Genomic DNA, 855,714 nt, shown 5'->3' with positions numbered 1-855,714 from the left:
ATCAAAGGAGATAGGCTCCCCCATAAGAAATGGAAAGTCAAATAACCTCCTTATCCCTAACTCTAGACCCTATTGAGACCCAGAATGATAATAGGAGACCCACATCCATATGTCTAAACATGTTAACATTTTAAATAACCGCTAAATAAAATATGTTCTATGCTGTACCCTGAAATATACCTTCATCATGTCCTAGAAAGTGAGGTTCAAATTCAGTGTTCTTGAACTCCTCAGAGTTCCACGCAAGAAAAGGTGAAGGTTGCAGATGCAACTCAGATCTGGCATTGCTGTGGCTGCGGCCTAGGCGGGTTGCAGCTCCAATTCAACCCCATAGCCTGGGAACTTCCACATGCTGCAGGCTTGGCCCTGAAAAAGTAAACAAATAAAAATAAAATAAATGAAGCAGATGTGCTGATGGCCTCAGTTTGAACAATGAAAGTATTTAAGAGGTGTCAGGTTTTTGGCTTCATAAGCAAAATAATATAGGAAAATGAGTAAGTGAAAATAAATATGAGATGGTGAAACAAAAACATAAGACAGGAGTTCCTGTCGTGGAGCAGCAGAAACAAATCTGACTAGGAACCATGAGGTTACAGGTTCAATCCCTGGCCTCGCTCAGTGGGTTAAGGATCTGGCATTGCAGTGAGCTGTGGTGTAGGTTGCAGACGCTGCTTGGATCTGGCATGGCTGTGGCTCAGGCATAGGCCAACAGCAACAGCTCCGATTCAACCCCAAGCCTGGGAACTTCCATATGCCATGGGTGTGGCTCTACAAGGACAAAAGACAAAACAAAACAAAACAAAACAAAACAAAACAAAACAAAAAAAAAAAACCACGTAAGACAGAAAAATATCTGCCCAGAAACCTCACTTCTTTTTTTAAAATTTTTATTTTTTAATTGAAGTATAGTTGATTTACAATGTTTCAGCAAAGTGATTCAACTACACACACACACACACACACACACACACACACACACACACTTTTTCAGAAGCTTTTCCCTTTTAGGTTATTATACTGAATATAGTTCCCTGTGTTATATAGTAGATCCTTGTTGTTTACCTATTTTATATAGTAATCTATATAGTTAATCAGAGTAACTTCTTTTAATAATATACATATAATATTGAGATAGTCAAGGTGACACTGAAACACTGAGGATAATATGGTAATTTAGGCATACTTTATTCTTCTTGTTAAAAAGAAGTTATAGCTTTCCTTCTATAATAATAAAGCTAAATATAAAGCCAAAATAAAGTCCAAGTCTTCAGTGGGAGACAGAAGAGAGTGCTGGACTGGGAGTCCACATTGCCTTCAACTTGGCCTTCAACTCCTTCTTGCTCCTAGTACACTTTTAAAGCACCTATTCACTCTCCTTTTCCCTGCTGGGAACAGGGGCTTATGGAAGTTAAATAGCTTGGCCAAGATCACAGAATCACTGGAGAAGATGTGGGATGGGGCAGGAAGTTATTAGAGTTTCTTGCCCCGACTGACAAGCCTTGTTGGAAAAGTTTGAGAGCCATCATTCTAGACCAGTACATCATTCTTTAGCACCTCCTTCCTTAGTTTAACCATATCAGTTCAAGCACAAATGTTTGTAGTCTATCCCTCCACCCTTTACAATTCCCTGCTACATGTTTCATGTCACAAATTAAGGAACCAGTTCAGCAGTCCCCATCCATCCCAGGTACATCTCCTCCACATCCCCATTTCCTACCACAATTTTTCTTAGTACGCTTTTACTACTTTCAACTGCCCAAATACAGACATGCCCTGCTTTTCAAAATTTCCCTTTATACCACTTGGCTTTTATGAAAAACCTGCATTAGTACCTGTATTTGCTAACTCAAAGATATCCAAGAGGATTTTTGCTTTTATGAAAAAAGGGTGGAAAGCAAAAATAGTATTCAGCATGTGTTTTGCAATGAGCTGTCAGAGGCAGCGTGCACCTGGAGCAGAGAGAGCAGCACCGCCAAGCTCCTGTCCCAGAAGCTACATTCAGCATCTCAGCATCAAGCCACTGCCAGAGCTTTGACCTGTGTCTGCGAGCATCTATGCTTTGTCTTAATTTATTCTGTGCACCATGTGCTAGCTAGATGACCCAGGATAATTGCTTCTTCCCTTTACACCATTTCTGCTTATGAAAGGTTTCATAGGAAAGCTCTACTTTTGGAGAGTGGGGAAATCTGTATCATTTACTCACCTCCTAACTTGCAATCTACCTTTACTCATTTCTTCCTCTGAGGTCTTCCTGAACCAACACAGGGCAACCAATTAGTGGGACTACACACTTAAAAATGCCCATGTGGAAAATAAGTAAACCAAAACATACTAACATTTACAGTATTTAAAAATATACTGATATACATACCTTGATGTGTTTGCTCAGAAAAACCCATAACCGGAGTTCCCGTCGTGGCGCAGTGGTTAACGAATCTGAATAGGAACCATGAGGTTGCGGGTTCGGTCCCTGCCCTTGCTCAGTGGGTTAACGATCCGGCGTTGCCGTGAGCTGTGGTGTAGGTTGCAGACGCGGCTCGGATCCTGCGTTGCTGTGGCTCTGGCGTAGGCCGGTGGCTAGAGCTCCGATTCGACCCGTAGCCTGGGAACCTCCATATGCCGCAGGAGCGGCCCAAGAAATAGCAACAACAAAAACAACAAAAAAGACAAAAAAAAAAAAAAAAAAAGAAAAACCCATAACCCACAGCCATTCAATTCAACAGACATTCCATTTAGAACCTGGGTTATGTAAGGAGGGAAATCCAATATTACATTAACACCTTGAAAGAGGCTCAGAGCAAGAAATGATATTATCTCTTAGCTCAGTTTTATCAAATGCTTGAAAGGCTGAAGCCATATACTGCTGAGACCACTCCTGCTTCTGGAGACTGTCAAAGTCGAATAGGAAGGCTGTACACCTGAGGGGCCTTGGGCAGGGGGACATTTTTCATATGAAGTGATGATGGACTGAACAGTTACTAATGACTGAATGAGGTCTGGTAATGTGCCAGCTTCTTTTGAGTAGTGTATCATTTGGTGTGAATGGTTCACAGCAAGAGACCAGAAATAACAGGGATTATATACACTGGCCTCTGCCTCTGGTCCCTCGCCCAGAGCTCCTAAAATGCTTATAACTTCCTGGGTAATAAGAACACTAGCGGCGTCTCTCGTTCTTATACAGCTGTGCCCCCTTATCCATGGGAGATACATTCCAAGTTTCAGCGGATGCCTGAAACTTCTATGTCTTTTCCTATACCTACATACATAGGGTAAAGTTTTCATTTATAAATTAGGCACAGTAAGAGGTTAACAATAATAATTAATAATAAAGTAGAACTGTAACAAAATACTGCTACAGTTATTCACATAAAAATACTGTTACAGTTATTCACATAAAAAAAGTTACGTGAATGTAGTGTCTTTTGAAACAGCTCACTGTACTGGAGTTTCCATTGTGGCACAGCGGAAAGGAATCGACTAGGAATCAAGAGGTTGCGGGTTTGATCTCTCACCTTGCTCAAAGGGTTAAGGATCCAGAGTTGCCGTGAGCTATGGTGTTGATCAAAGACGTGGTTTAGGTCTGGAGTGGCTGTGGTGTAGACCAGCAGCTGCAGCTCCGATTCGCCCCCCTAGCCTGGGAACCTCCATATACTGCGGGTGTGGCCTTAAAAAAGCAAACAAACAAACAAACAAACAAAAAAGCTTACTGTACAAATGTAATGCCATTTTCCTTTTAACAAGTACTTATCATGAACTGTGGCCATAACTTCTGCAATTAGACACACAACAGCAAAACTAGCACAAAATTTCTTTCTCCAAATTCATAATTTCACAGAGAAGATTTGTTCTTATGGTAGATCTTAGCAACCTAATCATTTGATTTTTTTTTTTCAAATTAAGAAATCTCTCTTTTCACTTAAAGTAAGCACTTTATGGCTTCTCTTTGACATAGTGGAATTGCTAGCATCAATACTCTTGCACTCTGGGGCTACTATTAAGTAAAATAATGGTGACTTGAACACAAGCAATGTGATACCAAAACAGTTGCTCTGATAACCTAGGCGGTTACTAAGTGACTAAAGCATGGGATCTGCTGGGCAAGGGAATGATCCTCGACCCAGGCAGGACACCTTGAGACTTCATCACACTACTTAAACAGCATGCAATTTAAAACTTATGAATTATTTATTTTTGGAATTTCCCATTTAATATTTTTGGACTACAACTGACCGAAAGTAAGTGAAACCTCGGAAAGCAAAACCGCAGACAGTGGGGGACTACTGTATTTGTCTTTGACCCTCATCTCTAACACGGGATCCCTAATACCCTTGTAAATTCCTAAGTACTAAGAGTGCTAGGAATGAAGTACTGATACATGCTATAACATGGATGAACCTTGAAAACATTACACCAAGTAAAAGAAGGCGATCACGAAAGGCCACATGTTACATTATTCCATTTACATGAAATGTCCAGAATAGGCAAACCCATAGAGACACAAAGTAAACTAGTGGTTGCCTAGGGGGCTCGGGAAGTGAATGCTAAAGTGTGTGGCAGGTTTATTTTGAAGCGATGAAATTGTTCTAAAATTGATTATCATGACGGTTGTACAACTCAGTGAATATACTAAAAACCACTGAATGCCCACTTTCAATGAATAAATTGTATGGTATGTGAATTACATCTCAATAAAGCTATTTTTAAACCCTAAAAAAGAAAAAAAAAAAAAGAACACTAGGAGCATCTTTTGTTCTAACAAAGTGTCTCTGGGTGGGTTCTTGGATGGGGCTGGTCACCAGAAAGACCAAGCTATGGAATCCTCAGCACCATGCCCCATCCTCCACAAACGGGAGAAGAGATGGAAATGAAGTTAATAACTGATCATGATTATGTGAGGAAACCTCCACAAAATCCCAGTAGCAAGGGGTTTAAAGAGCTTCTAGGTGGGCAAATACATCAACCCTGGGAGGGTGACATATCTCAACTCCCCAGGGACAGAAGTTCCTGTGCTCAGATCTCCCCAGCCCTCGACCTCTATAGCCCCTCCACCTGGATATCCATCTGTATCCTTTATCATATTCTTTAATAAACTGGTAAACACAAATTGTTTCCCTGCATTTTGTGAGCCATTTAAGCAAATTAATTGAATCTGGGAAAGGGGCTTTTGGAACCTCCAATCTATAGCCAGTTGGTCAGAAGGACAGGTGGTATCCTGGGGTTGTCACTGGTATCTAAAGTGTGTCCACTGGCAGGGGGAGCAATTGTGTGTGACTGAGCCCTTAACCTCTAGAATCTGATGAGAGCTCCAGGTAGACAGTGTCAGAAGTGAGTTAAACTGTAAGACACCCAGCTGGTATGGCAAAGAACTACTTGCTGTGGAGAAAAACCTCCACAAATTTGGGACCAGAAGTGTCAGAAGTAAAGAGTTCTGTGTTAATAGTGAAGGAGACACACAGGAGATAAAGACAGTAGAGAAGATCTGGGTTTTCCCTACACAGAAAAGTAAAATCTGGGTTCTTCCTTTACAGAACCTGCCACAGTTCACACAGCAGGGGTCAGCCTGAATTAGCCTTCCAGCTGTCTGCTCCTGTTAAGACAGTGATCCTGATGAACAATGAACGAGTCTGCCAGGATGATGATCAGAACACTTGAGAACAAACTATTTTCAAGAACTGCACAAATATCTAACATTTTTGACTACCAATAATTCAAACTTGTGATTTCATTAGAATACCTTCCTATACTGAAGAAAACAAAAAAAGTTTTGGTTATTACATTCTTTTACAGCTATTACACAACTGCATTTATTTTGCTGTTTTAAAAAATTAATTCAGTAATTTTGTACTAATAAAATAAAGTTTTGTAATAACTTTTTCAGTAATTTTGACCTATAGTAGTATAGTTTTATTATCCTCACCAAAACCATTCTCGTGCATATGAATAAGAATATATTCATAACACATATTCAAACACTAGGGTAATAAATATATATGAGCACACATTTTTCCATTTACTGAAGTACAACGTAATGAAGCAGCAGTAGTAAATTGACACTAAAGCATAAATTCCTTTCTGTTTTAAGTATTACTACTACAAATATACCTAAAGTGGAATTAAGATCTTTTATTGCCTCACCTAGACTGATGTGAGCTGAATCTTTCTTTCAAACTGAGGACTTTTTAAGAGTTAAACATTAGTGTTAAACTAGGGGAAAGGCAGCTCTTTCTCCAAGACTAGATTCATTGGGGCCCTTAGACAATGGGGCCCAAACCATTTAGCAAGATTATGAAACTTAAAACATTTCTGTGCTTATCACCTTTCCTCAGTTCCAAAACTAATAGTTAAGCCATCATTATACCCCAAAGTGCTGGGATTATCTGAACCCTAGGTTTTTAAATTTTTATATTCTTTTAACATAGCAAATAATTTCTTACTCAATTACAGCCTGTCCCATCTATTCTGTGTTTCTTCATAGTCAGGCCATTCTGCAAGAAATGAGAATAAGATGGCAAAATGCCAAAGCATCTTACAGTTACTGTGTGAGCAACAGCTTTACACCTGTTGGGCCAAGGAGACAATTTAAGAGAACAAAGCACAATGAAGTTTCTATTTGCTATTCACAATATTTTTTTTTTCTTTTCTAGTGATTCTGAATGTTTGTTTTAGGCAGCAAAGAAACATGGATGCAGAGGCAGGGAAGGGTTGAAAAGAGTTGAGGGTGCCTCTTTGTACACCTGCAAAAAGAGCTGCTTCTCATTGTGACAGCAAACAGCTTCCTCACAGAAAGTCTCAATTAAATGACTCTCCACAGAGTGTTAACAAGCACATTTGCAAGTACAGACAGTACCTGTGAGTGTGTGTGTGTGTCCTCAGTTAAGAAGCCTTGATGAAAATATAGATCTAATCATGTCAAACTGCCATTTTCCTAGGTAAAAAATAAGTATCAGTGATTTATACAGCTTTTTCACTAATTGTGACAAGGCTTCCATTTAACCTCTAGTAGTATAGTTTTATTATCCTCACCCAAATCAAAATGAATAAAAAAGACAGTTATAGAGTCAATATATGTTTAACCTTACTAAATGTTTATAATGGCTGCTGATATATCAAAATTATGACACAATTAAAAAAAAATCTTTGTATCCCAATATTCATTTATTGAGTTGTTTGTTGGCAAGCCTTTAAAACTGCCTTTGTCTGATGATCCAAGTCCCCCTTTTAAAGGCAGTCACAATTAAAATTTTAGGTTGAGTACAGAAATAGCAACCCAAATATCTATTAGTTTCTGACCCTCAATAGACAAACAAGTTCCTCAGCCACCACACACACATCCACACAACTCCATAATCTTTATCTTTGGGAAGAGGAAAATAATTGGAAGCACCCAAGTTACGAAAGGTAATATGGTTCCATTCATACAATTTAATTTACCAAATACTATATTTGGATTAAATATAAAAATGAAGTAGTTTCTCTTCTCATTATGTTTTGTGCTATATTTGAATTTTTCGTGTAACTAAATTCTAGATCTGACATGAGAGGGTATAGCATTAAAAGTTTTCAACCTACATACTTATTTTCCAACTTAAATTTTTCTTTTTTTTTTTTGGTCTTTTTAGGGCTGCATCTGCAACAATGGAAGTTTCCAGGCTAGGGTCGAATCTGAGCTGCAGCAGCCATCCTACACCATGGCCACAGCAACACCGGATCCGAGCCACGTCTGTGACCTACACCACAGCTCACAGCAACACCGGATCCTTAACCCACTGAGCAAGGCCAGGGATCGAACCTGCATCCTCATGGATACTAGTCGGGTTCGTTAACTGCTGAACCTTGACAGGAACTTCCCCAACTTAAATTTTTTTAGCTAAGAAATTTCAATAAGAGGAAGCCAGCCTGCTGGTATCAGAAGAATTGATAATTTAAGTAGTATATATTAAAAACCTAGGAACCATGTGACAGACTGAACACTAAAGTTACTGACAACGAGTATCACAATACTCTGATGATGTAAGTGTTCAGCTTGTCTAGTACATAAAATAACCTATAATTTTTGCCATGATTTAAGGAAGAGAAAGGACAAAGAAGGAATTATGTACGCTAATTCAGTCAAATAAACTTTTAAAACTCTCTTAAACTGAGTCATTTTCCAAAGTGGAAAATCTAATTCACTGAAAAGTAAATGCATGGCTCCAATTTCAGACAAGCAATCTAAAGCGAACTATGGTAGTTTCTGACTCAAGCCGAAATTTATGGCAGGGATAAAAAAGTTTACGGAAAGCCTTAGGAAATTATAAGGAAGGACACTTGGGTGATGTTCATTCCTTATTTCCAAATGGAGGTCAGCCTTGGTTTTCAGTATCATTTGTTTCTTGGATTTGGCTTTTATCTGGTTTACTATGATTTTTCAATCACTAGATAGTCAGATAATTGCAGGGCAACAGAGTTCACTTTAATAATACCTCTTTTCATTTTCATTGGTCTTTTATCTATGATCTGATCTGCTAAATCACACTGTTGTTGCTTTATGTTCTCTCTCTCTACCTATTACCACACAATTGAGACCTTGAGCCCTGGGAAAATGAATCTTTTTGACCTTTCCCACATATGGCTTACATTTTTCTTTTTCTACCACCTGCAAAGGATCTGGCACAAAAAATACCCAGTAATGACTTAAAGTTTTATCTGGAAAGTGCTTTTTGGGGTTTATTCTGTTTGTTTATTTGAAAACCACTTTCAAAACACTGCTTAAAATTCACCTCCTTCATTTGTGGAGAGTCACTCAAATTCATCTGCATCTGCTCCCTTAGGGTTATCTCAGATCACATGCAAGTTTACACTATGTAGAATCTTTGTGGCCTGTTTCTTGATATGAGTATTCTTTGCCTTTTTTTTTTTTTTTTTTTTTTTTTTTTTTTAAGGGATGCACCCATGGCATATGGAGGTTCCCAGGCTAGGGGTCCAATCGGAGCTACAGCTGCCAGCCTATGCCACAGCCACGGCATTACCAGATTCAAGGTGAGTCTGCAACCTACACTACAGCTCACAGCAACACTGGTCCTTTAACCCACTGAGGGAGGCCAGGGATCGAACCCACAGCCTCATGGTTCCTAGTTGGATTCATTTCCGCTGCACCATGATGGGATCTCTGATCTAAGTAATCTTTAATCTCATGTTTGTGTATGTACTTTCTTCCACCTAGGAAAATAATTTCTGATGCCTTTTATTTCATACCACAGTACCTAAAACAGTCTTACACACAATATGTACTCAAAAACAAGGCTACTGATACTTTTCTGAAAATTAAGATATGGTAATTTTAAATATTAAAAGATAGTAAACTAAATACCTACAGTTAGTTTTTTCTAACCCTCCCCCTAAAATAACAACAAAGGTCGTTGTGTGTGTGTGTGTGTGTGTGTGGTTGTTTTTTAAGGCATAGGCTGCAAGGACAGAAAGAATGGAAATATGAAAAAAGCAGCAAAACTTTGGGAGATGACATGGCAAAGAGATAACTAGTAATTGACCATAGACTCTGTAAAGTGGAATTCTAAGCTGGAGGCACAAAAAACCAAGAATCTGCCCATTTGTAATACAAGATCCCTTGGAGGCCAGAAACTGGCAGGACCAAGGATCTCTGGAATCAGAGTGAAGGCAGAGCTTATTTAAATCCACTTTCTGGAAGAAAGTTCATTCAAGAAGCTTAGATACCTCTTCCTCCCTTTCTGAAGTCTTCTCCTACTGATCCTCTCCTATTCTGGCAAAAAATTAGAACTCAGCTGTCTAGGGCAAAACAAAGAGCCTCTAGCTCTGGTATATGTTAAAGGCTGAACTGTGTCCACCTCAATTTTCAACATTAAAGTCACAACCCCCAGTACCTTAGAATGTGACCGTATTTGGAGACAGGGTATTTTAAAAGGTAAGTAAGTTAAAATGAGGAGTTCCCATTGTGGTGCAGTGGTTAATGAATCCGACTAGGAACCATGAGGTTGCGGGTTTGGCCCCCGGCCTTGCTCAGTGGGTTAAGGATCCGGCGTTGCCGTGAGCTGTAGTGTAGGTTGCAGACCTGGCTCGGATCCCGTGTTGCTGTGGCTCTGGCGTAGGCCAGCGGCTACAGCTCCAATTCAACCCCTAGCCTGGGAACCTCCACATACCGCGGGAAGGGCCCTAGAAAAACCAAAAAAAAAAAAAAAAGTTAAAATGAGGTCATTAGGGTGGTTCCTAATCCAATATGACTGACATCCTTATAAGAAGAAGCAACAGGGACACAAACATGCACAGAGAGATGTGAACACAGCCACCTACAAGCCAAGGAGAGGCCTCGGAAGGAGCCAACCTTGCCAGCACCTTAGTATTGGACTTTTGGCTTCCAGAATGTGAGAAAATAAATTTCGGTTGTTAGGTCATCAAGTCTGTGGTACTTCTGAATGGCAGCCATAGTAGATCGATATAATACACTAGGCAAAAAAAAGAAAAAAAGAACCCCAGCAATCTTTTCCCATATAACTTCTGAAATGCTGGTGCAAGGTAGAAGATTGTTTACTCCAGCAACTTTAACAAAATACTAGCAGCAGACTTTTCCCAAAGAAACAATCTAGCCACATCGAAAACTATTGTTGACAAGCCACGCCCACATGCACAGGGTTTCCAATCAGCTTTTAGAACTCCGCCCTGAAATATCAAGGATCAGCAGATATTCAAAGAAAGCATCCAATATGAAAGACAGACCAATACAAACAGACAAATTATAGAAACAAAGACGCTACGCAGGGAAAGGAAAACTCTAAAACACTACCAGTAATTCTTAAAAAGATAAGAGAAGCAAGCAATAATAAGTATGCTAAAGCAAAAGAAAAAAAAATCAAGAGTTCTCAAGTTATAAATATGAGAGTAGAACTGAGTAACTCATTAGCAGAGCTAGAAGACACAGCTGATATCTCCCCAAAAAGGAGAACAAAAGGATAAAACCGAAAATAAGAGAAATAAGATAGAGAAGTAGTTAAGATGGTTTAAAATAAGAATACTTCTAGAAAGCAAAAACAGACCATGGGGGGAAGAAAAATCAGTATTTCCCAGGCTTGAGGGTCTGAAGTTTCCATAATGGAAAGATGAGCACAAAAGATGAACACTCAGCACAAAAGATGAAAACAGACCCCCACTAAGGCATAGCAAACTGTAAAATCTCAAAGCAGTGGGAACAAGAAGCAAATCCTACAGTTTTCCAAAGAGGAAATATGGGGTGTGTTCTGTGAAAATTCATAAAATAGAACTCTTGTAATGTGTATCTTTGCCTATAAATGTGTTATGCTTACATTAAAAGCTTTAAAAAATAAAAGGAGAAAGGAAATGAATGGTATCGCCCTTTAGGAGTAAACTCAGAAACTGCTTCGGGTAAGCAGAGAGACAACAGAGGTGCCTACTCTAAACAGAAAAAAATCAGACACGCAAACAAGGCATAAACTTAAATTTGTCTTTGCATCTATTACAAAAAGGAACCCAAAGGAGTGAATGATTGAACAGTCTGAGCACAGTGGGCTTCTCTGTTTTATTACCTAATGACCTTGTTATGCCTAAACATTAGATAGTAGGGTCAGAAATTTAATTTCTATTTAAAAAAAAAAAAAAGGAGGATAACCAAAACAATGTCCCTTTGCAGCTCCTTAGAGGGAGATACAAGGACCCCCCCCCTTTTTTTGTCTTTTTGCCATTTCTTGGGCCACTCCTGCGGCATATGGAGGTTCCCAGGCTCAGGGTCGAATCAGAGCTACAGCCACCAGCCTATGCCAGAGCCACAGCAACTCGGGATCCAAGCCGCGTCTGCAACCTACACCACAGCTCACGGCAACACCGGGTCCTTAACCCACTGAGCAAGGCCAGGGATCGAACCCGCAACCTCATGGTTCCTAGTTGGATTCGTTAACCACTGCGCCATGATGGAAACTCCTACAAGGACCCTTTGGCTCACTGAAAGTGACTTTCTAAACTCTGGTATAATGAGACACTGAAACAACCTTTTCATGAGCCTAGGACTCAAAAATAACAGCACAGCCTACCTGTATCTTTCTTTGGAAGAAGTGAATTATGATTCTCCAGAGGACAACCGAGGGATTTCCAAGTAGTACTCTCTTTTTTCTTCAGGACAATCTCTATTTTTCCCACATTCTCAACAACCTGCACTGAAAAGAAGATAAATTCCATTTGTATTCACTGATACTAAATATAAAACTTTATTTTTAAACCAATCTTTCTCAACCCGAATATCACTGATCATTAGTGAAATAAATAAAATTTTACATATATGCTCATCAAAATTGTTTATGCCTTATATGATATGATGTTCAGTCTAGTTTATTTTTGAAACAGATTAACTTCTTTCAAATTAATTTATCAAAGACCAAGCTAATACATAATGCTAGTCTTCATACATGCTTAATTATAGCCATGGCAATTAATTAACACATAGCTTGGAAAAAAAAAAAAAAAAAACCTTTACACATACAAATTAGCCATTGAATGGGTCCACAAAAGCAAATTTAATTTAAACCCTTTTAACATTTCTTGGGATCTGAGGGGTTCTTATAAGGGAATTCAGTTAACCAATACTGAGACTAATACACATAGAAAAAGCCCCAGAAAAATGACTCCCTCCAAAGTTCATGTAAACCTTTGATTATTTAAAAATCTTTTAAATTATCTTTTTATTTTTGAATGATTAAAATGATTGAGAATATATGCGTATAATAGGAAATTTATACACCAATTAAATTTCATAAATTGAATGTGCTTTAAAAGATCTAAAGTATATTTTTTCATTTTTAGAAACAATCTGTTTTTCCTCACTGAAAACAGATAATTCAGTAGCAATTTACAACTTTTAAGGATAGATTAGTCAAATAAATTCAATCCAATGAGCACTGATTTGAAGCTTTACAAACATAAAAAGTTCTTTTTGTGACTTTAAAGAGCTTAATTTATACAATTTATAGAACTTACTATGTTATGTAGAACAGGGAAGGTACAGGACCAGTGTAAGATACTCTGACAGTACTTTAAAACAATAAACCACATATATAATATCCCATTTTATATATAATATATATATATGGATGAAAGGAGGAAATCCTACCATTTGCAACAATCTATTATAAACCTAGAGGGCACTACACTCACTAAATACAATAAATAAGACAGAGAAGACAAATACTGCATAGTATCACTTATATGTGGGATTTTTTTAAAAAGTCAAACTCATAGGAATAGAAAGTAAGAAAATTGTGTCAGGGGTTGGGAGGGTAGGGGAAAATAAGACAGAGGCCAATAAAAGGATACAAGCTTTGAGCTCTAAGAGGAATAAAGTCAGAGGATCTAATGCATAACATGGTGACTAGAGTTGATTACACTGTCTTATATAATTGAAATTTGCTAAGACAACAGAACTTGTGTTTTCACACATACACTCACAAAGGTAAATATGTGAGGTGATGGATGTGCCAATTAATTTGATTGTGGGAATCTTTTCACAATACATACCGTTATCAAATCATCATGTTTTGCACTTTAAATCTTTAAGTATATTGCAATTTTGTCAATTATATCTCAATAAAGCCAAAGAAAAACAAACAAAAAAACCAAGAAACCACCATTCTCTGATAAGTCTTCTACTGTTAAACAGCTGTGTAAAATCCACATTGCATATTTACATGCATCAGTATAGATAATTTAAGATGCTCCATCAACATTAAATATTTAAATATATACACCTAAAAAAACTTGACTGGTCAAGTATATTTCTATAAACTACACATCAGGAGTAGGGTAGGAAGGAAGAACAGAGACAGGAATTTTTTTTTAAGGGGAGGAAAAGGAAAGGATAAAAAGATGAAATGAACAAGAGGAAAGCAAAAAGGATGGGGAAAATTGAAAGCAGAAGGAGGAAAGTATATTTAAAAATTAGGAGTTCCCGTCGTGGCGCAGTGGTTGACGAATCCGACTAGGAACCATGAAGTTGCGGGTTTGGTCCCTGCCCTTGCTCAGTGGGTTAACGATCCGGCGCTGCCGTGAGCTGTGGTGTAGGTTGCAGACGCGGCTCGGATCCTGCGTTGCTGTGCCTCTGGCGTAGGCCGGTGGCTACAGCTCCCATTCAACCCCTAGCCTGGGAACCTCCATATGCCGCGGGAGCGGCCCAAGAAATAGCAACAACAGCAACGACAACAACAAAAGACAAAAAAAAAAAAAAATTAGTGTATTTGTTTATATAGAAAACATCAAGTTCTTGCTCCGCAACATGAAAGTATACATATGAAAAATAAGGCAAATGCCGGTTATTTCTCCGCTCTCTCTCTCTCCGCATGTGTATGTATATATTTTGTGTGTACATATGTACATACATTATTTTTTGGTAGCTTACCCGAAAAATCTTCCTGAATCTCATGGCTTAAGCCTGGAGGAGAAAAAAAAAAATTCAGTTAGAATCCAACTTCAATTCACATGGTCTACAAACATTATATAGTATCATTTAAATGATTGTTTTTTTATGCACTATTTCAAATCTCCCAAACATATCCCAAGAGACCAAAAGAAAGAAATGGAACTCAACCAAAATGTTGTATAATATTTTGAGACACATTATTTAAATACATTTCTTCAATTTTTCTATTTCTCTCCCTATTAATTAAAGAGGAAGTACTCAATGGGTCACAAAAGAGTAACCCATACTGGTCTAAGTATGGTCCCAGATTGATAACCCTACAAACCAAGAAGGGGACAGGACAGGAGAGAGGCAGCTCATGAGACATACCTGCACCAGGCGTGCATGCACATATGTGGTTACAGGCTGGGCCTCGGTCTAGCTCAGTTCTTCCTTTCTTACTGTTCTCTAAGTTGAATGTTCTTTCAGTTAGTGAAAAAAATTACTGAGCACCTAGGTGTGCCATGCACTTTCTAGGTGTTTCAGGCACTGCAGTTAGTGAAAGAGAAAAACCTCTGCCTTTAGGGAACCTGCATTCTAGAGGGGGAAACGCAAGAAGTATCTTCACAAACAACTGCTCTCAAGTTTACCGTGTTGATATGGTTATCTGGAATTTACAGTTTTGTGTTGTTTTAGTCCTTCTGATCTAGTATTAGCAATCGAGAGTTTCACATTTTTGACTGTGGAATTTTTATTTTTTTATACATATGCTAGGTATGATTAGCTAGAGCGTGAACAAAACTAGCCACACAGTATTTGAAACATAATAAATTCCAGCATAGAGGTCTTCCTTAAAGAAAATTCATGACAGAGCTAGTGAATAATATATACTTTTCCAGACATCCGAATTTTGTTTAAAAGTCTTCCTAAGAGGCAATAAGTATTAGATCTTATGCTAGCAAAAAAAAGGATAGGATATATTTCTAGAAGAAAGGTTTAAGATTTGAGGTGGATTAATCTAATGCATGTGGGGAAATAAGAAAGAAAAAACATTTATCATTAATACAGTAAAGCTGTAAGCAGAGTCCTGATATAGTTGAGGTCTGGAGAATTTTAGTCTCTGTTTTAAAAGTAAATGAAACATAAAAATGCATGCTTAAAACAGCTTTCTTCTTCTATTTTCTTTTCTTTTTTTTTTTTTTAATGGCCATACCTGTGGCATATGGAAGTTCCCAGGCCAGGGACTAAATCTGCTCAGCTGCAACCTACACTGCAGCTGTGGCAATGCTGAACCCTTTAACCCACTGCACCATGCAGAGGATCAAACCCACACCTTCGCAGTGACCCAAACTACTGCAGTCGGACTCTCAACCCACTGTGCCACAGTGGCAACTACACAGCTTTCTTCTTGCTTTTATTTATTTCATTTCTACCTTCTAACTAGAATAATATCACCTTCTTTAAAAGGAGAAAATGATGAAATTCTAGAGTCATTATGTGTGAGAAATGAATTAAGAATCCACTACTGTTCTTCCAGATTTTAGTACTGATTTCTTTCTCCTGATATGTAACCTATCAAAAAGATGGAAGTGAACTGTATCGTTAGTCTTTGGCCATGCAGGGAGAGGCCACTCAGGGTTACTGTACAACCTCACAGTCCCGGCTGCTTAAGCAAGAGACAGGCCAATGGAAAAGCGCCTGGTGATGGCTGCACAGTGGTAGCACAAGACAGGCAGGCCTGAGGTTTGTTTTATAGGCATTAAGTAACAGAACTTTACAAAGCTGGGCCAGCAAATACTTCATACTATTGATTTTGATCACATCTAGTTGTTTAAACTTGGGAAAGGTAAGGTCATACTGGCACTTGCTAGCACTTTCATTAGTATAAAGAAATAACAGAAAAAAACTTGATCCACAATGACAATAGCAGATAAAATATTACAGTTACCTTGACTCTATACCAGTTATTCTTATACTTAAAGGAAACAAAAGTTGTTTCCATTAATAGAGATTAAGGTACTTACCAATATGTATAAGATATGAATAATCCTTAATAATTGTTTCCACTCTAAAGGAATCACCCTGATGATCAACTGTGATCGAGCCTAAATTGATATCCTTAAACAGAAATCAAAAAGAAAAGATTAAAAAGTAAACTTTTTTCCAAACTCCTATCACTATACTTTTAACCTGATCAGTGGAAGTTGAACCCATAAACTAAATACATATTACTCCTGTTTTCCTCTCCCATACAACCCAGTTCTTCTTCAAAGCATATATCACAATTTCAATTACCTATCTGTCTGTACTTAATGTCTACCTTACCCACCTTACCCACCTCTAAGCATAAGGGACTGTCTTTAGAATATTGCTTGGCACCTAGTAGGTGCTCTATAAATACTTGCTAGATAAATAATCTGGGAGAAAAATTAGAATCATAAGAGAAGCCAAGATATTTGTGTTCATTTTAATCTTTCCACTGGGCAAATAAAACAAACTCTTAAACTCAGCTTATGAAAAAATTAAGCTCACTAACAAACTTTTAAATGTATCTAATTTCTACATAGTTAAGTGAAAGTTATTTCGGTACTTATCATTTATAGCATATACTGAACGCATTATTCCATGTAAAAACCTTCCCCCTTCCTTCAGTCATCCATCCTCTGGGCTTCGCTGACATTACCAATGGGATCAGATCCCCACCTCCCCAGGGCCTGCCCTGTTGGTTCTGGATTGTGTGATGAGGAGGGTCACCGGAGGGAGCAGAAGCAGGGATAGGAAATTAGTTCTTATGGCGAAGTCTCACTTCTGTTATCCATGCTTTAAAAAAAAGAAATCACAGAAGAGCATATAAAAATACTTCCTAGGCTACTTTTGTCCTAAGATGCTATAGCATGGTCATTGAAGCCAGCTTGCCTCGGTTCAAAATGCTAGATCTGCCACTTAATGTGTCTTTGGGTAAATTACTTCATCTCTATATTCTCATCCGTAAAATAGGGGTAATGAAAGGCTCTGCTTGTAATTGATACAAGAAGAGCACTTAGAAAAGTACCTCCATGGAGCTAACATTTACTAAGTATTTTTTTTTCTGATTTTAAAGACGTGTTTACCTTCTGTTTAGTATATACGACAATGGTGACTAAAGAGTCTGTTTGGAACCAGTCATAGCTGCAAAATAATTTTAAAAGAATGAATAATTATGTGCATTAACATATATTAAATCATTAAATATATACAATTTTAAAATATAAAATGTGACATAATAAATACATGAATTAAAACATATAGTTTAGGAGTTCCCGTCGTGGCTCAGTGGTTAATGAATCCAACTAGGAACTGTGAGGTTACGGGTTCGATCCCTGGCCTCGCTCAGTGGGTTAAGGATCTGGGGTTGCCATGAGCTGTGGTGTAGGTTGCGGATGCAGCTCGGATCTGGTGTTGCTGTGGCTCTGGTGTAGGCCGGCGGCTACATCTCCAGTTAGATCCCTAGCCTGGGAACCTCCATATGCTACAGGTGCGGCCCTAGAAAGAGACAAAATGTGTGTGTGTGTGTGTGTGTGTGTGTGTGTGTGTGTGTGTGTGTATAGTTTAAAATCTACAGTGAGAAATGTATTTCTCTAGGTACACTTTTTTTTCTATTAAATAACTGGCAATAATTTTTCAATTTAAAATACTTATACTTCCATGTATTCCAAATTGGATAAAAACAAACAATATCCTCGAAGGACACTTTTTATAAAGGTTGCACATCTAAAATTTCTCTTATCAGTCAGAAGGAGAAAGACAAATACCATATGATATCACTTATATGTGGAATCTAAAATATGGCACAAATGAACCTATCTACAAAAGACAGACTCACAGACACAGAAAACAGACTTGTGGTTGCTAAGGGGTGGGGTGGAGGGAGTGGGATGGACTGGGAGTTTGAGGTTAGTAGTTACAAACTATTGCATTTAGAATGGATAAGCAATGAGGTCCTGCTGTGTAGCACAGGGAACTATATCCAATCTCTTGTGATAGAACATGATAGAAGATAATATATGAGAAAAAGAATGTGTGTGTGTGTGTGTGTGTGTGTGTGTGTGTGTATGACTGGGTCACTTTGCTGTACAGCAGAACTTGACACAACACTGTAAATCAAAATATACTTTAGTAAAACAATTTTACATCAAATCAAATCAAATTCTTTTTATCAGAGCAATAACATGTTTCGTAAAGGAGCATGATAAAATCTATATCCTTATCACCTTCGCTCCTCTCTGTCACAAATACATTATTACTCAAGAAATTAACTCACCAAGGATGAGTGAAAAATAAGGAAAAAATTAAGTCTTCTGTTTACTATAGCTATTGATCCAACTAATACTGTTTTTGAATTTATTATCTGCATACAGGTACCCAATGTGATCCTAGAGGAGGTATGCTGAGGTCCTTAACTTAAAATCATATAGGAAACAATTTAACAGATAAAATAAATATAGTAGGATACAGCTGTCATAGACTCACACGAAGAAAGGTGGTAAGAGAAAGAACTACAAATAACACACACAAGGATATTTGAAATATCATTAACAAAAATATAAATGCGTTGCTTAATTTACTAAAATGGTATGTAGTACATGTTGAAGGATTTCCATTAAAAATTGATAAAACAAATGAGATATAAAAATAGAATACTTGAATATTTTATGGTATGATCATATGATGGAATGCAAACAAAAAATGCTTTTTTTGTCTACATTTCATGACATAGGAAATTGACCATAAAATATATTGTAACACTTATATTATCAAAACAGAATACAGAAATAGGCATGGAGCTCCCATTGTGGCTCAGCGGGTTATGAACTTGACTGGTATCCTTGAGGACGCAAGTTTGATCCCTGGCCTCACCAAGTGAGCTAAGGATTCAGCATTGCCCTGAGCTATGGCATAGGTCGCAGATGTGGCTCAGATCCCAAATTGCTGTGGCTGCGGCAAAGGCCAGCAGCTGCAGCTCCAATTTGACACCTAGCCTGGGAACTTCCACATGCTGCATGTGAGGCCCTAAAAAGCTAAAACAAACAAACAAACAAAAAGAAATAGGCATTACATGACTCAAACTGGGTAGAATAAACCAAATGTTGAGAGTATACATGTGTGAATACACACACACACACACACACACGTTTATGTGTGTATGTGTATATATATATATATATATGGTTGATGGGATTACATAACTGATTTCATCACTTTCTTTTGTATTTCTCTGTATTTTCCAAGTTTTTCACCAGGAATGTACATTTTATAGTCAGAAAAAAAATTCTGAATTTTTTTTTTTTAAGTTTTGGTGTTTAAACTGGATTAAACTTCAGTTATATTGAAATCTCACACTTACAAACAGCTCATTCTCCAACAATGCCTGATAAATGAGGTACTACAGTTCTTGTGTCAAAGAAACATGATTAATATGATAAGCAATAAATCAAACTCAAAGGCATTTAATGCTTTTAATGTGCATATTTTGGTGCAGAACTGATCATGCTTAAAAAAAAATAGAACAAGAATGCCTACCTTGGAGAACTAGGACCTTCTCTGGCAAGTGTATCTGTCACTTGGCTCTTGGGAAGCATGCCTTCAAAAAGAAAAACAAAAAAAAAAAAAAATAGCCACAGTTTGTCCATATATTATTTTTCTTCTTCCCATCTTTTCAATAACAACTTCTTGAAATATTATAAAAGGACACAAGTCATAAATGTACTACTTAGTGAATGTGCATAAGCAAAACAGACCCTTGTAGCTAGCACAGTCCCACCCTCCCCTCCCAATCACCACCCCTTCCCCAAGGGTAACCAACTATTCTGACTTTTTATCATGATTAGTTTTTGCCTGTATTTTTGGCCTTTATAAAAACAGAATCATAAAATGTTTTCTTTTGGTCTCTTTTTGTTCCGCTCTACAGACATTAAGTTAATGTCAAATACGCATGACTAAGTGTAAGTAATAAATCAGGCCTGTCTGGAGCTTTCTGAGATTTTATCCATGCTGTGGACTGCATCAGCAGTTTCTTCCTTTTTATTACTGAGTATTATACTGTATGACTATACCACATATCAGAGTCTACTCATTTTCCTGTTGATGGACATTTGGGCAGGTTTTGGCTATTACGTACAGCGCTGCTACAAATTCTTATAAGTGTATACATATACTCTTGAAAAATATACATCTACGTTTTTGGTAGATATATAAGACGTGTATATGTTTAGCCTTGGTAAATACTGCTAAATATTTTCCCAACGTGGTCGTACCAGTTTACACTTTTTACCAGAAGCATATGGAAGTATTGCTGTCAGTCCTCTTCACTGACATGTGGGATTCTGTCTTTTTTTTTTTTTTTTTCATTTTAGACATTCTTGTATGCATGCATCAACATCACATATTAAAGGGCCACTAAAGCTCTGGTTTTCAAATTGTTTTCAGAAACTCTGAGACATGGATGAGCTTCAGAGATTCTGTAAATATTAAGTATTTTTCCTTCCACAATGAGTGTATTCTTTGCAAGATTTAGTTTGGAAATAAAAGAGGACTACTGCTAATAAGACTCTTGAAAAATCACTGCATCAATTATGTTACTATTTCTCAAACTCTGCAGGAAAAAAAAATTAACATTTAGGTTTTGGTGAGTCTTAAAATTCTAAATTAGAAGTCACAGTAACTATATAATGTCAGCATTGAGAGGCATCCATGAGACATGCTAGTTTAAAGGTTTTCAAGATTCTTTTTAGCCAAAGAGTCTTCTGTTTAAACATGAGCTTAGGTGCAAGCATGAGATGTCAAACAGCAATATATTTTTTTTGAATGAGGCTGACTGTGAGACCTGAGTTCAGGCCTTACTCATTCAGCTTCATCTCTTCTCATGTAAGTCTGCAAAACACATTTAATTTCAGATAAACAAAGGAGGTCTCCAAGTTGTGACATAACAAGGCCAAAATCATGAATTAACTAACAGTGAACTGTAAAGAAGAATGCTCTACCACAAAACTACAGGTTTATTAACAGGACGACAATAACTAAAATGTATTTTTTCTAAAATGACAAAAAATAAAAGATGACCTTTTTCAACTTTTGAGAAGTGCTGAAAGAGACTTCATTATGAGGTTAATGTCATTTATCTTTTGGAAGCCTCATAGATAAATTTTTAAAAATGTATCACAATCTAAGAATTGCTGCAAGAAAAAGCTATCAACACGATTCATAAATTGTTAGTCAATTTTGATCTCATATGACCTGATTAGGACCAGGAAATCTGGATTTGAGCTCAGTTTCAGCACAGTAGTCTTATGAAAAGATCACCACTGTTTCCTGGTTCTCAAATTCAAACTAGTAATGAAATCTGCCCTGCAATATTCTGAGAGAGCAAAAGAGACAACTTTCAAACACTCTAAAAAACTTCACAGTATCATATAAATACAACTTACTAAAGAACAGAATTCTGGCATAGGCTGTGAAGTGCATCTTGATTTTAACATTGCCAAACAAAGTAGAGCACCTTACATAAAACAGTCCTGCCAGAAAAGTTGGGGAAATCTGCGGTGAACGTGGGGCAGAATAAAATAATTAAAATTAGGGGGACTGAATGAACATTCTGCTTCCCCAAAGTGCAGACTGATAGACTGATGTCAATCTGAAGAGATCAGGTCTCTAGCAGAACAATAAAGTAGTCTATCCCAGTCAGTGTTTTAAACGCTGTTTAAATAATGACATAGAAGGCAGGCAGATCACATCTGCAGAGACTTATCACATACACTTAAATGAGCCAAATATTTGAGCTATACATATAAAAGAGGTAACCATGCTTGCCAGACCACTTGTACAATATAATATCCCATTCTTAAGGCTGCTGTTAACTGACAGATTAAATGCAATGCATCGAAAGGAAGGCAAAATGGTAGAAAAAGAAATGCCCAGTCCATCAGTAATTAGTCTTTAAGGGAAGGCTGTTTGCCTATTATCACAAAAGGGTCAAGCATCAGACAAAACCCCCAATCGGTCCTTCCTTTAATGTGGTATTATACTTCACACAAACAACTTGAGGTGTGCATCAAAAACTGTATAAATTAGTCTACAGTAAGACTATTTTCTTTAGTTAAAAAAGAAAAGGTGATTCATCTGGTAATCTACCCTGTTTCCTGAATTTCTATAACTTTCTTTTGCAAACAGAAAAAACATATATTGGTAATATAGTTGAGGCAAGTAGGCCTGTGCATTTCATAAAGGTCAGTCTTGGCTGCCACACCAGACTTTTGGGGGGTTAGGGCAAGAGTCAGTCATAACTCCTAGTCAGATGAATGGCTGAAGAAGCCAGAGCCGCTGAGCCCAGGGAAGGGTTACTCGGCATCTGTGTGCCGACACTGGAGGTGAGCCCCAGCCTGAGGGAGGAGTGTAGTCTGGCTTCTGAGGATGGAGCCCTAGTCACTATAGGTATTCAAGCTGAGGGCAGAGGAACACATGCTCAGGGATGTTAGAGAAGGGACTACCATGAAGAGTCATGACTGAAGTAAGGGATCTATAAAGTTCAGTCAACTGTTCTAAGTTTAGGCAAGTAAAGGCATCTTTCTCATGAAAAATATCTAAATACCGCCCAGATAATTCTGCGAGGCAATACTGGACACAATCACGTGAAGATGATTCATTTTTTTATGATAAAGGTATAGGACTTACCATTTAAGACTTTCTTTTCCTCACGGTAGTCTGTACAGTGGTTTAGGAAAAAAGATAAAGATATTACATCAGAGAGAAGATTGGTTAATATTATTGATTTAAAGATAACAGCCCTCTTCTTGAAGGGCTTTCTTCCAAGGCCTGAGGAGAGAAATAAGGCTAATAAACAGATGGCCTGTGTTTCAAGTAATTTCATCTCTGAAGAACTGTCAGGCCACTTCTGCTGGTGTTTGTCTCCCACTTCATGGGGCTTTTTCCTCCACCTTTGGATACTTTTTCCTAATATCTTGGTTAAGTTCTTTAGAAAGCACATACATTTCAAATTTTATGCCTTGTTCAGTGGGTGAGGGGTCTGGCGTTGCTGTGGCTGTGGTGTAGGTTGGCAGCTGCAGCTCGGATTCTACCTCTAGCCTGGCAACTTCCATATGCCACAGGTGTGGCCCTAAAAAGCAAAAAATAAATATATATATATATATATATACACATATATATATATATAAAAATTAGTTAAAACTATCCAAAATTAGATTACACTTTATAAACAAAACATACTTTTAACAACCCAAAGGAAGATACCTTATTATCTTTCTCTTTCACCCAGGTGAGCACTTAAAATGATTATTATTACTGTAAATTTAAATGGCCAAAATGCTGAGAATATGTTAAAACTTTGACTTGTATATCAATACAATCACTAGTGTTATAATCCAGAAAAAAAAAAAACTTAATATATATATTCTTTCAGGTGGTTGGCAGCCCAACTCACAAATTTATATTATATCTTGATCACAAGAGCTGTAACCATATGTCAAAATAAAACCCTCAGCAAGTTGCCAGAGTCAAAAAAAAAAAAAAAAGAATCCCAAGCTAACACGAAATATCCAAGTAGTAAGGTGAAATGACAGACATTACGTTTTAGGGTGACATCATCTTATTTTCTAAAAACAGAAACCAAAGTACTTATATCAAAGCTTTCAAATTTTTTATGTTCTGATTTTCAGTCAACCAGAGAGACCATAATTATCACTACTTTGCTCACATGTCATAAAATAACCATGATTAAGGAGGCCAGATAACCATTCTTTTTTTTTTCCCCATTTTACTAAAATAACTTCATAGCTGAAAGGGATCTTAACAACATACACCAAATTATCATCTGATCCCCTCATTGAAGACTGAAAATCAGAGGTCAAGACTTCAATGAAATTCCACAGCTCTTCAGCAGCAGAACAAAAATTAAACTTCACTTCCCCTGAAACTGAGCATTTTTCTTACTATGTCACTGTGAAGGTGAATATTTTCTGAAAAGACACAAGACCTAAAAACTGTTTAAATTATGCCTCAAAATGAGCTTTCTTTCCTCCACCACCAGACAAAAATCTAGTCACTACAGTTTGCAAAGAATCACTGATATCCCTGCTTCCTCCTTACTTTCATCTGTCTTTGCTACTGCATTTGTGAATATGTGTCTTATCTTTGAATAAACAGCCAACTCACAGTAACATAAGTAAATTCAATTTATTTTCAGAGTACAACACAATTGGCAGTTTGATGAATCTTATTTATCACGTAAAACAATTTTTTTTTGTCTGAGAGGCTCACAGATTTGAAATCTTGTTCCAGGCAATTTATTCCTAGGGAAAAACTATGGCATCTCATATAATTACTTCCTATCTGATGTGAATTGATTTGACTCTGTCAGAACTTTCTAGATCCTGTTAAATTATTCATTTTTCTGAGTCTTCTTTAAAAATATAAGATGTGACAATAAAATGAGAATATCTACCTAAATGATCTACCTTAATGATCTAAAATATCTTTAAAATTTTTCAAAAAAAATTTTTAAGAAGACTTTACTAGTCTAGAAAACTGAGTCACAGAAATGAAAGAGATTATTTCTTAATAGTAAAATATTAAGCATATTTACATCTGAGTCATTTTTAGGCACATGAGATACTTTCCCCTTTCACAGGTAATCTAAGAATCTGTCTTGATCAACTAATTCCATCATTTGGTCAGCTCCATGACCAAGAAAATCCACATCTTCTCATAATGTTGGTTAGACTGCATTACTCTGATAAGAGCCTCTGATTTCTGGAGAGTTCAGGGCCACTTAGAAGGTGGGAGCTGTGATCTACCGGCATTCTACTTACTCCTTTTTCATAAAAGGACTGGGTAAGAATGTTTAATTGTGACCCCAATCTAGTTTACCTCTGCTGCATGGAGTCACAGAAGGATCCCTCAGGGTAAAGAAAGTTTAAAAAAAAAAAAGTCCTATCTTACATATATACCCATTCTTTTACTAAATATATGTCGACTATCATCTTTTTTTTTTTGGCTTTTGTCTCTTTAGGGCCGCACCCGAGGCATATGGAGATTCCCAAGCTAGGGGCTGAATAGGAGCTGCAGCTGCTGGCCACAGCCACAGCCACAGCAACGCCAGAAAGCCACGTCTGCGACTTACACCACAGCTCACGTCAATGCCAGATCCTTAACCCAGGGATTGAAGCAAGGGCAGGGACCGAACCCGCAACCTCATGGTTCCTAGTCGGATTCGTTAACCACTGAGCCACGATGGAACTCCCCAAATCACAATACTTTTTAAACAAAGAATTATAAAAAGCAAACTGCTTTTCCCTTGATAAAGACCCACTAGTATTATGTGTTTTATATATGACCTTGTTAGCTTTTCTGTTTTCTTCCCAGATATCACTCCCACACTAGAAGCCATGGGATAAAGGAAAAACTATCCTTCCAGAAACAACCAGCTGTGGGGATGCCTGCAAAATACTATTTCTGGATCTTCCCTGCACTGGGGTCTGGCTGGTCTCTCCACCTAAAAGATGGTAGAGGGATCTTACCCTTAAAGAAGCCCATGTAGAAGATTCCTCTTCAGTATATCCATTGTGCTCCCCACTCCCTCATAACTCCTCATGTCAGCAAGTCTCTTTCTACTGACTGTTCCCACTTGTCTCCAATTTCATTGTCTATTCCCATGTCATGTAGAAGTTTGAATTGTTGAATGAACACACGCCTAAGAGTTACAGTTTACTACCTGCCCCAGTGTAATTACTAATAGAGCCTCCATTCATTCTCAAGTCTGCCTCAGTTTGGACAATTACACGGTTACCCCATCTCGTAGTCTATATCCATAAGTCTCTGGCCGACAGACTTCAATGATCTGTCCCTGCCTATAGATCAAAGGCATAGGAGATACTGTTAAAACACTTCACTGAGTTCCCACTGTGGCTCAGCAGAAACAAACCCAACTGGTATCCATGAGGATTGGGGTTTGATCCTTGGCCCCACTCAATGGATTAAGTATCTGGCTTACTGTGAGGTGTGGTGTAGGTCAAAGTTGAGGCCTGGATCTCGAGTTGCTGTGGCTGTAGCTTCGTGGCTGGCACTTGTAGCGCTGACTGGACCCCTAGCCTGGGAACTTCCATATGCCACGGGTGCGGCCCTAACAAGACCCAAAAAAAGACAAAAACAAACAAACAACAACAAAAAAAAAAACACACATTAAAAAAAATAAAAACATCTCACCTTAATTATCATGAACAATCTTCACTTCTGACACGTTAAATCTTTCTCTTTCATTACTGTCTCTTTTATACGGTCTACTCTGTTCCAGTTAGCCTGAGGTTCAGATTATATCTTGCTGGATCTTAACTCTCTACTGTTACAAAAACCCTATCATCCATTTACTTGCCATCAGCACTTTCCTGATTTGTCAAATTCCTGTCTTGCTTCCTAATGCTTTCCAAGTTGTCTCACTACCTGTGACTGGCCACGCCCTAGCAAAACACTTATAATCCAAAAAGGCTTTACAGTGAAAAAGAGATTCACAACCCCACTCTAACAGGCCCTGTCAATAATAATGGTAATACTTTATTTTTCACAGAAACAGAGCCATGGTAATTCATATTGGTACGTGTTAATAATTACAGGGATACAAAAAGGAATCAAAAACATAAGTAGCCTCAGCATTTGTAGCAGCAGAGGGGCAAAAGCAGCCTCTGTAGCTACAACCACTTCTGCTATCGCCAACCATATGTTGCATCCAATGTATCAAGCGGTTAGCAAACATGTCTTAATTCTCACAATGACTGCCGATGTTTCATTCTTAAATCCCACTTTACTGCTGAGGAAAAACACTGAGATCTGTTAAGTGATGCTGAAGAACACAACAACTTATGAGTGGAATTTGAGGCAGAGATGCGACTAGAGACCACGTTAGTTTCTTTGAAATGTGTGCTCTTTCTACAGATCATGCAGCCTCAGGAATCAATCCCAGGTTAGAAACAGTGTGAAAAAGGAAACTTTTAATTTATGAATACACAGCATCTCAGAGTCCATTTTTCATTCCGGGTAAGAAATACCTTTGCATTTCCCTGAACTAGGTGGTTAGAAGGAGAGGAAACATTCACTAATAGTTTAATTCTTACCATCAGGATTTAGTCAGAAATCCGGCTTTCTCAACCCTTCTGATTTTGGTCTCATAAATTTGTTTGTTAATCTTAACTACCTTTATTTCATCCTTGTTACTGAATGACTTTATGTTGTCAGTTATTTTCTCTCAGAACCATCAAGACACTGTTCTATTTTTCTTGGTCTTCTGTTGATGTTCTAGTAAATCAGCTGTAACAGGTACCAAACTACACTAGTGAGTTAGCTGTCAATTTACTAATCGTTGCTTTGTTAGTAAATGCGTGTCTGTCTCTGGCTGTTCTTCTTACCTTCTCACTGTCTTTGGTGTTCCACGGTTTTACTACAATGAGTCTGTGTACGGATTTTTTTTTTTTTTTAATTGGGATTTGCTGAACTTGCTTAATCTGAGGATTTGTGATTAATCAATGCTGACTGATCAAAATTTCCACCCATTATCCTTTCAGATGTTGCCTCTTCCTCATTCTCATGACTATTTCCTTCTGGAAATCTGATTACAAATAATAGCTATTATTACTCTATCCTCTGGATCTCCGGCATATTTTTTTTCACTTTTTCTCTCCTGTGTCACATTCTGCATAATTTCTGCTCCTAAATCTTGCAGTTCACTGAACTCTACTATGTTTAAACTCTTTTTATGCTATGCACTTTTTATTTTCACTAGCTCTATTTTTCATTCCTAGAAGTTCTATTTTTTAATTCTACATGATTATTTTAGCAATCTCTTGCTTTTACTCATGTTATCAAATCATTCTTATTTTCCTAAATATTCGAAACATAATTATTTTATTCTGTTCACAAATAATAAAGTCCAAGAGGTGAAATTCTACTTTTGTTTCTGTTGACCTGTTGCCTCATGTGTGGTTTGATTTTTTTTTTTTTACCATGCACTAATAACTGTTGATGTGTATTTATGGGAAATTTGAGAGTTTTACGTTGAGAGTCTGTTTCACCATTAAAAACATGTATATAAATCAGCCAAGTAGCCTGGGAAACCAGTAATAGGAGACCATTTTATTTCTTGGTATGGGGTTTCTAAGATCACATAGGTGGTATATATTTGAATGCCCAACTTTATTTTTGGCCATGCCTGTGGCATGTGGAAGTTCCCAGGCTAGAGAATGAACCCGTGCCACAGCAGTGACACAAGCCACTGTAGTGACAACGCCCGATCCTTAACCTGCTGTGCCACAAGGAGACTCCTCAATTCCTAACTCTTACGTGGGCAAGACTGTGATACGAATTCTTTCCTCTCCCTCATGACCTCATAAATAAGGTCAATGTAAACAAGATACCCTGACTTCTCCCTTTCCTGTTGGACAGATATTTCCTTTAAGCCTTCCCATTTCAATGATCATATAGATTTCAGGAGCCAAGTCGTAGGCAGGAATCTCAGTTCCAACTCCCTGCCTTCACAGACCCAAAAACTGGCCTCCCATTTCCTACACAATCATTAAAATTCCTGTGTGGCTCTAAGTTTCAAATATCTGATCAATGCTTGGAGGAAATGGAGGCATCACAGCTAGCTTATCATTCTGGATTGCTGCTTCTAGCTACCTTCCCCCAACCCCTCCCCCAAATCTGGGGCTCTCTCTAGAATTGACTCATTTTAAATGTTGTTTGCTGTATTTGGTGAAACATTTTGAAGATTATCTATCTTTCATTTCCAGGGAGGAAGGAGGAAACCAGAAAAGTCCTTTCATTAGTTTCTTCTATGGCACAGAAACCTGAGCTGGCAAGCTCGCACTGAATGGTAGTACAGAGAAGCAAATGGCCTTTAGAAAGAGATTATTAAACAAGATACGTGACATTCAAGATGGAGAAAAATTAAGAGTTCCCTTCATGGCTCAGCAGTTAAAGAAGGATCCATTAGGATGTTGGTTCGATCCCTGGCCTCTCTCAGTGGGTTAAGGATCTGGCATTGCTGTGAGCTGTGGTGTAGGTCACAGACTCCGCTTGGATCCCACATTGCTATGGCTGTGGTGTAGGCTGGCAGCTGTAGCTCCGATTCGACCCCTACCCTGGGAACTTCCATATGCCGTGGGTGTGGCTGTAAACAAACAAAAGACAAAAAGACCCAAAAAAAAAAAAAAAAAAAAGATGGGGTAAAATTAGTCACTTAGAGATTTTAGTTGAGAATCCCCTGCTGGCAGTGAACTGGTGATCTCAGGAGCAATTTAAGAGAAAGGAAAGCCATTTGTTTACAAAAGTTAACTGGCTTGGAAGAATTTTACTAGTTTCTTTTTGGTATACAAGCATACCTTGTTTTACTGTGCTTTGCTTCACTGAGTTCCGTAGATACTGCATTTTTTTTTTTTTTAAATGAACTGCACCCACATAAGATAGCAAATTTAATCTACAAATGGGTGTGATCCAGCTGCTCCATCAACTGACTGTTCCCCCATCCCTCTTCCTCTCCTCAGGCCTCCCTGTCCCCTGAGACACAACAATTTGAACGTAGGCCATTATTAACCCTATAATAGCCTCTAAGTGTTCAAATGAAAGAGTCATCCATCTCTTACTTTCAATCAAAAGCAAGAAATGACTGAGCTTCATGAGGAAGTAATGTTGAAGGCTGAGATAGGCTGAAAGCTAGGCCTCTTTTGCCAAACAGCCAAGTAGTTGAAGGAAATCCAAAGTGCTACCCCAGTGAACACACAGATGAAGAGAAAACCAAACAGCCTTATTGCTGATACAGAGAAAGTTTTCATAGTCTGGATAGAAGATTAAACCAGCCACAACATCCCCTTAAGCCAAGCCTAATTCAGAGCAAGGCCTAATCTCTTCAATTCTATGAAGGCTGAGAGAGGTGAGAAAGGTTATAGAAGAAAAGTGTGAAGCTAGCAGAGGTCTGTTCAGGAGATTTAAGAAAAGAAGCCTCCTCCATGACATAAAAGGCAAGGTGAAGCAGCAAGTGCTGAAGGGGAAGCTGCAGCAAGTTATCCAGAAGATCGAGCTAAAATAATTATTGAGTATGGTTCCACTAAACAACAGACTTTCAAAAATGTAGACGAAACACCATCTATTGGAAGAAGATGGCATCTAGGACTTTCACAGCTAAGGAAGAGAAGTCGATGCCGGGCTTCAAAGCTGCAAAGGACAGGCTGACCCTCTTGTTAAGGGCTAATGCGGCTGGTGATTTTAAGTTGAAGCCAATGCTCATTGACCATTCCAAAAATCCTAAGGCCGTCAAGAATTCTACCAAATCTACTTTGTCTGTGCTCTGTAAATGGAACAACAAAGCCTGTATGACAATACATCAGTTTACTGAATATTTTAAGCCCATTGCTGAGACCTTCTGCTCAGAAAAAAAAAAAAAAAAAAATTCACTATAAAATAGTACTGTTCTTTGATAAGTCACCTGGTCTCTCAAGAGCTCTGATGGAGACAGACAAGGAGATTCATGTCGGTTTTATGCCTGCTAACATAATGTCCATTCTGCAGTCCATGGATCAAGGAGTCATTTCAACTTTTAAGTCTTATTATTTAAGAAACACATTTGGTAAGACTATAGCTGCTAGAGACAGAAATTACTCTGACCGATCTGGGCAAGTAAATTGAAAACCCTCTGGAAAAGATTCTCTATTGTAGATGCCATAAAGAACATCTGTGATTCATGTTTAGAGGGTCAAAATAACAACATTAATAGGAGTTTGGAAGAAATTGATTCAAATTCTTATGGATAACTTTGAGGGGTTCGAGACTTCGGGGGAGGAAGTAACTGCAGATGTGGAAACAGCAGGAGAATTAGAAGAACCTAAAGATGTGACTAAGTTGCTGCAATCTCATGATAAATTTTGAACAATTGAGGAGTTGCTTCTTATATATAAGCAAAGTGGTTTCTTAACATGGAATCTACTTCTGGTGAAGATGCTATGAAAAGGTTACTGAAATGACAATGAAAGATTTAGAATACAACATAAACTTTTGGTTTCCAAAGGAGACAGTTTGGGGGGTGGGGGGATGCACTGGGGGTGTAGGATGGAAATCCTACAAAATTGAATTGTGATGATCATTGTACAACTATAAATGTAATAAATTCATTGAGTAATAAAAAAAAGACCAAAAAAATAATAATAAAAAAATAGAATACAACATAAACTTAGTCAATAAAGCAGCAGGGTTTAGGAGGACTAACTCTGATTTTTATTTTTATTTTATTTTTTTTTTGTCTTTTTAGCTATTTCTTGGGCCGCTTCCGCGGCATATGGAGGTTCCCAGGCTAGGGGTTGAATCGGAGCTGTAGCCATCGGCCTACGCCAGAGCCACAGCAATGCAGGATCCGAGCTGCGTCTGCAACCTACACCACAGCTCACAGCAACGCTGGATCCTTAATCCACTGAGCAAGGGCATGGACCGAACCCGCAACCTCATGGTTCCTTGTCGGATTCGTTAACCACTGCGCCACGACGGGAACTCCTAACTCTGATTTTTAAAGTTCTACTGTGGATAAAATACTATCAAACAGTAACGCATGCTACCAAGAAATCATTCTTGAAAGTAAAAGTCAATTGACACAGACCACCTCACACTGGTCAGAATGGCCAACATTAAAAAGTCTATAAATAACATGTGGCAGAGGATGTGGAGAAAAGGGACCCCTCCTACACTGGTGGGAATGTTGGTACAGCACTATGGAGAACAGTATGGTGGTTCCTTGGAAAACTAAAAATAGAACTGCCATATGACCCAGCAACCCCACTCCTTGGCATATATGTGGACAAAACTATAATTCAAAAAGATACATGCACACCAATGTTCATTGCAGCATTATTTACAACAGCCAAGATTGACAGAGGAATGGATAAAGAAGATGTGAGGGCATGTGTGTGTTTAGTGGAGTACTGGCCATTAAAAAGAATGAAATAATGCCATTTGCAGCAACATGAATGGACCTAGAGATTATCATACTAATGAAGTCAGAAAGAGAAAGACAAATGCTATATGAAATCCCTTGTATGTGGAATCTAACACAAATGAACCTATCTATCAAACAGAAACAAACTCACAGACATAGAGAACAGACTTGTGGTTGCCAAGGAGGTAGGGGAGGGATGGACTGAGAGTTTGGGGTTAGTAGATGCAGACCACTACATGCAGAAGGGATAAACAACAACTTATCACAGAAATTAACACAACACTGTAAATCAGCTATACTTCAATTTAAAAAAGGCAACTGATATGGCAAACTTCAATGCTGTCTTATTTTAAGAAACTTCCACAGAAGCCCCAACCTTCAGCAACCTCCACCCTGATCAGTAGGCAGCCATCACATCAAGGCAAGACCCTCCATCTGGGAAAAGATTATGAGTTGCTTGAAGGCTCAGATGATGGTTAGCTTTTTATAGCAGTAAAGTATTTTAAAGTTAAGACAGGTACATTTTTTTGTAGATACAATGCTATTGCACACTTATCAGTAGAGTATAAACATAACTTTTACATGTACTGCGACATCAAAAAGTTGATGTGACTTGCTTTATTGCAATACTTGCTTTATTATGGTGGTCTAGAACTGAACCGGCAATACCTCTGAAGTGTGCATGTATACATGCATTGCTTATTTGTTTCACAGCAGTAGGAAGAAAAAGAAATAATCCTTTTTTGTTTTATTTTTCTCCAACTGATTTTATTTCACTTACCAAAATACCTTTAAGGTGCCATCCATATTGTCACAAATGGCAAGATTTCATCTTTTCTTATGGCTGAGCAGAATTCCATTGCATATATATTCCACACCTTTATTCATTCACCTGTTAGTGGGCACTTATATCTTTTCAAATTAGGGTTTTCATATTCTTCAGATAACTAACCAGAAGTGGAATAGCTGAGATGAGTCTTTTACAGGCAGAAAACAGTTAGGTCTTGTTTTTCAATCCATCCAGCCACCTGTGTCTTTTAACTGATGAACTGAATTCATTTACATTTGGGTGATTATTGCTAAATGAGGGCTTAGTACTGCCATTTTATCTTTTGCTTTCTGGTTGTTCTGTTTCTCCATTGTTTCTTTTTCTTCGTGCTTCTGACTGCTGTTTCAGATTTATGGTTTTTTACAACTTTCCCGATTTCTTCTTTTTACATGCTTTGTTTCTCTGCTCTAGATTTATGTTTTGTGGTTACGAGGTTTGTATAAAACATCTCATAGATAAAATAGTCCTTCTTCTGCTGATAGCAACTTATTTCCATTTGCCTATATAGGTCCCATCCTTTTCCTCTTTCCCTCTTATATTTTTGTTGTCTCAAATTAACCTTTTTAACGTTTTAGCTCATTACCAAATTGAAGTAGTTATAGATATTTTACTGCTTTTTTCCCCTTTAACCTTTAGGCTATAATTTTTGAAGTTTTTTGCACAACTATTATGCTCATGCTAATTTGCTTATATTAATTCTTAGCCCTATGAATCACTGTACAGATGAAAAAAACCTGAGGCTCAGAGACAGAAACTTGCCCAAAGATGGCACAGCCAATAGGCCATGGAATCAGGGTTCAAACAGAGGTATGCCTGCAATATTTCTATACTGTGGGTGAGGCCTCTTGCAATAAGGTCTTGAATTATAAAATGCACTGAACCAAATAAATGAAAGCAGACTCAGGCTAAACAAGCCAATTTATTCTTGATTTGGATGTCAAAGTCAAGAATTGCTCAAAAGAACTCCAGAGGATAGCAAAATCTCAAGAACAATATAGGATAAAAAGTGTTTTTTTGACAATCAAAATAAAATACTGTATTTAAAATTAAAAAAAAAAAAAGAGTTGCTCCAAAGAAATGACTGCATTCCTTCCATAGTAAAGGATTAAGCATAGTATTCCTGTTAATCCTACTGCATGTCTAAATTTTTCTCATAGGTCCTCTTGAGAAGAAGCTTTGGAGGAAGGAGATGTCTCCAACGCCTTGCAGATTGTACAGCAGCAGTTCAGAAGATAAAGGGGAAGAAATAGTTTTTTTCAAAAGTATTTTCAAATCAAAACATGGGTTTTCTATGGTAAAGAGTCAAGGAGTAAGAAGGTTCAAGGCAAATGGGAGACAAGGTGGGGAGGGAGAATTTTACTATATAAATTTTCAAATTTTCTTATTTTTGAGTCATGTGAATATATTACATATTCAAAACATTAAACCCTAGAAAATTAGTCTCAAAGTCAACTCTAACCAAGTGTTCCAGCTACGCCATGTAACAACAGAATAAAAGACTAGTGAAAACCAAACAGAATAAAGTTCTTTCCCTTCCATAATGCTTATCCTCACACTATGAATGCTCTCTCAAAACATGTCAAATTTCTAAGGTAGGAGTTCCCGTCCTGGCGCAGTGGTTAACGAATCCGACTAGGAACCATGAGGTTGCGGGTTCGGTCCCTGCCCTTGCTCAGTGGGTTAACGATCCAGCGTTGCTGTGAGCTGTGGTGTAGGTTGCAGACGTGGCTCGGATCCAGCGTTGCTGTGGCTCTGGCGTAGGCTGGTGGCTACAGCTCCGATTCAACCCCTAGCCTGGGAACTTCCATATGCCGTGGAAGCAGCCCAAGAAATAGCAAAAAAAAGTTGAAAAAAAAAAAAGTTGAAAAAAAAAATTTCTAAGGTAAAGTCATTGTTTCATTCTAAAGTAAAACCTTTACAATGGCTAGACCAGGAGGCCAGTGAAAATGAGACCAATTTAGCGATTTATTTAAATCTATTTGCTGAAATCCCCATAAAAGACAGTCCATGTGTGTCACACATCAATGCCAATTTAGCCCTGGCTCCACTTACCTTTAGGGAGAGCAGGTTTAATGGCCATCCTGCCAACCAGGCATTCTTTCAGCATGGATTCATAGTTGACCCAACGATGAACCTGGTGCAGGAGAAAAATGACAGAAAAGCAATATGGCTCTATATCCATAAGATGCCCTAATTTTTTCCTGATGAAAACTAACAAACATGCTTAGGAGTTCTCGTTGTAGCTCAGCGGGTTACAAACCCCACTAGAATCCGTGAGGATTTGGGTTTGATCCTTGACCTCGCTCAGTGCATTAAGGATCCAGCATTGCTATGAACTGTGGTACAGGTCACAGTTGTGGCTTGGATCCCACATTGCGGTGGCTGTGGCGTAGGTCTCAGCTGTAGCTCCAATTTGATCTCTAGCCTGGGAACCTCCATATGCCGCAGGTATGGCCCTAAAAAGAAAAACAAATTTTTTTTAAAACAAAACTAAACATTCTTACACTGCTCTGAAAAACTAAGTAGATTCAATTACCAACAAGGAAGTGACAGAACAGTAGTATACACAGGGACTATTTAGAACAATGTTCTCAAAGTGCTGTCTCAGACCTCTGGAGATCCCTGAGCCCTTTCTGTTATCCACAAGGTCTCCATTAATTTCATAATAATACTAAGATATCATTTGCCTTTTTCACTGTGTTGAAAAAGCAATGGTGGGTAAAACTGTTTACATCTTAGCACAAATCAAGGCAATGGTTTCAATCACTGTATTCTTTACCACCACAGACCCATGGGGGCGGAGGGAGTTGGTTTCATTTAAGAATATCCTTCACAAAATAGAAAAACAACTTTCTTAAACCTTAATCCTTGATTACAAGTCTTTTTTATATGCTCTGTGACAAAATGGGAAGTTCTCAAAAACAGCTGCAAAGATGACTGTCTTGAGGAAAAAACACTTAGGCAATTGTTTGATTTCCATATTAATCTGTGTTTCTCCTTGAAAGGCTTTTATATGCAAAAGAAAAAGAATGACTGATAAACTAGTTATTCAGACTTGGGTGTCTGATGGACATTTTCTTCAAAATGAACAAGTGAGACTGTCACTTCAAGGAAAACCACTGACAATTATCTGTTGCAGACTTACTGGTGGGAATTAACCTTTGAGGAGGGCACCTTCTCAATAAACATTAAAAGCCTTAAAATATGCAGCTCTTCTACTCAGTAATTTAGGAATCTACCTGAGAAAACATCTGCATATGCACAAAGATACAGGGATCAGGATACTCATCATAGCACTGTTCATATTAGCAAAATACTGGGAACAAGCTAAAAGTCCAATTGTAAAGGAAAACTGTAATATATTATTCAAGAAAATGCTATATAATCACTAACATAGTCAAGTCAAATAATACCAATACCAGAATCTTTATGTATGTTCCTGAGTAAATAATACACACTAAAATAGCAAATATGTAAAAAATACATATGTAACTACAAATAGGCACTCACTAATTAATATAAATTGAAATTTTATTTTCCAAATACTTATGGAATATCCAGTAATGTGTAAAGTACCATCTCTGGGATCTATGGGGTTGGGCAGAGTTTTAACAGAGAGATGAAGGAGAAAGATATTCAAGGAGGTGCGAGGTATGAGTCTGTCAATCATGAAACTGGTGATTTGCTCAAAGCACTTCAGTTTGCTCAAAGCAAGTTCATGCTGAGAATATTTACCCTGATACATTATTTTTTGGTCTCTCAAATACCAGACTAATGACTTAAATTTATTACACTGTCAATGGGGAGCGTCTTAAGGAGTTGTAGAGCAAGGTGTTAAGATGACTATGTTTAAGAATACTATTTTAGCTGTCATGTTATCTAAACTAGTACTAAAGAAGCTATCTGGACAGTACTTAAATATCTGGGCTAGAGAGCATGATGACTTAACCTAAGGTAGTGGGAAGAGAGGAAAGGTGCAATGTTTAAAGACAGCATCACATGATTCCACCAGTGTTTGGATATTGAAGCACATTTGTTACCAAGTCTGTAGTGCCAGAATCATACCCCTGCCCCTCTGAGTTTCCGGAAACTAACTGCCCTTATCTGAGTTTCAGGCCCAATTACAAAAGGAGAAAGTGTAACCAAACTACATGCCCTGTGGGGCTCCTAGGCACACAAGCCTTCCTGTGTCCTCCATTTCTAGTTTTTTTGGGAAAAAGCCTCATCCTCCATGACTTTCCCTGAGTTCCAAAGGGCAGCTGCTAATCAGGGAAGGAAGGAGATGCAGAAACCAGGGAGAGACAATCAAGAGACAATAGCGCAGCCTCAGGGCAGGGTCCTGGTTCCTCCTTAAGGAGCCCTTCTGTAGAACTAAATCCCCCCAACAAATGGAAGACCTATTTGATAAAGCATTCTTCATTCTGGGAAGAAGGAGGACCACCAGAACCAGTCCTGGGGCCACTAAATGACAGCTTCAAAAGACAATGCAAGCTTACCTCTACCCTGATCTATGTCCCTATATTCCACTCCCCCAACTATAAAACCACCTCCTAATACCTTTGGGGGAGAGGGCACAGTCTTTAGGCATTAGCTTGCTGTGGCCCCCTCTGCCTGGCAAAGCAATAAGGCTATCTTTTTCTCCTTCACCCAAAACTCTGCCTCTGAATTTCTACTCAGCAACGGCAGACAGAGGCCAAGTTTTGGCAACAGAAGCTGTAAGGAGAAAAACAAGAACTGGTGAAAACCACGTAAGCCAAGATGGCAGAAGACCTGACCTCCAAAGGACCTTGAGTCCTCATTATACATTCACTGTAATATGTTAGCATGAACAATGGCACACCTACCAGCACCATGACAGTTGACAACTGCCATGACAACAACCAGAAGAACCCACAAAAGGAATGAAAAGAAGTGTCGCCTCAGTTCTGGGTCTAACCACACCCCTGTTCTCGGATAAGTCATGAATATTTCTCCTCCTCTCTTACCTCAACCTTCCTATTATATATGTGTCTTAGCCTGAGTTAGGTTGAGAAGTTGACCTGTGAACTAGTTCTTACTTCTCCACTCTTTGGCCACTGAATAAAGCTTGTGCTATTCCAATCTCAGTGCTGGTTTTGTTACTGGCTTTGCAAATATGAACAGAAAAAGAACCTCTGTGGCTGAAACAAGGGGTCTCCCTGCCCAAGCTAAGACCCTGATTCTGTAACACAATAAGAAAAGGCAAAGATTACTCAAGTAGTTTCAAGTCTTATTACCAGAAATAGGAAATAGAATAGGAAAAACAAAAACAGAAAAACAGAGGGAAGAAGATGAGTTGATATTATTTGAGGGCACACTGACGTTAAGTGCCAACAAGTTATCAATTGCCCATCATACATTTGGAAAGATATAAAATAAGAAGTCAGAAGTGAGATCAAAGCTAGAGACAGAAACCCAATAATAAAGAGATTACTGGAGTTCCCGTTGTGGCTCAGTGGTAACGAATCCAACTAGTATCCAAGAGGACATGGGTTTGATCCCTGGCCTTGCTCAGTGGGTTAAGGATCCCATGTTGCCATGAGCTGTGGTATAGGTCGCAATTTGGCTTAGATCCCACGTTGCTGTGGCTCTGGTATAGGCTGGCAGCTGTAACTCTGATTCGACCCCTAGTCTGGGAACTTTCATGTGCTGTGGGTGGCCCTAAAAAGCAAAAAAAAAAAAAAAAAAAGAGAGAGAGAGATTAGTTAATATTCTGTGAACAACTCAAATACTAGACACGACTAAATTCTCAAATACTAAGCTTCACCACAGTTTCTAGAATATAAAGTTGTTTATTTCTGTGGTGAGTACAAGTCATAAATAAACATCACTGGTCTTATAAAAGCTGAGGGGAATACTGCAATCTGACAACTAAAGTGTGGACAAAGAATGTAGCCTGCCATTTCAGTAAATAAGATGCTACAGCCATCAAGCTATCAGTCACTGCAGCTGCCCCCCTCTGATGCACCCGAAGGGGAATTCAGGATGGAAAAAAAAATAGGATACTGGCCCTAGATGGTTAAAGTGCATATCAAAGGAATAATTTCAATAAGTCCAGATTCTTGCATCTTCCCATACATAGAAAAGCACTAAAATCATTAACTTGAGAAGTCTGGTATTTGTGATTAGTAGTAATCTTTTGATGTTCCATCATATGATTTTTTTCCAGCAAAAACTCCTATATATGCTGGCTTCTCCCTTACCTCTTAAGGATAGTTCCTCGGAGCTATCTGAGAAGCTGTTTCTTGGCTAGAGTCCTCAGCAAAGCCCTGAATAAAACAATTCTCAACTTTGAGAGTGTGCATTTTTTTCAATTGACAAAAGTATTGTTGAAACTGCTAAAGAACTTAACAATATAGCAGTTCTTGTGACTTCTCCAAAACAAAGTTACTTAAACAAGGTCCATATAATCACATAGCACTGAGACATATAATTAGGACTAGATGTTATGGGAAATTCTTCCTGTGGAAGAGTACCTTCGGAATCAAAAGCTTACGGGACAGATAAAAAAGAAAAGTATGGCAGACAATGTTTTCTAGTAAATGTTCCCAAATGTTCCCAAGCTTGTTTGGGGGGAAGTTCTTGCACCAGGGATCGAACCCATGCCACAGCAGTGACCCAAGCAACATCAGTGACATCACCGGATCCTTAACTCACTTGAGCCACCAAGGAACTCTGTGTTCTCAAACTTTTCTATTTGGCTTGCATTGCTAGCCAATAATAAATACCAAATGACAGTGGAAATTTACCTTAAATCAGAAATAAGAACCTCCCAAGGAGAATCCTATTACCACCAACTGTAACAGAGCAGGATGCTATGCAACCTTCCAGAACAGAACCCACCCCTCCCGCCATGTCCTCCACCTGCCTTTGGCTGAAGAAAAACTTTGGTCAAAGATTAAATTTAATCAGAGAAGTGAGAAAATACAGAAAGAAAGGAAAACAGTCAAGCAAGACAAAATAATAATAGTTCAGCCATTAAAGTCAAAGACATTTAGTTCCCCCTCAAGGGCTATAGATAACATTCTGAGCCATATCCTTTGAGTTATACTCAAAAGGGGTTGCAGATACTGAAACTCCCACCAGGCAGGAGAAGTCAACTGCATTCTGCCCACAGGCACATGGACTCCCAACCTGCTGGAACCAGAAGGTTGATAATGTTGACTCCCAATTACCTCATCACCAGCCAATCAGAAGAATGTTCACAAGCTGATCACACACCCCACAACCCCTCTCCCTCACCCTGTCTTTAAAGAGCCTTTCCCTCTTTAAAGGGTTTAAGGGAGGGATGGAGTGGGAGGTTGGGGTTAGCAGACGTAAGCTACAATACAAGGAGGGGATAATCAGCGAGAGCTACTGTATAGCACAGAGAACTATATTCAATGTCCTATGACAAAAGAATGAAAAGAAGATGGAAAAGAGTATTTCTAAAAAAGAGTGTGTACATATAACCAAATCACACTGGTGTACAGCAGAAATTAACACAACATTGTAAATCAACAATACCTCAATTAAAAAACAAAAACAAACAAACAAAAACCTTCCCTAAGAGCCTCCCAGGAGTTCCGGTTTTTCAAGCCGCTTAGCTGCCCTTGACCTCTTGCTTGGTGCCTGCAGTAAATGCTGCACTTTCCTTCACCACCACCTGGTGTCAGTAGATTGGCTTTATCACACACAGGTAAGTGGACTTAAGTTTGGTTTAGTAATACAATGGACAACAATAACTTTTCTCAAACCCAGGAAAAACATGAACAGCAAATGGGATTCGGCGCTTCCAAAATATGCATCTAAGTACATTAAAATACAAAACAAATTACGTTTCTGGCATCTTGGTCAAAAAATAAATCCTAAAATGAATCAGAAAGTAAGAGGAACAGAAATCAAATTTCACTCGTTCAGAAAGCAACACTAAAAATAATCCAATCTGTTTCAGGTGTCTCAATGGTAAAAATCCAGAACTACAACATGGCTAATCATCACCAAGATACTAAAGATAGTATATGTAAGACAAAAACAAACTTCTATTCTCCTCAGGAGAGTTGTTTCAAAATAACAGTTTAGCCAATGGATAGTAATTAACACATTCTATATTATTTTTAAATAGTATAGGAGCTAATGTTTTTAATAAATATAAGGGAGAAAAGTAATTAATTTCCATCTTTTGACACATACATACAGAATCTCTGCTACCACTCAAGGAAAAATATGTTTTTTCCTATTCATTAATGATCTTTCTACATTATATGCAGATTCAGTATAGCAAGACAGGCCAATTATGTAACAATCCCCAAACGAGAAAAGACCAAGAGCAAAGAAACCAAGTGACCTGTTCTTTCCTATCACTGCCTCCCCTAAGTCAATCATCACCAATATCAAAACCGGTCAAATCAGTAAACAGTTGCCAGCAGAGGAGGCAGCAAGCCCCCAAGAGTAGACTCCTAGATACAGATTTGGGAGCATCTCTAAAATGTTAGTAAGGTAATTCAAAGGCAAATTAAATGAACAGTGGCTACTTATGAGCATCTTTCCACACATCACAATTCAAGCCAACACATCTGAAATTTATGGAACTATTTTCTTCTTACCACTGTCCCGCCACAGAACCTAAGAGTACACTTGCACTGTGATAGAACGATTGCGTTCAGTACCTTACCTGATCAAAAAGGTCAGTACCATCTGATCCTGCTGCTCTCATAAGTTCCTCTTCTCCACCAGGATGATACTCCATATATGGGCTGACATTATAAACAAACCCTACATCAAATAAGGAGAAATAATACCCTAAATGAACTTCTTTAAAAATGTACAAATTAGAAATAGAAGTTTCAATAAATCTTTCCAAATACATCCCACTTAACAAACCATGATTTCCAAGTATTAAGAATACAAAGGGAAGGGTCTGAGGTTTCACGATACTTGCAAGCTAACAAGTTAGCCTGCCAATTTCATGGGTCCTGACAAAAAACGTAAGACACCTAAGTTAAAGACAAAGGACAGCTTAGTAGATACATCAATAGCAGTAATGAGAATATCAGCATCTGCATGAACTCCCTGAACCCCAATTCCCACAGAGCTATGTGAAGAGGGCCAGATAACACCTGTACACACAATGTGCTGCATGATGGAAAAGGAACATTGAGCTTAGGAAATGCGATCTTTGACAATGGGTGGTAAATACACCTGCTCTTTGTTCTGGAGGGAGACATGACCTCTGTGATACTGAATAGCAAGCAAACCTGTCCTTTGCTCTGGACAGAGACACTAGCTCTACTGCGAGATGTGCAAAAGACCTATAGAGAATTGCCTCCCAATACACACCAAAAAATGAAACACCATATATAATTTTTTAAAGTTCTCTCTCTCTTCATCCCTCTCCCACCCCCACTTCCCCCAAAACACTCTCATATTACCACTCCATCCTCCTTTAAAGCCCTGGTAGGAGAATGGAGCTGTCAACCATGTCTGATCATCTCAGCAAAGACTGAGTGATGGTGATAGGCCACTGAGACACATGCTTTGTGAAAGCGAGCACAGTTCTTTTCTGCTGTTGCACAAGGAACCAACAAGTATTGTTTAGATCTTAATAATCCTTTCGCCTTCCCCAAATATTTATCTGTTCATACATTTGACTATATTTTTGTCTTTTTTTTCCTTTTTTTTTTTTTGCTTTTTAGGGCCACACTTGCTGCATTTGGAGGTTCCCAGGCTAGGGGTTGAATTGGAGCTGCAGCTGCTGGCCTACACCACCGCCACAGCAACTCGGAATCTGAGCCTTGTCTGTGACCTATACCACAGCTCATGACAACACCACATCCTTAACCCACTGAGTGAGGCCAGGGATCAAACCCACATTCTCAAGGATCCTAGTCGGGTTCATTAATCACTGAGCCATGAAGCAAATGCCATATGTTTTCTTTTTTTTTTTTTTTAAGAAAAGGAATAGGGAGCAAAAAAGAGAGAATTTCTCAATGAACAAGTGAATTTTTTTTTTTTTTTACTAGATAGCAGACAAATCTAGCCCTCAATATACCTTAAGAGTGCAATGAGGACAACTAGTTTTCTTACAGCCAAAGCTGTTCCTTCTATAATTACTGCCATGAATTTAAATAACCTCAGATAACTTAAAATGTTCATCCTACATAATAATCTTGGAAGGAAAGGAGAAGTTGAATTTCAGACCCAAGAAACACACTACAGTTTTTCCACCAGTTTAATTTTGGAAAATAACCAACCACTCCAGATTCTCTATAAAATTGTTTAAAGGCAATTTAGGCAACAAAAAGAAGTAACTTCACAAAAAATCTCTGTTTTAGCAGTCCTCCAAGTAAGTCAGGGAAAAAAAAAAAAAGCTAGCAGAATTCCCTCTTCTCTCCTTCCCCATACACCTTTCCCCACCAATTTTAGAAAGAAGTTTTGCTATTGTTTAATGCTCCAAAATCCACAAACCACAAATGTCAGTTGTAATGTTTAGAATCAGCATTATTCCCAACGGGCTTTTAAAGATAGAGAATGTCTTCCAAGCAAAAGAATTTCAGCCTTTTTCTGCAACCACATCTTGACTCAAGTTCTTGAGTTTCTCAGGAACATGAATCTGTAAAACATGATCATCTAACCTTCCATGATAGAATTCCATGTATCTCAAGCAACCAGCAGAAAGATGACTAGGCTACCAGCTATCCCTGATCAGCACAGAAAGCCTGAGACATCCCACAAGCGTTCTCTGCTGCCTCCCTGTCCTTTTTTTTTTTTTTTTTTTTTTTTGCCAGTGTCCATGGACATTTCATTTTTGCAGGCTCAGAAATCTTATCTGTAAAGTAATAATTCTCCCACGTATTTCAGATATTAAATATATAAAATCATTTAATCTATGTAAAAATATCGTTAAGTGGGCCATTTTAACTTGATTGACAAAATATGTGGCTTCTGTATCCTCGGTCATAAATTTGTACCTTTTTTTTTTTTAATGATTTTTATTTTCTCCATCATAGCTGGTTTACAGTATTCTGTCAATTTTCTACTGTACAGCATGGTGACCCAGTCACACATATATACATACATCCTTTTTCTCACATTATCATGCTACATCATAAGTGACTAGATATAGTTCCCAGTGCTATACAGTAGAATCTCATTGTTTATCCGTTCCAAAGGCAATAGCCCTTTAGATGGACCCTTCTCTTCTCGTAATCTACCTTCCTTTCTGATGGAGGGGAATCACTCTGGACCTTAAGAACTTCCCATCCTCTTCACATAGACAATACTAGAAATGCCTATAAAACCCCTCACTATAAGGAATTAAGATTGTGTCTTGGCCCAAGAAATGTTAGATCTAATCACACTTGGCAGTATTAGTAATTCACTAATTATGAGACAAACTCAGCCCCAAAATGCAATGTGTGCATTTCCTCTGGTCTAGAGGCTTGCTTTCCCCTCTTTTGCTTCGTCTTTCTGATCTCCATTTTTTTTCCTTTTCAAAAGCATTTCCTAGGAGTTCCCATCGTGGCTCAGGGGTAACGAACCCAACTAGTATCCATGAGGACTGGGTTTGATCCCTGGCCCCCGCTCAGTGGGTTAAAGATCCGGCATTGCTGCAAACTGTGGTATAGGTCACAGACATAGCTCAGATCTGGAGTGGCTGTGACTGTGGTGTAGGCCAGCAGCTGCAGTTCCAATTCAACCCCTAGCCTGGGAACCTCCATGTAGAGCCTTAAAAAGACCAAAAAAAAAAAGGTTCTTTGGGGTCCTGGGGTTCCTTCATGACTCAGAGGGTTAAGGATCCATTGTTGTCACTGCTATGGCTCTTGTTATATAGCTGTGACACAGGCTTGATCCCTGGTCCAGGCAGGCATGGCCCCAAAAAAAAAAAAAGTTCTGTGGGGTTCTCAATAATTTTTAAAATAGTAAGGAGACCCTAAAACCAAGAAGTTTGAGAATTACTGCTATAACTAAAAGTGGCATTTTTATAACTGGATTTTAAAATAATCTTTGCATTAAAATTGAAATACAAATGTAACTCCAGAACCCCACATATTCATGCAACAAAAATTTATTTAATGCCTATCATGTATACCCAAAGTATTCCTATTTACTTCATTTTGTTGGCTCTAAAATAATGGTTCATCACTACTGTTCATTTTATCAGCTCTAAAATAAGTGAAGGAAAAAGGTGTGTCCACATAATATCTTGGCATATTTCACTGTATTCAAATACACACATTCATTTTTGCAAGTACTGTGACTACTCTGCCATCTTGTGCTCAGTAAAGACATTGCACATTATTTTCATTACAGGTCTGAGGTTTATCTAGTTCTAACAACTGCTGAGAAAGGGTGTTAAAATATGCAACAATGGTTAATGGGTTTGAACTCTTTTCGACTCTATTACTGTTTCCTTCATGTATTCTGAAGCTTTCTTATGAGGAATAAACAGTCTTCCTGATAAAGTGATCCTTTCAATATTAAGAAATGTCTTTACCTCTAGTAAGATTCTTTGTCTGGTAGTAATTTTTACCTAACATTAATATAGTCCAACCTTATTCTGTTTACTACTTAGATAGTATATTTTTTCTATACATTTATTTCAACCTGTATCTTTATATTTAAAGTGTATCTCTCAGATATCATGTAGTTAGGTCTTGATAACACATACACAAACAGAAAAACTGTCTTTGAATTAGAATAGCTGGTCCATGTACATTTATTTATTGATGTGACTGAATTTTGAGTGACCATCTTATTAGTGTCTCTTCCCAGCCCCAGGTTTTCTTTTTTTCTCCTCCAAGTTTTCTGTTAGTGTCCGTTTCTCATTCCCTGACTTCTTTTGCGTTGAACAAATACTTTTTTAAATTTCATTTTATCTATTGGCTTTTTAATATACCTCTTTGAGTTATATTTTAAGTGACTGTTCTGGAACTACAATATCTATCCTTAGGTTTAACCACTTATGCTTGTGTTAATTACCACTTCACATGTAATATAAGAACTATGCACCACACTCTATTCCTGATACTTTATGTAACCCCGCAATACAATGTTACAGTTATTGCTTTAAAAAGTCATATATTTTTTAAAAGATTAAGAGGAAAAAGTAATCGTATCTCTGTATTCACATACTTACTATTTCCTAAGGATGTGAGCTTGCATCTGATATCATTACCCTTTAACTAATGAATTTCCTTTAGAACTCCTTGTAGTGTAGGTCTGCTGATACAAAATTCTTAGTTTTTGTCTATCCAAAAAAAAATTTTTTTAATGCATCTGCATTAATGTATCTTTAATAATATAGAATTCAGAGTTGATAGTGTTATTTTTTCTCTTCAGCATTCATTTATATTGTGTCCAGGTGTTTTTCTTCCAGCTATTTTCAAGATTTTATCTCTGGCTTTTAGCAGTTTGAATACAATGTGCCCCTATATGATTTTCTTTGTATTGATTATGCTTGGATTTGCTAAGCTTCTGAATTGACAATTTTATGTCTCTTATCAAATTTAGAAAATTTTTAGCAATTATTTCTTTAAATATTTTTCTATTCCATTTTCCCATTCCTCTCCTTCTGGAATTCCAAATAAATACATATTAGATGTTTTAATTTTATCCCATAGGCCCCTGAGCCTCTGTTCATTTTACTCTCTGTTCTTCAGATTGGATGATTTCTATTAATCTGAAACTTCACTAAGCTTTCTTTTGTTGGGTCCAATCTTTTATTAAGCCCATTTGGCAACATTTTTTATTTTATAAATTGTATCTCTCAGTTCTACATTCCCACTTTTTATAGTCTCCTATTTGTTCGTTCATTATGAACAATGTTGAGATTTCCTGAGATTTCATATTTGTTCATTATCTATCTGTATTCCTTTACTTCCCTGAGTATTGTTTTAACAGGTATATAATGTGCTTTAAAATCCTTGTGAAGTTCATTTGGATCATTTCAGGGTCAGTCTCTAATAACTGACTTTTCCCTTCAGCATGTCTAGAAATTTTGGATTATATTCTGGCCATTGTAAATGATACGTTGTAGAAACTCTGGATTCTGTTACACTCCTCTAAAGACTACTAACTGTTTTAGTAGGCAATTAACTTGATTGGACTCAAACTCCAAACTCTGTTTCCCCTTTGAGGAAGTGAAAACTAAAACATCTCTTGAATCCTTTTTAGGCAGCCTAGAATCTGTCCATATGCAAGACTTAGTTTCTATCCTGCTCTGAATCTCTCTTCTTGGATTTTCTTCCTCATTTTCCAGTTAATACAAATGCCCCAAATTCTGTCATTCAGTCCTTTCAGCCAGTAAGACTGGGAGCCTCCATCTAAATTTCAGCCACCCTTTATAGCATCAACTTGGGCAAGATCTCAAGTAAGAAAGGGCAATTCACTCAGTGACAGTTCCTTCTTCTAAATATAAATGACTCTTATCCTCTAGTTTCTGACTGCTTTTGGATGCTCACCAGTGTTTTTAGACAGTTTTTTTTTTTTGTTTGTTTGTTTTTAGGGCCACACTTACAGCATATGGAGGTTCCCAGGCTAGGGGTTGAATCAGAGCTACAGCCACTACCCCATGCCACAGCCATCACAACACCAGATCCAAGCCCTGTATGTGACCTACACCACAGCTCACAGTAACGCCGGATCCTAGCCCAGTGAGCAAGGCAAGGGATAGAACCTGTATCCTCATGGATGCTAGTCAGATTCGCTTCCACTGAGCCACGATAGGTATTCTTAGACAGTTTGTTTTTTAATATGTTGTTCTGAGTTTATAGTTGGTATTTGTTGAAATGTTAGTCCAGCAGGAGCTAATCAGCTACAAAAACAGAACTCTGTGTATTATTTTAGAAAACTAGGCATTTACCTTGCTAATGTCAATGGAGACAAATGGAAAAGAAATTAATGAAAGGTAAATGGATTTTATTATGATTTAAAGTGACTACAACCTTGGTATTTAAGAACAGTAACTAGAATGTAGGCTTGCAAGATGTTGGATAATAGAGTATCTTAGGATTTTGGAATTAAAAACACTCATTTGTCTCTCACACTCCAGAAAACTTTCTAATGACTGCAAAGAATAATAAGACATAAAATGAAGTTCCCACTGTGGCTCGGCAGGTTAAGAACCTGACACAGTGTCCTTGAGGAGGTAGGTTCAATCCCTGGCCTCTCTCAGTGGGTTAAGAATCCAGTGTTGCTGTTGCTGCAGTGCAGGCTGGCAGCTGGCTGCAGCTCCAATTCGACCCCGAGCCTGGGAACTTCCATACGCCACAGGTGAGACTCTAAAAAGAAGGAAGAGAGGGAAGAAGGGAGGAAGGAAGGAAGGAAAGAGACATAAAACCATATAGAAGCAGAAATCAGAAGAGATGACAGCAATAAAGTTTGGGAGGCTGAAAGCCAAGTAATAAGGAATAGTGTACTTAGAATAAGAAAGGTAAAATAAGGCCTATGTATAAATTGGAAGGGAATCTATAAAAAAAAAAAAAAAAGCCATTATGTGCAACAGAACCCCCTAAAGATGCAGTAATCAGAGATTAGTTTTGAAAGTGAGGGTGCAGGAGGGCTCAGATTCAATATAACAAGCAGTATAACCCTTAAATCTCCTCCCTCATCCCACACAACCAAGTAACAAGGCCCTTCGCAACCGCAAAAAGTACAGATTTATTCTCTAGAGACAATGAACCACAGAGACAGTGTAAACTCAGGGAAACAGCACACTCAATGCAAGAGGGGCTTGAACTAAAAATGAGAAGCAAATGTCTGCATGTCAAAACATTAAGATACAGAGTTCCCTGGTGTCCCAGTGGGTTAAGGATCTGGCATTGTCACTGCTGTGGCTCAGGGTGCTGCTGTGTTGTGGGTTCAATCCCTATCTTCTGCATGCCATGAACACAGCCAAAAAAAAAAACAAAAACAAAAAAAATTAAGATTTACCTCCTGCCATTTATCACAGCAGAACACTTACTTACAGATGATTGAAGGATTCTAGTCCATAAGAGAAGACATACAATGAGTTGGAAATCCCTACAACTACCTCCAGTTAATTCATAAAAAACGTTCTGCCTATACACATGGAACCTCCCTTCAGCTTTCTGGGCCATCACTCTCACCGTCATGGGACAAAACATTTGAAGAAAGCCTATAAAATTATAATCAGTGTCTATAATACCTATTAAATTGTCAAGCTTTGGTGTAGTTTTTAAAAGGAAGAAAAGAAGACTATAAATGATACCACCACTACTTCAGAGAAATCAGAACCAGGAAGCAACCGTGCCAAATACAACTTAGAGCTTCAAACTACACCAAACAATTTCAATGATAGCCAGTCCAATTTATAAAAGAGGTATAAGAATCTGGTCTGAATACCTCAGTTTGCACAGGAAATTTTAAACAAAAGGTGATTATAGGCCTCTAAGCACTTCAGAAGGTCAACTGGCCATAATTAGCAAAGGTCAGCTTATGTGGCATTATTAGTATTAGGAAAAACAGCTCTGACATTTAACTAAAAGGAAACTGACTAGTAAAAATATTAAAAATTAACCACCAGTCTGAGCAGTCACTTACACTCTGAGTATTTTGAAAAATAACCACAAACTTCTGGAAAGAATAACGACCAAAAAACACTAGCAACAGCCATACTTACTAATCTTAAACTGGATCTACAACTTACATCAACAAAAAACAAGGTATCCTATCTCTAAAAGATCAGTTTTCCTACCTTTCCCCCCTCTTTCCTACTCCATGGGATCATTTCACTCTGTGTGCCTATGCCTTAGGTCTACCAATGACAGCTACCAGTACTGAACTGCCTTGCTATTAGTAAGTGACCTGGAAAAAAAAAAGCCAAATTCTTTATCCTCTGGCTTATTTCCTATTTCCCAAAACAAGCCAGCTGCAAAGATTAAGATGTAATGATGAACTTAAGAAGTAGAAAACCAGTAGTTCCCTCGGTGGCTCAGTGGTTAACAAACTTGACTAGCATCCGTGAGGACTCAGGTTCAATCCCTGGTCTTGCACAGTGGGTTAAGGATTCAGCATTGCCGTGACCTGTGGTGTATGTTGCAGACACAGCTTGGCTCCCGCATTGCTGTGGCTGTGGGGTAGGCTGGCGGCTATAGCTCCGATTCAACCCATAGCCTGGGAACCTCCATATGCCATGGGTGCAGCCCTAAAGACAAAAAAAGAAGTAGAAGACCACAAGAAAAAATTCTTCTTACCTGTAACAAAAAGAAAAAAGCTAGATAGTCCCTAAGAAACAAATTTTTAAGCTCATTAATAGGGTGAGGCCGTAAGGGCAACCAAATACCTAAATTCCACAGGGTGATAAGTCCCTTCAAGGAAATGGGACATGTAAACTATTTCACCTTTGACAGAAAAAAAGAGATGTTGCTGGAGTTCCTGCTGTGGCAGCATCTCTACAGTACTAGGATGTAGGTTCGATCCCTGGCACAGTGGGTTAAAGCATCCAACATTGCTGCAGCGTGGATCTGATCCCTGACCCAGGAATTCTACATGCCAAAGAAGAATAAAAGAGAGAGAGAGAGATGTTGCTATAAAACAACTGAAATTTTAACAAATTCTTTTAGTGCCAAGAGTGCACTAGAGCCAATTTAAAACACTGAGAGCCTCAGACACAAGGGGAATCCGGACCCACTCAATTCTTTTATTCATAGCCTTGCTCCTCATGAGATTTTGCTCATGGGAAAAAGTGAGCAGGAAAGACCTGAGAAAGGCTAATAAATGGTACAGGTGTGTAGTACCTGCTTCAAGATTTGAGAGTAGAGATGAGTACCAAGAGAAGTCCATCTACATTTTGGGCCCACAGGAATACAAGCTAGTGATCAGTAACAGCTGGGGTAGGAATAAGAAGTGCACCCTTGTCACAGATCAAACCCTGACCTGCAGCAAAAAGTCTTGCTGGGAAGGGATGGTTAAGCCTCGAATCCTTGAATCCCTGCACTGTTACTAGGCAAAGGTTAGCTGCTGCTGGAAAGGGTAGGGACACACATCCTCCTTCACCTCAAGATGACATTAGGCAAACATAAGCTAAACACTGGAGGATGGACAGAAAGCCCAGTGGGGCCCAGATTCGACACTGATAGGAAACAGATGTCTTCCAAGTCCTAAAAAACAGGCATGGACGGAATTCCTGTTGAGGCTCAATGGGTTAAGAACACAACTAGTATCCATGAGGATGCGGGTTTGATCCCTGGCCTCGCTCAGTGGGTTAAGGATCCAGTGTTGTCACAAGATGAGGCATAGGTCGCAAATGTGGCCTTGATACAGCATTGCTATAGCTTGTAGCATAGGCGGGCAGCAACAACTGTGATTCAACCCCTAGCCCAGGAACTTCCATGTGCCACAGGCACAGCCCTATAAAATAAAAAAAGAGAGAGACAGGCATGGAAAATGTTCACACCCCACACTCTGCCCTTTCCTCCTCCTCATCTACTAATATACGGCAAAGCTTAGCCACTATGGACAAGAAATCTGCCTGCATTCTAAACCCCGCACTATATAAGAGGCAGTGGGAAAATGACAGAATCACGGAGAAAGCTCAGTCCTTGGGGCTCAGGAAGTGGGAATTGCCCAAAGCTGAGGTTGAAACAGGAATTTTAAAACCCCTTCCACCCCAACAAGTCTTAATCAAACAGGCAAGAGCAGTCTGCCACTGAGAAAGGGGCAAGAGCATGGTGAGAGACCCTACACAGGTGTACAGGGCAAGCTGGCAGCTAAGAATGTAACAGGAACAAGGAAAAAATTCCTCCAACACTGCAGTCCCCACATCAAAAACGAGGTAATAGTAACCCGCTGTTAGAAGAATTTGAAGTCAGTGAGGCACTGATGATAATAATAACAACGATAACTCCAAAGCCTACTAACTAGACTGACTCAGCCTAACGGCCAGGAAAAGTGTACCCACTTCTGAATATAAATATCTCAGGTTATACCATTCATCTATGTTCAATGTGTCACACTCATCAAAAAATTTTAGACACGTTGCAAAATGATAAAACCCACTGTCAAGAGAGAAAAACAGTAATGCAACCAGAAATGGTGCATATGTTGGAACTTAGGAACATTAAAATAAACATAATTAATATATTAAAAGGACTAATAGAAAATAAGAAACAGGAGTTCCTATCATGGCACGGTGGAAACGAATCTGATTAAGAACCATGAGGTTGCGCGTTCAATTCCTGGCCTTGCTCAGTTAAGGATCTGTTGTTGCCGTGAGCTGTGGTGTAGGTCAGAGACGCAGCTCAGATCTGGTGTGGCTGTGGCTGTGGTGTAGGCTGGCAGCTGTAACTCCTATTTGACCCCTAGCCTGGGAACCTCCATGTGCTGTGGGTGTGGCCCTAAAGACAAAAAAGAAAAAAAAAAGAAAAAAAAAAAAGAAACAGGGGGAGTTCCCATTGTGGTGCAGTGGAAACGAATCCAACTAGGAACCATGAGGTTTTGGGTTCAATCCCTGGCCTTGCTCAGTGGGTTAAGGATCTGGTGTTGCCATGAGCTGTGGTGTAGGTCACAGACACGGCTCAGATCTGGCATTGCTGTGGCTGTGGTGTAGGCCGGTAGCTATAGCTCTGATTAGACCCCTAGTCTGGGAACCTCCATATGCCATGGGTGCGGCCCTAAAAAGGACAAAAAGACAAAAAAAAAATTAAAATTAATATAATTACTATATTAAATATATTTGTATTTATTAATATATTTATTAACATATTAATATATTAAAAGTAGTATTAATATATTAAAAGAAGTAGTAGGAAATAAGGTTGGCATTTAATAAATAAGAAATTCCAGGAGTTCCCATTGTGGCACAGTGGAATGAATCTGACTATTATCCATGAGGATGCCTTGCTTGGTGGGTCCAGGATCCAGTGCTGCCATGAGTTGTAATGTAGGTCGCAGATACGGCTTGGATCCTACATTGCTGTCACTGTGGTGCAGGCCAGCAGCTGTAGCTCCAATTAGACCTTTAACCTGGAAACTTCCATATGCTGCAGGTGTGGCCCTAAAAAGAAAAAAAAAAAGAGAAAAAAGAAATTTTAGTACAGAGATGAAGGCTATAAAAAGAAGCCTAATAAAAATGTTAAAAATGAAAAACACGATACCAGAATGAAGACTTCCTTTGATGGGCTAACCAGCAGACTGGAAACAATAGAGGAAAGAATAAGCAAACCTGAAGCAAAGTCAAGAAACACAAAGTTATCAAACTGAAACACAAAGAAAAAAATGAGTGAAAAAACAGAATAGGGAATCTAAGAGCTATGGGACAAAACAGTCTAATGTATAGGCAACTGGAATCCTAAACGAAGAAAGGAAGAAGTAGAAGTATATGCAGAGACGACGGCCTAGAATTTCCAAAACTAATTTAGAGAACCTCAAGAGGAAAAAAATAAAAGGAAAAACACATCACTGTCAAACTGCTGAAAAAGTAAAAGTCTAAAGGCGGTCAGAGAAGAAACTTTACATACTATAGGAAAACAGTTAAGAATTATAACAGAGTTCTCATCTGTGCAAACCACAAGATGGAGTGACATATTTAAAGTGCTGAGGAAAATAAATCATCAACCTAGAATTTTATACCCAAGGAAAATATAACTCCATATGAAGGCAAAACAAAGATATTTTCAGATAAATAAAAGTTGAGAATTCATTGCCAGCAGACTGCACTACAAGAAATGCTAAAGTCAGTTCTTTAAGGAGGATCTGGATCAATACAAAGAAATAACAAGCACTGAAAATGATAAAAATGTGGGTAACTTTTTTCATTTTCTTAATATATTTAGAAGATAAATGACTAAAGCAAAAATTGTAACACTGCAAAATTTACAGCATACGTAGAAGTAAAATTAATAACAAATAATAGCACAGGGCACAGGAGAGGAAAATGGAAGCCTATTCCTACACTATATGTAAAATGGCATAATATTATTTGAAGGTAGACTGCGATCAATTAAAAATGTATCGGAGTTCCCATGTGGCACAGTGGTAACAAACCTGACTAGTATCCGTGAAGACACAAGTTCAATCTAAAAATGTACAGGAAGGAGTTCCCGTCGTGGCGCAGTGGTTAACAAATCCGACTAGGACCCATGAGGTTGCGGGTTCGGTCCCTGGCCTCGCTCAGTGGGTTAAGGATCCGGCGGTGCCGTGAGCTGTGGTGTAGGTTGCAGACGCGGCTCGGATCCCGAGTTGCTGTGGCTCTGGTGTAGGCTGGCAGCTACAGCTCCGATTCAACCCCAGCCTGAGAACCTCCATATGCCACGGGTACGGCCCAAAGGAATGGCAAAAAGACAAAAAATAAATAAATAAATAATAAAAATTAAAATGTACAAGAGTTCCCCGTGTGGCACAGTGGTAACAAACCCGACTAGCATCCATGAGGAAGTGGGTTCAATCCCTGGCCTTGCTCAGTGGGTTAAGGATCAGGCATTGCTGTGAGCTGTGGTATAGGTCACAGATGCAGCTCAGATCCCGCATTGCTGTGGTTGTGGCGAAGGCTGGCACCTGCAATTCCAATTTAACACCTAGCCTAGGAACTTCCGTATGCTGTGGGTACGGCCCTGAAAAACAAAACAAAAAAAAATTTTATCATAAACCTTTAGAGCAAGCACTAAAACAATGATAAAAGAAAAGTAGAAAGAATAAGTTAATAGTGAAGATAAAATGGATTCATCAAACTATAATGACAGCTATGTCAACAATGGATACATCTGGAGAGGTGAAGGGTTTCTAGAGTTCACTGTATCACTTCTGCAACTTCTTTTAAGTTTGAAGCTTTTTCAAAATAAAAGGTTTAATTAAAAGTATTAATGACAAAAAAAAATGGCCCTTGTAAAATCTCCAATATTTACCTATTCCCCACAGTCTGCAATGCCTGCAAAAGGAAATAAGAAGCTGTACAAAGGAAAGAGAATATATGATCCCCATTGGGCTGTAGCTCACATTCTATGAGACTCAAAAATAAATAACTAACCATAAATATATATCAAAGAAATTGTTCAGAAATAACAATTTTTGACTAAGGAAGTGATATATTCCCTAACTCCCAGAGCCAATAATCTGGCAATGAAATGTAATGAAAGTCCCTCAACTGGTTACAATTTTGTAGAATCATAAAATATCTCTACCATAATGTGGTTTAAAAGTCCTATACATGATTCAAAGGATATTTACTGAACACTTATCACAAGCCATGCCCTGTACTAGATGCTAGGTATGGGGAGAGAAGCAGAATATTAATACCCTGAAACTCCTTTCTTTTCTTTTCTTTTTTTTTCTTTACTTTTTAGGGCCAAATCTGCAGCATATGGAAGTTCCCAAGCTAGGGGCTGAATCAGAGATACAGCTCCTGGTCTATGCCACATCCACAGCAATGCCAGATCCAAGCTGGGTCTGGGACCAACACCACGGCTCACAGCAATGCTGGATCCTTAACCCACTGAGCAAGGCCAGGGAATGAACCCGCATCCTCATGGGTACTATTCAAGTTCATAACCTGTTGAGCCACAATGAGAACTCTCCTGAAACTCAATTTTTTTTTTTTTTGGTCTTTTTGTCTTTTTTTAGGGCCACAGTTGCAGCATATGGAGATTCCTGGGCTAGGGGTCCAATTAGAACTGTAGGCATCAGCTTATGCCACCATCACAGCAACAGGGGATTCAAGCCACGTCTGAGACCTACACCACAGCTCACAACAATGCCAGATCCTTAACCCACTGAGCAGGCTAGGGATCAAACCCGCATCCTCATGATGCTAGTCGGGTTTGCTAACTTCTAAGCCACGATAGGAACCCCCTGAAACACAATTTAAATAGAAAGACAGAAATAGACAAAATGGCCCCAAAATGTTAGATGTTCCAACAGAGATCCTACATTAAATGCTGAGGAAGAAAGTCCGGGGAAGAAGCACAGTCCAGGAGCGCCAGAATAAGATGACTAGACGGAAAGGAAGAAGCTACTGGAAGAAAAGGAAGAACTGAAGATGCTAAACAAGATAGGATAAATAACTACCTGAGATCACAGAGGGGGCTAGGAAGGACTGATAATAGCACACAAAGGGTCAAGCCTTAGAAAAAAATGATGTCTTTGACTTTCTAATGCAAGAGATAGAAAAGAATACAGGTTATCAGGAGTTCCCATTGTGGCTCAGCAGAAACGAAGCCTACTCGTATTCATGAGGCTGAAGATTCGATCCCTGGCCTCTTTCAGTGGGTTAAGGACCCAGCATTGCCATGGACTGTGGTGTAGGTCACAGATAGCGGCCTGGATCCCATGTTGCTGTGGCTGTGAAAGGTCCAATTCAGTCCTTAGCCTGGGAACTTCCATATGCCACAAGTGTGACCCTAAAAAGCACACACACACAAAAAAAGAATACAGCTATCACTAACTTGAAGTTCCTCATATTCAGAGTGAACAGCTACCACACAATCACACCATCCGGCTTGCATACATGCTTGTTCTAGAAGCCATAATGTTGCTGCCCTTCCTCTCTGCCTGGTTATCGCCCATTTATCTTTCATCTTGCTCAATATTCCGCTATCTTCACTCTTAGCACATAGACCTCTCCTCTACAATATGCCGCAGACTTGATTAATACTTCTGTGTTCCCCACCAGATTGCAAATTCCAGAAGAGCAGGGGCCAGCTGTTTTAAATTTCCATGTCACTCCCCAGAACCTGGTACAGTGCATGATACATAGCAGATTCTAAAAATATTGATTAAACGAGTGAACCAATATAGAGAAAAAGAAGGTTAAAACCTATATAGTCTCTATTTTTTATGAATGACAACTACATACAAAATCACCAAAAAAAGCAAAAACTATGTTTCATTAAATTGCTAAAAATACAAATTGTCTCAGAAGGCTATCCTGTATCACTTAATTAGCTTAGCACAAGAGAAGAGCTATAAGTAATAGGCACTCCATCGTAATTTCTTAATGAATTAATTCACAATGACACTCAAAGTGAGTTACACACAAATGTTAAGCCAGGATCCAATCCAGAGTTAAATATGGTAAAACAGGAGGGCAGTACAGTGCAGTTTAAGCATAACAGCTTAGAATCAGGTTGCCTAGGTTAAGATAGTGGCTCCATTCTCATCAGCTATGGCTTTGGCAAATTAATCTACATTTTGTAGTAAGTATTACAATGGTTTCCCTACCCAATATCTGCTCCCTTTCCAGCACAGAATCACTTTTTCTTCAAGAGCCATATCCTCCCTGACTCTTAAATCTGGCCCTTCTTTAGGCTACAGAAAGAACTTGTGGCCTACATTTAAGTAATTAAGTACACCATTTCCCCCTAAATAGAATTACAGTTCAGCAGCAAGAAGCGATCAAAACTGTGCCAATGTCTGCCAATTCCAAGACTTTTCTTTTAGCTATTAAAGGAACAGAATCTGAAAATAACAGGTTAGAGTTGCTGTGATCATCCTGCTACTATGAAGAGTCAGTCCTAAAACAGAGCAATCCCAGGAAGGAAACTAAGACTGTGAAAGCAGATCCTGGGGACACCACCTGAGCCCCTGAACAAATCCTCACCTCAAGTTAGCTCTACCTATGGCTTTTTTAGTCAATTTTTGCCTTCTGCTTAAACCAGGTAGGGCTAGAGTTTCTGTCACTTATGTCCACATTTCCTCGCTAATCTACTTTCTCAGCTGCAGTTTTGTCATTTGGAAAATGAGGACTCTAAGCCTTAGTGCCTTCATCTGTGAAGTAGAAGAACTACCTCACAGGTTCGTTGGGAAAAGTAAACAACATACAGCACAGCTCTCACACGCCATCAAGTTGCTAAGATGTTTAAAAACAGACAACACTTCTTATAAAGAATATTGAGCTATGTATGTGATTTTAAACAACTGAGAATTATGTGACTGGATAAGTTCAAGTGAGCAAAAACCTCTGGTAAAAAAAAAATTGCAGGAGTTCCCGTCGTGGCGCAGTGGTTAACGAATCCGACTACGAACCATGAGGTTGAGGGTTTGGTCCCTTCCCTTGCTCAGTGGGTTGACGATCCGGCGTTGCCATGAGCTGTGGTGTAGGTTGCAGACACGGCTCGCAGCTCGGATCCCGCGTTGCAGTGGCTCTGGCATAGGCCGGGGGCTACAGCTCCGATTTGACCCCTAGCCTGGGAACCTCCATATGCCACGGGAGCAGCCCAAGAAATAGCAAAAAGACAGAAAGAAAAAAAGAAAAAAGAAAATTGCAAGCCAAAAAAAAAAAAAAAAAAAAAAAGAGTTCCCAGTGTGGCACAGCAGAAACAAATCCGACTAGGAAACATGAGGTTGCTGCTACCAGACATTAACTAAGACTGTAATGAGAGTTATCGCAAATTATCTCCACAAAAATGTTGCTGCTGGAGTTCCTGTCATGAGGACTAGCATTCATGAGGACATGGGTTCGATCCCTGGCCTTGCTCAGTGGGTTAAGGATCCAGCGTTGCAGTAAGCTGTGGTGTAGGTTGCAGCCTGGCTCAGATCCTGCCTTGCTGTGGCTCTGGCGTAGGCCATTGGCTACAGTTCCGATTGGACCCCTACCCTGGGAACCTCCATATGCTATGGGTGTGGCCCTAAAAGACAAAAAAATAAAAATTAAAAAAATAAAAAATGTTGCTGCCAATGCTGAAGCAAAGAAACTGCAATAGTCATCGCCCCATTAACAAGAATAGAAATCAATGAGATAAAAGATGGACAAGCAACAAAGAAAATCAAAACCAAAAGTAATAAGATTAATAAACTTCTAGTAAGACTGACCAAGAAAAAAAAAAACACCAAAATTATCAATATCAGGAATGAAAGAGGGTCTATCATTATAGACCCTAAGGACATTAAAGAGATACTAAGGGAATGCTGTAAACAACTCTATGACAATATAGTCAATAACTGAGATGAAATTAATAAATTCACTAAAAAACATAGTTTATAGAAACTGACACAAGAAAAAGAAAGGATTTTAATACCCCTATAAATTTCTTTAAAGTTGAATCTGTAATCAAAAATTTTCTCACTAAAAAAATTACTAAATGTTGCCTGGTGTCTCTAAATCACTGTGTCAATCACACAAAATACCTAAAGATTAGATGAGGCATGGAGAACACCAGTTTTTTCCCCCTCTACTGGATTTTTAGTGAATAGAAGGGAAGTACAGAGAGAGGAATAGAGAAAGAAAGAAAGAAAGAGAGAGAGAGAGAAAGAGAGAAAGGAAGAAGGAGAGAGAGAAAGGAAGGGAGGGAGGAAGAAAGACAGACTGAATGACAATTAAAGAGATAAAGGCAGAGTAAAAGTAAAAGAAAGTAAATAGTGTCCTATTCAGTAGGACAGAACTAATCAATGAACACTAGATTACTGCATTAAAGGTGTACAATAGGCAATCTGAACCTACAGATTAGATTAGAAATGGATGAATAGGAGTTCCCATGTGGCGAAGCAGAAAGGAATCCAGCTAGGAACCATGAGGTTTCAGGTTCGATCCCTGGCCTCACTCAGTGGCTTAAGGATCTGGTGTGGCCGTGAACCGTCGTGAAGGTCACAGATGTGGCTCGGATCTGGCGTTGCTGTGGCTGTGGTGTAGGCTGGCAGCAACAGCTCTGATTAGACCCCTAGCCTGGGAACCTCCATATGCCATGGGTGTGGCCCTAAAAAAGACACAAGACAAAAAAAAAAATGAAGAGAAATGGATGAATAAAAGGAAATAGATCTGTAAAAAATGTTGGTGTGTATTTTCTAAACAAGCAAGGGACAGCAGAAGAGACTGGTTCAAGATTCTGCTGTCAATAAGCAAGTAAGGAGGCTAGTACACAAAGCAGACAATCTATAGAACAGTTGCGCTAACTATAATAATACATTGTTGTTTACAGGCACTCTACATCATTGTGATAATACCTTCTATTATATGTTAAAACATTAGTTCCAAACTTGAAAAACCGCTCCTAGAAGAAAATTTTCAGGTAGAGAAAGTTTCTCAGCTAGAAACAGAAATATGGCAGTTTCTGAAAACAGCATTGAGCAGGGAGAAAAGAACTCGCTGTTGGAAAAATCAGTTTTATTCTTGGTAGGTTTGAATCGAACCTAAAAAGTATAAAACATACTTTATGTTGTTATTACTGCAGTATAAATAAAACAGCCTAAAGAACTATGGTCAATTCTCATTATTTCAGGTAGTTATGTTCCATAAATTTAGTTTTATTTTGTTTTTTTAGGGCCACACATATGGAAGTGACTATGCCTGGGGTTGAATCAGAGCTGCAGCTGCTGGCCTGTGCCCAGACACAGCAATGCAGGATCTGAGCTGCGTCTGCAACCTACACCACAGTTCAAGGCATCACCTTGCTTGACCCACTGAGCAAGGCCAGGGACTGAACCTGCAGCCTCATGGATACTAGTCGGGTTCGTTACCACTGAGCCACAACAGGAACTCCTATAAACTCACACTGAACACTGAATTAGTCAACACTGAACCATCTGTGAGTATGTGGTCACATTTTTGTCAACCAATCAAAACATAACCTTGTTTAATGTGTGTTTCTGTTTAAGGACATCTTATTCAATACATATTGTAGATTTATGAACACTGAATTCACAGCCACCAGTGCTATATTCATGCCTAAACAAAGCTTATCTAACAGATATTTTCTCTGGAAGGCACATCACCACACTCCTGGGACAGCACTTCAGCACTCTCCTTGGGAGGACATTTCACATGTAAAATCACCAACAAAAAACACCAGAGGTGGAGTTCCCGTTGTGGCGCAATGGTTAACGAATCCGACTAGGAACCATGAGGTTGTGGGTTCAGTCCCTGGCCTTGCTCAGTAGGTTAAGGATCCAGCGTTGCCGTGAGCTGTGGTGTAGGTTGCAGATGCAGCTCGAATCCCCTGTTGCTGTGGCTCTGGCATAGGCCAGTGGCTACAGCTCTGATTCGACCCCTAGCCTGGGAACCTCCATATGCCTCGGAAAGCAACCCTAGAAAAGGCAAAAAGACAAAAAAAAAAAAAAAAAAAAAGGCACCAGAGGTGAAAAAAATGTGGCACTAAATAGAAGGTGAAAAAGACACTTCTTATAAGAGAGCTAAAACCAGAAAGCAGAGCACTGCCTTGTTTGACCTGGGTTAGAAACACATGCTTGGGCAACACCAATCTTTCACTGCACTGTGCATCTTTGCAAAGAACTGTGAAGCACTATGAGTGTTGACTAGGGGTTACAAATAAACTTCAGTGAGGATGCAAATTTGCAAATTTGAAACCCAGGTACTCACAAAAATTTACACTACTGTCACAAAAGTAAATTTCTTTAAGTTTTACCATAAATGAACATAGAAATCCAGGAAACTGTAAAGGAAAAATACCATTTCTAGTTAGGAAACATGAAAGTTACAAACCCACTAAAAGTCACTTTTACAATGGTCTCAAGCAGGTGTCTTCAATTTACTACCATATGACAATAAGCATTAGGAGAAATCAAAGTATGTTCATTTTTAAGTTGTAGATGAAACGCATTAAAATCCCTGCAGGGAACTTAATTCACTAATGTTTTTTTTTTTTTTTTTTTTGGCTGTGCCCATGGTTTTCAGAAGTTCCCAGGCTTGATCATTAGCTAGATGCACCACAGAAGACCAGCTAATTCACTAAATTTTTAATAGCAGAACAGCCAGTATATTGACTGCAATCAACTTTTTAGAAATACCATTTATTCATATGGATGTTATTTAGAATTTTAGTAATTTAGTCATGGTTCACCTAACCCTAAGATTAAAATGCTGCCAAAAGATGATTTCATGACTTAATACATCATGACCCACACCAATTACACACTACAGTAAATATACTACAGGAAAAATGAAATCTGATCTAGGCTCTACAGAGCTCTCACAATGAGCGATATTTATTTAAACATCTAAATGCTCATGTTCAAAGCTCTACATATTTGTAAATCAGCTTTAGTTCTTGAGAGATGGAGAAATACCAAAAAAAAGAAAAGGAGAAAACTACAATTGTAGGAATTAATGGTAAATTCAACAATGTTTTTTTTTTTTTTGACCATCCTGCAGCATACAGAATTCTTGGGCCGGGGATCAGATCTGAGCCTCAGATAACCCCAACTGTGGCAAAACAGGATCTTTTAACCCTCTGTGCAGGGCTGGGATGGAATTTGCATTCTTGACATTGCAGAGACTCCTCGATCCCACTGTGTCACAATGGGAACAACCCACAAAATTTTTGGAAAAAGCAATCTCTCTCTTATCCTGCAATGTTCCAAGTAACTCCCACTGCATTACAGTAATCACATACTTTAAGAGAAAGGTGGGGATTAAAGGAACAAATTAAAAACTCCACAATCCTGCTTTAGTCATCATTCTAGGCCAATGCCCTATTTTACAGTTGGCTGCCAGCCAGGTACAATTTTTACATCATCATTTTTAGGAACGTGACTAGACTCAGAACACCTCAACATGAAGCAGAACTGTTACTGTGCACTCAAAAAAAAAAAAAAAAAAAAAATCCTCAAAATATTAGCTATAAAAAGCCATACCAAAGTGTATGTTATCTTAAGAGATGATGTTTCTTTGAGCCCAACCAAGCTGAAACCCGAACTGATCTAAAAATGGGGCAATTGTTAGAAAATGAAGAATACTTTTTAAAAAGGGGAAAAATATTACACCATGATACCATGCTTCCCTGTGGTACAGCTTTGATTAAAGTTTGGGTCCAAACATTAGCTCTTTTTTTTTTTTTTTGTCTTTTTGCCTTTTCTAGGGCCGCTCCTGCGGCATATGGGAGGTTCCCAGGCTAGGGGTCCAATCGGAGCTGTAGCCGCCGGCCTATGCCAGAGCCACAGCAACGCAGGATCCGAGCCGCGTCTGTGACCTACACCACAGCTCATGGCAACGCCAGATCCTTAACCCACTGAGCAAGGCCAGAGATCGAACCTGCAACCTCATGGTTCCTAGTCGGATTCGTTAACCACTGAGCCACAATGGGAACTCCAGCTCTGACTTTTGAAACTAAATTTGGCATTTATTCCCCTTAAGAAGGTACTATTAGCATTTTAAATCAGAATAGCTAAGAAGAAAAGACAGTAACATTTAGTCCTGTGCTTTCTTCTACTTTCAAAGGATTGGGTTAGAAATTAACAGTAATCTGCCTGGCTGACATTCCTACTTTGTTGCCTTTATCAATATTCTGGTTCACCTATTATCACCTGAACTTCTGTAAGAGCTAAATGCTTTCCTAGTCCCACTTCAATTCACTACACCCACCACCAGACTGCCCTTTCCAAGGTCTTTTGCTGATCATATCATCCCTACACATAAGCACCTCCAATAGTTGACACTGCCATCAAAATCAGGAACATATTTCTCAGCTTGGTCTTCAAGGTCCTCCACAACCTTCCCTAACACATGTTTATAGTTGTCTTTCTTATAATTCTCCAACAGGTAACTTAGGCTCCAAAACATATCTCCAGCTTTTCTGGGTCTAGACCCTTGGTTAGGCCTTTCCTTCCACGTGGGTGTACGTCCCCCTCATTTCCGGTTGAAATCCTCTTCACTGTTTCAAGGCTTATCTCCATCATAAAAGCATCTCTAATTTTCCTAACCCACATGTCTCCCTCCCTGCTATCTGATATCACTTTCTCTCTCTCTCTCTCTCTCTCTCTCTCTCTCTCTCTCTCTCTTTTTTTTTTTTTGCTTTTTAGGGCTGAATCTGAGGTATGTGGAGGTTTCCACGCTAGGGGTAGAATTGAAGCTATAGCCGCCGGCCTAGCCCACAGCCACAGCAACGCCAGATCTGAGCTGCATCTGTGACCTACACCACAGCTCACAGCAACACCAGATCCTTAACGTACTGAGCGAGGCCAGGGATTGAACCTGCATCCTTAGAGATACTAGTCAGATTCGTTTCCGCTGAGCTACGAGGGGAACTCCCTGACATCACTTTCTTTACAGCCCTCGTAGGGCGTTTCCCTCAGGCTTGTCTAACAGTCATTTATCCTCAACAGTCATTTATCCTCTCCAGCTAGAGTAGAGGGTCCAAGGCAGGACCTAAATCAAGTGTTTCCTTATTAAAATTAAAATCCAAACTCTGTCAAAAAGAAAAGAAAAAAAGACATCTTACTGTGCAATGGGGGAGGGCAGGGGAAGCATTAATATTAATAGGGTAGAACACATTCTCCAACAGAAACTTTTTGAAATATCTGGAGTTCCCCTCGTGGCTCAGTGGTTAACGAATCTGACTAGGAACCGAGAGGTTGTGGTTTTTATCCCTGGCCTTGCTCAGTGGGTTAAGGATCTGGCGTTGCCATGAGCTGTGGTGTAGGTCACAGACACGGCTCGGATCCAGCATAGGTTGGTGGCTACAGCTCCAATTAGACCCCTAGCCTGGGAACCTCCATATGCTATGAGTGCAGCCCTAGAAAAGGCAAAAACAAAACAAAATAAAATAAAATAAAAAAATGTATCCTTCAATCAGCAGCCTTACCAGGAGAATATCATGCACTCAAGTCATTATGAGAGATATGTAATTGGGAGCAAAGTGTGTCACTTTTCAGACACAGCAAACCAATCCTTGATCTCCGTCAGTATATTAAATATATTATATTATATATAGTATATATATATAATGTATCATTATATTATATATTATTGTATATATAAGTATATTATATATATAATTAAGTATGATCTTATTAGAACAATGCCTTATTTATCTAATAGCACTAGGATATGAAGGGTTCACATGAGTTTCCTGGAAAAGTGGCTTCCTAACTGCAAAAACATCTTAGAGATGCCTGTAGCCTGGACCAGCTGAGAGATGTTCATGGGACTCTGATCTCCATTCCACCCAGGCCAGGAGAAGATACTCAGGCAGAGTGGTGAGGTCATTTTATACCAGTTACTTACACCGAATAAATAAACAGGTATGCAACAAGGAGAGAAGGCAAGGAGGGTATTTTAAAAAGCCTATAAAATGGCCAAAGGAGCTTTTTCTAACTGACAGAATCTTCACTTCCATGTTTATTTCCCTGATAAACTTTGAAGAGTTAAGCATCTGATCTTCTGTCTCAGTACAAGCTATGTCATCACCTACTGGAAGAGTCCATACCCTCTGCCACTGAAAAAAATTCCACACTCTAATAGCTATGGATTGAAATGTATACCTCTAAAATGCCTATGCTGAAGTCCTAACTACCAGTACTTCAGAACATGACTTTCTGGGGATAGAGGGTCAATGCAGATGTAATTAGATGCAGTGCTAGTAGAGTAGGGCAGGCCCTTAATCAAATATGACTGGTGTCCTTGTAAAAACAGCAAATACAGAGAGACAATCACACAAGAAGAATGTCATATACAGATGAAGTTAAAGACCCGGGTAATGCTTCTGCAAGCCAAGCAGCTCCAGAGACTGCCAGCAAACCACCAGAAGAGAAGCAAGAGACATGGAATAGATTCTTCTTCAAGCCCACAGAAGTTACCCTGATTTCAAGTTTAGTCTCCAGAACTGTGAGATAATAAATTTCTCTTGCATAAGCCACCCAATTTATGGTATTTTGTTTGGGCATCCCTAGCAAACTAACAGTGCTATTGGTGTCTTTACATTTATCACATCACCTACCTACTGTGACAACCACGCACCTTTGCTTCAAGTAATCAAATTTCTTAAAAATGTTAAGTATTGCATTCATTCAACAAATACATACTGGGAGTTCCCATTATGGTGTAGCAGAACCAAATCCAACTAGGAACCATGAGGTTGCGGGTTCAACCCCTGGCCTTGCTCAGTGGGTTAAGGATCCGGCGTTGCTATGAGCTGTGGTGTAGGTTGCAGATATGGCTTGGATCCCGAGTTGCTGCGGCTGTGTTGTAGGCCAGCGGCTATAGTTCTGATTGGACCCCTAGCCTGGGAACCTCCATATGCCTCAGATTCAGCCCTAAAAAGAAAAAAAAAAACAAAAACCAACAAATACATACTATGACCTCTACATGCCAAGCATCAAGGACAGAGCTGGTGATTGACACGGTCCTTGACCTCATACAGGTGACAGTGTCATCAGAATAACTGACAACAAACAAAGATCATATAACGATAAAATTATAATTGTGATAACAACAATAAGTGACACGCTTCCTTTCTTATTTAGGCAGAGAATAATGGACATAGTGACCACTGTCTGGATAATTCAAGGACATCGCTATGGGGCCCATATACAGATGGGCCCAGTATACATTATGAAGCCCAGTATACAGATGGAAGCCCTTTATTGTTTCGTTTGTTTTATGGCCATACCCGCAGCATATAGAAATTCCGGGCCAGGGACTGAATCTTGATCCATAGCTGCAGCAATGCCAAGTCCTTTAATCCACTATGCCAGGCCGGGGATCAAACCCAAACCTCCTCAGTGACCTGAGCCACTATAGCTGGATTCTTAACCACTGAGCCACAATGCGAACTCCCCTTTATTGTTTTTGTTCTCCTCTCAGATGCCAGGTTTAGGATACCATGAGATCTACTTTCATTTAATACAGTCCTATTTCTTTCCTCACCCTCTCCAATCTATCCACTTCTAGTTTGGGGCTTCTAATTTGCTGTCGGCTAGAAAAATCAACTAACATTTCTAACAAACATAGATTCAGTAATAAAAATTGCTCAAATGAGAACTAATGATTTGACTTTAATGTAGGCTTTCAGATTTACTTTAGATTCGCAGAGACATTTCATCCTGTAGAATTCTGTAACAGCACAAAGGTAGAACATTATTCCATGTAAACTAGGTGTTACTGAACAATTTTACTACTTTCATATTAAATTGCCTGGCAGAAGTTCCCGTCATAGCTCAGTGGTTAACGAATCCAACTAGGAACTATGAGGTTGAGGGTTCGATCCCTGGCCTTGCTCAGTGGGTTAAGGATCTGGTGTTGCCATGAGCTGTGGTATAGGTTGCAGATGAGGCTCGGATCCCCTGTTGCTGTGGCTCTGGCGTAGGCTGGCGGCTACAGCTCCTAGCCTGGGAACCTCCATATGCTGTGGGAGTGGCCCAAAAAATGGCAAAAAGACAAAATAAATAAATAAATAAATAAATTGCTTGGCAAACACTTCCTTTTTTACAAAGGGACTACAGTACAGGGGTGCTGTATAAACAGTAACTCAGGGAAGAAATACTGTCCAAATTCAGAATTAAAGAATGTATTGCCCAATATTAGTCATATCTTTGTTATTTGTGAATTATCCCAGCAAATAACAGGACCATGGGGTTATAAAGCATTACAACTGAAAGCCCAGCCAAAAGCTTCTGCAGTACAGAATAAACACTACCTACCTCTTATGCATATCCAACAATCATCTTTTTTGTTGTGTTTTTTAAGTTCTTCTTCAGTTACTTCAATTAACCTGCCTTTTAGTCCTGTTAGATCCTTTCCACTTTTGGTCAGTCGAATCCAATCCATGAGACTTCTGCCCTGTTTCAGAGGGACCTCCAAAAGGAAAAGGGAAGAATTCAATGTGGCTTCCTCAAGTGAGCAGCTTTCCCTTCCCCCTCCTGCTGTTGGTCTTCAGGCCACTTCACTACTCTGATTCCCACTCCAAAAATAAAGAGAACTCTAACAATTTTAAAAAACTTCTTACAGCTTTAGGAGGTTATATTAGAATTATATATAGAATCCTACATAAAATACCTGGGCTATGAAGTAGGCCTTGGCACACAAATGTCCATCCTAATGGCTCATGGTAGAACAAGGATAATACTGAGCCCAGAGTAATGAAAACAAGATCTGGTCTTGGCTCTATCACTATGTGTTCTTATCACTCTGACCGTCCTCTCTGTCTCCCTGAAAACAAGGAGGAAATCTCCCATGTGAAAGGTGTTACTGAGAGCCTACTTGTACTGGCAGGTAGAAAGACATCCTTCTCGCCAAAGACAGGCTATTCAGGGCCAAGAAACCTGTATAAACAAACCCTGTTATTTCTTTACGAATTTACTACCCAAGCCCAAACTTTACTAAATAAATACCCAAACCTAAGCTTCTTTGTCCAATCAATTCCTCTCAAATTTACTGTTCATCTAAAACAACAAAAAAAATTAGTACTGACTGTTCCGCAGAGTATTATGTTTCTGTGTGCAGAAATTATATGAACTACAAAACCTATTTCACTTTGTAATATTGATACCACTGATAGTGTGGAAATAAAAAAAATGATATGAAAATAAATAAATAAGTAGTATAAAAGCTGCCTGCTTTGCCCACTTCTAAGGTCCTATTTCTATAAGACCTCTGTGCGCATGAATTAAATTTCTTTTTCTCCTGCTAAACTGTCTTGTGCCAATTTTTTTTTATTGGTCCAGCCACAGAACTGAAGAGCAATGAATAAAAGTGGAAACTTTCCCCTCCCCAACAGAGACCACATCTCCAGCATATGGGTAGATTCTCAACAAATATTTACCAGTGTTCATAGAAAAAATAATAGTAATCATATTAAGTGCATATTCTGCACCAGGTGTTGTGCTTTTTTACATAACAATCCCACAACAATCCATGAGGCTTGAATAAAAGCCTAAGGGCTAACAACATTTAACAAATGCTTACCATACACCAAGACTGTGCCAAGAGAAACATTATCTCCCTTACCCCTTAATCTTATGAACAACCCTATAAAATGGGTACTATTTTCCAATTTTCACCTGAGGAAACAGACTCAAAGAGGCTGAATGATAGAAGTGGAAAAATAATGAGTCTTTCTCATCAAAAGTCTACGTTTCTGAGCCCCTGCTATGGTGCAGTAGGATTGGTGGCATCTCTGCAGCGCCAGGACACAAGTTCAATCCCCAGCCTGGCCAGTGGATTAAAAGGGTCTGGCATTGCCACAGCTGCGGCATAGGTCACAACTGCCACTCGGATCTGATCCCTGGCCCAGGAACTCCATAAGCCATGGTGCAGAAAAAAGAAAAAAAGAGCCTATGCTTTTAACAATTATGTTATACAACCTCCCAAATAAGTTCTGTTTTCTCAGCCTCTACCCATTTCATACAAGTTCTAACATGTTCAAGATTAGCTTATTTTGAAGTTGAGCAGGACCCTGCAGAGCCCTCCCAGGTACAAAGCCCTCTTTATTCCTGCTTCTCATTTGTAGACAAACTTTTAAGCCTTCCCCGAGTTCTACAGAGCACACTCAAATTGATGATGACCACAGAAATGAGAAAATGCAGAAATCAAAGAAAAACAGTCAAGCAAGAAAAGCACTGAAAACTTAAGTAACTGAGTCACTGGGGGGTTCCCATTGTGGCTCAGCAGGTTAAGGACCTAACATAATGTCCATGAGGATACAGGTTAGATCCCTGGCCTCACTCAGTGGGTTAAGGATCCAGCATTGCTGTCAGCTGAGGTGTAGGTCACAAATGTGGCTCGGATCCTGTGTTGCTGTGGCTGTGGTGCAGGCCAGCAGCTGTAGCTCCAATTCGACCTCTAGCCCAGGAACCTCCCTATGCTGCAGGGTCAGCCGTAAAAAGAAAAAGAAGGAAAAAACCAACAGAGTCACTGGACTCCTAGTCCTTTCTAAAGGTAACAATCTGATGCATACCTTTGAGTTGTGCTACAGAAACCAGGACCCCACAGGACACAGACTGTTAACTACAAGCATGGAGACCTCAGACTGGTCAGACCATTTTAGGATTAAGAGTTCCAAATATCACCTTGTTACCTCGCCACCAACCAATAAGAAGAACGTCCATGAACTGATCACACACCCTACAACCTGCATCCTTCACACTGCCTTTAAAAACCCTTGTTCAGGGAGTTTCCGTCATGGTGCAGTGGAAACAAATCTGACTAGGAACCATGAAGTTTCAGGTTCAATCCCTGGCCTCACTCAGTGGGTTAAAGATCTGGTGTTGCGTGAGCTGTGGTGTAGGTCGCAGATGCAACTCAGATCCCACATTGCTGTGGCTGTGGTATAGGCCAGCAGCTACAGCTCCAATTCAACCCCCAGGCTGGGAACCTCTGTATGCCGTGGGTGCGGCCCTAAAAACAAACAAACAAACAAACAAACAAACAAATAAATAAATAAAAACCCTTGTTCAAAAGCCATCAGGGAGTTTGGGTCTTTTGAACATTGGCTGTCCATTCTCTTTGCTTAGTGTAAATAAATGCTGTACTTTCCTTTACCACCACCCAGTGTTAGATCAGCTTTGCTGTACATTGGGCATGCAAAGTCAAGTTTGGTTTGGTAACAATTTCACAAAGAGAGGAAAAAAACAGTCTTGAGTTTTCTTCTGAATTGCACAATAATCTTATTTTGTTCTCTTTCTGGACCCAAAGTCTCACCTTTGTCATCATCACCTGTGGACCTTCTGTCTTTGCCTCTAAATTTTCTCCTTTAAATAATACTGAGAACATGGCTGGAATTTTAATGGAGAAGGACAGCAACTCTCATTGTGGCTCAGCAGTAACTAGTATCCATAAGGTTTGTTCCCTGGCCTTGCTCAGTGGGTTAAGGTTCTAGCATTGCCATGAGCAGATCACAGACCATTACTGTGGGGAACTTCCATCTGCTGCAGGTTTAGCCCTAAAAAGCAAAAGATAAATAAATAAATAAAATTGAGGCACTGGTAAGGTCCCTTATAGGACAGTGGATTCGGCATTGTCACTGCAGCAGCCTGGGTTGCTGCTGTAGCTCGGGTTTGATCCCTGGCCCAGAAAATTTACACATGCCACAGGAACAGCCAAAAAAAAGAAAGAAAAAAAGAAAGTTGGTGAGGTTCCCAAATGATGTTAATGCTAAGACTCAAGAGTTCAGAAGTGAAAAAGGAGTGGCCCAAGTAGGTTCAAGTCTTGAAAACAAAACATGAAGATGTGGTTATTGAATGAGGAACTAACAAAAACAGGAGCAAGCAACATTCATGTTGCAATAAACAAAGGAGATAAGTGTTCTAAATTCTGTAAATATAAAACACATTTGTGGAGTTCCCATTGTGGCTCAGCGAGTTAAGGACCCAACGTTGTCTCCGTGAGGATTTGGGTTCAATCCCAGGCCTTGCTCAGTTGGTGAAGGATCCTGGATTGCCCCAAGTTGTAGGTAGTGTAGGTCGCAGATGTAGCCTAGATCTGGTCTTGCCCTGGCTGCAGCTCTGATTCCACCCCTGGCCTGAAAACTTCTATACCTCACAGCTGCAGCAGTAAAAAAAAAGAAAAACAAACCAAAAAAAACCCCCAAACCCACACGTTTGTATTCCACCTGTTGGTAATAATAACTATGTTCGACAAAAACTTGATACATTAGCTTCAAAATCATTAAGTGTTATCAGTAGAAAAGGCAGAGATAAAACAATCAGGTACCAATGGAAGACAGAAAGGCAGCATGACTTGGAAAGGTGTCTATAAACCTAACTGGAGGTTTGTATATATTTGTTCTCGCTTCTCCAATCTTCCAGAGCTCCCGAAGTTCCTACCCTTGGCGGAATGATAACTGGTCACTGTCGCTACTGCCCAACATTTCCCCTCTTCTAGGGAACCCACATCTCTCACAACTCCTTGGGAAAGTGAAGAACAAAAGAACAGAGAGGAGGTTGTGTTAAGGGATGGAAGCTAATACTAAGTACCTACGATATGGGAAGCACAGTGCCTAGTCCTATCATACATCTGAATTTAACCAGCGGTAAAAGATTTGGAAGAAGGTAACTGACAAAACAGGATAAAGGGATGGAAAAGAAAAGGGGCCAATAGGTAAGAGGGAGGGAGGTTAGGAGAGTTCGGAGACTGGAAATGCGTGGGATCTGAGAGAGATCGCCAGCAAGGATAGGAGGGAATGAAGGCTAGAGGAGGGAACAGGAGGTGGGAGGGGACGGAAGGAGATTATGGACTGTACCCAAGCACGAAACGCCGGCGGGAGGAGAGGACTGCTGCGCGAGACCGAGGGAGTCACCCGCTTACCTTGCTACGCCCCCCGGAGGCGACGCGCTGCTGCGATCTGGGGCCTGGGAAAGATTGGGAAGGGACGTTCAGCATCCTGGAACCCTGGCCCGCGCCCTGCCGAGAGTCCATCGCTGGAAGGGGAAGCATAGCTCAACTCCTCTGGGGTAACACCTCCCACTCCGGCTCGGAGGCGGGGCAGAGGGCAAGCCCCCGACCCACTTCCGGGGTCGCTCCGGGTAAGGCGCGCCATGACGCAGCACGTCGGGGCAACAGGGGGGCGGAGCCAACAGGACGACCGTAAAGTCGGCAGGGGGTGGAACCAGGGTACGGTACGCATGCGCGATTGCTGCCATACCCTGAATTTCAGCACCGCCAGGAGGTGACAGCAATTCCGTGGAAAGATTAAAAAGTGAAATTGTTTCTCAGCCTTGGTGCTGACCGAACCTGAGAATAAATTCTTAGAGACGCCTGTAAACCTAGAACACAAGAGCCTGTCCATCGTTACTACTGGAACTATGGAATAAAGTAACACTATTAATGCATTGTGATTTCTCAGAAACTCTCCCTCCTAAGGCACCAGGCTGTATGGGAAAGAGAACCTTTAAGAGTTAAGAGGTCAAATGCAAACAGCCACTCATGTGAGGTGAATAGAACACTTCACCTTTAAAATCTCTCGCTAAATGACTAGCAAATGAATCAGTCTCTTTATGCTTCATTCACCCACTCACAGGCTCTTCCTCCTCGTCTAACTTCGTCTCTTGCCTGAAAGATAGAGAGAACTGTGGACTGATGCAGCCCACCCCTAAATGTAGTGCTGAACACGTTTAAGACGTTTAAGACTCAGATAGGCTTAGTCTGGATGCCATCCCTGCACTTAATAAATGAGAACCTTATGCAAGTTACATTAGTATCGCAGTGCCTCATTTTCCATATGCATAAGGGGTTCATGTTGTAGTAAGGATTAAATGAGATTTCCAATGTAAATTACCTACTACAGTGCCTGACTAAACATGGCTGTGGCTCTTCATACTATTCCACCGTATTAATTAGAACAGCCCAAGTACTGTGCAGGTAAAAACCAGTCCCTAGTAAGCAGAGTCCAGACTGGTGTCCAGGTAGGTTGTTTGCATATCTTTTGGGAACACATACATCCTGACAGTAGAATCCAGTGAATGGAGAAAGTTTTCAGGAAAAGAAATATAGCTCCAAGTAACTCCCTCAATTCTCTTGACATTACTAACTTTTCCTGACTCTGAAACATGGTTCGAACTTGCTTTGCTTCTGCCTTGTCCTTAATCTGCCTGTAAATCAGTATTTGTATTATCTTTCCAATCAGAAGGAAAAGTGTGTGAATATATTTAGCCATTCAAGTAATAGGCATTTCTCAGCTGGGCAACCATCTCTGACCTCCACCTCTGCCCATATCGTTTACAATGGAAATGCTTGTATTGCGATTGCTTGCAATTGCAAAGACTGTATTTCAGCCAAAAGAACTTTATGACCATAATTTACTACATTACCTCTACCATGCAAAGTGCTCCTGTTTTCTCTTTCATTGAAAGATAAGGAGTTCCTCTCATGGCTCAGTGGTAATGATCCCAACTAGTGTCCATGAGGATGCAGGTTCGATCCCTGGCCTTGCTCAGTGGGTTGAGGATCTGGCGTTGCCATGAGCTGTGGTGTGGGTCATGGACGCAACTCGGATCTGGCATTGCTGTGGCTCTGGTGTAGGCCAGCAGCTACAGCTCAGATTGGACCCCTAGCCTGGGAACCTCCATATGCCGTGGGAGCAGCCCTAGAAAAGGCATAAAGACCAAAAAAAAAAAAAAAAATTCAAGTTAATTTTCACATAACAGCTCCTCAATTTCTTCTCCACTATGAGAATCTTCATAAAATGAAATTGTGGAGTACCTGTTGTGGCTCAGCAGTAATGAACCTGACTGTTATCCATGAGGACCCAGGTTATATCCGGGGTTGCCATGAGCTGTGGTGTAGATTGCAGATGCAGCTCAGATCTGGTGTTGCTGTGGCTGTGATGTAGGCCAGCAGTTGCAGCTCCAACTTTGACCCCTAGCCTGGGAACTTCCATATGCCTCAGGTGTGACCCTAAAAAAAAAGAAAAGAAAAGAAAGAAAAAGAAATTGTGGTTTGAATTGAAAATTTTTCATAAGAGTCTCTGCTTCTTGATGTAAGTAATCATATCACTTTGATTTTGGCCAAAATCATCTGAAAGACAGACAACATAATATGCTTTATTTTTTTTTCCACATTCAGAACCTTATACTCATGAAATGTTCAAATTTCAAAAGCTCCATATATTTAACAACTGATTTATGCATTTAGATATAGAATTTTAAATGCTACTATCACAGCTTCCATGGAGTCTCCTCAACAAAGTATCAGTCACTGGTCAATTATTTTAAATCTTTATCAAAGCTGTAAATTGTATCAAACAAATTCACTCTAAATCCTTCATGAGCATACCATCAATATTTAGCTTTCTTCAAGCATTATGGATATATTTATTCTTATAAAGTACAGAAGAAAGTTTATTTTCCAATTTCCAAATTCCTTTGGGAAAAAAATGAATCTTACTATGACTTTAAAAATAGTAATGACAGCCAACTTTCTAAAGACAACAAGATATTATGCACCTTAAACAAAGGCAGAAATTACCAAGTAATTGGTAATTACCAATTACTTGGAAATTCAGCCAGCTCTTAGTTACAGATATGGTCAAAGCAAGTTTAGGAAAGTACAAAAAGCAACATTTTAAAAAGTCTACCTCTGACCCCAACCTTGATCTCATCTCTCTCCCTTTCCTCCTAACTAAATCTGGAAACACCATATTGAGATATTGAGAATGATACTGGTTTTATACAGATTTGCATATAAGCATGATTACTTCAAAATTTCAAATTTCCAACAAATATTAATCTTGCCATCTAATCTTGTATTATTTTTCATCCAAGGAAAATAAGGACAAGGCTGAATCACCAACTACAGAGCAGTCATTTTAGTGTACAATAAATAGCTCCACATACCCATTTGTTAAATTGATTCTAACAAAGAGATTACATTATGTTCAATAACTCTATTTTAAAAGGCAAAAAAGTAAGCAATGTAGTTTATGAATGTTTCTAGCCAAATTTTTTTTTAAGTTTATAAATTTGGGGCCTAAATAAGCAACTATCGGTAATTCAGTCATTCAATAAATATTTTAGTGATCTCCTGTCCAAACATAATGCATAATTCGAAGATGAATAAATCATGGTCCCTACCCTCAAGAAGTTGGTAATTGAGTAAAAAGAATCAGAAATACATGATACCACTCAAGGTAGAACTTAATAAAACTTAAGAGAACTACAAAGATACTTCTACAGCAGTTCAGAAAAGAAAGGAATTGCTTATTTAGGAAGCAATTGATTTCCTAATGTAACTAGAACTGCCAAAGACTGTTTATTGTTACCACATTCTCTCTCCCCCAGAATCTGTCACTGACCATTTCTCTTCCAGGGACTTCATATTTTCCTGAATTCTTCCTGAAAGATGGCTGAGTGATCCCTTCCAATCACCTTTATGGACCTCTCTTTCTCTGTATACAGGTTAGATGTTGGCTTCCCCAATGTTTGATCAAGTGGGATCATCTCTCCTCTCTCACTCTTTCAGATGACCTGACCCAATGCCATGACTTTCTCAACTCTTTATATACCAAAGCCTCCCAGGTCTGTCTATATTTCCACTTAAGAAATCTGCTGACCTGTGTATGCAGCTCTCTCTACTGGACATAGGACAAATGGAATATTTGACTCATTATCTTGCTCCTGGGACCTGTTTTAAGCCTTAATTTCCAAGCTGTGAGTAGAGCATTCACCTGGTCATCAACCACCAACTTGGGAGCCATTCTGTCTTTCTACCTCTTCTTTGCCTACCATATCCAATACACTATAAGCCTAAAATATTTTGTCACCTAAGTATTCCCCAAATTCATCCAGTCCCATCCCGACTTCCAGTGTTTTAGAATGGCTCTTTATCATTTCTTGCCTGAATTGCAATAACTTCCACTTTCACTCGGGGGTTCTAACTAAGCCTATATACCATGTCCTTGGAGATTTTTCTGAAGCATAAATCTGATTACACTATTCTCCTGGTTAAAATCCTTTGAATCACTGTAAACCAATTTATAATGGAAAAAAATAAAAATCCTTTGAGTAACCCCCAAAACCACTTTAGGATAAAACTCTTGTACCAAGGTATACAACATCTAGCCTCTGGCTTCCCTGCCAGAATGACCACAGCTTCACACATTCAAATTCCATTTCCTTGATGCTCCCAGAAGGAACCATGCCATTCTCTTTTTCTGTGCTATTTCTTCTGCCCTCACCCCTTGTCCTCCAACTACCATCCCTCTAACTTCAAGATTTAGCCAGGTCATCACACCTATGATACACACTTCCCTGACCCTTCCCCACTCCCTCTGGCAGGGCAGGGCACTTCACGGCCTGTGCATATTTGCAAAACTGACCAAATGAAACTATTGCAACACTTCCAAGAGGCTGTGATTTTTTTTTTTTTTTTTTCTGTATCCTTCACTAGTGCTAGCACAGGGTAGGAAATTAATCAGCATTTTTTACTACTATGTGCTATTGTAAACAAATACACATTCTGCAAACATTATATAGCTTTTCTGAAGCAGGCAAACTGCAGAGTTAACTGATTTTTAAAGATACAAAAAAGTCTTGCAGAAAAGCTGACTTCCTGTGTCTAAGAACAGTACACTAGCTCCTCATTGATAGGTCAAATAACTTTTGATCCCTTTTTTGATCCAGAGTACTTTTAAGGATCTTCAGCACATTTCCATTTTTCTCTTACATTCCAAGCTCAATTTGTTCAATTTGCTGGAAACTGAAATTGTGGACACCCTTCCTCCTTCTGGTTTGCAAGAGGATAAGCCTGGTGTGAAGTCAATTTCACTCGAACCCTTTGGCATTAAAAAGAAATTGTTTTGCAGGCACAAGATGTTACTGTTCTTTTACTAATACCACCCACTCTCCCTCTTCATAATATAAACGCTCTTCTTTAAGAGTTTACTGATTGTGTGCTTATTAACTGTTCTTTCAGGTGAGAGCTTGAGCTCCTGCATTTTTCAATTTGATGAATAAAGGACCTCTGGGACTAGGAAAACAAAGAAACCTTAAAGATAGGTTTTCCAAGAGAGAAAAACTTCAGGACTAGATGCTGAACAGGCTCTTCCCTGGGGCTTTAGGAGCAGAGACTTGCGGTGAGGCCCGGCACTCACCTGACTGGCTGTCTGTATTGGGAAAGCTCTCCTGATGCATCCGTTATTCCTGGGCCATCTGGCACCTGGAGGTGTAAGGAAATGAATGGTATTATCACTCACCTAAAAACTGCAAGCCCGGGGGACCAAGGACTCCTCGCGTCTGCGGGGAATGTGAGCCCGGGGCTCTCAGCAGCCTCGCTCCCGGCTAGATCCCTGCGTCCCAGGAGCTCTGGAGGCCGCATTCGCCGCAGCAGCACCGACAGGGTCAGCGGAACGGCTAAGAGCAGGCGCGATCTTAAGCAAGAGGCAGGCCAGGCACGTCTCCCTGGGGGCCCGCTGTACCAGGCGCTGGCCCATTAACAGCGTCCCTGGGAGGCGCTGCCCTTCACGCGCGGCTCACTCACCGCATCTTCTTCCTTCTCGACTAGGTCTTCAACCCACGGTCTCCAGAAGCCTGCGGGTCTACGAAGTGGGGAACACAAGGCCCACAGAGGAGCCGTGAGCCCAGACCCAGGAGAACCTATCGCAGCCAAGCCAAGGCCGGGAGGGTGTAGGAGGCAGGAGAGCAGAGGGGAGGAGCTGGGGAGGCGCCGGAGGGAGGGATGGAACTAAGATACCGCTGCAAGCCGCTGCACCCTGCGGCCCCCGAGATCAGTTCCAGAAGGAAAAACACTGTCTTTTCATCTTTGTGTCTCCAAAGATCCTTGTACAGTGCTTGGTGTGGATGATAGAAGACATTCAGTGTTTTTGTTTGTTTTGTTTGTTGTGGAATGGATGCGCTAAAGGCTTCTAAGCAGCAGGACTGCGTTGGTGAATGCTTTTTGAAGTGTCTGCTTATGGGCAGGATAGAGTGAAGAGTCCGGAAGAAGGATCCACGTATTTCTGACATGTGCCTGTGGCCAGAACAGTGATCTGCTCTGAGAACCCTTGGCCTCCTGGGGATAGATTATTTGCGATGCAGGTACCAAATTGAGCTCTTGGTCTCAGTTTTTCTGGTCTCTTCCTGTTACCCAGCTCTGCACAACCAAATCTGGTGCCTGAAAGTGGCCTTCTATGGAACTGGCTGGAGATAATCAGTTTTCTGTAGACTGAGAAGCTCCTGAAATCTTTTTGCTCCACATCTTTAGGCTTGGTTCATGGAATCAAGGGCTGCAGACACTATGAACATCTCTCACCTAGCAAAGGGCATTTGAAACAATTCACAATTAGCCTTGGAGTCCAGGATAAAAAAAAAGCAGGCACAATATGGTCTTTCACTCTTTATAATTTAACAAAGTAATAATTTTAAGACAAAAGCTGAAACAGGAACACACACCCAGTTCCAGAGTTATTGCCCTTGTCTGGTCTCTGCAGGTGACCACATGGGGTTTCAGACATAAGGCTCTCCAGTGCAGGGCCAAGTTAGAATGTCTGGGGGTTGTGGATTTGAAATGGAAGAGTAATAATTTTATTTAGGGAATATTCTTAAAACCCAATTTTTTAAAATCATCAACTACATCTTTTAATATTTATAAAAATGGGAGTTCCCATTGTGGCTCAGCGGAAATGAATCTGGCTAGCTAGCATCTATGAGGACTCAGGTTCAATCCCTGGCCTCACTCAGTCAGTGCGTTAAGGATCCAGTGTTGCTGTGAGCTTTGGTGAAGTTCACAGACAGCTCAGATCTGGCGCTGCTGTGGCTGTGGTGTAAGCTGACGGCTGCAGCTTCAATTCTACCCCTAGCCTGGGAACCTCCATATGCGGCGAGGGTGGCCCTAAAAAGACAAAAATAAATAAATAAATAAATAAATATATAAATAGTTATAAAAATATTTCTGGTCGTTGGGATATTGCTGAACATCTTCAAGTTAGAGAAGATGACCCCTGAAGATAATCTCTGGAGGAAATGTGAAAAAATTAAACTGTCAAAGGAGTCTGTGGATTAAGAAAAAGCTGAAAAGTCTTACTATATCCACAACTTCATTTCACACTGCTCTTGGAGATGGGAGCCTGTTATAGATGATATACTATTTTAATAGATACAATATTTTAATAGATACAATATTTTAATAGATACATATTATAGAACAGGCCTTCCTACTTTCCTTCCCTCCTTCTTGTACATTTATATCCCTATCTCATCTCACAAAAGATGAGAAATGAGTAACTTCCTTTGGATAAATTTTAAAATTTTAAAATTTAAATTTAAATTAAATTTTAAAATTCTGAGGACCCTCCATACTGTTTTGCATAGTGGTTGCAGCAGTTTACTTTGTCATCAGCAGTGTACAGGGCTCCATGTTTTCCTCATCCTGGGCCATATTTATCTTTTGTCTTTTGGTTCATAGCCACTCTATTAGTGTGATATGATATCCCTTTATGGTTTTGATTTTCTTATCCATGGTGACTAGTGATATCGAGCACATTTTCATGTACCCATTGACCAATTTGTGCATCTTTTTTGAAAAACATCTCTTCAGTTCCCCTACCCATTTTTTTTTTTTTTTTTTTTTTTTTGTCTATTTGCTATTTCTTGGGCCGCTCCCGCAGCATATGGAGGTTCCCAGGCTAGGGGTCTAATTGGAGCTGTAGCCACCAGCCTACGCCAGAGCCACAGCAACGCAGGATCCGAGCCGGGTCTGCAACCTACACCACAGCTCATGGCAACACCGGATCCTTAAACCACTGAGCAAGGGCAGGGACCGAACCCGCAACCTCATGGTTCCTAGTCGGATTCGTTAACCACTGCGCCACGACAGGAACTCCCCCCTTCCCATTTTTTAAAAGAGATGGTTTTGTTTTTTGTTTTCCTATTTAGTTGTAGGGGTTCCTTACATATTTTGTATATTTACCACTTATCAGATGTAAGATTTGGGAATATTTTCTCTCATTTCATAGGTTGCCTGCTCATTTTATTGATGGCTTCATTTGTTGTTCAGAAGCTTTTTAGTTTCATGTAGCACCAATTGTTTATTTTTTATTTTGTTGCCTTCGCTTTTGGTGTCTAATTTTTAAGTAAACAAATAATTGCCAAGATCAGTATGTAGTAGGAGTTCCCATTGTGGGTTAAGAACCCAGCTGAGAAGTTCCCTTTGTGGCTCAGCAGAAACAAATTCGACTAGTATCCATGAGGATGCAGGTTCGACCCCTGGCCTCATTCAGTGCGCCAGGGATCTGGCAGTTGCTGTAAACTGTGGTGCAGGTCACAGGCATGGCTCAGATCCCACTCTGCTGTGGCTGTGGCATAGGCCAGCAGCTGTAGCTCTCATTAGACCCCTAGCCTGGAACCTTCCATATACTGCAGATGCATCCCTAAAAAAGGCAAAAAAAAAGAACCTGACTAGTATCCATGAGGATGTGGGTTTGATCCCTGGCCTCGCTCAGTGGGTTAAGGATGTTTTTGATTTCAAGTCTTAAATTAAGTCTTTAGCACACTTTGAGTTGACTTTTGCATAAAGTATGGATGTGGATCCAATTTCATTCTTTTGCATGTAGCTCTCCAGGTTTCCCAACACTATTTATTAAAGAAAAATCATCCTTCCCTATTATATAGTCTGTTCCTTTGTCAAAAATTAATTAACCATTTATGCATGGAATTATTTTTACAAGTCCTCTACTCTTTTCCATTGATGTATTCTGCTTTTTTTGCAAATACCAAACTATTTTGGTTACTATAGGTTTGTAGTATAGTTTGAAATCATAATGTGTGATGACTCCAGCTTTTGTTCTTCTTACTCAAGATCTCTTTAGCTATTCAGGATTTTTGTGTTTCTAGATAAATTTTAGCAGTCAAGAGTTTAATGTACCAGTGAAACTTAGGAGAAAAAAAATTTCCAAAAGTAGGTCATGTTCCAGTTCTGCTTTGGTTCCAAGTAAAAGTTGGAGAATCACTGTTTGGCTTTATTTATGGAGAGATCATTGTGATCTCAACAAGATTTATTACCATAAAGACCATAGGTGATCCTAGGGAGTCAAATGTGTAGGGGTTTGAGGACAATGTAACTAAATGTGTCCTGCTCTTTTAAGTTCATGTTTAAGAGAAAGAACTCCATGAGGCCGGGACTAGAGATGAGGTGGTGAGAGGAGCTTTTGTTTCTCTTGCTTGGTTGTTCTTGTAGCAAGAATGAAGAGAATATGTGTGTTAAAGGAATTTGATGAGGAACTGATGGGGAGGTTGAAATTAAAAGAGATTCAGGAGGCTAGGAATACAAGTGACTTTTCCTTTTTTTTTTTTTTCTGCTATGTTTGCAGCATGTAGAAGTTCCCAGCCTAGGGATCAAACTTGAGCCACAGCCAGAGCAGTGACAGTGCTGAGACCTTTAACTGATAAGCCATTTCTTCAGATGACTTTGTAATAAGAAAGAACAAACCTGACTCCATATAAGATACATTCCTTTTATTTTACTTTATCTTGTCTTTTTTAGGGCACACCCTTGACATATGGAGTTTCCCAGGCTAGGGGTCAAATCGGAGCTATAGCCACTAGCCTACCCCACAGGCACAGCAGACTGGGATCTGAGTGGAGTCTGTGAACCTATACCACAGGTCATGGTGACATGGGATCCTTAACCCACTGAGTAAGGTCAGGGATTGAACCTGTGTCCTCATGGATACTAGTCAGAATCATTTTCCCATGAGCCGCAAGGGAAGTTCCATGTGCCTTTTATTTTAACCTTACTTTAACCTTTGTTCTCTGTTGCCTGTGTTTACTCATGTTCTGCACCTTCTGCAACAGAATGTTGCCTATAGCTGGAAATATACAGGGTCGCCTATTCTCAAGGCTCTGACCTTTAAGAGTCCATTCATTTAGAGGTAAAAAGTTGCAGAAAAGAGAATCACATTTGTTTTGTCGGAGGTTTATAGGAGCAATTTGACCTGACCTACAGGGACAGATTCAAAAACAAAGTTTTCTGACACCAAGAAGTTTGCAACAATTAACCATGCCCTTCCCTCACCTAGCCTTTAAAAGGGCTTTGTTGGAGTTCCCTCTGTGGTGCTTCAGAAATGAATCCTACTAGGAAACATGAGGTTGTGGGTTTGATCCCTGGCCTCTCCCATTGCGTTAAGGATCCGGCGTTGCTGTGAGCTGTGGTGTAGGTCACAGATGCGGCTCAGATCTGGCATTGCTGCAGTGGCATAAGCCAGCAGCTGTAGATTAGACCCCCAGCCTAGGAATCTCCATATGCCACAAGTGCGGCCCTAAAAGCTAAATAAATAAATAAATAAATGTAAAACCAATATAAGGAGTTACCATCGTGGCTCAGCAGTTAATGAACCCGACCAGCATCCATGAGTTTTCGGGTTCAATCCCTGGCCTCGCTCAGTGGGTTAAGGATCCACCGTTGCCGTGAGCTGTGGTATAGGTTGAAGACATAGCTTGGATCCGGTGTTACTGTAACTGTGGTATAGGCCGGTGGCTACAGCTCCCATTCAACCCCTATCCTGGGAATCTTCATACGCTGTGGGTGAGGCCCTAAAAAAAAGACAAAAAGACAAAAAATAAAAATAAAAGTGCTTTGGGAGTTCCCACAGTGGCGCAGCGAAAACAAAACTAGAAACCATGAGGTTTCAGGTTCGATCCCTGGCCTCGTTCAGTGGGTTAAGGATCTGGCATTGCTGTGACTGTGGTGTAGGCCGGCGGCTGTAGCTGCAATTTAACCCCTAGCCTGGGAACCTCCCATGCCACTTTTAGGGCACAAGGCACCCGTCTCCTTGCATGACCCTGCAATAAATTTTTCTCTGCTCCAAACTCTGACATTTCCGTATTGTTTGGGCTCGCTGTGCATCAGGCACACAGACTTGCATTCAGCAACAAAATCATCTGCATAGTGGAAGGTGATCATAATGGAATGCCAGGTAACTGAAAGTCATTGGGTTTTTGGGGACACTAATCAGACCCATTCAGTATGCTAATCCTGTACTGGGACAGATGAAGCCTTGGAAGGTGGGGGGTGGTATTTGGAGTTCTCTGATTAGTCGGTGTGGTGAAAGGGTGGAGGGACATAATAACTTAGTTCGTATTTGTGTGTTGAAATATGAGTGAAAAAAACTAGTGAAACTGAGAAAAAGGTGAGTGAATAATTGGAAGTGGAGATTGGCCTGTGTCGGGAGAAAGAGGGCCTGGGGAGTAACTGTGAACATATTGGAAGGAGAATGGTTGTGATAAGAGGAAGGGGGCCACTGATCACTGAGGTGTTAGGGAGACCTGACATCTACTTCTCCGGAAGACAGTATTTTGGAATCTGAGATTCAAAGAAAGCAGTTAAGTTTAAATTCTAGCTGTCATTTATAACCATGCCATTTTTTCATCTTTTTTTTATTTTTTTGGTCTTTTTGTCTTTTAGGGCTGCACACGAAGCATATGGAGGTTCCCAGGCTAGGGGTCCAATCAGAACTGTAGCCGCCGGCCTATGCCACAGCCACAGCAATGCCAGATCCAAGCTGCATCTGCAAACTACACCACAGCTCACTCACAGCTCACGGCAATGCCGGATCCTTAACCCACTGAGCGAGGCCAGGGATCAAACCCAAAACCTCATGGTTCCTAGTTGGATTTGTTTCCACTGCACCACGATGGAAACTCCATTTTTTCATCTTAATAAAGATTTCTGAACCTAGTTTATATCACATATTAAATGGGTAAGTTATCCATAAATAGCAGGATTGTGTAGATTGTGAGGATTGAATATGCAAATATATGTAAATCTCATAACAGAGTCTCACTTAATGCAACCAGAATTTTTTTCTCTTTTATACACTTGTTGCTCAAATAGTGGTAACACTACTCCTGTTCATATCACATCATCAGTTGTCCATGCAGTGCTGTGGATTATTAATATCAATGTAGTTACACTTTACAACTGAAAAACACTTTCACTAGGACAGTTTGGGAAAATATCCATATATTTTCCTTCTTATATTTTTGGAATATTTCATGAGCCTGGGTCTCAAATTTTCTTTGCGGAAATTAAAAACTTGTTTCAAGATTAGTTTGATTTTTTAAAATTTAATTTTATTTTTTCACAGAATAAAATATATATGTTTAAACACAATTACATTCACACAGATTCTTATATCATGGATCTTAAGAAACAGATTAAGTGACTCCCTCTGGAGAAGTGGAATGGAAAATATGCTGAGACAAATAGAAAATTTATTCTATACTTTATCCCATTTTGTATGGCTTTTGTCTTTACTATTTAGTATTATCTATTACCTTTCAATTTTTCTTTAAATATTAGCATTATATTAAAATTGTGTATATTATGCAACTAAAATTTATAAAGAAGAAAGCCTTATATACCATTAAATATTTTATATAGCATAATAAAAAGAATAACTTAACTGGTAAGAGTAACAAAAATAATATACCCTCTGAAAATCAGTAAAATATAACAAAAAGACAACTTACAGAATGGGAGAAAATAGTTTCAAATGATGCAACTGACAAGGGCTTAATCTCTAGAATATATAAACAACTTATACAACTCAACAGCAAAAAAACCAATCAATCAATGGAAAAATGGGCAAAAGACCTGAATAGACATTTCTCCAAAGAAGATATACAGATGGCCAACAAACACATGAAAAAATGCTCAACATCGCTGATTATAAGAGAAATGCAAATCAAAACTACCATGAGATACCACCTCACACCAGTCAGAATGGCCAGCATTAATAAATCCACAAATAACAAGTGCTGGAGGGGCTGTGGAGAAAAGGGAACCCTCCTGCACTGTTGGTGGGAATGTAAACTGGTACAGCCACTATGGAGAACAGTTTGGAGATACCTTAGAAATCTATACATAGAACTTCCATATGACCCTGCAATCCCACTCTTGGGCATCTATCCGGACAAAGCTCTACTTAAAAGAGACACATGCAGCCGCATGTTCATTGCAGCACTATTCACAATAGCCAGGACATGGAAACAATCCAAATGTCCATCGACAGATGATTGGATTCGGAAGAGGTGGTATATATACACGATGGAATACTACTCAGCCATAAAAAAGGATGACATCATGCCATTTGCAGCAACATGGATGGAACTAGAGAATCTCATACTGAGTAAAATGAGCCAGAAAGACAAAGACAAATACCATATGACATCACTTATAACTGGAATCTAATATCCAGCACAAATGAACATCTCCTCAGAAAAGAAAATCAATCATGGACTTGGAGAAGAGACTTGTGGTTGCCTGATGGGAGGGGGAGGGAGTGGGAGGGATCGGGAGCTTGGGCTTATCAGTCACAACGTAGAATGGATTTACAAGGAGATCCCGCTGAATAGCATTGAGAACTATGTCTAGATACTCATGTTGCAACAGAAGAAATGGTGGGGGAAAAACTGTAATTGTAATGTATACATGTAAGGATAACCTGACCCCCTTGCTGTACAGTGGGAAAATAAAATTAAAAAAAATAAATAAAAAAAAAATAGATAAGCAACAAAGATTTACAGTATAGCTCAGGGATTACATTCAATACCTGGTAATAATGTCTAATAAAAAAGTTGGAAAAAATATGTAACTTGGCTGTACACTGAAACTATCTCAATATTATAAATCAACTACATGTCAATAAAAATAAATAAGCTTTTTCATAAAAATTCAAAAAAAAAAAAAAAAGAAAATCAGTAAAATATAAAATGCATAAATTGGTTAAAAAACAGTGTAACTATATAAATACATCCTCACAATTTGTTACATCCTATTGATTCTTCAATATAGGCATTACACCATTCTAGGTGATGTGATAAACAAGACATTATAGACCTTACATTGTAACATGGAGAGAAATGCTTATTAATAATACAATTGTAGACCTGTATTATTTAATTCTACAGTTGTATTGTTTAATTATAATTATCATAAATTCTTTGATGGAGAGGAAATCAGAATCAGATCTAAGAAGACTTCAGCCTTCCAAGAATGATGTCAAATGACGCCCTTCATGGTGGATTATGCACTTATTTACTATGAGGTATATTTCTTCTTCAGAGATTCCTTGTTTGTGTATCAATTGTAGATTTTTGGTTTGCAGTTATTCTGAAGATTTGATATGAGAGTCTATATGTATATGAGATTGTTTTAAGTTGTTGGTCTCTTAATTGCAAGTTCATCTCCAGTGTTCTGCATTTGTACCCACCTCTTCTCATGATTTCTGATTTTGATGGTATAATCACGCATGGATGATTTTGTATTTTTACTGTATATATACCTTTACTGGTGAGCCTTGTCATTTGTGGAATTTTTGTTTCCTGTTGCTGTCTTTTCTTTCCTGCCTAGAGAAGTTCCTTTAGTATTTGTTGTAAGGCTGGTTTAGTGTTGCTGAATTCTCTCAACTTTTGCTTATCTGTGAAGGTTTTGCTTTCTCCTTCAAATCTGAATGAGAGCCTTGCTGGGTAAAGTCATCTTGGTTGGAGGTTTTTTCCTTTCATCACGTTAAGTATATCATGCCACTCCCTTCTGGCCTGCAGAGTTTCTGCTGAAAAATCTGCCAATAACCTTATTGGGGTTCCCTTGTATGTTACTTGTTTCTTTTCCCTAGCTGCTTTCAAGATTTTCTCTTTGGCTTTAATTTTGGTCAGTTTGATTAATAAGTGTCTTGGTGTATTCTTCCTTGGATTTATTTTATATGGTACTCGTTGTGCTTCCTGAATTTGAGTGAGTGGTTCCTTTCCCATGTTAGGGAAGTTTTTGGCTATCATCTCGTGGAATATTTTTTCTGTCCCCTTCTCTCTCTCTTCTCCTTCTGGCACCCCATAATACGGATGTTGGTGCGTCTAATGTTGTCCCAGAGTTCTCTGAGACTCTCTTCATTTGTTTTCAATCTTCTTTCTCTTTTCTGTTCTGCATCCGTAATTTCCACTAATCTCTCCTCCACCTCGCCTATTTGTTCTTCTGCCTCCTATATTCTGCTGTTAGCTGCTTCTAGTGAATTTTTTATTTGTTATTGTATTTTGCATCTCTTCTTAAGTTTGATATCTTGTATCTCTTTGGTCAGTGTTTCCTGTAAATTATCCATCTTTGCCTCCAGTTTATTTCCAATGTCTTGCATCATCTTTAGCATCAACAATCTAAAGTCTTTTTCCTGGAGGCTGAGAATTTCCTCATCGCTTAGCTTATTCTCTGGGGTTTTTTCCTTTCTCCCTCATCTGAGTTATAGTTCTCTGCCTCTTCATTTTTATAGGTTTTGGGTGTGGTGACCTTTTGACAGATAATAGAGTTGTAGCCTCTCTTACTTCTGGTGTCTGCCCCCCTTGTGGCTGAAGTCAGTATGGGGGCTTGCTGTCGGCTTCCCGATGGGGGGAGGGGCTGATGCCTGCCCAGTGGTAGGTGGAGCTGATTCTAATCCCTGTGGTGGGTGGGGCTTATTCTCTGGATGTGATTAGAGGTGGCTGTGTGCCTGAGGGGTCTTTTTAGCCTGTTTACTGAGGGGCGGGGCTGTGATGCCACCTGAATTGTTGTTTGCCCTGGGGCTACTCAGCGCTGACTGACAGGTGGGGCCAGATTTTCCCAAAATGGCCACCTCCAGGGAAAGGCAGCTGCTGAATATTCCTGAGAGCTTTGCCTTCAATGTCCCTCCCTCACAACAAGCCACATTCACCCCTGTTTTCCCAGGATGTCCTCCAAGAACTGCAGTCAGGTTTGACTCAGATTCCTATGGAGACCTTGCTCTGCCCTGGGATCCAGTGCACGTGAAAGTCTGTGTGTGCCTTTTAAGAATGGGGTCTCCATTTCCCCCAGTCCTGTGGAGCTCCTGCGCACAAGCCCCATTAGTCTTCAATGCCAGATGCTCCAGGGGCTCTTCCTCCCAGTGCCAGATCCCCGCACGTGAGGGTTTGATGTGGGGCTCAGAACTCCCACTCTGTAGGTGAGTCTCTGTGAACCAGTTAGTTTTCAGTCTGTGGAGCTTCCCACCCGGGAGGTATGGGATTGTTTATATCACAAAATCTCCCCTCCTACCTCTTGATGTGGCCTCTTCTTTTTCTTCTGGAGTAGGATATCTTTTTTAAGGTTTCCGGTCCATTTGGGTGGAGATTGCTCAGCCTTTAGTTGTGAATTTTGTTTTTAGGAGAGAAGTTGAGCTCCAGTCCTTCTATTCCACCATCTTAATCCTCTCTCCAAGATTGGTTTGATTTTTGAATTCATTTTCAATTCATTTCTTAGACGTAGGAGTTTTGTCAGATGTTTTATTTTATGCTAGGTTTTGTAAGTTGGTTTTTAAAACATTGTGCAAGTAATCTTTTTTCTTTTAATGGCCACACCTACAGCATATGGAAGTTCCTGGGACAAGGATCAAACCTGTGCCTCCCGAAGTGACCCTAGCTGCTGCAGTCAGATTCTTAACCCACTGCACCACAATGGGAACTCCTATGCAGGTACTCTTTGTAGTCAAATTTTTTTTTTTTTGTCTTTTTTGTTATTGTTTTGTTGTTGTTGTTGCTATTTCTTGGGCCGCTCCCATGGCATATGGAGGTTCCCAGGCCAGGGGTTGAATCGGAGCTGTAGCCACCAGCCTACGCCAGAGCCACAGCAACGTGGGATCCGAGCCGCATCTGCAACCTACACCACAGCTCACGGCAACGCCGGATTGTTAACCCACTGAGCAAGGGCAGGGACTGAACCCGCAACCTCATGGTTCCTAGTCAGATTCGTTAACCACTGCACCACGATGGGAACTCCTGTAGTCAAATTTTTTGATCTATGTATTTCATAAGACTGTCCTAGTATTATTTTAATATCCACAGGCTCTGTAGAGAATGCCTTGGATTTTTTCCTAATATTTGTCATTGGTGTTTCTTTTGTTTCTTACACAGTTTGCTAGTGGTTTATTATTATTTTAAATACTTCTTTTCTTACAGATTTGTATTTCGGTTTTTACTCCAATGATGTCCGATCATATCCTTATCATGCCTTTATTTAAAATTGTGTTTAAATGTTCTTTAATTTTTGAGAAGAAATATGACATGATTGATTTTCAGTATTTATAGTATACCAACATACCCACTTATGGCTGTACCAATTTGTCTGGCATCCCATATCTTCCCTCCTCCTTTCAAAATTTTCTGTGTGCAAGCAATGTGGGCCCTCCAGATGATCCAACTTACAGGCTGCAGTTGCTGGGCTTCCTGAGTCACCAAGCCTGCCTCTGAATCCCATCAGTATCCCTACCCCATGAAACTGCAGCCCATGTTTGCCCTTCTTTTTATTTGTTTGTTTTTTGTTTTTTAGGGCTACATCCATGCATATGGAAGGTCCCAGATTAGGGGTCGAATCAGAACCTCAGCTGCTGGCCTACACCACAGCCACAACAATGCCAGATCCGAGCCCCATCTTCTACCTATGCCAAAGCTCACAGCAACGCCAGATCCTTAACCCACCGAGTAAGGCCAGGGATTGAAGCTGCATCCTTATGGATCCCAGCTGGGTTCGTTAACCACTGAGCCACGTAGGGAACTCCCTATGTTTGCCATTCTATGTCATCAAGGTTGCCTCCTCTGCCTACAGTCAGTGCCACCAACTCTCAGAAGTCTCTATTCCTTACATCTACTGCCCAGGGCAGTGGCATGAGTCTCCATCTGGTACCAGACCTTGAATGTCTCAACTGCTTCTAGCCTTTCTGGCCTTTTCCTATGTCCATCCCCTGTGCTTCAACCCATGATGGCATCTGTTTGTCTGTACACCTGTGCCTCCAGTCCATGTCTACAATTAGGACTGCTCCCCGTCCTCCTCCAGCCCATCTGCAGTACATTCCAGGTCCCAGAATCTCCTCCCTGTGCCTGCATTCCCATGCCGATCCTTGTGTATTTCCCATCCCTCTACATGGAGCCATGTCTTCCCTCAAGTGTGTCTGTTCTAGTCTGTGCAGCCCATGTCAGGAGTTGTGTCTCCACCCTTCAGACTGCAGGCAACATCTCCCCTGGAGGATCTTCCTCTTTGTGCTTCCAACCCACACATGACTTTTGGTACCTTTGTGTCCCATGATGACAGTCATGTCTGGCCTCGGGTGTGTCCCTTGCATGTGCCTGTAGCCAGTGTCTTCCCTTTGTGTCTGGAACCGTTATGACCACAGCCTATGTCTACTCTCATGTCTCCATTCTCTGTTACTGCAGCCCTTGGCAGCCTCAAATATCTCCATCTCCTGTTCATGTGGCCCAGCCATGCCTGGCTTCATGGGTCCCCATCCCCTGTGCCTGAACCCCATGTCTGCTTCAAGAGTCTCATAGGTTTATTGCACCATTTGAGAAAATACATAGAGACATAATTACTGCATTATATGTGATACTACCATCATCTTGGAAATAGTATGCAAGATGTCTTATAAGATGGCTATATTGTTAGAGTTCCTGTCATGGCTCAGTGGTTAATGAATCCGACTGGGAACCATGAGGTTGCGGGTTCGATCCCTGCCCTCGCTCAGTGGGTTAAGGATCTAGGGTTGCTGTGAGCTGTGGTGTAGGTCACAGATGAGGCTCGGATCCTGCATTGCTGTGGCTCTGGCGTAGGCTGGCGGCTACATCTCCGATTGGACCCCTAGCCTGGGAACCTCCATATGCCTCAGGAGCGGCCCCAGAAAAGGCAAAAAAAAAAAAAAAAAAAAAAAAAAAAAAAAAAAGATGGCTATACTGTTATACAGTTATAGATTCCCACCAGTAATGCATGAAATAAATTGTAATTGTGTGTTCTTGCCAACAATTAGTATTGTTGAGTTGTTTTGTTTGTTTGGATTGTAACCATTGTAATAGATGTATAGGATATCTCACTGTTGTTTTAAATTGCTTTTCCTAAATAAGAAATGAATTTCTCTTCCCATAATTCTCTGATGTTCATCATCTTTTTGTGTGCTAATTTCCCAGTTGAAGATCATCTTTGGTGAGATATCTCTTAATATATGTGCCCCTTTTTTTGTCATAGCCAAGAAAAAGGCATGTGGAAGTTCCCAGGCCAGGGATTAAATCCACGCCACAACAGAGACCCACACAGGGAAACTCCTTTATATGCCTTATTTATTTATTTATGTCTTCTGTCTTTTTAGGGCTGTACCTGTGGCATATGGTAGTTCCCAGGCTAGGGGTTGAATAGGAGCTGTAGCTACCGCCCTATACCACAACCACAGCAACTTGGGATCCAAGCCAAGTCTGCAACCTACACCACAGCTCACAGCAACTCCAGATCCTTAACCCACTGAATGAAGCCAGGGATCGAACCCGTGTCCTCATGGATGCTAGGCAGATTCTTTTCTGCTGAGCCATGACAAGAACGCCACATTTTTTTTTTTTTAAAGTGGAGAGTTTATTTTTTTACTTAGTTTTCCATGTTCTTTTTGTATTTTACATGGGAGGTTTTTTCTTTTAACAGCTGCACATATGGCTACAGCTGCCAGCCTACACCACAGCCATAGCAACACCAGATCTAAGCTGTATCTGCAACATAATTCGCAGCTTGCAACAATGCCAGGTCCTTAACCCACTGACCCACTGAGCTAGGCTAGGGATTGAGCCTACATTCTAATGGATATTGGTTGGTTTTTAACCCACCGACCCACAATGGGAACTCCCATATGGAAGTCTTTCTTTAGATACTTATCATGAAACTATTTTTTTCCAGTTTATGGTTTATCTTTCCATTCTTGGATCACTGTCGGTTGGAGAATGAGCATTTTTGTAATATAATAAAGTCCATATTATCATTTTTATCACAGCTCATAATTTTGATATTGTATATATAAACATGTTACCAAACCAAAATTCTTGTAGATTTTTCTCCTATGTTTTTAATAGATTTTTTTTTTTTTTTTTGCTTTTTTTGCCTTTTTTACGGGCTGCACCCATGGCATATGGAGGTTCCCAGGCTAGGGTCAAATTGGAGCTAGAGCTGCCCGCCAATGCCACAGCCACAGCAATGCTGAATCCAAACCGTGTCTGTGACCTACACCACAGTTAATATAATTTAAACAGCCCTGAGTGCTTGCTGCTAACTGTGTGTCGTTGGGCCATGGCACTTTTGATTTTTGTGGGACAGAAAAACAAGGCACTTGCACTGGCTAGTGAAGACACTTTGGGCAAATTACACCAGGGTGTTCTTCCCTATTGCACTGGCTTAACCTAGAACAGAGCATTGGTAGGGATTTGCCCTTTTGGGCTAGGGCTTGATCATTTGGTTTTTGTCTCTGATGGTGCATTGGTCAGGATTTTCCTTTTCTGGTGGGGGGGCTGGTCAGGGAACTGAGACCCTGAGAGACCAATTTGCATTGCATTGGTTTGCTTGCTTGATACTTGACAACCCATGCTGTGAGTAATTATGGGAGAGCTGAGCTCTGTTCCCTTGTTTTAGTCCCCCAGGGTGTATTTTATGATTCTGGTAAATTTTCAGTTATGCTCCTATGAAAAGATAGATGATTTTCCTTTCATATTATGTGGACACAATATTCTTTAGACTCTGAAGAAAAATTCCGTAACAGATTCTTTTTGCATGTGCAGTTATAGAAAACTGGCTTAATTAAGTATTTTCTCAGGATACTGACACCGAAAGTGAGGCAGAATGATAACTCAGGTAGTCAGTATAGGAATACAGGCTTCCACGCATTCTTTGACATGGCTATTGATTAACATTTGTGGCTTAAGGGCTCCAGGGAGTAACATCCCCATAGGCTTTGTTAACTATAGGAAGTGTACCTTCACCCAGATGGACATTAATCCCTAATCTCGGTTTACCAGAAGAAAAGGATAAAGAAACCATGAGACCTATAGGACATTTCCACCCCTAAAACCCCTATTGGATAAGGACTGATATACATAATTGAGCAAGGCCAATGGGAGAAATCCACATCTCTCTGGACCCCACATTGGTACCCCCCCATTATTAAGGGATAAAAACCCCTATAGGACAATAGCGAGTGGGGACTCTTCTCCCCGCTCCCAGCAGCCCTGGGAGCTATTTGCTTTCCTGTAATAAAGACTTTGCTTGCTTGCTGTCTGTGTGTTCATGGAATTAATTCTTTGCATGAACAAGAACCTGGATTCCGGTAATATCTTTCTGGCATCAAAAGGACAAAAGCATTTTTAAGGGAAAAGCGCAAAGTTTTAACACTTACCACGTCCTTAAATGTAAACATAGCCAACACTGCCTGATACACCAGCCTGGAGCTCACCAATGGAACTTCAAATCAGAGGGGGGGAAAAAGGAGAAATTTGCATCTCTCTCTCCATGCATTTCAAGTGTAAATATCCTGCCTGTGTTGCGTGGGGGGTGGGGGGGGGGATTTATCTGTGGTCTCTGAGACTAGGGGGGGTTGGGGAAGAGGCCTTTATAACTCAAGCAGGGAATCTGTGAGATCTCAGGTTCTGCCCGTCTTTAGGTAAAAATTAACTTGTAAATGAGCTCTATTTAATTGGCTTAAAGGAAAGTAAGAACATACAAATCAAACATTTCTAAATACAACAGAAAGTAATCCAAATGAATTTCAGATTCATGTGATCTGGGGAATATTTAATATTAAATTAACATCTGGCATTAAAGTTAATATGTGTGGTTCAATTCATATAGACATATCTTTAGAGTCATCAGTATTAAGTACATTACTTTATTACACCTAGGATTACTGAAAGTCAATAATTTCATATTGTTTTTTATAAAACTTATCAACAAGAAAAATAACCTGATATGATAAAACATCTGAATAAAGTAAAAGTCAATGACAAAAGTTTATTAGGTTATACCTAATAGGGATGAAGTAGTTATAGATGTACAGTAGGGGGCCATAGATAGCGAGGAAAACTTAGGGAACCTGAGGAGACCACCGTAAGTTAAGAATCGCTCAAGAAAGCCATCAGAACACAGTAGAACCAAGCAGTGTTGCTTAACTCTAAAACCACAAGATATGCCTCAAGTCATTAAGTAAAAGATAAAATGAGGCCTTCAAGTACAAGATAATGACCCTTAGGGCCAAGGACAGGAATTTAAGGATAAGAGAACATTTCAAAGGAGGAGACCCTCAGTTATACAGAAACCTGAGATGATTCAATATATTTTAGCACCATTCTACATTACCACACTTCTGCTGATCTGAATAAGCACGTTCACAGTCCTAGTTTGACCTCATAAGGTCAAATACTCTCTAACCTGATGTGAAGGAGGAGCTAGTGATGTAAGCCTGATATCTGCTTGAAGAATGAGAAAGAAGGCAGTCTTTTCCCATGCCCCAATTTCTTCAGATTATAAAAATGTAGCCCACCTAATCCTTGAGGCAGAGACTCGTCGCCTGCCACTTATATCACTCACAAGCTTACTATCTTAATAAATCTACTTCTTGCCCATCACTTTGTTTCTCACTGAATTCCTTCTTCGCTGAGACACAAAGAACCTAAGCCTCGCTCAGTAAGTCCAGGCACCAGGTGAGTGATTCTCATAAAAAACAAACAAACACACAAACAAACAAAAAAAAAACGTTGGGGAGTTCCCATTGTGGCTCAGTGGAAAAGAACCTGACTAGTAGCCATGAGGATGTGGGTTTGATCCCTGGCCTCACTCAGTGAGTTAAGGATCTGGCATTGCTGTGAGCTGTGGTGTAGGTCACAGACATGGCTGGGATCCTGCATTGCTGTGGTTGTGGTGTGCCAGCAGTTGCAGCTGATTCTACCCCTAGCCTGGGAACTTCCATATGCCGCAGGTGTGGCCCAAAAAAGCAAAACAAAAAACAAAATCCAAACAAAAAAACCCATGGGTTCAAGACTCTGCAGGGGTGTTCAAATGCCAATCTGGGTTTAGGCTGGGTTTGGGTCAGAGGTGTTTTGGCTTCATACACGTGTCTGTAGTAATCTAGATCTTACCATCCCTCAGGGGAAGAAAGTTTTCCCTTCAGGCAAATAACAACCACTCCCAATGTCCCCAACTGTCTGCTGCATCCCTTGGTGTCTCCAGGAGAGGCTCCTGACGGCTCTATGTGTAAACCAGTGTCCTAAATCACATGTCTTTGATTCAGAGATTGTTGTCTTTACACTCGATACTAAAAATAAAATAGGTACATTTATTTTTACCTACCACACTGTTACCATGTTGTGTGGGCAGGGCTTTCAGTAGGCTCTATGCTCCTAATGTCTTTGGAAAATTCGATGCCATCAGGGTCAATGGCCCTGAAGGCAGCCTTCGAACTATTCCCTTCTGTGAAACTCCAGGCCTGGCAACAGGGCCCAGAAAGATCAGCTTCCAGGCATTATCCAGCAGGGGATATGAATCTGAGAATCCGTGCCTGGGGATATGCAGGGAGGAAGAATGAACACAATCCCTCATTTCTAAATCCTGGAGTTTGCCACTGGCTACAGAGGGAGAAGAAAACCTTGACTGAGGACCCTCCCCTGAAGGCAGCCAGGAAGAGTCAACACTAGTGAGAGGTTCCACAGCCACTGTCTAATGCACAGCTCAGGGAAAAGGGTCAGGACAAGGGAAGATGCACGGATCTGTGAGACCAGACCCAACCTGGGGTCCTGCCCTGAATGCCAGAAATACAATCTGTGGTATCTTGTAAAATGAGTAGCAGGCTCAATTTCTACACTTCTTCCTTCTGAGTCTGAGTTTCATGTATACAGGAAAATGTCCTTGAGTGAGCCCCACATCCCTAGCTCTGCCTTTCACATGAGAGTGAGCTCCAGTCATTCCCAGAAAATTCCTGACTGTAGATCAGCATAAGGCAAGCCTGAAGGATGCAGAAGCAGGTACCAACAAACTTTTAGACTGTGACATCCCACACTGGTCATACCTGCATCCATGGACACTCAATATTCCTCACTTTTCAAGAGGAGACACAGTGGCAGATTATGACCGTTCCTTGAGTTACCCTCTACAAGCTTCCATTAGGTCAAGTTGTACTACTGGCAGCCAAGTTTAAGTATTAAGTATCTATTTTTTATATTTTCTGCTACTATTTACTATTAAATCTTCCTAATTCTGGAGTTACTTCCCAAGGAGACACTGAAGAAATGAATTTTACATCCGAAGACCTGCATGTACCTCCATATGCAGATTTGGAAGAAATCATAGGAGTTCCCTTCATGGCTCAGCAGTTAATAAACCTGACTAGGATCCATGAGGATGCAGGTTCAATCCCTGGACTCACTCAGTGGGTTAAAGATCCAGCATTTCTGTGAGCTGTGGGTGTAGGTCACAGATGCAGCTCGGATCTGGTACTACTGTGGCTGTGGCATATGCTGGCAGCTGTAGCTCCAATTTGACCCCCAACCTGAGAACCTCCATATGCTGTGAGTGCACCCCTAAAAGGAAAAAGCAAAAAAAAAAAAAAAGGAAGGAAGGAAGAAATCATATTCATTAAAATAAAATATTATTTTGATTCTCATGCAATTCACTCTTTCATTTGCATCCATATTGAACCTATTAGGTAATGGGTATTGAAACAAAGCAATAAAAAATTGGTGGAAAAAAAAAAAACCTGCCTACATGAAAATTCCAGTTCAAAGAAGAACTAGACAATTCACAAAAAAGAGTACTTGGCATGTGAAATGGTAGAGAGGGCAGTGAAGGGAAGTGAGACAGGGAGGTGGCATATGGGGGTGTCATTGTAACTGGCTTGCTTTATAATCAAGAGTTTATTAACACAAACACAGCTCCAGCGTTTGATGGACTAGATCCTGTTTTGCTTTCCCTGTTTTGCTCTGGTTTTTTTTTTTTTTTTTCCAGAAATATATGACCACCAACCCATAGAACAGATGTGTCAATCTAAACAATATAATGACCACACTCAAGTTCCAATGCTAGCAAGGCACCATTGCCTGCAGCTGTTTCCAGCTTTATTTCTTATACAAATCCTGACCAAAACTTGGGGAGATGGGAGTTGGTTCTTTTGGACAGTAGTCCACCTTCTCTCCAGGTTGCCAGCTTCCTTAAAATAAAGCTACTTTTCCTTTACCCAACACCTGTCTCTCAGTTTTGGCTTCTTAAGTGACAAGCAGCTGAGCCTGAGTTGGTGACAAGCAGCTGAGCCTGAGTTTGTAACAAGCATCATCACTGTTCCCACTGGGTGGTCATGACAAGGGAGCTGGAAAGCCCTCACTGACAAGCAGTCATGTGAGCAGAGACCTGAAGGGAAGCAGGGAGACCACCATGTGTATGTCAGGGGAGGACTGCAGACAGAGGGAAGAGCTAATGCCAGGTCCTGGGGCAGAAGCATCCAGTCATACTCAATAAGTAGTAAAGATCCTGTGAGGCTGGAGCAAAGAGGCATGGCCAGGCTATAGAGTTACATTGGAGAGGTAACGAGGTGTCAGAACACGTAGGTGATGTGTGCATTTTGACTTGACCTCTGTTGAGCAGAAATCTATGGGGAGAATGAGCTGAGGAATAACCTGACTGGATATCCTTTGGTGCTGGATAACCTTTGGTGCAGAACAGTCTGCAGGAGTTCCCATCGTGGCGCAGCAGAAATGAATCCAACTAGGAACCATGAGGTTTCAGGTTTGATCCCTGGCCTCGCTCAGTGGGTTGAGGATCCGGTGTTGCCGTGAGCTTTAGTGTAGGTCACAGATGTGGCTCAGATCCAGGGTTGCTATGGCTGTGGCAAAGGCCAGTGACAAGAGCTCCAAGTAGCCCCCTAGCCTAGGAACCTCCAAGTGCTGTGGGTGTGGCCCCAAAAAGACAAAAGACAAAAAAATAAATAAATAAATAAAGGAACAGCCTGCAGGGGTGAAGGCAAGAGAAAGAATGTGGTTAGCAGTAGCTAGAGTCATCCTGTCAAGGGTTGATAGAAGCTCTGACCAGGTAGAAGAGGGGGAGGTCATATTCTGAAACTGGGGTTGGAGGCTTTAATGATGGGGAGGAGATGAGGTGGAGAGAGGGGAGAAGTCAAGAAAGACCACAAATCTTGGGCTTGAACACCTGTCAGGATGGAGTTACTGTCACAGGAATGGGGAGACTTCAGTACCTAAGGGAAAGCAGGTTCAGGTGAAGATTCTAGTTTAGTTTTGGTGTCTGAGATGTCCATATGGAAATGTGTAGAGGCAGCTGGGTGGGAATAAATCTGGACTACATGGAAACATTTGGAATAGATAAAAGAAACATAGAAGTCACGACAGACTAGATGTCATTAATGCCACAAGGCTGGACAAGGTCAGAAGGGGATGAGTTGCTGAGAAAGAAAAGTAGAACAAGAACTATGTCCCAGGTAAAAACTAATGCTGAGGGGTTTGAGAAGAAAACACAAGCCATCAGTGGAGTCAATGGAAGAAAAGTCCAGGAGTTCCTGTTGTGGCGCAGTGGTTAACGAATCCGACTAGGAGCCATGAGGTTTCGGGTTCGATCCCTGCCCTTGCTCGGTGGGTTAACGATCTGGCGTTGCCGTGAGCTGTGGTGTAGGTTGCAGACACGGCTCGGATCCCGCGTTGCTGTGGCTCTGGCGTAGGCCGGTGGCTACAGCTCCGATTCAACCCCTAACCTGGGAACCTCCATATGCCGCGGGAGCGGCCCAAGAAATAGCAACAACAACAACAAAAAAAAAAAAAAAAAAAAAAAAGAAAAGAAAAGTCCAGTGAGTTCAGAAAAATACACAAAACAACAACAAAAACAATTATAAAAACAGTAAAATGTAATAAACCGGAATCAATGTGATGGAGCATTTCAAAGAGAGAGAGAAAGTGACTGTGTCAAATGAAGCCAATAGAGAAAAGTCAAGATGGAAAAATCTTTTTACAGTGATAGAATTGTTCTAAAATGGGATTGTAAAGGAGACACAGCTCTCTACACTTACACACAAAAAAAGCAAAGAAGAGTGGATTTAAATGGGTGAATTTATGGCATTTAAATTATACCTCCAAGTTCCTGCTATGGCACAATGGATTAAGATTCTGACTGCAGTGGCTCGGGTCCCTGCAGAAGCATGGATTTAATCCCCAGCTGGGAGCAGTGGATTAAAGAATCTGGCATTGGCACAGCTGTGGCTCAGATTAAATCCTTGGTCCAGAAACTTCCATGTGACACAGATGCAGCCATTAAAAAAAAAAAAATTGCACCTTAAGAAATCTTTCAAAATAAAAGAGTATTTATTTAGCACATGTCCACCCAGTATTGTGACTACCAGGTATTCTTTACCCAGGGTAAATGAAAACAGGTATTTATAAAAAAAAAAATTTAAAAGAAGATGTGCATCGATATTCAAACGCACTTATTCAGAATACCTCATACTTGAACTAACCCAAATGCCTATAATTAAGAGAATGGATGAATATTTTGTGAATTATTCAGCACTAAAAACAGCATGAACTGCTTATTCAAATAAAAATGTGTCTCTTAAAAACATTACTTACAGAAAAATAGACATCAAAGGGTACATTATGATTTATTTCATTTTCAGAAAGTTCAGCCACCACCAAACTGAGGGATGTTCATAAAAATTAATACAGAGGCTGTATGTGGTGAGAGTGTGTGGTTCAACTGAAATGTGATGGAGAGCTATTTTCTGTGTTAATGGATACAACTTATATATATGATTCATACACTGAGTTTTTGGATACTGTATTGGGTTATGCATTTTAAGGATTTCTGAAGCCATAAACTTAAGATTGACACATTTCCCTATATTTCAGCTGTTTACTGAGATGAACACAATAAGAAAGAGATAAAGAAAAATTTCCAGAGTTCCTGTTGTGGCTCAGTGGTTAGCGAATCCAACTAGGAACCATGAGGTTGCAGGTTCAATCCCTGGCCTCACTCAGTGGGTGAGGAATCTGGTGTTGCCATGAGCTGCTGCAGGTCGCAGATGCAGCTCGGATCCCACATTGCTGAGGCTGTGGTGTAGGCCGGCAGCAACAACTTCAATTAGATCCCTAGCCTGGGAACCTCCATATGCCATGGGTGCGGCCCTAGAAAAGGCAAAAAGACCAAAAAAAGAAAAAAAGAAAAATTTCCTTTAGACAATGATGGGGAGAATCACATTTTATTTACAGATCTCCCCCCTGTCACCCTCCCCCAACATTGAGCAGATAACTGACCAACCCATGATGTCAGTTGCTGGTTGGGTTCCAGGTGGAATGTTGGGGTGTTCCCTGGGGTTTGTTGTATCTGGTGGATCTGTGGCAACTGGGCAGAGCCCATGCTCTATAAGTGCCATGGAGGGGATGCTGTCCTCTGTGGAGCTTGGCTTTGGGCTGAGCCTTGGGCAGCTGAGTGAGGTGGTGGTGTTGCTGCTGCCCAATGGCTTTAGTTCATGGTTCACTTTCCAGAGCCTCCAGTGGGAGACAGTGTTGTGTCTGTCTGTGGTCATCAGCTTCTTGGTAGTTCTCTAATTTACAGTCCAACTGCTTCAGTCTGTTTGAAGTCGACTTTACATGAGATTCAAAAAGCAACTCACAAAAGCACTGGCTGCACAGATTGACGAGAAATGCCAACACATTGACAAGATTTATGCTGCTCAAAAGGAGAATGCAGAGATGGCGACATCCTTAGAGAATGCCAGGCTAGAGACAGAGTCATTAAATATACCCAACCTCACAGACACATACAAAGAAATGAGGAGGATCAACCTGATTTTGATGGAGGAACTCAATTCTCTTGCTCAAGAACTGGAGAAAGAAAGAGTTAAGCAGTCTAAACAAGAAGAGGAGATGGTGGACATACTCAAAGAGCTCAAGTTCCTAGAAGAGGTCATGAGAACCACCACATCACAGAGGGCCTTCCCAAACCATCCAGGAAGCCAAGCACCTGAGCCCTGATGGCACCTTCCCCAGGAGTGGGCCTGGATACTAAAGCTGTGCTCTTCCCTCCCCGCCACTCAGGCCTCCCAAGCTGCCAGGTAGCATCCATCCCTTCTGATGGATCCCTACCTGAACTACGCTGAGGCCAGTGGATGTAGGGTGGCTCCTCCAGCTTTACCTGCTGAGCACGGGAGTGAGTTCCTTCTTAGACATCTTCTCCCATCTAAAGGTATTTCAATTCTAAGAACACACCAAGAAATGTGGGACTTTCTCTATATTCACAGAATGCTCATTAGTGGTGAAAGAAATGTTGTATTGAAGAGACTAATCTTTTACTCAGTTTGAATCTTCCTTAAGCCACATTTTTCAAAACAGTTTTGGTAACTACTACATATCAATCTTATAAGTGAACTATATATATATGTAATTTATTTTCTGTATAAATATTGCATTATAAATTTGAAAATATACGCAGTTTATCAAATATAGACTTTTAGTTGGTAATAGTAATATTATTTTTCTAGAGTTAAATTCCCAACAGTTGTAAGTTTGTGAAAGCAACATTTTTGCCCATGTTTTATCATTAAAAAAAATCTCTTTTTAAAAAAATAGTTAAATGGTATGCTTAGAAATAAATTTTATCTTTAAAGATTTATATTCTAATATAACAATGGTTACTTTTGAAAAATTAAACTTGATAAATTACATGGAGTTTGTTTTCTTTTCCTGCAAGAATGTTGCAGTATGGGTTTTCTGACCCAGAAGAAATCCAACTGGACAATTTGGGGGAACCTCCACATCACTGCCCCTCATCTCTCCCTTACCATCCCCCACTCATTCCTCAGTGGAAATTCAGGGGAGTCTCAAGGTTTGGTTTTTTTTTTCCCCACTTAATGAAGTCTGACCATTAGTATCTTTATTCACAAATGGCATCCTCTCATTAGGTGATGAGCACAGACTAGTTTTTATCACAGTGGAAGAGAAGCAGCACACAGCACTTTTATAACTGGAGGGAATCACACAAGTAAATGACAGAGGTAGCATCATCATAAGGGAAATGAGAAGTTCCTGTGGTGGCTCAGCGTGTTGAGAACCTGACATAGTGTTCATGAGGACGCAGGTTTGACCGCTGGTCTTGCTCAGTGGGTTAGATCTAGCGTTGCCACAAGCTATGGTATAGTTTCCAGGCATGGCTGGGATCCCAGGTTGCTGTGGCTGTGGCCTAGACCGGTGGCTACATCTCTGAGTTGCTCCCTAGCCTGGGAACTTCCATATGCTGCAAGTACAGCCCTAAAAAGACACGTGCACGTGTGCACACACACACATACACACAAAAGAGAGGAAGAAAAGAAAAATGTTTTTTTGTTTTGTTTGTTTTCTGTTTGTTTTTTAAAAATCCATGGCCTCAGTGGGTTAAGGATCTGGCATTGCCACAAGCTGCAGCATAGGTCACAGATGCAGCTCAGATCTGGCATTGCTGTGGCTGTGGTATAGGCTGCAGCTGCAGTTCGACAGAGGTCACAGCTGCAGCTCCAGTTCGACCCCTAGGCTGGGAACTTCCATATGCCACACATGTAGCCATAAAAAGAAAAAAAATAGAAAAAAATGATACAGTAATGACATTGCCTCACAACTGCTAAATAAAATTGTGCTTGGGTTGGAGATTACTTAAAACTAAAAAAAGTCCATGTTACCATGTTGGGATGAAAAGAAGATTCCAAACACTAAAATAGAAGATATGGCATGTCAGGTGGTGCCTTTTATTGATTACATAAATAGGGAAAGGGGAAGCAGTGGAATTGAGGGGTTCTTGGTGGGAGTGGTCCAGGAGGCCTCTGGGTGGGGGAGCATGAACATGGGAACACTTGGAGAGAAGTCTTGTGGGATGAGGGGACAAAACAGGTGATATAGTGCTGATCACGGTGGGTGTGAGGACCCACTGAAAATCCAGAGGGTCCAGAATGCAGTGAAGCAATGGCAGAAATTCAGGTAGGCCACTAGGGGTTCAAAGATGGAGGGAAGTGACACCACAATAAAGACTTGAACTTTTTTTTTTCCTCACCAACCTATGCTGCAGCTGTGGCAATGATAGATCCTTAACCCACTGCACTGGGCTGGGAATAGAACCCGTGCTGCCAGAGACAACGCCAAATCCTTAACCTGCTGTGCCACAGCAGGAACTCTGATTTGGGGGGGGGGGCAGATTTCAATTTAAAGGACAGTGGCTACCACTTTGGAAGAAGGATAAACCAGATGGGAAACCATGACAGTGATTTGAGGCTGAGGACAATGATAGCTGGACCAGGGGAGCAAAAGAGGTGGAGATGGAAACATGGAATCAGATCCAGGGCCTGTCCTACAAGTGGAGGCCATGTGACATGAGGATGTCTGTGTGTTTGAGAAAAGAGAGGAGTCAAGATGAAGACAAGAATTCCTACCTGAGCATCTGCATCACAGGGGGTATCTTCCAGTGAGATGGGGATGAAGGCAGGACAGTGTATTTGGACGGGAGATGGGAATGAGACGGTTTGGAAGGAGGCTTCAGACAAGGCCTCATCAGAGCGGAATAGATACCAAGTGCTTAGGGTGATACAAGGGTCTGGGGCTCAGGGAGTCGTCACAGCCACAGCTCTAACTATGAAGGATCTTTGGGGAATAAACTGACTTTAGCAGAGAAGCAAAGGGCTGGATCAATTTCACAGGGTAAACTCCACGGGATGGTTTGTGCTCACATGTCCACTTAGGTTTCCCAGTATCGGCAATAAAATAAATGACCACAGCGGAGGTCGCCTTGAGTCTGTCCCCAGATGCTGGGACTTGAGTTGTGCAGAATCCACATCCTGTTGTGTCCCTTTTCACAACAAGGGAAGGGTCATCTCAGGTGGTCACAGAGACCTGGAGAGAAAGGAAGGCTGTGGTCTGAACCACACACAAGGGTCATGGTATAGGAAATGCTGCTCTTGTCTTTGGCTCTTGGAAAATGACACTGACCATGTTCGACTTGCAGACTCAGCCTGTGATTAGATTTTGAACCCTGGGATCTGCTTCCAGGTACCGTTTCCCTCACTACCAGGTGATCCTGGGATAGTAAGAGGTCCCACATTTTCTCATGCTTCTGAGGGTCATTTCCTGCAGAAACCACTGAAACCATGACCTCCCACTTCCCAAGGCTGGGTTGCAGCATTCTTTAGCCAGAATGTCAGAGCCCATGCAAACTGCATGAGTCCTCCAAAGCTGTCTCACAATTACTCAGAAACTGCCTAACCCAGGTATGAGAAAAGACTAAAAACATACATGATTTGGACTCATTCAGTCTTCATGAGGACAAAACTAGGTAGCATCTGCTATGACCTCATACAGAGGTGGAAACAGAGATACAGAAAATTTCAGTCACTCACTCCTACTCAGCCACTCTTGTGCGCAAAGGCCAACGTTCACAGGATTCTATGATGAAGACAATGCATGTGAATTTTAATCTCGTGTATCCTATGGGAGCCAACGGACCAGGGCACAGAGGGAGATTTTCAAACCTGTTTTGAAGGTAAAGCTGACACTGAAAGATGGGAAGATGTGTAGTGGGGGTTCTTGAATGTGATACATGTACTAAGAGTGCCCTTAAGTGGGAGGCCCCTTCTGAAGAGCAGAAAGCTAAGTGCTCCTGTTCAAACTCTCCAAGGTGGGTCAGGGGCTTTCTATTCCATGCAGGTTTAAAGAGCTGCAAATGAGTGTACCAAGCCTGTGGCTGAAAGTTTCTGGGTGGTCGTGATCCCATACACATATGCATTGTTATATATGTACACACATCCCTAGGCATACATGCACACACATATACATGTAGCATTGTTCTATACCTAAATAATAGTGCTTATTGGATACAGTAGCTCCTCTATTTCCTTGAAATACATTAATAGACAGTTTATTTCATGTTTTCCTAGGATCTTTTCATTTTTTCTCTTCCTTTAGTACCTCTCTTCAATGTGATTTTTTTCCTTCCATCATCCCTGCTCCATGTCCTCCCATGTCACGGGGTCCTCCCCTGCCCATTCATATTTGTGTGCTGGGTAGGATTCAGCTAATCTGAGCGCTGTGTGCCTGGGGGGTGGCCTGGACCCCTCAGCCCTCCTTCTTGAGTTAACTGGGGGTGTGCATATGGATCTGGAAGTCTCTGACAGCTCCAGGTGTCCTCCTGTGTGCTCCGTGGCCTCCTGCTCAGCCATATAGAGCATGGCTGCCAGGATTCTGGAAGCTGAGCTAGGAAGGGAAGGTGGCAGTTCAGTTTAACCCACAACTTTTTTTTTTTTTACTACTACACCTGCAGCATATGGAAGTTCCCAGGCTAGGGCTCAAAATGTGGCTGGAGCTGCCAGCCTCCACCATAGCCACAGCAACACCAGATTCTTAACCCACTGAACAAGGCCAGGGATCAAACCTACATCTTCATGGATACTAGTAGGATTCCTAACCCATTGAGCTACAACAGGAACTCCCTAACCTGTAATTAAGTCTCTTGTTTTCAGCAGGATAGCTTACCTCCTACCACACCTTTGCTCTCAGCATGATTTTTATGAGATTTAACCATTTTGCTGTATTTATAAAACTGTGACTCTCTTTAATTCTAAGTTTCCCAAATTATTTTAAATTTTTTTTTTTTTTTTTTTTTTTTTTTTTTTTGCTTTTTAGGGCTGCACCCGAGGCATATGAAGGTTCCTAGGCTAGGGGTCGAATTGGAGCTAGAGCTGCCGACCTACACCACAGTTCATAACCATGCCAGATCCTTAACCCACTGAGCAAGGCCAGGGATTGAACCAACATCCTCATGGATACTAGTTGGATTCGTTTCTGCTGCACTACAATGGGAACTCCCTTAAACTTATTTTTATTTAGATATAATTCACGTAACATAAAATTCAGTATGTTAACCATTTTTAAGGGCACAGTCAGGACTTCACAATGGCAGAATTGGATGGCAGAATTGGAGGCTCCTGACTCTTCCCCCCTCCCTTGGGTGTACTGAAAAGGGCTATACAAGAATCAATTCCCCAGGGGGAAATCTTTTATTTCTTTTCTTTTTTATTTTATTTTTATTTCCTGGGAGAAAATCTTAAAACTAGCCAATTCTCCTACACACTGGATGCCTGGGAAAACACCCACATGTTAGGAAAAGCTGAGATACACATGTGTCATAAACCCAGTGGCCTGCACTGAACCTTACCATCAGGACGCAACCCCAACTCTGATGCTCTCTCTGAGGAGCACAGGCTTGGGCCAAAACATCTAGAGTACCAACATTTAAACTTGCCTTCTGAGGGATTGGTCCCTAAATCACCTAGCGGGGGGAGCTCAGGGGGATCAATATTCATGAGTCCTCAGGTATAGCAGATACGCAATGCAGTGATTTTAGATGGTTGTGCAAGCACTCCTAATAGCCATTTCTCCTAGCTCAGCACTGAGCAAACAGACAAAATATCCAGCTCCCCATTTCTCCCTGGCAGGGTGTAGACTGCACATCTAATATTCCAAAGTTCCCAAACTAGCCTGTATCTGGGCATTCACAGGGTCCTCAGGGAGCTTGAATGGGCATGCAGGCACTCCCTGTTGCTCCTTCCTCCCATGTGCTCCAGCTTTTGCCTGGAAGGAGGTGGACTCTGACTTTTCTGGATGCTGATATGATCCCAGGAAGATGGTGACAGACCCTCCCACTTCCCAAATGTGGCTGTTCACCTTGGAGACCTGCTGCAGACATGGGTATGGCCCAGGGCAAGATTTACAGCCTCCCCCGGAATGTGGATGCTGAGGTTGAGAAGCAAGAAACAATGGCCTGCAGAAAACAACTGCCAGTATAGATGAGACACCTACAAAGATTAACTGCCCTCTGTGAAGGGACTTGACCCCCCTACCCCTCCCCTGACCTTCCCCTCCTCCTTGTTTATTGTTCCCACAAGTGTCCCCATAAGTTCCTGCCACAGATCCTTTATAAGCCTAACATCTAGCAGTCAGCACTGGTGCCATCTTGAGCTCAGCCCATCTATTTTGGATGCCTTAATAAGTCTCTCTTGCTTTACTTGGCCTTGCATGTTCCTCCCTCAGCAAACCTAACAGCTGTTGCCTGAGGGTCTGGCTTCTAATTTGCCTGTTTTCTGGGAGCTTATGTGGCCTCACATTTATTCACTAGGTCCCTCAGTGTCTACAGAGGACTAATCAATGGTTCTTATCAGTCCTGTACACTCTCCTGTGACCCCTCTCCCTGAGGCAGAACAATAACTCAGGTGGTCAGTGTAGGAGCATGGGCTTTGATGCATTCTTTGATATGGCTATTGATTAACATTTGCATTAAGGACTCCAGGGAGTAACATCCCCACAGGCCTAGTTTACTCTAGGGAGTGTACCTACACCGAGATGGACATTAATCCCTAAACCCCTGTGACTCAGTTTACAGGAAGAAAAGGGCAAAACAAACAAACAAACAAACAAAAAACCCATGAGACTTATGGGAAATTTCCACCCCTAAAACCTCTATTGGAAAAGGACTGATATAGGTAATTGGGCAAGGCCAATGGGAGAAAACCTCATCTCTCTGAACCTCATGTTGGTACCCCCCCCATCTTTAAGGGATTAAAAACCCCTATAGGCCATTGAGGGGGGCTCTTCTCCCCGCTCCCAGCATCCCTGGGAGCTATCTGCTTTCCTGTAATAAAGACTTTACTTGCTTGCTGCCTGTGTGTTCTCGGAGTTCTTTGTTTGACTGTGTGAACAAGAACCTGGATTCTGGTAACATTTTTCTGGCATCATTCCTGGCTCAGCCCAGAAGTAAATCCAGGGGGTTAAGGATCCAGTGCAGCTGCAGCTGTGGCATAGGTCGCAGCTGCAGCTCAGATTTGATCCCTGGCCTGGGAACTTCCATATGCTACATGTGCGGTGGGTGGGGGGGGGGGATTCTAATGGAAGAAGCAATTCAGCCAATTACACATCGGAAGTGTAATTAATTCTACCAACACTCTTGTAGGACATTCTCACTGCTTGAAACATTCTCAGTGTCATAAGAGAAAGAAAGACTTGGTGATCACTCCTTTCCCATGCAACATTAGTGAACTCCAGGTCATCATGATCACAGCCACAGATCTGATAATTCTGAATAATCATTCAAGAAATAGCATAGCTATTATAACACCACTTAACATATTTCTGCCTATGATTAACCCACTCCACATCACTAACAATATCTCCATCAATAAACAATATGAAAGTAAAATTGACAATTTGAGAAAATGAAATGAGCAATCCTTTTATCACTACTAATGCACTATCAACAGTACTTCTTCCCTTAAAACCAACATTATCAGTAGTGGTCTAGGAATTTAAATTAGCATATTTCAAGAGCCTTCAAAGCACTAAACACATACAATTTACTCAATTCCTGAAAAATAAGGATTATAAGACTTTATCCTACATCCTTGAATGCAAATCAAACACATTTATTAAACTAAATCCTTTACTAGGTGGGTTCATTTCCAACCCACAATACTTTAGTTAGCAGTTAATTACCCTAATCAACTGGTTTCAAGTGGAGAAAGGCAGGCATTTCTTCAAATTTGCAATTCAATATCATTCACCATAGGGCAAGGCAAAAAGAGGGCTGACTGGTAATCTAGCTCAGTGGGACCTGCCCTTGACCTGACATTTAGCAAGTGTGTCCTAATTGATAGCAATTAGAGTTGCTATCAATTTTATCACTACAATTATTAATATGAAACCACCAGTCTTATCTCAAACACCACTATTTGTTTGATCAGATCTACTTACAGACATACCATTACTATTGTTAATCCCAGGCTTAGCAGCTGAAATTATTATTAGCAGATCACAATCTAAATACGACTTTCTGGAGTTCCCATCTTGGTGCAGCAGAAAGGAATCCGACTAGGGACCACGAGGTTGTGGGTTTGATCCCTGGCCTCGCTCAGTGGGTTAAGGATCCGGCGTTGCAGTGAACTGTGGTGTAGGTTGCAAATGCGGCTCAGATCTGGTGTTGCTGTGGCTGTGGCATAGGCCGGCAGCTGTAGCTCTGATTGAACCCCTAGCTTGAGAACCTCCGTATGCCAAAGGTATGGCCCTAAAAAAACAAAAGACAAAAAAAATAAAATAAAATAAATGCAACTTTCATTCACAGAAGAATAAATTTTATAACACATTCTGATTTGTTGGTCATCTGAAGTTTATATATATATATATATATATATATTTTTTTTTTTTTTTTTTTTTCTTTTTAGGGCCGAACTAGCAGCATATGGAAATTCACAGGCTAGGGGTCGAATTCCACAAACCAATGAGCAAGGGATAGAACCATCATCCTCACGGATACTAATTGGATTTATTTCCACTGTGACACAAGGGGAACTCTAACAAGTTTATATTCTTCTAGGTTCAGAGTAATTTCACATATGATTACATATTACTCAGGGAAAAAGTAATATTGTGGATACATAGAAATAGATTGAGCTATAATAGCCATTGCTTTTAGGCTTTATTGTAAGAGTTCCTCATACATTCACAGTAGGTATAGATGTTGACACAAGGAGTGTTTTTAATATCAGCTACCACAATTATTGCCACTTCCATAGAAGTAAAAGTAGTTGACTTGCAAACCTCCATGGAGGTGATAGTAAATGATCACCAGCCATATAATGAGACTTAGGTTTTATTTTCTGTTTTCTTTTTTTTTTTTTTTTTTTTTGCTTTTTAGGGCTGCACCCATAGCATATGGAAATTCCCAGGCTAGGGGTCTAATCAGAGCTATAGCTGCCAGGCTATACCACAGCCACAGCCACAGCAACGCTGGATCTGAACTGTGTCTGTGACCCACACCACAGCTCGTGGCAATGCCAGATCCCCAACCCACTGAGCCAGGCCAGGGATTGAACCCACATCCTAATGGATACTAATCAGATTCATTTCTGCAGAGCCACAACAGGAACTCCTATTTTCTTATTTAGAGTAGGATATCTGGCAGGAATTGTTCTAGCTAATTCATCCATGGACATTGTTCTCCACAATACCTATTATGTCAAACCATAGTTTTTGTACCTATTAATATTGAATTGGCCCCACTAAAATATTTTTAAAAATCTATCCTGTACATTCATTGAGAGTTAAATAACATAAACTTTTTTTTTTTTTTTTTTTTTGTCTTTTTGCTATTCTTGGGCCGCTCCTGCGGCATATGGAGGTTCCCAGGCTAGGGGTCTAATTGGAGCTGTAGCCACCGGCCTACGCCAGAGCCACAGCAACGCAGGATCCGAGCCGTGTCTGCAACCTACACCACAGCTCACGGCAACGCCAGATCGTCAACCCACTGAGCAAGGGCAGGGACCGAACCCGCAACCTCATGGTTCCTAGTCGGATTCGTTAACCACTGCGCCACGACGGGAACTCCCATAAACTTTTAAGTTAAAGACTGAAAGTTTAAACCTCTCCTTAATGATATGCCACATTTTGATTAGTAATCAATAATTATATTTATTTCAATAAAACATTTCAAAATAATTCTACCATGCAAATAAAGAATTATAAATAATTAAAACATCAAAAAATTTTACCCCTTGAGGAACAAAATGAACAAAAATGTATTTGCCTCTCACCACCACAAAAATGATAGGACTATCTATTATTAATATAACTATTTCATTACTAAGAATTCCATTTCCCACACTTAACTGACTCATTAATAACTGTCTAATTGCTATTTCGCAGTGACTAAATCAACTTTCATCAAAATAAATAAAAGCCATTTGTAATTATAAAGGACAATCTTGAACCCTAATACTTAACATCACCTATTTTATTTACTGGCTCCACAAATCTATTAGACCCCCCCTTTTTTCTTTCTTTCTTTCTTTTTATTGCTGCACCAGAGGCATATGGAAGTTCCCGCTCCAGTGGTCAAACTGGAGATGCAGCTGCGGCCTAGTCTATAGCCACAGCAACAGGGATCAGAGCCACATCTGTTACCTACCTGCAGCAATGCCAGATCCTTAACCCAATGTTAGGCCAAGGATCGAACCTGCATCCTTACAGAAAGAGCATCGGGTTCTTAACCCACTGAACCACAATGGGAACTCCTCTATTAGACCTTTTGTCACACTCATTTGCACCCACTACATAACTCTCAATAAACCCAGCAATGTCTGTACACCTAAGAGCAGGAACAGTAACTGTCATAAAACAAAAGCATCTTTGGCCCATTTCCTCCTCCAAGGAACACCTATACCACTTATTCCTATACTAGTTATTCTCAAACCATCAATTCTCAAACCATTGGTCTCTATTCAACCAATAACCATAGCCTGATGACTAACACCTAATATCACTGCCAGCCACCTACAAATTCACCTAATTGGAGGAGCAACCCTAGCCCTAATAAGCATTAGTCCCACCACAGCTTTTTTTTTTTTTTTTTTTTTTTGTCTTTTTAGGGCCGCACCCTTGGCATATGGAGGTTCCCAGGCTAGGGGTCAAATTGGAGCTGTAGCTGCCAGCCTACGCCAGAGCCACAGCAACGTGAGATCTGAGCCACGTCTGCGACCTACATCACAGCTCAGGGCAATGCCAGACCCTTAACCCACTGAGCAAGGGTCAGGGATAGAACCCGTAACATCATGGTTCCTAGTCTGATTCGTTTCCTCCGCGACACGATGGGAACTCTGCAACACAGCTTTTTATCAGCCTTATTATTCTCACCCTACTTGCTATTCTTGAATTCATGGCAGTTTTAATTCAAGCTCACATGCTCACTCTACCAGTGAGTCTTTACTTCCAGGTTAATACTTAATGACCCACCAAACCCACGCATACCATATAGTAAACCCTAGTCCCTGACCACTTACAGGAGCCTTAACAGCCCACTTTATAACATCTGGTCTGATAAAATGATGTCATTTTAACTCAACCTTTTTGTTATCCTCAAGCTCCCCCCTCCTTTTTTTTTTTTTTTTTTTTTTTTTTTTTGTCTTTTTGTCTTTTGTCTTTTGTTGTTGCTGTTGTTGCTATTTCTTGGGCCGCTCCCGCGGCATATGGAGGTTCCCAGGCCAGGGGTTGAATCGGAGCTGTAGCCACCGGCCTACGCCAGAGCCACAGCAACGCGGGATTCGAGCCGCGTCTGCAACCTACACCACAGCTCACGGCAACGCCGGATCGTTAACCCACTGAGCAAGGGCAGGGACCGAACCCGCAACCTCATGGTTCCTAGTCGGATTCGTTAACCACTGCGCCACGACGGGAACTCCTTTTTTTTCTTTTTTGGCCACCTCATGGTGTGTAGAGTTCTTGGGTCAGGGATCAGATCAGAGATGCAATTGCAACCTACCTGCAGCAATGCTGGATCCTTTAACCCAGGCCTGGGATTGAACTTGCATCCTGGTGCCACAGAGAGGCCACCAATCCCGTTGTGCCACGGCAGGAAATCCATCCTCAGGCTTATTAACCAACATATTAATCATATACCAATGAAATGGGACATGATTTGAAAGGTACATTTCAAGGCCACCATACACCAATTGTCCAAAAAGGACTCTAATATGGAATAGTCCTGTCTACTATATCAGAATTTTTTTTTTTCCTCCAGTTTCTCCTGAGCCTTTTACCATTCAAGCCTAGTTCCAACACCTGATTTAGGTGGCTGCTGACTACCTGGAGACATTCATCCTCTAAACCCTGAGAAGTAACACTTTTTTTTTTTTTTTTTCCCTTTTAGGGCCACACCTGTTGCATATGGAAGTTCCCAGGCTAGGGGTCGAATCAGAGCTGCAGCTGCTAGCCTACACCGCAACTACCGCAATGTCAGATCTGAGCCACATCTGTGACCTACACCACAGCCTGCGGCAATGCTGGATCCTTAACCCGCTGAGCAAGACCAAGGATGGAACCCACATCCTCATGGATGCTATGTTGGATTCTTAACCACTGAGCCACAATGGGAAGTCCAGAAGTACCTCTTCTTAATTCTTCAGTTCTATGAGCTTCTGAAGTTTCCATCACTTGAGCCCACTATCATTTAATAGAAGGAAATAATAAATAATACCACAAGATTTATTCATTACAATTTTATTAATTATTTTATTATTGAAAGCCTCGACAAATAACAAATGCTGGAGGGGATGTGGAAAAAAGGGTACCCTCCTACATTGTTGATGGGAATATAAATTGGTACAACCGCTATGGAAAACAGTATGGAGGTACCTCAGAAAACTAAATATAGTTTAACTACCATATGACCCAGCAACCCCACTCTTGGGCATATATCTGGACAAAACTTTCCGTGAAAAAAAACACATGCACCCGCTGTTCATTGCAGCACTATTCACAATAGCCAACACATGGAAACAATCTAGATGTCCATTGGCAGATGACTGGATTAAGAATATATGGTATATATACACAATGGAATACTACTCAGCCATAAAAAGAACAAAATAATGCCATTTGCAGCAACATGGATGGAACTAGAGACTCTCATAATAAGAAAGTCAGAAAGAGAAAGACAAATACTATATGATATCACTTATATCTGGAATCTAATATATGGCACAAATGAACCTTTCCACAGAAAAGAAACTCATGGACTTGGAGAACAGACTTGTGGTTGCCAAGGGGGAGGGGGAGGGAGTGGGATGGACTGGGAGTTTCGGGTTAATAGATGCAAACTATTGCCTTTGGAGTGGATAGCAATGAGATCTAGTCACTTGTGATGGAACATGATGGAGGATAATGTGAGAAAAGGAATATATATATATATATGTACATATATATGTATGACTGGGTCACTTTGTTGTACAGTAGAAATTGACAGAACACACTGTAAATAAACTACAATGGAAAAAAATTTAAAAAGAAAACCTCGTAATATAAAATTTACTATTTCAGATGGAGTTTATGGCTCAATATTTTTCACAGGTAAAGGCTTCCATTGACTACAGAAAATTACTGGCTCTACTTTTCTCATTGTGTGCCTTCTATGCAATCTAAAATTTCACTTTACATCTAATCACTTTGAATTTCAATCAGCTGCCTGATACTAATATTTTGTAGATAAAGTTTGATTATTCCTGTATGTATCTACTGATGAGGATTATATTCTTTTAGTATTAAATAGCACAATTGACTTCTATTACTTTTGCTTTACCTGGAGAAAGAGTAATAAACCTTATACTGACATTATTTACCAATATACTTCTAGGGTCACTACTTGTGCTTACCACATTTTGACTTGCTCAAACGTCTATACAGAAAATTCAAGCCTATACAAATGAGTATTTGATTCTAGAGTCAGCACACCCACCTTTCTCCATTTATTTATTTTTAGAAGTCATTACTTTTCTATTATTTGATTTAGAAATTGCCCTCCTCCAACCCCTGCCCTAAGCATCTCAAACAAATAACCTAAAAATTAAACTCTTTTTTTGGCAGACACTCTAAGCTCACTTCTAGTAGCCATAAGTTTAGCCTATGAATGAATTTAAAAGGATTAGAATGAATGTATATGGTAATTAGTTTAAACTAAAACAAATTATTTTGAGTCTTAGAATCATGATTAACTTCACAATTATCAAATGTCCTTGGGTCTATCTTAATACCATTTTTTAGCACTTATAGTACACTTCCTGGGTACCACTAATACACAAATCCCACTTAATATCCTCGTTACTATGCTTAGAGGATATAATGTCATCACTATTCAACATACCGACTGCAATAATGCTAAACACCCACTTTACATTAGCTAGCATCATACCCATTCTCTTCTTAGTATTCTGAGCCTGTAGGGATGCACTAGAATTGTCATTACTAGTTACAATATCCAATACGTATGGTATTGTTTGTGTACAAAATCTTAACCTTCTTCAATGATAAAATGCATTACTCCAAACATTATATTAATATTATTAACATGACTATCAAAAAATTATATCATCTGAGTTAATGCTACACTTTAGAGGTCAGCTTTATCAGCTTATTCCTCCTGAATCAATGCAATGATACCAGCCTTCACTTTTCACTTACCTTCTTTTCTATCTAAAAGCACCTCTGCCTACACTAACAACTTGACTTCTTCCACTAATTCTTCACGGCCAGCCAATTTCATCTATCCAAAGAATCATTAACCACTCAAACTATATATCGCAATAATAATTTCATTACAAATATTCTTAAACGTTCAATGCTTCACAATTGATCACATTCTTTCACTATTTTTTTTCTTTTTTCTTTTTTTGCTTTTTAGGGCCACACCTGCAGCATATGGAAGTTCCCAGGCTAAGGTGGAATCGGAGCTGCAGCTGTCAGCCTACACCACAGCCACAGTGATGACAGATCTAAGCTGCATCTGTGACCTACAGCACAGCTTGTGGTGATGCAGGATCCTTAACCCACTGAGTGAGGCCAGGGATCGAGCCCAAATCCTTAAGGACACTATGTCGGGTTCTTAACATGCTGAGCCACAATGGGAACTTGACTATATATTATTGGAAGTAGCATTAGTCCAAAACCTAATAGTTTATTACCCAGTGGGGAAATCAGAAAAAGACAATTAAATTCAGGACTCATATTTCACACCATTTTGATCACTTCCTACTTCTCATTGCACTAATTTTTATCAAAATCTTATAGGTTCATTACTTTTTTTTTTTTTGGTCTTCTTATGGCCACGCCTGCAGTATATGGAGGTTCCCAGGCTAGGGTCGAATCGGAGCTGTAGCTGCTGGCCTATGTCACAGCCACAGCAACGTGAGACCCAAGCCACATCTGCGACCTACACCACAGCTCACAGAAATGCCAGACCCTTAACACACTGAGCAAGGCCAGGGATCAAAACTGCGTCCTTATGCATGCTAGTCAGATTAATTTCCCCTGAGCCATGAAGGGAATGGGAACTCCCTCATTACATTTTCTAATAATTCAATACTGAACTCAAACAATATCTAATTCTTAATCTAATATTTTCTTATTATTTGAAATTACAATACTAAATCCCTTGATGAATTAGATGGCATATCCTTTCCTTACACTATCTTTACGAGGAATAATCATAACCAGCTCCATCTGTCTCTGCCTAACAGACTTAAAATCACTCATCTCATAGTCCACCATCAGCCACATAGCACTAGTAATTGTAGCCATTCTTATCCAAATATCATGAAGTCATACAGGGGCTACAGCCTGAATAATCACCCACAGCCTTACATTATCAATACTATTTTGCCTAGCATATTCAAACTATGAACAGCATTACAGCTGAACTATAATTCTAGCTTGTGGACTACAAATACTACTTCTACTAATAGCAGTATGATAGCTTCTAGAAAGCCTCAGCAACCTAGCTTTACCTCCATCACCTGCTCCAGCCCTCCTTGTTCTGGTGCTGCTGCTGCTCATAAGGTGGAGATTGCCATTGCAAACGAGAGTGCACATACTTGGAGAAAATGGTGCTGGTTTGGGTGTTGGCCCTGCCTCTGGCCAAGGGGTAGGCAACCACTACCAGCTCAAGCAGCCCTGAATAATGCTAGCTCCAGGATGGAGACGGTCATCACCAGAGTATAGGTTTCTGTGCATGCTTGAAAGGGAAGGGCCATCTCTCTGGACTTGACTCAGCCTCTAACCAAGGTGTGCACACTGGAGAAAAAGTAAGACAATCACAGAGGTGCAGCCATAAGCCCTCATACTCCAGCCACCTCCCAAACCAAGGCAGAGACTGCCATCACACCCAGGATAAATCTAAGGGATCTTGCTCCAGCTCCTTGGGCCCCCACCCCACCTCTGATAGGACTGTAACAGTCATTGAGCATATGAGAAGCCCCTGCCAGAATCTGGATGTGGCTCTCTCTATCCCCTCCAACTTCAGCCCTACTGCCCACCACCCTGGGGGCTGCCAGAACACCCTGGGAGAAGACGTGGCCCATGCTCACGTCAGATCCAGCTCTCCCAACAAATCAAGTGGGCACAGCAGACTGCATAGGGACCCTCTCACACAAGGACACAACTTTAAGACTGGGAGAGGTAACTTTCTCACCTAATTTCATAGAGATAGGGAAACAAATAAAATGAGAAGATTGAGGATGAAAGAATAAGAAAATAACCATAATGAAAATGAGATAAATAATTTACCTGATGAACAGATCGAAGCAATAGTAGTAAGAATGATAACTGAACTGGGGTAAAGAATAGGTGAACACAGGGAGAATTTTTTTAAAGAACCAGAAAATATAAAAAAGAACCAGTTAGAACAGAAGAGTAGGCAATACGGAAGATAAGAAAACATAGAAAATCCATTAGAATCTGGAAGGCATAATAGTAAAAAACACCCAATTAGAACAACAAAGAGAAAAAAATTAATGAGGCAAATTTAAAGGACCGTGACACAGCATCAAGCATACTACCATTCACATTACAGGGGTCCCTGAAGGAGAAGAGAGAAAGGGTTAGAAATAGTTGATAAAATTATGACTGAGGAGTTCCAGTCTTGGCACAGTGGAAACGAAGCCAACCAGGAGCCATGAGGTTTCAGGTTTGATCCCTAGCCTTGCTCAGTAGGTTAATGATCTGGCTTTGCCGTGAGCTGTGGTTAGGTCACAGACGCAGCTTGGATTTGGCGTTGCTGATGCTGTGGCATAGGCTGGCAGCAATAGCTCCGATTAGACCCCTAGCCTGGGAACCTCCATATGCCGCAAGTGTGGCCCTAAAAAGACAAACAAAACAAAGCAAAACGAAAAAACACCAAAAAACAAGACAAATGACAACAACAAAATTATGACTGAAAACTTCCCTACTCTGAACATGGAAACAGATATCCAGGTACAGGAATCACAGAAGGTCCTAAATGAGATGAATTCAAAAGACCCACACAGGTCATAATTTAAAAAGCAAAGTGAAAGATAAAGAGAGAATTCTAAATGTAGCAAGAAAACAGCAAAGAGTCACATAGATGGGAATCGTCCATAAGGCTATCAGCTGATTTTTCATAAGAGTCTTTGAAGATCAGAAGCAAGTGGCATGATGTATTTAAAGTGTTGAATGTAAAAAACTTAAAACCTAGGATACTCTACCCAGAAAGGCTGTCATTCAGAACTGAAGAAGAGAGAATTTCTCAGAGGAGCAAAAACTAAGAGCTCATCAATACTAAACCAATCTTATGAGAAGTATTAAAAGATCTTCTTTAAGTGAAAAAGAAAAGGCTACAAGAAATAATGGGAGTTCGAACTGTGGCTCAGTGGTAACAAACCCAACTAGTATCCATGAAAATGCAGGTTGATCCCTGGCCTCACTCAGTGGGTTAAGGATTCGACATTGCCATGAGCTGTGATGTAGACTGGCAGCTATAGCTCCAATTGGACCCCTAGCCTGGGAACTTCCATGTGCCACAGGTGTAGCCCTAAAAGAGACAAAAAGAAAAAAAAATAACTTATAGGAAGGGGGAAAAAAATCCCACTTTAAAGGTAAAAAGTGGAAGTTCACATTGTGGCTCAACAGATTAAGAACCCAACTAGTATCCATGAGGATGTGGGTTTGATCCCTGGCCTCACTGGGTTAAGGATCTGGCATTGTGGCAAGTTGCAGTGCAGGTCGAAGATATGGCTCAGATGTGGCATTTTTGTGGCTATAGCATAAGCCAGCAACTGCAGTTCTGATTCTACCCCTAGCTCTGGGGTCAAATCCTATGTCACGGGTATACCCTAAAAAGAAAAATAAAGAAAAAAGAAAAAAAAAGTACTAAAGGCTGTGAATCAAACCACTTAAGCTACCATGAATATTAGAAAATATTAATATTAGAAAAGTATAAAATCAACTATAACTATGATAAATAGTTATGGGACAGATAGGAAGATGTAAAATATGACATTAAAAACAACATAGGGGAGGGAGTAAAAAAGTAGATCTTTTAGAACTTATTTGAACTTAAATGACTAACAGTTTAAAACAACCAGATATTGTTATAGATCAACATATATGAAGCCCATGGTAACCATAATCAAAACCCTATAGTAGATATGTAAAAACAAGAGAAAGGAACATAAGCAAAACTCTAAAAAAAAAAAAAAAAAAAGAAATCATGTCACCATAATGGAAGAAACTGACAGCAGAAGAAAACAACAGAACAGAGAAGAACTACAAGAACAACTGTAAAACAAATAACAAAAATGGCAATAAGTACATGCCTATCAATAATCGCTTTAAATGTCAATGAATTAAATGCTTCAATCAAGTCACAGGGTCACCGACTAGATAATGTTAGGCTTTTAGCCGGGCTCATTAGGAAAAAAGAGAGAGGAAAATAACGAAATAAGAAATACAGGAGGAAAACTTACAACTAATATCACAGAAATGTAAATAATTGTAAGCAAATATTATGAACGGTTATATGCCAATAAATTGGACAAACTAGAAGAAATGGATAAATTCCTAAAAACATACAATTTTCAAGAATGAATTAGGAAAAATTGGAGTTCCCATTGTGGCGCAGTAGTTAACAAATACGACTAGGAACTATGAGGTTGCGGGTTCGATCCCTGGCCTTGCTCAGTGGGTTAAAGGATTCGGCGTTGCTGTGAGCTGTGGTGTAAGTCACAGGCATGGCTCAGATCCCGAGTTGCTGTGGCTCTGGAGTAGGCCAGTGGCTGCAGCTCTGATTCAACCCCTAGCCTGGGAACCTCCATATGCCACAGGTGTGGCCAGAGAAAAGACAAAAAAAAAAAAAAAAAAGAATGAATTAGGAAAAATTGATAATCTGAAGAGACTGTATTGAAACTGAATCAGTAGTCAAAAAACTCTCCAAAAACAAGTCTAGGAATACATGGCTTCTACCAAGCATACAAAGAAGAATTAAAGCCTATCATTCTCAAACTATTCCAAAGAAACAAGAGAGGGGAACACTGGGAGTTCTCATCATGGCTCAGTGGTTAACCAACCAGACTGGTAACCATGAGGTTTCAGGTTCAATATCTGGCCTCGTCAGTGGGTTAGGAATCCCTCATTGCCGCGAGCTGTGGTGTAGGTCACAGACTCAGCTCAGATCCCACATTGCTGTGGCTGTGGTGCAGGCCAACAGCTACAGCTCTGATTCAACTCCTAACCTAGGAACCTTCATATGCCTTGGGTGTGGCCCTAAAAAGACAAAAGACAAAAAAAAAAAATAAAAGAGAGAGAGAGAGAGGGGAACACTCCCAAATGCATTCTACAAGGCCACCAACTCTGACACAAAAACCAGACATTAAAAAAAGGAATGAATATACATATAGAAATCCTCAAAAAAAAAAAAATAGCAAACCAAATTCAACAATATATACAAGTGTGATTTATTCCAAGGATGGAAGGATGTTTTCATATTCACAAATCAATGTGACACATCACACCAACACAAAAAAAAAAAATGGAAAAAAATTTCATGAGCATCTCAACAGTCACCAAAAAGCCTTTGACAAAATTCAACACCCATTCACTATAAAAACTCGCAACAGAGTTGTTGTACAGTGGCATGAAGTATGAGGTAGCTGGGCCCCTGGGCTGAGAACAGCTGGGAGTTGTTAGGTTGAGTAAATTGAGCCTGGCTTCTCTTTGACCCCTAAGGAGAAAGTTGATGGCAGGAGCTGGGCTCTGATGGAATAGAAAGAGAAGACCTCTCTGGTGCTCCTCACTTGGGGGATGCTGACACCCACACTCCTCTTTAGGGTGTGTATGACCTCTTTGGTTCTGACTTAAATAAACTGCTTCTCTGTGCACTCTCCCACATGTTGTACTGCGACTCTAACAATAAACTTTAAATCTGTTTTCACAGTCTTTGCCTCCTTGAAACATTCTTGCTTTCACAGGGGGCAAGAATCATGGCAATTCTGCTTCTAGGTTCTAGTCAGTCTAGTGGTACCCTGGTTTTCACCCAGGCTGCCCAGGTGCAATTCCTGTGCAGAGAATTTAAGATCTCACTTCAAGCCATCACTCACCGCTGACTCTCCAAGATCAGACATATCTCAACATAATAAAAACCAGTTATGACAAAGCAAAATAATTCCATTTTAAAAGGGCAAAAGACCTGATAGATATTATCCCAAAACCATATCCAATGGCCAAGAAGTATACGAAAATATGCTACTATCACAAATATCAGGGAAGTGCACATCAAAAATGCAATGTAATATTTACCTCAGAAAGAGAAAAGGGAAAGGCTTGTGCATCAGGGAGATATGCTATAATCCAAAACCACCCAACCATCCTGAAAAAAGCAGTGCAGTAAAGATGCAGAATACAAGAAAATCTCATTCATAACTGATGGGTGCAGGCACTTGGCATCTTGTACAGGTCCTACTAAGCCAAGTATATTAACACATGATGCAGCCTTCATGTCCCCTATACATTAACCCAACCAGTGTGAAAATTTAGGTACACACACACACACACACCCCACACACACACACACGGCAAGAAAATGTATATATCTGCTTTATTTACCCCAAACCTGGAAGAGCCAAGATGCCATTCAACAGGTGAACAGAGAACAAAAGTGTGACACAGTAGCTTGGGTCTCCGGAGGCATATATGAGCTGCATGCCCAGGGGCAGGAGGTAAGTCACAGGCTAGAGGAACAGGAGGTGAAAATACCGGATGCGGACAGGTACTAAAGCATAGGCACTGTAGACACATTAGCTCCCATGAGCAGAAGCACAGGGGAAGGCAGACACAGGGATGGAGTGGGATACAGACGTGTGGGGTGAGACACTGTATCAGATGCAGGAGCAGGAAATGGAAACACTCAAGGCAAGACAGCAATGGGGACAGAGACTCTCACAGGTACCCTCAGCTGAGGCCCAGCCACGGAAACTGCAAGCTGTGGTAGCTGCAGATAGAGGGAGAAGAAAATCTTGACAACAGGAGGACATACATACATAGTTAGTAATTGTATGAGTTGGTGATACTACAGAGAAGCTATGTGGTGTTTTTTTTGTTTGTTTTGTTTTTTTTTCCTGTGGAGACACAGGAGGCCTGGTGTGGCTGCAGACAGGCAGGGTAGAGGCACTGAAGGCAGACATGATCTGAAGACATACAGTTTGAAAACACAAGAGGGAAGATGTGGAATGTCAGGTTCATCCGTGCTTCAAGGACATTTATACCCTAAGAGAATCTGTCAGAATGGAAGAGTGGAAATCAATGATCTCACTTGCCTTCTCAAAAATTCAAAAGAAAAAAATCAAACCGGAAAAGTATAAAATGAAAGCAATAACAAGGATAAGAGCAGACATAAAGGAAATACAAAAACAAAACAGGAAGTAATTTGCAAGCCTAAAATATTTTTATTTTTTAAAATTTTTATGTATTTATTTACTTATTGCTTTTTAGGGTCCCACCCACGGCACATGGAAGTTCCCATGCTAGGGGTCAAATTGGAGCTGCAGATGCTGGCCTACACCACAGCCACAGCAAGACAAGATCTGAGCCCCATCTTCAACCTACATCACAGCTTATGGCAATGCCAGATCCTTAACCAACTGATTGAGGCAGGGATCGAACTTGCCTCCTCATGGATCCTAGGTGGCAATCATTAACCACTGAGCCAAGAAGGGAACTCCCATAAAATATTTTTAAATATTAAAAAGTTAGTGAACCACTAGAAAAACTGATGAAGAAAAACAGAGTAGACACACAGACTCAATATCAGGAATCACACAGAGTGATCATCTACAGAGGCTATAGACCTCAACAAGGTACCAAGAGGATTTTATGAAATGCTTAGTACAAAATATATTACAACAAAGATCAAAATGCACCACTTTCTAAAAACTTGAGGAAGCTAACACAAAAATAACAAAAATGTAGAAAAACTCTTATTTAGTAAATAAATAAATAAATGGAATCAATTATTTTAAAAAATCAACCATTGATCCAAAAACAACAAACTTTCCACAAGGCACATTCTAGGCACAAACTTATTAAATGCTCAAATTTCAAACACTTAGCAAACAAACAAACCAAAAACCTAAGTTTTCCAGACTTTCCCAAATTGGAGGAAACGCTGGGAATTGTTTTTCAAATACTTTTGGGAAGCCGGCATAACACTGAAACTACAGTCTGCCCAGGATATCAGCTAATAAGAAAAGTATAGACCATCTATTTCATTAACAGATATGCAGATAGTCAAGCAGAATATTAATTGACAAATAGGAGACCAGGAAACAAGTTTCCACAGGAGAAAAGGATCAATGAAGGATTAACTCATGCAACATTTGAAAACAATTCTTCAGACCTAGGGGAGCCCAGCCTGCCCATCCCTCAGGTAGCCCTGGGAATCCAGGGGATCTTATGGTCCGGCCAGGGCTGCTGAGGTGCCCTGTGCTGCCCTGTGGGGCCTCCTGGAGAGCAGGTACCACCCTGACCCAGGTCAGCAGGTGTCCAGCTGTGCTGAGCCCAGGCACTCCGGGTAACTGAAATGTAAAAATAAATCTTCAAATCAGTCTAAGAAAAGCCCAGAGACCAAAGAGAAAAGGGAGCAAACAGATGGGGCAAAAGAAAGGCCAGGAGGCTGACTGACTTACTGAAAGTTAACTCACCTGAATCAGGTCTAGGTGAGAGGATCCCTAGGACAGGATGACCCCTGAGGACAGGATGCCAAAAGGCAGGCACCCCAGAGAGGTGACAGCACCACCAGCTGTAGGACAGTGGAGCCCAGTACTTCCACCAGGGGCTCCAGGTCTCCTACTTCAGCCTAGGCCCAGGAGGTGAAGACAGGCTCCACCCCACATCACAGCCCTGGGAATTCTGATTGGCTGCTTCTTGTTTAACATCATGTATGCGCACAGTGTGCTGCTTAAAGGTCTGCAGAGCCTCTGATTGGCCGCCTCCCTGCCCTTTCCCAGCCAAGGTCACTCCAGGCATCCATTTTATCACGCTCCCTCACCACTGGGGTCCCAACCCAAGGATCCCTGCTTGAGCCTGGAGAGAGGAGCATCCTTATCCAGTTCTGGACCTTAAGGAGGAAGCAGTCTTTTACCATTAATTGTGCTGTTAGTTGCTGTAAGCTTTTTTAAAACAATCAGATTTCAGAAGTTCCCTTCTGTTCCTGGTGCACTAAGAGTACACACTATCACTGGATGTTGAATTTTGTTCTATGCCTTTCCTGCAACTACTGAGATAGTAGAATTATTTTTTAAATTCTCCTGTATGGTGGTTACGTTCATGTATAAAATATCAAATCAGCCTTCAGTATCTTTATTATCCCTATTAAGTATTGATGTACAATTTTTAAATATATTACTGAGTTCCATTTGTATCTATCTATAATGTATCATATTTTTATTTTGAAATAATTATATATAATTTTGAAATTATCTTAAATTTGCATACCATTTGTATGAAATAACCTTGAGAAAGTTCCCAAGTGCATGCTAGATAGGTTCCTCCAATGCAAAATTGTGATACAATACACAACCAGAATATTGACCTTGATAAGCAACATTTCCCTCAGGATAACCATCCTTTATGTCGTACTTTTTAAAAGATTTTTATGGCCGTACCGTGGCATATGGAAGTTTTTAGGCCAAGGACTGAATCTGAGCCACTGCTCTGACCAACGCCATAGCTGCGGCAATGCCTGATCCTTTAAACCACTGTGCCACAGTAGGAACTCCCGTGTTGCACTTTTACAGCCACAATTAATTCTTTTTTTTTTTTCCCCAGGATATGAGTTTATTTTAACATTGCAAACATCAATGTAATTCATGTATTAGCAGAAAAGAGAAAACAAACATTTTGATAGATGATGAAAAAGAGTTGATAAAATTGAACATAGCTTCATGGAAAAAACTCAGCAAACTAGGAATAGAAGAGAGCTTCTTTAATCTGATGAAAGTGTACTTTAGAAAACCTACAACCTAAATTGTAATTACTGGTGAAATAATGAAGGCTTTCCCTCTGAGACTGAGAGCAAGGCTGTGATAACTGCTGTCACCATTTCCATGCCACATAGCACTGAAAGTCTCGGGGGGAGAGGTGGAATATAAAGCTTAGAGTAAAACTTTCATTATTTGTAGATAACATGATTGTATATGTATAAAATTCAATAGAATGTACAAACAGCCACAATTAATTCTTTCCAGCTTCCACTCCTCCCTTAAACACTGCCAGGAACTTATCTGTTACATGTCCACCTTTCTATAATTTTTCACTGAGAAAATGTCATATATGCGGAATCAAACTGTAATCTTATGGGTTTGACATTTTCCCCTCACTATAAAACAGGCAGTAATTTACAAGCCTAATGAACCACTAGAAATGGAATCACACAGCATGTGAACCATTGAGATTTAATTTTTTATTTCAATATAACTTTCTATGGCGTTATCCAGATTGTGGTGTGTATCAACAGTTTGTTCTTTCTTTGTAGTTTTCCATAGTATGAATATAACACTTTGTTTAACCATTCATATGCTGAAGGTCATATTGGTTATTTCTAATTTGTGGCTATAATAAAAATCTGCTCTAAACATAAGTACACAGGAGGTTTTTTAAGGCTTCAAATGCAAGATTTGAAGCAAGCATGAAATATATATATTACTGATAAAATATTTCATAAACGTTAAATTTTTCAACTATAAAAAACTGGATATGATTAATGTAAATATTGCAGCCTAATAAGGCAAAATCATGTTATAAAAATTAAAACAAGATTGGTCTAGGTACTAAATAACTGGATGAATAATATAAATACCTGCCAGTTTCATGTAGTTGAAATAATCCTGATAGAATAAAATATTTTAGGTAGGAATGGGGGAGAGGGAAGGAACAATATGTTTTTGAAATTTTAAGCATACGTTTGAAAAAATAATTACATTTTTGAGTGGCTCTACAATTATATTATTTATATATATCTTCAATAAGGTTTTTATATCTTTGTATGTGTTATAAAAAGCTATATTGTTTATTATATCTTTATATACTTTTCCTATAAGATGCCCAAAGTTCTTTGCGGAATGAAATAAGTTGCAAATTAGTAAAAATAATGATTTTCTTTTTTATTCAATAGGAAAGAGGGTTGAAAACTCATGAAATGTCTTTTATTATTATTATTATTATTATTTTTCATTTTAGGGCTGCACCTGTGGCATGTGGAAGTTCCCAGGCTAGCAGTCGAATTGGAGCTGCAGCTGCCAGCCTAGGCCACAGCCACAGCCCAGCCATGCCAGATCCAAGCTGTGTCAGCAACGCTGGATCCTTAACTCACTGAATGAGGCCAGAGATCGAACCCACATCCTCATGGATACCAGTTGAGTTTGTTACCACCGAGCCGCAATGGAAACTCCCATGCATTGTCTTTTAAAACTACTGAGAAAAAAGTTTGAAAACTGAAAGGAACAGAAAAGTTCTGTTCTTATTGTGAAAACTTACGTCTTTTTAAGTCTGTACCCAGGGACCCACACGACAGTGAGGGGCACTCTAAGGACCTGGAGTTCAGCTTTGATAACTACGTGACATATTTTGTGCAGTGCCTCAAGACAGAACAACTGGAGCATCGTTTCATTCCTGGAGTCAATCTGTTCTCTAGTGACCAAACTGACAAACTAAGTAAAGACTTTCTGTCAAAGCAAATTGAATATGAAAGAAACAATGGATTTCCAATTTTAGGTGAATTTTGAAATTATATTTTTAAAAAGAATCAAGAATTAGCAGAATTCCCATTGTGGCACAGCAGAAACGAATCTGACCAGTATCCATGAGGATGAGGGTTCGATCCCTGGCCTTGCTCAGTGGATTGGGGATCTGGCATTGGTGTTGAGGTGAGCTGTGGTATAGGTCGCAGATGTGGCTCAGATCCCATGTTGCTGTGGCTGTGGTGTAGGCTGGCAGCTATAGTTCTGAGTGGACCCCTAGCCTGGGAACTTCCATATGCCGCAGGTGCAGCCCTAAAAAGCAAAAAAAAAAAAAAAAAAAATTTCGTGTGACTTTATAATAATTGAATATAATAATTGAAATGTTTAAAATGTGTCACAGCAATGATTGACTAAAATTAATGTAAATAATTATTCAGCTCTCAGTTCCTCTTAGACTCTATACATTTAAAAGGATGGATTATCCTACGAAGGAGATTAGTCAAGGAATAAGAAGCAAACAGAGAATTTAAAACATATATCACACAGTGGGAGGAAAAGAAGGACAAAACATCTATCACCTCAATTAAATTCACCTGGCACTTATTGACACCACTTCTCAACTGGTACAAATGTGTCCGAGGTGGCAAGAGACAGTGTTAGAAATGATTGTTGCCTCCATGAACTGGTAGGAACTGTTCAACGCACAAATATATTTGGAAGCAACATCCTGTCCTATGTGTCAAGATAGGTAAGAAGGAAATGAAAAAAATAGGCTCTACCTGTCTCAGCATATTCATAAATTTTTACTTTACTACATGTAGTTAAATATAAAACTTAACTCATTCTCTTTTATTTTCAGTAATACTTTTATATGTATTTCTGAAAAGGCAATATGTACACATGTACAAAACTCAAAGAAAAGGATATGTCACCCTCTCTCCTCTGTGCTCAGGCAGTGTTCACCTAGAAGCAGCTGCTATTTGTTAACTTTTCCCCTGCATATATTTTTTATATTTTCTTATTAGATATTCTATTGTTTTCTCGTTTTCATTTTGTCATTCTCATATAATGGATAACTTCTACTGAGTGGACTGTGTATAGCATTATTTGTATCTTTTAAGTAAGCAAGATTTTAAAATTTAAATTTTTAATTTATCAGTCTTCTCCTTTATGGTTGTGCATTTTAGGTACCTTGTTTAACAACCTACTGTGTTTGAACATACTAAAAGCTGGACATCTGGAGAGTTTTAGGGACAATATATGATACATACATAGAAAACCAGGTGAACAGAAAAAATCCAAGCTGCTTTTAACTCCAGGAAAAAATTAATGTATGCAAAAAAAAATTAATTATAGCCTTATTTGAGAATATTGTTCAGCTATATTTATGAAGTCAAAGCAATATTATGAGTACTGACCACTAATCTTATCAAAATGACGATTAGTTTTATGGAGAGGATAGGGCAATGGTCCGTGTGCTTGTGTATGACAATAGTGGTAGAAGGGGTTAACTATACTAGTTTCCTATTGCTGCATAACAACTTGCCACAAACTGAGTGGCTTAAAACAGCACACATTTATTATCTCACAGTTTCTGTGGGTCAAGATTCTGGGCATGGTTGGGCACAGGGTCCCACAAGGCTTCAGTGAAGGTGCCAGCTGGGGCTGCAGTCTTATCTGAGACTCAACTGGAGAAAGATCCATGTTTACTGGCAGTATTCAGTTACTTACAACCGTAAGACTGAGGACTTCAGTTTCTTGTTGACTGTTGGCCAGAGATTTCCCTCAGCTGCTAGAAATTGCCTTCAGTTCCTTGCCATGTACACCTCCCAGCACTGGTACCCACAGCATGGCAGCTCACTCCAAAGCTGGCAAGGGAGGGAGAGACTCCAGCAAGAAATCATGACATTCTTACTTAAGATCATTACATGCACATAATCTGGTACGTCCCATCACCATATTTAATTGGTTAAAAGCAAGTCCCTGGTTTCACCCATACTCAAGGGGAGGAGAATCACTTAAGGGTTTAAGCCTTAGTCAAATTAGCCAACTGTATAGTTAGGGGAAAACAGTCTCCACTTATGTTTTTTTAGGGCTGCACCAGCAGCACATTGAGGGTCCCAGGCTAGAGGTTGGATTGGAGCTGTGGCTGCTAGCCCATGCCACAGCCACAGCAATGACAGATCCAAGCCTCATCTGCAAACTACACCACAGCTCACGCCAATGCCAGATCCTTAACCCACTGAGCAAGGCCAGGGATCGAACCCACAACCTCATGGTTCCTAGTCAGATTCATTTCTGCTGCACCACAATGGGAACTCCTAATTTCTCATGAAATTTCTACTTTTACCTTTCTTTCTTTTTTTTAAATTGTTACTTCCCCAATACATTTTTTTTTCCTACTGTACAGCATGGTGACCCAGTTACACATACATGTATACATTCTTTTTTTCTCACATTATCATGCTCCATCATGAGTGACCAGACATAGTTCTCAGTGTACTTTTACCTTTCCTTTCTGTTCTCTTATCTTCCTGTCACTAATACCAGGAAACTATTGCTGCGTAAATGAATAGTGTAAGATTAGGTTTATATATGTGTGTGTATGTACATATATATATATATAAAAATGCTAAGTGTTAATACAAGTGATTATCATGTAGGGAACAGATAACTTTACACAAAACTATAAAGGAAAGTAAAAGAATGTGATTAGTCAAAGAAGCTTTGACAGAAATGAATTTACCTAGAATTTACTTTAGCATGGAATGCTAGGCTAAAATGTAAAAAATACATTTAGAATGGATAAGCAATGAGGTCCTACTGTACAGTACAGAGAACTATATCCAATCTTTTTGGATAGAACGTGACAGAAGATGGTATAAGAAAAAGAATGTATATATATGAATGCTTGGGTCACTTTGCTGTACAGCAGAAATTGGCACAACATTGTAAATCAACAATAATTTTAGAAAAATAAAAAATAAAATGTAAAAAATGGCTGTTGCATATTTTGGTCCCATGGAATCTTTTTACTGTTTTATTTCAAAGTAGGTAAAGTAGTAAGAAAAGTATCAAAGATCAGCTTGTCTTTTTATCAGAGTAAAACATTTATTGTGTTAACAGCATCTTTTTCACTGCTATGACAACATCTGAACAAGTCTTTAAACCCTTTAAAGACTGACCTTACAGCAACATTATAGGAGACAAAATTTGCTTTAATTTCTTTAAATAAAGATAGTAAAAAGTGAAATTTCAATGCTACAGCCCTTAATATCCATAAAAAATTGTCAACTCAAGTTTAAATATTTTTATTAGAGAAAGTATAAAATATTGAATTCTACATTTTAAACACTATTATTTTAAGAATCAGTCAAGTCTCTTCATGCAGCCAGCATGTCTCCAATACTTCCATATAGTACCTTAAAATATCTCCAAAAAAATCTCAAATTCTGAAAAATAAGTAGAAAAACATAAATTGATGTTCCCAAATACTTTTTAAAATTTTTAATTGTGATAACACAAAATTTACCATTCTAACCATTTCAAAGTGTACTGTTCAGTCATGTAAGTAGAAGCTGTCCTAACAGGGGTGAGGTAATCTTTGATTTATTTCCCTAGTGATTAGTGAAGCTGAGCATCCTAACTTGGGCATTTGTAGACATGTCTCCAAAGACATACAAATGTCCAAGTCTTTGGAGACATATCTAACCAAGTCCTTTGCCTATTTTCTATAATCGGGTTGTTTTTGCTCAATTTTAGGAATTCTCTACGTTGTAGGTATTAATCCCTTACATGATGTGTGATTTGCAAAAATATTCTAATTTATTCAATATAGCTCCTTACTAGACATTTATGTTATAGTCTTCCTCCTGCAAATATTGGTATATTATGTAAATCTTTATTTGTATATACAGAGATATTCATAGAATTCATTCCTACAAGGGGAATTGCTGCTCAAAAGACATATGAATACATATTTATAATTGATACATTACTACCTAATTGCTCAGAAAAGAGGATATAACAATTTATTCACCAATTCCATTATACTCTTAATGATCTCTTTGCACAACTTAAAGCTTTTGTTTCTCACCTCTGAATTAATTTTAAGATACATTAACTGGAATTAATGTGACAGATAAAAAATAAAAACCTACTTATTATGTTAATGACTCAGAGATAGTGATGATTGATAACAAAGCCTATTAAGGAAAATTGACATTTGAAAGTCCATATTATTCAAATTTTACCTCTTTTAAGTAGGCCAGTACCCCTTTTCAACATATATTAATAATAAAACTTCTTGGGTTTTCCTTGGGGTCTTCCCAATTTTTTTTCCATTTCTTTTTTCAGTTTATTTGCTTTATATCTCTCAGCCATCTCTACAAGATCCTCTGGGATACTCTGAAACCATTAAATGTGTTATTAGAAGTGAGTGATTCTTTCAATAGAACAGCTTTTCTACAATATGCTAAAATGTCTCCAAATCTTCAGAGAATCTCCACAACTGCTTATATGGCATCTTCCAAACAGAATGAAATGCATCCCTCTGCATATATTAAACACTGAGTCTTCAAGCTATAAAAACCAGACTGATCTTAAAAAAACACCCATCAGTAAGTACACTGCTCTCCTGCTTTTATTGCCCTTATCTGGTGCCATTCTCACCTCTGGGCCCAAGGATGCCTCCTGCTTCCTCTACACTCTCCAACCTCCACCCCCCTGGGTCCTTCCTCCGCAGGGTTCAGTGATGCTCATCCCTATTAGGTCAGTTCTCTAAATACAAAGGATAGTGCCTCATCTTTGCCGCTACAGCCCTCTATATATGTTTAATTCCTTGTGTAATATCTGTATTTCCTGATGGACAGTAAGCCGCAATACTTGAAATAAAATAAATGAAATTTGAACATGAGAAAATGAGTTGTATATTCTCACTTGATTTGCTCTTTCCAGAATATGAATTAATTCACCAGCAATCTTCCAATCACTTCTCGTAATAAGGGTAATAGATACCCCAGTCCTCCTTCAAGGGGGAAAAAAATCTCATTGTAATTTGATTTATAATGTATATTCATGATTCAGGTAGAAAAACAGAATAAAATCAGCAGCAGCAAAACCTCAACTCTTTCAAAAGCCCAACTCTGTATATATTAAGATTGAGCCATTCCAATGGCAATTTGTAATCTAAATAATCTGCAGTTGTTTAAGCAGCATGTCACAAGGGTTTTATGATAGCACTCTCAGAGGGGGCAAAAAAAGGTTTTCTTACACATGCTGATTTGGACAACAGAGTAATCAATGGATATAGCTCAGTGTTGTGACACTACAGATATAAAGCAAAGACTGGAGCCAGAAACAGTTACATACAGCTAATCACAGAGCAGTCTGGGTGATTCTGGAACAGGCCAGTCGGGGAGGGATAACATAGTAAAGCAGGTTCAGGGCAGCCCAGACAATTTACAGGCAAAAGAACCGAAGTATTCTACGTAAGAGTAGTCTGTGAGGAGAGTGAGAGCCCAGGCTTGGCTTCTTTTTGTGGGTAGACTACATTAACTTACCCTGCTCTCCCAGTACGCCCTACTCTGTGCACATATTCTTCGATGTTCCGGGGAAAATCATAATTATAGACATGGGTGACATCATGGACATCAAGACCACGAGATGCTAAATCAGTAGCAATCAGTATTCTCACTTTACCTAAAAGAACAGACATATTCTGGAATAAACCAACCCAAGACACATCTGTCCTCTAATATCTAATGAGGCGAACAATTACTGCTTTTAATATCAAAACACTTAAAGACAGTTAAGATGGGGAAGGGTTACTTAGCCTTTAACTGCTGGAGAGTTATAACACAATCGATACCACAGTTCAAATGGTCTATGAACCATGTCAAAGAGAGATGCCTTTCAGGTAAATTAAGAGACAATTCCCCCCGCTACAAATTATTACCTTGATATCCAGGTTTAAACATTAGCTTGATAGTACTGAGAGTCTGATTACAATATAGAACAAGTATAGTTCGGAAATCTGCAAACTTAGGACAGGTCTTAGAAATGGGTTCCATGGAAAGGTGCCATCACTCAGCCAAGTCCAGGCACTGAAACTGTACACTTTTAAATGCAAATACTAAATGCAATACTAATTGTATAAATGTACCTGTTTTAAAGTTTTTTAATGCTCTCTCTCGATCACCCTGTTCTCTGTTGCCATGCAGAGACTCTACGGATATATGCCGGATACCCAGGTCACTTGATAAATGATCAGCGCTGAAGCAAAAGATAAAGTCAGGGACCTAAGTGCTTATTCTAATACTACCATCAATTCATTAGTTTTACTTCTGTTAGTAAGAATCTGAGGCAACATACTGTAAGACATATACACACATTCACCTGACATAAGTACACAAATAGAAACAATGCTAAAACAAAACCATGACTGATAACTTAAACGTAAAAAATATACTTACACAGCTTTCCGGCTAACAAAAATTATGACTTTGTCTTTGGGAGACATACTCTCAATGAAAGTTTGGATGTGTGATCGTTTCTCGTCTTCTGTGGTCACTATTATATTTTGCTTCACAGTACTTACAGCCTAAAAGGATCATAATACATCAACATTAATGGAAAAATCCCATACACTGGCTTAAAATCCATCTTATTTCTATCATGTCTTAAATATTCTAATAAACTGCTAGCAGGAAAATGGCAGGTCCTTGCACAATTACCTGTTTCTACTCAAGGATTTATAACTCAAGTTTTTCACTTTTTGCCTCTTACTCAGCCAAGCTAGCTTGCGAACTGTTGAATGCTTGGCAGTGTGCTGAAAGTGACTGGTTACTCTTGTAGGAAAAGGAATAACCATGGTTTGAGGCCAAGCTTACAGAAACTATCACCATGAATTTTGGACACAGCCTTTTTGTAAGAAAGGAAGGAAGATGTTCAGCTTATGACAGAAAGAGTTTCCATTACATAAATATTTCGACAACAATTCAAAATTTCAAAATATCATTGGTACCGTTTTTTGGACCCAGTGATAAAACAGACTTTGAAGTATTTACCCCATCATTTGTGAAGTCTAATGAAATGAGCCTAGACAATGACCCATTATTAATCATCAGTAATTTAAATAAAAAGGTCAATTTTCATTAATGATTAATTGGAAGGCCAATTTCAATTATGAAATGAAGGGCTAGAGAACTTTATAATGCCAAAAATTTCCATATTTAATAAGATATAAATAATAGTAATTAAAAAGAAGCTTACAACTAGATCCAAAGTACCCACATACACAATCATGGGCTCTTTCAAATAAGATTGTGCGAGTCTACGGACAGCATATGGCCACGTTGCACTGGAAATAAAACATAACACACAAACATGAAAAATTCATTATAAATTAAACATCACTAAGTTTCCCTAAGAATGCTATGAACCAAAGTGCTCATGAAAGACAAATTCAGTACTTTTCAATGAGGCTCATTTCACAGAACAAGTGTGCTTCACAACAAATCACTCAACTATAATGAAGCTACTATATTAAATTTTTAAATAAATGTAATAGGTTTATAAAGAAAAGGTAAAGGAGATCTATATCTTTCTACTCTATGGAAGGGGAAAATGAATTCAGTTGTTAGATTAGTTTTCTCATGGCCTTTATAAAAGGCAAAAAGACACCAGTGTTTTTAATATATTGTCAGCAGCCCAAACCAAGTGCTTACGCCAAAAAAAACCATTTTAACTGTACTGATGAACAGATATATAAAGTCAGATGTTCCTTCAACTATATATTATAAAAGTAACCACCTTTTGTACTTTCATACTAATTACAAATATGTGAAGTGAAAGAAAACAAAATAAATTAATTCAGTGTATTTTGATAATCATCTCTCTTTTTTTTTTTTTTTTTTTTTTTGCTTTTCAGGGCCACAACCATGACACATGGAAATTCCCAGGCTAAGAGTCTAATAGGAGCTACAGCTGCTGGCCTATACCACAGCCACAGCAACACTGTCTGTGATCTATACTACAACTCACAGCAACGCCAGATCCCTGACCTACTGAGCAAAGCCAGGGATCTGACCGGCATCCTCAGGGATACTAGTGGGATTCGTTTCCACTATGCTTAAGGGGAACTCCCCCAATTATCTCCTTTTTTTATGCTAATGACAAAACTATAAGCCCAAGAGAAATGGTCTATAGGTCACCCTGCGTTTAAATGACTTGCTGCCTCAGCTTTATCTTGGGCAAAAAAAAAAAAAAAGTATTCTGTAATCAAATGTTTACCTCCAAGGACAAGTGATGACTTTTTCAAATCTGAGACCCCTAATGAAACAGTCTTCCTTGCATATTTTCATAGAAAGCTTATTTGTGATTCAGAAAATGTGATAGTCATTGTTAAGCTGCTATACACTGATTTCCTATACTAAGTGATGACATATCTTTCATCTAGGGATCTCAAAGTACTTTCAAGTAAGGCTCTAAACTCAAATGGATTTTGTTCTACTAATTTCTACTTTGCGTACTAGCAAATTATACATATACCTACCTTGTCATAACTGTCTGCCTGTCTGGGCGTATATCTAATAAAATCTTCATTATCTGGGGTTCAAATCCCATATCCAGCATCTTGTCAGCTTCATCTAATACCTGCATTAAAAATAGCTAGATTAGATATGGAAGGAAGCTAGTGTATGCTCTCTTTATGAATACTAAGATAATTTTCTCATTTTCCCCATTACCTAAGCTATCTGTAGTTGCAACAAAGATTTAAGTTTGCCAACTAATAGTTTCTAAATCTATTTAATGAAAAAACAATTTAATGTCTAAAATATTCATGTGGAATTCTTTTCTACTTATCTACATTTTTTCCAACATATATAAAATACTAAAATGGAATTACCTTAATACCATTATGAAATGGACAGCCATCATAAAGGATTTGATAAGAGTTCAGTTTTTCCTCCCAGCATCCCAAACCCTTACTCCATGATTACCAGGTAGCTTATGCTCTTCAAGTACACAAAGTTATTCATTTGCAGATCATTGAGCCTCCCAGGAGTTGCAATGATGATATCTACACCTTTCAATAAGTCTTTTATTTGTCCATCTCGATCTCCACCACCATATACACAAACACTTAAAAAAAATACAGAGGTTCATATTCAGGCAGGGAATATTCCACCACAATTCAAAATCCCAGCTTAAGCATTTTGAATATAAAATTGAAAAGTAGTAGTATAGTATTACTGGGTCCTTTCTAAACTATCCACACCCATCAACCCACAGGGATGTGTTCTACGAAGGGCCATGTTCACATCCTTGTTATTTGACCTAACCACCCTGGCTATAGTTTATTTGGATCAGGGGTAATAGCTGACCCACGCTGTGCCAATCAGCTTCTCATGATGCATGAAAAATAATGGAGAGGATGTATAAAGCTACAAATGATTAAAATGCTGATGGAGGAATGGCCAAAGAAATGACTTACCTTTTAAGACCTTTATATGAATACTTAGAACACTCAGCTTCCACTTGCAGAGCTAATTCTCGAGTGGGTGTAAGGACTAACATGCCGGGCCCATTCCTGGCTCTTTGGAGAGAAAACACATTATCAAAGTAGCCAAAACACATTATTAAAGTAGCCATCTCAGATACATAGGACCTTCATTCAGTGCTTTGAAAATTGGTAGCAATGACTGTGAAAGTCACAAACATGCACCATGCATAAAAAGTGAAGGAGTATAGAAAAACAGCCAAGCCAAAAAAAATCCTAGGGCCCAGATACCAGACTTTTCATTTAACATGGCCAATGCTCTCCTATCCTCAAACATGCTCATAGAATTGTATTGGACATGATAATTTAAACAATTTGCTTCTAATAATTTAAACAATTTGCTTCCAGTGTTTCACTATTAAGACTTTTAGGGGAGTTCCCTGGTGGTCTAGTGGATTGGATTTGGTGCCTGCACCACTGCCCAGGTTTGATCCCTGATCTGGGAACCAAGATCCTATATCAAGCCTCTGTACATTGTGGTGGGGGGGGGTAGGCTTTTGGTAGATACTATCTATTGCTTCCTAAAAATGTTTTGTCAATTTCTTTTCTTTTTTTTTTTTTTTCTTTTTAGGGCTGAACCTGCAGTATAGGGAAGTTCCCTGGCTAGGGGTCAAATCAGAGCTACAGCTGCCAGCCACAACCACAGCAATGTAGGATCCGAGCCACATCTGTGACCTATGCTGCAGCTTGCAGCAACGCCAGATTTTTAACCCACTGAGGGAGGCCAGGGATAAAACCCACATCTTCATAGATACTAGTCAGATTCTTAACCTGCTAGGCCACAACAGAAACTCCTACTCTGTTAACTTATATTCCAACAGCAAAATACAGGTATATTTCCTTGAGACAAGATACTGTCTTTTGACCATGCAATAGAAGAAACTTTAGCTTCATTTTTGGTATCCATATCTATCAGTCCCCTAAAAAGAAACCTGATGTAGAAATTCTTACACAGGTTGTGAGTCAACATGAATAAATCCAGGCATTAGGTAGGACAATGTCTTCCCTGTTCCAGTCTGGGCTACTCCTATAAGATCTATTCCTTGTAGAATGATTGGCCATGCCTGTGACTGAAACAGAATGATAAATATTAAAATAAAAGGCTCATTTCTTTCTGTCAAGTGTTCCCCCTCCCTCAGCCCCAAACTTCTTTCAACATTTTAAGTTCTAGGCAGTGATAGATGTACTGCAAGACTGCTCATAATAGCCAGTTGCTCCTTGGCTTTATAACTTCCAATAACCAGAAATTATTTGTGGGGGGGGGGAGTCAGTGAAATGTTAGAATTTAAAAAAGCATACCTGAATTGGTGTTGGCTTTTGAAAACCTGCCTTTTTAATGTTTATCATCACTTCAGGGTAACACTGAAATGCATCCTCAAATTTACAAGCAGGATTGGGAATAGGACGTTTCTCACCATCTTTCAAGTCATCACACATTATATTATAATTTTCTTTCCTTTAAGGAAAAATAGAACAAAGGATTAACGACTTTGGTCACCCCAGGCAAGACATTTTTTCCAACATCAATTCAGGTCATATCTAGAAATTCAACTGCAAATGATTATAATCAGACTGCTAGTTGAGTTACAGTAAAATGTAATAAGAAACAGAAGTGAGTCCGTCTTTTTTTTAAACCAGAATACTTCCAGAGAAGGAAATTCATACAATTCATACCCTGCATGTATGAATGGGCTAATGAAAATGTCATGGAAAGGTTAAGAATAGAGTCTGAAAATTATATGCTTCATGAATCAATGTCAGGTTTGGCAAACACCTGAGGGGCTATATTATTCCACAGACAATTTCTTAATTAATCCTCAATAATCCTTTGAAGTGGAAATTATTCTCATCTGACAGGTGATCTTTAGTTACTTGTCCCAATCCTAGACTACCTGCTCAGTCTGCTATATCATACTACCTTAATTTTGTAACATATATTTTTAAAAATGTTGCCTGTGGGACCTTTAATTCCAGAAAATAAGGATTGAAGAATAAGAAATTATTTGGATATTCAGATATCAGATTTATTTCTTATGATTTTCAACAGTTGTAGAAATAATTCTCTAAAATTGTTGTCTAACACTTGTTGTCTAAATGTGTAGGCACTAACACATATCTCTTTAAACTTAAATTTTAAAATTCAGTTTCTCAATTATACTAGCTATATTTTAAGTGTTTTCCATATGTGGATAGTAACTACTCTAGACACAAATACAGCCCTTTTCCCCTCTCTGCCAAAAGTTTTATTGGATAGCAATGCTCTAATACATATTATAGAGGATGTAGCCAAGTTTTCTTTTGAATATGGAAGCTATAGCTTCAAATGCAATAATTTAAAATCTCTTCCTAATGAATTAATTTACCAACATAACCACAAATACTCACTAAAAAGTAATAAAACTACCGACCTCCAATTCTGCACTTGTTCCTGTGACATTGAACTTGTTATTTCTGACTCCATGTAAAAGTTTTTCTTAATTAGAGGTAAACCTGGGACAAAGGCCAAAATTCAAATTTTGATTATTACTGAGAATTTATATTTCATTGACACTTATTCAAAACAATAGAAATCAAAGTAAAATATACATTAAGTTCACCTTGCATAGATACCGTTTTAGAGAGTTTTTCTACACTTTGCCAGCAAGGCTTATGCCAGCCTCTAAGAGATCTCTGTTTTTGTTTGTCATTCAGTGACATTTTTCACCCCCAAAAAAACATCTTTAATAGTTAAATATAAAACAAGTCCCTTGAACTGCCACTGCTGCCTGGCTCCAGGAGTGATTGCAAACTACGGTCTGCTCCCACTGCATGCTCTGGGTGTGCACCTGAGCTGCCACCACTGCCAAGAACTCCAGGGCCAGGAACCAGCTGCCACATCTACTATCAAGGGGATAAAAGCCAGTAAACACTGAGGAAAGAGGCAACAGACACCCATACTAAAAACAGTTCTTGCACCAAAAATATTAAACCCACACAAGTTACACAGGGATGCTCCTGCATATAAATAGCCCTCCAAGACAAGAGTAGACAACTGTTTCTCCTAAACACACAGAATAAAAGAAATAGAAGTAAAGTGAAGAAGCAGAGGAACCACTCCCAGTTAAAAGATCAAGAGAATTCCCCTGAAAGAATAAACAATGAAACAGACCTCTTTAGTCTAATAGATACAGATTTCAAAATGGAGATAATGAAAATACCAAAAGAACTAAGAGAGACTATTGACAGAAATGCAGATTACTGTAAAAAGGAATTAGAACTGTAAAGAGGAAGCAAGACTAAAGGCAATAAATAGCAGAATGAATAATACAGAAGAAAGAATAAGAACCTGGAAGATAGCATGATGGAAATAACCCAATCAGGACAGCAGACAGAAAGCCAAATCGAAAAAAAATTTTTAAAAAGAGAGAGAGAGAAAGGAATATGAGACCTGTAGGTTAATTAATATAAAGCATGCCGATCTACATATAATAGGATTCCAGAGGGGGAAGAAAGACAAAAGGGAATCAAAAACATACTTGAAGAAATTATGGCTGAAAATTTCTCAAACCTAAACAAGGAAACAGATCCAGGTACAGAAAGCACAGAATGTCCAAAATAAGATGAATCCAAACAGACCTACACTAAGACATATCATAAAAAAACTGGAAAAGTTAAAAAGAAGATTTTAAAAGGCAGCAAGCAGAGAATAAAGAGTTAATTACAAGGGAACAACCATAAGGCTATCAGCTGATTTCTCTACAGAAATGTTGCAGGCCAGAAGGGAATGGAAAAATACATTCAAAGTTCTGAAAGGGAAAAACGTGCAACCTAGGATTCTCTACCCAGCAAAATTATCATTTAGCATAAAAGGAGAGATAAAGAATTTCACAGACAAGAATTTCTCAAAAACTAAAAGAATGCAACAATACTAAACCTATCCTAAAAGAAATGCTAAAAATTCTTCTCTAAATAGAAAAGAAGAATCTGTAAGAAAAAGATAATCACAGTTGGAAAGTAAATCACTTAAATAAGCCAGTACACAGATTAAGAAAAAGAAGAAATCAAAAAATTTCTGTGGAAGTGATGATAACTACAATAAACTGCAAAAGGATGACCAAGAAGATGGAAAATGGGACAACAAAACCCTAAAATGTGGGAGAGGACAGTAAGAAAAGGTAGATTTTTTTTCCCCTAAAATGTGTTTGAACCTATGACTACCGGTCTAAGCAGAGTAGAAATGGAAAGGGGTCAAAATACTTGAAAAATAGGGTAACCACAAATCAAAAAACATACAATAGATTGACAAGAGAATGTAAGTCTAACACAAAATAATCAAACCACAAAAAGAAAAAAAAAGGGACAAAGAAGAAATATATAATCAATAGGAAAACAAGTTTAAAATGCATTATATACATATCTATCAATAATTCCTTAAATGTCAATGGACTAAATGCTCTCATTGGAGTAGTAGGCTGATTAAAAAAAAAAAATAGGAGCCTAAAATATTCTGCCTAAAAGAAACCCACTTTAGGGCACAGGAAACACATGGATTTAAAGTGAGAGGATGGAAAGAGATATTTTATGTAAAATGGAAATGACAGGAAGGGGGGGTCACAATACTCGATCAGACAAAACAGACTTCAAAACAAAGGCCACAAAGAAAGATAGAGAAGGACTCTATTCAATGATAAAAGGATCAACACAAAAAGAGGATTTTACACTCATCAAAATATATACACATAATACAGGAGCACCCAAATACATAAAACAAATACTAACAGACATAGAGCAAGAAAATGATGGAAACACAATAACAGTAGGAGACTTCAACACCCCCTTCACACCACTGGATAGATCTTCTAGACAGAAAACCAATAAGGCAACAAGACCCCAAATGATATAATAAGATAGTTAAACCTAATTGATATTAGGTTTAATTGATAAGATAGTTAAACCTAATTGATATTTTCAGGACATTACAGCCAAAAAAACACAAATCAATCAATGTGATACACCACTTAAAAGACAAAAACCCCTTGATCAATCTCAACAGATGCAGAAAAAGCATCTGGCAAAATTCAACATCCATTCATGACAAAAACCCTTACCAAAGTGGGTACAGAGGGATTTTATCTCAACATAATAAAAAGCTATCTATGACAAATTCACAGCCAATACAACACTCAGCAGAAAAAAGCTGACAGACTTCTGCTAAAATCTGTAATGAGACAAAAATACCCACTCTCACATCTTCTTTTCAGCATAGTATTGTCTAAGTCCTAGCCACAGCAATCAGACAAGAAAAAGAAGTAAAAGCTATCCAAATTGGAAGGGAAGAGGTAAAACTGTCATTATATGCAGATGACGTGATATGATATATAGAAAATCCTAAGGACTCCACACAAAAACTACCAGAACTGATAAATCAATACAGCAAGGTAGCGGGATACAACATTAATATACAGAAATCAGTTGCACTTCTTTACACTAACAATGAAATACGAGAAAGAGAATGTAAACAACACCTTTTAAAATTGCACCCCCCAAAATAAGATACCTGGGAATAAATCTGACCAAGTAGAATTATACACTGAGAACTATAAAGCATTAGTACAGGAAATTTAATACGATTCAAAGAAACGGAAAGATATTCCATGCTCTTGGAAAATTAATATTATTAAAATAGTCATACTACCCAAAGCAACCTACAAATTTAATGCAATCACTATCAATTACCCATGACATTTTTCAAGGAATTGAAACATACTATCCTAAAATTTATATGGAACTATTAAAGACCCAGAATTGCCAAAGCAATCCTGAAGAAAAAGAATAAAGCAGGAGGTATAACCCAGGTTCCCAGACTTCAGATAATACTACGAAGTTATAGTAATCATAATAGCATGGCATTGGCACAAAAGTAGACATATCAATCAATGGAATAGAACAGAGAGCCCAGAAATAAGCCCAGACACCTATGGTTGGTTAATCTTTGACAAAGGAGGTGAGAATATACAACGGGAAGAAAATAGCTTCTTCAGCAAGTTGTGTTTTGTGTTGGGAAAATTGGATACCTGCATGTAAATCAATGAAGTTAGAACACACCCTCTCACCATACACAAAAATCAACTCCAAAATGCTTAAAGATTAGACATAAGACACATTACCATAAACATCCTAAAAGAGATCGTAGACAAAATAATTCTCTGACATAAATCATACAAATGTTTTCTTGGTTCAGTCTCCCAAGGCAATAGAAATAAAAATAAACAAATGGGACCTAATCAAACTTATAAGCTTTTGCACAGCAAGGAAAACCAAAAAAAAGAAAAAAAAAAAAAAAGAGGAGTTCCTGTTGTAGCACAGTGGAAGTGAATCCAATTAGTATCCATGAGGATGCAGGTTCGATCCCTGCCTTGCTTAGTGGGTTAAGGATCTGGCATTGTCGTGAGCTGTGGTGTAGGTAGCAGTCTCAGCTCCTGTGTTGCTACGGCTACAGCATATGCCAGCAGCTGTAACTCTTATTCTACCCCTAGCCTGGGAACTTCCATATGCCATGGGTGTGGCCCTAAAAAAGCCCCCCCCCCAAAAAAATGATACAGGGAGTTCCCAGCATAGCTCAGTGGTAATGAACCCGACTTGTATCCATGAGGATGCATGTTTGATCCCTGGCCTCGCTAAGTGGGTTAAAGATCCAGTGTTGCCATAAGCTGTGGTATAGGTCGAAGGCATGGCTCAGATCTGACATTGCTCTGGCTATGGCTTAGGCTGATGGCTACAGTTCTGATTCAACCCCTAGCCTAGGAATGTCCATATGCACAGAGTGCGGCCCTAAAAAAGACGAAAAACAAAACCAAACAAAAATATGACATAAATGAACCTATCTACAAATGAGAAACAGATTAAAGGACAAGGAGAATAGATTTGTGCTTGTCAAGAGGAAGGAAGTTGGGAGAGGGATGGAGTGGGAGGTTGGGGTTAGCAGGTGTAAATTATTACACACAAAGGGGATAAATAACATGGTCCTACTGCATAGCACAGAGAACTATAGTTTATATCCTATAATAAACTATGATGGAAAAGCATACTAAAAATGAATGTATACATATGTATAACGGAATCATTTGGCTGTACAGCAGAAATTAGCACAACATTGTAAATCAACTGTACTTCTATTTAAAAAGAGAAAAAGGAAAAGAAAAGAAACCATGCTTCACAAGACACACAAGCCATCACAACTGATGAACTCTTCTCTCATAGTTGACTTTCTTTTCTTTGAAAGTTTATCTCATTACTTTTTAGGAATAAAATATTTATCCTTATTCTATCCTCTGAAGCTACTTTTTAAAATGCTTATCAACCTCCTCCAAACTTAAATCCTTTTTCTGGCCTCCCAACCCAAATCTCCCAATGCATGCTGTCAGCATGGCACTGGACAGGCTGACCACTCTCATGTTTACTCTCCAACTTTAAATAAATGTTGCTGTCTTGCTGCCCCATCCTGATAACCAAATTACTGCCTGAATTTACCCTGAAATTGAGTGAATAATGGGAACATACTTCATATAAAATTCCAGGTGAGAATTTAAAAAAAAAACACATTTCTTCAAGAACTGTATGATCTCATTAAATGTTTTTCCCTTTTTATTTTGTCCTTGTTGTCCAGAACACTCCAATGTCAATTTTTGCTCAGTCACAGCAAAATGAGAACTCACGGTTGGCATGTTTACTCACTCCATTTCCCTTTCAGCCCAGCTTTGTATTTTCATTAAACTTGTGCATCGAGTTACCTCAAATAAGACAAGGTATACATAGGTTAAATATTTTAACTTTTGATTTATAATATAAATCACAACACAGAGAAACCATCATGCCCTAGGGACGAACTGCAGTATTTGAAATTCTACTGCCATTTTGTTTATTGGTTTCATTACTAAAAGCAGCACATTTTTTTTTTCAGTCACACTCGTGGCATGTGGAAGTTCCTGGGCCAGGAATCAAACCTGCACCGCAGCAGTGACAGAACCAAATCCCTAACCTGCTGAGCCCCTGGGGAACTCCAACATATTTTTAAAATAGAGGCTAAAAACCTCAATTAAGAGCAATAACAATACCACATGTAAATGCTGGGATGTAGCACTAACCTGCCCACTTTTTTTCGCTCCATTCCAGAATATTTTCTCGGAACTTATCCCAATCAATCAATTTCTGATTTCCTGAAACATCTTTCTTTGTATCTTCTCTATCCAAAGGCTGGATTGCAGCAACATCTGTTAAAAATACCCCAAATCCGTTTCCAAACAAATCCCACTAGTACAAAATCCAAAACCATTTTACTGTTTTCTATTTTAATAACCCAACAATAATACTTAAAACATAAAATTTAGGAAGTTAGTACAACAATACCACGACAATTCTGGTCATGGTTTGTCAGTTATCTACTTAAATTTCTGAAATCCAAAAAAAAAATTTTATTGGAGAAGTTAAAAGAGTGTGAGCGCCTAGGGTCTGCTAAGAAATAACACATCACTCAATCTTTATAATAATCCTGTAAGGCAGATGTTACCCCAGGTAAACAGATGAAGACGTAGAGTTTTAAAGGCTTTTTAGAGGTTCTTTCTCAAGAAACACTATAAGGCAATGCTGCCATCTGAACCCAAGACTCTTCTTGTTGCTTCTGGAAATGGCTCAATAATGGCTTTTTCTCTAGTCTAAGCAGATCTTAGATTTTTAAAAATATCAAATAATTAGGCAGTTTTCAAAGTCAGTCACATTCCAGGGAAGTGGCCATAGACAAAAGGCCAGGACTAACCCTTGCTATATCATCAATAGCAAAGGGTATTAAAAGGTCATTTTTGTTTTTACACAAAAGTGAAAATGCTAGTCTTAACTACAGACAGTAAGTGTTTTAGTTTAAGGAAAAGCATTCTGGGATTTCATAGAAAATTCTATAACAGATTAGATTTAATGATGGAAAGCCAAAGCTTTATTATTAGGCAAAGTAGCTATAATATGGCCTATACCACTGAATAAAAACATTTAAAATTTTACAAGGCTTTAGTGGGCAAAAACAACTTACCTACTTTGGGTTCTGATTTGTATTCTTCTTGTTTTTTAACAATATTGTCTATCACTATTCTTGCTTTGCTCTGCATTTCCTCGGTGCCAAAAATTCTTACTTCTGCTTCAGGGTACCCTTTGATTATCTAGATACAAAGGGAAAAATAGGAGACCAAAGTTTCTTCATCATTCTACCTTCCAACATCACTCAACTTCAAATACGATAAAAGTATAGAGTAAATATAGAATTTCCACCAGTCAGCATCTAAAATATTATGAATGGGGAGTTCCCATTATGGCTCAATGGGTTAAGAACCCAACTAGCATCCCTGAGGATGAGAGTTCAATCCCTGGCCTCACTCGGTGGGTTAAGAATCTAGTGTTGCCACAAGTGGCTCCAATCTGGCATTGCTGTGGCTGTGGCATAGGCTGGCAGCTGCAGCTCTGATTCAACCCCCAGCCTGGGAATTTCCATATGCCACAGGTGCAGCCCTTATAAAAGATGCTTTAAGATACTGTGAATGGACTACACACAGCTTAGGTGAATTCTTAAAAAGAAGTATGAAGAGCTTTGGCAATCTAAGTTACCACGGTACGTTAAGAACTGAACAGAAATTAGAGTTAGGAATTAACTATGCTCTTTAAGGACTGAAGAACACAGATCACTTACCTGTATTTTGGTGTATGTTGTATTCTGGATCTCTTTGATTTTTGACCCACCACGACCTGTTTTTAAAAATAAAGAATTTTGTTTTTTAATTTTGAAATCAAGGAGGGGGAACCTATCTACTTTGCTCAAAGAATTTCTCTACTCTTCCCTAAATCATCCAAACAATAGCTCCTAGGGTCCAGTAATAACTTTCAGTTTGGAAAAAGGGAAGCAGGAGCTTTCTATTCCAAATTTTGGTGGGAGGAAGGAGGCTCTCTTCCCAGAGGTAGATACTAAGGATTCATCATCAGCCCAAGCAAAGACTAACTGGATCCAGATACAAAGTCTTGGCGAGAATGTGAAGAAATTGGAACCGTTACACACTAAAATGCAATAAAAAATCCAATTAAAAAATGGTCAAATATGGAGTTCCCATCGTGGTGCAGTGGTTAACGAATCTGACTAGGAACCATGAGGTTGTGGGTTCGATCCCTGGCCTCGCTCAGTGGGTTAAGGATCTGGCGTTGCCATGAGCTGTGGTGTAGTTCGCAGCCTCGGCTCGGATCCTGAGTTGCTGTGGCTCTGGCGTAAGCCGGTGGCTACAGCTCCAATTAGACCCCTAGCCTGGGAATCTCCATATGCTGTGGGAGTGGTCCTAGAAAAGGCAAAAAGAAAAAAAAAAAAAGTGGTGAAATAGTCCTTTCTTTAAAAATATATTTATGGGAATTCTTTGGTGGCTTAGCAGTAAAAGGATACAGTTTTGTTGCTACTGTAGCCAAGGGTTCAATCCCTGGCCCAGGAACTTTTAAATGCAGCAGGCAAAGAAAAGAAAAAAAAAAAAAAAAAAGACATGTTTATGTTCAACAAGTGTATATGAAAAGATGATGGAATCAGAGATATGCAAATCAAAACTACAATGAAAGGAGTTCCTGCTGTGGCCCAGTGGGTTAATGATCTGATTTGTCTCTGTCACAGTACCAGTTCAATCCTCGACTCAGCTGGGTTAAGGATCTGGCATTGCTGCACCCATTGCAGAGAGAGCAGCTGCAGCTCAGATTGATCCCTGGCCTGGGAACTTTCATATGCCATGGGTGCAGCCAAAAAAGAAAAAAAAAAGGCACAACATTGTAAATCAACTATACTTTAATAAAAAATTAAAAATGACAAAAAACCACAATGAGATATCACCTGTTACAATGGCTATCATCAAAAAGATGAGTGATAACAAGTGTTGGTGAGAATGTGGAGAAAAGGAACTCTTGTGCACTGTGGGGTGAGAATGTAAGTTGGTGCAGCCACTCTGGAAACAGTATGCTGATTCCTTTAAAAACGAAAAAGAGAACTACCATATGGTCCAGCAACTTATGCACAAGAATTGAAACCAGGATCTCAAGATGATAGCTGTATTCACATATTCATTTCACCAGTATTTGCAAAATATGTCAACATATGGATGACATATGGATGGAGAAAATGTGACATACATACAATAGAAGTTTTCAGCTTTAAAAGGAAACCGTGCCGTTTGACAATACAGATAAACCTTCAGGACACAACAATAAGTGAAATGAGCCCATTACAAAAACAAAAACAAAAACAAAAAAACAGTGCTGATTCCATGCTGATGAAGTGTCTAATGCAATCAAAGCAGAAGAGTGGTTGCCAAGGATGGGGGAATGGGGGACTGAGTTGTCCAATAGGTAGATTCAGTCATGCAAAATAAAAAACTTCTAGAAATCGCTGTACAATACTGTTCTTACAGTCAAAAAATACTGTGACTTTATGTTGTTTACTATAATTTTTTATTTTTATTTTTTGTCTTTTTTCTATTTCTTTGGGCCGCTCCAGCGGCATATGGAGGTTCCCAGGCTAGGGTCGAATCGGAGCTGTAGCCACTAGCCTACGCCAGAGCCACAGCAACGCGGGACCGAGCCGCGTCTGCAACCTACACCACAGCTCACGGCAACGCCGGATCGTTAACCCACTGAGCAAGGGCAGGGACCGAACCCACAACCTCATGGTTCCTAGTCGGATTCGTTAACCACTGCGCCACGACGGGAACTCCACTATAATTTTTTAGAAAGGGCAAAGCTAAATTCTAGTCATTTCTAAAAGTCTTTCAAAAACGAACCTGTAAAATTCAAGATACATACACTAAGAAAAAGATCCTGTTTTCAGCAGATAAATCATGCTCAGGAAACTCAGTGCAACTGAAAGATATGGCTAATGTTCTGAGCAGGCCTTTAATACCCTACACCTCTTATCTTTCTACATGGCACCCAAACAGCACTCCTTTGTTGTTCATTGTAGGGTAAGCTGCCAAAGAGCTAATCTTTCATCCCCAAGACTTCGTAAGTCTGAGTTTTCTGTCCCAAAACATCGTCTCTATAAAATATCAAGAGGTGCACTGAATACCACCATTCTAGCACCAAAAGTATCACAGGGAGCCACTGGAGTCTCCTTAGGTGACAGCTGATTGGAGGTGAGGTGGGTGGGGTGGGGATGCCCTCGCCCAGACCTCGCCCCGGGCCCACCCTACGCCGGCTCTCACCGATCACGACGCCAACCCAGTCGTTCTTCAACCTGAAGGAGAGCGGTGGTTCCTGGAAACCAGCGACTACAGGCTGCTGGAGCCCGGGAGGGCCCCTCCAGCCTCCACCTCCAGCGGCCCTCTGGCCTCCTCGACTTCTCTGATTCGCCTCCTCTGCTGACCTCCTTTCCGGAACCTGAGACACTACCGTGACCTGCTGGGACGCAGCCACCAAGGAGGAGGCGTTGGCGCCAGCTTCTTGACGAGACATGGCTACTCAAACAAGATCCGGTGCGTCTGACCTCCTGTCCGGCACTACACGCTCGATGTGCCTGTGCCGTCGAAAGACTCATCCACAAGAGCAGGCACGCAGCCGCTACCTAAGGGCCCCTCCTGAGGCCCGCCCGGTCCAGGCCGCCGCCAATTGGTGGAGGAGACGTCGTGTGCTGGACCCTTGAGGCTGGACCTTCGGAGATGGACCAATCCGCTCTCTCCATCCTGCGGGCGCGCCTTGACTCAGGCAGGGCTGCGCCAACCTAGTTCCTCCTTGCGCTTGTGTCTGCCCCCCCGCCCCCCAGGCGCTTTGCCCCATCAACCCACCACTGGTACCTCATCTCAGGGACTCGAAAAACATGCGTCCACGTTTAACAAGACCCAGTACGTACCTTAAAATTTGAAACAAAAGGTTGACGAAACAGCATTCACTATTGCTAGGTGAGCAACACTTTGACATAGTTAAGCCTATATGAGCTTCTAAAACGTTGGTTGTAATCCACAAAACGTAATAACCCACAGTTTAAAAATCTCTCACCCAAGAGCTTCTGCTTCAAGGCTTTATAACGCTTACCTGGGTGTTTGCTATAATTTTAGGGCTAATGAAATAAGTTGAATAAATATCTGAAGCACTTGGGTCTTTGCAGGCTGGCTCTGTGACTGGACATATTCAGAGAAGCAAGCCAGATGGGAGTGCCCCTGCCTTGGTTAGGATCTTCAAATTGTCTGAACAAATATCAGATTAACTAAAGCAAACAAGATATCTATTATAAAGCTAAGCACTGTGGCCTGCTCCCTGGATTGGAAAAAAAAAAAAAAAAACTACTCCTGGTCCATCCTGTGATGATGAATGAGTTAACTCACGTGGGATTAATGAAAATGCTCAGAGTTCTTCTGTGGGAAAGCAGGTTAGGGATTTGGTGTCATTGCAGCAGCTCTTGTCAGGTAGCTGCTGTGGCCAGGTAGCTGCTGTGGTGGGGGTTCAATCCCTGGCCCAAGAATTTACACATGCCTCAGGTGGGGCCAAAAAAAAAAAACAAAACAACAACTATCACTCTTAATGCAATAAACCCTGGACTAATAGGATTACAGTGTTATTTGGAGCAACCAGGAAGCACTTTAAAAGATTAATATTTTAAATGTTTTAAATCTCCTTTGTCTAACCCTTACTATGAAATGGATTATATTAAGGATCTGTAGAATGAAATTTTATTGGATTTGTTAATATTTCGCTGAAGATATTTGAATTTATGTTCATGAGAAATAGTTCTACACTTTTCTTGCAATGTCTTTGTCTAGTGTTAGTATTAGGGTGACAGTGGCCTCATAGGATGAGTTGGGAAAATTTCCTTCTTCTATTTTCTGGAAGATATTATAGAAAGTTGGTGTAATTAATGTCTTTCTTCCTCTTTCTTCCTTTTTTTTTTTTTTCCATCACCTGTGGCATGAAGGTCAGGGCTCAAACCCATACCACAGCAGTGGCAATGCCAGATCCTCTTAAATGCTGGATCTCCTAGTGTAATTTCTTTCTTAAATATGTGTTAAAATATACCAGTGAACACATCTGGACCTGGTGCTCTTTGTTTTACAAGTTAATAATTATTGATTTAATTTATTTAATAATTATAGGTCTAGTCAGTTTGTCTATTTCTTCCTATGTGAAGTTTGGAAGATTTTATCTTTCAAGGACTTGGTCTATTTTATTTAAATTATCAAACTTGTGAGATAGACTTCTCCATAGTATTCCTTTATTATCTTTCTTTCTTTCTTTGTTTTCTTTTCTTTTTGCTTTTTAGAGCCACATCCATAGCATATGGAAGTTCCTGGGCTAGGAGTCAAATTGAAGCTGCAGCTGCTGGTCTACGCCACAGCCAGAGCAATGCCAGATCTGAGACATGTCTGTGATCTATACTACAGCTCATGGTAATGCCAGATCCTTAACCCACTGAGTGAGGCCAGGAATCGAACTCACATCCTCATGGGTATTAGCCAGGTTCATTACTGCTGAGCCACAGTGGGAACTCCTATTGTCTTTTAAAATCTATGGGATCTAGATAATCAACAAAGACCTACTGTACTGCACAGGGAACTCTACTCAATATTCTGTAATAACCTATATGGGAAAAGAATCTGAAAAAGATTCTTTTTCACACACACACACACACACACACACATATATATATCTGACTCACTTTGCTATACACCTGAAACTAACTCTGTAAATCAACTATCCTCCAATGTAAAATGAAAATTAAATTTTAAAAAAATACGCTTATCACCCAAGAACTGGAGAATGTATTCCACCAAAATAAGTCAATTGTTAAAAGACTCCATTCAGGTAATACACAACCAATGCACTGTAGTCTCTGCTGGGAGGACTCAGGCCAACTCCGCAGACCCTCCATCAGGTGCTTTTGAATATTTGCTCTCCTAGGTCTCAGTCAGAGGCCTTGGGTAAAGCTCTTCTTTAGAAGCTCAGAAGCCTCTACAGGGGTATCCTCATGGGGTAGGGAGGAGAAGGGGGAACTGTGAAGATACTTCCCCACTCTGACTCAGTATCTGGTACTTTTCCACTTGAGCCCTTCCTCCTTTTCCTCTTCTCTGCCCCCCACCCATTTCAGGATCCTAAAACTGCCAGAGCCTTTTGTTTTCCCTCAATTGTGAGACACCACTGCACTGATCTACCTAACCTTGCTCCATGAGGGAAAATGGAAGAGAGGGAGGCAACACTTGGCTCCAGTTTTAGCCTCTTGCTTACACAACTGCAGTTAAGTGATGAAAGACTGAACTCTCCCTTTAGCTTGGTGCTTTAATCGGCTACTCTGACTCTTGGCAGCTCAGTTCTCTCTCTCCCAACTAACCTCAACCTCCCTAACCACAAAAAGCTGTTTCATGTAATTTTGCATGAGTGATCAAGACAAGCTTTTGGGGTTTTTAACTCACCTTCATGGGAATGTCCAACAACTCATTGTTTACTATAGAGGCCTTAACCTGGATTCAACTGCAAAGATTTGTCCCCTTTGTCCTAAGGTAATAGCTGCCTTTATAAAACTTGATACTTCTGCTGAACTAGATCTGGGCTCTCATTTGACCTAACAGCTTCTCATGCAGTGACAGATATTTCTGGTGACTGAGCACACACACTTTTCAAACAGGCTTTTTAGCCTCTTAGGTATGAGGTTTCACTCTGGCCTCATCTCCCTCTCACATGACTATTCACTGCTCCAATACTCAGTCCTGCCACTTGCCTCCTCCTACCAGAATTAAGGGAACCTTATGATTGCCTTATTTTACTTAGGGAACATTCTGTATCCTGCTCAAATTTTTTTTCTTTTTTTTAGGGCCACACCCACAGCATATAGAAGTTCCCAGGCTAGGGTTAGAATCGGAGCTGCTGCTGCTGGCCTACACCACAGCTCACGGCAATGCCCAATCCCTACCCCACTGGGTGAGGCCAGGGATCAAACCCGAATCCTCATGGATACTAGCTGGGTTCTTAACTCTACCTGCTCAAATTTATCAGAGCTCCCACTGAGAACCCTGACCTAATGTTCTTTGTTGATGTATTAAACCTCTAAACTGAAAGTGGAGTCTATCGGCTGGATATCGCTAATTTAAGATCTCCTTTAGAATCTAGTCCTTCTAGCTAAGGCAGAGTCAGCCTAGATGGGATTGCATTTACCAGAACTTGTCAACTAGCCAAAGACCAGAGAGTAAACATATATACTAATAGCAGGCATGCTTTTGGAGCAATACATGACTTTGGGACGCTTTGGAAGCAAAGGAGGCTTTTCAACTCTAACAAAAAGCCTACAAAACATAGATAAGTTAAAGAACTTTTGGATACACTTCTAATTTCTGGATAGTGGCCTATTATAAATTTGAGGCCTATGTAAAAAGAGAGAATATGGAAGTTAAGGAAAGGCTCTAGTAGATCATTATGCCAAACAAACCATTTTAACCAGGGTTATGATCATATCTAAGCCTTAAAAGGATAAATTATAAAACGACATTATAAAATATCAACATTTAGCCCCCAATTTTGAAAAGGAAGAATATGTTGTACCCTTCGCTCAGAGAATCTCTGCCACTCTCAAGACAGCCATTTGATGGCTTCAGATGATTTCAAATGGCTATTTGCTAAATTTCTCCATGAAACTATCCATCATGGAATAGACAAATTGGTTATTATCTTAAATCAACACTGATGGAGCAATTTTTAAAAGAAAGGTAAGGCTGTTTTCAGATCACATGCCACCTGCCAACAACACAGTCCTGAAAAAATTGTAGAGGTGGGACATGGCCAGGAACCAAAGCCTTAAGGACCTTATGAAAACCCTCAGATAGGCTATCCAGCTTTCACCCTCCTAGGGATTTGACTGTGTTTAGTTATGTATGTCTATTTTCAGGATGAGTTGAAGCGTTTTATTGCTGAAAAGTTACAGCCTTTATAGTCACTAGAAAGCTGCCTGGTTTTGTATTTCCAACCTGGGGCATTGCAATTTTTATATCACGTAATTGAGGCACACACTTTACAGAAAACTTTATAAAAGAACTTTGTAAGGTGTTATCTATTTCTCAAAAACTAAAATTTCTGGCAAGGTTGAAAGGATCAATGACATCCTTAAATTAATATTAGCAAAACTTTCAGAAACTTTTATGTTCATTTGGCCAGGGGTACTCCCACTAGCCCTTAGGGCCATTCAGTTCATTCCCTCAGGGACACATTGCTGATACTCCAATGAACTGGTAACCGGAAAGCTTATGTATTTAGATGTCATCTCTAATGCTAGACTCTGCCAACTGCATGCAGACATGGCAAAATACTGCAAGGGGCTCACATATCATAGCCAATCCTATCACCAACAGGTTAAGACCACCCTCCCACAGTATCTTCCTAAACAGCCTCTTCATGATCTTCAACCAGGAGATCGCATCTTCAGGAAGAGATATCAGAGAAAAAAATGCTCTTGCATCTCATTGGAAGGGCCTTCGTCTGATACTGTTATTAACAAGTGAACAGTGAAATTTCAGGGAGTCAATATTTCAGTTCATGTTTCACAACTAAAAAGCGATTCACAATTGCACACCATTGGAAAACTACTCCAACATGGGACTTCAAACTCAGGAATCTCAGAGATCCTCCAGAAGCGGACAGTGATCCCAGACCTTTGAAACAAAGAGATGACTACACATAGTCCATGGTCTGCTGGTGGACCAAGATATCTAATTCCTGTTTCATTTTTTTTCTCTGCTTGTTTATAATCATTCTTATTTCCTATAGACCCTTTGTTGTCATCCACCCACAAAGGACCCTTTTTTCTTTTTTCCCCTCATTATAATTGTTAAGTTAGAACATACTCATTCTATTGCCATTTTTGGATTATCCTGAACAGTAACCACTGCTCTCAGTCTTACTGACTGCTGGATATGCTATCCATCACCGACATCCACGATGAAAACAAGAGAATTACAGCATTTGCTCCTATGTGGACAATTGATCTTAAACAAATCAAACTGTGCCTTGGCTAGTATTCCTCTCTCCCAGAAGAAGAACCAATTATTATAATCTCTGTATTGACCCAAGGTAATTCCTCCTCTTCTTCTTTTTCTTTTTTTTTTCTTTTTTGGCCACCCCGTGGCAAATGGAATGTCCAGGCTAGGGATCAGATCTGAGCTGCAGTTGTGACCTACACTGAAGCTGTGGCAATGACAGAGCCTTTAACCCACTGTGCTGGGTCAGGGATGGAACATACATCCTGGGACTGTAGAGAGGCTGCCCAAACCGTTGTATCACAGCAGGAACTCCTGACCCAAGGAAATTCTAAATTTGGCTTCAACATCTCCATAGGGCAATAGGCCAGATATCACTTGGAAGAGGCTGAGATCCAGTCATGTCACCCATCTAGTGTAAAGCTTTGGTTCCAACTTTGTCTTAAACTTCCTTTTTTCCTGGATTCCATGTGTCCCTACTGGATACTACTTCCTTTGTGGCCAGAATGCCTTATCCTGCTTGCCTCAGACTAACATTTAATACACTTTAGGAATAGTGTTCTGAGACTTGACTATATACAGAGATCCCAGTTCTATAAATCACCAAGGCTGGAAATTCTGACTCAGACATGGGCTCTAAAATGAGGCCATTCTTCGGAGTTCCTGTCATGGCTCAGTAGTTAACGAATCTGACTAGGAACCATGAGGTTGCGGGTTCAATCCCTGGCCTTGCTCAGTGGGTTAAGGATCTGGTGTTGCCGTGAGCTGTGGTGTAGGTTGCAGATGAGGCTCAGATCCCACATTGCTGTGGCTGTGGTGTAGGCGAGCGGCTACAGCTCCGATTAGACTCCTAGCCTGGAACCTCCATGTGCCGTGGGAGTGGCCCTAGAAAAGGCAAAAAGACATAAAATAAAATAAAATGAGGCCATTCTTGATTACTCAGGCACCCAACCTGCTGCATTATTTATGAGAACAATGTCCCCATTGGGAGGAATCATACAAATAGAAAAGACTGGAAAAAAACTATTGCTAACTTTGGCAGAAGTTAATAATGATATGTCTGCCTTAGATGGACTAGAGATCAGTCTCAACTGATTGTCCACTGTTACTCAATGGCATGAGTAACAGTGGACAATGGCATGGCTCTAGATTTCTTATTGGCTAACCATGGTGCTGTCTGTGTCACTGCCATTACATCTTGTTGTACTTGGATCAAGGAAACAGGCAAGGTGGAGCAAGCTCTGTATTGCCTTAAGGTATATGACTCTCTAAGGTTGATCCTCAGGGTCTATTGAATTTGTTCTCGTGGTCTAGGTGAGGCAGTCAGGATAACTGGTTTCAAAGAATTTTACAGGGATCATTAGTTGTCCTTGTTTTTGTCACAGTGGCCATGATGTTGACCTACTGCATTTGTTAAAGAGAAATCAACATTGAGGCCACAGTTTGAATATACCCCTATTATACCCCTAGACCAAACACTTAGTCATGTAATCAAAACTTAAAATTGTCTTGATTTACCTGAAATGCTGACCCTGACCTTAAACAAAACTTAAGCTTTCTTCATGTCAGCATAACCTTATAGCTTCCTAGTTAATCAGCTACAGTAAACAAGTAAGCTTATGTAATACTACTGCTGTAAAAGGAATGAAAGTTTCTAGCAGCCAGTTACAATCAAAATACAAAACAGTGTACCTCCTTACACTTTATAAGCTGAGTTGTAACTGCTCAGAGTGCAGTTTCAACCCACTTTTGGTTTGGAAGTCTCCTTGATTGTGAACAGTTTGTTTCTCACTCAATAAAATATTCACCTCAAGTAAAGCTCTCTGAATTTTCTTTTGACACATTTTATCCAGAGTCTTAAAGACTTCTACATCCATTCTCTCATCAGATGATCTCCATGATGATACAACAAAAAGGGCAAGAAGATCTTGCAATACACTTGACCATGAAGACAGTGGCACAATCTCCAAGTGGTGAAGATCTGGATCTTTGGCTCTTCCTGAATTGGTCAACCTCCAGCAAATGAGAGAATGGTCAAAATCAGGGACCAGGAAGAATTGAATATACAAACAGACAATGGCCAGATCAAACTTAAAAATAGAATGTTGACCCACAATTTGCAGCACTTAGTCCAGGAAGCCTGTGGAAGCCAAAGCCTATGGCAATCAACACAAAATTGCCTAGACCTGATGAATAACTGATAGCTTTGTTAATCTTTGCCCTTGATGTCAATTTAGGATGAACTGGGAAAAGCCAAATACATACCCCTAGCCAGTCACATATGATAGTTAGCCCCCTACATTTTCCCCAGGCCAATACCTCCTCCTTCAGGCATACCATTTTTCCACTTTATTTAAAGCTTTCCTTCTCCTCTGCTTGCTTTTGAGACTCTGCCAAACACAAGTGATGGTGGCTGACTCCCGTGCCATAGCAAGCTCTCAATAAACAGCCTTTGCTTATTCCAATTTGGATGGCCTTTATTTCCACACAAGATAATACGTGAGTTGATATTTTTGAAGCTGTGGAATGAGTATATTGGTCATTCATTTAACTATCCTCTCTAACTTTTTGTATATGCTCTAAATTTCCCATAATAAAAAATTTTAAATATTTCAAAACTGTCATTATCATTAAAGATTAAACACAAACAACAGAGAAGAACTCTATATTAAAAGAGACTAGAGGAGTTCCCGTCATGGCTCAGTGGTTAACGAATCTGACTGGGAACCATGAGGTTGCAGGTTTGATTCTTGGCCTTGCTAAGTGGGTTAAGGATCCGGTGTTGCCAGAAGCTGTGGTGTAGGTCACAGATTCGGCTCGGATCTGGCGTTGCTCTGGCTCTGGCATAGGCTGGCGGCTACAGCTCCGATTAGACCTCTAGCCTGGGAACCTCCATATGCTGTGGGAGCGGCCCTAGAAAAGGTGAAAAGACAAAAAATAAAAATAATAAATAAAAAAAAAAGAGACTACTAGAGATAACAAGACACATAAATGCAATTTATGTTCCTTAATTGGATTGCAGATTTTTACATTAGCTATAAAGTACATTATTAGAAAAACTGAAATTGGACCATATTGAAACTGAACTTGACAACAATATTCAACCAATGTTAAATTCCCTGAGTGAATAATTTTATATAGTTATATAAGTGAATGTCCTTGTTTTTAGGAAATAATATTGAAGTAATTGAGATGAAGTATCACGATGCCTGCAATTTACAAACAGTTCATGAAAACAACATGTAGGTAGAGAAAGAAAATAAATGAAGAAAAATGTTAACAACTGATGAAAGTAAATGAAAGGCATAGAATGTAAATTTAAGGTCTTACAATTTTTGCATAGGTTTAAAGTTTTTCTAAATAAAAAGGTTGGTAGGAAAGCTATAGTTTATAGTTTGTATAAAATACATGCAATATTATTAAAAGGTAAAAGCAAAAATTCTCAGATACTTATCCATACTTTTTTTTAATGGAAGGATAATTCAGAAAACTAGTAATAGGGAGTTCCCATTGTGGCACAGAGGAAACAAATCCAAACAGTATCCATGAGGATGTGGGTTTGATCTCTGGTTTCACTCAGTGGGTCGGGGATCCGGTGTTGCCCTGAGCTGTGGTGTAGGCTGCAGACATGGCTTGGATCCCATGCTGCCATGGCCATGTCAAAGGCTGGCAGCTGCAGCTCCAATTTAACCCCTAGCCTGGGAACTAATATATGCCACAAGTGCAGCCATGAAAAGCAAAAAAAAAAAAAAAATATATCAGTGATAGTTAACTATATCAGGGAGAGGTAAACAGGATAGATGAGAAGGGATTGAAAACTGGATTTTTCAGAATGTACACTGTCCATAATAAAATGTTTTTAAAATGTTCTTTGTAAGTTATTTTGATATTCTAAGTATGTTGTGAGTAATTTTCATTTCTTATTTGTATATCATGTAATAGTGTGGTATAATATCTCCTTATTAATTTATTCAACCATGCACCCATCAAAGAGAACTAGCATATAATTACTGTTTATATGCTCCTAAACATTAGAATAGTGTCCTCTATTACTCAGACCTGTCAGGCCTTTATTGCATTTTTTCTGCATGGCTACTCCTAGTCTTACAGTGATTTGTTAAATATCTCCTTACTAGTTTATTTTCCTCATTTTGACCAATTTTTCTAACTACTGTGACATACATTTTGGTATTATTTGGTGCAAAAAACCTGGTGTTAATGGAGTTGCCACTGTGGTGCAACACCTTTACAGCACCAGGACCCAGATTTGATCCCTGGCCTGGCACAGTGAGTTAAAGGATCCAGTGTCCAGTGTTGCCACAGCTACAGCATAGGTCACAACTGTGGCTCAGTTCTGATCCCTGGCACAGGAACTCCATATGCTGTGGGGCAGTCAAACACACACACGCACACACAAACCTGGTGTTCATTGTGCTTTGTAATATTTTTCATTGTATAGAGATTTCATCTTAAGAACTGAAGATTACAAGGAGTGATGTAATGCAGAACAAGGCTTAATGAGAAATTACGAAACCAATTCACTCACATATTTTAATGACTGAACCTAAATCCCCTCAGAATGGTTGTTCCAGGGCTAAGCAGATAAAATGAAAGCAAGCAATGCACTGGAAGTCTTCTTGGTAGGCTGTTGGTTTGTTTGTTTTACTTTATAGGGTGCAGAGAATTTAAAAAACTTGCATTCAGTGATGCAGCTAGAGAATGTTGGAGCCAGTATTCAAATCATGCCTCTATCCCCCACAGAGTCATATCAGGAAGCTTCAGTGGTATAAAGTGACAAAAATGAGGAGTTCCCATTGTGGCTCAGGCGGTTAACGAATCCGACTAAGAACAATGGGGTTGCAGATTCGATCCCTGGCCTTGCTCAGAGGGTTAAGGATCTGGCGTTGCCATGAGCTGTGGTGTAGGTTGCAGACTTGGCTCGGATCCTGTGTTGCTGTGGCTCTGGCGTAGGCCAGCGGCTACGGTTCTGATTCGACCCCTAGCCTGGGAACCTCCATATGCCTTGAGAGCGGCCCAAGAAATGGCAAAAAGACAAAAAAAAAAAAAAAAAAAAGTGACAAAAATGATTAATCTTGGCAGATTCTGTTAAATCCTAAAAAACCTTGCAACTCTGTTTTGAAGTTGGCATGGGCCAGTTAATAAAACTTAAGGCTTGCCAAATATAGGAAACTTAACATGGGGTCTCTACATAAAGTTAGGATGCCATATGACTATACTTCCAAAATGAAACTAAATCAGAAATAAACTTTGACTTCTAGATGGGAATGCCAAAGGAATTTTTCTTGTGCCGGGCTAGGGGTTGAATGGAAGCTGCAGCTGCTGGCCTACACCATAGCCACAGCAACCTGGGATCTAAGCTGCATCTGCAGCCTACACCACAGCTCACAACAGTGCCAGATCATTAACCCACTAAGCAGAGCCAGGGATCAAACCTGCATCCTCATGCATACTAGCTGGGTTCTTAACACAAAGTAGTTCCTCTTTTTTTTTTTTTTTTTTTTTTGGTCTTTTTAGGGCCACAATCATGGCATATGGAGGTTCCCAGGCTAAGGGTGGAATTAGAGCTGTTGCCCCTGACCTATACCACAGCCACAGCAACTCGGGATCTGAGCTGTGTTCGTGATTTACGCCACAACTCACGGCAACGTCAAATCCTTAACCCACTGAGTAAGGCCAGGGATCAAACCTTTGTCCTCATGGATACTAGTCAGATTCATTTCCACTGAGCCATGAAGGGAACTCCATAGTTCCTTTTCGTGATCTTGCTTTCTCAGTTATGTCTTTTTTTTTTTTTTTTTTTTTTTTTTTTTTTAGGGCCACATCCTCAGCCTATGCAAGTTCCCAGGCTAGGGGTCGAATCGGAGCTATAGCTGCCGGCCTACACCACAGCCACAGTAACACCAGATCCAAGCCACGTCTGTGACCTACACCACAGCTCATGGCAATGCCAGATTCCCAACCCACTGAGCTAGGCTAGGGATCGAACTCACATCCTCATAGATACTAGTTGGATTTGTTTCCACTGAGCCACAATGAGAACTCCCTCCATTACGTCTTGACCTAATAATTATCTACCATAAACTAGCCTTGCAGCTAACTCATGCTACATGTAAGAGTCTGAAAATTTTTAAGGATCTAATTTGAAGAGGTCACAAGTTGGATGCATACTCAAGAGAACCACTAAAGGAAAAAATCGTCACTTGATAAAAAGATGAAACTAGGAGTTCCTTATGTGATGCAGCAGATTAAGGATCCATCGTATTCTCTGAGGTGGACCAGGTTCAATCCCCAGCTTGGCAGAGGGTTAAGGATCTGGTGTTGCTGCAGTTGTGGCATAGGTTGCAGCTGGAGCTTGGATTCCATCCCTGGCCCTGAAACTTCTGTATGCTGTGGCAAAAAAAAAAAAAAAAAAAAAAAAAATGAAATTATATCCCTACATTATGCCCAATTTTAAAAATTAACCCCAGATGGTTGAGGAATTTAAATGTTAAGATAGAAACTTCAGATTTTTAGTGGAAAGTATAGTGAATGTCTTTTAGACTTCCAGACAAAGATTTCTTAAGTAAGACAGAACACCCTTACCATAAAAGCTGATAAATCTGACTATATTAAAATTAAGAATTTTATTCTTTTAAAGACACCTTAAAGAACATGAAAAGACAATTAAATTAGAAGAAGATATTCACAGCATGCATGATTGAAAAAGAATTAGTAAGAGATTGAGGGAGACAACTTTCATATTACCTTATATCCTCAAGACTTTTTTTTGACAATATGTATTATGTTGATTTTTAAAATTAAATTGAAGAAATAAAAATATCCACCAAAGTTAGGCTCAGTATTTCCTCTCAGATAACTGTTGAGGCCCAGATGATACGGATGAGGGAGAGAAAGGAAAAATGCTCTGGTGATATCTATTTTAAAGAAGAGAAATGAGGCAAATGTGGGAAATATTAACATCTTGTTAAATGGAGAGCAGTACATGAGTGTTTTATACAGCTTTCTGAATGTGTGAAATCTTTCATAATTTAAATTTTTAACTAAAATTAAGAACCTTGGGAAGAAATGGGCACCAACACTAGTTGTCTCAGGATTTTGGAAATGAGATTTGTCTACACTTGCTAAGTTTTTTTAGAATGACCACCTCTGAAGTCTGTATTTTATTTTCAATCTTTTTTTTTTTTTTAAATAAAAGCAATGTAACCTTCTGCAGAGGCAGGAAACCCTGTCTTTATGTATGTAAGTATGTATGTATTTTTGGCAGTGCCCAAGGCATATGGAAGTTTCCAGGCCAGGAATCCAACCCTCTTAATCTGCACCACTGCAGTGACAACGACGGATCCTTAACCCACTGTGCCACAAGAGAATTTCTGAAGTCCATATTTTAAACACAACACATTTGTTTGAATGATTTCGAAGTGGTAACAAACCAGAGTCAGGAAACGAGAACAGAAGAGAGAAGTTGCAGATTCCAGGAATCTGCCCTGGACCTGGCACGCCTTAGGCATGGCCTTGGAAACCTTAACCAGGCAATGGAAGAAACTCCCGCTCAGTCAAACCACACTTCAATCAGCTGTGTTCCGAGGCTGGAACCTTAAGGCTAAGTGTTACCTTACAGGTGGAGAGGCTCGGAGAGACTCAAGGTGGAAAAGGAAGTCCAGGTGACCCACGCAGAGAAGGAAGTGCCGGGGCAGCACCGGGCACCAGCACCAAACAAGCGGGTGAGGCAGCAGGGGCCCAGGTGCACCAGCAGGGGCGGGGCCAGCAGGACACCCTAAAGGGCCGGGCTTCGCACCCCTGCAAGCTCCACGGTAGCGCTGGTCTAAGCATGCACAGCGCAGGTGCCACCGAAGCCCAGGGGGCAGAGTCGACGACATCTCCCCAGGAGAAAGGGCTGCTGGAGTTACCACTTCTGGCGCCACGGATTCACACCCGGCCTTGGTGGTTTCCTGTGCAGGAGCTGAGAAACCCATTGGTGTTTTCCCTGGAGGCGTGGCTGGCTGACTCCATCTTCGGTGAGCGACTGGGTGTGCTGGGAGCAGGCCCCTGGGCGGCTTTCTATAGCCCAGTTCCCTGGTCATCAGCCCAGTTCCCCAGCTTCCAGTCCTTCCTGCTCCCATTCCCTTACAGCTAGCTCTTCCTGCTCTTTGACCGGTGCCGCTGCTCAGCCTCTCTCTCTTCTTTAGGCCCAAACCAAGTCCTGGTTCCGAAGATTGAGTGGATGAGCCAGGCCCTGCTGATGGTAGACACAGTTAACGCCGAGAACTTGGTCGAAATCACAGTCTTTGGACGACCAACTGTACAACATCGGGTGAAGAACGTCCTCCTTAGCCTAGCGTCGAGGCACCGAGAGCATCGTGCCCGAGGTAAGGATCTTGGAAAACATGCCTGTGGAGGGAGCCACAAGAGAAAACACCTGGTCGTGCTTATCTTCCTTCCAGCCTCATATCTTCCCAAAGCGTTTTGCAGTTTCCTCATTCCAGCATGTTGCAGAGAGTCTCCCTGGGCATCTCTTTGTGAAGAATCCAAATAGGACATGGGGAAAGTAGGCTGAGATATGATGCATTCAGGCCCATCACTGCCCACGTCAGCCTCAGCTTGGTGGCACCACTACCTCCAGATCCTAGGTTCAGAGCTTCCACCCTGAGAAATGATGTCGCCAGAGCTCCCCTTCCGCTAACTCCTGTGAAATAGTAGTTTGCAACAGTGAGCATTTTTCCTTTTCCAGCTGAAAAGATGGAACAACTCGAGGAATTCTTGAAGGCCCTTGCATCAGGTCCCCAGAACCCCCAGCATCCTGTTGCATAAGCATTGTCAGGAGCATGAGAACAGTCCTGCTTCTGCTACTCAAGTTCAAGAGAAGCAAATATCCTTAAATCTCTGCATTTTTTTCCTGTGTCCTGATTGTTTATTATTTTGATGTAAATGTGAGTTTGTAATGCCACTGAGTAAATAAATGAATTTCCTTTTTTGTTCAATAGCATAAAGATCTTTTCTCACTAAAAATAAAAGCAAATTTATAAAAGATTGACTTCGCTCATTCATGTCTTGATGTGAGAGGTGGGTAAAAGGCTGATGGTGGGTTTAGTTTCTGCCGTTTTGAAACTACTAACCCTTTTATCATTATTTTATGGTCAGAGTCAGGCCTTCAAGCACAGAGTACAGAACTATATGGTCAGTCTGCTTTGAGTTTCTTTTGTATCATTTGTTCTCAAACTTTATTGTGTGTAAGGGTCATCTTGAAAACTTCCTAAAACACAATTTCTTGGTCCCCTTCTCCACTGATTCGATGCAGTAGATTGAGCCCATGGAATTTTCTTTTCTAAAAAGCTTTTAGGCAATGCCAAAAATTCTCCTGGGAAGCTTTCACTTTCTAGCTGGTGGTTTGACCCCAGAGTAGCAACGAGCGTACCTGTGCATTTTCTCGGATGGAACCTCTGACCTCGCACATGGTCAGGCATTCCAACAGACAGGCTGAGGCAATCAGTATTTATTCTGCTGGTGCTGCGATTTACCAGGAAGCAGGGTCCTGGGCAGCTTGGGTTTTGGAAAGCGTCTTTCCAGGGCTTTCCCCCCCCACACCCCGCCCCCGCCTCCACCTCCACCTCCACCTCTCTCCAGCAGGTGTTCTGCATGAGCTGATTTTTTGTTTGTTTGTTTGTTTTTGGGTTTTTTTTGCTTTTTTAGGGTCTCACCTGCTGCATATGGAAGCTCCCAAGCTAGGGGTTGAATTGGAGCTACAGCTGCCGACCTACACCTCAGTCATGCCAGATCTGAGCTGCGTCTGCAACCCACACCACAGCTCATGGCGACTCGGAATCCTTAACTCACTAAATGAGGTGGAGGATTGAACCCGCATCCTCATGGATACTAGTTGGGATTGTTACCACTGAGCCATGATGGGAACTCCTGCATCAGATGTTTTGGTTTTTTTCCATTACCCATTACAATGCTGTGACCAATTTGTGCAAAACCTCCCCAACACCTGCTGCTGAGGAAGCAGAATTCTTAGAGGAAAGATTGCTGCGAGCTCTGTGGCTTCGGACACAATCCTGGAGTTGCTTTAACTCATGCAATTTCTTCACCCCTTAGCAGCAATGGATTCTAGCCATTTACAAGGATTTTAAACACATAGACAAATATTTGATTACAAGTGACATTGAACACTATTCCGCTTTGCTTCACAATTTTGTTAAATGCTTTTTTACATTTTCTTTATTCATTATTATTTCTTTCAACTCTAAAGATAAGGATTTTTATTATCTGCATAAACTTTTGTAACAAATAATGGTCCATATAACTAATGTTGTCCACTTCTTTGTTTCTCAAATTTTTTGCATATAAAATTTGTCTGTAGTTAAACCAGTTACTATTTTCTGTGTGATTTCTCCCTCATCCCTGCCTTTTACACTTAAGCTTAGGAGCACCTGCTTTTTTTTTTTTTTTTTTTTTTTTTGGTCTTTTTCTAGGGTCACACCCATGGCATATGGGGATTCCCAGGCTAGGGGTCTGATCGGAGCTGCAGCTGCCAGCCTATGCCACAGCCACAGCAACACAGGATCCAAGCCATGTTTGTGACCTACACCACAGCTCACGGCAACGCCGGATCCTTTACCCACTGAGCGAGGCCAGAGATTGAACCTGCAACCTCTTGGTTCCTAATTGGATTCATTAAACACTGAGCCACTATGGGAACTCCCAGGAGCACCTGCTTTTTGTCCTTTAGGAGAAATTTCATAAACATCCCTTCAGGTTTTTCCCAGTACAATTTTTACAAAACCATTGAGCATTTTTGACTTGCTCAACATTTAGAGGAAAGGAAATTCCCTTTGTGGCACGGCAGAAACGAATCCGACTAGTACCCATGAGGATGAGAATTCGATCCCCGGCTTCACTCAGTAGATTAAGGTTCTGGCGTTGCCATGAGCTATGGTGTAGGTCACAGATGTGGCTTGAATCCAGAGTTGCCGTGGCTATGGTGTAGGCTGGCAGCTGAAGCTCCAATTAGACCCCTAGGTTGGGAACCTCCATATGCTCTGGGTGCGGCCCCCCAAAAAAATTTGTTCTAGGATCTTGCCTCTATACTTTCCCATGTGATTTTCCTTTTCTCCACAGCTGAATTTAGGCACATTCTCATTATGTATGTTTGTTTTTAAGAGGAATTGGAATACACTTAATTTGTAAAGAATCCAAGTAATTACTCCAAATAATCTCACTGCTCATATGGTCCCTTCAAGTAGATTTCCATTACTGCAAATATTTTTCCATAATTTTAGTAAACATTTTATGGATGTATAACATTCCATTCATATAAAAGTGATGTACATATACAGTGTAAAAAAAATTTGTGAAACAATACAATAGGAACAGATCCATTTAGCCAGCAGTCGAGAGAAGAAAAGACATGACCAGCATCCCAGAAGCCCCCATTTGCATCCCCCCCAAGGATAACTATTATGATTTAAATATAAACAGAATCAATGTAAGTTTTATCAATGTTGCCAGCAGTTATGTTTCCACTGAATAAATAAGCCTTCATTTTCTGTTCTGTTGATGTACATTTTGGTCATTTCCTAATTGGACTTACAATAATGGGCTACTATGAAAATTCTTGTACATGACTTTTGGTGCATACAGATATGCATTTCTATTGAGTATATATCTAGGATTAGAATTCCTGGGTTCTGGGGTGTAAGTTCAAATTGCCAAGGTGATTTAATCAATTTACATTCCTTTCAGCTGTGTATGAGATTTTAATTGCTCTACAGCTTTGTCAACATTTTTTATTTTAGAAACTTTAGGTAATAGTGCTGTAGCACTGCAATTTTTAAAAATGTAATTACTTAATTGGTTACATAATATAAAATTGTGAGTGTACAATTCACTTTCTTTTTTAGTAAATTTATGAGTTGTGCCATTATCACCACACACCAGTTTTGGGACATATCCATCTCTTCATAAAGTTCCCTTTTGTCTGTTTGTAGTCAATTATCACTACTGCCTTTAGCCCCAAGCAATGGGTCTACTTTCTGTCTCTACAGAGTTGCCTCTTCTGAACCTTTAAGAGAAATAGAATACTATAAAATATAGTCTTTTGCATTTGGCTTCTTTATGTAGTTGTAATGCCACTTTCTCATTGGGGGATTTGGCTTATTCTAATTTAATATAATTGGATTTGTCTGCCATTTTGCTTTGTTTCCTATCATATGTTTTCTGTTCTTTTCCTCCTTCATTGTTTTGTGTCAGATAATTTTTTTTTCTTCTTTTTTTGGCCACACCTGCTTCATGTGGAAGTTCCCAGGCCAGGGTTGGAATCTGAGCCACAGCTGTGACCTATGCCACAGCTTTAGGAATGCCAGATCCTTAACCCACTGTGCCAGACTGGGCATCACTCTTGAGTTTCTGTAGAGACAATGCTGGGTCCTTAATCCACTTTGCCACAGTGGGAATTTCTAGGTAAATGTTTATATGCTATTTTAACTGCTATTTTTTAAACTACTATTTTTAAAGTAATTTTCTTAGTATTGTCTTAGGATTATAAAAATCTTAACTCATTACTTTCTGCTTCAGATTAGTGAAAAGGAGGAAAAGAGGAAGGAACTGTGTTCTTGGATATGAGAGTTCAGTGTTGCATAGATGTGGTCAGTTCTTCCCAGAACTCAATGCAATTCTAATTATCGTCACAACCACTTTTTTAGGGGCTGAGGCTGTAGGATGAGAGTCCTTCTTAACGTCTGATGTTACATGTGCTTCAGAAAGCTATAGATAAAGTTTTTCTTAGGTGTCTAATGAAAAATTCTGATGAGGTAAATAGTGCAGATGTGATATTAACTAAACTGAAGTATCAGGTAGACATAATAGAGATGGTCTGTCACATATACTCCATGGCTATATTTTTAAGATTTTCTTTCTTTTTTTTTTTTTTTTTTCTTTTTGCCTTTTCTAGGGCCTCCTATATCTTAAGATTTTCCAGGAGTTCCCCTCGTGGCGCAGTGGTTAACGAATCCGACTAGGAACCATGAGGTTGCGGGTTCGGTCCCTGCCCCTTGCTCAGTGGGTTAACGATCTGGCGTTGCCATGAGCTGTGGTGTAGGTTGCAGACGCGGCTCAGATCCCGCGTTGCTGTGGCTCTGGCGTAGGCCGGTGGCTACAGCTCCGATTCAACCCCTAGCCTGGGAACCTCCATATACCGCCGGAGTGGCACAAGAAATAGCAACAACAACAACACCAACAAAAAAGACAAAAGACAAAAAAAAAGATTTTCCAGAGAACCCATAAACAGCTGAAATTGTATTCTTTGATACATTTAGTGAGCCCACTCAAAGACTGTCCACACTAAATTATTTGCTGCCAATCCATTTACCCTGCCCCCAAAATGTGCAGGTGAGAGTCACTGTTCTCAAACTGTCTGCAGTTTTCTTACTTGCTTACAAATCCTGCTTTTTTTCTGATGTTTCCTCATGGTTAGATCTAGGTTACGTATTTTTTGGCAAAAATGCTAGGTAAATCATATTGTGTCTTAGTGAACCACATCAGGAGGCACATGGTTTATTCCCCCCTCCTTAGTGATATTTTAAAAGGCCTTATTTTGATTTAAAGTGTGGAGGTGAGAAATAATTTTTTTAATATTTTTGTCCATACTCAAGGCATGCAGAAATTCCCAGACCAAGGACTGAACCCTCACCCCGCAGCAATTCGAGCCACAGCAGTAACAATGCCAGATCCTTAACCCACCATGCCACCAGGGAACTTCTGGAGTTGAGAAATTCTGATGAGGGATTTAGTGCCAACCTGGCTTAACTAAAGTGGAGCAGCAGTAAGACCTCACATAGGCTATCACATGTGCTCTACAGATGAACTCCAAAACTTTTTCACAGTCTATTAATGATGAACCTTTTCCTCTGATGGCTCTAGTCAGCCTATGTTGTTGCAAATAACAGAATTTCATTCTTAGGGCCAATAAAATATTGTGTGTGTGTACCACATCTTTTAATTGGTAAAATATACTCTTGTGTATATGTAATATACATGCAGTTTAAAGAAGAAAATAAGCTCTACAGCATACCTCAATAGAATAAAATCAGTATTTGGGGACGACATCTGTATACATTTTTCCCTCAGCTAATTCTATATGCATTTTAATAAATTGCTTCATCTAGAAAATAAATGACCAAGACCGAAGATTGAACAATGAAAATAGGCTAGCCCCCTCAGCTATTAAAACATTCTGTAAAGCTACATAGTTAAAACAGTGGAATAGATAGAAAAAAAGAGAAAATGATACATACAGATTTAAAATAGATTGGTAATATTGAGTTTCGGTGAGTATAGCAAAAATAGATTTCACACCATGCAGTAGGAAGATAATTGGTATAGCTATTTTGTAGGGCAATATAAAAGTTTTTTAAAGGGACTCATTCTTTAACTCAGCAGTTCCACTTCTGGGAAGATCACTTATGGAGATATTCCAACATGAACTCAATGATGCAAGGAGAAAATCAGTGCAGCAGTTCATAATGAGTAATTTGGGAAGGGAACCAATCAACCAGCAGTAAGGGAAGGGCTAAATCAAACCGTACCCATCCTGAGGGAAATCAAGCTGCTAGAAGAAAAAAAAAAAATAGTCTATGCAATTATTTTAAAGTACAAGTCAAACTGTTGAAAGTGATTTTCTGTAGGACAGTAAGTTTGAGAGGGCAGGGGGAAGGTCTGGGGACTTTGATCTGGATGAAAACTGGTTCATGTCACTGGTTCATGTCCTGCATTGAGAGGAAGTTAGTAAGGTTTTTTTTAAATCAACACTTTATAGGCATAAAGAATCTTGCCTATGTGTCCTCACACGTAAATGCTTTTATTTAACGTTCAACCTCACTTTTTTTTTTTTTTTTTTTTTTTTTTTTTGGTCTTTTCAGAGCTGTACCCATGGCATACAGAGGTTCCCAGGCTAGGGGTCAAATTGGATCTCCAGCTGCCGACCTACACCACAGCTACAGCAACACCAGATACTGGAATACTGGACCCTTAACCCGCTGAGCAAGGCCAGGAATAGAACCTGCAACCTCATGGTTCCTAGTCAGATTTGTTTCTGCTGCACCATGATGGGAACTCCCAACTTCATTTCCTTTCTTGGCTCCAACCTCCACACAAAAGATGTTTACAGTATCTTAATATTTTCTTTCATAAAATCATCAATATGTGTATATGTGTACATATAAGTGTACTTTTTTCTACGTTTCAGATAATCATTAAGAGTCCTAAATGTTCCATTGCCTTGCTACCTGCTGCTCGGTAATTTTTCTTGTAAAGTTCTGGTCATGTGGGCACTAGTTGGCGGGAGGCAGGGTGGCATCAAAATTGAGTTTTAATTCTACTATTGAGTTTTAATGTATCCTCAATGGAAACTTTGAGTCTGCATTGGTTTTGAGTCTTAAAAGTTTAAGGTTCACTCACCCTAGGATCTTCCTTGCTTTTAAAAATAGTTAATAGCCTCTTTGTAAGTTCTGCTTTGTTTATTTCACTTGTTATGAACTAAATGCTTATTTAAAATTGGGGTGATCGTTAGTGGTGACCAAATGGTCTATGATAGGCATACCATTCCCTGCTTTTTAAAATTTTCTTGAATTTTTAAAATGAAAATTTTCATAATGCTTAACTGGTTCATGCTAATTTTTTTAAATCCTAGCACCCAGCTGTTAACAGTTTACTTCTGGCTAGGGTAACATACCCCAGCAGCCAGGAACCAGAAGCCAAACTGAGATGCTAATTCTCTCTAGAATAGCACAGTACAACATGTGAATGTATCAAATTAACGTGTTTTAGGAGTTCTGTGAGGGCCTAGTGATTAAGAATTCAGTAATGTCATTGCTGTGGCTCATGTCCAATCCCTGGCTCAGGAACTTTTGCATACTGCAGGTGCAGCAAACCCCCACCCAAATTAATATATTGTACACCTTAAATTTACAGTGTTCTATGTCAAATATATTCCAATTTTTAGAAGTGATAAAGAGGCTGGCTACCAGTGCATCAGGTTATTAATTAGTAGGGAAGAGTCGCTAACACTGCTTGTGTCTCTGTGGCTTCAAACATCACTGAAGCACCAGTGTGCCAGGCAAGACTTGAAGAGGACAGTAGGGATGTCCTGGCTCTTTTTTCCCTTCCACCGCCATCAGTTGCCCGCAGCACCATGATAAGCCCAGCCCTGAGGCCCACGTTGAAATTCCATGTCACGTTGAAATTCCATGTCACTTTGAGTGGAAACATCGCAGGCTTGTTAAGGTTTCCCAGCGAGGACGGATAGGGCCTGAGAGGTCTCTCACCTTGCAGAGTCAGATAAGCGCAGTTCAGAAGCCCAAAGGAAGCACCTGCCAGTATGGGTGTTGGGGAAAGACTTGGGCCTGGCTGGAAATCCAAGAGCTCTCACCTGCCTCTGGGTAGAAGCCAGGCCAGAGCAGATTGTGGAATTTGCATCTCACTTCCCTTCCCCAACCAATAAGCCAACGTTAGGGAAATTCAATTCTTTATTAGAATTCTTTAAATTGGTGTTTACAAACATTTAACAGGGAGTGATGGGGAGAGGGGAAACCAAGAATAACCCGCACCATTCTTTTCTCAGCTTCTGCGGCAGAAGCGGGACCTAACAGAATAGGGTTCCAGGCAGAGGCTTCCTTCCACTTTGACTTCTCCTGGCTCTCTTGCTCCAGGGCTTGAAACGCCTTCAAAACCTGGTAACCAGGTCCTGGGTAGCTTCGGGGGAGCGCTGGGTCGCCGCCTCCCGGGCAGCGCCGGGGGACCGCTGGGTCGCCGCCTCCCGGGCAGCGCCGGGCGACCGCTGGGTCGCCGCCTCCCGGGCAGCGCCGGGGGACCGCTGGGTCGCCGCCTCCCGGGCAGCGCCGGGCGACCGCTGGGTCGCCGCCTCCCGGGCTTCGCCCGGCGACCGCTGGGTCGCCGCCTCCCGGGCAGCGCCGGGGGACCGCTGGGTCGCCGCCTCCCGGGCAGCGCCGGGGGACCGCTGGGTCGCCGCCTCCCGGGCAGCGCCGGGGGACCGCTGGGTCGCCGCCTCCCGGGCTGCTCCGGGGGACCGCTGGGTCGCCGCCTCCCGGGCTGCTCCCGGCGACCGCTGGGTCGCCGCCTCCCGGGCTGCTCCGGGGGACCGCTGGGTCGCCGCCTCCCGGGCAGCGCCGGGGGACCGCTGGGTCGCCGCCTCCCGGGCTGCTCCGGGCGACCGCTGGGTCGCCGCCTCCCGGGCTGCTCCGGGCGACCGCTGGGTCGCCGCCTCCCGGGCAGCGCCGGGGGACCGCTGGGTCGCCGCCTCCCGGGCAGCGCCGGGGGACCGCTGGGTCGCCGCCTCCCGGGCTGCTCCCGGCGACCGCTGGGTCGCCGCCTCCCGGGCAGCGCCGGGGGACCGCTGGGTCGCCGCCTCCCGGGCAGCGCCGGGCGACCGCTGGGTCGCCGCCTCCCGGGCTGCTCCGGGCGACCGCTGGGTCGCCGCCTCCCGGGCAGCGCCGGGGGACCGCTGGGTCGCCGCCTCCCGGGCAGCGCCGGGGGACCGCTGGGTCGCCGCCTCCCGGGCAGCGCCGGGGGACCGCTGGGTCGCCGCCTCCCGGGCTGCTCCCGGCGACCGCTGGGTCGCCGCCTCCCGGGCAGCGCCGGGCGACCGCTGGGTCGCCGCCTCCCGGGCAGCGCCGGGCGACCGCTGGGTCGCCGCCTCCCGGGCAGCGCCGGGGGACCGCTGGGTCGCCGCCTCCCGGACAGCGCCGGGGGACCGCTGGGTCGCCGCCTCCCGGGCAGCGCCGGGCGACCGCTGGGTCCTGGCATCCCGGGCAGCGCCGGGGGACCGCTGGGCCGCCGCCTCCCGGGCAGCACCGGGGGACCGCTGGGCCGCCGCCTCCCGGGCAGCGCCGGGGGACCGCTGGGCCGCCGCCTCCCGGGCAGCGCCGGGGGACCGCTGGGTCGCCTCCTCCGGGGCTGCTCCAGGGGACCGCTGGGTCGCCGCCTCCCGGGCAGCACTGGGGGACCGTTGGGTCGCCGCCTCCCAGACTTCGTCGGGGGACCGCTGGGTCGCCGTTTCCAGGGCAGACGCCTTCTCGGAGCCTGGAAGAAGAGCAATGTGAGGAGACTGCACCTGTGTCTCACATACTCTCCGCAAAAGGGTCTGCAGGGGGAGGAGTCAGGGATTTGAGAGTAAGAATTTGATTTTCTAGATCTTCTGCAAGGAGGAAATCCTCTAACCCAGTCGAACTAAGAGAATGAGACCTATGCGCACGTACAGCCAAGAAACATCAGGATCTCTTCCGAGGAACCCACGGCCTGCTCATCATACCTTTCATTGTTTCCGGCTCGGTATTTTGCGCCCGGAGTTGGCGATGGTACTCGGCCAAGTTCATGATCATCTTGGATACATCCATCTGGTAATAAGGCCGTCCAAATATCAGGATCTCAGCCTCGCCATCCGGGTCCCACTGACTAATGTGAAGCAGTGTCTGTGACACACACTCGACGTGCGGGATGTGCTCTCCGCCCTGGCCTGCCCAGGAAGCAAAGAAGCCGTGAGGAACTGGACTTGGGAAAGGAGGCAGCGAAGGACACTGGATTGGAGCCAGGGCCACGGGAGTAACTTGCCCTTGGACATGGCCAGCCTGCAGGAAGTGGCAGCATCGGCCTCCCCTCTCGGGCCCACTCACCGAAGATCGCTTCCACGAGCCAGGCCTCCAGGTGAACTGCCTTCGGACTCTTCAGGTACTCTGAGTGAAACCAGTAGGGCGGTTTGGTGAGGTTCCCGAGCACCTCGAATAGCGTCCCTTCTCGCTGCTCCAGCTGAACGAGCGTCGGAAAGGTCTTGGGAGTGGCCATGCTACGGCGGGCCTCGCTGAGAGCTGTGGTTCCGTTGCCAACGCAGGGCCGTGGTTGAGACCCGCTGCTGCCAGTGCGCCGGGCCTTATTTCAGTGGCTTTGGCAAGCTCCTCCCCTCCCCGCGCTCTTCTCCTTGGGCTCCAGGCCTGGCCTCTTAAACCCCGGCAGCTGGGGCTCCTTCCCGAGACCCCGCAGGTGCTCTCTCTCTGGACGGTTGCGTCTGGATCCTATTGCTTCCCCGCGCGCAGGGAGAGAGGCAGAACTACGGGTTGAGGCTACCGCTGAGAAACTGCGGAATCGGAACTGTGGACTCAGGAAGGTAAGGCCACACCGGAGAGGTAGGGAAGATCCACATCAGAACGATATCTTTCAGAGAAGGGATTGATATTTGCAGAGTCCTGGGTGCATTTCAGGCAATTCTAATGGGACCAGTTTAGCATTCCTGAGCGGTTGGAATAACTTTTTAATGGATAATCTAATTAAATACATCGAAAGACAAAAACTCAAGGAGTAAAAAAGCTGTTCAAAGGCCAAAGTACCCCACATTCTCCTGACCCCTGAGCTCCCTCCCCAGATGCCACCACATTTGCTACTTCTTCCTTTACCTGTTAGAGATGGCTGAGCACACCCAAGAGCAGATAATTTATGAGGTTTGGAGACCAGAGGAAAATCCCTTGAAACCAACAGATTATATCTCCAATTTGAGATTTTTCTAGCTATCTTAAAGCATCATCTGTTAACTGCTGCTCAGGAAGAGGAAGCTCTATCGCTCTCCCATCAGTAGTCGGGATGTCACGCCCACACCCAGCGGCAAGAGAGACGCTCTGCGGGTGTTCTGCAGGCCAAAGAAGTGCATGAGAAATTTGCAGGTGTCTGACAGGATGGAAAGTCTTGAGAGCTAAGCAGAATATGAATTAAGAGCCAAAGAAGGACAAAATCCATTCAAAAGATCATGGGAGGGAGTACCTTTCTATGGAGCAGTGGGTTAAGAATGTGACTGCAGTGGGGATCCAGTGGCTGTGGAGAGGCCAGTTGGAAGCCCTGAGCTGGCAGTGGGTTAAAGAATCCAGCGTTGCCACAGCTGTGGCAGCCAGCTGTGTTCGCAGTTGCAGCTGGGATTCAGTCTGGGGACCTCCAGATGCCACAGGGTTCAGCCATTAAAACAAAAAAAGATCATGGGATGGAGTTACGAACTTCCATGGGTAGGCAGAACAATTAGGGAAGCCTATAATTGAAACCCAGGAATCTGGGCTCCATAACTGTCTTTGGAGGTTATGGAATCACTAACACAGCAACTATAAATTGAAATGTGAAGTTCCATCAGGGCCACCAACAAGAATCCAATTCAAGAAGCATCCTCTTGAAAATTTCTCATGTGAAATCTATTTCTTATATCAAAGTGATATAGGATGATATTTTTGTTCCTTAGTTGGCCTAAGAGGATACTTGAAGCTCTATGCATGTTATTGTCAGTGTGTGTGCACAAAGTTTTACCATGGGACCTCCCTTTGATGGGTCCCACATCTCCTCTGTTTCCTCCCCTCTTCTTTCCAGCCCCAGTGGCTCTCTGCTCTTCCTTAAACAGTGCCCATGCTCCAGCTTTAGGGAATTTGAACTGTTCCCTTTTCCTTCAGGAGCATGTAGCTCACTCCCCTTCTGGTGCCCAGACCCCTAAGACTGTCTCTGTAACATAGTATCTGATTCTCAGGGAGACCTAGGGGCTCTGGATTTGAAATCACAACTTCATCCTCCTTCCATGTGTTCATTTTTTCCAAGTTACACCCTTATCTAACCAACTGTGTGTTTTGCTCAATCTCACTTACCTGTTTCCCCTATCACCAACACTTCTACCACTAGACACTAAGCACAGGGACTTTTTTTTAAAATTATAGTTGGTGTACAGTGTTGTGCCATCTTCTGCTGTACAGAAAAGTAACCCAGTCATATATATATATACACACACACGTATACATATATTTATATTTATTCCCTTTTTCATATTATCTCCCATCATGGTCTGCCACAAGCGACTGGATACAGTTTCTTGTCCTTTATATTCTAAACGTAGCAGTTTGCATCTACCAATCTGGAGCTCCCTGTCCATCCCGCTCCCTCCCCCCTTCCCCTTGGCAGCCACAAGTCTGTTCTCTATGTCTGTCTGTTTCTCTAACCTGTCTGTAGATAGGTTCATTTGCTGTCATCTTTTAGATTCCACATATAAGTGATATCCTATGGTATTTGTCTTCCTCTTTCTGGCTTACTTCACTTCATATGAGAATCTCTAGTTGCATCCATGTTGCTACAAATGGCATTATTTCATTTTTTTAAATGGCCGAATAGTATTCTATTGTGTATATGTCCCACATCTTAATCCATTCATCTGTCGTCCATCCAACATTTAGGTTGTTTCCATATCTTAGTTATTGTGAATAGTGCTGCTATAGGGGTGCACATATATTTTGAATGAAAGTTTTGTCCAGATATATGCCCAGGCGTGGGATTGCTGGATCATATGGTAGTTTTATATTTAGTTTTTTGAGAAAACTTCATATTGTTTTCCACAGTGGTTTTACCAATTTACATTCATTAACAGTGGAGGAGGGTTCCCTTTTCCCTATACCCTCTCCAGCATTTGTTATTTGCAGACTTTATTTTTTTTTAGGGCCGCATCTGTGGCATATGGAAGTTCCCAGGCTAGGGGTAGAATCAGAGCTGCAGCTGCCAGCCTACACCACAACCAGAGCAATGCCAGATCCAAGCTGTATCAGCGACTTACACCACAGCTCACGGTAACACCGGATCTGGATCCATAACCCACTGAGCGAGGCCAGGGATCAAACCCACATCCGCATGGATACTAGTCTGGATTCTTAACTCACTGGGAACTTGCTGTAGACTTATTAATGATGGCCATTCTGATTGGAGTGAGGTGGTATGGTATTTCATTGTAGTTTTGATTTTCATTTCTCTAGTAATTAGTGGTGCTGAGTATTTTTTCATGTGCCTACTGGCCATCCATATGTCTTTTTGGAGAAATGTCTATTTAGGTCTTCTGCCAATTTTTTGACTTTTTTTTTTTTTTTTGGTCGAGTTGTATGAGATGTTTGTAAATTTTGGAGATAAAGCCCTTGTCAGTTGCATTATTTGCAACTATTTTCTCCCACTCCATAGGTTGTATTTTTTTTTTTAACTGTTTCCTTTGCTGTGCAAAAGCTTGTAAGTTTGATTAGGTCCCATTTATTTTTGTTTTTATTTCTATTACCATGGGAGACTGACCAAAGAAAACATTGGTATGATTTATGTCAGAGAATGTTTTGCCTATGTTCTCTTCTAGGAGTTCGATGGTGTCATATCTCATGGTGGGGGCAGTTAGGCAGGCTTTTAAAAGGATTCCCTCACATTGAAAAGGGATGGAGCCCAGCACATGCTGTTATACAGAGCTTCGGAGGGTGCACACAAAAAAACCTTGCTAATTTCCTCACACTTTTCTATCTACTGGTTTTTATCTTCTAGATATGGTCTTAGGTAGATAGTTGAGGCGTCTATAACCTTGCTGCTCAAAATGTAACCCATTAGCTAGCACCATTAGCATTACCTGAGAAACTTAAAAATGAAGAGACTTAGGCTTGTCCCAGACCCACTGATCCTTAATTTTAACAAGATCTCCAAGTGACTCTTTGTGAGTTTTTATCTATAGAGGAAACATTCCAAATATGGTTAATAAGCCTGAAGGTTTATTCTGATTTAAAGAAGGATATAAATGGAATCCAACAAAATCCGATAGTAAATTTGGATTGAATATCATAGATAGAGCATAACAGAAGCAACTTAAAATCTTTGTAAATAAGGGAGTTTCCTGGTGTTAAGGATCCAGTGTTGTCACTGCTGCGGCTTAGGTTTGATCCCTGGCCCAGGAACTTCTGCATGCCACAGGTGAGGCAAAAACAAAACAAAACACAACCTTTTATAAGATAAATTGTGCTAATTGGAGATTGACACTTGCCATTTGCCTCAACAAGGATTAAATCATGAGCTACTGCAGCTGCTGACCCTCAATACCCCCTGAAAGGAGTTCAAAGTGGAGATCACGAGTGAGGCACTCTATGCTCCAGGGAAATTGGCAGGACAGGACTTCAGAGAGATATTTTTCAGGAGAAAATTTTATGAGCCCAGTTTTTGCATCTCTTCATATCTAAAAAAGCATTAAAATCCTTCTTGATGACGTCTGCTCCTCATGACTTGCAGCAACTTTCTGCAAAATACGTGCTTGATTGCACATACCCCCTCAAATCACATCTATAACTGACCTCCCCCTGCCCCCACCTCTTTGAAGTGGTTTCTCAGAGCAATTCTGAAATATTGCCTCCCAGGCTGTAGTCCTCATTTTGCCCCAAAGAAAACTCAACTCACAACTCTCACGTTGTGCTTTTTTTTTTTTTTTTTTTTCCAGTCGACAATTGGTAGAATTCAATGTATTCTATTTGAAAGTTCTCACTGTACTCACTTTCAGGTGTTAATGGATTATCTCTAAGGGGTTGTTAGAAAATATTTAGATGTACCATGTTTATAGCCAGTTGCTTTAATTTACTTGATGGAAATTAAGTGAATAAAGGCAACATAGTTCCAGACATTTTATTCTCATATCTAAATAAAATCAGTTTACTTGAGTGGCTGAAGACACTTGCATGAAATTACATCTGGTGTGGGTTGCGGCCAAAAAAAACCCCACAAAAAGTTTGACTTCTAGTGGACTTTGAGCCTCATTATGCTCTCATTGTAATATATTAGCTAAATGACAGCCCACAAGCAACATGGTGGTCCCCAAGTCAACTATTAAAGGCCAAAAAATGGGCAGTGGCCCAATTCCTGGAAATCCCCATCCCTTCCCCTCAAATAATTGGAATAATCCTCCTACTCGTTAGTCTATGAAATTACGAAGCCCATAAGCACTTACCGCCCTATATTTTGAGGCCCCTCGCCTTCTGAGATGGCCCACACTGTGTCTCGCTCAATAAATCTACTTCTTACCTATCACTTTGCCTCTTGCCAAATTCCCTCTGCTCTGAGACCTAAAGAACCTGAACTTTAGTAAGTCCTGAGACCAGGTGTGTGATTGTAATTAAAACAAAAACAAAAAACCAGTGGGTCTTTGAGCCCCAGCCCCTGAATTCAAGTACAAATTTGAGTTGTGCGGTTTCACCTGGTTTTTCCAGAGCCGAGTGGAAAGAGCGCCTCCTTTCTCCGACCGCTGCCTGGAAGTAGCCTCAGCCTAGCTGGAAGAAGTTGAAATGGAAGCGGGCTTAGAAATGGACGTGGGTGGCGTCCCAGACCCCCACCGCGGAGGAAGTCCTTCTAGCGAAGGTGGTGGCTGCAGTCCTAGCGCTCTCGGAGGTCTTTGGGGACGCACGTGGGGTGTCGCTACTGGAGCCCATCTTAGGTGAGAGAGTCAGCCAGGGGTCTTTCCCCGGGTGGCCGCCCTTTCTGGGATCTCCCTGGTGCTTAGGGCCAGGCTTTGCGGGCTCTATTCCCCACTGCCGAACCCTCCGGTCCAGCGGCCCTTTGCTCTTGGCTCCCCGCCTGCTCTCCCTCGGCTCTTCTGGAAGGTGAACGAAGTACGCCTGAACTCAACAGTGGCAGATCCTCTGGGTGATGCCGAGATCATCAACCTCGGCGGCGCCCGTGGAGGGGCGCGAGCTGAGTGTATGCAGGTTCTGGCCCCGCTCGGCGATAGCCGCTTCCCGAGTGAGGGCTGGCGGGGCGCCGGGCTTCTCCCATCCTTGCGGGCGGGACAGTCTCGGCTGGGCGACGGCTGGACCTTGTCCTAAGGAGCTGAGGCGCCAGGGCCTAGAAGCACGTCCTGAGGCAGTCTCCCGGGTCCCCCCTTCCTCACTCCAGCGGGGCCGGGTGATGGAGGCTTGTGCAAGCCTGGTGTTGGATTCCAGTGAGCAGATGCCGGCCCTGGGGCGAATCACTAGCGCGCTGGTTGTATCCAGAGACTGGAGAGGCAGGGTCCGCTCTTGTACTGTCGGCTGGGTTTCTAGCCACAAGCGCCAAGTTCGTAGGGGTTGTGCCGGCTTCCCCCTCGCAAGCCTTGGAAAGGACAAGGTGATGGGCCAGAGTCCTGGCAGTGGGGGCAGTGCGAGGGGGAAGATGCGCTCATCTCGGGGACCCTGGCTGCGGTGACTGCCAGGGGTGGGGAACTATTTCTTGGAGACTCCTGTGCCCAGGGCTGGGCAGAGGTTCCCTGCCAAAGAGATGCCGGCCCTCTGGGGGCCTTTTCCTCAGAAAGCTGACGGGTGGAGTGGGTGTTGCCTCCTGCAGCAGCGTCCCCAGGATTCTGTGGCTTTCTCTGTTTGGTCCCTGCGCAGTTCTGGGGTGGTGGTTCAGGTAAAAGGCCGGCCGTGTGTGGTTGAACTGCAAGGCATGATCCATTGGGGACAGGGCCCAGTCAGGGGCTCCTAGGGCTCACACTGCCACTCCTTTGGGGTGGGTGGTTGGAAGCCTTCAGATCCAGTCCAGGTGTAGCTGGCTAGGACACACCCTGAGTTTCCAGAAAGCCCAGAGGAAGAGCCCTCTGGTTCAGCACATGTGGCAATTACCTCCGTGGCCTCTGAGGCCCATGGTGGAGGACACCTGTGAGCTTCCTGCCAACAGCTCACCTCACCTATGTACTCAGTCTGTGTACTCAGATTGGGAGAGAGGGACCATTCCATCTGTTGGTGTGATTGAACTAGGGCTTCTGCATGGGGCTCCCACCTGTTTAAAATGAAAAGCTGCTGGCAAGTAATACTTTGGATTGAGAGTGAATCCACTCTCAATGGATTTTAAGTGGTTTCACCTCTTGTGTACTCACAGGGTCAGGCTTGTTGGCCTGGAGACACATAAACAACTGCTTCCTGGGAGATCACAAAATTGAGATAGGTGTCCCCCAGGCAGGAAGGAGTTGGTGGTACCTTTTTGAGGAGGGGTCAGAGCGGGGGGTATTCTAACCCCCCTTAGTAAATCACAGTAAGTCTCCAACCAGAAATTTGAATCTGCAAGTCTAGGTTCAAAACATATAAATGAGATACATGCCAGGGTCACTGCAGCAGCAAAGCAAACAACTGACTACTTGATAGGAGGGGGAAATGGGTGCTTGCAAACCGCTGGTGTGACACACCTCACTGCACACAAACTCTTTAGAAAGGACATTAGTTATTACTATTCAAATTTGTTTGATAGTCACACTTTTTGAGACAGAAATTCAAGTTCCATTCATTCTATAAGTTTGTAGTTTAACAAGTCTAAAACAAGTTTGTATAGTTGTGCAGGCTTCTCACTAATACTCCAGTTGGACAAAAGTCCTGTGTCCCTCTGCTTCATCAGATAACCATATTGAACTTCCAGCTGAAGAAATGGGGGGTGCCTGGGGGGAGGATGATTTAGAAAGCCTGATAAGGAAGTCTTCAGGAAGGGAAGGTTTATACTTTTTTCTCCTCAGAAGAGTTACTTTTTACTTGCTACCAGACACAGGCACACTAGAACCTCATCTCCCTTTCATTAAAATTCAGACCTGCAGAAAAGTAGGAAGAATTCTGTATGTCCTTCACTGAGAACCAAATGTTGACATTTGTCACATTGACTCTGTGTGTGTGTGTAAGCAGCAAATGTTAGGGTTTCATTTTGGGGGTGTGCTGAACTATTTGTAAGTAAATTGTTGACATCAACACTTCATATATTATTTAATGTTTCTTGTCAGAACAAAACTTTTCACATGTTAAAAAAAACCCCACCCTGTAGAAGTTGTATATTATAGTATAATCAAATTCTATTTTATAATATACCGCATGTTACAAATTTGCTCCACTGTCCTGAAATGTTCTTTTTCTGCCTTTGATTCAGGATTTGAATCATATATAAGATTTGGTTGTCTGTTTATCAGTAAGATAATCATCTGCTTTTTTGCTTTCATGGCATTGACAAACCTGTAGTCCCTGTGTCCCATTATTGGTGATGCTAATTTTGGTCTTTGGTTAAGGTGGCATCCCTCCAAGTCTCTGTTATAAAGGAATGTTTTCTTCTTTGTGATTAATGATCTATGGTCTAGGGCTTCCAGAACTTTTGAAATACAGTTAATAAATTTTCATTTGACAGTTTAGCCATTGATTATTATCTGCATTGATTACACTGGTGGTTGCAGTAGAACCCACTGGTTTTGACTGAATGTGAAGAGGTCTTCCCTAATAAGTGGCCATGAAAGCCAGCTGAGGGGACATCAGATGTTACCAGAACATGATCTTGAGTGGCCATCTATGAAGCCAGAAAACATTGAAATCACACTCCCATAGGGGGGGTCTAGTGCTCTGCTTAAACCAATGTGTTTTTTAAATAAAACAAGTTTTTTTAGAGCCAGAAGCCTGGACCACAAGATCCAGAGTGGGCAGGCAGGGCACATCACATGAGCTTTGAAATCCAGGTAGATTAAAAATTCTAAAGTCAGAGGCTTCAAGGAAAGCGAACTGTGGGAGGACTTGAGAGGACCTGTCACCATCCTTGAAGATCCGAATCTTGTTTGCATCTTCGTTAAACAGCAGGAATTATTCCTCAGGCCCGGGAAGTTACTGGGGTCTCCTGTGCAGTGCAGTCCCAGGTGTTCAGCCCCCTTAGGACGAAGGAAAACAGACCATCTTTTGGAACATGGGAGGCAGAGACACAATTTGGCAGCTGGGTGGTCCTCGCACCCCCAAACCGGTACTCCTGTTTTTGGGGATTGAGTATAAGAGTAGACTTATCCCTAGGGTAAGAGTCGGCAGTGCCCTCTCCCCACACACTCCCAAGGCCAAGGGATTCTGTGGAGAAGAAAGGGGTCAAGTGAGTTCTTCTGTGGGAGAGCCCACAGAGTGAGCTAAACATCTGGCACTGGCACTTCAGCGGCTTGGGTCGCTGCTGTAGCGAAGGTTTGATCCCCAGCCTGGGAACTTCCACAGGCCAAGGAAAAAAAGAAAGGAGTCAAAGCAGGTGGAAACTCTTATAGACTCGGAGGTAGCTGGGCCCGCCTGAGCTCCGGAGAGTGAGATGCGTTGGAGACTCCACCCCAAACCAAGGTGGGAAGGGGCTGGGGCGAGCGCAGCAGCGTTGCAACCCCAGGATTGTGCGGCCCGGTAGGGGTGGGGGGTGGGAGCGGGGGTGGGGTGGGGCGGGCCTGGAGGGGCTGGGCGGGGAGGGGCGGGGGCGGGGCCGGGGCGGGGCGGAGCGAGCCCTTTCAAATGCTTAACTTTCAGCGCGCGGCAGTCGGGTAATCAGTGTCAGGCCAAACCTAGGTCGGGGTCAGGTTGGTTTAGACCCGCTTAAGATGGGGAAGCTGCCACCGAAGCCGAATGACATCCTGTCTTGGGTAGGAGCTCCCGAAGACTTCACAGAGCCGGAGGTGTTCCAGGTCCAGACGCGGCTGCTGGAAGCCTTATTTGGTAAGCGAGCCCAGTCGTGACCTGGGTGCCCCAGCCGGGGCGTCTGGGCCTCCTGGGCCGGAGCGCTCATCTTTTTACTCACACAGGCCCCGAGGGATCTCGAATCCCGTATGTCGAGAAGGTGAGCAAAGTTATGCTCGAGATGAAGGCTCTGGAATCTTCGGACCTCACCGAAGTCATGGTTTACGGTCCTTACTTGTACAAGTTCCGGACCAAGTGGATGCTCCAGTCTATGGCAGAGTGGCACTGCCAGCGTCAGGAACGAGGTGAGAAGCCTCGTGATGAGGTGTTCTGGAACCTATCTGTAAAGGCGGCTTCACATCCTCTCCTCCAGCCCTCCTCACTGCTTCCTAACCATCCCTCTGGGCAACCACCACCCGCACTTCGCCAGCACAGGGAGGCCTCGCTGTCCGGACTGTGCCTGACTCCTGCAGTAGTGCCGTCTGTTGGTCTGGGGACCCTAGAGTAAGACTGAGAGGTCCCCCAGGGCTGCTCTCTTAGGGGAGGGTTGTCTGAGATCTCAGCTCAGTTCTTGAGACACATACCCACCCACCCACCTACACCAATGTTGGAATGTGCCCAGTTGGCCTGTTCTGAGGTTACCGAGAATCTCAGTTGCAGAACGCCCAGCTAGGACGTCGCAGAAATGAACCTTGAAGAGGTAAGGTACTGTTCTCTTAATGTCTCCCCTCCCACACACCTGCTATTGCTTTCTGGCGCAGGGATGCGCAGACTTGAGGAAGCCATGAATTCACTTGAGCTATGTCCTCCGATGAAGTGAAGCAACCAAAAAAACCTGGACCAGGATGTAGAGAGTAGGCTGTGGCCAGCGCTGGAGTGGATCTGCTCCAGCCTAACAAGCAAAAACAACAGCTACTTTCCAGTTTCTGCCTCCTGATGTGACTCCCCCACCCAAGGTTGCTAATTAAAGAATAAAATTTTAAATGGTTTCTTGATGTGTCTTGATGTGTTGTTGAGGTATTGGAGATAACATCACAGCTGAGGTGGCCCTTGAGCCGAACCCTAATTGAAACGCCCAAGGCTAGAAAGTGGTCCAGGGAGCACACTTGGCTAGGGTACCAAAAAAAAGTCTAGGAGCAGCCCGCATACTCCCAGATCGGAGCCACGCCTGTGGCAGCCCCAGATCCTTAATCCACTGAGCGGGGACACGGATCAAACCCGCATCCTCATGGATGCTAGTCAGGTATGTTACTGCTGAGCCACAGTGGGAGCTCTGTAAGAGTTGAGTTCTGAGATGCAGGTTTTGACCAAAAAAAAATCAGTCTAGGAGAAACGTGATATTCTGGTACTGACAATTTCATAATCCTTGTAAACTCCATAGAAGGCTACCAGCTGGGTTTTTATCTACATTCAGTCTGCTGCAAAATGTTATTTCAATTGAGTTTGAAGAAAATCGTAGGAGTTCCCGTCATGGCTCAGCAGAAATGAATCTGACTAGTATCCATGAGGATGCATGTTCGATCCCTGGCCTTGCTCAGTGGGTTAAGGATCCGGGCGTTTCCATGAGCTGTGGTGTAGGTTCCAGATTCAGCTTGACCCTGTGGTGCTGTGGTGTAGGCCAGCAGCTACAGCTCTGGTTGGATCCCGAGCCTAGGAACTTCCATATGCTGCGGTGCAGCCCTAAAAAAAAAAGCAAAAATTCAGCATCACACATAGTAACGATGTTGACAATTTTTTGGATGACTGACCAAGAAAGGGAGAGAAAAACAATGAGCTATTTTTTGCAAGTGACGTGTGACATGTCCATCAGACAACTGCTTTCCTCCTCACTCAGTAAAGGGGTGGCACCACCATTTTGGCTCAGTAGTTCAGGTCAAAAACAAGGAGCTACCCTTGATGCCTCACACCCACAAGGGCTCCATGAGCAAGCCCAGTCAATTAGACTTTCAAGCTGAGGCCTTCCCTTCCCACACCTGTCTCTAGTTCAGCCACCCTCCCCCCACCTCCCTCCGTCCCAACCTCCTTTGCCAAAACTACTGAAAGAGACCCCTAACAGGCCTCAGTAGTTTCTCGTTTAGTTATCTCACAGTCTGCTCTTCAGCCAGACTTAATTTTTAAAATGTTAATCATATGTTCCTCCTTCAAAAAGAACTCCAAGATTCTCCAATTTAACCCAACTTGTCACCCTGACCTCTAAGGTCCTGTGTGATCTGATCCCTACCTTCATCTCTGCTCCAACTCATTATCATTTTGCTGCCTTTCAAAAACATTTTTCTTTCTTTTTTTTTTTTTTGCTATACCCTTTGCATGTGGAAGTTCCCTGGCCAGGGATTGAACTAGTGCCACGGCCAAGCAGTGACAATGCCAGATCCTTAACTGGCTATGCCGCCAGGAACTCCCCCCTCACACCTCTTGTTACTACTTCAGGGCTTTTATTTTTTCTCCTCTGCTTAGAATGCTTCTCACATTTTCAAATGATTCTGCTCCTTTCTCTTCCGTGGTCTAGCGGGGTCCTCTCTTTCCCTACAGTCTCGGTTTGACTTAGTTTTGTTCATGGCATTTATAAACCTGACTGACAATGTTAGCTGTTCATTTTCCTTGTCGGCCCCACTAGAACGTAAACTAGTTTGGGATTTTTTTTTTTTTTTTTTCCGAAGAGGCAATATATAGCTTTGACTATGAAGGACATTTTTCTAAGACATGGACACCAGGGAGGCTGCTTGGGTTTGGATCTTGGCTCCACCTCATTAGTGATGGAACCATGAGCAGGTTAGCCTTGTGCTTCGGTCCCCATCTTAATAATATCTATCTCATGGGTTGTAGTGAGGATGAAAATAAGACTGTGTCCTAAGACTGTCTCAAGTCTTAGAACAATGTCTGACACACTAGCCATTCAATAACGACTTCTTGAATGCATGAAGGACAGGCTGCAGGACTGGAGATGGATTGCTCCTCTCCCAGACTTATGCATGAGGGACTCTGGATTCTACACTCCAGCCTTCTCCTCTAAGCTTCCAAGAGAAGCCTCAGTGAGGAAAGCCATGGAAGTCCTTTGTGCTGTTTTCTGGGGTGTTTTGATGCCATATAGACTTTGGGTGACTAGGACGACAGAGGTTTACTTTGGCACACTGTTGAAGTTTATTAGGTTTTGTTTTGTTTGCTGCACCCACGAAATGTGGAAATTCCCGGGCCAGGGACCAAACCCTTGCCACAGCAGCAGCCCAAGCCTCTGCAGTGACAATGCCAGATCCTTAACCCACTGTGGCACAGGAGAACTCCCTGGTGAGGTCCATTTGAGGAGAGAGGAAGAGATCGAGTATACCCCATCGGCATTGGACACCCTTTGCTCCAACCTTGACAGTGGCACCAGCATTCTAACCTGGAGGGTCTGGACCACTTGGCTCCACTCCTGCTCAAGATTTTATTTTAATTTTTCCTTTAGGGCTGCACTCACCGCATATGGAAGTTCCCAGGCTAGGGGTCAAATCAGAGCTGCAGCTGCTTGCCTATACTACAGCAATGCCAGATCTGAGCCACATCATCTACAACCTACTTTGCAGCTTGCAGCAACATGGGAGCCTTACCCACTGAGTGAGGCCAGGGGTCAAACCCATATCCTCATGGATACCAGTGGGGTTCTTAACCCACTGAGCCACAACAGGGACTCCTGCACAAGATTTTAGAGGAAAAAAATCAGTCTCACCTTTCTTCCATCCCCAAGAAATGATGATTGTTAAAATCATTGCATCCCTGATTTTGAAGAACTAGACACAGATAAATGAATTTCTTCCTGATTGGGGTGTCAAGAGGGACACTTGGCTCAGCTCCCTGTGGAAAGAGGCCAAGATTATCTACAAATGTTGATCTGCTTTGCAGATATGTTCCTCCCAGGCAAGATGAGCTGATGGCCTCTCCTGGGATAATTATGGGGTGTTAGCATCAGAGGCTATATCAGGGCCCAAGACTCTACAGATCAGAGAGGGGCTCATGCTGGGATCAGGTGGGCTGGGGGCTGGGGCATCTCAGTTTCCAGGGAAGAGGTTACCTTTGAATCCTGGTCACCTCAAAGTGGTTCCCTGTGGCCTTGGGCACATTTTGAATGGAATGGCATTGGGCAGGATATTTCTGGAAACCTGTTGACAGTTGCAACAGTTTCCTGCAATTTCACCCAGAGGCAACTGGCAAACTTTAAAAAAAAAAAAACTTAAGTGAACAGTCTCCCTCTGTCTTCACTACTTCTTGCTTGAGTCTCTTTTATAGGCCAGCAGTTGTGGCACCCAAATTACCCTCAGCTAATGCACCTTTTAAAGAAATCAGCTGGCAGATTTCCCTGGTGGCTCAGTGGGTTAAGGACCTGATGTCACTGCTATGGCTCGGATTTGATCCCTAGCTGGAGAACTTCCACATGCCACGAGTGTTGCCAAAAAAAAAAAAAAAAAAAAAAAAAGAATCAGTTGGCAGTGAATGACTGTGTGTGGGCATGTAAACTGGGGAGCTGTGAACCCTAATCTTCAGTGTGGAGGAAGCAGAAAAGCTGCTCTTGCCTGCAAGTCTAGAAATTCTGTCCTGAGGGAAGCACTTCTAAATGTAGAAAACAGCTTTAAGTTAGTTTGTATCAAAGGAACAAACTTGGAAATTTAAGACTATGCCATAAATTCCATGTGTGCCCCGAATTGAAGATTTTTTTTAGCTCTTAAAACACACACAAACACACACACACACACACACACACACACACACACACACACACACACACACGGAACTTTGAGAAGATGCATAGAAAAGTTTTGGAATTGATGGCCTGAAGATTTGAAAAAATGTTTGTCCCTGGGTGATTGCCTTTTTTTTTTTTTTTTTTTTTTTTTTTTTTTTGTCATTTTGCCATTTCTTGGGCCACTCCCGTGGCATATGGAGGTTCCTAGGCTAGGGGTCGAATCAGAGCTGTAGCTGCCAGCCTACGCCAGAGCCACAGCAATGCAGGATCCGAGCTGCATCTGCGAACTACACCAGACAGGTGGGCCTGACCCTTCAGGAGCTTCCAGCCTGGATGGAGAGTCATGTGGATCTAAGCCTCTGTGAAATTACTATAGTGCTAAGTGTTGGAGCAGTTGAGGGTGCTTGGGAAACTGCAATGGAGAGTGGGCAGAGGGTTAACGCTGGATCGTTAACCTACTGAGCAAGGGCAGGGATCCAACTCGCAACCTCATGGTTCCTAGTCGGATTCGTTAACCACTGCGCCACGATGGGAACTCCTGCCTTTTTTTTTTGAGTTTCAAGCTTTTGGTCAGTTTTCTGACAAGGGTTAGTGCAGGGGCAAAATGAGCTTTTGATGTAACAAAGGTGAGAAGCCTGCACTAAGCAAGGTCAGATTTTAGCGTTTAAGAGATTTGGAGAGGATAAATCAACTACAATAGAAAAAATAAAAATCATCATTAAAAAAAAGAGAGATTTGGAAAGGAAATAAAACTAAGATGTGGTCCAAGAAAGCTAATCAACTAAAGTGAAATCAAATCTTGTGAAATCCTCTGGCCCCAATTTTTTTTTTTTTTTTTTTTGTGCTTTATTTTAGAGCCGCACCAGAGGCACATGTAGGTTCCCAGGCTAGGGATTGAATCAGAGCTGTAGCCACTGGCCCACACCACAGCAACGTCATATTTGAGCCACGTCTGTGACCTATGCTATAGCTCATGGCAACGTCAGATCCGTAACCCACTGAGTGAGGCCAGGGATCAAACCCACAACCTCATGGTTACCAGTTGGATTTGCTTCCACCGTGCCACAATGGGAACTCCCTAAATATTTCTAAGAATAGCCAAGCCTGGTTGATCCTCTTGCTGGCTGGGAATTCCATCAGGCTCTTTGTTCACTCAGCACTCACAATATTATCATTCAGTTTGCATATTAAGAAATCAAGGCCCATCAATCAACCCCCTCCCCATGTTTCATATATTCACATTTAAATATGCAAGTGATTTTTTTTTTGTGGGTTATATGAAATGTTTTTTTATTCTGGAGAGAGTCCAAATGCCAGGGATCTCTCAGTCCATCTCATTGCCTGCTCTCTGGGGTCCCCAGGAGGCACTGCCAAGACTTCTGGGTATAGGGGTGTTGCATGGAAGGGACCTTCCAGCCTTGGCTTCTGGGTGGGCTGTAGTAAGTCTCCCAATGTGCAGACAGGTGGGCCTGGCCCTTCAGGAACTTCCAGCCTGGATGGAGAGTCATGTGGATCTAAGCCTCTGTGAAATTACTATGGTGCTAAGTGTTGGAGCAGTTGAGGGTGCTTGGGAAACTGCAATGGAGAGTGGGCAGAGGGTCAGGTAAGTTTCCCCCAGGAAGTCACTCCAGGGTGACAGCTGAATGACCGGCCATGGTCAGCCTGGCCAGGCAGAAGGGACAGCCAGGCAGAGACCTCAGGGACTGGAAGTAGCGCCCCTGGCTGAGCCAGTGGAAAGCTGAGCAGACTGGAATGAGGCCAGAAAGAGAGAAAGGCAGAGAGGCCCAGGGTCTGGCAGAACATGTGCAGATAGGGGCAGCTCCCTAGGGCTTTTGAGTAGAGTCACTTAGAGCAAGTTTGTTCCTGCCAGGGTGTCAGTTGAGATCCTGATGATGCTTCTCTAATCCTTTTGCCCCATTGTCCACTACTCCCAATAATTCATTTAATCTAGAAATACCTGATGAGTATCTGGTTGCCAGCTCCCCAGGGACACTGTTCCAGGGAAGACATAAAAGATGGGAGTTCCCTCTGTGGTGCAATGGAATTGGCATCATCTTAGGATTGCTGGGACACAGGTTTGATCCCTGGCCTGGCACCGTGGGTTAAGGATCTGGCATTGCCACAGATGTACAGCTCAGATTTGATTCCTAGTGGGGAAGCAAAAAAAAAAAAAAAAAATGTGGCCAAGGAGCATTTTCAGGATTTCTGGGAATATTTTCATAAAACAGTTATCTGAAATGTTACTTACATAAAGGGAATTTGAAACATTAAATTGTACAATAAACTAAACAGCAGCAAGAATATTTTCTTGAGGGTTATATTTAGTGCATAGAATTTGGGAAGTAGAGTTTTTTCAGAGAGAGGTGGCCCTCCAGCTCCTGTAGCCAGGTTGTTATCTCTCATGGGATTTTGCTTTTCCTTCTAACAGAAAGCATGGTTATTGCTGTTGTGCTGGGGGTATATCAGCACATCCTTAACTTTTTTAGGCTGCTAAATTAAGTTCAGTTGTACTGCTGAAAAAGGAAAATAAGAAAATATCCAATGGTCAGCCTGAACTTCTGTCCCAGGCATGGGGCTATAATGGGAAACAAGTAAGGCAAAGAAATGGGGAGTATTGGAGTTCCCGTTGTGGTGCAGTGGTTAACGAGTCCGACTAGGAACCATGAGGTTGCCAGTTCAATCCCTGGCCTTGCCCAGTGGGTTGGGGATCCAGCATTGCTGTGGCTTACGGTGTAGGTCGGAGACGTGGCTCGGATCCTGAGTTGCTGTGGCTCTGGCGAAGGCCGGTGGCTATAGCTCCAATTGGACCCCTAGCCTGGGAACCTCCATATGCTGCAGGAGCGGCCCTAGGGGGAAAAAAAAAAGGCAAAAAAAAAAAGAAAGAAAGAAAGAAAAGAAGCGAAACGGGGAGTATGTGGGACTTCAAGGCCTCCCTAAGGAGATAGGCTTCAAAGCCTCAGGCCAAGAGGATAACTACCAGGCCCTGCTCGCCTCTCCTGTCTCATTGTAATTCCCCTCTCCCTGCTTTGAGCAAACTGGCCTACTCCTTTCTACCCTCTACTAGGAAAGGAATGTGGCCCGCTCCTCACCCCACCCCTACAGGGGCTTCATATGCCCCAACCAACCATTAAGTGTATCATAAGACCCCTCTTTCTCCAACTGATCAGCAGGTCAGCAGGTCAGCAGGTGCATGGTAATATCTCCTCTCTCCCTGGGTTATAAAAAACAGGGGCACATGCTAGGAGTCGGCTCTCCCTGATTATCAGGAAGTCATCCCACTGCACTAGATACCTCAATAAACTCTTCTTTCTCTTCACCTTTCTATGGGTCTGGAAATTCTTCTTCCAAACCACTTGCATAGACCATGACAGAGTAGAGTGGGTTGAAGTGGGGCTTCAGGCCTGTGGAGAAGGAGGGAACTTAACAGATGGACAATTTCTTTTTTTGAGGCTTTTGGTGAAAAGCTGGTGTAAGAATTAAATTCACATGGGACAGATTAATAGGAGAAAGTCAAACAAAAACTTAATGGCATGAATATTTTAGAAAGACCCTGGAAAACTGAGTAGCTTGCCAACATGGCTAAAGCCTTCACTGAAAATACTGTCCTCAGGAGTTCCTGCTGTTTGGCAATAGGATCCACAGCACATCTGAGGTGCTGGGACATCAGTTCGATCCCTGGCCCAGCACTGTAAGTTAAGGATCCTGTGTTGCCTGCAGCTTCAGCATAGGCCACAGCTGCCACTCATAACTGATCCCTGGCCTGGGAACTGTCTATACCACTAGGCGGTCAAAAAGTAAAAAGACCATCCATCCTCTGCTAAAGACAGAAGAGGAAGTTGAGGGAAGGGTAGTTGTGGGAGGTGGCAGGAAAAACACAGTCAACAAGGATGAAGTTTTATGCATGTTTAAGCAGTGCCTTCACTGAAGAGTTTCTAGAGATTTGGTCACCATCTTTGTGGAGGGCACACCCTTAAAAACGGACATTTTCCTTGTAAATGTAAATGTTTTTATGAAAGAGTAACCCCTGCTTGATTTTCAGAGTTTTTCCCAGGGCTGCTCTTTCTTAGAAAATAATCAGCTTAAAATGATATTGCAAAGAGACATATTTTGGGGTGGCAAGTTCTGTTCCCCTACACAACTAGAGGATGGCTCCATTTCAAGGGACCCAGGGGAAACAGAGGAAACCCAGAGGAGTGCCTTTGCTCCTCTTTCAATGGAAGTGCAGCCTCTTTTCCCTGAAAACACTTCTTGCCCACTGGGGCTAGAATAGCTTGCCAGGCTCTTACTTCAGCACTACCTAGGCATGGGCCATTACTACCCTCCTGCTCAGAACTGATCCCTGGCCTGGGAACTCTCTCTGCCATCTCTCAGTTCTAGAGAACACTGGACAAGACCCCTGAGTGGTAACTTTTGTTACCGAATGTAAGTTAATATGCTGAGGCACAGTGAGTGCAAACACAGGTTGGGGTTTGGAGCAGAGAAAGGACTGCAGGGCTAAGCAAAGAGAATGGGTGGCTCGTGCTCAAAAAACAAAACAAAAACAAAAACAAACAAGAAGACCAAAAAACGAATTCCCTGAAGGATTTCAGCAAAGCCTTTCTACAGAAGGCTAGGTGAGGGAGTGGGGTCTTAGCTAGTGCATAGTTCTTGGATTGGTTGATAGTGAAACAGAATGGTTAACATTATCAGTTCTTAGGTGGCAGAAGGTCTGGAGGTTGTGTGCTCATGATCATCAAGTAGTTAATTCCGTCCACCTGGTGGTGGTTTTAGCATCTGAAAAACTCAGGAAATAATCTAGGTACCTCAAAGTGGAGCAAAAGCAGAGGATACGGGGGAGGGGTCTGTCGCAGGAAGGCCCCTGGGGTCCCGTTCAGTTACAGGGTAATGTCTTCTGCACTCATCTCTGTTGAAAAGGAATATCACCTGCCTTTTCAGTAAGCAAAGGATGTTGTGACCATCATCTACTGCAGCCACCCCAAGGTATGCCATGAGAAAAATTCTGAATGGAGAAAGGATACTGGCCCTAGACATTGTGAAAAATGGAAAATTCATCAATTTAAGAAAGAGGAGTTCCCTTCGTGGCTCAGTGGTTAACGAACCTGACTAGCATCCATGAGGACAAGGGTTCAATCCCTAGCCTTACTTAGTGTGTTAAGGATCTGGTGTTGCCTGTGAGTTGTGGTGTAGGTCACAGCTCGGATCCTGAGTTGCTATGGCTGTGGCTGTGGCTGTGGCTGGCGGCTACAGCTCTGACTTGACCCCTAGCCTGGGAAACTCCATATGCTGCAGGTGCGGCCCTAAAATAGCAAAAAAAAAAAATTAAGAAAGAAATGGAAAATTTTATTTGAGCCAAATTTGAGGATTATAACCTGGGAAGAGCATTTCAGAAAGCTCCGAGAACTGTTCTGCCTATTAGAAGTCAGAAACAGGAGTTCCTGCTGTGGTACAGTGGGTTAAGAATTCAACTGCATGGGCTTGGGTCACTGTGGAGGTGAGAGTTCCATCTCCAGCCTGGCACAGTGGGTTAAAGGATCTGGCATTTCCATAGCTGCTGCTCGGATTCAATCCTGGCCCAGGAACTTCCATATACCGTGTGCATGGCCATTAAAAAAAAAAACAGGTGGAGTTCCCGTTGTGGCGCAGTGGTTAACGAATCCAACTAGGAACCATGAGGTTGTGGGTTCGATCCCTGGCCTTGCTCAGTGGGTTTAGGATCCGGCGTTGCCTTGAGCTGTGGTGTAGGTCGCGGACGCGGCTTGGATCCCACATTGCTATGGCTGTGATGTAAGCCAGTGGCTACAGCTCCAGTTAGACCCCTAGCCTGCGAACCTCCATATGCCACAGGAGCAGCCCAAGAAATGGCAAAAAGACAAAACAAACAAACAAACAAACAAACAAAAAACAAACAGGAAGAAGTGAAGCACAGTTATATAAGTATTTTGAGATAGAGGGCTGTCCATCAAATGAACTATTACTGACAGTTGACACAATCTGACTCCCTTGCGGAGATCAAGAAGGAATGTTATCTTTCAAGGAGTTGTCCCATTAATGCTAAGAGAATGTTGCTCTTTATGATTGAGCAGGTATTTCTGCCGATGGGGGAGTTTGGTTGATGCATAATGCAGATACACAATCACAGCTGGGGTGGAGGGGGTGGAGAAGAGGCCAAAGGGCAGAGTTTTTTTTTTCTTTTTAGGGCCACACCTTCAGCATATGGAAGTTCCCAGGCTAGGGGTCGAATGGCATACAACACAGCCACAGCAATGTGGGATCTGAGCTGCATCTGCCACCTACACCACAGTTCACGGCAACACCAGATCCCATACCCACTGAGTGAGGCCAGGGATTGAACCCGCACCCTAATGGTTGCTATTCGGATTCGTTTCCTCTGTACCACAACAGGAAATTCCAGAGAAAATTTTTTACGTTTAAATTTATCCTGTCTTGCCATAAAATGTGAATTTTATTTCACAATAGTTTAGGTGTTTATCAAAGAAATAATTCCAGTAAGTCCAGGCTCTTGCGTCTCTCCATAAAGAGAAAAACACTAAAGTCTTTAACCTAAGATGTCCATATTATTATTATTATTCTTTTTGTCTTTTCTAGGGCCGCACCTTCGGCATATGGAGGTTCCCAGGCTAAGGGTCTAATTGGAGCTGTAGCCACCGGCCTACGCCAGAGCCATAGCAATTCGGGATCCGAGCCACAGCTCACGGCAACGCCGGATCCTTAACCCACTGAGTGAGGCCAGGGATCGAACCCGCAACCTCATGGTTCCTAGTCGGATTCGTTAACCACTGAGCCATGATGGGAACTCCCCATTTTTTTTTATTATTAGCTGTAATCTTTTGATGTTCAATTATGTGTGTGTGTGTGTGTTTTCCCAGCAAAAACTCCTATATATCCTATTTCCTCCATTACCTCTTTGGAACAGTTCCTCTGTGCTCTCTGAGAGGCTGTCTCTGGGTTACAGTCCTTAGTAATACCCCCAAATAAAACAAAGTTCTTAAATTTTAGGCTGTGCATTTTCTTTTCAGGTGACCTCTCCATCAAATCTCTACCAATGATCAAGCTTCTCTTCCATAAATAACTTTAAGGTGGACAGTGGGCTGAGAGTTGCCTCACTTACCATCTCCTGCTCCCCCCACACACCCCACCGCTTTTAATCATCTTTAGTTTTTAGAGGAGTATTAGGTTTACAGATAAATTGAGCAGAAAGTACAGAAAGTCAGAGCTCTTGCTGTGGCACAATAGGATCTGTGGCATCTCTGCAGTGCCAGGACGTATGTTCAACCCCTGGACCAGCACCATGGATTAAAGGATCAGGTTGTCACTTCAGCTTGTATTTGATCCCTGAGAACTCCATATGCCACAGGGTGGCTGAAAAAAGAAAAAAAAAAAGAATAAAGAGAAGCAAAAGTACAGCGTTCCCATAAAACCCCTGCCACACACTTGCACAGCCTCCGTAGCTAACATCCCTAACCACAGGGCCAGCTAAAAATTGGCACTTGCGATATGCCTCCACAAGGATGAAGTCGCTAGCCCCTGCATTCACTGACCTTCGACACACCTGGAAAGGAGTTCAGCGTGGAGATCAGGCGTGAGGCACTCTGGGCTCTGGGGAAAACTGGCAGAACAGGTCTTCAGATAGTTAAGATATTTTCAGGAGATTTTATGAGCCCAAATTGTCACATCTTCTCATATCTAGAAGAGAACGAATTAATGGTGACATCTGCTTCTCGTGACAAGCAGCAAGCCTCTACCGAAATGTGGGCTTTACTGCAGGTACCCCTTTCATTAATATCATATGCAACACTGACCTTACCCCTATCTCTTCAAAGCAGGTATTTGAGATGAGCTCAGAACTATTGGAGTTGCTGCCTCTTGGGCTGTAGTCCTCATTTTGCTCCAAATAAAACTTCACTCACTACTCTCATGTTCTGCTTTTATTTATTTATTTATTTTCAGTTGATAAGAGAGGTAATCTGTTACAGCGAAGATTCTACATTGACAAATAATTATCACTGAGAAAGTCCATAGTTTACATTGGGGTTCACTCTTGGTGTTTTGACAAACGTATAATGACATGCATCCACCATTATAGTATTACGCAGAATAGCTTTACTGCCCTGAATATCTCTGTGCTCTGCCTATTTATCTCTCCTTCTCCCTTAACCCCTGGTAACCACTTATTTTTCTTCTTTTTTGGCCATGCCGGCAGCATCAGAAGTTCCCAGGCCAGGGATCAAACCCTTGCCACAGCTGTAATGAGAGCCATGGCTCTGGCAATACCAGATCCTTAACCCACTGAATGACCAGGGAACTCCCCTGGTTTTCCTTTAATGAACAGTAATCTTTTTTTTTGTCTTTCCTAGGGCCACACCCGAAGCATATGGAGGTTCCCACGCTAGGGTTCGAATTGGAGCTGTAGCTGCTGGCCTATGCCAGAGCCACAGCAACGTCAGTGCCGAGCCACGTCTGTGACCTACACCACAGCTCAGGGTAATGCCTGATCCTTAACCCACTGATTGAGGCCAGGAATTGAACCTGCAACTTCATGGTTCCTAGTTGGGTTTGTTAACCACTGAGCCATGACAGGAACTCCACTGAGCAGTAATCTTTTGATGTTCTGCTGTCTGGTTTTTCGGTTTTTGTTTTTTGGGTTTTTTCTGTTTTTGTTTTCAAAAATTTCTATATATCCTGACTCCTCCCTTACCTCCTCAGAACTGTCCCTTAGGAGTTCCCGTCCTGGCTCAGTGGTTAGTGAATCAGACTAGGAACCATGAGGTTGCGGGTTCGATCCCTGGCCTTGCTCAGTGGGTTAAAAGATCCGGCGTTGCCGTGAGCTGTGGTGTAGGTTGCAGACGCAGCTCGGATCCCGCGTTGCTGTGGCTCTGGCATAGGCCAGCGGCTGCAGCTCCTATTTGACCCCTAGCCTGGGAACCTCCATATGCCGAGGGAGCGGCCCAAGAAATGGCAAAAAGAAAAAAAAAAAAAAAAAAAGAACTGTCCCTCAGAGCTCCCTGAGAGGCTGTATCTTAGGCCTAAATCTTAGGTCCACCAGATAAAACACAATTCTCAACTTTTAGGTTGTGCATTTTTTTCAGTCAACACCTCTAAGTCTTTTCAAGGCTTGAAAGCTCATTTCCATTATCTGGATGTGCCACTGTTTATCCATTCACCTACAGAAGGATAACTTGGTTGCTTTCATATTTTTGGCAATGATGAATAAAGCTGCTGTAAATATTTGTGTGCAAGCTTTTGTGTGGACCTCTGTTTTCAACTCCTTTGGGTGAAATACTAAGGAGTAAAACTGTTGAATTGTGGAGTAAATGCACGTTTAGTTTTGTAAAAAAAAAAAAAGCAAAACCCAAAAATTGTCAAGCTGGCTGAACCACTTTGCGTTCCCACTAGTAATGTAGGAGAGTTCCTTTCCTTTTGTGCTACATACTTGCTAGCACTTGGTATCACCATTTTAATTTTGGCCGTTTTAATAAGTGTGTAGTGGTATCTCATTGTGGTTTTACTTTGCATTTCCTTAAAGACATAAGATGTGGAGCATCCCTCTTTTCATAGTCTTTTTTTGAAATCATAAGAGAAACATTTATTATGAATAAAGGTTCCTATTCACTAAGTGCCTGCTCTACGCCAGATACCGTGTTAATTGCTTTGCTCTGTTTATAGTCTTTTTTTTTTTTTTTTTTTTTTTTGTCTTTTTGTCCTTTTAGGGCCGCATCCACAGCATGTGGAGGTTCCCAGGCTAGGGGTCTCATTGGAGCTGTTGCTGCTGGCCTACACCACAACCACAGCAAAGTCTTTTTTTTTTTTGCCATCTTTATATCTCCTTTGGCAAAGTATCTGTTCAGATCTATTTTTTCGTTTTTAAATTGTTTTCTTGTTGAATTTAAAGAGTTCTTTGCATATTTTGGATTACAGTCCTCTATCAGATAAATCTTTTACAAATGTTTTCTTCTAGTCTGTAGCTTTTCTTCTCATTTCCTTGACCGTGTCTTTCACAAAGCAGACATTTTAAATTTTGATGAAGTTTGGCTTATCAACAGTTTTCTTCATGGATCATGCCATTGGTGATGCATCTAAAAAGTCATCACCCGTCATGTAATACTGTCAGCCATAAAACAAAAGAAAATCTTGCCATTTGTGATAACATGGATGGCTTGCCACTGAGGGCATTGTGCTTAGCGAAATAAGTGAGACTACCCTTGATTTTAGCCAAAAGGCCAAGAAGCGATGTGAAATAAGTGAGACTGAGAAAGACAAATGCCATATGACCTCATTCGTATATGAAATCTAAAAACAAAACAAAAAAACCCAAGTTCATTGATAACTGAGAACAGATTGATGGTTGCCTGGGGGTTGAGGGAGGGTGGGTGAAATGGGAGAAAGCGGTCAAAAGGTACGAACTTCCAGCTATAAAATAAATAAGCCATGGGGCTGTGATGTACTATGTGGTGACTATAGCTGATGATACTGGATTGCATGTGTGACAGTTCCGAAGAAAGTAGGTCTTAAAAGTCCTCATCACAAGAAACAAAGGAGGCAGTTCCCGTCGTGGTGCAGTGGTTAATGAATCCGACTATGAACCATGAGGTTGCGGGTTTGATCCCTGTCCTTGCTCAGCAGGTTAATGATCCGGCATTGCCGTGAGCTGTGGTGGTGTAGGTTGCAGACGTGGCTCGGGTCCTGCGCGTTGCTGTGGCTCTGGCAAAGACTGGTGGCTACAGCTCCGATTAGACCCCTAGCCTGGGAACCTCCATATGCCGCAGGAGGGGCCCAAGAAATGCCAAAAAGACAAAAAAAAAAAAAAAAAAGAAACAAAGGAAAAACAATTTTTGTTGCTGTCACGGTAAGGTATGTTAGGTAGACTTATTGTGGTGGTCATTTTGCAATGTATACATGTATCAAATCATTATGTTGTACACCTGAAACTAATATAATGACGTATGTCAATTATACTTTAACAACAACAATAACAAGATATCATCACCAGACCAAAGGTCATCTCAATTTTCTATTTTAACTTCTAGGCGCTTTATAGTTTTGCATTTTACATTTAGTTTTTGATCCATTTTGAGTTATTTTTAGTGAAAGGTGGAAGATCTGTGTCTAGATTCTTTTTTTATATGTGGTTATGGTGTTCCAGCACTGTTTGTTGAGAAGACTATCATTTCTTCATTGTGTCGCCTTTGCTTTCTTTGTCAAAAATCAGTTGACTGGAGTTTCCACTGTGGTGCAGGTAGTTAAGGATCCAGTGTTGCCACAGCTGTGGTGTAGGTCACAGCTCTGGCTCGGATTCAGTCCCTAGCCCAGGAACTTCCATATGCTGTGGGGTGCGGCCAAGAAAGAGAAAAAAAAAATCAGTTGACTGTATTAGGGTGGGTCTATTTCTGGACTCACTGTTCTGTTCATCTATTTGGCTGTTCTTTGGCCAGTTCCACACTGTCTTGATTACTACAGCTTTTTGGTGAGTCTTGAAGTGGGTAGCAGTCAGCCCTCTAGCTTAGTTTTAATGTGTCTTATTGTTTTCATATGTTTCTCAGTAGTTAGGTAGATCATTTCATTCACTTGTAAGTAACTTATTTGTTTCTCAGTAGTTAGGTAGATCATTTCATTCACTTGTAAGTAACTTATTTTCCTCCTCTGTGAATTGCCTACTCATGTCCTTTGTCCATTTTCTGTTGGGACTCCCCATCTGGTTTTTGTTTATTTGCAAAAATTCCTTACAGGTCTACATATCAATACCTTGTTTCTTTTGGTGTTCAAGTAGCTTTTTCAAATCTGTCACCCAGTAGGTACCTTCGTGAGATCATTTCCTAATTTTTTTTTTTAAAACTTGAGATATAATTGACATCATATTATATTAATTTCAGGTGTATGACATAGTGATTTGATATCTGTATACTTTGTGAAATCATCATAAATCTAGTTAACACCCACCACCACACAGTTACAAAATTTTCTTATGATGAAGATTTTTAGATCTCCCTCTTAGCAACTTCCAAGTATACAGTCCAGTGTAATGAACTATAGTCACCATGCTATACATTACATCCCCAGAATGTATTTATTTTATAACCAGACCTTTGTACCTTTTAACCACTTTCACGTATTTTGCTCACCTCCATCCACCTTTGGTAACTACTTGTTGAAAAGAAATCCTCAAGTTTTAGGTATTTGAGACATAATTATACAAAACAATTATTTATCTAAGAGGCTTTTCCGCCATTCCAGACCCTCCTCTTTGCAAGAGTTTTCTGTGAAGCATTGTTCTATTAATATACTTTCATATGTTGTAAATAGCCAACTCTCTCCTTACATTTAGTTAGGGACTAATTCTACAATAGAGAGAAAATTAATTCTTGGACTTTTAAGAACCTAGCTGAAAACCACAAGCATTGCCAAAGACCGAACACTTATTTAATCATTCCTGTTTTGGCTAGTATCCTTTTATTTTATTTATTAAAAATTTTTTTTTGGCTGTGCCTGTGGCATGTGGAAGTTCTCATGCCCAGGATCAAAGCTGTGCAACAGCAGCGACCCGAGCTGCTGCAGTGACAACACCAGATCCTTAACCCACTGTGCCACAGGAGAACTCCTGCCTAGAGTCATTTTAACGTAAACTATGGACACACACACACACACTGCCCACTTCTGTGAGAAATGCTCACATCTGTGGCCAATTTCTAGTTTCAGGAGTTAGACACATTGCTGGCCACTAGATAGGGCTGGAACCTTATTTATGCAGCTTCCTATGTGCCCTGTTCCTGGGTGTCACATTTCAGAAGTAAAGTTGCCTTTGTTTTATACTTTTTAGAACATTTCCCCAAAGCAGTCTTCATCTTTAAATTCCCCACAGAGCACATACATAAAGGGAAAAAAGAAAAGGGAAAGGAGTTCCCGTTGTGGCGCAGCGGAAATGAATCAGACTAGGAACCATGAGGTTGTGGGTTCAATCCCTGGCCTTGATCAGTGGGTTAAGGATCCGGTGTTGGTGTGAGCTGTGTAGGTCGCAGACTCGACTCAGATCTGGGCATTGCTGTGGCCCTGGCGTAGGCTGGCAGCTACAGCTTGGGTTTGACCCCTAACCTCCACACGCCGAGGGTGCAGCCCTAAAAGGAGAAAAAGACCAAAAAAAAAAAAAAAAGGGGGAAAGAAAAGGGAAAAACTTCTAAGTGTATCTGCCAATCATGTTTCAGCATAACAACTATCATTACTTGAAGGACAAGTCTCTCAGCTGTGCTCAGAGTTGGGGGCGGTTCTGGGTACAGTCAGCCTCCTCCCTCAGTTTTCTAAGACGGTTTAGTGGACTTTGGAGCCAAAGATCAGGAACCTCTCCTTTTCCTTACCAGGTCCTACACCGATTGATTGTTTCTTAAAATAGCAGTAAGTGTGATTGAGAACTTTATTGTCCAAGACCACTTTTTGATGAAATTCTTTTATTTGCTACTGAGGATATTTAGTAATTATCAGATGTTACTGGTTTTAGTTCTCTGCTAGTGAGGTTTTTATTGACTTGAATTGTTTAAGAATTTAGGAAGTCGTGGCCCTGGCTCTTCTTTGCAGTAGATCTGCAGGAAAAGAGGCTGGTTGACGGTTAAGACCATGGACACAGCCTGGTTATAGGTCTCTGGCGTGGGGGGGGCAGGTTAAGGAAACTGCTTCTCTTTCCTATACCTGAGGTAGTGATGACATTTATAGCAATTTATCTTCTGTTCAGGGTATTGACATGCTGCTTTTCTTTATGCTTTAATAAAAACATTATAAGGTGGTCAGTGGGATTATGATATAGAGCAAGATAAAGATTTTGAAGAACTTTTAATTTCCTCATTCTCCCTGTGCTCTGCCTTGTGGGTTGTAAATTGAGTAAAGTTTGTTTTGGCAGGGAGTAAAGGGCTCAATAATTGTCATGCTCTCTTAGTTGTTATTTATCAAATCCTTTTTCTTGTATATAGGAAGAATTTTCACCTGGGAAATGGCCATGAGCCTCAGCTCGCTGAGTCAGGCTAGTTCAGGGGCTTCCTGGTATAATAGCTTGCTTAACACCTTGGCTGCAGGAGTTCCCATCATGGCTCAGTGGTTAAGAACTTGACATAGTATCTGTGATGATGAGGGTTCAATCCCTGACTTTGCTTAGTGAGTTAAGGATCTGGCATTGCTGGATCTGGTATTGCCATGGCTGTGGTATAGCCCCCAGCTGCAGTTCCATTCAACCCCTAGCCCAGGAACTTCCATATGCCGCAGGTGGACCATAAAGAAAAAGAAAAACAAACAAAAACCAAAAACCTTGGCTTCACAGAAGGGGAGCAGGCTCCACAGTGGTTTGCTACAATTTGAGACAAAACTGAAACATTATCAACTACCAAGGAGAAAAACACCTGAACTACTTGCATTATCTTGGGCTGTTTTATTTTCTGTAAAGGTAGCTCTGTTGGATTTTTTTGAGTTATTAAAATGTCTTCAAAGATTTCATTAGCACCTTCCTGGCTCATGATTTATGAAGCATTAGTCTAGGCTGGCAGGTAGAAATTTTTTAATGCAGGATTTTTATTTTTAATGCCGTGAGTGTGAGTTCCACACGGTTCCTAGCACATGCTAGGTAAACCAACCGCCCAGCTGTAACTCATGGGATTTATAATCTACTCATTACAAGGAAGACTCTTCTTCTATTTAAGGGATTAAAAAAGATACCTTGAGACTGGAGAATCAATTAAATATGTAATTGTCATTTGAATAAGAGGAAGTATGCCAAGTTATGAATGTATTTTTAAAGACACACATACAAATAACAGCATGGAAGGATACAAAAAGACAAGTAAAATTCCCCTTTCAAACCACTCTTCTTTGTAACCTACTCTCAGACATTTTTTTCTTTCCCATATCTGGGCATATAGATTTAACTCATTCTTTTTTAATAAACTTACTAGTAGAAAAATTTCAAACATAAACCAGGTAGAGGAACAGTGTGTAATGAGCCCAATCTATTGTTCAGCTTCAACAATGATCAATAATCTCTTTTTTTTGGTGGGGGGGAGTTGAATCTGTGGCATATGGAGGTTCCCAGGCTAGGGGGTTGAATTGGAGCTGCAGCTACCAGCCTACACCACAGCCACAGCAATGCTGGATCTGAGCAGCATCTGTGACCTACGCTGCAGCTTGTGGCAATGCCAGACCCTTAACCCACTGAGCGAAGCCAGAGATTGAACCTGCATCCTCATGGCTACTAGTTGGGTTCTTAACCCACTGAGCCACAATGGTAACTCCAATAATCTTGTTTTTATATTTCGTAATTTAGATTGTTTTGAGGCAAAATTCTAGGCATGTTTCATTGGCAAATATTTCCTAACTACTGTTGACCTTTGACCACCACCAGGGTTAGGGGAACTGACTCTTCACACAGTGGAAAATCTAGCAATAATTTTTAGTCACCCTTCCATACTCTGGGTTCCTCCCTACCTGTCCTGCATCTGTGGATTCAAACAACTCCCTAGTAGTTTAGTATCAACTATTGAAGAAAATCCACATGTATGTGGACCTATTCAGTTCAAATTGGGGTTGTTCGAGGGTAAATTGTGTTTAATATTTATTACTAGATTTTAATTTTTACAAGTTTTAGATTTACAGAAAAACTGAGCAGATAGTAGACTGCCATACTATACCCTTTCCCAGTTTTCTCTATTATTCACATTCCCCATTATAGGGTGTATTATATACATTGGGTTTAAATCTTTAAAATTATAGTTGATTTACAATGTTGTTATAGACGTTGTTAATAACTGTGTGGTATAGTCATTAAAATTAATGAACAAAGAGTGATGCATTATTAGTCAATAGTTTATTCAGATTTCCTTGATTTTTACCAACTACCCATTTTCTTCTCCAAAATCTCATCCAGGATATATTACCTTTAGTTATCATTGCTTCTTAGAGTCCTCTTGATTATAACATTTCCCCAGACTTTTATGGGTTTTGATGACCTTGACAGTTTTATTTTTTTTGGTTTGTTTTTTGGCCGCTCCCTGGAACCCAAGGAGTCCCACTCTGGGCGCCCCCTGCCCGCGCCCCATTTGGCTGTGCCGCCGGCCAGAGAGCCTGGCTAACTGGAGCCTGTCGGGCCTGGGCAGTGTTCGGGACCCTTAGACTACAGAGGCGGTGACCGAGAGCGTCCCTCTCTGGGAACTACTAGTTCACCAGGTGAACTACACCAAGAGGCGGCTTGGGCGGTGGCGGGAGGGGGGAGGGGCGCGCGGGAGGGGCGGGGGCCGGGCGCCTAAGAGGCGGAGCCCGCCCCTCACAGCAGCCGCCGGCGCCAATGTTCTTACCTGCACCCCTCCGGCGCCTGGGGCTTCGTCGGGCCCAAAGTCTGAGACAGATTAGAGGCGATGGCCATAACCCAGAAGTCGTTTACATCGAGCTGTGGATGTTACCCGCGTTGTTTGGTGAGTAAGCCCAGAGTTCGCTCCCTCTGACATCCTGCCGCAGGCATCTCGTTCGGTGTCGCCCACGTTCTTGCCCGTGGGTGGGGCCTTAACCTAGTGGCCCCGAGGTTTCCTGAAACCCTAGGCTATCCGTGGGCCAGTCTGGGCGGCCTCTAGCCTGAGGCCCCTTCCGTCACTTCCCGGTAGTGTGGACCCCTACCCGCTGCTCAGCTCCCCTTCCCCTTCCCAGGCGGGGAAGGCGAACTGCTGGCGGCCTTCCACGAGTGGTTCGGGGTATTACTCGTGATCAGTGCAGTTCCAGGATGCGGAGTCTTGATCTTCATCATTGGACGGCCCTTTTACCAGTATCTTACGATGCTCCTCATTGTGGCCATGTCTTTCCAGCTTCTGATCCGCCGAAATCGAGGTGAGGGGTCTCGGGGGCCCAGGCAGGGAACGCTTCCTTCGCCCAGGGGTCGGGGAAAGTAGGTTTCCGCTCTCTGCATCTTTTTGGCTCACGGCAGTTCCTCAGCCTAGGACCAGGCTCAATTTTGAAAACAATCACTCCGTCTAAAATCCCCTGGTGTGGGTCCTGGCTTCTGAGTAGGAAGAGCGGGGTGCGTTTGGGAGTCTGTGGTAGACCCAAGGGTGAAAATCTGTCTTATCGTACCCTCCTGCTGAGGGTCCTCGGGAAGTCCTCAGTAGCATTTTGAGGGGACGTCTTCCGCCGAATCTCTTGTGGGGCTGCCCTATCGCGCTCACATTTCCTCGGACGGCGGATTCAAAGAGTAGTCCCTGAACCAATCAGAATCAACATCACCTGGGTATTTGTGAAAAATGCAAACGCTGGCGCCCACTCAGACGCCCAGGATCGGAAACTCTGGGGGCGGGACGCAGTAACGTTTGTTTTAATAAGCCCTTCAGGTGATTCTGATGCAAGCCAAAGTTTGAAAAGACCATCGCTGTAGGGTCATTTCCACAAAGCCTGCAGCCGACCAGCTGCTTTCTCTTTAGCCAGAGCTCGGACCAGAAGGCTGCTAAATCCTGCGCTGGCTGGGGGACGCTCTGTTTAAGGTTGGAGCCGGTCCGGAATCCCTTATCCAGATGACTGACTGCGGGCCGGGGATGACACTGTTTGCTGGAGTGCTGACCTGGGGGGTCAGGAGGCTAAGGCCCCATCCACTGTGGTTTGTGCCGTGAAAGATGTGGAGGAGAACGGGTGTGGGGGCAGCTGTTCTTAATTTTGTCACGTTCAAGTGATTGCAAGCTCGACCTTTTAAGGAAAGTTTCACTGGTTTTATAATAAATGATCTTCATTGGTTTTGTCTGGGTCAGTGTTCTTTTCAGGTTGTGATGGAGAAAAGAAAAATTTTCAAAAATGGGTTTCAGCTCCTTATGGTGGTGGGGCCCACTGTGGAATTTCCAGAGGGGCTCCCCCATCCCCCTCCTCTCCCCTGCTATAAGCAAGCTCTCCTTTCCGGTTGTGGGGTTGCTGCCCAGAAGTCTAGGTGGTGAGGGCAACCAGTTACTCCTGGGTTTGTGTACTCTGGGCTCTGCAGGCTTTTGCAGGAACAGTTCAGCTGCGGCTGCAGGCTCTTAGAAGCCAGTTTGGAGTGAATGGAAGAACTAAAATGGAAACACACATGGAACATGTCTGGTAAACTTGTCTGCTAAGCAGAACTGACTGTTCCTGGATGGTTAAGCCTGGATACTTTGTGTTGCTGTGGGGAACAAAGGAATACTGGGCAAGGGAGAGCCCATTGGGTGAAGAGTGAATTTATAACTTGCTGTAGCAAAGGGCAGGATGGTGGATTGGGAGTGCTGGGAGAGGGAAGGGCTGAGCCCAAACACAAGTGGGGATAATAGAAGCCTTCAAGCCCTTGAGAAAGCAAGAGGGATGTAACCCAGAGCTCTGGAGGAGAGCCCAGCCTCTGGAAGGAGCTGCCTATGCAGCAGGAGGCTACAGAGTGAAGACATCCTAGGGGAGCTTTGTGGAGCCATCAGTTCTGCCTAGAGAGGAAGAATACTCTTATTTATACCTTCCTTGACTTCTGGTTTATGAATGTTAACATTTCTCTAATTAAAAAAATGTTAAATACGTGTTACTACTTTTGTAACTAATAAACCAAAACTTATGCTTTTACAAATGTAATTTGCTCAAATTTTTAAGTGATTGGATATATTGAATGAAACTTATAGTTAATTAAGTTAATTAAGTAACAGATCTAATATGTTAAGATTCTCTTTAAATGCTGAGGACATTTAAAAGTAGCTAAGGGAGGGAGCTCCTGTCCTGGCTCATTGGTAACAAAACTAATATCCATGAGAATGTGGATTCGATCCCTGGCTTCTCTCAGTGGGTTAAGGATCTGGTGTTGCCCTGAGCTGTGGTGTAGGTCACAGATGTGGTTTGGATCTGGTGTTGGCTATGGTGTAGGCCAGCAGCTACGGCTCCGATTCCACCCCTACCCTGGGAACTTCCATGTGTTGCAGGTGCAGCCTTAAAAAGCAAAAAAAAAAAAAAAAAAAAAAAAGGCTTAGGGAGATTCCTGGTGGTCTAGTGGTTAGCACTTCCACTGCTGCAGCCTGGGCTCAATCCCTGGTCTGAGAACTGAGATTCCCACATCAGGCTGCTTCACACCATGGCCAAAAATAAGTAGCTAAAACATTTAAAAATACATTTGCTAGTATCTGAGAGCTCGAGGGCCAGTTTCTGTTCTCCTTTAGATATATGATATTCTCAGTAATCAAAACAACAACATAAGCTAGGTCTTCTGATTGTTCCCTCAAAATCCAGACACGGAAACTAGGCAACTTGCTCAAGGTCGCACAGGCAGTGAGTGGTAGAGCTGGGATTGGGATCTAGGCTGTCATGTCCCTTTGTCATTATAGGGAATACAAAAATCATAAGTTTCATTAAAACCAGTTAGAGAAATGCTAATATCAGGACTTTGATATTGGCTTCTTCATTATCTCTATACTTATTTTAATGCCTGAGTGTGACAGTTTGTTATCTATATTCCCAGAGTTGCAATAATAGTACCAGGAAATACATTCATGCTTTCTTTGGGTTTCAGTAACTTTTCAGATCTCAAGAAAAATAAAACCATTCTAAGCCACATACATTGGTGGCTGATGGATTCTGGAAGGAAACTGGATCTGTGAAACCTTAGCCAATCATTAGGCTGAGTACCTCTTCATAGTGAAGTCTAGCAACCCACTCATATGTCTTCAAAGTCACACAGATTTTACTTAACATTGTGGTTTTGAAAATGTACGTGCCCATGGTTATATTTAGTTTTATTTTATATTGGAGTATAGTTGATTTATAATGTTGTGTATGGATGCATTTTAATGTGTGGCAGGATATTTCATACACTGTTCTGTATCTTTTTCTTCTTCCCTTTTTCGGCCATACCCATGGCATATGGAATCCTGAGCCAGAACTTAAGGAGATAGAACTGATGCTTCCACGGAGAGACAAGGCGAATCATTAACCCACTGCAGTGCAGTGGGAACTCCTATACCTTTACTATTTATTTTGAACTATTTTTTTTTTTTTTTTAAGAGCCTCACTGGGGCACATGGAGTTTCCCAGGCTAGGGGTCAAATTGGAGCTGCTGCTGTTGGCCTACGCCACAGCCACAGCAATGCCGGATCCAATCCACATTAGTGACCTGTACCTCCGTCTGTGGCAACGCTGGATCTGTAACCCACTGAGAGAGACCAGGGATCGAACCTGCATCCAAACAGACAACATCTGGTCCTTAACCCGCTGAGCCACAGCAGGAACTCCCTACAATGAACATTCTTAAATACGTTTCTGTATTTATCACCTCGGGCTACTATAACAAAATACCACAGACAGGGCATTTAAACAACCCATTTATTTTCTCTCAGTTCTGGAGCCTAGAAGTCCAAGTTCCAGAGTGCCCTTGGCCTGCAGATGGCTTCTCATTGGGTCCAAATGGCCTCTCCTTGGATGAGCTGAGGCGGAGAAGGGGATGAGAGCATTCTGGGGTCTCTTTTTCTAAGGACAGCAGTCCTATCAGATCAGAGCTCTGAGGTGATCTCTGGGGTAGGCATGGCACTTCAGAATTGTCCTGAGTTGGGGTGAATGGCCAAGCCTTTATACCCACACGTGGATCAGGCCCCAGATGAGAGCTGCTCCAGGAACGGATACGAGCTTGGGGGAAGGGGCTCTCTCCCGGTGAGGAGATTCTCATACCTAGCCTCTGGGAGCTTTCTGGTACCTGTCCTTCCAGCAGCTGAAGGCAGGTCTGGGTGGCACCATTCAGGTCTATTTTTTACCTAAGTGCTGGGAGCAGCACCTGCAGCATCCTTCCTGGAATAAACTTAGAAGAGTAGTGGGATGGGTTGCAGGGTGGGCTGCAACTGACACTCACTGTCTCCCTCTGGTTCTATCCATTTTAGGTCCCCTTACCCTTGTCTGGCACTTCTGCTGGTCTCAGGATATGACCCTGACCTTCACCCATGAGAGGGCCAGACTCTGGTCATCATACCCTTGTGGGGCCATGTCTGCTGTGCTTTTCCACTGGCCACCAAAAAGGGCAGGGGACACTGAGGCACCACCTAGAACCCTTAAACACACTCTTCCTCACCCTCGCTGTTACCCCAGGCATCCCTCCTCCTGGTAACCTGGCAACCAGGCTCGCTTATGCCGTCCAGATGGACCCAGTGTGCCTGTTGGTCCTTCACACAGTGAACCCAAAGGGCTCAGGTGGCAGCTGCAGCTTTTAGTTCAGGAGAATCACTGTCCTCTGGTGGCGTCCTCCCCACCTTTGTGAACAGGATCAGAGGGCAAGCTTGCAGGGACAGGAAGCACCCATCCCCTATGTGGGTCACTGGGACAGGCCCTTCCTCTTTTCCTCTCTTTGTGCCTCAACCCTGCCCTCTACCTGTCGGTGACAGAGTGCCATATAAATATCACTGATGCAAGTCCTGTTTCCTGGTCTGGTGGGTGGGTAACATGCACTGGAAACAGGCGATGAGGCTTCTGGTTTTCACGCTTATCTTTCAGTTGTGTTAACTGCATTCAGCCTTTCATTGAGATTTTCTAGAGCAGATGTTCTCAAGTGTGTGGTCCCCAAAGCAGTAGCAATGTCACCTGGGAACTTGTAGCGATGCGATGTCTCAGAATGCACCAGGTAGTGAACAGAAACTCTGGGATTGGGGTGCAGTGATCTGTTTAACAAGCCCTGCAGGTGATGCTGATGCATTCTAAAGCTGAGAATTACCCTTCTCAATTAGAACATCAACAAGCTTAACAGTAGCTACTTAATTCTGTTGTCCTAGTTCCTTGACATTATATACTATCCAAACTGGTTAGTGTCTGCACCCCACCAACCACCAGTGATAGGGTCCTCATTGCCAGCCAGGCAGTAGACATCCAGCACCAAAACCCCATCTTATTGCCTACTTTGGGGGGACTACTTCTGACATTGTATCACAGGAAGCAGACTTTGAGATGATCTGGTGTGCGGGATGTTCATGAGGGAGCGCTCTTGGGCTCTGCACCTGCCGAGGGGAGAGGAGGAAGTAGGACTGGGTAGAGGGAGAAGGAGGTCTTAGATCAGGCGAGCTAATAGCATTAGCCAACTGCCAGGCCTCCCACCTCCACCTCCTCAGGCATGGATGTGGGATGCCCTGGTGAGTGTGGAGACGCCACAGGAGGGGGCGGGGCTGCCGCGGGAGGGGCCGGCTGCCTGGAAGAGGGCGGACCCACAGAGCAGAGCTCGGGTCGCTGGAGGCTGGCGATGGTGCTGACAGCTGAGGGCTTTCTGCCTGATGCTCTCCCCTCAACTGGGGTTCATTCTTGGAGGATGATTGAGTTGACACATTTCAGAACTCAGCATCCCATCTGAAGTTTCTTCTTTCATGGAGGACAAAGGCTTGATAAAATGTCTCTAGCAGAGCCTAGAGAAGTCCGCTTTATGCTGGGCTATTAGTGAGATTAGGCAGTGAAAGCATTGTATAGTTCTTCATGTGTACGTGCTGCTCTTTGTCTCGGGAAGTTCTGCTTGCTTATCCTTGTACTGCTTTAGCAGATAGAAGAGGCATGGCTCTTAGTGCCTTCACCCATACATGAAGTGTTTGTCTTGCAAGTGACACTGAGGGAAGGCGGTGTCATCGTCAGCCTCTTTTCCCTCCTAGTTCTGAATTTCTATGTTGTTCAAGGAAAGAAATTCTCAAGAGCAGAGTGAGAAAGCAGCATAGGTATTATCTTGTTACTACCAATATCATCTCACGTAAACGATACAGAGGGCTTCTATGGACACCCTTTTTGATATATTTCTGTCAGTTCTGAATTTCTCCACTGGTTTTTGTTGTTGTTGTTGTTGTTATTGTTGCTATTTCTTGGGCCGCTCCCGCGGCATATGGAGGTTCCCAGGCTAGGGGTTGAATCGGAGCTGTAGCCACCGGCCTACGCCAGAGCCACAGCAACGCGGAATCCGAGCCGCGTCTGCGACCTACACCACAGCTCACGGCAACGCCGGATCCTTAACCCACTGAGCAAGGGGAGGGATCGAACCCGCAACCTCATGGTTCCTAGTCGGATTCGTTAACCACTGCGCCACGACGGGAACTCCTCCACTGGTGTTTTAAAACAAGCTAATGAATTCCTTTAGAACTAAGTGAGGAACAGGGTCTCCTTCTCTGAGACTTTCTGGGGTGCTCTGGCTTTTGGATAATGCTGGGAGTGGGTGCAGAGTTTTCACTGGCTCCTCACAGGGTCTGTAAATCTCACCTTCTTGAATAGATGGTTTTGCTGAATCATGTGCATAAATAAGCTCTGATTTTTCCTTTTACCAACAATCTTTATAAATATGGTTATCTACAATAAGTTAATTATTTCTTCTTTTTAGGGCTGCACCTGGGGCATGTGGAGGTTCCCAGGCTAGGGATGGAATCGGAGCTGTAGCTGCTGGCCTACATCACAGCCACAGCAACGCCAGGTCCGAGCCATCTACAACCTACACCATAGCTCACAGCAATGTCAGATCCTTAAGCCACTGAGTGAGACCAGGGATTGAATCTGTTTCCTCATGGGTGCTAGTCAGATTCGTTTCTGCTCCATGAAAAGAACTCCAGGAGGCCTTTCATGTTACTTTTAAAGAACACTGTAAACCAACTATAATGGAAAAAATAAAAATCACTAAGGAAAAAAAAAATGAACTAGGTGGACATGTAATTATGATTAAAATCATACTCCACCTGGTGGCTAACTTTGGGATCAGCTCTGGAAACAAGGAATTGATCAAATGTGGAAATGCATAATTCTCTTAAAATAAAAGAAAAAAATCATAATCACACAAAAGGGGACGGAGGCCAAACCATCAGAGTCAATATAGGCTGTTTTGTCAGAGCTTTAAAAAAAGTCAGTAAAAAATAACTAGTTGTTTTTTCTATGGCATGCAAGTCCCATGGAAATTTAAAGAGAGGGATGTTTATATAATGTAAAATGACGGAAACAATCCTTCATCAGTATCCTTGAAAAGAAGACAGGAGGGTGGAGGCGCCTCATTTCCCAAGAGAAAGGGCAGCTGTGGAAGTAGACCTGGAGTCTGACACCCCAGCCTGATGGTGCCTCCAGAGCTCCAGACAGGGATGCCTGGGTGGGTGGATGGAGCTGGGGAGCAAAGTCACTGCTTCCTCCTCATACTGCAGTTATCAGAAAGAATGAAACAAACAAGATAACGTCCAACTCCAAAAAATCAGAGAAAGTAATGTCTTAAGGAAACAACATGGTTAGAGCAGAAACCAGTGGAATGTGAAACACAAATGGGAAAAACAAAACCAAAAGCTGGTTCTTTTTTTCTTTCTTTATTTGCTTTTTAGGGCTGCATCCATGGCATATGGCGGTTCCCAGGCTAGGGGTCGAATCAGAGCTGTAGCTGCTGGCCTTCACCATAGCCACAGCAACATCATATCTGAGCCAAGCCTGCAGTCTATACCACAGCTCATGGCAATGCCAGATCTTTAACCCACTGATCGAGGCCAGGGATCGAACCTGTGTCCTTATGGATGCTAGTCAGATTCGTTTCCACTGAGCCATGATGGGAACTCCAAAAGCTGGTTCTTTAAAAAGATTAGTAATACTTGAGGCCATACTGATACAAATAAATGACTGAATAAAAGAGAAAGGGAGAATAAGCAAACTTCCCACATGGAAAAATTCCAAATAACTGATGTAGATATTCTGCCATTTAGGAGCTTGGCTGCGTGTAGTGACTGACTTCCAGGACTGTAGTCTGGAAAAGGGCATGTGTGTGTGTTACTCTGCAGTGGAGAAATCTGATATACTATCTTGGCTACGTGGTCAAGGTCAACCTTGAGTGTGAAGTTATGTTGATTGTATGTAACGTTGATGTGATGTGATGAAATGTTGATTGTATATAATGTTGATGTGATGTGATGAAATGGCATGTGACCTCTTTGGCTTATTCCCCTAAACCCATAACACCAGTCTAATCATGAGAAAAACATCAGTGACATGTCAACAGAGGGTTATCTTATAACATACCTGAACAGTACTCCTTAAAAATTGGCAAGGTAATAAAAATAAACTCAGGGGGTACCATTGTGGCTCAGTTGTAATGAACCCAACTAGCATCCATGAGGACATGGGTTCAATCCTTGGCCTCGCTTAGTGGATTAAGGATTTGGTCAGGGGGTTGAAGATCAGGTGTTGCTATGAGCTATGGTATAGGTGGCATATGTGGCTTGGATCCTGCATTGTTGTGGCTGTGGTAAAGGCTGGCAGCTATAGCCCTGATTTGACCTGTAGCCTGGGAACTCCCATATGCTGCAGGTACAGCCCTAGAAAGACAATAAATAAATAAATAAATAAAGGAAGGAAGGAAGGAAACTAAGTAGACATTTCCAGTACAACACCCACGAAAAGGATGTTAGGTAGAAACTAAGGAAATCAGAATAAGTGTGGACTTCAGTTCCTAGTAATTATAGATATTGGTTCATCAGTGTGTTAGAAGATAAAATGACATTAACAACAAACTATCAGAAATTAAAGAAATAATCTAACATACAATCAAAAAGAATAAAACACCTAGGCATAACCCTACCTGAGGAGGCAAAACACCTGGACTCTGAAAACTATAAGACACTGATGAAAGGGAAGATGATACAAATAAATGCAAAGATATACCGAGTTCAGAGTGTGAAAAGATTAATATTGTTAAAATGGCCATACTACCCAAGAAAATCTACAGATTTAATACAATCCCTACCAAAATACTCAAGACATTTTTTCACACAACTAGCACAAATAATCCTAAAATTGATATGGAACTGCAAAAGACCCCAAATTGCCAAAGCAATCCTTAGGAAAACAAAGCTGGAGTTATAGCTCTTCCAGACTTCAGACTATACTGCAAAGCTATAGTAATCAGACACATGGATCAATGGAACAGAATAGAGAGCCCAGAAAAAAACAAACAAACACAAAAACCCATGCACCTCTGGCCAAGTACTCTATAAAAGGAGGCAAGAATATACAATGGAGAAAAGACAGTCTCTTCAACAGGGGGTACTAGGAAAGCTGGACAGCTACATCTAAACCAGTGAAATTAGAACATTCTCTTATACCACATACAAAAAATAAACTCAAAATTGTTTAAACACCTAAAGACATGAAACCAAAAACTCCTAGAAGAGAACATAAGCAAACAGTATTGATGTAAATCACAGCAATGTTTTCTTGGATCAGTTTCCCAAGGCAAGAGAAATAAAAGCAAAAATAAACAAATGGGACCTAATTAAACTTAAAACCTTTTGGAGTTCCTTTTGTGGCTCAGCAGTAAAGAACCTGACTAGTATCCATGAGGATGCAGGTTCAATCCCTGTCCTTGCTTAGTGGGTTAAGGATCTGGCGTTGCTGCAAGCTGTGACGTAGGCTGCATCTGCAGCTCTGATTCAGCCCCTGGCCCAGGAACTTCCATGTGCTGCACGTACAGCTGTAAAACGAAGAATAATTACCTATAATGGAAAAGAATCTGGAAAAATACTGAATCACTATGATGTGTACCTGAAACTAACACAGTGTTATAAATCAGCTATACTTTGGGGTTCCCGTTGTGGCTCAGTGGGTTAAGAACTGGACTAACATCTGTGAAGATGTGGGTTTGATCTCTGGCCTCACTCAGTGGGTTAAATCTGGCATTGCCATGAGCTGTGGTGTAGGTTGCAGATGCGGCTTGAATGCCGCATTGCTGTGGCTGTGGTGTAAGCTGGCAGCTTCAGCTCTGATTTGGCCCCTGGCCTGGGAACTTCCATATGCCGCAGGTGTGGCTCAAAAACAAATAAAAAATAAGTAAATAAATAAATCAATATATTTTGATGAAAAACGAAAAGAAAGATGGCCCAATAGCGACTCCTTCAGGCTAAGAATATATTAGTCAAATGTTCTGAGAAAACAGCTGTCCTGCAACTTTGGTCCCTCATTTTCTAGGAGATGAATATTTAGTTGACCATTCTGATTTAAATAAAATGCAAACAAGAGAAGTTTTCTATTACGTTAATAGACCAGGTGAATACCCAGAATGATAACGACAATATAAGGACAAAAATAAACCTTGTGTCATTAAGAAGAGAAAACAAGAAACCTGAGGTACCAAGAAGGTAGAAAGTGAACATTGCTGTAAAAGTCTGGGCAGCCAAGCATCTCCCCCGACCCTCCCAACCCCCAGGTACTCCCAGGAGGAGGGAGGGGAGGGATGGGGAGAGGCACATCTAGAGAAGATGGGCCAGCAGCTGTAGGGGGACACGGCCACACCTAATGCTGGTGGTGGCAGAACCCTGAGGTCATGGAGGAAGAGAACATGGCTCAGTGGAAAGAACACCCCTTGTGCTTGGGCCAGCCTATAGGAGCTGCCCTAGAAGGAGAGAACCTTCAATCAGAATTCCTAAGGGTCTATCTGATCAGCCAGCCTAAGATGCGGAAGGTTATAACGAAGCTCTCCCCATGTGTCTGCTTGGGTCAGAAGGTAGGTGGCAGCCCTTTGCTGAGGCTCGAGGTGAAGCCTGGCCTTTCTTCCCTAGAATCCTCCAAGGCACCCTACCTAGGTCCAGAGAAGCCTCCTTAACCCCTCCCTGTGCTTCTGGGCTAATGATCAACACCACCCACTCCCTGAGGGCTGCCTAGACAAGGGCCCCTTGCACCTAATACCAGAGGCTTTTTTTTTTCTTTTGGCCTCGGGGCCAGGAGTTCCCAGGTGAGTGATCAAACCAACCCTTTACCATGGCATCGACCTGAGACCTGAGATGCTACAGTGACAGCACTGGATCTTTAACCCACTGTGCCACAGGGAACCCTCAGCCAGAGGCAGTTTTCATTGTTTAAATTCTTTAGGCTGAAAAGAATCTGGGGTCCCAGGTCATCAGTAATGGAAATAGAGAAAAAATATTTCAGTAAGTTTTCCTGATCATTGATATGAAACTTAAGCAGATTTTTTTCTGAGCTGTACAGGGACTCATATGTGGTCAAATGGCCATGAGGTGGATCTGGTTTTTATTTATTCATACCATTGTTTGCACTAACTAAGGCCAACCAATCCCTGTATTAATCGGTGATCCAGTGTTTAACTGTGCTTTGGGCCTTGGGGGTAAAAGAACATTGAAACATTGTTCCTAATGCCATAAAGAGCTTATAGTTGAGTGTGAGACACAGTACCATGAAAAGTGACAGGCAGGACACACAGTGTTTGATGTTCCCACATTGCCCTTACCTCATCTGTAAAATGGGCACAATCACATCTGTTTTCATAGGATTTATAGGATTATGAAGATCAAGTCAAGTCAGCCTACACCAACCACACCAAAGCAACCACCAAGCTTCTTTGTTCTTCCCCTTTATAAACTCTGAACCTGACACCCAAGTGGAGGCTGGTCTCCTACTCCCTTGCTGGGTGCTCTGCAATAAACCCCGACTTGGCTGCAAACACCCGCTGTTGGTTTAGCTTTCCTTGCAGCAGTCATACTCCCTTTCAATTTTGGCCACAGGATTGGCCCTCTCAGCCTCCCCTGAGACTAGTGCCGGTGGTTTGCTGGCCTTTGGCTCCAGTGGGGCTTTCCCTTGGCGGAAACCAGAAGCTGCCCGTTTTTCTTTGACCTGGGGATCCAGCCTGGGAGGGAGTTCCCTTCTTGGAGCGCCAGCAACCCTTCTCAATATCTTCTGCCAGTGGTAAAGGAACGGATTTTGGATTGGAAGATGGTAAGCAGCTTTTGCTTGATGATGCCGGTGAGAAATCTTTTACCTTTGTAAATATGTACTCTCCACAGGTGCCTCTGGACATCGGAGGAATTGGAGGTTCCACTTAGGATTGTGTTTGGATTGGCTATTTGTTTGAGCATTTGATGTTTGGGTCTTGTTTGTGCTGTGTCTGAAAGGTGCACCATTTGTTAACTGCCATTTTTTCAGTGGCACTCACAATGGGCCCCTGAGGCTCTCTTGCTGAATTTCCATCTCCTGCTGCCAAGACCTGCCACCAAAGCACAAGCATAACCAAGAAGAGAATATTGGGAGGACTGGAGTACTGCAACCGAGGTACCGGCCACCAGTCCAGCCACTTCTGATGGAGGGAGGATCTGCGGTGGCATCGGTCCCCACTGCTCCCCCGTGTGGTCGGTCCCAGGCCTTGCTGCCTCCACCTTCAGATGTGCAGCCTGCAACATGGAGGGAGGTATGGGGTGTGTCTGGATGTGTGTGGGGCGGGAGCTATTCCAGGGCCACCTACTGGGCCCCCTGGAAAACCCCATCCTACATGCTCCCTTCTGGGTGTCAAGCCCTCCTCTCTTTTTTTTTTAGGTCCACACCTGTGGCATGTAGAGGTACCCAGGCTAGGGGTCCAATGGAAGCTACAGCTGCTGGCCTATGCCGCAGCAACTCAGGATCCAAGTCGAATCTGCAACATACACCTCAGCTCATGGCAACGCTGGATTCCCCAACCCACTGAGCAAGGCCAGGGATTGAACCCACATCCTCATGGATACTAGTTGGGTTTGTTACCGCTGAGCCACAACAGGAACTCCAAGCCCTCCTCTTAGCTGAGATTTTGAATTAGATTCCACATATATGTGATATCATATGCTATTTGTCTTTCCCTGTTTAACTTATTTCACATAATGTGATAATGTTTGGGTCCATCCATGTTTCTGCAAATGGCATTATTTCATTCTTTTTTATGGCTAATATTCCATCCTACATATATTATATATCTTCTTTATCCATTCTTCTGTCAATGGACATTTAGGTTGCTTCCATGTCTTGGCTATTAATAAAAGTGATACTATGAACATTTGGGTGCATATATCTTTTCAAATTATGGTTTTCTCCAGATATATGCCCAGGAGTGGGATTGCTGGATCATTTATGGTAGTTCTATCCTTAGTTTTCTGAGGAACCTCCATACTGTTCTCCATTGTGGCTACACCAGTTTATATTCCCACCAACAGTGTAGGAGGGTCCCCTTTTCTCTATATCCTTACCAGCTACATATTATTTATAGACTTTTTGAGAGATGGCTATTCTGACTGGTGAGAGGTACTACCTCACCGTAGTTTTGATTTTAATTTTTCTAATACTTAGAAAAATTGAGCATTTTTTCATGTACTTTTTTTGCCATCTGTATGTCTTCTTTAGGGAAATGTCTGTTTAGATGTTCTGATCATTTTTTGATTGGGTTGTTTTTTGTTTGTTTTTAGGGTGACACCCAAGGCATAGGGAAATTCCCAGCTTAGGGGTGGAATCGGAGCTGCAGCTGTAGGCCTACACCACAGTCACACCAGATCCAAGCCGCATCTAGAACCTAAGCCGCAGCTTGCAGCAATGCCAGATGCTTAATCCACTGAGTGAGGCCAGGGATTGAACCTACATCCTCGTGGGTACTTGTCAGTTTCCTAACCTGATGAGCTACAATGGAACTTCGGATTGTTTGTTTTTTTGATAATAAGCTGCATCAGCTGTTTGTATTTTGGAGATTAATCCCTTGTTGGTTGCATCGTTTCCAAATATTTAACTGTGATTTTAACAAATATTCTAGGAGTTCCCTCTTGGTCTAGTGGTAAAGGATTCAGCATTGTTACTGCCATGTCTCAGGTTCAATCCCTGGCCCAGGAACTTTCACATGCCACAGGCCTGGCCAAAAAAAAAAAAGAAAAAAGAAAAAAAAAATTCTTTGTCAATTGATGACATTCATTATACACTTTATAAAGTCCTTATTTATGCTCTTGTTAATAACTCTCATGGCAACTCTCCTTCCCTTACTTGAGGAAGGAGAGTTCATGATTATTTGACCAATGCTGGGGTACAGTTTTCCCCACTGAAGCTCCTTTGCTTAACATCACTTAATGTTGCATGTTAATGGCCCAAACTTTTCAAGTATTCTGTGCTATCACAGACCTAAACTTGCCACTAGAATGTCACCTCCCAGAAGTTAAATCAGCTCAAATGACAGAATGCTTGTTCCTCTTAACTCGAGCTTGTGAACTAACAAGAGATTAAGAAAACCAAATATTTATATAGGCAGTAGGTATGCAATTGAAATGGAAATGGTGAGGATTTTTTTTTTTTTTTTTTTTTTTTTTTTTGGTTTGGTTTGTTTGGGGATTTTTTTGGCCACACCCATAGCATGCAGGAGTGCCTGGGCCAGGGATCAAACTCTCACCACGTCAGTGACAATGCTGGATCCTTAACCTGCTGAGCCACCAGAGAGCGCCTGTGAAGTTTTCTGGTTTTGTTTTTGCTTTTACCTCTTTTGGGAATCTCATTAAAAACTGGCAAGAAATTAAAGAATTTAGAAGCTTTGCTATTACAAAGGAGGTAGCCGTAATTTAACAAAAATGGGGGCTTATTCAAAGTATAGTGACCCAGAATCCTGAGGAAGTACCTGTAGCACTGACCAAAGCAATGATCCCAGTGATGGTTGATAAAGGTATGCTGGCTATTGTTGGCTTATTTTCAGCAAACATGGAGGGTAGTTCTGATGGATAGCCAAGGTTCTGATGGTAAATCTTGGTTGATTTTCTGGACCCAAGGAATTCCACCTGATTTCTTTGGTTATGTGGGGCACACATTTCATTGTGGTTGTTACTAAAACACAGCTCCAAGATATCCTTTGTTAAAAAAAGTCACTGCCCCAAATTAAGAAAAACTAGAAAGAAACAATTCTGAAACTAAATTTGGGTATATTTCCTAAGACTCTTGTACATCTGTGGCCCAGAAATTGTGATTAGCGTTGGTAACAATGAGATCAACTCCTCCTGGATCCATAGAGTAATCCATGCATTTAGGAATTCGCTTCTAAATCTGAACTCTCATATTGCAAGCGTATTGCAAGCTAAGTATTACAAAGGGCTCATTGGATGCATCTAGTTTTATCATTAATAGGTATAAGCAATCTTTCCAAATATCTACCTAATCAGCCTCCACATGATTAGAAACTTGGAGATTGGTTTTTTTTGTTTTTTGTTTTTTTTTGCTTTTTAGGGCTGCAGGTGTGGCATGTGAAATCTCCCAGGCTAGGGGTCCAATCAGAGCTACAGCTCCCGGCCTATGCCAGAGCCATAGCAATGTGGAATCTGAGCCTTTTCTGGGACCTACACCACAGCTCATGGCAATGCTGGATCCTTAACCCACTAAGTGAGGCCAGGGATCAAACCTGCATCCTCATGGATCCTAGTGTTGTTTGTTACTGCTGAGCCATGATGGAAACTCCTGAGTATTTTGAGAAACAATAAACTTTCAAACATCAGAAGAAAAACTACCTTTGCCTGAATTGAAAGGGCTTCACTGGAAAACATTAAAGGATCCTTATGTAACCTTTAGAGGTAAATGATCTTTGAAAGAGAACTACCAAACTAGGAACTTCAGATCAAGCCAATGTTGATGTTGGGGAGAGAGAAATTTCCCCTTCTACCTCTCTTAAGTTCTTTTGTCTGCACTAATAATAACATCAACACAAGACATTTATTTCTTTATTTTTCTTTTTTTGGCCACTCCATGGCATATAGAGTTCCCAAGCCAGAGATCAGATCTGAGCCGAAGTTGCAACCTACCCAGATCCTTTAACCCACTGTCCCAGGCCAGGAATGGAACCTGCTAGGGCTACAGAGATGCCACAGATCCCATGGCACCACAGTGGGAACTCTCACACAGGACATATTAACATGAAAAAGAAACAAATTTTAATTGTGTGCACTGAGATCTCATAGAAATGAGACTTAAGACGTGCCCAAAGAGGCAGCTTGTATAATTTTTAGACAAACAATAAATGTGTGAGAAGTTGACAGCACAAAGAAACTTTGCTTTGGGTGCTCAAGTAATGAAGAAACTAAACAGAGTTTGAGCTTAGGGTAGTAAATTAAAGAATTAACCAAGATATGCTTAGATAGCTGCTTGGGCCCTAGTTCTCTGTCTCTGGCTATAAGGGTGGCTTTCTTCCTCCAGGTGCAGGGAATGAAGATTTCATATGGGAAATTTATTACCTGCTTTCAGGGAGACAGAGAGGAGGATCAAAATGTCCCTCTTGGGAGTTCCCATCATGTTTCAGTGGTTAATGAATCCGGCTGGGAACCACCAGGTTGTGGGTTTGATCCCTGGCCTTGTTCAGTGGGTTAAGAATCTGGCATTGCTGTGAGCTGTGGTGTAGGTCTAAGACACGGCTCGGATCCTGCTTTGCTGTGGCTCTGGCGTAGGCCATCGGCTACAGCTCTGATCGGATCCCTAGCCTGGGAATCTCCATATGCCCCAGATGCGGCCCAGAAAAAGACAAAACAAAACAAAACAGACAAAAAAAAAGTCCCTCTTGCATCAGCCACTTCTTAAGTTACTTTAATTCAAAATAATCAATGTGCCATTATGGCATATTTTGGCCCACCCTGAACCTAACAAAAACATGAATAGATAAGGTCAACTCCCAAGACAAAATATTTTCTGTATCTCAACGCCATCCTTTTTCCACTTTGCTCTATTCTTGTTTTGCTCTGGTGCCCCCTAGAAGTGAACTAAAAGGTTTCATGATTTTTTTTCACTACCTTCAGGCACACCTCTGAGATACTGTGGGTTTGGTTCCATTCCAGATTACTGCAATAAAGCAAATATTGCAATAAAGCAAGTTGCATGAACTTTTGGGTTTCTCAATGCATATAACAGTTGTTTACATCCTTAAGTAGTCTATTAAGTATGCAATAGCATTATGTCTAAAAAAAGTTCGTACTTGAATTAAAAACACTTTATTGCTGGGAGTTCCCGTTGTGGTGCAGTGGAAATAAATCCGACTAGGAACCGTGAGGTTTCGGGTTCGATCCCTGGCCTTGCTCAGTGGGTTAAAGATCCGGCATTGCCGCGAGCTGTGGTGTAGGTTGAAGACGTGGCTCAGATTCCACATTGCTGTAACTGTGGTGTAGGCTGGCAGCATCAACTCCATTAGACCCCTAGCCTGGGAACCTCCATATACCACAGGTGCAGTCCTAAAAAGACAAACAAAACAAAACTTTATTGCTAAAAAAATGCTACTCATCATCTGAATCTTCAAGAAGCAGTAGTCTTTTTGCTAGTAGAGGGTCTTGCCTCCATGTTGATGGCTGCTGACTCATCTGGGCAGTGGTTGCTGAAGATGAAGTGGTTGGGGTAGCTGTGGAAATTTCTTGAAATAAGACAACAATGACGTTTGCCGAATTGACTCTTCCTTTCACGAACAATTTCTCTGTAGCATGCAATGCTATTTGATCACTTCTTACCCACCGAACTTAGAAAATTGGAGTCAGTGCTCTCAAACCTTTGTGCTGCTTTATCAACCAAGTTCATGTAACATTTAAAATCTTTCATTGTCATTTCAGCAATCTTCACAGCATCTTCACCAGCAGTAGATTCCAGCTCAAGAAATGATTTTCTCTGTTCATCTATAAGAAGAAACTGCTTTTTAGGGCTGTACCTGTGGCATATGGAAGCTCCCAGGCTAGGGGTCGAATCAGAGCTACAACTGCCAGCCTACACTACGGCCACAACAATGCCGGATCTGAGCCATTTCAACCTATACCACAGCTCAGGGCAGCGAGACACCAGATCTTTAACTTACTTAGCAAGGCCAGGGATCGAACCTGCGTCCTCATGGTTGCTAGATGGGTTCGTTACCGCTGAGCCATGACAGGAACTCCCAGGCTCCATTTCTGATTCTATTTGCCAATCTATTTACAAAAAATAAACTTAATCCTCTGTAGGATTTCTCTGCCATCCGAGGAAAAGTAAAATTATGTGTGTCGTTTTTTTTTTCTTCCCAGATTATAGCTATTGTTCTAAATCCAGCTTATTAGTGGATTTGTCATCTTCCACCTGATTCAACTAACAAAAATTTTCTTTTCTTTTTTAAAATAAGTGCTCCTTTCAACACTCAAAATGTCGATTTTCTTCCACAGGGAACTTTTGGAATTTGAATTTTCCTCACAGTATTAATCCTACCTTTCTGTCCTATCAAAACTGGACATTGGGAGTTCCCCTTGTGGCTCAACGGAAACAAATCTGACTGGTATCCATGATGATGTGGGTTCCATCCCTGCCCTTGCTCAGTGGTTTAAGGATCTTGGCGTTGCCATGAGCTGTGATGTAGGTTGCAGACGTGGCACAGATCCTGTGTTGTTATGGCTTGTGGCTGTGACTGACAGCTACAGCTCTGATTGGACCCCTAGCTTGGGAACTCCCACATGCCACATGTGTGGCCCTAAAAAAAAAAAAAAAAAGGAACAACAACAAAAAAACCAACCAAACAAACAAAAAAACTGGACATTGACTCCAAATAATGAAATAACTTCTGCTGACTCATGAAGTGAGTAGAAACAAATATCCCCAATGACTCCCCAGCCTCCACTCAAGGAAGCTTTACATGTTAAGTGACTAATAATTGTTGTTCTCTCATTGTGATCAATGATACTTCTATTCCCCATTGAGACTGCAGCACTATGGTGCTACTTTTTTTTTAAATTGAAGTATTATTTGCTTTACATTGTTTTGTTAGTTTCAGCTGTACAGCAGAGATTCAGTTATACATATATATATTTCAGATTGTTTTCTGTTACAGGTATTACAAGGTATTGAGTAGATTTCCTTATGCTATACAGTAGGTTCTTGTTGGTTATCTATTTTATGTATAGTAATGTGTATCTGTTAATCCTACACTCCTAATTTATCCCCTCCCCTCTTCCCATTTGGTAACTGTAAGTTGTTTTCTATGTCTGTGAGTCTCTTTCCTTTGCAGCCTATTAACAGAATTAATAATCACTTTGTTTCTGTAACTCCTTGTATCCTGTCCAGTCTTAAGTGCTACTCTGCGGTCATAATCTTTTTATTTTTTTTTTATTTTATATGGGAGAATAGCCGACTTACAATGCTGCTTTTAGTTTCAGGTGTACAGCAAAGGGATTCAGTTATACATATACCATAATATTTTTAAATGATTCAGCATCTCATCTTGCAACCAAAGGCACACGAGACTAACTGTAGTGCAGATGCAGACGAAATAACCGTGTTCTCCAAATAACCAGGTGATCAATAGATTCTGACAATGGGGATGCTGTGGATCTGAACCCTACAAATCAATGTCCTTTGTTTTTTGTCTTTTTGCCTTTGGCCAAAAAGGGAGACCAAAAAGTGAAAAAGAACCTGGAGCTTGCAGCGGGAAGCTGGCAGATAAACCAAAAAGCATCTCTGGCTGAATATTTTCACCAGTTGAGGCCACTTAGTTACTGTGGTGGAAAGACCACTTACTCTGTAACTAGGTTTGAAACCAGACAGAGACAATGACCTTCTGCAATTAAGACCACATGCATCTTGGAGTTCCTGTTGTGGCTCAGAGGAAACAAATCTGACTAGTATCCATGAGGACGTGCATTTGATTCCTGGCCTTGCTTAGTGGGTTAAGGATCTGGCGTTGCTGTGAGCTGTGGTGTAGGTTGCAGACATGGCTCAGATCGGGTGTTGCTGTGGCTGTGGTGTAGGCTAGCAGCTACAGCTCTGATTCGACCCCTAGCCTGGGAACCTCCATATGCTGCAGGTGCGAGTACAGCCCTAAAAAGACAAAAAACAAAAAAAAACCCCCAAAAAACCCACACAAAAAGACACATGAATCTCCTTGCCTCCTAGACAAAAACTGCCAAGATAACCTCACATTGCTCCATTTTTACAAAATGTCTCTGCTTCTCCAGATGCTCCTCAGCCAAAGCCTCTAATAGGCTCCCTTCATCCCATCCTATAAAGAGGCTGTGTTCGTGTGTTGTCTTCAGTTTCTCTCTCCTTCCCCCATTTTAAGATCCCTTCTGCTCCCACCCATCTGCCCCAGGTCTCTATCCTGTCCCGCCACCCCCCCCACCTCACAGGCTGGTCCTTCATGTGTCCTTCATAAGAGGCCACGTGGGCACGGACCTCCCGAGTACTAAATGTGCCCACTTTGACCATACATATGTAACTGCTGTTGGCTGGCAGCAGTGCCAAGGTCTGAAGGTTTGTGTTCTCTCCAAAACCCATACGTTGATTTCCAGCCTCCAAAATGATGATGTTAGAGGTGAGGCCTTTGGGAGATCTCCTCCCCATAAATCGATGAGTGTCCTTATAAAGATAGCTTGCCTGCTGCTTCAGCCACGTTAGGACACACACATGCTTTCTTGGACTTCCCAGCGTCCAGAACTGTGAGAAGAAAAGCTTGTTGTTTATATGCCACCATGGTGTTTTGTCACAGCGGTGTGAAAGACTAAAAACAGTGCCTGTCCAAATCCAGGGAGGCCCTTTTGGAAACTTCTGCTCCAGGACTTCCCATCCCTGGATGCCTGCCGTGCCCCACTCCCAAGAGATGTGCTCGGAGATCTTTTCAAACTAGAAGGAATATAATTTTGAATTTCTGGACAGAGGCAAGCAGGATCAGATAATCCAATTTGGTGTGAAGGGATTAGCAGACAATTACTGGGATTGGGTTTTCTGGAGTGAAGGTCTAGGATAGGTCACCCCGCCCTAGGGTGGGGTGGTTTGGAGACCATATTTAGCTCCGACCCACGGCCCTTCCTGAATTCTGAGGGGCCTGTTGGGAAAAGTCGCTTGCACTTGCTTCACAATCTTGACAACATGGAGCTCAGGCCGTGGGCCGTACCTGACGACGTTCACGGTTCTTTTGAAGTGTACATTGAAGAGGACCAGGAGGAGCTCATCTTTGGTGAGTAGTCCCTGCCCAGGCCCCCTCTCCTTCTTCTCGTCCCCCGTCCGCCATTTCCACCCCATCGGTCTCAAGTCCCTACCCTCGTCCCTACCCTCGTCCCTACCACTCCTACCACTCCCGCCGCCTCTTGCGCTGGTCCTTTGCTTACGCGTCGCTCCTCTTACGCGTCGCTCCTATTACGTCACTCCTTTTATGCGTCGCTCCTCGCAGGCACCCAGGACGAAGACCTCCACCGCATCGAGGTGCACAGCCAGACCTTCATTCAGCTGGAGAGCGGCTTCCCCGCCGGCCAGACGCGCGTCCTCATCGTTGGACAGCTTAAGTCGTGGCTGTGGCTGTTGTGCATGATCCTGAGCATCACGAGCGAGGACCCCCATACTCAGGCCCGAGGTGGGTGTCAGCTGTGTTGCGGGTGAAGACATGGAGGAGTTGTGATCTCCTGAGTTCCTCAAGCACCGCATGCTTGGCTGGGAATCCAGGCGCTCGCCCGAGCTAAGGGGAAGGGGGCCCCTAGAGCCCCAGCATTTTCATTGGTGCGCAGTCGGGGAGTTAGCGGAAGGCAGTGAGAGACTGGATGGGGCCAGGGAAGGCCTGGGCTGGGGTTTCACCCCTCAGTGTCCCCTTGGGGGCCTGCCATGCCCTACCCTCGGGTCCCAGTGGGGAACCCCATCTCACCCCACACTTTCTCTACAGGCTTCGAGATGCTGCAGCTGGTCCAGAGCCGGCCCCTGACCCCGGACGACCTGGCCGACCCCTACCTGCTGTTACTGGACCTGCTGGCAGAGCCTTCTTAAACTTGGCCCTTACTGAGTGTCTGCTTGGTTGTAGATGCCTTTAGATTTCTCTTCTTGGTAATAAAGGACTTTGCTCCTTTCACCCCCAACCCCCGCGGCAATTGAGATGTTAATTGAGATGTGAGATGTTAATTGAGATGTGAGATGTTAATTGAGATGTGAGCGGCAATTGAGATGTGAGCAGATGTTTTGGCTTAGGCACTAGTGAGAGAGAAGTGAAAGGGTTTTGACACAAAATGGACTTTGTTCCTCAGAGGCCTTCTAGGATAAGATAGTGGTCTAACCAGCAAGACCCAATAAAAATGACCCAATGTACTAAGTCTTTGGTGTGCTGTTCCAGGAGGGGCTTCTGGGCAAGTCCAGAGATCCAGGGAACCGGGTAAACTGCCCTCTGGACATGCAGCCCAGTAAAGGCGAAGGAAACAGAAAACTTCACAAACTGCTTTTCTTAGACCTGGAGCCTGCCTGGTAAGGTTGCTCTGGCTTGAATGAAAATAGAGCTTACCCTCCCAGAAGCCCCACGGTCCCCTTGGACCTTAACAGGTAGACAGATTAAGAGAGGAGAAAGATGGGAGTCCAAGTGGAGGCAGAAAGTGGTCCCACCCCAACAGTCTGGCGAGGTGGCTATTGTCCCCAATTGCCAGCAGTTGAGAGGTAGGTTTGGGGAGGTGTTTCTGGGAGCAAAGGATCCTGAGGTCCCTTAAGTCATGAATAAAAATGGATTAGTGAGGAGTTCCTGCTGTAGGGCAGTGGGTTAAGAATCTCACTGCAGCAGCTCGGGTCACTGCAGGAGGAACCATCCCCTGTCCCTTCAGTGGGTTAAAGGACCTAGTGTTGCTTCAGCTGCCACTCAATTCACCCAACCCCTAACTATGAGGAGTTTTGATTAGTTTAAGCCAGTCATGACATACATACATGGTGACTGTTACCAAGGTCAGGAATGCGCACATCAGAGTTCCCGTTCTGGCTTAGTGGGTTAAGACCCCAACTAGTATCCATGAGAATGTGGGGCTGCAGTGTAGGTCACAGACGCAGCTTGGATGGCTTTGATCTGGCATTACTGTGACTGTGGACCCCTACCCGCCCTAGAAAGGGGAACTTCCATATGCTGCAGGTGCGGCCCTAAAAAGAAAAAAGAAGGAATAAGCATGTGACCTGTTTTAGTCTAATCAGCTGTCAGCAAAGGATTTATATCCCGCTTGGGGGTCTGGGGGTCGGGCTATTCACCAGCAAGCCCTCACCAGGTTAGATGTGCTCAAGGAGGTGGGTGGCGCCATCTTGTGGACAATGAGAAGAACCACCAGTAGTTTGCTACAGACCAGGAGGCCAGGGGACAGAACTGGGAAACTTGACATTATTGGGCAAATTGTACTCTGCCTGGAGCCACCTTACCTCTGAAATTGAGTTATGCTAGATAATAGAATGTCCCTGTGCTTAAGGATTTCAGCCAGGTTCTCTTTTACCTGCAGCCAAATCCATCCTGATAGCTTGCTTGTGGTCACATGGTAAGGAATAAATCAGATGATACCTGGGAGGCATTTATTGGCACAATACTGGGTAGTCACTAAGCATGATTTGTCATTTTAAAGTCTGGGATCAAAGACTAGGCTGGCTCTGGCTATGGGCTAGGCACTAGAAGGATGTAAAGAGAAGTGGGAAACAGGAATGTGGTTTGTAGGGCTCAGGGGCAAGGGAAGGGGTGCTCCCTTTTTCTCCTGGGAGCATACAGTGGAGTTTGAGAGAGGGATCCAGGACAGTCAGCGGGGGCAGGCATCTAAAGCAGCAAAGTTAGTTTTCCCTGAGGCAAGAGTTCCCACTCTAGTGGCAGGGGCTTCTTGCCACCAAGTCCAGCAACAGGACCTGTGCAAACAGGAGGTGCTGTTGGATCATTGTGCAGAGAGCTTAGGTGAGGAGATACTCAAAAGCATCTGTTGACCTGGGGTGCATGTGGTGTGCTGTCTTCATGGTTCACACAAAGGCAGGTGGCACCCTGGGCTACAGCCCCAGGAAGGTGTATCTAGTTCCTTGGGATCACGAGGGGGCAGGGATTGGCAATCCAGGGAGGTAGTCACACCAATGAGGCAAAGGAAAGGGGAAGAAGACACAAATAATGGAGGAGTTCCCGTCATGGCACAGTGGTTTACAGATCCAACTAGGAACCATGAGGTTGCGGGTTCGATCCCTGGCCTAGCTCAGTGGGTTAAGGATCTGGTGTTGCTGTGAGCTGTGGTGTAGGTCGTGGACGTGGCTCAGATCCCAAGTTGCTGTGGCTCTGGCATAGGCCGGTAGCTGCAGCTCTGATTTGACCCCTAGCCTAGGAACCTCCATATGCCGTGGGAGCGGTCCCAGAAAAGGCAAAAAGGCAAAACAAACAAACAAAAACAAGTAATGGAAAGAGGTGAGCAAACAGGTGCGAAGTTGAGAAAGGAGGGGACAGTGTGTGGGAACCCTGGACCCTGATATTCATCCCAGAGCACACTGGACTTGTCCTAGGGAACAAAATGATAGGAATAAAGAGAGCCATAGGCGTGGGCAAAGAAATCTGTCACACCAGGGTACTGCTGGATTTTCTGTTTGCTTGTTTGAATAGAAAGATTGCCCTTCACCAGTTTTGTGGTGCTGTGATTTCCAGGGCAATGCATACAGCTATAGTTTGCACGTAGTGTATCTGAGAAATTTGTTTTGAAATGCAGTAAAAGCTTCAATAACTTGGAGTTAGGTAGGCCAGAGGGTGAAGTATTATTGTAATTAATTAAAATATTCAAAATTTTAAAGAAACACTTTTCTTTTTTTTGGCTGCACACACAGCATGTGGAAGTTCCCCAGGCCCAGGATTGGCCTGAGCTGCTGTAGTGACAATGCTGGATCCTTAACCTGCTACACAAGAGAACTCCCAAAGAAATGATTTTTATTTGTACTATATTCTTGAAGTGGTTGAAACCAGCATGATAAAAATGGCTACTTCAAGGTCTGGGAACCTACTTTTATGAAGGAGTAGGGTAGAATAATTTTATATATATATATATATATATATATATATATATATTTTTTTTTTTTTTTTTTTTTTTTTTTTTTTTGCCTTTTCTAGGGCCACCGGCCTACCCCAGAGCCACAGCAATGCGGGATCCAAGCCGCGTCTGCAACCTACACCACAGCTCACGGCAACACCAGATCCTTAACCCACTGAGCAAGGCCAGGGATCAAACCTGCAACCTCATGGTTCCTAGTTGGATTCGTTAAGCACTGTGCCACGATGGGAACTCCTAGAATAATTATATTTTTAAATGGTGAGGGTTAGGAGTACTGTTAAAAGTCCTGGGAGTTCTTGTTGGGGCTCAGCAGGTTAAGAACCTGACTAGGATCCATGAGGATGTGGGTTTGATCCCTGGCCCCGCTCAGTGGGTTAAGGATCTGGCATCGCTGTACTCTGCGGTAGAGGTCACAGATGTGGCTCAGATCCGGTGTCGCTGTGGCTGTGGTGTAGGCTGGCAGCTGCAGCTCCGAATCGACCCCTAGCCTGGGAACTTCAATGAGCCGTGGGTGCAGCCCTTAAAAAACAAACAAACAAACAAAAAACAGAAAGTAGGTCCTAAAGCATTGGAAAGCCGTTTACACTGTTAAGTTGGTCAAGCAAGCATGTCCCATGGTTGCTTATTATTTTCTCTAGTCTTTAGGAGGTGACAGAATAGGTACCCACCTGTTTGATCTCCATAGAGCCCTGGTGGGAGGTCGTGTGACACTCTTCATTCCTCCCCCTTATGTCCGAAACACCTCTCTTGGGGTTTTGCTTCTTCTTTGTTCCAGAGTTCTAGCATTCTAAGCCTCCTTTAAAATAATTCCACTGGAACAGGAGGAAGGGGATTTTTTTTTTAGGGCAGAGGGGAAGATCCCTTTTGGAACAGGTGCAAAGTAGGCAGATCTGAGTAGGTGCTAAAACTGGTCATTCTGAGCAGCCAGGGGCTATCACATTTGCACACCTGCTTGGTTCCCACTTTCTTTCTTTCTTTTTAGGGCTGCACTTGTGCCACATGGAGGTTCCCAGATTAGGGATTGAATTGGAGCTGTAGCTGCTGCCCTACACCACAGCCACAGCAACAAAGGATCGGAGTTGCATCTTCGACCTACACCACAGCCCCTGGCAACGTCAGATCCTTAACCCACTGAGTGAGGCCAGGGATTGAATCCGAATGCTTATGGATACTAGTTGGGTTTGTTACCACTAAGCCACCATGGAAATGTCGGTCCCCACTTTCTAACACTTGTTTAGCAAACACTTTTATTATAGTTAATACAAGATTCACATGTGCTGGCATCTGTGTTTTGATCGATCAAAAAATATATGAGAATATAAAATATTCATTATAATATCAAGTTAACTTTTCTTAAGGCAACCCCAAAACACTTGCAAATCTCTCCTCTTCCCAAATTACCAATGATTTCTTCAGGAATGTTGCAAAAAGATAATTTTTAATTTTGACCCCAAATCTGTATATGATCAGTTTGGTTGACTGGAACCCAGTCAGTTCAGAACCAACCAGTTGGTACCAGATACAGGCAGTCACACCAGCTGTTTAGAGACATCTTTTTAATGTTTTACTTGAAAACAAATAATCCCCATAAAAGAGAGCAAAGGAAATTACATTTGAATGGTAGCCTGAAATGGATATGATATTCCTGATTTATTTGTTTTCAGGAAACAGACAATTGCATTGTCACACATGACTTCTAGAACTGCTCACTTAAATGCACAAAATTATATTAAATTAAGTTTCTTTTACAAAAACACAACCATGTCATTTTTAAGGCAAAAAATATCAGCTTCTGGGGAGATACGTTAATATTTATGATACTTTCTCAATCTGGATGAAGTGACCCATTAATTTAGTCGCTCGGGTTTCATCAGTCCTTGTGGTTTTGCTCTGCAAACGGACATGAGAATTAGCCACTTTTGTGCCTGATTTCCTCCTCTCTGTCAAACTTGTTTTACCTGCAAATTAAGAACTTTCAGAATCACTGAGTCAATGGGAGGTGAGAAAGGCACCTTAGAACAGGAGATCAAGACTTTAAAACTCATTGAAGTGTCTTACTTGAAACAAAACTTGCAATCTACAGATATTAATTTAATCGAAGACAAAGCAAACATTTAGATCAGACATAGCGAACTTTTTTTCGGTAACCTCATAGAAGGGATGTTTGTAATGAAGCATTAGCTTGATCAACCTTACATACTGAAGAAGGCAGACAAACTTGGACTGAGAAAGAAGCTGGTGGCTGATCAGTGCTCAGCTAAATTGTGCTTCAAGACACCGTCCAGGATTGACCAAAGGGATTTTGCTAAGTGTAAGTGGAGGACCCCTGCCGACTTCATCGAGGGTCACATAGCAGATGGAACCCTACAGTTTTCACACAATATGACTAGCTTTTAACATCCAAGAATTTTTGTGCTAGGGTTAAGATAGACACAAAATGGTCACAGCTTCAAGGCATGAAAGATTTTCACAACATGGTTCACCACATTTGGCTGTGATTAACCCTCAGTGATGGGCTTAGGTTTTGTTTTGAAACTTCAGTCTTCAGCAACGCTGGATGAACTGTACCGTGTCTAATGCCTAAAGAGGCCTGAGGAGGGGTCCCCAGTACATTCAGAGTTCCTGCTGCCAGTGGGGTTTGACCCAGGACAGAATATGTCCAAGAATCAGTGCTCCCTGAAAGTTGCCACTGCCTTCCCTTTCTCAACTAATATTTGGAGACAGCCTGCTGTGCATGGTGGGGGTGGGGGTGGGGTGGGGGGGTGGTGTCTGGCTTTAGGTTGGGGAGGGGGTGTGTGTGTGTTCTTGTGTACAGCCTCGAGAGAGTGGATCACAACTTCAAGTTGAGTGGAGACATGGGTAGATGAAAAATTGCATTTAATACTTTACTAAACTCTTACTAAACTTCCATGTTGCAAAACTGAAAATCATGGCTTCAAAAGCTTGATAAAATCTTTTTAACTGGAGTGTGAAATTCAGAACCTAACTTCTGTGTGTCTCCAGCAGCCGGGCAGACTCTGAATGATACACTCCTGGGAAGTGTGCTAGAATCCAGGTGGGTGCGTTTGGAGTGCTAGAATCCAGCCTTCCAAATTTCCGTGTGTATCAAAAAGGACAAGGATCTTAAAAGGTTGTGAAGCACGTTTTAGGTAGAGTGGAGAAGTGCTTTACTTGGGCACGGAGGCTGCTGAAGGCCTGGCAAAGTCCGGAAGGTAACTTGTGGCAGCGAGTCCATATGCCATTCACGGAGGAAAAAGGTAGGAGTAGACAGGGTCGGAGAAAGCCGGCTCGGGGAGAGAGTGGGAAGGACTTAGCAGATTTCAGGGCCTCGCCCTGCCTTTGGACGGCCCTCTTCATTCCTCCCTGCTGCTGGAAAAGTTTCTCCAGAGGCAGCACTAGCCAGCAAGGAGAAACCTCTTCTATGGCTGGTTTAACTGAAGCGCTCACTCGCGTCTCCTGGCCTTTTGAGTGCCGTGACCCGGGCTGAAGTCCCAACGCTTGGGGAGAGCCAGGCTGCTTTCTAACAAGCAGTCAGCTTTGCTTGCTTTCCGGTAAATACGTTTTTCATTTTGTTTCTCTTGATCTTTTGGCTGTCATGCTATATTATGCTACAGTAGGAAGTGTTTTGATTTGTAGACCCTACCTGTGTTACCTGGCTTCTAACTATGTTTTTGTACCAGGAAACGGAACCAATAATTTCAGATTGGGGGGCAACATTCTCGGGGAGAATAGAAAATGTTCACTACAGTATAAAAAAGTGGAGGAGGTTTAGTTTTAGCCTTTCATATGCAAAACATACTACATAATAGCAAAAAACATTCAGGGCATATTGAAAAATAAATACCTGGCAAATTCTCTGCTTATATATATAAGAATAAGGGATGTTGAGGGAGTTGAATTCCCTGGTAATACTCGTTTTCTAGAAAATCAAGTTCTTTTCTTTTGGCTTGTTTCTCTCCCTCTTGCTGCCCTTTGAGGGGGAAGTCCTTGAACTGCACTCCTTTCCTGATGCTGTGTCTGGATTCTTTTCAAGCCTTTCCCATGTCAGTCTCACCCACGTCTCCTTCCCCCGGATCCTGTCTGTGCCTTGGCCTGGTGGGAAAAGCCTCTCACCAGCACCCCCCTTCCGTGGGCAGCACTGTGGGCAGATCAGCCCATCCCATTGGCCAGTCCACTGCCCAGGATTTCATTGGCCTGTGTGTCAGTTGACCACTTATAAAGTTGAGTCAGCCATCAGGGAATATGTTTCCATGGAGCCAGAGGTGTCAAAGAGTCAGTCTATTTGCCCCACTGGCCCTGAATTGCATTATTTGCACATTTGCTAACTGAAGAACATTCTCGTCATAAAAAACACGAAAATCATGTGCAAAATCGCTTGCCACAGCGTTAAATCACCAAAAGCACACAAATTGACATTCAAATGACATTAGTAATAATGGATAGGAATGGGTTGGCAAATCATCTTGAAACGAGCAGCCATTTCTATGATTCCCCAATCCTGCTTTACTGGGTACCTGGTTAGCAGCTGCTGATGGTAGCCATTGTGTGAAAATATACATGGCGACTTAATTTTGAAAATGTATTTTGTATTTATTACAAAGCAGAAATGCCTGAAATCTGAAGGTATTTTACGCTTATCATTTCAAAGTACAGGGTCAAATCTTCTAAAGGACCTAACCTTGACCTTTTCACACACCCCACAGCATTAGCAGTGTTTGGTTTCTCAGGATTTTTAACTCAAGGTACGTTCCTAAATGAGTGGCTGAATGTTGTGTCGTACCTTGGAATTTCAGCCATCCCCTAAACATGCATTTTCATGCAATTAAATGATAACGGGCTTATAAACTGCCTTTCATGTTCTTCCCAATTCCTGCAATTCAACTTTGTAGAAGGGCTTTCGAAAGAGTTCATGCAACGATATGTATGGCTAAAGGAACTGCTAGGCCTAGAAAGAAAACGAAGAACTTATTTGAGCTTGACGTGGGGCAAGCTGAGGGCGTCTGTATTTTCTGCTGCCTTACAAACGCTCTGAGATGATCGGGATCTTCCAGTCCTGAGAGAGTCTGACGCGAAGGCAGCTTCCCTGGAGGGCGGCGCCGCCGCATCAAAAGCGTCCGTCTCGGTCTCTTCCGGACCCACCTCTTCATCAGTTATGAACAATTTGGATTCCCTCCACTTGGGGTAAAAATCTTGGCTGCCTCTGGAGCCACTCGACTCGCTCCCTGAAAGCTGTGTATTCAGTTCCTCCGTCGATCGGATCAGGTTTTGCACAGACAGAGACTTGCCCAGGTCCTTGGGTACCACGGGGCGGACGGACAGCAGCGTTTCTCCGCCCAGGTCGAAGCTCTTGCGCAGAGAGCGGTCCTTGGTCAGGTTTGCCTGCGCAGCCGCAACATTCTCCTTGGAGGCAGCAAGGCAGGTGGTGACCTCGGAAATGCTCTCCTGCAGGCCCACGGGGTTGGGGGGCAGGTGCTTGAGGGCGGGGAGAGGAGGCGGGATCTGCAAAGTGGCTGGGGCCGCGGGCTTGGACGGCGCGTTTATTTGGTGTGCGATGCTGTGGGTGACCGCCGCCGCTGGGCCGTCGCCTTGACTCGCGGGCACCGGTGTCGCTTGACTGTGCATAGGACTCAGCGCGTAGAAAGTCTGGGCGCTGAACTCATTGGGGGTCAGAATGAGCTGCAGGCCTCGGGAGATGTTGGCACTGGCTGATCGGGACAAGCAGCCGCTGTTCTGTGCGGAGCTGGACAGGTCTTTGCTGTCCACAGGGCTTTGATAGTCAGAGGTCTGTTCACATTCAAAAGGTGGGATCTGGAAGGAGGCCAGAGTGAGGGCTGAGGCAGAGCCTTTCCGGAGGACCTGCTGATATATGTCCAGCAGGCAGTCCAGCTTGGACTCGATGGACTGAACCTGAAAATGGAGCCAATGTATAACCTGTTAATGAGAATGGGCTTCACTTTGAGAGATTTTGAAATGAAACAGGAGGTGCAGATACAGGTAAGTACTGAGGGTAAAGCCTGAGGCAGTCCTGACTCCGTACTGTCTTAGAAGGTACAGGCCAGCTGTGGGGGTGGGGCAAGGGGGGATTTAGGGGAGGGATGCTCTGGCCTCTACCTAACTCGAACACTTCTCGCTCCCCATTCTTTAAAACCAACAACTGATGTTTTCAGAAACCATATAAGCATGGTTCAAATGTCCACTCTGCCTTTCCTAGGTCTCTTCCATGAAGATATTCTGGAACTCTACTGCAGTCTAAGGAACTTATTCTGTAAAGAAATCTAGACTCTAGGTATCAATCTAGGTGATTCTGAATTTTTAAAATAAAGCTATAAAATGCTTGGAATATGCATAATTAAATTGGGGGAGAAACTTGATTTCTAAAAATTGTATGAGAAGACACAACCTCAGGGTCAACAAACATTCAGTGTAGTTATAATGATTTTTTTTTTTTTTTAATGAATGACCTAAGAGGGAGTTCTCATCATGGCTCAGCAGAAAAGAATCTGACTAGTATCCCTGAGTATGCAGGTTCTATCCCTGGCCTTGCTCAGTGGGTTAGGGATCCTGTGTTGCTGCGAGTTGTGGTGTGGGTCGCAGACGTGGCTGGAATCTGGCCTTGCTGTGGCTGTGGTATAAGCCAGGGTCTACAGCTCCGACTGGACCCCTAGCCTGGGAACGTACATATGCCTTGGGTGTGGCCCTAAAAATACCCCCCCCCCAAAAAAAAGACACAAAAAGAGAATGACCTAAGAGACAAGGAAAATAACCAAAACACATAAAAAATAGATCTTTGTAACTCTACTGTTGCACATCTATACCTGTTTCCAATTCAAGCATTAGTTGATGAGAGGAAATATTCTATTCCTTATATAGAAATCCAGAGTTTAGAAAATACCATCTGTGCATAAAGAAAATTTATTTGTTCTTCCTTGACTTTATTCCCTTTAAAAATCTGTTAATCACTAAAATACATCCCATTGCCAATAGTCAATTCTGATTAAAAAAATTCTGGGAGTTCCCGTTGTGGCTCAATGGGTTAAGGACTTAACATAGCATCCATGAGGATGCAGGTTTGAACCCTGGCCTTGCTCAGTGGGTTAAGGATCCCACATTGGATAGTAGAGGATTAAGATGGCAGAATAGAAGATCTGCAGCTCAACTTCTCTCCTAAAAACAACAAAATTCACAACTAAAGGCTAAGCAATCTCCACCCAAATGGACCAGAAACCTTAAAAAAGATATCCTACTCCAAAAGAAAAAGAGGAGGCCACATCAAGAGGTAGGGGGGGCGATTTCGAGATATAAACAACCCCATACTGCTGGGGTGGGAAGCTCCACAGACTGAAAACTAACTGGTTCCCAGAGACCTACAGGAGTGAGAGTTCTGAGCCCCACATCAAACCCTCACGTGCGGGGATCTGGCACTGGGAGAAAGAGCCCCTGGAGCATCTGGCATTGAAGGCTAATGGGGCTTGTGCGCAGGAGCTCCACAGGACTGGGGGAAACGGAGACCCCATTCTTAAAAGGCACACACAGACTTTCACGTGCACTGGATCCCAGGGCAGAGCAAGGTCTCCATAGGAATCTGAGTCAAACCTGACTGCAGTTCTTGGAGGACATCCTGGGAAAACAGGGGTGAATGTGGTTTGTTGTGAGGGAGGAACATTGAAGGCAAAGCTCTCAGGAATATTCAGCAGCAGTGCCTTTCTCTGGAGGTGGCCATTTAGGGAAAATCTGGCCCTACCTGTCAGTCAGCGCTGAGTAGCCCCAGGGCAAACAACAATTCAGGTGGCATCACAGCCCCGCCCCTCAGTAAACAGGCTAAAAAGACCCCTCAGGCACACAGCCACCTCTAATCACATCCAGAGAATAAGCCCCACCCACCAGAGGGATTAGAATCAGCTCCACCTACCACTGGGCAGGCATCAGCCCCTCCCCCCATCGGGAAGCCTACAGCAAGCCCCCATACTGACTTCAGCCACAAGGGGGGCAGACACCAGAAGTAAGAGAGGCTACAACTCTATTATCTGTCAAAAGGTCACCACACCAAAAACCTATAAAAATGAAGAGACAGAGAACTATAACTCAGATGAGGGAGAAAGGAAAAAACCCCAGAGAATAAGCTAAGCGATGAGGAGATTCTCAGCCTCCAGGAAAAAGACTTTAGATTGTTGATGCTAAAGATGATGCAAGACATTGGAAATAAACTGGAGGCAAAGATGGATAACTTACAGGAAACACTGAGCAAAGAGATACAAGATATCAAACTTAAGAAGAGATGCAAAATACAGTAACAAATAAAAAAATTCACTAGAAGCAGCTAACAGCAGAATATAGGAGGCAGAAGAACAAATAGGTGAGGTGGAGGAGAGATTAGTGGAAATTACGGATGCAGAACAGAAAAGAGAAAGAAGATTGAAAACAAATGAAGAGAGTCTCAGAGAACTCTGGGACAACATTAGACGCACCAACATCCGTATTATGGGGTGCCAGAAGGAGAAGAGAGAGAGAAGGGGACAGAAAAAATATTCCACGAGATGATAGCCAAAAACTTCCCTAACATGGGAAAGGAACCACTCACTCAAATTCAGGAAGCACAACGAGTACCATATAAAATAAACCCAAGGAGGAATACACCAAGACACTTATTAATCAAACTAACCCAAATTAAAGACAGAGAAAATCTTGAAAGCAGCTAGGGAAAAGAAACAAGTAACATACAAGGGGACCCCAATAAGGTTATTGGCAGATTTTTCATCAGAAACTCTGCAGGCCAGAAGGGAGTGGCATAATATACTTAATGTGATGAAAGGAAAAAACCTCCAACCAAGATGACTTTACCCAGCAAGGCTCTCATTCAGATTTGAAGGAGAAAGCAAAACCTTCACAGATAAGCAAAAGCTGAGAGAATTCAGCAACACTAAACCAGCCTTACAAAAAATACTAAAGGAGCTTCTCTAGGCAGGAAAAGAAAAGGCCGCAATCAGAAACAAAAATTCCACAAATGACAAGGCTCACCAGTAAAGGTATATATACAGTAAAAATACAAAATCATCCATGCACGATTATACCATCAAAATCAGAAATCATGAGAAGAGGTGGGTACAAATGCAGAACACTGGAGATGAACTTGCAATTAAGAGACCAACAACTTAAAACAATCTCATATACATATAGACTCTCATATCAAATCTTCAGAATAACTGCAAACCAAAAATCTACAATTGATACACAAACAAGGAATCTCTGAAGAAGAAATATATCTCATAGTAAATAAGTGCATAATCCACCATGAAGGGCGTCATTTGACATCATTCTTGGAAGGCTGAAGTCTTCTTAGATCTGATTCTGATTTCCTCTCCATCAAAGAATTTATGATAATTATAATTAAATAATGCAACTGCACAATTAAAAAAAAAAAAGGATCCTACGTTGACAAAAGCTTCAGTGTAGGTTGCAGATGTGGCTTGGATCCTGTGTTGCCGTGGCTATGATATAGGCTTCAGTTGCAGCTCTGATTTGATCCCTAGCCTTGGAACTTCCATGCGCCAAAGGTGCAGCCATAAAAAGAAAAACAAAATCATAGCTATTTCACTCCTGTTAGAAAGACCATCATCAAAAAGGCAAGAGATAACAAATGCTGGTGAGGATGGAGAAAGAAGGGAACCCTTGTAAACTGCTGGTGTGATTATAAACTGGTGCAGCCACAACGGAGAACAGTATGCAGGATCCTCAAAAAATGAAAAAATAGAACTTCCTTATGATCCAGCAAGTCCATTTCTGGGAATATATCCAGAGGAAACAAGAATTAACTCAAAAAGTTATCTGAACCCCATTTTTATAGAAGCATCAATTACAATAGCCAAGACATGGAAACAAACCTAAGTGTCCACTGCAGAGCAGCAGATAAGTAAGTTGTGGTACATACGTATACACAACAGAATATTAATCAGCCACAGAGCTGAGGAAATCCTACCATTTGCAACAACATGGATGGACCTTCAGGGCATCATGCTGTCAAATAAGTCAGACAGAAAAAGACAAATGCAGTATGACATCACTTATGTGGAATCTAAAACAAAACCAAAACACACCCTGAAAAACATAGAAAAAAGATCAGATCTGTGGTTGCTGGAGGCAGGGGATACAGGGAGGGGAAACTGGAGGCAGGTGGTCAGAAGGTAGAAACTTTGAGTTATAAGATAAATACTGGGGATGTAATGATGATTATAGCTAATTCTGCTGAATGGCATCTAGGAAAAGTGTTAAGAGAGTAGATCCTAAGAGTTCTCAACATGAGGGAAACAATTTTTTTCTTTTTCTTTTTATGGCCGTGCCTGTGGCATATGGAAGTACCCAGGCTAGGGGTCAAATTGGAGCTGCAGCTGCCAGCCTACACCACAACCACAGCAACACTGGATCCTAGCCACATCTGCAACTTACACCACAGCTCACGGCAATGCTGGATCCTTAACCCACTGTGCTAGGCCAGGGATCAAATCCACATCCTCACAGACACTATGTTGAGTTCTTTACCTGCTGAACCATAACAGGAACTCCTAGGAAACAATTTTGTTTTCCTTCTTATTGTGTCTATATGAGGTGATGAATGCTAACTAAATTTATTGTGGTCATCATTCATAATATATGTAGGTCGGGGGAGTTCCCGTTGTGGCACAGTGGTTAACGAATCCGACTAGGAACCATGAGGTTTCAGGTTCGATCCCTGGCCTTGCTCAGTGGGTTAAGGATCCGGCGTTGCCTTGAGCTGTGGTGTAGGTCGCAGATGCGGCTTGGATCCCACATTGCTGTGGCTGTGATGTAAGCCAGTGGCTACAGCTCCGCTTAGACCCCTAGCCTGGGAACCTCCATATGCCACGGGAGTGGCCCTAGAAAAGGCAAAAAGAAAAAAAAAAAAAAAGAAAGAAAAAAAAAAAAGACGCAATATATGTAGGTCAAATCATTATGTTGTATATGCCTTAAATGTACACAGTGATATACATCAATTATATCTCAATAAAACAGGGAAAAACTGGCTAAAAAGTTAAGCAGTGTAGTTGAGCTGTACCTGTTTTTCAACCTTGACCACCCGGCCAAGCATACTGAGGTCATCTGTGGTCTCGTGTTCTGCCGTTATCTTCTCTCTGCTCTTCTTATCTGATGTGATTTGCCCTTTTCCAAGAATTTGATCCACACTATCGGAAAAAGATATCTGATTATAAGTGCTGAAGGTAGAGATTGCCCAAGGCTGGAAGGAAGTGTTTTGAAAGAAAAATACAATTATCTTTTTTTTTTTTTTTTGCTTTTTAGGGCCACACCTGTGGCATATGGAAGTTCCCAGGCTGGGAATTGAATTGGAGCTACAGCTGCCGGCCTACACCACAGCCACAGCAATGTGGGGATCCAAGCCATGTCAGCGACCGACACCACAGCTCATGGCAATGCCAAATCCCCAACCCACTGAGCGAGGCCAGGGTTTGAAGCAGCATCCTCATGGATACCAGTAGGATTCATTTCCACTGCACCATGGTGGGAACTCACAATTATCTTTAATTTACATAGGATGAAATAAAAATCAACTTCTTCCAACTGATGTGCTTGTTTTCTTCATAGGAAAATTACACAAGGTTCATTTTCTCATAATTCTAGTCCATGATGAAATCATTTATGGCTGATCTTCTGGAGGCAAAACTGTCCTAAACTACAAAGCAATTTGCTTGTTTCCACCTCTGACCAGGCATTGCCTCAATTCAACCACTTAAAATATGACAAAATCATAATTATGATGATTTTGTGTTAATAGAACAGATCATTCATTCAGTGAACATTTATTATACATCTGACGTGTGGGAGATAAGCAGGTCAGAAAGCTAGGCTTCATCTTGGGAATTATAATTGGACAGATATATATACACCACATAAGCAAGAACCTCCAGATTAGTTAGGCAAATTCTGTAGCAGCTGAACGCTGGGAGCCGTAGATAGTTCTCTGAAAGGACTTGGAAGACCCTGGCCACCTGGGCAGAGATTGTAACATGATCGCAGGTGACTTAAAACAATTTCCAAGGAGACTTAATCAGTTAGAATTGGAATTACTTTCTTCTTTTTTCTATGTTTTAGAACTAAGTTATCAGTAACATTGATTCAACTTTCCAATGTACTTTGTATGCACAGAAGTACAGGCAGTCCCAACAGTTAATCCACTCAACTACAAATCCTACAAGGACTGCGTCATTGCTTTGTTAATCTCTGGATTCCCACAGCGGCTGGCACTCGTTACAAGTTCAATACTCACCCACTGAATAAATGAATGAGTGAATGAAAAAAAATTGTGATTTCTGTAACTGATGTTATAGAAACCAATAGGTGTTTTATATGCCTTGTATATGCCTTGTATATGCCTCACGCTGGGCTAAGTGTGCTGTGGGCTTAGAAACAAATGTTTAAGACTCAGTTCTTGTGTTTAAGAATTGTTCAATCAAATGCTGGTAATTTGTGTCAGTGAAGCTTGACTCCTAAAAAACTGAATGGACTAAATATTCTGGCTTCAAGATAACACAAACACGAATAACTATCAAATTCATTCTTTGAATCACTCGAGATGCTCTTTAGAAAGTGTGTGTGTGTGTGTGTGTGTGTGTGTGTGTGTATCTATCTAGAGTTGTATAAGACAGGGGTGAGGGGAAGAACCCAGGCTTGGCCAAGGGCAAGGAGGACAAACTTGCCACCAGGAAGCAATATAAAAGCCAACCCATCATTTCTCAGTCTCACTTTCTGCACATCAGGGTGATGAGCAGTTTTGACTCTGCAGTGACTCTAAATGCCACAGGAGGTCAGAGCAGGGAAAGGTCTGTCTTTGTGGGTTGGCTGGTTGCGTGAAGTTTAATGAATGAGAAGGACTAGCTTATTTCTGAAGGATAGTTAGGATTTAGGCAACAACAATACTGACATCAGCAACAAGCATTAACAGTTCTTGAGTACTCAGTTATGGCATACTAACTTGTTCAATCCTCATGGCAATCCTATGTGGCCACTGACAACATCCCCATTTTTACAGATGAGGTGCTGAGATGTTGTATAATAGTTGAAGGCTTTTGTTTGTTTGTTTTAAGTTCCCAGGCCAGGGATCAAACCCATGCTACAGGTGTGATCGAAGCCACAGCAGTGACAACACTGGATCCTCAACCTGCTGAATCACATGGCAACCCCAATAGTTGGTGGCTTTTAATGACTGACTTACATTGAAATAAAATCTACATTAAAAGCAAGGTCCAGTGGTCCACTAAAAAAGAGAAATATGGAATTCAAGAGTTTTTTCTACTGGAGAGAGGTTCCTCCCAGACTACGTCTATGCCTGCTCCTTCAGAACAAATAACATTTGTATTGCTTACCGTGTTTGCAGGCTTTTAATTCTACACAACATGTCCAGATGACCAGCAGAGTACTGTTCAATGACATCTTTTACATCATATGGGCGTAATGTTTCCTTAAACTTCCGTTTTGCAACATGAAATTTCATAATTCTGTGAGAGCAACATATTACATATTAATCTTCATAACTTCACTAAAAGAAGTTACCAGCAGCAACATGGATGGACCTAGAGATTCTCATACTAAGTGAAGTAAGTCAGAGAAAGAAAATGTCATATGATATCACTTATATGTGGAATCTAAAATATGACACAAGTGAACTCATCTATAAAATAGAAAACTCACAGACATAGAGAACAGACTTGTAGTTGCCAAGCTGAAGGGAGTGGGGATGGATTGGGAGTTTGGGATTAGTAGAGGCAAACCATTACATTAGGATGGGTAAACAGAAAGTTCCTTCTGTATAGCATACGGAACCATATTCAATATCTTGTCATAAAACCATAATGGAAAAAATATGAAAAAGTATATATATATGTATATATATATATATACACACACACACACTAGTATAAAATAAATATAACTGAATATATACTTTATAAAATATATAAAATAAATATAACTGAATCTCTTTCCTGAACAGCAGAAACTAACATAATATTGTATATCAACTATACCTCAATAAAATAAATTAAAAAAAGTTACCCAAATAGCTTACTGTTATATATAAGAAACTCTGGGGGAACAAGTCATACATCAAATTCTTTTAGGCTCTTACAGAAAGACAACATAAAAGCCTGAGATTACCGTGGACAGTTTAAGAATATTTCATGTGAGGTACACCTTGAGAGTAGAAAAACACACTATTAAGAAACAAAATACTAAGTGCTGTACCTTTTTAATGCCCTGGAAACCCTGAATTAAAATCAAAGTCAATGGAGTTCCCACTGTGGCTCGGGGTAACGAACCCGACTAGTATCCACAAGGACATGGCTTCTATCCACCGCTGTAGCTCTTATGCAACCCCTAGCCTGGGAACTTCCATATGCCACAGGTGCAGCCCCAAAAAACCAACAACAACAAAAAATTCTGCAGAATATTGCTCAATTAGCTAGCCAAGTTCTTTTTGTTTCAAACTGAACACATTCATCAACTAAACTTGGTGTCTAAACTTTTCAGAACCAGAGATTTCTTTAATTATAATGCCTCCTATAACATGAACTCTAGGCTTTAAAACAATATTTCATCAGTACATTTCATGATGCCATGAAGAGCTAAGCTGCTGAACACAATCAGTTACTGCAATAACTTGATGTAATTCCTGGAGAAAGCAAGGAAACATATCATTTTTTGCACTTGTGCAAACTTATTGCAGGTAAATGTTAAACTTGTTGGTGTTAATTGGCTCCTAGACTCTTATTATCACACTCAAGGATCCCAGCCTGGGAACCAATCAACTAGGCTTTATGAACCAAAATTTATTGTTTCTTGGTGGAAAGTGGGAAGATTAAGAACAAATGTGGAATTTAAATGGAAAATTACCTATCTTAAGTGACAGCTGATTGCAACGAATCCAGATTGTTTTATTGGTTATAAAGCCCCAAACTTGATCCTGTAATTGTATTATTAACTTCAAATTGTATACTAATCACTCCTGAATCATTTGTCCATAATACCTTACTTCCTTTCTCTACCACACTGGTTTTCCATGGCCTATTGGGTAAATACCAAATTTCTCAGCACATCCTATAAGGCTGTTGATGGACTGGCTTCTGTCCACCTTTCTCACCTCATCCTATTCCACCTCCTCCTTGGAACTGGAGGTTCCAGCAACAATAAAATATTTGAGGACCATAAATTCAACATTTGACCAATTATATACCTCAATTATTTGAGCATGCTATCTCCTTTTCCTGAAGTCCTACAATACCATTAAGACTCAGTTCTAAAGTTAATTTTTTAAAAATGGAAATTCCTGCGATTCTTCCAAAGCAATCAGCTACTTGTTTATTAACCTTTATTTTAGTAACTAATGCACCATGTTATAATTGTGTGCTTATATCTCAGCCTCTATCAGGCCATACAAGGTCCTTGAATACAGGGCTATCTCTCTCTCCTTGATAATCCAACGCACAGTGCAGAATTAAATGAACAGGAAAAAAGGCTTATCTGTCTGGAGGCTCAACCCAGGAGGCTGGGCAGCTCCTGAAGGGGACAGGGTGACCCCTCCTTTCTCCAGACACTCATCTCTACCATTCTTCTGCACGCAACCCCACCCCAGCCCTTCTGGATTTTCTTGTCATCAAAGTGTTCATTTCTCAGAATTCTGTCTTGGCAATCTCCCTAAAATGCTAACTATTTTGGATTCAGCTCAAGCACAGATTCTCTAGAAGATAGATGTTCCTTGACCCCAGTAGGGTAGAAGGTTGGGTAGATGGCTTCATGCAGCTGAATCTGTGGCTTTGTATCTCACCCACCAGATTACGGGTGTCAGAGACTGTGTTTTCCACTATAGCATCTCATAAATCCCTGGCAAGTGTTAGAAATTAGATAAATTATGCCAAAGAAATGAATGGGGACTAGCTCCTCTCTAGTTGTACAAACTTGTTTATGCTGTTCTGTGAGAAGGCAGACTCTTGAGATCTGAAAGGAATGCCTCAGGAATAGATCTGAGCTCTTCAAGGCGCCTTCCGAGGGGGGGCAGAAGTCTTTGGCTCTCTTTCGTGAATACAAAAAAAATTCCTAAAGTAAATAAATGTTTATTCATTATCATTCTGCCTGATTCAGAAAAGAATGCTCTAAATAGAACTGGTTCTGAAAATCATGAAAATAAAATATCCTTTTTGCTTAAATCACTAATATAATTAAGATTCGGGAAAACAACTAAATCACAAATAAGAAGATATCCTTGTGAGGAAGAAAAAAGCAAAAACATTGAAAGTCAAGGAATAAATGACACTGTAACCCAGTAAGTATCAAATGTAAAGAGAGAGCTAATAGCAAAATTAAACTGTCCAGGGTGAGGAGCAGGAGAGGCTGGTGGAACAGTAACTAAGTTGGCTGAATGAATTCTATAGTATCACAGGACCATCAGGAAAACAGGGATGAAAACATGTGGTTACAGTCTACTGAGAGCAGGAGTTCCCATTGTAGCCCAGGAGTAGCGACTAGTATCCATGAGGATGTGAATTTGATCCCTGGCCTCACTCCGTGGGTTAAGGATACCGGGTTGCTGGAGCTGTGGTGTAGGTCACAGACGCAGCTTGGATCTGGTGTTGCTGTGGCTATGGTGTAGGCCAGCAGCTGAAGCTCCTATTTGACCCCTGGCCTGGGAACTTCCATATGCCATAGGTGCGGCCCTAAAAAGACAAAAACAAAAACGAGAAGTCTACACAGAGTAAAACCTAAGTTTTCTGTTTTCTGGCTTCATCCCTACAATGCCATGAACTTGACCTGAACGTCCAGTGTCCATCCACTGGACATGGAGCTGGATGGTGGGAGATGAAGACCTTGTCCCCCCCAGACCCACCTGGAGTGGGTCTCCCATTGCTGTACCCTCGTTGGACAGCTGGCACTGTGCTCAGCCCTTTATCTTTGCTATGTCAACTTAAAACTCTAAGAATTTCACACCTTTGACATTTGGGTCAAGTGAGGGCTCAGATGGTTGGGTCACCTGTCCAAAGTCACGCAGCTCCTAAGAGGCAGGTTTTAGCTGATACAAAGGCCCTATAAGCTAGATCTACAGGGTGCTTCACGAGCAGATGCACTTGTAAAGGTCGAGGAGAGTGTCTAGCTGTCCCCTGACCTCCTCCTGTCCCCTGCGTGCCCTCTGACACTCACGAAAGTAAATCCTAGGTCGCATTCGTCTAACCAACTCATTACCAGCTCTGTCTTCCCAAAGGGGGTCCCTTTGGAGTTCACCACACGCTTCAACTGGCCCTTTCATTGCTCGAAGCCCTCCCTCTCCTTAGTAATCAGGCCAGTGTGGGCTCCCCACCCTCAATAACTGTAATGTCTTCCCTTTCATCTCATCCCTTTCTAGGCATCATCTGCCTACTTTACCCCAGTTGTAGGTGATACAGGTTGGCCTCACTGCAGTCATCAGTTTGCTTTACTGTATATATTTTCCCAGCTACCAGCTGTTGCTGCACAATTAGCCTCTGAGAACCCAAGGAGCGAGGTGGCCACTGCTAGTTACGTGTAGAAAGAAATGAAGCCCAGAGTTCAATAATTCTAGGTTTCAGGGAAGACATGAACATGATGAAAATGGAGGAGAATGTCCAAAGTGGCTGTCAGACTATGAATTTGATTTTTTTCCTCTCCAAGACTATTTCATTTCAGGTACTGAGATGTTTCACTACAAGGTGAAGGGCAAGAGGAGAGGGGGACAGTTAGGGGGGGCCCTGAGTTACAAGTGGAAGTTAGTTGCCCTGGGAGGAAGCTTGGTTCTCGCACAGGCCATACTAAATGTTATCTCCACTATCCAAATGCTGCTGGACATAAATCCAGAGGGACTCAAAGTCTAGACAGGGGTGGAAAGTCCTTTCTGTAAAGGGGCAGACAGTAAATAGTGCATGCTTTATGGGTCACGTGATCTCTGTTCAAACCACTCAACTCTGCACTGCAGCATGAGAGGAAGCATAGCTGGTACATACACAAGTGAATGTAGCTATGTCCCAATTAAACTTGATTTACAAACACAAGCACTGGGTTGGTTTCTGGCCTTACTCTGTAGTTTGCGGACCTCTGGTCTAGACAAGAAGATTCATGAGGAAATGCCCTGTGGCCGGGCATAAAGGAAGGCTCATGAACTGGCCTGGGAAGAAGAGGTAGAAAACTTTAATGACCTCATACACGCTTATAAAAGAAATTTAATATGAACTATGTATTGCCTGGCAGAAAGGAGTGTTTGAACAAATCATTCCAGAGAAAAATTAGGACCTTTACAATACATTTAATAATTAAGATGGTAATACTGCCAGGTAGTACTTTGTGGTATAACCCCATGAAAAGGGTACTATTATTTTTAAAATTTTATCGACACATAGTTGATTTACAATGTTGTGTTCATCTCTGCTGTACAGCAAAATGATTCAGCTATACATAGATATATTATTTTTCATATTCTTTTCCATTGTAGCTTATAAGATATTGGGTATAGTTGCCTGTGCTATACAGTAGCACCTTGTTGTTTATCCATTCTTTTTTTTTTTTTTTTTTTGTCTTTTTAGGGCCCTGCTGGCAGCACGTGGAGGTTCCTAGGCTAGGGGTCAAATCGGAACTGCAGCTGCTGGCCTACACCATAGCCATAGGAATGCAGGATCTGAGCTGCGTCTGAAATCTACACCATAGCTCATGGCAATGATGAATCCTTAATCCACTGAGGGAGGTCAGGGATCAAACCTGCATCCTCATGGATACTAGTTGGGTTTATAACCCACTGAGCCACAACGGGAACTCCTGTTTATCCATTCTCTATACAAGAGTTTGCATCTGCTAACCCCAAATTCCCAATCCTCCCTTCCTCTCCCTTCCACCTCCATTTGGCAACCACAAGTCTGTTGAAAATGGCACTATTGTCAGCTCCATTTTGCAGATAAGGAAACTGGGGCAAAGAGAGGTTAGTAACTTGCCTGAGGTTAAGTAGCTGGTAAGTATGGGATCTGAAATAGTGCGGCTCCAGTGCTGAGCTCTTAATCACAATTTTCTGTCTTAATAGTACCATCTTAATATTTTTACACAAAATAAAAAGAGATACTGTGATATGAAATGGCTCTTTTCTTTCACATGCCTGACACATAGATGGTGCTCAATAAAACTCTGCTGTGTGAATGGCTTGTTCTTATTGGAGTTGTTGGAAGGTCCTTTGGAGGAAGACAAAAGGCCGGGGAGTAGGTTACCCTCTCACTGTCTCTTCCTTGTGAGGGTAAACTGCACCACTGGAACTAATACAGCCACAAAGAGTAAAATCCCTGGAGCTAGTCTCTTCTGATGCTGTGGGTCACCAAGAGGCTAGGAGTTTACAAGGAAACCCATGCACAAGGCTGACATGCCTCTGTAGGACCACTAGAGGGGGCAAAAGACTCACCACAAATCCAAACTGGCACCTGGGCTTGAAACTGAAGTCTGCTAGAGCAATTTTCTGAGCGCCAAGACATAACCAAAGCAGAGTTAAACTCTGGGTGGAATACAGCTATATATACACACAACACATGTGCACTTATAAGGAAGTGTAGGTGCATTTGCTGTGCTGCTATGAGTTACAGAATCTTGCAAAAGTCTTGTCCCAGTCCTCAAAATCAGTGTAAAAGCCCTGCCATACATGAATATGCCATGATTGGAACTACTAGACAACTGAGGTGGCCATGACTGACACTCTGGACATCAGCCAGACCATGCCTAGGCTGGGGGCTCAGCGACTGTGAATTCTGGAGGCAGTGTGACTGACTGTAAAGGCAGCAGCCTTCTCCAAGCTCCGATGCTCCCTGCAATCAGCCAGGGAGCTTAAAAAGTGCTGATGCCTGGTCCCAACTCCAGAAACCCCGTTTAATTGATCCAGAGATTTTATAAACCTCCTTGGGTGATGCAAACATGAGACCTACTGACAGCAGGTGGGGTGGGTTTGGGGTAGGGGTGGGTGTAGAATGATCTACACCTCCCTGCCTCCATTCAAAGAAGTGATGGTGGGTTTTGCATACATCCTCTGAGTCACACAAATCATGCCTATGAAGTGGCATGTCAGTATGCCTGGGTGGCAGGTCTCCAGCAGAACCCTAATGCTTTCTGCCCAGCTTCCCTGAGTAAGACCGAAGTTCCACAGCTTCTCAAAGGACTAAGAAGTTCCACAGCTTCTCAAAGGAAGGGAGAGAAGTGCTGAGGTGACTGGGGTATTCATTCTTTCAATAAATATTCATCAACCTCCTACTAAAGTGTGTGAGTCTCTGTGCTAGGGTCTGAGCAGCCCTGACTCTGCTGGAATGGGGTTGGTAGAGTTGAAGACACCTCCAGGGACACGTGGTCTCCAGCTCCTTCCTCTCTGATGTCCTGGTGGAAGGCAGCAGTCAGTGCAGCCAGGAGCTCTAATTGGACTCAAGAGCTTCATTTGCCAGAGCCTGGAGCTCTCAAGCGAACTCAGTGTGGCTGCTTTCCTGAGGGTTGCTAAAGGCCTGCTGGTGAGTAGGACTGAATCATTCATTCACTTACTCACCCATCAAACATGCTCTGTCTGCCTACTACGTGCCAGGCTCAGTGCTGGATGCCAGGGACACAGTGCGGAAGACAGATGCCTTGTTGCTTGGGCACTTCTGGTCTAGGGGGGAGACAGGCAAGCAGGCAGGGTCGGGGTTGGCCTTCAGGAGAGGAGTGAGTAGCCCAGAGTGGCAGAGAGAACAGGAGACACTTCCAGGCCTTTACTCACTCTGTACCCTCATTCTGGATCAGAAATGCTCCCCTTCTGTTCCTAGATCATATGCTTTCTTGTTCCCACGAGAAACATGACTGCTATCTGCCTTAAAGCAAGGGTCCTAGGGCTCATCCTTGAAGTGACCCAGAGCCTTTGATCATTGAATCTCTCCCTCTCTAGCAAGAGGCAAGGCAGCCCTCTCTAGCCTTCTAGAAGCTGGTCAAGGGATGTGTTGATCACAGAGGAAATTCGGCAGATAACTAGGACTACAGAACCTGATAATTTGGGTCACCACTGAAGGCATGTGTTATCACTTATTTGGATGATTCATGAATGTCATTTTTCTGTTAATACACAATCATGATTCAATGCCATAGATTTGCATTTGTATATACAGTATTTAGACTCTGAAAGTCTTTGAAACTAGCTGTAGAATATATACAGGACACTCCTTTACCCTTCTTGCATCTCAGACTGGGCTACTAGCCAGTGACTAAGGAACCCCAGGAGTATCTGGGTGCACTGGCCAGTCTCCTTTTGTTGCTTTTGGCTCTTAACAGAGACACAAATTAGCTCCACTGTATACAGACTACCAGACATCTTTACTCAAGGGGCAAGTAGATACTTCGTCTGGCTGACTTAAGGGTCAGGGAAGTTCTGTGGTTGCACTATATCCACCACTGGGAGTACAGTTATTCTTCTGATGTTTAAGATTATTGTGCTTTACACTCAGGATCTAGTAGGTTCTTCTGTAAATTTTGTTTGGTATTCTTTTAAAGAGATAAGAGCAGTAAAACCCAAGCAAGACCCTCTGGATCCAAGTCTACAAATGGGTAACTTTCCTTCCTAGGATTTTGTGAGCACTAATATGGTAACTAAACTTGGGGATTTTATTTTCCTACGAGTATAAAATCCTGCATAAACTTTACCATGTGAAACAAATGAGTAAGTAGACAAAATGCCTGTACACGTTGATTGCTCTTGAATATTTTTGGTCTTCGTAATGAATGGGAGATTCAGTTTAAATTGTACCCAAATAAAAGGTTAAAAATTAGATGCTGCAAAGTAAGTACATTTTCAGTGAAAACACTAGTTTAATGCAGCCTCAGGGCAAAATGTGGTCCCAAGCAATTATCTTCAAAACAGAAACAAGCAAAAGGAATATTCCAGAGAATATATTAGCTGATTAAAAAATACGTGCTAAATGATCCCTAAAATGTTCCCAGCAGAGTCCTTTCCTGTCACATGTCATCGACTTGGCTGTCAAGAATGTCTTCACAGTGACTTGCAAACAAAGACTCATCACCTCTGCTAAAATAGCTGAGATGCCATCAGCAAAGTTAAGAACTGGCGATGATTAAACAGCTTGTGGATTTAACGAAAACCCACAAAGGCAAACATGTGCCTCCTCTTCTCTATTTGTGGCGTATTCTTGTCTGAGTATGAAGTGAGATTTAAGAAAGCTTCAGAACTGAGAATGCATTTTAGAGGATGGTGAGAGAAGGGTCTTGTGAATGCTCCTAGACGAGGAGGAACTCGGGGCCAGAAAACTGGAAGACCTCCTTACTCAGCCGGGCTGTAGGGGGAGGCCTGTTGTGCAAACACCCCCTGCCCCACCCCCACCCCAGGGCCCGCCCCAACCTCACAGGCCTCAGTGGTTCTGATCAGATCTGAGCAATTTCAAAAGAGCGGATGAGTCTTTGCTGGTCACAGGTAAAGATTACACTTATTAGAGTGTGAGAATTTCAGAGATAATTTAATAATGTGTTTACAGTCTGGCTTCAAACTCTTTTGCCTCTATTGAAATTTTCTCCCAAGCTACTGGCAACCTTCTTGTTGCCACTTTTGAAGGACCTCCTCCCTCTTTGTCTTCCTGGCCTCTGAGAAGCTTTTACCACCGTGGACCCTGCCTCCTGCTCCAGACGCTCTCCTGGGGCTTCCCCTCCATCCCAATCGCCTGGTTTCTGGCTGTCCAGCTGTAGCTCCTTACAGGTTGTGAGTCGTAGATTCTGCGTGGACCACTTTTCCTCTTTGCTCCACATTCTCCCCCGTGACGCTTCCAGAGACCGTCCATTTCTGGGCTGACAGCAACCAAGTTTGTCCTCATTCCAGACTTGGGTCCTGGGCTTCAGATCCAGGGCTCCACCTGCCTGCTGCCAACATTGCTGCCCCGCAAACAACACTGGCAACACTGCGCCCTCTCCCCCGGCTGGCCCCGATCAGGTGCCTGGCTGTGTCGTCTTTGATCCTGCCTGCTCTTCCCTCCATCTTCTTCAACCAGTAAATGTCCAGACGCTGTTACTGTTTCCGCGTGAAAATCCCTGGCATCCATCCCCCACTTCACCGTGACTGCCTGGCTTTGGCTCTCAGCAGATCCAGGGCTGGAACAACAAGGGCCCCCTCTTTCCAATCTGTTCTTCCCCCTGCAGCCAGTGTCAGAGGAAAGCACCAACTGGGAGACTGACTTCTGTCTCCTGGCCCTCCTCTTTGCTAGACTGCTTCCTGCCCCTCTCTGGTCTGACCGCTCCTCCTCACATCCCCCTCCCCCACCAACACATGTACTTTCGGATGCCACCTCCTCCTCCGGTTCTTGGCTTTTGCAGTTGCCTCTGCCTAAACACACCCGCCTCCCCCTTCACTAAGCTGGCGGGTACCCAGGACTCCCAAGCAGGGAGCCATCTTCCTATTAATTATCTATCCCTGCGCCTGGCATAGAGAAGCTGATATACACTATTGGAGCACACGAGCTGACTCTTGGGAGGAACTTTTTTTTTTTTTGTCTTTTGAGGGCCACACCTGAGGCATATGGAAGTTCCCAGGCTAGGGGTCGAATCAAGAGCTATAGCTGCTGGCCTATGCCAGGGCCACAGCAACGCCAGACCTGAGCCTCATCTGCCACCTACACCACAGCTCACGGCAATGCCGGATCCTTAGCCCACTGATGGAGGGCAGGGACCAAACTGGAGTCCTCATGGATACTAGTTGGGTTCATTACTGCTGAGCCACGACAGGAACTCCCAGAAGGAACTTTAGAGTGGCTGTCCTCAGGCTTGTGGGTGGGGATGCAGATGAGAACAGCTTCCACCCCTCAAGTCCCCTGACTTCCTGGGAGGGGCTACGAGGGCGAGGGCAGCAAGTCACCCTAAGGATGAGGGGGCGGGCATGGGAAGATCTCCCTGGAATCTTGTCTCCTGGGTGGGTGAAGAGTTACCCTTCCAGCTCTGAGAGGTGTTACTCTGGGCGTGTCTTCAGTGCAGGCAGGGGTGAAGAGTAACTTCAAGGGTAACAGCTGGCGCTTCCTGGGGGAGGGGGCTCAGGCAGGCCAGGCACTGTCAGATGAGAACAAGAAGTGGACATGCCACAGCAGCTGGTGGGGGTGGGGGGACCTCAGGGAGTAGAGGGTCAGTCTGAGTGAGGGATGAGCATGCAGGCAGCATCTGGGGAGGCCCCAGGGAGTCCAGGCCCCTGGGTTGTGATGCTGGCGTTCCCACAGTGCTTCCCTCAGGCCTGGCACTCAGGGCCCTGCCAGTGGGAATTCATTTCACCCTCACCTCAATGCAGGGATAAGGGAACATCACAGACAGGGGATATGGTTGCTTCAGGTTACCCAGAGGCCGCTGGGTTTCTTGGAACCTTTCTTAAGCAGCTCATGTGGGGACAGGTAAAATTAGTCAGTGGTGCCTGGGTAGAGTTAGGCTGCAGCTTCAACTAAGGATTGGGAGTTTGGGATTAGCAGATGTAAATAAACTATTATATATCAGATGGATAAACAACAGGTCCTACTGTATAGCACAGGAAACTACATCAATATCCTGAGATACACCATAATGGAAAAGAATATGAGAAAGAATATACATATAACTGAATCACTTTGCTGTGTAGCAGAAATCAACACAACATTGTAAATCAATTGTACTTCAATTTAAAAAATGAACATTAAGGAGTTCTTGTTGTGGCACAGTGGGAATGAATCCAACTAGGAACCATGAGGTTGCGGGTTCAATCCCTGGCCTCGCTCAGTGGGTTAAGGATCCGGCGTTGCTGTGAGCCGTGGTATAGGTCACAGATGCAGCTCAGATCCAATGTTGCTGTGGCTGTGGCTTGGCTGGCAGCTGTAGCTCCAATTAGTCCCCTAGCCTGGGAAATTCCATTCACCGAGGGTGCGGCCCTAAAAAAAAAAAAGGAAAAAAAAGATTCCTGGAGTTCCCGTTGTGGCTCAGTGGTTAACAAATTTGACTAGGAACCATGAGGTTTCGGGTTCAATCCCTGGCCTTGCTCAGTGGGTTAAGGATCTGGCATTGCCATGAGCTGTGGTGTAGGTTGCAGAGGCGGCTTGGATCCCACGTTGCTGTGGCTCTGGTGTAGGCCAGTGGCTACAGCTCTGATTAGACTCCTAGCCTGGGAACCTCCATATGCCCCAGGAGTGGCCCTAGAAAAGGCAAAAAGACCAAAAAAAAAAAAAAAAAAAAAAGATTTCTTGAGTTTTCACTCCAGACCTTATTCATTCATTTGATTCTTTAGAAGTCTGGGAAATAAGAGGTCGCACCTAAAAGAGACAGAGGGTGTGTGGATGACACCTGGAGCGACAGGAGAAGGAAAGCTCATGGTACACCCTGCAGCTTCCTGCTATTTCTCCTCCACACACTCCCGTTGTGCGTTGTTTGGATTTCCTCACAAGCACAACAGGTTGTGTGGTATCCTGACTCACTTCTTGGTGGCTGGAAGCAAACATGGTTATGTAAATAAGCGGGTGAGAGGACCATTGCTGCCAGCTTGAGAGGAGAGCGGTCTTGATCCCAGAAGCATTAATTCTAGGGCAAGTACGGGTGAGAAGCAGGGGAGCTTTTTGCCATGCATGGTCCTAACAGCCCAAGCTCCTGGGTCATCTTGTTGTGTACACCTGAAAATTTATGCAGCCTATTTGATGGGAAGACAAATACAAACATTTCTTTCATATTTAAAAATGACTATTCCAGGAGTTCCCGTCATGGCTCAGTGGTTAACGAATCCGACTAGGAACCATGAGGTTGCGGGTTTGATCCCTGGTCTTGTTCAGTGGGTTAAGGATCCGGCGTTGCCATGAGCTGTGGTGTAGGTCGCTGAGGTGGCTCGGATCCCGAGTTGCCATGGCTGTGGTGTAGCCCGGCAGCTACAGCTCCGATTTGACCTCTAGCCTGGGAACCTCCATATGCCTCGGGAGCGGTCCTAGAAAAGGCAAAAAGACAAAAGGAAAAAAAAAAAAAAAAGAAAAAAAAAAGACTATTCCAAGACTCTTTTATAAATGAAGAGTTCTATTGAATATGACTTTTAATTTTTTTTTTTCTTTTTTTTTTGCCATTTCTTGGGCCGCTCCCGCGGCATATGGGAGGTTTCAGGCTAGGGGTCAAATCAGAGTTGCAGCTGCTGGTCTATGCTGCAGCCACAGCAACAAGGGATCCGAGGCATGTCTGTGACCTACACCACAGCTTACAGCAACACCAGATCCTTAACCCACCCACTGATCTAGGCCAGGGACAGAACCGAAATCCTCATGGATACTAGTCAGAGATTCATTTCCGCTGCACCATAGTGGGAACTCCAAGTGGGCTTATTTTTAAACTGAAAATTTTGAAACTGTGCCGGAGAAAATATTTTTCAAATGGTGATAGAAAAACTTTTGTCTTGCCTTGTTTTATGGACTGAATTGTGTAAGCTCCCCCATCCCCATTCATATGTTAAAACTCCAGAGAGTTCAGGAACGTGGCTGTGTGTGGAGACAGGGCCTTTAAAGAGGTGATTGAGTTAAAGGAGACATTGAATATAGGCTCTAATCCAATCAGACTTCTGTCTTTGTAAGAAGGGGAAACTTGGACACAGACAGTACAAAGGAAGGCCACTTGAAGACATAGTGAGAAGGTGACCGTCTGCAGGCCAAGGAGAGAGGCCTCAGAGGAAACCAACTCTGTGAACACTTTGACCTTGGACTTTGAGGCTCCAGACCATGAGGGAATGAACTTCTGTGGTTAAGCCACCCTCGGTGGTGTTTTGCTAAGGCAGCCTGAGCAAGTGAATGTACCATAGTATAGCTGACCCTTGAAAAACAGGGGTTTGAACTGCTTGTGTTCATATATGTGCAGATTTTTTTCAATAAATGTATTGGAAAAGTTTTTTAGAGATTTGTGATGATTTGAAAACACTCACAGGCAAACCACATAGCTTAGAAATATTGAAAAAATTAAGGAAACGTTAGGTATGTCATGTATAAAATATACATACATACTAGTTTATCCTTGTGTAGGCATAAAGTGAGTGATATGTAATATAAAATTAATAATGTGTTAGTTTTCTTACTATTAACTTTACTTTCAAAGAATTACATTACTGTAAAGTATGCCTCTCTCATAGTTGGAGAAACTGCATGTCAGCCTATTTTCATAGGTTTGCAAAAAAGTCTAACACTGTTTCAGTACTGTATTATGAATATAACCATATACCATATGCCATATGTAATAATGATTCATTCATTAGTGTATAAGCTAGGCTACCAGGAAGCAATTATACTAGGGCTAGTCGCGAAACAATCATATTGCTGTTTCTTTTTTCGGCTGTGTCTGCAGCATATGGAAGTTCCAGGGCCAGAGATGGAACCCACGTCACAGCAGCAACCTGGGTCACTGCAGTGACAATGCCATATACTTAACTTGCTGCGCCATAAGGGAACTCTGCATAAATCTTTAAACCTGTAAATAAATATGAATTTTTTCACATTATCTTTTTTGTTTTTGATGTCTAGTGTTAGTAATACATACAACAGCTACAGTTTTTTGTCATATAAGACATTATTATTGAAGGTACTGATAGACAATTCAACTTGTAAGCATACTCATATTATCAGTATATATTGTACAAACTATCAATAAAGCTTCTTTATAATGTTCTTAATAACTTTTTCTTTCTTCTAGCTTAGTTTTTGGTAAGCATACAGTATATAATACTTATACGAAATATATGACTTTAAAGGTAAGCTGTCTGGTCAACAGGCTATTAGTAGTTAAGGTTGTGGGAAGCCATATGTTATTTACAGATTTTTGACTATGTGGGGGTTGGTGCCCCTCACTCTTGGATTGTTCAAGGTTAAACTGTACAGTGAGAGTTGAGTGTAGAATGTTCAAGACTTTATCAATTTGCTTGTCAATCTGTTTACTCCCCTGCTAGTTTGATCTATTTAGAAATTAATTTATAGGAGTGGATGAAAAGAAACTTAATATTGTTTGAACTGAATCATTAACGAGATGTAGAACTTTTGTTAAAAATCATTTCAGTCTTTACTTTCAGAGATGAATTTGTATTAAAAAAAAAGAAAAAAAAAAGAAGGCATATGTGTGTGTGACTGGGTCACTTTGCTGCACAGCAGAAATGGAAGAAACATTGTAAATCAACTACACTTTAATAAAAAAATTAAACAAAAAGCACATTTCCAACAACTTCATGTACTCCAACTAAATAATATTTTGGAAATAATCTGTGTAATCCTGGAGGAACTATACTAAGTGTTCTTCTGTCTTTTAAGGCATAGTTTGGAATGTCTAAGAATAGCTGTTGTTCACGACTAAAAAACGTGATATCACTCATTAAAAAGTCTCAAAGTGCACTCGGGTAATGGAATCCAGATGAGTCTGGAGAGTGGGCCTTAATCATCTCATTGCCCGAGAATCCTTACTCTCAAAAATAGCTAGAAAATGTCAGATGCTTAATAAATATTAATAACTGAAAATAAGAATTCCTACTTCACTGTGTGTAAATGTAATCATATTATTTTCCATGCTGTCATCCTCACAGTGGAATACCTATTTTCTGTTACATATTTTAATTTTAATTTGTCTCTTAGGGAAAACTATTATTATTGTAAGAGCTACTGGGAGACAAAAGGCATGTTCAAGTGGTCATATTAAATGATCAAACAACCGAAAAAGAACAAGGATGGTGCCAGAAACAAGGTTGCCATTTTGGAGATGAATAATGGGCTGGTTACATCTGTAACCAGCAATGTAACTGAGCAGGACCCTGTGGGGCCTTCTTGGGGCAGGCCCTTCCCCCAGATCCTCTGCTGCCACTCCTCCCTGATGCACCTATATAATAGTACCTGATGCACATTTCCTGAGTTGACTTTCAGATGCTAAAACCTCCACTAAATGGAATAAGTTAACCATTTAAGAACCTTGAGCTTAGCACCACGATGCTAACCACTGTGACCCCACCCTGTCACTTCACCATCAACCAATCAGAAAACTGCACACTCTTCTGAGACTGTGACGGCCCCCCACTCCCCAACCTGGCTTTTAAAAATGCTTTAAAAAAAACCTTTGGGGAGTTCAGGTGTTTTGGGGGGCATGAGCCACCTATCTCCCTGTTTGGTCTGCAATAAATCTTTCTCTGCTCCAAACTTGGACGTTTCAGTTAGGGCTCACTGTGCCTTGGGCACACAGACTTGTGCTAACAATATACACATAAAATACTCGTTCAGGTAAGCTGTAGGAGGTAGGTGAGCTCTGGCCAAAACATTCTAGTCATCGATGTTCAGTTTATTATGTAATTAAACTCAGGAAAGGGACACTTTTGCATATGTTTCAGGGACTTATACTTGCAAACTCCTTTTCAAAACTGCTAATTGAATTGGCTGGTTTTTTAATTATTTAGAAATCAGGTACTATCATGAGTCAAAGATTTCTAATTAAGTTATTAATTCTTGAGATATTGTTTTTCTAGAATCCAAATTTTTAAATGGAATTTAGAAGTGATTAAAAAAAAAAAATCCCTCACAAGCAGAATCAGGCTAAGGGAGAGAAAAACATCCCCATCAAGAGTTATGAAGTAGCAAGCAGAAAGCTTCGAAAATCCCCCAAAAGGAGAGATGTGTAAACAATAAAAGTTCTGTTAAAAATAAGAACCAAGAAAGAATTCTAAAAAGCAAGGGAATTCTGCAAAGGACTTTACAAAAATCAGTCAAGTTTCAAGAGGAAAGTATAACAAAGTAAATCATAAGCTGCTCCTAAAGTGCTTAGCTAGCAGAATAAACCTATTTCGTTTTCTTTCTTGAAGCTCACAAGTCTTCTTACAGAGTGTAAGGCAGCAGCAGAAAGCTTCAGAAGGTCTTGGGAAATGACACAAATGGGGTTAAATATGACTTTAAGGAAACTTAATCTGCTCCCCTTAGATAAGATTTTACTGCACTTGCTGCAATTCAGACTAAGGGTCTTTGATGGCTATAATGAATGAATGGAAAACATTTCAAGGTGACTTCTAGGCTAGCAATATCCAACGGAACATTCTGCAATGATGGAAATGTACTGTATCTTCTCTGCCCAAAGGAGAAGCCACTAGCTCTGTGTGGCCACTGAGCACTTTAAATGTCGGTAGTACTACTTATGAACTAAATTTTACATTTTATTTAATTTTAAGTAATTCAAATTTGAATCACCTCGCGTAACCAGTGGCTACAGTATTGGACAGTGCAGTATAGGTCCTTTCCACCCTTTTAACTGAGGGCTGCAGACATCATTTTACTACATATTCTTGGGTTTTCTGGGATATTACCCAAGGCTTCTAGGATCCCCAGGGGTAGGACAATCATAAGACTGTCCAAACTGGGACACATTGAGAAAGACAGGAGTGTTAGTGACAGTCAGGATGAGGCCAGAGGCATAATCTGGCACAGCCCAGGACACCCAGGAAGGGCTAATTCCCCCATCCACAGGGCTTGCAGGTTCTTTAAGGAAGTAACTAGGTTGAACCTGGCTTCTTTGGGGGTTGCTGTCACAGATAATATTTAAGTATCTTCTCAGGTACACATTTTCATAATACCATGATTTTCTTTGCCCCAACAAACATTTACCACAATCTTTAAAACTCATTTTCTACTCTCCCAGTGACCCTCAGCCACCAAGTAAAGGAATGTCTAACAGCGTGCTAAAGGACCAAGTACGAACGGAAGTAAACAGTCAATCACTCTGGTATCTGAGCTTAGACCAAGTAAGTATCTGGAGAGCTAAATTAGCTTGGATATTTTAAGCTTTCCTCAGGCTTTTTGGTAAGAGGCAGGAACAACCAAAAAGAGCAGAGGTATTTCTTTGCAGTACTGGCACCCAGCAGTCCCTATACACATTCTCCCAAAGGTTTAAACTGGCCAGGCTGGGTTAGAGCAGTTCTTTTAGTCCAGATCCTGGATTGTTTGGAGGAGTGGATCCCGGAAATACAAACATCAGTTGCTTTGGACCCTCTCTTAATTTTCTGCCATCAGTAGAGGAAGGAAGCATATTGTGGTTAGCCTTGACAGTATATTTCAGTAGGACAGAGGCAACCCCCTGCACAGCACACAAGCTTCTCATGGTCAGAACTCAACCTGCTTTGAAATGGTGTAGAGGGACTTTTCTCTGACACAAAATACAGAACATGGATTGAAGCATCAAGTCATACAGGTAATTTACAAAATCCAGTTGTATCTATACACAGATGTCCTGAAAGCCACAGAGTCCTATGACAAGCCGGTTCTCAAGTACTCTGTCGGGTGTGGCCTGGCTTTTCAAATGCCACCCATCTTTTATAACATGGCCTGTGTTGGACACAGTCAAGTTTTGTATTAAGAAAAAAATATTTCAGAATTTAATAGGGATATGGATGAATAGGAAGAGAAAAAGGAATTATTCCAGGAGATTTACCTGCACGAAAGAGAACTTAGCAACACAATTAATTCAAACAATCAGAGGTAGGTTCTAAGAATCATTTGTCAAACGCTTTCACCAACCTGATAGCTCGAATGACAGTTTTAAGTGGTGGGGTGAGGTCCTCCACTGATACATCACACTGGCATCCTTTATCATCATACACATCATCGGTGCCAAGCGCTGTGTCAGCTGCAAGAGAAAATGGCCAGTTAACAGGACCAGCAGTGATTTTGTTTTAATTCTTTTTTTTTTGGCTGTGCCTGTAGCATATTGAAGTTCCTGGGCCAGGGATCGAACCCGCACCACAGCAGTAGCCTGGGACACAGCAGTGACAATGCCGGATCCTTAACCTGCTGCGCCAGGAGGAAACTTCCAGCAGTGATTTAAAACATGCTACTAAATGGGGGGGGGGGCCTCACAGACTAAGCTCATAAATCAGTATGAATAAAGTCAGCCAATTGTTTTTCCCAATATTATTCTTTCTCCTTTCTCTACAGCCTCACCAATTTTATGTGATTTGACATGGCTACCTTTCTATTTTCTTAAATTTTATTTTATTAAAGTATAGTTGATTTACAATATTGTGTTAATTTCTGCTATACAGGAAAGTGACTCGGTTATATACATATATTCTTTTCCATTGTTGTTTATGACAGGATATTGAATATAGTTCTCTGTGCTATATAGTAGGACCTTGTTTATCCATTCCACATAGAATAGTTTGCATCTGCTAACCTCAAACTCCCACTTCTTCCCTTCCTGGCCCCTCTCTCCCAAGGCAATCGCAAATCTGCTCTCTGTCTATGAGTCTGTGTCTGTTGGACATGACTGCCTTTCTGAGCTGTTTTCCATGGGGAAATGGGGCTGCTGTCACACTGTCTTTTCAGTAGTGGTGACAGATTTGTGTTGGTCCACCTGTGCTTTTTTGTCCAGTTCATTTGAAACTAGCAGCCAGAGTTGATATAACAGCTGTTTGGAGTTAGGAAAACAGTTTTTGCACATTTAATGAACTGGCCTGTATCTGGAGAGCTTGAAACCCATGGCCCTGACCCCATTAGTCCCATGTCCCGAACGAATGTGCTAAGCATTCAGTTCCAAGAACACTGACTCCTTATCAGTTACTGGACATGGGAAGCCCAGGAGAGAGCTTGCTTATGACAGCATGGTCAAAGCTGAGAGCAGATTCTCGGACTGGATAAGAAAATTGGCTCCTCATAAACGGAGCAAAATAACTTCTGATTTAATTGCGAAGTTTGGAAAAGGAGACAGGTTTACAATAAACACCAAATTAGTAAGGATTTATAAAATTAATACGGAGTAAATAGATCATTGTGGCTTTTTTTTTTCAGCAACAGAATATTGAAAGCAGGTTAAAACTCCTATAATGCAGAATAGGTTAAATAAATATGGCTTGGTTTATTTAATGGAATATGGAGAATCTGTTAAAAATGATGACTGATGACTGGAAAAATGTCGCAATATATTATTAAAGAAACAGCCTATATCTGGGATTAAGAGTGATTTCATTTTTCTGCTTGGCTATATTTTCTAAAATTTCTTCAATGAACATGTATGAACTTGGTAAAAAGTAACAGGAAAGTACTCATGAGAAAAGAGTTACACAGCCTCCAAATACTGACCCTCTTTATTTATTCATTAAAAAAAATTCTTTTTGTCTGTGCCATGGCATATGGTAGTTCCCAGGCCAGGGCTTGAACCCTTGCTGCAGCAGTGACCCAAGCCACAGCAGAGATGTCAGATCCTTAACCCAAGGAGCCACCAGGGAACTCCTGAGCCCTTAAATGTCGACATAACTCAAGGACTAATACTGCTTTCTTTCACCTTTGCTCTGCTCAGTGTTCATTTGCTAAGTCAAAAAAAAAGAAAGGGACTCTGCCATGGGCTGTCTTGGTTGGGTTAAAAGTCTGGAAAGGCTGTTGGAGGCCCATTCAAGGGCGGTGCTTACATTAGGAAGGCAGTTGGTGCACCATTCAATTCAGCAACTTACTGTGTGTTTACTGTGCATTGGAATCCAGGGGTGGGGTGGTGGGGGGGGTGGGGGGTGAGGGAGGAGATGCAGATGGGTCTTTGCACTTAGATAAAGCTTTTGCATAATTAGTTTTTCTTTTTCTTTTTTTGCTTTTTTATGGCTGCACCTATGGCATATGGAAGTTCCCAGGCTAGGGGTTGAATTGGAGGTGTAGTTGCAGGCCTACACCACAGCCACAGTAATGGCAGATCTGAGCCTTGTCTGTGACCTACACTGCACCTCGCAGCAAGGATGGATCATTAACCCACCGAGTGGGGCCAGGGATTGAACCTGTGTCCTCATGGATAATAGTCAGGTTCCTTACTGCTGAGCCACAATGGGAACTTCAAGTTTTATTATTTACAGCAACTGTGCGAGTTGGGGATGATGTGTCTGGATTTTAGATGCTGAATTGAGACCCAAAGAAGGTGAGTACTTCACCTGAGGCCTCAGCGGTGGTAACTGGAGCTGGGTAGTTGCAGGGCATGTCTCTGAATCCAGTTCGCTGAGGTCCCAAAGCCCTTGCCCTTTGTACCATATCACCCAGTATCAGAACACACACAGGGGGTGGTAGTGGCAGCCAGCAGGTCAGGAGAGCTCTGGGGTGCAGCCTGTCCTGCTGGGTACCCTCAGCATCTCTCCAGAGCAGAGGGCCACAGTTCAAATGAGAGTGTGCCTATGAACTCTGTGTCTAACAGTCGGATCTGACTCAGGGATGACCTTGAGGGCAGCCGGCCCACTTTGTTAGGCTGACCACCCACAAAATATAGCCCTTTTAGCACATAAATATCAGACTCAAGATTTTAATGACAACCTTCCAGGAGCTGTTCATGATTTCCTCCTCCAACTGGATCCCAACCTGCTCTTAGTTGGTATAGAGGGTTGAGTAAGTCTTGCCCCCAAATTCACATGCACTCAGAACATCAAAATATGACCTTATGTGGAATAAGGGTCTTTGCAGATGTAATTAAGGTAAAGTTTGAGATGAGCTCATACTGGATTAGGGTGGACCCTAAAGCTGGTGAGAGTATCCTTCGAAAACAGAAAAGGAGAAGATGAAGGAAGAGAGAAAACAGAAGGAGAGACAAGGACCCGCCAGAAGCTGAGAGAAGCATGGGATGGTTTCTCCCTCAGAGAAGTGACAGAAGTATGACTTATGGCCCACAGTGACAACACTAGTCACTTTTTTTTTTTTTTTTTTTTTAATGAGGCATATGGAAGTTCCCAGGCTGGGGGTCAAATCAGAGCTGCAGCTGCCGGCCTACACCACAGCCACAGCAACGTGGAATCTGAGCCGTGTCTGCGACCTACACCACAGCTCACGGCAACAATGGATTGTTTAACCCACAGAGTGAGGCCAGGGATCGAGCCTGCATCCTCATGGGTACTATTTGGGTTCTTTACTGCTGAGCCACGATGGGAACTCCTGTGTGCATCTTTAAAAAAACGCATAACAGTATCTTCATCACAGGCATAGCAGTAAGTAGCAAGAGGACAGACTGGCCTTCAAGAATAGGTCATCACTGGGAAAAATTACTTCAGGAGGACCGGATCCCTACCCTACAGGAAACATCCCATTCCCTGGGACTGAGGAGGGTGTGTGCGAGGTGAGAGAAGGGGTTTCACATCCAGGCTGGGAGGCTGACAGAGCTGAAGCCACCACAGGGAGCCCTGTGGGATACCCAGACGTTAGCTGCCCAAAAGAGGTTTCTATCAACGCGCTTTGCTACGATTCCCAGGGCAGAATTCACGGGAGTTTTTATGCTGCTCTTCAAAGAGAGGCATAAAGCTGCTTTCTCTAGCTGAACTCTACTGAGGGGTGCTTATGACATGGTCCCCTCATCCCTCATAAAACTGGGGACTCTGGGGAGGTTACAGGAAGGCAGATTTTGCAAGGCTTGGATCAGTGGCTTATCTACTTGAAAATCCAATACAGCCAACCAGAACACGATGAGGCAGGTCCATATAATTAAGAGGCATAAAATTCAGGGTCCTTGGATTATTATGAGGTTAATGGAAAACTTCTTCAGCAGGTAGGACTGTCACAAAAAGTGCAGAAGGAAAGGCAGTGAAGCTATAATATGCACACTGACTGTAAGTGGAACTGGAACATCCCAAGAGATTACAAGGCCGTTTTCTCCCGGCTGAACACTGAACCCTTTCCTCCGTCCTGCTACCCAGAAAGACCTTGAGTCTCTTCATCTTGTTTAGGAACAGGCTGGGCAGAAGATGGGCGTCACTGATCCAAATGCCTCTTAGGGAATTTCATTATATCCTATAACTTAATTATTCAAGACATAAATTAAGCTCCTCTCAGTTTTTAAAAATATTTTTTTTTTTTTTTGTAAGCTGGGTCAGAGCAAACTAATAGGACATATGTCTTTGCTGATGTACTGAAGCAAGGGCTGAGTCAGAGAACGTCTTATTTCAAAGCCACAAAAATGGGGAAAAATGCTATCTTTCTGTTTTTAAGTATCTGGAGATATCGATATCGTTTCCAGTGAGGCTAACAACATGTTAAATGTCTTTCTCGTGATTCCTAGAGGCTTAAAACCCTCTGTGAACTCTGAGGCACCTGGGTGGGGCTACGCTTTCAGCCAAGGCTGGCTCTGTGCTCTCCGACCACACTGCTGGCCCTCTGCCCTGGCATTTTGGGAAATGTGGGTCATGGGAACATAAGCTTATGTGAGCACTGATCTGCAAAAGCCGTCATGAAGGGCAGTGTGCCAATGGGGTGAGGTGCTCCCCAAAGCCCAGCTCCCTGTGGGCAAGCCTCCCACGACCAGTGGGACTGCCCAGTGCACGCACAGTCTGTGCTTGGAGGAGAAGAAGTTTAAAATACAGTCTGAGCAGGACCTGACAGAACATTGTAAATCAACTATACTTTAATAAAAATAATAATAAAATACAATCCTTTGACTCCCCCAACTGGCTCTGTCTTCTATTAATTAGCAGTGTTCAGGATCTACTTTCAAATCTTGAGCTTTGTTTCTCTTGATTTTGGAAACCCTATTCCATAGTTTTTGGAAAGAACTACTTGGACCTTACATGATAAAGAGAACATTCTGGAAACTTCTGCTATGTCCAAAGACTGTTTTTCTTTTTCCACTACAAATTTGGCTGTCAAGATGCAAGTGCTTAGGAAAAAAGGACAGGTAGTTTCTAGTTCATGTTCTTGGTCACCTGCTCTTATAGATTAGATTTCTTTTTACATTTCTTGACAAAATGATTAGAATGGTTTTCAACCTTAGCTGGCCGTTAGAATCACCTGGGGAGCATTTAAAAAAATCTCAATACCCAGGACAAGCTGGAAGGTAGGCCTCAGAGTTTTCCCAGAGGAAGCTTCCCCTAGGAATTCATATGCAGCCAAGGACCATTGACTGTAAGTGGAAAATGGTGCCTCTGTTTCTCCCAGCCAGAACCGAGGTATGTGTGTGACTCATCTGCCATAGGACTTAAACTAATTCCCCCCGTTTCCCTTCATACCACAAGTATATTTTGCACAATCTGAGACACTTGTAGGTGCTTCCCAGGACGACAGGAAATACATCATAAAAGGCAGAAAAAGAAATTCCTTACAAACTAGTGCCTTGGGAACAAGGTTTCATCACCTTTTTTGCTCAACCTTGGGGCCTCAGGTTTCTGAATTCCAGCCACTGTTTTCTATCCCTCAGCCACCTGACACCCTGCTCTTCAGGCTGTGACTCTGTTCTCTTTGAACTGTTTTTCCATCCAAGAAGCTTGCATGTTCAGAGACCAAAATAAATCAAATTGTCAAAACTGAGCAGAAAACATTTGTTTTGTCTGCGGAGGAATGGTAATGTCCTGCCGTTTGGGTCATTAGGAGGAATTATAAAGGAAACAGCTGACAGTTTTGGTCACAAAGACAGAAAAATGTTACTACCTGATATAGCTAAATTACAATGTAAAAGAAAATACCTGATTAGGAAAAAATAGAAACATAAGGAAAAGCTTAATATTTATAAAATATAAAAAGCTTATTTGAACGGATCACAATTCAAAATATAAATGTAAAAATAAATCAGTCAGGGAAGACCACCAGTAGCAAAAAAAAGAAAAAAATGATAGAAAACTTTTCAACCTAACTAGAAATTAAAAAAAAATTAAAATAATTTGAAAGTATGGACTTACATCTATTTAATAGCAAAAGAATAATAATTAATACTAACCAAACTGCGGTGAATCTGGTACACTGTGACCTTTGCTAGTGACAATCTAAGTCAGAACAAAGGTTTTTTTTTTTTTTGCTTTTTGGGACCACACCCAAGGCATATGGAGGTTCCCAGGCTAGGGGTCGAATCAAAGCTACAGCTGCTGGCCTACACCACAGCCACAGCAAAGCAGGATCTGAGCCGCATCTGTGACCTACACCACAGCTCATGGCAACACCAGATCCTTAACCCACTGAGAAAGGCCAGGGATCGAACCTGCAACCTCGTGGTTCCTAGTTGGGTTTGTTTCCACTGCGTCACAACAGGAACTCCAGAATGAAGTTTTATGGTAAGAAAAAAAATTAAAAAAATTAAAAATCAGCAATCTTTTACTTTTATACTAGGGGAGTTATCTTTGGAAAATAATTTCAAAAAGAAAACAAAGATAGTTTTGGTTTTTTTTTTTTAATTTATTTTTGTCTTTTTTTTTTTTTTTTTTTTTTTGTTATTTCTTTGGGCCGCTCCTGTGGCATATGGAGGTTCCCAGGCTAGGGGTCGAATCGGAGCTGTAGCCACTGGCCTACACCAGAGCCATAGCAACTCGGGATCCGAGCCGTGTCTGCAACCTACACCACAGCTCACGGCAACGCCGGATCGTTAACCCACTGAGCAAGGGCAGGGACCGAACCCTCAACCTCATGGTTCCTAGTCGGATTCGTTAACCACTGCGCCACGACAGGAACTCCCAAAGATAGTTTAATGCAATAATGTTTATTGCATTATTGCCTATTGTAGAGAGAAGAGAGTTATATAAGTTTTCAATGTCCCAAAGTAGGAAACTCTAAATTATAGTATTTGATCATGATGGTGTACTGCATAGCTGTGAAAAAATTATGAATAGTATATAAGAGTATGAAAGTATTTTTAAGTGTTCAGTAAAATTAAAATAGGCTAATTAACCATGTACAATGATGTACATAAAAAGAAAACTAGGAGTTCCCGTTGTGGCTCAGTGGTAATGAATCTGACTAGTATCCATGAGGATGTGGGTTTGATCCCTGGCTTTGCTCAGTGGGTTAAGGATCTGGCATTACTGTGAGGTGTAGTGTAGGTTGCAGACACGGCTCAGAGCTGGCGTTGCTGTGGTTGTGGTGTAGCCTGGCAGCTGCAGCTCCAATTCAACCCTTGCTTGGGAACTTCCATACACTGCAGATGTGGCCCTAAAAAAAAGCAAAAAAAAAAAAAAAAAAAAAGGAAAACCAGTTAGAAGTGAGTATGTAAAAATGAAATTAGGAGTTCCTGCTGTGTTTTTGGGTTAAGGATCCAATGCTGTCTCTGCAGTGGTTTGGGTTGCAGCTGAGGCATGGGTTTGAACCTCGGCCTGGGAACTTCCATATGCTGCTGGTGTGGCCAAAAAAAAAAAAAAAAAAGAAAAAAAAGAAATAAAGAAAAGAAATCAGCAGTATTAGGGAATGTGATTATAGATATTTTAGATTACTTTTAAAATTCCTTAAGAAATATAAAGTTTTTTTTCCATCACAAAAATAATATATACCTTTTGAAATAGAGTATTTGAAAAAACAGGAAAACAATTAGAATGAAGAAAAAAAAGACTTCCCAAGTTCCAGAACTTAAACTACCACTGTCATATGTTTCTTATGGTAAAAATGTGACAGCTATAAATTCATTTATACCTTTTGAAATAGAGTATTTGAAAAAACAGGAAAACAATTAGAATGAAGAAAAAAAAGACTTCCCAAGTTCCAGAACTTAAACTACCACTGTCATATGTTTCTTATGGTAAAAATGTGACAGCTATAAATTCACAATACATTTTAGAAATTTAAATTAAGCGTGTAATGATTCTATTCCTCTATGATGTAAGGAACACACATTAAAAAGGGGACTATTAATGGTGGTGATAACTAATTTATTACATCCTGTTATGAATTATAATTTATTTTCCAAGGGTTCCTTACTTCTGCTGCTGCTTGTTTTTCAATTACCTTTCCCCCACTATCATTTCCTGGCACCTTAAATATCATCCTAAATTTAGAGTCTCCACTTTAGCCATGTGCTAGTTCAAAGGCAACTTCTTTAATCCAGCTAGAGTTTAGAATAACTGCTTAGGCCCTGATGTTGCAGCACAATTTTATTTCGCTATTCCTTGGCTGGGGACTTTTTTTCTGTTCTGTGATAGTTGCTGCTAAGTCACCAAGAGACATATTGGGTCCTTTAGACACTAATAAGAAACCCAGAAAAATGTTCCAGATTATATACATATATTTTTTTTTGGCTGCGCCCATGGCATGTGAAAGTTCTCTGGCCAGGGATTGAACCCTTGCCACAGCAGCGACAACACTGGATCCCTTTTAGGCCACCAGGGAACTCCTAGATAATATCTTTTTTGTTTGAGACTTTTGTCTTAAATAATTTTTAACTTTTTTTCCCTCTCATTATGACAGTAATACATGCTCTCTAGAAACTTTGAAAATTTGAATTTTAAATTAAATCATAAAGAATGAGAAAAATTTGTGGTTCAGGTAAATCCTATTAAATTTTGGGCTATTCCCTTCCAGTATCTTTTTCTCTGCATGAACTGATGTTTAATGTCAAAGTCAATTTCTCAACATAGATCAGATATTGAACACCTCTGGTTGCCCAGTGAGGGAACTTTATTTTGAGAGCTCAAAAGCCATTATTCAGCCTCATCTTATTCTATGTCTTCTTTATCTCATGCTCATGCTCCAGCTACGCCAGACTAGGCATAGTTTCCCAAGATGCTGTCTATAATAAGGTGCGTTATTACCTTTGGATAGTTTCCCAAGGGCTATTCTCTGCACACCCCATCCACTCTCCTTTCCTTTTCGGGGGTAGGGGGAGGGCTGGTAATCTGTCATGCTGAATTTGCAGCAGACGGATTATTACATGCCTAGAGTATCACAAAAGCAAGGAGCAGCCCCCCACAAAGAAAAGAGCATCAGAATATTTAGAACAAATCATTTACCCTTCAGTGGACTCTAACTTTTGCGCCATTCTGAAAACTAGAATTTCATTTTGCAGTTTAACAATTTCTGTTTATTTCGAGTCATCCAAAGCAAAGAAGATGAGGTATGGAGGGCAGCAGGACAGAGTTTAGAGCCTAAGATCCAGTTTTCCAATCACAAACTTTTCAAGAGTCTACGATCCCCAAGATTGAGGCAGCCCTGTCCTCCCGTACTGGGAACATGTATGTCTTATATTTGTTGTGCACAAGCCCCTTTCCTTGCTAGACGGTCAGCTCTGTGAAGGCAAGGTCCTTGTCTTGTGTCCATCTACCCTGTGCCTTCTTATCCATGGACCTACTGCCCCTAGAAAACTGATGGTACAAAGACAATCCTCAATGCACGTTTATTTCATGAACGTTGATGAATTTCTTCCTGGTACCACTACAGCCCTCCCTTTGACTTCCATAAAGTCTGGACGTAGGATTTTAAAAATAAATGAATTCTGCAGTTAGGAGATGGCCCTGCACTGTGATCTTATACACTTGGTGAATCAGCTCCTGGAAGGTAAGTGAAGAGTGTTTTCACAGAAGAGGTTGTCACCCGAGAGGTCTCAATGGGCTCCCGTTTCTCAGCTCTGTGTTCAGTGGTGGCTGAATGCCTTGGGTGCTTTGTGGCATGAAGTGGGCCCTTCACTGTATTCATGAAAGGTGTCACTCATTTCAGTCCTTGTGTGTGAGATGGGTTTACAAACATGAGCTGTAAGTTAAAATGCTGTACTGCCAGATTGGAAATGTTGTGTTCATTTTACAGATGAAGAAGCTGCAGCTCAGTGTGAAAAACAGCGTGAGTGGGGCCCTTTAAAATAGAACTGGAGCACCCATTCCAGAGGAACTGCCTTACATGTCCTATTTTCTGAACCTGTGAACTGGGCCAAACTGCCAGCAATTCTAAGAAGTCAGCAAGAATGAGAAAACCCTGTTGTAAGGACTGATAAAAATGAACATTTACCTTGTGACCACCTTGCCTGACTAATCAGTGAAGTTTAAATCTAGCTTTGCTTGTCAGCACCAGCAAACTCTTCTTAAAAACAACCTATCTCATCTTCCTCTTTTTTTCTTTTCATTAATAACACTGATTCCCTCTCCTATAAATGGGAATTAAAAAAAAAGATACACATGAACTAATTTACAAAACAGACTCACAGACACAGAAAACAAACGTATGGTTACCAGAGGGGAAAGGGGGTGAGAAGGATAAATTAGAAGCTTGGATTAGCAGATACAAACTATTATGTATAAAATAGATAAACCACAAGGGACTAGCACAGGGAACTATACTCAAGATCTTGTAAAAACTTATAATGGAAAACAATTGAAAAAAAATATGTATAACTGAATCACTTTGCTGTAAACCCGAAACTAACACAACACTGTAAATCAACTATACTTCAATTTTCTAAAAAAAGAGAAAAAACCAAGGCCATGGCTCTCAGTGAGCAACTCTCCAATGGCGCTCCGTTTTTTTTCCAGAGTAAAAAGCCCAAGTCTTCATAAGGCCTGCAAGGGCCTAGGTGCCTGCCCCACCCCTCTTCTGGTCTGACCTCATTTCCCATCACTCTCCCCTCCTTCTTTTTTCTCTAGGTCCCCTTGAAGGAACCAGGCACCTGTCTCCCTCCAGGGAATGCTCCTTTCTAGATAGCTGTGAGGCTCCTTAGCTGTTGAGCTCTCTGCTTAGTATGGATTCTCCAGGAGAACCATCTGGACCACCTTACCCAAGGCTACACACTGAACTCCATCCACCATCCATTCTCCTTAGTCACCTTTTCTTTCTTCCACATCGCTTGTCACTTTTCAACATACTCAACAATTTACTATTTTGTCCTCATTACTTATTCATCTTCCTACTAGAATATAAGCTCCATAATGCCCAATGTCTTGTTCTCTAAGGTAGCTCGAGCACCTGGAATCATGTGCCTGGAACAGGGTAAGCAAGCTAATATTTATTGAGGAAGCCAGTCAAGGTGAGTGATACTCCTCCACGCTATCTGATCACAACATATAACTCATTTACTAACCTCTGGATTTTGGCTTTACTGTTTTCTCTTTTAGCAGTTTTTTTTTTTTTTTTTAAACCTTGGGATCCTACCGTGAAAAAATTCCATTTTTGCTCATAATGTTTACTTTTTATAGGATTTATTTTAAAATAGGATTTCCCTCCAGTGGTCCATGAAAACATTTAAGTGGCAAAATAAGCTTAAAGCAAAAGCATGAATAACTTCTGTAGTACAACTCAAGAAATATGTGTTGAATAAATACTGTACACTACACTTTTATTTTCAGGTTGAAATGCAACCTGTGCGTCCACTTTATATTTTTAAAATTTTTTATTCTTTTAGGGCCGCACCTGTAGCATACGGAAGTTCTCAGGCTAGGGGTCGAATCAGAGCTACAGCTGCCGGCCTATGCCATAGCCACAGCCATGCAGGATCTGAGCCGTGTCTGCGACCCACACCACAGCTCATGGCAATGCCAGATCCTTAGCCCACTGATCGAAGCCAGGGATCAAACCTGTGTCCTCATGGATACTAGTCAGGTTTGTTACCACTGAGCCACAACAGGAAGTCCTGTGTGTCCACTTTAAAGTCTTGAGTCTATGGAGTTTCCATTGGGGCGCAGTAGAAACAAATCCAACTAAGAACCATGAGGTTGTGGGTTCAATCCCTGGCCTCGCCCAGTGGGTTAAGGATCTGGTATTGCCATGAGCTGTGGTGTAGGTCGGCAGCTGTAGCTCTGATTTGACCCCTAGCCTGGGAACCTCCATATGCCTTGGGTGCAGCCCTAGAAAAAAAAAAAAAAAAGAAAAAAAATAATAAATTCTTGATTCTGTAAGTTTACAATTAATAAATAATAGAATTTTAATATCAGTAACACAAGCGTGAGGGAGCTCTCTCTAGCTAGCCATATCATCCATATTAATAAAATAAAGAAGGCCAACCGGACTTATTTTTTTCTTCAGGAACAATGTGACATTAACGGAAATGTAAATATATTACAGTGAGGTACAGTGTAACTTCACATGTCACTTTTGGATCCTCACTCCCCTGTGTTTTTCCAAATGTGACCTTTAACCTAGTACTTTATAGTGTTAGTTCTTCAGGGACAAATTGTGAAATTTCAGTCATGTGACCATTGTTTGTTCTGAATCTTAGGAGATTTGGAGTGAACAGCCTAAAAGTGAGCTCTTTTAAGAATTAGGAAATCATTTCATTGAATTCTTTTTTGTTGTTATAATGCCTCGGATTTTATTATTACTATTTTTTCTTTTTTGGTCACCCTGTGCCATATGGAGTCCCTGGGTCAGGGATCATATTCCAGCTCAAGTTACGACCTATGCCTCAGCTATGGCAATGCTGGGTCCTTAACCCACTCGGCTGGGCTGGGGATCAAACCTGCGTCCCAGTGCTCCAGAAATGATGCTAATCCCATTTTGCCATAACAGGTACTTCTCATCAAACTCTGATAGAAATAAAATATAAAATATAATTATATAAGGGAATTTTCGATCCATCTATGAACATATTCTCATTAAATTTTTTTTCTAGGCAGTAGCATTAAAATTACAGTACTAGGAAAAAATTCTGAAAAATAAAAATTTTGTTGGAGTTCCCACTGTGGTACAAGGGGATTGGCATGGTCTTGGGGGTGCTGGGACACAAGTTTGATCCTGGGCTCGGCAGAGTGGGTTAAGGATCCAGTGTTGCCACAGCTGTGGCTTAAGCTGAAACTGCGGCTTGGATCTGAACCCCGGCTGGGGAACTCCATGTGCTGTGGGGTGGACAAAAAAGAAAACAAATTTTGTTTTTACTGGAAAAGAGTCCCAGTATTCATATCTGGGACATATATTTGTTTCAAAATAACATATCCTCTTGTGGTTTTAAAGTAATGTACTAGTTAAAGAAATAATTTTAATATTTTGAACAGATATTGTGTTTTCTTGTGTATTTCTACCAAAGCAGTTGCATCTTATATAGCAAATGTTATGTTAGCACACCTGAAGATTACAGATTGATAAAGATTGAATAACTTAGCTGTGCTCACTCTTTATTTTATTTTTTGGTGTTACAGCATTCTCTATTTGGAGTGGAAAACTGGGGACACAAAATAAAGTCCTAGTACCTGCAACAGAAATGAAGAGGAACATTCAAATACACTATCAGAGGACATGCAGCTTACTTTTCCCCCCCTAAAAAGTTAGATGTAGATTATCCTGTGATTACCACATTCTGAAAAAATGGCTCTATATATCATGAAAACTTCCTCAGCTCCTTTAAAGATTCTCATAGTAAAGAGAAAATACAATTAGTCTTTGACTGTATTTGACTACTTTGTTGTTGGCATGGCCCAGCATCAGCTTCTACATCTGTTTGATTTTCATACACAATAAGAAATACATTTGATTTTATGACCCAGCGTGCACACCCACACATGCACGCGTACACACACACACACACACAAGTTCCCTTCTGGGTTAAGACCATAGAATGAATACACACATTTCAGAGTTCCCATCGTGGCTCAGGGGAAACGAATCTGACTAGCATCCATGAGGATGCAGGTTTGATCCCTGGCCTTGTCCAGTGGGTTAAGGAACTGATGTTGCCATGAGCTCTGGTGTTAGTCGCAGATGTGGCTTGGATTCCGAGGTTTCTGTGGTTGTGGCATGGGCCAGCAGCTACAGCTCCGATTTGACCCCTAGCCTGGGAACCTCCATATGCCTTGGGTACAGCCCTAAAAAGACCAAAGACAAAAAAAAAAAAAAAAAAAAAAAAAAAGAATGAACATGCACATTTAATTTTTTTTTTTTTTTTTTTTTTTTTTTTTTTTTTTTTTGGCCATGCCCACAGCATATGGAAGTTTCTGGAACAGGGACTGAACCCAAGCCACAACAGCAACCCAAACTGCTGCACTGACAACGTCAGATCCTTAACCTGCTGCACCTCAAGAGAACTCCTCATACACATCTAATCTTGATCCCTCTGAAAAACTCACTAAAACTATAGTGATGATACTTTTACAAAAGACATAAACCCATAAAAGAACAGAAGAGGAGAGGAGGCAGCAACAACATAATTTTGAAAGTAGGGAAGCAGGTGCACAGGTTAGGCAGCTGACTGGCTGATACCAGAGAGAAAACTCTATGCCAAGACTGAGAAAAGCCGAGAAACAACACTTGTGATAAGTCAGGAATTGGCAGCATTCAGCACCTGTGGGGATAACAAAGATGAGGAAGACTGGGTGCCATCTGCCCAGTCTTGGGTGTAACTCCTCTCTTCTTCCAGTAGGTGACTGACTAGAGGGCTTCGGAAGAGGGGTCATCAGGCTTGTGTATTATACCAAAAACCAGGGTGTCAAGTGACCAAGTACAGCCTGAATGCTGAGAGCCCTCGGGCACCCATCACCATCATAACAAATGCAGGAGGACCATTTCAAGGTGGGAGTTTGGAGAAGTACTCTCTAGGGGATCCGATCAGACCAAGAAAAAGAGCTGAAGGTACTGACCCCAGAAATTCCCCAGGAAATGGCTGACCCAGATCAACCTATAGTGAAGGTCAAAGTTGATCAGCTTCAAACCAATACTCGGAAGCTCCAGTCACCCTTGTTTTCCACACTTCACTATGAGGAGACATCAAGGTTTACTAAGTATCTAAGGAAATCTTCCCATACAAAGAGATCAATGTCAACTAGAAATAAAGGAAAAGAAAGCTTGGTCTTAAAGCAAGATACTGTATCTATGAAACAAAATAGGAAGCTAAACGAGAGGGACATGGTAAACAACAACAACAAAGAACCTTCAAAATGATAGGTTTAGATGATAAGGTTGGCTGAAACTCCTAGAAAACAGAACAAAAAGACAGAGAGGTGGAAAATGGAAGAGGGAAGAAGAAAGTCGGAGGGCCAGCCCACAAGTCCTGCCGCTAATGCATTTCCATGTGAGACAAAGAGAAAATGAAGAGAGGCGATCATTTAAACAAAACAAAACATTCTAGAACAGAAGGCCATTTGAGACCAGTTTGAAATGATCCCTTGAGTATCAACTACAGTAGATAAAACAGTGAAATGTCCTTTTCTGTCTTCAGTGAGATGTCTGTTTCTTCCTTTTGTCTGTTTTCTAATTCCAGGAATATGGAGTTCCTGGGCTAGGGATCAGATCTAATTTGCAGTAGAGATTTAAGCCGCAGCTGCAAAACCCGATGTGCCAGGCCAGGGATTGAACCTGTGTCCCAACACTCCCAAGACACCGCTGATCCTGTTGCACCACAGCAGGAATGCCTACTGCTGAGTCTTGTCTTCTTTATATATTCTAGAAACTACTCTATGTTGGAACGTGGTTTGCAAATATTTTCATTCAGACGGCAACTTGTCTTTCCATCTTCTTAATAAGGTAGTTTGCAGAGCAAATGTTTTAAATTTTCATAAAGTTCACTTTGTCAGTTTCCTTTTACGGACTGTATTTCTGGTGCCAAGTCTAAGAACTTTTTGCTTAGCTCTGGATCCTGAAGATTTTCTCTTATTTTTTTTTCTAAAAGTTTTATAGTTTTAAGTTTTATGTTTAGGTCCATGATTCATTTTGCATCAATCTTTATTATTTAACTTTTAAGACGAGGCAAATGTATTATGTTAATAAAATGAAAATTCTTTGAAAAAAAATCTAAAAGGCTTATGAAATAATATTGGCTCTTACTACTTATGACATTCTATTTTCTATTCTGTCCTACCCCCTCCCATCCTATCCCATATCTTCCTATCTCATCTTGTTCCATTTCATTAAGAAATTACCAATCATAACTCATTACTTTGATTTCATGACACTATACCGTAGATTGAAAAGTATAGTAGATGCATTTTTCTGCCTGGTGTGCACCCTCAGTTTTACTTTCTTTTCATTATTTCTTCTTTTCTAACTTCTCCATCAGCAGTTCCATCTCAGATGTTTTAAGAAAAAATCACCTACTTCTCTTTGGCACAAAAGATAAAAACTCTTTTTTCCTAAGAGGTTTCTTACCTGCTCCCTTTTCATGTGCCTTCCTGCCAGGTGGCACACAGAAATGTGCGCCGTCTGCAACTTATGTGAATTAAGAGTCCTACGTATAAGGGAGGGCACAGGGCGGTTCAGCACAAGCTAAAATATTTGAAGCCTGGGCAAATGAGAGATACTCTTGTCACTTTCCCTTTAAAGTTCTGTAACTTTTTACAGTCACTTCGAAATAGAACACCATGTCCCTAACCTTCACAAAACTACATTCTTGGTAACTCCCTAAAATATGATGTATCTCAACTTTCAGTACAAACTTAGCACACGGCTGATTATTCCAAGGCAGGTAAAACAGACACAGTGCCTGCCGACCACAGGAAACTGTGCTGTTGAGAAATTCAATCAAAATGGTAATCCAAGTGTGTTTACCTACTATACTAACCAGCGCTCCTGCAATTAGGAAAATTTGAATTTTATTGTGTTTCTTCTCAAGTTTGCTAATTAGCAACATTCAGGAATACTAATGCACAGTAATGAGGGATCTATTTTGTAAGATACTACTGTACTTGAGCATTTTCTCTGAAGATCAAAGATCCCACTTACACTGATTGAGTAGATAATTCATGCATTATCAGCAAGTTAAATTATGTTAATTATGATATGAATTTCTCTAAGTTCTCTATTAGGGACTGTCAATTAACCTTACTTACTAGCTAGCAGAATGCTGGCAAAATTTCATGGAGTAGTTCTTGACACTTAATTAAAAGGAGTCTTTCTGTTTTGAGTGATGCAATGAAGCACTGGAGAGTTTTCAAAAACAATCAATAGGGTTCCTCTTGCTAAAATTGCTGATCACATTGTAACAGTGCCTAGTAGCTGCCTATAAAGTGAAGGGGAAAAAGTACTTTAAAAAATTCTTCTTTTTAATTGTGTAGGTTACTATATTCACCACCTTTATTCAAACGGGAACACTGGAGTATTTTTTTATACTTCTTTTAAGATGACTGCAACTCTAAGGTAATATAAGAGTTTCATATCTTCTTAAAAATCACTCAAATATCCAGGTTTACTGAATTTCTCAGCATTCAGTGATTTGGCAACAAATACTTTTAATAATGTTATACTCTCATTGTGTGGGGCTTTTCATAATCCTAAAGCAATTTCTATCACTAAGATGCAATGAATTAATTTCTGAATAACTAAATAGTAAATCATTTATTTGCTCACTATTAATTATTCATTCACAATAAATTTTTTTTTTTTTTTTTTTTTGTCTTTTTGCTATTTCTTTGGGCCGCTTCCGCGGCATATGGAGATTCCCAGGCTAGGGGTCGAATCGGAGCTGTAGCCACTGGCCTATGCCAGAGCCACAGCAACGCGGGATCCGAGCTGCGTCTGTAACCTACACCACAGCTCACGGCAATGCCAGATCGTTAACCCACTGAGCAAGGGCAGGGACCGAACCTGCAACCTCATGGTTCCTAGTCGGATTTGTTAACCACTGTGCCACGAAGGGAACTCCCAAAAACAAATATTTTCTAAACAACTATTATGTGCCATGTACTGTGCAGTTATGGAGTAAATTAATGCCTCTCTTCTGGAACACATGAATTATTTTTATCATCTTTAATAAAGGCACTGATCCATTATTAAAAAAATAGTCTGATATATAATAAGGATGACTTCATTCTTAATGCGATTATATAAGTTATTTAATAGGAAGACTCCAAAAACATACTCTAAGGAATAAAGAAATAAAGTTTGTGTGAACGTATAACTTGTAAACTTCCATGTACCATTGAGAGAAATTGTGACCAAGTACTGGAAGAAAGATGAAAACATGCAAATTAATCAAGCCCGGGACTTTAACTCATTATAATTAATGTAGAAATTAGCATTAACGAATTAACAAGTAATAACAATACAGCCAATGTACTGAGTACCCACTCTGTGTGGGGCATTGTACAAGAATATCACACATTATATCTCGCTAGTACACAAACAATCCTATTAGGGAGACCTTATTCCTGATACTTTAAAGAGAGAGAGAATGAACTAAAGTACAGGGAAGTTAAGTTACTAGCCTCATCTCACTCAACTTCATGGGGGAAGTAAGATTTGAAAAAAGTTCCCTTTTATTCCAGAACTATGTTCTTAACCACTCTGTTGGATTAATTTAATTCTTATGAATTTTTTAAACTCATTATACTCAATTGAAAACAAAGACATAAAACAACAAGGTCCTGTAGAGCACAGGGAACTATATTCAATATCCTATCATAAATCATAATGGAAAATATGAAAAAGAAAAATATATATTTGAATCATTATGCTGTAAGCAGAAATTAACACAACATTGTATATCAACTATACTTCAATAAAATAAATTAACAAAAAACTCTGGAAGTAAGGTCAAATATGCATTTTTTATATCACACACATACATACACATACACATAAGAAAGAACTCACAGCTTCGTGAAAATATTTTTTCTCATATACACACACACATACAGCCATCGTTAGTTAGTATTCTTTTGCAGTTCCACCAGTAAGTCATCTCAATGTTTGCAATAATAACAAGGCAAATTCATAGTCTATTAGGACCGACTTTATTAAAACGAATGTTCCGGAAACCCTAGCAAAGTCAAGTGATCATAAGAAAGCAAAGGCCTACCACATGCAGATAACTGAGACAGTTGCGGGTCTGTGTCTTGTGGCATCATCTCAGATGACCTCCTCGCACAGTAAAATATCTGAACTAAGTCAAATTAGTAGAGACCGATGGACGGCTATTGCCTTTCTATACAGAGATAGAGAGCACTTCAGTTTAAGGGAGAAACATTCTGAATCAAGGGCAGAGTGACTTAAAAGAACTTGCTTAATCTTATCTCCAAAAAGATGAGCTCAATCAGTCATTGTTTACAGTGGCACAACAAACTGTGGAATTACAAATCTGCATTATTCATTAACCAAATCTGTTGGGGAATTCAAAATTGACCTGGTAAACTATTCCCCAACTTTCAATTCTTATTAGGCTAGCAGTGATACTGCCAGGAAACGCCAGTGTGTCAATCTGGATACCATTTGGATGAGCTTGGCCAAGTTTACGTGCGGCTTTCAAAAAATAATGGGAATTACTGATGTGTTACCCTGACTCTTGAAGGGATGGGAAAGAATATTTGCAGTGTCTATAATGACTAGTGGGGGCCTGGCATGAGCAGATTTATCATATTAATTGAAACAGAAGATAACAAATCATTGAACTAACACTAAACTTACGGCTGATTTATTCCAAATTTCATTCATTCATTCATTAGCGATATGACTTAAGTGAAAGAAACCTGCTTCACAGCATGGTAGAATATAAAGAGCTCTGGATTTATACCTAAGTGCAATTTCAAACCCCAGCTCCTGTGTTTAAACTGAGCTACGTGGGCAAGTTATTTACATTTTCTGGGTCTCAATTTTCTTATCTGCAAAACGGCTGTGTGGGTGTTGAATGAACCAACAGATGGAAAATGCCTAGTCAACGCCTGGCACACATTAGGTGCTAACAATGCTGTCTTCCTTCCTTTTCCTTCTTAAGCTCTGGAAGTGAAGGAAACTACAGGGAGGAATATAAAATGAATCAGACATCGACACTGTGTTTCTAGAACCAGTAAGATGTGGCACATAATAAGATGAACATGCTATAAGTGATTGGGGTGGTGGGTGGCAACACTGGCCACCATTCTTGCTGCTTCTCACCTGAAGTGCTGGAGCCTCTTCCCAAACTTCACATTAGGGGCTGTTCTGCTGATTTGCTTCAACCGACAGAACGCAGTGGATGTTACTCTGTGGACGTCTGAGCCTAAACCTCAACAGACCTTGCAGGTTCCGCTCTTATTCTTGTAATGGGGAGAAACAAACCTGACTCCATATTAGATCTGTTTATTTTGTTTTAACCTTTGTGTTCTATTGTTTTGGTTTAGTTCAGAATGTATAGCCTGAAATAGACAGGAGAGCCCATTCTCAAAGCTCTGACCTTTAAGGGTCTAACACATTTCCATTCAAATAAAAAGCTGCAGAATAGAGAATAACATTTGTCTTGTTAGATGTTTATAGGAACATGGAGACCTGATCTATATGTGCACAGCTGCAAAAATAAAGGATTCTTACACCAAGAAGTTTGCAACAACCAACCACCCTCTCACCTTGCCTTTAAATATGCTTTGCTGAAATTCCTTAGGGAGTCTGGGGTTCTTAGGGGCACGAGCCACCTGTCTCCTTACATGGCTCTGCAATAAACCTTCTCTGCTCCAAACTTGGATGTTTCGGTATTGTCTGGCCTCACTGTATATTGGGAACTTGCTTTGGTAACATTCTCTCAGGAACCCACCACCACGAGGCGAATTGGCACAAACTGCTGGAGGCTGGGGGACAGCACGGAGTGGAGATGGGTCAGCCAGCTGAGGCCTCCGGAGGCCACCCAGCAGCTGATCATAAGTATATGGGTGAGTTCAGCTGTGGCCAGAAGAAGTGCCCAACAAAAGTGCAGGCTGGAAAATGGTTACTGTTTTAAACAACTAAATCTGGGGGAGGGGACAGCTTTGCCTGAACAGATAAGTGATACAAATGCAAGATGATGTGAGGTCATGACATCTTTCAACAAAACACAAAATCATGGGAACACAGGTTCAAAACAATTTGGGGAAAGATTAGTCACTGGCTCTGACAGAATGATGTGGTATACCAATTGCTACTGCATAAGATTAATGAAAGATGCAAATCTCTCACCAGGGGGAATTAAGGGTTTCATGTGCAAATGAATCTTTGTGATCGGAGGTACAGAGATTAATTTTCCCCAGGCAATATTCTTCTGAGTTTTCTATATTTTCAGGGTTTAGAAACTATTGTTATGCATTGTACATGGCAACAGAGGAAAAAGATGGCAAGAGAAGAAAAGCTGGGAAAAACTAGACGCTGAAAGTAAAATAAAAGGAATGTAGAACAATGTGAGTTTCATTCTACAGAGAACAGAAAGCAAAGCTGGATAACCTGTCTTTTTCTGAGGTCAGCCACCGACTGCAGAGAAAGGATCCTGGGCTCTCTCTAACCTGTTTTCCCTTTTCCTTCCTGCCTTCCTCCGTCCTTTCTTTCTTTCCTTCCTTTCTTTCTTCTTTTTCTTTCTTCCCTCCCTTTTTTCTTTCCCTCCCTCCCTTCCTTCCTTCCCTCCTTCCTTCATCTTTCTTTCTTCTCTCCCTTTTTTCTTTCCCTCCCTTCCTTCCCTCCTTCCTTTCCTTCTTCCGTGTACAGCACTCCATGAGAGCAATTAAATATAATTTAAAAATTGTGTCATATTGGTTTCTTTTTATGGAGCAGACAACTAAGTGTGCCTTTGAAGGAAATTGTTTGAAATAAATGAATGAAAGGTCACCATGCATCTGAAAAGTGCTTCCCTTATATATAAGCTAAATTCTGTGATTTGTGTCATGGCTAACTCTGAGCTCACTGTATACAAATTTTAGAGGCCACCCACAGGTTGTTTCTGAGGAGGGTGAAGGTGGCAGGTGAAGAAGATGCCTTTCCACTCAGATCCCATCAATACTGTAACTGGAGATGGGGCTGGTGGTAAAATTTACAGACAAATGGATCACGGCTGCTCACTTTGTCCCCTGTAGTGCAAAATGCTGGCCCTGGGCAGTACCCTTAATACTAATTGACTAGAATGGAAATCCACTGGTTGAAAGCTTCGCCCGTTCTGCGAATGCTCTGCTATGGAGCACACACGCCCTCTGGATGATGGGTAGGCATGCTTGCCACACTTCTCAGGAAAATGCAGATGACAGTGGCAAGGGACAAGAGTGTGACAGCATTCCTCAGCCAACACTTCCCTCTCTCTTCTACTTTTCAGGGAGGATGAAAGCTGGTGGGTAAGGAAGAGCCAGAAGAGCAGCTACAGAAACCTGTGTTTATTAGGAAATTTCTTTGGGGTTGCCTGGCTTGATCTCCTAAGGGCCTGGAGGTCCCTGAGTGTTGAGGACCTGAGTGTAGCAGAGAGGCTTCCAAGGACAGACTCTATTCCCTTGGTGTGGGGTCTCTCATCTCTGGACCATCATGACACCGAGCTAGAAGCTGGTATTCAAACTTACCAAGTTACCAAGAACATCTCTCCAATCTCCTGAAGCAGCTACAGAAGGGCTGCATGTAAAAGAGTGACCTCTGAGGGAGAGGTTATAACACTTTGCTTTTGCTCCTGACTGGCTGCTTTCCTGCTTCCTCATTTTCTTTTCTTTTCTGTCACACTAACCAAATGGTCCAATATTACTTTTAAAAGACGGCACCAAGAGTGGAATATAACATTCTCTAATAACATATATGGGAAAATAATCTGAAGAAGGATAGATATATGTATATGTATAATTTTGCTGTGCATCCAAAACTAATACAATACTGTTAATCAGCTCTACTCCAATATAAAATAAAAATTTTAAATAAGGGAATGATACCCACTTAAAGAGAATGGAATATAATAGTCTAGCTGCAATGCGACCAAGGTTGATCCAGGACGTGATTTTTTAAAACAAATATAATACATAGGATACCGGACATGAAATGGTTAGACTGGAGGTCATGAACCCAAATGCCTTTAGAAGGAGGCAGGTAATGCTTGGAAGAGATGGGGAGCTGGTGGTTGGGGTACCTGGAAAGACAACAGGGAGTGGTAGAAATCTGTTACCTAAAAGAGATGCCCAAGGCACCTGCAGTGGGTGCTGCTAAGATGGTCCCCAGTGATCCCACAGCCTGGTACTTGACCCCCTGTACAGTCCCCTGATGCACTGTCCAAGGGGCAGTTTGTGTGGCCCCCAACAGATGGAGGAAGTAATGAGAAGTTAGGTTATAAATACGGCAGCTTCTGTCTTGGGTACTCTCTGCCAGCTGCATATTATGAGGATACTGAGGCCACAATGGAGTGGCTGATGGGGGCGTGGAAATGAGGCTGGCAGCAAATGCTTGAGTGAGCTTGTAAACAGATCCTTCCCTAGTTGAGCCTTGAGATGATGCTGTGCTCTGCCACAGCGGAACTGCAACCCCATGAGAGGCTCTAAGCCAGAATCACCCTGCCAAGCCACTGCCAGATTCCTAACCTCAGGATTATAAGCGTCTATTATTTTAAACCAGTAAGTTTGGGACAAATTGTGATGTAACAATAGATAACTAATACAGCACTCTAATTCATGTCACGGCATCAACAGACAGACACACACACACACACACACTGCTGTGCTGGTGAAACAAAATTCAGAGTTCCAATTTATATAACTCTTGTTTCTCCATAAAACCTGGATCTGTACAAGGCAGAAAGACATGGCTTAAGGCTGTACTCAGAGGTCATTTGGCAGCTTAGATTCTGCTGGAAGTGAGGAGGTAAAATCTACTCACAATTCATATCTTAAGCAGGGAGCAATTTTTTCCACCAATAGGAACCAAATATAATTTTGCCTATCACTGTAGGGTGATAACACATACTGTGGAAGAACCTAGAGAAATCTGGACAGAAATCCTGTTTTATAATACTGAGTACTTAGATTAGCACAGAAAGCCATGGGGATCTCTGGTCCAATCAAAATGGAAATATATTTCCCCAGAATTAAAAACCAGGAATAGGCATTTCACAAAAAGTATTGGAAAAAGCAACCTTTATCAGAAATACAATAAATACGCAATCTCTTAACTATAACCAGAGTCTATAACCAGAGATTGAAAGGTCTCTTCTCCCTAAACCCCCAGTAGAAGTAAGAACTCTGGAATATGGAAGCGGATCTCCGGGGACAGGAAGAGTGCAGGACACACAGGAGAGGACCAAATATGCCTTTGACTCTGGCTGAATAAACGAGGAACTTGAGCAACTCAAGGGAGAAGGAACCTATGGACCAGAAGTGAGGCAGTTTCTCCAGGTAACTGTGTTCACCTTTGACTGGGTGAAGAACTGAAAGTGTGTTTCAGAATCCTACTAACCTCTCTGCAGGCTTTTGCACAGAATTATGCTAACACTCAAGATGGGTACAGAATGAACTGTGGACTGTTAACTTCCAGAGTTTAGACCCATTATTCCCAAGAAATCCTTTTATTCTATCATGAAAGAAAACCCTCAGGTTTTGTTCCAAGTGGAGCTCCCAGGAGTGTGCACAGCCCTCAGCCAGGAAGCCCCGCCAGGAACATGTACCTACGGGTTCATCTGAAGCCCTACGGATACCGATTTAACAAGAATTAATTCTGTCAACACGATGCAGAGTCATGATCAGGTAATTTCACAAAGTGCCAAGAAGTATCGTATAGTGTGGAAAATAATAAAGTGTGGCTGCAGCTGGGCCATCCATGTGGAAAGTCAGGAAAAATAATAAGTGCAGTGCTGTGCTGGGCATTTTGTGACAACACCAAAAATGTCCAACTGGGAAGACTGAGAAAAACACAAGGGAAGAAGATGCCATGGGAAAGCAGTGTAGAAGAGAATCAGTATCAAATGAAAGGCCCATGTGTAGAGATTGGTCAAATAAAAAATGTTGACAGCGTGTGACTGATGCTATTCGGAAGAAAGTTATCCCATGGTGGGCACAGGGGTTGGTCAGTTGAGGCAAGTTGTCTGAACCATTGCACTAAAGTGCTTCCTTTTTGCAATGTCCCCATTGAGCTTATACTGATGATTTTAAACAAGAGTTTTAGGAGAAGGTCAAGAAGGGGGGAGGGGATGGATTACCATCTCCAAGAGGAGTTGAGGGTTCCACCATCTCAGGCTGTGCCTTTCTTTCTTTCTTGTCTTTTTCGGGTCACACCCACAACAACCTGGATGGACTAGGAGCTGAATTGGACCTACAGCTGCCAGCCTGCACAACCCCAAAAACACCAGATCTGAGCTGTGTCTGTGACCTATACCGCAGCTCGTGGCAATGCCAGATACTTAATCCATTGATGAGGCCAGGGATTGAACCTGCACCTTCATGGATACTAGTCAGGTTCATTACTGCTGAGATATGGTCGGAACTCCTCAGGCTGTGCATTTCTACTCATGCTAATTTTAGGTTGGTTGTCATTTACCTGAAGGGGAGGAAGAGTCCTGGGCAAGCAGCTTTAGGGGCTGATGAGGAAGCGGTGAGGAGGGTGGCTGCCCAGTTTTCGCTTGGCAATGCTGCTGATAGGAAACACACAATCTGGGCTGACTGTTTGGGAGGATGGATCACATCATCTAAATTCAAATTTTTCTCTAGGTTTTCCTTTACCCACTTTATCCTTGATTTGAAATACAAGGAGTTAGGCCAGTCTGTGCTCAATGCCTCATGGAGATTATGTGACGGAAGAAAGGAGGAAAAAATGATTTTTCTTTTTTTTGTGGTCTTTTTAGGGCCGCACGTGTGGCATATGGAAGTTCCCAGGCTAGGGGTTGAATAGGAGCTACAGCTGCTGGCCTACACCACAGCCACAGCAAAACAGTATCCGAGTCACACCTTCCACCTACACTGCCTCTCACAGCAATGCTGGATCCTTGACCCACTGAGAGAGGCCAGGGATCCAACCCACATCCTTTCTCAGGATACTAGTCAGATTCATTTCTGCTGCACCACAATGGGAACTCTCCCGCAAATCCTTTCAAATCTATCCAGTTACACCTCCTGCCTTGCCCCTTGACCTCCGAGCTGCAGAAGGTCTGAACCCAGATCCAGGTGCTGGAGACTGACTGGTGACTACACTGCTCATTCGTTCTCCTCACCAGTCAGCATTTCAGCAGGGACCCAATTCTGCAATGTAAGACATGAATGGATGGTTTTCCCCACATTAAGAAGAAATACCAACATAGGATGGTCCCCTGTTTGCTTCTCAAGGTATCATGTGTGGATAAGATGCTGGTTGCCATCTTGCTCCCAGCCCAAGAAGGAGGCAGGCACACAACTGCGCTGTCAGAAGGCGGCTCACGAGAACTCTAGAGAAGGGAAGCCTGGGCACCTGTGTTCCTTGCTCTGACCGTCTTTTCTTGTTGCATTACCATTTCATTATTGCTTAAGGTAACTGAAGCTGCTTCTCTTGTGCTCTGCAGTCAAGTGCATCCTAACTGGTCCACTGGCTGAGGGGAGAAGGAAAGTGGAAGAGGAATGAGAGAAGAGACAGCAGCAGTGCCTGGAACAAGGGAACTGGCCTCAAGGCACCCCTACGATTGGAAAGTGTTTTGCGTCTTTTGCCCAGCCTCTGCTCAGGTGAGCCCCACACATCTCCTGCACCCAGGGTGTGCCAGTCCTTCTCATAAACAAGCCAGCACAAGCCCTGAGGATTACCTAGAAGAGTGGATGTGTTACCCTTGAGCAGAAACAATGATCAACATGTTAACAACATAGAATGTGAGAGAGATTTTTTAAAGCTCTACAGGGTGGAGTCACCTTCTTATCTTTGTTGAGACGACTGCAACTCTTCAGGGTGTTCCCAGTAGAGCCTCTTTGATAGCAAATTAGTCTCCAGAAACCTGGACTTGCCCCAGAGCTCCCTTAATTTCATTCTTTGGGTTCTGGCTGCCTGGTGTTCCTCTGCCACGTTGCTTCTGCCACATTCCATGTGCTCCTCTGTGTGAGAGCTGTCCATCTCCTGATACCATGTTTAGTATCTTGAAACAGACCTCAGATGGCCTTATGGTTTGCCTCCCTCTTTGGGTAAACAGACACAGACCAGATGGCTATTATCCTGAGCCTCTTCCAGATACTTGATCAACATGGAGAAGGGTCAACTAAAGGCTATCTCCCCAGTTTGCCTAACCCTTCCAATCTGGCTGTCTTTGAAGATGATGCAGTTTAGAGGTTTGGCAGCTAAGGGCTGGGAGAGAGATGAGATGGACCAGTGGCAAGGTCAAATGGTTTCTAACAGAAGAGGATCTGACCAAAGGAAGATGGAAGAGTAAGAGTGGCTGGAAAGGAGAAATGAAAGATGCTTAGAGGGAATGACATGACATCTGAGGGCAGATGTGAATGTGTCCTACAGGAGGCCTGTGAAATAAGACTGTCTGGATGTGGGCTGTGGCTCCTGTGTTTATAGCTGTGAGATTCTGGGCAAGTCATTTAGCTTCCAGTCTTGGTTTCCTCATTCATAAAATGGGGATAATAAGATGTATCCTTGGGAGTTCCTGTCATGGCTCAATGATTAATGAATCTGACTAGGAACCACGAGGTTGCAGGTTTGATCCCTGGCCTTGCTCAGTGGGTTGGGGATCTGGTGTTGCCGTGAACTGTGGTGTAGGTCGCAGACGCAGCTCAGATCCCATGTTGCTGTGGCTCTGGTGTAGGCTGCCGGCTACAGCTCCGATTGGACCCCTAGCCTGGGAACCTCCATATGCCATGGGAGTGGCCCTAGAAAAGGCAGAAAGATAAAACAAACAAAGAAACAAACAAACAAAAACAACAACCAAAAAACATGCATCCTTCATAGGGGTATTGGAAGAATTAAAAGAAACCACAGAGGTAAAACATTAGAACAATTCTGGCCAATAAATGCTACTTTTATCATTACTATTCTCATATCTTGAGATACAAATACCATTTTAAACCCACTTAATTTCTTTTTAGGGCTATACCTGTGGCACATGGAAATTCCTGGGCAAGGGGGTCAAACTGGAGCTGCAGCCTCTGGCCTATGCCACAGCCACAGCAACATGGGATCTGAGTTGCATCTGTGAACTACACCACAGTTTGTGACAATGCTGGATCCTTAATTCACTGAGCAAGGACAAACCCTCATCCTCAGGGAGACCACGTCAGGTTCTTAACCCACTGAACTGCAATGGGAACTCCTTAATTTTGTTTTTAAAGTTAAAATTGTAGGGGTTTCCATCACGGCTCAGCGGAAACAAATCTGACTAGCGTTCATGAATATGCAGGTTTGATCCCTGGTCTTGCTCAGTGGGTTATGGATCTGGCATTGCCATGAACTATGGTGTAGGTTGCAGATGTGACTTGGATTCTGCGTTGCTGTGGCTGTGGCATAGGTCAGCAGCTACAGCTCTGATTGACTCCTAGACTGGGAATCTCCATATGCCACGGGTGTGGCCCTAAAAAGACAAAAGACAAAAAAAAAAAAAAAAGAAAATTCCACCTATCAAAAGTGTATACCATGATGACCTGATGCACATATACACAGTGAAATGAAACTGTGAAATTATATGATGGTCTATTACTCATCCTTAAAAAGAAAGAAATCCTGCCACTTGCAACAACATGGATGAACATGGAGGACAGTACTATATATCATTTTCTATGGGTAATAACAAGCCAGACATAGAAAAGAAAAAATATGCACGATCACATTCATTACTTGTGGATTCTAAAAAAAATTATATCCTACCTTCTTTTCGAGATAATATGAAGAAGCTTAAATACTACTGATTGACTAAAGGAACATTTCTATCTCTAATTATTGGATTTATCTATTTTTTTTTTTTTTTTTTTTGCTATTTCTTGGGCCGCTCCTGCGGCATATGGAGGTTCCCAAGCTAGGGGTTGAATTGGAGCTGTAGCTGCCGGCCTACGCCAGAGCCACAGCAACGTGGGATCCGAGCCACGTCTGCAACCTACACCACAGCTCATGGCAACGCCGGATCGTTAACCCACTGAGCAAGGGCAGGGACCGAACCCGCAACCTCATGGTTCCTAGTCGGATTCGTTAACCACTGCGCCATGACGGGAACTCCCTGGATTTATAAACTAAAAATACTATTAGTATAATATTGTCAAAATAAATTGCCATGGCAATACCAGTCTAGACCCTTACAGTTTACTTTTTTCTTTATGTTATTTGTAAATTTCTGGTATCAACATCTGCCTACTACTTTCCACTTCTCTGTACATGTGGATTTGGAATTTAAAATTATGTCCTTTTAAAGTGTAACATGTAAATTTCATCAAAAATTATAGCAAAGAAAAACAACATGGAATACTTAATAACTTTTGTAAGAATCATTAAATTATAAAATAATACCATCTGTGGTAAAGGGCATCAAATTTGGCAGGAATTATTAAAATTTACAGATTAAACTTAAATTTCTTTTGTTTTTCTATTATCTTTCAGTTCCAGGCCCACTGTTTTCCAAGGATAACTTATAAACTTAAAGGCTAGTCTGAATTTCTAATTTTCCTTCTGCTATACATCCACTCTCTCTGAGCTGTTAATGGGCATTGAAATGCCTAAAATGTGTAAAAGGAAAAGAAAAGTAGGAAAAAAGAACTCCAGAAGTGAATGAGCAAATAGATCTAGAATAATTGAGGGTTGGCTGCGGTACTATATATCATTTTCTACGGGTAATAACTGGACTTTGAGAAATACTAAAACTTGGAGAGGCACTATAAATAAACATGTATAAAATGAAGTCAATATTTATTTGATTGCTACTCCAGTTTTTTTTTTTGTTTTTTTTTTTTCCCCTGTAAAAAGAGAATTTTTGTTTCCCCAAGATCTAACGATGAGTTAAATCAGAGGTCAAGGTTCTGGGCTATCGGATACAAGGAATCAGGAGTCATGATTTCTAGCAGGTGGGCAGCCAACATAGCTACTTCAACAGGAAGCAATCAGGCCTCCTGGCACTTGGGAAACTCAGAACCAACTGAGACAGGCATCAACCAGGGAAAAGCAGTTCCTTTCTAATCTAATAGAACTGCACTTGTACAAAATGATATAAGGAATGGATGGTAGGAGACCTTTCCAATTTGTGATTTGGAAGAGAACAGGACTTCTATCTGTCTGACCTCTGAGAAACCTCTGCAGTAACTGAAAATACCGTGATGGATACTGCCAAAATCCAAGAATCTTTGAAAGATGCTTCCCCCTGGCCAAACATACAAGTGGAATTCATTTTCCATATTCAGAATCCAGATTCTATGCATTTATATTTAGATGTGCTCAGCCAACCATAAGGACTTCACAGCACGGAGGCAAATGTTGCTTGAAGCCCACGCTGAAAGAGTGCGGACACACTGTGGGTAAAGACTGCGTTTCTAGCACGTGTGAACCCAGGGCCAGGGTGAAGATGTGGGCATACTCCCACTGCCTGTGGATACTGTGACCTGGGTTTGCAGGCTGTTATAGCTGAGTTATCCTTCCCAAATTAATTTGCTCAAATTTTCACCCTCAGTACCTCAGATTTTGAGACAATTAGGTTAAAATGAGGTCATTTGAGTGGGCTCAGTCTAATATGACTAGTGTCCTTATAAGAAGAGGAAATCTGGACACAGACACGTGTAGAGGGAAGATGAAGTGAAGATACAGCAGGAAGGTGGCCACCTACAACCCAAGGGGTTCTCAGACTTGGTGAGGAACCAAGTGTCTGCTATTTAAGCCACCCAGGCAGTGGCACTTTGTTACGGCAGCCCTACAGCCTAATAGAGTTCTATTCATAGTAGGAGCTATCAAACCTCATTAGACAATCTGTGTCTACACCCAGTGAGAGCTGGCAGCCAGCACTGAGACTAGGAGGTACTCCGCCTACGGAGAGGGCTTCAGTGGTCATGAGTTAGACCAAGGGCCGCCAGAGTCAGGGGAGGGAAGACGGCAGTGTGTGAAAGGAGGACCCAGTTTTTAATAGAAAATTCTCTTTTGCTTTCTTATCACAAAAGCTTTACATTTGCATTGTAGAAATAATGGTTAATGTAGGTGAACAAAATGAAGAAACAAAATATAACTATGATCTTACCACTTGGAGGTGACTGTTCATTCACTGCTTTTTCATATGAATACAAGAATTTATACACACGCAACCAAAATGGAATAATTTTTTTGTGACTCCTTTTCTATGTCAATAATTTTAAATTTATAGCATCATTTCTAATGTCTGATATTTCATTATAGGGATTGTATCCTAGAAATGAAATGGGTGGGTGGGAGGTATCCAAGCTCAGGCATATGTAAAGGCTTTTGATACATATTGCCAACTGTCCTGCCAGAAATAATGCATCCATTTACATTCAGAAAGTCTCTTTTGAGGGCTACATAAAGCCTTGTGACTGGTAACTCTTGACTCAGCTGTTCATGGGCTTTTAGCCAAATTCCTAGGGAGGAACATGTGGAAACCAGAGGACACTGAAAATGTGTGCCACCAGTGACTCAGGACACTCAGGGGCTTGATGGGGGATGTCCAGTGCAGGGGAGGGATCAACATGGACTGGGACCACAATGGGTCAGCAGCTGGGGATGGGGTGTGCAGAGTGGGGAAGTGTGAAGAGGGGTCACAGCATGCTCCCTTGAGAGTGTGTGTGGGGGGACAGCCTGATGATCTCTGAATGGGCTGGCAGGGACCGGGGCTGAGGGAGCCTGGGGTCACTGTGACTATGACCTCTTGTTGATAATTTTATCCCTCAGGCTTTCAGGGCCTGGGAAAATACAGGTTATGCTAGGGAATGAACGCAGAAGGACTGAGAGCCTTTGTGGGTTTTCTGCATTAGTGGAAGATGCTATTTGATTCTGGTGCTTTGCCCAGCATAAGAGCTCCCAGGGGGCATATATAAAAGGGGAGCCAAGCTAATCTTAAATGAAGAAGAAAATGTTTTATTTTATACACATGAAAATTATATGGCACTCAATAAAATGTGTTGGCAAGTAAACTTCTGCCACATAATGTGATAAATAAAATAGGTTAATTCCTCTTGGGAGAAGAACTTGAATTCTAGCTATCATTACATAAGAACTTTCAATAAGAATCTTCCTAAGGAAGATAAGCAGTGGTCTCTGATTGAGGGGGCGAACAGAGCGCAGCAGAAAAAAGAAGAGCACCTTCTCTGTGGTCCAGAAAGGTGCTGTCACCCATCTCAACTGTGTTTCAAGGCATTTCCAGATGGTTGGCTTTGGGCCTTGGCCTTGGTCAGACACAACCTGTACATCAGGACAGTCCTGTCAATCTGTTATAGACCTGTTCTGAGGAATAATAATACGCTGTAGGTACGACTGAAGAATTAACATCTTGTGTGACGTCCTTGAGATGTAGATTTAGCTGCCAAAGTTGCTTCTGAAAGTAAACTTGTGTTCTGAACACTCGCCCAAGGCAGTGAATAAATTTCCAAGAGAAAAACCCATTATTTCCCTGGGGTTGTTTCCTTCTCTCTGATACCAGGGAGAACTAATTACTTCATCATCTTGCTCACCATAGCTGATCATATAAAGAACAGTTATGGAAAAACAGTGCTTACCATCTATCACTGGTTTTGGCTGGGAACTTTTGAGGCGCAGCGAGGGCCGGAAGCGGGTCCGGTCGTTGAAGCTCCAGCTCTTCTGCACTTTGGTGGGGCTGCCTTCGGCGGTGATGTCTGTGCTTGGGGACCTCCTGTCACCCACTGAGGCTTGTCTGCTCTTAATGCTCTGGCCCCGTGGGCTGGCCATGCGCACGCGCTCCTTAAAGCTGAGCTTCTGACTGTGGACAACAGAGGCACGGGTTATTCCATTTCAAGCAATCTCTTCCACTCTGCTTGGAGGAAACTGTACAGGATCATGAAGTTCAACAAACATGATATTTTTTAGCAAGTAGGGGTATAGTATACTTTTCCCTTATTGAAAATTTGAGCTTTATTGAGTTTGTTCGCATTCATTTCAAGTTAATCTCCTTCTACAGGTATATGCACACCCTTCCTGGATTCGACAAAGGCCTGAGACCAAGCACAGTGGTTTGTGCACAACTACATTGGAAATTACATAGAATGGGTTTGGTGTTCGCTTTAGAAACAGATCTTAGCTTTAACCTCAACTGTGAGTCTTAATAAAGCTATTTTTTTAAAATTTGGGAGCATATCTCTTTGTAATTGCAAAACCATTTCTACGGAAAAACAGGGATGGCGGCTACACATACACATATATAGACATTCTGCATGCACTTTATATTCCAGGCAAGATTATGGTAGCCGCGAATTCATGCAGTCTCAGAGCGGCTGGCAGCAGTAAATACACAACACTTAACACCACATTCATTCTTGTGAGACAAAAACCACACAAGGTAGAACAGCCCCAACTTACAATGAATGTGATGACTTATTAAGGGAATGGGATGTTATGTTCACTAACACAATTTCCTGCTGTTAAATAGGTTATCGATTTGCTGTGGCAGCTCCTGGTAAATTATAGGTATTCGCATTTGGTTCTCAGATGCCAGCCAGGCCTGAGTTGACGTGGGTTGATAAAGGAAGCATTAACAACAGCAGCACAATCTAATGTGTGTCTCTGGGCTTTCCTCATCACACGATGTGGTGTGATGTGCCGGGAAGGGCACTGCAATTAGAGGCCTTGTCTCTAATTTGGAGATAAAAATAGCAACATAGCTGAGGGGTTTTTTGTGGTGATCAGATAAACTGTATGAAGCTTTGTGGACCTATTTGGTCTGTGTTCTTGTTGCCTTTATAAACTACTGTGTTATTCGTTAGAAAGGGATACTGTTATGGAGGGAGGGGCCCAGGGCTCTTCCGGCCTGACATGAGGAGGGGATGCGTCTGAGGGGGAGTCACTGCCATGAGTGGCTGAGGCCTGCAGGCTGGCTGCAGCCTTTTGTGGGGTGTGAAGGCGGTGTTCCCATAGACCGAATTATCTGAGACCAGGTGGAGGCCTTCTTTTCCACTTACCAAAATGTCCACTGTCCCCAACTTCAGCATGCCAACAGCAAATGCGTTTGGTGGATAAGTGCTTTGTAGCTAACAAGAAAGAGTCACATTTATTTTTCCATGCCTAGCTGCTTAACAAATGAGAGTCTAAAAAGATACCATGTTTTATGTGTTTCAATGAAAATACATCAAATAATGAGCTATGGTGGTCAGAAAGTCCTGGTAACATAAACACGTTGGTCATGCAGCTGACAGCCTACTCTGAAGGGAGACAAAGCCAAGTCCTGCATGACTGGCTGAAGGCACATGCGCAGGACAAGCTGGGTGGGTTTGTGGCAGGCGGGTGGGTTCAAGGGCTCTTTAAAACAATCCCATCAGTCAAAGGCTTTCTCTGTACTTAACAAATGTGTGATTAAGTGGTGGCTTACATTCAACAACAGCAACAATAACATCGTGATACTGCTTCTTCTTAGTCTCAGGCTCGTTCTCCATGTCATCCAAAACCTTCACATTGTTTAAATAAATCCTCAGAGGGATAGTGCTCAAAATGTCTATCTTTTCAAGCATTTTTTTTAATAGTAAAAATTTCAAATATCTTTTCATTTTCATCAAATCTTTCCATCATCTAAATGCATGATGATCTGGTTTAGAAACGTACCTCTTCACCTTTATTAAGATGAATGAATGGCTTATAGGTGTTCCTTATACTTTAATCCATTACCTTTTCTGGAACTAACAGATGCCAATTACTACAGAAGGTTAGGTTTAGTTACTACCAAATTATTTTCCTCAACTCCAAGATCTCTTTTCTATGCCAACTGAATGAACAGGAAACTGATAAAAATATAAAACTATTTAATATGAAGTTTAGTTTTTTCTCTTTAAAAATTTCAATTGTTAAAAAAGTAAAAAAAATATATAAGGTAGGAATCAGCATTAAATTCACCATGGTGTATTTGCAATAACAGAATATTAAAAAATAATTGTTCCTACAAACTTTTTTTTTTTTGGTCTTTTTAGGGCCACACCTGAAGCTTATGGAGGTTCCCAGGCTAGGTCCAATCAGAGCTGTAGCTGCCAGCCTACACTACAGTCTCAGCAACATGGGATCCAAGTGCATCTGCGACCTATACCACTGCTCACAGCAATGCTGGATCCTTAACCCACTGAGAGAGGCCCGGGATCGAACCTGCGTCCTCATAAGATGCTAGTCGGGTTTGTTAACTGCTTAGCCACGACGGGAACTCCCTATAAACATATTTTTCAAACTGCCCCATAAGATCTTTAATACTGTCTTGAAGAATTAATGGAAAGTGGAAATAATCTTATTTTCTTAATCTTAGTACCATTTAAGGCACTTAGGTTGATATAAATGAGTTCTTCCCCTTTTGTCCTTCTGCAATACATGAATATTTACCAATGTCTGAAGTTAAAAAAATTCGCAAGAACTATTTTAAAGTGAACTCAACGTATTACACACTAAATTAGAAAAAAGATGTAATGTTTTCACTCTCTCTTCTGACATAATTGTATGAAAGTTAAGAATAACACACTAATCAGAAATTTTTCCCAGACAAAATTTTCTTTTGCAAGGCAAGGATGGTATCCTCTTGCACAAAAACCTCGGTTCTATTAATTTTTTCTAGTTCATTTCCCCTTTGGAAGTCAACAGAGCATCTTGTTTAGATGACTATACACTGATTAGGTGGCTGTTACTGAAAATACATATTGATTAAAAATATAGACTGTTTACTAGTCCACTGAAGTTTTCACTATTTTTCCGCTTTGTTGTGGTCTCTATGAAAATGATTTTTGAGGAAGATTTATGTAACAGTATTTTTAGGAAGTTGGCCAGAGATAATCCCCAAGAGACAACAACGAGGTCTCTCTCTGGAGAAAGTAACCGAAAGGTTGATGGGGTCATTGATTGTGTGCAGTCCCATGCTCCCAGCTGAGGGCTGCCCTTGGGGAGACTGCACTGCTGCCCTGCAAGGGGGTCTTGTTACCAGATGCACAAGCTACCCAAATGGCCCAGCGTGCAGTCTACGACCGACCGGGTGATCCCTGCCAGGGAACTGTGTGGCATCCTTGCATCCCCACAGGAGTCCTCTGGGACTTAGAATGCTGAGGTTATTGTTGTCCTTAATTAGGGCTTTAGCCCTTCACAGGATAAGCACTCTATGGGTTCTGCCTCAGGGCCAATATGGCAAGGGAGCCACGACAATTCAGATCAGCGTTGTCCTGCCACGAGAAGGTGACGGGCAGGACCCTGCCTGTTTGTCCCTGGGGTGAAGAGTGTCCAAGCAGGCAACAGGCAGGAGGAAAAGGACAAGCGGGTTGGAAACCTCATTCAAGAAGTCCTTAGAAGAGTGAGTCTCTGAGCAGGGCTCAGCTGGGGTGGCGGCGACCTGGTCATGCACCTGAGGTTAGTCGGCATTCTCAAATCTCATGTCAACAGCCGGGATGCTGAGTACCTCTGCTTCCGTGTGGTGTGTATTCTGAAGAGCTTCTGCTTATGACTATAGAACTTACTAGGAATGAGGGAAATAGAGTAGCACATTACTAAGAGTTTCACCATCACACAAGTGCTTAGGGATTTGTTGTCTTTTTTGAAAAACAAAGCCATTGGGCTTCACTGTTCTTCCGATGGAAGTATATAGACTATTTAAACACTAAGTACGAACCGTGTAATTTAATTGTGCTGCTCGAAATAGATCGAGTGCTCTTAATGGTTAAGTAGAAATAACTAGATTTGACATAGGTATTCCAGATGATGGTAGTCTATGTCTCAGCATCTGTTTCATATGAAAATAAGAATATAAATATTTTAGGATATAGAAACCCTTGTAATAAATAACAATGCAATATAGTATAAGTGAGGAATAAAATATTCCAGAACTTTCAAAAATAAAATAAATATTTATAGGAATCAATGGAATAGATAACACTCATTGCTTTGAAATAAAAAAGTTCTCGACTGGTAGAAAACACCTGCAGTTGTAGTTAACATAGGTCACCAGTTGTCAGATAGAATACATGTTCCAAAAGAGAGAAGAAAATACTCCAGGTTGCTAGTTCGTAAGAAAAAAGGCATTTTTCTTATTTTAAGTCTTATGATGTGTTTTTAAAAGACTAAATCTTTTCCTTATATGAACAAACGTGAGCAGGAGAGACCATTTTGAAAAAGAAAAATGTTTTTGAAATAACTTAGCATTTTGCCAATAAGGACACAATTTGTCTATGTTGAAAAAAAGGTCAACTTAACTGAGTTTAGTTTAACAACACATGCAGATCGTTCATTGCATACAGAGGAAGAAAATGTAAATAACAGAAAGGAAATATAGAAGAAATTATAAGAGTGCATAGCCCTTTCCATCAGTATTCCAGAATTCTCTCCCGAGAGCCACATTTCTCAAACCTAATAAAGACAACCAGTTCAGGGAAAGAACCTGGTGGATCAAAGACCAAGATGTAATGTAATGAGAGAGAGTATCGTTTTTGCTTTAACTTTTAAGACATGTATCTTTATAACAGTCTTAGAAGTACTCCTTAAAGCAACTTCAGAGAAGTCTGGCAGGGTTCTGTTAATTCTATTAATGCCTTATCAACTGTGTTAAGGCAGTTTAACTATGAAGCAGGCATAGAAACAAGTGTTAAGGAAACAGGATAAGCAGTGGCAGTGAGATTTATAGATAATCCCTAAACCACCTATGGCATGATCTATTCTTGGCCATAAAAACTTAATAGGTAGGAAGAAATAAAATCTTTCTTTCTTTCTCTTTATTTCTTTTTCCTTATAAGATTCTCTATTTTTCCTTTTCTTTTTGTTTTGGCCATGCTAGAGTGTGCGAAAGTTCTCAGGCTAGGGATCAAACCTGAGCCCCAGCAGTCTGCTCCGTCACAAAGGAACTTGTAAAATCTTTCTTGTACTATTGTGATAACTGACTCACAATCTGGTCAGTCTTGAGGGGCTGACCTTGTCTAGGAGGAAGGTGAGAATATTGGGTGAATCTGGCCAGATGGGCTTATGGGTAAATTTTGTTCTCCAAAAACGACAATTTATACCCAGAGAGTGGTCCAGCTTAAAAAATGAATTGGCAAAATTATTTAATGTGTGATTAATTAGAATAAAATCAATATGCATAATTTACCACTACATTTAAGATTAGAATTGTTTTAGTGGGAAGATGGAGGAAAACAAATGAATAATTAAATGATGCTCAAGAAGCTGTATAGAATGTGGTAGAGAGTGCCCTGAATCTATACAGGAAACTCTGAAGTCTCTGGCAGCTTCCACCTTCCCTGAAGACTCACTAATTCTATGAATCTGGGCAAGTTATTTAACTCTTCTGAGTTTCATTATCCTCATTTACCAAGTGGGGGTGACCACACCCACCTCACAGGTTGTTGTAAGAAGGCAGTTCATCTATGTAATGCAATTAGCACAGTCTTGGCGCTCAGACATCTCAATTAATTATCACTTCTAGTTAAAAAAAAAAAAAGTTGTATTTTGTGGCTTCAGGAGAGGAATAAAGCAGGCTCAGTTGAAACTAGTGGTGATTTGCAACCTGACCCTGTACCAATGTTCAGTGGAGCTATGTTAAAAAGCTCTTCTGAAGACTGATGATTTGCATTTTTAAAGAAAATGTTTGGATCTGTCACAAACAATGCGTAACCATCTCGGACTGGATGTCTTTCCTTAGCCTAAGACACTGCTCAGGAATTAAAAAAAAAAATCCTAAACCCAGTATAAAAAGAAAATCTTCTCTTTTAACAAGAATATTCTAAAGCAGGGAACATAGTTACCTAAGGGTGTTTATTACTGTGTGTGATGCCTCATTTCATCCTTCAGAGAGAAGCCTGCCCATGGAGGGCCTGATCCACAGCCGCCTCATTCTGAGGCAGCAAGCGCCAGGCACTGGGAAAGGGGCGTTGGCTGCTGTATTAAACTCTTCTACACCAGGGCCACTCCCAGTTCTTAGTACAAGAAAAACCCATGGGGAGGACTTAGGAGATTCCCGGCTCTGAGATAACTGGAAGGTAACAGATTTGGCTGAAGCTCCTCTGGGTTGCTTCTCTGAATCACCATCAACACATCAAGCAGTCAATGGCTCTGCTCTTGGGCCATGTTAATGGGTCTGTCCGAAATGGGTCAAGCCTTCACTAGCAGTATCCTGGACCCAGAACCTCTCTCTTCCAAGGAAGAATTCTCATTATAAATGCATTTGCCTTGGTGCATATTTTGCTTAAGGGCAAATCTGTTGTTTCCTCAGATGTTGCTATTGTTATTATAACAGTTTGTCTGCACTCGTTGTGCAGTGTTACACATTTCATTGCTTGGAACACGGCAAGGGGAAAGCTACAGAAATATTCGAATGCGGGCTTTCACTAATTTCTTTTGGATTATTGAAGTGAATTTAATTTTTCTCTCTCTTTATATTCCTCTTCTTTACCACTTCTGCTGGTGTTTTCTCTCTCTTCACATAGAGTACTTGAGGTCAGGGACATTTTATTACTTTATCCAAGAAGTATTTGTCGAGCTCATTCACTGCTGTAGTTCACACATGGCAATCTGGTGTGTGTAACCAGGGGACAGAACACTTGAGAGTGTCAGTGTGAAGCGTGAAGTAAGGCAAGCGTGTCAAACAGTAACACAGGGTGTGTTCACGGTAGGTTTTGCCAAATGTCCAATCTCTGTGATTCTCAGTGGCACAGCTCAGTGGTTCTGTACACATTCAAACTTACAGTCTCAGTCCCAAGCACGCAGGACACATGTTTGAACATGAAGATCAAGGAATGAAAGCAGTTGGTTGGTACTGTTTTTGAATTTGACAGCTGACTCTGAGGTTCCTGTCTGGACCGAGAGGCAGCAGCTCGATTGTGCCACTTGAGTTCTGTCTGTGCTCTCTGCCTTGGTGACATGTGGAAGAAGTGCAATGACACAGTCAGCCCAAGGTGGCCCCTCACTCAGGACAGCCACAGAGGCTGTATACAAGCAAACACCTGCACAGGATGTACAAATTTCCCCTTTGGAGGATGAATCTAAGACAGGTGACCTGGTTCTCAAGTAGCTGGTGAGTTCTTGCCATAGATGGCTCTGCCCTTAGGACTTAGATATAGCTTAATCTTTGAGATAATTTATAAATGGATAGCTCCTGAGATAGACAAACTTTAAATATTGCCGAAGAGACAAAGACAGCTTGTAATACCTATGACTTATTTATTTAATGTATTTATTCAAAAAAAGTTGTCATAACAGGATAGTGGGATTTGCATGGAGTCTAGACACAGAAGCACAGCAAGGTCAGGCTTGTTTAGCTTGCCTCTTCCAGTGTCCTTGCAAAGAATGTTTTAAGTCTAATGCCCAGAACCTCTCATTGGGCAGACATCTCTCTCAGGTGGAGAAAAGCGACTCTTCAAGCTACTAAAACCTTTTGGGAATATCACCCAGGAATATCCAATGCCTTTTGCTTTAACTCTATACTTACCACTTAGGAGAAGGTCTTTAATGCCATCCCATGTAGGCTTACCTTACCCTGAAGGAGGGCTGTGTATCCTACGATACCTACCTCCCATCAGAAATCAATGTTTATGTTTGGTTTGTAATCTTTTAAAGTGTTAGTTGAGATAATACAGAAATGGATGACCCAGAGACTCATCACATCAAGTGAACTATCAAAATTGATTTCAAGACTGAGTCAATACATATAGATAACGTCATTAGCATAATAGCACAGAGCTAAAGGAACAATCCCTGGACCTCTGTTGACCCCCACCCAGAGCCCAATCCTGGGCAGGGGGATGCCTGTGTTTCTTCGTTACTGAAATGAGTGGCAATGACAGGAAAGGCTTGTGTCCCTCATGGGAAGGAGTTCTAGGCCCCTGGGGTTCTCCTGCAGGTCCTGCCTCTGGCCCTCCTCACCCAGTGCTGGGAGCCACTTGGCTCTGTCCTTCAGGGTATTGTCCCCAAGCACGGACCCTTCTTGGCACCCACTAGCCCAGATTAAAATGTTATCTTTTACCTCTGATTCCTTCTAGGTCCAGCTTTCTGTCACTTAATCTGATAAAACATTTCCTTTTAAGGCATGAAAGAATAATCATAAATTATTTGGTTAATTTTCGGGAGGATTATCCTTTTCCTAAAGGATGGGGGACCGTCCTCTTGGATCAGATCACCTGAGTAGACCGCAGCTTACAAACAGATGGAGGCGTTGCAGAGAGGTTTGTCTTACCTCCTGGACGGTGTTCCTTTTGTTAACCCCCCCCCCCACTCCCCAGCCTCAGACACACAATTTCTCATTTTAAAAGGACCCTAGTGATGGGGAGTATATCTTATACTGCTTTATGGGACTTGAATCCTCGGCTAAGACTTTTGTCTGGGAAAACAGTACCAAGAAATAACCGAGACCATAGTTACTATTTTTCTCCCAGAATGTTCTATGCCCTGAAGATTGTAAAAAGCAGTGAGGGAGTTAGGGAAAGACAGTTATGCTCCCATGCCCCCCCCCCAAAAAAAATCAATATAATAGCAACCTTTGCAGGCAATCTTGTGAAAGGTCACTTTTAATCATCTAGTATTTGTTGATCGATTTTACTCATGAGACACACTGAAAACATCTATTAGGCATCATATTTATCAACAAACACAGAGCAGAACAGAAATCACAAACCTGCTTGATGCTTCCCCTTGTTCTTTCCTTCAGGTGCGTGCAGGCAGAAGAAAAATGATGATAACTGGTGAATACATTTTCAGCACTTGGTAATGACCAAATTGGAGAAGGGGGAATCAAGTACCTTAATTAATCCTTTTCAGGAAAGAGCCATAGAAGCAACTGCTTTGTAATGAATTATCCAACTTTCTACCATGTATTCTTTGTGGCATGGATCTGAGACAGCATAATACTTACTTAGCAAAACCAATACTGCCCACATGTAGCCAAAACTATAGACTCTTCATTAGCCAAAGTTATCCTGGTTAAGGAAAAGGGCATTAGCAAAAGACTCCTAGAATGGTGATGGTTGCACCAAAGCTGGAGTCCCTGTGGCTTAGGCAGACTTTGAGTTTTCTTAATCTGGTTTAGTTTATGTGTGCCTATGGTTTTGTACTTCAATCACTGGTTGAGTTAGACTTTTTTTTTTTTGGTACTGTATGAAGTACAAATTCCCTTGTAGTAAATTAGGCACATAGAAAATATAGTTTAGTGTTGAGTGGTCTGTCTAATAACCAATTTAGCAAATTTGGGTCTACAGATGAGCTGTGGTGTCCTTGGGGAGACATCTCACTATCTTGTGGGTCTTCATTTTCTTATGAATAAACTGAAGGCACTGGGTTATATAATCCCTAATTCTAATCTCCTAAGGTACCACATGGCATCCTTGGAGTTTGATAATTCTTCACTGCTTCATAAACCATCTGACTCATTTTCTAAAATAACACAATGCAGAGACAAACCAGACCAGGAAGGAGAGTATCCATGCAGGTTTGAGCACCATGGCTCCTCTGCCATGTCCTCCCCAACCCCCACTTCAACAGCTATCATACCATCCTACTCTCTGGGATGAGGTTGTACAGTCAAAGCCTCCCATTGTGTCTCTAAAACTAGGGGAGCAAGAGCATTTTTTTTTTATTGATAGCAAAACCATTGGTGCTGCTGCTGCTGTTGATAATATAATTTCATCCTTGATCACCTATTTAAAATTGCAAACCTCAGTGCTCCCCAAATTCCTCCCTTACTTTACTTTTCTCTTCAGCACCTAGCTCACTAGGCTATTACATAGTTTACTTATTTTCACTGTCTCTTCCCAGCATCCCTTGAATGCAGTGGCCCCGGGGCCTGAGATACTGTTGGCTTTTCTCTTCCACTGCTGCATTCCTGTGCCTGAAACAGTGCCATGACATACAAGGGAAGGGAGCAGAATGTGGCACCCCAAAATCTGGCACCCCAAAATGTGTGTTTTTGCAAAGAGGATAAATTCAGGTTATTTTTAAGAAACAGAAGTCCCATGAAGTTTTTCTCGTTAACTCTCTTAACTGCCTAAAAGAATTTAGATAGAGGACCTGTTCCCAGAATAGAGCTGTCACCAGAGAGGTCTGCAAGGAATATGGGCTAGATGTGGTGGGAAAATTCAGCAGGGCCTGGAGATCAGAATCCACTCTGTGGTCCAGTGTCTCTGCTGGCTCAGGAACACTTGTTTACCAAACATCTGCTTCTGCTTCTCCTTCTCCACGTGAATTGCCTTCCTCCCTTTTGAAGTCCCAATTCCTCTAACATCCTCTTTTTTCTTTAGTTTAAGATGGTATTTAAGGAGAGGGTTTGGGCCTTTTTTGTTACTCAGTTTTTCTGGGTCTTTCTTATGTGGACATGTTTGTTAAACTTTTGTTTGATTTTTCTCCTGTTAGCCTGTCTCATGTCAGTTTAATTATTAGACCAGAAAAAGAACCTATAAAGACAGAGGAAGATTCCTTCCTACCTGACTGTGCCCGATGAGCACTTACTGAATGAATGCATGAGTGAATGGATGATCTTCCCCTTCAAAAATTCTTAAATCCTAAACAGTATAGGAAATATACTAGGTAATAAGAAGATGTTTTGATCTATTTCTCACTGTATCACTGTACTCAATAAGTCAGTTAGTTATAAATGTAAAAATATCCCTCTAAGTCAGTGTAAATTATTCTTCTCACAAACCTACACACTTGATCAAAGCAAGATTGCTTCTAAAGCAAAGGTTCTGAGCTCGGCTTCAGGGAGTTTGTGAAGACATTAAAATTGTAGGCGAAGTTTTGACTTTTTGTGCATTGAATATTTTTCTTGGGAAAGAGTCCATCATTACCATCATGTTCTCAATGGTTTAACAAAGAAAAACAGTAACAAGAACAACAAAGATTAAGAACCACTGCAGTTTGGAAAAATAAAGTACCGCTAAAGGGAGAGGGGCTGGGGCTCCAGGTTCCCACAAGCTTTGCCAGTGAGGGCTGGGCCAGCCTGGGGCCAGATACCTGTTACTCAGTGAGCAGGCTGGGATTCAGAGATTAAGGAGGGCACAGGGAGAGGAGAGGAAAGGGGATGGCTAGTAGCCACAGTGGGAACAAGATGAAGGCAGGTGTTTGCATAAATTTTCCCACTAAAAACAGAGGAAATATCAGAAAAAAAAAAAAAAGAGAGAGAGAGAAGTTAGGTGAATAAAGTAATAGTTTATGCACTGGGAGAATTTGACTCATTATTGAATAGTTTTTCCAGGCTTCACAAAGACTTAATCCAAAAACTGCAGGAAGTAGGAAGCCAAACAATCACATATAATAAAATAATAGCCCACGTTCTTCTGTCACTTGAGAAATTTCTTTTGTTTTTGTTTTTTTTTTCCTACTTAGCCTACCTCTTACACATTTACCTAGCAGCCTTCATGCAGACAAGACATATAATTTCTATACAGTTTCCATTTTTGATTCATACTCCCGCGGAATAAATGGCACAAGAGTTATATTCCTTTTTTGTTTTAAAACACTACAACTTTGACAGAGGCTAATACTCAACAAAGAGGATTTAACTAAATATTAAGATTTAAATGAAATCAGAATTCTCATCCACACAAGCACTCAACCCCATCCATGGGCTCCTGCTAAGGTTCCATCCCCTCAAAATTCCTAGGATTCAGTGAATCGTGCTGACCCAGCTTTGACCCCAACTTCTAGGAGACAGTCCCACAGGAGCTCAGAAGTGACCTTGTCCAGCTCTTGTCCTTCATGTTGTGGATGGGAAACCAAAGCCCCAGGCAGGACAGGGAAGCAATGTGACAGACACTGTGAATTAATGACGGACCCATTGCCCCACAGACCCCCTTGGAGCCGGCAAGCCCAGGGAAGAGGCCAGGAAGTTTTCCCCAGCTGACTTCTGCACATTAGTCAGAAGAGCAATCTCTGACTGAGTCACCCTAGTTAGCTGCCTCAAATCCCATGAAGCCACTCGGATTAAGCTAGGAAAGGAATAGCAGGTGCTCTAATAGACTAAGTCAACTAAGCCATTTGATAACTTCTGAAAAGTCCAAAGAACTGACCCCTGTAGTCCAACTGCATGATGCACAGAAAGCCTTCCCCTTGACTTACTTGCTTTGGTTGTTTCACTGAGGATTTCTTTAATTGGACAGTGATTGTGATTTAGTATGTGTTCTGCTCACTGATTTGGAGTCCAGGATTCCAGGACTAAGGATTTTTTGAATGAAAGATGCTGTGGGACCATCAGGGCTATGCTGACCTTTCCAGTTTCCCTCTCCTCCAGGCATGGGGTGGGACTGCCCTTCCCACCCTCTTTGAGCTGAAGATTTGCTTCGGCCAATGAAATGTGGATGGAAGGTGTTACTTTAAGATTTTGAGTGCTAATTCCAAATTGTACTCTGAGTGACCCCATCACCTCACTGTACTCCAGGACTTCTCTTCTGCTACTGATGTTAGTCTGGCCTGCAAGTGAGCACTCAAGGCCGACCCTGTAAGGGGCTCCAGCTAAGAAATGACCTAGAGGGACTTCAGTGTGCGAAGACGTGCTGCTCCCTCAGCACCCCCTCTTGGGGCCAGGTGATGGAGCGGTTTTCAACTATCACTGTTTTTCAAGAGCCAAGGCACTTACCTTTAGAATTCTGGCGTGCTTTATGAAATGAGATATTAGAAATCAGGCTGAAAGGGTAAAAATAAATCTCTAGAAAAGTTTAGGTTCCTTTAACCTTTAAGCCCAATCTGTGGGTGGTGAGTAATGATATTGAATTCATTTAGTTTTTCACCTGAGTTGCTCCTAAACTGGTTTGATTCTCTCAAAGAGCAACAGGGAATAAGATAAGCCTCAGATAGACACGTGTGTGTGTGTGTGTGTGTGTGTGTGTGTGGTTTGTTTACAAACTTGAAGAAACTCGACTACAGCACTGGCTGTCACACTGACACTTACTTGGTGGGGCTGCAGGTGTGCAAGGCCTTCAGGTGCGGCTTCCAGGTTGCAATGGAGACAGATTTCTCGTCGGCTGCATAACTCCGCCAAACGCACTGCACACAGCATATGTGGGGACATGAAACAAATAAACAAAGAGTAAAGGAGAGAGAATGGGATGAAAAGGGAGATTATTAAGTTAACACCAATTGAGCGTCTTTTCCTTGTCCCACTTAGCCCTGATAAATGCCTGTGGGGTGAAGATGCTGGCGTTTTCGGCTGTTAAACATATTCTGACACATCAGGAGAATTGCTTGTCAAAATAACTCACGTCAAAAGCAAAAGCACCACAGAGTATAATATAGAGCAGCTCCGGAGCTGCTGGGGAGAAACATCAGAGATGAGCTGCCTGAGTGTGACCACGCATCCTGGGAGTCGACTGAACGTCCTTATCACTATCTGATAGAATGGAGGCAAAGGATCCCTAGAAATCCATAATGCAGGTAGTAAGTTAACTAGAAGACCAGCTAGTAAACTAATGACCCCTCTGGCACGTTAATTATGTAGTGAAGTCCCCCGGGGCTGAACTATGCGATACTTCTAATACTAAAAATGAAAGAAGTGATAATGGGAGGCAGGGCTAAAACAAGGCAGGGCAAAGTGTATCCTCTTGGAAGAGCTTCAGACAGCATGTGAGGATGTCACGTTGGGGGTCTAAGGACACGTTTATAGCTCTTTGATGTAAAACACAAGCTCTGTCCACTTCATGTAGTTATGCCTGAAATACAAAGTATTTCCACGTTATCTTCATAATAAGAGTGTGGATAAAGACCCTTATTTTAGATGAAACTATAAAGGCTCAGATAAATTAAGAGGTCAGCACAGGCTGGCAGAAGTGAGACATTCTCTCAGGCTGCCTGGCTCCTGGTCTTAGAATCCCTCCACAGTCCTTTGCTGATTCCTTGGTGACTACTGTTGGAAAAGCTCCTCTCTGAACTGTCTGTTTGAGAGATTGCATGAATTTGTTGTCCATAGACATTTTGGGGAATTTCCCCCTTTGCAATAAATCTGCAAACATCTCTAGTGACCATGTGTTTATTCTACTTCTTGAAAGGAAACATTTTAATTATAATTCATAAATCAAAAGTTTATATTTTGTGTGGCAAATTCAGAAACAGGTCAACCCTCTGCCATCTTGCCATCATTTATGTTTTGAAACCTACAATGACAAAAACAGTGATCTAATAATATTCATTTCTCTGAGAATATCATTGAATAAATATATGCTGAACAAAAAGAGTTGAAAACCGACATAACTAATTTGGAAAACTTTGGCAGTATCTATTAAAGCTGAAATATATATACTGTATGATACCACTACACACTCCTACATGTATATTCAATAGATATGCTTACATAAGTTCATCAACAGATGTATACTATAACCTTCCAAACAGCTCTACTCTTTAACCCTAATATGAATTTTCTTATTTATTTATTGAAGTAGAGTTAGTGTATAAGTTACAGTTATACAATATAATGATTCAAACTTTTTTTTTTTTGCTTTTTAGGGCCACACACATGGCATGTGGAGGTTCCCAGGCTAGGGGTCAAATCAGAGCTGTAGCTGCTGGCCAACACTACAGCCACCAGCAGCGCCAGATCCTTAACCCACTGAGCAAGGCCAAGGATCAAACTTGCATCCTCATGGATACTCTCGTTAGACTGGTCAGATTCCTTTCCAATGAGCCATGACAGGAACTCCTTGTTCTACTTTTTTTTTTTTTTTTAAATGATCCACACTTTTTAAAGGTTATACTCCATTCACAGTTATCACGAAATATTGACTATATTCCCTGTGTTGTACAACATATTCTTGTAGTTTATTTATTTTGTAGTCAATAGTTTGCATCTCTTAATCCCTGGCTCCTATAATAATTCTCCCCTCTTTCCCCTCCACTGGTAACCACTAAGTTGTTAACAGATAGAATCTGTGAATCTAAACAGCACTACTCTTTTTTTTTTTTCCTGTATTTTTAAGGCCACACCCGTGACACATGGAAGTTTCCAGGCTAGGGGATGAATCCGAGCTGCAGCTGCTGGCCTACACCATAGACACAGCAATACCTGATCCAAGCCGTGTCAGTGACCTACACCACTGCTCATGGCAACGCCAGATCCTTAACCCACTGAGCAAGGCCAGGGACTGAACTTGCATCCTTATAGATACTAGTCAGGTTCGTTACGGCTGAGTCATAACAGGAACTCCTAAATAGCACTATTCTTAATAAATCAAAGTTGGAAATGGCCAGACATCTATCAATAGTATAATAAATTGGTAAGTGCTGGTGTGTTAACGTAACAGAATAGGACACTAACAGTACACTGTAACTATAGATAGCAGTATGGATGAACTTTACATGAATAATGCTGAGTGAGAGAAACAAGACACAGAAGAGTGCATATTGTGTGATTCCATCTCCTAAAGACCATAGCAGGGGAAACTCATCTCTTGTTAGAAGGCAGCACAGCAGTTACTCTTGGGGGATAGAAGGTGAGAAAGGATGCATTGCAGGTGCTGGCCATGGTCTGCTCATCTGGGTGTTGGATACACAGGAGTGCCAAGTTTTCTTAGGATATGCACTGTATTCCCCATGCACCTTGTACTTCAATAAAGTGTTCAAGAACTAACAGAAAAAACTAGAAAAATATAGGAGGACCTGAGGGTTTTTTACATTATTAAGGAAGTTTTAAATAATTGAAGCAGGCTTCCTTGCCTGGAGCCTTGCTCACATGGCTTATATTGATTTAACCTACAAATCTCTGAAAACTTATAAGTATCTTGCCATCTAATAGAGAATAAAACAATTATCATCATATCATCCTGAAATGTTAGTTTTTGCAAATATTGTGCAAACACAATCACAGAGTGATTTAGAGTAATCAATAAAAACACATGGGTTTTTACTGCAGTTCCCTCCGCACTGAAGGCCAGAGCCCCTCCAGTGCTATGACAACATACATGGCTACTATCACTTTTCAGAGAAGGTATCATCTATATGAGAACTCAGTTAGTCTGAAAGCAGGATTCATGGAGAACTAAGAAGTACACAGCAGGTCTGGGCATTGTTAGATACCAGTGGAAAAAAATCCAAAAGAACAACACACACACACAAAAAATGGGATCAAGACATTACCTACCAATATAAAGAGGACCCTCTTAGAAAACTGAACATTTTTGTAGTTCCTGTTGTGGCACAGTGGTTAACGAATCTGACTAGGAACCATGAGGTTGCAGGTTCGATCTCTGGCCTTGCTCAGTGGGTTAAGGATCCGGCATTGCCGTGAGCTGTGCGTGGTGTAGGTCACAGACTCGGCTTGGATCTGACATTGCTGTGGCTCTGGCGTAGGCCAATGGCTACAGCTCCGATTAGACCCCTAGCCTGGGAACCTCCATATGCTGCGGGAGCGGCCCTAGAAAAGGCAAAAAAGAAAAGTGAAAATTTTCTTAACAATGAGACCTGGGTTCTTGCTTTTTTTTCCTATCAAGTTGAGCTCAACAGTTAAGCTCTCATTCCCTTCATTACTCCTCTCCTAAAAATGTCTTGCAAATGGGAGGTACAGAGGAGCAAGCGGCCTCTACCTCAGGGCTGATCCTAGTCAGCAGTCAAAATGGAAGAGGAGAGTATAACTTTATTATTCTTACACCCTAATAACTCTGTCCTGTCCTTAGCTCTCTCTTACCTAATCACTTCTAGTAGCTGAAAGCCAAGGCCATCTCCATGTGATCAAGCAGCTGATGTTCCTATATTTAAAGCTAAAATCACATTGTGGTTGGCAAGAGAAAATGCCCTAAGGGACTTCATTTATATGGCACATACACTCCAAAGGATAAGTCAACAGAAACAAAATGAAAGCCAAATTTACCATTCACCATGCAACCCTGGTGCTCAAGGCAGCCGAACAAATTCAAACGCTGGTCTATAATTAGAAGGACAATGTCAGTATAATTATGTTTTAGGAGTATTTAGTTTTTATTATCTGGAGTATTACAGCTATGGCACATTCCACCCTTTCTGGAAATTTTAATTTCAGCTGACCATCCAAAGGGGTAATTAATATGGAACACTTTTTTCAAGGTATAGAATTTAAGAAGCTGGGGAATAAAGAGATTTAGGGTGAAAAACAGCTGTATCTTTCTCTACCTTACTTCTCACTGATTTTTGTTCCTTGGTGGCAACCTCTTCAATTTTTATAGTTTTTGTTTCTGATTTTAAGAATCCTTATTATTAAAGACTGTTCTCTTAGCTCTTAGATTTTCAATTTTCCTACCATGGAAGGTAATAAGGTAGTAACATAGCCATTTACAAACCTTCCTCCCCTGCTCACATCCTACCAAAATTTTTAGTTAAATTTTGTTAACTTTTAGTTAACTTTACGTAAGTTTTTAGTTTAGTTAGTTAACACCGCTTAGTGTTTCCATTACTTTGACCATATAACTATTGTTCCTGGTACTGCAATGTGATGTACCATTAACTCCCTTTTTCTTTCCCATATAATTTATTCTGGCTTTTCTTGGTGCTAGTATTGCCCTATTGTAATTTACTGATTTGCCTTTATGTACCTATTAGGAATATAACTCCTGAATTCTGCAACAAAACTCTAAAATTCCGCTAGTCAAATATGTCTGTCAGTTCTGTTTTGTGTTTCCTTGACAACCTTTGTCCTGGGGCTCTTCAGGCCAGCTCCCCACTCTCAAGCCTCTGTGACTTTGGCCCTGGGACCTCATTTCACCATCATCCTAGAGAATCCCTTTGCTCTTCCCTCCACGGGATCTCTTGTTTTCTGGATGCCACGTCTCTTTTCTTTCTTGGTTCATCTCCTTATTTGGAGGAGTAATTCTATCCAGTAGCTTCTCTCTCTCTTTTAGATTTCAGCTTTAATGAGGTATAACTATAGAATTGTGATATCTTTTACAGAAAATATTTGATAAAATTCAACACCCATTCATGATAAAAACCCTTACTAAAGTGGGTATAGAGGGACTGTATCTCTACATAATAAAAGATATTTATGATAAACCCACAGCCAATAAAATAATGGCGAAAAGCTGAAAGCCTTCACAGTAAAATCTGGAACAATGATACAAGTATGTCCACTCTCACCATTCTCTTTAACATAGTACTGGAAGTCCTAGTCACAGCAGTCAGAGAAGAAAAAGAAACAAAAGGTATTCAAATTGGTAGGGAAGAGGTAAAACTGTCATTATGTGCAGATGACGTGATACTATATATAGAAACCCTAAGGACTCCATTCAAAAACTACTAGAACTGATAAAAAATTCAGCAAGGTAAGGATATAAGATTAACATGCAGAAATTGGTTGTATTTCTTTACACTAACAATGAAATATCAGAAAGGGAACATAAACAAACCACCCTTTAAAAATTGTATCAAGTTATGACTGGGTCACTTTGCTGTCTAGCAGAAATTGACATAACATTGTAAATTGACTATACTTTGATAAAAAAATTTTTAAATTGCATAAAAAATAGAATACTTAGGAATAAATCTTGCCAAGGAGGCAAAAGACTAATATTCTGAGAACTGTGAAACATTAACAAAGGAATATTATCTGTTGATGGACATTTAGGTTGTTTTAGTGCTGCCACTCTCATCGTTCAGTTTTGGAGAACCTGACTATAACATTTCTTTGATAAAAATCCCATCCTAAATTTCCCTGAACTCTTTTTGAGATATGTCTGTTAGTTGAATATTTGATCTCCTAGAATTTATTTTATTTTATTTTTTTTGGTCTTTTTAGGGCTGCACCCATGGCACATGGAGGTTCCCAGGCTAGGGGTCGAATAGGAGCTGTAACTGTCAGCCTATACCACAGCCACAGCAACGTGGGATCTGAGCCACATCTGCAAACTACACCACAGCTCACGGAAATGCTGGATTCTTAACCCACCGAGGGAGGCCAGGGATTGAACCGGTATCCTCATAGATACCAATCAGATTTGTTTCCACTGAGCCACGATGGGAACTCTGATCTCCTGGAATTTTCTTATGCTTATGTTTTATTTTCCACCTCTGTCTTTTTCTTCTATTTTTGGAAAGATTCTCACTATCTTATCTTCTCTTCTGTTTTCTCCTTTTCCTCCTGTTATGTTTTTCACATCTACAATTTTTTTTTGTTTGTTTCTGAATCTGTCCTTATTCACGACTGAAGCATGACAAAAGACATATAAGCTTTGTGTAAATGGCTCAAGTTTATTTTAGTAGCCTCACTTTAGGGTAACTGGGCAAAGGCTCAGTTATTTTTCTAGTGGAAGCCAAAGTTTCAATATATAATTTGTTTTTTTGTGGGGGGGGGCAAGTAATTTCCCTATAGAAGCATCTTCTAATTCTTCCCTCAGGAAAATAAGCCCATCGGTCAGTATTCATTTCACAAACTTTCACTTAATTCCACTGTTTCTGTTTCCAGTAAAGCACCTTGGTTCTACCCTGAACTGGTCCAATCTCTCTAAAAGTAAACCCCTCACATGAAACTTTTGAAGTAACTTTAAATGCTAATCCCAAGGCTTCAGCGATGTATATATGAAGATGCAAGTGCTCCTATTTGAAAGGAGTGATGGATTCAGAGTCAAGATACCAGGGATTTGAGTTAGCTCTTTCCAGGCTTGTCCTGGGGATCAAGTGACATAATGTGTTAGAAACGCTCTGCAAACTAAGAAGCGCTTCACAAGTCTTAGGCATTATTAATAAAGGTGGTGACATCTGGGCAGGTATTCAAAACATTACTGAGAGCTGTCTTCTTTTCCCAGACTGCTCTGCTTGAAAGGAAAAGTTAATTGAAATGAATCATGCAAAGATATTGACATATTTAAATTTGCTGCAAGTTGCTGGGGTTTCAAACTTTTCCCTAAAGCCCTGAAATGTTGGTTAATTTAGTTGTTTTACTGACCAAACCACACAGCAATTTGGGCATCTCTGGTGCCCTTTAGAAAGATAGTGGCTCTGGCTCAAAACAAACGAGATTGCTCAAGGTCTTGATGCTTTGTGTGTTCAGCAAACCAAGGCAGGTTTATTGGGTAAGAAAAAGGGTGGATTGGCAAATGAGGCTTGCTTTTCAATCTAAAGCATCCTTGTTCCCGTCGTGGCGCAGTGGAAATGAATCCAACTATGAACCATGAGGTTGCAGGTTCCATCCCTGGCCTTGCTCAGTGGGTTAAGGATCCAGTGTTCCTGTGAGCTGTGCTGTAGATCGCAGATGCAGCTCCATCTGGCATTGCTGTGGCTGTGGTGTAGGCTAGCGGCCACAGCTCTGATTAGACCCCTAGCCTGGGAACCTCGATATGCGGCCGGCCCTAAAAAGACAAAAATAAAAAAATAAAAAAAAAAGCATCCTTAAAAAATAAATAAATTGCTACAACACATAATCAAAGCTTAAAGCCCTGAATTCTGGCAAGGGGTTACGGCAAAAAAAAAAAGATTAATACACTTAATTATTCTATTATTATTCTTATGTCTAATAAATAAATTAATTACATTTGGTTAGGGGAACAATTACCTTTTTTTTTTTTTGCTTTTTAGGGCCACACCCGTGACATATGGAGGTTCCCAGGCTAGGGGTCCAGTCGGAGCTGCAGCTGCCAGCCTACACCACAGCCACAGCAACACTGGATCTGAGCCATGTCTGTGACCTACACTACAGCTCATGCATGGCAATGCCGGATCCTTAACCCACTGAGTGAGGCCAGGGATCAAACGTGCAACCTCAGGGTTCCTGGTCAGATTCATTTCTGCTGAGCCACAACTGGAACTTCAATAATTAACCTTTTAAATAAGTAGATTCTATTTTGATTAATGAAACTATGATTAGATTTTAAAGGTATTCTTGAACATTTCAAGCCTTTCATTTTGTACTCTTTTTTGTTGTTGTTGAGAATAAAACAAAAGTTAAGAGTTTTCAGTTTAAAAAAATAATGACTTCACTCCACTACTACCGACCTTGAGACAAGTTCAATTATTGATCACAATATATGCCACATCATCCAGTTCCATGAAGTAAAATCCTAATCTTTAAGTAAAACTGTGCAATCAGCCTCTTCACTCTTTATGGGTGACCTCAGAGGAGGGCCTTGCCTTGCTTTGGCTTTGACATATAAATGCATCTGGTCCAAAGATTTGCCACAGTAATCTTTTTTTAAGTTCAACTGGAAATTTTTTTTGTTTAGAAGTTAACAATGACTCATTAGATAAGAAATCTTCCCCTATCATTCTGTACATCTGTCTTCTGCAATAGGATAGCCAATAGCCACAAATGGCTACTGAATACTTGAGACACAGCTAGTGCCACTGAGGAACTGAATTTCTAAATGTCAACAGCCACCTGTAGCTACTGTTAACATACTGGGCAGCACAGCTCTAAGCTCTATATCATCGGGAGGGATATAGGCTCAAGAAATTACTCAAAGGGCTCACTGTCAAACAGAACAGCTGATCATCTAGGATGTTTTTGGATAGAGTCCCCCTTCACATCCAGAATTATCAAGGCTCTCTACACAGAAGTGGTCATGATAGGAATGGAGAAGGATAGTTACACAGGTAGTTGTAGAAGTTCCAATAGGGACCATAGACAGAGAAGGAAACCTAGGGAACTTTGGGAGATCACTGTAAGTTAATAATTGCTCAAAAAAAAAAAAAACCCATCAAAAGCAGACTTACTGCAAATAAAAACATGAGATATGCCTCAGTTTATTACCTTTAAGACCAAGGGCAGGAGTTTAAGGACCACCCTTCCGCTGATTTGAATAAGCTCCTTGACAGACCCGATAGGGTCAAATACCCTCTTACTGGATACGAAGGAGGAGCTACTACTGGAAAAAAGAGGAAGAGGTGGTCTTTTCCCACCCCCACTCCCCTTGGATTATAAAAATGTAGCCCATCTAATCCTTGGGTCAGAGTCTCCTTGCCTGCCCGCTTGTATCACTTGTAAGCGTCTTATTTTAATAAATCTATTTCTTGCCTATCACTTTGTCTCCCGTTGAATTCCTTCTGTGCTGAGGCGCAAGGAAACTGAATCTCAGTTAAGTCCAGACACCGGGTGAGTGATTCTAATTTAAAAGCTGTGGGTTCAAGTCCCAATCTGGGATCTGGTTAGTTTCAAGTCATAAGTGTTGTCAGTTTCAGTTGTACTTTGAATATGTGTTGATTGAGAAAATACACAATACGGACAACTAATAAATAATTTAGTAAGTTTTTTTTTTTTCTTTTCTCTTTAAGGCTGCATCTGTAGCATGTGGAAGTTCCCAGGGTAGGGGTTGAATTGGAGCTGTAGCCGCCAGCCTACGCCATAGTAACACCAGATCTGAGCCATGTCTGCTACCTACACTACAGCTCACAATAACGTGGGATCCTTAACCTACTGGGTGAGGCCAGGGATGGAACCTGCATCCTCATGAATACTAGCTGGGTTCATTACCACTGAGCCATGACAGGAACTCCTTTAGTAAGGATTTTAAATAAATCTGGACTTTATTTATGTCAACCACATCTCCATATTCCTGAGGGCAAGCAGCCTGGATGTGTGTAAACTGTATTATTGGTTCAGGGCTTGCTGCCGAAATGGATGCAAGGAACCCATAGAATAACTTCTGCAATTCACAGGCTGGGAAACACTGCTCCAGAATTAAAAGATAAATAAAGGGTGATGCAAAGATACAAACAGTAAGGAGAAAAATGCTTAGAAGTATGGGAACACCTCATAACCAGTTCGGACGTGCCAAACGGCAGAAGGCTCTCTGTTTGTGGCCTCAGAGTACTTTGTGTGATGCCCCCTTTCATCATGGCGCCATCATTTGGCCTCAGATCTTAAACCCTTACTATCAGGGATTGTTTCCTTCAGGAAAACAAATTTTACTTTCTCTTTAGTCCCCTTTTAAAACCTGGAAATTTAAACAACAGAAACTCTCAGTGGTTTGTATTAGAAGTCATGCCCAAAGGTTTGCTTGTCAGTAGACACAGAGCAGCTTGGTGTAAAAATGAACATCCTCACTGAGTCATCAATACAAACCATCTCCTTCACGAAGTGATTGAAGCCCCTTCTCCCTCTTCTCTCCCTCACTCTGCTTCTGTTGGAGATGCTACCCATTCCAGCCATAGGTAAAGGCTGAAAGTGGGGTTGTGTAGTGGTTACCAACCCCCCCCCAACCCAACCACTTGAACCAACAATGTAAGATTAAACAATGTGCTTGTCATTATAGTATGAACCTCAGGTCGTCACCCAAAGACCTCCGGTTTCAAGTTTCAAGTGGATCATCCACTGCCTGGCAGGGAGGGAAGAAACTTCAGATGACATAATTATCTTGTCTATAATTAAATATGAACTCCACAGGATGGATCTAGAGAAAAATACAATTTCTGATTTTTCACCTGTTTCTAGGGTAGTTCAACTCCTCAAAGATATGAAGGGCAAAAAAAGAGAAGCATTCCTTTTAGTGCTGAAGCAAATTCTGAGTTATTGAAAAGAAGATTACATGCCAAACAACCTAAACATTATGAGTCAGCTTCAAATAACATGCTTATTATTTCAGATGCTCAAACACTTATGTATTCTATGATTCCACCAACTCTTAAAATAAGATAAGGATTTCAGGTTATGGCTCTAGATAGTATTAAAAGTGATCCCACAAGTACTAAACCTCAACCTTCTAAACAAATGTGTTGTCCTTCAGAACACTGGCGTACATCTGGCTGCAGAAAGTAACTGCAATGCAGGGAACAAGGCCATGTTCCGCTCCTTCATTTAATGATCAATTATGTTTCACCAAGTAATTCATAGGACATGTTAGGTCATTCCTGGTGCAACTTGACTGCTAACCCCTGGCCAGTCTTGCTGGCATGGTTATTAATCCAAACAAAGCAAGGACCATTGACGGAAAATAGATATTATTTTTCTGTTCAGGAGGGGGGAGCACTTGACCAAATTCAAGACTGTCCATTAAATTCCAGCTTCACTTTTAAAAATAGAACAAAAGAGTAGCTCTCCTGAGCAACGAGCACAGAGATTGGAACACGACCCAGAAGCAGTGGCTGAGCCAGATGTTGCCATTTCCCTAGTACACTGACATTTACCTGAATAAGGTTGGCAGCCGGGTTCCTTCTTTTCTCAAAGTGTTTCTGGCGGTGCTGTTCTTGCACTTTTAATGCAAAACCTGAGCCAAGAATGCCCTGGAACAAAATATAAAAATAGGTCTTAAAATTCTTTTTCCCCCAAAGCACCATTAAATAATACAAATATGAAAAAAAACCTCTAAAATGAGTCTGAGAAAAGATAAATAGTATGCAACCTGTCCATAAACTTACTACTTATTAAAACAAAGGCTATTTCTTCTATTATAATACCATCAGCCAATGGCAAGTTGTTGGGCAGGAAACAGGGACAACTTCTCTTCTCTAGGAAATCACCAAGCATTGCTATATTCATTTGGGATAATAGGAGGCACCTTAATCCCAAACAAAACAATCACCATTTAAAAACATGTTTTTTGGAGTTCCCACTGTGGCTCAGCAGTAATGAACCCGACCAATATCCATGAGGATTCGGGTTCAATCCCTGGTATTGCTCAGGGGGTTAAGGATCCAGCATTGCCGTGGGCTGCCGTGTAGGTTGCAGATGTGGCTCAGATCCCTCATTGCTGTGGCTGTGGCATAGGCTGACAGTTACAGCTCTGATTAGACCCCTAGCCTGGGAACTTCCATATGCTGCAGGTGTGGCCCTAAAAAGACAAAAAAAAAAAGTTTTTTGCTGTGGCCTTCTCTGTTGCATTTCTTTATGCTAACTTTAGATAGAATGGTCCTATCCAGTGACAGACAAGGTGGATTTAAAATTTGGGACTGTTAAGGTCTCACTGATGTGGACATGGGAGTTTTTCCAGCACTTTGATGACACAACCAAATTTTACACTTTCCATGCATGAAATGGAAGGTTTAAAATCTGTTCTACTTTAACACTCTGTGATGCTATAAATCTACACCTTCCAAAGGCAAGTAAAAGTAGGGAAGGACAGTTGTCCCAATAAGACAAAGAGACACTCAATTCTGAATTCATAGAAAGTTTTCCATTTTGCCTGTCTCTACAATAAAGACAAGAGCATGGGTTACTGCTGGGCACATTTCTATTTTCCTGAGTCTTAATCCCACATTTTGAGCATTCCTCACCTTTTTGATTCTGGCTTACCTATACAGATTTGGGGGTTGGTAAGATTAGCATGGTCTGTCTTTGTTTATATTAGTTTGTATTAGTTTTTTGGCAGGTTTGCTTCCTTCTACTTATCATCTCAATCTTCCAAAATGCCCCTCTTTTCAGTTTGCTTTGGTCTAAATTTGTGGACTCAAGATGCTTCCTCTTAGTCCTGAGTTGAGGTTGGCTTTTGGAATTTTCTAAATTCGGTCTCCAGGCTTTGTCTGTATGTCTCCACTTCATTGATGTGGGACATGGCACTCCTCTGCTTTCAAGTCTGGGATTGTACTTGCTAGCTATAAATTATTAGCTTTTTATTAAACTTTAAGGAGTCTACCTCTTAGGTTAGAGGGGTATATCTTCTAAGCTCTCAGACAGTATTTGCCACAGGTAAAGAACTGTAATTTTTCTTTTTTTTTTTAATATTTTTGAAGTTGCTCAAAGACAGTACTGGCTGCCTGGGGTGAGGGTGAGGGGATGTCTCTTGCCCTTGGGAAGTGTTAAGTCTCCGTTGTTGACAACTTGGCTAGGATATTTTGGGGCTCTAGATAACCTTTAACCTTCCTTCTTATCTTGAGATTCCACAATTCTGAGTACCTCTGTGACAATAACCAGAAAATAAATAGTACATTTATGCTTAAAATACAGCTATAGGATAATACTATCACTACTAGTGAGCAATGACTGATTCTATCACCAGTCAGGACGAATGACTGTACCATGAAATTAGAAATGATGCCAGAAAGGCTGTGGCCCATCTCTTTCTCAGTCTCCTGCTGCCTGAGATTTTTAATCTTATACAGGTTGGGATAGGACAAACTGATCTGTGTGAAAGACTGGTCTGTCAGATCTTATTTGTAGATTTAAACATTTGCCTCCATTTATAGGTATAAAAACGGCCATCCATTTCCAAATCCAAATCAAGTCTAGTCATTCATAACTCCTAAAATTTTTTTCTGCTTCTTAAGATCATTTAGGAAAGATTTATTTATTTTCCTTTTAATGTCATTTTTCATGAGGTTTAAACATGTAGGAGACTATAAACTAGTAGAATTTACACCATAATACGTATATTCTTTATATTAGATGCCTCTATGTGGATAATCCACTCATATGAAGCATAATTTAGATTTTGTAGACATTGAATTAACAGCAATCACTATCATTATGTAAATATGAGGTTCAGAGTTAAATCTGTTTTGGAAAATGAAGACGGGCCTTAACATAGCGCAAACTTAGCACCTGCCAAACAAACTAAAATGTGGTGAGAATCACATTGGCATTGCTTGGAAACATATACTAGTAGATGGCAAATGTTTGCTGCACGTCTCTTGAGCCAGACTGTACATTACAACCGTTATTACACCAGGCCTGCTCATCGTCTTACTATGGCTCCATTCCAATCCCCTCCCACCTCCCTGAGTACACGGCTCAGAAACATAAATAGAACTCTGTTAACATAAAGTCTATTATATTATATATATGTGTATCCTGTAAGTTATATAAATCTATATAAATATAACTTACATGCTATTCCTTGAAATATCGATGCCAACAGATACAAATTCTTAGAACTCGAGTTTGAATTCATTTCCTAAGATCAGGTAACTTAAATTTTTAGGTTTTAAGTTTTAGTATTATGCTGAGAAGTGCTACATAAACACCAAATAGAAAGAAAACTGTCTTGGTAAATATTTAAAATATTTATCCCTTGTTATCCTCCAGATTAAAAGCACATATCTGTACCCACCCTTTAACTGGAGGGAAGGGAGCATCCTCTGGTGGAGAAGGGACTGCCCCCCAGGGCGTTGATGGCTTCTTGGCCAATTGAGGCGGCAGCCTCAGGGAAGAAGACCCCTTCTCCACCCTGTGGAGCTTGGGAAGGGTGGCCTATTTGATTTTGATGTGCAGGAGAGCCTTTCGGCTTTAAGGGACAGAGGGGAAAGGCTCTTTATTTTTAAAAATTAAAATAATTACTTTTTATTTTTGTCTTTTTAGGGCTGCACCTGCGGCACATATAAGTTCCCAGGCTAGGGGTCCAATAGGAGCTGCAGCCACCAGCCTACACTACAGCCACAGCAACACCAGATTCCAGCTGCATCTGAGACCTAAGCTGCAGCTCATGGCAATGCTGGATCTTTAACCCACTGAATGAGGCCAGCAATCGAACCTGCATCCTCATGGATACTAGTTGGGTCCTTAACCTGACAAGCCACAACGGAAACTCCCTTCTATTTCTTGGTCGTTAGGTTTTCTGGATGGAAAGAGCCTCAAACAGGGATGGCCCATAAGCCACCTCTGACTTTCTTAGCAAAATGCTGATGTGGTCTCCTAAATTTCAATTAGACAGCACTGCCAGCCAGCGAGTGTATAAGGCTTGATGGCATCTCCAGCCACCTTGTTTTTTTTAAGGTTTACATGAAACATTGGTCTTTCATTCTCTCAGTGAGAACTCAGCTCCTCATGTGAGGCTGCAATAAAAAGATCCTTGGTGAAATCTACTTTGCTTGGCACTGTTAGGGAATGTTCTGTGGAAGCAAGTTTTTCAGATTTCCAACACATATTAACTTAATTTGCATATAAATTGTAGTCACTTTATTGGGAAACCTTTTCAAGAATGACCACTGAGTCTGAGCTTTAATCTAACGGAGCCACACAGGTGAACCTCTGTGAATGGTCCAGAGTTCCATCAGTAAGACGGGTGTCTTGCTGGGCTGGATGCAGCTGGCTTGTAGAGGCAGGATGATCTTCCTGCTAATCGGCCCAGGTCTGAAGAGGTAAATATTCCACTTATGTACACCCATCTCTTCAGTACCACACAACTTACACACCCAAATTGGAGCCATTAGTTTAAAAGAAGGTATATTTAAATCTTTGCACAGACATCCCATGTGTTAGCAGCATGTCAATTGAGAGGTGATGCCATCTGAATTATTATTTGGTCCTAGAGAGGTTTAAATCTCTCGGATTAAGTGTCTCCAAGGGAAGGCCATATTTTATAAATTATCCAACTCGACAGATGTAGAAAAGTCAACATTGTATCAGAAAAATTATATTTGTAAACCATATGGCTATGTTCCAGGGCATACCAATTTGTGAAAGCTCATGCTAAAAAACCTCTAAGATCTAATTTAAAGTGCTTAATTTTTGCAAAGATACTCACTGCAGGAAGTGCAAAGAAAGAAATGCCAAGGAGTGCAAAGCCTGCAGAGAGCAGCCTTCCCAGCCAAGTCAGGGGGGTTTTGTCTCCATAGCCAATCGTTGTCAATGTTATCTAAAAACAAAATAAATAGGACATGCAGCTTAAGTACTTGAGAGGAAAGTTAGGACCCATGAATAGGAGGCAAAGCAACGTTCCCACTAAATCATTATTCAACAAGTCTTGTGGGCACATTTTATTACTGTGCTTTAATTTTCCATGACGCATAACAGAACTTCTCTTTGTTTAAGGAAGGGAATAACCTACATAACTTGTTCCTCCCTTATAACACAATTTTCCATCTTTTCTAAGTATATTCAAAGGAAGGTTATTTAAGTAAGTGGATAACCATCAGTGATGCAGAAATGATAACACCATGGATTTAGGACTGGATCAGTACACAAAACAATAATTTATGTTAATTAAGGCTGTCCACTTATAACCCTGGCAGGCATTTCCTGGTTGGTGTGTGCGAGGTACGTGTTTTCATCTGTAGTGGAACAAAAATGAGAGGTACATGGTTCCTGTCCCAAAGTATTTATGGTATAAGAGGGGACTTATGTCACACACAAATGATTAAACACAAAATAGGGCAAGACAGGTTTCATGATGAAAGCACAAATAATCTGCTGTGCGAATTCAAAGATTACCAGTTTGGGGGAGGCGTTGAGGAAGCTTTGTTGAGGAAGATGTCATCATACTCAGGCTTTGAAGGAGGGGTAGTATTTTGAGAGGCAGAAATGATGAAGACAGTGATGCAAGGAGAGGAAACAGGTGAGTAGCTGCACAGCAGTGAGATAAACAGGGTGGGTTCTAATCAGTTGGGCTGGAACAGGGTAGGTCCGAAGGTTAACTAGTGATGCTAAAGCTGGATCAAGAAGTATCTTTGACAAATGATCTTTGGGTCCCGTCTCTCCCATGGTCACACTGCTCCAGGGGCTGCTCACATTCCTTGGAACAAAGCACCAAGGAGGTCCTGTCGATCTAGTGGAGTGGTGATGCGACAGAATGGGAACAGTGGCTGGGGGCAGTAAGGAGGTGGAGAGCAAAGAGAAGATCTTAGGAAGCTCAACAGAAGCACACCCACAGATGCTCTGGGAGGAAGGGGAAGACTAAGTCAGCAGGACCTGAACATTCCAAGTGGGATGATGACTGCCCCATAAATAGAAATATGATAACAAGAAAGAGAAGTTTTTGGAGAAAAGATGAAGAGTGGTTTTCATATAAGGGTTTTTAAAATATCAGTATGATGTGGATCTAGAAATGTTGAATAAGGAATTAAGATCAGGCTTGAGTCTTGAGAGAGATTGAAGCTGGCATAGATTTGGGTTTTGGAATTGGGCACAGGGTGGTGGTTTTATTAAGAAAGACTTGACGCACATCACTGCTGAAGTTTAAGGTGTACAGCACAACGGTTCGATTTACATATACAGTGAAATGATGACTGCAATAGGGTTTTTTTTTAATGTAATTTTTTATCCTTTTTTCTTTTTTTTTTTTTTGGCTGTGCCCACAACATGTGAATGTTCCCAGGCCAGGGATCGAACCTGAGCCACAGCAGTGACAATGCCAGATCCTTAACCTGCTGTACCACCATGGAATTCCCACAATAGGTTTCGTTAACATCCGTCATCTCATATAGATATAATAATAAAAAGAAGAAAATAGGAATGTTCTTCTTGTGATGAGAACTCTTACTTTCCTATCTACCACACAGCAGAGCTAACTATAATCACCATGTTGTACTAACCTCCCTGGTACTTATAATTGGGAGTCTGTACCTTTTGACCACCTTCTTCTAAATCCTCCCCCCACCACCCTCCATCTCTGCAAACCATAAATATGATCTCTTTTTTTTTTTTTTTTTTTTTTTTTTTTTGTCTTTTTTTTGTTATTTCTTTGGGCCGCTTCTGCGGCATATGGAGGTTCCCAGGCTAGGGGTCTAATCGGAGCTGTAGCCACCGGCCTACGCCAGAGCCACAGCAACGTGGGATCCGAGCCACGTCTGCAACCTACACCACAGCTCACGGCAACGCCGGATCATTAACCCACTGAGCAAGGGCAAGGACCGAACCCGCAACCTCATGGTTCCTAGTCGGATTCGTTAACCATTGCGCCACGACGGGAACTCCAATATGATCTCTTTTTAAACTTTTTTTTTTTTTAAGACTTCACCTATAAGTGAGATCATACAGTATTTGTCTTTCTCTGATTTATTTCACTTAGCCTTCAAGGTTCATCCATGTTGTCACAAATGGCAGGGTTTCCTTGCTTTTTTATAGCTGAGTATTATCTCTTTGTATGCATATATGCACCACAACTTCCTTATCCATTCATGTCTATGGACCCTGAGGCTGGTTGTGTCCTCACTCTTATAAATCATGTGCCACTGTCTCTTTGTGGCTGTTTCTGTAAATTTATTGGGGTATAGTTGACTTATAATCTTGTATTAGCTTCAGGTTTAGAGCAAAGTAAATCAGCTATACGTATACAGATGTCTCTTAATTGTCCTTTCTGCTTTTGCCTCTCTCAGGTTCCTTCCCTACACACCTGCAAGGGGTATTATTTCTTTATTCCTCTCTAAAAACCCTTCAATGGGCCACTCACTGAATTCACAATAAATTCTAAGCTCCTAACTATGGACCACATGACCTAGTCTCTGCCTACGTCTCCAAGGTCATCTTGGTCTCACCCTTGCTCACACTGGACTTTAACCATAGTATCCTTTCAGCTCCTCAGGCAGGCCAGGGTATCTCTGCCTCAGGGCCTTTGCACATTCTGTCCCCATCTCTTCCTGGGGCTCCTTCTCATCCTTAAGATCTTATCCAAAACACCCCATTCTCAGAAAGGCTTCCCTGCCCACATTCTATGGCAGGGCTTTTGGTCTCTCTACTCTGCTCATTTCATAATAGCACTTATCCTGAGGGCTAGTATGCTCTACTTTTCTTTGGGGAGGGGGTCCTTATTTCCTCTACTAGAAGTAGGGGCTGTGTCTTTACTCATTGTTTTCTTTTTAATATCCAGCACAATGTTTGCCATAGAGTAAGAGGAACTCAATAAATATTTAGGAAATAAACAAAGAATCCTTTCAAGAACACTGGCAACAGAGAAGTAGAGCTCAAGAACTCCCAGTGATCTCTGACTTGAGAGGAAGATTTCTAGGATGTATCTGTGCATATTTTCAGAGAGACTGAGACTGAAGGGGGAAGGTGTGGTGGCATTATGAGGGTAAAGGGTTCCCATAGGGTTAAGGGTGCAGTGGAGGGGTTGGCCTTGGCAGCATGGAAGGACACGTCTTCCACTGTAGGGGGGAGACATGAACACAGTGTGAGTGGAGGGCAGGACTGGATAGTTAGTTCCCTTCAATTCCAGTGAAGGACAAGGTAGCATCACCTGGGGTGGAGAAAATCTTGGAACAAGGGAAGGGCTCAGGCAGTGAGGGTGTGAGAGAAATTTGCTGGAAAACCAACCAGAGGCTTCCTGGGCAGAGGAGGCTCATCTGAGGTGGGAGAGAGGGAACTGGTACTGGAACCCAGCAGCCAAGTTGTCACCAGCAGTATCAGTAGGGGATTTGCAAAGGAATTCCTTGAGAAAAAAACATTCCTAAGTCAATTTTATTACAGGTTCCTAATCTCAAGTATGTGGGGAAGACTTTAATCTACTCTGCTTCTCTTAAAGAGCTTAATCAAGCAGAAGGAGAAAGGTCATAGTTTGGTCACAGCAATAACACTGCCTGTGTCATCTGCTTTCCATTCCAATCCCACATCTGACTTGTTCTTCTTGGTTTTAAACTGCTGCCTCCAAATGCGGGAGAATGAGACAAAGCCAAGTGAGCATGTGCTCAGTCTGAGTAAAGGGTGCTGCGCCCTTATTCTGAATTCAGGGCTGCCCCCTCTTAGAGGATTGAGAGCTTGGCTGAGAGTGTAAGCAGACTTCTGTGGCCAGGTGAGGCTTGAGAAGGATCTGGCAGTAGGGTGCCAGGGCTGGTGGTGCATGTTTCCTTTGCTTTGTGTCTGGAGGGCACATCCTTTCACTTCTTGTGGCTGCAAAGAGCACAATGGAGCTTCCTGGAGAACACTGACCCATCTACTGGATCTGGCTGCCCACTTTTCAAGGCATTGGATAAAATCATCCTTGGATGAGGTCTACATGAAGGTCGCTGATTTTCTCAACTTTCAGGTCCAACTGTCCTAGAGGTACTGGCATGTCTCCTTGGAATAGCACAGCTACACTGATGTTTCTTCTCTTTTCTGAGCACATGGGAGGCCCTGTGCATGTCTGTAAGCTGGTCCCTTCGCACAGGAACTGAGTAGCCCTCGTGGCTTATCCTCCTGCACTTGTGCTCAACAATGAACCTGCTTTTGTTTTCCAGAAATCATTCACCTTCCAGTGGCTGAACCCAGCAGTGATTAGTTTCATTTGGATCTAAAGTCAGAGGAAGGCTCACACAGAACCCCAAAGACATCAGCTCTTCAGGGGAGCTACTGGAACAGCTTCCTGTTTCAGAGGAGCTTGATAGTTTGCACATGTGATCTTCAGGGGTTGGTGGAAATCATGACTGGAGGAAATCCACTCTATTAGGCAGAATTTCATTTTTGACTACTTCCAGAACTTATAAGAGTTATGTTGCTTAACAGCTGCTGGAAAGTTAAGTTTACCTTTTTTCCTTTTTTTGGGGGCTGAATCCATGGCATATGGAAATTCCCAGACTAGGGGTTGAATCAGAGCTGCCTACACCACAGCCACAGCAACACCAGATACTAGCCATGTCTGCAACCTACACTGCAGCTCACAGCAACACCAGATCATTAACCCACTGAGAAAGGTCAAAGATCAAACCCGCATCCTCATGGATACTAGTTGGGTTCATGACTCGCTAAGCCACGACGGGAACTCCTAGGTAGTTCAGTTTTTAAAATTTATGTATTTATTTATTTATTATTGATTCCTGTTCACTGACTTTTAAAAAATTATTTTTATTGGAGTTCCCATTGTGGCTCAGTGGTAACAAACCTGACTAGCATCCACGAGGATGCAGGTTCGATCTCTAGCCTCACTCAATGATGGACCCGGTATTGCTGTGAGCTGTGGTGTAGGTCACAGACTTAGCTTGGATCCTGTGTTATTTTGGCTGTGGTGTAGGCCAACAGCTATAGCTCTGATTCAACCCCTAGCCTGGGAACTTCCATATGCCACAGGTGTGGCCCTATAAAGAGAAAAAAAATTTTTTTATTGAAGTATAGTTGACTTACAATGTTGTATTAATTTCAAGTCTACAGCAAAGTGATTGTTTTATATACATATTCTGGTCCAACTGGAGCTACAGCTGCCGGCCTATACCACAGCCACAGCAATGCAGGATCTGAGTTGAATCTGTGACTTACACCACAGCTCACAGCAACATCAGATCCTTAACCCACTCAGTGAGGTCAGGGATCGAATCTGCAACCTCATGGTTCCTAGTTGGATTCGTTTCTGCTGCGCCATGACAGATATATATTCTTTTTCAGATTCTTTTCCATCCATGTTGCTGACAAGGGCAAGATTTCATCCTTTTCTATGGCTAATAATCCTGGCTAATATTCTTTTTTTATGGCTATATATATACATATATATATTCCACATCCTCTTTATCTGTTCATCTATTGATGGGCACTTGGGGTTGCTTCCATGTCTTGGCTATTGTAAATAATGCTGCAATGAACATGGGGTGCCTGTAACTTTTCCAGTTAGTGTTTTTGTTTTCTTTGGGTAAATACTTAGGAGTAGAATTGTCAGACTATGTGGTAGTTCTATTTTTAATATTTTTGAGGCATCTTTATTAAATCCTTAATATTTTTGAAGTTTTTCCTTAGTGGCCGCACCAATTTACATTCCTGCCAAAAGGGCATAATGGTTCCTAAGGAGGTCCTTTAAGTGAGGAAGATTCATATTGACAGTTGATTGACAGTCTCCTCCCGCCTCTCTTCTGTGTTCTTTTTTTCTTTTTTCTAGTCTCTTTTCTTTCCTTCTCTTCTCTTTGGGCCACTTTCTGAATGTCTCAGCAAGTGGAAGTCACAAAATCTGTGAAGTTCATTTTGAAATTTGGTCACCTTGAACTAGCAGGTCAGAAAGATTTTGATTTTCAAACATCAGAAACTCCTGAAGTAGTAGCATCTTAAAATTTGGGTTCTCTGGAGTTCCCATCATGGCGCAGTGGTTAACGAATCCAACTAGGAACCATGAGGTTGAGGGTTCAGTCCCTGCCCTTGCTCAGTGGGTTAACGATCCGGCGTTGCCGTGAGCTGTGGTGTAGGTTGCAGACGCGGCTCGGATCCCACGTTGCTGTGGCTCTGGTGTAGGCCGGGGGCTACAGCTCTGATTCGACCCCTAGCCTGCGAACCTCCATATGCCGCGGGAGCGGCCCAAAGAAATAGCAAAAAGACAAAAAAAAAAAAAAATTTGGGTTCTGTTGTGGCAGGTAGCTTAGGGTATTAGCATTCGATACTGTTCTTCCAGGCTTATAGTCAAATATGTAACAACAGTAGTGATGAACGTCTGTCTGGTGCTTAATAAAGTAGCTATACAGGTCCTAATCTCACTTAATACACACAGCTACTTCGTGTTTGTGTAATATTTTCTCAGTTTTACAGAGATATTAAATCATTGCTTAATATCACACCTCCACTAAATCACAATGACGGGGCATGAACCCTGGTCTCCTGACTGTAATTCTGACTGACTTTTTCAATACAGCATGTGCTCAATGCTTATGGAATAATACTGAGCAAAAGTGCCCAGAGTCATGTGTATGATGACAATATAAAAGGGAAAGATTTCTTTTCTTTCTTTCTTTTCTTCTTTTTTTTTTTTGCTTTGTAGGGCCACACCCTTAGCACATGGAAGTTCCCAGACTAGGGGTCGAATCAATCGGAGCTACAGCTGCTGGCCTACACCACAGCCACAACAACACAGGATCCAAGCTGAGCCTGTGATCTACACCACAGCTCACTGCAATGCTGGATCCCTGACCCATGAAGCAAGGCCAGGGATTGAACCTATACCTTCATGGATACTAGTCAGATTCATATCTGCTGTGCCACAATGGGGACTCCCAAAAGGGAGAGATTTCTTAGGAAAGAATTACCCAAAGAGACTTATGACCAATGTACTCCGTAAGTCCATGCCACTGAGGTAGGCATCGGTCTTGCAGAGGTTAATGACAACTAGGCTGTTTTTGTGGGTAATGGCTTGTGTATGTGTGTTTCAGTTTTTGCTTGGTAGTTAATAATGTTCTTGAATAAGTTAGGAACTGGTGTATTGATTATCTCATGGCCAAGAAAAGCTTTGATACCATAAGGTAATGCATTGGTAGTAAGAAACATTTAAATTTTATTTACTGTACCAGCACTGGTTTAGAAAACAACAGCTTGTAAGAGGCTGCAGAAAACACTTTGTCCAGGTGAACCTGATGTAAGGAGCTCTGATTCTCAGAAGGGTAACTGGTATTATCAAGGACAAGGGAATTTTTGCTCTTTCTACAACTCTGTACCATTTCTTATAGGTTTTTCAGGGGGATAAAACTCATGGCATATATTTGGGCTAAACAACCTGTTGAGTGTCATTGTACACAGAGCTTTCTCTATTGTTCTCTTGAAGAAAAATTCTAAAATTCAGAGACTACCTCTGGCTGACATCAAATCCTTCTACATACCTGAAGTCATCATTTCAAGCACATGGTCTCAGGTGGAGGCTGTATTCAGATGCTTACTCAAAAGTAGATCTCTACTATCTGCTGCTGTATGCATATTTATTTATTTTTAAGGGCTGCACCTGTGGCACATGGATGTTCCCAGGCCACGGGTTGAATTGGAGCTGCAGTTGTAGGCCTATACTTCAGCCACAGCAATGCCAGATCCAAGCCATGTCTGTGATCTACAGTGAAGCTCAAGGCAACACCTGATTCTTAACTCACTGAGTGAGGCCAGAGAATGAACCTGAATCCTCATGGATACTAGTCAGGTTAATTACCGCTGAACCACAACAGGAGCCCAGGGAGTTCCCTTCATGGCTCAGTGGTTAACAAACCTGGCTAGGATCCATCAAACCAGACTAGGATCCATGAGGATGGGGGTTCGTTCCCTGGCCTTGCTCAGTGGGATAAGGATCTGGAATTGCCCTGAGCTGTTGTGTAGGTCACAAACTTGGCTTGGATCCTGTGTTGCTGTGGCTGTGGTGTAGGCTGGTGGCTGCAGCTCCAATTTGCCCCTAGCCTGGGAACTTCTACATGCTGCAGGTGCAGTCCTAAAAAGCAATAAATAAATAAATAAATAATAATAATAATAAAAAGCCCATAAATGTATCTTCATCACAGGAATAGCAGTAAATAGAAAGAGGACAAACTGGCCTTCAAGAATACGTCATTACTGGGAAAAATTACTTCAGGAGGACCAAATCTTAAGCTATTTCAGAATAAACCTAAAGCAACTGAAAAGGAGGAAAATAATAATAGGAGATAACATTATATGGAGCTCTGCTGGGCAATCAGAAGATCCTCTTTTCCTACAGCTGCCAGGGCCTCAGTCACTAGTGATGTCTCCTCCATCCACTCCACTCCCACTGTTATCAATGCCCTTTAGTTGCTACTTCAGAACCCAGAACATCTTTTTACCGAAACCCCAATTCCCAAGCCCCTTGTGGATCCATCAGGAAGATACAGCTCATTTTCCTTTGCTGCAGAGATACCTTCACTTCACACCTACAACGGGATGCCCATACCACCAGCAGAAACCATCTTTGATTGGACACCTACCCTGGTCTTTGTACCAGGCCCTTTATGTCAATTATCCCACTTATTCAATGAGCTGAGTATTGTTGTTAATTAGTATGGAATTATTTTCAAGGACCAAAGTTCCTCAAATTGTCACTGGCTTTGAGCAGCACTGACTGTACTATGTGTTCCTGCCAAAGTTGGTTTGGGGGACAGCCCTCATCATCTTCTTAATGGAAGGAGTTTGGTATTTGATATTTAACATTTAGAATTTACTGGGATACAGCATCCATAAACTACCAATTGCATTTTGTACTTAATGTTGATACTTTGGGATTTTTTTTTTTTTGGCTGCACTTGCAGCATATGGAAGTTCCCAGGGCCAAAGATCAAATCCAAGGTGCAGCTGCAGCATATGCCACAGCTGTGGCAATAACTCCTGGGCTTTTTTAAAAAATAAATGGGGATTTTCTTTTTTCACCAAAGCCTAGCACTAAGAAACATTCCAATTCAGGATGCTTTCATTTCCTTATTTATTTTGGATACTTCCTTAGTTAGCAAGATGTCCATTAAGTGCAGCATGGACAATTTTATCTAAAAAGTATCCAAGAGTTCCCTGGTGGCATAGTGGTAAAGGACTCGGTGTTGTCACAGCTGTGACTTGTTATTACTGTAGTGGCATGGGTTTGATCCTTGGCCTGGGAACTTCTACATGCCATGGGTGTAGCCAAAAAAAAAAAAAATCCAGACATATATTTTGTTAAGGTCTTCGGTAATGTACTATAAAAAGGTATAGTATTCTAAATTTACTTTACTTCACTCTGGAGACCTAGTGTATGTTCTTATAAAGAACAAAAGTAATAAGCTCTTTTGTTTGCTTTTTGTGTCTTTTTAGGCTTCAGACAGTTTCATTAATGGGTCAGTTAATACTAACAGACCCACTATGGACCAACAAGGCCTTTTTATTCCTAGAAGCTCAATGTCTTAGAAAATTTTCACTCTTGTAGTCAAGACTAGATTTTTTTTAAAATAGAGACATAATTAGGCCATTCAAAAACCCTATTAAATACAGATTAAACTTCAGTCAAAAGAGCACTCCTGAAATGGAAATCAATGAATAGATGCTGTTTTTCCCTGCAAGGCATAGAGATGATCTTGAAAACATGCTTTGTGGTTTTTTCTGGCAACAGAAATAAGCTGGTGACTAAGTGAGAGGTATATTGAGAGTTTCCCACACACCATTTAACATATAATACAGTGATTCGGGAAGATGGCAGAATTGAAGGACTGGAGCTCACCTTCTCTCATAAAAACAACAAAATTACAGCCAAATGCTGAACAACCTTCAACCAAATGGACTGGAAACTTTCAAAGAGATATCCTACTACAAAAGACAAAGAGGAGGCCACATCAAGAGCATTCTACACAATAACCAAAACATGGAAACAACCTAAATGTCCATTGACAGAAGAGTGAATAAAGAAGATGAGGTACATACACACAAGGGAATATTACTCAGCTGTTAAAAGGAAAGAAATAATGGCATTTGCAGCAGCATGGATGGACCCAGAAATTATCAGGTTAAATGAAGTCAGGAAGACAGTGAGACACTAACATCAAATGCCATCACTTACATGCGAAATCTAAAAAAAAAAAAACCACAATGAACTTCTTTGCAGAACAGATACTGACTCACAGATTTTGAAAAACTTATGGTTTCCAAATGAGACAGGTTGGGGGATGGGGGATGTGCTGGGGGTTTGGGAATGCTATAAAATTGGGTTGTGATGATCATTGTACAACTATAAATGTAATAAAATTCACTGAGTAATTTAAAAAAAACATATAATACAATGATTCTGATTTGTGATAAGGAGAAAGGAAGATTGATGGAAGGGAGGTTTCCTGGAACAGCTGCCAGGTAGATTCATCAACAGTTGCATCTCAATGGAGAAGGGGCACCTGAGTGTCTCAGTCATCCAAGCACATTAGAATTATCAGAGAGAAGCAAAAACTATATTTAAATTCAGGTCTTTGCTTTGAGGGCTGGGATAATAATTTGTCTTCCCCCTGTTGACTAGAAAAGCCTCCTATTTGCTCAGTTTACACAGTTTATCCTACCATGAGTCATAGATTCTCTTTTGTTCTCTACACATAAAAAGTATTTTAAGAATCTCAGATGACTGCTCTCCTTTGGATTTTCCACTTTTCTCCTTTCAAAAGGCCATTATTGCTTGTAGTGGAGGAGGAGGAGTTGAGAACCAAATTATTAAACCAATAGAATGCTTTGCTATCTAGGCATAAACCTGACTAAGGAGGCAAAAGACCTGAATGTCAAAAAGTATAAGACACTGATGAAGGAAATTGAAGACAGGAGTTCCTGTCATGGCTCAGTGGTTAATGAACCCAACTAGCATCCATAAGGACATGGGTTTGATCCCTGGCCTTGCTCAGTGGCCAAAGATCTAGTGTTGGCATGAGCTATGGTGTAGGTCATAGATGTGGCTCAGATCCCATGTTTCTGTGATTGTGGCATAGGCCAGCAGCTGTAGCTCTGATTGGACCCCTAGCCTGGGAACCTCCATATTCAGTGGCTGTGGCCCTAAAAAGACAAAAGACGTAAATAAATACATAAATAAATAAATAAATAAAAATAAATAAATTGAAGACGACACAAATAGATGGAAAGATATACCATGTTTTTGGATTGGAAGAATCAATATTGTCAAAATGACTATACTACCCAAGGCAATCTACAGATTCAGTGCAATCCCTATCATATTACCAATGGCATTTTTCACACAACTAGAAGAAAATATTTAAAAATTTGTATGGAAACACAAAGTACCCCAGACAGCCAAAACAATCTTGAGAAAGAAAAACACAGCTGGAGGCTCTCAGACCTCAGATTATACTGCAAAGCTACAGTAACCAGACAGTATGGTACCGGCACAAAAACAGACATATAGATCAATGGAACAGGATAGAACACCCAGAAATAAACCTACACACCTATGGTCAACTAATCTATGACAAAGGAGGCAAGAATACAATGGAGAAAAGATAGTCTCTTCAATAAGTGGTGCTGGGGAAACTGGACAGCTACATATAAAAGCATGAAGTTAGAACATTCTCCAGCACCATACACAAAAATAAAGTAAAAATACATTAAAGACCCAAATGTAAGATTGGTGTAAGATAGGATGTCATGAAACTCCTAGAGGAAAACATAGAACACTCTATGACATAAACTGCAGAAATATTTTTTGGATCTGTCTCCTAGATGGAAATTACCAACAAGAAATTAATTTCCAAAATATACAAACAGTTCAAGCAACTTTATATATATATAAAATAGAATAAATATCTCAATCAATAAAAGGGGAGAAGATCTAAACAGACATTTCTCCAAAGAAGACACACAGATGAGCAGTAGGAATATGAAAAGATGCTGAACATCACTCATTATTGGGGAAATGCAAATCAAAACTACAATGAGGTATCACACCAGTCAGATTGGCCAACATTAAAAAATCTACACATAATAATTTCTGGGTGTGGTGAAAGGGGAATCTTCCTTGTTGGTGGGAACTTAGTTCAGTCACTATGGAAGATGGTATGGAGTTTCCTTAAAAAACTAAAAATAGAGTTACCATATGATCCTGCAATCCCACTCCTGGGCACATATCTGGAGAAAACACTAATTTGAAAAGATACACGCATCCCAATGTTCATTACAGCACTATTTAAAATAGCTAAGACATGGAAGCAACCTAAATGTACATTGACAGAGGAATGGATAAATGTACATTGACAGAGGAATGGATGTGGTACATACATACAATGGAATATTACTTAGCCACAAAAAGAATAAAATAATGCAATTTGCAGCAACATGGATGGACCTAGAGATTATCATACTAAGTGAAGTAAGCCAGACCAAGGTAAATACATGATATCGCTTATATGTGGAATCTAAAATATGATACAAATGAACTTATTTACAAAACAGAAACAGACCCACAGACATAGAAAACAAACATATATACATATCTGAATCACTTCGCTGTATACCTGAAATTAACACAACATTGTAAGTTAACTATACTTCAATAAAAAATGGTTGGGAGTTTCCACTGTGGCTCACTGGTAATGAACCTGACTAGTATCCATGAGGATGCGGGTTCCACCCCTGGCCTTACTCAGTGGGTTAAGGATCTGGCGTTGCTGTGAGCTGTGGTGTAGATCACATTCATGGCTTGGATCCTGCATTTCTGCAGCTGTGGTGTAGGCTGGCAGCTGCAGCTCTGATTTGACCCCTAGCCCGGGAACTTCCATATTCTGCGGGTATGGCCCTAAAAAAGACAAAAAAAAAAAAAAAAAGGTTAATAAAACTGAATGCTTTGTTACCAAAGGTACAATCCTATAGACCTTTACTCTGATGATTTAAGGGAAAAAATCTTCCTAGGAATATAATTGTCATTCTTATTCATTTTATTGCTGCTATGCAATCAACAAACATACCAAGTTCTGCTGCCCACAAGCCCTGACAAATATCGTGGTCCTTGACAAGAGTTCTATTAGAAAGGAATACAAAAATATAATACCTTTTAAAATTGTACCACCAAAAATCAAATACCTGGAATAAACCTGACCAAGGAGGTGAAAGACTTATATGCTGAGAACTATAAAAGATTAGTCAAGGAAATCAAAGAAGACACAAAGAAATGGAAAGATATCCAATGCTCCTGGGCCGGAAAAATTAATATTGTAAAAATGACCATACTACCCAAAGTGATCTACAGATTCAATGCAATCCCTATCAAATTACCCATGACAGTTTTCACAGAACTAGAACAAACAATCCAAAAATTTATATGGAACCATAAAAGATCCAGAATTGCCAAAGTGATTCTGAGGAACAAAAACCAAGCAGGAGGCATAACTCTCCCAGACTTCAGTTTTACAAAGCCACAGTCATCAAAACAGTATGGTTTTGGTACCAAAACAGACATAGAGACCAAAAGAACAGAATAGAGAACCCAGAAATAAACCCAGACACCTATCATCAATTAATCTTTGACAAAGGAGGCAAGAACACTACATGGGAAAAAGAAAGCCTATTCAGCAAGTATTGCTGGGAAACCTGGACAGCTGCATGCAAATCAATGAAACTAGAACATGCCCTCACACCATGCACAAAAATAAACTCAAAATGGCTGAAAGACTTAAATATAAGACGAGACACCAACAAACTCCTAGAAGAGAACATATGCAAAACATTCTCTGACATCAACCTCATGAATATTTTCTCAGGTCAGTCTCCCAAAGCAACAGAAATAAAAGCAAAAATAAACCAAAGGGACCTAATCAAACTGACAAGCTTTTGCACAGCAAAGGAAACCAAAAAGAAAACAAAAAGACAACTTACAGAATGGGAGAAAACAGTGTCAAATGATGCAACTGACAAGGGCCTAATCTCTAGAATATACAAGCAACTTATACAACTCAACAGCAAAAAAGCCAACAACACAATGGAAAAATGGGCAAAAGACCTGAATAGATATTTCTCCAAAGAAGATATACAGATGGCCAACAGCACATAAAAAAATGCTCAACATCAATGATTATTAGAGAAATGCAAATCAAATCTACCATGAGGTACCACCTCACACCAGTCAGAATGATCATCCTTAATAAGGCCACAAATAACAAATGCTGGAGGGGGTGTGGAAAAAAGGGAACCCTCTTGCACTGTTGGTGGGAAAGTATGCTGGTACAACCACTGTGGAAAACAGTATGGAGGTACCTTAGAAAACTATGCATAGGAGTTCCCGTTGTGGCACAGTGCTTAACGAATTCGACTGGAAACCATGAGGTTGCCGGTTTGGTCCCTGCCCTTGCTCAGTGGGTTAAGGATCCTGCATTGCCATGAGCTGTGGTGTAGGTTGCAGACGCGGCTCGGATCCCGCGTTGCTGTGGCTCTTGCTTAGGCCGGTGGCTACAGCTCCGTTTGGACCCTTAGCCTGGGAACCTCCATATGCCGCACGAGCAGCCCAAGAAATAGCAAAAAGACCAAAAAAAAAAAAAAAAAAGAAAACTATGCATAGAACTACCTACCATATGACAAAGCAATCCCACTCTTGGGCATATATCTGGACAAAACATTCCATGAAAAAGACACATGCACCTGCATGTTCATTGCAGCAGTATTCACAATGCCAAGACCTGGGAGCAACCCAAATGTCCATCGACAGATGACTGGATTAGAAAAATGTGGGATATATACACAATGGAATACTACTCAGCCATAAAAAAGAATAAAATAATGCCATTTGCAGCAACATGGATGGAACTAGAGACTCTCATGCTGAGTGGTAAGTCAGAAAGAGAAAGACAAATACCATATGATATCACTTATATCTGGAATCTAATGTACAGCACAAATGAACCTTTCCACAGAAAAGAAAATCATGGAGCAGAACAGACTTGTGGTTGCCAAGGGGGAGGGGGAGGGAGTGGGATGGTGTGGGATTCTGGGGTTAATAGATGCAGACTATTGCCTTTGGAATGGATAGGCAATGAATCCTGCTTTATAGCACTAGGAACTATGTTTAATCACTTGTGATGAATCTATACAGGTACATGTAACTGGGTCACCATGCATACAGTAGAAAATTGACAGAAAACTGTAAACCAGCTAAAATGGAAAAAATAGAAATGATTATAAAAAAAAAATCTTTAGCACATGTTTATTTTCTATCTGTATAAGAATCATGATTTTACTTTTATTTGTTTGGAAAACTATCCTTTAACAACCATATAAAGGAAAAAGAGGTTTTTGAATGGGAAGTTTTGAAATTCAGTGTCTATAATCTCTGATCTCACAGATGGTTATCACACTTCTCTTTTCCCCTTTTTATACCGTAATTTTTGTCCTCTAACTTCAGCTACTTCCCCCCATCCCCTGCCCTTTTTAAGCTCAGATAAACTTTGAAGAGTGGCAAAACAATGTAGCAATTGGTGGCTTAAAGCTGTCCTCTACAAAGGTACAACCAACTAACCAACAAACATATGAACATTTTAATCACAGGTAACAAAATTATTTGTTTTTGTTTTGGCAACAGTTTAGTACTCAAATACTACTGATGATTTCTAAGAGAACTTGACCTTGTTGGATCTAACAGATGGGGAAACACCTTAGATAATTACAAGTGCTGCATATTTTTCATCTAGTTATTGGTGGGAAGTTTACATTTTTATTGGGACCAATCATGGGAATCACTACACTTCATTCACAGGAAATGTCTCACCACATCCAATACATAAAAACAGATTTTCATACTTACTGTGCCCCACCAGAGAGCATCTGCATATGTAGAAAACTCCTTATTGGCATCCTTTTCCACCAGATAAACAAGGAAAGATGAAAAAATAAGAACCAAAAATCCTATGTACCACGCTGTGATTAATTCCTAGATATAAAAGGAAAAAAAGATTTTTAGAGGCAACAAATCTTTGAAAAGAAAAAAAAATCTGAGTATGATTTCATTAGTTTTACTACTTCTTGCATATTTATGATGATTTTTAGATAATCCATGTGTCCCCAAATTACTTTAATCAATTTCTAAAGACTAAGTCTGTTTTTGATAAGTTAATATCATGGCAGTCAATGAAAAAGTTAAAACCTCTTGCCCTGTAGCTCAGAAAGCAAACCTCACCTTGCTGTGAGCATAAACCACGGAGCCCAGTAACTTCCAGGTGCCCCCTCGCCGGTCCATGCGCACCATGCGGAGGATCTGCAGGAAGCGGAGACTTCGCAGTGCAGACGTGGCAAAAATGTTACCCTGAGTTTTTGCAGAAACAACTGCAATCGAAGCGATAAGAACAATGGTATCTGAAAGAAAGAGTTGGAAATGGCTGTAAGTTTTAGTTTTCAGAACAATATTTCTGAAAGGGTCTCTCTGACCTTTTTGGGGCGCAAGTATACAGAGCTTCAGTCTGGGCCTGGCATAGTGATACTTGGGCTCTGTGATATCTGAAGCAGGAAATGGCAGCATAGGACCCCTGCTGCTTTAGTTCCTACCCCTTTGGTCATGCTATACTTTACTTAAGCAGTTCTGGACCACTTGCTATTTAACTTGCAAGAGCCAGACCATGGCCTTCAGAAAATTTGGTGTTCGGGGGGGCCTTAGGCTGTGGGGCAGCCCTCTATAGCATCTCTGGTGGCAGGGACGCTCCTGCCAGCAGGAAGGAGCCTCTGCCTGGGGACACTGGGGCTTCCTGGTTGATGCCACAGAGGCATCATAGCCCGCGCAGCTGGGAAAATGCTGCTTTGCAAGATCATGTCACTTGTTTGGTTGCTAAAGAAGCTTGTAGCTCCTTTCTGAAAAAATATTTACTTATGTTGTGGAGCCTGCAACTTTACAGACTGTTCAACAGAGTCTGAATATTCTAAGCTCTCTGCCTAAAGAACTTTTTATACCTGTCAGTCAATTATGGGCAGTTTTGTACACACATAAATTAATAATACATTTGTTACAATAGAGTATGTAATTATATTGCATGGGAATAGATATTTAATGTTTGACATATTGACATTTGGCTTAAATAATATCTGCCCTTTTGTGAGCTAAAAAGAGCAGCTAATGAAAGCAGAGGAAAGATAAATGTGGACTTAGTCATTTCAAGTGTAAATATGTAAGTAGGCTTTGAAGTGGGAGGAGTGAAGTGGAAATGAATGGCCTCCTATGGGGATGTTAAAATCAGTTAGCTTGACCTTACCATCCTCAAATAAAATGTCCTTCCTGCTCCAAAGTAGACTGTGCACGACCAGGCATCCACTTGCCAAGAAGAGTTCCCCTGCATGGGTGTTGTATTTACGATGTTTTGTGATCTTCAGGGGCAACTGCTGTATGGATGTGTATTCTTCATTCAGCTCAGTCCTTCCTACACTCACAAAGATCTGGTCCATGCTGTGGACTAGGAAGATCTTTTGAGTCACTTTCCTGGTTCCCCTTTTGGGTCAGGACTTGAAGAGAGAGGGACAGGGGCTGGCAGGACAAGCGTCAGCCAAAGGGATTTTTCCAGTCCGATTTGAGCACTGAGACTTCATGCCTTGATACACAGAGGGCCACAAATGGATCCTTGAACTCTCTCTCTCTGCAGCTGTTGGGAGTGGGAGGGGACTAAACATGTCGCTACAGGCACCAAAGACATTAAAGTCAGTTGCAAAGTAGCATGTACAATGTAGTCTATTTTAATAAAAAAATTATACAACTAGGAAAAACATGAGGATTATACTATTACTTCTCTCTAGGTGTAGAGCTTGGGGTGAGCATATGGATAAAAGGACTTTTCACTCTCTTAAGTTATTCATTTCAGGACTGTTGGAATTTTATAACAACAACAATGTCTTGAAATCAGGAAAAACTTTAAAAAAGAGTTGAATATGAAAGAAATCTCTTCGTTTTCATCATTTGGAGGGACTTACTTCTGAGGCAAGTGGTTTTCAGACAAGAGACATTCCTTATGTGGCCCTGCGGGATATACATTTTGCTTTTATTTTTCATACCCTCCTTCCTTATGTGTACAAAGGAAAGAAAAAGGCACAATACTCTATTTACTATGTGAAAGTATTAGAGATAGCTGAAATGATTAATTGGCTAGTATAGGGGTACAGAAAACACAGACTTAAAATTTACTATGTACCAGGCACTTTCCTTAGTTCTAAGTTTTTTTTTTTTTTAACATATGTTGTATTATTTTAATTCCCATAACAAATGTGTTGGTTAGGTATTCTACAGATGAAAAGCATATATTGCATCAGTTCAAAAAAAATCAGCTATAGAGTTGTTACAGTACAGCACAAAAAGTAGGCTGTAAAGTTAGTTCATTAGGCAAAATGCAGAAAAAATAAAAGGAAACCTGTGGGTTTGAGACAATTTAAAAAACTATGCACACAGTGAATCATCATCTAAATGTTTTAAGTCACAAAATATGCAAAGGTAACCACAGATTTGATTGAACACTCTCATTGTAATTCAGATCTGAAAGGCAAGAGTTCAATAAAATGAAATCATAAATGAACAACCAAATGGCAAACAATGACTGTAAGTCATAAAAATGATTCTGGTTGGGTTGCAATCATTCACTGGGATTTTGTTGCCAGTACCACCTAGGTATTTCTTAGGTTAATATTTTATAAGTTATGAGTACTCCATACTTTTTATTTGTTCTGTAGTTCATTACTTAGCAGAATGGACATTTCACAAGGTTGGCTACTTGTATCCCAAATATCTAGAACAGTGCCTGAAATGTGATAGGCACTCAATAAATGTTGATAGAATAAACTTATGGTAATGAACATTTACAAGTAGCTTGACCTTTGTTCTCTTAGCATATTGGTGGCTTAATAACTGGAATATCAATCTAAAATACTCTTAAGTGAATCAAACCAGCATGGAATTCTATAGCAACACTTCATAGCCATTATCCATTAATGCTTATAAAAAGCAAATCTAAGATTTACCTTTTATTAAATTGGGTAGGTACTTTAAAGACGGCTTCATAGGAGACTCCTGAATTCCCTTCCTTCCTCAGATACACCAAATGAACAGCTACATAGGCAGTAATTTCCTCTCAAGCAAATCCAAAAACTAGCTAAGGGAGTCACTGGGAGAATATGAAAATGTTCACATCAAAATGGGCAGGAAAGTATGAGATACACACTTGCCACAAACCCTTCTCTCCTGGCACAGTGCCAAATAAACAGAATGGGACCTCCAACTCTCAGCTTCTCCTTGAGAGGCTAAAGGTTTGAACCTCACACTTAGCACTTCATTTTTAAGACTCCCACCAGAGGCATGGGTCCCCTAACACCTAGCTCAGGGAGCCGATGGGGTTTGCATCCTTGAGAACCATAAGACTATAACAAAGAAGAAGGAGTTAATAGGTGCAAGCAGACACTGCAGCCATCATCCACTGCTCAGTGTACAGGCAGAGATGACCACCTCTCAGTCTTTGCCTGAAAGGATTCTACTTGTGTACTTTGAAAACTGCTGCCTGTGGGTCAGGCCTCTAATGTAGCATGCACCCAGGGAGGCCACAGAAGCCACTGGACACCTCCCCTGCCCTCTCCCTCTGGCTTGCTCCAAGTTTCCAGTATCTTCTTCAAGGAGCTTTTATATCCATCTGGTGCCCCAGCTTTTGAAGATGCTGCTTGAGAGAAAACTCCTGGGTCACCTGGCTCTGACAGCCAACAGGACTTTCTCTCAGGAGTCCCACAGGACCACAGCAAAGAAAGAAGTTCTTAATGGGTTTAGGGGTCCCATAAGCCCCCTCCCTCACTCCATGGCCATATAACTGGGTCCAGTGCAGAGGGAACAGGTAAATGCCCACCTCCTAGTTTCTCCCTGGATGGGGCCTAACTATAATACTTTCCCAACTGCTGCTTGAGGGTACAGCTTCTAACTGGCCTTCATCTGGGAGCTGGCTGTGATCCTCCCTTTTGGGAGACTGATGGGTCCTGGCACATATTCAACAACTGGGAGCCGCTAAGAACAGGGAAGGTGGTTAGACAACCATGGAGGTTTTAGAGACAAATAGAAGCAAAGGCTAGGCTAATTAATGATGTTCATCTCCCACACAAGACCAGTCTCTCAAGACTGAAGGAGGCAGCTGTTCTTTCTAATACACAGAAACCAACACTGAAAGTCAAGGACAATGAAGAAACAAAATAATGTGTTCGAAACAAAAGAGTAAGATAAACTTCTAGAGATGGATTTTAATGAAACAGACAACCTAGAAGAAATAGCTAAATTCCTAGAAAGACATAACTACTGAGGCTTGAATTGTGAAGAAATAGAAAATCTGTTCATACTAATTACTAATAAGGAGATAGAATCAGTAATCAAAAACCTCCCAGCAACAAAAAAGTACAGGACTAAATGGCTTCATTAGTGAATTATACACATTTAAAGAATAAGTACCAATCCTTCTCAAACTTCTCCAAAAAAGCAGAAGAGGAGGAAACACTTCCAAACTCATTTTACATAGTCAACATCACCCTGATATCAAAACCAGACAAGGACACCACAAGAAAACAAAAGTACATATCCATGATGAGCATAAAAGTCCTTAATGAAATCTTAGCAAACTGAATTCAAACCACATTAAAAGGATCATGCACCATGATCAAGCAGGATTTATTCCATAGATTCAAGGATGGTTTAATATCTGCAAATCAATCCATGTAATATCATATTAACACAAGGAAGGATAAAAATTATACAATCACCTCAACAGATGCAGAAAAAACATTTGACAAAATTCACATACTTTCATGATAAAAACTCTCAACAAAGTGGATATAGAGGGAATGTACCTCAACATGATAAATGTTCATACTACCTAAAGCAATGATTCAATGTAATCCCTATCATATTTAAATGGCCTTTTTCATAGAAATAGAACAAATAGTCCTAAATTCATATGGAATGACAAAAGACCTTGACAGCCAAAACAATCTTGAGAAAGAAGAACAACACTAGAAACATCACACTTTCTCATTTCAAATTATATTACTAAGCTATAGCAATCAAAAAAGTATGACATGAACATAAAAACAGACACATAGGTAAATGGAACAGAACAGAGAGCCCAGAAATAAGCCCATGAATACATGGTTAATTAATTAATTAACAACAAAGGAGCCAAGAATATACAATGGGGAAAGGATAGTATCTTCAATAAATGGTGTTAGGAAAACTGGATGCTCACATACAAAAGAATGAAAGTGGACCACCATGGTACACCACTCATAAAAATGAACTCAAAATGGAATAAAGAGTTAGTAACACCTGAAACTGTAAAACTCCTAGAAGAAATATGGGTTAAGTTTCTTTTTTTTCTTTTCTTTTTCTTTTTAGGGCTGCATCTGAGGCATATGGAGGTTCCCAGGCTATGGGTCTAATCAGAGCTACAGCTGTTGGCCTACACCACAGCCAGAGCAATGCAGGATCCGAGCTGCATCTGCAACCTACACCACAGCTCATGGCAACACCAGATCCTTAACCCACTGAGCAAGGCCATGAATCGTACCCACAGCCTCATGGTTCCCAGTTGAATTTGTTTCCACTGTGCCATGATGGGAACTCCGGGGTTAAGTTTCTTGACACTGGACTTGGCAGTGATTTTTTTTTTGAATTTGACACCAAAAGCAAAGATAAAAAAGCAAAAATTAACAACTGAAACCATAGCAAATTAAAAAGCTTCTGCATAGAAAAGGAAACCATCAACAAAATGAAAAGACAATGACAGAGAGAAAACGTTTTCCAATCACATATCTGACAAAGAGTTGATATTCAAAAACACAAATAACTTGTACAACTCAATAGTAAAACAAACAAACAAACCAAATGATCAAATTAAAAATTGGGGAGTAGATCTGAATAGACACTTTTCCAAACAAGACATACAAATGGCCAGCATATGTTGAAAAGGTGCTCAATATCAACAATCACCAGGGAATGCTAATCAAACCTCATTACTTGTCATAATGCCTGTTATCAAAAAGGCAAGAGATAACAAGTGTTGGTAAGGATGTGGCAAAAACGGGAACACTTACTTGTGCTTTGTCCGTGAGAATGTAAATTGGTGCAGCCACTATGGAAAACAGTATGGAGGTATCTCCAAAAATTAAAAATAAAACTATCACATGATCCAGTAATCCTGTTTCTGGGTATATAGCCAAAGACAATGAAAACAAGACCTTGAAGAGAGAGATGCACATCCATGTTCACTGCAGCATTATTCTCAATTACCAAGATACAGAAGCAACTTAAACATCCATCTATGAATGGATGAATGGATAAAGAAGATCTATCTATCTATCTATCTATCTATCTATCTTTTGAAATACTGTTCATCCATGAGAAAGAAGGAAGTCTTAATGTCTGCAAAAACATGGATGGGCCTTGATGACATTAAGCTAAGTGAAATAAGCCAGATAGAGAAAGACGGATATTGTACATTGCTCATATGTAGAATCTAAAATGTAAACTCATAGAAACAGGGACTACAATTGTTACCAGGGGGTCGGGGTGGGGAGAAGTGGGGAGATGTTGGTCAAAAATTAAAAACTTCCAGTTATAAGATCAATAAATTCTGGGGATCTAATGTACAGAATGGTGACTACAGTTAATAATACTGTATTATATGTTTGAAAATTGCTAAGAGAGTGAATCTTAAATGTTCTCATCACAAAAAAAGAAATGGTAATTATGTGATGTGATGAGGTGTTAACTAATAATCATTTTGCAACATATAATTGTATCATCTTAATAGGCTGTACATCTTAAACATTATACAATGTTTATGTCAATTACATTTCCAAAAGCTGGGGAAAAATTAGGTAGGATAGTTTAAGATGTACACTCAGTTCACTGTCCAAAATGTTCTTTGTAACCTAGGAATGTTGTCTTAAGTGAAGACAGAACTTTTTCAACGGTAGGAGCTATAGACATGCCTTGGAATTCACTGGCTTCAGATTCGTTTGTTTTATCTGCTCATATGTTAACTGAGTCTCGAGCATTGCATTAGACATTTGCATTAGAAATGAATATTCATTCGTCCATCTGATCATCAATCTATTGCAAGTATTTATCAAGTCCCTACTATGTTCTAAGCATTGGGCTAAATGCTTCATGTGCACCAGTGGTTGCCAGTGGGGACAATTTTGTTTCCAAGGGGACATTTGGCAGTGTCTGGAGACGTAATTGGTTGTCATAACTGGGAAGGGGGTTGCTACTGGCATCTAGTGGTAGAGGCAGGGGTTGCTTCAAAACATCCTGCAATGCCTGGAATAGGACTTTGAAAAAAGAATTACCCAGACCCAAATGTCCATAGTGCCAAGATTGGGAAACTCGGAGATACGTCATATTTATTCTTCCAAACAACCCTATGAAGTAGATAGTATTATTACCATTGTCTTCTTATGAGTGAGGAACTGAGGCTGGAAGGGTCAACTAGCCAAGCACAGTGTCTGTAAGTGGTTGAATGGGCCCTTACTTAACTCCTAAACTAAGCCTTTAAGAGCTATGGTACACTGTTTCTGGATTAAGTAAATCCTGAGTAGGGGTATACGGGGTAAGCAGTTGTGATGGGTCTTGGGAGGGAGAAAGGGGTAGGCTGCAAAGCAGGTGGATACTAAAGCAAGAATAAACTGTTACTGCATAAAGCATTCAGGAAAGAAATAAGGACAGGGGGAATAAAGCAGAAATAAAGTGATACTGAAACAGATGGCACTTTAATGGATACATCAGGAGAAAATGGGGTTAGAGAAAAAATAGAACTGCTAATAAATAAAGAGGTGCTCCAAATCTCATGGGGAAAAATAAAGCATGTAATCCTGAGCTCTTAATGTCTCTCCCAAAGAAAACAGAAGTGAACACGTTAGGAAGTAGTGAAGAAATAGTTATTGATTACAATAAACTCTTTAGAAATATGAAACATAGGCTTATAAGGTATTAGGAAGTAGGCTCACACACTTACTGAATCACTTAGAATGATTTATGAATGAATTCTTGAGACTTGAGGAGATTGTAAAGATTTAAATGAAGTAAATACTGTAGTGATATTTGAGACACATAGAAACTGTGCAAGAGCTTGTTATTAGACTCCACTGGAACTTTGCTCCAGTATCACATAGTTGGCAAAATCAATACAAATTGATCATCCTGGACCCTGTGTAAATGGGATTAGTCACTGAAATACTGAAAAGCTCTCATTATAAGGTGTATTCACATCCAAGGTTACCTGAGCAAGGGCCCAAAGACTGGGTTAAATCAAGGTCAACTGTACATCTGAACTTGACAGCTGTGTTTTGTTGCTACAATTATATGACATAATGTACCTTTTGGAAAGGACATTTTAGTATACTTGCCTTAATTTAAAATCATAAAAGAAAGAACTAAATCATATGGATTAAACAAAGCATAGCCAAACACTTTTAAACTAGTGATTGTTAGGAGAGAGAAATTTTCTAGAAGTAAACCACAAAGTGGGTACGTCTTGACACCTACAAACTGTCCTAAAGACTTTAGGCTTTAAAAATTTTTGTAAATTATGTTAGAGTCTCACAAAAGTTTCCCCTAATAGCTAAATTAAATTTCCCTCCTGTACTTTAAGCTCATTTCATTTTCTTACCTCTGGGCAGCACAGAAGTGCAGCAAATACTACATTTCTGATGTTTACACCCTCTTCTACCAACTTTTTTGTTCCAATTCCTTGAGCTCTTTTCAGTGGCCTCACTATAAGTGAAATGTTGCATAATTTGAATAAAATATCTGTTTTAAAATTTAAAAATAGCTGGTATAAAATAGCAAAACCATAAACATGTATAAGAAGTAAATTTATATAATTAAATTCCTTATTAATGAACCTTAGGTTATTTTAATTTTTACTATTAAAATGGTGCTAAATTTGGAGTTCCTGTTGTGGCTCAGTGGTTAACGAATCCAACTAGGAATCATGAGGTTGTGGGTTCGATCCCTGGCCTCACTCAGTGGGTTAAGGATCCGGTGTTGCCTTGAGCTGTGGTGTAGGTTGCAGAGGCGGCTCGGATCCCGCGTTGCTGTGGCTCTGGTGTAGGCTGGAAGCTACAGCTCTGATTCAACCCCTAGCCTGGGTATCTCCATATGCCGCAGGTGCGGCCCTAGAAAATACAAAAAAAAAAAAAAAAAAAAAGATGCTAAAATGAACATCCCATTATACATATTTTCGTAAGTATTCTCTGTAAGGATAGATTCCTAGAGACTGGACCATTGGGTTGAAAGCCAGCACCTTTTGAGTTTTGATATCAAAGTGCCCTCCAAATAATAACAATTATCACTAACAATGTATGGAAGTACTTATTTTTCTCTCTCCTTGCTGATGAAAATAGTAATAGTAATAAAAATAGCTAAAATATACTGTTTACTGTGTGAAAGATACTGTTCTAAGCATTTTCATATACAACGTGGGATATAAATTTGTAATCTTTGACAAAATAAGACAAAACATCATTTTTTTTTTTGTTCTTTAACAGATTTGGAATCTCATGTCATTAAGAAGTCATAGAAGTCAAGACATCTAGAAGGTAACTTTGCCCAAGATTACGAAAATTTCCTAGATTTTATTTGGGGTATTTATATGCCTGTTTAGTTAATGTATGAACTTTGTTCAGAATGTTCTTTGTGGCAAAGGTAGCTTAGGTGTCCACTTCAGATGCAGGCTTTTCTTTGGGGGTATAGGACTATCCCGGGGGAATGGGCTGCCCATCAGGGATGACACTTCCCAGGTCTGCTTGCTTCTGGGTGATGTGACTCATCCTAGCTGACAGAAGGTGAATGGAAATTGTGTGTGCATTTCTAGGTTCAGAGGAATCAGATGGCCTTAGATGTGCTCCCTTTTCCCATCTTCCAGAGCTGCATGTAGGTACCAAGGATGGCTTAAGGAGCCTGACACTAAAGATGGCAGTGCCTCTGTCAGCCTGATTCCTGAGTGACTGTTTAGAGCAGAGCCTTCAGCATACACCCCATCCCCCAGCAAGAAGCACTTTCATTGGACTGCCACACAAGTAAGAAATGAATTTTTATTTTGAGAAGTTTTTGGAATTTGAAGATTTGTATGTTATGATAATCGACACTACTCTAACTGATACATCTTTAACTTTCAGGAAATATGTTTGTCTCTGTGGTGAAGTAGAAAAATAATCTGCCTTATAGTCAATTTTTCCAATACCACCTAAATAAAAGTCTGTTATTCTCCAAATGTTTCCATATACTCATTGAGAAGTCTGTCTCTAGATTCTGTGCTGTTTTCTTGCCAATTCCTGCATCAATATGACACTAGATACTAGGTAGGGTAATATCCTTTTAATGTTATTCCTTTTAAAAAATATTATCTATAATTCTGAGGTTATTTTTCCAGGTAACTTCAGAGTAAATCTATCAATTAAAATAAACCAGAGTTCTGGAATTCCCATTGTGGCTCAGCAGGTTATGGACTTGACATAATTTCCATGAGGATATGGGTTCGATCCCTGGCCTTGCTCAGTGGGTTAAGGATCTGGTGTTGCCTCAAGATGTACATAGATGACAGATGTGGTAGCGATCCAGTGTTGCTGTGGCTGTGGTTGTGGTGTAGGCCTCAGCTGCAGTCCCAATTTAATACCTAGCCTGGGAACTTTCATATGCCACAGGTGTGGCTATAAAAAGAAAAACAAACAAACCAAAAAACCCCCTAGAGTTCTGATACAGATTGCATATTAAATTTAGAGGTGAATATCTTCTTTATTGCCTCCTTCATCTCATATTCACTGAGTTGTTTAGTTATGTTGATTCTGCTCTATAATATCCTGGCTCAATTTTCCTCTTCCCATCTGTCCTATCTCCCCCTAGTTCAGGCCTATGCTCCCTCTATCCTGGCCATCCCAGCAGACACTGACCAGCTTTTCACTCTCCTGTCTTTCCTTTCTCTAAACTCTTTTGTATTCTATCACCAGATTAAAATGTTAAAGTGATTACTTTTCTGATCAAAAATTTTTTTGGCCATGCCTGTGGCACATGGAAGTTCCCAGGCCAGGGATCAATCCCCGCCACAGAAGTAGCCAGAGCCACAGCAGTGATAACACTAGATCCTTAACCTGCTGAGCCAGGGAATTCCAATAATTTTTTTTTTGAGTACTTAGAATGAAGATCAAATTCTGCTACCTGGCTTTAAAGTGCTCTACAAAATGCTGCTGGCCTGCCTGTGAAGCCTTCCCCCTTCCCTGCCTGGCCAACTCTCAGCTGCCTCTAGAACTTAAGCACCAGGCTGGCAAGGAAGCTGCTTTCACGCTACTAGTGCCCAGCACTCTGAGGAACTCTCCTGTTACAACCCTGACTACTACTGCTAGTGGGAATCTGCTTGCCTGCTGGTCTCTGCCAGTAACTGTAGGAAACTGAAGGCAGGCAACAGCACTTCTTCTTCCTTGTAACCTCAATGCCTAGTTCAGTACCTACCATAGTATAGATGTTCAATACTTATTTGAAGGATCTCTATTTGATGGGTTATTTGCTTATAGTGAGTACATAAATAGAATAACATTTTATAACTTAGAGTCTCAGAAACAATACAGTTAAGTAGCCCTCATTTTGAAGCTGAGAAGCACAAATCTACAAAAGTATACAGAAGCTAAAAATATACCCACGAAGAGTGAAATGCAAAAAAACCCAAAAACCAAAAAACAAAAACCAACCCCCCAAACCCTTGGAAATCCACAAAGAGTGAAATGCAAAACAAACAAACAAACAAACAACAAAACCAAAAAAACCCCCAAAAACCAAAAACAGAAAAAAAAAAACTTGGAAAAAATATTTGCAACATAGATGATGATGGACAAAGGGTTGACTGTCCATAACATATAAAAATAAACTAGTAAGAAAACATGCTGGCAGAAAATTGGACAGAAGGCATAAATAAAAATTTAACTCTAGGAGGAAGTTAAGAATGGCCAATAGATAAATGGGAAGAAGTTCTTTATAATCATAGCAAGGTACTATTTAAATCTATGAAACTGACAAAGTTTAAAAAAATAGTATTGGCAAGGAGAAGGAGAAAAGTTCTTTGATGAAGATTTTGTGTTAACAATAAGATGGCTTAATTTTTTGGGGGGGACTTTGTAATTTAACCATTTGAAACCTATTATTTAAGTAATTTTACTTCTAGGAATCTAACCTAATGAAAACCTTTGTAGATGTTAACAAAGGTTTGCATAAGAAGACTTATTATGCTATTAGGAATAATATAAAAATTAGATCTTATAAGACTAGTGAAGGACTGTTTGGGGGTTGTGACACAAAGAAAGGAGTCGAAGGGTGACTTCAGGATTTTTGGCTTCAGCAATTAGTTGAATAAAAGCCCTTTGCTGTGATGGTGGACTACTGCAGAGGCAGAAACAGAAAGGAGGGGTACCTGGGGGTAAAATTAATGGTTTGATTTTGGCTGTATGTATCAATTTTGAGATGGCCTCTAGACATCCGTAGACAGTGGGTGAGGCTGGAGCTCGGGGAAAGGTCAGGGTTGCAGAGTCAGGCAACAGTGTGTGTCCCTGTGTGTTTTATGCTGCAAGACTAATCTCCAATATCATACTGAAACTACTGATTCATAGTGTGACCACAGATGTTTAATTTCATATGTAGATTACAGATTGGAAGATGTAAGGAAGTTGTGTTTGTGTATTTATAAAACACAAGGAAAGAAGCATTTGTCCTCTGAGAGTCACTGTGAATGAGTAGGAGGCAAACACATCTATTTAAGGCACACTCAAGTTTCTCGAATAAACTACCTAGGTTAATCCCATCAGTCCTCAATAAATCAAAATGATGAAAAGTCATGGGTATTTCCAGATGATTTTGAACATGCTTTAGGGCAATTATATGTTTGCTTTATATCATGTTCCTTTATACAGAAAGTACAAGAATGGCTTTTAGTCCTCAGATGTTTATAATTTTCACCTTGCACCTGTTTTCATACATACCAAATGGCAAAACTGCAGTCAGTTTCAACTCAACAGTATTTGCCTATAGGTCTAAATACCAGTATTTGCCTATAGGTCTAAAAAGAGATATGGGGAGTTCCCTTGTGGCTCAGCAGGTTAAGAATCTGGAATCACTACTGTGGCCCTGGGTTACTGCAGTGGCATGAGTTTGATCCCTGACTTGAGAACTTCTGCATGCCAGGGGTGCTGGAAAAAAAAAAAAGATTTGGATTCTACCAATGAATAATGACAGTTGAAACTTCTACTGGAAATCCCCTAGCATTCTATGATGAAATCCAATGCTTAGATATCTTGTTCAGTGTGATAACCAGAACATTTATGCACTAATAGTGAAACAATGATGTCATTACAGGTTTAAATTTACAGAGTAAAAACAAAGTACCTCAATTTCAATACTCCTATTTTGTATTTAACCCTCAGCAGTTAAATGAACTGACTCTGAATCCTGGCAGCCAGTTATGTTTAGTTGTATTGGGATAAGCAATTTTTCTTTGAGAAACTTGGTATTATTTTCAGGTGACCTGTAGGTTTTCATTAATCATCGCCTACTACTAAAAGTTTTTGAAAGGGTATCTTCAGGAAGTTCTTTGAATAGAAGAGAGCTATTTGGATTTTGCAGGTGGAGAGGCCATTTCAGCTAAAATGTCACTAACCAGGGACACCTATGGATAGGAATCCATTTCTAAGTATTATCTGGGGATATTGAGAATTACCTCATACACCTGGCCCTCAAGCTCTTGTGATACACAATTTCTTATTTTTAGAAATAAGAAATAGATACAGTTTAGGCTTCTGGATAATCCTCCAGGATAAACACTGGGGTGTGAAAATGGGCTTTTTCTTCTGTGAAGAATGAAGAGATAGTGCTTTAAGAGAGCAAATTTGAGTAAATACAAGCCCCAGATAAATACCTGACACTCATTATGATTCTGAAAATCCTACCTGTTGCCATGTGCAGATCTATTATAACCTGCTATTTGCCTTTTTAGGGGATTATATTAATCAAACAGATCGTGATTAATTAAAAGCTCCATTTTTAATGATCCAGTCCTTGGCAAAATCTTCCTCGTCGGTACTAGGTAAAGGACAATTTTTAGAACTTTCTCATTTCATATTCACTTTTAGGTATTGCTGTTTATGAACTCTGCAAAGTACACTGCTATTCTTATCTGTGCATAAAAGGAAAGAAACTGGGTCCCAGGGCGGCTTGTACAAGGTGATACAAGAAATTACTTCTAGAGACTGGGTTAGAATTCATAGGAACTGACTCATGGACCTGCAGCACAGACTGTGGAATGCACTGCTTCACAACAAATCCTAATGCCATGAAGACAAATCCTACTTTGGGCTCCCTTTCTTTTCATTATCAATCCCTTTCCTCCCATCATGAGCTTTCTGAATAAGACACGCTCTGTTTACAGGGGAACGAAAAGCAAAGTTTATTGGAAGCAGGTGATGATACAACCTGGGGAAGTTTTGTGCAGAGGCTGGAGATGCTCACAGAGGGCACCGCCATCAGGACAGTGTATTTTCCCACAAAGGAAATATGGAGACATACCAAGAAAAAGTAATTCAAAAACAGTTTCAGATGTGCACATTGAACATTATGACCAGCAACTAGTCCAGAAAACCACAGAAGTTCGATAAGAGGTGGATTCTGAAGTCACACGATGGCACATGTCCTGAGGATTAGCTACACTACTTTGATCTCCACATTCCAAACACAGATTTGGAGTCTGTGGTAGGGGCTAAAGTCAAATATTTAAAACACTGTGCAAAAGGCAGAAGTAAAAAGTTGAGAAAAAGGCAGTATGGGAGCAGAAGAGCCTCCTGTAGAGGAGCTTACAATTATAAGCACCTTATTAAAAATACCATCACAGTCACATGACCGCATTAAAGTGGGAACTAAAGCAATTAGATTTAAAAATTTCAGGCCAAAATTATTCTTTCTGAAAACTTCTGATAACTGAGGTAAAGGTGCTATTTTTTGCTGTGCATTGCTTGGATAGTTGCCACATTTTTCTTCATTTCCTCAGACCGTTTTTACATTGTGTATGCAGAGGGTGTGAAGGGGAGTGATGGTCTGCAGGGGAATGCCTTCTAGCTCGCCATTGTTTTGAAGTTTTAATTCACTTAGTACACACTATTATGGCCAGAAACAGCTAGGATCTGGGCTTTTAACAGTAAAGGGCACGGACAGGGCGTGGAGGGGTGGACAGGACCGACACTCCCTGCCCTCACAGAGGTGAAAGGACAGTTGGAATAGAAGAACTGAGCAGACAGACAATCTGGGTGACACATGGTGAGAAGGGAGAAATACAGGCCTACAGTGCAGATTCAGTTACCGCAGTTAAAGGCCAAGAAAGTCCTTCTGGGTTAAGCCATAATTAACAACCAGTTAAAGAAAAAGCTGCAAAACTCCCTCTTAATGTCCTTTAGGTACCATAACACAACCATTTCTGAAATTAACACATTTTAAGAGCTCTAGACTTAGAAAGTACCTGATGTGGTTCCTTCCCACACTCCTCTTTTATTTACTTATCTTTTTAGGGCCACACTCATGGCATATGGAGGTTCCCAGATAGGGGCTGAATCAGAGCTGCAGCCCCTGGCCTATGCCACAGCCACGCAGTATCTGAGTCATGTCTTGGAACTACACCACAGCTCACGGCAATGCTGGATCCTGAACCCACTAAGTGAAGCCGGGAATCAAACCCACATCCTCATGGATGCTAACTGGGTTTGTTACCACTAGCCACGATGGGAACTCCAGTTTTTGAATAGTTAATATATTCATATGATTTAAATATCAAAATGATATAAAGAGGTAAACGAGGAGAAATCTTTCTCCCACCCTTGTCTTCATTCTTTGTTCCTACTTAGCATCTTTAGGTGAAATTTTTTTTTTTTTTGGCCACACCCCTGGCATGCAGAAGTTCCAGGGCCAGGGATTGAACTTGCACCACAGTAATAACCAGAGCCACAGCGCTGACAACAATTGATTCTTACTCTGCTGAGCCACAAAGGAACTCCTAGGTGAACATTTTTATTCTTCTTCTTCTTCCTTTTTTTTTTTTTTTTAATCTTTTTAGGGCTGAGCCAGTGGCATATGGAAGTTCCCAGGCTAGGGGATGAATCAGAGCTGCAGCTGCTGGCCTACACCACAACCATAGCAATGGGGGATCCAAGCCAAGTCTGTGACCTACACCATAGCTCAAGGCAGTGCTGGATCCTCAACCCACTGAGTGAGGCCAGGGAATGAACCCATGTCCTCATGGATACTAGTTGGGTTCATTACTGTTGAGGCACAACAGGAACTCTTGAACATTTTCATTCTTAAAAAAATTTTTTTTCCAATTTTTTTCAAAAAATAAAAGCAATAGGAATATATACTCTTATTTTTCTCTTTTCTTACACAAAAAGTAGCACACTATATATGTAGTATTGCAGCATCTTTTTTCTTTTAATGTTTCTTGGATCCTTCTGTAGCTAAACAGAAAGAGCTTCTTCATTGTAGTCACAGTTTGCTCAACTATACTTACTACTTACTACAAAGTGATGTAACTATCAGGAAGGAGAATTCGTGGGTCACAGAGTAAATGTGTGTAATTTTAGTAGTAGTAACACTTTCCATACAGTTGACACCACTTTGCACTCCAGTTGGAATATCAGTGCCTGCTTCTTCAAAGTCTCACTGAAAAAAGTAAGAGGTCATATCTTGGAATTTTGCTGACCTTACAGGTGAGAAAATGCTGTCATTTGTATTTCTTTCTTATGGGTGTGTTTAAGAGGCATGTGTGTATTTCTTTTGCTGTGAACCATCTGCTCATATTCATTTACTATATTTTCTACTGATCATTGAATTTTTCTTCTGGATTTCTAGAGATCCTTATGGTTTAAGATGATTAACTTTTTGTCTCTGTTAGGTGTTGTAAATATCTTCCTACATTTGTCTTTTGACTTTGCTTGTTGTTTTCTTGTTTTGTTTTGCTTTGTTTTATCATGCAGTATTTTATTTGGTGTAACAATCAAATTGTTAAAAATTTTATTCAGCCTAAATTTATCAGTATTTTCTTCTATGTTTTATGTATTTTTAGTTACAGTTAGAAAGGCCTTCCTGGTTCTGAAGTTACACGAGAATTTACCTATTTCTGCCATCCAGTATTTTATGGGTCTTACTGAATTTAAATCTTTAATTTATTTGGAATTTTTCTTAGAATATGGTAAAATAGATAGAGATCCAACCTGATCTTGTTCCAAATAGGTAATAAGTTGTTCCAACATTGCTTATACCAGAGTGATGATGAAATTTAAATTCATGAATTTGTGGGGTTGTTACTAACTTTTGAGATAATGACTTTTATATTGATTATGCTGGAAGATTCATTCAGAGACATTGAGGAGGGTTTTGAAGGAAGAGCAGAGTCTTAGAGAGTAGTTTTAAGAATGGGGGATTTTTTAGAGTTACCATATGATTCAGCAATCCTACTCCTGGGCATATAGCCATAGAAAACCATAATTCAAAAAGACACATGCACCCCAATGTTCATAGCAACACTATTTACAATAGCCAAGACATGGAAGCAACCCAAGTGTCTATCAACAGAGGAATGGATAAAGAAGGTGTGGTATGTACATATATAATGGAATACTACTCAGCCATAACAAAGAATGAAATAATGCCATTTGCAGCAACATGTTTCTAGAGATGATCATACTAAGTGAAGTAAGTCAGAAAGAGAAACACAAAAATCATGTGATATCACTTATACATGGAATCTAAAAAATGATATAAATGAACTTATTTACAAAACAGAAATAGACTCACAGACATAGAAAACAAACTTGTGGTTACCAAAGGGGAATGGGGGGGAGGGATAAATTAGGAGTTTGGGACTAACATATACACATCACTATATATAAAATAGATAACAAGGACCTACTATATACTATATAGCACAGGGAACTATCTAACTATTCACTACCATGTAGTAACCTATAATGGAAAAGAATCTGAAAAAGAACATATACATACGCACACACAGACATATATGTGTATAAAACTGAATTGCTTCGCTCTATACCTGAAACTAACACAACATTGTAAATTAACTATACTTCAACTTAAAAAATGGTTAAAAAAAAGAATAGGGGGGAGTTCCCATCGTGGCGCAGTGGTTAACGAATCCGACTAGGAACCATGAGGTTGTGGGTTTGATCCCTGGCCTTGCTCAGTGGGTTAAGGATCCAGTGTTGCCATGAGCTGTGGTGTAGGTTGCAGACGTGGCTTGGATCCCATGTTGCTGTGGCTGTGGCACTGGCCAGCGGCTACAGCTCTGATTTGACCCCTAGCCTGGGAACCTCCATATGCCACAGGAGCAGCCCCAGAAAAAGGCGAAGAGACAAAAAACAAAACAAAACAAAACAATAGGGGGATCTTTGACAAATGTGGGATTAGGGAAAACAAATGACCTCTTTTAAGATCACATCAGGACTACTGCTATTAGGCTCACTTGCAATAAAACACCATTGGGTCTTGATGACAATTTTAAAAATTCTATTCTGGAGTTCCCATCGTGGCGCAGCAGAAATGAATCTGACTAGGAACCATGAGGTTGCAGGTTCGATCCCTGGCCTTGCTCAGTGGGTTAAGGATCAGGTGTTGCTGTAAGTTGTGGTGTAGGTTGCAGACGCGGCTTGGTTCTGGCGTTGCTGTGCCGCTGGCATAGGCCAGTGGCTACAGCTCTGATTAGACCCCTAGCCTGGGAACATCCATATGCCGCGGGTGCGGCCCTAAAAAGACAAAAGACAAAATAAATAAATAAATAAAAATTTTATTCTGTGGGATTTGAACTTTGGGGCTCTGATGTGATTGTATGTAATCTTTAGCAAGCAAGTTTAATTAGTATTGGTCTCAGTGAAGTTTGCTTGAATAAGGACTCTCTACAAAGTAAGTTAGATTTAAGTAATGGTTCTTCAAGAATTTTTACAGTATTGCCTTTTGACATTAATTGGTCTCTTAACACTTCATTTATGTAAACATCAAATTTATATTCATTTACCAGAGCATGAAGAACTGCTCCTTAATGGGTTATATTTTCATTTGTTTCTAGACCCAAGTGGTTAAATATGAATTTTAGTAACTTGTGTTTATTAAAATAATTTTCATAGAAAGCCAGAGGAGCATAAACATACATTTTCTATGAAAGTAATAAATGTTAAGTCAGCATAGATGTAATTCACTGCTATAAAATATTCTAGGCATTGCTATATTTTAAAAGGAATAGTCAGACTCTAGAAAACAGTTTGGTAGCTTCTGATAAAGTTAAACAAACACCATATGACCCAGTAATCCCACTTCTGCGTATTTACCCTAAAGAAATAAAAATTTACATTCATAGAAAACCTCTACATAAATGTTCATAGCAACTTGGTTTATAGTAGAAACAACCCAAATGACCTTTATTAGGTAAATATACAAAGAACCTTGTACATCAATATCATGGAATACTATTCAACAATAAAAAGGAAAGAACTACTGTTACATGCAATAACTTGGAGAGATCTGAAGAGCACTATGCTGAGGGAGTTTCTGTCGTGGCTCAGTGGTTAACGAATCCGACTAGGAACCATGAGGTTGTGGGTTCAATCCCTGGCCTTGCTCAGTGGGTTAAGGATCCAGCGTTGCCGTGAGCTATGGTGTAGGTTGCAGACATGGCTCAGATCCCACGTGGCTGTGGCTGTGGTGTAGGCCAGAGGCTACAGCTCTGATTCGATCCCTAGCCTGGGAACCTCCATATGCCGTGGGAATGGCCCAAGAAATGGCAAAAAGACCAAAAAAAAAAAAAAAAAGCACTATGCTGAGTGAAATAACAGTCAATTTTAAAAGATTGAACTTATGATTGATGGTTGCATTTACATAACATTCCAAAGACAACAAAATTACAGAGGTGGAGAACATATTAGTGATTCCCAGGAGTTAGGTTTGGGGGAAGGAGTGACTCTAAAGGGATAGCACCCTAAATTTCTTTAGGAGGATGGGAAAATTCTATGTCTTGATTGTGGAGATGGTTAAATTAACCTGCACACACAATAAAATTTCAGACAAGTATATGTAAAAAAGTGAGTGCATGCAAAAATTGATGAAATCTGATTAAGGACTGCAATTTAATGACATATTCAATTGACTTCCTGGTTTTGGTAACTGTACTATCCTCACTGATAAGAAGCTTTCATTGGGGGAAGCTGGATGAAGGATACCTGGGTGCACAGCAATGCTCTCTACTCTTTTTGCAACTAAAACACTAATCTAAAGTTATTTCAAAATGACCTTTTTGAAGTTGTAAAAAAGGGCCAGATCTTGGGAAGATGACTATTGAGAAAAGGAACTGCATTTTTATGATACTAACATCTATTTTCTTTTTTAAAATTTATTTTTATTATATATATATATATATATATATTTATTTATTTCATTATAGCTGGTTTACAGTGTTCTGTCTATTTTCTACTTATAGCATGGTGTCCCAGTTACTAGAGACTCTCATACTAAGTGAAGTAAGTCAGAAAGAGAAAGACAAAAACCATATGATATCACTTATAACATCTATTTTCTGTTAGACCTCACATTAGCTTATGTCTCCTATGGGGTCAGGGCAGATTTGGGCACAGGAATTAGACCTCATCACATGGTTTATTACTCTGTTCCTGCTGTGCCACATGTGGGTGATACAGGGAGATAATACAGTGACATAGAAAGATGTCTGGACTTGACACAAGCAAATCTCTCTCTCTTTTTTGTTCTGACTCTTTGGCTTATATAAAATGTGACCCTTGATAAGGCCCTTAGTCTAAGTCTCAGTTTTTCAATATATAAAATGGGGATCATCATGTTTTCCAGCTTCAGTAGATTGTGATGGGGGGTTATGTGAGATAATTCATTAAATATGATTTACACTTAATTAAAAATTTTTTTTTTATGTTTTGCTTTTTAGGGTTGCACACATGGCATATGGAGGTTCCCAGGTTAGGGGTCGAATCAGAGCTACAGCTTCTGGCCTACACCACAGCCACAGCCCCATGGGATCCAAGCCGTGTCTTTGACCTATACTACAGCTCATGGCAACGCCGGATTCCCGACCCACTGAGCAAGGCCAGGGATCGAACCCTCATCCTCATGGATACCAGTTGAATTGTTTCTGCTGCACCACAACTGGAACTCTTATGATGTACACTTTAAATGATGCAATTTTATTCCTGTTTGTATAACACCAAGAAACCCAAATCCTAACCTCTTGTTATATTCAGCTTCAGAGAAAGACTTCTTATCTAAATACAGCTCTTTAAACTACTATCTACCTTTTCTAATGTGTGTGCAGGAAACAGACAATAAATGAACCAGCAAGTTCATAGCCACAGCTGGAAAAGCAGTCAAAGGTAAAAAATGAAGCAAAGGGAAGTTCCCTGGTGGTGCATGTGGTTAAGGATCTAGATTGTCACTGCTATGGCTCAGTTCCCTGCTGTGGCACGGATTTGATCCCTGGGCCCAGAATTTCCATATGCCATGGGTATGGCCAAAAAAAGTGAAACAAAGGCTCAATCATATCTTGTTTTAAGCGAGGTTGTGAGTTGAGCATTTAATTCAATATAGTTCTTTCTTTTAACCTAGAAGGAGTGCAGAGAGCTACTACAGCACTCTTTTTTCTCTTATTATTTTAAAATCAGTAAGATTTATTTCTGACAAAAAGCTGATTCTGCAGCATTTTCAACTGGAATCTTTACTTATATTTCAAAGTGAGAAAACTTGAGAAGTCCTCTGCCTACTGCAGCCAGAGGAATCTCTCATGGCCACAGACACCACCTAGAACATGCTGAGAATTTGGATCCTGAGAAGAAAGTTGCAAACCTACCTAACATGGTCTCCTACCAACCTGTGAATAATTCATTTTTCCTGCTCCTTCATTATTCTTCCCTGCGTAGATTAAATGGATTATTCTATAATTAAATCTGACTCACAAGAGGCGGTGCCTTAGAGCAATGAACCACAGGGAAGCCGGCACTGTACCCCTAGCCTCACTGCTGACTTAGGGGCTGAGCACAGAGCACCCCCACTTCATGGAGCCTCATTTCTCTCTCTATAGAGTGAGAGGAATAGTGTCTCTGGGGGACATGGTGCTGCTTTATGAGCTCTATATTCTAATTAAGCTCCCGATTCTCTTATAGAAACTTACTCTTTGAAGAATTAAAGAAACATTATACTGTTGTTGTGACTCTTAATGGGAATGAAGCTTTAAAATCTAATTTTAAAAGCCTCCTACTGCATAGCACATTATCCACACTCTCAAATACTGCAATCAGCTGTGCACTGAGTCGCTCTGTGGTACTTATTAAAACTAAAACAAAAGCCCTGCAAAGACGTGCTGGGGAACAGTCTCACAGCCACATGCAGTGGTTCTACTGAAGCTGATGTGGCCTGTTCAGGCACATTCCAAGCACCACTTCAAAAACTGACCCCATAGTGACAGTTTAATATTGCCTATTGATCACAGGTCTTCAGATAACATCTCAAAAAGGGATAATTTCTCAAAAGAAATAAGTAATCTTTAATGACATAAATCTGCATGGCATCCATCAAAACTAAGTGTACAGAGCAAAGTGTTCTGGTGAACAGCCCCCTGGGAATTGCTTACTGGTAAGAGTTCACAATGGGGATGTGAAAGAGCTTTCATCACATCCTCCCAATTCCAGCTGCTCATAAGAAATGACACATTTTCTTTTCAGTTTCGACATTTTCATGTTTCTAAGGGTAGGCATACAAATGCATGGAAAAGTCAGAGGGACAGATTTTTATTTTTCTGGATGGGTACTGATTTGTACATTGCAGATATGAACTTCAAACAGGTATAGATAGATGACCAAAAAAACCAGGGCCTTATATAGGTACACTTTTTGCTCTCCAATCCAAAAGTTGTTTCTTTAACCCAAATATTTAGCACTAGGCAGGCCCACCAGCAATCTACTGGACCTTCACCTGGTGGCCCATCTTAGATGCTGCTTTGAATCAGGGAACTTTACACCCTTTACAGCCTACATCTGCCCATCACCTCCTGCTTCTCACTGAGCTCCAGCCACTGACTGTGTCTCTCTTCCTGGTTCAAGCCAAGCTCAATGAGTTTCAAGAATCTTTGTAATTACTATTTCCTGGCCTGGAGAGATCTATGCCTACATCTTCTCAGCACTGGCTCCTTTTTACTATTCAGGTCAACTTGAGGGTCTGCTCCTTAGAAAGAGTGTCTTGGACCACCCAATCTAATGAAGCCCCCGATCTCTCTGTTTGTTTTCTTTTGTCTTTTTTTTTTTTGTTGTTGTTGTTGTTGCTATTTCTTGGGCCGCTCCCACGGCATATGGAGGTTCCCAGGCTAGGGGCTGAATCGGAGCTGTAGACACTGGCCTACGCCAGAGCCACAGCAACGCGGGATCCGAGCTGCGTCTGCAACCTACACCACAGCTCACGGCAACGCTGGATCGTTAACCCACTGAGCAAGGGCAGGGACCGAACCCACAACCTCATGGTTCCTAGTCGGATTCGTTAACCACTGAGCCACGACGGGAACTCCTCTGTTTGTTTTCTTAATTGCACATATCACTAGCAGACATGACCGTGTTTTCCAAAAATATGTTTGCACATTATTCTTCTCTGTCCACTGGAGTATCAGCTCTACACGAAGGTGGACCCTACCCGTTTAGTGGAATACAGCCTCCTTGGCATCTAGAACCATGCTTGGACGTGGTGGACATTGTATAAACATTTGCTGGGTGACTGACCTCAAAACTCAGGAGGATCTTTCACCCCTCTGCTCAATGTCTTGATGTTCTACACCTTTCTGTCCACAACTCCTTCTGCCTCTCCACTTTTGCTCTGTATCAACATAAACAGTCTCCCTCCTTCTCCAAGGGCACAGGAGACTGTATTCTTATAGGCAGGGATCATGTTTTATTCATCTTTGTGTCCTTTGCAACTCAGATCATCTTTGGCACATAATAAGTGCTCTGCCTGTGAATGAATTTTCTTATATAACGTTTAAAAGTACAGAATAATAGTACAATACATCATAGTGCTCCCCTGAGGTTTATAGGGGGAGTGGGAAATAACCTTTAGTTATTCATTCTTCCAAGGGCATTTTCTGTGTGATCAAGTCCTATCAGCTAATCAAGGTACTGTAAGTTTGAATTTGTGCACCAGGTCAACAGTGACCTGAACAGGTCTTCAATGGCCTACTAATGTGAACAAACACTTGAAAGCATTTCTGGGAGTAATCTCACTCACTCAGAGGTATCTCCAATTAGGAAATACCCCAGAAACCTCATAATAACATTGCTCAAGAGGGTATGCAGTTGTATACAAGGCAAGTCAGTCTACATTAGAGCTTAATTTCTTCCATAGGTCAGAGAGCAACAACAGGTTTAACTGAAACTAGTTGAAATAATAAAGCTGATAGATAATAATAAAGCAATTAGTCATTTTGTGAAGTCTGGCTTCTCATTCAAAGATTTCAGATTACAAATGATGAATATTACAAATGTAAGTTGATGACAATGGACATGGTTAATCAAATTTAATTTAAAAATACTGATAAACAATTTGAGCAATTTTCTCAGAGTGGGGTAGTATGGTATTCTGGGAAATAAACAGATAGTTGGTCATTGTCCTGGGTTCCTTGTGCACAGCTCCTAAAACCCAGGTATCTCTAGAGTGATAAGTGCCTTTTGTGTGATAATTAGATGACAGGTTGCTGGGGGTGCCCAAATAGCTTCAAGATGGGGGATGGTTACCAGAAAGACAAAGGCATGATTAGAGGGTTAGAACTTCCAGCCCCACCCTGGACCTATGGGAAGGGAAAGAGCCTAGAGATGGAGTTCAACTACCAATAGCCAATGATTTAATCAGTTGTGTCTATGCAGTGAAAGCACCATGAAAGTCTCTAAACCATGGGGTTTGGAGAGCATCCAGGCTGGCAAACACACTGAGGTGCTGGGAGGGTGGTGCTCCTGGGGGCCAGGGAAGCTCCATGTTACCTGTTCCTTTGCCCCATCTGCCCTGCCCTGTGCATCTCTTCCACTGGCTCTTCTTAGATTATACCTTTTATAATAACCACGTATATGTAATATACTATAAAGTATAGCACTTTCTTGAATTTTGTGCCATTCTAGTCAGGTGTAGGCAGGTGGGTATTGGAGCCTCCCAAATTGTAATCAGCCAGGCAGAAGTGTTAACGGCAGGCAGACAGCTAGGTATGAGCAGAGAAAGGGTAGCCACAGGCCATGTGGCAGGAAACCACACTTCAGGTCAGGGGTGACGAAGAAAAGCAGGAACTTTAGACCAACAGGAAACCACACATTTTGAGGTGATAAGTGCCCTGGAGGCAGACAAAGAAAGGTGGGAGAAGGTGAATGGAACCTGTTGCTCATGCCTCCATTACAATAAAATTGGCCTTGAAGGACCTGTCATGCACTGACACCACAACACTTCCCATCAAGGCTAAATAAAGACAAAAATCTCTCCTGCTTTTATGACGAAGGTGGAGGTGACATGAAAATCAGAGACTACTGCCCCTAAGCCCCTCCTTCCCTGTGAATATTCCACCCATTAGTATGTCACTCATACTTGATGTGCCAAAGAAACGTAGGGCAGCGGCTTGCCTCTCTGCCTGCCTCCCCTCAAGAGGTGTACTTCTTACTTAAATAAATCTTTGTTTCTGTCTCATTTCTGAATTCCTTTTGTGACAAGAACATTTTTGCCAGAAGTGTGCAGCCTGGGTACCTCATCGCAGCTGGCATCTGAAGTTAGAAGGGGAAAAACCTGAGGTTATGTTAATGCCAGTTGCTAGTATCAGAATTGCGCGGAGTTTTTGAACATCAGGTTGGTATTTAGGGCTGCAACCGTGGCATATGGAAGTTCCCAGGCTAGGTAGGGGTTGAATCAGAGCTGCGTCTGTGACTTAACGCTACAGCTCACGGCAATGCCGGACCCCTGACCCACTGAGCAAGGCCAGGGATTGAACCCGTATCCTCATGGATACTAGTTGGGTTTGGGTTTGTTACCACTGAGCTATGACTGAAACTCCTGAGGTATGGTTTTCTAGAGTGTAATTCTGATTCTTTCATCCACCATCCATCTTTCTTTCTTTCTTTCTTTGGCCACACCCACGGCATATGGAAGTTCCCAGGCTAGGGGTTGAATTGGAGCTGCAGTTGCTGGCCTATACCACAGCTCATGGCCAGATCCTCAACCCACTGAGTGAGACCAGGGATCGAATACGCATCCTCATGGATATTAGCCGGGTATGTAACCCGCTGTGTCACAATAGGAACTCCTTCATCTACCATTTTCTAACTTTGGACAAGTTTCTTTTATCTTACTTCCTTGCCTTTAAATGGGATATTATAATCCTTATCTAGGATTAAACAAGACACTATTTACGGAGTGCGAGAGTAGTGCCTATCATGTAGCAAGTCTCAATAAATATCAGCTATTATTAGCTAGAGGGATTGAAATGCCTTTAAGGTTCTGTGGTCAATCAACCCAACAGGGTATAATAGTTTTCAGATGGTCCAGTTAATCACATGGAGGCAACCCACGTGCACTGGAGTTTGAACACTTACAAGGAAAGAAGAAGCAGAAGAGTATATAACTGACAGGAAATAACCCAAGAGGACACACTTTCTCCTAAAGGGTGGAAGAGATTAGAAGGTATAGATAATGATGAAATTTAAGAGTATGTCTCTTGGAACAAAAGATGGAGAAGCTGGAGAAGTAGAAAAATGGTGTCTCAAATCTTCAGTTTAGAAGCCAGTGGCAGTTCTGGGAGCCTCTGATACACAACTTTCCAACACATTAGCAGCTGAAGTTGCCTTTTAATGAGGTGAACTCACAGATATATTAGAGTGGCCTTGGCTGTGTGGCTGATTTTAATAAAGGCTTCAATTTTGTCTTAGCCAAGGAAGATGCTAGTTATTTTTTCTCATTAAAAACAAATACACTTGTTGGCATTTTCCTGAGTGACAAAGGCATATATGCACAATTCATGGGGGAAACCTCTGTGCTGTGTTGTGCCTCTTTTGTCCTCTGGTGGAAATACTACACTGAAGGAAAACTGTTAAAACAGGAAAAAAAAATCAACTTATATGTAGCAGCAAATACAGACCCCATCATAATCACAGGCTGGCATTTTTTTCTGCTTTCCTGAGATGCACTGAAAAGCTGAAAAATATGGTCCTGTTACATCTGTCCTTAGAAAGAGTCATTAGGGAATCCAAAAAGGCCACTGTTAGAAGCAATTTGTTGGCTTCCTGATACATCAGGTTCATTATTGTGATCTAAGTACCAGCCTTTGGCACCATTTGCAATTTGGGGGTAGGTTGTTAATGAAATCTAGAAAAAAGCAGTGGCTATGAAATCAGTTTTTGAGGTTATTTCACACATTCTCCATACTGAGGTCACTCAGTGATTTGTGTTTGAATGCAGAGAAATCAGAAAGCAGCCAGTCCAGGTAAATGAATGGTGGTTCCTGTAGTCAGCCCCAAATACACTTGACTCTCCAAATTGTAATGCAGCGATTATTACAATAGCTACAGAAGCGTTATTTCAACAGCACCTTAGGGGAGAGATGTAAACTGAATGCAGAGGTATAAGGATGACTCTTGTAATTCAGTATAAGCTTTTGCCAGTTTTCAAGCCAACTCCCCAAATCAAGCAGACAAATCAATACGGTAATGAACGAAAGCACAGAATTTTAAAAAATTGAATACATTTTTTTCTTCCTTTCAGTTATAGTTGCTGAAAATATGTTTTTTAAACACAAGAATATAATGATTTTATTAATTCTTAAGTCAACAATATTTTGAAATGCTCTGGTTCTGGCTCAAGGGCAGGGGTAGAGGGGCAGGCAGTCCAGGAAGGGCAGTTCCACAATCTTCGGGCTTAGCCGTTGGGGCTCTATTGACTTGTGTCCCAATACTATCTATCAGTTGGTCGGTAGAGCTCAATACTACATGTGGCTCACTAGGTGAAAACTGAGTAGCTTCAGTCTGCTTCCAGTTGGAAAGAACAACACTGCTTTCAGAAAGTATCTCCCACACTGAGGGTACAGCCAGGCTACCCAAACTCCTTGTATTCTTTTTTGAATGGTCAAGCCTTCTACAAATGCTTTTGTGTGTATTTGGCACGTTCAGTGTAATCAAATCATACAAACACAGGGAGTCTTGAGAAATCTTAGCCACCTTTCCAAACTCAAAACAATTTTCATGGAAAAATGAGAAATGCTATTTCTTTGTCCATTTTGCCACAGCAATTTAGGTTGAACAAGATACCTAAGAGTTCGCTTTAATATTTTATTTAAAAAATTTTCTTGGATGTACCCACAGCACACAGAAGTTCCTGGGAAAGGGATCACACCTGTGCCACAGCAATGACAACACCAGATCCTTAACCCACTGAGTCACCCGGAAACTCCTCACAGAGTTCACTTTACATTGTGCTTTATCTTTCTACCCTTGACATCAAACATTTTTATGGACCTATTAAGCAAGCCTAGAAAGAACTTCAACAGTCATCTGGTACAGCCTTTGCCTCCAGGCAGGTGACATTTGGTTCCCTGTGACATTTGGTTTCTCTGTGCAGGTTACATTTTACTGACCTCACCCTGAAAAGCCATGTTTGAACATGTCATATCAGCTCAGCTGGACCATGAATCAAACCATTACATGTACATTGAATAATACTGCGAAGTACATAGTTATCCTAAATGTAAGTACAAATCCTGTTTTTGTTCTAATGGGGATTCATTATATATTTATCCATGAAATTTTCTTCCAAAGCAATTGATTAACTAGAGGTAAAATATACGAATTGAGAAAAGGCCCGAAGAGTTAACTAAACTCCAACTATACCATGTCAGACAAAATTTGTAAGGTCACTCTTGATAGGTCCAAGGGTGGCTAAGTTACACATGACAAAACGTTGTGTTTTAGAAGTACGTGTTACAACAAGACCTGCAAGGATCTGAGACTGAGAAAGATTAAAGGACTAAGATGTGCTGATGTAGCCATAACTGAAAGCAGCTATCAAAAGGCAGCAGGCAGCTGGGAAAGAACCGTTTTTTAGCTTAGAGGCCAGAAATTGCTTAGATTGCCTCTGGAATTGGAATAAAACCAACTTTTAATTGGTTTTAAAATCTGGACTGGACCACTCCTGCAGTAACCCATGAACCCATGTGGAAGCTGAGGGAATCTTAGCCAAACCATCTGACCTGTGAATTGTTTTGTTTGGGTCCCTTATAGGACAGGAAGTACCTGTTGTGCAGTAATTTCACATCAAGTTACAGTGTTTCATGATGTTGCTTGAACAGAGAATTCGAAAAGAGATAAAAATTTCCAGAGAAAAAGTCAAGCATCTCCACCAACATGCCCTGGGGCTTGATGGACCCGCAGAGCTGGGACTTAGCACCAATTTCCCTCCACACCTCAGCAAAAGGGCTTCCAGAAAGAAGGGAGGCAGCTGGACGCATAGACTGCATTAGTGAAGGCCAAACAGGTATTTTAAGATAGATTTAACTCAGAATTTTGCTAGATTCATGACAGTAACTCCAGTGCCTCACAACCAGCCAGATTTCCACACTGTTTGATTGAGTGATGGTCACTCTTATGAAATATGCATAGGATGAAACTAGCCCAGTGGCAGAGAGCGTGTGGGGAGCCACCCATTTTCCATGCCCAGGATGTGCTCTATTCACAGAGCATTGAAGATAATAGATGGAACAAAGGGGTCCTCTTAACAGTGCCCATGGATGGGGACTGACCTGATTGCTCCTTGAGAAACAGGGGTAAAGGAGGAAACTAAAAATTGCTCAACAATTTCCGACTCCTTAAACAAAATGGAAAACCTGTTGTTGATGAAGAAGCTAAGTTTAAATTAGTTTGTAAATACAAACCCCACCTTCTCAGGCTGGAAATCACTGAAATAAGTAAGCCTCACCAAGAACTCTCAGCATATGGAGTTGAATGGCTGCCAAAGAAGTGGGATAGAAAAAAGAGCAAGAGAACCAAATGCAGTAGCCATTAAATAACAACAACAACATCAACAATAACAACAAGCTTTTGTACCCAGGGTTTTCTTTTTTTCCCAAAAGGAGTAACATTCTATATTTTAAAAATAGGCCAAATTCTTCAAAAATATCAGTGTCATAAAAGACAAAGAAGAGCTGAGGAACTGCTCTAGATGAAAGGAGGCTAAATGACGTGATGACTAAATGCAGTATGCAATCCTAGACTGAGTCCTGTACTGGACGGAAATGCTATAAAGGCCATCATTGGGTGAGTTAGCAAAACAAGAATACAACTAGCAGATTACATAAAGTATTGTATCAATGTCCAATTTATGGGAGGTTTTATGTAAAAGAATATCCTTATTTTGGAAAATCCACATTAAAATATTTAGGGGAAAAAGGCCATGATGTACTCAACTTACTCATAAATTAATTAAAAATTGAGATATAACTGACTAGGGTTTTCAACTTGATGATACACTTTTATTTATTTATTTATTTTTAATTTTTTGTCTTTTTGCCTTTTCTAGGGCCGCTCACGCGTCATGTGGAAGTTCTCAGGCTAGTGGTCCAATTGGAGCTGTAGCCACCGGCCTACACCAGAGCCACAGCAACACGGGATCCGAGCTGTGTCTCCAACCTATACCACAGCTCATGGCAACGGAGCAAGGGCAGGGATAGAACCCGCAACCTCATGGTTCCCAGTCAGATTTGTTAACCACTGCGCCACGACAGGAACTCCAGATGATACACTTTTAAATATATTACTTGGAGATGCTAGATCTTAACTCTGGAATGTTCTAGAATTTCAGGCTGGTACCCAGGTGAATGGAATCTGCAGAGATATATTTATTTGGGGACTATAGGATGGAGGACTCAAATTTCAAGGGTAAAACACTTTATCAGGTCTAATGGTTCCCAGTGCATAAAGTAAACCATTTTCGTAATTATTCTTGAAGGATGCTCATTAATATGCTTTACCATGACTAAGAAACTGATCAAGAACTTGAACTTACGTAGAACAAAAAGAGGTTTTATACCTATAGAAATCAATGCTTCCCATTTCAGGAAGGGTTAGGGTTAGGGTTAGGTGAGAACCATGTATCTCAGTGTAACTTAACTTGACAGAAGTGGGAGCTCTAGAACCAGACCCTCTGGCTCAAATCTCAGCTCCACCACTTACTGTCTGTATTACTTTTAGAAACTTACTTCACCTCTCTGTAAGATGGAGATAATAAAAATATCTAACTCATAGTGTTGTGATGAGGATTAAATGAGGCAACACTTTCAAAACATGAGTGCCTGGCCCAAGGTAAATAATCCATGAATGTTAGCATTTAATGTTAATTAAATGTTGCAATACAGGAGACAGAAGGAAAAAAGGATGCTGTGTCATAAATCTGGGTCTCTAAGACTTTGATACTCACCTATAACACAGAAGGGCTTCCGGGCAAATCTTAGTCTTCCTTGCCATCCTCTATATCGGCAACAGCAGCCTGCAGACCAGATGCGAATAATGAACTCCAAACCAAAGACGACAATCATCACGAACTCCTAAAAGATCAAATAAGACATGGCAGAGAGAGGCATTATGGAGCAAGCTGCAGCAAGAAGCTCCATGGATATTTCTGGATATTCAGCCACTTCATCTAAAACATCAAGTTGTTAGTGTCTAAAGTTAACATGTCCTCTTCCCCCAGTCAAGCTAAACCTGGAGCACTTCAGAACCCCACACTGTATTTCCTATCATGGACGTTATTCCTTTTCAAGACTCTAACGCTTTGCAAATTAGGGGTCGGTTTTAATACTAAATGTATAGGCTGAATTACAGATCTCCCTTGTCTGAACATACAGTCATCCCTCGGTATCTGTGGGAGACTGGATCCAGGGTCTCGTGGGTACAAAAATCTGGGGATGCTCAAATCCCTTATGTAATATGGAGTAGGATGTGCATATAACTTACGCACATCCTTCCATATACTCTGCCATCTCTAGATTACTTATAATACCTAATACAATGTAAATGCTATATAAATAGTTGTGGGCATGTGGTTCAAGTTTTGCTTCTTGGAACTTTCTGGAATTTTTCCTCCCCAAATATTATAGATCTATAGTTGGTTGAATCTGTAGATGTAGAACCTACAGAGAAGGAGGGTTGACTGAACAGCACAACTAACTTTAGTTACCTGATAACACGTGAAATATCTGAAATAAGAGAGCAAAGCCTGAAAACACAGCTTTACAATTTTACAGAAAACAGACCTTCATTTTGCTGCAAGGAGTGACATAATCCCTAAGCCCTTAAGACTTGTTCTCAGAGAAAGAGAAGTAAATATTTAGGAGTATATGGAACTCTTTTGTTACGATGTCAAAATCTCCTTATAAAATGGCACGTTTTGTTACTTTCTGGTGTGGTACTTACATCCTTGGCCAGAAATGAGACCCTGAATTCTATGAATGTGAAGCTTGTTAATTATTATGCTGCCCTTTGGTGAAGCTGCCTAGAAAACAACTTTTGCTCCAGGAGAAAGACTTTGAGATTATTTAGGAAGAGTTGTGAGTGAACCCTGGGAAAGGCCCACTTAAGTGGCCCATTACATAGTGGGTCACAGAATGAGAAACCAAATGGAATCTGTTGGAGCAAACTTGTCACAATCACCTTGTTGGCCCTCGGTAGGGATAGGCGCTGAGTTTATTGAAATTGGTTTCTCTTAAAAAATATTTTCCTCTCCTGTTTTTAAACAAGGGTTGACTCAGCATTTATAATATAGAGCAATATTTATTGATTTTTGTTACAATTGCTTAATTATAAAAGTGATACATGGTCTTTGTTAAATTTTCTAAATGTCACAGTGTGGAGCATAGAAAGTAAAGGCCCTAATCCACTCCCCCTTCTCCTGTCCCAGGTCCCAAGATAAAAGCCATTATCAAATTTAGAAAAATGGGTGGCAAGTTTTAGGCAAATGTCTATTCCTTCAGTTTGAGCATGTGAGGATGTGGTGCACTTTGGAAATGCCTAGTAGGGATGTTTCATTCTATCCTTTGTTATCTTGCCCTAAGTAATCCAAGTATTTCTCAGGATGGGAAACAAATCTCCAGTATCCTCACTACTCACAATAATTTAAAACTATCTGTGGGCTAAAGCTCCAAAGGGGACTTTATGCAGACAGCCAAAACTATGGGCAACACACATTCCTTAAGGATATGAAGGTTTTCTTTTGTTTTGACTTTGTTTCATTTTTGAGTATATACATCTAGGTAGTTGGATTTATTCATTCATGAAGGTGGCACAAGTGCCACGTAAGGAAGAGCTGGGAGTGAATCCTGGGATAAGGCCAGGCTTGTGTTTGACCGGCTCATCTCTCCACACATAGAGCATGCTGAACCCAGGTGTCTGTGCAGCTGCGCCTGCACCCAGTCTAGGTTTAATGGCAGGTCCACTTTTTATCCCTGCCTCTACCTCTTACTTGTGCCAAGAAGTTTGGCACTCCACTGGCAAGAGGCCATATTACAAAGAATAGCTGAGAAAATCCCAAATGTGGCCTGAGCAACTATTGGACGGTTTTTCTCTTTTGTGGCAACAGCTGCTACCCATAGGTGTATGGCTAATCTTCTGAGGTAAGGTAGGCCCTCCCTGCCCTGTTTCTATGTTGTATCCTGAGGCAGGACAAATTACATCTACACATTCTCCACTCAGGTCCTCTTGTAGTCATGAATATTGTCTGCTGAATTAAAAAAAATGTTGGGAAAAATCCTTCATTTCCAAATAAAGAAAGAGGAAGTTGTAATTGGCTTTCACTACAGGGTCACCATTTCTGCTTTGGAGAAGTAAGACTAGGGTCAGAATTCTCCTCTCCTATGAGACCATTGCATTTTCTTCATGAGGGCTTGGTTTTAGACTATGTGAACAATAACCTCAAAAATCTCCAGTCACTGCATGAGCAGCAATGAGATGACTATGGAGTGTTTCTCTCAGGCCCAGAGCTACAGGCCCTGGGGATATTCCCTCTCAAGACTTGTGCTTGTATGACTGGGAACAAAAGTCAGAAACCACTTTGACCAGATTCTGTCTCTTGTGTCCTGAAATTTCCACCTTATTTCAGTTAAATGGAACAAAGCACTGCTGAGCCAGAGAAGGGAAAGGATGTCCGATCTGACAGAATTGGTGGGGAATGGAATTGTGAGATTATCACCTTTTCTCTTTTCACTTTCCAGCTTTGTTGGGGTATGATTGACAAATAAAAACTGTATACGTGAGGTTTTGATGTATATACATATTTACATTGTGAAAGTGATTGCCATAATCAGGCCGATTAACATACCCATCACCTCACAGAGGTAACTTTTTTGTGTGTGGTGAGAATACTTAAAGATTTAATTTCTTAGCAAATTTCCAGGAGAGAATAACACTATTGTTGACTATTGTCACCAGGCTATATATTAGATCTTCAGGTTTTGTTCATCTTGCAGAACTGAAACTTTAAACTTTGTACCCTTTGCACAGGCCTGGGAAGTCACCATTCTATTCTCTGTTTTTATATGTTCGACTTTTTAGATTCCAAATATAAGTGAGATGTTGCCCTACTTGTATTTGTGTGTCAGACTTATTTCATTTAGCATAATGCCCTCCAAGTTCCAAGTTCATCCATGTTTTTGCAAATAGCAGGATTTCTTTAAAATGTTGAATAATATTCCATTGTGTGTGTGTGTGTGTATGTATGTATGTATGTATCTATCTATCACATCTTCTTTATTCGTTTGTCCATTGATGGCCACTTAGGTTATTTCCATAGCTTGGCTATTATGAATAATGCTGCAATGAACATCATTTTGAGATCCTGACTTCATTTCCTTTGGACATAGGACTGGAAGTAGAATTGCTGGATCTTATGGCAGCTCTATTTTTAATTTTTTGAGAAGTTTCTATGCTGTTCTCCACAGTGGCTGCACCAATTTACATTCCTACCAACAAGGTACCAGGGTTTCCCTTTCTCTGTATCCTCACCAGTACTTGCTATCTTTTGTCTTTTTGATAATAGCCATTCTAATGCATTTGGGATTATATCTCATTGTGGTTTTGATTTGCATTTCTGATGATCAATGACGCTGAACACCTTTTCACATACCTGTTGGTCATCTGTATGTCTATTTTGAGAAATGTCTATTCTGGCCCTTTGCTCATTTTTAATCAGGTTATTTTACTTTTTTTTTTTTTGATATTGAGTTACAAAAGTTCCTTATATATTTGGATACTAATGTCTTATTGGATGTTTGGTGCAAATGTCTTCTCCCATCTCATTCGCTCTGGTGATGATTTCCTTTGCTGTACAGAAGATTCTTAGCTGCAGTCTCACCTGTTTATTTTTATTTTAGTTGTCTGTGATATTGGAATCACAGCAAAAAATAAAAAAAAAAGACAAATACTGTATGATATCACACCTGGGATCTAAAATGTAAAACTAACTAGGGAATATAACGATAAAGAAACAGACTCACAGATACAAAGAAAAAAACGAGTGGTTACCAATGGGAAGGGGGAGGTGGCAAGCAAGAGAGGGGTTAGGGAGTTAAGAAGTACAAACTTCTACGTTTAAAATAAATAAGCTGCAAGGATATATTGTATAGCACAAGGAATATAGCCAGTATTTTATGATAACGATAAGGAGTGTAACCTTTAAAAAGCATGAATCACTATTTGGTACACCTGAAACATCTAATATTGTAAATCAACTATAATATAATTTTAAAAAATGAAATAAGCCAACAAAAAAGACTGTCCGAACCAATGTTTAAGAAGCTCTTTTCCTATGTTTTCTTCTAAGAGTATTAGTGTTTGAGGCCTTCTGTTTAAGTCATTCATTTTGAGTTGATTTTTGTACGTGGTATGAGATAAGGGTCCAATTTCTTTCTTCTTCATGGGGATATCCAATTTTCTCTTTCATGACAAAAACTCTCAGCAAGTCAGAAATAGAAGGGTATTATCTCAATTTGATAAATAGCATCTACAAAACCCTTACAGCTAATGTCATACTTAATGATGAAAGACTGAATGCCTTTCCCTAAAATCAAGAACAAGGAAATATGTTCATTTCATCACTCTTATTCAACATAGTTGCATAATTCAGTCACCACAATAAGGCAAGTAAAAGAAATAAAAGGCAAAATTGGAAAGTCAGGCATAAAATACTCTTATTTGCAGATGCATCATTGTCTACAGAGACTATTACAAGCAATCTACCAAAAAAAAAAAAAAAAACTCTTAGAAAGAAAAAGTGAGTTTAGTAAGGTTTCAAGGTACAAGATCAACTTACAAACACCAATCACATTTCTGCATACTAACAATAAGGATGTGGAAGCCAAAATTAAAATCACAATACCAACATTTTATAATTTTCATCATGCACACTCTGTACAGGTTTGGTTAATTATAAAATGGTGATAAAAGAAATCAGAGGAGACCCAAATAAATGGAAAGACCATGTTCATGAATTGGAAGACTCAACATAATAAAGATGTAAACTCTTCCTAAATTGATTTGTAGGTTTAATGAAATTCCTATCAAAATCTCAGCAAGTTTTGGAGTTTCCATCATGGCTCAGTGTTAATGAACCCAACTAGGATCCATAAGGATGCAGGTTCGATCCCTGGCCTCGCTCATTGGATTAAGGATCTGGCATTGCCCTGAGCTGTGGTGTAGGTCACAGATGTGGCTCAGATCTGGCATTGCTGTGGCTGTGGCATGGGCTGGGAGTTATAGCCCCGATTCAACCCCTAGCCTGGGAACTTCCATATGCTGCAGATGCGGTCCTAAAAAGCAAAAAAGCAATGAGATCCCGCTGTTTAGCACTGAGAATTATGTCTAATCATTTATGATGGAGCATGATAATGGGAGAAAAAAAGAATGTATACATGTACGTGTAACTGGGTCACTATGCTGTACAGTAGAAAAAAAACTGTATTGGGGAAATAACAATAAAAAATTTTAAAAATGTCAGTGAGGTTTTTTTGGTAAACATAAAGAAACATATGCTAAAGTTTATGTGGAAAGGTGCAGGCCCTAGAACAGCTACACAAATTCTGAAAAAAGAGAATAAAGAGGGAGGAAACACTTTTAGCTCATATTAAGGCCTGCTATCTAGCTCTAGTAATCAACACTGTGGTTTTGGCAGAGGGACAGACAATGGTCATAGAACAGAATAGAGAACTTAGAAATATACTCAGACAAATATGCTGAATTCATGATCTGATAAAAGGACAAAAGTAGTTTAATGGGAGAAGAACTAGCTATTTCAATAGACAATGCTGGGGCAATCAGACATCCATATGCAATAAAATGAACCTCTATCTACATCTCACACCTTATACAAAAATCAGTTCCAAATGGATCATGGGCTTAGGTGTTAAAACTATAAAACTTTTCGTTAAAAACATAAGAAAGTATTTTTAGGATTTGAGCTAAACAAAGAGTTCTTAGATTTAGCACCAAAAACAAAAGCAATATAAGGAAAAATTGATAAATTGGATTTCATCAAAAGTAGAGAGGATGAAAACACAAATTATAGACAGAATATATTTGCCAACCACATATCTGACAAAGGACTAGTATCCAGAAAACCTAAAAACTCTCAAAACTCAGTAGTAAGAAATATTTCAACTAGAAAATGGGCAAAAGATATGAACAGACAGGTCATTGAACATGAAAAGATGTTCAACATCATCAGCCTTGTGGGGAATGCAAATTTAAACACAAGTTAACACTATACACCTAGTAGAATGGCTCAAATTAGGAACAGTGCCAATACAAAGTGTTGGGCACAATGTGGAGAAGCTAGAACTCTCAAGCAGCTGGGCGGAATGTACAATGACATAGCCCCTCTGAAAACAGTCTTTGCTGCTGTACCTCAGAATAAACCAGTTCCTTTTCTCTCGCCTTTTTTTTTTTTTTTTTTTTTTTTTTTTGCTTTTTAGGGCCCTACCTGAGGAATATGGAGGTACCCAGGCTGGGGGTTGAATCAGAGCTATAGCTGCCGGCCTACCCCACAGCCACAGCAACCTAGGATTCAAGCCACATCCGAGCTGTGACTTACACCACAGCTCACAGCAACACCGGAGCCCTGACCCACTGAGCAAGGCCAGGGATTGAACCTGCATCGTCATGGATACCAGTCAGATTCACTTCCATGGCACCACAACGGGAACTCCATCTCTCACTTTTAATGGAAATAAAATGCCCTTTATTTACTCAAATGGTTGCTAAAGAGATTACTGCATAGAGACCTACTCGGAGGAAAGCTGTAACATAAAGCTGGTGTTATTAACCATGGTTCTGTACTTCTTTTCTGAAGATCCTAGAAGCTTGGCTTTGACAGTTCTCCACAGAACTGAAGGTGTTGTTTACTATTTGAATCACCTGCCTTGAAGGAGTTGTAGTGTTTCCTAATTTATCCTCATAGAATTTTGGTAAAGCATAGAGTACCTTTCCCATTTTTCTTAAAGACTGAGGAAATGCACATAGAAATTAAGAAACCAAAGGGGCAGGATAGAGCTAGTCCTAGGTTCCTTTTATTATATCTACTGACGATATCAAGCTAGCATTGACCCTCTCCTCTAGATAGTAAGGAAAAGCCTCCATACATCACACCAGAGGACTGTGTTGCTATCTCAGTGATATATATGACTTTGCAGTATAATTTGAGATTTAAATTCTATTTGTGCAGTTATTTTGTTTTTGAGTCACTCAAAGTGGTTTTAGGTACAGATTGATTGATTTTTTTGGTACAAAGTCACAAGCCTAGCAGCTCACGTTCTGGATGTTTTCTCATTAATTAACAGCACTGTTCATTAAAACACAGTGACCTTTGTCTAATCTACAAGCTGTCTGCTGTGACCATTAGTTCTTTCTGGTTTTATGCCATCAAATAGAATTTCTGTGAAGATAAAATGCTGACATTGTAAACCCCATGACATTTGCACTAGTTCTTCAAAGCTGTGGCTAATTAGATGTACAAAATTAGAACTACTGCCTTTATTGAGAATATCAACATAATCAATTACCAGCTATCTTTGTTCGTTTTTTTGTATGTGTACTTAAAGTAACATAGGGCAAGCAGGCCAGCATGCCTCCTCACATAATCCCTGCAGGGAAAGGATTTGTGACGTCAGCTGGGTCGTAAATTACAAAGAAAGGCATCAGTCAGAAGGCTTGCAGTTATACTTCTTTGTAATTTGGAAAATTCTATTAAAATACATACTGAGGAAATGAAGTTAAAGATCCTAAGATGCTGCAGTGCTTAAATCAGGATATGGAAATATAAATACAAAAGTAAATCATCTTCTGGATTTTTGCCTCTTCAAAGGGCAGAAAAAGACCCTAAACACATGCTTGCTAACCAACATTTGAAGGCCATCACATGCCTTCATCAATCTAGCTTGCTTTCACAGTCTTTTTCCTTTTTAAGATGTTATGTTAGCTGTTAGTGTTTTGGAAGAGAATTTGAGGAAGTGAATGTTTTTACCAAGGGGATTGGTTCTACCTGGAGTTGAAGACAGAATCATGCTTGTATGGAGGGTGGTGGCGAGAATGTGTCAGATGTTACTAAGTAGACACTGAGTAGGGGTGTGCAGGGAAGGGGGCAAAGAAGTAGGAACAGGACGTGGGAATAGACCCGTGGTTGCCAAAGGGTAGGGGCGGGACCAGGATGTCTTGGGAACTTGGCGTTGATAGATGCAGACTATTGCCTTTGGAATGGATTAACAATGAGATCCTGCTGTGTAGCACTGGGAACTATGTCCCGTCACGTATGATGGAACATGATAATGTGAAAAACCTCTGGGATAAATGAATATTGTCATATAAATGAGATTAAATGAATTTTTTTCAGAGGGAGATTTACACTTTAAAAGCCTATGCCACAGCCACAGCAATGCCAGATCTGAGCCGGGTCTGCGACCTACGCCACAGCTCACGGCAACACCGGATCCTTAACCCACTGAGTGAGGCCAGGGATCGAACCAGCAACCTGGTGGTTTCTAGTCGAATCTGTTTCCACTGCGCCACGATGGGAACGCCAAGTGTCCCCTTCTTAAAGTCATAATGACATCAGGTGAAGGATGGCTCAGGCTTTTCCCTCTGCCTGCCTGGGGGAAAAGGGGTGGGGTCTGTCCCTGGGACACAGGTACAGGGCCACTCTCTGCTGAGGAGCCCAGGTTGGCAGTGGGGAACAGAAAGCAGGCTCAATGAGTTCTTTTTGTCCCCCACCCCAAACCAAATTATATCTTGATTGGTTTAAAGTTTGTATACAGGTGTGTGTGCATGCCCCAGAAGTTAGAACTAAAACACTGAGTCATGAACTCCAAGCTAGAAAAATTGAAAACAGCTTGCTGCACCTTGAACTGAACCCAGATATTCATTCTGCTAAGTTCTGCCAAATAATCACAAAGGAACCAGTTCAACTTGGAACTGAAGCTAGAAGTCCTGAATCAGATCAAAGTGGTATGAACATCAAGAGAGACTCCAAAAGGAATGAAATAAAACTAAGTTTTCATTTGATTCAAGTTGCTAATTTATCAATTTCTCATCATCTATAGGCTTTTCTTTCTCTCAAGAACTATATGAGCTTGCCCCCAAATAATTTAAAATTTAAATTTAAAATGAATATTGATACTGGAAATAAAATGAGACCATTCTATTAGTTTTATTGCTTTTTTTCTTTTCTTTTTAGAGCCACACCAGCAGCATATGTAGGTTCCTAGGCTAGGGGTCAAATCAGAGTTGTAGCTGCTGACCTACACCACAGCCACAGCAACGCAGAATATGAGCCACGTCTGCAACCTACACCACAGCTTACAGCAATGCAGGATCCTTAACCCACTGAGCAGTGCCAGGGATCAAACCTGCGTCCTCGTGGATGCCGGTCAGATTTGTTAACTGCTGAGCCACGACAGGAACTCCAGGTTTATTACTTATTTATTTATTTTTGGCCACACCCAATATGCATATGGAAGTTCCACTGGCCAGGAATTGAATAGGAACCACAGCTGTGACCTACATCACATCTGGGACCTACATCACAGCTGCAGCAATGCCAGATCCTTTTAACCCACTGTGCTGGGCAGGTGTACCTGTGCCACCTCAGAGACAATGCAAGATCCTAAACTGGCTATGCCACAGTAGGAACTCTCTCTATTAGTTTTATAATAAGAAAATATGCAAAAGCAATGGGTTTTTCTTACTTACAAAATTTTAAAATACTTATAAAAATTTAAATAAAATTCTTTAAAACAAATGAACAATGTATATCAACCAAGAGATATCCCTGGCCTTAAGAAATTGGTACATATCAGCCAAGTTGACTCTAAAACAAATCTTATCTTCCCTTGGTGGTGATATTTCTCTTGTGGGTGGCAGTGATGCCTGTGACAAGACAATAATTAGGACCGAGTTATGGACTGAATGTTTGCTTCCCTCCAACACTCCTGCTGAAGCCCTGACCCCCAAGGGTGATGGCATGTGGAGGGGGCCTTTGGGAGCAGGTTAGGTATGGAGGAGGTCATGAGGGTGGGGCCCCCATGATGGGATTAGTGCTCTCTCAAGAAGAGGAAGAGAGATTAGACCCCTTTCTCTCTTTGCCATGTGGAGACATAGTGAGAAGGCAGCAGCCATCTGCAAACCCAGAAGAAGGCTGTCACTGGGGAGCTACATCATCTGGCACCTTGTTCTTAGACCTCTAGCCACCAGAGAACTGTGAGAGGTGAGCACATCGACTCTGCAGCCTTTTTCTTTTCTTTCTTTCTTTTCTTTCCTTCCTTCCTTCCTTTCTTTCTTTCTTAAACAGCTGGCCTCAGTGCTACCAAGAGGCGAGGGCCAGCAGGACCATGTGTGCTCTTGGACAACCTTACATCCCTGCCTTAGAGCTTCTCTTGCTTGGACCAAAGAAACTGCTCTTGCACTGGGAGATCCCTTGCCTTCCAGATAATCTAACCCTTTTCTCTTCCTTTGGGGTGTTTGCTTTGTTTAGTATAATGAACTGCTCTGCAGCACTGACTTCATTTATGTGTTCTGCTTTTTGTGTCGCTTGACAAATGTACAGGACATCCTGTGACCACAAAGGATGTCTAGGGGAGCAATGCATCTGCCCTGCCCCTGCTCCAACCCACCCCTCCAAGCCAGGAGAGCGTCTGTTTGGGATGATAAGACACTCGCACTAGAAAATTCATACAATGACAGGGTAAGTATGTAGGTGCTGCTTCCCCATGAGAGGCTCCTGACCCAATGGGGTAAGCCCTCTACCTTGCAGGCCCTCACTCAATGTTTGCTGACTTTTCCTTTGGTTCAAAACTTTGGGTTCAAAAAAACTAATTATCTTACTGCTTAATCAATCCATTAAAATCAAAGTTCTGAAAAAGAGGAAGCTAGAGGAAAAACTGGGGTAAGTTAATTGGCCCATGTTTTTTTCCTAACCTGTCTATTCAGCATTACTGACACTAATTTTGATGGGAGAGACAATGGCTTCCCACTGTCTTGGTGTCAGTGTACTTGTTTTGATGAATCTAAGCTAGAGCGCAATAACAGTAATTACATTCACTTCTATATGATTTATAGCACTCAATAATTTTGTTTTCATTGGCAGTCATGGGATGAGATCTCTCTTCTTTTCATTATCTCACTAGAACAATAGATTTTCACCATTGGTTAAGATTGCTTCTTAAGAGAGGCTGGAAAAAAAAAAGTGAGGGACAGTTTATTTGAACATGTTTTAGGCAGAATCTCCAAATGTTTTGGTTTTTGAAGGACACAGAACTTCAGAATGGAGCCCAAGTGTCTCCTGAAAGCCTAGAAGAATCAGCCAGTGTTTTATTTATTTACTCAATACTGAGGAAGCAGAGTCTGTGCTAACGGAGGGAGACGCTCAACTGTCGAGCTGTCCAGTGGAGAAGATGCTCGGCTGGTTGGTAGGTTGTAAATATGGGGCAGGGCAACGGTGGAGTCCAGCAGAAATCAGATACTGCCTTGCTTTCCTTCCATGTCCAGCCACTACAGGCTTCACTGCAGATCTCCACACCACACCCAGGCTTTCTTGGTTCCACTGGCCCCACCTTCCTTATAGACCACCAAGCAGATAATAAGCCATTTTGATGTTAAAAAGTCTTGGCTTCCTCCTCTCCTACCTACAATAATTGTTTTCTCTTATAAGAATGAAGCACATTTTGTTGTCTAAACTGTACATTTTCCCCATCACTGTGGTAAGTGTTATTATTATTATTATTATTTTTTTGCTTGGGCCGCTCCCGCGGCATATGGAGGTTCCCAGACTAGGGGTCTAATTGGAGCCGTAGCTGCCAGCCTAAGCCAGAGCCACAGCAACACGGGATCCGAGCTGCGTCTGCAACCTACACCACAGCTCACGGCAACACCGGATCGTTAACCCACTGAGCAAGGGCAGGGACCGAATCTGCAACCTCATAGTTCCTAGTTGGATTCGTTAATCACTGCGCCACAAGGGGAACTCCAGGTGTTATTATTGTTAGTGTGCAGTTGACCTTTGGACAACATGGGTTCCACTTAAATACGATTTTTTTTCACTAAATACGTACTATTACTATTGTTCTACCAGATCTGAGGTTGGCTGAATCTGTGGCTGTGGAATTGTGGCTGTAGAGAACCGACTATAAAGTTGTACTGGTTTTCGACTGCATGGGTTGGTGCCCCTAACCTCTGCCTTGTTCAAGGGTCAGCTGTGCTCTAGGCAATGAGAGTACCATCCTTTACTGAGCTTTGAGAGGCAGGAAAACACTCTCTATGTGTGTCACCCACGCACCAGAACACACACCTGTCTGTGCCCTTGTGTAAAAGCTTTTAGAACCGATATTGGGGCTCAATCAACTAGGCTCAGACAGAAGAAAAGGAGAGGGAAAAACCAAGGAATAAAAATCTGCTGGAGACCCTATTCACAGAACACATCACCATAAGTGGAAAATGCATGTCAGCTCTCTGTGCCACCTCTGGTAAACAGAAAACATTAGCTATCCCCGAGGTCTGTAAGCTGGGACACTGTAAAAATATTCCATTAATAACATTTTATAAATTAAAGAAAAATCTGAAATATTATGCCCTTTTGAACATTTAGGTCATAAAGAAAAATCAAACATATGCAAGATCATTTATTTTAGTAGCTTCAATTTTATTAACCATGTGACTCTTCACACTGCATCCTTTAAGAGATCTGTCATGATTCTGGGATGTTTATTTACGTCCCTAATGGTTTCTAGTTATCAATTAAAATCATTCAAGACCGGTCATGCTGTAAATCAAGTATATACTTAAACTGGAAAGATGAAGAATCTGTTCATTGATAAATTTGAATTAATGAGGTCCTTTGCCTGCTGTTCATTCGTGTTATTAAACAAAAGATTAAGAATAAATGTCTTTTATACCCATGTCTTAAGAAAAACTGAGATGAAGATAAAAACAAGAAAATTACTTGGGAAATTTCCAAGCATTTAGAACACCAACTTTGATGATTCTTAAGTATAAGACAGCATAACGCAAATACATATTGATTTTATTTAATGGTGAATTATCCTGACAGTTGATTCCAAGGAATACTTGGGGGTACCTCTTGTTTCTATCACGATCCACTTCTCTGTTGTGTTATTCACCAAGCCACGTTCTCATTCTAATTTGTTATCCTGAGGTCTCCCTACCAGAGAGAAAAACGTCTTTTCTTAATGTGTCTAGCTTTTATCTCAGGCAGATGTGGCTCCTATTGTACATAAACCATTCCTACTTCCTCCCCCCCCATTTTAAAAAGTTTTATTGAAGTATAGTTGATTTATAATATTGTGATAATTTCTGCTGTACAACACGGTGATTCAGCTATACATGTACACACATCCATTCATTTCCAGATTCTTTTCCCACATAGATTATCACAGAATATCGGGCAGAGTTCTCTGTGCTATATAGCATGTCCCTGTTGGCCAATCATTCCATATTTCTCAGTCTGCATATGCCAATACCAACCCCCAATCCACCTGTCCCCTTTGGTAACCATGAGTTTTTAAGTCTGTGAGTCTGTTTCTATTCTGCAAACAAGTTCATTTGTATCTTTTAAAAAATGTTCCACATTTAAACGATATTATATGATGTTTGTCTTTCACTGTCTGACTTACTTTACTTAGTTTGATAATCTCTAGGTCCATCCATGTTGTGCAAATGGCATTATTTCATTCTTTTTTATGCCTAAGTAATATTCCATTGTCTATATGTAGCACATCTTCTTGCCATCACTCTTTCTTACCCATAATGTTGTTTCTGCCAAAGATCTCTGTTCACATCATCAACATATCGTAACTAATACCCACTGCTTGCTGGTCCCCTGTTAATGCACACCTCTCAACCCCCTGTCTGGACAGACAGGGGACAGAGCTGCATTAAAAGAGGGAATTCACACTCCCCTCCCCTGTAATAGAGACTAAGAGTCACTGAAGGTACAGTTTTCGAAGACTAGCTTTACATATCCAAAATTAGTATCTTATCAGAGAGTATAAACTGTCTATACTGCTGAAAGTTCACTTCTTCCACTCTTTTCCTTTGCTTGTTTGCACAGTAAATGCAAATCCAGAGGAGTCTTATCTTCAAGATCATATATATAGCTCATCAATTCCAGTACCACCCCCACCAATTCAAAATTTATGGTAATTCTGCTAGAGTTTGGGTAACACTAAATGTGTACCCTTTAAAAAAAGGATTTACTACTAGGCAAGTTAAGAACAGAAATGAGAGGAAAAAGCGAGCAGGTTTAACATATTTAAGAGGAAATAGTTTTCAAGATCTGTAATAGCATTTATTTGTATTTAAACAATTAATGGAATAATTACAACCAAACCATCTCATTAATTAAAGAAAACCCAGCAGGATCTTTATTTGACAACAGTTTGTTAGCAGAGATTATCTAAATATCGACTCAATGGAAAATGGTAAGAAATATGCCTCCTCCCCAATTCTAATTACCCTCTTTCAATCACTGTGAATGCTTCCTAAACACTGAAGCAATCCTTCCAATAAGCTATAGCTAGCTCATAAATTAGTATGCAAATAGGTGTCAGTCTGTCCTACACGGGGCTCAAGGGCTCTGTGATTGCTGGAAGCAGCCCCCAACCTAAGAAAAGCAAGACAAGAGGATCAAAAGAAGGGTTTATAGGAGTTCCCATTGTGGCTCAGTGGAATGAACCCAACTAGTATACATGAGGACATGGTGTAAATCCCTGAGCCCACTTAGTGGGTTAAGGATCCGGCATTGCTGTGAGCTGAGGTGTAGCTTGCAGACAAGGCTTGGATCTGGTGTTGCTGTGGCTGTGGTGTAGGCCAGCAGCTGCAACTCCAATTTGACCCCTATCCCAGGAAGTTCTGTATGCCACAGATGATGCCCTAAAAAAACCAAAAACCAAAAAAAAAAAAAAAAAAAAGAAAAAAAAGGGTCTAAACTGTCCACAGCTGATCCAAGGAGTTTGTGACCGGTTTCTACAGCCACCTCCAGCAGTCCTTTGCTCTGAAGTTACATGTTGTATTCTGATCCTTTTAGTATCCTCTGTGACCTGCCCCAGTAAATCATCTAATTGCCTCTCTCCCTGACAGTGGCCGCCCAGTGAGCTGCAAATTCCCCTTCCAGGGAAGGAGAGGGCCAGCGTGGTGACTTGGTTAGGCCACTATTGGTAATGTGGTCATAGAAGGACATTTAGGACAAAGTGGAGAAAATTGAGATGCCATTGTTTTCCATTCATTCATTTAGTGGACAGCACAGGTTAGCAGCATGGAGGGGTTCTGCCACTTACCAGCTGTGTGACTTTAGACAATTTAACTTAATCTCACTTTTCTATCATATGATGGTAAAATTTCTCTATAGGTTTTGTTGTTGTTGTTGTTGTTGTTTTTGTTGTTTTTGTTTTTGTTTAACCAGGGTTTAAATGACTTAATATTTGTACAGTGCTTAGGACAGCAGCTGATACACAGAAATCCCTCTTATAACTACCAAGTAAAATAAATGTATTCACTCAATACTTATTGAGTGCTTACTATGTGCCAGGTACCCTTCTAAATGCTGGAGATACAGAAGGGGGCTAAGAGTCAAAAAAATCTCTTCCAGCTATAATGGAAAAAAATAAAAATCGCTATATACAAAAAACAAAAAAACAAACAAAAAAAAAACATCTCTGCCCACCAGTGAGGGAGGCACACATTAAACCTAATAGATAAGTACATTTTATAGAACATGAGGAGGCAAATGCTACTATAGAGAGTGATCAAGGAGGGTAAAGGTGCTGAGGATAGAGGGTAGGTGTCCAGCTTGAAGCAGGAGAACTGGGGAAGCCTTTCTGAGCAGACTGGAAGTTAAGGGTGAGTGCCAAGCAGGTATCTGGTGAAAGAGGCTTACAGGTAGAGTAACCTCTTGTTACTCTTTTTTTTTTTTTTTTTTTTGTCTTTTTAGGTCTATACCTGCGGGATATGGAAGTTTCTAGGCTAGGGATTCAATTAGAGCTGCAACTGCCAGCTTACACCATAGCAACAGCAATGCAGGATCTGAACCACGTACGTGACCTACACCACAGCTCATGGCAATACCAGATCCTTAACCCACTCAGTGAGGCCAAGGATCAAATCTGAGTCCTCATGGATACTAGTCAGGTTCTTTACCACTGAGCCACGATAGGAACTTTGATCTCTTGTTACTGTTAAGACTTACTTTTTATCCCAAATTTTTGTCATTTTAATTAAAATGTGTCTTAGAATGCTTTTTTTCTGGCTCATCTTGTATTGGGACTTTGTACTTCCTGGAGCTGGATGTTGGTTTCCTTCTCTAGTTTAGCGAAGTTTTCAACAATTATTTCTTCAAATAATTTCTATGCCCCTTTCTCTTTCTCTTCTTCTGGGACCCCTATATTGTGAATATTGTGTGCCTAATGTTGTTCCAAAGGTCTCTTATCCTTTTTTTCCCCCCATTTTTTTTTCTTTTTAGCTTGTGTGATTTCCACTACTCTGTCTTCCAGCTTTCTCATCCATTCCTCTGTATCATATATAATCTACTGCTGATTCCTTTTCGTGTATTTTAAAATGTTCTGTTATTGTATTCTTAAGCCCTGCTTGGTTTTTCTTTATGTTTTCTAAACTTCCTATGGTCATTATGTTTAACTCTTTATTGTATATACTACTCATCTCTTTTTACCTAGTTTTTCCTGGGTTTTGTCTTGTTCCTTGGTCTGCAACATATTCCTTTGTCTCCTCACTTTGCCTAATTCTTTGTTTTTATTTCTATGTATTAAGTTGGTTGGTTCCATTTCCCAGCAGCTCACTTCCTTCTGGTCACCTGAGTTATATGCTCTGGGGGTTCCCCCTCTGTGGGCTGCATGGATCCTTCTTTTGTTGACTACTGTGAGTGTTCTGGTATGTAGGGGCTCACCCTCATCTCTATTGGCTGCAAAGTACTGCCTCATGCAGTGGCTGCTGGCCTGCTGGTGGGTAGGGTTGGGTCCCAGTATGGCTGGCTTTGGATCTGGGCCTCCAAGGCTAGCTATGGCCCACTAGTAAGCAGGTAAGCCTTTGGTGCTAACAGGCTAGAGGGAAGACTTCAAAATGTTGCTTTCCAGTGTCCAGCACCAGTATCCATGCACCAGTATCCATGTGGTAGAATGAGTTTCTAAAAATGGTTGTTGCAACCATCTATATCAACAGGAGGAGTTCCAGTTGCCTCAAACTTCTGTGGGAGACTCTCCAAGGTCAGCAAGTGTCTAATCCAGGCTCCCTTCAAATTACTGCCTCTGTACTAGGTCTTAGAATGTGGGTGTTTTGCATGTAAGACCACAGTGCCTGTTTCCTACAGTCTTCTGGTTCTGCCATATGCAAACCTCACTGGCCTTCAAAGCCAGATGTTCTGGAGGCTCATTTTTTTTTTTCAGTACAACACCCTTGTTCTGGTGATCCCATTGTGGGGCTTGGACCTTTCCGCCTTGAGGAGAACCTCCACAATTGTGATTATCTTTCCGTTTATGGGTGGCCTATCTAGACTGTGGGTCTTGACTATACTATATCTTAACCCCTTCTACCCATCTCATGTGGTTCTTTCTTTATACCTTTAGTTATAGAAGATCTTTTCTGCTAATCTCCTGGTCATTATTACAGATATTTGCTCTATAAATGGTTATAATTTTGGTGTGCCCATGGGAAGAGGTGAGCTCAGGGTGTTCCTACTCCATCCTCTTGGCCATACCCCAAAATATTTTTATTTATATGTTCGTATGATTTAAAACCCTACACTTGCTTATCTTAATCTTCTGTTTAAATTTTTCTTGCTGAGACTCTAAAGCATCAATTATGCTACAATGGATTTGGTAAAATTGTCTTCTTTTTCTCCAAATTTGATAAATGTCTGGCTCAAAAGTCTGTGGGATGGTATGAAGACAAAAAGAATCAGATAGGCAGTTCCCATTGTGGCACAGTGGTTAACGAATCCGACTAGGAACCATGAGGTTGCGGGTTCGACCCCTGCCCTTGCTCAGTGGGTTAACAAGCCAGCTGTGAGCTATGGTGTAGGTTGCATAGGCAGCTCAGATCCTGCGTTGCTGTGGCTCTGGCATAGGCTGGCAGCTACAGCTCCTATTAGACCCCTAGCCTGGGAAACTCCATATGCCATGGGAGGGGCCCAAGAAATGGCAAAAAGACAACAACAACAACAACAACAAAAAGAATCAGATAATTCTCCACTTTTTTTGTAGGCAAGCCAAAGTTGGGGAGAAGAGACTTCAAACTTTCCTTATTTTCGGACTTTAAAGTTGCATGTAAAGGAGTGAGTATATTATTAAAGAGTTGAGGGATAAAATAGCATTATTGTCTCCATTTCTTAACCAAATGCTGAGTGTTCTAGACATTAATAAAAGCATATAGCTTATAATTGATACTATTACTTAAGTGTTGAAATCTTTGAGTGTGGGGAGACTGCTTTAAGCAGTGCTGAGCTGTGCAAAGGAGGGTGGTGGATGACAACTGGGCACGTAGAGTGCTTTTAGCATCTTAACATCCTCAGGCTAGGGCATGATTCACAGAAGTTGAGAGTGGTTATTTGCTTTGGTGATTTTTTTTTTCTGACTGTTGGAAAAAGAACCTACTTAAATAATGTTTTTGTTCATCTGAAATGTCATTCTGAAAAGTGGCTACTCACCACAGTTGTTAGAAATTTCCATCTTATAATTTAAAAACAATTTTTTGTTGGCCATCCAAAGAAACATAAAAATGAATTCTGGCTCTGGCTAAGGTCAAATCATGTTGAAATTTTATTTCATGCCTCTATGTTTCTGAATATTACTGAGTCAAGAGAAAGTAATCTCTCATTTCAGATGGACTTTTCTTGGAGATTTTCCCAAACAATTAATTCTTCTCTTTGGCATTCCTGATCTCACCTCTTGAAAATCCCAAACTGTGTTTTTTTTTCTATCCTCAGCTATCATTTTATGACATCAAAGGGAGCATACATATTTAGGTAAACTAAAACTTTAACCAATTTTTAAAGTAATTATTTTCCTTTGAAATTATTCTGTTCTGATGATGAAAATGTTTATGCCAGCGACTAAAGTCTTATATTGATATTTGCTGCTCAGGTATTTGCCCAGGATTTGATATCAGGGGCTTAAGGGTAAGGGCTAATGTTTTTAGGGTTTACAAGAGCTTAGGTGAGCAGTTCTCAAGGTGCAGAACATGACCTGTGTTGTGTGAAGAGGCAATTTTCGTTTAACCAATGATTGTTAGAAAGAGAACTGATATTTAGGGAAGATGCTAGATTCCTGCAAAGCACTGATGCCATACAACCTCTGACATTTATGTAGTTGAGAGGAATATGCCCAAATGCTCTGTTTCTTGGAGAACGGCATCCCTCTTTCCTGTGGGAAAACGGGCAGCAGCAGGTGATTATAATCACCCTAAAGCTTCATGACTTTCTATTCTAGATTTAGGTCTAAGAATGGTTCTCAGTGATCCCTTAGCAATTTTTTTTTTCTTTTTAAAAAATTAACTAATTTCACTGGGTCCTCAGTGCAATGTTGATCATACCTCTTTCAAAGGAAGAAGGCTTCCTCCACAATTTTGCATCCACCATCAGGACCACCAGGATTTTGGATGAAGACTGCTGTGAGCTAATACTCTAGGCAAGCTAAATGCTGGGGTTGAAGATGATGCAGATGGCCAGCCCTGTCCTGGGAAGGCACCTAAGAAAGGACTCAATTTGAAGTTTTAACAGAGGGACTGCTTGGCATTAAGGTTTCTAGCAGTACAACACAAGATGAGAGTACAGTGTTGGTTTTGATCTCAGAGTGGTTTGGTCATCAAAATGGTGGTGGCTCTTTCTAATTTTCTCACCCTCCATCTCTCAGGGTTCCTTCATTTCCCCTACATACTCATGACTCCAAATCTAGACTCTTAATTATAGATAAATATTTCCAATACCTTCTGATGATTCTCAAATGAATTAACTTAAACCTGTCAATTGCTCTGTGTTCTCTGTTTGGGTGATGGCATCACTATTTAACCACACCTCAAAGTCGGAAAGCACAGGCATCCTCACCTCCATCTCAAACACCACCACTTGTTGGCTCAACTTCACAAAGTCCTTTGAATCTATGCTTACCTCCCCATCCCCTCTGCTTCTGTTTTAGCCTGGATGCCCCTAGGGTTCAGGGCAATGCAGAATCCTTGTTCTTTCCTGCCCCCACTGCTCCTTCTCTATTCCAGCTCTCCTCCAAGGTACAGTCAGAATTACCTTTCTCAAAACTAAATTCTGTCAGGTCATTGTGCTATGTAAAGACTCCTTTTTGATTTTCATCGCTGACAGCATAAAATCCAAATGACTTTACTTTTGAAAACAAAGCTCTTTAAGTCAGGTTCCAACCTCCCCCTGAGCCTCTATCTGTCTACATGAATCCCCTAAAATTCAGCCAGAATGACCAAGACCTTTGTGACTCTAGACTCAGATCAAATGTCCCCACCTCTGGAAGCCTTCCTTAACCAGCAATGGAGAAACGAGTCTCTTCCTCTATTGTAACCAATTGTCCTTTTTACACATTTCCATTATACCATCATATTTACTATCGCATAATCTCTGGTTCTATTAACTTTTGGGTCTCTCACTCACTTTTGGTTCTTTCTCTCTCCAGGTAAGAAATTTGGTCTTTTAATTCAGAAAATTATTTGAAATTTTACCTTAAAAATGGGAGAAGATAGAATAATTCAAGTGAGATTAGGGAGAAAGCTAGGGCACAGAGACTAGAATATAACTGGTACTAAAGAAATCCTTGTTTAATGCACGGTTTGTTTAAAGCCAAATTTGTGTCAAGAGAGAAGTATCAATAATATGTTGCATGAGTTCTAGATGGGAGTGATGACCACTTAGTTTGTTTATGCTTAGGCTGAAGTGATCTAAAACCCTAGCTTAGAAAACTGGAGATATTAGTGCCTGTTTCTTTGGCCTCTAGAGATCAGTGGTGGAGTCAGTCATTGCTAAACGACTTTTTAATTAAAATCTGTTAGTGTTATGGGTAACTGACTGAGACACTGCAGTCATTCTCTCTTGTTATATGACCCTATTTGTTTTTAATGTTGGTTGCTAACTCATGTTGTACTATTTTTCTTTAATGTTGATGATCAACCTGCTTTGACACTAGGTAAGAATATTTGCTTTAATAACAAAAATGTTTGACCATCCTAGATTCAGAAGAGTGACTGAAGCTCACCAGAAAATGGGGATGAGTGGGGATAAAAGAGGCAAAAGTTACCAAATAACCATTTTATCTTAGATTTTGAAACTTGTGCTCAACACCACTTGTACTTGCTGTTATAGATCTTCTAAAGAATGAAAAATTGTTTTCAGAATTTTATACTGGCTAAAATTAAAAGATTAATTGCAGCCAGAGTATTCAGTGTTTCCATGGAGGCACTGAATTTATACTCTAATATCTAGATCTAGTATTAGTTTCATGCAGGCGATAGTTTTATTTTGCACCTCCGTTCTCCCAGGCATTGAGCGCTTCTTTTGTTCCTGATACTGGGGTGGAAGTGATGAACAGAACAAGGGCCACTCTTAAAGAGTTTGCATTCTGGGGACAGAAACCAATCGTGAAAAACAGTCATGGATAAGCAAGAAAATATCAAACGGTGGTAATGATACAGAGCTGACAAAAAAGGCTTGCATGTGGAGTATGTAAGTTGGTTTCCTTGGGTTGGGTGGTCAGGTCATTTAGTTTATTCACACTTTTTTTGAATAACCCCTACCTGCTAGGCACTGTGGTACAAACTAGGAAATACAGACTATTCCCAATTATTAGGCAGTTTTCTGTCTAGCAGAAATAAAATATGTTTGGAAATCGACAATCATATTGGAATGTGATGAGTGCTGTTATCGACCATCCGCGGCCACAGAGGATGCCCTTGGAGCTGCGCTGGACCCCAGAACACAGAGGATGTAGGTTTTTATCCCTCTGATTTATTTGACCTAAGAATGACACCTCCCATGTCATCCTTATGACCTGAGGATGAGCTGATGCCTTTCACTTGAAAAGACCAAATTACTGTGCAGAATGCAGCATGTGCTTCCGAACTGACAGAATGGATAAACTTATACCCACTTATACTGGCTTTTCTGCCACAATGCATATGCATTGATGAAATGCTGGAGAGGGATGGAGAAAAGGGAACCCTCCTCCACTGTTAGTGGGAATGTGTATTGGTTCAACCACTATGGAGAACAGTATGGAGATTCCTTAAAAAACTAAAAAGAGAACTTCCATCTGATCCAACAATCCTGCTCCTGGGCATATATCTGGATGACATTCTAATTCAAAAATATACATGCACCCTTTTGTTCATAGGAGTACTATTTACAATAGCCAAGACATGGAAGCAACATAAATGTCCATCAACAGACAAACAGATAAAGAAGATGCAGTACATATATACAATGGAATGTTAGCCATAAAAAGTGTGAAATAATGCCATTTGCAGCAACATGGATGGACCTAGAGATTATCATACTAAATGAAGTCAGAAAGACAAATGTTACGTGATAGCACTTATACGTGGAATATAAAATATGACACAAATGAACTTATTTACAAACCAGAAACAAATTATGGATATAGAAGATAAATCTATGGTAATAAAGGGGAAAAGGAGGGAGAGATAAACTTGAAATTGGGGATTAACAGATACAAACTACTATAGATAAAATATATAAATAGGAAAGACCTACTGTATAGCATAGGGAGCTATATTCAATATCCTATAATAAATAATAATTGAAAAGAATATGAAAAATAATATGTATGTGTATAACTGAATCACTTTGTTGTACACCAGACACTAATACAACACTGTAAATCAACTATACTTCAGGGAATTCTCATTGTGGTACAGTGGAAAAGAACCTGACTAGCATCCATGAAGACAAGAGGTTTGATCTTTGGACCCACTCAGTGGGTTAAGGATCCAGTGTTGCTGTGAGCTGTGGTATAGGTCTCAGACATGGCTCAGATCTGGGTTAGGTGTTGCTGTGGCTATGGTGTAGGCTGGCAGCTGTAGCTCCAATTCGACCCCTAGCCTGGGAACTTCATATGCTGTGAGTAAGGCCCTAAAAAAACAAAAAACAAACAAAAAGAAAAGAAGAAAAAAGCAACTATACTTCAATAAAAAATCAGTAAATGCATTTATGAAAAGCCAGGTTTTAGACAAGATTGCTCACTAAAAAGAACAGAGCTTATGATAAAAATATGGTTTGGGCAAACCACACTGAACCTATGGAACTTTATAAATAGAGCTCTAACAAAAACAACAATCCTAATAAAGTATTAGTCCAATTAAAAAGAGGTGTCAGAGTTCTACTGTGGTACAATGGATTAAGGATCCGGTATTGTCACTGCAGCAGCTTGGGTCACTGTTGATCGCTGGCCTGGGAACTTCCACCCTTCACAGGCACAGCCAAAAAAAAAAAAAAAAAAAAAAAAAAAAGCAAAAAAAACCAAGGCATCCAAAATTCTAACAGGGAGATGCTGCAATCCTGGCCATCACAAATATTAATGTGGAGAAAGCTTGAGGGAAGGGGATATCAGGAAGGGTGCAGGCTGCTGGGTTTGGAGACAAGGGCCCTGCATCAGACATCACAGGTAGAGGGGCACAGGCTTTGTCCAAAATGCGGTGAGGCTAGAGATGGTTCGCTTTGATTTATTGCCTTACATTTGTGATGTCTGTACAGATTAAGGAAAATAGTCTCATAGACACTTCCCAGGCAGAGCAAGTGTCCTAAATAAAGAAGGCGCCATGGTGGTCTCGTTTCAGGCTTGCTGCGTTCAGCTAGGCTGCTAATGCTTTATGCTCAGCTGCTTTCATTTGGGAGAAATCATCTTTAACGTCCATGTTACACTAACATCATTACCCAATTTATAGTTTCATATGAGGTAATTTGCATTATGGCAATGTGAAGAAAGAGAACAAACTGCATATGCATAATACTCAAAATTCTCCACCTTGTTTATGTAGAAACATGACTGTAAGGAGCTGTCACCCACAGGGATGGGGGCCATATGGACGACAGTGTGTGTGGCATGTGTAGTGCCTCTAGCTCACAGCATCCCTGGCAGGTGCTTACTGAGTATTTGATAAGTGAATAAATGAAGGGATGAACTGATGAGCAGCTCAAGGTGAAAAATATCCTTCAGGCAGCAGAGGTGACTTGAGGAGGCACTTGTCTTCACAGCTCCGGGCCTCTGAATGACCCAGTGATGTTTCCCTTTTGGACCCCCAGCCTAGCGCTCTCCAAAGATCTTTCCTGGGCTCCACGAAGAGACAAGATTTCCAACCTGGTCACATAGCCCACCTGCCTAAACCAGTGGGATGCCCATCCTTGCCAGGCTATGGTGACCCTGAGTGCACAATTGTCCCCTGCCGTGGATCCCAGATCACAGCCAGAAAGTGACCCAGGAAGGAGCCTGATGGAGGGATGCAGATGGGTTGGGCAAGTGGGACAGAACCACCCCCAAGATTCATGGGTGTGTAATCAACTCACATTTCCCCCAGTTATTACCACCATGAAGTCAAAGAGGCCAAAGAGGAGGATGTTTGCCACTCCGTCACGGTGCATGACATCTGCAGATTATGCTGGGGTTGGTCTTTCTTTGAAGGTTGCATTTGATGTTGATTTGTATTTGATTCCATCTGATTAAAAACAATAAAGTTCAGGAGTTTCAAGGGTGGGGAGTGGGGGACAGTGAGTCCTCCCTTCTGTTGCAGGCCCAGGGGTGGTAAGCCTCCTTTCCCCTCTGGGCCCCATGTGAGGGTGGTCTGGGTCTGGGCTTTGCATGGTTTTGTTGAGGTTGTTCTGCTTCCATGAGGGCTTTCCAGGTTTTCTCCTGATGCTGAGGTCCTGCAGCAGCAAACTGCCCTCCATCAGTCTTCAGCAAGCCCAGACTGGAGAGAGCCTGTCACAACTGCACGTCTCTCTCCTGTCCTGCATTTTCCAGTACTGTTCTGTGGATTCATTACAATTTCTAGCCCCAGAGGAAGCCAGACCTGCCGCATTCTTTTTGAAATTAGCCTGTGATATTGTCAAGCTGCTGTTTACAGCTTGGCAAAATTTTCTCTAATTTACTTTTCAGAAGCATATGTCTTTTCACCTTAATTGTGACCCCTGTTGTATGCCTACATGACCCACTCCATATTCCAACCCAACATTCAACATCTAAGTGTGACGTAGGCCTGCAAGGGAACAGAGGATACATCCCGTTGCTTCCAGCTTTTGGCTTTTAACTCCACCCCCAAATTCCATAAGTAAGAGTGATTAGTAGTAACCTATACTGAAAATAGTTTTGGGTAATCCTGTCTCTGATTTTCAAGAGAAAGCAGTGACTTGTGGTTTATCCTCTCATGTCCATAAGCCTTAAAGTGAAACTTAAAAAATGAAAATTAACCCATTTTTCTTTTTTTTTTTCCCTGGCCACACCCACAGCATATGGAAATTCCCAGGCCACGGATCGAAGAATCTGAGCTGCAGCCGAAACCTGTGCCACAGCTGGAGCAGTGCCTGATCCTTAACCCAGTGCACTGGGCTAGGGATGGACCCCACACTGCCAGTGACCTGAGCCGCTGCAGTTGGATTGTATACGCACTGCACCACATCAGGAACTCCTAACCCATTTTTCTTTCATCTCCTAATTTCATCGTTTATTCTCTATAAACTCAAGATTTCAAGGCTTTTCATTTTTCCTGTGTCAGTCCGAGGTTGTGGACAAGAACGTGCCTTAGGTCTGCTTCCAGGGCAGGGCAATGCCTTACTCATATTTGGGACTCCAGACCCCGACACAGAGGCTGGAAGGCAGGAAGCACTCAATACACATTTGAGTTAAAACTGCAGTGAATGATGAAGAGACCAGGCCTGGGAAAATTAGGAGAGGGGGTAGGCAGGATCCAGGGAAATATCTGGATGGCAATGGAAACCCACAGGATCAGAGAACAACTGGGAAGTCCAGAGCTGGGTTACGTAAGTCAGAGCAAGGGGTGTATTTAAACCAGAGAGGAAGTGAGGAAACAGGGCAAAAGTGAAGCCCTGACTGAGCAGAGTGTGTCTGAAATGGGGCGAGAGCCGTGCAGTGTGCAAGAGCAGAGGGTCTCAGTTCTGAGGAGGAAAGTTCTCCTTGGACTGTCTGAAGGGCACTGTCCAGTCATGGAGGATTTACGATTCCGATTGACTCCCGAACCATCTGTGTTGCTCCAGCTGCTTCTGCTTTGGGGTCTATCATACTTTACAGGAATGGCATTGGCTGCAACCTTGCGACCGCCCCACTCCATCCGTCTAAAGTCAAGTACTGCACCGGGATGTAATTTTGGTGCCATATCCATGGTACTGTGAACATTCAACAGTAATGTTGTGCAATTCAGTCACTAGCTGTCTCTTCATCATATGTATATTGATAATTTGCACCTAGATTGCACTGTATTAAGTATTGTGCTGAATCAGCTTCGGATCCTAGTCACAAGAAATGTACAGTCCAACTGATGCATGACTTTCTGCTCCCCTACTGGCTTGATCTCCTTTGTCTGTTCTGGTCCTCTTGCCCTTCTAAGGTTCAGCAGGTCTGGTCCTGCCCAGGGCTTTTACTCTTGATGCTCCATCTGCCTGGAATGTTCTTTCTTCTTCCTCTGCAGGGCTGGTTGCCTCAATTCATTGAAGTCTGCTACAATGCTCCCTTTCCAGTGGACTTCTTCAAATATATGACTGAAACACTTCTTTGGTATCTATCCCTTTATCCTGTTTTAGTTTTATTTTTAACACTTGATTTGCTAATTTGTTTACTCTGGCCTGTTTTGCTCATCTCCATATCCTTGGCTCCCTCCTTGATGCCTCACCAATATTGGGTACCACATGAATACAGTTGAACAAATGGGCAAGAGAAGAGATATACTCTCAAGAAGCTAGTGCTGAGGGAAATCGGAGGGAAGAGACAGTTTATTCAGGCAGAAGGAGGGGTTTGACCAGATTTCAAATGGTGAAAATTATTTAAATCTGGAAAGGTGATAGAGGAAGGGCATTCTTCCTTCTATTGCCAAGCCCTCTGACTCTGTAATTTTCCAGCAATCCTCTAATGCTGATCATACCACCTTGATTCTCTATTTGAATACGCTTTTGTGGAGCTCAAAAGACACAGCAGGTTTGCATCAGTGTGGACCTGGCTGAGTGTGGCCTACTGATGGTTCTAAGGAATTCTGCTCGGCTGCTCATCAAGGCTTGGAGCGGAATTGTGTAGAGCAGTTCTGTGGTATAGACTGGACCACTTGGGTAGACACCAATGCTCAGGTCAGAAATGTGGAAAGTTCTTTGCTTCCTTATTATGGAGACAGAGACATGGGGTTGAGCACGTATAATTCCATTATTTTTAACTTGAACAAGTCTTTCCTCTGATATCTGAAATACTTTTCACAGAGCAACTCACTTACTCTATTATTATCCCACAGTTAAGATTCAGTGTAGGTGTTACACTGCTCCCGCTTTTTCTTTTCAGTCATCAGCAGATTGATGAGGGTCGTTAGTCTCCATGAATCATTTTAAAGTTTATTTGCATTTGCCTTGATGAAAGACAGGCAAAGGAAAATAATTGCAGTTTTCGATGTTCATTGGGATATTCTGAGCGCTTTCTGCAGTAAATTACAGGGATGTGATAAACAGAGGGGAGCATCACTCATTCCTCATTTCTGACTGCTTAACAGCTCCTACTCTGTCATTTCCATCACACACGGGATATTTAATATCCTTGAACGGATTCTTGTCCTTATGTTCTGTTATCCTCTCTTTTTTTAAGGAGAGTTTTAAATTTATTATTATTTTTTTAATTTCATTTTTTTTGGCCACACCCGTGGCATGCAGAAGTTCCTGGGTAAGAGAACAAACCCACACCACAGCAATGACTTGAGCCACAGCAGTGACAATGCCATATACTTAACCCACTGAGCCACATGGGAACTCCTATTATCCTCTCTTACAATGTTTATGCCAGAGCTTTAAACGTAAAGATTTAATGTAATCTTCTACATCAAATTCATATAACTTTATGCACAAGTCTTTCTACTTTGCAAGAATTCATAAATGTGTATGTGGCTTATTTTCCTTCTCTGCCAATACGGATAGACGAGAACTGGTAACAACACCTCTTAATTCTTCAATACTGTGTTACATAATGGGTAGTCTGCAGCAATTAAAAAACCCCACATGTACCCACATTAGAAAAAGAAAACAAACATGTAACACAGGATTAATTATGTAGTTATTAGCTTTTCAAGGGGCCTCTTCACTTTACAAAAGGATTCACTACAGATTTTCTTTAAATAGTAAGCTTCACTACTGCATGGAAGATATAATTAGATTTGCCTAAACTGGATTTGTACATTGATTCATTGCGCTCAAAAACAGCAAACCCATGTTTGCTCTGCTACATGAAACAAAGGCAACAAATAGGCATATGCTCTATCCAGAAGGTGCCAAACGGCCAGCCGTTTGGGAAAACCTGGATCTCTGACCATGTGTTTGAGCACTCATCCAGATGCTTAGAATAATCATTTGTGGTTCAGAGTTCTTCTAGCACAGCAAGAGGGTACAGGAACAAGCACACTGAGACTTGCTCTTCCTGCTGAAACTGATAATGGCACTCCTTTTACTGCTTGGGGGTGGACCATTTTAGAAATGACCACCTCCAATGAAAATTTTGCAAATGACATAAGATCATTTTCATTAAGTGGGAAGGTCATCAGGTGAAGACTTGTCATAGAAAATATGTATACATTATCAATGTGCTGAACATTTCAAGGCCAAAAACAAATACTTTAAAATTAACCTGGAAGATAAGAAGTTATCCAATAGAGAGGAAATGCACTCCAAACAGCACTCTTCTTAAGAAGGTGAAACATGAAATGCTGAAACTTACAAGCTCAGGCTCAGGAAATCAAAAGAAACCAAAACAAAATTTTCCACATTAGTTTAATCTGGAAATAGGAGGGCTCCCTTCACCAGCCTTATGCTCAGGTTACCTCAAGTTGAGCTGGGACTATTTACCCTCATCAGGCTTTTGATTGCTTACAAAATTGGGTTTAGAATTCTGGAGACAAAGAATGTCTAGTGGTAGGATATATCTGTTTGTGAAAACTCTGTAAATAGATTCTTTAAGAAAAAAGAAATTAATCTAAGCGAAACAGTTATAGGCATCGCTTGGCACACCTGGAACCACAAAAGTGCCCTGGATGCAAGAGCTTCATGAGCACTGGTAAATGCACTGGGCAGACCTGTCTGTCTCCATGGAGAGGTAGGGGAATGCAGCAAGGCTGCTGGATGCCTTGCAGCTCAGGCCTCTGGTCAGCCAGGCCTGGAACATGGCCTCGACTCTGCTTATACTTGGTGCCTGATCTCGCACAACTTGGTGTGGTAAAATGGGAATATAAATACTTATATTGCAAGTTTTTGTTTTGTTTTGTTTCTTTTTTTTTTTTTTTAATAAGAGATCAAGGCATCTGACGAGTAAAAGGTACTTAAAAAATGTTAGTTCCCTTTCAGTTCTGAAGAATTTGTGAAACATAGGAAATCAACACCAGCTTTACACTGTCCTTGGGCTTTGGGCCCACGGCTTTGCATTGGACTCCTGAGTTCATAACTTCTACTCCCAGAGTGAGCTGAGCAAGCCCCTCCGTCAGACATGGAGTTAACCCTCATCAGTGCTCCACTCAGTGAGCTGACACAGAAGATATTTCAAAGCCATGGGCATGGTCATTTTAGATGCATTGACTAAAAAACCACTACAGTAAACATTTCCTTAGACACCAGTCCTAAGTGGTTATTGTGGACATGAGCCACACACTGAATGGATGCCACTGAGTCCCTTCCAATTAGATGAACAAGTGTGTGTAGAAAGCTGCAGAATTTAGCATTTGTGGTGAGAAAACTCTTGCAAAGATAGTGGTTTTCTATTAGAAAAGTATGATATATTCTCAAATGCAGCCATTTCAAATAACGCTGGTTCACCGCACTTGTATGCCACTAATGGCTCCCTTATATGTAGAAGAGCCAGTGAGCAAACATTTGATGTGTTCTCTGTGTGGAGCCCATTTCTAGGCCTTGGAATTCAATCTTCACAATAGCTTTATGCAGTAGGCTCACTTTTAATAGATGAGAAACTAAGAGCTAGAGAAGTGGTTTTCTAAAATCACTCAGCTAGGAAATATGGAGCTTGGACTCAGGGTGCCTGGCCCCAGAGTCTACACCACAGCCTCAAGTTTGTGCTCCACTTCTGTGGAGAGAAATAAGGGAAACTGTTGTACAGCAGGAAACCTCAGTTCACATAAGGGAGAAGAATGGGAGGGCAATTAACACAGAACTTGTGTGTATCCATTAGGCTTCTAAGCAAGGCCAGTAGGTTGCAAGTTTACAAGCAGCAGGGGGAGTCCAATTCTGGATGAGAACAGTGAGTACCTCCCCTTTGTGGGAGACAAAGAGCTGAGGACTCTGTGGGGACCCTAGGAGGTAGGGAGGACCAATTCCGAGGCAGTGGCCTGTCCCTAACATGCTGGTGCTCTCAAGGAAACAGGTGGAAGCCGTCAAGTGTCAAAGAGGGCCCTGGGAAGTTTGTGCAGGGGCCAGTTTGCCTACAAGGTGCTCTCTGTCAGAAGAGTGGGTGTCTCTTACTTGCCAGAATAGAATTAGAATGTGGGAATATTTTTTAAAATGTTAAACAGCCCAAAAGGGACAGACTTATGAAAAAATATACAATCATGATGTGTCATTTATATATAATTCTTCTAAATTTCTCCTCTGGTGGTGTATTTATGACCAAAAGTATACAAAAGTGACTTTACTGTACATTTTTGCAAACTTTTTATTTTATTTTATATTGCTTCCCTTTTTAAGGCTGCACTTTTGGCATATGGAAGTTCCTGGGCCAGGGGATGAATCAGAGCTACAGCTGTGGTCTATACCACAGCCACAGCAACACCGGATCCAGGCCGCATCTGCAACCTATGCTGCAACTTGTGGCAATGCTAGATCCTTAACCCACTGAGCGAAGCCAGGGATCAAACCTGCATTCTCATGGACACTATGTCAGGTTCTTAACCCACTGAGCCACAATGGGAACTCTTGCAAACATTTTAAAATAAGCCACTCGAAATCCTGTGAAATCAGATTGTTATGATCATTATACAACTACAGATGTGATAAATTCATTTGAGTAATAAAAAAAATGGAAAAAAAATAAGCCACTTCTAAATATGCTCATTTGGGGAAGTAAAAACACTGCTAGTCAGAATTGTGTTCTATAATTCCATTTGATTAGATAGTCAGAGGATAGATAGACTTTGAAATCAGATGAACTGTTTTAAGTGCAGGTTGAAAGAATACACATGATATTCCCTAAATTATTAAGATTTATCTTGGCTTTTTCCAATATTCTACAACTGATTGAACTTTTATAATGTACTACATTAACTGATTGTGAAATGAATTAAAATATTTTGATTCATTAATTAAAATTTCCAATTCATTAATTACTATTAGAAAAAGAAAAAAAGGCTATTTTTTTCCACAGAAACATAGATTTTTGAGAAAACACTAATGAAAAGAATAACATCATTAAAACCTTAGACCTACCTATAACACAGTCCAAATATTTATAGCCCAATTTTAAGATTATACTTTGGGTTAAAACCTTGACAGTTTATCTCTACAGCACAAAAACAGAAGTATAGGCAAACTCTCTCCCTATGGAAAGCTATGTAGCAACAGCTTTCAGAGAATATCTATTTGCAGCACTTACTACATTGCTGAAAACAAAGGCCTCATTTGCATAAAATGACTGATTTCTCCTTAGCTAAATCTAAGACGGAGGAATACTCCCACAACTGTTGGTGGGAATGTAAATTGGTGGAGTCACTGTGGAGAACAGCATGGAGATTCAGAAACCAAAAAAACAGAGCTACCATATGACCCAGCAATCCCACTCCTGAGCATATATTCAGAAAAGATGAAAACTCTTAATTTGAAAAGATACATGTGCCCCAATGTTCACTGCAGCACTATTTACAATAGGCAGTACTTGAAAGCAACCTAAATGTTCACTGACAGATGAATGGATAAAGAAGATGTGGTATATACATACAATGGAATAATACTCAGCCATGAAAAAGAATGAAATAATGCCATTTGCAGCAACATGGATGTATCTAGAGATTATTAGACTAAGTGAAGTAAGTTAGAGAAAGACAAATATCATATATATCACTTGTTTGTAGAATACATAATTTGTAGAATATGTAGAATATGATACAAATGAAGTTATTTACAAAACAGAAATAGATTCACAGACATAGAAAACAAACTTATAGTTACCAAAGGGGAAATGGGGATGAAGGATAAATTGGGAGTTTTGGATTAGCAGATATGAAGTATTAAACATAAAATAAGCAGCACGGTCCTATTATATAGCATGCACAGGGAACTATATTCAATATCCTATAATAACCTATAACAGAAAAGAATCTGAAAGAGTTCAATATATATATATTCAATATATATATTCAATATATACTCTTTTTCAGATTCAAAAAATAGAATTCTCTTCTATTCTTTCAGAAAAAAATCGGAAAAAGAGTATGTTTTATGAAGATAAAACTGACATATAATATTGTTTATGTTTAAGTGTATAATGTGATGATTTTATAGACATAGATTGCAAAATGGTTACCACAGTAAAGTTAGTACAGTTCTTTGAATCTCTTCGCTGTACACTAGAAACTAACACATTTTAAATCAACTATGTATCAATTAAAAAACATACAAATGAATATCAAAATTATGTTGAGTAAAAGAAGCCAAACACCTATTCTTTCACTCAAAATAATGATATATATGATTAGCATATATTACACATAAAAATATGAATGATATGTATATATGGCAGCCTGAAGAAACTAATACACATGACAATATGTGTTTGTCAAAACTCTGAAACTATACACTTAAAATGGGTGATAATTATTCTATGTAAATGTATCTCAATAGACTTGATTAAAAATAAGGGCAGTAGAGGAAAAAAAAACCTGAGGGATAAGAGAAGACATACATATGGCCAACAGGTACACAGAAAGGCACTCAACATCACTAACCATCAGGGAAATGCAAATCAAAACCACAATAAAATATCACCTCACACCGGTTACAATGGCTGTTATTAAAAAGACAAGAGATAAATGTTGACAAGGATATGGAAAAGAGGGAACCTTGGTGCACTAATGGTGTGAATGCAAACTGGTGCAACCACCATGGAAAACAGAACAGAGGTTCTTTAAAAACTAAAAAAATACAACTCCCATATGAAATAGTAATCTCACTTCTGGGTATTTATCTGGAAAAAATAGAACCAGGATCTCAAAGAGATATATGCACCCCCAATCTCTATTACAGCATTATTTATAACAGCCAAGACACAGAAACAACCCAAGTGTCCACTGATGGGTGGATGGATAAAGAAGATGATATGCCTATATGTACACAATGGAATAAAGTAAGCTATAAGAGGAAGGAAATCTTGCCATTTGTGACAATATGGATGGCTCTTGAGGGCAATATACTTAGTGGAAAAAGTGAGACAGAGAAAGAGAAATATTGTATGATCTCACCTACACGTAGGTTCTAAAGAGAGAAAAACTCCAAACTCATAGAAACAGAGCAGATTGGTGCTTGTGCAGTAGGGAGTAGGGGATATGGGTGAAGGTTCTCAAAGGTACAGCATGGTGACTATAGCCAACAAACTGTATAGTCTACTTGAAAGTTACTAAAAGAGTAGATCTTAAAACTTCTCACCACATGCACACACACACACACAATGGTAATTATGTGAGGTGGGTGAAGTGTATTAACTAACTTTACTGTGGTGATCATTTTGCAATCTATGTCTATAAAATCATCACATTATACACTTTAACTTACACAATATTATATGTCAATTTTATCTCAATAAAGCTGGCCAAAAATAGACAGACAGATGTGTAAAACATCTACATTTGTATCTACTCATGTGCACTCTAGTTATGGAACTCTGGACAAATGTCTGATGCTCAAGAAGTTTTAAAAATCATGACATTAACCAGCTTTTGGCTTTTTAATAGCACGGGTTTCTTTGGACCATCTAGAAACTCATTTGCAATGATTGGATTTATATTTCAGAGATTTGGGGGATGTAAACCTCACATTTGGATTTCTTTTTTGGGGGGGCGGGGATTCTTTTTTTTTTTTTAACTCAATGAATTTTATTACATTTATAGTTGTACAACAATCATCACACCCAATTTTATACATTTCCATCCCAAACAGGGTGGGGATTCTTGACCTGGTTATAAAAGAAATCTTTTTATGAAATTCTTTTTTTGGGGGCCACACTTGTGGCATATAGAAGTTTCTGGGCCAGGAATCAAATCTGAGCTGTAGCTGTGACCTGTGCCACTGATGCAGCAACGCTGGATCCTTTTTAACTCACTATACCCGGGCAGGAATGGAACCTGTGCCTCAGCAGCGACCTGAGCTGCTGCAAAGACAATGCTGGATCCTTAACCCTCTGTGATACAGCAGGAACTCCCTTTATGGGATTCCTAATGTCCAATTTACTCATAACATATATTACTGGTCAGACAGTGAATCCAGTTTTTCATATTCCTAAAAATTAGACTTACATTTTCAATCTAAAATTTCTAGCTGTAGTTCTGCATTATGTATCCCAAAGCCAGCTGTGCCTTAGACCTTGATCTCAGATCATTATCAAAGGGGTGCATGAGGCTAAAAGCCCACTTGCTACCCAGTTGGAAACTTTGTGAATGGAACAAATCCCCAATGAACTCTTTGGTTTATCTGTTCTCTATGTTGGGTTTTGAAATGGTAACCTTGATGTTAGCAATGTAGCCCTGAGCACAATAGGCATGGAAACAAATAGGGATAGGTGAGGTCTTGGTAAATTCAAGCACAAACTAGCCTCTGAAAGCACAGAGCAACTGCCCTCTACCCAGATTGCATGAGGTGACTTTCCACCTTTAAGGTAAAAATGTGTTTCACTTTCCACCTTTCAGATAAAAATACATTTCTTACATTATATGCTTCTTGCTGTATGTTACCAATTTCTATTTATTAGGGCACACAGCCTCTGACCCCACCCCCTCTTTCTCTATTTTCCTCTCTAGTCTCTCAGGTTTTGTGGCCAAAGTGAGTTGTTCCAATTTACAGTTCATTCAGACAGTTCTGAGTCTGTCAAGCCTGATATTTTGGTACTAAGTGAGTGGGTCAAAATGGGTGTAAATGAAGCAAACTTTCAATCAGATGTGATGTGAGTATACAGTGCAACAGTTTAGTTGTAATAGAAAGTATAAGAGCTTAAAAGGCCCAGAGTAATTCAGACTAAAATATCTTGGGGTATTTTTCCATTTTAAAATGAATTGAGCAATTCTCTGTAGTTGAAGATTGACAGCATAATGGAAACAGAGCAAACTGCAGATTTATCACCAGGTGACTGCATTAGCAGGAAAACTCATAGTGCAGTCTGTTGGTTGAAAAGAACATGAAGCCTTCTGTTTTCTTATGAGGTGCTATATTCTCATAGTTCTTGGCCAATTATGCTTAGCTACCGCCAAGTTGTGGTTATTGGAAAATGCTCTCTATCCTGTAACTTTTAGCAATATAATGAGAGCCCTCACAGACGCTGATTCTTCTTGCAATTTATTATCATAGAGAAACAGAATTAAAACTGCTTCCAAGTATTTCCTTCTATCTACGATGCACCTATAACACAAGATATTGCCATGCAATAGCAATCTGGAATATTCTGTCTATTCTGAGGATTGACTAAAGGTTAAAATGGTGGGCAAACATTTCAGTGATCTTTGAAACTTTTATGTTTCACAGAAACTCTCTCTTTTGTAGAGAGAACCTTCCATGGAATAAAGTGCATTACATAAATATTATAGACAGTTCTTATATTATGTAAACTTTATGTATATTTTTGTTCATACATTTCACTTACCAGAATCAAGAGGCAACTTGAGGCCAATTTTGTGTGCTCAGGGATGGTGGAAAACACTGATAAAATCAAGCAACCAAAGACAAGGAGAAAACTGTAAAACAACAACAAAAAAAGAGAAATCTGATGAGAACCTTGCCTTGTCAGGACAGATTTAATTTCTTATTTCTAATGAATAAAGCACCAGATCCATCTAAATTGGTACTGATTCAATCATAAAGCCCTAAAAGGGACAAGCCATTTGGAATATCAAAATACAATATGACGTCCAGTGCAAACGGGGCCCCTTGGGAACTTCGTTGATGAGGATATGTGTGTGTGTGTGTGTGTGTGTGTGTGTGTTTCATGCTATATTGAAATGTCCACAGCTAAGAATCTGTGACTTTCCTCTAAGTGGCTTTCCAAAGCAGGGGTCCATAGAAAGGCCCAGACATGTGTCTTGCTCTCCTGTCCCAGAGCACACATGCTGCCACTGCTCTCCTTTCAAAGAAGCAGGCTCACCCTCCCGTTTGGCAGCTTTGGTGAACTGTCACGTGTTCTAAGAGGTTACTAAGCGGCTGGCTCATTTTCGCAGTCTAATATTGCTCCTGGATTCTCATTTGTCCTTTCTTCATAATAATAAAAATGGAAAATGATTTCCATTTCCTTCCGGTCAAACCACTAGAAATGCCCCCGAGCTCTACTTGTGCTGCACTGATAGGGAGCATTTTCTACCAAGCAATCTACAGACATTTTTCTTCCCAGAAATGTGCAAATCTTGGGGTCCTGAGGGGAAGCTGAATTCCTAAAATGTCTAATAAAAAGGGCAGGCTCAGTTTTAAAGCTGAAGTCACTTATTCTAGAACTCGAAATCAGAAAAAAAGAAAAAAAAGAAACCACTCAATATCTGTATTACTTCCTCTAAGTCACACTTTTTACTTTTACTCATCTATGCAAAGCTCCTACCATAATCTCCTTTAAAACATCAACTCAGTGTTCTTAGCATGGCATGAAGCTGGACTCTGCCTCCCCTTGACTTGCTCTGACCAGCCTGCGCATCTTTGTACCACACCTGACCAGGCGCTCCCGAGGGTCAAGAGCCAGGGATTGATGATTCAGGGCCTGGGGAAAAATCTGGCCCTTGATGTTTGTTTTTGTAAATAAAGTTTGATTGGCACACAGCCACACCCACTTGTTCATGTACCCTCTGTGGCTGCATTCATGCAAGAACTGTGGAACTGAGACAAAGATCACAAGATAGATGTTTACTCTCTGGCCCTTAGAGGAATGTGTGCTGACTCCTGACTGATACCAAGCATCCCTTATTTCTTTATATCTATTCCGGTAGAGAACTGAAGCAGAAGTTCATGATTGCTCATGTTCTGTATGCTGAGGGTTACCTACAAGCCAGACACTGTGCTAAGCCCTTTCCACGTGCATCCTCTAAATGTATGCAGTAGAAATCTCATTAATCCCATTTTGCAGATACACCACTGAGAATGAAGAACACCTTGTGGCTCCTCCTGGGCTGCTTGATAGAAAGCAGGTTCAAGCTCTGTCTGTCCTTAGGTTGCCCCATAGAAGGAGCACAGATGAGGATGGCATTGATATTCCTGGCTCAGTAAGACTTTGAGGGCTACTTCTCTTTCTCTTCAGACTGAGAGGGAAGTAGTTATCATTCTGAATCGCAGAAGCCTTCCAGAAGAAGGACTCTACTAATGGAAAAAAACCTAGTATATGAAATCATCACCATCCATCATACTGTGGACTCATGTATCTGATGACTCAGGATAGTTTGGATTTGACTTTAGGTGTACCCTAACAGACAGGGAATTGTACACTAGAAATCAAATTCCAGTGCACCTGCAAACTCCTGAACGACCAATAAGAAAGAGAAATTCAGGGATCACTAGGGTAGTTGGGAGGATGATGTGGCAGCAAACAAAGACAGGGACAGATGTTTCCCCTCAGGTGAGTGGCTGTTCTCTACAGATGCCTCCGGAGTCCAGGCTTCACAGAAAATATTAGGTAAAAGAAGCAGTGGGTCACTTAGTCACTGAGACACATTCTTCCTCCAAGGGCATCCCTGTGGTGGCTTCGTGATCTTATCATGTGTGTATTCAAAACAGATCTACATCACAAGTCCTTCTGCCAGCTCCTCTTCATTAATAGTTGAGTGCTGCTTAATCTTTTCCTTCATGTCACCACATTGCCTGTTTTCTTTCTTTCCAACAAGAGAAGTTTCTATACTGGAATTCTGTTATTGCTATAGAGGCCCATCTGAGGACAGCAAACCAAAGACCGCCACTGTTCTAGCTGCCTGAGGGACTATGGATGAATAAATCCATTCATTAATTCATGAATTCCTTCCTCCTCAAACACTCAAACACTCATTTACTTATGCAATCAGCAAATATTGATTAAGCGTATTGTATGAGGCTGAGCCACGGGGATATAATAACAAATGAGATTTTTCTTTTCTTTCCTTCACAGAGTTTAGCATCTGTCGAGGCATACAGGGTAGTAAACAGCTTCAAAAAGAAAATTAAAATCCTGAGTGATGATTGTAAAGTTAGGGAAAATAAAGGGTGACAGGAGCATTGAGAATAGGAGGGATTAGGCAGGACTGGTTACTTGGTTTGTGGAGTTGAGTGCAAAGGGCAAATGTGGGGGTCCTTTGTTAAAAAAATTATCAAGAATTTCAAGACAGTGACAGCAGGTTATGACACCACGTGAGGCGCTCTGCAAAGTTCTGGGCTCCACAGGCTGCATAGGTGGCATGTCCAGGAAGCCAGAGCTGGGGTTCGGAAAGGCTTCCTGGAGGAAGTACTAACCAAAATGGGCCCTGAAGGTCAGGAGGTGTTAGCACAGTGGTTGGATGGCTGGGGAAAAGGAACACTCTAGTCCATTTAACCATGTGGATGAGGGCCAGGTGCAAGTACAGTGTCACTAAAACTCACTGATTAGTCAATAGGTTAGAGTTAGTGAGTACCTGCTCATTAGCTTATCCTTTGGAGGCACATAAAAAGCATGCCTTCATCTTGGTTCACTGAAAATACACACTGAATACCACTGTGAATGACACTGTGCCAAGCACTATAAGGTCTGAGGATAAATCAAAGCAGTCTCTACCCTTGAGAAATTTAAAATCCAGTGCAGTGTGTGAGATGAGCACACAGGATCACAATGAAGGGAAGAGACAGATTTGTGCTAAGGATAATGCTACACTGGCTGAAAATGGGATGGAGGTCTATTCAGATGGGAATTGTGGAAGCACATCAAGAAAGCCTTCCCAAATGGGTGCTACGTGAGATGGTTTTTGAAGGAAGGGTTGGATTTCAACAAGAGAAGTTTCTGGAGAAACACATTCCAGAAGGAGGGTACAATATGAGAAAGGTAATGAGGCAGAAAATCAGTGACCTAAAATATCTGCTGTTTTATGGAACAAAAAGTTGTCGAGCTTAATTACAGTGCAAGGTGAGACAGGTGGCTGAATTGGGAGTCTGGGGCCATGATGGGACATGTCAGGGCCTGTCTTTAGCCCAGTAGACAATGGGGAACCAGTGAACATTTTTGAACAGGAAGCTAGTATCATCAGAGGAGCCCTTAGGAAAATCAAGTTGGCAGCCATGTGCGTTAGGCTGTCTCTGAGTAGATGAGAAGCAGGGTCAAGAGCAGCAGTGATCCATCCTAGGTTGCAAACTTACTGGTAGGAATGAGGATGGCACAGAGGGGCAGACTGGAGTGATATGGGGATACAGGAGCCCCTAACTCAAGCAGTTCTTAGCCTGGGGAGTAGAGTCTGGGGAAGAGGTGTGGGAACTGAGAATTCTGAGGTTTCTATCTGTAATTATTGGTGATGCTCCTAACAAATCAGGTAAGAAAAGTCAGGAAGTCAGGAGGAAAAACTGATTTTGAGGAGAAGACGACAAATCTGGTTTTGGACATCCACGTGGAATTATAGATCTATATCTTGGGCACAAAGCCTGGTTGTAGATTTGGAAGTGCTTTTCTCCTAGAGGAAGTGAGTGTACAGAACACAGTTATCCTGAGGAAAGCGCAGACCAAGCATAGAAGGTTTAGGTAAATAGCATAAAGGATATCTGGGGAACATTTTCTGATCTTGGAGAGCGACAAGGAAAATAGCAGACCTAATCTGCTGTGAACTGGCTCTTGGGGAGAACTTCCAGAGATGGATTCCCTGGCTGGAGAAAGCACTGAGCTGATAGAATCACCCCTGTGAGGTGACAGTGTGCAGATGTCAGGCTCACTGGCAGTGACATGGTGCACTGCTGGGGTCTGAGTGTGGCTCCCAAGGCTCCCGTGCACCTGTGTGCATGTTGACAGTGACCCCCACTCCATCTCTCTATGGGCCAAATAAAAGTGGAAGCAGAGGCAACAGTCACTGGATGTTAAGACATGGATGTCTTAATCCAGGGTCCACGGGCCTCCAAGAGGTTTGTGGATAGAATCTTGGGGGCTGAGAATGTGGACTGGAAAAAACTATGTCTCTGTCACTAACCATGGCAAAAAACTATGGAAGTATCAGCAGGACTAGTGACTTTGTCATTCACAGAAATCACAGATATTTCCATGTCCCACTTTACTTTGTAAATAATTACATTTCATCTTAAATACTGATTTCACCTTATCACTATATTTCAAGATTATGGTAGTTAATAGACACACTGCTGAGAGGTTTTTCTTTTTTTTTTTTCTTTTTTGCTTTTTAGGGCCACACCCATGGCATATGGAAGTTCCTAGGATAGGGGTTGAATCAAAGCTAAATCGAAGCTGTAGCTGCCAGCCTATGCCACAGGCACAGCAACTTGGGATCCAAGCTGTGTCTGTGACCTATGCTACAGCTCCCAGCAATGCCAGATTCTCCAACCCACTGAGTGAGGCCAGGGATCAAATCTGCGTCCTCATGGATACTAGTCAGATTTGTTTCTGCTGTATCACAATGGGAACTCCAGGGAGTTGTTTTTAAAAATGCATTAATAAAGAAGTATATGCATTATTCTATTGGAAACTTGTTTAATATTTTAATAATAGAATTTCAATATAATTTTTTCTTTTGTAATCATCTACTTTTTATGCATTTAAAACATTCTTCTGAGTAAAGCAAATTATTATATGTAGGATGGATAAATAACAAGTCCTACTACACAGCACAGAGAACTATATTCATTATCTTGTGATAAACCATAATGGAAAAGCACATGAAAAAGAGTGGATATAAATGTACAGCTGAATCACTTTGCTGTGCAGTAGAAATTGACACACTGTAAATCAAGTATACTTCAATAAAATTTAAAAAATAAAAACATTATTCTGAGCAGAGATAAAATTGTCATTATATGCAGATGATATGATACTACATATAGAAAAACCTAAAGACTCCACCCAAAACTACTAGAACTGATAAATGAATTCAGCAAGGTAGCAGGATACGAGATGAATATACACATATATATTCCATCATATAAAATGGAATATTGCTCAGCCATAAAAGAGACTGAAATAATGCCCTTTGAAGCAAATGGATGGACCTAGAGATTATCATACTAAGTGAAGTAAGTTAGAGAAAGACAAATATCATATATCACATCACTTATATGTAGAATCTAAAATATGATACAAATGAATTTATTTACAAAACAGAAACAGACTCACAGACATACAAAACCAATTTATGGTTACCAAAGTGGAAAGGGAGTGGGGTAGGGATAAATAAGGAGTTTGGGATTAGCAGAGGCAAACTACTATGTATCATATAGATAAGCAACAAGGAAATTACCATGTAGCACAGGGGACTATATTAAATATCCTATAATAAATCATAATGAAAAGAAGATGGAAAATAATATACATATAAAATTTGAACCACTTTGCTTTACACCAGAACACAATACTGTAAGTCAAATATACTTCAATTAAAAAAAACCAAAAAAACAGGAGTTCCCGTCGTGGCGCAGTGGTTAATGAATCCGACTAGGAACCATGAGGTTGTGGGTTCAGTCCCTGCCCTTGCTCAGTGGGTTAACGATCCGGCGTTGCCGTGAGCTGTGGTGTAGGTTGCAGACGCAGCTCGGATCCTGCGTTGCTGTGGCCCTGGCGTGGGCCGGTGGCTACAGCTCTGATTCGACCCCTAGCCTGGGAACCTCCATATGCCACGGGAGTGGCCCAAGAAATAGCAAAAAAGACAAAAAAAACCAAAAAAACAAATTACTGAGGACTGGCTTCAGCAGGCTTTATCAGACTGCTGAAGGGTCTGTGGCATTCAAAAAATTAGATTCCTGTGGTGGGAGATGAGGAAGCAGGGGCTGGGAGCTGGAAAATGGCTCGTTTGATATAGGTGACCAACTTACTCAGGTGAGCTATTTTTTTTTTATCATAGAACATATTAGATATTTATTTTCAGATATTTAGTCCCAACTGTTCATTTTTCCTCTAAAGGTAGGTTTTAAAATCAGTTTGAAAAATATTAATATTCTTTCTTTTATACATTAATCTTGCAATATCATAAAATCCATATTCCTACAAAATTATTCTGTAACCATTACTGGCTTTTATTTTACCTGAAGCAATAATTTATATTTTGTGGAAATTCACTTTGATGTAGACCTTTTGTCTAAAGCTTCATCTTTAGAAGCACTGATTATTGGGAGAGGAGAAGAGCATTTATGATACAAAATATTATCAGTTCAAAACCCTCCATGTTTACTCCAGAAAACTACCATCAACTCTTGTGGGCTAATTAAGAACCAATTTGTCACATTTACTTTGATAGAAAACTCTACCTTGGATGCCTGTGGAACAGATGATGTCCAGCTTCCAAAACTCATGCTTCAAGCAGTGGTTCATTTAGCAAGAATTAAATTGATGTGAAAATAAAGCAAATTGCACAGCATCATTCACACAAACACGCACCCCAGCCCCTCACAAGCCATTGTGAGCAATGCAACAGAGGAAGGAGAAACAAAGTCCATGTTGAAAGCAGATTTTCAGTGAGCTGAGCTCAAGGAGAAGGCATATTAATAGCACACGCTTCGCAGGTTGTAACAACCACACGTCCACCTAGAAGGTGCTCTTTGCAAGAATTTTGGTGGATAATACTCTTTTCATACATAATTATTGTCCAAAGGAGTCAACTATTAGGAAAACTCTGGGGAAGGGGAGATTTCAAATGTCTCAAGTGGATTGGAATCATGGGATTAAAATAAAGAATACTACTAGGAAGTACATAGGAAGTTTTTAAAGAAAAAATCCTTAGAAATAACTTCTGAAGGAAATTCAACCCTGGCTCTGACTTCGCATAAATTTTTAAGTACTGCTTTGAGAAAGTGTGTATTTGATGGAAGACCTCAGCAGTGCAGCATGAATTACGGGGACTGGAGCACACAGCTGGATAAATGACCACAGATGACACACAGGCTGCCATGCCTGGAGGAAATGCTGCCCAATGAAATCAAACCTCACTAGCAGAGGGATGGCTGGAGCCCATTTTTAATTTTTAGCATCTTAAGTTTGCCTTTTCCCCCAATTTGCACTTTGCAAAATGTCCTTTCAGCATAATTTTTCCATAAAAGGGCATTTTGCACACGGAATCTATCCACTGCACACCCTAGCTTCCACTGCAAAATAATAAAAATGAAATATGACATTTTTAGTGTCCTTAAAGGTGAATTGGAATATTTGATTAAAAACACTGCATGATACAGCTTTTCAAGTGCAATGAGCCCTAAATATTAATAAAGACCCTAATTGATAGGTATTATCACTGTAATCTTTGTGAAGTTGCCAAAATAGAGCCATCAACTAATGGTTTTAAAAAGTGAAATGGTGCCTTTTACATGTGTGTGGTGTTAAGAGGAAATCAGAGGATCCGGGAAGTTGTGGTTTCTGCTCACATAATGTGTTTCTGCAAGGGACCATGGCTAATGCAAGTGAGCTAGAACAAGTAAGAAAACCTAGAGCAGTCTCCCCTCAGAGCAGTCCCCGGACTCTGGCCTGTTCTCCTCCAGCAGCAGGGAATCCTATTGGCCAGAAGGACCTCTGACTGTGCTCCCTCTCAAGATAGGCAGTACTTTAAAGACTCACTGGTAGGCGTTTGTGCAGCTTCTCTTTGAATGATCTAGCATCCAGAGCCCTCCTAGCGCACAAAGTAGCACAGCCCTGGTACAGGCGCTATTGCTGGAAGACCCCCTTCCTCCCTGAGCCAAGTCCAATATCCAGACCCTCTCATCCCTGTGGTCCTCCTCAGGGTCTGGATCCTGGAGGGCATGTGCTTCTTGCTCCATGTTAGTTCTTCAGATACTGGAGGTGGGTTTTATCATGACTTTCTCATCAGTCTTCAAATCACATGCCCCAGCCCACCCCACTCCTTTGTCTGCTTTGCACATGAAAGAGCGTCTGGATCTGTCACTCTCCTAGTCGCTGTTGTTAAGCACACCCACTTGGTTCCCACATCCCTCAGAGTCTGACTCAGGCCCCTCATTATCCTCCAGTCTCAGCAAAAGAGATAGCATTTACTCATCAGCATGAGATATCTGCATTGTCAATCCTTGCCAGGGAATCCAAATCTAAACTTTCTCTGCCCAACTATTAGCAAAAGTGTGGTTTCAAAAAGGACCATCTTGAAGATTAATGTATTTGCTCATTTTTCCTGTATCTTTCCTGCTACATAACAGGGCATGGAGCAAACCTGACCACCGACAACCTGTGTACTTGAACTTCATTACTTTGATTGCTCATAGAACTATTTTCACAAAGCTGTGTTTGCCTTTTTGCTATGTTTTTGAAGAGTAAAAAGTATTTAACCAATTTACTATATATTAAGAATTTCTCTGTACTTCATCTTGTATTTTCAACGAGGTATCATGTAAGACATTTTTCTCAAGATTTAACCATAAGAAAAGTCTTGGGAAATGATGGGCAAATTTTTGGCCACTTTTACTGATTTCATGTTGCTGGATCCAGGTTTACTGTAAGACATCAAAGTATTTGTGGATGAAATTGAAAGCCCTTATTAACAAACTTTAATAAATCTTAGAAAATATAGTAGATGCCAAATGACCAGAGGATGGGAAATGTTCTGAGGGTCAAAAAAAAAAAAAAAAGGTAAGTAGGGGACCCTGGACTTTGTATATGGGTAACCCTAATTACAACTCCTCGAACTGAGTGAAGTCAGACAGAAAAATACAAATATCCATATGATATCACTTATAAGTGGAATCTAAAAAAATGATACAAAAGAACTTATTTATAAAACAGAAACAAACTCACATATTTCAAAATCAAATTTATGGTTACCATAGGGGAATCCATGGAGGGGGAGGGATAAATTAGGAGGATGGAAATAATACACACACCCCACTATAGAAAGTAGATAATTAACAAGGACTTACTGTATAGCACAGGAAATCTACCCAATAGCTTGTAATAACCTATATGGGGGAAAAATGGATATATGTATATGTAGAACTGATTTAGTCTGCTGTACAACTGAAACTGATATAACACTATAAGTCAACTAAACTCCAATAAAATTTTAAAAACTAAAAATAAAAAAAATAAAAAAGGAGTTCTCATTGCGGCTCAGTGGTAAAGAACCTGACTAGTATCCATGAGGATGCAGGTTTGGTCCTGGCCTTGCTCAGTGGGTTAAGGATCCGGCATTGCGCTGAGCTGCAGTGTAGGTCACAGAAGCGGCTTGTATCTGATGTTGCTGTGGCTGTGGCATAGGCCAGAAGCTGCAGCTCCGATTCGAGCCCTAGCCTGGGAACTTCCATATACCGAGGGTAGGGCCCTAAAAAGAAAGAAAGAAAGAAAAAAACAAAACAAACTCCTAGAACTATCCTGGATAAAATATTAAACAAATGAATTGTAACAAATTCATAAGAACAACTGTTATTACTAAAAAGCCATACAGGTTCACCACCAGCAAGACATACTAAACTCTGCTTATTTCCTACCTTGATAGGTTTCCCAGCTTGCTGTATGAAAGAAGAGAGTGTGGATAAAGAAGAAAAGAAGAGGAAATTCAGACAGGGTGCTATACCTCCTGGGAGGATGTGTATCTGCTGAGAGGTCTCCAGAGATGAGCCTGAGGATTTATAAGAAAACTCTGAAGACTTGTGTTTTGAAGATAAGTGAAATCCCATGATCCATCAAGCCAAAGCACCACTATTGCTTCTGGAAAAAAATATGGAGGCAGTGTTCTGCTAACATATTTGTCTCCTTGCCTTGGCTGCTAGGAAGCTCAGAGGTGAATTTGTGAATAATGTTAACAATGGCACAGATCCTTCAGGTACATACGTTTATGGATTAACTTCATTCCTGGCTTCTTTATATTATCCTATCACTACCTTACCTTCACTGTGTTACTTCAGGCACAAATATTTATAGGCACTGGTAACTCAGGCATGGTCTGTGCCTAACAGGGCCTTCAGTATAGTGGGATGACAGATCTGGGCTTATTTTTCTATGTTTATGACATATGTGTTTTCTCAGCAGCCTCAAGTTCATTGTAGATGATATAGGGTTTCTGGGGTACACTGGATAAAGATGTGGTTTTTGTCTATAACTCCTCTTTCCCTGAAATCAGAATATTAATGTAGTCTAAAGATGTACTCTTTTTTAAAAAAGCAAATGCCACCACTGGCTCAAATTTAACTTAATGTAAACTAGCCCTAAATTTCTTTCAGTTAAATTTATGAAAAGCTTTTCACATTTGTTACTTTTACATATTATATGAATCTTGATTCATTTATTCCTAGCATGAACTACCAACTCCCTACTCCAGGTATCTCCGAACGTCCTATGCTTGTCTTCAGAGTTTTCTTATAAACCCTGAGGCTTATCTCTGGAGACCTCTCAGCAGATACACATTCTCCCAGGATGAGAGGATGCAACATCCTGCCTGAATTTCCTTCTTTTCTTCAAGAATATTATAAAACACTTACCAGCACTTTGCTGAAATCAAGACCTTTTATCCACACTCTCCTTCCTGATACAGCAAGCTGGAAAACCTATCAAGGTAAGAAATAAGCAGAATTTAGTGTTTCTTGCTGGTGGTGAACCTGTGTGGCTTTTTAGTTATCATAGTTGTTCTCACGAATTTGTTACAATTCCTTTGCTCGATATTCTACCTGAGATAGCTGTAGGAGTTATAACGGAGCTTATCAATATACAATGTCCAGGATCCTCTATTTATTTTTTTTGACAATCAGAATATTTTCCTGTCTCTGGTCATTTGGCATCTACTGCATCTTTCAAGATTTATTAAAGTTCATTAATAAAAGTTTTTCAGGAGTTCCCGTCGTGGCACAGTGGAAACGAATCTGACTAGGAATCATGAGGTTGTAGGTTCGATCCCTGGCCTTGCTCAGTGGGTTAAGGATCTGGCGTTGCCGTGAGCTGTGGTGTAGGTTGCAGATGCGGCTCAAATCTGGCATTGCTGTGGCTCTGGCGTAGGCTGGCAGCAACAGCTCCAATTAGACACCTAGCCTGGGAATTTCCATATGTTGCGGGTGAGGCTCTAAAAAAAAGACAAAAAAAAAAGTTTTTCAGTATCATCCACAATTACTTTGATGACTTACAACATAATAAATCTGGATCCAGCAACATGAAATCATTAAAAATGGCAAACAATTTGCCCATCCTATGTTTTAATTAATTAATTAATTTTTTATTTAATGATTTTTATTTTTTTCCACTATAGCTGGTTTACGGTGTTCTGTCAATTTTCTACTGTACAGCAAAGTGACCCAGTCACACATACATGTATACATTCTTTTTTCTCACATTATCAGGCTCCATCATAAATGACTAGATATAGTTCCCAGCGCTATACAGCAGGATTGCATTGCTTATCCATTCCAAAGGCAATAGTTTGCATCTACTAAACCCAAAATCTCAGTCCATCCCACTCCCTCCCCCTTGGCAACCCCATCCTATTTTTTCATTTTCTTTAAATCACATTTTCCAAAATCCCTTTTAGTTTGAAAATCATTCTTTTTGATGGAGAAGGAATAGGTCAGGGTTTGAATAGATCTGCTTTCTTTTTTTTATTGTCATGATATTGGTCCCCAACAGCAGGACTTTATCTTCTCCATTCCTATTTTTTGTTTTCAGGGAAAAAAGAATTTTTTTTTTGTTTGTGTGTGGCATGTTCTACTTTATCTGGTTTTTAAATTATTTTTAAAGATTGTGATTCTTTAAAAAAAAATGTTCTTAGTTCCCTGGTTCCCATTTTCTCTAGATTTAAACATAGAAAGTAAATGTCGAGTTTCTTGGAGAGTTTCTGGGTGGAACATCTGTATGGACAGATTGTTTTCTTTTGATGCTCTCTCTTTCTAGCTCCCCTTATAGTCACTGTCCAGGGTTTCAAAGCTCTTGCTTTTACCATTGTTAAAAATTGTTTTCCTAATTTCTACGTTTATCTATAGTTTGTCTACTTTACTCTGTTCTCTTTAAAAGGATCGTAACATCCTTGAGAAATAGCTTTGACATGGGAAGGTTCAGACCCTTCCCACTGTCACCCCAGCTCTGTTACCTATCACAGGTCTGAGTTTCATGAAGCCACTCACTTGGTCTGGAGTGAACTGAGTGGACTGTGGTCTATCAAAATTAAATCAAAAAGCTCTACTTTTTAATAGCAGTCAAAAGGCATGTTTTCCATCTTGGTGGACAGTGTAGGCCATTAGTGGCGAATGGAATGACAGGAATGGCTTGATGAGCAGAACAAGGCAACAGAACACTATTTCTTGAGGTGTGCAATTTAGACATCCACCAGTTAGGTTCTTGCCTCTGCAAGTTCTGTTACTGCGTCCTTTCCAGGAAACACTATTGAGACTGAAAACCAGTGTATAGGTTCAGAGACAAAGAATTAAAAACTGGTCCTCCTACTGTCATACATTCAGTATGTAACAGGAGAGCATCCTGATATTTTATATTCTTGTTACCCTGTTATATTTTCCTCTGAGCAAACAGCATCATCTGACATTCTTATTTGTCTATCTTGGTCTCTTCTGCTAGAATGTAAGTTCTATGAGGGCAGGATCTTTGTCTCTTATATTTGCCACTTTATTATCAGTAACCAGGATCAGGCCTGGTAAAGTACTAATAAATTCATTCATTCATGCAACACGTATTACTCAGGGCCTGCCATGTACAAGGCAGTGCTCTTGGTGCTGAAATTATAGTAGTGAGTAAAACAGACAAAAGTCCCTGCCTTACATTCTGGTAGGAGTGTTGGGTCATAAATAATATAAACAAACAAAATGTATACAGTGTTAGGGAATGATAACTGCTAAGGAGGAAAAAACCCACACATAGCAGAGAAGGATGACAGGACACAGACATTCAGGGATTTGAAAGTTTGGCTAGAGTGCCAGGGAGGGTCCTACTAAGAAAGTGGTATTTACTGAATTTTGAATTTCAAAAGTGAAATCCCATGACCCATCAAGCCAAAGCAACGGTACATTTGGAATTCAGCTGGTGCAGGCCTTCCAGGCACAGCTCCCTATTGCATTCCTTTTATCATGCCAATTCCCTGTTTTAAAAAGTTTCAGTCCTTTTTCTGGCTGTCACATTCAAACCCCTTTGTATGGGTTTAAAGATCTCCACCAGAACATTAATTCCTCCATTCTTCCAGAAACACCCTCTGGGCAGGCACGTCTCCATTCTATTTTCTGCACAATATTGCACTATAATATAATAACAGGATATAATAATGGAACTTTCTCCTTCTGAGTGCTCCTTCCCCTGAGTCAGTAAGTCACATGTCAGCTGGTCCCCATGCTCAATGCTTTTTCTGGCCTGTTAAGCCCCCTTTCCGCATACCTCACTGCCTCTCCCTTGAAGCTGTTTTAAGGACTAAATGAGTAGCATCAGAATTTGTGTTTTAACAAATAAGTATATAATAACCAATTGAGTTAAAAATATCAATTGAGCATCATACTGACACTTGATCACTACATAATTTCTGTTTTAACAGATAAAATTATGACAAAGTTACAGTGACATCATCTAAAAGCACTGCTTATAAAGCAAAACATTTGAAACTAAAACATGGAATAGTGTTCAGCAAGTTCTGAGGTACTCAAGAAATTTCACAGTATGTCTAAGCAAATCCACATTAGCGACAATTCCATGGTTGAGCTTGAACCTGTATGATGATGTTCTCCAGGTTGACTAATCACAGTATCTTCCTGACACACAGAAGCCTTGCCAAGCTGGACCTCAGTGTCCAGTCCCTCACTGCTCCAGTTTCTGGAAAAGACTTGATGCTGTCTTAAATAAACGGGTGGTAGCACTGCAAAGCTGCCTGGTTGTAGTCTATACGTGGGAATGTGCCTTGGCTCAATTAGCCAGGCAGAGAGTCATCCTTAAAATGACCACTAATGACTGCTGACCAAGGCTGCTGAGCTAATGAACAGGCAATCTGCTGTTCTCCAACTGAGAAAGGGACCATGTCAAAGACATGCTAATTGTAGCCATGAATGAAATAAAAGTTGTCTGCGAAGGCTGAGGAAGAGGCAACATTTGTAAAGTCTATGCGAATGTTCCTTTTAAAGGCATCTTTTCCAGAGATAATTTTGGTGCTGACACCATGGAAAATAATCCAGTCTAATAGTTTTGATAATATGAACCCATGTGGATTAAATTTTCCGTGCTCTGTTTCAAAGAGTCTGTTTATGCAAGAAAGTGAGCTATGTGGCAAAGGTCGAAAACATATGTTAAAAGTTGTTTGACAACGGCTGTCTGGCTTGAATGATTTTTCCATAAAAGAGATGGTCAATTTATTAGGCAAATAATAATCACTGCAATTTTTTATAAATGTATGATAATAATCATTACATTATTTGAAAATGAATAATAGAAATTCTGAAGTAATTTATTTAAGTTTTTTTTTTTACTGGGAACAAAAGTAAAAGGGGATAAAAGTAGGCTTAAGGTTATTTTTCCTTGCAAGCAAAAGCTTTAAAGTACTATATTTGATAATAAAAAATCAATCATGAATTTGATTTAACTGATTAGACCCATATGATCCACTTATTTTAAAAATAGATTTTACTTGAAATATTTCCTGAGAGTGTTCACACCACTTGGGAAATCTCAGTGCAGCTCCTTGTTTCTCATGCAATGAGTTTTAGGCTTCACAGAATAAAAACTTTTAACCAAATGGAGCCAGGTGATGCTATGGGGGCTATAGAGTGGGGAATTGCTACTGATTTTCTCTACTCCACTTGGCCTATAGAAATAGAGAAGCAAAGTAACTAAGACAGTAGAAAAAAAAACCTTTGTGAGTAAAGTACTCTTGGCAGTAGACTTTATGATGTGGTATAATATCAGGAAAAAATAAACCCAGCGGACATATGTCTCTAGAGAGTAATAACCATAAACTCTGACTACACCTGTAGTAAGTACCTGCCCAAGGGGTAGGGTAGACACATGTTTCTTTTGGGATTGCCCTACAACAGTGCTTGTCACTCGTGGTGACCCAAGTTGAGAGGAAGAAAGCCAGCATCACCCTGTGGAGAGCTGCTGAATAGTTTATGGACCAGCAAAGTTGGTGAGCAGTGGACAGACACTAGACAGAACATACCTCCCACCTCTAAGAATATATTTGTGGTTAGTTTTAAAAACCATGGACATGCCTCTAGGGCCCAGTTAAATAAGTAAAAGGATCTGCTTTCTCTTGCTGCTACTATATAGATAGACATCAAGTATATTTTTTCTTTGGAGTTCCCGCTGTGTTGCAATGGGATTGGCAGCATCTTGGGAACTCTGGGATGCAGGTTCAATCCCTGGCCCAGCACAATGGGTTAAGGATCTGGCATTGACACAGCTGTGGCTTAGGTTGCAACTGCACTTTGGATTTGATCTGAGGCTTGGGAACTCCATATGCCACAGGATGGCCAATAAAGAAAAAAAATTTTTTTTGTTTGTTTCTAAAACTTTGAACTTATATGTATATATTCCATGTATATAGTAAATACAACTGAGGTGGGAATGAATAACATGGGGGAGTGGGGAGAACTTGGGGTCACCTCCTCCCATGGGCACACCAAAATCACAACCACTTACACAGCAACCATCTATGAGAATGACCTGCAGACTAGCAGAAAAGAATTTCCACAACTAAAGGCATAAAGAAGGAACCACACTGAGATGGGAGTAGGAGGGGCAGAGACATGGTTTACTCAAGACCCACACCCCTAGGTGGGCAACCCACAAATGGGAGGACAATCATAATTGCAGAGGTTCTGAGCCCCACAATGGGCTCCCAACCATAGGTGTCCTGCCCTGGAAAGATGAGCCCCCAGAATACATGGCATCAAGGCCAGCAAGGCAAAGCCGGAGGATGGTAGGAAACAGAGACTACTCTTAAAGAGTGTGGACAAAATCCCATAAACTCTGAGTCCAGGTGCAGAGGGAATAATTTGAAGGAAGCCTGGGTGAGACCTACTTGTTGATCTTAGAGAGATGCCCAAAGAGGCAGGGGGCAACTAGGACTCCCCCTGGGGACACAGATGTTGGAGGCAGTCATTTAGGGGGGCTCATTTTACCATGAGGATACTGGTGGGGATGAGCATCAATTTGGAACTTTTCTCCAGCCTGTTAGCTATAGGGGCCTACCTGCTTACCAGCAGGCCAGTACCAAACCTGGACTCCCTAGGCTCCACAGCCAGACATGCTGGGATCTGGCCCTGCCAACCACTGGACCAGCAGCCACTGCACAAGGCAGGGCCTGGTAGCCAAATGGGATGGGGGCCAGCCCCGTCTACCAGCACACCCACAGTAGTCAGCCTGCCACAAGAGAAGGGCTCACAGAGCCCACATAGGGGGCATCTCTAGAGCATACAGTCAGGTAACAAAAGTGAGTGTGCTTCTAGGCCCCATAGAATCTCTTATATAAGGCCACTTCTCCAAGATGTGAAACGGAAACTGACCAAATACACAGAAATAAGCACAAATGGCAAAAGAAGGAGACAAAGGAATATTTTCCAAACAAAGGGACAAGACAAAACCCCAGAAAAGAGAACTAGGTAAAATAAAGATAAGCAGTCTATCTAACAGAGTTCAAGGTAATGATCATAAGATGTTCAGCCCACTTGGGAGGACAATGGATGGACACAATGAGAAATTTGGATGGACATAGAGAATTAGAAAATGAAAGGAAGAACCCAAAAAATTAAAGGAAAAAAATACTAGAAGAAATAAACAGTAGATTAGATTATACAAAGGAAAGATTAGCAAGCTTGAAGACAGAGTACTGGAAACCCTTCAAGCTAAACAGAAAATAGAAAAAAGGAATTAAAAAAAGAGAATAGTTTCAGAGACTTCTGAGGCAACATCAAGCAAATAAATAATATTTACATTATAGGGGTCCCAGGAAAAAAGAAAGAGAAAGAGGCAGAAAACTACTTACATGAAGATATAATAGCTGAAAACTTCCCTGACCTGGGGAAGGAAATGGACATCCAGGTCCAGGAAGCACAGAGTCCCAAACAAGGTGAAGTAAAAGAGGTCTACCCAAGACATACTAATTAAAATAGCCAAAATTAAAGTTAAAGAGAGCAAGGGAAAAGCAACTAGTTTCACACAAGGGAACTCCCATAAGACCATCAGCTGAGTTTTCGGCAGAAATTTTGAGGCCAGAAGGGAAACCATCAAAAGCTGAAAGAGTTCAGCACCACCAAAATAGTTTTACAGATTTTTTTTTTCTTTTCTTGGCCACACCTACAGCATATGGAAGTTCCCAGGTCAAGGTTTGAATCTGAGCCACACCTTCAACCTATGCCACAGCTGTGGCAATACCAGGTCCTTTACCCACTGTGCCACAGTGGGAACTCCAGAATTGTTAAATGAACTTCTCTAATTTGATAAGGAAAAAAAACAAAACAAAACAGACCACAACTAGAAACATAAAAATTATGAAAGGAAAACTCTCACTGTTAAAGGCAGACATATAGTAAAGGTAGTAGATCAGCCACATATAAAGCTAGTGGAAAAATTGAAAGACAAACTAGTAAAATTATCTATATCCACAATAAGTAGTTAAGGAATACACAAGACAAAAATTTGTAAAATACAATGTCAAAAACATTAAATGTGCAAGGGGAGGAGGAAAATGCAGAATACATCTGAACTTAATTGATCAACTTAATCTCAATATATATGTATAATTATATATTAATATATAATAATATATTTTATCTTGTTATATGTGAACCTCATGGTAATCACAAGCCAAAAATCTTTGATAAACAAACAAAAAGAGAAAGGAATCCAAATATAACACTAAATATAGTCATCAAGTTATGAGAGTAGAAAGCAAAGAAGAAAGCAACACACAAGAACTTCAAAACAACTAGAAAACAATGAACAAGATGGTAGTAAGTACATAGCTACAATAATTACATTAAATGTAAATGGATTTAATGCTCCAATCAAAAGACATAGAGTGACTGAATGGATAAAATAACTACTCATATACATATACTGCCTTCTAGAGACTCACTTCAGTCCTAAAGACACACAAAGACTGAAAGTGAGGGAGATGGAAAAAGGCATTCCACACTAATGTAAGAGAAAAGCCAGGGTAGCAATACTTAGACAAAATAGACTTTGAAACAAAAAATGTTTTTTTAAAAAAGATAAAGGACATTATACAATAATAAAGTGATTAATCCAATAAGATGATGTAACAATTGTAAATATGTATGCACCCAACATGGGAACACCTAAATATACAAAGTAAATATTAACAAACATAAGGGGAGAAACTGACAGTAACGCAATAACAGTAGGGAGCTTTAATACCTCACTTACATCAGTGGACATATCATTCAAACAGAAAATCAATAAGGAAACACTGGCCTTAAATGATACAGTAGACCAGACTGACTACATACACACACACACACACACACACATACCCAAACACACCAGAACATTTAATCCAAAAGCAGCAGAGCATATGGAACATACTCCAGGGCAAATCACATTAGGCCACAAGTCTCAATACATTTAGGAAGACTGAAATCATATCAAGCACCCTTTCTTAGCACAAAATTATGAGGCTAAAAATCAACTACAAAAAAACCCTGCAAAATACACAAACATGTAGAGGTTAGACAAGATGCTACTAAAGAGCCACAGGCTTACCAAAGAAATCAAAGAGGAAATTAAAAAAAAATACCTGGAGATAAATGAATATGGAAATACAATGACCTGAAATCTATTGGATACAGCAAAAGCTGTTCAAAGAGAGAAGTTTACAGTGGTATAAGCTACCTCAGGAATGGCTGTTAACAACAACAACAACAACAAAACAAATAACAAATGCTGTTGAGGATGTGAATCAACGGGAACCCTCGTAGCGGGAATATAACTGATGCAGTCTGTATGGAAAACAGTTTGAAGGTTCCTGAAGAGTTAAAAATTGAACTACTCTATGATCCAACAATTCCACTTCTGGGCATTTTTCCAAAGAAAACAAAAACTCTAATTCAAAAATATATATGCACCCTATGTTCACTGCAGCATTATTCACTAAAGCCAAGATAAAGAAAGAACCTAAATGCCACCCGCTCATAGATGAATGGAGAAAGAAGATGGTGTGTGTGTGTGTATTTATATACACACAACGGAATACTACTCTGTTATAACAAAGAATGAAATCTTGCCATTTTGACAACATGGACTTAGAAGGTATTATGCCAAATGAAATAAATGAGATCAAGACAAGCTTGGGCTTATCAGACACAACCTAGAATAGATTTATAAGGAGATCCTGCTGAATAGCATTGAGAACTATGTCTAGATACTCATGTCGCAACAGAAGAAAGGGTGGGGGAAAAAACTGTAACTGCAATGTATACATCTAAGGATGACCTGACCCCCTTGCTGTACAGTGGGAAAAAAAAAAAAAATGCATTGTTTAAAACCAAACTAAAAAAAAAAAAAAAAAAAAAAAAAAGAACAAAAAATTTCGTCAATTTTCCAGTCCGAATAAAAGGAATATTGATTTCTTTAAAAAAAAAAAAAAGACAAGTACTATATAATTTCATTTATATTTGAAATCTAAAAAATAAAACAAACATAATAGAAATAGATCCTAGATAGAAAAAACTGGTGGTTGTTAGAGGGGAGGAGATGTGGCAATGAATAAAACAGAGAGGGAGATTAAGAGCTACAAACTTCAAGTTACGGAATAAATAAATCATGGGATGCAATGTATAACAAATAAAATATAGTCAATAGTACTGTAATAACCTTGTATGATAAAAATTGGTAATTATACTTATCATGGTGATTGTTTTGCAATGTATAAAAATATTGAATCACTATGCAGTACCCCTGAAACTAATAAAATATTGTAGATGAATTATACTCCAATAAAAATAAACCAAAAATCCCTAAAAACAAAAAAGTGCAACAAAATGTGGTTGTATCTAATTTAAAATTATAACTTTTACTGACAATTCTAGAGATGTTTACTTAAATTGTGTTGTTATTGTTTCAGGTGCATGATTGAAACTAAAATATATTAAGTGGTAATGGAAAATGAAAAAGTTGAAAGTGGTGATAGTTGAATGTTTTGCTCTAAATCTTCAGTTTTCATAGGCACCCACCCTCTATCTTAAAATGGGAACATATCTCAGTTTTCTCATAAATAAAGTGATATGGATGCACTAAATAAACTCTAGCATGCCTATCAGTTAAAAATTCAGTTGTTTCTGGATATTCTGATGTTTCTCCTTCTGTTCAGAGAGCAGTGGCAGGAAGGCTGTGCTACCGAGAATCCAGAAATGGCTTCTGATTTCAGGGCCCTTTTGGTCCTGGGAAGGGATCTAGAAGTATCACCTGCACAATCTAGGGGAAAAATGCATTATTTCACTTTCTGGCCAAAAGAGAACCCAGGCTATGTCTCTTCCCACTAGTTACTGCCTCCCGCAGGAAATGAAGGGAAAGAAGAAAGATTTATAGCAGACTGGCAAGTTTTTCCTATAAAGGGCCAGATCATAAATATTTCAGACTTCATGAGCCATATGGTCTCTCTGGGAACTACTCAGTTCTGCAGTTGTAGCACAAAAGCATCCACAGATAATACTAAGTGTATGGGTGTGGCTGTGTTCTAATAAAACTTTATTTACGAAAACAGATGGTAGACCAGATCTGGTCCACACACTGTAGTTTGCCCAGCCCTACTTTAGAGTTGAGGGGCAACAGTGTGATTTCTGCTCTCAGCTGGCAAGACAACTGTCATTCTCTTTTCTTGTAGTTCATCCCTCAGAAAGGTTTTTGGCGTATCTCCTGCTACTTAAGTCCTTGTGATTAAAGGGCCATCTTAAGTGTACCTGTGCTCTATAATTGGTTTCAGATTTAATGGTTATCATTTAAAATAAATTTAAAATAGAGAAAAAAATTATGTACAGCACTAAATGTTTTTTTGTCTTGTTAAATATAAAAATAACCAAAGAGCAAAGAGATGAAGGCAAAATGATGTCACATACCTTGAAATTTTTTTGGGTGAAATAAATTCAATACTACTTTTTGTGATTGACAGAAGAGAAAAGCAATTTCCCTTCTCTATTATTCCTGTTTTGTCATTTGTATCAGATGAGTATCAGCCAATCAGAACAGTATTTGATCTTTGTCTTCTCTTTTTAATGTTGTTTGGTGGAACACCATAATTGAGAAAAAAGCAATAGGAAATTAACCAGGTACTATTACCTGTAATAGGTTTCAGACAACTTTTCCATCACTGTAAAATTTTAAGAGCTTTAAAAGTTTTCCAGAGCATCTATCTTTGTCATGAAGCTTTGGGAAACAAAATAATTTAATGTTCTCAAATTTCAAATGACTGTGTAATAAATCAGTCTTTCAAAGGACTTCTACAAGGCCCTTATCCTCTAATAAAAAGCAAATCTTTAATACATAGACACACAGACATACTTTAAAATGCATCCCAGAATAACTTTTCAACATTAAATGCTTGAAAAAAATCCGCGACATCTTCCCAAATTACTGCGGACCCCAAAGTTTTAACATTTTCTTTCCACTGAGTAAAATAAAATTTTAGATATGAATTTTCTTTTTATAATTAAAAAGACTACAACCCTATCGATGTGGTATGACTGTGATAATCACTAATCCGTGGTCAGCAACATATTAACTGAGGGGAACATGTTGTTGAATGTGGGACACTTTTTTCTACTCGTTTGGGGAATCAGTGAATGAATAAATGGATATTGTTTTCTTCTGTTTGCCAAGATGCCTCCTTTTCAGTCTGATTTCATGAACCAGGGAGGTTTGGTGGAACTAGTGTTGGATTAAGCATTAAAAAGCCTGGATTTTAGTTCAGCTTCACTGCTTCCTAGCTTAGAACCTTGATGGTTAATTTTACATGTCAACTTGACTGGCCACAGGGTGCCTAGGTGAAACATTAAATCTGAGTGTGTCTGTGAGCTTATCTCCAGATGAGATTAGCATTTGGATTGGTAGACCAGTAAAGTGGACTGCCCTCTCCAATGTGGGTGGGCATCATCCAATCTATTGAGGGCCTAACAGAACAAAACATGGGGAAAGGAGGAATTCACTCTCTTTTCTTGCCTCATTGCTTGAGCTAGGACATATAGCTCATCTCATCTCCTCCTGCCCCTGGATTGGGATTTAAACTACCAGCTCCCTGGTTCTCAGGCCTTAGGACTGAACCACATCACTGCCTTTCCTGGGTCTCCAACTCATAGACTGTGGGATCTCTGGGCCTCCATAATCATATGAGCCAATTCCTCATAATAAACATCCTATATATGGGATATAGATATATATTTCTTGGTTCTGTTTTTCTGGAGAGCTCTAACTCTTGGCCAAACCTCTTATCTCCTTTGAGCCTTGGTTTCATTTGTAAAATAAGAAGTCTAATGTTGCCTGTGGATAGCTCTAGGATTTGATTATATGTGTAATGAAAGTATTATACAAATACATGGTACTCTCATGAGAGGATTATGAAGTCCTTGAAAGCAAGCTTTAATCTCACTTCTTTGAGTTTAAGAAAAATTCATTGAACACCTAGGCTCCAGCATTACCCACCAGAGCTTTATACAAAGAAGTAGCTCAAGAATTATTCATTGACTTGTATTAGTTAAATGCAATGATTAATGGCAAAGAGAAATTCATCTACTTACTAGCAAAAAAAAAAAAAAAGAAGGTCCTTTTCATACTACATTAGATTTTGGAAAGGAGGAATCTGAAAACCCACTCTCTGACATGGCAGCTAGCATTCAAATTGATAGCAGTTTGCAGAGGTAGAGGCAATACTTACGTTTAGAAAATTTCTTTACTGGTAGCTAAGAAGATGGTGCAGCCTTTCACACCATCCAAAAGCCATAAAAAACAACTATTCCTATTTCTATGAAAAAAAATGTTTGTTACAAAACTCATTAGATTACACTTAGCATCTCCTCTAAAGTCTAATTTTCCTCAACTGGATAATGAGATTTGAAATTATTGAAACTGCATGTGGAGTAAACCCATTGCAACTTTCTATTTCAGATCACTGGGTGGATATTGTATACATGTGCATATGTAATACACACATGGTGTGTAATGTAATCAAACCATTAAACAATCACATCAAAATTTAGACACTTAATCCATGGAAGCTGGTAGTTATTTTGATTAGTAATTTTAGTGGGTGTCAATGGAGAATGAAATATGGGGGCAAAATAGAAATAAATATACTGGAATTGTGGTAAATATTTCCTTTAGCATTTGTCCCAGAGCCAGTCTTTAATTAAGGCCTTTAGAAGTCCTGCCAAGTACTTAAGTAGAGATATCATATGACCAGAGGCTGACATCTGGACAGAGTCCTCTCAGGTACCTGAATTTCTGGGATCTTCTAGATGCTCTTAGATAACGCCAAGAGTCATAGAAATAGGGTTAGATGACAGAGAAAGAGCAACAATCATTGACTAATTCTGTGTCTGTGATACTGAACTTAACACAGGAACCTCCTCTGACTTTTTCAAGTCTGATAATCTGCTGAACAAGAAATGGATCGGCATATAAGTAATCAGCCAGTCCAGCAATGTTTAGGAGACAACAAGGTGCAGAATAGAATGATGAAAAACCCAAGGAGGCCAGAAAAGGAGAATTCTTATTCAAATCAGGAATGTGACAGAAGTCACATTGGTGTTTGCCACACCAACACAACTGGCAAATGGTCTATCCAACTGAGGAGTTTGATATCAAGTGAGCTATTAAGTTTCTTTCTTTTTTTCTTTCTTTTTAGCCCCCAATCTTTATTTTTATTTTGGTTTTTCTGTCTTTTTCTTGTCCCTCCTTTATTAAGTTTATATTTGTACATTTATGATGAAATTGCCATTATTGAATTTCAGAAACAATTAAGTTTCAGCAATTTTACATATTCAGTATTACACGTTATTCCTGTCATTCTTATACTTCGCTGCATATATATGTGTATACATTTATATAAACTCAACACAAAAAATTCATATATATCTTTTCGCCAGATTCAAAAAAAATTCCCTTAACAATAATATCTTAGGGAGATGAAGGAAAAATCATTTTTTAAGCAGACAACTATTTATAAAAGATTTCCTCTGTCTCTAGGGTTTTCAGTTCAGTTACTTCCAAATTAGGTTATGTTTTCAGATCAAGTACACATCCTGTGTTTTAGGCATAAGAAAACTTACTGTATACTAAAGAATACTTTAAAATAATATATACTTAAAAATGAATACACTGAAATTGGGTAGCAACCAAAAAATTCAAGTTGGCTATTTTCAGCTTACTCCGAGGTTTACTAGTTTCAGGTGTAAATTCACTAGGTACTGAGTGGATGACCAGCCAAAAGGGAAACTAAGTAAGACCACACTGTTTATTCTCACCCTGAGAACAAACCACACTGAAGTCAGCCAAACAACAGGTGCTGCCTATGTTCTCAACACAGGTTGATCCTGGTGTTTCAACTTTTTTGGGGGGGAAAGATAATGTATTTGCACATCTGTTTGTAAATAATGCATGTGCGTACAAAATAAGAAAGTGAAGATCTATACTTACTAACGTTATTAGTTATTCTGATAGGAATAACCCAGTGAGTTCAGGAAGACATCTGACTGCAAGAACAAGTCATTGTACTATAGAATAAATGTAAAAACAAGCACACAAATAATACAGAAATGTATAACTTAGTCAAAGATCCTAGTATTCATTGTCCCCACTTTTTGCCTATCCCCCTCTCCCAAATGATCAGTCAACAATTCAGGAGATATAACATGAGTTTTTCTTTCCTCACCTCAGTATTCCAATTTTTCTTCAACTACAATTTTGCCTCTTCTAAGGTCCAACCTCTTCCGAGATTCTTTTCTTCACCAGCCTACATCAAAATTACACTCCACACTTACAGTGCCTTGAGCTTGCACTCAATGTTAATAATGTTTTCTGTGGCGGCGCTCTAAGAATTTCCCAAGCTGTTTTCCATAGAACACCGCCGTCTCAAGAGATTTTCACAGGTTCGACCAGCAAAATTACTTCCCTGCCAAAGATATGGGGGGATCACTGGGGACTAAGCGCAGCACGGGGATTATGTACCGCGAGACACGCAAGGAACACAGCCTCCAATGGCAGCATCTGAGGTTCTTCATCGCGAGACCTGGAGAGACTGCTTGGTCCAAAGACGGTACCTGAGAGTATTTATCGCGAGAGCTGGAGGGATCACAGGGTCCACAGCTGTATTCTGGGCTCATAGTCACAAGACATGGAGAGGCGCTGATACCAACAGCAGTACCCGGGGTTGTTTATCGTGGGACTTAGACCAGTTTAACCTAAAATGTGAGCGGTGGGGCTGGGGGAAGCTTTTAGTGTACTAAGTGTCACAAATGATGGAGGAACACCGCTTACTCATCCTCCTGTTGCCATCCTAAGTTACACTTGCATTTCTTGGAACCTAGTGTGACAAACATCATGTTCTTGAAAGCAGGGAATATGTTCTTTGTTCCTTTTGAGGCCCTTGCATCCTATGGTTCTGGAAACATCAAAATCCCCTACCCAAATTATTCCTATGGTTGAAGGAAAATGAGAAAGGAATGAAATACATATATCAAGAGAGGGAGTTCCTGTCCTGGCCCAGGGAAAACGAATCTGACTAGTATCCATGAGGATGCAGGTTCCATCCCTGGCCTTGTTCGGAGGGTTAAGGATTCAGCATTGCCTTGAGCTGTGGTGTAGGTCACAGACACAGCTCAGATAATGCTTTGCTGTGGCAAAAGCTAGCGGCTATAGCTCTGATTCTACCCCTAGCCTGGGAACCTCCATATGCCGCAGGGTGCTGCCCTAAAAAGACTATTTATATAAATAAGTGCTAAAGGCTTTCACCACTTTTTTTTCTTGGTCTTCCCCCTCTTTTTTTTCCTTCTTTTTTTTTCTTTTTGGGCTTTTTAGGGCTGTGCTTGCAGCATGTGGAGGTTCCCAGGCTAGGGGTTGAATTGGAGCTGTAGCCGCAGGCCTATGCCAGAGCCACAGCAACTTGGGATCCAAGCCGCGTCTGCAACCTACGCTACAGCTCATGGCAATGCCGGATCCTTAACCCACTGCATGAGACCAGGGATCGACCCGGAGTCCTCATGGATACTAGTTGGGTTCGTTAACCACTGAGCCACTATGGGAACTCCCGGACTTTTTTTTCTTATTGACTTATTTATCTTTAAATAAAGGGATGCCTTTTGTTTTAGATGTACATTTTAAAAATTACACAACACCATTATTTTTCACTGTGCTCACCGAACGTCACTGCAGAGGAAGGGGACAGGGACTGATTATCAAATTACTTGGAGAACTTGAAAAATTTATTGACTAAATTTTTTATAGGGCAAGGAATTGTTTCTATTCTAAAGAGAGTAATAAAAAAGAAGGATATAAAACCCTAAAATTAATATCGTTAGGTTTATGGCATTTCATCTCCTACGTGTGAAAGAAGACTTTCATCTTAACGGTGGACTTTTTTCCTTGTCCCTGCTGAAGCGAGGCAGTGCTGAAATTTTGCTCTGTATAATAAAATATACAGTAGGAGAAACTATTGTACCTTATATATATCCCTGTCTTTGTATATCTTCCTCTGACGGCTACTAACATAAGACAAATCAGTTCTCATTCTTTAATTTCTCCAACTCCTTCCAAAATCAACAACTCTTCAAGGCATAATTAAGTGGGTTTTATTGAAATCAGCTGGTGGTAGACCCTGCCAATCACCTGTGCCAGTTACTGAGTCATGGGGGGAAGTCACGTGTCCAAACACAGTCTGTACAGAGTAAATTCTCGTCCAAGCATTTCCTTTGCAGTGTTGTCCACAGTGCCTCTAAGCTGGACCTGCTCAGCAGCCACTTGTGGGCTTCAAACTGAACACAGTTGAGTTTCTGTTTTCCTAATGAAAGTTCAGCTTTAGTATGAACATTTGTGTCATCGCAAACCAAAAGAAGGGTACTTTTCAAAATATTCCTTTCTTGTTTAAAATGAAAAGATAAAATGTCTGATCTAAGTTAATTGGGAAGATTTGACTTCTAATCATAAAATGTTTTTCCACTAATGAGGAGGAAAAATAATATGTTCATGAGCTAACAACAAGAAGTTCCCTTGGGGCCTTGGGATGACACCTCCAAGTAGTAAAACTGTCTTTTTCTTCTGCAGTTGGCCTCAGGACTCACAGGATGGGTGATCTGACGGAGGGGTGCACTCACAGCATTGAAAGGCAGCACCTCCCAGCTCTGCCCCAGCATGTGGCCTTGGGCAGGCACCCTAACCTCTCTGGTCTTGGCCCTTCCCTGCTGTGAAGCCAAGAGGATGATCTGCCTAAGCTCAAACATCGCTGCCTGCTGAATCCAAATCCATGACATTATTATCGCCGGTGAAAACATGCTCTAGTCCCTCTCAGTCAGAAAGTGAGTTAAGTGAGTTACTCTTTATTTACATAAGGCACTCTGCTGGGTGTTGTCAGCCCTAGAAAGCCATAGGTGTCATTGTATTGACCCGAGCTATGAGCTTTTCCTCAAAATTTAAATGATGTCTAAACTTAATAGTTTAAACTTAGAGCAGCCTGATTGTTGACATTCAGATTTAAAAACCTATGAATGTCCAATTGTTAACTGTTCTGGAGACTACTGAGCCACTTTCCTCCTACAAATTGTTTGAAGCTGTGGGTCAATGGACAGTGCAACAAAAATGAGCATAATACCGTCTGCTCGGATGACTCATCTCACATTCATGACCAGGCTGTGATGGCTCCTGGTGAAATGTTGGGGAAATGGTTTCTAGGAAACAAAAAACCAGGATAGGTGATTCCTGGTATTTATGATAGTTGTATGTTCTGTAAAGTGGTCCTGAACACTGAGTTAGTGAATCTTGAACCACTGCTCCCAGGGAAAGTAGAGTGTGAGATTTCTGGGAGCTTCTGGTCACAAGAGTGTTTCCTACCATTCAATACATAATCTTGTTTTATGTGTGTTTCTGTTTAAAGATGTCTTATTTAATGTGTATTATTTATTCATTAACGTTGCACTCTCGGCCAGTAGCAGCATAACTGATGTCTGAAAGAAGCTTTCACACACACCCCCTTTCTCCATAAGGCACATCACAGTGCTCTCATGTTAGGACATCAGACAGCACTTCAGGACCAGCTTGGGGGCCATTTTAAATAGTAAAATCAGTGACAAGAAGCAAGAAAATGTGAAAAATATAACAGTGAATGGCAGTGAAAAGAACACTTTTTTTACAGTATGGGAGCTGGAAAAAGAAAGCAGAGCAGAGCTGGGTCCAACTTCAATTGGAAAATACACTTCAGTCACTCACACCCTTCCAGGCTCTACCAGTGACAACAAAAGGGCCACAAGGATTGATTTTCTGTCTCACAAATAAATTTCAGTTAGCAAATCTGTAAGCAGATTTGAATAATGATGATTGACTGTACGTGTAGAAACTGCATAGAAATTCAAAATATGTACATACCTAAGTATAACTTCCTTTATTTAACAAGCAAATAATAATGACTATATCAATTCATATAAAATAGGAGCTTAAAAGCATACTTCCTCATAAAATATGGAGTATATGAAATCAATAAAATATTTACTGATAACATAAAAATAACATCTTTTTGCACCCTAATGCCTATTTTCACTGTGGATGAAGGCTTTAAAATCAACAAACAGCAGGAGTTCCAGCATGAAAAACTGTGGTGGCTGCAAACACTCAGGAACTGGAGAGTAAGGCTGCTCCTTACTACTGGTGTCATAAATCATTTGGCCACATGCTTACAATAATCCACTTTCAGTTGTAAGGGGCAGAGAGAGGAGTAAAATGAGCAACTCAGATGATGCTGTTAGTGTTTCACAGTTTACACTTCAAAGCCTATCAGGGCACAATTACAGTTACTGAGTCCACCGACTGAAGAAGTGCAGAGCTGCCAAGGCACTCACACTGCCTTGAGAACTAATGTTGTAAAAGTGGCCAGAACAATGTCATTGTAATCTGTTTAAGTAGATATCCATTCTTGTTCATTTTCCCAAACAGTGGATAATTGTGGGAACTCAAACGCAGCACTGAAACTAACTTGATAAGCTTGCCATCTTAGAAATAAGAGCCGTGATTAATCAATCTAATTGGAGGTTTGAAACTCAGTCTTTATCACGAGTGTTTTCGATTCTCATTTAAGTAATGTATATTTGCAAAACAAGACTCCTTTTAGATGTTAGGCATTTTCGTGCTATTAGAAATGCAGATGTCAGCTGGTTTTCCATGGCATTTAGGAGGAAAGAATAACCATATGTTAATCATTCACAAATATGGGTTCCACATATGTAGCCCACTGTGGTCAAAGAGGTTTTTTCTTAGCTCCATTGGATAACTTTTTGCTTTTTAATAAACAAAGGTAAGAAGCCCTTCTGAAATATTTTACTCTAGATCTGCAGTTTAAACCAATGTCACTGCCTCCAAAGGAGACTGACTCCAAAATGTCTGAAAATAACTCTAGTCACTCAAACTCAACCAACTATGGAGTTCTTTGGTAAATATGTACATTAGTTCTTATGTAAATATGTTAACCTTTTTTTTGTGATTGTGTGTAATTTTTTTAGCTTGCAAATATTAGAATTTGGATGCAACTGTTGCATCCTCAGAAAAGTGTAAGATGTAAATCTCATCATTTTAGAGGAAAAAGTAGTATCTTTAAAATGAATCTAAATCCTCAAGTAACAACATTTGTAAATGTAAGATAGTTGTTGATTGTAGTTGGACATTATTATCCTTTGCAGGTGACAGTGTGTGTCTGAGCCTCTGAGAGCCTCACAGCAAGATGCTGCCTTTGGCTTCTCATTCATCTCTCTGGCTCCAGTTTTCCTCTGCTGCCATAGAGTCTACAAATTACTCCTAAATCCTCCTTTTATCAGTTCACTCTCTCCTTCCAAGAGCGTTCAGTGGCTCCCAAAGTTCTCTTGAACAGAACAAGGTTTTGCCTGCTTCCTAGGGCTGTCTTGCATGACCAGGCTTGGTCTTTCCATTTTCTGTCAACCACTATCCTTTACATGCACAATTCTTCGGGCTGGTCTCCCTATTTTTAGGTTCAGTTGTTGTCTTTTCTCAAGTTCATACCTGAAATATTTTATCCTATCATCTTAGGCCATCCCACATTCCACCCACCTTACCTTCTCTAGCCCACCCCACTCCACTTTCCCCTGACATCACTGGCCGTAATGCCTGTGGTATGCTCAGTTTGCCACATGATCATATGTGGTTGTGGGTGGTTTTCTGACATTTCACTTATATCAGTCTTACCAGTCATTTCTATCATAAGTGGATGAAGAGGCTCAGCATCAGCATGTTTTATACTTTTCTATAAATTGCCTCAGCTTTAGAAGCAAATTATTTATTTAATTAATAAGGATAGTCACTTTTTAAAATTATAGTTGAGTTACCACATTGTACCAATTTCTGCTGTACAGTAAAGTGACCCAGTCATACACATATGTACATTTCTTATATTATTTTCCATCATGGTTAGGATAGTCATGTTTTTGTTTCAAATGATTATTTCTGTATAAAAATAACTTATCTGGGGGCACTGACATAGAATATTGAGGAAAACATTTAAATATGTATTTAAAAGGTTAGAAAGTGAAAAAAAAAGTAGAGAAGTGGTTGATAAATTGACATCATGTGTAGTTTAAAGGTTGTCTTAATGGACTACTGTCAGATCCTACTGTAGGTCCATGTGGGGACACCCCCGCTCCACCCGCCGCCCCCTGCCCTGTTCTCAGTCTCACTATGTGACAGGCTCAGATGTCACACTACCTGTAGAAGGACTGTGCTGTCCAGCTTCTTTCACTGTGATCCCAGACTGTCACAGGTGAAAACTCAGCACTCACAAAATCATGTGCATCAAAGCATTCCTTTTCACTCTGGTCCATGGCTGGAAGATTTTCAAAAGTTCTTACTGGTGCAGAATCACTCTATATTACATTTACTTGTTTTAGATGAAAAGAGCTGTTGCTGAAAAGTTTAGTTAAAACAATTAAATACACTCAAGACCGCCCATATTTTCGTGCTCTGGGATATCATTCCTAAAATTAAATTTGAACTGTATTGTAAAACTCTTGGATCCTCAAGTTCATAAATATACTTTCATTCACCAAAAATTTCGGTCTGAGTTTTTCCCAAAGCAATTAAAAAATGATGAAACTATTACTTGTGTTATAAACTCTGAAATGAGAAAGTGTGATTTATTCATTTCCTCTTATTCATGGGGAAGAATTCTTGTTTTCCTTAACATTTCTGAATCTTAGGGCTGCTCAGCACATTATATAACCAAAATAGCATTGCTTTCTATTCTTTGGATTCAGATATGCTGTACTAAACCTTGTCTCCTAAAATATTTTCATGGCATCCCTTAATTGGTGGCACAGTTCTAGACTTAACGGATATGTTTTGAATGTTTTGTAGTAATCCATATATATGCATGTTTTCTAAAAATACAGAAACCTGAAACTTGATCAGGAGCTTTGTTCCTTGGAGAGTTCCTTAACTCTAGCAATTTGTAAGCATCTTCCTTTTCTTGCCCAAATATGAAAGTTAGTGTTAATATGATGCATATAAATCAAATAGCAAATATGAGACAGCAAAAATGAGAGCCAAAAAGGCCCTGGGCAAGATTCCCAGGCAGAGCATCTAGAATTCTAGCCCTGATTTGCAGGATCATTACTGCCCAGACCTAGCCTGGAAGCTAAATGCATTTTATTCTGCCTATCACTGCAGGCTCTGCCTCATAACAAGACCAGAGATTACTAAACTCATTTTCTCCTGCAAAAAAAAAAAAAAAATCAGATTTAGAGTTCACATTTTCAAGTGGGGAAGCAAAGAGTACCAGCTGGCTAGTAACATCCTCAGTGTTAAAATATAACTCAAGAATATACAGGAGAAAAGAGAAGCCTAAGCATGTTCCAAACCCACTCTTCCTACAGTAAACAGGCTTCCATGAAGTTCTGTATCTGTTTGTTGTGTTTAGTGAAATGGGTCCCAGCTGTGCTACAGGAGCATTAACATCTCTGTCTAATGTGGCACTGATGGATGATCTCTGCAAGTTTTCCTGTGTTCAGATAACATGTCGCACATTGAAAATGTAAGAAATCATGTTTCAGTAGTGCCAATTTGGGCAATTCTTCCATTAACGTCAATGGAATTGTTATCCAGTTCATTTCTTTTTTCTTTTTCCTTTTTTTTTTTTTGGCCATGCCTGCACATGCAGAAGTTCCCAGGCTAGGGACCTAAACCAGGCCATAGCAGTAACCAGAGCCACAGCAGTGATGATGCCGGATCATTAACCCATTGAGCCACCAGAAAACTCCTGTTACCTGATTCTTGATGTTAATGCAAGGCCTGTTCAGTTTCAATCTAACATATATTTATTATGCGTCCTCACATAATACAGTTTTTATGTTTTGTCATACCTTAATATATCAGCATAAACTATCTAAATTCCCTTACCATATGGTTTGATATAGAGGTAATGTTTGATTTTAATATCTGACAGATGAAAGTGAACAGGTTTTGATAGAAGAGCGTGTTTTGTTGTGCCTGTGGGTGTGTTGGAGAAAGTGTAGAGTAAATTTCTGAAGCTAGACCTCACATAAAAAAAGGACTGTGAAACAATGTGCATAAAGTGAACACAACAACACTTTTGTGTTTCTACTAACTAGATGTTATTTTATGAATAGGTTATTTGAGACAATCTCTATCCTCCATACTATAATTCCATCACATTGACTGCTTGTCTTCCCAACTGGTAAACTTGGGATGGGGATGGGAAGACTATAGTTTTGAGTTCCTTAACTTCCCATTTGTTTTATGTTCAGATTATTCTTTTGTGATGCTTGGTGGGAGGCTTCATGAGGGAACCTCACTTATATGAAGCTATTATGCATCCAAGATTCCATTGGAATCTTAATGAAACCGGATCATAATGAAACCGGAAGGCTTTCATTTATTGAGAAAAAAAATGGAGCATCTATTATGTGCCACCTACTCTGGATTAGGCCCTGGGTACACATCAGTTCATAAGGCACAAGAGACCTTAAGAAATCTAGTAAAAGAATATAGTCATTCTGAAAGAGGGCTCAGATTTTTTCCTTTTCACAATTTGTGAGACTTAGCATTTACGAATGATTGATAGGAAACACTGAAATGACCTGGAAAAGGGAGATCAGAACAATAATGAAATATTTTTCAGGAAGCCTCTTAAGCTATCAGCCTTTCTCTCAGGTTTTCTGTGGAAAACGCCAATCATATGATTAAATCCACACTATGAAGGATATGGACACTAGGAGAGTGAAAATTTTAAAAATGAACCTTTCTTTAGCTCCTGCCCCTCTGGAGCAAGATGCCAGAGACATTTAAGAATGCCCTTTGACAGAGAAATGTATAAGGAAGATGTGGTACATATATAAAATGGAATATTTTTCAGCCATAAAAAGAATGAAGTAATGTCATTTGCAGCAACATGAATGGACCTAGAGATGATCATACTAAGTGAAATAAGTCAGAAAGAGAAAGACAAATATCATATGATATTGCTTATATGTGGAATCTAAAAAATGAGACAAAAGAACTTATTTATAAAATAGAAACAGACTTACAGACGTAAAAAAAAAAAACCAAAAAAACCTTATGGTTACCAAAGAGGGAAGGGGGTGGAAAGAGATGAATTAGGAGTTTGGATTAACAGATACACACTACTATATATACAACAGATAACCAACAAGGACTGACTGTAAAGCAAAAGGAACTATAATCAACATCCTGTAATAAACCATGATGGGAAAGAATCTGAAAAAAGTTAGGCATATATATATATAACTAAATCACTGTGTTGTACACCTGAAAGGAACACAACATTGTAAATCAGCCATACTTCACTTAGGGGGAAAAAAAACCCCAAAACATGAAGTCTGTATTCAACACTAATCAGTTTCATTCCCTTCTCTAGTAGTTGATAGCACAGGAAATGTTTCTATTAAATGGTGACATAGGACAATGGCTAAGGAACTTAGCACTGAAAAACTTTAATGGTGGCCTTATTTTGATAGCTGTTGTTTCTGCACAGTATCTTTAGAAAATATAAGGCCCATTTTTATGGTGCTTTGATGCATTGCAATGCTTCCAAATTACAGAAAGCAAAATAATGCAGTGTCAAGACAATATCTGAGATGCTCTTCAAGAACCAGGTCCTAATGCCTTCTATATCAACCTGCGCCACCACCCAAGTAACTCAACCAACATAAGGTGGATTAAACCACGTACAATATACGCTGTGTTCTTTTTATTAGAGGCACAAATTTCCTACTTGTAGTTATAATAGATTAGAGTGAGCGAATATTTTGGCAACACTCAAAGCAATTAAAAATGATTTAAAAGGCAAAAGGACAAAATTACCAGACATGAAATACATCAAAGTAATCTAGTTGTTCAATTTTTTATTTAATCAAAGGCCTTGATTTGACTTTTTGTATTAACTTTAAAGAAGTGTAAACTGAACAATTCAGAAGGCCTTTGGATGATTTATTCATGTTCTGTCATAATGTTTATATATCCAATTTAAATTTAAATTTCGCAGTTACTCAGACTACACAATGATAAGAATGGACAAGTGGCTCACTTTAGGAATGATGACTGTGAGTGATTATGTTAAGTGTTAATAAAGGGATGAAAAATAGTGGAACAATTGCCTATGAAAATAACCTAAACTAATGTTTAGATCTGCCTTAGTCTTTGACTTGCTGCCAAATTTCCATGATGCTACCAACTTCACTGCCTTTGAAGAACTGTGCCAAGAGACTTCTATCTGTAGGAAGAAAACAAAGAGAAACCTTTTCCATGAGCTAAGAACAAATCTCAAGCTAACAGGAGACAGATAACAAGGTTGTAACAGCTGACAAGACTGGGAAAGTGTGTGAGATGATGGAATTGCGCACGCACGCGTACACACACACACACACACAGTATCACGGTCCCAGATTGCCTCACCTTCAACACCGAGGACTGCCTTCCTTCCCAGCATTGTGTTCATTAAACAGACATCAGACACAATTTTATCACACATGTGAAAGCAACCACATAAACCAACTTGCTGTGTGAAGTTCGCCTGGGGGGAAGGGCTGCATATCTAGAAAAAGCACATTTTGTCACCATATCATGTTTCAACTTAAATTCTTGGCACCTTTTACTGTAGAGGAATATTTTCTATACTCAATGAGATAGATTAACCAAAAAAGCTTATTCTAAGTTTACCAGAAGTGAGAATTTGCTCAACACATACACAGAATCTTGAAAAATCTTCCGAGGGTAAAATGACACCTTGAAATTCTTCTTTCACGGAAGTATAATGGCCTTAATAACCCTTCTTTAAGTGGATACACTGGAATGGTGCTTTCCTCGTCTTAAATTGCTTTCCTGCAGCATTACTTTGTGCTTTTCCCCCCTCATTCTTCACAGTGTACGTCTAGCCCCACCAGGCCAGCTGCCCCCACCCTCCTCAACCCAGCACCTGGATATGACTTGGATGTAACCATAGGATTTCCCAGGGGAGCCTCCCTGACACAGGCCTAGCTGGACCCAAAAGCTTGGCACGGCCTGAGTGGATCTTGCACTGAGTTGCCTGGAGAGCAACACAGTGACGTCATAGTCTTACTTGGTTGTACTGAGTCAAAGAAGACCTTTGAAGGAATTTGAACCTCGGGGTCCTAGGCCTCTTGTGGACTCAGTGTTGCTACTGTTCTTTGTTGGTGGAGGTGGATGGTCATTCTGATGGAAGCCTCTAAATCACCCCAGAGAAACATTGTAGGGCCAGAAAGCTGAGAGAGAATAATGGTTGTGAGTGAATCACTGGCTAGGCTGCCTCCTCCAGCCTTATGCATTTTCTCACCACCCTGCCTCTCTTTATGTTCCTTACATTTTTTCTCTATGAAATATTTGTTTGCTTTTGTTTTAGATAATACGTTCTTATGCTTTTAAAGTAAAAACTCCATAACACCTGTAACACATAGACATTGAGAAAGTCTCTTGACAGTCTGACTACCCAGCTCCCTTCTCTCTAGGAAACTGCAACAGTGACAGTCTCCTCTTGAAGCATGTACAAACAAGTCACAATTCCTTAGTGGCAAAGAAGGGATGGACACAGAAGGACCTGCAGGGGATGAAGGAAACCAGGATATGTCACTCCAAAATATACCTCCTTAGTACGAAGATAATTGTGAGAAGCAGCAGACACAGGAGCAGCTCTGAAAACAGTAGAAGTCCCCCTTCTGTAAGAGACATATTTGTAAAGGAAGTCTCCCTTTGTTTTTCTGTTTTTGTTTTGTTTTTGTTTTTTTTTAATTTTCCCACGGTACAGCAAGGGGATCAAGTTATCCTTACATGTATACATTGCAATTACAGTTTTTTCCCCACCCTTTATTCTGTTGCAACATGAGTATCTAGACAAAGTTCTCAATGCTACTCAGCAGGATCTCCTTGTAAATTTATTCTAAGTTGTATCTGATAAGCCCAAGCTCCCGATCCCTCCCACTCCCTCCATCTTCCATCAGGCAGCCACAAGTCTTTTCTCCAAGTCCATGATTTTCTTTTCTGAGGAGATGTTCATTTGTGTTGGATATTAGATTCCAGTTATAAGTGATGTCATATGGTATTTGTCTTTGTCTTTCTGGCTCATTTCACTCAGTATGAGATTCTCTAGTTCCATCCATGTTGCTGCAAATGGCAGTATGTCATTCTTTTTTATGGCTGAGTAGTATTCCATTGTGTATATATACCACCTCTTCCGAATCCAATCATCTGTCGATGGACATTTGGGTTGTTTCCATGTCCTGGCTATTGTGAATAGGGCTGCAATGAACATGCGGGTGCATGTGTCTCTTTTAAGTAGAGTTTTGTCCGGATAGATGCCCAAGAGTGGGATTGCGGGGTCATATGGAAGTTCTATGTATAGATTTCTAAGGTATCTCCAAACTGTTCTCCATAGTGGCTGTACCAGTTTACATTCCCACCAACAGTGCAGGAGGGTTCCCTTTTCTCCACAGCCCCTCCAGCACTTGTTATTTGTGGATTTATTAATGATGGCCATTCTGACTGGTGTGAGGTGGTATCTCATGGTAGTTTTGATTTGCATTTCTCTTATAATCAGCAATGTTGAGCATTTTTTCATGTGTTTGCTGGCCATCTGTATATCTTCCTTGGAGAAATGTCTATTCAGGTCTTTTGCCCATTTTTCTATTGATTGATTGGCTTTTTTGCTGTTGGGTTGTATAAGTTGCTTATATATTCTAGAGATTAAGCCCTTGTTGGTTGTATCATTTGAAACTATTTTCTCCCATTCTGAAAGTTGTCTTTTTGTTTTCCTTTGTTGTGCAAAAGCTTTTCAGTTTGATGAGGTCCCATGGGTTTATTTTTGCTCTAGTTTCTATTGCTTTGGGAGACTGACCTGAGAAAATATTCATGATGTTGATGTCAGAGAGTGTTTTGCCTATGTTTTCTTCTAGGAGTTTGATGGTGTCCTGTCGTATATTTAAGTCTTTGAGCCATTTGGAGTTTATTTTGGTGCATGGTGTGAGGGTGTGTTCTCGTTTCATTGCTTTGCATGCAGCTGTCCAGGTTTCCCAGCAATGCTTGCTGAATAGACTTTCTTTTTCCCATTTTATGTTCTTGCCTCCCTTGTCAAAGATTAATTGACCATAGGTGTCAGGGTTTATTTCCGGGTTCTCTATTCTGTTCCATTGGTCTGTCTGTCTGTTCTGATACCAGTACCACACTGTTTTGATGACCTGTGGCTTTGTAGTATTTCTTGAAGTCTGGGAGAGTTATGCCTCCTGCTTGGTTTTTGTTTCTCAGGATTGCTTTGGCGATTCTGGGTCTTTTGTTGTTCCATATAAATGTTTGGATTGTTTGTTCTAGTTCTGTGAAAAATGTCATGGGTAATTTGATAGGGATTGCATTGAATCTGTAGATTGCTTTGGGTAGGATGGCCACTTCTACAATATTGATTTTTCCAATCCAGGAACATGGAATATCTTTCCATTTCTTTACATCTTCTTTGATTTCAGTTTTATAGTTCTCGGCATATAGGTCCTTTACCTCTTTGGTCAGGTGTATTCCGAGGTATTTGATTTTGTGAGGTGCAATTTTAAAAGGTATCGTATTTTTGTATTCCTTTTCTAGTATTTCATTGCTGGTATACAGAAATGCAACTGACTTCTGAATGTTAATCTTATATCCTGCTACTTTGCTGAATTTATGAATCAGTTCAAGTAGTTTTGGGGTTGAGTCCTTCGGGTTTTCTATGTATAGTATCATGTCATCTGCATACAGTGACAGTTTGATCTCTTCTCTTCCTATATGGATGCCTTTTATTTCTTTTGTTTGTCTGATTGCTGTGGCTAGGACTTCCAAAACGATGTTGAAGAGCAGTGGTGAGAGTGGGCATCCCTGTCTTGTTCCAGATTTGAGTGAGAAGGCTTTCAGTTTTTCCCCATTGAGTATTATATTTGCTGTGGGTTTATCATAAATGGCTTTGATTATGTTCAGGAATGTTCCCTCTATACCCACTTTGGCGAGGGTCTTGATCATGAATGGATGTTGGACTTTGTCAAATGCTTTTTCTGCATCTATTGAGATGATCATATGATTTTTGACTTTTCTTTTGTTAATGTGGTGTATGATGCTGATTGATTTGCATATGTTGAACCATCCTTGTGAACCTTGGATGAACCCTACCTGGTCATGGTGTGGAAATCTCCCTTTGTAAAGGAAATTTCCCTCTCTGTACCAGGTAGAGAAAGTTGACTCGAAATCACAAGATTGTGACCAATAGAGCAGCTTCCCACTTAAATCTTTAAGACAACCTCACTCTTATTTACAGTACTTTTCCCAGTCACCTTCCCATAACTGCCTTTGCACACCCTGCTTCCTCTGTTTTAGCTAAAGATGGTATTTAAGCCCCAATTCTAAGCCCCAGCTCTGAGTCTACTCATCCCTGAGTCTCTCCTATGTATATATGAAATTTACATTTTAATAAACTTCTGTTTGTTTTCCTCTTGTTAATCTGTCTTTGTCACAAGGATTCCAGAAGGGTAGAAGGAAAAGAATTTTTTCCCCCCATACAGAGTTAGCAGGAATCGGGCAGAGGGTGGGGAGGAGCTGTCCCAGGAGAGGAGTATGCCTTCTATGTGGGGAGGATGTGGGGACAGAGGTGACATGCGGTCCCTGGTCCAATTACAAATTCATTGGATATGAAAGTAGGTTTAAGTGTAAGTGTTGTTTCAGTGATATTAAACCTTTAAAAATTTGTTGACATCATTTCCCACAATCTGAGAAAGATATTCTGCAAGTAAAACATACAGGAGCCCAATACCAATGGTCCTGGTAACAGGTAGTTAAGAATCAACCCTTTCAGATCCGAAAGATGAATTATCAGCTTTCATCCTGAGGTCTTTTGATTCACAATTTGCCAAATGAAATTGTTATTCGTAAGAAGACTATCTTGGTTTATAGTTAGTTGGCTGCAAGTCAGGCTGAAGTCCACTTTGGAAAATGTTAACCAATCAAAGTTTTAATACAGATATATGTGCCTCTTCTGGTTACAGTATGCATCAGGAGTTCGATTTATGCAAGCTCATCATTGGACTCTAGGGACCAAGTCAGTTTCCCCCACTTGGTGCTTCCAGAGCCTAGGATCATGCCTGGCACACACAAGCATCAGCACATAGTTACTGAATGGATGAATGGCAGAATCACATGGGACCAGCCTTCTACAGAGCTTTCAGTAAGCATTTGTAGATTCAGAAACACATGACTGGGTCCTCAGAAGAAATAGAAAAAGCAGATAAGAGAACAATTTACCATCTAGAAGTAGCATATGAATTTCTGAAATTTACCATCTAGATGTAGCATATGAATTTATGACTTTTGAATTAAAACAATAAAACTGGGGTAGCTGAAGAAAAAAAAAGCTTCAGCTAAGGAATGATTTTGTCAGGACAATAAAGAGGGAGTGAGTTGTAGAGAAAATTCATGAGACAGGTCTTCAAGAGCTGTGCTAATTAGAAAATTACTGAGAAGGAAGGAATAACCATGAAGTGGAACAAGAAATTTCAAAGAAGGTGAAATCTGATAATTTGGCTTTGAGTTTCACAATGTCTAACTCCAGTTCAATCTGGAAAGTAATTTACAAAATGGACTTAGGTTTAGAACTCAGCATTGCTGTAAGTGGCTATTATAACAGAATTTTGTCAAATTTCCAATTTTATTTAGGGGAATTCGCATCACTATAAAAATATGTTCTAAAATTTTGCAGTTGCAAGACATGGATTCAAGAATATTCTGTTCTAGAAGGATAAGTTCTGAGCTATGTATGTTAAAAGAAGTATACAACAGAAGGTCTTAGTCAGGATCTAGCATCATGTCCAATAAAATTGCTTTCCAAGGATGCACACTTACTAGGTGTGTGTGTTAGCCTTGTGTGTGTATGCCTACACGTGTATGTGTTTTCTTGGAAAGCTTCCTTAGAAGTGCAACTTTCAAGTTGACTTCTTCGTGTGACATAGCAACTATCTTTTCAAAAATACTCTACTAATCTCACTGAGTCCTTCCTCTATGTCTGCATTTCAACGCCCACCCTTTAAACTTACTTCAACTTGGCAGACTTACACTGGCCATTTTCTTTTCCACGTGGACAAATTGTTCCTAAGTAATGACTTCAGTTGTCAGGCACAAACACTATCTTCTCATATCTAGTCACAGTTATTCAAGCCAAACTACATAATTTCAGAGATATGACCCACATTTTATTTGGTGAAATGTTAACTACTTTTCCACCCAGTTCCTTCAACCTCTCTTTTAATTTAATAGATTTGGATGGAATATGAAGTTCTAAAAAGTACATTTCTCTACACTCTTTAGGAATGAGATCAGCTTCGTTCGTATTAAGAACTAAACCCTGCCCTTTGTTCTAGGTGCATCGTCCTCATCACTAAAAGGTATTTGCTCTCTGGGATGTTCTGTGGGAAATGGCTGTGGATTAGGAAAGAATCAAAGTACTATCAGCAAATAAAAAGTGAGCATAGGTATATATTTTCGTAATTGCTGACAGGTTACACGTATTAGAGGAGGACATAGGTTTCTATTTGAGAAGGCTAAGGGGTTAAATTAAGGAAGAGTAATTTTGGGGAAAAGAACATATCAGAAGAATGAGAGAGTTGAAAATTCATCATAAGGAGAATGCTCCCCTCTTGCTCTAAGTTCAAATACTTCCTCTGCAGGTGAACATATTCAGTGCTCAACACTGGTTTTCAGGATGTTGGGGCAGCAAGTCTCAGGAGCTGGAAATCAGACTCAGAGTTTTCAGAAAAACATTCTCAGATCTAAGAAGCAGCAACAGAAAAGGCTAGAGAAGGCTGTTTTAAGTTCTTGGGATCAGATATCTAATCTAATCATCAATAGGCACCTTTTTCACATGGCCTTTTGTAGAGTGCAAAAAGTTTCATTTGGACGATTAATCCTTAAGGCATCATCATAGGCAAAAAAGTCAATATTTGAGTTTCCTGTTCCATGATATAGCCTTACTCCAAGTTCTGAAAATATATTCTTAGACTTTGACACAGACCATGCCAGTCTGAGATTGTTTTACTGCTCTGGCCCTTAGAATTCTCCCTCCCCCAGTGGCCTCTGACACATGCAGCTGTGGACCCACCACCCACATAGGTGTGGTCAGCACTGCAGCAGGCATGAGCATCTTAATTGTCACTGTCAACAGGCAGATCCAGGGGTGGTGGCTGGCTCATTCCTGGAACAGGCAGTGAGACGGCTAAGGGAGGCCCTGATGCAAACTTGGCTCCTGTGACCCTTCGAATGGAGGCCAAACACCTGGCCTCTCACCATCCAGTGGGCTTTTCTTTCATGCATCTCGAAAGTTGGCAATAATCAATGAGAATTTCCTGCTTGATTTTTGGATAACAATTTTAGTTTTCTTTCTTGTGAAGCAATGGCCTCACCAATTCCACTCAGTGAAACTAGACTGTGCCCTGATTCCAAACAAATGAATCAATGGAGAGGATGATAAAATTCTGGGTGACAGATAATCTTTTAATCAGTTTGTTTACTAAAATTGGCTGCTAGTGGCATTTCATGAAAAAGTGATATTGGATACTCCATCAGTTTTAAATACAGATGACTATCAAGATAGATTTTTTTGCCACGCCCACAGCACGCAGAATTTTCCAGGCGAGGGATCAAACCTGGGCCACAGAAGTGACTTGAGCCACAGCAATGACAACACTGGACCCTTAACTACTAGGCCACCAGTGAACTTCAAAATAGACTTTCAAAGAAAGTAATAAATTGATCAAATTTGTTGGGCTCTTGAGACAACAATATTTAGTTTTTCCTAACTATTCTTGATTTTTAGAGCTGTGACTCACCAGGATAGTTGAAAAAAAAAATAGTCAAGAGAAATATATCTATGATATTATTATACTAACTCTGCTCCTGAAAGAACAAAGGCAAATTTCTTGCATCTCCTTTGGGAATTTTAAAAAGGGAGACGTTTTGAATAAAAAGATTGTTCAAGACAGTTTTGAATAAAAAACAATCTGGGAGGATAGAGCTTTTTGGGAAAAAAAAGAAAGGAAGAAGTCTTGCTCTTCTGTTCTGATTAAATATAGCATTAAGTTGGTAATCATTTTTTCAAAATAAACTCAGTTAATTGGGGAGGAGGCAGAGAAAGGCAAATATTACCCTTACTTCCCAGTGTAACTTTGGTGAGAGTAGCAGGTAGACTTATTCTGATTATGATTTATGAAAAAAAGGCAAGAATGACTTATTTAATCATTGCAGAAAAGTCCATTAATAGTTCACTGAACAAAAGTGCCAAAATTGGACATGATAAAGTGTTGACTTGAAGCATAAGTGAAAATGAGTACAATACGAATACTTCTAAAGCTATACCAATGTAGTTAAACTTCTGTACAATTCATATATATATATATTTTTTTTTGTCTTTTTTCTTTTTAGGGCTGCATGCAAGGCATATGGAGGTTCCCAGGCTAGGGATCTAATTGGAGCTGTAACTGCCAGCTTACACCACAGCCACAGCAACGCCTGATCCGAGCCGTGTCTGCAAACTACACCACAGCTCACCACAACGCCAGATCCTTAACCCACTGAGTGAGGCCAGGGATCAAACCCGCAACCTCATGGTTCCTCATGATTTGTTTCTGCTTCGCCATGATGGGAACTCCCAATTTGTAACACTGACATTAAAATGCATATGGCATACAAACGCAGAAAAATATCGCATTGTCTGAACTTGACACTTCATGGTTAATTTTAAAGAAACAGGAGAGACATAAAAGCCCAAGGGTATTTACAGCTGTCCTTGTCCATCATAACATGTGGGAGGCTCTGCTCCAACATGGTGGATCCAAATGTCCTTGTTGGAAATACTATTTGCCACGTGTAATTCTACTCTGTGTTGTTGGACTCCAGACCATGAAAAGCAAGTGTCACAGTATCTCCAAGGCAGGAAACAATACTTCTACTATTCATATTTCCTATAAGACAGCACAGACAAATAATTTGTACAATATTTTAGAGAATTAATATTAAATGCCAGTTAGGACCAAACTCTCCAATCTGGAATGCCCTTTTGAGGAGGTGAAGACCCCGTGTCTGAATTTTATGTTAATTGTAATGAGTTAAAATATGTGTTCCTTTATGGTTTTTCCTGAGTCAATATAAGTAAATACAAGCACTGCCAATGAAGGAACAAATTTTGACTCAATAGCAATACTAATGAGAAAAGAGTGAAAAAATAGTAAGACAGAGCGGTGAGGAGAGTAGTGATTCAAATGAGACTGTGTACAAGCCTTTGTTTGCTGTTTAAAGCTTCTTTTGATCTGCATATCTGCTGTCAGTCTCTGCTATGGAATTTTAAGAAGATAATGTTACCATTGCTTATTAAAGTAATTGCATATGAAATCTCCATCTTGATAAAACTTAGGCCCTTTCAGATCTTTTCTGAATCTAATTAAAGAAAACTAAAATGAACTGGTAGCATGTGTTAACCTATTAGTATGACAAGTAACCTAAATACTGAAATATGACAACTTAAAGCAATATTTTTCATAAATATAAAACATTCACTACTTGAGGATAGATTCAACCCTAAGATACCTGGGAATCTTAGTCATTGGCAAAGGTATAAAGATAACATAAAATCAATCTGCACCTTTTCTTTTCTCCTAATATATACCTGAAAGGGAAAAATGGTTCTGACTATAAATCCACTAGAAAAAAAAAAAAAAAGACTTATCCATTCCACTTGAGAAAGGAAGCTGAAACCTAATAAAACACTGTTTATATGCTAATCAGAGAAGATGCTCTCTGCTCTTGCCACCGGGGGAGTTAGCCAGCAGATTCAGAACAAGTTGTTCTCATGATTCTTGACTACGAAGTATGGTAATGACAGGTCAGTTGAATTCGTAAGCCAGCTGGTTTTAGAAAGCTCTTGGCTGTTTGTAAAGTCAATCCATTTTTTTTCTTTTTAATCTAAGAACAATGACCTCAAGGAACCTTAACACTTTTCTTCAAATTTCTGGTATTGGTAATCAAATTTCAGTGGAGCAATTATTTTAAAATTAAGCATCTGATCATGAAATTTGACCCCAATATAGTGGAGAAAGTTGATAATTGCGTTTTAAACTGATGAGGTGCTACCTTAACTGATTTTTTTTTTGGTGTTCTGGGAAAACCCCAGCATGTTGGCACCATAACATCATATAATTGGACCCTTAGGACTTTTATGAAGTTTTTTTTTTTTTTGGACGGTTATTTATGTTTTTACTATATTTAAATAGTAAAGAAGCCAAAGTTCTAGTTAAAGCATTATACCATAAGACAAAAGCAAATTATCTCCATGTAACTTATCTATGTAACTTTCTAAGTAGACCTGTCCTCTGTGGCTGTAATGATAAATCTCATTATTTAATATGTGACAAATAAATGTGGCTATCATAGGTGGACATACTGATAAACAGAGACGTATGCCATGGGGCCTCCTTAAAAGATAAGCTGCATTTTTTGCACCTTGAAGTGCCGACAGACAGACATAATGTTTCTGGATGAGGTGTAGTTGTATCTATCAGGATTTCATATTTACAAAGAGAAACCCTTTAATCTTTTCAATGATGTTTCATTCGAGATACTTCACTGACCTTTGGATATCCCAAGACAGTACATAATAAGTTCATGACCTATTAAGTATGCAAGAAGTCTTGTATCTCAGTTATGTTTACCAGTCCCAACCCTGCCCTTCTTCTATGTAATATACTGTGTAATAAATATTATTTGATGATGACAGTTTTAGATGCTCCAAACTTTCCCACCCAACTTAGAGTCAAAAGAGTAAATTAAAAACTGCTTGGGGAGTTCCCATTGTGGTTCAGTGGAAATGAATCTGACTAGTATCTATGAGGATGTGGGTTTTATCACTGGCCTTGCTCAGTGAGTCAGGGATCTGGCATTGCTGTAGCTATGGTATAGGCCAGCAGCTAGAGCTACGATTTGACCCCTAGCCGGGGAACTTCCATATGCCAGGAGTGTGGCCCTAAAAAGCAAAACAGCAATAACAACAAAAAACTGCCTGACCTCAGATTTGCAGTGTGAAATAATGCCTATTTCATGTTCAAAGCTCTGGAGAAACAGCATGTCAAATGGGTATATTTATTAGTTTCAAAATTTCACTTTTTTCCCTCTGGACACTGTTATTATTAATTATGCTCCATGAGAACCTAGGTACAAGGCCCTGACAACTCGCTGATAGTTGCAGTTTATATTGAGGTTCAAAGGCTACTCTGGATGTTAGTCATCTGGTGATGTAGTGAAAATAGTCACTGATGGGAAAGCCAAAGAGCATAACCTAGGGACATGAAGAGTCCTGATACTTGGTCTTGGTGGAAGGCCAGCAGGCTCCAAGTCCAGAGATGGGGCATGATGACACAACTCATTGTGGGACTTGGCATAAACCTGGCTGTGCTTCATTTTCACTCAGAGAAAATGAGAGAAAGGAATCTTCCTCCCCATATGTTGTAAATGAGACACATGTATTTTAAATACTTTAAGATTTCCATATGCAAGTAGCTCTATTTATTATTATTATTTATTTATTTTTTTGTCTTTTTGCCTTTTCTAAGGCTGCACTGGCAGCACATGGAGGTTCCCAGGCTAGGAGTCTAATTGGAGCTGTAGCTGCCAGCCTACGCCACAGCCATAGCAACAAGGGATCCAAACCTCGTCCCCAACCTACACCACAGCTCAGGGCAATGACGGATCCTTAACCCACCAAGCAAGGCCAGGGATCAAACCTGCGACTTCATGTTTCCTAGCTGGATTCGTTAACCACTGAGCCACAATGGGAACTCCCAGCAAGTAGCTTTGTAGTTGAAATACAGTTAACAGCAAGATCAAGCACTTTGCCAGTCCATATTTATTTCCATTTCTCCCTGCTTTCCCAATTCAATCTAATAGATGTTTAGGCAAGGAAAAAACATGTGTGTTTAGTTTCTCAGAAGGACTAGTTAAATCCAAAGTTATGCAAAATATCTCTGGGCTTTTGATTTATTTCCACTCTTTTTACAAATGGATACAAAATGTTTCCAAATCAAGAGGTAACATTTCTATTGAAGTAAAATGGCTCATAACCTATTAAATATGCAATGTCTTGCTTTGCTTGTATCTCAGCTATGTTTTCCAGCCCAAACTGTTCTTCCAGGAATGAAAGTGTATGATATTATTTAATGGTGGTGCTGACTTTAAAAGGTATATCTATCTTGTAAAATGAATCGGAAAGGCGCTAATCTCATCTATGCCAATTACATTATTTTTATTCCTTTTAATGGATCATCAAATGACTTGTTAAAAATGGAGCACTAGGGGAGTTCCCGTTGTGGCTCAGTGGTTAACGAATCCAACTAGGAACCATGAGGTTGTGGGTTTGATCCCTGGCCTTGCTCCGTGGGTTAGGGATCTGACATTGCTGTGGCTGTGGTGGTGTAGGCCGATGGCTACAGCTTCGATTCGACCCCTAGCCTGGGAACCTCCATATGCTGCAGGGGCGGCCCTAGAAAAGACAAAAAGACAAAATAAAAAAAAAAGGAGCACTCATCTGAGAGGTGTCATTGATTTACAATTGTTGTGCATGGCTATTAACTCAATGGCTTTTTAAGGATTTACATGCAAACGTATCGAGATGATTCTTCATGCATGCTAATACTGATGTGCCATACGTGACAATAGAGTCTATGAAAGATGGTTCACAACGTTTCTCCTTTGACAGCAGTGATCTTATAATCATCTGCATGATCTCTGCTCAAGTAAGATAATGTGATTTCAGGGAAAAGACACGGCCATTGGGCACTACTGGTTGAGGCCTGGCTCTGCTTCTGCAGTGAACATGGGCCAGATACATGGCTTTCCCGAATCTCCATTTTCAAGTGGTTAAATGGTGATTATGTATTTACTTCCAGAGTTGTTGTGAGAATTAAATGAGATTATGTATGTTAAATTTCCGAGTGTTCAATATATGTAAATTACCTTTCTCCCTGACATATCTTAGGGATAGATCATCAAAAATGCAGAATACAGAAACATTCATGCTCCCCCCTTAATTTTTAAGCTTATTAATTCCCCTTCAAATAAAATGACTTAAAAAGTGTATTGAATGATAACATTGTTATAATAATGAGTGGTTTTTCTTTGTCTAGTCAAGGGACATAATCTGATATAAAAAGCCTTCATTAATATATCATTTCATATGATATTGATAGCAGAATACGGAAAATTTTTTAAAAAGTGCAGGAGGAAACAACATAAGGGACTAAGAAGAGTGTCAAATTCTGTTCTCAGGAATCTAAAATCCTCAGCTTCTATTTTGGAACTCTGATGGCTTTTCTCCATGCTGTTATGGGGAAAATGGTTTGACTTAAAAGCCATCGACTCACGGCCAATGTAGAGAAACATGGCCAGTACATTCTTCTCCCATGGGATTCACTTAGGGGTGCAGTTCTCAGAGATCCCAAAATGCCTTTTCTTAAATGCATGGGGGAAAAGCCAGTGACACGGCCAACTGTGGCCTGTGTAATGCATCACCCTGCTAAACCAAATGCTGACTGATGGAAGATTTCAATTTTAGTTGTGGCACTGCTTCCAAGGATTAAAGGCTCAAGCTGGAATTGAGTCAATGACAAAATGATTTACTAGGAGGTAAGCTCTGTGATGGCCAGGACCCTATCGGTCGTGTTCTCCGCAGAATGCCATAGAATAGGTCCTGGAATACTGCTAAACATATAGTAGGTGCCTTATTTCTGATTATGGGTAGGAAAAAAATGAAAGAATAAACTATTTTTAAAAAACTGACTTTCACACTCTGGTGTATGAAATTATAGAAACCAAAAATGTGTAATGCCTTTTTAGTTTATGTTGACCCTAAGGTAATCTTACCAAATTCCATAAAACATAGCTAACAATGGCATAAAAAAAATGGAGTGGACTGTTACATATTTAATGCAATAAAAGAGACAACATATAGTGAAATAGGGTCTATAATTTTAAAAACCAGTAATAGTAATTAGTGCTCACTGAATCGACTAGACCACACAATGGTCTGAATTGTTTTATGTATATAATTTCACTAAGCAATAGTCCTACATAGATGTGTGGATCAAGCATTGTAGGGTAGTTAAGTGGCTGAGGACAGATTTAGAGGGTAAACAGCCTGCGTCTAAATTAGACCCTGGCATTTAGCTGCCTCTGGGCAAGCTGTTTTACTTCTTGGTTTCTCAGTTTCCTTATCTGTGAAAAGATGAAAATAACAGTGCCTATCTCACCTGGTTGTTGTGAGGATTACATGCATAATTGATCCTAGGTCAGAATGAGGCATGTAACATCTATCCACCATCTCTCTGTCTCTCTCTCTGCCTCTTTCTCTTTCTTGTTCTTTTCCTGTCTATCTGTCTTCCTGTCTGTCTCTCTCACTTGAACAGCACAATGCCTGGTGCAAAGAAGGATCTGGGTAAATTTTAGCTATCACTGTGTATTACTTTTATCTCCTTATTTTGCAGATGAGGAAACCGAGGCACTGAGAAGTAACTTGCTCAGGATCACACAGCAGGTAGGTATTAAAACAGTTTGGAATCCAGCCAGTGTAATGGTAGAGTTTCTGCCAAAGCATCCTTACTGAAAATGTAGTTAATTCACTCTTAGTAGTAAACTGCGCCTAGCATTTATTCAATGATTTTCAAATGACACTTTGACACTCTTTGACTAGCACATCATTTCAAAGATTTCTGATAAAGAAGTACAGGTGTTTCTGGAGTTTTGTTAAAAAAAAACATGCTATTATTAACAGCTGCCTTATTAATTTTAAGACTCAACACATTAGAGAATGATTGCTATTTTCTATAATTTAGTTTTCAAAAACTGGTAATAACTAAAAATAAACCTCATCTCAGTGAGATCAGCTTTATATTCACTTGACACTATAAGTCCCTCAATGTTCACACCCACCTGAGGTGATAGGCCCCCACAACAGTTGTAATTTAGGATGCAGATTCCATATGGTGCAAGGAGGTGGTGGGGTTATCTTAGTGTCTGTGGAAGAGATTGATGCTTTTGAAAACATTTGAACCACACTTTTAACTAGAAAAATAATAATAATGTGGAATGATAACATGTATTACAAACAATGCAGACTGTATTTAAGAGTAAAGGAGAAGATCATTTGTTTAAATGTCAAATTGCCTCTTTAGTCCCATTCATGGTATGATCATGAAAAAGACAAAAAAATCCACTAATTTCCAAATCGCCCCTCAGAGTAGTTTAACTTTTTTGTGTGTGTGTCTTTTTAGGGCCACAGCCACAGCATATGGAGGTTCCCAAGCTAGGGGTTGAATCAGAGCTGTAGCCGACAGCCTATGCCACAGCCACAGCAATGCCAGATCCGAGTCGTGTCTATGACCTACACCACAGCTCACAGCAATGTTGGATCCTTAACCCACTGAGTGAGGCCAGGGATCGAACCTGTGTCTTCATGGCTACTAGTCAGATTTGTTTGCGCTGAGCTACAATGGGAAGTCCCCAGAGTAGTTTAACTTCGTAAGTTTAAACAGCCTGTGAAAACCTGGCCAAGTGTTTCAAAGATACTGTTTATAAAGTGAAAAGTTTATTTTCTATTAAAAATAACATCCATCTTCCTTCCTGAAATCAACTAAATAGGCTTCTGCACTGTGGGCCAAAGGCTGAAGGGATTAAATTTTTGGCTAATTTAACTGGTCATTTCAGCACTACATGCTGCCTCTCCTGCAGGCATTCCATATCATTGTGTTGTTCCTACATAGGCCCAGTGAACATGTGAGAAAAACTACTTTGAAGAAACCTGTGGCGTTCCCATTGTGGCTCGGTGGAAATGAACCCGACTAGGATCCGAGAGGATGTGGGTTTGATCCCTGGCCTCACTCAGTGAGTTAAGGATCCTGCATTGCCATGAGCTGTGGTGTAGCCTGGAAGCTGCAGCTCCAATTTGATTCCTAGCCTGGGAACTTCCATGTGCTGCAGGTGTGGCCCTAAAAAAAAAAAAAAAGCAAAACAAACAAACAAACAAACAAAAAAACCCCATATATTTCTACTTGGAAAACTGAGGTGTATTTTTATTTTTATTTTTGTCTTTTTGCCTTTTCTTGAGCCACTCCCATGGCATATGGAATTTCCCAGGCTAGGGGTCCAATCGGAGCTGTAGCCCCCGGCCTACGCCACAGCCACAGCAACGCGGGATCCGAGCCGCGTCTGCGATCCACACCACAGCTCACGGCAACACCGGATCCTTAACCCACTGAGCAAGGCCAGGGATCAAACCAGCAACCTCATGGTTCCTAGTCGGATTCGTTAACCATCTGTGCCACCACGGGAACTCCTAAAATTGAGATGTACTTTTGAAGCTTCAAATCTACAGTCAAAATTTCCCTCAATAATCTGAAAAGTTAGAAGGCAGCATACCAAATGCAGAATCTCTCTGCAACTGAGGTTATGATTTCTTTATTATCTGTCAATCTCTTTAATTTTTTACTGGCAAAATATATTTTTGAGCCTTTTATGGATGTCTACATGACAGCTACAGGGCTGTGGTGTCAAGAACGACTCCACTTCTTGATTTTTATAATTATAAAATCCTTGATGCATTTTGGTCATGTACAGAGTAATTATAGATTAATTGTATTAACACAAATTTATGTAGAACAAGAGAAACAGGTTTATTTATTTATTGTTTTACAGTCAAATCGGAGCTACAGCTGCAACTTCTGCCACATCCACAGCAGCACTGGATCCTTAACCCACTGAGCCTGGCTGGGGATCAAACTTTCATCCTCACGGAGGCAACATTGGTTCCTTAACCCGAGGAGCCACAAGAGGAACTCCAAAATAGATTTAATTTTAATACTCCACATAAATTAGTGAATAACTATACATTTTGAAAATGAGCGATTCTGTAAGTGGAAAATAAACCCTTGCTTTGAAATAAATCACATGATACTGTTAGGTTATCAGCAAGACAAAACAACTTTTTGTAGGTATTGTGATATTTCCCCCAAATATTTCCAGTGCATCATGGGACATAGAGGAAAAATAAATAAAGAAAAGAAAGAAAAGGGAATAAAGAGAAAGATACTGCCTAGTGGAAGGAAAAAGTACTTATAGAAACCTACCTTAGTCTAGACACGGGATAAGCATCTCATTTTAGCCTCACGACAACCTTAGAAAACAGGGACTTTGGAATTCGTGTCCCACAAGACCCTACTCAGTGCCAGGGCCCTGCACATTATACCACATTTTCTCTGCCCATCAAAACATCCTTTGTGACTTGATTTTAATTTTTTTTCCATGTGCAGATACAACACACAGATAATACTTGCTGATTGCTTATCACATGCTGGGTGCTTTTCTGAAGACTTTGCATAGATTACCTCACTCAATCCTCAAAACAGTCTTGTTATTATTTCCATTTAGCAACAGGGCGCACCAAGGCTAAGGTCACAGAGCTAGAAGGTACGAAACCACAATCTCAGCCCACGTGGTCACTGCATGGTACCACCCTTTCGTGTAGAGCAGACCATGGAGCAAACACGTGACTTGTCTGAGTGTCTGTTTTTTTCTAGCCAAAATGGTTCACCTGGATGTCCACAGGAGCGCCATCTCTGCCCCCATCTGGGAGAGCTGACTGACAGCAAGTAGTGTCACTGAGTCCTGGCCACAACTGTCTGTCTTTCCACTGGCCTGAGGATCACACCACCAGCGCGTGGATGTGAGCACTGTGGTCCGCATGAGTGACGAGGTACGGAGACACACTCTAGTTAGAGATTCAGGCCAGACTACACCACCCCATCCTACAGATGGAAATGAAGAGAGCTGGGCCAAAGGATTCTGCTTGCTGAAACTTTAATAATTTGACTGAAATGACAATCATTTCAATAATAATGTGCAAATAATTCAGCTGGATAAATGGGTCTTCTGGTAGGTGAGGTCCAGCTGCTACGCCCCGTTTTTAGGAAAAGTCAGCCCGTATTTGGTTTTCTTCAACCTACACTTCTTACTGCGAGTGCAGGGCTGAATCTGGGGTATTTCTCAGAGTGTCAAAGAGTGTTTAAGCTTAAGGAGGACTTATATCCAAGAAAGTCATGTACCCAACCCCCAGATTTATTCCTTTTTTCCCCCTAATTTTCTTATTTTATTTTTTGTCTTTTTGCCTTTTCTAGGGCCACTCCAGTGGCACAATAAGACCCCTAACCTGGAGGTTCCCAGGTTAGGGGTCTTATTGGAGCTGTAGCTGCCAGCCTATACCACAGCCACAGCAATGCCAGATCTGAGCCGCGTCTGCGACCTATACCACAGCTCAGGGCAACACTGGATCGTCAACCCACTGAGCGAGGCCGGGGATCAAACTCACAACCTCATGGTTCCTAGTTGGATTCATTAACCACTGAGCCACGACGGGAACTCCCTAATTTTCTTTTAAAATTGGGGTATAGTTGATTTACAATGTTGTCCCCTTGTTTTAAAGTAAACTAAAGACCGGCAGGACCAAGAAGAATGAATATTTCCCTCAAACCCTAAAATGACCCTGAGAGGAAGACCCTATGGAGAATAAATACTTTTTTACCAGTTGCCCTCACATTTAGTTACAAAATCGAGAAAGCCACTAAGTAAATGACTGGTGCTATTACTCTTTTTACTCGTTTTCACATTTTCCTCATCTTCTACAGAAGTGACTATGAAGAAAGGCCCACCTCTCTCTGCTAATGGAGCTCATGGTTATGGGGTGACTGAGGGCCAAGTCCAAGGGTCTCAGCTGGGAGGTGGCCACAGTTTTCTGTAGTTTAGTGCCAGAGACACTAGTTGATTTCATAGGCTTGGATCAACTCTAACTAGGTAACAAGGCCTGATAAACACAAGCGGTGACAGGCACATGGGTTGATGGGCAACACACATGGGGCTCCTTCCACATGGGGCAGGTGGCTTAGGCTAGAAGAACATGACATCAAGATGCTCAGGACCAGACACAGGGAGATGTCTCTCCAAGGAGGGCTTGTCTGCAAGTGGAAAAGAAGCTCAGGAACATGGGATTTAAACCAGGACAATGGCTGGAACTACAAGAAAACTTGGAGGATTGAGGATCCCCCTTGAAACCCAGAGCAAGGGAGTCCTTGCTATTTTCCTAAAGCAGAAAAGTGTCTCTGGAATCCCACTCACACCCAGCGGAACAGAGCTCCTGGAACAGAGCTCCTGGCCGGGGTGTGTCTGAGGTCACTGCTCTGCCTGTTCTGTGATGTTTTAAATGTACAATTCTTCTCTCTATAACGTAGATAACAAAAAAGGTCCAACTGCATAGTGCAGGGAAATCTACTCAATGTCTTTTATTTACGTATTTATTTATTTATTCTTTTTAGGTTGCAGCATATGGAAATTTCCAGGCTAGGGATCAAATTAGAACTGCAGCTCCTGGCCTACACCACAGCTCATGGCAATGCCAGATCCTTAATCCACTAAGTGGGGCCAGGGATTGAAACAACATCCTCATGGATACTGGTTGGGTTCTTAACTCACTGAGCCACAATGGGGACTCTCAGTATCTTTTAATAACCTATCATGGAAGAGAATTAAAAAAAAAAGAATACACGTGTGTGTGTGTGTGTGTGTATAACTGAAACACTTTTCTGTACACTTGAAACTAACACAACTTTGTAAATCAACTATATCTCAAAATTTCTTTATAAAATACAATCGTACAATTATAGTATATTTACACAACTGCACAAACATCATCAAAATTTATTTTAGATCATTTCTATTACAGCCAAAGGTCTTCAGGCCCATTCCCATTGCCAGTCTTGGGCAACCATAATCCACCTTTTTCCCAAGTCGTTCTTAAGGCCCAGAGCCTCAGAAGGTGTTGGGCGCCTAGTAGGCACTCCATAAAACTTGTTCAATCAAGGTGTTATTAATTAATCGGGCAGTAGGGACAGGGCACTTTCTGCTAAGGAAATCCAACTTTTTGTTTGTATGCTAAAGTACGTGAATATGTAATCACACTTCGTTGGAACAACTAGTGAAGTGGTCAGGGAAAGGTGACACTTGCTGAAGACAAAAAGATCTAGCAAAGATGAATGCTGCACTCCAATCACCCACTGCAGGTGACAAAGCCAAGCTTTTGACAATACAGCCAGTGTTCACTCTCTCCAGGTCAAAGCTGTTAACAGAATTTTGAATTATACTTAGAGCTGAAAAGAAAAATTCCCACTATTATTAACCTTGAATTTGTTTGAAGTAGTACAACAACAAAAAAGATTTTTACCTTAAAAGGAGGCTTACAGATGCAAACTAACATGGAGAATGGTAGGGATTATTTAGGCTTTCTAAGAACACACGTTTCTTCTGTTATTTGGCAATTGAAGGGTGTGCAGTCCCCTGAGGACCCTTTGGGTGGCTGGTAGTTCAATCCTGCCCTTCAATTTGGTTGAGGAGGTGCAATTTACCCATTTTTAGAAACCACTCTGACATGGGAAAGAATTATTAAAAGGTATGAAAAAGAAGAGGAAATTGCTTTTTGTTAAAAATATACTTTTTTTAACTTGACCAAAATATGAATTTTCCCGTGTGCTATATTTTACATATGTATGATTCTATAGCAGAAACAAGCATAACTTCCTTTAAAAGTCGTCTGGTTGGAGCTAGCCTGTGGGGCCTTGCTAGCCTGTCCCTCAGGGCAGATTCCTGTTGTTTCGAGCCAAAGATGACACGCTTCCTTGTCCAAAGTGACCTGGGCTTGAGATGGCAGCTGAATTTGTCCAGGGCTTACAGACTATATCCCAGAACCTTCAAGTCCTGCTACCCTGAATATCCCCAAATGAGGGGTGGGTGAGCTTCTCCGGACATCCGAAGCCAGAATTCCCTTTCTATAGAGCATCATTAGAAATTACTACAATAAAATTTTACTTCACATCCTTAAGATCCCAGCTTCTATGCATAATTTATCAATAGGTATTTTTATGAGTTAGTTTATTTTGTGTGGACTCTCAGCTCCCTGGAACACTTATAGCTCCAGATACAGTGACAACTATAGTTTTTTCCTAATTATGCAAAATACACAATTGAAAATGTGGAGAAATTATAGAGACAAGCAAACACATGAACATCTTTATAGGACAGAAATGTTAAGATGGAGTCAGGACGACATCAAGTCCAAGAACGAGCAGACAAAGGTCTAGAAAGATGAAATAATGTGTGGGAGTTTAAGCTGAGGAGCAACAGAGGCAGGAGGAGGTTTTGAGAAAAGCTAAGAATTTGCTACAGCTACATTTTTATAAGCAGATTAGTTGAAAAAACTAGATTATATACATATTTATATATGTATATATGTATATGACTGAACTATATATAGTTTATATATTTTACAAAATATTATAAAAATAATATCTGCCATGGTTATTATTGTCAGTTGTAAGAAGCTGGAAAAATGATAAATTTATCAGTTCAGAACTTTGCATGTGACTCATTTTAATACAGTATCTAATTCTATGGAACTTCTAGGGTTTATTCTAGGAAAACCCCTCAGGCAGATTTTTGAGTTAAATTTAAGGTTAAAGTGGAAGTGTCTAAACTTTCATTCATTCATTAATTTTACAATAAATATTTACTGAGTATCAGTTATGAACCCAGTGCTGCTCTGTGCTCTGGGACAGAGTGTCAGATGGGCTCCTTGCCCTCTGGGAGCTTCCATTTTAGTGGGATGCAAATCGTGCATGAATAAATCAGTAAGTGAGTGGGAATTTCTGATAGTGACATGTACAATGGGGGAAAAAAGGAAGAATGGACAGAAAGTGCCTGGGGTGGGCAGGGTCGGGGGGGTTAATTTAGACCAGGTAGTCAGGGAAATCTTTTGTATGGAGGGGACATTTGAGTTGAGACCTGATGGGAGAAGATAGCTCTAAGAGAAGCAAGGGCAGAGGGGGCCCTCCATGTGGTAGGACCAGCAAGTGCAAAGGCCTTGAGGCAGAAACAAGCTTACAATCAGGCAGCTGGAAAGAAGTGAAGGGGAGGAAAGGTGGCAGAGCAATATGAAAAAATAGTCAGGGACCAGGCCGCAGTTAGGAATTGGATTTTATTTTAAGGGCAAAAGACAGTTAAGAGTATTTTAAACAAAACAGAGCAATAATCTGACTTACTTTTGTTCTTCCCCCACCCCCATGGAGTGCTGAAGTTCTGGGGCCAGGAATCAAACACAAGCCACAGCAGTGACAATGCCAGATTCTTAACCCAGTGCTCCACCAGGGAACTCCTGATTTACACTTTTAACACAGGTTTATTTTGGCTGCTGTTCAGACACTGGATTAAAGGGTGCAGTCATAGAAGCAGAGGTGTTGTTAGTAAACTATTGAAATAACTCAAGTTAAAAAGACCTGTAATGTAAAATTATGAAAAAAAATTACCTAGAAAAATTACCATAAAAAGACTTGTGATGTAAAATATACTGTAATTGTAAAAAGCCTTGTAACAGCAATGAGAGAGGGGAAAAGTAAGAGAGTTAAAGAAATGGACAGATTGGAAATATTTTAGAAGTGGAATGGATAAGATTTGCTGATGGACTGGACATGGAAGGAAAAAAATGGGAAGAATCAGAAATGCCTGTAGTCAGTATATGTCAGTGAATGGAAAGTACCAGTTACTGAGAGCTGGAGCACTAGAAGAGGAATCGTCTCTTTTGGGGTGACATCAAGAATTCTTCTTTAGCTGGGCTGCATCTAAGGCGACTCAGACCATTAAGTGAAAATGTCAAGGAGCTTTCTCATAGTGTGAGATCAGGAGAAAGATTAGGGCAGTAAACAAAAAGGGGCACCATCTGTCTTCAGAGAGATGGAATTCGAAGGCACATCATCAATGGGAAACTTGAAACTAAAGACAGCCCAGCCTTGAGTCCTCAGACAATCTCGTGTGCAGAAGCAGGTTAGAGAAGAGAAGCCATTGAAAAGTCTGAGAAAGGTTCTTCCAGGAGAAAGGAGCAAACCGGAGAGTGTGGGATCTCAGAATGCAAGAGAGGACTGTTTCTAGAAAGAGGCTGGTCATTTGCATGGAATCCTGCCCTGAGGCACAGGATATAGATGCATTTTGAAGTTATTGGATATGATGTAGGATGTGGGATCTCAAAATAATAATTCTCAGGGCTCTGTGGGTCCTAAGATGACAAGCAATCATGAGGCTATATGTGAAAATGAGCTATGAAGGACAAACTCTGGGAATTAGTAAAGAAAGAAGAGCAACTTTCTTTTACTCTCTTTGACATTTGTTTTAAATGAGAACTATGTAAGCATCTATTATAATTTTAAATTTAGGCTTTAAAATAAATCAAAGTGATATATGCATGCAATTGAGACTCACATAGCTTCCTGCTCTCAAACCAACTGCTTTCAAGTCTGATAAGAAAAAAAATATAAATAAGATGTCTCTTTGCTGCTTCTTGGTCTTTAAGATTTTACCTACTGACTTTCCCTTAAGAGGCTGAGATTATAGCTTCCTTTCTCCTCATTTCCTTCTACCCTCACCACACACACACACACACACACACACACACACACACACACACACACATCCTCGCACCACACACACATCCCCTCACCACACACACATCTTCACCACAATACACTCTCACCACAAATCCCCTCACCACACACACATATACACCCTCACCACACACACACACACAACATCCTCTCCACACACACATACCTTCATCTCACACACATATACCCTCATCACATACACACCTATACCTTCATATCACACACACACACACACACACACACACACACACACACACACACACACACATTCTGTGCTCTAGTTCTTAGTTCCCCAATAGAGTTGGGATATATTTTGGGTGGAATCCCTGTTCAGTGTTTCTATTAAGCCCACACAATCCTAGCCCTCAGGGAGGAGCCTCCAAGCTGATGGCAGCTCCATAAACTGGGTGGATCTTCCCATGGGGAACTGCTCCCTCCTCATTTCTCTGGAGTCACATCTTCCTTCTTGCTGTGAAAATTCTGCTGAGCAGGCATTCTCAGTGCCCGGGGGGTGGGGGTAGGGGGATTGTCCTGGGTTACTGTATTGTGCCCATCTTACCTGCCTGTTCTCAGTACCATATTCTTCCCTCCACTTTGCTGAGACCGCAGTCTCTCTGTTTCTGGCAGTGGGAGAGTGCCTGCTGTGTGAAGCTGGCAGGGGGTTGGGGGTTGGGCTCCAGGTCTAACAGCTCCTTTAATACACTTATAAGAAGCCTTTTGTTTTAGCTCCTTCCCTTGCACTTCCAGAAATGCCAGGTGTGGGATCTTGAGCCTTTTGTCTGCAACATAAATCATGCTGTTTCCTGGCCCTCCCAGCTGCTGATTTAGGATCTCACTTTCTAGGTTCTGCTAAGTCAGTTACCACTTGTCCATATGTTTTCCAGTGTTGTTTGCGTTCTTTCTTTTATTCCCTGTGTCCTAGTGAGTCAAGATCTTTTAAAAAACTCTTATACTCATTTTATTGGGATTTCAGAAAGGGATCAGAGGCAAATGCATGCATGCATTCAATCCACCGTATCTGTTCAGACATCCTGAAATTTTATTTTTCACAAAGTTAATTTAAATAGCATGTAAGAAAAACATAGGTTTTTGATGAGATAGTCTAGTAGTGGGGTATTAGCATATCATCAGCCAAGATGATACAGGTTGTGGGGGAAAAATTGATGTAATAAAAAGGTAAACTTTTGTTTTAATAAAAGATGAGTTTTACTCTTTAAAAAATGTCATTTGTCTATATGAATATTTCTAAATGCAAACTTTAGTATCCAGTTACTAAATTTTGGGAATTAGTATGGGAACTATATTCAATATCTGGTAATAACCTAGAATGGAAAAGAATCTGAAACAGAACATATACGTATAGCTGAAATACTTTGTTGTAGTCTTGAAACTAACACAACATTGTAAATCAACTATATTTCAATTTTAAAAAGTGGGCCATAAAGAACATTAGGCATGACAGAGTTTGTGTATTTCTGTGTAAGGATCAGGCATATGTCTGATTGTATGAAAAGGAGAGACAAATTCTAGCACAATAAAAGTAAACTAGTCATTGATGACCCAAGTAACTCTAGATAGCAAAAGACAGCAAACCAACGTAGGGGTTCCTGACTCTGTTAATTAACTAAGTATGACTAAACAGGGATTAGAACTGGATTAACACAGCCATCACTTCCCAAGTATCTTTCTAAGGTATTAAGACACAAGACAGCTTGAAATGGCAGGTTTAATTTAAACAAGTAAACCAATGGTTTACTCATTCATTGCCTTCAATCACTTCCACAGCTGGTACGAACATTTGTTAAGTTACAAATGAACAGAAGCCAAAGTGTACAGCAGTAATTAACTTATGAAAGTAATTAACGTAAGCAACATATGTGTGAACATCCCCATGTAGTAGTGCATATGGCTAACTAAAGTTTAACATAAATTAGATCTATTTAACCTCATTTGAAAGACCATTGACACAATTTTTTTAAATGGCCATATGTCTTGACTAAGGTGATTAACTGCATTTTAGTAATGACCTCAACATTTTAGCTAAAGCTTCATGGTTTACTACATAATTAACAGCAAACATGGCTCTAATGCTCTGTTTGTTTTCAAGATGATTCAGAAAGCCAAGACTAGATATAATACACAAAAGCCAAATCAAGGGATTAGTCTTTCTGGAAATAATTGATGTATTTTATATTTAAAGAAAATTTCCCTTTGTAGGAGTTCCTGTTGTGGTTCAGCAGTTGACAAACCCAGCTAGGATCCATGATGATGTGGGTTTGATCCCTTGCTTCACTCAGTGGGTTAAGGATCCAGCATTGCCATGAGCTGTGGTGTAGGTCGCAGACAAGGCTCGGATCTGACGTCGCTGTGGCTATGGTGTAGGCCTGCAGCTATAGCTCCAATTGGACCCCTAGCCTGGAAACCTCCATATGCTGTGGGTGTGGCCCTAAAAAGCAAAAAGCAAAAAAAAAAAAAAAAAAAAAAAAAAAGAAAAAAATTTCCCATTGTAAATTGTAAGGTTATAAAATATACCTTAGTTGCTTCTCTCAGATGAGCCTGAATTGTTTGATGTCTTTTTCTCCTTATTTATTTATGATTCCACCAATAAATTAATACTTAATATAGCAAAGGTTTGTTATGCTACTCTAAATGGAGAACTCTGTCAACTCTATGATATGTAGGTATGTATTTTTTCCTTATTATGTACACCTCTTTGCAAAGCTGATTTAAGACAGCTTATAAAAATGGCCACTTATCTAATAAGATCAGCACAGAATAAGAAAATCAAATGTAAGAACTGAAGTACAGCACAAATAATTACGAGTTTCTACGACTGTGCATCAAATTTTACACTAAACTTCCTAATTTTCAAAGTAAAAAAGCCCTACAAAAACAAACAAAAAATTAAGTTAAATTACATACTTTTCACCTAAAAAATAAATAAAATGTGGTCTCTGCTCTTGATACTTCCTGCCACAAGGCTGTGTCTAATATTAACATCTACCAAATGGGGTAGTTCCCACTGTGGCTCAGCAGTTATTAACCCAGATGGTATCCATGAGGAGGTAGGTTCAATCGCTGGCCGCACTCACTGGGTTACACATCTGGCATTGCTGTGAGCTGTGGTATAGGTCACAGATGTGGCTCAGATCCCACATTGCTTTGGCTGTGGCTGTAGCTGGCACCTAAGCATGGGGACTTTCATATGGTGCAGGTGCAGCCCTAAAAAGAAAAACAAAAAATCTATGAAATGTTTTCTTGATGTTCTTTCTCAGCAATTTTTTCAATATTTTACATTTTATCAACAATTATATTTCATAAAGTGTACATATTTTGAATCCTCAATAAAATGAACATTTTTAATGCTCTGGATTTTGCATACTCTTATCCTGAGCCACTTTCCTATGCCCTATAGGACAGTGTATAGTCAAATGTATTCTGTATGTTCCATTCAGCACAACCCAAGGTTTGTAAATGGACAGATCTGCAGTTTAAAAATCTCATAAACACATCGAGTTGGTTTTGTAACTCCAAAAGATAAGATAGCTAGGAATTTCTTTTTTCTAAATTAAGGCTTCATTGAAAATAAAATGAAAACTTCTCATGCTACCACAGATCTAAAAAATACAAGGTCTTTGGTTTATATTCTCTGATATTAAAATTAAAGTAAATTATCTTCAAAATTTTATATAATGGTGTGGTTTTGGATGACAGAAAATCATTTAATGTTAAGATTCTTCCTGTGGAGAAAGGATATGACTAGAAATGTAACCCAAAGAGCAATTATGAAGCACATTTGTGGAATCTCCAAGGTTTCTCTTTTTTTGGGGAAGGGGGAATAGGTCCTTTCAAATGTATGTAGTTCTCATAACATTGAATATTTGGGCATATTTTGGATTATTCTCTTCCTTAAGTTCAGTGAAGCATCCAATAAAATATTTTTTCCAATATAACTGGCTAAAAGCAAATTTGTACTTCTGATTTAGCCAGTTAAACGAGAATATCACAAACTACAAATTTTGCAATCTGTCATGTACCCAAAGACTTAACATGTGTTAAAAAGATTGATGTGAAAGCTTGGTTTCTTCTCAGATAACCTTACCTAACTGCATTTAATAGAAACAATGATGTTGCATAAAGAATTCTAAGCAGTACATATTTTCTAATTTTTGTGGTTCTTCCTCCTTTTCATGTATTTATTCCATGGACTAAATTTTTCAAGGGTAATATTTTTCTTCCTCTAATGCTTTGACATTCTCAGGTACAGGAATGGGAATTAAAGTTTGCTGAATAGCTGTTGTTGAACAGGAAGAGCACCTGTGAATTCAGAATTATCAGGGCAAAAATATTTAGGAAAAAATCTGCATTGATAATTTATAAATGACTAAATTAATATTGACATATTTGATTAAAATAATACTAATATATTGGGTTACAGATGAGGATGATAATGTAGGAAAATCTTGAACTTGCTTCTTCTCATGGATGCAACTGAGTCTGTAGCTACATAGGGAATGATTTCTTTTTAAAAAACTAAAGTCTGGCTGAGTGATGACCACACATGGGGCAATCTAGAAGAAAACCACACCAAGGGGGTAGCAGAATTGGGACACAATCTTGCCATAAACCTCCCTCTGGCTTGGTGACTGAAGCTTCTCCTCAAGGAGTGAAGGACTGCCACCTATGGGACACCTCCATGTTGCCTGGCTCTGGTGGCCAATGGGGCTTATACTTGTGGTCCCACAGGACTGTACATTTTTACATACATTTAAAAGGTGCTTCCTGAGTGGTTGGCTTCCAATCCACTTGAATATAGGTGCTGAGATCCTTCCTTTAGAAAAACTGACAGGTCTTGGCACATCTTCAACTGCTGTGATCTATTGAGAACATGATAAATTCTTGGAAAATCACAAAGGTTTGAGAGACAACAAAGATCCAAGGCAGGATTGAGTAACAAGGTTCATATCTTTCTCAAGGCTACTCCTTCAAGACTAGGAGAGGTGGTTGTTTCAACTACTGTATACAAACCCACACAAAGAGGCAAGGAAAATGAAGAAACAGAGGAAGATTTTCCAAATGAAAGAACTATATAAAACCTCTGGAAAAACTTTAATGAAAGAGATAAGTAATTTGCCTAAAAAAAGAGCTCAAAGTAGTGATCATAAAAATGCCCACCAATTTGGGGAGAAGAATGGATTAAATTCAAGAAAGAGATAGAAAATATAAGAAAGTACAAAATGGAAGTCACAGAACTAGAGGATACACTAAATGAACTGAAAAATACACTAGAGGGATTTAACAACAGACTAGATGAAGTAGAAGAAAGGATCAATCAACTAGAAAACAAGGCAATGGGACTCATCTGATCAGGGCAGCAAAAAGAAAAAAAGAATGAAAAAAGCGAAGATAGCCTGTGAGAGTAAAGAGACTTGTGGTACAACATCAAAGAGATATTCACATATCATGAGGCTCCTAAAAGAAAAGAGAGAGCAAAGAACAGAAATTTTATTTAAAGAAATAATGACTTAAAACTTCCTCAACTTGGGGAAGGAAACAGACATCCAGATCTAGGAAGCCTAGAAAGTTCCAAATAAAATAAACACAAGAGACCCATACCAAGGCACACTGTAATTAAAAATCCAAAAGTTAAAGACAAAGAGAGACTATTACAAGCAGTAAGAGAAAAAACTCATTATGTAGAAGGGAATCTCCATAAGACCATCAGCATATTTTTTAGCAGAAACTTTGCAGGTCAGAAGGGTGTGGCACAATATATTAAGTATTTTTTAAAAACAAAACAAAACAAAACAAAAACAAAATCCTTCCAACCAAGAATACTCCAGTTGGCAAAGTTACCATTCAGAACTGAAGAAGAGATTCCAGGGTTCCAGACACTAGCACAAACTAAAGGAGTTCATTACCACTAAATTAGCCTTACCAGAAATGTTAAAGGGACTTCTTTTAGCTGAAAGGGAAGGATGCTAATTAGTAACAAGAGAACACTGGAAAGGTAAATATATAGTAATAAAGTAATAGATTAATTGCTTATAAAACTATTATGAATGTTAATAGAAAAAGTAAAAACTAGGATACAATAATTAGTTAAGGGATATACAAGACAAAAGATGTAAAATGTGACATTAAAAACATAAAATGTGGTGGGGGAGTAAAATATTGAGCTCTAGAGTAGTAAATCGATAAATGCAGTGCAATCTTAGAAAATTCAATTAATGAAAGCAATAAAGTGTGCAAAATTAAAAAAGATACAAAGTATGGTTGGTTGGGTTGGCATTCATACTATTTGCATCATGATCTTTAAATATTTTCTTTTCTAATAGGACAAATTAGTCAAGATTGTCCTCCTTCCCTTCCTACTTCATTTTCTCATTCTCTAGACTAAAATGATTGTATTTTTTGAGACACTGAATTTATTTGAAATTTTTATTGTGTTAGTCTTTCATCACCTACACTGGGCTAAAAGTTTGTAGAAATCTCTAAGATCTTCAGAGGCATAGGAGAACACATGAAAAAGCAAGACATTATAAAATAAAAGATCACTTGCTTCTCTGATTTGTAGTATAAACAAATTAAATGTTTTCCAAAGTGAGATATGAATAAGTCACATTTTCTAAAGAGAAAATGTAAACTTGTCATATGTGACATATTTGAGGAGCTCAGTGGGACTTAGTTCAGGGATTTTGGCCACATATTAAAACTACAGAATTCTGGGTCGTAAAACTTTTAGCATTTCCACATGGCTAATAAAGAACCACTAAGTACTACTGAAACTACTATAAAATTTCCTGCTGTGAGACCAAAGTTAGCCAGTTTTGTAGAACTTAATTCCTTGTGTCAATGTTTTCTGAGGCTTAGATTTTTATTTTTTAAATGAAGCTTCTGAGTCTTGCCTCTATCTTAACATTTACCAAGTAGTAAAAATGATCTTTTGAACTTAAAAAATAAGTGGCTACAGTCATGAGAAACTTCTTGGAGCACATCAGTGTCCCCTCATGTTCTCAATAAAAATACATCTTTATATTTTCCTTATAAATGCTATATGAAGAGGACTTTGAATTTTCATGATTAGAGGTGCCCCCCCCCCTTCCCAAAGAATTAAATGGAAAATTCTAAGGAACATTAGGGCTGTTGGCACCTCTTAGACATTTCTCATTGTCTTTTAATATAATTTGGGGCTTAGGGAGTCATTAAGCACCACTGGTTACATAACTACCTACATGATCAGAAGTAATAACTGCAGTTAAAAATATACTGACTTCCAGAAAACAGAATACAACGCCAAAGAGAAATGAGAAGAAATGATGTCTCTGCAGACACTCTGGATAGGTGTTTACTGTAAATGATGTGAGCATGTTAGCTTTTTAACACAGGTAGCTTTTCATGAGCTGATGCCTTCTTGTAGCAGTAACATTAATTAATCTTTTTTTCTAGACAGTTCTAGGTCCCAGACCAATCCAATTCTGTGGGGCAGAGCAGTTTATCATCTTCCCTGGCAGTTAAATGGAATGAATGAAGGTAGAGCCCTCAAGGCAAAAGAGCGAGCAAGCAGACACTCTATCTGCACTCTCAGTGTCTCCTCCTGGCTGCAGGGGACCATGCCTGAGTCTACCATGTGGCTGAGATGAGGCCTCTTTTTGGCTTTCTGCCACTTCTCTTGCCTTTCCATATCTATTTTCACCACAAAAAAATGGAATAATCTTAATGTAACATCAACAAATTCACATATCTTAAGTATCAAAATATAAAACTTTTAGATGGCTTCTCACTACATTTCATATACAATGCAATGTCTCTGCCTTAGCTACAAGACTCTGTAAGGTGGATCTCTGTCACCTGCAGAAGTATCTCCCCTTTGTCTTCAGGGCTCCATTGGGGGCTTCACCCTCAGCTTCCTCGAGCTACAAAGCAAGCTTCTCCCACTCACAAATTGCTCCCTGCCCAGAACTCTCCTTCACCCTGCCTGGATAATGCTGCCTTCAGATTTCAACAAGCCCACATTGTTTGTTCCCATTTATTTTCCTTGAAATGCCATTGCTCCCATTTATTTTCCTCAAAAGTATGTATTGTGAGCTCTAATTATATATCTCCTGGGTTATTTGTTTTTTGTTCTATACCCTCATTGTAATATAAATCCCATGAGGCCAAGCACCAAGACTGGAACATGCTGGAAGGGCAACTGGTACACAATAGGTGCTCAATTAAAAAATGGTTGGATGCATAAGTGGATGATTATTTATAGATCTATTCTGATGATATTGGTCTCTTAGGGATATAATCACATTATTCAAAGGAACTATCTGTGCTATAAAAGCATTTAATTAATTTATTCAGATACGAAGCAGCTGTTTTGACAGATTTTTGTAAACATCTTTACTGAGTTGACAGGTTTGGACTGAAGATCTCCATTTGGGAACACACCTAGATTTCCAAAGCCCAAGACACATTGATAATTTGCCACTTTTGCTTTCCCAGCTTTTTCCAGGAAGCTACTTGAGGACCCTCTCATCCAGAATGGTGGGCACACTTATATATACACCCTTCTGGAAAAAAATCATTAAAATTCCTCCCTTTTTCCAATTTTCTCACTTTTTTCACATTTTCAAAATTACTCACTTTATTAAGAGTTGTTAATGTTTTACTGAAAGATAATTTTCTTTTTCCCTATATCCATGGCATAAGGAAGTTCCTGGGTCAGGGAACCTATGCCACAGCTGTGGTAATGCTGGATCCTTAACCCACTGCAACAGGCCAGGAATTGAACTCACACCTCTGCAGTGACCTGAGCCACTGCAGAGACAATGCAAGCTCCTTAACCCACTCTACTGCAGCTGGAACTCCAATAATTTTCTTTTTTTAAATTGAAGTATAGTTAATTCACAAGTTGTGTTAGTTTCAAGTGTACAGTAAAGTGATTCAGTTATATATATATATATGCATGTATATGTATGTAGATATATATATATATTTTCAGATTATTTTCCATTATAGTTTGGAAAATAATCTGAAATACATATGCAGTTATGTATATATGTGTATGTACAGTTTATAATAAGATATTGATTATAGTTTCTTGTACTATATGGTAGGTATTTGTTGTTTATCTATTTTATATGTAGTAGTGTGTATAAGTTAATCTCAAACTCCTAATTTATCGCTCCCCCCATTATCCCCTTTGGTAACCATAAGATTATTTTCTATGTTTGTGAATATATTTCAATTTGGTAAATAAGTTCATTGGTATCAATTTTTAGATTCCACAAATAAGTGATACCATATGATACTTATTTTTCTCTATTTGACTTACTACACTTGGTATGCTAATCTCTAGGTCCATCCATGTTTGCTGAAAATGGCATTATTTCATTCTTGTTATGGCTGAGTAATATTTCACTGTAGATAGGTACCACATCTTCTTTACCCATTCATCTATCAGTGCACATTTAGGTTGCTTCTATGTCTTGGCTATTTTAAATAGTGCTACAATGAACACTGGGGTGCATGTATCTTTTTGAATTATGGTTTTCTCCAGATATATGTCAAGGAGGGGGAGTAGATCTCTTTTACTCAATGATTGTATAAAGAGCAGTATATACTAGGTAACTAAGCTACAGGTAGAAAACAGTGCGATGCTATTGAATAACCACTAGAATTGATAGTATTTGCTATATACTTGGATTCCTTAGGAACTTTATACATAATACGAAGTCAGTCATAATACAGAACTGGGGCTAGTACCTCTGATATCTTTGGAGTGAATTACTAAATCATTGCCATTGTTAGTCAGCTATAAGTAGATGGATTTTTTTCTGGCATTTTTCCCTACCCACTTTCCACCCTTTTTGGAGGAACATCAGGAGTTTCAAGCTGAGGGAGCCATATGTCCTAAAGTTTTCTCTAACTGACAAAATTACTACATGTATTAGGGTTGCAAAGCCAATTTAGGTTCAGTGATTTGATAAGTTATGAATTATTGATTCCCAGTTTTTATTTGCTCCATTGGGAAATTACTGTCAAGATGTTCAATTCAAGGCTCTCTCAGATGAAATATTAACTAACAAATTTTGATTACTTAGTAATTCTTATTAAGAATTTAACATGACTTAGCTCATGGAATTCTAAGTGCAACATAGTGATATAGAATCTCTTATCTTTCCCATTTTGCAGATGAATACATTGAAGCTCAAAGAGATTCTCATGTTCTGATGAGGTCACATGTTTAATAAGTAGCAGAGTCAGGACTCAAATCCTTATTGATACCCGTGGTTCCATGGACTTACTCTAGGCTATACACTGCACACTTGGGTTCTGCAGACACACCCCTGGCCCCTATTTCTGGCTCATCTCCCACTCTCCCCTCACATTTACCATGCAGTTGAGCCCAATCACATCTTTTTTTTTTTTTTTTTTTTTTTTTTTTTTAGGGCTGCACTCGCTGCATATGGAGGTTCCCAGGCTAGGGGTCTAATCGGAGCTATAGCTGCTGGTCAATGGCACAGCCATAGCAATGCGGGATCTGAGACATGTCTGCGACCTACACCAGAGCTCATGGCAATGCCGAACCCTTAACGCACTGAGTGAGGCCAGGGATTGAACCTGCAACCTCATGGTTCCAAGTCATATTCATTTCCGCTGCACCACGACAGGAACTCCAACCAATCACACCATTTTCTAAACTTGCTGTGTATGCAACTTTTCTCCTATGTTTGTCCACTGGTTAAAAGATCCACCCAAATCTTGGTTTGCTGGTCTTAACCAAGTTCATGTGTGTAGCAAAACCACTATGTTTTAAAAGATCAGACTAAATATCAAGATACAAAGGATTGGCTAAGATTCAGTAAGAAAAATATTTCTAAAAGACAGACTGGAATTGGGTGAGGGATTGAAACCCTTAATGTTATTCTGAGCAGAACTGTAGAATCCAGAACAAGGAAAGAGCATCAGGCTTTTTTTTTTTTTTTTTCCCACTGAAATGAATGTCAGGGAAGTGTGAAAGGTGTGAGGGTCCAGATTCTAAAGTAACACCTGAGGGGCAGAAGTCTTCAGGAAGCTGCTCTAATGGCCATCCTACCAACAATTGGACAAGTTAGGAAGAGCATAAATGACTGTGGTGAGCAGCACCAGGCACACGCTTAGGGCTAGAAATGACCAGTGAGCTTGCACAGATCCCATGCATCCCAGCATGGAAACTCTGACACAAACTGCCTGATGGCTCTCCAACCACAGGCTGGTCTCCTTTAAAACTGGTTGATGCTTTTTCTGAAATAACAACCCATCCAGGACAGTATGCCAAATTCTAGGCACCTAACTTCCCAAAGTTATATTTTCAATTTCTGATTTTGTTCTCTTTAAGAGAGGGAGTTCAGATGCCTAGGTTGGATTCCTGGGTCCACCACTTATTAGCTTCGTGGTTTTGGGAATTTAACTTCTCTGGTCCCCTGTTTCCTTACCTATAAAATGGGAAAAATAACTCATAAGTTTGGTATGAGAATAAAATGAGCAAATGACCAAATAAACACTTTGAAAATACAGAGATGTTAGCACGAAACCACTCAAACATGCTAGTTATTATTACCTTTATGACTGATGTCAGTACCACTGGAAACTACGCACAGTAGCGTATTGTAATAGCTATATTTTGGATATCCTGTCTCACACATAACCTAAGAGCTGCCTTGGCCTTTACAGACTGCAGAATGGGCAGGTCTAGGTGACCCTAGAAATATTTTGTTTCCGTCCTCTCTTCCTCTGGCTGTAAGATCACCAGACCACAGGCAAACACCTGGTCTAGGGCCAACTAGTCCATTATATGGCCATGAGTATTCGAGTCATTTGGGAAAAGTTCTTAGGGCCAACATCAGGTCAGGCATGTGCTTTTCAATGCTTGCTGCATGTTGACTTGAACTTGTTGATATGAAGTTTGTTATTTCACTGTAACCTGTTAAAATACCATAAGTGATACACGTAGGAGCCCCCGCTTAATAGGCAGGACCCCTAAGTTTTACTTGGTAGCTATTTGATCAGCTATTGTCATGCTCCTTGTCTTAAATTGTTTGATTTGATGCTTAGTGGGAGGGGAATGTAGGGCAGCCAATATCCAGTTTCTTCTGAAGCTCTGATTAGGAACTTGGCCATCAACTACATCCTTTTTTCATCTCCATTGCCTTGAATCTTCCCCAAATTCTCAGGGTTCTGGAGGAATAGAATATTTCTCTCCTCATAAAAGACCTCTCTTGTGACTTTGAAACACATTCACAAAAATGGTTACCTTCATGTTCAGAGATTTTTTTTTTTTTTTTTTTGGCCAGGGTGTGCAGTGGCTTGATATGGGATCTCAGTCCTCAGACCAGGAATTAAACCTGGGCCACAGCAATGAAAACACCACATCCTAATCAACAGACTACCAGGGAATTCTCCCAGAGATTTTTTGACACAAGGACCATTAGGTTCTGCCAGGCAAAGCCCATTCAGAGAGTTTCAAGGATAAGGAGCTTCACAAAACACTGACAGATGTTAGGGGTATCATCCTTAACTAAATTTGGCTTGAGTTTAAACAAAGTCAATCAAGCAGGACGGCATGATTTTAAGAGGCTAAGGTGCTCCAGGAATCTTTAAGAAGATGTACCTGTTCCCAAGATGTCACTTTTTCAGGCCTCATAGTTGCACAGAGAAAGTTTGGAAAGTTTAATCTAGATCAGTGGTTCTCAGTCAGAGACAATTTTGTCTCCCCACCTCTCCCCACCTTGCCTGCGGACATTTGGCAATATCTGGGGAACATTTTTGGTTGTCACAACTTGGGAGAGTGGGGGGTTGCTACTTTAAAAACTTCTTTTATTATTTAAAAAAATTTTTATTGAAGTTTATCTGATTGAGGAGGGCTGCTATTACATCTAGTGGACAAAGACCAGGGACACTGCGAAACATCTTCCAGTGCATAGAACAGACATCTACAAAAAGAATTACCTTCCCCAAATGTCAATAGTGCTGAGGTTGAGAAATCCTGGTTTAGATTAGAGTAGCTTGATCCAATCAAATCAGCAGTAACTTGAGGGGTATGGGGATGGGGCAGGGGGTGGGGTGGATTGGGGGAGCAGGCTCCTGGTACACAGCCTTCTTTCCCATCTTAAATCTCCAGGAAGCTGAACCACAAGAAGTTCTCTGCAGACCCTCAATGTTCCCATTCCAACAAAGAGCTTTTTCACATCTCTCAGCCCTATTATATTCATTCTTTTAAAAATATTTCAAATTTACAACATAAAAGGAAAAGTGAGGGTGAGAGCAGTATTGGTATTTTTTTTTTCCTAGCCTCATGTTTTCTCAAGATTTACTCAGTCTAATTTATTTCCACCACATGCTCTGGGTGATAAGCGGCAGAGGTGTCCCTGGTGACCACTGTCAGGTGATTTTGAGGATCGTCCCCTCCCTACGTTCTTCCTGCATCAGCCCTTCTTTCAGTGCCCTGGGCTCCTCTGGAGCAGCCCTGCCCCTCTTCCCAGATGGGAACCCGTTCCCCTGAGTCCATAAGGGGCTTAGTGCTTTTCTACCTCCGTGGCTAGGGCGTATGTTCAAGGTGAGGACAACAAACGTTCATGCAAAAACATCAGGCATCTGTACTTCTGTGCAGGATCCTCCCAGCGCCTCCCCAATCCGTCGTGACTGGACAAGGTGAAACCCCTGACATCTGAGGATGCCTTCACTCATGGTCAGAAAACATCACCAAAGGCAGAAGCTGACTGGAAAGCAGAGGGTTGTGGATTCTGTCCCCATTTGAGTTAGACACTCCCCTTAGCCCCCTGCCCTGTGGATCATGTCTCCCCAAGCTGCATGGAGGTCCCCATTTGTCTTGGGGTGGTGGCATCCTCACCGGGGCCAATATAACCCTGCCACCCACTTCTCTTGGCCCTTAGCAGAGAGAAAGTTGGCTTTTTCTGGCAGGCAGCTGGAGCTGGTGCACTGTATAGAGAACGGCTCTGTTCCCACCATCAGCCACCTCTTGCCAGATATTAAGAATTGTGTATTGTGGAGTTCCTGTCGTGGCGCAGTGGTTAACGAATCCGACTAGGAACCATGAGGTTGCGGGTTCGATCCCTGCCCTTGCTCAGTGGGTTAACGATCCGGCGTTGCCGTGAGCTGTGGTGTAGGTCGCAGACGCGGCTCGGATCCCACGTTGCTGTGGCTCTGGCCTAGGCCGGTGGCTACAGCTCCGATTGGACCCCTAGCCTGGGAATCTCCATATGCCACGGGAGTGGCCCAAGAAATGGCAAAAAGACAAAAAAAAAGACAAAAAAAAAAAAAAAAGAATTGTGTATCGTTCTCATTTTCTACAAGTTTAAATGAAATAAGGCTGCATCATCCCTTCAATCTGCTCCTTGATACATCGTTGTTGATTATGTATTAAGGTCACTCTTTTGTTTTGTTTTGGTAAATAAATGCAAAACTATTAAGTCAAGTCTTGCAGAAGACTGCACTCATACAGGAAAACTCTTCAGATTTCTGGGAGGTGAGATATAGATGGGAAGAGACCATTTTTGCCGTAGGGGAACTGACAACTGGGAAAATGTTGCCCCTTCATACTGGACAGGGCTGGCTGCTAAGCTCGACAGCTCGGAAATCAACTGGACGCAGCCTGTTCTTGTCCTGGGGGCTCAGGAAACAGTGGGTGCACACAGCTGTCCCAGAGAGGGCAGGGACAGCGCACCCCGATCCCCCCAGCGTAGCAACCTCCCTCCTCCAGATCATCATGCGGACCCTGTTCCGTTTTCCCCTCTGGCTCACTGAGAGTTCCCCTGAAAGATCTAAGACAGTGTGTGCTAATATCAGCTTTATCTGAAACGTTCCTAGGCAGGCACAGTTTCTGGAAGTTATTGGATTATGGCGGCATAATGCTGAGGGCGAAACCTGAATTGTGTTTGCTTTGTATTAGGAATTAATACTCATTACTAACCCTGTGTAAATAATAAAGTGGCTGGAAAGAAGACATAAAATGAGATATTGCTGCCATAGAAACTACCAGTGATTCTCCTTTGTCACTGTGTTTTGGGAATTGTGTAAAAGAGCTCAGGTTTAATAATGTCACATTACAAAATACATGACTTTTCTTCAAAACACTGATTCCACAGCTATGTCTCTCTTCCCCCAGATTATCTATCGGGGACCAAACCAAACCACTTAACAGTCACAGTCTAGGGAAGGACCCTATTGCTAATTCAAGTGTGGGGCTCTGTTGGCACTAGAATTTGTGTAAATTCTGGCTTAGGTGAGAACTTTGGTACTAAGTATGATTTTGAGTGGTGTCTATTCATTTCATAGATCTTACATTTCAAACCAGATTCATTTTTATGGGTTAATATCCAAGTAGAATCTTACATAATTAATTATAAAAAGTTACATGGGAAAGCAGCGTACAATGAATGAATTTGTCATTTTTCTAATGGCTGGAGATTTTTCACAGCACTTAAAATTTAGTCAGTGTGCTTGTGTGTGGTTACGTGTGTGTGTGCATGTGTGTATGCAGGTGAAAAACATCACACAGAAAAAGGTCTATTTTTAATCTTCTTTATCCTTTAAATCTTCAAACCCTTAGCCTTTAAACATTATTTTATTTTATATTATTTTATTTTATTTTTTTTTGTCTTTTTGCTATTTCTTGGGCCGCTCCCGCGGCATATGGAGATTCCCAGGCTAGGCGTCTAATCAGAGCCGTAGCCACCAGCCTACACCAGAGCCACAGCAACACGGGATCCGAGCCGCGTCTGCAACCTGCACCACAGCTCACGGCAACGCTGGATCGTCAACCCACTGAGCAAGGGCAGGGACCGAACCCGCAACCTCATGGTTCCTAGTTGGATTCGTTAACCACTGCGCCACGACGGGAACTCCTAAACATTATTTTAAAGAAATAATGTTTTCTAAGATTTAAATACCTAAGATAGAATCTGCTATTTTCAGAGACATTTAAGGAATACTTTTTTAGGGGAATTCAGGAAAATTACTCAATATGGAAGTCATTTGATCTGTTTTTCTGATTCCATGTGATCGTTTTTTTTAGACAAGCGAAAGCAAAAAAGGTGGACCTTTTTATTTGGGAGCAAAGAATCAAATTTTATGTAATCTTTTTAAAGTAAGAGGCAAACCATCTTTGAAGGCAGACTGTATCATAACCAGCCAAGCTCTTGACCCTTTTTAATTAGAACAGACATCTCTGTAGCCTAGAAGTTCTTCCTTGTGCCTAACCTAAATACATGATGCTGACAACTCTGGCCACTTCTTACTTTGCCTTTTTGGAAAAAAAAAAAAAAAAGATCTGCATTTTTAGGCTGATTTTTTTTTTTTTTTAACTAAAAGCAAAGCCTTTATTAAGTTGTTCCTTTGGCCTCTCTTCTCTTGACTAAATAACGCCAGCTCCTTTACCTTTTTAAAATTAATAGGTTCTATTTTCTGGTTCTTATGTTATTCTTGTAACGTTCCTCCCCACATCTTTTTGTGAAAAGGCAGAGCCACAGAAAAGACAACATCCTCCAATGAGTGGGGTGAACAAGCTAGAGACAGCCAGCCAGGAGTGTTTACTTGGCCTGGGTTTTGCCTGCTTCTTTTGACCACAAGATCTGCTGAGCAGGCATGACTCCAAAAGTTCCCGCAACCACTTTGCAGGTATAGAAGTCCAAAGCTGCCCAAGTCCCTGGCTGGAGCCTGAGGGTAGAGAGTCAGCCAAGGGCTCTCCTGGGGCCACCACTGGCTGGAAAGCCACGCCTCCCCCCAACTTATGCTCATAAAACCCTCTCCTTTTTGGTAAAGAAACCAAGATTTATCCCTTAGCTCTTTAAAGCCTGGCTTCTTCTTTTATCATTGCACTGGGAGTTTTCCTCTTTTATTTTACTTTTTTAAAACTTGCTTTCACTATGCTTTATCTTTGTATTTTCACACTTAAAATAGGGGAAAAGAGAGCCCAGCGGCATGGCAGCTGTGTCTGTGGGAAACTGGGGCTTCCAAATGGGAGACCAGCTCTCTCCCCCACCTCCCTCTTTGGCACTGAAGGTTAAATTCACACACGTGACCTAGTGCCAAAAGAGAGCCCCTCTGCTGAGCCTTGACAACCCAATCCCTGAAGCACCTACTTCTGGTAATAAAACAAATGAACACATTTGCAGGCTGAAAAATTATCCTGTTTCCTTTTCCCTCACCAATAAAACGAGCCTGTGTATCCTTCCTAAGTTTTCTCTAGTACGTTTATTATTCTGTTTTATGAAGTTCCTCACTGCCACCTTCTCCAGCTTGGACTGAGTTTGTAACCTCTCTGAATGCCATCTGGACATGCCATGGTTTCTCAGTTCCAAGTCGCTATATGCCAAGTCTTTGACCTTCAAGTACAAGGACCCTGTTTAAAATGTCCAAAGGCTCTACATGAGGGCAGCTGGACTTTATGCAACTGTTAGTTGGGAAAGCACATGACAAAACGAGACTCAGATTCAGTAATGCTTTTGAATGAGTTTTTCTAATCACAACAGCATCTGGACACCTTTGAAAAACACCTATAGATATATGTGACATACTTTATATTAATTTTCCAGTGACAGCGCTTAGTGGACCCATGGACACACACACAACCCTTGTCACCACCTGTCTCCCACTGGTTCTTAAGAAACATGATGGGGAGCTCTCAATAAAGTTGACACCTATTCCTCAAATCTCATGATGATCTGGTGGCCCTGCAGATCAAGTCTAGGTCTGAATTTCTATAATTTTATTGCAGGGAATGAACTTAGAGTTCCCCAAGCTTGTTGGACATCATCAATGTTACTTATTAAAAATCAAATTGAAACCCCCCAGGGTGAGAAAAGAGAAGGTGGAAAAACACACCTGGAATTTCAGATTGCAGCTAATATCCCAAATATTTATCTACATTAAATTAAGCTTGAAGCATAGATCATGAAATAAGAATGCAGAAGTATGCATCGGATTCAGAAAAGCTTGACAGCTGGCATGCGGCTGCCAAGCTGAGGGGTTCCATGACTTGAATTTACACCCGTATGGGTATGATGATGAATCTGAGCATTCTGCATCATATAAGACTACAAACTTCTCTGATAAACTCAGTATAAAGGAAATTACTTGTTTCCTGTCCTTGGAAGTCACAAAACACTCTGAAACTAAGCCAGAGGGACCCTGGATTAACAAGGTGATGGAAAGCTCGAATTCCAAGTGGAAGTCTCTATAAACTTAGTAAACAGATCTAATCCATTCATGCTCATTATGAAAAAGTTATGCATTAATAAACCCATTAAATCTTTTTTATTTGCCTTCTATGTGCATAGCCCTATGTTGCCAGTAACCTATAATTCCCCCAAGTAATTATTTTCAGTGATGGTATTTTGGATCCCATCCAAGCTTAATCTGTCAACGTTTGTGACGGTAATTCCATCGATTAATAAAAATACTCTGCAACAACTCAGCAGGTGTACATCTGCTTACTCTCTCATGTTTGCTCTCCAATCTCTTTCTCTCCTAGATGGGAATAATTAGAAATCTTATGTGTTTGAACCTTGCTGTGAAGAAAGAAAGAAAATAAAAAAAGCACTGCCAAATGGGGAAGAAGAAAATGCATGGACAAGCCTTCTAAAGCACCAAAGCCATCAGCAAAACTGCCAGCTCAGAAGTGATGCAACTTTAGTTGTAAAGGAGTACAACGTCTCTAAGGAAAGGAAACTGCCAAAAGGGAAAAGCTGTTCTGTCAAACACAGTATGAAACCTCCTTTGCTTTGGATTTAGCACGCAACATAAATACACAGGATATTCTTAGTTTTGCGGACTGGACTGGTATTAGACACTTCATCCTAATGTTCACTCAATGACAAGCTACCATGTTGGCCCGGTAAACCCTTCTCTTGCCTGGATTTCTGCAATAGTGGCATGACCGGTCCCTCTGCTCTCCATCCCTACACACTCGGGATTCACTGATCCAGCCCATCTTATTTGCCAGGCACTCACTGTTCTAGGCACCCACATGACTCCTTCACTCACAATTTTGACCTATTTTCCTTCATTCTTCACATTAAAGCCAGAATGATTTTTCTAAAACCTAAATCTGGTCATGTCATTTTCTTGCTGTAAACTCTTCTTGGGTTTTTTCATTGATCTCGGTATAAAGTTCAAGTCTCCTTAGTACAGCTAACGAAGTTGTTCACACCTGAACTTTGCCCCATCTGGAGTCAAGGTGCAGGCCCTCCCTCCTGAGGCCTCTCCCACCCAGTACCCCTCATAAATGTCTAAGACAATGTGTATCTTCCATCTATAGCTTCTTGAGGTGATGGGTTGATGTGAAATTGATGACTCTTTGAACCTGCTTCAGTGCTGTCCATGCCGTGAGTACTAAGTCATTTACATGTTTGTCACTTTATATGTATTGTTATGTATGTTAATCAGCTGCTGATTTAGGAAGCTGTTCACAGCCTCAGAACACCCAAATTTAGAGTTCAAGGGTATGTGAATAAGAGGAGTAGGAGGTCCAGGCAAGAGGTGAAGAAGCATGCATAGGAGAACAGTAAACAGGGAATAAGGATTTACCAGTCTCAAACAGACAAAAAATCATTTCCATTCTCTGAGAGTGATTATAAACAAAAGGGTTTAAGTTTACGAATGCCTAGGGAGTGCCCCTTGTCATTCAGCATGTTACGAACCCAACTAGGACCAATTCCTGACTTTGTTCAGTAGGTTAAGGATGTGGCATTGCCATGAGCTATCGTGTAGGTTGCAGACATAGCTTGGATTCTGTGTTGCTGTTGCTGTGGCTGTGGCACAGGCTGGCAGCTGCAGCACCAATTTGACTCCCAGCCTACACATAATCAGCTAAACAGGTGAAGAATGATAGGTAAGGGGATGCTCCTCAGGTGATAATATAATAAAAATGTAATTCTTATAATGTTTGATATAAGCACTATAGGCACTGGTATATGGTTCCTTTTCTATCTCTGTCACTGTATAACACTGAGAGAGAATAAAGGCTTAGTGGTCCCTTTGTTATTTCTAACCACCTTTCCTACTGTGACACCAATGGAGATGGAGGCTTTTTCTTTTCTTAAGTGGTTAGTACACACAGTGAACCATGACAAGTAATTATCATGACCCTTGAAATTTTAATACATAGGAACATTGCCACAGTACTATTTTTAGACAGGTCTCCTAAATTACTTTCTGCTTAATCTTTTCAATAGCATATATCCTGAAAATTGTTAGCTCTTAAATTAGTTCTAAACCTTCCTGAGAGCTAGCATTGCATCCTACTACTGGAGGGTGAGGTGCTCAGTTCCCCACCTGCATCTGCACAGATGCAGAAGCCTCGTCAGAGTCTGTCTCAGATGGACAAAACCAACAGTGGCAAAGCCGGAGCTTGAGCCTACATCTCCTGAATGCCATCTCATTACTCTCTCAACTGTGCCCTCCTGGCTTTCTTGTTTTCCCATGCCGTTGTTCCCTTGGTTCTTTGAGACAGAGTCCTTTCCTCATCCTCATTCACGAGAGCGATATGTATTTTCTTGTACTGGAAAACAAAAGTATTGCACAGCCCAAGCTGAGCCAGTAATATTGATATAAATGTGATGACAAGCAAAGACAGTTTCTTCCACAAGTGCCTTTACCTAGTAGATACATCTGTTCAACACTTCTCCCATCAAGAATTTGGATTTCTTTAATCTTTATTTTCTCCTAGCCATTTAAAAAATATGTGAAAGAATATACTTTATCCATGGCAGATTTTCATATTCATTTTCATTTAACAATGTCTCAGAAAGCATTTATCAACAGAAGCGGTGCATATTGACTTTCTAAAATTAAGAAAACCTTTTTGGAACTTGAAGACTTTTGTCTTCAAGGAGATCGAAGGACTGGAGGAAACAACCCTGTGCTATAGAACCAAACTCCATGAGTTAATGCATGTGATACTAAGGATTATAATTTGAGGGCATGGAAGAGAATCAATGAATTAAAGAAATTCTTACAAATCTTGCTTCTATTTAAAAAGTAAATAGATCGGCTAATTTAAACAAACCACCTGTGCTTTTACTCCTATGCTCAACATTCTTTTTATAAGCTGAGAAGAGTTCATCTAATTTGGCGAATATCCCTCATTGTCTACAATTAAAACTATATACATGTAATTTAATATTCTTATGAAATTGAATATATAAAATAGAAAAATCCTAAACAGATCTTCCTATGGGCATCTTTGTGATATTTTAAATCTGTGCATATCTTGAAACTAAAACTATAGCATTTCAATTGGGAAGTTTTCAAACAAAAGGTAAATCTATAGGGGCAGAGTTAGATCTTAAATTTTTGAGAAAAACGTGGGTGTAAGGGAGAAAGTTACAGGTAACAAGTTTTAATGGTTGTGAGAGATATCAGACAAAAACTGATGATGTTCTCTAGAGAAAATGGCCTTGGGGCAGACAGATGAGAAATGAGACAGATGAGAAATGTGGTACTGAATGAGGTCTTAGAAGTAAAGAAAACCGAAACAGTTAACAGCAGAGAAGGAGCACGAATGGAAGAGAAGATTACATCAAAGGATAGTATGTAGGGATCCCAAACTTTTTTCTTCATCAATCTGTTAGAATATTAAAGAACTAAGTGTTTATTTTTCCAAAGTGAGAATGATGATCTTTGGCCCACGGCAGATCATTTTCATGAATGGGGGCTAAGAAAAGATGACAGTTGTGGCACCTTAGGTGGGTAGACAGCCAGCCTGCTCTGTGATGCCAGTTTATGTCTGGATAGGACCATGGTGAAAGGCATTAGTCCTCTTGAAAGGTCACCATGCACCCACCTGGAGTTTTCTTTGCTTCCTCAATATAGAAGATAGAGTTTAAAGCAAAGATACATAAAGGAATATCTGGGAGCTAATACAGAAAATAAAAAGTTACTAACTAATAATCATAAGCAATTTGCCATTAAGTAAGATAAAAGATTTAGGACATTGCATCAGAACTTTAGACATCAAACTCATACTCAGTAGATAAAGTAAAAAGTGATCATCAGTGAGAAGAATCCCAGATTGTTCCTCCATGTTAACCATTACTGAATTTCTTTAATGTAGAGTTATATGTTTGATAAAAAAATTTAAGAAAATACATGAATCCCTTTATCAAACACAAATCAGTTTTTTACTTGAATTGCATGATATGGCACATTCCTGCCACCTGATGGTAATATACCTGAATTATAGGAATAGTCCTTAACCATAAAGCTAATCTGTTAATAGTTTGTGACATTAAGCTCTAGGATTCATTATGTTTTTATTCCTTACATATGTCTAGGAAAATGTCATAAGAGTATTGAATTTAGAGCTGGACGTGACGTTAAAGTTCATTGTTTTTAACCTTCCCATTTTACAGTTGGGGAAATAAATCCATAAAGGTTAAATCTGCTCTCAGTGTTACACAGTGACAGAGATAGAAAAGGAACCATATACCAGTGCCCATAGTGCTTATATCAAACATTATAAGAATTACATTTTTATTATATTATCACCTGAGGAGCATCCCCTTACCTATCATTCTTCAATGTCTCAGGGAAGAATGATGGTCTTGAGAAATTTTGGTACATGTCAAGTTGAAATAGTATATACCCTTAAAAGTTACTTTAAAAAAAAAAAGTGAAATATCAGGAGAAAGTGCTTCTGTTAAAATGTAAGTGAAAAATCAGGTCATGAAATTATTTGCACAATAATATATACATAAGTAGACAGACATTTTCCCTCTTTGTCATTATTCATTAATAAAAAAACATACTTTGCACACATTAAATTAAGTAGCAAATTGTCAGTACTTTTTATCATTGAAGATGAACAAAAAACTCCAGGAAAATATTCCTACCTTGCTCTGTATTGGTAGTCTGGCCAGGAGAGGCAGAATTTTTGAAGTAAAAATAGGGCAGATGCAGCCTCGGTTTTAAAATAAAGGCATTACCAGGTAAAAAATATTTGCTAGGAAGTTTGTTTAATCTTAAAATTAGTCTTAGAAAAGTTTCTACTCCACCCCCCTCCCCCCACCTCTCTGTCAACAGAGCTGGGAGATCTAGGCCTTGACCCTCAGCCTGTTCACACGTCCAGGGCCTGTCCTGATGCAGCTCACCTGGCTCACAATCATTCTGTGTTTCCTCTCTTCCTTTTTTTGTTTTCTTTTCCTCTTCCTCTCTTGGTTCTATTTTTGTTTATAATGGTTCACAGCTTTTGCTGTTTACCAAGTATTTTCATGTCTTCTCTTAGTTAACCAAGAAAAAAGAAACCAACAGTTCAGCTCTGACTGGCCTTTACTTTCTTATAGAAATCTTCAATAATTCCCATCACAGGTACAGAGAAGTTCTAATTCTTTCCCCCATTATCTTGGCCCCCCCAAATGAGCCAGTCTTATACTTTTGCCTTCTTCTTCTCCTCCTGGAAGGGTTTTTCTCTTCTTATTATTACCCAACCATGTTCTGCTTTCTGCATTGGGTATTATTATTATTACTATTATTTTGCTTTTCAGGGCTGCGCCCATGGCATATGGAAGTCCCCAGGCTAGGGGCTGAATTGGAGCTATAGCTGCCAGCTTACACCACAGCCAGAACAATGCAGAATCCTTAACCCACTGAGCAAGGCCAAGGATTGAACCTGCATCCTCATGGATACTAGTCAGTTCATTACCGCTGAGCCACGGGATGGGAACTCCTGGGTCTCCTATTATTCCTTTCCATTTTGCTTGGAATGACCTTCTAAGAGAACTATCGTATCAGAATATGGGAGTTAAGAATTTGCTGGAAAAAAAGAGCTCAGAATTGCTCAGCAGCAGAATACCAAAGGAGACTTGCTTTGGAGTGATTTCTATGGTACTTGAGCTTCCTACACATTTTTTTTTTTTTAATTTTATGTCTGCACCTGCAGCATGCAGAAGTTCCCAGGCCAGGGAATGAACATGAGCTGCAGCTGCAACCTACACTGCAGCTATGGCAACACTAGATTCTTTAACCCACAAAGTTGGGACAGGGATCAAACCCATACCTCCGCAGTGACCTGAGCCACTGCAATCAGATTCTTAACCCACCGTGTCACAGTGGGAACACCCCTCCACATTTTTGAAAGTTTTGTTGGTGATCACTGCATAGATGAGGGTATCAGTGACTATCAGGGAGGCATGCCTAATATTTACAGCAGGATCGCTTTTTACTACTCAGGAGAATTTAGGAAATTTCAGGCACTCTAAACTTCACCTGACCATAATTTATTATTCAAACTAGCACACTGAGATAGAAGTCAGTGTTATTAAAAATTATACCAGGATAACACGTGAGAAGGAAACCAGTTTTGGATAAAATTTTATTGTCTCTTACTGTGTATGTGTTAAAAATATAGGCCTCTAGATTTCTGACCTTCTGAGTATCAGCATCTGCATTTAAAAAAGGCTCCTTAAGCAACCTAAATGTTCATCAACAGAGTAATGGATAAAGAAGATTTGGTACATATATATGATAGGATATTACCCAGCCATAAGAATGAAGGAAATAACACCATTTACAGATACATGGGTGAACCTTGGGATTATCATATTAAGTGACCTAAGCCAGAGAAAGACATCTATCACATGATATCACTTATATGTAGAATCTAAAATATGATACAAATGAATTTATTTACAAAACAAAAGAGATTCACAGACATAGAAAATAAACTTGCGGGAGTTCCCGTCGTGGCACAGTGGTTAACGAATCTGACTAGGAACCATGAGGTTGCGGGTTGGATCCCTGCCCTTGCTCAGTGGGTTAACGATCCGGCGTTGCCGTGAGCTGTGGTGTAGGTTGCAGAGGCGGCTCGGATCCCGCGTTGCTGTGGCTCCAGCGTAGGCTGGCAGCTACAGCTCCGATTGGATCCCTAGCCTGGGAACCTCCATATGCCGCAGGAGCGGCCCAAAGAAATAGCAAAAAGACAAAAAAAAAAAAAGAAAATAAACTTGCAGTTACCAAAAGAGGAAGGAGGGAGGAGTGATAAATTAGGAGTTTGGGATTAACAGATACATGTGACACTATATAAAATAGATAAAAAACAAGGACCTACTCTATAGCACAAGGAATTATACTCAATATTTTGTAGTTCCCTATAAGGGAAAATAATGTATGTATGTATATATATATATATACATGTACCTATATATACATGTACAACTGAGTCACTGTGCTGTATGTCTGAAACTAACACAATATTGTAAATCAACTCTACTCCAATAAAATAAAAAATAAAAATTAAAAAAAATTAAATAAAAAATAAAAAGATCCATGAAAGGCTCCTTAGTTGCTTATTCATTGAAATTTGAGAATTTTTACTCTAAAAGTTTTTTTTTTTTAATACCTAGGTATTTCTTTGTAATTTTCTTCAAAAACCTTTCCTCTAACATATCAACACGTTTTATTGAGTAAGTATTATATACAAGGTCCCTTTGGGGTATAGTACAAATACAAAGTTAAAACTTGCTTTCTTTTTTTTTTTTTTTTTGTTTTTACTCAATGAATTTACTACATTTATAGTTGTACAATGATCATCACAAGCCAATTTTATAGGATTTCCATCCCACACCCGCAGCGCATCCCCTCACCTCCCAACCTGTCTCCTTTGTAAACCGTAAGTTTTTCAAAGTCTGTGAGTCAGTATCTGTTCTGCAAAGAAGTTCATTTTGTCCTTTTTTTTCAGATTCCACATTGAGAACTATGTCTAGATACTCATGTTGCAACAGAACAAAGAGTGGGGAAAAATGTAAATGTAATGTATACATGTAAGGATAACTTGATCCCCTTGCTGTACAATGGGAAAATAAAAGAAAAAAAAAACTTGCTTTCTTTCTGACATTTCCAACAATACATTTACGCCCACTATAGGTATTCCATTTAAAAACTTGATTCAAATACTGTAATTAAAGAAGTATTGTTTTCTACTATTTTTCAGGGCAATTACATGATATTTCAGCTATAACGTGATCTCCCTTACAAATTCTTATTGGGTATATTATTGTAGCTTACAAATAACCTTGTTATAATTTAATAGACTTGCTAAGAAATGAACTTCTGGAACTCAATTCTTGTCTATATTGAGACCACTTAGTTTTGTAACTCAAGTACATGTTTTAAAATAACAGAAAATTTTATTTAGTGTCCAACCCTTTGGAGTTTGGAATTTGTCCACTTCACTTAGTAAAGGCCTCACCGAATTTTCTAATAAGTAAGTAGTGTTCCGGAATATATACAAAAACTTTCTTGAGTTGTAACACTTTATAAATCCTTTGAGAGTTAACAGATGGTTTTAGATATAAGAAAAAAAGCCTTTAAACTCCTTTTTCCATTCTTTAAAAAGACTAACAGTTTCGATATACATTGTTAAACATTAAATAAACGCATTAGGCCTATACAGGTAAGTTATAAATACAGCATTAGTGGTTGAATAGCATGTGAAGTGAGTGCATCATGCTCTACATGTGATGAATACTTCAAAGTACCAGTTAGTGTTCCTCCTACCCCGACTGCCTTGGATTTTGTGTTCCCTCACAGAATCCCTTCATAACTCATACTGTCTTTATTCTCTTCCAAAGGTCCTGCTTTCCTGCTCCTCCTACCACCCCCCACCTGCCCACCTCACCAAAAAAAACATGCTCTCAATGGCATGCTTCTGAACTGTTCATCACAAGTGTAGGCAGCTTTCCTGTTGTTTTGCAGCACAGCTGAAGTTTAAGCAGTTAAGATACTACATATCCTGTGGTAGTTGTCAACTGGGACTAGCATCCACATGGCTGTGAGCTTTTGAAAAGAATGGGCTCTGGACCCCACCTCAAACCTACTTTGTTGGAAGGTCTGGAGGGGAGGTCTGCACATGTGTGTTCTCATGGCCATCCCAGACGACAACCAATGCTGGCTCATCTCCACTAAGAAGGGAAGGGCTGATGGCCCTGTGTGTGGCTTAGCTGACAGTATCTGATTGCTTTAGTTTGGGTTCTAGTTTCCTGGGAAGATTCAATTCAAATCTCTGTCTGAACACACGATAGTTGTGTGACCATTTATTTACTTCTGAGATTAACTGCTACTCTGAGGTTATCATACCGAATTCAAAACGCCATTTTTGATCATCAATATAACAACCAATATAAAGTCCCTGAATTTCCTTCAGTGTAAAACAAAATTTTCTTTTTAGCCTCTAAAAGGAATGATTTTATACAATAATATTCTTTATACAGTATCCTTATGCTAGTTTTTACTTAATTTGAGAGCAGATCTGATAGTCTCCATGAAAAATCATAAAACAATCAACCTGATCCCAGAAGAACTATCAACCAAGACAAAGCTTGTAGGGAATTCATTTCACCTTAAGATTTGCCTTATAAAGACATTTGTTTTATTATGTCCTTTCTCGCTTTCAAAATAAAAACTCAAGATATACTTTCTTGGAATAAGTTGTATAACATTTCTAACAAAGATGTCATGACCGTCTATCAAAGCTCAGTGGCACTCAAGTTACTGAACAGGAACCAAATTATCACAGAGGTAACGGTGACAGCTGTTGGGTGGATGTCAGCAGAGAAAGAGGAAAACATCAAGGCACTGGGAAACTGTGTATTCGTGGCTGTTTCTAAATCACTTCCTCTTTAAATGTGTATGTTGAAGCCAGGGAAGGGTAGGGATATGTGTATATCTGTTTTCTAGGAAGCATCAAAGGTAAAATTTCAAGTGTCAGAACAATTGCTTTAAGGCATTTGAGGCAAAAGAGAAGATAAATATTAAAGGGACCCTGTTTCTGCCTGGAACACTCTTCCCGTCAGAGATTTTCATGTTTCACTGCCCCATGGTCTTTTAAAGTATTAATTCATATATTTCCCTTTCAGCAAGACTCCCCACTGTGTCTTACAATTTTAATTTATAATTAAAATTATAATCCAATTTGTTCAGGCACTCTCCAACTCTCTTCCTTTTTTATTTCCCCACAGTGCTTACCACTGTTTATGTCCTTTATAAGTACTTATTTATTACGTTCATTGTCTGTATTCTCCTACACACATACACACAGAGCAGAAAGTGAGCTCCATGAAGGTGGGGATTTTTTTCATCTTGCCTACTGCTATATCCCCAGAACCTACCAAAGTGTGCCTTGTGGTACTTTGTTCATAAATATTGAATGAGGGGTAACAGAAGGGTGAATGAAGGACCATCCAGGAATGCTGTGTGGCAGGAAAGTAGAGCATCCCTGTAGCTGGCCAAACAATGGATTTCACCAAGGCTAGGCTTGCAGAGAACTGTTATCACCCAAGAGAAAAAAGGACCACATTATGTGGGCTGATAATTTAGTTTTGGGGTTGCTCTCACTATGTCATCATCCCCGAAACTGAGATCAGAAGCACTTATGGTTCATCACAGCCCCATCACACTCAATGTCACCAGAATTACTGATCTCAGATCAAAATATCATCATGATTCTCAGCTATCTGCTTAATTTCCTTCACTGATCTTAACTATTTCAGGATAAAGTCTAACATAGTGTATAAAACTCCTATTTGTAGTTCTTTGTTTTCTCATTACTGTCTTCCCTCTGTGCACTGAGTCACATCCAGGTACTTGCAGTTTTTCAAAAATGCTATGTTCTCTGCTTCTGTGCAGTTATTTTCTTTTATTGGTTTTTTTCCTATTTATCTGACCAATACCTCTTCTAACACAAGCATCATCTTCCCTCCCTGAACTGCCTAGCATACCAGATTTGTCAATTTCTTCTTACAGTTTTGCCAGTTTTCAATATTTCATTTTGTGCCTTAACCTTCTCTCTCACATGATGTTTTTGTCTTTAAAATTTATTGGAGTTCTCATTGTGGCTCAGTGGGTTAAGGACCTAGTGTAGTTCTCCCGAGGATGTGGGTTTGATCCCTGGCATCAGTTGGGGGGTTAAGAATTCAGCATTGCTGCAAGCGCTGGCACAGGTCACAGATATGGCTCTGATCCTGCTTTTGCTGTGGTTGTGGCACAGGTCACAGATATGGCTGCAGCTCAGATTCAACCTCTAGCCCAAGAACTTCCATATGCTGCAGGTGTGGCTGTAAAAAGAAAAAGAATTATTTTGTCCGCCTTTACTATAACTGCATCAACATCATTCTGGTTAGTTTTCTTGCAATATATTTTCTTATAATTTTCTTTTCAATATTACTGTGCTATATTTTAATAATTTAATTATATTTAATAATTATAGTTTTTATTAAAAATCTGCCAATCATCTTTTAATTGGACTATTTAGTCAATTTTCTTTAGGTTAGCAGCACAGTTTTTTCCCCTAATTTTTCTCTTTTCATCTTTTTGAATTATTTAGATTACTTTTCTTATCTCACTTTTCCTGTCTACTAGCTTTGGAATTATACTCTTGAATTCTATTATTTTAGTGCTTACTCCAATTTCTAATATGCATATTTAACTTAGAGTTTAAATTTAATATTTAGTCAATGTATTTACCTCTTTGGAATAACATGAGGCATTTGGACCACAGCAACCACCACAACCACCACAACCACCACAACCCACCACAACCACCACCGAATTCACTTGTTGCCCATGTTTTATGTTATATTACCTAATGTGCAAATTAAATAGTATTTTCAATCATATGTCAATGTTTGTTTAGACTTATCTCTGTCTTTACTCTTTTCTCACTATTCCTTTTTGCATTTCAGATCTTCCTTTGAAGAAAATTTTCCTTCTTCTTTGAAATAATTTTATTCCAATACTCTCCTCCAACATATTTGCTATTGTCTTTCAGTAGTTTTTAACAGTATGAAAGTTAGCTTTTTAAAAATGTATTTGCTTATTTTGCCTACTAATCTTCCTTTTCTTTCAGACAGGACATCTCCTCTGAGGTAATAAGCCTTTTTATTTAAGTATGTCATAGAAAAATACATGCAATGGAGTCTTGGTAAGAAATTTTACTGCTTCAGGTTTTTACATTTATTTTTTGGAATGACAAATAAATAAATTTGTTTTGTCTTTTTTTCCTGAAGGATACACAATTATACATGTCAGCAGTTTGTCCTCTGGAAATTTAAAATAATTTTTCCACTGCCTTCTGTATTTCATTGTTGTTGTTGAAAGGTCAGTTATAATCCAAGTATCATTCCTTCATGGGTTATTTACTTTTCTTTCAGGCTTCTTATAAGAATCTTTTGCCTTCTACAATTTGTCTAAGATGTGTATAGATTTCTTTCTATTAACCCACTTTGGGATAAACCTATCTACTTAAATCAGAAAACTAGCAACTTTCTTTAATTCTAAAGACTTCTTAACAGTCATGTTCTAGAATATTCTCTCTTCCCCATATTTTTCATTCTGGAATTCTGATGAAATGTATCTCAACCCTTCTTCATAAAATTTTCATATTAGTCTCCTTTATAATGTATTTGGGTAATTTCTTCATGTTTATATTCTACTTCACCAATTCTCTACCCAGCTGTGACTAAATGCTATCTAATGCTTATTATACACACACACACACACACACACACACCATATATATCCAGAAATTCTGTTCATTCTTCTTTCAGATATGATCCCTGTTTATCTTTAATGTTCTTTAGTTATAGTTATGGAATCCTCTTATTTCTTTAAACAGATTTACATGACTTTTATATTTTGAAACAGCAAAATATACAACATCTGCAATCTTTGAGGGTCTGATTCTGACCTTTGTTTCTTTTGCTGACCCTCATTCGTGTCAGTTCACATTTACTGGGTATATAATGTGAGAATTCTTGGAGTTCTAGAGAAAGGATTTTCTTTTGCTTATGTCAGTGAGAACTTAGGTTTGGGGAGAAAATAATCAGCACTCTCTTCTCTTACCATGTACGGGTCCATCCTTACCCTCAGTTTCCTCATCTTTGGAAGGAGATAGCAATAATGGCAAACTCACTGAGTAATTGTGACGATTAATGTGAAATAATAAATATAAATCATGTATCAGAACAACTCGCCACTTGTTGAACTGGAAATGATTCAACAAATGTTAGCTTTCATTATTCTTATATTGTCAGACCATTGCAATTTAGATCACCTTAGTATATACAACTCAATGATGAGTGCAGAGTTAACAGAAACTAAATAATATTTTCTGAGTGAATAAAGAGTGCTGATTATTAGATAAGCTGGTCATGGCGCGATTTTAAAAATTTTAATAATCTCTTTATATTGAATTCTTTAATGATTGTCTCTTGCTAGAGACTCATCATTATACACAGTTTCAGAGATTCACTTGCACTTATGTAAAGGAAAGTAGGGAGGCATCCTTGAAGGCTGGACCCAGTCACAGGTTCTAAATTATATCCTGGATCAGAGTAGGTAACTTTAAGCAAGAATGTCATTTAATAGAGCATGAAATCTTTTGCTAAAAGAATTCAAACCAAGTTGTTTTTTTTGTTTTTTTGTTTTTGTTTTTGTCTTTTCTAGGGCCGCTCCCGCAGCATATGGAGGTTCCCAGGCTAGGGGTCAAATCAGAGCTGTAGCCCCTGTCCTACACCAGAGCCACAGCAATGCTGGATCTGAGCCACGTCTGTAACCTACACCACAGCTCATGGCAACACTGGATCCTCAACCCACTGAGCGAGGCCACGGATCGAACCTATGACCTCATGGTTCCTAGTCGGATTCGTAAACCACTGAGCCACGATGAGATCTCCTTGTGTCACAACTTTTAACTGAGTCATATCTTTAGACATCTACTTGATGTGGCAGAGATTTATCCTATCATACACATTCTGAGAAAATGAAGAATACATACTGCATATGCCCTTAATGGATCACACAATGACAATAGCTCACTATATAATATGCAGCAGCATCATTTCAGTAGCAGCCTGTACTTTGTTCTATCTCATGTGTGCTTGATGGTTTAAGTCCCCCTAGTCCTATTAATCTGCCCTTTTTTGGGTTCTAACCTCTTGCATACTTTGTTCTATCTACTTCCTTATCTTTTAAGACAACCCAGAAAGCTGCCTGGCCTCCTCTTATTCTTACTCATTGCCTGATGTATGATGAGTTGCAGCGTGAGAATTTCCTGCAAGTAGCAATGGGAACTCTTCTGTTCCACTTTCCTGAACCCCTGGCTTCTAAGCATCTATAATGTTCTCTTTCTGATGTTATCCTTCCCTGTTGCTTGCAAATGCTCTATTCTGATGACTTTTTTCTTTCAGAGTCAGGTCCATCCCAAGCGTATTTGTTTCATATTGGATTCTTCCTTCTTTTTTCTTTTTCTTTCTTTTACTAAACATTTTAAAAAGTTTTGGCTCTGAATTTTCAAAAGGAGTCTATAAAACCCAACAATAGATGCTTCAGGGATTTTTAACAGAGCATGAGCTCAGCAGGAAAAGTAGTCTTATCAGGATTTTTCATGCTATAATTTCTCACTTTATTTTAAAAAGACAGTACACTCAGAAAAATACACATTGTTCATTTGAAAACAGAGCCATCAGCTAGCTGTTCTGAAGGAAACTGTGGTATAAGTAAATAGATGAAAACAGTGTTAGAGGAAAAATCACCATTTTGAACATTTTGAGATGGGCAGAGGGCACAGGTGCTGTTCTTACTTTCATTAGCTCCAATCAGACAGTGATTCCTGTACACTTGGAGGACAGGGAAGGAAGATTGGTGAGCCCAAGCCTCACAACTACTGGAGAGCCCACAGAAGAGTGGGCTTTGGATGGCTCTTAGGCCTGTGATTAATTACAAACCAACAACTGCATGAGTCATAACTTGTTAGTCACAGTAAAACTCTAAGTCGAGTTGAAGATAAAATATAGATCTATTTTTCTCACATGAAAAAGTAAAAGTGGTTTCCAACATTAATGACCATATAGCTCCTACAATGATGCATGTACTGTTGTCAAACTTGCCTCAGAAAAACATCTCACAATCAACCCAACAGAATGTAATTCTCCAGAATGTGTGCAGTGTGCACTGAGAAGGAAACAAGAAAAGAATATGACCCAAATGCACAATTATTCCCAAACTCTCAATAATAAATTTTAAAAGTACTGATCTTTAGAAAAATGAATACCTGAAAGCCAAAGACATGCCAGTTAGACATATCAATATTTCTGAGCATTTAAATGTAATTTTTAAACAACTTTATATAATATTAGTGCATTTTGCTTTCCATGAAGATATTAACTACTGAGGAAGTCTCTCATTTCATTCCACAACATTTGGTAGCATCTTTCTTTACTTTTATGACATCTTATGTATTTAGAAGTTCACTCAAAATTTGCTTGTGCAAATTCAGGCTTTTTAAAAAAGGGCATGTCCTAGTTGCTGCCTGCTCTGCATTACTAATAATTATGCAAATGAATCTTAGAACCACCCACATCCACTTGTAACATGAAGCTCTCTCTCTACAGTAGGACTAAAATTCAGAGCTTAAATATATCTGTAGTAGTGCTGGACTTTTAAATTTTAAATTGGGATATTTTGGCATTTGAAGTGTCAATCATATATTTTTATAAAATTACTACTTTGTGGGATGGTATACTGTCTTTTATTTTCCTCTTCTGTTCATTAAAAATATTTAGTGCATGGGCAAGCCTCCTCAACTGTCTCTATCTTTTTATTCTTATATCAGTGACCATACAGTCAAAAAGCCAAAAAGTAAAGAATGAGTTGCAGAATCACTGGCTGGAAACTATCTTAAAGGTAATTTAATTTATTCCCTGGCTTTCATCCCAATTAGCATTTTGCTTATACTTTTATTTATAACACTTCTTTCATTCTGCCTGAAGTGACAGTTAGTCTCATCCTCATTTATCTGCCTCAGTATACTGAAATTGTATTTTTAGCTATTTTTGAATGGTTCTTCATGCATAGCACAAAATTAATGTTCAAACGTTATATATGTTAAGTGGAATCTGAGCAACATGGGATTCTGTCCTGTTTTATAAAAATCTCCAGAGAAAATAGAGGCATACTCAAGAAAGAAGTGAAAATAAGCTTAAAATGATATATGCTGGAGTTGAAGTTCACTACCTCTATTTCTGTCCTTCACAGAACTAAAGGAATTAGTTGATGGTCTAATAGCATGAACTTTAGGGGAAATAGCCTGGACTTGTGCACTGTATCCATCAATCTCTAGCTGTATGGCCACGAGCAAGTCACTAAACTTACCTTGGGCTCATTTTATCATCCATAAGAAGGTAATAATAAGTTAACTTTCTCATACGGCTTTCCTAATGATTAAATATGATCAAATGCAAAACATTTAGCAGTTTTTGAGATGTAGTAACTCTCACTCATCAAATGCTGGCTATCATCATTAGCAGTGTTACCATCACCATCCAACTGGATTACCACAATTAATAGTTTCAAATATAATATTTAATCTTTAATTCTCTTCTGTTTCATCAACCTTGAATCAATCCAACTCCATTTTTTTTTTTTTTTTTTTTTTTGTTCAAGCCATTTGCCCTTTCAATGCTCTCAGCCCCATCACTTAACATTGTATGGTGCTAGCCAAAGCAATAAGGTAAAAACTGAATTGGAAAGGTAGTGAAAAAAGTTTACATGATTGATGGAACTGATAATCTATAAACAAAATCCAGTTAATTTTGGAGAATTAATGTAAAACTATTAAAACCAGTTAGGCAATTCAGAAAGGTGGCAGGATATAAGACCAACATATAAAAACCGACAGTGTTTCTATACAACAGCAATAGCCCAATATAAAGTGAAATAGAAAAAAGACACTATGGCAACAAAACATTTAAGATTTCTGGGCATAAATAGAACAAAACCTGCATGTGTCTGTTATATTTACTGTTATTCACAGAAGACCTGAATGAATTGCCAGCTAGGGTAGAAAGCTCAGATAATAGTTCTTTCAAAATTTTCTATAAACTCTGTTAAAATCCAAGCAAACCATGAGTGGGTTTTTGTTTGCTTGTGTTTGTTGCTGTTTTTTGTTTGTTTGTTTTTTTTGAGAGGAGATAGAATAACAAAGTGATTTAATTATTATCCGGAAGAGTAAAAGTCCAAGGCAGCTAGAAAAAATAAAACAGAGGAGGGATAGGAAAAAGTAGATCTGAGCCAAAGAACAGAGAGCCCAGAAGTCCAGTCAAATATAAATGGGTCTTGTTATGAGGAGGCCTTATAAATCAGCAGAGAAATTAAGAAAATGGACAATGGTGATATCAAGACAATTGCCATCGGAAATAAAAACAAAATAAAATTAAGCTTGCTTTTTCTTACTTTTTTTGGGGGGGCCACACTCACGGCATATGGAGGTTCCCAGGCTAGGAGTCGAATCAGAGCTACAGCTGCTGGCCTACACCAAGCCACAGCAATGTGGGATCTGAGCCACATCTGCCACCTACACCACAGGTCATAGCAATGCCATATATCCTCAACCCACTGAACAAGGCCAGGGATCAAACCTGCAACCTCATGGTTCCTAGTCAGATTCATTTCTGCTGTGCAACGATGGGAACTCCAAGCCTGCTTTTTCATACCACATATAAAAATAAACTACAAATGATTTAAAGACTTAAATGTGAAAAAAAGAACTTAAAAATATCTTTAAAATGTGTAGCATATCCTTATTACATCAGGGCAAGAAAGGATATCCTATATAAGGCAAAAACCACAAGCTGATAAAAAATTGATGAATTCACTATATATATACAAAACTATATATATACTATATATATACAAAACTTCTTTATAAAAAAAGTAAAAGTATCTGAAAAGTGTATATGTTAACATATATAATATGGTAAATATTTAGATTATAGAACATTGTTTAGAAAAAGATAAGAGAAATAGGCAAAGATGAGGACAGGAAATTCCCTAAGCAGGAACCCAGAATGGAAAATAAAGATGCTTATGAAAAAAAAAAAGATGCTCAATCGCACTTGTAATCAAGGCAGTAAAAAGCGAAGCAATGAAACAGCCATTTCATGTGATAAGAAGTGGTAAAAAATTAAAACATTTGACAATGTCAAGTACTGGTGAAAATGAAGATAAACTGAAAATCTTATATGCTCTTGGTGGAAGTGAAAATTGTCCTCCCAATTTGAAGTGCACTTTATCAATATCTAGTAAAGTTAAAAGTGAACAGTGAATAACCTAATAATTATTCTTCTAGATATAGATCCCAGAGAAACTCCAGCTCCTGGTAGCAAAAGCATTAATTAAGAATATTTGTTTATAGCATTGTCTCTAATAGTGAAGAAGTCAGAAACACTAAATCTCATGGATAAATACTAGTATATAGTTATATTAGGGATCACTATATATATATACATAAATGTAATATTCATTTATACTGTACAAGTACATACAGTAGGGACACATACAGAGAAACTTTGAAAACATAATATTTATCCAAAAATGAATGTAAAATAATGCTTTATTTAAAGAAAGAGAAGACCCTGTTGCAGCTAAGATGGATACAGGCTAAGCAAATCATATCTAATTATACAAAGGTTAGATGGTTCACCACTTAATCATATAATCTGATATAACTAATGTGACATATTCAAACAGGTGAAACAGCAGTGGTATAAAAGGGAAAAAAAGAGGTACATTTTGTATTAGCCCACAAATTTTAAACAGATTTCAGTAAAACTGAATTTAAAGGTAAAATGAACTTCATGCAGTTCACATAAGCCTCAAAAAACATATCTCCCAGCTCTGTTACTAAGTAGCCTGGAAAATGCCACTATGTCTTCCTCCATTTTTCATAATTTACAATCAAACACGCATACCTGATGCCCAGATTTCAGCTTCTTTGTTCCATAAAAGGAGCCAGGACTCCTTAAAGAATAGTTGATTTTCTGTGATGAGGTGGGAAAGACAAATTTGTATTGGAAATGTGTAGCTCTTAACAGAAAGTGAGAACGCTTTCAAAGATGTTTGCAGACAGTACTGTAGGGGGAAAGTGCCTCCAGGGGTTGTGACAATCAGGGACCAGAAAAGAAAACAAAGATCCAGTCAGAGGGATGAGTTTATCATATTACTCAAAATAGCCATAAGTATACAGAAGCAGAGTTATCTATGGGTTTCTAACAATGTCTACAGAAGATAGATATACCAACTGAAACTATGTAGGTATATTGTATTTTATTTTCATCAGTCCCACTAGGAAAAAATCAGATGTTAAAAATTTAAGGAAGAAGGTTTGTTAAAAAGCTGACTCTGTGGAGATCCCCCCGTCAATGGGGCAATGGGACTGGCGGCATCTCTGGAGCCCTGGGAGGCAGCTTTGATTTCCAGCCCCACACAGTGGGTTAAGGATCTGGTGTTGCCGCAGCTGTGGCGGAGGTCACCACTTGGATTTGATCCCTGGCTCAGGAACTCTATTATGTCTCTGGGCAGCCAAGGGTGATGCAATGCTCAGAAAAAAAAAATGGGTCGGGGTGATCATTAAGGAATGCCCATGGGATATACTGTAAGACAGCTTTTCTTAGCAAGACACCAACTGACACCTAACAACAGACAGGATCCCATTCTAACAATCACTGGTTCTGTGGGACTATATAAGAAAGCACACCTAGGTTCCTATGTATTTGGTCTCAAATTTCTGGTAATAATCTAAATCTATAAACATATTGAGATCCTAATTCTACAATCTGTGAACTTCATCTCTAACCAAATTGCCACTTTGAGATGGTCATTTTGTTTCCTTGACAAATGATGGCGATGATAAGGAAACAAACCAAATTCAGTATAATTTTATATTAAGTGCAACTGTAGTGATCTGTAATCACTTCGCTAATTTTTCGTTTTTTTATTTTGTGGGTTTTTTTTTTTGTTTTGTTTTGTTTTGTTTTTTGGTTTTTGCTCTTTAGGGCCGCACATATGGCATATGGAAGTTCTCAGGCTAGGGGCTGAATCAGAGTTGCAGCTGCTGGCCTATGCCATAGCCAGAGCAACATCAGGTTGGTGATCTGGTATTGCCGTGAGCTGTGGTACAGGTCGAAGACTGGTTTGGATATGGTGTTGCTGTGGCTATGGCATAGGCTGGCAGCTATAGCTCTGATTTGACCCCTTGCCTGGGAACTTCCATATGCTGTGGATGCAACCCTAAAAAGCCAAAAAAAAAAAAAAAAAAAAAAGAAAGAAACCCTCTCATGTGAAGATTCAAATAATATTACATGAAGAACCCAAAGGACCAATAAAAATAATGAATTGGACATAGACTTGAGCTATTTAAATAGATTAACTGTGATGGTAATGGCTGAATGATTAAAATTGCTTTTTTCACTTTAAAAAATTATAGTTGATTTACAACATTATGCCAATTTCTGCTGTAGAGCAAAGTGACTCAGTCATATATATATATGTATATATAATGTACATTTAAAAAAAATTCTTTTCCATCATGATCTATCCCAGGAGATTGGATATAGTTCCCTGAGCTATACAGTAGGACCTTACTGCCTATCCTGTTTAAATGTAATAGTTTGCACCTACTAACCTCAAACTCCCAGTTTCATTTAAAACAAAACAATTTAGCAATGAAAGAAGCAAAACTTGAAGGAAAACAAAAATAATGAAAGAAGTTTTTGCCAAGACGTCTCATACATTATGACTAATGAACAGAGTGACAACTTGAGATTTGTTGTGTTCTTTCAAGTAAAGTGGACAAAATAACATGTGTTTGAGGAAGATAATAACTGAGGATGGACTATGTAATTTCCAATAAATCTTAGAAATAAATCATAAAAGTCTGCGGGAGAAACTCCAACAAGAGAAAAGTGTATTCACCAAATTCTGAGTGAAATGATTGATGATGTACTTTTTTTGTGATATCAATGACATTATTCATGAATAATTCATACTATTGAGGTAAACAGTCAAATTTATTGTGCTGGAGAAATCATGATGCATCTGAGAGATTTTGTTAAAAAAAAACCAAGGGGTTAAAGGACCATGGCTGACTTCACTTCAGTGATGTTGTCACAGTGGCTGGCAGTAAAAGAATTTCTGTGCAAATGTTGTGTTCTCTGCCTTAATCACCCGCCTTAGGCATAAAACGAGGTTCTGAATGCTTTCAAGGCTGCTTCTAAAAATGAAATCCATTTCTAATGGACAACTTTTCATAGATGAAGATCGTCAAAGTGAATGTGCTGCAGGCAATTATGGAGCCAGGCCTCCCAGTATTTTCATGAATGGCAACATTATTGGAAGAACTGGACATAGTGTTATTTAAAGGAAATAATATTTGACTATAAGCCCTACAATTTTTTTTTTGAGAAGTTTGTCTTTCTATTTTGCCCAAATATGATACGATGCTTCTTTTTGGTAAGCTTTTCAAGACAAATATTTCCAGGGAGTATATGACTTGAAGCTTATGTGCTATGAAATCAGCTAGGGATTGAGCTCATCTTCTGCCTCCCTTAGTGTAAGAGCTAGTTCCTGTATCTGTAAGTGGGAATGAGAGGACTTGGGTGGGCTGTGAGGTATGGCAGTGACAGGGCATAGCACAATGTCTGGTTTGGGGCAGACACTCCATAAGAGGTAGTATTATGTTTACGATGGTTATTTTTTTATGCTAGTATTTATTTGACATCAACTATCTTTCTTCTCACTAAATTTTCTTCTCAGAAAATCCCATTAGACTTGAGCAATGATCTTCTTTTGTTTGAGGTTTAGCTTATTTTCATGATCAAAGTGAAAATAAATTTCCCTGAAAAATCTCATTGTATGATTGCTAAATCATTTGCAATAAATAACTATTTTGATAGACCAGTCAGGTCCCTGAACTATATTTCCTACCATTTCTACAACACTCTTGCCTTATTTAGTGGAAGATATTCAGTATGACAGTGACATTTACTTCTTCCAGGTGAATGAATGTGTTCACTTAAATTTTTTTCTAAAACAACAACAATTAAACCAAACCTGTATTTAGCTTATCTAACTAATTTGGTAAAATTACTGATGAAATTTTCTGGAAAACTGAAACTATGATATTCCTTTATTTTCCTTCCTTCAATATAGTAAAGATGAATTAATGTTTTATGTTAAGATATTTCTCCTACCAGGTTGGAGGAGGTAATGCTCATTTGGGTTAAATAGTTGTGATTTTTAATGCTTAAATGATATCATTATTAAGACACTAAGTGTAATATCAGCTGTATTTAGTTCACCTACATGTAAAAAGTGCAGCTTTAATATAAAGATACATTTTCAGGGAGTTCCCATTGTGGCTCAGTGGTAATGAACCCAGCTAGTAACCATTAGAATGTGGGTTCAACCCCTGGTCTTGCTCATTGGGTTAAGGATCCGGCATTGCCATGAACTGTGGTCTAGATCACAGATGTGGCTCGGATCTGGCGTTGCTGTGGCTGTGGCATAGGCCAGCAGGTGCAGCTCTGATTGGACCCCTAGCCTGGGAACGTCCATACACTACAGGTGTGCCCCCCCCAAAAAAAAAGCAAAAAAAAAAAAGACAAAGATACATTTTTCAGTCTGTATATCACCGAGTGTCATGGTTTATACAGTCTTCTCTCCACTTATGCTACCATTATACTTGTTGACCGTTATCAAAGCTTCATAAAGGATATACATGTATGACTATCTCAGGCTGTTTCTGAAGGATGGACCTTAGCTCATCTCACTAAGATTATTTATAATGTACTAAAAACGTTGCTGTTATTGAGATATTTTGGAAATGTAATTAAATACTAAGATGGCTACTAATATGATTAAGAAGCTAGTACAGCAAGGCTTTTCTAAGCCAATTAAAACCTTTGTGTGTGCTGCCTCACTCAGCAATAAATCACAGCTGATATCTGGAAGCAGAAATACCATGTGAGCATTTCTGTTCTTTTCCTGTCCATAAAAGGATGGAGAATTGTATTAGAATAAAACTTCTGATGGGCTCAAATGAAGTCCCACCCAGGCTTGCAGTTACCTGCAGAACTGCCAATGAAGCAATAAACAAATAGCGAGTTTGAGACTGTTTTGCAAAATTGATGCTGTACCTTAGGAAGGGCATATTGTGTTTGTGGTGGTTATAATAGAACCATAAACCACAGTAGCTGTTTTAAAATTACTTGAGCTGAAGGGCATAGGTTACGAGTTCTGATAAGTAAATATAACACCAAAAAAAAAAATCCACCATATTAAATTTAAATATCACCTCCAACTGGTAGTAATGTAGTGCAAGAGAGAAAAGGTGAATAGAAAAATTATCTGACTATACATTACCAACAGAGAAAGAAAAACTGATCTCTTTGATTGGAAAGAAATTTAAAGCTGTATTAATTCTAGGAAGGTGTAGTTGAAAAGGAAAGGAGACTCTTTCTCTAAGCACGTGAGGGTCTCTGAGAAAAATGTGAGTACTGCCATTTCTGGAAAATTTTGGAGCAGAAGAACCTTGCTAATCTTTCTGATTTTGTTTTAGTAGAAGAGCTATTTATTAAGCCGACAAAGATTATTTAGGCCTTCCAAAACCTATACGAATGACCAACTGACTCCATATAAAAATAATTTAATGTAAAACATGAACACCATCAAGATTTTTAAAATACTGGTCACAGAATGCACAATTTGAGTACTCACCTGAGATGGCAGGAATAAAGAGTATTTCATTTAGGGTAGCTTTGAACGAAGACTCCTCTATTTTTGCACAAATTGGAAAATGAAAAAATGTCTCTCTTGGTAAAGCAGCAAAGCAAAGGCTCTGGTGCCAGACAGCTTGGGTTTAAATCCTGACTCTAAAAATTACTAACTGTGTGATCTTGGTTAAGCTACTCAACCACACTGGACAGTAAAACGGGGATAATAATACCTAAGAGAGTTCTTGAGAGTAGTTAAGTGAAATAATTCATGCTAAGCTCTTAGAAAAACGGCTGGCACAGAGGACTGAATAAACATCAGTTACGGTTGCTATTTCAGAGCATTGATCCCCTACATTGTGCTTTTGCTGAGACTCACAAGGCAGATAATGCCCCACACCCTGGCGGTTCAACTTCTGCAAAGCAGTCTTCCTTACCATCTCATGACACATATTGTGCCGGGATGCAAATAAGTAAAAGCATTATTTTAGAAACAGCTCTGAATCTGTTCTAACTTAAAATAAGGAATCATTTTAAAACTTCAGCACTTGATTTTAGTAAAAGGTGAATAACGAGGTAATAACAGGACACAGTTCTGCTGAGAACGTTTCTTTTAAGAAATGAGGGGAAAGGAGAAGTACATAGTGAAATGAAGGTTAAGGTTCTGGATAAAGCCTTTCAATTAACTGCAACCAGTTTATTTTCCATTTGTCCATCCTTCCACCTGTTTCTCCATCCAGCCATCCACCTATTCAACCATTCTTCCATCCATCAAATATTTATAGAAAACCTACATAAGGGTTGAAATACTGAAGAAACTCTGTCAGAAATCTTACATGCTTCCTTGGAGTCCTGGGCTTGTTTGCTGTTGTTTTTGGTCAATTTTTGGTTTTAATTTTTACTCTTTGGGGGAACTCCCCATTCTGTCAGGAGGAAGGAGAGTAAAATTTCTCCTAATAGTCTCAGAATGAATTATATTTCTGAATTATCTTGTGTATTGTTGAATTTCTTCATAAGAGCTGTTTTAAATTCTTATCGTTAAGATCAATATTCAATGCCCTGTGTGAGGAAAAAAAAAATCTGAGGTGGCAGGAAAATGCCAGTTCAATCCCAGATTCTACTGGATAGAAAGTATTCTTGGACAGCTCTTCAGAGGAGTGGGAGAAAAAGGAAGAAGCTTCTTTATGTTTAGATCAGAGGATGTTACATGGAACTTGGGTCAGTTTCTTTGGTTTTCTTCTAGCTTTTATTATTCTCTATTTAGCAAAACAACAAGGTGACTTTCTGTTTACATTTAGGTTACATATTATTCTTGGTGGATTAATATCGCAGATATAACAGAATATTTTTGTTTAATTTTTCTTTTTATTACTACAGGAGAGTTATTATACTCAAAGTAAAATAAATCTTTAACTTGAGTAGAGTAGCTACTTCTTTAATTGATTAGCACATATTTGTTTAACAGGTTAAGTGAGGAGAGAACTGGCAGCCACATCTCATAATATTTTCTCCATAAATATGTAAATATACTACAAAGAGTGGGATAGAGAAGAAAAAGGAAGAGAAGAATAAAAGAATAAAAAGGATAGAGAAGAAAAAGAAAAAGGAGGAGAAAAAGTTCAGAATCTACCTCTAGTTGCTTCCCAGAGCATCCTACTAGGTTCTGAATTATCAGTAACAGTGCATTACAGGGTCAAACAAAAAAATTAGAAGTCAGATACAGAAGTGGTAGATAATAACATTACCTCCTCTTCCGAATGGAAAATAATTTAATTAAGACATTCTCCCCTTGGTGCTGTGGGTATCTGTTAACTGTGGACACTAGTCCTTTTCTCCAAAACGTGTGGTGATGATTGGGAAGATGGGGATGGAGTAATTAGGGCTCTGCAGTTGGTACAGGGGACCTCATGACAATGGCTCTTTCTGTACCTAAGGCAACAGGAAGACCAACCCTGGGCCAACATGTATAAATTTTCAGGGCATCTACTAGGAAACCAGAAAATCTATTCTTTTCAAGAGTCTAACTCATAAATGGTTAAACATAAAAGGAAAAACTAACACAAGAGAAAAAGAAGCAGCAGAAAAATAACCAACATCCCCTTCTATTGAACATTTGACTTAAAAATCTGTGCATTACATATAGAAAAAATTATAGTCATTATGATGATATGTGCAAGGCATTTGCATTACTCGATTATTTGTGCAATATGAAATTTTTTCCCCCGGGTATAAAATTTCCCCCAAGTTACATGTGAGATAAAAGGGCATTCAAAGGAAAAAACATAATATTTTCAGGAAAATATATGATGATCAGACTGATTTAGGAGTGGCTCAGTGGTTAATGAATCCTACTAGTATCCATGAGAACATAGGTTTGATCCCTGGCTTCGCTCAGTGGATTAAGGATCCCGCATTGCTGTGAGCTGTGGTGTAGGTTGCAGATGTGGCTCAGATCCCTCATTACTCTGGCTGTGGTGTCGGCTGGCAGCTGTAGGTCTGATTGGAGCCTAGCCTGGGAACTTACACATGCTGCAGGGGCAGCCCTAAAAAGCAAAAAAAAAAAAAAAAAAAAAAAAAAAAAAAAAGCCACAAACCCAAAACTGGTCTGAAAATGAGTGATGGCTTTAAATACTTGGATGCATTTTAATAAAGGTGAGGGATTTTTAGTTTCTGTCAAGCTGACAGGGCAAGCCTGCATGGAGGAATATGGTTACCCTGACAACATTATGGTCACAACAGAAATTCAGTTATATGATCACATAGTGTAATAATTATACCAGGATTCCAAATTTTAACATTCTTTGAAAAAAGTAGTCTAAGAAAGTTACAGTGAATATGTCAGCAATTCAGAAGTAGTTGTATTTTCCAGGAGGAGCATGTGGAGGTGAAATTTTGGTCTCTCCAATTTGATGCCATGGACTTTTCAGTGCAGCAATTTTGGCAAGGGAACATTTTGATATGCCCTAAAGAGCAAACCATTAAATTCTCAATTTCCTGAAATGCCAAGTTTTTTGCACAAAAGTCATCCCCAATCTTCCCTGATCCTCTTCACACCCCTGATGTGTGAACTGTCTGGAGGTCACGTGGACTCCATGTTCAGCCTGACCTTGACCTCGGCCCTCGTTCACCCTGTGGAGTGTATGGTGGGGAATGAACTTCTTTTAAGCTCATTACTTGTAAACACCACTCCATTCTGCATTTTTTTTTAAAATTTGCATCTTGAAGTGACTGAATGTCAAAAAGACTGTGTCAAGATGTTCTGTCTTTGCAAGTGTGATGCTCATCAAAGATTAGCAAGGATGAGCTCGTCAAAAATGTACCTACAGAAGAAAAGGCCCTCGTGCATTTACCTAAAGTGCATGTGAAAATGGAAAAACCAAGGGAAAAAAGTCCCTACACTATTACAGAATCAGAGTTCTTAGCGACTGGGAAATGTCCAGAGACCCTGCAGGCTGAACCCAGACCCCATACGAATTATCATATGCTACCTGGGTCCCCGCTCTCCTGACACTGTCTCTGTCCAGGTAAGAGTACCATGACCCCCACCTGCAGCATGGGTTTCCCTGCAGGGTGGGGCTGGGGTGAAAGTGGGGTGGGGGTAAGGGGAAAGAATTCTGGATTGGCCTCATCACCAGTCCTGCTCTACAGGTTAGCACGAGATCTAACTGGATATTTTCTAACAATATAAGACCAAGTCTGGTTGGACACTGGCTCCTGACCATTTCTTGTGCTTGAATCTCTATTTCCATCATCTTCTGAGGAATGAGGGGCTGGCTCCCTCTCCCCAGATCCCTCCCAACACCACATTTACACTTTTTAAAAATTTTATATTTTATGTATTTAGTTAGTTAATACACCCTTCACCTCACAGAATTTCCTTTTTTCCCCTTCTTTTTCCCCCTCTTTTTAGGGCTGTACCCACACCATACAGAATCAGAGGTAAATTGGAGCTGCAACTGCTGGCCTACCCCACAGCCATAGCAATGCAGGATCTTAGGCACATCTGTGACTTACATCACAGCTCCCAGCAAAGCCAGATCCTTAACTCAATGAGCGAGGCCAGGGATTGAACCCACGCCCTCATGGAAATTAGTCAGTTTTGTTACCACTGAGCCACAATGGGAACTCCCATTATTTCCTTTTTATTGTTGCTGTTATGGTAAGAATATTTAGGACTTACTCTCTCAGAAACCTTCAAGTATACAATGCAGAGTCATCAACTCCAGTCACAAGGCTGTCCATTAGACCCCAGAACTTAGTCATCTCACAAATGGAAGTTTGTGCCACTTGATCAATGTGAGCCTAATTCCCCTGCCCGCCCCCCCCCACTCCTGGCAACCATGATTCTATTCTCTGCATCCAGGGGGTCAGCTTTTTCAGATTCCATTTATAAGTAATATCACACAGTATTTGTCTTTCCCGGTCCAGCTCACTTCACTTAGTATAATGCCCTCGAGGTCCATCTATGCTGTTGCAAATGGCAGAATTTCCTTATTTTTTTTATGGCTGAGTAGTATTTCAATAGTGTGTGTGTGTGTGTGTGTGTGTGTGTGTGTAAAACACATCTTTGTTCACTCACTCATCTGTCAATGGACATTTAGGCTGTTTTCATGTCTTGGCTGTTGTGAATAATGTTGCAATGAATGCAGGGGTGCAGATATTGCTTCAAGATCCTGATTTCATGTCCCTTGCATATATGCCCAGAAGTGGAACTGCTGGATTATATAGCAGTTCTATTTTTAATTTCCTGAGGACACTCCCTACTGTTTTCCATATGATTGCACCAGTTTACATTCCCATCAACTGTGCACAAGGATTCTCTTTTTTCCACTTCCTTCCAGAATTAGAAGACATCTTTCTACAGGAGCTCTGCTACCTGCAGATGTTATTTTTCTGATGTTGATGTACAACGCTTTGGCAGTATCTCTAGAGCTTGCTAATTCCTGTCCTATCCACAACCATGACAATGCTCCAGCTGTCTGTCTCCTTTGCAGGGCATGCCACTTGCTGCCTGTCATGGTGCTCACTGAATAGCATATGGCACCTGCCTGGATCCATTTCCTCCTATTGCAGCAAGGCCCACTCTCTCTACAGGCACTGCCAATGTCAGAAGTAAGGCTTAGGTCCTGGCTTTCCCAGACTGCCTTTGGTTAACATGCCTCTCTGCATCTGGACTAGAATGTAATTTCTATCAAGTGGTCATCCAATTGCTTGAGTTGGAGAAGCCCGAGAACCTACTAGTTTTTGAGAAAGTACATTTTTTTTTTTAGCTGTGCCCACAGCCTGTGGGAGTTCCTGGGCCAGGGATTGAACCCATGATGCAGCAGTGACCCAATCCGCTGCAGCAGCAACACCAGATCCTTAACCCACTGTGCCACAAGAGCACTCCAGGAAGTACATTTTATCTTATAAAAACCAATAACTAACAGCAATGTTTTTATTACATGACCTTGAAATCAGGCCCTACCTAACACAATACAGTGATTTTGTGCAAAGTAGAAAAAGGCACCCCCCAACCAAGACAGACCAATTTCAAAAAAAGGCCTCTATATCCCACAGTCTAATCCAGGCCATAGGGCTTAGCCATGAGTGTGGACAGAATTTCAGCCCTCATTTACCTCTTGGCTGTACAGGCAATGCTGTACAGTGGTCAATGGATGGGTTCTGGTTCTGCTTCTTTGAGTCTCAAATAATAGGTCTAAATGGCTCTTTCACACAAGAATTCTTTAATTATTGAGTAATAGCTGCCCTATTCTCCCAGCAATTTCTCTTCTTTGGGTTGAACATCTCTACTTTCTTCAATTATTCCTCTTCACAAAAGTTTCAAGTCTCTTTACCGCCACATTGGTTTTGTTTGGAACATGCTTCCATTTATCTGGATTTCTCCTCAGGTACACAAGGAACCAACAATACTGCAGGCTGGTTTCATCATAGTGGAGTGGAGTGGGGTTCTAATTCCTGTTGTTCTACCAACAAGAACTTGTGCTTCTCTGAAATCTGCCTAAGATAGCAGCAAGTGGCTAGTATTCTAACGTAAATAACTTTCAGGCAAAACAAAACTGAAGTTATGATTTCTTAAGATCACTTCTTAAAAAGGAATATAAGGAAAGTTGTGAGTTACTCTGAAAAAGCAAAAGCTCAGCTGGTTCTGTGTGATAAATCTAATTAGGTTAGGGTTCAGTAGCTTACTTATGCCCATAAAGCAAATGCTGATTTATGTACAGATTTTCAAACTCTCTTAATTCAAGTCCATGCGCACACATATTTTGATCATTTGGTTATTAAATAACATGCTATCTGTGCCTCGAATCAGTTAGCAGAGTTTAATGGCTTAGAAAATTTCATAACAACTAGACAGAAAAAAAAAATAAAACGGATTTTGGGAATAGCATCTGTCATGCAGAAAAAGGGGAGATGGTGAAAATGAAGAGGTTTTTGTAGTTTTCCTTGTTGAGAAAGGATCTTCTAATTACACATTTAGTGGTATTGGAAATGTTGATGATAGAGGTCATGAAGTTCAAGGTGCTTAGGTAGTGTATTAAATCATGGCACTGTCTTAATTCTAAAACTGTTTTCATGCTTTTAAAGTGATGGGCTGTATGATGATTGGATGCATGGCAAGGATTGAACTAATTAAATGGTCTGACTGAAATGTGGTTTGGAGGCCTATCTGTGTGTCTTGTTTTTTGTTTTCGTTTTTTTTTTTGAATTTATTTATTTATTTTTTATTAAAGTATAGTTGATTTACAATGTGGTGCCAATTTCTGCTGTACAGCAAAGTGACCCAGTCATGTATATATGCATATACACATTCCCTTTCTTATATTATCTTCCATCACAATCTATCCCAAGAAACTGGATATAATTCCCTGTGCTATACAGTTGGACCTCATTGCTCATCCATTCCAAATGTGATAGTTTACATCTACATATTGGTATCATCTTTTTTGGCTCTTTTTTTAAATAGATGAGACTAAGATCCTCCTAGAAGAGGCCCAAGGAGGAGGTTAATGAAACAAAGTGGAGGAAGGAGTAATGCCATGGTGGGGAAGCACTTAGGCAGCATTACAAGGCTGCAGATGTTTGTAAAAGTTTGCAAAAGTTTGTAAATGTGCAAAACGTCCTGACTGTCATTTTATACCATGTGACGTTGTGCCAAGTTAGCCAACTTATCTGAGTCCTAGTACTCTGACTTAACGAAACAAGGTTAAAGACAGCTATTTTGAAGCACCATTGAAATAATTAATTAAGATGATGTTGCATAAAGCTCCCAGGATATAGTATATGTTCAGTAAAATGTTTGTTATCATCAGTCTTCCGGGGAGTTGACACTGGCAATATGGTCTCAGGTAAAGGAGTGGATAACTGGGTTTAGATCTTCAATTCATAATTTTTGTTTGGTTCCCATGGTTAGAAACCCTAGCTTTCATTCTTTCACTTAAAATGTGCTTTTTCCATTCACACACACAGAAGAGCTGTATACAGCAGCCCGTCTCTGTAGAAAAACAGCCTTTCTTTTTCTATTGCCCCATCTTAAAGATTCTGGAGACTTCAAAACTCCCCACAGTCAGGGAGTTAATGACTGCTCCAGACTGATATGATGACTTGGAATCCTCCTGGATGAGGGTACATATGCTTAAAATACATTATTAGTAATCTCCAGTTGTCAGTTATAAAGTATGTAGCCAAAAACTAAGTAAATGATATGTCCTAATTTCAACATACTCTTGGCTTTGGGATTGGGGCCATGTTTTCATGACAGGTCTCCAGCTGGTATCCCAGTAGTGCTGGTTTTCTGGATGGGAAAACATCCTGTCCAGGATCCCTTATGATCAAAAGAACTCAGCATGGGGATTAGCCTGTCAAAGAGATAATGCACTGTATCTTACATGGAGTAAGGTTGTGACAGGACCATTGTGTGACCCTGAAACAGGTTCAGGATTTTGTAGTCAATCTACTAATTCCACTTGATCCCTTTAATTATGGTGGATGAGGAATAGTATATCTATGAGATAGCCTGCCTATTATTTTTCTGTATTTTGTCCAAGACTGTTCTTCAGTATCCCTTTACATGATGACTTTTAGACAGATCTTGCACTTGAACAACAGAGGAGTCTGTACACAGGAAGGAGAGTGACAACATGGTGCCATGAACGAACTTGAGATTCAGAACCAGAGCATTTGGGATTCAGTCCAGGTTTGCACAGACAACTTGTGAGTTTCAACGTAAAGGCACTTCACTACTTTAGCTTTCAGGTTCCTCAGCTACAAAGAAAGGGTTATGAGGTTCACCTCCAAAGATGCTGTAAGGATTTCACAAAGGAGAATAAGAAAGGTAATGGAGACCCTAAAGGTAGAAGCAATGTGTTTCCTGGATCAAAGGCATGACACATTCTCATGAGTGGTTCTCCAAAGAGCTGACACTTTATTAGCTGCTAACTGAAATAATGGTCAAATATTGATTCAGGTGTGGAAAAGCTCTGTGTAACTCTTAGTACCGTATTTTTTCCATTTACATGGAATACATGTCAGATCCTTTCACTGAAGGTATCAAAAATCTGAAACAGAAAAAAAATCAAAACTAGAATTTTACCATTCAAAATTTATAAAAATAAATAAATGAAAAATAAATCTAAGTAATTAAATTTTCAAATGAGGTTTTCTGCAGCATTTATATTTCTAAGTTAGTTATGCCTAAAACTTCACAAAGACGTTTGGGACTCTGTGTGTATGTGTAGCTAAATTATGTATAGGTATAGTTATTATTATTGATAGAAAGCTTTGGCTACTGCTAGCATTTAATGTTTAATAAATGTTACCTTGTGAGACTATCGGGTTATTTTTGCAAATAAACAAGCTAACACCTTAGGAAAAAAACAGATAATGAAACAACAAGTGGCTTAACCAAGGTCAGATTCTGACCCGGATTTCTGCAGTGAGCAAACATGCCTTCTGGGGAAAGAGTTTGGTATTCTGGAATTGGCTTTAAGTTACTAAGGCTGCTAAGGGTAATACCTTGTAATTTATTATCTATGTGCACTAAGTAGTTTTGTATTCTGAGTAGGACCGATGGTCTATCACTACTTTATTGATTATAAAAAGTAGCACTGAGAGTGGAGCAGCACTGCAAGCAGCCCCCAGGGGCAGAGGCAAGGCCAGAGTGCTGGCTGCATCTCAAGCAGGTGTCAAGGACAAGGGAAAGGGCACAGGAGTAAGGAAAGTGTAGGTAAAAGTAAAGCACATGGGAGGAGAATGATGTATTGAGATACAAGCATTTACAAACACAGGAGGCAGAATGTGGACCCAGTGTTGACATTTGGGTGACTGACTGTGCTACTTGTGGGGGGAGGCTGCAGCCCTTCTGCAGTGGACGGATACATAGACTGCGGCTCCCAGGTGGCCATCAGGCCCCTGGTAGGAGAAGGTGGTGACTGAAACAAAATTCACACTTTGTTTACTTATAACCCACAATACTTATATGTGTGCAATATGAATTTTAATATTTGATATTTCCAGCTGTAATTTTTAGGCTACCAAATTCAGATGCAGTTTTTTTGTTTCTTGGTTTGTTTCCTTGTTTTGATTTTTAGGGCCACACATGTGGCATATGGAGGATCACAGACTAGGGGTTGAATCAGTACTGTAGCTGCTGGTCTATGCCGCACACAGCAACGCTGGATCTGAGCCATATCTGTGACCTACACCACAGCTCACAGCAATGCCGGATCCTTAACCCACTGAATGAGACCAGGGATAGAACCCTCATCCTCATGGATACTCGTTGAGTACGTTACCACTGAGCCTCAATGGGAACTCCCTCAGCCATAGTTTTAAAGATATTTATTGTCTGCATAACTAAAACACAGAATTTTAAAAATTAATTCTTTAAGGACGTATTTATCAAAGAAATATTTGTATCTGGATGAAACTAATGACTGACTTTGCAGTGCAGCTTGAATTTACCCAGTCTTCTCTGGGTCTACCTGTTCTCCGTCATCTACCATTGGGCTTTTCATTATTTATTTATTTAACTTTGATCTGTTGTTATTTATTAATTTTTATGATTTCTCAGCTGGCCCTCTTAGCAGGTCAATTTGCCTTTCCCTAAGTCTTTTAGAATCTTTTAAAAATACACTGGTTCTTAAAAAGTCTTTCTAAGATGCGATGGGTTCGGTGAGAATAATATTGCAGTCATATGCAAAAACAGAAATCTAAAAATATAAATTTAGGAATGCATTCTTGAGGAAAGACAATGGGCTCAAAGAAATTTATTTCTAAAGCGGGTCTGATTTATGGTGTTGGGCTCATCTTGGCTACTGAGAACAGACTTGTTTGACCTTGTTTGTGTTGAGCTCTCTGGCAACTTCCTTGTCAGGATTAACAGACAAAGGGAAAACTGTAGTCTCTCTGTGGCTATACATGTAGGCATACAAACAGAGAGATCAGGAAAGACTGATCTTTCTAGAAGTCTGGGATCATGCCTGTCTTATAGTCCCACCTCACATATTTAAGACATGCCTTCTTGCTAAGAAGTACATTCTCTGCATGTTATCCAGTATATTTATACACACAAAATCAAGTGAGCCAATTAGTGTGCCCTAAGCCACTTCCAGTTTTTAGCCTGTGTTCTTCAGAAAATAACACCGTTTCTCTTTTTTTGGCTCTGTTCCTAAGAATAACAGTGCAAAGGTATTTAGCTTGGAGCAAAACAAACAAGTGTTACTATCTTTAGATATAAAAGACATTGGTTGAGTTTTTCCTCTAGCCCAACAGAGTCTCTGGAAGGGAGCTGAAACACCAAAATGCGCCGACAAGAAGCTCTGCAAATAAATTAGTAGAAATGGGTTTTGAGAGCTATTTGCTGAGAGTTTTGAAAATTATGAAAAAATCTAAAAAGAAAGACTGCAGGAAAACAGAGGTTTCCAAGCCCACTGTGAATCACAGCGAGAACACCAGCCATGTGCTTCAGTGATTAGTATATCTTAAGTAGATTCAAAACACTGAGTCAACTTCCTTTTTAAATACAGTAGACATGACATACATGCCAACCCACTCGCTCCTCCTTAGAGATTTTGCCTCCTCTCTCCCCAAGGAACAGTCCTTTCAGCCCATGACAAGGCCTTCCCCAGTTGCCCAGTCACAGCTGATTGGATCAGGGTGACAACTGACCTGGGGCGGGACAGTCAGCCCCTCTCTGAGGAATTTGGAATCAAAGCAGAAGGATGGGGAGTCAGTTATTTGCCTGCAGGGGTTTGATTTGAAAGTTCTTGCAGATTCTGAGCCAAACTTAGCACCACTGGCAGCCAGAAGGCAGCTGAGCCCAGGACCTAGGGCAGCGGTGGGAAGCCTGGAGCAGGCAGGGCCGTGTCGTGCAGAGGGTGGGACTAGGGGATAGATACAGGAAGAGGTGACCAAGGAATAAAGATACAGTGGGAGATGAAGTTCCTTAAGTTGGTTTAACTGAGTTTCTCTACCTGACAGTGGTAGGTGGATAGGGGTAGGGCTGGGGGTTGGGGGTGGATCCACGTTTCATGGGGCCTGAAACATACAGCATTTTGGGAGCCTTCTTTCAAAAGAAGATTTCACAATCATGATACAAAATCCAGTACAGGGGCCCTGAAGCTTAAGCTCCCTAATTACTCTACACGCACTTCTGCTTCCAATTGAGTGGTTTCTGATGGGGCAGCCAAAACCATACCAGGGGCTCAGGAGGAACAAGGACAGATTTTTAAGGGAGTCTTTCTAAAGACCCTGGACGAGGGACAGTCTGCTGAGTCCTTTCCTGTGGCAGTTCTGACTTCAGAAGCCTTACATGCTCCTGGGCCTCCGAGGGCGATGCCCACCAATTCATTTCTAAAGCTCAACACACCTCCCTGGGCCTCCCACTATTTCAACGTTGCTGTTGGCCCTCTGGGAATCTTCTTGTGTTTTAAATTATCCTTTAATGGGCTCTCTGATGTTTATTTTCTGTATTTGGAATTTTGCTGGTTGGTCCACATAGTTAAAACCATCTGCTTTCTTCTTGAATCATTATTAATAAAAAGGGAAATTTATGAGGCACATGCTGTGTCCCTGTTTGGCTGGACATCTCCATTCTGGTCACATCCTAGAACGATTTCCAATGGGTTCGTGGCCACTCTTTTAATCTTATGAGCCTGGGAATACTTTAGGAGATTGGCTGGCAGTACTTTTGTTGCTGTCTGAAAATGTGAGCTCTTAAACCCAGTCTACACAGGACACTTCAGATAAAGCTTCTAATATTGTCTATGTCAATACTAATCTCCATGAAATGAACAGAAAAGACAGTAAAAGGGAAATCTACTCCGAGTGAAGGGTTATCCCTCTTCCTTCCCTCTATACACACATATATGCACACACACATGCACAAACTATGCACACACATACACTACACATACATACCCACACTACACACACGCACACAAACTATGCACACACATACATACACCACACACACATACATGTGCACACTACACACACACACTTACACATACATATGCACACTATACATGCAGATTATAGAGCCCTAAAGGGAAGCAGTGCTCCAGAGATACATTAACACTAAGATAAAAAAGGAAATAAAGGTTATAGGAATTAACTCATACCTAAATGATGAAATACAATGATTTTTTTATAACTCAATGAATTTATTACATTTATAGTTGTACAATGATCATCACAATCCAGTTTTATAGGAAACACAACAATGTTTTGAAGGAAGAATTCTACTTAGGATGAATGGATTTTTACAGGGAACTTAACATTCTCAGAGTAGAAAATGAATAAACAGACTCTCTAAAGGTCACAAACCCTGAAAATTAGAAAGAGAGCAAAAAATATTAACTAATTTTTGGTATTATACCATCCTTTCCATGAGTTGTCCCACATACTCCTCAAAGAGCTCTGTATTATTACTCCCATTATGTGACATATGAAGAAACTGAAGCTTAAAAAAAGGTTAAGTCAGTCAGTCAAATTCACACATGGAACAAAGGTGACAGTAGCCCCCTGCAATGCCTGGAGGCTGAGGCCCTGGAAACCAATTTCCTCCAAGAAAGACTGCACACTTTGCAAAGATCTTGTTGAAACGATCAGTTTGGACTAAAGTCTGAACAGGACTGGGGCTCAGGTATTTGTTACATCCTGCTTCTTGCAGGTGGCGCCTGAGAAGAATGCAAAAGAGAAGAGAAGTGGGGGAGAGCTTGAGAAACATCACCAGGCTTGTGACACTTAGCCTTGGAAAACTCATATGGCTTTATTTGAAGACTTGTCTTTCTTATCTCTCCACTTGGCTTTGGCTTTTCAGAAAGGGCCACTGGCTTCCCTTTGGTGTGCTGTTCAGTATCTCACACTGAAAAGTCAATAACCACTTATTGAGGTAAGAGGAAAGAAGAGATTTTTTTGATCAGTAAGATTACAAGATTATAAAGAAATAACAGAAGAGGAGGACAAACCATCATTTAAAAATCAGTAGTTGGAGTTCCCATTGTGGCTCAGTGGTAAAAAACCTGACTAGTATCCATGAGGATGAGGGTTCGATCCCTGGTTTTGCTCAGTGGGTTGGGGATTCTGGTGTTGCCATGATTTATGGTGTAGGTTGCAGATGCAGCTTGGATCCTGCGTTGCTGTGGCTGTGGTGTAGGCTGGCAGCTGTGGCTCTGATTGGACTCTTAGCCTGGAAACTTCCATATGCCCCGAGTGTGGCTCTTAAAAAAAAAAAAAAGACAGAAAAATGAAAATTGAAATAAGTGAGGGAGGCAGGCACAAAGACATAAAATAAAATGAGCTCAGAGCTTAAATGTTTTAGGAGAAGTAAGAATAAAAACATATTGGAAGAGGTGGTATATGATGAGGTAAACATGAAAGAAAAATTGAAAAATGTGGGGAAGACAATTATAAATTATTCAAAAAGACTATTATAAATTATAGTGATTTATATTCATTAGACTAAAGTTAATTAGATGGCCTTTGTTACCAGTGTTTAAAAAACCCCAGTATTATTTCTACCATTAGATTTTTTAAATGCCATCGATGGGAATTTTTTTCTTACAATATTGCATAATAGAAGGGCATATGTAGTTAAAAGGAAATTTTTATTATTATTATAGGACTCTATTATAATAAAACTTTATTGTCAGAGGAGAGAGTCTTGAAAATTTTTAATGAGGAAGTTTATACACTTTTTGAGTATGTAAACCTCCTAAATGTATACGGCATAAACATGCCCACTCTGAAGAAAGATGGGAATGAGAGAACACCCTGAATTTTCTTTAAATTTTGAAATAAGCATAGACTTACAGAAGTTGCAAAAAATAGTACTAAGTCCCACGTATCCTTCTCTAAGCTTATCCCAATGGTAATGTCTTAAATAACTATAATACTTTATCAAAACCAAATTGGGGAGGTGAAGTCAAGAGAGTCCCAGGGAAGCTGAACCACAGTTCTCTCTACTGAACTGACCCTGGAGATAGACTGGCTATGGATTTGTTCTGTGAACAGTAAGACCCCATTGTTTCAGTCATGTATGTCCAGACCCTGTTACTGGAGGCCACAGTACTGACTGCTTCAGTGCCTAAGAATCATGTGGAAATGCAGAGTCATATACTAAATACTTACAAGGTGCCAAGCACAACACTATGCCCTTTATTCCAATATTTCCTCCAATGAATTATCTATGAATACATAGACTCTAAGTGACCAAAAGCCAAGAAAGGGTCAATGAATGAGTTTTATTTTGGAGCTGGAAAAGAACCCATAAGGAAGTTTGGTTTTTGTTTTTTGACACCAAGGAATTTATGACTTTGGGGGTGTTGGTGTCAAGAAGAGGACTGGAATAATAAAAAGGAAAAATGCAAATGTGCATCTTTTGTAAACATATAAATATACTGTTCAACTTCAGAACCTGGAAATATCAGAGATTGACTCTTGGTGAGAGAAAGCCATTTTCTGGTTTTATGATTATGGGTGATTCAGTGTGTATGCTACACATCTACAATAAACATACATATTATGTGGATCTGCTGTTTTCTCTCCCTTGAAAAAGGGAAAAAGAGGACAGGAAATTCTGTAAATACAGGAAGATCACTAGATTTGGATGAGCAATGGTAGTTCTCTTCAGGAATGCCATTCTCTCAGTTTTACCAAAAGCTTGCACTTTAGAGAAAGGAGTTGAGTATTTGTATTGAGAAAAGATGGTTTAAGGCCATTCACCTTAGATTATGCCTTTAGGAGGGGAAGGACTTAGTCAACAGAAATTACTTTGTTTAAGTAATAAGAAGAAATTCAAGTGGCTGCCTCGCTGGCAAAGTTGCCTTATGTAAATTTTAGTATAAATCTAGAAAAATTATAAAGTGTAGGTCAGTATCTGAAAAAGTTTTCTATTTATAAATGAATTTTTCAAAGCATATGAGTTTTTTTTAAAGTTAAATGCTACAAGAAATATGCAGAAGAACTTCATTCTGATACATCCTCCATACAAAGTTCTACTAGTTATGATCCAGCTCAAATTCTACTGTCTCTTACGACTTCCCCCGACTTCTCAAGTCCTTACTGTCTCATCTCCTTTTTTTTCTTTCTTTCTTTTTCTTTTTCTTTCTTTCTTTTTTCTTTCTTGGCTACACCCATGACATATGGACATTCCCAGGCCAGGGACTGAATCCTAGCTGTAGCAATGCTAGGTCCTTAACCTGCTGTACCACAGTGGGAACTCCTGGACTCCTTTTTTGATCCTCATCATTCTAAAGTCAACCATACTCTCCTTACTCATTGCTGTGGAAGGCAAGTGCCACGAGGCAGAGTTTTGCACATTTTTGTCCTCTTATGTATCCCAAGAATTTGCCCAATGCCTGGCATACAGTAGGCTTTCAAAGGGGTATTGAATAAATTAATGAAAATATTTTTACCCCCTAATCAAATGGCAAACAGTTTGAGAGTGGGGTCTGTGTCATGTAACTCTGTATCATCTTCCATGTATATAGTGGGTTCTTGGGAGATAATAGTTAACGAACAGGTTGGATGATGTAACGCATGCCAAGTCCTGGGGCAACAGAACCACCATTGTTTTCTCTCCTTGGACTTCTACATATGTGGTAAATGCAAATTATTTCACTGGGCAAATGCTCATTTATACTCTACAGTCATTTGGTTTTATGCTTAAACCAAATAGCAGATTATCAAGGTTAATACTGAGACAACTGCAAGGGCTTCAAAGTACTTGTTTGGTACCTAAAAGTGTTCTTCCTAAGGAAGATGCCAACATCAGAAGTGCACAGATGGTCTCTACTTTGCAAAGCAAGGCACAGCGATCTTAATAATCAATGGGAAAATTATGACTGGCCATGATATTTGAATATTTTTGTCAAAACATTAAAAATTCTTTCATTGTCAGTTTTAAAGGTATAGGAAAGAAAGAGTAAAACAAATACTTTTTTTTAGTATCTGTAACTTAAAACCTTAGAAATTGGAATTACAGTGTTTTACTTCATTGTAAGAAAATGTGAGCAGTTTGAACAGTGCCTTCTTCCTGCTTCTGTTGGAAAGACAGTCATGCCCACTTCTGGCCTGGGCAGCGCCTCCTAAGAGTGGCCTTGGTAACAAGAACATGCATCACTCACTGAGGTAACACGCTGTGTATGTGCGTGCGTGTGTGTTTGTGTGTGTGTGTTTGTGAGAGAGAGAGAGAATGCTCAAGCTTCCACCTAATAAAGTTTAAAAAAAAATAAGACAGAGGGTAGCCTCGGCCCCGACATTCCTCACTTGGCGATAAAAAAATCTCTCCCCCTGTGCAGGGCTCTTCAGTTGCTGGGAGCATCCTTTCGGGTCTGGGCCTAGTGAAGTCTTCTTTGTTGTGCTTAAGCATGTGCATCAGTGGCCCTCAGCACACCCAGATTTCTGTGTTTCTGCCCCAGGTCGGCCTTAGATTCCAGCACCAAGTTGGGTATGTGCAGTCACACTGCCTGGCCCCCTGGGGTGGAGCCTGGCTACAGGGGCCAGTGCATCGTAAAGGGGGCTGTTGCACCACTGATGCCTGATGTGTGTACTGTCTCTTCTCAGGGACCCTGAGTCCTGCACCCGTCTCTCCCTCTGGGGCACTTACCTGCCTTTTAACCTTGGCCGCACAGCCTGGCTACCCAGTGAGCAGTGAAAGAGCAGATGATATGGAAAAAGCATCTTTCCTATGGCTTGGGAAATTGTCACATTCCCTTCTAGGTTTGGGTTAGCTTCTAACATTTTGTCCTTTGCACTTTCACAGAATGAAACATCTCTGAGAATTCCTTTAATGTGAATTTTTTTTGCAGGTACCACTTTCTCTGGGACATCTTTATCCTTTCTCTCACCCCCACTTTCCTCTTGCCTGCCTCCCTGAAATTCCTTCGGCTCCATATCGAGCGTATAGGGGATCAGGGAGGTGTCTAAATTCCCTCAGTCAGCTATTTCTTCCATAATTCCATTGACATTTGATTAGAATTTCTCTTCCAGCATTATTCCTGTTGGTTTCTTTGCTGCATTTTCATTTTATTGGTATTTTCATTGTTCAGTTTTGTGTGTGTGTGTGTATACACACACACACACAATGTATATATGAGATATGTATTGCTATCAAGGATTTGATAAGATTACAACTGACCTACTTTTACTAAGAATTCTTCTTAAATTATATATTTTCCAACCATGTAAGAACCTTTATCTAATAGACCAAAATCCACAGAGGGAATCTTTGAATCTTTTAAGGAAAGAGACTCCCCCAAATGATGTCACTGTCTACTGCAAGCATTATTGTAACAACAACAACAACAAAATTCAGCAAGTAAATACATGTCAGGCAGGCTGTGATCTAACCCAGTTTCACATGTGTTGATTTTCAGAAGCCCTCTCTTTAGAATGCCTGAAGAAGTTGAGGGAAAATATCAAAGACAGAAATGATAGAATCTTTAACAGAACAGAAACACCATTTGTATGCAGCTGTGTCTAATAAACATATTTTGAAATGCTCACTCAGTATCTAAACAGTAAGAATGTATACCTTCTTCCTTAGTTCATAAAGAACAAAACTCCTCATTTTAGCTTCTTTAAGAGTAGTAGATATGAATTACAGATTTTATATATGATCCTACCTTGTACTTCTTGGTTATTCAAATCTCAGATATACTGACACATTCAAAGCAACTTTTTGGTTAAAATTTCAGAAGGCAGGCCTTTAGCTTGAATTTAATTTAAAACCTCATCTATACCAGAAGCTGAAATCTGCAGGGTGAATTTTATATCTCAGCTGGTAGCACTCATTATTTCTACAGCTTAATATGCTCCTGAGTCATAAACCACTTACTTCCAAGTCCTTGGTTTCCATAATAGTGCTTATTTTCCCCAGTCTAACATTAGCTAAAATTTCACCAGAGTGCCTTTCCAAACTATATTAAGCCATAGGAATATCATTTCCTTGGTGTCTTGTCGAAATAACTGAAAATACTTAACCAAACTGAATAGTGTATTTGTATTCCAGCCTTGTCTAGACTGCAGTATATAAAATTACCTCCTTACTTTTGTGTGAATTTGTGTGCGTGTGTGTGTGTATGTTTGTTCTCATGAAGTCAGAAACAAAGATTACCTGTCTTCATTTGAATTGCTATTTTTTTTTAGTAACTGCTTTATTTCCAGAACCCCTTAATATTTTTCACAAAACAAGGTATTTAATGCAACTAAGACTTGATGAGCATTTTTCTAGTTTCTAGTTAATTTTTATCGGCAATTTTATGTTCCTTAAAAATAAACTTATAAATTTCAAATAGTCTTAATTTATCGTGTTTAAAATGCTAGATGTGATTAAAAAAATATTTCGGTCTCCCATGGCATAGTTTTATCTTCCTATCAAAAGCATAAACTTAATTTGAATGTTTAATCCTGGTGAGGCTTAGTGAGAACATAATAATTTTCACTGGGTGAGGCTTGGTGCTGTTTCTTTTCTAATGTGTGATAATTGATGATAAAACAATGGCCATTGATGAATGAATGCTTATAGAGCACTTCTTGTTCCTCTGAATGAAGGAAGAGTATCATTATCCATGGTACAAAATGGCAATATCAAGAGCTGTTCACTCAATGAGGCCAGGGACATGGAAAATGATAATTACGTCTTTTCTTCTACAAGGCCTTGTAATTACATCAGGAAAATTATGAATCCATAAATGACACTTCTCATATGGCATGATAAAATGAATCTCCTTGCTCTGATCAACCATGTAACATGATTTTTTGTGTGTACATATATATATTTCTATAGCTATATCTGTATCTATATTTATATACACATTTTTTTCTGTTACTAACTTCAAATATTTAGATATAATTTTTATGCTTTGACACTATAAAAAGGTTGGATAGAAAATACAATTCCTTAGAGGACTGAGGTATGATAAAAGAATCCTTTCATTTTTATTCACACAATTATTCTCTCTTTGAAGAATTAATGGTAGACATTGTAAACTTTTTTTGGATTACCTAAAAAAAGACTTTGACAGAATTTTAGAGTAATGTTAAATGTTTTTTACATGTATGAATCTATCTTAATAGCAAAAAGAGACATTTCCATCATTTAAAGCTACATCATCTCCTAAGAGTTTTGCCACCGTGGACAATACTCTGATCATCCCATATTTAGTGTTGTCTCAGTAAAGTGTGATTATAAATATTCTGTATGTAACATTAGTTGGTCAATTTAAAATTTCAATACAACCAAAATGAAAGAGATGATTTAACAACATTCATACATCCTTCCCCCCTCTTTTTCTAGCTTTACTAATTGGCACTGGGAGGTTTTCTACTACATTGTAAAAATCTGATTATATTTTAGGAGGAGAACTCATTTAAGGATCTAATTTAAATTCTGAATGTAATGCTCCATGCAGATTTTTAACAAGTACTCTTGCTGTATTTGTATTTATCAGGTCATTGTAACCTTACTGCACAGACACCTCACTACAAAGTAGGCACGGCCATGATCTGGAATGCACAATCCATGTTAGAAAAATTGATTCCATTCAGGAGGTGTACAGTAAGTCATCAATACGGTTTGACTTGAAGATTTCAGTGTGTGTATTTATAATGCAGCTACAACATTTCTCTAAAGGTGCATTTTGCATGATGATATACTCCAGAATAAAAGCAAACAGTAACTGGGTTGTGAGGGCTTGGGACACTGCTGTAAAGGGTTCTACTGATGGGTTATTTTGATGAACTACATCTAGACTGAGAACCTTCACCCTCGCCCAAGGTCACGCTTTTCAGTGAATGTGACCCACCTTCATTTCTGCTGTTGGACACAAGGGCAAGCTGTTCCACCAGGCTGCATGCCAACCACAGTTGCCCTGCCGAAGGGCACAACATTATTTGCCAACCTACACTTGAAGTACATTTTTCAATGTTGTCTAAGATCATGTCTGATTTTCAAGTTAGAAAGAGGGCTTAGAAGCATCAAATCTCAAAGCACTTTTTACAGATCTGAATTGACAATACTGTCCTTTCCTCATTTTCATGAAAGTCTGTCAGAGGAAGGAGAAAATGATATGAAGAATCATTAGAATTAGACATATACCCAATAATTTAGTTAGGAAAGGTCAGTGGTACACTGGCAAATGTTTTGACAACCAATTCTCTAGTGAAAAAGAGCCCTAATGTAAAGGATGTGCTGATTTCCGAGGTGGACATGCTCCCACACTGGCCATTTTTAAGCTACCACCTTTTAGAAAAGATTTCATTGGAGTATGGTTGACTTACGATGTTATATCAATTTCAAGTGTACAGCAAACTAAATTAGTTACACCCCCCCACACACACACCCATTCCTTTCCCATAAAGGTATTGTTCCATTCCATAGGTATAATACTATGTAGGTATTATAGGTATTATTCCATTTTTTTCCCATATAGGTATTACACTGTATTGAGTAAAGTCTCCTGTGCCACACAGTAGATCTGTGTTACCTATCTATTTTTTGTACAGTAGTGTATATATGTCAATCTCAAACTCCTAATTTATCCCCCCTCCAAGGTTTCCCTTTTGGTAAGCATAAGTTTGTTTTGAAATCTTTGAGTCTGCTTCTGTTTTGTAAGTTCTTTTGCATCATTTTCAAAAAATTACATTTTACATATTGGTGATCTATTTGCAGAAACATGGATGGACCTGGAAATTATCATACTAAGTGAAGTCAGTCAGACAGAGAAAGTCAAGCTACCACCTTGATGTCACTGCACATGAAGTCTGGAAAAGACGTGCATTAGCTCGTGACTATATAAGCTCCTTCACAGAGACACAAAAGGAACTTCAAAACCAGAGATAAAAGACCTAGGGTTTGACAAGTTTTGAGTGTTTACTAATTTTGTTTGAAATGAACTTTTTTTTTTCTTTTTTTTTTTTTAAATTTAGGGCTGCACCTGTGGCATATGGAAGTTCCCAGGCTAGGGGCTGAATCAGAGCTACAGCTGAGAGCTACACCACAGCCACAGCAATGTGGGATCAGAGCCACATTGATGACCTACACCACAGCTCACAGCAACCCCAGATCTTTAACCCACTGAGTAAAGCCAGGGATCAAACCCACATCCTAATGGATACTAGTTGAGTTCATAACATGCTGAGCCACAATGGGAACTCCCTGAAATGTACTTCATTTATTATACATCCATACAATTAAAATATAATAATGTATTTGCCAGCAGGCTCACAAAATTCCTGAAAAGTTTCTGTTTCGCTCCTACAAGTTGGTGTGAGTCATGCATAGCATATAGTTGGGGTAGGGAAACTTTCATCATTTTATTTTTTATAAATATAGCACAGTATATCCTACTTATGCTTAAATTATTGTTTGCATTCTCTTTAATATTGTCACAGAGTTCATTTTAAACATTATTGGAAAGGCCGAAAAGAAACTTTCTCTTTAATTTTTCTTGAAGGAAAATGAGGAATGAAAGAGATAGTTATTATCCATTAATACTACATAAATGTTTATATTTGTAAGGAGTTCCATGGTAGCTCAGTAGGTCAAGGATCTGGTGTTGTCGCTGTGGCTCTGGTTTCTGCTCTGGTGCAGGTTTGATACCTGCCCCCAGGAACTTCCCCTTGCTGCTGGTGTGGCCAAAAAAAACCCGCAAACAAACAAACAAACAAAACCAAAAAAACACCCAACATAAAACAAAGCGAACATAATAACTTCACTGTATTTTTATGTAGTGAAATGCCTCCATCTCCCTATTTATATAGACCATCATCTATTATCTAGACATAGACAGACTAATTTGGTGACAGATTAGGGTTAGATAGCTATATTGATCTACATATAACTATAAACTATGTTCTCAAAAAAGCATCTCAATTATTTCTAAGATACATAACTCTTCAAAATATAATTTTACAAAATATTCCTAACTTTATTAATATGTGTACATACTTTAAAAAAGTGTTAATTTTCCCCTACAGTATTTACAGAATAATTTCAATTTTATGCAAACAGCTGTGGTGGGTGGAGAGAAATTCATGAGACTCAAATTGATTGAGTATGTATGAAAAATCTAAATAAACTGCAACCTAACTTAGGTAAGATTTTGTATTTTGCCATGTACATGCCCATTTCTGCAAAAGGTGACTTTTTCAATAAATTGCAAGCAATGGCAATAATGATGCAGATATTAAGAAAGCAAATGGGAATAAAGCTTTACCCAGAGAATTATGACGTGTTATGCATCGAAGGACCAATAGCCAGACTTGTTTAGCTCACAGGAGTCTTTGTTGAGTTGTTCCCAGATTAACAGCTGGAAATGAGCTCAGTCCCTGACTGCTGAGTGCTAATTAATGCCCCTCACTGTCAACACACATTATAAGAGGCACAAAATTGTATTTTTCAAAAAGTGTCATTAAACTAATAATTTCAGATGGATGTTGACAACTTTAAACAGCAGAGTTTTTCGGCAATTTACATAATAAATTTTCAAGATGTTCAGCGAGTCCCATAAAAAAACCTGCATAGGAATTGTCTTCTAATGCTTGAACTACTTGAAAAGGTTGTAACAACATGTTCTTTAATCTGATAATACATCATTTTAATGCTGTAACTTCAATTTCTTTGGAATTAAATAGGACTTTAAAAATGGTTTATTTCAATTATATATGGACCAACTTCTGAGCAATCAATTACTTTTTTTTTTTTAAAGGGCCCACCTGCAGCATATGAAGTTTCCCAGGTTAGGGGTCGATTCAGAGCTGTAGCAGCTGGCCTACACCAGAGCCACAGCAACATCAGATCCAAGCTGCGTCTGCGACCTACACGACAGCTCACGGCAATGCCAGATCCTTAACGTACTGAGTGAGGTCATGGATTGAACCCGCAACCTCATGGTTCCTAGTTGGATTCATTTCCGCTGCGCCAAGATGGGAATTCCTACTTTTGGGTTTTGAACATCTTTGAAAGAATCTTCTCGAACAAAAGGACTATTTGTTAGTCAAGAAGCAAGTTCTATTTTTTTTCAATATATAGTGAAGCATGAAGTTTTGAAGCACCCTACTCAAAGCAAAAGAGATGAGGTGACATTTAGTTCATGTAGAACATAATTTGATCTTTGTACCCTTATCGTCTCCTGGGCCATGAGTCATGAGCACATATTAATAAATGGCACATCAGCTAACTCAGAATAAAACAGCCCCTGGCAAGTAAAACCCAACCAGAAAAACTTGTATTCTTTTCCTAAAATAATTTTTAAATTTTCTTTGGCTGCACCCACGGCATGTGGTCCTAGGCAGGGGATTGAACCCATGCCACAGCAGTGACAATGCCTGATCCTTAACCCACCACACCACAAGAGGACTCCAAAACTTGGCTACTCAGAGACACTCCACACGCTGGCTGTGGCCTGGAAAGACCACACACTTCCATGTTTACCTAACACGTTCATCTGAGGATTTCACATACTTCACAAACATGCACTTGTCAATTTTCACAGCATCTCCAGGAACCAGAGAGTGTGAAGGATTATTATTCTCACAGGAGAGTTGGGGGCAAGAGTCATACAGGAGATGTGTTTACTGGGAGTCACAATGAAATTGACTAAGAGCTTCTGCTGTGTCTAGCAGGCCCTCAATAAACGCCATGAGATGGAGCCTGAGCTAAGGAGTCACAGCTCTGCCTCTCCATCCTCTGTCTCCTGTTCCTTCCTACCCCCTTCCTTCCCTTCTTGCTCCCTCCTTTCTTTTACCTCTTTTTTTCTTTTCCCCTTCATTCCTTCCTTCCTTCTTCCCTCCCTTCTTCCTTCCTTCTCTCCTTCCCCCTTCCCTCCTTACCTTCCTCCCAGCCTCTCTCCCTCCCCTTTTTTTTTTCTTATTTTCACACTATAGTAGTTGATTCTATTGGGTCAAGGGCTCATATTGCACGTGTTAGACCAAGCGTGGCCTCTGATCTGTGGGGAAACCAACAAAAGTTAGTATCTTCCAAAAACATACTCAGTAGACCAATGTATTTAGATAAGGAATATGTTTGATGCAGAAAAAAAGTTCTTAAACATTAGAGTTTAAGAATTAAGAGTCCGAATGTTTACTATAAATTCCAGGACACTGGAGACTCTGGGGTTGTGAATGACTGAAGAAATCCTCCAGGGAGTGGGAATGAGGATGTTCCTGAGTGGGCAATGAGGACATGAGCAGGTCAATGGATGCTCCAGGGCCTCTCCCACTGCTGAAGATGGAGGGCTAAGTACAAAGACATGCGGTTGCCCCATTTTAGTTCTGAATTACTAGAACCTTTCCGCTGTCTTCACTTGGCCCGTTTCCTCAGAGCCTGTCTGGTGGGCATTCAGTGTTAACACCTGCCTCACTGTCAATTTGTCACATGCCCACAGGGAGCCTCACGGTTATGACTCACCTGTATTTCCTACAGGCCGGCCTGAGAACATTGCCCCCAGAAGAATTCAGAAGTACCTGCCTCGTCTTCTGATGCGTATCAATAGCACAGATTCCGGGTCATTGCTTTTCCATTTACTTGAGTATTTAATGATTGCTTTGGGAACACTTAAGATTTCATAATTCAGATTTCAAATTCTGTTGTGTATCTGGCTGATTAGATTGGCCTACTGTTCTTTTTCTTTTCAGTCAATACACACTTGGCTGTCTTATAGTGGAGCACATTCAGGTAAATATGTTTAACCTTATCTATTAGATACGTCAGGAATGATGTATTTCTAAGCTGCCTGGCAGCTATTTTCCTTTGGGGTTTGATCAACTTTGGCAGATGGGTAAACTGTTACTGAGTTATACAGGCTGGTCAAAATACCTTGTTCTTCATTCCTAACTGCACAGGAAAACTTTAATCTTGTTAATTAAGTATGTTTGTGATGAACAAAATCAGCATTGATCAGCTTATCAGTATTACAGTCTTCTCACTAGTAAACCTTATCAGTATGAAAAGGCCGTCCTGAGAATTTTTCACGAAGACAATTCATGAGGAGGCCACTCTGGCCTGTCAAGTGCTCAGCACATAACACAGCTCCAGAATCCCTGCCCCCTCGTTTTCCCCCTGCACCCCCCCGGACACCTGCTAGTTTCAGATACTTCCTTCAAAACTGGATAATTTTTCCTTTGGGTTATCTTTCCTGGCTTTCCTGGATAGAGATACAAGATCAGAAATTCAGGGTTCTCTTCAGTTAGTCACTGCTTCAGATATATTATTTTGGTTATACACACAAGTTTAAATTTTCTTTTTTTTAATTGTTATTTTCCCAATAAAATTTTTTTTCTACTGTACAGCATGGTGACTCAGTTACACATACATGTATACATTCTGATATCACTTATATATGGAATCTAATATAAGGCACAAATGAACTTTTCCACAGACAAGAAAATCATGGACTTTGAGGATAGACTTGTGGTTGCCAAGGGGGAGGGGGAGGGAGTGGGGTGGTTGGGGAGCTTGGGGTTAACAGATACAAACTATTGCCTTTGGAATGGATTAGCAATGAGATCCTGCTGGGTAGCACTGGGAACTATGTCTAGTCACTTATGATGGAGCATGAAAATGTGCGAAAATAGAATGTGTGTACATGTAATTTAAATTTCTACAGCTATTTCTAAGCTATATCTCCCTCTAAAGAAGGAACTGACAATCTTTCTGCAGTGCAGAGATGGTTTGCAAGTCTCTGCTGATTTACTGTCTGATGAAGAAAGCAAGTGCAAAGGATAGAGGCATTCCTCCCCTTTTTCCTTCTTTAAAAGTTTCTTTGCTTAATGCAAATGTTAGTGCTTGGTCACTTGGCAAACTGCTATTAGCTAGGACCTTCCTGACATCCAGCATAGAGCAAGAATTGAGGTGTGTGTGGGGGGTGCCATTGCATTAGGAGATGGACTAGAGGCTGAGGGCACCCAACGGTCTCAGAAAACAAAGTTTCTTCTAAGTTTTGCCTGAGACCAATTCCCTATTCCTACTAAAATCCTTCACTCTCCCACTTTTTGAGTAAATCATTGTGGACCACCCAGAAGTCTAACATCACCATCACCCCTAAAAGACTCAGTGGGAGAAAGGGATCTTTCTCAGGGACCTCAATCTTGTAACTTCCTGGGGGAAAAACATATCAGTAGCTGTCCTCCTGAACTCGCTACTCTGTCCCTTAATTTCTAGCACAGTGCACGCACGCCAAGGAAAGGCAGAGGTTTTCATACTTGGATTTTAAAAGAATGAGGCCATTTTGGTTTTCTGAATAGCTTACCCAAATGAACAGGGTCCCCATCAAAAATTCCAACTTAGTGGACTATATACCTTTAGAGCAATGCCTTTATCCCTCAAAATGATTTGGAAACTAATGGAAATAGCCTGCGACAGAGCCTTTTGAATCCTTTGACTCTTGGCACATTTGCACCCTTTGAGGATGGATTGGACTCTTTTCACAGCCAAATGGCATCCAAAGCCAACTTTGGTGAGGAGGGTGCATGATCATGCAGATAAGCCTCTTTGGTGAAAAAAATATCATGGGACTATAAACCCATTAAGCTATGTTGTGTACATCTGTGGCTTATAAACTAACTAAAGTCAATCCCCAAGGGTAGTTCCACACCTGTTTTGAGAATTGGAGATGCCATTAGTACAAGATGAGAGCATTCCAAGGGCCTATTTGGAAACTGCATACCTCTGAAACCAATGGGATATAGTATCTGTTGGAAAACAAGCTTCATTATTTTACTGTCATACAGAGTCTACTGTAGTTTGATGTCTTCCTCTTATGCTGTGGAGTGTCACTCATATATTAATTTGTTCTTTTAATAAAGATTTGTTTATCTACATAGTGTTGATGTTAAGAGTCTGAGCCAGACTGGCTGAGCCCAAACACAACTACAACCTTTTGTACTGTGTCCCCTTGGACATGGTTACCTAACCTCTCTGATCCTTAGTCTCCTCATCTCAGTAGGATGAGTGTAATATTAGCACTGTTGAGGGATTCAGTGAGTCAGTGCACGCAATGCCCGGTGCCTACAGGAAGTACCTCACAAATGTCAGTGGTCAACAAGGTTTTACTGAAAGCCCAGACTGTGCCACTTACTGTGCTGCTGAAAATCTTTGGGATTTAAGTGAATCATCATCATAATTGATCACTTCAATAAATTCCAATAAAAATAATAATGAAATCGTTGTAAAAATGATAATGAAATAAACAACATCACTTTCACCTAATCATTTATTTAAAATTGCACAGTTGTAAAGTCCTCTAAAAATACTCTGACTTATCTGGGTAATTGCACCAGTGACCAAACCATGACTTGTTATGATGATGGCAGTGGATGACAGTTATTTTAAACCCATATATGCTAATGGCCTTGAAAAATCCTCATTAAAAGGAAATTGATATTTTAATCTGAAAGCTCTTAGCACTGAAACTGTAAAAAGCACATTACCTTCTTGTAACAGTATTTGAAGTATGAGCTGTAGAGAAATATTCTGCATAAAACTCCATTACCATTCTTTAGGAAATGCCACACTTTTACAGAGACCAAATAGTTTGGGGAGCAAATAATAAGTGAGATGGTGTTCTCATAAGACCTCTCCCAGTGATGCGGATAGCTTAACTCCCACGGCCAGAATCCCCATCTGACTCATGGAAATTTGATGCTCTACTGTGGAGTTTAGTAGGACAAGACTCTGGAATCTTTCTCTTCCAGTCACAAAGGAATGATGTTTATAGCCACTCTTTTCACTTGTATGTGGTCATACATTTATTGTATACACTCCCCACATATAAACAGCGTGTCTGAATTTTTCATCCAGTGGGCAGTATTAGAAGTGCCCTTCTATTTAAGAGGATGTTGAAGAATAATAAAGCTTTTCCATAGGGCTTTCCAAACAATAGTTTTAGTTTAAGACAGATCCCACCAAAGGTATGATTTCCCAGTTATTTTGGCAGTCGCAATTACAGTTTCTTGGGCTTAAATGCTTAATTAGGAGCCTTTGGAAAGTTTCATGTCAAGCTAAAAATATTTCTAATGTACACTCTCTGCTTACTCAAAGCTGTGTGGAGCTGTAATTTACAAAGGAAACTTGTTTCCTTAATTGTTGTGTCAGTCAGCAAAAGCAGAGGGAGCAGCACAGCATAACCTGTTTATATTTAGCTGCCCCAGGGGCCACGAAATGTCACAACCTTCATGTAATTTAGGGAAAGGTTAGGGATGTTATTTCTACAGAACTGATTACTTTACAATTTGTATTTATTTATTTATTTATTCGTTATTTTTATTTACTTATTTTGGCCTCACCCCATGGCATGGGAAACTTCCTAGGCCAGTGATAGAACCTATGCCATAGCAGTAACAACACCAGATCCTTAACCCCCTGAGCCACCAGGAAACTCCAAACTTTGTTTTATTTATTTATTTATTTATTTATTTATTTATGTTTCTCTTAAAAATTTTTTTTTGTATTTTTATTACTTTTTTATTGTTATTTCCCCTATACAATTTTTTTTCTACTGTACAGCATGGTGACCCAGTTACACATACATGTATACATTCTTTTTTTCTCCCATTTTCATGCTCCATCATAAGTGACCTTCACAGGATTTTTACATAGGAACTTTTTTTTAAAAAAAAATTGAAATATAGTTGATTTACAATGTTGTGTTAGTTTCAGGTGTACAGCAAAGTGATTCAGTTACACATATGCATATATATATATATTTTTTTCAGATTCTTTTCTCTTGTAAGTTATTACAAAATACTGAGCATAGTTCCCTGGCTGGTCCTTATCATTAGAAGTTCACAATCAAAATAGTGTTTTTACAAAACTAATGGGAATTATGGTAGTTTTATAGAGTACTCCATGAATAATAGGTAACATAACCAGAAAAGGGGAATACAAAGAGGTGGGGGAGCCAGTTTGCAGCATGGGGCTGTGACAGAGGCAAGAAGGCTAGATTTAAGTTAGATTTTCTCAGCGATCCTATATTCAGCATTGTGATGCATTACTCAGAAGGTGATGGAAAAACTCTCTGTGTAGTTACTTGAGAGAGGGGCTGGTATCTCAACCATCTGGTTGCTTTAGGCAACTACTTCAGTGAAGAAGGCAAGGATCAGGGACAAAAGCAAACCATAGCCTTAGATTTTTGTGTAAAACGACACCCATAGGCTTTACCAGTATGCTTGCATCAAAGTAACTGCGTACTTGCCATCTTACACACATATCCCGTCAGGGCTGCTATAGATGGAGGGCTGTGAGCTGCCTATCCTCAAGGGAGCCATTTGAATCACAACCTTCATAAATGTACATGTTATTGCAATGACACTGCAATGTTGTTGCAATGTTTCTGGCAAATGGCAGGAAAATGTTTTGTTCCATAAAATCAATATAGGAATTCCCCCTTCTGGTGGGACCCACCAGTTAGGTTCTACCTGAATTTTTGCAAATAACTATAAATTCTGGTCAAAACACAAAAATGAATTATCTGAAGACTCTGAAGAGTCAACAAAAGTAGGATATTTTGAAGGGAATAAAGACTTGGAAGAAGCAATAATCATGGGTTAAGTTTCAGATTTTTGCAGTTCTTCCTCGAAGGTACCTGGAGTCATGTGCAGAAGGAGCCACTTAAGAGGAAGTGAGCAGACGTCTGAGGAGGGGAACTGCAAGTTTTCTGTCAATTTTGCCCAAGACACTTCCTCTACCCTGGAATACGCATGTGCAGGTCACACCTACAGCAACCCGGTCCACCAGCTACTGAAGGTGAGAGGGCTGGCAGTTTGCATCCCAGCAAGACAATCCTCTACTGACACAGAACCCTCAACACCCTTTGCAGGAACACAGTGGAACCCAGGGACTCCATAACATAACACTCACAATGTCCAGGACACAATTCACAATTATGTGAGACAAAGCAAGGAAAGCATGACCCATTTCCAAGGGTAAAATAGCCAACAGATGCCAACCCTGTGCCAACTCTAATGTTGCAGTGATCAGAGAAGGATTTTAAACCAGTTATTATAAAATACGCAAGATAACAAAACAAAATATTAATGTAAAGAAGAAAATGATATAAGATCTTAGTAGAGAAAATTTAAAAAGAAAATCAGTATATTATGGCAATTTCTAAACACATGGAAGAAGTATCTGGAGGAGAGGGTGTCTTGTTCACTGCACAAAGGTACTGGCTGGACTGTCAGTCAAATCCATATTCTTGGAAAATACCTAAAGCCTATTGTTCTTGGAAGGCCATAAAACAGTTAAAAACTAACCCAGGAAAAATTGCCTTTAAGTCCGCACAGTCAGCCTCATATAAAAAGTGAATTAAACATAATTTAGCAATCCTAGGTGAGAACTAAAACATGCAAAATTTCCACTTAGTTTCACATTCTAAGAGACTTCCAGCAAATGTAATAGAGAATAACATTTATAAAGAGAACACCGGCTATATACAGTGGTGTGAAGTTAATTTCTCACAAATCTTTGGTCTGTAAATATTCTTTTTAAAATGTTGGTTTTTTTTTTAAGTTGTATAATACAAATATATGAAAACTATAATTCACGAGACATGAAAGTGATATAATTCATGAGTAACCTTATTATAAGTTATGCTATTCAGTTATGGTTTGTGTATTTAGTCATAGCAAAGATGGTAGAGAATTTTGGGGAGTGACTACTGGATTTATTTACTGATTTCCTATCACAAAATATTATTCTGTTTATTTCTTCATTGAATTCAGAAGTCTATTTTTAAAACTAATTTGCCGAGAACTTTCTCGCATATTATATAAGAAAGATAAGAAGCAAAGGAATTCAATCAGTAGTGTGCAACAGGAAGAGAGTTACCAGGGAATTAGGTGGTGACATTATTCAGAGAACTGGTTTGAAGAAATGGCCAGCAGCTATCAGAGAACCACTGGATGAGAGATATATGATCAGTTTGTACGTAGCCACATTAATCCAATCTATGATGTATTTTCCAAATAGCAAGGTAGCAAAACACTTAGATAATGACTTCTCACATTGACCTTGTCAGGATTAACAACATGAATGTTTTAGACTGGCAAAAGGAAACTGTCTTGTAAAGGAAACTCAGCAGCAGAAACTGAGAGGCAAGCTCTTTGTAGTGTTTTGGGGGAGGCGCCAAGGATATACACCCATCTTTTTAATGTAACCATTGCCATGTGTCTTTTCTCCAATGAGGTTGAAAGTTCTTCAACATTCATAACTGTGTTACATGTTTCTCTGATATTCTGCAGTTCACCTAGTACAGGTGTTAAGTACAGAAACTCAGAATTAAAAAACAATTTTCTAAGACTAGATTTGGACAAGTAACTTGACCTGTCCAAACAACTGTCTTCTCATCTTTTAAATGGTAATAATAATATCTACCTCATAAAGTTGTTGCACATTTGGTATGAGACAGAGCAAGTAGAGTGCATATATTAGGACCTGATATACAGTAAGTACTAAAAAAGTAGTTATATGCTTATATTATTATCATACTTGATAATTCATTGAATGAATGAGCTCATAAATGAATAATGATGTAATTTTATTAATGTGAAAATTTTGTCTCATATAGACTTCCATCCAAGAGGTGCTAAATGGTTTAGCTGAAGGTTCACATAAAAAGTGAACCAAAACCCTCTTTGGCAACCCTAGGTGAGAACTAAAATATGCAAATTTTCCATTGAGTTCCATATTCTAACAGACTTCCAGGGAACAGAATATACAACAGCATTTATACACAGAATACCTGCTATGAATCTTGTGCCCAGATGAATTTCACAATTATTATCAGCATTTACAAACTTCAACACATTATCCACAGACAAAAGGTAGACTGAAGGATGGAAATATGAGGATTAAGAAACATGGTCCTGCTTTGAAAAAATTTTACTTATAATTAAAACAATGTTTTATCTGGTATGCACAGAGTTCCTAGACAAGGCAGGTAGCTAGAAGTTATAAAATAAATCACCATGCTTGTATAAAAACTGTATACACACAGAGAATTTGCAAATAACCTCTAATTTTGTTTGATAAATATTTACACTCTAAACTTCAGATACTTACCTGAGAGTTATATAATTAATCATCAGTTTATGCCCAGAAGACCCATTTCCTACTTTCCTATTTGTCATCAAATGCATATTTCTGTTCTTAAAATTCAGGTCCATCTCGGTAGCAACCTCACAGCTTGACTAGATAATATAATGAGGTCCATCACTCTTCTCACTTTCTGATTAGATACATCCACCAAAATCTCCACTCATTCCAAACTATATGAAAAGTGAGGAATCCAATGAAGCCAAAACAACCACAAAAATTAGGAGCACACACAACTTGAACACCCCCACTAGTGTGGTCAGTGGTGTGCTAACACAAAACAAGTCCCTGCTTGGTAGCATTTGCCACTTTTCATGGCATAGATTCTCTATCTGTGGCTGACTGCAAAAGCTACCAGTGTGATGTCGCTGAATGCAGAGTTGGGAAGAAAAGTGCAGCAAGGCCCTCTTTCACTGTCATTCCACCAGAAAGACACAATGGACGTAAATAACCTCAAGAGTTACAATAGTAAAGTGCAGTAGGATGTGACTGACTTTGAGTATTTATTGTCTTTATTTTTAATGTAGATTATTTAAAGTTTCTGTAATTTAATTTTTTTAATATATATATATATTTAATTTTCCCACTGTAAAGTTTCTGTAATTTAATTTTTAAAAGCGTCCAAATCATAGGATTCCTGAAAATGCACTGGTTTGCTTTTGTGAGCCAGTCCAAGCAGGCAGCACAGTGCTGAGAGTAGTGTAGTGGCTCAAAGGCAGCCACTTCCAGGTATCACTGGGCATACAATCTAGTCTGTCTACACTTTAGTGTTCTCATCTATATAATTATAGTATGTACTTCATAGAGCTGTCGTGAAGGTAAAATGAGGAAATGCCTGTATGACATTTAGCACAATGTCCGAAACATAATTATAATCCACTCAATGTATTTCTAAAAATTATTACCATCACAACATATTGTAGATAAAATTACTCTGTTTATGCTGGAAAAAAAAAACCCTGAAATTTTACTGATGTAAAAATGTATTTCTTATTTTATGATCTATGAAGAGATAATCAGTTAAGCTTCTTGGACTGCAGATGGTAATCTGCTGCCAGCAACTGAAAAGGGAGAAATAATCTCAACCAATATGACCAAAGCAATGTTTTCTGAGCTGGATTGTGAGGCAAAAAGAGAGTCCATACCCTTCTAGAATATATCTGCAGTAAGAGGTTTCACCTCAGGCATAAATTCTGGTTAACTGAGCATCAAACTGAAGTTGAATGTTAAGAAGCGTTCTGAGAAAGAAAATCCTGGACTTGGAGAAGAGACTTGTGGTTGCCAAGGGGAGAGGGAGAGAGTGGGGTGATTAGGGGCTTGGTGTTAGCAGATGCAGACTATTGCCTTTGGAATGGATTAGCAATGAGATCCTGCTGGGTAGCACTGGGAACTATGTCTAGTCACTTATGATGGAGCATGATAATATGAGAAAGTAGAATGTCTACACGTAAAAAACAAAATAAAATAAAATAAAAAAAGAAGGGTTCTAAGGCTGTTTCAGGGCGTGACAGGAAAGGGCATTTGAACATATAAGCCATAGTCGCTATAGTTAATGATGGGGAAGAAAGAAACCACTGTATATACTTAACATCCTTGATTGAAGTCCATGCCTACGATGTTTGTGGAAAATTTATATCATACACTGCTTGCAAAGAAAAGAAAAAAATTGAACTCAGTAGTCCTGAGTTTGAGGGGGCACTGCATATTTGAAATGAGGATTGACTGAAATATGGGAGTGACTCTATAAAAAATTTACATAACTTATGGGTCAGACAGCAAGAAAACACAACTGGCTCAAGTCAGCAAGTTTTTGGGAGAAGGGCAACGGGAAAATGATATAAAGTAAATGGGACTTGGAATCAAAAGAAAAATCAACATTTCTCCTTATTCCATTTGAGAGCCATTCAACAAAAACAGTCATGCTGAAGCATTATTTGGGATATGCATTCATGGAAGCTATACACATGTTTTAAGAAAAGACCATAGTCCTTGCTTTGGCTTCCCACACAGCAGAACAATCCCATTTCCATATAAAGGAAACAAGGACAAGAGGGTCTTACAGCAGAAGGCCAGTTTGAAGTTTCCTTAAGTGAATAGGGTAGAATTTAATTGTGTCTTGGCCTTTTCACCAAGAGGCAGCTTCTATTCTGCACAGTGATTTTATGTAGAACCCTTGACAGGTTCATATTACCTAGGATCAAATTATAAAATTCAATTCCTAGATCCTCCAAGCATCTTCCAGGGTATTTTCTTTAGAATCTCTACTTTAAAAACGAAGTTATGTATTCTACTTAGGTACATACTTCAGAGTCAAATGAATATCCACAATCTTCCAAACTAAACCTCTTCTAGGAAAAGGAATAATGTTACCTCTGAGCAGTACAGGACTTGTCAAATTATCCTAATTTAAAAGGGTAATTACTTTGCAGTCAATTCAATTCTTTTTTCCTGCATTTAAGCCTAATTAATAAAATATTCATTTCATTTTTAAAGCTTAAGAAACACAGAAAAGTATAGAGACTACTACAGCAAATACTTATGCAATCAACCCCTAAATTCCCCACTGTTGACATTTTGTCATTTTGCTTCTTATCTATTCATGTGGTTTATAAAAGAACTACACAACTTTTTGATAAAATTGGGGTCCCTCTTGCTTCCTCAACCCCTTTCTCCATTTTCTTCACCAGGCACAATTACTATCACGAATTAGGTATGTATTTACCTCCTTAATCCATAATCCATTTACAGTGTTATTTAAGGTTACCTATTAAGTTTACACAGTATTATAATTTCCATTCTATTTTTAACTTTCTTCTTTCATGCATTCAGCTTTATGTTTTTGAGATCTACTGATGCTGAAAAATATAGATACAGTTCATTCTTTTAATTGTTATACAGTTATTCCATCCCATAAATAGTCTAAAATTTATATTTTCCTATGGATGGACATTTAGATTTCCCTAATAGCAATCCTGAAAAAACCTGACAACAATGTAATTTGTCATCTTTAAAAATGTTGGTTTCCAATGTCTAATTTAAAGCTTATTCCAGTGCAGACAATTTAGAAACCAACTAAGCAATGAATAAACAATCCATCATCTATGAAGTCAAGTGAATATTAATACTCCATCAATATTTTGGTGTGGGGCTCTCTAAAGATGCACACATTTACAAAAATGACATCCTAGTGTATAGGCTACTGTCAAGGGGTCATGAATATTTTGACTCTTTCACATGCATTTATTCTAATTTGATCACAATGCATTCAGAAGGTATCTCTTGAGGAAAGTTATAAAAGTAAAATCTTATTTCCAAGTGCAGAAACACTTTCTTTAAGTGGACAATACAGTGCAGTCCCTGTGTAGTTCCTGTGGCTCAGCCACTGTCATTGGTGGGCAGGTGGGAGGCTGAAAGGCAGGTAAGCCCACAAGCATGTTCTTTATTTAACATGTTCATCTATGAACACCCTGGACAAACATGACCCACTGGGAACTTGCTCCTGGTTTCCCTCAGTGGTTTTACCATACATATGTTAAATTGGAAATACTTGAAAAAGATGGGTGTTTGTTTGCTTTGCTATAACCAATTTGGCACCACTGCATTCTTTTTTTCTTTTCTTTTTTTCCCTTTTTAGGGCAGCATCTGTGGCATATGGACATACGGAAGTTCTTAGGCCAAGGGTCAAATTGGAGCTGTGGCTGCCAGCCTACGCCACAGCCATAGCAACACCGGATCAGAGCTGCCTCTGTGACCCACGCTGCAGCTTGCAGCAATGCCGGATCCTGAACCTACTGAGTGAGGCCAGGGATCAAACTTGCATCCTCATGGATACTAGTTGGATTCTTAACCTGCTGAGCCACAACAGCAACTCCATATTTTTCAATTCTTGTAGGACACGATTGAACGAGATGTCGAAGGGATTTTCTCTTGAAAAATACAGAGCAGGGTTTTTCAACCTCTGAACTACTGATATTTTGGTCCAGAAAACTCTTTGCTGTGGGGCATCCTGTGTGCTGGAGGATGTTTACCGGCTTCTCTGGTCTCACCCAGGAGCACTGAACCCTCCCCTCCTGCACTTCTAGCAAAATCCTTGCCCTGGCAGAGAGCCACTGGTAGAGACAGTCACCTAAAACAGAAACAACAGTGACAGCTAGTGCTGATCACTCAAATGTGGGTAATAATGATGATGAACCTGTTCTCAGTTATTCTCTGCTCTCATTCTTTCAAATAGCTCTTCTGTCGATACACAAATCCCAAGTCCCTCAGCCAACATTTGGGATTGTCCACAATCTGTCCACCCATCTTTCTAGCCCCACCGCCCACCACTCAGAGAAACCTTCTGTCTCATATAAGTGTGAAAACACGCCTTGTCTCAAACACCTCTTCACTCTCTCTCACTTATGTGCTTTTTATCACATCTTCCCTTTGCTTAGAATTCATATGCGTTCTCCTCCCCAGTGGACTTCTACTTGTATTTGATGACCTCACTGCTGGTCCAGATGCCACCTCATCCTTGAATGCTCCTCCATCCTCGGGGCCAGAGCATCCTTTCTCTTGGAAACCCTGGGGCACCTGCAGAACTGCCTAAACTATTCCTGTGGCAAATCCATACTGTAGAATTTTGGGTGCACACCTTACGCGTGAAAGCCTCTCCTGCAGGTCCTGGCACTGGGCCTTCCATGTAGAATGTGTGTTGGATGAATGAAGAAAGGAGGGACTTAAGAGTAGAGGAAGAGCAAGACTTGTAATAATCTTGTAAAGTCATCTGTGAGCAGCATCAAGAGGGCTCCTTTCCCTGATGTGTGCTACAAAAATGTCTTGGGCCCCAAACAACTTATCTAATTGCTGCACAAAATTTCACTTTAAAAAATAAATTCCTTTGTTGTCTTGAGGTTTTTTTTTTTTAAAGATTTTGAGAATGTATGGAAATAAGCAGAAGCTAGTTGATAAGGGTCTCTCAGTAAGAGGTTCTGGTGCAGAATGGATCTCTGGGAGAGGAAATAGGAGCACATTGCTGGAGACCACAGTATGCAGGAGAAGAAATGAGCCAGCTACAGCAGATGCAGGTTGCACCATGGCTGAACTGCTTTACCATGAGTGCATTATGTGTGTGTGTGTACACACACACACGCACACATATATATGCAAACATACTTTCATGTGCAAATATATATCTAGGAATGTATACATCTGTGTGTATAGATGTCTGTGCATTTTTTTGTGGACTGTCTTAAAAGCAGAAATACTTTATACAAAATTTTTATGATACTTTCTCAGATTCCTTTCCCACACACATTATCACAGAATACTGGGTAGAGTTCTTTGTGTATATGTATGATTGGGTCACTTTGTTGTACAGCAGAAATTATCACAACCTTGTAAGTTAACTATACTGCTATAAAACTTAAAAAATCTTTTTAAGATAATAGGGGGAACACTGAAGAGATAATATGAAAGATAAATATGCTTATATTTAGGCAGTTAAGCATGCAAAAGAGCTGAAACAAAAGTCTTCTTCTCCCATTAGAAGCATGACATTATTCTTTCTACTCATTATTTCTTATAATGTCCTTGTAGCTTTTGAGGTGAAAGACTGGTACAAGAGACACTGACTTTCACTATTTCTAAGCTATCAAAAATGACGGTTGTTTCTAAATTCAGTTCATTATAATTATCTGTTTTTTCCCCAAACCTGCCTGATTAGTCTGATTAGGCTAATCAGGGGGCCTAATGACTAATCTCAGAGGAAGAATGGCTGGGGACTTACATGAGCACATGTCTTTTCTGACGGTTAGAGCAGATTGAACTGGCATCTTTAACCTGTAGGCGTGGAGCTCTGCAGACATACCATGAATTGGTGTGTAAAGTACACCCTCCAGAGCCGGAGCTCCTGCCTGGAGGGTTGTGATGGGAAGTGGAGGATGAAGTCCCCAGAATCAGAGGGCTCTTGAGCCAGGGAGGCGTGATGCTTGCTGGCACAGCTCCTAAGTTTGAGCCTAGGAAGGCAGGTGTGATCGAACATCTAAGCTGGCCTTCCAGACTCCAAATAGAACTCCTTCAATTGCTTCCATTGCCAGATCGAAGCTCTCCCTCCACAATTAAGAATAAAGCCCCAACACTGATTTATGTGAATACACCGATGATCAGCGTCATTCATTATTCATTCGTTTATTCCTTCATTGGACAAATGTGGTGACCCTGTGTGCCGGGTAGACAGACAGGACTGACCTTTACAAGTGCTGCTGGGCTGCCTGGGGAAGGAGAGGCCTGGTCTGAGGGGCTCCTCTCCCCTCAGCAGGAGGGCCTGCTCCCAGACTCAGCTTATCCTGGACCCTCAAGGCTCTGCATGTTAGGATGCAGGGCCCTGGAGACCTCTGTAAAAGGCTGAAACCCTAAGGCCAGACTGCTGTTGACTCTTTTTATTCAGGCTATATTGGTCTGGTTCATCAGATTCTTCTCCCCTGGTCCCCAAGAAGGAGAGAGCCCCCCAAAGGGGCACCGGCTGATGCTTCCACCCTCAGTCTGCACCTAGCGACTCCTGCAGGCCTTTGATGGCACCCTTTACTGGCACTATTCCAGTTGCTGGGGAGACACATACAAAACAGTCAGAAAGCCTTACCTTCAAGGATCTAACATTCCAGTGGGGGAACCAGACAACAAACTCATTGTGTAAAGACCTGAGATACATAGTACACCCCAAAGTGGTAAGTGTGATGCGAAAAACAGGAAGTGGGAAAGGGGAGCAGAGTGTTGGGAGTGGGGGTGGGTGTCATCAGTTCTTTGCAGAGTAGATTTGGAGGAGGCAAGGGGAGAGGAAGACAGCCTGAAGGCCAGGACCCTTTGAAGGTGGGAGGACAAACACTAGAGCAGGAGATAAACAGGAAAGCATGTCACAAGCCACAGAGGAGCACCAGGCCAGCATGGTTTTTTGTTTTTGTTTTCGTTTTTTGGCTTTTTGTTTCTCCCCAGGTTGCTCCTAAAACAAAGTGTGCCAGGCAGTTATGAGACAGCGAAGCTCCAAGAGGTATCTTCCTGTGTCACGACAGGGCTATTACTGTCCTTCCCGCCCACCTCTCAGGGATGCTGTGAGGATGGAAGGAGAGAATGGCTGTAAGGGAGCTTTGAAAACAATGAACATCCTCCATGCCTGCCAGGGATCATTACTGCAGGGCTGTGTTAGGAATAAGTGGGGCGATGGTCTTTGTACCCAACATTACTAACTGCGGTACAGAGATGAGAGAGAAAGGAAGACATCAAGAGAGCAAGAGAGATGGAGAAATGACAACTGTGCGGTCTTGGCACCCCTGTAAACCTAAATACCAAGCTCTCACCTGACTCTCCTTCCTTTTTCACCTGCGAGGCCAGCACAGCTCAGTTGTTCTGGAGGAATTTTGCTTCTGACCATTAAACTGAAAAGCCTCTGCTCAATTCTCAGATAAAAATATTGAATTTACTCTATTAAGTAAGTGTGTACATTGCAAGGCAGGCTAATTTTGCCACCTTTTAACTTACTCAGGCAATAGAAAATAACAATAATTGCCAACTAGAAAAGGAGGAACACGAATGAGAAAAATGTCTCTTAAGAACACATTAAAAATGGAAAGACTAAAGAATAATTTGATAAAAGAAACAAAACTGATAATTTCCTTAGTTGCCACTTTTGTTCTCTTTTTTAAAAAATCAACTATTTTCTTTCTTCATTTCATAGGCTCCCCCTCCAAATTTATTGGAGATCAAGAGTTGATAAGTTTGGAGACAACTTCTGTGGCTCAATTACTTCTAAAATAGTAGGTTGGGAGCTTGCAATTAGTTTGTGATTCATAATCTTCAAATATCAGTAATTATTTAGAAAGGGAAACTAATTTTCTGAAACAACATGGGAGCCAAAGCACTAGTGTTTAGTTTTTTGTCTCACTGGAATACAGTGAGCCTTTTTAAAACCAGAATTACAAATGGGACCTAATCAAACTTCAAAGTTTCTGCACAGCAAAGGAAACCCTAAACAACACAAAAAGACAACCCACAGAATCAGAGAAAATATTTGCAAGTGAATCGACTGACAAGGGATTGATCTCCAAAATTTACAAACAACTTCTGCAGCTCCATACCAAAAAAACAAACAACCCCATCAAAAAATGGGCAGAAGATCTAAACAGACAGTTCTCCAAAGAAGATATACAGCTGGCCGAGAAACACATGAAAAGATGTTCAACATCACTCATTATTAGAGAAATGCACATCAAAACCACTATGAGGTACCACCTTACACCAGCCAGAATGGCCATCATCCAAAAGTCTACAAACAATAAGTGCTGGAGAGGATGTGGAGAAAAAGGAACACTAGTACACTGTTGGTGGGATTGTAAATTGGTGCAACCACTGTGGAAAGCAGTATGGAGATGCCTCAGAAAACTAAACATAGAACTACCATTTGATCCAGCAGTCCCACTCCTGGGCATCTATCCAGAGAAAACCACGACTCACAAAGACACATGTACTCCAATGTTCATTGCAGCACTATTTACAATAGCTAAGACATGGAAACAACCTAAATGTCCATCGACAGATGAGTGGATCCAAAAGATGTGGTACATATACACAATGGAATATTACTCAGCCATTAAAAAGAATGAAATACTGGCATTCTTAGCAACATGGATGGACCTAGAAACTATCATGCTACGTGAAGTCAGCCATACAATGAGACACCAACATCCAGTGCTTTCACTGACATGTGGAATCTGAAAAAAGGAAAGACTGAACTTTGCATAACAGATGCTGACTCATAGACATTGAAAAACTTATGGTCTCCAGAGGAGACAGTTTGGGAGGTGGGGGGATGTGCTTGGGCTGTGGGATGGAAATCCTGTGAAATCAGATTGTTATGATCATTATACAGCTACAGATGTGATAAATTCATTTGAGTAATAAAAAAAAGTAAAAAAAAAAAAGTAAAAAAAAGAAACCCCCAAAAACCCCAGAATTACAGAAAAGAATGTTCAAAGTGGTGCTTATTAATAGAAATTACTTGGAAAAACTTGAATGAATCTAACGGAAACACATAAAATATTCTAGGTATTATGTGCTATGTTGGAAAAGTGTCCGACGACAGAGGAATGGATAAACATGTGGTATATATACACAATGGAATGTCATTCAGCCATAAAAAAGAATGAAATGATGCTATTTGCAGCAACATGGATGGACCTAGAGTGTATCATATTGAGTGAAGTAAGCCAGAAAAAGACAAGTATATGCTATCACTTATATATGGAATCTAAAATATGATGCAAATGAACTTATTTACAAAACAGAAACAGACTCACAGAAATAGATAAAATGTTATGGTTACCAAAGGGGAAAAGGGGGGAATAAATTAGGAGTTTGGGACTAATAGACACACACTACTGCATAGAAAACAGATAATCAGTAAGGATCTACTATAGAGCACAGGGAACTCTACTTAATATCTTGTAATAAGTTATAATGGAAAAGACTCTGAAAAAGAATCATTGACAAAGTGGTGGATGAAGTAGACCAAAGCCCTTGATCAGAAGCTGGCCTGTCTTCACCAGATGAAATGTATTTGGCAATGGTGTCCTCACCATCCACAAACTACCCATTATATTTGGTTTACAAAGTTAGAGGTTTTTTTCATTCCCATGTCCTCTATTTTTGAGGCCTTGAGGTAGCATGTGGTTTAGCCCACAGAAGGCAGCCTTCGTGGTGTGGCAGCCTCAGAAAAGGCTCAGGTCAGGGGCTGGGTGGGGCGGTGCCTGCCAGCAGCACATGAGGCTGCCTCCTGAAGCTGACGCTGGCTCACAGCTTATTACTGGGAAGGTGTTCCTGTCCAAATAAAATGCTGAGAAAAACCACAGAGAGAGTAAGAGTGTCCCTGGGAGAACTTTTCGGAAATTTGACACATTCTTACATGTGAAAAGTTTAGGAGATTCCTACTAGTATTCATATTGAATGGATTTTGGCATTTTTCAGGTCTTTTTTTTTTTTTTTTTTTTTTTCATTTTATGGTCACACCTGAACCATATGAAAGTTCCCAGGCTAGGGGTCAAAGTGGAGGTGCAGTTGCAGGCCTATGCCCCAGCCACAGCAACAGCAGAACCTTAACCCACTGAGAGAGGCCAAGGATCGAAACTTCATCCTCACGGAAACTATGTCAGGTTCTTAACCCACTGAGTCACAGTGGGAACTTAGAATTTTTTAGGTCCTAATTGCTTTTATTGCTATATATTATCAATACACATGCATTGTATGTGTGTCTCAACAATAATTTGATACGCACTGTAATGTATTAAAATAAACATTTTTTTTCATAAAAAAGCATAACATAATGTTCTATCAATCATTAAGCACCTGCTTGCTGTGATCTTAAAAAACAGTTTTCCTCTCCTCATTTGAATGTTAATATGTTTATTTTCAGTTCAGTATGTAAGAAGTATCATGCAAAGCTTCCAATTGACAAGTGAGTAGAGTGGGGCAGGCAGAGCGATGGCCTTGAAGAGGTCCATGTCCTAATGGCTGGAACCTGTGAATTTGTTACCTTCCAGATCAAAGAAACTTTGGAGATAGGATTAAGTGAAGGATCTTGAGATAGGGAGATTATCCTAAACTATCAGAGTGGGTCCAAGGTGATCACGAGGGTCCTTATGAGAGGGAGGAATTGGGCAGAGTTGGAGAAGGAGGGTGACAAAGGAAGCAGAGGAGGTCTGAGTGATTCGGGGTCATGACTGAGGAATGGAGGTGGCCCCAGAATCTGGAAAAGGAGAGAACGTGGATTCTCTTCCAGAGCCTCTGGAAGGAATGCAGCTCTGATCTGTTTTGGACTCTGACCTCTAGAACTGTGTTTTTTCTCCAACCACTGAGGGTGTGGTCATTTACTACAGCAGCAATAGAAAATTAATGCAGAGAGTTTATAAGTTGATTTGCTCTCCCATTCTCCAATAAATGCTACAGTCTCAGTAAAAACATAAGATGGAAATTATTGAAGAAAAAAGCCCAAAGACACAGGGGCACCAGCAAGTTCTCAGATACACAGCTTAAGAAGCACACTTTAAGGAGGCATCTGCAGACACAGTTCCTCTGTCATGTGTCACACTTTGTGATTTTTAAACCCGGGTCACCAGGGTACAGACCATTCTTATGAACAAAGCTTAGGAGACACCACACAAGAAGAGGTGATGGGGAAAAGTTCTAAGGAAAACCTGGCATGTGATTCTACAACTTTACCAAGAAATAAAACCCTAAGTGTTTTTTTTCTGAACATCCTTTGGGGCTAGGGGAGAGTTTGCAGATATGCAGTCATCCTGATGGCCAAGCACCCAGGCAGGAGCTGACCGGGTGCTATGGACTGAATGTTTGTGCCCCTTCAAATGTATACGCAGAGGCCCTAACCCCCAAGGTGGTGCTATTTGGAGGTGGGGCCACAGGAGGTAATTAAGTTTTAATAAGATCATGAGGGCAGGATCCCCCAATTACTGGATTAGTGTCCTTATAAGAAGAGAAAGAGAGAAAAACTCAGTGAAAGGCAGGATCTCCAAGCCAGGGGCAATCAGCTGGCACCCTGATCTTAGACTTCTAGAGAAATAAATCCCTGTTGTTTAAAGCCACCCTGTTTGGGGTACTTCACTGCAGCAGCCCCAGCTGCGATCGGAAGCCCTGCAAGAGGTGTGGAGGGAAAAGCTGGAAGTCATTAAACTGAGGTGTGTGAGGGTAGCCTTAGCAGCAACTCCAAGGTGCCCCAGTGAGGGGTACTTGAGCCCCAGATATCAAGAAACAATAAAAGAGGAGTGTGGTAATCCAGGCAGGAAATACCTGGTTTTTAATAAAAGTAGAAGCCAAGGAGAGAGAGGAATGATTTGAGAAAAGCATCATGTCAGAGACTACCCTCTGACTAGAGATGTGGAGAAAAATGTAATACACTTTAAAAAAAAAAAAAAAATCCCCTGCAACTTCATGAGTGGAGACTCTGCAATAAGCACGATTCAGAAAGGGGAGATAAATGGCTGTGGCATTTCAGTTGTGATGGAATATTTAGCTCCAAATGTCTTCCACGATGACAGGACATAATCTATGAAACTCGGTGAAAGGCAATTTGAGAGGAAGACAAGTAAATTTGTCTCTCATTTATATGCATGCTGCAGCTGAGCTCAAGGAAAAGGGTAATGTGTCTAAGTGTGCAGATGTTAACTAGAACCTGGGACTGAGCTCTGCCACTCCTTCCAGGAGCAACGGGAAGGAGGGGTGGGGAGGGGCTGGGAGCATCTATGGAACAGAAATCGTAGCGAAGAGCGCCTTTTATGGGCAGATTTTGAACTGTTTACAACACTTACGTCATGGAACTCTGTGGAATATTGTCACCACCGTTTACAAAACGCAGCTGCCAGCCGGCCACATGGCTAACACGTGTCCCTCACAGTTACTAGACGCTTATCCGTCTCCTCATCTCAGCATCCCACATCCTCTTCACATCCACATGGTCACCGGTGGCACCTGTCACTTCTTTCTGTGTCCTCCTGGTCCCATCCAACATGCACATTCACTACCTGTCTATCAGCTGCTCCTCCCCAGAAGTCTGGCTAAAAGTCCAGTGATATTATTTCACGCAGTCTCTCCACATTTATGAATGCACTCGTTGACATATTCCAGCAAGCACAAGATGGGCAAACCAGGCACTACTTGGAAAATCAGAATCCTCACACTACTTCTACCTAACCCTGCATTTATCACATTACACGTGTATAGCTCTGAGGCTCCCCTGGTGCTCAGAGGCAGATCCTCATGACAGAGAGAAAGGACACATTTCAGCAATGTCTCCAGGGTGGCCTATCTCTTTTTTTGTGAGTCTGTCTTTGATTTGATGCCAAGAAGAGCAAAAAATTGCCATTTTCTCTGAATGTTTCCCCCAGGCTTAGTCTGCCTTTCTGTTTGCAATGGATTTTATTTCTCCTACTAGAGAAAAATGATATATTCAAATATACTACTTATTAAAGAATACATCTACTTCTTGGAAGGTATGCATAAGGTCGCAGCCTATTAAATCAGCTTACATAAAGATAAGTAAGGTCCTGTTGGTGACGTGTCATGGGTTGGGAGTTAGTTCGTGGACTCAGTACTCCACCCCACCTGCTAGCCCTTGAAAAGGTTTAAGGTAAGTGTTGAAGAGCACGCACTTGGATGTTCTGATGCTCTGGGTTTGAATTTCGGCTCTAATTCCCACCAGCTGGGTGGCCTGTCCAAGTGACTAAACTTTCCTATATCTCAATTTCCCCATCTGTCCAGTCAACGATAACAGTATTTTGACTCTCAGTTGGAAAACCTGAAGTCCTCTAGTTGGTCAACCTGAACTTCAACACACAATGATAAGGGGAGTTGATGGGTGTATCCCCCTCAAATATAAAGGGACACACGCTAACTGTGTGAGTCTAATGGGTGTTATACATCGTGTGAGGGAGATGGGCTCCAGGACACTAGATGTGGTGAGTGGGGGAGTGGAGAAGGTGCAGTGCCCCCTTGAGGGGCCTCTGCAAAGGGCATCCACGAAGCCCTGGACAGAGGATGGGATAGGAGCAGAGGGACCACAGAAGAAGCACAGAGAGGGCCAGAAACCAAGTGTGGGGCTCTCCCCTCAACAACTCAGGCTGCCAGGGAGTTGAAACGGGCACACAGGAAGCTTAGGTCACCTTCAGAGGCACTGTACCAGTGCTGAGCCAGCAAAACATGAGAGATGAGAAGTTAGTCACTGAGAAGACACACCAAACAAGCATGATGGTTCATCCCAGCTGACTGACCATGGAGGCCCCGGGCTTTGTACTGGAAGGGGATAATGAGGGGGACAGTCTTTCCTGGAGCAAGTGCACCCATCTCCAGGGCCCCCGCAGTTTTCCTGTGTATTCATTTTAGATAGTTGTCACTTGGGTTGCTTTGGGAATATATAGTCTTACTTTTAAATTCTCTTGGAAGAAACACCAAACAGTTTGGATTTTAGTAGTGATTTGATTTGAAAAAAAGAAAAAAAAACTTCAGATTATGAAGAAATATGAACCCAGTTATGTCATGTCATGATTTCATTTTAAAGTCTTGTTATTTTTATTAACAGATTGACTGTTTTATTAGCAGCTTTATCACCAGATGAATATTAATTTCCTGTATCTATTGCCCATGTTTCTAACTTCTCAAGTTTTTGAATCATGAAAGAATGGGCATCATTATAAGAGCTTTTTACTGGAAAATGAATGAATGCATAGACATTAACTCTCAGAGCATGTGTCACCTCTAACAATGTACACATGTATCCAACTGAAGTATTTCTGTAAAATAGGAAACTAGTCAACTAATTCTGTGATTAGAAGCTGCAAAATGCCTCTAAAATAACTGTTAACACACAAGGGTCAATAGATGCACCCACATTAAAATATAAGTTAAGTATAACAATCCATTACATGTAATACATAGATTTTAGTTAAATATTAATGGCAATGCTTATATAAATTTCAAATTTACTGATCTTAGCTTTTATCAAATCAGTAATCAAAACAGTCACATACTGCACCAGAAAGACAACTAAAATGTATAAAATCAGAAAATTACCCTTCCTGTTTTCTCCTTGCAACATGCTCACTTGGAATAATAAGAAAAAAAAAAAAATCTTAAAATCCGAAAAATTTCTTAACAATGCCCACAACAAAGTCTGTATTAATTAGTGTCCATAACATTCATCAAACTGTGAGATTATGATTTTAGTAAACAGAGAAAGCAAGTTAATTTTTAAAATCATGCAGAAAGTAACATATGACTTTTGAATGAACTTTTTTTTTATTAATCAGCATTTCTTCACACTCAATACAAGTTTAAAGAAGCATGTGTGAATGCTTACAAATTTCTTTAACGTTTATGGTGTAATAGGGCTAATTCTATTGCTCCTGAGTTAAGCTTCATCCAAACTGAGCTTTGATTTTTTTTAAAAAATTAACTGATGAATATAAAAATATAAAATGTGTCACAGTTTAATGTGCCTTGCTGGTTTACTGAAGTGACTATGATTAATTTATCTGTATCATTTAATGGGGTGTCAGGCACATTGGGCCTCTCCTTCCTCAATTCTAAAGCCAGAAGGCTGTCAGAGGAGCCTCCGAGGTCTCGGCCAGCTTTAACTGGTTCCGCGATTGTGCTGAGTGGTACTTTCTTTAACTTGTGCTCAACTTGAGTGACTTTTCTGAAGTATTAGCTCTATTTTTATACTATTTTTTAACTACCTTTGTACTTGTGCTGTAGCAACAGGTTTGTTTCCTATTTTTAGAATCCAATATTAAGTAATGTATACTCAAGTAAACACTTCAATTGGAAGCACATTTAGGTAATTAAACATACTATGGCCATTTTTCTCATATGAATTGAGTTATTGTTAAACTAAGATAAACTGTGCCTTCTTCCTACTATTTCTCCATTAGATACATGGCAGCAAAAGGGAAGATGTGTTTTAACTATTTCTATTCATGCTGATAATATTGATAATAATCACATTATTGACAGCATTTGGGTGTGGTTTTAAGATGGAGTCTTCTGTATACCCCTTCTTGGTTGTGGAAGGAGGAAAATCTTCATTATGTCTTCCCCAATTTTTCACTCGAAAGCAATTCTTACTCAGCACACCAGCAACTCCTGGCCAATACCCCAAATATCTTTTTGTGTTTCTCAGATCAGTGAAATACATGTGTTGAGTCCTATCTTGGGAGGTCCTAGGAGGACTGTTTCTTCCCAGCCTTTGCTGAAGGCACAACTGAAAGTCTTGGCTCCTTTTCTCATCATGAGGAACTCTTGAAAAGAGATCACTAAGTCTTTTCTCTGATATGACTGAGAGATGGTCATGGATGGACAACAGTAATAGAGAGACAAGGTCATTGGTCCACGGGAAAAGAGGCCACAGTCAAGGGCAATGGATCAACACAGGGCTCATTCACCAGTGGGGTCTCCTCACGGCCGGCCAATTCCCAGCAGCCTGGGAGACCACATTCATCAGCAATCTCTTAACAGTCACCTATGTGCACAGGGAGCTCGTAAAATTGGAATGTTATCACCTATGTCCTTGGCCTCATATGTTACTTGATGCTTTGAGCTATTTTATTCCTCATTATTCATTTTCAAAATTGATCCCTTAGGGTGTGTGGAGGCCTCCCGTCAGTTTGTACCTCAGTCGCAGTCTCCCTGTCTTTATCAAGCTACTCTCATTTTTATACTTCCCTTCAATTGCCAAGCCAAACTGATGATGTCTAAGGGAGTGGAATTAAGATAATTCTAAGATTGCTTTCCTCTTATTCCCAAATATCCTAAGAAAATGCTCATGGCTTCTATGTTCTCACCACATGTCCCCCCTTAAACTTTTCCAGCATGGCTTTGGCCTTCATGGCTCTTCCGCTCTCATGAAAGGTCACCAGTTTCCTTTTAGTCACCAAATTCAGCATCTCTTCTCAGGTTCCCTATTTATTTGCAATAACACAATTCTTGTCTACATTTTTCTTTCTGACACACCCCCGCTGACAGGCCAAGGCATTCACTCCTTTGTGTTGCCATTGCCTTTTTGGGTGTCCTTGCTCGTCCATGGGAGTCTTCCCCAAGGAGCTGTCTCTGCTCTCCTGTTCCCAGGCATTTTCTCCCTTGGCGATGAATTCCAAGGCTTCAATAATCTTCAGAAAGTGAGCGATCTGCCCACTAAAAGTCCCTCTCAAGTTCTGGCATTGAACATCCTGCCAGCATCTTCAACTTAATATGTCTGTAGTTTTTACTGACCATCTCCCTTGTCAAGCCAGCATTTCCTTATGGGCTATTCAGCTCTGCTAATGGCACCAACATCTGTCACTAGGGGCTCACAATGAATCATATCAATATCATCTTCCAAGTGCCTCCTGCACTGTCCCGCTCCTTCTTATGCTCCTGGCCAGATGGTTCAACTCTCATCCCTAGTGTATTACCACTGAAAATTTACTGACTGACCCCTTTTAATAATTCATCCCCCTGAAGCTCACCTCTGATTAGGCCATTACCCTGTTCTGAGGTCTTCTCTGGATTGCCATTACTTAGTGAATCAAGTCCAAGTTTCCAAGCCTAAATTTCAAGGTCCTGATTGGTCTGGGGCAAAACTACACTTCAACCTCATTTTTTTACTGCTTCTCTTTAGTCAAACTAAACCACTCACCAACTCCTTCCATGTTTCCTGAATCTTCTGACCTCACTGCCTTTTCTGGTGTCCTCACCACCCACAAATCCACACTGCCAGAGTTCCCGTCATGGCTCAGTGGTTAAGGAATCCGACTAGGAACCACAAGGTTGTGGGTTCGATCCCTGGCCTTGCTCAGTGGGTTAAGGATCCGGCGTTGCATGAGCTGTGGTGTAGGTTGCAGACGTGGCTCAAATCTGGCATTGCTGTGGCTCTGGCATAGGCTGTTGGCTACAGCTCTGATTTCACCCCTAGCCTGGGAACCTCTATATGCTATGAGAGTGGCCCTAGAAAAGGCAAAAAGACAAAAACAAAAAAAACCAAAAACAAACAAAAAACAAATCCACACTGCCTGCACATCAGTAAAGCCCCGGCTCAGGTGCTCCCTTCCATGTCTTTCCCTCTTCTCTCCATAGAACTGTACATCTCTCTCAGGGTGCCCATAGCAATTTGTTTTTAACCTTTTATCATATTTTCTCATTTTGCTGTGTTCTGGGGATAAAATGTGAGCAATTCAGAGTTCCTATGTGTGAGGTATGTGTTAGGTTCTGGGGCTGTAAAGTTCCCATGAACATGCCAAAACTCACCTACCTCACTCTATAAGCTTCTTAAGAGGAAGAACTATGATGATTTTCTACATCTTCGAAAATGGGTGATCAAAAACTGAACCCCAGACTTCCTGATCCTGGTCCCCTCCTCCATCCCCTTCCCATGTCCTTCTCTGCTTGATATCTGCTCTGAGATTTCTGAATTCAGCTGACAAGGAATAATGTGAAAATCCATGAAAAATAGTGAATATCACACCAAATTGTTTCCTATTTAAAACTCTAAACAGGGTTGTATTCTGCTTTAAAGGAAATATATACAAAACCAGCCAAGGAAAAGTTGTACTTCTTATTGTTACTGGGGCCGGGATTAGTAGCATCCTTGTACCTTTGCTAATAAAAACAAGATAAAGAACGGAATACCTCCTTACTTAGGTATTCCACATGAGTAAACTTTTGGATTAAATTTTAAAATTAATTTACTGCAAAGGTTTTGGTAAGTAAATTAATTACTTACCAAATTAATTAATTACATTAAATTAAATACAAAGGATTTGCAATAATTTGCAAATATTATTGGTGGGTGGAAGCCACACAGAAATTAAAGAATTCAACAGCATGCCCTTGTAGCTGCAACACAGAATATGATGCAAAAATACTTAAGTTTTCTGGTCATGCATTGCTTTTTATAGGGGGGAGCCAGAGCATTTTCTAGTATCTCAGTAACCCTCATAGGAATCTCTGCAGTTGGTAATGATTTCACATCTATTTTACAGAGGAAGAAACACGGAAAAGGAGAACTTGAGTCATCTCCCTAAGGTGGCACCAACAGTAGGCAGCAGAGTGCGGCTTTGAAGCCAGGCAGCCTGAGCGTGGGTTGAGGAGGGAATGGTCCCACAGCTAAGAGTCTGGGGTTACAGTGGAACTTACCAACTCCCTCTATTCTCAGAGGGGCCAAGTTCCCCACAGGAGCACTTCTTGGAGGTAGGGCCTCCCCATCCTCCAGTGGGAGCCCGGCCCCTTGCCTGCCTCTTCTGCTGTGCCTTGCTTTGTCGTCCACCCCCTGTGCTTTCCTTCCACTCTGGTCCTCACCCCACGGTGCTTCGCATCAGTGGCCCTGGGGCTGGTACTGCCCTCTTTCCAGTGCTCATGGTGCCTGACCTTGCCGGCTCTGGGTAACTGCATCACAATCCAGAGCTCATGACAGTTAGCAGGACCAAGATTCCCATCCACAATCCAACACCTGCTGCTAAACGCTGGGTCCTGGGAATACCACCAAGTGATTTAAATGAGAGCCTTCACTTGAAAAGCTGGTACATGAGCTGGCCGTGAATAAAGTAATATCTGTTAAAGGTGAGAAGAGGCTCATTTGGATAAAGGTCATGTCTGTTTTCCCAGGTACATGCCACACACTAATAAACTATTAAAACTCCCTGTAAACTCCGATTACTGCTATCAGCAATAAGCTGCACAGAAGTAGGTGTCAAACTTAACTAGTTGGCCAACCACACTCTAGGGTGAGAACTTTGTGCTGGGGGATCCTGAAAAGAAGGCTATTTTAAAGTTTTTTCTCTGGTTTAAATATACATTTCTTAGACTGTTCACTTTAGTCATAGGTAGTTGATAAAAACAAGGAACTGCAAAAATTAAATAGGTGAAACACCACAGTTGCTTGCCAGTGAATAAATAGCATCTCTAGGTAAGGGATAAAAAAGAAAACAAAAGGAATTATTGTTGCTCAGTGGTTTAAGAACCCAACACAGTGTCCGTGAGGATGAAGGTTCTATCCCTGGCCTGGCTCAGTGGGCTAAGGATCCAGCATTGCTACAAGCTGTGGCACAGGTCATAGACATGGCTTGGATCTGGCATTGCTGTGTGTGCTCAGGTGCAGCTTCAGTTTGATCCCTAGCCTGGGAACTTCCATGCCACAGATGCAGCTGTAAAAAGAGAGAGAGAGAAGGGAAGGGAAGGGAAGGAAAGGGAAGGGAAGGGAAGGGAAGGGAAGGGAAGGGAGAAAGAAAGAGAGAGAGAAAGAAACATACTCCAGATTGGTTTATTTCACCAGGAAAGCAATCACATTCAGAATGTTTCCAAAAGAGTGTACACTATATGGTAACACTATCTAATAAGTAAATTCTCAATAGATTATAAGCCACCTAGAGAAATACACATTTTTTAGTTGAAAATGCCCCTCCTTTGACTCAACAATTCTCATGACATCAGGTTCTGGGCTCAATCACAGCTTGATGCTTATTTTGTAATTTGCTCTCAGTTGTTCCTGAAACCATTGCAACGTTGCCTCCCAGTTAGACATGAAGCTTGGGTGCACTTATTATGTCGTTCCCACTAGTCTTGCCTTGGGAGCTACTCCAAGCAGCATCACTCCATCACCATCACTGTCTCCTTACCTCCCTCCTGGACCAGGAGTGATGTTCCTCCTGCCAAGTGGCTTTTTAGCTCTTTCTCACTGATTTTTTATCATGATGGTTCCAAGTTATGCTCCTTACACAATCTTAGCAGCATGTTCGTGACAGAGTATGCAGGGCTTTTGCCACTAAATGAGTTCTGATGTCAAATGTTTTTCAATATAGTATGAATGACACTCCCTGTGGGGTCCCTGTCCCATAAACAAGACTTCAGCACCTACTATGGGTAAAGTGCTCTGTGCATTGTAGGAGGAGGAGACCTCCAAGTTCTAGGCATGGGCTTGAAAGATGGGTGGTATCTGGAACCTAGCAGCCACTGGATTGTAATCCAGTGGGGCAGAAGGCCTCATCCTTAAATAACTCTAATATGTACCGACCAGAACACGTGCCGTTACTGCCGCAGAGCTGTGGGAGTACAGAAGATTAATTCTGAGGGGAGCCTGTCTTAGGAAAACTGCTGGTGGGAGAGAGTGTCCTTTTTTAGTAGGAAAGAGATGCCTGCATATATCATTTACAGTATATTTATCCACGAATGTAGGAAAAATAGATTATGATCCTTTCCTAAAAGAGGATACATAGAATATGAGTAGCTGATGACATTTCAATGAGCCTTCATGATATTCTCTAGTATTTGGAATTCATTAGACTTCCTTGGATTTTAAGTATAAGCAAAGAAAGAAGAGGAAAGAAAAAAAAAAAACTCCCTCCATGAGTTTTCCTTCCTATCAGAAATATGCTTTTCAGAACTGATCGTCAACAGAATTTTCCTTTGCTTCGAACTTAGCCCAGGGAATTATCATGGAAGTTCAGTGCAAACTGTGGCAGCTTATTTGGCACTTGGGCTCCGACCCTGCATTTTGAAGCCACCTGGCGAGGTCTGGGCCTAAGCAAAGCCACGTGCGATGATGCCATGCCTGACCTTTAGGCAAGAAGACATCTTCTGGTTCTTGCATAAACACACGGAAATGAACCTCATCAGTTTATAAAAGTGAATAGTCTGTACCAAGGAGAACCAGACACAGCACCTCCAGGTTAGCTGGCATAAAAATATTACAATATCGCCTTAGAAAATAGATGAAAAGATACTAACCCTTCTGAGTTGTAGCTGTGGAAAATAACATTAACTCTATATGTCAGAATGGAAAACACATGTTTATGTTTCAGATATGTTTTCTGTCTTCATTCTTAACTCCCAAATAATGACTAAGCATGCCCAAAGAGGCACTTTATTTTTATAGCCATGCTTAGAAAAAGCCAAAATGGCACCTGAGTGACTTTTCTCCTCTAATTGCTTACAGTCTTAATTTCTAGTCCTAACATTATGGTAGCTGGGACTGTTTTCAATAGCAAGCACTTCCTTTTTCATCCTGAAGCAGAGCAAAAGAAACAGGTTCCCTACAGGGCTGGAGGGCAAGAAAGTTTGACGCTCTTGTAGGAGAGTAGGCTAAGAAAAGAAAAAAGATTTCTACTCTGGTCAGATACCAGAAATCTCGGTTTTCCAATTTCCAAAGGAAAGCTACACCCAGCAAACCAGAATATCACAGGATATGCATTCTGTGCCATGAAATGTCACAGCAGCTCGGAGTTTAGATCTGTGTACTAGATGTTTTTCACCTCCTACTTCTTTGAAAAGAATTCCTTTGCTCAACAGGTCAAAGAATATGGGTAGACAGTCTCCTAGAATGAGTGGTAAGGTTTACCAAAAAATTCAGAGAGCAAACTAAAATACTTCTTGGAAGAAGCACTCATAAATGATGTGACATCGTTATCAAGGGGCTTTTAGCTCTAGAAACCCAAAAGGAATGATTTGCTATTTCAGACATCCGGAAATGACAAACATGTTAGAAGGAGGAACAGCTATGTGCTGGGAGCTTATTTAACTGGAACACAGTTTAATGACATGCTAGCTTGAGCCTAAAGTGTAGTAAACATTTATTGCCCATAGTATATAATGAAGCGGTGGAGTAATGCCTTTTATCAGAGGCTGTTTCTTAATCATTCAGGGCCCATTAACAGTCACAACAGAGGCAAACAGAAACTGTGACATGTGCCTCTAAAAATACAGCTTACTGGCAACTGCTCTCTGGAAGAGGTATTTTGTGTTCATTGGAACCATGAGTGTGTGAGTGAAATTTTCCAGCAGTTCACAAAAATACCCAGACCACATCAAGGGCACATCTGTGAACTTGAGAAAAAAGTGAAAGTCGAGGGAAGAATTAGAAAGTGGTGTATCTCTTAGAGCGCAGACTGACTGTCACTAAAGGCTCCTTTGTCTTGACATTATTAAGATAAAACTGTAGGGAAATGCCCTCTGTGCAAATTTCCATCCAACGTGATCTGCCTCCAGCCCACGCAGTTTATTGTTTTTACATGTGTTCTTCTATGTGTGAGGTTTTGCCTGGTCAACACGGATGTGACTCAAAAAGTGTGGTGTCGCTTCTGCAGTCATTTTCATTCACCGCCAGGCTTGGGAAAGGCCCCTCTGTCAGTTCCAGGGCACAAGACACAAAAACAGCAGGTAGAAAGGGCCTTTTGTTTTTCTAGTTTTAAATTGATTTATTTTAAGTAGATACAGTGGATCATCTGGATACACAAGACCTAACACAAGACACAGAAGTAAAGTCACAGCTAATCAAAAGGTCCTTTGGCGTTGGTGATTGTGACCCCCTCACCCGGTGACATGGAAGCGTCACAGGTGTTTTTTCTGCGATTGATGTAGCTTCCTTAGCTGAATATTCCAGTCCAAACAAAAAGAAATCAACTCAGCTTCTGCCTCCTCACATAGTGACTCCCCACTTTACCCACCCCTGAGGTGGGCACACTTTCTGTTTCCTGTCTTAACTGTGCCTTCAGACATTTGAAGTCAAAAATTCAAAATTATAGTCAACAACTTCTTTCTTAGATTTTCCTAAGAATCTCTCAAATCAGCCCACTTCTCCCCACCTCCTTTGCCACTGGTCCAGATAAGGTCACCACTGACTCTCCTCCAATTTCTGTCCCCCGTAACCTCTTCTTACTGCCACCAGAAGAAGGGTCTTTGTAAAACAAGCCTTTGATCACATGGACCTCCTGCTACTGTCAGGATAGTATCCAACTTATTAACATTCTTCTTTCCTTCCCCACTTCCAATTTTACACAACTGCCATAGGGGACTTCTTCAAGTGACCCCCAAAGGATCTGTTCTCTTGAATTGCTCTGGTCTTTGAACCCTGGAATTCCTCTGCCTGGAACACCTCCCTTCACTCTGTCCCAGCCTCCTGCTCAGAGCAACTCCTGACTCTGCAGGTTGCATCTCAGAAGTCACTTCTACTGGGAGGCTGATCTTGGTGGGGGCCAAAGAGGAGGTATGTTGGCTACAACCCCATTAAGCCTCATAGGAGTGTTATTACCTCAGTGTTTTTTTGTTTTGTTTTGTTTTTGGTTTTGTTTTTAATTTTATGACTGCACCCAAGGCATATGGAGGTTCCCTGGGCCAGGGACTGAATCTGAGCCTCAGCTGCAACCTACATCACAACTGCAGCAATGCCAGATCCTTTAACCCACTGCGCTGGGCCAGGGATTGAACCCGTGCCTCCTCAGTGACCTCAGTCACAGCAGGTGTATTCTACAACCATTGCACCACAGTGGGGACTCCTTACCTCAGTGTTTTTTTGTAAGCTCTAGTAAGCCTCATGACTGTCTGAGCGCCCCTAGCAATAAATGTGGGGTGTGTCCTGGACATCTATTTGACAAATTCCCCAGGTGGCGGTGACGCATGTCAAACTTTGAGAACTAGTGCTTTCAGCTCAGAGTTAATTAGGATAGAGGATAATAAGTAAAGTAGAGAAATAATTTTGAAGTACAAAAGATGTTCCTATCAGATGATAATTTACAGTTGATAACTTAATAGACTTTTATCTCCCCTTGAGGAAAAAAAAAAAGGACTATTGCATAAATCAGTTGTACCTTTGAAACATCTATTCTACTGTTACACACATAGTCGATAACTAAATAAACACAATGAGGTGAAAATAAAAATTTATTGACTACTTACTATGAACCTATAGCAAAATATTACAGGTATTAGCAAGAGGGTAGCTGGTACATGAACCCAGATATTCTGATATCAAAACCTTCACTGCTACAACGCTTACTCTGTTGGCTAATTCAAACAATTCAACTGTAAAACTATACAAATGAACTTATTTACAGAGGAGAAGTAGACCCAGACACATAAAACAAACTTATGATTATCAAAGGGGAAAGGGGGGAGAGGAATGAATTAGGAGTTTGGGATTAACATTTACACACTATATATAAAATAGATAAACAACAACAAATAGCTACTATAAAGACCTTTCTGTATGGCACAGAAAACTCAACTCAATATCTTGTAATAACATATGGGAAAAGAATTTGAAGAAGAATATATACATATATATGTATTCAGATATAAATATATATATTCAGATATACATATATCTGAATCATTTTGCTACACACCTGAAACTAATATAATATTTTAAATCAACTATACTTCAATAAAAAAAACAAAAAATAATCAAGTATAAGATTTCCTAATATCATACATAAACAAACACACAGAAAAATAAATAATTGGAATCAAGCACTGTACCACACAGACTGAGATAATTCTAACTGGCAAATTCTCTTGAGAAATAAAACAAACCAATAAAAAATAAGAGACAAATGATACTTATGGTATGAAATACATATTTTGCATGGAAAAGAGATTTTCAAACTTTAAAGCCATCTAAGGATTTATTCCCAGCGACGGAAAATAAAACTAAAAATTAACAAATACAATTAAAATGGAGAAAATTGTTAATCCTCAAAAAGATAATATAAGGAGTTAGTATGGCAAAAGCCTTAAGGACCAAAACTGGAGAAAAAAAAAAAAGCAACAGATAAAGTAAAGCAATAAGCATAGACTAATAAAGCTTAAGCAACCTCAAGACGTCAGCTTGGGATGACCTGTATGAGAAATAAAACTTTGTCTGAAAATTCCAAGACTCCAAGATATCTGGCTGATGCATCTATGACTAGGGACTGTCTGTCCTGCATTTCCCATACTGTTGATTCATCTGATAAGTTTATTGCTGGGTTCCCACTACTGTTTCCTCAAACTAGTTCCATTTTTGTTCCTTGTACTATAAACCACCAAACTGAAACTCATAAAATCTTCCTCCAAGTTAATCCACAGCATTTAAGGGCAAGAGCCGCATGTGAAAAACGATGGATAGCTATGGATGAACATAAAAGGGGAAAAAAAGACACATACTCTGTTTTGCTGTTTAAGACTCTTAGAAAAGCCATACAGTCACTAAGACGAAACAAACAGGAGTTCCCGTCATGGTGCAGCAGAAACGAATCCCACTAGGAACCATGAGGTTTCAGGTTTGATCCCTGGCCTCGCTCAGTGGGTTAAGGATCTGGCATTGCCGTGAGCTGTGGTGTAGGTCACAGATGCGGCTTGGATCTGGCGTTTCTGTGGCTGTGGCTGTGGCATAGGCCGGCAGCTACGGTTCCTATTGGACTCCTAGCCTGGGAACCTCCATATGCTGCAAGTACCGCCCTAATAAGACAAAAAAAGACAAAAAAAAAAAAAAAAAAAAAAAGGAAGAGGAAACAAACAACCAACAACAAACAGGATGAAAAAAGCTACTTCTCATTAGTCTGTACTAAATTCTTTTAGATTCTGAGAGCTTATATCCATGAATATAATAATGTAATTCACCAATGATCATCATGGTACCTATCAATTAAGGGCTTCTTTAATATTAATATTTCCATATGTAATCTTATGTCATTGTGAAAGGGCACACTGGATAAGCTTCACATTATGAAAAAGGTTTTATGTAAATTCTTTTTGTATGTTCATATTTACATTACTACTTGAAGACCTACCCCTAGCCTGCTGCAGAGATAGATTCTGTAATTAAGGCTTCGACAAAAAGAGTGACATAAATGTAAACTATAAATTCCTTACAATCTTTTTTCCCCCTCTAGAATTTTTTTAATTTAAAAAATTTTTATTATATTTGATTTACAATGTTTTGTCAATTTCTACTGTACAGAAGAGCGACCCAGTCATATATATATATATATATGTATATATATATATATATATTTTATCTCATATTATCTTGCATTATGTTCTATCACAAGTGATTGGATATAGTTAGGACCTCATTGCTTATCCATTCTAAATGTCATAGTTTGCATCTATTAACCCCAATAGTTTACCGCAAACTCCCAGTCCATCCTACTCCATCCCCCTCCCCTCCCCCTCCCCCTTGGCAACCACAAGTTCGCTCTCCATGTCTGTGAGACTGTTTCTTCACTAGATAGGTTCATCTGTGCCATACCTTAGATTCCACATGTAAACTGTTTACAATCTTTTGATAAATCAATTTTATAATGTGTATGGAGATAGTCATGTGAACCAGTAAATGCCATTTCTAGACATCTATCCCAGAGAAATAATCTGACATACACACATACACTCACACAAGGGTTTTAGTACAAAGGTGATCACCATTGCAAAACCTAAGAGTGGTGAAAAATTGGAAATAAAGTGTGAATCAATAGGGCAATTCCACATGATAAATTATTACCAAGCCATTAAAATAAGTTTTGTGAAGAATTTTCAAGAAAACAGACAAATGATTATGTTGCAAAGTTAAGTGATTATAAGTAGAATACATACTATGGCCAAAAATGGTCAAAACACATATATTCTAAAAAGATTAGAAGAAAATAGAGCAACATATTAGAAGTAGTGGTATTCAATATAGTAAAGGAAACCATAAACAAAATGAGACAGTCCACAGAATGGAAGAATATATTTGCAAATGAAGCAACTGAGAAGAGATTAATCTCCAAAATATACAAACACCTCATACAGCCCAATTTCAAAAAAACAAACAACCCAATCAAAAAAAAAAAATGGGCAGAAGATCTAATTAGACATTTCTCCAAAGAAGACATACAGATGGCCAAAAAAACATGAAAAGATGCTCAACATCACTAATTATTAGGGGAATGCAAATCAAGAGGTACTACCTTACACAACCCAGAATAGCCATCATCAAAAAGCCTACAAACAACAAATGCTGGACAGGGTGTGGAGAAAAGAGAACCCTCTTACACTGTCGGTGGGAATGTAAATCAGTGCAACCACTATGGAAAACAGTATGGAAGCTCCTCAAAAAACTGAAAATAGAACTACCATAAGATCCAGCAGTCCCACTTCTGGGCATATATCTAGAGAAAACCATAATTCAAAAAGATACATGCACCCCGATGTTCATTGCAGAACTATTTACAATAGGCAAGACATGAAAGTAACATAAATGTCCATCAACAGAGGAGTGAATAAATAAGATGTGGTACATATATACAATGGACTATTACTCAGTCATAAAAAGGAATGGAATAATGCCATTTGCAGCAACATGGATGGATCTAGAAACTATCATACTAAGTGAAGATAGTGAAAGACAAACATATGATATCACCTGTATGTGGAATCTAAAAAGGATACAAATAAACTTATTTGCAGAACAGAAATAGACTCACAGACTTTGAAAAACCTATGGTTACCAAAGGGGACAGGTGGGAGGTCGGAGGGATGGACTAGGGGTTCGGGATTGGCACTTGCACACTGAGGTATATGAAACGATTGGCCAGTGGGGACCTGCTATATAGCACAGAGAACTCTCCCCAATATTTTGTGATAATGTATGTGGGAGAAGAATCTGAAAGAGAATGGAGGTCAATTTGTTGTACAGCATAAATTATCACAACCCTGTGAATTAATCAATCCTCCTGGTGCCTAAATCTAGGCACCAAGAGGAAGTAATCTACACTTGGAAGCACCTCTCAAAAATCCAGAACAGTGAAATGTGTGGTCCTATGAATGTGATCCACAAATGCTTGTGCTTATATGCAAGAGTCTAAGTTTTTATAAATGCTATGCTTTCCTCCTCTCCTAAAATGCATACTTACGGCTGTAAAAGTTTCCAGGAAATGATTATTGGGCTTATAGTCTCATAAACGAAAGTATTATTTCGAAGAATAAAGAGGAATCTTTCTCAGGGGATTTCTGAAAAACCATTCCAGGAGAATAAAGAAGCTGAGAAAGATTGCGGAATTAAGCATTTAGTCAAAGACTCAACTAAATAAAAAGTATCTGGTGACAACAAGTAGGACCAATACTTCCCTGTGACTACAGACTGTGAATATGTTAGGAATGTCATTTCTCTTTTCTTTCCTTTTCCTTAGCAAGCATATAAAACATTTAAAGTATTAACACAATGTAGCCAAAGCTCCAGAATTTGGGAGGGAAATCTGCTACGAGACTAACCTAGAGGACAGACTGAATGTCCGTAGGGACATTCTGGTGTGGACACATTGGGCAGAGCTAGCTGGTATAGATAACAAGTTCTACTTTTGGAAACTGTAACCATTAAGCATAAGCTCTCCTAAAAGCCTATGACAGTTAAGATCCTTGGAGAAACACACATGCTTGGCAATTCCCATACCAGACTTGGGGGGCGGGGTCATGGCTCATAAGACTCAACAAGGAGGCACCGTGGGGACTTCTTCCCTATTAAGTGTCTGTTCCTGGCCCAGATTTGATCTCGAGTCCATTGCATAGATCTGTATATGCCAAAATTAAAATATTGAGAATGAACCTACACATGATGGTGACATTCTACATCCCCTCCACTCCTGAAATGAAGTTGGTTTTGAAAACATAGGGAATCTGTGCAAGTAGAACAATAGGGATGGAAATAATGACCAAGACAAATCCTGACCATGACCAAGTAAGACTGTCTCTGTGGTGGCCTCAAGAATAAGGTCAGATCCTTCTGTTAGGGTCTCGAGCAAATATCCTGGATGCTAATGCTGATGCAGCCTAGGGCTTGACAGGACTGTGGAAGGGTTGCAGGGAAATAGGCTCACTCACTGTGATGCAGTGGTTATGTTAAGATTCCTTAAATTCAATACAGAGATGCACATGTGAGAAGAGGGTTTCCAAGGTGGAAGCATTTCACGAACTGAGCAGAAGGGCTAAGCCTAAGGAAATGAGGCAATGTAACTGGCCAGGCTACAGCTGGAGCAGAGATGGGATCTGATTCCATCTATGCTCCAATCCTAACCGGCTGCAGTGCAACCTAGCAGGACCCTATGGGGCCTTCCCAGAACAGAACCGCCAACCCCACCCCCAACCCCCCACGCCATGTCCTTCATCTGCCTCTTGTCTGTAGAAAGACTTCAGCCTCCTAGGCTCTCCCCAAGTTCCAAAGAGTACATTTAATCAGAGAAGTGGGAAAATGCAGAAAGAAAAGAAAATAGTCAAGCAAGACAAAATAATAGTTTAGCCATTAAATAAAGTCGAGGGTCTTTGGAGTTCCCTGCTGGCCTAGTGGTTAAGGACTTGGCATTATCCCTGCTGTGGCTCAGGTTTGATCCGTGGTCCAGCAACTTCTGTATGCCATGATCACAGCAAAAAAAAAAAAAAAAAAAAAAAAGGAAGGGCATTTATTTCTCAAGAATGACAGATAATGTTCTGAGCCATGTCCTTTGAGCTATCTTGCAGATACAGAAAGTCCCACCAGGTGGAAGAAGTTAACTAACCATATGCTGCCCATAAGCATGGAGACCCCAGACCAGTTGAAACCAGAAGGTTGATGACTGGTTGGCTCCCAATTACCTCACCACCAGCCAATCAGAAGAATGTCCATGAGCTGATCACACACACCACAATCCCCTCCGGTCTTTAAAAATCTTTCCCTGAAAGCCTTCAGGAAGTTCAGGTCTTTTTAAGCACTAGCTACCTAGACTCCTTGCTTGGCACCTGCAGTCAACCTGCACTTTCCTTCACCACAACCTGGTGTCAATAGATTGGCTTTAACTGAGTGTAGGTGAGCGGACCCAAGTTTGGTTTGGTAACGGCAGGACATGAGCTCTTCGACCTTCAGAGGACCACTCTCTATGAATTCTGAAGCTCTTTCTAAACCCAATACTTTGAATAGAAATAAACACAAAACCCTTCTTTAGAAATACATCTTATATTGATCTTTATTACTGAAACCAGACTATAGCTGATATTAATAGAATTAGTGAGTTAAAACAATGCTATGAGGTCCAATTTTGCTTTGTCTGCCTGAGGGACCAGAAGTGAGTCAGTGGTTAACTTCATCAGTACATTAAGTTCAAAGAAGATTGTTTATTTCATTGAATAAAATGTTTATGTAATCTAAAATTGCTAACACTGTTTTGCTGCATAAGGGATAAGAAGGTTAAATAAGACTTCATTAATAAGCATGTGGCTTTACTTGTTGGAACTCAAACTGAACCCTGGCGAATGTGGTTGGGGGTAGGAATAAAGGTAGGTTATTTTCTGTAATTATTTGTTAGTCTGGTTATTAAGATGATATGATCTAAGGTGTTCAATGATAAGGGGTGAATGATCAAAATAGATTTTCTCCCCCGTCTTTCATCTGAATTACTCTGAATGTACCTAAAATGCAATAATTAGGAAGTTCTGATATAATAAGTACAGTTAGATAAACTCAGAAATATGGAGTTCCTGTTGTGGTGCAGTGAAAACAAACTGACTAGTATCCATGAGGATGTGGCTTCGATCCCTGGCCTCACTCAGCAGGTCAGGGATCTGGCATTGCCATGAGCCACTGTGGTGTAGGTCACAGATGTGGCTTGGATCCCACGTTGTGGCTGTGGCTGTGGCTGTGGCTGTGGCTGGCAGCTGTAGCACCAATTCAACCCCTAGCCTGGGAACTTCCATGTGCTGCTTATGCAGCCCTAAAATGCAAAACAAACAAACAAACAAAAAAACCAAAAAATAAACCAGAAATGTATTTTTTTCAAAGTAGACATGATACATCTTCAGCATCACCTGGAGGCCACACACCTAAGTCTTGGTTACACTCTGTGGAAGAGTTTGATGAGGTTGCTGTGAAAAGTGAATGAAGGCTTGCCCAGGGAAGGGCAGTTATCATTCTCATTCAAGAGCAGGATTCTGGGGGTCCTTCCAGAGTCAGGACTTTCACATCAGTGACCAAAGCAGTGCCTTCCTCCCATTCTTTTCTCACTCCAGTCCTGGAACTTGTGTGTTTGATCTCTAGGACAATGCTACCAGACCAGGCTGTTGCGAATACAGATTCTGCTTTCTTTGTGATTCAAAATGGTCAACTTAGTTATATTTTCTTGTTGAAACTATGCATACAATTTAATAAAGTGACTGGTACAGCCACTACGGAGAACAGTATGGAAGTTCCTTAAAAAACTGAAAATAGGGCTACCATATAATTCACAATCCATTCCTGAGCATATATCTGGAAAAGATGAAGACTCTAATCCAAAAAGATTCATGCACCCCAATGTTCATAGCAGCAAAATTTACAAAAGCTGAGACATGGAAGCAACTTAAACGTCCACTGACTGTGGAATAGATGTGGTGTGTATATACAATGGAATATTAGCTATAAAAAAGAATGAAATAATGCCATTTGCAACAACACGGATGGACCTAGAGAAGTTCATACTAAGTGAAGCGAATCAGAAAGAGAAAGACAAATACCATATGGTATCACCTATATATGGAATACCAAAAAATGACACAAATGAACTAATTTACAAAACTGAAATAGATTCACAGACATAGAAGAGAAACTTATGGTTACCAAAAGGGAAAGGGGAGGAGGGATAAATTAGGAGTTTGAGATTTAACATATACACACTACTATATATAAAATAGATAATCAACAGTGTTCTATTATATAGCACAGGGAACTATATTCAACATCTTATAATAACCTATAATGGAAAAGAATATTAAAAATACATGTGCATAGCTGAATCACTTTGCTATATATACCTGAAACATTGTAAATCTATACTTCAATTTTTAAAAATAAAAAATAAATAAAAAAGTTACTTCACAGGGTGAGAGAGCACTTCCTAAGCAGAACAGGACACCAGAAGCTAGGTGTGATGGCTAGTTTTATGTGTCAATTTGGCTAAACTATAGGACTCAGTTTTTTTGATTTGTTTTGTTTTTTCTTTTGCTTTCTAGGGCCATACCCATGGCACATGGAGGTTCCCAGGCTAGGGGCCCAATCAGAGCTACAGCTGCTGGTCCACGCCACAGCAACTCGAGATCCGGGCTGCGTCTGTAACCTACACCACAGCTCATGGCAATGCCAGATCTTCAACCCACTGAGGAAGGCCAGGGATCAAACCTGAAACCTCATGGCTTCTAGCTGGATCCACCCCAACTGTGTGCCACGACAGGAACCTCTAGGACTCAGTTTTTAATCAAACTCTGGGCCAAATGCTGCTCTGACAGTATTCTATAGATATGCTTAGTGTCTACAATTGGTTGACTTTAAAGGAAGGTGATTACTGTGATGAGATGGGTGGGCCACACCGAAGCAATTGAAAGACTTAAAGGGTTTTCTAAAACCTGAGTTTTCTCTGGAGAATATGGACCAGTACATCATCATGCTCTTCCATTTGTGTAAATAATTGTAAATTTAAAAAACGCATCCCACACATTATTATATGCTGTGTATATATATGCATATGTGCGTATACATGTGTGTGTGTGTACATGTATGTATGTATATACATGGAGGGCTTATATTAAATATATACAAAGAGGTGCCTATGTGTGAAAAGGGGTTTGAAAATAGAAGATGAAGGGGGAAAGCACTGTTAAAAAAATTAAATAGTACACATTAAAAAGAGTCAGTCTTTGGACTAACAATGCCAGTGAACCAAGAACTGAGGGCTTGATCAACCCCATTCTCTGCCCCCATCTAAGAATATTCACATTTAGAGGTTATGGTATATATTACAACATGTCTCAATGAAACCTCATGCCTAAAACTGAAACAACAGCTTAAAAGATATGTTCAAAAACGCAGACTGATGACCTCTGCATTTATTAGTACAATGGATAATTGTACTAATGGGAAATATCAGTACAATGGATAACACACTTGTGAACTTTCAAGCATATTCCACTAATATGAATTACATTCACCTCTCAAGACCTAGTTCAATTTCCATTATAGTCTTGCTATTTTTGAATTATTTGAGTATTCACTCTCCAAATCACTCAATGGGTCCCCCAAAAAGCTTTATACAGTTGTTATTTTTAAGTGTTTCATGCCTTGCACACCCCATCTAGACTGTAAACTTAAGAAGATCAATGATTTTTATATTTGTTTCCCTGTTGTGACTGGTTTAATGTCTTGCACATGGTGACATTCTTATTTTAGGCACTCAGGAATTGATTCGTGGTAACTAATGATGAAGATAGGAAGAATAATGCTTATAAAAATTAATAAGAGTTTTAAAAATTGTAAACAGAATCCTAGTAACTTAATATGTTAATTTTTTTCCTGCCAAAAATACTGGTCAAAATTTGATTGTTTTGTTTTAGGGCCACACCCATGGTATATGGAGGTTCCCAGGCTAGGGGTCTAATCAGAGCTGCAGTTACTGGTCTATGCCATAGCCACAGCAACACCACATCTGAGCCGCATCTACGACCTACACCACAGCTCACAACAACACCGGATCCTTAACTCACTTAGCGAGGCCAGGGATCAAACCCGCAACCTCATGGTTTCTAGTTGGATTCATTTCCACTGCACCATGATGGGAACTCCCAAAATTTTATTTTTATTTTGTTATTATTTACTCATACCATAAATCTACATTGTAGCTAATGAAGTAAGTCCTTATTCTATAAAAGTTTAATAAAATTTCTTAATATGTAATATATCCCACTCAATTCAAATCTCAGCTGAACTGAATAATATCATTATAATAACCTATTAAATATATCATTAACTTACTTGGCTGAGCTCTGACAGTATATTGGGATACTTGCCAATGTTTAACTGTAACAAACAGTATTTATGCTTAAGGTTTTAACAAGTAAAAAATGGACCTAGTTCAGAGTCATTATAAGTTTTTATTTGATATGCTGTTGTAAGGAGCTACAACAATTAACAGGTAGTTAATACAGGTTGGTTTAGGATTAAATACGGATCTAGTTATTTCCCTGAAGCTTTGCTGAGATTCTGTGATAAATGTTTCTGTTACCAAAAACAAAACCAGGATTAAAGTACGTCAACACTATGATGTCTGTTCTGTATGGCTCTCTTCTTATTTAAGCTAAGGACCCATCTGCCTGAGAATAATCTCATTATAGTCAATGAGCATGAGCAGATTCACTGTTAGCTCTTCTTGTCCTTTAATCCTATTACAGTATCTATTGGTACTGCAGTTTTTGACCTTTGCAAATTTAAAGTCAGTGTTTCCTGCAAAATTGAATATTGCTGGTTTTAATATGACAGAGACTTTAATATGACATCTACTTATGTTGGATACTTTATTTATTTATTTTTTTGTCTTTTTGACATTTCTTGGGCCGCTCCTGCGGCATATAGAGGTTCCCAGGCTAGGGGTTGAATCAGAGCTGTAGCCACCAGCCTACACCAGAGCCACAGCAACTTGGGATCCGAGCCACGTCTGTGACCTACAGCACAGCTAATAGCAACGCCGGACCCTTAACCCACTGAGCAAGGACAGGGATTGAACCCGCAACCTCATCGTTCCTAGTCGGATTTGTTAACTACTGAGCCAGGACGGGAACTCCATGGATACTTTAAATAAACTTTCATGGTTGGCAAAAATCAGCTTGATACCTTCTCCACCATTTTACAATTCCCACTTGGGATGAAAACACCTCTGGAAGGAAGAGGGGCTGCCAGTGCAGCAGGGCAGGCTCTGCAGACATGATTACAGGGCTGGAGAAACTTCTGCATTACTCACTACATGTCCTTGAGCCTTATTCCTTCTAATGACACTGTTATGGTCTGTGGCATCAGATCCAGGGTGCTTCAGGAGTGCCCAAGATCAGATCCCTGACCTTGGCCAGCTCTAATGAACTGAGTAACCAGACACATGAGTCCTTTTGGCTCCCTGGCATCCTGGGTTGCTTTGAAATATGACACCTGCTCGCATTACTGTCCCAGTTAGGAGAACTTGTCCATTTGGGGTTTCACTCCAGATTCCTTTTAACGGTGTACGTTTTCTGAAATGAACACATACATTTATGGAACGATTTTTTTCTGCTAACAATTAGGGCATACGAATTGTGCTTATCTCCAATAAAGAGGAGAAACAGTGACCAGAGGAATCAAGAGTATAAAGAAGAAAAAATCAGAATTACTTTTCAATAAACATCTCAGACTGAGTAACAAATTACTGTAACAATAATACTTTAGAAATAATAACATAGCTGGGAAGTAGAAAAGATGGGATTTGTTTTTTTAGTTTTATGTGAACTTTTGGTAATAATCCCTGTAATCCACTTAGGTGCCATCCCTAAAATATCTTTGGGAAATACACTGAGTGCTTTTAATAAAATTCTGATTCATATTTTACATTACTCCTCTCAAGCATTTTGCACTGCTCTAAGAGGACCGGCTCTCGCAATTAGCAAGACCCAATTTAAAGATGAGCGAATTCTCAAAAATTACTTAAATTGATGGTTTTCAACTACATAATTTACAAAGTCTCTTTCAGTTCTAAAATTCCGTCATTCCCTAACTATGCCTTCTTACATCTCAAAAGGAAGATGAACAAAATTAGGATTAACTGTCTGTAAGTAAAACAGATTTTCTCGATATCTGGCTCTTCCTCCCAGGCTGGTTCACCTGCACTTAGAGGATCACAAGCTCACCTCCTCCAGTTTCAGTACCTTTGGTTCAAGTTCTTCAAGAGCTGACATTCCTCCCTTTACGAAGGCACAACCTTGGCCTGGAGGTCACCATCATGATCCATCCCAGCCCTCAGCATTGTTTCATGGGCACATTACCTGAATTCGTTCAATAGGACACACCCTTTTCTTTCAAAGTTTTTGGGAAAAGGGACTTACACTCTGCTTGGATAAGGAAAATTTCGGCATGATGATTCTGTCAACCAACATGTTGGAAGAGGCTACTTTGGAGTAAAGTCAATTCAGAGGAAGCACAGCAGAGTCCAGAAGTGGATAGGGAGACCCACAGACACCAACCTAATAACACTGGAGTCCTTGTACCCAGCTATGCCTGAAGCAAGGACTTCAGTTAAGTGAGCTAGCACATTCTCTTTTTTGCTTAAACCAGTTTGATTTGGGTTCTACAACTTGCAACCCGAGGAAACCTAAGAAAGAGGGCATAATAAAGATCCATGCTAGGCAGCTCCAATGTCATTATACTGGCTGCCACACGCCTTCTTTTCAGTATAGGTATCCTCTCTCTGGAGTCCCCCCTTCCTACGTTGTTTACTCCTTCTTAAGGCAACGCTCTGGTCAGTGAAAAATAAGATGTACAGACACACTCTCCTCATGAAGCACTCACCTCTAGCCTTACCTTTGCATTTTAAAAAGAAAGCAACTTGTCATCTACTTAAAATGTCTAAGCGGACAACTCTGAAATGTTACATACTAAAATAATGTTCAATGCCCCCGATGCCTAGGAAGTCTTTAGATATTGCAAAAGTCCTCTTTTCTCAGTCTTTAAAAGAAAAGACCAACAAAGAAGGATGAGTACTGAGTCTGATAAGGTTTAATTTCTATGCAGTAGTTTTAAAAAATAATTCGGTGTCAGATTTGTGACGGCCGTATCTCTCAGTCTCAGCCTCTTTCTCTTTTTAACTTTGATTCCCTTTAGAAATTTAAATTTTCTTGTACTTTCTAAATGCCTGGGATTTGGCACAGTGGAGATATGAGTCTTGAAACAACTCCACAGCTAAAAGTGGATATAAACATATGTGTAGCATTTCAGTGTTCATTTATCACTAGTGGATGTGTCCCAGAAGCTATAAATAGGGGGCAGGGCACTGGGCCTGCACTGACATTCACATGCTTATAAATGCTTGCACGCATCTACGAAGATCTTTTTCAAATTTCACGATAATACTTCTTTGTGAAAATTTCATTTGCTGCCATAAATCAGGCTCTGAGACTGTCACTTATTTAATAGAACTTTTAAATAATTTTCACATCCCAGCAATGTCAAGAATATTCATCTCCTCATTTCCTCTCATTGCCTGCTCTCCAGTCATCAAGCAGACAGCTTCGGAGTGTGGCACTCCAGGCCAAGAGAGTCAAAGCACACATGGCATTTCTCAGCACTGTGCACAAAAAATGAGATCGTGCATCTGAGGGGCTGGGCACGGGGCCTGACACAGTAGGAGCTGAAATCAAGGCCAACTCTCCCTGCTGCTTCTCCTGCCTTTCCTTTCTCTGCACGAAGTACTCACAGACAGCACCTCCCTTCTCTGTAAGGAGTGATATGTTTTAGAAGAATTGATCTTAACTTTATCTCATCGAACTCTCCTTTAAGAACATGGTTATTTTATACTGCCCTGCTAACACCCTGCAATGAAATTCATAAATAAAAGAACTTGCCTAGGAATCCCCTGGTGGTACAGAGGGTTAAGGATTTGGCTTTGTTGCTACAGTGGCTCAGGTTGCTTCTGTGGTGTGGGCTCCATCCCTGGCCCGGGAACTTCCACATGCCACAGATGCAGACAAAAATTTAAATTTGAAAAAAAAATTGCCTAAACACAGAATTCCCACCCCAAACCCATAATATAAAGGAAACACATAAGGAAAGTAATTCATAATAAGAATATATTTCCATAGGTAAATGTTTGGGCAGGATACACTTGATTAGAAGGTATCATTACATTGTTGGATGGTGGCACCTAGACACAGAATCCTCACGACGGCAACTGCTGTAAATGTATAATAATGCAATCATGTTTTATTGTCAACTCAAATGCCACAAGATGCCATATGCTCAAATGCCATAGATGGCTGTGTTGCCATCTATGGCATTTTTTTTTAAATGCTAACCTCCTCTTTGTAAAGCTCCAAATACAACTCACTACAGTCATGTCTTGATTTACACTGTAGTTGAATTCCTGCAAAATTTAGTGTTAAGACTGTGCAAAATTACTTTGTTTTTATTTGCAGAATGGAGGTAGGCTTACATTCAGATGAGCATAAATAAGTTTTTTACCTACCTAAAAATCCAGCAGGATTTCAAAGTGCAAATGCCCTATGCACTACAGACAGCATTTGTGACCTCTGCCCAGACACTGTGACAACCCGAAAGCATCTCACCCACTTAAAGAACTCTTTCTCTAGGAGCTCCCTTGTGGTTCACCAGGTTAAGGATCTGACATTGTCACTGCAGTGGCTTGGGTCACTGCTGTGATGTGGGTTTGATCCCTGGCCCAGGAACTTCCAAATGCCATTGGTTTGGCCAAGATGAAAAAGAAAAAAAGAAAAATCTCTCTCTGGGGTGGGGAGATTCTATGTCCATTGAGACTTTTTAGAGTGACATGTTTTATTTCAGACCACATCTTTAGTTATAATAAAATATTTGCAACCCATAATAAAGTATTCTGGCATTGCTGTCCATTGCAATGAAGACATCACCAGTGTTCCTATGCATCCCTAAATATGTATGGATAGTCTGCAGGTTTTGAATTTGCTGAAATGGCCTTGAAATAGAGACATTAATTACATGCTTAGTTGGAGACAATGTAATAGGCTTCCTTTGCTAGAGTAATTGGAACCCTGCAGTTATGCTCTCCCAGTTATTATACAGTAGCAACAAGTTTTAAGGCACGTAAAACACCAGAGGCAGGTTGAATTGTAACAGGATCTCAAAGTCAATTGAAAAAACAATCTAAATTACGATAAAAAACACATGGCCAGTCATTGACATGCTCAGATTCACGACTTTGTGATTACCAGAATATAGCCATTTTTAAGAACCATATTATTTAAAGATCTATTTCATTTAAGAGCTGATTTACTTGTAAGACACCTAGAAAAACACCCATTCCAAAATACTGGTACAGGAAGATATCTTGAATGTCTATTTTATTGTACTTCAAAGGAACGACACAGCAAGATCTTCCCCTAACAAAGCAGAAACAACAGCAACAACAAGCTTGAAATGAAAATGAGATTTTGCAAAGGTTTTGTGAACAGTGATTTTGAGAAATAAATGGACAAGGCAAAAGAAAGACTGAGACAATGAAAAAAGAACAAAAGAACAAAGAACAAAGGAAAAGAATAAATGAAACCTCTTAGAAGGTAAGACACTAGCTTCTTCCATAGAATCACAAATGTACTCAACAATTTGACTTGCCACCCAGACTAGGAAATGAAGGTCAAAACAGGGTTTCATGCTCCTGGTACCCAAAGAAGTTTATTTTGTGGGAGTCTTAATTTAGACAAAGTATTATATTAGTTCATTTTTCCCATGAAAGTATAGATGCCTTCTTTTGCTGGATTCTAGCCTTTGAAAATGAGTGATTTCCAAATAGTTGAATTGACAAAAACCATCCACCAACCAAGCATGGGGAGGAATCATATGCTATGACATTCTGAACTAGAGGTAATGATGCACCCTTCTGGAAGTCAGTATTTTTAATCTTTTCCCAAGTTACACATGTGTGTTTGAGGTGGGGTAGGGGGATGCATGTGTGTTTGAGGGGGAGGAGAAGGGAGTTCGAACACGTCAAAGTATGACATCAAAGGAATTTTTCCATCCTGATTTCTGGATACGAAGTCCAGCTGACATCAGCCTGTTATCATTCTCTGTGTGTGTGTGATATCTTGGGTACATGCATACACACACTGACATATCTCTCTCTCTCTCTCTCTCTCTCTCTCTCTCTCTCTCTATATATATATATATATATATATATACACACACACACACACACACACACTATTATGCTCTGTGGTCCCTTTTCCTTCCTCTCAAATGCACGGTTGCTCACTCAGGCATTTACATAAACCACTTCCTCTGCCCAATAGGCTCTTCCCCAAAGTTGCCATGCGGTGGCTCTTAGCCTTCAGCTCTCACCTCAAATATCACCTCTTCCAAGAAGCCCTCCCTGACATTCCCTGGAAGATGCCACTGTTACCCACCACCGGTTGTTGTTTTTTTTTCCCCTGCTCATTTCTTTCACGGCATTGAAAAAGCCACAATGATCTTGTTTGTTGACTTAGTGACTGTTCACTGATGATTCCCCTCCACTGGAATGCAAGCCACTGGCGGGCAAGGTCTGTCTTGTTTGCCTTTCTTATTTTCAGACCTAGAACAGTTCCTGGCATTTCAAAGATACTCAAAAAAATCTTTGTTGAATAAGCAAACATTGAATGTAATTCTTTGGACTTAAAAATTCTGCTCTGTCTTCATGTTTAATATTTTGTACTATATTCATCTAATTTCCTTAACTTTCAAAGCTACTTCAGTTTCCCCAAACAGGTTGAATCCCCACAAAGATGAATAATTATACAGGTAATTTTTCTATATTTAATCTGTGGCTCAAACTGATGCCACATTGCAGGAGCCACTAGACACACCGTCACCTCATGTGGGTTCCCTGGTTCCCCCATCTTTTCACTTACTCAGAGGAACTGTCCTACCCTGGCAGGCTTTCTTGTGATTATTCTCATTCTGTAGAGAGCAAAAGAGCTACACTTTAGGGAAGAGTAAAGAACAGCGTGCTTGTATAAATTTTCTTAAGCACTAAAGGTGTTGCTTTAAAAAACTGTTAATGTTTCAGTCAACATTTTAATGAGTTCTGGAGAGACAAGTTATGTCCAGCATTTATCTTGACAAGTGGAGTCTAGTTTTGACTCTATCTGCATACCAAGATCCCCTCAACCTCACACTATTCTGATCTCTTGCTCTGGGACCCATCCAACTTCATCAGAAAATGGCTGTGAAACAGAAGTACATTCTGCTCATACCCTAATCCATCAGGGCCTTTCCACCCCACCCCCGAAAAGAAAACAAAAGAAAATCGTGATAAACTTACCAGGGAAACAGCCCTATAAAATCTTACTGAGATACCTTAGATGATTTTGAGGACAATCTGTAATTATTAGGCACAGCCTCTACAATTTAAAAGTTCACCTTTTCATGTATCTTTCTCTTGTTTTCTAAATAAAGAGAATTTTTCCATAGAGTTAGGAAATTATTGACCAAATCAATTGAGATAACAATATCTGCAGGGGGAAAAAAAACCCCACAAAAGCTGAAGAATTGCACAAATACACAACTGTATTTTTTAGGGAAGAAAAAGAAAGACTGGCCTCTGTCTTTGATTTGGATTGTTTCCTGACTTGGCCACTCACTAGCTGTGAGATCTAGAGCAAGTCTGCTGACCTCTTTGTGTATCAATTTCCTCGTTTTAAAAATGGGCACAGAAGTATTTACCTCAAAAAACAGACCTAATAAAGAGTCGCCATACCTAATACATAAAATGTGCTTAATTTAATTAAAAATGAATTAAACATATATATGTCAATGCTTTTATCACTGTTAATGTCTTTATATCCCTACATTTGAATTTATTTAAGCAGTATTCCATATAGCAAGGTTTTTGTATGCATCAAGAGCCTCGACACGCTGGCTCTGTTGGCCAGAGTTGACCAAAGACCAAAACCACCTTCTCACAGCCTTCTGGTTATTTTGACTTCCTATACAGATCGATTATGGTATTAGAATTTAAAAAAATTAATATCAGGAGTTCCCATTGTGGCTCAGTGGCAATGAACCTGACTAATAACCATAAAGACCCAGGTTCCATCACTGGCCCCACTCAGTGGGTTAAGGACCTGGCATTGTCCTAAGCTGTGGTGTAGGTCACAGACCCAGCTTGGACCCGAACTGCTGTGGCTATGGCATAGGCCAGCAGCTGCCACTCTGACCCCTAGCCAGGGAACTTCCATTGGCTATGGGTGTGGTCCTAAAGAGACAAAAAAAAAAAAAATACTATCAATGTTTAGGCCTCTCCAGAGCCTAATTAAGTCAGAATTATTGAGGGTGAGCACTAGCTATGTGTACTTTCTAGAAAATCCTCAAACGACTCACTATAGGGGAGAACTGCTGGTTTAAGGCAGAGGTTGGCAAATGTTTTCTGTGATAAGCCAGGTAGGGAATATTTTCCACTTTGCAGGCTGTAGGATTCCTGCTGCAGTTACTCAGCTCTGCTGCTGCCATGTGCAAGCTGCCAGAGATAACAATGAAGTGAATGAGCATGCGTGTGCTCTAACATAACCTGAGTTGAGCTTCAGGCAATTTTCATCCATCCCAATATTTTATTCTTTTGATTTCCTTTTAAATTTCAAAGTGTAAAAACCATTCTCAACTCATGGCTGTGCAAAAACAGGTGTGGGGGCGTGGCTGGAGCTGTTTCACAATTCAGGGATGCTCAATGCTGGTCCACGGAGGTGACACCAAGGCCAGATCTCCTGGAATGCTTTGTTGCAAATGGACTGGGACTCTCATTTCCACCCACCAGTCTCAGAATCTTGTCACAAGGAGTCAAGATTTTGAAGTAAATCAATTTTGGGACTTTGAACAGTCACGTTTTTCTGTGAGGCTGAGATCTAGACTCTGGGAACGGTAAAGTCACTGTGATGCACGCCTACTATGGGGGAACTGATGAGGGAAGCAGCTGGCTTTCCTCCCATGAGCCTGCTTCTTCCCTCACTATCACACATCCTAAACTCTGGATATCCGACACTTATCAGGCATAACTAAGAAGTTTGTAATTAATCATTATTTAGGCTCTAGGGCAGCGCCATCTCACGTGACAGTTACTGGCCACACGTGGCTCTGGTAGCTGGTCTGAATTCATGTGCCATTAAGTATAAAACACACATGAGATTTTTTTATATATATAATGATTTTTATTTTTTTTCATTATAGCTGGTTTACAGTGTTCTGTCAATTTTCTACTGTACAGCATGGTGACCCAGTTAAACATACATGTATACATTGTTTTTTCTCACATTATCATGCTCCATCATAAGTGACTAGACATTGTTCCCAGTGCTACACAGCAGGATCTCATTGCTAATCCATTCCAAAGGATTTTGAAGATTTAGTGGCAGCAAAGGAATGTAAAATATCTCACTAACAATTTGTATATGGAATAATAATGATCACATCAAATACTACTACTTTAATATAATATGGGTATAAAATTGAATAAATATTATTGAAAGAAATATTTTGGGATACACTAGTTTAAACAAAATATATTAGTATTAATCTCATCTCTTTCTTTATACCTTTTTTAATGTAGGTAATGGAAAACTAAAATTACCTATAGGGCTCACATGATATTTCTGCTGGGCAGTGCTGCTCTGGAGGACAGGGGCTAAAGGGCTTCAAACCCAGGGCTTTGGCAGAGCTTGGAGCATGGTGGGCTCCACATAAATACCTGATGGGGGTACACACTAGCTGTGATGTGTGCACAGGAAGGGGCTCAGACCCTGGAGAGGATGGAAGGAGGAAGCAGACCCCAAAGATGGGGTGATAGTTAAGTCTGGACTTGAAGGCTGAACTCATCAGGAGTCAAAGAGGAAGAGAGATGAGAAAAATAGAAAAAAATTTTGGAAGTTCCCATCATGGCGCAGTGGAAATGAATCCGACTAGGAACCATGAGGTTGCAGGTTCAATCCCTGGCCTCGCTCAGTGCATTAAGGATTCGGCGTTGCTGTAAGCTAAGGTGTAGGTCGCAGAAACAGCTCAGATTCTGCATTGCTGTGGCTATGGCATAGGTCTAAAGCTGTAACTCCGATTAGACCCCTAGCCTGGGAACCTCCATATGCCACAAGTACAGCCCTAAAAAGCAAGAACAAAAAAAAAAAAAAAAAGAAAAGAAAAGAAAAGAAAGAAAGAGAGAAGAAAAAATTCTGCCCTGCTCCTGTTTCTAGCCCAGACATGGTTCCTAGTCCCTACCTTTGCTCCACGGCACCGCCAACCTTTGCTGCCAGGATCTTTGACCCAGACCAAAGGAGGGCTGGTGCAGTGGAATACAGCCCTTCCAACCTTCTGGAAGAGAAATTGCACACATGAAGTTATATCGCTGTTCTATTTGTCCTCTGAGGTGTGAGAATAGAAACTTTTACAAAATAGAAACATAAAGCAGAGAGAGTCTAAAGCACTTCTGTCAAAGGTCTTTAATTGTAGTCATCTTTCCTGGCTGATGTGTGGCTCTCTACCTGTGTGGCCTTTGAGCATTGTACACCTGCTTAACTTTGTACAGTGTGGCACTTGAAATACAGGCACACCCCAGAATGTTGCGGGTTCAGTTCCAGACCACTGCAATCATAAAGCAAACATGGCAACAAAGAGTAACACAACTGTTTGGTTTTCCAGTGCATAGAAAGGTTATGTTTACACTCTTCCATGGTCTATCAGGTGTTCAGTAGAATTATGGCTAAAAAAAAATGTACATGTCTCAATTTAAAAATAGTTTGTTGGTAAAAAAATGCTAACCATCATGAGCCTTCAGCCAGTCATAGCAGTAACATCAAAGATCATTGATCACAAACAACGAAGACCTACTGTATAGCACAGGGAATAATATGCAATATCTTTTCATCAACTACAGTGGAAAAGAATATGAAAAAGAATGTACGTGTGTGTATAATGGAATCACTTTCCTGAAACTAACATAACATCGTAAATCAACTAAACATCAATAAAAAGATCACTGATCACAAATCAGTATAACAAATGTAATAATAATGAGAAAGTTTGAAATATTGAGAGAATTAAGTGACCAAGTGCTATTGAAAAAATGGTGCCAACAGTCCTGCTCCATGCAGGGTTTCCACAAACCTTCAGTTCGTACAAAAATCAATAAAATGAAATGTAGTAAGATGAGATCTGTCTGGCCTCTTTTCCTTGGATTGTTTGATAATTTGGCCTTGAGCCATTGTGATTCATTCAAAATCCATAACCCTTCCTCTCTCTGTCAGTGCTGCCTCTGCCCTAGAGGCTAGACAAGTAAATTCCCAAGCTCTGTCTCCCTCACAGGTAAGGGTTACCATAGTAACCTTTGGGTTACAAACCCTCAGTTCTGGTCAAAGGGATTTAAGCAGAAATCTCTGGAGAAGGTCTTTTCCCATGAAAAGGCAAAACCTTATTGGGAGCCCCCTTGGTCCCTTTGCCACTTAACTGGAATGCAGCTGTGAGGTTGGTGGTGGAGCAGCCATCTTGCAACCATGAGACAGCAAACATGAGGATGACAGACTGAGGAGGTTTGAACAGGCAGAGTCCAGTCCTTACTGACAACTGCGGAGGCTTGACTTCCTCCAGATTTCTTGTGTGAGAAAAGTAAATCGTGAACTTGATAAGCCACTGTTAGTCCAATTTTCTATTAACTGCAGTGATGGTTTTTACAGTAATATCATAATAAAAGTCTTTTTTTTTTTTCTCTCTACAAATCTATGACTCTGCCTCTCTCACACCTTTCGTGCAGTTGCCTTTTCTCCTCTGCTCACTCCCTTCTCTCCTCCTCATCAGATTCAGAACTCCCGGGAAATGTTGCATAAAGAAGAAATACAGTGCTCTGAATAACATAGACAGGTGGTTTTAGAACCAGGGTCAGTAACACATACAGCACCAAGCCCCTGGCCCCCAGCCCTCCCCTGGACATTACGCCCCAAGCGAAAAAAGTGTCCATGGGAACACCTTGCTGAATGTGTGCCCAGGGCCTTGGCTACATGGACCCTGGACTGGAGGGAGTAAAATCAGCACCAGAGGCACAGAGGCAGGAAAAGTGTTGATGGAAGCTCCCCAGGATGGCATGTTCATCTTATTTCCCCATTTGCTCAGCCCTTGGGCACGACAGGACATATTTCAACATATCCCAATTCTTCACGGGCAACACAGGCTTTTGTGTTCTGTGGTGAACCCACATGAGTCTTGCCAGCCCAGCAAAGCCATCAGGCTCTAGTTAGAAAAGCATTCCTCTCCAAAGATAAGAAAAAAAGGAGCCTCCAATCCAAAAACAGCCAAGTCAACAAAGGAAAACTGAAAAGACGCCCAGACTACGTCACAGACTCTTAACTCAGAAAAGGAAAATGTCTTTTTCCCCTCGAGCTGTTTATTCAGAACTTTTTCATGTAACCAGGTGACACTGGCTAATGTTGATACAGCTACGGTCTCCACTCTTCTTTCAACACAGCGATATCCTCTGCTTTCATTCTCCAGTTTCTTCATCTGGCAAGACATACTTCGGATGTTTGGGGGGAAGTGAGCGTCTCTTGTTTCCTATAAAAAGCCACGTGGGATCAGATGTAAAAAGAACAGGCAAAGGCACATCCTGGAGCTGGGGACCTTCACCTGAAGATTTGCCTGAATGTGTTTTGCACATTGTAGCTCAGTTATTTGATTTCAAAGCCCAAACTGCTTTTTTTCCCCCAGCCTATTATTCACTGCACACCACTCCTATATTACAATGCCACTATACATGGACTATATACATAAACATAGGATTTCAAAATGCATGTTTTTGTTATAAAGCCCCTAGAAATGGCACTTGGGGGTCCAGCAGCTTCCTTCTTCAAGTCTGGTTTATTTGTTACATTTTAGAGGCCAGTGGTTAGATATGCTCGGCTTCCCTGCCCACCCCCCACCACCTCTCTCCACACCTGCTCAAGGCCACAGCTTTAGGACCTGCCCTGCTGTTCCAGGCTCATAGTTTCTTTGGGCCAGAGCTGGGGATGCCTCCTTCCTTGGTCTCTGCAGATTGTGAAGCTAACCTTTTCCCAACAGGACCCCAGATTCTGATCAGGCGCCCACTAGCAGCCCTGCTTCTACCCCTGCTCTAGAACCTCTGTCATCAGTGACCAGTCAGGTCTAGCATGGCTTCGCTCTCTTCTTCATCCTTGCCCCGTGATTTCTGAAAGGTTGTCGCTGCACAAGGGACTCCTTCGCTCAATCAGCGAAGGTCCAGTGCTAGGCTCTGCCGGGAGCACGCTGAGCAAGGGCGCTAAGAGTCTGAGCCTGGGCAGACAGAAAAGAGATCAGGGAATAAATCAGCCAGCAAGCACACTCAGGTAAAGGTTATGATACAGCAAATGGAGCTCTCTGAAGAGGAGATATTTCAGCTGGAATCTAAAAGTCAAGAGCCTTCTCATCACTGACCCTGTCCCCGTAGTGTTATTAATTCATCAAAATGACAACCATGAAAACCTTGCAGGAATGGATTGTAGCAGGAAAGTGGTACCTGCTTTCTTACTCTGTAGTTTCTGGAGAACAGGGTGGTTATTCACTTCCTTACACACACACACAGACACACACACACAAGTCACAATGTGCTTGCTCACTGGAAAGTGTGAAATGACCTGCGTTGTCAGGAGCAGCGTAACGGGTGCTGAAAAGATGTTTTGAGCAGAATAAGCTACCACATCTCTGTCTTTACCATCAGGCTGGGGCTCTTGTTCCTGCGGGAGGGCTCGTGTGTGCATGTGTGTTAGGTGTTGCTGTGACCGATAAATCTGGGTAGGCAGCCCCAGAAAACCTCACATACATCTGCATCCATCACTTGTCTGTGAAAACAGAACCAACTTCAGAGCATTTGTAAAAGAGGTAACCAATACAAGGGACATGTGCACAAGAAAACGGTCTGCAGAGAAAAGGATCAATGATATAGGGGTAAAGTTAAGTCCATGCCACTGCATTGGTAGAAATTAAAACGATTTTAACTCCTTTTGTTCCATAGGAGTTGCATGTCAATTCCTGTCTGGCCAGCTCTGAAATCCTACAGTTCTTACTGTGGAAACTCCGTCTTTCAAATATGACATGAAAAGACTCCTTCTGTGTCTGGTTTCTCAAGTTGCTTATCATGCACTTTACAAACAGGTCCTGATATTTCCGGTCTTGAATAAGGGCTGAAACTCTCAACTCCTGGGTCAGGGCCAAGTCAAGCCTAAAGCAGGCTTGAGTACTTTTACACCCTTTTCAAGCACAGAGGCTGGATATACCCTATCTTCTTTATGCATTCATCTGTCAATGGACATTTAGATTGCTTCCATTGGACATCTCTTCTTTTGTGGATTAGGAGTTCCCCGTGCCTAGGCAAAATGTCATGTTTATCCTTAAATCTATGACTCCTTGGGAGAAAATAGAGCATTTTTGTGAACAAGATGTGGTTGGGTATTGGACAGACCAGTGCTTTTCCTTTTGACCAGTTATGAGACCTTGCAGAAGTTCCTTAACTTGTAAATTGGGTAATAAATATACCTACCTACTGAGGTTTAGGTAACATCTACAATGCATAATGCCAAGACTATATTAAGGAATACTTAATAAAGGGCTTTTTTAAAAATTCTGTTAGCTGAGCACAACTGAAAAAAAAAATCATACAAGCTTGCAGATTGTTGTTGTCAAACATTAAGCGTCTCTCATCTTAACAGCCTTATTTTAATCTTCTTATTTTTATCTTTGCCTGCAATCCTTCATCTTTACCCAAACCCTCACTGCTCTCCTGGGATTCTATTTAACTTCTTCATTCTCAGCTGATGACTATCTCCTACTAGAAAAATTAAGTGTGAATGAATAAGTGAATAACAAAGTCCATAACATGATCTTTAGTTCCCTATCGCTCCACTTCCCTCTTTGGCGTGTACACACACACACACACACACACACACACACACACACACACACACACACACATGTCTATATATTCACCCTCCCTCCCTCTCTTCCTCTCTTTCTCTCTTCCTCTCTTCCCTCCTTCCTTCCTCCCTCCCTCCCTTCTTTCTTTCCCTCCTTCCTTCCTCCCAAAGAAGGTAGTCCTTCCACTGTTGGATGGCAGCCCCTCCTTCTGTGTGTCCTTCACCCCTGGTCTCTCCTGCCCCCTCCAGGGCTCTGCCTTATCCCACCCTCTTTCTCCAACCCCTGCCTTTCTTTCAGGCATCCTTCCATGTAGCCTACAAATATTCTAAATATCAGATCCCCAATAATACAGACACGAGCAAAAGACTCTCCCTTGGCTCTGGCTCTAGACATTTCCTTGACTTTCTCCTTTCACTTTTACCCAAATCTTCAAGAACAACCCAGAAAATCAGCCCCCTGACTTTATCACCCATATACTCATCTACCCATGTCATGGCAATTAAGGATGATCACTCCACTGAAACCACTCTCACTAAAGTCACGGATGCGCCCCACATGGCCAGATTTAACAGTTATCTTTAGGTTCTGTTTTTAGTTACTCTTTTCCTAAATCCAAAACCAATGATCACTCTGTCCTGAAAACAATTAAACTTCTATGTTCTGAGATACAACTCTCTTCTAGTTTTCCTGGTAGATTTTTTTTTTCTTTTTCTCCCTCCCTCTCTCTCTCTCTCTCTTTCTTTGTCTTTCTTTTTCTTTCTGTCTTTCTGTCTTTCTCTCTCTCTCTTTCTTTCTTTTACTATTTCATTGAACCATCTACTGAAGACTCCTCTTCATTTCAATTGCTGATGACCCTGACACTTGTCTCCTTGGACTGCCTTTCTTTCCACTGTGCTTCTCCTTGAGAAATGGCACCCACCTGTATGGTTTTTTTTTTTTTCCCTCACTCTAACTTATGACTCTCAAATGGGTATGTCTGCCCTGCATTTCAAACTTGATTATCCTATTGCCATTTGAATTTCTGTAACCGAATAATCTAAGGCATTGTAAATTTAGCTTGTTTAAAGCTAAACTCATTATCTTTTCTCCTAATCCTCTTTCCATATTCTGTCTCTATAGGGAGCTCAATTATCCAGTCACCAACAAACAACATGGGATGCATCAGGACAAGGCTGCAGGGCAGTGCTTCTATGAGGTACACTTAACATTTAGGGAGGTCTTTCTGTAGCCTTGGAATGAAGACAAAACTTTGGAAGCAAATCCTCCTGGTTCTGCAAAGAATCACCTTCATGGTTTCTCTTGATTATACGAACGCAGGGAGAGAAAGTCCCTTTGGCCCTAGGATGAGTTTGAGTGTTGCCCCTGTTGTTTTCTTTTGAATGTCAAACTGTTTTACTTGCTGGTATTCAGAGCTGTTTCCTGGGTGAAGTCACAAAGAGGTAAATGGAGCTTAGGGATTTTGCGTGATCCGTGGCATCTGGAGTTCCAAAGACCTGCACTGCAACTAGGGTGGGCAGGCACCTTTGTCCACCCACCCCACTCCCTCATCCATCCAATTAACCACCCTCATTCTCCTTCAACGTTTCTTTAATGCATCTTCGCTCTACACCACCTTCCTTAACCAGCCCTTTGCCATCTGTTTCCTGAGTTCTGCCATTACCTCCCCAACAGAGTTCCCAGTAACTACTCTTGTCCTCAAATCTTTTCTCCACAAAGCCACCCAAGTGACCCCAAATTCAAAATCTTTCAATAACCTTCCATTTCTTTGGGGATAAAGACTCAGCTCAATAAGTGGCACAGAACCCTCCCCCAGCCTAACATTCTGAGCTAATCCCTGCTTCCTGCTTGCACAATTCTGTAACAGGAGAAGGCATAGCTATGACATGTCATTTCACCTCTTCTATGTTTGGCTCATATAATCAGCTCTGCTAGGAATACCTGTTTCTGGGATCCTCACCTGTATAATCCTACCCACCTTTCAAAGGCTCAAGTGATGCCCAGCTGTGCCAGGTGGTCTACTCCTCTGTTGTCATGGCACCCATACTCCTGTTTACCACTCACTGACAGGTTACACTGCATTCATCACCCCACCCCTACCTTATTCTCCTGGAGGAGAAAGTCCCACTCATTTTTGTATCAATAGCACCCATCATAGTGCTTGAAACATAATAAATACTCAGTAAATACTTGTTCAACTGGATAAGTAAATTCCAGCTCTCCTGCCAATTTATTATGACCCTGGGCAAGTCCAAACTCTCTGGCACTCAGTTATTTCATGTAAAGTTAAGGAGCTGAACTAATCTCTTAAATGTCCCTTTCAGTTCCAACATTCTATGATGCTTCTATTATACTTGTTGAAAGAGTGTAATGGAGTGAAAATTTATTTTTAATACTCAGTAATTACTAAAAAAAAAAAAAACCCTATTTCATCACTCAGTTCTTCTGCATGAAGTTTAATATGTAAAAAGTTGGACTTAAAATATCTCTGAATGAGTTATAGCAAATAAAGCTGCCACCTTCTTGTGTTGAAGTAAACAAAAGTCATTCACATTCATAAAGTTTAATCACTAGAAATGCATTCAAACTCAAAGAGAAGGCAGAGAATAATTCCTGTATTACAACTTGGTATTTATTGAGTTATAAACTAGTCATTGTTGCCTATTTTTGTATTTTCTTATTGTCAATAACTTGATTTTGCAGGTCATGCTTCCTAGTTTAAGTCTAAACACTTGTTATGTAGTTTATTTTTCTTTTAAACAAGCTTTCTGTTTTGGAATAATTTGAGATTTATAGAGAAGTTGCAAAGATAGTACACAGGGTCCACTATATCCTGCATCGTTTCCCCTATTTTTAACACCTTATAGCAGTAGAGTATGTTTATCATAATGAATGAACCAATGTTGATATACTATTAACAATTAAAGTCCACACTTTACTCAATTTCCTTACTTTTGACCTAGTATCCTTCTTTTCTTGCAGGACCCCATCCAGGACACCGTGTTACATTTAGATGTCATGTCTCTGGCTCTTCATTCACTCCAATGCAATAAAATAATGAATATACTTCCCCTTAAATTAAACTTACTTTTTGGAATAAAGCGCTTGAAGAATGGGCTATTTAACTCATTAGGAAACCAAAGTAGTTTACAGTAATTTATGAATGGCTGCGACGGTAATGTGATTGGGAACTATTTATTTCTAAGACTTCATTAAAACAGACTTCTGTGATTTTGATAACATTTATTTAATAGTTCTTGTGGTCTGAGAAACTGGGGAAGCAGGTACAAGGGAGCAGAGGATGAGACCTACTGACAAGGAATTTGTGGATAAGGAACAACGAATATTAGAATCCCTGAACTTTTGTATACAAATAAGCATGGTGTGTGCGTATTTTCTAGGGAGGTGGTTTGTAATTTTCAACAAATTCCAGAATGATTTGTAAACTCCAAAAAGGCTATTAAGACCTTTTGCCTCAAAATGAGAACATACTTTACAAAACTTACAATACAGACTTTTCACTAATTCATATCCTTATTATTATGAGTTTGTGAAAAACATAGCACTATGAAATTTTGCCCTATATTAGCAAATTATATATCTTGAGATGGTTTAGCCTATGAAATCCCCTTTTTATCCTACTAAAATAAATGGGCTTCACAGAAGTGAAAATTCTCAACATATTAATTGTTGCTTGTTGGGTAAAAAAGCGACATTGCTTTTAAAACAGACCTCACTGGAAGGCAGCAATCTGGAAAAAAAAAACACAAAAAACCCAAAAACAAACAAACAAACAAAAAAACAAACAGTGCACTCTCCTGGGCCCCTCCACCCAAAAAACACTGAGAAATATTCAGGTAGAGCTTTTTCCTAAGAGCACTGAAGCTACCCCAAAAGTTGTCTTCACTGAAAATATAGTGTCTGAACACCCACCACACTTGAACTGTGATGATTACTTTATATACCTTAAATAAGACATTTTAAAACTGACCTAAATTGCCAGGGATATGTTTTATTTCAGTGCCACAGATAATCTAGATTTTATCTTACTGGTATTGCTAAAACCTTCTATAAAACTTTATAAAACACAATATATCAATAAACAAAAGTAATAACAAAATAAACTATTCACTAGTCTCAATGTTTTTAAATTTCAAATTCATTTCTGTTTGAAGCTTTCACTTTTCTTCTTCTTTTTTTTTTAATGGCTGCACCCACAGCATATGAAAATTCCTGGGCCAGAGGGACTGAATTTGAGCCACAACAGAGATCTACACCACAGGTGCCACAACCCCAGATCCTTTAATCCATTTTGCCAAGCCTAAGATCAAACCCACGCCTCTGCAGTGACCTGAGCTGCTGCAGCTGGATTCCCAACCTGCTGCACCACAGTAAGAATTCCTGAAGCTTTCTTTTCATGTCTGAAAATAAGGGAAACCTTTTTTTCCCACTTTCCCAACAATAAAAACATCTGGCAAAAGCTAATTTCAAATCAATTTTAGAAAAATGAATGGGTAAGTGCAAAGGACCAAGAATAGCCAAAGTCTTCTGGTGGATTTGCATTACAAAATATAAGACCTATTGTAAAACTATAGCATTTAATACAGTGCAATATTCATACAAGGATTGACAGTAGTAAATCAAGAGGATAGAATGCAGAATCCAGCAAGAGACCTATACAAACAGGTCCTTTGATTTATGACAAAGACAACTCTGTGATACAGTAGGAAAAGGATTTTTTTCCCCAGTAAGATCTTCAATTGGATAGTCTTAGGGAAAATAAAACCTTGACCCATTATCACAATATACACAAAACCCAATTCCAGATGAACTGAATATCTAAAAGGAAAGTTAAAAAAAAAAGTTTCTGGAATAAGAGTTGGCAAACTTTTCTTAAAGACAGTAATTTTTTTTTTTTTTTTTTTTTTTTTTTTGCAGAATGAAGGCAGTCATAGATCACATATAAGTGAATGAGCCTGCCATGTGCCAATAAAACTTTATTTACAAAAACAGATTTGTCTTGCAGACCATACCGTTCTAGCCTTTGTTCCAGAACATCTTTGTGATTTGGCATAAGCAAAGATTTCTTACACCGAATACAAAGGGTAGTAACAAAAAATAAAAATTTGATAAATTAGACTATGTTTAAATTTTTAACTCTTTGTCAAAAGTCACTGTTTAGATTGTGGCAGGCATCACACTGAACAGAAGAAAATACTCAAAATACATATATTCAACAAAAGGTTCATGTTCCGAATATATAAACACACACATATCCTATGGATTAAAAAAAAAGATAGAAAAAAAGGCAGGGGAAATTTTTGAAAGAAAATTTTACAAATGAAACTCCACAAAAGATAATATCCAAATGGCCAATCAACAGATGAAAGGTTCTCAGCCTCATTAGTTACCAGGAAAATAAAAAATAAAGCTTTGAAAATATTCTGCTATGCACACACAAGTTTAAAAGGTGGGCAATTCTAAGTGTTGCCAAGGATGCAGAACAAATGGAACCCTCCTATCCTGTTGGTGAGAGTGTATATGGGTGTGACACCTTTGGAAAACTATACTGTCTCCTTGAGGTAATCATAGGTATATTCTGTGATTCAACAATTCTATTCTTTGGTGTAAATAAACATAAACCCATCTGATATGTTTACTAAAAGACATGTACCTGCAAGTTCTCTCATGGCTAAGTGGGTTAAGGATCTGATGTTATCACTGCAGCAGCTTGGGTTGCTGCTGTGACATGGATTTGATCCCTGGCCTGTGAATTTCCACATGCCACAGACATGGCCAGGAAAAAGAAAAGAGAAGAAAAGAAAAGAAAAAGCCAAGCCAAGCCAAACCAAGACATGTACCTGAAAGTTCCCAGTGACACTGTCCCTAACTGTCACAAGCTGGAAACTACCCACTCCTCATCAACCAAAGAACATAAACACGTGATTTAGACACACTATGACTGCAGCATGGGACAGATTTACAACTACACACAAGCAAATATACCATGGAGTGTTCACGCAGGGCATTTTCCCACTCGGCACCAATAAGAATCATCTACAACTACATGCAAAACAAGGGTGAATCTCTGCCCAACTCCACCTCCAAAAAAGTATTGAGTGAAAGCAGCTAGACATTAATAGGATACCTATGGCATGACTCCCTTGGTATGAGCTTCAGAAACTGCAAAATTTCTGTGTGCTGCTGGAATTGATGTCCAAGCATGTGGAGGGTTCCTGGAGAGCCAGCAATATTCTATTCCTTGAACAAGGCACTGGTGTCATAGGTTTGTACAGCTGGTGGGAGCTCACGTGATATATGTGTACTGTTTTGTGTACGCTGCACTCTGCCAGAGTTTGCTGTCCAGGGCTTAAGTCAGTTGCAGAGAATTAGATCTGTCTGAGAATAATGAATGCGATGCTCCTTGGCTCCCTGTTCTGTTTGCTGCCTCATGTTAATTTGCTCTCCTTTTATTTCTATTTAATTAAAATTTGATGTTCCTCAAATAACCCACAATCTATAAGTCCATATTGATAAGGATAGATGATTGAATAAATTAATAGATGGGAGAGAAGAGACAGATCTCCCTTGTGGAAGAACTCAAATGTTTATCTACATGCTCCCAAGGGGGTGGGCCAGGCCCCCCACCCCATAAAGGTAGGCTGAGCATAGTGGCTTCCTTACAAAGAGGACAGTATGGAAAAAAGAGGAAAAAACTGATGATCACCACCCTAGATAGCGTATCAAGGTCAATGTCTTCACTGATAAGTCATATTGATAGTCTGTACCCTTAATGTGATTATACTTTTTTCATGCAGTCTTCCTCCAAAAACCTTTAACTCCACTCTATGAAAAAACATCACACAAGCCCAAATTGAGGGACATTCTACAAAACAGCTGACCAGTACTTCTCAAAACTCTCAAAGTCATCAAAAACAAGGGAAGTCTGAGCAACTGTCAGAGCCTGGTCCATGCATTCCACTCATCCTTGAGACCTGCTCTTGTCACTATGCCCTGCAGCTCTGACCTCCTGGCCAGGCCAAACCTGCATCCTGCAGTCTTTTCATCCCCATGCCTTTCCAGGAAGGTTGCCCACTCCTCCATCTGCTTCTTCTCTAGATGCTCAAGAACATCTTTCAGTGCATCACATTCCTCACCTTTCTTTGATATAATTCCTCTCCCATCTTCCACTCTACAGACCAAGAGTCCCTTGAAGGCTGAGAAGATTTCAGGTTTATTTATATACATCTGAATGCCTAAAGTAGTGTTTGGCACATTTATTGGCACAAACAAGGAAAGTCTGTGGAAGAATAAATGAATGAAGTAATTTTTTCTGTATCTGTACATTTATTTTAAAATAGTTTTTAGTGTGATTAAGAACTCTTAACCTGAGATCTACTCTCTATATCACATTTGGGTAAACTTCAGGCACAGAGTTCCATCAGGGCTTAATGTTACTAATATATGACTGTAAACACAAAGGAGCCCTAAAGTATCTGTTTTCAATTTATTCTACATAGAAGTACTGAATGGATCTTGATAATGGACAAGGAATTGTAATATATAAGACCACATGCAATATAGCACCTAAAAGTGTGAAAAATGGAATAGACCCACATATATGAATTTGGTTCCTTTCTACTTGGAATAATTATTGATTTCAAACTGAAATGTTCTTGATTTCAACATAATTTCAGGTCATCTCACTGTTTTTAAAAACAAAACTAATTTTCTTTGCACATTATAATTAGTTTATTCCTTTCAAAAATTGCAATAGTTTCATCATATCTCATTCCTTTCAAACCTCTGAAGTAAATCTATTTGTCATTCTTCTTCCTCAGACATCAAGTCATCATAGAAACTTCTCGAAAGCATCTGCTGATGCTTTATGTCTTTGGTACAAAAGCAGAAGAGTAGGTGATAAGCCTCCCCTGTCCTCTGTGGCAATTCCTTCCAGTCACTAGTGAGCTAGATCCACCCATCCTGCCTCTTTCCTCTCTTCCTGTTACATTTATTTTTGGACTATTGCTAATAGTGTGATTTCACCTGGTATTAACTACCAACATTTTCTGGAATTTATTTCCTCTGAAAAAAATTTTTCAATCAAACCAGACATTAAAATCTTTTTTTTTGGGGGGGGGGGTCTTTTTAGGGCCATACCTGCAGCATATGGAGGTTCCAGGCTAGCCAGGGAATTGGAACTGTAGCTGCCAGCCTACACCACAGCCACAGCAGTGCAGGATCCAAGAGCATCTGTAACCTACCACGTCTCACAGCAATGCCAGATCCTTAACCCACCGAGCAAGGCCAGGGATCAAATCCAGGTCCTCAGGGATACTAGTCGGGTTCGTTAACCACTGAATCATGATAAGAACTCCTAAAATCTATTTTTAAAACCATATACTCAATTTAACCTTCCTCAACCTGTGGCTTGAGATGGTATTGAGATGGCTTCCATGCTGCTGGGTCTGTTTACAATTTATAGAATAGTTTCTTTTATTGAATGTGGTTTTAAAACTTGATCTCCTCTGGGCAAGCCCTCTCCAGCAGGGTGTGATAGAAGGGATCACCTCTCAGTGCAATGCCTAAAAATAGGTCTGCTGACTTCCCACTTCAATCCAGGTAACAGCTGTTGAATCCTTTGCATTTCTGAAGTCTGTTGAGTTTTTTCCTTCTAGCTCCCTATCTTGAAACTAACCAAGAGAAAATTTCATCATTTGGCTTCTGGTCTTTTCTACACATGTTTTCAGACAAAGCTTTAAAGAAGTTTTTGAAGGTATAGAACTGCATTTTAGTGGGTTTTTTTCCCCCTTGCATATGTCATTGTAGGCAGTTTGCAATTACCACAACACATACATAATAGAGTTCTGTGCATTTCTGCCAGGCACTCTTAGTACATGATCAGTACAAGGGTCTCAACTCAGCCAAAAATGGAGTCTTCTAGAGAGCTTTAAAAAATTGGTGGTTAGAAGTTCCCATCATGGCGCAGTGGTTACCGAATCCGACTAGGAACCATGAGGTTGTAGGTTCGATCCCTGGCCTTGCTCAGTGGGTTAAGAATCCAGTGTAGGTTGCAGACGTGGCTCGGATCCTGCGTTGCTGTGTCTCTGGCATAGGCCGGTGGCCACATCTCTGATTGGATTCCTAGCCTGGGAATCTCCATATGCCGCGGGAGCAGCCCTAGAAAAGGCAAAAAGACCAAAAAAAAAAAAAATTGGTGGTTAAAACACACAGATACAGAGAACAAACCAGTGGTTACCAGTGGGGAGGGCAGGTACAAACTATTAGGTGTAAGATAGGCTCAAGGATGTTATTGTACAGCATGGAGAATATAGTCAATATTTTTAACAACTGTAAATGAAAAGTAATCTTTAAAAATTATGTAAATTTTTTTTTAACATCAGGGCTTTGATCTCCTTCCAGAGATTCTGATTTAATTGGTCTTCAGTGAAGCTTAGGCATTCGTATTGCCTTTAAAAAGCCTCCCCAGATGATTGTAAGGATTAAAAAATAGGTTTTTTTTTACATTTTGTGGTATGCCTATGAATTTGCATTTGATCATACTTATATTTATTCCAGAAATTTATAATTCTTGATATTTTATAATTCTATCAAACAACCCAAAACACAACTGTTACCTTAAAGGCTGTATTTTTATTATGTACATAGCATTAAACATTACATCATTAGTTTTACTCCCATCTTACTTTGCAAAATTCCCAAATCACTTGTGAAAAGATGAGCAAAACAGAGAATATATGCATTTGTTTTTTGTTCACATGTTGGGACGTCACAGTATTTTTTACTTTAAAATCATTCTCCTCTCTGCTCTTCTACTGGTAGGTAGTTCATCCTCTTCTGATCACTACCTGAATAGAAACAGGAAAAGTATTGGGGAAAGAGGAGAATTTGGGGAGTTCCTAGCTAGGGCCAAGGGCAAGGAGACCTGCTATTTGGGAAGTGACCCTTCTCCACATGGTGAAATGCTTTCGTCTCCTCCAACGCACAAAGAATTGTTGGCTGAAGCCCAATACACAGCTCCAGCAGTGAAGCAGACGCTGAAATGTTTATAAATGTAAGCCTCGTGGGATGCCCCCAGACTGGGACATGATGAAAGGGAATGAAAAATTGGGTTTCACAACTGAAATAAATTTCACACTTACACATGCTTGCATGTGCACACACAGACATACAGACACACACACACACACACACACACACACACACACACACACACACACACTGTTTTAAAAACAAGGCAGCTACAAAGAAGCCCACAGATGTCATTTATCAGACTGTGACACAGTAACTGGGGTCACTCTTTTGTACCCACTCTCCCTGTCTTCCTTCCAATCTTGCTGGATATAGGGCTCTAGCCTTTTCCACGGTTTATCCCTTTCCCTCATAGGCTACCAATCCCATCTTCTCTCAGAGACTATTCTCTCACAGTTATTTTCCATCTCTCTCATAGCATCAATTTCTCCTATTTTAGAATAATAACATCAGAGAAAAAAACTGCTCTAAAACAAAACAACACAAAAAACAAATACAAGCAGCCAAAAAAAAAAAAAAAAATCGCCCTACCTTAACCCTGCTCCTGTCGTATCTCTCTATCCACCTCCTAAGCAGTTTCTTAAAGAAGCTCTAAGTACTTATCTTCTCCTCACATCCTTTTCTCTTCTCCACCCATTCCAGCTGGCCATCCTCCCTCAACCTCACCAAAAAGGCTCTTCACCAACTGCTTCCATGTTGCCAAACTCAATAGACCATTCTCTGGCCTCTTTGTATCCAACCTCTTTGCAGCACCCAACCCAGTTAACCATCTCCTTTCTAGAAAACCACTCTTTTCGGCTCTCGTGACAATATATCTCACTAGTGCTCCTTCTAGGACACTGCTTGCTGCTTTGCTGCTCTGCTTTTTCTCCTTTAATTAATTGATATTTTTGGCAAGTTTTACTGGGATATAATTCACATACCATGTAATCACTCATTTCAAGCATGTAATTCAATGGTTTTTGTATATTCAGAGTTGTGCAAGCATCACTACAATCAATTTTAGAACATTTCATCACCTTAAAAAGAAAGCTTACATCTTTTTGCTTTCCTTTTAACCATGTCCTTCCCACCAGCACTAGGCAATCACTAATCTATTTGCAGGAATGGGTATTGGATTTGGTCAAATTCTTTTTCTGCTTCTGATATAACCATGTGATTTTTCTTCTTTAGCCTGCTGATGTGGTGAATTACATTACTTGATTTTCAAATATTGAAGCAGCCTTACATACCTGGGATATCCGGTTGTGGTGTATAATTCTTTATTTTCATGTTTAAAGTTTTATTTAAGTGTAGTTGATTTATAAGGTTGTGATAATTTCTGCTGTACAACAAAGTGAATCAGTTATATAAATATACACATCCATCCTCTTTCAGATTCTTTTTCCACAGATTATCACAGACTGTTGGGTAGAGTTCTCTGTGCTATATAGCAGGTCTTGGTTGGCTAATCATTCCATATACATCAGTGTGCATAGGCTAATGCCAAACCTATAGACCATCTGTTCCCCCACCGATCTGTCCCTTTGGTAACCATAAGGTTTTTTTTTTAATTTGTTTGTTTGTTTTGACATATGTAGGACTGGGCTTGCTAATATTTTATTGAAGAATTTTGAATCTATGTTCATGAGAGATATTGGTCTGTTTTCTTTTCTTGCAATATCTTCATATGGTTTTGGTATTAAGGTAATGCTGGCCTCATAAGGTGAGTTAGGAAGTATACCCTCTGCTTCTACTCTTTGAAGGAGATTGTAGATAATTGCTACAATTTCTTTATAAAGTATTTGGAATTTGACAGTGAACGCATCTGTGCATGGTGGTTTCTGCTTTAAGGTTATTAATTTTTTATACCACACCCATAAAAAAGTATATGGAAGTTCCTGGGCCAGGGGTTGACTCTGAGCTTCAGCTGCAGCAACATCAGATCCTTTAACCCACTGCACCAGGCTGGAGATTGAACCCACACTTCCGCAGTGACCTGAGCCACTGCAGTTGGATTCCTACTCCACATCATCACAGCAGGAAGTCCAAGGTTATTAATTATTAATTCACTTTCTTTAATAGATATGGGCATATTGACATTGCCTATTTCTTCTTGTGTTGAGTTTTGGCAGACTGTGTCTTTCAAGGAATTGGTCCATTACTCTTACTTTAAGAAATTTATAGGCATAGGGTCATTCAGAGTATTCCATTATTATCTTGTAATGTTCATGGGATCTGTAATGATATCTCTTTTTAATTTCTGACATTAGTGATTGTGTCCTCTCACTATTTCTCTTAGTCTGTCTAGAGGCTTATCGATTTTGATTGTTTTAAATAACTGTTTTTGATTTCATTAGTTTTCTCTTTTGAGTTCCTGTTATGAGTTTCATTGATTTCTGCTTCTAATAAATATTATTTCTTTTCTCCTTTAATCTACATTTTGTCTCTATTGATTTGCCAATTCTGGATATTTTACATAAATGGAATCATACAATGTGTGGTATTTTGGACATCATACTGTTTTCAAGGTTCATCCATGTGGTAGTAGCATGTATTAGTACTTCATTCTTTTTATTGATGAATTTGACACCACATTTTATTTATCCATTCATGAGTTGGTGGACATCTGGGTGGCTTCCACATTAGGGCTATTATGAATAATACTAATATAAACATTTATATTTAAGTCTTTGTGTGGATATATACTTTCATTCTTTTAATTTATTTTTTATTGTTATTTTCCCCAACACACTTTTTTTTTCCCCACTGTACAGCATGGGGACCCAGTTACACATACATGTATACATATTTTTTCTCCCATTGTCGTGCTGCGTTGTAAGTATCTAGACATGGTGAAGCACTGGATATATATTTTCACTTCTCTTGGGTACATTTCTAGAAGTGGAACTACTGGATTATATAGTAACTCTATGTTTAACACTTTGAGGAACTGCCAGACGTTTTTCAAAGTCACTGCACTATCTTATATTCCCATTAACAGGGTACAACAGTTACAATTTCTCCATAATCTCCCCAACACTTACTATTATCTGCCTTTTTTTATTATAGTCATCCTAGTTGAAGTGAAGTATTATTTCATTTTTTTGTTTGGTTTGAATTTCCCTGATGGATAATGGTGTCAAACATCTTTTCATGTACTAATTAGTAATCTTTATATCTTCTTTAGAGAAATGTCTATTCCAATTCTTTATTCATTTTAAAAACTGGGTTATTTGTCCTTTTATTATTGAGTTGTAAGAGTTTTTTATATATTCTGGGTACTAGACCCTTATCAATTACATGATTTGCAAATATTTTCTATTTTGTGGGTTGTCTTTTTACATTTTTTTTTTTGAGCCACATCCATGATATGTGGAAGTTACTGGGCCAGCGATAGAACCTACACCACAGTTGTGACCTGCACCACAGCTGCAACCACACCAGATCCTTAACCCACTGCACCATAAGGGAAGGTGTATTTTTACATTCTTTTTTTCAAATTTATTTATCTTTTTGCAGCTGCACCTGTAGCATATGGAAGTTCCCAGGCTAAAGGCTGAATCGGAGCTGTAGCTGATGCCTGTGCCACAACGGTTTAACAATGAATCTGAGCCACATCTATAACTTACACTGAAACTTGTCGCAATGCCAGATCCTTGACCCACTGAGCGAGGCCAAGGGTCAAACCCACATTCTCACAGAGACAACATCAAGTCCTTGACCCTCTGAGTCACAATGGGAACTCCATTTTTTTTACATACTCGATGATAACCTTTTGAAGTACAAAAGTTTTAAATTTTGATGAAGTCCAATTAATTTATTTTTTCTTCTGTTTTTCATGATTTTGGTGTCATATCTAAGAATCTTTTGCCAAAACCAAAGTCTTGATATTTACTCCTAAGTTTTCTTTTGACAATTTTATAGTTTTAGCTTTTACATTTAGGTCTTGCTCCATTTTGAGTTATTGTATATGGTGTAATATAACGGCTCAGCTTCATTATTTTGCATGTGACTATTAAGCTGTCTTAGCACCATTGGCTGATGCCACTCCTTCCTCAATTTAAATTCCTTTGCATATTAACAAGTTCATTCACATGCCTAAAGGCATCTCATATTTAACACACCAGAAGAGAATTCTTGATTTTTTTCATTATACCTTATTGCTGCTCCTTCTCCAGTCTTCCCCAGCTCAGTGAAAAGATATCATAATACACTCAATTGTTCAAGTCAATAATTTTTCTTTTTTTGCCCTTTGTCTTTTTAGGGCTGCACCCACAGCATACAGAGGTTCCCAGGCCATGGGTCAAATTGGAGCTACACCTGCAATCTATACCACAGCTCATGGCAACGTGGGATCCTCAACCCATTGGGCAAGGCCAAGGATCGAACCTGCATCCCCATGGATGCCAGTTGGGTTTGCTAACCGTTGAGCTACAACAGGAACTCCTAAGTCAATAATTTATCCTTGTTTTCTTTTAATTCTATCTTCAAAACATGTTAATTTTCTTTATCTTCTCTTTTCTATATTCAATTTTGAGGTGATTTCACTTAGTTCCATGACTTAAATACTATATATAGGCTATGCACTGTGATAACACAAATTCACATTTCTAATTTCATCTCCACCTCTGAACTTTAGTCTTATATATACAACTGTCCAGCGGACAATTCCATGGGAAATTTAATAGACATCTTGAACTTAATGCGTCCAAAAGAAAGCTCTTGGCTCCCAACTGTCCCCACACCCTTTCTACATTCCATATTCACCTATCTGTTTGGGAGAAAAGCCTTGGCATTTTCTTGGCTCCTTACTCTCACACCCAGTATCCAATGGGTTAGCAAATCCTGCAGGCTCTACCTTCAAATTATATCCAGAACATACCCACGTCTTACAATTTACACTGCTCCCAATCTTGGCCAAGCCACCATCATCTCTTGCCTGGTTTATTTCAACAGCCTCCAAATAATCCCTCTGCTTCCTTTCTTTCATCCCACTTCTGTCGTCCTTTTTTTTTTTTTTTTCCCATTTTTAAAAGTTGTATTGAAGTATAGTTGATTTACAATGTTGTGATAATTTCTGCTGTACGACAAAGTGATTCAGTTACACATGTACACACATACATTCTTTTTCAGATTATTTTCCCATGTAGATTATCACAGAACATTGGGTAGAGTTCCCTGTGCTATATAGCAGGTCCTTGTTCACCAGTCATTCCATATACTGCAGTTTGCACAGGCCAGCCCCAAATCCCCAATCCATCCCTCATCTCCACCTGTTCCCTTTGGTAACCATAAGTTTGTTTTCAAAGTCTGTGAGTCTGTTTCTGTTCTGAAAAATTTGCATACTTTTTCATATTCCACATATAAGTGATAACATATGATGTCCATCTTTCACTTCTGACTTACTTTACTTAGTATGATAATCTCTAGGTCTACCCATATTGCTGCAAATGGCATGATTTCATTTTTTTATGGCTGAGGAATATTCCCTTGTATACATGTGCCACATCTTCTTTCATCTTCCATTGGTCTTTTTTTCATACAGCAGCCAGAGTGATTCTTTTAAAATATAGGATCTCTCCCCAAAACCTTTCCATGGATTTTCATAAAATTCAGAATAAAAGCCACAGTTCATACCATGGTCCACTTGACTCTGCAGGATCTTGCCATTGGCAGCCTTCAGATCCCAGCACTAGCTGCTCACCTCCTCCTGGCTGTGTTCCAGCCATGCTGCTGCTATAATTGCCCAAGCACATCCTCACCCTAGAGTCTGCATGCTGTTCCTCTGCCCATCCTCCTCTTTCCAACAACTGCAGTGGGTGATCTCTCACTTCATCTCTGTCTGATCCGAGGTCTTCCCTGAAAAGCCTGTCTGACACTGGCCCACCATGCATCATTCACCTTGATTGGCTATATTCTCCACTGAGCATAAATTAAATGAGGGCAATTTCTTTGCTTTTGATCCTTATTTCATGTCCAATGTCCAGAGAGGATTTGGCACATGGTAGGCTATCAATAAATATTGTTGAATGAATGAATGAATGAATGAATGAATGTCTTTATTACCACTATCCTGGTTTAAGCCACTGTGGCCTCTCGCCTAACAATTCAATAATCTCCTAGTGGGTCTTCCAGCTTCCATGTTTGCCTCTTCCAGTCTGACCTCCATAGAGAAGACAGCATTCTGTTTTATATATGTTAATCAGGTCAAGTTATTCTCCTGCATGAAACTTCCCAGTGGTAATTTGTCAAACAATGCAATCCAAATATAGCATAATACATATACTAAATTATACACTACATCCAAACTCTTTCTATATAGTATAGGGAGGTGGATTTGAGCTCTCTCCTGCCTATCTCTCAGCAGCTGACTCCACACATCCACCTTCACCAGTACACTCCAGCCATAGCGACCCGCAAGCACCTCTAGCCCACTTCCATCTTAGGGGCTTTTTTTATACTGTTAGGTCCTTTTTTTGGGGAATACTTACACCCCAATCTTCACAAGGCTGGCTTGTTTTTGGTCCTTGGAACTTCAGCTTAAATATCACCTTAGCAGAAGGGACTTCCCTGTCTTCCTAGTACAATGTAGACACCAGTCATCACTGTCTCCGTAGCCCTAATCTTGACCTAATATTTTTCTTATTCATTGGTGATGGTCTGCCTCGCTCCCTCCCATCTCACCTAGAATATAAGCTCCCAGACATGAGGGATTGTGCTGTCCTTGTTCTGCATGGTGTCCCTAACATCTAGGATGGTAGTTGGCACATACTAGGTGCTTAATATTTATTTCTTGCATCCAATAGTTAATATTTTATACTATCTGATACTAAACACCATTTCTAGTGAGAGGAAGATATCCTGGTAAAGTTGCATATAGTTTGTTTCGTCCTTCCAAATGAGTACAATTTTCAATTGGGACAAATTTTCCAATTAACCTAAAACGATGTTCCCTCACAAGTCACACATCCACCACATCTGCTGAGTCTTCTGAGTAGGACCTTTCTAGTGACTTGGGTTATACAGATTTTATTTTCCTCTACTAAGTGGCTATTATCCACACAATGATCAAAAGACCTTACAGATGGACAGTAACTTAGGGTTTATAGAATCAGTTATAAAAGCGAGCCTTTGATCTGCCCCCAAACCCTGCATTCATTAGCGTTGTGTGTTAAGATGGAGAGCAAGTGCAAAGAGGTAAATGACTTTCCCAAGAACACAGGGCAAGGAAATGGTGGCATGAGAGCTCAGTTCAGGTTCCCCCTTTCTCTCCAAATGTCTTGTTCTTTCCATAGCACATGATCACCCTTCAAGAGACTACTTGGAAACATGGAAGATTAAAAATGCATCTTTCTCCTCTTTAGGTTTTCTCTCTCCTTACTTGCCAAATCTTTACGAATGCTATGGAATTCAGACAGAGCCCTGGTGCCAGAAATCCCAACAAAGTTTGCAGACCTGAAATGAACATCTTTCTTCTCTCGTTCCATCATTTGTTCTGGTACTAAGATATGAGAATTATAATAATTTATATTTTAATTACTCAGCCATAAAAAAGGATGAAATTCTGCCATTCGCAGCAATGTGGATAGACCTAGAGAACATGATGCTTAGTGAAGTAAGTCAGACAGAGAAAGACAAATACTGTATGATATCACTTACATGTGGAATTTTTTAAAAAAAAGCACAAATGAATATATATGCAAAACAGAAACAGACTCATATAGAAAACAAACTTATGGTTACCAAGGAGGAAAGAGAGGACTGACAAATTAAGGGGATAGCTACAATGTGTAAAATAGATAAGCAACAAGGATACTATTCAATAGAAAAATAATTTATATTTTAGTCACTCAGATTTGAAGACTCTTGACACATGACCAAAAAGGGCATCAAGCATGACTTGTAACTGACATTTTATGCATTTATTTAAAGGAAGGATTTATTGCAAAACACTGGAAATTTGCAAACTTTTGGGAAAGAATATGACAGGAGATGAGTATATGTGTGGGAGAAAGACGAAAAATAGGTTCTTGAACCTGTAATTTTAACTCCCACTCTGTTTCTTTCAAATGTCTACACGGAGGATAGTGTTTATAATAACTCATCCCTTTAAGGCCAACACATCCTGCCTGTGGGGCTATTACTTCTGTCTAAAAAATAATTAATGTAAGGTTTGTTGATATTTTTCAGTGTGCTATGAAAGTGACACATCCAGGGACGAGGGAACTAGCACTTTTTCAAAAAAAATAAATGATATATCTGTAAATGAAGGATAATTTTAATGTTTATAATAAATGAGAGTACATTGTTTACAGTTCATAGGTAACTAAAATCTACCATTTATGGAGAGAATTTTTATGGTTGTTATATAAAAACAGATCTAATCCTGGATAATAGCTCATCAATATAATTTTTTGTGTGTTGTGTATTTACTACAAGCATTACTAAAATAAGTCAGTGCTATCCAGTTTAGCTTTATATCTGGGGAAGATGAGATTAAGTGTTTAAATCAGACTCAATGACAATGATAGGCTAATTTAGCAGAAAATGTAACTCAAATGGATGAGTGTAATATACTTACTTAAGTAATTCTTGAGACACAGCAGTAAATGTAATCTGTTCAAACAGCAACAAACAATGTGTAGGATTACTTACTCATTTAATCACAAAACATCCATGACATCCTCCTCCTATTTGGGCAATAGGTTATGTTTGTTCTAGTATCTAGGAAAATTTGCCCAGCTTCAGATACTAATCTCAACTGGCTTCCTGGTAGATTCTGACAGTATCACATTTTTGGCCAAACTACACTGTCTCTTTTTTTCTGATGTTTTCAAAATCCTTCAGAGTCAAACAGTGACCACTGTGAAAGCACATGTCTGATGAAAATGATGAATGATCTGACGTTATGTCATTAAATTGTTGTCTTTGGTCAAGAGATCTGGAGGCTCTGAATTGAAAACATATTTAAGGAGCTCCTGCTGTGGCACAGTGGGTTAAGAATCTGACTGCAGTAGCTCGGGTGGCTGTGGAGACACAGGTTCAATCCCCAGCTCAGTGCAATGTGTTAAAGGATCTGGTGTCGCCTCAGCATGGGTTGCAGCTGCCTAGAACTTCCATATGCTGAGTGTGCGGCCATTATAAATAAATAAATAAACAAATATATAAAGTAAACTGAAAACATATTTAAAAGAAACATCCTATGGTTACCCAGCTCGTCAGGGGTGAAACTGTGTTTCAAATGCAGGTCCAGCCCTGTGCTTTTCCTTTCCATGTCCCTACACTTTCTCACTGAACTAAAACTGCATACTGATACTTTTATATCTGTTAATGTTACCCAGAAAGCATTTTTTTTCCCTGATGGCGTTATCCTATTCTTTATTTCCCTGCAATATTAAATGAGTTTTATGAGTTTTTCACATACAGAATGACAGCAGATATGTTTGATTGACTGAGGCCTTCTAATGGGGTTCTTTCTCTCTCTCTCTTTTTTTAAGGGCCACACTTGTGGCATATGGAAGTTCTCAGGCTAGGGGTCAAATTGGAGCAGTAGCTGCTGGCCTACACCACAGCCACAGCAATGTCAGATCTGAGCAGTATCTGTAACCTACACCACAGTTCATGGCAACACCAGATCCTTAACCCACTGAGCAAGGCCAGGGATCGAACCTACATCCTCATGGATACTAGCCAGATTCGTTACTGCTGAGCCACAATGAGAACTCCCTAGTGGGCTTCTTTCTGGCTGACCGTGAATACCTCCTTCAAGTGAGCTGGGAAGAAGGAAGATGCTTCCCCATCACACCTCTGATTTGGCTCTGGTGCTTGGGGGCAGGTGAGGATTCTCAGCCTGAGATGGGGAGACTGGCTCTGGACACTCCAGATACCATCTAGGAATTTTGATGACTTCTGCTTATCAAAATTTTGCTCCCTATTAATGGAGATTAGAATATCCTAAATGTAACTCCACCGTATATGTGGGAAGAGCTAACTATAATACTTTAGATTATTGCATCCCATCCCTAATGCTTATCAACGATGTAAATACTGAGAAAGAAAATGTGCACACTGCAGTATTGCAAAGATGTCTTTTAGAACCAGAGGTCAAATTAGCCACATAAGGAAATGGAGTGACATTCGGAGAATATGCATATTATTTAATAATCCTGGAAGTATTGTGGGAAATTAGGCCTTTATAACCCTTTCTGTTTATATTTGTGATGATTAAATATTATTTATATGGATGTATTTTGGGAAGTTATTAAGAACCATGTACATATGTTAATTATTATTTATAATGGAGCTTAGAAAACAAACAGTATTAGAAAGCTTAAGAGGGAGGGAGAAAATGAAAGAATGAGCTGTAAAATATTTTCAAAGACTGTCAATTAGTCATTGACTTAGTCATAATTTTTATCTACTGAAATGTACATGGAAAATGCCCTTATAATTTTACTGCCTTTCATAGTCTTTAAAAATATATAAGTTCTTCTTATCTCAGAATCTGTAGAATGATAGCAGTCAAAGCTAGTTATTTATTAAAGTTCCTTTCTCATAGGCGCTATAATTCCAAGAGGAAAGAGACCAATTTCTGGCTCTTTATTTATTATTATTATTATTTTTTAGGGCCACACTTGCAGCATATGGAAGTTCCCAGGCTAGGGATAGAATCAGAGCTGGAGCTGCCGGCCTATACCACAGCCACAGCAATGCCAGACCCAAGCACATATGCAGCTACACCACAGCTCACAGCAGTGCTGGATCCTTAACCCACTGAGCAGGAACAGGGATCAAACCCGCATCCTCTTGGATCCTAGTTGGGTTAGTTTCTGCTGAGCCACAATGGGAACTCTGACCATTCCTGGCTCTTAATATTTTTTGAAAATTTTACCTTCTGTGAAAGTGAAGAAAGGAAAACTGTTCATAGGCCAACCTAACAATCTCAAACTCAGGCATAGCTTATATGCTTTAATTCTTATAGTTCCTCAGAATTGATAAATGCATCCAAAAATGATCGTCATAAAATAGGGCCAGTATCATCATAAAACAGGGTGAGTATCATCACAGATAAATATATGGAACAAATAATACATTAAGATATGGCCATGACCATGAATTCTAATGAGGAATTAGAAACTAGTTACAGAAACTAAAAGCAAAAGTCCAGAATGTGAAACAAGGTAGATGTGTTCTTTTTCTTCCTTTTTTTTTTCCTGTTAAGCGTTCCTTGTGAAAATTTCCTATGAGGTACAGTCACTGCTGTACTTTTTTCCCTTCAGAGAAACAGATCAGATAAGCAGATGCCTTTAGGGTTTGGTTCATCAATTTTGACAATAGATGGAGTCTTCTGTTATGATGAAGAGTGATGTGTTAATGGGCAGAAGGATTCGACCAATAACTGGTGAAAAAATAATACCCTCCCCTTCTAGCCCAGAGGGTTTCCATGGGAATCCTGTCTGTATTAGCTTTGGCAGAGATATGTGGCTATTTTTAGAGAATTTGAAAGCAACTAAGAATGCCTTTCACTTTTAGTCCAAAGCTGATCTGCTATTCATAATTATGAACCCTTCGCCCCATGTACATACCACACATGCGTGTGCGTGCGCGCACACACGTGCACGCACACACACACACACACACACACACACACACACACCATACACCCTCCTGAAGAAAACAACTATATTCAGCTTGAACTTAGGTGCAGCTCAAAATTAAAAGCCAAGACCCTGGTTCTCTTTTTCCACATCACTCAGGTGGTAACAAGCCTGTCTTTTTAATTAGCTCTAATTGATCATAAAACTTGACCCAAGAGGACTTGTTAATGCACTGGAAGCTAACGCACTTGGAACAGGGGCCTTTCCTGGTACAGCCTGAATTGCTGGACCTGGTTAACTAATAAAATTACCAAGTATGGACAAAGTCCAATAGGATGAAGGGAAAGGCTGTCACCTGGAAAAAGGCTCATTTCCCCTCTCATGATTGTCTGCTCAGAGGAGTGCTGGGTCTTTCTGAAAGAGACGTGCTGAGTGTTCAGTCTGCTCTGCCCAGTAGCAGCTGTCTTCCCCTTGACCTCTCACCTCTGTAGTCGGTCATCTAACCTGCATATCTTATCTACTCTCTCCCCTCTTCTTCTTAACATATTTTTGAGTCTCATAGGCACTTGGGTTAAAAAAAAAAAGACTGGAGAGAGAGAGAGGGTGTGTATGTGCGTGTGTAGCTTTATCCCTTTACTTGTATTGGGCTTCTTCTTTTTTTCTTTTTCTTTTTTTTGTCTTTTTGCCATTTCCTGGGCCGCTCCATCGGCATATGGGGATTCCCAGGCTAGGGGTCGAATTGGAGCTGTAGCTGCCGACCTACGCCACAGCCACACGGGATCCAAGCTGCATCTCCAACCTACACCACAGCTCACGGCAACACCGGATCCTTAACCCACTGAGCAAGGCCAGGGACTGAACCCGCAATCTCATGGCTCCTAGTCGGATTCGTTAACCACTGCGCCACAACGGGAACTCCTGGGCTTCTTTTACTTTAGCTTTTGAAGTGACTATAAAACGTGCAGCGATTACCTTTCAGCAGTGTTTGCTGCCATCTGTGGATACCATTTTGCTGGTAGCTGCCCCTCAGGAAAGGCATTATCTCTGGAGGAAGGGCCCGTTAGCAGGCCTGTGGCTTTATATTTTCATTCAAACCATATTTTGAGAATGAAAGAGGCATATACAGGGAGTGCTCCAGGCCAGCCTGGAGGCATGGTTGCCTATCCACAAGGTAACAGCCCTCTCTTTATGCACAGGTAAGACCCAGGCGATGCCTTCACTTGAAATAATTATTCCTGAATCCTTGGCTGCACAAATCACCATTCCATGGGGGCAGCTCACAGAAACGGGAAGAGGCAGATGATTCTCACAAGAAGCCGAGCTTAGGTATACCTCTCCTTCAACCTTAGCCAAGATCAGCTTGAACTGATCATCCTTTTTTCCACCATAATTATTTGTGCACTTATCACTAGAGTGGGAAAGAGACTGAAAGCCTTTGGGGAAAGGAAATTTGCTTGCTGGAGTTATTTCTCTTTTAACTTCAGACTCATAGCACCAAAATTTATGGATCAGCTTTTGGGTTTGGACCCGACTCTTCACCTTCCCAGAGAGAGACATTAATGAGGAGGTCATGTGTCTCCTAGGGCTTCTGTGGACTTCTGTTCGCTGGCCTCTTGGGCGCAGAGACTATGCTACCACAGTTGAGGAAGCACCTGGTCTGTGTCTGGGAGATAAATATTTCTTGATGTCCTCCGAATCAAATATTAAACTCCTCAGACTCCAGAAAGAGCTCACTGATAGGCCTTTTAATGTCATAATGAACTTTGCTACTTTTCTTCTGTTCTTAGAAATAGATTTAAATTAAATGTTAATTTCCTAATAACATTGATTTTATTGTGGTGGAAAATTCTAAAAAAAGGTCAACTATAAAGGTATGTACACAAAGATGCACATATGCTTCCTTAAAAGATGCCTTCAGTGCATACTAACCAGACAATGTTATGTGAATAGTGTTTACCGAGGGTGCCTCCCTTGGCAAACTTTGCTTCATCTTTCACAACTGCTATGAGTTCATCTGATTCACATTTTTTAAAGGGCTGATGTATGAGTGTGCTGCATGAAAAATTCAATTTGAATGCTCTGTTATAGCCCAACAGTTTCCTTTTGTAATCATTCATATCTAATGTTAAATTTCTTCATGACATTATATCCCAGCCTAAATGAAGATGAAATGATTTCACGGGCATTAGCATTATTCTTTATATTTGATTTGACATATTACCTTTCACACATCTAGAAGGCAGCTTTCAACATGCAGAAGCTGGCCTTGATCCTGATATAGTAATATCTAAGTATTTCAAGAAAAACCCTGAAATTTTGTTTTTTGTATGCAGTCTGGATTCAAAGGAGTTAAAAATAACTATTGATTTTAATGGACTTAAATAACTTTTATCAAGTAAGTATATGTAAATTATTTGAGTACATAGAAACAGGGAATGCGAAATATGTTCTAGAGATCAGCTGGCTATTAATCTTACATATAAAATTATAGGAATTAAAATAAGTACAATGTAATAAATATGAATGTAAGCAGATGACAAGGTTTATCTCACCATGACCATCACCTCCAAATGCCCCTCAACTTTGATCCATGGAGTTTACAGAACTTTCACAGTTAGTGCTTTTGGGGAAATGATTCTAATACTTGTGAAGAAATACACCCTTTGATGTCATGATAAAAAAAATCTCTAAAATCAAAAACACCACAAGGAACTAATATGTGACACACATCCATCTGGATAATTAACAACTAAAATAATAAGATACTCCAGGGCAATATAGGCTCCATTCTAAAATATATGTAAAATGGAGTTCCAAAATGCTTTGAGCTATTTCAAATCCAGGATTAGTTAACATTTGTATTTACTGAAGAGGTGAAAAGGGGAGGCCCACGTCAACAGAGGAGGTAGAGTACATACAAAACCACAAGAGTGTTGTTCCCTTTTATCAGTGACCAAAGCCAGAAGATGCACAAAATTTCAACTTCCCTTGAGCCCATTAGAGAGCTGAGGTGCCAGACAACTAAGTAAACTGGTTTCCAAAGAGTAACAAGCTCATCTAAGGGGAACACACTCATGTCTCATCTTTGGCAAAACATGAGAGGAAGAGGGGACCTCCTTACAAAGGGGTAGGAAGAAATTATCCAACATTCTAATGAATCTGTAAGGGACAAGTATGGCTAATGTGTCAGTTTGAAATAGTTGAGGATTACACACAGGGAAGTCCACAACTTGATCATCGGTTCTTGCCCATGGGTCCCTCATCCAGAGCTCTTGGAAAAGCTGGGAGCAGGAACAAAAGAGAGGTCCCTGTTGAGGCAGAAGCATGCAAGCAACCAGCTGCTGCAGGGGGACAGGTATGGAGCCAGCAGACCTGCAGTACAAGGAAAGTAAAAGGAAGTTCTTTGGGCAGAATACAGAATGGAAATCTGGAGCTATCTAAAGAAATAAACTGCACTAGAAAAGGTAAAAAGAAAGGTACATATGAAAGATATTTTTTCTCCCTTTTAAAGATAATATGATTGTCTAAGGCAAAACAGTCATAATGTAGTGTGAAGTTTATCTGCAGAAGTAAGAAAAAATGGTAACAATAGCACAAAGGAGTAAATGGAGTATGTGTTGAAGGTTCTTATACTATGGGTGAAACAGTATAAAGCTATTTGATGGTAGGCTATGAAAACTTAAAGATGTATATTATAAAATCTAGAACTAAAATTTTTAAAAAAGAAGAACAACTAATAGGCCAATAATGGAGATAAAATAGAATCATGAAATACATTTAATTACTTCAAAGATAGAAAAAGAAGAAAAAAGAAGAAAAGAGCACATAGAATTGACAGTAAATAACTAGCAATATGATGGAATTAAATCCACCATTACCAATAATCACTAAATGCTCTAAAACATTTTCATTAAGATAGAAATTGTCAACTTGAATTAAAGAAGGTCTCAATCATATGATGTGTATAAAAACACACTTTAAATATAGAGACATTGATAGGTAAACAAGCAAAGGATAAAAAATATGTCACATCATCACTAATCAAAAGAAAGCTGGCATGACTACATTAATACAAAAGGGAGTAGATTTTGCAACAAGAAATATTACTAGGGAAGTTCCCGTCATGGCTCAGGGGAAATGAATCTGACTAGCATCCATGAGGATGCACGTTTGATTCCTGGCCTTGCTCAGTGGGTTAAGGATCCGGTGTTGCTGTGGCTGTGGTGTAGGCCAGCAGCTATAGCTCTGATTCGACCCCTAACTTGGGACCCTCCATATGCCATGGGTGTAGCCCTAAAAAGACAAAAAAAGAGAAAAATATTACTAGGAATAAATAAGAGAGACATTATGTAATAATAAAGAGGTTAATTCTTCAAGAATTTATCAAAACCTGAAAGCACCCAACAACACAGCTACAGAATATGTGAAGCTAACCTGACAGAGCTGAAAGGGGAGGTGACAGGTTCATCACTGCAGCTGGAAGACAGTAGCACTCTTCCCCAGCCATCTATCGAGCAAGGAGATTAGAGATTTAGTCCTGTTGCGGAGGCTTTAACACCATCAACCAACCTGACCTAGCTGACATTTAACAACAGTCCCCCCACCAACCACATCAAGAGAACACACGTTTTGTTTTTGCATGTACATTGAACATTCACTAAGACAGTCATATTCTGGGCCCTAAAACACATGGACAAATTTTAAAGATCCTATAAAGCAGAATTTCTCGAATTTGTTACTACTGACATTTGGGACCAGATAATTTTTTTTTTTTTTTTTTTGCTTTTGGGAGCTGTCCTGTGCGATTTAGGGTGTTGAGCAGCATCCCTGGCCTCTACCCACGAGATGCCAGCAGCAAATCCCCCTCTTCCTAGTTGTAACATCCAAACATGTCTACAGACACTGTCAAACGTCCCCTGGGAAGCAAACTTGTCTCCGGTTAAGAATTGCTGATATAAAATATATTCACAAACCACAACGAAATTTCAGTAAGTCAAATCTCATGGTATAGAAAAAAGATAATACATTTATGTCAAAGTGCATTTCTCCTAGAAATACAATTCATTCAATATTCCACAACTAACAACAAGGACTGCATTAATAATTTAATTGTCTCGGTAGCTATAGAAATGGCATTTGACAAAATTCAGGATCTGTTCATAATAAAAACTTTTAGTAAACTAGGAATGGAAGGGAACTTCCTTAACTCAATAAAGGGCACCTGCGACAAAACTACCATTAACACTGAAACATGGTGAGACTGCCTGCCCTCACTACTCCAATTCAGCATTGTAGTAGAGGTCCTAGCCAATGCAATAAAGTATAAAAAGAAATGAAAGGTATTCGGATAGAAAGAAAGAAATAAAACTGTATTTTATTTGCAGATCACATGATGTATACATAGGCAAGTTCAAAGAATCTACATACTTTAAAAAGAGACGGCTAAGTAAATGAGAAGACAAGTCATGGGATTTATAGAAAATGTTTACAAGATACATATCTAGTAAAAACACTTCCATTCATAACTTATAAAGAACTCTTACAAAACAAAGAACTTTTTTTTTTTTTTTTTTTTTTTTTTTTTTTGTCTTTTTGCCTTTTCTAGGGCTGCTTTCACAGTATATGGAGGTTCCCTGGCTAGGGGTCTGATCAGAGCTGTAGCCTCCGGCCTACTCCATAGCTACAGCAATGCAGGATCCAAGCTGTGTCTGTAACCTACACCACAGCTCACCACAACACAGGATCCCCAACCCACTGAGCAAGGCCAGGGATCGAACCCACAACCTCATGGTTCCTAGTCAGATTTGTTAACCACTGAGCCATGACGGGAACTCCAAGAACTTATTTTTTTAATGAACAAAATAAAAATAAGATACTTCCCCTAAGCAGAGAAATGGGTGGAAAGTCACACGCAAAGATGTTCCTCACTGTTAGGAATTAGAGAAATGCAAATTAAAACTACAATAAGACACCATTATACAACAACTAGAAAGACTAAACATTTTTTAGATGTCACTACCATGTGCTGGCCTAGATTCTGAGCAACTGAAACTCACACATTGCCAACTGGAATGAAGAATGATATAGCCACTTTGGAAAAATAGTTGGCAGTTTCCGAATAAGTTAAGCATACACTTACCATTCAACCCAGGAGTCTTTCTTCTACATATTTATCCATGTAAAATACCCCCACAAAGACCTATATGAGAATGTTTATAGCAGTTCTATTCATAATTATCAAAACATAGAAATGTATTTGTATTGGGCATGGTATTTTTTAGAACATTCAGAGGGAAAAGATCCCTAAACAAAGCTAATGGAATACATAGAAGCTGAAGTATGAATTCTTCTCTCTTTAGGAATTCAGTACCAGAATAAAGAAAGGATTGAAAGGTAACCAAAAACCAGATTTATTCCACTATTTTCTCCCTCAAATCTCAATGTTTTCTCTGATTAGCCTACATAGTTTAATATTTGACATCCTTTGTTTTAATAACAAATAAATTAAAATGTTCCTTCTATGAAAGCAAACTTTCCATCTCCTTGGTGATCAAGAAATTGCATTAAATTTTATTTTATTTTTATTTTTTAATTTTTAAGGGCTGCACCTATGGCAAATGCAAGTTTCCAGGCTAGGGATCGAATTGGAGCTACAGCTGCCGGCCTACACCACAGCCACAGCAATGCCAGATCCAAGAAGTGTCTGCGATCTACACCACAGCTCACGGCAATGCCAGATCCTTAACCCACTGAGCAGGGCCAGGAATCAAATCCACAGCCTCATGGATAGTAGTTGGGTTTGTTACCGCTGAGCCACACTGGGAACTCCCTGCATTAATTTCATTATTAGTGTATAAATAACTTTCAAACATTCACAATGGGTACACAGTTTTCCCGTCTCTTCGAAAACCATTCTTTTAGAATCTAGAAGCATCCAGATCAATTTAATTGACTCTTTGTTTCCTGCCCTTTGCCACCGCATATATTCACTATGCCCTGTTTCTGATAAAATGACATATTCAAATAATGGCAGCATAAGAACCCGAAACACAATATGCCAGATTATGAGGACAGAACAGAGCTTCGGAATAGCCTAATCTAGTTTCCTACTTCACATGTACTGGCGTCCCAGTTCATCCGTATAAAGTGTGTGCACAGTAGAGGGAGAAATTCAGGAGGGTGTGGGGTCCTGTGTGTGATGACTGTGGTGGTGTTGATGTTGGAGATGACACCCACATCCACGAATGAGGCAGGGCCAGAGTGGAACTCGTGTGTTCTTTAACACCCTTGCTTTTGCTTTCAAGCTCATCTGCTGTGTGATAGAGCTATTTTTTGAAGAAGGCAAAAATAGGAAAAAAAAGTGATTTTATTTGCCTAAAATCCTCTTATTCCCCTTACCTGTTAATGCCTAATGCTCAGGTCTTAACTTAAATGTCTGGGGCCATGCTTCCTGGCCTGGGATCAACGTACTTTATACTGACCTGTACGATGTCTCGTAGCACATAGCTTGATTTTAGTGGAGCAGCTAGTTTGTATTTGGTGTTTTTTTTTAAAATCTATATCTCAATTCAAGTAATTTAAACTCAATCTCCCAATTCGAATACAAGCTCCATAAGAAAAAGGACAATGTCTTTCTTGGTGACTGCTGTTCAGTCATCACCTGATTCTGTCTTGTTCAGACATGTGCTCCACAAATCTATGATTTTTCACTAGGAAATGGCTGTTTCTGCTGCAGAAATAGCTTAGCTCCCCAAAGCAGCAATAATCAAAGCTAAAATCCCAAATAAACAAAAAGCAAAAGAACTTTGAAATCCAACACTATCATTTACTTACCAATGATCTGGTGAAGTTTATATAAACATTCTGACCATAATTAATCCTTACTGTGAATCTAGTAATACATTAATAGAAGTTTGTAATGTGTGCTTAGGACATAGTAGATGACCAGAAAAAGTGTAGAAGCAATCCACTACTTTTGCATTAAATCACAGTGATGCCACTCTCAATCTTATTTGCATAACATTTTAAGAATGTCTTCTAATAAAACAAGTTACGACAAAATTACTCATTTCTGACTTAAAGATGAATTAAGGTGAAAATGGATATTTGACTGTTACTGACTTTCAAAAACGGCAGTTTCAAGTGATTCAAGCTATTTGATGGTTTTGGCTTCTAAGTATATATTTTTCTTTACATTTATGCTTATTATAAACAATGTGAATATGGTTTAATGACAGAAAAACTCACCATACTTTTGTGGTTCCCCATTACCAAGAGGAATGGTCTTACCTCCATAGCACATTATTAAGCCTTCTCAAAATGGCCTTACCTCATTTTCATCCATATTTTCTAGTCCCCTTTTCTACTCCAAACTCAAATCCTACCAGATGATTCATTACCTAAATGCACCCTGTGCTTTCGTGAGTCTGTGCCTTGGCTCACACTGAACTCTCTCCTTGGAATTATCTCCCAACGTTTTTATCAAAGGCACTGCCTATCCCCTAAATACAGTTCAAATATTATTTCTCACTCCCCCTCCATGTCTTTACCTCTCCCACCAATGCTTTCAATAATCTTTCTTGTATTAAAGCTAATTTTGGACCAATTTTTTTTTACTGAGCCAAATTGCAGGCTTCTTAATGGCAGGAACAACATATCAGCCATTTTTCTGTACCCCACTGCCAGCTTGTGCAAGAGAACATCTAGAATAATATCTTTGGTCAACTGGCATACTCTGACAGTGTACATTTTTGAATGACACAAATTGATGAAAAACACTAAATACATGTTGAAGGGATGGAAATGGAAGGACTTAATAGTACAAAGTCATTTTTAGGATGCTATAATCAGGTAAAAGGATTTATAATCTTGGCATCATTATAGCTTTGCTTTTAAGACACAAAGTCAGTTTAAACATGACCAGTGGATCAGGCTTTTTAGAATGATGTATTTATTTAATTCAGAGCTTTTTAGTTTCTTTTTTTTTTTTTTTTTGTCTTTTTAGGGCCACACCCATGGCATATGGAGGTTCCCAGGCTAGGAGCTGAATCAGAGCTGTAGCCACTGGCATACACCATAGCCAGAGAAACATCAGATCCAAGCCACATCTGCAACCTACAGCACAGCTCACAGCAACACCGGATCCTTAACCCACCGAGCGAGGCCAGGGATCGAACCTGTGTCTTCTTGGATGCTAGTCAGATTCATTTCTGCTGAGCCACGACAGGAACTCTGATTTCAAATTTAGTGATTTTTAATGTATCAAATGGAAACATACTTGATCACAAAGTGGCTTTACATTCTGAAATATCTGTGTTGTGGATTTTTTAATCAAATGGACTTAAAAAGCACCATACTTTAGCAGCAGGACAAAAATCACTTCAACTTAAAAAAAAAAAAAAAAAAAAAAAAAACAAAAAACCTCATTACTTTTCTATAGCTCAGTCTATGACCCAAATCTACCGTCATCTGGTTTTATTGTTCATAAAGTGTTTAATCCCAAAGTACACTGAAAATTCACTGAGGGTTATCTGACCTGAGTAAACTTTAAGTTGTCCTATTTCCAAACCTGTTTGTTGAAATGGAATGTCTTCTTTTGAAAACTAAATCTAGGAGTTCCCACTGTGGTGCATTGGCTTAAGAATCTGACTGCAGTGTCTCCGGTGGTTGCCGGGGCATGGGTTCAATCCCTGGCCCCTCTCGGTGGCTTAAAAGATCTGGCATCGCTGCTGAAGCTGAGGCTTAGATTCAACCCCTCCCCCAGGAACTTCCATATGCCATGAGTGTGCCCATAAAACTAACAAACAAAAACTAAGTCTAAAATGACATTGCAAATGGTTTCTAGCAAGTCTTTATTACTAAGTAATTGTTAATCATCAGACTTCACAGATTATTTATCTCCAGAGTATTCTTTAACTCTGGATATAAGTAGTACATGTGAACTCACAAAACACTCTTTTAGGAAATACATTTGGGAGTTTCTTTCCAATGTTTGTGAATGACTCACATTTAGGCCAGGTTATTTTTCTTCTTTGTCATTTAAGTTTTCCAATTTATAAAAAGAATGTAGAATTTGCCATGTGTCATTCTGAATAGCAAGATAACACAGACCAAGGTTTTATAGAATTTAAATTTTGTTTTTTGCATTTCAATTTAAAAATTATAAATAATGAAGTAATTATGGGTTTTAAAAATGGTTTTGTGTTTTGGTTAGTGTTGTCACTGTAATTATAATTGAACCATGAATGGTGAAGTACCCTGGACAGGCCATATTAATATATATGTTTGTTTTTAATTAGGTAGGGATTTCTGAAGAAAGAAATAAAAAATATTCTGTGAAAAGGAAAACCAAATGCCTCAGAGGTATGTCAAAACAACCCTAAGTTGATTACATAAATGGAAATGAAAATATTTTTAAAAATATTGTCAGCGACTGTTCAAGGCTTGATTGGTCCCTATGTGGGCCTTTTGTGCCTTGTGTTTTTCCATACACCTACCTATGTTTGGATCATTTCCCTGCTCATTTTCTGTGGAACGGAAAGCAGAGCATGGCAGGAGAAATTAAATGTAATGAAGTTCAAATCTTTCCTTTTGGCTACTTGGCGCAATTGGAGGAAGTGGTTGAAAGTGAGTTTTAACAGCAGGTACTGAGTTTGTGGAATATTAATGGTTTTCATCTATCTATGTAATTCCATGAACAAGGTAGCTGAGGATTAAGCGACAGACCAGTGACAAGCAAAGCATATTTCTGAATGAGAATAATTCCTACCCTCAACCAAAGACTAAGTAGAGAGTGAAAACACCTCACAACCACATGCCTTTAAGCTATAAACAAAAATCACTCTAATTGGCTTGACAAGTTGGTATTCTGTTTGAACTTTTTAATAGGACCTCAATCTAAATATCAGAGCAAGGACTTGCCTTTGGATGAAAATGCTTTGGAGTGTTGAGAATTCCTTTTGTAGTTTATTCAAACTACTCATGGCCATGAGCAAGGAGGAGAACTATGAAGAGGAAGAAAATAAATATGTAATTTAGAATTTGTTCACCATCCAAGAGTTAACTCCCTTTATTCAACAGGGTTGAGTCATGGGCAAACCACCGGTGGTCAGGGAGTGGGTGAACCATGACACATCTGTTTCTCATAAAACCAGACTGTGCCATTCGAGAGCTTTGACTTTTTCTGAATGAAATACATTCATGTGTGAACATGTCAGAGCTGGTGCAGGAAAAACACTAATTTTCCCTGGCACACTAGACACTGATGATTTGCCTCAATGCAACACTTGGGCCTTCTTGTTCCCTCTAGACACTCACCACTTGCACTCACTGAGCTCTCCTGGCAAGTCTCTGGTGTGGACAGGGCTGTCTTGTCTAATACACTGTGCTCTCCATTATGAACATCTGTTTACAAGCTCTTCAAGAACACTTGCCTGATTTAATGAGATTTTCACCCAAAGTGATTATTAAACTCATTTTTATTAGTATGGGCCTCATACCTCTTGATGAAGGTATAAACAACAACTAAAAACAAACAAACAAACAAACAAACAAAAAAACAAAAAAAAACACTATGGAAGAGTAAAGTGTAAGAATTAAGCCATCTCTCAGTTAAATGAAAGTCATCAGGCTTCTCAAAATTTAATATGCATTCAGTTCACTTAAGGATCTTGTTAAATGCAGATTCTTTTTAAAAAATTTCTATTTAAAAATTATTAAAATACAGTTTATTTACAATGTTGTGTCAATTTCAGCTGTGCAGCAAAGTGATTCAGATTATATATATATATATAAAACTTTTTCATATTCTTTTTATGGTTTATTACAGGATATTGAATATACTGCTATACAGTAAGACCTTGTTCTTTATCCATTCCATACATAATAGTTTGCTTAAAATGCAGATTCTGATTCAATAGGTTTGGAATGGGGCTCGAGATTCTCATTTGTAATAGGCTGCCAAGTAATGCTCTGTGAATCAGGGACAGGTAAATAGAAGAATCATAAAATTATATAATTCTTATGAACTTCAAAATCCATACCCTTGTCTCTTCTGGGCAGGGTTACACTATAACATATCATCTTTTGTTACTATAGTTAAATGAGTTTGCAGTTCTTCTAGACAAAATCAAGTCATTTCACTGCTTGGGGCAACCAGTATGTTAGTATATATAATGTATGGTATAAATTATTTAACATAGTAATATAGTTTAACATAAAAGGACATTGTTAAAAATAAAGATAAGATGATATTATTGCATCTCAATTTATGGTAGTTCTGCCTTAAACTCAGGAAACATGTTCCAAGACCCACAGTGAATGCCTGAAACTGTGGGTAGTACCAAATCTTATATATACTATGTTTCTTTTTTCTATAAATACAGACCTATGATGAAGTTTAATTTATAAATTAAGCACAGTGAGGATTAGCAACAGTAACTAATAGAAAAATAGGACAATTAGAACAATATATTATAATAGAAGTGATGTGAATGTGGTCTCTTCGTCAAAAGATCTTACTGTACTACAGTATAGTACTGCTTCCTATGAGAATGTGAGATGATAAAATGCCTCTGTGATGAGAAGTGAGTGAATAACATGGGTATTGTGACCAAGTGTTAGTCTGGTCTTCTGATGGTAAGTCAGAAGGAGGAATGCCTGTTTTGAGTGATCCTGGATCACGGCGCCAGGATGATGTCGATGGTTGGGGCTCCCGGGCAGGGCAGTGGGAAGTTTCATCACATTATTCAGAATGGATGTGCAATTTCAAATCATAAATTGTTTATTTCTGGAATTTTCCAAATAATTTTAGCGAAATTGTAGATAAGGAGTGACTACTGTATTATCCATCCCAACTGAATCTCAATTTATTATCCTAAATGAGATATTCCAACTTTTTCCCTTATTCCTATACTCAAAATTATATAATGTTACTTTGAAAGAAAAGATGGGTTCCAAGATTTTGCTTAAATTTTTAAAAAGTGTTTAGTGAAATGTACCCAAAATAGCAGTTGAAAAGCAAAAGGGAAAAGCAGTTCTAAGTATCTTCATTAAAAGCAGTGCAAGCCATATTTTTTTCTGCCATTGTTTCAGAGTTAAGTTCAATGACAGCGACTATTACTATCTCTCAGAGCATCCCTGACAAGGGGGAAGAATGACTCACCCTTTATCACTGGCATGTCTCCTCTGGTTCACCTGAACTGTCTTCCAATGCTTTTAAAAACAAGGTAAAAGTTTGACAAGTCCCACAGAGAGAATCATGAGAAAGAGAAAAGCTGCTACCAAGGAACCAGGTCTTAGGGCAAGTAAACAGTAATGCAAAATTTTAATGGCAATTAGAAGCACAGGGAATTATCTTAATGGAATTAGTCTATGTCATGTATTTTGGGGCTGGGAGAAGGGGAGTTCCATAAGATCTTTTTCTTTTTCTCTTTTTTGCCCACAGTGTAGCAGCCTGATATGGGATCTCAGTTCCCAGACCAGTGACTGAACCCTGGTCCACAGAGGTGAACGTGCCAAGTCCTAACCAGTAGACCACCAGAGGGCTCCCTTCATAGGATCTTGCAAAGGGTGTGCCAGAGAATTACAGAAAAGTTTCAATAATGTCCTTGTTGTGAGTTGAACTGTGTCTCTTCTAAAGATGTTAAAGTCCTAACCTACAGTACCTGTCAATGAGATTGTATTTGGAAATAAAATCTTTGCAGATGTAATATAGTTAAGAAGAGGTCACAGCGGGCTCTAAATCCAATGGCTAGTGTCCTCAAAAAACAAGAAAAATTTGAAGACAAAGACACAGAGATACACAGGAGAGACAGAGGGAAAATAGCCATGTGATGACAGAGGCAGAGACTGGAGTGATGTGGCTACAAGCCAAGGAATTCTGAGGACTATGGGCATCACCAGAAGCTAGGAAGAAGCAAGAAAAGATTCCTTTCCGGAGCCTTCAGAGGAAACAGGACCTTCTCATGCCTTGATTTCAGACTTCTGGCCTCAGAATTGTGAGAGAATAAAATTTTGTTGTTTTAGGCCACCCAATTTGTGGTAATTGCTTATGGAAATCCTAGAAAACCAATACAACTACTCCTTTAAGAAGAGTTGGAAATTCACTAGGACTAGCATCAAGGCAGCACCTAATTTTTATCTCAAAAAGTTCCTTTAATTCCAAAGCAAAATATAAGGTCAGTTTAAGGAGAGCATGGATGCAATTCTTCCATAGACATAAGCTAAAATGTAGTAAAGCTAATGAGAAGTTGCAAGTACTCCAATTGATCCTAGCCTTGACTGTGGCCAGTACTGAACAAGGATACTCAACCACGGCAGGTGGGTCCTAGAAAAGGTAGAATGTCAAAGTCACTACATTCACTAGATTTAAAACATTTAGTCTTTTATTGATTGGATACTGTAAGGAATTGCTAAGTCTGGAGAGCACAATTTAAGCAATTAAATTATTAGAGGTGACCAAAAAACATATAAAGGAGCCAATGATTTCTTAACTGATCTTTTCAGTTTTAAGTAGTCACCAAGCACATAGAAATGGACACAGTTTCCAAAATTTCATTCCCTGCTAGACTTTTAAATGGCAAAGCAATAAGGCAAAGTGCAGGAGAGACAGGGACACAGAAAAGCTGAGTCATTAGATTAAAAGGTCCTGATATTTTAGCAAAAACAACAGAAATGTGCTCATTAAGAATAGTGCAGAAATCAGAATTTCTGTGTTAAATTTTTAGTTAGTTCATCTTTTCCTCTCTATAAATTCATATTTCTCCCATTCAGGAGATTTCCCCCGCCCCAAAATCTCCAGTCTTGCTATAAAATTCCTTAGCAAGTGCGGTGTCCCTCTGTCGATATATTTTTTTCATATATATATATTTCTAGTATATATATACATGTTTCTAGCATTTACAATATATGTATAACTTTATGAATATCATACATATATAAAATATTCTACATATAAAAATATAGTCCTGGTATATATATATTTCTAGTATATAAACATATAAAATGTTTGAAATATATAATATACATATATTTCTAGTATATATAACATTGTCATATATTTCTAGTATAGATAATATTCATATAACTGTATTATATAGTATTATTTATATATGTAATATATATTTCTAGTATATAAACACATTAAATATTCTGTATTTACAAATACATGTATATAAAACGTCCCTAATAACTAATTATATGCCTCAAAAAAGGTATCCTTATTTTTATTTATCTTTATATCCAAACCTCTCCTCTTATCAAATCTTGGGGGCACATATACATAATTCATAATAGAAAGTTACATAATGGTCATTCCTACCATTGCCAGACAAAACTAACTTCTTCACTAAATAGATAAGCTAGAGTCCTACCTTTTAAATGCCTCTGATAATCATTAGAGCTCATCACTCATGTCACAGATGTGCCTGCCCGCTCCCCTTCAGGCCTCTGGTGGAAAGTACTTCCTACCTATGAAGTGTGGTGTGACTTTGTGACTTGCATTGGTCAATGAATGTGAGTAGAGTCACAGGGCCTGTCCAGGAGGAAGTTTTAAATGCCAGAGCATGATTGCCAGCAGCTTTCCCCTGGGTGGTGGTTGTGGACGCACGGGTTGGCTGCAGCATCGAGGGGATTACAAGAAGCCGAGCTCCTGCAGATGTGCACATGAGAGGGACACAAACATCCACTCTTCAAGCCACTGAAATTTGGGGCTTTGCTTTTCTTTTGTTAATACAGCAAAACGTGGCTTATCATGAGGGCTACAATAACAAAAACTCATACTGTATCCAGCACTTGATTTTTACTTCAGTTAGGACTTCTTGGTAAGATAGGAAGGGTTTAGATTAGAATTACCAGTTCACCAGAGAGAAGGCTGTGGTGTTTGTGACCTGGTTTGTGAAGGTCTGTGTTACTGACCTGGTAAAAATACAAACCCGAAAGCAGAATCCAGCTGTAGCACCCTTTTCTTTATAAGCTGCTTGTGATGGATACACAGTGAACACAAGCACAGTCCTAACAGATCCCTAATGGGATCTGGATGTTCAAAGGGCGTATGTTTATGGTAACACAATATTGGTATGGTCACTACCACAGAAGTTAATAAATTGAATTTGTGAAATTGCTGTTATGCTATTTTCCTCCATTATACTGTATAATGAAAAATGAAAATAAAATTGGCTTGTATTTATTTTATATTTCAGATTACGAAGCTGCATGGTAATGTTAGATTAAATTCCATTAAAATTCTATTAACATAATTAAATTACATTTTAATGACTAAAATCATGAAAAATAATGAAATACATTCTTTATGTTACGAAAGATTTTATTAATTAGATTTAATAACACTTGGACTCATCATCACTAGAGCAAAACTATAGCTTACTTATCTATTAATGCTTTTAAGTATATAGTGATACTTCTACTGCTACTTCATAGTTTGATTTTGAATTTTTCTAAGTAGTGAGTGACTGCTGCTACATTACCTGAAGGGAAGCTGCATTTTAGATCAAGTTACATCTAAAATGGTTAAAATGACCAAAGGTTTCGAAGAGTCCTGTGCAGAAGCTACAGAGAGGAGCCTTCAACATGGACAATTTTGAGATAAAAACTTTAGAGGCTTGTTTGATACTCCAGCTTTTGTTGACTGATACTTTTCTCCGAGACACAAGAATACTTAAGATTTCTTTCAGTTACACTGTAAGGGGCGTGAAAAGAAGCAGTAGCCCCCACTGCCTAGCTCTGAAAGACATCAGGGCAGATGTGGGAGAGATCAGACAACTTTGGTCTAACAGAGTCTCTCACAGGAATTCCAACTCAAGGGCAGAGTCTGAAAAGACCACCACTGCGGCTTGTTTCTGAACGTTGCTGTAGTGTTAAACTCCACTCACCTGCTCATCAAGAATAGTCAAGCTTTTAATAAAATTATTGAGGCAAGGTGTAATGGTTATTTCATTTTCTATGACAAATATTCATTTATATTAGTCACAAAAACCTATCACTGACCAACCATGAATACAAATAGCCATGAACTACCTGGAAATCTTGAGCAGATCACACTGAGAGAACTGAGGTTATTTATATCAGATGCTGTGAAGAAAGCTGATCTCCTGTAGGACAGCTGATAAAAATAGAAGGAGAAAGGGGAGCCGGGAAGTCACATGTGTCTACGTGAACAGATCAAGTCGAACTTTTGCAACCCTTATGAACTTTGAAAACTATTTCTAAGATTATATTAACAGGGCACTTATGTTATGAGGGACGTTTTAAGAGAAATACAAATTCTCTGGTGATCTTTGAATTGCCTTGCATTCATGTTCGAATGACCTATGACTAGAAAGGAAACTGAGGCTCTGTTGGGAGCCAGGCAGGTGTGGGCTGAATGGCAGGGCAAGGGCAGTGGCATGGGGATAAGATGGGGTGTGCGTGTGTGGGGGTGTGTGGCAGTTGGTATTGAGAGGTCCCTGAAATTTTAACCAGATCATAGCCTTCAGAGTTAGGGGAAAATGGAGTTGGGTTTGTCTGCCTCTCTAGCCTCTGCCAGATTTCCTATCCTTTCCCCATGCCCACTCTAGATATTCGCTTCAGCAAATTGTATTTGCTTGAGTTTGGTTTTTTCCTCATTGATCTTCCTGAACTCTGCAGTCTTCCTGAAGAGTTCTTAAATTCTTATTTGAGCTGCACAGGATAAGCCACATTTCCTCTCACTGTGTGGCTTTATAGTGCATGACAACCATAACCACATCTTCTAAGGTATGTTTTCCCATCTGAGAGACTGAGTGTCATTCACCCTTGAGATTCTCTCTTAGAGACTGCCTCTTGAAGGAGGTAAAATCTTGAAGAGTACCATCCTTCCAAATGAGATCCATTACTGGTGATCCATTACTATTAGAAAGGCCACAGAACAGGAAACTTCATGTAATTTTGTGGAACAGAAGACATTAACCTTGGAGAGCCCTCTGAGACCCATTTACCAGGCAACCTTACATTCAAGCTGAAGTCAGCTGAAGTTCAGTTCATTGCCAATTCAACTTCCTTGAACATCCCAACTCCTACCTCCCACCTTTAAGCAAAGGACCAACTCTTCAGTGGCTCTACCCAAACTGCCACCACAGACTCTCTTCCCTAACTTGCAGGGGACCAAGCCCAGCTTCACATTTCCAGCCCTTCTGGAAGCAAGCATGCTCTAAAATTACTCCTGACACAAGGTTCAAAACACTGCTAGCCTTGGGACACAACCTCCTTAATCATGAACAGAATCTCTGACATGACAGAATCCTAGAACAATTCTTAGGTCTCTCTCCCCAAAGATGCCCAATTCTGTCATCAATCCAGTCATAATTAGAGAAAAGGGGGATGGGTTGGACAAGGACACAAGGGCTGATGGGAGTCAGCAGTTAAAATCCCTAGGGTTCTGCTAGAGTCCAAGGTATCAGGTGGAACCACCAATTCACTGAAGCTTTCAGCAAGCAGTTCTGCTTCCTAAAACTTTTCTTTTGTCTGCATAACTGTGCTCAGTAAAGTCTTTCCTCACCCTTAAGTCCTCTACTCAGAATATCACCTCCCTCGTGAGCTGGTAAACACAGTGCACGTTCCAATACATTCCAACTATAACACTGTCATAAAATTCTCCTTGCACTGTGGCTTTCACCAAGCATCTCACGTTAGCCTTCAGCCTTGGAACAGTCCTTGTCAACTCAGATGACCTTGGCAGACTGCTTCATCGTCTCCCAACACAACAGCTGCCCAAGGCAATCTATCATTTGTAGAGAATTTCCAGTTACTCACTAGTAGGGAAGTTTCTCTCAAGACAAATGGATTCTGGCAACAACTCGAGTTTCCTTCTCCTTTCAAATGATTCAGGCTTGGTCCCTCTTGCACCCCTCCCCAAATCCACTTCACTGCAGGACCCTTCATTTCCTAGGATTAGGTTCTCTAGTCACCTAAGAGTTCCAGTGCCTCTAACGGGCAAATAAGAGCCACTCAATAAATATTTGTGAACAGAAGGTAATTGGAATGGAAAAACTAGAGTGGCTCTCTTTGGCTGCAACTCTATCCAAGGAAGAGACTGAAACTTTTTGAGACGGCTATGGGATTACTGTAATAAACATTTGGAAAAACTATTTCTTTGGCAAGTACTTCAATTTCTACGGTGGCCCATGCCTTTCAATCTGGTGAGGCCCGAGCTGAGAACCCAGATAAACTGTGCATAGACCTTCTTTGAGCAACAGAAACTGAGATGATACACTCATATTGTTTTGAGCCACTGCATTTGTGGTAATTTGTTACATGGCAGTAGATAACTGATACAATAGCCTAAACTTATAGTGCTGTAAATATTCTTAAAATACTAGTGTTAATTTTATTTTCTCATTTTATAGATTTACAGTGTATGAAGCTGACTCTGAATGACATCAATTCCTGGGACCATAAAATAGTAGGAGAGCTGCTGTGAGAATTAATAGCTTCTCAGCCTAAGTTCTCGGCTCACTGAACACACCATCTGCAACTCTGCTGCCTTCTCTGATAGAGAAACAAATTATTTAGGGGATTTGATGTTCTTTAAATGTTGTGCTCATAAGAGTGGCATCTATATTATCAGGTCTAAGAAAGAAGAGGTTTTTAAAATGAAATTTAGTGAAGCGCAAAAGCCCAGAGTTGCTGTTATGAAATAAAAGAAGTTCAGAATCCATAGAGACCAAGCAGAGTAAAACCAAACAAGCAGTGAGTGTAAAGGTCATTGACAGAACAGGGTGTGGTGAAATTTAATTTTTCTCTTTCTGTCCTATTTATTAGTCCCATGTAATACATCACAAATGGTGGTTTCCATCCTTCAGATGCAACACACTATTGTCAGCTTTTTTTTTTTTTTTTTTTTGGCTATGCCCATGGCATGCAGGAGTTCCAGGGACTAAATTTTTGCCACAGCAGCAACCTCAGCCACTACAGTTGACAACACCAGATCCTTAACCTGCTGAGCCAACAGGGAACTCCAGCTGTCAGTCTTTTTCAGCAGAGTGACTCCAGGAAGTCACTCACTGGAAAACTGATTTCTACTATTCCCCACAAAAGTGTCCTTTTCGTAATTTTTATATTAATCCCTAAATTTTCTAAAAAATATTTTAAGTAGACTTTATTTCTAGAACCACTTTAGGGTCACAACAAAATTGAGCAGAAAAGTAGAGATTTCCCATATAGTCTTTGTTCGGGCCCATGCACAGCCTCCCCACCATCAATATCCCCACTAGATGGTACATTTGTTACAACTGATGAATCTACATGGACACGTTATCATCATTAAAAGTCTATAGCTTACACTAGAGTTCACTCTTGGTATTGTATACTCTATGGGTTTTGATAAATGTATAATGACATGTGCCTACTATCTTAGTATCAGAGTGGTTTCACTGCCCTAAAAATCCTCTGTGTTCTGCCTATTTATCCCTCCTACCCCCAATCCCTGACACTACTGATCTTTTCACTGTCACTATAGTTTTGCCTATTCCAAAATGTCATATAGTTGAAATCATACAGTACATAGCCTTTTCAGATGGGCTTCTTTCACTTAGTAATATGCACTGAAGTTTCCTCCATGACTTTTAATGGATTGATAGTTCATTTTTTTAAGTGCTGAATAATATTCCAGTGTCTGGATGGACTACAGTTTATTCACTCACCCACTAAAAGGTATGTCTGTTGCCCTAATTCCTTTTAAAAATAGTATCTTCTGTACTATCACATAATCTCTTGTCATTTTTCATGGAAAGTAAAATAATAAATTCAGTACAGGGGAAGAACAAAAATAATTAAGAAAAATAAGATTTTCCAAGGAATATCTGAGTCAAAAGTTGAACTAGTTTATTTGCATATAGTATTGCATACACTGAGAAAGACTGAATGGCTACAATGGACATGTATTGCTTTGATATATGTATAGTTATTGACAAAATAAAATTATTTTACACACTAGAATATCCAGATCCTAGAAGGGAATTTCTGAGAAGTGTAAGCAGCCCCAAGACCCCTCTGCCAGGTGAGGGAGTGTCTGTTTTGAATCTGAGGACTTGGACATCAATATCTTCAGCCCTCTCTCATTGACAGATTATTTTTTGCCCTCTAAAGCAGTATTTTTCAAATATTTTTCACCTAAAATATAAGTAATGTGTGTTATATTCTCCATCTCCCCCCCCCCAAACTGAGACACGTTTCGTGAAATAATACTTACCTATAAGTATTGCGATAAGATAAAAATTTAAGGTCAATGTGAAATGTAATTTCATTGATATTTAAATAAAAGAGGAAAAGGTTCCCAGTGAAATAATACAAAAACAGAAAGCATAAACAATCACGTTGTTGTCTATGAACAAGATGAAAACCACCCTCTAGCAGTCACCCAAGCTCTCCATCAGGCCCCCTCAGGAAGCTGCTTCCAATTCTGGCTCATCTGGTGGCATCCAAAGAGAAAAGGCCATCATCTCTGTTTTCTGGAAGCTCTTTGAATACAAAGGCAAAGACCATTCCTAATCACCTCTGTGAACCCTGTACAAACTGTGCCCTTTGGGGACTATATTTTAATTAGGGGACTAACTACTGAGGGGCTTCCTAAAGAAGGAAAAGAGAATATGTGGTTCAATTTCTCTTGAAAACATTTTAGAGTTAAAACTACAAGCCCAAAGCACAACACTAGGTTGTCTAAAATGCGAAAATAATCAAACAATACTCATTTTATTCACTTTCCTAGTTCTCTCTTGGTATTTTCCTTCTCCCTTCTCAGTACACCTTGAGAAGAAAACTAAAAAAAAAAAAGGGATTTCCCTGAAGTCCATTCTCCCCTTCCTCCTTAGTAACAGAATCTGTTTTCTTGAGAGGAGCCACTTGTACGGTTAAAGAATGGGATGATGTAGAAAAGAGCAGGCTTTCTGAAAGGTCTTAAAAGAGGATTGGCTTAGCTTGGGGCACACTCTTTTGCCCTGCTCTTGACTTCGTGCCTGAAATATGCTTGTTGGCGGGAGCTTTAGGCATCATCTTGAGCCACGAGGCAAACATACAGATGGAAATCACACACTAAGGATAAAGAAATAAGGACCGTGGATCACTGATGTCTATGAAATCATTATACCTATGTGAAGCACCAACATCCAGAACATCAGTACAAGAGAAAGAAATAAACCTTTATGTTGTTTAAACTCACTGTTATTTGGGACAGCTGTTATATGTAGCCAAGCCTAATTGATACAAATTCTTAAATCCATGTCCTTTTGGCCTCTAAATGACAACTGTTCTGTCTTCTGTAGACTTTCTATGTACATTGTGCTTTGCCTGGTGACTTTCATTGGGTAGGATGCACCCAGGATGCTCTACCTTCCCAGACATTCCCTTGGTTTAGACTTTCATGTGCCATCTTACAACTTTATCTGTCTGTTTGTACTAATCCTGTAGGAATCTAGATGTAGAGCCAGGTTTTAAAACAGCTACCGAGCTCTTCCTTTTCAGCATCACACATGCTAAGCCATAAGAAGAATCTGAAAGAAATGTACTTAATGAAAAATGTGCAAGAACCATATGAATAAATCTTTAAAAATGCTTCTAAAGGACATAAAAGACAACCTGAACAATCAGAAACACCCACTATGTTCTTGGATAGGAAAATTCCCTCTAAAGATATTCATCTTCTCAAAGCTAAATAATAAATGTAATGGCACCCAAAAGAAGTCAATATTTTTTTCTAGAAGAAAGAATGTTCATTCAAAGGTTTATAAAGAAAAACAAATAAGAACATCTAGGAAATTTTGGGAAATGAGTAATAAGGAGTTAGTAACTCTACCACATGAAACACCATAAAGCCTCAGTCACCAAACACCTCAGCCTCAGTACAAGTGGAACTACTGCATGCCTGAATCGAGATGTAAGCTTGAGGGGAAAAAATTCAGAAATATAGCAAAATGTCTAGATTTCGGTATATGATAAAAGTAGCATTTTGTATCTATGGATAAAAGGTAGTGTAGACAACCAGGTAGCCTTATTTTTTTTTTTAAAAAGTTGTATCTCTATCTTACACATACACCAGAACAAGTTCTAAAAGGATCAGAGACCAAATGTAACAAAACAAAACAATAAAATTATGAGGAGAGATGTACATGAGAAATCTTTTTATAACTTTAGAGAAAGGCTTTTCTATTACACAAAACCTAGAAGCCACACAATGAAACAAAAAAGGATAAATCAGGCCATATATTAAAGAAAAACAAAATTCTAAATAATTTTTTAAACTATAAAGTCAATAAATATGAAGAAATTTGCAATTCAAATAACCTAAAAAGGACTAATTTCCTTGATATATATGCAGCTCCTTACCCAATATCTACTGAAGGCAAAAGAAAAAAAATCCAACCCAGCGGAAATTGGTTCCAGTTTAAGACTAGTTCATAAGTTTTAAAAAATATAAATAGCTCTTAAATATAAGCAATAAGTTACTCCTTATTTATAATAAAATAAATTCAACTTACTTTTCCACTTAGAAAATTGGCCAAATTCCTTAAGTTTGCTAATACACTATTGACAAGGCTATTGACAGATAGAGAACCCCTCCTCTACATTGTTGGTGGGAGTAATATTGTTAGAAATACCATCAAAGGCAATTCTGAATTTTCTTTCAAAATTATAAACTCATAAACACTTTGATTCAACATTTTCATTTTTGGATTTTTTTCCCTACAAACCTACCTACCAATGTATGAAAAGATTTATGTATGATTATTCATTGCAACATTATCTGCAGCAGTAAAACACTCAGAACACCCTAACTCATTTAATGGGGGACTGTTTTGAAATTTTAGTATATTCATTAAATGGAATAATACACAGCTTTAAAAAACAGTAAGGAAGCTCTTCCTGTACTGATATGGAAAAATCTATAAGATATGTTAATTAAAAAAAGAACATTGCATAATACTTATAGAACACTACTGTTTTCTGTTTTAATAAAATAGAAGAAAAAAGGAAATATATTGGGAAGTAGATTTTTCACTTTACATCTTTGTATACTATGTTCTTAAAATTTTTTTGAAGTATAGTTAATTTACAATTTTGTGCTAATTTCTGCTGTATAGCAAAGTGATTCAGTTATACATATACATACCTTTTTTCTATATTCTTTTCTATTATGGTTTATCACAGGACATTGAATGTACTTCCCTGTGTTATACAGTAGGACCTTGTCATTCATACATCTTTGTACACTTTTAGATATTTGGGTCATTAAAATATATCACCTAGTCGAAAATCTAAATAATGCAACCTAATATAATGAATATAACAATAAAAGAAGCAGACCCACCAATATAGAGAACAAACTGGTGGCTAGCAGTTGGGAGAGGGAAGGGGGAAGGGGTAGTTTAGTTGTGAGGGATTAAGAAGCACACACTATTGGGTATAAAATAAGCTGCAAGGATATACTGTACAACACGGGGAATACAGCTGATACAGTCTAATAACTATAAATGGAGTAGAACCTTCAAAAATTGTGAATCACTAATTGTGCACCTAAAACTTATATAATATTCTGTACAGCAACTATACTTCAATAAAATAAAATAAATACTTTTTCATAAAATAAAGGAAAAAATATGTGTACACATTATTGAGACCTTTGTGATGTCACATTAAAGAAACACAAAAAATATTACAAATAAACTAAAAGGAAAATTTTTTTCTTTCCTTGTCTTGAAAATCCTGATGGCTTCTGCATACATTCAAAAAGACATTGGCTGATACAACCTCTTTCCTATCTAGCTAATTCCCAGGGAGCAGCATCAGTACCTAATAAAGGAATTCCCTTCCTCCAGGGTAGGGAGACCTGGCAACCTTCATCCAGTAGGATTTCAGAATTGCTAGGGACCAGTTACTGCTATGTGCCTCTCCTTGTCCCCTTTCTTTTTTAAAACATTTTTTATTTAAAAAAAAACACTGATTTACAGTATTGTGCCAATTTCTTCTGTACAGCAAAGTGACCCAGTGTGTATATACATACACACACACATATACACACACACACACATATATATATACATATATATGTGTGTGTGTGTGTATGTATATATATTGCTTTTCTTATTTTATCTTCCATTATGGTCTATCCAAAGAGATTGAATATAGTTTCCTGTGCTGCACAGTAGGACCCCATTGGTTACCATTCTAAATGTAATAGTTTGTATCTATCAACCTCAAACTCCCAGTCCCCTCCACATTGGCAACCACAAGGTCGTTCTGTATGTCTGTAAGTCTGTTTCTGTTATGTAGATTCCACATATGAGTGATGTGTCTTTCTCTTTCTGCCATTGTCCCCTTTTTGAATAGAATGTCACTGTGACTGTCCTGTCCCTGTTTCACAATTGTGTGTTGGGAGTGTTTGTTGGGCTGGGTGGGGGGGGAGAACTAAATCACTTGTCTTTTAAACTCTCAAATCTTCACATCAAGAGGAGCTGTGTCTGGAATTGATATAAATTATAAAACTCTGGACTTGAATTTATCAATTAATGATAATTTGGGGATTTATGGGAAGGGAGATTATTAAAATTAAGGTATTTTGTGTGGGAAAGGCTTGTGAATCACTGTGATCGAGAAGAGAGCGCAGGCCATACTGTACTATCATTCCCTATTCTTCACGCTTTCCCTTAGCTACACTCTATGCCATGTGACTTTGGAGAACCTCCCACTAGAATCAAAGTGTATTTTCTTTTCTCATGAATGTTAGGCTTGGCCAAGTAACTTGCTCTGGCCAGTGAAATGTTGGCAGAAGTACACAAGCAGAGGGTTAAAATATTCTTGTGTGGTTGGGCTTTGGCCCATGAGAAGACTATGCTTCATGTAGCATCAGGTCCAAGAGGATGAAACAAAGGTGCAGCTGACTCTGACCAAGCTTGTAACATAAAGCCAAGTCCAGCCAATGCAGCCTAGATTAGCCAGATTTCAACTGGCTCCAACCATTGCATGTAGAAGAAATAAATGCTCCCTGAATGCCCCCTGGGGTTTAGGTAATTTATCATCCAGTATTATTGTGTTGACTGCTAACTAATATACCAACCCAGGAATCTAAAGAATTACTGAAGGAATAACAGTTGTTAGATATTAATTCCAAATTATTTCAGGGGCAATTATTGCTAAGTCATTGCCGTTTGGAACATGTCTACAAAAGTCCAAAAGGATCCAGAAAAATGATGAAACCAAGTGGCTGCTTCTCAGAAAATGATGGGGATATTATCTGAGAGGGAGGATCACTGGGTATGTAAATCCTAGAATTGAACTTAAATGTGAAAACATTTTCATTCAATATTATATTAACAGCAATATTTGGATATTATGAAAAGCCTTATTAAATGAAAACTGGAAATCATCAGTTCAGAGAGTTCTGACAGTGTCAGCACTTATTATTATCAATCTTGATCAAGAAGGAACGCAGAAATCTCCAGCCCGTGAGCTAAAAGGGGCTCTGTGTGAGGTGTTTCTGCTCAGAACCACTCGGGGCTCATCCCTCCTGCCCTCAGGATGAGATACACTGAGACCTTGCTGTGCTACCAAGGGTATCTGGTCCATCACAGTTAACACTTACGGTTTCACCTGCCCCATCTCAAGAAAACTTTCCCATTTGTAAAAACTGAATTGCTATGGTAGTTTAACCAGTGATTAATATTTTGAGAAGGAACTACTTTTTCTGCATGTCATGACTAAGTGTGAGCTGAACAGCCTACTCTAATCTGCCTGAACTCCCTCTTTTTACATCATCTCTTTATCCATCTTCCTCAGCTCTGGCTACCATAGCAAATCACCACAGCCTGGGTGGCTTACTCACAGACATTTATTCTCTCACAGTTTGGAGGCTGGAAGTCCAAAAGCAATGTGCAGAAGCCCAGAGGGCCTGCCTCCTGGTTCACAGATGACCAGCTTTTCTTATTTCTTCATGGGGCCAAGGATGGGGTTGGGAGGATGGTTAGGGTTAGGTTTAGGATTAGGGTTAGGCTTAGGGTTAGGGTTAGGGGTGGCAGGGAGCCAGATTCTACCGTCTCTTCTCAAAGGGCACTGATCCCATTCCTGAGTGCTTCACCCATATGACCTGATCACCTCCTGATACCCTACCCTGGGGATTAGGATTGCAACATATGTATTTTGGCAAGACACAGACATTCCATCTATAACATTGTCTTCATTGTATTACTCACTGTTCTTCCTTTCCTTCAACCATAAAACAGACTTACAAAGGGTATCATTTTTTTTTGTATTTGTCCAATTACATTTCATAATCTATTCTCCACTTAACACTGCTTTCTAATCATCCTATTATCTTCCTCTGTCTGAAGCCCCTGGATTGGCCAGTCACCTTTGACAAGAATTTAAAAGGTGCCCTATTTCATTTTAACACTGGAATTCATGAAAAGAAGTCATTTGTTGTGAGAAAATGAAAATATTGAAAAATATTTTATCTATAGTTTGTAAATACCTGATTTTCTCAGGTAAATTTAAGGGATCATGTTACTACTATTAAGCAAAAATTTTTTCAAATGTCTTTTTTATGATTATGTGAAATGAGAACTTTTATGTACAATGAATACATGGATTATGCACGTAAATGACTTCGGGAGTAAGGCATTTTTAGAAGCTGTACTAAGTAAGATATGATGATCCACTTTTGTTTTGAAATAAACTATTTGATACATGTATAAGTGATTTTATAAATTATTTGCACTGTCAAATTCAAATATTCTAAAACCAAAATGGGATGTTTCTTAAGAATAAAACTAGTCAGGTTATACTATCTTTGGTGATTAAAAATAACTCCTATAGAAATTCTTTTTCCTACTCTACTTATTAAAGTCATGCCCCACCACATATACTACTTTTAAATTAATCAGTGAAATTCCTTCTCCAAACTAGCAATCAATATGATCAATCAGTTTTTGGGAAACTTGTCTAAGCATAGGAAAAATAATTGCTACTTGATTTTCATTAAATATATTAAGAATTTATCCATTTTTAGAATTATGTTTACATATTAAGAGTTGAATATAACTCAATGTTATTTTGTCATCCATTAGACTATAATATAATTTGATACCTCATTGAAAAGACCATTTGACAGGATAACATGGTTCCTCTCTATTAGCTGATTTTTTAAAGTGTATTGTGTCTAGGGGAAAATTGTAAGAAAAAAAATCTCTATTTTAGTATACAAATCAATTTTTAACATATTCTTTAGGATAGTTCGTTAATTTCATCATGAGTGAACTAGTATATTATTAGGATTATATGGGGTTGTTTAAATTTGTTGTTTCCCTTTCCTAATGCAATCATGTTGTTAAGTAAAACATAGCTTGTATTTCTACTCTAAAATCTATGGTAAGTTAAACTATATATATTTTCTATTTGACTTCAAATGCCTCTTTTAACTGAGAGAGACCCACGCCGAGAGGGCACAGACAGACAATTTGTGCAGGCATGAATTATTGCCTATTCATGAGTAAAACCACACATCATCAAGTCCATAAGTACTGTGGGCTTCATTTAGCCTGCCTCTCACTTTTCAGCCATGGCACTCACGCATGGTGGCCAAATAGAAACAGGCAGGCTTAAATCTCTCAGCTGAATGAACGTCTTCTACTTTGTCAAACGACTTCTCTATTGCTCCTTTAAAATCCTTGTGTGTGAGGTGTGTGGGTGAGTCCAGAGTCAGAATACCTCCCTAGAGCAAAATGAACAACTCTCCAAGACACTGGCTACTAGACAGTTTCCAGAGAGAGCCTACAACTACTGTTACTGCCTCTTTTGCATTCTAGCAAGAATACACATAGAACAGGAGCTTCTGTCATGGCTCAGTGGTTAACGAATCCGACTAGGAACTGTGAGGTTGTGGGTTCCATCCCTGGCCTCGCTCAGTGGGTTAAGGATCTGGCATTGCTGTGAGCTGTGGTGTAGGCTGCAGGCTTGGCTCAGATCCCACGTTGCTGCGGCTCTGGCATAGGCTGGCAGCTACAGCTCTGATTTGACCCCTAGCCTAGGAACCTCCATATGCCGTGGGTGCAGCCCTAAAAAAAAAAAAAAAAAAAAAATACGCATAGAACAGACTGTCCTATAGGTCCTTGGGGAAATGCCCAGTTGCCTTTCAAATAAATTTAATCCTCTAAATTATTTACAAGATTATGTCTTCCTTTGAATAAAAGAGGCTGAAGGAAAAAAAGGAGTTAATCTTTCTTTGCTTTAAAAATATTAAATGACAAGGGTTGAATTTTGAGACATCTACTTAGTATATTCAAGTATATTTATTCAGTTTCTTTACAAAAATTAGTTTCATTTTCCCTAGCACTCTTGTATCATATATCTTTGGCGATATGGAACTATTTACAATATAAACAAAAATGAGTAATTCCAAGTCTCTTTAAAACAATTAGAAGGCAACCAAGGAGAAAATATCTATACAAATTATATAAACATGTATAGAGATAAAAGACTTGCAAATAAGCCCAAGTTTCTAAATAAGAAATCACGTCAAAAGAAACTCGATTACTTAAAAATCATATTACAACATTAGCCAACAAAGGAAGTGCAGAAGATGTAATAGACCATAATTTTAGCATAGTAGCTCATGAACCCTCGTTTGAAAAATGAATTCAAATTAGCTGGAATGGGGGGGCTCCTACTTATCTGCACTGAAATAGCAGGAAGGGTGGTAAAGGGAAGGTAGGATGAATGGCGATGTAGTGAATCACAGATTTTTCTCTTTTTCTTTCTTTTTTTTTCAAAAACGGTTCTAAAATCTGAAGCATTCAAAGCACTTAAAACACCAAATGATCCATACAGTAACTTGAGATGAAAGAAAGAGCAGAAAGAAGGAAGAAAGGAAAGAAGTGAAGGAGGAAGGCAGGTAGGTAGGCAGGCTTCACGAGTCTCCAGCACACACTGGTTTGAGCATCATCTGTGAGAGTCATGCTCCCACAGTGATCGCACAGCGCAGCAGTAGGTATTAGATAAACACTCAGTTTTCTTCCTCCCCTGTCTCATATGATTGCCACATAAAGTAACAGGAATATCAAGATGCATATTGTACAATAAGATGTAAAAATAAATGTAAATACTGATTAAGCATGGTGCACGTCTTGAATTTTTACTATGTTCCAGGTGCTGTGCCACGATTTCACATGTATCAACTCACTTAATCCTAAAAAGTCAGTTTTAAGAAGTAAATGCCATTATTATTCCCATTCTATGGATGAAAACACTCAATTGCTTTTCTTCTCATACAGCCAGTAAATTGCAAAGCTAGAACTGAAATAGTTTCATGCTCCTTTCATTATATCACTTTACTTTTATTATTGGTGTTGTTGCTGTTATTTTAATGTTATTTTAATTATCATTGTGCTTACTTTCATGGAGTTAACAGAGAAACAAAAATACCAACACATTAAAATACGAACAACGTGGTTGAGTAGTGCTTCAAGACAATAATCAGAGATGCTGAACAGTAATTCACAGGACACCCAGTATATCTCAGGTCCTTATACTGATTCAGTCACCAAGCCAACTCGCTTTTTTTTTTTTTTTTTTTTTTTTTTTTTTTTTTTTGTGGGGTGTCTCTAAACTTCGCAGTCCTATGAGGTGGATATCAAGGATAGTGAGACAGAGTTTAAGAAACTTCTCCAAGGCAGTTGTGTTAGAATCAAGATTTAAACCCAGGTGTTCTGATTTGAGAGATTTTTGCATGTAACCACCTCTGGATGGAGATTCTCATAACAGAATGCACAGGTCCTGGTGGCCTTAGGACTCCAGAGAAGGGAAAGTCATTCTTGGCTGGGAGGACTGAGGAAGGCTTTTAAACAAATAGGAGAAAGGATTTACTCAGAGCTTAGAAAAAGTAGCTGAACTCAGAAAGAGAGTTAAAAAAAGAGTTTTGCCTGGAGGTGGAACGTGAGCACTGGTTAGAGATGAGAAAGCACAGGCCAGTCCAGGGCAAGTGCCAGAACCAGCCAGGGAGGAGACAAGGGGCTGAAAAGAGGAGTACTTGGAAAAAAAATAAAAGGATTTGTTTTGTATTCCTACTGTAATAAATTAATACAAATTTACTGGCTTAAAAGAGCACAAATCTAGTATCTGGAAGTCAGAAGTCAAAAATCAGCCTCACTGGGCTGAAGTCATGGTGTCAGCAGAGCTGGTTCTCTCTGGGGTTTACGAGGGGAGAATTTGTTTCCTCTGCTTTTTCAGCTGCTAAGAGCTGCGTGCCTTCCTTGGCTCAGAACTCCTTCCCACCATCACTCTAATCTCTTGCTTCCATCCTCACATATTAACTGAAGCCCTGCCCCTTTCATATAAAGACCCCTGTGACCACAGAAAACAGGATAATCTATTGCAAGAGCCTCAATACAAGCACATCTGCAAAATCCCTTTGCCATATAAGGTACCCTATTCCCAGTTTCTGGATTTTAGGACATAGATATCTTTTTTTTTTTTAATTGAACATGATTTACAATGTTGCGTTAATTTCAGGTATACAGTAAAGTGATTTAGATACACACACACACACACACATATACACACACATATACATAATATACATAATTTTTCAGATCTTTTCCCATATAGGTTATTACAGAATACTGACTAGAGGTCCCTGTGCTATATAGTAGGTCCTCCTTATTGGTTATCTATTTAATATACAATAAAACATATAGTATATATATGTTAATCCCCAAATCCTAATTTACTCCTCTCTCCTCATTTCCCCTTTGGTAAAACATAAGTTTGTTTTCTAGGTCTGTAGTTGTATTTCTGTTTTGCAAATAAGTTCATTTGCATCATTTTTTTTTTTTAGATTCCATATAGAAATGACCTCATGTGATATTTGTCTTTTCTGTCTGATTTACTTCACTTAGTATGATAACCTCTAGGTCCATCCCTGTTGCTGCAAATGGTATTATTTCATTCTTTTTTTCGGGCTGAGTAATATATCTTCTTTATGCATTCTTCTGTCAATGAACACTTGGGTTGCTTTCATGTTTTGTCTGTTCTAAACAATGCTGCAATGAACATGAATAGAATCTTTTGAACATATATCTTTTCAAATTAGAGTTTTGTCCAGATACATGCCAGGAGTACGACTGCTGGATCATATGGTAGCTCTACTTTTAGCTTTTTAAGGAACCTCCATACTGTTTTCCATAGTGGCTGCACCAATTTACATTCCCCCGAATAGCTTAGGAGGGTTCCCTTTTCTCCGTACCATCTCCAATATTTATTATTTGTAGACTTTTCGATGATGGTTATTCTGACTGCCGTGAAGTGATACCTCATTGTGGTTGTGATTAGCATTTCTCTAATAATGAGCAATGTTGAGCATCTTTTCATGTGCCTGTTGGCCATCTGTAGGAGATGGACATCTCTGAGGGTACATTTTTCAACCTGTCACACAACTAGGTAGGCAGGTTCACACAGTCTGATAGTGGATGACCCTCTGAGTCAAACTGGAGATGAATGAGAATTAGTGAAGGTTATTTAAACAAGGAAGTAACATGATTAAAGTAATATTTTAAGTTGAGTAATCTGTCATTTAGGATGATTCAGTTATTGTGGTGACTCTCAAAAATTAGAGTGCAAAAAAGTCACACTGTGAGTTTGTCATAAAATAGGTATTTCTGGTTCCCTTCATTGCTAGAGATTCTTATTTATTGGGTTGGTGTAATAGCCCAGGAATTTTCCTTTTCTGAAAAAAGTCCTCACCTGTGATTCTAATGCAGGTGGTCTAAAGAGCAAGCCGTGGTGGTGGTGGTGGTATGTATGATGAATACTAGTCCACGACATATACATCTATGCTCACTCCTTCCCCACTCCACACAGGGCTCAAATAAGGATAAAAAACATATAAACCAGGAAAATAAAGTGCACATTTTAGCCTATTTATAAATTTATTCATAAGATTTCTCAAAAACCTAAACTAAGAGCAGTATAATAAAACGTCACTATTTTAAGTATGGGGGGAAAAATCACCTGTTTCTGATAAAGGGGAAGGAGACATCTGAGAATTGTTTTGCATCTCATTTGTCAGACACTTACTATGGGCCGGGGACTCTTCTAAGCATCGGATGGTGTCAATGCATTAAATTCTCCCTCCATGGTTAGTATTTACATCACCATTTCACTGATGAGAAAACTGAAGTTTGGAGGGTTTAAAGAGTTGACCAATATTACACAGCTAGAGCACTGCCAGAACTAGTGTTTGGTTGTTGTCTGACTGGCCTCTAAATTCATACACTTTTTAGAGGCTTTGCTGTTTGTCTGCTTCGAAATGCTAGTCCACAGAGGATTAACTCCCTTCCTCATACATTCAAATGTAAATCTACAATCAATTAATAGGCAGCCCTGATTCTTCTTAAAAAGGAGGAGAAATGGGGGGGGGGAGGAGGGGGAAAAGCATTGACTAAAAAACCAGCGGTTGGGGTTTTCTCCTGGCACTGGGCCACCATCTCTGGGGCCTTGAACAAATCCCTTCATCTCCATGGTCTGCATTTTCCCAACTTGAAAGCAAGAGGACCAGACACAGTAAGCTCTCAAATCCCTTCCTGTTTTACATTTTCAGAAGTTTTACGATGAGAGCAATTATGAATCACATCCAACATCACACATCGCTCCACACTGATTTGATCATGGTTTTCTTGAAGAAAGACTTCTCTGTATTAGCAGAAAACTCTTTGGCTGAAAAAGGACTAAATAAGAAAGAAATCGAAGAAAATTCCATGGTCAACCTTGTCGAGAATCTGTAGGAACAAAGGGGAAAGAAAATACCCTTTGCCACTCACTTATTCCAGGGTTGCAGCAACACAGATAACATAATATAGCTGAGTGCCTCAGAGGAGGCAGAGACTTCCTCGGAACTGGCAACAGTGAGTTTGGTAGATGTAGAAATGTCAGCAACTGTAGACAAGGCCTTCCCTGGCAGTCTTATCATCTCTCATTTTAGATCCAAAGTGAAAAAGCGTGCATTCCACTGCCGATGAAGGGAAGCCAACCTGCCAGAAGGTTGAGTGAGCCAAGCACTTACAGCAGTAAAAGCCGTAGGGAAGAGAGTAAAATTATATAAAGCTGACACAGTGACTCAACAGCACAGGACTGAAGCTCCCAGGAAAGGGACAAAGGACACTCCAGGTAGACTGATGACAGGCACTGCCTTGGGTACCAGGTAGGTAGATGGCTTTGGATCTTGTGTCTCATGCAGACTCAACACTCACTGAATGGATCCCAGAGGCTGGTTTACATGAGGCTTAGGAAGGATGGGCATGAGAGGAGCATGAGTTTCTTGCCTAATTTCAGGTTGGTTGGCATCTACCAGGGGCCTGAGTCTGGGCCTCAAGGAGGGGCCCTGGGAAGGCCCAGGCTGCCAGCAAGGGGGTTCCAGGGATGTGTAGAGGGTAACACTGCAGGTCAATCCCTGAGGAGTTTCGAGGAGGCGAAGGAGGAACCAGGTAGAGGTACCCCCCACAAGCTGCCCCTGGCTGCTCTCCCATGCCTCCAGGGATCCCCGATAGGAGGGGCCTCCTGTCAAGGTCAACTCTGTGAGCACTATGAGCAGGGGCCAGGGGAAGTCACCTCACTTCTGTCAGGTTCCCTGCCTCGGCCTCACACTCAAAGCATAGGGAAGGGAGACTGTATCAGGCTTTCAAAATACTTCTCAGAGCAAAGAAAGAGTACTGCTTTTCCATCTGAAAAACCTAGCAGAGTGCGGTGACTTCAAACTCCAACTGGTTCAGGATGAGATTACAATTCTTCCATCCAGGCTGCACGTTTGAAGGGAGTACAGCTTTGTGTTGTTCATCTTGATATGCCCCACCCACCCTAGCGAATAGCACATGCTCACTAAATAGTTTTTGAATGAATGAATGAATGCTGGATAAATACTCTGCCACTGTCACCTTTTCCCCCCCACTGACTGCAATCTACATCCATGTATTTCTAAGGAGCTCTTTTTAGAAAACAAAGCTAGAATCTTTTTTTCCATTTCAACCCCAGAAGAGCAACTGATAAATACAAGCACTTACAAAAGCAGCCCCACGATGGGACTCCTACTGGGGAGTAGGGAGAAACTCTCACTTCTTTTGTCTTTCCTTGTCCCTCTCAAACATGTGAAAGAATTTCAAATAAGACTGTCAGAAGGAGCAGAAGGGAAGAGTCTCAAGACCTGGCTTAGCTCCTGAATTTCCCAGTGGAAAAAAAAAAAAGCAGGATACAGAGAAGGCAGCTGCCTCTTTGAGCCACCAGCTGCTGACAGGAAGATGGTGAGCAAGGAGGCCCACGCTTGTAACACAGTTAACTAGTCAAACCCTCCCCGAGATCAGTGCGGAGGAACTCTTTTCTAAGATCATGGATAGCAAAAAGAATTTGCTGAAAAAGTAAATGCTGGCTGCCAGGGCAACCTCAGTTTCACAGGAAAGCCACTCAAGGGAAATTTTTAGCTGTTCTTCACAGCTCTTCACTGAGCCAATTTGTTAAAAACAGAAGGGTGCTCCATGCAGGAGGCATCGTGCATGCCTTGGGGTGGCCGTGGTGGGAAGGAGGGGTGCGCCAAACACCATCTTTGCCTTCTAGAGACGTAAGGGTACCCCCTGGCAATGCGATGTTTGCAGAGGAGTCTTGTGAGGTCAGGCCAGGGAAGGCTGCAAGGCAGTTCTGCAACTTCTGTTGGTGTCATGGTACCATCAAAGCAGAGCGAAGGTCTACGAAACAGATAGGCTTTAAAAAATAAACGAATTTTTCAAATGCCTCCTTAGAGCTACAGATATTTTCATACTTCTAAGAAAATTCATTCACAAATACAGAAACAAGAGTATTCACCCAATTTTTATTTCTATGGCTTAGGTAGCTGTTGAAGAATCTACAAGCAGCCTCATGGAGCCTGATTTACGTGATGCTGGGCTCATTATCCTTTAAATACATGGCTAATGCCGAGACAAAGAAGTCCAAGCCTGTAGCCTTCATGCAAGATTGTATCAAAAATAGGTTCCTACACTGACCCCTCACATGTGTCATTTTCTGAAAGCATATGCCACCCAAGAACATTCTTCTGTAACACATGATTTGGTAACTCCTGGGAAATCTAAGGTGGGCAACCACCGGCCTGCAGAAGACCTTGCCAACAACGAAGAAAGAACGCTAAGTGTTAGGCATCCAAGTTGCCCAAATGTGCTCAAACTGCACAACTGGTGCTCCCTGCTATGAAGTCCATCAAAATATGCCAGTGAGATCCCACTACATTGAGCTCATCCCTTACCTTCTGTCAATAATGAGAAATAGTGCTCACAAATAAATTACAGTATCTTCAAGAATCTCCATCCCCCCAACTAGAACACAAACCCCACAGGAGTTGTGCTTTGTTTACGGTGATTTTCCCAGTGCCTGGAACACTTGGCATGTAGCGGGTGTTTAACAAACATCGCGTCCATCAAATACACAAAGGAATCAATTGCTGCTTTGAAATGGCACTAGGGAAACAAGCGCTAAAGTGAGACAAGAGGTTTACGTGCTGCTTTATGAATAAGAATCCCTGAAATCTCTTCTCAAGAGATTGCATTCGTTAAAACACAATTTTCTTGCTTGTCTCACCACAGTTGAACACTTCTCTCAAATGCAAGGAAATCTAAACATGACAAGGAATGTGTCTGACGGCCAGCAATCACCCCACAGATAGTAACTGAACACCTACTGTATACTGGGGACTCTGACAGCCATACACCAGGAAACCAAACAGATGTGAGCTTGTTCATGTTCTAAGAACGTGAAAATAAATTTAATCTTGGGGCTCTAGACCCAGACTTGACAAAACACAGTGCCAGGATTAATCTATAGAAAGTAAAGCTTCTGTCGGAAGTAACAATTAAAGAGCATGGAAGCCTCTCTGAGGCAGGGTTGTATTCACAGGTTGCTTTTGGTATCTCAAAACACGAAAGAATGTTCAACTAAGCAAAAGACCCTCAAACAAAATTATAAGAATCTTAAATGCCTCCTTGATGCTAAGAATAATTTTTTTACCCTATTATGGGAATTCATTCATAAGTAAGTAAATGGATAAAAACATACGACTGCACAGACTGTATCTTACACATCCAAATAATCGCTTTCTTTTAGCAAACAGTTTTTTTTTTTTTTTTTTTTTTGGTGAGGTCATACATTTATTTTCATGATCAGCAAACTGAATATTTCAAACTCACTTTTAAAATTTCTTTGGAATTATGTCCCATTCTTTAAAATTAAAAAGTATACATTTTATTCAGGGAGCTTGCAAAAGGTCATTTGGAGCTTCCTATGATAAACAATATAAACAAGCAAAGTGGGTAATGATATCTGGGTTAAGAGCAAGATGCAACTACAAAACATAGCAGGAATTTTTTTTATGTGGTTCGTAACTAAGTTTTGAAGGCAAATCCAAAAGAAGAGTCCTTAATAATTTTGAACAAAAGCAGTATCACTGGAGTAAGTGGAACATGTCTTATTTAAATGCATGTATTTCTGAGTCTTGGTATTTTATATTTACCCTTTAAAGAGGCATTCCTAAAAGAATTTTTATTCATCACGTCATCATCATCATACTTTCTGCTAAAGAAATCACACATAGAACATTGCTACAAACCTTTCAAAATTACATACTTAAAAGTGAAATGTGGAGTTCCCGTCGTGGCGCAGTGGTTAACAAATCTGACTAGGAACCATGAGGTTGTGGGTTCGATCCCTGCCCTTGCTCAGTGGGTTAACGATCCGGCGTTGCCGTGAGCTGTGGTGTAGGTTGCAGACGTGGCTCGGATCCCGCATTGCTGTGGCTCTGGCGTAGGCCGGTGGCTACAGCTCCGATTCGACCCCTAGCCTGGGAACCTCCATATGCCGTGGGAGCAGCCCAAGAAATAGCAAAAAAAAAAAAAAAAAAAAAAAAAAAGTGAAATGTGATTTTAATAATAGTCCTAGGATAACCCACAAGGAGAGACAATATATTAAAATTCAAAATATAATGGATCTCTAAGATGGTCTATAGGATTGGAAGATTTGGCCTGTGTTTGATCTGATCTGGTATTTTAAATTCAATTTTTTCCCACTACCAGTTCTTTGTATCATTTTCTTTAAGGTTCAGGACTTTCTTCCAAATAGACATATGTAGTTGGTTATATGTTTATATTAAATCCCAGCTGTAAGTCTCCTTGGTGTTTTAGAATCATTTAAAGTTCTTTAGATGTTTAATTTATCAGATGACATTCATACAATTATTGTTATAAGTTATTAAAAATATGGTAATTCATTTTCTTTAAATATGCACATACATGTTATAAAATGTTGGTATAAATAAAAGATCAGAAGGGATATGAAAAGTTTAAAAGCACAAAAGTTTTATGTTTGAGAACTAATGTTTAAGAAGATTAAAATTAGCTTATAAGGAGTTCGCGTTGTGGCTCAGTGGAAACGAATCCTACTAGGAACCACAAGGTTGCAGGTTCCATTCCTGGCCTTGCTTGGTGGGTTAAGGAGTTGGTGTTGCCATGAGCTGTAGCATAGGTCGCAGATGTGGCTTGAATCCTGTGTTTCTGTGGCTGTGGTTGTGGTGTAGGCCAGCAGCTGTAGCTCAGATTAGACCCCTAGTCTGGGAACTTCCAGGTGCAGCCTTAAAACTTTTTAAGGTGCAGCCTTAAAAAGACAAAAAAAAAAAAAAATTAGCTTATCAGCTATCTTTCAATCTGATATAAATCATATGAACTAAAACTGTTCTATGTGTATCTACTTTTCAAAACCAAAATAAAAACCTCATAAAATCCATTGCATTATTTTGTCTATGATACACATAAGTATGTTTCTAGATGCAGACCCTAGTGTCATGAGGCAAATATCCTCTCGTTTTTCATCCTTAACAATCTGTATAAAAATTCCTATTGTCCTAAAATAGGTGCAAATATATTTTTATGATTTTACATGTAACCATATAAAAGTAATTATACTATAAACATCAGTCATGAACTCTTAAACTTTGGAATTTGTTATGGAGAAAAATTATTTTATTAGATATAAGATTTTGGAAGGCAGGTGAAAAATTGAGGCAACATTAGAAAATTCAGATATTGTGAAATAACTATCCATTTAAAGAACTCAGTATGAGACTATCATTAGAATTTCATCATATTAGATTATTATCTAATATGAAAATACCATGGCACAAAACCAAATATTATTTTTAAGATATTTTATAAATGTCATAAATAATTTCCCTTTTTTATTTAGATGCGTCTATACATCAAAGTAAGCCATTACACAGGATGAATAAATTCTAGATACAATGTACAGCATGATGACTCTCATTAATTATACAGGTCTTCCTCGACTTATGCTGGAGTATGTCCCATAAATCCATCATAAGTTGAAAATATCATACCAGAGAAGCATTTCATACACCTTTCTACCCAGCCCACTTTTAATGGGCTCACAACATCAGACTTAGCCCAGCCCACTTTTAATGGGCTCACAACATCAGCCTACAGTTGGGCAAAATCATCAATACAAAGCCTAGTTTATAATAAGGAGGGGAATATCTCATGTAATTTATCAAAAACTGCCCTGAAAGTGAAAAACAGAACGGTTGTCTGCATCCCCCATGGTCATCAGTGTGTGTGGGTTGTTTACCTCGTGATGGTGGAGCTGCTGGGGAGCAGAGGCTGCTGCATTGCCCAGCTTCACAAGGTGCTGGACCACATCGCTGGCCCAGGAAAAGATCAAAACTCAAAATTTGAAGTACAGTTCCTACTGGCTGTGTATAACTTTCGCATCACTGTAAAGTCAAAGAGTTTAACCATCGTAAATTAGAGACCGTATGTACTCTGTGGTTTACTGAAAATCCGCCAAGAGAGTAGATTTCAGGGGCTTTCAATACACATACACATGTGCATGTGCACACACACACATGTTGTTACGTGTATATGTTCCTTAGTTTGACTACAGTATTCATTTCACTATCTACAGTTGTTCCTTGGTATTCCAGGGATTTGTTTCAGGACCCCTCACAGATACCAAAATCCATTGATGTTCAAGTCCTTTATATAAAATGGCATGGTACTTGCATATAACCCATGCACATCCTCCCCTATACTTTAAATCATCTCCAGATTATGTATAACATCTACTACAATGTAAATGCTATGTAAATAAATGCTGGTGCATAGCAAATTCAAGTTTTACTTTTTGAAACTTTGTGGAATTTTCTTTTCATGGTTGGGTTAAATCTGTGGGTAGGGAGCTCGTGGATGTAAGAGGGCCAACTGTGTATGTATATCAAAATATCATGGTATAGCCTTAAATATATATGTAGGTTTTTACTAAAAAACAACAACAAAGTAAATTACTTGTTATCAAGTTGGTGCATGGCCTCAGCTGGAAAGAGGATCCATTCTGTCTGCCTGCTAGGCAGGGACCAACTGAGAACTGACTTCTTCTGCTTGGTCCTCTTTTAACCTTCTGCTTTAGGATCTTGTCTGAAACTTCTACCAAGAAAGCCTTTGTCATAATCAAAGGGCAAATATTTATTGAGAGCCTACAGGTACAAGACTATAACTGGAATTAACAGCCACAGTTTGCAAGTGAAAGCCAGAGCCCTAGGAACTTGGCCAGGATTTGGGACAAGTTGGGGAGATTTGGTTGTACTTGAACACACTGAGCATGTGAGTGTATTCTTCAGTGACTGCACCTGTGGATAGGCAGTTTGATAGGTAGGTAGGTGGGTGGGTAGGTAGGTAGTGGGGAGACTGGAGTTCATCTTCACACCCATCCTGCAATGACCTGCCTAAAATTGGCCACTTTAGGGATGAATCACGTTCTCACTTACCTCAATCCAATTAAAGAAATATTCACTAATAAATTATTTGGCAAGTGCTTCTTTATCATAAAACGTATGTAAACATCAGTTTGGGTCCCAATAGAAAGACAACTATTTAAAAATAGGAACAAATGCTATGTTATTTAGCTATATTGTATAATTTTAAAACCCTTGCCTACATTTTTAAAGAACCATCTAGCTTATAAAAGGAATTAATCTGCTCACCAAGACTGTATTTTTCTTCTGTGTAACATTTATTTTTGTTTGTCCATTTCTTATTATCTTCCGTTAGGAAACTGTTTCTAGTATTAGTTTTCTTATTCTAAATGTGATGGCAAAAATCCATCCGATTTATAGTCCAGACTCCCTGGTGCCTATGAATATGATCCTTAGGACATTACAGGGAAATCCAGTTTTTGCTATTTTGGAACTGCTTTGACATTCACAGCTATGATTTAGAAAGTGACGGAAGCCAGCCAGTACATGAAGGAGTTGTGACGTGTGTTGGTTGAGAGGCTCTGAATTGGATGGTCATCAGTGAAAGCATGGGAGCTATCAGACAATCCCTGGGGCTACCACCATCCATATTTATCACTAGGAGACTTCTGTGTCCTTTTGTCAGTACACACTGTTAGGCCTGAAGAACACAGCCATTAGCTACTGCTCCTGAGCTGCATCAGACAAAGAAGCAAAGGAAAGTATGTAGTCATGAGGCAGGAAATATTCCATGAAGGCTCTTTCTCAGGCAAGGGGAGGATCCATTTCCACTGTGACCTCCGAAGACTCTAGCAAAGAGGCCATCGAACCTCCTCCATGGCTATAGCTCAGAGACACAGAGCTTCAGAGAAAAAGAGCACGGCTGCTATTGAGGCTGTACAACTGTGGAGAGCATGTTCCAGAGCACTGGAGAGAATGTCGGCATGCCTTAGAAACACCTGATTTGAACTTGAAATCTCATATAGGTCGGTAGAAATTAGGCCTTAGTAATACAGGTCCTTAACCAAAAAGGGTGGACTTCCCAAGCACATATGTCTCAAAGGCACTCAGAACAGACCCTCAGCAGACCTAACTGCCCTACGAGGAATGAATGAAGTCTATGAGCAGAGAAGGCTGAGTTCTGCCAGGGGTGGCAGGTCAGGGCTCATGGGTGAGCTGACATTTGAGTTGGGCTATTAGGAACGAATGGGATTTTATTACATTGAAAGAGGAGAGGGGCGGCCATTCCAGGGAGATGAACAAGATGAAAAAAGGCAGGCCCAGGACAGAAGTTCATACCCTCCCAAGAATCAACACCAGGAGCTACATGGAGTGTTTGTGGTTAGGGTCTTGGGAATGGTCTGGAATGAAGCAAGAGAGCTTGGGGATACATTTTATCCTGCGGTAAAGCACAAGGCCGAACATTCTGGAGAAAGGCAGGGACATGTGTTTTCTGGTCTCCATGCCTAAGAGGGACGTGGACAAGTGCTTGAGTCTAGACCAGACACTTGAAAGGAATTTAACTAAGGTTGATTTATTGTGAATAACTGGTCACATCAGTTCACTGTTATTTCACAGGTCTCAGCTGACAATACAGAATGACGTTTGGACAGGAGAGAAACCAGGTGCAAGTGAGGATCTTACCAGGCTCCCGAGACTGCTGGGAAGGGGGACGGGGGTCACCCATATACCAGGGTGAGGCCACGTGGTTTAGAAAGTGGATACAAAAGACATGGCAGACACAGAATTAAAACAATTTGGTGATTGGCTGGCTATCCGAAGGAGAGAAAGAAGTTTTATAACTCAAATGAGCAGGAAGATGGCGATGCTTCTTTCTAAGATAAGAAAGGCCTTATGGAGGAGGAGATGTGGAAGACTGGGTATCTGACACACCTTGAGTTCAAAGTGCCTGTTGCATCTTCATATGGAAACATGTGATGTGGGGCTGGAGCTGAGGAGGAATCAGCTAGAGACAGTAACAAGCCGAACCCCTTGCCTGGGTTTCAAATGTGTGACTTGCGGTCAGGACTGTCTCTTCTGACTAAAGTGCAAACTCAGTGACTATTTTTCCATCTACCTCCTCCCATCAGACTTTAAACATCTACTCCCTTATTCATTCTGTCAATATTACCCAGCACTTAAAACACGGCAAGCAGACAAACAAGGGAGACTGGTCTTATGCTCATGTAGATGGTCTTTCAAGGGAAGAGTGACCATGGCCAAAGAAAGTAATAGACATATAATAAAATTTCAAGTGGGATAAGTGTGTTGAAGAAAAATAAAGTGGGGACAGAGAAGGAGAAGTACTCCTTAAACTCAATATTTACCGTCTACCACTGAGATTTAAACCAAGGACTAATTAATGACTTTTCACCTTATTCTTTCCACTGCAGATAATAACACGTAAAAGTCAAGTGATTATCTACTTCAAGGAAAAGGCTACACAGATGAGAAGGAAAGTTGAATTTCTATTGAGTTTTGGATCTCGAAGTGGAGACCTGTGACCCCCAACACAGCTGTAAGAAAACCATGCTCATGAGTGGGGAATGGTCCCAGGAGGCTCCACAGAAAAGAATCTGTGTGAGAGTCACTAGAATCTGAGGCGGTAACCTCACAACCCTAGAAGTTAATTACAAAAGATACCAAAATGTGATTTTTTTTCTCTGAATAGGTCTGTCTTTTCCAGAAGGTACACAGGGGGTAAAATAGTTTTTCTTTTACCGCTCATCTAAATTTTCATCATGACTCATCATGGGTTACATATGTAGATAATAAAGTCTTCATCATGCAGGAGTGGCGGGAAGCAGAGTGAAATACCAGGGGGAGTGGAGGCAGGAACACGGCACAAAGGGGGTGAGCTTGCCTCTGGTGAAACTTCCCGTGAACTTGTCAAGAAAACACTCCTGGCATTCTCTGACTTGAATATCCTTTTTTGCAACTGTCATAATTTAATGCAAAGAATGATGATGTCATTATACACTCCCATGCTGGGAATGTGTCAGAGACACGCTTTCAAAGGTGGTTCAAAAAGACCATTATCTAAGGTAAATCTTACACATAAGAAGTCAAATCTTCTTTGATTCAAAGATTGACAACAGTGATAAATATCTGCAAGTATTTAAAAGCCTGCCTAGCTGTTAAGATTGGGAAGCGCTCATGCATGTGCTGGGCTTGCTGCTGCCTGCCACTCACTCCAGAGATGGACTTGCCTTCTTCCTTGAAAAGCTCTCGTCCCCTGGCCTCCTGAACCTCAGGCTGTGCTGATGTCATCTTCTCTCTCTCTATTCCCTTTCTGCTTCTCTGTAAGTTCATTCTCTTCTACCCAGCCTACAAGTGTTGGCACTCCTTAAGATTTCATCCTAGGAATTCCCGTCGTGGTGCAGTGAAAATGAATCCGACTAGGAACCATGAGGTTGAGGGTTTGATCCCCGGCCTTGTTCAGTGGGTTAAGGATCTGGCGTTGCCATGAACTGTGGTGTAGGTTGCAGATGCGGCTTGGATCTGGTGTTGCTGTGGCTGTGGCATAGGCTGGTGGCTACAGCTCTGATTGGACCCCCCCAAAAAACTTTCCTTATTAAAAAAAAAAAAAAGATTCCATCCTAGACCTGTTTCTCTTTTCATGTTAAAATTTCATGTTACCTTAGGTAATCTAGTAATGCATTCTTTCAACATATATAGATTTAGGGTGACCTGTATGTCAGAAACGTTCCATGCACCTGGATACATCAGTGAACAAAACAAATAAAATCCCCACCCATTGATCACTTACACTGTAGCAGGTTTCAATGACTATACATACAAGCCATGACCACCAAGTTTGTATCCCTAGCTTTCCTCTGTCTTTGAGCTTGAGAATGATCTACTTATTGCTTCGCCACTTGGATATTTTAGAATGTCTCAAATTCAACAAGGTCAAAATGGAACTGCTCAGGTTCCGGTGTCCCCCACCTCAAGATTGGTGTCAACTTCCTTCCATCTGCAAAACCCAGAAATGTGGGAGCAACCCTTGTCCTGTCAATTCCATCCATAAATATCCTTAAATAAGTTTCCTCCATCTTCCTTGTCACCATTCCAGTCCAGGCTACTTCACTCCTCTGGGACCTTTGGATTGGGTCTCCCTGATCATGTCAGACTTCTCAAGACAAAAGTCAGAATCCTCCAGAAAACCCATGAGGCCTTGTACCAAGTGACCTCCATGTTTCCATGTACTGCTCTTATCTTTGCTTTCAGAGCTTCACCCACAGAGCTTTCTTTCAGATTCTCAAACAAGCCATGTGCTTTCCAAATGGAGAGTGATTACAGAATACAAGTTCCTATGCCCAGTGCACAGTGAGGCCAAACAAACTGGAATGTTGGAGTTTGGGGCAGAGAAAGATTTATTCCAGGGCCAAGCCAGGAGAACTTGGAGTGGCCAGTGCTCAAAAACGCCGACCTCTGATGGTTTTGGCGGGGTGGGGGAGGGGGGGAGTTTTAATAGGCAAAATTTGGGGTGAAGGCTGCAGGGTGTGGGACTTTCTTCTGATTGATTGGTGGGGTGGTAACAGGGCAGGGCTCTAGGAATCCTGCACTCAGCTTGAAATTGCCATCCAACACCCGGGTGAGGGCCGTAGTTCTGCAGAAGAGCTCAAAGATATTACAAAGAATATTTCTTAAGGAGGAACTAGGACTTGCTTTAGTAGCTGCACTATCCTTTCCTAACTGCTCCTCTTTTGTTTCTATGCTCCCTTACATTCCTGATGAGCACCTGTTTGAATCTGCCATTTGATACCCAGGAAGGTCTAGGAGGCTGAGCCTTTATCCTACAAATAAGAAACTGGGTACATAGTAGAGGGCGCCATAGGGTCCTATTCAATTTCAGAGTCCCTGCACACTTAAGCTTAACTTTTTTGTTTGTTTGTTTGTTTTCAGGGCTGCACCAGAGGCATATGGAGGTTCCCAGGCTAGGGGTCAAATCAGAGCTGCAGCTGCTGGCCTACACCACAGCCTTAGCAACACCAGATCTGAGCCGCATCTGCAACCTACACTATAGCTGTCAGCAATGCCAGATCCTCAACCCACTGAATGAAACCAGGGATCAAACCTGCGACCTCATGGATACTAGTCAGATTCGTTTCTGCTGAGCCACGACGGGCACTCTAGGGGTGGTTAACTCTTTTTCATCCTTCTTTCAGTTCAAAGGTCATATCCTCAGGAAAGCTGTATTACTCTGCTGTTGCTTCCATAACAAATCACTAAATTGTGGGTCGCTTAAACAACAGAAATAGATTTTCTCACAGTTCTGGAGGCTCATCAAACAAGACGATGGCAGATTTGGTTTCTCCTGAGGCCTCCCTCCTAGATTACCTTCCCGCTGAGTCCTCCCATGGCTTTTCTCTGTGCGCATGGATGACTGGTTTCTCTGCCTCTTCTTTTTTAAAGACACCAGACCTATGGGATTAGGGCCCCACCCTTCTGACCTCATTTGACTTTCATTACCTCTTTAAGGGCCCTCTCTCTAAATACATTCACACTGTGGATTAGGGCTTCCACGTGTGAATTTTGGGGACACAATCAGTGTTCAAAAGAAGCCTCCCTAGTTCCCTGAGTCAGGTTAGGCTCCCACTCACCTGCTCCTATAACACCTTCTGTTTGTTACAAAGCACCTTCCTCAGTTTGTAATAAACAAAGTTGTTCACCAGGCACAAGATCTGGCTCCTTCTTACCTGTCTGACCTCACCTCCTACCCTCTCCCTCCACCTCCCTGCAGGGAGGTCAGTTACTTTCTGCTTGGATTTCCCCTCCCCTGGCTCACTCCTCTGAATCCAGGCCTCTATTTAAATATCCCCTGGAGAGGCCATCCCTGACCCCTGTGTCTCTAAACACACTGCCCAGTTCCCAATTCCTTTGCCCTTTCGTAGCTTTATTTTTTTCATGGCACTGCCTGCCATGGTAATACCTATTTATTTATTTGCTTACTATCTTATTTGTCTGCCACAATGTAAGCTAACTAGGTTTTGGCCTTGTATCCACAAAGTCTAAAACAGGTCTAGAACACAAGAGGCACTCAGTACATACTTTTGCAGTGAATGAATTAGTGTATTTTTGTGTGTGGTTCTTTGATTCTTATCTTTTTGTCCCATTAGACTGTAATTTGTGTCAAACAGGAAGAATTCTGCTATGCTCACCAATGACTAGGCACTTGAGACTAGTGGTTTGTACATGGTATGTTCTTAGTACATATTTGCTGCATGAATGAATAAAAAAATAAAAGCAAAAGTAGTGAAAGTTTATAGGAAACATCTTGAAACAATTTGCAGAACATGAAGAGAAGTTGTGGCATTTCTAGCTATTTCACAATTTATGTTGATTCATCAGAGGTGCACCCTCAGTTTAAACATGGCTTTCTGGGCCAAATCTCTGTTAGGGGCCATAAAACTGCCATCAGAGTGCTATGAAAATTACAGGAGAAAGAGAATAACAGTAGTTTTATTTCTAGAAATATTTCCTTTCCAAGGACCAAGCATATTCCCAGATTATTATTTATCTGGATGGTCTTTTAGTTTATCAAGGAATGGGATTCCAAGACCAAATTATATGGATATTATGTACAAATTGAAATAAAGGTCTTAAAAACAAAGCAATAAAAATACACACTCAGAATGACTCCTACGCCAAACCAAGTAATTATTTTTAAAGTGCATGTGTTCTTTTTTTTAACGATTTTTTATTTTTTCCTTTATAGTTGGTTTACAGTGTTCTGTCAATTTTCTACTGTACAGCAAAGTGACCCAGTCACACATACATATATACATTCTTTTTCTCACATTATCCTCCATCACGCTCCATCGTAAGTGACTATCATATAGTCCCCAGTGCTATACAGCAGTCTCTTTGCTTATCCATTCCAAAGACAATAGCTTTCACCTATTAGCCCCAGATTCCCAGTCCATCCCACTCCCCCCCCTCCCCCTTGGCAACCACAAGTCTGTTCTCCAAGTTCATGAGTTTCTTTTCTGTGGAAAGGTTTATTTGTGCTGTATATTAGATTCCAGGTATAAGTGATATCATATGGTATTTGTCTTTCTCTTTCTGAGTAAAGTGCATATGTTCTTTATGCCTGTTTTATTTTTAGAGAACCTTATAAGGAAGAAAAACTAATTAATATTTAAATAATATATTGTTTTGGAGTTTGTAAAAAGCAGATGCAACCATAAAAACTAAACACATAGTATTTGCAATTTCTTGGGGAACTATGTCTTTCTCCACCAAAACATGCTGGTAGGAACTGATCACTCATTGAAAAGTATATGAACCAAACGAGGAAATATACTTATTGTCATTTTGGTTTGTCCCTCCATCTAGAAGAAAGTCTGAAAAGTTATTTATTTAATAAGCTCAAATATAACTTTTCAATCCCTTTATAATAGGGTAAAATGCCAAATACTTTCCTGTTTTTAAAGAACATCTAAAAGAATTTTCCCTTTTTATATTTCAAAATCGGTGTTTTTTTCCAGTTTTTCTAAAATTGGTACAATGGTAGTTTCATGCCATTGTAGTTGGAAAAGATGCTAGATGTTTCAATACTCTTAAACTTATTGAGATGTGTTTTATGGCTTAGCATATGATCATGCAATTTCACTTCTAGATATTTATATGAAGAAAATGAACACATTAATTAGAAAAGATATATGTACCTCTATGTTCATTGCAGTATTATTTACAAAGGCCAAGATATAGAAGCAACCTAAGTTAGACAGATGAATGGATAAAGAATGCATGGTATATATACACAATGAAATGTTACTCAGTCATAAAAAAGAATGGAATCATGCTATTTGCAACAACATAGATGGACCTTGAAAGTTGGTGAAATAAATCAAAGACAAATATTGTATGATTTCACTTATATGTGGAATCTACAATAGAAAACAAAAAAGAAACATAGTCAGTGATACAATCTGGCAGATGCTTGCCAATGTGGAGAGAAGTGTGGGGAACTGGCGAAGTGACTGAAAGGAATTAAGAGGTACAAACTTCCAGCTATAAGGTAAATAAGCCAAGGATATAATGCACAACATAGGGAATATAGTCAATAATGTTGTAATAACTGTATAGCGACAGATGGCAACTAGACTTATTGTGGTGGTCAATTTGCAATGTATAAAAATATCAAATAACTTAGGTTACACACTGAAACTAATATAACATTGGAAGGCAACTATGTTCACCACTACACCACCAATGCAAAACAAATCTAATATTGTATGTCAATTATACTTCAATAAAATAAAAATAAAGGGTAAAAACCACTGAAGAGCACAGACACCAAAGACTAAAGTTAGGAAGAAGAAAGCTGCTATCAAAGGACAAAGGTAAAGGCATCCATATAGGAAGAGAAGAGATAAAACTGTCACTGTATGCAGATGACATGATACTATACATAGAAAACCCTAAGGACTCAACCCAAAAGCTACTTGAACTGATTCATAAATTCAGCAAAGTAGCAGGATATAAGATTAACATTCAGAAGTCAGTTGCATTTCTGTATACCAGCAATGAAACATTAGAAAAGGAATACAAAAATACGATACCTTTTAAAATTGTACCACACAAAATCAAATACCTCGGAATACACCTGACCAAGGAGGTAAAGGACCTATATGCCGAGAACTATAAAACTTTAATCAAAGAAATCAAAGAAGATGTAAAGAAACGGAAAGAAAATTTAAAAAAAAAGAAATGGAAAGATATTCCATGTTCCTGGATTGGGAAAATCAATATTGTAAAAATGGCCATCCTACACAAAGCAATCTACAGATTCAATGCAATCCCTATCAAATTACCCATGACAATTTCACAGAACTAGAACAATCAATCCAAACATTTATATGGAACCACAAAAGACCCAGAATTGCCAAAGCAATCCTGAGAAACAAAAACCAAGCAGGAGGCATAACTCTCCCAGACTTCAAGAAATACTACAAAGCCACAGTCATCAAAACAGTGTGGTATTGGTACCAAAACAGACAGACAGACCAATGGAACAGAATAGAGAAACCGGAAATAAACCCTGACACCTATGGTCAATTAATCTTTGACAAGGGAGGCAAGAACATAAAATGGAAAAAAGAAAGTCTATTCAGCAAGCATTGCTGGGAAACCTGGACAGCTGCATGCAAAGCAATGAAACGAGAACACACCCTCACACCATGCACAAAAATAAACTCCAAATGGCTGAAAGACTTAAATATAAGACAGGACACCATCAAACTCCTAGAAGAAAACACAGGCAAAACACTCTCTGACATCAACATCATGAACATTTTCTCAGGTCAGTCTCCCAAAGCAATAGAAACTAGAGCAAAAATAAACCCATGGGACCTCATCAAACTGAAAAGCTTTTGCACAGCAAAGGAAACCCAAAAGAAAACAAAAAGACAACTTTCAGAATGGGAGAAAATAGTTTCAAATGATGCAACCGACAAGGGCTTAATCTCTAGAATATATAAACAACTTATACAACTCAACAGCAAAAAAGCCAATCAATCAATGGAAAAATGGGCAAAAGACCTGAATAGACATTTCTCCAAAGAAGATATACAGATGGCCAACAAACACATGAAAAAATGCTCAACACCACTGATTATAAGAGAAATGCAAATCAAAACTACCATGAGATACCACCTCACACCAGTCAGAATGGCCATCATTCATCAATCCACCAATAACAAGTGCTGGAGGGGCTGTGGAGAAAAGGGAACCCTCCTGCACTGTTGGTGGGAATGTAAACTGGTACAGCCACTATGGAGAACAGTTTGGAGATACCTTAGAAATCTATACATAGAACTTCCATATGACCCTGCAATCCCACTCTTGGGCATCTATCCGGACAAAGCTCTACTTAAAAGAGACACATGCACCCGCATGTTCATTGCAGCACTATTCACAATAGCCAGGACGTGGAAACAACCCAAATGTCCATCGACAGATGACTGGATTCGGAAGAGGTGGTATATATACACAATGGAATATTACTCAGCCATAAAAAAGGATGACATAATGCCCATTTGCAGCCACATGGATGGAACTAGAGAATCTCATACTGAGTGAAATGAGCCAGAAAGACAAAGACAAATACCATATGATATCACTTATAACTGGAATCTAATATCCAGCACAAATGAACATCTCCTCAGAAAAGAAAATCATGGACTTGGAGAAGGGACTTGTGGTTGCCTGATGGGAGGGGGAGGGAGTGGGAGGGATTGGGAGCTTGGGCTTATCAGACACAACTTAGAATAGATTTACAAGGAGATCCTGCTGAATAGTATTGAGAACTATGTCTAGATACTCATGTTGCAGCAAAAGAAAGGGTGGGGGAAAAAATGTAATTGTAATGTATACATGTAAGGATAACCTGACCCCCTTGCTGTACAGTGGGAAAAAAAAAAAAAAGGACAAAGGTGATCCCTCCTATGTTTTGATAAATACAGTGTAGACTCAGTTTATCTTTGATTTTATTACATGGTAGCCACATAAGGACTAAAAACAAAGTTTTCAAATCACCCCTAGATATCTCTGGAGCATTTGTTTGATCTTCCATGAATAGTGGGAAGAAAAAGGGGAACTGCATATGATTATATCCCATGACTGAATCCCTAGAGGATTTTTCTTTGGAGTAAATACATAAGCACCCCCCCCCCGCTTTTTTTTTTCTTTTTAAGGCCACACCTGCAGCATACAGAAATTCCCAGGCTAGAAGCTGAATTGGAGTTGCAGCTGAGGCCTACACAACAGCCACAAGCAACACTGGAACTGCGCTACATCTGTCACATACACCACAGCTTGGGGCAATGTCAGATCCTTAACCCTCTGAGCAAGGCCAGGGATCAAACCCATATCATCACAGAGACCATGTCAGTCCTTAACCCATTGATCCACAATGGGAACTCCCAAAATCCTTGGTTATTTATAGCCAAATTTAACATCCACTTGAGCAAGCTTTCTTAACTTCAGCACTACTGACCCTAGGAGGTGGGGGTGATTCTTTGCTGTGGGGCTGTCTCATGCACTGTAGGATGTTTAGTGGCATCCCTGGCTTTTGTTCATTAAATGGCATAGGACCTCTCTCCTAAATGTGACCACCAAAAATGTCTTCAGACATTGTCATATGTCCCCTGGGGGCCAAAACTGTTCCTGGTTGAAAACCATTGACAATGTTTCATAAAGGTCTTTTAATCTACTCAATAACTGAGTATTTATTGAGTACCTGATATGGGCTTTTGTGCTCTCCTGGGGATTAGGAGAAAAATATGACATGACTACTTCTCTTAAAAAGCTGAATTCATGTTACAGAGATCATAACATTGGAAAACAGAAAACACTTATCACTGAGGTCCAGATGTCCTGTACTGGCAATAAATATTTCAGTGATTTAGAGAATATCCAAATGCAGTGGAAAGTTACAGGGGAAATTTCTGGAAGGCATGCCTTGGCAGGGGCTCTGAAGACCAGATGGGATTTGAAAAGACCAAATTAAGAAGAAAGTACATTTCACGTGTCATGGAAAGTATGTATTTGTGAAGACCTAAGGGTGAGGTGAGTGTGAGAGAAACCAGTGGGATAAAGTGTGAAGAGAATTCTTCAGATGCTAACAGAAGGCAGTTACTTGGGAAATATGACAGGATGTCAATGGAGGGAAAATGAAAGTTATGGCTACAAAGCAGGTAAGTTCCTTAAAAACTGTGGTTGGAATTTCAGGAGGTGATATGATTTCCTTAAAAGTGATCTAATGTCTTGGAGTGTCCGTCTTGGCACAGTGGAAATGAATCTGACTAGGAACCATGAGGTTGCAGGTTCGATCCCTGGCCTCGCTCAGTGGGTTAAGGATCCAGCGTTGCCATGAGCTGTGGTGGAGGTCAAAGACACAGCTCGATCTGGCATTGCTGTGGCTGTGGTGTAGGCTGGCAGCTAAAGCTCTGATTGGACTCCTATCCTGGGAACCTCCATATGCCACAGGTGCAGCCCCCAAAAGACAAAAAGACCAAAAAAAAAAAAAAAAAGGGATCTAAAGTCTTGGACAAGCAGTTTAAAAACTGGTGATGAGACTGATGAGGGCTGGGGTCTACAGCCCTACGACTGATAAGAGGTGGGGAGGAAGGTCTGACTCTTACACGAGAAAGAACTACAGCTTGGGAGCTGCTCTTGGAGAAAGGTCCAGTAAAAATCAGACTTTGTGCTGCTTAAGTAAATGCCTGAATGTCAGCTGTGAACCCTGAGCACTTGTCCACTTCCTCTGGAGAGCTATTAGGAAAAAAAGTCTTTATGACTAAGATTGTATTAAAAGTTCTATGGCTGCTGAACGATTGCACATATTCACATAAAATTTTAACTGGTACCTAGTTTCTATTCTGTCTTAAATTAACTATTATTGGGTTAATGAATAATTTAAATTCCAGGAGGACAAGGGTCATGGAATAAACTGAACATTCTTAAGCATTTTATCTTAGCTATAATTTATCTCCAGGGCTATTTTTCGCTGTTTTTCAATATTATTCATTTCAGTTGATAAATATGAACTTTATTTCATTCCTACTAAACCCAGATATACAGTATAATAATGTCATTTTACACCCACACCCTCACATGTATATTCAAAGGCTGGATAACGCTTACAGGTGAAGGAAAAATGATCACATAGAGAACAATTCTATTATCAATACAATTGATACTGATTATATGAATTTAGTTAGGGCTTTCTGTCTTGATATTTTAAAAAGTTTCAACAATGGTATGTAGTGGGATAGGCAAGTGCAAATGGAATGTAACAGAAATGGTCAATACTTTTTAAAAATCAGTGGCTCTGTGAATATGCATACAAATATTAAAATCACTCATAAAGTTATTTATGAGTACTTGCCATTCCTAGTGGAAAATCCTAGTTGTTATAGACATCTAATGGGTATACACACATGTGCACACTCATCGTTTTTATGACCGTGATATTCAGACATCTTTGTCCCTAATAAGGAAAACGAGAAACAATTTAACAGATCTTTCCCTAAAAATATCTTAAGTATAATACAGGTAGAATGATTATGTTGATGTGGGAGTCTGCATGTTTATGAATATGAATGAGCACAGAAAATTATTACATGCAGTTTGAAGTACTGTTCTTTAGAGAAGAAAGGAACAGATAAAGATGACACTTCATAATCACTAACCGTGTGGATTACTATAGAAAAACTTTTCTGTACCTTTCTTTGTAAGAACATTAGCAGTAGTTACATTCTCCTTTTGTGGTTAAATGATGCCTTGGATTTAATTTAGATATTTTAGGAAGCTGCCTTGATGCCATTATGACACCAATTTACAGTGCCACAATTAAGCAGAATTGGCTAAAATAAAGAATCTATCACCTTATGGAGTTGATGTGCTTTCTTATTTATTTAATCTAAGATCAAGAAGTGATTTGGGCATGGGAAGAATATTAGACAAATGGTTGTGGTCCAATATTTACAAACTGATTAACAACAGGAATATGTGTATGCACACACACCCATGCTCACACACACACATTCACATATGTTCTCAGAATTTTGCAATTATAAAGATATGCATACATACGACTATATTATAGCACATATAATAAATACTTCTGAACCCAGCAAGGCCATGAGCAAATAAGATCACTGTCTTTTTGATTCTATTATATCCCCTATGATTCTCTATATAACATTTATTATTTCCATTGTATTTGTCTAGTTGCAAATCTGATTACACTCCCTGTATTGCAAACATCTGAGGAATGATAGTTATAATCCATCTCTTCATCCTGAGTGTCTACTACAGTGTTAGGCAAAGAGAAAGCATCAGAAAATGCCTAATAGATGATATGTGTGTGTGTATTATATACATGTATATAAATATGTACATATTATATATATATGTATTTTTTTTCTTTTTGGCTGTGCCCACAGCACACAGAAATTAGAAATTCCTGGGCCAACAATCTAACCCTCTCTGCCACCAAGGAAGTCCAGGAATCTATCTTTAGATTCTTATCTTAAATCATATAGCTTTTAAATTTCAATCAGAACAAGATGTTTAATAAGACTAAATTTTTCAGAATCTCTCAGCTTATACAGAAACATTCCTTCCATTTCATAGTTTGTACCGAGGGTATCTTAATGCTTCTGCTTTAGAAAGAGGAAAGATAGTAACAGCCAGATTTACAGTGGCCAATAAGGTGCTGCTTTTTTTTTTTTTTTTTCCTTTTTTAGGGCTGCACCTGAGGCATACGGAAGTTCCCAGGCTAGAGGTTGAATCAGAGATGCAGCTGCTGTGCCATAGCCATAGCAACACGGGATCCCAGCTGCGTCTGTGACCTATACCACAGCTCACAGCAATGCCGGATCCTTAAGCAACTGAGTGGGACCAGGGATGGAACTCACATCCTTATAGACACTAGTCTGGTTCATTACCACTGAGCCCACAAAGGGAACTCCATGGTGCTTCTTTTTTGAACCACTCAATAACTCATTCTAAAAAGAAAATACAACTGCATGTTGAGTGGCATTTTACTAAATTTAATTTTATAATGTTCAATATTTCTGATTTTTGCTGCCTTATCTTACCAAAATTCCAAGGCAAATTAACAAAGCTCTTTATGTAGTTAACATCTGTTAAATATTTACTGCAAAACAATATATGCAAATGTAATACCCCATTTTAATAGTTTTCTATTTCTTAACTTTTCTCACAAAAAAATCCTCATTTTTTTTAGCAGAACTGGAATATCAAAAAGTATAAAATTTTCTGTCTTACACTAGACTTATTTTAATCATTTATTTCAGGGAATTTGAGCCTGTCAACATTGTAACAATATAATAAATTACTCTCAAATTGAAGTAATTAAGGCATAGAATCTGACAGCTCTTTTTGTGTTAAAAATTAGAAATGATAATTGCTTTGAAAATATCCCCTTGCTTTTTAAGGGGACCACAAAATCCTACAGGAGGAGAGATTAAGTTTTATAAATTTTCATTTCTCTTATTGGCTGTGCTTTATCTAAAATAATACTTTGACAGTAAAACTTCTAGGTATAGTTTAAAGAATGGTTGCACAATTAAAAGCACTTAAACATTTCAAACTACACCTACTCAAACTTTCTTACTCTTAGAAAAATATGAAGTATCCAGAGAAGCAACTAGTATTTCATCAAGGCAATTCTACCCTCTATATGTCGGCCAAGCATGTCTGTTGTATTCATCTTTATGAAACACAGAAAAAAGTAGTATATGGATTTAATATGAAGACACAGGCTAGCTTGAATTTCTGCTGTTTAACTTCACTGATGATTGATACACACAGTGAGTTCTAATGATCCAGGGAATGTCCCTACAACTAAGCCATTAAAATCTCTGTGAATAATTAGTTATTTAGGACACCGCTGGGCACAAGTATCAAGAAAAGTCACCACTCACATGGTCAAGGGAACTGACGTTGATGGGATTTAAATGGACACAAAGCTGAAAAGCACATCCTATAGAAGAGTTAGATTGAGCAATGGCAGAGAGACAGAAAAGAACAGAGATCTTTGGCAAAACACTAACTCAATTTATATGGAGCAAAGATACCAATAAAGAGTCGAGTCAGAAATAACTTGAGTAGTTCTCCTTCTGGCTCAGCAGTAACAAACCTGACTAGTATCCATGAGGATGAGGGTTCGATCCCTGGCCCTGGTCAGTGGGTTCAGGATCCAGTGTTGCCATAAGCTACAGTGCAGGTCGCAGATGCGGCTTGGATCCCACATTGCTGTTGCTGTGGTGCAGGCTGGTAGTTCCAGCTCGGATTCGACCCCTAGCCCGGGAACTTCCATTTGCTGCATGTGAGGCCCTAAACAAGCAAGCAAATAAACAAACAGACAAACAAATAACTCGAAAGCTCTAAGCTGTCATGTAGGTAGTGGTAACCTCCCTTTGCTTGTAAACTGAGAGGTCAAAAGAAAATAGACAACTGTGACAACTTCTCCGTAAATAATTTTTGCATTTAATGCAGTAGCACTGTAATCATATTTTAAATGCAAAAACTTAATGGAGTAGAGGAAGAAAAAGGGAAGGAAATAACATATTTAACACAGAATCATCAAATCAAAAGATTTGTAATGGACAAATAAGAAATAACAGCCTTCCATGTTTGAAGAGACTTCTAATTACAGAAACTATAATTCTAAGCCAAAATTATAGTTTTATATGAATATACATTACTTTTTTCATCACTTGCAACAATTACTTTTCAGAAAAACCAACATTACCTCTTTTAAAAGCAAGAATAAGATGATGACAAAATTAAACTTAGCATTTCCTTTTTATTAGGAAGGAGACCCTAAAATTATGAAGGTGTTGTTGGCATATCTCATTCCATGTATGTTTTTATTTTTTGGAAAAATATTAAGCATATCATACTAAGCAAAGAAGTCATTATTGCAGTTGCCTAAAATAATTGATTAAGCATCTCTTACAGAGACCCCTCCAGGCTGCTCACTGAATAATCTCTGAGAAATGAGAAAAAAGACAATTTATAAAGACACAGGAGAATATGCATGTTGTCAATGTATTACGTAGAGACTTAAGGGAGTTCTCTGGTGGCCTAGGGGTTTCAGGATTCCACACTGTTGCTGCTGTGGTGCAGGTTTGATTCCCTAGCCCAGGAACTTCTGCATGCTGTAGGCATGGCTAAAAATAAAAATAAAAATGAAGACTTAAATAATGAATTTCTATGCTGTACCTGAAACTAAAGTAATACTGTATGTTAACTATATTTTAATCAAAAAAGAAAAAAAAAATGAAGGCTTAAATAGTGGACTTGCAAATACTTCAGTTTGAACTTTGTGGATACTAGAAAACAATATATTTTATACATGTTATATGATTTTAATCACTCCATAAATATAGGAGGAAATAACTTTTGAAAGATTTATGACGAATACACAAAAAACTAATTATGATATAACAAAAACATACCTAAAAATGTGAAGCTCAATCCTTGAGTACAAACTATTGATAAAATTTTAGAAACACAAATAACATATCATGTGTGGTTATCAATATTCAGAGAGACATAAGGTAGGATTCACACTTATTTTCATAGAATAGTGTGGCTTGGCCATATTTTTTTGTAAGGCACACAAAAATGTGGTACAAAATATTGGTATTTAAAACTAGCCACAATTAAACTATTCATTGGATTTGCCCTATTTTAAAAACTTGCTTTAAGAGAAAATCTTTCAGAAGAAGTAGTTTTACAAGTTTCACAAGAAGAGCCAATACATCAAATATCCTCATTGTAGGTAATTACTTCCTTTGCAGGGCTGTGTACATTCTTGCCATTTAGCTGAAAATTAAAGCACACATTACAAACAGAGCTGGATAAATGGAAAAATGCTAAAAAAAAAAATGGAACCAATGAATAAATACTTAAAAACATTGACATACATCTAAACCACCTGAACTTGTTAGTTTATAGGCTAAGCTGGCTTCTTTGCAAATTCTTCTTTGAAGAATTCAAGGTTATGAACCTTGGTTCTGGCCGAATAAAATACTTTTTAGGAAATGGTTTTAATCACTTCTGGTTTTGTTGGACTGGTATACATTGTTCTTATCCCTCTAAAGTTAATTTACCAGGGGAGGCAGACACTTACTAAAAAAATGACAAAATAATGTGGAAGGGCAGTAAACTGTCATCTCGAGGAAGTGACTCTCTAAAAGGAAAAATGAGAGGCAGAGTCTAAAGGGGCGGCCTGGGAAAGGCAGAGAGGGTGGGCAGGGCAGTACCCTGCAAGCAGGTCAGGACCAGGCAGGGTCTAGAGGGAGAGTGGGTGGAGGTATGGCCACTCCTGCTCACAAGGAGTGTGATCCACCCTGATCAGAGCTTATCCTCTGTTTATGGTCTCCAGGGGCCGGGGGGTGAGGGGGAGGGAGGAACAGCAATGGACCTGCACCCCAGGCAGACCCCTCTGTGGTGGCTATGCCAGAGGATGGGGTGGAGGAGGGGCCATCCAGCAGGAGACAGCTGGGAGAGAGGTGGAGAGAGCCTGCATCAGGTCAGGGATGATAGGGGTGCCAAGGAGAAAGATTGGTGAGTATGTTTTAAAGGAATCAAGACTGATGCTAAGGAGATGAAAAGGCTGAACCTTTGGAACAATAATAAATATGAATTAATGTTTTTCACTGGGATCTGCCAAAAGTACAGCGTTATGAAGTGAAATCTTACTGTAAAGTCTTGACAATGAGAGTCTGTTAGTCGGTAACTTTCTGCATAAAGGGGTGACGTGCTGAGGACAGGGGACAGCAGCCAAATTTATCTGATGCTGCTCAGTCCTGGGGCTGAGTCCTAAAGTATTTCCACAGAGAGTGGAACAAAACAAAGGGAGCATTTGTTCCTTGAAATTCAAAAACACATCTCCCTCTTCGTGAACTAGCTATTTATTGCAACATTCCAAGAACTCAATACTTTTTTTATCACTTGCAAAAACTACCTATTTCCTAAACTTTGTTATATACACCTTAAAACAAACAAACAAAAAAAGAAATCTGTTTCCATGAACTTGGCCAATTATTCGGAAATGCCCATCTTTATTTCCCTTGAGCCATGTGAACTGGTGATTGCATTTGGCTTCTACCTTTTATCCAAGTAGCACTTCACAATGCTACTTAGAGTCTAGAATTTTATCTTTGCTCAATCCCACTCTCCTCCTCATGATGCATCTTCACTAAAGGCATTAGTTTGTGAATATTGGCTTTTCTCTGGAAGAGTATAGTACAAATTAAGAAGAAGAGACCAGAAAACAATACTCTATTTGCTTTGAATGAGTCCATAATTCTAATATTCTACATTATTCTATAATTTCTAATGTGGAAGGAACTTAACATAGTTGAACATTCTCTTAATAGTGATGTATAGTGACATAACCCAGAGAGTATGGACTGCTTCAAAAATCAGTCCACAATATTTGACACATAGCCTGGGAACTTCCATATGCTGCAGGTGCAGCTTTAAAAAGGAAAAAAAAAATCAGTCCACAATACTCTTTTTTCTGCCTCCATCTGCATGAAACACAAAATAATTTTTAGCTATAGAATTTATAATACTATTTATAAAATCACATTTTAAATTAATTCTTAGATAAAATCACAGTTTAAATTAATTCTTTATTTGCAAAACAATTATCACAGTATTTACTACTTTCTTTACAAAAGAAAAAAAAAAGACCTAAAATTGCATTTTTTTGAGGTTATACCAAAAAATACCCTGAGGTTGAGGTTTTGCAAACTTTAATTCTTTATTGTACTATTTTACTATAATGAATAAAATTACCCTTGACACACCTAACTGGCACCATGGTTGAGACTACTGTGTTCTAAAAGTAGAAACTCCATCTAAATCTGATAAATATTAAAAAAAAAAAACAACAACAACAGAAAACAAACAAAAACTTCAATGGACGAGAGGCGAATGGGCCCATGCAGAGCTAGAACTGTGACAATGGCATAGGTGGGATTATTTATGGCAGGGTTTGTGTGAAGAACTTGGAATATGTTAAAATGAAAGAGAATTTAGTAGTTATTTAGCTCTTCGAATGCAGATAAGGAACAGGACTCTTAAAACCAAATAGAACTGGATTTGCCTCAGCTTTGCCAGTTCTTAGCCCTGTTGGCTGTACATTTAACTAGTACATTTAAAAATTTCAATAGTGTTTCTCTCATATGGTTGTTTTGTTTATCAAAATAACTGATTTTAATATCTTCCATTTGGAGTTCCCTTCATGGCTCAGCAGTTAAGGAACCCGACTAGGATCCATGAGGATGCAGGTTCTATCCCTGGCCTCGCTCAGTGGGTTAAGGATCTGGCGCTGCCGTGAGCTGTGGTGTAGGTCACAGAAATGGCTCGAATCCCAAGTTACCGTGGTTATGGGATAGGCCGGCAGCTGTAGCTCCGATTTGACCCCTAGCCTGGGAACTTCCATATGCCTCAGGTGCAGTCCTAAAAAGCAAAATAAAATCTTCCATTTATTAAAAGCTAATTCTAAGTACTTCATGTAAATAGTCTTATTTAATTCTCCAACAAACCTTTGAAATAGGTCTAATTATTATATCCATTTCATAGATGGAGAAGCAGAATAAGGAATAATCAATGATGCATGAAAAGCAAGGTGTGATGTATGGAAACCATGATGCCTGAAACACTGACTCAAAAATGTTAACTATTTTGCTCAGAAAAGTTGAATCTAAAAGTGCTAAGGGCCACTCCAGCAGAAGAGTCCTTAAGTCAAACCTATAATTAAGTTTTCAAATTAAACCAAGTTCAAATTAGTCATTTTGTCTCAGCATCAACCAAACTAAGTGGCTAAGAATGACATTTATGTGGTTAAAGGATTCTTGTATTAAATAAAACTTCCTGAAATTATAAATTCTCAAGATAATAGAGTCATCCTTTGTTCTTCAAGTGTAGTATCTATCCACAGCTCACAATGAAGCCCGGGGTTTGCCAAACTTCTAATGAACTTGATGACACAAGCAGCCAAGTAGGATAACTTAACTTTCATAGTAAGAAAAAAAATTGACCTAAATCATGAATTTGAGTGGTCAGGAGAAGAGCTAGGCAAGGTCCTCCTAGCTGTCATGAATAAAGGAATTCTTTAAAGGCCTTTTTGGCCATTGGAGTGATTTGCAAATCCAGGAATAGCAGTTTGTCAACCTCTCACCACTGATCTCATCTTCAGACATCATTAGTTTGATTTTGACAGTCATCTCATAAATGATATTCCGAACTGCAAAGAAGATCAGAGCAAAACTTCCTTGCCCCTGAATTCCCTCTAAATTTTCCATTTCTGAAATTCATCTTGGATTACAGTTTGCTTTGCTGCCTTCATCTGCTTTCTTTGCATAGAATTTAGAGAAAGGTGGTCTTCCAGGAATAAAGCTAGAATTTGTGTTTCAAATTTCAGCAGCAGAAGCCACAGTAATGAACATAGCTGTGACCCATCATGACTTCTACTTGAGTCTCTAACTCTTCCACAGGGCCCTCCTCCCTCCCCTTGCATGCCATGTGCTCCCTCCTCATTTCCTCAGTGCCCAGAAATGCATCCGTGGCAAGATCCAGGGACCCAGTGGAGAGTCTGAGTGACCGGGAGAAACAAGCATCCTAATAGTGGTGCTGAATCAACACTCTTGGAAACACTCTTTCACAAGGAAGAGATCACACAGTGATTCTTGAGTAGAATAAAACCACAGAACTAAACCTTGCTTGACTTTAATGATCACCCAAATTTATAACAATTTCATTTTATATAATGTTAAGAGAATATTCTGTCAGCTTCACAGCAGTGAACATGACAAGATACGAAAATGAAGAATAATACCATGGCGGGCTGCCACTCTGAAGCTTTGGAAGGGGCCATAGCAACCTGGTTATCCTCATCATCAATGGAGCTTTCACTACAGTTACTATGTGTGGTACTGAAGTGTCGATCATTGTTCAGTGCTGAAATGGCTACCTTCCAAACTATGGTGATACCTTTCTTCCTTACACAATAGATGTATTCCTAAAGTGTTAAAAAAAAAAAAGCTTGGTATATCAAATCATATTTAAGAAGCCATGAGTGTCCCTATGTAAAGATGTTTATCATTGGAAATCCTAGTATCCTTCTAGTTTAAACCCGTGTTTCAATATGCCATATTTGCTGAAAGCAGAGAAGCCTAAATAGCACTAATACAAAGGACTTCTTTGATCATGATCCACCAATAGTATGAAGATAGCAAGCATAAGCTGGAGAGTACAGAAATAGTACCAGTTCCCACCCAGCACTGTAGAAAAGTCATGGCGCAATCCTGTCCTCACCCTACCCCCTCACTGAGGGGAAGCACCAGCAAGAACTGAAGCATCTAAAGGCTGGGGGTCTTTCTGATCCATGCCAATATTCAGGCCCTCGTGGCCACAGATGGAGACATCCAGGCAGCCACTGAGAGGCTTCAGGGGTGACCCTAACCCACAATATTGAGAACCAACTGTAAAATAACTATGGTTTTGAGAAAGGTTGAAAGAGAACACTTAGCAACAGCTAACATAAATGCCTCTCTCCAAATCAAATCAGTGGGGTGCTAGTTTTAATACCCCTGCTTACAGCTCATAATTTGGATTCGATATAAGCAATTAAAATATTACTCAGCTCCCTGAAATACATGAGGTGAAGTCCTGGCCCATGGCCATACAGTTTAAACACCAGGGCTAGCCAGGCCTATAATTCTCTGACAAGGGCTTCCTGTATTGCTGTCAGGTCAGTTTCATTATTCTGGGATCCCTCCTTTTTTGCTCCAAACAAAAAAGGTAACCTTGCTGCAGGCAGATGCTTGGCAGATACAGCCACACACTAAATCCCACTTCATCAGTGAAGATAGTTCTGCACCTCCTGTAATCCCATGAACATCTAGTTCATGTCTGGATTATAGCTCATAGTATACTAGTCTGTAGTTTCTTGATTTTCTGTCCATATTCCCAATCTGTCTGTGACTACTAGCCCCAAACAGATGCCAAATAGTGAGTAACAAACTCACCCTTCGAGAACAGCAATGCCTGGGATACAAAGAAGTGTCTGGAAGATTTTTTGCAATCATAGCAATGGCACTATTAAAATAACACAATCTGGTCAAAGAAATTATGAGTGCTGCTCTAAACACATCCTATGAAGTCTTTCTCATTAAACACAAAACAAAAACAATTTTACAAATAATATAAAGCAGTTGTGGCTGCACAAGCTATTTGTGCTTGAAGATACAAGATTAAAAAGTTGACAAATACTGCCCCATGCAATTCCATCAGAAGCTCATTTGCATTTTTTTCCTAAATCCACTAGGAACTAATGACATACATTTGTGTCACAAAAGTCTTGCTCCAGGCAAACAGCAAACGATGCTAATTTTCTAGCTATAAGGGTGAAAACGCAGAGTACCCAGGAGATTAGGCTATCCATCCAAAAGGCAGTTACCAAGAAAGTGCTGATAGGAATTCTCTTCCTGATTTCCACAGCCCTAAAATTTCTGTTTATATTCCTTCCCTGATATTTCACATTTATGTGACTGCTTTCACTGCCACTTAGCTCTTTATTTAGCTCACAAAGTAGGCTTTATACTAAGGAGGTAGAGTATTCATCTTTTGGCGTCAGTACTGGTTGCCCTTAGCAACCACCACTTGAAGGGAAACCTTATTTTCATCTGGTGACTGGAAATAGGACTGAAGGGTCAACTGCAGAGCAATCTGTAAAATGCGGGTCTCAAAGTGGCAAACTGCTCAGTACGGGACCCTCTTTCATTTGGATCATTCCAAAGACATTGGGGGTTTTGTTCACAAATATTTCATAAATCACGGGATTTAGAAATCAGTTTCTAAACAATACTGGTAAAGATAGAACTATACATTCCAACTTGAAATCCCTTTATTATTGAGACTATGGAGGGAAACCATATAATTGACACAAGCCTAATGCAAACAGAGAGACAGGTGGAAGGAATAAATATTCATTTTAAATACAGTATGTCAAGTACTCTGAAACTACACTGCTTTTGAAGTTACTGATCTCTAATTTGAGTCCAAGCTTCCAAGAAGCTATTCTAAGAAGCAAAGCCGATTTGCTCTCTGTTATTAGTTCAGGCTAATAAATTCAATGATGAAACAGCTAATGATTTGGGATGTTTCTGAATCATTATCTTATACATAATGATTGTTAATCTCTTATTAGGGAAAAATAAGGGATAAATGTAATTTTTACTCTTTGAAGCCCACTTCTATATTACTCATGTATAGTGCTCTAAATGATATTTAAAGTATACTATACATTAGCAACCATCTTATGAGTCAAAGAACGAAAATAACTGCAAAATAAAAATAAATTATTACTTACACTTTTTTAAACATACACTTCCACTGTTGCGGCTTACGGAATCTTAACTATCAGACTGTTAGGCTTTTTGGCAACAGGAAGATGCCTGGTCATTGCTAACATCAGTGTTTCACGTTGTTTAAGTCAATTCAATTCAACTATGTATGACAAGAGATTTGCCTGTATTCTGACCACATCCTTGAATAGGACTCAAGCCTATTTCATGAAATACAATTCAGTGGGGAGATAAGGGAAAGGGCAGATGGGAACAGAAATACAGAGAATCGGAAGCAGGTTAAAAATCTAGGGAAGTAACTTTACTGATGATGATGATGAAATTATACTAAACAGCATAAAAGTGTGGCTGTGTATGACTGTCTGGAAAAAGCCTTCTCTAGAAACAGCATGTTTTCCTGCTTTTGCAAACTTTCTAGATAAATTTTGAAATTCACATGTTATGAATTTAATCTCATACTCTTTAACTCTTAAATAACTTGAAATAGAAACTGAATCAGTTATGGAATCAGATGCTGTCAACTTACTGCCGGGTTTGGTTTTCTTTTTCATTTTTCCTTCAGCACTGAGGTTGAATCAAAAAGGGTTGTTTTCAATGAAAAAAAAACTAAATATAATTAAACTACTTTAAAATTTCACATAATGTCATTGAATTATAGTGCATTTCTCATATGCAAAATTTACCTCAATAATACGTAATACACAGCTACACACAGTTGACTGAATATGTGGTAAGCATGAGTACATATATTCTTTAATTTTTTTTTTTTTTTTTTGGCCACATCCAGGGCATGCAGAAGTTCCCAGTCCAGGCATCAAACCTGAGTCATAGCAGTGACAACACCAGATCCTTAAGTGCTAGGCTACCAGGGAACTCCAGTCTTTGAATTCATATTTGAATCAACTCCTGTCAAGTCAGCTATGTCTGAAATGTATCTTTCTGAGTAGACCAAAATCTTATAGAGTGGATCCATCCCAGCGCATTATACTCTGTCATCAAGGATGCTGCTGCAAGCCCTCATACATCAGGGTGCTTCCTTGACTTTCTGTTTAAAAGAGAAAATATTAATATGTTGCATTTCTTTAGATGGCTTTATGTATGTGCAGTCGACTTTTTGAGCCAATGCTTAAAGCCCTCACCTGGCCTGCCTTGTAACAAACTGTTATGTCCATGGGAGCTCTGGATGAGCCTTGGGATGCTGCCTGAGGCTGCAGGACATTGTTTTGCTGTTTTGTGTTTTTTGTGTGAAGGTCAACTCCACCCACAGATGAATAGGCTTGATGTGAGTTGTGAGTTGCTGCCTCCCTGTCTCAGCCTCAACATTCTGTTCTGAGGTTGAGGTCAGAAATTTTCACAAATCTGCATGATGACCAGTGGCTGCACAGAGTCTGTATCCCAACCAGAGGGCTCCAGGGGCTGTCTCTGTGAAGCTTATTTTAAATCTCCAAATTAGCTATACTAGACCATCAGTAAATTACATGCCCAACTGCAAGAACCGTGCATAAGCAATGATGCTTAATGACTTAATGTGATGTTTTTAATAGTCAAAATCTTTCAATTATTTTTATTGCTATGATGTTCCCACTCTAACAAATTGTTTTTACTTTACTTATGCTCTATTTTAACATGAATGATTCCTGGAGGAGGTAAGTATTTACTAAGCTTATATCTTTGGCCACTCAGGTACAATGAGAAAATACCAAGAGGTTAAATTTTTTTAAAAACTCACTTTCTTTGCAACCATTGAAATTTTACATTACAATATACCATTGAAACAAGTTAGATGGATACATATAGCACAATGTAAATATTTTAATAAGTAAATAGGATCCGATTTTAATAAAGGGAATGAAGAATGACATAAAATGTGTTCTGAAAACTTACATATTTTACTTGTTATATATGACCATACCTCACCTATCCCTAGGTAAGTTATCCAGAAACTTCAAGTGTATTGGATGTTGCTGAAAATCAACAATACTTTAAAAAGGTCCAATGACAGGGAAAGCTGATTGCTCATGTACTGGCACTATGACCCTCCCACATTTAACTGTAGGAGGAACATCACACTGTCACGGTATCCTGTCACTTCTTTCAGGTATAATTCTGACCAGCATCTTCCTCTGTTTTCCCAAGCCGTTCATGATAAGAAGATCAAGTGAACAGGGGCAGAGATAAAGAAATGCTAGAAGTAAACACTCTGCTCCCAGTCCGAACACAGACAATGAACAGAGAGAAAACTCTTAGAAGAGTGAACTTTATGAACCCAGTCACCCGGGGAGGTCCTGAATGGCTCTAGAAAGGTGCTGTGAGGCACAAAAGTCGTTCTTAATGGTATTTCTGAAACCTCTTTTTCATTGCCTTTTTTTTTTTCTTTCTTTTTCATTCTCTGTGTTTTTTTGCTTTGGGCCTGATGTATAAACAACCAGAATAATGGGGGGACAATGTCATATACCAAGAAATGTAGCCCAGAGAAAAATGTGTTCAAAACATCATGCAGAGGAAGAACACAGCAATGACTGGGGTCTGATAATAGTACCCAGGGGTCGGGATGGAGGCAGACCTGCCCCAAAGGACATAGATGAACGTTCTTGGAAGCTTTTACTGTCTGTCAGACTGGACAGAGTTTACCAAAGAACATAGTTAAGTAACATCTTTGGGAGAAACCCAAATGCTCTGTCCATGCAGCCTCTTACCCCACTGTGTGGATGTGTCTTAAAGTGGACAGGGGGCCCGGGGCTCATCTGTCAGGGACTCTAGGTGTCCATGGAGTGTGCAGTGTGGTCTCTGCTGGTGCAAAACAAGAGCTCCTGTACCTGACTGAGGAACAACCCTGAAGGAGTAAAGTGTGATTACCCTTGTCTAGAACGGGGCTGGGGTCAAGGCTGGGAGAACCATGTGAGGAAAGTTGACTTAGTGGAGTTGAAACCAGAAGACTCTATGTGTTGACCCTAACTGCAGGTCAGCATAAACTTCCTAAGTCTCTGTTTCATTATTGGTAAAATAAAAGTACTAAAAGCTATCCTTCAGGTAAGGTTTCCTCTGAGGATGGAAAGTGATGATTTATGTGGACGTATTAAAAAAAAAAAAAAAGACATCCATTAAGAACGATTATAAAACTAAGCCCCAGGCAATGTAAATCTGAATGTTTTGACATAATCACTCTGCTCATCATAATTAGGTAAGCTAACTGGTAAGCAGTTATACAAACGGCTGAACTGGAGACAGTTAAGAGACAGCTAAGCCATGTTAAGATGAGCTAGGAAGAGAAAAGGGGTATGTGTCTCACTGGAGTTTGCTTCAAGGTTCTCTGAAGAACAGAGGTCAGGAGTGGGTGGGATGTGCGTGGATTTCTCCCTCCTCTGACCACAGGTCTCCAGTGACTGGGGTTCTGAGAGCCTGAGAAAGTCTGGAGGCAAAGGCTTGGCTCTGGGATTCAGGCACACTTTAGTACAAGGACCAGCTGTAGCACTTACCATCTGTGTGACCTCGGATTGCCCTTAATTTCCCCACTTACAAAGCTGTGATAAAGACTCCCCATGGAACTGGTTGTAGAATGAAAAGCAAATCAAATCAAATGTGGTGATTCGAGCATATATTTTTCTGCCCGCTGCGTGGAGCCAAGGTAGACACTGAGGTCCCAGGTCAGGTGTGGTTGTGGGCAGAGCAGCCTCTAGAGGGCGTGCACACTGGAGGAGGGGAGCCGCACAGGGCAGCCATAAACTCCTTCTGTCTACACAGAAAGGAGAACCTCCTAGAGATGGGAGCCTTTCCCTTCCTCTTTGGGAAGTATGAAAAATAAGCAGAAGTATCTTTGCCCTTTGCCCTTACATTCCACCAATTAAAGAATCACTTGAGTTTATAAATACTTCCTCACACCACTCCTCCTCTACCTAAGAGCACAGTAAGAGATACCAGGGTTGTTCACTCTCACGTCAATCAGTTCAAACAGCTTATTTTTAATGGTTCCTTAAAGGGATAGACAATTTAGTAAAAATGGTAAAGTGGGGGGTGGGGCTATGAACAGTACTTTGGGGTCTGGGCCATTGAGGGGAGTGGAGTATGAGTGAGGAACTGTCACAGCCAAGAGTGAAGGGGACACTGAAGGGAAGGGAAGTTAGTAGGGTGGAGGAAGCAAGGAGGGTCAACTGTCAGAGTCAAAAAAAAAAAAAGTCAAGTTCTGTTTTATAAACTGAAAATAATCAGATAGTAGAGATAGAAGTGCGGAAGATTTTCTCTTCTGGGGGCTTTACAAACAAATGCCTTCAGGGGTCATGCAGAGACTATCAATCAGGAAAGTGGGATGGATATGATATAACAGATACCAGAGGGGACAGTGGAGAGGTTAAGCATCTGTGACTTTCCTAAAGGCAATGTAATTGTCTATAGTCATACTGCCCTTAACGTGTCTGATACCTTCTAAAGAAAATGTAATTAATTAATTAATAATAATACTGTGCTGGACAAAAGGACTTGATTGTGGGAGGACTTCATCCAATCCCTTCAATGTTATAAATAGAACTGCTAAGCATTAAAATATATAAGGAAATATTTTATGATGTGACCTTATACAAAAATAGCTCAATCAGACCCTTTCCTCCAAGGACTTTAAAGTTGGGCCAAATTTGAATATCCCACAAGAAAAGGGTTAGTTCCTGCCACTTTAGGAAATTTTTAAATTCTGGAGAACCCCAGGAGCTTCCCAGTTCCCCCTTCAGGTAAGAATACTTTCATCCTCCAAGACAACACAGGAGCAAACTGTGAGTACACCTATAGATTTCTCAAGGGAAAATTAAAATATTTTAGGGCGATTCTAGATTCTCTGAGTCATAAATGGGCACTGAAAGAGGATAGTTCACAAGCTGATCCCATTAAAACTCTATCAAACCTTCCCCTGGAAAGCCTAAGTCACAGAAGAAGGAACAGACAGTGAGGAGCATAAGGATAAGCTTAAAAAGCAGCTATGAAAATGAAAGATACAGAACACAAGCAGGTGAAACAGGTTTACTGGGGCACCAATGCACTGTTTGCATATTTTGGGTCATATAAACCACATTATCACCACTATTATGGGTTCGTGATATCTATAGTTTTTTTGTTTTGTTTTGTTTTGTTTTGTTTTTGTCTTTTTGCCATTTCTTGGGCTGCTCCCGCAGCATATTGAGGTTCCCAGGTTAGGGGTTGAATCAGAGCTGTAGCCACCAGCCTACACCAGAGCCACAGCAACGCGGAATCCGAGCCGCGTCTGTGACCTATACTACAGCTCACGGCAACGTCGGATCCTTAACCCACTGAGCAAAGCCGGCAATTGAACCCGCAACCTTATGGTTCCTAGTTGGATTCATTAACCACTGTGCCACAACAGGAACTCCCCTGACATCTATAGTTTTGATATTAAACATTAACTATCCCTCTTTGACTAGTTTGAAAGAGGGACTCTGGATTTGGTCAGGCCTGTGTCTAGATTCCATCTCCATTGATTATTAGCTATGGAACTCAGGAAAAATCACCTCAGTCACCAGTGTCACACATGCTTACTTGTAAAATGACAATAATAAGACTTACCTTGGAATGTTGTGAAGTCAAGAGATAAAATACAGATGCAAGGTGCCCAGCAGGTCATAAGCATCTGATAAGTGATGGCTGTTACCATTATCTTGTATCATCCTTGAGATTATTATCATTGTAGTAGATACACACAACCACCATCACCCAGCAAACCCTCAAGCCTGCTTCTCGCCCCTCATGCTGGGATTTCCCAAACATGCAGGACCTCTGTGTCTTGGGAGATATAGGATAACTGCACAGGTTATTCCACAAGCATCATACTTTACAGAAGCAAGGAATGGAATGAGCAAAACTTCAACACCAGTCCCCCCCCCCTTTTTTTTTACTCAAGTTCTTTGGTACACAATTAATAAGTGGTATTTCTAGCAGCTTGTGATTTGTAAGTAATTGTAGTCTAGTGCTTTCTTCTATTGCCATTTGCTAAACACCCACTTAAGGTATCAGATCACAAAACTCACAATAAATTGAAATTTGCTTCCTTTTCAGTTATCTGGGAATAATCCAACAAAGACAATGAGGAAAACATAATTCCTATTCTTGGTTTTATAATATTACATTGATTATTTTCAGACTTAATTGTATGTACAATTACAAGATATATTCCCCCTTATATTTTTGTTAATGTGGGTTTTTTTTTTTTTTTGGTTTCCAGCCAATGAATTTGTACTACCAAATGTGAGGCAAAGTAAGGAAAAGCAAAGTTCACTTGGTGAATCATTTCAGTAAGAAAACAAATTCTTGTGTTCTCTATTGCCTGAATAATGAAGTCAGGGTTTTACTTTCTTAAGGTATCTCCTTTTCATAGACTGTGATTTTGTTAATATGAGGGCACAGGCAAGAGTGTTGTCTTCCAGTGGGAAATTAGCATGGGTTGCATTCTTGCTCCTATTCTTCAGATTTTTAGTATGAAAAAAAATATATGACCCAAGCATTCATCAACTAACAGACCAATAAAATGTCCATTCATACATGGAATACATGGACTATTATTTGGCAACAAAAGGAATGAAGTACTAACAAATACCACACAATGGATGGACCTTGGAAGCACATCAAGCAAAGAAGCCAAGCACAAGTCTGCATATTGTATAACTCCATTTACATTCATTATCCAGAAAAAGCAAATCCATAGAGACTAAGGGTTGCCTGGGGCTGTGATGTTAAGTGGGAGGGGTGGGAGTGGCTTCTAAAGTGTATGAAGCTTCTTTTGAGAATGACAGAAATGTTTTAGAATTACATAGTGATGACAGCTGTACAACTCTATGGATAAACTTAAAAAAAAAACCCTGAATTTAGACTTAAGGGGGATGAACTGCATGGCATGTGAATTATATCTCGATATTCTACATAGAAAATTCTTGCCTGTCATCACCGTCACATTCTAAAACAAACTTCCGCTGCAAGCTTACCTTGTGAGATTCAGTGAATTCTTGAGTGACATTGCACTAGCAAAACAAGGTTAGAAATCCTTGGATGTAAATCTCAAGCTGGTTTCCATAGTTTTATAAACAAAATTTCCAGCCAATTTTAAATTTTGAAAAAAAATTCCTTGGGTGATTCTTTCCTTTTATTGGCTTTTCTCATAGGACAATAGAAGCGCTTCACATTGCATTTTTGTTTGTTTTTGTTTTTGGAACTAAGTGGAAACAAGATGGAATTAAGTAAGAATTATATTGTGTAGCTTCTTGAAAGCAGCAGAAGATCAAATATGGAACATACCCAAAGTGGAAGAGAAATAATTACTTAATCAAGCACATTAATAAAAAAAAGACCTCGCAAATTAAATGTTGTTTAAAGACATCTTAAACACTTACTGGAGCATCACACATATGTTGAGAAAATGCCAAGTTTATATTTTATTCTTCGAGCAACATAATGCAATAAAAATCTCCAGAAAAACAGTAAGAATAATGTAATCTTTATAAAAAATACACACACATACTATGACCCGTGCTGCTTATTTCCTTATTTCTTAATGAAATGCATTTGACAGTGTGGTGAATGCAAGGTTTTATGTAATAATGTGCAGTGAAGTGGCATTAAGATCACAAGCCCTGGCTCAGACCAATTTGAATCCTGATTCCCCTGCTGATGCCCTTAAGAAAGTTTCTTAATTTCTCTAGTCCTCACTTTATCCATCCATAAAATGGGGATGATGATATAGGGTTGTGAGAATTCAATGTGATGATATATTTAAAGTGTGTAACAGGATGCTGGGTTCACACAGAGTTGACAGGGCTCAGCATCCTCCTATTATCAGCATCCTGTTTTCAGCATCCTTGTCTTTTTCTGGCTTTGCTTACTGTCCTTGTATAGGATCATTTCTTATTCCAAAGATATTTCTTTTTTTAAATGCATTTTATCTCTTATTTTTTTGTTATTTTTTGTTTTGGGCAGCATGTGGACGTTCCTGGTCCAGGGACTGAACCTGCGCCACAGGAGCAATTGAGGCACAGCAGTAACAACGTCAGATCTTAACCCACTGAGCCACCAGGGAACTCCATCCAGTGACATTTCTGATAGAATCCATAGATTTCAGCCAGGGAAGCAACAGAACAGACCAATTCAGCCCTACAGTGAGACATTTTCCTCTGTTTCTTGCAAAAATTCAACTTGTCATTCCAAGAAACCACTCATCCTTTTTTTTGCTAACAGCCCTCTAACCACAATTTCATAAAATGTCTTTTTTCCATAAACAAAGCCAAACATAATATCTTGTTCATCTGATTATACGCAGAATAGCTGCTATCTGAGCACTGCCATATCACAGACAATAATGGCGGTAATTACTAACCACCCAGAAAAAAAATCACCTAAGAAAGACATGTGGCATCCATCAACATAATGAAAAATGAAAAGCAAACAAGGCTCCTTGTCCCACTTTGTGTGATGCTTGACTGACAGTTCAGTAATGTTACAACTTGGCTGGAAGAGACTCCTCAGTACTCACTGTGTTTTGAACATAGTAGGTGCCCAGAATTAAGGTCTTCCATATCTGAATTCCCTAGTATTGTGCTAGGTGTCACAGGTACAAATTAGGGTTAAACCTGGTCTCTCCCTTAAACTCTAGAACATTATTCTGAAATCGGTTGTATTCTGAATAAAGAATAGAGAAGCGCTTCTACTACAAAATAAGGTTTAGTCCAGGCAAGAAAAGCCCCAGAAAAATGTGCCTGCCAGATTCATTTATTCTCTGGGACATTAAATAGACATGGATCATATTTCAAGATAAACTGAAGTCATTTAGAAGAGTTCATGGTATGGCAAACAGCAAGTAATCTTTACCAAAAGATGCCTCCCTTCCAAAAAAAATTATTTTATGTTATCCTAATATACACATTCCCTGAGGTTCCCAAATTATTTGAAAACTCTCCCACCTGCACCTTTCCTGGAGATTATCTTGTCAGATCATCTTAAGCCTAAGGCTGGTGCCAATGTTTCGGGAGGGCAGCCCCTAAAAGGGCTGGAGTGCAAACCAGTTACTGATGGGTCTGATGTGAGTGACCCCACTGGCTGGTCACATGGCATAGGGGAGCAGTGGGAGGATGGAGGCCTCAGAGACCTGTGACATGGTGTGCACTGGATCCTGTAAACCATTTGACCCATTGTTAGGGAGACAAAATGAACTGAGACTGCAATTGCTGAACTAATTTGACGTAGTAGCCCAAGGAGATACGTCTTGAACATTTCAAAGCTTGTTATGCAAACAGACACACAGACACAGATAAACACACATGCACACACACAAATCAGGCCAAAAAACAAAGCTGAAATGAAAAATACTACCCAAAATTTTTACCCAAGGTCTAAACACTCCAATATCAAAAAAAAAAAAAAAAAAAAAAAAAAAAAACCAGCTTTGGATTTAGGCCAACAAGAACTCCTAACATTTGGTCCCATGTCATTCTATACCAAACTTTTGAAAACAAAGTGGAAGATTGAGACACATCAGTTTCATCTCCAAAGAAAGAGGTTCAAAAAATCAGAATTTTATGAAGAATCAGATAAAGTTAGCATAGCAAAGATTTCACCCAGATTTTAAAGAAAATGTCAACTTTATGAAGACAGTTCTTTTATGAAGCAAAAATAGGATAGTAAGGAAATGATGAGTGATAACTTTTTTTAAAAAAAAGCCATGCTGGTCAATTAATGTCACAAAAGCAATATAAAGAAAAAAAAAGTAAATGTTCTTTCTAATTACCTGAGTCTTGTTTTCTATCATTTCCACAGAGAAATCTCTATATTCTGTTTTAATCTAGGTAAGTTTGAAATGCTTATTCCAGAAATTCACTTTGCAAACTAGGGGCATGGAGACCAACCTGCTTCTTCAACTTGGCATAAAACAGGAATATTCCGAACTCCTCCGTCACCACAGCTTATGCTCTGACTCAGTGTGATCAAGTTTATAACAGAGGGAAACACTTTATAACAGGACTTTTATTCTATTACTGCATGAGAGAGAAGAACAATATCTAAACAATCCAGGAAAAAAGAGAGAAGATTTTCCATTTGGAGGGTGTGTTGCATTCCCGCACACATCTCTTATTCCCAGCTCATATGCTACAAGGTGTCTTTGTGCTCAAGAGGAGTAGAGAATAACTGGTCCTTCCCATGGTGTCTAAAGGAATGTGCGACATCAGGGCAGCTTAGTCAGCTCCCATTAGTAACCTCAAAAGTCAGAAGGTCTTTGTGCGGGTTAATGAAATTAGATCCTAAAATAACAGTTCCAAAGACGCAATGCTCTGAATTTATTTAAACAGTTACGTAAGGAGCAACACACAGTTTCAAAATCGATAAGAGACTCAGACTGGATATATTTTAAAAACAAAGGCAAGACTGTCCTAGTTATCTAGATTAAAATGTCGAGTAATTTAGTCTCTCAATTCTAAAAGGGATCGATTCTTCAAAGCCACTGATCCCATCTCATAAAATCACCACCCCAAAAACTGATAGTATAAGCTACAGGAACATAAAACCCTAAGGCTTCGTTTAAAAGAATCTACAGTGGAATAAGGGAGATGGACTGCACAAAGGCAGAGTGTCCCTGGAGGTCATTCTAGAAAAGTGTGATACAGAATTTCAGAAGCACACCAGGCAAGTTCACAGTTATTACCTCACTGGCAATTCTCACTACTGTCCACTCACTCAATCTTAGCCACTGATAGTTAATTTCAGATGGCTGCTGTTTGTCGGTGTTGCTCAAAAGCAAGGCTGTAGGGCAAAGAGGGAGCAGACATGAGGGCCAGATTTGAAAATAGAATCAGCAGCCCATAGACAAAGCCTGACTTTCCACAACAGCATTCAAAGGCACAATGTTTTAACCTAAACATCACTTCAACTCCAAGATAAATTCATACAGCTTAGATCTCTTTCTCCAATTCTCCTTGGAATTAATTTCGTTTTTGTTTTTGCCGTATCCCAGGCACATGGAAGTTCCAGACACAGGGACTGAACATGAGCCACAGCAGCGACCTGAGCTGCAGCAGTGACAACACTGAATCCTTAACCCACTGAGCCACAAGATAACTTGAAAATTTTTAAACTGTTATGTGCAATTTAATAGATGACAATTTAATAATTTCCTGTAATGCCCTTGGATAGGAAGTATAATTAACTGGATAACTTAGCAAATATAATCATGACTAAGCCTTATGTGTCCTTAACAGTCTTTTGGACATGCACTTCTAAAAATTGAGTGGTCTCCGGGCACCAAAATATAATGCCCTCTGGGAAATATAAACAGAGAAAAAGGTTTGTTTGGGTTTGGTTTTCAATTCAGAAAGACCTAAGCAAACAAAAAATTACTACTGCATTTTTTAAAGACTAAACTACAGTGCCTTACACAAGGAAAAGACGAAGTGCAACACAGAAAGAACTTTCTACAAAATAGTCTTTTTGTAACAATTACTTAAAGTAAATGCTCTAGTAGCATCCATGCAGTTATGCTCACACATATATTTACTCACTGATCAATAAAATATACAGAGTTATGCTATGAAGCGGAGGGCCAAAATTAGCTGACGGAAAAGCCTTATTTAGATTATCGGAAGACAGGAGTTCCCATCGTGGAGCAGTGGTTAACGAATCCGACTAGGAACCATGAGGTTGAGGGTTCAAACCGATCCCTGGCCTTGCTCAGTAGGTTGAGGATTTGGCGTTGCCGTGAGCTGTAGTGTAGGCCACAGATGCAGCTTGGATCCCGCATTGCTGTGGCTCTGATGTAGGCCAGCAGTAACAGCTCCGATTAGACCCCTAGCCTGGGAACCCCCACATGCCGTGGGTGTGGCCCTAGAAAAGACCAAAAAAAAAAAAAAAAGATTATCAGAAGACAATTCGCCATAACTACTTCCTACCTTTTATTGGACCCTATTTAGTTTAGCATCTTTTGAGTCCATCCTTCAACCCACCTAGTTAAGAAATTTAAATCTAATTATTATCAAACTTTGGGAGAGGAAAAAATAATAATTTCTCCTAAAAAAAAAAAGGAAAACACTGGAGATGATGGATGGATGGATCAATAGACAGACACATACATACATACATACGTACACAGGTTTTCCTTTCCTTGTTTCCAAAAAAAAAATCCGGAGTGATACTTATTATTCATTAGATAGTTTCAATTTTCAAATCTTCAAAAAGTTAGTTTATAAGATGATGTTTCATTAGAATCAAATAAATAACTTGTTAATCCCTCTAGTATAACATATTGGACGAAGACTGGTCAAAATTCTAGAAATACAAAGCTGATTCACCTTAAGCTCTCCCTACAGCTGAGGTGGAGAACTGGTTTGTGAACACTGGGTTTGATCTCATACTGCTTTGTCACTGGCTCTACAGTCTAGGAAGGAATTTCCAGTGCCTATTCTGGTGGCCCTCTGAAGTTACTGCACCGAAATAAAGTATCCAAGGGTTGAACATCTGGATGCCGTAGAGAACCAGAGGACCAACCCTCAGAGGCAGAAGGTGAAGGCTCAAAAAACCAATTCCTAGTCTGAATGAACAGCAGGGTGTGCCCTTGGCCAGGTCTATAATATCCTCCCTCCACGTCCTCCCAGACTCACCTCTCCTCCTCAAGGCAGGACCCTCACATCTGTCTGATCTCCTTCCCTCCAGTCCTCTTTTCTCACCTCTCTTCGTTCTCCTTTTTCTTGTCTTCTCCCTGAACTCAATTGCTTTAAACGAATACAACCTTGGGAAGAAGTGTGTTTTACTACTTACTATAATCATGAAATACATTATTTCTAATGTTTTAAAATAAAAAGTGAACATTTTACTTTTCAAGGTGGGAAAATACCCTTGTTTCAATGTGTATGCAATAAGTAACCTTCTGTGCTTTGTTTATTTTTCTGTTAGGTCAACAATCATTACAAGGAAAATCAGAAGCCGCCTTACTCCCTATCACAGCACCTGAGATTCACACAGAAGTGCAGAGCCCTGAGCTCAAAGGGAGTCTTGGGTCTTGGGGTCTGGAGCCCTGGGTCTCAGGGTCTGAGTCCCCGACTTCAAGGCAAGGTCAGTGGTCCCCAGCCAAGGGGACAGCTGCCACACAATGGGGTTCCACAGCCTCCCCAGAAGCCAGTTCTGCTTTGCAGTGACTCTCACTCTTGCAAAGCTGTTTTTTTTTTAATCAGCCCAAATAACTACTGCCTAACTTTCCCATTCTGCTCACATGATGTACTACTCTCTGCAGTAGTTTTCACTGATGCTGGAGAGAGCAAATGGATTATCCACTGGCCTTCCCTTCCTTGTGCATAATCTCTGCAAATCATTGCTTTTTCTGACTTCTGCTACCCTTTTACTATAATATTGGTATCACCAGACTTTTACTATCACTTTTGATTATGAAACACAAAAGTGATAAATATTAGAAAATAATCACTATTACAGAAATGAAACAGTGAGTACAATAAATGCAATGCTTTACAAAGTCCCTTCTTGAGTAAGATGTCTTCTGACTCTGACAAATCTGTAAGGTAGGTTTTGTGCAGTATACAGCCCCTATTTTCCTCAGATGATGAAACAGAAGCCCAGGTGGCTGTTCAGTTCCAAAAATGTACATCCACGTAGTGTCAAAGACTATTTTTGAATTTGGGAATTCTGACACCAAAACTCATACTTTTCATTTCTAAAAATGCTAGGCTGCCTACTCATGCCAAAGCCTATGATACACTCTGAATGAATTTTCAGTCTTTCTTTTGTTAAAAAAATTATACATGCATATATGCATATATATGTGTGTGTGTATTCAAACACTTTTAATTATGTATCTATCTGTATCCATATATTTATATATTACCACAAATAAATATTTCTTGCTAAGAATTGGCATGCCCATTCTGCCATCATGGACTAGGTTGTAAGTAAGCCTGTTGTCATGGTTACTTTGATAATCACAAAATACTTTGTTATGTATAAAGGTGAAATTACTACATATTGTATTAAATTGATGCTACTTCTTAAATAAATAATATTAGAAAATTTAAACCCAAGAGGTTTCAACTTTCAAGTGATGAATAAAAATGTATTCACTATCATTATTTTGCCTCTATAGAAAACAAAACTCAAGAACACAGGGTATGTGGTTTGGAGATAAGGTTCAATATGAGCTGAGTAAGCTTAGTTACTGAGACTTTATATAAATGCTGGTAACGAAACTATGAGAAACCCTTCTGGCTATTCTGACAATAAACAAATCTAAGGCTTCAACACAGCCCTGCAGACCCTCACCATAGACTCCATCTGAAACTCAAGAATATCCTATTCCTTTCTCTCTCATAAACTGACTTATTCAGCTTTCTCAAACTAAAGGCGGTCCACTCTTATAGACTGAATGCTGGGTCCCCCTAAAATTCATAGGTTGAAGTCCCAGTTCTCAATGTGACTGTATTTGGAGATAGGGTTTTTAGGAAGGAAGTAAAGACAGATTTGGGGACCAAGAAGTGAGTACCACAGTGACAAATACCTACAAATATGGAAGCACCTTTGGACCTGGGAGAGTTCTGAGGTGCAGACTCAAAGAAATCATGATGGCCACCAATGGATCATTGGCACAGCTGTGGATATTAAAGGCAATTCTGGTGAGACCACAGACAGAAATGAGGGACAGGTTATTGGAAACTGGAGAAAAAGCACTCTTGTTATAAAGTGGCAAAGACCACAACTGAACTACTGTCTAGCGTTTGTGCAAGACAGAACTTGTGATTGATGAGGCTGGATAATTAGCAGAAGGAATTTCTAAGCAAAGTACTGAAGGTGTGGCTTGGATCCTTCTGATGGCTTATAGCAAAATGTGAGAGGAGAGACGAATTGAAGAAAGAATTGTTAGGCAAAAAGGAATCAGATGTTGGAGTTTTGGAAAATTCTTAGCTTATCCATATGGGAAAAAATTAATTAGAAAGCTCCTTCTGAAGAAAACAGTAAAGGTGTGGCCCCTTTAGTAAATCTGATAAAGAGATCAGAACTCTAGGATTTAATCAGCCATCTCAGCAGATGTCAGAAATAGAGATGGGGTTATAGCAGCAGAGACACTGCCAGTTTGAACGGAAGGGGAAAGAGAAGGCAGGACTGCATGAAGGAAGGCTGTCAGTCTGACAGAAACCTGCAGCTTGAAAAATATAAGACCAAGGGTCAATCCAGGTATTCCTGGGTCTAGAGAGTCCTGCCTCTGGAGAATCAAAGGGCAGTCAGACCCCAGGCAGTCTGTTAAACTCTGGCCACTGGGCCACTTGACCAGGCTGGAAGTGACCCATTTATGTGAAGGCAGAACTATGTTCCCTCTATCAGGTGAAGCAATTTGGACCAGAGAGTCAGAGGCAGCCTATAACCACCATCTACTCTCTGGGCACATCCTTGGGGTTCCCCCAACCCCATCTTTGAGCCTGAAGGTGCAACTAGGGATCATCAAGTGGGCTTGACTAGTGGAGAACAGTATGGAGGTTCCTCAAAAAACTAAAAATATAACTACCATTCCCACTCCTGGGGATATATCCAGAAAAGACGAAAATTCTAATCTGCAATGTTACACGCACCCCAATGTTCGTAGCTGTACTATTTGCAATGACTAAGATATGGATGCAACCTAAATGTCCATCAGCTGAAGAAAAGATAAAAGATATGTGGTGTGTGTGTGTGTGTGTGTGTTTGTGTGTGTGTGTGTGTGTATATATAACTCAGCCATAAAAAATAATGAAATAATGCAGTAAAACATGGACTGACCTAGAGATTATCACACTAAGTGAAGTAAGTCAAAGACAAATATCATATGACAGCACTTATATGTGGAATCTAAAAAAAATGACACAAATGAATTTATTTAGGGAACAGAAACAAACTCCCAGACATAGAAAACAAAGTACAGTTACCAAAGGCGAAAGTGGGGAAGGATAAATTAGGAGTTTGGGATTAACAGATACACACTACAATAAATAAAATAGATAACCAACAAGGATTTACTGAATAGCACAGGGAACTGTACTCAATATTTTGTAGTAAACTACAAGGGAAAGAATCTAAAAAGAATATACATATATCTATACTGACAGACATATATATGTAAAACTGAATCCTCTGCAGTGCACCTGAAACTAACACAGCCTTGTAAATCAACTCTACTTCAATTTTAATAAAATAGATATCATATGCAAATAAAGATAAGATTACTTCTCCCCTTCCATTACCCAAACAGGATGAGACACAAGGGAGTTCCTGCCCCTCCACCTTGTGAGGATGCAGAATTCAGCCATCTCTAGCCCAGGAAATGGGCTCTCACCAGGAACCCAATCTGCCAGAACTTTGAGAAAATTCATTTCTACCATTTCATCCACCCCATTTATGGGGTTCTGTTATGGCAGCCTGAGCTGATGAATATAGCCACGGATCACCTGGAGTAACACAAGTCACAATCTCTGCTTCGACAAACTGGGCCACCTCTTATTCCCAAGCACCCTACTTTCCTGCCTTTCCTGATGCTCATCTTGGAGCCTGGAATCCTTCTCTGTTTTCTGTCTTCAAGTTCTACTATGTTATTACTCACAGAAAGCTGTGCTAAGCCTACCATGCCCAACAGACACACACAAAGGCACAAGCGCACACAGTCCCATAAGCCTGTCCTCTCTGCTTCTTCTGTGTCGGCTTTCAAACCACCTGCTTAATTGACTTTATGGCTCTCACTGAACTCTCACTTGTTTGAAGGAACACACTGTGTTTACTCACCCCCCATCATCTGCAGCGCCTAGCACATAGTGGGTGCTCAGTAATTATGCTTAGTCACCACAGCTGAATTGTAGTTATTTGAGCTGTCAAGTTTCCTTTTTAAAAAACAACTTTAAAATTTTGCATTCATTCTAGATTTACAGAAAGACACAAAAAGAATAGAGTTCCTACATACCCTTCACCCAATCTCCCCAGTGGCAATATCCCATGTTAACAGTGCATTTATCAAAACCATGAAATTAATATTATTACATTCTTATAAATTAAACTGCAGTTCTTTCTTTCTTTGTCTTCATTTTCACCAGCTTTTCCTCTAATATCTTTATTCATTTTCAAGATACAAACCAGGATGCCACATTGCGTTTACTTGTCCTATCTTCTTAGTCTCCTTTAATCTGGGACAGCTTTTCCTTTCATGATCTTGAAACTTTTTAAGATTACTGGTCAATTATTTTTTAGAATATTACTAAAGTTTGGTTTTTATGATATTCATGAAAAACATCATATAAGGATATGTGGTTTTAATGTGACCTCTTACTATCCTTTTTGGAAACATGACACATATATCTTACTACTGGTGAAGTTAGCCTTGCTCATTTGGTTAAAGAGGTGTCTTCTGGGTTTCTCCACTATAAAGTGACTATGTTTCTCCAAGTAATTACTAATATTTTGAGAGGGATACTTTTGAGACTATGCAAATATCATGCTTTTCCTCCAATTTTCATGTACTCTTTTTAGCACCAATTGGCAGATTTTGCTAGCAATAATTGTTTTTGTAGTGTTTAACTCATGGTGACTTAAAATTTTCCTTATTCTTTTGAACTGTCAAGTGTTGAAGTAAACTGATTACTTGGAACAAAAGGCAAAGGCTTGAATTGCCTGCATGTTGAGATAAGGGGTGAAGTCAGATAAAGAGTCTAAGATATCAACAAAAGTATAATAGGAGGCTGACGGGCATCCACATCCAGAGCTGGAATGGAGATCAGACACAAGTAGCTTTGGTGCTGCTTTGATTTGATAGCTCAAGCCCATCACACCCCTTTCCTCTTCCTTTCATGGTGGGATCCCATTTTGGAGCTGAGCTATCCTGGAAGTTTGAAATAAAGGCAAAAAAAATAGGTGGAGGGTGAGTGGGATAATAGGCATCAGACATATTTCTCACTAGAAGCTGTTTCTTCTTGAAAAAAAAAATAGAATTACACTAGTTTCTTAATGAATGTTTGCTAATGTTACAGTAGCACACATCTTTTTAAAGTTTTATTAATTGATTTATTTGGTGATTGATCTTGGATAATATTTTAGGAATGTTTATTGAAGTATTTCTATCAACAATGGAACAAAAAATTGTGGAAGATAAAAAATAGTAACTGAAAAATTGTACATTTAGTTCACCAATATATTATGACTTGACGTGATACTTCTCTTATCTTTCTGCTACTTTATTGTGAATTTTACAATAATGCACTTTAAAGTTTTCAAGCATAAATGTTCACAGTAAAATAATTATAAGGAAATTATTGCAGTTACATTATTTCTCATGTTTTCATCTTGACATTTAATAAATCCATATTTCAGATCACCTTCTGGTACATTTTGTAAATATTTTGAATCTTTTCATATACACATGCATAATTTCAGTACTTTGATATGTAAAAAATAAATTTTTAAAAGCATAAATACAATTTAACCTTACGTATCTAAACTGATTCAAAATAAGAGTAAATCACTTATTGGCCTATTTGGTGAAAAGTATTAAATAATTCTTCTTCTTCTTTTTTTTTTCTTGCCATGACCACAGCATGTGAAAGTTCCTGGGCCGGGGATCAAACCCATGCCACAGCAGCAACCCAAGCCACTTCAGTGACAATACCAGATCCTTAATCCATTGCCCCACAAGAGACCTCCTAAGTTCTTCATTTTTAAAGATTATGTTTTATGACATTGATATCACCATGTGATAATATCGAGAAGTTAGAATAAGGCTCGGCTTCCCCACAAATCAATAAGTAAATTCATTTCATTTGTTATATTCTTTTTATAGACTACTGCTAAAATGAATAAATTCATTTAGAGTTGGAATGCTTTAATAGTGACATTAAAGGCCTTTTGTCATAATAAATGCTTCTATTTCTTTTTTCTTTATTGTTATTAACTTTTTTTTTTTTGTCTTTTTTTTGCTATTTCTTGGGCCGCTCCTGCGGCATATGGAGGTTCCCAGGCTAGGGGTCTAATCAGAGCTGTAGCCACCGCCCTATGCCAGAGCCACAGCAACGCAGGATCTGAGCCACGTCTGCAACCTACACCACAGCTCACGGCAACGCCAGATCGTTAACCCACTGAGCAAGGGCAGGGGCTGAACCCGCAACCTCATGGTTCCTAGTCAGATTTGTTAACCACTGCGCCACGACGGGAACTCCTATTGTTATTAACTTCTGAAAATATGAATAATATTTAATTTTATTTTTCAAAATGAAGAAATAACATAATCAAATCCTTGAAGATTCCCGTGGATATCAGGTGCAATCACATGGAGAAGATCTATAATTGTTCTCATTGTACACTTCCAGCTAAACTCATTTATGAAAGTCCTAGCCCAGAATTGCTTCCTTTTATTTTGATTATGGAAACAAAGAGGAAGTTATTAGAAGCCAAGAGTAGTGAGGAAGGTGGGAGATAGGTTTGGGGTTTCATTCATGACCAGGAGCCAAGTGATGACTAAAATCCTTGTGTGGTTCATTAAGTGACCAAGACAACTCTAACCAGGTTGAGAAAAAGTCGCCTGTGATACAATACACAAGTGGTATGGGGGCATTAGGTCAAGGACAATGGGGTGTGGGTTACATAACCTCTGGCATTGTGGTGCATCCACCCTCCCACAAGCAGCTATTGATAACTTGCACCAATTAGGGTCAACAAGGGGAAATTTGAGGAAAGGGGAGCTATCCATGAAGAATATAGTGACATGGGAAAAATATTTATCTGTCTGTCTGTCTGTCTGTCTGCCTATCTATCTATCTATCTATCTATCTATAGAAATAGATATAGATTCTGGAAGTGGATTCTTATGTAATGGACAATCTTCATTGTGAATAATTCACATTGAGCTAATTATAGGCTTATGAAGATGCTACTGATTCTCCTTCCAGAAACTCGTAGCAATTCCTGGGTGGGTCTAAATGATGACAGTGGAGCTTCAGACTCTGGTAAGACTCTACACTCTGGTGTAGACACCATATTACACAAATGGATTTTGTCCTCAGATTACAGTTAGAACTGACATTTTAAATTATTGCAACAGGTAATAAATGAATGATACCTTGTGGAAAGGGGAAAATGATTTAATTTATAGGCAAGAGTTTGTTGTATATTTTTAAAGGCTGTGTTTTGGAGTTTTCTTGTGGCTCAACAAGTTATGGATCCGGTGTTGTCACTGCTGTGGCTCTGGTTACAGTTATGATGCAGGTTCAATTCCTGGCCTGGGAACTTCTGCATGCCTCAGGTGTGGCCAAAAAATAAATTTAAAAAAGACTCTTTTATCCTCAAAAGCAATGCTTTTATCATAAAATATATTTGCATATAGTAAATGACAGTCTGTCTAGCTATCTGATAAAATATCCACCAGCTAACCACTTCATGTTTTTAGCAATTCAGGGGAGACTCGTAAGATTAAGGACAAACAGATGTAACAGTAATAGCCAGTAATAGTTTTAAACAACAAGCCTTCTTTTTTATTTATTTAAACATTACACCAATAAAGTTCCTTTTGAGTCATGGACTTAAGCATTTGCTCATATTATTTTCTCAACCCGTCATTTCATGAGTTCATTTTACTCCTCTTGCCTCTCAAACAGCTTTGCACATACTTCCTAAAATTGTATTTCATTAATATGAGCTGTATTTTTATAAGATACATTTTGTATTCCATCCTATAAAAGCTGAAAAAGATGTGCTTTAAAAGAAAATCTTATTTTATTTATTAATTTATTTTTGGGCCATACGCATGGCACGTGGAAGTTCCCAGGCCAAGGCGGAACCCATACCACAGCAGCCACCTAAGCCACTGCAGTGACAATACTGCTGGATCCTTAACCCACTGCACCACAAAAGAACTTTTTTTTTTAAAGAAAATCTTATTTTAGAACTAAGGTATGCATTTTAAAACCACTGCACCTTAATGGGAAAGCCCTCAAAATCAGTTCACTTCTCTAAACTGTCATTTCTTCACTTGGGAACATATATTTGAGATCTTTTTTGACATGGTATGCTGATTTCAGATTTATTTCTCCTTATAATTGAAATCTGAATATTTCTTTGAGGAAATACCATTTAATTTTAGAGAAGTGTGACACCCTAAGGACTTAATGTTGGGTGGCATTTAAGTGACTTGAGGTGTGCTCACTTCCCAGCACCTTGGTCAGTATTAGCACACATTGCAGGGGACCAAAGCCACAGGGGAGGAAGTGCAAGGGCTCAATCTACTAGGAAGTAACCCAAAAGCAACACTGCTTTGGGTAATCTCAGACTTCATCAGATTTCAGGACAATAATTATGAGTGTTAGAGATAAAATTAGCCTATTCAGCAAATCATATAGTTTATTTCTTAGAGTTTCTTTACATTGGACTAGGGTTACATTAATAAAACTAGGTAGAGGGAGTTCCCATTGTGGATCATTGGGTTAAGGATCTGGCATTGCAGTAAGCTGCAGCATTGGTCATAGATGTAGCTCTGACCCCGCGTTGCTGCGGCTGTGGTGTAGGCCCATAGCTGCAGCTCCAAGTCTACCTCTGGCCTGGGAAATTCCTTGTGCCTCAGGTATGGCTGTAAAAAGAAAGAAAGAAAAAAAAAAACAGGTAGAATTTGTCACAGAACCAGAAGGTAGATCCAAAGATAGTGCTCCTTTGTGAAAAATAGAATGCAAAATTATAAATATAAAATTGGGAAATTAAATTCAGAGCCTTACAAGGGGGTACGCAAGTGAGGGACCATGAAACTCAAGGTTCTGTGCTTGGTGGTAAATTTGCCTCTCTCTCTCTATACCTTTGGAAACTGTAGACATTTTGTCTTTTTTTTTTTTTTTAACCACACCAGAAATAGTCTTTCATGAATCCCAGAGTGTTGGGTACCAACCCCAACCCAAATGTATTTCAGTCTTTTATGCCCCAGCTCCATACAATGTAACACGAGGGCGAGTTTAATGTGACTTGCCCTGTGTTCTCCTTGTTAGACTTGTCCTTTTTACACAACGTCATGGATGGTGACAGCGCACAAGGCTGTCTTCTTAGCCCACTTTTGGGGGTGATGAAAATCATGTAATCTCTGATGAGGTTGCTCTTAGATCTTGTGAAACCAGAGAAGTATCCAAAGAGGGTGTTTTAGATAAGTTGCCAGATTCCTGGGAGACAGTGCACAATGGCTGTGGTGTGGAAGGGCCCTCCAAGGACCTGCTTATAGGACACTGCTCAAGGGAAGAGGATGGGACGAGTGGGGCTTGAACTAAAGTCAGCAAAGTTGTCAGGTCCTGAAGGGGCCATGGGCTTGCCAACCTAAAACTGTTCTCACTTCTCTGTCCCTTTCTTTCTGGGTGAAGGTTAGAGTCTCCTCCATGCATAGAGAGGCTACCAGGGATGAGGGGACAGCCAAGGAGGGCAAGGAGGGTACACGGGAAACCCTGGAATGAGGGATAGGGGACAAGGGCAGAAGGCTCAGAGATAAGCCTCAGCACAGCTCAGAGACTTCATTCCTTTGAGAAATAAAGAATATTTTGAAACCCCTGATCCAAAAAGATGTGCCTCAAGAAATGAATTACCCTAAATGCCAAGTCTGATTATAATCGCAGTACGTGATCCTCACATCTTTGACAAAACTTAATGAAATGAAACCTTAAGCCCCCTTGGAAACATGACTATTTTAATGATCAGACAACTCTACGGTACCACGCGTGAGTTCCGGAAGACCTTTAAAATATTTCATCTTGGCAGGTTCTTAAAAGAGAAACACAAAAGTGGCCAATATTACTCTCCATCCATTTATAAGTTCAGAGAAAGTTTGGCAATTATTCCAGATCACCACATCCATAGGCTTTAGCTGTCCTAGCAGCCTTGTTTACTTTTCTTCTACCAATAATTTGGGTGGTTTAAACAAAACAAGAGAAAAAAACAATCTTCTAAAAGGATGAGGAGTAAGAGTGAGCCAGTTCCTCAGCTGTCCAAAACACTGAATTTGCTAAAGGACACCGAGAGCTCTTTCTAGACGTAAGAGAAAAATATCCTGACAGGTATATAAAAAAACCTTTCTCAGGAGGTAACCTGAGTTTGTGATCACTCAACTTGTTTCAGTTTGATTATTTGTGAACATTATTTAATTTTTAATTTTCCTTTTGTCTCTCATGGGCTTAGTGTAATGTTATCTACCTTGTAGCTGCTCCACACCTGCCTTTCAAGAAATAAAAACATTCCAGACAAAAGTTAATTGTGTCATCACATCACCACCACTCTTCTTGAATGGCTAGAAAGGATAAAATAGAAACTAACTACAGATACGTTACTACACAGGAAGAGGACAAAATTTTATTTACTCTTCCTCTCACTCTTAGAATAGACATACCTATTTTTCATGGGGAGCACTTTAAACCATTACAAAATATTAAACAGTAACTGTGCATAAAGCAAATGTGTCTATATGGTTATAATTCTTCTCAGCTCCACCACAAGGTTCAGGATGTAAATATGCTGAGAGGAAAGAAGTAATAATAAATATTGCTTTCAAAACAGAAGAGAAATAGGAAGAAAGATCAAGCCAAATAGAGGCTCAGGAAAGGGAAGAAAAGCTTACACCAACTTGGAATGGAAAGTGATGGGATGCGTGGGGGATCATGGGGATGGTGCCTCTGTCACGAGTGTTCACCTTATGGAGCTTGTTACAGCCCGCAATGAGATCTGTAAACCCAGGAAAAGTACCTGGGTACACGTCAGACAGTATGCTACATGCTTTACATACATGCAGTCAGGAAGCACATGCTTGGGGAGATCGAATAACTTGACTAAACAACAAAGCCAACACAACGAGTTAAGTTTCAGGCCAGTCTTTAAGCCCAAGCCTTTATGTCCCTAAAGCTCATCTAATCACTACTGATCCAAACTGTGTATGTGCCATTAGAAACACGGAACAATATTAAAAACAGTTCCAAGTCTAAATCAATTCCCAAAAAAGAAAAGCCGAACAAATGGAAACCAAATGTAAAAAAACTGACTCCTCTGGGAAAAAAAAATCATCTATGTGATTTTAACTATGCTACAGTATTTTGATAATATTATGGATAGTGGGGTAACTTGCATTTTTTCCAAGAGTAACTCTCAATTTACGACTAAAACCTCTTTGGAAGTCCCCTGGTGGTCTGGTAGTTAGGACTTAAATTTGTTGTGACCCAGATTGAATACCTGGCCTAAGACCTGAGATTCCATATCAAGCTGCAGCCAAAAATAATAAATAAATAAATAAATAAATAAATAAACAAATAGTATGTCACATCAAGGACCTCTTGTATAGCATATGAATCTCTACTCAATATTTTATAACAAACATACAAGGGAAAAGAATGTGAAAAAGAATGAATATATGGATACATGTACAAGAATATATATACACACACACATACATGTGTATATATATATGAATCTATATACACACATATCTATACATACCTGTGTTTTTTATATATATATTTATATATATATATAAAACTGAATCACTTTGCTATACACCTGAAACTAACTTGATACTATAAATCAACTATAGTTCAACAATGAAAAATTTCAAAAAATAAAAAAGAATAATACCTCAAGGCAAGCATTAACTTTTTGTTATTTTGATTATATAATTGAGCAGCAGGGACGACACGATGTAAGTTAATAGGCCTTCATGGTAATGCTAAAGAAAATTAAATCTTAATTCTTATGATTAATCAATTACACAGAATTTTAGGTTTCTAAAATAACAAGGACTGAGGAATATATTAGTGGTTTAGTTCTTGATAAGAGAGTTATGTCTCACTACATAAAACAAGTTTCCCTTAGATAGTTATTTATGTGGCTGACTTAATAAAATATTGAAAAAGATGAAATATATTAGGACCAGGTAGTGGATGATATTTATATTTGCTTAAACTTCATGGAAAAATTCTGATGTGATTTTTTTAAATTTTTGTCACCCACAAAAAAATGAGTCTCCTATACATTTTCAATAGTGCTTTTTATTATATGCCAGCATTTAGGTTATAATGATTTGGGTTCCAATCATCGTTATTAGTCTGATAAAATACAGTGACACTAACACTAGCCAACTGAACTAAAATCCTTCTCTGTCTATAATTACATTTCTTTTCATAGAGAATAGAATTTATTCACTCATTGTTCTGAGAACTGTACTCATCATCTACACACACTTCCCACCTTAATGAGCAATGATTTTAAAAACACACGGATGGTGAAAAAGTCAAACTCAATAGGAAGGCTTCAATGAGGACCAAAGTGCAAGATGAACATTAGAACTCACTCAGCAAAACCAGTTTTGTCAGGAGAAATGCTGGGTGGGGACTCAGGGTACTGCTAAGTATTTCTTAAATAACCAGGATGCAGAGAAACTTCATCACAAAGTTACCCTTCAAAATACATCATATATTACTCTTAGCTTTTTTCCTTGGTAAAATGGATTATCAGATAGGTCTTGTTTATAACAACTTGCCATGTGAAGAGGTTACAAAGAAAGGAAGAAAAGCTGACATTGTTTTTTTTTAGTGCCCCTTCTCCAGAACCTGACTGCCTGATTGCAAAACATAGCTCTGTGCCCTTGCTATTTGAGTGATCTGCAGAGAGTTGTTTCTTCTTGTTTGAGCTCAGCTTTCTCACATGTTAAGACAGCAGTGGTAATAAGAGATGGAGGTGAGGATAAAATGAGAATAAGCATGCTTCCCTGATGAACAGAGAAGTTAAAGTCATTACAATAATGTTCATAACATGGCAATGATATCACTGGAGGGTTTTCAACAGAGGAAATACATGATCTCACTTAGGTTTTAAAAGGTTCACCCAAGATTCAGTGTTGAGAACAGACTGGAGGGGATGGGAGCAGAAGCAGGAAAATGTGCCTGCATTAACTGCCAGCGTGAGCCTGGAGCCCATGATGGTACCAAGTGGGAAGTTACAGAGACATCAGGAAGGACTACCTCATCCCCAGGACTGGGGTTTGAGGAACAGGAGAGTCAAGACAGTCAAAATTGTTGATTTTTGGTGTTGTTTTTCATGGAGGGGGTTATTCCCTTATCAGCTGGGGGTCTTTGTTTGCTTATGTCTGAGTGACTGTGAGCATGCAGTTTGAAGTGATGAGGTACCCAGATAGGGATGCTTATGCAGATGCAGGTAGGGAGGAGGGGATGAGGACCACAAGGAATCTGGTTTTGTATGTGTTCAGGTGAGATGCCCCTCAAAATGCATGTGGAGAGGTTAAGGAGGCAGGCTGATAAGAGAAGAGTCTGGGCTGAAGATTCAAATTGGAGTCACCTATATTGTTTCACCTACATTGATTCCCCTATATAGTAAGGAAGGAGACAAATGTAAGACAGCAAGTAGACAGAATACAAATGCACAGTTAACCACAAGGTAAACTAATTTTTCCTCCAATAGGATTTTTTTTTAAAAAAACTTAAATTATCTGAATAATTGCTAAGCTGTATGCATGACACACTTTGGCACTGTCTTGAGGTTTTTAAACATGTCTGGAAATCTCACACTCTTTTTAAGCCACAGACCACTGTTAAAAAAAAAATTACAATTCTAAGAAACATCTATCAGGAAATGCACATATCTGAGTAAGAACACAGGAAGTGACGGATACTCGGGAAAAAGATTTTAGTCCAGATCTCAATTGCTGATCCAAGGAACACTAATTATGGCTTAGCTGCAAGATTCAAACATTAAAATAACTCTCCACAATTCAAATGGGCAGCTGGCTATCATGCTTAATAACCTGGCATTTATTCATTCAGCCAGTCAGTCACCGGGAATAAAGATGAAAAGTCAAAGCTGGAGCCAAAAGGAGCCCAGTGAGGAGAAATCCCTACCTCAAACTCTCAAGGAGTTTGCAGAGGAAGCACAGAGATGGAGTCAGTCACAGGATCTGTGCAGTCCTGGGAGACTTCTGAGAGGAGGTGAGTTTTCAGAGGATCTAAAACAAGGAAGGACTGGCAGACTGAGAATGTGGAGTGGAAGAAACATGCTAGAATAAGGCTGCACAATGGACTCATTTCCATGGGCTCTACTTTGGCCCCGGTAACTGTTCTATCCTCATTTTTTAAACTGAACTGTCTTCACATCACTAAAAAGTGACTCTTTAAGTTGACAGAAATAAATGTAACTAATTCACAGAACAAACCCACTTTATTTTCAAAGGGTCCTATGTAGGCATTTATTCTTTCACGACAGATATGTTGAAAGTAGATAGAACCTTCAGCAATGGTCTAAGCACAGCTGGAAAGGATTTCAGAAGTTCCAGGAAAGCTTCTTGGGCTGCCCATCCCACTTCTGGGCCTACAGGTACCCCCAAACATCCTCTGTGGCTGACTCATTTGACTCTAAGTGGTAGATTAAAATGAAAACTTGATGAGAAGTTTGGTGATATTTACATCCTAATGTCACTTGATTCTGAAGTCCTTCCCAAGAAAAGTGAAGTTGGATAAATTGTAAGGTAAGAATTCCAACTGAAATGGGTAGATTCGGGAAAATCCAAGGTAAACAAACATGGCTTTTAAATTCTCTAAGAAAATCATAACAATTGTACGGGTTTGGCTCATGTATTTTATATTGGTAAATATAAAACCTGTGACTACATCATAACATCACTTGCAAATAATCTATGAATTTCTACTGAAAGAAGATCAATAGAAATTATTTGAGGGAAGAGATTCATAGGCTTGCCTCATTCTGCAATGCTGAGTAAACTTACAGACACCTCCTGGAATGACTGGAAGTGAACCTTGTTCTTCCCTCAGGCTCTAACAGCTCATGAGGCAAACTCCAAAAGCTTTTGAAGTAAAATAAGTTACCTTCTTTTATTCTAAGAAAGTACATTATGAACTTCTATTTCTTTGAAAAAGGCCCCAGTTATCAACTGGGTAAGTTAATGAGGAGACAGATTTTCAAAAAATACTAAAAAATCATACTTCATTTCTAAGACTTCTTTCAATTAAAAAATAGCTCCTTGTATTTAAGCAGAGGCTAAAAAATTGTGAAATGAACTTTTTAATCTGGGTCTTTTTCTTTTTGCCCCATCATTTTATTGGGCTTTAAATTGTCCCATGATTCATAGGATTTGCTTTAAAAAATAATTTCTTTTAGGATGCTGAGTAATACTGTACTAAAGTACCTAGTGACAGAGCCAAATGTATCCCAGAAGCACTGGCCTTTGGAGGGTAATTAGGTCCAAACCCAAAGCATCACGGCCAGAGATGAGGGGTTCACAGCCACACACACATGTGGTGGCGAATCCCTTGTGGAGCATAAAGGATCCAAAAGATGAGGCTAGAATGTTTACTTGACTCATAAATGAAGAAAATTGAATTGCTTTTCATAGGTGAAAGGATGACAGAGGCAAGGCCAAGGATGACTGCCTAATCATTGATTTCTGTTTGACAGTTATTTGTGTTAGAAGTTTTATTAGAATTAAATATGCATTTCAATATTGCATAGATGTAATAAGTGAATAAATAATATGCTATCACTAACTAAAACACTCTTTGCTCAGAGATGATTATCTTCCTAAGTGGGAAACTGAGATTCATGAAAAATAAATGAAGCAATAAAGGCCCAACCACACCAGGTGCTCCTGTTTGGAGCACTAGGCAGAGATGCATTTGAGACCTGAACCCAGAGAGAAGACATGTGATGTCCAAGTCATAGTGGGGGTGGGGGGTGTTGGGAGCAGTGGTCTTTCTAGACTGATGAAGAAGCATCTCTAAAACTCCTGGGGCAACCAGTTCCTCACCTCACCCTATCTTCAGTGGTCCTGAATCCCTAGTGGAATCTGGCCTTGTGAGGACCCAGGACAGCTAAACTAGAAGCAGTACCTGACCTGACTTGACTTAAGGATCCACCTTCCTGGCCTAAGCAGGTGAGTAAGTCCATTCAAATAGAACAAAAGAGGTCCCAGTCAAGATTCACCTGTGCTGCACTGGAGCACAGCTCCCCCATATCAATTATCTGAGGGAAAAGTGGAAAATTAAAACAACCACACAGACATGTGCTCTAGGGAATTCCATGTGAAATGTTTCCAAAGATTTGCAGTTTGGAAGACCCATATACAGTCTTCTTTTTTCCTTTCATCTAGGTTCTGCCTTCCATTGACTGCTGGGCTAGCACTGTAGATTCCAGCCACTTCCCTCAACTCCCCTGTCTCCACTGCACGGCACACCATGCACTGTCTCCGTCAGTCTTTAAACCTCTGTCCTAATAACATCCTCCCCTACTCTGAATCCAGCAAGGGCTCCTCACTGCCTGCTGAATCAACTAGCATTTCCTCCCACCGCACACTAGCCCTAGGTCCACCTCCAGCTTTCTCTCCACTGTAATTTCTTACCATCTTCCACTTTTTTGTCCCTTTTCCTCCAGCCAGCAGGACAGTCATTGACCAGGAACACCTGGCACCAAGTCTGTCTCCATGTCTTGGTTACACATTCCTGCTCCACATTTCCCTGACTCTACCTTCTCCAGAAGCGTTTTCTTGCTCTCTTTCAACCAGATGGGCTTGTCCTCCTTAGAATCTTCAGCCCTTTGGAAAGGTCTCAGGGTGGTCCACATAATCTGCATGTCATGGTTATTTATATAACTGTGTCCTTACACTTGGAGATGGTGAGTTTGTGGTTCCCAGAATTGCACACATTGCTCAAAAAGGGGCAGTCACTACAGATGTGTTGATCTGAACTGAACTGAGCTGTAGCTGAGGTCTCCTCTGTTGATGGGGTGTTGGGTTATACACATTATAGATCCATCACAGTTGATACTGAAGAACTTTTCCCCATGTTTCCCCTTTAGTCTGAGATGAAACATCCATAGTTTTCATTTTCTTCAAGAGAAAATCTGTGCTACTAAACAACATAACAAAAGAAGGAAAGCATTATTAATCAGAAATATGTCTGTTTGCTACAAATGATGCAGAAAATTGCAGAACAGAGCATTTCAAGCATTTGAGCAAGGCAGAATTCAGGCAAAAGTACATTCTTCATTGTTCACTGAACAACTGCTTCAATACCTTTACTTTTATGAAAACAATGATTTCATACCAGAATAAGTAGATATGTGTAATCATCTTCATGTGTAAATATAAATAACCTATCTTTATCTTCATCTTCTATCAATGTAACTTATAAGAATGATCCTAAACACTTAAAAACATATTCAATGCCTACAAAATAATTCTCCTGAGCACTCATCATTTTTGAAGCCCTCTTCTCCCCTAATACAGCACTCGCCTGACATGTCTTCAGCTTCCTGTGCTGGTTCTCTGGAGATTCCTTTGTCCTTCTCTCCTCCCCTATTTTCATGCCTGGCACAGTGTTCCTTACTCCTAATTCCCTCAGAAAACTGACTCACGAATTTATGTGTTTCCCTCCGAGGTTTCCCTCCTAAGCATAGCCTCTAGGTATGGTTGGCCCACAATAAATATCTCCTGAAAAAAAAATTAAGTAAACAACAACATGAAAGTTTTAGTCCAACTGAGACAGGCTGGAACCTGGGACCCTTTGCTGCACTGGCACCTGGACAAACACCTTCTTGAGCAACAAAATAGAAATAAACTATAAGGGGCTAAAAATAATTGTGTGCATGTGCAATTGGGGGAAATTATGGTCATGAAGATCCAAAAAAACCTAAAAACCAAATTCCACTCCTGAAAAATGGACAGCAAAAGCAGAGAACTGCACATTCCCCCTGCACACAGCACCACCAAAGGGGTGAGCAGACCACAGAAGCCACCCCTCCCGCCCAACCCTTAGACCCACCCCTACACTCACCGCACAGGAGGAACCACCTCACTCCCGCTCAGGGAGCACAGCAAGAGAACCTGTTGCTTGTTTGTACTCCCTTGTGCTGCAGCAGGTGCTCCAAGAAAGGCTTGTCTGAACTTCCTGCCTGACCTCTTGTTAATATCTACTGATTAAGGAGGCCAAGAACCCTTAACGGTAACACAATCCATGAGATGGCGACCGTACATCTTCACTGCGGTGAGGTCTATCACTTCCAACTCAAGGAATCCCAAATACAACTGAGTACTTCCTCCTCTCTCCCACCCCTCAAACACTCCTAATCCCCCCACACCTCAATTTCCTTCTATTTCTATTTTACATTACATAGTCTCAAAACATGGAGTCATTCCTGTTTATTTCCTTTCTGACTCCCTCTATCTAAAGTATTGATTATTCCTATTGTTATAACCCTAAGGTATTATTCTGGGCTTTGTTTATAGCATGAATTCAATCAGAATACCTAGCTTTGACTAAGTGCTTACCATATGCCAGGCACCGAGTAAAGGTCCATAAGCAGTCTTTTTGTGGGGGGTGGGGGCACACCAGCTGCATATGGAAATTCGCAGGCTAGGGATCCAGTCAGAGCTAAGGCTGCTGGCCTACACCATAGCCACAGCAATGCAGAATCCTGGCAATGCCAGATCCCCAACCCACTGAGCAAGGCCAGGGACTGAACCCTCATCCTCATGGATACTAGTCGGATTCATTTCCACTGCGCCACGAAGAGAACTCCTCCATAAGCAGGCTTTTTATTAATTTCCAAAGTTCCTCAATGAGAAGATGCTACTACTACCTCTATTTTACAGATGAGAAAACAGTCTTTCAAATATTTACTGAGTACATGCCTATGCAATTGTATATGACACTATCTGATATCCAGATTTATATGTACTCCAACACACAGATATGTAATAGCTATAATTTAATTTTTCCTAGAACATTTTCTTTAATACACATTTGAAAATAGTTGTCTTGAAAAACTGTTAAGATAATGTCACTTTACTTGAATAAGTAATTATCTTTAGCAAGAGAACCAACTGTTATGTATATGCACTTAGCAATAAGAATTGTTATTTAGTACATACTTGCCCTGGCAAAATAAAATGTCATATTTGAAAATATGTTATTTAGAGATCAATATTAATGTGATAATTCCAAATAATTATTTTAATGACCATAATTATAAAATAATGGAGCTGACAAAACTCACCAAAATACAGTAAAAATGCAAAACAGGCATTTTTTTTAGGCTTCTCTTTGAGTACCATTCACTCTCTTCTCTCCAAATAATATTGAAAGAAAATTAACATCTATGAAACAAGTTTCACAGAGATGGACATGAAATTATGCAAACAGACACTAATAATATACTCACACCGAAGGGGGGCCTTAAAGCAACAATGAGGCACCAGGGGATTATCCAGTGTATCTAAGAGACCCAGTAACTGGCTTTTTCCAGTGATTCCGACAACCTGCAGACTAGTTACCAAATGAAGACACAAAGGCATCAAGATGTGAAAGGTTTAGATGAGGCTGCTGAAGCATATTTTAAGAAAACCCAAGAGACTCATTTCCCCTTTAAAACAAACCAGAAGGACTCTGACAGTAGACAATTGCTGCTCTGATTCTTCCCATCTGGGCTGCCTGGGGAAGTGGGGGGCAGGATGCTGTGGGTAACAGCTGAGAGGCAAGGACCAAGGGACCCAGCAGGTGTGCCTGATGCTTCACCTGTATCGCCTCATGCAGCCATGTGAATGCTGGCCCAGGTCCTCCTCACTATTCTCATCTTAGAGAACAGGGAACTGGACCTGGAGGTTTGCTCATGCAAGGTCACAGTCAGAGGAGCCTGGAAAGCTGGAATGAACTTTGTCTTCTGACTAGGATAGGGTTCTTTTTCCCTGGCATAGCGCCTCGTTTCAGGGTGAAAATAGAATACAGCAATTTTGATGTTAATAAGTGCGCCTTCCACCTTTCCAAAGCTCCTAAGCAACTCTGGTGAGCAGGCTGAGGGGAGAGGTGAGTGGTGAAGGGGACAGAAAAAGCCTCAAGGACCAAGGTGTAGACAAGTCCTCTTCCTGTCCCTAGACCCTAGTCCCTAAGCTATCCTTGAGACAAGGTGGTGAGAGGGCCAGAGCTCAGCCCCATCTTGCTCCACGAAGGGGCACACCAAGCTCTTCGGGCCTGTTGGGGGTGAGTGGGGAGAAGAGGAAGAGGGAAGAGAGGAGGGAAAGAAGGGTGAGGAGGGGAGAAGGGAGGGAGGAGGAGAGGAAGGGAAAAAGGAAGAGATAGGAGAAGGGGGGAGGCTGGGAGGAGGGGAGGGGAGATGGGGAGTAGGAGGGGAGAAGGGGAATGAGGAGGGAGGGGGAGGAGAGAGGAGGGGAGAGAAGAAGAGGAAGAGGGGAGGGAAGGAGGGGAGAGGGGAAGGTGGGAGAGCTGGAGGAAAGAAAGGGAGAAAAACAGAGCAAGTGGGGCTCCAAGGCAAAGAAAATGATTCAGAAGAATTAATATCCCATTCTGCTAAGGAAGCACATAATTAAAACTTCTTCACCTTCTGAAACATCTACTAAAAAAGACACAAGACTAGAAAGCCTCTTTCTCCTTTTTTTTTTTTTCTTTCCGCTTCTGTCTCAAGCACTTTTAAAGTTGCCTACACGTTACTGAATGTTTTATGTTTGATCTCCTTTTCACCTCCTGATGAATATTTGGAAGGTTGCTCAATTTATGCACAATGTGGTGGTGTTGACACATGGCACCCATGAAAAATAAAAATAAAAAGATGTAAGTATCCCTGTGAGGGTGTGCATTGAGGCAGGAGGAGAAAGTTAAGTAAAGGAGATGGAAGAAGCCTATAAAAATCTGTTTCCTCCCCATCCACCCCCATGAACAAAACCCTGTAATTCATGAATAAAATATAATCTGAGTTTTACATCAGCCTTACAAAAATTCTTACTGAGTATAGGTTTTTTTTTAAATGTTATTGTGTTATAAAATTTAATGGAAAATTTTTCTTTCCCTTAAAAATAAACTCAAATACCACAGACATTTCCCCCAAATTCCAACTGTCTGCTTGCTCTCTCTCTTTGTGTCCAGAGCTATTTTATTTTTCCTCCATTGGTAGTTTAAAGGTGTATTTTTTGATATGTAATACCATTTTAAAGAGTTCAACAGAATTAAGATTCTTTCCAGTGTACTAAGCAGTTTGTTTTGAGGTACACATTGCAAAATTAGTGTTTTAACTGGAAAATTTTCTTTACCAGTTAACAACTGTCATCTCAATGAAGGAATATACTTTGAGATCAAAGAAGGGTTTCGTCCAACAATTTAACAAGCATCCTAGTGTATGCACGAGTGTGAGATTTTGGAAGGGCCAGGCATAGGAGGAAATAACTTCTAATTTGCAAAATCCAAGTCTTTCTAGTAAAAATATTTTTATGTACTACTGCACCAAATGCACTGCATTTTTTTTCTTCTATGTTGTTTTTTCCACTGAAGCAATCACAGCCCAAGTATATTTCTTTCTAAACACAGAGCATCCATCCAACTATTCATTCAATTAAACTAAGAGAGCATTCATTTTGCACCCACCAGGCACCTGGCCCTATATGAGGCACTAGGAAACAGAGGTGAATAAATACTGTTCCTCATTTTGAGGGATATATGGAGCCGACGAAGGGGCAATCAGGTATTGACAGTACAGTTAACTCTGGGCACAAAAGATGTGAGGACAGGCTCGGAGAAGGTAGGGCATCTCCCCTTTTCCTCCACCTCCCCATGCAGGGGACAATCTATGGTTCAGACACACAGCCCATAAAATAATCTGCCCTGCATTTGGCGTCTGTTTCCATGGGATTAGTTACTGCTCATTTTGTCTTCTGCCACACTGCTGTTCCTTCAGGTTCCTCCCTTAAAACTAACTTGGTGAGGGCAGGGCCATTCACATCACCAGAATAAGATCTCTCATATCAGAAATGTGCGATGAATGACAAAAAGGAAGAAAACTAACTACGAGCAAACAAGGCCACCCCACAAGAATACATGTCACTGTGCCCCCTGCCGTACACATCCCATTCCCTCCCCCACTCCTAAGAAGTACTCTGTTTTTTGTTTTTTTTTTTTTTCTATAAAGGTAAGAATTTAAAATATTTTCTCTTTTAAATGGATTTTCCCCCAGAGGGCAAACGATTCATTTATTATCCTGGCAGAGAAAAACAGTAAAGTGTCAAAATGTCTAAGCCAGGTTGAAAATATTCCGGAATTTCTGGCTTCTTTTTCCTTGCTTTTTACACAGCTATATAAATGTGGACCTGTTCTGAAAGTCAGCTGGAAACACGCATTTCAAGGCATTTTCAGTACATTTTTTTTTGAGTTTCATTTGGCTGGACAGTTGTTTAAAAATGTGGCATAACCAGACAGCACCTATTTATATTGGTTATTTCAACATAGATGTCCACGAGTCCCTGGTTTTATACACTGTAGCTAATCAGCCAGTTCAGAGGAAAAAAATGATGAGGGTAAATTATTAGAACAATTACTAGAAGAATGATCTAATACAGATTAAGTCTTTAATTTTTTTATTGTAGTTGATTCACAATGTTGTGTCAATTTCTGCTATATAACAAAGTGACCCAGTCACACATATACACACATTCCCTTTCCCACATTATCCTCCATCATATTTTATCACAAGAGACTGGATATACTTTCTTGTGCTATACAGTAGGACCGCATTGCTTATCCATTCTACATGTAATAGTTTGCATCTACGAAGGAAGACAAGAAAGATAAACTTAGCTTCTATCTCACTCAAGTACATTTTAATGGTCCAGTCAAAGCCATAACCATGCATTTATCATTTCATAAGAATGGAAAATGGAGTTTAATATTATAAAGGAGTTACCAAGTATTTAAATCATGAAGAAAACGTGTAACAGTCTGAAAAAAAAAAAAAAAAACACAGCACTTGCAGTGTGAGAGACTGACTGTGTTATGCGTATTTGGATATGTCAGTCATTGCAATATTTACTCAATGAACCAAGCTTCTGGGATTTTCTTTCTTCCTGCCACCTGGTGAATAAAAATGTGTTAAGTTCATGTTGTCTGTGACCTTTCACTAAAAATGTCCTTCCTTAGTCATATTCTGCATTGGTGGTCGGGGTTTGATGCCAAGAGTTTGCTTGTCATCTGATTCCCTTTCACATGGAAGTCCTGAGCTGGATTACACCATCCCAGATGACTGCACACGACGTGACAGGCCAGCTGAAGAATTTCCTACGCCTGGTAGCTTCATTCTTTAAAGAACCATTCAAGAGCAATTACAGCAAGGTCATTCTGTGTGTTCTAGTCACTGGTTAAGAGGGGATGTGAGTCGGCACCTCTAGGAAGTCTGTTACAGTGGCACAAGGCCTGCACAGTCTCCAAGCTTCATTTATTAGTCTGACCACACCCCGTGGTGCCAATGCTCCATCACAAAGGGAATTTCACCTGCCTGACTAATACAGACGAAGCACATATTAAACCTGAAGAGCTGAGAGCTCAAACTGGGTCTTAATCCACATCATCTGGCCTGGGAGACTCAATGATTGTAACCATTCACATGTCTGTTTTTTGGGCTGTGTCTCAGTATAAATACACATGGGCTTTTCTTCTTTCGCTCTTCTGAGATATTTTAAAACGAAAAGGTCTGAGGATACTCAAGTAAATATGCATGTTCCCATCACCCATTTTGCTGTATTTCCTTTACAGATGAGTCTTTAAAAAAAAAAAAAAGAATTAAAACATTCAAGTGGAGTTGAAACCCAACATATGCCCCTCAATCCCACTTTCCTCCTTCTTTCCCCCAGATTTACGAGCTGTCCCTTAGCTATCAATTCTAAACATGTAAAATATATTTACACCACATATGTATGCTAGTCTAAGCAATATATAAGTCCTGGTTTCCATGTTTAAAAATATCATGTAGTTGGTCTCATATTGTAAGAAGGTCCTGCACCTTATTTTTGTCTCAACATCAGATCTGATTCCTGTAGCTCTAGTTTCTCTCAACTACTGGATCTGGATGGTATTTTGTTGTGTGATGACACTGCCAGTTAGTTATTACCCATTCCTCCCTTTATGGACATGACTCGTGATGCTGCACTGGGCATTCCAATTATACCTCAGGTACCCATCTCCATGACACCCTGTGATGGTGTCCCTGGTCTCCAGAGCAGGGACCAACTCCCCTTCTCCTTGTGCATAGAAAGACTGTTCTCCCAAGGTCAAAGATCAGTCTCATCCATGTCAGAACCCATGGTGCCTGGCTTATGCCTTGGCACATAATGAGTCTGCTGTAAATACTGACTAAATTTAATCACCATTGACTTATCTGTGGTGGTGGTTGGTGTGCCTGGCCCAAATTTCTTACAAAGTTGCTTTGTAAGAAAGACCCTGACAATGGGTCTTATGATTACACGTTCTCATCCACAAAACTTGTCCTTCACAAGTTCTTTATATTTAATAGGTCTTCAATATTTGCTAGATGACTGAACAAATGAAATTAAAGGGGGAATGTTAATTTCTTTAAGTGTGAGCTATCTTAACTGCAGATGACACTACATCTAAGTTTTCTAGGAACAGTGTTTCTGTCCACTACATCATGGGACGTTCCACACAAGCTGGTTTATTAGTGCTTATTGTCAATACTGAGATTGACAATAAAGGGGAATCTATTTGCATAGAAAGAAATAAGGGAACTAAATTTGCTTCATGATAAACAAACACACAATGGTCTCTCTTTTAAAAATGTTTTATTTTTATAATATTTTACAGGTTACTTTCCATTTACAGTTACTACAAAATATTAGTGATATTTCCCACATTGTACATCCTTGCAGCCTATCTGAAACTCGATAGTTTGTACTTCCCACTCACTCCCCCACCCAATCTTGCTCCTCCCTCTTCCCACTGGTAACCATTAGTTTTTTCTCTATATCTGTGAGTCTGCATCTTTTTTTGTATTTTCACTAATTTATTGTATTTTTTAGATTCCACATATAAGTGATATCTCACAGTATTTGTCTTTCTCTGCCAGATTTATTTCATGCAGTGCAATGCCCTCCAAGTCCATCCATGTTGCTGCAAGTGGCAACAATTCGTTATTTTTTATAGCTGAGTAATGTTCCATTATGTGTATGTACCACTTCTTTATTCATTCATCAGTTGAGGGATACTTAGGTTCTTTCCATGTCTTTGAAAATGTAAATAATGCTGCCATGAATACTGGAGTGCACATATCTTTTCAAATTATGGCTTTTCCCAGATACATACCCAACAGTGCAATTGCTGGATCATATGGTAGCTCTATTTTTAGTTTTTTAAGGAACCTCCACACTGTTTTCCATAGCAGATGCACCAATTTACATTCCCGCACAGTGCATCAGGGTTCCTTTTTTCACCACATCCTCTCAAGCATTTATTTGTAAAATTTTTGATAATAGCCATTGTGATAGGTGTGAGGTAGTACCTCACTGTGGTTTGGATTTGCATTTCCCTGATGATTAGCAATACTGAACATCTTTTCATGTGCCTGTTGGCCATCTGCATTTCCTTTGGAAAAATGTTCATTCAGTTCTTCTCACTTTTTTAATCTGGCTATTTGGGGTTGTTTTATGTTGAGATGTATAAGCTCATAATAGTCTCTTTTAGCTCCTCTCTTAATTGAAGGAGGGCTCCTTGCCTTACACAGAGACAAGGAGGTTTATGTACACATACCCATGGGTTGCACAGCTGTCAGAGACCCGGAGGGCTTGAGGAACAAGCTAATTCTTATCTCTGAGATCTATGGTCTTTCTCTCTCTCATCTTATGGCATCTCAGCCTTCTCTGGTTCTGTTCTGTTCCACTCTATTTCGTGATCAGGTCCCCCTGCTTAACTCATGGTTTCTGCTTCCTCAAACCTTCATCTTGCACTGTCCCTCACAGGTCATGACCTGAACTCCAAGTAATGCCATTCTTTCAATTTCAATTCTAATGACCATTGATTCACCATGTTTATGTTTTCATCCCATGCCTTCCATAAGTCACCTTCCAACAAGACAAGGACACGTGATAGAAAATGGTTTTCTAGCCTAAGCTAGAGAATAAACATTCTCGCTTTTGTGGGCCATAAGGTCATGGGTGTGACTACTCAACTTCTGTAAAGTGAAAACAGCAATGGACAATATAAAAATGAATGTGCATGATGGAGCTCCAATAAAACTTTGTTTACAAAAACAGGTAGCAGGCTGGACATGGCCTGTGGGCTGGGGTGTGCTACTCCTGGTCCTGGCAACGGCAGTCTGAGAAGGGAGTGGGAGAAGGAGGTGTGTTACCCACATCCCTTATATAGAACCAGAATACAAATAGGCAGTGGTCCTGGATCTGCAAGACTGGACCAGCATTGCACTGTCCCGTGCTTATGTTTACCAAGGCACTATCAGATGATGGTTTGGTGTTATACATGGAAGAGAATTGGATGGTTACATGCATTTGAGGAGTCTAACTCACTCAAGAGTTTTACAGGGCTAAGAAGCAAGAAGAACCCCTTCACCTATGACTAAGGTGTACAAAGGCATGGTGGTTCACAGCTCAGTGCTCACAGATGTGGATAAATGGTGATCTGTAAATGGGACAAAGCACTGAAGCTGTGCACTTGCCTTTTGGCAGCGGCATCCCCTTACAATGTACACTCACAGAACAAAGATAGTAAACCAGTCATGGAGAACTTGATCCCAGCTAGTTACCAGCCAGAAGGCTCCCTCACTCCAGAAAGCCTTGACCAGTGGAGCACACTCACTACACACAGGTTCTGATCCAAAAGGCTCCTGTGTACAGATGAACTCTAACTGATGCAGACCAGTAGATATCCAAATGCTTCTTCCTAAAACCCTGTGGGTTTGCAGACACGGGATCAGCAATAACTACAATCTGTTCCACTCGCAGATAACTGTCATATTTGGTAAGAAAAATAAACATTTGAGAGATCTTACTATTTTTATTTTTAGAGGTCCATACATTTACAAAGTTTATTTTAAAATAAACTTACCATTTGTTGCTAAAGTTATTCTTTACAAGACTGCTAATTTTTTTTCATATGAAGGGGTGTTTTCACACATTTTGATTATATACATGAATATGCATATGAACATTTTTAAAAGACAGCATTCTCAATATTTGAGAAGAAATACAGTGATGGATGGAATACTGCTGGCAGAAATCCAATTATACAGACATTTGAATTATTTTACATTACAAACTGACAATGGACATAGGGTGACAGGCCATGGGAGGCCATTAATACTAATGAATCCCAAATATAATTAGATGTAGACATGCCTTATACACCTTTTTCTTTACCCATTGTCAGCTTAGCTTCAGCTTGCTTTTAACCAGGGTTACAGTACATCACAGGAAGTACCTTGGGGAAAGTGAAAATCTCCTTATTAATTAGGAAGGAAGCCTTTCAGGGAGGTTACTTTCTAGTCAGGCTTTTCATTGGCAGTAAAAGAAAAGAACACCATGATATATGCAAAGAAAGAAACATTAGATGGAATTAAAACTCGTCTCTCTTTTCCAAAGTTCTAAGTTATGAATGGAAAATTTCAAAAATAACCCAAGAAACCAAGCACCCAAGCTGGGACAAGCCAGGAAAGGATGCTCTTGAGTTCTGGGGAAGGTGAGACTCAAGAACTCTGAGCTCAGCATAGAGTTGGGGGGTGGAGAGGACAAACCTAGGGACTCGCCACCCCCTCTACCACCATGAGGGAGGCGAAGGGGGCAGAAACTGCAATTCTCCTTGAAGGGAATTTCCACATTATGTCACACTGAACTTGATAGCTGCCATTGCATCTTAAGTACCATTCAAGTTGTTTCTTATTAAACTTCCATTTTGATACCTGCAGTAAGAAGCCTGAAGTCTAGGCTTCCCAGGGCTCAGGGAGAGGGGGTAATAGTGCCCTGAACACATATTACCCAGAGAACAGGCGCATTCTGAGTGTCACACTTAGCATTTGTAAAACACTCTTCATTTGCAAAATTACACTGACCAACTTTGCCAAGAGCCTGATTCAGTGGGCATTCGCGGTGATGAAGTTGGCTCAAATAAAATGTTGTCCCTACAGCTCCTCAGGAAATACACATTGCTCGTTGAGAGAATGGGGTAGCAGAAGTGGGAATGGAGGAGGAGGGAGGACAGAGAAGAGAGGGGTGTTATGCACACAGTAAAAAAGGTCACCTGGGTCACAACTGCCTCACTTCTGCCCTTCAGTCCTGGTCAACAAAGATCACTTCCTTTGAAGAGTTCCTTTCATTCTTTTATTTGTCTGCACACATAAATGGGGCTGTGTATGCGTACATGTACGGCCAACCCCCCCGTGACTCATAGTTTCCATATTTGTGAATTTGCCGACTCCTGAAAATTAGTTGTGACCTTGGGAAGGCTCCTTGGGCCTTCACAGTCATTTGTGGACACACAAACGGTGGCCCCAAATCCAAGTATCCCAAGGCCTATGTTCCCAGCTGACCCTGAACAAGGCAATTTTCTGCATTCTTGTTTCAGCTCATGTTGTAAACAAGTGTCCATTTTAGGGTGTAATTGTCATGTTTTTTGCATGTTTGTGCTGTGTGTGCGTGTATATGTGATTACGTTGTTTAAAACAGCTCCCACTGTAGGGCTGAAGCCTGTGCAGGGTTTGTTTGTTTGTTTTGTTTTTTCCTTTTTAGGGCTGAAGGTGGAAGTTCCCAGGCTAGGAGTCGAATCAGAGCTGCAGCTGCCAGCCTACGCCACAGCCGTAGCAACGTGGGATCCAAGCCGTGTTTGTGACCTACACTACAGCTCACAGAAACACCAGATACTTAACCCATTAAGCCAGGCCAAGGATTGAACCTGCATCCTCATGGACATTAGTCAGGTTTGTTACCACTGAGCCACAATGGGAACTCCCTGTCCAGTGTTCTTAAGTGCAAGAGAGCTTGATATACCTTTCAGGGAAAACACGTGTGAAGTCAACTTCATTCAGGTAGATGTTTTAAGAGCTATTGGCTATAAGTTCAATGTTAGTGAATTAACTGTACATTAAATAACATGCCTTTAAAAACAGAAACACACATAAGACAAGGTAATGTATTGACTGGTTGGTAAAAATGTGACCAAAGCTCCAAGGAATGTAACCCTGTACTTTTGCCTTGAGCAACAATTGGGCGTTCACCAATTCAGTGTTTGCAATGACTTTACAGACCATAACTAGCATGGACAATGAGAATCTTCAGTGTGTGATTTTTTTTTTTTTTATTTTACAGAAGTGGATACCTGTGGATTCCATATACACTGTGTTATATATACCATGATTTTTATCACCTAATACTTCACTTAAGAAACCAGGCCATTAATGTCATACACATGTATTTCAAAGGATGCACTGATTTCCTTTGGACAGTTTTGCCATCACTGAATCATCTAATTGCTAATGGTGGGCTTTTAGGTTTTTTCTGAATTAAAAAAAAAAAGCCACAATGCTTCAGGGAAAATGTCTTATGCTTACACCTTGCAAACAACACAAATCTATGAATGAAAAAAAATCCTGGCCTCTGCAACAAGTACATAACTGCTGAGGCTGCATTTAGGAACCATCCAAAAGTTTTTAAAAGGTTGACATTAACTTCATGGGGTGTGGATTTGGCCTGTGAGTTGGGCATGGCGGGGCAGCAGCTACCACACCGAGGAGGTTTAACAAATATCACATAGTCAGACTTTTTTCGATGGTAAGGTCAGAGTTTATTAACTGTGGAGTCCCTTTATTTGAGGGCCAGTGTGAATGCTTTGCACTGTGTACAAATCTGCTCCGTGACAAGGGAGGCCTCTGTAAAGTGCTCTTTGTTTGGTGGCACCAAACAAAGCGTCTTCTCTGAGGAGGAAAGCATAGCCATGTTCAAAGGGAAGCAAGCCTCTTGGTCTGTCTGTCCTCATCCCCACCCCCTACCGGCTGTGCTGGGTAGCTGATAAAGCAGCTCTAAATCAGGACCACAAGGGAGGGAGTTCTGATGCCTGAGAAAGTCCACCGTAGGTATTCAAAATCATGGGATTAACTTAGGGCGTAGAGAATGGTTCAAAAAAAACAAATGAGAGCCCTTCATTTTCTCCAAGCTTCGAAATTTTCCTAGCCAAAAGGAAGATGCCTGAAGAAACACCTAAAATACACATCAACATCTCAGTGTATGTACATGACTCATAAAAACAATGGCCATCTCCAGGCCAGCGATTTTTAAACCCCACCCAAATTCCTTCCTCCTCATAATTCATTAATGAAACCACTAGAAGCCATTAGTTATATAATGACAATATGGACCATAAGAAGCCTATCAGATACCAGGAGGTGGGAAACAAGTTTAATTTCATTTTAACCACTCACATTGAAAAAGACGACACCGTGTTTGCAAAGCTGGAGATGAGCCTCGCCTCCCGTGACCGGGGCAAGGATTTTCAGAAGCTGGGAAGGTCCTCTCACTCTGCTGCTGCTGCCTGCCTGCCTGTCCTGCACCAGGCCCTCCAGAGAACACAAGCAGCATGCAACACCCTGAAGTACAGATGAGTGAGCTCATCTGAGTTTCTGGATGAAGACATTTGCTTTTCCCTCTTGAATTACTGAGTGTAATTAGATTTTGTGTGTGTGTGTGTGAGAGAGACAGAAACAGAGAGAGAGAATGAGAGACAGGCTTTTGGATGCTTATATAATGTTTACATTTCCCCACTCCCACTCCTCTGAACTCTGGAGATATTTCTCACCAAATTTTCCTACCTGGAAAGAAACCACAGTGCTGAAACCATGGTTTATTAACTACTAAGGTACTAAATACTGATTTGTTTCTTATTTGATCTTCTCATTTATTGGAATCTTTAAAGGGCAAATCAATATATGTTTTAACCTCTAAAGAGACACCTGCTTCAGAATTCGACTTCCTGAGTTATAAAAATTCATTTCTTTTGCTGGATTTTACGAATCTGTAACAGACTGGAAATATGTTCTCTGCTAATATATAGAGGGAAAAGGTATAAAAATGCTTTTTAAAATAAGAGTCTTCATGTGATAGTTCAACAAACAATAGTATTTGAAATATCACTACTCATTTTTGTTTTTTTTTAATTGAAATACAGTTGATGGACAAGGTCGTCAGTTTCAGGTGTACAGCAAAATGATTCAGTTATACATATATAGATATGTATTATTTTCAGATTATTTTCCCTTACAGGTTTTTACAAAATATTGAGTACAGTTCCCTGTGCTATATAGTCGGTCCTTGTTAGTTATCTCTTTTATACATAATAATCTGCATATATTAATCCCATCCTCTTAATTTCTCCCTCCCTCTACTCACTGTTTTAAAACCACAGAGACTCATCACTGGAGGAAAGTGAGGGCAGATCACAAGACCTACCACCGAAGTCATTTCTGTAAGGACAAAAGGAAGCCCTGGCCACCAGGGCTGCCTCTGGCAGTCTTTGATCTGGAGGAAGTCACTTCACATTTATGCAGTCACTGTTTCCCAGCTAAAAAAGGACAGTGTTAGTGTAGGTCACCAAAGGTCCTTCCAGCTCTGTGATCCTATTACTCAAACGTGTGAAAGCAGTAGTCCCTGACAGTTTTTCTAACTTTAAGCTTTAAGAATGAGCTTTTTATCCATAGATTCAAAAATAAAGAGATTGTAGAAAAATCTTTTTATTCCAGCTCAGAGAGCTTGTGCAGATAACAGGAAAGCTCTAGCTATGTAATCTCAGCACTGAATACAATGCTATTGTAAAATAAGTAAGATACTGAGTTAATTTATTCACTCATTTATTCACTAAACATGTGTTCTCATATGCGCCTATTATGGCGGCATTTCCTCTTTGGTTAGAGAGCAGAACGACCATGACATAAGGAGCTTCTGTACCATCAGGTTTCCACACTGATCAGGCAGTCAGGCCCTGAGAGGTCAGGGACTTGCCCGAGGTCATCCCTGTTCAGGTGAGTGACTTGCAGAGCATCTCCAGTTTTCTTTATCTTGGATGCAGCAGCCAGCTTTGAGTTATGGCTCCATCTGCCTTTTAAATTTCCCCTGCACACAACTGCCAGCAAGACCTCAGAATCCCATGACCCGAGCCTCCTACCTGGTCCTGCCAACCCTGTCAGGGCCTTTGCTGCTATCAATAAACCTGTCCTCTGCCTCCTGTGGCTGCCCCATCACACCCAAAAACCACCCTCCCAGACTATCCCTCACCATCAATCCCTATCTCTCTCCCTCCAGCATTTTGTTCCTTTCAATTACTTTCATCTCTCCACAACTGGGGCCCCTGGGAGGTGGTGGTGGGGGTGTGTTTCCTAGGCTTTATAGTTGTACAGACCTCCAGCTGTTTGTGGAAATGAAGAAAGGGTTCATTGTACTCCGCTGCTCCCCAATCCACCATTCTCCCCCTCTCCTCACCCATTCAATTGTCCCTTATGCAGCTTCATCAGTCTCCTACTTTCCCCCTTCAAGGACCAATGCCTTATCCCAAACTCTTTAGAATGCTTTGTACTTATCAGCGCTTCTCTTCAGGATGCCAGGCTGCTTCCAAATCAGACTCGTCTGCCTGCTCAGGAAGCTCTCTGAGTACCACCCTCTCTCAGTTACACCTTCAGGACATCTCTCACCAATGGGATGCCTTTTGAGATGTTGATTGCTGTACCCCCCAAACTGCCTGGAAATTGGGTTATTCTGGCCCTTCTCCCAGGATGCAATTTCTTCCCTGTGATGTTGGATGACTTCAGAGCACGTGGGGCTGCAGACACTGTTCACCCAAGATGGCCAAGGCCCCTTCCACGGCCTCTTTCTCTTTCCTGGCTGTCTACATCATTGCCTCTTTTTACATTTACATCTTCACTTCTCCTTTTTTTTTAGAAGTTGATTAAAATTTTTACAATGGTATTTTGTATGTTTGATTAAAGCATTATTGATTTACGATGTTATATTAGTTTAAGGTGTACAGCAAAGTGATTCAATATTTTTATAGATTATACTACATTTAAAGTTATTGTAAAACCTTGGCTATTTTCCCTGTGCTGCACATTACATTCTTGCATCTTTGTTATTTTATACATAATAGTTTGTTCCTCTTAACCTCCTACCTCTCTTTCCCCTCCAACCCTTGGCCCTCTTCCCACTGGTAACCACTGATTTGCTCTGTGTATCAGTGAGTCTATTTCTATTTCATTACATTCGTTCATTCTGTTTTTTAGATTCTACATAGAAGTGAAAACTTAAATTATTTGTCTTCCTTTGGCTTACTTCACTAAGCATAATACCCTCCATATCCATCCTTGCTGCTGCAAAGAGCAAAATTCTATTCTTTTTTATGGCTGGATAGTATTCCAATGTGTGTATGTATCACATCTTCTTTGTCCACTCATCTATTCATGAACATGTAAGTTGCTCAGAATGGATTAAAGACTAAAGGTAAGATAAGAAACAATAAATAAGGTAAGAATAATTATAAGAAACAATAAAACAATAAAAATAAGAAACAATAAATCTCCAAGAAGAAAAGACAGACAGTACGTTCTTTGATATAAGTCTTAGCAATATTTCTTTTGGATCTGTCTCCTCAGTCAAGGGAAACAAAAGCAAAAAAACAAAAAACAAAAAAATCTCACTAAAAATATCAAATGGGACCTAATTAAACTTAAAAGCTTTTGCACAGTGATGGAAAACATCAACAAAACAAAAAGACAATCTAATGAATGGGAGAAAATATTTGCAAATGATATGTCTCATAAGGGGGTTAATATCCAAAGTATATACTGAGTTCAGATAATTCAATATCAAAAAACAGTCTGATTAAAAAAATGGGCAGAAGACCTGAATACATATTTTTCCAAAGAAGACATACAGATGGCCAACAAGTCCGCTATGATGTCACTAATCATCAGAGAAATACAAACTGAAACTACCACAAGATATCACCTCACACCTGTCAGAATGGCCATCATCAAAAAGATCACCAAAATAACAAATGTTAGTGTGGATATGAAGATAAAAGAACCCTTGCACACTGTTGGTAGGAGTGTAAGTTGACGCAGTCACTCTGGAAAACATTATGGGGGTTCCTCAAAACACTAAAAGTAGAACTACTATACATCCAGCAGTTCCACCTGGGTATTTATTCAAAGTAAATGAAATCACTAATTTGAAAAGACATCTGCACCCCAATGTTCATAGCTTCCTTCTTTTATAATACTCTCACCTCACTGCAATCCTTCTTTAAGACTTGGTCCTCCTTTAGATGTTCTACTGCCTATTCTTTCTCTTCTCTCTCTTTTCTCCTCAAATGTCAGTAGTCCCTAACCCTATCTCCCTACATTCTTCTCCCAACAGCTTTCTAAAATCTCATTATCCATCACTTCTACAATGGAAACTGTGGACCCTCCTCCTCTCTCTCCCTAAACTCAAACAGGTTATATGCTCACCTGTGCATCTTGTCTCTCCCTAGAACAGGGTCAAGCATCTTTGCTTGGTCATAGTCACATCTGCTCGAAACCTTGAAAACTTGGATTCTTCTCTTGTCCACCAAAAACAGACCCAGGGCTCAGACCTAGCCATCCCCCACCCCACACACACCTCTAAACTCTCTGCTGCTTCCCCTTCCTTCATATCTCCAGAGCTGACACATCAGGCCAGGCCCTTTTCATGCTATGACACTGTACCACTCAAGACACTAACTCTGTGGCCGTGGAGCAAATATTTAAAAAATACATAACAGATTTTTTGTGAATAGTTTTTTAAGTGTATTATCTTGTGCTTTGGAAATCTATATTAAGGCTGCCATGTGCAAAGGGACTTTGGACCAACAACAAACCAAAAAAAAAAAAAAAATTCAGGTAACTGCCTTTAACCTTTTTTGGAGGAAAAAAGAATGCTCTCTCATTAATGACAATTGTGAATTATGGTACCCACACTTGAATTAGAGGAATATTCTGTTTTCACCAGCACAATGTGATAGTTTCTTGACTATTCTTGTTTATGGTTGTCTAGGCTACCTCATTCGGTGCCATCTATAAACTTATTTTTATTATCCACTTCCTGCCCCGAAGCCTGGAATGAAACTCCATACCCACAAGCTCTGGAAAACAGCTCTCAGAGCAGCATGACCCAACTAGTTTGGGAACAGTAATTTATAAAGTAACTCATCACATCCAACACTGGGGGCAAAAGCTCGGGATCCATGTAAGGGAATCCTTCCTGCTATAGCGAACTTCCACTTTCAGTGGAGTAGCTACTATTCCCTTCCACCGGGTCACTGGAACATGGTCCCACCAAACTGGTGGCCTGAATGACTATGCAGAAGTCAACGTGACTTACTGTATAGCACAGGAAAATCTACTCAAGAGCTTGTAATAACCTAGATGGGAAAAAAGAATGGATATATTTATATGTACGACTGATTCACACTGCTGTACATCTGAAACTAACACAGCATGGTAAGTCAACTATACTCCAATAAAATTACGTTTAAAAAAAAAGTCAACATGATTGGCACAAATGTGAACTGCATACTTTTTTCTTTTCTTGTGTGTCCTCCATCCTATGGGGGCAAGGTTGGCAGGGCCATCTCAGGGTGCAGCTGGTTCCTCTGTGCTGATTCTAAGCCAGCTTTTTGTGTATCTACCCTTGGTAGATCTTAAATAATCTCATCTGGCTTTCTTCTTGGGAAAAGAAAACTCAGATGCCTATTTGAATGTTCGAGCCTGGTAAAAATGTTGCTCCTGAACAAAGTGATTGTCATTTCTTCTAGTCATCAAGGGCCACACCAGCAAGAGCAGATGCTTCCTGGGTTCAAGACCTTATCTTGAAGACTATACATGGGTTCCCCCAAAGTCATCTGCACTGCCATCCAACATCCTTGCCTTTTCCATTTCATGGAGCAGAAGAGAACTGCTCTGGATTTAATCACCAGGTGCCATAAACTTAAAACTAATTTAATCTCTCCTGGTAATTCTTTAGCCTGACTTCCCATCTAGCTTGAAAGTTAGTCGGTAGTCTTAAGGAAATAGATCCAGAGTACCTTAGGGATTGCAATGAACACGCATTCTTACACTTACTGACTTTATCTTCACTCTGAAGTGCAACTCGCTAGTTGAAGAAAAAGAGCCATTTTCCACATGTCTGGAGAAAGTCGATCAAATGGGAAGGAGTATTTCCAAAGTGTTCCCAGGACATGGCATGAAGTGGGCACTCAAATACTGAATGAATGAAAGAGAGAAAGAATGAATGAATTCGAGGCCCCATGGAAGGCTGGGTATAATATCTCCCCTCCATGTATTAGAATAAAGAAAGTGAACAATAGTAGAAATTTAGAATATACACTGAACATAAACAGGCATTTCATTTAATTTTAAAAAATGTGATTTACATTATCTTTCTTAAGCCATTCTGGGGAGAAGAAAAGAACATCCCCAAACAGTATTTTGAAGCAGCATTGGTTTCTTCTATTTTTAAAAATAGTTTGGAGCAAATTAAACATACTCAGAATTTTTTATTACCTTGAACATTTCTTTTAATTAGTTTACTTACTGCTCTTTGGAAATTATTGTGATTAGTGGGAACTCCTGAGTATGGTCTTTGTGGCAGATGCACTGAACAGAATGTCCACCTGCCTGGGCAGCTCTGAAGTTTCCCAAGGGATCAGGAGAGCTGGTGGTCAGCAGTTGTCTATACAGTAAACAGACTTGAGCCTGTAAATCCCTTCAATAGGCGTGGTAGCTAAACGCTGCCGGAGAAGGGCCAGCCTTTGCTTCTATCCTGTCAACTCAGAAAACAGCAAACTAATATCCTCCTGGAGTAACAGTTCCTTGAGAAGATAGGCTATCTTATATCTGCCCAGTCTCTGTAGCTCCTAGTCAGGCCCTTACACAGAGCAGGAAGTCAGGTTATCAAATGAACACTGAAGAATTATGTTCTAACTTTACAAATCAGAAAGCTGAGAAATGTATCCAATGACCCAAAACATGGGAGAAGAATCCAAATTCTCAATTCTGTCCAGCCCTAGAGTTGTTCAGGTATGAGGGAAAACAGAGAAAAGGGAGCCCTAAACTTGGTACCCACTCCATAAAAGATTATGAGAATAGCTTTCACGAAGCCTACACTTTAGAAAAATTCCCAACTAGGAAAGAAGACAGACCCCCTGCCTATGATTTCTATCTCATATGCACTTCTCTGACAACTTACATTTTGGGTCCATGCTTTAGTTTCCAATTAAATGGGAAAACTGCAGCTCCCTGTTGCCAAATTATAGATCTATTTCTTGGCTCACTGAATAAGGAAACTGCTAACCACTGTAACAGTCCATGTGATAATTTTTTAATGGAAGTATAGTTGACATCCAATATTATGTTAGTTTCAGGTGTACGACATAGCGATTTGACAATCAATACATTATGACATGATCACCATACTTTTAGTAACCATTTGTCATCAAAATTATTACAGTATTATTTGTCATTTTTCATTTTTACATTATAGTTGGTTTACAATGTTGTGCCAATTTGTGCTGCACAGCAAAATGACCCAGTCATACACACATACACACACACACACACACATACTTTTTTTCATATCATCCCCATCATGTTCTATTCCAAGAGACTGGACATAGTTCCCTGTGCTACACAGCAGAACCCCAGTGCTATTAAAGTATTATTGACTATATTCTTTATGCTGTATATTACATCCTCAGACATTTATTTTATAACTAGAAGTTTGTATCTCTTAATCCCCTTCATCTATTTCACCCGACTGACTCCCCTCCCTTCTGGAAACCACCTTTGCTCCTCCATATCTATAAATATGTTTCTACTTTGTGTTGTTTGTTTTGTTTAGATTCCATATATAAGTGATACCATACAGTATTTGTCTTTCTGCTTGACTTACTCATTTACCATAATACCCTCTAGGTCTACCCATGTTGTTGCAAATGGAAAAATTTCATTCTTTTTTATGGCTGAGTGATATTCCAGTGCACATCTGTACCACATCCTCTTTATCCATTCATCTATTGAGGGGTATATGACAAATATTTTAGGTTAACTGATATTTAAATCTATGTTACAAACATATTTAGACTTCTTTCGTGTGCCTTTTTCTATAATAATTTCATCAGGAATAAAAATCGCTTCTAACTTATTTCTCAGCTAGGTACAGTAGTCAACTTCAAAAATCAAAAGTATAATCTTTTAAAAATTATTTACTGAATACTGAAGTATTCCCAGACTTCAGAAACAAGAGGCAGATACTAGAAAACTTCCGACATATATTAAAGCTTCACTCTGTTATTTCCTAAGAAACCTGAGCCTAACTAAAACTTCAAGAAAAGTGGAGTTCTCTAACCCTCACATCCTTCTAGAGGCCTCAGCTAATTACTGCAGGGCGATGTGTAAATGAGGTGGCCTGGTCTGCTTATGTAGGACATTCTTAGAGCTTGTAAGCAATTACAGGCTTAGCGCATCTCTTGATTAAGAGCAGACAGCTTTAAGAGGAAGAGAAATCAAGTTATACAATGTGGTACAAAGAATTGAGGAGAAACCTCCATCCAGAAATATAATGCATAGAGAAGGGAGAAAAAACTAGGAGTAGTTTAACTGGGGGGAAAGATGATGGGAAAAATGAGAGAGAAAAAGGAAGAAATACCAAGGAAAATGTGTATATGGGTGGGAAGCGAGAAATATGGCAGCTAAATGGAAGGTATTTATATTAGCACGAAGAACACATGAGAATTCTATTAGTTTAAAAAAGAAAATGCTATAAAATCAGTTGGGAGAAAATAGTGCTACATTCAGCCATTATAAAATGTAAAGAAAGCAATTGCTGCTATTTTAAAATAAAGCTTAGGTATTCCTGCAATGAAAGTATAAATTAGAAATTTAATGTTCCGAGGAAATGGTATCAAGATATTATTATGGCAACTTGGGTCGTCAATACAAGTTGCTCCATAATTTAAACTAGCAGAACTTTAGGAAATTCCTGTGGGGGAAAAAAAGTTATAACCTTCATATAGTCCCACTGGTAGCAATAAACTAGGTGAATTTTGATTAAAAACAAAGGATAAAAATCTGGGCTGTATGCCAAAGGAGATAAAAAAGAAGAGGGTACTTCAGTTTCTTAAGACACAAATTGTTTGTGATGAATTAGCTAAACAACCCAATTAGAAAGTAATGCAAGAATGTAATTAAGGGCTAAAATGCATGGTCCAAATAATAAAAGCTATAGGAGGTAAAAAAAGGTAAGGAAATAAGCCAGAGCTATTAAGAAAAGCTTTATGGAAAAATTAAAACTTGGGCTGGTTAGAATTTGGAGACAGAGAAACAAACATTTCTAATACTATAAAGTTACACATAATTCTCTGATACTAGCTATAAGGGATTTTAACTATCACTCATGTTTTCAACAATATTCACTGGACATATACTATATTGCTAAGTGTTATACCAGACCCCAAAGCAGCTTTTTATTTTTTATTTTTTTCTTTTTACAGTTGCACCTGTGGCAAACGGAAGTTCCCGGACTAGGGGTCGAATCAGAGCTGTAGCTGCCGGCCTATACCACAGCCTCGGCAACGCTGGATCCAAGCTACATCTGCTACCTGCACCTTAGCTTGAGGCAACACTGGAACCTTAACCCGCTGAATGAGGCCAGGGATCAAATCTGCATCCTCACTGATACTTTGTTGTGTTCTTAAACCATTAAGCCACAATGGGAAGTCCAAAGCAGCTTTTTAAATTATGCTATGCAAGGGATAGGAGGGGCCCTGGGCCCAATGGCACCATCCACAATCAAGACATAGTGGTTAAGAACATGGGCTCTTAGCCGACCTGCCCGGTTCAAAGCGCTGTTCCGCTTTTACTTCAGTGGCTGACTGTGGATGGGTTACTGAACCTCTCCCAACTTCAGCATTCTGATCCGTCAGAATGAGGGGATGATATTAATAGGATCTCTTAGGTTTGTTTTGAAATCGAAAGAGTTCATGCGTGTAAAGCATTTAGAACAATATCCAGCATATAAGCAATAATTAAAATGACTACTGCTGATGGTAAATAGTCTTCTTTCCTATAACTCATCTTCGCTTGCTCTACCCCTTTATATTTCCTTCAAATTAATGTCCAGTCTCCCTTCTTATATTCCTGCTAAACTACTTGAATACATGGCCTATACTGGCTGATTCCTTTCTCAGTGAACAGCATTCTGGTTTCTGCCCAAACACTTCATTCACTGATGGCTTCCACCTTGCCAGATCCAGTGGTCACTCTTTGGTCCTTATCTTACCAACCCACTGTCTACATTTCATAGTTGACTGTTTTTTTTTTTTTGAAACTCTCTGAATACCCTTGTTTTCCATGACCACGTGATCAATTTTTGTCTGGTGTTTTCCTTTTGTCTTGCTGTCTATCCCATTTTACTCCCCATTTTCTCTGCTCACCCCTTACATGTTGCTAATTCACAGACTTCCATCCTTGAGCTACTGCCCTCTCTCTTTTACATGCTCTTCATAGGATTTCAACTGTTGTTTGCACTAATAGGGCTTTTAAATACTTGTCCTCAGGTGCCAGACCATACATGGTTACAAGTCCCACAGTCACCGAAAGCTCAGCATCTCCAAAACAAACTCATGGTATCACCCCAGCATTCCCCGCAGCTCAGTGCTCCACCTGTATTCTAGATCTCAGTTAACAGCCCCACTATCCAGCCAACCACCCAAACCAGGAATCTGGAAGTAATAAATCCATCCCTCATCTTCTTCTTCACTATTGACATCGTCTTTAATACATGTCGTCTATCACTGTATTTTCTTTTCCATCTTTACTACCACCACGCCAGTCCAAGTCCTAATTATTTCTTGCCTTGGTTGGAACAACGGTTTTTCAATGGTTCTCCCACCTCTCATTTGTCCCCTTCAAGCTCTCAGTCATAGAGCTAGCAGAGGGGACAATCTAAAATGGAAATTCAATGACACTGCTACCTATATAAACCCACCTACCTCATAAACTGCCCATCGCCTACAGGGTAACATCCTGGACCTTGACCTAGCAGCACAGTTCTCCATAACATTATCTCTATGTTTCTGTCCAGTTTAATGGCTACCCACCATGCTAACCATGATTATATGCATAGATATTGTATACATATAAAACATTATGATACACTGATGCAATATCATTATTCTGGTTTACAGATTAAGTGGATGGTATTGGAAGCAACTTGCTCATAGTCATCAAATCAGTAAACTTGATAACTGAATCCAAATATAATCATATTCCCCAAGGAATCTTCTTGAGGTCAAGGTCCACATCATTCCCTTTTTGGAACCACCAGCATCTAGTATATGCAATGGTATGCACAATGACTCTAAGGTATTAATCTGAATTGACTGTTAAAAAAGAGAGAGAAATTATAACATGGAAATTAGAAAAAAAAATCTTCCTGCCATTGACTGAAGAAGGAATAGAATTTCTAGAGTTACCTCACAGGTACTAGAAAGTAAGGAACATTATGACTAAGTCTGTAAAAAGGATATTTCTTCATATATATTTAAATTTGAATATTTTTCCAAATATGATTAAAAACCCCATGCTATCTTTTTATTTTCAATTGCATTTTATTCATAGGTCATATTTACTTTTAGAGGAGCCAAAGTAAGGTAAATGTAAATATTTGCACCAACAAGTTCTCTGCTGGAGTACAGTGTGTATGGAATACGTGTGTGCATATATAGAGAGATAAACATACACATAACAGAAAACGCGCAAACCAGTTTTGGGTTTACAAATAGATGATTTCAATAACATTTAGGAAGCTCACTATTTAGACAAGCTGATAACAAAGGATCAAAAGGATTATTACCTAAAAACTCTGAGACCTGTCAAAGAATTTTTTAAATTATGAAAAAATGCAGTTGTGTGGCCAATCGGTCTCCCAGGTTGAAACCAAATAAAGCTTCAAACAGCATACTTGAGATGGCTGAAATAAAAGGAAATGAAAATGAAAACATCTACCAATCATTAAACATAAGTGGAAGCTCTGGCTGTCCATCAACTGGACTTCAAGCAGCTTCATACCACCAGGCTGGGATAAAACACGCACTGCCAAAATAGCTATTTGCAATTAAAAATTAAAACTGGCACCACTTCTTCCCAGGCAATTATCAAAAGACTGATGGCTACCTTCCTTGTTTACAGTGCTTCCTGTATCAAGACTTCATGCCGTTTTGAAATATTCCTTTCTTATGTTTCATTTCTCTTAGGCCATAATATACCCAATACTAATATCTTCACACTGTCAACATTTCTAATTGTAATGTGACCCTCAAATACTATAGCATTGTTTAAACTTCTGAAAACAGATTGATTTGAAGGGTACATGGAGTAATTAATATTCCTAGATTAGCAGGGTATAAAGCAGTAAAATTTGTATAAGGCCTCTCTATATTTAAGGAATGCAAGAACAAAAATAAAATGCAAACATCGATTTCTATTGACAGAGACTTAATTCCAAACAGAATATAATGTTGTAAATAATAAAGTCACACATCAGCTCCATTTCAGTCCTCGCACTGGGAACGGCCAAGAGAGTAAAATTCCATCTTCCACCAGGAAACCAGTAGTGTATTTTGGAGATGTGGGGTATCAGTAAGTGAATAAGTCCGTATGCATGAGGCATCGTCTATGTGGCAAACACTGCCCTGGGTACTGGTGATACAGCAGAGAACAAGACAGAGAGAGTACCTGCCTTTAAGAAACTGGGTAGAGATGGTAAACAGATTTATCCTCCAAAGAGAGGAGTGACATGTCCTGTTTAACTCTCTAGAAAGACCCCTTTGGCTACTCTGTGACCCATGGACCTCACCAGGATGGAAGAGTTAATGCGTACATTAGGAGGTGGCCCTAATGCAGCTGAGGAAGGGAAATGATGAAAGGATCGGAGCACTTACTCCACACACTCCTTCCCCTTATGATGGTGTCCTAGACTCTGAACCACCGTATCCTCCACCATGGGACAGGGGTGGGGGAGTTAGGGAGGCTGGATCACAGACACTATTGCACCCACTTCACAGGTAAGATTTGGAGACCGGAGAGGGAGAAGTAACTTATTCCAAGTTGTGAAGCAAATCAGTGGGAAAGGTGGAATCAAAGCAAAGATTCCTGCTTCTAGCCCCAGACCTTTCTTCCCTAAATGAATCATCAGTATCTTCAGCCTCAGTTCACTCTGCAATCCTTTATGGAAGGCTTCCAAGGAAAGTTATTTACTTACTCATTAAGCAGGCAATTATGGAGAGTTTACTAAACACAGAGCACCTGACTAGGTGCTCGGGATTCAGGGATAACAGGAGATTTTGTGTATGAGAAGTCCACCGTCTTGTGGGAAAGACAGACCAAGAAGCTCACAAGGACTACACAGCAGGGAAAGCACCATGATAATGGTGGTCCCACATGCCCAGGAGACGCAGATTATTCTGGCAGCGGGCAGATGTGCCCAAGAAGAATCAATCCTTCAATTGTGTTTTGAAGAAACAGCAGGGGTGGGATAGCCAGTGGACAAGGAGTGGGAAAAATCCAAAACAGCCTGAGAAAGCACGGCGTGCAGCAGGACACACAGGACGGAGCTTTTCAGTGTTGCTGGAGTTCAGGAAGTGTATCAGAAATGGGACAAGAAAGATGGATAGAGGCCATGTCATGAAGGGTCTTGTGAGCTGTTCCAAAGAATCGGGGCTTAAATGACACTGCTGCTCCACTTTTCCAACTCTTAGCTATCCTCAGTGCACTTAGATGCCATTCATGACACTATTCCAAAGAAGCTGTTTCAGCAAAGGCCATCAGTGACCTCCTTCATGACCAGCCTATGAAATCTTAACATACCTTTCCTAGTTCTTGCCGCAGCCCTGAAAACTGCTGCTCACCGTCCCCCTCCTGTCTACATCTTCCTTGGCTTTTAACTAGTCACTTGTCAAAACTCAGCTCATGTTTCACTTCCTCTTTGAAGCCTGTGCTGGCTTTTCTGCCTCTGTCTCCACTTCCTCCTCTTTCATGGTCACCTCTATAACAGCCTCGTTTCACTCTCGTTTACAAGCTTGTATGCATCACAGGCTGGAGTCCTTTCCCTTCTTGAGAGTGGCTCCTTTGCCTTATTAATTTGGGAACTAGCAGAATGTAGACACTCAAATGTTTACAGACCAATCGATGAATGAATGGATAAGTAGATGGTGATGGGTCATGGAAAGATTATAGGTAGGAGAATGGTATAAGACTTGCAGTTTAGGAAAAGCACTATGGTGTCAGAGCAGAAAGCTGGAAGACTGAGAACAGAAGCCGGATGATTAAGCAGGAAAACATTAAAAATAATCCAACGGAGATATATGAAGAAATAGGCAGAGTAGCAGTAGCAAAGGAGAGGAGGGGATGGATTTGAAAAATATTTAGAGAATAAACACACAGAATTCAATGATCATTTGGATGGCCAATGGGAGCAAGCCTGAGAAAAATAAAGGCATCAAGGATGACTTCCATGTTCCTAGCTTTGGTGACTGGATCACTGGATTACCTCTTCTAGCTTAAAATGTCTACACTTTCTGATCCACTGCATTAGGCCAGACAAAGACACTTTGGACAAGGTGACGAGTTACAAGTATCTGCTGCACTATGTCCTTTAATGTTTCTCAGAAACACATTTGCTGCATCAATCCACATTTATATATGGAGCCCATCATGTTTTTCTCCACTGGCACCATTATACTTCTAAACTTTTCCCAAAAAAAGAGGAGGGTCTTAAAAATGGACAAAACAACATTCAAAAAACTATGTTACCTCATATTTGAATAGCTCCTCTATTAAACTAAAAAAACAGCTGAAAACAGGAAACCACAAAACATGGCTGGTCTGGTGGCTCCTAAAAAATAGTAAAGGAACAGATGTTCCTAACCTCCACTAAGTTATAAGGATTGGAAGAAAGTATTTGCAGCAGGTCATCTCTTGTTTTGGCCAGCCATCTCCTCAGATGGCTGGGATATATATACACTTGAAACTATGTTTTATACCATTAAGATACCATAATAATAATGGGATTTTTGCATTTTAATAGAAATTTTTCTTTACCTGAAACATAATTTTAAACATACTTTTCTTGCTTCTTGGCAATGAAAACACGGGTCGACCAAGTAAATCCATCCCTGAAATATCTCATTAATCACAGTGCACTTGTTCTTGGCAAGAACCTTAATGTGCTACAAAAACTGTTATTAAAGTAAGATTTGGGGATTCCCAGGCTGGCAAGAAATTAGTTAGACTGCTTTAGAAATTGTTTTCCCATTATTTCCTTTATTATTAATGGTCTTGTTAGACATATAGCTCAAAGTAACTTTCCCTTATGAATTTACAATGTAAAGACCAGCTGTTCTAAAGCTTATTTAAAATCATAAGAAGCAACTGCCAAAGATGGCCTGTCCCCCAGAGTCAGGTGTAGTTGTGCAGAATCCTCTCCCAAAGACAGTACTGTCCATTCCCTTTGTGCTACTGTGGGTCTAGCACCCCCTATCCAATTGCTCAAGCATTACAGTTTCAGACTTTAGAAAGGAGAAACACAAAACTTCACAACAGCACATAGTATTGACAAGTACATAATGTATTGTGTATCTACCACTAAAAAATACTGGTTGACCGATAAAGCCTGGTGAGTAAAGAATTATTGAGACTTGAACTTCTTGAAAAATTACTTGTCAAAAAATTTCAATTCTCTAAGTCCAGAAAAACCTGTTAAACACCAACATATTGAAAAGAAAATGTTGCAGTTCAAAAAATCCTCCATGTTCAAGGGCAACACCTGGGAGATAAAAAGCATGAGTACCAATCAAGAGTTGTCTCTAAACCCTTTCTGAATATACAGTACATAAAATTACCAAAAATCAAATGCCACTAAATAGCATCACAGGGTAAGATCAAAGCTATGAATATTCTGAGCATACTCTTATAAAAATCATTTTCCATACAGTATACACTTTGCTGCCAAACTGAGCACAGCTCACTATTGCTAAATGTTTTAGGAGATCCTGAGAGGTCAAAATAATTTATCAGGCTCATTTGGTAGCAGGGCCAATTATATATCAACTCAGAGGGGATGATGAAAAGTATCAGTAGTGTTTTTCTACGTCTAACATTTACTACAGTAAGCACATTTAATTCAATGTGAATTTGACATGCAGTATACCTTTTGATGTAATAATGATGTTACACAAGTTCTCCTGTGTGTACACTGTAAGATGGAAAGTTGGCTGGAATATTCCACCTAATGCTACATGTTCACATCAATCTGGGACTGTAAAATTTTCCAGACACCAGAGCCCCGGATTGTAGACTCCACCAATTTCCTGACTTCTACATGGTCAAATTCCAGGTTCACCTATTTACAAAACCAGCCTCTTCGTCCATGTTATTTCAAAAGACGTTTTGAAATTGATGCCAGTTCTCCATCCCAGGTGAGAGGTATGTTTGGATGACATGCCTTGTTTCTAAAAGAAACCTAATGCATGTGTTCAAAACCTATTTTACTAGAAAACAAGGAACTTATCATTGAGTGCCTACTGGCCTTCTATGGCTGATGTCTTTATATTTCACTGAAACACAAAGAAGCAGAAAAAGGGAACTAAAAAGAGAGGAGAAAAAAAAAAGAGGAAAATTTTAAAAGTTAGAAGGTAAGGGCATAAAAAACTACCTTAAAATGTCCAGATAAACCTAATTCCTAAGAGGAGACTGAATGAATGGACTTTGTGGGGAAAACAGTAGTAAACTTTAAAGCCACTGAAAGGTTTTAAATGCCTAAGGGAAAAATAAACATTTGCTTCCAATCATTTTCTCATTAAGCATTCTCTGCTACATGGCGAGGGCTTACTTAACACACCCACCCTTTGACTCAGAGCCACCTATGCCTGCTTAACCCCGCTGCCTGATCTGCGTCCCAGGCGGCCGGCGCGTCCGAGCCTTTGCCCTCGCACCTGGCCCGCGCCCCTGTGCGCCAGTCTTCCCGCTCCTCGGAGCATCCTCTCGCGTTGCCCTGCTCGCCTCTTCTAGACCCTGGCTACCTCTGTAGCAGGAAGGACCACAGGAACCTACAGATTTTCCGTTAGCGGTGGTTGAGGTGGCGGTGAGGCGTGCTTCCGGGCGCACTTGAAACCTAGCTTCTCCCCCTACTAAGTAGCAGTTTCTCCGGCTCCGCCCTGGGGACCGAGGACTCAGGCCTCAGTCTCTCCTCTCCCCACCCCGTCTACCCCGCCATCACCTCCTAACCTCTCCGACACCCACTCCCCAGTCCTAAGCCGGCGCACGGGCCTCCTTCTGCCTTTCCCAGCTCCCGGGCGCCCTCCTCGGTTGGAAAGGACGTATCTCGGGACCTAATCACTCCCAATTATCCGCGCAACCTGAGTCTCACGCCTGCCGGGCTGCCCCCTGGGGTGCCTAGAGCGTCGGGGCAGCAGACTGAGTGCGCTGGGGGTAAGTCTCGGTCCACAAAGGCAGGAGAGGTGGGGCTGAGGGAGGTGGAAGGCTCTAGGAGGAAGACCATAAACACGTGCAAAGAAATAAAAGCCACCACGTGCGCGCGCGAGTGTGTACGCGCGTGCGAGTGTGCACGCGCGCGCCCGGCCAGGGCGTCGGCGCCGAGCGTCCCGGGGGACCAGGCGGAAAGGGTCCCCGCCGCGGCAGTGGCGGGGGGCACGTGGGGGGCGCGGGTACTCACACGAACGCGTGGTAGACGAACGCCCAGCCGCGGGGTCTCTCCAACACGTTGTACAGGTAGTTCTGCACCCGCCGGTACTTGACGTTGCGCCGGCAGCTCTGGCCGCTGCTGTAGGAGAGCGGCTTCCCCAGCAGGCTCATCCGGGCGCCCTGCTTGCCCCGCCGGCTCTCCCTCAGGCCGCCGCCGCCGCCGAGCGCGGCCGCGCGGGTGCCCAGCAGCAGCAGCCCGTCGCCCCTGGCGGCCGCCGAGTTCAGCAGCGCCCGGGCCCGGCCCGACTCCACATCCTTCATGCCGCCGCCCGGGCGCCCCCCGCCCGCCGCCGCCGCGCCGCTCCTCACCCAGAGCCCGGCGGCGCCGCCCTCCTCTCCGCCCGCGTGGTGGCGGGGCATGGCATCACCGCGGGCACCGTGAGGGGGGCGCCAGCGCCGGCGGCGGGGGCCGCGGCCTCATGCGCGCCGAAGGCTTTCGAGGAGGCAGCCGCGGCCGACGGGGCGCCCGGCAGCCCGCGACTTGCGAGCCGGGGGCGGGGAAGCGGCCGCCGGCGCGGCGGAGGGGGCGCGCGGAGGAGGCGAGGAGTCTCAGCTTCTGGCAGCCTGTAGCGCCGAATGCGAAATCGGGACCTGTTGGGGCGTCACTCTGAGAGGGTGTCTCCGGCTCCCTCCGTTCGCGCGGCGGGCGCGTTCTCCTCGCCAAGTGCCCCCAGGGCTGCGCGGGCAGCTCCCCGCGCGCACGCCCGGCCCCGGCCCCGGCTCTCTCCTAGTCCTCCGCTCCACACGCTGGAGGGGACTGGGCTCCGAAGCCCCTCTCCCAGGAGGCGGAGTTTGGTGTTTTCTCCCCGGGGCTTTGGAGCGGTCCAGAAGGTGAAGCCCCTCGTGTGCCCTGCGGCGAAGCAGGAGCTGCCTGGCGCTGTTTATTCCCGCCGCTACGCCACCGCACCCACAGGTCCTGCCGTCCTTCCGCGAGGGGTGTGAGCGGGAGCAGTCCTGCCCTGCCCCTCGGCTTCCTGCCAGTCCCCGCGCGCGCGCGAGTCCCCGCGTTCAGAGTGCAGACCCCCTAGGATACAACTGCCGAGCCGGCGAGGCGGGCACCGGGCATCTCCTCGCAGCTCACTCCGGCTTGCGGGTTGGGACTTTCCATCCCAGCCTCAGACGGCAGTCCGCGAGTCGCTGGACATCCTTCTCCGCCGGGGGTGGAGTGTGGGGAGGGCGTAGAAACTCCAGAGTGGCTCCTCCGAGGTTGACGAGTGGCCCTGGGGCTGCGCCTGACAGCCTCGCGAAGCAAGGAGATGACAAACCGGGTTCCCTCCGTTAAGAAATTTTCATTTAAACCCGAGCAAGTTATTAAACGGTGAAGTCTCGGCAGTGGCGGCCGCAGCCGCGGTGTTTGGGAGAGAAATCGTGGAGGATGGAGAGCCCAGGACGCTGGCTGCGCAGGGTCCCCACTTCACCCCTATCAGCAGTTACTTCCGCGGTGAAAGCCCTGTGGCGAGGAATGGCTGACTGGGTCTCCCACCACCTCTAACACTAGGGCGGGCCCCTCAAAGCCCCAAGCCTCTGGGGAGGACGCAGGCCACGGTGCCCCTAGCTGCGGCCTCTGGCCTTCAGTAAGACTGTGTTAAAAACCATAAGCCGCTAAACATCCCAGTTAGCGTGGGAAAACTGAAAGGAAGCCAGACGTGAGAACTTATTCCGACAAAGTGGAAACCACCCCCTCACCCAATATTAAAGTAAAGATCACCAAGTTAAACAGAGGGAAGTACTAAGGTTCCACCACAAAGCCAGAGCAGATGGTTCCAAGGTACTGAGTCCATGAGCCTTTTCCTTCCAGAAGCTTAAAACCGAGGCAAAAGTCTTATTTCAGCTGACTCCACCCCTCAGAGAGAGATGCTCTCCCAAGTCCCTTGTGTCCTCACACCCGCGGTCGCTGCAGCTTCTTTCTGCCTCTGGCAGTAGCTGCACTTAAACGCTCTGCCCTGACTTTTTATTGTTAGTGCTCTGATTCTAACAGCCCTCTTGCCGGTTCCAGGCCACCAGCGTGTCCCGCTTCCATCTCTACGTTTCCCCTAGCCTCTTGGCGGCGGGCGCTAGTTCCGAGCCGCTCCAAGCAGCCGGCAGCGGCGCCACGTGACGGCCTAGCGCCAGAACCTAAAGTCTCCCTGTCCCGTTATTCACTCCGCACCCACGCGCAGCGGAGGTAGGTGCGAGAAATGCTGCCCAGTGCCCTGCCTTTCCAGGCAGACGCAGAGAGCGCCCTGGAGCTAGCGCTCTGGTCCCAGAGCCGTGCAGGGCCAGGGGCCAGGGCGGGGGGAATTTGATCAAGCTATATTTAGCTTCCTCGCGGAGTTTCTGTGCAGGGACTTTCAGGGTGAAAGATCTAGAGGATTAAGATGACTCGTGTGCACGCTTTAAACGTGAAAAGCTTGGCTTTTCTGCAGGCGAGAAAATGAAGACCTTTTCCTCTTAACCAAGTGGTTTTCCTTCTAGCAAACTTTGACCGGCACCACTGCAAAGGTCAGGTCACTTCCCCTCTCACTGTTGCAGCAGCGGGGCCCAGCCTGCAGGCAGGAAGTTTCAGGAAGGCAGAACTGGGACAATTTCGCAGAAAGAGCCAGTTGTCTAATTTCCCCAAAATTAGAGACAAACGGCAGAGGAGACCTGCCCGAGCGTTCACAGGTGGTTAGTATGAGGGTCCCTAGGAACCCAGAAATCTTGACTTCCAGTTTTGTATCTCTTCTGCGGAGCGGTGGTTCCACATCCTTTACAAAGTATGCACAAAAGAGCACAAGCATTTATTTCAATGTCTCTGCCTACCACCTTAGGAAAAAGGGTTTTAGCTGCAAGCCCTAATACCCTGCCTTCCCATGCACATGCTCAGAAGAAAAGGCCAAGAGATAACTATAAAGTCTCTGCACCTGACTCTGTAGCATCTAGCATCCTTCACTACCAGCTGACTTCCCTCACAAGACAGGAATTAACTGCGGGGAAAACAAAGTGTTGTGATCAAGCTTTTTCTGTCATTGTGCTTTTGAACACAGATGTTGCTAGGACATTGCTGTTCATTCTTTTTGGGGAAATATTACAGCCTAATATCAGAAGAGAGAGTGGCATAGCACAAAGAGGAAAACAGTATACTAGTGTATATTCTGAGCATAATAATTACATTTGAGCATTATAACTAGGTATAAAGGTAAAAGAAAACTGCCCTTTTCCAAGGCAGATGTTTATTTCTAGTGTAGACCATGTGAGGTGCTTGGCCTTCCTCATCCTTTGGAGATTGATGTGTTTTTAACAGTCTGAAATTTATGAGCTTGGAAACTTTGATTCTCTGACGGTCTACCTGGAGATGGTTCCAGTTGAAAATAGTTCCTAGAAATATTTTATTTCAGCGAGTTTTCTAACTCATTATATTTTTCATCTGAAGGGTACTTTAAAATAGTAATATGGAAAATTCTGTACAAGAGCTAGAGCTGTCCAGGAAAGACTTTTAAGGCAGAATAACTAGATATGAGTTGGTTTCACAAAATGTCAGTGACCCTATTGCACTCCCCCTTTCCTCTCTATGCCTCTCCAGCTTCCCATTTGCCCCATCCCCACCACCTCAATATACCCTCCCATCTGTTCAACTAGTGAGTGGTATAAATGCTATTATTTCATGATGTGGATGCATTTTGATCCACTGTGAGATGCTGGGTCAACCAGAGACAAATAGAATCTTCAAAATTTAGAGCAAATTGGAAATTTGCAGATGAAGGTCCATTGTTGGCTGATGTTCAGTGACTTGCCTTGGAGGTAGAAATGAAGTCCCCTCCTCTTGAGTAGAATGCCCTTTAAGCTCTGCCACACTTTCCCTTTGCTTTTATTTCCCTCTTATCAGATAATAACCAAACCCACAAGCATAGCAACCATCATTGTGTTTCTTGGGCATCTTATTATAACCAGCGATTCAGTGAATATATTTACTTCCTCTTATGATTTTAAATGTATCAGCATTATGTTACTAGAGTATCATTTTTAGTCAATCAAGGATTCTTGTCTGAGAGATGTGATGCTAATATGTTCTCAGTATGTTTCACTAACAAGCAGAAATGAGAGAACCCAGGGCCACACCAGAGATGATATGAGCCTGGCCAGGGATCCCAGCCCTGCCCACAGGGATGAGGCATGGCCCTTTCAGAACAGCCTCTGCTCTGAGGATACAGAAAGGGTATAGGTGTGAGTGGACATGGATGTGAAGAGGCTGGTGGGGGAGCAGGGAGATATTGGGAAAAGGGCTCAAAAATCTCACCATTTTCATCCAGCAACTATCAAAATGTATTTTTCTAGGAATTGCTGGAATAATGTGCTGATCACCATTGTCAAAACAAAATAGTAGCAAATATTTAGCATGTGCTTACTTTGCAGGAGGCACTGTGATTTACAGGAATTATTTCACTTAATTCTGACAATAGCCTCATAAGTAGGCACTGCAGTCATATCCAGTTTATGGGGGAATATACTTACGTATGGGCAAGTTAAAATTTTTTCAAAACTGATGAGCAGTTGAGTCATAACTCAAACTTTCAGGTATTTAATGTAAAAATGAAACAAAATCCAAAGAAACAAAAAACAAAACCAGATTTTTAACTACTAAACTCTATTAGCTTTTGAAATAAAAAGCTTTAGCCTATTATTGTGTTAGTATTGTTGATAGTCTTTCTTTCCAAAAGAGAAGTGTTGGAAAGTTTCTAATAGTTGTTGTAAAAGCAGGGTTGGGTGTTCTATTCTAAACACAGAAATAGCCTCAATATTCCACTTCACTTTTCCTGCAGAAATAAGGGCTTCCCTGAAAAGGTACTTTTTTTTTTTTTTTGGTGTTGAAAATGTTAAACATCCCAAATCTTGTAATATCAATGTCTTGGAATTATGTTTCCATTTTTAGCTTTTTCTTAATACCACCTTCAATTTTATTCATAAAACCCTGTTTATTATAATGGCACCATTGTCTTTCTTTCAGCCAACCACTTAAACACTTCTTTCTGGAAGTATTTAATAGAATACAGTTATTTGATCTTCTTAAGATACATATAGTTAGGAACTGTCCAAAGAGGTTGATACAGAAGGAAAACCTCTCCTTTGAGTGTCTGAGAAAATTCTGTTATAATTCTGTGCCCCCTAGTGGTACTGACATTTTACCATAACTTTTTCAAAGAGGAGTTAAGAAAGCATCCTTTATGAAACTTCCCAAAACTATGCATCTCTTCAGCAAGCGATCATTCATCATCAGGGCTGTGCTAGTTGGCCTGAGTGCAGGGAGGAAAAACAGTCTTGATTCTTATGTGCCTGGGCTGGCAGGGGAGATGGATGAATAGGCAAGCAATTCTAATGTGAACTCACAGAGGTTTGCACAGGATGTGAAAGAAGCTGCAGAGGGTTTCCTAAAAAATGTAATAGCTGCACTAAGTCTTTAGGAAGAGCTGAGCTTCATTGAAGACATTAGGGCAGGGTATTCAAGGAGAAAATACTTGCAAAATCATGAAGGCTTGAGAGCTACTCCGTCTTTGAGAATGACAAGTGGTTAGATGCCACTGAGCTTCTAAAGGTGTTTTTGAAGGTATGAGCATAAGGAAGGGGAGAGAAGGAAGGCTGGGGCTTCAGGGCTTAAGGTCTCACCTGAAACTTGGCATCATATTCTGACTTGAGTAGGGTGTCACTAAAGAATACTAAGCAAGAAACTACTTGTTCCTATTTCCACTTGCTGGAAAACCCTTGATATTAGTTCTGGTTAATGAAAAAGAAAAAGAAAAAGCATGACTTGGGCCCCTGTCCATGGTACACACTGTTCCAAGCTGGGGATTCAGATATGCTGTGTCTGTGGTGGAGGGTAGTGATGGCTACCAGCCCATGGACACGTGTCAAGCCAAACTCGTTTTCTGGTCTGAGTCTCTGGATGGATGGTAGTGGTATTCACTGAACTAGGAACTGGAGCAGCCGTCTAGGGAGGAGGATGATGGTGAGTTCAACTTCACTTTGAGCACGGCGGTGTGCCTGCAGAGACAGCCCGGTGGAAATGCCCAGTTGAATTGTATGGGTCTGCAGCTCCAGGTAGAGCTAGGAATCAAAATTTGAGAATCAAAAATTAAAAAATTAAAAAAAGAAATTTAAAAAAAATGGAGTTCACATTGTGGCTCAACAGTTAGCCAATGCGAGTAACATCCCTGAGGACACGGGTTTGATCCCTGGCCTCTCTCAGTGGGTTAAGGATCTGGCATTGACGTGATCTGTGTGGTAGGTCATAGACGCATCTAGGATCTGGCATTGTTGTGGCTGTGGTGTAGGCTGGAGGCTGCAGCTCCAACTGGATGCCTAGCCTGGGAACCTCCATATGCTGTCGGTGCGGCCCTAAAAAGACAAAAAGACCAAAAAAAAAAAGAAGAAATTAGAAAAATTCAAGAATCACTAGCATATATGATGAAAATGATGAGTTGGGATCAGATTGCCTGGGAAAATATGTAGATTGGCTTAAAGAAAGAAGAGGTCCAGGACCCCAGCCTGGAGGCCCTGAGCATTTGGGGAATCGGAAAAGGATGGAGAAGGGGAGGCTGAAATAGAGAAAGCTGAGGAACCACTGCCTCAACAGCCACAAAAGAAGCTTCGGACAGGGATAGTTTGAGATAAGGATTTTGGATTTGGCAACAAAGAAGCTGTTAGAAGAAGTTGCTTCTGGCTTTTGTTTTCTTACAGTATTGTAGAGACAGAAATGAGGTCAGAGTGGGCAGGAAAGCATTCAGAGGTAAAGTAGTGAAGATACACAATTCCAGGGGGTAGGGGAAGTAGCAGCAGGCAGAGGATTGGGATTTGAGGAAAGTTCTGAACATGACACTATACTGACTCACGAGACTCGCGTGGCAGCCACATTCACAGGTCCCTTGGCTGAGTCGAAACTGCAGTCTGGACAATATTTCAGTGCCAGCTGTGAGGTCTGAGATTACTCAGTACTCATTACTCAGTACTGGAAAGCATTTTTAATAAAAACTATCACTTTTCATTTCTAACATTTCCCCCAAAGCTGAATTTAATACATACACATTTTTCATGTTTAGTTTTTCCTGGAAGGAAGCTGTATGTTGGATAAATGGTAGCTTTTTGTTTGATTTTATTTATAGTGAAAGGCTGCAAAACTGACCAGATCATTTAGGAAAAACTATGTATAGGATATCAATTAAATATTCAACACAATTTTCAGGCAGTGGTGCTGAGGGCCAAGGCAAATGCTTGGAATCTCTCAGATGGGTCAGAAATTGACAGGGATGGGGCAGCCAAGTTCCTGGAGTTTGTTCTTCTCTTCTTTATATGAGGCTTCTGAATAAAATTATGCTAACATAAAGGCTGGTAAAATGGTTTTTGAAACCAGTGAATTAAAGACGAGTCCTACTTGTTGGGTCCTGCTTTCTGCCTTTCTGAGCCATGGCTACAAAATGGAAGAATCACAGCCCATGGGGCAAAGTGTGAGGTCAAGGTCAGCCAGAGCTGATGGCCTGTGGTTCCAGCCTTCCTGAGGTCTGCAGCTGAGTGGCTGGGATGCCCTGGGCTGTGCAAAGGGTTAGGGCCAAAATGCTGTAAAGAGACATGGGATCTTGTGTAGGAATCTTGAAAGTAAAAAAGAGTTAATCTGTGTGAGAGGCGAGTGTCCTGAAAAACACAGGGAAAGTGGGATTGCAACCAAATTGTTGTTGTTTTTTTCTTACATTTTTTTGCTACTGTGGTGTAAAATTTTGATGAGATACAATATAAGGTCAATGAAAACAATGCATGTTTTCAAAGTTGGGGGGTTTTGTTTTTGCTTGTTACTTTGTATGTGAAATTGAGGCATTTTGAGAAAAAGAGGGACAAAGTTGAAAATCGTTCTAAGGAAGAGGATACTTCCTGCTGTGGATAGGAAGATTAAAAATGAGGAAGAAACCAGGGGCCATAAGACCCAATGTTGTTTTGGATGATGAGAATCAAAGGTGGACCAATAACAATCAATAAGTTACTTACTTTTTTTTTTTTTTTTTAAGCTGGAAGGACTTTTATTTATTTATTTATTTGAATTGTTTTATTGAATGACTTATGATTTCATGTTAGTTTCAGGTGTACAGCACAGCAATTTAGTTATATTGTTTTTTAGATTCTTTTCCCTTGTAGGTTATTACAAAATATGGATTATAGTTCCCTATGTGTAGGTGCTTGTGGGTAGCCTAGTCTATAAACTTTTTTTTTTCTCGTTATCTTCTGTCATGTTCCATCACAGTGATTGAATACAGTTCCCTGTGCTATACAGCAGGACCTCATTGCTTATCCACTCCAAATGCAATAGTTTGCATCAACTAACACCAAACTCCCAGTTCATCCCACTCCTCTCCACCGGCCAGTGATCTATTTTATAGATAGTAGTGTGGCCAATGCAGTACTTTTAAACTGCTCAGGATTTGGAGTCAGAAAAAATCTTCTATGTTATGGGATCCCAATTCTTGGCTATGTCACTGAATTTCTCTGTCTTCATTTCTTTCCTGTTTAAAAGGAGATAATAATATCCTAATCAGTGGGCTTTTGTGAGGATTAAATGAAGTAGTTGCTGTAAGGCCCTTGCATAGCTCTGACACAGAGTTAGTTTCAGTAAACACTAACCACTGCTGCTAACGTTCATGCATTTCAAGACTTAACTCAGGTTCAACTTGTGATTTAACTTGCAATTTGAAAATAATAGCTGATGGATTTTCTGAAACATTAGCTTCTGTGATTTTTAATATTAACTGAAATTTAGCAGACACACAAAAATAATAGAAACATGATCTTGTAAAAGCAATATGGTTTTTATGGGTAAACCTTCAGATAACCCAGAAGTGAAAGTTTGTTTTGCAGATGATAGCTTTCAGCAAACTCTTTGTGAAGTTTCAAAATGAATGAAAATGACCAAATCTGATAATATGCCAGGTTACGCATTCGTATTTTATTTAATAATATTTTATTAAAGTTGCTAGATATAATTAAACAAAATAAACCTTAGCATATATAGCTTTGAATATGATTATACTTCTAATAAAAATATTCAAGTGGTAATGGGTGTTTAATCCTTTCACTGTAAAATATATGTGAGGTTTTAGCTATGTCTAAAATATATGTGAGGTTTTAGCTATGTCTAAAATATATGTGAGGTTTTAGATATGTCTAAAATATATGTCTGGTGATAGGTATATTTGTCACTCTAGAATATCTGTGAATTTATGAATCTGAAGTTTTTCTGGATGATAGAGGTTTGAAAATTTGGTGAAAGTCTTAGAAAAAGTCTTAAAATCATACTTATATTTTTGCATACAACTTCTAGGGTTCACAGGTACCCTAAAACAATTCTTAAAACCTGGAGTTTATGGATCCCAGATTGTGAGGCCCTGGACTGCATTCTTAAAGAATGGATTTTGCAAGGGTTCTCTGGAGGCTGTCTTCAGGGTGCTTTGTATTGGATGTAGGAGGGTAATTGGAGTAGCAGAAACTTACTCAACCTCCCTGGAATAACCAATTCTTTTTCTTAGGCTATCGTTAGGAATATCCTGATAACATAGACTTTTCAGTGTTTGGATATTTTAAATCAAAGAGTATGGGGTGTGTGTGTGTGTGTGTGTGTGTGTGTGTGTGTGTGTGTGTATGTGTATCTTAGTGTATGTATATATAAACACACACACACACACACATATATATATATATTTTTTTGGCTGTGGCACAGCATGCAGAAGTTCCTCAGCTAGGGATAGAACCCACATCACAGCAGTGACCCAAGCCACAAGTGACAATGCTGAGTCTTTAACCCACTAGGCCATCAGGGAACTCCTGAATATATATATGTTAAAATAATTGCAATCCAATGCTTTAAAATATTGCCTATCAACACAAACACCCACTAAGAATCATCTACTCATGGAATGCAAGGGAGGATTATGGGCCCACCCAGAGCTTCAGCTCTGGAAAATTGACCACAGTCATTTCTGTACTTAAATTCCTTTACTGCTGAATAACACCCTGGCATGGGAAAAACTTCAGCTTTGTTCTTGACAGTCACCTCCAGGGATTAAAATCTTGACCTTGTGTCTCCAAAGCTTCGCATTACCAGTTTACCAGCCTCCGCATCTCTGGATGCCTACCTACTCACCCACCTGAACCTCTGGATCATCTTGGCTGTAGCATTCCTTAATGGTGTTGTTTTTTAAAAAATATTTTTCAAGTTATTTTATGAGGCCAGTGTAAAATCATCACCTTAATTGCACCATATTATTAAAATAAAATTATAGGATAAACAACAGTGTCCTACCATATAGCACTGGGAACTATATTCAATATCCTGTAATAAACCATATTATAGGATACTGAGTATAAATGAAATATATTTTACTTTATAAATAATATAAAATTTTACACCATCTCTTTCATAAACAGAGATATCCACATTCTAAGAAAAATAGTACTGTGTGAATACAGCCACATAAGAAAATCTATATATCAATTTCAAGTGGGATTTACTAAAAAATGCAGGGGTGGATTAGCATTCAAAAGTAAATTAGATCCTAAAGCAAAAGAAATAAAAGCAAAAATAAACAAATGGGATCTAATTAAACTTAAATGCTTTTACATACCAAAGGAAACCATTGACAAAATCAAAGGACAACCTGCTAAATGGGAGAAAATATTGGCAAGTGATATGTCTCACAAAGCATTAATATCCAACATGTGTAAATAGCTCATAAAACTCAACATCAGAAAGACCAAACCACCCAATTAAAAAATGGGCAAAAGACCTGAATAGACATTTTTCTGAAGAAGACATATGGATGGCCAACAGGCACATTTTAAGATGCTCAATGTCACTAGTCAACAGAGAAATGCAAATCAAAACCATAATGAGATATCACCTCATACCTGTCAAAATGGCTGTCATCAAAAAGAACACAAACAAATCTGGTGAGGATGTGGAGAAAAGGAAAGTCTCATACACTGTTGGTAGGAATGTAAATTGTGGAGCCACTTGGGAAAACAGTATGGAGGTTTCTCAAAAAGCTGAAAATAGAACTATCATATGACCCAGTAATTCCACTTGTGGGTACATACCTGAAACCTAAAAAAAAAAAAACCCCACTACTTTGAAAAGATAATGCACCCTAATGTTCAGAGCAGCTCCTGTTTACAATAGTGAAGACATGGGAGCAACCTAAGTGGCCATCAGCAGGAATAGATAAAGAAGATGTGATATATATAAAGATGTGAGCAGTGGAATACTACTCAGCCATTAAAAAGAATGAAAAATTGCCATTTGCAGAAATGTGAATGGACTTGGAGGGTACAAGCTATTATATATAAAATAAATGGCAAGAATATATTGTACAACATAGGGGAATATAGCAAATATTTTATAATAACTGTAAATGGAATACAAGCTTTAAGAATTGTGAATCAATATATTGTACACCTGTTAATACATACTGTATAGCAGCTATATTTCAATAAAAAAGGTAAAGTAAACCATACAAATCATCTCATCAGCAAAAAAAGATATGATCATCTAGAATAAATGTTAACATTTTAAATAAAATTCAACATCTATGTATTAATGAGAACAAAAAATTCTTAGCAAGATAGTAAATGTAAGCAACCTCCTTAATCAGATGAAGCTTTTGAAAATGAACCTATAGCAAAGATCATCATATATATATACACACACAATATATATATATGATATATATGCTATATGTGATATATACACAAAATATTCTATATACACCTATGGATAGATATATATGATAGCTTCCTACTGCAAGATATACAGCATAAGGCTTCAATAAAGTAATTACTGCCTGGACCCATAGGTGGGTCTTTCAGTGCTCAGTTCTACAGTGGTTAGCTGGGTCATGGCTAATAATCCTGAATTTAGAGAAGACCCGTATCTCATTCTCATATTGAGAATTTACTCATTCATCTATTCTTCAGTTCATTTAACACTTGTTAATGAGGCCTACACGTATGAAAATTCTAGAACAGATACTATCTCTGTGTAAGGCAGACGGCACTTTAATATTTTGAAAGTTTTAAATCCTTTTTAGAGTGGAGTTTTATACATAACATAGAATGATAGATTATCTAAAACTACATAATATAGAATGATAGAAAAATTATCTAAATTTGACAATCTAAGGCCACTAATACACCTTTTGATTATGCATTTATCCATGCATTCTTATGTCAGTGGTAACCTTGCCCCTGGGGGCATACTTGCATCCCCTAGACATTTTTGGTAGGCATGGTGCAGATGAATTGGAGGTTGCGGGGAAGCATTACTACTGGGGATCAGGGGGCAGGGGCCAGGGATGCCTATAAACATCCTACAACACACAGGACGATCCCTGCAATGAAGAGTCGCCCTTCCCAAATGCCAGCAGTGCTAAGGTGGAGAAACCTGCTTTATTTTGTTTTATTTATTTATTTATTTTTGTCTTTTTAGGGCCGCACCTGTGGCATATGGAGGTTCCCAGGCTAGAGGTCCAAACAGAGCTGTAGCTGTCGGCCTATGCCAGAGCTACAGCAACTCGAGATCCAAGTATGTGCCTGAGGAAATGATGCTAGATATTCCTATGAAAAATGATTTTCCCTTTTAAAATAAAATATTTCAATATCTGCAATACTAGAGAAAGTCAACAGGTAAATAAGCATGTCTGTCTAAGCAGTATTTGAGGGCAATATCAGTATTATTTTTACCTAAAAATTAACTCTGCCTCTAATATAAACAGAAAGGAAAGAGGCAGCAAAGGAGTCAAGGATCAAGTGAATGGGCAGTTGGTTCAGAGTGTTGAAGGCTCTGTGACATTCTTTTTTGGTTGCATTAGAGTAAGAAGCCTTCAAATGCTACCACAGTGGTATTCAAGCTTTGTTTAATTCCGTGTAAATTTATACAAGGGCTTGTCATGTTGGGATGGTAATAAAATGCCAATGAGCAAAATAAGATAACCATGGTTCACCACTTTATAGGGATATTTTATGAGCCATCCAAATAGGAACATTTGGTCTGGGTGTCATTTTAATGCAAGCATTTCGTGAGTTACTGCATCTTTCTTGAGAAATTTAATAAAAACATATGCATTATGGTAACCATAGCCTTAGAAAAGCTATATCTAACTGACAATAATTTTTGCTTCTGCTAATAGTATATGAATGAACTACAGTGGCTAATAATTTTCTTGCATAGTAATGGTCTCTGAGTTAGAAGGAAATCTGTTAGAATGGGAAAAAATGAAAAGGAATGAAGTAATGATGCATATTCCTCTGTCATGTTATTCTTGAATAAACTTACCTGTTTTTATGGCAAAGCTTGTTTTTAAGCCCTTTTCTTAAAGACGTTTTCTATAGGGAGTATTTGCTTTTTATGTATACACGCATGTATATACAATTTGTTTACAAACACATGGGCACATATGTCCCCAAAATATTGGCTTCATTTCCATCTTCACCAATCCACTGATCTCCTTAAGCTTCTTTGTTGTGGAAAAAAAAGTCATTCATTTAAGAAAAATAAAACTGCTCCTCAAATTTGAATTATAAAAGTACTCCAATTTCTTTACCACTCCTTGAATGAGGTTCCAATTTTTGGTTTAAATAAAAATGATTAAATTCATGCTATATATTTTTTTCTGTTATGAATTATACTTGAAAAGTCAGAGATTTTACTGGAGTAGCTTAAATTGTCCTTTCTCTAGTTAACATATGAGTAAATTCGGACTCATTATTTAGTCTCTTTATCCCTCATTTTTATTATTTTCAATATGGGAGACAAGACTTACTGGGAGGTGCATTAAATTATATGATGTCTACGAAGTTCCCAGAACTCTGCAGGTCCTCTGACAATGTTAAATAACTTATAATTGCTTCTAGTTTTGGTATGGGAAAAAAAAGGAAAATACTTCAGGAAAAAATATTGAGTCACAACATGTTGAAATGTTTATCTATTTATTAAAAAATGTTTTTTTCTTGTAAAGGAACACCGTTAACCAGCAAATCCAATATTGCCCAGTCATACAGATTAATATATTTTTAGCTGCTTCCAAACTAAATACATGAAAACATTCATGTACATGGACCTAAATAGGCTTACTCTCTCCCTAGTCCTCTTCCTTCTTCCTTCCTTTCTTCCTTCCTTCCTTCCTTCCTTCCTTTCTTTCTTTCTTTCTTTCTTTCTTTCTTTCTTTCTTTCTTTCTTTCTTTCTTTCTGTCTATCCTTCTGTCTTTCTTTCTGTCTTTCTGTCTTTCCGTCTTTCCTTCTTTCCATTTTCTATTCTAAATCCCCTGAGATTTGTCTCCATGGCCAGAGTGAGCTGCTGTCCAAACCGGTGGATGTTCAGGTTTCCCAGAGCAGAAATTGTAGACTTATAGTGACAGCCAAAAACAAATTTCTTACCTTGTTTGGGACATGGAGATGCTTGTTTGTCTCTATTATCTTATAAAACATAAATCACAAGCCAAGGTAATTTCAAAGACAAGGAAACAAAAATGAACAAAAAGAAAGACTTAACAGAGGATTTGATGACATTTTATATTCTCTGCCTTCTGGGAAAGGTCATAAGAAACTGAGTTTCATTTCATCTTCTTTCCAGGAGAAGGAAAAACTATTTGGTGCTGTCAAGGGTCACAGACTCCATGGAGAAGATATTCTTGAGGGTGTTTCATGGATTCAAATGCAACCAAAACTGAAACAACACAATTTGAAAATGGTAGGTGATCAAAAACATTAGATAAATACAAATGTCTTAATGTTATCATCAGACATAGGCATTGTGTGTAAGATAATTATTGACTTCTTAATAAACAGTAGAGAGAAGATATTTATATGCACATACCCTCATATATACACAGACTGAAGTAATAAGGAAACGTGCTACTGATGTTTCTGGCATCATGAACGAAGATACACCCTGACCCAGCCTCTCTCAGGGGATAAAATCTCATGAAAATGAGAATTCTGAAAGGTAAGTGGAGCTACCATCCTGAAGATATTTGTTAACTTGAAGTGAACTTGAAATTCAATTCCCACGGGTGTCAGGTTGGGAGCAAATATTGGCAGGAGGCAAAATTACTCATGGTCAGGGTCTTGTAGGTTATTCTCCCTGCATAGAATCTCTGTAGATTAAATTCTCAATTACAAAGCATTTGTTAGGAAAACTGAAAGAAGAATGACATGCCTTGATATTGGCATTAGGTTTTTGGGAAAGGAGGCTCTCCTATTAGTTCTGTTTTGGAAGGCTGCACATGCAGTATATGGAAGTTCCCAGGCTAGAGGTTGAATTGGCGCTGCAGCCGCCAGCCTTTGCCACAGACACAGTAATGTGGGATCCCAGCCGCACTGGCAACCTATACCACAGTTCACGGCAACGCCTGATCCTTAACCCACTGAGTGAGGCCAGAGATCAAACCCACATCCTCATGGGTACTAGTGGGGTTTGTTACCACTAAGCCACAATGGGAACTCCTCCTGTTAGTTCATAACAAACCAGTACATGGCATTTGGAGAGTGCAGTCATGTCATCTGGATGGTTCAAAAAGAGAGCCAGTAATATTTCAGTGTAAAGGTGTCTTCAGAGACCCAAAAGAACCAAATGTAGATATATTACCCACCTTCAAGCTAGGCCTCAAGGCATACTTGCAAATGATGTGCTGGAAAAATGAGAACTCATCCTCAAAATTGCACACACAAGAAAACAGGAAAACATGAACGAGCACATCAGAGTAAACAAACAGCTTAATCAAAAGGGCAAAACTTTCAGATATTGGATTTATCAGACGGACAATAAAATGGCTGTGTTTAGCATTCTTAAAATATTTACTTTTCAAAGGAGGGGATTAAAATGTAGATAAGGTGCCACAAAATTAGATAAGCAGACTTGAAAAAGAATACGTAGAACTTTCACAAATAAAAAAATATTGAAATAAAAGCAGTTCTTAGGTTTAATGGATAATTAGATACTACATGGGATGACAGATGACAGATCTGAGGAATTTATCCTTAAGGTGGAAAAGGAAGAAAAAGAGAAAATGTAACAGAAAAGGGGCAGGTAAAACAGAGTAAAAAATTCTAATATAATTGAAAGATTTGGAGTTATGGAAATAAGAGGAGAAAGAATGAGGTAGTACAGAATGCCATAGACTAGCAGAAAAACATTAAAAATGACCAGAGAGAAAGTAAAGAGAGGATAATTAGGCTTTTCAGCAACAATGGAAGCCAGAAGACATTGGAATGTTTCGATGTGATGAGAGAGAGAATTATATACTGAGCAAAAATGACTTTGAAGAAACAAAACAAAACAAAACAAAACACACTGTCAGATGAAGGGAAGTGAATTTGTAACAAAAGATTCACTCTTTAAAAAATTCAAAAGACAGGAGTTCCCGTCGTGGCTCAGTGGTTAATGAATCCGACTAGGAACCATGAGGTGGCAGGTTTGATCCCTGGCCTTGCTCAGTGGGTTAAGGATGCAGCATTGCCCTGAGCTGTGGTGTAGGTTGCAGACGCGGTTCAGATCTGGTGTTGCTGTGGCTGTGGCGTAGATCAGTGGCCACAGCTCCGATTAGACCCCTAGCCTGGGAACCTCCATATGCTGCAGGTGTGGCCCTAAAAAAAAAAAAAAAAAAAAAAAAAATTCAAAGGACAGATTCCAGGCAAAATAAAACCAATTCCACATGGAAAATGAAAAAAGAAATAAAAGACAAAGAAAGTAGTAAATATGTGAATAAATATAAACCACACTAGATGCACAAAATAATACATTTGGGGATTCAAATCAGGGTATAATTATGATATTCAATAACAAATATAACTCAGGAAGATGTGATCAGATTGAAAGTTTTAATAAGGTCATTTAAAAAGAGTAAAAATTATTATAATTTCTGATTTTGATAAGTAGACAGGCAGGAAATGATAACACACAAAATAATAGATATAGAAGGTTTAACTTTCAAATTTGTAGAGAGAAAAATGAGTGAGGAAGAATATCCAGTCAGTATTTTATTTTATTTTTTATATAATGATTTTTATTTTTTTCTATTATAGCTAGGTTACAGTGTTCTGTCAATTTTCTACTGTACAGCATAGTGACCCAGTTACACATACATGTATACATTCTTTTTCTCACATTATCAGCCTTCATCATAGGTGACTAGACATAGTTCCCAGTGCTACACAGCAGGGTCTCCTTGCTAATCCATGCCAAAGGCAATATTCTGCATCTATTAACCCTAGGCTTCCCAGTCAGTAACCAGTTTTTGATCAGTTTAAAAGGTCAAACAAGCAAACAAGAAACAGATAAGATGGAACAAATAGAAAGAACACAAATCAGATAGCAGAAATAATTCCAAAAAGAGATATCCTTCACTTCTAAATTCTCAATAGGTATTTGGGATAATAACTTGTGTATGTTTTATCAAAAATTTACTATCAGAAAAGCAACTAAGATATATATATATATATATATATGCATCATCAAAAATGTTAAGTTCTGTGTATGTTCAGGAAAGTGTTTTTGTTTTTTGTTTTTTTTCTTGCAGAAGTATCTCAGCTATTTTCCTGATAATGTCTAATCTCTTGCTAATGTTAAATTCCTAAGGGAGTTTAAGCTTCTCTGTTTTCTTCTGCCGGTTACCTAGGGCACTAACACCTAGATCAATTTAGACAGTATCCCTACAACGTTTAACATATGATTTCTTCCTATAGTTATTTAACAGTACATATTTATTAAGCAGAGAAAGTCAAGATAATTTGCATTCAATACTCCACAGAACAAATACGCAGTAAATACAACATACTCAGTAACTTCCATTAAGCACCATATAATTAGGTATAAAATTGGGTATAAAGTGTCCTGTACAATGCAGAAATTTTTGGTGCTTTGCTACATGAGATTCAGCATGTTTTAGTGATATTTGGGGAAATTGATCTCAGCTTTTGCGTTATTATTTTTTTCCTAATTTTATTTGCAAGAATATAAAAGTATAAAAATATAATTAAATATCCATTCAAAAGATAAGAATTTTTGTATTGATTAAAAAATTTTAGGAGTTCACATCGTGGCTTGGTGGTTAATGAATCTGACTAAGAACCATGAGGTTGCAGATTTAATCCCTGGCCTCGCTCAGTGGGTTAAGGATCTGGTGTTGCAGTGAGCTGTGGTGTAGGTTGCAGGTGCAGCTCAGCTGCAGGTGCAGCTCGGATCTGGCATTGGTGCGGCTCTGGTGTAGGCCAGCAGCAACAGCTCTGATTAGACACCTAGCCTGGGAACCTCCATGTGCCGCGGGTGAGGCCCTAAAAAGACAAAAGATGAAAAAAAAATTTTTTTTAAAAGCCATCTTAAATTTCAGAATCCAGTTTGAAAATAGAAGAGTAGAATCAAGATACATTAGGGAGTTCCCATTGTGGCTCAGCAGAAACGAACATGAACATGACTAGCATTCATTCATAAGGATGCAGGTTCAATCTCTGGACTCATTCAGTGGGTTAAGGATACCAAGTTGCTGTGGCTGTGGTGTAGGCTGGCAGCTGCAGCTCCAATTTGACCTGCAGCCTGAGAATTTCCATGTGCTGCAGGTGCCGTGGCCATACAAAGCAAAGAAAAAAAAAAAAAAAAAGAAAAAAAAACATTGGGAAAGTGATAGTTAAAAGAATGCTATAACTATATTAATATAAGTCAAAATAGATTTTAGGCCAAAATACAGTAGAGATAATAGAGTAATTGTAAAGTGGAGAAATGTTTCTATTTACTAGCAAGATTTAAGAATTTTAATTTGTATATATCTACTTAATAATAGTCTATTTATTTATTGAGATATAGTTGACTTACAAAGTTGTGTTATTTCAGGTGTACAGTAAAGTGATCTGTTATGCATATGTGGATATATTCTTTTTCAGATTCTTTTCCCTTATTGGTTACCACAAAATATTGAGTGTAGTTCCCTGTGCTATACAGTAGGTCCTTGTTGTCATTTTTTTTTTATATATAGCAGTGTATATATGTTAATCCTAAATTCCCAATGTATCCCTTCCCCCAACCTTTCCCCCTTGGTAACCATGAATTTATTTTTATGTCTGTGAATCTGTATGGTAAATAAGTTCATTTGTATTTTTTAAGATTCCACATATAAGTGATATCATATGATATTTGTCTCTCTGACTTACTTCACTCAGTATGATAATCTCTAGGTCCATTCATATTGCTGCAAATGGTATTATTTTATTCCTTTTTATGGCTGAGTAATATTCCATTGTATATATGTACCACATCTTCTTTAACCATTTATCTATCAATGGACCTTTAGGTTGCTTCCATATCTTGGCTACTGTAAATAGTGCTGCTGTGAACATTAGGGTGCATATATCTTTTTGAACTAGTTTTCATGTTTTCTGGAAAAATGCCTAGGAGTGGGACTGCTGGATCATATGGTAGCTCTATTTTTAGTTTTTTGAGAAACCTCCATACTGTTCTCCATCATGGTTGCACCATTTACAGTCTCACCAACAGTGTAGAAGTGTTCCCTTTTCTTCACACCCTCTCCAGCATTTTTTTTTTTTTGGTAGACTTTTTCATGATGACCATTCTGACCAGTGGGAGGTGATCTCTCACTGTAGTTTTGATTTGCATTTCTCTACTAATTAGCAATGTTGAGCATTTTTCATATAGTCTTTATATTTATATATGCATGAAATGAAAAGGATGAAAAGACATACACTGTAAGAATTGGAAAATTTTAATACATTTGTCTGGTAATTGAGAGATCAGGTGCATAAAGTCAGTGAGAGTATGTAAGATCTGAATAACATGATTAACAAGCTTAATCTAATTGATCGATCACAAAGGCTCATCCTGTTCAAGGGTACTTAGAACTTTCACAAAACTAACTACATACTGTACTATGTAGCAAGACTCACCAAACTTGAAATGACTGGTATTATGTAGAACACATTTTCTGACCACAGTGAAATTAAGTTAGAAATAATTAACAAAAATATAAAACTTATTCTTCTGCAAATTTCTAAAAAATCAGAGAATCATAATGAAAATTAGAAAGTCCTAAAAACTGAATGGCAATTAAAATGCTGCATATCAAACTTATGTGAAGCTGATGTGGTTATTAGAAGGAAATGCAGTGCTTTAAATCACTATATTAGAAAATAAAAAAGCTTCAAAGTGAATTAACTTAAGAAATTAGACAAAACCTGGATTCTCCCTCCAGAACTAGGCAGGAAATAATAGAAGAAGAATGGAAAGAAAATAGACATATAATAGAGAGAATCAACAAAGCCAAAAATTGATCATTTGAAATAAATAGCAAAACTGACAAACTCTGGTAGGACTGAGCAAGAAAAGAAAGTGAAAAAATAATATTAGCAGTGAAAAGGGGGCGGGCATAACTAGACACTCTGTATAGTTGAAACAATAAGAAGTTAATATTCAAATATGATTCTAACAAAAGTAAAATGTTAGATAAAGTAAATGAACTATCAAAAATATAAATTTAACTTATAGAGAAATAGGGGGAAAAACTAAATATAATTGTCACTATTGAGACATTAAATCAGTAGTTAAAATTTGTCTCCCCTCCCAGGCACCTTCCCAAAGAGGCTCAATATCTTACTTCTAATTTTTACCAGTCAATAGAGGAATTAATTTCAATTCTACACAAACTATTTAAAAGTATAGAAGTAGAGGAAATAGTCCCAGTTCATTCTCTGTGGCTCTCTTACCGTGATTTCAAAACCTGAAAGGACAGTGTAAGAAAACTGTGGGTCAGGCTAGCTTGGGAACATAGACCTTAATGTCTTAACACCTAATAAAATGTCCGACGAACTTTGAGTTTTGTTTGTGTATATTTTATTGTTATGGAACTTAAATAGCCAACTGAGTCTAAAATTTATACTGAAGAGCGAGAAGTCCAGAATAGCTAAGACACTCCTGAAAAGAATAAACTTGTCTTACTGAGATAAATTGTGAAGAATAATTATAAAACTAAGATATATTAATAAAGCCAGTGAACAAAATTGAAGAGGGGCCAGAAACAGAAATGAAACATACTTAAACTTGATTTATAAGTTGACATTTTATATGAATGAAAACAGAAGGGCTTTGAAAGAAAAGGCACTAGGATAATTATGGAGGAGATGAAATTGAGCCTAAGCAAAAACATACATGATTTCCTGTTGATGTACAGGTGGAGAATGTCTTTACATCCCAGCATAGAGAAGGCTTTCTAAAAGAAGGTCCCCAAATGCATTAATGGGTACCTTAAAGAACCTCTGCTCAAAAAGTCCATAAGTTAAATAAAAAAGATAAACCAAATTCAGAAGATATTTGCAATGTATATGACTGACAAAGAATTACAGTTTAGGAGATATAAAGAAATCACAAAAATCTCCCCCCCCCAAAAAAAAAGACAAAGAAGGCAATAAAATGGGCCAAAAAGAAGAAAAATGAAAGAGAGGGAAAGGCATTTCACTTGAAAAAAAGAAGAAGCCAGAAAATATAAGATGTTCACTCTCAATGGGACTCAGGCAAATGGAAGTTAAGACTACAACAAGAAGTTAATTCTTACCCATAGATTGGCCAAATTTTTTTTAATGTGAGAACAAGATGTTTTGCCTCATGTATGGAGCCACCAGACTACTATATGTTCTTGGTGGAAGTGTAAATTGGAACCACCACTTCAAAAATACTTGACATTTTCCAAGCAACTTGAAGAAATACCCATCCTACAACCTACACATTCCACTCTTGTCTCTAATCCTGAAAACCACATGCACATGGATACCAGAAAAATATGTACAAGAATGTTTTTAGAAACACTATTTGTTAAGAGCAAAAAAGTGGAATCAGCCCAGTAGTAGAGTGAATCAATAAATTGTGGAATATTCATATAAGGAATTAGAAAACAACAGGAAAAGTAAGTAAATTATGACCACATCCAACACTGATGAATGTCAGGAACAAAAAAGCCAAATTCAAAAATTCCATTTATGTGAAGTACTAAAATAAACTATATACCATTGGCATAAATAGATACTTCATAACAACTTTAAAAAGCAAAGGGATGATACAGAAAATATGATTATAGTTACTTGGGATAGAGACAGGGAGGCTGGGAAATGGAACGAGATTGGAGAACAGCATTTAGGAGACTCAGAAAGTGATACCTGCCCCACCTTTTTAAAAAATGAATGTATAGTTGATTTACAATGTCATGCCAATTTCTGCTGTATAGCACAGTTACCCACTTTATATATATATATGCGCACATGGATACCTCATGCACATTCCGGTTCTTATATCATCTTCCATCATAGTCTATCACCAGAGACTGGATATAGTTCCCCGAGATATACAGTAGGACCTTGTTGCTTATCCATTATAAATGTAATCATTTGTATCTACTAATTCCAAATTCACAGTCCATCCCACTCCCTGAGAAAGTAATATTAATGCTGGGTTTCTTCAGCTGGGTTGTGGGTAAGCTTGTGTTGTCTAAGCATTGCATTGCTATTTTTGCACTTAGCACATATTCTTTTTTGGGTATCTACACAATATTTAATAAAAATAATTTAAGAAACTATCCTCAGTAAGTGCTGTGCAGCAGACTCATATTCATAATGTGATAACTGGAGGACTTCTTCTAACAGTTCACGTCCTATGAGACATGCACGCTACCTGAGAGCAGCCCTGGGGCTATCAGAGCAGATCTCATTCTAAATAAGTCAACCCTAGTGCAACTGCTCAAATAAGTTTGCTCAGTGTAGAGCCTCTCTGACATAACTAAACTGTTTTGGTAGAGAAAAAGTGTGAACCATAGGGTAATGATAGCTCACAGATTGTTGCTATTCTAGACTTCAGACTGCAGTAAGAAAAAGGTTTAAATACCTTGAGGATAAACCACAGCTTGATCTATGAGTAAATTAATTGCCTGGGGAGTATTTAACCATGGTTAAGTGGGATGCACTTGTAGACAACATTAAATGGGATTTACTGACAAGACACTCCACATCATCTTATGTCTTAATTTAAATTACAATTATTTTTGTATGACCAATATCTTACCGGTTTTCAGTCAACATTTTCATGTACCAACCACTGTTGCTTTATTTACTGGTTACTAAATAGGAACGTCTTTAAGTATATACTCTTGGGTATTTTTTCCTTCCATTTTATGTGGGTCCTTATGTCTTCATTAGTGTTGTCTTCATTGTGTCTCTCTTCAGGGATCTTATAATCTGTAGCTCTTTGCTTAAGGCATAATATCTGGTCAAGGAGCTGCGTTTAAGGGGCACTTAGCTACTGCTTTTTGAAATAGCTGCTGCCTTGTAGAGATGTAGCTTCACTTAATTGTAGAGCAAGGCATACACTTTCTTGGGCAGGACCCCTCTTACTTTCTTATATTCATAGACTCCAAGTAGTGACTTTTCTAGAGTTTACAGGGCTACTGAAGCAAATTGAATGTCGCAATTCTAGTTACCATCTTTCCTGTTAGCTAATTGAAAGGTGCAGTTTTTAAATGAGAGGAAAAATAACTGGTACGCTATTTTAAATTCAACTGCCTGCAAAACTTTCAGTAGTAAACCAACTTATGTGATTAATATGGAAAATAAGTCTGCTCTCCTTCACCCCCACGCTCCATTCTGTGTTTTAGTTGTATTTGCGCCAAGAAGTTTTGGCAATCTGTACATCTTTTTTTTTTTTTTTTTTTAAACCTCAAAAGTAAATAACAAAACACAGACTCCATGGTTGTGTGGCTGATTTTACAGAGTATTATGGCATGGGTAGCTGTGATTAAATTCTCCTAAATTTCCTACTCCCACAAGTGCATCTTTGGAATCCTTCCATAATGTGTGTTTGTGTAATTTCTAAATTGGTATTAACATGATTCAAACTTTCAAAAAAATAAGGAAATGTTATTTAGTGGTCTTCAGCATCCTGAAATGGTAACTAAAAAAAGCTGGATAAGATTTTTCTAAAAGCATAGATGAGCTAACAAGATAATGAAGAATTACCTGGCCAAAATCTAGGATAAACTAAATATTCAGAGGGTTAAGCTCAAAACTAAAAACTGCTTTTGCCCAGAGGTATCTGTCTATTGAAAGAAACAGCCGTGGAACTGAACTGTGGTTTTGGCAGCCTTCTGGGGCAAAAAGGACAGACTTCAAAAATCAATTCCTACCCAACTGCAGAGTCTGAAGAGAGCTATACCCTCTGAGGAAGGATGAGCCAGAAGCGAAGGAGCCCTTTCTTGAACCCACAGCCTCAGCATTTGACACTTCCATAGTGCCCCCTAGCCCCTGGAGAGAGCAAATGAAAACTCTCTTTCAAAGCCTTGAATTATTCCTGCAGTTATTTTTTCAAATACAATGATCAGAGAACAAGAAAATGTTATAAATTAGAATCAGCAAAATAGACACGAGAAAGAGATCCTAATGAATTCAAACATTCAGATTAACAGACATATAAGATAACTGATGATTACAAACCAAAAATATAAAAAATTACAGGTATAAGATATAAAAATTATTTTAAGAAAAATACTGATAAAAAAAACCAAATCAATATTCTCATTCCTAAAACTAGAGCTAAAATGAAGAATTCAGTGGAAAGATTTAATAACAATAGAAATAGCTGAAAAGAAAATTATGAGCTAGAAGACAGGTTAAAATTAATTTTCCAGAACATAGCACAAAGACACAAAGAGAAGGAAAAATGCATAAGACACACTAAGAAACATAGCACATAGATGGAGAAGACCTATGATAACCTGGGTAGAAACTGATTTTTGTAGTTTGTCCCTCTAGACCCAGAAGGCTATGGAGGGAGGTGGGCGTGGTTATAAAATGGCAACATGAAGGATCCTTTTGGTATTAGAACTATTCTTTATTTTTGCTGGGGTAAGGGAAACACAAACTTACATATCTGATTTAAAAAATATAAAACTGAACACACACATACACAAAAAAGTAGAGGTAAAACTGGAGAGGTATGAATAAGATCAGAGGATTATAGCAATGTTAAATTTGCTGGCTGCTGTAGCATATTGTAGTTTTACAAAATTTAACATTAGGGAAAACTAGGGAACATGTAGAATGATATCTCTCTGTATTATTTCTTACAATTGCATGTGAATCTACAATTATCTCAATAAAATATGAATAAAAAAATTAGCACACATCTTGATACATGATAATTAAAATGCAGAATACTTAAGACAAAGAGGAGAAAACACAACAGGAGAAAAAAAAAGGTAGATTACCTCCAAGGAAGAGCCCAGCAGCTTTACTGCCAGCTCACTTCTTAACTGTAACCAAGCATGCTAAGATTCAGGAGAATGGTATCTTCAACATTTTAAGATAGGCTGTGAAGTCATTGTCTAAAATGAAGGTAAAATCAAATAAAGAGACTTCTTCAGATAAACAAAATATGGGAGTGTTCAACATGCATAAAATTGTATTAAAGATAAATTCTAAATGATGTATTTCATAATAAAAATGCCCCTAGATGAAAGATTTGAGATGTACAAGGAAATAAAAGACAAAATGGTGTTAGTCTATAAAATGTGACGAGTTATCACATATGTCAATCAGATAAAGACAGTACTATTAAGACAGTGGGAATAATTAAGAACCCTGTAGAACAGAAGAGAGAGGCTAGAAACAGAGGCATGAGTATATGGACATTGGATTAAGCAGCGCACAACAGTAGAAAAGGATATCTTTTAATTTAAAAGTGCAGAGAGAAGTAATAAGTACCTATGTGGGAAAATATAAAAGTGGATCCCAATCTCACACCATTCACAGGTAGATAAGGCGCAATGATAAAACTGTTGGAAATAAGTTTACATAACATATTCATGATATCTGGGTAGGAAAATATTTCTCAAATGAGACACCAAGGACACAAACCAAAAAGGGAAAGATAAAAATATAGGACTATGTTAGTATTACAAATCTTATTCATCAAAAGATACTGTAAAAGGGATTTAAAGACAAGCCAATGTGTTCCCTTGTGGTGCAGCAGGTTAAGGATCTGGCTTTGTCATCACTGTGGCTCTGGTTACAGCTGTGGCATGGGTTCATTCCCTAGCCTGGCGAACTTCCACATGCCAGGGGGCACAGCCAAAAATAAATAAATAAAGACGAGCCAAATGGGAGAAGATATGTGTTGACAGATAAAAGACTTGTGTCCATAACATATAATGAGCTCATACAAATCATTAAAAGGGAGGAAATTCAATAGAAAAGAAGGGCAAAATATATAAATAAGCACTTTCCTAAATGAGTAGTCCAAAAGGCCAATAAACTTCTGTAAAATACTCGACTTCATTTATAACCAAGGAAATGCCAGTTAAAATCATGAGATAACAAAATACTAACCCCCTTCCCCACTGCTCACCACCAGACTGGCAATATTTAAATTCTCAAAACACAATATAAGAATAACAACTCAATTTTAAAATGGAAAGAATATTTTGACATTCACTTGACCAAAAATATTCAGATGATAATCACATGAAAAGGTGTTCAACATCACCAGTCACTAGGTAAACACAAATTAAAATCACAACATGACACAATGACACACCTATTTGGTTGTCTAAAATAAAAAGCCTGACCATATTAAGATACCAAGTGTTGGTGAGGATGTGGAGGAACTGGGACTTTCATACACTGCTGATAAAAAATTTTATGGCCTTACATGTATTTTGAGTCTGGAACTTTATCTGTCTCCTAGTTCCACTAAAAAATGTAGATTGCAGGTTTTTGTTGCTTTTCTATGTTTTCCAGCAGAAGATGGAGGCAATGCTAACTTGCATAACTGTGTTGATCAGGATACCTTCTTTATATTTTTAGGCACATCAATTAGTAATTTTGAAAGGTCGATTCCAGATGCCTTTTACAGTCTAAACTTAAGTGGTTATATTGGATTGTATGAAGCTATTATGTAACAAAACAAAGAATAGTTCTATACTACTTCTTACACTGTGATAATTAATCTGATCCAATTTAGTCCATAACATAGAGAGAGAACATTACAATCAGAAAAATGAACGGTAAAGGAAACCAAGGCAATTATACCATCCTAGAGTAAGATTCAGTACAATAGATCAAAAGAAAAACTTGGAGATGATCTCACCATGACCGAACATCTTTCAGTGGACAGAATGATCACTCTTCAGCAAAAGTGGAGCAGTAGGATATTATACACCTGTCTCCTAAGGGCTAGGCTCTCATTCTTACAGGTCCCCAAATGAGAGCTGAGGGCCCACTCTTGTTTTGGGATAGATCTGACATTTAATTCCTAGACTTTGAGCAAAGCATGAATCCAAGAGGGCCTTAGGAGTGCTTTTCACTTTTCTGCTGATAGATATTGGGCATGTTATGCTTGATAAAGCACTAAAAAAAAAAAAAAAAAAAAGACTCTTTCAGAAGCAATTTGTTTCTGTACATAAGAGGCTTTTTTGTTTTGTTGAGCCACTACTGCCTAGAAATGTCCAGATCCATTCCGCCATCCCAGGAAATCCTGAATTTCTTTTCTGTTTTATTATCCCAACATATTCCTGAATTTCTTTTCTGTTTTATTATCCCAACATATCCCAATTTATCTTGTTTACCTCATTTGTTTAACTAAATTTATTTCTAGACCTTTTATGTCTTCTTTGGAATGCTTTAAGAAATCTCTCTTCTGAAAGGTAGAAAAGAAATATGAGATGGAGAAGGATGTTGATCAGTTCAATAGGAAGAAGGCAAATGGGGAGAAGCAAGAAGGAAATACTGAATTAAGCGTAAAAGCGCAGCCTAGACAGGTAACAGAAAATGCTTTAGGATAACACATACCGTGATTGAGGTTAGATGTTAAATATGTCAAGTAGAAAGCAGGAGACTGAGTTAAGGGAGATTTTTAAAGAATTAAATCAATCTGAAGGTGGAAAAATAAGCCTAAACATTGACTTTTTAGTCTTGGTGAAATTTCTGAACAGAAAAGACTAGATCAGTGGCAGAAATCCATGAGATACCCTGGGTCTAAATGATTTTTTAGTAGAGCTCTCTTGATATTTGCAGGTATGGCTCTCTGAAGATGGACTATATTTTGGAGCCCCAGTGGACTTGCGTTCAAACACTAGTTTCACTACTACTGTTTTCTTGAGGGTCAAATAAAAAGACCTGAATGAATCTAGGTGAAGCAAACACTTTCCAACCATAACGGATAAGCTGACTGGCTCGTTACACAGCTATGGTTGGTTTTATTCTGCACATGCAGGGGTTTTGCAGGTGTTGTCCTGCCCACATGGTTGTTTCTACTTTATAATTTTTCATGAGAGAAAAGTCACCAAAGCACCATAGTGTAGAGAGAATGGGTTTCTCAGATTACGTGGATCTAGAAGAGGTGTTAGAAGAGCATAAGAACTTGGGTACTGGATGAAACAAAAACAGGGAGATTTAAGACAGAGAGAATACAATAGCTATCTCACAGCTTTATTAACTAATTCTAAATAAGGTGGCTTACTGTAGATATTCTAGGTTTACTAGGCCAAGACGTGTTCTTTTCCTAATCATTTTAGGGTGCGTGTGACAAGTATTCCTACGAAGGGCTGTACATAGGCTTGCATTAAACACTGTGACTTGCTATCTCTCTGGACACAACATTTAAAATTCTCAGTGACCAAAAAAGAAAATCTAAGTATTACTTTATTTTCCTCGTGATTAGGAAAGATTTCAATCAACCTAGTCTATGTTGGCTTTTAGAAATAATAACTGACACTTTCTTTCAAGAGTCCCAACAATCTAAGTATTTTGGTGATATATTTATTATTGCCTTTGTAGGGCTTTTGATCATACTTGTCCCTGCAGATTTCCCTCTAATGCCTCTAATTTCTTCATCATTTTGCAACTGGGATTTTGTTTTATACATAATTAAACACCATTTGCCTTACCACACAGTCTGCTCCATTTCCAATATTGAAGAAATGGCTCTTGTACTTTTTAGGAGGCTATGATCTCAAAACACCAAAGGGAATAGGATCCTTGGATTAATTATTTGTCAGATGAGGATGGGCTTTAGATAGGGTGAAAGAAAGCCATAATTTCCTGGAACAAAAAAGAAAGATGAAATCAAGGGATTGTTACAGTTGCTGGCATTTTGTTTAAGAGGCAAAGACTGAGGCAACTCTCTTTGGATATTTTATACCCATATATTCCAGGTCATAAACTCGACTGTTGAGGACTGAACTATATAATTATCTCAACAGAGCATGTTTCATCACGCTCTTTACAGCAAGTGTGAGAGTCTACCTGAAATATACTGCTCACTAAGCCTCCTGCAAGAGATGCAAAGACAACCCCCCCAGGCGAGGTGAGGTGAGGGCTGGGACAGAATCCGATAGACCATGGAAGGGCCTCAGGCCAGAACCTTCCCTGACCCTGAAGGAGCATCAGGACTGTCTGTATTAGAGAAAAGGACAGTTTGGAACCAGAAATGACATGAGAGCATGGGCTTACCTGGCAGCCCTCCTAACACCCCCTGGGTCTTACAGTAGTCAATTTTGTTTTGGAAAAAGACAACCTAAGTAAGGAAACAAAATATCAAAGGGATATAGTTAGTTATATGATATGCCGAGGTGTTCATAAGAATTAAAGACCATGTTTCCAAATGGGTTGTTGATTAAGGAGTCATAGGATTGAGGGTGTGGGTGCAACTTTGCCTGTTCCACAAGGTAACTAATCATAAGCAGACTTTTCTCTCTACTAAGATAGTAGTGAGCTATCGATACATATCTTTGGCAGTGCTTTTCAGAATAATGGGCTCAACTGCTTTTTATGTCTCTCCATATCTGTCCTATTCATTTTTTAGCTCAAAAATAAGTCCTTTAATTTAAAAAGATGAACATTTCCCAGTAAACTTCATTATTGGGTGCCATTAAATTATTTTTGCTGCTTCCAAATATGAGATTTTTTTTTTTTTTACTTTTCTAAGGAGCAAGCTTAAAGATCATAATAGCGTCACTTTATTTTTTTCAAAAATTTAAAAAAATGACTCTATTATCAAACTATAATTAAAATATAGTTGATTTACAGTGTTGTGTTAGTTTTAGGTATACAGTAGAGTGACTCAGTTGTGCGTGTGTGTGTGTATATATATACGCACATATATATGTATATGTGTGTATATATTATTTTAAACATTTTTTTCCATTATAAGTTATTACAAGATATTGAGTATAGATCCCTGTGAATAATAGCTTCACTTTAAAAAAGCTGAAGACGATACTACTGATAAGTATTACTGATAAGTATTACTACTGATACTGATAAGGATGAAATTATTACACAAACTTTTATTTTACTTATTTATTTTTTTGTCTTTTTTGGGGGGGCCACACCCTCAGCATATGGAAGTTCCCAGGCTGGGGGTCAAATCGGAGCTACAGCTGCTGACCTACACCACAGCCACAGCAACACCACTTCTGAACGGCATCTGTCACGGACACCACAGCTCACTGCAACATCGGATCCTTAATCCACTGAGTGAGGCCAGGGATCAAACCTGCTTCCTCATGGATGCTAGTCAGATTCGTTTCCACTGAACCACGATGGCAACTCCATTACACAAACTTTTAAAATAGAGTACATTAAAGAAATATTTTTAGTGTAAAAATCGCAACACTAATTATTATTGTTAACTATTTCTAGGACAGTTTCAAAAGAATTTTTTATGTCGGAGTGCTATTACAATGTATTTTCTTTCTACACATGGGTTGCATATTGATAAATATAATGCCAACACTTTCTAGATTCATTAACTCCTCTTAACTATAGCAGTTTCCCCTACAGTAGCCGGAAGCATGCAGCAGATGGCACTAGGATCATTTAGCAAAGAAACCAGGAAGAGGTCGTCCTTACATTGCTCTTCAGGGTCAGAGAATTGCCTTAAAAATGAGATAACACTAACTAACTGAATACAGACTTCCCAAGATAAGTTACATACTGGAACTGCAAGTTCTGCACACTGTCCTCTCTGTCCAGAAGATGAAGTCACAGATTCAAAACATAGAAGTAATACCATCTGGAGCCTCCTCAAGCATTGGAATACTGTGATACTTTCTGAAATGTGAGCAATCATAGCCACTACTTTTCCATTGTCAGATTAAACACATTTATTTGTTTTAACTGTGTAAACACAAAATACGGTGTGTTTAGTTTTTATATCCCTAGAAAAAGCGTGATCCATAGATGGCAAAGTAGGTATCTGGTTGTTTCCTCAGCACATTGTCCATGCTATCATTTTGCTCCTTCTTTCTCTGATTTCCACTGGGGCAATGCTGTGGAATTTTTTTGTCCTGCTCTTATTTTCTACCTCGTTCTTTTCTTTAGCAAACTGATATAGTTGAAGAATTGGATTAAGTTATGATATCTTTTGATGCCCAGTAATATACAACTAAACAGTAGATTAAAAACTGAACTAGGCTAAAGTCTTCAATGGAAAATAAATATCAAGCAAATTTCTGAGTCACCATTTTGCTTTTTAAAATAACCTCTATTAGAGATTAATTTCTTTGGTGGCTTTTATTTGTCTACAGGTAACTTTTGTATAATTTTTTGCATCTATAGCACATATTTATTTCATAAGAGTTATCAAGCGTTGAAATGTATTTACTATACAATGGGAAAAATCACATTTTAATCCTTTTTCAATAATTGAATCTTTATTCAAATCACTGGGGGATATGGATAGAGAAAGCTGGACATCTGGGTGACCCTGAATCAGCAGCAATATTCTGTTTCCACGAATGATCTGTGGTCGTGGTAGTCCTTGTTATCCTCCTTGGCCTGTCACACATACCTTCCAAAACTGACATCTTTTTTGTGTGTGCTTCTAACTGGTAGAAATTCTTAACCAAATTAATTTTACATATAATACAGTTGAAAATAAGTATGATACCTTCTGTAAAGGAGAGGTGGGAAGTACTTCTTGTCTCAAAGAAAATATTCCCTCCAGGATGACTACATAGTGGGAGGAAGGAAATCATCAGTTGAACAGGTTAGAATTCCCTGAGAACACCATGTATCAAACTAGAGCACACATGGAATTTAATATTCATCATTTCTTAAAGCTTCTCCACCTTTCAGAACAGGTTTAGTAATTTCCGCCAGCCCTAACATGCTTAGCGGGCATATGTTCATCAGGGGACCACCTGCTTTTGAAGGAATGTAATACGTACTATTTCCAACAGTGCCTGTTAAGAGAAGAATTAACACTGTGGCTTATCAATCTCTTCCATAGATATTCTTGTTGCTGTTTTGCCAGGATGAAAAAAGACTGTTCATTTAGGGTCTTTCAATATAATATTTCTTTTTTGGTCTGAAGGTTTTAATTATCTAGTGCTGAATTTAACAAATCCTGTTTCATAGGATACTTATGTTTCTGAAGATGTTAATGTGTTCTATACAAAAAATATTAATTATACCTTTCCTTTCAGATGTATTTTTCCCCTTGGAACATCCCAAGACAGAGGGTTTTTCATACACTGGGTCATGGTATGCCAGGCGGCAGGGTTGTGGTTGTCCTGGAGTTGGTACTAGATGTATTTTTTTTAATGTTAGAAAAAGTTTAAGATATTTCTATATTACTTGTATCATTATTCTGGAATTTAACTCTAAAAATTTTCAAGCATATTAGGAAGTCAAAATATAAAGCACCTGAAACATGCCTTTTGATCAGTGTGTTAAAGCAGAGGCAGCATCCACAAATTCCTGGTTGCTGGAAGACTGACCTTGACTATCCACTTGTGCCACATCTTCTGTACCTTTAGTAAATAGTGGTGACATTTTCAGTGTTTAAGGTATATGAAATGCTCATAGATGAACAAGTTCTTTGGAGGGTTCTGTCAGTGCATTATAACTTTTTTTGGGGGAGGGGTCTTTTTGTCTTTTCTAGGGCCTGTGGAGGTTCCCAGGCTGAGGGTCCAATGGGAGCTATAGCCGCCAGTCTAGGCTAGAGCCACAGCAACGTGGGATCCGAGGTATGTCTGCAACCCACACCATAGCTCATGGCAACGCCGGATCCTTAACCCACCGAGCGAGGCCAGGGATCGAACCCTCAACCTCATGGTTCCTAGTCGGATTCGTTAACCACTGAGCCACGACGGGAACTCCAGTACATCATAATTTAAAAACAGTTTTGGGATCAGGTAAGTTTGAGACATGTAGCTCTAGAGAGCAGTTTTATGGTTGTCAATGATCCATGAATAACAAAGTCTGCACATTGAGAAAAATGAATAAAAAATTTTCTCATCTTACAAGGTAAGTGGTATTTCTGTGTACACATAAAAAGTCATTATTTTCTATTTTACCACAGTTGACTTGATAACATTTCCAATTCTTTTTTTTTATTGAAGTATAGTCAATTTATTATGTGTTAATTTCTGCTGCACATCAAAGTGATTCAGTTATCTATATATTCCTTTTCATATTCTTTTCCATTATGGTTTATCACAGGATATTAAATATAGCACATTATTGTTGATCCATTTTGTATATAATAGTTTATATCTGCTAATCCAAATCTTAAGTACTACATAGAATAAGTTGCATTGTTACTTAAAGACTTTTTAATTAACATGCTTCATTTTTTAGAACAGTTTTAGATTCATAGAAAAGTGAGCAGAAAGTACAGAGATTTCCTATATACCTTCTGCCTCCACACAGGCACAGTTTCCCCCACTTCAACATCTGGAACCTCAGTGGTACACTTGTTGCTAATGATGAGCTTAACACTGACACCTCATTATTACCCAAAGTTTACACTATATGTTAGGTTCACTTGGTGGTGTGCATTCTATGGATAGAATGCATAAGAAAAATGTACAATGACATGTATCCACCATCATACAGAATTTTTTCACTGCTTAAAATTCCTTCCTATTCATTCCTTTCTCCCCCATTATTCCTGGCAATCACTAAATTTTTGCTGTCTCCATAGTCTTGCCTTTTCCAGAAAGTTATAAAGTTAGAACCATACAGAATATAGTTTGGTTTTTTTGTTTGTTGCTTTTTTTAATGGCTGCACCCACAGCATATGGAAGTTCCTGGCCCAGAGATTGTTGGAGCCACAGCTGCTGCCTATGCCATAGCCATGGCAACCAGATCCTTTAGCCTACTCTGCTGGGCTGGGGATTATTCTCACACCTCCACAGCAACCCGAGTTGCTGAGGTTGGATTCTAAACCCATTGGGCTACAGTGGGACTCCCAGAATGTAGGCTTTTCAAATTGGTTTCTTTCTCTTAATATATGCATTTAAGTTTACCCTGTGTCTTTTCTTGGCTTGATAACTCATTTCTTTTTAGTGCAAAGTAATATTTCTTTGTCTAGATATACCACAGTTTATTTAATCCAATCAATTCTTGAAGTATATCTTTTTTTTTATTTGGTTTGAATTTTAGTGAAGTTTAATTTACTAGGTTTTTTCTATCATGGATTGTGCCTTTAGCATTGTACTGAAAACTCATTGCCATACTCAAAGTCACCTAGGTTTTCTTTTATGTTATCTTCTAGAAGTTTTAAAGTTGTACATTTAAAATTTAAATTTATTATTCATTTTGAGTTTATTTTTGTGAAAGATGTAAGGTCTATGTCTTGGTTTCTTTCTTTCTTTCTTTCTTTCTTTCTTTCTTTCTTTCTTTCTTTCTTTCTTTCTTTCTTTCTTTCTTTCTTTTTTCTTTCTTTCTTTCTTCCTTCCTTCCTTTCTTTCTTTCTTTCATTGAATAGCTACCTTTACTCCATTGTATCATTGTATTGCCTTTGTTTCTTTGTCCAAGATCAGTTGACTATATTTATGGGGGTCTACTTCTAGGGTTTATATTTTTGTTCCATTGTTCTGTTTGTCTATTTTTTTTTTCCACCAATGCCACACGGTCTGGATTATTGCAATTTTGTAGTAAGTCTTCAAGTTGGGCAGTGTCAGTTCTCCAAATCTGTTCTTCTCCTTCAGTTTTCAGTTGGCTATTGTTTGTCTTTTCCCTCTCCATATAAACTTTACAATAAGTTTATTAATATCCACAAGATAACTTGCTGGAATTTGATTGAGATTCTGGCATATCTATAGATCAATTTGTAAGAACTGACATTTGGACAGTATTGGCTTTCTATACATGAATGTGGAATTTACTTACTTATTCCTGGATATCTTATATCTTTCTTCCAAGTCTTGTAGTTTTCCTCATATAGACCTTGCACATGTTTTGTTAGAAATATTCCGAAGTATTTTTTTGAGTGTTAATATAAATGGCAATGTGTTTTTTTTTTTTTTTTGCTTTTGCTTTTGGGGGCTGCACCTGTGGCATATGGAAATTCCCAGACTAGGGGTCAAATCAGAGCTACAGCTGCCAACCTATGCCACAGCCATAGAACCGTGGGATCCAATCCACATCTGTAACCTATACTACAGCTCACAGCAATGCCAGACCCCTGACCCACTTAGCAAAGCCAGGGATTGAACTTGCATCCTCATGAATATTAGTCAGATTTGTTTCCTCTGTGCCACAACAGGAACTCCTGGCAATGTGTTTTTAATTTCAAATTGCACTTGTTCATTGCTGATATATAGGAAAGTGATTGACTTTTGTGTATTAATTTTGTGTCTTGCAAACTTATTATAATTGCTTATTAATTCCATGATTTTGTTGTTGATTCTTTCAGATTTCCTACATAGATGGTTATACAATCCACAAACAAAAGCAGTTTTATTTCTTCCTTCCCAATATGTATACTTTTTATTGCCTTTTCTTATCCTACTACATTAGTTAGGACTTCCAGTATGATGTTGAAAAGCAGTGATGAGAGAGGACAGCCTTACTTTCCTCCTGATTTTAATGGGAAATCTTTAAATTTTTCATCATTAAGTATAATTTAGTTGTAGGATTTTGGTAGATATTCTTTGTCAAGTTCAGGAAGTTCCTCCATATTCCTAATTTGCTGAGAATTTTTGTCATGGATAGGTGTTGGACTTTTTCCAGTGTTTTTTCTGGCATCGATTAATATGACAATATAATCTTGATTCCTTAGCCTATGGATGTTATTATATGTTATACTAATTGATCTAAGAGTTGAACTAGATTTGCAATCTGGAATAAGCCTCACTTTGTTATGGTGTACATTGTTTAAATACATTGTTAGATTTCATTTTCTAATATTTTGCTGATGATTTTTACACTCTATGTTCATGAGAGAGATTGGTTTGTAGTTTTCCTTTCTCGCAGTGTCTTTTGTTTTGGTAGTGCTGGTTTTATGGAATGAGTTAGGAAGTATGCCCTCTGCTTCTATCTTCTGGAAGAGATTGTAGAAAATTGGTTTAACTCCTGCCTGAAATATATGGTAGAATTCAGCCATTCTTGGCCTAATTCTATCTGTTTCAGAAGGTTATTAATTTTGATCTGATTTCTTTAATACGTATATTCAGGTTGTCTATTTCTTCATGTGTGCTTTTGAAGATGGCGTCATGTAAGGAATTGGTCCATTTCAGCTGGGTTATAAGATTTGTGGGCATAGAGTTGTTTATCTCTTTATTATCTTTATAAAGTTCAGAGTACTTGTAGTACTGGCCTCTCTTTCATTTCTGATTTTTCTCTCTTTTTTCCCCAGTGTGGCTATAGGCTTAGCAATTTTATTATCTTTCCAGAGATCTATCTTCTTCATTATTCATTTTATGTGGATTTCTTGTTTCCAATTTCATCAATTTCTGCTCTGATTTTTCTTTTTCTTTTTTATCCCCCCCCACCCCAGCTTAATTTGGATTTAATTTGTTCTTTTTCTGGTTTCCTAAAGTGGAAACTTAAATTGTTGATTTTAGATCTTGCTTTTTTCTTTTGTCTTTTTAAATCTAACATTTAATTTATTTTTTATTATAGTTGATTTAATAGTTTGCATCTACTAACCCCAAATTGCCAGTTGTTTTTTTCTAATGCTTTTATTCAGTGCTGTAAATTTCCCTCTAAACAATGTTTTCACTGCATCTCACAAATTTTAATATGTTGTATTTTATGTTTGTTTTGTTCAAAATATTTTAAAATTTCTCTTGATATTTCTTCTTTGAACCATGGTTATTTAAAAGTGTACTTTGAAATCTCTAAGTGTTTGGGATTTTTAAGTTATCTTTCTATTATTGATTTCTGGCTTAATTCCATTGTCATCTAAAAGCAGACATTATAGGATTTCTACTCTTTTAGCTGTGTTCAGGTGTGATTTATGTGGTCTATCTTGATGAATGTTCTATGTGAGCTTGAGAAGAATGTGTAATCTGTTGTTGAATGAAGTAGTCTGTAGATGTCAATGATACCTGGTTGTTTTATAGTGCTATTGAATTAACTAGGTATTTTCTGACTTTATGCCTCCTGAGTCCATTTGAGAGAGGACTGTTAAAGTTTCCAACTAAAGTAGTGGATTCATCTATCTCCTTGCAGTTTTGGCTCGTATATTTTAATGCCTTGTTGTTAAGCACAACAAATTGTTATGATTTCTTAAAGTATTCACCCTTTGTCATTATGTAATGTTCTCTTTATCCTTGATAACTCTCCTGGTTCAGAAGTCTGCTCTGTTTGAAATTAACATAGCTACTCTCACTTTCTTTTGCTTACTGTTAGCATAGACTTTCTCCATCCCTTTCCTTTTAATCTATATGTGTCTTTATACTTAAATTTGATTTTTTTTTATAGATAACATATAGATTTTATTCACTAAAAATTTCTACCTTTTAGTTGATGTATTGAGATCTTTGACATCTTTGACATTTAAAGTGATCATAAGTACAATTTAATTACTATCTATCATATTTTTACTGTTTTCTATTCATTGTTGTCGTCTCTTAAATATTTTTGAAGTTGCTAAATAGCGCTTTTACTATAATATTATGCTTTTGAAAAGTTATGTTACAAGCTACATTTGAATATAATTGTGCTTTTTAAATTTTCCAAAGTCAGTCTTTGTTTTCAAGAAGAAAAACTACATGATAAGCATATAATTTCCATAATACATTTGAAAGAAATCACAAGTCAAAGAACTGCTGGTAAGGATAGTTTTTTCTGAAATAGGTATCAATTTCCATTGTAAATATTTCAACGTATAAAATATTTTAAAAGACAAAGTTACTTTTTAAACTCTATCTTTGAACAGCTTCACCTATGAAACAGAGTTAAAATGGAAATTAAAATGTTTATCTGTTTTTAACATGAGGCTTTGTTAGGTCTTTCTAAGTACAGTAAAACTTATAATTTTCAGAAATTTGCTTTCCATTAAAATTTATTTTAAAAACATCTACTCGTAAATCATTAGACTTCAGAATGATGAATGAGACATTTTGTTCCATCTGTTATGCAACAGTAGAGTATACTTTGGTAAAAATCCAAAATGAGTTTTTATTTTAATTTGGAATTAAATTGTAGGTTCACTTAAATTTGTGTATAAAAATTGCAGTTGGATAGGGAAATCAGTGTCTCCACTAACACCTTCTTTTTCATCTCTTTATCTGTCCTGTAATTATGATTATGTCCTTTTTGTATTGGTAAGAAGCTGAATTTTAGAGTGGAGTGATATTTTCTTTCTAAGCCTATATCTTTCTTGAAACAGTTATTTTATTTACCTAACTGGATCTTACATTTTAATATTTCCTTCCAAAATCCCATTTATGTGAAAAAAAAAAGTTTATTTGATTAAGTGGCAAGCTTACCAATAATTTTTAAAAAACAAGGTTTACAAAAGATAATTAAAGTTTGTTATGTTTTTACACACCCAGCAAGTGTGAATTAATACTCAACTTGCTGTCACTAATGGCACTGACCTCACATGATTATGATTATCATGATGATTCAGTTTTTATCCTTTTATACTTTAGAAATGTAAGCTGAATTTTGAATTAAGTTTTATACATGTCTTGAGAATTTTAGAAGTGGAACAAAGACCAAATTATCATTATTGTTGAAGTCTTGAGTAGTTAATGATCTTTAAAGACTAAAGACATCTTTTTCTCATTTTTAAGAGAGAAAAATAAGAATGCATTTTACTTCTGCTGTGCATGGTTTTTGAAAAACAAAATATCAAAACAGATATGAGTCCTAAAGCAGCACTCAGAAACTGCTGCTTCAAAATGTGACTCTCTCTGGGGGCTCCCAAATGTCAAGTCACATTTCATTGTGGCATTTACTATATAAAATCTAACAGAATGTCTGACTGTGCTTTTCGATCCCCAGTGGCTCTTCAAATGCCCAATAACAACGCTGGCCAGAATGATTCTCAGTATTTGTTTTCCCAAAGTATGTACTTTAAAGCTGTTTTTCACACTCTTGAGTTCAATAAAGACAAGTAAGCCACGGTCTCTGCCCTCAAAGAGCTTCCAGGTATCAAGGGAGGGAGATACAAAGACCAAAGATAGGCAAATAACTGCTATGCTCTTTGTGGGAACATAGGGGAGGAATCTAGTAATTTTTCTGAAAGAATTACAAAACCATTTACAGATGAGATGAGAGTAGAATTCACCCTTGACCACTGAATTTATTCCATGGAAAACAAACCAGAGGGAAATGGGAAAAAAAATTAAGAAAGCAGATTACACAAATCTGAAAATTTACAAGACTGTATAACTGGTATTTAGAAATAATCTCTAATGTGGTTATTGGGAAATCAAGAAAGATGCTTGGCACTGTAAGAAAGCGAGCTTCTACTTAGAATGTTCAGGTGGAAGTACTCCACTCATTTCTTCTTTCCCAGCTACTGCTTTCTAATGAGAGCAAAACTCATCAAAGAATATAAAGATGCTTGCACCCTACTTGCCATTTGAGTATTGTGTATAAGGTATAGTGTTGATTCCTTTCAAGTGATATCCCAATTGATTTTGTCAACAGCCCTTACAGTTAGGTGTTATGATTTCCATTTTATAGCTGGGACAAAATTAAGATCAGTAAAGTTGAATAAACTCACTGAGGTCTCTTGGTTAGGATGTGCTCTAAAGGGATCTATGCTGTGATTCCAAATTCAGTAGTGCTCTTAGCCACTGCGTCACACTCTCTCCCTTGTACAAGAGATGTGCTATGAAGAACATCCAGACATCTAGACCTATCTAGTTCCTAACTTCCAGGAGCAAGCACTCAGGATGGGGCTTAACATGAAAAGAATCTGCAGAGAATGAGTCCCAGAGTTCTTATTTTGCTGGTCTTTTTTAAATTGATGGAGACCACAAAATACCTCTTTTCTTTCTATGAAAACTATGACATTAGCCAATCCTTGAAATTCAGTTTTATAAACCAGGAGCATCTCACTTCTTTTGCTTAGAGCTATAGAATCATCTTATTGCTGCTGGAAAGATGTTACCAGAATCCGGGTTCTTGTTCATGCAGTCGAAGAATGAACTCCATGAACACACAGGCAGCAAGCAATCAGAGTTTTTATTACAGGAAAGCAAATAGCTCCCAGGGCTGCTAGGAGGGGTGAGAAGAGTCTCTGCTCTCTATTGTCCTATAGGGGTTTTTATCCCTTAAAGATGAGGGGGTACCAACGTGGGGTCCAGAAAGATGTGGTTTTTTCCCATTGTCCTTGCCCAGCTACCTATATCGGTCCTTGTCCAATAGGGGTTTTAGGGGTGGAAATGTCCCATACGTTTTGTGATTTCTTTGTCATTCTCTTCCCTTAGGCTGAGTCACCCTTCCTCTCATTCCTTTTCTATCGGTTGAGGAGTGGGTTAGAGATTAAAGTCCTTGTGGGTATAGGTACACTTCCTATAGTAAACAAAGCCTGTGGGGAGGGCACACTTCCTATAGTGAAATAAGGCCTATGGGGAATTACTCTCTGGAGCCCTTAAACCATTAATGTTAATCAATAGCCGTATCAAAGAATGCATCGAAGCCCATGCTCCTATACTGACTACCTGAGTTAGTATTCTGCCTCATTATGACATCCCATCTTCTTGGCACGTGACTCCAAAATACTAACCTAAACACTTAGAAAACAGTACTTGTGGTCTCTACCCTGAAGATTCCACTGATTATTTTCTTCTGTTTTTAATTCTTGGAGTCTATATCAAACTAGGAATTGCCCAATGTTAATAAGTGCAAATTGCCCAGCTGGGAAAATGTGAGATCATGGATGGAGATGGAAAACTGTCAATTCTGGCTGAGTATTCCTGCTGGATAACAAAGAGAAGTTGTGCTCACAGCCAGGGTGTTTCTGTCTAGATTTGTGTTTCTGTGGTCCACAAGCTGCAGAAAAAAAGTGTCTGGCAGACTCCCTGGTAATCAGTGAAAATGTTTGCGGGCCATAGAAGGTCAGATGGGCATCAGGCAAATGCCTGAGTCCTGGGATTGACCAAAGCTACTCTAATTCCTGTTCCTTCCTAAAACTATTACTCAAAAATATATCTGTCTGTCATATTTCTCATGAGGCTTTTTATTGTACAGAGTAGTCAGTGATAGGTTCCATGTGGTAAGGAAAGTGAAATCTATCCTTAAATCATCTATTTCATTACCTAATTGAATAGCATAAAGATCTTTCCCTAATGGTGTATTATTCATGACAACTGCTTGACTTTTTCTCCCTATTAATACCTTCAAAAGATAAATATTGAAAAAGGCAATAGATTCCAACTCTTGATTCACATTTTCCTATGAAAATTTGACTATAAATCAGCTTTTCCAAAATTTTCTGTTTAGAGACATGCCTGAAGTGGGAAATAAAAAATTAAAATATCTTGGAGATCTTTGCATTCATAGGCAAGTTTCAGCAAGTCTTAGGTGGTACACAGAGAAAATGATTTTTTTAATATTAATCTCATGAAGCAAAAAAAGAGAATCCATGGATGCCTTTTTGTCCAGTCTGCACAGTATGAATATTAACTTGTAAGCCAAAGGAAATTATGACAGAAATTGATTTAAATATTTAACACTGGGGAGATTATTTCAATATGACAAAGCTAATATACTCAGTAATGGAATGACTACATTTGCAAACCTCCTAATTGGATTTTTGTCTTTATATTACTTGCACTTTATTATAAATGAAATGGAGCATCCACCTAGGTAATTATCACCTAATATTGTGCAAGCACCTCTGGCCTCATAACTCCTATAAATTTGAACTTTGATTATTGAACAAGATACTCAATGTATGTACCTTTAAGTTATTACTCATTCATAACTCTTGTAAAATAAAAGATGGGATGCAATAATATTCTTCTTTTTTGATATATTAGAAATAAAAATTTAAGATGGACACTGTAATAATAGGTACTATAAATCATAAAATTTCATTAGAGAAAATAGCTTACCTGTTATCACTATTATTGCCAGTATCATGACTGTTAAGAATAATACTATGCAATTTTAAAATAACCAGTAATAAAGTGATTTCTTTCAGAGTATTATTACCTCATAGGGTAAAATTAATGAACTTTTTTAATCAAACACTAATACATATAACTAATGATTTGTCTTTATTGAGGCAGCATGTTCTAGCAAACATGACCTCAGAAATTAGAAAAAAAAAAAAACAGAAAAATACACCACCTATATATAATTAACACGTGTGTGTGTGTGTGTGTGTGTGTGTGTGTGTGTGTGTGTGTATTGGGAAACAAATTCTATTTCTTTAAGTATTTGAGGTGAAAACAAAAGAATGAAAACCTGAATATGCTTGCCCTAATTAGTAGTACAAAGAGTCATATAGACTATAAAAAAAATGCACAACCTAAAAGTTGAGAATTATGTTTTATTTGGTGGACAAAACAGAGGTCTTAAGGCCAAGATACAGCTTCTTAGATAACTGTAAGAACTGCTCCAAAGAGGTAAGGCAAGAACTAGGATATAAAGGAGATTTTGCAACAAAGACGACCAGGTAGTAAGAATGTCAAAAGATTATTGTTAATTAAAGAATACCGGATATCTCAAGTTAAGCCCTTTTCTATGTATGGAAAGACGAAAGAGTCTGTGCTCACAGAAACCATTCTTTTGATATGCACCTCAGCTATCTGGGACCAGTGTCCTGTGCTTTCTTGTCCTGAGTCTTCTCAGAGCAGCTGCAGGGGCTGATGGTTTGATGGTAGACATCCTGTTTTCATCATAAGTTCCCTCAAGGCTTGCCATCAGGAGGCTGTAATGTGATGGCTTGATGACTTCAACATGCTTTTTTTTACTGATATGGCAGGCAGCATTCTCAGTCTACAATGGGTTTATTTCCTCCTCAGAAGCTGAGGAGTAAGTGACCACCCAGCCTCTGCACAAGGCATACAACAGGCCCTTCATAACATGAGAGACTCTAGGTTCCTAGGCTGTAAACCCCCTTCCCAAGGTCCACAACCTGGGTCTGCATTGAAGCAAGTGGAGACATTCAGAGCACACAGCTAGATGTATGCAACTAGCCTAGGAGAGAGACTGGGCTGGAGGCAGGAATGAAGAGTGTACTTCTTAGGGAGTAGTTAATAATTGCTGGAGGGTGTGCCAACCCTGCAGGGATGCAAAGATGTTGACTAGAAAGTTAGAGGGTACAGATGGAGCCTTGGGAAACACCAAAGTTTATAGGGATGAGTCAAGGAAGAAAATCCAGTGGGACTGCAGGATGATTAGAGAGCATGCCTCACGAAGTGGGGAGCAGGTCTAGTTTCAAGCATGATGCTCTAATCAGTGTCAAATGATGCAGGGAGATGGAGATTAAAAGAACTGTCAGGTAGAAGTTGACAGGTCACCTTAGCAACTGCAGTCTTAGTGGACAGTGAGTGTGGAGGTCAGATTGTCACTCTTTGAGGTCAGTTAGAGGGGAGGACATGGGGAAAGTCAGCTTTGTTTCTTCTCATTGATTTCTGCTCTTATTTCTACCACAGAGATTGTAAGAGGAGGAATTGAATATCTCAAGATCACAACATGACAGTCACCTTGAAAAGGTTTATTTAAACTTTTTTATAGTCATGTCTGGGCCTCACCCCAAACCGGATGAATCTAAATTTCTCAGGATGGGACCCAGAGATTGATATTTTTAAACTGCACTCCAGGTGATTTACATGTTTAGTTCAAATTGAGGACCACTGGATACATTAATAAGAGTATGTGTTCTAGAACCAGCATTAGTTTAAATGTCAGCCTCACTCTCTTTGGGAACTTCAATTTCCTTAGAGAAGTAGGACTAATAATAGGATCTTCTTCATTGGATTATAAGGATTCATTGACATAAGGTGCGTACAACACTTGGCTTGGCATGATCACTGGCTGTTGTTGTTACTGTTTATATCATTAACACAGGACAGCTGACCACTCCCAGCCTAGATCCTCCCATCCTCTGCAGCATCTCTCTCTCTCCCCATGATATTTATATCTTATGTGGGGCAGCCAGGCTGACAAGCATTTCTTGTGTGTGAGGCACATCATCTTCTACCAGACTCTGAAGTTCCTGCTGGTGTGGCTAGAGCTGGCCAGGGAGCTGAGCCAGGACCTGAACTCCTTCTATGACTCTGACCCACTGTAGGCCCCATTCCATTGCAGATATGTGCATTTCTAAGTGATGCAGTGACTGACCAATATGTGAAGTATAGTCTCTTCTCTTTACCTGGGAGAGAGAGAGGGAGAGAAAGGTCATCCTTTGGTAATCATACACTTCAAGAAGTGAGGAGAGACAGGTTCTACCATTCTTTATGCCACTCACAACTACAACATCACTCAGCAACTCTACTTCTGCCTGGTAATTAGCTCTGCCCCAGCATTATCTCTGTCCGAAGTTTTTGCTTTATTCTTTTTCTTGCTGGAGTTTTACACATATATTTTGGAACTTTTGACTCCAATACCAATCATAGAAATTTATGATTCCCTGAGAATATCATAAATTGAATTTTCTTTGGTTTCATCTTTTTCCCCTCCTCAGAGAACTTTATAGGATGTCAAACCACTGTTTACTTGGTACTCTGCATTAAGGTCATCTGTGGTCATGCCTTATATGCTAGGAGACTATAGACACCATATTACTTGTTATCAGCAGAGGGCTGATAGGCATTTGGAAATGTTTATTGGATGATGGTAGTTTCTCAGCCCCTGGTTGCTTTCCTGGCTTTCTACTCTTGGTCTTACCTTGGCTGCTGTTGTCAAAACAAGCTTGCACTAGAGAAAGTTAAATAGGCAAGGGAAATTTTATTCAAAGCTATTGCAATGTGGGAGAGAGCCCTCAGTTTGAACTAATTTCTGCTGAAGTAAAAGCCAGGGGTGTTTTTTTTATGCTGAATGAGCTGGTGGAAAAGCACTAGAGGTTATTAGGAAGAGACAGAGCAATGGGGTGAGTGTAACATTGAGTAATTCATGAGTTTGCAAGTGTTCTCTGTGATGAGGCCATCTGTGTTGGCTAATTGGTGCCCATCAAGCTGGGCTCCCAATCTCCCACAGAGACTGGCAAATCAATCAGAGCTTTTTTCTGATGACTATATTTCAAAGGGATAGCTCCCTGGTCCTTTAGAAAGACATTCTGAGGTTGTAAAACTGGCAAGAGATTAGAAGATTTATAACTCAAAGGGGCAGAGAAAAAATTTACAATTATAAGTTTTCTAAAATAGATGCTTCAAGAAAAGAGAGGACAGGGCCTAGAGTCAGGAAGAAGCCTTTCATAAATTTTCAAATGAAGGGAAATTAAAGCTGTCTTGGTCATATTTAAATTTTCTTTTGTTTATTTTATTTTTTTTAACATTGGCTCCTCTAGACTCTCTTGATTCTGGTTTATTTCTGCTTTTATGCTATGGTTTAAGTCAAATGTTATTGAAAAATTATATTCTTGGGAAATATGTAATTTTAAAATCTCTCACATGAACAAAGTTTTTAGATTTGGAAGCAATCTTAAATTAATCTAACATAACCCCATGTCAAATATTTGAGTATCCTTTATAGTATTCTGCCTCAGTTTCATTATTTCTAGGAAAGATAATAAGATAAAAAGATAAGTGTTAGATAATTCTTCCTTTCTTTTGTCATGTCCTCACCCTCAGAGATGAAAAGGTGCAAATCCAATAAATTCCTCACTCATATGATAGTTCCTGAAATGACTGTACATAATTTTGAACTTTGGCCTTCCTTTCCCTGTCCAGTCTCTCATCTTCAGGTTAGATACCCACTATTCTATTTACAAGGTTGATTCAAGGCAGGTCATTGTCCTTGTTGTTTCCTTCAATGTGTCTTTTAAGATATAACACTTGGAAATCAATGCAAAATTTCTGAAGGACCTATTAAGAGCAGGAAATGTTCACCTAATTTCCTGTGGACATCCTACTTCTGTTTATGCAGACAGAGATCAAAATCAGTTTTGGTAACTTTTCTTTACACATGTACTTTTTACTTATATATTTTAAACTTAAGTGTTTGACTTTACATACACTCTTATTAAATATATATTTTTTGGATTTGGCCTGCCATCCTAGCTTGTCAAGACCAATGGGGTAATGGTTGTATCATACATTTTATTAGCAAGTTTTCCCATTTTCATGTAATCATTACTTCTACTTCACCAGAGTCTGAGAAAACCCCATTGCCCACCACTCACCTGCAAGTCAGCATGTGGGATTTGGTCATTCAGACAAAAATTTACTTACTGCTGCCCAATCTGTATTTATCTATCTTGCTTATATCCACATCCTAAGATACCTAAATGTGCTGGCACATTACCTCGTCAACAAGCTTTTATTGTGTTCTGATTATTCTCATAAACTTAGCTTTTAAAAATCAAAAGTTTTTTTTTTTTAAGTTATAATAGAGTCTTTATTTCATTTTTTTCTTCAACCCCCCTTGTGGCATTTTGGGGTATTTATTCTGACTAAAATTCATACTCAGAATATTATTTAAGACAACCCATGTGGCCTGTCTGAAAATCTTATAGTTTCCCTGGGAAAAATTGGTTAGAATTATTTTTGGAAACATACAAAATTGACATTTTTACACTCATGAACAACCAAGAAAGGGCCCAGTGTCCTTTGCGTGAGTTCTCTGGCAGAGGGATGTCTTTTCTGCTTTCAACTCAGAAAAAACATTTCAAGGCATAAACCTTCTTTAATCCCCCACATAATTAGTGTTCAAATATGAATTTTCATAACTGGGGTTTTCCTGAATTGGCATTCTATAGATTTGTTTGGCAGTGTAACAAAATTTCGGGATGATTTTTAAAATGTTATTATGAAATATTTCATGTATATGAAGACATGCAACATATAAGGTGTGACGCTAGTAATGATGCAAACACTGGTCACTCAGTTTAAGATCTGGAGCATCACCAGGGCCACTGTGCTTTCCCTTATTGTCTTCTATTCCTTGCCTTCTAGGAGGTGACATTCATCCTGATTTTATGTTTAGCCTCCCTTTCCTTTAAAGTATATTATCGCAATATAAGAATCCCTAAATAATCTATTTAGTTATGTTCACTTGAATGTTTTACAAAAAGGAGGTAAACATTAGAATTGTGTAGATACCCATGAGGGTTAAAATGGAGATTTCCATGGCAAATTTCTTTAGGCATACCAACCGGCTATACATTGGACAAACTGTTTCTGTTTGGATCCACTGTTAGTTAAGGAGAAGCTTCTAAAAACTATAAATACACCATGTAGCCTCTACTTTCTCCTTGCCAAAGTACTTCTTCACTTTTGCTGTTTGATGAGCTGCATGCTGTATATGCAACAATTTTATTGGTGTTAATAGAATATTAGAAAATAAAACATATTTAATTCAGATTTTGATATATCAATTACTTTGACCATTCTGTCTGAGGGAATCATCAAGTACCTTCACAATTACATTATTTATTTTATAAAATGATTAAGTTGACTGAAAGTCTAAGTGCTAAATTTCAGGTACTGTGACAGTAATTAGTTGAGGGTCTTTCATCTGGATCTTGCAAAGTTCTGTGGTCCTTTTTACAGGGTTTCTATTCTCCTTCATCATCTATTTGGCTTCTCACGTATTTACTGGTTCACTTCTCCCCCACTTGAATTTTTCTCTCTCTCAACATTGATCTTTCCTTAACCCACTATTGTTTGACATCTGTCTTCATGTCATGTCTCTACAAGTCTGTCACTCCTGCTTTGTTCAGGATGCATAATGAATTTAAATTCTGGGTTTTAGGAGTGCAGATTGAAACCTTCTGAAGGAACTCTGGCCAGATCTAAAATAAGTTGTGTGATCACAAGGATAGAGATGCAAAAACTTCAAGAATAGGGTGACAGATATGGAGATAGACAAGGAGGATGTGAGATGTGGAGATGGGCAGGGGTAAGTTTTAAGTACAAGATGAAAAGTAGAAAATTAATTTTGAAGTTAAGGAAATCTACAGTAACCATTTTTCAAAAACAGATTTTAACTGTGTGATTTGTTTGCAGTCTGTATTGAAGACCCCTAGTTCTGGTCAACTGAAACTCAAGTTTAGTTTTCTTATTTTATCATAGGTTGCTTGCTGAGGCTTTGTTATAAATAAGGCAACCAGATTGTTTTCATAGAGCTTCCATCTAGCTTACAATATAATTAATTGGTGATTTTGTCTGTATTATCCTGCTATAGCCTAAGCATTCAAGGCATCCATTTAAGTAGACAATAAATTCTTGTTTGACAGGATAGGACTTCACCTCTAGGCACTTAATCAAAATTAATCTCTTGGATATTAAATAAATATTCAGAAAAGGTGATTGCTGAGGCAGCTAGGAATAAAGTGAAGGGATGGGAGGCAGGAGTTCTGTCATTGAACTTTCACAGTATGCTGCCATGATTTCCAGCTTCTTACAATGAACTGAAATCTATGTGGTTTTTCAGTCTCAGTTTTGAGTCCTTTAATGCAAGAAGCACATCAAAGCCAAGAAGTAACCTGGAGCTGTGACAGGTCTGATCCCAGGGTGAGGCTTGGTGAGGCTATTGTGTCCTTTGTTGGGAATCTGAGGAGAAACAGGACTCCCCCAAAACATAAAATTCACAATTTTATGAAGAGACGCTTTCAGTCAGTCAGTTTTTGTCTCTGGTTGGAACATTTAATCCATTTACATTTAAGGTAATTAACAATTTGTATGTTCTTATTGCCATTTTGTTAATTGTTTTGGATTTGATTTTGTAGGTCTTTTTTCTTCCCGTCCTCTTTTTTTCTCTTCTCTTTTGATTTGATGATTATCTTTAGTGTTGTGTTTGGATTGCTTTTTCTTTTTTGAGTATCTGTTGTAGATTTTGGGTTTGCACTTACCATGAGGATTTGATATAGCAGTCTATATAGATACAAGATTGCTTCGCGTTAAGTTGCTGGTCTCTTCATTTCAAATGCATTTTCAATATCCTGCATTTATGCTGCCCTCTTCTCATGATAGCAGGTTTTGATGTCATATTTATAGGTGGATGATTTCTTACCTTTACTGTATATTTGCCTTTACCAGTGAGCTTTCCCGTTCATGATTTTCTAGTTTCTAGTTATGGCCTTTTCTTTTCTGCCTAGAGAAATTCCTTTAGCATTTGTTGTAAACTCTTATCTTTTGCTTCTCTGAAAAGCTTTTGATTTCTCTGTTGATTTCGAATGAGAGCCTTGCTGAGTAGAGTATTCTTGGTTGTAGTTTTTTCCTTTCCATCACTTTAAGTAGCACTCCCTTCTGTCCTAGAGAGTTTCTGTTGAAAAATCAGCTGATAACCTTATGGACATTCCCTTGTATGTTATTTGTTGCTTTTCCCTTGTTGCTTTTAATTTCTTCTCTTTGTTTTTAATTTTTCCAGTTTGATTAATAAATTTATCTGGTATAGGGCTCTTTGTGCTTCCTGAAATTGGGTGACTGTTTCCTTTCCCATGTTAGGGAAGTTTTCAGCTATTATTTCTTAAATATTTTATCCAGTTTGTTTTCTCTCTCTCTTTTCTTTCCGGGACTCCTATAATGCAAATCTTAGTACGTTTGTTAATCTGTTGTCCCAGAGGTCTCTGAGACTATCTTCTTTTCATTCATTTTCTATTTTATTCTATTCTGTGGAAGTGATTTCCACCATTCTGTCTTTCAACTCACTTATTCATTCTTCTGCCTCATTTATTTTGCTATTGATTCCTTCTGGTGCATTTTCCATTTTGGTTATTGTACTGTTCATCTCTGTTCTTTAAATCTTCTAGCTCTTTGTTAAACATATCTTGTATCTTCTTGGTCTGTTCCTCCATCTTTTTCCAAGATCTTGGATCATCTTTACTAGCATTACTTTGAAATCTTTTGCAGGTAGATTACCTATCTCCACTTCACTTAGTTGTTGTTCTGAAGTTTTATCTCCTTCCTTCATCTAGAACATATTTTTCTGTTGCCTTATTTTCTCTAACTCTCTGTGTTTGTGATATCCATTCTGCAGACTTCAGGGTTGTAACCCTTCTTGATTCTGGTGTCTTCCCCTTTATGGATAAAGTAGGTCTAGGGTTTTGTGCAGGCTTTCTGGTGGAAGGTACTGATGCTTGACCACTGATGGGTGGAGCTAAGTCTTGTCCCTCTGGTAGGCAGGGCCATGTGGATGGGTGTGATTAGAGGTGGCTGTGTGCCTATGACTTTAGGCAGCCTGTCTTCTAATGGATGAGGCTGTGTTTCCACCTGATTGTTTTTTTTGCCCTGAGGTGTCCCATAACTGGAGCCTACAGGCTATTGGTTGGGGTAAGATCTTTCCAAAATGGTAGTTTTGGGGGACATAATGCTGATTATGCCCTGAGGCCTCCACCTCCAGTGTTTTGCCCCCATAGTGAGCCACAGCCAATACCAGCCTCCCAAAGAGACCCTCTAAGACCTGTACGTAGGTGTGGCCCAGGCTTCTGTGGAGTCACTGCTTTGCCCTGGATTCCAGTACACGTGAAACTGGTGTTGACCCTCCAAGAGTGGGGTCTCTATTTCCCCAGTCCTATAGATCTCCTGCACACAAGCCCTGCTGACTTTCAAAGCCAAGTGCTTTTAAGTCTCCTCCTCCTGATGCCAACCCAAGGCTGGGGAGCCTGAAATGGAGCTCAGAACTCATGCTTTAGTGGGAGAACCTCTGCAATATAGTTATTTTTCAGTTTGGGGGTCACCCACCCAACAAATATGGGATTTGATTATATCATGAAAGCACCCCTAATACCATCTCATTGTGGCTTCTTCCTTGCCTTTGGATGTAAAATAGCTTTTTCGGTAGCAGCTAGTCTTTTTTTGTTGTTGTCGTTAATGGTTGTTCAGCAGTTATTTGTGATTTTGGTCTTTTTGTGACTGGAGGTGAGCTCAAGTCCTCCTACTCCACCATCTTTTCTCCAATCAAAAAGACATTTTCAATTGTGGCTACAGCTGACATCTGCTGTCTCTAGCAGGGAAATTTCCAGTTATCTGAGATGGAGAGTGGCTGCCCTAGGTCTGGAGTCCTGGGAAAGTCCCCTGATATAGAGCTGTGAATCTTCTGAATATGAGGGAAAGTGATGATTAGAGGAAATTCCCAAAGTTGGTGTGTCCCCATTTTTAGTGTGCTTACAACTCACCTGGGGGATATTGGTAAAATGCAGAGTCTAGAACTACTGATAGAATAAATCTGGGGTCAGGCCTAAGAAGTTCTTTACAGCAAGCTCCCAGGTACCACAGTTCTGCCACTTTGAGGACTACACTTTGAGTAGAATTGCCCTAAACAGCCCCTGTACCATGACTGATTCCATCAGGAAACTCGAATGGCCTTTATGAATACCCACCATCAAAAAATGAGCCTCTAAGCCTCTGGATGGCTGCCCACATACTGGAGAAGAACAAGGGTACCCATCCAGAGAGTAAGATCAGCAGAATGGACACTGGAAGTCAATGTGGTTGAATTTGATGAAATCAAGTGATTTTATCAGAATAAAGAATTCCTTATACACGTTATTGTGACAAATGCAAAATATTCACAGAGGAGCTGGGGATTTTTTTTTTAGAGTTAATTTGATCAGACTACATAAGTTATTTTGTTAAGATTAGTTCAGTTGCTATTTTTGTGATAATAACCAGGCAGTAGCAAAAGCCATCCTTGATCATTTACTCTAAGTTTGCATTCTAACTTGGGGACAGTTTTCATGTCACCAATTTGCCAGTTCTAACAAAATGAAAATGTTGGTCATTTCTGATATCACAAGTCCTGGGTATCTTTGCTGGCACAGCCTCACAAACATTAGCTGGATTCCGAGTTCTCTCCAAATATGTACTGTGTTTATTCATTATTCATTCTGTTCTTTGCTCTTCATTGTACATGATCTATTCCTATTGCCATGGGAATAGTGATTCAATGACAATAACCTCTTTCCTCCATTTCAGTCATTTCCACAGTTGCTGTTGTGGCAGGTTGATTTTGACTTTGATGCTGATGAAAAGGAAGAGAGAAACTTATTTAATAAAGTGACTTTTTTTCCACTCAATTTGCTTTTTCATCTCTTTATCTGGGTCTCAAATTTAGCAAGTGAAACATTTGTTCCAGTGGATTATCTGAAATACATGGTTGGCTGTCACATGCATGATTGATTCTAAACGTACGCCTGAATCCTTTCTAGTAGACTAAACCCCTCGGACAGCAAAACACACTGTAAAAAAGGCTTTTCTGTCATCAGCAGGTACACCCGTCATCTTTGACTTAACCCTCAGATTGTAAACAAGCAGTTGCTGGCAAGAGATGATAAACAAAACCAGTCTCTGCAGCTGCATTTTCCACATGTCTTGCCAGGAAAGGTATCTCTCTAAGCCATCACTCCATTTCACTCACTCTTGGTCTCTTTTTGTCCCCCCCTCTTTGCCTACCATAGTCACTTCCCCTGTGTCCAATTTTTTTTTCATCTGTATGTGCCTCTCTGGTTTCTGTGGCTGAACAGTGAGTCATGGAAACTGCTCACCACTTGTCTCCCACAATTTATCCACCAGCATATCCTGTTATGTGTCTGCCTTTCAGCTGCCCTTGAGTAACAAGATGCTTTTTCCTTTGCCTTCTTCACTGCTATTTCTCTTGTCTAAATTTTTTCATCCTCTTTGTATTTCCAGCCTCCATCTCCATTTTAAATTTTAAATATTTTCATTAATTTCTTTTTTTAAAGTGGTAATTTGGCTCAATAACTTTGTTATGAGCTAGGTAATGGTATAAGGTGATAACTTTCATTATTTCTGATTAGTGTTTCAAACTTATGTGTTTGTATTATCACTTTCCTCACTCTTCAGTAGCAGTGGGATATACTATAAATTTTCAAAGTGTATGTGCAAAAGGTTGATTTCCATTTCTGTTAATAGACATGCAGTTTTTCTGATTTGGGGCAGTATAGCTATATCAGGTTGGTTGGACTGATTTTCTAATAAATTAAATTGAATGTCACTGGAATATTGGCTAAGTGCCAGTTCAAATGTGACATGAGGTAAAAAACTACAACCTGTGTTCAAAATCTGGCCTGACGTCTGTTTTTGTAAATAAAGTTTTATTGAAACACAGCCATACTCATTAATTTATGCATTGTCCATGAGTGTTTTCACACTACAGAGTCTATGGCCTGCAAAGTCTAAAATCTTTGCTATCTGACCTTTTAAGGTAATATTTGTACACTCGTGAACTGCCTAACACACCAAGTTTGGAAAATGTCCCTGGTTAGGTCTTGAAGCAAAGTTTATCCGATATTCAGTCTGACATCTGAATATTTCTTTCTCCTAAATTTGTGAAAATCACTGATTAATAAAATAATCCCAGATTATTTTCAGGGATACCACAAAGTTATATTGCATACAAAGAGCATTACTAGATAAAATACAAAGGAGACTAAATTAAATTTGAGTTTCAGATGAGCTACAAAGAATTTTTTTTGGTAGAAGTATGTTCCAAATATTGCCTGGGACATACCTATAATAAAAATTGGTTTATTTTTCTGAAATCCAAATTTAATTGGACATCCTGTGCTTTTATTTGCTAAATCTGGCAGTCCTCACTATAAAGAGATTGAAAAGAAGAAAAACTGGCAAGAAGTTGTAGCAGCATCTACAGGGCATGTGTGAAGTTTCTAGTTTATTAGCACCTTTTAATGTGTTATCTGATAACATTCCAGAGTTCTCCAATTTATATTCATGTTTTGAATCAATAATGAGAGGCTTCATTCTTTACACCCAGGTGTTTGGCACACAGATGGTCTGTTTTCTGACCCTGAAATCCATGCTGTTTACTAGCAGGTTAAAAATTTCAGCTGTATGGAGTTCCACTGTGGCTCATTGGTAATGAACCAGAGTAGTAACCTTCAGGATGCAGGTTCGATCCCTGGCCTTGCTCAGTGGGTTAGGGATCCTGTTGCTGTGAGCTGTGGTGTGGTTCATAGATGCAGCTCAGATCCTGTGTAGTTGTGGCTGTGGTGTAGCCTAGCAGTTGCAGCTCTGATTCAACCCCATATGCCACAGATGCAGCCCTAAAAAGCAAAAAAAAAAAAAAAAAAAAAAAAATTTCAACTGTCCATCAGATTTTAGGAGAAAGAACACTTTTCAACACAAGATGAAGGGGAATTACACAGTATAACTTCATAAGTTTGACTCAGTTACAGGAGGAGAGCAAAAAATAGAAAATTTATAAAACAATGATTGGGGGAATTGTCAAGAGTCCACTTCTAATACTGCTTTGTCTGTCAGGAATAATGTCATGAATTTAACTGTAAATTGGAAACTTTGAGCAATGCAAGATAACCAAGAGAAAGCAAAGTTAATTAAACAGAAAAATGATGTATTAAAAAATTTTGTATTAGAGGCAAGCTGTTGCTTAGGCATACCTTAGATTACTTAATGAACTACCGGGATGATTTTCTTTCTCATTTTCTTTTTCTTTTTTTGCTTTTTAGGGACACACCTTCAGCATATGGAGGTTCCCAGGCTAGAGGTCCAATCAGAGCTATAGCTGCTGGCGTACACCACAGCCACAGCAACATCAGATCCAAGTTGCGTATGCAACCTACACCACAGCTCACAGCAACACTGGATCATTAACCTGTTGAGCATGGCCAGGGATGGAAGCTGTGTCCTTATGGTTATTAGCCAGATTCGTTTCCATTGTGCCATGACAGGAACTCCCCATTTTATTTTTCTAATTGGAACACACATTGAAAAACATATTTATATGTGATGATCAGCACATTTGTCCCAACTTAAGTCATTACTAACTTGCTGAGTGATTTTTAGGTAATAACTGCACAACTTTGGTTCTTGATTTCTCATCTCAAGAAGCTAAATTAGAAGATTTTTGAAGGTTCTTACCAGGTCTAAAACTTTCTTTCCATCACATGCCTATGCACATTAACTTAGATTATAATATGTCCAAAATGTCAAAATTGTAAAAAGTAAATGTCAAATTTGGGAAACATGACAGCATCTGTCACTAGCCTTTATAAATGAGACTAATTCCCATCAAATTACAACAGACCTGCTTAAATTAGATGGAACATGAGTTTATATCTTAGATTTGTGTGTTTCTTGCATATTTTCATTTATATGTCTGAAATCCTTTTCTTCTCTTTCCTAAATATTTTGGTTCCCTGGTATTTTGTACGAGTTTCAGTGAAAATGTTAATTAATACTAACTTCTCTTCTATGGTTCCTGGGTTGGCTGTAGGTGCCATAGAAAGATAATCTGTCTTCTGGGAGGTTTGTGATGTAGTAATTTATCACTTATATGTAAAAAATGAACATGAGGTTATGGTAAAAACTGAAGGGGAAATAACTGACCCTTGAAATCCTTATTCATAAACAGTTATTTGAGGTGACACAAGTGGAATTGGGGAGATGATATGTGTTCTTTATCATAAACATTTTTTAAAAATAGAAATCTAAAAAGCAGAAAGAGTATGTAAATATTCCAAGACTAATTTACATGTCTACAAAACCACTATTTTTAAAATTGATTTTTAATTTAAAATATTATAGATAAACCTGAAATTGCCTCTGCCCAATACCCTAATTCTTCCTTCTCCACCCTCTCCTTTGAGATAAATATTGCTGTTGGTTTTGTGTAGGTTCTTTCAGAGAATTTTCAATGCATTTTCTCATAGGCTTTTTTTTTTTTTTGCTTTTTAAATTATGATTGATTTACAATGTTTGTCAATTTCTGCTGTGCAGCAAAAATGACCCAGGCATATATACATATACATTCTTTTTCTCACATTATCCTCCATCATGTTCCATCACAAGTGATTAGATATATACCACCCTGTGTTATACAGCAGGATCTTATAGACATTTGACTCTTTGCTGTTTTACCTATGGGCTAATCAGCCTCGCTTGCTATATTTGTCAATGTTGGATGAGTAACCAGTGCTGCTTATGAAAACACTTTTGCCCTGGGCTTGATGATCAAAGTGAAGAAAGCTATACTGTGAGAGGGCGGGTCATCTCAGGGATAAGGAGTGTGTGTGTGTGTGTGTGTGTGTGTGTGTGTGTATGCATATTATGTGTATATATACATGTATAAATTTAGTTCACAAGCCACTCTGCACCTCAGTTTCCTTATCTGCAACCAAGAATGTGATAATCCAGAAAATCAAAGTTTTGTTCAGATCTCAGGTTTTATGGTCTCTTATTCCTAGTGTTAATATAGCTGAAAGGATGGCCATATGACAGGACTTTTGTTATTTTCCCATGGTATTTAGTTATAGGTTCTCTTAATGTAACATACTCTTATTTGCAAAAAAGCTGGATACCTACTCATTTGCTCAAAGTAGGTCCAATTTATTCCTGGTTTCTACAGACCAGGAGGAAAAGTCCGCTGGTGTTAAAGTCATCCTTACACAGCATCTCATGGTTATTTCTTACAAGTTTTGTCCAACTCATTTGGAGTTAACCCCACTAAATTCACCCTTTCATAGTTGTTCTGAGTATCATTGTCATCACTTGTCACACCAAACTTGGTGAGCAATGCTGAAAGCTCATATATGATACCTTACAACCCCTTGTTTTGGAGCCCCAAATTAAGCTTAGCTTCTATGAGTTTTTCTCTGACATCTCACTTTTTTTCATGGCATCAGGATGTTGATGTTGTTTCCTAGCATTCTTTAAATTTTCCTCCTCAGCCAGATTCACTGTAACTTTCTGCATCAAATGAAGCCCAGTGAGAACCAGGGGCCAGGCAGAGAGAAGCAAGGGATTCCTGTAGAGCTGAACACAGGGAGCCATGTGTTAAGAGCCTCTTGTTTTAAACACTGTAGGACAAATGCAAAACAAATAAAAATAAACTTCTTGCAAGCATATGCATTTATAATTCTAGAGTGCAATGGAAAATACCTTTTTCAAAGTTGTAACTTCTTTATAACTGCGTCTTCATTGTTAACAATCTTGAGCAGTAGAATAGCCAATTAATCTGAGATTTTCAAAATAGGCCTAGATAAAATTCTACCATAAAAGTGGCATACCTATGTAACTATTGACTGTTTCCACTTGCTTAAATCACCTTGTTTCTGATTTTGCAGGTGTCAGTATCTAGTTTGCTTCAGCCAGCTTCCTCTCCAAGTTCATCACCTATGACTTTCAGTTAAAACTTTATCACACTTAGATAATGAAAAAGCAGTACAGACATGTGAGGAAGAGATTCAACTTTGGAGGGATAAATACTCTTCAATAAATGCCAGAAAATTTTCAAAGGTAACATGTTCAAAACCATCTAATGACATAATTTAACTCAATGGGAATTCATTGTGTTCATATTGGATTTAATTTGACACTGATTGACATTCTTTTTTTTTTTTTTTTTTTTTTTTTTTTTTTGTCTTTTGCCTTTTCTAGGGCCGCTCCCGCGGCATATGGAGGTTCCCAGGCTAGGAGTCCAATCAGAGCTGCAGCCACTGGCCTACACCAGAGCCACAGCAACGCGGGATCCGAGCCGCGTCTGTGACCTACACCACAGCTCATGGCAACACCAGATCCTTAACCCACTGAGCAAGGCCAGGGATCGAACCCACAACCTCATGGTTCCTAGTCGGATTCATTAACCACTGAGCCATGACAGGAACTCCATTGATTGACATTCTTATGGTGTTATAGTAATACCACAAAGTTAGTGTGGTATCCTTAGGGGTCATGAAAAATATTGCTTTATATAGATGTTGTTCTAAAGAGTTTTGTTTTAATTCAATCAATAATTTCTTTAAGATTAAGAAGGATAGCAAAAAGTATATTTGTTTATGCCTTTTTACAAGCCAGCAATGCTCTTAGAAGTTTCTGGTAATATATAGCTGAGATAGTTTTGCAGAAATTGCTTTCATATTTTAAGGAAGTGAGTTGAAGACTTTCTATAAAACTATCCAGTACTGATCTTAGTTCTCAGAGGTGCAAAGAAATCATGTTTATCTCTAATTTTTGTGCCCAGAGGCAAAAAGAAAACAACCTTGTGATTAGAGGTGTGCTGAGGAGAGATGCAGCCAGAATGTTGATAGGACTCATTTTCTCAGTTTCTTGGGTCCTACTTCTGCACTGGTTATAATTTCATTTCTTCTTTCTGTTACGCAAAAGTGTGTCCTCTCTGAAGTACTTTGTATTAGTGGCAAATAAGCCTAAAATTATTTTCTTTATTGAGCTCAGCAAGATAATCCTCACCAGTTTCCTTGTGTCTCTGGCTGGATTTATTTGCTATTAAAGTTTAGTACATCAATTAGGTCAATGTCTAGTCTGGTGCCAAGTGGCTACAATTCCAAAATAATCATCATGAAAGTGTATAGTACACTTTTTTGGCTTGATACATACAAACCTTATTTTATTAGGCTAAACTTATCCTGTAAATTTGGAATTCATCTTTTTTGATACTGTATAGTTTTAAGAGCCATTCCATTGCCTTTTAAAATTAGGCCATAATTTTCAGTACAGGCCATAAATTTTCATTTGTATGAAAAGTTTAATAATACAGAGATGTGCATATTATGTTAAAAATCTCAGACTCACACACAAAGGCTAAACTATAGAAATAGTTATTTGAAAGTTGATTTATCAATATTTTCCTTATGACATTTCTCTTTTATACTAAGAAATTTCTTTGTTGCATTGAGATCAAATAAGTATACTTTAAAAACTCATGGTTTCTTACATATTCAAAGTACAATTTAATCATAAAATGTACACATTTTGCATGACAGGGACTCTGTTCTTTTTTAATTCTCAAAATTCAGTATGGATTCCTTAGTTCATGAGCCTACAATTTCTGTAAGGGTCAAATAGTGTATTTTCATCTTGGTTGGAACTACTCAATTCTGCTGCCTTACCTTGAAAACAGTCACAAACAATCTATAAGGGAATGAGTGTAGCTTCATTTAAATAAATTTTTATTTACAAAACTAAGTGCTAGCCCATGGGTTTTAGTAGTTCAACCAGTGGCTTTGGTGTCTTGTATGTTCTCAGAAGCATATAGACTTCTGAGACAAAATTTCTGGCTGTCTTCTTCACGATTGTAGCTTCATCTTTAGGGTAGTTTTTAGCATGTATTAGGTGCCTAATTAAAATTTGTTGAGTGAAAAATTTAGTTTCTGTTCTATATTCAATCAAACTTATTTTATATATTTAAGAAAAATAGTGAAAAGAATATGGCAGGGGTGACGTAGACAAAAATGACGAGATAGGGAACTCCAAGAGCATGTCTAACAACAGATATACTAAAATAAAAAAAATAATAAAAGATGAAACTGTCCACTTTGTCAGAACTCTGGGAAATGGTCAATTGAACATTTAATCAAAAAAAAAAAAAAAAAAAAGAAAGGCAACTGAAACTGGTAGTAGAACTTTGTAACACCTGAACTTAACCTTTGACCTATCCTTACTTCTCCTAGCTCTGCGTTAAGTCTTGATGATAGCCATCCACAGCCCCAGTGAGGGTTTCTAGAGCTGGAGAGAGCAGAGCAAACTTTGTCTCAAAGATTCATGCTCTGCTTTGACATGTCTGGAAGTTCCCTGAAGCTTAGTACAAAGGTCTTGCTTTCATTTATCTAACTCAGAACTCTTTTAGAGTGAAGAAGCAGTAACAAGACTGTGCAAATGGAAGTGTTTGAAAATATTCAAATACAAATGACCTTTTGCCATATAAGGCAAATGACCTCAGTTGGGAGAAACAATTGACAGACCAAAAAAAGCTGGGAGGAAAGGCAGTAAAGTGAGATAATTTTGAGAAATAAGGTCTTTTAACATTTCCCATCTATACCAGGAAATCTACAAGACCAAACTTATGCCCAGAATTGGAAGTATGCTCAGAAAAAACTTGAGAAAACCCAAGCTTTTACCTGTGGCTGGCGTTTCAGTCCATACAAGTTGGAAAACACGGGCAGGGCAAGATAGACTTGTAAACAGCTTGGCTAAGCATTAAAAGTATGTCTTAACAAACACACAGAGCTCAGCTGCAGAGACTGGGAAATTTTTTTGCTCTAGGCATCTAGACACTCCAATGATTACTCAACAGAGCATTTAGTCTCCCCAAAATAGTTTGAGAAAAGTCACTAAATAAACAACTATAACCCACAGCAGGCTGCAACAACAAACTCTGGGGAGCAGGGAGAATCTGAATTGCAGAGTTTCCAAATTATCATATTTAAAATGTCAGGTTGTTACAAAAATGATGAGGCATGCAAGGAAAGTATGGTCTATTTACACACACACACACATGAAAAAATGAATAGAAACTGACCCTGAGGAAACACACACATTGGACTTAACTAGACAAAGACCTAAATGTAGCAATGGACAAATGATAAAAAAAAAAAACAAACAACTAAAAGAAACCAAGAGAATGATACATCATCAAATAGAGAATATCAATAAAGAGAAATTATAAAAGGAACCCAAATATAAATTCAGGAACTAAAAGTAAAAGAGTTAGAATGAAAAATTCACTGGAGAATATCAACATCAGACTTTAGCAAGCAGAAGAACGAAGCCATGAACTCAAAGATAGGACAATTGAAATGATCCAGTCTGAGGAGCAAGAAAAAAGAATGAAGAAAAAACCAATATCAGAAAAATAGAAGAGGAGTTCCCACTGTGGCTCAGCAGAATCGAATCCAACTAGCATGAGTATGTGGATTCAATCCCTGGCCTTGATCAGTGGGCTAAGGATCCAGCTTTGCCATGAGTTGTGGTATAGGTTGCAGATATGGCTCAGATCCTGCGTTGCTATGGCTGTGGCATAGCTCAGCTGGTGTAGCTCTGATTCGACCCCTAGTCTGGGAAACTCCATCTGCTGTGGGTGCAGCCCTAAAAAGAAAAAAGAAAAAAAAAAAAAGGAGGAAATATTTTATAAGCCATTCTATGAGGAAAGCATTACTTTGAAACCAAAGGGAAAGACTTTACAAGAAAAGGAAGCTATAGGCCAATATTTCTAATGAATATAGATGTACGGTCCTCTTCAAAATACCTGAAGCAACCTGAATTTAGCAGTGGGGTAGTATTATAAATCATAGCCATATGAGATTTATCCCTGGAATGCAAAGATGGTTCAACACAAGAAAACAAACAGATATGCTACATCATGTTAGTAGCATGAAGGGTTAAAAAAAAAAAAAAACACATGATTATGTTAATTGCTGCAAAAATCATGTGACAAAATCCAATAATCTTTTATGAGTAAAATATACCACAAACTAGAAATAGAAAGACACTCAAAATGATAAAGAGCATTTTTGGAAAACACTGCTAACATCATACTCAGTGATGAAAGATTGAAGGCATTCCCTATGAGATCAGGAGTAAGACAACAATGGCTGCTTTTACTATTTCTAGTCAAAGTTTTACTGGAATTTCTAGCCCAATTATGCATAAAAAAAATAAAAGCATCTACTTCAGAAACAAAGAAGTAAAACTATTTATTTTCACAGAGAATAGGAATCTTGAAAAAGAAGACAAAGTTAGAGGACTCACACTTCACAACTTTCTTTTTTCTTTTTAGGGCCACACCTGCAGCATATGGAAGTTCTCAGGCTAGGGGTCAAATCACAGCTGCAGCCACTGGCCTACACCACAGCCATAGCAACTACCAGATCTGAGCCACATCTGCAACCTACACCACAGCTCACAGCAACGCTGGATCCCTGACCCACTGAGAGAGGCCAAGGACTGAACACCTTATCTTCAAGCATACTAGTCAGATTCATTTCTGCTGAGCCACAACAGGAGTTCCCTAAATTTTCATATTTACTACAATCTTCGGTGATCAAAATATTTTGGTATGGGCTTAAGGATAGATATGTGGATCAAGGGAATAGAATAAATAATTCATAAATCAACCCTTACATCTTCAGCCAAATAATTTTTTTTACAAGAGTGCCAAGATCCTTCCATGGGGGAAAGAAAAGTCTTGATTTTGTGAAAACTGGATAACTACATGGAAAAGAATGAAGTCAGAACCCTACCTCACATCATATAAAAATTAACTCAAAATTGTTCAAAGTATAACTATAAGGTCTAAAAATATAAAATTCTTAGAATGAAAAAAATAGGAGTAGTTCAGCAGAAATGGATACAACATCGTAATCAACTATACTGTAATAAATTTTAAAAATAGAAGTAAATCATGATGTTGAGTTTGGTGATGGATGTTTAGATATGACACCAAAGGCATGAGCAACAATATAAAAATGGATAGGAGTTCTCTTTGTGGTGCAGTGAAAACAAATTTGACTAGGAACCATGAGGCTGCAGATTCGATCCCTGGCCTCACTCAGTGGGTTAAGTATCTGGTGTTGCCATGAGCTGTGGTATAGATTGCAGACGCGACTCGGATCTGGCATTGCTGTGGCTCTGGCATAAGCCAGCAGCTACAGCTCCATTAGACCCCTGGCCTGGGAACCTCTATATGCTGCAGGTGTGGCCCTAAAAAGACAAAAAGACAAAGAAAAAAGAAAAATGGATAAATTGAACTTTATCAAAATGAAACCTTTTGTGCATCAAGGTATACTATCAAGAGAATGAAAAAACATTTCGTAATGTGAGAGAAAATTGTATATCTGTGATGTGTCTGGTGTTTAGTAATGAAAAGGATTTCTACAACTCAACAACAAATAACCCAATTTAAAAACAGGCCAAGGACTTGAATAGACATTCTTCTAATGAGGATATACAAATGGCCAACATATGAAAAGATGCTCAACAACATTTGTTATTCGGAACTGCAAGTCCGGTTCACAATGAGATAGCAACTTAATCTACTAAGCTAGCCATGATTAAAAAATGGAAAATACGAAGTGTTGATATACATGAGGAAAAATTAAAACCCTTATATATTGCTGGTGGGAATGTAAAATGTGCAATTGCTATGGAAAAGTTTGACAGTTCCTTAATCATTTAAACATAGAGTTGCCATTTGACTGGGCAATTTCCAAGAGAATTTAAAATGTGTGAACATGTGGTCAAGCACACACTTGAACAAGGATGTTCAAAGCAGCACTATTCATAATAGCCAAAAAGTGGAATCTCAACAACTAATGAACTTACGAAAAAATGTTATATCCAAACAGTGGAGTATTTTTAGTTATAAAAGTAATGGAATACATTATGCAACATGGATGAAGCTTGAAAACTTTATGCTGAATAAAACAAGCCAGACACAAAATGCTACATATTATGGACCTATGATTTTATGTATATGAGATACCCAGAAAACGCAAATTCATAGGGTAGATTAGTGGTTTTTAGGGGTTGGGAGAAGGGGGAATGAGGAATGACTGCTGAATGGGTACCAGGTCTATTTTGAGGGTAATAAAAATGTCTGGAACTCTATAGTGGTAAAGGGTGCATGATACTTTTAATATATTAAATACTATTGTATTATACTTTTAACATGGTTAAAATGGTAAATTTTACGGGGTGGATATACCAAAAAGTATATGGCACAATTTAGAAAAATTTCACATACACATATACATATACAAATGTGTGTGTGTGTCTGTCTGTCTGTCAACTATAAAAGTCTATGATTCAGGAGTTCCCGTCGTGGCGCAGTGGTTAACGAATCCGACTAGGAACCATGAGGTCGCGGGTTCGGTCCCTGCCCTTGCTCAGTGGGTTAACGATCTGGCGTTGCCGTGAGCTGTGGTGTAGGTTGCAGATGTGGCTCGGATCCCGCATTGCTGTGGCTCTGGCGTAGGCCAGTGGCTACAGCTCCAATTCGACCCCTAGCCCAGGAACCTCCATATGCCGCAGGAGTGGCCCAAAGAAATAGCAAAAAGACAAAAAAAAAAAAAAAAAAAAAAAAAAAGAGTCTATGATTCAACCTATGACTCTGTTTCCACTTTAGTGTTATTTTACACATCAAGAATTTGGGTGTTAGAAAACCTTAGTTTTTGAACATTTATATGTTATAAATGTATAGGTGAGCCTAGAATTAAAAGGTCTAGCAACATGAATAACATCAGTCTGTTTCAACTGGAATGTTTCCACACAGGTGTGTGTGTATTATTTCTTGAGATGGAAAGTGACAGTGATGATGACTCATCTTGAGATGAGCACAAAGATCATAGTCTTGAAGAGAATTCATAGAAAAACCACTGACATTAGTAAAGGATAAGAAAATTGAATTTGTGAGACGCGATGAAAAGAATAGGATCAACTTGCCTAGTGGAGAATAAATTGAAAAGTGATTTAATAGCGGGAATCAAGTACTGTGTTAAACATAGCAATCTGGGGAAATAGAAGAATGCAGTATCATTAAAGGTTGGAGAAAATGCTGGATTTTTATGGCTGTCTTGTTTTCTTTCTCAGAGACATTTTAGTAAGGTACATCAGAAATGTGGAAGGCCAGGTGGGACAGGTGTGGTGCTTTTGCCATGGCAACTAACTTCTGTGAGAGTGGCAGAGAGCAAAAGATCTGTGCCTTCCTTATCTTGTCAAGTTACAATGATTTTGATTTTTTAATGGTTAAAGATAGGAAAGGTAATTATTCTCACTTTTTCCTAAATGTTTACAAATACCTTCAGCATTTTTCTTCAGATAGGTCAGAAGAAAACTATGGTAACTAAGAGGAAGACTGGGGTAAGACAGATCAGAATGAAGCCATGACTGTAGAAGAAAGAAGCTTTTTTTTTTTTAGAGTCAGAGATGATAAATACTACAGCTGAATTTTAGAAATTTAGTTTTCTTTGGAAACTTTTAAATAGCATATATTATAATCTATAAAAAACAATTTTATTATCATTTTGCTTGACAGGAATGAATGGATTAGATGTCTACTCATATTTCATTTAAGTAAAGCAGGAGAATGATGTTTTTCTGATTATAACTCTCTCTAAATTCATAAATTCTTAGAAACAGAAGAGCTCCTGAGACAATTTAATCCCCTAACAGTCTGTTTTAATTTTATACATTTTTGTAGATAGGTAGTATTACTAAAATAGTTGCCAGAAATTCAGTAACATGATTATAGGTGACAAACACATTTTATCTCTTCAGAAAGGAACATAAAACCCAGCATGAGCCTGGGAAACTATGGAAATGTATCTTCCAAGTGCAAAATTTCTTCTACATGTGGAGTACAAACCACTAGACTGAAAAAAGTCCCCAGTGACCTTCGTGATGTGCAGAATAAAGTGTTCTTCCACGACATTGTCAACACTTGAGTTAAATATAAAAGTTAATAAATCATATGCAATAAAGAACTCTAAAGTACCCTTTATTTAAAATTTGAATTAAAAACTCTTTTTTAACATTGTATATTAGATATCCTTAAAAAAACAAAAGCAAAAACAAAAAAACCCTTCAACAACCAAACACTTTAAATGCTGGATTTTTTTTTTTTTTTAATGAATCTTTCTAAATATTCAGCTGAATGACTTAGAACGTAAAGGAAAAGTCAAAGCAGGGGAAAGAAAAACAAAAAGCAAGCAAACAAAACAAAAGGTAAAGCAGAAATCCAGGGAAGTAAGTAACCACTGATAGCATGGCTACTCTGAACATCTTTCAATCCTTAGTGATGTAGAGAGGAGCCCCACGGTGGGGTTGGAGGTGAGTGGGTGGGAGGTGAATTCAGGAGACAATGCTTTAGCACTAGTATAAGAAGGAAAATTGGATTAGACATCCTATTACAAAGCCAGAATCCATAAAAGGCAACACCCATGCTTAAAGGGTGAATTACATAAATAAAGAAACTTGCCTCCCACAGATTTGGCTCTAGATAGAAAGGGGGAAGACTCCTCATGTTTAAAGACAAAATTCTCACTACTTAAGTCTTTCAAAAAAAAATTTACTTTGAAATGATCCTGGATTGGAGGATCCTTTCCCATGTTTAACAAAAACAAACAAACCAAAAATGGAAAGTAAAAGAAAAGTAAACTGAAGCTTTTCAGGAAAGAGACACATTAAATACAGACCTCAGTGTATAAAAAAATACCGAGTATTAACCCATGATAAGAAAAAGAAATTACACATATATAAAGAATAAAAGCCAACCTACAAGAAAGAAGAAATAATGGACCTGTAACATACTGAAGAATCAGAAAATGATCAGACACAACGTATAAAATGAGTTTGTTTAATATGTTTAAAGAGGACAGATTGGGGATCTGGTGTTATCACTGCAGTGACTTGGGTCACTTCTGTGAACCAGGCTTGATCCCTGGCCCAAGAACTTCTGCATGTGCAGCCAAAAAAAAAAAAAAAAAAAAAAAAAAAAAAAAAATATATATATATATATGTTTAAGGAAATAAAAGAGAAATGGGTCTTTAAGATATCATCAGAAATGAATGAGCAGAGGTGTTGCTTATGATAATGGCAGAATGTCTTGATTTTGGCTGACACTACTACAGATTACAATTATAAGCTCTTAAAAAGTGCTACTTAAGAAAGGAATTATTTGAAGATACCAGGAGTAGAATGCATGCAGGCAGAAACTTGAGGGGAGTCATCTTTGAACAAAGAGAACTGGGAGAGATTCCCATTGATATGGCTTTTTTCCCCAGTATACAGTGATAGAGTTGTAACTAAAACAGAAAACCACTGTCTTGCTGACTAGAGGAATCAATATTTGAAGTTAGGTTTTGCCATAATGACTGAAGAGTTAGGGGGTCATGCTGAAAAGTCAGGATCTGCAGAGCAGAACCCCTAAAATCTACCATATTCTACATCTAAATCTTTGGCTGAACCTGAGTCAGGCAAGCATGAGAGAGATTACAAGGTAACTCAAGAGCCGGAAGACTGAGAGAAAGGAGCTGCATTTTCAGCTACTGCCAAATGTCTGGAGTTTGAGCCCAGCCAAGAGAACCCTCTTAAGACAGAAATCAGCACTCTTCCGAAGCCAATAATGAGTTCAGTCTCTGCAATAGATATTTCATAAAATTCCATATAAAATTTAAAAATTACTAGATATGTAAAGAAATAGGAAGATGTGCTTATAATCAAGGGGGGAAGGAGTGAATAGAATAGACTCTATTGAATTTAACACATGTTAGAGTTAGTAGGTAAGGAATTTTAAAGAAGTTATTATAAACATATGCAAGAACTGAAAGGAGGGAGTTCCCATCGTGGCTCAGTGGTTAACGATTCCAGCTAGTATCCATGAAGATTTGGGTTCGATCCCTGTCCTTACTCAGTAGGTTATGGATTGGCATTGCCGTGAGCAGTGGTGTAGATTGTAGATGCAGCTTGGATCTGGTGTTGGTGTTGCTGTGGCTGTGGCTGTGGCCAGCAGATGCAGCTCCAATTCGACTTCCAGCCTGAGAACTTTCATATGCTGCAGGTGTGGCCCTAAAAAAAGGAAAAAAAAAGTAGAATTGAAAGGAAAAATGGTGTCATACTTAACCTAGGGAACAGATAAGAAACCTCCATAGAGAAATGAAAACAAAAAATAAGTGGAAATTTATTAACAGAAAAGTTCTATATATGAAATAGAAATTCACTGATGAGCTTAACAGCAAATTGGAGATGGGGAAGGTGAGGCTTAGTAAATGTGAAGTTAGAACAATAGGAATGGTCATCTGAAAAACAGGAATGTATAGAGGAAAAAAAACGACCCGTGGAATCATATCACATAATCTTTCTTTTTTTTTTTTTTGACTTTTCAGGGCTGCACCTGTGGCGTATGGAAGTTCCCAGGCTAAGGGTCGAATTGGAGCTGAAGCTGCCAGCCTACACCACAGCTGCAGCAATGCAGGATCTGAGCTGTGTCTGAAAGCTACATCACAGCTCATGGCATTGCTGGCTACTTAACCCACTGAGGGAGGCCAGGGATGGAACCTGTAACCTTATGGATACTAGTCAAGTTCATTATCGCTGAGCCACAATGGGAATTCCTTCATATCATGTAGTCTTAATGTACATACAATTAGATCCTTGAAGAAGAAGGAGATAATAAAGCAGAAGAAAAAAAATGTCTCCTTAGGCTGCTTTTGACTGTAGCTGATTCGCAGACTTTCCTTGTTTTTGATGACCTTGAAGATTTTGAGCAGTTCTGATCGGGTATTTATTTTTTACACTGTTTCTCAATTGGGATTTGTCTGATGTTTTTCTCATGATTAAACTGAACTTATGTGTTCTTGAGAGGGAGAACCACAGAAGTAAAACATCATTTTCTTCACATCGTATCAAGGGTACATGCTCTATACGTGACTTAACGATTGTTGATGCTGAGCTTGATTACTTGGCTGAAGCAGTGTTTATCAGATTTTTCCATTGTAAATTTATACTCCTCCCACTGCATACTGTGCTCTTTGAAATAAAATCATACACATAGCCTACATTTAAGAACTTGGAGTTATACTCATCTCCTAGTAAAGTATTTGACCTTCTTCTCTATGGAAGATGTGTCTCTTTTCCCCATATATTTATTTATTAAGCCAATTATTTATATTAATATGGACTTATGAATATTTATTTTATTCTTTGTATTATAAGCCTACATTACTTCATTTGTTTTGTTGCTTAAACATGCTAGCTTTGGCTGTTAGGATTTCTTTCATTTGTCTGTGCCTCTTTGATATACCCTCTGTGTCAGTTTCCCAGAGCTACTGTTAAGAACATTCTAAAACCTGGGTCACTGGAAACAGACTGTGTTCTCTCACAGTTTGGAGAGCAGAATTTGAAATTAAGGTGTTGGCATGGCCATGCTCACTGTGAAGGCTGTAGGGAAGAATCTTCCTTATGTCTTCCAGCTTTTGCGTGTTGCTGGCAATCCTTGGCATTCCTTGGCTTATAGACTCATCACTCCTAATTTCGTGTCTCTCTCTCTCTCTCTCTTTTTTTTTTTTTTTTTTTGGTCTTTTTGTATTTTTAGGCCTGTACCCATGGCATATGGAGGTTCCCAGGCTAGGGGTCGAATCAGAGCTGTAGCTGCTGGCCTATGTCACAGCCTCAGCAATGCCAGATCCAAGCCACATCTGTGACCTACACCATAGATCATGGCAATGCCGGATCCTTAACCCACTGAGTTAGGCCAGGGATCGAACCCACAACCTCATGGTTCCTAGTCAGATTGGTTTCCACTGCACCACGATGGAAACTCCTTGTGTCTGTCTTTACTGAACACTTTCCTGTCTGGGTCTCTTTGGGCTTTGTGTTCTTAAAAGGACACCAGTCATTGGACTGAGGGCCCAAACTCTTCCAGCCTGATCTTCTCTTAAGTATTTTCAGATCTGCAAATCTTATTTACAAATTAAATCACAGCCTTAGGTCCTATGTGAACATGAATTTTAGAGGAACACTAACTCACTAAACCATCATCATGGTGGAATTTTTTTTGGAAGTTTTTCTAACATTCTGACATTACAGATACTTTAGGATTATTGTGTATTCCCTGCCCTACTCATAGAATCAGCAATTTTTCCATGGAATCCCGGATCCTTTTATTGAAGAATGTACTAGAAACTAAAATATGGGTGATAAGTGTGGTTGTTGTTATCAGGGCCGTGGTCACTAGGCCCATTCAGCTGGTACCACAAGGAAATATGTGTATGTATTAACCACCGTGTACACCAATAAACATTTCTCTATGTAACAATTTGTGTGTATATTGAATTTAAAATGATCCTTAAACAATACGTTTGAATGGCGTGGGTCTACTTTTAGGTGAATTTTTTCAATAATACATTGGAAATTTTTTTGAGATTTCTAACAATATATAAACACTTGCAGATAAACTATGTAGCCTAGAAATATCAAAGCAAAAATTAAGAAAAAAATATGTCATGGATGTATAGAATGTATGTAGATAGTAACCTATTTTATTATTTACTATAATAAAATACACACAAATCTGTTAGAAAATGTTAAAATTTATCAAAACTTAAACATAAAAATACAGACTGAACATGACACCTTGTCACCTCTTAGAGAGATATAAACAGGGGTAAAGATGCGGTATTAAATCCTAATGGCATAAAATTAACTGTGGTACATACTGTATTACTGTAATAATTTCATGGTCACTTCCTGTTGCTCTTGCTATTGTGGTTGATCTCAAGTATTTCAGGTATTTGCTTAAAACACCATGTGACACTAATCTTCTCAGCATGAACAGTTTGTCTCACCAGTAAATTGCGTTTCACAGTAAAAAGTGATCTCTTATGGTTCTCATGTATTTTCCATTGTGTTTAGTGCGATACTGTGAACTTTGAATAACACCATGGGAACCATAGAAGTGCTGCTTGTGATGCTGGATGTGCTCCCAAGACATGGAGAAAAGTCATGACATGACATGGAAAAGTTGAACTGCTGGATGTGGACCATAGATGGAGGTCTGCAGCTGAGGCAGCTGCCATTTCAGGATGAATGAATTCAGCATAGGGACCACGGTAAAAAAGAAAAGGAAATTCATGAATCTGTCACTGCAGCTATACCAGCAGGTATGAAAACTTTTCACCTTTTCCAAAGTACCTTTTAATCTAGCATTAAAAATGCAACTTTTGGAGTTCCCGTCGTGGCTCAGTGGTTAACGAATCCAACTAGGAACCATGAGGTTGCAGGTTCAATCTCTGGCCTTGTTCAGTGGGTTAAGGATCTGGCGTTGCTGTGAGCTGTGGTGTAGGTCGCAGACTTGGCTCGGGTCCTGCGTTGCAGTGGCTCTGGCTTAGGCCAGCAGCTACAGCTCGGATTAGACCCCTAGCCTGGGAACCTCCATATGCTGCAGGCGTGGCCCTAAAAAGACAAAAAAAAAAAAAAAATGCTACTTTTATGTGAGTGCAGGATTGCTGAAAGAAAAACATACGTATAGACTCAAATATGATTTGAGAAAAAGTGAAGTTATTTTTTCGTTTATTTATTTAGATGACATATAGCTGATTTACATTGTTGTGTTGATTTCAACTGCACAGTAAAGTGATTTAGTTATACATTTAACTTTGCTGTAAGGCTGAAATTAATACAACATTGTAAATGTTATATATGAATATAAAACTTTCTTTTTTCATATTCTTTTCCATCGTGGTTTATCACAGGATACTGAATATAGTTCCCTGTGCTATGCAGTAAGACTTTGTTGTTTACCCATTCTATATATAATAGTTTGCATCTGCTAACCCCAAATTCCCTGCCCATCCCTCCCCTCCACTCTATCCCTGGCAACCACAAGTCTGTTCTCTGTGTCTAAGAGTCTGTTTCTGTTTTGCAGATAGTTTCATTCGTGTTATATTTAGATTCCACATGCAAGTGATATCATATGGTATTTGTCTTTCTCCAACATAAATTCATTTAGTCCATCCATGTTGCTGCAACTGGTATCATTTCATTTTATACTGCTGTGTAGTACTCCATTTGTATATGAGTGTGTTTGTATGTGTGTATACTACATCTTTTTTATCCATCTCTCTGTATTTATTTATTTATCTTTTGTCCTTTTTTAGGGCTGCACCTGCGGCATATGGATATCCCAGGCTAGAGGTCTAAATGAAGCTGCATCTGCTGGCCTATGCCAGGGCCACAGCAATACCAGATCCGAGATGCGTCTGCAACCTACACCACAGCTTACGGCAATGCCGGATCCTTAACCCACTGAGTGAGGCCAGGGATTAAACCCACAGCCTCATGGTTCCTAGTCGGATTTGTTTCTGCTGCGCCACAGCGGGGACTCCTTCTTTTCTCTGGAAATGGACATTTAAGCTTTTTGCATGTCTTGGCTGTTGTGAATAGTGCTACAATGAACAGTACATGTATCTTTTTCAATTAGAGTTTTCTTGGGATATATGCCTAGGAGTGGAATTGCTGGATTATATGATAATTCTATTTTTAATATTTTGAGGCACCTCCATACTGTCTTCATAATGGCTGGACCAACTTACATTCCCACCAACAGTGTAGGAGGGTTTCCTTTTCTCCACACCCTCTCCAGAATGTATTTGTAGACTTTTTAATGATGGCCATTTTGACTGGCATGAGGTGGTACCTCATTGTAATTCTGCTTTGTATTTCTCTGATAATTAGTGATGATGAGAATCTTTTCATGTGCCTCTTGACCATCTTTATGTCTTCTTTGGAGAAATGTCTATTTAGCTCTTGTGCCCATTTTTTCATTGAGCTGCTTGTTTTTTTGTTGGATTGTATGAACTGTTTATGTATTTTGGATATTAATCACTTATTAGTAACATTGTTTGCAAATATTTTCTCCCAGAGCGCAGGTTGTCTTTTCATTTTGTTTATGGTTTCCTTTGCTGTACACAAGCTTGAAACTTTGATTGGGTCCCACTTGTTTATTTTTGCCTTTGTTTCCATTGACTTGGGAGACTGATCTAAGAAAACATTGCTACGATTTATATCAGAGAATGTTTTGCCTATGTTCTCTTCTATGAGTTATATAGTGGCATGTCTTATATTTAAGTCTTTAAGTCATTTTGAGTATTTTTTGTGTGTGTGCATATGGTGTGAGGGTGTGTTCTAACTTCACTGATCTGTATGTGGCTGTCCAGTTTTCCCAGCACCACTTGCTGAAGAGACCGTCTTTTCTCCATTGTATATTTTTGCCTCCTTTGTTGATTATTAATTGACTGAGGGTCTGTGGCTTTATTTCTGAGTTCTATAGTTCTGTTATGGATCCAGTGTTGCCACAAGCTTCAGCATAGATTGCAGATAAGAGCTCAGGTCCAGCATTTCTGTGGCAGTGGCGAAGGCTGGCAGCTGCAGCTCTGATATGACCCCTAGCCCCAGGTACTTCCATATGCTGCAGGAGAGGCTGTTAAAAAAAAAGAAAGAAAGAAGGAAGGAAAGAAAGATATAGAAAGAGAGAGAAAGGGAAAGAAAGAAAGAAAGAAAGAAAGAAAGAAAGACAGACAGACAGACAGACAGACAGACAGACAGACAGACAGACAGGAATGAAGGATGAGGGAAAGGAAGACAGAAAGGAAGGAAGGAAAGAAAGAAAGAAAGTAAGAAAGGAAGGAAGGAAGAGAACTTTACTATCAATCTTCCATAAATAAAGGGGATTTTAAGGGAATTCTATGAACAGAAAATTAGATATCCTAGGTGAAATGGACAAATTCAAAAAAACACAAACTATCTCTGACTCACATAAAATAGAAAAAAAAGAATAAATCTAAAAAAGGTGTAGCGATTGAATGAACAATTTAAAAAAACTCCCCACAGAGACAGCTCCAGGTGTGCTTCATCAGCACAGTTCCAGTCTTGCATGGTCTGTGGCCCTTGGCAGCTTCTACTTTCCCCTGTGCCTATTTCAAATGATACCGCCACACTAGCTCAGATCCAGTGGCTTCTCTACATGGCCAGTGCCTACAAGTCAGTATTTTCCACCCATACAGAGAACCTCCAGTCTCTCTGAACCCCTTTTCTGGCTGTCAGTCATCTCTGCAGGTACCAATTAATGTTTCTCTCATGAATTATGTTACATAATGCCATGGTACATAAATTTTGGCTGCCCTAACACTATTTTTAGTGTGAGATTCTACAAAACTTGTTCTGTTTTTGTTTTTTGGTTTGTCTTTTAGGACCATATAAATGCTCATGTCTGTTTTCTAGGATTTTCGTGAGGGTTAAGTTGATAAATGTACAATGCCTAAAATACCCTTGGTGCATAATAAGCATTATTTAAGTTCTTATTGTTATTAAGGGTTTAAGTTTTTTTTCCTAATGTGATTTTTTTTTGGCTTCCTGTTTGATGCAATTAAGGATGTGTTACTCCCAAATTATAGAAAGACATCATTCAGTAGCAATTGCCTTTATGAAACAAATGAATGTTTAAAATTTGATTTAAGGTAAGTTTATCACAAATAAGGCTGGATTGAGATGTGAGGTTAATTAGTAGAACATGGTGGGGTGAAAAGTTGAAAATGATCGTCATACCAAACCAAGCCAATGTGTAGGCCTGGAGTTGACAAGTTGGGGACAGCATACATTTTAGACGTCAACACAAAGGGAAGATGTGTTCACTGTAGAAGAGATGATAGTTTTGAAAACACAAAACCCACCAAAACAATTGGTGTCCTATTGACAAACATGGCAAGATGGCAGTTAAAACTGTGGTGGTCATAAAAAACAACTTTTTGCGGGAGTTCCCGTCGTGGCGCAGTGGTTAACGAATCCGACTAGGAACCATGAGGTTGCGGGTTCGGTCCCTGCCCTTGCTCAGTGGGTTAACGATCCGGCGTTGCCGTGAGCTGTGGTGTAGGTTGCAGACGCGGCTCGGATCCCGCATTGCTGTGGCTCTGGCGTAGGCCAGTGGCTACAGCTCCGATTTGACTCCTAGCCTGGGAACCTCCATATGCCGCTGGAGCGGCCCAAAGAAATAGCAAAAAGACAAAAAAAAAAAAAAAAAAATTAAAAAAAAAAAACCTTTTTGCAACTTTTGGAAAAACCTCATACAATTTTCAGGAGTAGACAATATGCTCTGTACGTATCTGAGTAGACTTTTATTTGTTATTAGAAATGATAAAGGGGGTCAAAGGATTTTACATCTGCCATGCCGGAGAGCAGTGCAAGCTTAGTAACAGCTATTGAAGTTCAAATGCATTGGTCCCAGAAGAGATTTGTTCAACTCAAAAGTGTTCTGTGATCACAGAAATATCTTGAGGAAAACATTTACAAGTCTTTTATGCTGATTGAAATGTGCACGCACATATACATACAGCACACATAAACACAATGGCATAGATAATCATCTCACTAAGTAGATTCAAGTTAAGGCAAAAATATGGAGAAAGGTTCCAAAATTGTGTCCTAGTCTCACTCTCACCAACAACCCAGGGAGTGAAAATCCAGCACTGGATTCAGAGTGTCTACAAGTATCTTACATAGTGATTTTGGAAAACAAACCAAGAAAGTCTGCCCAGCCAGCCATAGTGAAAGAAATGCAATGGTTACTAGAGAAAATGTGCAAGCCCATACTTTCAGGACAAAGGAAGTGTGATAAGGACCAAAAGCTGAGGACTTGGGATTCTTCTTGTTCACACTCCCAGTGGTTACTGGAGGGCTGTGAGCCACACTTAGGTCATTTGTTAGACCATCCACTCATAACACTTGCCATCTGAGTAATCCTCAGTCTGTGCCTCTCTCTGACCACATTTCCCCATTCTCCATCATCCAACCTTGGAGAAACTGAAGGCAGGGAGTTGGGTTGTCTTGGTAAGATAGCACAAAAATTCTGAATCTAGTCCTGCTTTTTCAAACTCCCTGCAAATGGAAGTTTTAGTGTTGTCTATAACTGGCCTTTCTTCCTCTGGTCTCTGAGAAATGATTTAAAGATGCCTGACCAGCTTGTTGGAATCATGTGACAAAAACCCAAAGATTACACGAAAGGGGAGATAGAATCAGAGTGATTTTTTTTTTTTTTTAAGTATAGAGATCAAGAGGGGGGCCAGGAGTTCCTACTGTGGCACAGTGGGTTAAGAATCTGACTGCAGCAGTTTGAGGGTGGGTTTGCCCCAGCCCAGTACAGTGGGTTAAAGGATCCAGCATTTCCACAGCTACTTCAGCGTGGGTCTCATATGAAGCTGGGATTCAGTTCTTGGCCCAGGACAGTCCATATGCCATGAGTGCGGCCATTAAAAAAGAAAACAAAAAAAAAAGAGGTGAGCTGAGCTAGGACTGGAAAAAGAGATGCAGGAAAGGGGTTCTGGGGGAATTTAAAGAGAAATACTGGAGCAGTGCTGCAAGACACGAGGGAGAGACAGGGGACATGTGGTGTCTAAATGCAAATGGCTCCAACTTGATGATGTTTCGACTTAGGATTTTTTAGCTTTACAATGGTGCAAAAGTGGTACATGTTCAGTGGAAATGGTACTTTGTTTGAATGTTGATCTTTTCCTGGGCCAGTGATTGTGGTACATAATCTCTCCTGATGCTGGACAGAGGCAGAGATCCACAGCTCCCAGTCACCCAAGTGATCAGGTGGGTAAATGACTGGCACACTTATAACCACTCTGAACCCAGACAACCATTCTGTTTTTCACTTTCTGTACAAGACTCAATACTGTATAATATAATAAAATGTATAAAGTGTATAATATAATATGTATCTCAATACTGAGATAGTAAGCACTTTATTATAAAATAAGCTTTGTGTTAGATGACTTTGCCCAACTGTCGGCTAATATGTGTCAGCCGTATGTTAATGTGTTCTGAGCACATATAAGCTAGACCAGCCTCAGCTGCGATGTTCAGTAGGTTAGGTGTATTACATTTATTTAGATTTATGATATTTTCAACTTATAATGGGTTATTCAACCTCACCCATGTTGAAGATCTTAGTGCTGCTTTAACTCTGAAAATCTGGATACTTTCCATGGTTTTAGAAAAGCACAGTGAAGACTTTGAGTAAAAATTAAAATTAAAAAAAATATTTTCTGGCTGTTTTGATCTTTCTTTGATCAAAACATTGTTCTGAAATGGAATCATGTGGACCTCCAAGTTCATAAGCTAGTACTGGAGGCAGGTAACAAAGACCTGAATTAGGAGAGCAATTAGTGAAAACCGTCATCCAGACATGTCTCCATTTCCATAGTCTCAGCATTTATTCGTATCCTGCTTCACTTAGAAAATGGAAAAATCCTCCTTTCTTCTATCTTCTTGTCTCTCCTTCCTTTTTCCTGTTCTAGAACATGATCATACCAGGAATCCTTGTAATTTCATGTCTGACTTTTTAAATGTAACACCTCAATGGACCTAAAGATAAGAGGACTACACTATTTTGATGGCTCTCTGGAGCTTTCTTTGTGTCAGCCCTAGTATCTCTCTTCAGAGAAACTTCAGCCTATGATTTGGCTGAGTTGCAAGCTGCAAAGTTTTTAGAGCTTTAGTCATATGGAGATTTCACCTTTTTCCCAAGGGTGGTCTTAAGCTCAAAAGGACATCTGGGATTCCAACCAAATGGGCAAAATAAAAAGTTGATAAAGTAGTAGGAAAACAATATCTGAGTTTAAAAAACATTCCCATTGAAGTATTGCTTTGCTAAGTTCACTGAGGAGTAAGAAGTGGTTCTGCCAGAATATATAAAGCTAAAAACTGTGAAGGAGCTAAGAGACCCATTTTATCTTGGGCTTGTCCTGAGGACATGCCTGAAGGATGGTGCAGCCTATCCTTGAAGGAGGGGAACCTCTGTCCCACCTCTCACTTGACAAGACCTAACACCTCACAGGTCAGAAGCTGAGATGTCACCCCAGAGAGACAACCTACAGTCTGGGAAGCACAGTTCAGTTCCTCTCCCACCCCTGCTCCCTTTTCACACACAAACACACCTACGCAACTCTACCTTTCATTGTTTCAAGGGTGGTTTAAAGAGTTCAGAACTACTGGAAAGGCAGACCTTTTCCTCACATATTTTTCTATGAATGTGATTTTGACTAATCTCTCGCAATATAAGGTATACAGGTCAAGAAAATTCACTGGGGACTAAAACCCTGAAAGACTTGAGTCAGTCAAGCAGTCATTTAATCTCTCCACAAACATTAATTAAGAGCCTACTAGGTATTGGGTACTTAGGCATTTTGCTGGGGGCTGCAGATACAGCTATGAGTCGGACAGAGTTAGGATGGCCTGCCCTCCAGTGAGGTACAGACTAGTGAAGCATTCAGTAAGTAAATGGGTGAATACAGTATGGACAATTTACAATCATCCTTAAGAGCAAGGTGCTGAGGGAGCATGAGTAAGACAGGCTAAGTGAGTCAGGATGGGGGAACATGATGTTATTCAGGAACGGACCAAACTTCAGGAATGAAGTGTGCTTGGGAATGGATCAGCATTGGGGGAAGCTGGATAAACTGAGCTGCCTGGTGTGTACATTCCTGCTCAGTTAGAGCTCATTATAGTTTATTATTGCAGTATATTTGACATTGTATTGTATTTCTACATCTCTTTCTTCAGCCCCACAGACATTTGTTCAAATAGAAGTTTTCATTCACTCACTTATGCCTTCAGTACTTATCGAGTGCCTCTTCTGTGCCAGGTGCTAACACACTGGCGATTCTGCGGTGAAAAAGACAGTTTACCCTTTTTTAAATTTTTTAATGATTTTTTCTTTTTCCATTATAGTTGGTTTACAGTGTTCTGTCAATTTTCTACTGTACAGTGAAGTAACTTAGTCACACACACGTATATATATGTGTATATATATAAACACATTCTTTTTCTCACATTATCCTCCATCATGCTCCATCACAAGTGACTAGATATAGTTCCCAGTGCTATATAGCAGGATCTCATTGCTTATCCACTCCAAATGCAATAGTTTGCATCTATTAACCCCAGATTCCCAGTCTATCACACTCCCTCCCCTTCCCCCTTCTCCTTGGCAACCACAAGTTTGTTTGCCGTTTTCATGGGACATGGTGTCCAGGGGCCCAGAACTCAGATCATGCAAAGAAGTTAAGTCAGAAAAGTATACTGCAGTAGGGATGATGGAGACTTACTAACCCTGATAGAACATTCTCTGTCTATGGCATTAAGATTAAGATAATTAAGCAAACTGTGTCACTCACAGGCTGCCAATGGGAGGCTCCAGCAAGATCAAGAGAAGTAGTTGCTTCATACTTAAAATCTAGAGAGGGATGTTCTATATGCAGCTTTTGGAGTCACACTGTTAACCCAAGAATATAGGGAAAATAGACAAGTTCTGGGGCCCAAGCAGGTCTGAGCCGGCTCATTTCAACTTGGCCTTGGAGCCTTCATTGTCAACTCTAAAGAAATCATCACTGTATAGCCTTTTCCCCAGACCTCTCTCTTTCTCACTTTTATGCTAATGTTATATATCTAGAGAGCTAAATCAACTTCACATGTCTTTATGTTCCTAATTTTGCTTTCCAATGAAAGAAAGATGAGCTGCAGGAAGAAATCACAAAGTAATGGTCAATCATCTCCAGGTAGAACATGAGGAGAACTTCCAGCTTTGAGGCTGATGCTAAAGGAGGGTTCCGGAATTCCTGTCATGGCTCAGTGGTTAATGAATATGACCATGAACCATGAGGTTACAGGTTCAATCCCTGGCCTTGCTCAGTGGGTTAAGGATCTGGCATTGTCGTGAGCTGTGGTGTAGGTTGCAGACACGGCTTGGATCCCACGTTGCTGTGGCTCTGGCGTAGGCTTGGCAGCTACAGCTCTGATTAGACCCCTCTCCTGGGAACCTCCATATGCCGCAGGTGCGGCCCTAGAAAAGGCAAAAAGACAAAAATAAATAAATAAATAAATAAATAAATAAATAAATAAATAAAGGAGGGTTCCTCCCAGCTCCTGGGAATAGAAAAGGGCCCCAACCACTATAATGTGAGGGGAGGAAGGGTGTAGGAACCCAGAGTGCAGAGAAACAGAGAGGCAACTCAGGACAAAGTCAACCCTCTGCCCTGGGCAGTGACCCAGACAGCAGGACACAAACAACTGACAGTCACCCGAGGAATCCAGCCTGGCAGCACATAGCCACGGGTAAGCAGTGTGCCATGAGAAGATGGGGGAGCTCCAGGGTCAAGGGTACAGAGCTCTGGCCAAGGGGATAGGATGGCTTCCCAGTTCCCCTCATCTTGGCCACTGAGAGTCAGAATAACGGGCTGCAGAGGACAGAAGCCTCAGGCGTGGAACCAGAGGTTGGGGAGCTTTCCTAGCTTTTGATTGTGGCAAAGGAGGTTTGCTGGGTCAACAGCAAGGTCAGGTACCACTGTGAGCCCCTCTCCAAGTGAGGGAGGGATACCCTGGCACTGCTGTGTGCTGTTAAAAAGCCATGACTGCCACCCCTGTCCGAAGGACAGTAATCTTGGAAATGATGCTTACATAAGCTGTCCTTTATAAGATCCATATCAAAAAGACAAAACAAAGAGTTCCCCATGGCTCAGCGGGTTAAGGGTCTGGCATTGTCACCGCTGTGGCTCAGGTCAGTGCTGTGGCATAAGTTCAATCCCAGCCCAGGAAATGCCGCATGCTGCAGGCGTGGCCAGAAGAAAAAAAAAAAAAAAAAAGACATAACAAGTAAAAGTGAGAACTTTCTCCACTTTCAGAGAGTTTTCTAGAAATTTCTGTCCCTTGATGTCAGAGCAGCATTACCCAGCCTGGGCAGACATTTCCCACTCCATCTGGTAGTGGTAAACTTCCAACTGCCTCCCACTTGTGAAGAAGAAAGAGCCAATAAAGGTTTTCATGAGTAATTTGTTTAATAGAGCATCTCAAATAGTAACCACAGGTTCGTTCTATTAGAAAATTGCATTACTTATTTGTACGAAAGATGCAGTTTGGGTGAATACATAAAGCTGAAAAGTAACTAAATAATCACGCCATACCATGTTGGAAAAGGATATAGTTTCTCTAAAAATATGTAGGCATAAAGTGAGACTTTATATAATAACATTTGGGGGAATGGGGTTGTTGCTGTGTATGTTTATGTTTGTATTTGAAAACCAAACTTTTGGGTAGCTTATTGTCCAAATATAGATTTTCGAAGGAGGTGCATTCCTCAGGCCAGTTATGGTATCAATACTCTGTTAAGTCAAGGTGACATTAAGTAAACACATATCACCTTTCCTTCCCCCAAAGCCCCAAATCACTCTTTAACATTTACTGCCATATCATGTTTATTCTGCTTTTAATGCATTCATATAGCCTTTCCCGTTACTTTACAAAACTAATCAAAGTGCCTGGAATATTTAGAGTTTAGCATCAAAATTTATCAGGAAGCATTTTTCACAAGAAATAAAAAACATCGTCTCTACTTTATGCCTTTGTTTCAGATTCTTAAATGTTGACTCAAACAATTTATATCCTTGGTTTCTTCCACGGTTGAACGAGGGTAACTCTAAACTGAGTTGGGAACATCTTTCTCCATACATTTTAATAGTTTCTATAATTGGATACTAACTAACTTACTCTTCTTTACTGTACTTCTTCTCTTAGCAGATCCCTCAGATTTAACACTTACAAGTTGAGTAATTAACCAGCATATATATTGACAGATCAACAGTCTCAAACAAGCAATGAACAAACTTGCTACATATGTTCATCTCACCACAGATGCTTTCCCCCCTCACTCTGGTTTTTTCGGTGCATCAAATATTAATAAATGCACTTGTGAATGTTCTTACATATGTCTCTAAGATAATCTGATTTTGTACCCAAATTCATCTTTACTAGGTTCACAAAATCTTTATATAGGCAACTCTTTTGTAATAAAAAATTCCTGAGGGTGGCATAGTACTGTAAACACAGATCGTTAAAGGCAGAGAAGCAAAAAGATCGATCAGCGTGATTTAGTCTCAACCAACTATATTAACAGGCATATAGCCAAATAATTACTACTTAGGAAATTCACAATCGGGGTGCTTCAGTGTGTTGGGGTATTGACTAAAGTGATACAGGGGTGGCATCTCTGTCAGCTGTCAGTCAAATCCATTGGGATCCACCATAAGGTCAATGTTAAAAGAGGCAGGTTAGGACCTGCTGAAAACTGCGGGCAGCATGAAAATCAGAAGTCTTTCCTTCATTGGGAATGGAGATACCATCTTCCAGCAGTGATGCACTATTTGGTAACGGCTTCCTTTGAGAAACACGGCGAACCCATTTTACTGAGAAAGGCCAATCTATGACATGCAGAGCACCGCGATACAATGAAAGTAAAAGGAGGCTTTGAGCAAATAATTTATGGTAACAAGTGGGGAGAAATGGGCAGTTGTAAAAACTCCAAGCTAGGAAGCCAGAGACTGGTCGTGGGTCCCAGCTTCATATTTAATAGCTCAGTGATCTCCTCTGAACCTGTGTCCTGGGAGAGCATTAACCGACCTGTCTGATGCACAGGTGACTATGAAGGTCAGATGAAAAGCCACATTATTGGAGATTTAAGTCTCCCCGCCGTGGTGGGTGAGATGATGACTTGACTACATCATACAAGAATCACTGAATTAGCCCAGGCTCTTTCTTGATGAGCGATGCTTCCCACTACTAGTATGAGGGTTCCTTGGTGGAGCTTGATTTATTCTCTCTTTGGCTCTTTCCTTATAGAGTTCAAGGTTATATGTAATGGAGATTGCATGAGTTCAGAGTCTGAGGGTCCAGCTTAAACCCTTACTCTGTGACCCAGGGGTTGTCTTATCCATCTTGTTATTAACTCCTCACAGAAACCTTCTTATCATTCTTGATTTCTGAATGAAGAAACAGAAATTTACAAGGTTTATGTGACTTGCCAAATTAACTGGTATTGTAAACACTTAATCATTTGAAAACACACTGTGTGTTTCTACCGTCCTTGCTACAACCTGCCTCCCTCCCACCAGATGGGGATCATAACGGACTTGGAAGGGCTTTGGGAGCAGGCTTCAGCCATGTCACCACAAGATACACTCAAGCGTTTGCCTGTGACTAGCAGAGGTCCCTGCAAACAAATTTTTGGGTGAGAAAAGTTATAAAAATTTCTCCTCAGTCTTTCCCTGGGATTCTTACTGAATTCACATTCACCCACATTCGCCTAATGCATTAGTGTGTTCTGCCTTAGGATGGAGGGAGCCAGATACCCACCCACCCTCAGCACCAGGACAGCCACCATGAGGAGCTGCAGAAAGGAAGGGCTGCTATGATCCAGGTCATGTCTAGAACTTTTTATAAATATCAGAGATGGTGTCACACTGTGGAAGCTCTTGGTTATGAAATATTTTCTATCAGTCTCCTTGGAAGGGCATGGTTCCTCATCCCTCTGAGTTTAGCTTTGAATTAAACCTATGGACTTAACAGTTTAAGATGACTTTAAAAAGCCCTTCTAAATTCTTATGACGCTATGAGGCTATGCAATTTTAATGATAATATTCCTTTAACAAACCCTTGAAAACAAGCCCTCTTATTATAAGCTTGTTAAGATTGCCGGAAAATTTTTAGAGACCAATGAAGTTTTGACTGAAATTTCTTGTAAGCAATCCAGAGATTTACATTTGTGTTTATATACATATGAACTAGCTTAATTCCAATTAAATTGGGTAAAAAAGATATCATAAAACACTCACAATCTGGAAAATTGTTTTTTGGGAACCTAAGTTGTTGTGACAGTTTTATAAACTTGATTACTTTTTAATGTGAGGATGGGATACAGCTTCGCTGGTGGCCTTTAGGATCTTTTATCATGAAAGTTGGCGTTCCAGTCTGGTTTTTGCAATGACTTGGTGTCTCGATGTTATTACAATTGTTTCTGTGGATAATAGCTTTTGGGGTACTGCTTTTGACATCTTTCTGAGATTTTGTTCTCCATTAGGAGGTTTTAAATATATAGAAAACTCAACTTTGGAGTAAAAGCTCTTTATTAACCAGGCAGTTTTCAAACAAAATCGTCTGTTTAATTCTAAGTGGGGAAGGTTAACAGAGCTTGTCTTTAGTAAAATAGAAATATAGTAATTAATTGTACTTGGGAGGAGTGTGCACCTCCATATGTATTCACCCAGTGACTCATAATTAATAACCATCCTGGCTGCATCCACCACCATGTAGGTCAGTATGAGAGAACTGACAATCTGTAAAAACTCAGTAGAGTTGATAAATGTTCCTATTACTTCCCATGTTTAAAGGAAATTAAACAAGGGGCAGGGGAAGGTATTTCAGAAAATCAGGCTAGGAGTTCCCATTGTGGCACAGCGGAAACAAATCCAACTAGGAACCATGAGTTTACGGGTTCCATCCCTGGTCTCACTCAGTGGGTTAAGGATCCAGTGTTGCCATGAGCTGTGGTGTAGGTCGCAGATGCAGCTCTGATCCTGCTTTGCTGTGGCTGTGGCATAGGCCGGCAGCTGTAGCTTCGATTGGACCCCTAGCCTGGGAATCTCTGTATGCAGTGGTTGCAGCCCTAAAAGGCAAAATAATAATAATAATAATAATAATAATAATGTCAGACTGGAGTAGTGGGACCAGAGTGGCTATACCCAAAGGAGAATGAAGAGTTTATTGCATTGATGTCAATCTGGGTTTATTTCTGTAGAGACATGACAAAAGACTGTTTCATCTTGTTCTATTCAACAGTTGAAATAAATGGGTTTAGGAAAATACATTGATGCCAGATTAAACAAATCGAGAATATTTTTTTAATTAGAAAGAATAATCATTACGTTGGCTAAAGAAGCAGGAATCAAAAATAGCTTTAAAAGACTAGAATGTCGGGGGTAAAACAAAAAGGGTAAGAGTTCTAAGGGGAAAGCTATGTGTTTGGACTAAGAAGTCAAAGTGTCCATTTCTATGAGAGAGGATATTTGGTTTAACCAACTGTGAGTTCAATGAATGAAGAGCAGATGTGTTTGCTAAGAAAGCTCCTGTGGTTTAGGCTGAGTTTATAGAAAGTGTCTACGTGGTCTTGCTGGATTTTGTGTTGATTAGACCTCACCAGGAATCATCTGTTCAAGGAGAGTGAAAGAGACTCCTGAGGGGTATCCAGAGGGAGGTGTGTGGAATAACTTGTGGTCTAGAAACTGTATACATGTTGTAGAAGGGGATGAATATGGCGAGGGAGGGGGCGCAATGGGTGGTCCCTGAGTACACCGTTTTCACACAAAAGATGGATTCAGTTTCTTCTGTGCAATATGAGAAGGAAAAGCAGGAACCAATGGGTCTATGTTTTAGGGATAAAAATATTGGCTGACTATGAGGAATGTCATAGATGATGAGGAGGCAGCTTCCTGGCTTGGGGTAATGATTATTTGAAGTGTTTATACTTAAAGGCACTGAGTTATTCCAGCAAAACCAAAAATCTAAAGAAAAAGACAGTCTTTGGCATGGTGTTTTCCATTGTTAGAGGTGGTTGGAACTAGGCTGAAAGATCAGTTTTCAGGGATGTGGTTTTATCTGGGAACCCTTTAAGCCCTCCAATCCTAAATTTCTGGCAGATTCTTCAAGGGGAGAGTCTGAAAAAAAGGTAATTGCTACACCCTGTTGAAGAAGAGTCTCTTTCATGCAATTTGTTCATATGATCATTCCCCTAATTTTGATTCAGTTAGTGACCATAATCTCTCAGTGTAAATAAACTTTCTGTGACATTTGCAGTGCACAATTATATCTCTTTCAGTTCATATAGATATTTTAGCACTTGAAACACTCCTGCAGTTTTCTGGGCCAGAGCCTAGCGCTCCCCCTCACTCTCCACACACTATTTGAGTAGCTTTACTCAACTTGGAACAGAGTTTTGAAAGGTGCCTCACCAGAATAAAGTTAACTTTACAAATGGGGGGAAAGTCTGTAAACTGTACATTTTGTGGCAACGGCTTAAGTTCTGTGAACAGTATAGAAATCAAAGAGACATCATCACCTGGCACAATGGAATAATCTCAAAACTCTCCTCTCCCACGGAAAAGAAGGAAAACAGACTAACAAGGAAAGAAAAACCAAAGGAGGAAGAAAAACATAAAATGCTTTTTGGAAATTTAGAGAACTGAATGAGTGAGGAAAAACTCAGTGAGACAGAAGATAAAATAATAGGAAACCATTCTAGCAGCTGAGAAGTACTTAAGCCTTTTGAGACTCCCTCTTAAGGAGGGTTGGGGAAGATATATTTTGAGTCCAAAGCTCGTCTGGTTTTTGTGAAGTATGGCTGCTGAAGTGGGCGAAGTGGTCACAAGATCTCTTACATGTACAATGGAAGAGAAGCTTGCGAGTTAGGAATCTTCTCTAAAATGTGCTGAACTTAAAGGCTATTTGTAATCAATTCCTCCGAGGAGTCATATTTCATCATGTTCTTCTCTCAAAGATCCTGACTAACAGCTTCCTCTTCATAATTGCCTTTATAACTTTTTCAAGAGGCTGAAGGAAGTGCAGGGAAAGTATGTGAGAATTCTAGACTCTTCTTTATAAATATTTTCTGGCTCCTGTTCATCATGGTCACCCCCTTCTAATCACAGCACCTCGCTCGGGGCCCAGCACCCATGCACACTCACAAAATTCTGTTGACCAGTTCTTAAGAAGATAAAAGCCTACTGCCAGGACAACTTGTTCACATTTAAGAGTTTTGCCTCAAAATATAACCTTTGATTAAATGCATTGGGGAAAATGTCTGTAGCAGGCAGTCCAGGCAAAGATAAAAGTAACTTATTTTCTGCTGGAGATTGAATGTGGGTTTGTTTTTCACTGCTCCAGCCTGAGCTGCTCTGCTCATTGGTGAGCTGGGAAATCCCTTGGGACTAGTGACTCCTTCTTAACTCAAGGAGGGTGAACATGCCTCCCCAGACAGTCAAGCTCAGTGGTGTGTGTGTGTGTGTGTGTGTGTGTGTGTGTGTGTGAGAGAGAGAGAGAGAGAGAGAGAGAGAGAGAGTGAGAGAGAGAGAGAGGGGAAAGCATCTTTCAGGTTTAGGGCTTTACCTCCATATGTGCAGCAATAGGGGTGGGCAGCAGCCAGCCAAAAGCCCAAAGGGCTCTTATCTTGAGTAAGAGTTAGTGAAGGCTGTTGACAGACCTTCTTTTGGATCACATAAGCCTCTGGATTTGGGGACAGCTCAGGGTGTAGAGGCCATTGGCTTAGACTGTGGAGATCCTGGACTTCCTGCCAAATTTAGGAAGCAGGCAGTGGAGTTGGCAAGCATTTATTTTGGAACTATTGAGGAAGTGTGGTGGTACCAGCTCCCCAGCGCTAGGGATCTTCTTAACCAGGCATCTAAGCATGCACTAGATGAAAGCTGAACAAAAAATATAAACTGATGACCACAGGTCAGTTTACTCACTTCCACCAGATGGAATGTGGAGGAAGAAAGATTATTTTTTAAAAAAGATTATTGATGAATTCTTCACTAACCCTTCCCCCTGCCCCCGCATTCCAACCTCCTATATGTCCTTGTGGGATGCTCTGAGTTCTTAGAAGATGCTCCTGTCCTTCAGTCCTAGGGCACCTTCTGTTCGTGAAGAGGACAGGCATTCCTGAGAAATATGGAACATGAGGTTTTGCAGACTGCCTGGTGTTACTGCCCTCTGACCCCCCGCCCAGAAGTGACAGAAAAGCTCACCCTAGGGTGTTCAGAGAGGAAGCCTTCTGCATATCAGCTCAACTCCAGGGGTCCTGAACTTGCACAGGATCCCCAGTGGGGGCTGAGCATCAGGGCAGTTGCACACTTGTGGAAGGAGGACCCTGTGAGCATCCTTTTGCAGCCAGGGCCAGGAGTTAAGTTCTGAGATGCACTGGAGTGGCTGAGTGAGCCGTGAACCACTGGCAGCCTGGGCTCCTCACCAAGAGCAGATCCCATTCTGTTCTTCATGTGGGAAGTCAGGCCCTTGGTGCCCAGATGCTCCTGTGGGGCACACAGTGGTCTAGGCTGGGCACACTCCTGGCTCCTGGTTCTTCATTCTCTCAGCCTGTTCCATTCAGGTGGGCCACTATTTGTTTGTTTTGTTTTTAAATATGTTATGGAATTTATTTGTATTTCACCATTTAAAAGCCAGAACATAAGAAATTTCACTTTCTGGAAAGTCACCTTATTAGAAATACATGAAGTGTATGTAGTACAAAACAATAGGTCACAGGTTTCTCTGGCCACTGAAGAATAGACAAGCTTTGATCACTTTTTTCAAATAAAGACATATTCAAAATTTCTTTCTAAATTTCTTCAGGGTTAAACTCAACTCACAGAGGTTTGAGAGAACTTATTTTAGAAATTATGATGAGGAAGATTTAAACCTCCACACCCCCACCCATCTTCTGTAGGGGGAGGTGCACAGCAGCCAAGCAGCCCAAACCACTTCTGCCACTTGCACCCAGACTAGAAACACTTCCATAGTTAGACTAGAGATGTTTCCATTGAAAAAGTAGACCTGACTCCATATTCTCTTTGGATCATATTCCTTTCAGTGAGTTGTAGGTTGAGTTCTGTCCCAGTTCTTAAAGTTTCCAGAGCCTCTCGATTCACTGTCTCCAGAAAATGAAATGTCTTCTATTGGGGTGGCTTGCATGCTTGGGTTGCCCAGAAAGCAGGGCCTAAGGCAAGGGCTTGAGGACATCATGGCCTGAACACAGGGACCTGTGACCTTCCATCTCCTGGGGCCATCCTCTGGTCCAGGGCATGCAACTAAAGAAACCATGATTCAGAGCCACCTATCCAGACAAGGTAGAGACAGGTGGAAGAATGTACGCCCTGTTTCCTGTCTGCTACGGTATCTGCCCTCCCTCTGTTAACCTTCCTGCCCTTTGGGTTGTGTGCGTGAGCACCAAGCAAGCTCCCATAACATTGTGCATCTTCTGTTGAAAGAGAGGCTCCAGGTAGGTAAGGATTGTGTGCTTTGAAATAAGGTGAAGTAGTGTGAGGTTACACGTCCCTGAAGTTTGCCAAAACTCACATAGGGTTGATTAATACTCAGCTGCTGGAGCAAGGAGACAGGTGAGGCTCAGAGGAGTTGAAGGATTGCTAGAAGTGTCTGATAATGGTGGGAAGAAGAAAAGGGCCACGTGGCAGCTCTTTAGAACTTCCAATGCCTTTCCCACACCTGCTGTCTGGAGATGCAGGGGTTCCTGATTCCTGACACTTCCTGGAGTAGTGCTGGAAAGCTTGCTTCTCAGCTGGCCACACTGAAGCCACTGGGCTTGACCAACCTCATTGTAAACATGTTCCTTTCCTTGCCCCAATTCGTCCAAACACACCGTGGGAATAAGGACTACAGTTGTTTTTTACTTTCCTTGGAAATAGAGATTTTCTTGATCTTTCTCTAGAGTAACTGAACATTCTGGTTTTCCCTGACTATCCCAGATTCAGCAATTGAGAGTTCAGTGCCCTGGGAAACCATTCAGTCTGGGCAAACCAGCATAGTTGTTCACCTTACATTGTCTGGAGGAGACTTTTTTTTTTAACAAAAGGGGACTTTACTCAATTATATTAATCTGAAAGTCCTATCAAACCCATTATTCATGGTGATTTTTCTAACTCTTTATTAGTAATCTGGAGTTGGGAGAAACCATCAGGGACTGCTGAGGGGACACAATTTTAAGCCACAACCAGAGAAACATTTGATTTACCAAAAGTATTATCTGCCAAAAAAAAAATAGTAATTCTCAGTCACTACATTAGATATCTCAGGGTATATTAAAACTTATTTCACAGAAAGAAAATTTTGCTTTAAGAATCAAATTATCTTTTAGATGTAATAATTTTGCAAAATGACTTTGAAACTAAGTGTCCCATTTTAATGGTTGCCATTAGTTATAGTCATTAATTTTTTTATAAACTATATATATATTTTTACTAGTCTGAGTCCTCTAGAAACCAGTATACTCTGTGTGTGTGTGTGTGTGTGTGGGTGGGTGGGTGGGTGCGTGTGTGTAGCAGTGTAGAATATACATATGCACACACATGGAGAGAAAGAGAATTATTTATGATGACGAATTGACATATGCTATTACAGAAGCTAAGAAGTCCCACAATCTCCGTCTTCAAGCTTGACACCCAGGAACACCAGTGATGGGTAGCTCAAGTCTGAGAGAAGTCAAAGGACCAGAAGAACCAACAATATAAATTCTGGTCCAAGGGCAGGAGCAGACTGGTGTCCCAGCTCCAGCAGTCAGGCAGAGAGAGAAAGAATTTTTCACTCCTTCACCTTTGCCTTCTGGAGAAGGCAATTTGCTTCGTTCAGTTTACCAATTCATGTGCTAATTTCATGTGCAAACACCCTCATAGATATACTTAGGAATCTGTTTAAATAGCTGTCTGGGCTCCCTGTGGCCAAGTCAAGTTGATACATAAAATTGGCTATCACATATCCACATTCTGGAGTTATCATTGTTGAGTATGTGGATTCAATCCCTGGCCTGCTTAATAGATTAAAGATCCAGTGTTGCTGTGGCTATGGTGTAGGCCTCAGCTGCAGCTCTAAACTAGCTCTGCAGTTCCTAGCCTGGGAACTTACATATGCCACAGATGTGGCCATAAAAAGAAAAAAAGAAAAAATATGTCATTAGATGTAAAAAAAAAAAAAAAAAAAAAAAAAAGCATAGGTTCTGACTTATGCATTCTGCAATACATAGCCTTGCCAGAAATAGATTTTTCTCTAAAGTGGCTGGAGGAAGGACAGTACATGCTAGATTGGAAAGGTAGCAGCTGACCAGGAGCAGATACCTCACAGATGAGCATAAGAAATTCTAAATGGCATGAAAAATTTTACTCAAACTGGGATAAATGAGACCAATTTGATATTCTTTCTTGGGAACCGAAAATGGATAAATAAAGCATATCTTAAAAATTGATTTCACCTTTCTAAAAACTTTTTAAATTGTGGCTACTAGGAAATTTATAATTACACATAGTAAGAGAGAATGGGCAACCCCCTAAAAGTGGGGGTTATTATATTATTTATGAGTAGATAGTACCTATTATTTCAGTAGAGAAAAGGAAGATTACTTGATAATATACTACTGAATAGTTTAGTAATTCATAATTTTTCAGTAATAGATTACTCAATAAATGCTGCCAGTATAGTCCCATGCTCATGATTTTGCACATTAAATATTTAAATGTTAATATGAGCAACTGTTTCAAGAGGATGAATGTTCATTGCAGCACTATTCACAATAGCCAAGACAAGGAATCAACCCAAATGTCCACTGATAGATGATTGGATTTGGAAGATATGGTGTATATATATATGTATATATATATATACTTATACACACACAATGGAATACTACTTGGCATAAAAAAGAACAAAATAATGCCATTTGCAGCAACATGGATGGAACTAGAGATTCTCATCCTGGGTGAAGTAAGTCAGAAAGAGAAATACAAATACCACATGATATTACTTATATCTGGAATCTAATATACGGCACAAAGGAACCTTTCCAAAGAAAAGAAAATCATGGATTTGGAGAATAGACTTGTGCTTGCCAAGGGGGAAAGGGAGGGAGTGGGAGGGATTGGGAGCTTTCAGTAAATAGATGCAGAATGTAGCTTTTGGGATGGATTAGCAATGGGATCCTGCTGTGTAGCACTGAGAACTCTGTCTAGTCACTCATGATGGAACACTTAATGTGAGAAAAAAAGAATGTATACATGTATGTGTAACTGGGTCACCATGCTGTATAGTAGAAAATATATATATATTTATATAAATAAATGATAAAAAAATTTTTTAATTAAAATTAAAAAAATGAGGTCAATGGAACCACGGAGAAAAGCTTATGGTGTCACACAGTGGAGGTCCCTGGTTGAACCCCATTCTGGCAAGAAAAGCCCTCTAATTTTTGCATCACTCTAGAGGGGTAGATTCAGGGAAAAACTGAAGTATTCAAAGCTGTGAAGAAAATTACATTCATCAAAATTTAAAACTTTTTCTCTGTGAAACAGTCTTTTAAGAGGATGAAAAGTCAAGTTACAGACTGAGAAAAAATTATTTGCAAACCACATATCTGACAAATGACCTTTATCTAGGTTATACGAAGAAACTTCTGATTCAACAGTAAAAAAACTAAGTAATTCAATTAGAAAATGGGCAAAAGACATGACCAGGCATTTCACCATACATATTTGTCATACAAATGACAAGTTACCACATTAAAATATGTGCCATGTAATTAACAATTAGAGAAACACAATTTAAAACCGTATCGAGAAAAACCTGGTCCCATTTGGGGGACAAAATGGAGTAAATGAACTTCTCCCTATTATCCTGCTAAATAAAGATTAAAACCCTGACATTATATACTGAACAAACACTGGAAGAATCTGAAAGGTGGAGAGAAGGAGGCAGACCAGCCAGGTACCTATGTACCTGAGAATGACACTGTGGTAAGTCCCCTGGGTTTACTTTTTGCCTTGTGTTCCTAACTGTGTGCTAGAGGAGAAACCTGGGAACTCCAATGGGTGCAGACAACAACAACAATAACAAAGCCCTAAGAAAACTACTCTCTCGAGTCAGAGGATAAGAAAGAGTGAAGACTAGCAAGGTAGAATATGCCCTCCCTAGGGCAGCCAAACACAATGGACAAAACTGTGATGAATCCCCACCCTGATAGCAAGCAGAGTGGTGAGCCTAAATTTCCACTCTTGTGAAGCTGTAGCACATTGCTCCCTTCACCCTTGGGGTAGAATCAGTGAGGGTGAAGTCGGAAGCCAGAACTTCATCCTTTCCAAAAGCTATCAAGCCTCTATTGCACCCCACCTTCGTAGTGTTGGCCGAGGCCATGTCAAGAGGACACATTCCTCCCCTCCAAGTCAGAGTAGTGTCAGTAGAGCCAGTGGTAAGACTGAACTTCCACACCCACCCAGTAACAGCAAGGCATTCTTCCCTGGAGTGTCAACTGTATCTAAGTGGGAAACAAAATCTTTGTTGGCGGTAATGAAGTAGGGGCTCTCTTTCCCATTGGCATGATGTCAAAGGAGTCCTGCTAAAACATATTGTTTCAATAATATACAGAGTCTCATAACAGAGTAACCAAAATATCCAGATACAATAGAAAAGCACCTGTAGCGCTTTTAGATAGAGATAAATTCCTAGAGTTCCCAGATGGTTCAGCAGGTTAAGGATCTGTCATTGTCACTCCTGTAGGTAGGGTCACCACTGTGGAGTGAGTTTGATCCCTGGCCCTAGAATTTCCACATGCCACAGGAGTGGCCAAAAAAGATGAAAGAAAAAGGAAAATTCTCACCTTGAAAGAGAAAAGACAATCAACAAATGAAAACATCAAGATGAAACAACTGTTGGAATTACTTGACAAGGATTTTAAATCAGTCATCCTAAAAGTGTTTCAACAGTTTGAAATAATTGAAAAAAATAGAAAGTCTCAGCAAACAAGTAGAAAGACTGAAAAAATAATTTAAATGCAAGGTATATAAAAAAACCAAATAGAAATTTTAGAATTGTAAGATACAGTAATCAAATTAATAAAAGTTGATGGGCTTACATCAGAAAGATGACAGAGGAAAGAACTTGAACATAGAACAATATAGATTTCTCAACATATGAAACAGAGAGAAAATGCACTGCAAAAAATATACCAAGAATATTTTAAACTCTTGGAGACTAAGCAACACATTTCTAAATGATTAATGCGTCAAAGAGGAAATCCTAAGGGAAATAAAAATACATAGAATTGAATAAAAATGAAAAAAATAACATCAAAATTTGTGGGACACAGCTAAAACAGCTCTGAGAGGGCAATTTCTGGTATTAAATGCTTACATTAGGAAATGAGAAAAATGGGAGTTCCCATTGTGGTTCAGTGGCTAACGAATCCGACCAAGAACCATGAGGTTGTGGGTTTGATCCCTGGCCTTGCTCAGTGAGTTACAGATCCCATGTTGCCGTGAGCTGTGTTGTAGGTTGCAGACATGGCTTGGATCCTGTGTTGCTGTGGCTCCGTGGTAGGCCAGCGGCTACAGCTCCGATTTGACTCCTAGCCTGGGAACTTCCATATGCCACAGGTGCGGCCCTAGAAAAGACAAAAAAGAAAAAAAGAAAAGAAAATGAGAGAAGTCTTAAGTAATCTAAGTTTTATATTAAGAAGCTGAAAAAATAAGAGAAAAAATAACAGGACCAATCTTTCCAAGAAATTAAAAGCAGAAAACCAATTGACAAAATTGATGAAAAGGAAAGCCAATTCTTTGAAATGATCAATAAAATCAACAAGCCTCTAGCAAGGCAGATTTGTTAAAAAGGACACAAATTACCAATATCATGATTTGAAACCAATGTTACTTCAGACCCCGCAGACACCTAAAGGGTAAAATCATAATGAGATATAATATCAGAATGGCTAAAAGGGTGCTGTGGTAACACCAAGTATGGGTGAGGATGCAGAGAAACTTGATCACTCATATAGTGGTAGAGGGTACTGTACTGTGGTACTATATTCCTGGGTATATATCTGAAAAAAACAAAAACAGTAATTCAAAAGATACATGCACTCCAGTGTTCATTGCAGCATTACTTACAATAGCCAAGGCATGGAAGCAACCTAAATAGTCAATGACAGAGAATTGGATAAAGAAGATGTGGTATATATATATATATATATATATATATATATATATATATACACACACACATACAGTGGAATATTACTCAGCCATAAAAAGAATGAAATAATGCCATTTGCAGCAACATGGATGGATCTAGAGAGTATTATACTAACTGAAATAAGTCAGATAAAGACCAGTATCATATGATATCACTTACATGTGGAATCTAAAAAATGAGACCAACGAACTTATTTACAAAACAGAAATAGACTCACATAGAAAACAAACTTACAGTTACCAAAGGGGTTACAGGGGAAAAGATACCTTATGACTTTGGAAGTAATAGATAAACACTACTATTTATAAAATAGATAACCCAAAGGACCTACTGCATAACACAGAGAAGTCCACTCAATATTCTATAATAAACTATAAAAGGAATCTGAAAATTATATGTATATGTATTGTATTGTATTATATGTATATGTATATATGTGTATACATATATTCACACACATGTCTGAATCACTTCGCTATACACTTGAAACAAACACAACATTGTGAATTAATGATACTTCATTTTAGAAAAAAATGGATATGCAGCAGATTTGATCAAAATCAGTCAACCCATTTGGAAGTTAGTAGGAAATAAACAAACAGATAAAATACTAAAAGGTCCAATTGATTTCCCTGTGTTCAATCAATATTTTTTTCATTTCCAGTTCAGCGGGTTGCCTTCTTTTAAATGTCCATATGAGCCAAGAATGACTGAAAAGTGTTTGTTTTTACCACATACTGGGAACTGAAAATTAACTGCAGGAAAGCAGAAGACAGAATGTTCAATAGCAATTCTGTTTCTCTCCCATATGAAAAAAGTCTTTTCATGTAGATTATGTATTTAAAAATACTGTGTAATTTATATATTAAGAGCTGAAGTGGATTTCAGTCGGGTTTTAATATATTCCATATTCCAGCTAAGGATTTCCTTCTTGGGTTAGAGGGATTTTTTTGATAGAGGTCAAAAGCAATAGTATAGCTGGAATCATTCCTTTAATATACTTTGCTGACTTAAGTGATGGAAGTTTAATTTTTGGTCTTAAAATTCTAAATATCTGATCTTATGCTATAACCATGAAGCCTTCATTTTGTAGTTCTAAGCTGTGAAGATAAATCTCAAACCCAGAGGTCAAGAGTAATTAATTCCTCCACACACAATGTTGGTAAAATGTATTCTTTCTTTCAAGAAAAAAATTATCATTCATTCATTCATTCATTGTCAGGTATCATAGTAAGTGCTGGAATATATCGTTATATTATGCGAAATTGTTAATATATGACCTAGGGAATATATGGCCTAAAAACAACAATTTCTTACAATCTAATAGAAATGAAAAGCACAGTTCCTTCCGTTAGGACTTTACAATTTAAGAAGCTTTGGAGTGAACAAAATTACAAATTGTGGGAATTCTGAAAGACTTCCTTGAGGAAGTGCTCAAGGTGATTCCTGAGGATGAATAAGAGGAGCCAGGTGGAAGAGGCGCATGGGAAAGAAGGTCTTTCTGGTGGAGAAGTTATTGTAGAGAAATCTAGGGTCATAGAGGCAATGGGAAAAATTGAGTCTCTACTGAAGAGAGGATCAAATCACAACACCTCTGATGTGGTCAGATTTTTACTGAGGTCAATTGGGAGACATTAAATGATTACAGGCAGGGTTGAAAGGGAATGTTTGCATTTTAGGAAGATGGCTCTAGAGGGCTGTGTATGTTTGTGGGGAGATATTCAGAACTGTAGGATGAGAGGTCACATATAAGTTATTTCGTCGTAGCACATAGGTGAGACATAAGTGATGAAAGGATCTGTACAAGCAACGGAGCAGAACTGGTGAGAGGATGCCAACCCAAGCAAGATTGGGAATCCTAGACTGACCTCATGTGGGATGAACCAGGCGGAGAAACCAAGACGTAGATTTCTGGCTTGGGAAACTGGTATGTAAAACTGAGATGGAAAATAGGGAAGAATTAGGGGTTGCCTGGAGGCAAGGAGAAAGGTAAAAATTCCAGTTCTACATGTGCAAGGGGACACATTGGGTTGGTAGGTTGACATGAGGCTTTTGATGCCACAGGAGAAATCTGAATTGAAATATAGATGTCAGAATCAAAAGCACTGCGATAGTAGTTAAACTCACAGGGATATGTGGGGCTGTCTAGGAAGGAGGTCAGCCAAAGGCCAAAGGCAGAATGCTGGCTCCAAGGACACCAAAGGTGTGGGCAGAAGAGGAAGGTCTACAAAAGAGATAGGGAAGAGAATTAAAGACAAGAAGAGGAATTAATAATGTCAAACAGCATTGGATGATAATGACAAAGGCAAAGTTTTGCTGCTCAGAAGCATTTTTTAATATGGGAACAGCACTTCTGTGAAGACTTGGGGATAGAAACTAGGTTACAGAAGGTTTAGGAGTAAATGAAAAAAAATTCGGGTCATAAAAACAGCATGTTTAGGTTACTAAAAAATAAGTCTAACAACCACCACCAAATTCTTCTTTATATCTTAGTCATAAAGTAATATATACTCATTTCTTGAGGGGGAGGGAGAATTTCAGGTGTTAACAAAAAGTACTTGTAACTCCAGAGGAAAATACTAATATTTAAATTTTAATGTGTAATCTTCCAAAAATTTTCTATACATGAAGAGATATATATAGTTTGTATACACACACACACACTATACCTCATATAGTATGTGTGTATATATAGTGCATATATATGAATATATGTAAATGGTGTGTGTGTATATATATGCATAACATACACATATAATATATATTATTGGCAAATTACTGTCTGATAACCTGTTTTTACTGCTTAAGCGATTGGGAACATCTCAACAAATAGTTTTGCATGATATATATGATTTGATCAGGCTCTCTGGATGGGCTGTGATCATTTTCTTTTCTTTTTTTTTTTTTTTTTTTTTTCGCTTTTTAGGGCTGTACTCACAGCATATGGAAGTTCCCAGGCTAGGGGGTCAAATCGGAGCTGCAGCTGCGGGCCTACACCACAGCCACAGCAACGTGGGATCCGAGCCTCATCTGTGACCTACAGCACAGCTTGTGGATCCTTAACCCACTGAGCGAGGCCAGGGATCGAACCTGCATCCTCATGGATCCTAGTCAGGTTCTTTACCGCTGAGCCATGACAGGAACTCCAGGCTGTGATGATTTAACTATAAGGATGGTTGGACATTTCAGTGTTGCCTTCATACAAAATTACATGCTTATCCTCCATCCTCTGCTTCTATCTGCACTTCTTCTCTAAACCTGAGCATAACTGGTCCAGACACTTCCCTTCACCTACCAGTTTGGGAAGGTGACTTTTCTTATTGGTCACATGTCTTATTTTGTAAACAAAATTCCAGTTGCTACAACTTTTGTATATAGAGCTCTAGGCTGAAAATAATTTCTCCCAGGACTTGCATGACATTGCTTCTCTTCCAGTAGCCGCTATTGCTGATAAAACAAAGAACAAAACAAAACAAAAGATCCTGTGCTTATAACTCTGCCTCCTTTGAACATGCCCTAACTTTTCCTTTCTGGAAGGTTTTAAAAACCTTGTCTTATAGACTTGGCGCTCCAAAATGTTAGAATTGAGGAATCCCAATGTGATCTATTTTAATTCATGGCTCTGGTTATACAGTGGCTTCTTTCACTGGGAGACTTAGAATCTTTTAACTCTGGAGGTTTATTGTCAGTGGTTTGTTTGATAATTTACCTTATCTATTTTTTAATCTACACTCTCTCTCTAGAGATTCTATTCCATAAATCAAGTTTTAAACCTGAACAGTCTGGTTTATTTGTTTCTGCTTCTGTTTTCTCTCACATTCATCCCTTGTGAATTTTTTGCTGTATATTCCGCTAGAATTCCTCATCTTCATCTTTCAATCCACCTATGACATTTTAATTCTCTGGTTGTTCCTTTTGTATCATCCTATTCTTGTTTTGTGGATGCAATTTCTTTATGTGTCTCTGAGAAGAACAACTAGTAGCATTTTTTTTTTAAAGCTGGTTTTTGTGTCAGTTCTTTTGATCACTCTTTTACATTGGAGGCTTTTTTTAGACTTCTGGTGCAACTTGTTTTTGTTTTTTTTTTAACAGATAAGCTGGTTTTAAAAAAAAAAAAGCTGATTGGTAGTTCTATGTATGTGGACAGTGCTGATTGACAGGCTAATACTTTAGTGTAATGGCAGGGAACCCTACAACAAAGTGTCTTATGCTGGGGAAGTTTTAAATGAGCTATCTTCCCTAGGATTGTTCAGCTTCTTTAGAGACTCCCTCTTGTCTAGTGGATAGAAGCTGGCTTCTGAATGTGCTTCATGTGGAGGCTGTGAAGATGCATGTGTGGGGTAGTCACTGTTCCACATACAGACTTTCTGTTATCACTTCTGTGTTTAGCCTCATGCCTAACTTTGCCCTCAATTGAATATAGCATCTCTCCGTCCCAAACATCAGCTGGATTCTGCTTTGCAGATGAATTTAGTCTTGGCCTCTTGGTATATTCCAAACTGGAGAGGTCTTCTGACCTAATTCCCAGGTATTACTTTTCCACCTCTTTTACAAATTCCAGAAATTTGCTAAAATTTGTCATCTGTCTCTGACTTATCTCCTCTTATTTTTCTAAATAGTGGATTCATAAAATTTTAATGTGGGTATTGCTGCTGTGATATCTTTAACCAGATATTCCCTAAATGCATATTTATTCTGTCTGTCCTGAAGGTAGGAATTACAGATGTTTTCACTGCTGTACTCCTGGTGCCCTATTGTAATGGTGAATAATGTCTTAAAACACAGTTATTGAAAGAGCAAATAGGACTTGTGAAGACATCTTAAGGGACTATGCAAATACAAAAATAAAACCACTGTTTTAATCACATTTTAAATATTGTCTTAAAACAATTTTAAAGCATTGGATAAAATTTTAAAACATTAAGCTTTACGTAAAATTAACACAAGAATTGACCTTAGCTATTTGTTTTTGATTTTTTGTGGTTTTGTTTTCTGTTTCTTTTGTTTTTTCATTTCCATGGTTTTTTTCTCCCTCTTTTATTACATTTTATTTTTTATTGAAGCATAGATTATTTACAATGTTGTGTTAGTTTCAGGTGCATAGCAAAATTTTATGTATATGTGTGTGTGTGTGTATACAGATATATTCTTTCTCAGATTCTTTTCCATTGTAGGTTTTCACAAGATATTGAGTATAGTTTCCTGAGTATAGTTACCTTTGCTATATAATTGTTTATTGTTGGTTATCTATTTTATATATAATAGTGTGTATGTGTTAATCCTAAACTCCTAATTTATTTCTCCCCTCCTTTCCCCTTTAGTAACCGTAAGTTTGCTTTCTATGTATGTGGGCCTATTTCTATTTTAGTAACAAGTTCCCTGGTAGCATTCTTTATTAGATTCTGCATATTAGTGATCTCATATGATATTTGTCTGTCTCTGACTGACTTATGTCACTTAGAACGATAATCTCTAGGTCCATCCATGTTGCTGCAAATGGCATTATTTTTGTTCTTTTTAATGACTGGGTAATATTCCATTGTATATATGTACCACATCTTCTTTATCCATTCCTCTGTCAATGGACATTTAGGATGCTTCCATGTCTTGGTTATTGCAAATAGTGCTGCAATGAACATTGGGGTGCATGTTATCTTTTTGAATTAGAGTTTCCTCTGGATAGATGCCCAGGAGTGGGATTTCTGGATCATATGGTAGTTCCATTTTTAGTTTTTAAGGAATCTCCATATGGTTCTCCATAGTGGTTCACCAATTTATATCCCCAACAACAGTGTCGGGGGGCTCCCTTTTCTCCACACCCTCTCCAGCATTTATTGTTTGTAGAATTTTTGGTGATGGCCATTCTGACTGTTGTAAGGTGATCCTTCATTGCAGTTTCAATTTGCATTTCCCTAAGCTCCTTGTTTTTGAATAATGAAAAGGGCAATGTTGGAGCAAGCAAGGAATGGCAAAGAACCTGGCTTGTTTTGAGACTGCTGTCCTTTAGAATTTATATCTACTCATGTGTGTGTGTGTGTGTGTGTGTGTGTGCACGCATACACACACATGCACTCATGTATCACACATACAAACACTTTTTTGTTACTTTTCTCTGAATTCCCTTTATTCATCAGGCATTACCCTATACGACTATGATTTTGCCAACTAAAAAAGCTGAAGTAAAGCAATGCTGGCTTTGGTGACAATTGCTGTACTGAAGACACCCAGCTATCACAGCTGTCCTCCACCTGGCTCCATAAGCATTTACATGCCATAAGGACAATTAGCTGCTCAGTTAAATTTAATCCTGGTTTCCTGAGTGCTGAGCTCTCGGTGCCTACTGCTCATTCACTCATTCATCAAATGTCTGAATCACCCATGATTAAAATTGCAAAGAGTTGGAATTTATGTATGTTTAACCTGGCAATCAGCTATATAAGACAGCGTAGGGAAGGGACACAGTTTTGTAGCAGAGAACATAACCTGCACAGGCTTGGCTGCAATGGTGTCGCAGCTTTTAGCATGAGGAAGGGGGTGCTGTGGTTACAGCTACAGGAACACTTAGGCTTCAGTCCTGGGGGACAGAGATTTGGACCCAAGGAAGCAATCCAGACCCCCAGAAAGTACAGCCAAGCAGATCTGGACAGAACAAGTGAATTGCATGCATGAATACAGATTTTCCAAGAGGATCCCAATGCACCTAACTAAGCCAGAATTGGTTTTAAACCTAGCTTTTTTGGAAGGGTTGATATTACAGGCCCAAACTGTGAAGAAATGGGAAAAGCAGAACAAAGAAAATACTACAGAGGCTGGCAGAGAAGATTGCAAAATGCAATGAATGAATTGGCCTCTTTGGTCTATATTCTTCATAAAAAGGTAGGTTAAGACTGTAATTATTTCTGATGCTTGGAACTCTACCTAAGTAATCATGGTCTTGGATTCTTAGAAAAATGAGCTTAATGGTGGGCTTTCAGCCAGCAGTGAGGAAGGGGGTAATATGACAGTTCAAGCTTGAACTTTATAAACTTCAGCAAAGATAGTGTCCATAAATTAAATGTTTCTCCCCACTCTAGGACCTTGACAAAGATGACAAGTGAGACGTCTAGTCTGCACAGTTAAGGGGGGATGCTCAGGCCACCCTGATCTTGCCCTACACTTGCCCTAGATTAGCCTTTGCTCCACCACATTAAAGCGTATTTTAACGCACCACCCATGCCAGGTATAAATGCCTCCCCAGAACAACCTATATCTCACGGTAAGTGGTGATGGAGTTATCTGGAGAAACAGATGTCATTTGATGATTTTATCTTCACTTTAGCTCTTGAGGTCCTGTACCAGAACAGCAGATGCCCATTAGCCATTTTGGGGGGTTTCTAAGGGGTTGGAGAACATACTTGAGCAAGTTGCATTTGGCATGCAGTTGGCAAGGGGTGTACTATATGCCAGAACCAAGATCCCAAAAGATCTTGACAGCCTGAAATGATGAGCCAAATGTAATAAGATGAAACTGAACAGGGAGAAATGTCTGTACTTCAGTCAGAATGCCAAATCAACAAGTGCACCAGTCCAGAGATTCATTTGAAAGTCAGTTCTTCCCAGAGTTCCTATCGTGGTTCAGTGGAAATAAATCTGACTAGTATCCATGAGGATGCAGGTTCAATCCCTGGCTTCGCTCAGTGGATTAAGGATTTTGTGTTGCCATGAGCTGTGGTGTAGGTTGTAGACACAGCTCGGATCTGGCATTGCTGTGGCTGTGGTATAGGCTAACAGCTACAGTTCTGATTCGACCCCTAGCCTGTAAACCTCCATATGCTGTGGGTAGGGCCCTAAAAGAAAAAAAAGAAAGAAAGAAAGAAAGTCAACTCTTCCCAAAGCCTTAAAGACACAAGTCTGAACAGTTTCGTGCAGTATGTTTAACCTAAAACTAAATGTAATTTAGGCATCATTGAGAGAATTCCATTATCTAAAATGCAAGAAATGATTGCTCTGCTCCATTCAAGTAGAGTCATTGCTCCATCAGAGGGTGTGGACAGCTCTTTTATTGTTGTCTCATAGGTGGCCCCCTGCGAATAACTTCTTTAGGAGAGAAAGTGTGATACTGGGGAAGCTAAATCTTTTGGATAATACAGTAACGGGAATTTTCTGGGAGAAAAATCTCTGCAGGTGAAGATAGGGTGTAACAATACAGTGGCAGCCTGGAGACTAAGGAAAACACGGCCAGGACTAGAGAGAGCTTCCTCATATGGAGTTCCTGGGCCAGGGATCAGATCGGAGCCACAGTTGCAACCTACACCACAGCTGTAGCAACACCAGATCTATTAATCCACGGTGCTGGGGCAGGGGATTGAACCTGTGTCCTGCTGCAGAGATGCTGCCTATCCCATTGCACTACAGCAGAAACTCCAGGGATTTTTTTTTTTAACCCTTTTTAAAAATATAAATTTTAGGAGTTCTCGTCATGGCACAGCAGAAATGAATCCGACTAGGAACCATGAAGTTGTGGGTTCAATCCCTGGCCTCGTTCAGTGGGTTAAGGATCCAGCATTGCCGTGAGCTGTGGTGTAGGTCACAGACATGTTTCTGATCTGGCGTTGCTGGCTGTGGCATAGGCTGACAGCAACAGCTCTGATTAGACCCCTAGCCTGGGAAACTGGATATGCCGCGGGTACAGCTCTAAAATAAGACCAAAAAGACAAAAAAAAATAGTAATAAAATAAAATAAATAAATTTTAATGGAATGTAGGTGATTTACAATGTTTCAGTTCCAGGTATACAACAAAGTGAATCAGCCACACCTATACCTACATATCCATTCTTTTTTAGATTGTATCCCAATAGAGGCTATCACAAAGTATCCCTGAGCTATATAGTAGGTCCTTGTTACTTATCAATTTTTTTTTAACTTTGGAAAAATTTTTTTTAAATTTTTTATTTCCCCAATACATTATTTTTTTCTACTTTACAGCATGGTGACCCAGTTACACATACATGTATACATTCTTTTTTCTCACATTATCATGCTCCATCATAAGTGACTAGACATAGCTCCTAGTGCTACACAGAAGGATCTCATTGCTAATCCATTCCAAAGGCAATAGTCCGCATCTATTAACCCCAAGCTCCCAATCCATCCCACTCCCTCCCCGTCCCACTTGGCAAACACAAGTCTGTTCTTTTCTGTGGAAAGATTCATTCATGCCATATATTAGATTCTAGATGTGTGATATCATATGGTATTTGTCTTTCTCTTTCTGACTCACTTCACTCAGGATGATAGTCTCTAGTTCTATCCATGTTGCTTCAAATGGCATTATTTTGTTCTTTTTGATGGCTGAGTAGCATTCCATTGTGTATATATACCACATCTTCCTAATCCAATCGTCTGTCTTGGCTATTGTGAATAATGCTGCACTAAACATAAAGGTGAGTGTGTCTTTTTAAGGAAAGTTTTGGAAAATTTTTCAACCGTGGAGAAAAGTTGCAAGAACAGAGCAAAGAACTTTCTCCCCTTGAGGATGAGAGTAAGTTGGTGATGGGATGCCCATCACCCCCAAGTACTTGGATGAGTATTTCTTATAATACTACAAACCATCCACATCAGGAAATGAATATAAATATACTCCTCCTCTATCCTCTCAGACCCTATTCACATTATATCAAAGAATGCTTTTTACAGGGGAGAGATCACGTGTTCCATCTGGTTACATCTCTTTACTCTCCTTCAATTTAGAACAGATCTTCAGTCTTTTCCTCCATTGTGACCTCGACACTTTGAAGATAAAGGTTAGCTATTTTGTAGAATGTCCCTCAATTTGGGTTTATCTTGTATTTCCTCGTAGTTAGGTCTAGAATATGCATTTGACATCTTGCAGGAATAACTACCCCAGATGTGACACTGCATTTGTTTCACTGCATCCTTGATTTGATTTGCCTTATTGCTACTAATGCCCATTGTTTGTTTAAATTAGTGTCTGCCAGGATTCTGCATGAGAAAGAAAGTTTCCATTTTTCCCTTTGTAATTTGTGTGTGTGTGTGTGTGTGTGTGTGTGTGTGTGTGTAGTGAGTATGTACTTTGAGACTACATAAATATGAGCAGTGGCTTCATCAATCTGCAATTAATCAACTATTAATTTATATAAGTTTGGGCTCATGGACTCATTCTATTTGATGTTATAGCCTGCTGCTATTAGTACTTATTTTGATGCTCAAATTGTCCTGGATTTGGTGAGTAGGAGCCTTTTCAGGCTGGCTTCTGTGTCCTTTGACATGTCTTTATCATTCTTTGAGCACTTGCTTATAGCACAGCAAGATGTTCCATGATTACTTTATTCTTTCTCTGCCTAGACCTGCATTCAGCCATTTCTCCAAGGAGCCGTTTTAAGAGAGAATACTATTTAGTAACTAATATCTATTTGGGTGCCAGGTGTTTTAAATGGAGACATGCGAGCACAAATGCACAGACACATACAAACACACACACACTCTCACCCTGTGATGGTTAATGTTACATGGTAATGATATGGGGCCGTGGGCTGCCTAGACATTTGGTTACACATTGTTCTGGGCGCATCTTTTCAGGTGCTGGGTGTTTCTGGATGAGATTAACATGTGAAGCAGAAGCCTGAGTAAAGCATATCACCCTCCCCAACATAGGGAGCCTTGTCCAATCAGTCGAAGGTCTGAATAAAACAATGCAAACCTTCCCACAAACAAGGGGAAGCTCTCCTGTCTGATTGCCTTTGAACTGGGACATCAGTTCTTCCTGCCTCTGGACTAAAACTGAAACATTGGCTCTTCCTGAGTCTTGAGCTACTACCTTCAGACTAGAACCACACCATCAGTTCTCCTGAGGCTCTAGCTGGCCAGTGACTAATCTTGAGACCTGCCAGGCTCCATAATCACCTGAGCCAATTTCCATAATTAACCACACACGCACATGCACACATATACACACACAAACATCTTATTGGTTCTGTTTCTCTGGAGAACCCTCATCCACACACATTTACTTCTACATCTATTTCTATATTACTTAAATATGTTCCAAAACATGACTTCATACCAGGACCTCCAATTTTGACACAATACCACAAGATTTATTCTAGTGTTCTCCCTTTCCATATTCCCCCCGCCCCCGACCATGAGAAATATGGTTCCCATCATCCTTACTGCATTTTCCTATTTGATCAGACCCCTCTATGTAACCAGTCCTTAGTCATGGTGGCCACTCCCTGTCTCCAGGCACGGGTGACCTCCTTACTCTGCCCAGGCTCTGACACCACTTGCCAGGCTGTCACCACTACTGTCCTCTGAGCAGCCTCTTGTGGATCACGTCCCCCTCACTTTAGATATCTCCTCCCCCTGCTCAGCCACTGCACCTGATTGACAGCTGCCTCTGTAGATCCTGCCTCCCGCATGGACATTGCTTTCCCTGGGCAGGGCTGCCCTCCTACAGTCCACCAAACACTAAGGAAATTTTACAATAAACTATTTTGATATTTTGGGTGTAAACAATTCCAATTCATCTGAAAGTGAAAAATACCAATATGAATATGGATATCACACAGCCTCCTCCTCTTTATACTACTCTTAAGCCACCAGAGTTAGTAGTAAGGAAATTCATGCCCTTGAAATATTTCAAGAGGACTCCATACTAGAGAATGGCGTGCCAGGTCTCACTTAACAAAGTTGTGTATTTAGATTTAGAATTCATGGCAGCTGTGCCACTATTCTTAGCAGGAGGGTAGAGGAGAAATTTAATTTTTACAAATTTCTCAACACAGCTTAAATTTTGTTCTGAAATATAAATTATTTAAAAAACAAAGCTTTTATTTATATAAGTACACTTTTCAAAGTCTCAATTTAACATTTTCACAACTTTAGTCATGAGGGCATATATATAATGATAAATATCCTCATCTCTGGTATGGTTCTTGTAATAGGCTTTTTTCAAGAGAAAAATGTTTCTACAGCAGAACACTGGTGAAATCTTATCTTTCTGAATTTTTGCTCTTTCATTTAGAAAATAATGAACACTCTACTGGGCACCGAAATGCTGACATATGAAGTGTAATATTTATCACGTTTCCCAAGGCAACATTAAGGTTGACAGATATGTGCTTATTAAGGTTAGGGAAGAAATATCACAAATTTCTTTGCCAAATACCGTGGTAATAGGAGAGCTGTATGTGATTCATTCCAAGTAATAGAGTAGTCTAGAAATGGGGGGGGGGATAATATTCTGGAATAATTCTTTGTACATACGTTGAATTCATTCCTATAACTAGCTTCATTTCCAGAAAACTATCCCATAATCATATTTTATAAAAGAAGTATTTTGCTGAGAAACAAATAAAGAAATCACACTTAATAGGAATGGGGCACCATTAGGGAGTTTTACCTTTTTCACAGCAGGAAATACAAGACCCTATCGCAGGACACTGAAACTTTCCTTACAAAACTAAGTCCACTTTGTACTGACGAATGTATTATACATGTAGCTCGCGTATAATATCTGTCGCCCTCCCTGGAAGCACCATGTGGTCAGGGGTCATGTTCATCTTATTCATCATTGGATCCCAGCACCTGGCACAGTGCTTGGATCACAGAGAGACTCAAAGACACTCAGGATAAATGAGGCCTTAGGATGAAAAGAGTTGGGTGCTCTTGAGTCTGCTTGGAGGAGCGGAGTTCTTCATGGAACCATCCCCAAGCTATGCTCATATGAATGTGTATTCCTGGCCATCTTGTCTTTGGGAAAAATAATGGCAACTAACCTACTGAGAAAATATCTATTTTTAAATATTTTTTTAAAAAATTATCGAAGTATAGTTGACTTACAGTGTTGTGTTAGTTTTAAGTGTACAGCAAAGTAAATCAGTTTGCATAGATATATCCATTCTTATTTCTCACATAGGCTATTACAGGATTTTGAGTAAATTTCCCTGTGCTATATAGTAGGTCCTTTTTACTTATCTATTTTATATTTAGTAGTGTGTGTATGTTAATCCCAAACTCCTAATTTATCCTTCCCCACCACATTTTTCCTTTGGTAGCTATGTTTGTTTTTGAAATCTGTGAGTATGTTTCTGTGTTGTAAATGAGTTCATTTGTATCATTTTTTAAAATAGATGCCACATATAAGTGATATCATGTGATATTTGTCTTTGACTTACTTTATTTACTATGATAATCTCTACATGTTTTAGGATTAAATGATCTCTACAGCCCTTCCAATCGTGAAAACTTACTTCTTAATAAAATATTAAATATGATAGAATCTTTATACTCTATTGGAGTGTTTGAACTGCAATACATTTTGTCTGCACTTTCTACTATTTGTAGGCCATATTGTTTTTAATCAATACTTGCCTTTCCTATAATCGAGGGATTTTTAATAAAATAAATACAGGATCAGACAATGCTTTAAGGCAGGGAGGGAAGAGTTTAATCACTTTACATCTGTGCAACTATAAATCACCCTAATATTTTCTTTGCCTAAAGGTGCCTAAAATGAAAGTTGAATTCTGCATTTTCTGGATTAAAATTACAAGTATTTGTGCATGTTAGTATAAAGAACCTACTTAATAAATAGCTAATACTGAGTATAGTGTAGTTAATAATTGTATTAAAATTTTTACTATTGTATTAAAGAGTATAAATTATTAAGTTTATAAAATTATCCCTCCATTTATGCCTTTTTAAACATCCTTGACACATAAGGAACAATAGGAGCTGAGGTTGTGTCTGATGAGCAGACAGCAAAGGGTTCTGGAAGAGTGGAGCAGTGGACTTTGCCGTTTGGGTCCCCAGTAGTTATCGCCTTGTGATGACATACTCCAGTCTTAGTTTTAGCTTGAGGTTTTCCTCCATTCCATTTCTTTTAATCTGACAGACCTCGGTCCTTAGCCTGAGAGTGGAACATTAGGATGAAGTCCCAAGTTTTATAGTGTATCGTGCTCTGATATTCCCTTGGTCCTAGTAATTGATCATGGGATGGACATGTGATGCAGTCAGAGCCCATGAGACATAAATTTCAGTTAGGCATATTGAGACAGGGCAGGTCCTCTTTCCCTTAAACTTGAGGTTGGAAGGATGTGAAGTTATATATGCTACAGACATCTTGCTTTCATAAAAGAAGAATCCACAGGAGGCATCAACTCAGAGGAATTGTCTTCATGGCATCAACATAGCACAGGGAACACTACTCAATATTCTTTAACAACCTACATGGGAAAAGAATCCGAAAAACAATTTACACACACACACACACATACACACACACATAATATACATTTCTTTTATCACTGTGGTACACCTGAAACAAACACATTGTAAATCAACTATATGCCAATAGAAAGAAGTATACATAGAAAAAAAAAACTTCTGCCTGAAACTGTTCCCCGACCTTTTCAGTTACATGAACTGTTGGACTCCTTTTTATTTTGTATCCTTTTTTGAGTGGATTTTTTTGTCACTTGTAACTCAAAGAGCTAATACTGGTGCTTTCAGGAGTTTCTACAACGAGCTGAATTTATACCATGAAAACATGAAATATTCATTGATTCAGGAGACCTCTGATATCTGTAAGGTGTTCCTTGAATCATTCACATCCTGGGTTTGGAGGATTTCTATAACTTTAGGCATAAATTCTTTGGGGAATTACTTTTCCCCAAAAAAAGTTTTTATCATGGTGTGAGAGTTATATACTGTATAACATGAGCCAACCTAAATTAGAGAGTTCTTTACTCCAGGGCATTCAGCTGGACCAAGCGACTTGTTCCTACCCATTAGCCTTAAAGATGGAACAATCCTAAATTGCAGATTAGGATTAGACAAATTAGACAAATCCTAAATTACAGTGCCATGAATTGGCATGCATTTAAAGGAGTCAAAACTTAAACACCCCAAGGAAAAATAGGAATGGTTTGCTAATGGTCAATGCCTGCTTGTTTATGCTTTTTTAGAAAGTAGAATTAAACATTGCTATTCTTGGTATGTTTTATGCCTAATCATATCCATGTTGAGTAAGCTGATGATATATTTTTAAGGCAGAAACAAAGTCTGAACATGTAAAAAGATGTACCCTCTTGCTTTGGGGAAGAAAATGAATTTACTCTAAGGGATGAAACACTAGAAAATCCCTGTGAGCTAGATATCTGGTAGCTAAAGGGATCCTGTTGCAGTGTGGAAGCAGTGTGCAAGTGGAGGAAAAGCTAGGTTTCCAGAGTCCTCTCAAAATGAGAAAGAATTTACTAAGTGTCTGGAACCATCTGCTCAGAGGAAATTGTGTCTTTCTGAATAGATGAACTCCTCTGGAGTGGCTACCACTGAGACTCAGGTCCAGCCTTTTACGAGGAGTCCAGCTTTATCGATGTCCTTTGTTTTTGAGCAGATAGGCTTGCCACGGTCTGCAAATACTTCCACAAAAGCCACCCTCATTCTCCAAACAGGCAGCAGAAAGCTCTAACTCTCACTGGCCAGATCTTTGTTTTGCATGGCAACATTTTATTTCCATGTGGGAAGAGAAAAGTTTCTACCAAAGAGCTAAAGCAAGAGATGATTGTGTTAAAAGAGTAATAGATGTGAATACTCTCAAATGGCTGTTCATTGTTTGTGTGGGGGGGTATCTGCATCTGCACATCTGTAAACACAGCAGATACAAAGGATGAACGGCCTTGCACATAATCTCCTGAGCATCAGTTCGCACCAAAGAACTGTTCATTTTAGTGAGGCTGCCAGGACTGACTGCAGGAGTTAGTTCTAATCTTACCTTTCCCTGGTGCCAAGACACTGCTTACACAAATGCTCTCAAGCCTGTTATTTATTGAATGACCTGCGAGTGGGGTGGGGGGAGGGGGGAAGGCAAACAAACAAGAGCAGGCACTTCATGGGTCATTTAATTAGGAATTTTTCTTAAGTTTATCATTTTTCTTGGTATATTTGCTTCACTTTGTTTTTTACTTTAAGTGGAGAAGATGTAACCCCATATAATGAGGTTGTTTTTTATAAATTAAAAAAACATTTATTTTAGTGATCAACACATTTTATTGTCATGCTTTCATCTCATATTTTTCCAGAGTGTAAACATTTAGACATCAATATTTGCATTATTAACAGTAATGAAAATATTGTCATTTATATTTTGTTTTATATATGAAAATGCTGTCAGAAGCCAGCTTAGTGATTTTCCATAACAGTTCTCTGAGGGGCGTTAGCAAGAGAAATCCTTATGTTGAGTCTTAGCCATGTGAGGAATCGTTCTTGTTCCTTTTATTTTCTGTGGCAAGTTTAATTATAAAACTGAGTTGTAAGGAGGAGTGTCATTTTTATGCTAATTAAAAATGATCAGTCTCTTCCACACAAGGAAATTTTTTCTCAAATGAAGAGAAAATAAAATGTGCCCACATATATATTCAAGGCTGCTCATAACTACTCTCTGGTCTGGAAGAAATTGTGTTTTTGAGTAACAAAACTGAATTGGCAAAATGAAGAAAAAAATGAACCTCAGTTTTTCAAAACCTAAATAATAAAAGGTATTTACTACTATTCATTTTTTGCACCATCTTATTTTCTAATTCATATTTAATCAACTCAGGTTTTGATCCTCTTTCTATTAAGTATTTAGTGATTTATAAAGTATGTTTACAAAGATGCAGCTAAAAGGGACCCTATGTTCCATTCGCAGTGTGAGAAATCTTGTTGAATAATGGTATTCTCTAATTTATCTATTTACAAACAAGATGTTCGAGTACAAATGGTCTTATGTTTAATAATTTAAAATGCTGTTCAGAACTAGAAGGTACATTGCTACAGAACATTTTTTCTTAATGTTCTCACATCCTTCTGGCAATGTGGGTTTTTATAAAATATGTCTAGAGACATGTATATGTGTGTTTGCATGTGCATACACACACGTATAATACTAGAGGTGCAGATGTATATTTTACAATTGTTCCCAAATTTTTAGATTTCAAAAACAATTTTATTTTTTTATTTTTTATTAAAGTATAGTTAATTTACAATGCTGTGACAATTTCTGCTATATAGCAAAGTGACTCAGTTCTATATATATTTTTACAAATATATTCTTTTCCATCATGGTCCGTCCCAGGAGATTAGATATAGTTTCCTGTGCTATAGAGTAGGACCTTGTGGTTTATCCATTCTAAATGTAATAGTTTGTATCTGCTAACCCCAAACTCCAAGTCCATCCTCACTACCTTCCACCTCTCCCTTGGTAACCACAAGTCTGTTCTCTATGTCTGTGAGTCTATTTCTCTTCTGTAGATAGGTTCATTTGTGCTGTATTTTAGATTCCATATATACGTGATATCATATGGTATTTGTCTTTCTTTGTGTGATAATCTCTAATTGCATCTGTATTGCTGCAAATGGCATTATTTATTTCTTTTTATGGCTGAGTAGTATTCCATTGTCTATATGCATCACATTTTCTTTATCCACTCATCTGTTGATGGACATTTAAGTTGTTTCTCTGTATTGGCTATTGTGAATAGTGCTGCTATGAACATAAGGATGCATGTATCTTTTGAATTATAATTTTGTTGCGATATGTGCCCAGGAATAGGATTGCTGGATCATATGGTGATTCTATTTTTAGGTTTCAGAGGAACTTCAATACTGTTTTCCATAGTGGTTATACAAATTTACATTCCCAGGAAGGTACCCCTTTCTTCCCTCCCTCTCCAGAATTTGTTGTTTGTAAACTTATTTATGGTGGCCATTCTGACTAGTGTGAGGTATTACCTTATTGTAGTTTTGATTTGCATGTCTCTAATAATTAGTGATGTTGAGATTTTTTTCATGTGCCTACTGGCCATCCATATGTCTTCTTTGGATAAATGTCTATTTAGGTCTTCAGCCCATTTTCCTATAGGGCTATTTGTTTTTTCTGTTGTTGGGTTGTATGAGTTGATTGTATATTTTGGAGTTTAGGCCCTTGTTGGTTACATTGTTTTGCAGATCTTTTCTCCCATTCTATAGATTGTCTTTTCATCTTTTTAATGGTTTCCTTTACTATGCAAAAGCTTGTAGGTTTGATTAGGTCCAATTTGGTTTTGTTTGGTTTTATTTATATTGCCTTGAGAGACTGACTTGAGAAAACATTGGTACAATTTATGTCAGAGAATGTTTTGCTTATGATTTCTTCCAAGAGTTTTATGGTTTCATGTTTTATATTTAAGTCTTTCAGCTATTTTGAGTTCATTTCTTTTGCATGGTGTGAGGGTGTGTTCTAATTTCATTGATTTACATGTAACTGTCCAACTTTCCCAACACCACTTGCTGAAAAGACTTTCTTTTTCCAATTTTAGATTCTTGCCTCCTTTGTTGAAGATAAATTGACCATAAGTGTATGGGTTTATTTCTGGGCTTTCTATTCAATTCCATTGATCCATATATCTGTTTTTGTACCAATACCACACTCTTTTGATTACTGTAGCTTTGTAGTATTATCTGAAGTCTGGGAGCAAACCCAATTTTAATTCAAAAGTTTCTTCTCCTTTCCATCAAGCTGAAATCTATATATCCATTCATTAAGAGGATAAAAAACTTCCTAGATTAATGCTGATGTTAAATACATTACCCTTTATTCCTCACAAGATTATCTACATACTTTGATTAGCCACAGTCCACAGGTATATGAGAGGCACAGGATACTTTATTTATACCACAACAGTGTTATTTGACATGCGAGTTACTGTCTGCTCAGACTAGCTCAGTTCCTACTGAGGTTCATGGCATCCAGGCTGGAAAAAGCTTTTAAAGATGGGTATTTAGGCATTTCTTTTTGCGGGCCATTGGGATGACTTCCAAGAAGTTCCATAATGGAAAAAGGAAAACTCATAAAACAAACATGAACTCTGTATTGCCTTTTATATTTCTAAGAACATACTCCTTAGGATGTCCATTATTTAGGAAATTCTGAGCTATTTTCCCTACTGCACGGTGATGCTCATGGAGTTTTGCAAAGAGCATGAATAGAGTTATTCTTGGAATTCATAATGACTGAAGTAGAATAAATGGAAATGTGGGAGTGGGCTGGGGAGGGAGAATGATGAGGTATAGGTGAGAAGAATGGGAGGAAGATTCAGTATAGATCCTTTACTTGGTATTCCCAGTTTGCAAGCTTGCATTTATCAATCCAGAATTGACAGCTCACTGGTCATCTTCAGGGGTATACATATATAATTAGTCATAGAAAAGAAACAAGCTGCCTATCATTCTAAATCATTTTTCTGGAAATAGAATGGTTTCCTATATCATCCATTTATCCATTTCTAAGCTGATTTTCTTTCAGTTTTTATGCACTAATGATTTATCCTTATTTCAGTAACCCAACTCAAGTTCACTCTGCTCTTCTAGTAGGTTTTACTTACATCTTGGTTAAAGCCATAACTGTGCACAGTATCTTTTTGTTATGCTTGAGCTACAGCTAGGAAGCCAGAATTTAGAGCTCAACAGGATTATGACTTCTTTCATACTCTAGAATATTAAATATTTACAATAAATTCATTAAGCGATTCCAACTATCAAACCAAACTAGTTTAGTAGAGCTGAAATGTGCATATCCTAAAATCTAACAACCCCCACTTCCATGAATAAATGCTAGATAAACTACTGTGGGTGTAGCAGGAAATAGATAAATGTATGTTCATATTTTATAATAGCAAAAACAAGAACAAAGCCAGAAATAAACCACAGACTTATTAACAGTAGAACAGAGAAATAAATTGTAGTATGTGTAATACCATGGAATGCTATTAATCGCTGACCAAAAATCCCCCACAGTTACATATTCTACATAAAAGAATCTTAAAGGAGTAATAGGGAATGAGAAGAGCAAATCATAAATGAAAACATATAGTAAATTGCATCTGTGGTATATACACAAATGACAAAATTATAAAGAAAAGCAAGGGAATATTTAATACAGAACTCAGGGTAGTGGTTAGCTCAAGAGGATGGTTTGGGGATGTGATCTGAGAGGCCCACGGGGGGATTCTAAGGTGTTCCTAATATTGTAGTTCTTAAGATGTATTCTATGGTCACATTGCACATATAGGTACAGTACACTGGTGTGTATATTTCGTAATTTTAAAATAACTTACAAGGGAAAATGTGCAATTGGACAGTTTGTGATTTCTCCATCAACCAACAACTTTTATGGTTAAAATGAATGAAGACTTTTTCTCCGTTCTATCCCAATTTTTATTTGAAGGTAAAGATTCTAGTGGGGCTGATGTAGGTTTTGATGTTTTTACTCTGCTTTTTAGGAAGTAATAATTTTAAAAGGTCCTTTTTCTAGAAACCATTATACTCTCTCATACGAATTCTTAAATGTGCTTGGAGGATAGCCTTATACAGAGGGAGTAAAGACTTCTGTCAGTATTTATTTCACAGGCAGTGTGAAACCAGTGGTGCTACCCAAATCACAACTTGATGTGGGGCTCAAGTTCAGAAATGGCAGGTCAAGACTTTTTGTTTTTTTTCTTTTTCTTTTTAGTTAAAAATAAAGTCAGGTGGAAGAGGTCTGGATAACATAATCCTAGTACATTTGAGAATTGCTTCAGGTCATGGAAACTCATTGTGTGTTGAAAAAAGGAAGACATTTTTAATGTCTCATTCTACCTTCTCCTTTTCCAGAGGAGAAAACTAAGGCCAAGAGAAGATAAAATAGTTATCAACATTACTCAGTGAGTTAGCAGAAGGCCAGCGCAGAAGCAACTCTCCATTGCTCTTAGTGCCTGACGTTATAGTCCAGTGACTAAGTTTGAGTCTTTGATTCAGGAAAACCCTGGTTCAGAGTCACTTCTTTCATTTACTGACAGTAGCTCAGGCAAATGAAAGGACTTAACCTGTCAGAATCTTAAAATGTAAATCTATGAAATGGTGACAACTATAGTTCTGATTATACTGGGTTTGTGTAAGGATTGAATGAGGTCATACACATATGGTATTTTACACAATGCTTGCCTCTCAGTAAGTGCATGGCAGCTATTTATTACAGTGAGTGAAAAGTGAAATCAAAAACAAAAAATGATTTGTAATCAATTTTGAAGCCGGTATTGGTTTTTAAATGTTCTGTAAAACATATAACAAACTGTTCTCACTTTCCCAGTTACAAAGAAAGGCCTTTTAACATTTCTTTCTTATAATCTTATTATATGCTACATATGGTCAAGTCAGAAACACCTAGAGTTCCATTTTTGCTCTACCATTTATTAGCCGGTTATCTTTTCTGAGTTTTAGTTTCTTACATTACGTAATATTACATATAGAATGACTGCATGAAAATTAGAAGAGGTGATTGATAAATGAATGCCTGGGACATGACCCATGGACAAATATTTTCTTTTTTTTATATATATTTCTCCATAAATCACTCTTCAATCATAGTCAAAAGAAGGAGAAAAATTAAATTCTGGTTCCAGAGATGAGAAAAATTCTAAAGTACTTGTAGTATTAACAGTAGAGAGAATAATTTGAAATCTACAAAGCACAATAAAAATATTCACTGACATTATGACTTCTAATCTGGTGTGTACCTTTCTCACCATTTTAACCTCTTATTTCCTGATAGTTTTCCTGTCAACTTGTTGAGTAATAAGTTTCTTGAGGTCAAATTACTTATATTAAAATGGAGATTTATAGGAAAAGTAGATTTATTTTATAATCAATATTGTTTTACTACAATGTACACATAATTACTTTTATCCATTCGGTGTTTTTAATTTCATCCCCACAATGAAAGTAAGACCTCAACAAACTGTGTTAGATCACAATAGATCACAACTTTATATCTGGAAATGTATATTAGTTATAATATTTGATACACAAATTATAATCTTTAAAAGTAATGTGTTAACAGATAACTTATTATCTATGTTTTAAGATGAAATATAAATATCAGGCCTTATATGAAAATACTGGGAATACTGTAGTCCTATAATTGTCAAACAATCAAATTCACTTTGAGGAAAAATCATTGATTGCAAAGATTCGTGAAATCACAGCATTACAGTGGTAGAAAAAAATGTTAGAAATCACCTGACCAAAACTTGTTTTACATGTGAGTAAGTTAAGAACCTCAAAAAGCAAAATAATGTGTGTAAGTCATGCAGTAAGTTTGTTGGAAGAGTCGAGACTGTGCATGGAACTTGATATCTGCCCCTGGGGTGTCCAACAGCCCTCAAGGCCCTTGGCAGGAGTTATGTCGTGGAGGGGGGTAGGGGTCTTTCCAAAGGTTGTTTTCCACACCAGGGTATTTCTTATCTTTTTGAGTTGTGAGTTGAGCATAGGATAGATGAGAAGAAAAGCAGGATAGCTGCCAAAGATCAAACAGGTGGCAAGTCTTGAACAGACCCTAAATATATGATTTTTTTCTCCTGAATTTACAGTCTCCAGGAAACCAATAAGCAAGTGAAACAGGTAGGAGAACTACCATCTTGGGCCAGATTTCCAGTGGTGACTCCAAACATTTGTAGTTTGGGAAGATAGGGGAAATGTATGAAATGGATCAATGGTTGGGTGCTGGAAAGTCAAGATAGGTGACAGCTACAAAGAAGAAGCTGTAAAATGAACAGCTATGGTGTTTAGAAACACCTATTGAATATCTGTTATATGGAAGCTAGGCTATCCTAAGAACTTATAAGAGAAAAATGAATATGAAAATAGTGTAGTTAACTAACATAATAGTGTATTTAACTAAAAGAATCTAATAGCTCATATAGTATGAGGAAAGAGGAGAACTGATACAAAGTGTTCAGGTTTTGATGGAAAAAATTGTGCCCTAGGAATTTAAAAACAGTCTTTAATGATGCATGTATGGATCTGGAGATCCAAAGAATATATTCAGAAGTGCTGTAGTCCAGAAAGAGCACTGGTGATCTCTTCTTAAACAAACAAACAAACAAACAAAAAACTTGAAGGAGTTCTGTGATGGCTCAGAGGGTTAGGAATCAGACATTGTTACTGCTGTGGCTTGGGTCTGATCCCTGGCCCAGGAACTTCTGCATGTCATGGGTGTAGCCAAAAAAGTACTTGAAGATCTATTCCAACCAATCAAGACTTCATAACAACTATAAGCTCAACAGTGGGAAATTCACAGACCACACAAAGAAGTTTTGAACATTTCCCTCCCACCACAAAAACCTGCAGAAATACAGAAAGGAGAGGAGGAAAAGTCTGGTAAAAACTAAATGTAAATGTTAAAGATTCTTTATTAAAGTAGAAATAATAGTAAAAATATGGTAATAGTCTGCATTCAAAATCATTGCATTAATAAAGACGGAAAATTAAAGATGCAGGTAGAAGAAATAAAAAGCCTTAAATATATTTGGTTCAAGCATTCAAAAGATAGCGTTTCATTTTTGTATCTACTAATTAGAAAAAATGAGGTTAAAGGTACTTCCACAAAATGCAAGGTTAAATGTCAGCAAAATGAAAAGCAGAGAATATAGCTTTCAAAATTGTAGGAACTGATGTTGAGCGTTTTTTTCAAGTGCTTGTTGGCCATCTGTACAGCTTCCTTGGAAAAATGTCTATTCAGGTCTTTTGCCCATTTTCCTTAAAAAAGACACATGTACCCACATGTTCATTGCAGCTCTATTCACAACAGCCAAGACATGGAAACAACCCAATTGTCCATTGACAGACTATTGGATTAGGAAGATGTGGTATATATACACAGTGGAATACTACTCGGCCATCAAAAAGAACAAAATAATGCCATTTGCAGCAACATGGATGGAACTAGAGACTCTCATACTGAGTGGAGTAAGTCAGAAGGAGAAACACAAATACCATATGATATCACTTATATCTGAAATCTAGTAAAGGCACAAATGAACCTTTCCACAGAAAAAAAATCATGGACTTGCAGAATAGACTTGTTGTTGCCAAGGGGAACGGAGAGGGAGTGGGGTGGTTGGGGAGCTTGGGGTTAATGGGTACAAACTATTGCCTTTGGAATGGATTAGCAACGAGATTCTGCTGTGTAGCACTGGGAACTATGTCTAGTCACTTATGATGGAGCATGATAATGTGTGAAAAATAGAATATGTACATGGTGTGTAACTGGGTCATTATGTTGTACAGTAGAAAAAAAATTATATTGGGGAAAAAAGAATTAATTTGGAAGATGTTAATCCTATTGTGGAAAAATAAGGTAACAAATGGAAGAATAACATAAATAAAACAAAGTAAGGACTGGATGGGCCAATAAATTAAATAAATAAATAAATAAATAGATTTGATTTGTAGCTTCAAAAAAAATTGTAGGAAGACCAAAATAAAGGAACAAAAAAGAATAGTCCATATATCAAAAGAAAAAAATAAAAAGAATTCTCTAGACGCAAAAACAAAAATGTAAAAAAAATCCAACTGAGACAGCTTAGAATCAAATGATAGAAGTTTTAATATTTGTTTTGAGAAAAATGTAAATGGGTTAAATATCTCAAAGACACAAAAGAACAAAAGGGAATAAATCATCCTGAAGCGAATATTAAAACCCCTGATAGGCTAAGCTTATGAAAAAAAATGGTACAAAAAAAATAAAATATCAGATGTTAGGTAAATAAAAAGAAAGCAAGAAAGCAACAGTTAATATCAGATGAAAAACAACACAAGATAGACAATGCAATCGTGGAACTGAAGTAAGTGTGTTATCTTGACAAAGTGTGTAAATTATTATGTAGATGCAATTGTAATTAACATTGACTGAATACTTCACATTGCGATACATAAAGAAAAAAAGAAGCACCAAATAATAAAAGGAAACACGTATAAAAACAAAGAACTGGGAGTTCCTGGTAACAAAACCAACTAGTATCCATGAAAATGTGGGTTCAATCTCTGGCCCTGCTTAGTGGATTAAGGATCTGGCATTGCAGTGAGCTGTGGTGTAGTTTGGCAGCTGCAGCTCTGATTCAACCCCTAGCCTGGGATCTTCCATATGCCACAGGTGTGGCCCTAAAAAAAAAAAGAAAAACTGTAGAGATTTTTGACATTTCCTTTAATCTTCAACTAATTAATGTGGTAGAAAAATCATTGAAGATATATAAAATCTGACTAGTACAAACAATAAGGTAGAATTAAATATATGTATTGAACTTTTACCACCTAGAGAATGCATCTTATTTCCCAGTGTCTTCAGAACATTTAAAAATTCTTAGCCCAGAAGAAAAAAATCTTAGTAAATTTCACAGCAGAAAATATACAGGGCCACATTTTTAGCATGATGAAGTAAAAACAGATATTTATTATTTTATTGCTTGATATATAATAATTATATACATCATATTAGTTTACATTAGATACATTATATTAGTTTCGAGTGTACAACCTAATGATTTGATATTTGTATACATTGCAAAATGATCATTATAATAAATCATTGTCATCTGTCACCATACAAAGTTAAAAAAATTTATTTTCTTGTGATGAGAAATTTTAGTATTTACTTTCTGAGCAACTTTCAAATACGTACTACAATATCATTGACTGTAGTCACCATACTGTACATTACATCCCAATGACTTCTTAATTTTATATCTGGAAGTTTGTACCTTTTGATCTCCTTCACCCATTTCATTTACCTCCCAACACCCCTCCTCTCTGGCAAGCACAAATCTGTTCACTGTATCCATGACTTTAGTTTTTTTTGGATTCCGCATATGAGTGAAATCATACAGTATTCGTCTTTCTCTGTCTGACCTATTTAACTTAGCATAATATCCTCTAGGTCTATCCATGTTGCTGTATGTGGCAAGATTTCTTTTTTTTTTTTTTTTTTTATGGTTGACCAGTATTCCATCTTTAGATATAGATATAGACTATATCTTTATCCATTTATCTATCAATGGATGCGTAAGTTGTTTCATATTTTGGCTTTAGTAAATAGTGCTGCTATGAACACTAGAGTGCATGTATCTTTTTGAATTATTGTTTTCATTTTCTTTGGATATACACTCAGGAGTAGAATTGCTGGGTCGTATATGGTAATTTTAGTTTTTTGTTTTTTGGTTTTTTTTGTTTTTTTTTTTTTTTGGCTACTTTTACAGCATCTGGAGGTTCCCAGGCCAGGGATTGAACCCACACCACAGCAGTGACCTCAGCCACAGCAGTGACAATGCTGCGTCCTTAATAGCTAGGCCACTACGGAACTCCTTACTTCTAATTTTTTGAGGAACTTCTATACCATTTTCCATAGCAGCTGCCTCAATTTACATTCCCACCAACCGTGCAGTAGGGTTCCCTTTTCTCCACATCCTCATGGACACTTGTTATTTCTTGCCCTTTGGATGATGGCCATTCTGACAGGTGTGAAGTGATATCTCATTGTGGTTTTGATTTGCATTTCCTGCATGTCCCTAATGATTAGTGATGTTAAGAATCTTTGCATGTGCTGGTTGGACTTTTTTTATGTCTTTGGAAAATAATTTTTTAAAGATTTAGCTATGACAAAAATAATCATCTAGAATTTTTTAAAAAAAGAATCCTGCTGAACAATTTTTTTTAATTAAGAGGAAATTAAAATGACAAAAACTTTTCAGAAATCACCAAATAAAATACTGTACACAAAAGTTTATAGCCTGTAACCAAAGCTAAAATCAGAAGAAAATATATCATTTAAATTATTTCATTATTAATTTATAGAGAGTAAATATAAATGAAATAAGCATTCAGTCCAAGAAACTATAAAAGCAAAGGAAAATGAGAGAAAAGGGACAATAAAGATAAAAACAGAAATAAAAATTAGGAAAAAGCATAAGGGTAAATTTGATCAATACACTTCAAAGATCTCACTTCAAAGAGTGATTGAAATTAGCCAACTCTCTGACACAAAAAATCAAGAAAAAGAGAAAGAAAGCCATTTGAACTTTAAGAACAAAAATGATTAGATAACCACAGATTGAGAGCAGATAAAATTTTGAGGAACTTAAAATATATAAATGGATAAAAATATTAGAAAAAGCCTGGTAAAATGGAAAACATTTCTAGCAAAATTGGCTTACATAGAAGAAAAAACACAGATTAGACCATAAACCAAAAAGGAATGAAAAAAATTATTCAAGAACTTCCTCTTCTTCAAACATTTGAGCTCAAACAATTTTATAGATAGGTTTTTATCTGAAGAAAAGACAATTTCTACATTTAATTCATTACCAAATATAGAAATAGAAAATTCTCTATTATTT

General features: G+C 39.8%; 7 protein-coding genes across 17 annotated transcripts in view; 3 read left to right on the top strand and 4 right to left on the bottom strand.

The window, feature by feature from the left end:
* Nucleotides 1-77,995, bottom strand: part of LOC100622980 (cytochrome b5 reductase 4) — a 99,211-nt gene extending 21,216 nt beyond the window's left edge. For 2 of the 4 annotated variants that reach the window (XR_002343379.1, XM_013992656.2), the window contains exons 1-10: nucleotides 72,170-72,399; nucleotides 67,567-67,720; nucleotides 41,921-42,021; nucleotides 35,302-35,383; nucleotides 23,114-23,143; nucleotides 19,967-20,027; nucleotides 17,518-17,575; nucleotides 16,432-16,525; nucleotides 14,408-14,440; nucleotides 12,054-12,176 (exon numbers count right to left, since the gene is read on the bottom strand). Coding sequence is in view for 3 of the 4 variants with exons in the window: in XM_013992656.2 (XP_013848110.2) it covers nucleotides 12,054-12,176; nucleotides 14,408-14,440; nucleotides 16,432-16,525; nucleotides 17,518-17,575; nucleotides 19,967-20,027; nucleotides 23,114-23,143; nucleotides 35,302-35,383; nucleotides 41,921-42,021; nucleotides 67,567-67,720; nucleotides 72,170-72,298 (865 nt within the window). In the remaining variant the exon portion in view is untranslated. Of the gene's footprint in view, nucleotides 1-12,053; nucleotides 12,177-14,407; nucleotides 14,441-16,431; nucleotides 16,526-17,517; nucleotides 17,576-19,966; nucleotides 20,028-23,113; nucleotides 23,144-35,301; nucleotides 35,384-41,920; nucleotides 42,022-67,566; nucleotides 67,721-72,169; nucleotides 72,400-77,450; nucleotides 77,516-77,552; nucleotides 77,794-77,836 lie in introns of those variants that run through there. The other 2 variants (XM_021089548.1, XM_021089555.1) reach the window with 2 other exon arrangements.
* DDX43 (DEAD-box helicase 43) lies at nucleotides 129,832-148,835 on the bottom strand. Its single transcript, XM_001925409.5, has 17 exons — nucleotides 148,530-148,835; nucleotides 146,000-146,055; nucleotides 145,349-145,475; nucleotides 144,414-144,539; nucleotides 138,699-138,780; nucleotides 137,590-137,746; nucleotides 137,242-137,360; nucleotides 136,225-136,326; nucleotides 135,731-135,872; nucleotides 135,283-135,383; nucleotides 134,001-134,088; nucleotides 133,202-133,329; nucleotides 132,892-133,001; nucleotides 132,290-132,428; nucleotides 131,667-131,754; nucleotides 130,982-131,135; nucleotides 129,832-130,180 (listed from the first exon to the last, which is right to left on the bottom strand). Exons 1-16 carry the CDS (start codon nucleotides 148,777-148,779, stop codon nucleotides 131,019-131,021), a joined length of 1,932 nt encoding a protein of 643 aa, XP_001925444.2. The 5' UTR covers nucleotides 148,780-148,835; the 3' UTR covers nucleotides 129,832-130,180; nucleotides 130,982-131,018.
* Nucleotides 162,124-163,103, top strand: OOEP (oocyte expressed protein). The gene is given in 3 exon segments (NM_001198917.1): nucleotides 162,124-162,310; nucleotides 162,482-162,661; nucleotides 163,024-163,103. Coding segments are annotated over 3 exon segments (447 nt in total).
* On the bottom strand, nucleotides 170,927-173,295 carry KHDC3L (KH domain containing 3 like, subcortical maternal complex member). Of its 2 annotated transcripts, XM_021089534.1 has the most exons (6): nucleotides 172,976-173,295; nucleotides 172,615-172,818; nucleotides 172,324-172,385; nucleotides 171,532-171,927; nucleotides 171,136-171,207; nucleotides 170,927-171,063 (listed from the first exon to the last, which is right to left on the bottom strand). In XM_021089534.1, exons 1-6 carry the CDS (start codon nucleotides 173,142-173,144, stop codon nucleotides 171,010-171,012), a joined length of 957 nt encoding a protein of 318 aa, XP_020945193.1. In that variant the 5' UTR covers nucleotides 173,145-173,295; the 3' UTR covers nucleotides 170,927-171,009. The 2 variants fall into 2 exon arrangements, with proteins under 2 accessions (XP_020945193.1, XP_020945192.1); XM_021089533.1 differs by lacking the exon at nucleotides 171,136-171,207 and having other exon boundaries at nucleotides 171,244-171,927.
* DPPA5 (developmental pluripotency associated 5) lies at nucleotides 182,405-183,539 on the top strand. The gene is given in 3 exon segments (NM_001160273.1): nucleotides 182,405-182,590; nucleotides 182,677-182,856; nucleotides 183,313-183,539. Coding segments are annotated over 3 exon segments (354 nt in total). The 5' UTR covers nucleotides 182,405-182,475; the 3' UTR covers nucleotides 183,372-183,539.
* LOC100511846 (KH homology domain-containing protein 1) lies at nucleotides 202,529-225,812 on the top strand. The gene is made up of 6 exons (XM_021084518.1): nucleotides 202,529-203,719; nucleotides 203,949-204,125; nucleotides 205,268-205,355; nucleotides 224,708-224,928; nucleotides 225,142-225,321; nucleotides 225,625-225,812. Exons 1-6 carry the CDS (start codon nucleotides 203,593-203,595, stop codon nucleotides 225,723-225,725), a joined length of 894 nt encoding a protein of 297 aa, XP_020940177.1. The 5' UTR covers nucleotides 202,529-203,592; the 3' UTR covers nucleotides 225,726-225,812.
* On the bottom strand, nucleotides 230,296-734,669 carry KCNQ5 (potassium voltage-gated channel subfamily Q member 5). 7 transcript variants are annotated; one of them, XM_021073129.1, is made up of 15 exons: nucleotides 734,179-734,669; nucleotides 405,442-405,532; nucleotides 369,249-369,375; nucleotides 337,860-338,035; nucleotides 337,488-337,613; nucleotides 321,354-321,464; nucleotides 317,083-317,178; nucleotides 305,963-306,057; nucleotides 301,700-301,726; nucleotides 296,504-296,560; nucleotides 292,635-292,855; nucleotides 260,308-260,416; nucleotides 242,143-242,274; nucleotides 239,820-239,946; nucleotides 230,296-234,661 (listed from the first exon to the last, which is right to left on the bottom strand). In XM_021073129.1, exons 1-15 carry the CDS (start codon nucleotides 734,565-734,567, stop codon nucleotides 233,720-233,722), a joined length of 2,826 nt encoding a protein of 941 aa, XP_020928788.1. In that variant the 5' UTR covers nucleotides 734,568-734,669; the 3' UTR covers nucleotides 230,296-233,719. The 7 variants fall into 7 exon arrangements, with proteins under 7 accessions (XP_020928788.1, XP_020928820.1, XP_020928806.1 ...); XM_021073161.1 differs by lacking the exon at nucleotides 301,700-301,726 and adding an exon at nucleotides 722,511-722,651 and having other exon boundaries at nucleotides 734,179-734,489; XM_021073147.1 differs by lacking the exon at nucleotides 734,179-734,669 and adding an exon at nucleotides 722,511-724,005.

The sequence above is a fragment of the Sus scrofa genome, chromosome 1 (assembly GCF_000003025.6).
Source record: "Sus scrofa isolate TJ Tabasco breed Duroc chromosome 1, Sscrofa11.1, whole genome shotgun sequence".
Taxonomy (NCBI): domain Eukaryota; kingdom Metazoa; phylum Chordata; class Mammalia; order Artiodactyla; family Suidae; genus Sus; species Sus scrofa.
Note: the sequence above shows the minus strand (reverse complement) of the source record. Positions and strands in the feature narration are given on the sequence as shown.

Coding starts and splice junctions, on each gene's coding strand:
- KHDC3L (XM_021089533.1), bottom strand. CDS start 173,144: ATGGCCACTCCCAAGACCTTTCCGACGCTCGTTCAGCTGGAGCAGCGA. Junction 172,819..172,975: donor GCTCGTGGAAGCGATCTTCG/GTGAGTGGGCCC, acceptor CTTCCTGGGCAG/GCCAGGGCGGAGAGCACATC. Junction 172,386..172,614: donor CGAGCCGGAAACAATGAAAG/GTATGATGAGCA, acceptor CTCTTCTTCCAG/GCTCCGAGAAGGCGTCTGCC.
- KCNQ5 (XM_021073129.1), bottom strand. CDS start 734,567: ATGCCCCGCCACCACGCGGGCGGAGAGGAGGGCGGCGCCGCCGGGCTC. Junction 369,376..405,441: donor CAAGTTGCCTCTTGATTCTG/GTAAGTGAAATG, acceptor TTGATCTTTTAG/GAGTTCGTGATGATTGTCGT. Junction 292,856..296,503: donor CACACCACACGGAAGCAGAG/GTACTCAGCATC, acceptor TGTTGTCCACAG/TCAGAAGCTCAGCTTTAAGG.
- LOC100511846 (XM_021084518.1), top strand. CDS start 203,593: ATGTTCTTACCTGCACCCCTCCGGCGCCTGGGGCTTCGTCGGGCCCAA. Junction 204,126..205,267: donor TCTGATCCGCCGAAATCGAG/GTGAGGGGTCTC, acceptor AGGCTTTTGCAG/GAACAGTTCAGCTGCGGCTG. Junction 205,356..224,707: donor ACACACATGGAACATGTCTG/GTAAACTTGTCT, acceptor TCTGGAGTGAAG/GTCTAGGATAGGTCACCCCG.
- DDX43 (XM_001925409.5), bottom strand. CDS start 148,779: ATGTCTCGTCAAGAAGCTGGCGCCAACGCCTCCTCCTTGGTGGCTGCG. Junction 145,476..145,999: donor CAACATACACCAAAATACAG/GTAAGTGATCTG, acceptor CTTTGTATCTAG/ATAATCAAAGGGTACCCTGA. Junction 133,002..133,201: donor TTTGTTAGCCGGAAAGCTGT/GTAAGTATATTT, acceptor CTTTTGCTTCAG/CGCTGATCATTTATCAAGTG.